The sequence below is a fragment of the Sciurus vulgaris genome, assembly GCF_902686455.1.
Source record: "Sciurus vulgaris genome assembly, chromosome: 12".
Classification (NCBI taxonomy): Eukaryota; Metazoa; Chordata; class Mammalia; order Rodentia; family Sciuridae; genus Sciurus; species Sciurus vulgaris.
Genome location: NC_136473.1, coordinates 17,537,113 through 18,437,302, shown reverse-complemented (window position 1 = coordinate 18,437,302; position 900,190 = coordinate 17,537,113). Strand labels below are relative to the sequence as shown.

Genomic DNA, 900,190 nt, shown 5'->3' with positions numbered 1-900,190 from the left:
GGTTGGGATCGCGGGTCTATTGGCTCTGCTCAGGCGGCAGCGCTGGGGGTGAAGCACCCGGTCTCAAAACCCGTAGACCAGCTCCGCTCTTTGGTTCAGCAAGGTTGTGAAAGAGTTTAAGGGAGGGGAAGACCGGGTCAGCTTGTTTCTTTTTGCACAAACACCAGGTATGTGCAGATGCCTACATTAGAAAAATTAGTATCATCAGGTGGTGAGTGGCGTGAGCTGGTTACAGATTGCTTTGCCCCCGCCGCCCACAAGGAAACACTGCCTGGCCTTTTGGGCAATCACAGATCACAACTGAGGTGCAGCCTACTCGGATGTTGACTGTTGAATGCTTTATGTCTTCTCGTTGAAACCTATAGGATCCACATTTATATCTTTTGGGTTTATTTTCCAGAAGTATCAAGTACAGAAAGGGAGCCCTTTTCAAGTCGGTGGCCGGTGCGAGAGAGTGCACATCCTGCAGTGGAAAGCTTAGGTAGGGTGAGAATATCTTCTCTGCTGTTTGGTGGTTGCTTCCTGCAAGTGTCAGATTCCCAAAGAATGGAGATTCGTGGGAGTCAAGGAAAACATGGCCTTGGCCCTGGATGTGGTACTGTCTCTAGAGGAGATGCTGTCTCCAGGACTTTGCACTTTCTCCCATGGAGTTTTGCAAGAGTAAGTTATACAAAGGGCATACTCAGAGGGGCAGCCAAGGTTGCGTAATAGCTTAAAATGGTCACACTTGATTCCTTTGAGAGAGACCCGTTTGATTCTTGGCTTCATGATTGGACAAATTACTGTGTATAGTTAGGACAATACAATGTCGAATTCTCTGTCACCTCCACTGCTCTCCATTCCATATCTTTGGTTCTCACTCCAATCAGGAAACTGGCTCATTCCTCATTCATTGCCTGAAAAGAAAAGGATCCAGCAGAACTCAGGGGCCCAAAGGGGGGCAATTCTTGGCTTCTGAGTTCTTAAAACTCAGCACTTGGGAGGTGGAAAGAACACAAAGCAGGGGAAATGGTTTTGGGGAGCATCTAAGAATTCAGAACACAACTTTCAGTCCAAAGCAAGAGCATGATGTCCCATGTTGGCAGGAGGAGTGGGGTCAGGTAGGACTTGTAGGAAAAGGAAGAAGAGGGTAATTTGTGGGGAGTGGGGAAAGGGGCTGGGCCAAAGCCCCCTAGAAAACTGAAGTGGTGGGAAGCCCCAGCTAGGAGGGAGGCAGTCTTTTCTTTGGTAGAACCTCAGGGCAGTCATGAGACTCCAAGTGGAATGGAATGTCTGGGCAGATGGGCCTGAATACCACATAGTTTCTCATGGCCCAAGGTGATGATGATGTGACGATAGGATGGTCCCTGTCCTCTGAGAGGACTCAGAAATAGCATGTGGAATGATATGTTGGAGGCAAGGTAGAAATAAGGACATCTCACATGACATCACCCGTGCTATAGTGTGGATCTGAAATGTTCCCCAAAGGTCCATGTGTTAAGGCTTGGTTCCTGGTCTGTGGTGCTGTTAGGAGGTGGTGTAACCTTTAAGAGACAGGGCCTTGTTGGAGGAAGTTAGGTCATTTGGGGCATGTCTTTGAAGAGGATAATGAAAACTAGCCTCTTCTTCTATCTTTGCTTCCTGGTGGCCATGAGGTGGACAGACCTTTTCTGCCACACTTTCCTGCTATGATGTACTATGCCACCATAGGCCCAAAGCAACTGACCATGGACTGAAAGTTCTGAAACCATGAGCCAAAACAAAGCTTTTCCCTTATTAAGCTCATTATCTCAGATATTTTGTTATAGTAACACACAGCTCACACACCCTTCGGGTGTGTCCTTCGGGTGTGCAAGAATATGCTGAGGTAACAAAAACAATAACAACAAAAGTAAATCTCAGTGATTCAAACAACAAAGACTCATCTCTTACTCAAGCTATATGCCATGTTACATGTCTACTGCAGATTAGCTAAAGCTCTATGTGTTACCTCAGCACTGTCCTCACCTGGGAACCTGGGAGAAATTTGCCAGTATCAGTGGCAGAGGAGGAAAGAAAAAAATGAGGAGAAGCATGAACTGGCAGTCAAAAACTTTCTTCTGGAAATGTCACTTACTTTCAAGTTTCATTTTCCAAAGCAAGTCCCATGATCACACTGAATTTTAGGTTTGTGGGGAAACACACCCCTCCTGTGTGTTTGGAAGAAGGGAACCAGAGTCTTTGCAAACAACCCTAATGACCACCATGACCAGCAAGCACAGTACCTCAGTGTTATAAAGGACTTATTATTCAGGGATACAGTTCTAAATTGTCTTAGATTAAGCATTGACATTTCTGCTACTAGGCAGAATGGGAGTTTGAAATAGAAATTCAGTTCATACATAAAATGATTTTTTGTGTGTGTGTGTGGTACTGGAGATCAAACCAGGGACCTTGAGCATGCTAGGTGAGCACTCTACCTTTGAACTACATCCTTAGCCCAAGTTAAGTTTTTAGAACCCCTGAATTTGTGCTGGAGTTTGTATGTGTTCTCTTAGTTTTGCCAAGTACCAGCAACGATGCAGATCATGCAAGATCAAAAAGCACGGTCAAAATGATCACTTCCAGAAGCCAAAGTCCACTATGGGAGGATATTTCTCACCTTCTCACTAAGATGCGTTTTGCTTGGGAGGACTGCAGACTTGGTTGGGACAGTAATTGTAGCTGGAGTAAAGAGAGAAATGATGTACTTGGTATCTGCAGGGGATTGATTCCATGTCGGGGTCTTAAGCCCCCTTGCTCTTCTCGACCAGCAACAAGGGAAGGAGACACTCCCCAACAAGGTCAGATTGGGATAGGTAGGGCCAACTGACCGCCCGCTCCCAGCCCTCCCGGCGGAGGACAATCAGACAAGTCAGGGAGACCAGTCACAGCAGGAACTCGTTTATTGAGGAAATCACACAGCTTTTATGTAGGGTGGGGGCTAGGCGGGAACCAATCAGCTTTAAGATCAGCAAGGCAGGGGGGTTCACACAGGCGAGAGTCCCATAGGACTATATGGCAAGCACGAGCTGATCACCTTCGCAGAACTGTTGTTAACCAATCCCTGACGGTGGTCTGATTTATCATCATGAACCTTTGAAACCGCCTTTGAGGCCTTGATATAGCTCACTCGCCAGAGAGTAAGGAGTCAGCCTGAGTTAGTTAACGTGTCATTAGTCCCAACAATTCCAGGACTTGTGCAGATCCCAGGTTCATGGATGCTCAAGTCTCCAGTATAAAATGGTATATATCTGCATCTAATCTACTCACGTGCTCTCAAATGCTTTTAGTCATCTCTACCTAGACTATAACTAATACCCACAGGTCACTTCATTCACCTCATTCAGCAGAAATCCGGATGGAACAAATTCTTTTGCTTTTTGGAAATTCCTGCCATCCCCCGCCACACCCCCCAGATACTTTCAATTCATGGTTGGTTGAATCGTTGGTGTGGAACTTATGGGCAGGGAGAGCAGAATGGATAGGATTTTGAGAAAAGGAAGAAACTGTCAGGGCACTCAGAGTCTGAACATCACAGATGAAACTTAGAGTTTCAGAAACAACTTTCAATTCTGAATTTTATTTAATAACGTGGCAGTGCCTCGTTATGGAGTCCTCTGCTCTGTGTCTGTACTTGGTGCTTTAACTCTTGCCATCTCTGTCAGCATTCAGAGTAGCTTGTAGGCAGCACCATCCCAGGAAAGAGAGGTTCAGCAGCCACGTTTGTACCAAGCGCGGCAGACGCAGGGTTGGTGCTGGGCTCCAGGTCGGATGGAGGATGGTGCTGCAGGTGGAGGCTCCTGTCTCCATGTAAATTTCCTTGTCTGTTCCCCACTGCTCCTCGTTTCTTTCAGAGCCGTAGTCCTGGTTTGATAGTGGCAAAAACACCAAGAAGGAAGTGGAGATTGCGTTATCCAGGCAGGAGTCGGTATAACTTGCTAAAACACTAGAACATTCTTGTAAGGCGCAAGACCCCTCAAATTATGGCCACTTCTCTAGGCCTCCTCTGCCTCTCCTCTCGGTGATTTTTACAGGAGCTACATGTCTTTCTTCTCTCTCGTTCAGTGTCCTTCTAATCTATTTTCCACATGACCCTTCTCCCCGACACAATTTCATACCCAGGTTGCTAGCAGGCTTCTCTCTGGTTTTGATCGATGAGCTCCTTCCCTGGGCCACGTGGCTTTGCTGTACAGATGCGTTTTTGCTACCTTTTCCCATTTCTTCTAAAGACTCACAGATGCTTGGCAGAACGTTGCAGAAATCACGCAGAATGCAAAGGCAGTTCTAGGGAGCCTGGCATCTTGGGTTTGATGTGGCATGAAGGAAGAGTTAGACTTCCTCAGGGTGTACAGGAAAAAAGTAAAGGGCAGATTTTAGCTTCTTACTGAGTGGTGTTTGAACTTTTTGTTTCCAGGCTTTTCTGAGTCAGACGTGATAGTTCAGAGGTACAGTGGGAAAGGTGTTGGACTGGACTTTGGTGGGCATCCCTCTGGCATCTGGCTATTTCTCTAGTTCTGGATGTCTGGTCTCATCCTTCTTCCCGTGTCTGTCTCGCAAAGCCCGTAGGAGGATCACGCACCCCTGAACCAGAAAGCTTTCACACTTTCATGGCTTCATACAGCTACAGGTGCTTTTCAGTGCCCTGGTCTTATTATGTTTTATTTTATTTGTAACCCAGTGGTCCTTACCCAAATGTCTTTGGCAAACTTAAATTTCTTTTGAGGGACTCATGCCTCAAGATGGGGGGAAATTAATATTGAAACTAAATGGCTGAAATCAAGTTCCTTTTACTGCCATTTACCCTAGCATAGATTATCCACGTGGTTCATAAGCCTTCAACGAAACAAACTCAGTCGTTTCCGGCAAGGGATGCAGAAGAGTGGATGTAAATTGCTAATGATGCGTTTCACAGCTTGGTGGTCACAGATAACAAGGGCCCACCCCACTTCTGAGACACTATCAACTCTGTTTCTAGATACTTCTAAATTGCAGATGGGATCAAGTGGTAGCTGCTTCCCATGGTGCTTGAAATCCAGGCTCACTGCCTTGGCTTGTTAAGGGTGCAGGAGCTAGTGCTAATTTCCCCCATGTCACCCTTGGCCAGTCTCCCTTTTGCTTCTACCCTCCACTCACACCAGCCCTTTTTCCAGATTTATTGAGATACAATCTACAACACAAAATTGTATATATTCAAGGTGTACCATGTGATGGTTTTGAGGGGCTACTGGAGATTGAACCCAGGGGCACTAACCATTGAGCTACATCCCCAGTCCATTTTATTTTGTTTTGAAATTGTAGGATGGGGTCTTGCTAAGTTGCTGAGGCTGGCCTCGAACTTGCCATCCTCCTGCCTCAGCCTCCTGAGTTACTGGAATTACAGGCGTGTGCCACTGTGCCTTGCTCAATGTGATATTTTTGATATATGTACACATTATAAAATGATCATCACTATCAAGCTAATTAACACATGTCACCTCATGTAGTTATCACCATTTGTGTGTGTGTGTGTGTGTGTGTGTGTGTGTTATGAGGACAATAGCAAACTTGAAGTATATAACACTCTATTATTACCTATAATGCTTGACATTCTTCCTGCATAATGGAACTTTGAACCTAATCTTCCACCCTGGCCACTGGCAACCATCCTCCTCTCTGTTTGGTTGAGTTTGATTTCCAGTCTCCTGAGCTCCATAATGCCTTCATTCTCTAAGGCCTTTACAGAATGTGGAAGGTTCGTCTCTCAAATTCTTGCTTGGCCATCACCCATGCATACTTCAGATCCTAGTTCTAAAAATGTCACTTTCCGAGAGAGGACTTCTCTGACCCTTAATCTTGATTATGTCCCCAACCCCTGTTTTTTTTTTTTTTTTTTTTTCTTTTTTTTGGGGGGGTGGGGCACAGGGACTCACTAAGTTGCTGAGTCTGGCCTTGAACTTGCAATCCTCCTGCCTCAGCTTCCAGAGCTGCTGGGGTTACAGGCATGTACCGCAGCTCCCACCTCCTACTCATCATTTTTAATCAGGAGTTTATTCATAGGTGTATTTCTTGATTGGCAATCTCTTGACTCCATTGTAAGTTCTGAGAGCAGAGTCAGGGAGTGTTTTTCTGTGTACCCAACACTTTGCACCCAGCACATAATATCTGTTGAATGAGACTGTTGAATAAATAAAACAATAAATGAGCATCACTTCTCTGCTCAAATGCCTTCTCTGGCTCCTGTTACATCGCTCAGAGAACGACAATTTTTTGGGGGGGGTACCAGGGATTGAAACCAGGGGCATTTAACCACCAAGCCACATCCTCAGTCCTTTTTTATATTTTATTTAGAGACAGGCTCTCGCTGAGTTGCTTAGAGCCTGGCTAAATTGCTGAGGCTGGGTTTGAACTTGAGCTCCTCCTGCCTCAGCCTCCCAAGTCGCTGGACTTACAGTTGTGCACCACCAGGCCAGGCTGAAATACAAGGTCTTTAGCTTGCTGTGCAAGGAACTGATTACATTTCAAATCTTAATTTACATTGTTGCAGAGAACCATGCTTCAGGAATAAAACTCCTTGCTCTTCCTTCTATAGTTCCTATGCTTTTCAACCTTGATGATTTGATTTTACTGCTGCTTCAAATATCACATGAATGAATGAAGGAAGGAATGGTCTAAATCATGCCGATTTTGAAGATGTCTTTAGGACCCATCAAATGTCACATCCCTAAAGCCTTTCAGATGACTCAAGCTGGTATTAACTTTGCCTTCTTCTAGCCTTTAGACTGCGTTTGCTATAGCAGCTAAAGGCATTTGTTGCTTTAGTTCTCTTTTTGTGAAGTTTCTTTTTACATGCCTGCTCTTCCCTGGGAAACTGCAGATTTCTCGAGGGCAAAGTCCACGGCCTAACCACTTTTGTGTCTGCTGCCCTGATGCTTTAGTTGGAGCAGGTGCCCAATGTCAGCAGGCAAAAAATTAGTGTGGGTTGTGGATTCAAAGCGATTATGAGGTTCCAAAGAACTTAAATGGTAGTTCCCCCTGGAGACACACGGGGGTGGCCTAACCAAGCAGAGCTGCACGGATTAAACTTGGATGGGTTCATTTCTAAGCGATTTTGAAGATGTCGGGGCCCCTTATGATATCTGTCTCACTGGTCATATTGACCAGCTGTGGGTGACAGAAAAGCAATATAAAGGACAACCTAATGGACAGAAGAAGAGAGTTAGAAAATCAAATCCAAAGACAGCATCTGTGCAGAGAGACAGGCAACACCTGCTTTCTCTGGAGAAGGGGCCCTGCAATCCCAATTATGGGAGACATTGGCATCCAGGGCCTCCAGGTGAAGCAGGGAGGGTGTGTGTGGCGGGGCTACCTCTCAGGCTGGTCCCTCTGACATGCATGGAGAAGTTGCTATTTAGAGGACAGAAATGCTGCCACCTAAGTCAGGAACAGACAATGGGGTTTCAACTTCCCCACCAGATCCTCTGGTTTTTGTTTTTTAAAACAGCATATGTAGTGTTTTGAAGGCCTATCTTACGTGTAATAAAAACACCAGCATTTTCTCCTTTCAACACGCACGTCATGGCAAATCTCTTTCATTAGTTTGTTTGGACAAGAGTTTCATTTCTCTTTTGGAATGTATTCCTTCCATTTTTAATGGTGGGACATTATGTGGCAAATGGACTGTGACAGATGTCACCTGGGCTAAAGGGATTATTTTTTCTACTGTTGGCTTAAAGGTGCTGAAAGTTGAATGGAATTGATGGGGCGTCTGTACACCAGCACCCACGCATCCTGCCCCATGGGGCGCTTGGTCTTGCCTGCGTCTGCCACGTCCTCGTTTTCCTGATACAGCTTTGTTTTCCCATGCTTCTGTAAGAACGCGACCTTTAAAATTTTCATGTTTACTTGAATAAACTAAATTGAATATTGAATGAACTGAACTTTAATAAATTGAAAAAATTGGCGGAATTCAAAAGCATGTAGTAAACTAAAGTCTAAGATGGAATTTAAAATGGCTTATGCTGGGTGCACGCTGGGAGGCGGAGGCAGGAGGATCACAAGTTTGAGGCCAGCTTGTGCAACTTAGGGAGACCCTGTCTCACAATAAAATTTAAAAAATGGTCTGGGGATGTGGTTCAATAGTAGAGTACTTGCCTAGCATGCACAGGACCCTGGATTCAATCCCCAGCACTGCAAAACAAAAAACAAAACAGCGGTTTCCAGAGTGGACATATAAACTCCTTTTCTCCTTTTCTCTACCTCTCCACCCAGCCCCCACCCACCCAAATACTTTGTGCTAGTGCATGTGTCTGTCTGTCTGTCCCTCTCTGCGGATGTGTGTGCATAATTGTATATCTGTCTAAATTAAAAATGGGGCTGACTTTTGCACCTGGGTCAAACTGGTACAGCCATAATAACCTAAATGTCTTCTCCCTTATTCCTATACATAAGAATCATAGGAGTCTTGGGAGAGGCTTTGACCTTCCACAGTCCATGAAATTGGCGATCACATCAATTATTAGTGATTAAAAATTCAAATTGGTGATCAAATCAATTATATCTAGATCTTATGAAATAGAGACATTCTAGTTTACATTTAAGTTACCCATATTTTCTAAATATAACAGATAATCTACACTTGGAATAGTGTAGTGTGATGTTTTATAATATATCTTTTCTCCTACTGAATTCTAAATACTTTCACGACACCAAATATTTTCCTATAAATGACCTTAATTAATAGCATCATGCTCTTATTACTTAGCTTTATCATAATTTATTTAAGTCTCTCTTGATAGATATTTAAATTACTCCTAATTTTTAATGTTATAAATAATACTACGGTGAACAAACTTTTGGATAAATTCTTTTTTGTTCAGTTTTTAAAATTATTTTTATTTTTACAGACTGCGTTTTGATTGTTGCATAAATTCTTATTTTGTCATTGATTTCTACTCTCAGTTTGTTATGATCTATCTAATAGAACACAAGGCAGTATCTCTATTTTTTTGCATTTCCTAAGGGCCGCTTTGTGGCATAACATATGGCCTATTTTTGAGAAGTTTCCATGTGCTGCTGAGAAGAAAGTGAATCTGCTCGTTGATGGATGGAATATTCTATATATGTCTATTAAGTCTAGGTTATTGATTGTGTTATTGAGTTCTATGGTTTCTTTGGTTGGATTTTGTTTGGAAGATCTATCTAGTGGTGACAGCGGTGCATTAAAGTCACTCAGAATTATTGTGTTGTGGTCTATGTGATTCCTGAAATTGAGAAGGATTTGTTTGATGTACGGGGATGCACCATTGTTTGGGGCATAAGTATTTACTATCCTTATGTCTTCCTGATTTATGTTTCCCTTAAGCAGTATGAAATGTCCTTCTTTATCTCTTCTGACTAACTTTGGCTTGAAGTCCACTTTATCTGATATAAGGATGGAAACCCCCACTTTTTTACTGAATCCATGTGTGTGGTAGGTTTTTTCCCATCCTTTCACCTTTAGTCTGTGGATGTCTTTTTCTATAAGATGAGTCTCTTGCAGGCAGCATATTGTTGGGTCTTTCTTTTTAATCCATTCTGCCAGTCTGTATCTTTTGATTGATGAGTTTAGGCCATTAATGTTCAGGGTTATTATTGACATATGATTTGTATTCCCAGTCATTTGGCTTATTTTTGGTTTTTAAGTTGGCTTGGTTTCTCCTTTGAGTGGTTTTTCTCTAAGGTAGTTCCTCCCTTTGCTGACCTCCATTGTTGTTTTTCATTTCCTCCTCATGGAATATTTTGTTGAGAACATTCTGTAGTGCAGGCTTTCTATTTGTAAATTCTTTTAACTTTTGTTTATCATGGAAGGATTTTATTTCATCTTCAAATCTGAAGGTTAGTTTTGCTGGGTATAGGATTCTTGGTTGGCAACCATGATCTTTCAGAGCTTGAAATACGTTGTTCCAGGCCCTTCTAGCTTTTAGAGTCTGGGTTGAGAAGTCGGCTGCTATGCATATTGGTCTCCCCCTATATGCAATCTGATGCTTTTCTCTCGCGGCCTTCAAAATCCTATCTTTATTTTGAATGTTAGGCATTTTCATTATAATGTGCCTTGGTGTGGATCTGTTGTGATTTTGTGCATTTGGTGTTCTGTAAGCCTCTTGTATTTGATTTTCTATTTCATTCTTCAGGTTTGGGAAATTTTCTGATATTATTTCATTGAATAGGTTGTTCATTCCTTTGGTTTGTATCTCTGTGCCTTCCTCAATCCCAATAATTCTTAAATTTTGTCTTTTCACGATGTCCCATTGTTCTTGGAGATTCTGTTCATGATTTCTTACCATTTTCTCTGTTTGGGCAACTTTATTTTCAAGATTAAATATTTTGTCTTCATTGTCTGAGGTTCTGTCTTCCAAGTGGTCTAGTCTGTTGGTGATGCTTTCCATTGAGTTTTTTATTTGGTTTATTGTTTCCTTCATTTCAAGGATTTCCGGGGGTTTTTTGTTTTGAGAATCTCTGTCTCTTTGTTGAAATGATCTTTTGCTTCCTGCAGTTGCTCTTTCAACTGCTTATTGGTATTATCATTCCTTGCCTGCATTTTGCTCTCTTATCTCATCCTTTGCTTTGCAAATCATCTTAATCATATATAATCAGAAATGTCCTTTTCTGACATTTCTTCTAACATACTGTCATAGGATTCTATTAATATAGAATCTAGATTTGTTTGGATCATTTTCTTCCCTTGTTTTTTCCTGTTGTTCATGTATCTTCCCCTCTAGCAGTGCAGATCTGGGGTATTACAGATTTCCCCCTATAGGCTTATAGTGGCCCTATAGGTTCCCAAAACCCTTTCTTTAAGGGGAGATCAATATTAGCAGTGCCCAAATCAGACACTATGCAATCCTAGACCAAATAGCCCCTATGAGGACAATAATAAAATTGTCATAATAAATAGAATGACTTCAAATATTATCTTCAGTAAAACAACAAATTTGCAATAAGGTCTGTAGTTTCCAATGGAGGACAAAGAGGATGCAGAGGGATGTAGAATGTGGCTGTTAATGGGATAAGAAAAGAATATACAGAAGTTCTAGATAATAGAAAGGGTGAGAATGTAATCAAAAGAAATTGGTTGTTAGCATGAAAAAAAAGGGAGAAAGAGACTCTGAGGAAAAGAGAGCAAGAAAAGTAAAGAAATAAAAACAAATTTTTTCAATAAGGAGAAAAAAGAAAATCTATAGTATAACAGTCATATAGTATTCAAACATATAGTATTCAAATCTCCTTCAGTAGCCTGATGCATGAGAGGTACCTGACAATGAGCTTCAAGCCTCCAGCAGGCATCTCAGGGTGTGGCCGGGGTCAGCAGGAGGTCCTGGAGGCAGGATGCAGTTGGTCAGGCAGGGATCCTGGAGGTCTGGTGTGTTTGGTGTGTTTGCAGAATCCTGGAGGCTGGTTGCAATCAGTCGGTCTGGGGTCCTGGTGTTAGGGCGCAGTCAATTGTTCTGGGGGTCCTGGCGGCAGGGAGCAGTCAGTCGATGTGAGGGCCCCAGAGGCAGGGAATGATCGGTCAGGCTGAGGGATCCTGGAGACGGGGCTCAGTCAGTTCGGCCAGGGGTCCTACGGGGCCTGGCTGTTGTCTCAAAATGGCAGCAGCCACGTGTAATCAGACCTGCAGGTACTGTGACAAAGAACTTCCAGGCAACAGCAGGCAGCTGGTGCTCCACTGGTAGTGGGCGATCAGTTTGCTGACTGTTGTTGGACGATCGGGAGGTGAACCTCGTGCGTTGGGTGATGGATAGGTGTAAGGCAGGCGATGGACAGGTGAGAGGCAGGCAAATGGTGGATGATAGGCGCCTGACAGCGAGTAATCGGCGCTCAAAAAAAACACGTCAATATGCTGGCAGACTGCAGGTCATCACAGCAGACAAATGGGGTAAACACCAGGGGATAGATAAGCAGCAAAGACTGCCTTTCTTGGTAAGAAACCGGAGTTTCTTGAAACTGTAGTTACAGAGCGACAAGGAACGCAGCCTCCCTCTAGTCCGCCATCTTGGATCTCCGATTCTTGCATAAATTCTTATTGCACAGTTCTGACATCTCTCTGGGATAATTTCCTAGAAGTAAAGGTGCTAGTTCAAAGGCTAGGAACATCTTTGATGGCCTCTGATACCTGTTGCCAAATTATTTCCAGAAACATAGCTTCTCCAGCTCTTAGAATTTTTAAGAGAAAGAATGTGATTCTGGTTCAGGCTTAGAACTCATCTCTTGGTGTGGTTGACTTTGTTCCACAAAGATTAAATTACCATTGGATACCTGACCCTGTACATACACATACAACCTTGTAGAGTGAACAGTTTTTCAGGTGTTTTGAAGACTTCCTTTGTATTCACAATGACAATTGGTAGGAATGTGGCTCTATTAGTCAGGGTTCTCAAGAGAAATGGAACTATAGGAGATGTATGTACAAAATATTTCAAAAGGCATATGGTGATTCATTATAAGAATTGGCTTATGATTATGGAGGCTGAGAAGACCCACTGCCATATGCAATATGGAGACCTAGGAAAGCAGGTGGAGTAATTTGGACCCAATCTGGAGGCTAGAGAAACAAAGGAGCCAATGGTGAAAACCTAAGTTTGAGGACAGGAAAGGATGAAATGGGATGTCCCAGTTCAAGTAATGGGACAGGAAGAAAAAGGGACAAATTCCTCCTTTCTCCACCTTTTGTTCTGTTCTGGTCCTCAAAAATTGGAGGATACCCACCTGCATTGAAAAGGCAGTCTACTTTACTGAGTCCACTGATTCAAATGTTAGTTTCTTCCAGAATACTCTCACAGTCACAGAGATAATGTTCAGCCTGGGCACCCTGTAGCCCAGTCAAGTCGATATGTAAAATTAACCATCACAGTGGTGGAGATGGGGCTGGGTAGAGGAGGAACAAGGAAATCTCAGCTCACTACAGCTTTACTGTAGGCATTTACAAATTCCTAATCCAAAGTCAGGCAATCTCAGTAAGTCACTCCTCTTTGAAACATAAGAAGTGTTGTCTTCTTATCTAAGGGACCAAAATAGAACAGAGAGCATCATCTATCTTCTTCTTCCTAACTGATAGGACAAAAATCTCTCCTGCTGCTTCTTTTCTTGCATTATCTTTTATGAAAAAAATCACCTCTAACTTCCTTTAGTCAGAAATGCTTGATTGGTTTGTTTCAAAAATATTGCTTATTATCGACTTTTGCAGCCAGTCTGTCCACTCTTCTTGGCACCCACCATTATCAGTGGCTTCCACCATTCTTGGTGTGGTATAAAGGGGCATGAACTGGGCCTGGAATCAAGACACCTGGGTTGGTAAGTTAGACATGTCTACTCACAGGTCAAATGGGAGAGGTAAGCTAATTGGGATGTTTTCATTGGGAAGTCCCAGAGATTTTGAGGAGAAGGCTTAGGACTGCCCATTGCAAGGCATCATATGCTGAGGTCCAGGTAGAGAGCCTCAAGCTCAGCTCAGCTTAAACAGTTCTATTCTATCTGTCTTATAAATTAGGTTCTAGGCAAAATTTGAGGATTGCTTTCTACTCATTTAATACAAGCCAACTCTGAAGATCGTTAAACCAGAAGATGTATGAGCACTCTTCAAGATAGTACGTTTGAGGATTTTGAGTCATCCTATGGGAAGCAAAGGGCTGCATTTTCTTCCTCAAAGACATCCCAGGAAACTTCACACGAGGAGGAGGGAGACTTTTTATGAATGACAGAAACGTACTAAGCTCAGTCCGCCTCTTCCTTTTCTCAGAAGCGTATCCTTCAGGATGAGCCCTAGGCACACATCCACAGCCAGTGCTGACACTGCTCTGGTACAGCTGGCCCACTTCCCAGTGATGAGTTCTCACTCCTGACTTTGCACTCCCGGGCATCCATCCTCTGTGGGAGGCCTGATTATTCATCCATTCCCACCACACATGCTGCTATGTGATTAGTGTCTGCTCTGCAGAAGAGGAAACTGGGACACAGAAAGGATGAGCCACTGACCTCAGATGGCACACGCTGTCTGTCAGAGGGAGTGAATCAGGAAGAGAGCTTCCCCAAACAGTTCCCTTCCTGCGAAATGCTACCCTGCCACCCAAGAGCTTTGTTCTCTTTTCTGATTTTTGATGACACCCAGGCTGCTTCTTTCTCTTCTTATTTGGTTCTTCTGGGAAACGAGTCCATTCCCATTTGGCTGTTGGTCAAAGGAGGTAGACTTCTGGGCCTTGGAAAGAAGGGACCTCCGAGTCAGACACACCTGCTCTGTGCAGGAGGGCCAGGACATCCTTCCTGTGTGGCTGGAGAAAACGAGGAGTCAGGCATTGAGCATGGCCCTTGCTGCCCCACCCCTGTCTCATTGAGCCTGCTTCCCTTCTTGCCTTGGGGATATTCATATGCCCAGCACAGAAAAAGGGCCATGGCAGAATAATGCAGAGGGATCAGATCAGTTGGTCGAGTTTCAAAATAACATTTAAACTCGTAGCCAAGTCCATGATTTGAGAGCCCAGGCCCATTTCATTTGCAAGAGTTAAACTGTTTCCAAAAGGAAAGGCTTTTGGAGTTCCAAAGGTTAACTTTGAATGCTAAGAGGCAAAGGCCTAAGGAGTCCACAAAGTTTGTGCCATAGTGTCCCCACATTTTCCATCTGTGGAATACATAGAAAATATTTGCAGAGTAACTCCACTGGTCCCCAACCCAGGAGGGACTGTCCACTTCAAGCCCTACCTGACCAGCTAAGGGATGAAGGGATGGATAGCTTATCCCACTCATTCTTATTGTGTCTAACATGGAAGCTCTGCCAAATAAACCACAGAATTGGAAGGATCGATGATGTGAGAGCCATGTTTCCCATAAGGAAGATATAAAAACAGTATCTACAAATCACAGAGTAGACTGTGATGTGGGTACCCTTAAAAGGGTTTTTTCTCTATCAAGGTCTTGGGTCTGTTTTTAATTATTCAAGATAAAACCACAATGAGAAACCACCTTACAGTCATCAGGATGACTACCATAACAAAAAAAAAAAAAAAAAAAAAAAAAATCATGAAAACAGAAAACACATATTGGTGAGGATTTAGAGAACTTGGAAGCTGGATGCACCATTAATGGGAATGTGAACAACAGTATAGCTCTTCCTCAAAAAATCAAACAGAATGACTGTGTGCTCCAGCAATTCCACTTCTGGTTCTATAACTGATAGAAGCAAAGCAAGATATTTGAACCTCAATGTCCACAACAGCATTATTTGAATTGATCAAAGGGGTTAAAGCCACCCAAATGGGCATCGATGGATAAATGGAAACACAAAATGTGGCATCAATATATCACAGAATCTTTTTCAGCCTTAAAGAAGAAAGAACTTCTGCCCGATCTTGCAGCATAGATGAAACTTGAGTGCTAAGTGAAATAAGCCAGACACAAAAGGACCAGTGTTGTCAGACCACAGAGATAGAATCGTGACTGCCATGGTCTGGGGAGGGGGAAACAGGAGTTACTGATTGGTGCAGGATTCCAGTTTTGCAAGATGAAATGTTCTGGAGATGGATGGGTTGCACCACAGGGGACTGTTCTTAAGGCCACTAAACTGTCACTTCAACAGGATTGTGATACTAAATTTTATGTTGTGTATATTTTATCCCGATTTTAAAAAAATTCAACATATGAGATTAAAAAAAAATTCATGATAGGTTTGGGAGGATCGGAAACAGAAAGGACTTGTGACTTGGTTTCTGGGGAAAAAATACCCAAGGAGGAGCAAACCTGGGAGAAGTCACCTCGGCCAGAGCAAGTGGCATCTTGACAAAGGTCAGGAGCACAAAAATGGCCCACTTCCACTGATGGCCCTCTTGAGAGAAGCAGGGAAAGGAATTCCCTGATCTCAAAATGAGTGGGATGTCACCACCACGACTTGGGTTGTCTGGAAATGACATGATTAATTTCTGCCATCAAGGCAGAAATGAAGTTATAATAGGAAAATATAGAAAGTATACATCTGCATATGTGAAGTCCGTGACCATGAGATTTATAATCCAGAAGAAAACAGGACACGTGCCAGAAGTAAACGGCCACAGCTGGGCTTCCCCAGCACCTGGGTGTCCTTGCCTGCTGGCAGCTGCTCAGCCATCTGCCTACTACTGGAGGCGCGTCTGCCCCCACTTCCTTTCCTCCTCTGGTCTCACCCAGCCGGAGTTCCTCCTGAGAGCAGAGCCCAGTAAAAAGGTAAAAAGGAGCCCAGTGCAAATCACATTATGGGTCTGCAGAGCCTTCGCCAGTCTACAGGGTTCAAGAGTTGTAGACGTATTTGCCACTGATCCTGGTAGAAAGTTTGAATTTTTTAAAAAATCAAATTAAAAAAAAAATCATGTTTGAACATATGCTGCTTCCCCTCCCCTGTTCCTTCTTAAATGGATTGTCACTTTTTAAATTTCAGCAGGTAGGTCTCCCAAACACCAGCAACGGGGGAGGTCACGTATGCATTCACACCTACCCTGCAATATGGGCGCATAGTACATCTTGCTTTACTAGTAGACTTGCTTCCTTGGGTCTCCTCCCGAGCATTCCTGGGACTCTCCAAGGATGCCAACATGTCCCACAAACCCATCCCAGCTGAGGCTCACCCCACCACTGGGCTTCCCCTCCACGTTGGTGGTGTACCTAGTCCACTGCCGACCACAGCTCCCTCCCCGTCCTGGGAGTGCCTCCCGCAGTTTCTTGAACATGGGATTCCAGGCCTTTCACCCCAGTGTGGACAGTTGCTTGCTTTGCTCCGCTCCCTGAAAGCACAGTTCGGATGAGAGACGGTGACACAGAAAAGCACCAGGACAGGGCTGGTCTCCAGTGGGGCTGCATAAATGTTCGCTGAATAAGTGAGACCGGTGACTCCTTGCCCATCAGGAAGTAGCCTGCCCTGGAATCGTCCTGACCTCCTCTCCTTCCAGGCCCAACTCTCTCCCCTGTAGGAACCAGAGCGGGGAAGCCAGCCCCCGTCCACCTGGCTGTCGCCTCCTGCCACCTTCCCAGGTAGAGGGAACTTTCCTTCTGTCTTCAGGAGGTAGATGGGTCCAGGCACACCCCAGAGAGAAGCTGCACCCCCATTCTGGACCTGAGGGGTGAGTCTCTTGTTTTTGTTCCTGGTCCTGTTTCCTGCCAGTCGGCTCCCCAGGTGGCTCCACCCTTCCTTGCTCCCACCTCTCTACCTGGCTCTCCCTGGTCTTCTCTGCACTGGATGGGACTGTTCTGTGCCTGATACTCCTCTTGCTTCAGGGGGCCCTTTTCAGGTTCAAGTGTTCTATTAGCAATTTCCCCTTTCATAATTCATACCCCTTATTATTAACTTCTTGCCAGCTACCATTTTTTTTTGTTGTTGTTGTTCCAACCACCCCCTTCCCCTTCTAAACTAATTTCACAGAAAAAAAACAAAAAATGAAGTTATCTTAGTATATAGTCTCTGTTCTGTCCATCCCACACGCCTCCCCAGCAGGGCCTGCTGCCCTCAGGCAGACTGGATGGTCTTTGAGTGGAAATGGAGACAGTGCATTTCCACTGAGGGTTTGGGTGGTGGAGAAGCTCAACAGTCTCCTCCTTGTGGCTCCTACTGGTCTCTGGCTCTTGGTCAGTTTGTTCTGACAAGGGAGGGGCGTGGGGCCCCGAGGGGCGGCCTCACACAGAGACAGCCTCTCTGTTCCCCAGCCTCCCTGGGCTTGCTAGCTGGGCGGGGCTGGAGCACAGACTGCCCTCCTCCTTCCCCAGTGCCTGCTGGACCCTCACCCGCAGGTCCCACAGTGCCAGTCTGTGTATGAAAGGACAGTTCTATATTCAGGGCCAAATGCAGCCTCCACCCCATCCACCCTCAGAGGTGCTTCTCAGTCTAGGCCTTGTCTGTGGGGCAAAGGAATCAACCCTGCGGTTGGGGGTGAATTTTAAAGCAAATTTACATGGCAGACCAGGAACAGAGCCCAGGATTCTGCTTGGGTTTTGTCCTTTGACTGACATTTCTTACTTGGGGATTGAAGCTCGGACCTTGGGCTGAGGCCAGCCTTCCCAGCCCCTCTGCTTAGAATTCTGGAGAAGGCTTCCCAGTTTTCCCAGGCCGTCATTGTCAGAGAAAAATCTCTGCACCACCCATTCAGATACTGGGACACGGGGCCTCTGTTACATCGGCCTCTTTCCAAAGTTCCTCCCGAACGAATGCCCCCCTAAGACCCAGCAGGGATTTTTTTCCAATCAAGATCTTTGGATCTTTCAAAAATGTCTGCGTGTTCCTTCTCCAACACATCCAATAGCAGATGTTCGACACATTCTGTGACCTCTACAAAAGTTCCTCGTGAGGCTCAGGGAGGCCCAGAAGGTTATTCCAGGCTCACGCTCCTGAGTCTCTGGGTTTCCTTTCTCTCGGGTGAGGCAGGGGCCTGGCGGATTCTTGGCAGCCCCCGTGTGGATGCTGGTGCGGGGCCTCCTCCTATCCGGACATCAGCTACTACTCCGCTTTCTTGGCAATGTGCGTGCAGAAGGGCGAGAGCTCAGGCAGACCTGCTCCTGGCTCAGGCTTCATGCAGATTCCACTTCTGCTCCTTGTGGTTTCCTATGCACACGGTCATAGTGGGCTCTTGGTCCCTCGAGCTCTGGAAACATGGACACCTTCTCTGTGTAGACTTCCCAGAGGGCCAAATCAAAGGGAAAATGTCTTCAGCAGCTATGGGTCTGGCCTGCCCCAAATAGCAGATGTTTTTCAAAGTCAACAAATACAGCCAGGTTTTGGTACCAGGGATTGGAACTCAGAGGTGCTTAACCGCTGAGCCACATCCCCAGCCCTTTTTATTGTTTAGTTTTGAGACAGAGTCTCCCTAAGTCACTTAGGGCCTCACTAAGTTGCTGAGGCTGGCCTCGAACCTGTGATCCTCCTGCCTCAGCCTCCTGAGTGGCTGGGATTACAGACGTGCCCAACCATGCCTGGCTTTGAGGGCCCTTTTTGTAGTGAACAGAAATGCAGGTTGATGTTGGCAGTGATTCCATGCCAGAGAGGCCTCTATGCCAAGTGAAAGGAATACCCAGGCACCATTTTGCCCTGTGGGTCCCACATGCCTTGGGGTGCTGTGAAAGTGGACGAGAAGGTGGGGCTGCCCTGGGAGAGCGGGGAGGTCTCGAAGGAGCCAGTGCTCCTCATGGAGGACCAGCTCCAGGGTGTCCCTGTGCTGCTGGGTGGTTCTGGGTGCTGGGTGGAGGCCGCAGTGGTCTCTGGTCGTTTATGTCCAGAGGTCTCCTGAGATGTTCCTGAGGGTCTCCCCAGACATAGAGAGCAGTGCCCTCTGCCCAGCACCTGCCTTTCTTTCTGGGGATCTCAGACACTCCTCTTCCTCCCCGCTGTCCCCACAGCAAAGGTGGAGGAGGGGTTGGTGACCGCAGGACTCCAAGGCCTTCTGCTGGGGCATCACAGGGCTCGGTCATGCTTCCAACATGTTATCACACCACAAACAACTTTTCTCCCATCTGACCCAAGTTTGGGTGACCGAGTCCTACCTGGGACCCACATCAGCCTTTATCTTGTGTCCTGTTCCCCAGGACAAGGTCTGCTGCCGATTTCCCCCTACTCACCTTCCCTTCTCTCCTTCTCTGAATAACAAACATGATAATAACAGCCCTTCACGGAATCTGTGAGTGTTTATTGAGCCTCTACTGTATACCAGGCACCCATCAGTGATTGGGGGTATGCCAGGTACAGAGTGCTTTGCAGTTTACCAAGTGCCTTCCGTTCAATCACCTTTTCTTTTGCATTTTTTTGATGGTGGTAAAAAAACCCCTAACAAAATTTGCCAGCTTTAACATTTTTTAAAGTGTTCTCTTCAGTAGCATCAAATATGTTCTTGTTGTACAACTGATCTCTAGAACTTTTTCATCTTGGCAAAACGGAAACTCAGTACCCTTAAACAGTAACTCTCCAGTCCATTCCTCTCCACCCGCTCCCCAGCCTCTGGGAACCGCAATCCACTTCGTGCGTCTGGGAATTTGACTACTTAGATACCTCCCAGAGGTACCTCCTGTGGTACCTGTCTTGCTGTGACTGGCTTCTTCCACTGAGTGTGTCCTCAGCATTCATCTACGTTGTCCCATGAGAGCCTAATCTTTTCTTAAACCCCCACAGCAGCCTTTCAAGTTAGGTTGCACATTCTAAGGGGAGGAAATTGAGGCTCAATCGTTTGCGTGGTTGCCTGGGGCTAGTGTAAGTGGGCTACAGTGTCCCCAAAGATGTCCAAGTCCTGACTCTCAGGACCCGCAAATGTGACCTCTTTTGGAGATAGGGTCTTTGCACAGGTAATTATTTCACAAGACCTATTACTGAATGGAACTCTCAGGTGGGCTCGACTTCTTCCTGCAATATTAATTGCTAGCATTAAGTTTCCTATTCTTGGAGAGAACACTTTCAGGCAACTTCACTTTTGTGATTTTACTCCAATGTTGTTATTAATATTATTATTAATAAATCATAAGGTCATTGTTTGAGAGTCCCCCATGAGTGGGTGTTGAGTAGTGGGTCGCATCGTGTCCCACAAAAGAGAGCCCACGTCCTAACCCCTGGAACCTGTGACTCTGACTTTATTTGGAAACAGGGTCTTTGCTGATGTGGTTAAGTCACAGATCTTGATGAGATCAGCTGTGTTTGGGTAGGCTTTAAATCCAATGACTGAGGTTTTTAACCCCTGCATTTGGTAGAATAGCAGGACCCACAAGAGACTGCTAGGTCCACAGTCCCTCGGCTGGAAAACACTGAGGTTTTCCATAATATCGAAGCATCCTGAACTTGAACCTGCTGCCGCTTTGACCTCCATATGTTCCTTTCCCTGCCAGACTCATCAGTGGAGTGGTCGATGTCACCTCTCTAGCCTTCCTCAGTCTCCCAGCCTCCCTGCTGTCTCCACGCTCTGCAGCAGGGAGCTTCTCCTTACCAAGGTCATGGGCATCCCCTTCTTTCTTGGCTCATGGTCTGGATCTACTTTCTCCTCCCGCTTGGACAGCTGAGCTTTCATGAGCTTCTTCCTGTCCATGATGAGGTTCTTTGGGTTTCCTACCATGTCCACTCTTTCTCCAGCAACCACTTCCACCACAGGACGGAGACAAGCCACCTGCAGGCCAGGTTGCCTCTGGCACTTCCCTGGCACACCTGTGGCCCTTCGGCTGGCTCTGCTCTCCAAGACACCTGGAGATGTCTATTGCTTCTGGTCCTTCTGCCCGCTGCCTGGCTCCTGCCTCGTCCCTCCTGGTTTCATGGTGCTGCTGACTGGACTCTGAGGCTGTGGACTGGAACATGGAGCCCTGCTCACTGGGTGATGTTGAAATCTGTGCATAACTGAATCTTCCCGGGCGGTGACCCATCACGAGCACTTGGTTTCCTCAAGCCGGCGTCATTGATTGAAATAGCTGCCTTTCTCCTCCTTGTCGATGGCGCGGCAGGTTCTGCCCTGGTTTTGAAGAACTCACCGTCAATGCTAATTTCATGTGAAGCAGAAAAAATTCTGCCCTTTTTGAAAGAGTGGCGGATCAAGAGGCACTTAAGACCCCTCTCATGGCTGTGCGAACCCGACCAGGGCACTTCTGATTTTAAAGAGTCCTAGATTCTGCAGATCTGTATGATCTGACAGTGGAGATGAGGGATGATGGCCATGTACTTAATTTTCTGGGATGACCTTGAGGACTGTGCTTTGAACTTGAACTTGATTCCATCTCTAATGCTGAAGTTACACGCAGCTCTGGGGGGGAGTGGGGCGGGGGCAGAGAATATCAGCAATTTTTTTTTTTTTTTTTTTTTTTTTAATGACAGCCTGGACAGTCCAGCACAGGATTTCCCAAAGGGTGTCATTATAGGAATAGATCTAGTTCCTCAGAGGGAACATTGTTTCTCAAGAAAAGTGTCCTGTGGACCAATAAGCCTGGGAAATGCTACATTAAAACTGCAACTCTTTTCCGAGTCCTTCATGTGCTAATTACACCGTGAAATCAGCACAGGCCGACCTAGCGTCCAATGTGGATATGGGAGGTGCTGGGCGCCTGAGAAAGACCTGGCTCCTGTCTCCACGCAGTTTACGAGCTAGCAGCAGACAGATACTAACCGAGGAAACGCCCACTAATTATGCAATTACATGAGCCACAAAGGAGAAAGAGGTGTTGGCAGGGATTTGTGCTCGGGTCCTTGTTATGTCTGGGCATTCGGAAATGGCTTTTCTGGGGAACTGATGTTCAGGTTAAGATCTGAAGGAGGAAGAGCTATTTCCTAGGTGCAGGGCATTTTAAGCAGGGGGACTGTGTACACAGATCCCTTGAATAGAAAAGCAATTGGAGTCCACCATCTTCTGAAAACAAATCTGACCAGGGACCCATGTCCCCACCCCTTCCCCACCTCCAGCATGGCATGGGGCTGGACTTTGGCTTTGGTGGCAGAGAAAGATCCCTGGCAGGGATCCTAGAGGCTGGGCTGGAGTTGACACTGAATCGCTTGGGAGACAATGGACCTAACTTTGCTGAGCTTTGCTTTTGTTATCCATAAAATTAAGGGTAGACAGTGTGATTGCTAAGATTCCTTCCGGCCTGGCATTTATGACTTCCTGGGAATGCTCTGCCATTTTCTAGAGTTCAGAGAAAAGGGAAGTAGAACTAATTATAAATGGGGGAAGTTCTCGGCTAGAAAGAAAATAAGAAATTTAAAAAACTGTAATAAATATAATTAATTATGAATAATAAGTTGTTATTATTATTAATTATAAGTAAATAAATTATTAATTATAAATAAATGACAAAGTAATCATTCAGCTCCATGGCGGGTAAGAGAAACATGCAACATGGTTGACATCCTAAAGTCTTAGGGGACCTGCTATGGTTTGGATGTGGTTTGAGTGTGTCCCCTGAGGCAACATGTGTTGAAGTTTAATCTCCACTGTGGGGTATTAAGAGAGTGAGATCTTCATCCAACTCTGGTGTGAGGGGTACCTCTGGGCCATGATTAGGATTAGATAAGATCAGTAGGGTGGAGCCTCCATGAATAAAAATGGTGACTCTATAAGGAGACCGTGAGACCAGAGGAGACAGACATGCATGTTCCCTCTCTCTTGCCATGTTGTGCCCTGTATCACCATGGCACTCTGCCAATAAGAAGGCCATCACCAAAGTTGGCCCCCATCTTTGAACCAGAGCTGTGAGCCAAAATGAACCTCTTTTCTTTATAAGTTATCCAGCCTCAGGTATTTCATGATAGCAACAGAAAAACAGTCAAATACTGTGCCCAGGTAAGAAGTCATATTCTCACTGGGACTTCACACCAATGCACATTTATGGATCAGCTGCTAATTGCTAAGTACTGTGGGGGGAGATGGGCCCTGCCCTGAGTCAGGAGGAAAACCAGAAGACAGCACCCCACACTTCCATCACTCACTTCTTTCAAAGGCAGGATTCCCAGGGCACAAAGCCTCAAGGACTCTATAGCGAGGACCAAGGGCTCTCACAGTCGCTGGGGAGCCAGAGGGATACTCACGTAATAGTTGTTTACCACTTCCTGCCACTTGCTGCCCCATTCTGGTGAGACCCCACAACAGGGACAACAGTTCAGCTAAGCAGCCTTGAATCTTGGGGAACCCAGAGAATGTTTGCTCCAATACAGGAGACCTTTAGCAGAGCATTTACTTGATAAAGTAACATGCTTGCTCAGAATACCAGCAAAGAGTCCTATTTTTCAAACTCCTTCAGGTAGAGGAAAGAAGACCCCCTACTGCATCAGACGGCAAGTCAGAAACAAATAGTGAATAAAAACCGCGATCTCCCAGGATCCTGGTTTCTGCCTTTTGTTTTTTCCTTTTCTTTTTTGACATTTAATCCCTCTCTTTCTTTCTCTCCCAGTATTTTCAGCTCCTTGGGCCAGAGCCTTTTGTTCCATTTCTCCTTCTCTGCCGCAGAAGGCAGACAATGTCACCCTGGCTGGTTTTTTGCTTTACTGGAAGAACTTGGTGTGAGCTGCTTCCTCCCTTGCTCGTGGAAAGTGGAACATGATTTCTATCTTTGAGTCATAGATCAGAAGATTGAGTGTCCCCACACCAGCCCCGTGGTAGATCCTTCACTCTGTGGGGCCAGTGTATCAGTCAGCTCCAGCTGCTGTAACAAACAGAGCCCCTCGAACAACAGAAATGTATTATCTCACAGTTCTGGAGGTCAGAGTCCAAGGTCAGGGTGTGAGCAGAGCTGAAGGGAAGGGTCTGTTCCTTGGCTCACCAAGTCGTCTTCTCCCTACTTCTCTTCACTCTGTCTTCCCTCTGTGTAGGTCACTATGTCCAAACTGCCCCCTTTCTCAAGGACACTGGTTGGATTGCCTCTGATGATCTTATTTTAACTTGATTTCCTCTGCAAAGACCCTCTCTCCAAATAAGTGCATGTTAGGAGGCGTTGGAGGATAGAATTTCATCATATAAATTTGGGGGAACAAAACTCTGGTCAGTAAGTCTTAAACCTCAGGGTTCCTCCAGTTTACTGGGGGCTTCTTTAAAATGCACTCAATTGTCATCTGAGCTACAGGCAGGTTGACAAGGAGATGGGTCAGGTTTTGGTTTTCAAGACCCAGCTCTGCTACTTGACGTCTGGTCAGCCTTGACCGGACCTCGCTTGGCCTCTATGAAGCTGGGCTTTCTTGTTTCTGCCCAGGTCAGAAGGCACCTGTAAGGACTGAATGCAGTGATGTTTGTAGAAGGCACGTGGCACAGTGCCTGCCACACAGGAAAGGGACAATAGGTATTAGTTACTCTTGTTGGCCTCTAGTGGTGTCCATCCAGTGGCAAAACCAGATTAATTCATTTCTACCACTGAATATGCTAAAGGAAAACAAGAAGAGACTTTATCATAAAGGTCTCAGAGGCTGTTGACACTCCTGAAAATTAAGCGAGCAAGCCTCGCCTTTGAACTTAGCACTCACAGCGTTGGCAGATGAGATCTGTAAGACACCTTGTGAAACCCTGGGTTAGATTCCCACTAATGACTTCTTACTTCAAAGAAACCTGCCCACTCCATCTACAAACTTGGAAAATGGGTGTGTTGCCGCGTCAACACCCAGGATGGTGTAATGGTTACGAGTGCAGGTCTGGAGCCAGACTTCCTGGCTCAGAGAACTTGTATTATGCCCTCCTGCTGTGCCACCTTTCGCAAGTCCCTTACCTTCTCTGTGCCTTAGTTCCCTTCTTTGGAAAAGAGGGATCTAACAGTACCCACCTCACTGTGAAAACAAAATGACTTAATGTATGAAAATATCCCAGAGCAGGGCCCAGCACAGAGGTGTAACTGTCTCTAAGCTTTAGCTTTTATTAGCTATCATTGTATTCTATTTAATTTTATTCCCCTCACCTCCAATTCCATTTCTCTCCCTCTGTGTAAGATCTATTCTTGTGCTTATAATCTGTGTTCATGCTTTTTAAAAAACATATGTAAATCTGGATGCTCCCAACTTGTGCTGGTTCAACTTAGGATTTTTTGACTTTACAATGAAGAGAAAGTGTACTCCTACAAACATTCGGTTTTTCATTTTCAAGAAAGCAATCAATACATTACTTGAGACCTGGGTGCAGTGGTGCACACCTGTAATCCTGTGGCTTAGGAGGATGAAGTCTCTGTTTAAATCCATAGCTCTTTGGAGTGATGTACCCACTGGCTGGAGAACCACAAATGTGATTAAGGCTCAGATGTACCACTGTACAACACAAATGTTAACTATCACAAAATGGGGTGGATGTGGACACACACACGGGCAGAGAGGGGTGTGTGGCAGCCCCAGGGGGAGCTTGGGAGTTTAGGCCACTCTGGTGGCCTGTGATGGGGAGGGGAAGAGGATTAAGATACGGAGAGCGTCACAGAAACTCCTGTGGCCCAGGAGAATAGGAATCTCTAAGAAGCCAAAGGATATCAAATCCGAGTAGGAAACCTGGCCCAGAGGTGCTGAGCAGGGTGTTATTCCTTAATAACAACCTAGGAAATACGAAGGAAAAGAAAGAATCAGTTGCTTAAGAAGAAAATGGTTTCAAATGTGACCCTGTGAGAAGTGAGAGTCATTACTCAGACAAAATGGGGCTTTATTCTTCCAGGGACCAAGAAATGAATGAAAGGCAACAGGATATTGGAGCTTGCATTGGATGATAGAATCGTTGAAGAAGAAGACGGGGCAGTTACCCCTGGGCCAAGTCTAGGAGAGGAACCGACACAAAAGAGGAATACAAATGGTAGCAGGGAGTCTGTGAAAGGGCTGGTTTCTGGGCTGCAACATTGTACAGCGCTCAGGGGCCAGGATGGGAGCCCACTTAGAGCACAATTCGTGGTCCTGGGACTTATCTAATGCAGTAAACCTGACCCTAGCCAGCCGAGAACTGGGGACTGTGGGCCCGTAAGGCCCCTTAGCTGGGGTGCATTAGTGTTGTGGGGTGTGCACTTAGAAGCACCAGGTTATGCCTGCCAATGATGGGAAAGGGGACAGAAACCCCAGATCCAGAGCCACAGTCTTGGGAAGAGGACACTTGCCTTTTGACTTCTGTTGTAATGATGATCCAAATCTGACGCTTTCCATGTGCTCCAAACTTACCCACTCAACGTGGGCCTTTTAGGTTGGTGGGCCTGCCTAGCCCTCCATCAGGAAGCAGAGTCTGGAGAAGTTGGCTCAGGCTCCACACCCTGTTCTCAGGAATTCTCTTGACCTCTTCATCAGTAGGTTTGGCTACCAGAACAAAATACCACAGGTGGGGAGATTTAAGCAACAGGAATATCCTGGGCCCGAAGGCTGGTGGACCAAGGTAAGGCCTCCTTCCTTGGCTTGCAGATGGCTGCCTTACCCCTGTGTGCTTATAGAGTCTTTCCTCTGCACATGCATCCCCCCCCCCCTCTTCTTATAAAAACACCCGCCATATTGGATTAGGGCACATCCTGTAGGGCCTCGTTTTAACTCCTTCACCTCTTTAAAGGCCCTATCTCCAAATAGTGTCACATTCTGAGGACTTCGACATATTAATTTTGGGGAGACACAATTCAGCTTGTGACAGCTCCTTGCTCTTTGATCCCCTCCCTTTACTCCCTGTTTGTGTCCATATGGCTGTTTGTGTCCATATGGCACCTGGCCATTTTGGAATATCTCTCATTCTTGGAACTTAGACTTGAAGATGAAATTCTGCATCTGCTGCTTTGGCTCTGTGTCCTCTGGGTACAGATTTTTCTTGTCTGTGAGCAAAAATTTCTGGGAGGTGAGGGATGAAACCATGTGGTCCATCCTGCTGCTTCTGGCCACTAGGTGCGTTTATCCCACTCAGCTTTGGCTTCTGGGCATGCAAATCTTGTATCATCTGCTGCCCAGCATCTTGGAGGCCAAGGGTGGATAGTTAAAATATAACGAACCCTGGAGTTCAACAGTCTGAGTGAGAATGTCCAGTTCCAGGGCTGACTAGCTACATGACCTGGCCAGTTTCTCTCTGAACCTTTTTCCCCATCAGAAAATTGAGCTGATACACCTATTTTGTATAGTTGTTTTAAGAATTAAGTCAAATAACCAGAAGAATAAAACTGCTTTCCAGGTAACTCTCTTTCAGGACAGAGGCCCAGATGACATTGATGCTCCTATTAGTCTGACCCACACAAAGAAGTATTTTTAAGGTTTTAGCACAATAGCCCAGTTTTGCTATATTTAATCCAGTAACCATCAGGTGGTCCTTTATTTTCAGCAGGATTCAAGGAGACTGATTGAAATGGGCGTGGGGAGGAGAGGGAATTTTTGGTTCAAAGAGACAGTGGAAGTCCTGCTTGGTAGCACAAGGCAACTCTGCAAAGTGTGGGGGTATAGGAAAATGTCACTTTTCCTCCTCGTGGATTTAGAATATGTTTTTTGAGAATTAAAATTTGCCCTTGAGCAATGTGTGTGTGTGTGTGTGTTTGTGTGTGTGTGTAAAACATGCTTTCAACCCTAGCTGCATGTTAGAATAACCTAAGACACTTAAAGAAAAAAAAAAAGTGGTGTTGCACTAGATTTTCTTGTTGCTGTTTCAGAGGAAATCTGGACAATGATATTTTTAAAGATCCCCCATAGATGGAAGATGGACATTTTCAACGCATCATGTATGTATGGGAACGTAACAGTGACATTTATCACTGTGTCATGGATTCATTGATTTGTACAATTAATATATGTTAATAAAAAAATGCCCCAAGTGATTGCAATGTGCAGCTGGGGTTGAGGGCCATTCATCCTACAAGGTGCACCAACAACTTCTAGATAATTTATACCCAAAACACTTATAGTATGCCTACTACGTGCTAGGCAAAGTTCTGGGCTCTGAATACATCACACAAAGTCCCCTGCCTTTTAGCTGCCAGTAAAATCTAGAGGAGACACTCAATCAAGGAAATAATGAGCACATAGTACATTACATACTTTCCAAGTGGTGAGTGCCTGGGAAAAATTAAATAGGAAGAAGGAGTTAGGGAGTGGAGTGGGGGTGGGGTGTTATGACATCACATAGGTGACCAAAGGAGGCTTCACTGAGGTGGTGCTTGGGCAGACTTTAGGAAGTTTGAGTCATGTTGCTGTCCAGTGGAATAATGCTCCAGGCAGAAAGAAGAGCCAGTGCAAAGGCCCTGGGGTGATCACATGTCACGAGTTTGAGCAAGACAAGCAGGTCATTGTGGATGGAGCTGAGTGGCAGAGAGAAGATGAGATCAGAGATGTAAGAGGATGCTGACTGCATATCCTTATAGGCAAAGACTGACTCGTACTCTGAGTGAATTGAGGAGCCAGTGGAGAATGTGAGGAGAGAAGAGAGAAGATCTGACATACATTTTCACAGTGGTGGTTTTGTCAAATGTAGGAGGGTAAGAGTGGAGGCAGAGAGACCAGTCAAGTAATTTGCACATTATGGCCAGCTGCAAGGGAAGGAGCGGGTGCTCACCAGGAACAAAATCTGCCAGCCCTTTGACCTTGGACTTAGCCTCCAGAGCTGTGGGAGAGCAAATGTCTGCTGTTTAAGCCACCCCGCTTATAACATTTTCTTATGCCGCCTGGGTTGAATGACGGCTCTCCAAAAGATATATCCACCAGAACTTGTGAATATTATCTTGTTTAGAAAAAATTATCTTTGTAGATACAATTAAATGAAAGACAGGGAAGAGAACATTCTAGATTAACTGGATGGGCCCTAAGCTCAATGACAGTTATCCTTACAAACACAGAAGAGAGAGGAGGAGCCCAGGGAAGGCCATGGGAAGAAGGAGGCAGAATTTTGAAGCATATGGCTATACGCCATGGAACACCCAGGTTTCCAGCAGCCCCCGAAATCTAGGAGAGAAGCGAGGAACAGATTCTCCTTTGGAGCCTCCAAGGGAACCAACCCTGCCCACACCTTGATTTCACACTCCTGACCTTCAAATTTGTGAAGGAATGAATTTCTGCTGCTTGAAGCTGCCACTAAGGGATGATTTATTTTGGCAGCCCCAGGAAACTACGAGACCTAAGAACTCGCACGTTTGGTTTGGGGTGCTCTGGGCTAGGTTTAGTCCTGGGAGTGACCTTCACTCTAGCCCCAAGAACTCAAGCAACCTGGCGGGGCGCAGCCTGGATGGTGGGAAAAGCGAGCCAGGGGAGCTGAGGCCTGCTTTCCAGCTGCAAGGCTGTGTGGCAGCCAGGAGCACAGACCTGGGACTCCAGGCTCTCTCTGCCTCCACGGCTTGGGCCTCTTGGGGTGAACAGAGGAGAGGAGAGTCCCATGAAGAAGATCAATGGATTTCCCTTTAATACCCGTTAACGGGGTCTGAATGATTAATGGAGAAAACAAGAGATGTGACCTACGAGCCACCCAGGGTCAGAACTGCTGTGTCGTCAATCTGTGCCTTGAAAGTGAAGATTCTTGGTGTCTCTGTTTCTGGGACCAACCCTCAAACGAAGCCTCACTGCCATGCAGGGATTCCAGTGCTCAAAATAAAAGTCATTGGTGCAGACCATTTAGCTCAATTCGTAGAGTTCCTGACTCTCATGTTGGAGGCCTGGGTTCGAGTCCCAGCACTCTGGGATTGTGGAAATAACAAACAAACGAAAATAAAAGTCATTGTTAACTATTTTGACCTGAGATGGGGTGGTGAAATAGTGGCCTGCCCAACCCTCCGCCTCAGTGGGGTGTGTGGCTGACCCTCACTGGACCCTTCCCGCAAGACACACACCGCACGTGCACGGCCAGATGGCTCCCTGCTGTTGGCAAACGGAGGAGTCACCGCTTGTTCCTTGAGCATCTGTAGCCATGAGTCAGGTGAGGAATTCCTCCCATCTCTGGCAGACGAGGCAGCAGGGGGGTGCCAAAGAGTGGCTCCCCTTCTTGACAGCCTCCTGCTCTGGCTCCAAGAGGACAGCAGCACTTGGCTCTGCTCCCTGCATACTTCCTCGGCTTTTCCTGCTCCTGCCTCCAACTGGGAATACGTGCAAGCGCTCCCAGAAGCCGAGCCTGCTGCCCAGAGGCTGGAACTGACCCAGCGGCATCTAGTAGAGCAGACGCCTTCCTTGGAAAGCGCGAAGCCCAGGTCAGAATGGGAGGAGGATGTGCCTCCGTAGATGCTGCGTTTGAGAAGGTGCAGAATTTTGAAACGATGATTTTAAAAGCTTGTGCAAAGTTCTAAGCTGGGAACTCCCTGAAAAATGTCCCGCCCTGTCCCTCCCCTCTCTCCCCCCTCCCCTGACTGGTACTCTGAGGATAGGATCACAAGGGGACTCCTGACCCCGTGTCAGCTCCCTTGGCCATCAGAGTGCATGGAGGGGGTCCTTACTTACAGAGGGTCCTCTCTCCCCTTACCATGCTAGATGTGCTCTTCTGTGGACTCAATGGCACTTTTCATATTTCCAGCCTCAAGTACCAAAATTGGTAGTTACCACCTTGGGAACAGATCCTCTTTGAGGGGAAACTGACTCTTGAGCACGTGGAGAAGGGAATGGCAGAAGCCAGGTGTGGAGGCCCAAGCCTGTAGTCCCAGCTGTTCCAGAGGCTGAGGCAGGAGGATTGTGAGTTCTAGGGCAGCCTGAGCACCTGAGTGAGACCCTGTCTCAAATCAAAAAATAAAAATGCCTGTGTTATAATTCAGGGCTACAGTGCTTGCCTAGCGTGTGTGAGGCCCTGGGTTCATTCCCAGCATGGGGGCAGGGGAGGAATGGCAGAGGACTCTGTGGATATGGATTCATGACAAGGTCCTGCTTCAGGAACAGCCAGGGAAGTCCTCACTGTGGGATGAGCCGGCCTAGAGATTAGAGTCGAGGGTGGAGGCTTTTATGAGGCATGAAAGGATTTATTTTTTTCAGATCAGTTCAGTTGAAAGTGCGTGAATGTTTTTTCTGGCTCCAGCTGATGGCTATGACCAAGTCATCTCCAGGTGCAGGAGGCAAGGCTGGCCGAGCACGTGTGTGCATGACATTGGGCCATTCTTTCAGCACCATGAGGCCACACCACAGCCTACCCAGGGTGTGCGACCCACACCCTGCTGGTGGAATACCGGCTTCCAATTTCACATTTTCTGCATTTCCTGCATTTTCTCAGGAATAAATAAATCTAGGCCACAATTCTTTCTCCCTAACACCTATTGAAATCAGCAAAAGATGGTCACTTCCAGCAAAAAATCCTCACTGTCAGTGATCAACATGGACAGGAATACAATACCCCACAATGAGTGGTGAAAAGTGGTCTCTGAGGAAAGAAACAGGACCCTAACTCTGTCCTCACCTCCCTCTGCTGAATTCAGAAGTAGAGAAAGAAATGTTCACCAATAAAATCCTGAGAACTCTCACCAACATTCTAGTCTGGAGTAAAGGAGGCAGTGTAGACAAGATTGACAGGAAATCCCACAAAGACAGAACTCCCCTTCATCTTGCCCCCAGCTCCCAGAATCCCACTAACCCTTTTCCAGAGCTTCACTGAATTTGGAGGTGTTCATAATACAGTAAGTGCACCCTTAATGGAGTCAAGAGAAGTCTGGAACAAGAGATTCACAAAAGCTGAAAGAGAAGAGAGGGTGCAGCTCTCCCACCAAAGGCTATGCAAACCCCCAGCAGAAAGGCTCCCATCCCCTCCCTACCTGATCACCAGCTGCAGAAAAGGGGATTTGACTGCAAAAAAGAGGCTTTGACTGCAAAATCCCTGCCCCCAAACAGGTACAGAATGCTCAGAAAGGGAGACATAAACACAATCAGATAAGGATTGAAGTGGGTCAAGGAGAATTCTGTAAGGCAGAGAAGCAGAAGGCTGGAACAACAGAGCAAAAATAACAATGCAAAAAGAGGAAGGAAGGAAGGAAAACACCCAGGCAGATGACAGGTGAAGAAATCTGGAAGAAAACCTAACTGAAGGATCGGAAGTAAATTCCAACTCCCTACCAAGTTTCATGTTGTCACAGATGTCGTTGGCTTCCCCAGATCTCCTTGAACAGGTCTCACTGGCTTCTGACAGCTCTTAGCTGCCCCCCTTGGCCAGGAAGTTATGCAGGCTCTCTACCACCAGGGCTGTCTGCAGCTTTGTATGCCAGATGACCAAGGATGGCCCTCTTGGCTTAAGGTGCGACCAACCATATGGCGGGGTTCAGGTTCCAGCGTACTGGCTGGTGAGGCCCAACCTTCAGGAATGACTTTGTGAGCAGTGCTAGAGAGGACATTGAAGAGACAGTGTACAACTGGGAGTCATTGCTCTTTTATTTCTGGAAGAACACAGAGAGTCTTGTTCTTTTCCCTCTGTTTTTCCACCCACAAGGAGTTATTTCTAAGACCTTGGTGTGGCTGGCTTTGAAGAGAGGCATTTCTACCCAGGTTCCAGGAGGCTGTGGCCAGCAGGCAGGTGGAACTGGTTCTCTGGACAAGGATGGAGATGAGGTCACCAGCATGCAGTCCTTCCTCTGTGTTCAAATGGTGCAAGTCCAGATGCCTGCATTTCTCCCAGGTCTCAAGGAAGAGGGACCCATGTGGGCCTTGACCATACTGATGGCATTTTCTGCTCTCAGACACCTCTCTCAAATCTGTGTATGGATGGATCCCCTTCAAGGAGAGGTCTTCTCTTCTGAGAGTCAGAGCCCCCTGTCCCCCAACCTAGAACTCTATGGAGGCTACATCAGAAGAGACAACAGCATCGAGATCACTCTTGTCCCCTGGTTAAATCGTCGATGAAAAGAGGTGAAGAGGAAGGATCCACCAGGTTGAGCAATGGTTTCTCCTCAACAACTGGTCCATCCCACAGTGCCTGGCCTGCTCTTGTGTGTGGCTCACATTGGTAACACCTCCTCATTGTGACTTCAGGGCTTCTCTACGGCCTTCCTCCCCACCACCCCTGTCACCTTCCGATATCTCCTCTTTCTTCTGACATCTGATGTTCCAGTTGGAGCACATTCTTTTCCCCCAGGGCTTTGTCAACCTGCAAGAGTGCAGGTGCTGCTCAGAGAGGTAGCAGCACAGCGCAGCTGACCAGGATCTGTCATTGGCATCTCGGCCAGGCCCCCCGTCTCTCCAACTTGCCCCATTATTTTCGAGGAAGGAGCAGCCATTGACACACAGAGGCTGCCTCGCACTGGAGACTTCTAGGAGTTAGGTTGTTACCATGTTTGTCTCCTAGACTGTATTGTTTTCTTTCCTTTTTAAGATGTTTGAAGTCCTATGACGAGCTGGTGTTTATATTTCATGTTCTTTCATGCAAGCAAGCACTTATTATTATCTCAAATGGCAACAGCATTTGGTGTTTCTAAGCTTAGGCAGTTAGTTTCAGGATCCAAGAATAGCCTGCTGTATACCAAACAGGAGTCCGAAAAAGTCATATGTAAATCAGATTTCTGACAATTTAGTCATATTTAAAAATCACCAAGGAAGAGACTAAGAGGAAACTCCTGATACATTTTTTTTTTGTTTTCAGTAAAATGAAATAATTCACATTCTGCAAAGTCAAAATCCCCTCTATTCTAAACGATTCAAGTACTATAAATCGAGATTTTTCTGTTGGCATCTTCAGAGTAAGGAATGCCTGGAACATATATGCTTACTTACTTTGTATCTTCTGCACAGTTTTTGTGTCTTTTCCTTCCATTCTGTTCCTCGGCCACTTTTATTATAATTGGACTGCAACTCGAATAACAAATCAAGTACATTAGAAGTCAGACCAAGATATTCAGGGATAGTCCCAGGGCCCTGGACCTGGCAGTCATCCCAGCTATAGGGGAAGCCATCCATTTCCTCAACCAGTCCAACTGGCGAAGGCGATTGTGGTTTGAGGTCCTGGTTAATCCACGGGTGCAGTGAGAACAGGTTGGGCCACTGATTTGTTTCCAGCTCAGAACAAATGAACCTTCTATTTACAGCCCATCCTATAGGGTGCTCAGAAACCACTTCCCTAGAGAACTTTAAAAATAGACCTGGTAAACAGGTCCCCCTGCCTCGAGGTTTTTGGGTGCGTCCCAAATCTGGAAGCACAGGCACAGAGCAGGGGCTTCTCCGTGCTTGGCCCAGGTCCTGAAGTTTTTGATTAAGAGTCTATCAGGATCCAAGGACAGCAGAGGCCATGAAGTCCCGAGTGACGGGTGGCAGGAAAGAACTGTGACTCACAGGTTTGGTTGGGATTGGAGAAAGCCAGGCAGCTGGCTTGTTTCAGTGAAGTCTGACTTTCTTCTGTCCCTGTCAAGAGGGAGCAGTCAGAGCCCAGGTCGAACCCTGCCTTGGGTGACCAAGAGAACAGAGGAGCCTGGCCTATAGATCCTGCTTGGAAGCTGCTAGTGCAAGTGGCCAGGACAGGGCCACCTGGGGTCTCCAGGCCCAACCTCCCACCACCCAAGGTAGCCAACAAGGGCGCGTTTATCTCAGTGATCAAACAAGCCTGAAATCTTGTTCCAAACATGCTGTGAGAAAGGGAAGTTCCCCTACCCTGTGCCTCCCAGAGAGGCAGAGTACACAGTCTTTCAGGGGATGGTTCTAGAAACTGAGGTGGGTTCTAGAAGCTGATGCAGCTTCTGGATCTCCACACGGGAAGAGCATGAGGAAGGAGTTATCAGAAACCCCTATTCTGGAGCAAGGGAACATTCATGGGCTCAGGGATTCCACGTGGCTGACCTTCCCTAGCCACCAATCTCAGGCCCGGTCCTCTGCCTTTCAAATGCTTGTCTTGATGTTTGGAGGGACCCACTGAGAAAGGCAGAGACTCTTCAGGCAGCAGCACGTGAAGAGTAAAAGGAAAGCTAAAGCTCACATTCCTGTCCCGGAGGTGGGTGCCGTTTCTGCATTTCTGTGCATTGCCATCTGCTTATTCATTTACCAAACAAACACCTACTGAATGCCTACTGTGTACAATACACACTGTGCCGGGGAGGGTGACACCACAGCCCTGCCAACCAGGGTGGGGTGTGAAGAGAGAGTGAGTGGGCGCTGAAATGAACATGCTATTTTAATATTGTCTTAGAGGCAGGTTCTGCCTGCAGATGGCCTGGGCTCAGGTGGGTCCCTCTGGCCCTCCCTCCCTCCCTCCCTTGGACAGTTAGGTCAAATTGAAGGTCAAGAAAACCTGGCCTCTCTGAAAGGAAGAAACTGCGTAATTAGAAGTTGCATGTGGGATCCTGGTGGTTCTTTAAGTATGTCACATGTGGATTTACTACACCGGCCCATGTGTGCACCTTTACATCTAGGCCTGACTCTGGAAGAGTCTTTGGGTTTTCTCAGTAGCAATGAATGGTACCATCTCCCTGATTAGTCCCCAACCCCCCAGGGCTCCCTAGAATTGGGGGATCAGAGCACAACTAGGGTTAGCTCTGTCCAGGGAAAAATACTTGTTTCATCTGGGCTGTGACTTACATATTAATAACTCCATTTTCTGCCCATCTCAATCCCAGTAGGTTAGCCTTCCCCTGTGGGCTCCCTGTCCTACATGTAAGCGCATTCTTCTCGTAGCAGTATTTCAGGCTTAAATATTATCCTTTGCAAAGAATGTAAATGCTAGTGTGAGACAGCACAGAGTTAGACAGATTGTGGATTATAAGTAGTGATTATACCACTTTTTCAGAAATGCCTGCATAGCGATTAGTACCATATATATTATATTGAGGTTACTTAAATCTCCTTGGAAGAAAGACACTTCAAATGCAGTTGCCCTGATTTTTAGAACAAGACTAAATTTAATGTCTGAGGGCTCAGCGAGTCGAAGTTGCTGTGACATGAATTGAACCATTTAACCCCGAAGTCACGGGCACGTGCCTGACAGATACATTTCTGTCTTTAGAGTGAAGAAAGAAAGAAAGAAGAAAGAAGAAAGAAAGAAAGAAAGAAAGAAAGAAAGAAAGAAAGAAAGAAAGAAAGAAAGAAAGAAAGAAAAGTCACCCAAAGCCTTGTGACCTTATTGTGAGGAAGATAGATCTTCCCCTAGCTGAGGCCACAGAAGGATGGAGCATTCCAGAACTGGGCTTCCATGTGTGGGTAGAATTACTAGGGCCCTCCAGGCTGGCTCTCATGTTGTTTAAAGACCACTGAAGTTGGGTTTCCACTCCCAGAGTGAGTCATCCCTTAACCTGTGGAATATGGCAGATCTGGGATGTCCCCCCAAAAGTTTGTGTGTTGAAAGCATGGTCCCCAATATAGCAAGGTTCAGAGGTGGAACTTTTAGGCAATGATTGGATCATAAGGACCATGACACCAAATGGATTAATCCATTGATAGTTGAATGGACTACTAGGAGGTGGCACCTACTTGGAGGAAGTAGGTCAACGGGGGTGTGGCCTGGAGGACTAATCTTTTCCCTGGCCTCTCTTTCTCTCTCTGCTTTCCAGCTGCCATACCATGAGCAGCTTTCTTCCACCATGCCCTTCCGCCATGATGTTCTGCCTTAGTTCAGGCCCAGACAGATGTGAGTCGGCTGACTGTGACCTGAGACCTCTGAAACCAGGAGCCAAAATAAACTTTTCCTCCTCTCAGTTGTTGTTGTTAAGTATTTTGATCACAGCAATGCAAAACTGACTAACACAGGTGGTAATAAAAACACCTCAAAGTCATACACAGCGACGGTTCCCACGACATTTCTTCCCTCCACTCTTTTTTCTGCCAGGTATCTGCCCTTAGAAAGTTTACAGACTAGTGGAGAAAAGAGGCCCATAAATAGATAATTACAGGGCAATGGGGCCAGTGAACAGCAAAGCTGAGGGTGCTAGCAGAACCACAGGAAGCCTTAAACCCCCACGTGGGGAGCTGCCTTGACACAGCACAGCCTGTAACTGGGAGTTAAGTCTCTTTGAATCAAGGGTTGGATTAGGAAAACACCTGTTTACAGGTAATAAGCCCCACACTCTCCAATATCTATTTTGTCAAATGATGTTTCAGTGTCTATCAGCTTGTCTTTACTTCACAGTGGGCTGAGAACTTGGACAAAGAAGAAGGGTACCGTTTGGGGGCCATGTTGGCCTCCAATATGGACAGCTAGCTCAACCCCAAAGTCTGATAACTAAAAGAAAAAGGATGTTGTGGGCATGTTATATATCCAAAATGCCAGGCTGTGGAGTTGGGGAGTAGGGGGTAAACTTTCCTGAACCAAACTGAAATCAGGCTTGTGAGTGGGAAGGAACAAGCGTTCAAAGACTATAAAACACAAGAGCTGCTGGAACATGAGGTGGGGAGCGGGACTGAGAAGGAGCGAGAGAAACAGCCAGGCCAGTTCATGCAGGGCTTGTAGATTATGGAGAAGAGCTTGAATTGTATTCCAGTGCTGTGGGGAGTCACTGAAGGGTCTTAAGCTGAGAAACCATGGGCGTAAGCACTGGTCTTACTGACTCAGCAAGGAGGCATGCATTAACTCTGTAGAGAATGCTCTGAGAGTGGGCAGAATGGAGACCATGCAAGGGACATTTACATTAGTCCACACCGCAGATGACAGTCACCTAGACAAGAATAGCAACGATGTTTATGGAAGAAAGTCATCAGATGTGAGATATCACTGGGAGATCCAATCCCCAGAACTTATTGGTGAATTGGATATAGCAGTTGGGAGAGAGGGAACTTAGGATGAGTCCTAAGTTCTGGCTTGATGGATAGATAGATGTTGGCGCCATTTACAGAGATGGTGAAGATTGGGAGCAGGGTGGGGAAGATGGTGAAATTTCAAATGTTCTGACACCTCTCAGTGGCAAGATCAGATAAGCAGATGTTTAGGGATCTGGTAGTCAAAGGGTCTTGAGGAACCCCAACATTGCGTAGTGCGTGTGGGGGGACCCACATCAAAGGAGACAAGGGAACCAACCCAGTTCTTTTCCATCCTATCCTGCCTGGATGATATTTGGCTAGAGACCTCCAGAGACATCTTTTAAAAAATTTATTATTGGTAGAGTTTGGGACTGAATGACACAGACAGCTTCCTTTAGAAAATTTTGCATGGAAGGCCTAGAATATTTTGCATGATTTTATTCTGAGGAGATTTTCATAACTTCCAGGGTATTTTTTTCTTCTCCGTACAATAACTGGTTGTCAATCATCTTCCTGTTGAGAGCAAAGAAAGCATTTATTCATTACGACTGATATCTTTGAAAAAGGACCCTTTAATTAGTATTCTTGAGGGGCCCAGAGCTTTTTAAAGACGCGATCCCTTCCTAGCACACACAGCTGGGCTTCAGAGCCTGGTTCTTCGCCTAGTCAAAGGGCCCCCAGGGACCCACTGTGCATCCTGACCTCTGCCCTTGGCCCTCCCACTCTCCCTCATGAGCCACTTCCCTGCAATATGCTGCCTGCTGAGTCTCATTCATCCCCATGAAAGGGACTGTGATATTTAAAGTTCATTTCAGGAAGGTTTCATAATAAGAACTGGGGAAAAGGACATAATCTCATTTAAAAATATTTCCTTCCTCTGTTCTGCTGATAGAATCAAACAATTCAGAGTCCCATCTGTCCTGTAACAGGTCCAGATTGCACGATGTGGTTCTGGAGTGATTTGCTTCCTTTGTTTCGGGGCACCTCTGGGGGGATCCCCTCCCCTCCTTGGAGCACACAGACTGTACCATTTGATCCTTGGATTTGCAATTCCAGCAGCAAAATAATGAGCCAGCACTGTAGGAAAATGTCACCCTGCCCCAGTGATCAGTATCTGGGACTGGGGAGGGAAGGCACTGTTCTAAATGGCAGAGTGGAGTTAAAGGAACATTTTCAAAGTTAATTGGAAAACATACAAACATAAAATAAAACAACAATAATAAAAGTCTAAACAGGGACCTCTGTGTTCTGTGCCAGCCTGCTCCAGGGTGTGAGTCGTTCCCTGCTGGGCCCTGAACTGCACGCCAGGTGTCCGATGCTGTCTGCTTACCAGGCTGGTTCCCTGCTGTGATCTCTGTCCTGTGACTAGGAAGGGCCCCCTTCTGCAGCCTGCCTGGCTGGGCTTTCCTGGTTTCTAATGTGCCCACCCTCTTCCCTCCTGTGTAGTTCAAGGGTTGACAAGCTTTTTCTGGAATGGGCCAGAGAGTAATATTTTAGATTGATCTATCTTCCTTCCTTCCTTCCTTCCTTCCTTCCTTCCTTCCTTCCTTCCTTCCTTCCTTCCTTCCTTCCTTCCTTCCTTCCCTCCTTCCTTCCTTCCTTCCTTCCTTCCTTTCTCCCTCCCTCCCTCCCTCCCTCCCTCCCTCCTTCCTTCCTTCCTTCCTTCCTTCCTTCCTTCCTTCCTTCCTTCCTTCCTTCTTACCAGAGATTAAATCCAGGGGTGCTTAACCACTGAACCACATCCCCAGCCCTTTTTTGTATTTTATTTAGAGACAGAGTTTCACTGAGTTGCTTAGGGCCTTGCCAAGTTGCTGAAGCTGGCTTTGAACTCAAGATCCTCCTGCCTCAGCCTCCTGAGCTGCTGGGATTACAGGCATGTGCCACCATATCCCGCCCAATCTTTTAGATTTTCAGACTGGGAATGTAGCTCAGTGGTAGAGCAATGCCCAACACGCCTGAGACCCTGGGTTCCATCCCCAGCACCTCACACACAACACGTACAAAAAGTTAATTATTTTTTTTTAGACTTTTGGACCACTCAGTCTATTTCACACATCAACCCTGTTATGCATCATGAAAGCCACCGCAGATGATATGTAAATACTGAGGGTGACTGCGATCCAACCAAACTATTTATGGACTTTGAAATTTGAATTTCACATAATTTTCATAAGCTGTAAAATAGTGTTCTCCTTTTGAATTAAAAAAAATAATCATTTAAAAATATAAAAAGTATTCTTAGCCCACGCGTTGTGTGACGGAGGTGGCAGGCAGGACAGAAGCGGCTCCAGGGCTGTACTTTGCTGACCCCTTTTCTGGTTGGTGCCTTCTGTGTAAATCTTCCCTGGGGTGACAAGGGTCACTTGGCTTCCTCTTTGCCACATTAATTGACATCTCTTCTTTACCACAGCAGAGATGCAGGTTTCTCTGCAATGGTAGTGGCCTGGTGGAAGAATTTCTTTCATTTCTGTTTTGTTGTTTATTTCTCAGTTCTTTTTTTTTTTTTTTTTCTCCTCCTGCTTCTGCTTCTCTCCCCGTCTCCTCTGCTGAGTATCAACTTCTTAAGGTTTTATTTTCTTCCCTTTTCTCCTCTCCTGAGTGAACTCTGGCGCCCTTCTCCTCAAGTCTCACAGTTTGGGCCTCCCCTCCCCCAGGTCTCAAATCTAAGCTGGCCAAATGCAAACCAGACATCTGTGACGCCAGTTTCACAGGTTTGTAGCAAAAGGAGGAAAATGGGCACCGTGGAGGGGTTTTTCATAAGGCTGACTTTATTCAGTTGAAGCGTCCCCAGGCTGGGGTGGAGCTCAGTGGCAGAGCGCTTGTCTAGCCTGTGCAAGGCCCTGGATTCAGTGCCCAGCACCATACACACACATAATCTTAAAAAGTCCTTTGTTCTGAGATGATGGCTTTCATTCTCTTTTACAATTGCAATGTTTTGTCCTCTGTGAAGTGGGGGTGACAGTAGATGACAGTATCTGACACATAGAAAAGTTAATCATGGGGCTGGGGCTGGGGCTCAGTGGCAAAGCACTTGCCTCGCACGTGTGAGGCAAGGCTCTGATCCTCAGCACCACAGAAGCAAATAAACTAAAGGCATGTGTCCATCTGTAACTAAAATATATTTTTTAAAAAAGGTTAATCATGTTAAATTTGGGGGATGGGATTTTGCTCACTTTTAAAATCCAAAAGATATTGTAATTGTGGCTCCCGTGTCTGTATTTCCATCTCCAACTTCTCTCTTGGGTTCCAGACCCATGGATTTTAACTACCTGCTGGACATCTTACCTGCACGTGCTAGGAGCACCTCTAATTTAATACGTCTAACTTCAAAGTTTTCATCTGCCCTCTTCCTTCCTCTCGTCCACTCCGCCCTGGAATAAGCCCAGACTTTCCACCTTCTTCCGGAATCCCTTCTATGGTCAAGGATGTGGCTCTTCACTTCGTCACTCAGGCATAGGAATGTCCAGTGCCAGCACGCTCCTTCCCCTTCCTCATTCTCTGTGTCCCATCCCTTGCTCAGTTCTGATGATCTGACCCCAGAGGAGTCCCCTGAACGTCCCTGCTCTGCAACTGGACTGCCTCTTCCCCTTTCGGTCCCCAGCTGCTCCCCCAGGGCTGCTCTGTTGGCACTTCCTCCAGCTGCCAGCCCACTGTCATCAGGAGTCATCACCGTCAGGTTCTCCTCTTGAGCTGTACAATGTCACGGATCCCCACCTGCCATCGGGTCTCTGGGGTTTGTCCCCCAGCCACCTTGCTCTGCTCGTTTGTATTCTTTTCTCACTTCACAGTTCCCATCTTCGAGTCACGACGATCTCCTCGTCACATAACCTCAACTTCTCCTCTGTTCCTTGACCTGCCTTTGACTCCTCTCCAAATAACCAAACCCTATTCTGTCATCGAGATCTAATTTAAACGTCTCTCCTCCTCCTCCTCCTCCTCCTCCTCCTCCTCCCCATCCTCCTCCTCCTTCTCCTCCTCTTCCTCCTCCTCCTCCTCCTTCTCCTCCTCTTCCTCCTCCTCCTCCTCCTTCTTCTTTTTGTGAGACATATTGTTCGAATGCTGTTCACAGAACCATGCCCCCCATTCCACTTATATCCTAGAATGTGTCCTGTCCATGTCTTCTCAGGCTCCAGGGAGGAAACATTGAAGGATGGCATGGTTGGCCAGATCAGCTTGATTAAGGCAGGTCTTTACATGCTGCAGATCCTGGAGGTGGGGGATGCGCGACACCCCCATGAATCTTCACCATGAATCTTCAACTTCACAACAAATTTCTTGTGGGGGTCAAAGGACTGAGGACAGCAGAGCTCAAAGCAGGGCCAGTAGATGCAGGCGGGGCCACAGCGCTGCGTGCGGTTCAGGGGCAGGGTGGTGTCAGTCTCACAGCACTGCTCCAAAGGGTGTAGATCTTGTCCCCACACCTGGGTGCCGGCTGGCACAGCCACAGTTCTGTGCTTCCATCTGTGCCTGCAACCAGGAGCAAGCGATGCCCACACGTACTAGCACTCAATCTCTGGTCTTCATAAGACCAATTCCAGCTTCATGCTGCAAGGATGGCTCAGAGCTCAAGAGCTAAGCATCACTTCTTCCATGAAGCTTTTCTTGAATTTTCTCCTACCCATCTCTTTCCAGCGCACCCACCAAACCAGTCTTTCCTTAATACTCATTCAGGGTATTTTTGTCTTTTCCTTGAAGCTCTTGGATGGCTACCCATCACTCTTAGAATGAAGATCAAGCATTGCTCAGAGGCCTCATTTCTCACCATCCCAGTAATGGTTAATTTCATGGGTCATCTTGACTTGAACATGGGGCGGCCAGAAATTTGATCAAGCATTCTAGATGTTTCCCTGAAGGTGTTTTGGAATGAGATTAATATTTAAATCAGTGCATTGATTAAAGCAGATTGCCTTCCCTAATGTGGGTGAGCCTTGTCCAATCAGTGGAAGACCTAAAGAGAACTAACAGCCTGTTCTGAGCAGCAGGGAACGCCTCCAGCCAAGTGCCTTCCAGTGGAGACATCTGCTGCCTTTTAGATGCAACCACACCATTGTTTCACCTGGTTCTTGAGTCTTTGGACTCAGACTGGACCTAAACCATGGTTTCTCCTGGGTTTCCATCTTGTCAACCTCCATAAGTGTATGAGCCAACTTCTTATAATGACTCTTTCTCTTTATAATACTTGGTTCTGTGTCTTGGGAGAAACCTGCCAACTTAGTCTCTCCCACTCTACTTTCCTTAGCCATCCTGGTCTTTCAGGCTTCCTTCATGTCTACCTTCAAGGTCCACAAGAACCATTGTTAGGCGTTAAAGGCGCAGTTATGGTTCGTCGCTAGCTCCCAGAAACGCTCCACAGATACAGGTCTCACACAAGGAACCTTTATTTTATGCAGATGATTCACATCTGCACGGGGGAAAGGGAAGAAGGGAAAAGAGAATCATGGCGCAAGGTTTCTCTCAGACATAGGAATTTCGCGGGCTGAGAGGAACCAATTGTGGAGGAGAATTCTTACAGACTGACTGATGGACCAATGACATATTAGGACGTAACGTGGGAGGCAGGAAGATTACAGCAACATAAGCCGGAAATTCCTGTAACCGGAGAGGCGGGCAAACGCAGATTGACAGGTGGTGGGGAGACCAGAAATTCCTGTAAAGGGAAAGGCGGGCGGTCGAACGCAGATTGACAGGTCGTTGGGAGGTGGGAAATTCCTGTCATGGGAGAGAAAGGTGGCTTTATATCTTACAACCATCACTTCCTTAAGAAAGCCTGGCCCCAGGGAGCCCCCACCCGTGCCCAGGCAGGCCAAGTCCCTCTGAACTTCTACCCTATACCCACCATGATTGTCCTTTCAATGTTTATTTGTGAAATTACTTGCTTAATGTCTCTGTCCTTCCCCAGATCATCAGCTTTCTGGGGGCAGGGACCCCACCTGTCTTGATCATCGCTGTAGGGTCAGCACAGAGCACAGAGCTGTGGATGGATGGACAACCAAGTGACTGGACCCCCGCAGCTGAAGGCTGAACTCAGCCTGAAGTGATTATATTCTTCAGGAGACAGTGGGATGATCAGGTGAAGAAACAAACCACCTGCTCTGTCAAGATGCAAATTCTGAAGAAAAAGTTGGGTTTTCCCCCCACTCGCAGTTGGAAAAGTCGCTAATTCTCTCACGTGGCTAAGATAAAAATTCAGTCTGATTAAGGCAACAAGGTGGTTCTGCTCTGGTCATTTTGGTTGTCTTGGTTTTTAAAGCGTGTGCACAGCGGGATGATAAGATGTGAGAGTCAGGGCAGATGACATCCTAAGTTTTATTTCTTCCCTTGTCTCCGCCTCTTACTGGCCATTGTGACTTCCTTCTGGTGATAAACATGATTCAGAGTTTGTGTTTTTAAGTTAAAATGTGCAAATCGTAACTTCCTGTGTGTCTTGGTGTCTTCACTTGACACAGACACCACGTGAAGCGGATTGTCCTGGAGCCTCCAGGCCTCAGGCCCTCCCTGAGCACTTGAGAGACACCAAGCAGGAATCCCTGGCATCTCCAGTGGTCCCGCCTCAGCCCTGTCCCGGCAGGCGCGCCTCCTCTCTTCCTTCCCAGGTCCTCCCACACGAGGACCTGGCCAGTGGCCATCAGAGGTTTGGAATGGATAATTCTTTCATTCCCCTATGGTGTTCTAAGTCCTGTGTAGAATTCTCCAGAGGACATAATATGAAATCAACCAAAGAAATTGGCTCCAAAGTAGAACTTTGGTCACACAGACCATGAATTGGTTAACATATGTGTGCTGGGGATTGAACCCAGCACATGCCAAGCCTGGGCTCTTTACTACCGAACGACACCCCCACCCCAACAAATGTGTCTCCAGAGTCTCCCTTGAGATCTGTGATGGAGTGTATGCTGGAGAGCTACCCAAGTAGAGCATTACCTGTGTGTCCCAAATTAAGTAACATTTACTGCATATTTTTCATATGCAACACAGGAGATAGTGTATAGTGTTATGTCTGGAAAGCCAGGGCCACTGGAAAGGGGGGTGTCAGGAAGAAAGGCAGGCAGACAGGTGGTGAGGACACTTGGTGGCCTTTGCTGCTGAGATTGGAAGGGTCCACACCGAGATCTGCAAAGGAACATGAGAGACTCACTGGGTTTATTCTTAGGTACGTGCCCTCTATGTGACTTTTGGAATGCTGATCCCCCAGATGTCGTCATGGCCAACTCCCTCACCTTCTTCAAGTCTTTCCAGATACCACCTTTGCAGTGAAGCCTCCCTGAACATGCAATTTAAAATTGCAATCACCACTCCCTGGAATATTCCCTGCCTTGCATGCTTGAATCCACTTTAACTTTTCTACTTCTTCTATTTACAGATTTGTCATCCTGTAATATATTGTATAATACACTTACTTTGTATATGAGTTATGTTTTCTGACCCCCAAACACTAGAATGTAGATTCTACAAAGGGTTGTCGGTTTTGCTTATTGATGTATGGTAAATGCCTGGCGTGTGGTAGTTGCTCAATAATGTGTGTTGAACACAGGCCTGACATGTTTGCTAATGGGTGGTGGTTATACCTTTGTACACCCTTAGAAGCATCATTCTACTGAAATTGATAAATAATTTATCAACATCTGTCTGCTGGTTCTTATTGCTTGTTTCCTGTTTCTTAAGTAGCTGAGAGAGAATCACTGAGGTGTTTTTTTTTTTTTTTTTTGACTAATGGAGATGTTTCATTCACCTACAAGTGGCAGGACTTAGACAATTATCATTCAAACTTCAGCTGCTAAAGACAGAATGAATGGAAGAAGCAAGATTTAGGACAAGACTTGTGTAAATCAAATTTAGACTAGTGAAAGTCACAGGGAAGAGCATTCCTGGTATGGTATCCCACAGCAGAAATGCCAAGGGGAAAATAAGGTGTTGGGAGAAGGCCAGCCCACAGGTCATGGAGAACCAAGGTGAACAGGAGGCAGGGGCTGGATTCGGAGAACCAGGAGAGCCGGGCAGAGGAGTTTTGTCACTTCGTTTTGAGCCACGGGGACACTGCAGGGGAGTGGCTCCATAGAAGCTTGCTGTAGGAGAGTCAGGCGTCTTCTCCCTGTAGACTGGACTGCCTGGGGGGTCAGGGGAGCCTGCTGGAAATTTGTGAGTCACAAGCTGAAGTCAAAACAGGGTGATAGTGCAGGATAAGCTGAGAGATTGGAAGAAGCAACAGCATTTTTTCAAAATTTTTATTATGAAAAATTTCAAACACGCAGAAATATGTAATAGTATATCATTATACATATGTGTGTGTGTGTGTGTGTGTGTGTGTGTCTCACCTACATTCAAAACTGAAACAGCAGCATTCTAATTGGATTTCATTTTATCTAAGAACCTACAATTTCCAGTTGTTATGCTAAGACCTGGGATTCAATATCTGGTCATATTTTCTCATTATAACTTTGATAGAGTCAAGATTATCCTACATTTTTAGTACACCTGGTCCTTGCCGTGACCCTCTGCATGAAGTCACCATTCCTTATGTAAATGACAAGAGCTGGCAGTGCCTGGCTCAGGGCATCTGTGCATCTGGGACTGTCATCGGTGCCAGCAAAATATTTTTTAAGCCTTGGCAGTAGCTGAATTGAAATGAAAAATATTGTTTAGATCCTCTTGAAAGAAACTAAAGGCGTAGGTGGTTAGTATTTTATGCCAAGCATTCTCTGGGAGTGAGGAGCACCTTGGTGCTTCACCCTAGTAACCCCTCAGCTGGAAAGCCAGAGGTCAAAGTGAAGCGTAGAGGTGGCACCACCGAGGTCAGCTGGGCCATGGCCATTCCTCCCCTCCAGATAGTTTCCTCTCCCTGCTGTCTGCTTTACTTTCATTTACCTGTTTGTTTTGATCTGACGCAGCAGCATTACTCTGTCTCTCAGGTTGGAGGCCCAGGTGATGCTCCAAAAACACTGACTTTGCCACTCATAAATTCTCTCACCGGTGATGTTAACATCCCAATTCAATAGGCTCACACCATCCCAGGGTCTTCATATTAAAACCAGAGACGCCATGAATTTGCCCAAGTTGAGCTGTGTAATAACGAGATGCCTTGTATTCTCTGCATAACGAACACCACCCTACCTTCACCCCCTACCCTTACCCTCCCACCTTGGAGCCAGACCAAGATAAATGATCTGACTTTTTTGGGGGGCTCTAGAGCATTCTGTACCATTGAGATTCCTGGCCTTTTAGCTCTCAGAATAAATGTCCCTAGGTTTATGAGGACAATTCCTCATTCAGAGGGGTGGGCTTAGTGGTAATGGAATCCTATGCTCCTTCAGGACAGATCTGGAGCCACGCAGCTAACAGAGCTGTATGTGATCTGAGTGCCAAATGGTCAATTCTGGAAATGGAGGAAGGAGCGTACCTTGCCCAGCATCTCAGGGGGAAAAGTTCCATCCCTCGAAAGGCATGATCCCTCCCTCAGTTCTATCTGTCTGGCTCATGAAGCAGATGTTCTTGTTTCTTTTATCCATTCTTTTTAACATTTGTTTTTAATTGCACAAGTAACATATGAATACATTCTTATTGTAAAAATAAATTTATTATACAGATAAAGACAAAAATCTTCTCTAATTCTTGCTGTGGTCCTGAATGTGACCTCTCTGCCCCCAAATTGGTGTGATGAAACTCGGTAGCTAAGGTGGTAGTATGGGGCCTGGAGTAGGTGACTAACTCACAAGGGCAGGTGCCTTGTGGAAGGGGTTAGGGCCCCTAATTATTTGTTTATTTTTGTGGTACTGGGGACTGAACCCAGGGGTGCTGTTCCACTGAGCCATATGCCTAGCCCTTTTACATTTATCTTTATTATTTGTGTAAATTTGGGGACAGGTTTAGCTATATTGCCCAGGCTGGCCTGGAACTCGAGATCCTCCTGCCTCAGCCTGCCAAAATAGCCGGGATTATTGTAGGTGTGCTCCATAGCACTCAGTAGGGTCCTTAATTATAAAAGGGCCTGAGGGAGGGGTTCCTCCCCTCTTCTACCTGTTCTGCTCTCTGAAGCCACAGTGTTCAAGGTGTCATCTTAGAAACAGAGACAACCCCTTACCAGATGATGTTTCTGCTGGCATTTTGATCTTGACATTCCTGGCTTCCAGAATGGCGAGAAACAAATTCCTATTGCTCATAAATTACCTAGTTTGTGATATCTGTTTTAACAGGATAAAGGCAATCCTGTAATCATCAACCTACTTCCTTTCCCCAAGGTAATTGATGTTATCAGCCTGGCATAAATCTGTCCACACTTTAGGACATGCATTTGTGTGACCACAATTCCATAAAGAAATGCATGACTTCATATACACATATCCGTGACACAATACTTCCTGCAGTGTTCTGCAGGAGAGAACATGCCTGGCAAGAATAGCTGTTGGGTTTCCTGGGGACCCTTGGGGTTCAATTGCAGAGACTCCCCTCACCTCTTAGAAAGTCCCAAACCAACCTCCAGGTAGGCAGCTTTAACAATATGTCTTCGAGGTCTTTCAGTAAGACCAAAGATGGACTTTTCCACTCTTTATTTCTTCTGCTACACTGTATTCCACAGATGTGCTAGACTCTAACCAGTATTCTTTAATGATGGCTCTAAAGTTGTTTCCTTTTTTTTCCTCTATTGTAAACGTTCTTTGCTATTTTGTGCACACACCTGAGTAATTGAGACAGATGGAAACCCCACAGACACCTGCAGTGAATTGCATGGACTCGAAGGAAATGCTGTCAAATTGCCATCCCAAAGCAAACCAAAACAAAACAAAAAAGTGAAGTCAATGTATCACCAGTGTTTTGGAGAGAACATGTTTATTTATTTTTCTTCCTTTTTTTTTTTTTTTTTTTTTTTTTTGTAGCAGGGATTGAACCCTAGTGAGTTTGACCACTGAACCACATCCCAGCCTGTTTTTTATTTTTTTATTTGAGAGAGGGTCTTATTATGTTGCTTAGTACCTTGATAAATTGCTGAGGCTGACTTTGAACCTATGATCTTCCTGTCTCCGTCTCCTGAGTTACTGGAATTAGAGGTGTGTACAACCATACCCAGCAAGAACCTACTTCTTCACCTTGTATAAGGACAATCTAGAATTTTTACTAGTCTATTTTGTAAAAACACAGCCTTTCACTATTATAATTTGTAATTCCATGTTATTTAGTGGAGTTGAGCAACCTCATTAGCCATTAGTATTTACTCTTCTGTGAATTGTCAGTTATAGTCTTAAAATCTGTGTTGACTTTCAAAAACACACTTCCTCCATCTTTTATTTATCATTAGGATTGCTTTAGACATATATATATATATATATGTATATATGTATATATACGTATATATATATATACTGGGGATTGAATCCAGGACTCGAATCCCACTGACCTACATCCCCAATCCGTTTTATTTTTCATTTTTTCATTTTGAGAAGGGATCTTGCTAAGTCTCAGAGGTTGACCTCAAACTTGTGATCCTCCTGCCTCAGTCTCCGGAGTTATTGGGATTACAGGTGTACTTGCCACTGGGCCTGGCTTTTTTTTTTTTTTTTTTTTTAGTAAATATGTACAGAAGTATGTGTGTTATCTGAGGGGGTTGAAGGAGAAATGCAGACACTTGGGACCAACCCCTCTCACCCTGGAAGGGTGCTCCTCTGGGTACCTTATCAAGAGCAGAACCAGGCAAGACTGAGGAGGCTTACCCAGTGTCCAGCCTCCACAGGCCCAGGGCATGTTTGGTTTGGGTCTGATGTCGTAGGCTTGGTGTCTTAACAGCAGTTAAAAGGGGTGAAGTGGAGGGGGGGGGGTCCTGCCACTGATCTAAAATCGTTTGAAGAGTTTAAAGTTATTAATCAGAAATCAGGATGAATTTTTTTTTTTAAGCTCTTTTCAGTTTGGGAAATTTCTATTGTCACACCCTGAAGCTCAGAGATTCTTTCCTCAGTTGCATTTCATCCACAAATGAGCCCATGGAAGGAGTGTGCCTTTTCTTTTACAATGTTTTTGAATTTTAGCTTTTTGATGCTTTTGATTCTTTCTTAGAGTCTCCATCTCTCTGCTGTCATGGCCTACTGTTCTCCCATGTTGTCTTCTTTTTCCATGAGAACTCAGCACATCAGTCGGAGCTGGCTTTAGTGCCTGGTGAGAGGATTTCCACACTCCTGCTCTGGTCTAGTGCTTTCTTGGTCTGAGCGTGTGTGGTATGTTTGTGTGTTTTACCTTCTAGTAGGCATTATAATTTTTGGTTGAAAGATGGAGGTGATGTAAAAGTCACTTTAGCAAATAGGCCTTCAGTAATGTGGAAGTAAGATGTGTGGGGTCGGGAGGACTTCGATCCTATGATTAGGGTTGGGTCTTTCGATGGTCTGGCACCCCTGGGGTGTGGAATTCACAAGTATTTTGCATTTAAGGTCATTCCCTTCACCTCTGGGGAACAGGACAGCTAGAGGAGGCCGAGTTGGGTATGTCCCTGATAACTCAGGTTCTCCTCGGGTTAACTAGTTCCTCACGAGAACAGACCTTATCAAGAACAAAAATGGTTCCTTTCCCCTCCTCCTGCCAGAACACAAGCAGAGAGATTTTTTTTTTCTCTAAAAATCATTGTGAGTACCTGGTCAAGCTCTAGGAAGTAAAACTCACAAAAGTGTGTAGGCCACTGAATGAGTGAGTCCCCTGGAGATTTTAACTCTTGGACTTGAACACACTGAACAATGCAGAATCACGGTTAGGTTCTGTGACTTTGGTTTGTGGTTATCTGCAAGGGCAAGTTGAAATTCTCTGGATGCATTCATCTGTGTCTCCAATTCCGGGGCAGTGGTTTAGGAAGGGTCATTGCTTTGGCAATGCCTTTTAAATGACAGGATTCACAGAGAATTCCTTTTTGGTTTGGAAGGGGAATGAGTCTGAGTCAGGTTTTTAACTTGGAAATACCTGTAGGAGACCTGATTCTAAAAGGCAGCGGTCAGCAGAAACTTCCAGCCCCTGTGAATCCCCTCCTGGGTGGTTTTCTTTCATCCTCAGAAATACCAAGGGCTCTTCTGGGGGCTCCTGTGGACCTGTGACCCCGTGATTTGGGTCGTGGCCAGCCCTCGCCCCTCGTCTTCCGCTCGGCATGTTTTAACCCTTCCCTAGATCTTCTGTTTCCCTCTTTGGCCACCAGGTCTTCCAGGTCTTCTAGGTCTCTGGGCATCACTGGAGGCTTGAAAAAGCGCTTGGGACTGGAGGTGTGGGTGGGGCTGCGAGCCGCAGATGTCCTGGGTCCTGTTCTCCTGGTTTGTCTCCTGTCAGAAGAGCCACCTCTGCTTGGATCTTCTCTGTGGGCCACACCCTGGCCACTTGTCCTCTGCCCCCTCCCACTTTGGCCCCTCTAACCTGCCAATGACGCCATGCAACCTTTTCTGCCTACCTGGAGGTTGGTTTGGGACCTTCTAAGAGGTGAGGGGAGTCTCTGCAATTGAACCCTGAAGGTCCCCAGGAAACCCAACAGCTATTCTTGCCAGGCATGTTCTCTCCTGGCTCCCCACCCCTACCATGCACCCACACTGACCGGCTAAATGCTTTAGTGTCTCGTCACTAGGGAATTTTAAGTTGCCTCCTGCTGTCATTGTGTTCTGAACCCGTCTGTCCAGGTGAGTGCTGTCTACCTTATACGGTGAGGTCTTGAAAGCAGAGAAGAGGCCCAGACCAGTTCTAAGCAATTCTCTTGATACAGCGATTATCCCAGAACCATAAGCAATTAGGTACCTAATAAATGCTCCCTGGTGGTATAATATGCCAGAAATGATGCCCTTAATTATACTTTTTGGGACTTTGACGAACTTATCTATCGAACTTGGTGGAAGTGAGTAAGTTGGGGTGGAATGGTGGTAATTGAGTTTTAAAACTTTTTTCAAGGTTCGAATTTCCAATTTCTATGTGCATGATTCACACTTCCAGAACTGTGCATCAAATCAGACCCTCTAAGAGTTAGGTCACTTTTGGTCCCCAAATGAGTTGCCATGAGTATATCCAAAAGAATGTGAGTGAGGCTGGCCCCTCTTGACATGGAGTCCTTATAGTGCTGCTGGGTGGCTTGTCCTTCTGTACCAGAGAAAACGTTAAGGGTGGACACTCTTTCCCCATCCCTGGGTCCTCCCAGGCCCTTGTCTGTCCTTTTATGCCAAAGACACATTGCTTCGTGCCTGGTTTTTCTTTTTAAACAGTATATTTATATGATTCAAAGTTACTTTTTTTTTTTTTTTTTAAAGTCCTAGTAGACAGTCTGTTACTGTTTGTAGTCTTGTGTTCTTCCCAGCTCTTTGTAAAGCCCCGTAACAGCGTCACCCTGATAAGTACCCTGGGTCTGTCTGATAAGAGCTGGGTCAGGGGGCTGAGATATAGGCTCTAATTCTCACCCAGATGGGAATCACAACAGTGTCTGGGACCCTCGGCAACCTGGAAGCCAAAGTTGCTGCATGAGTGTAGAGTGGGAAGTGGGTTTAAATGATTTGCCCCAGGTCACATGTCACCACTAAATAAAAGAGCTCAGGACTTCCTGCCTCACGGTCCAGAGCCCTGGGCAGGTGTATGGCGGGGAGGAAGTTGAAGGAGCCAGCTCCAACAAACTGTCTGCTCTCACAAGCTGCTGAGTGACCTGTAAAAAGGGGCATGCCCCAGAGGCTTTGTGAAGGTGGTTTCTTCCTGGCTGTATCCATGACTAGCCCACTGTGGGGCTCTCGGGTCTTCTTTCTGTCAAGGACCACAGTCAGGCACACCCCTCAGGAGTTAGATGCTAGTGGAAGCCCACAACAGCCCCCAGAGCCACTGCGAATCTACTATGCATGTTTCCAAGGCCACGGTGTCCCTGGCTTGCCCACCAGAGCAGGGGAGGCAGGCTGGCTGTCCAGGAAGGACCCCTTAGTGATGGAAGGACCCTGCTTGAGCTCGCTGTCCTGTCCAGTAAGCTGGACAAGGGACTCTGAGGTGGGTAGGAGGCAGGACGAGAAGAGGTGCAGGGAGGAAAGGAGGGGAGAAGCTGGGTAGAGGGTGTGTGTGTGGAGTTGCGGGGAAGAGACCAGGACGGAGAAAGTGGGCTCCCTTGTCCCATTTAATTTTTATTTCAAAATCATTTTCCTGTCCCTTTGTCCCTGCCAGCGGCTTCCGCTCTGCTTCCTGGTGTTCCGACTGTTGGCTTTGGTGTGTTTGATTCCGTTGTTAGCTTTGCCCTTTGTCTGTTTTCCACTTTGACAGCATTGATCCAGGCGGCGCCCCCCCACAACCCCCTGCTGACTCCTGCAGTTTCCAGAACATACTTTAGAGATAGCACTCTTCTTAGGAATTGGGTAAAAAGCCCTATTTTTATAAGATCATTTTTTCCTTTCTCTTAAAATTCTCTTTCTCTGATTTCTCTGAATTTCATTGTTCAATTCCTTTCACCACCAACAACTTTCTCAGGTTCCCTTCCCCAGAGGGTTGTGTGTGTGTGTGTGTGTGTGTGTGTGTGTGCGTGTCTGTGTGTGTCTGTGTAAGCGTGTGCGCAACAGCTTTATGGAGATATAATTCACACATGGTACGACTCACCCACCTAAAGTGTACAATTTAATGGTTTTTAGTATATTCACAAAATTGTGCAACTATCATCCTGGTCGGTTTTAGAACATTCCACCTTCCCCAAAGACGTCCAGTACCCATTAGCAGTCACTCTCCATCCCTTCCTCCCTGGCAAACTGCTAATCTCTCTCTCTGTGGATCTGCCTCGTCTGGACATTTCAACTAAATGGAATCATTAAAGTGTATAGTCTCTTGTCTCTGGCTTCTTTCACTCAGCCTACGGTTTACAAGGTTTATCCAAGTCGTAGCAGGAATCGGTGCTTCATTCCTTTTTTAATTGTCGATACCCAGAGACCTTGTGTGTTCAGTGGCACAGAAAAGGGTTGGGGCCAGAATGAGCTGGCATACCCATCATGTGCAAAAGAATGCCAAGTGAGAGGTTCCTGAAATACAGCGTAGACCCTTTGGCAAAACTGGTGTTGAAATCCTGTAGAAGAACATTAGCTGGACCTTGGAGGAGATGGGACAAACTCTTCAGAATCGGACGAGCCCAGTCTAGAAAATTCTTTCCAGGCGGCACTCAGTGCTCCCAATACCCTTTCCTCATGCTTCCTTCTGGTCTTTCTGTGAAAGAACAGGGACGCTCTGCGTGGAGTGCTATGCTTGGACACTGTGCCCACTTTTTGTCCCCAAACCTTGGTGTTTTGGTGCCAGCCTTGGTTGAGAAGAAGGGCAGGAGGGAAGTGGTTTCATTATTGGGAATTTGAATGAGCCCAAATGAGAAATGTGAGACAAAAACCAGACTGAGCTTGGTTTTTAAAATAAAAAGAAGATAGTATAAGTCGGTCACAGATGAAAAGTAGCTCAAGATGTTGATAGAAGAGAGGAACGGACATGGAAGATTGATGTCCTAGCAAGGTAAAGGGGGAGCCAGCAGGCACAGAATTTATATTTTGGTAGGGTTTGTGTGGTGAGGGAGTCAAGGAAATGGTATCTTGAATAGCCTTCATTATCTCGCCGACGGTCCGAAAACTTCTCTTCTCATTTGTAAACTAGATTATGAGCTCACAATACAAACAGCTGACCAGGTTTCAAGTCAAGAATTATAAGCCACTGGCAATATTATGAACCATGAACTGAGAAGGGAATATGTGAACAGGTGGGCAAGTCCTCCCCTTGTAAAGATATCTCAAGAAATATATTAATAGTTCCTAAATCCATTAAAGTTAAATATAACTAATTTGATTAGTGGAGCTCCAAAGCATTAACATAGAAAAAGAGAGAAAGGCCATGTTAAAGCTCCAGAACAGGTGACATTAGGATGTGCTGAGGTGGATTGGAAAGACAGAAGAAAAGTCAGAAGATGGTTTTAAATGCCGTGTGGCCTGGGGATTTACTGCTGTGAATTCTGAAATCCCCTGACTTGAAAGCTCACCCTGAATGACTCTCATTTCCCTGTCTACTTTACATATGGTACAGTGGTGCTGCTTCTGCCCCTGAAGTGTTATAGATGTCACACTAACAGTTATTTTATTTATAGTCTTCTATAACCTGAGATCTAGACATGCTTAGTGTTGGGCAGAAACAGGTCAAGCTGCCAATCACCGCTGTGCTCAGAATCTATCCATTCATTCAAATATTGAAGGAGTAGCTATGATCACAGGGTGTTGAGTTGGGACAAACCGATGAGTCTATTCATCATGATCCTGCTCATGGGAGAAGAGGGATTGCATGCATTTATCTGTAATTGCAGAAGTACTATGATAACTTTAAGGTGTCTGGCAGCGTATTACTGGAGACCCTGCATGAGACGGAAAATTCTCCAACAAGCAAGACTTTGTTTCCGGGTCAGGCTCTTGTTGCCTGGGTCTTTCTTTATGAGCTCTCAGCCCTCTTTCTTATAAGTTTCTTTGAGGTCACTCCACTATTTTTTCCCTGGCCTGCCTGGATATATCCATCACTGGATAGCATCATAATTTGTACTCTGAGATCCTTTGATGGTGTGACAAAAATTTCAAATTTTTTTTTTCTTTTTATTATGGCAAAAGACACATTTTAAAGTTATTTATGTTAAATAACAAAATTGAGCATCTTAACCATTTTTAAGTGTACAAATCAGTGATAATAAGTATATACATATGATGGGCAACCTTTACCACCATTAGATTCCAGGACTTTCTCATCTTTTTAAACTAAAACTCTGTATTCTTTTTTTTTTTTTTTTTTTTTTTAGAAAAATAAACACTTTTGTATTTTTGTATTTTTACAGACTGCATTTTCATTCATTGTACAAAATTGAGGTACAACTTTTCATTTCTGAGGTTGTACACAATGTAGATTCACACCATTTGCATAATCATACATGTACATAGGGTAATGATGTCTGTCTCTTTCCTTCCCCTACCCACTCCCACCTCATTTTCCTCTACACAAAGTTCCTCAATTCTTCTCTTACACACAACCCCTGCCCCCATTATGCATCATCATCCACTTATCAGAGAAAACATTCGGCCTTGGTTTTTTTGGGCTTGGCTTATTTCACTTAGCATGATATTCTCCAATTCCATCCATTTAGCAGCAAATGTCATAATTTTATTCTTCTTTATGGCTGAGTAATATTCCATTGTGTATACATACCACAGTTCCTTTATCCATTCATCAATTAAAGGGAATCTAGGTTGGTTCCACAATCTAGCTATTGTGAATTGAGCATCTATCAACATTGATGTGGCTGCATCAATGTAGTATGCTGATTTTTAAGTCCTTTGGGTATAAACCAAGGAGTGAGATAGCTGGGTCACATGGTGGGTCCATTCCAAGTTTTCTGAGGACTCTCCACACTGCTTTCCAGAGTGGTTGCACCAATTTGCAACTCCACCAGCAATGTACGAGTATGCCTTTTTCCCCACATCCTTGCCAACACTTATTATTGCTTGTGTTCTTGATAATAGCCATAATAGCCATTCTAATTGGAGTTAGATGAAATCTTAGGGTGGTTTTAATTTGCATTTCTCTAATTACTAGAGATGATGAACACTTTTTCATATAATTGTTGATCACCTGTATATCTTCTTTTGTGAAGTATCTGCCCAGTTCCTTAGCCCATTTATTGATTGGGTTCTTTGTACTTTTGGTGTAAAGTTTTTGAAGTTCTTTATAAATTTTGGAGATTAGTGCTCTGTAGTGTGTGTGGAAAAGATTTTCTCAACTCCTAGGCTCTCTTTTTACATTATTGATCGTTTGCTGAGAAAAAGCTTTTTAGTTTGAATTTATCCTATTTATTGATTATTACTTTTAATTTTTGCACTCTGGAGGTCTTGTTAAGGAAGTCTGGTGCTAAGACAACATGATGAAGATTTGGGCCTACTTTGAAGGGTCTCAGGTCTAATTCCTACATCCTTGATCCATTTTGAGTTGAGTAAAACTCTGTATTCTTAATGGTTTAAGTTTAATGCTAAACTTTCTAGTTTAATATTAAAGTCCATGTTTCCCAACTACCCCTCTTTTGCCTGGTAATTACCATTCTTCTGTTTTGTCCAATGTTCTCTAGGTATGTCATCTAAGTGGAAGCTCACAGTGTTTGTCTTTTTGCAACTGGCTTATTTCACTTAGCATGATGTCTTCAAGGTTCATTTTGTTGTAGTAAGTGTCAGATGAAGTTTTAAAATTGTTTTATGTATTTGCAAGGCCACTTCCTTATTCTATGGTCAGAATCCCTGCAGGAAACCCGTGGTAGAGAATTTAATGAAGGGACTGTTTACAAAGGTGTGGGTGAGCTTTAAGGGAACCACCTAGGGGTGGCGAAGCCCCCAGAGCTAGCAACAGCAGATGTTACCCTTCTGAGATCTGAAAGGGCACAAGGGAGGTATGATCACCAGAATCTAGAGGGAGAACTGCAGCTGGAGATGGGGCCACCAGATGGGAGTTAAAACTTTTGAGAGGGGACCATGGGCCAGCAGGAGCAGGGATTGTAGATGCCCACCTCCCTCTTCTCCCCTTCCCAACCTTCTGCCCAGGATTTGCACCATTCAACCCCAGCAGGAACCGCGGCCAAGACCACAGTTCTGAACAGGCTGCCAGTGGTAAAGACTGGAGACTGGCTCTGGGGGAGGGAACAGCCCACTTCACACACTGGTCTCCCCGGGGGAGTTAAGAGTGTAGCAAACAGGGATGCAAAATGGGGAAGCAGAGAAGAATGGGGTGGGTTCCTGTCAAGGAGAAAGGCTGGGTGGGTAGTCAGGAGAAGAACTGGTCCTGAGAGGAGGTGCATGAGAGAAAGAGAATGAAGAGAACAGAGGAAGTTCTGACAGTTGCTTTGGGGAAAACTGGGAAGAAACCTCAGGAAGAGGTGTCTAAAAGGGACTGACTGCACGGAGGAAAAAACTCCCTTCCCAGTGTCCCCAAGGGACCTTTAGTAAAGGTGCACTTTATTTTCCAGGCTTGGTAGACTTTTGAATGTAGATACTATGTTGGAACCTGTTTAGGAACAGGAAGTTCCGGTATTACTTGGTGTAGTAGTAGGGAGAGTGGGAGCCCCCCAAAAGCCATCCGCATCCTAAGCCCAGAGCCTGGGGGTGGGAACCCAGTTTGCAGAGAGAGTTGATGATCCTCTCAGGTTGAAATGAAATTATTCCAGCTCTTCTGGGTTGGTCCAGTGTCACACAAGGGTCTTCAGCCAGGGAGAGGGAAGCAGGAGAGTCAGAGTCAGAGAGTTCTGGTGCAGAGCTTGGCTGGCTGTGGCTGGCCTTGAAGATGGAAGCAAGCCAGGGGAGGCGGGAGCCTCCAGGAGAGCTGGAGAGGGAGGAACGTAGCCCTTCTACCATTTTTTTTTTTTTTTTTTTAGTTGTAGTTGGACACAATACCTTATTCTTTTTTATTTTTCTGCAGTACTGAGGATCAAACCCAGGGCCTCACACAAGCTAGGTGAGCGCTTTACCACTGAACCACAACCCCAGCCCGCTTCTGCCATCTTAATTTAACCCAGGGAGACTCATGATAAATTTGTTTGGTTTTAAGCCACTAGGATTGTGTAATTTGTGACAGCAATCATAGGAAGTGAATTCACATGGGTTTTATGAGTTATGGGTAAAGTTAGCTCGATTTTGAATTAAAGTTATATAGCTCTTTATAGTGACCTTAAATACTGTATTTACAGTGAGACCCGTAAGCTTTACTGGTGAGGGCTTCGATTAAACTACTCAACTTGCACACAGTAGCTGCAAAGCACCTGAGCTAATGCAGGCTGGGCCTTAGAGTTGCTTTCAGAGCTGTGATACTGGTGTGATTCTTTTCTATCCTGGTTCTTATGTAGCTGCTCTAATCCTGATTCTTTGATCAATAGGTCATCTGTGATTTTGATTTTACACAGCATCTTTGACAGTCTCCTTAGAGAGACCAGTGCTGGCAATAAGTCCGCTTCTGAGCATCCAGTCTGTTTTTAGGGCTTACTCTATGGGCAGTTTAATATTTAAATCCACTGAAGGTCCCCACTCTAGTGTAACGTCACAGGTTCCTGGGTTAGGATGTGGACATCTTGGAGGGGTTCCTACTCTGTTTCTGCAACAATACTGGAACTTCTTTTTCTTAAACATGTTCCAACATAGTATTGCTTTCAGAAGTATTTAGAATTCGGAGGCTGAGGCAGAAGGATCACGAGTTCAAAGCTAGCCTTAACAATGGTGAGGTGCTAAGCAACTCAGTGAGACCCTGTTTCTAAATAAAATACAAAAATAGGGCTAGGGATGTGGCTCAGTGGTTAAGCACCCCTGGGTTCAATCCCTAGGACCCTCCCTTAAAAATAGAAAAAGATTCAGAAGCCTGGAAAATGAAGTGCATCTTTACTGAAGGTCCCTTGGAACTCTGAGAAGGGAATCTCATTTCTTCACACAGTAGGTCTGCTTTAGATATCTTTCTGGCAATGATCCATGCATGCAGGAATGGTATGGTTCAGGCAGCAGGTATTTCTCTGGGAGTGCTTGCATAGCTGGAAGAGGCACTTTCAAGCCCTCCGACAAGAGTGCAAATTGATGCAACTTCTATGGAGGAGAGTTTGCTGTGAATGAAACAGCAAGTGGGTCTCAGCCGGCCATAGTCAAGATGTCAGCCCGACTGTGTTCCCTTCAATCCAAGATCCCAATTTCAGTGAATTTACTCTGAGGAAATAGCCTCCCTAAAAATTCCAAATGATGCTCCTAAAAGATTATCGAGGTGGCTTTATTTATAAGTGCAAAGTATTAAAAACACATCCCAAATCCTCATTCATAAAGAGAATGGTTAAATCGATTATAGAATAGCCAAATAATAGATTACTATGCAGCCATGAAAAAGAATGAAGGAGATCTCTATGGCCATATTATTCAGTAAAAGAAGCAAGGCAATGGGGTAGGATATTGACTAAATTATACTAGTATATTGTGGGCATGTGTGAATACATAGCAAAGATCCCACTGTTAGGTAAAATTGTAATGCACCAATAAAAAATATGGAGAAACAGAGCAAGGTGAAAAAGAATAAAACATATTATAATTGATATTAAAAGGAGAAGGAAGGGAAAGGGAGGAAGAAAGAATTAATTTTCTTAAGAATCACATGAGAGATAAACCAAGAAACAATGAAAATGATTACCTGTTGGGAATAAGTATAAAGAGAGGGAAAGAATAGGTATTAGGGACACTTTTCTGAGGTCTCTTTATGTAATTTTGATTTTTGAACCATGTAAATAGTTTACATGTAAATATTTTATGTGGTTCAAAAATTGGAGGGAATTTTTTAAAAATACCCCAAAATTTGAATACAAAACAGAAAAGAATTCTTTTAAGAGGTTAGAAAGTGGACAGTATAACAACCGAAAGAAAAGAATTCCAGTACCTTTTGAACCCCATATTTTGATGAGTGGAATATATTCTATGGAAAAGAAGACCTATAAAAGGGCTTATGTACTAGAGTTTTTTATGGGGGCGGGGTTTGAACTCAGGGGCATTTGACCACTGAGCCACATCCTCAGCCCTATTTTGTATTTTATTAGAGACGGGCTGTCACTGAGTTGCTTATTGCCTCGCTTTTGCTGAGGCTGGCTTTGAACTCACAATCCTCCTGTCTCAGCCTTCTGAGCTGCTGGAATTACAGGCATGTGCCACTGCACCTGGCTCTGAACTAGGTTTTTATTTGGTAGTGATATTAGTATCATGATGCTAAAATTATTTTGCATGTGTTGTAGGATGCAATAAATGAAAAGAAAGAAACATTGATTTTGCAGAGATGTGAGTCTCTCACTGTAGGAGGGGATAATGTGGAGTAGAGAATGCTGGGCTCCTGGGTTAGAGTTGGCAGTATCCATATGAACTCATGGTCTCCCTACCTAAGGAGGGATCCTTGAAACAAATTTACTCTAGGAGTAGTGGTCACATCTAGTGGGCAGATCTTGGTTTGTAAGTACCATTTCCCTCTAAAAGGCGCAAGTCTTGGAGCAACAGCTTGGATTGGGGCAGTGGAAGTACAATGTGTTTGGAATCTCTTGTGCTGGAAAGCAAGAAAGTGCTCACTGACCAATAAGTAGGTCCAGCAACATGATTAACAGAGCCCAGTGAAAAACAAAAAGTCAGGGTCCCTCAGCGAAAAATGATTAAGAAAGTCAAGACAGCAGCAGGAGATCATTAAACCAAGCAGGAGGCCCTTCTAAATACCAGGTCTTGTGCATCTGCATGGGTCATATGCCCATGAAGCTGGCCCTGACGGTGGGAGATGTGTTAAAAGTTCAGAGGAGCTAGGGGAGATGGTGCATGTCTGTAGTCCCAGGGACTCCAGAGGCTGAGGCAGGAGGATTCCAAGTTCAAAGCCAGCCAGGGCAACTTAGTGAGATCTGTCTCAAAATAAAAAGTCTAAATGCAGCTCAGCAGTAAGTGCCCTAGGTTCAATCCCCAGTACTGGAAGGAAAAAAAGAAAGTTCAGAGGAGCCATCTTTGAAGAGGAGGTTCCTGCTGATTTCTTCTGGGACAATTTAGACACTAAATAATAATAACAATAGACTATAAATAATAATGACAATAGACTAAATAATAATGACAATAGACTAAAAAACAGAATAAAAAGGAATCCATGAGTTTACAGTGATACTATATACAATGATACTATACCAGGATAGACACTATGTAATACTACTATATAAGGTATAATCGTGGGGGAGGGATAACTTTTTTTTTTATTGGTACCAGAGATTGAACCCAAGGGTGCTTAATCACTGAACCACATCCCCAGCCCTTTTTATATTTCACTTAGAGACAGGGTCTCGCTAAGTTGCTTAGTGCCCCTCTAAGTTGCTGAGGCTGGCTTGTGATCCTCCTGCCTCAGGCTCCAGAACCACTGGGATCAGAGGCATGCGCCACTACACCCCGCAGGAAAAATTCTTTATGGAAAAAAAAAAAAAAGCAGATAATAACTAGCCAATAAATGTAGACTGAATGACAGAATTAGAAAAAAATGTGATTTTTGCAGCCATTTAGTAATAATGATACTACAACCACTGGGCTAAAAATCACTGAGGAACAGAAGTTTCACATGCTTCATAAAGTCTAACTTGACCATCCATCCATGACTTATTTCTACAATTGGGAAAAGATGCCTTTACAATAGAGAGGTCTGGCAGAAACCATTTTAACCAAGTGATCCACTTGGCATGACCAATAAGGACAGAGTTGTCGTGTGCCCGGATGTCCTTCAGTAGAAAGCACACCCAGTGAAATTTTGCCTCAAATACTGAACCGCGATAGAATCATCTGGAAACAAACAAATACACACCCTGGGGGTATTCTACAAGGCAACTGGCTTAGACTCTTGAAAAATGTCATGAAAGAAAAGAAAAGAAAATTAACCAGGCACTGTTCTAGATAAATCAAAGTCGAAGAGTTGAGAAACATCTGAGTTGTATGACTCTTTTTATTTTTACAGACTGCATTTTGATGCATTGTACACAAACGGGGTACAAATTTTCCTTTCTACAATTTTGTACCATGTAGATTTGTACCATTCCTGTAATCATACATGTATTTTTTTAAATTCGTTTTTATTGTAAACAAATGGGATACATCTTGTTTCTCTGTACATGAAGTAGAGGCATACCATTTGTGTAATCATACATTTACCTAGGGTAATAGTTTTTGATTCATTCTGTTATTTTTTTTCTCTCCCCCACCCCTCCTACCCCTCTTTTCCCTCTATACAGTCCCTCCTTCCTCCATTCTTGCCCCCTTCCCACCCCCTATATGTGTCATCATCTACTTATCAGTGAGATCATTTGTCCTTTGGTTTTTTGAGATTGGCTTATCTCACTTAGCATGATATTCTCCAACTGCATCCATTTGCCTGCAAATGCCATAATTTTTTTTCTTTATGGCTGAGTAATATTCCATTGTGTATGTACATATATACATATATATATATACATATATATATATATATATATATATATATATATATATATACCACAGTTTCTTTATCCATTCATCAATTGAAGGACATCTAGGTTGGTTCCACAATCTGGCTGTTGTGAGTTGAGCAGCTATGAACATCGATGTGGCCGTACCTCTGTAGTAAGCTGATTTTAAGTCCTTTGGGTATAGGCCGAGGAGTGGGATAGCTGGGTCAAATGATGGGTCCATTCCAAGTTTTCCGAGGAATCTCCACACTGCTTTCCAGAGTGGCTGCACTACATACATGTATTTTTGATTGGTTTTTGAAAAAGAGCTGTGACAAAATATTAGGGAACTTGGACTTGGGGCTGTGTTTGATGTTAGTACCCCAGTGTTAAACTTCTTGGGTGAGGTTGGTTGCGGTTTTGGCTACAGTTATGTGGGAGAATGTCTTGTTCCTAGAAGACCTGTGCAGAAGGATACAGGGTGAAATAACCTGTGTCTGCAACTTAGATTCAAAAGGGGTGGGAGGAGAGGGGGCGGGAGGGTGACAAAGGGATTGGGCAAGAAAAAGCAAATGTGGTGAAATGTGAACAGCTACATCCGGGTTTTAGAGGTACAGCCAGCTTTGTACTATTCTTTCACATTTCTGTGGGAAGACTTTTTTTTTTTTATGAAGCTAGAGGAAAAAAGCTTTCGTAGCCCAAAGTCACATGTCAGGGAGGAATGCAACCGCTCATCAAAGGCAGACAGCCCCTCTGGCTGATTGGCAGCACCCCGTAGAGCAGCACAAGGGCCACTGGCACTTCAACATCGTTAGCCGTGTGTCCCCATGTGTGAGCATGGCACAGCCAGCCATGGCGAGCACACAGACACCGTGGGGTAAGATTGTCATCTGTCTCTGGAGCGCCCTAATGAGGAGGGCTGAGACGGGGATTCGGCTCAGTGAGGCAGGTGAACTTTCTTCTGTGCCATGAGAAAGAAGTTCAGGACCGCACAGACTTCCTTGGGTCTTATTTGAAATATGGGGCGAATATACCCACTCTCTATATACATAGAGATCAAAATAATAAAAGCGTCAAGACGTCATCCTTACTATTTTATTTTATAGGTTGTTATCATATTTTATTTTGTAAGTTAAGATTTTAAAAATTCAGACAGCTCATTTTTCATATACGAGCTGTTACAGATATACTTTCTGTTGGCAGTTCTGCTACAGTTTGTGTCCTGAAAACACAGATCTTAAGATGATTCTGTTTCACATAATTTCTGTCAAGAAAGAAAGAAAAAAAAATATAGCGCATCTAAAATGCTCTCTGCTGTACCGTTGCACACTCCTGTCAGGAGAGGACATCTTTTCTGACAGTTTGGGTGAGAACCAATTGCACATTTCAAACTTGTTTTGCTTCCATTCCTTGAGTCCTTTCCGTTCTGGGTGCAGTAGGACACATTCATGCTATGACATGCCTTCTGGCTCTGCATCTGCATGTCATGAAGCTAATGGGCAGTAGGGATATGCCTGGAAGTCATTCCCACACCAGGAAAACTGGCGACAACCACACGCAGACTGCAGAGTGGTTGCAAGCCACATGATGTATCCTGCCAAACCCAACCAGCTACATCCCTAACTCAACTTCCCCTGAGTTAGTTCCCCAAATGTCACAGACATTCCATTGGTACCTGTGCAGGAAGAAATAGGGAGAGAACATCTGAGAGAAAATTGAGGTCTCAACCAATTATATTGTGGAGAACAGGGTGATCTCTGTGCAGCTAACTGTCTTAATCACCAGGATGCAGGCAGTTGCGACTGTACCCTCAAGAGCCAGTACAGGACAAACAGGACTGCTGGGCCCCCGTGCTTATCAAGGTTGTTAAGAGATATTTGTCTGAGGAATGTGCAGCTGCCTGGAAACCTTATCTATCAAGGACAGGGGGGCCTAACCCCGACTCATCTCCTGCATAGTTCACCCCTTCCCTCCTCCCTTCTTCCTCTAGGACCATTCAATTCTGGCGGGACCCAATGAGAATCAAATAGATTGGCAGGACCCAACCAGAGGAGGACTAATGTTTAGCTGTTCAAATGTTAACCAATAACGTACAGGCATTGTGTGTGAATGCCTGGAAATCTCTTAAATAGAGGGCTTTCTCGCCCCTCGGGGCCACTCCCCACTCAGCCATTGCAATGGTGTGAGAGGCTGGTTGCGGTCCAGGCTCGAGCTTGCAATAAAACCTCGTTGTGTGTCTTCCATTACCGTGTGTGCATGTTGACTCTCTGGGGATCAGTCGATATCGGGGACCAGTCGATATTGGACCCTAACAATATCGAAATGGCTCTTTTTAAGAAGCAAGAGAGCCTCGCAAGCACAAGGCCTTGGGTTCAATCCCCAGCACCGCAAAAAAAAAAAATTAAAAAATAAAAAAGCAAGAGAAAGAGAAAAAGGGAAGGAAAGAAGAAAGAGGAGGAGACACATGAAAACAGATCCAAGGCTCCTCGGGTCTCTGTCAATGGCAAGTTTAAGTGGGGTGGGTCAGGGGCAATCTGCCCTGGGGTATGTTAGACAGGAGGTAGTGATGATCCCCAGGGGAATCAGAAGTGTGGGTTTGAAGGGACGTGCACAGAGATTAAGGAGTCATTTCACAATAATCATGGCTGCAGAAATGGGTGGATTCCCCCAAATGAAATTGTATCAAAGAAGGAAAGAAGTCTTAAGGCAGGCTCTTGGGTGACGTCTCTATTTAGTTGTGAAGGATAGATAAAGAGATGACTACAATGTTTTGGTTCAAGAAATTGGTTAGAAGTAGGAGAGGAGGGTCGTGAAGCATGGACGCAACCAGGTTGATTTGGGTTTTTGTCACTTTCAACTGAAAGGCTTCTGATAATGCACACATTTAAATATTTAAAACCAGATATAAAGTTATTCTTGTAGCTCTTATGCAATGATAAAATCAAAACCTAGTAAGTACTAGCAAGACCCCAAAACTCATAAAGGAGAAATTAGCATTCAATATGACAGATGGTATTGTTTTTCCAAATGAAATCACTGCTCTTGGTGTTAATCGTAGAGAAATCGATTTATACGTGAGACCTCGCTTGTTGGTTTGGTTGTTTTGATTTTGAGCAGAATGTTCACCATTGCCGCTCATTATCTGTTGATATTTTTCCTTTTTAACAAAGGTGATTTTATATCCTTTCTCTATTATTTAGAAGAGATAGTCTAATGGTCCATCCCAAATATAATGGCAGGAATAACCCTGCTGCTCAAAGCTTATTCATTGACTGTCCCATCTGTCCATTAAAGACTGTGGTAGGTCGCTGTGTGTTCCTTCCATGTGACTCTTAACTAAACCTGCTCATGATATAAACATGGAGCTGAATATTGGGACATGCCCTTTTGAGTTTTGTACCCAAATACTACCACGTGTTTTTTTTTGTTGTTGTTTTGTTTTTTTTGGTGGTGCTGGGGATTGAACCTAGTGCCTTGTGCATGTAAGGCAAGCACTCTACCAACTGAGCTATCTCCCCAGCCCACCACGTGTATTTTGATGATTGGATTCTCTCACCATTATTCTCCAACCAAATGACCACAAGCTTTTCATATCTATAATGTGTTTTCAAATGGCCTACAAATTCTTAAAGATATAAAGAAAAGAACTAAAAGGACAGAGTCAACCAAAACTGTGTAGCAGAGAGCAGAGAGGGAGGTGAGAAGAGATAGATTAATTTGCCATTGCTCAAAATAAGGTGTCAATATTGTCTAAGTAATATACTTGCCAAACTTTTCATATCAGAACCTCAGGGTGATGTGCCACAAAAATCTCAGACTTTGGAGTCAGATGGCTCTGAATTTGATTGATGTTCTTACTATCTTTGACATTTCAAAGTTACTTAACCACCCCATTTCCTCATCTCTAAAGTGGTGTTATAATGATGAAATGAGATCACACAGCTAAAATTCCCAAAACTGTGCCTAGAATACAGAGGTGATCAATAATAATAGTTATTATCAGTTTTAGAAAGTCAGCAGGACTACAATAAATATGGAACCCAAAATCCTGACAGATTTGGTCATTAAGGGCTCAGGGGCTTGCTAGATGTGAATAGAGGATGGTTTACCTTGAATTGGACCAACAGAGCAAAGGGACTGGCCTTTTTATGCGGCGAGGCTACTGCTGGTTCTGAATGATTGACATACAATTTGATGCTCAACTGCATTGTGTGAAGATAATACACCTGTTTCCCAAACTTTCAAAAAAATTCTGACATTGTTCATAATCACATCTTTTTGTAAATTTGGGGAAAGTCTAATGTATAAAAAAATTAAAAAAAAATAAATAAAAAAAAAAAAAAGAAAGAAAGTCTAATCTGGGAAAGTCTTTGGTCCACAATTTCTTGGGATTAAAATGATTATTTCTTCCATTTTTGAGGATTCTAAACATTTTGGTCATGTGTGTATGTGTATGTTTCTTCCTTTAGCCTTTCTTCAAGAACTCATTTCTGTTCTTTTATTATTGTGTTGTTAGCCTGAAGAATTCAGTCCTAACCATGTCCTGGTTAGGAGCAGAGGCTAGTTCAGACTGATTTGGCTTCTGTCCTCACTCTGCCACTTAGTTATTACTTGATCTGTTCAGTACTAAATTACCTCACCTGGAAAATAAAGCATAATAATGCCTACTCCCACCAGATTGTTGTAAGGATTAAATAAGATATTGACTATAAAGCTCTGAGACCATCATCGTCAGTACAGGTCAAGTATCCCTTATTCCAAATACTTAAAAACAGATTTCAGTTTTTGTTTTTTTTTTTTTTTTCAGATTTGGGGATATTTGCATATTCATAGTGAAATAAGTCTGGGATTAATTTCAAGTCTAGGCCCGAAATCTGTTTCATATCCACCTTATACATGTAGCCTGAAGGTACATTTTAAATACTTTTGTGAAATAATGTTAATAATTTTGTGCAGGAAACAAAGTCTAACGATGTGGAAGTTTTCACTCGTGGTACACATCAGTGCTTAAGAAGTTCGAGATTATGAGGCATTTTGAGATTTTGGATTTTTGGATTTATGAGCAACATTGTTATCATTCTTGGTATCTTCCAACTCCTCTCATCTCAAAGTAAAGAGCTCTTTGTAAGATTAGCAGTTCTTTACCACACAAAAATGATTCGTTAATAATTAATGTTTGAAAAGTAGTTAAATCTATAGCACCAAACTGAGTCTTAACTGCACTGAAGAAATTGGAGAAGAGTTTCAAATTGTAAGCTCATCCTGTTCAGTATGAGGACATATTGAAATTAAGCATGAGGCATGAGGTATGAGGCATGAGACAAAAAAAACTTCTGTTAACATAAGTAGATGATTATTGTCATCATTTCTATTTTCCTGAGTAGTATTAATAAAACACAAAGGACTTTCTGGAGATTATCTACAAATGTGTTCTCCCAGAGGCAGTATGATGTCGGTGTGCTGTTGGTAAGGGGCTGTATTACCTAATCCCTGCTCTGTACTTCAGTGTCCTTTCTCCTATAGGAGGTAGTTCTTCTTGAGGAGTAGAGAGTGGTTGGAAATATGTGTGGGAAATTGTTTTGTGTGGGATATTGTTGCTGTCACAATGGGTACAGGTGGATGGTAGCCATCTTCCAAGATGGCACCCAATGAGCCTTACCTGCTGGTATTCATGCCCTCTTGTAGTCCCCCCTGTGTCGGATCAGAGCTTGTCTATGTGGCTAATAAAATGCAGCAGAACTGAAGTTATGCCACGTCTGAGATAAGGTTCTAAAAGACATCTCAGCTTCTGTTTTGGTCTTCCTGTCACACTCTCTTGGCTTACTCGCTCTGTGGAAAGCCTTGCCATGAGTAAATCATGAGAGGCCCATGTGGTGAGGAATGCAGTTTCCTGCAAACAAGTTATAAAAGCAGGTGAGCCGGGCAGCAGATCCTTCCATCCTAGTCAAGTAGGCGCAGCTGACATGTTGAGTGTGGGCTTGGACTTGGGAGAGACCCTGAGCCTCATTCACTCAACTAAGCCACTCCCGATTCCTGGCCAACAGAAACTGTGAGATAAAAAATGTGTACCGTCTTAAGATGCTAAGTTTGGAGTTACTTGTTATGTAACCAAAGCAAGGTGCACCTGGTTTTTAATAAAGCAGAGTCAGGGATGTCAGATTTCTTGCAGTATGAGGGACAGCCCAGCACAATGCAGATTTTGTTCCTTCTCCAATGCCAACGGTCTCTCCTGATACTGGCATGAACCCTCCCAGTTTAAACGTTTTATGACTTTTGTTTGTAGATTAAAAGCAAAAGCTCAAAAAGGTAATCATAAGTTGCTGTGTGATTCAATCTAAATTTAAATGCAGGTATCCAATGACCCAAAGATTCTTTATTGAATCTTTCAAAAATTCTGGTAGGCATTCAAAAAATTATGCTTGAGGATGTCTCTTTCTTCTTTTTTTGCAATGCCAGTATACTTCAAAGAAATGAAATGTTCACTAAAGAGAATAGTGAAATAAATATGGTATATCCAGAATATTATGCAACTCCTAAAAATGAAGTTATTTTATATGTAATGGCACAAAATAAGCTTAAATTTTTTTGTTCTGTTTATTTATGTATGACATTAGAATGTATTTTGACATATTATACATGGAGAATAACTTCCCATTCTTATGATCAACATGAGCTTTCAACTCATTGTTAAATGAAAATCTAAATTACATAATAATATAAATGATAAACCATTTGGATTTTTAAAAAATAATATACTGTTCCAGGTGTTGTGACTCATGCCCATAATCTCAGCTACTCAGAAGGTTGAGACAGGAGGATTGCAAGTTCAAAGGCATCCCGGGCAACTTATTGAGACCCTGTCTCAAAATTTAAAAACTGTGTGTGGGGGTTGGGTGGGGGAGAGGTGCTGTGGATGTGTAGCTCAGTGATAGAGCAAATCTGGATTCAATCTCCAGGACCACCTAAAATGAAATAAACAAACCACCCACCAAACTTCAGGACTCTGTGTGTGTGTGTGTGTGCGTGTGTGTGTGTCTGTGTGTCTGTGTGTATGAAATGCATAGAAATAGATACAGAATGATTCATACCAAACACTTAACAGTGGATTCCTATGGGGAAAGAATCTGTTAAGTGGAACCTTGACTTTTCATTCTCTATATCACTACACTATGATTTTTTGTTATACAATAAGCATTACTTTTATGAGTACAAAATGTTATAAGTTATTATATTCAGTGACCTTGATAATGTCCTATGTCCTTTGGTACCACTGAAGTTGCCATGGCCTTACTTAACATGCAAAGGTGGGAATAAATGGCATGTGGTTTGAGTAAGACAGAGTTAACTGTAATCCCAGTGACTTGGGAGGCTGAGGCAGGAAGATTGTGAGTTCAAAGCCAGCCTCAGCAAAAGCAAGGTACTAAGCAACTCAGTGAGACCTTGTCTCTAAATAAAATACAAAATAGGGCTGGGGCTGTGACTCTGTGGTGGAGTGCCCCAAATTCAATCCCTGATACCCTTCCTCCCAAAAAGAGTTAAGAAGTGAAGCCAGGACACTGTGGGGGAAGAGGACAGCGTGGCAGAAATGGGGACATGAGTGTGAAGCATATTTCATGCCTGGTCCTCAGCCCCTGGGTCTGGTGAGCCCTATGCTCCAAAACAGAGACCCACCACTGGCTGACCAGGAAAGTTTAGAACCAGCTTCCACTCCAGAGACGGAACTGGAGGCACCTTGCCCAGAGGCCCTCAGTCTCTCTTTGGTTCCTCTCAAATGAGAGCTGTGATTCTGCAAGCTGCCCTCCGTCATTCTCAGTTTTAAAGTGAGGACAATGATTTCAAGTGTGAAGTAGGTTTTTAAACTGGTTTGCCTGAAGCGTTCTCATTTCCTTACTCAAAGTACCTCTCTCCCTGTTCATTGGCTGCAGTTTTACCTGGGGTCTTTGTCAGATAAAACGTGGTAACAGGAGAGGCTTCATTCATTATTGACCAACATGAGCTTAGAGTTACGTGCCCGAATTCCAGAAGTGTACCAACTATGGAGATGAAAATGAGAGCAATAAATGATACTAAGGAAACTGAAAGTTCTGGTTTATGTATGAAGATAAAGCAATAAACAGTACAGACATCTCAAATAAGATCCAAACAGGAGAGAAAGACAGAGAGGGAGGGTCTGTATGTTTTTAAAGAGTTGGTTCATTACTTGGAAAAAATAAAATTTCATATTTGGGGTATGTGGAAACTCAAACTATTCCCAAGATGCCTTTGTGCTTTGGGTTTGTTACAAACAACACTTGTTCAGGATTTGTAGCGCCTATGAGACTGCTGTCTTCCCACAATCCACAAACATCCGATTTAGAACAGGAAATGTACATTCAATGAATGACTAGGTCAGAAACACAATCCATAAAAGAATAGGAAAGTCTTATTTTTTTTTCTTTTGTGAAGCATTAAATCGCTGGAAGGAAGCCAGGGAAGTTACGCATCTAACCCTCCTGTTTCTGGCTGAACAATGCTTCAATCATTGATAGTTGTTAATCGAATTGTTCTGACTCTTAGATACTGTTGTTTGGTTTTTCTGGTGAACTAATTTTAATGTGTTCATATTTCCACAAGGAAAAGAAATACAGTACTTTTACATTGATTGTAAATCTATTGGAATTTTATTAAAATTAAGTGAAAAATATCCTTGATATCATTTATCTGAACATTAGTTTGGCTCCTGTTATGTTGCATTTTATTTAAGAAATGTCTACCCAGGTGAGTCAAGGCAAAGAAGGGATCTTTGGTTTCCCTCACGTTTCCTGGAATGCAGTTGAATGTTCGTTCACCATACCTCTCTGAGTCTTGGGCTCCTCACCCGTGCGTTAAAAACATTTACACGTGCGTGTATGTCACTGTGGATATAAAGGGATTGAAAAATGTTAGCCACTTGGTTTTCAACTTAATTTATGGGGTTGAATGTTTTTCATAAAAACATTCTTACAAATTTGTACGTATAAGAAAGCATATGGACCCTCATTAGAAACGTGAAGAGGAGATGCTAACAGCTGACTGGATACGTGCTTCTTAGATGCAGGGTACAGATCTGAGGTGGAGAGAAAAAAATTGGGAGTGACCAGCCTCTCCATGGGAGGGAAGCCAGTAGTGTGGACTAGGTCCCACAGGGAGAATGGAGAACTGGGCAGATGAAGACCATCGGGGCTGGACTCATGCTCGTCCTAGTTATTTAAAGCAGAGAACTTTAAACTTTAAAGTTCTTTAAACTGGGGTAAAGTACTCCCAGGACTGCATGAAGATTCTCTGAGGGATACGCAAGCATGGATGGTTCAAGGAACTCCATTACTAGATCCTCAGCTTCCATTTGTAATTTCCTGCAATTGCTCTGCCTGACCATGTGATTGTGATGGGGTGGGAATGCTGCCTTCTTTCTTATCCTGCCCCAATGCTCTTTTTTACTTTCTTCCTCTCCTCCTCCTCCTCCTCCTCCTCCTCCTCCTCCTCCTCCTCTTTCTTCTTTTTTGGTAATCCAGGTGCACTTTACCACTAAGTTACATCCTTAGCCTTTTTCATTTTTTTCTTTTGAGACAGGGTTTCGCTAAGTTGCTGAGGCTGGTCTCGAACTTGCCATCCTCCTGCCTCAGCCTCCCGAATCTCTGGGATTACAGGAATGCACCACCGCACCTGGTCCAGTTGCCTTTCTTAGACTTTCCAGAACAAGGCATATCCTTCAAAGCACCATGTTACATTATCCTGGAGGGTTAAAACCCTCTGGTGTTTCCAAGGAAGAGACAGTCAGGAATATTGGGATTGGTTCTGAGACAGCAACTGACGTCATTGACTGTGTAACAGACCCTCTGCCGGGGTCTTCAACTTTGTGCTAAAAAAATCAAAGTCAGGCCTTACTGGAGAGTCAGCTGTTAAATCTTACAAGTAGTTTGTGATTATAGATCACTCTGTAGGTTTTGGCGTAACTCTGAAAGAGTTGAAAGAATGGAGAGATGTTGCCCCCCCAAAACCAAAACCTTCATTTCCCATCCATTTGTTTATGTGGATTGGGTGACTCAGGGTTTATATCAATAAAAATGAAAAATAGGGACAGAACTGACACTGAACTCGGTCTCATTCTCCCAGCAAGTAGTATTTACCAACAGATAACTAAACTTACATAGATCTATTTATATCTATATCTTTATGTATCTCTAGCCCCATCAGATAAGAGATGCATTTCCAATAAAATTTTATTTTTATTGACTGAACTAGAATGACAGAAAGCAGATCCATGGTATCCTGGGACTAGAGACCAGGCTAGGGATCACCTGTGTAGAGGCAGGAGGGAACTTTGGGGGTTGAGGAAGTTTGATCTTGATTGTGATGTCAGTTACAAAAATGAGCCCAAATTCCCAAACTTATCAAAATATACACTTAAAATGGATGAATTTTGAATCTTAATTATCCTCAAAAAAGCTGAGGGGAAGCTTTGTTGTCCTATTTAATAATTATATATCAAATTTATAAAATTTCTAAATATTATAATATTTGATCCATTGTATACAAATGATTATAATAAAAATACAATCCAGAAGAAATCTTTAACACTTAGAGCTATGCAAAATTTAATTAATACCTATTTTTCCAGAGAAGTAAGATAATGACAAATAAAAGACTCTCAAGTTTAAAATAGGTGAAATTAGTGTTAAATTCTGTGGGGAAGGAAATATGATATCAAAAGATGAAAGAAGTCATATGAAATGCCAACTGTTAAAAAAGAGCTTATTCAAGCATTTTTAAATATGGATGATACCGGGTTATAACAAATCACCATGCTATTTTTAGAACCCATTAGATCGATTTAAAAGAATGATATAATGGTTGTATTTTAAAATATTGATACTTGCAATACACTAGAAAATTCATTCTTTGAAACCATTTAGATTTTGGGTAGAAATTTTTAGGTGTCCTCTTAAACATGTACGAGGAGAATGCATAGTTTTCAAAATGCTTCTAGGAATAAAGTAGAAAACAAGACCATTGTTTTAGGGATGGGCAGAGCGAATAGGACCAAGAAAGAATATCCAAGAGAAAGAATGGATGTTCATAAAATTCAGAGGAGACTTGAGAAGAGGGGAAATTGTAAACCTCAGAGAGATTCAGAAAGGTGAGGAAGGACTATGAGAGACTCTGTTTTATTTATGGGTTGAATGTGTTGATGACAGATGTTTTCACCTTTCTCCTCTCTTAGCATGTCCTGTGAGTTTGGAGACCAAGGAGTCCCTTTCCCGCCAGGGTCGAAAAAGAGCCAAGTTTTTTGAGAGCAGAGGAAGAACTCCAAGACTTTTTGTAAAGTCTGGAGTGTAATAGTGATAAGTGTCCTAAAGGATAGGGAATGAATCAAGATGGATGGGCAGATTCCTTCTTACATTCCCCTGGCTAGGCGGTAAGCACAGTGTCTATCCACAGACACCAAACCTTATAGCCTAGGCAGTGACAGGCTTAAAACAGAAGCAGAGGAGTCACTGGCCCCAGGGGACGCCTATGGATGTAGGAGAAGCATGTCACTCCAGACTTTCAGGAACCAGAGATTGCACCAGCAATGTCCTGTGCTGTCTAAAATGCTCTTGACCCTTGCATAAGGCAGGGCCTGGAAAGGAACCCCAATAATGGCCAAGACTGGACTTCCTCCCCAGAGGGAAAGTAAACTCAGAAACAGATGAATTATTTGAGAAACATAAAAATTTAACATTTCTTAGAATCTGCATGCTATTGTATATTAAAATTCACTCCATAAGGACTGAAACCTGTTAGGTTGAATTAAACAGCTGGGAGGTCATAGGTGGTTTCAGTAGGGTGTGGGGTATGATCTAGATTGTATGGTATGAGGAATGAGTGGGAGATGAGGAAGTGCAGGAAATACATGTGGACTCCTATTTCAAGAAACTTGGCAATGGATGGATGGTGTAGTGGAGACTTCAGCTGGGGCTGCTTACAGCAGCCTTGCGACATACGTCTTTGATGGCTATCATTCTCCTGGTCTGGCTTTTTTGAACATCTTTTTGTTCCTTTGGATTTATAAAGGTAACTGTAAGGTAGACAAACTGCTGCCACAGATGGATCCCCAGATCTCCATGGTTTCAACACCACATGAAAAAGTTTCATTTCTCATGAAGTAAAATCCAAGTGGGACTTCCTACTCAGTGATCATGCTTATTAGGAGAGATACAGGGGTCCAAGCCTTTCCATCCATGACTTCTCCCATACTTGGTTGCTGTTTTTTTTTTTTTTTTTTTTTGCGGTGCAGGGAATTGAACCCGGGGCCTTGTGCTTGCAAGGCAAGCACTCTACCAACTGAGCTACAACCCCAGCCCCTTGGTTGCTGTTTTTTAAAAATATTTTTTTGGATGTTAATAGACCTTTATGTTATTCATTTATTTATATGCCGTGCTAAGGATCAAACCCAGCGCCTCACGCATGCTAGGCAAGTGCTCCACCAGTGAGCCACAACCCCAGCCCCTTGGCTGCTATTTTAGTCAGTCGTTTTCACTGCCGTGATGAAAGTACCCAACCAGAACTGCAGAGGAGGAAAGGTCTATTTAGGGGCTCATGGTTTCAGGGGTCTCAGTTCATAGATAGCAGGCTCTATTCCTCGGGGCTCAAGGTGAGGTGGGACCTCATGGTGGAAGAGTGCAGCAGAGGAAACCAGCTCACATCATGATCAGGAAGGAGAGAGAGAGAGAGAGAGAGAGGGAGAGAGAGAGAGAGAGAGAGGGAGAACGAGAGAGAGAGAGGGAGAGAGAGGGAGAGACTTCATTTGCCAAACCCCCCAGTGCCCTCCTCCTACAGTTGCACCCCTACCAATCTTCGGTTACCACTCAGTTAATCCCGTCAGGTGATTAATTCACTGCTTGGGTTAAGGCTGTCACGACCCAATCGTTTCCCTTCTGAATCCTCTTGCATTGTCTCACGCATGAGCCTTTGGGGGACACCTCACATCCAAACCATAACAGCTGCCAAAGTTGCTCTGGAGAGTTATAGAGATGTGAGATATATGTATGGGCTGGGGCTGGAAGTGGTGACCATCACTTTGAACAGAACTTGGTTACATGACCACACATAACTGCAAAGGGCTGGAAATGTAGTGCAGCCGTGTGCCCGAGGGGACAGGAAATGGGTTTGGAGAACGCATAGCTAGTCTTGGCCACATTATTCTACCCACTTGCTATAGCAACCCAGTTACACTGTATTCCAGTCGCTCAGGACCCCACCCTTGGTTTGGACTGATGTCTTGATTGTATTACTGCTCAGCTTCCTCTTCTAACAATTTCCTGCCTTTTTTTTTTTTTTTTTTTATTGTAAGCAAATGGGATACATGTTGTTTCTCTGTTTGTACGTGGCGTAAAGGCATACCATTTGTGTAATCATAAATTTACATAGAGCAATGTTGTTTGATTCATTCTGTTATTTTTTCCCTTCCCCCCACCCCTCCCACCCCTCTTTACCCTCTATACAGTAGTTCCTTCCTCCATACTTGCCCCCCTCCCTAACCCTAACTCTAACCCTTCCCTCCCCCCCATTATGTGTCATCCTCCACTTATCAGCGATATCATTCGTCCTTTGGCTTTTTGAGATTGGCCTATCTCACTTAGCATGATATTCTCCAATTTCATCCATTTGCCTGCAAATGTCATAATTTTATCATTCTTTATGGCTGAGTAATATTCCATTGTATATATATACCACAGTTTCTTTATCCACTCATCAATTGAAGGGCATCTAGGTTGGTTCCACAGTCTGGCTATTGTGAATTGAGAGGCTATGAACATTGATGTGGCTGTATCTCTGTAGTATGCAGATTTTAAGTCCTTTGGGTATAGGCCAAGGAGTGGGATAGCTGGGTCAAATGGTGGTTCCATTCCAAGTTTTCTAAGGAATCTCCACACTGCTTTCCATAGTGGCTGCACTAATTTGCAGCCCCACCAGCAGTGTATGAGTGTACCTTTCTCCCCACATCCTCGCCAACACCTGTTGTTGCTCGTATTCTTGATAATCGCCATTCTAATTGGGGTGAGATGGACAATTTCCTGCTTGATACGTTCAAGTCGGGGTTTTTGTAGAGACTGCCAGGCATAATCCCTGCTTATGAAACAGATCACAACCCACTGAATTCTTAGTTGGGCACCACCAGAGGAGAGGGCTTAGGAGGTTAGGCAGATGGCAGGCAGTAAGACTGCTCCCCCATGAATCATTTTCCTTTTTAACTCTTCCCTTATAGTTCTTCACTGTGATGACCCTTGTCACCATGATGGCCCTGGGACATTTTCTGTTAATAATCTACAACCAATGTAAACAAAACATCTTTTCACACAGCAGAGAAAGAATAGCACTAAAAATAAACGATCAAGCTATAAAGGAGAACAAGTGGAAATTAACAGAGGTGTCATGTGTAAACCAGAGACCACAGGACTACTCCCTACCTGCTGTCTCTTTTTCAAGTGCTGCCCTTTGTGACCAGCATATGAACTATTGAGTTTGGCCTGACTTGAGTCACTCTTCTGGACTTTGATATCTGACCCTGGGTTTCAGTGTTGAATCAGCTTGGCTTACTGAGGCACCATTGGGTTGGCTTTGGTGTCCTGTGTTTTGGAATGCACAGATTGACCCTGGGCCTTGGTGTTTCTGAGTGCATATCTGATTATAATGGTTTCAATCTGGACCATTCTTCTGGCTTTACACACTGAGCCTGCACCACAGCTAGACTTAACAGGATCTTCAATCCTGCTTGTCCTATTTCCAGGTCACTGTTTTGATAGGTGTCTATGCTACAGCAAGACCCACCCCCCAGTGCCCTCTCCTGTACTTTTAGTTCCCTGGAGACCAGGTTCTTTCTTGGGTAATTACTAGACCAGTGACTGACCTCATGCTTCAGATGAGCTTAGTTTCTCCAATCCAAGGGTGTGGAATTATGCAACCTTTTCATAGCACACAAAACTTGTGCTTACCCCCTCAAAAAAATCATGCTTAACCTAAGATTTAGCAAGTCCTCAAGAGACCCAGAAAAGACCAAGGAAAATGTCTTAATAAAAAGGAGAATTGAGAATTGAATAATATTTGATGGTTCAAGGACAGTGGTTTTTTTGGATGAAATGTTTGTGTTCCTGCCCAAATTGATATGTTGAAACTCTAACCCCCAAGGTGATAGCATTGGGAAGTGAGAACTTAGGGAGGCAATTAGGCCACCAGCCTATGGGCCACCAGCTCTCATGAATGGAAAGCCGGAGAGTTCTTTCTACTCTTTTTTCCATGGGAGGACACAGCAAGAAGCAGCTGTTTGCAGCCTGGAAGAGTATCTTCCCCAGAACCCAGTGATACTGGCACCCTGATCTTGTTTGCAGACTCCATACTGTGAGAAATGAATTCCTGGTGTTTGTGTCATCCAGTCCTTGGTGACTTGTTATCTCTGCCCAAATTGACTGGGAGTGTGGATTCTTAATGTACACCAGTATCATCAGTCAAATTGTCTCTGGTTCAGCTCTCATGGATTCTTGCTTGGACCCTAAAAAGAAGGAACCCCAATTAAAAGCATCAATAAAAGAAAGGTTTTACAAAATCTCCATGGTCCTTGAGAACCTAGGAACATTCAAGGAGCAGAATGACCTCAGGAAGTTGGTTCAGGAAGTGAGACACCAGGAGGAGGATAGTGGGTATCAGGCTGGAGCTGAAAGACAGTTGGAGGGACAATTTGAGAAGGGCTAGAGGTTCTAAAATTCTGAGTGATGTAGCTTGTGGAAATAAAAGGAGCTCATGCTGTACACACAGGCACACATTCACACTCACACACAGGATTTTTGTTGGTTTGGTTGAGGAATGGGGCAGCAGAATGTTGTTCTAGAAGATTTTTTTCTCAGCATTAGCTAAGCCAGAACAAAATTCTGAAGTATCATCAGATTTCATCTTAGTTTAAGCAAGATGACAATTAACAGTAAATAGACAATTTGAATTAGAACATGACCAAGGTGTGAGAATTTCTTGCTAAAAATAGTTTTCTATGAAAAAAATGTAATAAGTGATCCAAATGTATATAGACTTTTTAACTTCTGAATGGGAAGGGGGAAAGAGAGAGAGAGAAAAAGAAAGAGTTCCATTAAAAAATCCCAAGGTAGGGCTGGGGTTGTGGCTCAGTGGTAGAATACTTGCCTAGCACATGTAAGGCATTTGGTTCGCTCCTGAGTACCACATAAAAATAAAGAAATAAAATAAAAGTATTGTGTCTATCTACATCTGAAAAAAAAATCCCAAAGTAGAGCACTTGCTTAGCATACACAGGCCCTGGGTTTGATACCCAGCACTTAAAAAAAAAAAAAAAAAAAATAATTAAGATAATGTCCATATAAGTTTAAAAAAACCCAACTTATATGTAGAAATTTATAATGAAAAGTGAATTCTCTAATCTGTTTCTCTTCTTGCTTTTGCTCTTCTGGAGTCAAGCATCTTTGACCATTCCTGGTGTTTTTTCCACATAGTTCTAAATGATTATTTCTTGATTTATCAGCATTGGGCACTAGGCATTGACTTCCTTATGTAATAGCCAAGTGTTTAATTTAAGAATATCATCTGCTCCCCTTCCTCTTTCTTGTGTAAAGAAAAATCCTCAGTTCCTCCCTTAATTTTCATTTCCAAATGAAAAACAAAAAGATACTAAAACCTCCATTTTTTTGTTTCATAAAAAGAATCTTCCAGTTCCTTACTGTGGCAGATGAAAACAGTACCTCTCCTTTTTTCTTTAGAATGCATTACCCCTTTCTCCTTTCTAGCTCTGTCAGCTGCATTCTTATTCTTCCTTCGTGAAAGCTAATATTTAAATTCTGGTTATGTTAACTATAGTTAACGGCTTTATGATTTGTCCATAGATTGATTATAAAAGTTGATAATCAATATGCAGTAAAAATTTTTGCTGGCCAGTACTTTATTGTTTCTCCTATATTTGTGGTATTTGCAACCAAATCCTAGTTCTTCTACTCGGGGGGAACATTGTGGGGGGCCTCTGGCCTAGGCAGCACCAATCTCGTGCAGTATTATGATGTTTTACTTTGGGAGTAACTAATGCAAAGAATCACAGACGTTGAGAATTTCCAGGGCAGCTGAGGTGGTAGCAATGACATCCAGTTTGGGAACAGGGAGGGGCCTGGTGGTGCCAGTAGTGGCAGCCAGCGTGCAATGTCAGGGGTTGTGTAGCATGAACTACATCATCTACTTCTTGGCGGTGGTGGCAACCGTGGTGTCCACTAAGGCTGGACAGCCTTAGTATGGCGTCTTCAGTGACTTTTAGTACATTCATTTTCTGTTCAAACCAGTGAGGGTTGATTTTTGTTGTTCCCTATTAAGTCTTGTTGAAGAATCGTATTATTATGGTTGTGTAAGTTTCATTCACTTTCCTAAGAAAGCAAATGGGAAAAAATTCTTTATTCTGACCCTATATTTGATTGATAGTTTCACTATGTATAGAATTCTAGAAAGTGATGGCTACTACTCACAAACCCATGTTCTTCTTTTCCTAGGCTCACAGTTAAACTCTATTTCCCAGCCTCCTGTCCAGTAAGGAATGGCTGTGTGACTGAATTCCTGTCAATGAAATATGGCAAAAACCACTTCCAGGCCTGGTCTACAAAAACCTCCTACAGAGAACTCTCCATTTTCTCCAGCCCACCACCAGGCTTGTTGTAGAAGACCATGGTAAACTTGAAGCTCCCTGTAAAAGGCAGGATCCCAAACTGATAAGCCTACGTACTTTCCCAGCAGTCCTTCAGTTTTGACCTTTTGGATTTTCAAATAAGAAACAAATCCCAAAATTTTCAAAGCAAACAGCATAGTACAATCACAGGTCATTCCCAACCCACAAAGAAAAGTAGAAATCTTCCCAAAGAATGAAAAAGTCTGTTAGGCACAAAAAGTGTTGATAAACTTCCTAATCACATTGGAGGAGACCTAGAAGTTAGTACCAGAAGCTGGAACATTCACAAGTATGTGAAAACCAAACAACACAATCTTGAACAAAGAGTGGGTTAAAAAAGAAATCACAAAAAAAAAAAATTAGAAAATATCTTGAGACAAATGAAAAACACCTTCAGCAGAACTAAGATTATGGGATGCTGCAAAGTCATACCAAGAAGGCAACTTATAGCTGTAAACTACATTTAAAAAAATAATGATCTCATGCCAATCACTGACCTTTATACCTAAAGGAACTAGAAAAAGAAAAACAAACTAAACTCAAAGCTAGCAGAAGGAAAGAAAGAATAAGGATGAGAGCAGAGGTAGAGAACAAAGAACACTCCATCTCATCCCATGGGATTGTATCACCATAAGATATTCTGAGAGAGACTTCATCCACAGACCTTAAACTATTGCATATTGTTATAATTCTATTCTATTACTAGTTGTTGTTAATCTCTTTTGTGCCTAATTTATAAATTAAACATCTTTATGGATATGCATGGAAAAAAACAGTCTATATGGGGTTTGATACCATCTACAGTTTCAAGCATCCATGAAGGGTCTTGGAATGTGTCCTTTGTGGAGAAGAGCGGTCTATTGTAACTAACAAAAAAATTGAGTCAATAGTCAAAAATACCAAGACCATTCAACAGGGAAAGGACAATCTTTTCAACAAATTATGCTGGGAAAACTAGAAACAGAAAGTGGGATGGTGGCTGCCAAGGGCTGGGTGAGAGGGAATGGCGAGTGTTTTGAAGGGTATAAAATTTCAGTTTTGCAAAATGAAAAGTTTTGTGGAGCTTGGTTGCACAACAAGTTGAAGTATATGAGAGAATCATAGACTTTATAATGGTTAGAATGGTGAAGTAGACACGATACAATTAGTGGTCACTCTACATTTCCTTACACACGTCAAATCTATGGATTTGCCTATTCTGAATATTTCATATAAATGAAACTGTATTGGATGTGATTTTTTGTGTATGGCTTCTTTAATTAGCATCCTGGTTTAGATTCATCCACGTCGAGCATATATGAGTACGTCATTCTCTTTTATGCTTAAACATTCCATTGTATGGATATATCAAATCTTGTTTCTTGATTCATCAGTTGATGGACATTTGGGTTGTTTCCAGGTTTGGGCTATAATTAATAATGCTGTGGTACATAGTCATGTACAAATTTTTGTGTGGACACTTGTTCTCTGTCCTTTTCGGCAAATACCTGGGAGTGGAATAGCTGGGTCAGATGGTAAGTCTATTCTTAACTTTTTTGAGAAACTGACAGACTATTTTCCAAAGTAGTTGTACCATTTTACATTCCCACCAGCAATGCATAAAAATTCCAATGTACCCACATCCTTGCTAACACTGATTATTTTCAGCATTCTTTAAAAAATTGTTTTGTTGGGCTGGGGAGATAGCTCAGTTGGTAGAGTGCTTGCCTTGCAAGCACAAGGCCCTGGGTTCAATCCCCAGCACTGTTTAAAAAAAAAAAATTGTTTTGTACATGGTTTTGATTTGCATTTCTCTAATGACTTATGATGTTGAGCATCTTTGCATGTGCTTATTAGCCATCTGTACATCTTATTGAAGAAATGTCTATTATGGTCCTTTGCTCAGTTTGTAATGGTCTCTTTTTTTAAAAAAAAAATGTCTTTTTATTACTGAATTTTAAGAATTATTTATTTATTATATTATATTGATTTATGATATTGCTCAAATCTTCCATTTCATTGTTTATCTGTCTAGTTGCTCAATCATTATGGAAAATGAAGTAGTGAAGTCTCTGAATATTATCGTTGCATTATCTATTTCCTCTTTAAGTTCCGACAGTTTTTGTATCATGTATTTTGGGACTCTGTTATTCAGAGAATATGTGTTTATAATGACTATTTCTTCTTAAAAGATGAAAGAACTGGCCCATTTATTATTATCAAATGTCTTTCTTTGCTACTAGCAACACTTTTCGTCTTAAAGTCTATTTTGTACAGCATTAGTATAGTCATTCCAGCTCTCTTCTCTTTTGGTTATTGTTTGTATGGTATGTGGTTTCCTTCTTTTTACTTTCAACCTATTTGTGTCTTTGAATCTAAAATGTGTCTCCTATAGATAGTAAGGATTCATATGTTTCTATTCAGTCTATCAATCTATGTTGCCTTTTATAAAAAATATTTTTAGTTGTAGATGAACTTTATTTTATTTAATTATATGTGGTGCTGAGAATCAAACCCAGTGCCTCACACATGCTGGGCAAGTGGTCTACCACTGAGCTACAACCCCAGCCCCCTATGTTGCCTTTTAATTGGAATGTTTAATTCATTTATGTTTAATGTACTTAATGGTCAGGTAAGATACACATCTGTCTTTTTATTCCTTTCTTTTTCCTCTTTTCCTTTAGTACTTCCTTATCTTGTGTTTGATAACAATTTTCCAGTGTACAATTTAAATCCCCTTGTCATTTCCTTTGTTCTGATGGTGTTTTTGTAGTGCTGGAGATTGACCCCAGGGCCTTGCACACACTAGGTAAGCACTCTACTACTGAGCCACATTCTCAGCTTTGTCACTTTTTTTTTTACTATGCATATTTTAGCTATTTTCTTGGTGCTTTCTCCAGTGATTAAAAGTTCATTTTAATTTATAACAGTGTAGTTCTGGTTATTACCAAATTAATTCTAATAGTATACAATACTATGTAGTTCTATTCCTTTCCCCCTTCCTTGTGCTGTAATAATCATACAAATTACATCTTTCTTCACTGCATTCCTCTCAACACAGATTTAAAATGATTGCTTTAAGGAGTTGATTTAAAATTGTAAGGGAGAGGGCTGGGGTCGTGGCTCAGTGGTGGAGGGCTTGCCTCATATGTGTGAGGTGCTGGGTTCGATCCTCGGCAACACATAAAAATAAATAAAGGAAATAAAGGCATCCTTAACTAAAAAAATATTTTAAAAATTGTAGGGGAGAAAAATGAATTAAAAACAGAAGACATTTATATCACCTGTATATTTAACCACTTCAGTTGTTTGTTGATGTTCTTTATTCTTTTCATGTGGTCTTGGATTACTGTCTAGTACCCTTTCATTTCAATCTTTCTTTAGTATTTATTGAAGTTCAGATCAGCTACAGACAAATTCAGTTTTTGTTTATCTAGGGATATCTTGATTTCTTCTTCATTTTTGAAGGATGGTTTTCTAGATAGTGTTCTCGGTTGAAATTTTTCTGTCAGCACTTTGTATATGTTACCCCATTGCCATTTTCTTTCATGGTTACGAATGAGAAATAAACTGTTGATCTTATTGAGGATCCTTTATTTGTGACAAGTCACTTCCCTCTTACTGCTTTTAAAAGTATCTCTTTGTCTTTCAACAGTTTGATTACGTAGTCTCTTGATGTGGATTTCTTTGAATTAATCATCCTTGGGGATTCCTGGCAGATAACTTTTTAGATATGAAGATAAATGGTTTTCATCCCATTTGGGAAGGTTTTGACTATTTTTTTAAAGTATTCTTTTTTCTCCTTTGTCCCTCTCTTCTGTGACTTATAATATTAAATATGTCTGTATCTTCAATGTTATCCCACAGGGCTTTGAGGCTATAAACAAGTTCAATTTTCTTCATTCCTTTATCTTTTGGTTCCTCAGACTGTATAATCTCAATTGATCTGCTTAAAGTTTGCCAACTTTTTTCTTTTCACCTGATCAAATTTACCTTGGAGTCCCTCAATTTTTCATTTCTATTACTATAGTTTCAATTCCAGAATTCAATTCCAGAAAACTTCTGTTTTCCCTTTTAATTAATATTCTCTATTTGGTGAGACATTATTCTCATGTTTTACTTTAGTTCTTTATCTATGGTTTCCTTTACTTTGTTGAACATACTTGAAATAACTGATTTCATATTATTGTCTAGTAAAGTCAATGAATGTTCTTCCTCAGAAACAGTTTTCATTGATAATTTTTTCCTTGTACATGGGTGATAATTTTTGCCTCTTGGCATACCATATATATATATATAAATAATATAATCCCAGTGGTTCAGGAGTCTGAGGCAGGAGGATTGCAGGTTCAAAGCCAGCCACGGCAACTTAGTGAGGCCCTAAGTAACTCAGTGAGACTCTGTCTCTAAATAAAATATAATAAAGGGCTAGGAATGTAGCTCAATGTCTAAGGACACCTGGATTCAATCCCCGGTACCAAAAGAGAGAAGAAAGAAAGAGAGAGAGAGAAAGAGAGAGAGAGAGAAGGAAGGATTGTACTTTTACATGTTATAATGTGGCAACTTGGGAAATCATATTCTTCCCCTCTCAAGGGTTTATTGGTGCTACTTATTGTTGTTATTAATTTGTTTAGTGACATTTCCAAACTAATTCCAAAAAGCCTGTATTGTTCATTGCAAGTGGCCACCAGAGTCACTGATCAGTTAGCTTAGTGATTAGCTAATGATCAGACAGAGACATCTTTAGATGCTTGGAATGAATAAGTCTTCCCATCTTTGCCAAGGAATGCTGTTTGTGAATAGGGGCACACCTTTAACACTGGTCAGGCAGTTGACTCTTCTCTTTAGTATTCACTTCCTTATGCTAAGCCTCTAGGTCAGCCAGAAGTGATTGCGTAGGGCCTTCTCCGGTCTTTCTTGAACATACACACAGTCCTATGCATGCATATAAACTTTTAGTTGCCCAGGACGTGTTCAAAGCCTCTATGGACATCTCCTCAAGCTTTTCCTTTTGAGTTTTCTATTTGGCCTATTGTTTGCATCCTCCACTTCAGGTAGCAGTAAAGTTAAATGATTCTCTCTAAAGTTTTTTGACAAATGACTTTGGGGGAAAAAGGTTTTCTCTCTAGCTTAGCTGGAATCAGGTCAAATAAAAACAGTTTTGCAAGTGGGGTCATCCAGGGAACCACCAGGAAGGTCAAATAAAGACAAATCTCTGGTGATGTGGCTTTGAACAAGTTCCAGCCCTATTCTTTCCCCTCTAGTGGCTTCCAGGCTGCTGGTTTTCACTGTGATTGGGGATCATTGACTTTTAAGACTACCACAGAGCTGGAGAGAGGGTATCACAATAGGAAAAGTTAAGACACTGCAAGGCTCTTTTTTCTTATCACAGTCCAGCAATTTTTTAAAAAAAATAAACACTCCCCAAACTGCTGTAAATCTTTAACTTCCATAGTTCTAAAAATGTTGATTCTGACACTTTTTTTTTTTTTTGCCAATTCTCCCAGTGCCTTTTTGAAGGGGAGAATCCTCTATCATTCCTGTTGATGTTGCTCTGTGCTTATTTTTATTAGCCTCAATATCTGTTTTAGTCAGCTTTTTCACTGCTGTGACTAAAGGATCTGACCAGAACAATTGTAGAGGGGGAAAAGTTTCTTTGGGGGCTCACAGTTTCAGAGGTCTCAATCCACAGACAACAGGCTCCATTCCTCGGGGCTCCAGGTGAGGCTGAACGTCTTGGTGGAAGAGTGTGGCAGAGGGAACCAGCTCACTTGGTGATCAGGAAGCAGAGAGAGACTCCACTTGCCAGATACAAATAAATGCCCCCAAACCATGCCCCAATTCCCACCTCCTCCAGCCACACCCTACCACTTCAGTTACCACTCAGTTAATACCATCAGGTGATTAATTCACTGATTGGGTTAAGACTTTTACAACCCCATCATTTCTCCTCTGAACTTTCTTGCGTTGTCTCACATGTGAGCTTTTGGGAGACACCACATCTAAACCGTAACAATATTCTTAGAATGAAGGAGTCAAATATTACTTGGAACTGTTATAGACTGCATCTAGGATTTAATTTACTCATTTATATATTTACACATCACTTAGCAGAAAGTTGTTGGACTCCTGATATTTATCCAGGCTTCCCATGAGGTATTAGAGATGCCCTGGTGAACACGGCAGATACAGTCCTGGTCGCAATAGAGCTCACATTCCAGGTGGGGGAAAATGGGTGGGGTGGGGTGGGGTGATGAGGCTAGGGTGAGAAACATGTAATAGAAAGTAAGAATTCAGCTGGGCACAGTGGGGCACATCTATAATCCCAGAGGTTTGGGAGGCTGAACCAGGAGGATTGAGAGTTCAAAGCCAGCCTCAGCAATGGTGAGGCGCTAAGCAACTCAGTGAGACCCTGTCTCTAAGTAAAATACAAAAAAATAGGGTTGGGGGTGTGTTTCAGTGGGAGTATCCCTGAGTTCAATCCCCAGTAACCCACTCCCCCTACCAAAAAAAAAGAAAAAAATAAGAATTCAGTGTAAGTGCTGTGGTATGTAAATATGATGGTTCCTGACTTCTGCTGGTTTGATTTAAAGATTTTTTTTCAACTTTACAATGGTATTAATTGATGCACATTCAGTAGAACCTGTACTTTGTGTTTTGAATTTTGATCTTTTCCCAACTAGCAGTATGTGATATGATTCTCTCATAATGTTGGACAGTGATAGCAAATCACACTTGCCGTCAGTCACATACACTCTACAAGTGTATGTGGTCACACTGAAGTACAGTTCAGAGCAAAGGCACATCATGTGGGACAGCTTCAGGGTCTTACCTCAAGAAAGAGTATGTCTCCCTGGCCTGCAAGCATTAAGAGCTGATCTTCAGTGAGCTGCAGAGGGGGAATTACTTTCTCAGGTTTTCCATCGAAGTGTGACATTGTCTTGGAAGGAGCTCATGGGCAAGGGGAGTAATAAATGTGGCTTTTCATGTAGAGCTAGATCAGGTGGAAATGAAGGAACTTGGATGCTGCAGGAAGTTTCTTGGGGTAAGAGTTTAGATATTGTAAGCAAGAGAGTGGACTAGGGTCTTTGAGTCCTGGGAGTAGCTACTTAGAAAAGTTATCAGAGGGGCTGAGGCTGTAGCTCAGTAGCAGAGTGCTTGCCTAGCACCTGTGAGACTCAGGGTTCCATCCTCAGCAGCACCACATAAAAATTAATAAATAGGGCTGGGGAGATAGCTCAGTCGGTAGAGTGCTTGCCTTGCAAGCACAAGGCCCTGGGTTCGATCCCCAGCACCACAAAAAAATAGAATAATAAAATAAATAAATAAATCATGGATAACAAAAAACATCAGGGAGGAGATTAAAAAATAAATAAAGTAAAAGTTTAAAAAAAAAACTGTGATCAGAGCTGGGCACAGTGGCACACATTTATAATCCCAGTTGCTCTGGAGGCTGAGGCAGGAGGATTGCAAGTTCAAAGCCAGCCTCAGCAATTTAGTGAGACCCCATGCAACTCAGTGAGACCATGTCTCTAAATAAAATTGAAAAAGGGATTGAGGATATGGCTCAGTGGTTAAGTGCCCCTGGGTTCAATCCCTGGCACCAAAACAAACAAACAAACAAAACAATAAAAGTGATCAGAGCACCATGCTTAGAAAACAACTATGTTCAGTGACAACAGTTTGTTCATGTATTCTTTATCATCTGACCCTAAACCATGACAGAACATCAAACAAATCTAAATTGAGGGATCTTTCCACAAAATAACAAGCCCGAACTTTTCGAAATGTCAATGTCATAAAAGATAAAGAAAGGCCAAGGTACTATTTTAGATTCAAAAGACTAAAGAGACACAACCGCTAGATGCATTGTATAATTATGAATTGAATCCCGAGGTACAGAAATTTTCTCTAAGAGGCATGATTGGGGCAATTGACAAAATTTGAATATGAACTACATGTTCAATTGCACAGTAAGTTTCTTGATTTTGATACTTGTCCTGTGGTTATGTTCCGGCATCTGTACGTGTTTATGTATTGGAGGATAAAGTAACATGATGTTCACAGATTGCTCTCAAGGGTTCAGGAGACATAGAGAGATAGTCAGGGACAGCTAATGTGGTAAAATGCTAACAATGGTGAATTTGGGTGAAGGGTCTATAAGCGTTCTTTGTGCTTTATTTTCTTTTCTGCAATTTTTCTTTAAGTTTTAAATTATATAAAAACAAAATGTTTAAAAAATCTTTAGAGAGGACCTACTATGTGCCAAATGTTGCTCTAAAGACTTGAGATAAAAAACCACTTTGATGTCAGCGTTCCAGTATCCCTACTGGACAGAATAAATGAAATAAGTAAAATATATTTGTACTGGATGGTGATTAAGTGAAATCGAGGGAAATGAAGAGTAAGAGAACGAGAAATTCCAGACTGAGACGTTAGCAGTTTTGAATAAGCGGCAGGCTAGACATCTCTTTTTGTATGACTTTCTCAACCTCATCTGGCTCCTATTCCAGTTATGTGCAGACTCTGACCAACTTGATACAGATGGGACCTGCTCTTACTCCTTGCTCTTGTCTTCTATCTCAGGTCCTCTGCAGATGACAGTGCGCTTCTGTGTTCTCAGTGCCCAGGAAAGTGAGGACACAGAGGTGCAGCTCATTGCATGCCCCTCTGGGATTAATTTTTTAAAGTTATTTATTTTTATTTTTTACAGACAGCACTTTTGTATTCATTGTACACAAATGGGGTACATCATTTCGTTTCTATGGTTGTGCACGATGTAGATTCATACCATTGGTGTAATCATACATGTACATAGGGTATCTGGGATTAATTTTTGAACAATGTGGGACAGGAGCTGATGGATACATACTTCTTCTTTTTTTCCTCCCATCCCCCTATAAATGGAGACGTATTCATAAAGACTTCTCTATTGGTCCTGTAGAGCTGAGTGACGGTTGCCCTACTTCTTCAGGCAACTTTGTGTTGGCTTTCCCATCTTCCTTACTTAGCTCCTCATCCCCTGCCCTTCTGAGGCCCAGTAAAGTTCACCCCCATCACCCTTTGTCTCAGATTCTGTTTTCTGGAGAACCTAAGCTACGTGAATGGGTAGGTAAGGGTTCAAGGAGAAGGTATCTCTGAATTGGAAATTTATTAGATGACATAGGTTTTGTTATTTCATCTCTCTCCTCATTGTTGAGGAAAATGAGTCTTGGGGAGATGATGGAATTTCTCTAAGATTCCCCAGTGTAGAAGGAGCCCTTGAGTCTGATTTCTGCTTATTCTCTGAGACTTCACACTCTGCCTCTTCAATCCCATTGCATTTTTAAAGTTCCAATGTCCAATGTCAATAGTGTTGGGGGCTGTGCCATGTTGGCGGAGCCGGTATGGTGCCTGATCACATCGGCAGTGAGGAGGTTAATTGACATAAGCACACTCAGGTGATTTTCTCGTCCACGCACACAATGTATGCACATGTGTTCTCGAGCACTAATTGCCTGCTCGGAGCATCTCGCCTAATCTTTGCGTAAGAGGCGTGGCCCTGCTCTCTGTGTCCTGGAGGTGATATAAGCGTAGGCGGAGCGAGACAGACACAGCAGCCATTAGCAGAAGAAAAAAGCAGTAGCAGAAGACACAGTGCGCGGCAGTAGCCAGAGAAGACATGCCACAGCAGCCATTAGCAAAAAAGCCAGAAGAAAGAACACGGCAGCGAGTAGGGGCAGCGGCGGAAGGCAGATCGCGGAACGGAGAACTGAGACGCATCACTAGGGCACCTTGGGTGGACGTACCCTTAGTTCACAGGATGCAGGACTTTAAGGCGTAGCAAGTTTCTCTCTTAAGCAAGGTCTCTCTTCTTCTAAGCTCTAAGAAAAGCCTGTCCTTCTTTCAAAATCTCTCTTAAGCAAAGTCTCTGTCTCTGATAAGCAAAGTCTCTCTCTCCTCTCAAAGCAAGTAAACCTCATTTCCTCTATCCTCTATAAACAAACAAGCAAGAAAGCAGTGCACTAAAGAGAAAGATAAAAGTGCCTCAGTTTCCACTCCACCACCCATAAGACCAGTGCAAGTTGTTGCTGCAGGCGGTGACAAATATTCATGGATTTTGTACCGCAAGGAGCCAGCGACAAATAGGAACCTAAGAAGAGAATTTTTGTCAATGTAGGGATCCCAGTGTTAGGGGAGATTAATAATGAAGTGTAGGGCTGGGGTTGTGACTCAGTGGTACAGTGCTTGCCTAGCATGTGTGAAGCACTGGGTTCAATTCTCAGCACTACATATACATAAATAAAATAAAGGTCCATCAACAACTAATAAAATATTTAAAAAAGTCATGATGTGTAATGATAGTAAGAATCTTATTGAATCTGTCAGGATGGGCTAGATTTTATAATGACAAACAAATCTCAAATTTCAGAGGCTAAGAAGATTTAGTCCTTGCTCATGTTATGTTTCAGGACATGTCATTTTGGGACAATTGGGGGTTTCTGCTCCACATTGTGTTATAATCAGGGCTGATGGAACAGCCATCATCTGAAGAATACCTGGATGTTTTGGCAGCAAGCAAGCCAGCCTTGGATAGTCTCACACCAGTGATTCAGTGTTCTGCACAGAAGTAACATAAGCCACATTCTGTTCACAACAGAACAGTCAGGATGACCCCTCCCAACCAAGGGAGTCAACATGCCATTCCACAAGAGGTCTGGGAGGAAGAAAGCCAGAAGTTTATTGGACAGCACTGATCACTATCACACCTACCAAGAAAACCCCAAGGGGAAATGTAACTCCGTGACAGAAGCAAGTTCTCTATGGTCTGTGCCTTGTCCTCATCTAGAGGTGAAGGGAACAGCAACCCTTAGATTTGTGCATGTGTGTGCACATATACACACACACTTTTTAATACCTGCTTATTTTAAAAACTATAGCCCATATGTTTTCCTTAAATACATTTTAAGATTATTTTTTAAGGAATGATAGCTGTTACTCCAAGATTAAAAACACAGGCTTCAACACTGCTGAGATACATATTGACATTCCTTTTATCTCAACATCATTGTCTTATTAATAATTTTATTTGTATATGCACCATTTATTCTAAAGACCCAGTTTATACATCGTGTGAAGAAGATCACAATGTCAAAGGTTACCTCTTAGCTTTATTATATTATCAATGATAATTTTAAGTCTGTGTATCAGGGCAAACTTTGTTACATTCTAGTCCACTGATATAATAGAAATGAAAAGAGGGTTTCCATATTTATTGACTTCTTTGTCCTAGGTTTTACAACACTGAAAAAGGTTGATCTTAACATTCTTTTTGGAAAGAGTATTTTTAACTATTTTTTGAGAAATGACTTGATGCTGGTATCACACATATATCTGAAACTAGTCATTCTTCAACTGGACTGCATCTTCCCAAATTATTGACAATAATGTCACATTGGAGTCTTTATTGGAGAGCGTTGACAGCAGCTTTTGCTTCTTCCTGGCAGCCCAGTCTGCCACTTTATCACAGAAGAAAATCAAATTGCTCTGCACAGCTTGCTCAAAACTTTTTTAGTTGCCCCTCAGTACTGTTTTTTTTTTTTTTCCCTCCTCTTATTTGGAACTGAATTATTGCATAGTTTATCTTGGTATCTTCCAGATAGCAAAGTAAATAGATGATAGATAATTACCACAGCTGTCTTTTATTTTTCCACATTAAAAATACTCTTTCACAGTGTTAGGTACTATGGGTCCTCCATAAATTCTATGAAATAATACCAGTGATCATATAATACATACTAATGCCCCTCTGGAGCCTCTTCTTGCCAGATGGTGGAAATATAAACATATAATGTGTTGCATAATCTGAAAAGACCACTAATAGGCAGGAGACACCTGTTTTGAGTTTTTGCTGGAGAACAACAGGGATTAGGTTATTAAAATAAAGGATGATTAGCCCAAAGTTATCCTGGATTGGGAAAGGATGGTCATCTTGCTCTAAGTTTAATTGTTCATTTATTCAGTCAGCTATTTATTGAGTTTCCTTCCTTCCTTCCTTCCTTCCTTCCTTCCTTCCTTCCTTCCTTCCTTCCTTCCTTCCTTCCTTCCTTCCTTCCTTCCTTCCTTCCTTCCTTCCTTCCTTCCTTCCTTCCTTCCTTCCTTCCTTTCCTTTGGTACCAGGGATTGAACTCAGGGATACTCAACTACTGAGTCACATCCCTGGCCCTTTTTATGTTTTTTAAAAATTTTGACACAGGGTCTCTCTATGTTTCTTAGGGCCTTGCTAAGTTGCTGAGACTGGCTTTGAACTTGCAAGCCTCTTGCCTCAGCCTCCTGAGCTGCTGAGATTACAGGCATGTGCTACCATGCTGGGCTTATTTATGGAGTTCTTACCATGGACTTTATTTTGAAGCTCTGAATGGGCTGCTAAATGACACGGTTGGATACAAATGTTACAAAAATCATACTGCTAACAGAGTGAGGTGCAGCTATTCATGATAGAATGAAGAACAGTTTGGAGAGGGAGAGAGAGAGAGGGAGAGAGAGAGAGAGAGAAGGAGAGAGAGAGAGAGGAAAGATTTGTAGCAATCCAAATGAGAAGTGAAGAGAGATTGAATTCAAACAGTGGAGTTGGGATTGATAGGAAGGAATAGCTTCAAAGCTATCTGGAAATGGTGTCTACCACTGTTGACTTGTTGGACATGGGGACAGATGAGAGAGAGGTACTCCAGAGGGTGGATAGCATGGGCAACCTGGTGAGTGGCAGTGACGTTTCACTGAGAGGATGAATACCTAAGAAATATGGGGTGTGTGTGTGATCAAGTTAGTATGGAAGGCATCACTGAGCCGGAGACAATGAATGAATCATTTGGATCCGAAGGTCAGCTGAAAGTTTCATCTATGTAGCACATTTTTATTGCATGTCTGGGCTGTGGCACCAACTGTGGCAACCGGATGGTTCCGTACAGTCGTAGTTAAAGCCATGGTGTGGAGAAGATCAAATTAGAACTGGGTGGGATGAGAAGAACCGCATCCATCTTCAGCCTCTCCTGCTCCTGGATGCTTTGGTCAGTGGGGAAATTAGCTCTCCTGTTCTACTTCCCACTTGGACAAGCCTTCGCTGCACCCTCAGCTCCTCCCTCTGCCTTTCCCCATTCATCCCTCCCCAACTTGTCTTTTCCTCTCTATCATGACTGCCCTTGCTAATCACCAGTAATTTCATTATTGACGTGTTAGGAACACTTCCATTTTCTGTCCTCAAAGGACCAGGATGGGCAGTGTTTCCTTAGGTCCTTCCTGCTTCTTCCTGCTGCTCTGAATTGAGAACGCTTCTTTGTCCTTTGTGCCGTGTGCAAAGCCCTATCTGGGCACTGAGGTAATGCTGCTTATACCTCCCTCTACATCTCATGGTATCCAGAGAAAGCATCTCTTTCAGTCCTTGCTTGCAGCCTGTCTTGCCATTAGGTGCAGAGTTAGTTTGGGGTTCAGGGCTGCAGGTTGGACTGTGGCTGTCCTCTTCCTTCTGACTTCTCCAAGCAGTAACAAACTTTTTCCCTGAACTGTTCCTTCAGTGTGAGTTCTCAGGCAAACCAAGTGTCACAGGTATGATGGTTTATTGCTAAAAATAAAAGGAGGGAAAGGAGATTTTGAAGATAAATATGCTCTCTGTAGAAATTGTAGAAAATGTAGAAAGACAATGAAATTTCCGACAGTCATTATTCAGAAATCATCACTATCACTTAACATTTTTAGTAACTTTCTTCCCACTTTGGTCTACATATCACATATACTTTATTTAAAAATGAGATTATACATAGATATATAGTTTTAAAAGTCAGTTAGAAGTGTATTTCCATTGTTAATAAATACATACAGACTTTTATTTGAGGGGGTGCTAGGGATTTAACCCAAGGCTTCATGTATACTAAGCATATGTTATACCACTGAGCTATCCTTCCAGTCCCAGTATAGACAAAAAAAAAATTTTTTTGTACCAGGATTGAACCCCAAAGCACTCAACCACTGAGCCTTAGATGCAGCCTTTTTATATTTTACATAGAGACAGGGTTTCCTTGAGTTGCTTAGGGCCTCGCTAAGTTGCTGAGGCTGGCTTTGAACTCGTAATCCTTCTGTCTCCACCTCCTGAGCTGCTGGGATTACAGGCATGTGTCATCATGCCTGGCTGGACATAATTTTAATGGAAAAAGCATTCCATTAGACAGATTATTCTAATCAATTCTTTACTAACAGTTTGGTTGCTTCTGATATTTTTTATATTCTAAACAAAGCTGTGTCAAACAGGCTTATATGTAGATCATTGGGCTCTTTTCATAGTATCTCCTTCAGAAATACTCCTAGAAATTAAATTACCAAATCATTTACACTGTAAAAATCTAATACATATTGCCAAGCGCCCCTTAGTTAAAGTCTACTGATTTACATCTCTGCCAGTAACAAGGGGAAGTATCTGTGTCATCATATTTTTGACATATTCTTAGTGTTAAGCAACTTTAAAAAATAGCTAAAGAACTTTATTTTAATAATTTTAATTGTGGTAAAAATCTTTTAACCTCAGATCTGCCCTCTTAACAGAGTATTAAGTGTTTAATACATTATTGTCACCTTTGGGCACAATGGTTAACCCATTTTAGAATCTTTCACAATATGATAGGTAAATAATTATATTCTAATGGCCTCAATTTAGACTTGTTTGATGACATACGAAGCTGAGCAGATATTATTGATCATTTGTATTTCATGTGTAAGTGTGTGTGTGTGTGAACTTCCTTGTCATGAATTTTGGGGGAGGCCTGGTTTTCTTTTAGAGTATAGGTAGCAAGAATTTATATCTTGGGACAGGATGACAACGGTGATTACTGTTATTACTTGCAGTGAAATTGATTGCTGAATAGCTGGATATCAAACCTGCTGCATCAGCAGCCCTTGGGCACTTGATACAATGTGGCACAAGGGCACCTCCCTAGACCTGTTGAATCAGAGTCAATTTCATTTCTTAAACAAATGCAAAGCTACATTTTCTGGGTTAGGAATAGAATTGTTTTAATTTAAAATTTATGCTTCTGAACGCAGGTTCCATAGGGAACAAGACAGTGACACAGTATAGTGGGTGTTTGTAGATATCCCATTCAAGTCCTATCTCTTGTATTCTTGGTAGGGCTTGTTGAAAGTCAAAGAGGAAGATAGGGGAAAGGAGGAAACTTTAGAGTATGTTATGGGGAATTTAACTTAATCTTCCAATCTCTGTTTTGATTTTAACATGACAATAATTGGGTCTAGAACTGAGGTGAAGCAAAAGTCATCTGTTTTTAAGTTGGCTACATTGAGCTTGAGGTAAATAAAACCTTGAGGTTAGTTCATGTGTTAGTCAGCTTTCCATTACTGTGACAAACTACCTGAGAAAGCAAATTGAAGATAGAAAAGGTTTGTTTTGGTTCATGGTTTTAGTTCATGGTTGCCTGGTCCCACTGCTGTGGGCCTATGGTGAGGCAGAATAGCATGGAGGAGAGCATGTGGCAGAGTTGCTCACCTCATGCCAGGAAGAAGGAGAAGGAGAGGAGAAGGGTGGGGGATGTGTCTGGGAACAAAATAATCCCCCCAAAGGCCCATTTCCAGTGATCTACTTCCTCTAGCTAAGCCCCATCTCCTAAAGCTTGCACCACCTCCAATAGTACCACCTACTGAAGACCAAGCCTTCAACGCGTGACCCTTTGGGGTATATTCCAGATCCAAAGGACAGCAGTTCATTATATTACTTAATCCAATTTGGGCTGAAGAATGATCTCTCTGTGATAAAATATCAACTAGACTCAGAAAACTAAGAATAGGAATGATTATCTCATTGAGGGACTCAAGGATTTTGAAATAATTGGCCTGTGAGCTGCCGTGGTCAGGTTTGTTGACTGTGGTTTGGATGCTTTCTTTTTTCACTTTCCATTGACCATGAGTCAGTGATGCAGCCCAGAATTTAACTAATGCATTTAAAGGTAGATGAGATGTCTACCTTTACATGGCATATTATGGGTGTCCATTGGCCTACAGTGTCCATGGGGTTGACCACCTCACTGTTTTAGTCACTTTTGAATCACTAGCCATTGCCTGTACAGTGCCTAGTACGCATTAGGTACTCAATGAATATTTGTTGAAAGAATTCCCACAAACACGTATAGCTTATCAAAACCAAGATTCAACATTAAGTGAATTTTTAAAAAATTATTTCATCAGTTTTAGAGAATTTTTTCCCCTGAGAATTGTTGTGTTCTTTTTTTCTATTCGCTGCCTAGTGAATTAGATTTAAACTCCTTAGTTGGGCATTTGAAATTCTCCATGATACACTCTCGAGTTACCCCACTAGGATTACTCATTTTCATCTGACACCAGTGGTCCAATTAAAATGATTACTTTTTATTTTTATAAAATGGACCTTTACACTCTTCTTCTATTTGAGCTCCTTGAACAGGTGTGTCATCTCTTCTCTTTTGACTTCTCTGGGAATACCTTTGTGAACTTATGATGGTTCCCCCATATTCTTTCCTCTGTTCTTTCTTTGTGGCTTCCCCAGTTTTTCATTTGAAAACCTTACCGCCCCCATAGGGGAAGAAACCCAACTCCATCACTGGCATTAAAAGAGGAAGAGAACAGTTAACATAAACCCATATCCCACCATGGATGTTGATTCAGGGATGGGTATGTGATCCAATCATACCAACCAGAGCCTGAGACAGAGACAAACTTTTGCTGTAGGTTGCTCACTTTCTCTGAGTGAGATGAGGAGGCACACAGCCCTGGTAACTGTGGCAGCCATCTTGGATGGATGGAACCGATGCCATGGGAAGCAGAGAAAGAGGCTGGTGCTTGAGGACATCAGAGTCCCACGATTGGCCCATCCCCTGGAAGGCTTTCAGTGACTTGCACCAACAAATCGTCTTTATTATTGAGGCCATTTGAGGGTTTATTGTTGTTATTATTTACAAAAGTACTGCCCCTCTTCTGATAAACAGGCAGTTTAGTTTCTGCCCTCAGTACTTCCTCATAGTACCTCTGTAAACTTCCTGTTAGCACGTGGAAACAACGTATGATGCAAATACACACACATACGTTTACAGATTGCTGTAGAATCTAGTAGAGTGGCTTGTCCACAGTGTTGGCTAAACAAACCCATTTATTACAAAAACAAATGAGTCTTTCAAGGGTAGTAAATTTCAGTAGTTACAGAGTTAATCTGGGTCAAAAGATTTGCCTTGTTTCTATGAAAATTTGATAGTATAGTTTAAAACTCTTATGTAAATATAAGAGCTAAAACCACAAGACTTAGATGAAAACATAGGGATAAATATTCCTGACCTTGGATTTGGCAATAGACAAATAGATATGACATTAAAAGCACAACAAAAGAAAAGTGGACTTGATCAAAATTGAAAACTTCTGTGTATCAAAGGACATTCTCAATAAAGTGTAACAATAAGCTACAGAATGGGAGTAAATCCTTGTAAAACATATATATGATAAGCGAAGCTGTGAAGAACTTTTACAACTCAATAAAGAATTCAAACAACCCAATTAAAAAATGAGTGAAGAATAGACATTTTTTCCAAAGACGTTATACAAATGGCCGATATGCCCATGGACAGGTGCTCAACATTGTTAATTATTAGGGAAATATAAATCAAAACCGCTGGACACTACTTTGCACAGACAAGGATGACTGTACTCATAAAAATAGAAAATAAGTGTTTATCAGGGGTGTGGAGAAATTGGAACCCTTGTGCACTGTTGGTGGGGGTTGTGAAATGATTCAGGATTGTGAAGCAGTTTGGTGCTTCTTTAAAAAGTCAAACAGAGGGCTGGGGTTGTAGCTCAGTGGTAGAGCACTTGCCTAGCATGTGTGAGCACTGGGTTCGATCCTCAGCACCACATATAAATAAATAAAATAAAGGTCCACTGACAACTAAAAAAAAGTCAAACAGAATTACCATACTCCCAACAGTACCACTACTAAATGGGTACTTGAACAAGTTCATGGCCACCTACTCACAGCAGCATTGTTCATGATGGCCCAAAGGTGAAGAAACCTGAATGGTCATCAACACAATGATAATAAACAAATTGTGTTATAGACATACAATGGAATATTATTTAGCCACAAAAATAAATGAAGCACTGAGCCTATGAACCTCAGAAACTTTGTGCTCAGTGAAAGAAGACAGATGTAAAAGTTCACATATTATATGATTCTATTTACATGAAATATTCAGGGTAAATCATAGACAGAAAGCAGATATGTGGTGACAGACTAGGCTTCAGGCTCCCAGCCCTCTATTAACTGATTTTAATATCATAGTTTGGTTTTCAGTGGTTTCATTTTTACTCCTCCCCTTTGTTACAGAACACCTGTTTTCCATTTTGGTAATTTGCATTATATGTCAGATAGTGATACAAAATTTCCTCTTTGAATTTATTTACATAGGAATGTGAATCAATGTTAAAAAAAGCCAGCAATAAACAAATGATAATATAAATAATATGAGGATCTGGGGGAAAAGTGGAAGTCAGACAATTAAATAGGATGCATAGTATAAAAAACACATTCCAGGTTTGGAATGTGAGGCCCTGAGCCTCTGGCTATCATGCTCCTCTGAGGTTCATGTCCTGTCTACCTCACCCAGCTTTTATGGAAAGTGCCATAGCAATGTAAATTATCATGATTCACTGTTTTGGATATTGTATGTTTCCCAGAGTCCCTTGGCAGCACAATTCTGATAAAGATGTTGGTTGTGCCAGGGAGGTGCACTCAGGGAACCTAGAAGAACATGTCATTCTACAGCAGCAGAGGCTGACATGAGGGCAGTGAGGCTAGCCTCTAAAGAGAGGCCCTGACAGTCACCAGATTCTGAGTTGTAGGGCAGTGACATGGAGTTGCAATGGGTGGTGATTATCAGTCATCTACTCCCCCTTATCTCCGGGTGCAGTGGCTTCCTGGCACTTGGTCCATGTCTGATCAAATTTGGTGGTGGTGGCTCCACCTTCACCCATCATTAGATATCTTTCTGCTGGTAATACTTTGAGCAGTTTCCTTTTTCCAGACTGAATCCTCACTGAAATATTGTTGGTTTCCTAGGGAAAAAACTGGCATTTTAGTGATAACACAATAATAGCTAATGTTTGTTGAGTGTTTACTAATTGTCACTGGGCTCAGCACTTTACATATATCATCTCATGACTCTGAGAAAACCCTATGAGGTATTTGCTATTACTCTCCTTATTTTGAAGAGGAGTAAACCAAGGCAGAGGTAACACAACCAACCCAAGGCTCACAGTTAGCAAATAGCAGACCCAGGATTTGAATTCAAGAGGACAGACTTCAGACAGTGTCTGATTGCTCTCCCCTCCGTAGTCCCCCTGAAACAACACTTGAGGGTTATGCTAAAGTCCCCTTAGGACTGAAAATTCAGGTCTCAGAATTGGTGAGTGTTGATTTTTAGAAGGACAACACAGCATATGTACCACGTATTACTTATGGGGCTGCAGATGTGGGATCTGGGCATCTTGTAATCGAACACACAGAGTTCTGCAGCAAAATGAGTGCTCATATTAAATATGATAAAGACCATAAACAGCAAAGGGAAGTTCAGTTGGCATCAAAGTAGTTTAGGTGCCAAACTTACGGAAAAATCTTTCAGTTTTCAGAGATTTGTGGATTTATTTCTAAATTGCCAATTAGGAATTGGAATTTGCAATTTTCATAAAGAATTGGCAAATAGAAAAAACCTGAGTAGATTAAAAATATATTTTTTCAACTCTTCTCTCATTCTCCTAGAGCCTTTTTAGTCTGGCTGCTTGAGACCCCTACGTCCTTCCCTTTTCAGTGAAAGTACACAGGCAAGGACTTATTTCATGTCCATGCCAAATGTAATTGCAAGTACTGTGTATTTACCTAGATGGAGGTCATTAAGTCATTTTATAAAGCCCAATGTATTACCCTACTTCAAATGAAAGAACCAGACAGAGTGAGAAACTTCACAATAAAACAAATGCCCTTGAATATCTTAGGATCGCCCCTGATCTCCTATAACTTGACCTTTGTACACAGTTATTTCTTTTTTGTTTGTTTGATTGTTTTTTGGTACTAGGGATTGAACCCAGAGTGCTTAACCACTGAACCACATCCCCAGTCCTTTTTATTTTTTATTTTGAGACAAGGTCTTGCTAAGTTTCTTTGGGCCTCCTTGCTAATTTGCTAAAGCTAGATTTGAACTTGTGATCCTCCTGCTTTAACCTACTGAGCTGCTGGTTTTACAAGTGTGCACCACCATGCCCAGCTAGCATTTCTGTTTTGAGGACATTATTTAAGTCTTATCTCAAATAGAGTTATGCTTTAGCACTTCATTTTTTTTTTTTTTTTTTTTTTTTTTTTTTTTTTTTTTTTTTTTTTTTTTTAATACTGGGGATTGAACTCTAGGGGAATTGACCACTGAGCCACATTCACAGCCCTATTTTGTATTTTTATTTAGAGACAAGTTCTCACTGAGTTGCTTAGCACCTCACTTTGCTGAGACCGGCTTTGAACTCATGATCCTCCTGCCTCAAGATCCTGAGCCGCTGGGATTACAGGTGTGCACCACCATTCCTGGCTTTAGCACTTCATTTTTAATCAACTTATGCCAGTTATCTATGTGTGTAACAAACCACACTGAACTCAATACCTTAAGACAACAATTTACTATAGTTCTTATGGTTCCCTAGCTTGGCTGGGCTCACTTGAGATGTCCTCGCTTGGGATTTTCCATGGGGTCAGATAGTTGGTGCTCCAGATAGCTAAAGGCCTGACTGTGCTGACCACTCAATATGCCTTGCCCATGTGGCTAGCAGTTGATGTTGGCTGGGGGCTCAGATGAAGTTGTCCATGTGTATATGTCCTCTTGTGTGGCTTGGGCTTCTTTCAGCATAGTGTCATAGTACCCGGGGAGTGCACCAAGAATTTCACAGACCCAGGTGTAAGCTGCAAAATACATCCCAGCCTTAGACATCACTCAGCATCATTTTCACTAGAATTTTTGGGGTGTTAAAGTGGGTCATAGGGCCAGTCCATATTTAACAGGAGGGTGACATAAGAGACTGTGAATACTGGGAGGGACTGTTCATTGGGAGTCCATCTGTGAAAACTAGCTACCATACAACTTATATAGATTTATGTGTACAGAGTTTAAAAATCAATTCAAAAATCATATACATGGAGGGAAATGTTATTATCCTAAAATGGAGACAAAAATGCAAAGAAATCGTACTTTGATTTTTGTCAACATCTTATACTTTTTAAATACTGCTATGAGACGAAAAGATAAACAAACAAATGGCATCAGATCGAAGAGGTGGTCAAAGGGATGGTTGAAGTGTGATAATTGTAAGTCGAGAAGGCAGAAGAAATTCTCTAAAACTATAGAGACATGATGAGACACTTTTCATATGATATGGTATCTTTATAGATTTTTGGTGAACCATGATAACCATTTTGGAATGTAACAGGGAACAGGGTGATTTCTGAGCAGGAAAGCAAAGGAGGCAATAAGAGGCAGGCTTTGTCATTGAAAACCAGTCATTACTGGTTTATTATTATTATACTGAGTTATTTTTAGTCACAGACCCCTTTGTGCATATGAAAAAATAGAAATTTCTCTCTAGAAAATGTGGATATTTGTATCTGTGTCCCTTCCTTTCAATCATTCTGTCTTCCTTACCTCTTCCTTAATTCTATGATTATTTATAGGGAACTCATTCTGTTTAGATACTGGTTTGGACCAAGAAATAAAAATAGCAGAAGACAGTAAAGTTCCCCAGTCTCCTGGCACGTATAGTTTTAAGACAGGGAGACAGAAAAAAACTGAGAACACCACTAAATAAGACAACCTCAGATTTTTATAAGTAAACTGTGTATATAAAACCTTGAATGCAATTTTATGAAGTTCACCATCCTTCTGTGGATTCTTCTTTGCTTTCCAATCAATAACTTCACTTTTAAACTGAAGGCTTTTTTTTTTTTTTTTTTAATAATATGAGCTGTTTGGATGTAGTTGTTGATTACCCATTGATTTTTTACTTACACTGAGTACACAGATGTTGACTGATCTGTTTTTGTTTTCATCTATGAAGAATAATTATATGCAGTCTTATTGGAACTGACTTTTCCAATCAATATGAGAACATAGGATTTTTATAAAATTTAAAAAATTACTGCAGCTGGCGAGAATGAATTTATGCACTGCAAGGATTTCCACAGCTTTCTTCCAAATCCCACTCCAATTTAGGGAACTCTCTGCTTACCCTCTCAAAAAAATTAAATGGCTCATAGAGTCAAGAATTCACATTGCAAAGTCTCAATGTACAAGAAACTCTAAGAGTTGACCCTTTCTCCATATTTTGAAGATGAGAGTGGAGGATGGATAATTTGCTTTGGAAGTTTTATTCCCTCTATGTTCTATGTTTTTGTATTTTCACCACAAATTGGGTTTAGTTATTATGATATCCTGTAGGGGATTTAAATATGTACTTTTATCTTTGGCAACATTTTAAATATTGTCATTAGCATAACATATAACTTTTGCAAAAATGAAATGCAAATATCAATTTCTCTTATTCCATTATAAGGGAGGTAATTCTAAAGTTGGTAATTGTGAAATATTTTAATTGGTAACAAACTGTTAAATCATATGTCTTTTTTAGTTTTTGGTATTTTATTTATATCAACCTTTTAACCTTTTCTTTAGCTGAAAGGCATTTCAGTATGCACATCTCATATTTTTTTTCTTTGTTTTTTGAGGTATTTTGTTTTTCATTGAACTCAGGGGCTCTCCACCATTGTATTACATCCTCAGCCCTTTTTATTTTTTACTTTTATTTTACATTTTATTATTTCTCACTAAATAACTGAGGTTGGCCTTGAACTTGTGCTCCTCTTGCCTCAGTCTCCCAAATAATGGGGATTATAGGCATAAGCCACAGTACCCAGCTGCATTTTAGTATATAGTCTGTCATTCTAGACTCAATATAATCATGAAGTGAATGTACTCCAAATATAATTATTTAGAGCAAGGGTTGACAAACTCCTGCTGCAAGGCTCAAGTTCACCTATTTCTGTCAATTTTCAGTGAAACCCAGCTACCTTCACTCTTGTATAGATTATACTCTATGGTTGCTTTTAGCCCCACTATCTTTCCCCTTTTAAAAAATTATGTCTATTTGAGGAAAAGTGGTTGTCATTATTACCTTTATAATTATTGACAAATTCTGTATTCCACAGATAACATATTAAGTAGGCATATTGCCAATTTATAGGCATATGGTCTAGGCATACCATATGCCTACCAAGTGTCAAGCACTATGCTGGGTATATAGTAGTAGATACAAAAATTCATGCTTACTGTTCAACAATACTTCTAAGACAATCAGTAATAAAAATTATGGCAAACACTCGAAGTTATAATGAACATAACAGGTTTTGTACTGAGATGACTGGCTGTTGACACTGACTAGGGAAAAAATGTTGGGATTTTTGAACTGCAATAATACTATACAGAATGCTAGTATAAAATGAGCCAACAGTGCTCAAAAGTGTAATATAAAGTGTTTTAGAATTACTCATATAATTTATGGAAAAACATCTGAAATTTCCAGTCAATTTTGCCAATAAGCCTGTGACAAGGGTTGTCTGTCCAAGATCTCATTAACTAGTGAGTTGGAGTTCTTGTCTATATTTGCAATAATGTTCTTTGAGGGACACCTCATGAACCACCATCTCTGTGGTTCTCAAGGTGTCCTTTTGTGATGGAAGCTCAAACAGCAATGTAATCCAGTAAACATTTACTGAGGGTCTTCCTGTGCAAAGAAATCTGCTGGGTCCAGTGTAGGCCACAAAGCTCTTTAAGTAGAAATTGATACTATGTCAACCTGGGTGATTACTAACCTGAGATTTCCATAACTTTTGGAGAAGTATTTGGGTATTGAAAAAACTTCCCACATCCTTCCAACTTCTGTCCTGCTTGTCTCCAATTTATACTGGCAAAACTAATTGGGTCATAAGTGAAAGATGGGACAAAGACCATTTAGAATCCTGAAACCAAAAACAAAACCAGTCTTCACAAACCTGGTTTAAGTGAACGAAGGAAGACCCAAAGGGAAGAATACATTTGTATTTTCTTATAAAGTGTTTAAGCTGGGATGTAGCACAACGGAAGAGTGTGTGCTTATCAAAGTCAACACCCTGAGTTCAATCCCCAGCAGTGCGTACACAAGAATATTTTATAAAGTGTTTATATTAGACTACAAGGGGAGAGAGAGAGAGAGAGAGAGAGAGAGAGAGAGAGAGAAAGATGGGCTGTAGAGACGATCTAAGATGTAATCTTATTCACAGTTCTCAAAGTCTGTGTTTTAGGGAAGAGACTGCCTCCTCCTTCCATTCCTCCTGTGGATATTGTGGCTGCACCCAGTTTCTTAGTGTCAGTTTTCACCCACTGGAAAAGAGAAAGAATAACAACAGTGCAGTTGCCAGCTTTAGTAATTCTAGTTCCTGGAAACAAGGACAGGAAGCCTTTTAGTTATTTGCACACCCTAACTTTTCTAGCTTCAATTGAATAAATCACTTAACTGTCAGCTAATTACAGTGTTGGAAATTTTACATCATTCTTCTTTTTATGGCAATTCTTAATGGATGACTGCGGAGATTAAAACTCTTGACAATTTCCATGATGTAAAAAAGGAAAGCTGACCTAGAGAAAGATGGGACAAAGATGGGACAAACATTTGAGAAGTTTTAGGCACCAATAGAATCGTACACAGTAGCCTACTTAGAGTAGTGCTGATGCGAGTACTTTGCCTAAGTTCCTGAAAAATGACACAATTTTTTTTTTCTTTTTTTCCAGCTAACGACCCCACCAAGCAGAGGTAGGACTACCATTCCACTTTACAGATGAAGAGGCTGAGGCAAAGAGAAAACTGAACACGATGTCCAGGGTCAGACGCCTGGTAAGTAGATGGACCAGGAAGCCAGGAAGGAAAAAAGAGCCAGTATGGCTCTGAAGACCACGCCCTCGCCCCACTGCTGCCGGCCCCTCAGGTCTCGGCCATCCTCTGGACCGCCAACTGGACGCGCGGACGTCGGTCGTTTCCGTGCAATGCCTCGAAGCCCGGCTCCAGGTCCTGGCCTCCAGCGCCGGCGCCAGAGGTCAGAGGAGGGGACCTCCTGCAGAAGAGGGTCTGGGGGAGGGGGCCTCCACCTGCAGCCCCGGGCGCGCGGCCCGCGGCCGGCGGGAGCGCGCACGGCGGGAGCGCGGGAGCGGCGCGCACGTGCCGCCGGGAAGGGGCTGCCCAGGCCGCGCCAAGATGGCGGCGGCCACGGCCGCAGCGGCGACGGTTGGCGGCGGCCGGTGAGGCGGGCGGGGCCGGCGGCGCGGAGGCGGGGTCCCGGGCGAGCCGCCCTGGGAGGCGGGGGCCGTTTCCATAGCGGCGGCAGGAGGTGTCGCGCCGGGGAACTTCCTGGTTCCCGGGCTCGGCTTCGCCGGGATCCTCTTGGAAGGGAAACAATGGGGCGGAGGGCACTGCGGTAGCCGCCGCCGCGCCGGACCTGCTCGGCCGCCCGGACTGCCCGCTCCGCCTGCTGCCCACAGCCGCCGCCGACGGGACCGTCCGGAGGTAACTTCCTTTCCTCCTCTGGCGCCGCGAGGGGCCGGCGGCCGCGGGCTCCCTGGCTGGGCTGCCCCGGCCGGGGCTCGGAGTTGGCCCGGGGGAGCCGGACGCCGCCATTCCCGGACCCGGGCGGAGGGCACGCAGCTGCGGCTCGCGGACCCAGCCTTGGAGGGGCCGACGCGGGGAACGTGCGCGGGGTGCCCCCCGCCGTGTGGGGGTCTGCGGCGGGATTGGCAGGCTGCGGGCGCGGGGCGGGGGGCGTGTGGGGAGGGGGCCTGGCCCAGGGCCCGGCGCTGCCTGGCCCCGGGGGAGGCGGAACCCGCTGCCCGCCTCCCCCCGCGCAAGTTTCGGTCCCCGGGGAGACGTGTCTCCCTCGCAAGTTTCAGTTGCTTCCTCCAGAGTCCAAGTGGGCAGGACCCAGGCAAACTTCGTTCTTTTAAATTATTGCCTTGATGCCGCGGAACTTTGTTTCGACCAGACACGGGAGGATGGGCTGAATGAGGGATTGAGAGAGCCTGGAAATCTGTGCGCCTTTGCAAACTTTGCAGAATAGTTTGGAGCTCACAACTGTAGGGTGGTGCGACATTTCTAATACGCGAGAATGGTTATTCGCAGGTGTTTTAGTGCCGGAGAGTGAGAGAAGTCTATAAATTGATGGGTGGACCTTTGTGTAAGTTGAGAGTCGAGTCTTTCTCCCGCCTGTCCTCGTTCCTTTAGTCCGCGGATGCTTTTTCAACCGACCACTTTAACTTGCAGTGTCCCCTACGGACTGGGAAAGCTGGGTGAATTGGGGGCAGTACCCAGTCTTTGGAAATAAGGTGACATGAATGGAAAAAAGTGGGGACACTTACCACAAATATTTTGAAGGAAAATGATTGCAATCCTATATCAATCCTTTTATGAAGATAATTAAATTTGGGGATAGATATTTAATATACTAAGCTCAGAAGAGTTGCACGGAACTTTTGAGATCATTCTGGCCAACTCCTCTCTACTCTCAACTACATTGAAGTTCTGGTAAATTCTGCCAGGGGTAAGTCAGGGTACTTTTTTTTACTTCTTGAAGTCACTTTAGTAAGAATTAATGGGTCAGCATCAAATGAACGCTTGTTAATTTGCTTGTATCTCCCACTCAGACCCTGAAATTAACAAAAATAATTTTTGAGTTTTCTATTTTTTTGACAATAAAAATTGTAAACATGGTGTAGGTCATTACTTAAAATGGTTGTTGGTGCTATGTAGTGTTCTACATAGGCAATTAAAATATGTCCAAGTAGAAAAGAAAAAAAAAATTTACACTAATTAAAGAATAAATTAACTTTTAGGAGAAAACTGATCCCAACTGCAAGCACAGGTATCCTGAATTAAATTCCTTCACCTGTTATGTATTTAAAACATTAATGAGTTGTCGCAAAGTATTCAAAAAATCATCATTTGCCAAACATGAAGAATTTGGTCCCTGAGCCTTATGTTGGTGCCTACTTACAGTTTTTAGCTGGTCTATCAAACTCTCTAAAATGTTCTTGTTCCTGGTGAAGATAGTCCTTTACCAGTTTTAGCACTGTTTTGTCATACAGATGGCTCCTAGTGAAGACAACTGACCTGGTTAAACAAGCCAATAAGTAGAAGTATCAGTTTTGGCATCATGTATTAGTTGACTGATCATCCTTAAGCATTATTGGGAACCAAGAGAGCCACCTACCATGGCAGATCCAATCTGGGTCTCCAGTGCCAAGCAGAGTTTGCACTGATCTATCTTCACCATCTGCCTCAAATTACTGTTACATTTTGTAGTGAGTAAAGATGGGTGAAAAGGAGGCTACCAAGTTTAAGCTAGTAGCAAATTGAGAACACAAAAAATTGTTTTGGTTAAAAGTTGAGAGGAACAAGAATGGGATCCTAATTAGAATATTATACTCCATGTATGTATAATATGTCAAAATACACGCGACTGTCATGTATATCTAAAAAGAACAAATTAAAAAAGAAAAGACAAAGTTGTGAGGAACGTTAAGGCAGTTCCAAACTGGTAAAAGAGCTAGAATATTAAAGTTTTGAGGATTGGAGGTGGGGGGAGAGGAGGGAGGGAGGGAGGAAGAAAGGAGGAGAGAGGTGCATGGAGAGGCAGGCAGAATGACAGACACTGCCATACATACATACACACAAAATGAGTACATTTTCTGATTTGTGTTTGGGATTTCACTTTAACCCTTCTTGTTTTGTAACTAGTACAGTTCATATCACTGAGTTCCAGAAAGTTACAGTTTGTCCCTTCCATGTGATTTTTGAAAAGCATATTCCATTCTCAGATATGATTTAATTATATTTTCCCCCTTTAAAAAGGTATTTCCCATTTTTACAGTGGAAGGCAACAGAAAAAAAAAATGGAAAGAAAAAAATTTGACTTCTGGCACACTTTCATATAATATTTGGGTATTAGAGCATTAGAATTAGTCATGGAAACTGGGATTCTCAACTGTTCCATGTCATTTCCAGGCTGTATCACCTCAGACAAATTACTTAATTGTTTGAAGCGTGTTTCTTTGTAAAGTTGGGGAGGATTATAAATTCATACATGTTTTATTCAATGAATATTTTTTGAGTGCCTTCTGTGTCCCTCAGGAATTTGTGTTAAGATACTTTGTTTTCAACAAGTAGCTGAGTCTTTTGAAGTACAGTACAGGGAACTATAAAACCTAAGCTGCCTAAGTTGGTTTGGGAGTAGTGGGGGCTGATTTCCCTGAGGAAGTGATTTATAAGACCTGAAGGCTGAGAAGGGGATTGATAGTAGGCAAAAAGGAGAGTTGGGAGCAAGGGCAGGGAATTTTGAGGGTGAGAAAAGAGTGTGGATACAACCACAAGAGGAGATTATTGTGGAGGTTTAGTGAGAATGTTTTGCGTGTTCGTTTCCTCAATGCATATGGGTACTCACTGTTGGTTCCAAGAGAAGGCTCCTGGTACCCTCCTGTAATAATCTGAATGAAGTGGCTCAGTTTTTGGAAAGGGAGTCAGTTGGCTTGACTCTAACTACAACAGACCTGGAAATGACTGCACACTGTGGTGTCTGTTTTTTTAACTGTTGGTTTACCTGTTCCTGTAGCTGTAAAACTCAGATTAGATATTAAATAAAATACTTATTTCTTTTCAGACATTATAATCTCAGGAAAGTATTTTGATTGCACTTTCCTTTTGAGGAGCTTAGATTACTTTATTTAAAATGCTTACTCCTCCTCACAAGACTTTAAGAGCAATCCACTCTAAAAGGAAAAATAGCATGCAGGTGATTTCATTTTCTTTTATGGAAGATCTAAATTAACTCTGGAGTTTTATTTCTTGTTAAGTGTTTTTGGCTCTGTAGAGAGTATTTAGTTATTTTGTGATAAAGGTACACATTGCACCCATGTCTTAGTGACATTGATATGAATGTAGAAAAAGTTATAATTTTATCCTGAAAGTTTCTTCTCATTGAATCAGCAAGGGAATTAAAAATAATGAATACTGTTTTTCATGAGTAAATGAAAGCATATCATTTTAAAGTTCCTTAATGTATTACTTTTGCAGTTAGTAATGTTATATAGATCAGGGATAGCAAATTAATATTTTATTGAATTGATGCAGTATTTATGAGTCAGTTGGCTCTAGGCTTTTTGTTTTTATTGAGTTTGAGTCTGGGACATTTTAATGCTTATTAACATATCTAGTAAGATAAGAAAAGATAAGGTGAAATAAAAATTTGACAAGCCAATCACAATAGATAAAAATTGAATATACGTGGAGGGTAAAATTTATAAAGGTTATACGTGTGTGTGGAGCTGGAATTGGCATATAGTAACTATTGACAGATTCTTAAAAAGTAATTTTAGAAATCTGTCACCGGTACTCATTTTTTCTTATTTTTAGCTTTGTTCTGCATTGATATTTTAAAATAACTTTTATGCTTCTTCCCTTTTTAAAGCTTGGTATTAACTTGACTTCTTTTACTGGTTCCTTATGTATTCATAACTTATCAAAGTGTAATATTAATTGGAACTTTGGCCCTTTTTTCTGGACAGTGCAAGGCCTTTAAAAACATTTAGTTCAATTTTGTTACATCCTTACTTATTTCATGATTGTCATGTTTTAAAATGTCTATATATTTTAAATCCCACAGTCATATTTCTATTGTTTTAGACTGTTATTATTTAGTTACTGTGTTTTCTCCTCCTAATTTCCACCAGCATTACTGACCTTCTGGAATAAATGTCCTTCTGCCTAAAGAATACCCCTGAGTGTTTTCTTCAGAGTAAATCTAGTGTTGACAAGAGATGGGACTTTTTTTTTTTTGAGAATGTCTTTATTTCACCTACATTGTAGAGATGTATTTTGCTGGGTATAGAATTCTAGATTGGGTACATGTCTATATCTATTTATGTGTTTTTTTGGAGAAGTTATTCTTTATTTTGGCTCTCCTGTTTCTATTCAGAAGTTATCTGGTTTATTGCAGCTTTGTTGGTGATTTGTCTCTTTTTCCATCTTTTCTCATTTGTTCTAGTTATTTATGCACTTTGACCCATCATACATAAATGGAGTATGACTTCTCATTCTTCTGGTTGTACATGGCGTAGATTCACACCGGTCATGCAGTCATATATACACATAGGGTAATAATGTTCGATTCATTCTACTGTCCTTCCTACCTCCATCCCCTCCCTTCCCTTCACCCTTCTCTGCCTGATCCAGAGTTACTCTGTTCTTCCCTAGTGCTCCCTGACCCCTTATTTTTCCATCTGTTTTTAAAATTTTCCTTTTACCTTTGGACTTCATATGATTCCTTCTCTCTATCCTTCCCTTCTTCCTCCTTCCTTTTTTTTTTTTTTTTTCCCTGTCTTCCTTTTCCTCTTGCGCTGTTCTTACTTGTGATATGTAAAACATTTTGATGCTATGACTTGATGTTTTCCATCACTTTTGGAAAGTTCTAAACCATCAGCTCCTCAAATATTGGGTTTCTCTTCCTTAATCTTTCTGAGACTCAATTATATAATATTAGATCTTCTCACTGCATCCTCTGTGTATTTTGCCTTTCATTATGTTTTCATCCTTAAATTTCTTTTTTTATTCTGAAGTTTTCTTTTTGGCCTGTCTTCCACCTTACCAAGTTAGTGTTCATCTATATTGAATCTGTTCTTAAATCTCTGTAAGATTTTAGTTATTGTGTTTTCCATTTATAGAATTTCAGTTTTCAGATACACTGTGCCACTTTTTATAGTTTTTATTCCCTATCAAACATTTTCAAGCTTTGTATATCTCTTTGGACAGAATAAACATGGTAACTGTATCCCAGAGTCCTGAGGGCTTTTTTCCTTGTGGTCTGTCTCTCTCTGTTTTTTTTTTTTTTTTTTTTCCTCAAGGAGTCTGATCTCCTTGTATGCCTGCTTGTCTTTGAATGAGTGTTGGCCATTGTATTTGAAAAAATATTTCTAGAAGTAATTATAGATTTAGGTAAGAATTTTTCCATTGTTTTTTGCCAGTCGCTTGGAATCACCTTTGTCTAAATTGAGATTTTTTTTTTTTGAGTGCCCTGCAAAGAATGGTTTAGTTTACTTTCAAGCCATCCTTCCTTTTGGGATTCAGTTTTTGCTTATTCCAAAGCAAAGGATGGCTCCTTCATGTATCTTTTGTCTTTCTAGCCTTCAAGGATGACTCAGTCCAATTTAGCCTCCCATGAACCTGTTTAGATTAGCAAACATTTCCCAGGGTGCCATGCTTTCCTTTCTGGATTCAAGTTCTTTCTTGGATTGTGGTTGGTCATTCCTCATTGTCTTGTTAGTTGTTTGGCCTTCTCCCTCCTTAAAAAAAAAAAAAAAAAACAAAATGTACATAGAGTAATGTGCACTAATTTTAAGTGTATATTCAGAAGAATTTTTATAAATGTAATTCACTGTGTAATTATACTTAGTTAAATATATGGGACATTTTTGGGCACACTAGAAAAACAAACTGTCCCAATCAGTTCTCTTGCTTCAAGTCACAATAGAAGTTTCTCTCACTGTAGATTAGTCTTGCCGCTCTAATTTTTCATAAAATGTTATCATACAGTCTATACTCTTTCATTCAGCATTGTATTATTGCATCAGTGAATTTCAACTATATTGTTGTTTATATCCGTGAATGTTTGGTTTTATTGCTCAATACTTATTCTAGTTACTGTGGCTGTCTAAAACATTGCTTCAAAACTCAGTGACTTAAAACAATGGCAACCTTTGCTTTCTTTACAAGTCTGCAGTTTGGGCAGCTTGTCTCTGCTTCATTGAGTTTCAGCTTCGACTTCTTGAAGGTGAAGTCTAGTACTGTCTAAAGGCTTTGCTTACACCTCTGGTGGTTGATGATGGGATAGTGTGGCCTCATAATATGGACTGAGCTTGTTCACAACTTGAGCATTGTGACTGGATTCTAAGGGAGAAGGGAGCAGAGCTGAAGAGGGAGTAGGGGAGAGACATATGAGCAGACAGAAACTCTGTTGCCTTTTATTACTTAGCCTTGGAGCTTATGTGCTATTACTTTGCATAATATTCTTCAAGGCAGTTACACATCTACCCTTTGAACACAGAAGTGGGCTCTGCTTCTTGATGGGGGCAGGCAAATTCTGGAGGAGCATGTAGGACCAGAAATATCATAGTGACCATTATTGGAAAATGTATTCAGCCCTAGTAGTTGTCTAATACATGAATTTATCACCATTTATTTATCATTTCTACTTTTAATAGACATTTGGGTTGTTCTTAATTTTTGACTCCTATAATAAAGTTGCTCTGAATATTCATGTATGCATTTTGATGTATTTATGAACTCCTTCCTTTTGGATATATCCCTAGGAATGGAATTGTTGAGTAATAGGTAGACATATATTTAGTTTTAGTTACTTAGCAAACTATTTGCTAAGTATTGTGCCAACTTATTTCCCTGATATTTTTAATAATGTAGAACTGTAGTGTGTGTGTAAGTGTGTGTGTATCTCTCTCCAGCTCCTTGGTCTTTAAGCAGCTTAGTTTATATATCTGGTGTATCTTTTTTGGAAAGTCACCTCCCTCCCTTATCTTGTCTTTTATATAACTTTCATGTGTTCATGTTTTACTTTCACAGCCAGATACTTGGTTATTGGAAAACAGGGACTAGGTAGAAGGGTCAGATTAGGAAGTGGTAGGCTAATCTTTAAAGCAGCATTTTAGAATATGCATTCAGATGAGTGCTAAGATTTGACATTAATTGCCGAAGAGAAATTTCTGAAATTTGTTTTAGAAATTACCTTTTGGAGGTATTGAGTCTTATCCCTTTGACATCCCAATATCATTGTTGTTTGTGATCCAGTGCTTTATTATCAGTTTGAATTTTGAGTTCATTCATCAGACTTGCTTGGGAAATATATTTCTATTACAAAAACACTTTCTTTCCAGGAGAATTGACTCCTTATCTCTGAGTATTACCATCTAGAGTTTCCCCACAAACTTAGGGCTCCCTTTGACCACGTCACTCTTAATAGTCACCCTGACTTTCTTTCAAGTGTCAGATGAATCTGCCCCATGATGATGATGATGATGGTGGTGGTGATGATTTCAACATAACATTTTAGACCAATTTATTTTAGCTCATACCTGGTTTACTATAATGGTTTATTGGTTGATTCTACTTATGATAAATTAGAATCTTCCTTAGTTGCCCAATTAATTAAAATTATTTTTAAAGTCTTATATAATATAGTGCTAGAAAGAGAACTTAAAAAAATTGCTTCAACTCACTTATTTTTTTAATGAGACAAAAATGGATCAGTATTTATACATGTGTCAATTACCAGAGCATTTTTCATGCATAATCCCATGACGATCCTGAGTGGTAGGCATGTTGGAAATTTTTTTTTTTTTGACTGGGGATTGAACTCAGGGGCACTCGACCACTGAGCCACATCCCCAACCCTATTTTGTATTTTATTTAGAGAGAGGGTGTCATTGAGTTGCTTAGCATCTCACTTTTGCTGGGGCTGGCTTTGAATTTGTGATCCTTCTGCCTCAGCCTCCCGAGCTGCTGGAATTACAGGCATGTACCACTGTGCTGGCCAGGGTGGAAATTTTAACTGACTTTACAAATAAAGAAACGGAATCTAAGGAAACTAAAGTAACTTGATCTAAATTCTTCTAGCTGGTTAATGGCAGAGCTGTAATATATTTGCATCTAGAACTTTTCATATGTTGAGTGATTTCCTTGTGAGGTTCACAGTCTCTCCATGTCTTGCTCCATCTTGCTGAATTCCAGTTTTATTGACATTCTCACTTCAGCTCTATGTATTACAACCATTTACTTACAAATACTCGTTTTCATTCAGGACGAGGCTTTTGAATGAGCAGGAGCCCTTGACAACCCCTTCAGTCCAGTTTTCTTTAGTACTTTTGTCCTGAATATGTTCTGTTAGCTGCAAGATGGCTGGGATCAAGTTTGTCTTGTTTTATCACAAGTCAGTTGAGCAATTTTTGCAAATTGTAGAACTCAATTAACATTTATTAGGTGAATGGATGAATACATTCTGGTGTTTGATATAAATTCCTTGAAGATAGGGCTTAGAATGAATTATCTACTTTTTTCTTTTCTCTTATGGTATGTCTTCTATAATACTCATTATTATATTGATGTCTGGAGTTTTAACCAGCTTTTAATATGATGTCAGGCTCCTGGAAACCAGAGATAGTGTAGTGTACCCTTCATTTTAACTTTCATCTGTAGAGCTAAAGCATTATGTACGGTAGTGATATGATGTATCAAGTACATAGGCTAATGTAGCACCATAAGCTGCCTTTGAAGGTTCTGACAATCTGTAACTGAAGTAAGAAAGAAAGACTTAGAAGGAACATTTGTTTCCCTAAATGCCAACGTAAAGCTGTTAGAGTTTGGTAAAACTATTAGAATTTGGCAAAACTATTTGTTAAGTCTTTTTTGGAAACTTAAATTCTACCTGTGAAAGGGAAATTTAGTCTCATTTTTATCAAATGCTTCATAAACGTACACATGTAAACAAACCAAAGAAATCAAACTATTTTTTCATTTTGCTTTTAGGCCTATCTCATTTTTTGATCTTACTAGCAGGAAGTATTTTGTTGATTTAGTGAGTAGGATAAACTAACTTTTCGCTCTAGCAGTGACAGGCGATTTGCTGTACTTAAGTACTTCAAGCTGTGGGAATTTAGCATTGTGTTTTAGGGGATATAAATTGTAGCAAAGGCATTGTTTATAGTAAGTCCAAGAATATTGTGAAAGAATGGTGAGACCTTCTATGTTCATGAATAATGACTAGTATTAACTGAAGTTATTTCTTTTTATCTAGAATGAGAAGATATTACCTGAGAATCTGTCCTGACATACATAGTGGAACTAATGAACTATGAATGGGAGTTAATAAAGGAAGGTACTAGAATTACCATCCTGTAACTTCCATGAGCGTAGGGTCTTTCTTTTGTTCATGTCTATGTTTGCTGTGCCTGGAAAATGTCTTGCTCCTGAGGGCTGCTTAGTGAATGTTTATTGAATGCATATTAAGTAAGTATCTGTCATTTAAGTACTGGTTTATATATAAATCTTTTAGGAAATCAGTTTAATTTGGACGACCTATCATTTTTGATACTTCTTTCTGGCTGACTCTGATAAAATTGTGTAAAGCCCATCTCAGAGTGTTCATTTACTTGCTGTCATTAAGTTTCTTTGAGACATTTTTAATGAATGTGAAGGAGTCTATTATATGTAAATGAATGAACAATTCAGTTCGACCTGTTACTGGACATTGAAGCTTATCATTTTTTTTCCTGTTACAAATAATACTACAGTGAAGGAATTTTTTCATGATTGTGTTTTTGGAACTCAGGGGAAGGGAATGACAGTTCAACAAATAGCAATTTAGAGGAATAGGCCCTGGGAATTTCTACTAGAAAATAAGCTAGTTTTGTACAGCTTGTGAAGGTGAGATCAGAAGCTTCAATGGTCAGCTGAGATCTTATAGTATAAATAATGCAACTTTGTGGGTAGCCAGTGCTTTTTACATATGGATAATGTATAATCATAAATCTCTTCACAGAAAGACTGTCTTGCAATTTGTGGTAGAACTGTTCTACTGTGGTAGAACAAATATCACTTATATTTGTCTTTTAAGGAATAAATGAGTCACTTCAACTGTTTCTGCCTGTTAATTATGGCTTAAAGAATGTAACTGCATTTAACTTCTTTATACATGTGGTTACACATATTTATGTTCCTTTTTTTTTTTTTTTTACCTTTTTTAAGTGAAAAATTTTTATTTGTTCTGATTAGTTATACATGATAGCAGAATGCATTTCAATTCATTGTACGCGAATGGAGCACAACTTTTCATTTCTCTGGTTTTACGTGTTGTAGAGTCATACCATTCATGTGATCATACAGGTACCTAGGGTAATGATGTTACTTTTATTTATAATAATTTCCTTTCTGAATTTTGTTGGAAATTTTTTTTTTCATATTAAAATACTGTAAAATATGACACCCATACAAACATCTATATGTAACATACTATCCAAAGAAAACTCTTGATGTTTTAAGACTACATGTAACATATTGCATAACATACCACATATTGCATAGTGATGTCCACCCTGTCCCTCCATCCAGTTTCTTGCTGGATGACCTCTCCCTACTTTTATCTTATTCCTGACTTGGGGAAACTGTCAGCCTGAAAGTGAGGTCTAGTGTTCTGTTGTTTCTCTTTATAGTACAATGTATATGTGTATGTCCCTAAACAAACTATTGTTAGCTTCATGTATTTTATGACATCATATAAACATCATTGTGCCATTGATATAATTATGCCATTGTAGGTGTTTATGTATGTATGTGTATATATAATAAATCTAGTAAAGACAAGTGTGTACCAATAATATTTGTGAGATTTATTTATTGATACACATACTTTTGGTTCATTCATTTCAGTGCTTCATAATACTTAATTGTATAAAGATGGCATAATTATTCACCCTTTTGCTGATGAAGTCAGTTCCTTCCACATTCCAGCAAGATATGTGGCCCCCCAAGCCAAAATAGATGAAAATGAGATTAAAGGCCACATTGTGCAGAAAAATCCCAATATGCCTTCCTATGTGACACTGTGAATTTAGGACACATTACTTTTTCTGTTTTGTATGAGTTGGGAGGGGTGCACATCAGAAAGTACGTTTTCCAGTGTTTTGCTATTATAAACAGCATTGCTGTGAGTATTGGTCAATATAGATCTTAGCACAGATGTGAAAGAGTTTCTGTAGTTACATCTTTCTCTTGGTTAGCATTTTCTTAATATACATTTAAAAATTTTTTTTTAGTTGTAGATGGACACAATACCTTTATTATGTTTGTTTATTTTTATGTGGTCCTGATGATCACACCCGGTGCCTTACATGTGCCAGGTGAGGGCTCTACCACTGAGCCACAACCACAACCCCTTAATGTACATTTTTAATGTTTTTTTTTCCCAGTCTCTGTTGTCCTCCTAATTTAGGTATGTTTCTTATGAAAAGTGTATGGCTAGATTTTTAAATATAGGCTTTTTAACTTAAAAATTTAGTCAATTTTCATTTAAAGTTAGTGTGTTTATTCTCTGTATTAGTCATCTTTGGATACAATAATGCTGTGTAACAACAGCAAAATTTCAGTGGCACATAACAGACATTTATTTGTAGCTCACCGGTATGTAATCTCTCATGAGCTTGATTGGGTTTTTGGGGTTTGGCTGTAAGCAGTGGGTTGGCTTCAGTTATGGGCCAGGTATCTAATTATTCTGGGATAGCAGCCACCTGGTGTACATTTCTCATGGTGCAGGCAAACTCAACTCCTGTGGCCTCCTCTGAGAACTGTGTAGTCAGTTCCTTCCACATTCCAACAAGACACCGCCCCCCCCAAAGCCAAAGTGCCTGAAAATGAGATTTAAGGCTGCATTTTGTAGAAAAATCCCAATATACCTCCTATTCGATATTGCGGATTTAAGACACATTACTTTTCCTGTCTCGGATAGGTTGGAAGGGGTTCAAATCAGAAAGTAAGTTTTCTTTTCTTCTTAGTATATCCAGAGGTAGCATTGAGTGAGGAGATCCAGTGGTAGCGTTTAGTGAGGAAAAAGGGAATCTGTGCTACTCCTGTGCTACTTACCTGCCTTGTTTCTTAAAATAATTGGTAGACTACCTATTATGAAAGTAGGTAATGGGATCTATATTTTAAAGCTGCTATTAGTGTAAAGAATCTTGAACTAGTGTCTTTGCTTATGTCACTTATAAATGTTTCTAAGAACAGCCCCATGACATTTTACATTAATTCTCACACATGCATATTTTTAAACTATAAGACTTGTGTGCATTTGTTACTTCACATTTAAGTTTATAAATATGGTGTTTAAAATTTTATTATCCTGATGTTTCTGAGGATAGCGTTTTTAGTACTGATAAAACTTGATGTTTTAAGAATTTAAATCCTTGAAAAAATATTTATTTGGCTTCTTATGGTTATGGGCAGGGAGGGGACATTATGTAGTGCAAGGTACTTTGATGTTACCATTTAGGAATTTTAAATTTAAGATAAAAACATTTTTTTTGATATAAAATGAACAAGAAGAAAGTACCTGGGCAAAGAGACTTGACTGCATATATAAATATAAGTGGACACTTGGGTCATTTGTGAATGTCTCATCTATATTGTGTATTTGTAAGGTAGGACTGCCTTTCCTTGTCATCATTTAGCATGCTCCAGGTCAGCTCCACTTCATAGTTTTTGAGGAGAGAAGACAAATCAGACTTAATCAAGTACCATTAAGAAAGTATATCTATTGTGAGAAACCTTCATCACGTATTCTAAAACTAACACGTCGATTGTATGTTGTTTTAGATTTTCCATACAACTTTTCATTTCCTTTGGGGTAATTGGGTTATCTGAAAATCATTTACAAGTGCACAGATAAAGAAGAAAGCATGTAGGTTAGGGATGAGGTGATTATATGGCAGAAGTATGATTATATGCCTTTGCTAATTACAGTGGCTGAACCATGCTGTACGTATAAATGCTCATGCAGTCGTTTTTCATTTTGTAACTGTGTACTTCTCATGTATATTATTACATAGAATGAGTAAGTATATAGATGGGGAGAGAATTATTTCTTCAAAAAGTATTATTTTGATTCAAAGCAGAGGGCCTAAGTATGCTGTTTTCTTAATTGATTTAGATATTAAGAAACTATTATTTTTTGTGATTGCAAGAAATAGCTCACTGGTTTATGAAGGTGCACATGAGGTACTCAGTTGTGAATTTTGTATTGGAATTGATCTTATCTGTGGAATTATATATGTATTAGATTTAGGCAGACATTTGTGCATCCATGGTTATGTTTAGATATAGCATTGGTATAGTGTTTCATTTATGAATATGTTAATAAAGAGAGGAAGATTTATAATGTAAATCTTAGGGAAAATTAAGTTTGTATTAATACTAATACAAGATGATACTGTATGTTATATTTGAGTGAAAAGAATTAAATACAAACTTTTAGTGTTTATCAAGTATTATCAAGTAAGTATTTTTAAAATAACTTAGAAAATGTACTTTGAAAGGGAATGTGAACTCATGATTGGGTAAATAAATGTCAGGGGTATTGTAGTGAATTTGTTTTGTACTTTGCTGTTATTCCTTTTTTAATATTATTGTTATTACAATGAACCCATTTTACCTTTATAATGAGGAAAATGGCCATTACTGGAGAAAGTCTGTAGCCATAACTTTGGCGATCTTTATTTGAGGACTTATATAAATCATTTATATGCAATCAGAATAGATTGAGCAAGCTGGGCGTTCTATTTTTACTCTAGACAGAGTGCTTTTTTTCTATGACTGACTTAGCTGGGAATGTTTCTAGTACTAAAGAAAAAGGACACTTGTTAATGAGCTTCTAAGTGGTAGTTATTCTATACGTATTATTTATTTGTGAAGTAATTTGTTTCACAAAAAGGGAAATGTGAATTTAAAAGATTGATGTAACAAGGGATTCTTCTGGAAATAGAAAATTTTTTGAAATGAAATTATTCATTTCCTTTCAGAAAACCTTATTTTAAATATTGACCTTTCGAAAATACCATTCCTTTCTCTTTTGTTTCCAGAATAGGACATGTATTCCTCTGAGAAACCTTGGACAGCAGATTTTGGTTTAGTATCTGATTGGGACAACACACAGAAACATTTCCAGTCATGAGTAAGTGTGCTTCTTTGATTCATTTCAGCAGTCTCAGGAGCATTTGCAGTATTATTCTTTAAAAAAATAAAAAATTATGTTACTAGATGAATTGAAATTATGTCTGTTCTTCCAGATTGAATAATCTGGTTCCTCCCAATACTGTATGCTTGTCTCTATTAAAACAAGGAGATACTTTTTGATGTTTGATTTATTCTAAGAAGTTAGATGTGATGAGGAAATTTGTGTCATTAGCTTCTTGGCTGATTTAGTTTTATCATTTGAAAATTTCTATTGACTAGCTATTGGAAAATGAATCTTTAGAAATATGAGTAGGGAATATTGACATTGGCCATAATTAAGAGAGGTTTTATTGTGGAAATTAAACATTGGGTAACATGGGTTAATATATTTAAGACAAAACAAAATAAAAATATCTCTATCAGTGTGTTTGATGGAATAAGGAATCAAGGCTATCCTGGATTTAAACAGATTTGATATAGATTTTTCTTCTCGGTTTTAAGAAGATGGTATGTATGTAATATTTTCTGACCACTTCTGCTTGTGAACAGAACGGGTTTTTATTGTTTTGCGTTAACTGTTTTCTTTTAGGGGGTGAGGAAGAATTGAAATTTTATCCTAACTGGGACCCTAGGGCAGTTTCAAAGTGTAGATTTTCTGGTTATGGAAACTGAGATGTAATGAACAATTCCTTATTGGAATATAATGTTAGAGAGGTTAATTTTTGGCATATTATTTATATTGATTTTATTTACCTTAATATGAATTAGAGGCAACTTTTCTTGGATCAGTGTAATTAATTTGGTAGTTGATAAAATTAAGTTTTTGTTAATGTGAAATCTGAATTTTTCTACCAAAAATATTGCAAGAAGTGGTGTTTGATTTTCAAGGCTTTTCAGTAGTATAATCTGAATAAACAAGGGTAGATGCATTCAAATACAGATTAGGAAAGAAACAGTTTTTATTTCAGTTCCATTCATGAAATTTTGTGAAAATGCTTACCTAATGTAAAGTACTAACTTAGTGAAGATGGCGGTGAGTTCATGAAAATTCAAGCAGATGCAGCAAGCATTTTAATTTAAAAAACACATTTTTGGAAAACCAAAATTTCTTCTAATTTGTAATGTTAGGGTTTTGGTAGCATCTGTTGCAGATGTGAGTGTTTTGAGGATAGGTATTCTTTGTTTTTAATTTTGAATTCAGAATTGGACACAGTGTCTTGTCCATTAAATAATTGGATTCCTGTGAGGTTGAAGGCAGATGGCTTGTTAGGTACCTAATAGTGTTACATGTTTTATTTTAAAGTGACAATGGTTTTTGTCTCACTAGGAATATTTTTAATTGGTTCTTTTTTATGCCTACGATTTCTTTTTCAGTTCTGCTTATTTTTTAATTGTTTCATTCTTTTGTTATTCTTTTAACTGTGAATTTTTTATATGTTTAAAGTCATTTTTAGATCATTTGATAACAACAATTTTGTCTGCAGTGAATTTTTTGTTGTTGTTGATATTATTGGTGATTTTATCATGTTCTGTAATTTTGCAGGCTTATTCTGTTATATTTATTTATTTATTTTCCCTCTGTCCAGTGTCTCCTCTCTGTGATTTTTCCCTGCTGCTCTTAACAAATTTGTAGTTGTCTCTGCCTGGCTTTGGAGTTCCAAGATCAGTATCAGGTCTGTGTTAGTAGATAGAGCCCTGGCCCCTGGTGACATTGGGGACATCACAGATGTAGTCACTGAGTCAGCTGGCATTAGGTCAGCAGCTTCCTATAAGTGGTAGCTTCAGCAAAGTTAGCAAAAGCCTTTTTCAGTCTGTTTTATAGTCTAGGAACAGTGCCACCCCAGTCCCTAGTTTTAAGCTAAGTGCCTGCTTTATATGGAACACTTTTATTTACAGTTACCCCACAGGGTCAGACTTCCTGCTGCTTTTTCCTGCTCTGTAGCCCAGATTGGCTTCAGTGTGTTTCACACTTTGTGTTCCTGTTAGATTTCTGATCCAGAGAGATTTAACATATTTTGGGGGGCATGGCTATGTCATTTTACTGACTTATTTTTATATTTTATTTGTTAAAATATTTGTTTCTGTGTATTTGTTATAAAGGAGGAGCTGCAAGGAGTGAATAACACCATTGTGATCTAAACATTGGTATTGACAATACCAAAACTTCACATTTAAGATTTTTTTAAAAAAATCAACTTCTGCTTGGCTTCCTAGTTTAGAACTCTTCCCTGTGGTTCCTGTACCACTTCACGCGCTAGATGAGCCCATTGTACTTTTTTTCCACAGCTCTCCTCTCTTCTCATGTGATACCTGTCATTCTGTATTAAAATCATCTACTGTCTGCTTTCTTATCTTTTTCTAATCTGTACACTCCTTGAGGGCAAACACTATTCCTGGCACTGAGATACTAAATAAATATTGTACATCTTTGTATGTTACTTAAGTAATGTCTTTAGTACATGGTCGCTATTTGTGTATTAGTATTTTTAGATGAAATTTGAGCCATTCCCATGAAAATAGCGTGTGTGAAGAGGGTAGAGCAGATAAAGCATTCCAGGTAGATGGAGCAGTGTGAGAAAGGCTTGAAGGTTTGACTTCACTGAGGCAATACTAAGTAGTTGAACATTCTGGAGAATAGAGATGGGGAGGGAGATTGAGAAAGAAGGCTGGGAGAGAGGAAGTCAGGCTCCAGGTCACTTCCAGTCTGGGAAGCTCAGACTTCATCATGTAGGGTTTACAGAGTGTTAAGGGATTTTAGTTATGGGGATGACTTAATAGGATTTCATTTCTAGAAAAATTAATCTGACAAATGGATGTTTTTGTTAGTTGTAAGGCAGGTCACATAGGCAGTGTTTGCCTTTCCTAGCTTTGTTCTTAGATTTCACTTTCTTTTTAAGCACCCTGTGAATCAAACTGAATTACATTTCTTCTTCTTGCCTATTTGACGATTTTCTCTAGAAAAAGAAATTCTTCTTGAGTTCATCACTGTAATGATAGGTTAGGGGGTATTGTAGTGACCTGCCTTCTGTTGAAATTTCTAGAAGTTGTAAATCCTCCAAAAAGTGGGAATTGAGTATATCAGAAGTCCTGTTTTTGAAAAAAAATTTATAAAAGCATGGGAATATAGGTCATTAAAGTTTAGATTTTTTTTTTTTGGTACTGGAGATTGAACCCAGGGACACTTAACCACTGAGCCACATCCCCAGTCCTTTTTGTGTTTTATTTAAATACAGGGTCTTGCTGAGTTGCTTAGGACCTTGCTCAATTGCTGAGGCTGGCTTTGAACATTTGAGCCACTGGAATTATAGGCGTGCGCCACCATGCCCAGCAAAGTTTAGAATTTTTAATCCTATTTAGTTAAGAACGATGAGTTAAGTAACATTTAAAAAATATTTCTCTAGAGATTAAAATAAAAATTGGATACTACTGTGTGTGGGTAGATTTATCTCTACAGGATTTCCCAGCCCTTTCCATATCTTGAAAGACGTAGCACGTGGTAATCATTGTACATGGGACATAAAAATCAAAGTTGGAGGCAAGCGGTTTTGACAGCTCAGACCAGGCTGCTGAGCATACCTAATTTTGCCCTGAGAGAGCTGAGGGGTTAGTTTTTCCACCCACCTGACATGGTCTTGGCATAGTAGTTGGGGTACATCAACTATAAGGTGTAAAGAATGTGTTAAATGCTTCATGATGTTTTTCAGCTTTTATCCTGATATATATTCTGTCAGATTCTGAGGCTGAATACTTTTTACATGGAAAATGTATTATATGATGCTTTAGAATGCTGTAAATTTCATTGTGGATTTTTAAATTGATTACAATCCATAAAAGTCTTGATTTTCAGTACTTAAATTGTTCTTGTTTTTCTGTATTTACGTATTTTGCAATATTTAACTTTAATTTGTTCATTTTGTTTTACCAAATGGTGCCAAAATTGAAATGATTGTTACACTTGAATTGTGTCTATAATTTGAAATCGATGTGTTAGATCTTTAATGGATTTTATAACAAGAAACATTTGTGTAAAAGGCAGTCATAAGCTCAAAGCCCTAGAAAAAGAACAGAATAACAGCAAAAATAGTAGAAGACAGGAAATAATTAAAATAAGAGCTGAAATCAATGAAATTGAAACAAAAGAAACAATTCAAAAAATTGACAAAACAAAAAGTTGGTTCTTTGAGAAAGTAAACAAAATAGACAAACCCTTAGCCACACTAACAAAGAGAAGGAGAGAGAAAACTCAAATCACTAAAATTCATGATGGAAAAGGAAATACCACGACAGACACCACTGAGATACAGAACGTAATGAGAAACTACTTTGAAAATCTGTATTCCAACAAAATAGAAACTATCGAAGACATTGACAAATTTCTAGAGACATAAGCTCTTCCCAAACTGAACCAGGAGGACATACACAATTTAAACAGATCAATATCAAGCAATGAAATAGAAGAAGCCATTAAAAACCTACCATCCAAGAAAAGCCCAGGACCAGACGGATTCTCAGCCGAGTTCTACAAGACCTTCAAAGAGGAACTCATTCCAATACTTCTCAAAGTATTCCAGGAAATAGAAAAGGAGGGTATCCTACCGAACTCATTCTATGAAGCTAATATCACCCTCATACCCGAACCAGGCAAAGACACATCAAGGAAAGAAAATTTTAGACCAATATCCTTGATGAATATAGATGCAAAGATCCTTAACAAAATATTGACAAACTGTATCCAAAGACATATTAAGAAAATTGTGCACCACGATCAAGTGGGGTTCATCCCTGGAATGCAAGGATGGTTTAACATTCGTAAATCAATAAACATAATCCATCATGTCAATAGACTTAAGGATAAGAATCATATGGTTATTTCAATTGACACAGAAAAAGCGTTCAACAAAATACAATACCGCTTCATGCTGAAAACACTAGAAAAAATAGGGATAGTAGGAACATACCTGAACATTGTAAAGGCTATTTATGCTAAGCCCATGGCCAACATCATTCTTAATAGAGAAAAACTGAAACCATTTCCTTTAAAAACGGGAACAAGACAGGGATGTCCTCTTTCACCACTTCTCTTCAACATTGTCCTTGAAACTCTAGGTAGAGCAAAGAAATTAAAGGGATACGAATAGGAAAAGAGGAACTTAAGTTGTCACTATTTGCTGATGACATGATTCTATATTTAGAGGATCCAAAAACCTCCTCCAGAAAACTTCTAGACCTCATCAATGCATTCAGCAAAATAGCAGGCTGTAAAATCAACCCGCATAAATCTAAAGCATTTTTATATGCAAGCAACCTAACAGCTGAAAGGGTAATGAGGAAAACAACTCCATTTGCAATAGCCTGAAAAATAATAAAATACTTGGGAATCAATCTAACCAAAGAGGTAAAAGATCTGTACAATGAAAACTACAAAACATTGAAGAAAGAAATTGAGGAAGACCTTAGAAGATGGAAATATCTCCCATGTTCTTGGATGGGCAGAATTAATATTGTCAAAATGGCCATACTACCAAAAGTGCTATACACATTCAATGCAATTCCAATTAAAATCCCAATGACCTACCTTACAGAAATAGAGCAAGCAATCATGAAATTCATCTGGAAGAATAAGAAACCCAGAATAGCTAAAGCAATCCTTAGCAGGAAGAATGAAATGGGGTATCGCAATACCAGAACTTCAACTATACTACAAAGCAATAGTAACAAAAAGGGCATGGTATTGGCACCACAATAGACAGGTAGATCAATGGTACAGAATAGAGAACACGGACACAAACCCAAATAAATACAATTTTCTCATACTAGACAAAGGGGCCAAAAATATGCAATGGAGAAAAGATAGCCTCTTCAACAAATGGTGCTGGGAAAACTGGAAATCCATATGCAACAGAATGAAACTAAACCCCTATCTCTCACCCTGAACAAAACTCAACTCACAATGGATCAAGGACCTTGAAATCAGACCAGAGACCCTGCATCTTATAGAAGAAAAAGTAGGTCCAAATCTTCACCTTGTTGGCTTAGGATCAGACTTCCTTAACAGGACTCTCATAGAACAAGAAATAAAAGCAAGAATCAATAACTGGGATACATTCAAACTAAATAGCTTTCTCTCAGCAAAGGAAACTATCAGCAATGTGAAGAGAGAGCCTACGAGTGGGAGAATATCTTTGCTACTCATCCTTCAGATAGAGCACTAATTTCCAGAATATATAAAGAACTCAAAAACTCTACACCAAGAATACAAATAATCCAATCAACAAATGGGCTAAGGATATGAACAGACGCTTCACAGAAGAAGATCTACAGGCAATCAACAAACATATGAAAAAATGTTCACTATCTTTAGTAATAAGAGAAATGCAAATCAAAACTACACTAAGATTTCATCTCACCCCAATTAGAATGGCGATTATCAAGAACACAAGCAACAATAGGTGTTGGAGAGGATGTGGGGAAAAAGGTACACTCATATATTGCTGGTGGGGCTGCAAATTAGTGCAGCCACTCTGGAAAGCAGTGTGGAGATTCCTTAGAAAACTTGGAATGGACCCACCATTTGACCCAGCTATCCCACTCCTCGGCCTATACCAAAGGAGTTAAAATCAGCTTACTACAGAGATACAGCCACATCAATGTTCATAGCTGCTCAATTCACAATAGCCAGACTGTGGAACCAACCTAGATGTCCTTCAATTGATGAATGGATAAAGAAACTGTGGTATATATATATATATATATATATATATATATATATATATATATACATACATACACACACACACATACACATACACATACACACACACACACAATGGAATATTACTCAGCTATAAAGAATAATAAAATTATGGCATTTGCAGGCAAATGGATGCAGTTGGAGACTATCATGCTAAGTGAGATAAGCCAATCTCAAAAATCCAAAGGACGAATGATCTCACTGATAAGCGGATGATGACACATAATGGGGGGTGGGAGGCGGGCAAGAATGGAGGAAGGAGGGACTGTATAGAGGGAAAAGAGAGGTGGGAGGGATAGGGGGAAGGAAAAAATAACAGAATGAATCAAACATCATTACCCTATGTAAATGTATGATTACGCAAATGGTATGCTGTTACTCCATGTACAAACAAACAACATGTATCCCATTTGTTTACAATAAAGATAAATTTAAAAAAAGGGAGTGTCATACAAAATGATTATCTGGTGGAATATATTTTTTAAAAAAAGTTTTAGGTAAAAACGTATTTATTTCTAACTGAAGATTTAATCTGTACTATATTTTATTTCACTTCCTTTAGGAAAATTTTCCTTTGTCATTAATTATATGACATGTTTCCTGCGTCTTTTGGGATGTCAGTTCTCTTCTGACTGGGCACTCTAGGAGTGTATCTGTTGCAACTGTGTTTGATCCTGTCCTTTGACCTAAAATATGGAATGAGTTTTTTGAGGTTCCTTCTGGATATGAGATACTTTCCATCCAGCTGAGGAAAAGGAATGGCAGTGTATAATTTGGGTGTAATGTATTTTTTTCTAGTAGGATAGGGGTAGAGATTTTCATTGTTATGGTTTGGATATGAGGTGTCCCTTGAAAAGTTCATGTGTTAGTGCAGGAAAGTTCAGCTGTGAAATGATCAGATTAAAAGAGCTGTAACCTAATCCACAGATTAATCCATTTGATGGATTAATAATTTGAATGGACTACTGTATGGTAACTTTTGGCAGGTGGAGTGTGGCTGAAGGAAGTAGGTCACTGGAGGCATGCCTTTGAGGATTTTATTATGTCCTTGGCTCCTTGGTGTTTCTTGCTTTCTCTGCTTCCTGGAGGTCATGAGGAGAGTAACCTTCCTTTATCATGCTCTTCCTCCATGAAGTTGTTTACCCTCAGGTGCAAAGTGATAGAGTTGGCTGACCATGGACTGCATCTCTGAAACCATGAGCGAAAATAATTTTTCCTTCTCTAAGTTGTTCAGGTCAGGTATTTTCATCAAAGTGATGAAAAGCTGACAAACACATTCTCCATTTATTGGAGCAATGGACTAAGTTCATGCTGAAGTGAAGAACAATTTGCTTTAGCATTTGTTAGAGCAGATAATCTTATTAATAATTGAATAGATTACTAAATTCCTCAGTTGTGGTTAAGGATTCTTCTAGTCATAGTAAATAAAAAAATATGCAAGAAGTAATAGATTTTTACTAAGTATGGCTAAAAATTGTGTCTAGAACATAGCCTATTAAGATATATTAAGATATGTATTCTGTTTAATAGAATAGCTTTGTACCTCAGAAGATGGGTAGAAGTTAAAGAAAATTTTAGTTGAATTGTATTTTAAATTCTCATGTGTCTATCATTTAATGAGATCTTGAAAAGAATCCCTTTACAAAGAGTACGATAAATAATCCATATGTGTATATATGTTTTTATTTTTGTTGTGGTACTAGGGATTTAACCCAGAGGTGCTTTATCACCAATCTTCACATTCCCAGCCCTTTATATTTTTTATTTTGTGACAGAGTCTCAACTGAGTTGCTTAGGGCCTCATTAAGTTGCTGAGGCTGGCTTTGAACTTGCATTCCTCCTGCCTCAGTCTCTTGAGTCACTAGAATTATAGGTGTACACCACTCTGCCTGGCCCTTTTTATTAATTTTAGAGCATGAAAATTGTAATGTGAAGTTTTTTTTTTTTTTTTTTTTTTTTTGGTACTGGTGATTGAAAACAGGGTTGTTTTACCTCTGAGCCACATCCCCAGTCCTGTCCTCTTTATTTTTTATTTTGAGACAGGGTCTCACTGAGTTGTTTAGGACCTTGTTAAATTGCTGAGGCTGACCTTAAACTTGTGATCCTCCTGCCTCAACCTCCTGAGTCTCTGGGATTGCAGGTGTGCACCATGGTGCCTGGCTTCAGGGATTCTTATACTGAATAATCAGTGACTCTTAGTATAGGAGAGGACTTAGTAAATGTTTGGAGACTTTCTGGTTGACAGTTACCAGGGGATTGTACTGGCATTTAGCAGGCGGGGGACAGATAGAGTGTATAGCAATCACTGTGTATAACTTGTCAGATCTGTGGCAGCAATAAACCGAAGTAGGTAAGATGATAAAGAATGCCAGCCAAAAATGCTTCTCAGAAAATGTATGCAAACAATTTCTTAGTTTAAAAATGCACTTCTTTGTGTTACTACTGACCATTTAAAATGAAATATACTTTGCTATTAACTAATTTGTTTTCTGTTTGACTACTTGCTGTAGAAACGTGAGTAGTTCTTGGTTAGTACTGTGAGAAGTTCATATGACTTTAATGTAGTATTATAGAATTTATTGTTATAGTATTTCAAAAATTTTAAAGTGTTGGCTTGTATATTTTGTATCTTTTTCTTTTGATACTTTTTAAAGCATACAACAAAAATTGTAAAGAGTATACAAAATTTCCATATATGTTTTGCCCAGATTTACCTATTTTTTACACTGTATCCATTCCTCTCTTTCTCTCCCCAACCACATATACACATACTCAAGTGGGCACCATTTAAGAGAAATTAATTTGTGATTAAAGTTTTTTGTGTGAAAAAAAATGAATCTTTTAGATTTTTAGCATAAATATAAATTACTACAATGGTATAAACAAAGAACATCTAAAATTAATTTTATTAGTGAAATCTTAAAATTTTAAACTATTTACTGCTGTTGGTTATATTATTGCTTAAAAGCTATATTTACCAAGTTTCTGTAGGCCTGACATTAAAATTATTTTTTAGATCTACAGTATGTTGCATAATATATATAAATTTGATATATAAATCAACTTAAAAAAATTTTGTGGGGGGGTTGCTGGGAATTGATCCCAGGGGTATTTAACCACTGAGCCACATCCCCAGCCCTTTTTGTATTTTATTTAGAGACAGGGTCTCACTGCGTTGCTTAGCGCCTTGCAGTTGCTGAGGCCAGCTTTGAACTCTTGATCCTGCTGTCTCAGCCTCCAGAGCTGCTGGGATTACAGGTGTGTACCACTGTGCCTGCAAACTAATTTTTTTTTTGTTTAGTACAAACCGGTATATGCCAAATGACTTAAAAATAATCTTCAGATACTCTATTCTTTTTTCCCCATATTTTTAAATTGGTGCATTATAGTTGCACATAGTGATGGGATTTATTGTTACATATTTGTACATGCACACAATATAACAATATAGTTTGGCCAGTATCACTCTCCAACATTTTCCCCCTCACTACCTACCTTCCACCCTTTGTCCTTTTCCTGATCTCCCTTTGATTTTTAGGAGATCCACCCTGACCTTTGTTTTCCTTTTTCCTCTAGCTTTAGCATATGAGGGAAAACATATGACCCTTAACTTTCTGAGTGTGACTTGTTTCACTTAACATAATGCCTTCTAGTTCCATCTGTTTTCCTTGTAAATGCCATACTTTCATTTTTCTTTGTGGCTGAATAAAAGTCTGTTGTATATATATACCCCATTTTCTTTATCCATTCATCCATTGATGGACACCTAGACTGGTATAATAGTTTGGCTATTGTGAATTGTGCAACTATAAATATGGGTGTGCATATATCACTATAGCAAGATGACAATTCTGCAGGGTAACAAACACTCAATTCTTAAGGGAACTCTTAAAATTCTGTCCGGGGAGCAGTCAGTTTTGGCATTCCTCTTCCAGTTCCCAGAGTCCTAGAGTCCTGGTTTGGAATGTTGACTTTGGTGCTAACTAGCTGTGTTATGTAGAGCAAGTGGCTTGACTTCTTTAATGGGACCTTCCTTACCCACCAGCTTTACTCATTGTTTAATGTCTTTCCTCCCTCCCCTCACTTCTTCTTAGTCTTTTTTTTTTTTTTTTTTTTTAATACTGTGGATTGAACCCAACGGTGCTTAACCACTGAGTCACATTCCTAGCCCTTTTTATTTATTTATGTATTTAAAATTAAAAATATATATTTTTAGTTGTAGACAGACACAATATCTTTATTTATTTTTGTGTGGTGCTGAGGTTTGAACCGAGTGTCCTGCACATGTGGGGCAAGCATTCTACCACTGAGCCACAGCCCGGCCCCATAAATGCTGTGTTTTTATCATGATGGTGGTCCAGGCATTATGATGTCAAGTAAAATTAAAACTGCTTATATGGGTTCCATTTTATTCATGTTCAGAGATGGTGGTGGTAGAGTACTATTTTTTTTTCCCGAGTTCAGAAACTGACTTCTGTTGGCATGACCTAGTTACGTTGGAGTTGCATCAGGTGAAGTTCCCTCTCACACATTTGAAGCTCTCAGATGCTAAAGGATAAACAATGAAATATAAAAGATTATAGTCAGACACTGATACTCATTAATATTTGTATTAAATTATGGGTCATTTGGAGTCACAGTGTCTTTGATTGTAGAAGAGTGGACTAGAAATGGAATTTATAGGCTGTTAGTACAGGTTTTGATACTGTACAGAAAAGCATTATGTTTGATCTCTTCACTAGTTAACCTTGTAATGTTCTAATAAATGCAAGATGAGGAGAATATGTTTGCTTGATTATAACTTGAGACTCATAAATCAAATATGTATATTAAATTTTTACATTGTATATATACATATATTAAATTTTTATCTTGTGTATTTTCCTTAGGTAATAACTTTTTGTTGTATATGATAGGCAGATGTAGGTGATGTGAAAGGTGTTTTGAATTTAGAGAGGAGGAAATAGTTTCTATAGTGTTGGAAGAGCATTGTAAACTTGTTTACATGGGACAATTATGGTACAACAAATTTTGAATTTAATTGTCAGACCTGCTTGAATTTGTTCCATGCATAAATGTTCCTGCTAAGTGATTGGTTCAGATCATTATAGTATGACCAGTTAGATATATTCCACTGGTATGCTTTATTATAAAAAAATCTTGTTTCCTATGGTAAAAATAATCTGGAATGTATATAAAGAAGGTTTTCTTGCTGCTAAGGGGACATCTTCATTGCTATTGAAGTCTCTCCTTTGGAAAAGAAAAGGTGCTTTTCCATTGCCAAGTTACCATACTTAGGAGAAATAGTGCCACTCTTATTTGTTTATTTATATATTTATATATGATACTGACAATTGAACATGCTAGGCATGTGCTGTACCACTGAGCTACCTCCCCAGCCCTGTTTTTTTTTTTTTTTAATTTATCTTTTAATGGGCATGGTGTACCTATATGAACCTATAGGTATATTATGTACTAGATATGTGGGGAACTCAAACTTACTTTGTTAAAAGGAATTTGGTTTTCAAATGATTCTGTAATAGAAAAGAAGTATCTCTGCACCTAAAAAAAATTTTCTTTAAAATGTTTGATTTATATAAAAATTGGAGTGATTTTCCCCTAAAATAAAATGTTAATGTTCTTTGTCATCAGAGGTTTTATTCTAACTGAAAAAAATAGACTTTTCCAGCTCAGTGCTGAATTGTGTTCTAGATCCCCATTGTTGTCCTTCTTATTTTTTTCTTTCATTAGTGTGTATTTCTTCTTAGCAGGTGAAATTCTAGCATCTACCTATTTACCAACCAGTCCAACTTAACTTTTTAAGTAGGCTCAATTTTTTATTTTTAAATTTTGTTTCTGGGACTGGAGTTGTAGCTCGGTGGTAGAGTTCTGAGGCACTGGGTTCGATTCTCAGCATCACATAAAAATAAATCAATAAAATAAAGTTATTGTGTCCATTTATAAATCAGATTATTTATTAAAATTTTTTATTTCTGAAAATATGTTTTAAAATATGTATCATTTATTTTTGAACCATTTAAGAGTAGGTTGCCTATATCATGCTCCTTTTCCTATTTGTTCTTTAGAATGTAGTTCTGTAATGTAGCAAAGTAATCACATAGATTGTTTATCTTAATATATAGCCTTATTCCAATGTTGACAGTTTCCCCCAAGTTTTCCTTATGGCATCTTCAGTATATTAGATATGGAAAATGACAAACCCCAAAATAGTGAGGCCTGGGGAAAGGGAGTGAGAAAGAAAACCATACATTGAAAGCATTGATCCTTTCCCAATACATTCTTTCCCAGTGATAAAACAAACCCTGGGGAGGAGGTGTCCATCAAACCTAGTAAGGCACTCTCTGGGAAAAGGCCAAAACATTGATCCTTCCCTAAACAAATCCTTTCCAGATACCAACCACTGACCTCAGGCCCTCCATCTGGTCCAGTAAGATAAATCCCAGACACTGACCACTGACCCCATTTTACCCAGTAAAACAGACCCCAAATTCCTGAGTGCCCAAGCTGACATGCTCATTAATTAAGCCACCTCTTAGTATAACCTGTATAAGCCCAGTCTCTTTCTTTGTTGGGCAGCTCATTTTCCATTAGGAAGGTGGGTCCAGCGGTGTCACCCTATTCCTGCCCACCCTGTTCCTGCATGAAACTTCATTCCTGAATAAAAGGCTGAGATGATCTGTGAAGTTTGTGTCCAGCCCAGTCCTTTTGTGCTAACACAGTACAAGATCCAGCCTAGTGTTATTCATGTATTGGATTTGATTGTTAAGTCTCTTCAGTCTCTCTAATCCAGAACAACTTCTCAGATCTTTATCTTTCATAATATTGATTTTTTTGAACAACACAAACCTGTCCTTTTATACAGTATTGCTCCGATAAGTGTTGTCTGACAGCTCCTGTAAGGGAATCTGACCTAACGTGCCTGGTTTGGGGGCATTCTGTCAGGAAGCCTATCTTGAAGAGAAAGAATACAGTTTGGTGATCTTTAGATTCCTTTCCCAGTTAGCTCTTTAATCGAAAAAATTCCCATTTCTTCTTTAATTGAAACGGGATTCAAATCTCTCACATAAGAACAAAACTTATGCAAGAGAATATGAGATCTTAAAAGGAGAAATTTGGATTTTATCAAGAGATCCCTTTTAGCAGAATTTCTGTTTGAATTATGTTGGCCAAGATTTCAGGGTGCTAGTGAACAAATACTATGAAGGTGTAAATTGTAGTGGTGTTGAATATAATTGTTTTATAATAATAAATTAATTGCAATCTCATATAATTTGAGATTGCATTAGAATAAAAAATTGAGATTGCAGTAGAATAAATGAACCTAACAAGACTGAATCTCAATGGGTTTCAGAGATTTATGGGTCATATTAGATTTTAATATGCAGTACCAGGATACTTTCCATTTACAGTTGTGACTGTTAAAAGTTTGATAATTGCAGGGTATAGAGAAAGCTAGAAAATTTACTTGGAATATTGCAAAAGATAAATTCAAATGCATAGACAACTTTCAGATATATGATACTATAATTAAAATAATTGAAGAGTCATTGTGTTTAAATGTGACTTTATAACAAATTTTAAGGAAGAGAATTATGACTTTGAATAAATAATGATTATGTTTTTATTTTAATATAAAAGGATACTTAATGAGCCTCTCCCTACATGTGTACTGCTGCTTGTGTTGGTCTTTGGGGGATATTGCCAAGAAATAAGGTAGATGTGGCCCTTGGCTTTGTAGAGCACAGAGTTAGTGGAGAAGACAGATACTAACAAGTATAGTTTGTTGTTATTAATACAACAAGAGAAATTCAAGTCTGCAGGTGCAAGGGAACCCATACTTTGATAGGTCAGGAAGACTACATCGGGGAAATCTTATTCTGAGACCTAAGTGAACAGGAAGAGGGAGAGTGCTCTGAACAGAGTACAACAGGTAAGACCTGGCATTTAGAGATTAAGAAATAAAGGAAAATTGAGTGTTGGTGGAAGCAGGTGGATCAGAGGAGACTAAATTTAGTTTAAATAAATATTCCACTTATGCCTCCTTTTAGTACTTTTATCTAATCTCTTCTAAACTAATCTATTTCTTTATCTCCCTCAACTCCCTTTTGTTATCATGGATGTTTTTAAAAATATAACCATAACACTAAAATGAATACATTTTGAAAATTGGAAAAAAAGGTTATTGGTAATCTCATTTAAGAAGCCATTTTCGGGAGTTTCAAGATGGGCGGCCTAAAGGGTGGCTGCATTTCATGTTGCTCCAGGACTCAGGATTCAAAAGAGGAGATATTGAGAGACTTGGGACCGACTCAAAGCAGCCGGGTGAGTCTCTCCCATTGGGGAGGCGTCCCGGATGGGGCAGTAGTCCCGGAATGCAGGGAACTTTGTGAAGTAGAGCTGCCCGGCGAGACACCCTTTCCCCCGCTGGAGCAGTGAACTCGGACAACTGGGAGCGTCATAGAGGAGGCCGCTCAGCACAGCGCTGGGACTCGGAGCCACCACTGGGGCTCCGGGCGGCGGCCCAGAGGAGGAGCGGCGAGGAGAGCTGTGTGGACTCAGAGTGACCACTCCTGAACACCGGGGACCTGCCCAGAGGAGGGGGAGGAGGAGTGTGGTCGCTTGGATTCGGAGTGACTATACCAGAGCTACAGGCGATTGCCAGAGGAGGAGCTGCATGGCGAGCTGTTTGGACTCAGCGACCACTTCTGAACACCAGGGCCTGCCCTGAGGAGGAGGAGGGGAAGGAGGAGGAGGAGGAGGAGGAGCGTGGCCGCTTGGATTCAGAGTGACTGTACCAGAGCTACAGGCGGTTGCCAGAGGAGGAGCTGCGTGGTGAGCTGTTTGGACTCAGAGCGACCGCTTCTGAACACCGGGGCCTGCCCGGAGGAGTAGGAGGAGGAGGAGGAGGAGCGCGGCAGGTCGTTTGAACTTGCAGTGACTGCATTAGAGCTCCAGGCGGCTGCTCAGAGGAGGAGGCCATTGGTGAGTTGTTTGGACTCAAAGCGACCACTCCTCAACACCGGGTGGCTGCCTGGAGGAGGAGCACGGTGGGTCGCTTGGTCTCAAGTGGCCACACCAGAGCTCCGGGCGGCTGCCCGGAGGAGGCGTGCAGCAGGTCACGTGGATTCAGAGTGACTCAGAGTGACCGCTCCTGAACACCTGGGGGGTTACCTGGAGGAGGAGGAGGAGGAGGAATGGGGTGGGTCACTTGGACTCGGAGTGACTGCCCAGGGCTACGGGTGGTTGGCGGGAGGAGGAGGCACGCAGTGAGTTGCTTGGACTCCTAGTGACCGACCGCATGGGAACACCGGGTGGCTGTCTGGAGGAAGAGGCATGCGGCGGGTCTCTGGGACTCAGAGAGATTGTACGGGGCTCCAGGTGGCTGCTCACAGGAGGGGCCGTATAGCCAGGCGATTAAGCGCAGAGCAGGGTCCCAGGACCTAGGATGCTTCTTGGTGGAAGAGCCGCACAGAGACACGCTTAGGGGCGGAGCGAAGGTTCCAGGACTGCGGGCAGATTCTCTGAGGAGAGGCAGCCTAAGGAGATTCATCTGCGAAGGGTGAGGCTCCCAGGCCCAGGAGGTAGGGCCGGGCCCCTGGGAACTTTGCAGAGGAAGGCAGCCCAACCCAGGCGGTAGCTGTAAATTGAGGGGAACCTCTAGGAGGGAAACTGACCAGCGAGACCTCCCTACCACGTGAGTCTTCCCTGCCGGGTGAGGTTTCCCCACAAGGACGGTAAAACCAGAGACAAAGGCCCAAACAGGCCTTGCCTCAGCCCACAGACTAGTTTCCCTTTGGATGACCATTGGTCAACAAGTGGAGGCACCTCTGCCCACTAGCAGGGAATATACCCCACCCGAAGGCCACCACTCCTAGAGAGGCAGCTTCCTTGTGGAGCACCGCATTATCAACTTCGTCCAAGACTTCAGCCTACTGAAGGCTAAGAGGGGATATATAGAAATCTTCAGGAACATTGTCATTCGGTGGAGGAAATCTGCAATATCTCAGCGGTCCACTGATACCTGAACAATATGAGAAAACAAGGAAAGAAAATGCCGCAAACAAATCTAGATGTTACATCAATAAAACCCAATGACAGCATGGCAGAAGAAATGACAGAAAAGAAGTTCAGAATGTACATAATTAAAATGATCAGGGAAGCAAACGATGAGATGAAAGAGCAAATGGAAGCACTGAATGATGAGATGAAAGAGCAAATGCAGGCATTGAATGATCGCACCAATCGACAGTTAAAAGAGCAAATACAGGAAGCAAAAGATCATTTCAATAAAGTGTTAGAGATATTGAAAAAAAAAAACCAAACAGATCCTTGACATGAAGGAAACAATAAACCAAATTAAGAACCCATAGAAAGCATATCCAGTAGGATAGAACACCTGGAAGATAGAACCTCAGACATTGAAGACAAAATATTTAACCTTGAGAACAAAGTTGAACAAACAGAGAAGATGATAAGAAATCATGAACAGAATCTCCAAGAACTATGGGATATCATGAAAAGGCCAAATTTAAGAATTATTGGGATTGAGGAAGGCTTAGAGAAACAAACCAAAGGAATGAACAATCTATTCAATGAAATAATATCAGAAAATTTCCCAAATCTGAAGAATGACATGGAAAATCAAGTTCAAGAGGCTTATAGGACTCCAAATACACAAAATTACAACAGACCCACACCAAGGCACATTATTATGAAAATACCTAATATACAAAATAAAGACAGAATTTTAAAGGCTGTGAGAGAAAAGAACCAAATTACATTCAGGGGGAAACCAGTACGGATATCAGCAGATTTTTCCCAATCCAGACCCTAAAAGCTAGAAGGGCCTGGAACAACATTTTTCAAGCCCTGAAAGAAAATGGATGCCAACCAAGAATCTTATACCCAGCAAAACTTACCTTCAAATTTGACGATGAAATAAAATCCTTCCATGATACACAAAAGCTAAAAGAATTTACAAAAAGAAAGCCAGCACTACAGAACATTCTCAGCAAAATATTCCATGAGGAAGAGATGAAAAACAAAGAAGCAAATCAGCAAAGGGAGGAATTATCCTAAAGGAGTTGTCAAATAAAGGAGGAACCAAGTTGTGTCAAATAAATAAATAAATAAATAAATAAATAAATAAATAAATAAATAAATAAATAAATAAATAAAATTTAAAAAATGAACCAAATGACCGGGAAACCAAATCATATCTCAATAATAACCCTGAATGTTAATGGCCTGAATTCATCAATCAAAAGACATAGACTGGCAGAGATCCAACAATATGTTGCCTACAAGAGACTCACCTCATAGAAAAAGATACCCATAGACTAAATGGGGTGAAAGGATGGGGAAAAACATACCATGCACATGGACTCAGCAAAAAAGCTGGAGTATCCATCCTCATTTCAGATAATGTGGACTTCAAGCCAAAGTTAGTCAGAAAGGATAAAGAAGGACATTTCATACTGCTTAAGGGAAGCATAAATCAGCAAGATATAACAATCATAAACATCTATGCCCCAAACAGTGGCTCATCCATGTATGTCAAACAAATCCTTCTCAATTTCAGAAACCAAATAGACCATAACACAATAATACTAGGTGATTTTAGCACGCCTCTCTCACCACTGGACAGATCTTCCAGACAAAAATTGAACAGAGAAACCATAGATCTCAATAACACAGTCAATAATTTAGACTTAACGGACATTTATAGAATATACCATCCAACCAAGAGCGAATACACTTTCTTCTCAGCAGCACATGGATCCTTCTCTAAAATAGACCATATATTATGTCACAAAGCTAATGTTAGCAAATACAAGAAGATAGAGACACTACCTTGTATTCTATCAGATCATAATGGATTGAAGTTAGAAATAAAGAGTAAAAAACAAACTATTCCAACATCTGGAGATTAAACAATATGCTATTATATGATGAATGGATAACAGGAGATATTAGGAAGGAAATTAAGTTAATTTAATTAGACGAGTTAACTTTTTCATGTGTATACTGCTTACATTTTCTTCTGTAACATATCCTTCTATAGGAGTCCTATCCTTACGAAATGATTATTGAACTTTTAACTTTGGGTACTCTTTTGCAAAATTTACTATGAGGCATGTATTTTATATATTTATTTATTGGGATTTTATGTTTCTTTTGGGATATGGGGTTATCGCAATACACAGAAAAGACAGAGGTATCAAAAGGTTTCAGAAAGGGAGGAAGAGTGGAGACTTTATCAGAGATGGATTCTGTCTGATATACTGTTCTATCAAGGACACCTTTGTGGTCTTCCTTTCCTGTTGTGATTAATGTCTTGTAAGGATTATAGATTTCACATCGAGGAAACTGCAGAGATGTCTTTGAATGTTAGAAGAATTCCTGTGTTTAAATACACAAGCACTTTTGTGAAACTTATGGAAATGCCATTCCTTTGTCTATATATTTGTTTTTTGTATGTACGAACAGTGAGAACGTTTGATCTTAAATCTGATGTTATATTGAAACTTATTTATTTCAAAGCTATAAACATATAAATATTTTTTTTTATAAATGCTTCTTAATGTTTTCTGTGCTAATGCACTTTTTAAAAAATTATACTTTTATTTGGTAGTTTTGTTTGAATCTGGAATGGGTCTAGATTGCCTGAATGTTGTGTTTTCCTTGAGTTCCTAATTTTGAAAATGAAGTCATATTCATATTTCCTTATTATGACTAGAAAATCTCTTTTCTTTCCATATTTGGTGTTTATTTGCATGTGACTTTGAGAAGTCAAAAGAAAGTTCAGTTCTACACAAGATTTTGTTTAAAAAACTCAAAATGTGTTAATTTAGAAATTAGAGTATGTTCAATTATATTGTACTATATAGGGTCTAATTTAATTCACTTTACTTTTCCATGTAAGGACACATTCTAGGAGTCATCCCAATTGTAATCTGGTAATTAATTTTGTCAATATGTGTTTAATGCCAGTTTGTCTTGGTAGAATGGAAGGAGGCTGATTATCTCTGTTATATAGTAGTGGCATTGTACCTCTTACGTATTAAGTACTTAAGGAATCTTGTGTGGATGAGTAAGTTTATTTCTTTTAAAATTCACGTACGGTATTCAGTCAACACATTAAAAATTTTCAATGTTGTGAAGATAAATTGGGACATTATTTTCTGTATTTATAAAGCTTACTTTGCACACACATTTATGAAATTTCCACTGATCTATAGAGTTGATGAGAAGTTTCTTCACTGCTTTTTATAAGCAAATGAATTGCCCTTTGATAAAAAAAATTTAAAAACTGGTTTTCAAAGAATTACTGACTTAATTACATGAATACAGATATTTGTTCATATACAATGGCTGTAATCACATCTTCTCTGAGAGTATGTGAGAGAAGGATGATGTCATCCACAAATGCATAGTCTGTATTTCTTTCCACAGCCTACAATTTCTCTCTCTCTCTCTCTCTCTCTCTCTCTCTCTCTCTCTGAAGGAAAAACCTATGAAGATATGTGACATTAGATTTTGCTAGTGTTATATTCTAAATGAAGTATTAGAATTGGCTATAAAAACACCTGAACACTATTTGGACAGAAACTATTATAGATTTTAGGCTTAGGAAATATGTAGAGAAGTCCACAATTTTTGTTTATAATCAACATGTTATATTTTATATTGTTGAATTTGTAGAGGTTGATTTTCAGAATTCTAGAGCAAAGTGTCTATGACCTGCATCTGAAATTTAAGTGGAATAACAAAGAAATAAAGAAAATTAACTGATTTATTAACCCAAAAGAGTTAATAATAGGTTTGCAATATAATACTCAGTCTTTTTACTATTTACAGCTGTTTGTCATCTTGAATATTTACAGATTATTTTTGTCACAAGAAATGTGGCCTCTCCCATATTTTTCCTTCTCATTTATCTACATGTTCTGAACAAGTGACAGTAGTTTAATTCTGAAATGCATTTCCAGGAAAGCCAAGAAAAGTTTTCTGAAAAGTGGATAAAAAACACAAAGTCTGATTTACTGCCAAGAACAAAAAGATGCTGGGTTGTTATTCATATGAGCAAAAGAATTTATAGATGTAGAGCACAGTGCAGATATCCTTGTCTGTGTTTATTGCAAAAAGTATTGTTGATGAAATATTTGAAAGTGTAAAGGCAGATTAATGCATTATGTATAATAATACTTCATTTTTGTAAAATTGAAACCAAAAAAGTACCTGAATCAGTCTTAAAGGTTAAATAATGCTTATCTCTATTCTTTGGACTTATTTTCAGGTTCTTATTTTTCCACAGTGGAATATACTTTACTTTTTAATAAGAAAAACTGTTAAATAAATACTGACAAAAAGGAGAGAATGAAGTCCTATTGTTATCTTTACAATTATTTAAGATTCTAGGTTGTTGTTTTGAGTATAACATTACACACAGTAGTAGTAATATGATTTTTGCTTTAGAATTGCACTGATTTTCTTTTACTTCTCTACATTTAGGACTAAGGCTAAACAAAATGCCCCCAGTGAACTTGTTCATGCTGTTTGTTTGTTTTTTTTTTTTTGGTACTGGGGATGGAACCCAGAGGCACTTAACCACTGAGCCATATCCTTAGCCATTTTAATTTTTTGAGACAAGAGTGTTGCTAACTTGCTTAGGTCCTTGCTAAGTTGCTGAGACTGGCTTTCTATCCTCCTGTCTCAGCCTCCTAAGCCTCTGGGTTTATGAGGGTATGCCACTATATCTGGCTTGTTCATGCTTTTATTAAGTGAATAAGTGAAAGAATACTAATGAGATCAAATCCAGTCTTATTTTTTTCCTTGTTTTTGTTTTTCCTTTGACAAGGAGTAGAGTTGGGAAAAAATTTCTTTCCTCTACCTACTTATTTTTTTAAATTATTTTTTCTAGTATTGATCACTTCCTGCTATTAATCCCTTTTCATCTGAAAGAAGTTGATTTTCTGCCCTATGTTTTCATTTGCAAAAGGTAGATGGACTACGTTGAAGAGTCATCTAGGTGGAGAAGAAGATCATGCTTGATTGCCAGTGATTGCATTTCTCTTGTCTCATTCTTGTTCTCTTACACACATTTTTCCTGTGTCCCGCCTGGGGAATGCTCACTTTGGAAGTGATGGGGAGAAAAAATAAGTTAGCAGTCTTTGGGGGGTTAGTCAGAAGTTAATGGTTTTGCGGGTAGCCATGAATAACAAAAGTACCAATGTGGGAAATGAGATTAAAGTAAGAAATTTTCTGTTGAAGAAAAGAACAAGCTCACAGCTATTTGCAGGCAGTGCATTGCAAGGGCAACTACAGCATTTCTTGTCCACCAGGCCATATTGGATCTCTGACATGTACAGGCAATGAGTTTTTTTTTTCTCTCTAGTTACTGAGGAAAGTTTTTGATTTATCCCTGCATTGTTTCAGATAAAGTGTGAAGCTCTGGGTTTTGACAAATATGTAATGACATTTATCCGCCATTACAATATTATGCAGAGTAGTTCCATTGCCCTAAAATTCTCCTATGATCAATGTATTCACCCCTCTCTCCCTTTAATCCCAAACCCCTGATAACCTTTTACTGTCCCCACAGTTTTAATCTTTGTGGAATATTTTATGGTTGTAACGATAGAGTATATAGCATACAGTCTTTTCTGGGTTCATTCACTGAACATTGTGCATTGTGTCTTTTTGTGGTTTTGATAGCTCATTTTTTTTCTATTGCTGGATAATATTCCATTGTATGAATATGCCACATTTTTTTTCTTAATCCATTCACCTTTCTAGCAACATCTTGGTTGCTTCCAACTTTTGGCAATTACACATAAAACTGCTAAACATTCACATGCAGGGTTTTGTGTGGATAGAAGTTTTCAGCTCCTTTGGATAAATAAGTTCAGTTGCTAGGTCATCTGGTAAAAGTAAGTTGAATTTTGTAAGAAATTGCCAGACTGTTTTTCAAAGTGGCTGTACCATTTTGCCGTGCCACTATCAAGAAATGAGTTCCTGTCGTTCTGTATCTTCATCAGCATTGATATGATCTAGGTTTTGGAGTTTTGCTGTTTTAACAGTTGTATAGTAGTATCTCATTTTTGTTTTCATTTGCATTTCTCTGTTGACATGCAGTATGGAATATCTTTTCATAATGTTACTTGTTATGTGCATATCTTTTTTAGTGAGGTGATATGCATTTTTTTCTTAAAACCAAAAGGCAATTCCCTTTTTGAAAATAAATAATAGTAATTAGTAAACTATACTCTCTGTAGAAAATATAGCACCATTCAGAGGAATAATCACTGGTAATATTTTGTCCATTCCCCCATGTATATTTTGTGTGGTATGTGTGTGTATGGCAATAGTGAACTCATAATAATTTTTATCTTTCATGTTTACTCATTCATATGTAGTTCTGGGTCATTCTTCTAGAATAATGGTTCTTAACTCTGGATGAATATTAGGATTATTTGGGGGAACTTTTAAAGCTTGTGATGCCCAAGCAGCACTCTTTAAGAGAGGTCAGAATCCCTGTGGGGGGCACCCCATTGATACTTTTGGAAACTCTAGGTGATTTCAAAATGTGAAGATTGAGAACCATTGGTCTAGAATGTAATTTTTAAAAATGATATCTAATATTCTACTTAATGAACTCTTTGAAACTTTATTTACAAAACTTTTATTGTTGGGCATTTGGATTATTTCTGCCAAAGCAGAGATTATAATTTTATTGTCCTAATAGCAAGTTTTAAAAAAATCTGTTTTTTGACAATTGATATACTCAAATATTTATTAAATAAAAAATGAGCCAAGAGTAGGTAGGCTTCATATGTCACTCAGGGCAAGATCACTGTCCATGAAGGACATAGTTTAAGGTAGTTTTTCACCTTAGCCCTGTTGACCTTTTGGGAGAGAATTCTCTGTGTGTGTGTGTGTGTGTGTGTGTGTGTGTGTGTGTGTATGTGTGTATGGGGGGACGGGGGCTGTTCTGTGGGTTGTAGAATATTCAGTGGCATCTTTGGCCCTTACCCACCAGATTCTAGTAGTACTTCTACTCCAGTTGTGATAAAAATGCCTCCAGACATTGCCAGATGCCCTGGGGAGGGACAGTTCAACTCCACACTGGTCTAGTATAGTGATCTGCAAACTTCATTTTTGGGTCATATTTGGACACACATTTGTATGTGTTTTGTGTGTGGCAGGCACAGTCACACAGTTGTACAGCTAGAACAGAGGCCATATGGTCCTCCAAGTAGAAACAGGCACCATTTAGCCATTACAGAAAAAGTCTGCAATGGCATGTTCAGGAGATGGAGTAGAGAGTCCTGTGTCCACTACATGTAACTGAGGCGGTACTGGTAAGGAACTTCAGAACACAGGTCTTCAGTGATTGGGACCAAATTATAAATGAGGCCAAATTCTGTATTCTGGAGTTTAGACTGATGTGTGTACAAATGGGAAACCAGTACATTTTTATATAGGAGAGCAATTAAAATTACCAGTTTATGATTTGAAAGATTTTTCCAGATGATACTTTTAAGTTGCTTTTTCCTCCAATTTCCCCAACTCCCTAATTGGAACCCGCCTTGCCAACTGCAAATGTGTTTATCATTATTGTGCTTCTGGCACACAATTCTTGGTTATGAGCTTCTTGAGTCTCTAAAGACTCCCTGCTTATCTAGCTTATAGTAAGTGCTCAGTGAATGCTTGTTGAATGAATGTAAACATTACTCACCTGATCCTAAAACCTATTTTTTCCTCCACCCAGTGTTGTGCTGGTAAATATTTTAACAACCAGTTCTCCTAGGGTGTGAAAGGGGCAGTACCCTGCTTGTAATGTTTGCTAATTTCGTGGTATAAAAACTCCCACCATGGGCTATTAACAGCCAGGTTGCAAAATTCTGAACATTTGAAAAATTGGCTCTTGTAAGCTGGTATAAGCTAACCCTAACACATCACTGCAAAGAATTTTGTAAAATGAGGTAACTAGATCCCTCATGTATTTAGGTTGACCTGTAAAGTGTTTCATTGTAAATTTAAATTCTGTAGTTACAGAAGATGATATTTTGGTATATTTTTAAGTATTGACTCTTAAAAGTAAAATTCTTACATCACTCATTTGAATTAGAAATAGAAGTTAATTTCCCTAATCTGATAGACTTTCTACAAAAGGCTTAACAAGCATAATCTTATGTTGGAAGATGTTGAAAGTAACTCCTTTAACATAAAAAGTTAGAAAAGTGTGTCTCTTAGAACCACTTCTATTTAAAATTGTATTGATGATTCTAGCCAGTGCAATAAAACTGTTTAACAGATTAGAAGCATAAGAATTACAAAGATGAAATAAATTGTTCTCAATTACAGATATGTTTATATAGAGAAGACTAAAATTTACAGATAAATTATTAGACAGGAAGATGTTAATATAGTTACATACAAAACTAATATACAGGAGTTATTTGCATATTTGCATACCAGTAGTGAGAAGTTGGTTAGAGACTGTTTTCAATTGTATCAGAAAAAATAAAACAGCTAGAAATAAATGTAATGAAAGATATTTAAGAATTTTAAGGGAAAATAGCAAAACTTTAAAAAGAGAAAAATGGAGAAATAGAACTATGTTTTTGGACAAGAAAACTTCGAATCATAAAAATATTTCTCCCTGGTTGACATATAGACCAATTAAATTCAAATTACAGTCTTCAGTAGGGGTTACCATGGAAATTATTAGGGGATTCTAAATTTTATTGGAAGGGATGGAAAGGTCAAAGGCCCAGAATATCTAGGCCACTTCTGAATAATTTGAGAGGGAGAATTTTCTCTATCAGTTATCAGGACTAATTAAGGTATGGTCAAATTGACAGTGGGATGTAATATATTTAGTGTTTCAGGATGCAGGTGCATATATGTCTTCTTATATTATTTGTCTCATCCTTTAAAATTACCATTTTTGAATGATTAAACATGTATATTATTACTACATATATATCTTTTCTAAGCAAGCATATACAGAGTCAGAATTTAACTTTATTTTGAAATAATTTGAGACTTAGTAAAATGTTGCAATGTAGGGTAGACAATTCCAATATAAATTATTTTTTTAAATGAGGACCTTGTTCTTTTTTTAAAAAATATTTTTTAGTTGTAGGTGGACATAATATCTTTATTGATTTGTTTATTTTTATGTGGTTCTGAGAATTGAACCCACTGCCTCACACGTTCGAGGCAAGTGCTCTACTGCTGAGCCACAACCCCAGCCTTCCATTATAAGTTTAACCCAGATTTCCCAAATATTAACATTTTGCCACTTATTTTTTCTCATTCTGTGTTAATATTATTATTTTCCGTTGTTGTTTTCTGAACAATTTGAGTAAATTGAAGTAATTACCCCTAAATACTAAAATCCAGGATGTTCTGTTATATAATTTCAACTGCATGGACATAATCAGGAAACTAACATTGATAATCTTTAGAATCTATTCCCAGTTCACCATTGTTCCCACATGTCCCATATTTCCCCTCACTCCTTTTTGTTCTGCTGTCTAATTCTGAGATCTATCCTGACTCTGCTCTCCTTTAATCTGTGATACTTCCTCATTTTGTTTTATAGTCTTGGCATTTTAAAGTGTTCACCTTGGTTACATTTATCAGAGTATGTGATCATATATTTTTACCAATGCAACGTATGATAGAACAATGAGAAGAGAATGAGAGAACCAAGAAAAAGCTATTGATTGCTTTAGTACCAGAAACTAAGAATTGCTAGTAGTGAAACAGTGTGTTCAAAGTGACTGCTGTGTGATTTTTGTTTACAAAGCCATTACTAATACCAGAGAGACAGGAGATGATACAACTGAAATAATGGAGACATGAATTTAGAGATTCCTTTCTTTACTCACCAGTTACAGAGGATAGAGTTGAATGAGGGAAAATGTCCTGAATATCCCCTTCCTTGCATGGAAAGACAATACTGGGAGAGAGCAAAGCTAGCATGTTTACCTTTCAGGATGGGAAAGTACCTCAATGGTGGAGCATCTGTTCAGCAAACACAAGGCCCTGGGTTTGATCCCCAGCACCACCAAAACATAAATAAACAAAAGAGAAAGTTACTTTTCAGAAATCTTTTCCAGAATGGAAGAAGTAATTTCCTAGGAAATGGAAACATGACTGGAAAATACAGTATTATTTAATACCTGTTACATGTTCAGAACTGTCCTGTGAAACGGGGCAGTGGATAGAATTGGGGAAATTGAAGAGTTCGATTTGCCTGTTTGTATCCAGTCTTCAGAGGTATTTGTTAAAAAACAATTTTTTAAAAAAAAATTTTAATTTGTTCTTTTTGATAGTAGAATATATTTTGCATATACATACATGGCATATAACTTGTCTTTTCTATTCCTATTCCCCCTGCCTTCCCTTCATTCCCCTTTGTCTAATCCAGTGAACTTCTATTCTCACCCTGATTCCTGCTTATTGTGTATTAGCATCCACATATCAGAGAGAACATTTGGCCTTTGGTTTTGGGATTGGCTTATTTCACTTAGCATGATAGACTCCAGTTCCATCCATTTACCTGCAAATGCTGTAATTTCATTCTTCTTTATGGCTCATAAAGAAGATGTTCTGTTGTAATTATATAACAGAACATCCTGGATTTTTAGTATCCTGTGTGTGTGTGTATCATATTTTCTTTATCCATTCATCTGTTGAAGGACACCTAGGTTGGGTCCACAATCTGGCTATTGTGAACTGAGCTGGTATGAACATTGACGTGGCTGCATCACTATAGTATGCTGATTTTAAGTCCTTTGGGTATAAACTGAGGAGTAGGATGGCTGGGTCAAATAGTGGGTCCTTTCCAAGTTTTCTGAGGAATCTCCATATCGCTTTCCAGAGTGGCTGCACCAGTTTGCAACTCCACCAGCAATGTATAGGTGTACCTTTTTCCCCACATCCTCGCCAACATTTATGGTTACTTATATTCTTGATAATTACCATTCTGACTGGAGTAAGATGAAATCTCAGTGTAGTTTTAATTTGCATTTCTCTAATTGCTAGAGATGTTGAACATTTTTTCATATATTGATCATTCATATTTCTTCTTCTGTGAAGTATCTGTTCAGTTCCTGTATTGATTGGGTTATTTGTTTTTTTGGTGTTAAGTTTTTTGAGTTCTTTATATATCCTGGAAATTAATACTGTATCTGAGGTACAGGTGGCAAAGATTTCCTCCCATTCTGTAGGCCTTCTCTTCGTGTTCTTGATTGTTTCCTTGGTTATGGAGAAGCTTTTTAGTTTGATACCATCCTTTTTGTGGTACCTGGGGTTAAACCCAGGGGCACTTAACCACTGAGCCATATCCCCAGCTTTTTTTTTTTTTCTTTCATATTTTGTTTAGAGACAGTGTCTCCCTGAGTTGCTTAGGGCCTTTGCTAAATTGCTGAGGCTGGCTTTGAACTCATGCTCTTCCTATCTCAACCTCCTGAGCCACTGGGATTATAGGTATGTACCACCACTCCTGGCTCCATTTATTGATTTTTGATTTTACTTCTTACACTTTAGGAGTAAGAAGAAACTGACATGATGTAGATTTGGGCCTACTTTCTCTTCTAGTAGGCACAGAGTCTCTGGACTAATATCTAGGTCCTTCATCTACCTTGAGTTTTGTGCAGGGTGAAAGATAGGGGTTTAATTTTATTTTGCTACATTTGAATTTCTAGTTTTCCCACCACCATTTTTTGAAGAGGCAATCTTTTCTCCAATGTATGTTTATGGCACCTTTGTCTAGTATGAGATAACTATTTATGTGGATTTGTCTCTGTGTCTTCTATTCTGTACCATTGGTCTTCTTGTTTGTTTTGGTGCCAATACTATGCCGTTTTTGTTATGATAGCTCTGTAGAATAATTTAAGGTCTGGTATTGTGATGCCTCCTTCAATTTTCTTGCTGAGGACTGCTTTGGTTATTCTGAGCCTCTTATTTTTCCAAATGAATTTCATGACTGCTTTTTCTTTTTCTATGAAGAATGTCATTGGAATTTTAATAGGAATTGCATCAAATCTGTATACTGCTTATGGCCATTTTGATGATATTAATTCTGCCTATCCAAGAACATGGGAGATCTTTCCATCTTCTAAGGTCTTCTTTAGTTTCTTTTTTTAGTGTTCTGTAGTTTTCACTGTAGAGGTCTTTCACCTCTTGTTAGATTGATTCCCAAATATTTTATTTTCTTTGAGGCTATTGTGAATGGAATAGTTTTCCTAATTTGTCTTTCAGTTGATCATCACTGATGTATAGGAATGCGATTGATTTATAGGGGTTAATTTTATATCCTGCTACTTTACTAAATTCATTTATGAGTTTTAGAAGTTTTCTGGTGGAGTTTTTGGGGTCTTCTAAAATCAAGTCATCAGCAAATAGGAATAGTTTGAGAAGTTCTTTTCCTATTTGTATCCCTTTAATTTTGTTCTTCTATCTAATTGCTTTGACTAGAGTTTCCAGGACTATGTTGAATAGAAATGGTCAGAGGGAATCCCTATCTTGTTCCAGTTCTTAGAGGGAAAACTTTAAATTTTTCTCCATTTAGAATGACTTTGCTTTGGGTGTAGTACATACAGCTTTTACAATGTTATGTTTCTACTATCCTGAGTTTTTCTAGTGTTTTGAGCCTGAATGAACACTGTATTTTGTCAAATGCTTTTTTTGCGTCTGTGGAGATAATCATGTGATTCTTGTTTTTGAGTCTGTTGATGTGAGAAATTATGTTTATTGATTTCTGTTTGTTGAATCAACCTTGCATCCCTGGGATGAACCCCACTTGATCATGGTGCACTTATCTTTTTAATATAAAAACCACAGTTTTGATTTGATATTTAAAACTTGGTCTTTGGCCTATTTGATTCTTTCTTTAATTTGCAAGTGCAAATGTGCTTGTTAAAGGTAATAAATAGTTGGGATAGTTGCCCTGTTTTGTCTTTCATTTACAAGTTTTTTTTTTTTTTTCTTTTTTGGCTATCGTGGGTTTGTAGATCTCTTAAATTAACACCCATATGGAGAATACATTAAGAGTGGATATATATATGCATATGTTGTAGCACCTCTTCTCTGAAGAGCTGAAAACTTCACCCGGAATTTTAAAACTCTACATTTTTACAGAGCAACCTTGCTGGCAGAGAAAGCAGGACTTTGTTTTACTTCTAACCCTCATTGATTCACTATGTACCGCAGTTGTCCAGTTAAAAAGTGGGAAAACAACAAGTAAACCTTAACTGCTGGAAGGTAAAGGAACTGCCTTTGATTGCTCTGGGATCCGTTACTTTATGCTATGTTAAAAATATCAAAATAATAAATGGGAAGGAAAGAAAAGCAGGAATGTTGGTGATATGGTAAAGGGGAACTGATTAATGGTGGAGAATCACTTTAATAAACATAATACTTAACCAGAATATGGTTAAGTAACCAGAATGTGGTTAAGTATTATGTTTATTAACATGGGAGATCTTTCCACCTCCTAAGGTCTTCTTGAATTTCTTTAGTGTTCTGTAGTTTTCATTGAAGAGATCTTTTACCTCTTTTGTTGATCAAATGGGATAGTTTTCCTAATTTCTCTTTCACTTGATATATAGGAACTCAATTGATTTTAGTTAATTATGTAGTTTACTTTGAGAAGGTCTGCTATGTAATGGAATTTATAACAAAAGTATTAAATATTTATTGAGTATTTGTTATAATTTGGCTGTTAAAAACTATATGACTGAGATTATGGTTGTGCTTGTTCTAGAATTCTTTGGTCCATGCCTCTGGCATTGAGGACAATGAATTTACTAACTCCTTTGACTTCTGATTATGTACTGAGATGTCAGAGGTGTGTGTGTGGGGAGGAGGACAAGTAATTTATAGGATGTTTTTGAGATACCATATCTTTTATGCAAATCTGGGAGCTTGGAGTTAGCAAGACAGATTTTTATTTTTACCCACATTTTATTTTGTTTCAAATATGAGATTTTTGAGAAATTGGAAAAAAGTATTAAGGCTTTTGACAGTGCAGGGTATTTTGGTTTCTGCTTTAAAACTTGCACATGGCATCTGTGCTCCCCTGTATGAGAATTTATAGCATAGCACTTTAATTCTCCTCTCATGGCTTTTGTGAGACTGTGTTTTTTCTGTGCTTAGTGAGTTACAGATTACTCAAATTTTGTTTTGTTTATAGGTAGTTAATGCTTGGTAAAATAATACATTTTGGACTTTGGAGGATAGGTTTTTCACATGTGCTGAAATCACTTTGAATTTATCTTTTCAAGAAGATCGAGCATCTCCTTTCATTGCTTCTTATTAATTGCTCCTGAGCCTTCATGGGTAGCTAAGCAAAGCATTTATTTCTCTGAAGTTGAACTGTGTTCGTGTTTGAGCTTTCAGAAAGCAGAAATGCAATAAGCTCTTGATGATGAAACCTGTTGGATTTCTGGTGGAAGCAGCTGAAATCTTTGGCTTGTTAACTAGAAATGATTCAAGTCTTGCAGATCGTAAAGGGGCTGGTGACACCATCAAGGCAAAAAGCAGCGACAGTGAAGGAAGGTAGGAATATCAGCAGAATGAACAATCTGAGCACTTTAAGGCACTCAGATTCTGATAAGTATCTACCTTAACAACAGGTATAAAAAAGGAATTTTGAGCTTTTGTATATGCTTTTGCTTTGTGATTATTATGGTATCTGAAAAGGATCAGGTAATAGCATAATTGTTAGCATGATTCATTATTCCTGTTTTAAACCAAAAATTAGACATGTTTTATTAAAAAGTATAGAGAATAAGGGGAGCTTGTGACATTGCTACTGAAACAGTTTTGTTTTGTTTTTTTACATTGTGAAGGATCCTCTTGCATTATGTGCTTTGGTAGCAGAATATTTGTATAATCCTCTTTTGTATTAATTTTAAAATATAAATATTCATAGCAGAAGTTAGAAGGGAACAAGCTAGGATTCTGCCTGTAGCAAGGCAGAAGATGATTCTAATTTGTGTGATAACTGATAAAATAATAGTAATAAATAAGAACTTAGCCAATGAATGCCGTCTTTAGTGAATAATCTCTTGTTTGTGATTTGATACTTAATCAATGCCATTTATATTAAAACAGTTGTATGTGTAACTTATGTCTGGGATACGCTGAAATACATTAAAATTTTTGAGAAATTGTCTGACTTACAGATTTTAAAATGAGCTAATGTAGATACCTTTGAAGAAATACTTATATGTTTTTCTTTAAACATTTGAAATAGTCTCTGAAATGACAATTAGGAATTGATTTAATTGATTTCCAAAAAAATGCAGACCATCAGCTGAGGTGTTAATATTGGCAGTTTCACTAATTTATCTGTGGTTTAAAGTTATTTGGTAAATTTATGTATCAGCTTTTTCATGTGTAAGAATGTAATGCTTTATATGTAAGCGTTCTGTATTAAAGCATTCTGTCTTTATATGGTTTGAAAAGCATAAATATATCTCAGATGGTACCAAATGTATTTTAGTTTTTTCTTTAACATGGTATGATCAGTGTTTTAAAGTAAAGCTTATGAGATTCCTTAAAGTTCCATGTAAAATGATTTAGGATGATGGTCTAAAACAATATCCTAATGTACAGTATGATGAACAACATGCAGACTGTTAGAGCTGAAAGAGACCTTAGACATCTTCTTGCCTATTTTTTAAATTTTATGGAAGAACATGGCATTTAAATGAAGAGTGGAAATACTGTCATTGTTTACCTTTTGAAATTTGACAGTATTAGGATGCTTACCTCTTGTTTTTTGCTTTATTTCTTCTCCCCTTTCTTCTGAAATAGACTATATTCCTGGGTCTAAATAGTATGATTCTAACAGGCATTTTTAGAAAAAGCTTAACTACTTTTCACTATTTCAGGAGAATATATAACTAATAATATTAATTAACATAATCTCAAACTGTTTGAAAATACCAGATTCATACAGTTTACCTTTACAGTAAGAATTTTTCATTGGAATGTTTCTTTTATTTTTTTTGTTTTCAGTCACAATCATAGTTACTTGGAATGTAGCCAGGAAAAAGAATAATAGTTTTTTTTCTCTTTCAAAGTGTATATGCTTGTGTGTATCTCATATGACAGGAAATATCATACAATTATAGAAAAAATATTACCAAAAGGCACTGTATAGTAAAGTGATAGGATGGCTGTTTTCCCTCAGGTTTCAGATGGAATTTTCTGTGACTGGGGAAAATAGAAGACGCTTATGCAAAGATTTTTTTTTTTTTCTTAAAAACTTGTTTTTTCAAACCTTTTCTAATAGTGTTCTTAATCATTCAGTTCATTTGCTGTTTTATCCTTTTGTAATTTTAATGCTGATACAACTTCTTGAGAAAAGCCAGGTCATGCAGACAAATATAAAATACTGATCCAAAATAAGAGACTTTTATGCTCAGTTCTTTAAAATACAGTGTGGATTTGGATGGATGTAGAGAAAGTGCAACATTTTCAAATGTTCTACTCACATTGATATTAGAAGGTAGTTCAGAAAAATTGACATATGAAGGGGAAATTATCCTAAAATTCATAGTTGGGGATGAAATAACTATGATTAAAGGTCAAAGAAGTTTTCATTAGTTAGTTTTTTTGGTATAATCAACAAACTTATTGTGGAACCCAGGACTGGTTTTGGAATTATCTTGGGGAAGGAGGGAAGTTGTGGAATTAAGAAGTGAATGAATGAATGAATGAGTAAATGAGCATACATTTGTAAAGACAACCTTGTCTTAAGAGTGTTTGTGTAGCTAGTGCAAAGGAGTCTGATGGGTTTTAATGTTATTTGTTATTATTTTTTTATTTTTACAGACTACATTTTGACTCATTGTACACAAATGGGGTACAACTTTTTGTTTCTATGGTTGTGCCCATCATGGGCAGAGTTAAAACAGTTTAGTCTTGTGGACTAGGGAAAGGGATGAGATGAGTAATAGTGTGCTAAGTGAAATATAAACTGTTACAGTCTTCCTCTTGATTGTCCTCATTCTACATCTCTAGGGCTAAGCTCCACTAGATTGGCAAGGCAGAACACTCACCGTTGAGCAGAACGAAAAGTAAATTAACCACGCAGTTGCTTCAGATGTACATAGGTATTTCTAAGGAGCCTGTTTTTTCTCCTTCAAAAGCCTTATGTTTATTTGGATAAAGTTCTTTTGAAAATAGTGTACATCTCTCTAGGTTGTCAAACCAGAAGTAAGCTGAGTGTGATTGAATGTTTTCTTAATGATTCATTCCTTCATTTTATATTTGATGACCAAATTTATTAAAATTATTCCAAGAGTTGATTTTGAATGAGGCCCTGAGGTTATCTCCTGGTAGTAGGACTCAAGAGTTTTGTTGTCTCTCCTGACATTTTCATTCCACTGTTAATTCCTTATCACCTCTCTTCTAGATAATTATAATAACCTCTTCTTTCACTTCATCTGATAAACTTGCATTGAACATAACACCTTAGATGTAAGGGGGTAAACATGTCCTCAAGAAAACTCAAGATGAAGTAGTCAGAGACAAAAGTAAAGAATTACAATAGTATGGTAAGTGTTGCAATAGACAGGGAGCCATGGGAATTCCCAGAGGCATAGCTCTCCTCTGACTCTAGTTTGATAATGAGGGAAGTGAAGGAACCTGAATCTCAAAGGTATCTTGAGGTTGGGGTTGGCAGAGGTGTGTAAGCATCCCATGGGAAAGAGTATTTATTTTTTTAGGTACTGGGGTTGAACCCAAGGGCTCTTTACCCACTGAGCTACATTCCTAACCCTTTTTATTTTTTATTTTGAGACACGGTCTTACTGAGTTCCTTAGGCCCTTGCTAAGTTGCTGAGGCTAGCCTCTTGCTTCAGCCTCCCTTGTTGTTGGGATTACAGGTTTGCACCACTGTGCCCAGGGAGATAGCATGTTTTTAAAAAGTCATGGGGTTAAGAGAGGGCAAAATGTATTGGAAAATCTACAGGTTGTTATGACCAAAAAAAAAAAAAAAAAAAAAAAAGGTAGATGAAGGCTGGGGAATAGTGGTGGAGATGGGGTTAGAGGGGAGCTCAGGTGTCCACATGTGAAGAGACCATGTAAATACCACATAAAGAAGTTTGGAAATATTCTTATTAGGGTGATATTGGTAGGAGGTGAGAGCAAGACTGCTCATTTGACCCTATGCTTTGTCTTGCCTTTCCTGTCTGAAATAGCTTTCTGAATCAACCATAAAATCTAGAATTTGGACTTACCCTGTATTTCTTGCCATGTCACTAGATCCCTCCATGCACCTTTGTGCCAGTTGCATCATAATGCTTATTGCTCCCCAAATGGCTGCCCCATCTGCATGGCAAGTCCTCTCCTTCCACAGTGGATTACTTGCCAGATTGGCCTTCCAGGCTCAAATGCCACCCCCTTGTGGGGTGTTCTGGATCAGAATTAATCATTACTTTCATTGTAGTCTAAGCACTTGCTCTCGCCTCTATTACTACACCTTTTAAATTCTGTAAGTGTTGATTATACTCACTAAATTGACCAGCAAATGTTAATTAAAATACATGTTTTGTCTTTTTTTTTTTTTTTTTTGTGGTGCTGGGGATTAAACCCAGGGCCTTGTGTTTGTGAGGCAAGCACTAGACCAACTGAGCTATATCCCCAGCCCCAGAATGTTTTTAACATTGTTCTTAACCATGATGTTCTTATTAAATTATCTTAGATAAAGGAAATGTAGCTAATAAACAGTGAACAGAGATATGTAATTGACTCCTTTGACATAACTTTGTAATGGGCAGATAGTGTATTTTGGCTTCTATTTAAAATTATTCATATTTTTCTTCATATGTTGACTGAACTTGCGACACTGAAGTTAGGCATCTATTATACTTTATTTAGTTGTAGATTTGTAATTCTTTGATTTACAAAGCATTTCTTGCTCTTGACCCACAATGATGATACTATGATAAAAAATATTTAATGAGAATTTGAGAAGTTGACTGCATGTGTAGATACTATTTATTGCCAATATAGTCTCCTTTTTCCTTTAAATCTTTACTAATAATGGAACTTTGCTTTTTTGTTTGGAGTGATTTTGTACTCAGAACAAAACAAAACAAATCAAAACAAACCAACAAACAAACTCCATTTCCTGAGATGTAAGCAAAAGCCTGCACTGCACTGTTGGGAAAGTTTTGTCTTCTGAGTTGGTTTTCACCTCTGCTTCCTTGTTACACACAGCCTTCATCCTACCTGAAATGTGAACGCAGTTCCTTGGGTTGTACAGCAACCATAGCGAGACCATGATAATGGAAGTGGCACAGTGGGGGAGAAGTAGAGAAGCCTGATCTGTGAGCCCAGCTCCTCTGGATGTCTTCATTCATCACTTGGCAGTCAAAGCAGTCCTTGCCAGTATTGCTAATAAGGAATAAGACTGGAATAAACGTGTCATTTAAATATAGTCTTTTAGTATACACCTTAAACACTGTTACAGAGTACTTTGTTCTGTGCTGGGATTGAACAGTTTAAATGAGAAATAGTGTATATTCTGTGGAATAATGTATAGCCTAAGGTGAGACACAGGGCTATTATAATGGGTAATATTGATAATTTAGGAGTCAGAAGACCTGTGATCTAGTTTTACCACCATGTGGCTTCAGGCAAGTCAGCGAACTTGCTTCTGTCATGGTGTGTTTTCCATATATTATATGTTAGTTGTTCTCTTAAAATCTCAGAGCACTTGTATTCATAGAGTATTTCTTAAGGCCAGTTTTGATTTTTTTTTTTTTAATAGTGACCTCTTGGATTACAGTATCAATTCATAATGTCCATCTGAATATGTTTACTTTTTCCATGCACACATATGAATATATAATGATAAATTGTTTGTTGTAGACTTAGAAAGTTGTGTATTTGGCCTAATTATGAAGAGCTTTTGGAGACTTTCACATTTTATTGCTGAGTTGCTACACAGCTCTCTGAGTGATTTGATGAAGGGGAAGGGTAGCACAGAGGAGGGAGTTACACAGAGAAGGGACTTTTCTAGTCAGGCTCATTTTGGGTGCAGCCCTTGGATTGTTCATCTATTGGTGGTTTGACTTTTGACAAGTTTCGTAAGTTCCCTGAGCATCAGATTCTTTATCTGAAAGTTGGGATGATAATAGTACATACTTCACAAGAGCCACATGAAAACTGAATGGATACCACATGTAAAGGACTTAGTGCTTGGTACACTGTGGGGACTACATGTAAGCAGTTGTTAAGATTTTTGTTTGGTTTGTAATTGTTGTTATCACTGCTGTTGATGTTCTCCTGGTCTCTTAGATGAATAAGAGGTGTTTATGCTAGGACAGGATACAGGACTTTATGGACAATGGTCTGATTCAATATAGTGTTCTGAAAACAGTTTTAAAACACAGTTTTAAAAGTAAGACGGTAAGTTTTTGTAATTGGTCATTTCTTCAAACTGAAATTTTAAAAAGCTTTTGTTTGAATTATTTAAATGTTTAAATTTGATTGTAATGGACCACTTGAGTAACAGTCTTTTCTTGTTTGTCATTGCTATCTATAAGGCAGTTCAATCTGAATCTTCCAGCATGGTAGCCATTAGCTACATGTGGTTATTTAAAGTAAAATAATTAAAGTCAAGCAAAACAAAATTATGCAGTCCCTTGGTCATATTACCCACATTGTAAGTGCTCAATAGCCACACTGCAGAAAGTTCTGTTTTGGATGGTGGTGAATAGATTGTATAGCTAGACTGTTGGGGTTTGGATCTTGAATCCATTACTTATTAGTTATGTGCTCTTGGACGGGTGATTCAATTTTTCTGTGCATCACTTTGCTTATATATTAAACCAGATAAATAATAGGAGACATAGTTTTTATAAGGTTATTAACTGTGATTTCAATGAGTCAATATTTGTAAAGTGCTTAGAACAGTACCTGGCCCACAGTAAATATTGTTCTTTAAGTCAAGTGTACAAATGTGCATGGTGTTCAGAGTTATTATAGTTTATAATTTATTGTGTGTGTGACTATCTTTTGTTCTTCCTGTATCTTTTGTTGTCATTTTGAGAGAAAATATTGTATATATGCCAACCTGCTTGAATGCTTTTTTTATTTTTACATTTTACCACAATTTAGAATAACTTTTTGGTCAGACCTTCTAGCCAAATGAGTGCTGTCTGCTTTCAGGGTGAGGCTGTCTCCTTTGTCAGGAATTTGGGGCGCTCCCTGTCTTCCAACTCATTTCCCATTGTCATCCAGTTCTAGCCTATGGTTCTTTTTTTTAGTTAATCACTGTCTTTGTTGTCAAAAATACTAAGTGGTGATGGTTTCATCTTTCAATTGATATGTAAGCTCCTCCAGACTATGTAGCATTGTTATCTGTGCATGTAGTAAATGGTCAGCATATACTTGTTGAATAAAAGAATCTTTAGGTTTTTTAATGCAATTAGTATTTCTATTACTATCAAAACTATATTAGTTCAAGTAGTCTCTGAAGTAACAGGAGTCCAGAACCTGTTCTGCCATCTGTGACGCCAGTCTCAGAGATGTGCTCCTTTTCTCAAGACTCTCCACTTTTGTCTCTCTGTGGCCCTGCAACACTGGGACTTGCAGATCACCTTGTAAATACTTTCTGGATGACACATTCTTATAGCATGCTGATTTTTTCTGGGTTTCCCATTTCTGTAACTTTTATATTCTTTGATCTACTATATGTTACTTTTTTCTGTGTTCTTCCTTACTGTATTCAAATGCTTATCGCATGATTATAGCAAAAGAAATATAGTCAATGTCAAAAAGAAAAATTATAACAAGCAAAACAGTTTTTATGTTTCCATAATAATGACATCTAGGTATGATTTAAATTATTTTTCATTTTAAACAGGTTATTGCATTCATATGTGTAAGAAAAAACCTTGTAAAAATTTAACTTCTATAGAATGATGTTTGCCTGTGGTGTAGTGAGGTCATATAGAATGCTCATTTATTAGTAGGAATTATTTAATACACAGCATATTGGTGGCAAGTCCATAATTTATTGATTGAGGTGTTTTGAATAACACATACTGTCACAATTGTATATTGTTCATCTTACCTTGTAATGGAGAAAAGAGTGGATATTTTAAAACCACTCATATGAATCAAATTTGTATGTGATCTTGCTATATGATTGAAGTCTCCAAGACATCTTCTAAGATAGTGATTCAGTCAATGACTGTGCTCTCTCAGGTTTTGTAAAGCTGGCCTAGTAGATATTTGGGAACTGGTAGAGCAGAGGTACCAGGCATCACTTGGAAATGATTTATATAGCTTTTAAAATATGTCTCTGTTTTTTACCTTATAGCATATGTGTCTGTAATTATTTTTTAAAGTGCCTTTGCCCAGGGTAAAGATTGCTGATCATTCACTGTTGGGAAGGAAGTTAATTTGAAAGAAAGTAGTGTGATCCGTGAGCTTCCCTGGTATTTCTTTCTCTGTAGCTTATCATCAGAGTGATGAAGGCACATATGAATAATAGATAATTGATAAATTGAATCACTTGCCTAATTACTGAGAGGATTCAATTCTTTATATTATTTTATTACTGAAACAGACTACCCAATAAACATTATGAACATTCTCTAGAGAACAATTAGATTTGCAGTGAGTTATTTCACTTAGATTGCTTCTTGGAATTAAATGTTTGTTTGTACCACTATCTTAATATAATTCAATGCCATTTAAATGTGCAGAAGTGCCTTCATTCAGATAACATGTTACTTTTTAAAAATAGGCTGCTCTGAGTATTGTTTCTTCCCCATTTGACAGACACCAGATGCAGTGATTAATAAAGGTCATTATGCTGCTGAGTCATGGAGCTTTTAATGACGATTACCTGAACATCTGCTAGTTTCATCACTGCAGTTATCAGAAACATCAAATAAAATATAGATCTGTGCTTTGAAATTCTGGCTTAGGCTAATTTAAATTATTACTTAAGAATGTTTGAATATTCCCTTAAATTTTAAATAATTATGAGAAGACCCTTTTCTGTAAAGCAAACAATCCAAAATGTTAATGAAATGCTGTTTTGAAATGACTGTTCTTGATAATCCTGGCCTCCCACCACTGAATTCTCAGTGGCCAGAGTTGTCTATGCAGAACGGTTAGGGAAGCATTGTTTCTCTTGCATTTTCTGATTGTCATGATTGATTTGGAACTGTGAAGTTTGGAGTTGAATTGAAAAGAAGGAAAAACTTTATCCAGACTCTGCTGGGAGAAAGTTGAAAAGCAGGAAATGGCTATATTAATTGTGGGGTTTTGGAAAACAGAAGCAAGTACTGTTTAAAAAAACTTTTTTGAGATAATTATAGATTCATAGGAAGTTACAGATAATTATGGATTCGTAGTGCAGAGAGATCCCATGTATCTTTACCCAGTTTCCCCCATTGATAATATCATTTTTTATAACTTTAAGTATCAAAACCAGGGTATTGATATTGGTGTACTTTTTTTCAGATTTCATCAGTTTCACATGCACTTGCTGTGTTCATGTGCATGTATTGTTCCATGCAATTTTATCCTGTGTGGATTCATGTAACCACTATCAGGGTCAAGATGACAGAACCATCTATCACAGATCCCCAGTGTTGCCCCTTTTTGGTCACACCCATCCCCCTCACCTGCCCCACCCTTCCCTAACTTCTTGTAACCACTAATTTGTTCTCTATTTCTACAATTTTGTCAGTTTGAGAATGTTATATAAATGGAATCTTATGTGACCCTTGGGGATTGACTTTTTTGAGTTGCTGTTCATAGCACATTGTTTCATGTATCAGTAGTTGTTTTTGTTTATTGTTTATTCATAGTATAGATGTACCAGTGTTGGTTTAACCATTTATCCATTAAAGGTTATGTGGATTGTTTCAAGTTTTTGACTGTTGTCCATACAGTTGCTACTGACATTCATACCAGGTTTTTGTGTAGACACACATTTTTGTTTCTCTAATATAAATACCAGAAATGTAATTGGTGAATTATATGTAAGTAAATGTCTTGTTTTAAAAGAATTAGCAAAATACCAATACTATTATTTTATTAAAACTTATTTATTGATATCTAATAATACAGGGACCCTGAGAAATGTGTCCACATATGATTGTGCTCTACAGAATTCCATGTTTACAGATTGAGACAACTAAGTGAAAATTTGGCATGTATGTTAGACGAGATCCAATGTCATAAATAATCAGAGGTCTGTTTAGTGTTTAAATTACTTTTAGATCAAGATTTTTAAAATTTGGGTGGGTGCCTGAAACAATTCAGGTAGGTAGACTCAGTAGGGCAGTTTATAATGGCAAAGTTGTGCTGGAGTGCACTTACCTACTGAGCCACCCTCCATCTTTGTTGTTATGACTGGATAGCTGCTGCACCTGCTTCTGTGGATTTAAGAGTCCGGTCAGAAGGAAAAGAGTAAGGGAAAATCCAGGCCATGTGTCCTTAAGCCATCATCCAGATCTATGTCACATGGCTATCAGTAGCTGCATGGGGCTTAGGGAAACAAGTACTTTTAAACTTGGAACATTCTTGCTGAAAAGATTTGGGATTCTATTGATAAGGAAGATGTAAAAGTATTGATAGGAACCTAGTAATGGTTGTCTGAGAATGCAGATATAAACTAATGATTAGCTAAAATTTAAAATCAAATGATGTCCAATGTGATGAAAGAAGCTTACACATTGTTTATTAAGAGAATAAATTGGCAAATATATTTTGGTGAACATTTTGATATTTTTAATGAAAATTAAAAATTGTATTTCATGGCCCAATTCTAGTTTGTGACTAAGTATTCTTTAGAAGTATAGTTCCATTTATTTGTGGACACAGATAAATACCATGCCCTAAGATCTTCACTGTGGTATTGTTCATGTAATACCAAACCATTAGAAATTATCTGTCAGTAAAAGAAAGGTTAATGTGTTGTGGTATATCCATACTGTGGACTACAGTATAGCCAGTTGTTGAAAGAAAAAAGCCTGATTTATCTGATCAGGCTTGGAAAAATAGCTCTGAAATATATTTGAGAAATAGAAAAAAATTACAGAACAACATGCATAGTATGGTTCTAGTGCCCATGCTCTCATATATAAGTTTACATATATCCTTATGTGTGTATGCAGGTATGTGTGTGTGTGGTGTGATCATATCTGTTTTGGAGTATGCAGAGGAGAAAGCAGTTACAGACACCAGAAACAGTTACCACTGGGAAGTTGGTTTGGGAAGGGGTTGTGGAGGAGATTTCACTTTTCTTTATACATTTCTGTGTTGCTTGAATATTTTACAAGTATGTAGGAACTGTTCAATTAGGAAATGAAATATTCCACAATGTGGATTTTTTTTTTTTTTTTTTTTTTGGATGCTTGAAGCACAAGCTTATGTTTTAATTATTCTGGTTGAAATGCTTTTTAAAATTTCATATTACTGTCTTATGATACAGAGTATACTAAATATTTTTAACTAGTAACTAAGGGCCCAATGAGATTTTTAACATTGCATGAGTGTAGTCAAAGTAGATTTAGATTAAATGTGTTTTAATTCTTCCTAATAGGTTTTTTTGTTTTTGACTATCTGACTCCTTTGGGTAGACAATTATTTCTTGCACATCATTAGTGTATCTGCCTTTAGTAGTTCTTTCCTATTTCTAACCTTCAGCTTCTCATCTTTTTAAACTTGTGAATGAAGCAACTCTAAGTCTGCTTTAAATTATCTAAAATTTGTTCTGAATAGAGCCAGAATAAACTAGTTAAATTAGTTTTGTGTGAAGGTTTTGAGAGACTTGTTTGTTGATAAAATAATGAACTTCAGTTTATTTCTGTTTGAATACCTGCTGTTTACTATTTAGAGATCTTTCCCCCTCCTTTAGTTTACCTTTGGGTCTCAGCTGTGTATTAGTTATTTGAGATGCCTTGATAAATGAAATGTTGCTTAACCTAGGAATCTTTTTTAAAAAAAATTTTTAGTTGTAGATGTACACAATACCTTTATTTTATTTATTTTTATGTGATACTTAGGATTGAACCTAGTGCTTCATGCATGCTAGGCAAGCGCTCTGCCTCTGAACTGTAACCCCGCCCTAGGAATCTTTTTTAAAAATGGAAAACCCAACAATGTTGCTTCCTCTTTTAAAGAAAGGTTATGGTACAGAGGAAAGGGGAGTAGCGTGTTTTAGGGCAGAATTATATAAGATAAAAAACACCTAAGCTTTAAAATATACATATGTATATATATGTATATTTTTCTGTTCTTTGATGCTAAGATGATTTTTGCCTTTGCTGACAAGGTGGTAATTAAGCCTCTATAATGTTGTATCTGGAGCATACAAGTTAGACTAAAGTTTGATCTTAGGGTTGTTGTTTTATTGTATTCAAAAAATGACCAAGTAGACTTCTTATTTTTATGGTACTTGTGAAATTTTTGTTCTCTTGCTCAATGTGGAAAGTAGAAATTGTTATTTGGGTCAGTAAATATAGGATATTTACTTAAATATCCTAAAGCATTTACATATTTATTTGTAATCTTCAGAAGTTCCTTAAGGAACTGGTTTGTGGATCACATTGTAGATACTGCATACACAGTACATGTACATAGGTGAACACGGACGTGTATACACACACACACACACTTTCTTAGGAAGCGTTACTATCATAGTTTGGACTTTTAGCTTACAGAATTTAGCAGTCTTTCATTTACAATATTTTGAATATTGTACTGTCATGGTCATGATTGCAGAAATATGTAACCAAACTTAAAGGCTTGTGTTACTTTCTGTGCTTTTTTTTTTCCCCGAGAGCAGGCTTTTTTTTTTTTTTTAAATCATACCAACAGTTGATCTACATATGTCATTATGGCAATTACAAAACACGTATTAATATTAAGCATAACTATGCTTAGTTGTAGACATACTCAGAATTTGGACATTGTCAAAAAAACTCTGGAAAAAAAAACAGTCACTGTTCTGTTTGAAGCATAGTTTGAGTTCTTTAGATATTTATATTTGAGTTCTTTAGATATTTATATTTAACTTCAGTTTGATTAGGATTAAGTCATATAGTTTATATCAATTTAATGAGGTAAATAGATGTGATGATCTATAGGAGTAGGAAGTTGTTTGAGGAAGAAGTACAGTGTAACTTGATCATGAGATACATGGATGGGAAGTGGTAGGAGGTATATTTGGAATTCACTAACCACATACTGGGACCAAACTGTCAAGGGTTGTTTTTGACACATTGGAATTTGACCTCTAGGTGTCTGGGTGTAGACAATCAGAAAACTGCATGATGCACGTTCAGCGTTCAGGGAGTACCTCTTCATTTCTGTTTATCCAGCAATGTCTTTTCTTTCGCATTCACTGTTTGTTTGTTTTAAAATTTGAGACAGTCTTGCTAGATAGTCCATGCTGACCTCAAACTCGTGAGCTTCCTGCCTCAGCCTCCTGAGTTGCTGGGATTATAGCTTGCACCACTTCACCCAGAAGCATTCATTATGAAGAATGTTTTCAGCACTTTTTAAAATCCCAAGTTGTAGGTTCTTTCAAAATTTGAAGGGTGCTATTTCACTGTTTTCTGACTTTCATAGTTTCTTTTTTAGAAATTTGCCTTTACTCTTATTTCTGCTCATAGGAAGTTTATTTTTTTTTCTGAGTACTTTTTAAAATTTCTTCTTTGTGTATAAGTTAGTGAGAGAACTGTTATTATAAGGACTTGAATGGAAGGTTTAGTTGTTATTTTCAAGTTACTTATGACATACCTACAAAATGATCTCAATATACCACACTTGGAAATTATTGTACACTGTCTTGTGTACAACTTTTTCTTTTGTATTTAACAACTGTTGCAATTTTATGACCAAAATGTGGTAAGTTCATTTGGTGGTGTGGCAAATGAAAAAAGCAAGAGATGATTGAAGGAATATTATGAAATTAGTGAGAAATTATATGTAGGGGGTGAAGGAAAAAGAAAAAGCTAAAAACACCACTAGGCTTTTGAATTTAAAATGAGACAGTGATGCTAGTGGTAGAAATAGGCGAATTATGAAGGGGGTTCCTTGCAAGGAAATAAATGTTTCCTTACTTAATGTTAACAATGTTTAATTGGCATGTTTTCTGTTGGTGTATATGAATTTTTGCATAATGTGAATTATGTTGTACTGATACAAAAGGGTTTTCTTACACTTATTCCCACCTTAAAGAATATTACAGAATTTCACCAAACCTGTGGTTTCTGTTGGTTGTACTCTTATACATTCTATAGCAACCCCTTATCCATAGACAGTATTACAGGAACTGGTCTTAAAACCACTTGATTTTTTTACACTGTGACCAAATTGAAGACAGGAATTCCACATAAACCAGCATTACTTCCTTATTTAGAAAAGAATTAAGATTAACATCTTAGAATGTATGGTAGTATCTGTTCACATTTTTGAGCCATACACTTAAAGGATGACTCATTTTCTGACTCACTTGTTTAAGTACACTGTCATTCAAAAGCTCTTTCATTCTGCTTTGCTTTTTCTGATTTTTATTTCTCCCCAATGAATAGAATTATTGTAGAAAATTTCATATTGCTGAATATAACCTTTGTTTTGTCTTAATTGGTGTGTACGTGCCCCACCTCTAGGCACATTTAAACCTTTTACTAATGACGGCTAGTACTTTATTGTTTGGTCTTGGCAGGAAGTATAGTATAGTGAGTATAGTATAGTATAGTGTTTAGGAATTGTGAGACAGCAGACCCTTGTTAACAGTGTGAATGTTTAAATACTATATTATTTACTTCAGCAAAAAATATGCATCTATTACATAGGCATGTACTATAAACTTAGTTGTTGCCAACTAAATCCTGTTCCAGGAAGTAAGCATCAGGCCTAATAAATATGTCCATTGACAAAACAATTGAGTTGACCCTCTTATTTCTAAGACTATTTGATCAAACTAAATTCCAGGGAAATATTTTGAATAGCCCTGAGAATTTACGATAGGATCTGACTTAAGATTCTACGTAGACAACCCACTGTAGGAATTCAGTGAGCTGTTAAACTGTGTATGGACATTAACTCGTGGTTAAGTGAATAGGACTTGGAGTGGCCTGAGGAGGTTGATTCACCACTTAAGAGCTACGTCATTTTGGGTCTTTATTCTCTCTAAATCTTGGTTTCTTATCTCTACAACAATATCTTATGTCCCCAGGTTTGTGATTAGGATTAAATTAGGGTCATTTCTTTTTTTTCCAAACATTCATAGGTTTATTGAGCACGTTAGGTGTCATACTCTGTATTAACTGCTTAATAGTAGTAAATAAAATGACATACATTAGTTTGTGAGTTCAGTGGAGAAGACCAAAAACAAGCAAGTAAATTGACATATTTTGATATTTTCTATGAAGAAAGACTCTAGGGTATCATAAAACAGAGTACTTCCCAGAGGAGGTTGTCTTAGGTTGAATTGGGAAAAGTGGTAGGAGTCAGGCACACAATGAGTACAGAGAGTTACAGACAGAAAGAACAGAGTGTGGGATGGCCCTGAGGCACTAAGGTGAGGTCACTTTATGAGTTGTCACTGAAAACATGGAAGCAAATGGCTTCCGAAATAGATGTCATAGTGTATTAAAGCTCATTTTTGTTGTTTTGAAAGGCCTGTCGGCCCTCACCCCGAGCTTGTGGATAATTATTTTTTGTACTGGTTATCTAAATTTGTTTATTTAATTTTTAAAAATGACAAATTAGGATACAGATTTACTGAAAACAGGAAGTTTTGAGTGTAATAAAATAAAATGTAAAGTGGTTAGTATTAAAAATGTAAGATTTCTTTTTTTCAAATTTACTGAGGTATAATCTATATATGATGAAATTAATTCATCCATTTGAAGAAGAACACTGGATACATTTTGGTAATTATATATAATCACGTAACCACCACTATTTCCTGATATTTAAAAATTTCATCAAGAGTCCTAAAAATTCTTGTTTTCTTGTTTCAGTTTGACCTGGCCACCAGCCTCAAGCAACAACTATAATTTTGTATTTTCTCAAATTTCATATGAATAGAGTCATGCGGTCTTTTGTGTTTGCCTTCTTTTGTGTTGCTGCATATTATCAGCAGTTTTCTCCTTTCTGTTGTTGAGTAGTATTCCAAAGTATGGATTAACCACAGTTTGCTTATTTATTAACTAATTGATGGCCATTTGGATTCGGTTATTTCTTCTTGGTAAACACCTGGGAGCAAGATTGTTGGGTGGTAGGATAAAATTTACGTTTAACTTTATAAGATGCTTTTTGTCGTTTCTAATGTGGCTTTACCATTTTATATTTTCACTAGTTCTTTTCAAGAGTTCTAGATGCTTCATATCTTTGTCAACACTTGGTATTGTCAGTCATTTTAACTTTGAGATACTACTAAGTAGTATCTCAGTGTGATTTTAATTTGCATTTGTATTGGGTATCTTTTTATATATTTATCGGCTAGTCATATATCTTTTGTGATATTCCATTTAAATCTCTTACTCATTAAAAAAAAGATTGTCTTTTAATTCATTGAGTTGTAAGAATTATTTATATATTCTGTGTTTAAGTCCTTTATTAGATACTGTATGTTTTACAGATATTTCCTGTGCCTTGTCTTTCATTTACTTAATGCTCTTGAATAGCAAGACTTTTTAATTGTGACAATAATTTGTTTTTTTTTATTAGTTTTTATAGTTTATGCTTATTATAGTTAAAAGAAATCTTTGCCTAACCCAGTGTCATAAAATAGGTTTTCTCCTGGAAATTAGATAATTTTTGCTCTTACATATAGACCTATTTTAGGTTAATTTTTGTGTTCTGTATAAGGTAAAGGCCAAGGGATGTTTATCTCCCTGAGAGAGTTATCTAGTTATTCCAGAACCATTTTTGAAAATGGCCTGATTTTTCCTCATTGAGTTACCCCTAACACTTTTTAGCCTGTGAAGTCTTGCTATCATTTGTAATCATCTTTTTCCAGCAGGAATTTAAGCCTGACAGCAGAACTTATTCAAATATGAACAAATTCATTTTGTAGTCCTAATGTTGAGTATGTATCTTTTAGAAGGTTATAGGAATAATGAAGGGAATTGCTTTTCAGGGCCTGTTCCAACTAATAAGGAAGTACTTCTTAATGAGGTAGAAGTGATGGTAACTTCTTTGAATTTGTACTTAGGAAGAAAGAAAATTTTGTGCCCTCTGAGTAGTATATGATTGTCTTTAGGAAAGTGAATTAGAAACATATTACAGTAATTATGGGCTTGATCACAGTGACAGGTGGAAAGGCAAACGGGATCAATAGGAGAATAATCTTCAGTGAGTGCTTATTTAATGAAAAGGAAAAAAATAAAGGAATATACCCAAGGCAGATGCTTTAGATACGCTTTTGACTTTACATTTTTAAAAAGGATTTGAAATGAAAGGTAAGAGAAAAAGATTATATGAAAAAGAATAGTAGATACTTTTAGAAAATAGTGGACAAGAAAGTTCAAACACAAATGAATTATCTGTGAACAGTGTGGAATATGATATAAACACCTTTAGAAAGTGTAATTTGGACCCTGAAGATCATGACCAGATAGCTGATATTCACAGTACATCATGTAATGGAAACGTGATAGAGAAAGCATATTAAGTCCCAGACTTGTTTGCTTCCTTTTGTCCTTATGGGTCTTCTTTTTAAAGGAGAATTATCTTTAAGCAGAAAAGAGGATGGACAGAAATGAGAGTTGAAGCAAGGTAGGAGGCAGTGCAACCCTTCCAGCTTAGGTCTTCATGATTAGGTGAATTATAGTCTTGGACTGTCTGTTCGGGAGTAATTTTGAATAGTCTTTTGAGGGTAATAAAACATGGAGAAGGTGCCAGAAAACTAAAGTCAAAAGGGAAGAGCACAGGTAGATTTTAATAACTAGAAACTATTGAACTGTTGCTAATTCTAATTGGAATGCTAGCTTGCTTTTATTAAATCATACGTTATGAATGGGTTTAAAAGGAAATTATGATCTTCAAGATGTTTTCTGGTATAAGAAAACCAAACTAGCAAATGCAAATTCCTTTCTTTGTTTTCACAGAGCAGGCAACGTAAGGAAATGTTGGTGACAGGTTTATTTGGTTTTAAGAAAGGTTTTCAATAAACTGGTGAGCAGAAGGAGGAGTGATGATGGGAGGCTACGTCGTGTAAAGATTCAGTAATAAATCGATGGATCGTATTTAATTTATTGATGTCAGTCAGAATGATGGTCTTTGCCAGTGTATCCTAGGGCTTTAGATTGTTTGGCAGTTTTTCAGTAACTAGAATGAAAATTTAATTATAATTATTAAGTTTATGAAGGGAAGGGGGAAGGTACAAAAGTAAGGTTATGAAATTAAGATTTAGAAGGATCTTTAGAGGCTAGTGTCACAGATCAAAATGGAGAAAATATTTAGATAAAAATGATAAAATATCAAGTTTTACACTGAGATCAAGAAAGCTGCTAAACTGAGGCATCAGGTACACAGGGAGCCAGCAGGACCCACAGCCAGGGAGCAAGGACACTGCTCAGGTCTCACCTTGAATGTGATAGCCAGGGGAGTAGCTGGCTTCCTTTTCCCTCCCCAGGGGTCTGATTCTCACTCGCTGTCAACCTTCAGTCCATAGGCCTGGAGCTCCTGTCTCCCTGGTCCCAGGCAAATGTGAATGGAGACAAGTGTGAGAACCTATCCTCATCCTTATCCCTTTCCTGGGCTTCATGATGGTGCTACCTAAGAAAGTCTTCCCCCTCCTCCACTAGCCTGGTCAGTGGTCAGCACATTGGAGAAGAATCTGACAGGAGTATTTAAATGTGAGATAAAATGCCTTGGTTGTACCTGTTTGTGGTTTAGTTTTGTATTTAAGCAACAAACAAACAAAAAAAGGAAATAAACTTGAAAGTTATTTTTCATCATAAAAATGAAACAAATTAAAATATTTATTGCCAGTCAAGGCAAAAAAAAAAAAAAAAAAAGAAAGAAAGCTGCTAAACTGAACGCGGTGGCACTGGCCTGTAATCCCAAAGTCTGAGGAGGCTGAGGTAGAAGGATAGCTTGAAACCAGCCTCTGCAATTTGTGAGACCCTTAAGCAACCCTTAGCAAGACCTTATCTCAAAATTTAAAAAAGGGCTAGGGATGTAGTTCAGTGGTAAAAAGCCCCGGGGTTCAACCTCCAGTACCACCTGCTCCCCACAAACAAAACAAAACAACACAACAAAAAACCTGTTAAGAGAGAACCGAGATATTTTAATTAAGTGAATGCTAATATGAACCCATTTAATTGACTTGCCAGTAAGGAAAAAAAAAAAGGTGAGCGGATGCTTGTTTTTTGACCAATAGAGGTAATAATGATGCTGGGTTCACATTAGACCCTTTCTAGGGTATTACGTTGACTTTAAGGGAGTCAAATTTCCAAGAGGACTTTAATCAGTGTCATGTGTTGAATAGTGTGACTGTGTGAAAGATTTATGTTTATAGGCCTATCATGTGGAAAAGTTTAATTTTGTTTAGGACTCAAAGGAAGATATTTCTAATAATAATTAGAACATTTCAAGATAGAATGGGTTGACTTGTGATCTTGTGAGATTTTCATCTCTGGAAGAATTAAAGGAGAAATTGAGCGATGCCCTATTAAAAGATGGTTTACTGGGACATCACCATTTATGGGAAACTGAACTTTAAGGTTCTTCTTAGTCCTTTTAACTTTTTTTAAAAAAAGAATTAACTTTTGCTTACTTAGATACCTCCACAGTCAATGTTACCAGTAAGTCTTGTCCTTAAGACTTTGCTAGTAATAAATACTGTATATTTATATAGCACTTAACTTTTCTTAAATGCTTTCATGAGCCTGATTAAATGTGTTCTTCACAAGAATTTTATGAGTTGTCAGGAAATATTTTATTAGGCAGCTGTAGCTTTAATGATTTCCAGCAGAGACTTTAAATTCTGTGTTCAAAAGCTTCCCTGCCGCCTGCCATGAGACATTTGGATACTTCAATGTCCTTTCCCCATGTGTAATTTGGTGATAATAATGGTGAATACAATATAGGTTTGTTTGAGTTTACCTGTGATAGCATGCTAGAGACCCATAGTCGATATTTTAAGTGTCAGCAAATCTAAATTATTTTTCTTGTATAAGTGAGGAAATTGAAGTTTAGGCAGGTTATAAGTTGCCTAAATTTATGTCAATAAGTGGTAGAGAAGTTATTAAGAATCTGTTGAATTGGACAAAACCAAAATCAGAAATGGAGTCAAATTATTGGTAAATAGACCAATTTTATAGAATGGCATTTATTTGTTAGATGAATCAGTCACAGTCTGCTGTGAGCCTGTTGACTGTAGACTTTGGCAAGCTAGTGTTTACAGATATACACACATTCCAGGCATAATTGAGTAGGAAAGCTTCTTCCAAAGTGCATTACAATGAAGATAACCACATTTTCCAAAAAAGATATATGGTGCTTGATAGCATTCAAAAGGAAATAAGTCAGTTAACTTTATTAGTTTTGGTTGGCATTCCAGTATACTTGCCAAGCAATCTGACCTTCTAATCTCTAGATGTGCTTAGGTTTCTGTAGGAATGTAAGCCCAACTACGGGTTTATAGTAGAAGAAAAATCCACATCCGCTCTTATGTAAAATACTGAAATAAATAGAGAATGATCTTGCTGAAATTCTGTTCTAACTTCAAATAAGTCCCTAATTAAGCATCTAATTTCGTCATGAACTGTTCTGTAATTTTAATGTTAGAAACAGTTTGTACTATTCAGTGTGGTGTGGCGGTTCCCCACTGATGGTGCTGTATGCTTTGAGATGGCTTGCTTCTTTTGCCTCTCATTGCTGGTAAGGTCTTTGGTAAATGCATCTCTCTCTGTCTCTGTCTCTTTTTCTCTTTCCTTCCTGTTTTGGTTCATTGTAAGTATGCATAATAGAGAAATCCATTATGCCATATTCATACATACACACAATTTACTCAATCTCCTTTTCAGGGTTGTAAGTATCTTGAGGTCACCAGCTGTCTTGATTATCTGTTTTGTACTTTCAGAGAGCCTTGCACACAGGGAGTTTGTGAAATTGTCAGGCACTATGATTTTATTGGAAACAAAGGGACCCACCAGATTGGCTGTATTAAAATAAGTCATTTAAAGCAACTTGCCATTAACAGTGACAATAATGTAACCATTTTGTCAGGAAGTTTATTAAAGTCTTTTGTTTCTGTTAATCTCTTGTCAACCTGGAAGGTTATGTTCTTAAAACTATTATTGGTCAAACTGTGGTTGGCAAGATCAATATCATATGAAAAATAAAAGTTTAAAGGAAAAAATTTCCTCCAAATATTCTAAAGACGTTTGTTAAAACATAATAAATGAAAAGCCCTAGAGGTGTTCATTTCAAAACCGTTCAGGTTTGTTTCATTTGGTAGATGAATTGACTGGGAAAGTTGTAGTCTGATCAGTCCTGTGGCACATTTTCCTGTAAATTTTATTATTTGACTGGTACTTATTTTTTAAAATGTTTGAGCCAGTCCTTGGTAGGTTAAAATGTAATGCTGTTAGCATTTGTATTATCCTTTGGTTAAAGCTTGCAGTTCTAGCAAAATGCTGACCCTTCTACAAATTATTGCAGTGGTCAAGGATATGCTTCTGTGGGCCTAGTCTTCTGTTCATATATTGAAAAGGTAGAAAGATTGATTCTTAATCTCCTTTTTCTGCTTATCATGTCTCTTCCCCTGCTTGTATGAGGAGAACCTATTAATTGGTTTTCTTTTGCTCAGAGGAGAGAAGTGGTAGTTATGCATTTGGCCATAGTTTTTCTTTGAATTTACATTCTTCCCTTCTTTTAAAGCAGTAAAGAAAGTAAGTGGCGGAAGGCATTGTATCCCCAAAACTGAGCTGCCCTCACACCAGTCTCCCCCTTGCTTCACATCATAGAGGGTAGGTAAGGGCATGGTAGGGAAATATTAAACCTTTCCTCAAAAGGGATTTTTCTGCTAACATTAATTTGCAATTGTTAAAGAATTTGTTTTTGTGTTTTGATTAGATGGTACAGGTACATGGTAAATAATTTAAGGTGTGTTAAAGACGATGCAGTGAAAAATAAGAGCCTTTTCCATTTAGCCACCTAGTTTTAATTTCCCGCAGACCATCACTGGTTAACCTGGTGTATTTATGTACATGTTTGACCCCCAACAGTTCAGAGCTTTGTTCTGAACCTTGCTCTGTACCTACTTAACTTATGTCTTGGTGATGTATACAAATCAGTACACATAATTTTGCTTCATGACTTTTAATAGCTGAATTGATAGACATTTATGTTCTTTTGTTGCTTCGTAAAGTTGGTCATGCTTTTTTGCTTACAAAAGAAGGATTTAGATTACTGTTACAAATGCATTGTTACTCCAGGTAGTTTACTCAATGAGTTGGAGACAGTGCTTAGAAATGTTTTCACACTGAGAAGGATGGCAGATCTTTTATGTAAATGTTTTATTGTTGGTGTGCTTGGAGCCTATGCTTGATGGTACTTTGTGTGGAAATGGGCATAAACTCATCAAGTATAGCATTCTGGGAGAGGCTTCCCCCACTTGTAACTCTTTAAAAGATTTTACTCTTTCCCTTCTCTAAAAAAAAATCATTCAGGATTGATAGAACCTTGTGTGTAATTTGGGGCCATGTGAATTGAGGGCAGGGACTTGAGCTGGGAATGGGATGTATAGGTTACTATGAAGAAGCCTAAATAGGAATTTTCAGGATCCTCAGAGAAGATACCATTTGGAACCCAGTGGCAGCCCTTTCCCCTTCTCTCGTGGATGAGTCGCATTAAGGATTATTGTTTCTTTTAAAATATTGAATGTGAGAGTGTGGTTTCTTTGGAAATTTACATTCCATTGCTGTTTTTCTCAGATACATTTACTATAAGAGGAAGGTAGTGTATATGGTAAATTAGGTACGTGTTTCTTAATGGAGGAATAACTATACGGATGTGATTAGATTTGTTTTTAAAATTTGCTTTTTGAGAAAAATTTGCATCATTTAAGAAAGACAGTTGTCATTATCTCAGTTATTCAGTTTTGAATGCCCCTGGTAATAATGAGTGAATACCCAAGTGATGATATGTTAATAGTAACAAAACACAAGTTAAAGTTTTACCAAGTTTATTTCACTTTCTTTGTGGCATCAATCTAATTTCTAGTCCCCCTCCCCTTTTTTTCTTTTTGCAGTGCTAGGGACTAAGCACAGGGCCCCATCCATGCTAGGCAAGAGCTCTACTATTGAGCTAGTTTCCTAACCCTCTTATTTTCTTGCATATACTTAACTTCTCCAGGGATAGATAGATTTTTGTGGTGGGTAGAATACTGTGATAAAAGAAGGTGAAGGAGAAATGATAAAAATTTGAAGAATTTCTTACCTAACAGTCCTGTTGAGATAGCTACAACTGAAATAATTGAACCTTGTCCAAATGGTGAGGTTTTATTGTTCTTTTAAGGGCTTTGTAAGTAAAACCCTTTGCTGTGAGCTTCCCTGTAGCATTTTAAAGGAGACATCAATTAAGGGCATTATTTACAGTTGATTTCTTATGTGTGATTCTCTAAGGAGACCATGATCTTTTAGGGCATCTGTTTTATCCATATTTGTATTCATGGTACAGTACCAATGTTGTTCAGCAACGTCTGCATTAATGAATACTATATTAGAAAGACTAATCCATCTCATTTAAGGGAAGGCTAGTCTTTATATTCTTTATCTGATCTTCATTTACTTAAATGACAAGCTGCTAGGTATTCCCAGTGTAATTTTTAGGTATCCAGAAAGAAGCGAGAGAGCAAGTTAGGAGGGGGAGGGAGGGGGGAGGGAGGAAGAGAATATGCTCAGAATTATTTGGATCACTATAGATAACTTTCTTTAAAATTTGTTTTATAGATTTCTGTCGAAAATCTCAAAGGAAATTGGGGAGCAAGTTTAGTTTTCTAGCCAGCACAGTATTTTATTAAAACACTTCAAATGTATGTGGAAAATTGCAAAAAAAATTAACTTATACTATAATTTGATTTGTCTTTAACATATGCCCATTATTGCTAATTCAGAGGAAAATAAAGTCTTAGGACAAAATAAAATTACCCTTAAAAGTATTAGGGAAAAAAAGTACACATATTTTCTCCTCTCAGAAGTATCATTTGTTAAAAGCATCTTACAGTGTGTCCTGAGCTTCGTTTTCCCTTGTTGGTCTGGAGGGCTACTGTGAGCAGGCTTCCTGGACTTGATTGTCTGTCTCTGTTGCGTAGCTGTGGCCCACGGGTGGCCTTCCTGCGGAGGAAGCCCATGCCTAGATAAATTATGACTGCCTACAGAATTATTTTTCAATTTTTTTCTCAGTGTAAAAGCTAAGGAAACTTTATTACTTACTCTGCTGGAGTATATGCATATATTCTGGTAACCAAAAAAATGTCCAAAACAAAGGACTTTTTGTTTTTTGGCCCTGGACAGTTATTTATTGAAGATATATAGCACTAGAGTATGGTATATATTAACATACCATATACCATACTACAGTTGCTGTTTTTTTTTGTTTTTTTTTTTTAAGTAATTCAGCTTGAAAATGCTTTTTTCATTTATTTTGGTAGTTGTATTATCTGCTCTTCCTTTAAATTATGCATACTGATGTTCAAAATTATATTAAAATTGAATTGGCACAATAATTTTATGGATATAGTCTGAAGCAGCTGTGCTTCCATTGAGGCAGTGATGTAGTAAATTCATCCCTCATCCCTTTCACTTTATGAAGATGTCTTTGTCAGAGAAATTCTAAAATATTAATACATTTATATACTACAAGTTGCCAGTAGTATATGGTTTTTCAAGTTTGATCTACTTGGGAGTTAATGAATCTTTCCTCTATAGAAATATGTGTTATATATAGAAAGATATATACGGATGTTGTTGAAAAGGTTTTGAACAAAATAAATGTGGGACTGGATTTTATTGAGTAAGAGTGTAAATCAGGGACCTCCCCCCCAAAAAATGCCCAACAATAATGTAGAGGGGTCCTTTGTGGGGAGCTCATGGTTTCCTGTCTAGTGTCTTGTTGGTAACTAGCAAAAATATTAAAAAATGAAAAACTTCATTGTATCCATAGTATACGAAAATAATATTGAGCTACCCCAATTTAACATTTGAAAAAATTTGCTTTCAGTAATCAGCTCTCGTGAAAATGCATTAATATTCTTAAAACACGGTAGAATCGTACCATCAGTGGAGTGAAATGTTGGAAACGATGATATCCTAAAGTGTAGAGGAATAAGGAATTTTGAGGAGTCATTATCTTCACATCAAGGAAGGTTTTTCTTTTTATTGTACTGGCTTGCAGAAATACAACCAGAGCATGTTGCTTTGAGCACACTGAAATCACCTGTCCCGCTTCCTTATGACAATGTGCTGGATAGTTTCTTGGTAGCTTATAGTATATTAAGTTGGAAATACTCAAACATTCTCATTGTACCCCGCTGCCCCTCCACCCTCTCTTTAAATTTTGGGGCATTGTGAACCAAAGCATAGATTTTGGAGCCTCCTATATGTATGTTTGAACTGAGGCTCCCACACTAATGTAGTCCAAGTTACTTACTTCTGAGTTTCTTTTTTCACATCTGTAAAGTATGTAAATAATTGCCAATTTCTGTGAAATGTAAATGATAGCAGGGTTGTTTGAACATTAACAAGATAATGCATGTCCCCAGTGCAGTGCCTGATGGATACTAAAACTAGCAAAGGGGGCTCAGTCCTGTGCAGCTGTTCTTCCCACAAAGTCTTCATTGTCTCTATTCAGAAACACCTCTTTGGGTTTCCTCTTAACTTGAGGGTATTTCCCTGCTCCTTGCCCTTTATTAATGTTACTTTGACAGATTTTCTTGACAAATCTTGGTTCTTTTGCTTGTCATTTTGTTTATGTAAAGATGGTGTGGAATAATTAAGAACACCCTGGAGCCTCATTGCCTTGGTCTGAATGCTACTTCAAGAACTTAAAAGCTTTGTCATCTTTGCGGGTTAATTAACCTAATAATTTTCTTGTCTGTTTAATGAACAATAATAATACTTAACCTCCGTTTTGATGTGAGGAGATTACATAAGATAATATACATGAAGAGCTTAGATTATGCAGCATAATTGTTATCTATTACTTAGGAACCAAGCTCTTAGATGCTACTTAATTCATCTGGTCTCCTGATGAGCGACTACCATATTTCGATAGCATTTTTGACATTTGTTATATTAAATAAACCTTACTTATTATACAAGCCACCTAAATGCAACATTATTGACACAATAGTAGTAACGATATAATCAGATTAAACACATACACATATGACATACTTAAATAGAATGTTGCTTAGGATTTATTAAGTGAGGTGTGTTGACAGTAGCTGTCTGTTCTGAGTATTTTGTGGTACCATGCTTGATGCTAAAAAATGATTGAACGAGTGACATTTTCAGTGTGATATGAACATTTTTATTTATTACATACCATTTATGTTTTCAAATAGTTGGCTTTGATTGGCTGTGTGGTCAAGTTTTAACCTAAGGGCCATTCATGGACCAAACAACACTTTTATAACTTAAAGCATGGTAATACAGTTCTTTCTCTGTGCTCCTCAGTTGGTCCTAATAATGCGTAGTTCTTATTTCTTTGTGTCCTTTTTGGCACAATTTGGCTTTTATGTATCACATTTTATTCACTTTATTTTGTTTATCCAAAGTAGAAAAGTTAACATAAAGTTGAGAATAAGGTTTGCCAAACTGTATGGAATTAGTTATTTACTGTTACTCCTATTGTCTTATATTTGGTCAATACAGAATTACTGTAATTGCATGATTTCTTGTTAACACCTACTAGGCCAAATTCAGCACAAACTTGTATTGTAATGAGTATTATTACTTTGTCTGCTTACAGTTCTGATAGACCTGGGAAAGGAGTTATGAAAAATAAGTAAATGAAGTAGATTCAACAGAATCCTTTCCATGATCATAGAAATCAATTTTGAAGGCAGTTAATATAGCATCAACTAAAAACCTAAATGTTTTAGTAATGGTAATTTTTGTTTTCATTTGGTGATTATTGTGTTGAGTTTCTGTCATTTCCTGTGATTATCCTAAAACACAACTTAAAACATAATCAGAGGGATATAGTTGCTTATGATCACAGAGAATATCACATATAAATTGTTCTTGGATTCTTTAAAACACCATCCATCTCCATTTTGCACAAATAATTGACAGTTTTATGAGATTGGAAGGTTACCAGAATTCATAGGAGTTGCAGATGGATTTGTTTCTGAGGAAAGAAATGTAAAAGACCAGTGGCAGTGAGAGGAACTGTGATCACTGGTTCAGCAAAGGAATGTGGTGGTTACAAACATGATTTGAAATTAGACAGCCTGACTTTAATCCCTGCTTTGCAGCTTCCTTCCCATACAGACTGAATTACTTAACCTCTCCACATCTCCATCTCCCCATATGTAAATTGGGGATAGTCATCAAACTAACATAGCACGTTGTGAGGATTTAGTAAGACTATGCATATTAAATGCCTAGTATGGTATCTGGCACATAGTAAACCCTCAGTAACAGGGTATAACATATCCACAAACAAGGAGTTGATACAAACGAGTCATGCCATCTATTAAAACAGTCATACTGCTAGGAAAGCCGCTAAGGTATAGTCTCAAGTTTGTCAGCAACTGTAGGCAAGTTGAAGTGAAGAAAATGACTCATAGGTTTGTCTTGGTTCTAAGTCGTTGGCAACCCTGTGCCCATATGTGGGAATTACACTTATATTCAAGTTAGTAATTATGTTTCTCATCAGTAGTAAAGGCATTTACATATTGTTACATCATTTCATATCCCCTTTTTCCTTGAGTCATCTTATACATAAATGCAAGATTTCTTGGTCTGATTCTGGGGTTTCAGGGAATCATTAGTGATACTGTTTCTTCTCCTTGGGACTTAAGGCTCAGGAGGAGACTGACAGGTGGAGATCAGAAGTTCTGCTCTCTCGGCTGATTAGAGGACATGGCATTAGATTTAAAGTGAAGAGGGCACGTCAGCCTGCTTAACTTAGATGGACTTGCCCACCGGGTGACTAACATTGCCAGACAAATGCAGGCCTCTCCCAGGGAGGCTCTGTGTGGAACGCACACTATAGAGAACCTGCACCCAGAGACAGGGACCTGGAGAGGCAGGAGTTGGGCCAACCTTGCTCAGGTGCTTCTTTCAGACTGCTGACTTTAAGTCCTACCTCCTTGGAGAAGGGGGAAGGGGAGTGCAGGATAGAGCACTGGAGTGCGCTCCAGCTGAGGCCTTCCATGTGGGCCTGAAGCACCCAGCCAAAACAACAGACCCTTTCTGGAAACAAAGTGACACTGGAAAGTCCTGTGAGTAGAATGGGAGGAGATAGGGGAGAACAGCCAGTAAGCAGAAGAGAAGGTGGAACACACATAATAGATAAGTGTCTGGTGTCCTTTTTCTTCCAAGAGCCCCTACTTTATGAAGGACTTGTAAATAATCAGAAGTGCTAATTTAAAGAAATAGATTGTGACTTCTCATTTCTGAATTTCAGTCAATAAAAATTTAAATACCATGTTTCAATAGAATAAAAAATTGAAATAAATATATAAGAGAAAACTAAGAATCTAAGGAAAAATATGCTTTTTTTTCAGTGAAGATATCTGGAAAATAGCTGGCAAGTCTAATTTAAGATGTTAAGTATTATCTTGGTTGAATTGGCAATTATTTCTAGAACTTTAAAAATCATTGTTTCTTATCTTTCTAGAAATTGGGAAGCAAGTAATAGAAGCCTGCCTAAGAACTGTTGTTAAAACTATAACTTAGCTAGGTGTAGTGGCATGTGCCTGTAATCCCAGCAGCTCAGGAGGCTGAGACAGGAGATGGAGAGTTCAAAGCCAGCCTCAGCGAAAGTGAGGTGCTAAAGTGAGACCCTGTCTCTAAAGGAAATACAAAATAGGGCTCGGGATGTGGCTCAGTGGTTAAGTGCCCCTGGGATCGATCAATCCCCTGTATACTCCGTCCCCCAAATAAAACAAAAACAAAAAACTATAACTTAAATTGTTTTTATAGTTACAGAAGTATTAAATAACTACCGAATGCTAGGTGCTCTGTGTTTAAGGTATTGGTGATTTATCCTGTTCTAGGTGATCTTAAAAATATATATGTACAAACAAAACAATAACGAACAACACTGTTGATCTTTTTAATTTGCAGAAGGAGGGGCAGGACATGGACAGGTAAGGGGACTCTGTGAAAAAGGGAGGCCGAGGTGGCAGCTGGCATTCTTTTGAACAAGAGCATTACAAAGGCACTCACCAAAGGGTGCTGCAGAGGCAGCTGCTGCTCTTAGAGCCCTGACTGCCTTAGAGGCCTTTGGATCATTGAGGGCACCAGAGTCCTTCCCTAACCCCACTACTTTTACTTGCTTAATAATTAGGCTTCTACTTAGAATTTGCTTGAAGAAATGTATTCTGCAAGTTTAATGAAAAAATTTAAAATGATTAATTTAATGTATGATATAATGGAAATGCTGATAATATGCTGGTATGGATATAAGAAATATTTTGAATGGAAAGGTATAGATCATGTGTATATTGATAATACTGAAGAGCATTTTAAACTAATTTCATTTGAATGCTTTTATTGTATCAGATACTGCATGTTAAACTAAAAGAATATGAAAATATACTTGGAGATTTGTGTGGCTGGTTGGAAGAGGAAATCTGGTCATTTCTGAGGACTTCTGGGTTTGTGGCACTGGTTCTTACATATAATCCCGCATTCATTGGCCCTCCTTTCTTTTCTGTAATTCTTTGTACTATTTTATAATTAAAGCTATGATTAGGATCTTTTGTTGTTGCTGCTTCCAAGTGAATATAAGAAAGAGGGAAGAAAATGAAGTGATTTTCTAAGATTAGTACACTAGTAGGGAAGAAAGAAGAAAATAAATGTATGTTTGTTTTTTGAGTTTGCACATTTTTTGAAAAGACATTTCTTTAATGTGAAATTAATGGACTTATGAGAGATGGAAGTGGGACTGGACTGGAGTGCAGGGGAGAAGAGCCTTGGGTCATGAATGACTCCAGTGGTGGTGTGAGGCAGTGTAGGGGCAGGAAGAGGTACGCTCCTCAGAGGCGATGCCCTGGCTTGAGATCGGGGCCTTTAGGTGTCCATATTTCATTTAGGCTCGCTCAGAACCTTCACCAGCAGAACCAATCAGATTCTGTTATTGCGGGTACACCTTCTTTACTGGGGTGTTTGTTTTCAGTTGTATTTTGATGTTGCTCTGTTTAACTCTGCTCATTTCTCCCTGAGCATTCCAGCCTTGGATCTAGAGCTTGGCAAAATAAATGCTGAAGTTTTTAGCTTTGGTGCCTGTTATGATCTTAACATTTTAAAGGATCTTTGTTCTTGACATATCGTGGTTCATGGTACATAAAGAAAATGATCACAAATGACTAAAACTAGTACTTAAGGCCCTGTTGATTTTGGTGATAGAATGAGGTGGAATCCAAGGAACTGAAGGTATAAACACAAATAACTTATTCAAGTTATTTCAGGAAAAAAAAGTGTTTGACATTGAACCCATTGAACTGGAAATGAAAACCTCCAGGAACTGAAGCACAAAAGCAGCTTCTGGGTTGGGCTATTCTCTTGTTCTTAGGTGAAAGGTCCCTCTGATGGTGACTGCTTTTCATTGGAAGTTAGGTAGTATTTTCCTCTCTGCAACAGCTACTTTTCTCTGCTTATTGGTAGTTTCTGCTTCCTCATTTTTCTACTTGCCTTTAGTCATCATTGCCTATTACAATCTTTATTGACAGTGCTGCTGCTGCTGCTTCTCCCTCAGTTTCTCCTAATTCAAATTCCCAAGAGAGGACTGGTTAAATAAACTGTGTTAATACTTAGAATACTTTACAGCTGTGAAAAATGTTGAGGCGGATTCACTGGCGCACTGGAACCAGCCTGAACTTCTGCATTCAGTAATACTGCATTGGTGGCTTGGTCACCATAGTGGGAGGGTTTGTAGCATGGAAATCAGCAAATGATGCAAGTCAGAGCTTACCACCTGTACCTATCTACTACTCACTTCAGACTTGTTGCTAAACCCTATTGGCATGCTACCAATTAGGTCTGTAGGTGTTGATATGCGCAATCTCCAAGGTGTACTGCCAAGTGGACTAGAGTAAGGTGTAGAATTATTTACAGAATGATTCTAATTTTTTGAATGGGAAAGGGAGCCTAAATATATGTATGTGTGTATGAAAACATGCAGACTTGTATAATGCAGAGAATATTTTTGGTAGGTAATAGTTTATTCTAGGGGGCTTAAGTTTGTAATGGGGTGTGTATGTGTGTGTGCACATCATAATTCAATTTGATAGATTGTCTATAGTTGATTCTGAACATTAATAGCCAGTAAAATTCTTATATAATCACAATAATGAAAATACCATTTACTTTAGTCTTAAATATTCTGATGAATTATGTAGAGAAGAAAATATAATCCTAATGGTAAATGGGTCAAGGTCAAATGAATTCTCTTTCTTCATAGACCATTAAGGTCACTGCCATGCCCCTTTGCACTTGAATTCTTACTTGGACTGTGGCTTTTCTAACTCTGTTCTTCACTTGTTTGGAGATTTCTAGTAGTTCTCTCACCCTCTCTTTGGTGTCTTTATAGTTAAACTTTTGCTGTAGTTATACTAGTTCTATCCTTGATCTATACGTTGCTTGAAGTCCCCTTGTTTCTTGAAGATACCATGTATTCCCAATTCTAATGTAAATGGATTGCTCTCTAGGCAGCTGCACATTTGGCTCCTGGAAATGTCTAATTATGGCCTCCTACGTTTTTATGGATCCTGCGTCTGCCACTTTTTTTTTTTTATCCTATTAAGAAAATTATTCTAACACTTGTTTAAAAAGGTAATGGAGACTTTATTTAGGACTATTATAGTAGGTGTGTCAAGACTGTCAGAGAAAAGAATCTAGATTGGGCTTAATTCCAAATACAGCAAGGACAAGTGGGAATTTACAGTTAGCGAGTAGGGTCGAGGGGATGGAGAGGTTGTCAGTGAGTGGAAAATTACTAAGAAGAGACAAACATAAGAGGATTCTTGCCGAAAATGGGCCAGGGTAATCATACATAAAGGTGGTAGGAGGTGGGGGTGGTGTAACCCAGAGTAGAGTGCTTGCTTAGCATTCACAAGGCTTGGGTTCATTTCCAGCATGCCATCAAAACAAAACAAAACAAAACAAAAACAATAGGCGGGCAATGAGGAATCTCACCAGAGATCAAGGATGACTAAATATCAAGGATAGGGGTATTCTCACCAAAGCAGGAGTCTTGCTACAACTGGACTGGGTAGGGCAAAAGTAGGTCAGGGATGAGGTCAAAGCTTTATGGAGGAACTGACTCAAAGGAGCCAACTGCAGTTTGGTCAGGGAGACAGGATCAGTTCTTTTTGTTGTTACTGTTGTTTTAGTATTTTGTAGTATGTTCTCAAATTATTTTTCAAAGAAACATTAAAAGACATTACATTTTGAATTCTTATATATTCATGATGCTGAAATAAATGATCACAAACTTAGTGGCATAAACAACACATATTTACTCTCTTAGAGTTAAGGGGTTCAGGAGTTTGAATCCATTTCACTGGGCCACAGTCAAGAGGTCAGCAGGGCTGGTTCCTTTGGAGCAGCAAGGGGAGAGTTGCTTCTTTGCCTTTTTCAGTCTCTAGAGGCCACCTGCTTTCCTTGGCTTGTGAACCTTCTTGTGTCGCTTCAGCCTCCTTTCCTCTCTTTGGCCTTCTTGTCTCCTCTTAGTAAGGATTCTTGTGATTACATCAGAACCACCATAATCTCCCTGTCTCAAGATGCTTAATTTTCAAAAATTAATTTTATTTATTTGTTTGTTTGTTTTACAATGCCTAATTTAACCATGTCTGCAAATCCCTTTTGCCGGATTAGGAAACATTTACAGGTTCCAGGGATTAGGATGTAGACATTATTTTTTTGAAGGGGGGCATGATTCTTCAGCTTACTATACATTTAGTATCTACACATGCTTTTATTTTTCCTCATACTTAGTATAGAGCTCCAAGTTTATGATAATTTTTCCCCAGAACTCTGCAAGTAGTGCTTCATCATTTTCTGACCATAGGAAACTTAATGCTAGTCTCTCATTCCTTCTTTTCCCTTTCTGTATGCTTCTGCTATCTTTTGCTGAATGTTACAGCTGGCTTCAGCTGAGCATTAACTTAATTCATTAGTGTCCTGTTACATGTAATTAATGTCCATAGGCATGCCTCTGACTGGGCTGTTACTTTTGAAAAATGGTTTCCAAATTACAGATCCCCATTCGGTTAAGGGAAGCAGTAATGAGAAGAAAGGAATAAATAAAATAGAATAGAAAAGTTTATATTGCCATTCTGGAGTACTTACACTTTTTCATGAACCATTCATTTCACCTGTAGGTGTGTGGTGTATTAAAAATGGCCCAGACCCCCGTTGTAGTATTTGCTTCCTGTCTGAATCTGGCTGAAAATTTCACAATAAAAATTATATTAGGATATAAAATATATTTAAGATATAAAATGTATTTAAGGAGAAAAGCATTTCTATATAACTTGAGTTTACTGGTTTAAATAGAATTTTTCTTTGTCACGTCTGTGGTTTTATTAAAAATACTAAGAATGTGGCTCATTTTGAAGCACAGGATTGGAACACATTATGAAGCCACTTGTTTAAAGCCCCCATTGCTTATTAGATGGAATGCTGGGTGTAGGCTGGTATGGCTCATAGCTGGGATCTAGCCTGAAAGACATGTTTTCACCCTCAACAAATATCATCTTTGTTCAGTTATCTACAGTCCATGTAACCACACTGAGGTCTTTTTTCGCCCTTGGAACAAGACAGAATGCGTCTCAAACTTTCTGATGCTTGTTTCACACTTAGTTTAAAGTGAGCTCCTTCCCCTGTATTTTGTTTCAGTTAGTTGCAGTATGTGTGAGGTAGCACCTAGCACCCTTGGTGTGCTTGAGAACTGTAACATAGTAATGAAACCTTGGAATAGATAAGTTACTCTATGAGGACTGAAACAGCTGTCAATTCCCAAGGACTGACTGACTGTCCAACAAAGGGTAAGGTATTTTTAAAACTGATTATGGTTCATATATATAACACTCATCTGTCAAAGTACACTAGGAAAACTGTCTACCACCAATTTTATTTTATGGGATTGAATTTGAAACTTTTAAAATATGGTAACTGTATGAATTTGGAATTAATTTAGTGACATTAAAAGGGCATTTAGATATAACGCCTATTTTTAAAGAATGTAATTCAGGTAGATACTTGATTCTTAAAGTTTTTTTTTTTTTTTTTTTTTTTTGATGGGGGGTTTTAAATGGAAGTAGAAGTCTCAAAATCAAAATGCTTCTTAAGGTAGTGTAGTTGTCATTTTCTTCCATCAATTTGTGCCAGAGATATTTTCCTGTATACTTGGAGTGTTAAACTAGCAAGTTGGTAAAGTAAGAGTAATATTTAAAGGAGTTGATCCACATATTTTTTTCACGTTTTACTTTTAATGATAGGAACTGTTTCTTCAACTACATTTATTCTAACAATCATACTGCATACAATTTGATTACTATAATGTTTTGGCAACAAATACTATTGTATCAAAATGAATTTTTCAAAATAAACTTGTTAATTATGAATTTATCATGCAGGGGGAATATAAGATATAGTGTTTAAGTTTATAGCATAATGCTCTGAATAAATTATTTGATAGTGGCATGTGATGTATGTATTAATGAACACAGCTATCATTGCTTAGTAGGTGCTTGGAACTTTGTGCATACTTATACAGAGACACAAGATAGCTTTTGGTGTCTTTGTGGCCAATGTTTTTGATCTAAGTTCTTTTTATTTTTCAGTAGAATTTCTAAATAAGCAATCAGAATGAAACCAAAGGAACTATTCTAGTGCAATTCTTAATAAACTTCTCAACTACAGACCTGACCATCAGAAACATAATTGAACTTTGGTTAACCCTGAATAAGGATCCTACTTCTTACTTTGTAGATAATTACCCCTCCCTGTATATTATTAAACAATGTTTCTTACTTCACTATTGGGAAAGATTGGCATTCTGTTTAGTTTCCTAAAAGAAGCAGATTTGCTGTATTTTTAAAAATTAGTTTTGTTTTAAATCTACTCTCTTTGTAAAACACATTCATTAATAAAATTTCTCCCCATGGGTAAATGTAAGGATAAGAAATTTCTAAGGGAATTTAGGGATTTAGAACTTATTTATTTGACTAGAGTCAACTGTCATGGGCCTGTTAAAGTATATGACCTTTCAGAAAGTCAGGATGCAGTTTCATCTAATTCTGGTATGATCTCTATTACATAATTAGGTTTTCCTTTCTGGAACTCTCTAGCCTGATGCTAATCCTGTGAAGATTTGTATCTAGCAGTTTGCCATAGCGAAGTCTTTTTGGGACACTTGGCATTTTCCCCAACTCCATACCATTTCTAGTTCCTGCTTTTATACTTTTAAACTTCTCATTGTTATGTTGGAAATGTAGTTGAGACTCCTCAGACTGGAAGCAGGGATGAATGATTAGTATATTCCATGGTACATTCCAGGAAAACATTCATCTATTGAATTTGGCCTAATCACCAAAGAAATCCATATTTAGTGGCTCTGTTAGTAGACACAGAGTTTAATAAACAGTCAAGTTCCCTAGTTTGAATTAAATTTTTATTCATTTGCTTTCCCTATACTTTAATGGAAGTATGAGTGTAATGTTTTTAAGTTGGGCAACAGAAGGGGACAAAGGAATTTGCAACAGTTCATAAGTTTGAAATAGGATATAGTTATGTTGATTATATCAAACTCTTGTTTGTGTTAGTTCATTGTGAAAATTTAACCAAACTTTAGGTTTGTTATTTATATTGAAACATCCTGTTTACTTATTCACACTTCCACAAAGGATAACATATTCACATCTTATATTCTGATAAAAATAATAACATAAACACCCCCAAAAACATTTAAGAAATATCAGTTCTCATTTTTGCCATTTTTACTATTATAAACAACCTTGTGTTTATTTGATTGTCTCATTGGCATGAATCCCTAGAGGTGAAATATTGGGTAAAGGATAAGATCGCTTGTAAGAATTCTGATACATATTATTGAATTACGTTCCAGAAAGATTTCATGAATTTTTGTGTTTATCCTAGTGTAAGGAACTGCACACTCCCCTACACTCTTGTCAGCATTAACATCAGTGCTGTGTTTGGTTGATTAGTCTGAGATAGATGCAATGTGATATTTTAGAACATATTTCTTTAGTTACTAATGAGGTGTATTTTTTCTCATATCTTGTTATTTTAAATTTAGATTTTATTTTTGTCAGAGCTTTGCTTAGCTTAGAGATCAGCAGTTTTTTTAAGACTTTTTTGGAAACAGCTGACCCCTGTACTCCCTCCCCACTGCCCACTGCATAGAAGTAACCACTCGCCACCACCATGGCTCATGTTTTCCTGTTTCCTTCTGCTGCGCTAAGGTAACATGCCTACCTGCCACTCCCTGCTCTTCAGTTTGGGCATTATCTATTGGTTTCCTGTTGGAGAATGAAGGTTTGGTCCTCCCCTAACACTCTTCTCCAACCACACACATCCATCCCTTTAACTCTCAGTGATTTGATTTCCCTTCACTCAACTCCCTTGTTTTTAACCTCACCCTTTCCTCTCCTCAGGAACCTAAATTTTCTGGTGCTTTGAGGGAGGGAGTTTGATTTTAGTATGGTTGTCATTTTAGTAGGCTTTGAGGAGAAATGATATAAAAGTATATTCTATCTGCCATCTTTAACTGGAAATCCTTTCAGTGTTTTAAGTTATAATTTTTATAAAGTAGTGGTTAAAGTTGTGGGCTGTGGAGTCAAGATTGTCTAGATTTGAATCCTAACTTTACTTTTTACTATCTTTGTGACCTTGAAAAGTTGCTCAAAATCTTCAAACCTCATTTAACGTTGGTGTGGGATTAATAGTAATACCTGCCTTAGCGTGCTGTGAGAATTAAATGTGATCGGCGTGGTACAGTGCTCAGCGCAGTGTCTTCTGCCTGGTGGTATCTTCCTATCAGACACTTGGTGAGAACACAGGCATAGTTGTTGCTGCTGTGGTTGCTCTTGTGAATTTCTTGCTCATGTCCTTCACCCAGTTTTCTTTTGTCATGCTATCTTTTGCTTCTTGATTGGAAATGCCATTTATACGATCTGTCCTTAGTTTTTTATTTTTATTTATGGTATTTGGGATATATAATCTAAACATATCCATACTATTTTATGCTATGATCTCTGCTTTTGTTGTCAAATTTTGTACCTTTGAAAAATGCCCAGTGTTAATAAGGAAGAAGGTTGTGTGTGTGCATGTGCACACGTGCATGTTGTGAGCTGAAGGCTTGGTGATCAGCTAGCAGATTTTTGAGGCAGCTGACTGATCAAGGGACCTGAAAGGCTAAATGAAGATGTGATTATCGTCATCACGTGATGTAAAGTTTTTAATAACTCCTGAAGCATATCTTATACTAGTTTATTAGGTGGAGAAATTACCTTACTTTTAAAAAAAACTTTTTGAATAGTCTTCTCATCTTCTGCCTAAGTGGATTTCATCTGAAGAGTTAGAGCTTTCCATTTCAGTTTTACTTCCATGAAATTTTAGAACCACAACTGATTCTTAAAGGCTTAGATTTATTTGTCCTGATTTTTTTTTTTTGTAAGTTTATTTGATGTTGTATTTTAGGCAGTTTTAGTTTTTGTTTGATTTTTGTTTTTGTTTTGTTTTATAATTAACTAGCTTTATGATCCTTAGAATAACAGTTCATCTAAATTTGATCTCTCCACAGATTCCGAGCAGGATGTAGCACTCAAACTTGCCCAGGAACGAGCTGAAATAGTTGCTAAATATGACCGAGTAAGTATCCATATTTACTCTGAGTAAATTTTATTAGAAAAATCACATAAATAGAAAGGAATTTGCTTTTGGAAAGCTTAAATTACAGAAGCATTTTGTTTACTTCACGAGAACTGGAGCTCATCTTTTTTCTCTGACTTAATCTCCAAATTCTCTCTCCCTCCTTTTTGCCACTCTTTTCTCCTGCTGTTCTTCAATACAAGGCTTGGTCCTGTCTCAGGGTCTTTGCACTGGTTGTTTCCCCTGCCTGGAATACTTATATACTGGATACTCCCCAGCCTCTTTACCTCCTCTCTTTCAGATCTTTACTCAGATAGTACTTTCTTGTTGAACTCTTCTCTTCCGTCCCCTTTTATTCCCTCCCCTTTCTACCCCCTGGCACACTGTATCCACTTTATTTTTCATCATAATATTTATTACCTCACCATTCTATGTATTTTACTTGTTTTTTTGCTCTCTCCTAAAATTAAATTCTCAAGGGAGGATTTCTGTTGTTGTTTGATTTACTCTTGTATCCTAAATACCTAGAAAAGTTCCTAACTCATACTAGGTACTCTATAAATATTCGAATAAGTGAGTAAGTAGAGTTAAATACCTATTGTATTCATAATTTATGTGTGCTGTTGTAAATTTACAACAGACCTTAGATTTTGTATTTATATATTCATAGGTAATTTCCATTAGTATTTTATCCTTATTTTAGAATAGAATAGAATTTGATTTTTATTTACTTACTTTTTATTTGTTCTTTTTAAATAAACATGACAGTAGAGTGTATTTTGACATATTACACATACATGGAGTATAACTTACTCTAATCAGGATCTCATTCTTGTGGTTGCACATGATGTGGAGTTACCCTGGTCATGTATTCCTATATGAACATAGGAAAGTTATGTCCAATAGAATCTTGATTTTTGATGGCCTATAAAATCACAGTTGTTGATGATTTTCAATTCTTCTTATTTATTACCCTACCTCCTGAGGGTTATGAATTATAGTATTTATTTATAAATGTCATAATACTTGCATTGCTTGCATGTAATTGTATATCTTTTATTTTTGATTATTTCTGAGAGTAACAAGCATGAAGTTATAGAAAGCCATCTGTACCAAGCCCTGCTTCCAGGAAGGCATATAGGCAGTATTCAACTTGACGGTCATGTTTCCAGAGTTTGCTCGGGAGTTTTTGAGGGGTGGTGGTGAGGGTGAGGTACTGGAGACTGAACCCAGGGCCTTGCACATGCTCGGCAAGTGCTACACCCCAGCCTCCCAGAGTTCAGTTTTAAGTTGGTTGTTTGGAACACAGTTTCCCATTATTGTGGTCATGTTTTAGTGTGATCTATGAAAAACCTAATTAGCTTTTTTAACTGCTTAGCTCATAAATAGCACTTTCATTCACTCACACTTCCATGCATCCCCCCGCTCCTGTAGTTAACACAGTTGGGGATTCTTCCACGTTATAACACAGAAATAAGTTTCGGCAGTCTTTGCCCACAAGATGCTCACAATATACTCAGAGGAGAACGTGAGTAGACATTATAAAACATGCTCAGATGGAGGTGTCCACAAGAGAATTGTATGTTTGAATCTAAAATTTGAGTGATTGGTATAGATGGTCACATGTGCGGTTCCTACACTAATAAGCATTAATTAACAGCCTAAAAGTAAATGGGCAGGAGGCTGAGGACAGAACTCGGCACACCAGCAGTTAAGAGTCATTCATGAAAAAGCCATCAGAGGAAGAGTTGGACAGCCATACGGAGAGCCTCCAGGGCACACTGTCATGGAAGAAGGGAGGAGGCAGTGAGCTACACTGACCGGTTTGCCCCACATTCCCTTAGATGAGAACTGAAGAGCGTCCACAGGGTCTCACAATTGGAAGAACATTTTTGACGGTGGCAAAAGTCACTTCAGAGCTAATGTAGTTGTGAAACAAAGCAGTGGAGAGACAAAGTACATAGCCTGTGCTTCTGACAAGTTTGGAGGAAGACAAGAAAATGAGGTTTCTAAGACATATTCACTAAAAAACTTGTAAAGTTTGGCAGTTCCTCCTGAGGGGCTTTCTTAGCCTCTTTTGCTACTCCTGCTTCATCAGCTTCCCTCAGGAGCTCAGTCTGATCAGGCTCAGCTGCATGTCAGCTGTTGTGACACAGTGTCTTCTTAGCTTGTAACTAGGACTCACATATTGCCCAGAATAGTTGGGTTTAAAACATGTTTCTGATTTTGGGTCTTTATTAAAAAATTATTCAGTTTTATAAACTTCTTTGTCCATTGTTTTAGGGACGAGAAGGTGCAGATATTGAACCTTGGGAAGATGCTGATTACCTTGTTTACAAAGTCACGGATAGATTTGGCTTTTTACAGTAAGTCACATAGATTGAAAGCTTTGTGATAATGTTCTATGGTCACCTGTTGATTTTTCTTGTTTTTAATAGAATTTCTGTGAATACAATTCCAGGAATGGTCTACAATATGTTTTTTAATACCAAATTTCTGGAATTTTAACCTTTTGATTAAAATTGAACTATGTTAAGAATTCTTGAGTTTAATATTTTGGGGGTTTTGGTAAGAATATTAAATGCAGTAAATGAGTTATATTAATAATTTAGCAAAACTAAACACATGGATAACAATTGATTTTAAAAATAATTACAAAATATTTAATTTCATATAAATGCATTTTAAAAATAATTGGCAATCAGAACATAAGGGTTGTGCAGCCTAAAAATGATCAATGAAAAGAAATGCCATTCATCTTCCTTATTGTAAAGGTATTCATGATATTGCTTCTCAAAATTAATCCCATATGTCCTGAGTATGTTATATAAAGAGTTGAGAGAAGGCTGGACCACTGTACAGTAAAAGAGTGAAAGTGAATTTTGATTCTTCAAAAACATCCTGCAAGATGATGTGAATCCGCTTGTTATGATTCTGGCATTGTTATTCAGCTTCCCACAGAGTTGGAGACTTCTATTCATCTCTATACTTGAGTTATATACAACTTAGGGATTAACTGAACTTTCATTCAAATTTACTCTTTCAGTTTTGTTTATTGTATATAGGAAAAAAGCTAGGAATTTTTATTCTATAACATGATTAGATTTTGAAGGGAAAACAATTTCTTGTACAGCTCATAGTAGTAACATAGTAATCAGACTTTATTTTCTCCTGTTCAGTCAGATTTTGTTTATTTGAATTTAGAAATTATTTTGTTGTACCATATGTTTCTGAGGGTAAGGCAAACAAGCAAACAGAAACAGTTCTAAGAGTTAGAAAATGTGTGCTTTTTTGTGGTTTTGCCGATCCCTGGTCAGTAAACCATTTCATCTGAAAACAAGAATCGGTAATTGCTTTGTATACCTTAAGAGTACTGAGCCTTTGAAGAAATAAAATATAACAATGCTTTATAAAGTTCTGGACGAATATGTTATTATTATACCTTATATTAGGCATTGCACGTCTGAAACTTTCTCCTGAGTTGTTAAAATCAGAAGATTTTGAATTTCACTGGACTAGCAGAGCAGTATTTAACTATGACAAAAATACTGTTCTTAATCTGGCCCCCCCTTTTAAATCAAACTTGGCCGTAAATGTTACAGAGAATGAGTGCATATTTTTGTGGGTTAATATGTAGTTCCAGCATGTAAATGAAATTTAAAAGGACAATTTGAGCATTAAGACTATTAAAGTCACTAGGTCCCAAATTTGTCCACAAATAAGAATTAAGTGGGAAAATAGACAAAAACCACTTTGAGGTTCTATACTAAGATATTGAGTCAGAAGGTAGGATACAACTCAGTTGTTTTTGGCCTTCCTAGGTATTTCTGATGGTACTAAACCACTGTGATAAAGTTTTTAAGATAAAATGGTCTAATACAGTATTAAATACACATTAATAATTTGTGCATTCCAAAATGTTCTCTTAATTACCTAAATTTTCTTTTCTTTTTGCTTGAAACAACTTGAATTGGGCCTTAGAAACAATTAATTTAAATTTGTTTTTCACTCTGTGCTGATGTCCATTTGATGTCCATTCTAGTTGGAAAAAAGTCAATAACTTAGGTTTGTAATACTAGTTAATATTCATGAATACTTAGTGTGTGCCAGGTACTGTTCTAAGCCCTTTATATAAATTAACTCACTTATTCCTCTCTGAAAGTCTTTGGAGTAGGGATGTGTGTGTGTGTGTGTGTGTGTGTGTGTGTGTGTGTGTGTGTGTGTGTGTGTGTGTGTTTAAGTACTGGGGATTGAACTCAGGGACATTTGACCACTGAGCCACATTCCTAGCCCTGTTTTTTTTTTTTTTTTTTTTTTTCATTTAGAGACAGGGTCTCACTGAGTTGCTTAGTGCTTTGCTTTTGCTGAGGCTGGCTTTGAACTCTTGATCCTCCTTCTCAGCCTCCTGAGCTGCTGGGATTACAGGCATGAACCACCATACCCAGCTAGGTGCTTTTTTAATCTCCCTTTTTTTAGATGATGAAACTGATGTAGGAGGAAGTCAAATAACTTGCCCAAGTCATGTTGGCAATGAATGTCAGGTTTGGTGTGTAGATTTGGGCAATCTCACTGCAGAGCATGTGTTCTGCACTGTTGTTGTTTAATACCTGCTACCACCTTCTTGTATTTTTAATAATTTTTTTTTATGGTGCTGAGGATTTAATCTGGGGCCTTGTGCATGCAAGGCAAGCACTGTATCAACTGAGCTATCTCCCCAGCCCTTCTTGTATTTTTAATAAGAGAAATATAGTGCTATGAAATGCTTAGAAAGGAAATTAAAAGGGTGGATGGTGGGTGGGAAGAAGAATGTCCTGTGAGGATACTGTTAGAAGTGGTGTTACATCTGTTGAGATACATGCTAAGACAGCCACACTCAACACTTACTAGAAGATGAACCAGATTGGTGCCAGTTCTCACGCCATCACTAATTTGTTTTTATTTACTCCATGAAGCAGTCTTAAAGCAGGTAGCACAAATGAAAATAATGAAGCATAGAAATGGATTGAGTGTAATGTTAGGCTTTATTAAATTTCACCAAAGTCATTGAGTTTTGTTACAGTACCTTATTTTAGTAAAACTTTCTTCAGAGATTGCTGCTGGTGGCTTTCGTTGAATGTCCCTGCAAACGAGTTTTTTGCACTGTTGAATAAGTCACTTGATATGGGCATTTAGATATTACTCCCTGTCACACCTTGATTGAAAAAGCCTTTTTTCTTCCTGTTGTGTTATTTGTAATTTTTGGTTGGTTCTGCAATGAGATTGGGTTTTAAGTTCAGTGTCAATACAATAAAATGACAAAAACTGAAGGCTGCTGAGTTCATATCTAATTACAGTTTTAGAAACTTAGATTACTTGTTATGATATAAGGAGGAGCAGTAACTAACAAATGTAGTATAGCTTGGTTTTAAAGTAGATTTCACAATAAATATTAAAGCTGCTGCCAAACCAGCCCAGCTCCATGTTGGAACAGCAACATCTTTGTTTAGTTCTCGGCAGTAGGGAGTTATCTCCAGACTGTGCCTGTGATGGGGTTACAGCTGGCGGATGGAGAAATCGAGCTTGTTGAAGAAGTTGGAGGACTTTAAACATGCTAATCAAAAATAGCCACTGCTAGTGTGCTCAACAAAGAATGCCTGGTATTTGGATAATGATAAATAATTCTTTTGGGTCACGAGTTATTAATAGATGAATTAACAGGAAATTATACCAAAAATAGGAAAGATAAATTAATAGCAAGCATCATATGTTCAGCTACTTATCAAAATTTGTATATTTATGAAATTTATCAGACTGTCACTTACTGGGACTGAATAAACATATAAGAACCAAAATAAAGGTGTTTTTGTTTTTAAAAATTATCTGTTTTGCTTACAAAGGCTTGCGATCTCTTTCTACTGACCCTATAAATTCTGACTAGCTAGGTAAAACTTAACTTCAAAAACAAAAATTAAATTTTGTCAATGTATTCAGCTTATTGATTTTAACAAATTAAATTTCATCTTTCCAAATGAAAGTTTATCTCAGTGACAGAAGTATTCTTTCTGAACTGTTGAGAAATTATAGGCACATATACTCTAATTAGTAATACATTTCAAGTTTAATAGTGGATGAAAACTATATCCAATTAAAGTCTCTCTCTTTCCCCTGATGACCAAGTCATTGTTTTTAGTTACTGTATTTCCATGAGGTATAGCTACTTGTCAACTTGGAGTTTTGTTTAAAAAAAAAAAAAAAAAAAAAGGTTTAGGTGCCCTTAAGCCCTTATTCTCCACAACAGGGGTTGCCAAACATTTTCTGTAGAGTCAGACACTTAATGTTTTTGACTCTGTGGGCCATATGGTTTTTGTTGCAACTACTCGATATCTACTGCTGTAGCATGAAAACAAACATAGACAATGCCTAAATAAATGGGCATGGCAGTGTTCCATTAAAACTTTATTTACAAAACTTAGCAGTGGGCCAGATTTGGCCCATGGGCTATAGTTTGCTGATGTAAAGAAATACTCCACACTCACCCAGATGTGGTCCTTCCTCTCTTCTGCTTGCAAGATTTTTGTGTGACAAGACAAAGATACCAGGCACACAGTATGCATCCATCTCTCTGTCCACACATTCATTCATCAGCATTGACCTTGGCATGCCGGGTATCTTCTGGATGCAGCACAGAGCTCTTGATGAGGCCTCGTCCTACTCCTTGGAAGACTGTACACATTAGCATCTGACAACACAGAGGGAGAGGAAAGTTCTGTGGAGAGCAGTGTGTGCACATAGCAGATTCTTAATAAAGAGTTTTAAGGATAAGAAGTAATGCAAGAAACTGCATAGGCAAACTGAACTACGTTCTTGCTCTGTCATCTCTCTGTGAGGCCTGACAGCTTTTAATTTTAATCCTAAAAGTTTCTTTTCTTCTTGAGAACTGGCTTCTCAACCTCTATCTCTTTTTTTCCTATGTTCCTGTGCTAGCTGAAGATCTCCATTTGTATCCACTGGATTAGATAGTGCCGAACATTGCTATGTTAGGCTAAATGACTAAGTGAAAATGTTAGTTTTCTTATCTGTGAAGTGAGGGATTTGGACTCTTTAAGATTTCTTTTGGCTATTACATTTTTCCTTGTCATTTCCATTGCTGTGGCTTAAGGATTTGTCTAAGGACTTTGCAAAGTAACCAGAGTGCCTTTGGAATCACTGAACTTTTTAATACTGATCAGTTATGCTTCTGAAAGTGGTACTCTTTAGTTTAAGGGAAAATTAAAGCCAGACTATGTATATTGTTGTTGTGAAAGCATCAGTTACTACTTTGAAAGCCACTGAAAGCATGTTACTTGGTTTATGGTTAGTGCATTGTTTCTGTATTACTGAAAGTTAATGTGAAGGGTCTTAGACTATTTTATATTAGATTTCACACAGGTTCTATGCCAGAGAAATGAATTTGATCTGTTCTATATTTTTTTTAAAAAATCCCTTTGTTTTAACAATGAATTGCTTTCTTTATTGTACAGAATAAAAGTGGATGTTTTCTTTTTCATTCACAAATCCACCAGAAGCTTTTTTAATGGTAACTTTTATTTGTATATTTTTGTGTCATTGGCCTTTGAACCCAGGGCCTTGTGCATGCTAGGCAAGCACTCTACCACTGAGCTACATCCTCAGTACTATGCTAATTTTTGGAACAGTCAATTATTATAGACCATAGTTGGAGCCAAAAGTGGAGGTGGTAGTCTAGAGTAAAGGTCGGTGCCAAATCCAGCTCACCATATTTTTATAAAAGTTTTGTGAGATCAGTGCCACATGCAGGTGACATATTATCTATGGCTACTTTTATACTGTAGTCTCAAGAGTTGAATAGTTGTGAAAAAGACTGAATGGTTCACAAAGCCTAATATATTTACTATTTAAGTATTTACCTTGACAGAAGAAGTTTGCTGATTCCTGGTCTAGAGCAATATCATCCAGTAGAACTTTCTGCAGTGATAGAAATGTTCAATGTGGCAGTCTGTAGCTACATGGTTAATGAGACTAAATATTGCTGAATTTTATTGAATTTTATTTTACACTTAAATAGCCACATGTAGCTACTGTATTAGGGCAGATCTAGAAATTTGAAGATAATGACATTGTGGTTATGGAATAGCAATAGTTTTCTGTTGAATTTAGTGAAGTGGAAGCTTATATAATGCTTGTGGTGACAAAAAATATTGTACATCATTTGTACTTAAATAATTTTTAAGAGTCTGCTCTGATTTCAACTATTTCACATGTTATTCTCTGCAGTGAGGAGGAGCTCCCATTTCATAATGCAGCTATGGAACGGGTAAGTCCATTTATTTGTAGCTACTGATGAATTGCCTTTATTAAATCAATCACTTCGATGATTTTGAGTGCCATATTATATGGTCCAGTCATTGTTAAAATTTGACACTAATTATGTCATGCTAAGAAGGGAATTAAATTAATGGTAAAATAATTTTAGGAGGGTCTGTGAGATTCTGAAAAATACTTGAAAGTAAGGAAAGATAGCTGTTACTAGAAATGACTAGTATGGGAGTCTATGATCATCCAGGCCTGGCCTTAGTCTGTGAAACCAGCCTCTCTGGGGCAGGACCCTGGCAGACAACTTTTAAAAAGCTTTACAGTGATTCTCCTGCACCCTCTGGCAAAGGAAGCACCATTCTAGACCAATAGTTCTTTGGAAAATAACTGTTTCATGAGATTAATTGTTCCACAAGATCTAATAAATTTCCTGTAAGTAACAGCAGAAACCATTTTATGTGTTCAAGTAAGTATCTTCACACTTTAGGACTTAGGCAAGTGTTACATAGTAAACATGTCAGCTTTTTTTTCTTTTTTAAACCTTTCCTCAGTCTCCTTAGCAAGGAGCTAGTTTCCTTTCTGGGTATGTGTGGGAAGTAGGGATTGAATATTGTAAGATTGCTCAGAGTCTCCTTCCTCCTCCTTCCCCATTTTTTTCGGTCTCAAAAATGAATTGCAGAATAAAAATGAGGGTGTCTTTTGAGATTAGTTTCTGTTTGTGTACCTCCGATGAGGGGAGAGGACTGAGTTCATACAATCGAGCTGAAACTGGAATTGGAATGTGAAAAACATTTTAGAGAATCTTCCTGAGATCAAAATTTTCTGAAATCAAAACTGTAGCAAAACCTTAAGATATAGGCAAAATTGCCACGTTACATGTATAGAAACCCCTACAGGCACTTCTGCAGTTGAAAGACTCCCTGATTCTCTCTTAGTATCATAACCTAGATGCTTTGGCAAAGGGACTTCTTCCTTTTAATAGCTACACTATTGAGTAGCAACTATGTATCTTACTGCATAGAATTCTAACATGAAATAAAACAGTTTCTGCCTTTGGGAAACTTACTATGTCCCTTGGCTAGAACAAAGTCAAGAAAGATGGTAGGTGGGAGATTATTGGTGGCTTTCTAGAGAATAGTGTTAGTGAAAGGAAATGGTATGCTGGTGTGGGGAAGGCAGATGCCTTGTCACTGAGGAGTGCATGAGAAGTGTCAGTAGTGGTGATTGCTTTGTAAACTCTGCCTATGGTGAGCTTTCCATCAGCCCACTTTAAATTTGTCCCCACCCTCTGTCCATCACCTCTTTGTGCAGTGCCTTGACTTAACCAGTCCTCTGACCCACTGATAGCACCAGGGTATCATACCCTCATGTCTTTATCCTGTCTTCTGTCCTAACTGAAATTCTATTTTAGCTATTACAGGTAGTCTCCAATTCACAGTTGGTTTCACTTAGGATTTTTCGGTGACAGTGGCACAAAAATGACACTCTTCAGTAGAAACATTACTTCAGTTTTTGAATTTTGATCTTTTCCCAGGTTGACAGTATTTGGTTCAGTACCTAAATCTCTCCTGTTAACAAGTTTCCCATCATAGTAAATAAAACTCTACTTTTCTAGTTGTTCAGTGTGAATTTTCTGAATGATCTTTGACTTTCTTTCAAACCCCTCATCTCATCTGTCAACAAATACTGTGAGCTTTGCTTCCAAAATGTGTTCAGAATCTGATGATTTCTCACCCTCTTTACCTTTCCTATCCTGGTCCACTGTAATCTGCCTTCCTGTCTTCCTTCCTCTGCCATGTCACCTCCCTCCCTTATATGTTCTCTGAGACAACCAGAAGGAGGTCCTGTTAAAATGAGATCAAGTCACTTTCTGATGAGAACTTTATGGTGGCTCCCCATCTCAACCATATTAAAAGGAAAGCCCTTCAACTCACCGTCAAAGCCCTGTATGATCTAACTTCTGTAGACTCTCCGATGTCACCTACGACTCCCTCCTCTTGCTCACGTGCTATCTTAGAGTCCCTTGAACATGGTGGCCACATTCCATCTTTCAGGCCTTTTCCACTGGTTGCTTCCTCTTGGAATGTTTCTCCTCACCAATAGCTAGCTGCAAGACTCATTTCCTTCATGCGTTTATTCAAATGTCAACTGTAGAATAAGACTGCCGCGGGCCATCATATCTGAAATTGAAAACTGTCTCTCCTTTAGTGTTAATTATCCTTCTTTTTCTTTTTAGCACTTAATATGATTTTACATATTATACATTTTGCTTACTACTTTATTTTCTCTGTCTTCCAGTAGGATGTAATCTATACGAGGCTTCTTCTTCTGCCTCCTTCTCCTCCGCCTCCTCATCTTCCTCTTTTTCTTCCATACCCTCTTCCTTCTCTTTCCCCTTTTTCCTTCTTCTTTTCCTCCTCTTCTACTTCTTCTTCCTCCTCCCTGTAAGAAAAAAATCTGCTTTGATCATTGCTGTATCCCTAGAACTTAGAACAGTGCTCAGCATATCACATCTGCTCAATAAGTGTGGGCTGAGTAGATGGATGTAATGACTTCTTTTTGTTGTTGTTTTAAATTTTTAATTTTTTTAATTGGTCTGTAAAAGCATAAAAATCGTATGTGATTATGGGGGTGATGTGATGTTTCAAAACATGTCTACCTTGTATAATGCGCATGTCTAGTTAAACACATTTCCTCAAACATGTATTGACATCTTTATAACCCTAAATGTACTTACTGATTTAAAGACTGACAGAGATTATCCTTTCAAGTGTTTCAAAAATGTTCTTTATTTGAGAAATTAGGGAGAGAAGTGTTGGACAGTATTTTTTTTTTTTAAACAAAAAATATCCACGTTTGGCAAAATACAAATCCAGTAACCCGATATTGACCTCTTCCTCTCCCACTATTTAAAATAATTTCCTGGTCCAGTATGGCTCAGTCTCCAAATCAGTGATTTAGATAAGAAATGGGACAGTAAAGAAAAAAAGAAATCGAAGAAAGCCAGTAGAGGATGCATGCTTGAAAGAAGCTGTTAAATTTCTGTTTTTAAAAAATTTCTTAAATTTCTGTCTGTTTTTTTAAAGACAGTACAACAAATTCCTCCTATTCAGTGCTATTAGGTATTATTATTGGTTGTTTGCTCTATAAAGAATTTATTATAATGAGTCACTTGTCAGTAAAAAGTGATTTATGCTTACCTTAATAATTTATTTCAAAATAAGACATAATTTTATCCTTATTTATGAAATTTTTATTGGGGCAGGGCTTTGAGGCTGTTGAGGTTCTACAGACCTTTTATACATAAACCACACTTATATTGCATGACCTCCTTGGTATAGTTTTCACTTCTTTAAAGAGGAATGAGCACTTAGACTCATGCGAAGCAGTCTAAGGCTAGAAATTTTTTAGTTTATCAGATTTCCCCCCAATTTTTGTTTTAAATTCATGTACGATGAGTGCCTAGTCCTAGTTGCCATGCTCATCACTTCTAGGAAACTAATAAAAATTTTTCATTTATTTTTAAATTGAACACAATCATTCAAGAAAATAGCCTTGCTGAAGTCTCTAGTTTTTACCAAACATACCCTTGAAGCATATATACTTTCTGCCATTTGGGAAGACAGATATACTGATGTGTAATCAAGTGATCATGGCTTCAATTCTAGCTTTGCAAATGTGTTATTACATGGGTGGCTCTCCATTTAGAATGGGGATAGTAATCCTCCCTCATAAGAGGATTAATGTTGGTGTTTGCAAAGTGCTTTGGGTTTCCCCAAACAGGCAATTAAGCAAATAAACAAACATGCTTATTATATTTGCTCTGCAGAGAACAATATTAATAATGGATTATCTTATTTCTTCGAGCTTATTAATGTTTTTAATAAGGAGAGTCTATGTAAAACTGTGAATTTTTATAGATTCAGCAATTTCTTCATGTAGTAGAGTATTTTGCCTGATGTATAGAATATTGGAGCCCATTAGTTCTTAAAAAATGATACCTTAGCTGGGTGTGGTGGTGCTCGCCTATAATCCCAAGTGGCTTGGGTAGCTGAGGCAGGAGGATCACTAGTTTAAAGCCAGCCTCAACAACTTAGTGAGGCCTTAAGCAAGACTCTCTATGTCTAAATAAAATATTAAAAGGGGCTGGAGATGTTTCTTAGTGGTTAAATGCCTCTGAGTTCAATCTCTGGTACAAAAAAATAAAAGAGAGAGAGATAACTTTACATGATTTGAAATCTTACTCAAAATACATGACCAATGGACTCTCTAATGTTATGGTGTTCTGTAAAAACAGACCCATTCCATCTTATACTACTCGTCCTCTCCTGACCTCTGCTGGCGAGATCGAGGCATGGGCGATTGCTGTCAACTTCTTCATCTTCTCATTTCACACAGCTTAAAACACTTACAGTTACCAACACGTGTTTAACTTTTTCTCCAAACACTAAGCAATTCCTAACGGGTACTGATTGGGTGTCTTAGAAGTTTAACTCAGTTTTGATAATAACCAGAATCATTATAGACCTCACAGGTTAAGACTCATTCTCACAAGACTATCCCTCATGTCAGGCACAAATCAGAAGCCACAGATTGTCACCTGTGTTTCTGACTGTTGGACTGTAAATAAGAGGTCCCCATGACCTACTCCTCTGGTTTGATCATTAGCTAGAATTGTTCACAGAACTCATGAAAGTACTTTTACTCATTATTACCCATTTATTTAAAAAGGAAACAACTCACTAGCCAAGTTGGAAGATGCATAGGGCAAGGTAGAGGTACCCTTTTTGGGTACCACCCTCCATGAGTTCATCAGCCTGGAAACTCTTCAAACACCGTAGTTCTGGGATTTTTATGGTTGTTTTATGATATGGGCATGATTTTTTTTTTTTTTTTTTTTTTTTTTGGACTGGGGATTGAACTCAGAGGCACTTAACCACTGAGCCACATACCCTGCCATATTTTGTATTTTATTTAGAGACAGGGTCTCACTAAGTTGCTTAGTGCCTCGCTTTTGCTGAGGCTGGCTTTGAACTCGGGATCCTTCTGCCTCAGCCTCCCCAGCCACTGGGTTATAGGCATGTGCCACTGCGACCTGCTATCATGATTGATTATTAACTCAATCACTAGTTCCTCTCCTATTTCCAGGGGATAAAATGTGAAATTGATCCAGGAGCCCACTAGGAGTCACATCATTAAAATAACAGATGCTCCTGTTACTCTGGAAATTCCAGGGACATTAGGAACAGAAACTGGGGAGTACAGAGCAAAAATGTATTCCTTATTATGTTACAATATCACACTAATATTCAAGCAGAATAAAAACATCTGAACACTTGAATTTGAGCAAAGTTCTAAGATGTCTTATTCCTTTTATTCCTTTTTTTTTTTTTTTTTTTTTTTACGGTGCTGGGGAGTGAACCCAGGGCCTTGCACTTGCAAGGCAAGCACTCTACCAACTGAGCTATATCCCCAGCCCCTTGTCTTATTCTTAAAGAGAAGGCTGTTTGATACCATCCATGCATTGTGTGTGTTTAACTCTTGTCTAAGTTTTTAACCATATGAACAGTGGCAGGGGAGTTGGACCTGATAGAAGATAAGCTGTTCAGATGGACCTACACAATTAAAAATATCATCTCAGATTAATGAAGGATGAGAGGTAACAAAGGTGATCATGAGTTCACTTTTAATCCTTACACCCTCCTTAGCCTAATAGGAGAGGCCAGTTCTGACTTGGAGGCAACCTAAACTTGAGACAGTACGTTACCATAACATTAACCTAAAGCAAGTTTAGTCTTTCCCTTGAAAACACCTGTTGGAAGTAAAATACACAACAGTATACCGTTTTCTTAGCCAGTCGAGGTACTGGAGAGCTAGCAAAAGGAAAAAGTAGACCAACATTAAGCCCTCTGCATCATTTTCCTTTGGCTCTTCGTTTTTCTGACATTTTGAGAGGAGTAGAATTTTCTCATGCTAGAGTCTCCTATACAGTTTTTGAAATCGCAGTCATGAGCACATTTAGCATATAGTTCTTAGTTTGTAAATACTATTCCCTGTTTTTTTTTTTTTTTTAAAGACAACAATAAAGAAATAAGAAAAAAAAAAAAGAAAAAACCTCATAGTTTTTAAAGTAGTTACTGACTTCAGATCTGGTAGAGCAAAAATGTAAGACATGCCAAAATCAGTTTTTGCCAGAAAACTAAGAAATGGTAAAAGACTAATGGGACATTATCAGAAGGACCTTTTGAAGGGGAGAGATTTCTGATCATCTAGGAGGCAGTCTGCCAAATATAGGACAATTAAAACTTCAAAATGGAATATTACTCAGCTTTAAAGAAGAATGAAATAATGGCATTTGCTGGTTAATGGATGGAATTGGAGGATATCATGCTAAGCAAAATAATCCAAACCCCAAAAAACCAAAGCCTGTTTTCTCTGATATGTGGATGCTAATTCACAAAAGTTGAGGGTCACTAGAGAAGAATAGTTACTCTAGCTCAGGTACAGGGGAGTGAAGGTAGAGTAAGGGGTATGGGGGTAGGAAGGATAGTAGAGTAAAACAGACATTATTACCTCATGTACATATATGACTGCGTGACCAATGTAATCCTACAACATGTACAATCAGAAAAATGAGAAATTATACTCCATTTATGTATGATTTATCAAAATGCTTAAATGCATTCTATCATATATAACTAATTAGAACAAATAAAAAATTTAAAAAGGATGATAATGAATTATAAAATATTGAATAAAAGTCTTTTAGCGAGATTAAAAGGGAAGAGGAGCCAGAAGAGGAAAACTTTCTAATGTCAAAAGTTAATGTCAGAAACATAGAAGGAATGATACAGTTAGGGGTGAAATACCATTTTACTACCATCAGTGTTAAAAAATTGATTCAGGGAGGGATTATCATTGGGTACTGTTGTGTAGGAGCCAGGATGTGCACATTGTCTGAAAGTGTACCACACAGATTATTTATTAGTTACAAAAGGGAATTTCTCTGCTAATTAATGGAGAAATTCGGTGAGTACCACCTTTACCAAGTGATCAAACTGTAGCATTATTGATAATGGCACAAATTGTCATCATGTGTCCCTGGTGGGATGTGGCAGGAAAAACATGACATCAATGGGTAATAATCCTCCTCAAATCTAGAGAAGCCAGTCAAACTAAGGTCATAGTGTGGCCTGGACTCTTCAAATGTCTGTGTCAACCAAGAAAGAAAAAAAGCAAAGGCATTGCTTTAGACCAAAGAAGAAGGCATCCCAATAAAAATATTACATGACTGATTGCATCCTGAATTGCCCCTCCCCATACACACACACAAACACTACAAAGAACAGTTTTAGAGCTGGGAATGTAGTTCAGTGGTAGAGTGTTTGCCTTGAGTGTGTGAAACCTAGAGTTCAAGTGCCAGTACTGCAAGGAAAAATAAATGGGGAAATGGGGAACATGTAGGGTATTTGGTATCTGACTGTTTATGAAGTTATGATGAATCAGTTTAAAATTCTCAAGAGTATTATAATTGTACTTTGGTTAAAATAATGTGTTTTTGTTCTTAGGTAGTATACACTTGGAAATATTTAGAAGTATTCATGCCTGTAATTTTTTAATGGATCAGCTACCTACCAAAAAATAAAAAATCAAAATCAAAAACATCCTAAATCATAGAGATAAATGAAATCTGGCAAAAGATTAGTAATTGGTGGGTCTAGGGTAAGGCACATATAAGTATATGGTGTGCTATTTATTCTTTCAGTTTTTTTGCATGTTTGAAACATTTCAAAAGAAAAATTGAGAAAAGTAGGATGTTTATATATGAAAGCGACAGAATCAATTTTGTATTTTGCTGCCCTTGGGCAGCATTTTGAAAAGTGTTGCCAATGTAATAGAAGGATACCATTTCCACTATTATGCCACGAAGAGATATTATAATTTACCCCTTGTTATTTCTGTATTAAAATGATCAACTATCAAAAGTAGCATTCTGTGGATGAAATTGGAGAATATCATGCTAAGTGAGATAAGCCAGTCTCAAAAAACCAAAGGTCGAATGATATCGCTAATAAGTGGATGAGGACACATAATGGGGGGAGGGAGGCGTTAGTGTTAGGGTTAGAGTTAGGGTTAGGGAGGGGGGCAAGAATGGAGGAAGGAAGGACTGTATAGAGGGGTGGGAGGGGTGGGAGGGGTGGGGGGAAGGGAAAAAATAACAGAATGAATCAAACAACAATACCTTATGTAAATTTATGATTACACAAATGGTATGCCTTTACACCATGTACAAACAGAGAAACAACATGTATCCCATTTATTTACAATTAAAAAAAAAAAAAGCTAATGTACACACATGGTCCTGGGGAACCTTCTTAAAATAAAATTTCACCAAGTGATCCTAAAAAAAAAAAAAAAAAAAAAAATAGCATTCTGATTTTCGTCTCTTTACATTCGTTCTCCTTCCCACCCTTCCACCTTGGGACCACAGAATGCTAACAGTTACTCCATGGTATAATTCAGTTGTCTTTTCTTATGTAACTTCTGTTTTATTTAAAATGTTTATATAAGTTTTCTTTTGTAACAGTCACCACTTCAGGTGCTAAATTAAAAGATGAACATATGATATGGTCTCTGTGGTCAAGGAGTTTATACTTTAATATTAATAATGTGGTTTGGGCTTTTGGGAAGCTAGAACATGAAGTGTTGATTGCTGTAACAATAATTCTCATTTTGTGGATGAGACAACTAAGGTACAGAAAAATTAAATAATTTGCCCCAAGTGAAAATAATAGGAAGGGACATAGCTCAGATTTGCGTCCAGGCCAGCTTGGTCCTTAATCTTGGTATGGAATGCTGAGGGAACAGTTAATTTTGCTTGAAACATGGATGCATTTGGAGTGGTTCCAGACTTTGGACATTTGACCTGCATTTTGAGAGAATATATAGGATTTTGCCAAAAGAGGAAAGGAAGAGCATCATAGTCAGATGTATACCAAATCTTGCTCAAAGAGGCATGAAAATAGAGTATGTATTGGAAATGACAAATAATTCAGAATAGCCAGATAATAACAGTAGCCACCAGGTGAATCTGGAAAGTTAGTTAGGCCATATTGTTAAGAGCCCTCAGTTATGCTGTGTTGAGTTTGAACTTTATTTGTGGATTATGAGTAGCCTTTGAAGGATTTTAAAGTAGACATGTTTAAAAGTTGTGATAGCGTCATGAAGGCTAGACTGAAGACAGGAATGTCAAAAAGGAGCCATTTTTTTCCTCCAGGAGCTGCTATTATGAGAATGAGGGCAGAGGACAGGATGGAAAGGAGACAGGTGGAACCAGCAGGGTATGGTCTGGGTGTGAGAAACTCAAAACAACTTTGAAGTTCCAATTTGATTGACATGATACATAGAAATATTGTTAATTCATGTCAGGAAACAGAGGTTAATGGTAGCACATTTGGGGAAATCTTTTTGGATATGTCAAATTTAAAGTATCTGTTGAACTTCTGGATAGAGATCCAAATACGCTGTCATATTCCAGTTTCATCTCTGTGTTGTTGAGTCTATGGCAAGTTGGTGTTTCTTAGCCTGTTTTTGTAGGGCACCTAAGTGCACATTTGTCACATACATTTTTAATCACTTCATACTTCAAAATAATTTTTTAGAATAATCAGCTTCAGCATGTTTGGTGAGAAAGTATATCTTAACCATGAATTACAGATTCATGAGTAGGAAGGGAAAGTCTTGTGTGTGCATTCCAGTCTGGTATAGGTGAACTGACAGCATTATGGACTTTAACATTTAAAGTTTATTGATTCACTGATACATAATTTTAAAATCCTACAGCCTGGGAGCGTCTCCAAGGTATAACTAACTAACTAACTAACTTCCTTCCTTCCTTCCTTCTTTCCTTCCTTCCTTCCTTCCTTCCTTCCTTCCTTCCTTCCTTCCTTCCTTCCTTCCTTCCTTCCTTCCTTCCTTCCTTCCTTCCCTCCTTCCCTCCCTCCCTCCCTCCTTCCCTCCCTCCCTCCCTCCCTTCCTGTTGGGAAAGAAAAGCATATTTAGTGGTTCTTAAAAATTAGTGTGTCTGTTTTGTCCTTGCAATGTGAAAATGTATAATATTTAAAATAATCTATATATATGATCAACCTTATAATACAACAGTGTGTCTTTATAAAAATAATGACTACTTCCTAAAATGATTTTTTGGTAATTCGTTGTCATAAAAATGAAAGATAGCAAGAGACATGCTAGAACTCAGCAGGGTTGTTACTGGCAAAGTGTATGTTATTATACTCTTGGGTTGGCTTAAATTATTTGGTGTTTTTCAGTTGGTGGGAAAAGGGATTATGCTTTAAAGAAGTCAGGAGAGAACGTGTAGAAGAACAAAAAATAGCAAACAGCAACTTAGATCAATCTCAGTTTTTCACAGCTTGGCCATCTCTAAAATCACATTTTTGCAGAAATATTAATTAGATTTCAGTGCCCCACTGAGTTTTAAAATTAAACATATTTCTGGAACCATGTGTAACATTTTATCACTAATAATATAATAAAGACTATACTTAACCTTTTGAAAAATGAAAATTATAATAGACCATCTTTTGCTCACAAGTAATCTTTTATTATGAAAAAAGTCATAAATGAATGTAAAAGAGTTAAAAGTAGGTCTGGGAGTGTAATTTGGTGGTAGAATTCTTACCTCACATGTGCAAGGTCCTGGGTTTGATCCCCAGCACTACCACAGGGGGAAAAGTAGAGTAATTGGGTTTTAAGAATATAGCTAAAAACAGTGTAAATATTCTCATTGATGAGAAACTTTTCCTAACTTAGGGATTTTCTTTGGGGTTTTAAGCTTCTTTTAGATCTAAAAATATTGGCAGTGGGTGTATGCCATCTGCCAACATGTAACGCCTGCCTGGTTGAGGCTGGGTTGAAGCCAGTCAGTAAGGAGCAGCTGTCTTTATCCAGGAGCTGGGAAGATGTGGCCCCTAGGAGTGCAGGTCCTCAGGCCAAACTGCCTGGCTCTGAACCCCTCCTCTCTCTTATGAGACCTGTCCCTTAAACCCTTTGCGCCTGTTTCCTTATGGTGAAGTGGAGATGACCACACCCACTGGAGTGGGTTGTAAAGAGCATGGGTCCTGAGCACAAGACACGTCCTCACAACCCTCTCCATTGCTTTTGATTCATATAACTTGTTACTCTTTCAGGCCTGAGTACTTAGGGGGAAAAATCTCTCTTCTCCTGGAAACCAAACAAGTGAGGAGCAAGCATTTTCTGTCTCACCTGCTTAGCAGCCTCATCTCCTGGTATTTCCTTTCTTTAAAACTTTTGGGGCTACTGTCAGTCCCTAGGGTGCTGAATCACTCAGAAATACATGTATTCTCATCTGCCTAGACTATTCTTTCCCGCCTTGTACTTCCTAAAAATCCCATTGTTCAGCTCTTCATTTATGGCTCATTTTCTCTGACACCCCCTGGGTGGATTTGAGTGTTCCTTCTATGTGACCTTGCTGTTATCCTCCCTGCCTATGTCCGAGGACCCACCAGAGCACTGTGTCCTTCCTGCTAGTGTGTGATAAATCCCCTGTAGGGCAGCTACTGTGACTTATTTGTATAAATTTTTTTCTAGGATAGTGCTATTTATATGTTAATCACAACAAAAGTAATTAAATGAATAATTAAATAGCCAGTTCTTTTAAAAAAATCAACTCTGCCATTAAAAACATTAATATGTTAGAATATGGTATAATGAGAAAGAGGGAATTAGATTTGAAAGTTGTGATTTCATGGCCTCATGAAAGATATTTTGGTGTCATGAAAGATATTTTAGGATATTTAAAAATTTTCTTTTTTAAAAAAAATTGTAGACTATCCAAGATTTTTGGTGATTAGCCTTAAAGTGTTGGAAAATATCAGCAATCTCATTCCTTGTCTTGGAGCATTCCTTTATACTTTTCAGACATAGAATACTACTGATGCAACTCTAGTAATTATCCAACTTACGAAAGGTTAAGATAGGATATTTGCTATCTAATAGAGTATAACTTTTTAGCAGTTCTTTTTTCACAGCATTTTCTTTTTCTTTTTGTAATTTGTAAACAAAAAAAAAACCAACTCCAACAAAGAGTAACAGTGAATTTACAATGAATTTCAACTTTATTCTAGCAAAAGAATCTGGAAATTGAAAGAACTACCAAATGGCTGAAAATGCTAAAAGGCTGGGAAAAATACAAGAACACTGAAAAGGTAATTTAAAATAATACTATTTCCATACCAAACTGTATAAATTCAATGTATATTTCACATAAGAACTTTTCTTCAACGCTCATAAAGTGTTACATTATATTATTTTTGAAAACTTCATTTATTTTGACAGACTGCCTCACCTTAGCAATCTTTATGTTGTAAGTAACAATACCCAACTCAGATCGGTTTCATCAATTAAGAGGCTGGGCTGGGTGGTTCAGAGGTGGGATGGGTTTTAGGAGTGATTTTAGCTGCTCAGTTATGTTGCCTGTGACTTGGCTTCTTCATCTCCTGTCTGCCTTCTGCAGTGTCCGCTTCCTCTGCAGCTTGGCTTCCCTTTGAGGTCAAAATTACAGCAGCAGTTGCAAGCTTCATAGCCTCATGTCACAGTGTTCGGGGATGACCTCTGAACATTCTCGTTGAAGCAGCAGCAGTCTCCTCTTCAAAAGCTTCTACAAACCTCCCCTTAAATCTTTTTGCCCTGCATTGAGTTTGTGTCAAGTTTTAAACCAATTAAAGACACACACACACATCTGCTAATATCATTACCAGTGTCTTTGGAAGAGTCTTTAAATAGTGGGAAGGTGTCAGGCCCCTGGTGGTAGAAGTTTTTCAAAGTTCTCATTTTTACTTGAAAGGTCAGATGTGATCAGTGAAACAACAAGACAGTGTCAGTGATTTTCCTTCAAGTGGCTGTCTCACTTATTGTGAGGAGACGTCTGCCAAATACTACTCGAATCTGAACAACCATGTAGTTGTGGTTTGTCGTTTGTTTTTTGCATGTCATGATGGTGTTCTGTACAACAAAGAAGTAGGTTCAAATTGTTATACAAACAGTTTCATGAGTGCTTTTTCCTGAGGTAACGATTGTACATCAGTGTGCAGCAAAAATGCCATATATACTTGCTACTTTGTCACTTGTTGTGTCAGTAAGACATGTACTCAAGATTTAGTCGAATTAAGGCTTTTTAGTCCTTCATCAAGGGTATCCTAAGTGAAAATGACCTTTTTTTAAACTGGAAGAGAAGAACACAGTGATTCATAGCACAGCACTGTTGCTGCCTTGATTTATGCCAAGGTGTGGTGGTTTTCTCTCCATTGCTTTTCTGCTTCAGTGTAAAAGTCAGCCCACTGACAATGGAAAGTTCCATTTTAGTCATACTCTGAAAATAGTTTGGACCTCATGGCACATACTTTGCAAACCACTGTCATCTAGCCTCAGTTTCTTCATCTGTAAAATGGAGATAATAGTACTCATTTCAAAAGGATGAAGATTTCATGGGCTAATGCATGGGAAACATGTAGCATTGTACATTGCATGCAGGAAGTGTGCAGTAAGTGTTAATACTGATAATAGTTTTTTGATAGAGGGTTAGACAATAAAAAAATTTTTAAGGAAAAATAAGAAATCTTCCATAGTCCTATAGCAAGAACACAACTGAGTTAACCGTTAGGATTTTTTATTTCCTCACACTTTTTTTCTATATAATCCTCCCCCCTCTTTTTTTGTATAGATTTAAATTATTGTATGTCAGCACTTGCCAGCAAGAATTCCAGAGCATCAGTTCCTTGGGTTCTAATAGGTATTACATAGAAGCAGTGTAGCCTAAGGTTAAGAGAAGCTGGAGCCATCCCATCGTGGATTCAAACCCCAGCTCTGCCAGTTACCAGCTGCATGACCTTGGGGAAGGTATTTAACCATTTTCTGTTGTAGTATATTCATCTGTAACATGGGAATAATACTCATGCCTACCTCATAAGGTGTTGTGAGGATTAAGTAAGTTAATTTAGTAAATAAGCACATAGACTAGTAGTGCCCAACAGTGCATAGTCCCTAAGTGTTGCCTATTAAATAAGAAAAGGGCTCTCTGCTTAGAGTTGGGGAAATCAGAGCCAAACAAAGAAGCCAGATATCTTTCCTAAAGGACTCATCAATCTTTAGTTTTATAATGTAGCGAATTTTTAAGAAAGACCTTGAATTATGTGAAACTTTATTTAACCATGCAGATTTTTTGGGAACAGGGTATCTCACAAGGCTAAAATTATTTTTCTTTTTGAGAAGTCTAAATACTCTTATTTTAAAGTCAGTTGGACTCCTCTATTATTTCATTTTACTCAGAATGAATTCATTTTGTGTTGTTGATTTTAACTGTCTGTTTTGGCAATGGGTTTGGAACTTGGGGTATTTTTAAGAGAAATCAGTTCAAAGTGGACAGTTAGGTACAATACCTGTGCTCTTGTTTAATAGTATGCTGTCTCTCAGATTAGCCTGGAGTTGACAACTACTTTACCTTACGTCTTTACGGAAAGATTGCTGAAGTGGTAATTACAGGATAAATTTCGATTCGTTGCACTTATACTTTCATCTCACATTCAGTCTAATAAAATGTTTGTAGAATTTTATGGCTTTATGTTCTCTTCTAGTATACATATATCTATGAAAATATGTAAGTCTCTGTAAAAGTGAGCAATTCTACTAGGCTATTATTCTGACAGCAACTCTGGCTAATGCAGTTCCCATTAAAAGATATCTTAACAGAAGTATTTCTTTGATGTACAATTTTAAAGCACTCTCCCATAACTGTAATGCTCACATCATTTGATGACATATATGGTCCAATTTGGTGTGAAGCAGATTGTACCTTCTGAAGGAATTATAGCTTTCAATTCATACCTTGTTTTAAATTACATTGAAGTAAAAGGTAGCATGGATTTTTTTTCCCAACTCTTCCAAGGGTAGGTATGTTTTCTCTCCACAAATTCCTTACTTTCAGAGTAATAATACAGAGAAGTTCTAAAAATATTTTTGAAAAAAATACAGCTGTGGTAGAGAATATTTGGAGTTTTAATTTTAAAAGTTTCCATTAGGGTTGTGTTGCCTATGTGTTCTCACAGTGGCTGCCTCCCTGTGGACAGTAATATTATATTTTTAAAATATAGTCTATTAAATGAAGTTATTTCTGTTAAGTAAAGACCATTATGGGTTAACTGGTCATGACATCTTCATGTCTAAATTCTGTCACAGCAATGTACCTACAACAGATACATATCTTTCTTTATTGATCAAATTAACTCAATGTCTCTTTGAGACCATATTGGCCAATGTCTTATTTTACTGACCAGAAAACAGATCCAGCACTTAAAAATAAAGTTCCCAAGGTCACTTGACTTGTTAGCAATAAACAGGAGATTCTGCATCCAGACTGCAGCTCACCTAATGGTTCCATCTTATGTGCTAGCCTTTCCTTTTGGTTTGTCAATGAAAGGTCAGAAGGAAATAGAACATAGTTAGGAAAGGAAGTAGGGCCCCTAGCATGGTTAAGTAGTTTTAGGTCCAGATTTGGGAGACGGGTGCTGTTGGAAGGCAGAGACAAAGGAGCTGATGAAGCAGGTATAATTAAAGGAAATGGAGAGGCACTGCAGAGCATCAGTAGTGGAAAGTGAACTTTGTTTCGTATGTACTTGAAGTTTCAAAAGTTCCACAAAATAGAGCCAGACTTTCTGGGCGAAAAGTTTAATCACTAGGCAGGCAAATTGATATGGATTATCACATTTATTGTTGTTTTGAGGTAACTAAGTTTAAAAAAGAAGCATTTAAAACAGTCATTTGGGGTGGTTTCAAGATGGCGGCCTAGAGGGTGGCTGCATTTCAGGTTGCTCCAGGACTCAGGACTCAAAAGAGGAGATATTGAGAGACTTGGGACCAACTCAGAGCAGCCGGGTGAGTCTCTCCCGTAGGGGAGGCGTCCCGGATGGGGCGATAGTCCCAGAATGCAGGGAACTTTGTGAAGTAGAGCTGCCAGCGAGACACCCCTTCCCCCGCTGGAGCAGTGAACTCGGACAACTGGGAGCGTCATAGAGGAGGCCGCTCAGCACAGCGCTGGGACTTGGAGCAACCACTGGGGCTCTGGGCGGCTGCCCAGAGGAGGAGAGGCGAGGAGAACTGTTTGGACTCAGAGCGACCACTCCTGAACACCGGGGACCTGCCCAGAGGAGGGGGAGGAGGAGTGTGGCTGCTTGGATTCGGAGTGACTATACCAGAGCTACAGGCGGTTGCCAGAGGAGGAGCAGCATGGCGAGCTGTTTGGACTCAGAGCAACTGCTTCTGAACACTGGGGCCTGCCCGGAGGAGTAGGAGGAGGCGGAGGAGGAGCGTGGCCACTTGGATTCGGAGTGACTGCACCAGAGCCACAGGCGGTTGCCAGAGGAGGAGCCACGTGGCGAGCTGTTTGGACTCAGAGCAACCGCTTCTGAACACCGGGGCCTGCCCGGAGGAGTAGGAGGAGGAGGAGTGCGGCGGGTCGTTTGGACTCGCAGTGACTGCATTAGAGCTCCAGGCGGCTGCTCAGAGGAGGAGGCGATTGGTGAGTTGTTTGGACTCAAAGCGACTGCTCCTGAACACTGGGGGGCTGACTGGAGGAGAAGTGCGGTGGGTCACTTGGTCTCGAGTGGCCGCATGAGAGCTCCGGGTGGCTGTCCGGAGGAGGCTTGCAGTGGGTCACATGGACTCAGAGCGACTCAGAGTGACCGCTCCTGAATCCCCCGGGGGTTACCTGGAGTAGGAGGAGGAGGGACAGGTCACATGGACTCGGAGTGACTGCCCAGGGCTATGGGTGGTTGGCGGGAGGAGGAGGCACGCAGTGAGTTGCTTGGACTCCTAGTGACCACACCGGAACACCGGGTGGCTGTCCGGAGGAAGAGGCGTGTGGCGGGTCTCTGGGACTCAGAGAGATTGTACGGGGCCCCAGGTGGCTGCTCACCGGAGGAGCCGCATAGCTAGGCGATTAAGTGCAGAGCAGGGTCCCAGGACCTAGGAGGCTTCTTGGTGGAAGAGCCGCACACAGACACGCTTAGGGGCGGAGCGAAGGTTCCAGGACTGCGGGCAGATTCTCTGAGGAGGGACAGCCTAAGAAGACTCATCTGCAAAGGGTGAGGCTCCCAGGCCCAGGAGGTAGGGCCGGGCCCCTGGGAACTTTGCAGAGGAAGGCAGCCCAGCCCAGGCGGTAGCTGTAAATTGAGGGGAACCTCTAGGAGGGAACTGACCAGCGACACCTCCCCACCACGTGAGTCTTCCCTGCCGGGTGAGGTTTCCCTACAAGGACAGTAAAACCAGAGACACAGGCCCAAACAAGCCTTGCCTCAGCCCGCAGCCTAGTTCCCCTTTGGATGACCATTGGTCAACAAGTGGAGGCACCTCTGCCCACTAGCAGGGAATATACCCCACCTGAAGGCCACCACTCCTAGAGAGGCAGCTTCCTTGTGGAGCACTGCATTATCAACTTCCTCCAAGACTTCAGCCTACTGAAGGCTAAGAGGGGATATATAGAAATCTTCAGGGACATTGTCATTCGGTGGAGGAAATCTGCAATATCTCAGCGGTCCACTGATACCTGAACAATATGAGAAAACAAGGAAAGAAAATGCCGCAAATAAATCTAGATGTTACATCAATAAAACCCAATGACAGCATGGCAGAAGAAATGACAGAAAAGGAGTTCAGAATGTACATAATTAAAATGATCAGGGAAGCAAACGATGAGATGAAAGAGCAGATGGAGGCACTGAATGATGAGATGAAAGAGCAAATGCAGGCATTGAATGATCGCACCAATCGACAGTTAAAAGAGCAAATACAGGAAGCAAAAGATCATTTCAATAAAGTGTTAGAGATATTGAAAAAAAAACAAACAGAAATCCTTGACATGAAGGAAACAATAAACCAAATTAAGAACTCCATAGAAAGCATATCCAGTAGGATAGAACACCTGGAAGACAGAACCTCAGACATTGAAGACAAAATATTTAACCTTGAAAACAAAGTTGAACAAACAGAGAAGATGGTAAGAAATCATGAACAGAATTTACAAGAATTATGGGATATCAGGAAAAGGCCAAATTTAAGAATTATTGGGATTGAGGAAGGCTTAGAGAAACAAACCAAAGGAATGAACAATCTATTCAATGAAATAATATCAGAAAATTTCCCAAATCTGAAGAATGACATGGAAAATCAAGTTCAAGAGGCTTATAGGACTCCAAATACACAAAATTACAACAGACCCACACCAAGGCACATTATTATGAAAATACCTAATATACAAAATAAAGACAGAATTTTAAAGGCTGTGAGAGAAAAGAACCAAATTACATTCAGGGGGAAACCAGTACAGATATCAGCAGATTTTTCAATCCAGACCCTAAAAGCTAGAAGGGCCTGGAACAACAGTTTTCAAGCCCTGAAAGAAAATGGATGCCAACCAAGAATCTTATACCCAGCAAAACTTACCTTCAAATTTGACGATGAAATAAAATCCTTCCATGATACACAAAAGCTAAAAGAATTTACAAAAAGAAAGCCAGCACTACAGAACATTCTCAGCAAGATATTCCATGAGGAAGAGATGAAAAACAAAGAAGCAAATCAGCAAAGGGAGGAATTATCCTAAAGGAGTTGTCAAATAAAGGAGGAACCAAGTTGTGTGAAATAAATAAATAAATAAAATTTAAAAAACGAACCAAATGACCGGGAAACCAAATCATATCTCAATAATAACCCTGAATGTTAATGGCCTGAATTCATCAATCAAAAGACATAGACTGGCAGATTGGATTAAAAAGACAGATCCAACAATATGTTGCCTACAAGAGACTCACCTCATAGAAAAAGATACCCATAGACTAAAGGTGAAAGGATGGGGAAAAACATACCATGCACATGGACTCAGCAAAAAAGCTGGAGTATCCATCCTCATTTCAGATAATGTGGACTTCAAGCCAAAGTTAGTCAGAAGGGATAAAGAAGGACATTTCATACTGCTTAAGGGAAGCATAAATCAGCAAGATATAACAATCATAAACATCTATGCCATAAACAGTGGCTCATCCATGTATGTCAAACAAATCCTTCTCAATTTCAGAAACCAAATAGACCATAACACAATAATACAGGTGATTTTAACACGCCTCTCTCACCACTGGACAGATCTTCCAGACAAAAATTGAACCAAGAAACCATAGATCTCAATATCACCATCAATAATTTAGACTTAACGGACATTTATAGAATATACCATCCAACCAAGAGTGAATACACTTTCTTCTCAGCAGCACATGGATCCTTCTCTAAAATAGACCATATATTATGTCACAAAGCTAATGTTAGCAAATACAAGAAGATAGAGATACTACCTTGTATTCTATCAGATCATAATGGATTGAAGTTAGAAATAAATGAAAGAGTAAAAAACTACTCCAACATCTGGAGATTAAACAATATGCTATTATATGATGAATGGATAACAGAAGATATTAGGAAGGAAATTAAAAAATTCTTAGAGGTAAATGAGAACAAAGAAACATCATATCAAAATCTCTGGGACACTATGAAAGCAGTACTTAGTGGGAATTTTATTTCATGGAGCGCATTTAATAAGAGAAGTAAAACTCAACAAATAAACGACCTAACACTACAGCTCAAAGCCCTAGAAAAAGAAGAACAGACCAGCACCAAAAGTAGTAGAAGACAGGAAATAGTTAAACTCAGAGCTGAAATCAATGAAATTGAAACAAAAGAAACAATACAAAAAATTGACAAAATAAATAGTTGGTTCTTTGAAAAAATAAACAATCAATAAACCTTTAGCCACACTAACAAAGAGAAGACGAGAGAAAACCCAAATCACTAAAATTCGGAATGAACAAGGAAATATCACAACAGACAGGATTGAAATACAAAACATAATTAGAAGCTATTTTGAAAATCTATACTCCAACAAAATAGAAAATTTCGAAGACATCAACAGGTTTCTAGAGACATATGAATTGCCTAAACTGAACAAGGAGGACATACACAATTTAAATAGACCAATTTCAAGTACTGAAATAGAAGAAGTCATCAAAAGCCTACCAACAAAGAAAAGTCCGGGACTGGATGGGTTCTCAGCCGAGTTCTACAAAACCTTTAAAGAAGAGCTCATTCCAATACTCCTCAAAGTATTCCATAAAATAGAAGAGGAGGGAACCCTCTCAAACTCATTCTATGAAGCCAATATCAGCCTGATACCTAAACCAGACAGAGACACATCAAAGAAAGAAAATTTCGGACCAATATCCTTAATGAACATCGACGCAAAAATTCTCAATAAAATTTTAGCAAATCGCATACAAAAACATATTAAAAAGATAGTGCACCATGATCAAGTGGGTTTCATCCCAGCGATGCAAGGTTGGTTCAACATCAGGAAATCAATAAATGTAATTCACCATATCAATAGACTTAAAGTCAAGAATCACATGATTATTTCAATAGATTCAGAAAAAGCATTTGATAAAATACAGCACCCCTTCATGCTCAAAACACTAGAAAAAATAGGGATAGTGGGAACATTCCTTAACATTGTAAAGGTCATTTATGCTAAGCCCATGGCTAATATCATTCTAAATGGTGAAAAACTGAAAGCATTCCCCCTAAAAACTGGAACAAGGCAGGGATGCCCTCTTTTACCACTTCTATTCAACATCGTTCTTAAGACTCTAGCCAGAGCAATTAGACAAACCAAAGAAATTAAAGGGATACGAATTGGAAAAGAAGAACTCAAACTATCCCTGTTCGCTGATGACATGATTATATATTTAGAGGAACCTGGAAATTCCACCAGAAAACTCTTAGAACTCATAAGTGAATTCAGTAAAGTAGCAGGTTACAAGATCAATGCTCCTAAATCCAATGCATTTTTATACATAAGTGATGAATCTTCAGAAAGAGAAATTAGGAAAACTACCCCATTCACAATAGCCTCGAAAAAAATAAAATACTTGGGAATCAATCTCACAAAAGAGGTGAAAGACCTCTACAATGAGAACTACAGAACACTAAAGAAAGAAATTAAAGAAAACCTTAGAAGATGGAAGGATCTCCCATGTTCTTGGATAGGAAGAATTAATATTGTCAAAATGGCCATACTACCTAAAGTGCTATACAAATTCAATGCAATTCCAATTAAAATCCCAGTGATGTACCTTACAGAAATAGAGCAAGCAATTATGAAATTCATCTGGAAGAATAAGAAACCCAGAATAGCTAAAGCAATCCTTAGCAGGAAGAGTGAAACAGGGGGTATCGCAATACCAGATCTTCAACTCTACTACAAAGCAATAGTAACAAAAACGGCATGGTATTGGTACCAAAATAGAAAGGTAGATCAATGGTACAGAATAGAGGACACGGACACAAACCCAAGTAAATACAATTTTCTCATACTAGACAAAAGTGCCAAAAATATGCAATGGAGAAAAGATAGCCGCTTCAACAAATGGTGCTGGGAGAATTGGAAATCCATATGCAACAGAATGAAACTAAACCCATATCTCTTACCATGCACGAAACTAAACTCAAAATGGATTAAGGACCTCGGAATCAGACGAGAGACCCTGCAGATTATAGAAGAAAAAGTAGGTCCAGATCTTCAACGTGTCAGCTTAGGACCAGACTTCCTTAACAGGACTCCCATAGCACAAGAAATAAAAGCAAGATTCAATAACTGGGATAGATTCAAACTAAAAAGCTTTCTCTCAGCAAAGGAAACTATCAACAATGTGAAGAAAGAGCCTACAGAGTGGGAGAAAATCTTTGCCAATCATACTTCAGATAGAGCACTAATCTCCAGAATCTATAAAGAACTCAAAAACTCTACACCAAGAATACAAACAATCCAATTGACAAATGGGCTAAGGAAATGAATAGACACTTCACAGAAGATGATCTGCAAGCAATCAACAAACATATGGAAAAATGTTCAACATCTCTAGTAGTAAGAGAAATGCAAATCAAAACCACCCTAAGATTCCATCTCACCCCAATTAGAATGGCGATTATCAAGAATACAAGCAACAATAGGTGTTGGCGAGGATGTGGGGAGAAAGGTACACTCATACATTGCTGGTGGGGCTGCAAATTAGTGCAGCCACTCTGGAAAGCAGTGTGGAGATTCCTTAGAAAACTTGGAATGGAACCACCATTTGACCCAGCTATCCCACTCCTTGGCCTATACCCAAAGGACTTAAAATCTGCATACTACAGAAATACAGCCACATCAATGTTCATAGCTGCTCAATTCACAATAGCCAGACTGTGGAACCAACCTAGATGCCCTTCAATTGATGAGTGGATAAAGAAACTGTGGTATATATATACTATGGAATATTACTCAGCCATAAAGAATGATAAAATTATGACATTTGCAGGCAAATCGATGAAATTGGAGAATATCATGCTAAGTGAGATAAGCCAATCTCAAAAAGCCAAAGGACGAATGATATCGCTAATAAGTGGAGGTTGACACATAATGGGGGGGAGGGAAGGGTTAGAGTTAGGGTTAGGGAGGGGGGCAAGTATGGAGGAAGGAACTACTGTATAGAGGGTAAAGAGGGGTGGGAGGGGTGGGGGGAAGGGAAAAAATAACAGAATGAATCAAACAACATTGCTCTATGTAAATTTATGATTACACAAATGGTATGCCTTTACGCCATGTACAAACAGAGAAACAACATGTATCCCATTTGTTTACAATAAAAAAAAAAAAAAAAAAAAAAAAAAGAAAACTTGGAATGGAACCACCATTTGACCCAGCTATCCCACTCCTTGGCCTATACCCAAAGGACTTAAAATCAACATACTACAGAGATACAGCCACATCAATGTTCATAGCTGCTCAATTCACAACAGCCAGACTGTGGAACCAACCTAGATGTCCTTCAGTTGATGAATGGATAAAGAAACTGTGGTATATATATACAATGGAATATTACTCAGCCATAAAGAATGATAAAATTATGGCATTTGCAGGCAAGTGGATGAAATTGGAGAATATCATGCTAAGTGAGATAAGCCAATCTCAAAAAACCAAAGGACGAATGATATCGCTATTAAGTGGATGATGACACATAATGAGGGGAGGGAAGGGTTAGCGTTAGGGTTAGAGTTTGGGTTAGGGAGGGGGGCAAGAATGGAGGAAGGAAGGACTGTATAGAGGGAAAAGAGGGGTAGGGGGAAGGGAAAAAATAACAGAATGAATCAAACAACATTACTCTTTGTAAATTTATGATTACACAAATGGTATGCCTTTATGCCATGTAGAAGCAGAGAAACAACATGTATCCCATTTGTTTACAATAAAATAAATAAATTTAAAAAATTGTATAACATTGTAAAAAAAAAATAAAAAAATAAAAGTCATTTGATGAGATCTTGTTTTCAGTTTTTTAGTTGGTAGATTTTTAAATGTATGGGTAAGACTAAAGGAGACTGCTTAATTTTGGGGGCAAGTGAACAAAGATAGTAGAAATAAAAGGTAAATTTCAGGTAACTTTTAAAAAAAGATTTTGTATATTAAATCTATAAATTTGTAAAAGAATTTTAAAAGTACCTTTCAAATTAAAGTATTAAGTTGATGTTAAAATCTACTATATAGAGGTTGTATGTCTTGGTTGTTGAGACTGTGGGTTCTGAAAACAGACTGATGAAATTTGAATTCTTATGATGCAGTTTACTTTGAGCTAGTAACAACTTTTCTATATCTTAGTTTTCTCGTTTGTAAAATGGTTATGATAATAATACCAACCTCTTTAGATACATACTACGAGTACAAAATTTACTTAGAAACAAAAAGCATAATCTGGGCTTAGAGCAGACAACCAGAAAATGTTAGAGTAACTATTGTTATGAATATCAAAGTCACCATTTGATTCATCATTACCTTCACTCCTGTTCCCAGCTTCATTTCCCATTCCAGGCACTTGAAATGTGTCTTTCAGTTTAGAGGTTTTTGTCATTTTCTCTAAAGGAAATCTTTTCCAACTCTCACACACACAGAATTAGATCCTCCCTTTCTCCATTATCTCTAATATACTCTCAGTATGAGAGCCACTGTATTGGGCATAAGTGACCCATTGTAATGGCCACATTAAGTTTGCATGTTATTTAGATAATTAGACTTGAGGGGGGAATGTAATTACAAGTAGATGGAGAAGTATGCTGAATCCTAAGATTCTTAGGACCAAGGAGTTGATGATACTGATGATTAGTGCCTAATTTCATTAATAAGTATTTTTTTCCTTGTTGGAAATTTTTCACTATTTTTGTCTAATCAGATAGGTTCAGTGTCAAAAGTTTTCCTGAAGAAATATCAAAAAGTGAAAAGACAAAGAAGGGAAGAAAGGGAGTGTGTGTGTGGTGTGGTGGGGAAGGAGAAGGAAAGGGAACCAAGTAAGGTATGAGGTGGATGGCAAGGAGTTGACCTGTTCTGGAGGGATCAGAGAGAAGGTGGTAGAAGAGAGATTAGGGCTTAGACAGCATCCTCTGTACTCTGTGAGGACGTTTTAGGCATAAGGCAACCTTTTTGCTATTTGGAGCACCTTCTCGGTGAATGGGGGGAAGTGTGTAACAAGGGAATGTCAGTAACATGTTCACAGCTTACCAGAGAGCAGTGACTGTGCTTCTGTGCCTCTTAAAGGACACTTTGGTAATAGTATGCACATACGAATATAATGTACTGAGCATTCTCAGTGCTTTCTTGTTTATCCTTTCCTTCTATGTCTGTGTCTTTCTTTTAGGATGAAAAAAGGGAGTTGACCATTTAAATGTGTCGGTTGATTAAAATGTATTAATTAGTTGTCATGGATACTCTGGAAATAAAAGACAAACATAAACTGGAATGATTGAAGGGACTAGTCTAAACTTCTAAACTTTTTTCACTTTGTAACTTCTGGTTTCTTTTTATCTTTTAATAAGTTTCATAGGAGAATTTACAAAGGAATCCCACTCCAGCTCCGAGGTGAAGTCTGGGCTCTACTTCTGGAGATCCCTAAAATGAAAGAGGAAACAAAAGACCTTTATAATGTAAGTAACTAAACTAATGGTTACTTTGAAATCAAAAAGTAAAAGAATTTTTTAAGCTGTCATGGTGATAGGAGGTATTCATATCATTACTTTAAATTATATTAAAATTATAATACATTGGATTTTGGAGTCATATTATTTGTTTTATTGTAGTTTAGTCAATTTCAAACAAATCAGTAAAAATAATGATGTGTATCAGTCAGTGTCAAGTGTTTTGCTTTTCAAATATATAAATGAACAGACTACTTAAAATGATCCATCAATGTTAGGGCATTTTTGTAGGGAAAATTGTCTAACTTCTGATTGTAGTATCAATAAAGAGATTTGCAGTATCATTATAGTTTATGAGAAAACAACAGCAGAATTTGGTTTATCCAGCATCTGCCTGTGTCTGATTTTGTTTTTCTTATATGTTTGAGAGAAGAATAGTCTTGTCCCCAAGACTATTATTTATTAATGAAAAGTTAAGCTCTTGACTGAGTAGTCAATAATGCTTTCCTTAAAGTAGGCAGTGCATTAAATTTGCCTTATCATCTTAGCTATACCCTTTCTAAACCCAAGTTTTAATATATTAACCTTTGAAAGAGAGTGAGATATTTATATCAAAGAACGTTTGGTGCATAGATTTTGAAATATATTCCTTGGAAAATGTATATAAATAAATATATATGTAATACACTTAAATATAAATTAAAATGGAATAAATGGAAAAAAGAAAAATTATATATAGCTTCCTCCAAAGTAAATTACAAAAAGCACTTTGGTGGTCTTTCAGTATTTTTCTTTTCTTTTTCATATATGTTTGTAGGTGAAATTTCATCAAGATAAAAAGTAATAAATACTAATTAAAGAGTTATTCATTTCATGTGAACAAAAGACTTAAAATTCAGCTGTTTAGACTTTACACAGACTGAGTTTGTGTCTCAGGATTTAAGCATTTTAAATTTCAGTTTGTTGATAAGGTGTTTGCTTTTAGTGTCATAGTTTTAGAGCAAGTGTTCAAATGAAGTATGTTTGAGAGAACATATAGAAAACATAACCCCAGGACTTACTACAGTGTGCCTAGCATATGGTAGGTGCTTAGTAAATATTTGTCTAACTAAGGAAAGCAGCAGGTTCTTTGTTTACATGCTGCATTCATTTCCTAGGACTGCTACCACCAAGTACCACCATCTGGGTAGCTTAGAACTACAGAAATCCATTCTCCCACAGTTCTGGAGGATGGAAAGCTGAAGTTGAGGTGCTCAAGGCTGTAGGGAAGAATCCTTTCTTGCCGGCAGTCCTTAGGGTTCCCTGGCTTACAGCAGTGTCACGTCATCTCTGCTTCCTTTGTCATCTGACCTTCTTTCCTGTGTGTGTCTGTGTCTGACTGTCCTGGTGAGGATGCCAGTCACTGGATTTAGGGTCCACTCTAATCCATTATGACCTCATCTTAACTTGATGTCTTCAAATATTTTCTATATATGGCCACATTTACGGGTTCTGAACGGACATGAATTTTGAGGGAACATTTTTTAACCCAGTGTACCTGCTAATAATAGAACTATAGTTTTCAGGTTTTTTTTTTTTTTTTTTTTTTTTTTTTTTGCGTAGAATAAAATGGTCGCATGGCTGGTTAATATAAGGAATAATTTAATAAAAAACTGTTCATAGCAAAAACAGAAATGACTTGGCTGTTTTTAAGCTCATAATTTTCAATATTGTCATAAATATATTTTTACTTTCAGGTTTCCCTAGCATCATTTTTCAACCAAGTCTTCTTTTCCTGATGACTTATTCTTACTCTCTCAAAAGTGGTATACATTGTACTTCATGTACAATGAACTACTTTCTCTTAAATCTACCAAAATTTTTCTTAGATGGGTGAAATTATGTAGTGTCTGCATATTATGAGCATTCATTCCTTTTAAGTTTGCTTTATGACATGTATTTCCTTTCTTGGGATGAAGCTCTGTTTGAAGTGTGCTAAAGAGCACACAAACATAAATAGGTGCAGTGTCAAGGAAGTCTTCTTTTCTATTGGAGAAGACATGATTGCATAGAAGTGTTTAACACTTGGGTTGGGGCTGTAGCTCAGTGGCAGAGTGCTGCCTACCATGTGTAAGGTGCAATCCTAGCACCACATACAAATAAAGAAGATGAAGGCAGTCTGTCCATCTACAACTACAAAAAAAAAAAAAAAAAGAAAAAGAAAAAGCAGTGTTTAATACCAGTTGATATGTGACAAATACTCTAAAAGCAGTAAAATAAAAAACTTGCCTGGGTTGAAAGGAAAGAAGAAAAGAAGGCACATTATGGTTTGGGAAGTCTTCATGGAATAGGAGCTCGAGGGGACTTTGTTTCCAAAAGGGAAGAAATCGAGGGATGAATTTTCAAGGGTCATTGCAAACACCATTTTTGATCCCTTCCCTCAGATTTAGATATGATTGACTCTAATTTGAAATTTCATATTACTGTATTTTAAAAATACTCTGTCTACTTTGCCTTGAGGAGTGCTGACCTTATTCAAGTATTTGCACATGCGGATATTGTCTAAGTGCTCTGTATGAACTATATCACATTTAGTTCTTTCAGTAATACCAAGAGGCAGGTTTTACTGTTATCATTAGTATTTTCATTTTACAGATAAGGAAACTGAGCTTAATTAAGTAACTTTTTACTCCAGGGTTATCAAGGAGGTAGGATTTAAAATCCAGTCTGTTTTGGCTCCTAAGGCAATACTCTTACGTACTGCTTTTTCCTCTTTTTTTTTTTTTTTTTTTTTTTTTTTTTAACTGTATCTCGTTTGTATTTCTCTCTCTTGTGTTTAGCAGTATACCTTATAGATGGTAGAGGTTCAGTCCACAGTGGGTAAGAAACTCACATAAGCCTTATCCTGGCTTGGTTCAATCTGATAGACCATACTCCTGAGTTCGCATCTGAATACCTGTACTTCTGCCCTAGGTTTATGGGTTCATTAGCACCCATTTTTTTTTTTTTTTTAGATAAAATGTTTATTCTTATTATAGTACTTATGGATCTCAACCACCTAATCTCAGAGAAAACTTTAAAAACTGTTTACCTCCTTTTCTTCAGGAGGTAAGAAATGCACTTGATTTACTGTATTCTATGCATTAGTGTGTAAACATTTTAGGACATAAATAACATTCCTGATCTGTTATTTTTTACCAACCTAACTGGGCTTTGCTTCTCTCTGTCATAAGACCTTTTTTATGATGGACTATCTTGTCCTTGAGATAAGCTGATATTATAAATGTGTTTGGGTCTTCTCCCTTCCAACTAAATTTTATTTTAAGGCATTTTTCATCATGTCTAGTCAAACATTTTCTTCCTTTGTTTCAGTGTCTCATGTTTTACAAGGCATGCAGGACAACAATTGAAACTGCTGTACTTGCCCATTAGCTTTTTAAAAAGAAAATATTAAGGACTGGAGTTGTGGCTCAGTGGTGGAGCACTTGCCTGGCATGTATGAGGCACTGGGTTCAATTTTTAGCACCACATGTAAATAAATAAATAAAATAAAGGTTAAAAAAAGAAAGAAAATATTGAGATCAAATACAGACAGACTGTTATTTTTAAACTAAATTTTTGTATTGCCTCCTGCACCAGCTTTTATCAGAAATAACTATGTTTCAGTGGTTGTTTTTAATACAGTACTACAAGTATCTTCTTCGGTTTTCAGAACTCATGAACATTCTATGGGTACTCTTCAAGTTTCGAATTGCTATTTTCTGGTGCCCAGGATGCAGCCCAGGGCCCCCTCATGCTAGAGAAGTGCTCTGCTGAGGAGCCACACACCAGCCCGTTCTTCGTGTTTTAAAAAGCTATATAGAAGCTGCTCTTCTCTGTACCCACCTCGGAACTCAAAAATGCTTACCATACACACACACTATTTGAGTCACACCCAGGTAGTCTCTATTCTACTTTTAGTCTTAAGCTATGTTTTTATATGTATTTATTAGAATTGGTTTTAGCAGAAGTCTATATTACTGATACGTGGTTAATGTATCAATATAGCATGTGTATGTAGATGCTTATTTATATTTAAACATGAATAAGTATAAATTAATATAAATTTTAATCTTCTATGAGATTAAACATGGGAGATTGTTAAACATACTCATAATTTAGCCCCCCTTCCCTCTGAACTACCACCAAATCAAAAGCAGAGTTTTTAAAAGGCAAACCTACAAGGAGTAAGAAGTGGGAGAAGAAATAAGAGCTGCCAATTTTTGGAAACCAAAGTGCAGGCAGACATTTAGTAAGCTTAATAAACCTGAGAAATCTAGACCCTAGACTGTATGGGAAAGTGGGGAGCACCATGAATGATAGCTCAGATTTTCAGAAGGTGGATGGGAGTTACTGGCTGCAGGTACCTCAGGAAGCGCAGGTGAGGCTAAACAGAGGTGGTGGACAGTCGGTTTTAGAAGCAGTTAAAGCTTCCAGGTCTCCTCCCACGGCTGGCCCAGGACTGGAGGTTTACTGGGAGAGCATGGAGCAGAGGGCCTTTCAGCTGGGACACAGACATTGCTGGGGTGGGCTGCTCTTGTGAAAGCAAAGGAATGGAATATCCTGAATTTGGGGCAGTCTAGCCTTTTACTTCAACCCAGGTCCTAAAACATTGGCAACCAAGTACTTGTCTTCCTGACAGGGTAGGAAGAACCTTCTGTGGGGAACGTGTTTATACAAGAAAATAAACCCAAAGATCTGACTTCATGGACCTCTCAGCCCACATCACTCTGCAGTGAAGAACACTGTTGTCCCACAACTTTTAAAGTGTCTCACAAAAGCAGACAGCAAAGTACTGCTGTTCATTTAAAGAAAGGGATTAACATGAGAGGCAAATGAAAACAAATGGAAAAAAGAAACTTGTAAGAAACAAACTATAAAGCAAGAAGAAAACTGTTTTCATCCATAAAACAAGTATAGAATGCTATAAAACAACAACAAGAACAACAAAATGCTTACAAATGTAAAAAAATAATGGAAATGAAAAACAGTAGACAATTCAAATTGAGGAAATTTTGCAGAAAATAAAATTTAAAGGCAAATAGATGGAAAATAATAGAGAACATACAAGAAAAATTAGATAACAGCTTAGGAGGTCCCCCACACTGTAATAATCAGACTTCTGGAAAGAGAAAATGGGAATGGAGGAGGGAAAAGTGAGTAAATTGACAGAATTACTAAAGACAGTTCTGAAGCTGAGAGGTATATGTTTCTAAGAAAAGATACACCAAATGTCCAACTCTGTGGATAAAAATAGATTCAAATCAAATAGAAAAAGGGGAAACTTCAGAGCAAGGAGAGCAGCTCTTATCATCTTCCAGAGAGGAAAATAAGCTTGCATATAAAGGGACAAGAATTATTCTGGAAATACGGGAGACCAGAAGACAGTGAAGCAGTACCTTTGGAGCAAACATGTTTTCCAACTTAGGTTTCTGAAGCAGCCAAACGGAATCATCAGACATTCAGGTTTCCAAAGTTTTATCTTCTTTCTGTATACCCTTTCACAGGAGCTACTGGAGAATGTGTTCCTCCAGAGCAAGGAATAGACCAGGAAAGTTAAGATGAAGAGCCAGGAATCAGGGGACACAAGGCCAGAGCAAAACAGGGAAACCCCAGGCCTGAGCTGGTCAGCAACCCCAAGACCAAGCAGCCACCTGGGACTTATCTTCAGGAAGACAAGTCAGTGGCAGACCTGTTCTATGGAAAATCACCAAAGGGGATTTGTACAATTTATAGTAAATTTGGGGTTGAATTAGCTAAAAGTATGTAGAAAATGAAGCAGATCAAGAAGCAAGGCAGTGCTTATTAGCTCTGATGAAAATAAAAATACTTTACTGGAAAAAAGAAATCAATAGGTTGCTTGGCTCAGTCTTAAAGAGCTTTCACAAAGTATTAGTAAGGCCAACTCTGGGAAGTCACCCAGCTGGTTAAAATTTAACTGTATTGACACAATGGGAGGGAAGAGGGAAGGAGTGGGAGTTGAATCAGTGGGGGCACTGAGGGTAGGAAAAGTTTTTGGGTACCATTTTATATTGCTTTGATTTTTTTTTTTTTTTAAAGTCACAGGAATTATTGTCCTAAAAAACAACAAAAAGAACTTTTTAGTGAGAATCTTTTTACTATAAATCATGGACTTTGACCAAGTGATTTTCATAAAACGTATTTTTTTCCCTCTCTCTTTCTTCTCCAGAAATTAAAACACAGAGCACGGGGTTGTTCACCTGATATCAGACAAATAGACCTTGATGTCAACCGTACATTTAGGGACCATATTATGTTTAGAGACAGATATGGTGTTAAGTAAGTAAAGTTTAATATTATCAATGTAAATAGCATTTATAAATAGTCTTTATCAAAGTATTAAGTTAAAATATGAGCATTTAGAATGTCTTATGTAGACTGTAGTTTTTATTTAGATCCCAAAGGTTGAAGCATTTGCAGATCATTTGAGTCCATTTTGTGTGAAACTTAGGATCTAATTTAACTTAGAAATTTTAACCTTTGACATTGTAGATGCTATAAAATTGGTAAAGAATCATTTTGTGACCTGAGAATTCTTAGGAATACAATAGATACTTTTATTAAAAGTTGTAGAAAAGAGAGATTGTATGTGTTTGAAAACTGTGTCAGTGACAAATATAACCTTGATCTCATGCATGAATGAATGAAACTTTAAAAAAATGAACATGAAGGAAATGAAGTGAGAAATTAATGAACTAAATATAAAAGGATATTAGGACTACACACTGGCTTATCATTGCTATGACACTTCATGAATGAAAGATACAAGTTTGCTGTCTGCTGTCTTTAGTCAGCGTTGAACCAGTGAAGCAGAAACCAGTAGGAAATGCATGTTAAGAGATTGACTTGTCCAGTTGTTGAGGGCTGGCTTCCCAAGTCCAAAATTCACAAAACAAACTTGTCAGGAATAACAAACTAGAACTCTTGGGCACAAGCTAAAGCAGTTGTCCCTACGTGGAATTTCTTTTTCAGGGAAGCTAGAATGAATCAGGCCTACTCAGATATCCTTGGATATTCTTCCCCTAGGTTAATTCAACAGAATTTGGATTTTCATCACATCTACAAAGCACTTTCCCAATAACATCTAGAGGAGTGTTTAAATAATAGTGTTCAGTAGCCTGGCCAGGTTTCTACACAGAGACAGCCATCACAGTCCCACCTGTGCCCGCTGCCTACTCACACACATCTCCTTAAGCACTTCTTTCTTCTGGGGCTGGGGGAGTGATACCGGGGATTGAACTCAGGGACATTCGACCACGGAGCCACATCCCCAGCCCTGTTTTGTATTTTATTTAGTGACAGGATCTCACTGAGTTGCTTAGTGCCTCACTTTTGCTGAGGCTGGCTTTGAACTCTTAATCCTCCTGTCTCAGCTTCTGGAGCTGCTGGGATTACAGGTGTGTACCACGGTGCCCAGCTTCTTAAGCAATTCTTAATTAAGAATAAGCTCATTGAAAGGTGGCAACAGTGGAAGACATTTTGAAGTCCTTTGTGTCTTGGGTATCAATCTTTCTATCAGAATGAAGCTATCTAGTCTCAAATTTCGACTGTTGAGAGTACTCTTTCCATACGAGCTTAGGATAATTTCTTTATTGCAATTGTAAATCCTATCTGGATTATTTGTCTTCAGTCAGTCTGTTTATTTTTTTAAGTTTGTATTTTAAAAGTGTGAAATAACTAAATCGTGCTTAATGTAAATTTTTAATTCTCTAGGCAACAATCCTTATTCCATGTTCTTGCTGCATATTCTATCTATAATACGGTAAGTTGGAGCATACCTGCCCAGTTCTTTGACTTGTATTGCAAGAAACAGGAGGTTCCTTTTGGCACTCCCTATGTAATAAGGCCCTTCTAGGCACATTTCTTCATCCCAAAACCAGGTGGTCTGTAGTCTCTCTTAGTTCTGTGGATCTTATTATGGTTCCCGTGGTAACCCTGAGGTCTTAGAAAGAACAGAAGTGATTTGGAAGTGGAAAAACCAACATACGACCCATAGTACACCAGTGAACCTCACTTTTTCCTCCCTCCCTACATATTGTTTTGTTATGTTTTATGGTATTTGTTATTACTTTTAAGCCAACAGATCATGGGATAGGGAGGGTAAGACAGGAAGTGGGTAGCTAGATTAATTTTTGCTTGACTGGAGAATTCTTCATTATTCCTAGAAGGTTGTCTTTCATTATCACATTTTATGTATTAGATGAGGTCCAGTAGGAGTAGAGTAAAACTCAACTTTTTAGTAATAAATGTACTACTCTTAAGGCATGTACCATTCTGGGGAGAGACCTAACATGAGTGTTAAATAAATACCTGTTGACAAGATTCCAGGGAGGAGAACCTTTGAACCTTGGGATGTTTGAGTTCTATTGTAATTGAACTCTTTAAATTATAAGAGCAGAAATCAACTTAAACTAGGGAAAGGTCAAAAGGGATTTACTAAAGGAACTTCTTGTGGAAATGAAGCTGTAGCTGCACCTCATGGGAATTGGAGCTGGAAGTAGAAAGCATTCAGGGAGGATAGGTATGCTTTCTCTCCCTCTCTCTGGGGCCACATGATATCTCTGATTATCTATGAACTGTGTATTCTACTGTGTCTGTCTCCAGATGGCTTCCATTGCCTACTTGCTGGTTACTCCATGGCTGAAATTCCACTCATGGGCTTGGAGCTTACTGTTTGAGTTTATAACTCCATGTGATTGTAGCCTCTCTGGCTTTGTTCACGTTTCCTAGAGAGAGTAGAGTGTCTGGTTAGTCCATGCAACCAATTAATTATTCCCCGGTGTCAGGTGTTCTCCTCGGTCCATGCTCATCTGGTTCCTGTTACAGAAGCATGAATCCCTAAGGCCACATCAAAGCGGGGGCTATGAGGAGAGTGGGTAGCTCTCGGAGAGGGGTATAGGCTAGATGGGCACCCCAAAAGTGTCTACCTAAGGGTTCAGAAATATAGAGGAAACAAAATAGCAAACTCGAACTTGGAGGAGAAGAGAGATTGCTAGCATTAAGAATCATGCATAAAATGAAATTATATTGATACTGTTTAAAGAGAGCATAGGAGTATCAAACAGAAGATGATAAAAAAAAAAAAAACACTTAAACTTTTGTCTACACCTGTACATTATTCTTGAACAGAGTGTTATTCTTTTATCATGTGTGGCATCGTGCTCTAATGATTGTAATATTTATCTCTAGAACGGCCCTCTAAATAATCCCTCTAGGCATTTTGTGACATCTGTAGTTGGATTCTGGACTCCAGTGTCTGTGTTCTCTTCTGCTCTTAGGAAGTTGGGTACTGTCAGGGGATGAGCCAGATCACAGCTCTACTCCTCATGTACATGAACGAGGAAGATGCCTTCTGGGCCCTGGTCAAACTCTTCTCGGGCCCTAAACATGCCATGCATGGTAAGAAAACCCATATCGTATCATTAAACAATAAATAAGAGAGGGTAAAAGGTAAATGAAAACAAAGTCAAAGATGCCTGGTAGAATTAAGTACAACAAACTTAATGTCTCAGAGCTTGTTCAGAGTATTTGTTTCTAATTACTTCTTTGTTGTTGTTGTTGTTATTAAACTTTTTTCTAAAATTTTCTGTTCACATTAAATTTTCTTTGTCATTTCCCCAAAGTATATTGTTGGTATTTATAATTGTTTTCCTATTTGCCCTCAGCCATAAGAAACTAATTTATGTTTGGAGGAATTTAGGAAAAGCTATATTATTTGGGAGAAATAAAAGATACCTTTTGATCAAAACTTTTAGACAGTCATGCAGTTACCATTTCAGTAAAATGTTACCTTTGAATATTGTGATGTATAACTCCTTGTCGAGGAATATTAACTTAGAAATGATATGACATTTAGGCATTTAAAGGAAAAGTACATAATTTCATATTTCAAGTGTCATTTTTAGTTCTTCCAGCCATAAATTTTGTTCCATTTTAAGTAAATGGCTGATGACATGTTTGGGCACTAAATTATTTAATATTTCAAAACTTGCATAATTTTTGGTTATCAAATTAGGAGATTGTTTTTAATGACCTTTTTAATAAACTTTTTAATAAACTTTATTTTGGAGAGTTTGAATTGCAATTCGTTTTAGAAATACAAGTGGTATTTATATTAAGGCAAAGTTATTTTTCCAGTACAGCTATGTAGTAGTAACAAATTAAAAATTTTAATACCAGTTATTCTAAGAATGGATTACCTACATTCACTTTGTGAATATTTATGCTCTTATGTTGCAGGGAACCTTCCACATAAAGTTCTATTTTAATGTTTTTGAAATTATGGCCTTCCATAGCCCATTATTTATTAAATCTGACAGTCCTAGCATGTGACTTTTGTGGGGGTATTATGTGTGCAGGGGTGTGAAGGATATGTGTGTGTGTGTTTGCTTTTGTCTGTTTCTTAGTGTTCCTTGCCAGTTATTTTAACACATGTTAACTGCATGTTAGCGGTTTCTGGTCTCCAAATATAAGACACTGAGTTGACATCCAACAGGCAGTATCATTTAAAAAGTCATCTTGAGGAAAAAGAACTCTTCCTTATCAGACTTTATTTTGCTTTTCCATGCAGTGGTATTGCTGATCTGTCTTCAAGTGCAATGAAGTGTACAATTTAAGGGATATATAATTATGTGGAAACCTGTCCAATTTTAGAAAATAATCTTTTCTTTAAACCTATTTGCTAGCAATTATTGTCACCAGTCAAATCCACAAAGCAATTCTATCCTAACATTTATACTTTCAGTGAAGTATAGGTCATTTTTATGGGTGAGTTTGTACTTAGAAATATTTGTTTCTATGTCTGCGTATAAAGATTTATAGATAACAGTTACCTCTGTCCTTTGCATTTACTATATGGAAGTGGTATCACTTGTACATTTGTGGAAGCAAAGGTAGGGCTAGAAAAAACAAGATTTAAAATGTCAAGTTTGGGATATCACTGAAAAGTGAAGAAATGTTAGGTATCTTAGTATACTTGAGCTAGTTATTACTGAGGTGCATTGACTTTTTCAAAAAATCAGACTTTTCTTGAAATTTTTCCAACTCCCATTCCTGTCAAATTGACCATGAAAGTGGCACTAATAGATATAGATTTTTTTTATGAAATCATTTCACTGGAAAATATTACTAAGAGAGGAATAGAATCTCTGTTTCTGGAAATTTTTACACATACCTTCAAAAACTGAGCAATAGTTAAGAGAAAATTCTGCCCAGATTGTAAAGCAGTGTTTCCCAGTAAAGTTTTCCTCAAATTCTTGAAGGAGCAGAGTTTCATTTTTTGGAAACAGATGTTTTATGGGGAAAAAAAAGTAGACTCCAAGATCATGTAAGTCTGGGAGATTGAGATAAGCTAAGCAAAATGTTTTATGAAATCTAAAAGACATGAATAGCTTAATATACATCATAAATATCAAAGAAGAATATATAACATACAACATTTCCCCCTGAGTTCTTTTTTAAAAACATAGAAAAATCTAATAACATCTTTCAAAGTTGTTTAGAAACCAGGTTGGAAAACACTAAGGTGGAAAAATAAAAGCCCATTGAATTTTTGTCTTTTTAAATGGATTGTATAAATATCTGAAAGGAAACTTGTGAATAAAAATAGATGTAAAGTTCAATGAATTAAATATACAAATTAATACTAACTTAACCATTCACAACTAGACATCTTACAGATTATATCGTATAATCAATTGGGATGAAATATGATTTTTGATATAACATTGTTTTAGCTGATATTAAGTATAACTTATAGAAAGTGTTAAAGAGTGATAAAAACTTTGGAAACAAGGTACTGGAGAAATTGCTAAAGTAAACATGAAAAAGTAACTAAATGTTTATGTAACACATTAACAGTAAAACAAAATGGTAAATAGTCAAGATTAGAATGACTATAAAGAATATAGTCATTTAAGGTATGGCCCCAGATCTTTAAAAGAACAGATAATCTTGATTAATAGCCTCAGTTTCTTTTTGTTGTTGTTATTTTTAAATATACTGATTTTCCTTTAATTCAGAAATATTCTACCTTTTTACAAAAAATATATTTTACAATAATAAAGGTGAATGAATGTTAGCAACAAATCCTAGCTAAAAGTTTCATTACCCAAAAGTTTATATACAATTATGTTTTGGGTGGGAAGGAAAATTATCTTGTTAACTATTGGATGTTTCTTTTTACTTTTGATAGTTAGGAATGGAAGAAATGTGTTGCAGTTTTAAATGGGGTGTTTTATGGATATTGTTTCTGAAGTACTATTTTTATGTTTATATTTTAGGCTTTTTTGTCCAAGGTTTTCCTAAACTCTTGAGGTTTCAAGAACATCATGAAAAAATACTGAATAAATTTCTGTCCAAGCTTAAGCAACATTTGGTAGGTAGATATGATACTTAACCACCTATTCCAAGAATGAAGCTACAATGATATTTGGTCTTTGATTCCAATTACCTCATTTATTTATAGTGTCATCCTTTTCATTTACTATATAGTTACAATTCCCAGTTTGAAGAATGTTAGATTTGTAAAATTTAATATTGATGATCTGTCACAGTCCTATTTAATAGATTCAGAATTCTGTGAAGCTGATAAATGGAAACAATGAAGTTTTAAATGATATGTGATTTCTTAGTTACTTTGGAGATTTTGAATTGTACAAAAAGTGTTTTAAGGGTCTTATAAACTCGGTCCTCATGAACTATGTATGTGCTTTACTATAAGATATAATTCTTTAGTAAAACAAAGAGTTCACTGTAAAATATATTAGTGAAAAATAAATGTGTTATGGTCCTATCATGAGAAATTCATTGTGGGGTTAATTTTGAAGGGTAAAATTTTAGGAGAAAAAATAAGGATAGGAAAAGAAATCATGAAAAAGGTTGCAACAAGATAGTTTTATGTTTAGCCTTGACTGCTGTCTCCAACAGCCTTCCTAACTTTGCATACTGTATTGTCATATTTTGTTGGCTACAATCCAGAAATTGTAAGGTTTTTGTTTTTCAGGATTCTCAAGAAATCTACACAAGTTTTTACACAATGAAATGGTTTTTTCAGTGTTTCCTTGATCGTGTAAGTATTTATGTACAAAACTCAACCATAAAATTTTAATCACAAGGTGAGGCAAACTGTTAATCATACTTCTGTTTTGTTTTGCTTTTAATTACAGACTCCCTTTACACTAAACCTCAGAATATGGGATATCTACATCTTTGAAGGAGAAAGAGTTCTTACTGCTATGTCCTACACAATCTTAAAATTACACAAAAGTAAGAAAATGTTTTAACTGAAGATATCATAAGAATCAAGACTTATTTTAACTGTGATGTGTCAGTCCCCACTGGGCTTCACATTCATTGTTCCAGTGGTATAAAAAAAATTCTTGAAAATCTTTGGGGAAGTTATCTTCAGTTGGTAGTTTACTTTCAATGGTTCTTTTTTATACTAGATGCCGCCTGCATAGCAAATACCTTTAATTCTTTTCCCCTTTTAATTTCATTTTTACACTTCAGTGGTTGAATGAAATTTGTTGGTTTTACTAATATTATTCTTAAGGATTGGTTTTCACGGGTCATCTTATTCTTTCATTGGTCTGAATTTCAAGTTTGTACTAGAACAGAGAGAACATTAGCCTCATGAGTTAAGGGTGCCACAGAGAATATTTCTGTTACTGTTACCTTCATTCAGGAAAAAGCTTGCAGCTTCAAGTTCTAAATGGGGAATTTGTAGGTCAGCTGTGCTTGACCTTGTCATGGCCTTGGGGGCAAGTAAAGGCAGTGTCTATAGTTGCACAAATGTAGCAAGGATTGTCTTAAAAAAAAAAAAATTTTTAGTCTTAGTTGGAGTATTTCAAGGGCTCTGTAATTTGAATTGCTGTGCCTTAATTTAAAATCAAGAAATGAAGAATCATACTCATCTTTAAAGTCTTCAGTTCAACCTTAAGCATTATGTGACTCTTCTTAAAGCAATACAGAGGTGTGAATCACTGAAAGCTTTAGAACTTTATATAGTACTTCTTATCTAGTCCATGCCACATAATTTAACATTCAGTGGATACTCTACTCTCTCATATTGTCCTTGAATGATCTGCTCAGCATCCCATCTGCAGTATGAGCCAGTTGAGTGCATGGGGTTATGTTTATGGTTTTTCTCTCTCCTGTGCTTGGTGTTCTAAGTGCATGCTAGGTACTTTGATGTAAGATTGTTTTGTTACTTACTTGGGCAGAGTGAACTTCAGGAGGGCCAGATCAACCACACTTTTTCTAGGAATGAGAATGCCCAATATAAGATACTTTTGTATTTTTTATTCTTTTCAAATAAAGGATTCCTTTCCCTTGTGCTCAGCACCTGTTTCCCCAACACACAGACTCAAGCACCACAACAAAACCTTTGACAACAAATTGGCTTCCAAGACTCAGAGTTCTGTGTTACAACCAGGTGAAATCCCTCTTTCTTCTCTTCCCACCACCCCTACTCCACTTCATTTACTTCCTTTCTTTCTGGATTATGAATAAAACGAGATGTGGAACAAAAATATAATTTTTATTAAGAGATATCAATGTTTCTGAAACAGTGAAAAAGTAGAAACATATTTCTTTGTAGCTCTTCTTAAATCATTTTTATTTATATGACTCTTGATCAATTTTGACAAGTAAAAAGTTTCTTTACCCTTTGTAAATAACTTTAAGCACAGCAATTTCTTTATGTACCAGGATATCATTAGACTAAATAAACTATAGAGAAATCTTTCTGCTGCTCTATATTTTTCTTGGTTAGGGAAACAAAGCTCAGGGCTTAAATTACTTTACATCATCACTTTGTGAAGCCTCAAAACCTAAATGATAGTTGAGGGGTAGGGGGAGTGGAGAGATGTTGGCTAAGGGATAAAAAGTTTCAGTTGGACAGAAGGAGTAAGTTCTGGAGATCTGTTGCACAGCCTGGTGACTGTAACTAATAACATTAGTATATATTTGAAAATTGCAAAGTAGATTTTAATGTTCTCATACAAAAATAAGTGTGTGTGATGATGGATGTGTTAATTAGGTTGATTTAATCATTTCATAATAGTATATATATATATATATATATATATATATATATATATATATATATATACCAAATCATTTTTGAAGATGATTTTGTAATAAACCATATTGTACACCTTAAATAGGTACAATTTTTTATTTGCCAATTAAAAAATAAAGAGCAAAACGGAAAAACCTCTTTTTTTGGGCACCTTGTCAATGGTTACCTGAGTGTGTTTTTTTCTTTCTTTCTTCCTCATTGCCTTAAAAATATTTAGAGACATTGTTACTAGAGGTTCATTGCAAAGTGATTTTAAATAGCAAAAATTCAGAAACAATCTCAATGTCCATCACTAGAAGACTAATTAAGCAAATTACAATGCATTCATTACATTGCACTATTATATCACTATGAATAATGATGGTATAAAATGACATCTGTTGAAGTGAGAGATACCAGTGATTGATATATATATCCCCACATCCCCAGCTATCTTTTGTATCTTTTTTAGAGACAGGGCCACACTGAGTTGCTTAGGGCCTCGTTAGGTTGCCATGACTGCTTTGACCTCGTGATCCTCCTGCCTCAGCCTCGAGAGCCACTGGGATTATAGGCGTGAGCCCCCACACCTGGTAGTAGTGATATATTATTGAATGGGGAAACAGCAAGAGGGTGAATAACTTGGAAAATATGATTTAGTTTTGTGAATTGATACACGTATGCACATGTGAATATACACATTTATGGATAGGGTATGGGGTAGTGTGATCTTAGTGGATTCTTACTTTCTGATTTGTGGCTGTAGTTTGAATTTTTTTTTCCAATGAAACTGCTTTCATAAACAGAAATAAACTCCACAAATTAATAACCTTTTTTAAAAAAAGTTTGGAACTACTAATAAATACAGACTTAAAAGTGGATTTGCCTATGGCAGTTGGAGCTTTATATCAATAAAAGGGAAAGGTCTCATGTCTTCCTGGGTGCCTTTCTATGTCTGTTGTCACTAAGAAGCTCTTATTTGAGGTTACTATTAATGCCTAGGTGTGGTTACTCTTAAGCCAATGAGAAGATGTTTGACAGTATTTGCCAGCTCCTTTTTCTACCAAATAAGATTAACCTGTTTTTCTCTGTGACCATTTCAGGATCATTTAAAAAAAAAAAATTCTTTTGGATATTCACAAGGTCATGTGAAAGTTGTATATGTCCTTTCAATGCCCTTTAAAAAAATGTACTGTATTCCAATAGAGTATATTATGTTTTCAACTTTAAGTAACTGTTGACTTAGCATTTGTATTTCTGTCATCCTTTCTTAGAACATCTAATGAAATTGTCTATGGAAGAACTTGTAGAATTTCTTCAGGAGACTCTAGCAAAGGATTTTTTCTTTGAAGATGATTTTGTAATAGACCAACTTCAGATTTCTATGGCAGAACTAAAGCGGGCGAAATTAGACCTCCCAGAACCTGGTAAGAAATACCCCAACATTTTATAACTAAATTATAATCAAGATTAGAAGGCATGGCACAATTAACACAGATTCTTTCTTTTTCAAAGAATAAGCATAATACTTGTAAAGAAATAATATAAGTGAATGCCTTACCAACTGTCTTTTTTTTTTTTTTTTTTTTAAGTATAATGTTTACTTAAATCTGTTATCTCCTAATGGAACAACTGTACTATTCCTACTTAAATTTATAAATTTGGTTAACAAATAACATTGTTATTCAGAAGTAACTATGCTGTTATTTAAACTAGTATAATAATAAGCACTTTTTACTTTCATCATCTCATTTTGTGAAACCATATACAATAGCAGAGCAAGTAAACTCTAGATCTATAGTTCAGGAAACTCAAATAGGAAGCTACAGAACTACCAAATTGCATTAACAAGAGTAGAGTCTGGATTTTTTGATTATCAATCCAGGGCTCTTGTAGGTAATATCTTTTATTCACTTACTTCAACACATATTCCAGAACCTACTGTTAGGCTTTCTGCTGGGGGATTTTCTGAGAATTTGAAAACTGAAGAGAAAAAATGTGTTTCTTGCTTTCAGGTGCACACAGGTGAGATTATTTACACAAATGATGGCAAAGTGAATGGAGCAGTAATAGAGCTAGGTGCAAGGTAAATGGGGAGGGTGGGGAGCTTGAGGTGGAGTAAAAAGAAAATGTAGGAAGATTGTAGTAGGAGTAACTTTTAAGAGTTTTGACCAGATAGTACTTAAAAAGGTATGATATCCTGAGAAAAAGTTATTTTTTCCTTTTTCACCTTCACTGCAGTAGAGGGCGTAGCAAGAGGCTAGGGAAGTGGAAGATCATGAGCTAGAGTTGAAAAGTTAGTTATTTGTGCTCCCAGGTAGAGGTGTATTTGGCATTTCCTGATTCATGTCATCATGGGTGTATCTGTACAGAAGGAAAACAGAATTACACTAATGGAAAATGCATTTCCCCTTCAGTAAAAACTAAGATGCTCTGCTTTTACTTACTTAATTGAGAAGGGTTTAATCAGCACTTTTGTGAGGTTTGGGGTCATCAGGATTGATTAGAAAACAACCCCTCACAGCATGCACAGTTGAGTTGAGCTTAGGCCTTGTGAAACCATGCCTTTGCTAAGTGAGGTCAACCACCCTTGTTATAATGTCCATTTTCTACTAATTCTTTCCCGTAGCAGGAAATGCATTTGGAGCAGCAATTACTATACTCTTGGTATTGTGACGTTTAAATTTTAAATGCATTGCTCACTTTTTAAAAGAATTTAGTAAAATACACATATAAAGAAAAAATATTGCAGAACTGTTTAAATCTGAGATTAAGATTCAAAACCTGTGTAATGAAAATGGGATGGTGGTAATGATTTAGCATCTAATTAGCAGCAGGTGTTTTTCACAGTATTATTATGTGGCATATTCTACAGGGACTCCCTCATTCGATCCTTAAAAATAACCCTAAGAAAAAGTGCCTGGCCTCACTTTACAGATGAGGAAACTCAGCGGTTTGTAAGAGCTTTTAACTAAGAAGTGATAGGGTGGGGCAGGGATTAAAGGGCCATGGTGGATAAGCACTACAAGAAGTTGGGGCTGATGCTGCAGAATCATCCTGCTGTGAAGGGAGCTGGGAGAAGGGGGCTCTGTTCTTCCCAGCACAGCACCTCTCCTTCTTCTGTAGTGCTACTACTGCAACATTTACTTTCAGATTTTTTTTTTTTTTTTTTTTTTTTTTTTTTGGGTCACTTGGCCTTCCCAAATTGTGAACTACTTATGGAACATTGTAATTTAAGAGGACTCTGAGGGCCCTCAGTACATTTTGTTTCCTTCATGGAACTGTTACGAATTCCTTACCTACCCATCCCACCCCCTAGTCATGTTCCATGTAAAAACCTGGCCATTGACACTGCAGGTGGACAGCGCTGCCAGAGCACCATGGCCTATGGCCACATGCACGAGGGTCACTGCTGTAGCTGTCATCAAGATGAGGAGAACATAGGCAGAGTAGCGGCCAGGGTCTCCTGGGTTCCTCAAGGGGTGATTTTGTCTTTGTTATAAGTTGCATCTTTTTTTCCCCATTTTTTTCTAACTAGTTAGAAAGGCGTTTGGCATTTTTTATATTATTTTTGTAACTACTACATGAATGTTTTCTTTGATTTTTGAATATACAATTATATCTTCAAAGAACAGTAGTTTTTCTTCTTTTCCATATTCATGCTTCTTATTCTTTTTTCAAATCAAAGTATCCAGCTATTTCTGGGTTTAACTATTGTTGTTTTTGTATATTCATTTTATCTATGTTTGTCTTATGATTTCTATTTAACTTTTTGCAAACATATTTTATTGTGAAAGTTTTCAAACATACAAAAAGTAGATCACCTTCCCATGAGCCTATCGCTCAGCTTATTGAATGTTTTGAAAGTGAAAATAAAGACGTCAGGATACTTCACCTCTTCTGCCCAACCATGGTGCCATGGTCACATCAACAAAGTTAACGGTGTGATTCCCCAATGTCAGCTCATGCCAGTTGCTTGTTGAATGTTTCCACTTGTCCCCAGACTGCCTTTTTAACTTTTTCTCAGCAGATTTATTCAAGAGTCACCCTTTGTGTTTGATGTGCTTCTTCAGACTCTTGACATGGAGCAGTGTGCCTCTCCTCTTACCCACCCCATCCTACTTTTCCTTTCTCCTTTCTTCCTTCCCTCTTTCTTCCTTCCCTCCTTCCTTCCTCCCATCCATCCTTCCCTCCCTCCCCATGCATAGAGGTCAGTCCAGTTATCATGTGTAATATCCCATGTTCTGGAGTTGTCTAGTTTTCTTTTGCAATGTCATTTAACTTGTTCCTCTAGCATCTGTATGTTCTGCAAACTAGAAGTTAGATATAGCAATTTAATTAGATTAAGATTAAACAGGAGGCACATAGTGACTAGGTTTTTTTGGTTTTTGTTTTTAACTATGAATGATGCTGAGTTTGGCAGTTAGGACCAGATTAATTAAAAATTTTTAAATAAACCTTTATTTTTAAAAAACACCTTTTCAATTAGCAAGTAATTTATGGCTTAATGTTCAGATACTCGGTTTCCTTTAACCTTTCCCTTAATGGTTCAAGCCTCCATTGATAATCCTTGCCTAAATTAAATTTTGGGGCAGACTTTCTTCTGTAACAAAGAGCTTTCCCGCCTTCATCAACTATAGCTTTTTGGTTACCTTAAATTGTAATTCCTACTGAAAAGGTAGAATAAATGCTGAATTTTTTTTTCTTCTTACTGATCTTTTCTTCTTTTATGTTCTATTCAAATGAAACTGGTGGCAGAGCTTTTGTGAATTAGTGAGTCATTTTGGTTAGAAACCGTGTTTTTCTATTGTGCCTGCTAATTTGGCCAAAAGTTATAGCTTATGGCATATGTAGAAGAATCAAGAGATTTTTTTTTCTTAGAATAATTGAGAGCCACTTTCAAATTTATCTTTTATTAAGTATCAGAAAATATAAAACTGAAGGAATTTTTTTAAGTAAACATTTTGTTGTTTTTGGCTCTGATACATGTGCTTTTTTTCCCCTAGAGAAATTTGGACTTTTTATTTTGTTCATAGAAAATGAACTTTGCTGGTTTCCACATTGCATTTTCTCCTTCATAGGTCTTTTGTACTGGTAGTGACAGTTTTTGACTGGAACGTAGGAAGAAAACACTCATTCGTGCTCTACCACAGTGGCATTATTCATGCATCACAACTTGAAATTGTTTCATTCTCAGTCCAGAGAACTGCTCTGTCTTAGTCTTGCTTCTGGTCTCTGCCTCCCTACCCATTCCTTCCTTCCTTCCCTTTTTTCTTCATTGGTTTCTATTCTTGAGCTGTCTTTAAAATGAGTCACATAAAGTTGTTTATGTGCACACTGTCTCTGGGCAGTTCAGCTTCCCATAGTCACAGCAGTCTCAGATGATTTCCAAGTCTGTACACACAACCAAGATCTTGGTCCTGGGAACTTCTGAGTTCTGACCTGTTTTGCCAGTACTGTATGTGGTCATCTTCACCCGCCTGCCCCTCAGATACTATAGACTGGATGTCTAACTGAGTCGGTTATCTCCCTACCCAGCCTCTGAAGCTTTCCCTATTTCTCTTCTGTATTTCCTGTTGTCACAAAGTGGTCAACACCCATCTTTTCGTTCTCCCTGCTGTCTCCACTTCCTGGCACCCCGTTAGTTACTGTGCAGTAGCTCATCAAGTTGTCTTTTAGTTCTTAACACATCTAACATTTCTCTCCCAGAGCAGCAGCATCATAAACTGGGGCCCCTGGCTCAAGTGTCCCTTCCTCACAGAACCAGAGTGGTGGTGTGAAATGCCCATTCCCTCCTAGGACAGTGCAGTGCTTATGAGAGAAAATCTAAAGCCCATGGTTCAGCATAAAAAAAACTCTTCTTGTCTTCTTCTTTTCCCACTTCATCCTCCCCACCTTCCCAGAACCACCAGGCAGCATAATAGTAATGATAACAGCAAACTGTTAGACTCCTTGCTGAATGATTGATATGCAGTTTTTTCCCCAAGAAAAATAACATTCCTTTGGAAATGGATATTTGTTAATGAAGGTTTGCTTTTGTTTTTTTTGTTTTGTTTTTACTTTGAAGAACAATTTTCTATACACAGGTTTATTTAGATTTTTAAAATTAGTACTTTGTTTATTCAAGTAGAAAATTAGGAAACCTGTTTTTTCTTTATGTTTAATTCAGTTTAAAAGTTACCATAGAGCTGGGGGTGTGGCTCAGTGGTAGAGTGGTTGCCTAGCATGTGAAAGCCCTGGGCTCCCATTTCTAGTATGGGGCGGGGGAGCCTACTATTTTTAAATTTTGAAAATTTTAACATTCCCTTCTAAAGAAATTTTAGTTACATTTTAAATTGTATTTATAAATCTGATGTGTCCAATTTCACTTAAATAATCAGTTTTCACTTTGAAAACAAAGCCTCCAATTTTACAGTAACTCATAAATCTAATTTACAGGTAAGAATATGCCAAACATTAAATCTCTTAAATATTTCTATACTGCTTGAGAGTTTAAAATCAAAAGCTTAGATCATGGTTCATTTACATATTTTATATTGGCATGAAAAGGCTAATTGTGGCCAAATTCTCATAAATATTAATATGTAAAATAAGCAATATATGAAATACAAGTAAATCTCTTCATGCAAAAAAATACAGAATTGATCATGTATTTGATTCTAAAGAGAATCCAATTAATCAAGTTAAAACTTGTCTGTACTTAGTTCTAGATCTTCGGGAATTGAAAGATGTTTTATTCATATAAATTTTGGGATACCTAGAGGAACTACAAACTAGGACACCATCTGAGTTCTTGGCAGCGACCCCAACTTGAGGCTGCCTCGCTTTCCGTTTTCACAAGGTTGATGCCATTAGGCAGTTTTGTACCAGGATCTAGCTGTCTTAGATTCCAGTTGCACTCTGCCTTCTCCTTCCTTTTCAAGGAAGACCTCATCTTCCCACCTTGTGTACTGGATTTTCATTTCTTTGGTTTTTTATCTTTACCTTATACTTTCAGAGATCTTTGAACCTTATGGAATAATATGTTCTTTTCATTTGTTTCTTATTTGTTAAGGCCATAATTCTTACATTGTCATTTATTTTAATTTTTAGTAGTTTTCATTGTAATTTTGCCATCAGTTATTATCGGTAACTTGTAGAAGAGGAAACTTGGTCTTCCAGGTTAAGTACTCACCCAAGGTCATACATTTAGTAAGTGACAGGCATTTCAGTTGCCCCCAAGCCTGATTCCAAAGCCAGTGCTGTGCATAACACCAAAATGGGTACTATTTAGAGGTCACAGTTAAAGGGGTTAAAGGTGGGGAGAGGCTGCTTATTCACAGTAACATGCTTTTCCTCCAGGAACGTTCCTAATAATTTCCAGTTGTTTTTCATCATTCTGCTAAGTTTCACAATGTGGCTTCAGCATCATTACTTTATTGAAGGCTTCTCAGTGAGCCCCCTGATCTTTCCAAACCCACGGAATTTGATCACCTGTATTTTGTTCCTGAACTGAATTCAGCATGATCCTGTCCCCTCATTTCCAGTGCTTGGCCCCTTGTGTTAGTACATCTCTTGGATGGAGTGAGTTCCTTGAGAACAGTAACCACAATTCTGCATTATTGGCATGAATGCAGTGCTTGGCAGATAGTTGACACTCAAGTTTTTTTTTCCCCCACCTGAAATGAATGAGGTTTTAATTGTTTTAGGTAGTAAAAATCTGTCTACAGAAGGTTAGCACAAAGCAGTTTTTTGGAGTGATGAATCATTCTGTGTTGTTTGTACACAGAAGTCAATTTTATTGTGTGTTAAAATTTCTGAGCCTGGAGGAGTGGTTGATGATAGAGTACTTGCCCAGCATGCAGCACTATGGTGGGGGGCAGGGGGATGCCCACTTTTAAGAGGGTTTGAGTGAGTTTTCATTTTTATTTATATAAATCAGTGTTCCACACATTGTACTTTTTATGTGTATGAATTGAAACTCTAGGGAACACAAAATGTGAGTTGTTAAAGTTAAATTATTTCACAGATTTGTTGAATTGTGTGGTTTGAATGGGTTTACAATGAGAAATTTGTTAATAGTTATGTCCTTTGTTTCCATTGTCTTTTAAAGGCTGATCTGCTGAAAAGAAAGTCAGACCTACAAGCCCAACTTCAATAACTGTTTTTCTTTTAATCACCTTGTTAAAGGCTCTAATAATGTTTGAACTATGTATTCTTCTGGCTGATGGGTAAATTAAATAAAATAATTTGCAATTCAGTTACATATATTAAATCAATAATTTTGTGAGAATATTATAAAACTCAGTTGGACTTAATATTTGATCTGGAGGGTATAGGGTAACCGAATAGTTGAACAATTCTCCCGGCAGTCACTTCCCACCATTTCTTACCAGTCACTTCCACCATTTCTTACCGAAAACTGCTGGAACAGACCAAGTACGTATTTTCAGTTGTTGCAGTTTTAAAGTAGAACGTTGCTCAGGGAGCATGCTCAGCACTTTATGTTATTATGTCTCCTGGGGTGAAAAAAACTGCTAATGCCTCCAAGGCAGTTCATCTGCGGATCTTGTAGTTGATGTGGTGTCCACTGGGTGGTGACAGAGACCTGAGTAAGACCAAAGGTGGATCAGCCTATGGGGATTTAAAAGGGGACCCTTTCCTTTATCTTTTTGGAGAAGTTAAGGTATTCTGTTGACTTCTTCTTCTTCTTTTTTTTTTTTTAAGAGAAAAATAATGTTTGAATTGCCTTTATTCTAAAATGCATCTTGTTACATTTCTTCCGTTTTGTTGTGTTTTGTTTGGAACAGATTACTCTTAATTACTACCACTGGCATAAAAATACCTGCCACTTAATATGACCAAACACTGGTGAAAAGTACCATTAAAGCGATATCTTCACAAAAACCTTCCCCTTAATTAGGGCAATAATTCTTCAACTCCTGTGTTTTGAGGAGGGAGAAGGGGAACATGAAATTTTAGACATGAAGCCGAGTTAAAAATGTGAGTGGAGTGAGCAGCAGCAATATTATACCTATTAAAAAGAGCCCAGGCTGAGGGCACAGGTGATTCCTGTGAATCTGCTGGCCCACGAGTAGCTACCTGTACATACACAGCTGCTATGCTAGAGTCTTTTACTTACTGTTAGTTGCCTAGAGGTGAAGAGAGACATTTAAACCAACAAAGACCAAGCACACTATTGGTGTGCTTGTATATGTATGGTAGTTCAAGTAAGATAGCTCTAAAAGGAGATTGGACTAAAATGTTTAATTTATTTGAATCAAATTTTGTGCAGAAAAAGTAGAGCATATCATTAGCATGTGAAAATAATACTAGTGATGACAGAGGGATCAGAATGGGAAAAATTTGAATACATATGATAAGAGGAACTTGAAGCCAGAGGAACACAGTGTGTGACTATGAGACCAGTTACTTGTTGGAGCGAGGGTATTCTGGAATATTCCATCTGACTAAGTGAACTTGAGATGAGTTTGCTGTGACTACCAGTCATCTTCGAAAAATCGCAGAACCAAACAAATGTTTAAAGGATGGAGATGAGAAAAATGTAGTTCCTCATTTTAAAAGGAATAAAAGTTAGATAATGTAAATTCTGAATCAGTAAGTGTGATGTCTAAGGCAAGAATCAATAAATGGATTAATTGAAAAATGGATTTTTTGAGCACTTAACCACCAAAGAAGGTGACCATTAATCATGGTTCCATGAAGACTGCCATGCATGATTAATCTGATTTCATCATTGGTTAGGGTAGATCACTTCACGAATCAGAAAAATGCTGTTAGCTTAGCATAGTTAGGTAAAGATAACGTGTTTCACAAAGTCATGACACTTTTAGGAATGAACTAAAGATACTGCTTGTAGGTCATACACCAAAAGGGCAAATTCATATCATCCTACCTATTGAAGATATATATTCTGTGCTTTTAGACTCTATACTTCTTTACTGTGTAAGCAATACATGTTCATAGTAAAAAATTGTATAGCAAAAATAATATCCAGTCTAAGATGAATTTTTTAGGCTAACCACCACTATCTATTCCTTATAGTCATTTTTGTAGACATATATAGATTTGTGCCTGTTTTTTGGTGGGTTATACTGCTTTTATAACTTGCTTTTTTCCTGATTAATGTTAAAAATATATTAGCATAGCAATAGATTGCTGAGTTTATTTTATATTCCATAACTTATTTTACCACATTTGTTTCATGATTTTGAAACTCTTAGAGTATATAATTTTTCAAAAACAGTGCAGTGTGGAACATTCTTAAAGCAAACATTTTACATGTGCCTTAATTATTAAATTTCCAAAGGTGAAATGCTAGATCAAAAGCTTCAATATGCATTGTCAAATTGGAGAATTTGTTTCTCCAAACCCACAATAGTGAGATATACTAACTTCAGAAGTACTTTAACTTGTACTTCTCTGATAAGTTACGGTATATTTACCTTCTTTCTTCTGTGAGTTTCCTGTTCACATTCTTTATTTAGTTTTCTATGTGGTACACTTCGTTTTCTTACTGATATTATTAAGAGTTTGTTATATTTTATATTTTAAGAAGTTAAGGTGCTCCATCTTTTATCCTACTCAGTTTGGTTTTTGTAATAATTTATTTGGATGAAAGACTTGATAGCACAGTGTTTAGATTTGTTGTTGGCATTACATGGCATTACATGGGGAGGTATAATTGTTAAATTTCAGGGAGATCTCACATAGAAATGAGTCAAAATTAAGATAAACTTGCATAGGAATCAATCTGTGCTTTGAATTTGTCTAAAAATAATAGAGCATTGAGTAATAATAAGTTACTAAATATCTGCTGTATTCCAAGAAATATGCTGGACTTCTTGTTCATATAAACTCCAATCCTTATGGCATATATAAATTCATTTATAAAAAAGAAATCTTAGACTGAGAAAGGTTACATTACTTATACAAGTTCAAAATGGGAGCCAGGATTCAAAATCAGGTCATTTGTTCCTGTTAGCTGTACTGTTCACACTAACCTTGGACATATGCAGGTTTGGGAAACAGTGTTTGTGAAAAGGGTCAGCAAGGCAATGTGAGGACCAGAACAGCAAATCCATTTTCCATTACAAAGATCTGGATAAGGGAAGTAATCACACATTTTATTTTGTTCACTTAGTACAAATTAAAAATATTGTTTAAATGCTTGACCACCACACTTTAAAAGGGTACCATTTTTGGATGGGGTGTGGCCACTGTTGGAGTGCTTGCGGAGCATGTTCTAGGCCCTGGGTTCCATCCCCTGCACTGCAAGGAAAGGGAAGTGGGGTACCCTTTCGTGTCCCTCATCATCAAAAAGTAGCTAACCCTGAGTGTCTGTGGAAAACACTTTGGAAAGCCAACCTGAAGTTGACCATTCCCAGCAACATGGAATCTGCAAAGTTTTGAAAACTCTAGATTCCTCTGTGGATTTGTTACTGCCCCAGTCTGTCTTCCACGTTTGCTTCAGTCAGTTGTCTTTTTGACGTAGTTATGTAAAATAAATTTTGATCAGTGTAGTTGGTTTCATTACATTGTTGACTAAATAAAAATGTGCCAAAACCATAAGAATAAATGATAAATAATAAGTGACTTTTTGCTAACAGAAAAGGCAGTCCATAATTTTTTAAAATTGAAATAAATCAATTTTGAGACTTAGGATATAGACCTAAGGATAACTACTCTTTGAAACAGCTAATTTCAGATGAATTAAGTTTCATGAATTGTGAATTGATGAAGATTGAAATATTGGAAGCAGTCTGTGGGCATCTGCAGTCAGGCTGAGAGCACCGAGCCTCCACCCGCAGTGTGGTTCCAGGGAAAACATGTGCACAGCACAGTAGCTGCTCAGTTTCAGATCCGTTCTACTCTGCTTTTTTTTTTTTTTTTTTAATTCTGCTATGGAGGATTTTTAAAACATTTAACATGATTTTATATGAACGAAAAGTTGATGGTTCTCTCTGCAGACAGCCATAAGCCAGTGAATAAAGAAGGGGGACAGCCAAAGGGCTCAGCTGAAGATCTTTGCAGCAAATCTAGTTTTGTCCCTGTGGCAGCACATTTTGTGGGCGTGACTTGACCATTTTCTGGTGCCACGGTTTTCCTTTGCTTTTAAATGTTTATGCTTTCATTGGATTTCTCCTCACCAACCTGTAAAGGGTACTTTGATGATTAACTGATACTCTTATCCTGATGAACTGTCAACCAGCCATTAAACTAGCCAATCAGTTTACTGTATTCTGCTTACAAAATTGTCAGAGAGAGGAAACCAAAAGAAAGTTCATACATTCAGTTTTTCTGTTACATAGGTTGGTTCATTCGATTATTTGGTGGTGCTGGGAATGAAAAATCCAGGGCCTCACGCATGCTAGCCAAGTGCACTGCCACAGAGCCACACTCCAACCCTCTGTTATTTAGGTATTTATATCTTCTTGATGATTTTTTTTTTGTTGGAATTATTTGCCAACAGGGAAGAAGGGATTAATATGTTTATCTGGGATTAAGAAGATAACTATTCATAGAGCTGATAAAACTTTTTGGAGACTCTGGAGCAGTTTTATTTTTATTGCTCATTAGCTTTTTTTTTTTTTTAATATTTTTTTAGTTGTCGATGGACCTTTATTTTTTATTTGTTCATATGTGGTGCTGAGACTCAAACCCAGTGCCTCACACATGCCAGGCAAGCACTCCACCACTGAGCCACAACCCCAGCCCGCTCATTAGCTTTTAACCTGAAAAACTGCTTATGGCTATTCTTGATTTGGGCTACATATGAATCAGCTTCTCAATTCCATGTATTTCGTATGTTGACTAGTGAGAAGCCAGACTAGCAATGCTGTGGTCATTTCACATACAACACTTGTAAAGCAAAGAAAACTCTTCTGAATAACAAGCATTTTACAGTTTGGGTTATCACTTGAAATAATTTTCTATGTATCATAAAATAATTTCATTATAAAAAGACAAGAGCAGTGTTGATATGCCAACTCTTGCTGAATGAATGGTATTGTCGCTGTCATTAAACCACTCTGTTCATTCCCTTACAGTTCCCATCTAACACACTGAGCAAGTGTGTAGACTCTTCCCTAAAAATGTATCCCAGAAACAAACCTCTTCTCACTGCTTTTCGCCCCATTTATAGTATAGGGTAAAGAACAAAACTTCTAGAATCAACTCTGGGTCTGCTGCTTACTAGCCTTGAACTCTTCAACAGGTTAATCTTTGTCTCAGGCTTCTCATCTATTCAAAAACCAAAAACCAAAACACAGTAGCAGCCAGGGTCCTCTGCCATATGTACAGCTTTTGAGCAGTGACAGATTCATGGCAAGTGTTCCATAGTATTAGCAGTTATTGTTACCATTATCATCTTTAATGATCACCACAGTCTAAGTCTAATCTGCCATTTCATGTGATCTTTCTAAGGTAAACGTCAGCTCCTGTAACTCCCTGCTGAAAAGCCTCTAGCGTTTTTCATTTAACTCCACACAGATTCCCAAGTCCTCATTGTAGTCAGTGTCCTTGTGAGGTGGCTCTGTGGGTCCTCTGGCCTTGTACCTGGGGGGTTCTCTGCCTTTCTCCTTCTCTAGGCCTTTGTTCAGAGGGCCTTGTTCTTGATGGTTCTCTTCACTGTGCTGCCCTACCCTGATTGTTTTAATTGCTTTTTCTACGTTTCTGAGACTGCTTTCCCATGTATAAAACACAGGGACCATGTTTCTCAGAGGCCCTTGGGTTCTGAGATCTGCCTGGTCAAAGGAAGAAGAAAACGGGCTTACCTGGGAGCTTGATGATGAATCGACAGGGTTTATTAACATCAAGACTTGAGCTCACATTAATAAGGACACTGTCTGTGTTCTCACTAACGGGGCTGTTGCTCAGCATGGGGACCAGTGCAGAGTATAGCTATTGTAGCTAAAGTAGCTATTGTTGGATTTTTTTTTTTCAAGTGACTATACATTATTTTGTGGTAACAGGTGAAAAACAAGTTGAAATTTTTGCAAATGGAGCCAGTTGTTTTTTTCATGATGGTATTTAATGACTACCTGTGTTATAATAGATCAGCTTAAAACACTTCATACTAAATGACCAGTTTATTTCACCTTTATTCAATTCCTCATGAATTTTCTGTTAATTACTTAAAATATAAAACAAAACTTATACAATTTTCTTTCTTTAATTTTTTTTTTCTCTTTTTGGATTTAAAGTAAGATCTTTTAAGAATTTAACTTCTGGTTAGAATTTTTTTTATCAGGAAATTGTACTAAGGAAGGTACTTTGACGGTACAGTAGGTCATCATTTGAATTTTAAATTTGACAGACATGCTTGAAGTTGATATGAAGTTTTACCGAGATTTTGAAACCATTTTAGTCGAGATAGGTTAAAGTGATACAATGTTAAGACACTGAATTACTCACCCTGCAGAATTGTGTTAGGAATGGAAATAGAATATCAGCTTTGCGTTCTTGAAAAACACATAACAATATGTCTGAACAAAATACAGGAATCATATTAGACAATTACAGTGAATCTTGCTCATAATGTTACGAACTATTCCTACATATACACATTGCCTAATAAGATTTTGAGTTTTGGTATATTTTAATATTGGTCTTTCCAGAAAAAATACTTCTCAACAGTCATTAAAATTCCATGGTATGAAAGTATGTATATTTATGCATATGCTTGCATATGTAAAAAGCATGCAGTTATTAATGTGTACTTAAGTTGGATACTCTTTACTCAGGTATTTATTTTACTTATGAATTTATCTTTCCCCTTAGGTAAAGAGGATGAATATCCAAAGAAACCTTTGGGGCAGCTTCCACCTGAATGTCATTCCATTGGCATTAATCACCTGAGCAATGGACAAAGGAGTGTTGGCAGGCCCAGTCCCCATATAAGCAGCAGAAGAGAAAGTGGATCATCACCTTCCAAAAAGCATGAGCACTCACCCCACCATCATAATAGAACTAGTACTCCAGAAAGAGTCACGCAGCTCAGGCAGAAGTCAGTAGATGAGGATAGTAAAAATCTTAAAGATGAGGCAGCTTTTCAAAGAAAACTTGCATTGGGTCCACAAGATGATTCTGGGCACTATAACCATGCAGCTGCTAACCAAAATAGCAATGCAACTTCAAATATCAGAAAGGAATTTATGCCCAAATGGAATAAACCCTCAGATATTTCCGCTATTGAAAGGACTGCCAAATACACCATTGAAGGCAAAAGTAGATCAGCGCACCCTACGCTTACAGTCACCATCCCAAATTCTACTGATCCTCGGATTTCAAACACAAGGCAGAAGATGAAGGTTTTGGATGTTGACGATGGGAAGCGAGGCTCCAACGCGTCCCAGTATGACAATGTACCTGGGAGTGAGAATGAAAATGGAACTTCTGCTGAAGAGGCACTAGAAAGGGCTTACTCTCACAGTCCAAGGAACATTGTTTACTCTAACAGCCCAAGAAAGCATGCTGAGCCAGGTTCTAGTCCATCAAAAGTATCCAACAAGTTTACTTTTAAAGTCCAGCCTCCAAGCTACACAAGGTATCCACCCCAATTAGAAGGGGACGATCGAGGGACTGGGCACCCACCATCCTACAGCAGTCCCCCTATTTACCATGGAAATTCTCCAAAACACATCCCCACTGCTAACAGCAGCTTCGTACCTCCACAGATCAGTCCTGGGACTCAAAGTCGTCCTTCCAGAAGACCTTATGGTTCTACTCTGTCAATTGATGTTTCTCCAGAGAAATCCTACAGCCGCCCAACACCTCTTGTACTACCATCCAGTCGAATAGAAGTTCTTCCTGTTGATATTGGTGCTGGGGGATACTCAGGCAATTCAGGGTCACCAAAGAATGGAAAATTCATCATTCCTCCAGTGGATTATTTGCCAGATAACAGAAAATGGTCAGAAGTTAGTTATACATATAGACCTGAGATGCACGGACAATCGTGGACTCGAGATACTAACCGTAGTCACTTAAGCAATTTACCAAAATATTCAGCCTTTCAACACGTACCCTTTCAGGACCATAATCTCCCAGCAGTTTCAGTAGAGAGTCCAGTGAGGTATAAAACTTCACCAGCTGGAGAAGATGCCAGTTCAGCTGGGTATCAGTATGCAGGGCCCTCACCTCCAGCATATCACTACAGAAATCGGGAGGGGCTTTCTGTTCAAGAATCAGTATTGCTGTGAGAATTTCTGTGTACTTGCAAAAGACAAGAGAATAGAAACCACACGAAACCTACGTTGCTATGTTTGTAATTGCCAAAGCAGTATTTTATACTCCTAAACAACTCGCACAATTCTGATATATATATTAGTAATAAGAATATGTAGAAGTTTTCATCCCACATGTAGATGCTACTTAAGATGAGCATTTTAAATTGCATCATCACTGTACCTATTAAAAAGAATTTAACCTGGAAACATAGCAATAGCATTTAGGGATGCACGCACAATAATGATCCTTTACTCAGTTTCATTTATATCTTTCTCCAAAAACTGAACATTTTTATTCTGTTGGCCCATTCTGTTTTGGCTAATGTTAACAAAGCACTGAGAAACTGTAGAACAGATGTGTTTTAAGGCTATGTATAATATGTCTTTTAATAGATATTGTAGGCATCTGTGCATACACATTTGAACACAGACTTGAAGAAAAAAAATTTTAAAACTACTCTTACTCCAGATCTATGGAATAATATGATCTTTTTCTTTTTCTTAACTTGTCTTTTAGTCTAGGTTTTTCCCCCTCATGTTTTTAACCTGGGACCTAAACTGACTGAAGTTTGCCCTGACTTTGTGACTATAGTATCTCAGAATGCTCATCATTCTCCTTCAATGGCTGCCATTTTCTTTCAATCTGAAAATAAAGACATGGGAGAGAAAGGCTGACCACTTAATGGTGCTTAAAAATTAGAGCAGGTAGGTAAGTTTATGGCCAAAGGCACAGCGCTCCTTGTATCCGTTTCCCCAGATCATTCTTAGTGTTGTTGTGCTCCTGGCTCTGCTCTTATTTGACGGTGTTCAGAGCACACGGTTCCTTGCCAGTTACCGGGATGCTGCAGGAGAAGTTGCAGCTTAGCGATCATGCAGCACTCAAGGGGCAAAATGGAAGGCCTTTGAAGTTCATTTGAAAGAAGGATTAACAGTCTGGTTACTTCTCATTTCTGCCTCTTAAATTCTTGGAGGGCCTCACCTTGAAGGGCCCCAAGACAGTAGTTTACATGATCATTTTCTGGCATTTTCTTTAAAGAATGTAATCAATGGATATTGCTGCAATTATCAGGCCATTACATTATTCATGTTAAAATTGTAAAAAAAAAAAAAAGATTCTAACTATTAATAGGTGTTTAGGTCTTGATCTTTTTAAAAAATACAGTGTGACTTTCAAACTTTCAAAACTATTTTTTCTTTTCTGTGAAAAAACTTCAGGTTCATGGTTAAAACAATCAGTGATGTCTAAAAATATTCTATTACACTACAGTTACCAAAACACTGACAGAATTTTGGGCACTCCAAGAAAGTTGTTTTTAATTGGAGAACTTGTTTTGGACATTATTGTGCTCATACTAGAATACAAAAAGTTAGAAAGTAACATAGATGGCTCTTCCTGTTGCAAGTTGGAGCTCTTAAGCTTTTGAGGTACAAAAGTATGTCTTAAAATGCAAATAACATTTGTTTAGCTAGTGAATGTGACAATATTTTTATGTATATAATGAGTCTAATGTAATTTTAATCAACTTGGTAATGATGTTTTTAAATGGCAAAACAAATGCAGTGTATTAGAGCCGAACACTACACTGAAGCTCAAACTCCTGATAAAATAACAGGTTCTTGATTTAGATCATGTGGAAGCTGAGAAATAAATGTGTATAAAAATGTGCTAAGGATAGTAATTCCAATTTTTAAACTATGATTCTGTGACTTGTAATGAACCAAGCTGTACAATTTAGTTTATGAAAGCAGCACCCAAGCTGCTCTGAAATATATATATATATATATCAACAGTGGTAAATACTGCAGATTTTATATATATATGCAAAAAATATATATATACACACACACTATTTTCTTATGTCATCTATGACATTTTTTATCTGTATACTTTTTTTGATGTGATTGTTTTTAACATGCTAAAAGTAATAAGTGTATTTTGTTTTGTGTCTTTTATGTGCATTTTTAAAATGTGGCAAAATGCTGCATCCCTGATGCTTCTAAGGCTCCTTTCCAATTGAGTGATGTTGCCCAGTGTCCACCACGTTACTTTATATGCTGCAGTTCTGTGTTTTGTGTTTTATTAATTTCCAGTAAGACTGTATTTAGAACTACATCATCTTTCCCTTATTTAATGACAATATTGACAATAAGATATTATTTCCAGTCTTCCCTTTTACAAAATGTAGCTATGTTCATTTTTTAAGCAGAATTTAATTTGAAATTATTTTGCCACCATACAGTTTTACTCTTTCAAATTTATTTTTTAATAAAAGATAATGAAATGATAAAAGATGAAATAATATTGGCAGAATGGGTCAAAATATATGGAGATTGGTTTTGAAACTCTGTAATTGCATGCATTTGTTGTATTTTACAATTGATTATTCTCTATGACAGTTGTGCCCAACATATTAAGCATTTTGGTGTGTTTTTTTTTTTTAATTTATTTATGTATATATGTATTGTATTTAGTTTGAGAAGTTAAAGAAACTAGATCCTGGGCCTCAAAGGGTTTTAAAAGTTGTTGTTTTTTTTTTTTTTTTTTTAAATAGGATTATTTAAAAATGGACAGATTCTTAAATGCAGGCATCAAAGTATCAATGATAGAACATTTTTTGAAAAACTCAGATTCCTTCAGTCTATAGGACATTTCTGGACAAAAGATGTAATTATTTTAACATTCCTTTTTCGTTTCAAGGAGATTCTAGTACTAAATTGTGTCACACTGAGTGTAACTTTAAGGTAGTTGCAGTGGCTTCCAATTTCTTGGTCCTTTTACATCATGAGCACAAATACAGTAACTCGTCAGTACTTTGCATTCCTTTTCTTTCCACTTTCATGATGAGAGAAAAACATGCCATGTCTACAAATACAGATTTATTCAGAGGACCTACAGCTTCTAATTCTGAATTTAGGTTATTATTCTCAGTTTCCCTTTAGAAAGATACCTTTATTTTAGTATGCATTTGATGATGTGTATGTACCTTGATCTTATTAAGATTATGGTTTGAGGGCTGGGATTATGGCTCAGTGGTAGAGTGTTTGCCTAGCACATGTGAGACACTGGGTTCGATCTCGAGAACCACATTAAAAAAAACTAAATAAACAAAATAAAGGTCTTGTGTCCATCTACAACTAAAAACTGTTAATACATGTATAAAGATTATGGTTTGAGGATTTTGTTGTTTTGTTGCTTTAAATTGTTCTTCAGTAGATTTTAAATGTCGATAATCAGGATAGTGATGCTTATTGGCCAAGTAGAAGGGGTCAACTTTCCTTGTTGGTTGATGGGTTGGTTTTTGCCACTGATCCACATTCCCACATTCCCAGTGCTTCTCTTTTTTCTTTTGAGATGGGGGTCTTGCTAAGTTGCTGAAGTTGACCTCGAACTTGTGATCCTCTTGCCTCAGCCCCAAGTCACTGGGATTGCAGGCATGTACCACTGCGCCCAGCCAAACTTTACTTTTTAGATGACCCAAGTTATTGCAAATAGGAGAAAGCAATCTATATAACATCTCTGGATACATTTTACTTTCAGAAGAATTTTTACTTACCCATAAGTCTAAATATAATACCATCATTTTATATATGAGACATCTGAGAAAGGAACAATTTCAGATTTCTTAAGAGTGGATTTTGACACTTGCTTCTCTTTAGAATTACCTGGTAAACTTTAAAATTTCTTTTCTGCTGGGATTCCCATCCCAGACCACTAAAATTATACTATCTGGACAGAATCCAGATATCAGGTAATTATACTTTTTCCCTTCTAACTTAGTTTAATTATTAAGCTCCCTTTAAAAATCCTCCCAAAGATTCTCACTGCGAGCTCAAAAATTCTTTATAAATTATTAGTTTAAGAGTTTAGGAAAAACTTTACTGGAAAGATTAAGATTGCCAGCCATCTTTGCAAATTCTGATGAACTGCTAGTTAAAATGTGAATGGCTTCACATGGAAGGTAGCATGACCTTGTAACTCTCTCATTTGCTATTTATAATAGTCCTTCAAAACATGTAGACCCTTATTAAGATTTCATTTTCCCAAACAACCTCTGGCTCCCACTTTCCTTAAGTGACATGTTTTTAAAAGCTCAGCTATTTGAAAGCCTAAGAGCTGAGAAAATACTGAATAGTTAACCCTTCATTTGAGCAGTCAACCTCTTACTGAGCATCTTCAAAGTACCAGGGAACTGTGCCGAGTCCACACTCAAGATGTGAGGCAGATTTATAATATTTGTGTCTTGATTCCGTGTTGGGGATGTGCACAGGCTTCCTTAGGCACAGAGGCCAGAAAGTGACCCCAGCTCGAGAGCCTTAGGAACCCCTTGTGAGGGAGTTGTCTCAGCTGAGCCTGAAAAGATTAGAATCGTAGACAAGAGGCAGTGAGAAAGGGACAGTTCTGCAGAGGGATGAGTGGCAAGAGCAGCTGCGTGGCATGCATGCGAGGTTTTGCCGCTGTCGTTTGTCTGTGGGGTGAGGTTGCAAAGGAGGGAGAGATCCCACAGATACCTGACATGGAGGGCCTTATATGCAACTGAGCCTGATCGGGGCGGATTTTGCTATGCTTACGTTTCCATTTCTTCTGGTCCTTGAGGCTGCGGAGGCTAGTAGATGTGAAGGAGTGAGTTTGGAGCTGGTTAGGAAGACTGGAAGAGTCCTTTATCTGAAAGTGCTGCAGAGTGTCAGGCCAGGGAAGAAGCTGTGAAGAAAGATGATTAATTTGAGAACTGATGACTAAATGAAGTAAGACTTGAAAACTAAATAAAAGCAATTCTAACAATCCTAATAAGAAAAATAGCTAACATTGACTGCTTAATATGTGTCTGGCATTGTGCTAAGCATTTTATGTGTATCAACTGACTTAATTCTCACAATAACTCTATGACGTGCGTACTACTATAATTCCCAGTTTACAGATGAGAAAACTAAGCATGAAGTTCAGGTAACTGTCTCTAGTGACACGGTTGGAAAGTAATAGAGCCAGGACTTGAATCCCCAGCACGTGTGTCTCTTTCTACCTTTGATGTGATTTAAGGAGGCGTGTCTTACCTATCATAAAATTCACCCATTTCAATTTTATACTTAGAAGATTTTGTAGTAATTGTATCACTATCACAACTGATTTTAGACCATTTCCATCACCTCAGAAAGATCTATTGTGCCTGCTTTCAATTCAAACCTGTTCCCATGTTCAGCCTCATGCAACCACTGATCACTTTCTGTCCTGTTTTGTCCTTTCTGGACATTTTCTTGAAGTGAAATCAGACAATAGAGGTATTTTGCCTCTGGTTTCACTTAGCAGTGTCTTTCAGGTTCATCCTTGTAGCATGTATCAGTAATTTTCTTTTTATTGTGTGGCAATGTCACCTTGTGCTTATTTATCAGTTGATAGACATGCAGATTGTTTCCAGCAGATTGTTTTCACATGTTGCTGTGACCATTTGTGTACAAGTTTTTATGTGGACATATCTTTTAACTTTTTAGAGAAACTTCCAGACTGTTTTCCAAAGCAGCTACACCCACAATGGAGGGAGGGTTCTGATTTCTTGTCAACACTTGTGATTATCTGAGTTTTTTGTTATAGGCATCCTAGTGAATGTGAAGTGGTATCTCATGGTTTGATGTACATTTCCCTGATAGCTAATGATGTTAAGCATCTTTTCGTGTGCTTATGGGCCAATTGTATATCTTCTCTAGTGAAATGTCTGTTTAAATATTTTATTTACTTTTTAATTAAGTTTTCTTATTATTGAATAATAAGAGTTCTTAATATATTCTGGATACAAGTCCTTAATAAGATGTGATTTGCAAATATTTTCTCCCAGCCTGTGACTGTCTTCAGTTTCTAACTGATGTCTTTTGAAGGGAACATGTTTTTAATTTTAATGAAATCCAATTTATGAATTGTGCTTTTAGTGCTGTATATCTCTGTTTAACTAGAGGTCACAATGATTTTTCTCCTGCTGTATTGTGGAAGTTTTACAGTTTCAGCTCTTAAATTTCCATTTCTGAGCTATTTTGATTTTTTTTTTTTTTTTCTTAGTGCAGGGTAAGAAATAAGTTCCAGTGGATGGCCAGTGATCTCAGCACCATATGTTAAAAAAAAAAAAAAGACTGAGTCCCTTCCCCATTACTTCTCTGTCAGAAGTCAATTGAACTATATGTAAGAATTTTAAACTCTTAAATTGGGAAGTATGCATCCTCCTATTTTGCATGTTTTCATATGTGCAGAGATGGAGAGGTTAGCTTTCTTACTTGGCTATTCTGTGTCCTTCACATTTCTATATAAATTTGAGGATCTGCTTATTGGTTTCTGCAGAAAAAGCTGCTGGGGTTTTGGTAGGGATTATTTTGTATCTATACAAAATTTAGAAAGGTTGTCTTAACGATACTGAGTCTTCCAATCTATAAACATAGAATGTCTCCCCATTTATTTTGATCTTCTTTAATTTCTGTCACAGGGTTTTGTATATTTAGCATATGTCTTGTACAACTTTTGCTAAAACCATTCCCACTCTCTTGTGAATGGACTTTGCTCTGAAACAGCATGTTCTGCTCTTAGGGGAGAGGAATGTCAAGATTGGTTTCTGTGGTTCTCAGGTTGGGTGGAAACAGGGGTAGTGGGGCCACCATCTGGTGAAAAGAGGTGAGAGAAAGTGGTTTAGGTTTGGTGGGAAAGCAGCGTCTGTCCTGACGTGGAATTTGAGGACTGGGGATTGACAGATGGTGTTGTCTGACAGGCAGTTGGCTATTCTAGAGAGATTTGGGACTTGCCAGCATGAAGGAAGTAGAGTCAGGAGAGAGCAGTCACCCTGGGAGGAAGACCAACTGGCGAAGGGTGTGGAGAGCCTCGGGTGTTGACCCAAATGGCTGAAGCTGCAAGATCATGGCAGTTCAGTACCCAACCAGGGATGATGCCACCCAGCGGAGTGATCTTTGAAGAAGACCTGTGACGTTCCTCTGCATGCGTCCACTGGGTGGAGCAGGCTGCAGGCCGCCAGATCTGAGTTTGCCACTCCAGCCATGTGACCTGCGGTGAGTCCCTTTCTGGGCCTCATTTTCCTCACCTGTAAAATGTCATTTAAGAGGTGCCACAAGGAGAGGGGACAATTGTGGACTGAGTCCACAATATCTGAGTGCCCAGTTATTAAAGGAGACTGACTTGGGTTTGGACTTTCCACCTGTGGCCAATCACTATTCTATATCCTAGTGAAATCATGAGGTGACAAGATGAGTCCTTGTCCCTAAGGGGCCCACATTCTGATCCACTTCCTCATCTGTAGAGTGAAGGTTGTTAGAAGGATTGCGTTAATCTGTATGAAGTGCTTGGCATAGTTCATCACACACCAGCAATCTGTGATATTATCTCCAGACTCATGCCAGCACAGAGATAAGGACGGTAAACTAACACATAACCTGAAAGGGAAAGCATAGTTGGCATGATTCAAAAAGATGGTGCCGTGGCTGGGGGAGCAGGGTCTCTAGGAAGGAGGACATGGTGGTCAGTGTCGTGGGACTGAAAAGCCAGGTTGTGTTTGACAGGAGCTCTTTGCTGTCATGGTGTCACTCTTAGAACTACGATCAGATTGCAGTGGGTGCAGGCACAAGTGGGAGGTGATGTGGCTCTCAAAAGCCTTGGATGGGATGAGAGAGACTGTCACTGAAGAGCAGCTGGGATGAAGGATGGGTAAGTTAGGGAGAGGGAGGAAGGATGTATCGTTATGGAAAACATGCTGATTAGAAATCAGTTTGACTTCAAGATTCTCAAGAACCTCTACAAGTCATCCCTTGGTTTTATTCCAGTTTGTGACTTCATGTATTCATGGGTATTAAAACATTAATTATTAAACTTTCTGCAACTCAGACTTGACTTTATTTGGAGGAAAATTGGCATAATCTGAATATAAAGCAGGCAGCATGAAGAAAACCCTACTTACTGCCTGTGAGCATGGTTCACTTTGTAGAGCAGTTATTTAAATGTTGCTACCACAAATAGTACACGGAGAGATGTGATTTAGAAATGCACATATGTAAAGATGGAAAAGATTAACTTTGTCGTAGCTAAATATGAGTCAGCAGTGAACTGTGGCTCCCAGGAAAGCCAAGTCCATCTTGAGTGAGGTAATAGGCTCTGCCAAAAATTCATGGTGTTCCTCTGGGCAGTCCTCTGGGACGTGTGTCTCTGATGTGCACACTCTGGAGGTGGGGATAGGCATCGGACAGGATTCTGCTCCAAGTGTAAGAGGAGGGCATGCCACCCTAGACCTGTTTGTCTCCTCTGTGCTGGGGACAGATGGGTCCAAGTGCTAGGAGACCATGAGGAGGGGAGGCCGGGCCGTGTGTCATGGAGCAGACAGTCCGGCTGGGGAGGTCGACATCAGTCTTATGGTTCCCCACCTGCTGTGGCAAGGGCCCAGAAGGACGGTCACCCAGGGTCACCTATGCCTCAGATCTTCTCCAGCCTGAAGGTGACTCTCATGAGAAAAGACCTGGTTTGAACCATGACAGTGGGTGCAGGACACTGCTGCTAGCCGTGAGGTGAGGCCTTGCTCTGGTGCAGCCTGGGAGCAAGGAAAGCGGAGGGGAATACCGACACGTTCTGGGGCTGTGAGCACGAAGACGGCTCTGAGCAATCAGCCATGTCTGCACCCACGAACAACCGTTAAGCAGTCACATTGGAAAAGAAGCGACAAAGCTGCCTGTGCAGTTGTCAGTCTGGTAGGACCGGAGGCCATCAAAGCTGCTGGGTTTGCCACTCATACTGCATGACCTGGGGCAAGTCACATTTTCTTTGTGGGCCCAGCTACAGAGTGTGGTCTTGAGAATTAGGATAGTGGACAGTATCACAGTGGCCCTCAGCCGAGGCTGAGAGTTAGTCACTTGGAAAGCTTCCAAAACTGCCCAGGCCCAAACCAGACCAATTAAATCAGAATCTCTGGGAGCAGGGCCCAGGAGTTGGGCTCGTTTTTTCTTTCTTTTTTTAAGTTAAACATTGATACAGCCCAACATTTCATGGTTCAGTAATCTAATACTTAGGACCTAAATTGTTCTTGTAATGCGATTGTATAGGAATATACTGCAAGAAATCAGCACCTCGGGCTTGAAACCCTTGATGGAAAACAGGGAATGACCTCCCTCTCTTACCAAGCAAAGCATCTTGGCCTGAGGAAAAAGAAAGGCGACGTGCCCCCCACCTCTCCACACACACTTATTATTTGGTTCTTCTAGCTTCCATTTTGTCTTTGTTTCCATCAGGGAAACACCTAAAATCATATTTGAGGGTTTTTACTTGAGGTCTTTTTAGTGGTAAAATGGAAGGAACACAGGCTTGAACACAGGCTTGAAAACAAACTTGGTGCTGAGTCCCAGCTTTCCACAGACCTTGCTGGACACAGTCGCATGAATAAATTGGGGATGGGAGGCCTTCCTTGCCAGGTCGCTGACAGGGCCTGGAACATAGGAGCTCAGTAAGAAGGGTGTCAGTGTAGAGAAGGATTAATGCCATTCATGTTTAAAGAGCTTTCACTGGGTGCAGTGGCCACTCAGGAGGCTGAGATGGGAGGATTGCAAGTTCAAAGCCAGCCTCAACAACTTAGAGGAAATAAAAAATAAAAGGGACTGGGGATGTCTCTGATTAAGTACCCCTGGGTTCATTCCCTGGTTTAAAAAAAATTTTAAAAGCAACTTTCTTCCCCTTTATACTTAAAAAGTATCCCCAAAAGGAATACAGGCTAAGAATACTTAAAAGAAGATGTCTAGATAAAGAAGCACAAAGCTTTTCAATATGTTACATCACCATTAATTAGAAAAACAAATCAACAATGATTGGCAAAGGCAATTGACAAAAAAGAATGTTGTTCATGCCACACTAGTGAAAGGAAAATTGCACTCCAGAAATGTATCATTTTACCAGTATCAGAATTTATATATTCTTTCATTCTAGAAGTACTACTTCTATGAACAGAAATACAAATAAATGTAAAAGATGCACATAGAAGGATGTTTATTACATCATTCTTTGTAATAGGAAAAAAATGTCAATCGATAGATGATAGGTTATTATATAGTATATTCATATGAAAAGTACTGTTCATGCTTTAAAAATATGTAGGTAGCTTTTTATCTACTGGTGGTGAAAAAGGTATGTAAGTGAAAAAAGCTACAAGACAGTGTCCCCTGTGGTCCTTCGTTGGCTTTCCTGCTTCTGACCTTGCCTTAGACTAGCCTTGAAACATTATGGTGTCAGAGGTTGTGAGTGGTTGGAGATGGGAGTTGGTAATTACAACCTTGAGAAAGGTCATTAAGAGGGTGGCGAGAAATTCGGTCTGCACAGACTCTTGAGTGGTCTTAGGGCAAACAGTGAAGAGAATTTGATATGTGGCCAGGCACCTGGGTCACACGTATGAGCCACACTGAAAGGACAGGTGAGCAGCGAGGGGAGTGGGTGTGTTCCAGGCAGGTGGGAAAGGGGATGGAAGTGAAGCAGAGCCTGCCTCTCCACCTGGGTCACTTTGGGGATTCAGTGAAATCTGGTCCTCGAGGGCGGGGCTCTTAGACTGTTCCCTCCCCTTGAGCAGTCTTGGCCTTTCCTTTACTGGGAGAGGGAGCACAATTGGAGAGGTTCTAGGGACAGCCCTGAAAGCAGGTGGCCAGAGGCCCTGGGGTTCCTGGAAGCCGAGGAGCATGAGTAGAAGCCACATTCTGAGTGCCCCTGGGCTGGTGGGCTAGGGATGGAGGGGTACTTCATTAAATTCACCATTGAAACCGAAGGTCAGAATGATGCCCAGTGTGACTAAAAGTTTGAAAAGCAATAATGATAATTTTTTTTAAAGGAATGTGACTCAGAGATATGAAGTCTTCAAAATATGAAGAAAGCCTCAGATCGGATGCCTCCTAGTCTCTTCATGCTGAATAAATCGATGTTGGGCTTACAGGCTTCTGTTTAAAAGCATGTCTGGGAAACCAGTCTTTTCATCACTGTCTGACCTTGATCAGAAACAACGGGAAGGTATTTATTGATTCCAGAAAGGAGGTGGAGGAGGTTTTAAACCTGGATTGTCCCATCTTGTAAAAAAAAAAAAAAGAAAAAGAAAAAGAAAAAGAAAAAAATCACTGGATAGCCTATTTTGGATTTCATGGATCAGCAAAATGTTCTCTACAATTTGGGCACAGTCACAGAGTTATCCATTTGAATTTTATCAAATATGTTTATGAAAAGAAAATATTATAACATATAAAAAGAAAATGAGCATAAACTCAAAAGCAGGCCATCCTTCAGATTGAGCAGATTTAGCTTTTTTAAAAAATGCTCTGTATTGATTTTTTTTTTTTTTAACCCTCTTTGCAGATGGGAAAGAACTGTATGGGTCAGCACCAGGCCATATGCAGCATTAGAACCTCAATACCACATGATGAGATTGGAACATGTGGTTTATAGAAAATTAAATTTTGTAGCCAGACCAGATGCTAAGCTTCTGCCCAGAATCAATACACTATCAGAAGTCCTGGAGACCAATAAACATACCATAACTATTAATTTATGGGTAGGTTTTTGGAAATAACTTCAGAGAAGGAATGGAGGCTTGAAAGAGCTTTTGTAACACCAGATGGAGTATGTGAGTTTAATCAGAGTCTCGAAAAGGGAACTGTACAATGTATTTTTCTTTTAATTCACTGTCATCTATGGGTGTAGTCTGAGATAAACCAAGGGAAGTGAAGGAAATCAGAACTCAACTAAACTGATACAAGAAATGATGACCAGGGGCTGGCTGGGGTTGTGGCTCAGTGGTAGAGTGCATGCCTAGCATGTGTGAGGCACTGGGTTTGATTCTCAGCACCACATATGAATAAATAAACAAATAAAGGTTGAAAAAAATGCTTTAAAAAAAAAGAAAGAAAGAAATGATGACCCATGGAAAGATAGCCAGCAGCAGGACAACATGCCTGTCCAGGATGCAGTCCTCTGGCAAATTCATGCGAGAACAAAGGCCAGAGGGAACCTGGCCTAGCCCAGTGAGTATTCCACAGCTGAAAGGCTGTGCCAAGGACTCCGTGGGACATCTTGGGTCACAACAGGGCCAGAAGGCTTGATTCTGTCTCCTGGTGGTCTCACATGGGGCAATCCCTGAAACTGCCAATTTGAGATTGACATTTTACAGATGCAAAAACAAGCCCAGGATAGTCAAGTGACTTGCTCAAGGTCGCACCACTGGGGGGGACCAGGCCTCACCTTTCCCAACTCCTGCTTCATCTCAAAGCAGGCTTAAGACCCCAAACCAAAAGGAAGAAAAAAGACACTGTGCAACGTGCACCCCACCCGTATCTGACAACCCACAGCCCAAGAACCAGGAGATGGGAAGCCAGGTCAGTTTAAATCCGACCGATGTGGTCACAAGACAGTGTTTTAGCTCCGTTAACAGGAGTAAAAGTGGCTCAACCAAACTTTGAAGGCTTAACCGCGTTGCCCGTAGATTGGTACATGTAATGTGGTCCCTATGTCATTCACATGTTCGTGCAATAGTGTTATTGACTATCTACTACGTGCCAGTAAGTGTCCCTCGGGATAAAGTTTAGTTATTTTCACTGCTCTCCTAATTAAAAAGCAAAATGATCCTAGTTGGAGCCTTCAGTAATGCTTGGATTATTGCAATAATAAAATAAGGATTAGAGGGTTCATTTTAGCTAGAAGTTAGACTCGATTCTGTTGCCCAGGTCACGTATGCTAAAACCTTAATATGTACACAAATCACCTGAGCATCTTCTTCAAATGCAGGTTCTGATTTCATAGACCTGCCAATTGCTCTGAGATCTGTGTGTCCTATACCGCAGGTATGTTAGTGCTCTTAGTCAAGGATCAAGGCCAGGGGTCCCTGTGAGCAATCAGGAGGAAGTTCGAGTTTCTGAGTACCCCCACCATACCACAGTAGCCAGAGGCAGCTGCACAAACGGCTCACGAAGCACAGCAGCTTCCTGGTCCAAGCTGACAGGGATGATGGGATGGCCATTTGTCTTCTTCCTCCCAGTCTCCACAGACTTCATTAATTTTACAGGTTCAGGACCTTTGAAGTCTCTGGCCTTCGAAGTATCATCTGTTGGAGATGATGCTTCTCCTCTTCAGGGAGGCAAATGGGGAGCTCTTGAGGGAACAGGACAAATGGTTCTTTGGGGACTTCCTGGGGCAACTTCCAGCAAGTGGAAGGAGTGCCCGTGACATTTTCTCCTGAGCATTTCCTTCCTGCCTTACATGCAGTTAGGCCAGACTAGGCTGGCGACAGCTCTGGGGGACCCTACCCACCCCTTATTTGCTTCTGGACGCTGTCTCCACAGGAAAAGGAAATAATGAAATTTAGCTTAACTGAGCTGTGGGTTGGAAGTTATAACCTACCTAATTCCTTAATTAAGCTATCAATTAAGGCTGTGTCTATGCCACCTGCTATGCCTGGGCCTTGTGCCATGTGGAAGTGCCAGCTCTGACAAGCCTGTCCCCACAGAACCCAGGGCTCAGTCAATCTACAGTCGTGGCTCTCCTGGCTTCCCCACGGGATGTCTAAAAGATCCACTTGGGGACCAGGGTCCCACTCATTTGCCATGCTTATAGAGTCGTAGAATGTCCAAGACAACCAGAAGATCCAGCTGGGCCTTTTGAGGGCTGCACCTTCCCCAAGGAGACCATTTGTGTTGACCATCTGCATGGGGGCCAGCAGCCTTTCTTGCAATAAAGGACCTGAGTTAACCCACCCCATGGAGCAGCATTAGGTAGAGAGCTCAAAGGAAAAGGAAGAAAAAAAAAAAAAAAAAAAAATGGAGCCGAAGACAGAAGTATGAAGAGAAAGATCCATTGCGAATTTATCCCTGTAATCTAGGTGAGTGTTCAACAGCATTTGTTGAATGAATGCTTGAATGAAAACAAAGAAAAGCAGGAAGGAAAAGGCTATGGTGTGAGGGCCCCGGGGTCACCCCAAGTGCTCTTTCCTAAGCAGGTCAAAGCATCTGCAATGGTTCCTGCTGAGAAGGGGAAGAACAGCTCATTCTGAGGGGTGGTAGCCAGCTCCTCAGCGGTAGGGGGGGCCTCCTTCAGGACACAGAGACTCCAGAATCATCCAGGACCTGGACTAAAATCTCCTTCCTGGCACCTCCAGCACCACAGGCACCTAAACCGTCAAGCTGCTGGTGTCCCCAGGACCTGTGCATCACCCATGTTTACCCAACCATGAGCAAGTGGGTAGCGAATTACACAGGAGACCTGTCATGAAGAAATGGCATTCCAGAGGGAAGACTTGACCTCCAACCTTGCTCTGCTCTTCTCCTTGGGCGATGTCTATCCCAAGAGCTAAAGTGCACCCCCATTTTCCAATGAGGAGGTGCCAAAGGTCACTGAAAGTTGGACCACTGACCAGTGGGGACTCTGCTGCTTACCAGCTACATGAAAGATGAGGGGAGGGCAGCCTTCCCTGCCGAGGAAGTACCAAAGGTCTCTGTTTTAGTCGGAAGTAAGCGAGCATCTGTCCATGATCAGCTTGGATGTTTCTAGGTCATCTGAAGGAAAGAATGAGCGCCCTGCGTTCCCTTCTTGCTTCCCCCTCTCCCTTCAGCAAGCATGCGCTGACCATCTGCTTTGTGTCCGGCAGCTTCCGGGCACTGGGAGGACAGCATGTGGGAACAGGGAAGCCCCAGGCTCCCGGACAGGCAGCGCACGAGGCAGAGCCGGTGGGGACTATCACCATCAGAGGCTGTGGAGCAACCAAAGCCTGGAGGAGGGAAGGAGGCCCTGGGCGAGCTCTCCGGGAAGACCACCCTGCAGCCGGCCTTGGGGATAGCCGGGATGGAGCTGAGCAGCGAGCCCTGCAGAAGACTCTGGGGCAGAAGGAGAGGCGAAGGCTCCCGAGGCAGGAGCGGGCCTGGTGTGTGAGAGGCAGGAGGGCAGCCCAGCCAGGCGGAGCAAAGACGGCCAGGGGCTGGAAGTGGAGGACAGCGGGACCTGGCACAGGAGCCAGACCCCTAGATCCGGAATTAGCTAGAACCCGGCTTTAATCTGAGAGAGATGGGAGGCTCTGAGCAAAGCAGCGGAGTGATTTCCACCTCAGTCCCCGCCGCTGGATGGCAAGACGTGCGGGGCGGGAGGTGAGTGGCAGCCGGAAAGGCATCCGGGATTCTCCGCTGTCAACAGGAGTGTCACTGGTGACTCAGGCCCGTAGAAATAAAGGGGGCCTGAGTGTATTTTGAAGACAGAACTAAAAAGCATTGCTCTTGTGTTGAGTGGAGGGTGAGAGCAGAGGTGGCAGGTGACTCAGGGGCTTTTGTTTTTGCCGGTCTGTTTTGTTGAATAATCTGAAGGGGATAGCCACAGAAAATCCAAGTCCTCTTAGGTTTCTCTAGCCCAACCTGTAGCCAGTTGCCTGCATGACTGCCACAAGCATACCTCTACTGTACCCACCTCCCTGTGAGTGGCACTTGGGGTTCCCGGTGCAGAAACTGCACATAGATATTGTTTCATCAGAAGGGAGTCAGGAGGCTCAGTGAACTCAAACGTACTCCTATGCACTGTTCAAAAGCCTCCTGCGAAGAAATCAACTACCTGGGATGTTTGCCTGACACCAGCAAATCAGGGAAACTGTTCTGGGGCCTGGCTCGGTTGAACCAGGGAAGGTCAGGCAGTGTTGCTCTGGTGGGTGCCCTGAAGCTCCCTTGTGCGTCCCAGAGTCTTCTAACAGTGGATTTGACTTTTTCTTGTCTTTCACTAAAGGCCACCTTAGCCCTAGATGCCAGGCAAGAGCCAAAATGGAGAGTACTAACAGCTGGAGATCTTGGTCACTGCCACTCAGTTCTGGGAACCTGAATCCCACCGGAGCCAGTGCCCTGCCCTGTACAGTGTGGTCTGCACAGTGTCCAGGCATCACCATTTGGCAGCAGATCAGGGCTGGGATAAAGCCCAGCTAACCCTGGCGGATTTTCCACTTTGCATCCAGCAATCCTGACCTCCTCCTGACAGGCTGTGCAGATCCCGTGAGGCCAGACCCCAGGCGAGCATTTTTTAGCACTTGACTGGTACAACATAGATTGGAGAATGTTTCAAGTGTGATGTAAAAATAAATGAAGGCTGGGGTTTAGCTCAGTGGTAGAGCTTGCCTGACTCAGTGAGGCCCTGAATTCCATTATTAGCCCTATGAAATAAAGTTAGAGAGAGAGAGAGAGAGAGAGAGAGAGAGAGAGAGAGAAGTGGAAAAGAATCAGATAAATTTGGGAAACAGTTCAGTAAAGGGAAACATATTTCTTTTTCTTTTTTAAAACAGAATTTCTCAGAATCTATAATATGCCCATGCAGCAGCATGCATGTCCAAAATATACGTAAGCATTTTCACATCTTGTTTGACATCAGACCCATTTTCCTGTAATCATCTTGGGGGAAGAGTATTCCAGTGGCCTCTTCAGGGATAGGTGGTCCAAGACCAGAGCTGCTCAAAATGTGACCCTGGACTGAGGCCATTTGGAAGAAGACTTATCACCCATCAATAATGAGGTAAGAACAGAACTGAACCACAGGCTTTCAGATGTCTTTTTTAGCAATTTGAGTAATTTCTATATCTTTTGAACCTAATCATAAAATAGTGGGGCTTGTGTTCCTTTGTTGAATTCACTTTCCTAGAAATGACTTTTTAGGGTACTTTACCAAAAATAAACAAACCAAAAAAACCCCCAGTGCAGCACACTGAAGATTTAGAAACTGTCCTTCCCTCCCATTTGAGAATGTCTCCACCAACATCAAACCACCAACCATATCTTGCGAACATCAGGCCCAGAGCACAGAGGTTAGCCCAGTGGCCTGGCCGCCTGACTTCCAGCAGCCCTGACCCCACCCGGGACCTCCTTGCCTTGGGTTGTGTCTTCATCCACCTGTGACTTTGTCACATGAGTGTAGATTCTCAGAACCCCATTCCCCACAGTGGGCCATCCACTCCTTGATGCATAGCGAGGATGGAAGCACCAGGAGTCCTTGTCTGGAGAGATTCCTGGGAAGAAAGACAGCCCTCAAGTGTGCAGCTCCACTCACGTGTCCACCCCTCCCACCCCTGTGCAGGGCTGACAACCTCTGAAAACTTCACAAAATATGACATGCCTTCAGGAACTGTGGCGGCCCACAGCAGAGCAGAGCCTGGAAGGATTGAAGCACGTGGGTTTCCACAGTGCTTGGCTTTTGTTCTCCCAATCAGGCTGGTCATGTGGCGCTTTTCTCCCCCCCTCTTCCTGAGAGTTCTCCAATAGAGGACTTCAGTCTTTTAAAAACAGTAATTTCTGCAACAATGGTAATTACTTTAATTGGAGTTCTTTAAAGGTAGATCCTTCTCGCCCACTCCTCCTCAGACGTGAAGCATGTTCTGATATATTGCATTACTTACTCTAAATCAGAGCAGTATTGTTTCTGCCTTACAGCTATTAATGGCAAATGTAGCGGGGGAGTCCAAAAACTTCCCAAACTTGCTATTTTTCAGTGTAGAATAATTGCAAGTAATTTTTCTTTGTTTCCAGGTAATAGTAGACAATTGGCTTTATAAATGCTCATTGCATACAGGGTTGGCTCAACCATGAAGGTCCTTCACACAGCATTAGGACTCCAAGAGGCCCTCCTCAACCTGAGAGGAAGACAGGCCTTCTGGTGGAACTCTCCAGCCCAGGCCTGGCCTCCTGCAGAAACGGCAAAGGTCAGCTGCTGCCACGTGGATTTTTCTGAGATCTGAGCAAAGGTTTTCATAGTCTTTTAGGGGCTGAAATATGTCCCCCTGAAATCCATATGTTAGAGCCCTAACCCCCCCTGGGACTCTGGGACTGAAGCAGCAGGAGAACAGGTGGCAGGCCCGTCAAGGTAACTTAGTGAGACCCTCTCTCTAAATAAATAAATAAATAGCTAAAGTTAATGAGGTGATGGGGTGGGGCTCTAATCCAATAGGAATAGTGTCCTTCTAAGGAGGCACCAGAGACCTCAGTCTGTCCTCATGTCTGAGTAGAGGCCACCTGAGCAGGCACTGTGTAAGTCAGGAGGAGCGGCCTCACCAGGAACCAACCCTGCTGGGCCCTTGACCTGGACCTGCAGCCTCCAGGGTTGTGAGAGAATGGAGCCTGTGTTTAAGCCACCTGTCTGCGGTGCTTGTTGAGGCTGCTCCAGCAGAAAAAGACGCTGCCGTCTTGGATTCCCGTCAGGCCAGCTCTCCCTGTCAGCGCTCAGCGTGGTTTCTGCCCGGGATCACTCTCCATTTTCACATCTTTTGCCGCAGGACAGGTTGAGAATTCCCCAAACCGGGAGGTGCCAGCGGCCGTTCCCTGAACGGTCCTTCCTTCAGCTTATCTTTCTCTTTTCGTATTTTATTAGAAGCAGTGAGAAGAAATCAGAGGCCCCTTCAGCACTGCCTGCGCCTCTCCTCAGCTCAGTCACCAGGGTGGAGGTTCAGTTTCCACTTTCCTCGTGACCTCAGGTGACACCACTGGGAAGCGTCTGCCTGTACTGTGTGACTTCCCTAATCACACGTTGTTCTTCCTGTAAAGACTTGAGGCCTCCTCAAGGACCAGCATGCTCCTAAGCACTTTTCCATCTCTCTGCAAATTTGCCTTGACACTTTCTCCAAAGTCCTTCCGGCCCCACCCGACTACCAGGTTCCACAGCACCCTAGACCAACTACCCCAACAAATTATCCCCAACCATGGCTGCTTGTAGCCACAGTGAACAATTATGACCTTGCACAGTTTGGGCAGCACGGAACTGGAAGCTGTTTAGCTGGTTGACTCTGGCTCTGTCCCTTGGGAGGCTGCAGTCAGGACTTCAGCCAGGGCTGTGTAGCTAGAAGGTTCCCCTGGGCTGAAAGTTCCGTCTCTGCCATGGCCGACTCCTACAGTTAGAAAGGCAGCAATTGCTGTTGGAAGGACCAGAGGGCCTCCGCTTGGGTGTCCTCCATGGCAGCTGGCTGCCCCAGAGCAAGTGACCCCAGAGAGAACACCGTGCATTTTGTGACACCTAGTCTCAGCAGTCACGCTGTCATTTCCAAGCATCCTACTGGTTACCCAGGCCAGCCCTCTTCAGGATGGGAGGGGTCGCAAAAAGGAAGGAACGCCAGCAGTTGGGAGTCGCCAGGGGATCCGTGAAGCCCAAGGGAGCCCAGAGACTCCTGAGGGTCTGTCTCCCAAGGTTCTACAGGAAGGGGACACGTGGAAACTCTAACAGCCCCAAACTTATCTGGGAACTTCCCCTTACAAGCCAAGGGCCCCTGCTCAGGAAACCCCTCCCCGCACGCTCCCTGGCCTCCCCTTCCTTGGAGTTCTTTCCTCCCCTCGTGGCAGGATGGAGGCCTGCCGTGAGCTTATCATCCTTCAGCCTCACTTGCAGGTCACAGCTCCGGAACTGTGACCAACTGTGACCGGGAGGCGCTGGCGCTGGAGAAGCTCAGCTGTGCGCGGGGTTCGGCGGGCGTGCAGGAGCATCCGCCACCTCCGGCCCTCTGTCTTCCAAGGGCCACTCCATTGCACCCCTTCGGATCTTCCAGAGCAGGTTACCGATGAGAAAATGGAAAGGTCACGTCATTCTCTCCGGGTCACGTGGTTCAGGGAGAGCCAAGATTTGAAAACAAGGCTTTCTCTGAAGCCATGATGTTCTTACCACATGGAGGGCGGATTCGCAGCGCTTGCTGAAGGAATGAGCGGGTGGATCCCTGCTGCTGCGCGGCTGTCCCTCCATGCCCTACCACAGCCCCCTGGCCCTGCGGCCTGGCCCACCTTTGCTCATGACAGGTAAGGGATCGGGCTGGGCACCTGCTAGAAAGCAGCTTCCTGTCTCTGTTCACAGGAACTGCAGCTCTTGCACCTCTGTCCTGTCTCTGAGAGCAGCCTCAGCCAGAGGAGGGCTAGCAGAGTGGGGTTGATCACCTGCTTCTGCTCCTGCCACCATAATGGAAGAATGGCAGCCCGCTTGTGTGTGACAGGTGAACCTATGAAAGTTTTGCTTACATTATCAGGAGCACACGTGGACTCCAGAGTCGACTACATCATGGCTAGCTGTGTGACTTTTGGTGGGTGATTTAACCTCTCTGGGCCTTCACATCCTCATCTATAGAACGGAAATAAGGATGCCAACCTCCTAGCAGTGCTGTGAGGGCTAAATATAAAGAAATCAGTGCCATGCTGGACACGTTGGAGGTGATTAAAAATTCCTTAATTAGGAAGGAGGAAAGTTTTTATTTGGGGACAAGACAGGGTTTATGGGTGTGAAAAAATTAAGTTTGTCTGTATTAGCTTGATGTAGGGAATTACTGCAGGATTCCCAAACTTCTGGGCCTCCCCAAAAAGAGCAGTGGGACTCTCTCCAGTCTGTCATTGGGAAGTCTTCAGGCCATGCAGGTCACCCCATCATTTGGCTAATTCGAACCCAGAAAAAATCATCAGTTTCCTGAAATATATCCCTGTGATTTCAGAGAAATCCTCTTTCTTACTGTTTTTTGAAAAGTCATATTTAATGTGTTGTGTCTTTACCTGAATTTCTTTACCAGAGGGTGGAGAAACACACCAGACCCCAATGGGCCCTGCTGAGGATAATCATCTGTATGTCCGAGGCTCCTCAGTCTTCTTTCCCTTTGCCCCCAAATCACTGTAACCCCTCGCCCAGCACAGTAGCAGCATATAGTACATGCTCAGAAAACTCAGAGTGACTCCCGAAAGGTTCATTTCCCAGCCCGCTTTACCTTTATGACACCCCCCCCTCCCAGCCTCTTGCTGCCGCTGTTGAAGCAGAAATTCCGCTTGGCAACCTCTGCCTCCCTCCAGTGGCCCTGAGGGAGCCCTGTTCTGCCCAGCCTCTTCTGAGGCCTGAAGTGTGTGTATTTTCCCTCCGTGATGCTCTGTTTGGGCCCTCAGTTAGAAAGGTGTGCTTACACATCCAAGGGCGATGAGGAAAATAAAACTTCCCTGCACATGCCAACTCCACTCTGATTCTGTTGTAAATTAGGACTCTCACCCAGCCTCGAGGCCTGGACTCCATCCTGGGAAGGGCTAAGTAGAGGCCCTCTGTTTCCAGCGCCACATCCGGGTTCAGCCGGAGTGAGTCTATCACTTCAGTCCGTCTTCAAGAGCTTCTTTGCAACTCTCTCTGGTCCCCATCCAGAGATCTGCAGGGAAAAGAATGTTTTTAAAATTGAGGACAAAGTTTTGGGGGGAGGCTGCAGGGACTGAGAGCTCTTGGTGGCCAGTTCTCGATGGAGAAATGTGGCTTTCGGTTCCAGATGTCCCCAGCGTGAAGCATCTCCTGGATGTGACTGAACGTGAGCCCTGGACAGCCCTGCTTTCTGCTCAGTGGCGAGTGTGAGCTTGGACTTGGTGAGCCTGCCACCCCAGATATAGGGGATCATCTTCACCCTTCTCAGAGGCCTGTCCCTGGGCCAGGCCACTCCTTGGTTTGCCAGCAGATGCCCTTGATGTTGTGCCACAGCCCGGCCTCCCTGTGTGCCAGGTGGGCAGCTGCCCCTGGGCTCCTGTGAAAGGTGGACAGGCCAGAGCTGCATCTCCTTCTTCTAAGAATCTGAGAACCTTCCTCCGACAGTCCAGGGCCTTCCCCATGTGGTAATGCCCCAGCAGCGCCTGGCACTCATTCATTCATGTGTCCTCAGAGCCCCGCGTGGCTGCCAGAGGGTTAATGGCCTCTTAACATTCCGGAGCCTCTGCTTTTATGGCCACTGTGTGTTGAAGAGAAGGGCCATTTGGGGAAATGATGGGCTCGCCTTCTGGCTGGATGACGGGTGAAGATCAGCTTGCCATTCCACAGCCCTCGTGCGAGCCTCTCGGAGTCTCCAGCTGGCCTGGGCACGTGGACTGTGATCGTGATTCTGCCCACCAGAGAGCTCTGTGCTGTTTCTGTGCTGGCCTTGTCCTAAATCGAGTGGCTCAGAAGTTCCTCCAGGACCCTGCAGCAGGGACGCCATTTAGATGCAGATGAACGTGTCCCCCGAGTTATGTCCAGGCGCTCCCCAGCAGAGCTGTGTTAAAGAGCATTAGATGCCAGATTGGGTGCAATGCTGGCTGGCTTGCCGGACCCCTGTGGGTAGCCATCGGGTGTCTTAGCTCGGGCTGCGGTGACGGAGCACCCTGGATTCGGTGCTTTATACTCAGGGACGCTTATTTCCCACGGTTCTGGAGGCTGGAAGTCCGAGGCCGAGTGTCGGCAGGTCTGGGTCTGGGGAGGGCCCCCTTCCTCCAGGTGGCAGTCTGCTCGCCCCGGCCTCAAACAGCGGAAGGACAGACCACTAGTTTCCTGGGCCCCACAGAAGACCACTCACGCCATTCATGCGGCTCTGCTCTGGGGCCCCAGTCACCTCCTAAAGGCCCAGACCCGGTACCGTCCATCGCCCTGGGCTCGTGAACTTGGAGGGACACGAACGCCCTGACTGAACACAGGTACCGTGGTCACGTCATCAGGAGAAGGTGCTCAGGTGGCGTGGCCCTGGCTCGGCTCAGTCCCACCCGTCGTTTCCGGGGGCGCACGGACACCGGAGCACATGGGACGCCAGGACGCTGCGTCCCAGGTTGGATGTACCCGGCGGCCCCACCCTCTCCCTGCAGTCACGGCCTGGAACAGGACGTCACCTGCTTCCGGTCTGCTGCCCTGGGAGTGAGGCCTGCCCAGGGGGACAACCAATAATGGGGCCAGCTGCCAGGCAGTGGGGGAGCCCCAGAGCCAGCCCCGCCACTGTGACTGCGGCTTCATTCCTGCCTGCTTGGTGCCTTGGCCGCTGTGGTTACTGACTAGGGCTAGAAGGTGAGCCAGCCCACATCAGGCGAGGTGAAGGAGGAAGCGTGTTTGGCACAGTGGAACGCCCCCCCAGCTAACCATACCCTGACCCCTGGGACCCGTAAAGGTGTCATGCTTCAAGCAAATAATGAAGGTCACGGATCTTAAAATAGGGAGATCACCTTGCATTATCAGGGTGGGCCTAATGGAATCAGGTGAGCCCTGTTCTTTGATGAATTGTGTCCCCCCAACACCCCAAAAATTCATATGATAAATTCCTATCCCTCATACTTCAGAATGCAACATATTTGGAGATAAGGCCTTTAAAGAAGTAATTGAGTTTAAAATGAGGCTGTTTGTGGGTCCTAATCCCTAATCTCTAATCTGACTGGTGTCTTTATAAGAAGAAGAGATGGGGACACAGACACGTTGATGATGCCCTGTCCCCCACCCCACCACCGACTTTACTCAGTTCATGGATTCAACTGTAAACTCATCCACCACGGACACACCCAGAAATCATGTTTAACCAAATAACTGGACACTCCTCGGCCAGTCGAGTTGACATACAGAATTAACCGTCACACCCACCCCATTGTCCCCACCATGTCGGATCCAGTGCAGAAAGTGGAAGGATTGGGTGCCCAAGGCGGCTTGTGAGAAGAGGAGGGAGCGACCGAGCTGACTGCGTCCTGGGGTGCTGGAGGTGGCTTGTCCCTGGGGCACTGTGAAGAGGAAATGCCACACCAATAACTGTCCTACCCACCAGAATCGGCCCAGTCAGCATCAGCGAACGTGTACCCACATGTGCCCCTGCCTCAGCATGGACGCTGGCCGGGATGAGTGTCCTGGGGATGAGCAGAGAGACCAGCAGCAGGTACTTCCTGGGGCGGGAGACACCATCCGCTTAGTGGAAAAGAAGTCAATTAAGTGGGATTAAACAGAAAGGCAGACTCCCCACCCGGCTGCAGTTATTATCATCAGAATACATAGGAATTAGGCCAGAGACCCTGCACCTAATAGAAGACAAAGTAGGCCCGAACCTTCATCATGTGGGGTTAGGATCAGACTTCCTCACCCAACAAGCCCAAAGCACAAGAAATCAACACAAGAATCAATAAATGGGATGGACTCAAGCTAAAAAGCTTTCTCTCAGCAAAGGATACAATCAAGAATGTGAAGAGAGAGCCTACAGAGTGGGAGAAAATCTTTTCCACACGCACTTCAGAGAGAGCACCTATCTCCAAAATTTATAAAGAACTTACAAAACTTTACACCAAAAATACAAAGAACCCAATCAATAAATGGGCCAAGGAACTGGACAGACACTTTACAGAAGAAGACACACAGGCAATTAATAAATATATGAAAAAGTGTTCAATATCTCTAGTAATTAGAGAAATGAACATTAAAACAACTCTGAGATTTCATCTCACTCCAATTAGAATGGCTATTATCAAGAACACAAACAATAATAGATGCTGGCATGGATGTGAGGGAAAAGGCACACTTGTACATTGCTGGTGGGGTTGCAAATTGGTGCAACTCTGGAAAGCAGTGTGGAGAATCCTCAGAAAACTTGGAATGGACCCACATTTTGACCCAGTTATCCCACTCCTCGGTTTATACCCAAGGGACTTAAAATCAGCAAACTACAGTAACACAGCCACATCAATGTTTATAGCAGCTCAGTTCACAATAGCTAGATTGTGGAACCAACCTAGATGCCTTTCAACCGATGAATGGATAAAGAAACTCTGGTATATATACACAATGGGATACTATTCAGCCATAAAGAAGAAGAATATTATGGCATTTGCAAATAAATGGATGGAATTGGAGAATATCATGCTGAGTGAAATAAGCCAATCCCAAAAAACCAAAGGCCAAATGTTTTCCCTGATAAGTGGAGAATGATATATAATGGGGGTGGGGAGTGAGAGAAGAATGGGGGAACTTTAGATTATGTAGAAGGAAATGAGAGGGAGGGGGTATGAAAAATGGTGGAATGAGACAGACATCCTTACCCTATGTACACGTACGATTACACGAATGGTATGAATCTACATCATGCACAACCATAGAAACAAAATGATGTCCCATTTGTGTTCAATAGATCAAAATGCAGTCTGTAAAAAATTAAAAGATAAATTTTTAAAAACCTAGTATCTGTGTATGATTGTGTCAAGTAAATTCCAGGTTATTTCTCCCCCTTTTAGAAAACTCTGAAATCAGTGAAGCCAGTGGGAACAGATGATGTCGAAAGTTTCACAGTTGCCCACTCAGGCCCCATTCTGATGGGTTCTGCTTACACACAGCACCTTCTGGACCGTGGCTCTGCCAGGCCCATGCAGTGGGGTGCTTCTGTGCAACTTCCATCTCCTGGCAAGGATGACCGGTGGGGCTGCATTTTAGCGTCCACCCAAGGTTGAGGTAGCCTGGTTCTGGAATCTTCTCTTACATGACAGATGCTTAGAGGTTACCATTCACCATCTGTCATGGGTTCCTTTATTTGGTGATGCTTACTCCACTAGATGGTATGTTGCGTCTCCACGAAGTTCATACGTTGAAACCAACCCCCAACATGATAGTGTAAGGAGGTGGGACCTCTGATGAGGTTCTGGGGTGCAGCCCTTATGAATGAGACCAGAGCCTTCCCAACAAAAGACCAAGAGAGCTCCCTCACCCTTGCCGCCGTGTAAAAACTTTGGACTTCTCACCTCCAGAACTGCAGGAAACAGATTTCTGTTCTGCGGTATTCTGTTTAGCAGCCCAAACATACTAAGGTCCTTTTCAAGCTCTTTCTTTGCCTCATGGTTGCAAAATAAATGCTACAGCTCTGGACATCATGTCTGTACTCAAGGCAGAAAGAAAGAAGCTAGGGTGTGGAACTAGCCATGTCCATCTCTTTAAAAAGAAAAGCAGAACAAGTTTCCTTGAGCTCTCATTGGTCAGAAGCGGGTCCTGCAGCCACTGCTGTTGCAGAAGTTGGGAAAGTGAGGAGGATTGTCATGACTCATTATCTGACGCGCAGCCAGGGCACACAAAAAGGGAAAAGGGAGGATGGATGTCATGTAGGCGACCAAGGTGGCTGGCCTGAACTTATTTTTAAGAATCACAACTCTGTGTAAAATTTTTTAGATTGAGATTCACTTCTGATAGGATCATTAGAGCAAACAGGCTTTTCCCACTGGCTCTCTTATGTAAACAGAACTGCTTCTACAGGGACGTTATCAACCTCCCGCTGAGCAACCCCGTGGTTTGACCTTGGCTTGCCACCTCGGTCGCAACTGCTAACACCGCGGATTTACCAGCTGTTCCCTTCCAAAGAATAGAGCAGGTGGGCTGGGCTGTCAGGGGGAGGTGAAGGCATGAGAAGCTGCGACCTCCTTTAACAAAGAGCATCCTTCCAGTGGCAGCCACACGTGTGTTTGTAAGAAGGTTTCCAGAGCCCAGGGACAAGTGCTGGTTGCCCATGGTAACCGAGGTGAACTTTATTCCTGATTGGATGGCTTCAGGAGGAGGGCAGTGGTGGCCCGGCTGCTGGGCTTTTAGGCAGATTTTTTTTTTTTTTTTAATTATGCAAAGGAACAAAAACCAAAGGGTGAGGACGCAGAGCCCGTGCTCTGGGGCTTTCTGTTTTCTCTGTTAATTATTATTTAAGGAGGACCAGCGGGGAGGAGAGCTAATACAGGGTGAATGTTGTCCCCAATATTGCTAGCATTAAAAAAGTCTTTTTTCGGTCCAAGGTAGTTAGCAGCTGTTTTATAGGGGTAGAGTGACTCGTGAGTTGGCACCACATTATTCTCATAAAAAAACCCTAAGGTGACTTTAAAATAATAAATATGCTTATGTCTTTATATTGAAAAAGAACTATTGACCAGATGATAGCTTTTCCGGGCACCTGAGGCTCCGGGGCTGCCGGTCCCCCGGGCGCGGCGCCACCTGGTGGCCACTTCACGCAGAGCAGGGTCCATGGGAACCAGCTCTCCTCTGAAGGATGGGTGAGTGCGCAGCTCTTCCTTCATGAAAGAAAAGACACATAAAGGCTTATGCTTGCCTGGCATGCGTGAGGCACTGGGTTCAAATCTCAGCACCAGATATAAATAAGTAAATAAAACAAAGGTCCATCAACAACTAGTAAAAATATTAAAGAAAAAAAGAAAAGGCACACAAGCTGATTTGCAGGTCAGCCTGGGCTTGGGATTCTGAATTTTGTTTTTCAAATTTCCTCTCCTCCTCTTCCTCAATGCAGACTTCAATTGGCTCCTTCTCATCATCGAGTGGGAGAGGCTGAGCTCTGCTTCCTGACAGCTGAGAACATGTCACTTCAGTGGAGAGCTGGCCATTGCAGGACCCCAAAGCACACTCCCTGCTCCCTGGAGCTTAGGAAGTGGCAAAGTTGGGGGCACAGGGAACCCAAGAGCTGAGATGGATGCTTGTACCAATGGCAGGATGAAGGGAGGCTGCCGGCCCCTCCCTGGGGCACAGGCATGAGAGTTAGAGGACAGAGAAACTGTCCTGCCAGCGTCTTGGAGGTTCCATGATGTTCTTTCAGGAATCTGAAGTGGGTGTTTCTCTTGCATGCACTGTGTCTTATTTTTGGTCCCTGAAGCCTATATTCTCCTGTGGGTTCATGTGAGCTAAGTCCTATTTGTTTCCTCAAAGTGTCAGGAACTTTCTTGTGTCCACACTCTCTGTTGGTTTGCCGTGGCTGCTGTTTGTCATCCTCCAGAGCTGGTTACGTGCAATTCTTCCTAGCCCCTTCCTCCCATTCCAGTCTATGTGTAAATTGTGTGTGTGTGTGTGTGTGTGTGTGTGTGTACCAGTATTTATAAAATAGAATGATAACTCAAAATCTGCAGGGGTGTGGAGGTGGGGAGAGGCTAGATTTCTCTATCAGGGCCTCCTTGGGGACTGGATAAGAGAGGACCCCACTCTGGCCCATCCCCAACACTACCTTTCCTAGGGGACTGGAATCCACAGGACCTGGGGAAGTGGAACCAAACCTCTCTTGTTTAGATCCTGGAACTGTGGAATTCCCTGCTCACATTGGCCCCATGCTTACCAGTCTAGGTCTCAGGCTGGCCTCATCACTGGGCCCTTCCTCCTGAGGACAAAGGGCACCAGAGATGTGCACAGCTCAGACTCAGGGGCTGACCAGGGTGCCGACATGACTACATACCTGTGTGCAAGGCCCCTCAGGGTAGGAAAGGGGTGATGGATAGGGAAGAAGGGGCAGGTGGTCCTGAGGCTACAAAGTTTCAATGTGACACTCCAATAAGCCAAGGATTCTAAACTGAGAACTGACCTTCCACATCATCACGAAGCCTAAGCAGGATGGAGCATGCTCTAGTTAAGAACTTGTTGGCTCAATTTCTCACTTTAAATACACATATACTAGTCTATGGGCCTCTGTAACTTCATTCCAGGAATTAATGTTAATTTTTTAAAGTATGATCATGTTATTAGGACACTTTTTAGAGTCTATCTTTTAGAGATACATATAAAAGCATTTACAGATGAAATGAGCTGGTATCAAAAATACTGTGGGGTGGAAGTGGGAGAGATTATATAGACAAAACAAGACTGGCTGCAGATTGAAATGATCAAATTAGGTTACAGATTACAAGTCTCAAAAGATTTTTTTAAACCTTCATTTTTAAAAAAAATTGATTTTTTTTAAAAAAGAGCAGTTTGAGGGTCACAGCAAAATTGAGAGGAAGGCACTGATACTTCCCACAGGCCCCTTCCCCTACATGCCTAGCCTTCCCTGATCGACATTTCCCACAGAGGAGTGCATTGGTTATAAGTCCATGGTTTGTATCAGGGTTCACTTTTAGTGTTGAACATTATTTGGGTTTAGACAAATCTATAATGATGTATAGCCTACAAATTTTGATAAGTTAAATTTTCATGTAGCTCAAAATATATTTTAACTTCTCTTGAGATTTCTTCTTTGACCTATGGGTTACTTAGAAGTGTGTTGCTTCATCTCCCAGGATTTTGGAATTTTTCAGCTATCTTTCTGGTATTGATTTTTAGTTTAATTTCATTGTGGTCTGAAAGTACACATTGCGTGATTTCTATTCTTTTAAATTTATGAAGGTGTATTTTTATGGCCCAGAATATGATCTGTCTTGGTGAATGTTCCATGTAAACGTGAGATAAATGTGTATTTTGCTGTTGCTGGATGAAGTAATTTATAGACGTCCATTATATCGTCCACTATATCTGGTTGACAGATGGTGTTGTTCAGTTCAACTTTGTCCTTATTGATTTTATGCCTCCTGGGTCTGTCCATTTCCGAAAGAGGGGTGTTGCAGTCTCCAACTATAATAGTGAGTTGCTGGATTTTTCCTTGCAGTTCCATTGGGTTTTTGTTGTATGTACTTTGATACTTGGATACTTGGATATAGGATTACTATATCTTCTTGAGAAATCAGCTCCTCTATTATTATCTAATGCCCTGCTTTATCCCTGGTAACCTTCCTTGTCTTGAAGTTAACTCTGTCTGGAAGCTACTCCAGAGTTCTTTTAATTGGTACGAAGGTGGTATATCTTCCCCTATCTATTTACTTTTAATCATATGTGTCTTTGTATTTATAGTTGGTTTCTTATAGATAACTTACAGCTAGGTCTTGGTTTTTGATCCACTCTGACAATCTTTGTATTTTAATTGGTAAACTTAGACCATTGACATTCAAAGCCATGACAGACGTGGCTGGATTAACAGCTACCCTATTTGTGACTGCTTTCTATTTGTTGCCTTTGTTCTTCGTTCCTATTCTTTTTTCTTCCACTCTTTTTCTGCCTTTGGGATTTTAACTGAGCATTTATATGATTCCATTTCCTCTCTTAGCATGTCAGTTGTATTCTCCCCACCCTGCTGCATTTTTAATAGTTGCCCTAGAACTTGCAATATGCATTTACGGCTAATCCACATCCACTTTCAAATAACACTATAGTTTTCATGGATAGTGTGAGTGCCTTATAACAGGATAATCCCAATCCCTCTCTCCTGTCCCTTATATCATGCTGGCATCTCAGTTACACGTGAGTGTGTATGTACGTGTGCACATCAACATTGTTATCTATATCTATGTAGCATACATAATTGAGTACATTGTTGGTTTTGTTTTGAATAAACTATTAATGTTAGATCAATTAAGAATAAAAAATAAGTTGTTTTGCTCTCACTTATTCCTTCTCTGATATTCTTACTTTTTTGTTTTACATTTATTTTAATTATCTATAGCTCTGTTTTTCATTTGTTCTTTTTAGGTATACATGACAGCAGAGTGTGTTTTGACATACTATCCACACATGGAGTATAACTTATCTAATTAGGATCCCATTCTTGCAGTTGTGCACGATGTGGCATTTCACTGATTGTACATTCATATATGAACATAGGAAAGTCATGTCTGATTCATTCGACTGTCTTTTCTTGTTCCCATCTCCCTCCATTCTCTTCATTCCCCTTTGTCTAATCCAAAGTACGTCTATTCCCCACCCCACCCATTGTTGTGTTAGCATCTACATATCAGAGAGAACATTCAACCTTTGGTGTTTTAGGATTGGCTTATTTCCCTTAGCATGGTAGTCTCCAGATCCATCCATTTATCAGCAAATGTCATAAGTTCATTCTTCTTTATGTAGATTTAAATTTCTGAGCTATATCATCTTCCTTTTCCTGAAAAGCTTCTTTTAACATTTTTTGCAAGGCAGGTCTACTGGCAACAAATCCCTTCATTTTTTTTGTCTGATAAAGTCTTTATTTCTTCTTCACTTTTGAAGGATAACTTCTCAGGGCACACATGACATTCCTTTTTGGTTGTCTCTGAATTTCCATGTCCCTGCCTACACTGCCCATCTGTTCCTGCCTGCCATCCGCGTTGTCCATGAGAGCTCTTAGTGTCACATCCAGTTGTTTTTATGTTCCCCAATCAGTTAATTCCACCACTCTTGCCATATCCGAGTCTGACCACGATGCTTGTTCTGTTATTTTCAAACTGTGCTTCTGTGCGTGTAGTTAGTCTTTGCATTTGTTTGTTTGCTTGCTTCCTTGCTTTTATCTTTCAGTTGTTCAGTTATCTTACTGTTTATTGAAGAATGGACATGACATGCTAGGTAAAAAGAACTGCTGCAAATGGACCCTTGCTGATGTGGTGGTAAGGTGTGATGGGGAGAAATATTTTACAGTATTATGATTAGGTCTCAGTCTGTTAGTGAGCCTGAGACCCTGGGCTGTGAACCTCACAAGTGCTTCTCAGTGTTCTCCACTCTGGTGGGGCAGGATGGCTCAAGCGGGCAGGAGTCAAGTATTTTCCCTCCCCACAGTTGGCTGGGTTCTGCTAAAATCCCAGCAGGTGAGACTCGAGTTAACTAGTTTCTCCTGAAGGGAGACCTGGCTGGTTAAGGAAACAGAAGGCTTTGGTGTATTTCAGAATGGTTTCTTTCCTCTCCTTCTGCAGAAACACAAACACGGAATTTTTCTCTGCTATTCAGTAGGAGAACCCCATTGAGCTCCTGGAAATAGGATTCACAAAGTGTGGGGGATCAGGCAAGACTGGTGCCCTGATTCTCTGTTCTCTTAGACTCATCCACACTGAACCTCCAGCAATTTGCCCATGATTTCCTTTTCCTCACCCCCTGCTGGCATCCCAGGGAGTTTTCTGCTGGTTCTCTGCTTACTGTGTGTCAGGCACGGTGCTAGTGCTTTATTTAGAGTCCGTTGAACTCTGTATGGCAGACAACAGTGGCTTTCTTTTACAGTGGGGGAGGAAACTGAGGCTCAGTGAGGACACAGCATCTCTCTGGGGCACAGAGCCAGTGGGGGCAGGGAGTGGGACTTGCACCAGGGCATTGTGATAGCGAATCCCCCATGTGCACCTGCACTGTTCCACCTCCATGGGGAAAGTAGCTCCCAGTGGCTAACTGGGCAGCGGTGGCTCTGCACTTAGCTGAGCTACCTCCAAAGTTCTCTGGTCTGCAGTCCAAGTCCGAGAAGGCCAGTGGACTTCAATGACCTAACCTTGGCATGATTTCTTCTAAGACTGAGAAATAAAGAGTCTAAAAGTCACCTTCTGGTTTGTGTTTCCTGCTGTTCTTCCCTCCACCACCACCCCAGCCCCTGGCAACGCTTTCCCGTTGGGTCAAAATCAGGAACATGGAGCTCTGGGGCAAAAAACAAGGAATTCTTGTAACTCCACCTCATGGCTTCAGTGAACTCGTTTCACGGTGGCTAGGAACCTTACTTCTGAACAGCTTGTTTCACCTAAGACTCCTGCACACCCTGTGAGTTAGGGCAACCATTATTGTCCCCATTTTCAGAAGGGAAAACTGAGGTTGGGAGGGTTGATAACTCACCCAGAGCGTTGGCGATGGAGAAGAGTGAGCATTTCCGGTTCCTAGCCCTGTTCCCGTGCTTGCTTCCTGGCAAACATTGGCCTGGTGTGTGGGGATTCCTAGTGTCTCAGTGAGGGTTCAGCTAAGCTGCTGTAGCCAAGAGACCCCATAATAAAGTGGCTCAAACAAGACAGGATTTTGTTTGTTGTTGTAACAATCCAGAGATGAACGGGCACCCAAGGCCCTTCTCTCCTGCTGCACTGCGGCCTCCAGGTTGTGGTCTTTCTCTGGAGGTACTATCATGGTCATGCTCCTATCCGCCGGGAGGAAGGAGAGGGCAAGTGGTGTCCACTGAGAGCCAAACAAAGCATGGAAGCTGGGCCATCTCTCTGCTCCAATCCCACAGGTCAGCTCTTTCCACAGAGTGACACAAACTGCAGAGGAAGCCTAGACCTGGGTCCAGCAGAAACTTGGCGGAGGGAGGTCCTATTTAAAGGGGTAAGAGGAGAAGAGAGGACAGATCCTGTGGGATAATTTGCAGCCGCTGGCTCGTTGGCCCCTTGTCCACCCAGCTCTCCAGACACACCTTCCTTCCCACCCAGAGGTCACACTCACTGTCCATGGGGCACATGCAGGTACTCACCCAGCCCAATGAGCAGCATTTCTGAATGGTGTGTGTGTCTGCCTCATTCACCCCCAGCTCAACCAATTGTTCAGTGGTGAGACAGGTGCTAGACAGGATTGTCCAGAGGAGGGCCAGGTGATCAAGAACACTAGCAGGGCTGGGGAGATAGCTCAGTCGGTAGAGTGCTTGCCTTGTAAGCACAAGGCCCTGGGTTCAATCCCAGCACCGCAAAAAAAAAAAAAAAAAAAAAAGAACACTAGGTCTGTACACATTACCACTCTTCTGATCCCTGAGGATTGCTTTGGGATCATTCCATCTATCTGCATTCCTGTCTGTGTGAGGACGAAGTGAGAATATATAAAGGAACTGCCTGCCTGTAATCCCACCTAAATGGAGGCTGAGTCAGTTTGAGGCCAGCCTGGGAAATTTAGCAAGATCCTGTCCTGTCTCAAAATAAAAAATAAAAAGGTCTGGGGATGTAGCTCAGTGGTAGGGGGCCCCTGGGTTCATTCCCCAGTACAGAAAAAAAAAAAAAAAAAAAAAGAAGGAGAAGAAATAATGAAGGATATTACTAATTTTCTTATGGAAACCAATTTGTTACTCTCTTGTGCACAAAATTAGTCATCGGTTCCAAAAATCAGGCAGCTCATCAAGTCAGATCAGGTAAGAGCATTAATGAGTGCTTTCTTCAGGTTGACCATTCTGAACAAGAGCCCCAGCTGCATTGGGACAGGCAGGTAGCTGTAATAATAGACAACCTACTGCTTATTAGACTTCCTTCACACACTAGTTATTCTTTTAAGGGATTTTCATGCAGTCTTATTTAATCTTCACAAAACCGACGAGGCAGGTATTAAGATGGCTCTTTTCTCTATTAGGAGACGCTGCCCAAGACTGTAATTTAGAGAACTTTCTCACCAATCTGCTAATCCTGGGCGCCCCCAGCACAGGTGTCCAACATGGTCTCTGAAGAGGAGGTGAAAAGCTGGCCAATTATGGTATCACAGGAGCACCCAGGAGGGTGCTAAGTAACTCGATTAGCTGGGCGTATGCTGGAGGATCAGTGTGTCTTTGGAAACTAGTGTTCTCTAGCATGGGGAGCACGCGCCTCAAGGGAGACAACGGCTCTCTGGAATGGAGAAAGACAGTATTAGACCTTCCGTCCGTGTTGACTTTCATCTTATCCTCTAAGCATTACTTTGGGGCATATGTTTTATTACATGCACTCTTTAATTGTCCTAGTAGTGAATGTGCATCAAATATATACATTAGGTATATAAATAAATATAAATGTACCTTAAGTTTATGAATCAATTATAAGCAGACATGCACATACTGTAGGATTTCTGGGCAGTTTCGGATAACAGAATGCATGATCCAAAAACCTGGTGAGTGGATAACTGCTCTCTGTTGCTGTTCCCTGCCCTGCCTGCTCCAGGCCACGGCACAGGGAGGAGTAGAGGGCTGAGAGGGTTCAAGGGAACAGCATTTTGCACCCAGGCCCGGGTGTGTGATTCTGCCTGATACCCCACGACAGCTGGGAAGGTGCACTGGCTTGACCCATAACGGCAGAATGAGCTTCCTCAAGTCAGTTACAGACCCACGCAGAGCTCAGAGAAGGTGTAAACTTTCCCCAAGGATCCCTGGGTGGGTCCCCTTTCCAGTGTGCAAAATGTCCCTCCCCAGAGCCCTTTCTCTCTCCTTCCCTTCTCTCTCTGAAGTTGCCAGCCCCACCCTGAAGCTATTCCTTCAGTTAAGTCAGCAAGTCTCATTTGCTGGGTAGCAAATTCTTCCAATTAGTGTGCCAGCAAGAATGGCAACACTCTTTCTTGTTAATACTGCCCACTCTTGTCTGCTCAGCCTGCCACATTTTACCACAGTTAAAAGCTAGACTGGGTGGATGGAACAACAGGCACTTATTTCTTACAGTTGTGGAGGCTGGATGTCCAAGATGTCTGCCTACCAATTCAGTTCCTGATGAGACCCTTCTCCCTAGCTATCAAATGGCTGCCTCTGACACGAACACACACACACACACACACACACACACACACACACACACACACATACACAATCTTTCTCTTCTTACAAAGCCACCATTACTGTTGGATTAGGAACCCACCCATAGGACCTCATTTGACTTCACCTCCTAAAAATCCTACCTGCAAACACAGTAACACTGGGGATTGAATTGGAGGGAGCACCATAGTCAGCCATATTGAGTTGGAGGGAGCACCATAGTCAGCCATATTGAGTTGGAGGGAGCATCATAGTCAGCCATATTGAGTTGGAGGGAGCACCATAGTCAGCCATATTGAGTTGGAGGGAGCACCATAGTCAGCCCCTGGCAGCCTCAGAGCCTCACTCACTGTGTTTGTGAACAGTGATGATGAGCCATTCCTGCCTTCTTATTATGGATTGTCTGTTATCCCCGAATTTATGTGCCAAAGTCCTAACCCCAGAACCTTGGAATGTGACTATTTGGAGAGAGAGAGGGTCAATACAGAGACAACCAAGTTAAAATGAGGCCTGAGGGTGGGCCCTTATGCAATATGACTGGTGTTCTTGAAAATAAGCATAGGAATTTGGATACAGAGATAAATACACAGGACGATGGCATGTGAAGATGAAGACAGGGATCCACAAGGCACGGAATGCCAGGACAAAACCACCAGGGACTAGGGAAGGGTGTGAAGCCTGTCTTCCCTCAGGGCTCAGACAGAGCCAATCCTGACCCCATTTGATCTCAGACTTCCAGCCTCCAGAGCCCCTCCATGTTCAGTTGCATGTTGGTAAGGACACAAGGGCTTCTTCGTGACCATCAGCAGAGGATGTCCAAGACCAGGCCTTCTTCTCAGAGGGGCTTGCAGGTGTCCTGGACAGTGAAATGCCTTGGGTGCTGGGGCAGAGAGGCTGAGCTCTCTGTTCTGGTCTCTGGCTCTCCAGGATGAACACTTTCCACCATTCCCATTTCTGCATGATTTCCAGCAGTCGTTTCTGTCTTCTTCCTCCAGGCCCAGCCTCAGCTTCTCCTAACAGAAACTCCCTGGCAGGACTCTTGTCTGCTACCACTGGGCTTGTTGAGGAAAAACTGACTTCCTCCTGGGCACAATAGATGGTATCTCCTGAGTCCAGGACTAGGTCTTTAGTGTTTCTGATTCGTGCAGATATCTACACAAAGACATGCAAAAGCATAAGGGCTAAATTATATCAGGTTATTTTTGCTTTACAATTTATATTAAAAAGAGTGGAATAATATAAAACCAGGATTGCCCCAAATAACAAGTCTGTGAAGTCTGTCCTCCTCAGACTTGGGCTTGCTTTCTGCATTGCTCCAAAGACAGCCCCTTCCTGGAGGTAGAATCAACAAATGTGTCACACCGAACTTTCCAGATTCAGTATTCTCAGTTCTGCTAACTCCTTTGTCTTATTTCTAAATTCTGTGACCTTCATCTACTCTACTCTGAATCATCTCTCTCTTTTTCTCTCTCTCTCTCTTTTTTTTCTCTCTACATCTGTTTCAAAATGGAATTCTACCATCTACCATGGCAATTAGGGGGTGATCATGTTTGGAAATGGTTTGGGAGAATAAATTAAATAATTGCCCCACCTTAGTGAGGCAGCAGGAAGAGATGTATGCCCAGGTGGGAACTCTACAGAGAACCATCTCTTAACTACCATGGGGCCTGGAACCCTAGCTGCCCTCCTGTGAGATAGAGACCACAGTAGTGACTGCTCAGCATGCTGAAATGATTAAATGAGTTAATTCACATAACAGAAACAATAAAAATTACCCTATGACCCAATCAAGTTTTTAGAGCTGCCCAGTAAGTATTGGGGGTTTAAAAAAGTATATATGTCACGCTATCTTGTCCTTCTGTTCAATTGCAAATCTAAAAACTTCAAAGATAATGCCCCAAACACTATTCTCTCTGGATATTTCAGTGTGCGTTCAATCAGGAGACAGAAACCATATAATAATTTGAATAAGGGAAGATAAGTATAGAGAATTGATAGGAGAGTAACTATAAAGATGGAGAGAGCACTCCAATGTACACCCTAGAGCTAAGGCACAGTATCTGAGGAAGGACAAACTTAGAAAGGGGGTCACCTCTCACTGAAAAAGTGGCAGTTGTAAGCTGTTAGATGGCATAGACGAATATTGGGTAGCCGTGGCGAGAACTGGTCCATGTCACCGAGCAGCAGCAAGAGACCTCCAGGACACAGGTGAGCAGGGCCTTATGGTGAATGCAAACAGAGGTCAGGGCACTACTGCTGGCCTAGGCCTGGAGCACACCAGCGTTTGCAAAGGGGCAGCTGCAACAAGCTGGTCATGGAGCAGACCCAAGGACCTGAAGCCACCTGTGTACTCGGGCAGAGTACCACCTGGTGTCGAGCACTTCATCCCCAACCATGCACAAGCACCACTGAGTAGCAATGCAACAGGAGCAAAAGAGAGCAAAGCCAGCACAGTGGAATGAGAGCCGGAAGGCCACCTCTTACAAGGGCCCTGTCCCGTCCGTCCTCCACTGACCAAGCTTAGCAATGCTCTCATTGTGGAGGAGGAATGCTGGGGGAGACCCTCCCGTCACCACCAAGCAGGTTCTGAAGGGTGAGTTTGGAGCAGACAGGCAATATACAGATAACGGAAGCCCTGGGTAAAAACACCGTGGTGTTTATCCACAAGATAGAATAACATGAAGTAGTTAAATATTGTTATGGGGCGCAACTTAAGAACAGACCGATCACCACTGAGAAGTCCAAATTTGAGAGTCTTTATTAAACCGGCTGGCTGACTGTCTCACACAATGGATATTAGACATTTTATAAAATTAACATTTTATTTATTTTTTGACCGCCTAGAAACAGTTTTAGTAACTTGAAAGCCATATTTTTGTTTACCCAATTTAAAAACCTTTTAAATCATGTAAATCAAAGCATTTGGATCCATTTTTTTTAAATTTTAATTTATGAGCTCATATGTCAATTTTGGAACCAAATATATGTAGACAAGACAATACACCAGTGTACATACACATAAAATAAACAGATGGACAAAGACCTTATAGCTTATTTTTTTAGAACCCACTAGACTGAGAGTTAACCCTTGTAAACTGGCTCTGAATGAAACAGCATTATAGTTGGATAAAATAGGTCTGATAAAAAGTTAACCTACGCACACCAGATTGAAATTATAAACTCAAAAATAGAATTTTTAAAAGTCTTTGGCCTCCATCCTGATGTGGTCCCTCTCATCAGAGATGAAAAGGAATTAAGAGAATATAGACGAAGGTTATGCCCTATCCCTCCCTGAAGGAATTTTCCAAAGAGCCAACAAGGGAGCTGCTTCCATTGGTCTCCTGGGAGAGCCCCCTCAGGTTGGGGTCTTGTTCTAAACTGATTTTTCTGGTCTCTTGGATAGCAGCCATCAAAATTTTAGCCTGGCATTTTGGTGGACCAACTCCAATAGTTGGAAGTTTCAATTGGCAGCAGTTTATATTTTTGATCAGATTGTTCAGGATGCCCAAAGACAATTTGGTGGTCCCCTGAGGAGGCCATCTGACCTTGAAAATTGGTCATTCTCTCTCACAGAATTTAGAGAGAAAAGACATCGAAGTGGGTTCCATAGTCACTGGCTCTCTTCTGGAATTCCTGGAAATTAGTTAACATGCACTGGAGGGGAGCACACGACTGACGTGAGGGAGACTGACCCATGCTTATGCTTAAGGGTGACAAAAAAACAGAAAAGGACAAACAAACACAGAACAGATAAAACACCAAAAACACGGACAAGTGGCCACTCCAGATTCCAGACCAGAGGGACTGAGCAATGTCTTGCCAGTCCCGGACTCAGGAAGTAATGCTGCGTCCAGCCTTCCTCAGAGTCCCCAGATGCGGATCCGCCAGAAACAGACTTACTGGTCCCCCAGGGGTGCAGAAACAGGTGACTGTCTCAGAGAATTTAGTCCAGTCCTGGGGCAGGCTCCACACACCGTGCAGCCTGGGGCTGAGGAACGTCTCTCAGAGGTCTTCCCCTAGGAGCAACGCTGTGGCCTCTCCCCTCCTCAGGAGTTCCCAGGTCAGTGGTGAGCAGTGATTGCCCACCAGGCAGCGAGGATCTCGTTAGGGCCTCCAAATGTTATGGGGCTCAACTTAAGAACAGACAGATCACCACTGAGAAGTCCAAATTTGAGAGTCTTTATTAAGCTGGCCGGCTGGCTGTTCTCCCAGTAGCCATTTTTTGGGGCATTGTGTGAGACAGTCAGCCGGCCGGCTTAATAAAGACTCTCAAATCTGGACTTCTCAGTGGTGGTCGGTCTGTTCTTAAGTTGCGCCCCATAACAATATTATGTTTTAGGAGACTCCTAAATTTGCATTTCCTTGATGACTAGTGATGTTGAACACCTTTTCATATACCTAGTGTTCATTTGTGTACCCTCTTTGGAGAAATTTTTATTCAAGTCATTTGCCCATTGTAATAGCTCATTTGAATTGTCAACTTGATTGGATTAAGAGATGCCAAAGATGAAGAGGCTTCTGGGGTGTCAATGAGGGTATGTTTAGGAATGATTGGAATGTGGGATAGCAAACCCTCCCTAAGCATGGAGACCCTCCCTAAGCATGAATAACACCATCCAATAGATTGGTGGCTTAGGTGGAATAAAAGTTGGAAGAACAAGTAAGCAGTAGATGCAAGTTTGATTCTTCTTCTTTTTTGTATTTTATTTAGAGACAGGGTCTTATCAAGTTGCTTAGCACCTCACTTTTGCTGAGGCTGGCTTTGAACTGGTGATCCTCCTGACTCAGCCTCCCAATCGATTCTTCTTGAATGAGTTCTTGACTGCTGCTGTGATTGCCTGAGGACATCAGACTCTCCCTTCTTCATGCTTCCAAAGCAGAGTCTGCCAGTGATTCTTCAGGCAGTTTTTAGAAGCCTTTAGTGTCAGACTGGGGTAGCATGTTAATCCCTCTTGTTCTGAGGCTTCAGACTCTTGGACTGAGCAGCTACTGGTTCCTCCCACTCTCATTGTGGACTATCCAGCCTCTGGTCCTGTAAGCCAATCTCATAAATGTCCTTTTTATAATCATACCTCCTGTTGATTCTGTTCCTTGAGAGAACCCCTGACTAATACGCCCATCTTAAAATTAGGCTATTCATTTATTTTTCTATTGAGTTGAAGGAGTTTCTTGTATATTTTGAATATTAACTCTTTTTCAGGTAAGTGGTTTGCAAATATGTTCTCTCATTCCATAGGTTCATTTTCATTGTTGTTTTCTTTGCTGTGCAAAAGATACATAGTTTGATACGGTCCCACTTGTCTACTTTTTTGCTTTTGTTGTCTATGTTAGTCAGCTTTTTATGACGATGACCAAAGGACCTGACAAGAACAATTTAGAGACGGAAAAGTTTATTTTGGCTCACAGTTTCAGAGGTTCCGTGGCTGGCCAAGGAATCTCCATTGCTCTGGGCCTGGGGCAAGGCAAGACATAATAGCAGAAGGGTGTGGTGAGGAAATCTGCTCAGCTCCTGGCAGCCAGAAAGGAAAGAGCAAGAAGAAGGGGGTCAGGAGAAGATATAGTCCAAGACCACGCCCCCTCTGACCAACTTCCTCCAGCTATACCCCATCTGCCCACAGCTACCACCCACTAGTCCAACCTATGAAGGTGTCAAATGGATTAGTGCACTAACAAGATTATAGATCTCATAATCCAACCTTTTAGCCTCTGGAAACTGCTACATTGCCTAACACATGAGCTCTTTGGGGGACATTTTTAGATTCAAATATAACAGTTGTCCATACTTGAAAATTGTCACATTTAATTGTCAAGACAAAAGTCAAGAGGCTTTTTCCCCTAGATTTTCTTTTAGGAGTTTTATAGTTTCAGGTTTTACATTTAAATCATCAATCCAATGTTGATTTATACCATGATGAGTACAGTTTAGTTCCTTTGCATGTGATACCTAGTTTTCTCAAGACCCGTTGTTAAAGAGACTGTCCTTTCTCCCTTATGTTTTCCTAGCATCCTGTCAAAGATCCTGTCAACTGTCAAAGATCAGTTGATCAACAGATATGGATTCATTTCAGGGCTTTTTATTCTATTCCATTGTTTTTTGTGTCTGGTTTTTATGCTGGTATCATGCTGTTTTGATTACGGTAGGTTTGTAGTATATTTTGAAATCCAGAAGTGTGGTGCCTCATCTTTGTTGTTCTTTCTCAAGATTGCTTTGGCTATTCTGGGTATTTGGGGGCTTCATATGAATTTTATGATTGTTTTTTTTCTGTTTCTGTAAACAGTGCCATTGGGGTTTTTATGGGGATTGCATTGCATCTGTAGATTGCTTTCAGTATTGTGGACATTTTAGCAATATTCAGTCTTACACATTTTATTCTTTTTGATGCTATTACAAATGGGGTTGTTTTCATAATTTCATTTTTGGACAGTTCATAATTGGTTTATAGAAATGTAACTTTTTTTGTATGTTGGTCTTATATTCTGAAACTTAACTAAATTTCTAAATTCATCCTAGCAGGGTTTTAGTGGAGTTTTTATGGTTTTCTAGATTAATTGTATCTGAAACATATATAATTCTAATCCTTTCATTATAATTTGAATACCTTTATTCCTTTTTATTTACCAATTTCTCTGCTTAGGACTTCCATTACTATGTGAGACTGTGTGATATGTTTTTCACAAACACTGTACCAAGTGTGGGTGAGGACGTAGATAAATTGGAAACCGGTACGTACACTCTCAGTGGAATTGTAAAATGGTGCAGCCACTATGGAAAACAGTTTGGAGATTACTCAAAAAATTAAAAATAGAACTGCCATATGACCTAGCAATTCTGCTCCTGTGTATGTATCCAAAGAAAATAAAATCACTATCTTGAAGATATATCTGCAACATGGGTTGAACATAGGGTTACTACAGCATTATTTATAATAGTCAAAATATGGAATCAATCCAAATGTCCATCAAAAGATGAAAGGATAAAGAAAATGCAGTATTTACATACAATGGAACATTATTCAATCTTAAAAAGGAAGGAAATCCAACTATTTTTGATGACTTGGATAAACCTGAAGGACATGATGCTAAGTGAAATCAGCTAGTCACGGGACAAATACTGCACTATTCCACTTACATAAAGTGTCTAAGTAAATGCATAGGAACAGAGAATAGAACGGTGATTGCCAGGGGCTGAGGGGAGGAGCATGAGTGATTGCTCAATTGGTGTAAAGTTTCAGTTACGCAGAATGAAAACTTTCTAGAAATCTGCTGTGCAGCATTGTGCATATGGTGGACGATTCGGTAGCAATGTGCACTTAGTTATGTTCAGAGGGTAGATCTCACATTGAGTGTTTTTCAGGACAAAAAATAAAAACAACTAAAAAAAAGGAACACACACAGGGCGCAAGGAAACTTTGGGGGTGATGAAGTCATCTGTCACCACAGATGTGATGCCCATGTCACAGGAGCCTGCATGTGTCCAATCTCATCAGATTCCGCTCACCCAACACCAGCGTGGGTTAAACATCAATTATACCTCTACAGAGCTGTTTTGAAAAAGGAAGGCTATTTAGTGCTCTGAACAAGTCTTCGTGATCTATTAGGGGAGAAAAGCAAGTTACAAAAAGAATCAGTGGAGCACAATCCTAATTTTATAAAAAGAACAAAGGTGTGTGTATATATATATATGTATACATGTACACAAATATATTTTATGCGTATACATATATATATATATATATATTTTTTTTTTTTTTTAAAGCCTCTTCCCACTGCCTGTCACTGCCCCCTTCCCATTTCTTCCCTTATTGGGTGACCTTGGACCGTTTCCCTCTCCTTCTTGCTCTCAAAGTTCCCCCCGTGACATTGGCTTGTCCTCTTCTCAGGCCTGGAGAACAGGGAAGAGCCCTCCACTGGCCTCGGGAAACGTGTTTCCCTGTCCTATGGGATCAGCACCCGTTCATATTAGTGTGAAAAGACACAGTCTCTGGTCACTGATGCTGGGTAGACACTGTTCACTGGGTCCTGGCTGCTGGACTTCCACCATGCACCCCTATACAGTCAACCGCATCTCCCAGTTTTTGCTGAACTTTGTTTTGTGGATCATAGCTCAGAATATGCTGCTAAAATGATGAGAACTCTCTAAAATAAACATTTAGAAACGTTAAACTATTAAAATACCCATGACCTCTTAGCACCTTTTCTTATGCTGGTGACTGACTTCTGTTCTAAACCCAAATGTTTTCTCATAAAACATCACTGCATGCATGTGCATGTACTGACATGTACTCGCACACGCATGCGCACAGGCTGACAAAGATCAGAGGATTCTCCACCACGAGGGGAGCAGCTGTCAGGGATGAAACTGTAGATGATTTATTTCACCTTTGTGATTTGCTCTAATCTCCAAATTTCTATGGTTGTTTCTTTTGTATTTAGACAAGGGTCACTGTGAATTGCCTTTTATTAGTAGGATTTTATTGCTCAACACTATCTGCCAGACACCACTCTGCAGGAGGGCTGGACATACACCCCCCATCAAGGTGACTGCAGAGGGGGTGTCACCAGCACCAGATTTCTTGATGAGGTAGCAGCAACGCAAATGCCAGCCTGGGAAGGTTCCCTGACCTGCTAATGGGCAGGACCTATTTCCTCTGAAGGGGCACACTGTGTTTCCTCAGTGGGTGAAGCCCCCAACCTCTTCTGACAATTATTACTTGGTGTCAAAAGGCCGCCGTGCTGAACTGTTCCAATCTGACAGCAGAAGATAGAGCAGCCCCCATCAAAACAGGGCCACAGGGCTCCAGCAGAGGGTGAAAGGTTCCAGAGTTTTCCATGAAAAAATAACCACCTCCTTCCCATGCTCTTTTGTGGCTGGCCTTCTCCACAGGCTCTCCCTGGCCTGCAGTGCCTCTCAGTGTTGGACCAGAGGCCTGCCAGTGTCAGTGCCATCTTGGGGCCTGGCTCTGTGGCAGGAATGTGTGGCAAGAAAGACAGGCTTCCTGACCATCTCTAGGACACAGACTCTTAATCTGGAGCTCGTTTGGATAGGAATTAGAAGTGGCTTCTCAATCCTTGTAGTGTCAAATGACTCATGTAATCTCAGGCTTTCTGCAGGCTCAGGAAGAGGGGCACAAGGGTTACTGCTGAGTGCCCACCCTTCCTCCCACTGTTGCTTATGACACTTAGCCTTTAGAAAGGGAACTGATCTCTGAGGAAAGCAGGGGTCTCCAAGCAGGACAAGGGTGAGGGACAACCTCCCCCATAGAAGGTCTCCAGAAAAAAGTCACCAGGATGAGAGGCCCTTCCCAGCTCCAGGAAGAAGCTCCTAAGGCAGAAGCTGCAGGTCTTCCAGGTACCAAATCAAAAGCTCCAGAATTCTGACTGGTGGCTTCTGCCCCGCTCTGTGTGCACATGAGGGTGACCATGAGGAAATGCACCCACTTCCTACCAATACTAGGACCTGCTCTCTGTGTGAGAATCACGTCATTGTGGAGAAACTAAGAATGAGCACAGCTGTTGCGGCAATGGCCAATATTTCCAGAAGGCTTCCTATGTGCCTGGAAGAAGCACTTCAGATGGATAATTTTATTGAAATCATTCTTACAGCATGTCCTTGAACTCCTTCTGTGTGCTGGCACGACCCTAGGTGCTGTGATCCAGCAGTGGGCAAAAGAGACAAAGGCCTGTGGATAAACATGGAGAGTGTTACTCAGCCTTAAAAAGGAAGGACGTTCCAAAGCATGCTACAATGCAAAGGGGAGCTTGGGGACACTAAGCTCAGTAAACAAGCAAGTCACAAAAATACAAATATCACGAGCCCACTTATAGGAGGTCCCTAGAGTAGTCAGAGCCTCAGAGTGATGGCAGCCAGAGGTTGGGGAGGGAGGACACGGGGAGTCATTGCTTAATGGGGACAGCATTTAAGTTTTACAAGATGAAGGAGTTCTGGAGATGGCGAAGGTTGTACAACAGTGTGAATGTCCTTCATGCCCCGCTTCACTTAGAAATGGCCAAGATGGCACACTTTATTTATATATCCTTTGGCATAAAGTTAAAAAGAGAGCGACAACACCCCTGCTCTCCAGGGACCCATGTTCTGGGGGGGACATTATTATTCCAGTAGGTTACATTTAACTTAGAATTCAGAATAATCATTTAATGCTCACAGTGATCCTGATGATGGCTGAGAATCCTGGCACAGGGAGGTGAGATGTGCCCAAGTTCATCCCGAGAGTGTTTTTGAACCAGGCCTCTTCCCAGCTCCTCCTGGCGTAAACCGAGACCCCACTGTCAGCTCCCCTGTGGGTTCCAATGAAACACATTTGCCTTTAGTCACCTCTTCTTGCCTGTCTGGTTCTGACTGTCTCCCCACGCCAGTCCCACCTGGTGTCTTCCTGTCAGAGTCAGAGTCTCCATCCTCCCCTCTCGGACCCTTCCCCAGAAGCCAGAACCCGGGTCCCCAGAAGTTCCCACTTGGGTGGAGGTGACTCAGCCAGTCTGGTCAGTAGGACTTGTGGCCCCTCTTGGCCCAGAGCCTTGTGTGGGTGGAACTCCCTTCCCCTCACCCTGACCAGTCCTCCCACCCCATTCTCTCCTGAGGCCATTTGTTCTCTTGAATGCAGCCCTTCCTATTGCCTCCACGTCCTGTGTCACATTACCACTTGCAGAGCACTGGCTACAGATGCCGTATCCTCCATTCCCAGTCAGAAATTGGGACAGAGACACAGAAAACCATGTCCCTTTCAAGCTTGCCTGTTTTTAGGGTTTCCAAAGATATTGATGCCATAATCACTTCCTCTCTCTCATCTCTTCCCACTACTCTGCCGTCTTCAAACTTCAGCAGCCCCGGGGGCAGCCCTGACAGAAGTTCCAAGAAAGAGCGCTGGCAATGGACAGCCCCAGAGACAGACAGGCCCCAGGCTCAGGCCCTGCCTGAGGCCCAGGAACTGACCATGGCTTTCTACACATGGACCCTAGAATCACTGAAGGCTTTGAAAATATTGAATACACAGCTCCCTCCTTCCCAAGCCTTTTTAATTTAGTTTTTTTTAAAATTGTTTCCCAAATACAATCCTTTTAAACACAATGCAGAAGTACATCTTGATTCGACTGGTGTTTAAATTCTTCGGGATTATACTCACGTTTTCTCCCCAAGTCTGTTTCAGGAAGCTCCTTGGATAATTCCTCTGGAGCAGTGGATTCCTCTGGAAACCACGGATTCTCAACTCTGACCACACGTTTGAGTCAACTCGGCAGCTTTAAAAAATGACTGATGTCTGTGTCCTGTCCCCTGAGGTTCTCTGGTCAATGTTGGAGTGACACTTGGGCCATAGAGCTTCTGAAAGCTCCCAAGGATGCTCTCATGAGATCATGACATCAACTCTAAGCCAGACTGTCAGCTCACTGAGGCCAGCAGCTGTCTGCCGGGACAAAGGACCCGAAAGGCACAATGCTTGGAAGAGTTCCTGGAAATGTTTTGATGTTCATTTCTTTTAAATCAGAAGGGAAAATATCCTAACTTTTAGATTGAAAGAAATGTTGTCAGAGATAACACATCCATCTCTGTACCAACACATAAAATAGGATTTTAAATATTATTGGAGGAGGAAGGGCCCACCCGTGCCATCTGATGGCTGTTCTCTGCTTTGCTGCAGAAAACTACCTGCGTATAATAGAAAGGACATCTAGTAGAGGCTGTGGGTCTCTGTGCCTCCATCTTTGTCCTCAGTCTGTCTCTGTCTTTCAACAAGAGCTATAGGTTTTACTTGATTTGAAGCAGAAGAATATAGCATTCAGGTTAGGAAAGTTCAAACCAACACATTATCCAACATAAGGAAGGATTATCCCGACCAGGTCTGGGTGGAGGTGAGCCAGGTGCTGGATACAAAACCTAAGGAACCATTCTCTGTCTGGTCTGAGAATGAGTGCCCCTCAAATCTGCACCCAAGACACCCCAAGGGCCTGACCCTAATCTTTGTCCTCTTTCCACAAGTCAGTGTTTTTCCTGCCCTGGTCAGGTGATGTTTGAGATGGCAGGTAATTGTCTCTGAGATTCTTCCAGCCTGCCTAGAGTGGAAGCAGGGAGCGGATGTGATACCTAGGTGAGATCCATTGCTGTGGACAAGGGCAGCCTTCCTGAGAAAGCCGGAGAGGATCCTGGCCTGTGGCTCTTTAAAATCATTGAAATAAAAAAGCAAACTGACTATAAAGAGTTTCCTGGGATTCCAGGGAGTGTGACCTCCACCAACCATTCCGAGCTTGGATTTGCATGGCTCTCAGCAGGCAGAAGAGCTCTCGGAATTCTGTTGTCAGAGCCCCCCAGGAGGCCTGGCCCAGCGACACTGCCTCTTTTCTGTGGCCTGGTTGAGAAGCCTGTGTAGGGGGAGCCGAGGGAGCAGAGCTGCCCCAGTGTGACTTGCTCCACCGGGAAGTACAAAAGCTCGGTCCTGATAAGGTTGGGGCTGAAAAATGACTCTCACGTTTTTCCAGGCACGTGCGACAGAACCCCTCCCAGGGAAGCCTGCTCCAGGGGGGCCTGGTTAGGAGGTGGGGACCACTCCCCCAGCACTGTAGGACAGCAGAGCAGAATCTCCACAAGCTGCGGGGTTGGCAGCTTTCTTGTCCCTAGCTGCTTTGTTCCTGTGATGAGTCGGTGGAGGAGGCAGGGGCTGGCATTTTGGAGTCACTGTTAGAATGTGACCTGGGGCTTTGTGCTCTGTTATTAGCCGTTATTAGCGAAGGAAGTCACGTGGTGCAGCCGTTGCTAGGAGCCTCCTTCCTCGCCCGGCCCCCACGATCCCCTGGAAGTGGTTGACCCAATATTTAAGATCAGCCTGAGCACACATGAGAGGTTCTACTCCAGTGGCCACTTCCTTTAACCAGTGAACGCCTGCAAGGCAATTGTCTGCCCGGATGTCCCCAAGTGCTCCACTCATTCGGGGGGGAGGGGTGACGCTGTTCCCTTACTAACCTCTAACGCAACCTGAGCTGCATTTGCTTTCCACTGGAGGAAAAGCACACAGTCTCCACCTAGTCCAGGGGTTGTTCTCTAGAATAATTGGGGTGGTCTCAGTGCTGCTGGGGTGCACTTGCAGCCTGATTTTCAGATGCTTCTGGGTGCAGACTGCCCTTTGCCCTCCCGCCTCAGTTCCTCAGCAGCCAAAGCTCTGTGCAGTGGCCCACTTCCTCCATCTCCTGAGGGGCCTGCATCTGCCCAGGACCTCTTTAATGGCTTGGGAAGCTGGAGAATGGGCAACAATTTAAAATGTAGCCATCCCTGTCCTAAGAAGCCCTGCTAGCTTCTCTGCCCCGGGAAAGCGCCCTGGCCTTCCTGTGGTGCCACTATTCCAGCCCTCATCTAATCCCTTTAATCCTACAGGGGAAATTTCAAGGTTTTTGTTTGTTTTATTTGATTGAATTGCACTTTTTTTTTTGTTTGTTTTATTTGATTGAATTGCACTTTTTTTTTTGTACCAGGGATTGAACCCAGGGGTGCTTAACCATTGATCTACCTCCACAGCCCTTTTTATATTTTATTTTGAGACTGGGTCTTGCTAAATTGCTTAAGGGACTCCCTAAATTGCTGAGGCTGGCTTTGACCTTACAATCCTCCTGCCCCAGCCTCCTCAGCCTCTGGGATTACAGCATGTGCCACCGTCCTGGGCAACAGCTACTCTTTATTACACTGAGCATTCAATTCTATTTCACCTAAACCCCTATTAACTGGGTGATGCCCTTTTTTGTAAGGGGCTGGCATGCATTTTAAACCCAAAAAACCCAAGAAAACCCAGAAAGGATTGACATTATTTAAAAAAAAATTTTTTTTTTTTTTTTTTTTCCCAAAACAAAGGCTCATCTAGCCTGAAGCTCAATTTTGTCACTCGACGAGAAGGCAGAAAAGGCTGCAGGGGGCTTTGCTGGAAACAGCAACTTTCCTTCTGCACAGACATTTTTGAGACCTGCCTGTGGACTTGACCCTGAGTCAGACCCTGGGTACCCAGGGAGAGTGGTAGGTGGACAACATGTGTCATGGTCACCTCTGTGGGAATTGTGGCTCCTCAGGAAAGGTGACCCAGTTGCTAAGCAGGGTTGTCCTGCCTCGGTGACCAGAGGTCATCCCTGCTGAGTGTCCTTCCTCATTGTTGCTCTGTGGAAAGGTTCTTTCATTGCCAAGTTCTGTGCTGAGTTGATCTTTGGCTTCAGATCTGGTCGCCATATCAGGATGGGAAACTTTCTCCAGTCATTTGTGACTCTTCTTGATCCAGATGGAGGTTCACATCTGGTTTAGAAAACTGAAACTCCCAAGGAGACCATCACTGAATCTCTGTAAAGATCAGAATCCAGTTGTCCTCCCACATCTTGCCTGAAGTCTTGGGGCAGGTGGGACTGCAGTGATTCTGTCTGAGTCAGGGAGGACAGGCCAGGAGACTGACTTCCTGAAGGGTACTGGTCACGTGCACATATGCACATACACATATGCACACTAGATTTGCTTATACACATGCACAACCACATGTTCATATATGCATGCACACACATGCCTGTGTGTACGCACAAACATGCATACCTGCACATGGGTACACATGCACGTATATACTCAGACACACCTATATGCACACACAAGTATATGTGCACATAGACACATACATGCACACCTATATGCACACCTACATGTGTGGGTAAACACATGCACGAACACACAGAGAGACACATGCCCATGCATGCACACACCCATATGCATACACAAACATACCCTGAAGCTGGCTTTGCCAAGTCACGCACACAAATGGGTCCCCCAGAGATCTAGGAGCTGACAAGTGCAGATTCAGAAAGAGCAATCCCTGAGTATTTTTCTGCCCACGTTAGTAGGTCTTGGTGGAAATGGTTCTAACAGAATGTGGTTGCCCCAGGCAGGCTTTTATGGGATAGGAAGAAAATGAGGGGAAACAGGGGGATTTGAAATAGGTCTTGACAAATAGATGGAATGAAAATGATAAACAGAAGAAATGAGTAACATTTTTAAACGGGAGTGACGGAAGGTATAGTTCAGAGGTAGGGCACGTGCTTAGCATGCGTGAAGACTTGGCCTTAATTCCAGCACCAAAAATAAATAAGTAAATACAGGGGTCACTGTAGGTAAAGGTCAGTGAGGGAGTTAGCAATTCGTGTGAGAGCAGGCTGAATGGATGCAGGTGACATGACAGGTACATGGGAAAATAGTCTAGAAACAAGATTAAGTGGATTAAGTGGGGCCAGACTCAAGGGGGTCTGAAAGTTTGGACAATGGAATGGGTGTTAGGAGCCACAGATATTTCTCAGAAGGAGTGAGAAGAAAGGAGTGTGTTCTGATACTCTCTTACTATTTGCAAAATTCTGAGCTAAGTATTTTGCATTTATTTCATCTATTCTGTGAGGCAAAATAGTGTTCTTCCAACTTCCACAAACACGGTAACTGAGGTTCAGAGAAGTGATATAACCAGTCTATGGCTTCACAGCTTGTAACTGAACCTGCGTTTTCAAACAGCTCTCCCAGTTCTGAAGATGTTACCCTGACTCACACTGCCTCCCGAGAAGAGAAACAGAGCTAAAACTAATTGAAAGAGAGATTAATCTAGCTATGCTGAAGACGCAAACAGATTGGAGGCTGGGGTCAAGGGACTTGCTATTGAAATAAACAAGAGTGAGATGAATGGACAAGAGGAGTCGGAAACATCTTATCACACCAGAAAGCCAGGAAACTATCAAAGTGGACACAGGAGCCAAAGTAGTTCCTACTGGTTCAGGACAAGGCAGTTCAAACATCATTTAAGGCCTGCTGGCATAGGCCTGTAATCCCAGGAGGCTCACACAGGAGGCTGAGGCAGGAGGATCGCAAGTCAAGGCCAGTCTCAGCAATTTAGAAAGACCCTGTCTTAAAAAAATTAGAAGGGTAGAGGATGTAGCTGGGAGATAAAGTGTCCCTGGGTTCAATCTCTAGTACCAAAGCAAATCAACATCAATTAGCATAGTAAATACAAGGGACTAAGATGCAGTAAATATGGCGAAATCCAAGCCTCAAAAACAGTGCTAAAAATAACACCATAATACCCATATTGGCCAATTTTGGGGAGTATTAGGGAAATAAGCCATGCTTTGGGAAATTAGTACAAAAAAGAAAAAATTGAGTATTCATTCTGCTTTTCCAATTCCAGGTTTCGTATTTTGGAAGCATTCCAGCTGACAAATGAGGAAAAGACTACTGGGTAAGGTCATCGCCATTGGGCGGCCTCTGAAGAATGAATAGGGATCTGGGCAAGGATGCTTGCTAACATCACACAAAGAGCCGGCCAGCTTCCATGGTAGAAGGGATGTCGCCCTCTTTGACGTTTCTTGCCCCAAATACCCATACCTGAATGGGATTAATCTAACTCTACATATCCACTTATAGGAAGTTCAAGGGAAAGGAGAGCATATTAAATGATTCCTCATTGGTGTGATCAGCAAATCCAAGGGATCGCTGAGTGGACATTTGATAATATTCAGAAAATGAGATCATCTTTAAAAGGCAGCATAACAGTACCATGGACCTGTGTTAAGAAAACGGGTCTTTTGGAGATATATTTGGAAACATTTCATTGAAGAAATGATAGGATATGTGGGAGTGAGGGCAGGAAAATGGAAGAGTGTATGAGTGTATGGATGAAGCGAGACTGGCTAGGAGTGAAAAATCGTGGAATTTAGGTGACAGAGGTCCATTCAATCATCTTCTCTGCTCGCGTCTATGTTTAAAAATGTGCACTGAGCGGAGGGCGGAGGTTGCCACGATGAAGACGGGAATTGAGGTCTGAAGCAGGCATTGGGAGAAGGGAACGATGAATGAATCAGAGCTGAATCCGGGGCACAGAGTGGAGGGAGGAGCACAGCTGAGTCTGAGCCCTGAAATCCCCTCCATCAGCGAGCTGCCAGGATGTGGCCTGGCACGACCTGGGTTCCCGCAGAGCCAGGCCCCGACTGCAGACAGCTCCTCTGCCCTAGGGGAGCTGAGAAATGTTCTCAGCCCAGCTGGGAAAGTTGTCTGCCAATTCTTAATGATCTGCTCACTACTCCCGGCTCCAATGTCACCTCTTCTGTGAATCCTCCCAGATCCCCCCAGGCCGAGGAAGTCACTCCCTCCTCTGGGCATCCCAGGCACCCTGATTTCAGTCTGACATGCATTTCAGCGGGTTGTGTCGGTCCTTCCCCACCTCCATATGTGACCCTGGGGCAGGCTCCACGTTGGAGCCCAAGTGCCCCACGTGGAGGAGGCCGACAGATTTTGAAACACGTCTGGCAGGTGAGCCCAGTCAGGCTCGGTTGTAAATTAAAGCAGAGAGTGGAGGGATGGACATGTGATTTTGAAACCTTGCTTCTCACGGGGTCTGATGCCTGTGTTCTTCTCCCATGCCAGGGAGGGCTCAGTCATAATGGAGACCCTCAGCTGTTGTCATGGTCCCCAAAACTGCTGTTCAAGTGCATGGAGGACCCAGGACAAAAATGATCCCGAAAGTCCTTCCCAAGGGGTGTTTTTCTGTGTCTCTCACATCCTGCTCTGGGGCTTCAGAAGGTGAGCATCTATCTCTGTGCTGGGCTCCGAGCTGGAGCTGGGCTCCACTGTGGAACGGATGGTGGACACCACCTTACCAGGTGCTGCGGGAGAAAGAGCTCAGGCAAACCCAGTGCACCTGGAGGGAGTAGAAGGCAGGAAGGACCAGGTTTCACACCCACGATCGCAGGTCGCTTTCTAAACCCCTCCCGGGGGGAGGCTGGGCTGCCTTTACACCACTGTGCTACTGCTACTGAGACCAAGTGGACTCCCTGGGAGCACCAATGTCTTGGCCACATTCCAACTGTGTAATTACATTCAGCCTGTTAAACTCCCTCGCAGTCTCACTTGGATACTGTTTTCATTGAATTTGCTTTTTCAAATCAGCTTTCAGAGTGACATCTGCAGACAGCACGGTACTTGAAGCTACCTCATAAAGAGACACAGAGCACAGCCCGAGACTTGCCAACACAGGCTTCAGGAGCTTCCGGCTGTATCTCCCCCTGCAGATGCCAGAACCCCTCGGGGACTGCTGCTGGTGGAGGGGGCAAGGAGGTAATAGGAGTCTCCCTGTCCATTTGTCCTCCAGCTCAGGGGAGGTGGCTCATGCAGGTGTCTGAGCAAGCGAGCTGCTGTTCTGAGCCACAGACTCATGGTGTGAGCCTCCTCGGCTGTATGACTTTGGGCAGGGCATGCCATCTGAATCGGATGCTGCTGAAGTCACTTCTAATTTTAGCGTGATGCTTTTTGGACACCTGGAATCGTCTCAGTACTATGAAATCGAATGTCTATCTTCAGCCAACAAGTAGAGGTGGCCGGCAGAGGCTCCCTGACTCTGTGGCAGTCGAGAGGGGACAGGATGAGCGTAGCCGGGGCCTCCTGCTGGCAGAACACCTCCTAGCCAGAAGGATCCAGGCAACATCCAGTCCAATCATGGTCCAGCCTTTCAGAGCTGCAGACTCTTCTTGAAACTCCCTGTGTAACAGAGAGAAAAGTGGAGTTGCTTGGTGGAATCTGCTGCCTTCCTCTGTTGTTTCTGCTGGTCTCACGGGCGCTGAATCACAGGCCTCTGGCAGCGTTGTCTGTGGTCACGGTCCATATGGGTTCTGGGCGTCGGTGAAACCAGGACAACTGTGCCACACCCAGACACGTGGGTCTGCCATGGAATCCTTGAGCTCCTCAGAGCACAGTTTGAATTGATTCAAAGGAATTCCGCTCACTCAGGGACACAGGCTCAAGGTCAAACAGCTTGCCGGGAGGCTGCCCAGGACCAGACTCAGCTTCTAGAGTCATAGACCAGGTTCTACTCGCAGCAAGGCCACTCTGTGGCTGGAAGCGATTCTGGACTCCAAATGCGAGGGTCAGGAGATTATTTATTTATTTATTTTTGCGGGTGCTGGGGATCAAACCCAGGGCCTTGTGCTTGCAAGGCAAGCACTCTACCAACTGAGCTATCTCCCCAGCCCAGGTCAGGAGATTTTCTCAGGTGCCTGTGCAGATTCGCTGAGTGCAATGGAATCAGGTGACTATGAAGTCGTGAACATGTGAGAGAGTGAGTCACCTGAGGCCCTGGAGACCAGGAGGGGCTCTTTGCCATGTCTGTGCCCCAAGATGGTATGCCCACCAGGAGAAGGAAGAAGTTCATAGCCAGGTACCCTGGTAAAATCAACTGAGCAGCCTGGCTTAGCTAAGAGTTCTGAATGTCCCCAGATACCTGCAGGCAGCTGGAATGGCAGCTGACACAAAGGACAGCTGGTTCCTGCTGGCCTAGGTGAGGAATGGGCCTATCTGTGTATTTTCTACCAGGCAACCTAAAAATTCTCCCCCTGTGTAATGTCCCTGTGCAGCAAAGACTAGGTAACTTCTTGCCAAAATTGTAAGAGTAACTACTTCACAAGGCTTGGTACTTTGAGTGGGTTCCCAAATGTGCTTTTATGTAGGTGCCCTGTGCCAAATCATCCTGAGTGGTTAGGGTTTGATGTTAAGCATTACCCACCTGAGTATTTTAATTTTGCTCTCAAGGGCTCCTGGGGGTTGCAATGAAGACAAAGAATGGCCAGATGGCCTGGGGTTAATTCCTAGGTCTGCCCCACACTGTCAGTGATCTTGGGCAAGCAGTTAACCTCTCTGGTCCTCAGTTTCCTCATCTGTGAAGTGGGAATCATAGCAATGCCAAACTCACTGGGCTTTCCTGGGCATGGGATGAAGTCACTTTTGTAGGATAATTAGTTTGGTTTGTTAATTATGATTTATTAATCAGGAACTTCCCTCTGAGATGAGTGGTAGAGCCTCCATATTCTTAGTGCTTAGGAGAGGAGGAGAAGGGAGAGTAAGACAGATGGGGCACAGAAAGTGGGGAGTGGGTAGCTGGTGGGGACCCGGAATGGGAGGAAGGAGGGCATTATAGAGTCTCCTTAGTGACCACCTGATCCTTTTCCATACCTGGTTGATTTTGGAGAGGGTCTTCTGGAAGTGGCGCTGTAGGGGAGGTTTCTGAGTCACAGGGTCCTCCTGAACCCTAGTTGTGCTTCATTTGATTGCCACGGTGATGGCTTCCTTCTGGTCCGCCATCATATGATGTAACTAGGCCAGGTAAGGTCGCGGGTTGTGAAAGTTTTCTGACCCACTTGCAACCCTGCACATCCCTTTTGGGCCACTCAAATGGATGGCTGGTGAACCCTTAGCAGGTTTTGTGGTGGGTGGGCAGCTGGGAGAGAGGGGAATTTGATGAGTCACCGCATTGTTCCCAGTCTTCTGCTGGTCCCAAGGAGGTGCTGCTTTCTAAGATTGACAACTGCAACAACAAACTCTGGTTGGGGACCAGAATGGAGTTGGGTGAGCCGTCTTAGATTGCTTTGCCTGTGGGGGAAATGATCTGCAGCGAGTGAGTTAGTAAGTTCCAGAACCAAGTCCCTTCCTGTTTGCATGCAATTTAGCATGAGAGATTTTAACAGGACCAGTTAGAAACCATTCATCTTATCTGCGAACAGACCTTGACAACACTTCTAAAAGGTGGCAGTAACCATTCTGCTATTGTCCTTCCGGAAAAGACTTGCCAGCCTATACAGTTAGGGCTGCTCTTAGCTTTCTGCTTGTTTCTAGAACTCCCAGATCTAATTCCTCTTCTTTATTAGATCTCACTTTCTTCGAGTGATCTAATTTCTAAGCAACTCAACATAATCATAATAGGACAGGTGGCACTCTCTTTCCTCTATGGCTTCTGGCATGGCCCCTGGGGGAGGCTGAACAGTCTGAACTTAGAAAGTGCTTTGAGTCAGAACTTTCTCATTTTCTAGCAGCTGCAGACGTGTGGGTCAGGCACAGCACATACAGCTGAATACCTATTTCCTGCTGTCAAGGTTCTTCACACTTCTGTGGGGGGAACCTGGTTCAGAGCCTATGGTCCATGTGGTCTGAGTCAACACAAACCAGGCTGCTCCAGCAGACTTTACTTTTCCTGGCAAGCAGCCCCCACAGCTTCCACAAGCTTCTTCTGGGTCCAAAGATCTCACATGCTCTGGCCTTTGGACAGAATTAGCACTGGAACCTTGCAGGATGATAAGTTTCAGAACTCTGGATGTCCATCACTGGGATGCACAAATGAGTGTCTCTTCTGCTTCTAAGTATACCTGGTGAATACATTCTTCATGCTCCAGATCTCCCATAGTTTGGAGAAAGTTCTTCCAAAACACTAAAAACTTTGGGGCTTTAGTCAGTGACCTTTTCCTCCCCGTTTCTCCTTAGTGAAGTAATAGAAGGGTCACTTTCCCTCCTTCACTTGCTCATGGCCCATTAGTGGGAAGAGCTGTTCCATTATCTGAGCCCTAATGAACCCACGAACTGGAATGAGAAGGGCCTGTGGGGGTGGTTTAATTTGAAATTCAATGGCCCAGTTATTCTAGTGGGCTTTAATCTGGACTCCAGAGCCCACAGAGACACGTGTACCATGTACCTGCACTGGTGTTGGGGAGGACCAGAGGCAGGGAGGGAGGAGGAGAGCAGAGAAGGGAGGAAGGACAGAGGAGCTCAGCTCCAAGGCCGTACTGCCAGTTGTTTTGCTCATAGTTTTACCTCTTCAAATGACCCAGTCCCAGACTACAGTTCTGCATGCTCTGTGGTTAGCAGCTTCAGGGGCCTTAATCACACTCCTCCAGTTTTTAGACTTAATTCAAAATGTTCTGGAGAAAAACGTTGACTTGCCTGTGGGTAGCTCCATGGCCTACTTCCATGTGGTAATAGGTGGTTCGAGCTGCTACTCCAGATACCTAACAGCCAAGGGGCACAGGGTGGTCATCTTGGGACAAATCTTATATAAAAATATCACAGGTCCAAGTTGAATGCCTATTGCTCAGCATGTTGGGTACTCATTCACTTTATGTTCCTTTGTTCATTCACCCATCCAACCTACATTCATGATCAGCAGCTTCAAATATTCCCTCCACACAAACCCCTTAGTTGGGTGTCCCATTGCTTTAATTATAGGCTCTGATTGCGCTGTTTAAATTGGAGTTATCCCATCTCTTTCCTGAGGCCAAAGTTCCCTCTTATCTCTTCGGTGTCTTTCGTTCTTTCTCTATTGGCTCTTTCTCAACATCTCTGTGTTCACATCTTTTCTGTGGTAAAAATTCCTTTGGAATTCCTAACCTCTTCAGCTTCACCTTCTCTCCTCCTGTTCCTAGACAAATATGGTGACACTTGTTCCTTCCAGGAAAATCTGGCTTCCGGACCTTTCACACAGGTCAACAATGTGGATCCATCCAGCACTCTCTCCATCCTTACATGTGTGACCATGTGCCCATCAAGCCCTCCTTTCTGGGAACACTGTGGTCTGTCGGCTCCTGAGATGTCACTTTCTATTCGTCTCTTTTTGCCTTTCTGGTTTCTCCTATGGACTTCTCTTCTTAGTCCTTAAATGTCCCTGCCTCCCAGGGTTCTGCTCCTCTCCCCCTCTCCCCACTCCCATGGTTTTAGTTTAGCTTCAACATGGTTTTAGTTTAGCTTCCAACAACTTCCTCCCCTATACCCTCCACCCAGGTCTCTGCCTTCTCTGCAGCTGTCTATTTTGATATTTCCATTTGGACAGCCCAGAGGCATGTCAGATTTTACATTTCTGTTGCCATCTCCCCAAATCAGTGTCTCCCACACTGTTTCCTGTCTTACTTCCTAATTGCTCCTGATCTTTCCCTCTCCACCCTCCCACTTCTCACGTCCACCCAGAGCAGAAGAGTCTAGTTGTAAGCATCTTTCCAACCTACCCACAACTCCCAGTACCCAGGGTTGCAGTCCCAGTCACCTTTCCCTGCCACCTGGACTTCTGGGCATCACTGACCTCCCCACTTTCACTCTTGTCCCCTCCAATTCATTTTCCACAATGTGACCCCAAATGATCTTTCTAGAAAGCAGGGATGATCTTGTCACTCTTCTGCTGAAAGCCCTTCAACCATCTTAGAGTAACCTTTAAAATAAAGTCTAAAATATTTAACCTGACTGACTAGACCCTTCACAATCACACCCTGTTCTTCTCTAGCTATTTTTTTTTCTTTCTAGAATATTCTTTCCAAAATTGGTCTCCTGCCAAGCCCCTAGCAGGTTTATGGACTTAATTGTGTCCCCCTCCCCTCAATTCAAATGCTGAAATCCTAATCCTTAATATCTCAGAGGTGAGTGCCTCTGGAAATAGGGCCTTCAAAGATGTGATTAAGTTAGAGTGAGATCACTAAAGCAGCTCCAATCTGATCTGACTAGTGTCCTTATAAGAAGAGGAGATTAAAACATAGACACACAGAGAGGGAAGTTTAAGACACCATGAAAAGACAACCACCTGCTAGCCAAGGAGAGATCCTCAGAAGAAATTAACTGCTCTGACGTCTTGAGCCCAGGCTTCCAGTCTCCAGAATTTTGAAGAAGTGCATTTCTATTGTTTGAACCACCAGTTCCTCTTTGTTATAGCAGCCCTAGCAAACTCATACATAGGCTCTGAAGACTGTTTAAATTTCATCTAGTCAAGAAGGACATTTCGACTCCCCCTCATAAATTCTTTCCATGCCCTTGACTTCCCTTTTGTAACTCTTCTCACATGTGGCAGGATTTCTTTAGCAGCTGTGTTTCTTGCCAGTCTTTGAGGTTCTATGAGACTAGAAACTTGTATTTGTCTTGTTTATGACCATATTGCTAGTGCCTAGCACATTGCCTGGTATGGTAAGTATGTGTGCATGATCAGCTGAATAAACAAGTGAACCAACCTGAAAGTATTAGTAGGGAATCCTCTGAGCTGGAAGACTGCCACTCCATGCAAACTGCCTTGACCACAAAATTGGACCACAAACTGCTGGGTGTGAGGAAGACCATGGGAACCTGGACACCTCAAACTTGTCTACACCATCGATAGTAATTATTGTTCAGGAGTCAATTGAAATGAAATCAAAATTTCAAAATACTATAAAAGGGAATGGTAGAGTGCATTCCATAATCAGATCTTATTTGGTCTCTTTATCAGGTCTCTGTAGTGAGGAGCCTACTTGGTAAAGGACGGATATCAAGAAGCATTAAGGGAGGCAGAGTTCTGGGGCAAGAGTGCCAGAAGGAAGGTTGTGGCATGTACAGTTATCTTCACCCATGATTCATTTTCCCACAGGACTCCCTGAAATAAGACGGGTCCAAGAGGCTGCTCCTGTCTCATAGCTACTGAAGAAGACAAAGATGGAAGGGGAGATTCCAGAGGGTTCCACACGTACCTCAGTGCATGTCTCTTTAGACCACATTTATCTCTGAAAATTGTCTTTTTAGACTGAGGTCCCAAGCTTCTTCAGAAAAGGAAGATAAACAGGCGCCTGGGGTCCTCCTTTGTCCCCTTTCACATTTTCCCTTTTTACTCCTTTCTCAAATGTTCCCTTACCTCAGCTTTTCCATTTTCTCTCAAGCATCAGGGTCTAATGGACTCTGGGCCAGGCTCACAAAATGGGACCCCCTCCTGCCCGTATAGGGTTGAAGTGGGCATGTGGGCCCACCCAATGCACTCTTGGGAAGATGGACTTGGTGTTCAGAAGTGGCCGGTTGGCTTCTGCAAACAGCTGGATGTGAGGGATAGATGTACACAGTCTTAAGAACTCGGGGTCTTCGTGTGCAGCCACATGGGCCTGGAAGCAGAGAATCCTGGGCTACCAGAGGGGAAGGAAACGTAGATAAAGGGTGGGAGGGGCGGGGTCGGGTGGGCCAGCAGGAAGAGACTGAGAATAGCTGGGCTTGGGAAGATTTGTAGTTCTGTTCCAGAGTGTTCCCAAGGCCCCATCTGCATGGATTTCCATGTATCGCCCACCCGCTGTCTTTACCTGGCCTGCCACCTTTTTCTTTAAGCTGGTTCGAGTTGGTTCTCTTGTGTGTGATCAAAGGCTTTTGCAATCTTCTCTTTCTTCACCCCCACCCTCCCTCCCTCTGCTCTCTCATCCTCCTCCCCCTCCTCTTTTCTTCCATTCCTTTCTAGTGACTGTACGTGAAGCAATCACCGCTGGGAGCAAAAATGTCCAGGGCTGCAGATGCCAGCCCAGCTGCCCAGCCAAGGGTGTCTTCCCAAGCCCTGGGACTCCATCCTTTCATGTTCAGCCACGTGGTGAGAGGCCTCCTCCTCAGGCTTTGGTCCAGTCAGCCTGGTTTTCTTCTCTGGCTTCCTATAAGAGGTATTCCCAAACCTGGCTCTGCTTCCTTTAGCTAATCAACATGCTTTTCTTGAGTTTCCAAGTTCAAAGCCACCACCCTGGCAATGGAAACAAGCACTTATTTTTATGCATTAGATCTGGGGCCGTCATCAGAAACACATTTTGTATGTGTGGCTTTTCCCCAACTGATCCTAAAAGAGAGACTGAATCCTACAGAGGGTACTATTGTCCTCACTGAGTAGAAGTGACACAGCATGTGTGTGCGTATCTGTATTACATATAGAACTGAATCACAGTAGTGCAATTTTAATCAGAAAGGGAGAGAATAGAACCCTTTAAGATACTTTGCTTGATCAAAATTTCTAGGCCCTATACTTCACATTTGTTAATCCTCCTGGAAGAAAAGGACTACAGTAATGGCTAAAGCGTGCTGAGTTTAGTCTATCTTTATTGAAAATGTTGTGGGTTTTTTTTTTTTTTTTTTTGAGTTTAATTTGAACAGCAGCATCAGCCAGGCTCACTTTAATTACAGTCTTCGTTTCTATTGCCAGTTGCATCAAGCTCGGGGGAGTCGTAGGGTGAAGTGAGGACTGGGTACAGGCAGGGGAAGCCTTGTTTCTGGGAGGATTTCAATTGCTTTTATATATATTTTTCTTTTTTAGTGAGCCTGCACTTCACATACAGGGTGAACAGTTGGATTTCCAGCACAGGGCTTGGTGTGAAAGCCTATCGTTATTTATTTTTTTCCCAATGACAAACTTCCTTCGGGTCTTTGTTGTGTGGGTCCCTTACCCTCCCTTCTGGCCTGCTGAGTTATGGGAATCAAAGCTTCTCATACAAACAAGAAAACAGGGATGCAAGCAGGTTCTGACTTCAGTTGGTCCCAGAGCAGCATGCCACTGGATTCTTCCCACTGTCCCTGGGACACTGTTGTCCTGTTGGTTACCCTGCTTCTCTCTCCAGTACTGTCTGCGTGACCCCTCAGGCCATGTTCAGCATCCACTGATTCTGGTGCTGGACATCAACCATCCCAACCATCCCTTGTCCTCTGGCCCCAGCACTGTGGAAACATTCTCTAATTTTATCCTGGACCAATTTGGGAGCAAAACTCAAAAAGAATTGCCTCCCACAATAACACTAGTGAGCAAAGATCATAGGTCAACTGAAGGAGTCAGTCACAGGGGATCTCACCACAGCAAACGACTTAGAAGACCACTTTCAATGTTTTGATTCTCTCCGGTCTTTCTCTGGAGCTTCTTTCTGTCTCCCTAGCTCCAGGAAGTACCCAACACAGAGAGCTGTCCTCTCCTCTTCATGCAAGGCAAAATGCAGAGTCCATTACCAAAATCTCACAAACCCCCCACAGACCACAGCAAAACCAAATGGTTATTGAATTCACTAGACCATTTTTCATAAAAGCCAGTTTTATGATCATCTTTGATACAGAATCATGTCGTTCGTCATAAGCGATCTACCAAAGTAGTTCTTTCAAAGAGGACTTTCTGCCTGTGAGGATAACAGTTTGTCCTCATGATTGAATTTTTCATTGCGAGTTGTAAATGTCATGTTGTTTTTAACATCCGTTTGAACATCCCCTCCCTTTGGATTCCCTTATTGTACTGTCCATTGGTCACTTCAGGAAATTCTTTCTAGTTCCCTCTCAGTGCCAGGCTGGCTGGGAGGAGAGTGGAAGGGAGGCCACTGGGAGGCAGAGGTGCTGCCAGGGCCCCCCTCCACCGGTCTCCTGCCAGGTCTCAGGTCTTCGCATTGCTTCCCACAGTCTGACATCACTTGGGACTTGGAAATGTCACCTCCTACCATTTCTCTGCCCTTTTCTCCCACCAGGGAGTCCCATATAATGCCATCAATAGAGTGTTCTTTAATATGGTTCCTTAAAGCGTCGCTTCTAGAATGCTCCAGGACCCTCCCCTCCTCTCAGCCCACATTTCATCCCTGGAGGGACCACGACTGGTCCTGAGCTTCTTGCTGGCAGAGTCCTGAGGGTGAGAGACGGGAACACGTGTGCCCATGTGGGCGTGGTCTCTATTCTTGTAAGACCAGCAGGATTCAGTCAAGAGCTCCAGCTTGATGACTTTATCTGGTCCTCTTAAAGACCTCACCTCCCAACGCTGTGGTCGGTTAAGTTTCCACCCTCTTAATACCTCGTGATGGGGATTCAATTTCAACATGAGTTTCAAACACAGCAAACCATATGTAAGCTGCAGCGGGAAGGAAGCCTTACACCTGTCTCACCTCTGTTCTGCCAGACAGAGGGTTGGGCCCAGGAGACACGGGCCATCTCTGAACTCCTTGAGGCTGGTTCAGACCTGTGACTTGAAGCGATTTTCCCACCAGTCCACGTCTTCCCCAACACCAAAGACTATTTCAGAGGATATTTGCAACACAACTTTGATATCATCCTTTCCATATTGTAGTAACTAAAAACGGGAAGGCAGAAGAGAGAGTTGGGTCCTGCGCTCCAGGTCTCAGAAGGAGGGGTTTGGAGCTTTCCCGCCCCACACTGTTTGGGGCAGGTGCTCATCTCTCTTTGTGACTCTTTCTCCTTGCATCTCTAAGACCTAAGGAGACCTATTCTCGTTCTTTAAAATTCGTATAGCTTCTACTTTTTCCTGCTTCTACCTAAACTAATTATGAAGATTCTGGAAGGCCCTCTGGCAGTTCATGAAGCCTGAGGTTGTTTGTTATGTCGGTTTTTCTAGCAAACTCTTCACTGGGTCATGCTGAGACTCAGGACAAGCCCTCCACAAATTTTTTCAGTCTCATTTCTCACTTGTGGGTCTTTTCACTCCATTTCTGCCAGGGAAAAGAAATTTTACTTACATTTCCCCCAGAAATCTTGAACAAATTTACCTGTTTTTCTATAAGCCATCTGACCTGGGTGGATGTGTGTATCTCTCCCACCTAATTCATGTGTTAAGTCCAACCCCCCGTTGTGATGATATTTGAAGATGGGATCTTTGGAAGGAGATTGGATCATGATGGAATTAGTGCCCTTATATGCAAGAGAAATTATCTCACTCTCTACCACATGAGGATATAGCAAGAAGGTAGTATCTGAAAATCAGAAATAGGTTCTGACCAGGAATTGAATCAGCACCTTGACTTCCCAGGTGTGTCGGGGTCTTAAGCCCCCTTGCTCTTCTTGACCAGCGACAAGGGAAAGGAGCACTCCCCAACAAGGCCAGACCAGGAAAGGTAGGGCTGACTGACCGCCTGCTCCCAGCCCTCCGGGCTGAGGACAATCAGATGTGTCAGGGAGACCCGTCACAGCAGGAAGTCGTTTATTGAGGAAGTCACTCAGCTTTTATGTAGGGTGGGGGCTAGGGGGAAACCAATCAGCTTAAAGGTCAGCAAGGTTCACGCAGGTGAGAGTCCCATAGGACTATATGGCAAGCATGAGCTGATCACCTTCGCGGAACTGTTGTTAACCAATCCCTGACGGTGGTCCAATTCATCGTCATTAACTATTGAAACCGCCTTTGAGGACTTGATCTTGCTCACTCGCCAGGGAGGAAGGAGTCAGCCTGAGTTAGTTAACGTGTCATTAGTCAGAACACAGGTTCCAGTAACATGAGATACAAATGTTCATTAAGCCACCTGGTTTATGGTATTCTGTGATAGCAACCTCAATAACCTAAAACAGTTCTTCTTGAGAATATTGTACCAGAAGAGGGATGGAGTCCAGAAGATTCCAGCTGCCCACACTAGGTCCTTCTGCCTCCAAGAGGCTATTCTGATCTCTGTAACCATGTCTTGGACACCAGAATGGCTCTGCACAGTGGCAGGACCCTCCTTCTTTCTCTGTGGGTCCCTAGATGTGATTCTGACATTGTCCCTTTCTTATGTAATCCTGAAACAGGCTTCTTATCTTTTCACCCTGGGGTGTGAAGCTAAGAGTGGGAAGAGAGTGCCCAAAGGACTTTACCTTATTATTTTCTCAGCCGTTGAAAATGACTCAACACCTATACTAAAGATGATTCTCTTGTCTGGGGCAACTGGTGCTGGGGGTTGGACTTATTCTACAACTGTGACTGCCAGCCAACTGCCACTATCCCCCTAAAGTGAACAAAACCATGAGTGCAGGAGAGACCAAAGGCATTCAGGAGATCGTAAGGTCCTTGGAGGTGGGCACAGAAGAAAATGCAGGTGTTAGACACTCGCTTCCACCAGGTTCTGGATTAGCAAATGTGTTCTGTCACCATCCAAGGGTATGGCCCTCTTAGCTCAGTCCTTTGGGATGACCTGGGAGGACATCCTCTAGACCAGCATGAAAGGCCCTCTCTGCTTTTCTAACTATTTCTTTCTTTTCCAGAAAGGGCTGCAGGCATCTTTTTTCCAAAACGCCATCCCACAGTAATAACCGGCTCCCTCATAACAGCGTCAATCCACTGAGGAAGGTGGCGGCCTCGTGACTAGAGGGCTGACCGCCCTTGCATTGGGGATTCAACACAGGAAGCCTGGGGAACCCATTCACATCCTCACATTCCTCTTTCCCCAACACCCCTTTCCTCCTGCTCTTCCTCCTTCCAGACTCCACTAGAATTTGAGGAGTTTCAAGTTTCTTCTGCTCTCTTGTGAGCTTTCACCACTTTGGGTCCAGCCCGGGGTTGGGCATGCCATCCATTCTGCCACCTGGTGAATGAGAACCATGGTGGTGGTGATTTTCTGCTCTCATTTGCAATCGATCCTTTCCTCTTAAATACTTAAAGTTCCTAAAACCAACCGGATACATCTCACGTCGCGAGGGTTTATGTAGCACAACCTCAACCCTAAAGTTTGGCTCTGAAGGGGCAAGAGTTGGAGCCAGGTCACACTGCCACACTTCAGACACGTGACAACTGAGAGGCGGTCTTCCCTGAGACCTGTCTTCTTTAATTAATCAATTAATTTATTTACTATTTATTTATTTATTGGTACTGGGGATTGAACCCAGGGGTGCTTAACCACTGACCACATCCCCAGCCTTTTTTTATATTTTGAGACAGAATCTCACCAAGTTGCTGAGGGCCTAGCTGAATTGCCGAGGCTGGCTTTGAACATGCAATCCTCCTGCCTCAGCCTCCTGAGCCGCTGGGATGACAGGGAAGGGCCATGGCACCTGGTACGAACTGTCATTTTAAAGATGAGAAGCTTGAGTCTCATTAAGGTGAAGTGACTTATGAATCCTGCTGTCAACAGATTAGGGGCAGAATTGGAAGTGGAATTTGTCCCGTCTGACATTGTGAATGAACATAAAGGGCCCAGGCACATATTTCCCCTGGAGTAGAGTCCAACCTCCCTATTCCCTTGCCCTCAACGCCTGGTGTGCCCTCCAGGACCTCCACTGAAGCAGCAGCTCTCCTCAGAGGCAGCCTGCTCACCTGTGTGGAGCATATCTTTCCTTTATTGAAAGAACATGTGTCTCCCATTGTTCCTGCCTCAGGTTCTGGTTCTACTTCTTGGATCCAGCAGCTCTTCCACCGTTCTTGGTTCTCCTGGGAAGCCAGCCAGCCTCCTTTCTCTTTTCCAGGTGAGATGACCCTATTTCCTTTCAAGGCAAGAAGCTCTGTTCCCTCTGGGAATACGCTGGGGGGTTGCCTTTCCAAACAAGAAAACCTACACCCAACACTTCTGACATAGGTGTGTGGGGATTTTTTCCACAAGGATCACTTGTCAACTCTCTAGACACCGGTGTGTGTTCTAAATTCAGTTTGTGCCCCTAAGTACCTGGAGTTAGCCCAGAACCTGCAGGGTAGGGCTCAGTCCCAACAAGACCACCCCCATCTCAGCAGCTAATCTCAAGTGGTGGGTCCCCAGGTTACCTATGATTCAGTTTGACTTGGCTACAAATCAGGGTCCCCATGAAGCTCTTCTCAGGTTCTGTGATTGGCTATGTGGCTCACAGCAGGGAGAGGAAACACCTCGGTTTACTGGTTTGTTACAAAGGATGTGAAAAAGGATACAGGTGAAGAGCAAGAGGCAGAAATGCATAGGGCAAGGTCCAGAAGGGCCCTGAGCGCAGAAGCTTAGTCCCTGTGAAGTGAGGATGTGTCACCTGCAGCACGTGGACGGTTCACCAACCTTAAGCCCCCCTCCTCCTCTTTCAGAGATTTTTGCGGAGGCTTCATCATGTGGGCACAGTTGGCTACTAACTCAGCCTCAGGTCCTTCTCCCTCCCGGGAGGATGGGGAGGTGGAAGTTCCGAGTCTGTAATCATGGCCTGGCTGTTCTGGTCACCAGCCCCCATCCAGGAACCTAAAGGAGTCACTTGATCAGAACAAAAGTTGCTCCTGGCACACCGGAAATTCCAGGGATTTGGGAGCTCTGTCGCCGCCTGGGGTCAGACCAAATGGTGGAGTGAAGGATGCAGCTGCAGCCGCCCTATCACTCAGAATGTCACAGGGGTTTTAGGAGTTCTGAGCCAAGGCTCGGGGCAGGGACCATATATATGGGTGTGCGCGCGCGGGGTGTCTGTTTATTGTGCCACGCCCTCCTCTCCATTCATGAGGCTGAAAGCCAGGTGCCATCCGGTGGGCCCTAGTATACAGGATCGCAAAGGTCCCCTTGGTGGCCACTCTGCACTGCCCTGCACTTCGGGACCACCCAAGTGCAGCTAAGCGGGAAAAGAGGCCACCGGGCTTGGGAGTCCAGCAGCGGGAGCTGTCACCGCCTGCCACCACCGCTTCCCGAGCTGTTCCTCCACTCTGCCCAGCCAGGAGCAGTGCCAGCCGAGGAGCGAGGTGGGAGCCAGACCCAGGCACAGATGCGGCTGCTGGAAGCGCAAGAGGCGGCTCAGCCAGCCGGGCTCGGGGGAGGCGCGCGGAGCGGGGACGGCTCCTGGAGCAAACAGATAAAGACGTTGTCGTGAGCGGGAGCCTGTCCACGCGGCAATTAACAGGCAGCGATGGTGCCGGGCGGCTAGCACTTGGCCATCGGGGCTCGGGCTCCAGGGGTGGCCAGCAGCACGGTTCTCACAAAGGCTGAGCAGCTGGCATTTCTGGTTGAAAGGCAGGTTTTGCGGGGTGATTTCTGGGCTCTTCTAATTAACGAGAAGCGGAGATTTCAGCTTGGCAGCTCACGCTCCCTCTGGCCCAATGCACGTTTCCATCCTCCCTCGCTGCCTTCAAGTCTTAAAAAAAAAATACTTGGAATAAAAAGAGCCTTTAGGTCACTCCAGGTTTCAGATTTAATGGGAAGTCACAGGGCGGAATGGAGGGGCTCCCGGAGGCCCACAGCCCCCACCCCTTGCCTTTTTGGGAAGCACTGATCTGGGGGCCCTTCCTGGCTTCCCTGCCTACAGCCCAGGGTGGATCATTTCCCTGCTATTGAAACCCCTGAATCCCAGTGGAGTGAAATCCAAAGTCCCCACGCTGCCATCCAGAGTCTTCAGTGGTTTCTCACTGGGATTATTCTGACCCAGTCTCTAAAGGAACACTTACTTTCCAAGGAGACCTGGTCTTCTTGTCCTGAACACTATGGGGGCTGAGTGAAGGTTCCGGAGGCCATGACCCCAGGGCGGTCATTGTACGGCAGTTCAGGGCACAGCCCAGGCAGCCTCCAGCCCTACCATGAGCTGCTGGCTACCCTGCCTCACCGGGTTTAACCCATGCTCTTTGTCCTCAGAGTCATGGACTATCTCTGGCTTTTATATAAAGGAGGTAGCTAGGGCCCAGAGAGGGCAAGAGGTGTGGTCTAGGTTACACAGCTGTTGCTGTTGAGCCGGGACTTCATGTACTGGAGGAGCAGGGGTCATGCCTTACCTGTTTGCACCCCACTGCAAATCTCTTCTGTCCTGGGCACACTGTGGCCACCCTCCAGCGCTGCTGCCTTGATCAATTTCCTCCCATCTCCTTTCAGTGGTTTCTGGTTAGACGAAATGACTGTGGCATGAGCAGATCTTGTCAGAAGGAGGAACATGGGGAATGGGAGAGTTCTTCTGCCTCTGCCCAGAGGCCTTGGCCCTGTTTCTGGCTGATCCTGAGGTCTGGCCTGTGGCGGGGCCTGTCCCAGGACTGTGGGCAGGGGCAGGGATGCTTCCTGCGGTGCCTCTGGCTGCTGCTCCTGGTGATCATAAGCGATTATCTCCCCCATAAACATGATAGACGGCCCCTCCTCAGACAGTGAATCCACAGCTGAGTGGATCGGGCTCATTTGTAAATCAGCTCTTCTGTGTCCTGTGGCCCCAGGGCAAGGTCCGCACAGTGAAGGCAGGATGCAGCTCAGGACTCATGACCCTAACTACTTTTCTTCTGGGGGCTGAGCTGGGGGTGGAGGCTGCAGGGAGAGTGGGTTCCTTTTTCCCTTCCAAGTGTTCACCCCACGGAAGTTCTAACAAGGAGTTGATTTTCCAGTCTCATTAAAAACAGCACATCAGGGCCCACAAGGCCTCCGGGGAGAATCTGCAGATCTGGGGTCCCAGGGAAACAGCATCTATGGAAAGCCCATGGACTGAGGGAGAGTCCCAGTCTGCATTCACCCGCTCCCAATGTGCTGTGTGATGTTGGGTAAGTGATTTGGCTTCTCTGAGTCACAACTTTCTCATCTGTAAATAACGTGTGATTGATTCTAGTCTTGGCTGTATAGGAAGTGACAGAGTGATTCAGGTGCATATGGTCATAGTAGGTTTTGTTTACTGAGTATGCCCAAGGGCAAGGCTCACAGCAGTGTAAGTAATCAGTGCTCTTATTATCCACACTTAATAAACAAGGATCGCAAAGCTCAGAGAGGTTCAGTAATTTGCCTGAGAACACATAGCTAGTGAGTGCAGAGTCAGCCCTGAAACCCAAGTCTGTCTAGTCTACAGCCAGGGGTTATTCACACTGGACTACCCTGCTTCCTAGCAGTTAAACTTGCAGCTTTTCAGTTTCCCACATCAGAAAAATAGACCCATAACTGACTTCACACTCCCTCACTCAGATACTCTGAGGTCTTGGGGACTTTGAGGCCCTTTGGAGGAAAATTCCAGATTGCAGCATATTCCCTTGACCCTGCTGCCTGCCTGCAGGGTGGAGGTGGCATAGCAGAGAGCAGTGGCCAGGGACTCTGGATCTGTCCCTGTACAGCTCTGCGTTAATGGAAAAAAAATCCTTTAAAAGCTCCAAGATTGAATTCCTCGTCTCTAAAAAATGAGGAGGTTGGATCAGACCATGGTCACACCTCAAAAATATTTGGGAAAGTTTTTTAACAATCCAATGCTGAGCCCAGAATGGTGGCACATGCTTGTAATACCAGCTACTTGGGAGACTGAGGCAGGTGGATTACAAGTTCAAGGCCATTTGGGGCAACTTAGCAAAGCCCTGCCTCAAAACAAAACATTAAAGAAAGGGCTGGGGATGTAGCTTAGCGGTAGAGCACCCCTAGGTTCAATCCCCAGTGCCATGAGAAAGAAAGAAAGACAGAAAGAGAGAAAGAGAGGGAGGGAGGTAGGAAGGAAAGAGAGAGAGAGGAAAGAAACGAAAGAAAGACAGAGAGAAAGGGAGGGAAGGAGGGAGGGAGGAAGGAAGGAAAGAGAGAGAGAAAGGAAGGAAGGAAGAGAGAGAGGGAGGAAGGAGAGAGAGAGAAGAAAGAAAGAGAAAAGAAGGAAAAGAAAGAAGAAAGAAAGAGAAAAGGAGGGAGGGAGGAAGGAAGGAAAGAGAGAGAGAGGAGAGAGAAGAAAGAAAGAGAAAAGAAAGAAAAAGAGAGAGAGGGAGGGAGGAAGGAAGAAAGGAAAGAGAGAGAAAGGAAGGAAGAGAGAGAGGAAGGGGGAGGGAGGGAGGAAGGAAAGAGAGAGAAGAAAGAAAGAAAGAAAGAAGAATCAACTCAGCCAGGGGCCAGGCAGTGGCCTGTTCCCAGCTCTTCGAGTGCTTTCCGTGTGTGTTGAGTGTCCAGCTGTGGAGAAGAATGAAATGATGGCGTTTGCTGGTAAATGGATGGAGCTGGAGACTATCATGCTAAATGCAATAAGCCAATCCCAAAAAGCCAAAGGCCAAATGTTCTCTCTAATGTGTGGAGGCTGACTCAGAACAAGGGGAGTGGGGAGGGGAAGAAAAGAAGTGCACTGGATTAGACAAAGGGGAAGGGAGGGATGGGAATAGGAAAGGCAGTGGAATGAACCAGACGGAACTTCCTATGTTCACATATGAACACACAACCAGCGCATCGCCACATCACGTACAACCACAGGAATGGGAGGTCACACTTTATGAATGTAGAATATGTCAAAATACACTCTACTGACATGTATATCTAAAAAGAACAAGTAAAAAATTCATAAAAAATGTATTGTCTACTATCATTCCAGACTCAAATTAATTTGCCATATGATCTAATCTTAAGCTGGGTTAACGCCAGCGTGGAGAGTGGGACAACAGGGTGGGAGCTGCGGCTTGACGGCTGGTCCCACGCCAGCTTGCTCCCTGTGCCAACAGACACCAGTGTCTCTCTCTCACTCCGTTTCCTCATCTGTCAAAGCAAGTGTCACCTCTTCTACAGACAGTCCTAGGTGGAAGAGCTGGGTGTAGTGGCAAGCCTGTGACAGGCTCTGATTTATCAAGCCGGGACGTGTGCCTCTCACAGAGCCTCTTCCCTCTCAGCCTCCTTAGCCCATCGCGGCTCCGTTATGCAGGTTGGAGTGAATGGAAATTCCACGTGAGATTTTTCCAAAAATGTGATCTGTGACAAGGCATGAAGAAATCAGTCTCCCTGGGATAGGCTGTCTCGTATTTCACATCAGGAAGGCTGGCCCTTGGGCACATGTGCACTATTTCACAAGTTGGCAGAAATGACACAAATGAGGGTGTCAGAGTCCAGTAGACTTTGGCCGGCTTTCACACCTGCTCCTGGACAGCCGTGTGACTTAAACTCCTGCGACCTCCCGCTGCTCTCCATAAAACCGAGAGAAAACTAACCTGCCAGCTTTGGGAGAAGACAGGATGACAGAGCCGTAGGATGGGTCTAGCTTCTCCCCATCTGATTGGAAGGATGAGGCAGCCTGGGCTCTGACCAGGCCTGGGGAGATCTCCACATTTGACCTTCCTCTCAAAGGTCCCCAGTTCTGTCCTGGTTTGATCCCAGAGCATCCTCAGGAGAAGAAAGCCAGGGAGGGTCGTGCTGGGCTCACCTTCCCATCAAACATGCTGGGCAGTCTTGATCTTCAAGCAGAAAGGTAGGTGTTGGGTAAAGCATTGCTATAGATGGGACTCTGCTGCCCCCCGAATTTATACGCTAAAATCCTAACTCCAAGGGGGTGATATTAGGAGGTAAGGCCTTCAGGAGGCGATCATGTCATGAGGGCGGGGTCCTCGTGATTGGATTAGTGCCTTGATGAAGGAGGCCCCAGAGAGCCCCCTAGGGGGAGGGGAAGGGATGTCCATCTGTAAACTGGGGAGGGTCCTCATCAGATGCCCTGTTGGCCAGCTCCCAGCCTCCAGAACTATAAGAAATAAAATTCTATTGCTTGTAAGTCACCTAATTTATTGTATTTCATTATAATAACCTGAATGGACCAAGAAAAACCACAATTAAAGGAAATAATCTCCATGTTGATTTTTTTTTTCTGTGTGATTTTTCACTCCTTCACTCTTTATTTACACAATAAATATTACTCAGAGCCATTTGAACCAGGAACTCCTCTAAGTCAGGGGTGAACACACTTTTTCCATGGAAGGCTGGACAGTAAAGTTTCAGCTTGTAGCTGGCCACGTGGTCTCTGTCACAGCTACTTGACCACCATTGTGACCCAAAACCGCCTTGACAGTAAGTCAACAAGTGAGTGTGGCTTCGTTCAACCAAACCTTGAGAGTAAGAAACAGACCTCAGGCCAGATTTGACCCACTGCCATGGTTTGCTCGGGACATATCAGGGACCAAAAGACTAAAAATGCAGAGCCAGGGTCCATGAAATTTAAATTGTAATGGAGGAAGACAGTAAACAGTGACTACAATACATAAGTACGTTAGTGAGGATGTTAGAAGGTGAAGTGTGTTCCAAAGAAGCAGGGGGGTCTGGCCGTGTGTGCTGGCATCTCTTCCAGCTCTGCATCCAGTGAGCTCACGGTGGCGGCTGGCCAGGGGTGTCTACACCACAGAAGTCAGCAGTGGCCACTGCTCGGGGAACCGGGTGTTGGATCAGCACACCACTGGTACAAAGGGATGGATGGAGAATGCTGGATTTTCATTTTGAAAAGACTGGTCACGGTAGGCTTCACTGAGAAAGTGACCTCCGAGCGAAGGCTCAAGGGAGGCTGGGGTGAGCCTGATACCTGGGGAAAGACTCCTCGGTGAGGAGGGAGCAGCGGTGGTGGGAGGTGCCTGGCATGCTGGAGACCAGCAAGGACATCAGTGCGGCTGGGAGAGAATCCCTGAGAGGGAAGACAGTAGGAGGCAGGGCCCACAGCGGTGGGGAGACAGGCCATTGCCAGGAGTGGGGGCAGGCTGCTCCTCACAGGCTTGGACAGAAATCCAGGTGCAAGTTGGTGACAGCTCTGTTCCCGGTGATCACAGGGGAAGTGTTAGGAGTGGTGGCATCCACATGACATGCTGACAAATCAGATGTCAAATGTGAGAAAAAGGGAGTCAAGTGCTCAGGTTCAGGGACTGAGTAGCTGGAAGGATGAAGCTACTAGGAACTGAAGGCCAAGAGCAGATAGAGATCTGCTTTGACAGAAGTTGAAAGGTGGAGCTCAAATCCTAGGAAAGACGTGGACCAGGGAGTCCAACAGAGGAGCCTGGAGTTTGGAGGGGTGATACAGGCTGAGGATGCAGAGTTGGGGGTGTCCACAGTGGGTGGTGTTTATCAGAGATCACCAAAGGGATAAGTACCAACTGAGCAGAGTGGGGAGTCCAGAACCCATGCTGGGCCCGCTCATGTTTGGAAGTTGAGATGCAACACAGCCAAAGAGAGGACATTAAATGAGCAACCAGTAGAGTACAGAGATATTTTCTTTTTCAAATGTATTATGGTGAGATTACAATAAATCACCGAGTCAATCTCAGTGCAGGAGATGGAACCATCTATTCACCAGCTGGTGGGCTGCTGGTGGGCGGGAGGGCAGGCTGCAATTCTGCACTCTCTGACCCCCTCCAGGGGTTAGAGCAAATCCTTTATAGTTCAAAACCACAAGTAAAGCCTGTCAGTACATTAATCATAAATGTCCGTTGCAATGATTTGAAACCATACACAAAAATCATGGTATCTAAAATCATAAGCCAAAGGGGAAGTGGGTCAAAATGACTCTAGTTGAGTACAATTTAAAGAATGGTTACTAACATCTAGATAATCATTTACATTTTATGCACTTAGGGTACACTGCGCAAGTGCAATGTGTAAGAATTGACATTTTCTGTTGCCAAATATGCTACAGAGGCAGGGTTTTCACACGGGAGAAGCATTTCTTACATGACATGGAGTCTCGGGTAAAATGGAGTCTGTTGGGTCATTGCTCATGTAGCCTGGCCCATAACAATGAAACCATCCAAACTCATAATGCAAAGCCCACTTCACTTTCTACCCCCTTGGCCCCTCCCAAACCACACCAGCTCAATGTTCTCTTGCCTTCCTTGGGAGCATGCCCAGTAGCTCCTACACAGGCCACTCATTTGGCACTCTGCTGTCTTGGGCCAATGACCTGTCCTAACCATGGGCACGTCCTAGGCCCACTGTGTTCCCACAGTCTGGTTGGCAGCTTGGCACACAGAAGCACTGACGGGTGGCTAGAGGTTGGAGCAAGAGACTGATGGGGCCTGTGTGTTCACTGAGCAGCATTTCCTGAGCATCTAATGTGCAAGAAAGAGGGAATGAGCATCTTCATGTGGAGAGAGAAGAAAAATATTTTTGACAAACCTAACAGACTATCAGCTCACAAAAGGGGCAAAATCAACTGGAAAGAGAATGCGCAGCTTCCTGAGGGAGAATGACTGTCTCCGACCTCATCCAGTACCTGAGTCCCCTTGTAGACAAGGTCCAAGGCACCCTGGAGGCTGTGAACTCGCAAGGCAAACTCTCTCTGTCCCTTGGCCTCCCTTGTTCCTTGGTTAATGCAGGAGGTGGTGTCCACTTCCTCAGTGGAGTGTGGGAACCCTAGAACTGGAATCCAAGGAGAGGTGCCACTTGGTGGCCCGACCTGCTTTCTACTGGCCCTTTTTCCATGATGCTCAGTTACCCCACAATATCACAGGAATTCTGACCTCACTGCTCCTCCTGGAAGTCAGCCATCCACAGAAGCATCGCCCAGGCCGTAGCATCAGGAGCCATTTTGAGACTCCTGTCAAAGAACGCGGGACCTGTCCTCGTTGAGCTCTAGGAACACAGATGAGGAGCGGAGATGCCTCACTAGCTACCTGACACCCAGTGCCAGATTTTCTCTGGGTCAACTATGCTGTTCACTTTGGTCCTTGAGAGTTCATTCACATGGAGAGTTCTGGATCAATTTCATTTTTCTTCTATGTGGTCACTGTGGCCAGGAGGGTCCCCCCAAATTGCTGTTGCTCCTTTTCCCTGGGAGCTTAGCCTTCATCTGGCGCTGTTCTTGGAGCATTCCCTCATCAGTGTCTCTGCCCCTCTGCCTGTCTATCTGTGCCACATCTTAGAAAGCAGAATCCATGTCCTCTGCTTCTCTGTAAATCTGAGCTCTCTGCATTGCAGACAGGTGACTGACCTCTCTTTAAAGCTCAAAGTGCCATGTGATTTTTCTGAAAACCAGGACTCAAAACAGTGCCCTGCATGTGGTGGGAGCTCAATGCTTGTTTGAATAAAGGGGACCCTTTGAAAATGCCCTCTCCTGGCTTCTCGCTTCTACAGAGACACGGACCTTTCTGGACCGAAGCTTTCCCATGGATTTTATCCTCCACAGCCAGCAGAGGAGGCCTGACTGTATTAGCCGGCCTCCCTGTAGTTTTGGTCTCCCCATGGTCCAGGATTATGTAATACTCGGTCATTCTGGCTGTCATCTACCCTTTGCCCACCCAGTCACTGACCTGGGCAAGGGCCAAGACGGAGGGAACTGAGTTGGGCCTGGATTTCTGTCCTCCAGAACTGTGAGAGATAAATCTTGATTATTTGAAACTCCCAAGTTTGTGGGGGTTGTCATGGTAACCCTGAATACAGTGAGCTGATAATGAGGTGTGCTTACCACCTCCTTCCCTTTAAAGACTAGACCAAGCTGGCTGAACTTTTGGGGAGGAGGAGTGGAGGACACTTCCTCCAGAAAGCTGGAGGGTGCCTGGATGGAGGACCCGGCTGGAGACAGACAGAGGGTGGACAGGCTGAGCAGAGCCAGGGGAGGGGATGTGGGGTTGGGGTGCCGGAAGGTAATGGTGTTGAAGAGTTAACAAGCCTCTTTCCATCTTTTCTCGTCCTGCCAGTGTGACACGCTCCCTGTGGGTGGAGGACACAGAATGGATTCCATAGACTCAAGAGACCAGTGGACCTCCTAGAGGCCTCAGACCCTCCTGAGCCATGACAGGAAGACTTCCAGAGATGGTTTAACCAAGCCTGGACCTGCAGCCTCCCTGAAGGAGGGGTAAGTAGGTAGGCCAGCCCACCTTGCTGGGACAAGAGATTGAGGTGTGCGCATCTATCCAGCAGTACATGACCAACTCCTCACCCTGCTCTGTGTGATGATCCCCAAGCTCAGGACCAGGGAAGGGTCTGAGGGACTCCTAAGAGAACAGCTGCAAGGAGACCAAGATGGCTGGGCAACCATTCCTCCTACTAGCCCCCTGCACACCCTTCACACCACCCAGGCCGCCTCCCACTCCTAAATCCCCGCTAAACTGGCTGCGCCTGGCCTTCCCCATCTCAGCCAATGACAGCTTTCCTTCTCCTCAGCGTCACTTCCTCTCTTTACCTCGCATCCTCCATGCAATCCACCAGGAAACTCAATCAACTCTGCCCTAAAAGGACACCAGGAATCTTCCTAGTTCCCTAGTTCTCGCCACATCATGCTATCTCCTGCATCCATCCACATTTGCCTCTTGCCTGCAGGGTGACTGTTACCTCCTGACCTTCTTCCTGACCAGCCCTGGCCCTCACAGTCACATGATCACACCACCCTGGTGCCCCATGTCACCTGAGAGGGGCCTCGCGTCTCTTGGACCAGCTCTTGATGCCCTCCCCTCCAGCATCTCGGTCCAGCTGGGGTCCATCAAAGGGCTGGTGTGCCCCTGGCAGAAGGACGTCCATTTCCTTGAAGCCCCTGCAAGCACAGCTGAGCAGGACCACAGTTAGGCAGGCCTGACAGTGGCAGATGAGGGCTGAGCAGCTGGATCCTGGGACAGTCATGTGGAGGTGAGCAGATGACCCTGACCCTCCTGGCTGAGCTGGAGCGCCGGTGACAGGTGTGACAAGGCAGTCGTTGAAGGGTTCCAGTGCAGTTTGCTTGGCTGCAAGGGGCCAGAATGCAGGGACTCCTGGTAACCAGGGGACTTTTGGAACTTTGTCATTTCTCCCCAACAGACATGTAGTGGCTCCTGCCTGGCATTTCTCAGCAGTGTCCTCTGAAATGGAACTTACTGGCTCCAGATTACCTTAAATGATGAACCCAGAGGTTTCTGGGCTGAGTTGGTTGTAGCAGAGGAAATAAGGAGTGTTCCCCCTTCTGATCACCATGGGACCAGTTCCAAGCTGTGTCCCTTTACAGGTCTCAGGAGTCAAGGAGAAGCAACCCTCTCCCAGTACTTGTCCTTATTGCTGTCTTTACGGACTGGAGCCCTTGAACTGAAGAAGCTGGCAAGGCTGAGAAGTGCCTGTCCCTAACAGCTACCTGCAGCAGCTCCCATGCCCACTAGGGAAAGAGACAGAGCACTGGGCAAAAGCATAATGGTGGTGGCCTGAGCTGGTCCTGCTCCCTCTGGGGGCATCTTGCTGGAACATCTATCTTCCCTCCCCAGCCTTCCTTTCCTGGACCCTTCACCTCCACCACACCCTCGCCCCCAGCTGAAGCCCAGAGTTAGGAGAAGTGAGGCATGAGATGAGGCTGGGGTGATAGGGAACCAAGACCTCCTGGTCACCCATACAAGGATCCTCCCTCTCTTGCAGCCTTAGTCTCTTTTCTGTTGCTATAACAAAATATCTGAGGTTGGATGCTTTCTAAGGAAAAGAGGTCTATTTAGTTCACTGGAGATTCAAGAACATGTTTCTGCTTGGCTCTGGTGAAGGCCTTATGGTGGATGGCATTATAGCAGCAGGAGTCTGTGCAAGAGTAGCAAGTGGCACATGCAGAAGATGAATCCAGGAGAGGTGCCAGGCTTCCTTACGACAACCCAGACTTTCAGGAACTAATCCAGTCCTGTGTGGTCATTGCCTCCTGACCTAATTGCCTTTCACCAGGGCCCCACTTCCAGAAGGTTCCAACACCACACTGGGGACAAGCTCCCAGCGTGCACACCTCAGGTGTGGATACTCAAACCATATCCAGACAAGAGCATAAACCCAGGAAGAATACCAGGCAGGAAATAACATTATTGGATGTGCCTTTAAAAAAAAAAAAATCCAAGGCTTCTGTAGAGAACCGATGACAATAGAGGCCTGGTGGCGAGCTGAGGCCGGAGTCTGGGTGAGGATTGAGGAGGCATTGGCCTCAATGGAGAAGAAGAGAAGCAGGAGAGACTCAGGAGCCGTTTTCAGGAGTAAACGCAGGTAGGAGGGGAGAAGCCAGCGGTGGAGCCCAGAGTGGCGGGGAGTGAGGTGTCACGCACAGACCCCCACCCGGCACCCGCTCGGGCGAAGGGGCTTAGCACAGGGAGCACGGGGTACATGCTCATTCTCAGTCGTTGTGCCAGCCCCTCTTCCCCACTTCTGGGGACCTAGGCATCCTAGGTTTCTCAGTCCCACCCTTCAGTCCCAGGGCCCAGAGAAGCCACCGTAGTAAAGCAAGAAGGCCTTCCATCAGCCAGGCCCTCTCTCTTGATTTTGTTTTTTTTCCATTTGAAAATCCTGCAGATGTCACTGATTGGTCACGCAAGAGCTGTGACTCTCTAGCTCCACGTAATGTGTAATTATAGCAACACAGCATAAAATTACCAAGGACAAGGAGCTGCAAAGTAATTATATGATTCTTTGTTACTTGGAGGTTTTTTTTTTTTTCTTTTCTTTTTAAGTTGATTCCATTAAAAGCACCAGTTGGGTGGTTGGGGTGGGGAGAACAGGTGGCAGATGGGCAAGAGGATGAGCAACACTGATGGGCAAGTTCAGAGTCACCAGGGCTGAGTCAGGGGAGTGACCTCAGTGAGGCCAGGGAGATCTGTGTGTCTCCCTTCAGTCCAAAGCTCCTGGGTCCCTCAGCAGCCTTAGCAAATAGGACCATGTTAGCGTTCCAGAGTGGGGGAGGGGGAGGGAGATGGGACAGGAGGAAGAGGCTGGGCATGGACATTCCTGGGCGGTTCTGGACTCTCCGTGATGGGGCGCAGTGCACTGCACCAGGACTCAACTTCCATATGGTGTGCCACACTGTACAGCACTACCACCGAACTCCTATGCTACCCTCAACACGTGGCCAGCCCTCTGCCACACATGCTTCCCACAGACCCCTCAGCTTCTGGCCTCGCAAAGACCTTAAAAGCTGACAACAGAAGGGAACCTTGGGCTTGCCACCCACCCTCAGGACCAGAACAGGAGGATGCAGGTCCATGCTCTGACCACTGTTCCCTGACCACTGTCCCTACGAGTGTCCCTGTGGCTGTGAGAGGGGAGAGGGGCTGTGCTGCCTGCAGCCTGGCCCACCTGCTGCTGCCCCACCCCCAGCGCATTATCCTCCTATTATCATAGCTCCCTGGTCCTTGCAGCGGCTCTGCAGGTGACAGTCCCACTCTGGACCCTGCTGGGCACTGTGGTTTCCCTTCCCAAGTGTGCTGCCCTTCGAATGTCCCCCGCTGGGGGACTGTGAACACAGGCCCTGGTCTGTGAAGGTTTTTCTGGCTGGTGTGTTGCACTGAAGAGGAACTTGGCTCTGTGGCGCAGGAAATCCAGCGCGAGACGGCAGTGGAGTCCCCTGCATTCTCGTTACTGGGTTAAGAGTGCCAACTGGAGGCCAGCCGTGCCTCCAAAGTTTTCCTGGAGGGGCCGCTTCATGGTCTCATCCTCCCTGGGGTCCTTGCGCCACACACTGCTCATCCACTAGTTTGCACCTTTCATTTGTGCTTCATTAACCTGCGGGTCAGCTTCCAGCACGAGTGTCCCTGTGGGTCCTTGCTCCTCCATGAGACCCCGCAGGGGACTCACTGCGATGGGGCTTCGCTGTGGCCAACCAGCACTCTCTTCTCAGGGATCCTTGTGCCATGAATGTTCTCAGACATTCGTGCATTGCAACCACTTTCAAGGGCCGTCTCCCTCGTGCCCGTTGTGGTTTAGATTACAGCAATTATCCCTCCGAGCAGCTGTGTAATTCATAGGTCGCCTCCATTCCGCCCGCTAATGGCGTGACACAGACCCACACTTAGCCGAGCCCAGGAAGCCGGAAGCAGGCGGACCCCTCCGCCCCATCGGGGTGCTGGGGAGGAGGGATGCAGACCCTCTTGCTCCAGACGTCTGGTTCCACGGAAGGTTCTTTGACTTCCTGGTCACAGGCTGCGTAGGGCTGATGGCTAAATGAGCCTCAGGTTCTCACCTAATAGATGAGGATTTGGGCAGGATTAAATAGCGGAACCCGAGCGTGGCGCAGAGTGCAGAGCGAACCTCAGCAACACTGGCCGCTACTGTTTAGAGGGCAGGCGGGGTGGGTGCTCAGAGCTCAGTGCTGATCGGATCGCTGCCTTCGCCGAGCTCGCAGGCAGGGCACCTGTGCTTCTCCAGGTACATCTGACAGCTGGATCCTAGGGACATGCTGGGGGACCTGACTGCCAACTGATCATCATTTCATACATTTCACAAGTGGTCAAGAGGGAAAATAAAATTTTAAAATTAATTTTTACTTTATCCAAGTAAAGCATGCACACAGTCCAACGAGTTAAAAGGCACTAAAAAGTGAAATCAGAAGGAAAAGAGTCTCCTGGCCTCTCTTTCCATCCTCCTTCCTAAAGGATACTTTCCACTCTCTTTGTGGTTTCTTCCAGGATTAAATGCCACATGCCTAGTTAGTGGTCTATAGCTTATGTGTCGACTTTGCAGATGAGGATTTTGTCTCTCCTTGCCTTCCCCTCCCCTGCCTCCCTCTATGGTGGGAATTAAATCACAATGGTAATAACAAATGGGGTCCTTATTACAAATGTCCTCTTGTGATTGCAAAATTTTTCATGGCTGAGCCAAATCACCCATCATGACAACATTTTATTTCTTGTTCAACTTTTGTTTTCTTGGAGTTAATAACTACCCTACTTTGTCATCTGTTTAGATTTGTCCTTATCTTGCTGAGAATGTTATAGGAGGTTTTCCCCCAAGCTTGGGGAAACTTGCTTAGAAATTTCTGTATTCTCCAAGTTTCTCTTTTCTCTTTGTTTTGGTGTCTCTCATAATGTTAGTAGCATTATGCAAATGCTGGTGACTCAGTAAATTCTTAGATCCAAGAAGTCGATTGGGCCTCTGTGGGTCCATCAGTTGACGTCTCCCAGGCTTATTGTCTTGGGCCATTGCGCAGAAGGGATGGGTGATCAGCAGGGTTTTTCCTGGGGAACCCCCTCGGTCATACTGTGGGTCTTTTTTCTGGATGTTTTGGTTTCTCTGGAAGATGATCCTCCAACCCACTCATGAGTGTAGTCGTTTGTTGGCTGGAGACCTGGAGCTGGGCAGGAACAGAGGACTGATTGTCCTGCCTTTCAGTATGCAAGCCTTGGCTTCATCTCCTATGTCCAGTCCCACCTGCTTCGCTTCTGGTGACTAAGGGTGCCCCCTCTGATTCAATGTCTCAGCATTCCTGGGAGGTAGTAGAAGATTGGTTACTGACAGGAGGGATTAGAACTTGGGAGTCTAAGTTCTTCCCCTAAGGACATCCAAACAAGCTTCTTTCTTTCGCATCTTCACTTATTCCTGTTGCTGCGTTCTGAATGTGTATGTCTCCTGCCCAAATTCATTTGCTGAAACCTAATCCCAGTGCACTAGTATTAAGAGGTGGGACCTTTGGGAGGTGAAAAGGTCATGAGGGTGGGACCCTTATGAATGGGATTAGTGTCCTTGTAAGAGAAGCCTGAAGAAGAGTTTGCCCCTTGCACTGTGTGAGGACATGGCTAGAAGGCACCACCTATGAGGAAGAGCACCCTCTTCAGATCAGATCTGCAGTCACCTTGATCTTGGATTTTCCAGCTTCCATCAAGCGTCCGATGTTGTACATAAGTTGTGTGTGTGTGTTGTGTGTAAGTTGCCCTGTGCAAGCTATTTTGTTCCAAGAGCCCAGAGACACTTGTCTTCTATTGTACTTGTACTTCTGGCCTCTGAGGCCTTCTGAATTTCTTCAGGTAAATCTGCTTCCTTAGCCCTACCCCTCCCTGTGGGCTTTTAGGCTTGACCTCCTAATGTGGTTATTTCCAGCTGCTTTCTGGTTTCATTTTTTCTGAGTTAAAAATTTCTCAGTTTTGTAGAAGATGAAGCCTGAATTTCCAATTTGCTTTGCTTTCAGATTCAGGTGATTTTTAAAAAAAGTTAACAGAATCATTAATCATTCGGGGAACTACACATCAAAACCACCACTATATCACCTCGCACCTGTCAGAATGGCTATTATCAAAAAGACAAGAGATAACAGGAGCAGGTCAAGGATATGGAAGAAAGGGAACCCCTGAACACAGTTGGTGGGAATGCAAATTGCCACAACTGTTATGGAAAGTAGTATGGAGGTTCCTCTAATTTTTTAATTTTAATTTTTTATTAGTTCTTTTTAGTTATACATACTATTAGGCTTCATTTTCACATAATTAGAAAAGCATGAAACATAGTTGGCGTGAATTCAGTCTCCAGCGCTTCCCTTTTCCCTCCTGCTCTCTGTTACTTTCCCTCTACTCTACTGATCTTTCTTAAAATAAATATCTTACTGGGGGTGGTGGTGCAGTTCAGTGGCAGAGTGCTTGCCTTGCACGCACAATGCCCTGTATTCTATGCCCAGCACCACAAAAACAATCAATAAAAAAAGGACTACCATATGATCCAGCAATTCCACTCCATTCCTTTCCAAAGGAATTAAAATCACTCTCTCAGAGAGATATCTGTACTCTCACGTTCTTTGCAGCATTGTCCACAACAGCCAAGATATGGGATCAAGCTAACTGTTCACTAACAGATTAATGATAAATGATAAAGAAAATGTGATAAGAACATACATGCACTGAAATATTATTCAGCCCTAAAAAAGAAGGAAGGACTGGGGATGGAGCTTAGTGATAGCCATTGCCTAGCATGCATGAGGCCCCAGGTTTGATTCTCAACACTGGGAAAAAAAGAAAGAAAGAAAACTTGTCATTTGCAGCAACATGGATAAACCTAGAGAGCATTTTGCTAACAAAATAAGCCAGAGAGAGATAAATAATGTCTGGTCTCACCTATCTACAGAATCGGCCACAAAACAAAGTCAAACTCACACAAACAGAGATTAGAAAAGTGGTTTCTGGGGTGAGGAAAATGGGAAGATGTTGGTCAAAGGGTACAAGCGTTCGGTTATAAGATGAAAAAGTTCTGCACATCTAATGTCAATGTAGTGTATGTAATGTACTGGAAATTTGCTGAGGTTAGAACTTGTGTTCTTGCCAAAGAAAAAAAGGTAATTATATGAAGTGATGGAAGAGTTATTTAGCTTGATTGTGGCAATCATTTCGTATGTATACCTGTTTCCAATCATGTTGTACACTTTAAATCTATATAATTTTATTTGTCAATTATACTTCAATAAAGCCGAAAAAAAGAACAGTTGACAGAAATGCCTTTTTCTGACTTCCTGAAACTAGTTGGAAACAATGTTGAGGTGGGGATTACTGAGAGCTATGTAGTTTTTTCATAAAGTCTAAATCTAAAACATCGCCTTGAGTTTCTCCAGAGCCACAGAGCCTCGTGAAGCCACCTGTCTACATTCAGTCTCCACATGCTCACTGTCGTCTGTCCTGTGAAGAAGCTTTTGAGGACATTGGTAATTATATTCAACATCGCCATCTGTGATGTTCTACAGGAGACTTTTTTGATCCAGTTATTTCTTTAGGGTGTGGTTGGTTGCTTTAATTTTTGATCTGGGTAAGTTTCCCTTTTAACATTGGCTTCTAGGGAGCTCAGAGCACAATGCTTCGTTTGCTTTTTTTTGGGGGGGGGGAGGGTGCTGGGGATCAAACCCAGGGCCTTGTGCTTACAAGGCAAGCACTCTACCAACTGAGCTATCTCCCCAGCCCCTTCATTTGCTTTTAACAAGCTTATAGAACTTGCTTTTGTGCCGACCTGATTTTTGTTGACATTTTAGTCCCCTACATTTGTCTCTCTTTTCTGGTTTCTTCTTTCTCATCCACTCCTGATTCTTTTTATATTGCTTTGTATGTTGGTGGTCAAACGCTTTAAATCATTTCTGTATCAAGGAGTTATTGAAATAAGCATTCAGAATTTTAATAGGAATTAATGAGTGCATAACTATTTACCATTGATATTGTTGGTATGTGCCTACTTTAATCACAGATTGGGTTGTTTCTGATCATAGGTCTAACAAAAGTGAGATCTAAATAAATCAATGATTTACTCAATATTCCCAGAAAAGAAGTGGCAGAATAAGGTCTTGTGCCCAGGGCTCCTTCCATGACTCTTTTGCCATCTCCTCAAGGAAGAGATGGTTTAAACGTGCGCCTCAAAAGCTCAAGTGTGAGGCAATGCAAGAATATTTGGAGGTGGAATGACTGGATCATGTGTTGAAACCTAATCATCACTTCCTGAGCTGCTTTCCTCCCCCATAATTACGGCCCTTCCGCCATAATGTTTTATGTCGCCTGAATCCCAGAATATGGAATTGGCCAACCATGGATTGAACTGAAACTGGGAGCAAAAATAAATTTTTTCTCCTTTAAGTTTTTCTTGCCAGGTCTTTTGGTGTGATGCAAAACTAACTAAAATAGGCATCCAAGCATCCTGAACCCAAACCAGGAACCCTGGTGTCTGGGGTCCCAGTCTTGGAGTCTACCCACTTTGAGAAGAAAGCTCAGGGTCTTCAAAGTGTGTAGTCTATGGGTTTTACCATATTCTAAGTGTTGGTTTTTCATTTCTGTTCCCCTTCCCTGGACATCAACTCTCTGCCTTTAGAAGCAACCTGGGCATATCTATAAGATCAATACCATGGTGGGTTCTAGGGAAAAGTGGAGACCCAGGAAGGCATGAATAAAAAAAACACACGTAGGTCCTCTGGCCAGTAGGCTTCCTCTGAAACCCACCTCTGTGTACGACACTAACATGTGGCAATACAAAATACCATTTTTGTTATTAAAAGAAATAACTTGAAATTCCATTGGGGCAGTCAGATCACTTTTTCCTAAATAGGCTCTTCTCAGACAGCCCAGGGAGAGAAGGGGCCTCAGGCCTGACATCACCAGCTCTGATGGAGGGGCTCATTTTGTGAGGCCAGAAGTAGCTGTTCACTCAGTACACCTGGTGGTTCAGCCACTATTTTTTCCTCTAAGGGATGTTTTTACTGAGGATTTGCCCTCCTGACAGAGAAATGAACTGCTCCTATGCTGTCAGTTGTCGACAGAGCCTGGGTGTGAGCATGGGGTTAGTCTCAGGTTTGTTATTCAACTACGATTTTGAGTTATCCTCGATTCCCTTCTCATCTACTTGGCTCTCTCTTCCTCGCTGAGGGATTTGGAACAACCAGCACTAAACAGTGTCCTGTGTTGCTAACCCACGACATTCAGTATGTTAGGTATATGACAGCCATGAACTTAGGATATTTTCAGTTTACCCTGGGTTCATCGGGGATGTAACCCCATCACAAGTGTCTGTACTCAGATTCACATTATGAAAAGATCATTCTGGTTGCTAAGTAAAAAGTGATTTGCAAGAAGACACAGAGTTGAGAGCCTGGTCAGGTGCTTCCTCAGTTCAGAACCCGCAGTACAGAACTTTCCCACAATGCTCTGCCGCCTTTCGTGGCCTCCCTGGTTACCTCAACAGACTTCCCAAGATGCAATTATCTGCTTCTCAACTCTCGTCAATCCCACAGCAAACTGTGTGGGAGACCGAACTGACATTCTTTGTAGAAAATTATTATTTATTTTTTATTTCACAAAGCTCAAGGCCGAGAGGGTGCTGCATGGTGTCCTTTGGTGGTGTGAGTGTTTTCTTGGCTTTGGCTTGGCCCTGGCTGTTTATTATGCATGTGTTGTATTGCAAATGTGGAACAAATGAAGCCGAGATATCAAATTAATACTATGATCTGTTTTTCTGTTTTGTTGCCATAACAATCTGTGGCTCTTGAAGCAGAGAGAAAATTAGAATTGTATTAAAGGTGTTTACACCGTGTACACTCCATCCTGCATTATTATTTATTGCTATAATAGGTGTATTTAACATTTGCTTAAGGAGGGTTAGCTGCTAGTGCTTATTGCCTTGCAGTTGGGTTTTTCTGCTCATTTTCTTACCCTGACTTTGCTGCTTTTTTTGGTACTGGGGATTGAACCCAGAGGCTGTTAACCACTGAGCCACATCCCCAGGCTTGATATGTGTGTGTGTGTGTGTGTGTGTGTGTGTGTGTATTCAGAGAGAGAGAGAGAGAGAGAGAGAGACAGGGTCTTGTTGAGTTGCTTAGGACCTCCCTAAGTTGCTAAGGCTGGCTTTGAACTCAAGATCCTTCTGCCTCAGCCTCCTGAGCAGCTGGATTTATAGGTTTGTGCCACTGGGCCTGGCCTGGCTTTGCTTTTGACCTTGACTTTTCTTATGGTTCTGTGCAGGGAAGAAGAAGGTTTAGTCAGACGCTTTGTGACTTCATGACTCCTGATACATTTTCCTCCCCTTTTCCTCAACCCAGGAGCTCTTCAAAGCCAAGGGTCTTGGTTAGAAACGAAAGAGGACCTGGAGTAAGTTTTCCACCTTCCTTTGTGCCAGTCCCAACCTGTAAACCTGACGAGGAGACCTAACATACTTTGGGAGGATGAAGAGAAGCCAGGGTGGGAGGAAGGAGAATCAGAGGAAGGGGAGTGGAAGTCAGTATGGTCAAAGAAGAAACGGGATGCTGGTCCCCAATGTCTCCCTCAGCTTACTCCATTCTCAGTGTCAAGCACCTGACCACTGAGAGCCTTCCTTGAGGCCTTTCTGTTCTGCCTGTCACATGCAGGTGGAAGCTCCACTGCTAGGTAGACATATTTCCTGTTGTGGCTGGCTGTGTGAGTCTGGCGTTCGAGGATCTTTGGAGATAGGGGAGATTCCTACTGTTTGTCATCTTCCAATCCTTGGAATGATGCTGGCCACATATGAGAAACTCAAGAAGTAGTTCCCTCACTTTTGTGGGGGGGGCTGTGGGGAGGGCACATTGTGACTGTTATTGAAGAGTTTCCTTGAAGTGAGGGAAGACTGGTTTAAAAAGGTTACCTCTCTTAGTGAGTGTGGCTACACACACACACACACACACACACACACACACACACAAAGGATAAAAAGGAGTGCCTTTGACCGTTCCCACAAGAATCTGCAGGGGATCTGTGCCACTTTCCTTCTTTATCAGGGAAGAGCATGGGCAGATTGGTGACATGGGGGCCTTCCAGTGAATCTCTGCAAGACTCAGAGCCACAGAGGCCCTAGGTGAGAAAAGAACCAACAATATCCTGCTGTTGTCCTCTACTGCCCAGGTGACCTTGAGTCAAGTCTGAAGTGCAGGGAAGGATGAAGACCCTTCTTGTGCCAGTCTTTTTTTGAGCATGATAGGCCCTGACCTGGGATGGCCCCTGGACATTTCAATGGTACAGGCCAAAACAAAACAAAGCAAAAACCAAAAACTGACAAAACCCCATCAGGACCAAGAAGAAAATCAACTTCTCTCAAGGCCAAAGTTACTTTCTCAAATTCTCACACATGATTTCTTCCTCTCTTAAAAAGAGGGGATAAAGGGTACAAAAATGGGTTTGGAGGTCCAGGTTGGTGTGCAAACGGTCACAGTGTCATCAGAGACAGCTGCTTGTGGCTATGGCAACTCCAATCCCAGGGGATAAGTGAGACACAGAAGGAATGTTAATCAGATTGGTGCAGGGAAGATGCTGGGAAAGGCTAGGAGCGGCAGGAGATAAGATGGGTGGGTAAGGTAGGATCTGGGAATACGTTGGGAAAAAGCAGATCACGTCTTTCAGCTCCTGCATCTCGTGTCTCACTGCAGAGCCCGCCCACAAGAGCTTCTAGAACTGGAGATGTGGGAGACCACCGACAGACATGAGGCAACATTTCTCAACACAGACTTTTTGCTTTTGTGAATAGCCTGATTGCAGTGTTCTGTCTTAGTCACATTCTCTCTCACTCATGGACATTTCTGAGAGGGGTAACGACAGTTAATTCCTAAGTTGCTTATAAGGTGTCTACCTACTACTTCAGTGCAGTCACCAATTTTGATCATAAAGTTTATATTGCAATGTGTTTATTTTTGTGCAGGTCCTTTTCTGAGGTGTGAAGGTGTGAAGTAGCTTGCCCAAGTTCACACCAAGAGTGAGTGCCCAACTATAGAACACTTCACAGTTCTGCTAGTCGGTATGTGTGTGTGAAGAGAGGCAACCCACATTTCCACATGGTGCTTGGCAAACTTTTATTTGGTTGAATTCCCTTGTGTCCACAGGGCTTGAATGTTTGACTGAAATGCAGACTTGAGAGTAGATTGTAGTAACTATCCATGAAGAAATGTGTACTTTCTACTTTACGTAATATATGGCAGTTTTGTTTGTTCCGAAGAAACCATAAGAGCATTGAACACCATGGATTCAGTAGATAAAATGTTCCTATTTTACTTCCTTTACAAAAGTTCATGAGAAGTGCACACTTTTATTTGTGTGGGAAAATGATACTGTGAAATATTAACCTCATCTCCCACCTCACAGGGACGAGACCACACCTTTTATCCCACAATACTACCCTGATTGAGGATGCCATGAAAGAAGCCTCTGTTTTCCCAGAGCTGTCAGATTTAGTAAGTGAAAACACAAGATGCCAAGTTAAATTGGCATCAGATAAACACCAAATAATTTTTAGTACAAGTATATCCCATGGGATGTTTGAGGCAAATTAATACCATAAAAATTATTTGATGTTTTCTGGAATTCAAATGTAATGGGTGTCCTGTATTTTCTGTGGCACCTCTACCCCAAAGAAGAACGAAACCAAAAAACAAAGTACCAAGTGTTTTTGAGTGTAATAGCTGAGGAGCATAGAAGATAGAAATACTGGGAAGTATTTGCTGGGTCTGGTTTATTGTTCTGCCTGAGACTGGGAAATATAGACTCTAGAGTAGAGAAGGGGCAGAGTGTTGGAGGCTGGGAAGAAGGCAGGCAGCAATGGTGAAAGTAGCCCCTCTCTTTGCGGACAGAGAATGAATAGGATGGAAGACAAGGGGAGACACCCCCAGAGCCGGGAGCCAGGCCATAGCAGCAGAGATGTAGGCGGGGCCTGCGTAAGCCCCGCCCACCCACCGCCCTGCCTGCTCCCAGAGTGCTGTGCGTCAGTCACTGGCCATCCGGGAATTCTTCGAGGCCTAGGGCGGGAGCCTGTTGGAGTCTGGGGCGCGTCGCCCTCTACGGCTGCCCCTGGTGCTGTGGGCCACCTCGGCTGAGCTCCGGGGTCAAGAGGCACCCTCTGAGAAGCAGCACGAGGACACTGCCGACAAGGGGAAGAGGGCGCCTGGCACGTGGACCCCACTTCGGCAGAATGTCGGGTAAGCCCATCCAAGCTCATGGGATGGTGGAAGCAGGACAAGCTCGTATTCCAAATTTCCCTCAAACACCAAACTGACTAGATGCGAGGTGAAATCTGAGCTCAAATGAGACCTTTCAGGCTCTTGCACACCTGAGAGTTCGTGGTGGAAGACGTTTGTACCAACCTCAGACAGCTAATGCGGGAAGGCCACATTGCGCATGCGTTCCATCCAGGGTTTCTCTGGCTCAAGGGTGTTAAAACTGATGCTTGGAGGCCAGAGGCAGCTCATACTTGGCTGTGGCTGGCAGCTCCCTTTCCCTGTTCAATTGCAGAAGCCCCCATGCATCAGAGCGTGCTTTCCTATTGTGCCCTCCAGTTGCCCACCGAGGCTCATCAGTGAACTCTGGGGACGATCAGTACGTGTTGTCTTGAGCCAGGTGCTTCCCACTGTGCACCAAGATGACTGTGAGGGCATGCCACTTACTGGCAGTTTGACCTTAGGCAGACACTTCACAGATGAAGTTTGCTCCCCTAACAAAATGTAAAACAATATAGAGCCCAGAGAGCACAGTGCTTGGCACATAGCAAAGATGCCAAGTTTTAACTGGGTAGATGCAATTTGTCTTGGGCAGTCGATGGTCATTTCCTTCCCCATCCATCTTTCAGGCTCTTTGTACCATTTCTTCTGTTTTATTGAAATGGCCTTTCAAAAAAAGGGCATTTGAGTCTCCAGGTGGAACTGTTATTGTTGAACTTTTACCAGGATCTTTGCATTTTTATTTAGCCTTCTATCTAATTGTGTACTGGAAGGCTTCAGTTTGTAAACGGAGTTTGTTAAAAGGAATTTTTTTTTTTAAGCTGGGAATTATAGCAGATGGCAGGTTCAGCCTGAGAGGAGTGAGGTGGCACGTAACTAGGCACTGCCTGAGCCCTCCTCATGGCACAACGTAATGTTCTAGTGTCTCTAGCAGTTGATCAGGAGATGCCTGGATGCTGGGAGCTGGCAGGTTAAACTCCAGCCAGCACTGTATTTCAGGGTCACACTGCAGCAGATGTCTATTGTTGGCTGGGGCAATTAGCCTCAAAGTGGAAAGTCAGCAGGAAGAGAACAGGGCCTTTACACAGGAAGGGACATGACTGATGTGCATTTGGTAAAGTTTTCAGATGCAAGAGAGGAAAAGCAGCTAATTACATGAGCTAATACTCACTGGAGATTTCGGCTGATCCAGGTAGGGAGAGAAAGAATCATAGCTCAAGGTAGAAAGTTGTATTGTGGTTTTGATGCAGCTGTTTTGACACAGGTGTAACAAAAGGAAGAACACATTTTTTATTACTAAGTAATGTGTACAACAGGCATTGCCGACTCAACCCATTCTGAACTTCATCCTTTTGTAGTAAGCTCAGGGATGCAGCTGGGCTAAGGAAGGGATAAAGGGATGAAGGGTGTCAGGGATAGGGCAAGGGTGCTTAAGCATAATTGCTGAAAATGAAGCAAATGTTGGAAACACGTTTGTTTATAAAGTTAGCATGTCAGTATATTCCTGTGCCACGTAGCCATGTTATATGGCTTGACTTGACTGAGGCCATCTTGAGTCATAACTGCCCTGATTGCCCTGAGTAACCCTGGCCAATTTGCTCCATACAGTTTTCCAGCATACTATAAATAGACGAAGCTGTTAGAGAGGCATGTGGAGTGTTGCCACCAGGAATGTGCCTGGTATTAGCTTGAGATATACCAGGTACATTCTGGCTTGGATGAAGTCACTTTTGTCGTGACCACTTTAGAAGGCTCCATTTTCTGACCCAAACTGTGGGGATCTGCCTGTTCTAGCTGCCTGCCCAGGACAGCTTCCCAGTAAGCTTGTCAGTAAGTTCCCAGTAAATTGCACTCTGCAATTCTGTCTGCTTCTTTTTCTTAGTCTCATGGGACTTTGGTGCCAGTTCTCATGCACTGGGATGCTGTTCTGGAATACATATCAAACCTTGGGTTCCATGAAATTTGGCAATAGACTAAAACTGTTTACACTGGGTAGAAATCCCAGGCTTCTGTCTTCAATTGGGGAGAAGGAAAAGGCTGCCAGGGCAAAATGGGCTCCTTACATGTTAAATCCCAGCCTGTCTAGAGCACCCACAATGAGCCCCATAAGCATCATCCTTCTGCACCTTGTTGTCAGTGTGGTTCACAACTGGGGGCAGGCCCTTTTTTCTTGACACGCTTGCAGGGTGAACCCAGCCATTCCTAAGACTGTGCTTAGCATCTGTTTACTCATGTTTATTCCTCCCCACCTTCTTTAAAAAAAAAACTAAAAATTTTTAAAAAATATTTGAGACAGTTTTGCTAAGTGGCTTAGGGCTTTACAATCCTTTAAATCTTTTTTTTTTTTTTTCTTTTTCTTTTTTTTCAGTGCTGGGGATCGAACCCAGGGGCCTGTGCTTGCAAGGCAAGCACTTTACCAACTAAGTTATATCCCCAGCCCGGCTTAGGGCTTTACTAAGTCACTAAGGCTGGCTTTGAACTTGAGATCCTCCTGCCTCAGCCTCTCCAGTTGCTGGGATTACAGACATGCACCATCACACCTGACCTGGCCCCCACCTTCTGAGAGCAAGATCAGGATAGATTTGAATCTGACAAGATCCTGTGCCACCCCTTCCAAGGACATGTTCTTCATCCTTTGCAAGGACATTTGCTACTGCCTTGGCCTTCCCCTCATTCCCACTCCTAAATGTTTATCCCTCTCCTTTTTTCCTGCCTTTGCTGCTGTCTATACACTTTTCTGCTTGGTGAAATCCTACTTGCATTTGGGATTTCTGTCAGTTTGGCTGTGGAATCTTGAACCCTCCTTCACCATGAGAAATATTATTCCTTCCCTTCTCTGGGCTCTAAAGTCCCCACTCCTTATACATTACTTAACCTGTTATGTCACAGTTGCATACCTGTCTCTCCAATTAGTCTGTAATCTAAGGGAAAGACAGGATCCTGGGAAGTCCAAAGGGAATTAAATGATTTTAGAACAATGCCTCTGCTGGATATTAATGGATACTTATCTGGTGCTTATTGCGTTACACATATTGTTATGAATACTTTGTATTGTTGTTATTATATCCATTTCACAGATTAAGAAATTGAGTAACTTGCTCAAGGTCAATGGCTAATAAGTGGCAGAGCCATTATGCAAACCCCAGCAGGGTTGTTCCAAAGTCCATGTTTTTCACCACACTGTACCAATCCTCTGGTTGGCAGGAATCATGGTAAAAAGTTTCAAGGACAAACATACAACTCAAACACTGCTTTAAACAAAATTAAATGGGTGGAACTTGGTGAAATGCGAAGACTTCTCAGAGCTTTTCGTGTTACTGCATGTTGTGAATTTCCAAGAGAAGTTACTCTTATCAAGGTTTCTCACATTTCTTGGCCACCAAACTTATTTCTCCCAAAGATTATTTAGCAGTTACTGTTTGTGTCCTGTGATCTGGAAAACATTACTTTAGCTCAGTGTTTCCAAATTCATGATGTAGGTGGATAACATATTTATCACATTCTTTAAGGATAGGGTCTCCAGTATTTCCTTTTTGATTTGCTATAGTCAAACACTGGGGATCACCTGCCTTTCTTGGTTTTCCATACCAGAGTCAGGCAGTTGGGAATCTCCTCTTCTCTGACTATTGCCCTGCAGAGGGTCACAGGCCAGGAAAAGCAGGCAGGAGATCCCCCGTGTTTCACTGCTGCTGGTATACGTCGATATTAGGAACAGATGTGTATTTAACCTGGAGGAGAAACTGAATGGGCCACTTCAGGGGTGGATATAGTCACAGGGAATGGGAAGGTGGACAAACGGGGGAGTAGATGGAAAACAAGCTTGTGGGCTTGGAGCCTTGACCTGTAGGTGGTTGGTGACTGCAGTGTTAATTCAGCAGACATGAGAACATTCTTCTCTCATGCCATAGCCCCATCAGTTATTCTCACAGAGGCCTTGTCACCCCTAAAAATCCCCTCCCTCCCCTTATAAGGCTACCCACCTTTGTTTTGGTTCATAGTTTCTAAGGAGGTGAAGTTATTGAGTGGGTCGTATTTTGTAAACTGGTGAGAATGTGCTATGGTTGACCAGTTGGGAAACAGAACTCTTGAGCACACGGGCCACTTTGATCAGGTCTGCCTTTGGTAGATATTGATGTGTAGGAGACTTTAGGGACAGCTCTTCTGCCCCATCACCTGTGGTATTTGATCCTCCCTGGGGACAAAGTTCTAAGCTCTAGCTTGGAGGCATTGAGTCTGAGCAGTAGTGAGTCCAGCCAGGGCTCAGAGTCTGAAAGCGGTTGCTCTTCATGGGTCTTTAGCACAAGACCCCACCTGGGCTTCATGGTGATGCTTTGATGTTTTGCTTGGACCACCCACCAGGCAGTGTGGGAGGCACTGGGGAGAGGTGATGAGCGAGGCAGTGACTTCTCTGGAAGAGCACACTGTCTCTTGGGAGACAGACGTAAACGTGTAAACAGCACACAGTAAAGAGTGAATGCTATGTTGCATCACAAGGAACTGTGGGAAGATGCGGGTAGAGGTGAGGAATGAAGGGCCAAGGGGGAATGACTCCAAAGACCATCAGTGCTTGCCCCAGGCTTGGGTAACCGTGAGCCCCTCTCAGAATCACCCTCTGCTAAAGTGTGGCTATAACGTGTGTACTCTGAGTAGCAAATTGTTTTTTTTCCTTTTAAAATTATTTTTAATTTTTAGTTGTAGTAGACACTATACCTTTATTTTATTTATTTTGTTTATTTCTGTGGTGCTGAGATGCCAGTGTCACAGGCATGTGAAGCAAGTGCTCTACCACTGAGCCACAACCCCAGCCCCAAATAATACTGTTTTTCTAAATAACCTGCCACACGGACCACTACTAAGTGAAATGTGCCAAAGCCGACTCTTTTGGTGGAACTAGGGGTAGGGTGAGGATGGGTCTGGAGGGCTCCCTGCTATGCTCCTTAGTCCCACTGCTGCTGCTCCTCTGAAGGTAGTCACAGACTAATTCTGGTTGTTGCTGAGCACATTGCTTTACCCTGGAAGGGCCTAGGACCTGCAGGCTTGTCATAGGCAAATCTATAGAAAATCTCTTTCCTGCCTTAGGAATAAACTAGACAGCTAGGTCTTCCTTTTGTGAAAGAGATGACTAAATAGAATACTTAGAGGTAAGAAGGGGTGTCTTCAGTGGAGTGCATTGGTCTGGCTGACGCAGGGCTGAACGGCGTGGCGTGCTAACCTGGTAGGTGGGGGTGCCACTGGTGGATGACTGCTCACCCGGAGACGTGTCTGTTCTGGGACCTGAGAGTGCAGACATCTCTGCTGGAAGAGCTGGGGGTTGTGGTCATTCTTGTCTGAAGTTACCCAGGGAGAGTGCCGGGGCTCTAGGGATGGCTGAGAGGATGCCAGCTAGAAGGTACAGACTAGGGCAGAGGGAGCGCTCAGCTGACCAAGTCCTAGGTACTCCGTCTGCTAACTGGCTGATGTTTATTGAGGACTTATTGTGTGATGAGGTTATTTTTTAATATATTGGCTTAATTGTCATAACAACCCCGTGCATTAGGTATTTTTACCCTCATTGTGCTCATGAGGAAATTAAGGCACAGAGAGGTTACACAGGTATTTAGAGGGAGAGCTGGCATTCAAACATGGGCAGTCTGGCACCCCACAGAATGCTCCTAGCACCCACTTTCCATACCTTTCACACCAGCTTCATGATAAAGGATCATTGTGTCCCAGAGTTGGGAATTTTTATGTGCAGCTTTCATTGACCAGTTGCAGAACACAGTGTACGTATATGTGTATACCTATGCTGTGTGTATGTAGGTGTATGTGTGTATAACTTTTTTCTTCTTAAAGACATTCTCCTGAGGCAGGCAAGTCGGTGCCAGGCTGCTCTGCTGACCAGTAGAGAGAGGTCAGAAGTAGAGCAGCATTCCCCATAAAGCAGCTCCTGCCCTACAGACTCAGGCACTCTGCAGGCTCCTGGCAGCTGCCTGGTCTTGGATTGCTCATGGGACTCCTGATTCAGGGCTGCAGGCCAAGAAGGGAGTATGCTGGTTTTCATCTCTCTTCCCTCAGTGGGGCTCAGAGCCTTCCTGTCCATGAGGGCTTGGATGTGCTCTCTTGAAAAAGGGGACATTTTCTAGTAGTGCCATGGGCTGGCAAGGGAAGGCTGTGAGGATGTCCCAGGGCACCTCCCAGTGCAGCCAGAATTTAACACCTGAGCCCAGTTCAGGCAGACCAGTGGTTCTCACAGTGTCAGCTCTCTCCACCCCATGCCCCTTGATTTGGCTACCTTTTCCTGTCCAGTGGCTATTCTCTGGTCCCTCACCTTCACTAGGGGTTTTCAGGTGTGTGACACATTTGTCGGTCAGAGTTTCGTGGTGGAAGGAAGTGGAGAAGTACGTCAGTGCATTTTCATTAGCCTTGCTCTGTCCCTCATTACCAGGGATGAATGTTTGTTTATAAAGGATTAGGATGCCTGTGCCATTTTGCAAATAGAGGTTTAGGAATTTTTCTTAGAATCAAACATTAAGCGAGAAAAACAAATCCAACAAAAAACCCAGAGCAAAAAAATCCAACAGAAAATGCCGTTCTGTTCAAACTCATGGCCTATGGGAAAAATTTCAAACATATTCTTTCAAAGGGCCAAGCAGCAGGCCTCCCATTTAGGCTGTGCAGCTGTTACCGGATGCCTCTCTCAAATCGCACTTTGAAATCTTACCCTTCTCATCCGGAATGATCAAATACTTTCTCTTGCTGTCTCTCATTTTGTGGTCCTGAATAGGACTGCTATTGTTCTCCAGCAGGGTATAGTTTTAGTGTCACATCATTCTGGCAAAGTATTGACACAAACCAGTGTTACTCTTGGATCTGCCTTTCTCCTTTGTCCACTTTCTTCTGAGTCTAAAGAGATCACATTCAGCAATGCAGCTGGATTTTCTAGGTTAGGGTGGACTTTGGATGCTTTCTGCTGGTCGGGTCTTTTAGAGGTGAAGGGCTTGCTCTGTTTGGCTACCCCTAGTGCCTCAGTAGAGATTTGCTGTGGTCACCAGTATGGGATTGGTTTTCCAGATAACTTGCTAAAATGAACTCAGAAGAACTTCCCCCCACTCCATTTTGTTTCCAAAGTCAATTTATTGAATATTAAGTCATAAAGCCAGTGATATAATTTTAATGAAAAATATCCTGTATCACTCAAGACTTAAAAGAACAAAAATACCCCTTAGAAACACTGCTTTGAAAAATAATCACATTAACTTTACACACAACAGAGTCCTTTCTTAAGCTTTATTTAAGAAATCGAGTACTATATAGTTCAATATATATAAGACACATCCAGTATTGTGTTCCTGATAGCAAGTGCATAGATTTTGTTAAGATATCATTTTCACTCCATATAAACGTTTCATGGTCACATGAAGATAATATTCCCAGTGATTTTGCCCAAGCATGAGAGGAGAAAACAGAACACAGCAAAAATAGTGAACTACAACAGAAATGAAAAACAAAAACAGTGAATTAGCAGAACAGTCGATTCCTGATAAGTGAATAAGCTGATTGTTTGGTCACAATGTTTTATTCACTTATCAGGAACGATTCACAGTACATTTATGTTCACTGTGTTTCCTAGCCTGCTAGCCAAGAGGCCGAGCCCCAGGATGGCACGCAACTGCCGTGGGCCGGGCAGGCGTGTGGCTTCCGTCAGCAAGGAAGTGGTGGTGGTCCTGTGGTTCCCAGGGTGGTCCGTGCATGGCAGGCAGGTACACCTTGCTCACACGCTGCAGTGTTTTACAAATCAAAATAAGTATGAGTTTAAGCAGGGACCAACTTTACCGTCATCCGTGCTTAAGGAACTAGCCTTTTCATCCTCTTCTTTGGAGAATTATTGTTTTTGTTGTTTTTGGAAAACAGCAAAAACTGGCTTTGTCTTTCCCTTCCTTTACTTAGCATGAGTATTTTGCCTTGTGCCAAATGGTGATTATGCTTATTTTAAAAATAAACACTTGCATCTTGTAAGGAATTTAATCACACTCTTTCCCCAGTCTCCCCTCCCTCGTGCCTCCCACCCCCTCCCCCGCAGAAAAGAAAGAAAAAGAAATCACACCCTTAGCCGTCTTTCCCCACTACGTAAGCAGTGGTTTTTCAGAGGCAGCTGATGAAGGCTGTGATGAGGTTTAAAGCGGAAGTGTCGGCAGGAAGTCAGCTCCCATCTGTGCAGGTTTGGAGCTGGTGGCAGTCACTACCACTGAGGTGTGTGGCCTATGGGAGAAAGAGCCGCCTTTCCTCCACCTCACTAGGCCCCTCTTGTTGGCCCAACTTAAAAATACAATCTTGGGGCCAGAGGGGCAGCTGACACCAGAGGGCAGAGAGCCCGAGCACCTGCAGGGAGAAATCTCATTGGCACCAGGTGCTGGGGGCCTGAGGCAGACAGAGCTTGTGCGTCTGGAAGGTTGGGAGGAGAGAAGACAGGGAGCGGACATCAGTGGAATCCTTTAAGAGCACTTTAAGAGCAGTCAGATTCCTGAGCATAGGAGATGGGCAGGAAAAGGGAGGAGGGCCTCTGGCCTACGATGTGGAGGGCGTGTGAGGGACAGTTCTCTTTCTGATGACTGGGCTTGGGTGCCACAGCCTGTTCCTAAATGTGCGTGCCTCCAGGAGAGGTGAGGGGTGCATGGGGCATTACGAGCTTTCCTGTGGAAATGGACAGCATGCCAAGAGGACTTGAGCATGAGAAGCTTCACCTCCCCCTTCAGACTGAGTAGAGCTTCCATTTGAGCACTTGGAAATATTTCTTTTCTCTTCCATTAGTTTTAATAATTAAAGCTGCTCCTGGATTCAATTAGCTCGTAGAAATAAATAATTTAAATTACTTTTCTATACATATCTATTGATTGATGGCAACATAGAACTGAGTTTAACCCTTTTCACATCTTCTGCTCACCAGCTAAGTTTATTTTTTCCTCCCTTGAGAGCTCACTTCATTTGAAAAGGTGATCAGTTTCTGAGAAGAGCTTGACAGTAATGATATGCTTTTGGACTTGGGGGTAGACAGAAGAAACTCCAAGTCTGCTGCAGTTCTTCTTAAAGTAGTGCAGCAGATTTTAGTGAATGTTAGGAACTGCATGTTATATATGTACACATGTGTGTGCATATATGTCCATGTATGTGTAAATATATACACTCATGAGGGAGGGAGAAGGGTAAGGAGAGGTCGGAGGAGGAGAAATGAACCTGTACAGTCAAAAGACCATAACATGTCTTGGCAGATCCAGCTCAGTAGGGCAGTTATTTAGGTGAGCCATAGAAAAAAGTGTATCATTCTTGGAAGCAGTGGTCAGAGTGGACCGTTGCACATAAATCAAAGGTGGCTGGTGTGCAGTGTCCCCAAATCAGATATTCACTTAGGTGGAATCGACTGTATCTTTTACACAACATATAGAAAAAAACAGGTGAAACAGTGAGTGTGTAGATGCATCACCAACATACAATGACCACCAACGATACAACACGCAGAGAGAGAGACAAGTATTAGGAAAATGGTTTAATATTGGAGACAGAAGCCGAAAACCGCATCACACAGTAACATACATTACAAAAATAAGTTTGACTGTTTCAACTACACGGTTATGTTCACAATGAGGACAGAAGAATCAGAAAAAACTTTGATCTAAACAGCAAAAAAGCAAACCCCTAAAGTTTAACTAATACATTTATCCACTTAAGGTGACTGAGTACTTCTAAATCTAATTACCTTATTGTGTAACTGCACAATACAGAATAAAAAGTGAAACTTACCGCTGTATTTTAAGACAAAATTCTAATGCTAGATATAAGCAAAGGGAAAAAAGAAATCAAGCCAAAGTTTTTAATTCTCAAAAGAAAAGCAACTTTCTTTCTGTCAACCAGAAATCAAACTTGAAATCAGTCATTGTCAGGGGGCCCACGAGAGTAAGCCACAAAAATTTCCATTTTTTTAATCTCCAGTATAAAAAGTTCCACTGGTACAAAATGCATAAGTACAATCAGTTGTAGAAATAGGAAAGCCTGCGTATTTTTTTTTTTTTTTTGGCTCAAATTCCATCAAACAACAAAATCCAAATGCATCAATAAAACAAACAATACTCAAATGGTCTTACAGTTTCCACTAGGTTGCATTAACTTTGGCTTTTCTCAGACAATATTTAAAAACTATTTTGTAATTCTAAACAAAATGGTATTAATCTACAAACAACAATTTTCACAGCACAAAAAAACACAAATACATTTTTTGTATGACATTATTCAAAAAGGTAATGAAACTACAGGTTTTTTTAAAATTTTATTTCTTCTTTTTAATTAGCACTTAATAGAAACAGAAACAGTAAAATGATTCCAGAGTAGCACAAGCCAAAGAACTATAACCCCTATGGTGAAAGAAAGATGAACTCGTTACGCCTTTGAGGACTGCCATTTTGTCACAATTCTCTAATTTAGTTTAAAAATGACTATTCTCTACACTTGATTTAAAAAAAGTCACTTCCCTGCGTGTTTTGTCTCCTGGCACAGGCCCTTTGCACCCTTGCAGCTTTATTCCTTTTGATATTAAAAGATAAAAGGACAGTTTGTCTCTGAGGAGAGTTATCTTTTTAACAATGAGACATGCAAAACCAAACCCCCCCAAAAAAGGACTTTCACCCTAGATGTACTGTCTTGGTTGCCTGCGAAATCAGAAACACTGAAAGTGCCCACCCTGAGCCTCCTGTCAATGCTCTCAGTTTTTCTGTGGGGGAGATGCAGGTGGGATAAGAGGAAAGGAGGACAGTTGCTTCAGTGAAAAAAAAAACAAAAAACAAAACTTTTTTGAGATTGATTGATAAATGAATAGATTTGGAATGAAATGGTCTAAGAAATTCAAATGGTGTTCCCTTGCGTTTCTACACCACCATGACACATGAGAGACGTGTGCAATAACCTGTTACTAAGCTGAGTGCTGCAGGAAGTACAAAATAGCCCTCAGAGGCTGCAGGAAGGCCCCGGCAGTAGTAAACACGTGTGAGGATAATACAAATCATTTCGTTAGAAGTGCATGTGCTGTAAGAAGGAAACTTCTCTTTTTGTTTTTTGCATCGTTAGAGGCTAGTCCTTTCCATCCCAGGGCTATCGCATCCACGCGCACATTAAATCAAACAGGGCAGGTGAGTAGGAAAAGGGAGCTGAGCCAAGAAGCTTCCAGGGCCGGCTGTCAGGAAGGCTGGGCTGTGTGTTGGGGCTGTAGGTATGACATTCAGGTTTGTCAAGACAGCAAGGTATCTGTTCACAGAAAGTCCAAGTGAAAGTAATATGGCACTTTAAAAAGTGGCAGCAGGAAGGTATTTGGTCAAGAACCCAGCTGTACTTATGTGGCCAGTCCCCTTTGTGTTCAATCAGTGTGTTCAGTTAAAGAACAAGGAAGCAGAAAGTGCAGGGGAGGGGCTCTGGGGTTCTCCCTTGAGACACCTTGCTTGTTCAGAGGCATCCACTGGGGCCAGAGAGTTCCCAGCACAGTGGCTGACTGAAGGTTATCTAGGAGCATTTGAGAAACAAAAGCAAAATTCCTCAAAAGACAGTCCCACCAAAAAAGTTGTCTGACTGCAAATATATGAAAATCTTCTAGACTAGAACGTATCACTAAATCTGATCTCAAAAAGCGTACGGTATTTTTAAGGTTTACTTAAGGACTGAATCTACCTACTTTCCCCCATGTTTCATTTAAACTGAAGAAGGAGCATAGGACATTAGGAATCCTAATTCCAGCAGTACATTAGGAATAAAAAAAAAAAAAACAGAAAATCAAAAGTAAAAGTAAAAATATCATAGGACAAAATTTGGAGAGTGTTCAAATATTTTCCCCCCTTCAAATTTGTCTTGTGGAATTTTTTTTTAATTTCCTTTTGGCTCTCAAAGGACCAAGAAAGTAGTCAAATGTACCACACAGAGGATATATGTGGGTGGGAAAAAGCCAAATTAGGAACACCCCAAAACAAACTCAAGTGATGACAGTTTATAAAAAGTTAACCAACATTCCAGATAGCTCTGGGTAGAAAGGGTTAAAAGTTCAAAACTTTCTCACCTTAGAGGTTTCCATATAGTATGAAGAAAATACATTGTGAGGGTGCCTTCACAGCCTTGATGTGCAGAGGGGTTAAAAAAGTGAGACATGGGCACTTATACAATGTCTTACAAAAAACATCATAGAGAAATAACAAACAATAACAATTTCAGGCAACAAGACCACAGAATAGCAAGTTAACAAACTTTTTTAACCTTTTTTTTTTTTAAATATTAGGGATTTATACAAAACACATAATAAAATACCCATGTTATCAAATTACTTCTCACAAGAAACACACTGAAGCTCTAGGAAGGAAGTACCTTTGGAATTTGGCACTATATATTTTCACTTTTTTTCTTTAAAAGAAAAAAAAAAAAAAACAGATCACATTTTGCTGAACACAAACACATCTAAATAGTCCACAATAAAAAAAAAATGACATCAATGCTTCACAAGCCAACACAAAACTTATTCTGGAATAGTTTTTTTTTTTTCCTCACATGAAATTTTTTTTTTTAAGCAAACAACTTTTTTTTGAAATTCTTTTTTGTTTTAAGTAAACCAATTCTAAACTTGTCTTATCAACAGAGAACATTAAGACCGTAAGACTCATGATGAAACCACAACTTAATTCACAGAAGCACCAACATAACACAGTTTACAGTAACCTTTCTCCTGTACATTGAAACAGTATAAAATATAGGTAATTTCATGTGCATTAAACCATGGATTGTCTAACTGTGAGTCAGTTCAGCAAAAGGTGACACAAATAGGTAGCATTTGCCCCAAAACAGGGTAAATATTTTTCTTATACTAATCTACAAAAAGTGGTTCTATATATATATCTTAATGAGAAAGTGAGCCACCTAAAATGGCCTTATCAAAAAACTTTACACTGCCTGAAAAATGTAAAAACTATTACAGACCTCTAGAGACTTAAAATCAGACAGTTTTTTTTCTCAAACTGTTTTTGGAAGTAGTCTGTTAGAAACCAACATTCTGTGTCCCTGGACACATATTGCTATTGTTACCAGTGACCGGGAAGAATGCCAATCCCTGTATAATACTTTCAAGTCTGTTTTATGAAAAGAAAGGAAAAAAAAATAAGAAAGAAACATTTTTGCCACAGGTTTTTTTTCTATAATTTGTCTAATAATTTCAGTCTTGCATGAATGCAGCAATGTTTTTCACATTGACTTCCCAGAATTCATAGCTAGATGAGGTCACATGCAAATTTCAAAGGTCAAACTAGATCAAAGGTCAGTAGGAGAACCAAATATGATGTGAGGTCAGAAAGACATCAGAAACAATGACGGGACGATGAAACTTTTTTTTTGAGACGCCACAGGGACATGCTAGGCAAACGATGAACTAACGGGCATGAAGATGTCTAGGGAAAAAACAAGGAAGAGTAAAAAGTTACACAGAATCTATGCAGCAGCAACAAAATCACTTTTAAGGGTGCAGGAGAAAAACTAATGCAAATCTTAGGTCTTCAGGGAGTCTACGAGCCATTCACATAATTTGCATTTCTTACACTCTTTTTCCACAGCACAATGAAACCCCAAGAGAATCCATCTGGAGAGTGAGAGGGGATGGATTCTGGGTGTTTTGGGGTGAGGGACTGGCAAGGGAAGAGGGTCCAGTTTCAACAAAGGTGACATACGGGGAAGTCAGACAACTGAACTGTAAACTAGATAATGGAAATTACGAACAAAATAATCAGACAGATACAAACAACGAGAGGATAAAGCATGAACTTTAGGTCTAGGGTTCAACGGTGAAAAAGCCCATTCCTAGAACAATTCCTCTAGAGACTACTTCAGAAGGTTCTAGCTAGACAGAGAACTGCTCTTTAGGTACCCAATAAGTTAACAATAGGCAATAAATAACTTCCATTATTTCTGAGGCAGTAAAAATTTTGTATAAAAATAGAAATGCTTTTTTTACAAATAAAATTTACAGGCCTGTGGCTTTCTTTTTATTTATGTATTATTTATGTATTTATTTATTATTATTAAATTTATCTTTCAAGAAACATCAAGTATTTTCACTCATTTTTATTTTATTTTTAAACCCTGTAGCTTTAAGAAACAGATCTCTAAATCTTTTTTTACATTAATCCTTTCTAAAAACAAAAATAAAACAATAACAAAATAGACAACCAGTGTAATAATCTGACCGATAAATGTCATGTTTCTTTGAACCCTAAAATAAAATCCTACTTATTAAAACAAACCGATGTAGTGGAAAGACGTTTGTGTTGTTTTAAGTGCTTCTCCTGCTTCTCCCTCTGCTGGGCCACCTCGCTAAACGCAGGGGGCCCTCGGCAGGGGCGGGCGCGGACAAGGAGGGGTGAATGCTCCAGGCAGTGCTCTCGGGGCACCAGTGGTTTCAGAGTTAGAATTGCACATCAGCATTTGTTTGCCTTTTAAATTCTCAAGATGTCATTTATTTGTATATATGTTTTTCTTTAAAAAAGCAAAAATGAAAACAAAAAAATTAAAAAAAAAAGGAAAAGGAGATTCAAATTGCAAAACAAAGGAGAATACAGTGGCACAACTGGAGGAGGAATTTACTCAATAGAAACAAGGTAGCCCAAGTTTTAATTATGGCAGACTGGGTTGGGGGCTGGGCGGGGGGAAATGGAGGCCTTATTGTAAAAATAACCGTCTCTCTTGGTAAAAGTTGGCAATGTGGTCCTCCTCTGCCTTCCCTGTTGAGGAACAGGCTGGCTTGTGGGACTTACCCTAAGAAAGCTAAAATAAGAGCAGGGAGCCTCTGGGGTTGGGATCAGTAAGGTTTGCTGTCATTTTTGGAGCGCTTCAGCTGCACCTTCAAGCGTTTCATGCCGATCTGAAAGCCATTCATCGCCTGGATCGCAGCTTGTGCAGAGACTGGATTGTCATAGCTAACAAAACCTGGAAAACACAAAGGGGAAGGATGTGGGGTCAAGATGGAGTGGGAGCAGAGCACGAAAGGGGGGCCAGGGCTGGGGGAGGGCTGGCACGGGGTCACTGCAAATGCTCACGGTGCCAGCCCTGTGCTCAGTGCAGCGCTTCTCAGCTTATTAAGTGCCATGAACGTCCAGAGCACGTCTGAGGGATGAAGCTGGAAACGTCCACTGAGAGGTAGCGAAGAAGCTAGTTGGACTGGTAATTTGGTACACAGGGCAAAACCACTCCTTAGAAAACTAAAATCACAAATGTTAAGTGAATTCAGTCTCCTTATTTAGTGCTTTCAAGTCAAATCTGTTTCAAATCCCTTAGAATCTCTCTGAAGGAGCTGCAGGTAGATAAGCCTCACTCACACAAGCAGTGGTATATATAGTCCAGGGCTAAAAGGGCCCCAGTAGCTCACATGTCCCAACACGGTGAGGCTGAAAGGTAGGATAGAGGGAGGAGGGTGAACAGCAGCACACGCCGCCTGCTTTCTCTGCTGTCTGTTGTACCAGTGTGGCACACAGACTTGAGTCTCTAGTTGTGGACCATTCCCACACCTGTTTACGTAGAGGATGAATCAGTTACAGAATTAACCCATTACTGGATTTGATAATTTATATTTCATTTTTAATATTCTGGAGTTATTTCTGAGAAGAACCCAAGGAAATGCTGGGCCTTTCCCCTTAGCTCAGTTTCCATGTGCACAGCTTGAGTAAATTCAACAGGAAGGAAATTACTACCTTACGTCTCTCATAGTCTTGGGTAACCAACAGTCTAAATGACTGAGGATTTAACAACCATCTCAGCAGAATTTCCAGTATGTTTCTTTACAGCAACAACCTCTGCCAAAAGCAGTAGGGAAAGGCATGTTTTTGAAAAAGAACCCATGATGCTCTGTGGAGGCCCAGAAGCAGAATTCTGATCCTAGTTTGTTCTAACATTGGAGAGTGAGGCCAAGGCAGGGGTACAGGCAAAGTGTCACTTAAGCTGAGGCAAGTGGTGAGCTTGTACAGTTCCTACTGACTTTAAGTTGAAAGGAATCTATTTTACAGATTTAATTTCAGTTCTGACATCAACTGTTCAGAAGGTTCTAGGCTAAAAGCCTCCATCTATCTACTGTGAAAGTTTCAGGCTAAAGAGAAAATTCCTTTACAAACTAGAGGATGAAGCAAAGGACGTAAATACACGTTGAGCAGCGGTCTCTCCTCAGTTCATAAAAATGGGCACACGTCAGAAAAGCTTTTCACAGGCATTGCAAAAATGGCTGCTTACATTAGTATTAAATCTACTTCCCAATAAATGTAACCTCAAATCTAAAATTTTTGCTCTGACTTCACCTTCTTCTTTCCCTCAGGGTCTTTATCCCAAACTAGCAAGATGCTTAAAGGATGGAAATGGGTCAATATATCAATACCAAAACCCAGCCAAGAGGTATGAGTGAAAGAACAGGCTGCTATCTTATGACTGGGAATTCAGCAAACTTGGGTCCTAAGAAATTAGGCTGGCTCACAGGAGGCCTGGGATGCTATGACTTTCAGTATATGAGAACAGGGCCCCTAATACTGAATGTCTGTCTGTTGATTACGATAGCTTAATTTGCATTATTATGAACATACTGGTTAAGTAGTTTGTGGACTGATATAATCTCTTTCCAAGGTAATACATATTTTCTCAAATTAAACTATGAAGCACAGTCCCTTTCCATTTTCCAGATGAGCTTAGAACATTGCTCAGCTGTGAAAAATACAAATGTTGGCCTCAACACCTTGTGTGGGGAAGGTGTTGAGGTAAACTCTGGCCCTCACGAACCCCCCAGTAAAACAGCTTAACTTCCACTTCCCTCTCGTGAACCACTACAAAGGGGTTCATATAGTGAGCACAGTAGCAGCCTTCCCACTAGGGTGAAGACAGTGGCTTGAAAGGGTTGACATGCTAATTCCCTGACAACAGAGGCTCAGACCTTCCTGGGTGATGGCACAGAAATTAGAAAGGCATTACAGAAATGTAGTTTTAGCAGCCAAGATGCGCTCCTTGGCCTGTTTACCTGCTACCAGTCAGCCAAACTGGTGTGAACTGAGCAGTCTAAGAACCACCCTGCCTCTGCCGACTGACACACACTTCTGTTTCTCCTGGCCCACAGCGCTCCTGTCCTGTTTTATGCTGTCATTGCCTATGACCAACATGAATTATTAAGTTGCAGGCATGAGTGAAGCCAAGTGGTCTAGCTCTAACTGGGTCAGAGTCTGCCAGATGAGTGTAGATGCTGTGAACACCTGGCCTCTAAACTGCTTCGGGGGCCAGCAAGATTTGAGAAATAAAACAATAAATGGATCAAACAAATGCTGCCCTCCTGGTGTAAAAACAATAGCACATATTGTGAGCTTTCTCCACTCTCCTAAGGGGGCCCAAAATGCCATGGGATGCAGAGGCCATGCTGCTTGAGCAGAGAGGGTATGACAACTAGGTGCCCTAAGCAGCAAGGTTTCCAGTGTCTTATGCTCCATATCCACACGAGCTCCTGCCAGTCTTATAATTCCAAACTCTGGCCCTCCAGGCCATCATAACACAGTGTCCTGCCTAAGCATGAGATACCTCAACGCTCACCCTGTGCATGTGGAACTGCAGTGTGTCAGCAGCCTGACCATCCCTGCTTGTGAACGTGTGTATATTTGTGGCAGTTTGTGTGTGCGTGTACTTAACAGTGTGACCCACTCCTTAGTGTCTGACTCATTAAACCTGAAGGGTAAGGAGCTAGTAGCAGTGTCTGCAGTGCTATTCTACATCAGCAGAGACTAAATGCAATCTGTTTCCTTCTGATGAAAGTTCATGCTTTCATATGAAGGGCCCGAAGAAACAGCTATTCTAAAACAAAAGATTATTAGATACGTATATTAAGACACTCTAACAGTACGGCACACAGCGTTACCTAATATAAAGGAATTTCCCAGATTCTTCTTATATAGCCCCTTCCCCACCCCCCCCTTTTTTGATTAAATAACTTTGCCCAAATCTGCTTACATGCATCCAGAAAAATTGTGGAATACCACCACACAGGAAGGCCCTACCCTGACTCCAAAAATAGCTACCTTTCACATTTTCCTTCCCATGATTCCTCACTTGGGAATCTACTGTAATATTCTAGCTTGGTTTCTTTTGCATACCAAAGCACTTGCTCAGATTGGTCTGTTTGTCAATGAAGACTTTAGCAGAGATAACATTTCCAAAAGGCATGAACATCTGCAGAATGTCCTGGTCTCCAAACTCCTGTGGAAGGTGGTAAATAAAGAGGTTTGCCCCCTCTGGACCTAAAGAAGAAGAAAAAATCAGAGTAAGGTATCCCTCGAGTCTTAGTTCCCAAAGTCTCTTCTTAGGAATCCTTTAACAATACGAAGGCTAAGTATCTGGCTTTCTCTTATGAAAGAATAAACAGATGGATAAATGTCAAGTGCTGACATGTCTTTCAGGAAAACACTCATCCTTTACATTTTTCTAATTTCCAAGTAGACGCTGGCTGTAAGTAGCTTCTTCCTCAGATAGTTTTCTGGGGTCACATGTACTTACTGCACATCAAAACTCATTTGCTTCTCCTTCTGATGGGGCGAAGGTGGTGGTGGGCAGAATGGGGCAGGGAATCTACACATGTTTTCCTGGGAGCTGTGTTTTCTGTCACGGGAGGGGAGCGTGTTCTGGGCATTCTATGCCAAGTGCAGCGATTTATAATCATCAATGTAGCAGGAATGCAGCCTGGATTTCTTGATCATTTACTTGGTTACCGAGTCAGTCTCGGTTTGCCAAATCTCTCAACACAGTGTAATAATCATCTTTATTAGAAATGACTGGCAGTGAGTCAACAGGGAAAAAAGGTAGAATCTCACAACTTTGATAGGAATACACCTCCAGGTAAGCCTTGGAAATGGATGTTGAGGTTTCTCAAAGCCTGAGCTAAGCCAAGTTCTTCCCTTTTACTCATTCTTTTCCAGCAAACAACACAAACAAGGGTGGTATAGGGAAGTTCTCAGCTCATGGGTTGGAGGGATAAGCTCTCAGGTTCTTCTTTATTTCCCTCTCTGGACCCACAACCCACCTATAGGAGAGCTGTCTGAAAGTAAAAAGAGGAAAAACAAGGAAACCTAGTTAGCTGGAAGGAGAATACAGACTGGATGGTTCTTGGACATCCAGGCATGGTGTCTGGGGTGGGAGGGAGCTCACAGAAATGGTCAAGGGACTTCTGTAGCTGGTTCGTGTCTGCAGCTGGCTTTCGCAGGAGAGGAGCCAGGCCTGCCTGCCCTGTTTGTGAAGCTGCAGGAACAGGCTACAATGGTTCCCTAGAGAAGGGGAAGGATATTTGTGTGTATGTGTTGAAAAAAATATTGGGATTAAAAAGAACTCTGAAAAAATAAATGGATAGACATTATTGCGAAGAGACATCCAACAGTTTCTTCTCCTGTCCCCACAAAATAAATCATAAAAGAAAAAAGCATCCCAATGAATGGGACTTTTCACAGAAGACTTCTTGAGGTCAGTTCCTGAGGCCCCAGACAAGGTATTTCTTCTTATTTAGGAATGTGTCTCCCTGGCTACTTGAACTTTCTGTACTACTCACAAACGCTATGGATATATTGACATTCCAGTGCAACAGTGGCAGACTGTACTTTGAAGGGGCACAACTATAGGCCCTTAAATGTTTTCTGAATAAGTAAAAAATCCAAAAACACTGGAGATGGGTGTATGACTGCTGCTGTGCCATGCACATCCTTCGCAATAGGTACAGTGGTCGGATCTGATACCACATTTAATGTTCCTCCTAAAAAAGATCCAAATGCACAAATGAAGATTAGTGGGACCTGATTTGAACTGCGAGGTGCATGGCCTCCTGAAGCCTAGGAAGGAAATGCAGTTTGAATGCCCAGGTTCCTAGGCACAAGTTCCTAGGTGTGCCTCAGCAGTGCTGGCATTCTAGAATGTCTCCATGCCGGAGAAGGAGGCCATGGAAATAAAGAGATAGCTGGCTCTTTCTCTGCTTGTAGTGCTGAGGACTGATCCCAGGGTCTTGAGCAGCCTAGGCAAGTGCGCTTCTGCTGAGCTCCACCCTTGGCCCTCAGAGACAGCTGGACAAACAAAAGGAGGCTTTGACCTTTGCTTATTTTCTCAGGAAATGAGCGAAAGTAATTTCATATGGAAAACCACCCATATTTGCTACAGAGGCATCTGGTACCAAAATAATATATATATTTTTTTGTTTTGTTTTAGAATTCCACTTGTGAGTCATTATCTTCTCTGCCCCTAGAAGTAATGAAAACCTGTCTACCATCTTCAGAGCACCCCTTTGTTCCATTTCTCTTTTCCAGGGCATTTTAACTTGGGAGAGTTATCTATGTTCTGTTCACCGGCTCCAGCGGGTTGAAGTGTTCGCATTCCTTTTTCCTCACAGGGCACCTGACTAGCACAGAACGCTGGGGACGTTGTGGGAGCAAAGCTGTACCAGACCACCAGCACTTACTGGGTACCAAAAGGCCCTAACTACTCGTGTGTATATGACTTGCCACCTCCAAGGTCAGGAGATGGAAAGGTGTGAGAGTGGTCGGAGGATGTTTAGGAATGGAAAGAAGGGTAGTAAGCTTCTCTGCACTTAGATCCACAGGGATATCATACTCCTTCAGAAGATTTATCTGGGGAAAAATTTAATTAAACTCATTTTCCCATGGGGAAAATATACCAGGGTACAGGACTAAATACATCAAGTTGTCTCTCATTTCTCTTGACTAAAGGATGGAACTGTAGGGTAGGAAATCTAAAAATCTATTTAGTATTGGCATTATTTAGTATTATGTTTTTTTCTCATCCTATAAAGTTTTCCCTTTTCTCATCCTGTAAAATTTTTTTTTCTTTGTGGTACTGGGGATTGAACCCAGGGATTCTCTACCACTGAGTCAGACTCCAAGCCCGTTTATTTTTTGTTTTGAGACAGGATCTTTCTAATTGCCCACACTGGTCTTGAACTTGAAATCCTTCTCTCCCAGCTTCCCGAGTCCCTAGGATTACAGGTGTGTGTTGCCATGCCTGGCTATAACTTGCCTTTTGGATTACATTTTTCTTTAACTAACAGATGGGTTAAATTTCTTGAGCTGCATTAACTGGGTGAGGAAGTGATCAGTAGAAAGGTATGAGAAGGTGAGAGGTGATGGAAAAAAAACCAAAACTGGACAAATTGAAACAACTCCCACTGCCACCACAGATAATAACTGAACCATGCTATTGATGCCCATGTACCTAAACCAATCAGGAGTTGGCGATAGTTATTTTGATCTATTTTACAAATCCCTAAAACTTAAGGCAAACCAATTTAGGGCAGTGGGCTAGGGTGAGACAGTTCAGAAAACATTATTTCAGTGTCCAGACTTTATCCTCAAACCACTGAATTTTGAGTCTTGAAGATGGACATTTTCTCAGCAACACGAGCTACATGGTTTGCTCTAAGGCCTATCAGATGATGGACAGCTGACCAGCATTCTCTTAAACCACGTGGGGGAACTAAGTTTATGGTCTCCTTCTGAGGATATCATTGTCTTACAGGATCCCTCCTGCTGCTCATATCTGCCACCATGGTAGACCCCGAAGGACCCAAGTAAACAGCTTTTCTTGGGGAAGACCTCTGGTGCTCATGATGATGGTCCCTTTCACATCCCAACAGTGTGCATATTAAAAAAGCTTTAATCACAGACATAGCTGAGAGCAAAGAGAAAGCTGAAGTGACAAACTTAGACCATCATATCTTTCATTTTTAATGATCTCTGGTTATTTATCAAAGGGGAAACCTTATTCTTTTTTTTTTAATACATGGGTATCTTTTAAGCTGTGTCCTCTTAAAAAATCACAAATTTACTAAGTAAAACTATTCTGTTTCTTATAGAACACTATGCTTAAAGTCAGAGTATTCAGAAAAAAAAAAAAGCCTTCTGGAGCTATAGGGTAAGGGAAAAGGAGAAACGAATATTTAAAAATCTTTATTATGTCCCTATTCTAGCTTCTTTTCCCACATTCTAAACAAGTAAGAAAGAAGATAAATAGGATGTTGCTGATTTTGCTTTATATATCAACTTCAATTAAGGAAGAGATCAAAAGGAAGAATGACAAACTGTCCTTATTTGGACTAAGTCATTAGCCATCCTACAATTAGCTTTAATTTATTCTTAGCATTAACTTCTTGAAGTTTATTTTGCCTCAGAAGCAAGGCAATCAGTCACTTATTTGCTTTCCCCAAAGACCCCCAATTAAACAAAGACCAAGTCGATCCTAATCATGGATTCTATCATTAGCCTGAGAAGTGTCGCCTACCGAGAGGCAGCCACATAATGCCTGGCAAGTGGATGCTGCAAACCTGGGGCTCTGGCACAACCTGTGTCCAGTCATCCCCTTCTGCCAAGGAGCAGTTTCTGCTAAAGGGAGCAACTCAAGGTCTGTACTGAATTGGGAGAGGAAGATTGCTGGCAATTATTCTGTGGCAGCAATGAATAAGTACATAAAAGTGCCCAGTGGGCAGAAGTTCATCTTAAGAGATGGATGAAAAATTACAAGATAAGATGAACAGGAGGGAAGACTGAGAGAAATGTCTTAGGCTGACTTTTTTCTTTTTAACATAAATATTAGCAATAAAACAAGGGCTTTCCTTACGACACCTGTTCCATTCCGCATCTTCTAAGTGTGCTCTAAGGCAAGTGGGTTGGGCAGGGCCAACCAGGCCCGCCCAGGGCAGACACCTACCTTCCTTCTGGCTGCCCGCAGCACTCTGCTGTTGCAGCAAGCTCTGGCTGTACAGCGTGGGCAGTGCGGCTGCCGCATACTGCTGGATTCCTGAGTAGGCCTGGGTGAGGGCGTCCATGGTGCCAGCCGTGCCATTCGTCAAGCCTGTGGCGCCAAGTCCTCCATTCAGAGCCGCCATACCTGAGAGCATTTGAGCAACTTTACAAAAAACCCAACAATAGAGAAGAGAAATAGCACTTATTCATTAGTGCTTTCCAAAGGAAGTTAGAGAATCATTTGACACAAGTACAACAGCAAGTGCATGCAGCCAGCACACCAATTAAACCGACAAAATCAGAAACGAAACCATGAAGAAATAAATCACAGTAATGGTGGGGGACACCTAAGCAATGATAGCCCTCTCTCCCTAGGCCAGTGATCAAAGTTCATTGAGGCACTACAGTTAGACAATACATCTTAATTCCATGCAGGGTGCTACTGGCAAGTACCGTTATCTTTTTGAAATAAAAGCCTTTCTGCTTCTTAGAGCTTAGAAGCATGTAAAAACACATTAGTGGCAGAGGCCTGTAACAGCTGTACACTTCAATCTATTTACTGGGCTCTGTGAGGAGCCATGCGATGGCTCAAGGGGTTGAGGAGGCAAAGAGAAAATAAAACTTTTCCTTTAAGCTGTCTGATGACATGGCAGAGCAGACAAGTTTTGTGCTCTGAAAACCAGTGAGTCAGCAGTTTCATTAACCAGCTTTCATAAACAGTTGAAGGATGTCAGGGACTAGGGTCTTAGGAATAAGATGAACAGTCTAGCTAATTTAGAATCAAAGAACAAGAAGAAACGTGGACCCTTTCCATATCGCGGAGAACTTGGGCGACTTATTCAATTAACAAAGATTGCAAACTGGTGTGATTTTTGGCAGCAAATGCTTATTGTGTACATGTGTGTGCACATGCATACATTAATTCATGCCCAGGTAACTGGGGTTTCTGCCAGTGAAAGAGCTTCGTGTCATATTTTCCAGCCAACATGGATTGACATGATGTCTGTAAACTGGATCCTGGCTATTAACCAATGGGAACAGTTGCTCTTTTGATTTTGTCCTTGTATCCTGGCTGCTCTATTCTGGTTGCTGATTGTATCACATTTTCCCTGAGTAGTGAGTCAAAACAAGCAATGCTTCATAGAGTGTTAACATAGTTATGAACTCAGGAAATGGAAGAGGTGACATCACAATTGTCTTTGGGTCCCCTGATGATTAAAAAGGTCTTAAAAAAAGATCTGTTTCTGAGAAAAACATTAATGAAAGTCTTGATGGGATTAGGGTTATTGATTAGAGATATTAAAATAGCAAGGATGACTAACTGGAAAAAATTGATAAGAAGTCTAATGAGAACAGAGGACAGCTAAGATAGGGTGCTTGCAAATATGTGCAGAGGAGTCCAACAGCAGAATCACCTTAGCACTCCTGTCAGTGCTACTGCTTGCCATCCACAGGACATAGAGTAGGTGGGAGCATCCTATTTACTCCATACATGCTTCTGATATTTTGCCAACTTCGTCTCTTAGATATAAAGGACAACAGGCAAGATATGATTAGGCCATGGCTCAACGGTAGAGGACTCCAGCTCCTCAGGTCTGGGATTCCTGCTGCGGGGCCTGAGGAGACAGAACTGGGCCTTGGAAGGCAGTCATGGGATATGCTCTCCTCACAGAAGGATGTGGAGGTGACCAGACAAGCTTGAAAGGCTTGAGAATGGAGTAACAGCTCGCAGAGAAAAAGTGGTTGCACGCAGATGCAGCTGAACCAAGGTGTCGGCCAGCAGAGGTCCTGCTGCATCTGCTTTAAATTCTGACTACTAAGGAGTCTGTTCTCTTTCTGGTCATGCAAATAAGCACTGTTAAAGAGCCTGGAAGCAGCCTGTCCTAATCACTGTAGATGATCCCTCAGGTACCTCGCTGCCTCTTTTCTTCCCCTCTATTCCTGCATTATTCTTGGGGAGAAATCATCACCACCCGTCTCTTTCATCCTCACTTCCCAGAATTAGTGTGCAGCAAGGAAAGCCACACGTTTCTTTCCTGTGAGGAGTGGGAGGGTGGTGTGCAGTGACCCAGGAAGGGGAGGGCACTGCTGGGAAATTCTGTTGATTCCACTTTTGTCAGGCTGGTAACAGATGCTAGGGATACAGATGATCCAGTTGTGGGCTCAGCCCTCTGGCAACTCCAAACTCCCCTGGGAGGAAATTCTAGTAGGAAAGTGAACAGTGAGCTGCCACTTATCTATACCCCAAGGTGCTTGGGGCACCTGGCTGCCCAACAAGCCTGGGCTGAAAGCTTCAGCTCCACTCTGCTGACATCTCCATATCTCCCGCCACTCCACGAATGGGTGAGAGCACCTCATCTCCACGGTAGCCTGTTAGACAAGGGCCTTGGAGTTCTGAGGCCTTGCCACAAATGCCCCACCTGAGCTTCCTGTGGTCTGTAGCCTCTGCAGTGTGGCTTCTCCCTCTATGTCAGACACAGAGGACGTCTCACTGCAGCGGTCACTGGTACCCCTAATCCCCTTTCCTCTGGTACGTAGCCTTTCTTATTTTGTGGGTCAGGAGTCTGATCCTTTTGACCAAACTTTTTTTTCCCTTTTACAGAAACAGAATAAACTTCATGCTCCTGAAATACTGGAAGGATGTTTCAGGACTACATAGAAGCCTTGTGAAATCTGAGGCTCTAGCAAGTGCCATTCTAGCCATGTCCTCTGTGCTTCCTGGTTTATACTTCACTGTGGTTGGCTGTTTTTTTTTTTTAGAATGCACCTCAGGGAAAACCTGCCTTCTGCAGAGTTTTGTTTGCTTCTGTGGATACCACATGTGTGGGAGACAGTGATGGCTGTCTTCTTGCCTGGGGAAGGGGAGAGGCTTGGCAGAGGAGGCACCAAGTGGACAGGGTATAGATGCCCAAGGCAGGGCTAGTCAGGAACCTGTGCAGATAACAGGGAGGTTTGGAATCTCTAGTCCAGGGCTTGCTCCTGTATGGAATCACCATCTTTCTGAACAAAAATAAGGGTCAAAGTTCTAACAAGTACCAAGTCATTGAGAGTACCTAATCCAAAACCATCTTGGAAAATTGGGATGGGGGTGTTTGCCAAATCCTGGATACAATAGTGGATTATATGGTAGAATCTGAAGAAACATCAGAGGAAGATTTCAACTTTTGAGAGTAGTTTCTGTGAATTACCTACTGTTATTCTATATTAAATACTCACTGTATCAAAGATACACTTGTTAGCTCAGCTGCTGGTACCTGATTACCTCTCAAAGCCCTGGACAATAGAAATGGAGGACTGAAGAAAGTTAAGTTGAACAAAATGTTCCTCTTAAAAGAATAGGGCTTTTCTTGAAAAGGCCAAATGGACTGGCAATTTTCTCCCATTTAATCTAGGTTCTCATGCTTGCTAATTGGATGAGCAGGGCTGGAAGAAAACAGGTGTGGAAACCTCTGCAAGGGAGGTCTCTGGAACTGATGGTTAGTATGGGAGGTTAAACAGCCCGACTATCAAGTGCTTCCCACTTGATCCTCACCTGACAGACACCAAGAAACTGTGAGATTACTAAGTAAATCTTTTTAAATGACACAGACATACCCACAAATATGAATGTGAACATTTTTTGTGGTTACTACAGATATGGTCCTGGAAAGTAGAATCAGAGGTAGACTCCATTTATTTGCAAGCACCTCTACCAGATTTTAAATAAGAAGTGAGGCATGTATTAATATGTTCTCATAGGTTTCTAACCAGTTCACTGGGATAAGCTTCCTTAGTACAGATGAGGCATATCCTTCTAAAGTATAAGCTAGTAAGTGAGAGCCTAAATAAGAAGTGTTTGGAATCAAGGAGATGAATCTGGATGTGCATACAGTTAATGGCACTTTCCCACATGCCTATGTTAAAAGGTTGCAAATGTGTGCGGCCTGTGTGTGCTTGTATGTGTGTGTCTAACTGCATACATCTTTGTAAGATCCAGTAACATATTCAAACAGTAATTTCACAATGCAGATAACGAGTGACAAACTCCAATAATATGCCCAAAGCATCTTCTCTTTTCTGTACTTTACATAAAATAGTTCCATAAACACTTTCCACCAGGCATTCGTGGCTGGTTATATTCAAACAATCATAATTTTAAGCACTGTATAGTAAGTCATTTGTAAGAATTATGCAGTTTAAATAAGGAAAGGCAGGGATGCCACTTGACTGACATTTAAACACACTGGATCTGGTACAGACTCTGCTGGGCATGGCTGCACAGTCTTCACCTTGGTTCATATATTAGTATACAAAATGTGCCTAGGGAGCATCCCAAGATGTAGAAGTAAAATCCGAGTTACCTACTGTTATTCTATATTCTTTATTCTACATTATTCTATGTTCCTTCTTCTGATCTTGCTGATTCTTGCTTTTATCTTTAGGGAGCTTTATTTTTTTAAGCCCCCTCCATTCATTAATGTATAAGGGAAGAAAAAGGCTATTAAATTCAAACAGTTTAATTTAGCTACTTAGCTGCTAATGGAAAAGTCCCCTGAAGGCAGGGGTGGGGCCTCTGGCAGGGAGGAGGGTCAAATCTAGGCCAGGCTGAGTTAGCCACCTACTTCTCTTGCTGGCAGCTTTGACCATAGAAGAGATGGATCTATTCAGAAAACCAGAACACTCTCCTCAAGGTAGCAAGTAATGGCTCTGGGACAGCGTGGGTAGGAAACAGTAGTGACATGGAAGCCAGGGTTAACTGTTTTAGGTGACTGTCCAGGTGACCATTCCTTGATTGCCTGCTTTGAGACTTACCCTGTAGAAGAGGCAGCACCGTCTTTTCTGTTGAGGAAGAATGATCTGAAAGGGGCTGCTCTATCCTAGAAGGTTTTCTCTCCATATTTAATTTGATGCAAACAGCAATTATTAGTGCCAAGCCAAAGCTGCGTGTAAAAGAGCTCTGTACTGGTAACACTTATCGAATGAGAAGGACTATTTCCATTTGTGCCTGAATTTTGGTTGAATTAAACATTTTCCTGGTTCATAACCCCTGACTGGTAGGGGTTATTTGAAACCAGAAACATTCTTAATTTCCCACGAACTTCGGTTAACCCAATGGCAAAGAATTCAGAGGCAAAATGATTTCAACCTGTTGTCCTTGCCAGAGCAGACTCGGTATAACATAAGACTCCACACAAGAACTAGCTGTGGTTTCTTTGCCATTCAACAAAGTCCCTCTTGGGTCCTCACAATAACAATGGGGAAAGCCCAGCGACGTACAACAGAGTAGGGTGGAGGGGAGCAGGACACGGACGGACGGGAGGACACACACACAGCAGTCATGAGCACGTGCTGAGGAGGACAACCATTCCCACTGGCCTGTTTCTCTGCAGACCAAGGACAGGCAGGCGATCAAATCAAAGTCCTTGTTTGAGGGGAACTAGGTCCTGGGGCAAGAGAAGCAGCATGAGGGGATGTGCGAACACACCCCAGCCTAGGTGAGGAAGTGGGCTGGTGCTTCTGCAGGCAGGGCAGAGAGAGGAACTGTACCAGAAACAGGAGGCAAGGCAGTGAGGCCCCTGCTCGGCTGCTGGAGAACGCAAAGGCCGGAGGCAGTGCTAATGGAATAAAACACTCTGATTGTCAAATGGTCACGTCATGTACTGGTGCTGAGAGCCATCACATTTGGAAGGAATTTTTTTTTTCTCTGTGGTCAGACAAAACTCAGTCCAAGTTCTTCTTTGTTTTTCTCAGAGCATCTGAATAAAAGGCTTTAATAACACCTGAACATTTCCTAATTCTACACATGCAATTTATTTTCTTATCAGATTAATTTATATATGGATGAATTTCAGGCTCTTTTTTTTTTTTTTAAACCAAAACTGCAAGATATTTTTGAGCTTTCAAAGTATAAAATTATTGGAATTTTTGGCTTAAAAAACTGTATGGTCTGATCATCCTTTAAAAACAGGTTACTTACTGGATCATGGCTTAAAGTAGGGCAAATATTAAGTGCCTTTTTATTAAAAACTCAAAAGGGGAGGGGTTAGGTTGCCTGGACTCTCTGGTAGGCAACTAGGTCCAAAATTCCTCAGAAAGCTCAGTTGGCTATCATGGACCTCCTGGGCTTGGGCTACTCTCAGGCAACCACAGTGACTGAATTGTGGGACAGGCAAATTAGGTGTCCCCTCTATGGGCTGAAGATCAGTTGTCCCAGTGCAGGAGCCCATGCCAGGCACAAGCCCAAAATATGACAACCCTGGGCCTGGGCAACACTCCTCTCATGGGTTTAAAATGACAGGAAGGAGGGCAGGTGGGCTGTGTAGCACAGATCTAGAGTTCCTTAGTGAGTCCATGTGTTTCAGAACCAAGTATAACTTGGTAAGCTATTTGCCCCCAAGCCTGTTTAACCCTGCAGTGAAAAGATGTTCCTAATTTAGACAGTCACTGCTGTAAGTGACCCGTGCCTACAGGTGCTTGATAAAGATTCCAGATGACACTTTCCAGCAGCACCTCTCTTCTACTCAGTTCCATTTCCTGCTTTTGGAGACCTCATGTCCCCTGTGTAATTATCAAGAATCTTCGGATTTTAAACCTGGAGGGCACCTTTAAGATCTTCTGATCCAGAACTTTCATTTTTTCAAATGGAGACTCTGAAGCCCAGAGAGGAAGCTGTGGTTTGCCTGAGTTCTTAAAACTGATGGGCGGTAAGTAGAGCTGGATACACGCTTCTCAGCTTAATTTTCTATTATTATGCACTGCCTCACAGTAGGAGAAAACCAAAACCAGGCCAGACTCCTTGAAAACTGAAAGTATCTGTCAACCCCAGCAAACTACACGTGAGGACTGAGACTAGATATAATATTGACTCTGAGGGTGGGACGGGGCTGGGCATTTCTTGAGATAAAATGTATGCAAGTAACTTTTGCCTGTCAAAGCATGTGCTCCTCCATCCCAAGTTTTAGTTCTCCCCATTCCATATCCTTTTTAGGTCATTTCTAGATGACCATTTTCTGTGGAGAATTTGGGGGAAGGCTGTCCACCAGAGCAGCAAATACTCACTGTTTATGGTACCTGCTAGTGCATTAATATTATTCAGTCCAACAGTGGCTCCAGCCAGTCCTTGCAGAGTCCCAAGAGAGGTCAAGGAATTCATGGCTGCACCAGCAGTGGAGTTGGGGGTTGAAGCAGCCACTGGAAAACAAAGGAGAAAAGGGAGAGAGAAAGTACAAGATGAGTGCAAGCCAGCAGGCCTGGGAGGTAGTCTGCCTCCTCACAGGAAGTGAGGAGTCCCTTCGTCACCAGAAGCCCGCAATCCCCCCTTGTGTTTTTGGTGTGAAAGATGAATGGGATTGTACGCATAGCAATCTTGACATTAGATCTGGTGATTAAAGAGATTGTCATAGTGGGCTGGGGGTGATGCTCAGTGGTAAAGGGGGTGTTTCCCTGTGCACCCTGGGTTCCATCCCCAGCCCCCACCTGCACAGGTGGTCATCACCATGGCAGCTCTTTTTTGCCAATGCAGTGAACATGTTCACTGCTGGTTAGGAGGGAAACCTTTGTGACCAGGAGGCCTGTCATTTTGGGTGATCTTCTATTATGCCCACTGTAGGAGAGCCTCGTCCTATTAGCTTTCTCGTCAGCTAGCCTGAAATTTACTGTAACAGAAAAGGCGTAGAGATGGGGGAATAAAATGGCAATTCTTGGCTTTCTTGTCCCAATGGATTTGCCTAGTCTAGATATTTTATATCAATTGAATAATAAAATGTGATCTTTTGTGATTAACTTCTTTCATTTAGCATAGTGTTTTTAAGGTTCACGTGTGCTGTGGCTTGTGCCTGTACCTTATTCACTTTCTGCTGCCGAATCATATTCTGTTATGTGAATAACATTATATTTTGTTCATCCATTCATCAGTTATGGACCTTTGAGTTGTTTCCACTTTTGAGAATTATGAATAACGATGCTATGAATATTTGGGTTCCAGTTTTTATGTAGACATGCATAGTTTTAATTCGCTTGAGTATATACCTAGGATTGGAAATGCTGGGTCATATGATAAACTATTTTTAACATTTTAAGGAACTACTCAATGTTTTTCAAAGTGGCTTTCCAGTGTTTTTTTTTTTTTGCAGTACTGGGGATTGAACCCAGGGCCTTGTGCTTGCAAGGCAAGCACTCTACCAACTTGAGCTATATCTCCAGCCCTCCAATGTCTTTTTTATTCCCCCAAAAATGGTTTCCCAAAATGGTTTTCCAGAGTAATTTCCTTCTGCACTTATGATTGCTTCTCAAAATAATATTTCAAGTGCCTTATATTTATATGGGTTTATAATCTGCTGACCTTTTTCACATCCAGCGTTTCACCTTATGGTAATGGAGGTCTGGCTAAACTTGATTCTGTTAGCTGCTAAAAGAAGCACTTGGGCTGGGTGTAGTGGCACACACCTGTAATCCCAGTGACTTAGGACGCTGAGGCAAGAGGATTGTAAGTTTGAGGACAGCCTCAGCAACTTAGTGAGACCCTGTTTCAAAGAAAAAAAGGACTGGGGATGTAGCTCAGTGGTAAGGTGCTTCTGGGTTCAATCACCAGCACCAAGGGAAAAAAAAAAAAAAGCAGCACTTGGTCCATTTCCAGCTGTGAAATGTGCAGCATGTGAACATCCTTTCCATCTAGCATCTAGGATAGTGGGAAACTTTATCCATCCCCCTAGTTGTTCCTGGCCAACGAGAACTCATCCCTTCTCTGTCTTCAGAGACTAAAGAGCACTGCTTGAAAGGCACCTTGCTTACAGTTCTTTTTGGGTGAGGCCAAATCTTAAAAAATGAATTCCCTACTTTGTCGGATTTCTGTTCGTGAAAGGCACTGACACATTACATTGTCTTTTCTTTTTTTTAAGACAAAAATGTAAAGAAAATTTTATAAAATCAAGTCGGTGTTTCTGGTCCTCTTATATTATGAAACTTTTCAAACATACACAACAGGAGAAACAATAACGAAACAAAATCCTATAAACCCACATACAGATTCTGGAATGTTCAAGACCCAATCTACTCCTCTCTGTAAATGTATTTCAAGGTAAATTTTAGACCTTACATCAGCTCACTGATACATACTTCAGTATGCAGTTCTAAAACTTACAGACTTTGCTTTAAAGCCCCAAACTGTTATTGTGCATAACAAAATTAGCAATGATTCTGAGCTTCACAGATGAAGAAAAAATTTGGTGAGCTGAAAAAGAGATTTGTGGAGGTTATATATAAATGAGAAACAGAAAATATGGGAGATGAAATGGTATGGAATAGATCTAACATGTGTTCAGTTGAAGTTCCTGAGGAAAAAGAGAGAATGGGAAGAGTAATATAAGAAAAGTTAGTGACCAAGAACTTTCCAAAACTGATAACATCCCCCCCACCAATCCACATATTCAGGGATCCCAGTAATTCCAAGCAGAGAAAATAAAAACAAATCATGGATGCAACATAGTGAAAGATGAACACTAAAGATGAGGAAAAGCTTTTTAAAATGGTCAGGCAAAAAATAAAACAATCCTCAAAGGACCATGATCAGCCATCTCAGTACCCAGCATTTCAGTACTAATAATGGAAGGCAGAGTGCAGTGATGTACTGAGATAAATAAACCATCAACCTTGAATATCCAAAAACAAATGTATTTTGTCAATATTTGCCCATCAAATTCTCTGTTATCTAATATGCTTATACACCTTGAATTTTACATTTTGGTCAGTTTCTAACTTCTGAAGTTTATCAGTATGTATGGTTATTTTTCCTGATCAGTTGCCTTTTCATTTTCAAATCCCTGTAAATGGTATTGATTGTTCTTCCTTTCTGTTGCATGCTAATTCCACCATCTGAGGTCTTGGTGGCTATAAATATGTCTAACTATGTCTGCTGCTTCTTGCTCTCAGTCCACGGTTTACTTGTGTTTTATGATTTTTTATTGTGAGTTTAACTATCTTGGAACATTATTTTTGGGAAGTGTTTGAGGCCTGGGTTGAAGACAGGCCCTTTTGAGGGTGCTTTACGCTTGATTCTGAAAGGTACTAGAGGAAAGGACAAGCTGAGGACCTCTTTAAATGGCCTGAGGATTTTTGACCACCCAGATAAAGGTGGGTTGCAAGCTCACGTGCTGCAATCATTCTCAGGGAGCTACTCCCCTAGCTCTCCTCAGCACACGTTTTGAGACAGGCACTTCTTTGTAGTTTCCTAAAGGGAAATATTTCCTGTTTCTCTTACACTAAAAGCTTAGCCTTCAGGTGTTTCAGACGCGTAGTGGGATGGTCTCCCATTAGACACTGAAGGTAGGCTCTGGACTTGTGTGTATCACTTAGCAGCTTCTGAGAACTGGTGCTCAAGTTTTTGATTTGTCAAATGTCCTTAAGGTGAAAGGCATCTTCAAAGTGCTACTCACTTCTCTGGGCTGCCTCTTCTACTTCATCATTGATATCTGGGTATTCTACTAAGTTTTTAGTTATTGAGGTGATTAAAAATATTCATAACAATAACTCAGTATACTTTTTAGTTTTCTTCAGTTGGGAGGGTCTTTCTGGTAACCTCGTATACCGGAACTGTCCCCCATGTGACATTTGATGTCAATCTGCATGTAACAGTCCTTATGAGATTGCTGTGCCAGTGGATAAGTGGGTAAAGGCTGTCCCAAAAGCAGGTTTGGATTCTAAACCAGTAACAAAGACTTGGAAAAATTCACAGTTTTAACTGACACCGGAGAAGCACTTCTAGAATGGCAATATAAAGATATCTCAGGATCTTGTCTGCAGTGAAATAACCATAGCTGGTAAAAATTATAAAATTCAGCTACTTAAAAGTCTCTGACAATTGTCCTAAGTGCATATACAGACAGATGTTTTTCTTAGGAAAACCTACCAACATTCAGTAAGAACAGAGAGAATTTGTGGCATTAGAATCATAACAGGCTCCCTTACCTGGTACCACCTCTCCCCTACCTTCCTGAAGCTCAGTAAAATGGGTGAGTATGGTCAAGAAGATAGGCCAAGCTCTTTAAGGTGGTCCCCAGCTTGTCCTTTCCTCTAGTACCTTTCAGAATCAAATATCAAGTGTCCCCCAAGGGGTCTATTTTGAACTCAGGCCTCAAAGACTGACCAGAATTAATGTTCCAGGATAGTTAAGCTTGCAATAAAAAAAAATTACAAAACACAGCTCCAAATCTATGGTTGTGGTTCTTCCAGGGAAGAGCAGACCTCCAGCATTTCTAATCTATGCCCACCTCCCACTGAGCAGGAGCTCTATTCCAAGCCAAGGAGTAAGGACATCCTTTCCTCAACCAGCCTCTTCTAATAGGCAGAGTTCAGGCTCCATCCATCCTCACCCACTCATTTATAGGCTGGAGGTTCTATGCTGTGAAAGGAAGCCAAGAAGACAAAGTGCTGCCACCCTTGGACAGCAACACTTATACCAACCAGGTGCCATTCAGAGAAAAGCAGGCTGCTGTCCCTGCAGCAGCTCTGGAACAGTGTCTCCAGGGTGCGCTAGGCCATAAGAGCACAGAGATCCACAGCTCTTCTAGGGGGAATGAATTCATTTGGAACACAGTGTGAGAAAGTTCAAGTCTAAGGTGCTGTCAGAAACAAAAATTTTGATGGTGAACAATTACTAGGAGGCTGACAGCTCCATGGTAGCACAGCAGAGCAGCCAAGAGGAGACTTCCTGAGGTCAGAGCAAGACTCGAGGACGAGCTCAAAGACTGCCCTTCCAAAAGGGCCTGGCTTTAATCAGATCCGACTGTGGGGGTGCTATGTGCTACAGGGCCAAAGCCAATAAAGTGATCAACTAGAAGTTAGCCGAGGCTAACAAGTGGATGAGACAGCCAGAAATTCAACGAAGATCAGGAAATGAGGTGGTCATAGAACCATGTGGAAGAAAGATCCATTTAAAAGAGAAAAGCCAGAATGTCACTCAGCCCAAATCTATGCCTTCTGAGGAATGACATCAGAGCCAAATTTAAGGGACTAGACCTCACTTAACTAGTTTTGCTAAGTTGCTAAGCAAATAAGCAAAGGAGAAGCCAGTGGGGAGGGGGGTGGAGTGGGTGAGGAGGATTAGTATCCAGAATTGCTGTGATACATTATCTAGATGTCCAGTTGTTAACAAAAAATTATATATATGCAAAGAAACAAAGTGTGATCTGTACAGAGGAAAAAAGTAGACAAAAGAAAGTGTGTTTGAGAGGACCCAGATATTAGATATTAAATCAGCCATTATAAACATTTCCCAAGAACTAAAGGAAATCAAGCTTAAAGAATTAAAGACATGATGATAATGTTTCATCACCAAAGAATATTAACCAAAAGAGCAATTATTAAAAGAAAACAGAAATTCTAGAGCTGAAAAGCAAAGAACTGAAATGAAAATGTCACCACAGGGCTCAACAGTAAGTATGAAATGGCAGAAGTGTGAGTGAACTTTTATATTTATAGATACTCTACATTCTGAAGAACAGAAAAAGAAAAATGATCTCAGAAATATGGCACCCTAGTAAGCAAGTAAGCACATACATGCACACAGGTAGTGCACATACCAAAAAGAGAGGGGAAATACCAGCTAAAATATATGAAGAGACAATGGCCTATACTTTTCCAAATTTGATGGGAAAAAAAAAAAAAAAAACCACATGTAGGAAAACCAATGAACTCCAAATAGGATAAATACAAAATGCTCTATACCTAGGCACATGACAGTAAAAATGCTGACAGTTTTAACTATCTTGAAAGAAACAAGAGGAGAAAAGACCACTCATGTACATGGGAACCCCAATGGTTGGTGCAGACTTCCCAGCACCAACAATGTCAGTACACAGTAGGAAATAGTCAAAGTGCTGAAAAGAAAAAAAAAAAAAAAAAATCTATCAATTAAAAATTATATGAAGCAACTGAAAGAGAAAGGAAGACATACCTTTCTCTTTGGGGGGAAGAGGACAAAATTCATTGCCAGTAGACCTGCCTTAGCAAGAAATAATGAAATTCTTCAGGCTGAAAGCAAGTGATTCCAGATAGTACTGTGAATCCACACATAAAAAACCCCACCAATGTAAGCAATTATGTAATTATAAGGGTATAATTGCAGTTTTCCTCTTAACTAATTAAAAATTTAGTTGACTAAAACAACGCATATGATTGTATTGGTTGGTGTGTGACACTGAAATGCATATATTTGACAATCACAGCACAAAGGAGGTGGATGGGTGACATAGTAGTATTGGAGCAAAGAAAGACACCAGATGGTTACTTGAATCTGCAGGAAGAAAATAAGGGAACTAGAAATTGGAAATAAGAAAGTTACACATGGGCTCTGCAAATAAAATATGCGTTTTCTCTCCATTATTCTTTGTTTCTTCAAAAGACATAAGATTTTATAAAGTAGTAAATATAGCAGTATGTTATTGGGTTTTTATTATAGAGACACAATATGTAAATAAAAAATAGCATAAAAAGGTAGGATGGAAAAGAATTACAGAGGAGGAACATTTCTATTTCTTGCTAAAATTAATATAAGCAGGAGATTCTGGTGTGTTCTGATAGAACCCCCAGAAAAACCACTAGGGAAATAAATTTTAAAAACATTGAAAGAAACCATTAAAATTTTATGCTAGAAAATACTTAATATAAAATAAAACAACAAAGGAAGACTAGACAAACAGACGTGAAACAGAACAAAAAGCAAAATGGCAGGCATGAATTCAACCATTCTCTCTCTCTTTTTTTTTTTTTTTTTTTGCAGGGAGTGGATACTGGGGATTGAATTCAGGGACACTCAACAACTGAGCCACATCCCCAGCTCTATTCTGTATTTAGAGACAGGGTCTCACCAAGTTGCTTGCACTTTGCTGTTGCTGAGGCTGGCTTTGAACTTGCAATCCTCCTGCCTTCATCTCTGGAGCTGCTGGGATTACAAGCATGCACCACCACCTGGTCTCATTTTTTTTTTTTTTTTAAACTGGGGATTTAACCTAGGGTTGCTTAACCAGTTAGCTACACCCCCAGCCCTTTTTGTTTTTCATTTTGAGACAGGGTCTTACTATATTGCTTAGGGCCTCACTAAGTTGCTGAGGCCTTGAACTTGTGATCCTCATGCCTCAGCCTCCTAATTGCTGGGATTATAGGTGTGCACTACTATACCCAGCATAAGTTCAACCATATTCATAAAAGCAGTAATCAAAAGGCAGGTATTTTCTTTAAGGCATCAATCAAATGGCTGCATTTAACCAAAAATTCCAAAACTAAGATCCAACTCTGCTGACTAAAGGAGATGCACTTAAGAATCAAAGATATAAATAGAAATATATATGCTCCTCCACTTGTGATGAGATTACATCCCAATAATCCGATCATGAATTGAAAACATCATTAAGTCAGAAATGCACCTAATCTGCCTAGCCTACCTACCTCTAGCTTGGCAGCATGGGACACTGTGGAGGAACAGTGCTTCCCTAGTGTTGTGTGACGGACCGGGAGCCCGGGCTCACTGTACTGCCTGGCACATGAGAAAGTACTGTGTCACAAAGTGCTAGTCAAGAAAGAATCAAAATTCAAAATGTGAAGTAGGTGTTCCACTGAATCCATACTCCTTTCAAACCACTGTAAAGTTGAAAAAAATCTAAGCGGAACCATCACATAAGGGACAGCAGCCCTCATACCAACCAGAGGTATGATGAAAAGACACACTATGCCAACAACAACCATATGGTGCTCAATGGCCATATTAATATAAGACTGATACGGACTTTATAATAAGACAGTTTTGGAGGAAAAAACTGGGTCAAATCCTTGCATTGCAAAGAAGCTTAATTTACTGTCATGAAAACCTACATTTCATTAGGGCAAAGGAAAATCACAAGGAAATCTGTCCTGATGAAATGTAGCTAGTAAGTTGACTCCAGTGCCCATGTGCAGCAACTGTCAGAAAATGCTTATTTGTGCAGGTCTCTTTTATTCTTCTCCCTCCTCAGACTCTTCATTCAGATCCAAGGGAGGGGAATGAACAAGAATGGGCTGAGGAGATGAGATATTCCTCACACAGCACAAAAATGAAGAGGAAGCAAACTGCAAACCAGAATGAGGTGTGGGAGGGAGGAATTTGAGGCGCTAGATCCTCTGCGAAGCATGACAAGCTCCAGTTGGTGGCAGACAGCCCTGGCCTTGGCTGCCACTCACACTGGTGAGGCAGAAGTGAGGTGCCAACGCATGAAGATCAATAGCTGAGGAAGGCCTGCTGGCCAGCCAGTGGCACCACCTTCCTCCTAGCATTCTCTATGACAGACCTGCCACTGTGCTGCTGCTGGAGCAGTCACTGAAATTGCTGGAGACACCAAATGTATGGTAGGGCTTTATTCTCCATGTCTGCAGCTCACTTTGTGCAGAGCCTCACTCTACGGCAGAGACCTTATTAGTCTTGAACCCTCTGTACTCCAGTGTGGGAAGGTGACCCTGCTTCTGATCCACTGTGAGCAGAAGCACCATGGAGGCATGGCCATTGCTGAGAAGGGCAGGAAGAAGGGCCCACCTTGGCCCCACAGCTCACGTAAGTAACCCAACTACTTCCCTTCAGTGGAATCTTAAAAACAAAAATTGGAGGTGAGATTGTAAACTATTCTTCCAAACTTCTCTGCTTCACTGCTTTTTAATGGATGATTAAAAAAAAAAAAAAAAAAAAAAGAATACCTTCTAACTCAAAGTGTCGTCATGAGGGTTCAGTAAGGTGGTCTGTGTGAACTTGGTCTGACACTCTTTGGAGCCTGAGGTCTTTATCAGTTACTGGAGACAGGACTATGTGGGATGTGTTTCATACAATAACAAAGAAATTTTCCTTGAACATCTTCAGTTACTGATGACTTCATGGCTCTTCATCACCTACACTCCCATGTGCCAGACTCTACACCCCTCTTCCTATGGCATCCACACCAGGAATCAGGAACCCACAGATGCTGCATGCTGCTACTCTCATCCAGAGATACATAACGCTACAGGAAGGAGACTTGTCAGTGGCCCACTGGCTAGTGCTTCATTCAGAAGTGAGAGAAAAGGAGCTGGAAGACACCACATCTGGTTGGGCTCACAGCTCATTGTTATGGTTTTGATGTGGGATGACCCCCAAGAGCTCATGTATGAGATAATGAATGTTCAGAGGTGAAATGATTAAATTATGTGAGCTGTGACTTGATCAGTGGGTTGATCCACTTGAATGGATTAAATGGACGTAGCTGTGGGTAGATGGGAAGTGGCTAAAGGAGGTGGGTCACTGCGGGTGTGACTTTGGGGTTTATATTTTGTCCCTGGAAAGCAGAGCTCTCCGATTCCTGGTGGCCATGTTCTGAGCTGCTTTCCTCCTCCACATCCTTCTCCCATGAAGTTCTGCCTCACTTTGAGCTCAGAGCTATGGAGCTGGCCAACTGTGGACTAAATCTCTGAAACCCTGAGCCAAAATAAACTTCCCATTCTAAGTTGTTCTTGTCAGATCCTTTGGTCATAGTGACTTAAAGCTTACTAAAATACTCACGGATGATTTCTCAGGTCCTTCAGGTCTATAATGAAGGTTTGAAGATGGTGTGAAAACAGTACTCTGCCTGCTCTTGTGTGGATAATGTGCAGGTGTAATGGTGACCAGCAAGATAAAGAGGACGTCTTAAAGAGACACATGTAACTCATGGGCATGGAGCAGGCCTGGGCTTAGGTGCTGTGGGAGAAGTGGAGGCTTAGAAATGCAGTGGGTTCATTTTGTCACTGATAACGACACACAAACTTGTGGTCTGTTTATGGCTTTGTTTCCTATTTATTTAAAAACCCAGGGAGACTAGCCATAGTAATGGTTCCGAACCTAGCTTCTCACCTCTTACTATGTGACTCTTGGGAAGACCCAGTAGAAAGATGAAGAGAAGGTGAATAATAGGACAGAGAGGAATTGAACCTGAGATGAAGAAAAAGTAACTAGATGCAGTGCCTTAAAACAAGAAGGCTCCACGTCCTCTGTATTATTGGACTGTACCTTGAAAATTCACCCTAACTTGAGTGTCACTTGGAAAAAGATATCCCAATTGCTTATCTAACTACTTTTAAGAACCTTTTGAATTTTAATAAGCTGTTTAAACCAAAAGAAAAACTAAAATTTGTCATGTAATTTTTAAATATTTGATTGAGATTGGTTAAGAGTTCAACAGATGCACAATAGAAAAAAGACTGTAGATACAACAGAAAGAGACAAAGGCCACCAACACACATATTTTCCTATTTCAGTGTTGGCACACTGGCAAGAGGCTGTCTTGAGTAACTGCATTGTGCCCACCTAAAACTCCCTTCAATCTCCACTGGGAGCTGTGTCCTCCATTTTCTCACTTAAACTACAAAATGCTCAAGGAGCCTCTCAGGAGAAGAGTGGTATATAAATCACCCAGAATGCCCTGTCAGCAGAATGCTACTCCTTCCCAACAAGGGTTTGCAGAAGCAAGCTCAGAGGATGTAGTAGGGGCAGCAAAGCCTGCCTCACCTGTTCATGCTGGCAGTGAACATTTACCATATGTTGTATCTGTCACCTGCTTTACCACTGGTTAAAACCTATCTAGCTGTCCAGAGATGTTCTGACCAGCAGGCTAACCAGGAAAGGAAATGAACAACTGAAACCACGGACTTCACTAGCCTGTGCTCTTTTGTGAAAACTCTAGGGGTGTCAGAGCATGTGTGGAGCCAGGTGGGCAAGGGAGGTCAGTGGTGAGGACATGCCTGCTTGGAGCTGGTCACAGAATTTTTTTGCTCATCTGACCAGGTTAGTTCACTGTTGGAAAAACGGCCAGTGATCCCCAAACACTAATCCCTGTTGAGAGGATTGGATGGCTCTTTCCCCTCAGCTGTGGTCCGTCTTGGATCAAGAATACATTCAGAAGAGTTTCTTGGCCCAGGTCAAAACTGTAGGTGACAGACTGGGTGCCTATGTCATTTGGCCCCTTCCTATACAAGGTTCTTCAAAAAGAAAGAGAACGGTGCTAAAAGATCACCAGGAGTAACGACCGTCCAGTATCTCAAACAGCTGAGTGCTGGACCCCTTGCCCAGTGTAGGTCCTGGTTTCTCTTTCCTAATCCCTCTCAACAGTAATCATGTGTGTCAGATATATTCTTTCACTGCACGTGGGATCTTCCCAGGCAGCCTGAGAACTAGACAGGAGTCCTTTCCTCCACATCCAAGATTCAAAATGCTCAATGGATTGGCCCAGTGCACAAGTGAGGAGCTCAGATGGAAGCCAGCACTCCCGCTGTGTGCATGAGGCCTGCATGGGAGGCCACACAGCTTCTGCCATTCAGATGTATGGCAGCTGTGGTGAAAATGTTCCTAAGCAGCCCAGATAACAAGCATGACTAATCTTACCTTACAGAAAGTTTCATTTGGGGTTAGAATCGCTCAGCAGTACAGTATGTGCTTTGCATACACAAGGCTCTGGGTTCAATCCCCAGTTCCAGAAAACAAAACAATAAAAAGGGAGTATGTCAGGTCACATGGCACAGAAGAATTCAAATTGCAGATGGAATTAAAGTTGCTTAGCAGCTGATCTTGAGATGGGGATATTATCTGGGATTGTCCATGTGGGTTCATAGGAGTGGAAGAAGGAATTAGAAGAGAAAAATCCACAGAGATGAACAACTGAAAGCCAGGACTTCACTAGCATGAGAAGGACTTGGCCCAACATCACTGGCTCTGAAGATGGAGGAAGGGGCCAGGAGGCAAGTCAAGTCGGTGGCCTGTAGAAGTTGGAGAAGGCAAGAAAATGGGTTGTCTCCAAGCACCTCCACAGAGATGCTGCCTGTGGACACTGGTCACAGCAGCAACTGGAAACTAATATACTTTCCAGTTCATTCCAAGAATAAAGCTACTGTCTTTCAAGTGCTCACCATGTGTTAGCCATTATTCTAAGCACTTTACACGTATCATCTCATTTAGTTATCCACAATTATCATGTGAGTTAGAGCAAGTCAAGGAAGGTCACACCACTGGAAGCGGCAGAGCCAGGATTCAAACACAGCCGACTGGCTCCAGAGAGCTGACGCTATGCTGATATCGAGCTGAACATCCTACTTACCTCTTGGATCAATCTTGTGGTTACTTTAGAGATTGATTTACAGAAGCTGTGAACTTGAAATCACCCAGATCCACCTTTGATTTTTTGGCTCTGTTGCTTCCAATCTGTAAAACCTCTGGCAACCTGCCCAATTTAGCTGAAGCTCAGAATTAATCACATAGTGGGAGTAACATGACCTACCTGAGAATGGACGTGAGAACTGAATGAGGTGGCACTGATGGAGAAACAGTCACTGAGTCTATCCAAAGGGGGAGGGTCTGGTCATTCTGTCCTCCAAAGAAAAGTTGGTCCCCGCCCCCCCCATTCTGCAACACCTGAGATCCAACACCCCCTCTTCTCTCACCAAGAGGCAACTGCATGGATGATGACAAATTCTGCAGCTTTTATTATTATTCTGGTCAATAGGAAAGCCAGTGGGTGCAGAGTCTTGAAAGTATCCAGAAGAGGGTGACCAGACATGAAAGTCAAGTTGAATGAGAGAGAGTTGATAAAAAGATAAGCTTCAGCTCAGAAAGAAGACCAAGGGAGGAATGAGTCTTAGGTCCTGACATCAAAAAGATTCTTTGTAGCTCAAGAGACCAAAATTGGGATCAGTCATGGAAGTTAAAAAGAGGTAGATTTCAGGTCAATATAAAGGAGAATTGTCTGAGAACAGGAGGCTTCTAAAGTGAGCCGAGCTGCTTCAGGGGAGCATTGCTCCTGTTTGTGGAAACAGGAAGGTAGAGGGCCCGGAGAGTCATACATTAAGGGGTTTCTGCAGACCCCAGGCTAAGCTTGGTGGCCTTGGTGGACCCATTGACCTGCTTTTGAAAAGCTCATTGTTTTCACTAGTGCCAACCCATGATGGCTGCTTCTCCTGGCAGGGGAAGTGAGGACTCTAGGAAGGCAGAACTCTGTGAAGGGGCCAGTCTTCACTGCCCATGGCGAAAATGAAAAATGTGAACACCCAGCTCAGTTAGGGGAACAAGGGAGCCACACAAGTACAAGCCCCATCATGCACCTCAATAGCTCCTAATCTCCTGTCCCAGGGACACCCATGCAGCACCTGCCATGCTGAGCACATCTGACTTAAATCCTAGGTGACCAAATCATGGAGAAAAATGACCATGATGAAGAAGGCAGACTCTAGCTATGGCCCAGGGCTGCTGAGATAACGCTGATTGGACATTTGATTGGAACTATTGTCTTCTGGGCGTCAGGTGCCACACTAGTTTTGGGGGCACCATAACCATGTCAGTTTCATGGTGAAAGTCATTTTTTTTCCAGATTTAGTCAAGGCACTTACTTCCTGGGGTGCACCAAGCCCCGCAGAGTGGAATCTGGTTGTGGGGCTGAGGAATCTGACTTGACCACGCCCTCTAGGTGCTTCTTTTACACATTAATATTTGAGAACCACTGGTCTCAGGGATGTCTGGTGCAGTTCTATCAGTTTCCCTTAAGGCAAAGTGAAAAACTGAGCTGGAGACATGAGAAAGTGAAAGATTACAGGGAGAGGCAAGGCTTGGTTTGTGATGGGAAAGGAGAACAGTTACCAGGAGGCAGGTAAAACACGATATAAGAATAAGGAGTTGTGGTTCTGGTTCTGCATATTAAACAAACCCCAGCAACCCAGAAGCAGAGCTTCCCAGTGAGCAGGAATGTTGCTTGTTTTATTCCCTAGAACCTGCAAGTCACTGACACACGGGAGACACTAATGTAAGCATTTGCTGAATGAACGAGTAGAAGGAGATTCTTCTGCGGGCCAAGGCAGGCGGACAGGCCCCCTCATCTAGCATGTGCAGGGTGAGGCCACTTTGGCCAGGCGAGGGCTCTGGTTTCACCTCATGTGGCAGCCTCACCAGAGGGCTCCTAACCATGCAGCTGAGGCTGGGCTCAGTGCAACACTTATTCTCTCTGCTCCTACACCACAGAGAGTGTGCATGTTGTTAAAAATAGATCTGATGAAGCCAGCTGCTGCCTTAGTGTCATCAGAACAAGGCCAGAGACACCTTCCTTCCTCTGACAAAACTCTTAAGCAGGAGTGACTGGACGTCCACTCTCAGCTTCCAAGCTGCCACTCCTATGCACAGGCAGGAGCAGGGGCAGAGCCAAATCAAAGGTCATTCTCGATGACCCCACCTTCCCTGTCACTTGAGCTGCCATCAGGAATGGACGGAATAAACCTACATTTCTGTCTCGTCTGTGAGAAGCCTGGGTGAGGACCTGGGTTCCCAATGAGGGGTGAGCCTGACGGTTGCATGTACGGCACCCTCTTCACCCTCTGAAGAATCAGAGCCACCACGAAAGGCAGAAGAATTGGCCATTAGGGGGCCGTGGACCTCACATTTCCCACCTCGTCACCATCTTTTCCTACATGAAGAAATCCCCCTGTCCTTTATCCACGTATTTGCAGGTCAGGCCTACCATAGGTCTATCCCAGAAAGGGACTTGCTTTCTAGGGACCAAATAAGTTAATTTTCTCATCCTAACCTTCCTCCCCACTATCCCCAGACAGCAAGAGATTTTTCTTTGAAGCTGCACAAAACGACATTAACACAAGACAGCAAGAATGTGCCTTCAGTGCCTTCATTAACCACTTCCCACAGAATAATTAGATAGTGAGAGCATAGTGGCTTTGTGGTTGAGGAAATAAAATAACTGTAAACACAGAGAAAATTGCCTGTATCTACCAAACATACTTAGGACACGGGAGCCTGCGGTTGCTGTTTTGCCTCAGATGAGCTTGGAATCTGTATTCCAGCAGTGCAGGAAGATTGTAAGGAGGTAGAATAATTATGCAATGACACAGGCACCATCATTATTAACTAATCACAACCCTAGGGCATTAACAAAATGCAGAGTGTCTCTTCTCCCATGGGGCCTAATTATTCTACAATAACCACACCTCTCATTTTAGTTTATTCCCTCAAAGACATTTTAGGGAGAGGAAGAAAGGGAGTGGGGACAGAGTAGGAGACTGTGTCAGCAAGTGTTATTGAAGGTTCCGAGCTTGTGATCTCACTCTTGGACAGTCTAATAGGATAATATATCTTATCCCATAAATATCTGTACTCTTTGTAATACCCACTTCCAATTTACAAGAAAACTGGTAAGGAACTTGCTTGGTGTGACATTGGTCCAGATGGGGCATTAATGGTCTCCAGAAGATTGGTGAGAGGAAAATTTGGGGTCTAGAGGACTAGATTTTGACTTGGCATTACTTTTGAGGCTTTGTAGTCCATGATAGCAAATATCTTAGAAGTGAGAAACTGATATGGATAATTAATACACACACACACACACACACACACACACTTTTTTTTTTTCTTTTCTTTTTTTTTTTTTTTGTGGTGCTGGGGATTGAATCCAGGGTGTTGTGCATGTGAGGCAAGCACTCTACCAAATGAGCTACATCCCCAGACTGATAATATATTTTTTAATGTCCAAAATAGTTGTACTGTTTTCTTCACTTGAATTTTCGCTTCCAAATGCTCGTTGGAACTCTCACTAGTTAATATTTCTAAGAAAGAATACCACTTCATTAGCTGTCAATAAACCACGGCACCTTCTGTACCTGGCCTTATTGTTGAGTGTCCCAGGCCCATGAAGACACACTTAAGAATAAAAAAGTGTAATTGGGTGCCATAAGTTTGAGTCAGTTTATGCACAGCTGGGTCTAGTAAGAACAAAGCAAAGAAAATTGAACCTGTTTTCACTTCTGATGTTTTGCTTATGATTTAGCAAAGTAAAAGGGTACCCTTCTCTTTAGCTGGCCCAGGTGTTTATTTTTACAGACGTCATGGATACAGATTAAAAAAAATGTTGATCTCCTCACAAGGCTGAGAACACATAAATAGAAAAATCCAGAAATATAATTTTAGTTTCCTAGGAATCCTTGCTCTGGAATGTTTCATAGGGTAGTGGAAATGACTGTCATCTCACCTACCACTAATGACCTGTGCTCTGGACAAACCATTTACCCCTGTAGGCCTGTTTTTCTGGTCTGGTCCTGGATAGATTATCGTGAAGATCCCTTGTCTCTATAAAATCTGGTGACATGATCAGGCTCCAGTCTCTGTAGAGAAGGTGTGAGGAAAGCAGGCCCATGTCCCTGGTGTCTCCGACTACCTGCCTGAAGCCTGGCCTTCCCCAGGGTGAAGGAATGCATTACACATGGAGAGAAGGCTTTCCAGGAGGCAGATTTCCCTCTGCATAGAAGGATTTCAAGGTTAGCCAGGGACAAGAGGTCATCCAGCACAGTCCTGGATTTGGAAGGTTGGGATGTGGGCTCCTGGGCTTCAGCATGCACTTTGCCTGCACGGTGCCCCTACCAGTGGCCAGCACAGAGCACACATGTTCTGCCTGAAACAAGAACAGCTCCCAGGGGCCTAAGCGCCTGACACTGATGCTGAAACTCTGCCCACCATGGCTGGGTTGTCTCTAGTAAGGAGGGGCGCTGGTCCTCTAAGTCGCATCTGAGGCACTGGAGGGTTCACGGCCACCTTGTGCAGCTGAGCACTAAAGCAGGATGAGGAAGCTGTTTATGTTCTGCTGTGTTAGCAAGAGTGGGAAGTGTGTGTTCTCCAAAGGCAGGAGATTCAGAGAAAAACAGCTCTGAGTTTCACTCCAGTTTAACCTGGTCTGCAGCTCTCCAGAGGAGCAGTGTTTAGTAACTCACCAAAATATGAAATCTTTCCCATGATACTTCAATATTGTCTCTTAGAAAAAAGCATCTGCAATGGGGCAAGATATTTACATTCTCTAGAAAAATAAGACTGCAATTCCTCTGTTGTGTCCTGCAGATAAACTGTTTCTTAAGCCTTGCTTGTTTGAACCTTGTTTCTAGACTGAGGTCTTCAGATTCACAACCTCTATCTAATGCAAGTGTCCTTCTGTCTTTATATCCTGCATCTTCCCAGGCCTGCTGACTTCTTCCTCTCCTCTCAGAAGCTCAGGTGTTCTTCCTTTTTTTTTTTTTTTTAATGATTAATAGAAGATTTATTTAGTCAAGAATACACACAGTCACCGTTGCTAGACTTAGTATGAGATGCTAAATGTTTGGTCCAATTTCCTGGGCAAATATTTCCTCCCCCCTCAACTCCTGAGAGTGGGTTTGAAACTGGAGTAGACGCTTGCTGATCTTGCAGGTCCCAAGAGTCAAGGTGGGATCTTCAGTGAGTCCATGGTGGCTAGGGTCACTGTACTAAAGCAGATACTCCCATTCAAGCCAGGGTCTTTGGGCCAACCTCTCCATTTGCCCTGCTGGGTTTTGGAGATAAGTCCTATTTGGCTGGGTGGCAGCAGGGGTAGCAGGGCCAGGTGTGACAGCTTGTACTTTGGAAGCAACATCTGGGCAACCTGCTGCGCAGCTATACTTGGCTGCTCCCTCTGTTGAGATTACACTCCATTTAGTCAGTATTTCTTTGGGGTTCTTCACATAAGCTCAGCTTGTGTGCTGGTGCAAGGGAGGGATGGAGACAAGGCTAGGCGCTGCTCTTGGGGGTCTTCCCCTGTGAGCTGACTGGACCCCCTGCTCCCTTCCCTGCCCTGTGTGCCCCTCGCTGAGAGGGCATGCAAACAGGTTTGCTTGCATCTCTCCAACCTGCCCTCCCGTCTTCAGTTTTCACTTCTTATTAGCCTTTTTTTCTGGCTTCTTTTTTTTAAGCCTAGAAATATGTTTATGTTTTCTCCATCTTTAAAAACAAAACCAAGCTGGGGATGTAGCTCAGTGGGTAGAGTGCTTGCCTCGCATGCATAAGGCCCTGGGTTCAATCCCCAGCACCACCCCAAAAAAGAAAAAAAAAATCCTGTGAAAAACAAAACCAAAACTGTCTCCTTCTTAGTGATCCTACTGTTTTGACACTGCTTAAAAATCACCAAATTTTGTGAAAATGTCATCTATAATTCCTGCCTCCAGTTCCACACCCCTCTCTCACTGCCTGCAGAGCTAAGATGTCTGCTCCACCTCTGCATGATGGGCCACTCAGCACTAAGCAACCAGCCTCAACACTAACTGCATATGACTCTTTTCTACCCTCACCTTCTCCGTCCCCTTCCATGGCTTTGCTGACACTGCTACCCAGAAAGCTCCTTTCCACCTCCTGGTCTGACTGTGTGTCCCACAAGTATAAACAGCAGCCAAGGGTTACATACCCAGTCCCCTTCTGTGCTTTGTGGATGATTCCAGCACAGTGACCTCAAGTTTACATTAGCCTGCCTTGTCTCTGCAGCTGAGTCTCAATCCACGCTTCCAGCTTGTGTCTCTGGGAAACTTGCAGGTCAGACTTCCGTCTGCTGCTGGGTATATGACAGTGAATGGCCTGTTCATGTGAACGTCAGCTTAGCACATGCCAATCAAATCATCTGATATTACAAATGTTCCCTTCTCCTTACTCCCCTCTCCACTAGTGAAAACACTACTCCACTGGTCACCCAGGCTGAACATGATGAGGTCTTCTTTAACTCCTTCTCTCATGTTTAATCAATACCTAAGTCCAGTCACTGACATTCTTGGGGTCAAAAATCCATAAATGGCTCTTAATACCTACTAACTACCCCTAGCCTCTTAGCCATGGTTTTGCAGGTCCTTCATGATATTATTTCCAAATATCTCATGCTTGTGAAAACTGAGATGAATTTCCATTTATGGATTAGATTCTTCTGCATGTTGATGTTTGGCGTTTTTTCCCCTTCCATTCCATTTCTACCTGTAAAATCCGACCAATTCTTAAAACTTTGGGCTCAACTGTCAACTCATTTATTAAAATTCCTCCCATTTCCTCAGGACAGACTCTCTCCTGTGACTGGTACTATGCACCTCACCTGTGTGACTACTGCTGTCCAGCTAGATCTTACAGGTTGGTGTACTTTGCTTACTTTTGTGTGTGGCCATTATGTAGCGTTTATAGCAGTTCCTGGGCTAAAACACAAATAAACTAAAAATTTCTATTTGATTGCTTAAAATTCTTCTCAAGTCCTGCTATTATAAACATCTGAGAAGTTGTGACTAGAATCAAGTTTTATTTTCCCTCCTAATATAAAATACAATTAAGCAATGACTACATGCTGTTCGCCGGTGCCAGCAATGGTAGCTGCCTGCCCAGCCTCTGCAAGTGGTTTTATCAGACAGCAACATGGATAATTTAGGGGGAATAAAAATCTCAATAATTGGTTGCACTGGACAGAAAACATACCCCTGAGCTCATACAAACGTCACAAGGGGATTTGTCATGCATCTGCTACACGACAGAGGCGGCTGTGCAAAGTGATACTTAACAAAATGAATCACTACCACTCATCAAAGCGGAGTCCAGTGCCACTAGAAGCAAAAAGAAAACACATGAAGAACGAGAGTCTGTGTCTGTAAATATCACAAAGCCCACTCAAAACAAAGAGCAATGTGCTAAGTGAGTGACAGCCCGGGAATGCATGACAGGATCTGTCCACCCGCAGGACAGGAGGCCCTGGCAGGCAGAGCCCGGGCAGAGGTGGAAACTGCCTGCATCAGTCTGAGTGTGGGCTCTGCAGTGAAATATTAGTACCACCGCCCCCTCAGCTGTGCAGCTTTATTAAGCTTTAAATTAGTTCAGGACTATTAAGAGACTCCAGTCTGCTCTAGGTCAGGGGCATCTCATAAACTGGGCTGCACATCCACTGTGCAAAGTCACTGTGATGGCAGGAGCCGAGGACCCTCTGGCAGAGGCGGACACTGTAATGAATTAGAGAATTAGCTGTGCTTCTGACTGTTCTGACCAACAGACTTACTTATCATTCTCTTGATGATAAGTGAAATTTAAAGGTAATTCCACATCAAAATTCACAGCACTGGTAGGAGGCCTTAAAGCTCCTCTGGTTGGGAAGGAACTGGCATGCTTTCACCCTCCTTAGCAGCAGGATGACCAATGGCAAAGAAATAGCCGTTTACTAGAAAGACACGCCTTCTCAACTATTTGTTTAAAAAAGATCTCTGCTGGAGTGGCGTTGCATGCCTGAAATCCCAGTCACTTGGGATGCCCAGGCTGGAGCATCATAAGTTCAAGGTCAACCTCAGCAACTTAGTGAGGCCCTGTCTCAACATTAAAAAATAAAAAGGGATGGGGATGTAGCTCAGTGATAAAGTGCCACTGGGTTTAATGCCCAATACCAATAAATAAATAAATACATAAATAAAAATAATAAATAAATTAAAAAGATCTCGGAGTTGTAAATGTTTAAAAACTTGGTTTTCATTTAATGCTTCTGTTGAGAAGCCAAAGAGCAGAGAGGCCAATTGTACCTCACTATGGCAAAACCTCTCACTTCCTGGGTCTGTTCCCTGCCAAATCTACTCTCAGGGGAGATGCTACTCAGAGCTCTTTGTTGCTTTAAATGCATAGAAAAAACATGGAACTTAAAGAAGAGGCATAAAGAAGACAAAGAAGATTCTCTTCTTTACCTCTGTCTAATTCACAAAATTTAACAGAGATAGGAGAAAGACTGGTTATGAAAAGGTTTTTTAAGGGTACAGAAATTATAGTTTATACTTAAAGGTTACTCAAATTATTTCGATGATTCTACTGCACAAATAAATATCTCACTTTATTAACTGGTCTGCTTCTGCTCAAGTGAAAACTTAGAAGGGTAGCTAATGAAGGGGAAACCGCCTGCCTTGAGATTGACGTCTTTTCCCTGAAAACAAGCAAGAACAAAAGATGGGCATAAGGAGGCAAAGAGGAGGGAGAGACCCAGGGATTCTTCTGAATTGATAAAGTGCCTTATATTTCACATGTACAGTAAAAATAAAAATACCCCAAGAAGCTGAGTGTGGTCTTGCTGTCCCAGCTGGTGTGGGTATGCTAGGGCTCTGCAGAGGTAGCGAGGTGCAGGCAGTTCAGGGTCCTTGTGAAAGAGGAGCTGTTGTGTCATCTTTCAAAATCCCACGTTAGAGTAGGAGGTTCTTTTGAAAATGAAGTGCCTTTGATACAGGATTCTTTCTTATTCTATATGGTGACATCAGAACATTTTGAAAGCCACTCAGTGTGATTATTAATAAGAAAAACTGCTTCACATGACTTTGTTCTAATGTAAGTTAGCATTGATTCATTCTTCAGAAACCTGTCAAAACTGAATATTCACATATAATTTGTGGCTATGCTGGATTCCTCAGGAACTGAATCATGGAGTCAGGAGTGCTGGTGAAAGTCAGCAATCCAAGTGACTTGGGAAGCTGAGACAGGAGGACCAAACGTTTGAGGCCAGCCTGGGCAATTCAGCAAGACCTTATCTCAAAACGAAATGAAAATAATAAAAGGGCTAGGGGTGTGGCTCAGTAATATAGTGCTTGTCTAGCTTGTATGAGGACATGGGTTCCATCCCTAGCACCACAAAAAAGGGAAAAGAAAAAAAGAACCAAATTATGGGTTGTAAGGTGGGTTTACTGACTCTGTCCACATTACTGTGATGGTCTCAGGTGCCTCCTTAAGATGCACTGTCCTAGACAGAATGAATGGCTCTCCAGACTCCAGTCTTAGACAATTTTCACTTGCTAGTCCACTGAGTTGTTAATAATAATTAATAATACTACCACCCTTGCAGGCTTGTATGTGATGCTTTGCTCCAAATGCCGTGGGGATTACAGATAAACCACGAGCTACTTTAAGAGCTTACTCTCTAGAGGGTGAGAGACGAGACATCTGGCCAGTGGCTACTGTGCAAATCCAACGTGCCGAGTGTTTTGGTGCAGGTGTGGTGTGCAGAGTGTACTGGCGGTGCAGGAGGGTGGATGAGGTTCCCAGGACACCTGCTTCTGCCCATGCTTCCCTCCCTCCTCTGCCCTCAAAGAGCTCCTACGGGCACTCTTCACAGTGTGGATCAAAAGTACCAACTTCATGCCTATACAAAACCCTCCCCAAACAAGCACTGTCTTCAGCTAGTGATGTAGGAGATTTCACAGAAGAAAGGGGAGAGAAGGCATCTAGGTAGAGAAATCCCAAAGATGCAGGTGGGAAGGCTGAGTGTCTGCGGGGTGAGGAGGGACCCCAGGGGGGCTGCTCCAGGCAGCTCTGACTTGGAGGGAGAGAGCAAAGGGGCAGGACCTGCACACCCTGCTCAGGAGTGTCTTTTCCCCTGGTCCAGATCAAGGTGAGTTGAATACAAGGGTCTGAAGGCGGAGGTTCTGTGTCCCAGCAGTGGGTAACGTGGACAGAGGGCAGGGACTGAGCTGGAGGCTTTCCAGGAACACCAGGGAGCGGAAACATGGGCATTGTCCAAGTCGGTGTCAACTGGGAGGGAAAAGGTGCTCACAGGGAACTGACTACTCTGAAGACTGAGGCCGTGTGTTGCCGAGGCCTGGCTGGCTCTGAACACCCAGCCACCAAGTCCCACGGGTGACTGAAATCACCCTTGTAACGGGTCGGGGGTGATGGGATGTACCAGTCCGTGGGGGAAATTTAGTCTTGGACTTTCTGAGGTTGAGGTGTCACTGCAGTAGCCTGAGGGAGAAGGCCTTTCTCAACGCCCTTTGTCTGCCTGTCCCTCTCTCCTGGCCAACTTTGTGTTACTGCATGTCACCACCTGGAGTGGGCAGCAGGGGTCCCAACTCATATTGGAAGGTTCAGGAATGGGTTATCAGTCAGTGAGTGACCATCTCCACATAATGCAGGTTCCCAGATGACCTAAAGGTAGTACACTTAATATGGTGACAGAGCCTCTGTCATTGGAAAGGTATGGGATGCCTCTGACGTGAATTCTTGTTTACTGTTGCTTGTGCAGTGGCTCCAGTGACAGGTGTGCCACAGGGGCAGTATCCACTCAGCAGCTGTCACCATGTAAGGAGGGCAGCAAAGGTCTGAATGACATTGCAGCACCTTCAACCTTCCCTCCCCTGGAACAGTCCAGAAGGAAGCTGCAGCATTTCCCAAAGGAGGCAGGGGACACCTTGAAGATGAGAGAAAGACGGCCAAGAATTTAGAGGAAAGCCTGAAGAGGCCACCGGTGGGATGGAGCAGTGCTTCCCTGCATTTTAAGATGCTTCGTGCTACTGAAGGAAATCATCCATTTTCCTGAAGTGCACACTTGACTGAGTCTGCACTCACAGGAGCATTTGGAGAATTTTAAAACATGTCTTTCTTTAAAAAAGAAAATAGGAGGAGGTCAGCAAAATAATGTGGCCCATGAATAAAGTAACAGGTTTTAGATAGAAAATGCCAAAGAAGGGGTCACGTGTGGAACAGTGACGTTCTCCTGCAAGCTCTCAAGATGACCAGACCACGTCTGCAGCACGTGGGGTAGAGAGAGATCCTGCGAGCCCCGCGACTCGCCTTCCTCTACAGACAGACACGGTTCTCAAAAACAGGTTCAAAACGGGGTAAAGAGCTGTGACCCCAGAATTAATTAACTAAATGGGAGACTGAAGTAAACAAAGGAAAAATTATCATATCAAAATAAAAGACAAGAAACACGATTAAATTAGGCTTCAAAAGACCCGTGAGAAACTCATAAAAGGCATAATACGCACTTACCTGGTTTTTATTCTTTCATGATTTAATTTCTAATTTTATTCACTACCATCTGATAATTGCATGTAACACTTATTCTAACCATGGGCAATTTAAACTATTATAATTTTTATTTCAAGGCCATGAGACAAAGGAACCTATTTATTGCCTAAGGGGATTTTTTTTTTTTAACAAAAATTAAAGCTTAATCTTTCATGTTTTAAAGCCAAGACTGTTTAAAATCATTTATAATAATGCTGTAGGGAGACTTTTTCTGGGTATGTAAAATTGAAAAGATAAATTTACAATTATTTAAAAAAATTAATAGTTTGGGGGATTAAATTGTCCCTTTCCTTTCTAGATGAATTTGTCTGAAGCTTCAGAGACATTTAAAACCAGGGTAGAACCAAGGCCTGCATAAGATGAGGCTTCTAGGCATTTCAGCATGATTGGACTTGGTCATGGTACAAGAATGAGCCCAGTTTATTATTATTTAAAAAATAAATGAAGGCACTGGCCTTGCAAATGGCTTCCAATCCCCTTTCCTTCGTAGGAGATTGCCCAGATGAAGGGGATTCTGTTAACTACAATTTCTGTGAATTCTATTGACTACAATTTCTGTGACTCTGAAAAAATCCCTGATGCAAATTGGACAAATAAATTTACTTTCACTTAAACACCAGATTTTTTAAGTTACACTTAGGAAAAATAATTGAAATGTAGATTTAAATAGTTTTGCCGCTACACTTTAGGATTCTAATGAAATACTTTGGGCTATTATACAAAGGATTCCTCAACAGAGAAGAGAAAAATCCCTTTCAGTGATACCTCAGGAAGCAGAATTTGTGAAGGGCAGCATGTCTCTGTGACAGTGCGGGAAGGACGCTTTGCTAGTGCTGATGTCTGACTAGAGAGGGAAGAAGTAAAATCTATCTGCAAATGGCTTTTCTCTTTGTGGTCTCAGGAATAAAAGCCTGACTTGCCAAATATTTTAAAAATTTCTTCCTGACAAACACTCAGTCTATCTTCTGAGGCTGAGCACTCGCATCTCAAGATGGTTGCAGCAGATTCGCCACCTCACCACACTGACGGGATGCCGGCTGCGGGGCCACTACATGGACATTCCTCTCCCTTCTCGCTCTCCCTCCTCCCTCTGCTGAGCACTGGGGCTTCCAGCTACTTTACCTTCAGACCAACCCTCCCAGCCCTGCATTGAGGCTTGCTCAGTTCTCTGCCCGAGGACGCCTGGGGCTTCCTTTACCACATTCAGGTTTCTGCTCAAATGTCACCTTTTGAGAGAGGGATCACTTCCTTCAATCCCTTTGCCCTCTTTGCCTTATTCTGTCTGATCCTCTTAAAAGATCTACCTAGCACATATATCTCACACATTTATCTCCTTATTGTGCAGGCTCCCAAGAGATGAGAAGGACTCACGAGAGAAGGCAGGACATCTGTCCTGCTCACTGTCATCCCCAGCACCAGGCCAGCGCCTAAAGCTGTCTAGGCGCCGTGTAGATATGAATTACGTTATTCATATTACTGAATTAATTGTTTATGCTGATCAACTACATACACTTTTATACTTGGCTTTTTAAAGTGATGTCTTCAAGCTAAAATGCACATATGATACTTGGTGCTCTTTTAATTATTTCATAGTCCTCATATAAGGGGAAAAGTTCTTATTTAGGAAGTTTGATTTATAAAACAGAAACTAGAGGCCAAACTGTGAATCTGTTAACAAAATCTTTATGTTTCTCAAAAAGGATCATGAAAGGATTTCAGTAAGTTTGTGAACTGTATTAAAGATATAACTTAGTTTCTTGAAAAAACTGACTTAAAGTTGATTTTTCAGGAATGCTATTCAAGGCATAAAATGAGGCCTGTATATAGTAACCATGGTAAAATGTTTTTGAAACATTTTAGAGAATGAAGTCACCATACCTCTGTGCTATTGCCACGAGATTTTCAGCACATTAAGGATAAATCCACCAGATTTTCCCAAATCTCCCTTGGGATTCTCTCTCCAATCTATACTGAAGGTGAAATGTCTTAGACAATGTTTTATAAAGACCAAGGGCTGCTTCTTTCCCAGGCACTGCAGTGCAAGGAATGTGCTTCACTGTTCCCTGAAAGACTAAGAAAGCTGATCTGAAGTGAGCTGGGGCTTTCCTTTTGCATTTTTCTGGAAGAAAACCCTCCCATGTTACAGTAAAGTTCAGTCAACACTTAGCTAATTGTTTGGGCACAGCTGATAGAGGGTCATGGGACTTTCAAAGTTAGAAGGAGGCCTGGAGATGGTCCAGGCCAACTCCTTCATGTGAGATCATCTATCAAGGTCTAGAAAATTCAGAGAAGAAAAGCCAGTGAAACATTTTTTTTTTTTTTTAAAGGAAACAAATCACGGTATCCAAGCAACCACATTATATCTGCCTTGTATGAAAAGAAAAATGGCATCTGCTTTTGAATAAAGCAACAAAATTCCTGAGGAAGAAAGACTGAATCACATCGCCCAGGATCTGACCATAAATGAACAACGAAGATGTTCCTTGCTAGATTATGGATTTTAAAATGAAATGTGAAGGATGGCCCTGGTGTAAAAACCCAACACCAGGACGATTAGGGATTTTGAGATTTAACAGAGTTCTTAAATCACTTTTTTTATTTTTCTTTTTAAAAGAGGACTAGACCAAAAAAAGTCCTGAGAAGCTGAGCTTCCTCACAGAGATGATTTCATGAGGACTGAATGGACAGTACAGACCTTTTTTGAAACAAAATGAATGTGTGAGAACTGCTAGCCCAGTGAATTCTCTCACTGAAAACTTTTCTCATTTCATCCTTGGAAAATAAAACACACATTCAAGTTTTGTTTCTTCACAACATGCAACAACCAACCCAGATGCCCAGTGCCAGTCTCCTGGCCCTGTCCCGATTGTGTCTAGCCTCGCCCTTGGCACCTGGGCACATGCAGACCTGTATGCCCATGTTCCTCCTGTGTCCCCTGCAGGGAAGGACCTTCCACTCACCGGGGCTTGTGAGGGCGCCCAGGGCGCTGCTTGTGGTAGAGAGAGGGTTTGCGTTGGTGCTGGTGGCTGAGGTCTGGGCTGCGGCTGCTGCGGCAGCGAGCGTGGCCAGATTCTGTAACTGTAAAGCATTCATGCCTGTGGGGGAAACAGAAACGCACCATTAGAAACAGGCCTGACCTCCCCAGCTTTCAAATGAGACCGGGCTTTTAGGGTCATCAGGGCAGATGACAAGAGCACGTGCCTGTGGCACCAAGCTCACTAGAGATGCCTCAGTATCATGCACGGTCACCCCAGCTGGTGTCTTCTCAGAGGACACTCCTTCAGTTCTTTAGATACCATCCTCTACTGCTAGAGTCACGGTACTAAGAAAGGGCACCTGCGCTCCATCCAGGAACCTTCTCAGCAAAGTTACCTCACTGGGGTGCTGCCTGTCCTAACTCAGGACCTGCTTCCCACTCCCTTCTTTCCCTGCAGTAGAGATAACTAGAAAAGGCAAGAGAGAGCTCGGTGTTGACTGCCCACAGAAGGGCCTTGCGGACTGGCAACTTTAAGACATGGTTGTCAAGAAAGTGAGATCTGGGCAGGGACAGCTGAGTGGTGCTTTGGGTAAACTCTCATTCCCTAACTCGACAGGTGCATGGATAAGGTATTACAGAGGATGTCATACTTCATTGGTAAAATGCTCTTACCCTGAACTTAAACCAATATGGGTTCTAACCCTGGCTCTGCCACTTTTCCAGCTTTGTGATTCTGGGCAAATTACTTGATTTCTCCATTTCTTGGTGAGTGAGTGGATATACTATCCATACCTGAACTCAATGGGTTGCTGGGCAGATTAAATAAGATAGGTGCAAATTACTCTGGCACAACTGTAAATACCCAATAAACGTTAGCTGCTGCTGTTGTTATTGCCATTGAACCTTTCTCTCCAGATTTTAAATGTGAACTCTAAAAGGAGTCCTTAGTAGGAGCCCAGTATTTGATGATTAAAATGGCAGTGCTTTAATAGCTTTATTTGTAAAATGTATTTAAAAGGTATTTGTGTTTTAAAATTTTTTAAAAGACTTTTTAAAAACGTGCTATTTTTAACTACAGTGAATTGCTGACTAGTAAGAATTAAGAAAAAACAAGGAGATGAAAAATTTGTAAGCATGAGGGTGGAATCAGCTGAGACCTGGGGACAGTGACCTGAGGTTGGACTTGGGCCAGGTGTCCCTGCCACAGGCACTTCTTTTCTCCTCCCCCTTCAACTTCTCCATCCACAGGTTCCCTGAACAGTCAAACTATTTTCCATGATCGGTTTCACGGTAAGAGGGCATGCAGGCGAGAAGCAGGAAACAATGCTTTTCCCCTTATAGAGATTAGAATTCTATACAGAAAGATACTGGAATTAAGTAATTAGCTTAATTTTACCTTCTTCTCCGGCTTCAAATCCAGATACTTAATAAATGTCTCTTGAGCAAATTTAATCTGCTTTAGCAACAGTTGTCTGATAACTGCTTCCATATGTGTTGGGGAAGTTGCTAGGGGTGAGGGAATGTTCTAGCAACACACCTGAGCAAGCCCTAGCCACTGGCGTGGTGCCCTCAGAATGAGCATGATCAGGCACTTCTGTACTCCTCTGCCCTAGCCCCTTCCATCAGAGCGTGCGTCTACCCTGAAAATGATCCAGACATCTCTGCCGCAGAATGATACTCTTCTACGGGAGACATCAGATCTGTTGGCTTCGGATGAAAGCCAAACACCTATTTTTCAAAATCCACTTATTTGGTGGGGATGCATAGAAGTCAGGACACAAGTATTTGTGGAATCCTGTGAATTTCTGTAAGAAGAGTATAGACGTCCTGCCATCCTGCTCCAGGAAGCACACGCAACCAGGAACAAAGCTCTCTCTTGTGGCCTCTGGTCAAGGGTCAAATGGTGTCGTGTTTATGAGAAGCAAGGGTCTTCTTCAGTCTTACTTAGCAAAATGAAGTGGAGGAAGTATGGCAGCTGCCTGGCTTTGGAGCAGAAGCACCCAGGCCCAACTGAGGGCTCTGCCTCCCCAAAGCACCAGGAGTGCACCTCAGACCCAGGGTGATGAGGGCTGCCAGGTCATGACGGGGCTCTCAGCGAGGCACGTTTGAGTGGTCTGACTAGCCCTCTTGTGACTCATGTGCCCTCTAATGTTTTCATGAGGTGAACCAGATGACCAGACCACACCAGCACCAGAAGGCTGGGCATAAAAGAGGAGGGCTGGCACTGAAATAAAAACCTAAAATATGTATCTGGCAAAATGAATGCAAGGCTGAAGCATGACTCTAGGCTCAGGCCAGAGGGTCCTCCTCCAGGACCTCTGTGACCCTCCTGACCACAGTACTGTGACCACAGTACTGGAGCTAGAGGAGTCGTGAGGACAGCCTGCTAAGCCCACTCGTCGCGGTGAGACTCAGGTCCTTGGCCAAGCACAGCCAATGGTGGCAGAACCCCTGCGCCTGGGGTGGTGCTTCCTGCCACACAGCCCAGCTGCCTCTGAAGATGGCTCAGTTGCCCAGTGTGTCATCTGCAAACTCTCTTCTCCAGGGGTAACTCCTCTCACATCCTACTTTGACACGATTTATATTATTTCTTACCTTCACAATCAAATACCCAGTTCTCTGAGGACAAAGATCTTATCTTATTCATTTTTTTTTTTTTTTTTTTTTTGGAGCAGGGGTACTAGGGATTGAACTCAGGGGCACTTAGCCCCTGAGCCACATTCCCAGCCCTATTTTTTATTTTATTTAGAGACAGGGTCTCACTGAGTTGCTTAGCACCTTGCTTTTGCTGAGGCTGGCTCTGAGCTTGAGATCCTCCTGCCTCGGCCTCCAGAGCAGCTGGAGCGTGCGGCCCGCTTCCGGCTGCCTTATTCATTTTTGAGTTCGCCTCAGTGCACGTGTGCTCGCGTGCACACACACGCTGCTGAATACGTGGGAGCTGACAGGGGAATCTACGTAAGAGGGGCGAACAGGGCCACAGTGCAGAGCTCCAGTAAACAACTATACAAAGTGTTGTCAGTAGAGCAATGTTTTTAGTTTTGTGTGTATTAGTTCTTTAGTATTTACAGAAGCATCAAATATTGACTCATCCCTCCATCATTAACTACATTACCTTAAACATATTTATCGGAACCATGCTTATTCCTCATCTCACCCCACTGCAATTCACCGAGACTGCTGAAGCCTTAGGAATCCCACTGCCCTGACCCGAGGAATCCAGGGCTGAGGGTGTGTGTCCCCCTACTCATCCCGTCACACACAACACCCAAGAGCGTCCGTCTCTGGCATCCTCTTCAACCTTTTCTTGTCACTACCTAGAAAGGCTGGGTGGAGTGACTGAGCCTCTGGCGTGCCATTCTGAGGGGTGAAAGGGAAAGACATGGGTCACAGAAGCTGAGGCAAGAGTAGAAAGCAGAGGCCACTGTGATCCCCAGCGTCTGAGGGATTTTGGGGAAAAGGAAGAGGGGAAGTGTTAGAAAGAACTAGTAAGGCCGGAGGACTTCTGTCTGTCCACTGTTCACCCATGAGTCCATCTAACCATTTACTAAGTGGCCACCATGGACCAGACTCTTGTCCGACATGGAGGATGAAGTGGAAGCAGGACGGCCTGTGCCCAGGAAGGCTGCTGGACTTTGGAGCAGGGAGAGGCCAGTGGCTGGGGGAAATCCTGTCAGTTCATCAGTTTCTGTAGATAGGCCAGATTCAGAACCACGTTCTCACAGAGTATCATTTGAGGGTGATTCTAGAGGAGCACCGGCCAGTGAGGAGTGGGGGATTACTGCCTGTCCTTTCTATGCCATCCCATTTGGTCTCTGTGTGACAACCCATCGGGCTTTCCCGATTTCCCCAAACCCCATTCCCAAATAAGAGTTCAGTACCTGCCGACTTCCCTGATGGAGCCCCGTTCCCAGTGATGACCCCACATGTCTGCTTTTCTCAATGCAGGCCTGGCAGGGACATCCTGTTCTTCACACTCCCTGTTCCTAGGGCTTGGAATGCACAGAATTCTCTGATGACAATGGTGACACTGCCACTTAGCAGAGGTGGCTGTGGCTTTGGTTGAAGCATGCAGGCTCTAATGGCAGACGCCCTGGTTTAAATCAACCCAGCTCTGCCCACTGCTCCAGCCAGGAGCACCTGCAGCATATTGGTTCCACACCTTGGGCTCTCAGTGGTCAAGCGGGATCAAATGGAACCACCTCTTGAGGGTCACAAGTCCATGTCCAAGAACAATGCCCGGAGGTTGTTAAAGCAGCAGCCTCTTAGCTAGACTAGTGACTGCAATACTTCCTCAAATCATGAGGACAAAGGTCATGAGAATAAACAGGTTCCATGCATGCTCGGTGCTCTGTATGTGGTCCCTTACCTGATATCCATGACAATCCCACACTACTACTGCTGGACAGGCCACACACAGAGGAAAGTGAGGCCATTCTCCATTTTGCAAAGGCCACTCCCAAGGGAGCAGTCCTGGGTAAACAGGTCCCTGCTGACCTGGCCTCCCTGTCGTGTTCCTCCTGTCCTCTTAGTTCCCACCTGAGGCTCTTTTGCCTGTTCATCCTGTGTCTTGGCCTTCATTGACTTCACTCAACTTTGTACCTCAGAGACGTTTAGGAGGGACAGGAAGGAAAGGGGTGGCACTGTAACCCGCTTCCCACACATGCCCAGAGCGGCCTTGCCACTTGCGCTCAGCAGACGGAGCTGCCAGGTGAGGCATGTTAGCCCAGCAGAACCAAATGTGAGTCCTGGTGCGTGGGAACACCAGGCCTGGAAGACGGTGTTTCACAGTCCTGTTCTTCACTCAATTTATGGTGCCTGAAATTCAGGGACTGAATGAGATCTTCATTAATAGCTAAGAACTGAGTTAACCAGTAACCACTTTGTGACTGTGTACTGCATCTTGCTCTCTAAATCACTGAATTCTTTAATTTCTTAATGGGATTCGTTTCGCATCCATTACCAGGATCCCAGATGCCACAGACCACTGGTATCGTCTTCTCAAAATGGAGTCTGTTCATGCTGTCTCCCCACACATCTGGAGGCACACTGACGGATTCGGGTGGTCTGTGAACTGCCTGAAATTTTATGAAAAAGTGTGTGCACGTGTGTGCGTGTGCAAGAGAGAGCAAGAGAGAGCGAACAAGAGAGACAGATATTGTGTGCAAAATGTTTTGTGATAGACCATAAAAATAAAAAAAATAAGTCTGGACAACCTGAAAAAGATAAGTCCTAGCAGGAAGCCACTAAATGAGGATCGGGACAGTGACTATATGACATGAAGACTCAGAAAGTCACAGCTGAGGAGTGATGCACTGAGAACAGGGGAGGAGGAGGAAAGGAAACGGGCCCCTTCTCCCACTCAGAACAAAGACACGTACCCAACAGGGGCGGCCTGCCACGTCGGGGCTTCTCCAGTCCTCGCTGCATTTCGAGGCGCAGCTGAAGCTCAAGGAGGACCTGAGCGGAGCAGGGAAGCGCACAGAGCAGCACCTGGAGCGCTCTCTCCAGCCTGGACAGAGGCTGCTGGGTAACGGGGGCGCCTTCCCCTCTGCCCAGAGTTCTTGTGTCTGCCACGCAGCGGCCCTCTGCCTACTCTCCAGCCCGTCCCTCAAGGACATTCCTGAACCACCTCTGGTCTTCTAAATGCTACTGATGTCAGGGTAGTGATTCTGGGGCAAGGGGAAGGGGCCTGGGCATTCTGTGGGGCACAGTGCTTCCGAACCCTTCAGTGGCCACGGCATTTGTCTCTGGTGACTGACGTTTTTGCTTTTCCTGCCACAACTGTGTCCAGAGCCTGGGAGCCCTCACCTGGGAAGTGGACATCTCATCATCCACTCCTCCTTAAGGGGAAGTCACTGCCCCTGCTGTGGAAACCAGGTGGGCAGCTGCGTCGGGACAGGCTCCCAGAGTCTCATCCTCCATGGCCGCCCCAGACCCGCAGCCTGCTCCTGGGAGTGAGCTGCTTCCTCTTCTCTTGCCTTCTTCTTCCTCAGGGTCGTTAGCGGCTCCACAGGCCATCTCAGGGTGGGTTTCTGCATCTGCTCATTTTGGAATTCCTATTTCTGGTTCCTTTTCCTTTTTCCTTCTTCTTTCGGGTGTGTGAGTTCTCCTGTCCTTTCCCGTCTCAGCTCCTGTCACAGGCGCCTCCTCATTTTCCACCCCCCCAGTCACACTTTCTCTTACTCCTACATAATCACCATGAAAGGGCACCAGACGGAGAGGCGCCTGTCACCCTTCCGGAAGCTGGTTCTGGCTTGGCAAACAGCTAGCTTTTCTCAGGAGAAAAACTGACGACATTTAACTTCACGAAGCACTCCGCTCAGAGGGACACCCCTCAAACCAGGGGCAATAAGCAGGGTGACGAAGCATGCGTGACATTTTAAATTTTAGGAAATCTAAGAGTGAGCCACTATAATGATGGTAAAAGAAAAAAAAAAGTTGGGAATACAGGGATCAACTTTTCATTCATTACTTGGGGGAAAAAAAATCCTTCTCCAAAAGAAGAAATTATGTACAAAACAGATGCGCAATATGCCTACTTGAAACTTAAGATTTAAAAAAAATTATTTATAAGGAGAAGGGCATGAAATTTTAATTTAATGTTCACCTTAGGTAATTTTGTGTCTTATTGTTCATAGCAATTACCATAAATCTGCATATCAATAAGCGAGAACAGATGTCAGTTGTTACAAGTGCTTGCCAATCAGGTCTGTTAAAAAGTGACAGATGGGTGGTTATAGAACATTCTCATAAGGCCTATTAGCACATTCGCAGGAAGTGTCTGTGGTGCGGACTGCTGGAGACTCAGGAAGAACACAGGGTCTTTGTGGGCCCACCGTGCACGCTCCACCACGGTGGGAGCCGCTCCAACTGGAGCTTCCCAGGGCTCCCGTACATTGTGCAAATGTCTTCCCTCCTCTCCACTGTGACAGACACTCCAAGGCAGTCTTCTCCAGGAGAACTCAGATTGGTAAAAGGAGAGCCGTTTTGTTGTTTTAAGCAAATATTTGTACTCTGCAATTTTGTTACTTACAAATTTTAGACCTGATATTCTGAAAGGGAATTACCATCAGCTTTACTGAAAATCAGAATGAAAAGGAAGCAGTTTCCCCTGTCATGGACAGATACTTTCTCTTCACCCATAACTTCAAGTCTCTCTAATTTTTTAAAATAAGAATTCCTCATGCTCGGGCTGTGGCTGTGGCTCAGTGGTAGAGTGCCTGCCTCCGGGTGTCAGGCACTGGGTTTGATCCTCACACCACATTTAAAAAAAAAAAAAAAAAAAGAGATACGTGTCCATCTACAACTGAAAACATATTTTAAAAAAGATGAATTCCTCATTCTAAAAATAAATTTTGTTTCCCCTAGCAAAGAATGACCTACTCTTAGTAAATTGGAAATGTTTTCCAGAATGAAGGGGCACCATTTCCAGTTACTTTCTCTGAATCACTTTCTTTTTAACGGTTTTGGGGTTCTAGCTCGGGCTTGGACTCGTATTTGGTTTGTTAAATTGTTCCTGTAGTAAATCACTGCAGCATGTGTGTTTATGCCAATGTTACCTGAACTGGTTGTGACATGAGGTTCTGTATTTTGTAAGTTTGGAGGCCATAGACAGCTTAGGTTTTGGATTAGGCTGGAGTGGAACTGAAAATTAGGATCCATGCTTAGTAGCTATGTGATTTGGGGCAAGTTTATTATCCAAGGTTAAAGAGACCACCTATAAAATGTGGTGCCAATAACCCCTATGTCATAAAGTTGTGAGATATGAGTTATTTGAATCTATGTCATGCTACTTACAGGTGCTGTAGTCTCACATAACATTTTTATTTTTATTTTTTTTAAATTATAGATAGACACAATACCTTCATTTTATTCATTTACTTTTATGTGGTGCTGAGAATCAAACCCAAGGCCTCACACACACTAGGCAAGTGCTCTACCACTGAGCCCCAGCCCCCGTCCCCACATAACTTATTGAACCTTTTGATACTTCCAAGTTTGCAGTTGTAATTTAGCAATGAAGCAGTGGTTTGGTCCTTGGCACACTGTGAGAATAAACTGTGTAGTGATCACAAGGATCTCGGTTACCTGTAAACTTATTTTTCCATCAGTATGATTTTCTTAGATGTGACAGTTGTTATAACGAAATTTAAAGGTCAAAAAGATACTTTTCCTGTATTCCTTTTTCTTTCAAGGAAAATCCAGATTCTTAGTCCAAACTCAGTTCCCGAGTTTCCCAGACATCAGAAGTTCACTGAATGAATATTACCACTGATGAGTGAGAAATGGCCAAGTTTTTATTAGCAGTTTTAAGAGGGAAACTAAAATCAATCACCTTTGGGAGGACAGTAAGTATACATAAAAGGATTCCGCTGATAAAGATTTGATCCTAATCCATTTTCTGCTTTTAAATTCCGTATTTAGTAAAGATTCCCTTTTATAGAAATCATAAAACACATTTAAAGTTATTTTTAGTTTGAAAGGAAAATGGTTAAGATTTTTTTGGGAAAAAAGTATAGCTGATGTCTCATTAGATTTTACTGATGCAACTACTTAGTAACTTGTCATCTAAAATTTCTTTTTCTGTTTCTTTTTTTGGCTTTATTTTATTTTCTCCTCAAGCAGAAAATGCTTTACTCATATAAATGAGGGCTTTTAAGACTCTAACTATAAACCTCCATCTCCTGAAGGACAGGCCATTATGTGTTGAGAGCTATTCACAACAAAATATTATTGGTTTCCAAAATATTTCACTTTCTTTGGTGATAGTGTTCCAAGCTGGAGTACTTGAATTTTATATGTGGAGTTTTTTAATATGCCACTTTAATATATAAAAAATTACATATGAATTGTGTACATATTCATTCTTACTATGTCACAACATCAGTCACTTAATAAACACTTTAATATCAGATGGGGTTGGGATAAATGACCTCTCTGGCTCCCTTGATACTGTTATCATATGACTTCTGCTGTACCTGTTATCTACAATGTGCTCCAGAACATATTTTATAGTATACAAATTATCTCCAAATGCTCAACAACTTATCTGTGAAGATACTGAGTTTAATTTATATAATTTTTTTTTTTTTTGGTACTGAGGATTGAACTCAGCAACACTTGGCCACTGAACCACTTCCCCAGCCTTATTGTCTCCCTGAGTTGCTTAGTGTCTCACTTTTGCTGAGGCTGGCTTTGAACATCACGATCCTCCTGCCTCTGTTTCCCGAGCCGCTGGGATTATAAAGGTGTGCCACAGTGCTCGGCTATGTTTTGTTGTTGTTGTTGTTGTTTATATATGTCTAACACCACACTTTTTATTACTATTACTTTTTTTAGTTGTAGACACAGTATCTTTATTTACTTTTATGTGGTGCTGAGGCTCAAACCCAGTACCTCGCATGTGCAAGGCAAGTGCTCTACTGCTGAACTACAGCTCCAAACTTCTTAATTCAAAGACTAGGCATTGAACTTAAGCTCTATTAGGAATGCATCCAAAATACAAATTTATACCTGTCAACTTACAAATTTATTCATTCATCCTTTCAAAACTCACCTTGAGCACCTCTCACAGGAGTAAGAGCTGAGTCCATCAGCCACCAGGCCAGGCCCTCCTGGACTTCACGGTGTGGCTGGGGGCACCCAGAACAGGGAGCATATGCAGATATGAGGGAGGAAGAGAGGAACATGGGAAAGAGGGCACCCCTCCCACACCTGGGGGAGTGGCAAAGCTTCTTCTAGGAAGTAACCTCTATTACCAACCCATCACAGCCTCTTTTTATACTGGTGTATGTTAATGACAAGGACAAAAGTAGGCCCTACATTTGGGACAAGAGAGGAGTAACAGAGGCCATTTTTCATTTCTTTTCTTTTTTTTGGGGGGGGGGGGACCAGGGATTGAACTCAGAGGCACTCAGCCACTGAGCCACCTCCCCAGCCCTATTTTGTATTTTATTTAGAGACATGGTCTCACTGAGTTGCTTAGTGCCTTCCTTTTGCTGAGGCTGGCTTCGAACTCAAGATCCTCCTGCCTCAGCCTCCTGAGCCACTGGGATTACAGTTTTGTGCCACTGTGCCCAGCTGTCATTTTTCTTTATTGGAAAAAAGAAAGTTCTCTAAACCATAATGCTTCACATCCTTAGGAAGATGAGATGTGACTACCCATTTAAACAAGGGGTGATTTTTATAGAAATCGCTGAAGAAAAGACAAGGGTTTTGGCACCTAAATTTTGAATACTCTAAATATTCTAGAGGATGAGAGAAAATGGACAGTTCAGCCTTTGATTTCACAGCCTGTGCAGACTTAGCATGCTGAATTTAACAAATTGAAGATTCAAGAAATGGGTATTTTGGAAAGCCCAGAGCTTTTTAAATTAGCCATCTGCTCCATGGCACCTTCTGAGGTGACTCCCAGACTCCCCTTAGTTTTCCGATGAGCACGTGGATGGAGCATGTAGATGCTAATGTCCTGACCTGTGGTTGGCACAGCAGAGGTGCACACATCCTAATGACAAATGACAGGGCCCAGGGCCCTCCGTCTACCAGGGACGCCACCCTCTGCAGTAGCCTCAGGACTAAGTGACCTTCTCTGCATAATTCAGTTGCAGAAGTGGGAGAGCCTGAGGCTTCCTCTAAGGAAGCCCCTAATTTCGATCTAGGAGGGTCCACATAAAGAGAAACAAACCTCCCACCAGCAGAAAACGTGACAGATCTTAGCATTTATTTTAGGGTGTGCCTATGTTCTTTTCTTTTATAATAGAAAACATCCTGAAAATTGTGCCAATGTCTCTCCAGCTTTCTTCATAGAATTAAAATAATTGTCCCATGTGATTCTTAGCTCCAAGATAAGCTTCCCAAGCTATTTGTAAATACACAGCACTGATTTAACTGTTTTTCAAGATACTTTTTCCCCTAATAACCCAAAGCTGTATGATAGCAGACTAAATAGGTGATGCCAACAGATTTGAAGCCGGAGAAATCATTCAGCAGCGTTTTTATTGTAGGCCAATGTATACCACGAGACAATGAGTTACCATTAGCCTGTGGACCACCATCATGGCTGAGCTGAAGGTCACTGAACAAACCCGGGGAGAATGCACAGAGAACGTCTTTCCAGTTTCAAAGTGAAAACAAGAAAGAAGAAGAAGAAGAAAAAAAGAAAAAAAAAAAAAAAAAAAAAACCCAAGGATATGCATTTGAAAGAAAAAAAAAATGTGAGAAAAAGGAGTTTTCACGGTGACAGGTAAAGAAATCTGGCTTTTATTCTGTACTCTTAGGTTTCATTTCATTGATTCAGGGTGTCCTTGGTAAAAGCAAACTGTGCTTCACTCTAGTATGCCAAAAACCTGTTCTTTCATTTGTCTCTCCCCAACCCCCCACCCTTTTGGAATCAAACAAGCAAAAAGATTCCTGACGGTTCCTCCCAGCAGGTTAATGGGCACCTGTGTTCTGATTTCTTGTACACGCTGCCTGCTCTGGCCCCATGTAAAGGTAGGGTATCAGCATGGACAGTGGCACAGTAGGAGTGACCTTTCACTAATCACTGCGCCTCAGCAACTACTGGCACAGCTCATTATGAAAAGGAATCCTTCAATGAGCTGCCTTTCAAATGCAGCCACACTTTGATTTTCTTGAGAACAAAGATTATACTTTTACATAAAAGCTTCTGATGCACAATTCTGTCAACTGGGGTACTAAAGTAAAAAAAAAAAAAAAACCAAAAAAAAAAAAAAAACCCTGTTAATTGTCTGTCATTATCAAGGGACTACAAACTGTATCAAATATAGGCCTGCAATCTTGGCTTTTATTATGGAGGTCAGAACATTTTTATTGACTGCCTATTATTAAAATTTTAGAGGTATGTCAATCATTTTGGCTGCACTGGATATAGAAATTTGCTGGAAATTCTCCGGTAATCAATCCCATTAAAAAAAAAAAAAAAAAAAAAGAAGCCACAAATGACTATATAGCATACTATGGAGGAATGCTCAGCCCCCTCACCTGGTAACTGTTAGAGGCACTGAAGGGTGGGTGGGAAATGCAGAACTACTTAAGAGCAGCTGGTTTCAATCCAAACACCTAAGAAAGCTAATAGGCCTGGTAATTACTCTTTGTTCTTTTCCCCTGCTTCTGTTCTCTGTCCCTCTGAACCAACCCAGTATCCAGACAACTGCACCATCAAAAGGAAAAGCGGGCTTCAGGACTTACCAGCCATTTGCTGAATGCCACTGAATGCACCCAGGTTGCTGGAAGAGGTGGCCTGCTGCAGAAGCTGCGAATGAACACACACGTGTCAAGTCAGACACTGCAGAGATGAGAACAAAGTGACTTCCTCATTCAACTGCCGCAAACTCAGCTTCCTTTACATTTATGTGGTCGGTTGCCACCGCCTGTTGAAGGACTCAAGGTCCCCAGAGCTGGGACTGTAAATCCATATTAATGTCTAATCTCTATTAAGAAACCCAGACACTTGGGGAAACTCACTAACGCTGCTGCCTTAAAACAATTAATCAATTTACTCTTTTTCACAACCAGGTGTTAAATCCATTGAAACCAACACAGCGTGACTAATTATATCTCTCTGTAGCCTGGTAGTTACCATAACTCATCTCTGTCAATCAAGGTCCATTTCTTCTTCTTTTATTTTTCTTCTCAGTTCAGGTTTCTTTATCCCTCATCAGAAGCACATGGATTTCCCAACTCTTAGGTCAGCATGAAGCTCATCATAACTACAGACACAGTATGCGTCACAGCCTTGCACTTACAGCCATAGCTGTATGGCCCAGAAAATGGTCAGCCGTTTTTCAGATGGTCTTCACTGGCAGAGAAAACATTATTTGTCACAACCTGGAATTAGCTGGCTCTATGTACATTGAAGCTATGCATCATACACCAGAATATTTTAAAAAAGACTTTAATATGCCTGTGAAAAAGTCTGTGGTTTTCCCCTGGAGCTTTTGAAAACTCATTTTTCCTGCCATGTAGAATCAGTGAATGTCACAGGTTAAGGCGAGGCTCCCCTTCAGGTCCAATTTGGTTGAGCTGTAGGTAGTTTAGGTGCTACACTAAGGGGGAACATAGTTACCTCCCATGTTCCAACGTACATGCATACCAACAGATGAAGATTTACCAAATCACCACCAGGATATGGTTATGGCACTACGTGCTTAGGAGGAACAAGATGAATTCCAAGGTGAATTAGAAACAGCTTTCAGAACTTACTTGGAGCTGTGTGAAACATAACGTAGAACACAGATGTTCCTATGGGGACGTAAAGGTTTCTTCAGTTTAATAAGAAAAATTCTATGGTTGGGTGAGACTCAAAACTGACCCTGTATCAAGTGATGTTAAAACACCAAGCTGGGTGTTTTTAAACATTACATGTTTTAAAAAAATTAAAGTTGTAAAATTAAATTAGCTTTGACGGTATTAGCTTTCAGGAATTAATAACATCTGTTGAGGTAAGTGGAAATACCTGGAGTGTCATGAAACCATCACCAAGGATGATTTCCACAGATAAGCAATCTCTGGTGAGCTAGGGTCAGAATTAGGGCTCCCCATGGAGGTAGGTGATGCCTTAAAGGCCAAGCCTTTTAGAGGACAGGACATTCAAGTGGAGGGGATATGGATAAGAAAGAATCTGTGACTATCATGAGAGAAAGCATACTACAAGTTTATATAGTACATCTTAATAAATGATGCTGAAATGAATTCTTTCTCAGATATGCAAATAAGTTGCAGATGTGATCACAGAAACACATATGAGCGATTTCTGTGAGCTGTGGAGTGCAGGAGACACATGGGAATCCTGGGGGCGGGCACTTGCCTCACCTCTTGGTTCTCAGAAATGGTGGAGCAGGAAGCTGGATGCTCACGCACTATGAAAAGGTAGGCAAGCCATCAGTCTTGGACACGAATTCTGGTACATACAATTAAACTGATGGACTGTGAACATTTCAACAGCACAAGTTTGTGAAAATATAAATTGTTAAGTAGAGCATATGTAGATTTTAGCGAGATGTCTGACAATATCTCTCACAGTATCTTCAAGGATAAGATGGAGAAATGGCCAGAAGGTGATGGTAAACTTAGTCAATGCTTTTGTTAACAACCCAGACGAAGACAGGAAGAACATGTGTCTCATCCATTAACCAACAGCTGTTCCACAGCAGACTCCTCTGGGCACTGGGGGTAGATTCGGAGCCTCCCTTATCTCTAAAACAAATAGGACACTCTCCCTTTTCAAGGTAAGGGGGGGGGGGCTGTCTTAAAAAACAGTGCAGCTCCTGCTACAAAGTAAAGCTAATGGATGATCCAATCCTGAGAGGGATAGTTAAAATGTAAGATGACAGAATTAGGACACATTGTGTGTATGTACTTGCATGTTCGTGTTCTTTCTCTGAGGCTGGAATAAAAGGTCCAGACTCACAATATGAAATTTTATTAATAAATGTGAAGTCCAACATTTAGGCTTCAAGGAAGAAAAATGGAGAGAGAAGCACAGTTTAGCAGCTAGAGTAAAAATATAATTTAGGCGTATTCAATGCCTTCCAGCCCACAATGGACATGGTTACTACAAATGCCACTCTCAGGCTACAGGAAGATGTTTTAAATTCATACTAGGGGTCATTACTCTGTCCCATTTAGCTCTTACTAGGGGAAGTAGCTTAAATTCGGGCCATTGTATTTCAGGAGACAATGACTAAGTGAAATGGTAACAGGAAACACAAGAAAGTGAAAGTTAGAAAGCAGGGACACTCAGGTATGGCCAAGAGAATTAGGTCTGTGTGGTCTGCAATGGGCCTTGTTTTCTCTGGTTTCACGTGGAGGAAGTAGGAAACATTTGATGTCCTCAAGGTTGTCCAATGGGAAGGCTTGGAACTGCAGATCAAAGCCCCAGGAGATCTCAGCAGAGGTCCTGACGGGGTAGGTACCCACCAGCCAGCTAGTGAGGTGTCAGCATTCTTAGCTCACAGGCCATCAAGCCTGCTGTGTCTTCTTGGTTTTAGGATGCCTTGACATACTGGGTAGAAATCTAGCCCAGGGGACTTTGCCCAGCCTATGTTGGGCGAGGCCTCAACTGGTCACGTGCTTATGCTAACAAATTTAAGTTGGGAAGATACTCTGCATACGTGGTGGTTTCAACAATTCTCAAGACTCAAAATGTATGGAAAATGAATTCTTGAACATACCCAGGGGCCAAGGTTTTGTGAATTGCAGGGAGTATTCTTCTGGGTGGGGACCACACGGGAAGTGACCCTGTTCAGTACTTACCGCCAGGTACTGTGGGGTAAGTCCGCCCAGCCCTGTCAGGTTCCCCCAGGTGGCAGTGTTGAGCTGCTGCATCTGCTGTGCCAGTTGCTGTTGGAGACGCCTTTGCTCTTTGTCCTTCTGAGTATCAGCAAACTTCACCACGATCGGTGAAGAGCAGCCCTGTGGTCAGACACATTGGAAAGTGAAGAGGAAGTTACAGATGGGTCGCATCCTCTCATGGCACTCAGTCAGCACTGGGTCTATCTCTCTTAACTTAGAGCACATGGAATGGTCTGAGATGGTTTTAAATGGTTTGATATTCCTTCTTCTTCTCTGAACCGTTCTATAAACAGAACACTTCAGATCCTGTCCTGGCTTTCTTTGGGGGATCTGATTGGTAAAGTCATCCTGCTTTCCTGCTCTGATCCTTACATTGCCTCTCCTTCTCTCCTCCTGCATCTTCCTTCAGCCTTCCAGGACCTCCTTTGAAACATAAGACCTGATCTTTAACTAAACCTCATGGCTGGCTGTCTTAAAGACAGCCTTGCCTCTATGTGTCTGCCCGTCTCCACATGAACAAAGGACAAGGGGGCAACATGGGAATAAAAATGTCTCTCATTCTTTTTTTTTTTTTTTTTTTTTAAAACTCCTTCCAATTTTTAGTTTCACATGTTTGAACACTGGATATGTAGGAATAACATTAATCCAACAATGACAGAGAAATGGGTTTCATTTTAGGAACATGGATAAAGGAAGGAGATATTAAAAAAGTATAGGCACTGACCAAAATAACTGTTCCTATGTTTTCAGAAAGGTCTCTCTTCTTCCTCCCATGTCAAATCTACTCTATCCAAAATCTCCAGAGTTGGTGCAAATCAAAAGAACCAGAAGCACATTCTAGTCAAAGGAGAGAGATCTTAAGTGGCAGGAGGAGGATTCTGGGTGGCTTCTTTCCCTGACGAACCTCACATTTTTTAGCAGCTTTTTCAGTTTTAATGTCCTTGAAAAAGCAGAGAGTGGGGGTAGAGAAGTGACCAAAGACCCTACTCGAGGATGAGGCGTTTCTGAGGTGGACACGTTCTTTGGAGGAGTAACAGCCTAGTACCTCGAGCACGGTGCTCCTTTCCATAGCACCTTTGAAACTGCTGCCACTTGTTAAAACTGCAGCAGAAATGTGCCTCCTACCTCCCAGCTACTTCTCTCTCTCGGTGCGGCCTGTCTGCACACTCCATCACTGTTCAAGCTGTTACATTTTGCTGAGGTAAAAAGAAGTAATTCCACTCAAGGGATTAAATGAAAACTTGTATTGAAACTCAGCATGATGATAGACCCCTCTCTCTCCTCTTAGAAATGTGATATTCTGTTTAAATAAGCTTTCCCTTCCCTTTGGGTTATTTTTCTTTCTTCTAGAAAACAGGCTTGCATCCCCTCTGCCCCATCACCTTGGATAGTTATTGGGGATGTAGCTGCCAATACATGAGGCCATCGTGTCTGTTATTGGAGGGAAAAAGTGAGACAAGTGAGATGAGCGTTTCAGTCAACTTCCAGCTTAGAAGGCTTCAGCTCTGGTAGGCAGAGTCATGGTACAGAACGTTAAATGTCAGAAAATTGCTTAAAAAATAACATTTCCATCATTAAAAAAATTGTACTTGATTTTTTAAATCGGCTACATATTTCAGCATTTGGTCATTTTATTTATTTATTTCTGGTGCTGGGGATGGAACCCAGGGTCTCCCACAGGCCAGGCAGGCCTCAACCACTGAGCCACCTCCCCAACACTTCGTCACTTTACAGAGAGTAAAATATTCTGAAAACGGAAATTAGAGAAGATTTTGTATGGAAAAAGAGGTATTACTGTTGTATCAGATGTGTCCCTAACAAATGACAGTATCTCCTCCTGATGGTACATTTATTGTTTTCTTTTCTTCCTTAAAACACTAAAAAAGTGATATAACTGCAGAAAATTAGACCAATGATTATGGTTTTTAAAATGGCTCATTTAAATCATGAAAGAGAAAACAGGGGGGATAGAGTTCAGGGAGGTGGAGAGATAGAAGTACAATATGAAAGTGTTTAAAAGACTTTATTCTTTTAATATTCACATCATTTTTAAACTGAATAATACATCTTGGTTAAAGATGTATGCCAGAGTCCTGAAAATAATGTAATTAGTTAAAAAGCCAAACAATCAACTTCGGTTGTATCTTTATAACGTAACTGTATAGCACATAATCTTCTACTTAAATGTCAATTTTTTAAAAAACTAAAGTGTCTGGGGGCTCTTTTAAATATTGATGTCCAATTTTAAAAACAATAGAGCTATTAATGATAAAGGATTTCTTAAAAATAAATATGCCCCAGCCCCTCTGACGGATCTTTCCAGTATGCAAGCATTAGTGCTCCTCGGTTCTGGTTCATGCCCAGTGCTGGCTTATGATCTGGAGGAACACGGCAGACCCAAACCCCATCAGTAGTCTCTGTATCATCATTCGGGGACTCGAGTGAAGGGATGGGCTGGCAATGTTTCTAATAGAGGTGGAAGGACTTAGGTTAAAAAATTAACTAAGGGAGACCAAATTGGGTGTAAATCCCTAAATTACAGGAAACAAAAATAATTAAGAATGAAACACTTGTACGAAAGATCAATTCAGGGAATTTTTTTTTTTTTCCCCTAACAGCACTTTCACTTTACTCTCCAAGTCGAAAAATAGCTGGAAATCCACAATAATGGAGCAGCCTACGAGAAAAGAGGGAACCAAAACATTATCACATATGTGACTGCAATGTTGTACAAGACTGGATTCCTAGATATTTCAAATCCTGCTAATCATTTCCTATTGTGGCCGATTTTCACCTGAGCTTGACTTCAGGTGGGGGGAGGGAGTGTCTTAAAAATGCATTGCACTGAAAGGAAAACACATCGATTATATAGGATGTTAGGAATATCAAAGTCAAAATGAATGTTCAAAAGACAGTAGGTTTTGCAATGCTGATATCACAACTCAGAAAAGTACAGTCAACACTTAATGACAATGCCATGCACACTCCTTCCCCCTTGCCACCCGCTTGTTGATTCACTACAAAAAAAGTTGCCCACAAAACAAGACGCATAATGATCACTTAGCTCCCAGCATGCTTTGGGAGGTGCAGCATTGCAAAAAACAAACAAAAACAAACGAACAAAAAAAATAAATAAATAAAGCCCCAACAAAATGGGAGCACAAAAGCAGCTCAAACAATTTAATATTTTTTTGCACATTAAATAAAATTGAAAATATCTTTTTTTTTTTCAAAAAATGAAAAACATAGCTTCAGATAATACCACAAGGCCACCACCTCCAGAGATCACCCACACACAAAGATACAGTGTACAGAACACAGCAGAACATGCACTCCCAAATGATTCTATCAGACAGTACAGAATAAGTAACGGCATATCACTCTTGGAATGCTTTTGTGCAAAATTTAGAAAGGCCATGACCCAAATCACAGACTAAAATACATTAGGTGTACATCCACACCAGTGTGTTTATCTTTCCCGAAAGTCACTCTTATCTCATTAGGAGATCACATTTGAGCCTTCTCAAAGGTTTCTTTACTATCGCTCATCTTTAAGTAAGGAGACAAATCTAATTTTTCTGGGGACTCTCAAAAATTAGCGTTATGCTGTCAAGTGGGAGAAGCATTAACTTTCTCCACCATTCTTAACATGCAAAACCACAATTTTATCTGACTAAATTAAAGGTAAGCTGACCCTGCATTGAAAAGAGAACCTTTTGACTTAGTACAGGGCGAGCAGCAATGTGGACAGGGGCTGTAGCCCTTTGATCCACACCAACCCTGGGGAAGGGATGCATCTGATCTTTTAGGCCCAGAAGGACACTTTGCTTAAAGTGCCCGGTGACTACATCGCAGGACCTGGGCCGCTCCAAACAAGGCTCAAAAGATAACTGTAGAGAAAGTGGAAGGTTTTTACTAAATGCATTTCAAGTCATTATGGGGAAAATGCGGAGAGAGGAGGAAGAGAGAGCAGAGAGGAGAGAGGGGTGGAGAGGGAGAGAGAGGGAGGGAGGGAGAAGAGAGGCAGGATGAATATGAATGGATAAAAAGCGAGATGGTGAAAGTTTAAATCTGTGATTGTCATGTGAACAATCCACACAGGAGAGAATTGCTTTACCATTCCCCATCATTTGCACAAAGAAAACAAAGAAAGGGCAGATGATACAGTACCTCCATGGTCTGAGACTGATGCATGGCTTTGATTGCATTCTGTGCCATTGCCCTTGTAGAAAATGTGACAAACGCACAGCCTGTGGGAAACAAGGGGACAGGGAGCAGGAAAGACAAAAAACAACAAGACAAAAGGGTTGGACGCTTGTTAAACCAACACAGTCTACGAGAACTGCCACAAGACGACACTGTTCTCAGTAGTACATGAAAATAAACAACTTCTCGCTTTGGCTTTATCTTATTTTGCTTTTTATTCTCAGTGCTGACTTGCTAATCTGACCAAAGCAGAAAGATTTATTTAGTAGTTTATCTTTTAAATGGCAACTAGGGGAGGAAGTTGGGTACTTTTTTTTTTTTTTTTACTTTTAGCCACAGGGTTTGAAATTAGCAAGACCTATTTTGCATTGGCCAAAATAAAAAGTTGCTATTTTCCATTTTCTCCTTGGCTAATAATCTTGACACTAAGGGCATCCATGTATCAGGGCTTTGTATTTCAAATTTTGTTGTTAATTTTCAAGAAGTAAATAAGAAAATGCTCACAGCAAGGGCAAACTTGCAAATTTTAAGAGTTCTAAATGTCAGCAAATAAATATATCTAATTTCTTCTGGCCAGTTAAAAAAATTGATACATAAAAATATAAGTTGATGCTGTTCTAATATAGATGAATATGCCAAATCCATTACAGATGACTTATTATTAACAAAAACCAATGCTCTATTACTCTGAGAATATTCAATAGTGCATACAAAGTCAAATTTTTTAAAACTTGCATTGGATTTGTTTGTATAAAACTTTCATGACTTTTCAAAGTTGTGACTTTCTGAAATCTGAGAGATTTCATCTACAGTCTAACATACACAAGACAATGCACATTTCTCTGAAGGTGTACTGGGAGACCTGCAAAGCTTCCCATGTTTACTTTTTCTTGTGCTGTTAAATAACTGGAATCTATGGTGCCAGGTCTAGCTTCTTGTAGTGGCGTTGGCCACCATGCAGGTCACTGCTCCAACTACATGGCTCATTGCCCTTTGCACTAATAAAAACACTGCCTTCTGAAATTTACATTTTATTCATCATACACCCTTGGGCTTCTTAGAGAAAAAGACTGTGAAATTAATGCAGATTCAGGCTGATTTTATAATAATACCACAGCACACTAAAAGCTTAGCTAAAGCAATACAGACTTATTTCACTTATGATCTCTAATGACTTTAAAAGTGCATTGATTTTCAGCTTCTTTAGCCTTGCACAGTTTGAACTTAGGTATCAGAGAATAATTTAGTGTTCCACTCAATTTCCTCAAAACATTATTATTATTACTACTTAAAAGATTTCCAAATGAAGCAGATCTAAACACTGAGAGGCTGAAGTCTATTGTCATTTCAGAGTGAATGCATGAAAGCAGAATTCTGGAATCAACAATATGAGATTGTTGCCCCTGTGGCCAATAAGCAAAATAGAACGTTCTACATTCAAACAACCAGCAGATTGTTTGGTTTATGTAAATCAATTTGTGAGCCATAAAACGTTTTCTTCTTTTGCTCTGCGTGTGTACCTGGTGAGATTATCAAGTCAATACTGTAGTAGCACCTTTTAATCAAACAGCATTAAGAGAAAGCAGTGCCTGCCCACTACCCCCAACGCACAATGACATCCAGTCATGAAAATAAGTCAATGCATTTTTTTCCTTTTTTGCATCATACTGTAATTTTTCATACACAAAAACTCTCCGTACATGGGAAATTCATCTTGCATTCACCTCCTGGTTAAGAGGGCCTGAAGAAGCTGGAATGAAGTCTACTCGCCATGGATGCGAGCTGTCTCCTAGTTTCTTGACAGGAGAGTACTGATGAAGCTTACTATTTAAACATGCTGCTTGTACCTAGGCTGACTGCAGCCTTTGTCATCGATAAAGGCAATTTAGTGGCCTTCTCTAAGGCATCTACACGATGTGGGTAACAGAGTGTGAGACAGATGACAGTACCTCTCCTGGCGTCCATATTGATGCTGAAGGTCTAAAATTAGTCTCAAATTTACCATCTGTTTCAAAGTAATCTCTCTTCAAAAATGTTATGATCATCACCGACATTATATAGAGGAAATGATGCTAAGAGATTTCTATTTTTCTATTTCTTGCCTTGAGACTACACGGAGGGGAAAGCCAATCATCTAAGGGAGATACATTTGAAACCACGCGAAGCCTGGACTAATTCTACTTTTAATAGTCAAAAAGATAGTGACATTCACTTCATTTGCTCTTATTATCCAGGCACATGGGCCAAACTGACGGTTTCCAATTGGAGGTTAAAAATGCATTAAAAACATGTAAAATGTCAACAAGAATCAATAAGGCACAGTTTATGCATTTACCACAATTTCATACAAGCAGAACTTTTGTAAGTAACTTAGTGAGAAAGATAAAGCAATTAGCAGGTCTCAGAAGAAAAGTATTAGCAATAGAACAATAAAATTAAATCTCTATAAACTTGAACCATTGCCCTTTTCTCTATGAAACCTGCAATTAAAAATTCGACTGATGCTTCTCATTATACAATCCTTACCCCATCCAAAAAACGATCTGACAAATCTGATGACTTCTTTAACCTTTTTATTCTATTGGCAGTGGTGCAGTGAGAGGAGCTGTCTCCTTAGGGGCTTCTGTCAACCTCTGTACTGTGTGCTCTGCTCAATTACTTAAGAGAAAAAATTACCGTGTCATTTATAAAGTGGGAGTACATGTTGAAACGCACTCACTACGCCACATTGGGCGAAGGGCAACTTCAGAACCAAATGTTTCTTGGAAGAATGGCTTGTTAACCTTTGTAATTCCACTAAAACAGGAGAGCATGGGAGTCCTATGGATAGATTTTAATTTCCCTTCCAACACCACTGAAAACAGTGGCCTTTAGGATTAGGCCTCCATTCTGTGGCTTTTTACTAACATGAGCTTCTACCATTGTAACTGGCTGCTGGCTTTTTCTCACAAGCTAACTGGATAGATTTTCCATTGGAAAGAAGGAAGTCAAAATCAGTCTCCTCTTCTACTAAAAATGAGCTTCTGGGTTCAGTGGAGGTCTCTGGGTCTTGAAAGGACACAACTCTGATCCTGTAAGTGTTGGCCCTTAGCTGTTCTGGGCTGTTGAATGTACTATCTCAGCCATCAGTTCTCTGACATCTGACTAAAATGCTAGAGAAATCAGACTGGGGGGAAAAAAGATACAAGTTCAAAATAATAAAGCTGCATTTCTTTCTTTCTTTTTGGCCTAGGTATGAATTTGTGCGAATATGCAATTACTGTATTAGAATCTTCAAATACACAATAGCAAAAACAAAAACAAAAAATCTACCTATAAATGTGGCCAACCTGTTAATTTACCTTGCAATTATTTATTGTCTCCACTTTGACAATGTCAGAGATTACTAATAGGAATGAAAGGTGTTGAATTCATCTTATTTCGGATGAGGTTTCCTTCTCGCTGCTAAAACAGATGGATGATTGACTGGGGAAAGGTTTCACAAAGTAATTTCCTCCTACAGACAGGGTCTAAGGAAAGCACGTAGCCCTGTCACAGAGAAGATTCTGGAACACATCTATTACACTTGTCATTTCAATTGAAAGGGTATCTTAACTCAGGTGTTCTACCATTTCTTTCAGCTGTAAGAGAATTTTACAGAACTATGAATTCTTGCTCCACACTGAAAAAAAAAAAAAAAAAAGTTCAAGTACTTTGAAAAGCATGAGCATTTCTTGTTTTTCTGCTACTTCTTTGAAAGAGGTGTGGCAGCCTGTTATATTTCAACTGAAAGAAGCATAATTTAAAGTGCAGCAGGGAAGAGATTTTAACCTATGGAAACTTGTTTATAAATTCCCAGTCAGTTGAACAAAGGCATTAATGCAGGTGACTTTCCTTGCTGTATCTTTTTAGCAGTGGCAGGATTGATTGAACACAAGGTACCAGCTTAATAGAGGGACATAAAAATTAGTCCTCTAACACTGTACCAGCCCCAGTGTTGGGTTAGTTTATTAACACTGGCACAGAGATGTCATTCATTATGGTACCTGAGGCTGGGTACAGACTACGACCTACTTGATAGCTGGCAAGATCTCATCACTGAGACGAGTATGGAAGACTGTATTTAGAACAAGAGGGTAAAATGCAGTCAATACACCAGGGGGCATGTGATAAAAAGTTTCCACATATCTGAATGTTTAGGGATTGTGTGGATAGGGCTAACATAATCAAAACCAAGTTTTCTCCATGTAGACATTTGGGCGGTCAAAAGCCATGTCCTAACATCTTGATCAGATACAACAAAAACAAATGAGGATTTAATGGCTAAATCCAGTCTGTGCTCTCCAACATCCCCACAAATATTGCCAATTCATTTGTCAAGGATTTTGGCAGGAGAATGTTGGAACACCATAAACACAGCTGGAATATTCTTAAACAAGCAGAAAGTTACCTTAAATGGTAGTGAAGATTTGACTACAGTTTGTGGGAATGAAAAATGAAATAAATTTCTTCACTCTGTCTCCACATTACAGATAATTTCAATTGCTGCAGTACAGAAAGCCTTGTAGGATGTACCTAACAGTCCGTTCTGACCGTAGGATTATGGGTAAGTGAGAACATGGATGTGTCAGGAAATCAACACGCTAAGCTGCCAATGTCAGATGAATACACTTGTTTAACAACATAGAGTTTTGCTTTTGCGAGCAAGCATCTCATTTGGATTGCCCGGGGTGGGCCTGGTTTCCTGCTGGTGTCTGCAGTGAAGGTTCCGGAAGCAGGCCTGGAGAGGCTGCACTGCCATGGGACAGGAGTCTGAGTGTCATGAAGCTTCCTGAAAGCGCCACAAACCATGTTTTCCAAAACAGAAGGAACAGAAGACGGGGTGGAGAGAATGGGTCACTGCCCCAGAGGGGGAGATGTGGACTTGGATGTGGGTAGGCTGCCTAAAGTGAGGTGGCGTCCTCACATCGCAGAGGAGCTTCCTGTGCTTGGCAGGTGCTCAGTGTCACCACCATCGTCTGCCCTGGAAGGTGGGCTGGGGCTGGTGCTGGTGAACAGCAATGGGACCTTAAAAACAATCTTTTTGGCCAATGTGCAGATGATAATGATTCTTCCAAAAAAAGACAGTGACTCTAACTTAAGGTACAGCAGGGTGTGACAGGTACTGTGGGTACTGATCATCCATATGCAGCGGGGGTAACCAGTCAACAAGCCTGCAAAATCTCAGTGTAACGTGTACTAGGGAGGAACGGAAGCTACTGATGTGGCCGAGAAGAAACGGCACTGGACCCCACGGGGGAGCCAGTAAGACTAACTGCTCCCTTTGTTTCCATTCCTACCAGCTGAACTGTGCAAAAGTAGAAAAAGAAGAGCAACCACCTGGCTGCACCTGACCCTCATAAGCAAATATTGTGATTTAAAAACCTTCTTACCGCATACTTTGTAACCTGGTTTTGTATCAGGAGGTACCTTTCAGTGTAGCCAAGCTTGTTCCACTTAATTTTGGTTTATTTTCTAAACAGCTGAGCCAGCAAGACATTGGGAAAAAGAGCACCCTTCATCTGTGACACCGTTCATGGGAGGCACTTATTAATATTTGATTGAAAACTGAAATTCTTTAATGAAAGCAAAATAATAGCATGAAAGAGAATTGTTCTTTTAACAAATACAGTGATTCAGGAGCAGGCCCCTGTAATCAAGAGTCCCTGGGTCCTGCTAATTGAAAAAAAATACCACTGTCTATCTTTATATTTCAGAACAAATGGTTATAAGTGAGTATTTTCTTTTTTCCATTAGGGAATTCTCCTCAGTTCACCAGAAATTATTTTTCTATTAAAATAAGAGGGGGGAGGGGTGCTTTCCTCTACACTGAGCCAGCATTTGCCTAAAATGTTGATGAGAGGGCTCCCGCAACTTGTTTCAGAGACAGGATGCTTCTGGTGCCCTGTGCTGGCCAATCAACCCAACAGCACATCAAATTAGCTGAGTTTTCCTTTCAGATATGCGTGTCCTGCTCTTTCCCAGGAAAGTCGTGCCTGCTTTAAAATCTCGCCTGCAGAAAGGACTAATGCACGCTCTGGGAGTGCTTCAAGGCTGTTGGGGCAGCAGGGCTATTCGTTCCCGTCCCCACTGGACAGATGGGGACAGTGAGACTAGAGTCAAGTTAAATGGGCCAGCTTCCAGCTCTCTATGAACCCAAGTGGGTGTGAAGTCTAGACAGAAGGTCACCACCCTGGAAAGCAACGATTCTCTAAGAGAGGAGCAGGGCGGATATTTTCCTGCTATCGTTTACACGAGGGAAACAGAGGACTAGAGCCAGGAAAAGGAATCCACTAAGGTCACGTGTGGAGTCAGTGGAAGTTCTGGGACTGGAACTTGGGGTCAGTGAGCGCTAAGCTGCCATCAATCTCACTGTGATTACTTTTTGTCCTTTCTCCATGCTGTATACATTGGGGAACGAAAAATGCATAACACTAATGCGAGGCTGAGGATAACAGCAGCAGGGAATAGGGAGTCTGATTGAACCAGCAGCAGACAGGGGGTCACAAAGATGTTACCATGTCTTTCCTACATCCTTCCTTCCTCACTTGGCTATACTGCCTCTTCACACGTTGGTTGTTGTTGTTGTTTTTATTTTTATTTTTTGGTACTGGGGATTGAATCCAGGGGTGCTTAACCTCTGAGCCACATTCCCCACCCTTTTAAAAAATATTTTGTTTGGAGATAAGAGTCTTGCTGAGTTGCTAAGTGCCTCATTAAGTTGCTGAGGCTGACTTTGAACTTGCGATCCTCCTGCCTCAGCCTCCTGAGTTGCTGGGATTACAGGCGTGTGCCACCAAGCCCAGCCCCATGGTATTCTGCCTGCCTGAGTGGATGGATGGACTTATTTACATGCACAGATTGAGGGCAGGACAATCAGCTGGCCAGGTGTGATAGAGTTCACAAGGTTGGATTGGCCAGGATGGCACTCCTGGGGTCCTGTGTCCATCACAATGATGGATGAGCCTGCTTGACAGTGGCAGCAGCACAGGCACAGATGAGCCGCAGGTACTGGATCTGCCCTTTAGGGATCCCACTCAGTATCCTGTTCAGCTTTTAGAGAACGGCTTCTTGGAAGCAAGGGTTAAATAACAAGCATTTCAGAATTGTCAGAGAATGCATAAACTGTGATTTCCTTGCTGCCCTTCTTAATCCCCCCTTTAAGGCACCTTTGGAAGAAAATTCTGGAATTCATATCTGGGCTCTGCTCTGCCTCCTCCTAGTTTTCCTCTAGACTATCTCCATTTTGGGGCTCTGGAGGTGGATGTAGGTGGAACTTTTGTTCTCTGGGCCTTCAATTCTCAGTTCTAGCAGTTGACATCATGAAATAATATGTCTTAAAAAAAAAAAGAAAAAAAAAAAAAAAAAAAAGGAAAAAATCTCCCAAATGTTCTTCCTCACATGGTGCTAGAATCAGGTGAAACTAGTGAGACAGGGGAACATTAGCACCTTGGTACTTGCAGCCTGACATTTTCTTTCTGCATGTGACTTGGGTGCTACTGATGGCCCAGAACCAGAACTTGAAGATGAACAAAGTTCCTAATTAGCCCAATGGAAACTACTGGTAACTGTACTAACAAGAGAAGGAAAACCTCCCCATGTTGCAAAAATGTGGATTTCTTTAAAAAAAAAAAAAACAAAAACAAAACTGAAAATGTTTTGCATAGACACTTTTACCTCAGATGGAGTCTGAAAAATACAGCCAGGGACAACTGTTAACACTCATGTCAACCTTCGTGCATGGTTTAGGGAAGGGGGCGTGTGGTCTTGTCGAGAAGGAGGCAGATGTGCGAAGAGAAGGGCGATTTCCAGCTCTTTTCTAGAGCTGCTGCAAAAACACTGGTCTTCATCATGGCTCCGAGCCACAGCTTTTCCCTCTATCATGGTAGCAAAGGAGAGTCAACAATCTTCTTCTGGACAGTCATTTTTCTGTCCTGGGCTGGGGATTCCAGGGACTTCACTGTTTGAAATGAAACTCTAAGACCCCAGACAGGCCCAGCTATAGGGAGCTTGTATCTGTCATGCCTTGCCCGTGAGCAGTGACATTGCTTCTTGGCTTCGAAGGCTGTTACAGGGAACATACCCTTACGTTTTCCTACAGGCACAGGCAGACAGTCAGAAGACTAAGGTGGAAACAACACAAAGCCGTTCTCATCCTCCACATCTCCTTGACCCCCAAAATCTACTTCAATTTGAGGTTGAAAAGGGATGTGCCGCCATAGGGCAGCCCATCAGCTTCCCCTGTGACAGTGATAACCTGAGCTAATATGTTGGCACTCAGACCTTCTCTACCTGAGAAATAAAAGGTGATCACTTCAGCTGCCATGAAAAGTTCAGGCTGGATAACTTTATCACATGGGACGTATTACAGGGTGACCTCCTGCTGTATGCGGTGCCTACATCTATCTTGACTGTGACACAGAGTTCCAATTAGCACTTAAGGAAAGAGACTTTATACGCAGCACACTCACCTCGACTCAGCCCGTCGGGTCCCCGGAGAATCCGGCATTCTTCTATCTGGCCAAATGGAGAAAACATCACTCTGATATCGTTCTCATTACATTTCTTCGAAACCATTCCTATGAACAGTTTTCTGTCTTCCACAGCTAGGAGACGAAAATAATGAATGAGAAAAGCCCATTTCTTCTTTTTTCTTGTAATCAATGCTTCATTACCACTGCAAACCAGGACTGCACCATGCGAGATGGATCACGGTCCTAAGGCTGCCTCTGGACCCCAGCGTGTTATCCTCTAGCCTGTACCCCATCCTGCCTGCCCATCACTTAAATGCTTCCCCTCTCTGCAAGACTGCTTTTCCTAAGACAGACATCTTGGTAGGGCTCAGAACCCTAGGAAGTCCCTTATCACAAACACCAAGGTGTTGGCTAGGATTAGGAAAGTGCCTACATAACTGCTGAACGCTACCATTTCAGAGATGTATTTGGGATGCAGATTTTAATTTGGGGTTTTTGTAGATGTTCTTTTAACTCTAATGACAGGGAAAGATAAAGGTCAGGAGAGGTAACTCAGAGCAAATGCTGTGGATCAGTAAATGAAACTTCATAAACAAAACTCTAAGGGAAGAAAACATTCTTTTCCCCTGTTTCTAAAAGCTTAGTCCTTACTGATGCAGAGAAGAGGAGGAAATCCTAGATTCCCAATTTCTGCAGACGAGGGCTGTCCTGCCTGTGGCAGAGGCTGTGGAGCACTAACTAGGTTCCACACCTGGGTCCCAGCAGCCAGGCTGGTGACAGCCGAAGCGGAAGTCAATTCTAGCAGAGAGAAAAGAACCGGCGGCTGCTTCCTAAGAACCACCTTGAAGGTCCATGCTGGGGTGAACCCTTGACAAAAGAGAAGGGAGAGGGACTGCCACTATTCCAGCTGCTTGAAGGAAGGATCTTGAGGAACACGGATGCATTTGGGGGTCATGACAAGATGTGCAAATGGGAGTGTGACAGGGGGCGGGTTGTGGGGGAGACGAGGCAAGTTTTATTTCAGATGATCTGGGAGATTTTCCTGAAAATCTCCCCGTTTGTCCTCAGGACATGTGACCTACATTTAGCCTGAAAGGCAGGGTTATAACTCATTTCAGGACAGTGTGTGACTTTTTTAGGAGACCTTTTTTTAGGGCATAATAGAAGCCCATGGGGAGAAGTCCTGCTTATTTTCCATCACTTTATTTCAATCAAAAAAGAAGAAAAAAGAATTAAAAAAATAAAAATAAAAAAGGTTAGCCAGTTACCCTCGAGACCAGAGAACCCTAGCCTCAGAGAAGGGCGCTGCCCAACGTCTCTGTGCACAAACTTTGTTCTGTACCTGCGTCATAATCGTGTCACTATTTAATTGACTTTTATTGCTGTGTTTTCTAGTTCTTCCCTGGACAGTAAGTGCCTTATTTTCACTTAACCAACAAGTATTTACTCCAGACTTATGGAGGCCGGTTGCTTCTGGAACCTAAGTTAAAATACATGGTGCGATTCCTGGGAAGGTCTGTTCATGGGACAGTGGTGTAATTCGGTGGACCATGCCAAAGCTGCACTGTCCAGCTGAACACTGACCCATGACTCTGCCGTTTAGTATGCAGGTAAAGCCACACATGGCCACCAATGGCCCCCAAAGAAGGCTAGTGTTATTGAGGAACTGATTTTTAATGTAATTTTATGTTGATTAAATTTTAAAAGCGCCATGTAACTACTAAAACTATCAAGGATCTAAATGACACAGCCACATGCTCTTTGTCACCGAGTCCCAGACAGGAAGTAAGAGACATGAGAGACATTTTGTCTTGTCTATCTCTAAAACAGATCCCTGAGGCCCTGGCAGGGGGAAGGGTCTACCCTGGACCACAACCTGGTTTCCTGCTTCTGGCCCAGTGTCCTCTTCCCTCTCCTGTGTTTCCTCTAAGTTCAGAGGGAGCAGATGAGACTTAAAGAGAGCAGCAGTAGGCATGGCTGGAGACTGGGGTTCTAGTTCAAGTGCTGCCGTTAAGTTGATGAGTGACCTTGGGGACTAGGTCTGACTTCTAGGACCTCAGTCCTATCATCCATAAGATGAAGGTTTACACTCTATTCTTCCTCAGCACTGCAGAGAAGGCAGCCCAGCTATATGCTTGGACTGACAGAGGCACTTGGTGGGGGGTGATGGCTGGAGTGCCATGCAGAATCCCTCCCACCCCATTTCTCCACACCCGTGACAGCTCCTAAGATAACTGAGAGACATGAGGGCTCTTTGAAGGTCCATTTAAGCTGGACCTTGAGAAGCATGGGCAGGGTCTGTGAGACCAGGGCACTGACTAGGCAAGGTACCGAGACAGGCTAAGAGACTGTCTTTGAGGTGGATGGAGGAAAGCAGCCTGACTTGAGTGCGGTTTGCTTCATCTGTAGAGGAGATGCTCAAGGGACAGGAAGCATCAGACAGTCGAAGGTCATTGCTCACGTTGAGACTCCAAGGAGACATGAGCTATAGACGTGAGGGGTTCTGATTCTTGGGAGAGAAGCTATTGAGAACCTGACTCCCTTTATTTAGATAAAATGTTTTCAGGTGAAATTGCTTTTTCTACCTTCAGAGTAAATGAAGTACCAATGGTCGACTGTGAACTGGCAAAAGCCAAGTAGTCAAGGGCAAGCTAAGCTTTAGATGGCTCTGCAGGACCTTTCTTAATGAAGGAGACTGTAGGCTCCAAGGTCAGGATGCTCTCCATGATGCCTGGACTCTTTCACTGTGTAGGAGGTAGCCTTTGCTTGAGGAAATGGGCAGAACTGGCTGAAATGGGGCGGAGGAGGAGGGAGAGACTTCTAGTTTGCAGTTCTTCTTCCCTCTCACCTCTGGGACTCTTATCCTCAAGAAACTATGCTTGATATCTTTATGAAAATTAAAAAAAGTCCTGATCTATTGCTTTTACCTTGAAGAATCTAATTTTAGTTTTTTAAATCAAAGCAAATGAAAAATTCTCACTTGGTCCCTGGTTTCACTGGTAAACCTATAATTGTGGTGTTTAACTAAAACAATTCACAGGTTTGAGCTCCAGGGTGATGCTATAGTAAATTAAAAATGCAGCTCTGGAGTCAGCTAAAAATGATTTTTTACTAAGATGAATATTAAGAATCTAGAAACCACTTATGAGGAAATCCTAACTTCCCAGCCATCACTAAGGATAAACTCAGCCAGACAGTGAGAAGGAAGGTAAGTTTCATTTAAAGAAACAAGTACTGGGCTCCTTTGTGGCTCAGTGGTAGAACACTTGCCTAGCATGTGTGAGGCCTTGGGTTCTATTTTCAGCACTACAAAAAAGTATTAGCTAAGGAAACGAACAAACAAACAAACAAACCAAATACCAAAGGAAGCCTCTGTCATCCCACATATATGCTAATCTAAATGCTAAATTCCTTCTCTGCCCAGGTGGGCTCACATGCATACATAAAAGCTGGACATTCACAATCTTCTACTTGCCAAAGTTGCTCTGGGGTTTTAACAGTTGGATCCTGTTTGCTTTAATAGCAAAATGGGTATGACTAATTATAGCCTGCTTTCCTCTCCACTGAGTTTTTCCAGTTTTCCAGGAAAAATGTATTCCTTAAATTTATTCCCAGGATTCCCATTCTAAGGATCCCTAACAGCTTTGTAAACATTTTATAAACAAGCACAAATATCTTGAGTTCACTTAACTTTTTCATTATTTTTTGGTGACTTTATGGTGAGTTTTTCCTAGATATTCATGGGCAGTGTGTGTCTCGATACTTTAATCTATAAGGATATGGATTACGGAAATGAACCTACTGTATTTGCAGTAGTCTGCCAGGTGTTTTAGGGGAATTAAAAGAAAATAAACAATGAAAAGGTAAGTTTCCTGCTCCTAGGGAAAAGTCTCTTCCCCTAGGGCAGTCAGTGAATGAACACAGGGACGTATTTCTAGATACGAAGGGTCTCCACCACCACAAACAGAGGCAGCACTGGAAGGGCCATGCCAATGGCCACCTAGAAGTTCTTCTGCATGACAGAGTGAGAAAGGGTTAACATTTTAAGTAAAAGGGTGACTTGTTGAAGTTGGGGGAATAGAAACTTCATTTTAAAAAAATCCCTAATTGTAAGTCTGTGCTAACACCCTGGTGTACAATCTGTCAAAGTCACACCTGGATTCGGGGCTGCCTGAATTAATTAACAACTTTTCAATGTGTTAGTGCTAACATATGGCATTTAATTACTGCCTCCAAATCTGTGAGTCTCTCCACTTTGAATTTCAAAATTATTTCTTCATCTTCCAGTAAATCAGAAAGTGACTGGATGGTAGCCCCTGTGATCCTGTTCTGAGTGGAAGCTTTTGGGTCTTCACTGTTCCTTGACAATATTTAGTTATCTGGACTCTGGCTTTGAACTTGATGCATGGATACTTGAGGTTTGGGAGGCCTTGAGATAAAGAGACAGTGGTCTTAAATAGCATTTCTGGATCCTAGGCCGTAAGGACCCTTGATAAGTTGTGAGGTTGGAAGGTTAAAGCAGGATGGATTTAGATGCTCTGTCTACTGAGGGAAAACAATCCTGGTCTCAACAAGAAGTACGACCTAAGTCAACACTGGCTCCAGTCAGAGACTCAGGCATGCGACCCAAGGTGACCTCCATGCTCTCTCATCCCTCCCTGTGAGACTAGCCTTAGCAAGTGCTTTTAAATCTGGCACAGCTGGCACCATGTACCGTACAGCCAGCCAGGAGTCAAAGCTGGATGACATACAGAATGGTGTATGGGTGGACACAGAGAGAAAGAGAAATTTTGTTTGTGCTAGTTAATGGGAGTACCCTAAATCCAAGCCCTCCTCAAATCCATGCCCGCCACTAGGTTTTCTGCAATGAAAATAAAACAAAAATGAAGAAACAAAAAACAGGGGGAAAAAAAAAAGTTGGGAGTCTACTGATAATTGGATATTTCAATGTGCTCTTAATGGTCCCAACCTTATTGCTTATTTAGAACTGGATTTTTGCTTTTCTTTCGGACACCTTGCACAGTAGAAGCACATGGGCAGGAAGCAAAACACCAGGAGTCTGCAAGAATGTGCTAGAGGCTGCAGCTTAAATCAGAGACAACTGAGAGTGTGGGCTACGGGAAGCTATGGAGACTCCGGAAGTCCATTCAGAAGAATCCAGAAGTGCAGTACTGACCAAGAGCAACCCAATATTTCTGGGCTCACCACAGAGGTTCCCTTTATCGGAATCTCTAGATGGATGTGGGCTTCAAAGGGTGATTGCTCTTTGGAATTCATTTGTCCATCAGTAATTGATCTGTGATTAGCAGCCCTTTCTTGCTCAGCAAATAACAAAGTTTCAGAAATCTGAACACAGATAATGAAGACAGTAACTGTCTAACTGTGATGAGTCCTTTGTGCTGTGCATAAATGTCAGCAAACTCAATAAAAGTGCAATTAGAGCTCGTTATACTTCCTTCACAGCTACAGGAGCTATTTAGAGCATCGAAGCCAAAGAAATCTTTGTGCTCTTTGAGCTTTTCAAACTATGCTTACCTGTCAAAAATGCCTTGTGGAATCAGAAAGGGCTGCAGCTTTTATCACTTGCTTTAGAAAATTATACAATTCTTCTGATTCCTAAATCAGAGCCAAAGAGAATCATGAAACCTGTTCATATGAGTGCAAGGTGTGGTGCCATCTGAGCCTGCATGAGGAGGAACCCTTGAAATGTAGCTTTCAGTTCATTTATACCTTTTGGCTTTCCTAACTAGAAATTCAGAAAATGGAGGTCATTCTACAAAGCAAAGGGAGAACTGGTCCCACTGCAAAGTTTGGGAATTTTCATTTTATATACAGATCAACACTTAGGAAAAATGGTCCAAGCCCAGACATGCTAGATGCTGTCACTTAGAACACACCAAAACATTGCCCGTGGCTAGTGGAATTATGGTGTTAATTTAGCATAACTTAGCATCCTGGATATTTACTATGTGCCAGATATTAAGATTTTTGTAGATGTCAACTTGGATAACTCTCAACCAACCTTGTCAGGCAGGCATGACAGAAGAGTTCACACTACACTGTTTGTAGATCCTTTCTAGTGAACCTGGAGAGGCTGAGTGAGGTCAAGGGACTTGTCCAAGGACACAGCTGACAATCACAGAGCCAGGAGTCAAACCCAGATTTCTCGAAATAGTTCTTGCCTGCTATCCTGTGCTGCTTCCTGAAGAGGGACATTTTCAGGCACTTTCTTCACCTAGCAGTAATGGTGCACAGTGCTCCTGGGCTTTTGAGATCATGTAAGACCAGGGACACCCATGACATGCTGGTTTTATTCTGCTGCTGGGTTCTACTCTGCGTGCAGAGTAGACACTTGACAGAGCAAAAAAACACTCAGAACTCCAGGCAGCTTGTCAGTAGACAGAAGCCCTAGGCCAGGTTGTGCACAGGCACAGCAGAGAGTGCAAAAGAAGTCACTTCATGTTGTCATGGATACAACCTAAGGTTCAGAAGCAAGGCAAACCCTTTCTCAGAGACTTTCATTCCATGGTCCCTTGTCCTGACATAGTTTACAGAATTATGGGGCCAAAGGACAGGGACCATCTCTTGGTGGCCAGAAGCACTGATGGGATTCATCCCACCAACTCAAGATTCAATCTCTCCTGTGAGCAGTCTGTGGGCAAAGGAGCTCCCAGGAATTCACACATGTAGGTGCCATGTTAGCCGAGAGCCCTATAAAGGTAGGGGATATCTCCTGATGATAGCAATAATCAACATTTTACAGAAGTGCTCTATCACCAAGAATGTCACAAATATCTCACTTGAGTCTCTGGCAGTGAGGGGGTGGTGCCTGATCTATGTGAGGAGTTACCACCATTCTCACTATATCAATGAGGAGATTCAAAGTCCCTTGTACTTAAACCAGTAGGCTGAATGCATGTTCCATAAGGTCAGGGACACAGACTCTTGTGGTCGCCCCTTCTTCAAATTCATGGCTCCACCCCCATTCCAGCCACATTCCTGGCACACAGAGATGGTCAAGGGATGACTGCTAAATGAAGGAATGGGGCGACTTGACCATGGTCTCCGAGCAAAGCAGCGGCAGAACTCAGACCTCTGGCACTAGGTGCCATGCCTGTGATAAAGCAGCGCAGGAAAAAAGGGAATTCACGCTGCTCAAGGCACAGGGCTGAGGAGACAGAGGGTGGAGGCAGTGGAGTCTGCTCCTGAGGGGGGAAGCTCTGACAAACCCAGGGCTAGCAGCACCACAGGGAGCCTCGGAATCTCCTTCAGAACTTTCTATTCTGCGAAGAGGCCAGAAAATGGATGAACTACAATTAGCAAAAAATACCTTGTGGAGAGATTTAGAGCCCAATCATAATTTACATTTGCAGATACGTAGATCTCTAAGTGCATGGCTTCTGCCCTGATTACTAATTAATGAGGTACCAAGCTGGCTGCTGGAAGGAATCGGTGCTGATTATGTCAGTCTTGGGGGATGGAGGAGCTCTGTGGCTTAAGAAGGTAGACGATTCTTTTAACATACATTTCAGTAAATTAAAAGAACAAAACAGGGATAGAAGATTTGTAGAAATGGAAGCAAAAACTTGATAGGAATGTGGGCTATCAACCCTCCAGGGTCTTGGAGGGGCAAACCCCAAATTATTCCATGGACCTCATCGAATGCATATTTGTACCTTTATTTAATCAACAGACAAAATTCTGCTGCAGATGTATCGGTATAATTTAGAGAAGACTGCAGTAGGTAGTTAAAGAAGAACAAATGGAAAAGACAAAAAAAAAAAAAAAAAAAAAAAAAAAGCTGCCTAATTCTTAATGGGCAATTCCTTCCCCACTCATGCCATCTGCTACCCATCGGGCTCCCTATGCTACATTGGGGAAGGTACTGAGTAAGTGCCAAATGCCACAAAATCACCGCAAAGGGCAAGCCCCAAGCAGGGGGACACGGAAAACCACTCCTTGTAGCAATCTTGCAGAACTCTTTACACCAGAGATGAATGAGATGGGACTGGAGTGTGTATTTCTCCAGATGTGCTGACCCAGTCCAGTGGAAGGCTCCTGCAGCAATGACTTCCACCTTCCAGAGGTTAAACACAGCTGGGGCAGACTCCTCCCTCCCTCATCTGACTTTTTAACTTAAAAAAAGCACACATAATTATTACAAGAGACAGTTGGTTACCACCTACCGTTTGACTTTTCACTATCTGCAGGTTTCATCTGAATGGGATGATGCATCTAAAAATACAAAAGTGAGAAAGTAAAGACAGATTGAATAACTGTTAAAGCAGTCAACGACATCTTCAACTTCAGTACCGCCATCATTACCAGGGCACGGAATTCATAAGGAGACTTCTCCCCGATAGAATCGCCTACCTTAAAAAACAAACCCGAGTGCAGTCAGGGGGAAACACTGTACTTGAAACACTGTAACACTGTACTTGAAAGCTTGGGCTTTTGAGTCAGACTTGAGTTTGAAACCTGTTTCTGCCACTCAATACAGCTTCTGCCTCTATATGGTAGAAACTTCTGGTTCTGCCACTCGTTACAGCTACGTGATCTTGGGCGCATGTCTTAACTGCTCTAAGCTTCAGTCTCCTCATCTGTGAGATGGAGACAGCACCTTTATAAAGGGGTTGAGAATCAAATGAGAATATGTCCATAAAGAGCTCTGCTCTTTAGCAGAGCCTAGGGTGTGCTAACAGAAATGAGCTACTGTGACTGTAAGCTTAGGAGTTTAAGTGCAGATTATCTTTGTTCCTCCCCCGGCCATTCTGTATTTCTGCTTCATGAATTCTTTCCAGGTCTCATAGTTCTGAGTAATTTATAGGTCGAGCAGTTGATTGATTCAGATGCCATTACATAGTGATTAAATGCTAGCATAGACTTGCAGGGCAGAGTCACTGAGAGACTGGAGGGAGGGTAGGGGGAGGGAGGAGAGACAAAGGGAAAGAAGTAACACAGGTGGGTGAGAGGGACCACTGGCCTCTGATCACAATCAGTACACATGCAGGAGTAGAAAGAACTTGCAGCCACAGGGCTGAGCCCCTGAATCCTGGCCGACCTGGATGCTCCATGGCTCTTTATACAAAGCTGATCCCACCACTGTGCGTGATCCACAGAGTTTACGCCAAGTGCAGAATGCTACCACCATTTCCAATTAAAATAAATTCCTCAAACTACTTTCAAAGGTCCTTTTGCTTCATATTTCATCCCACCCCAAGGAACACAGAAGCCACAGGGTAGATGGAATCACTGGCGGTGCAAATGCTTTTATTATAATAGGGCCCGTTCTCTCTGAACCTTTAATTTCCCCAGTGGACTTCCATCACTTGCAAGCCACAGCTCTGGGTTTTATCTAATTTAAATGAAAGGGGAATGGTACTCAGCTCTGGCACTTATATGATGGGAAATTATTATCAGGTGGTCTGTGTGCACCTAATGCCTGCCAGGGTCTGCAGAACACAAGAAGAAAGAGGGAGGACCGTTCAGGGGTAAGAAGCTAAGTAATTCAGAGCTGCTTCACCTCCTCTTACAGACCGGATGATCCCAGGCACAGAACACAGGCCTTGAGATGCAGGGTCCACCACCATTTCATTTCATCCATTCACACACTCAATTTGTGGAGTAAAGATGACAATGTGAATGGAACGCTTAGGGGTCCTGAGCAGGCCAGTCTTTTCAGAAAAAAAACACGGAAAACATACCTTACAAAGCAGACAGAAGTAAACTGTGGAAACCCCTGATTTGGGCTGAGGAAAACGACCTCAATCTATTCGATAGTAATGGAGAAAATGACAAAATAAAATGTTCCGGAAAAATCACAATCTTTGAGTAAGCTATTCTTCCAGTATGCATGTGCCCATCCATTCAGCAAACTCGGGAGAAATAACCAGGCTCGGGGAGAAGACCTGGGGACAAAGCCAAGCCAGGATGTTCTTCCCCTGGAGGTGTTCACTGTGTGGTGGGGGCGACATGGCTGCATGCAGCCAGCTGCGCAGTGAGGCAGTGCTGGAGGAGAGGCAAGATGAGGTTTCAGGGAGCCTATGGAGGGGTGCAGGCACTTGCTTCTACCCAGCACAAGTGGCCAAGGTTTCCCAGCCAGAGTGAAATCTATTTCCAGTCCTTGGACTTGCAGCAGAGACAGGTAATAACCTGTCAGCCCCATGAGAGCATGGGATGCCCCATGCACAGGTTATAAAAGAGCTCAGTTCCTCCCCATAAGGAGCTTATCATGCGAGGGAGGAAGGCAAGGAGAAAAGGATGAGAAGGCGATCAGCATCTGGGTCTTAGCCCTGGGACTAAGGAACTGACATTCTGTCAAAAGTTTGTGGTCAGATACAGGCAATTTAAGTAGCAAAGCAACAGGATCAAATTTGTAGTTTAGAAAAGTCATTTTTGGCTCCAGGATGGAGGATGGATTAGAGCAGAGAGAGGAGGCAGGGAGGAGAGTTAAGAGGCACTGCAAACAGTTCAGGTGACACTGACGAAGGGTTAAACTTCAGGAGGAGCTGGCTGGTCATGGGGATGATGGATAAGACAGACCTGGGCCACCATATGGATTAGGGGATCACTGCCAAACAGGAAAAACAAGAGAGCCGTTTTGGAGGAAGCTGGTGAGATTGGGTCTGGGCGTGGAAGCCACAGACATTAGTAGATCTGTCAGGGAGGGACCTCAGAGTGAAAAGAGCTAGGGACAGAACCACAAAGAACATCAGGAAATAGGCATCTCAGGGCGACAGAGCAAAGGGCAGCGGGAGGGGCAGGAGAAGCGGGAGCCACAAGAAGGGAGTTTCTGGAACAAGGGAGGGGTCAGAGCAGGTGTTGCAAGAGGCTGTGATGCCAACACTGAAGTATCTTTTTGGATCTGGCCATTAAAAAGTCCCTTAGGGAGTCTATCAGAGCAGTGTCTGCAGTGGTGGGACTAGAGCTACAGACTACAGGGGTGGAGGAGAATGGGGATGACGACAGCGATGGGGACATACACTACGATAAGACTGCTACTGAGATGATCAGTTGTGAGGGGGGAGGACAAGAAGCTTGATGGAGTGGCAACTTTCACGATGGGACAGACTGACATGGGTTATACAGAATAGAGTCAGATGAGACTCACCAGTTAAAGGAGAGAGGGGTCAAGTGCACCATGTTATCTATGGGACATGAACATGAAAGAGACATGGCTCTTGCCCTCAGGGAGCTTACAGTCCTTCATGGTGCTTGATATATACATACCAAGGAAACTGGTGCCAAGACCAGGAGCTCAGACAGGTGTTCTGAGCCTGCAGGTTCGTCTGTGAAGTGTGTGGAGGGCTGGAAGGGATCTGGAGCGAGGAGGGCAGCATTATGCTATGCTCGAGCTGAAGGAGGGCCTCGGAAATCACTTGGCCTGGTGCTCTCAGTTCCTAAGTCTGAAGAGAATTTGTGACCTCAATCAGGAAGTCACAGATGGTAAATGACAGAGATGGGATCAGTCGTCTGATCTCCCTGCTCTTAACGCAGTGATGACTCCCCTGTACTATGATGCTCCTCCACAAAACATCCCACATGGGCCTTGGACATATGGACAGTCACTCACTGAAGGAGCAGACGGAAACCTGGAGGGTGGCTGCAGCATTCCCCGGGTGAAAGTCCCCTTCCTTTCCTCTGAGCACCCTTAGCACTTGGTCTCTGCAGCCTTGCGCCTAGTGTTATGGAAAGACTTCACTCTGTTTTTGCAGCTGCTGTTTCTGACCTATCTAGTAGGCCCAGGGAATCAATAGTGGTTCTAACAGAGCAGTTATTGCCACTAAAAACTTGAACTTGGTTTTGGTCTTCACTGGGCCCAGAGCAGGGAAATCTGCTTCACCGAGATCTGGGTTGTCAGACCATGGTGAATTCTGAGTGGTTGGCCACCCTCCTGTAGGTATGTTCTGGAGACAATTTAGATAATGTACGTAAAGCGCGGTGACCTTCGAGCAAGGTGTTCAATCAGGATTGTATTAATGGCTCATTATCACCAACAGTTCATTTGAGTTACAAATTTCTGATCACACACAGGCTGTAAATGTCACTGAAGACAGAAATGGGGTGGAGAAGCCATTCCATGATGGCTCACATCCCCAAAACGGTATCATTCTGAGAACTTTGGGAGATTTCTTGAGTGGAACAGGGAAGTTCCTGAAAGGGAGTGGGCCTTTTAAAGTTTCGTGTTATCATAAAGGAATTCTTTCCCTACAGTGGGTGGGGTTTCAGGGATCTGACCCAGTGTGACTCCAGGGCCACTCGCTTGTTTTTGTCCTTCTCAGACACCATGTAGATGGGGGAGCGCAGGGAGAAAGTTCTCACCATGGAGAGTCTGGTGTAGCCACCAGATTTTGGTGCTTTGCTGCTGCTTACAGCACTAGGGGTGGTACTGAGGCATGCGGCGTGGGACCTCGGAGGAGAGATGCCCAACAGAGACTGAGGGAGGACACACTCCTCAGAGGAAGCAGCGTTTGAGATACTTCTTCAGGGAATCCTCGCCTCGGCCAGGAGATGTGTGAAAGACATTTCAGGGAAGACAACATATATCCAAAGGCCCAGAGTAAGAGAAAATAGGTCACAGCGTCACCAAAGAATGATGATGTGACATTGGAGCCAACGGGCGAAGCAACAGGAGTTCTGAGCTAACATGACTCATGAAAAGTAAAACATCTAAAATGCAGTAAGACCAATAAGTTAGGTATGTATTTACAGATTTGGAGAATTTCAAAGAAGGAAACAATGCAAGTCTACTGAGCCTTAAATTAAAACTGCCCCAGGCACCAGAGGCCACACCCTTAGCACCTTTCTCAGGAACTAAAGATGAAGTCACAGCGTCAGAACTGCTGCTTCTCAACAATGCTTCCAACACTAGAGGGAACCTGGCTGCATCTGCTGCAGAGTTAGGTGGGGCTGGGCAGGGAACTCCATGCTCTCGTCTGGAGGTTCCAGGTGACAGCAGCAGAGCAGGCAAGGTCCAGAAAATTCGGCAGACGCTATTCCAATCTAATGTCTCACCAGCCGTGACGAAACCCCTGTCAGGGTTGAGGCTAGTTCTTCCGGGGTGCCCTCCTCCTGTCTGTGGCAAGTGAATACGTGATCTTCAAAAATTTTAGCCAAATGCCTCCTAAGAGACGTGTCCCTAAGGTGAGGTGACATCTCCATAATCATACGGAAGTATGATTATGTCTGAAAGGACAAAAATGCAGGGGTCTGGACTGTCATGATCTGTCTGTACTGTTTCCCGAGACCAGGAATTCTGCAAACGCTGGCCTCTGACGTTCACAGGGTAGTTTTCCTGAGTCATGATGAAACAGAGTAATGACTCCATTCCTTGTGTTTAACCCAGCTGCACCTGTAGCAAATTTAAAAGTCAACCGGGGAGCTAGGGTTTGTTTGCAGGTACCAGGCTCTCTGTCCACAGTGCTCTGCTTTGCACCAGGGAAATGGGACGAGCCAAAGTTTTGGAAATAGGTCCTGTCCCTGGGAGTTTACCTCGCCTCACATATTTTGAGTTCACATTTCTAGAAAGAAAAGTTTCTAAACCGTTCTCTGAAGGCTTCTTTGAGTGCACATGAATCTCCTATCCACTGTATGGCAGAATAACATTTTGCCTAAAGCCATCCATCAAGGTGCTGGTTAATGGATTGGTCTCTACTTAACCCTATTTATTTCAAGACATAAATGAAACATCACGTTGAAGTGTTTGCCTGGCAGTCGGGACAGCCTGGGTTTGATTCCCAACAGGGCCAAAAACAAGAACAAAAACCCCAAACATAACGAAAGGAGAAATTTGCATAGCTCCTTCTCTCCCAGGGTCCCAGTGCTTTGCCAGTCACAGGGATGAGACCTGGCCCACAGCACCAACCTCCATGGACCACCCCTTGAGAGTCCCATCACGAATGAGCCTATGTGATCTCTCCCAGTCCCTCTGCCTCAGTCCAGCGATGGCCCAAGGGAAGATTCTGTCTGGAAGTGGCGTCCTTGGGGAGGCCGCGGCTGGGGGAGGGTGGCATGGCTGGTTTCTCACCCACAGGAGAACTTACGTTGAAACCTGCTTAACCACAGCCATCACCAACTCATGAGCTAACCACCTTTCACACGAGATTCAATAAAACATGCCATTTTAAACCTGAAACAGGTTTTACAGAGTTACTGTTATGCATCTCATTATTAAACCTCGTGCTGGCACATATGATAAGCCTACTGCCCATAAAATATTGAAAAGTAGAGGGAGAAGGGAGAGAAAGAAGTGAATTTTCAGAAGAGCTCTGTGCCAAATGAGAAAATTAAAGGATCGCAGACAGTAAGACAAACTAGTATTTTTCTTTCACTCCATGACAACATGAAAATGATTCATGCATGATACTTGGACTGTACAGTAACTATAAAATACCAAAAGCACCTACACTTTCTGAATTTCTCTTTAAAAAATTTATGAATGGTAAAAGTTAGTTTCAAAAAAGTTTCTAATTGGAAGCAGGTCATCTCCCAAAGGGAAGGACTGCGTGTACAAAGTTTCTTCTCCTGCAGCCAGGTGCCCAGAGACACAGGTGTATACATACACCTGTGTATCTCTGGGTAAGTGATTTTATCATTTCAGCCCCTGATACATTATGCCCTGCATATGGAGTTTGAGAAGAAACAAAGGCAGCTAGTTGAAGGGGTGTCAGCTTACCAGTATTGAACAAAAATCTCTGAAAGAATTTATTTTATTTTTTTGGTACTAGGGATTGAACCCAAGGGCACTTTACCCCTGAGGCACATCCTTGGCCCTTTTTTGCATTTTTATTTAGAGACAGGGTCTCACTAAGTTGCTTAAGGCCTTGCTAAGTTGCAGAGACTGGCTTTGAACTCACGACCCTCCTGCCTCAGCCTCCCCAGCTGCTGAGATTACAGGCATGCACCACTGCCTAGCTCTGAATCTGTTTTTGTTTCAGATAGTAATAGTGCAGCAAGTCAGCTAGGATACCTTTAATAGAACAATACCTCTGCAAGAATCTATAAGACAAAAATAATTTCTTAGATGAGTTCAAACCAGCTTTTATCACCAGGACTGCCAGATTTGCTGTTCTCGGCTGTAACTAGTAAGTGAAATGGGGAATATAGGCAATTTTTGTGACAACTGAAAAAAAAAAAAAATCATCCCTTCACTTTCAAGTCTTTCAGGCATTTGTCCTAGATGTTTTATGTATGTGAATTGATTAAATTCTCACAGTGGTCCTATGAGATTGGTACTTTTGAGGAATGAGGGGAGAGAGAGGCTGGGTAACTTGGCTAAGTCACACAGCAAGTAAGTAGGAGGCAGGAATGCAGACCTAGGCCTTGCTGGGGCTCACACCCAAGCCAAAGACACTTCTCCATGCTGCCTCTGCACACGGCCACACCGCTTCCTGCAAGAGTGAGGGGTTTCTAGAACCTACAAAATTATCAGTTTTTCTCTTCCATGCTAAAGATGAAGACTGCTTCAACCTATAGGTTTCTTTCCAATTAAAAGCTCAGACTTTGTAGTGTATTTGTATATGTCTATTTTAAGCATGCACATATACAAATTCTTAAATTATTCCAGAATAAAAAATTATTATGTGGATTTTCTCCAAGAAAAAGGCAAGAAATAAAGCTTAAAAGCCTCCAATAAATGAAAGAAAAAACCCCACAGCACTGTATCATGCCAGGAAAATACAGTCCCAGCTAACATGCCATTTGATTATGAAAGAACTATACGACATGCTCTAAGCCCGAGGTTCCATGTTGGTTCAACTCTGTAATTCCTCAGGCCCTTCTAAAGAAGACTCACCAAATGGAATTAGACTCTGTGGTTTCTTTTGTGCAATAAGCTATCTGAAATATTCTATGCCAATGCCAATGAAAGGTAAATTAATAAGCGAGATTGGCTATCAATTATTCTGTAAGAGGTAAATAACAGTTTTGATTCTCTGACAGCAACTGATCCTAAATTTTGTGGTTTATTCACAAACCAACAGTGCAAACCAAACCAAAACAAAATAAAACCACACTGAAATCTATCAAATGCATCAGTGCACGGACCACTTACTGTTGGGTAAGCCACTGTTTGTTTGCATCAGGAGGCTCTGGTATTTGGCTATGTTAACTACTAGGATTATAAATTGGTTTATTTGAAGACCAATTTGGAAATTCTGGAGGAAACTATTACCCTCTGAAGACGCAAATTCCATGGTCCAAGCAGATTCCCCAGGATTCATCTACCCCTGGGTCACAGTGCTATTCCAAATTGTTCTTTTGTGTATCATCATGGAGTCACCGTAGTAGGTACATAGAAAATTTTCAGTTTATTTTTGCTGGCATATATTTTTATAAAAGTGATCTAAACCTAGAAGAAAGCAATGAGATTTCAGTGGGATAATGACAAGATATATAAGTTATCTTTTTCTTCCTGTGGCAGAGAGCAACTGGAGGACAAACAGTGAAAACACATTACGATTTCTTCCTAATAGTCATTGATACTTGCAATGTGCTTAAAATATTGACTGCATAGTAAGTGCTCAATAAAGGTATTATCACTATCATTTTATATAGTACAGGAATATCCCTAAGGGGAAACCAGAAAAGGTCCTGTTTGACAGCTAAAAGAACACACTGGCAAGAATGGCCTTTCTTGTTCCCAGGAGAAGCATATAGCTACGACTGCTCAACTCCCAGCTCTTTTCTTATATACCAATAATCCAGTGGCAGAGAAAAACATAACCTAGAATTATACATCTGCTTTTGGCTTAGCAGGTTCCAAGTCAGCCTCTTTAGCTATAATGACACTACCTATTTACATTTCTGTTAAAATAATGCAGTACACTAAAGGGGGAAAAAAACAAGCAATGTAACTATTTAGTTCTGGCAAAAATAAAATAAAATATTGCAGGAAAATTAGATTACCCTGGGTAGAATTCTATGAGGGAATTTGGAGTCTGTTATGGTGATTAAGTCATCATTTCTGACAGATTACTCTAATCGGCTGTCAAATAACATTCCACAACCCCATCTGTAACTTGGCATCCGAGTTATTCAGCCTATGTTACCTTCTGTGTATAAAACACACACCAAACAAGGGGAGGTACAGACTAGCATTTATTACACTCATTAGCTGTGATTAGGTCCTGTATTTTCATTCTAAGTAATAACACAAGCTTCCATTTGCTTTATTTATTCTTAAAATTAGAAGAAAAATGAACAGGCTTAAAATGGGAGGCATGGACCATGGATGAAAAATAACTATAATGAACAAAGTGTGCATATACAGCTTTCAGAAGCAGTGCTATTGAAGAAGAATGGTAATCCTTTCTTGGTTTAATTTTTCTTGAAAGTATTATAATGTGTTAACTATAAAGGCAAATCTCTGCCACTTTTTAACCTCTTAACAGATCTAGTTCCCAATTAATCACTAGGTCAGTAGAAGACATTGCTACTACTGTATTTAGCAAAATTTCTTTGATAGCATTTCAGTTCTGCCTGTCACCCCATCTTTGGGATATAGTATGGAACGCGTCCAGACAATTGAGCTCCTCAGGCGAAGCAGAGCAAAACCAATTAAGACCATGCCTAGGTTTGTCTAGAACCCTCTTGTTTAGAGCTGTGTGTTTTAACACAAAAACACAAAAACTGGAGGATATAAAGCAATTCTGAAAATGGAGATAAGTGGAAAGAATACAAGAAAAGTCTCACAGGACTATAGTGCTGCTGAGGTTATACCACAACAACCACAATCAGAGCAGAAGACCCCAACAATTCTGTGTGACAGCTGGAAGATCATTATCACTGCTGATTCATGAGGCAAAATTAAGAGGAAGGTAATAATTTGTGCTTATCACTAAGTGGGAAATACACCAATATCCTTTCTAACCACGATTTCTTTCTCAATGTGGAATTGTCTTCCCACATCAATGATGGATGCTCTAATACTCGTTCTTCCAGATGTTACCCAGCTGCTAAATTAGACATGCTGCCTAATTGAGCAATGCAAAGTACACAGTGAAGCAGTAATGCCTGACCTGCCCAGTACGGAGTGGTCCAATGACCTGGGGATCCATTTTCATCTCTAACACTAAATTCTATGTGTCATGAACTTATTCGCCTAATCTCATGTTTTAAGAGAAATGAGTCTGGGTTAAAAATAAATTATTCTTTTGACATTAGCCTCTGCCACAGTGATCCTCTTGGACCTTGGTTCTCTGCAGCCTTTGGAGCTTGGTCCCTGACCTCAGCTGTTTTCAGGAAGTTCACCATTACCCACTTCTCAGCATCCAGGGAATTGGGATCAACAAAGCCCCGCCTGCTAGCAAGAGGGAAAACAGCCTGCCCCACTCACCTCCACTTGCGGGAGGATGTCCATTTTGTTTGCCTGGGCCCAGGTGCCTGTTCTCCTCGAGCACCCAGCTCTAAGTGCTGGCTCCACTCTTTTGTTCTGCTTCCTAGAGTGATCTTTTCTCAACCTGCTCCAGCTACAACCTGGCCTCAGCCCCAGAGGACATTCCCTTTGGACAGTGAAACCCGCTCAGCTGATTTGCATTTTGGTCATCCCCAGGAAACTTGTGATACTGGCTTGAGACGGCTGCTCTTGGAGCATCGTACCTGGGACAGGGGAAGTCCCTCTGTTCTCTCCGACCTCTCACGTAACGACACTCTGACTTGGCTCTCACTTTGCTTCATTTTCTTCTCCTTGGAATCTCACTTTAGATCTCGCTCCACTAACTTTCTTCTTCTCATACTTTATTCTATTTTAACAGCCACTACCCTTGCTAGACCAGCGTGACTGCTCATCTGGGTACCTGTAATGGCCTCCTCACCAGCTCTGGTTCTTGCCTTTCAAACTGTCCTCTGTACTACTGCCTTGTGAATTTGTCTACAACTCAGGTAAAGACATTTCTCTCCCTTGCTCAAAAACTTTTAATTATCTTCTAAATTAAATTCTAGCTCCTTGGCCTGTATTTCAAGGGACATTACACTTTGGCCCAGAGATACCTTCTTGGGTTTCTCATTATTGTACCACATTTCTCTTCAAATTAGACAACCTCCCAATCCTGGCACTTCTGCCACGCACTTACCCACAAAAAGGTTTAAGGACCCTTCTCATGCACTGAAACTCTCCATTTCCTTTGGCAATAGAACTGTCATATGTTTGTTATATAAAGACACCTGAACTTCAGGTTTTGTTGAGTCAGGTGTAACTGTCATCTCTACAGATTAATAGGACAATTTCATATGATTGAAATTCACACTGCATAGCAAGGGAACAGCATTATTTTCTTTCCAGATGATTCATTAAAGGTCCCAAGAGTTGGGGCTGGTGTTATATAGCTCAGTGGTAGAGTACCTATCTAGCACGTGAGAGGCACTGGGTTTAATTCTCAGCACCCCATATAAATAAATAAAAGGTCCACTGACAACTAAAAATGCATTTTAAAAAACAGTCCCCAAAGTTAAAGTTTGGAAGGCTATTTCCTTTCTGAGATTCAGACAGCTTTCCAATAATTTACCTGCAATATTTACTAGTTTTAATTCAAGTAAATTAAACACAGACTCCATAACTTACTATATTCTAAGTCAACCACAGGATCAAGTATCTCGTGTGTGACCTAAGATGGCCTGCATCCCCTTCAACAGCTGCAACGCTCTGTTAATATTATTGACGCCTTACCCAGTAATCTCATTTCTTTTCAACTTTAAGGCAATCTAAAGCCATCACAAAAATACCCGTCTAACAAGCAAATCTTTAAAACCCCTGGTTCAAAACTACCTCGGAAAATTTAAGCCAACTGTACTTTATCTGACAGGACACAGGCGTTTCATCAAATCAACAGAGAAGCATCACTGAATTTCATATTCTAATGATCCTTCCGTAGCTTAGCTGGAGTCCTGAGTTGTTTGAGCTGCTTTGCCAGCCATATTCATTAATTAGTGTCTAACATTTCCACCTCTCTGCAAGTTGCAACCTCTCATAAAAAATGAATGATTTGATTGGTTTAGCAATGACAACTTCATTTTCAGCAGACAAATAAATACAATACCTCATTCAGCATTCTTTTTCCATTTATTTATTTAACTACCTCCATGGCCTTTGGGATTTGTACTAAGTGAATGAAAGTGGATAACCAAGGTAATTTTCTTTTTAAAATCATGTGTAATAAGAAATGATTAAGTCAGTCTCTCTGTATCTCACAAATGTGGTTGGTCCCAAAAAAAAAAAAAAAAAAAAAAAAACCTAAAAAATCCCTACTAAAAATAGATGACAAGTTTAGAAAAATGCCTTAAGGGCTATTTCATATAACCCATGTTTAAAATGCAAATCCATTAAACATCTGAGCAAGACATCTGATATTGTTTTCAGCAGCTATATTTATTCATCTCATCTTCTACTAACTTTGGTTGATATTTTGCCAAATGAAGATCTCTCCTCCAGTGCTGCTAATTCTTTATGAGTTTGAGCTTCATTTCACTGTCTCAATTTGATTTCCACCTTCTATTTGAATGTGTGAGATCGTTTACCAACTTTGGAAATTACTCATTGGCAGAGCTTAGGGAAATATGATGGTTTGGTTGTTCTAGAAATACCCTCACCCTGAAGCTCAGTCTTCTACACATCAAATTAAGGGCTTTGGTCTCCAAAAACATAGCATAGAGCCAAAATTTAAGTGGTAAAGGTAAACTTAGATAAGGAATACATGAGACAAAAATGTGGGGGTGATAATAAAGAACAAGCTAAAAATTATTTCTGGACAGCATTTGGTCTTAGTCTACAATGGCAGGTCCTCTGCTTTAATGATTTCTTACAGCTCTGAACAAGCAGCACTCAACAGGGGCTTGGGAATCTTGGGCTCTTACTCTTGTAGTGGAAAGAAAGTCACATAATCATCAGTCTGGTTTTGCATCTTGGTTTTGCCAACTGCAAATACTTGCAGTAAATCACTTGATCCCTTTAAACCTTGGAAAACTCACATGTGAAACAAAGGTCATGTCAGGAAACTTGCAGTTGCATGAATGCAAGGACATCAGATAACATAAATGAAAGTACTCAGCAACCTGTACAGTACGCTATGATCACAACCTTCTTAAGGATCGCTGTCACCAGAGCAAAAAGTCCCCTGTGATGGCATGTACTTATGGCTTGCCTTGTGCTCCAAGTTTGTAGTGTTGGACAGTGGTGGGGGCCAGAAGGACTGGGACCACTGTCCTGCCAGTTTGTGAAGAATCTGGAGTCTTACATACATCCACATGGGTATGTACACACACACACACACACACACACACACACATACGTGGGGGGAGGGGAACATGAATAAAAGAAGTTGAGAGGACACCAAGCAGACACTTGTTGAAGACCATCCGTGGCCCTGGGCATTAAGCTGGCCTCTGAGAAGGTTCTTTTTCCTTAAGGAATCAAGCTCAGCATGGAAGAGACTGAGGTGTCAACAGAGGAGGTCAACAAGGTACACAGTAAGTGACAAGTGTGGGCCCATGAAACAGGGCCGCAATGAAGGGACATTTACTTCTACCACCTAGAATTGTGGGACAGCAAGCATGTGGCATCATATGTATGGGATAGAATGTGTTGCCAAGAATGTCCTAGAAGCAGGAGGAGGAGGAAGGGGCCTAATGTGGACTTTGGATTTCTCCCTCTGAGCTCAGCAGTCACCTTCTGCTCCTTCCACAAGACACAATGCCGTTCACACTCTCTCATGAGTGTGCCACGGGTACAACTCCAGTCCCCCCCTCCCTTTCCACCCCATCTCTCCCATACAGGAGCCTCTGGAAGACTTCAGAGCACAGCTATCATAGGCTAATCTCAAAAATTCCCAGATCCAGTTCCTCCTGTGCTTTCACAGAGCTGTAGTAGCTGTTAAGTCCTAACTGGAAAAGAGGGGAGAATTCTGGAGATGCAACTATATTAGGACACAGGACGATCTCACTGGCCAGAGAAATAGGGGACAGTACAGGGAGGAGTAGGAAGAGCAGAAGATAAGGCTAGCTTTTGTCTTGCCTGGTCGACCTCACTGAGATAGGCCCTGGTTGGTGGTGGGAAAAGAATGACCTCAGTACTAGAATTTTCTGTGGGCCATTTGGATGGATCAGTTCCATAACAGATATTGGATATCTAGGTTTGGGGCTTAGCAGAAAAGTCTGATGTCAAGACAGATATTTGCTAGTTAGTAGCCTATGGAGGTTGTAGAAGTCACGAGAATGAATGACAGGGACCTAAGGAGGTGATGCAGTTGGAGGAGAAAGGGCTGAAGACAGAACTGACAGGACATTGATGCTCTTAGGGCAAATACTTCATCACGCTCTCCAATCGCCATCCTATACAAACATCGTAATTCCCGTATCTTGGGAGACGGTGTTGTGGATAACGTCTCATTTCTCTGTGTGATGAAGGCGCTGCTGTGGTCTTCCTCTGCTGCTGTTACCCTCAGCTCTGCTGTAGGCCAGAACCTGCCTTTCCCCAAATCCAAGTTGGGTTGGACACGCTGGTGTATTTATTCCTTTGTTCTTTAGAGTTTTATTAAAGTCTAAATGGCATACGATATTTCTCAGCAAAGCTTTTTAAAGTTACCATGAGAAATATTGAGTACCCACATAAAATTTGAAGTGCACATTGTTGAGGGAAGAGAATCAACATTCAGTGCCTGCGAACTACCTGAAGCATACAAACTATCTACGCCACCAACGCTGTTTGGGTTAGGTAAGACTGTGGGATACTATTTGGGAACCAGGTGCTTGGCACAGTTGCCGTTGACAGACCTGTCTCTCATCAGACTGCTGACATGTACGTGGCATGTTCCTGCATCAGGAACCCGAGTGCCTATCTCCTCTGAAGCAAATCACACAAAAGTAAAACACGAATGTGTCCTTAAAACCAGTACAGCCCACTTCTACTTAGTCCTTATCAAAGCATCAAAGCACATCTCAGAAGCGCTACCCAAGACAGGCACAAAGACCAAAGTGTCTTTACTTTTCCTCCTTCCTTCCTTCCTTTCCAGGCAACAAGGAGGTCTCGTCGTTAGCTAAGCCACTGGAGAGCCCAGATTTATCTTCACTAGTGAGCTGACCTGCTGATTGTGATGTGTGATTTCGATGCTGGGAGGAGCTGCTCACTCCTAATTTTCTCCCCCAAAGACCATCAACTCCTCTGACTGGGGCAGAGACGCTGACCAGAAAATAAGGTTTATGAATCTCCAAAAATGCAGCTAGTCTTTTTTTTGTTATTTAAATTTTTAAGCTTCAAATCTATTAACAGCTCTACTCAGATAACGAAATGCAGAAGAGGGTAGAAGATCGTGAGGGTGAACGATATCAAACACACATGCTCAGCGGGCAGGATTTCTTCCTCGAGCGCCAGTCATTTGCCCCTGATGAGCAAGATAAACAAATGGAGCTTATTTGTATTTTAAGTTCCAAGAGAAGCCTGCTGTTTATCTTCCTCCGTACGCACTCCTTCTGGATGCTCTTTTCAGTGCAGGTCTAATGCACTGCCCAGTTGGTGTGGGACCTTGAGTCCGATTTCTTCTTGGGGGCATGTGCTCTTGCTTCTCCCGCCTCCTTTTCCATGTGGATCCTCTACTCCAGGATCCTCACTTCTTCTTTGGTTAGCTAACTGCAGCTCACTCATTGATGCTGGTCTCACAAGCAGCACTGCTAATTTAGGGAAATGCCAGCCATGGTCAGTTTCAGATTTCTGCAGCAATAAATGATTTTGTGCTTACGAGCTGTACCAAGGATGCTGGCTGTACTTTAAGTGATTAGGAATAACCCCAAATGTGAAAAGTCTCTCCAGATTCACAAGAAGGAAGGAGGGGAATCTAGAAGACACTCAAAGGGAACGGCACAAGCGCTTAGGGTCTTTCCAAACCTCTCATTTGGCAGAACGTCTGTCTGATACTTCTGATCATGACGCGGAGCGCTTTACTCCAGCATTCACGTGGTAGCTGAATTTTCTTTGTCAGCAAAAGTCTCTTGAGCTGCAGGTATCGAGAGAAACAGGATAATACATGCTTTGCTTTCTCGGTAAGGAATTTCAAAATCTACGAATGATAAAGCAGCAGGAGTCTACACTCCCATGGTTTCTACCAAGTGCAAAAGGGCTGCTGATATGACTGATCAACATTTTGTGGTAGAAAATCGTTCCTCATGCTTTAGAATTAGCTTATTCTGGCCAGAAGAACTGTGCCTGAAATAGCACTAATTCCATTTCTGCCCTAATAGTCGGGGTGTACTAATTCTACGTAAGTCCCGTTCAGAGACTTCCCAGCAGGTTTTAGAGTGCAGATGGAAGGGGAGAGTCAATCACCACTGTGAAGATGCTGGAAAACAGGACGCTTTCCTAACCCTACCTTTATCTTCTGGCCTGGATGGTAAGGTTACCCCATCCTACCGTTAGAACATCTGAAAAGAAGTCGGGAAGGTGGAAGTCTCATTGGCCACGGCAGATCTTGCTCCTCTTTAGTACACACCAATTTGTGGGTGCAAGAGGTACATATTTACTTACAATTAGGGCTGCTGTATGGGGTACTGTGAGGCCCAGGAAAACACACTGGTAAGTCCTAACCCCACAGAACGGTGCTTTTCAAATGTTAACTGTATTTAGTTTAGTTTTTAAACAATTTTCATTTTTATAGTATACAGCATGATATTTTGATATACAGCTAAGATATCCTGTGGAATGACTATCATAATCAAGCTAATGCACACAACTGTCACCTCACAGTCACCTGTGGGTACGTCTGGAAGGATCAGGGATCCAGTTTAAATGCAGGTCTGGCGTAGGGACTGAGAGTTGCATTTTTAGCGTGTTCTCAGATGACTGCGATGCTGCTGGTTCAGAGACCACATGGAGTTAGTCAGACTATGCTGTACCTGGAGGAAGATGGTCAGAAGATGAGAGTATGATCCCCGACTGGTGGACCCAGGAAACAAACTGACCAAGACCCATCCCTTGGAGGAATGACGGCTCATTCCTCCAACCGTGGTCTTCAAACTTGCCTGAACCCGCACTTACTTGTAGAGCTTTAAAAATACCGATGCCAGGCTGTCATCCCAGAGATTCTCATTGAGTCTGCCTAGTACTTTTTAAAGCTTTGCAAGTGGTTTTACTGTGCAGCCAAAGTTGTACATCATGGCCCGAGTGGTAAATGCAAATAGACTTAAGAATTAAGGACCACTTACTTTCCTTTCTCTTCATCAATTCTTTATAAATTCATCTACCTCCTTTTAGGTAAATGGCTGGGAAGAATATTATTATAATCTGTCTGGGTCCTTCTTAGAAAATGGAAATGAGAGGAGGAGGCATCAAGTTCAACAGCCTCATGTCACAGAGGGTAACATCACAGATGGACTGGTAATCTGGATGTTTTAAAATGATGAATTTGGCATGATCTTGTGGAGAGAAATTGTAGGGAGTGACATGATTTGCCATCCTGCCTCCACCACTAACTGGCTGTGCGACATTTTGCACATCAGCTATACCTAATCTCTCTGGGCGTCAGTTTCCTCATCTGTGAAGTGAGAAGGTTGAACAACACAAGCTTCTGTGACTGTGGTCTATAATTTGCTTTGACTTGCTTCCCTTGCTTTGTGTTTCCTTTCTTCCTCTACAATCCCACATAACAAATTCAAATAAACAAAAATCTACTGGAATTAGCTATAGGATTTCCCTGGCTTTTGACTCTCATTTTTTATTTTCCTTACTGATATTTAGATTTTTGTTAATGACCTATAGAGGCTTTATATCTGGACAGCAGTGACTGAGAAGTAATTGAGATTCTCTAATAAGTGGTTCTGTGGTACTTGCGAGAATATTTTTTTAAGAGTTGTGATTACAGGGCTTGGGGTTGTAGCTCAGTGGAAGAGTGCTTACCTTGCACATGTGAGGCACTGGGTTCGATCCTCAGTACCGCATAAAAATAAAAATAAAGGTATTGTGTCAACTACAACTAAAAATATTTTTTTAAAAAAGAGTTGTGATTATAAGTTGTGTCTCTATGAGCTGCAGAAATCAAAATCCAGTCTAAATCTTCTGTGCCTACTTAAATGATTGTTTACAAATATCAGTAGATGCTAAGTCAGGTACTAGTGAAGGACAGAAAGACAGGGTGAGGTGAGTCTGCATGGACTGGCAGTTGCCTTTTACCTCATCACCAGTCCCCATTATCAGAGGTTTTGCTTTCCATGTTTCAGTTACCCACAGTCAAGGGCAGTCTGAAAATATTAAGTGGAAATTTCCAGAAATGAAAATAAAAAGTGAGTTTTAAATTGCACGCCATTCTGAATAGCATGATGAAATCTTGCTCAGTTCTGCCTGGACGTGAATCGTTCCTTTGTCTACCGTATCAACACTACACTGCATGCAAGTCTATAAAGAAACATCACATACAGGGTTTTGTGTGATCTGTGATTTCAGACATTCACTGGGTGTGCCCCTCCCTGTGAGGAGGCTTCCTGTACTTAAATCTGGTTGGAGTAGGTCAATTATTAGCCATCAAAGATATTCACCTATTTGTCTTTAGAAAAGTTTTCTCTAATAGGTGTAGCCCCTTTAACTCTCTTGAACTTAAACAACAGACATCTAGTTGAAAAGGCAACCACAATCAAAAACCAAAGTATCGTTTTATTTTTCATTATTTATATAAGATCAGTATCTATAAGGTTTTGGGCACAGTTCCTAGGACACAGTAAACACTCAATAAATGTTAATGGTTACTTTCATTAATTGAACATTTATTGTTATTGGTTAAACTAATTTCTGAAAGTCATTGAAAACAGCAATCACATAGACTAGACATTAACAGAAGCAACATTTTCTAGAAATATGCTTATCCCAAAGTTCTATAAGTACTGCTGATTTTATACCCAGCATATAAAACATATACAATGACAGTAATTTTCTGCCCTCTGATCCCTATGTCTCGCTGACAATAATTTTACTGTATGCTGTATCCCATATCCTACTTACTACAAAATATCTGGCAGTTTCTGGTATACTTAAATACATGTCCTTCATACATACACGGTATGAGCCACAATCCCCGAGTTCGCCTTCAGAAGCAGAGGCGAGTTTCCAGGAATGCATTCTTCACGCTCACTCAGTCCTTCTTGTCCCTGACGTGGGACAGGTGCGGGAAGGTGTGAGCCTAGAGAGTGCTGAGCACTTCTGGGTCTAACCCCAGGCTCCGAAGCCCACCACACCATCACTCGTGTCTCCTGACAACAGAGGGGCGGAGGTCTTCTAAGCCTCCACCTGCAAACGTGACCACTCACTTGAGTTCATGTGAAAACAGAGACCATGACGTGAGGAATGGACAGAATTAACCACAGCACGTAATATCCTACTTCGTGCTTCAGGTTCTCATCCTAACCTGCTTCCTGATGAAGCCAGAGAATGTTCTGGAAGGACAAAACAGAGCAGACGGCAGGTTGGGAAGAGGAAGACAGGAACGTCCAAGCGTCTCAGCCCTCAGTGAGGGGCACCTCTGCAGACACAGTCTCCGTGCCCTTGACGTCACTGAGGCCAAGAGGGCAGCACTGGCCCGCTGCTCAACCCCAACACGCCCATGTCGTGTCTGCTGTGTGGGTCCTTTTCCTGGATTCCTCATTACAGCAGAGTTCTGGCAGTGGCAGCAGATTCGGAAGCTGAGGTGATTATGTGGATTTCTCTGCTGAGACTGGAGTTTCCTCATCAATAAAATAACAGAGTAGAACTATTTGCTTTCTGGAGGCTTCCAGGCATTTTCAGGGCAGCGTGGTGTGCTGATAGGGGGTGGGTGAAATTTCCAGTTGTTTCCCAACTTCAGGCCATGGCCACAGTCTGCAATTTTTCCTGCTGCTTCATGCTTGGGGTTGTGGGTAACAGGGACTCTGCTTACTCTTCTGAGATGGTCTGCAGTTGCCTACCTCGTCCTTCTGGAAGCAGAGTGATGGGGGAGGGGAGGGAGGCCAGCTGGATGGAGAGAGGCATTAGAATGCAGCTTGTGGGCTGGCCCTCAAAGCCTGTGGATGCAGATAAAGAGAAGCACCCTAATAACATGAATGTCAATGAGATGATGCTGGTAAAGCTACACTCCTCCAAAGAAAGGTGCTGCATTTATAATCATTTTTGCAAAGCAGCTCCTCTTACAGTCACGATGGTCTTTGAACTGTAGCTTCCTCCTGGAGAGCTCTGCCTTAGTAACCCAGTTTCAAGCCAACATCTTGCTTCACCCACCTCACAAGACCACAAGAGAGGATGGCTTGATGTCCAGGGCAGAGCTGAGCCACATGTGCCAAATGTCCGCTGCAGCAGGATCAGTTTGTGTGGCGGTGAGGGATGTGGGAGGGTGTCTGGCTGGCTTGATTCTAGGCACCGTCCCGCATGGTCCCAGCTATCCCAAACTTACTGTGGGCTCAGTGTACTTCACCTTGAGGGGCAATACTGGGAAGGACTGAGGCTTCTGATTTATTTTGGAACACTCCCCAATGGGGCAAATGTAGTCCTTGTGAGACCCCTCGTTACAATCAAGAGCCAGGCTGGCAAGCAGGGTAGAAAGTCCCTTGACTTCAGAGTCCAGAGACACTGGTTTGAACTCCACTGCCTGTAATCTCAGTGACTAGCTGGGTCACCCCAAATAAGTTACTCATTGTCTTTGAGTTTTAGCTTTCTTGTCAGTAAAACGGGGCTATACAACATGTGCCTTGTGAAAATTAAAATACAGTTATAGAGAATCCACATGGGCAATCAGTAAAGAATGGCTACTTCTACATGGGGATTTTTCTTGTTATGTTGGCATGAGTCATGTTTCTCATTCCCTAAAACCTGATGGACAAGGACCTAAACCCACTGCCATGAGGCCAGGCTACTGTAGTAGTAACCATGCCTCTTCCCAGTTCCATCCCTGCTTTGCTAGGGAAGGTCAGAGAAGTGAATTTAATCTCTGGCACCTCAGTGTCCTCAGTGTAACAAGGTGAGCACTATCGATACATCACCCGAAATATTTTTAGAAGGGATAACAGATAAACAGCCCTGTAAAGCTATTTACAAACACAGATGACTCACTGATCCACATTAACGGGGCACCAGAATCAAAAAGATAAAAGAAATCCACCAGTAATCCTGAAACCTCATTATACTAAACACCCGTTCACACCAAACCAAGTGTCTAAACAAGGAATCAGGTGACTTGCTGGATGAAGTTCATCCCCTTCCCTTTCCGTCCTCTGTTCCCTAGTGGGAAAACTACGTGCTGAGCTGCCTGGTGGGTCCCGACCTGAGGACAAGGGAGGCAGAGGCCTAGAGAATCTCCAAGTGGGTGGGCGAGCCTGGAACGACCCAGACTTGTCTAAAACGTTACTCTCAAATCCTAACCAACAACTGAAGCAAGTCAGGTCACATGGATTGATTTTTTTCCCGTTAACCAGGACGTGACCACAGGCAAGGCAAAGATGTCAAAGAACAGTTTCCCAAGATTGGAAAGGACTTTTCTTTCAAGCGTCCTGGTCTGACCACTTCGTCTTGCAGAGGAAGAGTGGAAGGAATTTCAAGTGTTTTGAAGTGCTGATGGAGGAGGGAAGCAATGAGGGTTGGGAACAACCAAGAGCATAAGGAGAACATTTGTCACGGTGTCCCGTCCTGCAGGCACCCACGTGCACTGTTTACTGTGTACCTTTTTATCTCAGTGGCTTGTGGGTAGTGAGAGCAGTAATGTTATAGTCCTGAAATACTGTTTTATCATCAAAATGGCTTTAATAGCTATGTCACAGTACCAGTGAGACTTCTTGAGTACCTGGGTACCATGACAGCCTATGACTAAAATAAAGAGAAACACAGAAGCTTTGTCCCTATCTCCCTCCTCCTAGGTGACCAGTGCAGTCCCTGAATGAAGCAGACGTGACCACGCAGTGCATTTGTGAAGGATCCCTTTGCCCCTGGCCTCGGCCTCCCCAGGTTCAGCCGTGTTGGGATGAACCTTGGGATTCCCAGGAAAACTCTCTCTACACACTCACCCAGGTCATGATTTTGCGTGGCCTAAACCCTGAGGCCCTCAACTGGCCAGTGCTTCAGCTGGACACAATCTGCAGAGCTGTGTGCTCAGCTCTTGTATGAAGGCCTCAAGTTCTGTCACTGGTAAGGTGATGAATTCTCAGAGACCCCAAATTCTAATGACAGAATTTGGATCATTTTCCAATTTTATTTCAAACTTCCCCTTCCTTTCATTTCACTCTTCCAACCTCTTTGGAATTCCATCCAGACCTTTAATCCAATTCATGGATTTTTCCCCCCTTCTGCTCTTCTTTTGAAATCTTATCAGTCTTTTGGGAACTGGGGTCTATGTAAGTGAACTGAACACTTCCAATTCACTCTTGTACTCTCATACAGAAATGATCATCTCTGGAATCTATTACTTCATTTTGCATTGTGGCCCTCCCCAGACCCTCACATGATAATAATGACACGTTGCCAACATCCCTCAAACAATGACAAGAGCAATTTTGCAAATCTGATCAGGAACCAGTGCCAGGGCATCTAGATTTTCTTGCCTAAGCTCTTACTACTGTCCTATTAATTAGGCATGTCACTGAGATAATGTTGTTTGCAAAATAAAACAAGAACACCTTCCACCGAGTTCTACTGCCAAAATGCAGGGCCATGGATTCCTGCTTTGACCATCTGCATTTTTCAACCTTTTGCCACCTAGGGATTCTCATTCACCTTCTCCTGTAGACGTCCTTGTATTGAATGGGCCATGTTTAAAAAGTATCTAGTTCTTCATTTTAGTTAATCAAAGACATACAAAATAACTCTCAGTTAAAGTTACTGAGTTGATAGATGGTCAGCCCACAGCAAACCAACCCACTCTTCAGGTGGCATGTAAAACTTTATGGTGGGTGAAGTAAACAATTTCCCATGGCCCTTTATGAGGTATTAAAATACACGTTCTCAGATCCCTGCAGCCTGGGCCTGCAGTCTGGGAAACATTGGTCTGAGGGCCCCTCCATCCTCCTACTTTTCTGCTCCTACACCGGTGAGCTGGGAGCAATCATACAACTGGTGGCTGAGTCCCACCTGGGGCTGATTCTACACCTCGATCCTTTACCCTGGTGTGGCTGTTAGGGTGGGAATGGGATTCTGCACCCAGGGGACTCCTGTAGAGTTAAACCTTGGTACTCTGTGTCATAGAAAAGTCATTCTGAAGAAAAAGAACTTACTTTTTGGTTTAGCTTTGTGTGTGTGTTTATGTGTTTGTGTGTGTGTGTGTGTGTGCGCGCGCGCGTGTCACTGGGGATCAAATCCAGGACCTTAAGCATGCTCTACCACTGAGCTATGTCCCCAGCCCTTGCTCAGTTTTTATTTCTGCAAGACTTAATTATCATACAAAAACAATAAAGACAGTAAATGGTCCTTCTTTATGCTGTCCCCTGAGGCCAAATAATTTAGCCTAGGTCAAATTCTACAAATGTAAGTTCAGAGAGTGCACAAATGGATGTCCTATTTACAAGTTGAAAATAGTTTTTATATATTGGGTTGCTAAGAAGAGCTCATGGCAACTATCACGTAGGAACAATGTCTCATAAGGCACGTTTCTCCCAGGACCCCAGGTGCTTTCCATCTGGCAGTGGCCCATTCCATTCGACGCTAATGTTCAGACGTACAGCAAGGAGCGTCGCTAGTCAATGGTCCTTCTCCAGGACACTACCCCTTGCAATGAGTCAGCCATGACCCTGACCCACACTAAGAACTATCACTACGCTGAGGAACAGAGACAGTCCATGGAGGTTAAAATCAAAAAAGTTGACAATGGTAAAGTGAGAATGTGCTGCAAGCTGAATAGAAAATGGGACTTTAAGTGCTATCTGCCTGTAGCTATTTGACTGAACTGATATCCACGTGTATGTGTATGCTTGTGTGTGTGTGTGTGTGTTTTGTGAAGGTGCATAAAGATATACATAAGCAAACAGATCTGTGTATATGCAACAAATCAGGTCACTCTACACACATACATGTAAGAACATAAATCTACATTTGTCTTCTATTTTGGAACATCTGGAATATGAATATTTATGGGCAGAAATAACTCTTTAATAAACATTAACTGCATGAACACGGGTGGGCTTTGTTTTTTGGCGATTCAGCTGTCAAGGTCACGGATGTGCTCCTGCATCCCTGCTACCTAGAGCAGTGCCCGGCAAACAATAAAAGTTCAACAAATATTTCTTGAATGAATGAATGAGTATGTGCTGCGCTACACAGGGCACACAATTCTGAGAACGCCAATCTGCTCAGACAGATGTCTTGGTTTTTTTTCTCCCCCCCAACAATTTTAAATGAGAGGCATCTGAGGAAAAAGCAAAACCAAAAAACAAACAAACAAACAAAAACACCCTTTACCTAACTTGCCCTAGTTAAGTTCTGATTCAGATGGGGTGGTCGTAGGGGAAATTTCCCATGTCTGGAGATGAGGGTTGAGAGATTTTTATGACAGAAATACTAATGATGGCGGTGGTGGAAAAATAATAGTAATCGTGCCTCTGAGATCAAGGACATTAAATATATTAGGGGAGGCATTTCAAAGAAAATGAACACCTTAAATATATTACAATGGGGAAATTCAGAGAAAGCACCAAGTTACTCTGCTAAAAAGAGGAAGCCCTACATTCCACCATTAAAGGACATGGGGACAACCCTACAGAGGGCTGAGCTAAAGCCCACTTGGGAGCGATGGGCCTGCCCACACAGGTAAATCATCTCCAGGGTGTGCCAGGAAAGGGCCCATTCACTTCTGGTGGGTGAACACACTGGTCCCAGGAGGCCACTTTATTTACAGCTTCCTCCCACTGGATCAGGCTCATTTGCTTTTATATCTCAAATCTACGTGGAGTCCTTGCTCAGATTGTGTGCGTTGTTATAAAATACCTTCCAGTGTGTCACCGCTGAAATGGAGTGTGCTAAACAAATGTTCTCTTAGGGCAGTAACTCCTTAATATAAACCGCATTTAATAAAACTGGTAGTGATTCCAAAAAGAAAAGGGTAAAGGCATATTCAGAGAAAATGTCTGGGAGAAATTTGCAATTAATATTTTACAAGACATTTAGATTCCAGATTCCTCCTTGCTGTTAAAATTTAAGAGCTTTTTCAAAACTGTATTCCTCTCTGTTATTACATCCTTAATTAAATTAATTTATACAGTGAATGCTCTAATGATACTGCTGTGGATTTTCAATCAAAAAGCCTTATTGCTAGAGACAATATGTGTTAAGACCTTGAAAAAGGAATGGCAGAAGGCACATTGCTGACACTGGCGCAAGGACATTTGGCCCTGACCTCTGATTACTGAAAGGTCGTGCTAGTTTCTCTGTGCTTCAGTCAAGGTCTTTTTATTTTATTTTATTTTATTTAATAGAGTTAAATTAGGTCCATGAAAACAAAATGAATCTGCCAGGCGGTTTTTCTAAGAATTTCTCTCTGGGATCCATAATGGTAGACAAGGACATTTCTGCTGAATGACACTACCAGTCTGTGGTGCCTACCTGAAATGCAAAATAAAGGAGGCTCTCCCTCACACTCAATTTGTGGCACCATCAAAGGAGAAACAACCAGAATTTATCTGGAGAACACAAACGGCACAACAGTAGGGAAAAGCTGATCTAACGATGCTGCACTAAAACCCAGTGGCCCATGGAGGAGCCCAGTCCCAGCACACAGAGCTACCATATTCCCTTCAGACTATAAAGGGGCCACTCTGTAGGAATCTCAAGGACAGTCACGCATGGAACCAGTATTTCATCAGAAGCAGAAAAGCACTAAAGCATAAAACAAGTACAATTAGGTGCCTGTCCACTGTCCATCCTTATAGTTAGTCCAACCCAGAGGCCATATTGGGCTTGCTGTCTGCTATCTCCTTCCAATATCTAGTTTAGTAGGCACAGAGTAGGCACTCAATCTTCATTTGTGATTCATTCATCTCCACAAAATAGCAAAAATTAATGGGCACTATACCTAAGATTTGATCTGTTGCTTAAGCATCAAGCAACCATTTCTAGACGGCTTGATCAAACCTGGGATGTGACTCCCAGTCTCTTATTCCTTGTTGTCCATGGGGAGTTGTCAAATCCACTTCCTTTACTTCTACTACTGTATTTCTAGGATTTATGTTGAACTTTCTGAAGATGTAAGATCCAGTATCTTTCTCAGTTACATAGTGAGAGGCAGGTTTGAGAAATGTGTCCCCAGTTACTTTGTACTGCTCAGTAAGGCTCTGATCCTACCATCCTTTCTCCTGCCCCCAGGTAAAGGGTCCCCAAAGTCTAGGGAGCACATGAAAAGGTGGGTGCCTTTAAATTAAAGTCAAAGAGTAGACGAGTTCCCCTGCGTAACAGAGAATTCTATCAGTTTGTTTCCCCTCCTGTACCAACCAAGTCCTTTGTTCCCTTCAAGACAGGGACATGGTGCATAAAGGGAAAAGTGAACCCTAAAACACTAATTAAGTTTGGTTGCATGATAAAAGTTCCTTATGATTCAAAACATCAACTGCAAAAGAAAATTACATGGGGGGGAGGGGAAACAACCCAGCACTATTTGATCTTGTTATAAATTGAAAGTTTTGGACACTTTAGAAAAAAAAGGCAGCAAGTGCCTTTTTAATGGATTTTATCCGCAGGAAAAATGATTACAACCAGAAAAGCTTTAAAGTGTCAGCTGGTGATGCATTTTTCTTTATCCCTTTTATTTTTATTCAGAAAGAAATTGAAGGCATATGGCAAAGTGCATCATTAATTTCTTATTAATTTCATAATATGAAGGCAACCAGTTAAAATAGTAGTGCTACAACTTTAAATTACCGAACTCACTTGGTATTTAATGAGAGGTTTAGCACAGCAGGGTTTCTGTTAAATTAAGTTGTGCCTTCACATCACAGTGGGAAAACAGGTGTATATTGGTTTAGAATTATGGAAATGTTGACTAATTCCAAGGCTTGTAATCAAACAGCAAGGCACACTGTAATATTTTTTTTTCCCCAAGAATATGCATTAATCTTTCATGTTGGGTCCCATTTCTTCCTGTCCACCAAAGGCACATAACTGAAAGGCAGCCCCTTTCATGGGTTTCCTGCAGCTGTTAAGGGTGATGTTGATCAGATAAAGCTGTACAAAAATGGGAGATGTGGACCTCTGTCCCCATTTGCCACATTTGAAATGGAAAAGCAAGTGTGCACACTGTAAGTGCTATGAGCCTTACAAATGAGATCTGACTTCAATTTTTGTTTACTCTGCCTCAAGTAATTGGGCATATAAAATTGAACTGGGTAAAAAGAAATCCAAACACAACACCAGTGAGCTTTTCCAACTCCCAAAATTACTATCCTTCATAATGGGTCTCCAAAGTCACCACTTCTAAATTCTACATGTGGAAATTTTAAGGAGAAAGAAAAGGTGCAAAAAAAAAAAAAAAAAGAAAAGAAAAAAGAAAATACTGAAGGGGCTATTTGCTTACTAAGAACAGGGTGGGAGAAGCACAATCATTAGAACTTCAATATGCTTCGACACCACCCATCCACACCAGTGTGGGTTCCTGGAGAGCACCTCCCAAAGAAGAGGTATGCTCAGGCTGTGCTTCTAGTGGAGGAGATGCAGCCAATTAACCAAGCTCTGCATTCGGTTAGAATATGGTGCTATTTGGCATCAAACTATACTGTTTCAAATGATAAACAACAATTCATCATCTCAAGCAATTCTTAAAACACACAAGGGATGTGGTGTGCTAATTATTGTGAAGGATTCATTTTTAAGAGAAGGAACACAAAGTGGTCTTTGCATTTGAATAGGAATCTGGAAGGAAAAAAATGATTTCCTCTATTGTTGGCTGAGCCAGAATCTGCCTTGGTTGCTTCATTCAATAATATGACCTAACACTGCAATCTTCTAGAATTATGTTGGAAAAAATTCCATTAACAGGGAGCATGAAGCTGAAATATTACTTTTTTTCTTTCTTTAGGTCACTAAGCAAAGCACTTAGATTTTAATAACAGTGGCCTTACTAAAAACCACCTTGGAAGTTTCAGGGAGAAGGAGTTAAATTGGGAGAGACTGTCCAATACACAATTGCTTTTCTGTTCTTTGACATGCTGTCATGGAAAAAGAAAAAACCAAAGTTGTATGATTCAAGATCAAGGCTACCATTTGTTAACTTCAGGGTAACTAATAAGCTAATATTTTATTGAGCATCTTGCCAGTATAAATACTATAAAATTTCCAGAGGGTCTAGGGTGAATTACACAAATGCTATCTTTTCTGGGAGGAAGGGGATATGACCCTTCCATATGCCCGTGTTAAAATGTGCACATGTTTGTGCGTGTATACCCAGAGTGATAAACGACATAGAGCTACACCCTGAAAACATGACTGGTTATTTTATCTTTCTTTTATTCTTATCAAATCAGGTATCAATAAAATCATTATCACTGCCCGGTTTTCCACAGGTTCTTCATTATAACAAATGCATACTATTATGTTACCAAATGAAACCATCACTGATATTTGGGTAAGTGGGGAAAATATACAAACAGCATAGGGAAGTTTATACTAGCATGCAAGGTATGAAAATGACACAGAATCCCTTAAGAATAAATTATTTGGATGAAGTTGCTAGATTCAACATGCGTTCATTTCTAGTGAATTGCACTAATCATCAAATATTATTGCGAAGGAAATGGAAAAAAATACTGTAAGCTTTGTATTTTCTGTTCTGTATCAACATGAAACACCAAATTGGGCATTAAAACATTGACTTTGTTAACCACCATTGACTGCTTAGAAATCATTAGGAGGCTTAATAGTATGGCTGTACAGGGTACATTTTGTCCTTTCAAAAGAAAAATCCAAAGACTAAATTTGAAAAGGGGCTCCTGGTGAGTAAAAGCTTTTACTTTTCCATTTGCTTCGCTTGTATGTATTGGGTTGTTTTTTTCCTTTTAAAATCCCAGCCCACCCAATACCCTTTGGCAGCTGCTATCCCCAGTGGGGTCACTCTGATTTTCTAACCAGGGGACAGGCTATGTGAGAGCCCTTGCCGTCAGCGTTAGCGCCAGCATGCCTTTATGGGCTGGCCAGCGGGTTTGGCTGCCATGGGGAACAGAGGGGTCAGCACACACTCCTCAAAAGACCAAAGTCATTTTTGGCACTAAGAACCCATAACTAGAACCTTCAGTTGAAAAGACCATTTTCAAGCAATAAAGTGATTTTGGTACAAAAGTAAACCGACTCACCCCAGGTAAAGTTTTAATATTGTGCAGTGCATTCTGGGCCTCAAGTGCAGCTTTTCTTGTATAAAATGTTACGAAACAACAACCTACAGAGAGAAATGAAAAGGTTTTAGAAATTTCTGTGAATGCTTTGCTTTAGATATAATGGAGACTGGGGCGAACAAATAATCTACTTAAAAGGATGCACAATTTAAAAATAATAAAGCACATGAGAACAGTAATAACGACATCTCCAGCATTTACACAGCGCCTTTCATCCTAAATCACATTTATTAGCTTTACCCACATTGCAGATCAATTCGTAACTGTGAACCAACTACCTGGAATACAGCTATTCAGGAATGTGGGTGGGAGGTGGTGGCTGGGTGAGGTGTTAATGGGACTTAGAGCGTACGACTACTTAAAGAGAAGTTTTTTATCACAATAACAATTGCATAAACTTACATTAACTATAATTTTCTTAAAGCGTTTCTCTAGAACATCACACTTTTAAAACACTTGCTAAATTCAAAGGTTCAGACAACTGGATTGTAAGTTTCTTAAAAGCTGGGCTAGTAGCGCCTTATTCTTCATCTCCACCATGGTACATAATGTGAAGTTCTGCACACAAGCCTACCCACTCCTTGTTTGCCACAAAATGAAAGGCAATATTATAAGCAAGTTTAGAAATTAAGTTACAATATGAATGGGCGTGTGCCCAAACAGAAGTCAGCAGACTCTGGCCTGTGTACCAAATATGGTGGTGTCATAATTCTGGATTCCTCCTTTCTAAGAGCTGATGGAAGCCAAGGCTGAAAGCCCATCAAGGGCAGGTTGGCAGAGACTCTCAACCTCCTGCACCAAAGACAACGGACGTCCTGAGGGGTGGCTGTCCCCTTCTCCAACTTGTGAAAATATGGTTGATAATCTGTTAATAAGCATTCAATTTCTCAGCACAATCAGGTTTAGAAAAAGGGAAGACACAAAAACTTCAGAAATTTGAAGGAAAAAGATGCCACCTGACTGTCTTTGGTAAATTGGGGATGAGGGACAAAGTGGAGCGAGGTGCTCACCAAGACTGGACTTCTCACCTCGACTTTAGGAAAGGCTCCTAATGCGCAGAGCCAGCGCGGGATGGAGGAACACAGAAGGTACGTAACCCACAGCAGGGCAACAGGGAGAGACAAATGAACAGTGTCTAGGCACCGATGCTGCTTCTATTTAGGGGAATGACACAAAGAAGACAGAAGAGAACAGAAGGACGGGGTTGTGGGGCAGGGAGCCGGCAGGGAGCCAGCAGGGCAGACCATCAAAGATTTGGAATCCCACGCTGGCACTCTGATTTCTCAAAATAAAACTCATTCAATGGATTCGGAGAAAATAAAGTACAAGGCCATCCCCTTGGCGTTCTTAAAGACATCTAGGATGTTCCCTCCTTGTCTGGAAAAAGACATTTTGAACCTGATGTCTTACACTTGCTTCAGCCAGTCTATCAAGCTTCAATATGCAAAACCTTCACCTTTGGGACAGAGTAGAGTATGTGTCCCTGGTTTCTTGGCATGTAAAACCACTGTGCATTCAAAGATGAGAGACCCTTCAAATGTTATCGTTTGAATGAATGATGGGGATAACAGACAATTATGAAGTCTCCTTAAAGAATCACAGACAGACTGACCATATTTATATGCCCTTCACTTCAGCCACTTTGACTTCTTTAACCAGGGTTCATGTGCCCCTGCTGCTTGATGGTCCATCTTTTACTGAATTGATGAACTGAACTAGTTATTTTAAAGCTTTATTGGTATAAGGCAAGCCCTAGAAAAGCTACAGGAATTGCTTCAAAGCAAGGAATACATTTAATCAGGAAAAGTCCCAGTTTCCAGTAATCTACTATATTCATTTTTGGAGAGAGAAAAATGCCAACCATGCTACATTGGGCTTAGCATAGAAAGAAAGTCAGGAGCCAGGTGCAGTGTTAGACACCTGTAATCCCAGTTGCTCTGGAGGCTGAGACAGCAGGGTCACAAGTTCAAGGTTAGCCTCAGCAACTTAGCGAGGCCCTAAGCAACTTAGTGAGACACTGTCTCTAAATAAAATATATTAAAAGGGGTGGGGGCTGGCTGGGATGTGACTCAGTGTGTAAGTGCCCCTGGGTTTAATCCCTGGTACCAAAACAAAAAGCAGGGAAAGCTTTCTGACAAACACTAAGTTCTCCTTTCCTTCTTTTAGGCTTATAGGGTCAGCTTCCAGGCAAGGAAGCGATGGAGAGATTCTGAATTTCCCCTTCACTTAATACAGCTTTGAAAAAGAGGCCGAATCTGAAACTTCAAGCAGGAAGCTTTTGGGGGTGTGATACTTAAAAAAAAGATTTAGAGTCTGCTTGGCTGAAAAGAAGGAAATGAAGGAAGAGTGGGTTTGGGAGATGAAAAGAAAGGCTCAGAGTCAATAATGAGAAGTTCAGATTGGCCTAAAATAGTGGGGTGGGAAATGACTGGGGACTGAAAAGGAGGAACTCAGCACAAGGAGAAGGCGAAAGCAACAAGGAAGACAAGCTGCCCACCAAGGCACTCTGCCCTGGTACGTGGGCCACCCAGCAGAGCCGGCAACACACAGTGGTCTAGGGGAGTAAAGGAAGCACTCCTGGCCTTGCACACCCAAACTAAATCCCTGTCACTTCCCCCTGTCTCACAGTCCCTGAGAACCTGGGGTCCAGATGCTGCATAAGAATTAAAATGCCACCCTTGGGGAGGGAGACATCTAATCATTCCTAGTCATTTACATCTTAGTACGAATTTGACTACTTCAAGAACAAGTTTCTCCTGGTGAACAGAAGGTAAGTTTTCTCCTTCAGAAGCAGTAGTCTGAAGCTGGTATGCGAGCAGTTTTGGGAAACTGCCTGAGAAGGGGAAAGGAATGAACGGAGGGGACTAATGCACAGAAGAGGACATGGGAAAATACCTGAGTCTCTAGCTTTTTCCAGTTCCACCCAAGGTCTGTCCTGCCTGCGTACCTGCTAGAGTGAAGTCAGGGACTGATCACTAGGGATCCTCTTCAAACTGTGCATAGCTCTGACTATAAATCCATTTACCAGATTCTTTAAGACCACACCAAGATGAGCTCCGCTCTTACCCTCACACCACAGGAGGATGTCCTAGAGGTCATGGGTGGAGTCTCTGCCGGCTCACTGGCCACTAACCTGCAGCTCAGCACCACAGGCATTAGGTTGGCAAGCAGCTTGAAGACTGTGTGTGTGGACCTGAAGACGGTGTCCCTCCTCCAGGTGCACACCGCCCCTTTATGCAGAGGCTGTTCCTGCCTCAGCGGGGCGTTGCTGTGCAATGAACAACCAGTACAGATGTGGGGGTGTGGAGACAGACCAAGACTGGAAATATCGCCCCAAGAGTCTCCTTTCGATTTCAGAATCTGGTTCCTGAACGACTTAGGGAAACAGTGTGTTACTTTCATTACTTTTACATCACTAAATAAAAACCATGTCTGCCTAAAATCTTCCATGTACCTCCAAGGATATATGGCCACAGTGTTTCATTTAGAATAAAAAAACAACAAAAAAAATTTTTTTAAACTCTGTAGGGCTAAAAATGGCTTATAACTTCATTTGGCACACATAATGATTCACTTAATTAGAACAGTGTTTGGTTAAGTTATCTCAAAATTTGCAGAGTACACAGAGACCTCCAAATTTAAAAAGTCAGCATAGACGTGGCAGTGGAACTGGGGTACATTTTGAAAATGAAAGTGTTTTTTGAAAAGACTGTTGTTTCAATGAGTGTTCTTCCAGTTAACAGCCATAGTCTTTTTCATTGATCTAGCACTTAACATACTCACTTAAAATCGCAGATTCATTGACCTGCAGAGACTATCTCAACAAGACAGGAAGAAGTATCATCATTTGCCCCAACATGGTAATTATTATGGCAAAAGGTCAGGGAGCTAGGATAGATCCCAGCAAACCCAGGCAGACTCAATGAGCATGAAATTTTCTTTCTTGCCGGCCCAAACTGCAAGTACAGCTGTTAAGGGAACCACCTGTCTCTTAGGTTTCCCCCGCCAGCTGTAACCCAGGTCTGAAATGTACTGGATTTGTTTCCAGGTCAGCTGCAACACCAGATGGCTTAGCCCTCGGATTCGGGGCAGAGGCCTCCCTCCTCCTACAGTTCTGCTTGAAACATCAGTGTCAGGTGGGTGGCTAAATATCCACAAACCCAGGTGCTCTTCAGTGGTTCCAACACGTACCAGAGGGCCCCATTCCTGGATCTCCATTTCCCTGCTGTCCATGGAGTGCTGAGAAAGGCACTTGGGCTTCTCCCCCAAGCCCAAGGGACCCTGGGAAGGGCAGAGGCTGCTGTGGCTTGACCAGCCTGGTGCTTCAGTGAGTCTCAACCCTCCCAGTTCTGCTCGACACTGGTAATTTCTGCGGCCTCACATTTGTCTGGTTTGCTCCTTTGACAATGTCTAATAGGCACTTACACTTTGCAATTTGTTTCACCCTCGTCTACTCCTTCAAGAGTTTCCAGTGACAGTGGCCAAGTTAGGAAAGACAAACGTGACATTCCACACCCAAGTTACTTTATGGCATCTCTGTTCCAACAATTTCAATGATTCATTGTGTTCATAAATGCTTTGGAAGCTGGAGTGAAAAGGAAAAAAAAAAATTGTCCCTCCTGTTATCCATTATCAACTCCTCCCATTACACCCCACCAAGATTTTTTTAAATTCTCAGGTGAAACAGATACGGTGGTAAAACTTGAGAGAGGATTCCAGAAACCCAATTATCACAGTTTTGGGTCAGCTGAGATCCTAACATTTCTACTGCTGATGTCTCCCTCTGTTGATCACCAAAAAGATTCTCAGGATTCTGGACACCTGAAAGGGGTAATGCAGTAAGTCTTGCTGGCCATAATGCTTGCTGGGAATTAATTCTGCTGTTTGACTCTGACACTTGAGCAGGGCCCCTAGGAAGGGAAGGAAAGACAGAATATGGAAGAAAGATCCTGGGGTACACTGCCTGTGAAGGTGGCCTGTGTGTGGGGGCCTCACAAGATCATCTCTGTGTGGTCAAGAAACAGTGAGGACATCAATGGTCCTGGGGAAAGCAGGGAGCACAGAAAGCTCCCAGTTTCCACTTTTGTCCCCTCTGTCTGCCTCCTAGAGTCTCAGCAGGACTCAGAGCCCTGTGCCACCCTGATTCCCAGGAATGGGTAAGTTTAGCAGCACAGTTGCACACACTCAGCTGGCACAGCCATCTGTAATCAGCATTATAATTGTGAGATATCAGCATACCATCATGCGCAGAAGCCGCGTGGCAATTCCCAGAGCGGCCGAGCGCTGCCTACTCCAGATAGGGCAGTAGGTGTCTGACTGTGTCTCTTCACTAATAGTTCCTGCTGTCATGGAGAGTTCTCTCAGGTATTCTGCCAGCTTAATTGCTGGATAATCTGAGACATTGTTAGAGGTTTGGCTGTTTCCAAAGATAAAGCCCCAAACAAGATCTACATACACATACACACACACACACACACACACACACACACACACACACACACACACACACAGTATTTTAAAATCAAAGAAAACACTCAAATTTACTGAAAGACTTTAATTTTAAGTGATCAAGTAGATTTATCCTGAAAGAAACCATCTGGATTATTACAAATCTTTTCAAGCCACAGCTGTTTCTCTTGAAAATCTTTCCTTGGAAACTCTTGGTAGTAATACTCACGGTGGGGAGAAACTATTGCTTATGTAGGGGATAACCAGCTCACATCGTGGCTTGCTCTGATTCGAATGGCAATTTATTTATATTCTTAAGTGTGGAGGGCAGTGTAGGCACAGCCCTAGAAAAAGACTACAGATCAGATGTTAAAGTGAGTTTTGCCCTTAAGAAAACGAACACCATACTGGTTGAAGAAACTTGCACCGAGGTTTCTAAACTATACCAAATTGTCTGGAAGGAAGAGAATCAAGATTTGATGTTCTAAAGATGCCATTTTTAAAAAGCAGTTTCCTTTAAGCCTTTGACTCTACAGTTTGGACAATAAGGTAGTTTTTAATAGATGTGTTTCTGTTTTTAAAGAATCCGAGTATAAAGAAAGGAGGTTACTGACTTGGTTTTCAATTATCAAAATAATCACTTGTCATATGCAGAGCAGAAACCCCAGGTCATGAGCTAACAGTACATACTCTGAAGGGCAGAGCCAACCCTAGGCACAGGAAGCAGGAGCCACAGGACTTTACGGCCTCTGACCTCAGGCTAAATGGCCCTGAATAAAATGTTCTCTTACATGACAAAATGGGCCTATTTGGAATGTTCTAGTTCCAAATGTTAGTTCTTCTTTTAGGTCGTATTCTTTGGCAATATTTTCATATGGAAAATTGCAAAGCATATTTTGAAATACAAACAACCATACAACTTGAGGACTGAGAAGAGAAGGTAAAAAAATGATGTACAATTCTGTGGCTAATGTGGTAAAATAAGGTGGTTTAGGGTGAATGGCATTGTGCACAAGAGCCGCTGTGTCCTCTACGTGAGCTCAGAGGGGCTCACCATATCTTCAAGGACACTCAGCTTTTTAAGACACACAATCTACTTTGCTTTCTGAATCTAGGCAAGTAAGTGCAACGACCATTTGGTGACTGCACTGTGTACTTTTTTTTCTCCCAATTAAAGTAATAGTCCTGGTGGACAAATTCAGTTTGAGGTGTATGTGAGGGCTGGGGATGTGGCTCAGCGGGAGCATTTCCCTAGCTTGCATGAGGCCCTTGGTTTAATCCCCAGAACTGGAAAAAAAAAAAAAAAAAAAAAAGGAAAAAAAAAGGGGAGGGGGCGGAGACAGACATTTGAATTCAAGACATCAACAAAAAGTCAAAGTCATCATGTTGTGAACTAAAAATTCCTTTACAGGCTGCCTTTGAATTCTAAGGGGCTGACAGATCAAGGGATGAAGACCCTGGAAGACTAAATTAGTGAACCTGCGATGGTTTTTTCCTTTCTGTGAATGAAACTCCCTTTTGCATTCACATTTGCAAGCAAATCAGGTGCCTGCCTGATTTACACAAGTTGAATTGCAATTGGGATCTTGGCCTCTCCTCAAGTGAGGGCCGGAAAGCCAGTTTAAGTTGAGAGAGGACATACTCCTCACGCTTGATTTTCCTTGTGATCTGTTTTCTCCCTCAATCCTAGCCACACCTTGTAGAGAATTTAACATTTCTTAGAGTGCAAAGGTTGTTGATCTGAGTGCTACATTTTATGCAAGTGAATCTCTCTCACTACAAGTTCAACTATTAATCACTGACTCTGCCCCTGCTAAAATCCCTACTTCTGGTTTCCACTAAGTTAAAGGTTCAAAAAAAAAAAAAAAGAAACCCATCAAAAATCCCCTGGATTAATTTTTTTAAAGAAAACTCAGCACTGACCTTAAGAAAAAGAGAGGGTCACTGTTCAGTGGTCTAGAAGGTGAGCACAACTTCAGTGTCCTGAGGTGAAAGACAAGGATTAAACCCAGTTCTCAGAAAGCACAAAGAAGCTTCAGTAAGCTGTGTGTACCCTGGAGAGTCACAGATGTATCCCTCTCCTCAATCGAAAGGCCACTGCCAAGACCTGGAGCTGCCGTTAGAACCACTCAGATGCTCTCTTCCTAACTCATGGCCTTGCGGTCCTGTGCCCTGGATGCTGACTCTCCTACCTTGCCCTTAACACGCTGCTTGCTTTTGCAGGCTCCAAGATACGACTTAGAAAGTGAGGCTACAGGGGCTGGGGTGGTGGCTCAGTGGCAGAGCAACGTGGGAGGCACTAGGTTGGATCCTCAGCACTACATAAAAATAAAACAGAGGCCCATCAACAACTAAAAAAATATATTTTTAAAAAAGGGATGCTACAATACTTTCACAAGCTGCGTTTAAAATTGAGTCCTCTTACCACTCAACACACATTTATGTATTCCTGCTTAAAATGTTACTGTGGCTCTTCTGTATCTGGATGGTGAACTATAATGACTGTGATCACACAAACTGAGAGACAGGCACGAGAAGCAGGGAGCAGTGTGACCAAGGTGACCCTCAACTAAGTAAATGAACCACCTGCAGGAAGAGGAGAGCACCTCTTTTGCACACCCCATGCCTTTTATTACTCTCAACCCCCCAATATAAGAAAATGAGAGGACAGTAAGGTAGCATTACAGTCTCATGGCTTCCATGTCCTTTGTGTAGAATAACAGAATTTTACAAGGCAACTCCACCACCCTGAGCCTCCACCCTCTCCCATTTCACAGACTGCCAGTCACACACAAGGGTCACAGTGAAGGCAAAAACCACTCTGATAACTACTGGCAGGCCAGCCCCCTTCCAAACTGGTGCCCACCACGGGCAGATCACCCCTCAAGCCACCTGACAGGTTGCGCCTCCCTCTGAAAGACCCCCAGAATTGTACCAGACTCCTTGCATGCCACCCAAATGTCTTTTCATAACCTATGCCTCTTGTTTTAAATGTCTCTCCAATAGTCATCTAAGACAAAAACAAACAAACAAACAAACAAACAAACCGAAAAAAGAAAAAAAACCCTTTTTTTTTCTTTTCTAAAAGTGCAACTTTCATAGTTAGAATAGCGGCTGCCCAGTACAAATGCCTCGTCCTGTGGAAATCAACTTAATGAAGCTGGATCCAATTAGCTTGGTTTTATAGAGTTTAGATATAATCGACACGAGGATGTGAAAAGTCTCAACATCTGGTCACTACTCTGGAAGCAGAGAAAGGAGGCTGCCATTCTGCTTTCAGTGCTTTAATTATGTGGATGCCACCATTTGGATCGCTGAATGTCATCCCAAGAAAGTCCCCTGGGAAAGTCACCAACAGAGCAGGGCCTGCACTTGCTTCGGCTGCCTGGGTGGGGACTCTGCATTCCTCTACCAGCCCTGAGTCACTCTGCAGCAGGATGCTCCTAGATGGTACAGTCGAGTCAACTTCAGCCAGGGCAGAACGCTGGCCTCCTCTTGCTCAGTGGCAGCCCCATGGACCCTCCCTCAGACTTGCCACCTGATGTGCTATGACCACACTCCTGTCAACAGGCCACAAGGTCCAGGCTACTGCCCTGGGGACGGCCCTGGAAGGAACCATCCTCTGTTCCTCCCATGCTCCTGTGAAGTCAGACATGCTCTCTACATCTTCTGCCAGAAAAATGGTGGCTTTCTTTTTCCCCTTGCTGTTGTTGTTTTGACTTACATTAAGTCTACTGAATCGTCAAGGCTTTTGGGAAAGAATCTGAGGACCGATGTGTGTACTGCAACATGTCCTAACCTGCTGTTATGTAAATTGCAATTAAAGGGTGACACAGACACCGAAAAGATATCAAGGGCAAAATTCAGTAATCTGCATTTTCCCTTTCCAGGGTTCTCTGAAATAAACCACTCAGCTGAGACCACTTCATGGCTCTAACAGTAAAAATAGCTGAAGAATTTCAACAGCATCCTTTTCCCCTGATGGGACCTCTCTACTCTTTCCTGAACTTTCCATCTCCCCCAAGCATGGGAGAGGTTAAGTTCATGGGTGAGGTGCCTGCTTGTCAAGGTGCCACAGGGGACAGCCTGAGGACAGAAAGTAGCCGCCTCTGTTTCAGAAAAATGCTGTTTGACCTTTGGAATGAAAGCTAATAAGCAAACAGAGGATTTGATTACATCTTCTATCCAGTGCAGTGAGGAGGACCATATTTTTCTCTAAAGGTAAGAAAAGGAGCAGTAACTCAAGGGTGAACAGAACGGGCGGGCTAGGTCAATGGGGCAGCTCACCCAAGGTCAGTGTGACTGGGCCAACTCATTGGCCAGTCAGTGCTCCTGGTGTCCCCCTGGTGAGGCAGAGATGAGGAACTGTGGGGTGACCACATGCTCCTTGGGCATGGGGTGAGTGAGCTGGGGTTCCTTCACACATGCCAAGCGGGGCATTGCAGGACAGAAGGTAGGTCTGTCTCAAAACCAATTTAAAAGAGTATCTAAGCTGCTGAGGGACCTCATTAAAAATAAGTTTCTAATCTAAGGTTATTTCATAGTATAGATTCTCTTGAGGCTAGAATGGCATTATAATTAGGAGTCTAGAGGCAAATGGAGCAGGTGAACACGTAACTATTTTCCTCTGATTCTCAATTTTAGCACATCGGGTTTTTCAATGCTCCTGGCTAGGCCAAGCTCTGAGGTACCAACTTCAGTGTCCTGCTTAGAGGATATGTCAACCTTTATTCCTAGACTGAGAATACAGGCCCTCTATCGTTAGCCTAGGTAAATTACAGCTCAGCTTTGACCTCAGTACGCATCAGTATCAGAGGTATTCCAACTTGATTGACTGATGGCAGGTACATCTGGACCCTCACAAGGGACATTTGCAATCCTAAATTGAACAAAGGGTATTTTTTCTGGAACTGGAATGAGGAAGTTGTTACCTCTGCTTCCTCATTCCAGTCTTTACAAAGTAAAGGGGAAAGGTAAACCCCTTGGCAATAGAAACCATAATGTTAGGCCAAAGTAAAGATCTGCACTTACTTTAGACTTTTTCTTATGACATGTGACCCTGGAGAGCTAATATTTATAGTGCTCATTATAACTGCCTCCGCCCCACTCCAAAAATAACTGAGCCACTTTCACGTATTGCCTGGAATTGTGGAAATCATATAAGAAATTCACTTTGGAGCGAAGTATAAATATGTCTGCAAGTTCTCAGGACAGTTTCCACAGTGATACTGGATGTTTCTGCCTTACTTCCTTCACTGTCTTTACAGCGAGTCCATATTATCAGTCATCCCTTGCTATGTCTCAGATGGACGGCGTGTTTCATAAATGACTGAACCTCTTAAAGCTGCCGGTCCTTATTTATAACATGGGGATAGTAATGGCAGCTGTATCATGAGTTTATTATATTTAAAAGATAATTTATGAAAATGTGAAACAGCTCCTGGCATATATATATAAATATATAAATATATATAAAAGTGCTTAATCAGTATTAGAGATTTATTGTCCACTTTAAATTGACCATGTCTTGCTATAAAGCCTTGAGCCCAAACAGAACCTATGCAGGCAAGAACCTTCCAGGCAAGAAGAGACGGCTGCAGTATTACTTCAGTTTTATAACAAATGAAACTGAGAAAGAGAAAGGCAGCAGGGACAGGCCTGCCACACGCCAAGCTACCCCCACCCCCGGGTCCTGGGTGGCAGGGAGGGCAAAGGAGCCTCTTCTCTAAGCCAAGACCATGAGCCTTTTAATAGGGTTGGGAATTGATTTTGTTGTCTTGCTTTCTGAAGTAATTACTTACAACTAGCTAAGTTCAGCCATTCGCATGGCCTCTGAATACTTTGCACATCCATTTACATGGCCTCTAAACAGTCAATCAATTTTAATGGAATCGTTTTGATTGGCTTTCCTGTTCAGGGTACAACAAAATTTCCCCCAATTGTGCACTCTATGGTATGCCCCCAAGAGCAAAACTTCCCTAAAATGGTTTATCTGAAATAAAACCTGTTGTGAGCACACTCAGGTTTCAGTACTCTAAAATGACTCGAACCAGATCTGTCACTTCCCTTTAATTCGGCAACAGAGGAAGAAAAACAGTAGCAACACCGGGCTGGGCTTGACACTGTGGGGTCCTGGATGCCCAGGATCCAGAGGAAAAGGAGGAAGTGCCAGGAGCAGGGCTCCAGAGCAGGGACCACCAGGTGTGTTAGGCGACCCCGGGGCCAAAGGGATTCCCAGCGGCTGGATTTCAACTCGAGAGCTCCCATCACTCAATCAGACGCAGGAGAAGGTCACTCACGGTCTGAGTGACGGCTGTCTTACGTGGTGCCATGGTTACTTTACTCTCATGCTACCTAATGATCACTCCAGAGGGCAGTGGCCATGTCCTAGGCTTTCTGGGTCCCCTCCCTGGACACGGTACAGAAGCGGGCACTGAGGATGCTAGCTAAGACTTAGAGACTGGTTCTCCCCGGGCCTTTGCCCATCTGCTCAACCTGCCATTTTCTTTCATACTTGGTGTTCCATGAGCCTGCTAGTGATCAGAGTCCACAAACACTTGTAAGTTCGTTCTTTGAAGCGACTTGGATACGGTGTACCCATTTCTGATCTGAGATAGGTGTGGTTTAATGATTAGGTAAAATACAACCATATAATGACATCAAGTATACATGGTGCTGATCTCAGCCTCTACACACAGAAAACACCCACTAACGGTAGGTTCTTTCCTTCCTTCCACTGTGTAATTTTAGGGGCACCATGAAGGCTTCCTCTCTGTGTAGGGTGATCACATTAATGCATCATCCACATGAGGACACTTTTGAAAGTGGAGGGCATCATGTTAACAGCAACTCTGGGACAACGGATGGAAGCCGGCGCCGTGCCAAGGAAAGCCGACACCCGCCCTCCTCTCGTCTCCTCTCCCAGTTACTCCTCCCTCCTGTGACAGTCACACTTTTAGTGTGAAGCTTGTACTGCAATAAAATAAAAATTCCTCAGAAGAGACACCACTGTGATCTCTATTCCCAATGACTGACACTGCAGGGTGGCTACACCTCGGACAGGCTTTGATGGGAGTTTTCAGCAAGAACAGGGGTGCTGGGGACAGCATCGTGAAGGAGGAAACCTGACCCCCCCAAATGAGATGGCCAGGGAAAGTGTCACCGCAATTGCGCCCAAGGGCTGGTCCTGATCTCACCATGGTCAGCTTCAAATGTTGGCCTGAAGAGGGCGGAGGCGGCAGCAGCAACCACCACCCAGCTCCAGTCCCCACTCCCAGTAAAAGGAACAGAGGCGTCAAGAGGTGACATCTTGTCCATTCAACTCTCTGGAGACAGACAGAGCCTGGGCCTGAGTCCAGGCGGGTAGCCTTATTTTGGCCAAAGACAGCCCTACTTCCTCATTGTTCTAAATCCTGCACCAGCTAGACAGAAAGTATGGCTCTCCATTCTTCAGGAAATCAAATAAGTAGAACATTATGGATACAAGAAAAATAAAATACAGGGTCCTTGTACTTGATATGCCCAAAATTTAACTGCAGAGTTAACTGCTCATTCATTAGCAGGTAGAAAGAGGTTCATCTGCTCTGCCATGAAATCTCTCCCTAGAATACCTCAGAGGGAAAAGTGAAAAATGTCCCTGACTTTGGGATTTCAGAAGACTCTACACGCCACACGTTGATTAGCAGCCACTGGGTTTCATTCCAGGAAGAACTCGCCATCCATCAGCCTTCCATCCTGCACGCACACCCGAGTAGTATTTGATCTACAAACTTTCATTTTTCTCTATCATCGCCAATGACACTTATTCTTCTATTAAACCTTTAGAAAAAAGAGCAAAGAAATATCCCGCAGGCTGCCATCGCTTCCTCAGATGACTGGACGAAGATGGATTTCCAGGTCTGTTAGCCCTTCTGGACTTCAGCCGCTTGTTTGGATTTCAAACAAACATACACACAATTATGAAGATGGGCAGGGAAGAAAGGCAGGTTATGAAATGCTCTGTGAAGAGCTAAAAGCTCCAGGCAGCAAAGATCACTTATACCACAAAGCCCCTGGTGTACTCTGTTGCTTCCTAATTGTGCAGATAACAAATGACAACACTTCTTTGTAGTTAGAAGAGATTTTCTCCCTCTACTAAGGGTCCCCCAGTTAGTTCTAAATTACATTCTATAACTAGAAGATCAATAGCTCAAGCGATCCAGAATAGTGAATATTCCAAATATCTTTTCAATAGGTACTGGAAGACTCCTGATGTTAGTGACAGGGAGACTTAGTTTCATCAATATAATTGTCTTGGGCTATGGTTGTATAAATGGCATGAATTCCTTGAGCACATTCAAATTTGTCAAAAGGGACACGGCCATGTGACTGCTAAGCAGCATGGGTGGGCAGTCTGGGATGCAGATGTGGTATGAGAAGCCTGTGAAAAGATACCTAAACACAGTGTTATTCCTTTGGCATGTTCAGAAGGCTGGATGGACAGTTTCCCAACCTTCATTTGTTGGGATGATAAATAATTTCTGATCATTGATAAAAAAAAATTCCATCACTGTTTATTTGGTACATTTATGCTTTTAAGTTCCATGATGGGGTTTTTAAAGACTTCAACATCACAACCTGAGAAAAATATTCTAAGACTAAGGGATTTTAAAGACTTCAACATCACAACCTGAGAAAAATATTCTAAGACTTCATTATTAATCAATCTTACATAATGACCTGCGCCTTAAAGAGCTGTTAGAAGGTGAAATATACCAAGTATTTGAGGTAAATACCACAAATCATCATATGTCAAAATGAGTGGTCACCTGGTCACCTAAATGAAATAGTTAGCTAGTCAAAGAAAAATTCAGGTGGGAGCGGACACACTAGTGCTGTTCCTGTATGAGGCCTGCAGTCACACTCCAAGCCTGACCACAGATCAGCAGAGATGCCAGCTGTCAGCTTCACCCACTCAGTCTGCCACAATTCCACACAGCACAGGATTCACAGAAGACAGCTCTGACAATTGTACAAATGCCATTCCCAAATCTAGTTAGCCACCTAAAATGATATTTCTCAATCTTCCCTGAAAATAATAATCACTGGGAATGTTTATAAGAACAGATTCTTAGATTCAAGACAAATCGACCGTCTCAGGCTTTTTAGGAGAAAGGCCTGGAGGTCTGTGGGACAGCATCCCCTGGATTCTCAGCCTCTAGAAGTCTGAGAAATAGTTCAACCAAGGACAGCTGGGGCCCAGACAACCAGTTATCCACCAAAATCCACTCTCTTCTTCCACAGTGCCAGAGCACGTGTTGAAACCACATTTACTAGACCCTTGTTGTGTGACCTTCTAAGGCAATGCAAGCAGAAGTAACAACCGATGCTCCAGGGCCAGGGTCTTAATAGGACAGATGTGACAGCCCTCTACACTTTCCTTCCTTTTTCCTGGGTAGATGGAGATAGCACAGCCAAAGGATGAAGAATCCTGGATCCCTGCATCACTGTGTGGAGGAAAGCTGCCCACCAACCAAGAACACCCATGAAGGATTCTTGACATGAGCAGGAAATGGTCTTCTTACTCTGGGGTCTACTTCTTAATAGTTTAGCCTGTCCTGATTAATATAACACCTGGTGGTTACACACAACAAAAGTGTAGCTGACATAATAAAAACTTGGCATGTCAATGCGACCTCGACCTCACACCTTTAGCACATTTGCTGGAGACTACTCCAAAATGGCTATGTTAAAAACAAACCATAAGGATCAAATTTGGTTTTAGAATGTTAGTAGTTGGTAAACAGCTGTAGAGTAGTTAGGCAGAGAAAGCAAGCAGTACACTCAAACTTAGGTTTCCAGGTTCTTGGTGAGAACATCCTCTGTTTTGAACAAACCACTTGGTAACATTCACCAGGTTGAGGGGAAAATATACTTCTATAGGCAAATCTACCATTTGCTTGTTAATCACCAATTCTTAAATTTCATTTATTCACAGGAAAAATAACTTGAATGGCAAGATTTAACCCATTTAAAAAAAAAGCTCAAAGTTAACTTCTGTTTTTTTTTTCCCCCACTTATTATTACTTTTCAGAGGGCTGATCTAGCAGTTCAGACTTATCCCTTCCTCTACTGCTTGCCCGACCTGCTCATAGTCTCAGGTGACTCTGGGATCTAGACAGGGGGGCCTGGCCAGGGGTCCAGAAGTCTGACCTAGAAACATCTCAGGCAGTCTGGGGCTACTCATCAAAGGACAGTCAGCCTCTGGTACCATTTCCCTGAGTAAGGGGAGAGTTAATGAGCCATGTTTTCAAGTCCCTTTTCTGCCTGGGTAGCTCTGAAATTATTTTTCTACTATGTAAATGTAATATATTCCCTTCTCTTCTTCATCTCCTTTGGGTGAGGTTTCATGTAAATCTAAACAATGTCAAGAATACGAAGTATCTTTGCTATGAGAAGATGTTCTTAGCCTTATACCATTATGATAATCTTACACCTTTATTTTATCCTATCATATCATTTTGATATCCTATAACAAGGAAAAATTAATACTTAGAATACAGGTAAAGCTGGGGTTGGATATAAGAAACACACATATAGATGTGAATGTGACTCAGAACATTGGTGGGCAGGATGGAAATCACACTGGCTAGCTGGTCCCCAACACTGAAACGTTTCTAGTGGTCCCACAGGTTGCCTATGCCCCCCGATGATCTCTTACCACTTGAGTGGTATCTGGAAAGTTTGGATGGATTTTAACATCACATTCAAAGTTATGGTATTCTCAACCACAACTAGAAATCCAGAAGGCCTCTTAAAATTTGTCCCTAGAAGATCTGTTCTAAAATAAATTCTCTGGAGCATACTCTCATGACCCAGTTTTGTGACATCAATATCGAGGTATATCTGGGTACTGGCTGCTCTGGAAAGTTCCCAGGTGAGAAATTCAGGCCATCCAACTAGGACACTTCCAGGTTATATGAAGCTTAAAGGCTCTGGTTGGTTTGATCTCATTAGTCTTCTTAACCCCCTTGTTCTATGACAAGACTTCCCTTAGTTCTGCTGTTTTTAGAGAAGCAATGAAAGACTTGTGAAGAAAAATTTAAAAAAAAATTTAGTCTAAATTTCTAGCTGTTGAGGCTAACTGCTCAATTGTCAGCTTTTGAAATATTGATGTCTTTTTACTTCTAACAAGGTGAATGGTCTAGAGGGCCTACTCCACTGTTACTAGAAACAGACTCTATGTAATTAACCATAGTTTTTGAGAGAAGACACACTCAGGGCAGGGGGCAGAGAGCAGCCCCTATCCACCCCTTCCCAGGCTAGATGCATCAAATGCAAACCCAGACAGGACATGATACATGGGCCTTTTCTGCTCCCTAGCTCCTCCTATACTTCCGTCTGGCACTTCTGGATAGGCAGCAAGAGCGAGCTTAGCTCACACTCAAGTAACGACAGAAGAAGTGTTTGGCTGGAGGGCTAAGAGCCTGTTTGGAAGTGATAGCTATACATTCAAGAGGGTAAGGAAAGGGGGCCAAGAGATGCCTGGCAAGGGAATCAGGCAGAGGAAGAAAACCTCAGAGAAACCAGCTGAACCACTGCATGCAACTTTCCCAAGCAGCGCCTTCCAATGCGTCTCTAGCAACAGATGTTGGCCAGTAGTCATATTCTTGAGATCTAATATAACACTTTTTACCTGGTAATCTCTCACCTATAAGAAAAGACTGTGCATCCGTACAAATAGTGCATCCTTCTCCTGTGGCTTGTGTCCCTGCCCACAGGAACCCCTAGTCACTTTGCACGTAAGTTATCCTTGGTCCAAGAGGAAAGAATTGCCCCACGATGCAATTCATTGTTACTTTTCCCTTATTAGTCGAAAAACTATTTTCTGTTCAAAGTCAGGCTGTGTAAGCTAATGAGCAGAACTTCATATAAAAGATTTTGAGTTCCAGGTCTTCCTCAAAACATCTATAATCATCTACCAATTACTGCTGACATCTCTGTAAACAGGAATAATTATCCCTAGAGACTATAAATTATGGGGGCAAAAAAATCCCTATGATGCTTTTCCTTCAGACGAGCTTTGTAGAAAACGCCAGGTCTTAAGCAGATCACACGACTGCTTCCTTTCAGGTTGCCTTCAACAGCAGACTAAGGAAGCGGAATGGACCTGGGTCTAGATTTTTTTTTTTTTAAGTCCACATTCTGTAGCTGTGGATATCTTTTGATTGCTTTCAGAAGAAAAGAAAACTCTAAGCATCGACATCTTTATTTCCAAGGGGCTTACCTGTGTCTAAATGAGTGAATGAAAGCGTAGTCCAATCAAGTTTACCAAAAAATGAAAGATCAAAGGGAGAAGATGACACTGGCAGTAGACAGGCAGTCTGTCTCCTAGGTCTTGCCCTGGGCTTCAGGAGGTCTGAACATCACAGCCCATGTTTCCCTTGAAGAAGGTAACAAAACAGAACCATCTGATTCAAGAAAGGGCTGGATGAATAGAGTTTTTATCAGCCGCTACCTTCGACTCTCATGTTAACTACAGTGGAATAATTATTTTTGAGATTATACACTGCCACATGGAACAGAATAAGCGGAAACACCAGGAGATAATGGACTGATTATACAGCCATCTTTTAAACATTTCATCAGTCTTAGAAGAGCAGATAAAACAACTATTTCATGTCTACCAGCAGGTTCCAGAATAACCCTGCAGAGTTAAAAACGGTGGCGCCACAAATCAGCTGACTCCAATTTCAGGCAATAAATCACTGGTGAATGTTGACATAGTTATATGGGGTCTGGTTACCAGGTGACAGTTACTGTAAGTTTTATTTCAACTTCATATTGAAAAAGACAGTATTCTGTAACTGTCTTGAAGCTGCCATGAAAATACATTTTTAATAATGTAAAAAAAAATAAAGAAATAGGCTTAATAAAATTGCATCAAAAACCTAGAGAAGAGTCTTATTTCTTAAGGAGGTGAATTAAACTGAGCAATAAATATTCACCAATAAGTTAAGAAGCAAGCAGGAACCGAACAGCTTTGTCTACACACATTTAGGAATCAAACAGCCGTTAGGGAATAGTGTCACGCCCTGTTCCCACTGCTACTGCGCAAGCCAAACAGAAGTGAGATTCTCTTCGGTGTATCAAGCAAGGCAGCCCAAACGACGGTCTGTGTTACTTCCTCTGTGCATTGTTTAAAAGAAAAGTGGCTCATTGGGAGCTGGCCAATAAATGCTGTTAGGTACTGCTTTCATTGGCGGCATTAGGTGACCTGGACACCATTTGTATTCTCAGAACAGCAAAAAATGATTGTTTTCTTTTCCCCTGTGACGTCTGATAAGGGACCATTGGTTACCCTAGAATCTGTTTATTTTATGGGAACTGAAACCTGAGATGAAAATGGATGCTACTTAAGTCACAAAACCTGTTTTACACAGGTGGGTGTTGTACATTACAATGGCAGGGTCCTGGATTCCACAGTCCCCTGGGTGTGGGGGAAGGAGTGCAGACCTGAGAGCTACAAAGGCCTTAGTCCAAGTCTCCAGCTTGGGTAAGTCATTGAACCCCTCTGACCGCAGACTCTCTTTCTGTGTAAAACTAAGATGCTAATCCCCACCCTGTCCTCTTTCTGTGCCAACACAAGGACTCAATGAAAGAACTCTGTGAAAATGCCCCATTTATAAATGATTTTTATTCAAACGTAAGTTCTTATCAAACAAGGCATCAGATTCTGTAGTTTAAAAACCTGAATTTACCATAGCAGACGCTAAGCAGCTTGGCAGGTTTCTCCCATGTCTCCATTTTCTTCCTCTAAAGAGAGGTTGCTGATGTTCCTGTGCTTCCCAGGGTGACTGTGCGATGATTGGTCTAAATGACTCTAAATTACATATTCATGAATTTACACGATAATACAGCTGCTAACCAATAAAAAAAGGCCAATTATGAATTCAAATTATATGCAAATATGAAGGATAAAAGCAATTCTCAAGGGGCTAATTTTTCCCATGAGGTGTTCTTTCATCGGGATGTGGACAAAGGAGGTTTAAATAGAGAGTCTGTTCTGCGATGTTCAAGAAAGAGTATTAATATTTTGTGGGACCGCATCTGTGAATGAAGACATTCAAAAAGCCATTATGTTTTCAACTTAGGTTAATAATAAGGCTATTTTTCCACCCACTCGTTGGCACAGCTGTAATGTTCTCAGCCTCAAGTGGGAGGCAATGTGGAAAGAAGAGTCAGAAGATAAACGATATACAGCGTAGCAGTGCCAGTTCATATAAAATACCACCGGATTGGAGATGGCCCCTTAACGTGATTCTTCTTTTCTCTCTCCTCCTCCAGCCAGCACACAGGTCCACCAACGGGGCTGGGTTCGGTACACCCAGGGGATGGCAAATTCATTTCTGTCCAAATCCCGATCAGATGCCAGCCCAAACCTTAAGTGCAATTTCTCTCTTGTCCCGTTTCCTTCAGTGACACTACTCTGCACCAGCGCTGCTGCTGGCCTGGAGGGCTGTGGCAGGCTTATGCCTGATCATTAAGGAAGAGTGAGAGAAGGAGAAACGGTACCCAAACCTGCCTCCAGGACCTCCTGACCTGACACAGCAAAAACTTCAAAAGAAGCAATGGGGGGTGGGGTGGGGGCGGTGGTACAGAATTTTACTTTCCGCCTTTGGAACGGCCTACTGCGCACTAAATCTCTCCCCAGTGTCTGCTGTGTTTCTGTTCTCTCTGGCACAGAAAAATGAGCCAAATAGCGGTTAACACTCTCAGAAAGCACTTTAGGGACATTCTAGGAAAAGGACAGTAAAAGTGCCAAGTGTGACATTACTCTGTTGTTACAGAATGAGAAATATTGTCACACCTAGAGGTGTGACAGGAGGTGAGTTTAAGTTCATAGCAGAGCACTGCAATAAATATAGATTTCTACAGTTTCCAAAAGGGCACTTTGAAAGCTTCTTCCCGACGATGCAGGGAAAAGCATTACCGCCCCCATTACACTGCGATGGCCCTCGTGCTACAGGATACCTAAAAGTGGCCCATTGAAAATTATTCATTCTGAGCAGAGGTCACTGAGGTCAAAGCTCGCTTCCATTGCTTGCCGAGATTATGACTTGGCCAAACAAAGAACCATCAGTGTCTTTATAACCAGATGGCTCTATAAAGCCGAGGGATTGCTGGTTTCTGTGAAACAGATAGCAAGTAAAAACGGAATTGAACTTCTCCATGGTAAATAACACTCACTAGTGTCTGCGACCAATGTCGCTCACTTTCAGATTCAGAAACTGCTATAAAACTGAATTTCTGTTAAACTTTACCACTACAGTCATAATGTAATCTGATATTCACTTCGGAATTGCTGGTGATATTTCACATGTATCTTTGCTAATAAACAACAAAGGTGGGGGTCAGGAAGGATTTATTTAAAGGATTCAGGCAATTTTCTCCTAAGGACACCCCCTTAGTCGAAAAAGTACCATTTCTAAGGGGCTAGACAAATATGCAAGTGTAGCCATAGTTGGGTTGCTGGGAAAAGGCCAATATTTTCCATTTCAAAATTTTCGGTTTTTTCATTTTTCATTTCTAAATGGAAACTCAAAAAATCTTTATTTCTAAAACCTTCGAATGAAAAAAAAAAAACCACTATAACACTATGGAAAAAAATAAAAGAAAAAGAACATCAAAGTAAGAACTGTAAGCTCATGAGTCAACTCCTGCTCTACCAAATTCCTACCTGCGTGACAATGATTGCACTGAGAAAATCTGTTTTCTCATTCATAGAATGAAGATTTGGACCTCCTCAGCCTTGTTCCCAGAATTATACTGTGAGCTGATACTTTGTAAATCCACAAATGTGAAGTACTGAATAAGTACCTATGTTTTAAAATTTCTTAGAAAAGCTACTCCATCAACCAAATATTGCAAACACCCACAAGATCACATCCCGTCTTAAAAGATCACATTCGCCGAGTGTGGTGGCACATGCCTGTAATTCCAGCAGCTCAGGAGGCTGAGGCAGGAGGATCTCGAGTTCGAAACCAGCCTCAGGACCTTATCAAGGGCTTAAGTGATTCAGCGAGACCATCTCTAAATAAAACATAAAAAGGGCTGGGGATGTGGCTCAGTGGTTAAGCACCTTGGGTTCAATCCCTCATACAAAAAAAAAAACCCAAAAAACCAAAAACACATTCTTCTGCTTAAACCTGCATTAATCCTTTCTCCATAACAAAAACTATTCTGGACCCTTCAGAAGTGTTATCACTTTTGCTAAAAACTCACCCTTAGGTATGTGTGATTCCCTCCCTGTCTCTTCATGGGAATTCCCAGGGAACAACAGGGAAGTTCAGCTGAAGATGGCATCAGCCCAGGCAGAGCTGGCAGGGCGGTAGCAGGAACAGGGATCTCACTGTTATTCAATTACATCCCATTGTAGAGAACCTTCTTCGGTTAATGTAGTTTGTGGTGAAATTTCCTCTGTACTCATTTAAATATAATTACTGCACTTATCATGTCACCGTGTAACTTCACATTCACATAAACCTGTGATCTCCCACAGACACTCAGCTATAAGATCTGAAACAAACTACCTTATCTGTCAAAGCCGGTCCTTACCCTACAGCCTTATATTTGGCACTTGCCCCTCCCCGCCCCCCCCCCCCCCCGAAAAAGCCCCTGGAGGGTTTTCCAAGCAGGAAACAATTATAGTGACCCAGCTCCTCAGGGTTCCCAAGAACTGCCCCCACCCGCCCTCCAAGGGAAGGACGATTAGGATCCTCAGAGAAATCACTAGAAGCCAAGGGAGGGGCTGAAGATTTGAGGGTGCTGGCTTTCAGGGCTGTGAACAGCCAGTGGCTAATTCTCACTAAAAATGACCTGAGGTGGTTATTGGTGACAAGGTTAAGAAGACACAAAACAGCCACCAAATGGCATATTTTATATGTGAGGAGGGTTAAAATTTTTAGACATCGCTAAAAGGAGAGGAAAATGAAATTGACAGTACACCAAACAATTCACCCCGGCCTTCTTGCCTTGTCTCTCCTGGTCTTTCTCAACTCCAGCTGCATTAGAATCGCCAGCAAATCCTCAGCTACAGTCTGAGAAATTAAACCAGCATTCCTGAGGGTGGACTCAGGAGACCGTGTTTCTGTTCTTCAGTCTTCCCAGGTGATTCCAGTGGAAAAACCACCGGGTCTCCTGTGTCTTGTCTGAATTTCCTATCAAGCCTGCGGAAGGGACCCGGGAGGGTGGGCCAGGCCCCCCTGGTCACACAGGTAATACTTCCTGGATCAGATCTCAACAGCCCCGACTCCTTTCCAGGATAATGAGGCTCATTTGTTTCTGTTATGACAGCCTGTCACGGGGCAGTTGCTGAGGAGGAGGAGGAGGCAGAATGGCCGACGTCCCCAGAGGAAGCTGGCCTGTGCTGGTGTGCAACCTAGAATACGCTAGCTGACGCTGCAGTCCCCTCCCATGGCCAGTCGCGCGGTGGCACATTTTTGCCACAAGGCGACTTGGCAAGCGAGGAAGGGCTTTCTGGGAACCGAAAACAGCTGGTGTTCTGTAACACAACCAGATGAAGGGAACGAAGGGCAGGGCTGGCACGTCCGAGCGACTGCGTCCTTTTCTCTCACTTCCCATGTCCACAAGGCAGGATGGTAACTCAGGAGCGGTGCCTCCTCGGGGCCCCTTGCTGCAGGGTTTTGGGACTGTACTGGAAGGGCCGCACCTCGCCTCTGACTAAACAAACACCACTTAATGGGTAGCGGCTTGACAAGATCCCAGCCCGAGGGGCTGCACCGCTGTGCAGGTGGGACAGCCGGCTCCTTAAAGCTGAAAAGAACACTGGCCCAGGCGCCGGGCGCCAGAGACGAGCAGTGACAATCCCTCACTACTAATTGGCTCTTCTGGGCAAACAGCAATAACCCGGGAAAATTCCCTAGGCTGTCAAGTTTCTAAAAAGTAGAAATGACACAGGGACAGGAACGAGGCATGTGGGACAGGCAGGGAGCAGGACACAAACCAGAGAAACAGCCTTGGCAGGCCACACTCCCTCCTTGACATCCAGACTTTGGAGAATCACTTCCCTCAGAAATCTAAATACCAAAGGAACAACTGTTAACAAGGAGTTTTCTTCCTCACCAAAGGAGTCAAATCTGAAAATGTGGAGAGTCCAACCTTTGGCAATAAAAAAACTAGGAAGCCTGCACCCTGGGAGTCCACGCTTACATGGAACACGGGCAGGCAGAGGGTCCACCCAGCCTCCGGTTTCTCCCAGGAACTCAGTGACTCCAGATTTCAAGGCAGTGTCCTCATTTTGTGCCCCCCTGATGATCTCACAAAGTGACCTACCATGTTGGCAGCTGCCTCCCAGGGCACGTCCTGGTTCAGTGGTCTCTACCCACTGAACTAATGGGGCACTTCAGAGAATCTCCTAGCTGGGGGACTTGCCAAGACTAGACTCGGGGTCCTATGGTGTGATGGAGCTGCTTATAAACTTTAGGACAGAGTTATTGGCTTCTACCGGGTTGAATAAACAGAACACTACCCCTTCTCAAGCCCAATACCTGGGCAGAACTGTCCAGGTAGCAGAACTTTCTCTACGAAGCTGGAAAGAACCTGATGAACTTTCACCAGGGCCCATGTAATAAGCACTGGATGATGTACTTTTCAGTACATTGAATCTGTTTCCTCATCTACATAAATGAGGCCCAGAGAGGGTAAGTGGCTTGTCCAATCTTGGGGAACTGAAATTCAAACCCAGATTTGCCTACAATTTTCCATAAAGGTGGCTATTCTTGCAAGTAGAATCATTTCAAAAGATTTCTTTTTTTTTAAAGAGAAAACTAAGTGATTAGAAGAATTTAGTTTTGTGTTTCTCTTTCCTTGATGCTTTCGTATTCCAAATAGTTTCCGGAAGACAAAGGTTCTCCTAACCACTTCCATGGTGCAGGGTGCAGTCTACTTTGTGGGTTTTGTTGTTGTTGTTTGTTTGTTTTTTGTCTTTTTAAAGAATAACTCTTTTCAGAATTCCTCCTATTGAGAATTACTGCTGTGATTAAACAGCTATTTCTTGAACAAAGTACAGTGTTAGGTTGTAGGAATACCAAGACAGCAAAATGAATATCTCTGTTTTAAGAGTTTACTCTTTCAAAGGGAAAAGGGAAATCCTCGATTGCAAACTGAGACACACAGGAGAGAGAGTCAACTACATTATGAGTAGGATCAAAACATCCTGTAGACAATTGAATCTCTCTAGGTACTTCTAGCCTAAGATATTCATTATCATTGGGCTAGAGTTTCATCAATAGTTATTCAGTATTCATTCCCAAGACTCTCAATAAGTGCATGTTAAATGGACACGTATGGATCGCCAACTATATACACATTATATGTTTCTAATAGCATGCAGAAATGAGACATGAATACTGTCCTCAATGGATTTATAGATACAGAAAATGAGACTTATACATAAATCACTTAGTGCATGGTACCAAGTGAGAGGCTGAATAAAGAGGTGCATATAAACTTTTCTGGGAGTTTAGACTGAGAAGGGCGTATTAGCTTTCTGTTGCTGTCAGCAAAATACCTGACACAAACAATGTTTTATTTTTATAAAGGAATTAATTATTTTGTCTCATGGTTCCAGAAGTTCCAGTTCATGATCATCCAGCTCCATTGGTCTGGGTCTGAGGTGGAATGGTGTGGCAGAGGAGAGCTGTTGAGCTCACAGCAGCCAGGAAACATCAAGAGAGAGAGAGAGGAAGGGCTGGAGAGGGGATAAACCCTTTCAGGGCACACCCACCCCCACTACTGACCTACATCCTCTAACTAGGTCCCACCTCCCATCCATAAATTAATCCAAGGGTGAGGTCATGATCCAATTGCTTCTCCAAAGCCCCACCTCTGAACACATGAACCTTTGGGGACATTCCAGAACCAAAACTTAATGAGATTATTTTGAACTTGGAGAGGTGATAACAATTTGTAGAAAATGGTAAGCCCTGAGGAAAGGTGAGCTGTCAACAGAAAGAGAGGGAGTGTAGGAATTCCAGGTAACAGGTCTGTAGAGCTGGAAATGAAGACACCATAGGAAGCCAAAGGAAACTGGGGTGGTTTATGGGAGAACTGGAATATGTGGCCGTGGAATTGAAGGTGTGTTTGTCAGGTGATGTGCCACTTCAGGTTCATGTACCTCAGTGATTCCTGATAAACAGGAAGGCACTGAGAATATAGAAACTGAAGAAGAAACAGTCAAGAAGACTGCTTTTTTAAAAGAATAACTTAAACTTTAAAGAACAGAAGAAGTCTAGGTCCTTCTACTTTGGGCCTAGAATGATACCCCTCAGCCTGCAACAGGTTACCGCCCTGAAAGGGTTTCCAAGTCACAGCACAGGGATGTGGAAGCTGGGAGGAACGTGGTAGACTCCCAGCATTGAGAACTGGGAGCTGAGTGGGGAATTCAGAATTCCCAGGAAAGCTGGATGTAGGTACTTAGCCAGGCCTGATGGTGCACACCTGGAATCCCAGCAACAGAGGATTGCAAGTTCAAGGACAGCCGGGGGAGTCGAGGGAAACCCTGACTCAAAATGAAATAAAAATGGGCTGGCACAGCACGTATGAAGCCCTGGGTTCAATCTCCAGAACGCAAAAAAGAACAACAACAAAAAAAAGATTCAGATATTTTCAGACATTTAGAGATTAAAAACTACAATGTATGAGATGAAAAGAGACAATGGGTGGGATTAAAGGCAGATTAAACATTACAGGAGAAAAGATTAATGACCTGTGTTTCAAAATGAAACAGACAAAATGAGAACTTAAAGGAAAAAATAAAAATAAAAAGCACAGTAGGGATCTGCAGGGCGAATTCCAGGGCAAATACATGAGTAACTGGAGACTCAGATGAGAGAGGAGAGGGACAGAAAAGATCTCACAAAAGCACTGAATTTTTCCGAATTTGATGCAAACAATAAACACAAAGACTTAAAATGCTCAATGAAGTCCAAGCAATAGAAATATGAAAAAAGTCAAGCTAAGACATAATATAATCACAAATTACTCATACTCAGTAATAAAGAGAAAATATTTTAAAAGCAGCCTGAGGTAGACTTGTATGGAGAAACGAAAGGATGACATCAGACACAGTGTGAGAACAACATCTCGGAACTCCTGAAAGAAAACAATCATCAACCATGTCAGTGAAAATACATTTCAAAAACACAGCCAAAATAAATGTTCTGAAACCTACAAAAGGTGAAAAAATTTACCAGCAGATGACCAATTACACGTAAAATGTTAAAGGAAATTACTTAGGCGGAAGGAAAATGACTCCAGAAGGAAATAATACAAAGGAATGAGTTACAAGAAATAGTAACTACATAGGTAACCAGGTCAAGTATTACTCTTGACAAAAATTATAACAGTGTACTGTGGGGGTGAGAACATGTAAAAGTAAAATGTATGACAATAATAAAAGCTGGAAAGGGGTACGTGGAAGTACATGAGTGTACGATTCCCATACTATACGTGAAGATGTATACTATCCCTTGAAAGTAAACAGAGAACTAGGTGTGATGGTGCACACCTGTGATCCCAGCAACTGGGGAGGCTGAGGTAGGAGAATCACAAGTTCAAGTCCAGCTCAGCAACTTAATGAGGTCCTAAACAACTTGACAAGGTCCCGTCTCCAACAACAACAACAAAAAGGGCCGAAGACATAGCTCAGTGGTTGAGTGCCCTGGTGTTTGATATTCCTAGCACTACAAAAACCAAAAAGTAAACTGAAAGCAATCCCTAAAACATCAAAACCAACAAGTTATAGCTAAAAAACAAAAAAGGTGATAAAATGGGAGTGAAAAATAATCAAAAAGGAGGCAGAAAAAAAGGCAAAGAGAAGATGAGGTGGAAAAAAAAAACCTGTGAAATATATCTAAACCCAACTTTTATCAACCACACATTAGATATTAATTGTTTAAAAACTACAATTATAAGGCCGTGCTTGTTTCAGAGTTTTTAAAAAATGAAATTCAATTATGTGCTATTCAGAAGAAATGCAATTTAGATATAATGATACAAATAGGTTAAAAGTGAAAGAATATAAGATGTAACACTTGATACTAGTCAAGAGAAAGATGGGGTGGCTGTCTTAGTTGAAGTCAATTTTAAAGCAAAGAAGGTCATTTTGGACTAATAAAAGTCAATTCCCCAGGAGATAAAAGATTCTAAATATTTTTTCACTAAATAACAGAATTTCCAAATACACAAAGCAAAACCTGAACTGTGAGGAAAACCAGAGAAACCCATAATGATACCTGGACATTCATTCCATCAGCTTTACTCAATTGCTTACAGAACAAGTATGTAGAAAATAAGTAAAGATTCAGAAGATTTGCATGTTATTAACCAAATTGATTTTTATAGAAAACTCAATTTAAGAACATAGGAATCATACTTTTTTCATACATACATGGGGCAAATAAATCTGAATTACTTTGGAAGTTCTTAAGCCACATAATGTATGTTCCTCGACCACAGTGAAATTAAGTTAAAAATCAATAATCTCTGAAAATTTCTTATGTATTTGGAAAATAAACTTTAAATAATCCATGGATCAAGAAAGAAATCAAAAGGAATCAGATATGGTGGTGCACACCTTTAATCCCAGGTCCTGGTAAGACTGAGGCAGGAGGACTATAAGTAAGAAGGCAGCCTGGCAATTTAGCAAGACCCTATCTCAAAATAAAAGAAAACAGGCTGGGGTGTAGCTCAGTGGTAAGCACTTGCCTCACACATGCAAGGGTTAGAGTTCAATCCCCAGCAAGGGGGGAAAAAAGAAATAAAAAGAAAAATCAGAAAGTACTTTCAACTAAGAAAGAATGAAACCACATTCGAATTTATGGGATGTAGGTACAGCAGTACTTAGAGGAAAACATATAGCATTAAATTCTTAAATTAGAGAGAATGTTTTCTAAACAATAAAAGAAAGAGCAAACTAAGCAGAAAAAGAAAAAAAGTAATAAAAATCAAAGTGAAAGCCAATGAAATAGAAAACAAAATAAGAAAATCAATACAAACATTAGTTCTTTGAGTAGAAAAAGAAACTTGAGAAACTTTAAATCAAACAAAAACAAAAAGCACAAATTATTAATATTAGGAATGACAGATGACATCACTACAGATTTCAGAGATGGTCATGGAAAAAATATTATACAGTTTTATGCCAATTAATTTGACAATTTTAAACTGTCAGCTTAATCTTGTGAACATATTCTTTGAAAATTTACTCAAGGAGAAATAAACAACCTGAATACTTCTAGGCTAACTAAAGAAAATGAATTTATAGTTTTTTAAAAACCTTGTCTCAAAGAAACCATGAACCCTGGTGACTTAATGTGATGGATTCCACTAAACGAGGAAGGAAATAATACACCTTTAAATACATTTTTCCAGGAAACTAAGAGGACAGCACACTTCCCACCTCTCTTCTTAAGGCCAGGATTACATAACAAAACCAACCAAGGAAATTAGAACAAAACTACAGAACAATATTCTTCCTGAACACAGATGCAAACATTCTCAACAAAATCTGAGCCAACAGAAACCAATAAAATCATGATGATGAAGTAGGATTTATTGCAGCAATGCCAGACTGACTTAACAGAGAAAATTATAATCAATGGGATTCACCATATTCATGAACTAAAAAAGAAAACCTATGATCATCTCAACAGATGTGGAAAAATCAGTTGAAAATAAACAACATGCATTCCTGATAATAATTTTCAGCAAAATAGAAAGCCATGTCCTGATAAAGGGCATCTATGAAAAACCTACAGCTTATGTCACACTTAACAGTGAAAGTATGGTTTTCCCCTAACATCAGGAATAATAGGATAATGATGTCTACTCTTGCCATGTCTATTCAACTTTGTGCTGGAAATTTTCACCAGTGCTAGCAGGGAAGAACATACACACACACACACACACCTCTGAGTTGGAAAAGTAGAACTCAATTGCACATGACATGACTTGACCATCATCCACAGAGAAAAAGCCAATGGAACACTAAAAAGCCACTCAAACTAATAAGTGAGTTTAGCAGGGTTTCAGGATATTTGATGAATACATAAAAATCAATTGTATTTCTATATGCAATAAAAACAACTGGAAATAGCCAATAAAAAATTCAGAATAGCACTAGAAAATGAGAAATACTTAGGGATAAGATTGATAAGGGATGTGCAAAGGCCTTTACACTGAAAACTATTAAATACTTGTGAAGGAAATTAAAGAAGCCCCAAATGAGTTGAGAAATATACCATTTCATAAGTTGGAAGACTCCATATGGCTGAGATGTTAATTCTCTGTTAATTGATATACAGATTCAACATAGTCCCAAATAAAACTGCAGTAGATTTTTGTCATAAAAACTGCCCAACTAATTCTAAAATTCATATGAAGGTGCAAAGAACCTAGAACAGTCAAACAACTTTGGAAAAAAAATGAAGTTGGAGGGCCACCAGTTTCTGATCTCAAGACTTGTTATACAGCTTTAGTAACCAGTAAAATATAGTGCTGATGTAAAGACAGAGTAAATGGAACTGATCAGACATCTAGAAATAAACTTCTGCAGATGACAACAGATCTCTGATAACTGTATAAATGCAAAAAGGACAGAAAGGATTCAGGGGAGAAGGAACTAAGGGATATACAACAAACAATTCACACTGTATGCAAAAATCAGCTCAAAATAGATCACAGATCCAAAGGTAGATACCAAAACCATGAAACTTGTAGAAGAAAATGAAGAGGAAACCTTTATGAGCTTGGGTCAAGTTTTCTCTGATATGCAACCAAAAGCACCATTAGTAAAACAATAAAGGAAATCATGAAAATTTGCAACATCTGCTTTTTAAAAGACATTAAGAGAAAGAAAAGACAAGACACAGACTGGCAACAGACACTTGTAAAATGTGTATCTGATAAAGGACTTGAATACAGAGGCTACAATGAATTCTCAAAATTTAACAACATGGAAGCCATGCAATTAAAACATAAGCAAAAGACCAAATTGTCATTTCCCTGCGGAATTTACTTAGGTGTCAAACACATGAAAAGATACTTAATATTCATTAGACAAATGAATATAAAAACCATGCTGGCATATGTCACTACACACATACTAGATGGCTAATATTAGAAATACAGATTATATCAAGTGTTGGCAAGGAACTGAAACTCTTAGACACTGATGGTGGGAATGCAAAAGAGCATAATAACTTTAGCAAACAGTGTGGTCATTTCTTAAAAAGTAAAATAGAGACCTTCTATATGACACAGTCACGTCACTCTTAGATATTTAGCTCTCACATTCACTCGTGAATGCTCACAGCAGCTGTTAAAAAGTAGGATCACAAACTGGCAACCAAAGGAGAACCAATAAACTGTGGTATATCCATTCAATGGAATGCTGCTCAGCACAGAAAAAGAATGAAATACTGATCCAAGTGAACTGGTAAGATTGAAATTATGATGCTGAGTGAAATAAGTGAAACCAAACAAGCACAAGCTGTACAATTATTTGAAAATTCTAGGAACAGAAATTAGCACATGGTGACAGAAAGAAAATCAGTGTGTTCCAGGGAGAGGACTCCAAAAGAGTCTGAGAGCCAGGGGTGGTAGATAGGTTTTTACTTTGTGACAGTGGCTTCACAGGTGTACATGTGTATTAAAACCTACCAATTTCACACTTGGAGTATGTGAAACTTACTGTTTACCAATTATGGCTCAATATAACTGTTTAAAAGAAAAGACCATTTGAAATGCTACTGAAATATTCTAGAAAAGTTGTACAGTGGTGGCAGGAATGGACAGAAAGGCTGTAAAAATGTAAAAGATGCCAAAACACAAGCTCTGGATGTGAAGGCCAGTCAGGGAGGACTCTAAGACTGTGAGATTAGTTGAGAGAAGGAAGTTGATATTATTAACGGCAATGGGGTCAAATGAAGAGTCGTTAAGTCCAGATTTGGACAAGCCAGATGCTAGCAAAATATCTAATTACAAAGGGCAGTTTTAAATCCTGGGATGAGACGTGAGAGGCAAGAGATATTAACCCTGGGGATCTCTGTGCTTATTTCAGCTTTATACTTCTTTCTCATTCCCCTTGAGTCTATTTATTCTCTAGTCCCTAAAAATAAATTGCCCGCTATGATATAATCTGAGTCTTCGAAGGGGTAAAAAAAAAAAAAAAAAAAAACAACAAAAAACCCAAAACCGCCTCAGATCTGGAAGGGTTCCATTCACCTACACATGACCTCCAGGGAACATCCAGGATCACAACCAGAGGCAAAATCTATCATCGTCTTGCCGAGTTCCAAATATGCATTCAGTTAAGTGGAGTTGTCAGAGCCTCATAAAAAGGTTGCATGCATTGGCACCAGGAGAATAACGCCATGCATGACAACTCAAAGGAGAAAGGCAACGTGCTCCCCAGGATCTGAGAAACTAGCGATGGGCAAGACCTATGAAGTCATTTCTCTGTGCGCTGCCCCCTCCCTTTGCCTCGGTCCCTGCCAGAATAGAAATGTTCCTGAGAACTGCAGTGTGGTTCTTCACGCCAGAGCCAAAGGAAACATCTGTAAGTCTGGCGGGGTTTCAGGTGAGCATGCTGCTGAGAGGGCTCGGAGCCGGCGCTGGGAAGAGATTCCAGCTACGGAGGGAACTGTTTTTCTCCTTCCTTCTTTTACTTTAAATGTCAAAGCTTTTCACACTACAGTGACACCCTAAAACGATTCTCTTCCTTCCGCTGCTGCATTGGAAACAATATTTTTCATGCTCCATAGAGTGCCCAGCAGCTGACTCAAAACCAGGAATGCCACAGGCTGGGAGTGGGGGTGGCGGGTGGCTCTAGTTCAACATGCCACACGATGAAGGAAAGCAGGGCAGAATGAGCTGGTGGGGAAAGCACCCCTTTCTCTTCAGTGGTTCGCTTTCATTCAATCCACAAACGTTCCTTGCTGTTTTAAGTTCTGCGAGGGTCTACCAGGTGCACCTAGGGACCAAAGTAGCCCCTGTTTGCAAGAAGCTCTAACTTTGATCAAGTGCACAGACCACAACATGACACAGACAGTATTGTGCACAGTGAGGGGCACAAAACATCCCAGGAATTTCAACCGAGTGGGATGCACTCGGATGGGGAATCCAGGAGGAAGAATGAAATGGCATTTGCACTGGATTTTGAGAAGACAGGATATAAACAATCAGGACTGATTCTGGGGAGCAGAAATGGCAGGACTCAGGCAAGGGTGCCAGAAGTCCAAGAGGCATTTGGCCATAATTGAAAACAGTTCAGCAGACGTTACTGTGTACGTACTGGTTGCACATAGTACTAAGTGGCAGGAAAACAGGTTTCAAAGGCAGTGAACTCATCATCAAGAGCGTGCATCCTGAAGTGAAATACGGTTTCAGTCTAACAACCACCTGGGCACAGAGACAAGCCCCACTCCATCCTACAGGCACACCAGAACCAGAACCCAGGGTGAGGAGTAAGGGCTCAGAGACGAACACTCACACTCAAATTCCACGTCTGCCACTTTCTTAGATGGGTCAGTTCTGTAAGTTTCCGCTTTCTCCTCAATAAAATTGGCATCATATTTATCTCATGGGGTTATTGTGAGGATATATAACAATGGATACTGAGCCCAAAGTCCAGAACCTGGCAAGCAAGCAAACGCTCCATGCAAGTACTGTGCTATTATTAGCCTTGTCCCTGCTTCTACTTTTACTGCAAGAACAACCCATCTTGCACGAGGGCTATACCCAGAAGTGTGGCTGGGAGACTTGGGTTTTCTCATCAGGTGTAGATGGGGTGTAATCACAGCTCACTGGGGGCCAGACACTGTTCTCAGAGCTCTCTATAGATGACCTCACTTAATCCATGTAACCACCTATTCGTTTTTGCACAGGAGGAAGCTGAGACCCGAGAAATCAAGCAACTTGTTCCAGGTCAGAAAGAGAAGGCCATGGAGGAGGCACAGGAGGCCACACATGCCTCTCCAAGCCCTGTTCTCAGTCACCACCGCTACGCCGCCTTCCAGCTCCAGCGCCAGCTGACCCATCATTGTTCAAGTGGAAGTCAGCATCTTATCTGGTAGGCAGCTAAACACAGCATGGAGATGAACCCCAATCAGGAAAAGGACACGCCCAAATATCACATGTGCATGGAGTTTTACAAATTATTTAAACTTTTTTTTTTTTTTTCACTCTCTTGATCTTATTTCCCCCCCCCCTCCCCCCCTTCCTGGCCACAAATGCCTGACAACTGTGCACAGGCTAATAAAGAGAAGCTCACATCAGAAATACTTCAGGCCAGTGAGGGCATGCGCCTGTTATCCCAGCAACTCAGAGGTGAGGCAGGAGGATCCCAAATTCAAGGCCAGCCTGGGCCCTTTAGAGAGACCCTGTCTCAAAAGGTTGGGGATGGAGCTCAGCGATTCAGGGATAGAGTACCTGGGGTGCAATCCCCAGGACTACCAAAAAAAAAAAAAAAAAATGGAAGAGGAACCCTTCGGCCCCACATATTTGGGAGTACTGAAAAGACACAGACACGACGGGGCCTGAGGACAGAGGGAAGGTTTCTGTATCCGAGCTGTGCAGAGAGCTAAGCTTTACCATGTGAACTCTTGATTTTTAGCATGTACCTGGCAACATGATGGACTCTGAGCCAGATGCTACATAAGTTGATCAACTCTAATGCTCCTTCCCTGTTTGCACACTGAAATTGTGTAACTGTTCTTAACCTTTATTGGGTCAGAGAGCTTTAAGAAAAAAAAAAAAAAAAAACAGGAAGAATGTTGGAATCTCTTTCCTCACATCCTCACAGCACATACACCTGTCCCTATTTTCTAAAGACTGAGGGCCCTGTGGACCCGAATCACAACTTTGTCTTTGTCTCCTCAGGAACCTGCACATGAGGCTACCCGAATACGTTCAGAGAATGAACACAACCACTTCTTTGCTTCTTGGAAGTAAGTGTGAACTTTTTGGTGCTGAGATCACAGAAAGGCAGGGCTTACTTCATTCAATCTGTGGTTAATTTTGAGTGCCTTCTCTGCACCAGGCACCGAGCTAGGCACAGAACTTCAGAGATACAGAAAAAAAAAAAAAAAAATTGTCTTCTAACAAGCTGGCTGCATAAAAGATACTTAAGAAAATAAGTGACATTAATTCTGAAAGATTTCCAAGGGTGCCTGGAGCTTTGATTTTTTTTTTTTTTAACAGTACAGTAATATGTGCCTATTTTTATTTGAATGAATGCCAGGACAGAAAAATGGGAGACTAAATTGTCTTTTGAACTCCAGAGACAATGTAAGGGCTTAGATCTAAGGTCATATGGAATACACATGGTTTAGGGAAAAGAAGTGGAAGCATTAAAAATTATCCTGAAGGATGCATTAGATTTTGAGACCAGATCAGCAGTTTTCCTTGGGATTATAAGCTTTGCTCAACTGTACCACTTCATCTTTGTCTCAAGTTCCTCTTCTATAAAATGGGGGCAATGTTCCTGAGGGTAGGGGGGAAGTGGCTGGAGGGCCAGGGAGGATGTGATATGGTTTAACGGTTTCCTGACTTTGAAGTGTTCTAAAAATGCAGCATTTTCATCGCAAACATGTGACGGAATGTGTGTCAACAGCGCATTCTGTGTTGCTCGGGCAGCCTGACGGACGGTGCCACATCCATGCCCGTGGCTCTCCAGCTAATGCAGAAGAAGGGAAAGCCACAGGGCGACGGGTCCTCTCTTATCTCCTCGGCTTTCCAGTCATCCCCGAGACACGTGGCAGGCCCTCCAACTACTGATTAGTCTAGGTTAAACAATCAAACTCGGCCATTTGACAAAGACTCTTCTTTTCGCCTCTTAAGCTGTCACAAATTTATTTGCCTTGGAACTTAATCTGTGGCATGAAAGCCTGACATGTCCCACTTAAAAACTGTGCTCCTAAAGACAGATTAGAGTGCAATTAGGTGGAGAGGAAAGCCTAAAAGATGCGATTAAAAAATGTCTTTAATTTATTCATTACCTTTCCTAAGTCTTTTCCTTCCTTCACAGAGATTAGAGCAAAGCCAAGGTCCTTAGATGCATTTCTGTGGCAGGGACATGGGCTTGGTAGAAGGATCCCATGTTTTCCACCTCTAGACTTGAAGACAACTCGATTGAATTTGCAAAAGAGCTAAGACCTGTCACCATCTGGCAGCTGTATGGTGGCCTGTGTAAAATGAACTGGTGGTCACAATCCAGTTCCCATTAGACAGATGTCCACTTTACAAAGAGCACTGCATGCAGCAGCTCGGCTGGCAGAGAGGCTGGGCATGGAAACTACATTTACTTTTCCTGTCTAGCCAGGTTGCTGACTCAACTGCACAGAAATCAGGCCAAGGAACATGGCAGGTAGGATGGCGGATGCTTGGAGTTGTATTTTACATTTATGGATCCATCTAACCCCTTGCAAAACACCTCCAAGTGCTTTTCAGACATCGTCTTATAGATCCTACTCAGAAGTCAGGAGCTTCAAATCTAGGTAGGCCTTACTGAGCCACACAGGGGTTGTCTTCTAAGACTACTGCTAGGACATGCCGACTTCACTCAGGGATGGACAGATGGGGGCTCTGGCTGCCAACAACGCTCTCATGGGCTTTTCTTACAGTAGGGAGAACACTTCAGGCAGAACAGGCAGAGGAAGGCCCTCCCCTGTGTTAACTGGCCTTCTCACCCCAAATGAACAAGTTATTGTTGAATCCTGAAGAGAAACTGCAAAATAATCCTGTATTGCAAAATGTAACTACCTGGATGGATCATGAATATCTTATAAAGGATCAAAAAGCTAAGGCCCGATTTCCTGTTTGACTCCATTGAGGTATTTGATTCAATCTAGACAATGAAACCAGGCTGCTCCGTTCTGTCTAATGGTGGTGCAAAGGAAAGTGTTATTTCTAGCACAGCAGGGGAGTACACAAATTAAGCAGTTTTTTCCATCAATTTTTCTCAGCTCATGCAAACATTCTGGCTCACAGTCTCTTTTTAATAACTTCATATTCTTTTTTTTTTTTTTTAATTCACATACACAAACACAAACAAAAAACGAACACCCAACTTAAGGTAATCTGGTTTGAAAGACAATCTTTGAGAATCACGGAAAGTGAAAAGGACAAACTCTTATTGCTTTTAGTATGCTGCAACAATGATGTTAATATGGCAAGAAAACCTATTCATAATTAATGTCCATTCTTATAAGACTTTTTCACTGAAGAGAACATAAGGGATGCCTCGGTGATATCTTCTTTTTTTTAAGAGGTACTTGTGTATGAAAGCTGTTAACATGTCTACTTCCTTTTCAAGGCTGTGACTATCCTAATAATTATCTTAATACTTCCCTCTGAAATGAGCTATCCTATACAGGCTTCTGAAATGAGTGACAATTCTGGGTAGGGCGTAAAGGGTGGGCAAATAACTGCCCTCTTAGCTCAGCTCAGCCTAAGGGCTCCTGCCATTCAAGTCAGCAAACTTCCTGTCCTCCTTACCACACAAGACTACTCTCATTCTAGCCCACCATCTTCAAAACTGGATGTAGCCAGCAAAGAGAGGCAGCATAAAAGTGAAGGAGGAGCTTCCACCGACCCTGAAAATTAACTCGAAAGCACCATCTCATTGAGAGTAGTTTGAGTGCAATGTCAACTTTGAATAAACCACACAGTAAAGTCTGCATGTCAATGACACATCAGAACCTGAAAAATCTCCAAACAGAAGGTATAATACGCTATTAAGGTATAGTCGAGCACCCAGTCTGACAGTCCTACAGTTGCTACAGAATGTCCATGGAGACCTGGGCCAAAGCAAGATAATTGGACTTGTAATTATTTTGAAGGACTCCGTTGTCTTCAAGGCCAGGAACACTACGATTGAGATTTGTGGAATCTATTGGCAGCCCTCTAGAGTCTCTGACTCTGAGTTACGAAATTTTGCTTTGCCAGGTTTTATATTCTTTCCCCAGGGACTGTGGCTTATCTTTGCTCCCCCCCCACACTTATTCTACCACAGCCTTTCCTTTCTCACTATGATGCTTATTTAAATTGCGTGTGATATTTTCTAGCAACTTAGTTGAAAAAGAAGCATTATAAGGTTTTGCTGCACAAAAATTTAGGATAATAAACCTTTCCAAATACATAGAGCTTACAAAATGAGACACCATTACTGCTGTTGCTATTTCTTCATCATTATTTTCTTCAACTACTGCATTGGGCAATTTACATTCAACATTTTATAAATTATTTATTCCTCAGAAGTCTACCATGTAGGCAATATCAGATTCATTTGGAAAAAAAGAGCATTCAGAGAAATAAACCAACTCATGTTATCACAGAATTTGAAACACGTGAGTTTTATACACACACATAATTTGCTTTCCATGACAGTTGAGGCCACCAATAACTCTAGTGTAATGGATGTACAACCATAGGCAGGGGCTGGCAGTTCTTCCTCAAAACCCTGCACCAAATAAGTTACAAGGAAAAAGGGTTTTGAAGGCTAGCTTGTGTGTTGCAGATGCCTATTATGTTAATAGGAGGGCCACCAACTTCACATCCCTGTATTTTATTGGAAAACCCCCAGAAAGGCTCATTAGTAAAACATTTAGCTGGTGTTTGCCCTAAACTCCCTCCATAGGGGGGAAAGAAGAAAGAAATCTAAAAATGAAAAGAAAGAGGAAAGGGGACATATGAGCATGTGACTAAAAAGCATGCCAGGCTCAGTGGCGTATGCTTGCAATCCTACGACCTGGGAGGCTGAGGCAGGAGGATCACAAGTTCAAAACCAGCCTCAGCAACTTAGTGAGGCCCTAAACAACTTAGTGAGACCCTGTCTCAAAATAAAATATAAAAAAGGGCTGCGGATGCAGCTCAGTGGCTGAGTGACCCTGGGTTAAATTCCCAGTACCAAAAAAGAAAGTGTTAAGACTTGTACTCTGACTTGACCTTGACTCCCCTTACTTCTCACTCTATCTGTGCTACATGAATAGCACAGCCTCTCCTGCTCTCTAGAGTACATTCTCCAGAAGAGAAAACACAGGGGCGGGTACCTGCACACACACTATGAACACTGTTAGCTCAAAGTTGGCCCTACATGTCAAAAGAACTTGAAGGGAGTCCTGTCTTTAAATACCTCAAATATTCTCTCCACTTTCAGGGTACAGAACATGGCCTATTCATCTTTATATTGGCAGCACTAAGTACAATACCTTGCACACAGTAGGTACTATTAAATGTTTGATGTCACATGACTCATACTTGGTAAACACCTTGTTAACTTCTTAGAACACAGCTTTTATTTTTCCAGCCTATATAAAATTCAACATTAAATGGGACCCAGGGATTTCAAGGCTACCCTAACCTCCAGGGCACTGTTAAGAAGGAGTTGTGCTTTAGAGAGCTGGCCAGAGTCCACTCCTGGGAACTGCTAAGTTGGCTGCTCCCACCATTTCCTTAACTTTCCTCCTGTGCTCCAAGTTCACCACTTCCTCTGTGCAAAAGTTTGGCTCAAACTCCACACTTTACCTGCAGCTCCAACATTTTAAGTATAAGCAGCAGAATCCCAGGGTTTAGCATTAATTGGAAGAGCTTATCTATATATAGCCTCGCTGTGCACTTTAGCATCTTCAAAACTTCAATCATGTTCTCTGCTCTCTCTGCGAGCACAATCCCTCCTTTTCATGTCCTGCCACAGTCTTTCTCCCCTTCATTCTTCTGACTCGATGCTGTCAGGCCTTTTAAGTTAACCTCCGAGACCTTTCCACATGGGTTCACCTTCCTAGACCTCTGTGACTCATGCTGCTCTCCTTTGGAACTCTTCCATCTCCTTGATATATCTTCAATCGTGCTTCTGAATTTTGGGCAAAGTGGCCTAGATAGGAGCTAAAAAGCTCTTTGTGAAAAGCAGTGAATTACTTCTCCTTTAGCTCTTGGGCTCTGGTATCGTGGTGTTTAGCACTGGGGAGCAGTCTGACCACTAGTTTGTCAAGAGACCTGGTTTCCCGTGCTCCTTGCCCTCCCTAAGGTTTTCCCCTCTCTCTCTCTCTCTCTCTCTCTCTCTCTCTCTCTCTCTGTGTCTGTGATGCAATTTCTATTAAATGACAATAGTTAGGGAAGCATTTTATCCTTTCACCTCCAACTAAAAGGGAAGGAGAAGACAACAAAACCGCAGTCATCCCTCAACTTTGCTGGTGGGACACTGTGAACCGAGGTGGAGACGCTGGAGGCTGCTGTCAGGAGACCGACCTTGACCTTTATGCAGGTGAGGCTGCGCAATTTGTGCTCTGTAAACCTAGGGCCTAAGGTACCTCAAAATATTTTTCCCCCTCAAAATATTTTATAACGATAAGATTCTTGGTCAGTTCAAGAATGTAATGAGTGGATATTCCCTTTCGATCCTTTCGTTCTTTTCTCTAATTCCAATTTATGATCCTCTAATGGGAATAGAGAAATTATGCTCCTTTATCCTTCAAATTGATCGTCGTCTGGAGTACATTTTATGGGTTTCTCCAATTTGAATTAATGCCAGAATGTGGATGCTGGATTAGGGACATGTCTCTTCAGTCATTTACATAGAGAGTGAAAAAGTATTGATCCTAAATACCAGTTCCTGTGGTGTTTCAATTGCCATCCCGTCCACCCTAAACCACTAGACTTACCATTACAATCTGCCCCCATTCAGCCGACTAGCTCCCTTTTCTATTTATAGCAAAATGTGCTTCTTTTGTGACCAGCACATCTGTCTATACCACTTGGCGAAAAAAGGTCTTGAGAGATCCAAAGTGTCACGATCCATCAGCCACGTACACCTTTCTTTTGTGTTCCTTTCTCCATAGCACGTGCTCATCAAGGCTGATCTGAAAATATCCTCAGACACTGGAAGACCCGGATTCTTTAATAAGCCGATTTACTCTCGCTCTTTCTCTACTGCTCTCCCTAACAGGTTACTGAGATACCTGCTGTATAATTGCTCTCTACTAAATTTCACAGTATGGGTTGGAACATTTTCTGTTCTCTTGATCAACTGTCCTGAAAGTCAACTTCCCATCCTCCAGAAAACCTAATTTTATTATAAAAGCTAATATTTTAGCTTGGTTTCTATTGTTTTCTCATGTTGCCAATTATCTTTTCATCTCCTCTTGGTTTCCAAAGGGTGTGAGGACCAGAGTGTTTAATCACAGTGGCACACCCTCACCACTAGTGAGAGAGAATTATTCTTATCAAAGTTTCAAGCCAGGCAATATTAGAGATCAGGCATGAGAATATCTCATCTCAGGATCAATAAAATTAGGAGGAAGAACAAAGAGCTTGAGACCCCAGGCCTAAATTTTGTATCTGGGAGCATATGTCAAAGGATGAAAATTTAGTCTTTTAAGAATCTACTAAGGTAAGATACAAAAAGTGGTGGTATTGTATTAATAGCATTTTATGTTCCACCTTGGTTGGAATGAAGATAATCAATGTCTTTCAAAGACATGCCATGAAATTATTTCTTAATGCTAGCATTCTGAACCCTTTTAAAATAGCCACAGTTGTATTAATAGCCACAGTTGTAATAAATTAATTTATTAATTTATTGATTTCTGCAGTGCTGGGAACAGAATCCAGGCCTTCACATGTGCGAGGGAAGCACCCTGTCACTGTGTGATGGACACCCTGGCCCAACTAAGGCTAACGTTAAACTTTTATCAGAAGTCAAGACTGAAGAAGGAAGAAAGTACATCTTTCAACCTGATTGCCAAATCCTCTGGGGTCTGTGGGGTGAAAAGTGACATTGAAAGGCATAGGCCTTGCAGAGTCCCAAGAGCGTCACCTGGTCAGGGCACCTCTCTCTGACTAGGGAGGACTGGCTTCATGACGCCCTGCAGGATGGTCACCCGTGGTGGTACAAAGGCGTGCATGATGGAAGAGCATCTCTCATGTGGAGAAACCCCAGGGGCACAAGAGCAAAGGCGAATGAGGTCTCCAGGCCGGCGAACAATTGACGTATTGAAGGCCAACCCTGAGGTCAGCTGGCCTTCGCTTTCCCATCCACCCAGAATGTGTTGCAGGCATTCAAATGGACAGAAGGCCACCACGCCCGAGGTTCTCTCCTCCGGCCCAGTGTCCACCCAAACACATCTGCTCTCCTGCCCAGAGCCTGTTTCCTTGGTGATCCTAAAACTTAAATTTCAGAAATGCACATCTACCAGGGACTAGACGACTGGGGCCAGCTGAAGTCTCAATGTTCCAGAGGAGCAGAAGAAAACAGGGTGGCCAGAAGCAGTCTCGAGTAATTTCTCGTCTTCTTTGATACTGACTTTGATATTGGCTCTCTGTGTCCTGTCTCCCCCCCTCCCCCGTTTCCTTTCTTCTCCCTTTTTTCTCCTGAGATATAAAGATCAAAATGTACCCAAGATAAATATTATCTGCCAGGGTAGAAGCTGCCCTTTGAAAGAAGTAACAGCAATTCAGCACTATGCTGGACAGACACAGCCCAGTCACCCGTGGCCAGAATATAGGGCAATGAAAGGGATCCCTTCTTGTCAGAGCTTAAAGGGAGTTATTTTAACCTTTTTCCTTTCTGTATCCCAGTTGTTCAGTGGGTGATATCTGTGCAAGTCAAAATGATTAAAAACTCCATTTCAAAAAGAAGAATTGTTAAGTCTCCGAACATGACCGTATGACGCAACTAGCAAATCTGTATTTCATGAGGACATGAGGGTCCCGGCCCCCATGAACGTATCGATTCTGACTACATTTTGTGTTTGTCCTGCGGGTCCGTGGTTGTTCAACAAAAGGATGTCACAGTAAGTAACACAGGTTTGTTAGCATGAAATTAACTGAGAAAGAAAGCATCCTTCCTGTGGGCCACTGAGGCAGCACTATCCAAACTGGGGCTGTCCCAGAAAATCTAGGGCAGCAACCCTGCCTTTTTAGAAATGTAGGACAGAAATCCTATCCCCTACTTTATTCGCATGCATTCAAATATAGCATGGGCTCATCTTCCTGCATTTTAAATTCTTTCTCCATAACTGATTTTGATATGACATTGCTCAAGTCAACGGACTTCAAGCCCACTTTTATTACTTGAGTGAAGTTTCTGACAGAGGTTTCAGGAAGAAAGGAAAGGCATGAAGCGTGGAAATGAACCTCGCTACTCCCACAGCATTCCCTGCATATAAAGGCCAGGGGTGTTCTTTACAAACCTTTAACATTTTTAAGAAGAATAGAGCTTATAAGATTACCAACTCTCTTTAGACTGTACTGGCAGTGTGCACATTGTTCTCTTACTGAATATGTAAAGCAGCTCTGTGGGGGAGGTATTATTTGTTGTAAGGAAAGAAGTTGTGTCTCCTTCTCAAACTAGCTTGCAGTCGTGGTACCAGTCATGAGTCTCCTGACTCCAGGGTCCATCCTCATCCTACCATAGCACAGGGGAACCTTCTGGATCGAGACATGACTTCTATCTCTCTGCCAAACTCTGAATTCAATAAGGTTAGGCGTCACAGGCCTCTCTCCTTTTGCTCTCCCCTTCTCCCTGTTCCTTCTCCAGCCAGCCCGGCTCATTCTCAAGAAATTTTTCCATTGTACTAAACTAGGGAGAGATTAGGACAAAGTTAGATTTTTATTAATGAATTCTTGAAGACTGAAGTCAAGCCTGCGAGATGGAAAGAAATGACTCGCCATTTCTAATGGGGCCAGTCCCCTGGGTCACCCGAGCTGCAGTCTGACCAACAAGAAAATGAAAGTGTTATTAGTGTCACAAGCGTCACCCAAGCGGCTCTTCTGAAATTTAAAGGTAATAACCCTTCCCAAAGGAGACGTGAATTTAATTTTTGTTCCACCCAGAAAGCTCTTGGGCTGTAAGCACTGCCTGGCTGCAGCTGCACAGCAGTTATGACCTGACCTCCCGACACATTTCAAGAAAAAAGGAAGTTTTGTTCTTTGGGCCTGTGGTACACAGGGACAGTCAACGCAAGCCACTTCCCTCTTCTGCTTCTCTGCTGGCTGAGAAGTTACCAAAAAAGAGATGGTAAAATGTGATCAACAAGGTGGATGAGGGCCGAGGTATCACAGTCTCAAAGGTTACATGGCTTGAATCTAGTCACTTGGTTTTTGTTCCTGTAAGATCAGAAATAACAACAGCTAACCATTTAAGTTCAGAAAAATATAAGCAGCCTTCAATATAGAACATGCATCCCGCTCCAGAGGCTCAGGACCCTGGATTATCGTTCTGATTTACTAAAATATGAAGAGAGTGATGATCCAAGGCTCCTAATTCATCTACCATTTATAGGTCCAAGTCTGGTCTCCTTTGAGTACGTCTCCGTCTCTGCCACTTCTTCCATCATAACTCAATTTCCAAGCCTTCGGCTCTTTCTTCTCCCAGATTAGGGAGCAAGCTTTGTCTTTACTGGCTTCTCTACTTCAGACCTCGGAGGGAGGGAATAGGTATTTGTTTGCTTTCCTAATCTTCTACCTCAGCTGCTTCAACCCCCTGCATCTCTGGGCTCCCTAGGACTCCATTCTCTGCTCAGCCACAGACAGGCTGTCCTGAACCACAACCAACAGGGCCCACTCTGGATCGACTCCATCTCAGTGGGCCTGGGCCTTTCCTGCTCTTCAATAGTTCTGCTGCTCTTTTCCCCACTGAATTTTCCAAAGCAGTCCTTTTAAGCCTTTCCTACTCTTCTCAAGGCTAGAACTCCACCCAATTTCTCAAATATTTACTCTTGACCATGAGGATGGAATGCATCTGTATCCACTGTCACCTATTTCCCTTCAGTATACTGAAATTTTCTGTGCGGTGGCTTCCTCTTAACTGCCCCACTGTGTCAAATTAAGCAACCTTCTACACTCCTACCTGTACCCTTCCACCCTTTCTTGGCTCTCTTCAAAAGATCCCCTTTTTGGCCTTCTTTTATCGTATTTTTATCATTTGCACAAACAATAGCAGCGCCCCTAAGTTTTCTTCTTTCAAGACCAGGCCGAGAAAAGGTAGTTCGCGCTCAGCCCCCGACCCCACTGGTTCATTTCCTTTCCTCCTCCCTAACCTCCACCCTTCTTCTGAAATGCTCTCAAAAGTCCTCCCAACTACCAAATCCAATGGTTTTTCTTGGCCTGCCTCCTCCTTGACAATTCTGTGCCACCTCAGACTCAGCAAGATCCAAACTGAACTTAGTATTTCTCCTTTTTGTTCCTATGGTTGCTGACTGCTTCCTTATTTCTTCTGCTAACTGCTTCCTTACTACTTCCAGTGAAGCCAAAACCTAGTTACCATCACCCCAACTTACGTTATTAAATCGCTCTCCATGCACTGTTAGGTCTATTTCACGTGGCCTCCCTTTGCATATCCCTGACAGACAGCATCCTTCTCTCAACGCAAGTCAACATGGTGCACCGGTCCTGCAGCCAGTGTTATGCTAAAGTATGCTTTCTAGATCCTTGATGGTCTCACCAAAAAATTTCAGATTTTTCATCCTGAGAATGAAGATCTAAGAACTAGCCCAAGTCTATAAATTACAGGCATCCTTATTTTCTCTTCTTCCATTTCGTTCCATGCATATCACATCTCTTCTGAACTCTGGCAGCATTCACAGGTCCCACAATACACCCTGATCCTTCTCCCCTGCTGCCCGAGTCAGGCCAGTTCATCCACTTGTAATGTTCCACATGGTCTTCACTCATCAAAATCTCACTACCAAGATTTGGTAAAGATGCCATCTTTCCTATCTCCTGCAAGCTGCAAATTATTTGTTCTTTGAACTTCCATGGTTTCAGTATGCCCATCTCTTTGTTTCTTACTTCGTATTCTTTTATATTGCAATTATAACTTAGCTTATTATTCTTACTGGATTGTAAGTTCCTGGAGACAGGGATGATAAGGAAAACAACTATCACAATAATGTCCACCTCGACAAGCTTCTACCAAATTCCAGCTCTGTGCAAAACACATAATTACATCACCCCAACAGCCCCATGAAGACTGTTCCCACCTTCGGATGTGATTAAGCAAAGTGCCCGAGGATGACACCAAGAAAGTAACAGAGCCAGAACTTGACTTAACCCAACTCTAAAGCTTGTCTGATTTCAAAAGCCATGTTCTTACCCAGAGAACCACTGAATATGTTCCCTCTAAGTCCTAACAGGTGGAGCAATTTACTTAGCCTAGTTCCCCGAGCTGCTGAGCCTGCTGGGTCAATACAAACATCTACTGGGAGAAGAAATAGCTTCGACTCTACCTCTTAAAGGATGAAAACAGGACCAGGTTTGTGTGCCTGCAGATTAAACAGAATATCAAATGCAAAAGATCTGATTCACCTGGATTAAATAACTGCCTCACTTGTCTCTTTCCTTACTCAAGGTCAGTAAGGCAATGAATCAAGGCCACTCCAAAAAGTCTTACTTAGATAATTTAAACCACATTTAGACACAGCCTCCAGTAATTCTAGTTTCTGAAGCTCTGACATCAGCCCTGTGAAAACATGATAATTGTACCATGCTGACAGAGTCAAAATCAATGTAAATTTAGCATCCTATTTTACATATGAACAGGCAAAATAATATATGGACACATAGGTATTGATGGAAAGAAAGTGGTAGCTGTCTCTACGTAAGCGGCTAAGGGCTGTAATCCTCTGAGAGGAATGTCATTATACTTCCCAAATCCCATCGCAACAAATACCTTTACAACAGAGATGTCTGTATAACAAAAACCCTTTCAAGCTTTGGCTGACAGCCCACGTATTTCAAGCAATATTTGATGTGAGACTTGGAGTTCACAGTAATGGGAATTGACCTGTATTTCCAAAGGTAAGATCTGAATGACTTCATCTGTAGCTTCTATCCCAGGATACCCTGAATTGGAGTGATATACAATCCAAACCCATGAGTACAAAAACTAAACACAAAGACAGAAATGAAATCAACCCCACTCTGAGAAGGTGAAATTCCTTCCATTCATCTGGGGAACCCTTAGGTAAAGAGGCCTCTGACCCAAGCCCTGAAATAGACCCCGCTGCTAGGAAAAATGGTGCTGTCTGTGAAGATCGATGGACTGTGTTCCAAATCTCCATTCCAGTCCTAACTAGATGAGGAAACCGGGCTACATTTCTTAAAGTTTTTGAGCCTCATGCTCCTTGGATATAAGGAAGCTCACCTGTGCTCAGAATTTCAGTAAAACCTGTGTGGCAGTGTATGTGAGAAGCTCCAAACAGAGGGCCTGATACATACATAGCATGTGCTCACCGAAGTTAGTTCCCTCATCAGGTTTCCCTTCCTCTGCAAGACCCTGGACTTATACAAACTGTCCATGAAATCAGTTAAAGACCTGGTGAGTGGAAGTTAACCAAAAATACATTCTAAACACAGGCTGAGGGAAGCGTTGCTTAGAGGAACAGCCAGGGAAAAGGGGCAAAACGGCAGAAGAACTAGACCACACACAAGTATTCCCCCAACTACAAAAAAGGTTGTTCGGGCCAAGGTAAGACTTGTGCATCAGAAAGCTAAAAAGCAAGTAACCAGGCATTGTCAACAATAAACGAGCTGATTATTTTTTAAAAGGTCGTTTCGAAAATTGCTGATAAACCAAAATTCAGAGTCACGTTTTCTTAGTCAAGGACGAGCCGTGGCCGCTCTTCTGGCCTAGTTTCCTTTGGGTGCTATTCTAGATGGTGGAGGGCCCTTATTTGGGGACTCCCTGGCTCTATCCTTGTACATTACACCCTCTCTCCTCAGTAGGATATTATGAAAGTATTAAAATAAACTATTTTCTCCATTTGGGAAACAGGTAGATTCTTTCAGAATAGATTCACTGAAAGTGTTCATTGTTATTCTAATTTATGAGGTTTTTATTTGTATTGATTTTTAGATATCTGATTTTCTACTTTTCAAATTACAGTCCATGAAGTTAGAAGTTTGTGGTGACAAAAGTCCACGGTCTCCCCCACTACCCCAACCACCCTTTGATACTGGGAATTTGATCCCAGGGTCTCAACCTTGCGAGCCAAGTACTCTACCACTGAACTATATCCCCGGCCCTACCATGGTCTTTTTAAAAAACAACTTTGGCATTATATGTTTTGAGATAGAAAACTAGAGTCTTATGAACATAATCTTGAGGCCAGTCTGCTCACCTTTACAAAAGTATTGGCTAGGGACTTTTAAACTCCTTATAAAGCTCCCCAAAGCCCCGATAAACCTAGGGAACTATTGAGAACAAGAGATGTCCCATTATTTCTCAAAGAATGAGTCTTAAAGATTACTTACTCTTCTCCTTTCACCTTGCCAATAAGGAAAGAGCGCAGAGAAAAGTATCTTCCAATATTCACGTGCCCAACTAAAGTATATATACAAGCTAAGCAATGAGATTTCTCTTCTGAGGTGCAACAGAAAAATAAAACAACAGCTGGACAGAGGTACCAAAGCACAGAGAACAAACCGTGAGATCTACATGGCAGAGAAGCCCTAGGAGGAGAGGCTGAGAGATCAACAACAGGGAAAGAACAAAATTAGGAAGGAAGAAGGTTAAACAGCGGCAGAGACCAAGTGGCAGCAGCAGAGATGTTTTAAATTCAGCTTGCGCAGAGCTTACAAAGTAGGACCTGAATACACAGAAGCATCAACCTGCTACAGTGGCTTCTGGCCTCTATTTTAATATCTGCAACCTCCATGCCATCACCATTATCTTAAAATGGAGGCAGCAACAACCACCAGATTGTACACTTTAATCCTACTACTGATAAGGGCGTAAACCTCAAGCACTGTAGAAGGTGTGCTAACTATCTTAAGCCACTAGGGGCTACTCCCTGGTTCCAAAAGGCACACTTAACGATCCCCACCTAAGCCCCAAAGCATGGATGTCCCTCCTAAAAGTGAACCCTTTCTTCCCTGCGCCAGGGCGTCACTCTAACCGTTTACAAGGCATTTCAAGGTCCCCACGGGCTCTGGGAAAGTGAAATGCAATTGTAATTACACCCGAAATCACGGAAAGGTAGCCACAGAAAGAGTTAGCTCCTGAAAGACAAGGCTGAGAAACACGAGTCCTTAGAGAAGCAGCTACCCCGCCCAAGAGGGGCCGTGCTGCCTCGAAAGTGACCTCAAGGGAGCAATCAGGTACCCGGCAGAGACGCGCTGGCTGCGTTGCTGCCCTCCCTCCCGCATCCCACCTGTCCCAGCGGGAGGGCGGGAGTGGGGGGAGGAGCCGGGAGGAGCAGCCGGAGCACAAGGGCTGCCAGCACCAGCTGCTCCCAGCCCGCCCTCCCTCCTGCAGGCTGAGGGCTCTGGGTAGCCGTGGCCCGCCCAGCGATGCCCGCAACACCCACGACGCCCATCTGGGCACCTGGGCGACCCCTGCCCCGGAGCCCCGTGCGGTCTGTACCTTTACTCTGGGGAGGGTTCTGACTCCGGTCCCGGAGGACGTTGATCTGGTAGACGGCTCCATAAGGCTCAAAAAGTTCTTTCAGCTCCTTTTCCGACCACGACCGGGGGATCTGTCCGACAAACATCTTAATGGCATCTGGGTCTGGTTGGTCTGAGTGATCCAAAGCTCCGTTCATCTTGTTGGCTGTGCCGTTACTGTCAAAAACGGAACCGGGAGCCAGAGTTAGGGCTGCAGGGTGAGGGACAGGAAGAAAAAAATAGTAGGGGTGGGGGGTGGGGAGGCGGAAGGAGGAGGGAGAGGAGCACGAGGAAAGTGCCTAATGAGTCGTAGCAATTTGATGAACTAAAACAAAGCAGAGGCACCATTAGGTTGCTCCTCGGCAGCGGCACGGGGCTTTCACTGCGTGCTGCTGTTCAGCATCGCCGCCGGAGCACAGGGCAGCGCCTGGCTGCCTGTCACCCAGGGCGTGGACATCTCCGAAGCGGGTTTGGGAGGCAGCTGCAAGTTAAGTGCAGGTCTCAATCTGCAAGGCTGCCATCAATGCACCGGCAGCCAGCGTTATCTGCTCAGCACTGGCTGCGAGAGAAAGGCAGGGCTGGATTTCTGCTGGATTTCTCTCCCTCTCCCCCACTCCCCGCCCTCTTTTGGAGGTTTTTGGAAGAGAGGAGAGAGGTGGTAATAATAAAGTCACATGGATAGAAAATGAAACACTTGGCAGTCCGTCAGATGACTAATGCAAGATGCTAGTGATGAATTTGCAGAGTGCGCGAGGCATCCATGTGTGCATCAAATTAGTACGTTGTTGCTGCTCGGAATGGAAAGCGCTCCAGCAAAGCAGCTCTGCGCAGCTGATTGGCTGCCCACACTGGAGAAAAGGGCCAGAGCTGGGAGGGGGCTCCCCTTTAAAAAGCACATTGTTTATGGGACCCAAGCACAAAGGGTTTAATTCAGAGAGGCAAAAGAGATCTCAGAATTGCTGGCATTGTGCTGGGGGTAAAAAAATGCAGCCCCAGAAAGTTGAGTTCCCACTAAAGGACACTGAATATTTCAAATCTTTCACACTCCATAAATTGCTCTCTGTATATCTGACTTCCAGATGTTGCACTTAAGTTCTAAACAATCACACGTTTGGGAGAGAGGAGGAGAAAAAAAAAAAAAAAAAAAAAAAAGGAAGTCTGTCTTTTCTTCTCCAAGCTTCAGTAAATATTTGGGGCTGATACAAAGAACAAAACCATAAGCTTGCACATATCAGTCTTCCTCATGTTGTTTCCTGAGCCTCCATTTGGAGAATACTCCTTTCAAACTTGCAATTCTGGCCATCATTGTGTAATATGATAAAGACATTCCTTTTTGACTTGGACCCCCCCACACACACACCCAATTTGAGCTAGAGTAAATACAAAGCAAAAGCACATACCCTTTTCTTTGCCGTCCCAACCACCCCATGACAAGTTCCCTAGGCCAGCGACTCTGCTAAGTGCAGCCCTCAATGCAGAGCTGTGCACTTGGTTTAGCCTCTCAGCCTGTAAACACACAATACATGTGAACAGGTGCAATCTGGAAGGACACTGTATCTATAGAGCGGGCCCATGACTACCCCTGGCCCAGAAGCAGAAATATCAGAAAGGAAACACATACACTACAATTAACATGCAAATAGCAGGTGTGATTTCACCTTAGCCTCAGGGAAAGAGTAAGCAGGTACCCAAAGATCTTAAGCAGAGTTTCTTATTTGGTTATAATCCAAAAAGAGCACTTTAAATCTGCTGTGGATCTAGGTTAGTCTTGAGCCCTTAAGAAAAGCAACATTAGTGGTTAAAAACCCCAAATCTTAGGGAAAGGAGAAATCCTCAATTGGATTTCACCGAGAGAAAAAAATGATGTCAAAATACTCTTCCCTAGGTCTTGACTTCAATTTCTACTTCTTATCCCCCTATTTTATCACTTTTTTTTTAATCCTGGAGATAAACAATCAGACTGTCTAACTTGAAGCATTTCAGAGCTTCCTCTAATCAACTTTATTGTTATAAAAAAATGTTCCGCTGAATAAAATATTGAGTACAAAATCTTCTTTCAACAATTTAGGTATAATGTGATGCTTGTTTATGTTGCAGCTAGGTCGTTTATCTTGTTCTTATGCACCTATACTTCTTTTCCGATCACTCTTTGAGAATCCAATAAACACTCTAACCCTGTGGAGCCATGACTGCAGAGGGGTGGAGGCGGCAGAGCCCCCATGCAGCACAGAATGGAGTGTTCACAGCATGCTGAAAGCCAAGCGTGTGGCAAGGCTTATTTCTGGGACAGGAAGAACTCGTGGTTATTGCTGCAAAGAGGAAGGCAATGCCACAGGTCTTAGCTAACAGAAACCGGAAGTTTGAAAATGGCACTTGTCTGTACGGATCACAATTAATATAACGAAGGAGTCAGGTGGCAGTTTTCTTGTCCAATATCTAATTTTTGTTTTCTAAAGCAAGCATTCCTCGATGCTTCTCCAAAAAGGCGGCCTTTTATATTTTCTCGAAATACACAGATTTAGTCAAGACCCTTAAAGGAAGGAAAGCTGAGAAGAGGTCCTAAAGTCTTACGCGAACTCTGGTCTTCATGTTGGTAAGTGTGTATTTTATCATTTCTGTCAGAAGGCTGCCTGGAAACTTCTTATCGTCCTGAGGCAGTGGCTAAGGGCATGGCCTCTGATTGCGGGCACTACCACTTCCTAACTGTGCTACTCTGGGCCTTAGACCCTTCATCTACAATATGGAACAACAGACTCCATCTCACAGAGTCACAGAACATGGCACAGAATCAGTGCTTTATAAATACCACTTATTTCTACTGTACGTTCCTTCTTGGCATTTGTAGATGCACTTGAAATGAGTGACAAGTTTACTTTTTGATCCTAAATTTTCATTATGTTGATCCAAGCATCATTCATGTTGTAAATAACAATAATAGGTATCTTTTATGTACCAAATATGGTGCCAGGTGCTTGATGTTTTTAATCCTTCTAGCCACCCTTTGAGAAAGTATATTTTTTAGTTGCCAATATCTAAGAAATAAGTTCCTCTCCTAAAATCACTAGCTTATAAATTGAAGAACTAGAATTCAAACCTATGTCCACTGGGCCCCGAAGAGCAAAACATTTCTAATCCACCATGTGGCAAAATATTCTGTCTGGCTTGTGTTGAGAGTAAACAGCTCATGGCAAATCCATGGGAAGTCTAAGCCAAAAGCAAGTCCTACCAGGTCCCTGGAATCATTGCTGAATAAGAGGTAGCGCTAACAGGCCCATGTGCCTTTTTTCTTCCTATGGGAAAGATGGTTAAAAAGTGTCAAATTTAAGAGTCCTTTAAGGCTACTTTAAAACTCTGGTTTACTCAATCAGCACACAAAACTGTCTCTTATCTCCTCAAGTCCCCTTCCTCTCTACTCCCACAGAATTAGACTCATGAGCATCTCCCATCCAAATCTACATTCCTTCCTGTCTGCCTTTTGGCAAATAACCATTCCAAAGATTTACACCAAGTGCTAAAGGCAGGACAGTGCCTTAAGTAAATCCAGTCATGACTCTTGTCCAGTAAATTAAATCCACCACCACACCCTCCCCATCAAAAGCTGTCCTTGGAACTGGTAGTCACATCCCACTGACTATCCCATTGTTACTAAATCTCATACCCTGAATCCTTTCTGTATTTCAACAGTCTGGTTAATTTTGCTCTAAATCTACCTAAGCTGCTCCTCCTGTGGACTCCAGATTTCCTGGCTGATGCTCATTTCTAGTGGAGACTGGCTGACTTTTGTCCTCATGGGGCTGTAAGGTACAGAAACTTCTAAGCAAGATAGAAATTATGTGTTTCACAGTTAACCTTTGGGAGTTCTTGCCAGAGCCCACAAAGAGGCCATTCTTCATAGACAAGTAATTATGGGAACAGATACCCTAAATCTGAACAAGACCCTCAGTCGAACCTCTACTTAAAAGAATCTAATTGGCTTAGAAAATTCATACCAATTCACTTCTCATCACTCCCCAGCCATCCTTATCCAGGATAGTGCATTTTACGGTGCAGAAATATAGATTGAAATTCAAGTAATACTTATTGACAGCCTACTCTTTGCCAAGTACTTGACATGCAATATTGCGACAGCTCCAGTTGGAACTGTCTTCATTTTAGGGAAGAAGGAACTGGGAGTCACAGAGATATTGTGCCTTTTCCAATGTCACGCCCTTAAGAAAGAGTGACTGCAGAACATGGATGGAGGAAGATTTAAAAGCCAATTGCCCTTCCCTACTATTCCAGGAACTGAGATTCTCTAGGGGGATGGGTCCCAGGAACTCGGTGACCACTTGTGGACACGGACTCATACATCTCTGCTGGCACCTCTTCTACAAATTGCAACAAGATCCTGAGTACCAATTCTGCTTCTGTCCTCGGCAAGGAGCCAACTATAAGGCTCTGCTAGGACAGATGCTATATAGAACTGGACTGCGAGTCAGAGAGCACGAAGCCAATGGGTATTGTTGGTATCAGCCTCGGAGCCAAGATGAAAATATGATGATGCTGGGGAAAATGAGCGTGCTTACTTTTGCTTTTAGCACAGCACTGACCTACTTCCCTACTCTATTTTCTAGTAAAAAGAACTAGATCAATAGAGGATATGCAAATCTTCTGAGGTTCCTCTCAAGAAGTGAAATGTAATTTTAAAAAATAATAATTGATTCAACACATTATTATTATTCATTCCAGGACAACAACCTTTTATAAGTCCTAATGATTTGCAGGTTTCTTTTTGGAGAATGGTAACAAGAGAATTGAGATCTCTTATCTTTCATCTTGTCCTTGGATAACTTTGTATGTCATATTTCCTATACAAAAGCAAGAGCAACTGACTTGCAAAATGGCTGAGAAATGCCAAGTGGCCTTAAATAACTATGTTAATGCTGAAAAATGACATAGAGTGCCACCTTTAGTATATATACTAAACCAAAAATCATACCCAAGATGGATGGTCTTGGAAAAAATTCCCTAAAGATAGCTAACCTTTCTGGTAGTTATCAATATTCAGATTACTCTAACACTTTTTGTTCCTTGGAATATCCTGTATCAGTACTGTCCAACTCAATGTCACTAAGGAAATGATCCATATCTGCACAAAACAATATGGTAGCCACTCACTGCATGTGGCTACTGGGTATGTGACATGTGGCTAACTCAAATAAGAAACTAAATTTTTAGTAAATTTTATTCAAACTGCTCCAGATTCAAATATACTTATCTTTCCCCCTCCCTTTTTAAACACTGAGTTGAGATTCACCTCAACATATTTTGTAGGGACTGTTTTGCAGAAGCAAGAATACAGGACCAGGAAGATGATCTGCACTCAACTGCAGGTCAGTAGATAGTGGGCTTGGGTTCCTTTCTCAGCATCCGTGAAACTGTGGGATCATGGGAAAATCAAGTAACCACTATGTACCTCAGTTTCCTCAGTGGTAAAACAAAGAGACAGAAGAATCTCCATCTGGTTCTTAATTCCTATAATTCTGTAGTTGTGGTTTGGTCACAGATTGACTTATGGAAAACATAATTTAGGCAATATGACCAGCTGCCTGGAAGCGTGGTGTGATTCCCCTTCTGTGTCCAATTTGTTCCCCAGGTTCACAGACAACCACATGGAAGTCAGAGTTGACAAGGTGTCATCTTTGCTGTGGAGAGCACCCGACAGGCTCAGACAGAGCTGAGAGAGGTCGGCTGCCGTGTTGCCAGAGAACCATCTTTCTCAATCTGTGCCAGGGCTCTTGCTAATATCCTAGCGGCAGTCCTGTCATTTCAGCCAGCTGACAAGCAGTCTTTCAAAGGGCTCAGGAGTCATTTTTTAATATCACTTGTACTTAAGTAATAGCACACAAAGAAACAGGCTTTGTTTGGTTATCATAGGAAACTATGCAAGGCAAAGCTGTATAAGGCAAAAGCAAAAGAAAGGACCTGGCAGCGGGCCTGCGTGCCTCCGGCGGGCAACAGGAAGAGCATGGAATTCATCGGTATTAACAGTCTTCTACGCTGGCCATCTTGGTGCTGGTTATTTAAGGAGAGCATGCTCTTCCCCGGAGACTGGCAGGCAACATGTCACCCAGGGTGCAGGTAGCAGCTTTTCCTGTACGATCCTCAGGAAAACACGTGACAAATTCTGAACCACCCCACTCAGGAGAGGCTCACTGTCACTCCAAACTTACCCCAGCACCTCTGTTGAGAAGGAGGAATCAGCTGCCCTTTAACCCCAAGCTCTGGGAATTGCAAGCTCTTTAAAAATGCACCACTTGATAGCCACGTGAAGCAAGCTTCCATCTTCCCTGAATGCCTTTCAACAGAGCAGTTTGCTATTGGTCAGGAACAGAGAAAGAACTGTATCCTAACTGTAGTGGGATCATGGGTGGCTGATTTTTTTCTTTTTTTTTTCTTTTTTTTTTTTTTGTAAACTCAAAACTCCCTGGATATCAGTTATACTAGCAATAAAATGTGAAAATAATGATGCTCCTGTATTTACCTGGGAGGTATTGCTGCCATTTATCATGTGTGGCAAAACCTTTTGAGTCACAGCCACACCAATTAGGGAATGAGGCCCCAAAGCTCAGAGGTAAGACGGCCATACATCAGCTAGGGAATCCTCACGGAAGATTAACTGGAGCAAATAATACCCTAAGCACCTGAAAGAGGCAAAACTCTCCTCCAATGTTCAATTTGTAAGTAAATGAGTTTGCGCTCCTCTGAAGAAAAGGTTCAAGGTTCCTTTAGGTACACAGACACAGAATGTGCTCGTCCCTGGACTTGGATAAAATGTGAGGGGAAAAAAAAAAAAAAAAGAAATTCTGCACCAGACATCATTTTCTTTCACAGACAACTAGGAAAGGGCATGTTTGTGACAGGCGTTTTGCTAGATGACTGGAGTTAATGTTGGACTGTGTTTGGTTGGAGGTCTAAAAGCTATACATATGTTTACTAGGGTAAATTGCAACCATGACTCAAAGGGAACCGCTCCTGCGGAAAAGGTCACAGAACACCAGCATTTGGTCCCACCAAGTAAAAGGGAAACCTGATTACCTTATCTCAATTTGACTGCTACTAAAAAGCAGAATACTGGAAAACCCCCACAAAGAAGTAAATTTGGAGGCATGCAGGGGGTACCTGATGGCGGAACCTGCCCGGCTGGGAAGGCACAGAGGCATGGGTTACAGAGAGCCCCACCCGGGAAACTCATTTCCTTCCGTGATTTATCAGAAATAGTTTTGTGGACCTCAGGGTCCAGCAGGGGGCATTTGCGCAGGAGGGGGAGGTATTCCAGATGAACTTTTAGAAATGGCAACTGGGAAATAATCATCTCAAAGAAGATTTATAGAGGGCTTCACATTTCCAAAGAGATTTAGGGCACACCAAGATGATGACACTTGACCCCAAGTGGCTGAGGCTGACACAGCCCCCACTTTACAAATGAGCAAACTGCTCCTGGGGCAGAGAGAGGAAGTCACCCCCGTCCCACTTCCTTGCCCAAGCCTAAATGCTGCTGAATCGGCCTGCTTGCTGTGGGGAAGTGATTGGAAATGGCTCTTTTGGATGATTGAGTGGAGATTAGTTTGGTCATCAATTAACTGAAAAGCAAATCATTACGAAATGAAGACAAATGTCGTGCGAAACTCAACACAGGCTCTCACTTCCCGAACACTGATTTTTTTTTTTCCCCCAACAAAAATGTCCCCACCCCTCTTCATAGTCTAGCAGCAAGTGATGGAAGTATGGAGGGCACCTCTAGAGGCCAAAGTGCCGGGCCCCATGCCTGGCCCTCTGCAGACCAGGTTTAGCAGCTGTGCTTCTCAAGGAAGTAGTCCTGCTTTTGCCCCTAGTGAAAATACTATGCCTGGACTTATTTACACAAGAAAGAGCAGTCAAGGCAGATTCACAACACTCTCCACTTAATGCAAGACACTGATTGGCCAAAGCGGGTGAATCCCCCTTGCAGAATTTCAAACACCTTGAAAGTTTTCCCCCACACAAAGTCCTTCTTCTTTCCTTCCTCATTCTTACACAGTTATTCAAGACTTGCTTTATGTCAGGCACATATTGGATTTGAAGGAGAGGTCTGAGATATAAATATGTGATTGATGCCCTTAAGCTGCTCTTAGTCAATGAGAAGAAGCAAGATGTATATTCCATGTAAAGCCCAAATCTAACATGCTCTGGCCTGTAATAGAGCAATATATGAGGGCTGCAGTAAGCCAGAAACAAGTGACTAATGCTGCCAAGGGGACGGGGTGGTCAGCAATCTACACCACACTGCATTCTTGTGGTCAATGTTTAAATGGAATTTAGGGGAAAAAAAAAAAAAAAATCAAAGCCAAAGGATAAGCTATACCATTTCACTTAGTTGAGAACATGACAGGGAAGAAAATAAAAAACAAAGAAAAGGAAAAATGGTGGCTCTGTGGGTTGGGACTTTACGGAATGGGGCCCAGGAGCAGTCCCCACCTGGAGACACAAGACCTGGTGAGCCACCAGGAGAGGAAGTCCAGCAGAGACCCCTGGCAGGCATGGTGGCCACTTGTACCAATGGCCTCACCCAGTCCTTCAACCTGTGCTTGAGATGCCACATCCTAGAAGTCTGAGGTACAGTCCCCTCCATCTCCACTCTCTCGCACACTGTGTGAACTCCTGGGCAGGGGCTCCCTGTTCTTGAGTATTCCTGACGTTGACCATGCCACTCGGAGAACAACTTTCCTGGTCTCGACCATTTGGCTCTACTATGACAGAATCCTCTAGCAGCACCTCAAATTCAGCATACCTGAAGATAACCTTTCCCCATCTTTCTTTCCTCCAATGAGGTTTCATGTTCCACTAGTCACTCTTACTGGTTCACATTCCCCCGCCCAAGAATCTGAGCACCGAAGCAGGGAACATGCACCTAATCCAGACTGACTGCTTGTTTTGACCTCGTCCCCTCTCTGACCTACATGAACAATGATCATCTGAACCCCAGTAGGGTATATGGTAAAACTGAAATTCTTGACAACGGTGTCTTAGTCAATTATTCATTCAATAAATATTCACGGAGTGACTCCCTCAATTGGGCACTGTTCAAGGTGCTGGGGGGATAGCAATTGGTAAATTAGGGATAAAGTAGCTCTGATGGAGTCTGTATTCTAGAGGGAGACATGAGATAAACAAAATAAATAACCCTTATACCAGAGGGCTGGGGCTGTAGCTCAGTGGCAGAGTGCTTGCCTCACACGGGTGAGGTGCTGGGATCAATCCTTGGCACCATGTTAAAAAAATAAACACATAAAAAGATATTGTGTCCATTTACAACTAAAAAATATTTTTTAAAAAACTTATACCAGAAAGAGATTACTTCAAAGGAGAAAAATAAGAATAATAAAATAAGGGAGGGAAAATTAGAGAGTGCGAGCGCAAGGTTGCAAGTTTAAATAATGTGGTCAGGAAGGCCTGGTGCAGAAGGCCTTGAACTCAATCCTAGGACGTATCTTCAGTCCATCCTTTCTGAATGGATATCGGCAATGGGCAAGAAGTCAAAAAGCAGGAGAGATTAAACCTCACATTATAGGATTTGCCCCCACTATTATAAAGGACCCTGCTACCCTATCTAGCACTGTTCCATTAAATCTGAGTTGATGCACCTTTTACCAACGAGTTACTGAGTCATGTCCAGTTTTCTCTAAATGCCTGCAGGCTCCACTTGTCCCCACACAGTCACTGTCCTAGTTCTGGCTACCATCTTACCTGAATGACGGCAACACCCGTTCAGTGGGCTTTAGCCACTTTGGAGTACAGGACAAAGACTTTGCCGACCTTTGTGCCTGCTGGCATTCAGAACTCTATCCACTTTTCCATTAAATATTGATCATCTGTCCATTTATTATTCATTTTATCATCTATCAGTGGCAAGATTTAATCTCAGGCGGGTCTCTCCCCAACCTGCTTTCTGTCTACCTTTCTCAGTCATAAATGACGTGTAATCAAGGAATACAAATGCAACGGGATGCCAGCCTAAGAAGTCAGCCAACAACACGAGGTTTGGCAGAAATGCACTGCAAATTACTAATGCCACCGTTTCCCTTCCAGTGATCTGGAAAATCAAAAGTTGACAGTAAATGGTAACTAATTACGTCATATTAATGACGGTAGTTGAGAAGAGAAAACAGAATCCATTTGTGGAGAAAGATACAAATTTCTATAGACATCGATTCATTAGGTTCAGGTGTATTTCTTTCTTTCTTTCTTTCTTCCTGATAATGCCTTCAAACTCGCATGCTTGTGAAATGCCAGCAACAAAATTAAGGGAAAAAAATGATCTCACAGTAACCAAAAATGTACGTCACAAAGTCCCCTTTCCTGATGTTTATGCCGTTTAAGCCTTTGGAGAGTGCTTCCACTGGTTCTCAAGGACTGTTTTATGCTGGTTTTCATAGGCTTGGTCATCTGTGTTTTAAATCCCATAGCAGATTAAAGTAGCAAATGAGAGAGAGTCTTTGCTAGAGTCTGCCCTGTCCTGACAGCCCAGAGACAGGAATCTGGGGGCCTTGCAGGTAACAGCCACTCACAGATGTATTCCCCAGCAGCCGCCTCAGACAGCAGCACAGCAAAATCATTAATTTGTATAGTGACAATCTTCTCTCATCTGTAGGGTAACATCATGCTCGATAAATTCTGCTTAAGGAAGCCAAGAAATATGTAATTTCTTGTCAGAAGAATTTCTTCAAAATCAGACAACGAAGAGAATAGAAACCTGAGAGGATAAGCTTTCATCCACACCGCAAACCTAGCTAATCAGAGTGACTGCCCCCCTTAGAGATGAGCCCAGATGCGACTTTCTAACACCACGGTGGCTCAGATGTCAGGATTTATGCACCCTCTAATGTGTTGTCATTACATGCAGAAACTGATTTTGCTTATTAGACTCTTCAGCTTTGTTTGGGCTAATGTTTCCCAGGTATCCTGCTGTATTTTAAGCTACCTGTTGTTTTGGTGGTTGTTCTGGCTGGGAGAAATGAGGGGAAGGGGAAGCAGACACAGGAAGGAGGAGTGATTCCCTTTTGGGAGTTGGTTTTTCCAAAGTCAATAAAGTCTGACTGATTCAGAAGTCATATTTAATTCTTGCTCTTCAAAACATCACAACAAATTATATTTGAGGCTTAAAAATTGGAAATAAAGGTCCAGAATTGATGCCTCTGATAACATTAATGGGACCAAACATGAATTTTTCAGAATTTTTCTATCCAGACATAAGAAAAAGCAATCAGATGCTCTATAGTAATTGCACTAAATTCCAAGATAGTAGTCCAAAACATTTGCTTTTTGACAGTCCGCTTAAAGACATTTGCAAAAGAACACGGTCAGATTTGAACAATTACTAAAAGAAAACTTACAGAGTTGTATGCACAGCAGCTTATCAAGAGTGTTTCCCAATAACACAAATATGGTAGTTTGTCATGCTATCAAACCACATATCAAAAGGGAAAGTCCTACTTTGCTAGTTTTAAATCCTCAAATTATATTATAAGATGAAATCAATACCAGATACCACATCTTGATTTGGAAATATATAAGCCTTCTCTCCTTTTCCCAGTATGTCAGAAATTCCACTTAGCATCTTAAATCACCAATTAAAATAAGCTTTGACATTTAATTTGCTTATTTCTTAAAATGTACATCATCAGATCTAACCCCCTAAACAAATAAGAATAAAAATAGGATTATGTGCTAAATTATAATGGCTGTTATTCTAAGAGGCTGAATATCATTATATCAAAATTCCCCATAGCTGATTTTTTGAAGCCATTTCTTCATTTTTTGACACTACATCTGGCACAATGAATACAGATGATCATGTGTTTATATATCTGTCTAACTGCCTTTCCCAAACACAGCCAGATGGAGTCTTTCAGAATCAAATTAATTTCAGATTAATTCACTCTGGACCCACTCCAGTTTCATGACTCTTTGCTTGGAGGCACCAACCAAATCGATGTGAAGTCATGAACTTGAAAGAGCACAGGTTCCTCAATATCAAGGGAAAAAATGGTATAACTCTGTGGTTGCTCCCCTTGCCCCCCAAAGAAATCCATTCAGGTACCATAAGCTGCCAGTTCAAGGACTGATCAACATTTCAGTGTCAAAACCATCCAGAAAGAATTTCCTTTCGAATCCAAATAAGATCACAGTTAATTTTATATTCAACATTCATAATGCCTTGTGATGATTCCAGCAAAAATTAGTGTCCTCGTTACTAACCTCAGAACCAAGGGTGTTATGATAAACTTGCCATTCAGACAGAGTCAGGTGTAGCCAGTGACAGGAGAGAGTTAATTCTGAACACCCAAAGTGCATATTCTGTCTCTAGCTGTAGTTACTGAAGGAACTATAAACAAATGTAACCAGGCTTTGCTTGCTGTCAATCTTGGTGGATGCCTTTATTACCATACTTGTTTCAATTGCAATTTGGGTTTCCATGGAGACACAACAGTCAGCTCTAGAAAATTATAAGATAAATGTCAGGCGGTGATAACGGTGTTAATGAAGCTTCGGTGACAAGCAGCTCTGTGCTTCAAATAATAAGCCTATTTTCTATTAGCATATGTATAACCTGTCAAAAAAAAAAAAACCCTGGAAGAGAATATTAAAAATTAAGTATCTACCTATCTATATTTAAGAGAGGGGAGAGACCCCTCTAGAATAGCTCAGACTTGGTGGGTCAACTTGAACAAGAAAAAAAATTAATTGCTCGTTTCTTGGGAAAATTAGGCACTACTCATGGCTTTGAATGACACTGCTGCTGACATCCAAAAATCCCTTTCTTGCAGAAACTTGTCTTATAATGTGGCCCAGGTATTCTCTGTTTTGTCTTTTACCTTTTTGCAGTGCTGGGGATTGAACCCAGGGCCCTGCCCATGCTAGCTGAGTGCTCTGTCACTGAGCTATACCCCCAGCCCTTTTAAAAAAATTTCATTTTGAGACAAGCTTCCACTAAATTGCCCAGACTGAGGAGGTCCAGCTACCTCATGGATAAGGCACTGACCTCCCAAATTGCTCAGGCTTGAATGAATTTACAATGCTCCTGCTCAGTCCCCCGAGCAGCTGGGTTTACAGCCATGCCTGGCTCAGGTAAGCTGTTTTTGTTTCTGAAAGTTAAGACCTCTACTAAGTCTGACCATGGCAGATTGTGACTTTCTGAGAAGGTCCTTGTGGTACCTGGACTGAGGGAACCCATACCCTCCTTTCCACTCTAGGTTGCTGGATAAATCTAACTGGACTGCCAGTATCCAGAACCACCCTGGACTATTCTAGAGCCAAACATGTACCACTGAAATTTCAGTGGGTCAAGGAAAGTGACAACCGTGGAGTCACAGAAGCATTCTGAAGACCCAGGCTGAGACTGTGGAACTGTGAGTGAGGCACACTTCACAGAAAAGTCTACTACGAGAAACCAAAGGGAAAACAGATGTCCCAGTTGAGGAGGAATGATGATTTAGGACTGGGGCAGGTTTTGTAGGTTCTATTCACGAACGTCCTTTTAGCACCCTCAGATAAAGTGAAAAGGGTGATAAAGTGAAGAACAGTTAAGTTAGAGAAGTGATAATTCTGTAAATCAAAGTCTTTTCAGAAGGATAAAAGATAGATCTATCTATATGAGCTTCTCCTGAACAATTACTGCTAGCTGACCTTGACATAATCTCCACTATTAATTAGTCCAGTCCATTGTATTTTTCCTTTATTTATTTAACAACTGTTTATTGAGAACCTACTGTGTGCCAGGCACTGGGTTTAGAACACAATGACAACACACTGTCACTGTCCTTAGTTTTTTATCATTTAGTAGCTTGTACAACTTCACATTTGAGGTCTTGAAATAGTAGCTATAAATGTTCTTTTCCATCCAATGTTTGGCCTGTTTGGAAGTGACCACATGAGCCTGTTTTCCTGGGATGAGGCGACGACATCTTTGTCACAGCTCCATGCTGGGTACAGCAGGCTGCTCAAGTCTTCCACCTTCCACTCGCTGCTACCCTGGCTTCTTTTGCCCAACTCCACCGTTAAGGAGGAGAACTTATGGGAGTCAAACCCAAGGTCCAGGGTTTAACTAGGCCAGGGTTCTGGGGAAGAATTTTCAGTGTAGCCTTTGAAAAAACAGCAAGTTCTTGCTGCCCACAAAGTGTTTCTTTTTCTCTTAGAACACTCCCTGGTAACTCCACGTGGCTCCAGCAGATTGTGCTGGGGCTGCCTCCCACTCCAAGGGTGGGTACTTACCCTGTGTTTGCAAGATCCAGCATGATCAGAGATTCAGGGAGAAGGAGGACAAGAACAGAGGATTGTTTAAACAGAATGTTCTCGTTCTTTTAGGAGAGGAAACAGATTATGTTTCCTAGGAGCCCTAATCTCTGTGCATTTGTGTTCTACTTGATTCATCACAACATGGAAGACCCAGGGATATTAAGGTTTGGTCCAGAAGAAGCTGCCTTAGTCCTCCTTTTTGTTTAAGGTTATAATAATCTTTTGAGTCTCTCATGGCCAAGCCAACTCTCTGGGGCCACAAGTCTCCCTACTGTGGCTGTGTGCAGGGGGGTTCCCTGTGCATATGTGACTGGTATGTCTACAGGAGGTATGAGCTCCTGGGGACGCTAGAGCTCAGGATCCTATCCACCTCACTCAATTGCAATGAATACAGTATTGTTTCAGAGCAAAACAACATAACACTGAGCAAACGCTATCTACCAGAACAATAACAAAAGCCCGCAATAGCATCATGACTCCCAAGGGCCTTTTCCCGTCACCCCACTTGTGCAAAAGACATGGAAGGAAACATGAGTCTAGCATCCCTAAGATATAGGACACTCGCCCTATGATTCTTTAACAGGGTCAAAGTGGCAGTCTGCATCCAGGGAATATACAGGAAAAGTCAAAAAGTTTAGACTCAGTAACTCCCTTTGAATGGTGGGATTTGAGGTTGGAAACTTTCAGTTGAAAATTAAAGCCTAATGCTCTTACTACAAGCTGGGTGAGGAAACCTCTGCAATCCTGGAAACAAGAAGATTATGAATGGCATGCCCTTCTCACCAAAAACTCCGGCTGACAACTGCCCTCCTCTTTTCCGGAGCTTTCTATTCATTAATGCTACCCTTTGTTTACTTTTGCTCCTGTTAATACCTTTCCTGATCTTGCATCATTCACGAAAGGTGTGTGTGGGGGGTCTGATATTGAAACTGAAAGTCACCTGCAATTATTAGGCTTGGTATTTTTAAATCATGTAAAGGATTACTTTTATTCCTAATAGCAACACAAAGCATATTACTATAGTTCTTCAGTGTTAAAATGAAAGCCCTAAACTGGGGCAACTAAAATTGCAATCATAATTTTCCTGAATTGACAATATTTGCTAAATAGACTCCTGGAAGAGAAGGGGAGTTATACACGTGGGAAATAAAGAGAAGAGTATAATTTAAGCGTGGCACAGCTTCAAGAGCGAGGTCAAAAGTGAAAGCTGAAAACAAACAGCCGCCCAGGTTTGGCTTGCTTCTTGCTCTCTAATGTGGAGGTCTGGCTACAAGAGAGGCAGCATGCATTTTGCTGACCTGAAAGCAGGAGGTGAGCGCTGTCCACTGTTGGGAAAGCACGCTTTCGCTTTGGAAATGTGGCTTTTAGGTTTGCGTGTTTTTTCAGTTTTATAAGGGCAATCAAATACATTAAAGAGGACTCACTGGCATCATTAAAATGCCAGTAAAGAAGTCTTTCCAAAACAAGGTGGGAGAGGAATACAGCAAGACATTACATTCCCCTAGGATTCAGGACGCTGGGTGCGTGCTCATATAACAACCAACATGCTTGCTTGCCATGCTGGTGTGACAGACAGTAACCGTGCCAAACGATAAAGATCACAGACCACAAAAAAGTGCGATACCTGAGTTCCTGCCTTTAGCCTCATGTTTTCCTTGAAAAAAATCACAATCTTTTTTTTTCCCCCCATAGAACTGATGGAGGGAAGACAAAACTACTTTGAAGGGCTTCTGTCTTACATTACTGAAAACAACCATCAAACAGAAACACTTACTGCTGCTGAAACCTGAACGCTCATCAAGAACAGGATGACACAAAAATATTAAAAACAACAACCCAAATTGCTATAAAAACAATTTTAATTCCCCTCCCCAGGTCATATGGTATCAATTTTGGAAACCACATTTCCCCCTGGGAAATTTAACTGTGTGAGCTTTTTGGAATCCATAGCATAAGGAATACATTCAACAGCAGAAAAGCATTAGGATTTTTGGAAATCAGCTGACGAGCGTATCCCTGAATGAATGAATACCTGTGGACGGAGGAGATTCGAATCGAGGGACTGCCAGATGATGAGGTAACTTCCTAATTATGTGCCCATAACGGCACATGCACTTTGAGATCAGCTTGTTTTGGATGCTTCCATACACAGGTTTCATTAGCAACCGGAAGAATGGAGATCTCCATGGAAAACCTGGCAGGGCTCCACCTTCATATGCTGGGAACATCGGGAGCCAAAGAGAGTAGAGAGCAGGGCAGATTTAGAAGAAGAGAGGAACACCAGATGTGTCTAAGGCCATGCTCAGAAAGTGCAAAGCCTCGGGGTTTATTTCCGACATTGCTTCTGGAAGCCCCGCCCCCCTCTGGCCAAGTAGCTCATAGTTATGTGCACTGTGTTTACAGGAATTTTTAGGAATTTCACCTAGAATGAAATAAAACCTGAAGAGCAGTGGATTGAGCTGAGTGGGAAAATAAAATCCCACAAGCTAGTTGAAGGCAGGGGAATCTGCTTAATATGCATACCAGTAATTTAGGTAAGAGTGGCAGGAACTGGTCCCAAGTCAGGGGAAGGTGTCTTTCCTAAATGGGTTAACATGTGATAAATGGTTCCAGCGAGGAGGCAGTTCCCCTGTGAAACCAGGGCAAGGAGGTTGACTGAGGCCATTTTTAATTCATTAACTGGCCCTTACTGACAGCCTAGTTTGGGGTGGGTTTGTTTGTAAGACAAAATTGATAACCAGGGCGACTAGCTTGTCTGGCTAGAGGAAGACCCTCCTTTTCTGTTTGTTTCTTTAATTAACAAAAACATTCAAAACTGACAGAGAAGAATAATGGTGAAATAAATTATGAAGCCACTTATGTATGAAACCGTACATTATTAAAACTACTCTAAATGGGTCCTTAATTTAAATAAAGATGGTCATTTTAGGAAATCAAGCATCTTAAGAATGAGCAAGGACAGAATGTTATTCTGACCCAAGATATAAAAAGGTGGATCGCTTTGCCAGCAGTGAGCAGAGTATCATACTGCCCTTGACTTTTATTAAAATTCATATATGTCTCTAAAGCTCAATGGTCTCTATTTTAATTATTTACAGCCCCTCATTTCTACTGGTTAAAGATAGGAGAAAGCAGCATATTAGGCAAAATTCACTTCTAATATTTACACTTGGCCTAAATTTCAGACTAGTCAGCAAAAGCAAGTCCTCAGTTCTATACTGTGTAAACAAAAGCCAGGACCACCTCTGGCAAAGCTCAACAATGAACCATGCAACAGTGAAACACAGTTTAGTGTTCTTATTGCTAAAAATACTGATTTCAGTATGGGTCGAACACCTACCTTTAACTTCTTTTGGGGGGTGGGTATTGGGGATGGAATCCAGGGGCACTCTACCCCTGAACTACACCCCAGCCCTTTTTATTGTTTGAAATAGGCCCTAAGCAATTTAAGGAGACCCTCACTAAATTGCTGAGGCTGGTCTCAGACTTACAATCCTCCTGCCTCAGCCTCCAGAGCCAACAGTATTACAGGCATGTGCCATTGTGCCCAGCTTACTCTCATCAACTTTAATACAAAAGACCTCAGTGTATGCATAGGAAAATCCAGGAGTTCCTTCCTTATTAAACTAAGTGCTCACTGTACAGATGCCACAGGCGTAGCTCTTCAACTTATGCAAATAAATAAGTGCACTTCTTTTGGTAGCTCTCGTGGTGCTCAGTTCTGGTGCTTTCTATGTAAAATGAATTTTTTTTTTTTTTAAGAGAAGAAACTATTTATTTTGGCTAATGGTTTCAGAGTCCATGATCAGCTGGCCAATTTGTTGGGTATACAATGAAGTAGAACATCACGGTAGAAGCGCGTGGCAGAGAAAAGCTGCTCAGTTCATTTTAAGCAGGAATCCAAGAGAAGGGGAGAAGGGTGTAAGATCCATCTTAACAGCTGTCTACTATTTCACTGACACCCTCGGGCCAATCCTCACTCTGCCCCGAGGCCAGCCACGGCTCTGCTTGGCAGTTATACACACCTGAGGACAGGTGTTCCTCAAAGTGAATTTTCAAGTGACTCAGTGACATGCAATCTCTTCTCTATGCCATGGAGGTAATAATTAGAACCATTTCCTAACAGAATCGGCAAACAGTGATCGTATGTTTATATAACTTATATTCTACAGTCAACACAAGGGAAACCCACGTGTGATTATGAGACACAGCCCAATCATTTTAACGGGCTTACCCCACTTAACAAGGACCTCCTGGTTGATATTCATAGAAGTCACACTCAAAAAGGCTTATGGGGACAAGCTTTGCACAAGCATTTTATTGTTTAATGACTGCAGAGGCTCTTGGGGCTCATCATAGTAAAAGAAACAAAAAAGGCGGGGAGCAGCATTGGTTTCTAATTACTTCTACCTCTGAATCGACCGTCTTAATTACCAGAGTTCTCTCAACATTTAGAAACTAACCATAATTCAACCTGTTGGCCATGTTCATCCAGGAGCTCTCTGTACCACTCCTGCTGGCCACGTACAAGTGTCTCAGCGCAAGGTCATGGCCAGAGCAACAAAAAGCTGTGAGTCCTGTCCCCAAAGTACCATCCCAAACCGGGAAATCCCTAGGAGTACTTCCTCTCGAATTCGTCACGTCCTTCTCCCTACTGTGGTCGTCACCCCATGTGCCTTGGTACCTAAGCAGAGCACCCAGCACATACAAGGAGGGAGACAGATCAGGCAAACAGGTCCTGGGCATCTCCCCTAGTGGCACTGGTGCAATCTCATGATTTCTAAGGATTTTTATCAAGGCACCATGCAATCTGAATATGGATCTGGATAGCCACAGGTGCCCGTCAGCTCCATCCTCTTCTTTCACCTAGCACAGGGCTCTGATCTCCTCTGTCACTATGTGCCATGTGAGGCCCTCGGGCCAGATACTGTACTGCCTTGTCTTCCACCTGAGGGTTCCAGGGAGCTCAGGCAAAGATATCGTTCCACCACGGAGATGGACACGCGAAGGGATGTGGCTGCGGGTTGTGGGTGAAGATGAGCTATCTAATGACACGAGGAGGCAAGTTGTCTCTGGCCTCGGAGGGAAAGACCCCTGAAAGGGCTTTGCAGATGATAAGACAGATTTCATCATTCAGGAATGCGGGTAGCAACGATTCAGATAGAGCATGTGAGCACGCGGCCATGAGGGAATCATGGAATGTGGTTTAGCGATCCAGCCAACTCCTCTCCAATCTGCTCTGCAATGCCACTCGATCAGCTAAGCGTGAATCAGAAGACACACGGGCCGCACACGGAATAGTGAAGGGAAAAGGAAGCTTGTTTAGATTGCAATGGAAACGTTTCCTCCCTTTTTAATTATGAAAGTTTTGATTACTCAGACCTGAAACCTAGCTGTGCTTCTTATTCTATCCATTTTATTTTTTCAGCATAGGTGTGAAGATATGGATATGTTTCTAAAATTATGCTGGTAAGAAGTTTGATTACACTTTGGGTCCTTCTGGAAAGCTTCATATGAATGTGTACAAAATACTCCTAATAAGGTACCATTAGTCAAATAATTTAGTCATTCATTCATTAAAATGAGTCTCTATAAAATACTACAACAGGTGTCTAGAAAGTGTCACAAGCAGAAAAGAGGGGAAATTTTGATGCTATCCAGACCCAAGTTCAAATCCAAGCTCGGCAGCTTTCTTGCTCTGTAATCCTGGGCAAGTTACTTAGAGTCTCGGATCCCTCAGCTATGGAACAAACAGTGAGGCCAACCTCTTGGTGATGTTGTGAAGATTAAATGAGAAAATTCACAGGTTTAATAGCACCTGGAGAGAGTACAGATAGTCTCAAAATGCTCTCTCACTTTAAAGTAATATCTGGCAAGTGGGGAAAAGTATAAATAAATAATAATTGTTTCTCATACAAAGTAAACATGCAGTACATAAAATCCATACTTCAAAAGGAAGCTTTGCAGCTTAACATGGTCTTGAGCGCCCCAAACGCTAAATAAAGCTTAACTATGTTGATCATGATGCTAAAAAAGGAAGAAAAATCAATCAAGCAGCTTGTCCTCCCCTGGACTGGCCTGGCTGATTTTCTAAAGCCCATTTGGTTTACTTGTGGTTGTTACACATTCAGGTCGAAGGGAGTTCACTGTTTATGATCTTCTCTCTGCAGTCACCCCCAGCTCACTTCCGTTCTCCACTTCCTGCCTTCAGCACCCGCCCTCCTTCAGTAGCTGATGTGAGTGTATAGATTTCCCAGAGCAGTTCCATTCTTCAATATCTCCACCTCCCCCAATGGGTTCTGTGCCAACCTGATTCTCATATTGAACATAATCACTCACCAGGCAATCACGTTTTCAAACGTGGGAGTCCTACATACCACCCAGCTATTATTTGCTTGGTCAGCAGAAAATACCTTTCAGAGATGCTCCCGAATCCCGGTGCCCCTGCAAGCCCATCTGAAGCTCAGCCAGCTCTTTCGATGATACATAAAAGTATCTCTGCCACACAGATGCCTGAGTGTCATTTATGGAGCAATTACAAAACTTGAGCAGCAGCAGTGTTTCACATTTGTCAGTTCTGTATTTTTAGCTCAGGCTTTTTTCCTTTCATGGATTATGGTAAATACAACATTTGCTTCCAGAATGTGGGACTTGCTGGGATCATAAAGGAAAGTGCCTAACAAGCAGATTACCTTTGGCTATTGCATTATAGGGAGGCAGACAGCTACGCTAAGTGGCTGGATTTAGTTATATTCAAATTCTATTAAGCTGCCTTGCCTACAACACAGAAATAAACAGGAGAGTCCTGGTGCTTCATGGATTTTCAGTCCCCTGCCTCTCAATCAGGGCTTTGCTGGGGGTGGTTTTTTAAAAAGTAAATAAATGCAGTCCATGTTTCCGTAAATTTGTACCTGAAATTTCTTTCCTTCATTCAACAGTTTGTAATCTGCTTTCTCTAGATCAAGCCAATGTAGGAGTCTTAGCACTATAACTAGCACTATAAACTCTACTAGAAACTATGTACCATCCATTTTATAGAAGCAAACAGTGAACATATCATATGCAGCCCTGTGCTTTGACCCAATCGGATGACAATCTGTGTGGCTTTATAGCCCATGGCCAAATCTATTAATACATCAAACTACAATTTGTATATTTTGTCTAATTGCCCAACAGGTAAGTCATTATGGGCACGGGAGATGATTTTTGCTTCTCTTACTCGCGAGCCTGCTGCTTTCCTGACCTTGCCATGAATTAGTCAGCTACCGAGTTGTAAATGCAGAACTGCAAATGTCTTTCAGAGGCAATTACTGTGAAACTTTGTTCCAGCATTATGAAATGTGGCATTTTCACTAGATAATGTCCATATTAAACATACCAACCAGAAGCTCAGAGAGTGAACCTGAAAATGAAAAGAAAAATGTAACACGCAGTAAAGCATTAACTGCAGAAACGCCCTGAGTAGCTTTCTGGGTCTGCAGAGTGAAGCCACTGACATATGGCAGAACTGCGAATATATTATGTTATTTAAAGAGCTCTCTCCTGCAGGTCTGTGCATTTTATTTAATAGTTTCCCTTTTCTGAGGAATAAGGTAAAAGACATTTACCACTCTGAAATTTCTTTTCAAAAAGTCAGGTATCGCCTTTGAAGAGAAATGCATTTTAATAAAAGATGGCAATAATATGCAAAGCTATGCCTCGAGACTGCCTGCTGTAAATGTTTGGGGGAGAACTGATAACGGTTGATGGGAAGCCTAGACTGAGACTGGGACTTCTGATGGGGATTTTGAAATGGACGAACAGCATGAAATATCGCAGGGCATGCTAAACTATGTGGGAACCTCAAGTTATGGATGGGAGGTAGGCAGGCGTTTGGGAATACAAGACAAAGATGGCATGAATTTAAGGAAAAGTCCAGCTAATTCGTCTCAGGTGAAAAGTCATTTGAAATGCAGACACCCTAAAGGTTGCCAAGGACAGAAGTCAGAAATGGCAAGAACTCTCTGTGCCAGGGCTAAGCCAAACCAACACGTAACTTGAACTGAAAAGCAGAGTGATTATGGACATCTTAGGTTGTAAGGGAAGATCCCTAGGACCTGAAGAGAAGGGTGTTTTTCTACCAGTCTAGCATTTCACAGGTTTGTCGATTTTCAACACGCCAGCATCAAGGTGACTAAAGAATTGCAATGTATTTCATCAAATTGCACATAAGGATCATGAAAAGGTGACGTAAACAAGATAGGAACTGGTGGACCAAGGGAAAACATCTTGACCTTCCCCAATAAGGAAGGGATGTGGCATGAAAGAGTCACAGCTAGGGGCACATAAAGGACAAGCGGAAAAAAACGAAGAACAAGGCCATCACAGTTACCACAGGAAGGAGGGCACAGGCTGGCTTGGGGCGCCTTCCCACCTGACCTCACCTCCCACCTGCACATTTGTTCCAGGTCGCTACAGGGTTCGGTTTTCTTCCCCCCTGACTATTTATGTCTCAGGTCCTGTGGTCACTACCCTCTTTAGGACAGCCCGTACACTCTTGATCTTAATGCTAAAGTTCTTCACCACTGGCTCCCATGGACAATTCCAATTCTTTCCCTATTGCCCCTCCAAGAACCCCGGGCCACGTCTCATGCCCAATTGTTTGCCCCTGCCCATGTCCTCCTGCACTTCCTCATCCCTGCATCAAAATACAAATGACCAAAAACAAAAGAAAAGCAAATCATCATCCAAGACACCGTGAGTGCTCAACTCTTCCCAAACTCACCTTAGAGTTCCTTTAAGAAATGTCTGATGAGTAATCACGCTTTATGCAATCTTACATACTTTTACCTTACACTGTTACCTAATTTCGCTGTCTTCATTTAACAAGCAAGACAGTACAGTGTATCTCTTGTGGTATTCGCAAGATCTTAGGCCTAGAAGATCTTGGGATTTTATCTCCAGTACTTACAGAGTGCTACAATCTTTCATTTATAAAATGTCAGTTATTCTACAACAGGATCAAAAGGGGTATGGTATATATAAATACATTGCAAGCTATTAAAACACTATGTACTACACAGGATGTTCTCATCTTTCTTCCCAAATAGACTCTAAATGTCTTGAGGGCAGGCACCAGGTCAAACAGTTCCCTGAATCCTCAACTTTGCTGATTAAGGCACATCAATGACAAATTACTCTGCACTTCAAAGTCAGGGTGAAGGGCCTGAGGAACCTCCCCCTCCAGGGTTGGCCAGTCCAGACCAGACTGCTTCCACTTCCTTCAGCTTCCACTCCGCTCCCAGAGGAAGCTTTCAACAATGTAAGCTTGCCTCTTTCTCCAGTTCCTTTAACTAATCACACTCTTCAGAATGATTGACGTGTTTTTGGAGTTGGCCAGTGGCGAATGCTCAAGTCATTGTCCTAGACAATGGTCCACCCACTGATCCTGGAACTTGCAAACCTCTCCACTATCCTCCAGAATGGACCACCTCTCTCCTCCATTCATTTGGCCAAATCCTCGTTAACTTTGAAATGCTTCTGTGGGAACTCTTCTGCTCCATTCCATAGCTCTAGCCCAGAGTAGGAAGCACCGTGCCAAGCACCACAGATCCACTTATGACTTAGACAAAGGTTCCTGCCAAAGGGGCCACGTGTGCAGACGTACATCCCCAGAGCTTGCACAGACCTGGCACATGGCAAGTGTTTAAAAGTTTGTACCAGGGGCTGGAGTTGTGGCTCAGGGGCAGAGTGCTTGCCTAGCATGTGTGATGCACTGGGTTCGATCCTCAGCACCACATAAAATTAATAAAATAAATGTATCATGTCCATCGACAACCCAAAAATATTTTTTAAAAAACTTTGTACTGGACGAACAAGCATAGAATACAACCTATGAATGAATAAAAACTCCAGAAAGTTAACGGCTCTGTTTTTAATGTGAATGGGCATTATTTCAGAAAATTAAAGTTTAACAATATGAGGACATGAAATCTCAAAGAGTTAAATTTATAGGTGACAAAACAACTAGAACTGAGTATTTTGTACATTTTTAATATACAAATTTTTTTTTCATGATTAAAAATACATGCTCAAATACAGTGAATCTCATCAAGCCAATACAATCAAGAAAGAACAGCAAGAAGCTGAAAGTTACACAGGCCAGAGATTAGTCTTTGCCCATAGTGCTTCAGAGAAAGGTATATCAGATCACTGAAATAGGACACTTCAATATCAAAAGATGACGTCTACTAAAATTTTCTGAACTTTTGAGCCAGGTGGCATACACCTGTAATCTTAGCAGTTGGTGAGGTTGAGACAGGAGGATCACAAGTTTGAGGGTAGCCTCAGTCACTCAGTGAGATCCTAAGCAACTTAGCCAGACACTGTCTCAAAATAAAAAATAAAAAGGGTCAGGATGTAGTTCAGTAGTAAAGTGCTTCTGGGTTCAAGTCCTAGCACCCAAAACAAAACAAAAAAAAAAGAACTGCCAAACTTTTGGGTACTTGTAGCTAGAGAAGAGTAAAAATGTACCAACTAGATTTCTTTGAAGGCAAGTTTAGTTAAGGATGTTATATATTTCTGATTAACTGATTAAGTAGGGGGCAGTTTTCCAAAAGATAGTACTGGCCTCAATATCCCTCAAAAACTAGAAATGTCCAGCTTTTACTTTTGCTTTAGGTGACACCCCAAGAGAATGTTTCTGACTTTAACTTCCCAGAAAATAACACTGATGAGAAACTGAAGGTAGCTTAGTCTAGACTGTTAGGGGCAGAGATGAAGAGAAGTGAACCCACCAGAGATGCATGGGGCAGCGGTTGGCTGGAGCCGGTAGACAGGACTGGGGGTGCTTGGTGAATAACAAAATTGAATGATGAAGCCTACTTTAGGGTGCAGGGAACAGAGGGGCAAAACCAGGTGTCTGCAGAACCAGAATTTAGAATTAGAAGAAGGCAAGCAACCTGATTTAGAATGGGGGAGAAAAGAGGAAAGAGTTAAAGATTTCATAGGCTTTACCTACAGGAGTTACCAGACCAATAATGGGAAACGTGCATATTAATTGCAGAGGGTGATAATAACCCCTTCCCCATAGGGTTCACGTCTACTCGAAAATCATACAATCTGCATGAAATCATCCCATAAGTAACTGAAATATTTATAAGGAATGCATAAGGCCCCATTTAACATATAATAATATTAATGCAAGGTTTTCTAATCATTTCCAAAACATTCCTCAAAAAGCAGATCAAAATAATCCTAATTTAAAAAGATTTTTCACTTTTTTAATCATTTGAAACTGCATTTTGCAAAGATAAGACTCTGGAAATATAACTTCATAACTCAAAATTTTAATTTGTAGCTAAAATGTGATGATTCCTAAAATATATAACAGGATTTAAAGACAGTAGCAAGCGACAAAGTTCTGGTATTTGTTTTTCATTATTTAAAAAATACTCATCTTGGCATCAATTCCCTGGTTTATTCATTTCACTTTCCTTACAAGTAATAGAAGCATTACTATTTCTATAGTCATTCTCTATATACAGGGTGGTTGAAAAATTCTCAATATGATGATGGTAATTCATTTTCATGACTTAAGTAATTGAGCCTATCTTTGCAGTTATTAATTATAATTACATTATATTGTACTTTCCAAAGGAAAATCAAATAAATAGAATATAATCACTATAACCATACTTGTAAAAAACAGTAATTACATATTAGCGCCCATCAGTTCAGTCACATACCATTGCACTTAATGCCTTCAGTATGTTCCAGACTCAAGTTAAATGGTATGTACTGACTTTCCCTCTAAGACTTGATAATTTATGGCCTTTTTCCGTCACAGCACCCAAGGTTCCACCTTAAATCATTATAAATTGTTGAGGAGGGAGAACACTGCTCTGTTTAACACACTCAGGAGAAGGTCTCCCATTGAACACATGCCATTTATTTTAGGATCTTGGCTTCCTTAAGGAAAATAAGGGTTGAAATACATTCAACAAGAGCAGTTCATGACACCTGCCCAAATATTTTTATGACAGAATTTTGGCAGCATGTCTTCAGGCTAATCCTTTCTGTTTGATTATAAATTCTTTGAAGGTTAGGTTCGTTTTGGTAACCACCAAGCACCCAGCACAGTATCTTGCAATTATGAGTTCTTGGTATATAAACACAGAATGGAAAAAAAAAAAAAAAAAAGATTCTAAAAGGGAGAGACACAGGACAAGCATGGAGCATTATCTGTATTGGAGAGCACTGGCTGCTCAGAAGTTTCCTATGCTTCAGCTGAAAGTTAGGCCTGGATGGCTGAGAGCCACATTGGCACACCAGGGTCAGCTCCCTTCTGGGACTCCAGACCAAGACTGATGACAAAGGTAATTCCATTCATGGGTCTCAGTTTTTTGGAAACCATCTCATATTTAATGTGTAGACAGCTGTAAGAAACAGCTGCTAGGAAGTAAAATCTCTATAATCATTACTATCAATATTTCAAGACCTGGCTAGGGCTGTGGCTCAGTGGTAGAGCACTTGCCTGGCACGTGTGAGGCACTGGGTTCAATCCTCAGCACCACATAAAAATAAATAAATAAAGGTACTATGTCCACCTACAACTAAAAATTAAAAAAAAAAAAAATTCAAGGATTTTTTTTTTTTTTTTAATGGTGCTGGGGATCAAACCCAGGGCCTTGTGCTTGCAAGGCAAGCACTCTACCAACTGAGCTATCTCCCCAGCCCCGAAGGATTTTTAACAGGGAATTGTGATCATCTTTTTCAGTAGAGCTCCACATTATGCTAATTTTATTCCAATTATTATTATTATTTTAATGTACAAGAAAGGACATTTGGGTTTTTTAATTTGCGTTTAAGAAAAGTAATTAATTCAATTGAAAGTATTCCCAAGTTAAAAATTCATCTATCATCTAAGTCTGCTTCCCCTACCCTCATCTTTTCAGGGTGTAATTGACAAATCGTTCAAATTATTTTTACTATCTTAAATTGAGCATAGATTGGTGGGTATATGCATTATGAATTACTAAATAATGCATTTGTAAATTTATTCCCTTCTTTGGGAATATATTACAAAGAAAGGCATTTGAAGTTTGGTTCAAAATTCTAAGATTCTGAATAACTGAAAGACTGAATAATTCTATTTTTTTAAAGAGTTTACATACTTTTGAGATACTGAGAGAAATTACTATTGAGACAGGTCAATCACTTACTTTCTAGAACCTAATATGTCTTACCAATTATAATGAAATGAGAGCCAATATTTATTTAGTGCTTACTGAATGCTAGGTCTTTGGGCAAGTGCTTAACATCTATCGACTCATTTAATATTTCCTATATTCCTGTTAGGTAAGTGTTATTCAGGTCATTTTATAGATAGGAAAACTGAGTCTGGGAAACACAAGTCCCATGGCCACCCAGCACCCGGAGAGAGCCCAGGACTGAACACAGGACCCTCTGAATTGAACACCCATGTTCTAAAGCACAGCGCTGCATTGCACTCTCTGGGGATAAGCATCCAACCCCCCCGCCCGCCCATGAGCCTTCCGTTGAGAGTACTTAGAGAACAGGGAAACAGTCTCAGAAGAGCTACTGAAGAATTTTAAAGAGAACATTTCTAACTCACTTTACCACGTCTTTAAAATTCCCAAGAGAGTATAATCTAGTCGCCTCTGGAAAGTCAACCTATAGCAATCTCTAGTATCACAAATGGTCAAAAATGTTCTTATGCCATTTAGGGGAACTGCTCTATTCTGAGATCATACACATTCTAAACATGTCTTCTTTCTCACCATATTTTTATAGTATTAAAACCTTTTCCTTAAACAGTTTATTAGGGAATCTGGTGACATTACCACATCTTATTTTTTAAACGTGTGCATGAGTATAAATATATATATGTACCCAGGCACATACTCATTCATCTAAGTCATATGTACACACATACATGCACATATTCAAATTAGGTAGCATTTGTGTGTGGGGGGGTGCCCATGTTACCTGAATACATCTCTACAAAATTAATCTTGGCTATATGGTTGAGTAACACTAAGTCAAGCAGAATGATATAGTCCCTGAAGCAGAGGTGGCTTCTGTTTCAAAAATTCCAAATAGCCTACAGTAGGATATTATAACATCTCAAGAGTGATATTTAATATTATAAATTTAAAAATCAATACTAGAAGTAGCATGGAATAAGGATGTGGGAAATTCCAGATGGGTCAAGTACAGTAAAGAAAGAACAACACTCAATACATTGGTAGTTACTGTTTCATTCACTTAGCAATTAATCATACATTGGACTAAAGATTCCTTTCAGTTGTTATGCTGAATTGCCTGACTCCTCTACTATCATTTAATTTTTCACCTGCTGTTCTCCTAAAAGGAATATAAGATCCCTGGAGCACAGGAACCATGTTATATTCTCCATCATCTCAGATGCTCTGCACCGTACCTTTCTGCTAGGAACTGAGTAAATATTTGTTAATTGGCTAATTGATTGAAAATGTCAGCTCCAGGTTTCAAGGCGACTCTCTGAACCTTCCAATTCAAGGCTGAGTTACAGTGTTAATCAAGTGTAAAGGAGCACCTTCGGGTTCCACATCTGTTTTTGTGCATATCTCTATTCCTAGTAAAGTGCCCAATATATTACAGAGTATCAGTAAATACTTGCTGGACCAATGATGCAGTTATTCTCAAAGAGCCCAGAGTTTCCTCTCCATCCTCAGAGTCTGAATCTGTAAAGTTGAGAGAGATTCCAGAATATGTGCCCCTTTCCCAAATAATGCTCATACTTGCAGAGTTTAGACCTCACTTTGATAAGTGCTACCATATCCACCACTATTAGAACTGTTAGAAAAGTTCTTTGGCTTAAGCAGCCTATGCCATCTGATTGAAATGCAGGGGAGAAATAATGATGAATTTTACAAGGGGAAGATGAAGTATTGGGTAGAGAGCAGCTCAGAACCTCTCACTCTATGACCTCAAGTTGATATTCTCTCTTGAGCAAGAAACCCAAACGATTGGAGCTGTTGAGAATATTTCTTGGAAAGGCAAGAGTCCATCTTACAGCAGATTTCATAAGCACTGATGAAATTAAATTTTAGATCATCTGTTTACTTAAGTTTTGAACTAAAACTGAGTCAAATAAGAAAAAATGCATTTTTCATAAACGAGAGTTCAATTTTTTTTTTTTTTTTCTGGCGACACAAAAGAAACATAACACACAAGCCATGCACTCGGTCTGTGCCTCTGACCTCCACTATTTCATACCACGTATGAAAAAAAGACACGTCAGGGAAGGGAGGAATTGCTAAAAAGAGGTGCCCAGGTTAAGACAGAGGTTGAATATAAGTTATTTTGAAACAAGTACTGAGACATCAACGACACTGCTGGAAAAACCTTGGGCAGTATTTTAAGTTGCCACAGAACTTCGAAATGAAGAGGACATAAAAGAGTGTCACACCACCTTAAGCTGGTACAGTGTCAGTGATTTCTAGGGAGGAAAAATGCAGCTGGTCCAGACCACAGAATCACCTTCTCCTTTGGGGTGTCCCTGAGCCTCTCAGAGCAGCAGTCAATGTAAAAACATCCATCTACAAGGCTAACCTTTGAGGATCTGAAGCTGCAGAAACTGGCATTTGAGGACAACTGAAGGACCTACAACTTCTAACAGCATTGATGCTAGGCACTGTGACTGGGTGATGTTCCCTCAAGCCAGTGGTCACAACTTTCAATTATTTCAAAAGAAACTATTTCAATTTAAATTACAGAAACATACCCCTCTTAAATCTATCAGACATCCCACCTCCTCCAACCACAGGGGTCTCTGCATGAGTGCAGACTGAGGAAGGGCAGCTTCTCTGCTCTTTTTATTTTTTTTGGTACTGGGGATTGATGGATACCAGGGACACTTCACCATTGAGCCAGATCCCCAGCCCTTTTATTCTGGAGACAGTCTCGCTGAGTTGCTGAGGCTGGCCTTGATCCTCCTGCCTCAGTCTCCCAAGTTGCTGGAACTACAGGCGTGTATACCACCGTGTCTGGCAGCTCTCTGCATTCTTGATTCTCTCCTGCTGCCACCTTTCATGCCCCACTGCTAACCAGTTCTTAAAGCAATCATTCATTCACAGTCACTCAGCAGGCATTTGTTGAAGGTCCATAAAGTCATAAGCACGCTGCTCCAGATACCTGAGATGGTGGTAAGGAGAGGTGCCTTCATGGAACTATCCTAGCATGGAAGACACACTTATCCAAAAGAATTTAAACACTGGAAGGCAAACAACAGTTCAGGGGAATGTACCAGTCAACCAACCCAAAGCTCCAGAGCTTCCAACAGGCAAGACTGGGCTATAATTAAAGCTTTCCTGAGGATATCTGAAACCCCCAATGGGATGCACTATCTGAGGCAACCATGATGATCTGCCCTCCCTCACTCAGGCCTTCAGAGAGCCTAGCAGCAAATCCACTGAATCTTTTTACTATAAGGAGACAGAGCTACAGAATTCAAATACAGCTCCCTGAACAGCAACTGGAGATGCGCAGGAAAGCAGGAGGGTAAATGCTCTCCCTGCAGTGGGTCGTCTCTTCACTGGCAGACCAGAATGCTCATGGGCACAAGGCACAGGGGCAAGAGTGGTACTCACTGCTCTTTAAAGGGGAGTTAATGATAAACCTGGTGTAAGTAACACACGCAAGTATCTCTGTGCTCATCATTTACAGTCACTGAAAGGTGTATGAAGTTCTAATCCGAAATACATGGGACTCTTTGTGACAGAAGAAAGGCAACCGTGAAAATACAACAGAAATCATTCCATGAATACCAAGTTTGTCCACCTTTGCTTAACACCTGCTGAGAAGGAGAGAGCATTCTGTGAAGATTTCAAAGACCTCTGCAGGTTCAGTTCTAGGGAATCACCCTCTTTTGTGAGGAAGCTGAACCTTCACTAAACCTCCAGGGAAGAGAGCTTGGGCCGAGCGAAGAACAGAAAGTTGGACAAAGGCTTCAGGTGCACTGGCTGGGGAACTGTCCCAAGCAGGAAGTTGCTGGATCCTTTTGAGGCTCACATTTTCTGTGCAAAGCATGTTAGTGAAACTCACTGGGATGTAGTGAGGATTGAATTAAATGATATAAATGTGCCAGATTAGGGGCAATATGCACCATTTCCCTTTGGCTCTTAAGTATTATGTTTATGCTTTTGTTCACACATTGGCATTGTCCCCATTTTTTTTTCCCTGGTGCTGGGGATTGAACCCCAGTGCCTTGTGCAGGCACTCTACCAACTGAGCTAGATCCCCAGCCCCTGTCCATATTTTATACACCCACATAACAAAATTCCTTCACAACTATCATTACAGACACCATTAATGGCAGAACCATCGCACAGGCCTCTGAACTGTGAAATGTAAAAAACAAAACAAAACAAAAAAAACCCCCAAATCCCCAAAACAGCAACATAAAAAATCAGCTTGTATTTTTGGTGTTATCTTCTGCCCCAAAGCATAACCTCTTGGATCAAAAATGAGTATTTCCATGGCGGTGGGATCAACAAGAGAATGGGCAGGGAATCACTTTATGTCCTAGCTTTCAAGATTCTGTTTAAAGAATTCTAAGAACTCTAGGTTCTTGACACTTGTCAATTTAAAGGCTCTAAAATTCTGCTATTTTAGGACCCTTCTATTTAATGGTTCCTTTTGTACTCAGGGATCTGCTGAGGGGAAATCAGATGTGTTCAACTTCTTTCCTCCTCTTTTACATTTCCTGCTTTCCCCCTTTGATGGAAAGATTGCTGGAATCCTCGAGCAGAGCACAGCGGAAGCCCAAGCGCCTTCTTTAAGATCTTGACAATCTTATCAAGCACAACAGCACTATTAACAGTTTTTCAAGACTCACAGTTGACCCGACGACTCTTCTGCCATCCCCTTACATAGTGCTGCATCTTCCGATAGAGATAGCTATCAGTACCGCTTCCTAGATTATTTCCAGATCTTTCTTCACCCTGTTTTGAAGCTGAGAAACTCTTGCTGGTACGAAAACAAATTTCATCACACAAATGGCCGATATTTTGGATGCATGGTTAACAAAGGCCTAGGGGTCCATTTGGTGACCCGGTTCTTCTGTTCCCTATGACACCCTTTGGATGTGTGATTAGATAACGCTGTGTCATTTTTTTCTCCTAGGCAGGCATTTAGCGTTGCTTTTCATTTAAGTCTTTTGCCAGTGGAGTGATTTTGCTGCTGTCAGACTGCATTATGGATATTAGGTCTTGAATGAGCTGTAACTTTCTACAATTGAAAATTTATAACACAAAGACAATTTCATTGGGTCCTGTCATTGTTGAACACACAGTCCCTTGAGTATTCAGGACCACGTTGATTTCCAGGGCTCTAGCTTCCTGGCTCACACCAGGACAAGCATGGAACTGTGAAGGTGGCATACTTTTCCGTGGCTGCACTCTTAGGCTGGTTTTCTCTCTCCGTGATAGAAGCATGTCCATATTTCCTTCTCTTGTGTTATGGTTTAGATCTGAAATGTCCCCATGTAGCTCATGTGTTAAAGACTTGGTCCCCAGTGTAGTAATGTCAAGAAGTGGGGCTTTTGGGAAGCAAAAGAGGCTTGAGGACTATAACTTCATCAGTGGATTAATCCATTTGAAGGATTAATAATTTGATTGGACTACTGGGAGGAGGTGTAACCAGCAGGCATGTGGAACACGGAGGAAGCAGGTCACTGCGGTGTGCCCTTGGGGACTGTATCTGTGCCTGACCCCTTTCTCTCTTTCTCTGCTTCCCATCTGTCATAAGTACTTTTCCTCCACCACATGCTTTTTCCGTAATGTTCTACCTCGCCTTAGGAACAAAGTGATGCAGCCCACTAGCCATGACTGAAACCATGAGCCCAAATAATTCTTCTCTCCTTTTAGTCATTTGTGCCAGCTATTTTGGTCATGGTCATGATGAAGAAAATTGACGAATACACCTTGATATTCTACCCTCTTTAGGATTTGCCCTCCCCCAAGTGTAAGAGTAACAACTTATAAAAACTGGTACAAATGGAGAATTAAATAATTAAAAGCTATTGAGAAACTCAGATATTAGTGTCACTTCTTGCTGAAGCTCTAAGTGACGTTTGCTTTCTCTTCCTTGTTCTCGTCTTAACCACACATGGTGGACATTTAACTGGCAGTGAACTACTTAAAAACACAGCAGAGGGAGAAAACAAGGGACCTGGATGATACAACTTGGTGACCCCAGGAGAGCCAAACTGGTCATGTACACAGATGCCAGCTGTACCTTTGTTAAAAGTTTTGAAGAATCACAAGTCTTCTATCCTTTTGATACCAGAGTTTTATCCACAAATACAAGATTTGAAACTCAATATGTACTCAGAACATTACTCAGAATCTACTATGAGTTTTCTTTATGAATTAGCAGAAACCTAAGTCTTTCGTTAAACACTATCATTCAGGAGTGCTGGCTTTTACGTCCAAGCAGCTGCAGAACAAGGTCTATGGGCCAACTCTTTAATGGTCTCTCATTCGCCACAGACTGCTCTCTTGCCCTGCAAAAAACCGCCATGGCCAACTTATTACTAAGCTGCAACTAGCTGCAAAGGATAGCCCATGTATAACCGTTTATCCTTATGAGTCATTATAGTACCCTCCTGAGGCTGCTACTACAACATGGCTGAAGATACATCAGCCGGCTTCCTGGGTCCACAATAATACAGCATACAGACTATTCTAGAAGAGGCAGCCTTTCATGGATAAATCATGAGAGATTCTGTGGTGGTTACTGTTTAATGTCTTTGGACTTCACAAGCCGGTAAAAATGACTGGGGTCAAAGTTAGCTTTCACAACAGGTAAATTACGTTCAGGGAAACCATAGCAGCTAACCTGAACTTTTTCTCAATAGGAATGATAAATCCCAGAGCTTAAAAGTGGGCAGCAAAATCCTGTAAAATGTCATGGCACCTTTTCTCTAGTGACTCAAAACACTATGACCATAAGGAGTCCTGGGGTCCTCTTGCATCTTAGTTTCCATAAAACTAAGCATAAGGGAACTAGCTTCCTGTATGACATATTTCAGAGCACAGTGATCTCCAAACTGCCTCCTTGTTGTTAGGCTTCTAAGACATCCCCTATCATCCCCGACTCAATCACTATCCTGCCAAGTGTAGTGGCAGGATACTACACTGCCACCCTCCAGCTGTCTTATTTTGAAGTGTTTTCAGTGGGTCCACAGAATTTGATGCAAGTCATCCCACAGTATATTTTGGTTAAAAACCAAAACTTCAAAGCAACAACAGCTGAGTTCATCTTGGATGTTCCCATGAGTACCACTTGGTTAATAAGCAAATGCACTGAAATCCACTTCAAGGGGGCAAGCAAGTCATAATTCCAATACTGGATGGATCACCTTTCTCTCTACCTGGTTGTATATGCACTGTAGTAAGCAGTTCCAGCATCTGACAGTGTATAAACTGATAGTAAAAAGCCAGAGTAGGAAAAGAAGTTTGACGGTGAATCACAGACTAGGTTTCAGTAGTATTCATTCATCCAACAATTCCTAGCATGCATTGTTTTGTGAGAGTATGTCAGGGGTGTTCTGGGAAACAAAAAAATAGACTGTGCTCTCCAAAATATCTGATCTGGTTACAAATATAAAAAACATTTACACTTCAGAACGCAAGGTCATTAATACAAATATGCATTACACACGCACACTTTGCATCCCAATACTTTTAACATAAAGTAGAGAGTGGTAAGTGCTATAAAAGAAGAATGAAGTGGTAAGGGACATCGGGGTAAATAATTGAAACTGGGCATGAGGCAAGAGGAGGGACAGACGGTGCAAAGATGGTGAAAACCAGCTCCTCCCTCCTCAGCAAACTTGTGAGACAGTTTGGTGTCTTAGTTGTTACGCATTAGGAAAATCCCAAGCAGGTAATAAAACGTGGGGTAAGTGCTCGGATTATTACAGGGCAGTAGGAATTAGAACTATTAAACGTGCACATTATCCAATTTACCAACTCTTAAAGATTTCACTTGGCACCACAGACGTACTGCTTTACTTTATTCTCTAACACATGTGTATATCAACGGCATTGCTCTGGACACAGCTCTGTTAAAGATACTAATTGGCTACAACTAGAGTTCACCAAGAGAAAGGTGTTTCTAAAATACACGTTGACAGTGTCTGCCTTTTTAGAAAAGCATCGAAAAGGTGAACTTTAGCCATTTGGAGATCACTGCAAGTGGACACACACATAGGTATGTGTACATGGATGTGTAATGCTAGCTTGGAATTTTCTGGAGCTATGTTGAACTCCTTCCTTACTCCTAGTTTGTTCAGAATTACAGTCTACTTTGCAAGGATTGTATTCATATCCACGCAGGCCTACTGGGTCCATCTGTGACATCCAGAGGCATAAGAGTGCATGTGGGTGACAGAAAATGAAATGCTTAACAGGTATAGAGGTGGCACACAATTCCATCAGGATTCAGGATTCTTTGGTTATTAAAGAAAAGGTTGTGAAAGATGATGGAAGATTAACAAAAAGATGAAAGAGCTGGAAACCTAGGAGAGGGATAGGTATTGCTCTGACACTAGTCATTATAACTGAGCTGTCCTTAGCTGGTCACAGTCCTCCAGAGAGAACAATTTGGATGTTTATTCAAAGGGGTGTAGAGCTCAAGCCACCATGTTCTCAAATTTAATATTTTATGTCAAATGGACAGAAAGATCTTTTTTCCTGAGTGATGGAGAGAAAATTTGAGGAAATATACTGAAAATTATAAGTGTGTTGACAGAGGAATGAGATGAATGGTTTACACTGGTTCAAGCCACACAAACTCAAAGACTGCGATTTTAAAAACAGGAAATTTAGAGAAGCACAGAGTATTACTCTGTTTGAAAAATGGCAGACGTATAAATTAAGTTGCCAAGGAAGACATCAAAAACAAACCGTATAAATGAGCTTTAGGAGACAAGCAGACACTTTAATGGGGGCAGCAGGGATTTAAGGCTGTAGTGACAAAGTAAGGAGCTGGGAAGCCAAACTGAGAGGTGACAGCAGTGTGACTAATGTGACCATCATGAGTTTAACAGCATCGACTCTAGACCACTGGGCCATGTGGGGGTAACTTAAAGTGAAGAAAGCAAGTTATCAGGTAATAGATCTTCGGTTTATTTTAAAAGGGAGCCGATGGAGGGGCTGGGTCCCTCATGAGAGGAGTATTTTCAAAATTTAGTTGTGAAGGTGGACTTGTTCTCTCCGAGCCACGTGGTTGCTTATGAGCAACCTTCATTTTTTACCTCGATTACCCATCCCAACCTGATCTCTTTATCAACGTATCCTACTCGGGGCCTCCTCCCCAGTGATCACCTTTCAACTAACAAAAGTCATGGTATAATCCCGACTCCTGGCTCACGCAAACTTGGATTTATGTCCAAGGACATTAATTTTACAGCCAACAAGAGAGATGACCATTCTTTCCTCCCTGAGCCCGGGTGTGAGAGCGCTCAGGAGCGGGGTTTGTGCGGCACCTGCTGTTTAATGATCTGCTCTCGGCTGGAGCCCAGAGGTCCTCACATTGTATTTGTCTTAAGTTCTTGGCCATTTCTACCACCGATCAGGTCAATTTCAAAAGAGCCTGTTGAACCTGAAACCATCATACTTAATGGTCCAGCTAAGTAGTTCCCATTAGAAAGGAAGTCATGTAGATTGAAGTAACTAGTAAAACAATGTCACACCATTAGGAGGAAATTTTGCCTATTTGGGATCTACTTGTTGCTCCAAGAAAGAATTTCAGTCAGTGTTTCTTTTCCTCATCTTGGCTTTGCGAGAAACTACTGTGCACTTAAAAAAAAAGAGAGAGAGAGAATATATGAATTAGAGTGAAATGCTATCCACAAGCTATTGAAAGTAATTAGAAGAATTTATGAATACATACCAAAAGGAATTTTCCATTTGTCACGCACCTTTTGAAGTTTTGCATCGTAGACTCTGTTATGGTTTGGATGTGAGGTGTCCGCCAAAAGCTCGCGTGTGAGACAATGCAAGAAGGTTCAAAGGAGAAATGATTGGGTTGTGAGAGTCTTCAACCAATCAATGAATCAATCCCTGAATGGGATTAAGTGGGTGGTAACTGAAGTGGTAGGGTACGGCTGGAGGAGGTGGGCATGGGGGGGTTTGGCTTTGGGATATATATTTGTATCTGGCAAATGGAGTCTCTCTCTGCTTCCTGATCATTATGTGAACTTTCCTCTGCCACACTCTTCTGCCATGATTTTCTGCCTCACCTTGAACCCAGAGGAATGAAGCTGGCGTTCTTTGGACTAAGACTGCTTCCTCTACAATTGCACTAATTGGGTCTTTTAATTGCAGCAGTGAAAAAGCTAACTAAAACAGACTTTATGTTACACAAGACCAGGGATTGTGAATGTTGCATGTACCACTGTGTACCTGGAACTTATGTATACAGCAGGCACTCAACAGACAGAAATGAATGAATAAATGAATTACCAATGCTCTATTAAGTTTCTTACTTGCCTGACACAAATGGTCACTAATTTTTGGAAACCTTCAAACACTGCTGTTCAATGTCACATTTTAAAATTCTAAATTGGTTTCTGTTAGATATGAAAAATGTGAAATGAATTACACGCCTATTTGTATCACAAGTTATTTTCAATGGAGCAACCTTTATCCCACCCCAGTTTCCATCTTTGTTAGGAATAAAGAAGCCAAGTGATACTATCCTTCCTCAAACGGATACAAGAACAGTTGAGAGTAATCTCATTTCACAGGAAAGTCATCAAGAGTAATAAGCAGAACGACATTAAGGGTGTGTGTACACAAATAACCATCTAATCTTCTGATGCCGAGAGGGAGTGAGAAGACAGAGCGGGAAAGACGCAGGGCTTGCTGCTTCTGTACATATTAGCTTTGTAAGACTCTGCTTGTCTTGTGACTTAGTGAGAAGGGTGTGATCTCTCTGTGCTGAGCACTGGAAAGCAGTGGCCCTGTGCAGGGAGGGCAACAGCAGAAGCTGCTTCCTTCCTGTGAAGGACGGGGACCATGCTCCTAAGAAACTGCTCCAACACAGCACAGTGCTCCATATAGGGACCTGACGGACGTGACAGAGTATTATCACCAAACTCTGGTCCTTCACCACCCATCACAACCCTGTTGGGACCGGGACCTCTGTGCGATGCTGTCATCGGTGCCCAGACTGCGTTTCCTGGGCCCATTACTCTCAACTCCTTTTTCATGTCTAATGCAGGATGGATTTTATAGTGGCTCAAACAGAGGAATGGAACAGTGTCAAAAATGATCACTACAGAGTGATAATCAGAAAAGGCTTGAAGCCAGAAAGCATGATTCATGAAGGCTGCGGTCTGTGGCCTTAGAAGGTGCCTATTTCACGTACCCGAATGTCACCTTTCAAAATGTCCTTGTAAACAAGGGAAGACTTCAGAGACCATGGATCTTTCTGGTTGTGGAAAATGCCCTCTCCCTTCACAGATATGACTCTGCATGGATCCATACCTGGGGAGCTAGGAGCTGGGGGCGCCAGATGCCACGTTTATTGGTCCTTAATTTTCTTCTTTTTTCCTGACACTTCAGAGATTGCTATGGTTTGAATGTCCCCTCTAAAACTCAAGGTGCAACTTAATCCCCAGTGCGAGGAAGTATGGAGAGGTGGATCTTAAGAGCTGATCAGGTCCTAGAGGCACCCTCATGACCGGACTAATGCCACTGCTGCCAGAGTGGGTGACCTTCTCATTAAAAGGCCCTGTTTTCCTGTCCCCCCATGCACGGGCTTTGCTTCTCCGCCATGTTGTAGCAGCATGATGGCTGTCATCAGCTGCCAGCATCACAGTCTTGGACTTCCCAGCTTCCAGAACCTCCCACTTTATAAAGCACCCAGTCAGTAGTTTTCTATCAGCAGAAATCAGACTAAGGCACAACTGATACTCAGAACTCTAAGTCTTGGTTCTGGATGTAACAATATCACAGATGCTCTTCCTCCTCTTTCAGGAAGCTTCCCATGGTCCCTTGTCTCCACCTGTCCCTGGAGCAGGTGTCCTGACATACTCCTATGGATCAGCTACTGACCTTCACAACAGCAATTTCAAATTCTAAAATAATTTTGTTTTTGCCCAGGATTTCAAGTTTCCTGAAGATTAAACTTTTTTTAGTCAATGACATTGACCAGTAAATACTTGATATGTATAAATTAAACTTTAAAGATGAGCATAAGACAATTTTTTTCATGACTTTGTTTTAAAGAGACATTTCTCTTAAAGACTTTTAAATCTAAGAGGAACGTAAAAGAGGGCTCAAATCCTCCCTATGATTTTTCAAGTTAGGAAGTGTCTTGGAACACTAGCCATATAAGGATGAATTTCTGAAGACATTTTGGATTAAGGCAAAAAGTGGCTTTCTATAGTCAGTTTGAAGGGTACAGCTGGCTGGAAACCAGCAGAAAGAGTCAACTGGCTTTACCATTATGTCTTCTGACTTCGATGATTTCTGAACATTATGGAAAGCCCTTTTTATTTCTCTCCATCTATGTAAAGCAGATGTCCTTGGTTACTAAACTGATTGTAAGAGGTTCATACCTTTCTAATGGTTGTCATCTTTCTTGCAAAAGAAAGGGGAGCTGAGAGTAAGGCTGAAAAGCAAGGCTCTCTGCACGCTATTGGGAATGACAGGATGTCACATTCAGAAAGGATCCAGGGATACAGTCAAGGCTTTGCAGCAGAGATCCATTTTCAAAAAAAAAAAAAAAAAAACACTGCTCCAAATGCTGAGGAGTGCTCTGCATTTTAAAAATGCTTCATTCAGTGGCTTCTTGAAAATACAACAGGATAGAAATCAAAGGCAGTTGCCAGGGATGCCTTAATTAGAGTTACTTACCTGGATCTGGAGTATTCCAGATCCTTTAAGATGGACTTGCATCCTGCCATCATTCTAGGAACCCAGTTATCTGGCAAATATGGACAAGATAAAGGGCACTCATCAGTCTGTACTGAGCCTGTCCTCCAGTAAGCTTCCTCAGTTAAAAGGCACTACCATCTCCACTCTCCCTGCTCACGACAGCATTTCTCCCAGCATGCTGGGCTCTGTATTTTCAGAGCAAATCTCCCTGAAGACAGTGTCTGAATGAAGTGCAGCTGAGGCAACCTTCATTAAGAAGCAGATGTGTGGCAAAACCATCTTCCACAAATGAAAACTCAAAGACAGCAAGGAAAGACTCTAGCCTTTTGGCACTGGGCAAGTTTTCTCCATTGCACTAATGAGAATTCATAATTCGTGTTTATTTTTGAGATTCTCTGCCTTATGTCTGCTCCTCTACTTGACCATAAGCTCCAGAAGAGCATGGAACCCTTTTGTTTCTGTCCAGCACTTTATCCTGAGCATAATATGGTGCCCAACACATAGTAGGACCACAAATATTTGTTGAAGGAAGCAGGGAAGAAACAAGACAGAAGAGGAGGCAGGGACAGCAGACAAGAGGGAAAGAGACGGAAAGGGAACCACAAATTAGAAAATGCTGCTTAATCGTAAGGCATTAGAAGAATTTTCCTAATTTTTTTCACGCAAATAGTCCAAACCTACAAATACTCTAATATCTTATATGTGCTATTTATTCATAAGCCCACAGAGAGTGGCTAGTCTCAGAAAACACTCAGATAGGTCTTAAAGTTTTATATCAACATGTAATTGGAGTCATCAAGGGAGAAATTGGTTTTCCATGCCTAGAAATTGGTGGGAATTTTATTATTTCTAAATTTGCAAAATAGCATGTAGTTGAAGAGTCCAGTTGTACAGACCTGTAAACTTCTCAGGCCAGATGCAGGTCTAAGTTAGTGATTTCTGTCCCTGGCAGAAACACGTCTTGGGGCCTAAGTCACAGAAACTGTAGACGCTGAGCTAGCTCATTTGCAGGCAGCACACCTACCTGTAACCTCTCGGAGCCTCTGCAAATGGACGCACTGAAAAGCTGTTGATTTGAGAGGCCAATCTGAGCGCTGCTCAAGCTGCACCTGCAGTAATTCTGCCCTTCAAGGACTGCAAGCTCCAGGCAGGAGCACCCAGGAAGTATTTGTAAGAGCCTCAGCGCTGCCTCTAGTGCTGCTGTAGGTCTCACTATGGCCCTTTTCTGCTTCCAAGTAGTAATCTCGGAAATCAAGGGCCCCAACCAGCCACAGCATGGAGGGGTTGTAAAGGACACAGAGGGATGGGTGAGGTAGAGAACAAACACATTGAGAGCCTCCCAGATACAGCGAGGTGACAGCAAAGTCTCTTTCAGAGTTTCCCAGCCAAATGCATGCAGCCTTTCTGATCTGAAAATGTTTTTGAAGAGCAAGGGTGCTCACAGAGTGGAAGCCAGGACTTCCAGGTGGGTCTTTGGAGATGCTTGGTATCTGCAGGAATTTCAATTTCAAAGATGATGTGGTTAGGCATGTCTCTAAATAATATGATGTAAGTTTGAAGCCTGATGTCCTCTTGGTAAATTTTCTGCTGTAAACCAATGACAGAAACAGCTGATCTGAAAACCTATTAGAACCTGGAGCAAAAAAAAATCAGCAGTTTTTCATTTTCCTTCTTGGGGGAAGAAACATAAAAAATGTGGACGATCTTACTACCTGGGAAATCGACTCTTCAAAGAATATTTGCTCCTTGGTACTAATAAGCGGGGTATATCGTTTTCTTTGTCAGTGTGTACATTAATAGCTAAATATGCATACTTCAGTTTGCAAATGCCTGTACTTCCTGGTACACAAATTCCTTAAAGATGGATAAATATCTTCTTCCTCCGTCAAACATGTCCAACATATAAGAGGTGCTCAAAAGACACTTTATGGCACAAATGAACCTCTTCCAGCACTGGCAGAAGTATCACTGGACGTGCCTCAAGTGAGGAAAATTAACTGCTGGGAAGTGAACACACCGTGGATGGCTTGTGGTGGAGGATGCATAATTGTATATAATTATCAAAATTCACCACACTGCACACATAAAGTGGGGAATTCTAATGTGTGCAAATAACACCTTAGTAAACAAAGAGGAGGAGGAAAACTCCAAGGCCAGGTAAGCTGTGCAGTAAGGATCTGAACCTAGAAATGCCCATCTCTCAACCCTGGTAGTGTCTGAACCCCCTTTGGTCGTACAGGGTGAGTTTGAGGGTATTTTTGTGTATATATCAGCACTCTATTTCCTCTTCCATGTATTCTTTACCCACTTTGGGAGAAATTTTGGATTTAAAAAAAAAAAAATTTGTAAAAGATTTTTAGGGGCTGGGGAGATAGCTCAGTTGGTAGAGTGCTCGCCTGGCAAGCACAGGACCCTGGGTTCAATCCCCAGCACCGAGAAAAAAAAAAAAAAAAAAAAAAAAATAAATGTTTAAAAAAAAGCACCTTCATTAATAAAAAAGGAACTAAAGATTTACAGTACAAAAATGAGACTTATGAACAAGACATTTCTCCTAGAATTGATGGAGTAAGTTATTAGTGGATGGACTAAGCTAGAGGGAACCATAAATTTGATTAGTATTGTAATACAATTTTTCTCTTTAAAATTTTGTTAAAATACACTATGAAAGGGTCACTCATGGAGAGAGTGCTACTCACGTTTTTATCAGAAATTAGGTCTGCTATCCTGAATTGTAAGAAATTCCCCAGCTGCTTCTGAGATAGCTGGCTGACATCTACTATTCCTTAAGAAAGAGGATTATAGTAAGTAAAATCTGACTTTTAGAAAGCCTATCTACTGAATTCCACCAACTTAATTCATTGCTCCATCTCAGCAAGCTCTTCAATTAGTCTGTTCAAATTTATTCAAGAAACCTAATGTTTAAGGGTTGATTAAAAAAATCATACATCTGGCCCATCTCATCTTGAGGGAGACAGAAAGAGACAAAGGTCAGGTTACACTACTTTTCTGGTGCAACTTCTTGTGTGGGACAATCATTAGTCCTCTCTAGTTTCAGTTTCATGTACACATCCACCAACTGGGTGGTGGCCTGAGAAAGTGTCTTAAGCCGGCCAACTGGGCTGAGTATCTCCACTAACCTTTCCTGATGAAGTCACTGTCTGAGACAGGCAGGGGAGTAGGGCTCCTCCATCCTCATTTCACAGAGAATGACAGAGGAGTTAAGTGACTTGTGAAAGGTCATATGGCCAGTCATTGGTCAGGACCAAAATAGAACAAGGGTTTGCCGACCTCCTTGTCTCCTGCTCAAACGATTCAAGGACAAGAGAAGCAACTCCTGAGCTGTAAAATAATATTACAGGCTTTTGAGTCTCTCATCCTTGTGCAGGATGAACTAAGGCATTTATCTAGTTTAACATTTCTCTTGGACATCCAAATGAGAGGCTGTTGAATGGGTAGGGAAAATCCAAGGCCAAGAAACCAAATATTACTAACTTTAGTTTTTTCTGTTAACTAGCTATAATCTTATGCATAAATCTGAGGCTGCTGTTCCTCAGATTTTTTTTCTCTACAAACTGGGGACTCTAAGAACTATTTACTAAACTTAAAAAAAAAAAAGTGACATATCTTTGAAAGTTGTTACTCAAAATTTTGGGAATAAAAGATATGAATGTGGTTTGGGGGCATGCCACTTAACAATAAAAACAAGAATCCAGACAATCTTAAAAATAGTATGCTGGATTTTGGATTAGTATTACAAAAATGGGATTAAGTATAAACATATTTAAATGAGGTTAACTTATCACGTGATGAGCAAGGAGCCCTCAGCTTTGGCACTACTACAACCTATCACCTCTGCTGTGCAAATCAGGTTTGACAAAGGGCCTTATTTAATTCATACACATGCCTATACTTTTGCAAAACTAAAAAAAAAAATAGCTTTTAATTACTATTTGTAGAGCATTTATGACAATTAAGTGCTTCTGATTACCCTTTTGTTTTCAAAAAACATAGAAGTAGAGAATCAACACTTCTGCATTTGCCTTTGGAGGCAGAAGGCTTTGAATACATTCTGCCTTATAAAAAATGTATAAAAGGAGAGCACAGCAAAAGGCTGTGAGGCGTGACATGGTCTATCATGTTGTGCATGCATGAGTTAGCTTTTACAAGATCAGAACCAGAAGCTCAGATGAATACCATTCAACCTAAGCCTGATGCTTTGGAAGTGCAGTATCACATTGCTCGGGGTCAGTGGCACAACCACGTAAAGGTACCCTCTCTGGAGAGTCACACACGTTAAAAATACTTGGGTGAATGTGTTATTTTTCACCTGGAATGGAGACTCCATTGCTCCCTTTTAATGTGAACAAGGATTATGTTCGTGTCATGATACCGTCACATATGTGGATTTTGTTTTTATCATGAATAATAAGTAGGAAAACAAACTAAGAGGCCATGTGTATGCTTAACTCCCAGTTAGACCAGTTCTATAGGAAGGGCCTCTGGATGACTGCAAAGAACAGCAGGAAAGCCACAGAGTCAGGGAGACAGCCAGACCCCGGGGCATTCTCTGAATGATGCCTCATCAATTACCACAGCACTTTTCAGTTGCCAGAACATTTCAGACTTTGGTGATATCAATAGGATTTATGTGGTTACGCCCATTTAAAAGAAAATGACTCAGAAAGGTAACTCTTCCAAAGTCACACAGCTAGTAAGTGTCACAGTTCAAAGCCAGTTCTTCTAACACTCTTGGCATTCAACAAAATCTCAATGATCTCAATAAAAGATTATGTGAGTAGAGAGATACGAGAGGGCTGAAAATTTTAGATGAGAGGGACTTTTTTAAAATTTTTTACCACTGCCTGTCAGTGGGATTTACAGACTGTTGCTTCGTATTGCTCAGAAGCGGCATGGTTCGATGGGTCGTGCATGCGTGCTAAAGCCAGACCCATCCAAATCCAGTATGGCCATTAGTAGCTGTGTGAGCCTAAACAAGTGATTCAACTATCTGTAAAATAGCACAATTTACATTGTATGACCGCCATGTGGATAAAATGAATTAATACCTACAAAGCATTCAGAGTAACATCTGCAAGTGCTATAAAAGTGTTGGTTACACAAGTTAATTATTCTATTATAGTGCTGACTGTCCTTCTCCAACTGACATAAACAGCTAACTGAGGAATTTTTCAAAGATACACATCATCTCATTGATGTTTTCTTTTTTTTTTTTTTTTAGTATTTTATAGTTGAAAATGAACCTTTATTTTATTTATTTACATGTGGTGCCGAGAACTGAACCCAGTACCTCACACATGCCAGGCAAGTTCTCTACAACTAAGCCACAACCCCAGCCTGATGTTTTCTTAAAAGATTCTTTGGACCAACCCTGATGGTCCAAAGGAGCACAGCTTCTCCTCCCTCATTGATTTTAGAAAGCAAAGGGACCACACTGGACATCCAACCTACTGCCCCAGACTCACCAGTCACTCTTGTTCCACAGACTGGAAAACCACCAGTGGTATACTGAGCAATCGCAGGGATGAACCAAGGAAAGAAACTTTATTCAGCCAAAGTGTTCATCATAGGCAGTCATAGAGCTAGAACTTTCGATTTCTGTGAGTTTTGGTTAGTCTCAAACTCCCCAGATCTGAATGATCACTAGATTTCAAACACTAAGTCAAAGAAAAGAGTGCCAGAGAAGGTCTACTAGGGATAAGATCTGGCCATTTACTAAAAGCGAGCTTTCAATTTTCTAAAGGATGTCCTGTTCATTTCTGTAGTCTAGAATTCTCACAAAAAAAGCAATTCAAATACATTCATTTATAGTATTAAGTAAGAAGGATTTTATCATAGAAATTATTAATACCACCCAACAGGATTATAGCCATTTAAAACTTATTTGGTGTTTTCCTGCATTTATCATTGGAAAACCAAAAGACAGGACTTTGCTAGCTGCTATAGAAAAAAAAAAGTCCTTCATGCTTCGTCTTCATACACCAATTGTCAAAGCATAAATGTCAGATATATTTCAAAGGAAGGTGGTACAAGATGTGAAAAATCAGCCAATTTTTCACTCTATGATAGGGCAAAGAGACATGCATAAAATCAATTCCTATGAAAATTATATTTTTATTACCACAGGCAAACTGGAGCAGTATCAAACTGGATTAATAGTGGTGATGAGTAAGTTGAATCTACCTGTATTTCCATCACAGATTTCAGTATTTTGTTTCTTCAGTCTATTGTTTTTCCTCTGCAGCTCCGTCAAGTGTCAGCTACGACTTTTTGAGTAGCTTTGAGTAATGGGATCAGCTAATGTTCTGTACATGAAGAAATTCCATATCATTCGCTTCTCTAAAAATACTGCTGCCTGCCACTGGAGCCAATCAACAGTGATGAATAGCTAAAGGGACAAGTAGGTCTCTAAATTTACTCCGTATCTGACAGCCCTTCAGCAGATATGGATAATGGATCCCCATGACTCACGAGCAGCTCCCCTACAAGCGAGCCCTCTCTCTTTTCCACGTAAGAGGGGGCAAGGCTTCTTTATAACCCATATGTCCTTCCCTGTCCCCTTTTTAACAATCCAACACAAATTTATTAAGTGCATATAGCATTGGGGTTTATACAGTTGTCAGGCTAGATATAAAAAGCCGAATACCACACACACCCCTTGTATCCATTAGAAAGCCATTGATGTGAGACTTCTATATGTGAATCGATGCTACTAATTAAAAGGAAGCTGGACATTTTTGAGTTTGCAAGTGTCCACCACACCGCTCCACTTCACTGACCTCCAGGTATTCACCTGATTAAACTGAATATGGCACAATTTGCCACAAGTAGATCTCAATACATTTCGTGGGACCAATTTTATTTTCTAGGTGTGTCTTTTGGATTCAATGTGTTTGTTACAAGTTTTGGCTAACGAGAGCTCAAATTTATATGCGTTTTTTGCTGTGGGTATTTAGACAAGTATCAGTCTTTTCAGAGAAGAAACATCTGTGTGAGGTTAATGACCTTAGGATACATTTAATATTCTTGAGTCAAAAGAATAGGCCTTTGCTGACCCATTACAATTACTTAATGAGAATGTTGTCTTTTCAAAAACCCACCGCCAACCTCTCTACTCAACCTCACACAGAAAGCAGTTCACAACCCAATTCTGTCTGATCAAAAGACGACTGATACAGCAGCCCAAAGCGTCAAGTTCTCTTCACCATGCTAGGTATTTACTGTCAGGTTCACTCATTAACACTCTATGCCTCTGCTCTATCCTGACATTTTCCATAAACACTATTGGCCTATTGTGTGTAGGGATATCAAGAAATTATTTCAGTCTTCAAACCAATGTGAAAGGTCTTTCTGATCACTTTCACTCTTGCTCTCATTTCATTGTGCACCAGGCCCTTTGCTAAGCATTAGGATTAGAAAGACAAAGGAGAAATAGGGAACCCTTACGTGAACTATTACAGCACACTTTTAAAAATTAAGCAGAAGGAGAAACAGAGAGGAATATAATCAAGCAAAGAAGCAGTTCCCAGAACTGGATTTATGAGCTGTTTTTGCCCAATTACTACTTTAGTGGAACCAGCCATAACTCCTTCCACTTACATTTCAGTCTAGAGAAAGCCAGACACAAAATATCATACATGAAGCTAGAAGCCAGCACATTTTTTGACAGCAGAGACTTGCTGAAGTCTCTCAAAATCACCGGAAGAAAGAGAAATCAGGAAGTGATGGTCCGAGAAGATGACACCTGTCAAGTCAAGAACTTTGATTTTGTTCCTGATGTTTCTGGGCCAGCTGCGTGGTGGGGACAGACAAGAACTCTAGCCTGGGCTTCAATTCAGACCTGCTGGGGACCCAGGTCAAGACAGCTTGTCATGTTCAATAAGGGATTCTGAAGAACCCAGCATCACCAGAACACCAGAGGCCTTTCCAGATTCTGATATAAGGAATACTTGCTTCCAAAAGAGGATCTACAGAAAATACACTTTAGCATTCTATGTTTATTTAAAGACATGAATGTGGAAGACCTCCTTTTATGCCACGCCTGTTTCCACTACCCTCTTTCCAGGATAATTTTAATTAACAAGAAGAGTCCACTGAATGTACCATCCCCCTTCCTCCACCCTCTGATACATTTCTATATTCCCCTAACAGCCAATTAGTGATAGCAGACAGGAGAATGAATTCTATAACATTCAGGGCCCCCAATTCCCCATGCACCATCTAGTGGTGATGATAATTATGTTAATAGTAACAATGATGCGGCTGATGGTATCCTCCATGAATTTAAAACACCTAAAAAGGCCGTTCTAACAGTGAATAAAACAATCTTGATTTTCCTTTCAGAAACACTTCCCAAGAATCATAAAGCACATGTATCACCTTGGTAAGGATCACCATGACCTCTAGGATAGAAGAAACGCTGAAGTCGTCTCTATTTTAAAATAAGAAGATGCTGATTTTCTGAGGAATTAAAAGTTACTTTCCCCTGGTTCAATGGCTTTCCAAATGCTGGCAGCAGGACAATGACACTTGAACATGAGCTTCAGATGTACGAGTAGACAGGCAATGTGTTTACTTACTGTGGCTTAGTTTCCAAACTCTCCTCCATCATAACTTGTTTATTTTTGCCATAGTTTTGTCTTGCAATCATTTTTGCTCTCCAAATTCCCCTTGCCTCCATAGATGCTTGCATTAAAAATGATTACTGTTGCTTTTTCTCCAAACATACATTGTTGTCCACTGTTAATTGCCACTTGAATTTCTTTTCCTTAAACAAATGTAAAGGCTACTCTCTGGCTAATGAGCATATCTAATTCTTCCTTTGATTCTTCCTTTGCCATTAAAAATATATTAACAAAAAAGCCCATTTTGAATTCTTCACTTCCATTACCAGTTGGAAAATTAATAAATTAGTAGTAGCTCAGTCAATAACTCTAATCCCTCTAATTTAAATGCCTGTGTGCATACTATTGAAGTTAGGGACACAAATATGTGTACTACATTATCACACACACACACACAGACACACACACATACACACCACATATACTTCACTAAGAATGTCAGTTTGGCAGTCTTCTATAATTTCTCATTCCTTTCCCCATATCAAATAACCCACAATCTCAAATTCTTTAGTTGTCTCTAGTTAATTATCTGTTTTTTATTTTTTTTTTAGTTGTAGATGGACATAATACCTTTATTTCATTTATTTACGTGGTGCTGAGGATCGAACCTAGGGCCTCATACATGCCAGGCAAGTGCTCCACCACTGAGCTACAACCCCATCCCTAGTTCATGATCTGCTGATGACACTATTTACATCCTGAGATGCATCTTAAAGAAACTAAAAAGCTTACTGTTTCCATGGTTGAGAGGAAGTGTAATATGGAAAAGCCCACAAATGGTAAGATTTTTTTGAAAAGACATTTGCATCCAATAAAAATGTAAGTAGAACTGTATCAGCTCGGTCTACCTGACACAGGACATTTATAAAATAATGCTTTTGTATTCTGTGTACATTTAAAGGTGTAAATATGGAAGCAGTCCCCTTAGGAGCCAAAAATGGAAATAGGCAGGTAATTAGATTTAAAAAGATACTCAGGGGTATCCTCAAACACTTAGCATGTTTTCCTTAGAAGAACCAGGCTTAGCACACAGGTGGCGATGACTTGTCTCTTGTTAGAGAGCAAGGTGCCCCACCACAAAATATTTGATTATTTTAAGTCAATCAAATTCATAAGATGCAACTTGCACTGCTTTATGTGAGAAGTCTCTTTCTAAAATGTATTACTGTCTGAGGTATTGATTTGTTCTCAAATTGCTTGTGGAAACACACTGAGTGTCAATGTGTCCAAAAGAAGCCTGAGACATTCAGACTGTGCCACCGACACAGCACTGGAAGGCTCATTCATGTGATTTCAATCATTTCTCATCTCTAACCTCTGTGACAGAAGGGCACGTTGCTTAGTGAAAGACGGAGCTCCTTCACATCAGACAGACCAGCGTTTGGAACCCTCTCCAATCCATAACCAAGAACAGTCTCCCATTTTACAAAAGGACAAAGAAACACTCTTTATAATTGAAAATAGCAGTCCTCTAGAACTCTGTGAGGCTTGGGTAGGGAGGAAATATTTTTATCAGTTTTGAGACAGCTTTTATGAAACGTGGACCAAAGAAAAATAAGCCTATTCTCATGAGTCATTTTTATTATATTTGACGCATGTTCATCATTACAGAGGCATGAAAACACTGCATCTTTTCTAGAACCTACTTTACTCTTAGTTACACTAGCTGAGCCACTGAGTAAACAGGAAGGTTGTTTGACAGCTGTGTTGAGTCAATTTGCCCATTTTTACCATGTTAATTTTTAAAATAGGTAGGAGATCCAATGGGAAGATGAAGATTAAGACATTACAAGGTCCAGGTGGTCTTGAAACCTCTGAGTACAAAAAAAAAAAAAAAAATCTATTAATAAATGCCAAGTATTATTATTTCATTGAAGGATTTCAAATCTCTTCTAAATGACAGCTCCCATTTCAGAAGCAGGTCCCAGCACAGAAAAGACTGAAGAGCACATCTTCACCAAACCTTCCTCAGCATGGGAAGAGGCTGTGCAGATTATCTTCCCACCCCCCAGTTGCTCTCCCCAATGCCTCTCTACACATTCACACAGTTGCACAGTTTTGAAGATAAGGATCCTGCAAACGGTATCCTTGTGCTCATTTCCAAGGCCCTCACTCCTTGGTGGTGGTGGTCAAGACCTCCAAGTTTTCAGGCAGGAATGCGGTGGAGGATAAGGTCAGCTCAGCTCAAGGTTCCTAAACAAAAGCAGAGACTGCCCTGGGTGAAGTCGCTTTGGGCACACTTTACTCTGGCATTCTGGAAGAAAGCATCCTTTGTTGTGCACGGCTGAGCAGGCCAGTGACCTCAGAACACACCACCAAGACCAGACTGGCTGTCTGACTGCCTTCTTGTCCCAACCATCAGCAATGGAACATCACCAAGTCCCCTTCCCTCTCAGCTCTGATTTTCTGCCTCAGGATGCTGTTTTTATTAAAGTTCTCCTTTTCTATTTCATGCATTAACACATTTATAAACCTAAATGACATCTAAACCAAACAAAATAACGTGTTCGAGTAAAGAGGGCATGGTTCCCACTTAGGTAGATGGGGAAAGTAGTACCAAGTGTTGAATTGCTTCTCGAAACACCCCCCAAAATCATTCTTTGTTTCACCTATTTTTCTTTTTCTGTCCACTGAAACAGAAATGAGGCAAGGGAGGGGCAGATCGCCCAAGTGCAAAGATCTCACACAGAGAAAACATTCTGGTACTGTGTTGAGGAAAGACTAAAGGCTAGACTGATTAGGGGGGACATATTAAAATATGAAGCATCAAGAGGATATTCTTGTCACTGTTGCTCTCTAGCCTGCCTTGATTTCCACCAGTTTTCTAGAATATCATCAATAAATTTCAGAAGGAGAGAAAAATATAAAACACCCACAACCAGTACTTTTAAAAAAGTACTAAAAAACTAGCCTGAGAAACAGAAGAGTTACTAACTAAACAAGTTTAAAAAAAAAAAAAGTTAACTAGAAATTCACTCAGCTGTAACAGGTAGGAATAGAATACTTTGACCACCTGCTCTGACCCCAGCAAGAAAAGGCAGCCTGGGGTAATTAACTCAGAGAGCACTTAGCTGCTCAGGAGAAAACCTGGATCGTAATTCCAGACCTGCCACCAGCCTGCAACTCTGAGCCCTTTCATCTCTAAACATCAGGTTCTTCGTGTGGAGAAGAGAACATGAAGACTGTATCTAAAGATCCTTCAGCTTCAAACAGGTGCACGAGATTCTAAGGCTTTCTGGATTTCTGCTTTCTGGAGGTATCTGCCTAGGACCTCCATGTCTATCTGCCATTTTAGAAATGAAACCAAGGTCAGAAAGCAGAGCCTAACATATGTGGCAAATTGTTACATAAGATCAACACAAATTAGTGGGAAATTATATAGGTTATTAAGGAGATGGTACTGTAAAATCTAGCTCACCAGAGAGAATATGTTGGGTCCATATCTCGCCCATATAAGGTGGAGACCCAAATCCCACAGCCATCTAGATAAGAAGTACAGGCTGAGTATCCCTTTAAATATTGAAATGCTTAGGATCAAGAGGGTTTGCTTTTATTTTTTTTGGATTTTGGAATATTTACATAGACTTTACTAGTTGAACATCTATAATCCAAAATGTTGAAACCTGAAATGCTCTGATAATTGAAGATTTTTGAACACCCATGCCCCAAAAGTTGAGCATTTGAACTTTTGTACTAGGGATGCACAACCTGTAATAATTGAAGGTAACAGAAATAACTGTTGAAAATATCCTTAACAGCCTGGAATGAGGAAGGATTTCTTGAACACTTTTTTTAAGTCAAAGCAATGTCATGACGATGTGTCCACAGCAAAGAGTACAACAGACAAAACCGACAGGACGTAGTTACTACATATAAAAATTAACAAAGGACTATACAAGAGATCAGCAACAACAAAAAAATGAATGAAAACAGGGACAGGTAGTCGGGAAAAGGAAAAAAAAATCCCAAAGTCTAAGATTTTTAGCTCAGAAGTGTGTGTTTGTATACTCACACACATTTGCCACACATTAGCACGCACACACACACACACAATTAACCCTAATCAACTTTCCTTAACCTATAAAATACTTTCCATTTTTGCTAAACAGAGATGAAGTGTAAAAGTCTGCTTTCAAGAAGAAAAGATAATAGGTGGTGGACCGTAGGTCAAATCCAGCTTAGACACGTTCATAAAAAATGAACTAGTTGCCAATAGTTAGGTTTCATATTAAATCTGGATTTCTGGCTATCTTGGAAAACAGGAAAAAAAAATCTGGATCTGCACACCAGTTTTACCCAGTAACAATGACTAATTAAAATAGCTAAGGAAATACTAGCATTGTGCTGCTTATTTTCCATTAAAAATAATCTGTAAGTGAACAACATACTATATGCTGTCAGATAATGATAAATGCTATAAAGAAATTCTCAAAAGTGGAGGCAGCAGAGTGTAACTGGGGTATAATAGAGAAGGAAGTCAGGAAAGACCTCTGAAGAGAGAATATCGGAGCAGGAATCAAAGTGGGGGAGCCTCCCAGCTATGTGGCTATGCAAAGTGAAGATCAAGTGTAAGGACCCCGCAGCAACATGCTTCAGGTGTCTGAAGAATAGCAAGCAGGCCAGGATGCTAGAGCAGGAAGACTAAGAATGACTTCACTAAGAACATGGGAAGGGGGAACATCCAGAGCAGGTTGGGGCAATGGAAGAATGCATTGTCATAAATATGTATAGGAATACAGAGTCCAAAAGGAAAACCAGGCAGTGATCTTGGGTGGGTAACTGACAAACACAACTGGCAATCACAAAGGCAAGGGCTGAGGACAGGCCCGTAATTCTGGCATTAAGTGAACACATGAGTGACTCATCCTGAAAGGGCACTAAAGCTGACCTTTCTCACTCTGCTCGAGAACACACTCTGCAGTTTTACAAACACATAATCACAATCTTCACTACATCATTTTGTGGTAGGTAATTATTCCATTCTATTGATGAGGAAACTGAGCCCCAACAGACAAATGAATTGAAGGTCATGCAACTAGAAAGTAATAAGGCCAGATTCAAGCTCACATAGGCTGGCTCCAGAATCCATGCTCTTGAACACAACTATCAACAGTAAAAAGGCCTTTATTTTTCATGTAATGAAAAGTAGGAGGGGTCCTGATCAATCTGGACTTATGTGTCATCACATATTCCAACCCGATATGGATGTGGAGCAGTGTTTCAGTTTTGCTCATCGTGAAATCAGAGGGTTGGAACAAACGTGCTTGGCCTAACTATGGCACTGCTAAACCAGGATGTTCGCTCTTTAACTGCAGGTCTTCAGAGGTGACCGCAGAACTGGAACTGGCAGCTGCTCCAGGATGTCACTTTCCACATACTTCCCTAAGTCACTGGTGCCTCCCACACTATATGGAGCCAAGTACAGCACCCAAACTACATGCTGATGCTAAGAAAACTTACCAGAAAATTGACACTTAACTCCAAAGTGCATAATTAGGAAAAGAACCATATCTTGTTTCAGTATTTTTCTGGTATATTTACTGGATTTTTTTTCTTAGACCAAAAGTATTATTATTTTTTCCAGTATTAGAGATGGAACCTGGAACTTCTCAAATATTAAGCAAGCCCTCTCTCTGAGCCACATCCCGAGCCATTCTTCTTTCTTTCTTTTCTTTTCTTGTTTTTTTAATTGCTTCAAGGTAGGGTTTTACTCAGTTGCCAAGGTTATCCTCAAAACTGCAATCCTCTCACCTCAGCCTCTCAGGGAGCTGGGCTTACGGGTGTGTACCCAACTCTGAGTATTCCTTATCACCCACTATTCCTGGCAAGATCTATAAGTGCATTCAGTCAATCTCATCAGAATATTTTGTATGTTGTTTCCTGGAAACTGAAACAGGAGATTTAATCATCCAATTTATAATCTCAAGATTACTGAGTTTTTACTGATAGAGGATTATATAATAGTTTAGAGTATCTGGCAAAATGCAAGCAAGTTGGCAATAGAATGGCATCCTTTAAAAATCACCTTCCTCCAAACACATGGAATTGTACAATTTGATGGTTTAAGGCATGTTAAACATGGCGTGTGAACAGCAGTTAATATCAGTGATAATCGAATTAATGCTGAAGAGCAATGCACAGAGGGAAAGGATGGTGTTGGCCCCTTCTCTCTCAGCAAGTATTTCTCATGCTCTGCTGAATGAAAACAGAATAATGGACCATAAATAATACAACCTGAGTTTCCCACATTTCAGGAGAGGATGCATTTCAGGGTTATTAAATTCCACCCTTACCAAATGTTAAAATATCCAGTAATTTCAGCATTCTAATCCCCAAAACAACATCATGTTTTACTCTAATCTTTGGGATGACCTAGCATTCACGTGTGAGTTCACCCACTTGCTAACTCTTTCCTGAGTATTTCTTGGGCTTCTACTTGGGACCAGTTATCAGGATACTTGATGTCGAAGGAAAGAAACAACCACCATCACCACAAACATGCTGGGCACGGTGCTTTAATTCAATGTGCCAAGTGCTTTATTTAGTTTATCTCCAGTAACTATGACAACCCTTTAAGAAAGGTACTGTCATCAGCCCCATTTTCCAGATGAAGAAAATTAGATTCAGAGAAGTCAAATGACTTGGTTTCATAGTTAGTTCATGGTGAAATCAGGCTTTGAGCCCAAGTTTATCAAACTCAAAAGCTTGTGCTTTTTTGAAAAGCACTAGGCTATAAAGCTTCCTGTAAAATGTTAATAAAATGTAAAAGGAAATATATTTAAGCTTATGCAATGTCATGGGAATAGAAAATAAAATAACCATGATGTACAGGAAGGTATCAGAGCAAAAATTACATCTAAAGCTGCCTCCTGAATGGTGAAAAGATGCTCAAAGACGGAAGCACAGAATGGGCTTGGCTGTGACAATGTGTTGATTTCTCTCAAATACTGATAAGTGGTTTTGGAAGGTGAGGTAAAGAGGGAATAGAAGTTACTAAACAAGAGACTGGAAAAAGGCGGGTTGGAGCCACATTGCAAGGTGCCCTTAGGACAGGCTGAGAAGTTGAAATTTCACCCATTAGGCAAAGGGAAGGTTACTAGAGAATTTTAAGGAGTAACAGGATGAGAGTTGCTATCCATATTTTTGAAAAATCAGTGATGTTAGCAGAGGGGCAGGGAATGGGTGAAGAAGTTACTCTCTGTCCACATGTGACCAAGAGAAGGACACTGAATTTTTATGAGCTATGGCGAGAGAAGGAAAGAAAGGAATTAAGCAAAATTCTGATAGCTATGTGAGTTTGTATAAGTCTTCTATAGAGAAACACATTTAGAGGGGGGGATTATGAGTTTCACTTTACTTCGAACTTGGTTACTTAGGCAGAGATTTCCATTTTTTTAAAAATAACTGCAATTCAAGAAAAAGTGGAATTGAGATAAAGATTTGGAAGTCAGTACCATATGGATAATAATGTCTAATAGAGTCTAATATAGTGTGACTGAACCTCGTATTGGAAAAACAGGGTCCAGAGGTTCAGGAACAAATAACATACATCCCCACAAAATCTACAGAGATGGGGGTCTGCTTTTGAAGGCAGAAGAGAAGTCCATTTTTAGGAGCATGTAATTTAATATATGAAGACTCTTTAGTATAAATCAAGACTCAGAGGGTTGAGACAGAATAACTTGCTAAAAGAATCAATAGTATATGTCTTTGTTCTATCTTTAATTATTGCAGAAATTCTTTTTATAGGGAAAATAAAGTTATATTATAAACCAAGAATTGCTTAGATGCTTAAGTTACAAGCCAAGAATTGCTTACTGCATACCAAAGAATGAGTAAAGCCTTTTCCTTTTAATTGATTCAAACCTGCATGGTGGGGGAAATATCTTGAAATCTACTAAAATTCTATTTTTGTCATGGACTGGAAGGTAGGTAAAAAGCTACTGCAATTTTTATGAATTTTATTTTTGTTTATGTAATGGAGCCACTGGATTGTCTGGTCCCACAATGAATGCCGAAACTCAAACTCTGAAATGTGGAGTCAGTAAGTAAAATTTAGAGAGAACTCTTTATGATCTAGTCAACCACAGGAGCTCTATCAAGGACTCCACCATTATAATTAATTAAATCAAGGGCCTTGATGCTTCCATGTGGAAGAAAAAACACTTTTAAAAATACATTTTTAAAATCTGAACTACAACTTTATTATGGGACTTTGATGCTTTCCCCTAGGAAACTGCTTTAAACCAGGATACCTCAGCAATAATGATATTTCCCTGTCATTATCCAAATTGTCAACAAAAGTGAAGATCATTATAATCCCATATAAGAAAAAAAAAAAATGGAGCAGTAAACTAGACACATTTCCCACAGGATGATATTAAAGCAAAATTATTCCAGGCAAGGGAGAAATGATGCTCAGAATATAGAAGCTGGAAGTTTTTCTGTTGTGTCATAGTGGTATAAATATACTAGTTAGCCAGTTAGGAAGGGTGAATCCGTGCTGGGTAGAAAGCAGAACTAATTGTCCACAACAAAGTTTTAGGCTATGATGCTGCCAACGGATGACGAAGTCTGAAATGGTGGAGGAAGCCCTACAACTTTCTATTCAAGTTATCAGTGCTCTGACCTTCAAATGCTCTCCTGTTCTGATGTCTATGACTGTCTCCCTACTTCTTGGGCTTTTCCTATCTAGTGTACAGGCCCACCTTCCTCTTCCCCGCTGATGAATCACGAGGCAATCTCATTCACCCCCACAACTGTAATTATTCCTACTTATGTACAATCAACTCAGGCCTTCAACTCAGACCTTTCCTATGGTATCCAAAATCTGTACATCCTAAAGGCTAGCCGACATTTTCGCTTGGATGTCACAAAAGTATGGCAACTCACACCAAATATCCAAAACCAGCACTCCTGACCCAATTTCCTTCCAGTAACTGCTAAGGCATCCATCCATTTAAGCACACAAGGAAGAAACTCTGGAGTCCTCATTAATACCTTCCATGTCTCTCGACTTCCACACCTAGTCCACGGTGTCTGACTGATTTCCCATTTAACTCACTCTTGAATGTCCAATTAAAAGATGTAAGATTCAGGGGCAGGGGTTGTGGCTCAGTGGGAGAGCACTTGCCTAGCACGTGTGAAGTATCAGGTTCAATCCTCAGCACCACATAAAAATAAATAAAATAAAGGTATTCTGTCCATCTACAACTAAAAAAAGTGTAAAGAAAGATCAAATCTTTTAGGAAAAAAAAAAAAGACGTAGATTCAGAAACAAAATGGTTAGAAACAATCAAGCTTCAAAATCTAACTAGAAAGCCCCAAAGATATTAGTGCCTCTTTATCTGACGTTTCAACATCGAGACATCTATATCCTAAAGTGGATTCTGTTTCACTGAATGAAACCTTTCAATTCATAGAAGAAAACCAGACAGGTGGCCTATGGGGCTTCCCAAGGCAGCAGCTCAGGAGAAGAGTGAGTTTGCTTTTCCTACCTCCTCCAAGGTTTGTTCACTGAGTTTTAATGTTAAATATTTTTCTCTGCTTTAATATTATTTCATCTTTGGGACAGGTGTGGTGGTGCACACCTATAATCCCAGCAACTTGGGAAGTTGAGGCAGGGGGATCCCAAGTTAGAGGCCAGCCTGGGCAACTTAGCAATATCCTGTCTCAAAATGAGAAGGACTAAGGATGTAGCACAGTGGTACCCCTGAGTTCAATCCCCAGTACGAACAAGGAAAGAAAAGTCTCATAACATAAAATGCTATAGGAACGCTTACTGAATAGGAAAAAGCATGCATTATTATGTGCATGAACTTTAACTAGTGGTGGGGTGTGAAAACTGAGAAGAGGTTGGAGTGTCATCGTTCAAGTATAAGAAGGAATTTGAGACATGTAAAAATTTTTTAAAATTTCTTAGAGAATATGGTCCACTTATATTTATTAGGAACTCACATCCGACCCATGCCACTGAGGAATGGCATGTGCTGGCTACCCGGGAATGTAAAGAGGAGAGATGATTTTCTACAATTCGTGTCAATCAACACCTATCCCACAGTATCAACTTACTGATCTTGGGTGATAATACATCACAAATATAAGTTGTGTGTGTGTGTGTGTTTTTAAAGTACTGAGTTTCTGATACTGGAGATAACTATTTAACATGGTTACATAAAATCAGAATTCTACCATTAACATGGTAGTAACTGATGACTGAGATCTACAACTTATATAGCACAAAGTCAAAATAAGATGTTCCACAAAGAAAAGGCAAATATATAAGGATAATAACAGGAAAGTATTAGGCTGAAAAATAATTCTACCTAATCCTGAGTAACAGTGACTATAAAATTTCAGTAAAATTTATTTAATTTCATCGGTGTTAATTTTATCACAACTAACCAACATCAGAAATAGAAGGCTATCTGGAATTCTATTTTCATGCACTAGTTCTCTTTTTAATCCATCTCTGAAACATATTTGTCTTAGGCAGAAATCTAGTAAAAAGCCAATGAACAGAAGAAAAAAAAAATCAACCCCAAGATAATTTTAAACGAGAAATAAAATCTGGAGGGAAGCTATGCCAGAATTTATTGAAAAACAGATTTTTCTCCTTCAAAAATGTTATTAAAAAATACGAATGTTTTTGTGACTTATTGCAAGTATATTTTATAAGCTCTCTGCTCCTCAGATGTACCACACTGTACAATGTGATGGATGGGGCTATTAATCATTTTTACTGAAGAGCAGAACAGCCATGCGACATGCTGGCATTAAAAAGGTAAAGATATTCTAAGAGTACATTCACTTCCTCATCAAGTCCCATTTCATATATCCCTTGGTTTTTCAAATAGTTCCTTCCAACTGACTTTAATATTTTGCAGATCCTGAAAGATGGGAGGGCTTGTGGGGAAAAGGATTGTCTCGCGCCCTAGGAGGATGGTCCTAATTTTCTGGCCAAACTTTCATCTGAAGTCATCTCTGTGTTTCTTACAGTACAATGGTATTTGCATTGCTGCCCGTTATCTGCACGTTAAACCAAACAGTTTACAACATTCTTTCGGACTGTACTTAAACCGAGGGGACAGCAGAGGTGTGGGGAAGCTGTCTGTTCTCCCCCTGGCTCACAGCCTAGGTAGGCTCATCACCCTGTGCAGGATCAAGCTTCGGTCAAATCAGCTGTCTGGCAGTCCGCAGAAACTAACCTCATGAAGGACAAGAAGGCCCCTAGCTTCAGAAAAGAAAAATCAGATTTAATACTTAAGGTAGGGCCTTCATTATTTTGCAAACAGTATACTTGTTTTAAATAGGGGGGAAAACATGGAAATGAAGTCCTCTCCAAAGAGTTAAAGGATGATTTCAGTGCCTGCCATCTCCTTTCTTGTCTTCTTTCCTAAGTGCCTCTTCCTCTGAGATTCTTTTCCAAGGCTGAAGACTCTTTACACCTCTCCAGGACACTGGGATTTGAGCTAATGTCAGGCTCTCCCTGCTCCAAGGGTAAATGGAGCCGTGGGGGAGGAGGAGACATGTCCCTCCTCACCAAGGCTTGCAGATGAGAGTCCACTACTCTCAGCTCAACCAGAGAGAAGAGTGCAGGCTCCTCACCCTTCACAGAAAGAAAAAGTGATGGCTTCTCGGGAGTTGTCTCTGTTCATGGCAAAGAACTTTCTCCTCACCAGCTTTTTCACTCCACCCTAGGAACGTCCTTTACGTGGTCTATTCAATGCAAAATATGGACAAAGAATACTTTGTTCTATGAAATTCTATACCTTCACAAGTTCCTTTTCTTTAAATAATCTTCCTGAATTTGCTTCTCTGGTTTGTACTTGGGGACACTTGTGGTCAATGGCAAGGCCTTGTGGCCATCAGTGAGTGCTGTGTCTCAGACATTAGTGTCTGCAGGACAATCACTCAAATGCAACATCCAGTTATGTGATTTAGTGTGTTAGATTCATGTGGTCAGTGGCAGGGTGTGTTATACCCCAGAAGGTCACGGCCTGGAGAAACCAACCACAGAAAATCTAAGAAGTCCCTGATTAGAGGTATTAACAGTGGCATCCATCATATGGAGATGTCCCTAGCAGGCTGAGCACAGTACTGGAAAAATCCATAGAAAGTCAGAAATCCAGCAGGATCTGAAAGCCAGGAATGGAAGAACAGGATATGCTATACATGAGCAAAGAACAAAGACTTGTTTTTCAGAATTGAAGTACAAGCACCAATGTATTTGTGCAGTAAAGGTGACCTGGTATCTACTGAATTGAAACACTGGGCTCCTTCAAATCTCCTGATCCTTGAGTTCAGAGTACAGAACCCTGCTATAATGGGAGTCAAGTGCAGCAGGTAAAGAGATCACTCCAAGACATGGTTGTTTAATTTTTCCCTACTGCATTTCTATCTCCCATCCCTATCTCTTCCTCTAGATTGTCCAGACTCAAAATTTTTCTTATTAGTACATTATAGTTATACATAATTGTGGGGTTCATTTTGACATATTCATAAGTGCATATAACAATTTATTCCATTTTATTCCCCACTGTTACCCCTTCCCTCCCAGATCTCCTCCCTCTCTTCTACTGGTCTTCCATTAATTAATTTTTTAATTAGTGCATTATAGTCATACATGAAAGTGGAATTCTTGGTGATATATTCATACATTCACATAGCATAGTTTGCTTTTGACCTTTGTCTTCATATATTATCACCACCGAACGATGCCTGTGAAATGCAAATGGAACTCCTTTCTGGATATCTTCTCAAAGGGAAGAAAAACATTTTCAAAGGTAAGTTTCTGATATCATCCGCTCAACAAAATAACTCTCATCCTTGGCTTTCTTAATTTTCATTACAGGCACAACACAACAATGAGTGGAAAGGACAGCTCTACTTTTGTTGGGAAATATTATAAACCACTCAATGCACAAGATAAGATTGATCAAATTATGTGTACATATAAATGTGGCATAATGAATCTCATTATGTATAATCATAATGCACCAATAAGAAATAAAAAATATGGAAATTATCAAGCAAAAACATGATCCAGAGGGAACAACAGTATTCCTCAGAACTTTAGATCACATTTTTGAACAGTGATTAAAAATATGAATTTCTGGGGCTGGGGATGGTCAGTAGTGTGTGTTTGTGTGTATATGTGTATTTTTCCCCCATTAGTTGATTTGTAAAAAAAAATTTTCCTAAATTGCTTTTCACATGCTTTTGGCATGTCTAACTTGATGACATAAGGAACTAATACCAAAGGAATGGAAGAAGGAGAAGCAGCATTTGGTTAGTAATAAGATTATATTAGACCTCTTCAGATTAAGGTCAAGTATAAAATTCTCATTAATTTCCAGTGTATTTAAATTAGGGCTACAGTGATTTGAAAGTCATCACAATCATCGTGGGCTAAGAAGGAAGAGAAAAGTGGGCTGGGACTGTAGCTTAGTGGTAGAGTACTTGCCTAGCATGTGTCGAAAAAATGGGTTTGATTCTCAGCACTGTATAAAAATAAATAAATAAATAAATGTCCATCAACAACTAAAAAGAATGTTTAAAAAAAAAAAAAAGGAACAGAAAAGTGAGCAGATTCACAGAACACACACAGAGAGGTAATCTGTTGCTTCCTCACTTTCAACCAACAGATACTTAAGAATTGCTGAGGATCTGAGCTTTGGTTCAGTTTGGCTTTTGTAGTTGTGGTCATGCTGTGAAAAGGGGTTCCATGGAGAAGAGCTTTGCCAACCCTCAGTTTGGCCAGACAGTCAAGCGGGGGCTGTGTTCAACTAGCTCACTGCAATGGACTCTAGAGACAGCAGCCTTTTCCCTCTTTGATAGTTAACTGCTTTTATTTTCCATTTTATTTAAGATACTTAATTTGTTTTTAGTGATTTACTCCTCTTTGTAATTAGATAGAGTGATTAAGCCACTATCTTTTCCTTGGCAATGCAGTTTTCCTTCCACAGAGATGAGCTTAAGTCAACAATACAGTTGCCACCAAGTGTAAGGATCTGTCAAGAGGAAAACAACCCACTAGATTCCTTCTCCTCTGCTTAAGTAATACAAAACAGGGGTAAGACAAAGGAAGAAGTCAACAGGAGGGAGGCAAACGAACAGATATTTTACATGCAGAATACATTCATAACACAACACTTCTCAAGAGAGCCGTTCTAATAGATTACCTTGCTGAAATGCATTATTTAAGCTTTAGTTGTTTAGCGTGAGAAGGGAACGCACCTCCTCTGCATTTGGTGCATAGTGCCTTGCGAATAAATGTAGGTCAATATGAGGCTATTTCTTTGTCTTTGCAAAATCAGATCCGATACCAGGACAGAGGCAGGAGGTAAAAAGAGATATTTATCCCTAAGGACACGAGGTAGATGTCCAAATACAGGTTCATTATAATGTAGAATATGGTAAAATAGGGCAAAATGTTAAAACAAATCATAAGTGCTTAGGAAATGCTTTTTTTTTTTTTTTTTAAAGGTTCCTTTCTAAAAGCTAAAATAAATGCCTCCTCTTTCACAAGGGGATTGCAAAAGTGGTCTCATCACTTTCTTCCTAATGCTAAGTGTTGGTCTCATATTTTGTAAGAATTTCATTTCCAAGTGTCTCCTGTCATTATGATGAATGCTAACGCCCTGCTTCTTCTGCTAGGGAGTATCGCATGCCTGCTTCTGTCACTCTTTTTCAGGTCTCCAAATAAAAATTCTACCACAACCTTTTTCAAGTTGAAAGGCAATAAGGCCTTTTCCCAAGCTGAGAGGTTGTTTCCAAGTGACAACTCCTTGTCACAGTTAAAATGGGAGCAAAAGACAGGGAAGCTTACATGCCTCCTGAAACCTCACCTGCCCCACCCTCTATAGGTCGTGGATTAAAATGTCCCCTGGCTGCATCTTGGTTCAGGCCTAACACCAGGGGGCTGAAACACAGACAACACTGAAATCAGACAGGGGCTCTGCCACCCTGCGTGGCGATTTCAATCCAAATGAAGTGACCCGGAATCACGCAGCACACAACACGATACTGCCACAAAGAAAAGCAGGGTGTTCATTTTTAAAAGTCACGAACTCTGGTTAATAAGTCTGTGTATGGGTGGGTGCACATGTGTGAATCGTACTTCTCTTATGAAAGAGAATCTCAAAGAATTTTGCTAACAAGCCCAGGAAGAAACTTCATTCTGTAAATCTCCTGCACAAGGTATCAGAGGGACATGTAGCCTGCGTCAGTGCTGTTCTTGGTGCCTGATTAAAAATAAAAACAGAAAATGGACATAAATATAAATTCAAAGGATGAATGATTGATAGGAGTAATAAATAACTTCCAAGATCAAAAGCAAATCGAATCCAGTTATTACTCTACCCAAAATATCAAAATGTAATTATACTGTTTTCACACATCATTATTTGCCATTTTGGGAAATTAAAATGGACAGAATAATTAATGTACGGAATGATATTCAATTAAAACAAGTGCAGTGTATCCTTCAAGGTTTTGCATTAGAATTCTCACCAAGGTCCCCGACTCAAGCTTCCACTAGAAGACTCATCTGTCTACTGATGGTTAAAATCATTTGCTGGGGACAAATTCCTGCTTGTGAAGATTTAGAAACCACAACAGACACTGGCAGGGGAAGGTTTGGGCAGCCTTTTCCCACAGTGCTTGCAACATTCCCTGTTGTAACTTCAAAAATAAATCAGCCGATGTATATAGAACTAGCTCCTGCTTTCCTTTTGCTTTTTCCTCCCTTCCAAAGAAAATGTTTTCGGGGAAAAGCTTGTTGCTATGGAAGCTTTATTGTGGACCACTTCAGCAGAAGGTTGGAAAACATTCAACCATTTCAAGTCACCTGATTCATGGAACATGCTCAAGTTCATTATAATGAGAATGGGGAAGAAGAGACTGACAAGGTAATTTCAAATAAAACAATGCAGCTTTTTGCTCATAAATGGACGGCACATGTTAGTAACAAGAATCTCTGAGCGTGCCCGATTCTGAAAAACTTTTCTTCCAAAAAAACTCTTACAGATGATGGCATTTCAGAAAAAATAACACAGATTCTCCTCTTTCTAAAATAACATTCAGTCCTCGTCATTGTTATGTACTTAGGGTAAAGTTAATGCTGTGCGATTCCATTCAGTCAGGGAATGAGGTCTCTAGCAAGTTAATTTGCCATGAAGACATGTTTCATAAAAATCAGTACAAATAAAACATTGCTATCCACAAAAAAGCAGTTTTTCCAAACTGGCCTGAGAAATGGAATGGCTTCCAATACCATTTGGACATCCAGTCTCTGAGAACTCATGTGGCCTGTCATGGGGTTGATCCAATCTCATCTGTAATACCATTAGCTGAAATGAACTGTAACCAATTGTAAGTGGCTACTAATTGCCCATGACAATGATGGAAAATACTGACTCAACCTCAGAAGAGTTAATTTAGTCTGGCAGAGACACACACTGAGGTTATCATAATTCTATCACAGGTTTGACTTTATTAGCTGGCCACTCTGGGGTTCCAGCTGCAGAACAGAGATCCAGGAATGAGTGGTAAGCAGAGATCGCACCAACAACGTGAGACATGGTAACTGAACAGACTGACCAAAATGTCAGAAAACAGGACCCGGTCAACACAAGTTAAAAAAAAAAAAAAAAGTTCTCCCCTGGAAAATTCAAACTGGTTCATTGTTTCATATATGAATATGATTATTAATAATATCAAGTTCATTTGGTGTGAAGCTGGGGATGTAGTTCAGTGGTAGAACGTGTGTTTAGCACCAGCAAAGTGCTGGGTTCAGTCCACAGCATCAAAAAACAAAAAAATAAGTGTTCTTGACATACAGGAAGAGTTTCACTGTGATGCCCAACTTCGAGGCTTTAAGGCAGTGACTTGCTACCTGCATTGGTCTGATCTAATAACTCTTTTTTTACTCCTCTTCCTCCTTTTTTCCCCTTTGTCCTCCACATTCCTAGTTTATATGGCATATATTTACATTCAATAGTTTTTTGCATTTCACAATGCCATTTGTGAGGACAGAGATACAGTTAAAATGATGTTGGGTGTCAGGACTTGCATGATTGAGCAAACGTCCATCCAAGGACAGTCAGATGGAATCTGCATATTAACTAATTCACAAGCACCAAACTGTTGCCATATGATAAGCACACAAAATGAATGACAGCAGAATTAACTCTTTCTTCTGTCAAGGAAATCAACATACTAACCTATGCAAAAAAGCCAGGGGAGACAATCACAAGTGACCATGTGGCTTTGCATCTATTGGCATGCTAATTTCCTGACAAAGTAGGAAATTAAGACTGATGCCACTCTGAGGCACAGCCTCCTGTTACACACACTGGAATGACAGGCATCACGGAATCCTAATGGGTGGCATCCAAAATATAGGACGGCAAAGGAAAGTTGAGAGGCAAAATCAGCCAGGGCTACAAGACAAGACATCTGGGTCCCACGTGTGGGTGGGAGGATGTTCGTTGGGCTGTGAGGCTGAGGGTTCATTAATTAGTCCAAGATGCTGATGGAGCTCAAGCCATGCTACTCCAGAATATGGCACCTTGGCATTTCAGCAAACAGCAGGTGCTGGAAGGTCACACTCACCTTCCTCTTATGCTTCACTTCTGAAGCTAGTCACAAAACCTAGAAAGAACTCTCTGATCTTAAGACCCTCATGTGAGAGGTGTCCACTCTACACCTGAAGGAAAGGAATGTACCTCTGAATATACAGAGTCACAGAAGAATCTGAACAAACAGATCTAAGGGTCCCCAGTTTATTACTAAGTAGATCCTACTCCTGTGTCCCCCAATCATACGTATGCATGACAATAAAAACATGCAATTCTCCACTTATTGGGATCTTAACTTCCCATGAAGGCTCCCGTATCATGTAAAATTTATATTAAGTAAATGCATATGCTTTTCTCCTGTTGATCTACCTTTTGCTACAGGGGCCTCAAGCCATGAACCTTGGGATGGAGGAGAAATCCTGTTTCCCTATGACAGCCTGAAATAAAAGATAAGGTGATATCTACAAACAACCTTGAGCAATGTCCTGGGTTTTGATCACCATTACATTCTAATGAAGGGAGCTGAAAGTTGTATTAAAAATTTTTAAGCTATTACAAAAGGTGAAGGGGAGATATGAAAATTATGTAATGTAAAGAATAATTATCTACAATATACAAATAAGGAAAGGTATGTGGCAGTACCATAGGTCCCTCCATTGTCTTGGCATGGGGATAATAGGCCTGTCCGAGGACAACTTTATTTGCTAGGAGGATGAACTATGACTGACTTTGTTATTTAGTCTGATTAGAAGTCACAGGTTAATTTCTAGATATATGAGTGGTTGAAACAATTGCCACCAAATGTTGTGGATTTATTATTCTCTGAAACATCCATCAGTTTTATAAATAATCAAGAAATTTGTACTCTACAATACCTATCTAGATGCCTACAAATACCCAGTTTCTCAAATGCTCTTTAAATTAATGTTACCACCTTACTGGTTTCCTCATTGAGTTAAATCAATCTTTGACAACTGTTCATTCTATAAGTGGTTGAGAGTAATATTTTTAACTTCCAAAATTTTGATGGTGGTAAGCTCCTTTTTAGTCATTTGCTTCTCTCCATTTTTCTGTATGTTAAGTTTTTCTACAGGTTACTCTTCATGAAATGAGTTCAGCTAGTTCCAGGCTGGTGGGGGAATCTGGGTTTCCCTCCATCCTTCCCCTGCTCCACATCAGCAGGGAACAAGCTCACTTGACCGAGGAAGCCTGTATTTCCAGCTCCCCACCAGCACAGTTTACCCAGTTGTCCAACAGGGAGGAAAGACACTGGTAGCGAGGGCAGAGCACATTAATTTTCTCTAAGGGGCTGTGTCACATGCCCATGTCCTCATTTCTTTTAGGTCCTGGGCATGTGGGTCAGTACTTCCTCAAGCCAACAGAGGCTGATTAACATCTATAAAAGAAGCCATGTTTTGTGCAGAAGTCTCCATTCCTCTGAACAGTCCCCCAGGGAGCACAGTGCCACCTTCACGTCCTGAGACCAGCAATTTCACTGTGTCTTCAGGTGAGCTAAGTCTACAGCCGCTTGTTAAAATGATGAAACCTGAATTTGGGTGGGGGCAAGTCAGCAGCACCCTAGAGGAATGTTGTATTAGGAAGACAGCTGAACATAAAAGCAGAATGGAACATCCACACCGTAAGCCTTTATGTCTTTTGGCTTTGTGTCTCCTTGAAATCACCCTATGCCAAAGAATGGATTCACCAAATACAGGGTCCATCACTGACCTGAATGTTGCTATGTAGCTCGTGAGCACGTAATGCTATAATTTCAATACCTACTTTCCAGGTGAAATCATTCAGTAGTCTCTCAGGTACAACCATTAAAATGTGAGTAGTCTAACCTAAAAAATATTTTAAAAGAGGTATAACCAGATCTAGGTGTGATTCATTCTGTACTCTTCAAAGATTAAAATAAGAAGCCTCTTGATCTGATAAAAGATGCTATTTAGTCTTTTAAACGTACACACATATAATCATCTTCTCTTTAACTTGCTAAATCTTTATTTCCTTTCTCTCAGCTTCACCAAGTCAAGGTGTTCCACAGGCCACCGTCTAACGGCTTCTATCTTCTCCTTAAGCATTTGCTATCTGGCTTCTGCCCCCACCAGTCACTGACCCTCTCTTCAAACATCAAAGACACCACTCCTTCATCTAGCTTCCATGACTTTTCTCTTCCCAAGTCCACAAGCTCCCTTTCTTGGGCTCCTCCTCTTCTCAATTATGCAGATACACCTGAAGGACGGTGCTCATCCCTGGCTGCCCTGTCATGGCTGGATAGACTTTTTAGTCCTTTAAAATATTCACCATCCCGAGACTAGAGCGTAAATTACCATATTCTTTTCACTCCCAAAGTCCTATGGGCACCTCAGATGCAGCAAGTGCGAAACTGAGTCACTCTGGCTGCTGCCAGCTGCCAACCTCCACTTTTAGCAGACTGTATTTTTCAGAAAAGGCCTCAAAAATAATTCCCACCCAATGCTGCTCTGCAGGGTCACCTTGCCACTCTCCCACCAAGAGTGGGAGTCCAAGTCTCTCCCCTCAAATCTGAGATGGCCTTTAGGACTCTTTTCCAACAGAATGTGGCAAAGTAAAAAGTGGTGCCGTTTGACTTTTGAGGCTATGTTAGAAAAGAAAATGGCGTCCTCACTTGTGCTACTGGAACACTTCCTGCACACGAGTTTGCTCCCTCTAGAAGCTCAGCCGCCATGCTGTAAGAGGCCCAAGCATGTGAAGAGGCACATATGTGCTTCAGTCACCAGCGGAGCCCAGTTTTCTAGTAATCCCATCCTTCATGTCAGACAAGTGAGTGAAGAAGGCTCCAGATGACTCCAGCCCTCAGCCAGCTGAGTCACCACCAGCCATCTGAATCTTTCCAGCTGAGGGCACCAGACGTTGTGGAGCTGAAACAAGCCGCCACTCCTGTGCTCCATCCAAATTCCTGACCCACAGGCTGACATGACGAAGTGGTGGTTGTTTTCTGCTACCAAGTTTGGGGTGATCTTTTATGCGGTGACAGACAACCGCTATTTCCAACAAAAACCACCAACTCCTCCTGGTTCCCCCACCTCCCAAGACATTTGTCTTCTTATATCCATTTCCACAGCTGAGCTGGAGGAGCTTCCTTTCAATAGCCAAGCTGAGCAGGAGTCTGCACACTGGCTCAGCTTCTAGGCTCTTCTTCACCTATTCCATACATTGCTGAATTAACCTTTCTAAACCACAAGTCTAACCATCTCATTTCCCTGCTACAAACCCTGTAGATCTCTGATGTCTGGAGAAAAATCCAAACTCTTCAGTGGCAGCATGCATTGTTCTAGAATTGGTTCTAAATTTACATTTTCTGCCTCGTCTCCACTTCACATGGCCAATGCCTCAACCTAACCTAGGTAGGTCACTATCCTTTAGAGATACCCACGATTTCCAGGCTTATTCCTGGCTCCTGTTGTGTATCTGCCTCATGTCTTTTCTTCTCATAGCCATGGTTATAAACTGACGCCACCTTTAACACACAGCTCTGCCTCCCCCAAGTGTCCTCAGCTCCTCCCACCCTTTTTCTGCCTGCTCCACCTCTCATCTCTTATGCACATTTGGTTTTACATCTTGCCTCTTCTACTGGACTGCGAAGTCCATTAAAGGCTCAGATCACATCTTTGACATCTCTCTACCCTAGTGCCTAACAGAGTGCCTTGCACAGACTTCATCAGCAGAAAACAAAAGTTAATCTTCTCTTCTAGAAATCCTTCCACATTAACATTTAACAAATACATAGATTGGGCAAGACCATGGAAAGTGGACCATTCCTATTTCCTCCTTTGGAAGTTCTGAGACTTTAAGGTAAAGAGAAAGAGAGATTTCAAGTTTAGGTAACCAGAGAAGAGGTCTATAAAAAAGCAGACTTGCTGACCACTAAGGAGAGATGAGGTCAGTTTAAAAGGTAGGAGTTATAAGGTTGTGCTTCTGTGGGTGTGTTGCTGTGATGGACCAATTATCCCTGCTGACTGAATCATCGGGAGTCAAATCCCATCATCATAAATGTGAAGCATCTCATTCTGGGCCTGTGTTGGCACTTTGAGAGGAAGATGATGGACAGGTGCAGCTCCTTGTTTGTATGGTAACAAAGTCATTTCCTACATCCATCATAATGCTTTCAGAAAGGCATTAATAGAGAAGGGAAGCCAGTTGCTAATTTCCTTCACCTGGCAATTTTAGTGCTCTTCTAAGCACTCAAGAGACACACTTATATTTAGTACTTGAAAAAGATCCATGAGAGTTTTTGGGTATACAATAGTGCTACCTACTATAAACAAAAAATGAGGTCATTTTATCATCTATATGCAATGCAAACATAGGACATCCGTCCCTCATCATCTAGCAAATTTCTGATTCTACATTCTGTTTAGTACTTGGTACTGATCTGAAGAGCATGGCTGGGGTAACCCAACACCAAATGCCATCTTAATAGATGCAAGTCAGCCCTGATACCACAGCACTTTCTATTGTTCTTGGATATTCTAAACACTCTCCAGAGACTGGAAATACACAGTTCTGTTTGTCTCAAACCTACCTAACAGTGACACGGTGACACTCAGGCCAGTGAAACACACCGAGTCCTTTCTTAAAACCCAATCCCTGAGGATCAATTTCTCCTTCCACGGTTGCTCCCCCATCTTCTTCTGCCCCTTTAAGAGAGCAAAAGACACCTTTCCCTGGAGTTTGTAGAAACATATTTTTAAGCGAAATTTTATTTTGGTTTAACCATGCAGGAAGCTATTACCCATCCGTTATCTTTATGTGCGTGATTAGGAATAATAGCTGATTTGTGAAGTTATCTATTACGGGAAATAATCAAGATTAATGAGCCCTGTGGCACTTGCTGAATGCCTCGAGAGATTTATTGCTCAGGCTGTGCATTTCTCTTGTTGTGTTGTTGGTCCTGTCAGGAGTTTTTTTACAAATGCAAATGGAGACATGGATTAATTGTAGAAGAGGAAAAAAGCTCTTTCAATGTTATCAAATATGTTGGACTGTTCAGTCCCACCTCTCTCAATGATGCTATTTTATTTTGCATAATGATGTGGGAGCCTAATACCCATACCCTTTGGGTCCGGGTAGGGAGTGCAGGACTCACACACCCTCTGACACTGGAAGCAGATACAGACGACGCTGTTCACTTGAGAATCTTGTCCCAAAGTCAAAACAGAGCCTCAATGGAGAGGGAGAAGAAAAAAATACCATTGCTATTGCTGTAAATGCCAAGAGAGTCTCAATCATCTGTTCAACCGTGTAGGTGCTTCTCCTCCTCAGTTGAACTGCCCTACAGCTACAAGGTTGTCCCAGATGGCAATACCAATGTGCCTTTGTTCTGAATGTCTAGATTAATTCAGGACAGTTGTGTACCCCGTGCACTTCTGGAAATGGAACAATCAGAATTCAAATGAAACTTCAGTGGTGCACAGTACAGGATTTCCATCTTACCCACCATAAAGTTAATAAGAAATTACAAAACCTGCTTTGGACACAAGGAAGATACAGAGATAGGGAAAGAAAGCTCCCAATGACCAGATCCCAAACGAGGAGAGCAGAGGTAAGAGTCTGAGCTTTGGAATCCCAATTCGGCAACACCCCCACGCAAGACTGCAGTGATTTATGTAAACGGTGCACCTTGATGACTATATGTGAACTAAGGAAAATAACAGTACCAATAACAGATTGTTATGATGCATAAACAAATTAGCATACACAAAAGTGTTTGAGAGCTTCATAAACATTAGTATTCGCTACTCTTTTTATTTTCAAATAACAATTTGTCAGTTGACAACATCTTGGACCCTTAATTCATGGGGTTCTAAGACACTGATCCACATTTCTAAACTTCTATTCTTTTTTTCAATGGTCAGGATTATAGTGAACGGCAAATCACAGATTATAAGATCTGGTTTCCAGAACTAGGTCAGTCACTAAGAAATTATGTGGTGTTGGTCAATGCTCTTTATTTCTTTGGATCCAGTTTTCCTGTCTATAATAAACTGGAAAATGAATTTTAATGTGTTTAATGTTGTCAATGATGGTTTCACATAAACCTTTAGATTATACTTGTTTTTTTCATTAACTTAGGGGGAAGAACAACACTGTAAGTAAATATAAAATCTAAGCAACATACTCAAAATTTTATAGGAATGCAAAAAAAAAAAAAAAAACCCAATAAAGGTAAATTTAAATACTTAGAAGATCACTGTATTATTAACTATAATAAGGCCACAGGGTATTACTTGTAGAAATTTTCAAAAGACAAAACCTTTGCAAAAATACAGAAATAGCAACACATCCCAAAAGGATTCCTTTAATGTGCTAGAGTTTGCATTTCCATAATGATATTAAGGGGATCACTGGGTTTATTTAAAAGCATATATACCGATGACCTTAGCATCAGAGGATAATGATCTTCTTGTTGAAGAGGGCTGTATTCTCTAGACCCTGATTTCTACCTTCTATTGTCAGAATTTAGAAAACAGTACTAAGGGTGTTTTCTGGATTATCTTTCCCAGGAAATTATTGCTAATTATCAGATAGTCTGAGATTTCTACACGAATAGCAAATTAACTACCTCTAAGCAATATATTTATTTTCCATTTAAAAGCAGAAATGACTGCTTGCAGATTATATCACTGCAAATTCAAGGGCGTGTCTTTCTCTCCCAGCCCAACTCCTGACTCTATTAACATAGTAGTCATTTTTTTTTTTAAGGCAAAATCAGTTCCATGCTCTTGCCAGCTTTAGTCTTTCCATATTACATTCAATTCTACCTACTCAAAGCCCCAAAGCTTCTCCTACTTCAAATGCAGCATTTTGCACATCACAACTCTGGGCAGGTGCGTTCTTGATCATTCATTTCTAGAATAGAGTTCATTTCTAATCCAAGTTTATTAAAAAAATACAGTCCATCAACTGGGTGCAGTGGTGCATGCCTATAATCCCAGGGACTCGAGAGACTGAGGCAGGAGGATCACAAGTTCAAAGTTAGCCTCAGCGACTTAGTAAGGCCCTAAGCAATCTAATGAGACCCTGTCTCAAAATAAAAATTAAAAAGGACTGCAGTGGTAAAACGTCCCCGGGTTCAATTCTTAGTACATACTTACATATATCCAGATATATATTTACATATAAATGTATATGTGTGTTTGTAAGAGAAGGAGTGTCAGAGGCCATTGTGGGTCCATGTCCTCTATCCGACAAGACCTGAAGTAGAAGAACTAAGCCTGGACTCGTGTCTGTTTCTGGCACATACTATCAACAAAGTTGTTGCTTGTGTAACTTGTGGAGTTAGATAATTTTACTTCTTTCAGTTTTAACCAACTTGAGAACAAGAAATCAGATGCTTTGGGATTTCTCCATCTTCTGAAGGGAAACATTATTTAAATGGCAGTGTCTTTTCTTTGCTCAAAAGTGATTCCCTCAGACCACTGACAACCTGCACGGCCTAGGTGGTCACAGTGGGCTCGTACCGCTCCAAACACCCATCATGGGGTCCAGCCCCCTGGCTCCAGGGAATGGTAAATGATATCAAAGACAGTCCATATTGTGGTTGTTGAGATCAGCAACAGGAAACACAGAGTGAAGGTGTGGTCCCCACAGACAGCCCGTTTCCAAGACTTCTCCAGGCAGACTGGACATAACAGTCCCTTGTGCGAGGTGAGGAGGCATCCTGCCCCCTCCTCGAGGAGGACAGTCTGAGGTAAACAGATGTTCCCAGTAGGTGGAGGAACAAAGCTTCCAACTCAAGCCACTGGGACTCCAGAAGACCAGCCCTGAACCACTAACCTCTGCTATCAGGGCCAGAAGACAGCTGCATTTCTCACCCCTGGCAGAAAAGGTGACTCTGGAACATGGAAAGAAAACGGGGAAAAGCAAAGGACCAAGCTCAGGTTTTAGAGAGAAGTCAGGACAGCACCTCAGGAAAAGTTTTCACTCAAAACCCCACTCACTCCACCAGCTGCAGGTTGGCACTTTGGTGCCTTGTCAACTCATGTCCAGTGACAGCAAGAAATACATACTATGGGCACCAAACTACCCTTACAGCCAATCTTCACTGGCTTGACCTCTCTGGTATTTAAATTCAAGTGTATTTACTCTGAAGGGTTCCTTCCTAAAAGCCAGTCACAGAGCAGGTTCAAGAAGCCAAAATACCTATTTGTTTCCTATTATTAGGAATCTGCCAGTTGGCATAGCCCCCCATAATGGGCATCTGTCAAAATGATAACAGTCCTTCTGCCAGTTCGTTTTTACTTTCCCAGCAGAGGTGTCAGCTGTCAACCGATTCCAAGATATGAACAGAGGGTCATTATGACCCCTGACCTCACTGCCAGTCGGGAGAGAATAAAAATCACAGCCAAAGGAAACAGAGCGTACTGGGATCAGACCTGGGGTTAAGATTCATCTTCATGGCTGACTCTTCTATGAAGGGAGAGTGGAAATATGTTTCTTGTGTAAGTGGAATTCTTCATCTGGTATTTATTTATTCAGCTTGGAGATACTAATAAAAAGTGAAAATCATCATTCCATTCTAAATAATATCAAGACACTAGTTGTTTCATAACAGCTAGTTATTACGTGCAGAGAAGATGTTCAACCTGAGCTATTTCAAGGGCAACAAGGCTCTGATGAATCTGCCTGGAGTTCTGGCTCTCTCTCCACCTATGAGTATCTTAAAGTCAATGAATTTATTCCCTGTGGATGAGATGAACAAGCCATAAGCCATGGACCTATGCACACCAAGTGCTTTATGCTACGAGTTGAGGGAACTTGGTATTTAGCTTGAACTTGGAAATGTGAAATACTGTCTCTGGAGATTTAAAATGAGAAAAATCATAGCTTTTTTTTTTTTTTTTTTTTTTTTAACTGGAAGAGATCTAAGAGCTCATCTAAGCAATCCCTTCATTTAGCAGATGAGAGAATCGAGAGCCAGGGAGGGTGATTTACAGACTCAGCTACTCACAGTTAAGTGAAAACTGGAGCCCTGTCTTCTACACTACCAAGGTTCAACGCTGGAGGCAAACGTAGCACGATGCTTTCCCAGTCAGCCATCAGAGTTCACCACCACCCGCTTTGGGGTGCAGGGCCTCACACATAATTGGCACGTAATCTACCACAGAGCTATATCCTCAGGCCCATAACAATGCTTTTTCTGAGTGATCTGGAAATACAGAGAAATTACAGGGAATATGGCTTGAAGAGGGATACCACTGCCTGGACCAGGTGGTGGGGCCCATCCCTATCATTATTGTAACAAAGAAGAGTTTACCCACTGGCTACAATTGAGCAGATTTTCTTTAAGGTCCTTTGTTGGGAGGAGCTAGAAGCAGGACATCATTTCTATCTGTGTTCCTGGCATCATGACAGTTCTGAATTCTGAGAGCACTTGGGGGAGAAAAGGAAGAGTGGGGACACAGGAGGGCAGGACAGCATACATTACCTTCCTTCATCTTCCCCTCCAAAGAATCCTGATCCAACCAGAAGCAAGGTGGTCTCCACCTACACAGCCCTGGTCCCATCCATTGGAATATTGACCATTCTGTGTCAACTGGCCAAAATTACAAAGAAATCTGAAATTCTCTCCAGGGAAAGAAAACTACGTTTCAAGCCCAAGAATAAAGCTTATTTTATTGTCTGTAAGTTCAAAATGTATACAAGAAATTCCAATATCATGGAAATTAGAGTGCAGGGGGAGTTCATGAATAAATGACTAACGTGCCTGAAAGTCTTTTCTTCTTAAAAAGGGCATTAAGGACTCCGAGGTGAGACACACTAGAAATTCTCTAGAGATACTTATTTACCAGAGTGGGTGAGAAAATGTGTCAAGTACATCGGAAGAAAAAACAAAAATCAATCAAAATCTTCTTGTCCATATTTTCATCTGTTTCTAACTGAATCCTCCAGAAGAATTGTTACTGAGGTTCCAACACGTCAGTTTAATGAATTCTCCACCCCAAACTCAGCACTTCCAGGTTTTGCTGGTACTGGAACCCGCAGCACCCGACAGTGAGGCAGGTTCCTAAAGAATTTCCACTTTCCTAGGGAAAAATTCTAAAAGGGAGGAGGATGTTCTTCCTTGCATTCCTGAGCCGGTTTTTCAAACTTGCATTGCTCTGTGCGTGACTTAGATGTAAACCCAAATAATGAACGTGAATGCTAGTTGATCCTGATTAGGACACAGATTCAGACACTCCCCTTGAGATCTCCCTGTCCCATGCTGGTCTCATTGCCAACCTAATAAGTAGGAAATGACTTTCTAAAAGTTAGCTTCTTCAAAGCATCTTACTTTCTAGCTGATGCAACTGACAAGAATTGTCACTAAGCAGGGAATGTTTCCTCTTTTTTTTTTTTCCCTTAAGGTAAATAAGTAATTCTTCTCTTTATTAAAGAATTTATTACAAGCTAGGTGTTGCCCTTCTCCAAAAATAAGCACATTTCAGTTGACAGAATAATTTTATTTTGTGAAAATTTGATTTCCGTGAAGTGGATGCTAAAGCAACATTTTAGAAGCTCAACAAACACCTATTGTTTTCAAAGAAAAACATTTTGAAAAATATGTTTTAAAATATAGATCAACATGTTAATATATTTAACCAATATATTAATTTAATGTTAATGTTAATTAATATATTAATTTAATATATTTTATATAGAAAAACTATTTGGTCTCACCAAGCCAACTCAGAAACTGAAAACAAGTTTCATGCCATACCCAACGGGTTTTGCCCGTCCCTGAAAACTGGCAGCCAGCTAAACTGAATCCTAATGACAACAGACATGGACCAGCTCACAGTTCATACAATTTTCTTTTCATTAAGTGAATATTAGGACTTCAGTTCAAATTAAAGACTGTCCCAGCAAAGGCTGTTCACTATCTTCCTCTGCCTCCAGAACAGTAGCTTATCACATAAATTTTAAATTAAACACCTAGATGAGGTACCCTCCATAATATACGATGAGAAGGCCCTTCGATAGCTGAGTCGGTGCCATGCACAAATTATATTCTCACAGAATGAATGTTTGACAGAGATGAAGATAGTGGTTAATACGTAGAGAAACTTTCATGTCAAATAGTGGCTCTGCCTGAAATTTACAAAGTCAGTAATTTACATTTCTAGATGTGCATGGAGCCAGGGAATTCATTTTCTGAGTAACCCTGGGTAAACTGTAAAGTCTATGTCTCTTGTCTAATGGAGGAAATAATAAGGGCCACATCCCACTAAATACAGGTAACCACCTGCTCATTCTAGGAGCATTTAGTGAGCAACTAAGACAGGCCAGGAATTGGGCACTAAGAACTTATCTATTAATGATGTTAAAAGACTTGTAAAAATACAGTTTATTCAAACAAAGGCAGAAAAAGCCAAAGGAACTAAATTAATGGGATTCCTATTTGAACCTTTCACAAAGGACCCCGTTTAATTTCCACAATGAGCCTCTGTTATCTCTAGTTTTAGATGAAGAAACTGAGACAGACTCAAGGTGACATCATTAGCAAAATGAGCATTTGAACCAGAATCTGTGAAGGCGAAGCTCTTTTCCCTCTAACTTTTGTAAATATGACTAAAACATTTACAGACTGGAGAGCAATTCATGGTAGTTTATAACCATAATGGTTCAGACAGATTCTTTTCTTCTTTTTCTTGGTGCTAAGAGTAAAACAAATGGTTAGGAACTAACGAATCCCAAAGTAATCAATCTATCCTTCCTTTCTTTCCTTTCCCTTCCTCCCTCCCTCCGTTCTTCCTTCCCTCCCTCCCCCCCCCCCTTTTTTTTGATTACTAAATGCTGTTGCTGTTTGTATTGAATTGTGGCGATTCTGATCACATACAAGGATACTGCCTGGTGACAGCAAAAGCTGACCCAGGAGGAAAGGCTGAGTGACAACCTATTTTGAACTGCTCAATTTCATTGATCCAAAAATGGGCCATCTGCATTTCCCCCACATTTTTATTGAGTTGATGGTTGTACTTCAACCTAAAAGCTGGGCATTTTCTAAAACCAAGATCTACAAAAGGAATATAAAGTGATTTTGGAGTAAGAAGTAATTTAAGTGATAGGAAGTTATGCTACATGGGTGCTACATAAACTTACATATTTTTGAGATGCCCTTCCCCAGGCACTGTAGACAACTGTAAGAATGTTTTTGAGCCAGATGTGTGGCGTATACCTGTAATCCCAACCATTTGGGATGCTGAGGCAGGAGGATTACAAGTTTGTGGCCAGTCTCAGCAATTTAGTGAGACCCTGTCTCAAAATACAAAATAAAAGGGATTGGGGCTATAGCTCAGTGATAGAGCATCCATTCCCAGTACTGGGGGGAAAAAAGTTTTTGTTTTTACTTTTAGGCCACTAAATGTAAAAATTACCCTTAAAAGTATAAAAAAGGGAACTGGGGCTGTAGCTCAGTGGTAGAGCACTTGCCTAATGCCTGTGAAGCACGGGGTTCGACCCTCAGCACCACATAAAATAAATAAATAAAACAAAGGTATTGTGTCCAACTACAACTTAAAAAAATTTTTTTAAAGAAGTACCAAAAGGGTGAGGAGGTAAATAGAGGAGAAAGGGTAGTTTTCCACATTCAGTACATGCAGGACACATGCTGCCCACCCCCAGGGTACGCATGGAATACAAATGAGAGTTGAAAGCAGAATGATGTCTGCTCAAGTGATCTCACCAATTGAAAACAAAGCTCTTAGGGTCCAAGCATTTGCTTACTTAATTCTTCAATTACACCACCTTTATACTAAAGATGGGAGTAGCATAATTTTCCAGATGAAAGAAATGGGCACACCCGAAGTATCATCACTCTGGGATAACTGGCAAGCTCCGAAGGTTTATGGTCTTTCCGTGCATAGGCCCAGAATACATAATCGGTAAGATAACACAGAACTGCTGCCCTGTACTTCGTGTGTGTTTTCTGGGAGCAGTCCATGAAGGGAGAGGACCACCCACACTTCTGTTACCTGACATAAGTGTTCATTCATCCACCAAGCTTTTAATGGGTTTATGTGACACCCAGTGCCCACCATCTTTAACTAGGCTTTCTGAGCAGTTTACGGGAGGGGTGGAGGTATGGGTAGATTTTAAGACAAGGGAGGATTTTGGAGGTGAAGAAAGTTGTAGATCTATGAAACCAGTGACTCCAGAAATGGGTCAAGAAGTAAAGTGAGGACAGGGAACGCATTTAGAGACTCTCTCCTTCCACACTTGGGACTGTGCTATTTTCTCTGGGCACCTTTATTACAGGAAGAGCTCATTACACCCTGGGAAAGCAGTGAATTCATTCCCTCTGTAATTATTTTCTCTGAGCAAAGCCTAAGTTTCTCAAAGGTGAAATTTGTAGCACCCGCAAGAGAAAGGTTGCTGAAATCCATTTCCCCTTGCATCTATCTCCCCACACTCTCCCTGGAGGGTAATACCAGGAAGGGTGCCCGTCACACAGGAACTAGAAGAGGAGATTAAGAGAAAAAAATTTAGGTTCAGTGTCTTGAAAAGGCTGACTTATCTGTATCTGTTAGACTGTGGGACTGCCCTCTACTGGAAAGTATCAAACCTTAAAATGGATGAAGTGCCAAGTATAGGAAGCAGGAATGACCTTGAACCCTGTAGGAAATGGCCTGCTCCAGGCTGCCTCCATGGGACACTACCCTATTCTCACTTCTGTTGTCATTTTCCCTTGGTATGCTTTGCTGAAGGATCACTTGGGGCTTTCGTTGCAAAACTCATGATATGCTTTCATAGGTATTACTGTCGGTGTAAATCCTGACGTAGCAGTTTGAAAATCAGATGACTATCTTCATTCTACATATTTTTCTTTTACTCACATAACAATTTCTAGAGCTGTGGGACTGGAGTCCATAAAAGTGAAATTAATTTTATGTTTATGTGTATCATATGGTTATGATTATGGATGAACTGTTCATAATTCATCTGTCAAGAGGCTTACCCATGTACTTCAATATATCTCACTTACAGAGCACTGGAATGTTGAATACACTTAACAATAAATAGCTAACTTTGAATCTAATTACTCTCCACTTTCAACTTTAAATTTTACTGATAAAACTAATAGGTATTTTTATAAGGCTCAGAGGACTTACAACATTTTCCAGAAGACCGAAGACTGCATATTTAAGACTGCATGTTTAGAAGATGCAAGCTCTCTATGCCAACAAGTTGACTCAATTACTTTTGAGATTTTGCTCACACTGTGTCAAGTATCTACGTATAAAAAGTCTTACCCCCCTAAAGCTGTGGACTGATCAGAACTGGCCCACGTGGGATTATCGGAGAATTTTTTCTAGTGTAGCATTTTCTTAGGTCACCTGAACTTGGCTTTAAGAAAGAAGAAAATATTAGCAATAGTACTCATTACAAAACTTTAATTATCAAAACAAAATGCACAGGTGAGCAGCCTTTAGTTGGAGTGTGTTCTGGTGTTAGCACACGATTCTCCCAGTCTAATCCTCCTGTTCCTACAACCGTTCTGTATGCTGAAAATCTGATGTTTGTAATGATAACCCTAGGCATGGTATGAGCCACAATCACCAAGGAGATGTTAACTCGTCTCGAAGTTAATAGTTTTTCAAACTGCAAAAGACTAGGGAAATTGCCATTTTATAGGTAAGGAAATTGAGGCCTGAAAAATAAAGTGACTAGCCTAAGGTTACAGAGCAGTAAATGACAGAAAAGGATTCAAAGCCAGATCTTAGCTACAAGTTCCAATACTTTCACAGTCTTTCTAGTTTGCTATAACCTGTCTTTTTGTAAAGCTACATACTATCCATAACCAGGTTAAGATCCGGAAGGCAAGTTTTCCTACAGTCAGTCCCTCAAGGCCTGAAATTCCACTGTTGACTACCAACGCCTTGATTTGTGGAGCTCAAACTAGGTAATTTACATTTTCCTCAAGCTTATGAAGCTGAACACAGAGGCAAGTCCACAGATCCGAGCAACGCTTCTTTTACTATAAATGTCTATTTAATGAATCCACATCCTTTTAGTGTGTACCAAAAGAGAGGCTGGATACCCAATTCAGCTATAGCCAGTGTTCCTTTATAGGTGAATGTTTGCTGCTGTGTGTTACACTAACTCGAACTTCTTATCAATCAGTACCTTAACTTAATTCCCAGTTGTAAAGCATTTTTATAAGGCTCTCACCTCAAAAACCTCCGAGCATTGACAAGTAGCCGTGGATCTAGATTTGTCCACAGATATTAAAGCAAGCAGTGCACATTTAAAGCCCTCAGGCCACATTTAGCTAGCTCTTGCTGTATAATATATCATGCCCACGTTCTTGCCATGCTAATGTACCCCCACAATGCATCTGCCTTTTCTTGTCACTATTCCAAGAAAGTCTGTCCCGTTTTGCTTGTTGCTGAAATTGGGCTCCCGTCACTTAGGAGTCTAAGATAAAGGCCCCACACAGCCCTCTCCTTACCCTCCAATACCCTGCCTCATCAGGCATAAAGTCTGTCTTCTTCAAAGCTTGGCATCCTGTCTACCAGGTCAATGTCATTAGTAAGCTTCCTCCATTGAGGAATTAATATTTCATTTTACAAAAACTCCTAACTGCTTCTTCAGGTCTGCCAACACTCTGCCACCCCCATCTCCTTTATTTTTTTAAACAAGGTACCCTGGTTTTCCCTTAATTCAAGATTATTTTAGAACTCATGGTCTTAAACAGCGTTTTCTTTCAAACTAAGTCTGCTGGTGCACCATTTTAAAAAAGTTGTAATAAAAACCAGGAAAGTTTTTTATTTTGCTCAGTCTGAGATATTAAGATTAGCAGTAAGTTAAAGATGTTGGTTAATTGAGATTTTCCCCCAGGACTGGTAATTTTGTCTTGACTAGAAAGTTTCTGATCATCATTTTATAGTGCCTCCCTACCTGGGTCCTTCATGAACATCACTCTTCACTTTTAAAAGTCCTTACAGCAGTTCATCCCCATTTCATCCTTGATGATGTCACTTATTTTGCTACTTTTCTGATAAGTACATTATCCCCCCCAAAGACAAATCTCTGGTGAGTGCAAAATCATACAGAACCAAAGGAGAAAGAACATATATTCACTCTTTAGATACTGGCCATGTGACTCCATACTTATGTTCACAGCATTAATCCACTTAATTCACCCGGGGGTCTTCTACTGAGTTTCTTACCTGGGTCTTTAAGTAACACATATGCTAACATCCTGGTTCCGAGGGTCGGATTACCATCTCTCAAAAACTTTCCTTACTGTAGCTCACGTAGATGTATGCTCTGGTCTACTCCACACCCTTAGTGAATTTTTAATCCTTAATAAGGTGTTGGATAGTAGAATGTAACCTTTTTATTGGAAAATTCTCCCAATGACCTTCATTTTCTTTTTTCTATGAGGGTGAGATTGGAGGAAGGCTAGAAGAATGGATAGGGGTAGGTGATGCCCTTTTTCTCTCTACTGAGTAGATGAAATAACAAGTGTGCCTTCTGAACACCCGTACAAATGAAGGGACCACAGGGCAGATCACGTGTTTACCAAACAGCAAGGGAAGCAGCAGTCCATCGAAGCCCCTTTGGCTAGGGGCAAGATCATTCATTTTAGGGCCAAGAAGAGTAGGACAGAGGGACATTTTCCCATTGTAACAATAAAAAAAGAGAATATTGGCAAGAACATCTCTCACAGCTCCATCGTGAATCAATGGGGCCTTGGTTTTTTGGTAGCCCAACTAGAACCCTATGTCCACTACTGGTTCTATGAGAAAACACATTCCCAAATTCAAACAGGTGGACTTAAACTTTGGCCTAATTTGTACGGAAGGACCCAACTCATTTGCTTTAAGTTATGTGAACATGAGAATAACCCATAGTTTCTAGGGTTAGGCCACACTAGTGACTCTTTACTGAGGAAATGGTTTCCTGGGCAGAGGTTCAATTCGAAGGGTGACCACGTGATCATTCAGATTTGCATACATGATTTATACCTTCGGTGGCATTCAGAACACCACTGCTCTCTCCACTGCAATTGATGTGTTTTTGGACCACATGCTTTGTATCTGCTCACACTAGCACTGCCAAGAATACCAGTCCTCACGGTGACCACAGGGACTGCAGAGCATCTTTCAGCATGTTTCAAAGAGTAGCGGGTAATTTATTTCACACTGAATATTAATTGGGGAAACCAAAGAACAGCAATCAGGCATTGGCTAGAAATCCTTTTCTCTAATTCCTTGTGGCTTCTCAGGCAGTACTAAGATTTCAGAGAAGGGAGGTATTCATTTCAATGATGAAATTTTACTTTAGAATAAACTGGCATGCTTTCCAAGAATGGAGAACTAGGCGAGAAGCCAAAGTCACCAACTACTTTCCAATATTTTTTGTTTTGTTTTGTTTTGTTTAAACTCCCTGGAAGAGTAATCCCTGCCCTTTTAAAATACATTTAAAAATTTTAGCCCCCTTTGAGATAATAGTTGAACTTTTGGTATCAGATAACTAAGAACATTTCAAAAGGATATAATGCTACTTTGAATTCAGTAATGTTTCAAATTTATGTTATTTTACTGACCAAAACAGCAACAAAATAGACTGGACAAATGTTACAATGTCCACATACACTCCTGAATGCCCAGCCTCTGTTCAGAGCTGGCCGCTTGCAAGATTGAAAGATTCTGACAGCAACTACAGCCCCTCAGGGCCCAGAGATGGCTTCTCTAAAAACAGTTCTTCAAACCCAAGCTTCCAAGTACCATGGCCACCACAGAATATTCTCTCATTTATTTTTACATTGGATTACATTGTAAAAATATTTTCCTTATCATTTTAAAATAGCCAAAACAATGAATATAAAGAAATTCTGACTTAAATCCTCACCTTGCGTCACAGCACTGTGTAGGACACAGAAGCACCCTTGTAGGTTCCAGTGCCACCAGCCAGTTCCCACCTCCCTATCCTGTGGCATCCAGGAAGATCTGGCCTCTTTCCTGTGGTTGGTACCAACACCAGTACTGTGGGAGGCTCTTGGCCATTCTGATGTGGTGATAACCTCTACCACGGAACCCCAGCTGAGTTCAACATAAAATCCATTCCATGGAAAGGAAGGTGCCAGCGTTAAGGCAGGATGCCTGGTATGGAGAAGGCTCAGCAAGTCTGGCTATTTTTGTAACTGTAACAAGTTAGTAACTCATTAAACTTGCATTTACACCAACAGCTGTAAAGCCATTGGTGCCCTGAAGAGCACTGGAATGTTCCATTTGCCCCCTGCTGCTACTGCCAGGCCTCCATTTTAAATAAATGTATCAAATTCCAGAACAAGCTATCATGGGGGGGGGGGGATCCAACTCTATCAAAACAAATATAACAACTTCCCAGAAGAAAATGCTACTGTGATTTGAGATAATTTACCGAAGTTTAAGGGACAGGTTGAGACTCACCACTATTAAGAACTGCAGTCCAACTCTACAGAGATTTTAAAAATGCCTCATAATTCAAGTATTACTGCTACGATTTGACATATTAATATAAGTATGTGGAAATGTTAATATTAATTATACATGGCTATGTAATTTTTAAAATATATAATTCATAACATATTTGTGGTACACCTTGTAGAAAACAAGGGTATAACTTACGTGTACAATGTAATTACACACAATTTGAATATAATGAGCATCGTATTAATATTTTGATATAATCACATAAGACTGTTTTATCCACATTTAAAAGTGAATTTTATTATATTTCAGGGTCATTTACTTCCCACCCCCAGTTAATGTACCTCTGATTTGTAATGGGGGGGGGATTCATCTAAAAGATTATCACCCAAATGGGTCACTTGCAAACTCTGTACAGGTGGGTGTTCACTTCTGTGCCTGTGTGGCAGGGGCTCCTCTTTTCACAGTTCAGAGGGAACAAGCACTGGTCTGTCCCAGAGCTCAGAGTCTGAAACATCACTCAGAAACACTTGTGCTCAGGTGTGAGGGTAAGAAAGAGCAGGGTGTGGGCGATGCAGCTTCTCAGAGGCCAGGGATGTACTCCAGTCTCAACAAGCAGGCATACACACTAGGAGTTTACACGTGGTCATGGTGTGGGCAACCAGCAAAAAAACACCTACCTCCTTCCAAGGACTCATTACAATGTGGCATTGTAAAAAATTAGGCATCAAAAAATGGTGGACTGAGACAGTCATCCTTACCCTATGTACATGCATGATTACACGAATGGTATGAATCTACATCGTGTACAACTATAGAAACGAAATGATGTACCCCATTTGTGTACAATGCATCAAAATGCAGTCTGTAAAAAAATAATTTTTAAAAAGTTAGGAATCAAGATTTGATTCTGATATGATGACATTAAATCTTTCCCCCCAGGCAAATGAATGACTATCACATGAACTTAAAAGAAGTTATGCAAGTTACTACCAGAGAGATGCTGAGAGGAGCAAAATCTTAGGAAAGACAAATGCAAAACCTTCAGACCGGTGCCGTCCTCGGACTGGAAACACAGTAAACAGGGGCTGTGATCCTGAAGGGAAATGACTGAGGACCATGGCTTAGCTTACCCTCCATGGACTGGATCTGTTTTGCTTGGAAATGTGCAAGTCAGGAACACCCGCTCCTGGTCAGCCTGACCCTACTGTGAAATCATAACAATATAACATGCGAGGCAATCTCCAAGTCCATGGCCGTCATCACAAACTCCACACTCCTATTTCAAAGCAGGATCAACTTAGCATTATAATGATGCTGGTCATGACTTCAGCTCATTCAAGGTTTTCCTTCTATATACATCCAAGCACTCTACCAACATGACCCCACTTACTCAGGACTTCACCAGTGAGTTAGGGAAAGATTTCATAACTGCTTTTTTCCTGCATTAGGGTCTCTGGTAAAACACTGAGATTACAGCAACCAGGGTGGTGGGGGAACAGAAACAACATCTTGAACCTTGCCAGGTTTCCAAAAGCCTCTGGGAACTCATTTTATTGTTTTTCTTTTTTCTTTTTTTTTTTCCAGAAGGGCTAATTCCAATTTAGAGCAGTGTTCCATGAGGCAATAATAACGGGAAGCAGAGGAACTGATCTTGAATTCACTCGGTACTGCCTGGTCATATGAACATGCAGCTGACTGCCACACAAGTGATGTTCTGGCCAGTGACAAGAGCACATGTCACGGTGGTCCCACAGCCTCAAATAAGATTATGAAGTGAGCAATTCCTGCTGCCTAGTGACATGTTGGCACAGTAACATGACAGAACCATGCATTACCCCTGTGTGCAGATGCCTGTCTATAAAAACATGTAGAATTAGAGGCAGTATATAATACTCGATAATAAATGTTACGGATTTGTGTTTTTACTATTCATCTGAGTACACACCTTCTACTTACAAAAATAAAGTGTACTGTAGAACAGTACACCCTGTTAGGCCAACAGCCTCGCTCATCCCGTGTTTACATCTCTTCAGTGCATCAAAAGGCACCAATGTCTGCACAATGCCAAAATTGTCTAAAGACACATTTCTCAGACCACATACTGGTAATTAGCTGACATAACTGTATTTCAAGAAATAAAAAAATTACCCCCACCCCCCACCATCTGGGCTTTGATGTGAAAAATCTCTTGAAGGCAATAATTTTTTTTTTTTTTTAACTGTGATGCTACCCTTGAGTTGAAGACCTATCAGGACTGTGAAGCCTGGCTCTCTGGGGTATGGACCCCAGTTCTGACTCCTCCTAAATGTCTGCCCACTGCAGGGAACTCTACTCTGCACCTCAGCTTCATCATCTGCAAGACAGGGGTAACAAACCAACCTCATAGGGCTGTTGAGGAGGATGAACTGAGTAGCACATGCTGGATGTCTGATCCAATAAAACGTCACACCCTTCAGCTTGATTATAGGAACTGCTGCCTGCCCATCGAGGGTTTGCTACCCAAGGCAAGCCAGACAGAATTCTAGGGAACTTCTCAACACTTCAAAAACATCATGAGCATTCAAGTCTTTTAAAAAGGTAGAAATATTTTCTCAATGTTAAAGTGAAAATAAAAAGCTTAAAAATAAATGAATTAAAAGGGGAGAACACCAATTTAAATTAAAGCAGAATTAACCTTAATAAAAACCAGATTTAAATGAACAGGGTGTTACATTACTGGAGCCTTTGATATTATCGTTGTGTATGTATGTGATTGTGATGCAGCAGTTTGAACCCAGGGCCTCATGCATTCTAGGCAAGCACTTTACTACTGAGCCATATTCCTTTTCTAAAAAAATTGATATCAGGATCTAGCCACTCAGCTGAGGCTGGCCGGAACTTATGGTCCTCCTGTCTCAGCTTCCCCAGTAGCTGGGATTATAGGCATGTGCTACCATGCCCAGTTTACTGTGTCTTTTCTCTCTGCCTCCTTTCAACAGTCAAATTATTCAAAAATAATTACCTATGTTGTCCTGATTACCCCACCTCCAATTTCATAGATAACTAGTTCCAATCCAGTCTATACTCATCACTACTGAATTATCTCTTACTACAATTGCCAACTATCTCCACGTTTCTAAACTCAATAATTTTTAAAGTTTTCCTCTTACTTGACCTCCCAGGAGCAACTACACTTTGGACCTTTTCTGTTATGTTTATACCTCCTCTGTCTTCCCTCCTGCTGGACTCCAGGTTTTCTTCTATGCCACTGGCCCTCCTTTCTCTTCCTCCTTTACAAGTTGATTTTTTTTCTTTGCGACCCAAGATATTAGTGGTCCCAGAGACTGGGCCTTGGATCTTCTTTCACTTTATCCTCTTCCCTGGTTGATTTCATATTGTTCAGGATCTTACTGACTCAAGACCTGAACTGAACTAAATGTGAATGATAGCACCTTACACTTCGAGTCCAGAACTTTCTCATGAGGTCCTCTCTTGGAGGCACAAGTGCCTACGTGTCATCTTACATACTTCAAATATCACCTGAAATGAAGTCATCCTTTTCCTCTGAAATCCACACAGGACCATGCCTGTGCTCTGCTTGAAACTCTGTTGGCCTTCCTTGCTCTTAGGTCCTGCTACATCCCATGCCTCATTAAGCAGGTCCACTTCCTGCTCCAGCCTCTGCAGTCCAGCCACAGGGGCCTTTGATGAATGCAAGTGAGTCCTTTTCTCTCTTACCTGAGGGCCTCTGCGTGTGCTGTTCCCTCTCCCTCTATCTTCTCTCACAGTCTGCCTACGAAGTAACGGACCTCCAGAAGAAGGTTATCACCATTTACCACGTGGGGCCAATGGGCCCTTTTCCTTTTCTTTGTAAAAAGGCAAATTAATTTATAAGAGTGAAGAAAAAATGGAAACAGTGTTATTGGAAATTGATAAAAAATTAACCAGCAAATTTAAATGTCTGTTCCGAATTTTCCTTACTTTAAAGCTATAGATACCTAAAGGCCCAAGGTCCCTTGAAGGCAATTAACTGCTCATCAACTGTCTGGAATGAAGCTAGAACACAACCACACTACAAAAGCTGATTCCAGGTTTCAAAGACATCTCTAACAGGTCCTTCCTTATCATCACTTCTGGTCTTTCTTGCAGTTGAACCATCAAATGAAGTATCACTGAACATTTTCATGGTTCATCATTTTGCTGATAAGAGAGCAGCCATCTTCTTGGCTTAATAATTACAGACCACTTTCATTTTTAGATGTGGTAAAACCATTGAGAATAATTCAATGATTATTTTTCATTTCTATATCAGGTACTCCTGCCAAACACCTTTGTATATACACCTACATTTGTCCCCTGGTGAACCAGGCAAAGTAAATTTTTGGTGTACACTCATTCATCTTAAAAGACGAAAGAATACCAAATGATGTACTGTTAGCAAAAACAGAACGATCCAGGTTTTTGTTGCAAAATGTTGTATGATGAAGTATTTCCTACTGAACGACTAACTGGATAATAAATCTATGTTTCCTTTTATGTCCTTTGAAATCTATTGCTGACTCATTGATTGAGTCCTTCATTGGGAAAAATTCATCCAGGATATCTCTGCGTCTTAAGAATCAGTCTTATATTTCAGTTATACTATAGATTTTACCATTATCATCAGACTCTGCAGAGATTCTATCTGGTTTTTACATTTATCTTTTTTTCCCCCTCAGTATGGGAGACTAAACCCAGGGCCTCACACATGCTAGGCAAGTGCTCTACCACTGAGCCATAACCCAAGCCTGGCCTTGCCTAATCAATCTATGTCTAATTGAAAAATGTTATCAGTTTTCTTGTTATCACAGGGGAAAAAGTAAAATTATGAATTCTCAAGTGTGTTCAACTAAAATAACTTTAACATAACTTTTAAAAAATTAAGTTAAAAGATAGTATCTGCAGATTTTTAGGCCTTCTTGAGATAGGATTCAAAACTGTGGCTCATGCAATGAGAAAACTCCAGGATAATAGTGAACTTTACTTCATTACTGCCTGTCCTGATGACTCCACCACTCTCTGCTTTTCTTCCTATTTTGGCCTTTTTTAATATATTGCAAGAAACTGATGAGCAAAGATAAACTAAGCCCTCAGATCAAATAGGAAAATATTTCAAGACGTATGAATAAGATCACTAAGATGCCACCATGCATCTTAGCTTTGTAAAAGTGTCCAATGAAACCACCTGGTAACAATATAGAGTATATGATCTATTTTCTTCCTTAAAAATAAATTTTATTTTTCTTGGAAGACTCTCAGAAGGATAACACTTACAAAATAGTAATCCTTAAAATCAGTTAAGGAATCTCAAAAAAGAAATTTCAAAGCTAAAATAAGGTCCAAAAACTCCCCATGATATATTGAGAGTTACAGCACCCTCCCACCATGGAAATATTAATAATTGTTACCACTGTTTATTTCTCTAGAAAGGTTTTCTAGGTTTCCCTAACTATGACAAATTTGCCTATTAAACAGTTTCATAACATCATTTTCTTAACTTTCATAGTGCTAAACATAGTCGTACTTTGACATTTACTGATCTGATTAATTTGAGTAATTAATCAATGTCTGTTTTCTTATAAAACTAAGGATTATGAAGGCAGATGCTACAATTTTGATCTCCACTGTATGCTCAGCACCTGGAATGAAGCATGGCATACAGTAGGTTGTCAACAGGGGTCTGAGGGAAACCAATCCAAATCCAATTCTGTTTTTATCTCCACATTATGTACAATAACTAATAACAGGTAATTGCCCATCAATGCTTCACAATTTTTCCTATGAGATCATTATATGGACTGGGATGTATCTCAGGGGTAGAGCATTTGCCCAGCATGTGCAAGGCCCTGGGTTCCCACTCCAGCACGTGTGTGTGTGTGTGTGTGTGTGTGTGTGTGTGTGTGTGTGTGTGTGAGAATCACTGTTTTCATCCCCACATCCCCCAAGAGCCTTGGCAATAAGTGAAGGAAATATTTACTACTGGGGTCAGGTGGTTTACATTTATTGTTCTAATTCTCAAATCTTACCCAGTGAATACCTATTACTATTCTCATTTTACAGATGGGAAGCTGGGATTCAGAAGGTTAAATAACTTGTCCAAGGTCACAGAACCAATAAATAGGAAGAGAGAGATTTAAATTCCTGCCTGATCTAACTCTACCCCACGTTCTTTCTACTCCAGGCACTGAAACACACTAGGGAAGCATGTTCTATTTCTTTTACAACAATCCAGAACATGGAGTTTCTTGCTTGGGAAGCAGTGGGTACTAAGTGGTGTTGTCTAAAGAGCTATGATTCGATTTAAATCAATATTTAGATTTTGGTTTCTCTGCGTGGGTTGTTTCTGTTTCTGTTTTGTTTTTTTTTTTCTGAGAAGCTTGTATTCTCCTTGCTTTGTGTGTAGAATTCGATTTAAAAGTAGAATATATGCCACACAGACACCGAGAAGCATTTTCATTTTCCTTGGAAAACAGAAAGTCACCTCCAAAACATAGCAAATGTGCTACAGATGTTAACTTTGCAAGTGAGTTTTACTCACCAAATTCAGTAAGAAAGTTCAACAGGGGACTTTCATTTTACTAGCACCTCAAAAATATACTTTTGCTGGCTATCAGAATGTTTGTTTTCATAAAACACAATGACTTCAAAGAAATCCCATTTTAAAATCTTTCGAATATGCGAATGTTCATGCACTCTCCTAAGAGGTTCTAATGGCTTCCTCCTTGGAACTTATTTCACCTCAAACATTTCTATTAGAGGCTTTGGTTTCTCCTTTCAAAATGCACCAGCAAATTCACGAGGTGACATCGCTAATAGCCATCAAAAGGGTAGAGTGACATTAAATGACTAATAACGTGATGGTGGAGGGAATCGAGAGTGACGTCAGTCACGAACCCAAGACTCTCTTCATAATTTCTACGTGTAGGCAAGAGTATCCATCATCCTACACGATAGTTACTGCAGACCCAAGAAAAGCATTACCCTGATTGTTTCACTTCAACCCAGCAACATCTACCCCAGCAGCTTCAATGGTGAGGGAGGAGCTGGAGCATTACCTGGGCACGTGCACACGTATCTCTTAGTTTTCTCGATCCCCTCCTGATCCCTAATACACACACGGATCCACACAGCCCAACTGGCATGCAGCTAACATCACATCCCAGCCAGCCAAGAAAGGGATTGGGAGCGTCTGGTGGTCTAAGGAATAGGTGGTGCTCAAGAGAGTCTGGAGAGGACTTCCAGTGGGGACAGCATGTGTTTTACCACTGTGGTTGACGCTGCGATGAACACTTAAGAGCAACTGCCTGATTTTGGAACACTGACAGCTACTTGTGTGGCCCAAAGTCCTTGGGTAAGTCATTTATGCTGTCTCAGTGTCTGCATCAATAAAATGCAGATGATGGGCGACATGTACTGTTTAAACCTCCTGTGAGGGGCATGGGGCCAAGCAATGCAATCAGTGTGACTGTGGGCACACCTCACACTGCCAGTGTTTGCTACTGTTACAATTTTCAGAGACATGAAAATGAAGGAAGAAAACCTGGGGTTCCAGAGGAAATGCAAAACTTCCAAACAAAAATAAATGATAACCAAATGTTTGATGAAGGCCAAGACACTGAGTGAAGCCATCCCGTCATTGCTCTGCTCAATCATTTCCAAAGGCTTTCCACATCACGAGAGTAAGGGTCCATTTTTGCAAAGTCTTATGTGGTCTTGTCTCCCTGCTTCACCTGGGGCTCTAGCTGCTTCCATCTCCCCACACTGGTCTTGCGGCTCCTCCTCCAACATGCCAGGCACACTCAGCTTTGTCAGCATTACCCCACCTGCCCGGCCTGGGTGGCCACCCCGTTAATACGTGGTATCTCTCTCCATCTCCTTCCTAATTTTCCCCCTGTATCTCCTTCTGGATAAAACCCATTTTGACATCCTATTGAGAATTGGAACCCTCCCCCCACCAAATCCCCATTAATTGCTGTCCCTGCTGTCCCAGCTCCCAGCCCAGGGCACCTTCTAACCAAGTGTCTTTTTTTTTTTTTTTTTTCTTTAAATTGCCCCTACCCGATCATACACTCTGCAAGGGCAGTCTGTCTGGTTCACTGATGCTCCACATATAGTTGTTGAAAAACCATTCATAAAGCCCCAACCTAGTATTTTGAAGTTAAGTTTGTCCCTGCTGGTTCCAAGAGGAAAACCACATTCTTACCTTTCTCCCACTCGGACACAGACATATTTAAAAAACGCTACTGAAGTCCCTTATGATTCAAATGATCCAGGAAACTGCTAAGCAACACATCAGATTGTTCCCTGGGTAGTAAACTGACTTGTGCATTGGATAGATTTCTACCTATCTCTTTCCAAAAGAGCCTGAGATCATTACCGTGGCAGGGAATTTCCTTTCAGTATTATAGGAATTTATTGTCAGATGTGCTAGAAGAAACTTGAGGGGAACGAGATGATAATCTCCCATTTTGAAAAAGCAAGTCATCACAAATAACACTAACACTTGCACACACAATACGGTACGTTAACTTCTAGGGCAGGCACTGATTTCTAGGACAGATAAGGGCAACGTTTGCCGTGCCTATGGCTACCCTAAATTTCCAAGATAGAATGACCATCTCTCCAAAGAGGAAAACCCTCTCTGACAGAAAGTGAAATCCCAAAGTTGTAAATAGAAAAAATTAAAAAAAAAAAAAAAAAAAAAAATCAACCTTAAAGATATAAATCTGCACACTTGTTTTGGTAGCCGGACGCTTGACACTAATAAAGATGCGCATTAAAGGATTACCAGGGATTGTCTAGGTGACAAACTGCACGCACATCTCGAGAAAGAAATATTCTTGAAATTGAGACCAGGCCTGCAAAGCTTTGCACTATTTTTCTGCCTGGTCTAATTTTAGATGATTCCCTGATCACTGGAGAGTCTGTGCCATGCCGGCTCCCCCGGCTCAGGAACAGATTTCTCTCTCCGACTGCAGGTCACATTATCTCATGAATGAAGTGTTATTTAGGTCAGCAAAGAGGCTCTGGCCTAGTTGAATGTGCATGTCATCCCTGATGTTCATGCTCTATATATCGATATTTTGGATAATTGTTGGGGACAACAGAAGAGACTGGTATCAGGATGCAGAAGGGACTGTGACTATTATGAAGCAGAACAGGTCAAAAGTCCTGAATGATTTCAAATCGTCCATTCCTGATACCTTTAAACTGTATCCCCATGGCTCAATGGACGTTACCTGCTTTGCTACTGTGTCTTCCATAGTGCTGAACTTTTTTACCCCCAAATTCTGTTTAACTTTGAAGTTAGGGGATTAGAAAAATGAAAGTGATATACTGCTTGTTTTGTTTTTAAATATAGATAGCAGCATATTGCTTGGCTAAATGACCACACAGCACTGTTGAGTATGATCTGCTGAAAAGAGTGAATAAATCCAAATATGGAATGTGATTGAAAAGAAACAAAACCCAAAAGTTAAAAAAAAAAAAAAAAAAAAAAATCAGGCACTATGAACTGATTTGAAAAACCCACTAAATCAGTCTAAATCTGTCATTGAAATGAGATGATCCTGTTTGCAGTATAGTCAGACTTTAAGAAGACTCAAATAAAAGTTTTGCCAAAACTGAGAAATATAAACGCCAGGAGGATCGCCTGATCAAGCATTTCCCCAGCAGGAGCTGGGGAGCAGGCCTGATATATGGGAGATATTTAAGGTATTTCTGTGGAGCAAACTTATGAATGCACACTCTCTGTCATCCAACAGAGCAAAGACAACTCCATATAGTGAAGATGGTCCTGCAGAAGCCACAGAACATCAAAATATCTACGTGGAATGTAAAAGGTACACATCTTTTCCTCCCCTTCCTGCCAAGAAAAAAGATGCTAAGGCTCCACCCTGAGAGACTGACTCACCTAGTTAGGGAGGCACCAGGCAGCAGTATTTTTAAAGAATTACTCATGTGATTCTCATATGTAGACAAAGATAACAACCACTGATCTATCAATGCAATACTGAATTGCTAACATTTTTTTTGCAATGTCTTATCTATCCTGACAAGAAAAAGTAATAACCTTTTTTATTTAAAGATACCTGCCATACTTGTGTAATACTTCAAGAGTCTGATGTGCAAACTTAAAATCTGTTGGTATATTCTAAGAATATTTTATTTAATAGCAAATGAAGAAACAAACCTTATGCTTATGATGCTTTAACTTAAAATGTGACCCCAGATTATTTTGAAATAAAAATGCTCTCCATGGTTCCTAACACACAGCAGTGCTTCCAGATGAAAATGAACAAGATCTATAGTTAAATGCTGATGTTTACATGTTTCTGTGCCTAGGCTTTATAGGAAAATCATAAGTGTTGTAAGTTGTCACCTGGTCATCTCAAATCAGCACCTCTTGTTTAATGATTTCAAATCAATTTGCAGATTTAAAATGGAGAGTGGATATTGAACAGGCAGCTGCCTTGCTACATGTAGCATGCACATTTCTAAATATTCTATCTCCAGCACATCAGAGAAGGACAACACTCTAAGAGTGACAAGAGAGACCATTCCAGGATGCAGCAGTGAGGCCAGAACATGCAGAACACCAATAACACTGAGAAACCACCATGCAAAATGCCATTCCCAAATTATCCCATTTCTGTAATTAGCTTATTTTATTATAATGACCACGCCTGGCTTAAGGGTACTCACTCCCCAGGGAGTGCAAAATGCCCTTTGGATGACAAGATACCACTCTGTAGGGAAAGGGTCCCCAGAACTGTGCTATCCTGGAGGGCTTCTGAGCGAGGTTCACTTGGTACCTCCAGGCCCCATCAAACGGCGAAGCTTACTCCATGCAATCTCAGGTAGGAGAACCAAGGGAAACTGTTGGTCCCCCTGAGGTCACAGGGCTGTTCAGCAACTTGATGAGACAAACTGGACTTGAACTCTTCCAAGACGGCACTCCTGTGCTCTCAAGGTGACAACAGCATCAACTCAGGAACTTATTTTCTTATTTCTTTATTTTTTTTCCTCTGCCATTTTTAGCTCTAGCATCTTATTTCAAAGACTGGCATTTAAGATAAGCTTTCATGCCAAAAGGAGCCAAGAAAGAGAACCGTGGCCAATTCACCTGTTTCTGAGTATCTACTCTGACAAGCTTCAGCATCTGAGGGCTGAAACTCACACTAAATCAGATAAATGCCAGTCATTTACATTCCAAGGCTCTGTGCCCTCGTTCAGGCACACGGTCAGAAGGTGGGCAGTGTATGAGATTTCAGATATCCAACAAAACAGGCCTGGGAGCCTGCAAAGATGCCAGGATCTGAAGTGAAGGCACTGTGCCACTCCTACAGCGCCTGAAGCCAACCTGCCCCTTGACCTGCAGAAAACCACTGCTTTCTCATCCTGTGTCCTGGACGCTCTTATCTTGGAATATGTGGCCACCAGCTTATGGCGCTTGCACAGTGTTTTTCTCTGGACTCCAGAGAAGGTTTCAAATCTTTGAAGCAGAGAAAGAAAAGCTGTCATGGGACATGTCTCCACCATCTCACCCAATTTCGCCTTCCAACACACTGAGGGTTAAGAAGGACTGAGCTATGTAAACAAAATACTTCCCCTCAATTTGAGAAAAAAGCCCTTTTTCCCCAGTACCTGTTTAGTAAGTGCCCCTAATGATTTGCTTTTCACCTTAGTAAGATGGCTCAAATCTCCCCTCATCCCTGGGAGGCAGACCAAATTATTAAGTCCACTGTAAAGAAAATAAACTCAAGCATACCATCGATCTCTATCCTAAAGTAGACATTTGATTTCAATCAAATCAAGTGAAAAAGTCAGAGATTAAGTAATGGGAAGCATATGTTCCCTGATTCATGAGAACAGCATCGTCATGTGAAATGGGAGTTGTGGGGCTAGCCTGCATTCTAGCCGTGGCTACATTTACTCATGGAAGGCACCAAAGGAGGCTTTTAAACCTTGACTATAGCTTAATTGTTTCACATACAAAATGCAAACAGTAAGCAATACCTCGCCCAATTTGCTCGCATGGATTGTTGAAAAATAAGGCTTTATACTTCAATATAACACATTAAAGCAGAGCTCCTTTAAAGCCAACAGAAGTGAAGTAGGTAGCAAATATCATGAAACTCCTTAAAATGAGTCTTTTTCATCAAAGAAACACACAAGAACAGTTCCAGCGGAACACATTCTACCTATAGGAGGACAATTTGCAGAGAATACAGTACTTAAAATGGTATTACATGGCCAAGCTCAAGCTAAACTCCTCTAGTGTTCTGTTTATGCTCTTTTGCAATGCATTTAAATACCAAAGCACCACAGGAACGTGCCAAAGTCTCCAGTGGCCCCAGAAGAGAGGGATCGAGAGATGGAGACTTATCTTTTCCTTCAGATAATTATAATCCCATTTGACTGGGAACAAAGCATTTTTGTTTTGCTTAGCCTTCTATTTCTTTCCAGGCCATCTAAAACCTAGACAGGAAAATAAAAACAACAAAGGAGTTGGGGGAGAATGAGGGAAACTCCATTTAATTTAACATGTCTTGCTAATAGTAAAAGAGTAGAATTTCTGTTGTTAAATATAATTGCTGTTCGTGGCAGACTGCTGGCAAATGTCAAAATCCTGTTGGATGCAATATCTTTAAGTGTATCTTTCTAATAATATGAGTTAAAGGAATAATGCTGGGGTTTGCAGAGACAGGCTATTAAACAAAAATATTTTGTGGCTTGTATAATCCCCAAGTTATAATCTGGCAATCACCATCACTACAGTGCATCCTAAAAGCCTGCTTTTAAGTACTTCATCAGGGGGGAGAAAAAGATGACTTTTTGATGGCTTTGAGCATATAATCAGTGTGTGTATCTGTAAAAGCCAAGCGCGCTCCCTGGATTAACACTAGTTCAAATGGCTCCTCCCCATAAGGCCAAGCCAGGGCTTCTTGGTGAGAGTTCCATGCTGAGCAGTTGTTTATCACACCATTAATGGTTTTCCTTTACCTTCCTGTTCTCTCTGCAGATCAACATACAGCAAAATGGAAACTTCTTCCAGGTGACTACCAGGCTGTACTCCAAGTACCCACAAGATCATGGTTCTGCTGGCCAAGGTCAAGCTTGCAAAGCAACGGGACGGTTTGGAGCTGCAAGGCTTCGTGGTGTCTGGCTGCTGCCCGCACCCACACACCTGCCACCTCCCAGAGGCCCTCACGCCTGGGCACACTTCCTTTGACCCACACTGCCTCATTAGCTACCGTGGCATCGTGCAAAAGTCAGGTCTGCGGCCTCTTGTTATTTCAGGGGCTGTGTCTGCTGCCTCTTGAGATTGATTTTTCATCAGAGCAGACGGTTTCCCTGTTACGCAGATGGTGCCAGAGCCTCCAGGAGCGGCTGCTCACCAGTCTTCCCAGCAAGCCTTCCCGGAGGTCCACGGATTCAGAATCCATGTATAAGCAGGTGACTGGACACCTCACTCCATTAGTTCTAACCCCTCCTGCTCCCGAAGTGTGTGGTTTGAAGCTTGAACTTGGAACCTACTCCTTCAGGCCTTGCCCACCATTACAGGAAATCCCCCTAATCTTACGACTTTTGCTTTTGGCTTAAGTGTATGGTTATTTCTAATGTTTATGCCCTTTTAGACTTTGATTTAGAACACACTGATCAATCAAAATTACTTTTTCTAACACTGGCTCTTAGGGTCTTCTTTGCCTCTTTTAACACTAGTGGTTATGTTAATATGTTAATGAAAAGGAACCCCAGACCCTGTTTCTGCTTACAAGTTTGGTGAGGCTTCCATCAAGAAGTAAACTGGCATTCTGTATAAACATTTCATTCTTACTCTTCACACGTACAGTCCTCCACTCCCTTCTTACACGAGTCAAAACACCTTCCTTCCTGCCAAGAGCTCCTTAAAGATTCAGTTACAGCATCTCTCTCCCATTTTGCATCATCAGTATACTTTATAGAATTTATGCTTATAACTGCATCTTACACTTCATCTTGCACAAAGACCGTCACCATGCTGAGAAGCTTGTATAATAAATCATTACTACCTGACTGATTACCAACTACACAGCATGCTATTAGCTACCTATTCCTAGCTATGTCTTTTTTTTTTTTTTTTTTTTTTCTTTTTCTTTTTTCAGTGCTGGAGATTGCATCCAGGGCCTCACACATGCCAGGCAAGTGCTCCACCGCTGAGCTACACCCCCAGCCCTTAGCTGTGCATTTCCTAAAAGGTAGAAATTATTTATAAAAACATCTAACCATTCATTTCCTATAAGAACATCACCACCTCATTTATAGAACCTTACAAATATTATGGACTGTGAAAGAGCATATTCTGTATGTGGAATGAATTATGTGTATGATTATAAACTGCATTTTAAAGGATCCTATGGGATTGTGGAATACAGGGTACCCTGGGGCCCACGTCCCACTGCAGTTTCCAGAGGTTTCCACTATGCATGGGCTCAGGAGTCTCCATTTTCAATGGACAAACATGCTGAAACCAATTCTGCTTAAAACAAACAAAAACTCTTTCTAAATGCATTTCTTGGATTTAGGCCATTGTCACAAAATCACTACTCTTCTGTGTGGCTCCCCTGGTTGCTTTTAAAGCTTTGTTTTCCAATACAAAAGCAGATTTGAGCATTGCTTGTAGTGAGTGCTGTAGATGGGATTTAAATAATACAGCAGTTGGGACTGAAAAGAAACCTTTAGAAATAGCTAGATAGGGGATACTCTGGATGGGGAGAGGGGAACAGAAGCAGAAATTCACAAGAAAGAGCTTTTAAGATGGTGGCTACGGCATTTGCACTTGGTCCCAGGAACTGCCATACTTTGTAGAGACTATTAAGAGTTTGGGGAAGCAGATGGAGTCAAATTGCCAGGCATGGAAGTGCATGCCTGTAATCCCAGCAGCTTGGGAGGTTAAGGCAGGAGGATTGCAAGTTCAAGGTCAGCCTCAGCCACTTAGTGAGATGTTGTCTCTAAATAAACAAAAACAAAAGGGTTGGGGATGTGACTCAGGAGCTAAGAACCTCTGGGTTCAATTCCTGACACCAAAAATAAATAAGTTTTCCTCTTCAGATCCCATTTTGGAGAACATCAAGTTTAGGACAAAATCTTTAAAGCATCTAAGATAAGCACATCTGTCCCATTTACCCACTCACAAGTCCAAAGAGTAGGAGAGCAAGGTATGGCAATAAAAAAAAAATCTCTGAGAGAAGAAAATGCACTTAGATAAGCCAGCGTTATTGAGATCTCTAGTTAAATTCTCCACAAAAATGACTGCATTTCATCAGCCAAGAGTCTGTTATTCTTTCTTAGTTTTTCTGATTCAGAAACTTGGGAGATACAGGAATTGGATCCCATTTATAAAGTGCTATGATTATGATGAAACTGTATAAAAACAGAATGACAAACTATGTCAGATTGGACTTTCAAAGGCTTTCTACAAGTGTATAATCTACCAACTTGTTTCATGTGAATGTGTCTATCTTTCACCTATATTCATGCCTACTAGGAAAAAAGTGAACTATGAGTTAATACCTTTCTCATCAACTTTCTTGAATCTCTTTGGGCAACAGGAAATTGGCACGAATTATATATAAACACATACAGTTTTGACATTATGATAATGTCCATAATTTAATCAATTTTCAGAATGTATGGTAGCTCAGAGATTTATATCTCATAGAATATACCAGAAAAGGAAGCTGATAGAATTCCCTGAACAGTGTCAATTCTCCTGTTCTGATCTTCACTCAGATTTCACATTTCCCAAGTCAGTCAATACCCGTCTACAGACTACAGGTCTACCAAAGAGTTTCCTCTGGCCCACGGTAAAATGAGATCAATTAGGACAAGGTAGATTTTTCATAAATCGAAATTATTTTTAGTTAAAAGACAGTCTTATTATTACACACTGTTTTCTTCTTCTTCTGAAAATTATGATAAAAGTCAATGATATTTGTAAATGTCTTTCCCTGTCATAATAAAATATATGCACATTTCACATGTCCCTCTGAGTCTATGAACCACTGCCCTAAATATCAACTGTCATCCCCTGATGATATTGTATAACTACATTGTTTCCTATGACTGCTGCCATGGACACATGCACGGGTTTTATCACACTAATTATAAAGAATATTTATTTGGCAGTTCCTATATGCCAGGCTCAACACAAATTGTTTCATGTACATTATTTCACACCTTGTAACTTGAGAAGCTGAAGAATGTGTTGCTTCCAAAAGATATTAGAAATCATATATCAAAATTAATTATGGCTATATTTGGAGAATATTCAAATGGGATATTCACTGTTATTTCCCAAATGATCTACCATAGTTTCCAATGTTTATAATACCATCATTAATGGAAACTATAAGCAGAACTGCCAAACATACAGTCAAGATGAACCAACAGAGAGAAATCAAGAGTATGTCCATAAATACTCAAATAAATTGAGTCAGTCTTTAAAAGTGTGTTTCCTGGAATAAAAGGGATAGAAATTGGTTGGTGCAAAAAAACAGTTCTTTGAGCCTAAAACCGGGAGGGTACAAAGAAAAAGCAAACAAGATATGTCTTCCTAAGCCAGCCACAACACACAGCTAAAACTGTTGCTGAATGCATCTGAAGGCATTTTACTTCCACAGATGTGCCTCTCAGATTAAAGAATGAACCACTGGAAGTATGCAGGAGAGGATCTATGCTTGAGGAAACACTGAAAGAGTTCAGGGCATTTCATCTACTTAACCGAAGAGATGGTCTATTGAGGGAAAACTAATTAACAGTTGATCCAAGCAACAAAAGAAAGCTGTTGTGTGACATTTTGTTGGGAAAGTGACTGTAATAAAAACTTTAAAAAAGGTCAGAGAATGTGTCACATAATTACAATGTTTATGGTTCATAATTTAAAGGCACAGATGAATTGGATTTTTTTTTTGAAGGTTTTCGCTACCCTGTGAGGATTCAACTTACCTTGGTTTTTTGATAAAACAAAATTCTTTGAAATAGTGGACTCAATACTACAAGATTATATTGAAAAGGCTAATATATATATTTTTTTAAAGTCCAGACTCTAATCAAGAGGCAAGCATAACATGGAATTTCATTCTCAGGACAAGAAGAAGCTCTGAAGAGTTCCAGTGGAACAACTGTATAAGGAAAACACCAGATTTGAAATCAGAAGCCCTCTACTACAATGACGCATGAGCTCTGGACTCTGAATCCACTTGCTTTGTCTTCCCAGGCTAGTTTCCTCCTGTGAATTCCACTCTAATACCAGGGCCATCTACTTCACCGAGTTGCTCCTCAGACCAAACAGGACACTGAGTAAAAAAGGATCTTTTGTGGTAAAGGGCAACATTTTATGTGGTTACTCTCCAAGAAGTTTATAAAGATTCAGAGAAGTGTCAACTAAACACAAGACCATTAAAAGAAAGTGAATTCTTTCTTACTCATCTGCAGCTAGCTTTTCAATTTTAAACATGGAATTGGTTGGTTTTGAGCAGGGTGAAGGTCATCTGATAACCCACGGAACAGTACCCAAGGTCCTTATGACAATGATCATTTTCTATTTTCCATCCTGAGACCAAACAACCTACAGTTCGGTAACACAAAAAGAAACGTACATATTAGGTATCTGGAACATGCAAAGATGGATCACAGGAACAAAAAACTAGATTTTCTGAAATTTTGTAATATTTGTGAAAAAAAGGTAATGGTGTCTACTATTGGTTAAGTGTTCCCATGCTTTCCCCTAACAAGTCTACAGACCCAATTTAACAAAATATTGACAAATATATAAACACATATATACATTATACCCACGACATACATGAAACAAAAATCTTTAGTCTAAGAAGCAGCTAAGGTCAGCAAGCTGTATGGTTAATCCTATACAGAGGACAATATGAAGCTCTTATATGAAGCTCAAATATTTTGTTTTCAGAGAAATCTTCCTTAATCAGCTCCACCCCCAATTAAATCAAATCCTTTATTTATCCATTTGAAATGAGCTTGCAATTATTTATTAGTGTGGTTACTTGACTAATATCAGTCTCTCTCACATGTGACCTCTATGAAAGCAGTCACCATAACTGTTTTGAATCCTTAGTACACAGTGTAGTGTCTTGTCACTTAGTAGAAATTCAATATACACTGAAGATGTCAAATGCAGCATCTGATTGAAGAGGCTTCAGGTGAGTGCCATAAACATGCACTGTTTAGTTAGGTTATTACATCTGATCTAAGCCAGCTGAGCTAGAGAAGCCAACTCAAAAGTATATAGGCCAAGCTAAGGATCATGTTGGATTTAAGCATCTTCCAAAAATAATACATAAGTGAATAATTAAAACAACTGAGTTTCAGTGTTCACAACTTCAAAATATAAAGTAAGCACTTTGCATGAAATACAGTAGAGAAGATATTTTCAAGATAGCATTCATATCACCGTATGGTTCCAATGTAAGTTTTCTCTTAAGAAATCTCTAAAAGGCACACATTTCTAAAAAAGACTAAATTTTAAGAAAATCTAGAGACTCAAATCTATAGCACTTTAGCTCAGAATCCTCCCATCTCCCAGATCCCATACTGAAGAACTATCTCCATGCTTTACAGAAAGCAACAAGGGATCATACAGCATCCACTCAGCTTTCCTACCTCTTGATCCAACTGCTAAAAACAGAACAAGTCTTAGGAAACTGGTGAGGTTCTCTCGGGGTTTGCGGTTTTATTCATCTATGCTTCCCTTATAAATAGATGCTTTATGCAGGAGTCAGGAAGGAGAGACAGGCTCCTTGGTGCAGGGAGGGAGGGTTTGGGTAGGAAAGAGTTGATGGATAAGTGTAGTCTGCAGGATCTGAATGTCAGGTGGGTAAGAGCAGCCACTGGATACTGTGAGAAGAGGCCCCACCAGCCAGGCCTCAAGATGACAGATCTGGCCATGCTGGATGGAAGGGATGGGCTTGGACATAAAATAGGAGGGTGGCACAAGCACCCAGAGGATAAGAGAAGTGATGTTGGGATCACTGGACCAATGAGAGCTGGTGGAGACCGGCTCTGCAGAACCAAATGCTCAGTCCATGGTGAAAGAAGAATGTATAGGAAGTGTTTGCACACAGCTCTGAGTCAACAGAAATGGTCCTCCAGTAGGAGCTGATACAGTCCAGCAGTACCAACACTCCAGACTGAAGAGAGGACAGCTTTTGAGAATACGAACATCCTCTCCTAACCCGATTTCTGCCTCTTAGGAGTGACAGTCATCTCATGTATGTCCCCAAAGTATCTAAAACCCAAGCCCAACTAAATACCCAAACAATGTGGTTTAATGATTCTTAAATGTTCCATTTTCTTTTACCATTCAGAAGAGATCAACACAAGCAGGATGTTTTTTAAACCCGTTACGCTGGATTTCTCTGAAAACTTCAGGGACAAAGAGTTCGGGACACAAACAACGTTCTGTTCTCAGAGAGCCACATTTTCTGTGGCTCATTAACTCCTCCCATTGCCATTCGGTTCCCTGCCCTTAGCAGGAGGCCAGTTTGTCAAGAAACCCAGAGGGAGCAAGAAAGCTGTGGCAGCCCAGCTGAGCCGGAAACCCTGATGAAGTGGTTCCAGTACCACCTGCCTCTGCAGGGCCCAAGCACCTGACAGGGCCACAGGTGGCCAGTGTGACCCACTGGTGTTTATTACGCCTCTGAGAAAGCGCACAGACAACCGAGATGGGTTAGCACACTGTCAAGTCCTCCATATTGGTAATGTTCTCCTGAGGACCTGCATATGACAGTCTAGCCTTCTCCTCCCAACTGTGAAGACACTTTCTGTAAGCACTTTCCGCTCCACACTACCCAGAGTGCATTTGCATCCCATTCAAAGAAACGACTACCCCAAGGAAGCAGGCAAGCCATTACCAAAAAAACGGTATCTCTCTGGACCTTTCTATTTCCAATTCCATGAGCCTAAGTGTGCAGAGAAAGAATGGGGGAGTTTGGAAAAGATACAGAAATGAAATGATAAGGTGCTGGGAGAACAGGAGATGGGCTAAGCAAAGGACAGGAGAGGCAGGAATCAAAACGCTGGAAGAAAAAGGGCAAAGGAATGCCTGGGACCAAATGAAAGCACCTTTTGAATGATTCGGAATAGAGGAAATCGGAGATGGCAATCCATGGTTTCCCCAGATGATGCCTTTCACCTCTCCCCGATCTATTTTCACTATAAAATGAGCAGGCACAAACAGGGAATGTAGGCTAGTAAAACCCTATTGACATGGGAGAGCCAGAGTGAAGCAGTGATAGAATCCAGCACACTTGAACACGCCGAGATCTTCCACATAGCTAAAATGTTGCTCAAAGTCAAGTTGCTGAGACTCCCAGTCCAGACTTCCATCTGCGATCCAACACTTGGGGAATTTTGACGGGGGCCGGGGGGTGGGTGTTGGAGGGGGAAATACGCTATCAAAAATATTTGGAAGGCTCAAGTTCAATTTTTTTTTCCCCCCAGTAAAGGAAAAGACTTTTTTTTTTTTTTTTTTTTTTTTTTAAACAGAACAGTTTGTTCAAGGTTACATAAGAACACGCAGAAAACAAGAAGTGGTTTCCTTCTTGCCAATTTTCATGGTAATAGGTTACACCCAAGATCCCACTCGATTCTCTACATATTTTGCAGCTTCTAATACATGAAAGCAGCCTGCAGAGACAAAAACAAAAAAAAAACAGGGCTCTAAAATACCTAATTTCTGTTTTCCTGACAATTTCAATGATGTTGTGCTTCCTGTCATTCACTCGAATTAGGTATTCTGTACTCAGAACATTTACATGCAACACATTTACGTGTGTGCACGCTTTGGAGTTTTTAAGCCAACTAATTCACACACCTACACTCCTAATTACAGTCAGTGAATACGAACCAGATTGGCTGAAACGGAAAATGACAGTGCTCTGTAATATATCAAGTTAAAAAGTTTGGATTACCCCTCAAGAAGAGAGGGGAGAAAGGCTGTGTTCTCAAATTCTACCTTAGATGTTTTATGGATGTGTTTTCACAGCTCAGTGGATCTTAACAAGCGTAATATTGCTGTCAAATGAGGGTGATCTAACTCCTTCCAGATGCCAACAGTCCTTATGTCGGGGGTGGAGGGGAGATGGGGATGAAATAGAAGGCAAGGATCGCTGGCACGGAAACATTTGCCATCACAGATAACCACCCCGGATAAACTATGCAAAGTAACAGAGCAACCCCTATGTTCAGGAATGCGACAACCTGATTATAAAATAGAGGTTTGGTTTTACCTTTCATCCCTGTTAGATGTGCAACACTGAAACAGCGGAAAATGCTTCATATTCTGTTCATTGCCAATTTGGAAAAAAAAAAAAAAAAAAAAGAGAGGCCAGAGTCCAGATGCAAAAAAAGAAAAATGTCAACTTTTCCATTGTCAGTAGTGTTAATAACCTGCGGCTATAAAACTCTACTCTTTCCTTTGACAGTGTCGGGGAGATTAATAGCCTCCTCAGTTCAACTATACCTCTCAACATTTTCTAGTGACTGGGAGAAGCCACGGGACAGGCAGCAAGTACTGCTAACTGGAATACAGCCCTGGGGAGCCGTGGGGGTGGGGGGGCACGGAGAACGAGGAACCTGAAGAGTCCCTCTGCCAGGAAGGATCCTTGCATTTGGGAGGATGGCTCCATGGGCTTGCTTAAATGACGAATAACTGCATCTTAAATTGCATTTAGTTGAATTTTCCATAACTCTGAAAGTTGGCTATGGGGGGAACCCATAAGGGCCCTGCAGTAAGTATTGTGCCCCAGAAGTGCACTTAGCAATGGCATCCTGCTGGGTGAATGAGACAATGACATTTGTCCCCCAGTAGTCAATACGGAATGGAAATGCCTATCTTTCAGAAAAATTTAGCCTGAAATCAACATTCAGGAAAGACAGTGAGCTCTTAAATGGGTAGTAGAATTCCTAAATGATCTCTTTACTCCCTTCAACCCTGAGGGAAAAAAAAAATTATATATATAAATTTTCCTGCTTTGAACAGGAACCAAAATTGTGTCTATATTATCTATACAGAAAAAGGTATCTTTCTGTATCTCTGAGGCTTCTTTAGGGATCAAAACAGACACAGAGTAAGGATGTTCACTGTACTTCCCAAAGTCTATTCCACAGAACACTGGCACCAGAAGGCTCCATGGTCACAGAGGGTCTGAAAATAGCCCCCTCTTCCATAGTCAATTCACAACATCCATATTAAAGATCGTCAGTCCTGAGATAAAGAACTAAAGACTCCTGTTTCACTTTGTTTAAACCTGTGTTTGCTCAGCTTTCTTTATTTCTGTCATGACGTCGCTTTCATCCACATAGCTTCCTGGGGTTCCATGAAAACTACTTTGGAAAACATTAGTCTAAAAACTAAACTCATGTGGTAGCTGAGAACAAAGGCGGGGAGGAATTATATTCAGAAATCCTGCAGGAAAGATACTTAAAGGCCTTTCATATCTTTGTATAGTATTTTTTTTCCAGGTACATAGTAGTGAATTCAATGGCAATGGTAACTTACAGAGATTTTTTTTTTTTTCTTTCTGTTTTAATGAAGGAAAATCTCTCTCTCTTCTAACGTGCTTAAAGAGAAAAGAGTTTAAAGGATGTTCAAAACAATCCCTGAAAATTCTTTTCTGGTGAAGAAATACCCAAGTGCTCACACTCAGAAAAATGTCAGAGAAATAAACAACCAATTTGGCAATATAACAAATCCAAATCATCCTTTCTCTACAAGTCCAATTTGTTTTCTCTCAATTCTCTATAAATCTTCTCCTCCCTAGTAACTCAATTAAATGTTAGTTTAGAAGTGCTAGCTACAAATTAAAAATTCCAGAAAATGAAGCGATGAGTCCAGGACTTTAGCTTTATGCTAACTGGGAAGGGAGAGAGAAAGAGAAACGAGATTGATGACAAAGGGATTTACAAAACTCTTCAGGAAGCACAGGAACTCTCATTCACGTGTTAGTCCCCGGGGTTCTGTTGGCTATTATTAGCATTCGGTCCAAAATGAGTCAAGAAAGGAAAGGGTAAATGAGGAGAACCTCGGAGCAGATGAAAACCGTAATACTTTAGGGACCACAGGAGCCATGAAAATTAGCACTGCGCCCTCATGCCCAAGACATAAAGGAAATCAGGGCAGTCTTAATGAGAACCAGGCAGTGCGCCTAATGAGAACTGTAATATACTTTATCTCCCCTTTATTTTTCATCTTGGTATCACTAGATGCAATGAACCAACAAGTATTTATTGAGCAGCGTATTCTGTACCCAATTCAGGGCCAAGCACTCTACGGAGATCCAAATTGCATACAATGGTGGCTGGCAGTGTGTGACTTCCTGACCAGAGCATCTACACCAGGGCCTCCTGGGAACTTGTTAGAAGTGCACTCTCAGCCCCACCTGGACCCATGGAATCAGAAAGTCTGGAGATGGGCCCAGAACTTGGTGCTTTTAACAAGCCGTGCAGTGACTTGAGAACCACTGGTCTACAGCTTAGTTGGGGAGCCACGAACACATGAAGCAGCAGCAAATAACACAGAGCTGGAAAGTGTAGAGAGCTCAAAGTCAGTCGGTCTCACTGAATGTGTGAACTCTTCAGGTTGCAGCCTTAAAGCAAACCCAAGGCCAGGCACATGGGAGGCTGAGGTGGGAAGATGAGACAGAAGAGTAGTGAGACCTCCTCTCAAGAAAACAAAACAGAAAAGCAAAACCCAGAGTATCTACAATGACCTTTCCTATTTCCACCTTCAGAGGCTTGGATAAAGAGAAGAATGAGAATTACCAACTAACAAGGCACCTTCGAGAGTCCTGGCAGATGAAGAGATGCAGAAAGATTCCTCTTTGTCCTTTAAATATGTTATCAAGATACATGGCCCTCAGGGGTCTCCAAGCTGTATTTGCTACCTTGTGTTTAGAAGCAGCACAGGTGATACCTCTGCATTTTACAGTATCCATCACCACTTTATCTGACAGTCCTTCCAGCCTCACATGCCAAAGCACACTTCTTCACACACAGACTCCGAGGGATTCCGATACCAGTAGTGATTGCAGATCGTGCTTAGGGAGCACATTTTATTACATGTCAGGTGCTGTATATGAATTATCTTTTAACTCTTGCATGACTTTAGGAAGTAACCAGTTTTTTTTCACCCCATTGTACAGGTGAAGAAATTGAAGATTAGAAAGATCAAGTCTCAATTGTTACACTCTACACCTTAAAATCTAAAGTTAAAACTCAAAACTTTGGTAAGCCTGACTGTAGAGCCCAAGTTCACAGGCACTGCCTTACATCCTCTTGAATGAGTCAGTATTCTGGAAGGCACTGGAACATTATCTTCACCAAGATTATTAGCCTTACTTATTTTTGGTAACTGCATAAAACGGAATAAACAGAACTGAGAGGTACCTAAATAATCTGCAGTCTTAGGTAACAACGTGCAACACGGTAAGAAGAATGAATTAAACTACAAAGGTACAATTTAAATATACAGACAAATTTTGTTGATAATCCCTTTGGGTATTGTGGTATCTTATGCTTTAGACAAGATTCTCAATAGCAAATTCTTACTCTTGGATATTTATCATAAAACTATGAAAACCTCGTGTATAAAGTGAGATCCTTATTAGTGGAACCATGGTAATAAGATATTATTACATTACAATATTATATCCTAGGGTATTATAATAAAAGGCTATTATCACGAACTTGGCTAACAGGGTCCACACTGCTATAACGTATTAAAACCAGATTGAGTTATAAAAATGACAATATTATATGCATAATCTTTGGTACTTGTGGGGGAAAACATTTTTCAAATGAGGTCTCAAAGCACTTGCCTAGCATTATTGCAAATTTATATATGGAGAAACTGTTACAGAAAGACTTCAACAAATTTATACAAAAATATATGGAAGTCTTTTGCAAAATGTATGAAAGATTAAAAGCTCACCCAGTATAGGCTGACAGCAAAAACGATTCCAAATGACACCAGGAGAAGAAATAAAATAACTGTTCATTTAACAACAATTTATTGACCGCCTATTAAGAGCTAAGTAGTATTTCAGGCTATGCAAATAGAGCAGTAAACCAGAGAGACAAAGCTCTTGTTCCTTGGAGCTTACCGCTCAGTAGGCAAAATAGAAAATAAATAAATAAGCATCTCCTATACTGTCAAATAATTCTTTTAAAAGTAATGCAATGGATAAGAATGAGTGGGCAGAAGAACGTAACAGTCTGTGGTTTTGATATGGTGCCCAGGGATAGCCCCCTGATGAGGTGACTTACAAGCAGAACCTTAACAGAAGCAAGGTTGTATACAAGCCAGTGTGAACAACTGGCAGAAGAGGGCTCAGGGATGGACAAAGAGCCAAGTTCAGAGAACCGGAACGTGGTGGTGACATCGCAGAACAGCAGAGCAGCCCATGAAGGTGATCAGAAAATGGCAGGGACTGAAAGCAGGCTGTGGTCAGGGACCCAGGATGGACTGGCTGATTGATCCTGGGGATCAAGCCCAGGACTTTGCACAGGTTAAGCCTACATTCTACCACGGAGCTCACTGCAGCCAGCTGCAATATGTCTTCAGGACATTTGATTTCACTAAGTTTGAAAAGAACGCACTGTGGGGGATCTGAGCAGGGGACTGATACCATCCAAAGTCCAGGTGACTAGTCCAGATGAGAACCAGGTGACTTAGGTGAGAGAGATGTTTGTGGCTTGATCAGGGCAGAGAAAAAGGAGTGGGCAGAGTAAGTCTGTACTGAACAAAAAGCCAACAAGAATATGGAGAATGAGAGAGAATTCCAGGCTTCTGCCTTGAGCAGAAGGCTACCCTTTAGTAAAACAAGGAAAGGAAGGGCCAGGAGACCAAGAGTTCACTCTGGGACACGTGAAGTCTGATGGGCCCAGTGTTCATCCAAGTAGAGTCAAGCAAGCAGCTGGCTATCCAAGTCTGGTGTTCAGAAAGAGAGGCTGGTTAGAAATACCAGTGGGAGTCACAGATACCGAAGAACCAAATGCTCCATTTTCATCAGAAAATGAAAATAGATAATCCTAGAATAATTACTTCACCTTTTATTTCCACCTAGCTTCCCTGAATCCCTGAGGCAGAAAGGATGGTGAGTATAAATCAGGAGTTCTACTCCTGGCCCCAACTGTGCCTCTGGGTTTGGTTCTTACTGTCCACACCCCACCCTTCCATCTGCAAAATAAATTCAACTAAGAATGATTCTGGGACAGACAATAACAAGTGTTGGCAAGGGTGGGGAGAAATTGGACCCTCATACTGTGATGATGGGAAGATAACATGGTGCCGTTAAAAGTTTTCCAGTTCCTCCAACACTTAGGCACACACTCAAAATAACTAAGAACAAACGATCATGCAAAAATTTGTACCTGAACATTCAGAGCAGCATTATTCAAAACAAAAACAATCTAAATGTCCAGCTACTAGTAGATAAACTGATACTGTCTATCCAGGGGAATAACATCCAGCCATAGAAAGAAAAGAAGCACAGAGACATGCTGAGTACCCATGAACCTCTGGACACACCATATGTGAAAGCAGCCAGATACAAAGTCCCCATGTGGTATGTCCACACTTATGTGTAGTGTGCAAAACAGGCCAACAGCAAATCTACAGGTGCAAAAAGAAATTGCCAAGGGCTGGGGGAACCTGTGGGGGGAGCTGGCAGGTGACAACTAAGGGGAGAGGGCTTCTCCTGGAGGGATAACAGTGGTGGCCACACAGCTTGGTGATTTAGCTGAAAGCCACTGGACTGTACACTTGAGAAGGGTGACGATTATGGTATATGCATTGTACCTTGACTAATAACAATAATAATAATAATAATAATAATAATAATAATAATAATGACAGTCTTGGCTTCTCAGGGAAAAAAGAAAAAATGAGCCAGGATGAAATCTCACCTTGGTAGAAGACACATCAATGTGTCTTCAAAGCCAAGAGGAACTGTTTTTTTAAATTTGTTCTAATTAGTTATACATGACAGTAGAATGCACTTTGACCCATCATACATAAACAGAGTATAACTTCTCATTTTTCTAGTTATACATGATGTAGAGTTACAGAGGTTGTGTAATCATACATGCACACAGGGTAATAACATCAGATTCATTCTACTATCATTCCTACCTCCAAGCCCCTCCCCTCCTTTTACTCCCTTCTGTCTAATCCAAAGTACCTCTATTGTCCGCTGCCCCTGCACCCCACCTTGTGAATTAGCACCTGCATATCAGAAAAAACACTGGGCCTTTGGTTCTGTGAGATTGGCTTATTGTGGTAAATGGGATATTCTCCAGTTCCCTCCATTTACCGGCAAATGTCATAATTTCATTCTTCTTTAAGGCTGAGTGTTATGGTGTGGATGTGAGGTGTCCCCCAGAAGCTCACATGTGAGACAATGCAGGAAGGTTCAGAAGAAAAGTGATTGGGTTCTAAGAGTCTTAAGTCAGTAGGGTGTGGCTGGAGGAGGAGGGAATTGGGGCGTGGCTATGGGGTATGTATTTTGTATCTGGAGAGTGGAGTCTCTCTCTGCTTCCCTCTGCCACACTCTTCCGCCATGATGTCCTGCCTCACCTGGAGCCCTGAGAAATGGATTGAGACCTCTGAAACCGTGAGCCCTCAAATAAACTTTCCTTCTCTACTGTTGTTCTGGTTGGATCTTGTCACAGCAGTGAAAAAGCGGACTAAAACACTGAGTCATATTTCATTGTGTATACAGACCACATTTTCTTTATCCATTCATCTGTTGAAGGACACCTAGGTTGTTCCATAGTTTAGCTATTGTGAACTGTGTTGCTATAAACATTGATGTGGCTGTGTCACCGTAGGATGATGATTTTAAGTCCTTTGGGTATAAACCGAGGAGTGGGATAATGGGGTCAAATGGTGATTCCATTCCAAGGAATCTCCATACCGCTTTCCATAGCGGTTGCACCAAGTTGCAGTCAAGGGACTATTAAGTCACACGCATGCAGGGATGGCCAGGAGAGCCACCAGTTGTGTCCTCATTCCCACCCTAGGCCCTTGCTTCCAAGAAACACTGATCCTTGAGTATCCAGTCTGAAGTCATGAAGTAGAAAGCAATGCTGCCAGGCTTTTAAAAGTTCTAAATTTCCACAGTGTCTACTGTGGAAAAACAACAGTAATCTGAAAGGAAAGGGGTAAACACAAAATTTCCTAGTATCAGAGCAAAAAATTAATCTCTGGATAGAGCCATACAGTGCGAAGCCCCAGATTTCATTTCACAGTATTACTGAAATTATGATCATGCAAAAATAGCTCATGCAGATTTCTAGTCTATCCTGATTCTACCCCAAGCTAATCATATACCCACACCTGTGCCCCCAGTGGGTAGATCATAATATAATATCATCTTAGTAAAATCCAGATACATGATAAAGGGACAAGTCCAGATAATCAAAGAAACCTAGAACTAAGAATGTACCAAATTTATAAAAATTCAAGTCATCCTAGCAGAATTATAAAGTTGCAGGTTTGTAAATATCTAAACATACCAGATTAAATATTATTCTCTCTAGGGTGCAATGGAATGTCCTAATGGAGGGGTCACAGAGCTCTCACTGGGTTAACAGCTCAGAAAAGGGCCCACCTCTTAATTTCTATAACTTTATATAAGGTTATAGTCACAGGAAAATGTGCTGAAAACCCAAGAGAAGTGGGCAGAAATTTAAATCATGTGGAGAGAAGTAATAAGAAATACAAACCATATTCTTAATATGAAGTCTTACAAACTCGATTCCATCTATTTCTGCACTTTGATATTATTTTTCCAACCTCATCACATAAGAGGATCTGGGAAACTCACTCTGACATGACTTTCCAGGTACTCTTGCTCAGAGGCTGAAAGAGAAATCCCAAGGCGCAGGTTTGCAGACACCACTGTTCACAGCTGGGGGTCTCCATGCTGCACCTCCCCTTCCCTAACCCCTCCCACTCAGAGGTGTGCCCTGTGGTTCCCCTTCACTCAGAATCAGGGTCAGCGTCTTGATGTGTCCCGACCCCTCACGTGCCTATGTTGACGACTTAACCCTCAGAGTGATGGTGTTGGGATGGGTCCTTTGCAGGGAGACTGGGTTTACTGGGATTACCAGCATGGAGCCCCGCGGTGGGGTGAGTCCCTTGACAAGAAAGGGAAAGGACACATAGATTCCTCTCTCAGCAACATGAGGTTACAGCTGGAAGGCCAGGCAGCTGCCTGCAAGTCAGGAAGGGAGCCCTCACCAAGAGCCAATGTGTAGGCACTTTGATCTGGTACTTTTTAAGTCTCCAAATTGTGAGAAATTAAAGTCTGCTGTTGAAGTCACCCTGTCCGTGGTATTCTATTATGGTGGCCTGAGTAGGCCAAGATACTATGAGTAGCAGGAGGGCAGAGAGCGCCAGTTAACATAACCCTTCAGAGATGCAGAGCTGAACAGAAGCTTTGGATAATGGAAAACCCTAAAAGGTAGAGGAAGGCTGAAAGGGTTGCAAGAAGAGAACTCAGAGACAGAAGGGAAGTTAAACATGATCTTTTCTAAGGAAGGAGAGAGGACCTGGAAAGCAGGATTTCCCCAGCACCTGGAACGGTACCTGGCACAAGGTGAGTGACCAACCTGACCAGAACACATAACTGCATCAAAATAAGCCACTGCTCAGGAAACAGAGCACAATTTTTTTTTTCTGTTGGATTAGATTTCCATTTCTCCATAATTAAAATTCCATACAAATTATACCTTTAAAGTTTTTATAAACTATTGTTACTTTCATCATATGATGTAATTTATCAGATGTGCAAATGTTATTATAGCAGATTAAGCTCTTATCAAGCAGTAAACACGAGACAGAGTGTTTATAAAACAGAGAACCCATTTTGTTTCTTCTCCAAAACCCTGCTCTGTGTCTTGCTAATACTCGTTTCTAATCATCTCCGCACTGGTGGAGGCAATTCACAAGAACAGTGAAGACTCGCATAAATGCCACCCTTTCCTCTGCTTTGACTGCCATGACATTAAACTTGGCCCATCCTACTTTGCCTGAAAATCACATGGTCCCATGATCAATGATGAAAATGATAAAAAGTTTTCAAAACTTATTTTCCTTAGCGACATCGAACTCTGAAAATGAGAAGTCCTTGATTTAAAAAAGAAAAAAATAAATCAGTGTCATTGCCTATATACAGACTGTCACACGCTTTGTTCTTCTCATTGCCTCAGATGATTTTTGTAGACAGTACCAGTTTGACAAAAGGAAAACGGGGATCCAGGTCAGGTGGCACACACCTAAAATCCCAGTGACTTGGGAGGCTGAGGCAGGAGGATTCCAAATTCCAGGACGGCCTTTGCAACTTAGGGAAACCCTGTCTCAAAATAAAATAAGAAGGGCTGGAGAGATAGCTCAGTGGTAGAATGCCCCTGGGTTCAAACCCCAGTACCAAAAAAAAAAAAAAAAAAAAAAGAAAGAAAGAAACACAGAAAATAACACTATTGTCTGCCTCTGCCATCTCACCCTCAACAGATAATTCAGAAGTCATTTGAAATGTATGTACCTACTCAGGTATTTGTACTGCTTGGACCCACAGTTTCTTCTAGTAGCAGCGGCATTCAAGTGTAAAAATGTAATAATGTAATAGGTGATTATCCCTTATTATTAATGAATCTAGCCTTAAAAACTGATATATAAAGTTCCGACATCAGTGATTTTTTTTTCTTCAATAACGTGCATAAAGAAGTTTATGAAGCCCAAGAAAGAAAACGTGTACATGGACAAACATGGAACAAGTGACGTCTCCTGAGGCAGACAGCCATGCCCAGCTCTGGTCTTTGGGCACCTTGAGTGCATGTGGTAAGAACAGAGCTCGTTGCCCTCAGGTCTTAGCTCCCATGACTCGAGTGGGTCAGAGGAACATTGCAAGGACCAATGCTGCCTTCGATGACCAGACTTTTGTCTCTAAGGCCAAAGGCTGACAGACGGGAGGTGCCTCAGGTGCACTTGCCTGGTTCCATGTCAATACCACACGTGGTTCCTCTCTCTTCTTCCTTTTCCATCTGACCTGCTTGCACCTACTCTGTGCCAGAGAGAGGCCTGGGGTCTGTGGTCTAAGGCTCACTCCATCTTGGTCTCTATGTAAGGTCCTCCAAGACTAAGGAGACACTGCACAGAACTGGCATGCTGTTGCCCTTACATGGTCAATGCCACGAGAGAGCAGCGTGGACCTGTGTGTGCGCATGACCAGGACACTCCCCCTAAGGTGGTGGGCGGGGAGTGGTATGAGACAAGGCAGCTGGCTTCCTTCAGAAAGGCCTAAGCAACCCTCCTCCACCTCCAAGAATTTGCCAAACATCCCATTTTTTAACTCCAAAATCATATTTAATAAGTGAGTTTCTTGCTGCCAGAAACACTTAAATAAAAATGAACTCCACCACTATAATTGAAAATAATTATGATTTGAAGTCCCTACATGGGGTTCCAAATATGAAAATAGTTTGGGGTGGGATACTTACACTAAGATTATGTAGCACATTTAAAATCATGACCCTTAAGAGGGTGTAATCCTACCTTCTTTTGTAATTTACCTGTGATTTTAAAACGTACGAGTAATGTGTACAAAATCAGTGACGAGATGGCTAGCCTCTGTTTCACTGCAGAATTCATTTTTATGGCTGTGGACTAAATACTATTTGACCAATAAAAGAACCCTATCTGATTTGGGCCATCCTGCAACGCTCACTCTGATGCATTCTGGTCCTTGAATAATCACTTCCTAAAAGGATTATCTTCAGACCTTGCTTAAGTCGACAACCATCCTTTATCGATAACTTAATAAGCACTACAGTTAGAAATACCAATTTCATACACTACACGCTTCTACCAGCACAACTTGGCAATGTAATACAGGGAACACCATCTCTAATGCCTTCTTAGAAGCATTTCTCTTAAGAATATAGTCCAGATGGGTATAGTGGTGCAGGACCGTAATTCAAGCAGCTCGGGAGGCTGAGGCAGGAGGACCACAAATTCAAGGCCAGCTTCAGCAATTGAGCAAGGCTCTAAGTAACTGAGTAAGATCGCATCTCAAAATAAAAAAAAAAAAAAGGGCTGGCAGTGTGGCTCAGGGGTTAAGCACTGCTGTTATTCAATCCCTGATACAATTAGATAGATAGATAGACAGACAGACAGGAAGGAAGGATAGAGTCCAGAGGCCAAGGAAGAGGACTCCGCAAGGAACCCAGGCTCAGATGGGGAAAGAAGTCATTTCTCAAATGAGGCCAAAATGTCCACCCCTGGAACACTGATCCTGCTCCTCCTTGCTGGTGTGGCTTGGTCGTCCCAGAGGCAGCCACCTCCAGGGAACAGATGGACACATCACATCCCCCATGCCAGTTCTGACTCCTTTGCCTGCCATCACTAGTACAGACTGTCGCTCCATCATTTAATATGGTTACTTTCCTGGAGTTACAAGGGCCACAGAGCATTTTTACAAAAATCCAATAAAAACTTCAAACTAAAATCACTTAGTTTGAGTCATAAATCTAAGCTTCTGGATCATGAGGAAGTAAGCTTTTTGTTTTGCCAGGGGCTCATTAATTCAGCCTCTATACTTTCTTACCTCCACTTTTATGATTCTTTTAAATTAAACTTTTCAGAACCACGTGACAGAACCACCTCATGACCCACGGCCAAGTTTCACCACAAAGCCATTCCAAAGTGGAGACTGAAAGGTCAGTGAGAAGCTCAACAGCTCAAGCGAGGCCACGAGGGAGCTTCATCTCGGGGACTCCCGAGTCGAATACGTGAACAAACATTCTTACTGTTCTTTCTATAAATCACAGACCCCTTGGTAGTGGTCAGTGTGTTCTTACAACACTGTTGAAACGGGACCGTGGCCAAGCCAAGAGCATCCAGGACACGCCAGTCACTGAGCAGGCAGGCTCCACCTACTGTGACCGACTCTAACCCCAGGCTGCTGAGCACCCTCAGGAGACCACCAGTTAAAAACAAAAGGTTGAACGTTGAGAAACAGCTATTTCATCCCCTTCATCCTCAGCCTTGAGGATGTAAGGCCTCTCAAAAGGGAAGGCAGAGAAAGACAAGCCGAGAGCCACAGAATAAGGCGAGATGCCCAGTCAGGATGCAGCAAGAGCTGGGAGGAGCAGAGGCCTGGGTGGGAGTAATGAAGGAAAATCAGACAAGAGAAAGAACTGCCTGCCATAGAGGTGAAGAGGGGAATTTTAAGGAGAAAGTCAAAACTGCCAAATGCGTAGAAGACGTGACATAAAAAAACCAAAACATGATGTTTAAAAAAAAAAAAAAAAAAAGTCATTCAGGCCATATTGATGGCTCTTCTCTCAGCCACAGTGAGGAAAGAGGCTATTTGTAAATTCCCAGAGGGATTATGGGGATAATTCCAATTGCCCAGGGAAGAGACCCAGGGGTTCCAATTTCCCATGGAAGGTTGGTCTAAGGAGGCCAAAAGAGAGCAAGACACCACCAGATGGCAACACAGAGCCAAGGATAATTTCCATTCATGTGGGATATTCAACAACATCGGATCCCAGGAAGGGTCAATATATCAATGGAATGTCTACTTTTATGTTTAATAAGAGATAAGGTTAGAGAAATTAAAATCAGACCCCATAAAAAGGTAAATATTGAGACTGAAGGAGCCTCTTGTCACTCTACGGAAGATACCCTCAATTAGTAACTGTACTTTTCCTGTGTAAATGGCAGAGGAAAGTAATTAACAATTAATAGAAGCTGCCCTCAATTTAAAGCCTCGAAGGGAAGTAATTAAATTTAGTAGAAGCTGTAGCCTCTAAACAAAGATACATCATACAAATACAAAAGGAAACACTGATTTGAATAATCAATGCAAATTAGAAACAAGGTTGACTATCGGCAAAAGAGAAATGATCCTAAAATTACTATTCGTCGAAAATTTTTCCTAAGAAAGTCACTGCTCAAGAGACTAGTTTATGGACCGATTGTCATCTGGGCAGAGGTGTGATTTGAATCCGGGCTGATGTTCCTGAAGTGCAACCTTGCTTCCAGAGTATTTATGCATGCAGATCAGCTGGCTTCCTGGGGTTCGAATTAACTGTACAAGTGCTTTTCATATCAATGCAGATAGGCTTGATATACACAGTGTCAACATTACTACCAGGGATGGAGATCACAAAAACTGCTCTGCTTGTTGGTCATGAAATAAAATTGCCAAGCAGAATTTGTGTAGCTCCAGAGGATAAATTACTGCAGGCAACACGGTTATCAGCAGTCTTTAGCCTGCCTCCTAAGCTTCTAACAGAAACATTTAGGCAGAGGAAGCGTTACATCTGGCTATAGCTGCACATTACACGGTCCATTGAGACTGGGATGCTGATGGCTGAACTGAATAACAAACAGCTGGGTATAAATGTAAAAATCAGGAAATCAATTTTAAACACACAGATTTCACAAATCCCCTGAAATTCTAGTACTGTATGAGAGAGAAGAGTTCAAATTATAGACTGAAAAAGTATCCCAGGGATTAAAATTCAAAAATAAACCTGGGCACCCCAGGGTCATGCCACCTTGACTGGGCTTTGCTGGTCCTGTTTCACAAAGGACAGCATGAGAGCCAACAAAGGCTATGTCATCAGATCATTCTCTGGCTCTGGTCACGCTTCAGTTAAAAGTTATCAGCAGTATCTGAGCTTCCCATTTGAGCTTTCCAGAATGAGGAAAAGTTATTTCATGAGTTTAACCGAACTGAATGGAAAGGTTTGCCCTGAATGTCTCATCGCAGGGTCATCGAACACTGAACCCAGGTGCTGGCGGAATGGCCGACAGAGGCGTACAGAGGACTTTCCAGCACAGAGAAGCTCAGGAGACGCATCCTGGGGTGGCCAGCAGGGTACCAACACACTGAAAACACTAAATAAAACTTGGTGAAATTTTGAACAGTTGTTCTCTTTATAAAGCTTTAGATAAGGAAATGGATTGGAGAGAGGCTAGAAATTTCTTCTCCTGAACATTTAAAAGTATGGGTGACTACTTTTGTGGCAAGGCTTAAGTTATTCCTGGGACCAGGCTTTTAATAACCAGCACACACGTCTGTATTTCAGAAAACTAGTGACACCAGGCCTGACGTGAGAAGAGAGATCACATAAGCTATGACCTGGGACTCTTCTTAGAGTACAACAGGGATGCTATTAATGACACCAAGACAAGAAGTACAAACTGGAGTGCCCCAGCAAAGCAGGGCAGACTCACTGTATCTGGAGTTCTAAGAGCATGAAAAAGAATCAGAGGTCTGATGGGGAAGGACCCTGACGTGGCCGCCCTTCCAGCCTCTGATTTTCACTCATCTGGGCCTCCTTATTCTCAGTCTTGATCCTGAGTAAATTAAAGAGCTTCTTCTAAAAGACATTCAGGGAACCAGAGGGTGGACTAGATAAAAATCTAGACTTCATTGCTTGCACAGTTAATTCTGTGGATCATACCAGATCCAATTTTACCTACTGGAGAAGAGTACTACCACCACTGCAGATTTTTCATGCAGAACTGCAATTTTAATAGTTTTGATTAATGTTGGTGTTCCTCTACTACAAACTGACCACTTCCTATAATCCAATGGGCAAGATCAGAGTCCTGATGTATATGCACATTTCCACCAAGAGACGATATTTCTTCCCATGTTCTTAGAAAGATGACACAATTTTTTTTTTTTAATTTATTTTTTGGTACTGGGGATTGAACCCAGGGGTGCTTACCCACTGAGCCACATCCCCAGCCCTTTTCAAAAATATATTTTAGAGACCAGGTCTCACCAAGTTGCTCAGGGCCTCACTAAATTGCTAAGGCTGGCTTTGAACTTGCCATCCTCCTACCTTAGCCTCTGGAGCCTCTGAGATAAATACTTTTAACATTCTAAGAGGCAATATTATAATATTTACCTTGGGTGATCTACAGGGTTAAGAATGAAAGGCTTGAGCTGGGGATATAGCTCAGGTGGTACAGTGCTTGCCTTGCACACCCAAGGCCCTGGGTTCAAGCCCCAGCACCAGAAATGGAAGAGGTTGGGGCTGAAGTTGTGGCTCAGCGGTAGAGCACCTGCCACTAGCATGTGTGAGGCACTGGGTTCAATTCTCAGCACTGCTTATAAATAAAACAAAGTCCATTGACAACTAGAAAAAATGTTTAAAAAAAAAAAAAAAAAAAAAAAGAATGAAGGGCTTTGGAAAGCTGGAACAGTGAAACACTTGTGTCCCAACAAGAAAATTCTTTACTAATCTGCCGGGTTCAGTGGTGCATGCCTTTAATCCCAGTCTCAGAGGAGGCTGAGGCAGGAGGATTCCAAGTTCAAAGCCAGCCTCAACAATTTAGCAAGGCCCTAAACAACTCTTAATAAAACAGAAAAGGGTTGGGGATGTGGCTTAGTGATTGAGTATACCGTGTTTAATCCCGGGTACCAAAGGAAAAAAAAGAAAAAGAAAGAAAGAAAACAAAATGGTTTATTAATCCAACACAACCTAAAATCCAAAAGGGCACATCCTTCTTCATTCTCACCCAGGGTCTCCAGGAAGAAAAATAGGTGAAGTCAATAGCCAGACTAGAGTTCAGAAGAGCCAAACACTTAATGCTTAAAATCTAAGAACTACGGTTACACTCGATAAATATTTGTAACATCTAGAACAGCCAGTAACCATCCAGTTCATGTGAGACTTTGAATATCTGTTAGAAATGATGCTCTAAAATAAGCTACAACTCTTGTTCACTGGCAGGCATTGCAGGGTACAAAAAAAAAAAAAAAAAAATAGGAACAGATTCCAGTATGGAAAATGTTTAGGTCGTTTCCTTACAACAACAAAACAGCTGATAGTTGGGCTAAATAATAGGTCAGTTGTGACTCATAAGTCCTCCACTCCTCAGCTGTCCGACTTCATTTTAACTATTCAATCTGCAGAACAAACGGTACAACTGGAATGTACTTATGTACTTTCTGACTTGCACAGTATTTACAAGACCACAGAAGAATCAATTTGCTATTGTAGAGGTACACAAGAAACCCTGAGAATTAGATAACTTTACAAGCTAATTTACTTTGTTCTAGGCTAATTACATTTCCTAAAGTAAGTTTTGCTGATTGGCTAAGAATCCAAGTTATCAAAGGTCCAGGCACTTAAGGACATAACCACATAACCTGTCAAAAAAAAAGTGCCCTGAACATAAAAGTGTATTTGTAATTCACAGAGGGAATCTCGGGAAATAGACAAATTGACTTGGCCTCATTTATACTTTACAATCGGGCAATTATATTATATTACGGAGACTGCCTATCTCTCAGAATTTTCACTGTTAAGACCTTGCTTAGAAAGCTAGAATCCATGTTTATCCATCATTCAGGGAAGGACACAAGAGAATCAGGACTGTTTTGCAGGTTGTCTTGGTATCCTTAGCCAAGTATCTGTTGGGCTTCTCCCCTGGATTAAAGCCATCACACCAATTTTTCTTTAGTTTTTCAGTTTGAATTCACAGCACTCAGTAGTACATGCCCATAAATCCCAGCTACTGGGGAGGCTGGGGCAGGAAGATCACAAGCCCAAGGCCAACCTAGGCATCTTAGTAAGACCCCATCTCAAAATAAAAAAGGGGTGAGGATATCGCTTAATGGAAAAGAACCCCCAGGTTCAATCTCCAATACTACGAAAAATAATAAAAATTAAAAAAAAAAAAAAGCGTTAGGACTCTACTAAGGCCCAGAAGGTGAGTTAACACCATGTGTGAAAAAAAAATATATATATATGGGTTATAGACTTAAGGCCTTAAAAACAAAATAAGATCACCACCAGGGTAACTTCTTCCTCCTGTTCGTTTTCCATCAAAACCAAGAATATTTTCTTTTCCTTTAAACAGTTCTCTGAATTTTAAAATCCTAATCAACAGTGAGCAAACTATTAAGATATAATGTGTCTGAATCTTTTTTTTTTTAATTTCATGTGGTTTCAACTTCTCATTGAAATTAGAAATAGGTCTTACCATGTGTCTAGGACAGTAAAACTGGCCAGGATGTTTTTCTTGTACCACGGCCACGTTCTAAGGACAAGGGAGGAATCCACGATGTATAGGTCCCCCCATGATCAAATATTCAGACCTAGGTGGGGGTCTGGGAATGTGACAACAGAGTCCCGTCAGCCCTAGGAAGGCAACAGAGTCTGTCCCTCCACAGACTTTCTTGCCCTTCGGTGGTTAGATCTAAATCAGATTGTGGTTTCTTGTTTTACATCCTGGAGACAGGATCTGTGAGGAGAGATGCCATTGTGATGGAGATGACATTCGGGCAAGCGAAGTGCTAAAAGGGTAATAGCGTTCTCCTCCAATTACACGATCATCAGTGGGAACCCAGCATTTTGACAAAGTGTTCAAACATCAGAGAATGGAGTTGGTATCATGTAGTTGAGAGCTGTGGTATTGGGCCTTATAGTCTGATTTCTGAAAGCCTTATAATGAGGGTGGAGTGGATATACATTCCATTCTTTGGCTGTATTTTTGTTCAACAAAGCCTGCAATTTTCAGTCACTTGAAAATGTAATTATAGATAATGTTTGCATCAGTAGCAAGAATACAATAAGCACATGGGGCATGAAAACTCCACTAAATCACATCCTCTTAGGTTACGGCGCTTGTCTCCTGCCAAGAGTAAAGGCATTTCGACAAGCTAATATTTGGTATGAAACTGTTTGTAGGTTAGACCAACCCATGCATGAATTCTACCCTAAACTTTCCTATTATCCCTTCCTCTACATCGGGTATCTCCATGAGTCAAATTTACAATTTGCTGAAATCCTAAGTTCCTATTGAAAGTTTATGTATTTGCCCGAAAGGCTATGGAGAGCTTGAAAGGGTGACAACACTTGATTTGGACCAGGTACCACATGAGTAGGTGCCAACTATCAATCATCTGAAACCTGCTGGTTCCTTGTTCAGAGGTTCAATTATTCTACTGCTTCCTTATGGAAGCATGAAAGTGGAAGAATCCACTTTAGAAGGGATTAAAAAGGACTGTAATGGATACTGCATAAAGTCACCAACGATGGGAGACAATGGGGACCAAATGACACCTGAGAACCCTTTTCTAATAGACAATGTACATGGGCTAGAGGCAGCCCAGAGATAGGTCAACCGTTTACCCAAATCAAAAAGGAAAATTAAGAAGTTAGAAGTAAATGGGAAGTATCAGCTGTCCAGTGAATTCCTCAAAAGAAAGCTGATCACAAAATACGCTGTTGTCATAAATGAAGAACAGGTGTCCACCCTAGCATCCGATGTTACTGCTCCCTCATCTCTGCAGCAGGTGACACTCTGCCTTAGTCATGAAGAGATCTTGACACTACTTCAGTTCTCTTTCCGCCAGCACATCTCCTGCGACACTCTCATCTACCAGACTCAGAACTTGGTCTGATATAAAACCAAGACAAGTAATGTATGTGGAAAATCACATCAAAAAGCAGACTGTGGGGTCACAACTGTGAACCCATATTTCACATTCAAAATCCACACATTCTGCTGCCACAAGATCTAGAAACAACCTGTTTATGGCCATAGACCCAATGCAAATATTTCGATCGTATCCTTGAAGTTCCTCCCTTCTCTAAAGATACTTTCAGCTTTCAGTCACAGACCTTCTTTTTCTCTCTCAGAAAACTTAGAAACAGCAGTAATCTATGATATTGCCAAAGTCCCCTCTGCCTTCAGCAAACTCCCTGACACGTGAGGCAAGAGATGCTATGTTTTGAAGGTCACGTTCACAGCTTAGCAAGTTTCTCCATAGTCAATATCGCACTCATAGCCACAGAAGGTGCCAAGCATTTCCCAACCAATGAACTCTCACACCAAGGCTTTGGGCTTCCATACTGACCTGGTCATGTTGAATCTAAAGGGATCAAGTGACTTGTAGCAAAGAGAGCACATCTTCACACTGTACAGCCACTCTATGTCTTAGGACTCTAAGGAGAAGGAAGGACCTGTTCATTACCACAAAAAGAAAGTGACGTGGACTCATGCTGCACTTGGCACCACCTAGATGCTCTGGGTAACATAACATATACACTGTGCCTACTGTCTCATTCTATGCCACATCCGAAGGCAAAAACAATAATTTATTAAAAAATGAAATAAAAAATCTGGATTCCTTCTTTAGGTCCTCCAGAGACTGTCCCTCCTACGTTCTCCAGTTTTCTGTGGCCTGAGCACCTCGTGAAGCCATTAGGCTGCTCAGGCTACGTTCTTCCCCTCCATATTCATTCCCGAAAGACTGTCGCCTTACTGACTGGGTTACTGCTAGAGTCAGGATTCCCATTTTGAGAGAAACAGCCTTCACATGGCGTGATCAATTCTCCTCCCATAAGAAAATCAGAATCTATTCCAGTGGGCACAGAGATGGGCTTTGCAGAAGGCACACATGGGGATACTGAATGGAGGTCTGACTTACTTCACCCCATCCCAGAGCGGAAGGTCTGACCACGAGTTCACAGCTGGAACATGAGCTGCATTTTATTTCTCAATCATCATGCAGAAAGAGGAGGTGGGGGAATTCAGTCTTCATCACGTTGTCCTGGGACTGAACATTTTCAGAGTTTATAGGAGAGAATACTGTTTTATGGGTGTTTGTCCAAGACTTTAAAGCATGAACTTTCGAAGGGAGAAGACATTAAATCTCGATTGTAATGAAGCTCTATTACATTTGGTCTTCCCAGGATATGGAGGTGAATTTGTGGTCGGTTTTAAGTACTATGAAACTATAAAATATTTAGGTTGTCATTCGTTTTCCAACATTACTCTCACAATAATACCGTGGGACAAGTTAGAAGAATATTTTATCATCTTACTTTTCAGAGGGGAATACTGACAAGTCAAATGGGACTCAAAGATATGGGCATGAAACAAATCACAAGCCAAGTCAGAACCCAAGACATAACTGGCAATGGACTTCTTGTCATGAAGAGTGGGCCTCCACCCTGCTGCCTGGAGAGACTCTAGAGCAAAGTCAGGTCTCTAGGGATACTATTCTACCTCATGCAGGGCAAGTACCCAACAGAACCTACCCAAGAGGAAGACATTACTACGTAAAAATTAAAACCCACACAGGGTAAGTGGAATTGCAGTGGTTTTGTATTAAGAAAAATGTCTCCTAAATTCTTCCTGAGAGCAAAGTGAATCCTCTGGCAAGTGTCAATCAAATAAAAACACACAAACAAAAAAAGTGATTTGCCTCTTAACTCTCCTCTCCAACACAGTGTTTGCATCAGGGGCCTCCAAGACACCGGAAGTCAGTAAAAATGCATTTAAAGTGCTCTAGTGATACAGACCAGGAAGAAACACCACCCATCAGCAGATGCTGGGAGCAACTTTTGACATCTAAACAGAAAACAGAAGGAGGAACACAGAGGCAGAGAAATACCAGCTTGTTGTGAAAAGAAAGAAGAATCCTGAGAGCCTTATGACTCAGTACAAAGACAGACTTAATATTAAGAAACCGCTTTGAGAGAGAGATGCCTGCAGCATTCCACAGCAGTCAGACTTCTCAAAGGACTCGTGTGTTATCTCTGAATCCGGACACAAGAAAGGATGGCTGGGTGGACAATGGATGTCATGAGGAAAGATGTTACCAGCGTGGACTGAAGTGAATAATTGCAGTTGGAGGCCTCCTGGTGACAATTTTGAGAAAGCAAACACAGCTGCAGCATAGCCAAATATAGCTGGCCAAGACAATGACATCCATAAAGTTAATCATTCTGAAATATGCTACCCTTATGCTCAACCCGAAAACTCAACACCCCTTCTATAATGCAGGAAGTCAAAATACAGTTCTGTGCACAGCAACACGCAGCTGCTCCAGGAGGATTCGGCACAGGGAAGATGAGGTGGCTGGACTCTGCTCTCCTCTCTGGGCTCCAACCCTGAGAGCCATGTCAGGCAGTGAGGGGGCCCCTTCTCCCGAAATGTAGGAAAGGGATAACCACACAGGCTTCAGTGAAGATCGGAATAAAGGCTATAAATCAGGAAAGCATAAGTGAGGCATCAGCAAAAGCTGTGCTGTTCCGTGTCCCCACTGGGTCTAGACTGGGGTACAAAGAATCAGGAGTGAAGAACAAAAAAAAGCAAGCATACTAAATAAATCCCTTTCCTGTGCTTTTCATGGCATCTTTCTCTTCTGTAATTCCCCTAAAATTTTTCAAGGACAAAATGCAGTGTCAGATCTCAGCCCACATTTGTTACACTTGCCTGACACCCAGTGTCTTCCTCTGGGTTCCAAAGAGATGACTGGGTGTGAAGGTCTACGTGTGTTCCAGTTGGTTTACATCAATTCATTCTTACTCCTTTCTAGGCTCCTTGAGCTCCGGTAATGGTCATCTTTTTAAAATGTTTCATTTATGTGCTGGACTCCCATTACAATCATCAACATTTCAAGGACTCCTTTTGACAGCATTAGGAATGGTTTGATGATATGGGTCATATGAAAACAATAGCAGTAGCCAAAAAGTGCAAGGGAAGGAAGCTGCTCTGGTCTGTATCAGATGTAACTGCACAGGAAGAAAATGTCTGTTTAGGGGCTACTGTCCAGATTTTTCTGTGATGAGTCTTTCCCTCTCCTACTCCAAATGTAGAAGATCTTGAGAGTGGTAACATCTCAACTCAACTGAGAAACTGAAGGGTCCCAAGGTACCAGGATTTTGCAGCAAGGATAGACTAAAGCCATTAAACCAGGGTCTCAACTTTTTACCCAATATGACACGACACACGACAGGATTATCAGAGAGAACTTTTTTTTTTTTTTTTTTTTTAACCTTTAAATTAATCTGAGATTCTGGGTTGGAGGAGAGTTGAAAACCTAGCCCTTTTTCAAACAGTATCAGTAATCTGCAGCACATGGTTGGTTGATCAAAATGTAAAAACTTTCTGAACCTTAAATTCCTCAGTCATAATGATACATAATAAAATATAGCAATCTGCAAATACATATTATACTATAGGACAATTTCATAACTTTCATAACCAAAGACCATTAAATGGAAGATATCTTGATGAAGTGAAGAATTATGTCCAATAAGATGGACTCTTGTAAAATGATATTTACATATACACGTACACACATCTTATGCCTGCCAAGCACTGGCAGGTCAATAAAAAAATATTTTGCTCTTTTAGTAAAAAGAATCTACTGATTCTCCTTGTGTCAGATAAATAAGGAGTAGCTCTTCTGCTACAGAGGGAGACTGAGACAAAGACATACTTTAAGGAAAAGGTTATAAAACATCACCTTAAAATTTAATGAGCCTAAGTCAAGCTATGAACTTTCTTTAGAAATAGCATGAATCAACCAGATGAATGAGAAGTTATACTTCATTTATGTGTGATATGTCAAAATGCATTTTGCTGTCATGTATAACTAATTAGAACAAAGAAAAAATTTTAGTATTTTCTTTAAAAAATAGCATAAAAAATAAATCACAGAATTTTGGACTTGGCATATAAGTCAAAGCACTTAGGAGTGTACTATATGATCCTACAGAATTTTCTAAGTTGACCTTCCTCTGGGAAACAGGATGTCTCCAGTCCTATTGGAACCTTTCAAGTTTCAGACAAAGCAGCTACTGGACTGGGGGAACTTGACGTCACAACAGAGAGAGCCACACGCAATGTCACAGAGGGGACAAACCTCTCAAACTTCTTTAATTATTGAGCCTTTACACGCGTCCCATATTTACATTACATGTATCCCATATTTAAAACACTACTGCTATGAAAGGAATTGTGGTCAATGGGATTGTCCCCGTGGCTCACCCTTAGTCTGCTGCTGACCTAAAAGAAGATTCAAAAATCTCTTTGGAATATCTATTATTTGAAATCTGACCATAAGCCTGGTAGAAAAATACAGAATAAACCAGAATATTTCAGTCTCAATATAACCTAAACTTAATATACATAGATCTTTAGGGGGAAAAAAATGGGTCTAATAATTTGTTGGTAAGTTGGCTGTGAGGCATTCATTCGAACAGAGTAATTAAAATTTAACCAAAACCTGAATTTGTACTCATAGATCACTGTGAAAGCCATATGATTACATATTTATTAGCATTACATTTTAAATTATCAGCCGATTCTACAACATCACTCTCACTATCTGAACGTAATACACAATCTACAGTTCATAAAAGAGAGCGTTCATAAAACTCCAAGCTGGCACCACAAGAGTGTAAATTTCCAGTGTGCTCACATGAGGCATGTCAACCCGAGAACTGGAATTGTATTTCTATAAAAATAGTTGGAGTAATCACTTCCTATCATGATTTAGAACAAGCAGGGAGGGTAAAGCTGTTCAAAACCTCCCTCAATGTCTCCCCCTTTCTTTCAGGAGCCCGTTAGGAGGAGGCTGAAGCTCACACTAAATGAAAAAGACATTCCCAGGAGGAGGAGGAGGTGTCTATCCCTGCACATCTGGATTCAGAGCATGAGGATATTGGATGGCACAATTAAACAGTGATGATGCTAAAGGGGAATAATTATTTTACAATTACCTGAGAGCATCACATTTACTGCTCTAATTAGTTTTTGTTTCCCACATAGGTTTTTCCAAGAATGCGCAGTTCCATTTCTCCTAGGTTTAGCAACAGCGTGTTCTTAAGGAAAAATAAAAATACATTTTCTGCACTGCTACACAAGTAGCACACCGCTGAGGCCGGCTCCAGTGTTACTTGGGTACCTCCTTGATGGTGCAGACAGGCTGGCATGAGAACTTGGAGGTGCTAATGAACTGGAAATCATTAGTGGCTTCTACACCCTCCCTTCTGCAATTCTCTAAAACAAATATTACACCAAGAAACACCTCACCCTTTGTGATGGCCTAATCCCCAAATGAGAACCCAAAATGGCAAAAAGCCTCCCAATAGCAATAATCTAAGCTGGAGATAATGACTTTCTAAATTTGGGTGAAGTTCAGTGATGACTTATTAATTTAGCTCCTTTGAAACATGTTGAAAGTATAACATGTTCCATTTAAATGCAAATAAGGGATGCTGATAGTATTCCTTAACATTGGTGAGGGTTTACTTTTTAAAATTTTCGACGTCGATATCAGAGTCCATCAATTCCCACCAGGTTGTTGGTCTCCTGCGTCAACAAGTATAACTCAACAAAGAACAGTACCTTGAATTTTGGCACAGTAGCTGGGATCATACCACGTGCTGGCTGTATACATTCAAGTGCACTACATTATTTTGTATGCCAAGAAACATTACCTTTTTTTTTTTTTTTTTTTTTTAAATGAGAAGTGAATGAGTGTTTTAACTTTAAGAAACAAGGGGTAAAAAAGAATGAAAAGTTTGGGGATTTATGTAAAAAAAAGAAAGCAACTACAGAGGCCAAATATAGTGTTATTATAGCTGTTAAGGGAAGAAAAACAGTGAGGTAGAAAACATTCTAAAAGATCCTATGAAATCTTAATTACCAGGTTTATATCTGAAAAACCCATCTCCTTTTTATCTTGTCTTTCAAGCTTCTGTTTCCCCAGTTCACTACACCTCATCAACAGATGCCAAAGTAATCCCAATCCAGCACATTACAATTAAATAGCAAGACTTCACAATTAGAATTATACCTCTGCCCAGATCAAAGATAACATTCATGTTCTCAAAAGCCAATGTGGGATGAATCTTTGGTCTCAGAAAGCAACTGATACTAAAATATGTACTGTTAACTGAGAAATCCCACCCGAAAAAGTATTTTTAAAAATTCCCTTGAAGAACCATATGCACAGCTCTTCTTTTAGAGTTTTCTCATTTTAATTTCTTTTCATGACCATCCTGAAATCAGGCAATAAATGTCAGTTATCTCAGTATTTTATAATTTGTAATTGCATTTTCCAAATAAACTTTAAATGGCATACGGGGTGGGGGGAAGAGAACCCCACTGCTGTCAATCTTCATCTTGATGCTAAACAACAACAAAAAATTGTTTAATTAAAATATATTCTCATTAGTTAATGAACATATGGAATAAGTAAATTTGAATCAAATAAGAATATGACACTTCGCATACATCAACCTGAACAGGTAATATATGTTTACTTCTGACAATGCTCAAGCATTCTCATGTGGTACAATTTTGGTCTTCTGATTAAAAATCTGTCATACTTTTTAATTACAGTTCTCTCCATCTCCATCAGCAGATGGACATACATTCACCACCCCACAGTCACACACACACAAAAACCCCCCCACAGCTTTGCCATTTACTGCGTATGTAGCACGTGGAAGCTCTTTAAACATCATCTGTAAAATGGGGATAATATTCACCCTTTAGATCTACCATGAAGATCACAGACAAAATAAAGCATTCTGGCACAAAGGAGGCATTCAACTAACAGCTCATATGTTCTCATTTTGGTGGGACCGGTCACATTATCCTTAAGCTATAAAATGAGAGCTGATGAGATAGTTTGTAGTTCCTTTCAATTTTAACATTGATTTCCTTAGGACCACCTTTCAGTTTAATTATATGCAGATAAATATTTTGCCAGTTACCCCAACTTGGGAAGACTCACAACAAAAAAGTCAATTCACCGAGTGAATGAATTTACAATCAGCATGACTTTTCTCAGTTTCAAAAAAAGGTACTTACTGAATGTGAAAAAAAGTATTCTCAGTATTTCATTTACAAATCTGAATACTTATGAAGCTGTGTTAATTTTTTCACCTGTAATTTCTCATTACGTGGGCATTATTTCTCAGTTGTTTAAAAATTCAAAAGCACTCAAATTCTAAATGTATGTATAATAACTAAAAAGTTGAAACAAAGGAGGGAATACTATCCCCACTCCCAATTCAAAACTAACTGCCCCAGTTTAAATGCATTTTTTAAAAAATTAGTTCCTATTTTCATTATAGCTTGTTGTAAATAGTATTTTACAATAACACAAAGACCAAAAACGATAGTCAAGATTATTTAAAATGTTCATTTCCATTTACAGTTTGGATACTGAATGTTTAACCCCCCACCCCCATTTAAAGGATATGCAATTTTATGCCACTACAGAGCCTTAAATGATGTGGGCTCTTTAAACACGGACTGGCTCATGGGGCCATCAAGCATAATAATTCATCTCAAAAGCTATTTGTTCATCTGCCTTGAGGACTCAAACATATTACATCTTGCAAACTTATCTAATATATCCTGGTGGGAAAACGTCATTGAAAATATGTTCTCCTGCTTTAGAAAATCAACACCAGAAAAGCCCCCATGCTTTATTTAAGTTCCTTTTAGGAACAGGCCAATATCTAGCAGACTGCAATTTAGTCCAAGCGGCAATATACCATATATGACAACCAGTTCCCAAAACAATAAATCCACACAGCTATCTTCTCCACTGTTTGAATATGGCAATAAAACACACTGCCTAGGTGGGTTTCATGTATTTCCAAATTATGTTCCTTCCCACACACCTCTATCCCCAAATAAAGCCTCTAGTATGAGTTAATTACAAGCTATTTTGGAAAACTTGCTACAGTGTTCTCAGGGCCATAGGAGACACACAATAGTTATCTTGGAAACAAATAATAAAGCTATCATTTACAAATCCTCTTTTTTTTTTTTTTTTTTTTTAGTTCAATTAAGCAATAGTTGACAAACACTGAAAACAATCTGGTTAGATTCCAAAGGCTATCATTTGGAAATAACGAGCATTTGGAAGAGAAATGGAGTAGAAATCATATTAGGGTTTGTATGGGAAAGTCCATGGCTAAGATACAAAGTCTCTATTCAGACTAAGGAATTTGAACAAGCCACATTCATCTACCAAATGAAAAGGACAAATTAAATTTTCATAATTCATAATTTAATTGACAAGAGACTACATATTTCAGAGGCCATTAATACTTTAAATTCAAAGAGCATTCATTAGCTAGATATATGATGGTCACTTAAGTAGCAGGTGACTATAAATTCAAAATCATAATCAATCCAATTCCTTGGTTGCAGTCCACTCTATCAGAGGAAAACACATAAAACTTTCAAACCAGCTCAGGTGCAAACATGTATTAAGTGCAGAAAACAAGACAAGAGATCTCTTAAACATCTTGGGAATGTTACAAATCAAGATTAATTTCTCACAAATAAAGCACCAAAAGGAAATTCAATGTTTTATGTTTTTTGATGATCTCAGTTGAGATCACCTATTCCAGCAAGTTTAGCAGTCTTCATATTGACAGGGCAATTCACATTTAATGAATGCTACTACCCCTCCCACTTCCTTTTTTAATTTTAGGAAGGACTTAAATAATTAGCTACTGCAGCATTTCCTAAGAATCTCAACTCGTAACACTTGACATACTGGAAAAAGAATCTAGCATCACAGGGAAAAGTTAGTTGCCAAGAAAATGGATCATAAAGCTCAGAATGGCCGGAACGTTCCGAAGAAGACCATAAGGTGCCAGAAAGTGTGCCCATGTTCAAGTCTTTAACAGTAGAAGCGGAAACGTTTTATACATACTCCTACTCGACAGTAGTCAATCCTTTTCTTCACTAAATACCTTTTAGCCTAGATTCCCTATCAAATTTCTTACCCGTTAAGAGGTAATTTTATATATTCCATGTCTAAAAAGGACACAGACCTTTCTGCCTCACGCGGGTAGCCCTTATCCTATCTCTTTCGATTTTCTTTACATAACATGCCTGAAATGCAAGTAGAGCCTATTGACTTAACATCCCTGAGCTAATAAGAGAAACTTCCCTATCAAGACTAACAAGACTGATAAAAATTAGACACCGTTTCCTTTCCTCCGGAATCCCAGATCGCTACTTCTTCCAATAACCTCTCTACCCTAGTTTGACAATATGTAAAACAACCAGAATCACATTATTAAATTACAGACTGCATATCAGACAAACCATCATGATTACGTAAAAATTACCTCTAATTTCTGCAACTGAGTACACCTGGCTACTTTAATGATTTATAATTATCCCCCACCCCTTTTTTCCCCCTATGTTCTTCTTCTCCCACCTTAGGAATTTTTGCAAATAGAAAGTCTGATAGATGGATAATTTGGTAAGGAGGGATCTTTAAACGGGCCGCGAGAGCTCCATCAGCTCCACAGCTCAAGTGACACGAGCGTGCACACCAGCACGCGCCCACCCCGCCCCGGACCCGAGCCCCGCCGGCCGGTCCCCGGACGCCGCGCCGCGCCCCGCCCAGCCTTCCGCTCACGCCGCTCGGACCCCCAGACGCCGCGCCCCGCTCACCCCGCCCGGTCCCCGCGCTCCGATCGCCAGTGCCCAGCGGCTGGGCGCAGCACGTCCGGACTCGCTCCCTGCTGCCCGCGTCCAGCTCTGGCCTCGGAAAGCCCAAGGGGGTGGCCGATTCCTGGGCGGCCACAACGCGCCCGGCAGCTGCGAGCGCAGCCAGTCCCCCAGCGCCCGCCAGCTGAGCCGACGACGCCCGCTCGGGCGCGCGGACACTCGGCCCTGCGGGCAGCCGGCCGCACTCACATTCTGTCCGGGACGAGCAGGCGGCCCTCGACCATCATGTCCGGGAGGAAATCCAGCTTGAAGGCAGAAGTCATGTTCTCGGGCGCTGGCGGCGGCGGCGGCGGCGGGGGGCGGCTCTGCGCGCGTCCGAGCGGCCGCGGGCGGCGCGAGACGGGCAGGGACAGGTGCGCGCGGCCTCCCCCGGCGGCCGCCGAGCCCGCACTTGTCACATTCTCTCCCTGGCGCTCTCCGCCAATCCCCTCCGAAATCCAGTGCCGAGGCGGCCGGCTGCCGAGCGCCAGGTGCGGCGGGCGGGGCGGAGCTCCCCCGGCGCCCGCGCCGCCGCTTAACCCCTGCGGGCCCGCCCCGCCCCGGGAGCGACCCAGGCGGGCGGCCGCTGTCCGGGCGGAGCCCGCGCGGCTTCAGCGTGGCCACTCTTGCCTGGGGTCCCCGCGCATCCCGGAATGCAAACTCGGGCACCGCTTTGGCCCTGCCCTGCTGCACCCAATTCCCCATGCCCTGGCACGAGGCCGCAGTGGCCACTTGTGGGAGAGGTTTAGTGCCGGTGCCAAGTGCCAAAGCCGGATTCCCTTCCAGCCAGAACCACGCTCCCACACCGAAGCCATAGGAGACAGAATCACCAGGAGGGTTTGTTTCAGTGCGTGCTTGCCAGTGTATGAACTGACAACAATCGCTGAAATAGTATTTGTGGTTTAGGCAAATACCAGATAAATACGACCCAAGTGACATTTTAGGGCTTATCTGTTTTAAGGTGACAGATCAGTCTTTGCACAACTGTACTTACCGTCTTTGTATCAACTTAAAAACACTAAGAAATGCCTGAAAATAACAGTAATCACATTTTAAAAATATTGATAAATCACGACCCTGCGGGTTCCTAGTATTTAACACAATGATTAAAAAAAAAAAAAAAAGACAGTAACTTCATGTGTTTGGTCTATAATGTAATGGCTACATTTAAGCTTTGTGACTGATTTCCTAATAGGAATTAAGGCAAGTGGCAAGACTTGAGAAGAGAAGCAGGCGAGTTAAATCTTTCCAAGTGATTTGTGAAAGAATTTGAAAGATTAGTTTACAAGGTGACACTCTAATTTAGCACTCTCCTTGTTGTGTTGTTTATTAAACCAGTCTTTTCAGTGTAGTGCCAACTATGCAAAACTTCATGGCATATTTCACATTCTAAATCGACATCATAAATCACATACCAAAAGTTTATAGTTTGCCTTTTATGGTAATTATCACTTTTTATTTTGTTTTGTAAAATGGTTTAAACTTGGAGGGTAAGGTATATGTAACCATTTAAATGTATGTGTACACATACTACATATGCCTGCATACACACACACACACACACACACACACATATATACGCACAGTTTTATTTGAAAATCTGATTTTTACTCCATGTTGTTTTTATTCCAAAGAAAATCAGAATGTGGTGCTCAGGAGCTGAGCTTCTCACAAATCAAGTCTTAGCTGGGTCACTGTAGCCAGAGGGTTAACAGTCACAAGTAGTTAAATATGTCAGACACTATATGGAGAAAAGATTGTTTTAATTTTTCTCACTACTTTCCTGTGTGGTAATGAGAATTATCTTCAGAGATTATGAAAGAAAATAGATATTTACATATCAATTTTAAATCCATATTCAATTTTAAGTCCTGGTTTGGTGCATTGAGCAACATGGAGTAGGAGCCTTATAATATTCAGTTAACTCCACTCATACTTAATTGACTTGATTTCCTTCTTCAGCTGAACCATATATCTGACTTTTGACCTTCTAATTGGAGAGTAGTTGAAAAGTACAACTAGACTTACCATTTTCAAATATGCCTTTCCTGAGGATCCGGGTCTAGCTTTGTAAGTAATTGAAAAACAGTTGTAATAAAATGAATTCTTATATCCAAAACTACCCAAACTTTTCTTACTCCTAAACTACATTTAATACCCATTCCAGCTATTGCCAGCTACCTTTGAAATTCTAAAATTTTGGTTTGTCTTTTAATTATCTAAATAAACTAATTGGTTGGATAAATGAAGACAAACCTTGACAGTTTTTAGTTTTCCATGTTATTATATAAGTCCCTACTGTATACAAGCAGACTATATAACAAATTTAAGAGACAACAGAACATGCGTCCAAAATAAACAAAACAACCCAGTTAATCAAAAAGAAATAACTTCATGCCATATCTATCTCTACATTCTATAAGGTAGAAAATGCTTCCTTAACATGTACACTTCTAAAATACTTATTTTCTCTTTAATTGCATGTGAATTAGTTAGAAGAAGCTGTAGGGAGGCCCTCTTCCTCACTTAAGCCTTCTCAGTAGTTTGTTAAATTCTAGCCCCAAATCCCTTGAGGCAGTAGTGGATTCAAAGCAGCTTTTAATCATACTATAAGGAGGGTGAAGTAGTATGTAAGTAGGTCATAGAGAGAATTACAAGTGCATAGGTTATTGCCTTATTTAACAACTACAGTGCAACATAGTTTCCAAAGCACATTTGCTTTCACCATTTAAAGTTAGAAGCAAAACCAGGGTCAAATATAAAACTCATGCTACATGAGATATAACGTGGTGAACCAAGGAAAGCTTATGGAGTGTGGCTGAGTTTAAATAAACACTCTGGCTGCCAAATACATAAATAATGTAGTGATTGCATAGGCGCTTGATGTAGGTGCCAGAAACAAAATGCCCACACACCCCTATCTCACAGGTCATTCAGGACAGCCTTCCATGTGTGGCTTTCGTTTCTAATATCCAAGTTTCTATGATCACAGCACATACCCACTTGATGTTTTTAAAAAACACGAAATTCAAAGCTCCTGTGCTTCAAAATGAAAACAAAAACACTCAAATGCCACCTGATGGAAAGCTGAAATTTCTCATTTCACTCCTTTGGCAGAAGGGGGAAAAAAATTTAAAACAATTCAAGAGGGCCCCTTTTTAAATTTTCATGCAGTGATGAGCCATCAGGTATCATGTTTTGGCAGTTGGAGTTATCTGGCAGACAGCTCCAGGGGCCTCAGACGAACACTGAGGTTCATGAAGCTATTTTATAGCCAAGGATCTTATAGACAGCAATGAAAGGCGACAAGGCCTTCGGAGGGCCCCTCTTGTGGACGTGAACCGGTTGGTGACACCACCATGTGCTGACATCACTGGGGACCAGGAACAATGAAGTTTCCCCTTAGTTTTAGCTCCATTGTAGAAAAACCTTAAGCTCTTCTCTAGCCCCATCCCCCTACCTCCCTAATTGTCTCCTTTTTTTAATCAACTTGCTATTCATTTCCCAAACAAAAGGCAATTCAAGAATTGGAAGCACTTCAAGGGAAAGTTTCTGAATGACCTCATTTTGTAGGAGGCCTTCCAAGGCAAGCCAGTGCGCTGTGCTCCCCACTTCCCTCCTCGGCCCTCATCTCATACTGAGTTTTGTCCAATGTCCATTGTTTGAGCACTGAATTATCACTAGCATTAAAAAACAACTCTCGGTAGCAACAGAGTGCTAATAAATGCATTTGTACAAAGCGTCCACATTGCCTGAATTAGGAGAATGCTTTCCTGCCACCCCAATCAACCAACTAGAATATAGTCCACCAACTCTAGGTCTTTCCACATTTTTGCACAGTTTATACTATAGAGACTGGAGGCTGATATACTCTGATTAAGGTTTATAATGAAACGAACACATTTTCTTCTGCAGATGACTGTATCTTATGACAAATTTCTATTTTTCAAAATAGTTCCTGTACATAATTTTCCACATGGTAGTCCTTTTAAAAGGCGTAACTATCAGCAATGCAACCACAAAACAAAGATGCACTAGCAGCTGTTCAATTAGCTGCAAAAGCCACCTCAAGTAAAGGACCTTCCCCCGCCACACACACACACACACACACTCTTGGCTACTTACAGCAAACTAGAATCCAAAACATCTTCCTCCATCACACTTTCGAATTTGAATTTTATTAACATTGCTGTTTCAGTTTAAAACACACATACACAAGCCCAATGTGCTTAGAGTCATTTGGAACAAGAAATGCAGGCCCTATAATGGGATTTCCCATCATTTCCAGGCAATAAATTTGAAATCCACATGAATTTTAACTACCTGGGAGAGTATCTGACTTTGTAGCCATGTGTTGGTTCTTGGCTGACTCCAGTTTCATTAGCAACTTACAAAAATAAATAATGGCTTGGTTTATTTTTTTAATGTACAAAAAACCCAAACAAAGCCTTGAGTGATACATGGTCAACATGTTATCCTATTTCCAGAAAGATAGCACCCAAAAACAAATGTTTATATCACCAACCGTAAGTTTAAAACCAACAACTTGTTTTCCCCCCATTTTGAGTTTCTTGATCCTTCTTATAAGTAGATGAGTAAAATTAAATGCCCATACTGAAAAAATAGTTATTAAACTCCCGTTTTACAATTTTTAAAGGAATACTAAGCAGTTGCTGTCCCTTGAGAGCAGCTTTTACTGGTTTGCAATCTTGTGTTTTTCTGACTCTGTTTTTAACAGAGCCCACATACTGGGCGGTGAATCCATTTTCCTCCTGAAGAGGCCCTCCAGCTGAAGATAGTTCTTTGCATACATACCTTGCTGGTACTGGAAAAGGAACTGCCCCTCTAGAGCTGTCAGGAGTTTCCAATCCAAGGGGAGCAAATGTTAATCCTCTGCATCTCTCAGACCCACAGCCTGGCCACCTCGTCATTTCTCTCCCTAACCTACCCTTTCCTTTTCCCCCTCTCTCCATCACACCACTGGTCTTGTTTTCTCTTCCTTTCTCCTTTCCCCGCTTCTCTTTCCAATGGGAGCCAGACAACGTCTGAAACTCTCCTCTGGAGCTGTGTGTCTGAGGAGGTGGGTGACTACCAAAGTGAAGAGAGGAGCTGTAGGTTGCTTATCTCCTGGAAAATCAAGTTGCACTCGCCTTGACCAAGGCTGATTCTGAACTGGGAACAGCTGTCTCTGCAGTAAGCGGTGGGATTCCTTTCCAGACATTACCAGGGAGAGGGAGGGGGAAGACGGAGTAAATAGCATGGGAAAATTGGAAAGAAGTCTGGGGAAAGGGTGGGGAGTTGAAAAAACGCTTCCCTGTCTAGCAAAGTGATTTGCACATGGAGGGTGCTCAGGGGGGGAAAAAAAAAGAAGCCTTTGAAGGAATGTCCAGTACCCTCTTGAAGATGCCGAGATTTGTCAAACTATACCAGGTGTCCTTATCTGGTGCCAGCCTGGCTGGAGGAACAAAATTTATACTTAACAGAATGAGGTTTCTAATTCCCTCGCAATCTGCCCTTCAACATCCCTGCCCCCACCAAATGTTTTCCTCCATCAGCCAGAAGTTCTTATCTTACCATCACGTGTTGTTCAATTTAAAAAAGGAGAAATTACTGCTTGACAAAATACAACAGCTGAGCAGCAACAGCTGGGGGGGACACAGTTGTGGTGGTAACACTGGGGCCCAGAGAGCAACAGGTGGGAGAGAGAGAGAGCAAAAGAGATGGATGTGGTAAGCTTTCGGGTGGGGTGAGGTTGACTGAGACAGATCTGGGCAAGAATCAAAATCTCAATTTAAGAGGGAATCAGCCCCCATTTGCCTGAATCTCCCCATTTGCTCTGAACAAATACATCTTGAAGTAGAGTGAGGATTAAAACAGCCAAAGCTTGGGTGTCTGTAAAAGCAAGCACATGAATCACTTTACTCACAATGATAAATGATCCCCAGTAAAGAGCTTCTGGCTACTAAGATCAGAAGATATCTGATCTGTTGCATGCAGATCAGACTCTTTAGGACAAATGCTACTTTCAGACTGAGTGAAAAGATTATGAGATTTAAGAACCAAACCTGTTGGATTCTGCATTTCATGCTGTCAGAGAGTTGATGGTCACTGGGGAAAAGTCATTTAATTTTCTGATTCATCAGTTCGACCTTTGTCTTATGCGTGGCCATTGCTTCCTATGAGGGATGAATGGCTGACAAATCAAAGCCTACCATGATCCTCAGATAAGAAGTACAATGTGTTAGCCTAATTATTACTACAGCAATTATATAACCAAGCTATTAAAGTGACATGTAGGTTGAAAATACATCAAGGTTTTGAGCACAGGAAATTTATTTTTTCCCTATAATATGGTTCAAATCTTGAACCATTTTTAGCCTATGAAAGAGGTTTTTGAAAATCCCAAATGACTTTTTATTTAAATTTGCTTTTGATGCTAATTCCCAGTAAGTCCATTAGTGGGATTTTTTTTTTTTTTCTTTTTCTTAAAAGAACTTCCCAAAAATCTTCAGCAAAAAGTAGTAGAGCTCTCTACCCAGGAGGACTGGAAGTTACTATATCTCATCTCTATTGCTGAATGTGACTTGATTTTCAGTCCCTCAGTTCTCTATTAATGTTAATAGTTACCTCTGCCCTACATCATAGGAATAATGCAAGGTCAGAGGAGAGATGTGCATGACTTTGGGAAACCAGAAAGAAAGGTAACCAAGGATTTTGTTTTACTTGATTTTATAAACAAAGATAAATTCAGGGGACTGGGGTTGTAGCTCAGTGGTAGAGCACTTGCCTTGCACGTGTAAGGCACTGGGTTCGATCCTCAGCAACACATCAATAAATAGATAAAATAAAGGTGTTGTGTCCATCCAAAACTAAAAATATTTTTTTTAAAAAAGATAAGTTCAGGATGTTCTAAGGGCATCTTCCTTCTCCTCACTCATCTGTACTCTGCCCATCTTTCAAGTCCCAGTTCAAATCCTTTCTCCATATTTTCTATTGAGTCCTCCTCATCCCTTCTTCCCCTCTATTTTTCTTTGCCCCATGAATACTGTGACCTTCTTAATGGCCCAGACTGTAATATATATTTATCTCTCTATATAATTATAAATAATTTGTTACTTGGTTAACATTGCAGTAATGACATATGTAGCAACTTATACACATAAAAATTCACATTTTAACTTCATAATACTTTAAAATTCTCTATTACTCCTTCCCACATCTGTTCCCATTATACAGATGAAAGCCCAAGAGGAATGAGGCATAGAATACTTTAATTCAAAGACCTGGTGAACTGTAAGGAACACAAGTAAGGGAACAGAGGGAGTTTTTAGAACTCAGAAGCAAAAATTGCTGCTTTCCAAAGAATTTTTCCTTATTCCCTTAATTCTTTCTCCTTTCTCATCATTCTCTATTTCTTTAGTCCTATATCTTATGCTCTCAAAACTAGCCCTGGAAAGTAGACAAGGTTAAAGGAACTATAATTCAGGAAGAGCTAAATAGCTGAAACCATAAAAAAGGAACAGAAATTTGACCTCAGATCCTAGGTGATGAGTCCTTGCTGAATTGTAAAACTTTCTCACTGGTCAGAAAAAAAAAAAAACAAAACAAAAAACTAGGAGGTACATCTAATCAACCTCTACAGTGGAACTGCTGTACCAGAGGAAGTCTTGCCTAATGTTAAATGGCTATACTTCCCATTGGTCAGGGCAGGAATATGGCGGAGCCTTGAGTTATAGTCCCTTACACTATGAGCTGTGTCTATGGACCCATGACTTTATCTGTCTTGGTCTTAGTGTTTCACCTTTAAGAAGAGAAATAACAATGACCACTAACTCTTGGATAGCTGTGAGAATTACATTACACAGGACAAAGTAACCTGTTAGTGGAGTGCCAGGCACACAGCATATTGTTCACAACGTTAGCTTCTAGTCCTTACTTCTGTCATAACACCCCATACACCAATCTTTGCTAGAACCTAGAACTGGCAGTTGAGAAGGCAGAGAGAGAGCAAGCCCTCAACCTACCATTCTTAAAGCACTAAGTTTTCACTGACCTAAGGCCTGCAGGCCAACCCAGAAGTTACAGTTTTTGGAGAGCAGGCCCAGAGCATTCTGGGGCTTGGAATGAGGTCTCCATTCCTTTTTATCAAGTCAGTTTTCAGAGAGAAGGTCAAAATGAATCCCAACCACTACCACCAGGAAGTTCATATCACCCCTGCCCACTCAGGAAGTTTTAATTTACAGAGGATTCCTAAAGCATCTTTGAATAAGCAGGCAAGCCAAATCGCAGAGTCCCAGACCAAGACATTCAAAAAGCAAGGTGTGATAAACAGTGCAGGGTGTGTGGTTCTTGTTATGGCCGGGGTGAACAACTTTCCAGGGCTACTAAAAGCACATATAGGACAATCGTGTCCTTGCTAGACAGTTCACACACCTGCTAGAGGCCTATGCTGCTCTGCATAAGTTTCAACAGAGTTGCTACTAATTGCAGCCGTGAGCTTTCTCAAGAATCAAATGAAAAGAGCTAGGAGTATTAGAGGTGTATTAGCATTGTGCAAGCTCTTTACTACGACAACAAAGTTTGTCGAATTGAACAATTTTGCAAGAAAATTCTACTTTTTATTTTTTTGCTAAGGGCATGTTGGCCATGCTGCTTCATGAACTCTGGTGATTCATCAGCATCCTGTGCAACCAATCATGGGCAGGTCAACCTGGGGTGGGCTCAAGTAGCAGGAGCTCAAGCTGCCCTCATAATACATGTCACTCTGGGTTGGTGTCACTCTCCATAGATGCCATTTCCTGTTGGTGTTGACATACAAGAAAATGTGCCAGAATCTGTCACACAGAGAAAAAGCTGTGGGGAAGATTGGCATACCTGTACCTGATCATTTCTAATGACTTTCCAAGAGGCAGAGGGGTGTGTTTGGGGACTAGGTGCGCCTCTTCCCAAAACATGTCGACCAGCAGCATCTCTGGGTTGAGTGGAGGTTCAAAACACAAACACACAAACACATGTAGGTGGGTGCCATGTGATCTGAAAGATGCTCCAGCTCCCTCCAGGACACTTCATTTCTATTTACTGCAACATGAAGCCTCACATGCACGTTCCTTTCTCTGACACCCTCTTCTCAATGTCAGCTAAATAAAATGCCATGAATTTTAATCCACTCCAAACCACTGTTTCCTTTTTCCTCCAGAATAGAAGTCACCGCTAGTTCAGAAAAACTCCTAAATCCAATAACAATTAGAGAAGCAATCAATAGTTTTAGAAAATAAGACCACCCCATCCCCCAACACATCCTGAGGAATTACCAAAATGTAGAAATTATTTCAATGAAGGCTGATAAAGATGATCCAAGAAAGGATTATTGCCACTGCATGGACTTGCACTTGTGCAAAGAAGTATAGATAAATGCTCTGGAGCAGATGGCACTAAATAAACTGCATTCTGTTAATAACTTTTACACAAATCTCAATACCAAAAAGCTAAGTTGGATATTTCCAATTTCCTCACGACTGCAATTACCCAAAATCAAGTTGTGTTTTTCATTTACACATTCTGACACCTTCATTTTCCTTTTGCATTTTACCTTTCTTTTCATCATCCTGGGTGTTTCCAGGGCTGTGAGCAATGAACTTTCCATCAGGCACATTTTCACCTAATTAACCCCCCTGATTACAATAATTAGTATTGATTCACTCTTTGAATGACTTTGTAGGTATTCGAGTACAATCTGTACTTGCTAAAGTTCTAGATATGAATATTAATCAACTGCTTGCCTCTTTTTTTTTTTTTTTTAGCCCCCAAAGGATATTTTGCAATCATATCCACTCATATTTTAAAAAAGAAAAACTGTCAGCCTTAATTTTAACAAATAAAAGAATTTTAAAACACTGAGGTTATAGATCTCGGTCTGTGGTCTGCTATACACAGCTATGTGAATATTCCCAAGGCTAGTGTGTAAAGGGGCTTAGGGTGTAATCATTACTTTCTATTGAAAGAAACCATTTTCCCAGTTTGAATCATCTACTACTCCTTTGCTGCAGGTCTGGGCTTAGAATTAAATTTTATTTCTACATTTGTTTAGGTCACTATCCAGGGGAATCGAGGCTTATAGCAGGATACAGATTACGTTATCTTGCTACTGTTGTAAAAATAGATGCAGGCAAGTTTGCCTGTTCCTGGCAACCTCAAACCTTTCCCATCAGGTTAAAGAAAAAGACATCTATGTGTTGGATGCTGGAAGGCAGGATGTCTCCAAATTCTGGAGGCTGGTGATGAATCAAGCAACTAGAGAACAGACAGAGTGTGAAGAGATTGCCCTTGTTTCTGAACCTAACTGTGACCACTCAGGATTTAGAGTGAATAGATCAGAGTTAAATAATTGATAATTTAGTAAAAAAAAAAAAAAAAAAAAAAAAAATCCAACATGGAGATTTTCAAGTAATTTCTTTATTTAAATCAGCTCCTGAGAAGAAGCTAGGTAGCACCTAAGACTACTTTTCTCCTAAACCACATATACACATACACACAGAGACTTGCAATCTTTGTTTTAGTTAAAAACCTGGGTATATTGGTAACAGTTGGCTTGTCTCAGATATGAAGCTTCGCCCATTACCTTTTATGAGCTCATCCTAAAAACAATTTTTGGTATATCCGATGGAAGGAGCAGTTCAGATCCCATTGGAAGCAAGAGAACATAAGTATGCCTTTAAAATGCATTGTATTCACAATGAATAACTTTAAAAATATCATCACGCTACATGTATGTGTTTGGGGTGTGCCTGGGCTCTGGAAATATTATCAACAGAAAATCTCTACTTGAGATGGCAATTCTATTTAGTTGGTGATATTTATTTAAATAATTCTGCATTCAATATTTCATAGCATTTCAAAGTTTTAAAAAATTGAAAATCTATATGCCCTAACTCTAAAAATAGGTAGTTTTCCACATCTGTGTTTTTATAAGTAGTACACCTTGTTCCTTATTTAGTGGGAACATCACTAATTTGAACCAAAATATAGCAGGAAATATTTGTAACTAAATTTTTTTTAACTTTGCCCTTTAAAACAATTTCCCTTCTGTTTTTTTCTTTTAAAATTTGGTCCTTAATCTTTCTCTAGGAATGTACTAATGTATTTTGATATGTTGCTCTGGCACACACAGCCAATTAAACAAAATACTAAAACATTATATAAATATATATTCTTCATGTATATCAATCACCATTTACTATTATAGGACCAATTCTTTTATAACTAATGTGAACATAAAAATGATTTCAATATTTGAGAAGTTTGAAACAAAATTTTCCCTGTCCTCTATCTATAGTCTCACTGTTTTACCTTAGAAATCAATGCTTATCTTATAAAATGAAAGATATTTGAAGACGTGAGAAATGTTTGCACTGCATAGAAATGCATTTTACAAGGACATAAGCATAAATCAAAAATCAATATATTCCACAGAGACCTTGAACTTAACAACTTAATAGGCTATACAATAATAGTTTGTGACCAAAATTTTAAGGGCGAAAGTTCTCGTTGTCCTTGAATTTCTAAATGGTTTATCTACATGGATGCTAAAAGGGAGGGTAGGGACTAGAAATTATAATTTCCTTAAGCATTAAAAATATTCCTCTTAACTTCTCTTCCCTGCTACATTCCATAAGTCCACCAAAGGGGCCAATTTTAAAACCCCGAGCATTAAACACAGTAGAAGCAGGTCTGAGCACAAGGTATTTGCCAGAATGATAATGGTATTACAAGCATTCTCAATCAATAAGTTTTCTTTCTGTAGTTAACAGAGAGGTAAGCAATAAATCTCTAACTTAATCCAACCAACGTAACTGCAAAATGCAAACATCTCTGTGAACGGGCAGATACTGAATGTTTTTAAAAGCACAAAACCACAAACAAGCATTTCTAAAAACTCTTCATTCCGATAGTCTATACAAACAAGATTATAGGAGATAAAAAGGGTGTTGAGAAAGAAAAAAAAAAAAAAAAAAAAAAAAAAAGCCCCAGACATGCATTAAGCTAGTTTGACAGCTCCATTGTTCAGCTGGTCCCATTGTCAGACCTAAAGATGTATTCAGTGCCACAATGTCTGCTAGCAAATAAACAAAAGACTACATTTTTCAAAGCAGGATGCCAATTCTATCATAATTCTCTCTCTGCTTCCCAAAAGGTCAGTGGTGCCTCCTTTTTGGTATGTGAGAGGACCCCCAACACCGATGCAGGAAACAAATATTTTGCTTTCTATACATGGGGACCCAGGATGCCATGCATGAACACGGGTCTCCAAACAGGTAAACATTTTGGCATACAGGATAAAGTGATCCAAACCTGGTAACACAGGAGGACTATTTAGGTAGGCTAAGTCCAGATTAGAGCGGTATTTGGAACGCAAGTCTAATATGGAGTCTCCTCAGCTCCTTTTTCGGTGATTATTCCATGCAGAGTGCATAATAATGAAAGAGCCTTAGACATTGCAAAGGAAAAGACGAACCAAGAGCCAGATTCAGAGCCCTTAAAATGCTCCACTGGCCACTCACACACAGCAGCGAGCAAATACATGATCTGCTTTCAAAAGGCAACTAGTACAAATAGAACTCACTCACAGCCGTGCTTTCTTTTCTCTCGCTTGCTCTTTCTCGCAATCTCTGGGTCTCAATTTCCTTCCCTTCCCTCTCTCTCTTTAGATTCTTTTTTTCCCCCCTTCTCTTCTAAGATAAGGAAGCTACTTGATTCAGGGCATGATTATTGTCTCAGCCAGCTCTAGAAACTAGAAAAGCACACATTAAACAAAGAACACAACAACATACCTTAAAAGCAGCTCTTCATTTCTCATAGTAACAGCGGATTTGGGACAGCGCATGCTTTCTACACAGATAGTCTCAACAAAAGCCAGTTCAGAAGTGCGCTCAAACATCAATGCCACAGTCCCTGTTCACTAATGCGCCCTCTCTCTCTCTCTCTCTCTCTCTCTCTCTCTCTCTCTCTCTCTCTCTCTCTCTCTCTCTCCCTCCTCTCTCTCTCTCTCTCTCTCTCTCTCTCTCTCTCTCTCTCTCTCTCTCTCTCTCCACTCTTCCCTAGTCAAATGCTGGATAGTACAGCAAAGGGGCTCCTGCAGATTCACTAAGTAGAAATAATCCTCTCTGACAAGTTATGTTGTCTCGAGCATATTTTTACACTAATACACTCTGCTGCCTATAGGGGTCTTGTTTGCATTCACTCAAACCTGGCTGGTGTTAGTTTCCTAATTACCATCTTCAAAAACTGGACAGAAAATTAAGCAACTTGGTTACTGTTTTCTTATACATTTAACAGCAAAGCCCATTTCCCAATTTTCCTTTGCTATCAACTGTCAGCAAGCATTGAGGATGACTAACCAAAGATTTGGATAGGTCAGTGTGCTCAAAAGGATTTTTGTCTCTCTTTTTCTGGGACACTGCATTCACAGTTGGATTCATCTGTTCCTCTCCTCTTGTCCTCAGGAAGAGTGACAAGGTCAAGACCCTTAGCCCCACCCTGGGCCAAGGATATAGAGGACAGAGATTGGGGGACTTGGAAATGTTTTAACTCTATGCACACCAGGGTTCTCATAAATCACAGCAGAATTCACCTGAAGCAGAGGATCGAATGGAGACAGTCACTGCAAAGATTGTTGGCTCCACTGAAATCCTAATCAACACAGGAGCATCATCCTCAAAGGCCCATGAGTTGCTCTTTTCCAAATAAGAAAATCTGCATCCTTACTTCATCATACTCCCTGAGCTTTGCATGTAGAGGAAACCAGGAAAATACACTGTACTTCTGTTTATTAGAATTAGAAGCATTCAAGGGACATTAACCAAGTAAAACAGCAAGTTAAACATACACACAGAAAAGACTAGATACTATGGACCGAACCTTTGGGATCGAACTTTGTCCCAAAGTGCACGTTAAGGAGCCACTTCAGGAGATGCATTCTGACTGGAAGTCAAGAATGCTCTCTGCTTGGATGGAACATCCTGGAACAGCCCAAAACAGACCTGGGTCACTGAATACTGGCCTCACTCCCATCCTGCATCAGCACAATGGTGCATGTCAGTCATGATCTGGACTCTCAGCATTAGCAGGAAAAATGAGTGTGGAAAATAACTGCAGACTGTGTTCCCACCTATTTCAGGATCTGGAACACACCACAAAATCTTGCTAGATCTTTGACCTCTGAACTTGGTCTTGGTCCACAGCCAGGAAGATGGAGATGTCCCTGGGGTGCATGTGTGAAGGTTCTTTCTGTTGTGCACTAATCCTGTGTAACACATCAACTAAACTAAGAGATAAAAGCAAAGGAGAGTCACTCACCATCCCTATTTCTAAATGGCAATGAGAAGACATGGTAAATTACTTGACAAAGGTCAGATCATGAAACAAAATCTTGTCCCTAAAACAACCTCATTTTAACTCATCCTTGCTGCATCAGAACATATGAAAGTTACGGAGTGAATATATATGAAAATGAGTGACCTTGTCAGGGAAATGATAGCATATAAAATCTAAGATGTTCCTTTGAAGTGGGAAAAGCATCGTGTAATGAGCTTGGAACCAGAGAGGCCTTACGGAGATAGAGTGTGACCCTCTTCCCCTCGAGACTTGTGCTGAGTGCTGGGGCAGAAGGCTCTTGACCTCTCTGTGGCTCTCTTTGCCCTGCAGTTAAATGGAGGTAGTGAATGCAAATTTGTTTTAAGGCACGTGAAGAGCTTGTAATGAAACTGGGTGTGTGTGGTCAGTGCAAATATTCAAAAAAGTGGAAAGATTGCACTGACATCTGGCATGCGTTTTGTCTATTAGGGAAGGATAAAAATACCCTGCGTAGCCCACAGGCCTATTCTGCATACATCCATATAATTTCTAATGGTGCTAAACTATGACAGGCATTTACATATGACAATAATACATTCACTTATCCATAAGTAGATTCTTCACATTGGAAGCCAGTAAATGAATTATGAATCCATATTAGTGATGACTGGAATTTAACCAAACCATTAAATATTTTATATTCTCTCCACTTCCTTTTTAGTCTAGAGACCTCCATAATGAGAAAGCTATTGAGGTAAGAGTTTAATACTTGTTCCAACTCCACTAACATGACAGATTCAGGGCCTTACATCCACCAGTTGCATGTGCTGATTTGGGATTACGAAGATGAGTGAGTGGAAAGAAGGATGTTATTTATAGTATTCACATATTGTATATTAAGTCTCTGATTCTAAATGCACATTGAATAAATCTTCGCACTTTGTACTGCTACCAATAGAATGTATTTCTGGCTAGTACTCAATACATACTTGGATAAACATAAAAGAGTGTATTTACTTTTAACCACTGGAACTGTGGTGTTATTTTCTTTTCTAAATTCCTTTATGTAGTTTCCTTTCAAAGATGCAGAAAAAAAGTTTTTATTTCACATTGGGCATTGGTTAGCACAGCTGACAACACTGAAAAATTGCTTTAAGTTTCTTGTGTTTTAAATTTCAAGACCTCTGGTATATTTAACAGCTCATTTAATCCCTGCAACACTGTGGAGCAGGCAGAGCTGGTACCTACCCTCGCTGAAAAAGTTCAAGTACAGAAAGATCAGGTGACTTATCTACAGAAGCACAATAAGGACTGAATTTGGAAAATCAGTCTCCCACTGGAAATTTGGAAATTCCAGCTCCCAGGGAGCTGGAAGCTGGAAGGGTAGGGGCAATACAATGCCCCTACCATGCACAGTGACTCCCAGACACAGCCTGGTGAGACATAGCTTTTCAGGAGTGTTTAGTGGAATGAATCTGACACTTTTCTAATGTAATAGTAATAATCTGAGAGAACAGATAGTAAATTAATGAAAAATTAGTTAAAAGGTATGTTTCAGATAATAGTAGCATGTCAATTCCTTGCAAGCTTTATGCCAAGTGAAGTTTGAGGCTAGACAGATCAAGCATTTCTGGGGACAAATTATTATTATTTGAGGTCATCTACAATAGAAGTTAATTTTTAATAATTTTGATTGTTACCAAGCTAGTATTATAGGGGAACATCGTTCAAAAAAACATAGCAGTAAATAAAAAAGAAGAATACCCTCTATGTCTATAACTAAAAACATGTTTTTTAACTATATTAATTAAATTTTTAGCTTACAGCGCAAACTTGGTGAGGGAAACCCTAGGAAAGGGGTATAAGGTGGAGATATTGGTGGGAGCAAAGAATCAGTCAGCTTCTTGACCTTTCTAGATTTAAGTTTCCTAAACATTTTTAAAGATAAATTATATGTCCTTTATTTATGTTACAATTTCCAGAATAAAAAAGCCAAGTATTCAAGTGCAGCATTAATTACTCTGTTTTCTGCCTTCTGTGCCTTATCTTTGCATTTTGACATTGACATTGCAAAGTAATAACCCCATTTTAATAGGAGTTGGTGATATGAAGTGTGCTAGGGCTGTAGGGTCTTGGCAGGACAGATTTGTTTGATGAAAGATGGTACGCTATGAAAGTCTAGCCTGCCTTTCAAATCCTTAACTTAAAAGAGCAATCTGAAGTGCGGAGACATCAAGGACATAAAATTTATTTAGCTGCTAGTTTCAGATACCAAGAATTGCCAGGTTTACTTAAAAACATCACACTATTATGAAAGATGGAGAGAAGACGGAGAACATATGAAGTATATATGAAGCAATAACCAAGGTTTAAAATAAATCGATTTCTAGCATACTAAGCACGGTGATCATAGTAGGTGCTCAGAAAACTTGATAAACACATGTGAATGGATGAAGTTTCTTCTACTCTGCTAATATTGAGCAGAAGTCCACAAAGTTCTCAGACTCAAACTGTCCACCTCAGAGGAAGGGTTTCTATTGGTGCAATGGAGGCCAAGGGTGAAGTCTGCACAGGGTGGAGCAAGAACCAAGAACTAATGAAGGGGACATTGGATGGCCTTGATCTCGCTAAATTGCTGAGGCTGACCTGGAACTTGCCATTCTCCTGCTTTAACTTCCTGAGTCTCTGGGATTACAGCGGTGCTGGAACCCAGGGCCCCATGTAGCTGTACCACTGAGCTACGTCCCCAGCAATGGTAACTCCTTTTGTGGTACCACACTGGAGCTAGAGAAGGAAGGCTGCCCATTGGCACAAGGAGGGCGGACCAGGGAGCTGGAAGCAATCTGAGCAGATAACTGAGTGGAACAGAGTTTCTATTCCTGCCCTGGCCTGTGTCCCTCTGCTTGAAAACTACCCCTGAGCTATATCTCCAGCAGTGGTAACTCCTTTCATGGACACTTTGGATATTTCCGCCTTTTGGCTACTTGAGCAACGCTGCTGTAAACATGGCCTCTGAGCTGCTGGGATTACAGGTGTGTGCCGCTGTGCCCAGCAGAAATGAATCTTTTGAGGCCAGACAAGAGCCAGACAAGGGGGCCCAGAAGCAAATCCTCCCTCTGGTGATGATTGCAGCTTTGCAAAAAGAACCACCCTGCTAAGTCACTCCAGGATCCCACCCTACAGAAAGGACCAGAACCATCTTCATTATTTCCTGCATCCTAGCTTTAGGTAATTTTTTGCAGATAATTAAAACTCCCCTTATGGCTTAAAAAAAAAAAAAAAAAAAAAAAAAGAACTAATGGAATATTTACAATCCCTTTTCTCCAGACCCCACTGCTCCCTCTTGCTTGCAGGGAGAAATGTTCAAATCCAAAAGGACACAGGGATGATAAGTCACTACCTGAAACATAAGCCTGACACTTGGTTTAAGTAAAACCTCAGCAGTGCTGGTTCAGAGAAGAATTCCACGGTAATCTGAGGACCTACGTAACATGAGCTCCTTGCACTTGAAGCACTCAAAACCTACCTCAGACCCACATTTTAGAAGCAGAAGGCCACCATCCCAGTGACAAATCCGAGGACTTTAGAATCCAAATGGACATTCCCCACCCAAGCTGTGGGACTATTTATTCATTTTCAAAATGGAGCCATTTACTAGGAAGAATGGAGCATATGGATGAATAATTAAGCAAGAACAAATACAAAGTCTCTTAAAATGATAGCATCATATTTATCCAAAAATGCAAATAATAAACCATGAAGTACCTAGAACTCCTAGAAATCTCTTGAGAATAGGTACTAGATAAACCTAAGAGGTATTACACAAGGTAATAATGGTAGTTTGCTGTGAAGGAAGGCAGACACTAAGAACTGGTTCTAGAGGACCATGTTTGTGTGAGTAGACAAAGGTGCCTCTAAGACAAAATAAATAAAGTGAAGGATTTCCCATTAAAATAGACTACCATAAATAGCCAAGTTGATTTTTAAAAATGGCTTTGGTCTGTGAATTCTTAGAACTTAGCAAATATCACAGTCACAATGGAGCAATCATTTTTGGCCTAATATTTTGCCAAAGGCCACTCTCAGGCAAATGAAAAATCTTTTTTTTTTTTTAATTTTCCCTAAAATATTTTTTAGCTGTAGATGAACACGATACCTTTATTTTGTTTTTATTTAGTTTTTAATGTGGTGCTGGGGATCGAACCCAGTGCTTCACGCACGATAGGCAAACACTGAGCCATAGCCCCAGCCCAAATGAGAAATCTTAAGATGGCCACAGGTAAGTTAGGCATTAACATGCACATGGAAAATGGACCAAGTATATTCTTGCTATTTTTAAAAGAGACATAACACACAAGCAACCATTTTTCTGTCTGTTCAAACTGGCATGTTAGAGAAAGAACCTAACTGGACCATTATCCAAGCATCCTAAAAAGGAGTTTGGTGCACCTGTGGTTCCTCTATTCTCAGTGGTTTTCATTCTAGAGAACCTTAAAGAGTAACTACCACAACATTAACAAAGACCATAGGCGAAGCTGACCAACTTTCCTTTCTGGAAGGTAAGGCCAGGATGGGGATTCATGTGACTATATGACAGAAAGGAAACAGAAACCTAGATGGTCTAGGAAAGATGGTTTTGAAACCAACATAATACATCCACAGCTCTAATAGCCCAGTGATTTCATATGTTCTCTGTGTTTCAAGAATTACATTTCTTTATCTCTTTCTGAAATTTATTTATTTACTTTTTTAAATTATGTTTTCTCCATTTGAAACTACCTTGCATGAAAACATGAACTTTCTCCTTTTTACTTCCACTGTAGAATAAGATGTGGCCTATGCTAGTCACTTCATAGATATTTGTTGAATGACTGATTTCTTTGTGAAGCATTTGTCTTAAGTTATCTTGGCTCAGTGGCTGACAGCTATTTCATTCAATTTGTGAAATACTTACCAAGCCCAGTGAGTAACAATAAGTCATTGAGTCATTAGGTCACATCATGGGAGGGACAGAAAGACCAGGAAGGAACTTTTCTTAACTTTAAGGGCTTTTCACATGCCTAGAGGTGGAATGACAAGCTTGTTGTTTTCATAATTTTTTAAAAAACTTTAAAGCACCCTTTATATGGGTGCATAGAAAATAAAGTAATAAAATTACATATTTCCTTCATTACTTTCCATAAAGGCTGATGTTTGGGAGTTGATAAACTGCAGGCAGGTAGGACTGACCATAGAGAATAAGATGCATAGGTGAGTCCTACAGAGTTAGTGTCAATGAGAACAGGAGGGCGATTTTTGTGGGGTCTTGTCAAAAGCAAGTACCCTTGTGGGTGAGGAATAGGAATCAGAAGTCAGTTTGGTTTTTGCTTCCTTTGTTTTCAGAAGTAGGTCTAATTCATGATTCTAACTCCTCAGTTGCCCACAGTCTCAAGTCATTTCTCTTCACGTATCCTGCACTCTGCTTCCCTTCTGCCTCAGCAAGATCTAGAGGAAGTTGTATTCTTATTTGTTCCACTCTTTGCCTGCTATTAAGAACAGAACAGTAAATGCTAATAAATGCCACACACATTTCCTTAAATCAGTTCCTAATGAGTTGTGGCCTTACTTTTTTATTAAAGTGCATTAAATTTGGTTTTGCTTTACATTAAGTGCAACGGTACTTTGACTTCTCTATTCCTATCATTAAATGTGTTAACACTGTTAAGGTACAAATGGTAAATGTTTTAAGAACAGGATTGAGTCACGTTCTTTAAAATGAAGATCCTAGCAGGTGATGAGTGGCCACAGAAGTAATGGAGACAAGGCAGAAATTAGTCTGTGACCAAGTGAGGAAGATTGCTCTGAAGACTTCAGTGGTAAAGGTTTGGAGCTCTAGAAAGTTCACTCTGGTTTCAGTATGGAGCATGAACAGAGAACAGGGAAGAGATGGAGGTAGGGGGTGGGGAGGGAGGGCAGTGGGAAAGCCCCTGAACAAGTAGGAGGTGATGAACTTGAGAGGGAGGTCATTCTCTGCCTTGGCCACTGTCTTTCAGACTCGGGTGAGATCTCCAGATGAGATTAATTCACTCAGTTCTCAAAGCAATCCAGTAAACTGACGTTGCCACACGCATTACACCCGTGAGGAGATTGAGAACCTTGGAGATTAAGAAAGGTCCACGATGACAAACCCAGGAACCTGTAGAGATGGGAGCACAGCCAAGCTCTTTCTGCCATTCCCTATTCTGAGACAGTAACTGTCGAGAGGAGAGGGGCCTGAGTTCTCTTAGTGGGAGAATCAAGATGTAATCAACTGAATGGGTGGAATGAAGAACACGGAGGAGGCGTTGAAGACAATTCTGATGTGTTCAACCTAGTCAGCTTGGCAAATGATGATACTGTTGACCAAGAAGGAAAACCAAAAAAGTTAAAACAGGGGAGATGAGGAAAATAACTTATTCCTCTGAGCATAAGCTGAGACTGAGATGCCCGCAGGCAGATCTTCCCAGTGGAAGAGACAATCAGGAATACTGCAGTGGATGAGATCAGCCAGGAAGGGAATGGAGGGTGAAAAACAAGAATTGGCCCAAGACCAGAACCCCAGTCATACAGGAGGATGCTCCAGTGAAAAAAGACAGCCAAACATATAACAAAAGGGTTGAAACCTAGTTTGAGAGCGAAAATATATACACATAAAGTTGAGTTACCTTGCTGTAAATGATATCATGAATTATTTGTTTGGATGGTAAATGGAAATTCAGGGCAGTACAAATAAGAGGAAGGAAAATTTCAGAAACTGACTGGGAACTAGGGCAATAACCCTTGAAGGCTGGAAGTTTTAACAGGAAATAGACGACTTCTGCACCTGCCTGCAAACTTGCTGTAGAAGGAGGCAGGCAGGGGCAGAGGTAGATCCTAGAGGTCAGACTTGCTTGCCCAGAAACTAGGCAAATATTCATCTGCTGGCTCTGACTTTGAGGTGGAAATGAAATTGCCCTGCTGCCCTTTACCATCTCCTCTAGTGCATAACTAAAAATATAATGTGGGGAGGGGCAGAGGCAGGGGCCTGTATCCGGCTCTCAGGACAGGAAAGCAGTGGTGCAGAACAAACTCATATGCTTCCAATAGGCTGCTTGGAGCCAATATTTCCAGAAAGCAAGAGCAAAAGTGGTTTTTGAAGGTGCTTGTGAATTTTGCCCGATAAGGATTTCAAACGTTATAGGGATTTATAAACTCTAGACTTGGATAAAATTTGCTGGGTCACTTGTTTCAAACTTTAAACTTTTTAAGTAAAGTATCCTATCCTCAAAGGAAGGTACCTTTAAGAGTCTAGCTCACTGAATATTCACAGACTGAAAATAGCACCCAGGGGCTGGGGCTGTAGCTCAGTGGCAGAGTGCTTGGCTAGCACATGTGAGGCACTGGGTTCGACCCTCAGCACCACATAGAAATAAACAAACAAAAGGCATGCTGACCATCTAAAATTACAAAAAAAAATTTAAAAAAGAAAAGAGCACCCATATTTTTAAAAAGTATCCATTTTAAATTCCATAGCAAAGCTTAATCTGATGAATATAAATAAATATGAATGAGGATGCATGTGAGTAAAAATTGCCAGAAACAATGGGAGTCAATAACAATTTCTCTAGAAAGCTTCTAATTTTCGCCATCTGTACTATCCTAACTTTGGTCACCCATATTACATTAGGAATCGCCCTATCTCTAGTCTCTCTGGCTCTGATACCTTCTGTGCATTTCAGCCTCAGTTACTTAACTGAAGTATGATCATAATTGTCTCCTGCACAGAACCCATGGAAGGTTCCCTCTGCCCTTCAAATGGAGTCCAAGCCATGTCATGTGGCTCACACTAGACCCACCTATATTTACAGGATGCACCCACATCTCCAATTGGACTCTCAGGTTTTGCACCTGGCACACTGTGCTCTTTGTACCTTGAACTTCCAATTCCCCAAAGATACAAATTCTCTTACCTCTATGCTTTTTGTTTATGCTATTTCCTACCTATGCAAAATTCCAATGGTCCCTACCCCCTCACCAGGTTTATTTCTCTGTATCTTTCAGGGCTTGGTTTAAATATCAAAGTACTGAGGACAAAATAAGTGTTCAGAAATACTATATGGCTGCCTATAGGAATAAGTTAAGGACATCATCTTACTAGCAAAGGGAATTCAAAGATGTTATAATATGGTCTTAATTGAGAAATTGAAAAACAAAAACTCTGTGATTAATAAAACACACCTCATCCCCCATCCCAGGACTACAAAATTAGATATTTAAAATTGAATTACACTATGGAGGATTCCAGAGAGGTACTAGACAGCCCCTGTGCTCAAGGAAACTGATAATCAAGTTAGAAGGACACAATTCACATATGAAACAAAGAACAATATAGTCTTCACTACTGTGGGATTGTATGAGCCCTAGGAGCTCAAAGGCAGGAGAGATGGTAAGAGTCAGATGGGCTGACCAGAGAGTTTCATAGTGAGATCAGACTTGCAAGAATCTTGCAGGTCATGCTTCCTTTGGGCTAGGACATGGAAGGAAAACATGAGGACATCTCAGGCAAAGACCGGTCTGAGGTAGGTCACATGGGAGACCATGCAAGCAAGCCCAAAGAGAAGAGTATGGATTGTCAAAAGTGGAGAAACAGACTCTTGGGAGTGAGGCCATACAATGGCTCTGGTGAATCAGACAAAGGAATCTGGACTCAACATAATAAATGACAGAGATTCCATGTAACTTCTCGATCAGTAGCTGAGAATCCTCCCTGGACATGCCAATGCAAAAGTGAAGAACAGATCAGGCAGCTGGTAGCTGACAGGCAGGCTATAACATTCCCAACTAAATATAAACAACTCTCCCAGAAGAGAAAAATAACCAGTGTGCTACCATGGTAGAACAAAAGAAAGGAAAGCAACCATAGCAATAACAAAACATCTCCTTCTTCCATTGCTTATGTATCAGTGACAACCCTAGCCACGTTCTGCTGTTCAGATTTAAAACTATCAAGATACTTGCATTAGTTAGGAGGGGCTAGTGGCTTAAACAACAGAAATCTGTTCTGCACAGTTCTGGAAGCTGGAAGTCAAGGTCAAGGTGTTAGCAGGTTGGTTTCCCCTTAGTGCCCTTGCCTTGCCTGGCAGTAGCCTTTTCCTTATGCCCCCAGATCCCTAGTGTCTCTTTCTCTTCCAGTCCTATTGATTGGGGCCCCACACTTATGACTTCATTAACTTTAATTACCTTCATAAAGGCAGTATCACCAATAAAGTCACATTCTGTGATCCTGGGGATTAGGACTTCATATGTGAATTTGATGTAGTTGAGTCCACAATGATACCCAATACTCTCAGAAAGCATGGAATCCAGAAGTGACTTCCGTTTCCTTAACTCCTCTTTAGAATCACACAGCACCAGCCCTATTTCTACAATAAGCCCCTCCCAATTCCTTCTTTAAAGATGTCCATCAGCTCCTTGCCATGCATTCTCCTTTGCTGCAGCAGATTAAATTAACCTGTGACTACTTGTATGTTTCTTGTGGCTTTGGATGTTGGCTTTTTACCAGAACCTTCCATATTTCTGAGACTAACCTTTGTTCATTCTTTGTGTCTGCCTTAATTGCCATTTCCCCTTTCTGATTAAGTCCTGATCATTCTTAAAGACCCGGTTCAAATATCACCTACCCTGAAAACATTTTCTAATGTACTCCTGCAGAACAAGTTAGATGCCTCTTTGGATGGTGTCGTAATATGTTCACTTGGCTATGCTAAACTACATTTCCCAGAATTCACTCTTTAAAAAAAATGTTTCTAGTTCCAGTGAGCTACAAAGAAGATTCTGGGAAGACTTGAAAAACAGAAGGAAAGCAACAGTCCTTTTGGAGCTCACACACCCGGCAGCTGATCTGCCGACTTGCCTCTGTTGGTACGAAGCTGCAGCTGACCTGCAACTGCTCTGCTTTCCCCCATCCTCCCTGAGCTTCTCTGAGTTGTGGCCCACATGTGTGTTTGGTTTTGTTGCCAAAGTCCCTTAGAGGCAGAGGCAACAAGAACTTACCAGTGCTTCAGTCCAACCTCAAGGGGTTTCAGCATGTGTTTGTGGGTTCTAGCCTACCCTCCATTTCCCTTGCTTTATGGTTTTCCCTTCTTGACTAGTTGGTCTGTGGACTTCAAGGTCCAATATCAGATGCAGAGAAGTCTTCACAGAGACTGCTTAGCCTACTGTCCAACTGTGTAATGTTAAATCCCTGCAACAAATAATTGTCATCTCTCTATTCATCATCATCTATCACTTGTTACCTATCATCTACCTATCCATCCAACTGTTCATCAACTATTGTCTGTCCATCCATCATCTATCCATTCATGCATCATTTATTTGCCCCCAATCTCCATCTACCTTTCTTTCTATCTATCTAACATCTATTAATCATCTACCTACCTTCTAGCTATCATCTATTTTCTATTTATCTATAATCTACATATTAGTCCTACTACTGTTTCCCTGATTGAACCTTGTCTTATAGACCCCTCCTCTGAAATATTTTTCTATACTTCCTCTAAACCTTGAACAGACTTCTTTTGTATTGTATTTCATTGGTCACGCCTTGTTGTCGTCATTTGTGCAGATTGGACTATTGTGTCAATTCTTCATGGCTTCCCTTTATCATGTGACTTTGTGGTGCACTAGAGTGGGTGGAATATATGCCCTCCCATTGACCTTGACAATGTGATGTGATCCATCTATTAAAACGCTAGCAGGCAGGCATTGTGTTAAATGTGCTTGTGTGGTTTGGTTCAGGTTTTTACACATTGTGACCCATCATGAGAAAAACATGCCCCAGGGAATCTGTTGCCCCTTCCATCTGGGCCTCAGAACACACACATGGAGAAGATCTGAGCCCAGCCGACAGTGGGAGCCAAACCCAGCTGACTCATAGCCTGAAAGAGAGCCACCCAGCCTAGATCTGCCAAACCACCCTTGATCTGCAGACTTGCCAGTATAAGAATAAATATTTATTGCTGTAAGCCAACATACCGTGGAGTAATTTGTATGTAGCCTTATTGCAGCAAGTGACTAGTCAATTCTTTTTCTCCTCTGTGCCTCAGTGTGGCTCTTTGAGATCAGGGACCACACTGATAATTTCCTTATCTACAACCCCCACTGAGGTGCCTCATGCACAGTAGATGTGCAATAAATGTTTGTGGCATGATAAGATCAAATGACCAAATGACTGAAGAATCATGGCATGGCAAAGTGGTATTTTAGAAAGGAGAAACTGATGAAGTTATAGAGGATGAAAATGAGGGAAATGAATGGAAGCAGGCAATCAGTGCCATGTGGCCATGGACAATTATAGGAAAAATATTTTCCTTTCTTTCTCCCAGAGGATCAAAGATTCGAAAGGCCCTGTGGGTGCTGTCCAAATGACTCCTGTGATCTTTTTTTTTTTTTTCCCCTGGTGCTGGGGAATGAAACCGAGAGTTCTACACATGGTAAGCATACCCTTTACCACTGAGCTACACCTCCAACGACTGGTGTGATGTTCGAAGAACATTTTTTTACTCTCTCAAATATCTCCCAAGCCTGCACTTCCTGTCTATAACCACATATAATATTAGGGAAAGTGACAGAAGATAAAAAGTCTGAAATGCCCCCAATAAAACAGAAAACAAAAATACTTAAGAAGTAAAATTTTCTTATTCTTCCTTTAGAAAATTGGTTTCTGCATAATCATCTAAATTGATCTGGGCAGTTTAAGTCCTCCTTGATCTACTGATGGTTTGTGTGGGTGATATGTAGTGTGACACCACATCTGAGACTCTCCAGGCTCTTAACCTGGTCACCAGAGGTCTCTGCAGCCTGTTCTCCTCCATCTCCTCAGTAGCAGTCATCCCAACTGAGACTCTTGTCACATTCCCTTAGTACATGTGTCATTGGCCTGTCATTAGAATTGCTTCTTAGGAGACAGCTTGAAGGATGCCAAATTCATTAGCTCTCTTCAATTGAACTTTGCAAACCCTTTTCTTAAATTGAGCAAACAACACATATATAAATGGTACACCGCATACCACAGATACCCACGTGTCTTCCACTGTGTTTTGGAGAACAAAGAAATAGTATGCATTTTGTTTGGTGTCAATCATAGCCTGAGATTAAAGCTGCTGTTTAATGCATTCAAAAGTGATACCCGCCCAACTCAGGCTTTCTCTGCCTAAGCTCTGAACTTCAAAAGGAATACTTTATAGGAAAACACACACACACACACACACACACACACACACACACACAGAATAACGCTCTTGCACACACATATGCACACACATGCACACACAGGGACTTCAAAAAGATGCTGTAAACATTCGAATACATTTCATTCTCATTCCTATAAATGAGGTTCAATGCTAGAATGCCTACAAAGCCATCGGGGTTGTGCAAAGCCACTGAAAACACCAACTGCCCCCCAAAGATATCCAAACCATGTTGACAGAAGTAGAAAGGGTCAGTTGGTGCATACCTGAGCCACTTCTTGAATCCTATTTCCAGGCTGTTTCACTTTGAAACGAATCTTGTCTTTCGTGAAACGAATCTTTATCCAGAAATCTCTGGAAGATCATTTCTCTTTCAGTCTATCTTTAGCATCCATATAATACACTGAATTCCCAGTGAGTGTATAATATTGTGCTACTAAAACTTCACTATTAAAATGTCCTTAATTTAGATGCCATTAACTCAGATTTAGTGATAATTTGGATATAGAATGTGATTTTCTTAAAAACAATGTTTATAGTTTTTAATGATAATAAAAGCAATTCTTATTTACAATATTGCTTAGAAATATTGATAAGTATAAAGGTGAAAAAGTTATCAAAACTTAAATTTGACTGGAACAATATAATTGCTTAACTTTTGGCGTATTTCCTTTCAGTCATTTTCACTGCATAAATTTCATCTTTTTATATAAAATTGGGATTGTATTGACTATAGAATTTTTAATCCTTTTTATACAGCACAAAGCAGTTTTCTCATGTAAGCAATGACTTTGAAAATATGTTTCCCAAGGATTGCATATTATTTAATTTCACTAATGTCCTGAAATTGATTTTAATTTTTCCCTAAGGTTAGATACTAAGGGCATTTCTAAATTATATAGATAGCACTGAGGTGAAAATTCTTAAACATGAATGTTTTTAGTTATGTCTGATTTTCTTCTGAGAGAATAGAGCTATTTTAGGTCTTATCATATATCACCAAATTACTTCTTAAAAGATTTGCAATGGTTGACATTCCCTCACATACAAGAATGCATGCCTTGCCATTTTCTCAAATGCATTATTATTTAATTTTACATTTGCAAAAGTGATGGGCGAGAATGTATTATTTCACTGTTCTACTTGCATTTCTTTGAATACTAGTGAAGATAAACATCTTCCCCAAGGATTATTGTGAACTTCTATGGTCAGTTTATGTACCTTAACCATAAAGTAGTGATTTCAAATACTGAACTAGAGCATTTCTACATATATTTCTGCATTGTAATTCTTAAAACAGTACTTTTAAACTATTTTTTCCCATATGATCATTTACTTTAGTAAGAATGCTTTTGGTGCTGAATTTTAAATTTTTCATATATCTAGAGATTCCAATAGTCTTATTTTATTTTACTTCATTTAATATTTTTTAATAAAAAGTTAAGCCCATACTGAATGTAGGTTGGTATTTACCTTTGCATTTTGTTGGTTTTTACTTACCTATTACTAATTTTTGCAGTACTGGGGATTGAAACCAGGCTAGGCAAACTCTCTTAACATTGAGCTACATCCCCAGCCCTCTTTATTCTATTTTGAGACAGGGTCTTGCTAAGTTGCCCAGGCTGACCTCGAATTTGCCTCAGTCTCCTGGATAGCTGGCATTATAGGAGTGTGTCCCCATGCCTAGCTTGTTTCTTATTTTTACTAATTGATTCATGTAGAATTTATTTCAGTGCATGGTATACAAGGTGAGGTTCCCATCTTAGATTTTTCTTTTCTTTCACATAGTTTTACCAGTTTTGTTTGCTGTATATATATGATCCTTTTCTCTGATTCCATGTTACTGAATTTGTCATTTCGTTTTTTAAAAAATATTTTTTAGTTGTAGATGGAAATAATATCTTTATATATTTATTTATATGTGGTGCTGAGGATCAAACCCAGTCCCTCACATATGCTAGGGAAGCACTCTAACACCCAGTCACAACTCCAGCCCTGAATCTGTCATTTCTTACATTGGTACCTTGTTGCTTTAATTATGAAAATTGATGAAGTTTTATAACACCTGATTATCCTAATTATTACTCTTTCTTTTCAAAGGGGACTTAAGATGAAGTTTAGAATTATATTGTCCATTCAGAAAAGTTCTACTAAGATTTTTAACTTGTATTTGTACCAAAATTTTTATTTATTTGAGAAAATTTAATTTTTTTTTACAGTACTTGTTCTTTGCATTTGGAAGCAAGCACTAGCTCTAAATTTACTAAAATCTTAATATTTTCTCTCTTAGGGAAGATACTGTTTCCTTCTCATAGTTTCAACATCTCTCACTACAGATTTAAAGTTATTGAGTTAGATTTTTTTTTACATTCACCTTAAATTTGTAGAAATTTTCAGTTGATTATTTTCCATTTTTTATGTTTGTATTCATTTCTTTTGCAAATGATAACATTTTTACCTTTATCTAATTAGCACATTATTTTAGCTGTATCATCAGATCTTCCAGAACATTATTTAATGAATGATGATAACTGGCATCCTTGTTCATCTCTTATTGAGAGGTTGATTTAAGATAGCTGCTTTTCATTATACCTTATAAACTTAAAACCTCTTTTAATTCTTGTATAACCTATGACTAGTTGTAAATTATGATTAGTTTATTGTACTCCATCTCTGATTTATGTCAAGGGTCATGAGTTGAAACAGGATCTTAACTAGAAATCTCAAAGAATATGTGACCATTTTTTGAGCAAAAAATTAAAAGCAAATGATATAACTTTGACTAAGTTTAGGAAACATATTTAAAACAGCTGTTGCCGGGTGTAAGGGCAAACACCTGTAATCCCAGTGGCTCAGGAGGCTGAGGCAAGAGGATGGCAAGTTCAAAACCAGCCAATTTAGCGAGGTCCTGAGCAACTCAGTGAGACCCTGTCTGTGAATAAGTTATATAAAAGGGCTGGGGATGTGGCTCAGTGCTTTAGCACCCCTGGGTTCAATCTGCAGCATCAAAAACAACGACAAATCGCCTCGCCCTATTGTCACAGATCTGTTTATATAACATACCCCATTCCACTAAGTAGTATATGTCTGCCTTAGTTTATTACAGCACTGACAATAATCATTTACTTTTGGGAAATTCAGAAAAGACTTTTGAAGTAGTGAGGTTTTAGTGAACTCAGAAATGGAAATAAAATGTCTCTCAAAAGCTGCTATGAAGTTTTCACTACTGGCTGATGAGATGTTTTTGAATTATCAGTCATTTTGTTGCTTATGTTTTGGAATTGAGAGTCTCTATAGCCCTGCCAATCTTCATTTCTTTCATTAATACCTTGAGACACCTTTCAGGCAGTAGAATCAAATTAAGATGGCGGGACTAAAATTAAAAATCACCACTGCCAAGATGTCTGTTCATGGCTGACCTTCAGAGAAATCTCTTGGTGACGTCTAGCTTCCTCCCATCAAATACACAATACACTTCTATAGCATTCCCTTAACATTTTCATCAGGTACCCTTTGGAGTGTACCTTCTACTCCCTGAAAATCCTGAGGGCAGGAGACCGTCTTTCCCTTTTTATATCCTTTTATAAACCCAACACATATGGGAAAGGGATGCTTGGCCCATATTGTACTCATTGCTAGCGTACATTTCTCATATTCCTCCAAGCAAGACTGACCACAGTGAGGTGAGGTGGGCATGGAGAGATGACTTGAATGTTATGGTTCTTCCAAAGTTACTATAGGAATCATCTGAATGCCTTGAGTTCATTAATTCAGTTTAACTTTTAAAAAAACCCACCAAATAGCTGTCATATGCATGGAACTATATTACAGTAGACACGTAGTCTAATTATATGATGTTCCTTTTTCCTTCTGAGTTAGACTAAAATCTTAATTTCTGCTAATTGAGTATCAATATTTAATTAATTTCACTATTTTAAAAATACTTTAAAAGTCACTCATCATATCTTTTACCTTTAATGTGATAATTTATATTATAGGAAAACTCAAAATCTATAAATTTAATGACAACAGGAAGATATACTAAAGCAGATAACTCTTTATGAGATTGATTAGACTCACATAAAACTTGATTGTGTCCATATTATAAAATACCTTTTCTCAATGTTAGATAGGGAAAACTTTTCCCTATCCGATTCTAACAAAGTATATGAATATTAATCTTTTGCACTTTTTGACTTTTTAATAGTTTGAAATACAGAGAACCTTATGTTTTTAAAGATTCACATAAGTAATCCAATTGTCACTGTATGACATAAGGAAAGGAAAAAAAAAGGGAGCTAATCAATTATCTTCGGAACTTTGAGACAAATAGAGTGATTCGATTCCCTCTCAAATTCAGTGATGTTTCTATATTCTGTATTTTGATCTCGACATGTAACCATTTTGACCAGAGATTCTATTTGATTAAGTCCACAAATTTCCTAGGGAGGAAGAAAAAGTGTCCAAATTTGGACAGGGTAATGCTCATTGGCTGTCCTGGAATAGAAGCTGTCATCAGTGCGGTCCATCGCCATGGTAACATTAGACTCTGCTTTGTAGGTCTTAAGCGAATATGAAGGAAAAGGAGAGGGGACTGAGAATGAGAAGCTCCAGCTCTATTTTATATATCATGACAGCGGCTAGGGCCAAGGTTTAAAGATGGCCGTGTTTATTCCACATGTCACCGGGGACACTGTTTCTAGCCTGCACCAGACTCCCACGCACAGTATCAAAATCCTCACAAAGGAAACTTGTAGAAGATGATTACTAAGCACATACATCAAGACAATGCGTGCTTTGTGATCAATTAAAATGCAAGAATAGTCTGTGGTGGGACGTCTTACAAAAAGGCCTTTATTCTCAGTACTTTAAAAAAGGCAGATCTATCAAACTTATGATAATACAATGCCATGATGATTTAATTGTCAATTACAAATTACTTAAGTGTACTTTAATGATCTATATAAAGCCTTTTTTTTTTTTTTTTTTTACTTCTAATAGCTATTAATGGTTGTTAAAGAAAATGAAACCACTTTGCTGAAATGTAATGTAGGGGCCTATTAAGAATAAGTTTTCAAAATGATAAAATATTATCACAAAAATGTGAACTCCTGTGCTTTTTAATATTCCTGAGTAGGTCAATCTTCATTCCACTGAAAGAATTTTTCCTTCAAATTACATGCAATTACAGTTTAAACATCTTCCTATATATTATATATAGAATAAATTTTACCTCATTCCCAGTCAAAAAGCTTCTTCAGAAGTTGGAAAGAGAATGAGGGCAACTTAAAATTACATTTTCCCAAAAAGTCTAAGAAGATGTAAAATACTGGTCATGAGAATAAACTTGAGTGACCACACTCACCCCTATTTGTCTTCATCTTTGTCCTGGTCCCTGTTTGCTTTTAAAATTATTAAAAGAATGAATTAGAGAAGCATTTTGTTCTGTCTATAAGGGCAAGCACTTAATTCAGGGTACAGATGTGCCTCATTTAGCAGATGTTTCTTCAAAGAGAGGCGCAATTCACATTTATATATTAAAATACTCTTTAAAATATACTAGAGGGTCTTACTAAAGAAACGACATCCAAAGGGTGAATCCCGTTAGAAGAGATGAGTCATTTTGTAATCAAACCATTATTCCTAGTGTACCTGTTTGCAAGTCTGACTTTTCTGCATGCAGTTTCTTTGGGGCAGCACACCTGTCCTGCTCTGAAGATGACTGAATATACACTCCAAGGTCATCCTCCAAGTATATTTTGACCTATGCTTCAGGACCCACTAGACAAAGAGCTATTAGTAATATGAAATTAAATATCATTAGAGTCAGAATCAAACACTATCAGGCTGTGTCTACATAACCTAAAGTAATTTAGAGACTTTGCAATTATCCATCTAGCTGGTAACTGTAGACCATTAAATAAGCCAAATAGTCAAAGCAAAATAGCTATTTTACTTTGGTAATTATCCTATTTGGCTATCTGCATCGATCCTATTCCAGCTATCAAAACTTCATTTAATTGTATCTGCTGATTGGAATGTGAAGCGGAAAGGAGGTGGGAGCAAAGTAGGGCTTGGAGTCCAACTGACTCAATAAACATCTGTTTCTGCAGCAAGTTTCTCACCTGAGCTTGTTTTCCCATCTGTGAAATGGGAATAATGCAGCCCTTACATGAATGTTGCAAAGATAAAAGAAATCAAATAGATATGTGGCATGTAATAGATACTTAATAAAAGTTAGTTTTTATTCCTTATCATGATCTTTTCAACTCCACAGTCTTAAACAATTGGAAAATTCATATTTTTGAATCTTTCACTCTCAACTAAGTAGTTCAGTAATTAAACTCAGAGGTAATGTGCAAACTGAAAGGCTGGCTCTTGAATCCTTGAGGGCAAGAATCGAAACCTACATTAAAAACAGATGTGTTTTCAGTAGCACCTGCCATCGCACATGATGGCCTTGACAGACATTCACTAAAAGTTGAAGATCGAGGACTGGGGTGTAGCTCTGTGGCAGAGCACTTGCCTAGCATGTGTGAGACCTTGGGTGTGACCTTGAGCCCTGGGGCCAGGGGTGTGTAGATTGAATTGGGTCTAGTAAAAGAATCATGTTATGTTTGTGTTTGCTCTTTGCCTCTCAAGTCTAATTTTATTTTTCAACAGTCCCTAGTCAAGGCGTCCAAGTAAACTGTTAGGTAAGATGTGTCAATGTAGACCGAAGTTGCTTATGGAATATACTTTCCCAAATATACTTAGTTTCTTTTACTATAACTTGCATATATTGATATATGGAAATGTGTAGTACTTAAGTTTAAATGATTAAAATATATAACTCAAATGTATCACCGTGAGCAATAGTTTCATCTTGAACAAACCCATGTGTTTGAGTTTACCTTTTAAAAATTTAGAGAAAAAAAGTCGAAGTTTGGAGTGTTGAGGATCTCTGACTTCAGTTCTTGGATTAGGGATGCTTCTTATTACTCTGCACTTGCTGCTAAGATCTCCAGGGAGAAACTGGTTCTCTTCTAGACTAAGCTCATCTTATAATCTAAGATACATTCATTCTGACAACTGGAATATTATAGTTTTCTCACAGCCATTTTAAAGGTAATGAATTTATCAAGCACTTGCCAATCTTGCCTTTCTTCTTCCTAATTATACCCAAATCTGTGTGACATTTTAAGCTTTACTTTCCTCTTCTACAAATGGGTCTATAATTTTACCTGCCAAATAGAGTAGAGAGGATTAAATATGGAAACACATGAATGGACACAATTTCTGGCACATAGAAGATGCACAATAAATATTAGTTATTCATATTATTTTATAACATCTCAGTGGGAAAATCTCAATGAAAAATATAGTAAAATTAGCAGAGTCTTAGGAAGGGGAGTAACTATGGCAAGAATTCTTAGAAATACCTACTTTCTGAGTTTCAGTGAAAAAATAATGCATACACAGACTAGAGAATACTAAATTTTTATATTTTTTATTTATAAAACAAGTGTAGAAACTCACTATTTAAAAAAGTATAGTTAACAACCTGCAAGGTCCTTTTTCCCTTGTATAGGTGTGGATTCTCCAACCTTGTATATATTAGGTCCTAGGTGTGCTACTTCTGGTGATTAGTTTTTAATGGTCTTAAAATGCAGCAACAATAAGGTATTACTAATCACATAATTCTCACAACCACAATCACGAAAGAGATCTTTGATCCCAGGTATTTAATAGAAGTCATAATAGTGAAGTGGAGTCCAAGTGAGAAGAAATAAATGAAACAATTGCAAAACATCATTCAGCAATGTTTATGGGGCACCTAATCTATATATGTTCTGGGACATTGGTGTCCTGAGAACACAAGGCAGTCCAGTGCCCCTAACACGGAGCCCATGACCTAATAAGATTTTGTGACAATCTTCGTTGCAAAAATCATGTGTGGACATACATAAATGAACATGTGATCTTATGCCAGGAAAAAGTAGTGCTGTTGGCTGGACTTGGTGGTGCACAACTGTAATCCCAGCAGCTTGGGAGGCAGGAGGGCCATGAGGTCAAAGCCAGCCTCAGCAATTTAGCAAAACCCTAAGCAATTCGGGGAGACCCTGTCTCAAAATAAAAGATAAAATGGGCTGGGGATGTGGCTCAGTGGTAAAGCACCCCTGGTTCAATCCCTGGTACAAAAAAAAAAAAAGTAGTGCTATTAAAAAAGAAAAAAGGAGAGGAAAGGGGTGAAAGGGGTAAAGGTGGTGGTGAATTAGAGGATTTTTTTATAAGTTGGTAAAGGCACACATTTTGGAGGGGTGGCATTAGAGTAGATATTAATATGTGGGGGGTGGCGTGGGAGGGGATGGGTCAGGGGCAAGAACTACTCATCCAGGGCCCGCTCCCAGGGACCTACTTTCTTCAACCTCCCTCACCTGCCTGCAGTTTCCACTGCCTCCAGGGAGCCCACTCAGCGAGCTATCCATGGAAAGATCTGCAGGTGAGGTCAGAGCCCTCCCCATCCAGGCACTTCCAAAAGTTCCACCTCTGAACGTTGCTGCATTGGAGATACTTCAACACGTTAGTCTTTGGGGGAACACTTCATATCCAAACCATAACAGTACCCATATCTAAATGATGAATAGATGCTGCTTGCTGACTCTATTTCCCTAGAGAGGAAGAAACTCCGAAGGCAGGAATGAATTACCTGTACTGTCTGGGAATGTCCTGGTATTGTTTCAGCAGCCATGAGCTGACAAGCTTTTCTTCACCATGCCCTCCGCCATGTTATTTCTGCCTTGGAACCAACTGACCATGGACTGAAACCTCTGAAACAGTGATCCAAAGTAATCTCCTCCTTTAAGTTGCTTATGTCAAGTATGTTTTGTCACAGCAACAAAAAGCTGCTTAACATGGGGACTGCAGGAAGATGTGTAATACAACCACCGGAATCAACTTATGACTTTCCTAAATTAGTACTGAACATAGCAGTAATTGTTCTTAGAAGGGTCAAAAGGACTGTTCGGGGTGGGGAAAAATTTTTTTTTTGATACCATGGATTGAACTCAGGAGGACTTGACTTCTGAGTCACATCCCTAGTCCTATTTTGTATTTTTGATTTAGAGACAGGGTCTCACTGAGTTGCTTAGCACCTCAATTTTGCTGAGGCTGGCTTTGAACTCAGGATCCTCCTCCAGAATTGCTAGGATTAGAGGTGTGTGCCACCCATCATGCCCAGCTATTCAAGTGTTTTACAATAAGGGGTGGAGGAGGTGGGATGAGAGAGAAGAAAGAATGTGTGTGTGTGTGTGTGTGTGTGTGTGTGTGTGTGTGTGTGTGTGCGCGCGTGAGAGAGAGAGAGAGAGAGAGAGAGAGAGAGAGAGAGAGAGAGAGAGAGAGACAGAGACAGAGAGAGACAGAGACAGAGAGTGTGAGCTATCAGAAAAGCATTGCATTTGGTGGGAAGAGTAAGTACCGGGCTCCCGAGGCCCCTGTGGTTGATGTCTTTTAGTTGAATTATGAGTGTGGACCTCACCCTGTGCTCCTTGTTACCTTCTATGTTGCCTCTACAGGCACTGGTAACATTCTCTCTACAAACAAGTCTTTGATTTTCTTAAATATGCTAACACAAAAGAGTCTCTTTTTATCAAAAAGGGATGGAAGAGTTACATATAAGAATCTTCGCATGGAATTCCCTTTCTTGTCATCATTGCTGTTCCATTTCCTCCATTTCAGACTTTTTACCAAATTTGTTCTGATTTAGTTCTGCTATTAGGGGTCTCAACAGCTTTAATTTGCTCTTCAGTTGAAGAACTCTGTAAGTCACAAAGTTATGATCCTATGTGATTTTATTTAATTGTTACCATTAGTGATTCCAGGGGAATTTCCCTTCCATTCCTCCATCTTGGATTTATACTCTGAGGTTTACTGATCCAAGACTCTTGCCCTCATCCTCACAGCACATCTAGAAGAACACGCCTGATGTCAAAGCAACTGAAATGATGCCACTCACAGTATAAAAATGGTGGTGCAGGAGGAATCCCAAATACACTCACCTCCCTTTTTTTACTTTCAGGCTGCCCTGGGTCCATGATCACTTTCTTCCCTGGAAAATGATAAGCAAACCTGGGGCTAGAGAACATAGGAAGGGATTCTAAGGGCGGAGAACTGGCTCTGGAATGGGAAGGTTTCAGAAAGGGACCCAGGGTTTTGAAAACAAGCAGCATGAAAACCTGAAAATGGACTATGAAGTAAACCCAGAACTGAGTCTTGCCAAGGAGTCAGAACTATCCAGTTGCTTGTTTTTGAAAATGTGAGCAACGTGTTTACCTAAAGCTCTCCTTAGCTCACGGATATTTTTGTTAGCGTTCCTCCTAGTCATCAGTAATACTGATAGTGTTTGGACACTGGGCTTTTAAGACTCCCATCATTTCATAACTCTCTCCTCTCTTCATACTGTTTTGAAACTTAGGGCATAAATAACCAGTAACTGTGGATTTTTGCTAATCCACTATCCCCCCAGGAAAATGCTAGATAGGTCTCTGGTATTCCATTCATAAGCTACCATAATATAATATTCCAAATTTTTTTTCTGCATCCTTAGTGTGTGCGTGGAACAACTTTTGAGTTGTAATTCAGTCAATTATTCCAGACGCTGGTTATTTATTGTCTCCAATCTCCTATCACCTTTATGTCTTGCAAGTACACAAAAACCCTCTGAGATCTGTAAGGAAATCTACAGTTCGTACTGTCAATCAAGGTCAATCAATTTGCTATCAAGGTCATCGACACAAACACAGATATAGGCAAAGCCTCTTATTTGCTTACTTTTAAACATAGCTTTTGAAAAAGAAGTAAATCATGTTTAAACAACATTTGATTGTCCCCCCCAACCCCAAGAACTGCCAGAAGGAAACAAAATGGCTAACTGTGACAGAGTCTGTTGGGCTAAAATTGATCTTCATTTTCTGAACAGCTGAATGATGGTATAAAACCAGTGTCTTGAGACGTCTAGAAGTGTTTTGAGAGCAGTCGCTGGTTTTGGATTTTTGAATTAGATAATTTAAATGAGTCAAGAACAGTGATTTCATAGAAAATTTGAATCAATCTATTATCAACCTCAAAATATAATCACCTACTATTGCCTGCCTTTCTCTGAAGGAAAATACCCCAAATCACTTATATTTTCCTTAGTACATTAACTTCTATAATTGCAAAATAACAGCTACCATTTATTGAGCACTTACTGCACCAGGCACTGGCTTTAACTCTTTGTAGATATGCCAATTCTTCCTATCAATGGTCCTAGGAGATGGGGACTATCCATATCTCAATTTGACAAACTGACAAAGGAAGAATCTATCCCTGAATTTCTAAATACGATGCTCAAGGTCACACAGCTATGAAGCAGTGGATTCACAATGTGAGTCCAATCCAGTTCCAGGGCACATGACAGTGAACTGCCAAAAGCAATTACATATCCAAATAAGTCCAGTAAAGAAAATAATATAAAAATTCCACTTTCCTTTTGAAAAAATTGCAGAGATTTCCCCCCATAATTTAGGAGCAGATGACATTCAGAAAAATGCTTTCTTTCCATTTTCGTGTTTCAGAATATCTAAATTGACTCATTCCTAATCTTTAAAATTTGTACATTTCACACCAGGAAAGACAGTCTAAGAAGGGAACATTTTATTCCCAACTGACATTCTGGGTTTAAATATCCTTTGCAACAGTTTTGTTTTGAAAGATCTCAGTGGTTGCATATGAACCTGCCAGATGTCAACAATGTGTCTGCCATCTACAATATCCCCCAAAGACTAAAATTATTTCTCACTGATACAGTATTTGGAAATAAAGTGCAAATACCATTGGACCTGCTGCATCACTAAGTGTCTATGTAAACTTCTCTGAAACAACAGATGTTCTGGGTTCTTGTTGTTCCCTTTGAATAACAAAGTGACTTGGGAGGGGAAGCTGGTAGTCCCTCACTTTTCCGTAACAGTAGAATCCCTGGCTTCTCATCCTGAGATCAACTTCAGATTCTAGAATCTACCTGTGGCTACTGGAAGGTTTCTGCAGGTGTTTGCCTGTGGGAAGCTGTCAAGAATTGGGCTAAATCAGGGCAGAGCAACTGACAGAAGGATATTAACTGGCAGAAACTGTTTTAGGTGTCAGAATTTCTTTCTGGGACGCAGATATATAGGTGGAATCTGCACTCAAAAATAAATCAGTGATGAGGACAGCAGAAAAGGCAGTAACTGAGCTATTCGGGCAGAACGGTTACCTGCAAAATGCACAGTGATTGATGAAAAATGACACATGACAGGGGCCAAGAGAGAGACCCGGTGTTGCAAATGAGTGGCATTTCCAGTTACTTCAAGGGAAGAGAGGGGAAATTTCAGCCAGTCAGGGCCTAAAAGGTGAGGGGAAATACATTGCCTATGAATAAATAGGAAACTGTGGTTTGAATTGCAAGATTAGTCAGAATGATCATCAATACATTAAGTTTATAAGCATTTTGCAGTTTCCAAAGTCCTTTCTAGGGCTGTTATGTGATTTAACGGATTAGAAACTCATGACTCAAGAGTGGAATCTGAGTCTTGAATTCAGAAAAGGGAAGAGAAGAAAAAGGAAGCAAAAATAAGGGATTTTAAGGTCTTCTCCCTGAAGCTAAAGGCGTGGAAAAGGAGAGGGGAAACTGGTTTAATGTAAAAAGAATCAGAATCACCAAGCCTGATGTGAGATAAGGCATGTGAAGTTCATGTTAATTTCATATGCAGGCACAGACTGTCTACAGCAGAGCTTTGTGGCTTTGGGAAGAAGCATTTGATTGCAGTAAAAAAACAAAAACAAAAACAAAACAAAATTTAAAAAAAAACCCGCATTCTAGAGTTGGCTCAGTGAGTTACCAACTGTGCAACTTTGGCAATGTCATTTAACATATCCAAGCCCACGTTTCCTAATCTGCAAAACAGGAGTAATAGAATCTGCCTTCCTCTATATATGCAAATGCATTTGTGGTATTGCTTGGCACTTAGGAGCCAAGCTTAAAATGATAATCAGATTCTTCTTAACCAATCACCTACAAATGTCTCTCAATATTGCAAATTCGAGTTCTAAGATCTCCATGAATTGATGTTGTTCCCACTATGCCAAGTAAGGAAAATTGAAATTGAGTGATCAGTCTGTGAACCTGACATTAGAAATTAGGTCTTTGAACTTCCCATCCCCAGATCTTTTCACTGGGGAAAGTAAATCATTTAAATATTGCATACCAAGTCACACAGTTGAAAAGAGACCAGAATTATCTAACTCTAAAACCTGTGTTCTTTCTGCTACACCTATGAAACTAAAAAATGTTAACATTTGTTTCCTACTCTCTCTACTGTGGATTACAAGCAACGACCACTCATTTGCAGGTAAATATCAAAATGATGTTCTGCCAAATGGGAAGATAAAGTTTTGAGTCAGAACACTGTAAAAATCAGTATATGCTTTGCCTTTGTGGGAAAACCAGAAGTTCACCTCTATTGGTGAAATGAAAATTAATTTCAGTCTTGGTTCATGAGAATTTGATGGGGGACTGCCCAATGTGTCTTTGAGATGGTATACTCAATTTTATTACCAGAGTTGAGAGGCGGGGCTGGGGAAAATTGCAATATAGTGAGCATCTCTTTTCCTTTCACTGATAGTAAATTGCTGTACATAATCACATAGCCAGAGGGGATAGCTTAGTGAACTAAGCTTCAGGTTTGCCAGCCTAGGCTGCTTAAAACCTCAAGTTCTAATCCCAGCAGAGTCTGTATGACTCTTCATCTCCTTGAGTTTGATCAATTACATTTCATAGATTTTTTTTTATTATGTAAGAGACTCAAATAAGGCTTTATAACACAAATCCGGTCTATCTTATGAAGATTCTAAATAACTTGTGCTTTTTATTTATCTAAGTATTGAATTTCAGGCTTACTGTCTCTAATACCTTCACCACAGTTAGAGAGGAAATGATGTGAAAACTTATAATTAAGACGAGAACATTTTGGTGGAATCATGCATTGTATTATTTATATATGGGATCTGCCAGTCCTGATGAAGGATGGGTCCGTGGAAGAAAGATGAATTCAACATAATAAATGACATTAGCCACCACTTATTGAATGACCACCATGTGCTGGGCATTCATCATGAATTATTTATTCAATCCTCAGAGCTCCCTTTCAGAATAGATATTTTTGTACTCCGTTTACAGAGAATTCTAAATGCCCTCTTCAAAGTCATGTGAGTTGAGCGGGAGAGCTGAGATTCAAACACAGGAGTGTCTGCCTTCAAGGTCCCTGATGTTCCACTTATCTCTGCTGCCCTGCAATTTGTGTATGTATAATTGAAAAATAAAAATGAAATGTAGGGAAGGGAGTCCATGTGGAGGTATAGAGTGAAAAACCCAAGCCAGGAAGCCAGAAAGACCCTGGAACTCAAGGAGAAAACCTGGGTCTCGGTGTCATGCTGTTGTATGATGCTGTCTGTGGTGACTGATCTTCCCACTCACGCCAGGGCCCAGCCACATGGTGAGTAGGCAGATTCTCAGGCGTGGTTGCTAGAAGAACCCAGCCTGAGTGGGTGTGAGGGTGTGATACCCTTTAAAAATGTCTTCAAAATGTCACAGGCAAAGTTCTTATGCTTGGTGGAGTCTTCACTCTGCTGAGATGTCATGGGGAGCTGGGGACCCAGAAGTTATATCCCTCCCTGGGTGTGTACTCACTCTGTTGTTTCCCGATTGGTTCGATCACCTTCCCAGGTTTTGATATTCTCTGCCATTAAAGAAACTCTCTTTCCTTAATTCACATTTTTCCATTCAGCAGTGACCTTATAATACTCCTGCAGTGCTTGCTAATTGTATGGGGAATGAAGTTGCAGGTGAAATCAACAGTATCTCACATTTTCTGGTGAGGGTGACACAAGATTCATGTTTTAGGGGGAAGAAACATATCAAAAAGGAGGCATAAGTGGAAATGATCTTATCAATTTGAGACATGTTGAGTTTAGAGTACCAGAGAAGCATCCAGGTAAAGAAAGTTTCTAGTAGGATCCAGGTTTTGGGACTAATGAGACGTTAACTAACTCAGGCTGACTCCTTAACTCCCTGGCGAGTGAGCAAGATCAAGGCCTCAAAGGTGGTTTCAATAGTTAATGACGATGAATGGACCACAGTCAGGGATTGGCTAAGAACAGTTCTGCGAGGTGATCAGCTCGTGCTTCCCATATAGTCCAATGGGACTCTCGCCTGCGTGAACCGCCCCCTTGCTGACCTTTAAGCTGATTGGTTCCCGCCTAGCCCCCACCCTACATAAAAGCTGTGTGATTTCCTCAATAAACGACTTCCTGCTGTGACGGGTCTCCCTGAGGGGAGGGCTGGGAGCGGGTGGTCAGTCAGCCCTCCCTATCCCGGTCTGACCTTGTTGGGGAGTGTCCCCTTCCCTTGTCGCTGGTCGAGAAGAGCAAGGGGGCTTAAGACCCCGACATCAAGGTGGGCATGTGTAGTGAAAAACTGGATGTGTCAGTCTGAAGAATGGGGAAAGTTGAGGACTGGAGACCTAGGCTGCTAATCATCACTGTTAGGGAGATGGCTGAGACCATGAGCAGGAATGGGCTCACCCAAGGAGAGGTGTATAGGAAGAAGAGTAGCTGATCAAAGCAGAACACTGGGCAATAACACAAACATGAAACAAACAGGCAAAAATAAAAAGAGGAGACTTGGAAGGACAGACATAAAGATCAGAGAACTAGGGGAAACAGCAAGGAATCGTGATGGGGTAACCAACATGGAAGACCAGCATTTCCTGAAGCGTATTCTTAATTTTGCAATAAGATGATTTTTACAGGCTAAAGTAAAAGCAGGTTTACTAATTTGCGTTGTGACTCTTTAAACAGGACCACAGAAGATAGAGCTTTCTAAATTAGTTCACTTTCACATAAAAGTATTTGTGTCCCTCAAAACTAGTATCCTTGCAACCTGCTTTGAAAAATCCTAGGTACTGAGTTTTGCTAAACAAGAAACAGTGATATCATTTCTGTATAATAATGACTCAATAAAGGCTAAATTTTAACTACTTCCAACTCATTGATTACCTTTATAAAAGCAGTTTTGGGGGAGTAATAAAGATAGAAGCAAAGGATCGATGTATGATATATTGTAAATGTACATCAACGCATCAAGTTATACATTTAGATACATGTAATTTTTTATTTGTCAATTATACCTCAATAAAGATGGAAAAAAGTGAGGCTGTATAATCAGTGCATGTCGATCATTCTCTTAAGAAACTTGGGTTTGAAAGGAAAGGCACACGCAGGATAGTAATTAGGGAGATGTCGTCTCAGTAAGACATTCCAGGATGAGAGTTTCGTGCAAATGTATCGACTGGAAGGAAAAAGTCAGAGGGAGAGAAAAAAAACAAAGATATGTGGGTTGATGGAGTGAGGTAGAAGGGTAAGTGCTGGGTGAAGGTTTTAAAGATATGGAGAGGAACCAGATGCAAGAGGGAACATAGGGAGAGCCTGTATCAAAATAAAGTAGCCATCGGTGGGAACACAAAGGAGAAGCTTGATAGCGGATGGGAAGGACTGGCAAGGTCCCTTCTAAGAAATGGCCTTGGGCCTGGGTGGAGCAAGCAGAGAAGAGGAGAGAAGAGAGATGCAGAAAATGAAGCCACTTCAAAGGACAGGAGCCAGAAGAAAAGGTGTCACCTTCCTGATCATCAGAGTGTGCCCAAGGAAGAACGCTTGGTTTCAGAACTGTGGCACTTTTCATTTTTAGCCAATTCTTTATTCAAAGTCATTGGTTCCTTGAGGTGGGATGTCTAATTGTCTATAGGATCCAATTTTTGGTTTCCGTTTTGGCAATTTTTAAATCATAAAACTCCCACCATCTGAAATTACACAAAGTTCTCGATTAGAAAAAAGTAAAGATACACATAGAGTTCGTTTTAGGTGAATTGAAAGGCATAAATAGTTTCAGATCAGACAAAACAAACCAAAATCTTGTGAGTAAAATAACAATTACATGTTGTTCATTTTACAAATCAGGAATGAAGAATTGAGTCAAGGATTTCTGTAAGACCACAATCTGGAAAGAAAAGTATGGAAAAGATCTGAATGAGATTATGTTTTCTACCTTGTTGGAATGATATTCTATTAGATGAGAAAAAAGGAGTTGTCATTGGTGATTCCTGTTTACCACTTAAAGATATAAATAATCAACATTTTTTGTCAAAATTTTTTAAAACAATTACTCTAAGAGTTTTGCACGTCTGTGCCATTCAAAGCAAAACCTCACTAGCTATGCCTTGTTTCTGGAGGAAGTGTGAATCCTGGAATTTGGATGCATTCAGAAGACATTTCTGCAAAATGTTTTGTTCCAGGCAGACTGCAGAAACGCAAGCTTTCCAGCTGCTTTTCTCTTTAACATTGTATTTTAACCCTCCAGCCCGTCGTATTAAAAAACTAGCAGCAGAAATAGAAGTTATTCCGTTCTGAAGGTGCTGCTGTTGTCTTAATTAGAAGCCAGCCACACTTTGTAGCTGGATGAGATGTAGCAGGGAGAGTAAGCCATTCCCCATCTCAGACAAGTATTTCAATGGCAATTATTAGGCAGTAAGTTGGTAACCCATGACACTAGCACCAGCCAACATCCTACCAATGCAGCAGGATCTTTACATATACATATCTTTAATTGCCACAAATAAAAGAGATATGCATCTTCATTTAGGTAGGGAAAGCTTAAAGGAAATAGACCCCAAATACCAACACATTACTTCAGATATATAATTTTAGGGAATGCACCTTTATTTGGCATGTATTCAGGAGACAAAAGAACTATAAAGACCAATTCTTTCTTTATCTGACGTGAATAAGTGAGTGTGCATGAGAGCAAGTGGGGGGGGGCAATATTGCATGGACCTTTGGGTAGCAAAAAAAAAATGCTTGAGGTTTGTCCATTATTATTATGCAAACTGAGAAGTGAGACTGATTGACAGAGGATTGTTCTAAGGGCCCCGTTTCTGTTTTATATAAGAAAAATCTGCCTTCTGCAAAGGCTAGAAATTCCTCCTAGTGGCATTTCCTAGAGACTTGTCACCATGAGTCTCCCTTGATGCTTACCTGTAGCCCAGACTTACTGCAATTCTCTCCAAGCCTTTTGGGCTTTGCCCAAGTTCCATTTTTTGAAGTTGTCCCTGAATACCCTTGTCAGAATCATCATCACAATCACAGTCTTAGATTTTCTCCCTATCAGAAAAACCGAGGTCTTTGTTAATCTCATTTGCATATTATTAGAACTAGTTAATGGGTTTTCATTTTGAATAAGGAAAAAAAAAAAAGCCTTTTATCTTATTATAAACTCCAGTTATTAGAAATTTATCTCTTTAACTATCAGGAAGAACAACTTTGTCAGTAACCATAAAAGTTTGACCTTTGATCTATATCCCAAGAAAAATAATACTGAGCCACTTGCAGTGGTGGTACTGACCTGTAATACCAGCTACTTGGGAGGCTGAGGTAGAAGAATCACAAGTTTGAGGCTGACCTTGAACTTGAGATCTTCCTGCCTCAGCAACTTAGTGAGACCCTGTCTCCAAAAAAAAGCAAACAATTAAAAACAAAACAAAACAAAAAACCAAAAAGGGCTGGGAATGTAGTTGAGTGGTAAAGCAGCCCTGTGTTCAATCCCTAATACCCAAAATAAATAAATAATAAAAAAGAATAATATTAAACATTAAGCAATGGTTCCTCCCCTGATAACTGAATTTTTATCACTTTGTGAGTTAAATCAATTAATATATTCTTATCTTTGTTACAGATTATTTTAAGCCTAAAAGTACTCAGAATGCAAAGCAATACAATTGAATTAGAATATAGCACCCATTCATCATCTCAACCAATCTTCGCATTAGTTGGATTTTTAAAGTTATCTAAAAGAAATCCTGCTCTGTGCTCTATACCAACTGTATAAAATATATAAATACCCATTAGGTTTTGGAAATAATAATTTCTCATTTCTTCATTTTGACATGAGAAGAAACAGAAAGCAAGTTATTTCCATAGTTTAAAATCAGCACGATATATGCATATTTAACTTTGGGAATATTTCTAGGTAGCAGCTGGTATTCTAAACATCATTATGTCATGCATTACACTAAGTGGAATGGAACACAGATTATTTTATATATAAAAAATTAGGTGCTCCAAATTTAAAAGCCAATAATATATTTTGGGAGATCAAATAATGAATATTTTGGTAATCTAAGGAAAAAATGAAATAAAAGATAAAAGATGGGCTATAGACTCTTGATTTAACAGCAGTGATTAAATTAGGAATATTCTTTTCAGCCCTGCCCTGTTCCTCTGGCTGCCAATGTCATGCCATTTTGTTACCCATTCAATAAGCTCCAAGGAAAAAGAGACGACAAGACAGTTCATTTTGTTCCCTCTTTCCAAAATCACCTGAAAGGGGCATATCATTAAAACTGTAGGCTTAAAGCACAATTTTCAGATCATGGTGGATGAGAATGGATTTTAGTTTGGCTCTCTACATTCTAAGGAGTACTAAAGATAATGAATCGAATTAAAAAAAAAAAAACTTCAATTACCAGTATTATACTGGCCACACTGCAAATCATATTTACATTTATTTCCATACATGTTGGCTCTTGGTCTATGGGAAAGACATGTCCCTCATAGCAGTCTAGCCATTGGTGTAACTGATTGATGGCCCCAGATTATGGCTCTGAAATCCATGAGTTCATTTGCATCATGCTAAGCTTCCCACCAGCTGCTGATAGCCATTGATTGAACGAGGCTGGGATCCTCCAGTGGGCTCTTTCCTAGGAGATACAGGGTCATTCATGGTCAAGTTCTGCTCAAGGACTTCCCAGTGGCATTGCTCAGCCCTCCTTAGACTGCTCTGTAATCTAGGATGCTTCCACCCACCTTCCTTCCCTTGGGTCAGGTGTGCATGGCAGCCTGGCCACTCTCTTTGCCTTTTCTGGTCTGCGCCCCACTTCTCTCACAGGCATTCCTCGCAGCTTGCCAACTCCCTTCCTGGTGCTTACTTCTCCAAGTGCAGTGCCTCTCAAAATCAGGTGTAGTAAAGTGTGACTCAGTAAGCAACGAAATCTATTCATGCCCTGCACTGTGTATTTGTGTGTGCATGCAATTGCACATGCACACACATGCATACTCAAGAATTTTCCACTTCATAAATAATCAACTTGGAATAGCTGTCCTGGTTCACACCAGACGATACCAGATGGTGGCTGTAGGAGTTACTTTCTCTTCCTTATTTGCCAGTAATGATTCCTTTCTTCTCCTTTTCTTTACTCCCAAATGAGAGAGAACCTGTTGTCACTGGGACTCCAGTGCTGGCTTTGGATGATTCATGCAGTGACACAGGACTACAGGACTGAGGGCAACTCAGTGACCTAATGCAGCTATTCTGGTCCTGTGTCTGGTTTCCTACTTCTGTCCTTTGTCCACTTCCCCAATTCTCTATCCCGAGTCTTCTTTTATAGAACACCTTCTCAGCTCTTCATGTTTTGGGGTCTTCCCCTGAAAGGGAGGTGATTGGTTGTCCCAAACCCCATCTAATCAGCTGTAAATCCTTTGTAAATCTGAGTAAAAAAGAAAAGTGGAAGGATTGGGGTCATGGTAGTAGGCTTTAGTGGAGGTGGGGATGTGTAAGATATTCCCATAATGCTGCAATGGACATCACCTGGATATGCCAATGAAAGCTGAAGCTCTGGGCCAAGACAGACTTGTAATCTTTCCCTCCCTGCTCATCTATTTTACTTGGTGGTGATAGATAACTGTAAATCTGAAGGTTTTCCCTAGGAACACAGTCTTAAGACACATGGTACTAGTAGAACTCTTTAAGTGCATTCTGGGTAGAGAGACATTTGTTACCATGGCTTATCATGCTTATTCTATGGCAAAACACATTTCTTGTTTGGAATTTCCAAACAGGAGATTCCAAATAAACTGTGCAATATGATCCATTCATAAGATGGGTAATAGCTGTGCTAATGATGTGGCATAGAGCCTCATTTAGAAAATTATTATTATTATTATCATCAATCAGTTAGAGTTATTCACTCATAGCCTGATATATTTGGAGCTCAGCTTGATTTCTTTTAGGTCTTTTAACTTGTGAGTTTAGCATTTGGTTCCTTGACTCTATTTGTTTCTATGAATAATGTCTTGTGGTCCCAAATCCCAATTTAAAATGGGTAGAGATCTTGAGTGTCATCAAATAAAATTTGGAGGAGACTTTAAAAGAGCAATTTAATGCAAAGTTTCTCCAAGTGTGATCTCAGGACCAGCAGTATAAAAATCATCGGGGAACGTAGAAATGCAAATTACCAACTTCACCCCCATATTTACTACTTCAAAAATTCGGGAGGTGGGTCCTAGAATTGTGTTTAAACAAGTTTTTTAGGGGATTCTATGCTTAAACTTTGGACCTACATATCCACTAACTTTAGGCCAAGAATTACAGCAAGCATGGATCAATTAAAACTGCCTTGTGTGTCTTATATGTGAGACTCTCCGTAGCAAGTAAAAAGTAGTTCCAAGAAAGTTTTTAAGAGTTTTCTATCAAGTTGGCAAAACTCACAGCCATGGGATTATTAGGAAACTGGGAGGATGATAATTAATTAAATATGCACAAATCAAATGGTACTACAGTATCCATTGCATTTTATCTATTTGGATAATGCTTCAATATTCACTTTACACACATATAGTTAGTACTGATGGAAAGGCAAGTTATTCTTCTGGTAAATTATGAAGAAGAGAGTGAAACCCTTTTTCCTGGTCTCTGAGAACTGGAGGTAAATTTAATAGCATTTCTAATATGTCCTGTTTTATCATCAGAGAAAATGACTCGGTAGTCTTTCTCTTTGAACCATCATCACCAACATGAGAGCTAAGAGAGTTTTTAAAAATTTTTTTTCATGTCCAGCTGAAATATTTTCTCACTGACCAAAAAAAAAAAAAAAAAAAAAAAAAAAATTCTTCAAGCTAATTCATAATTGACACCATGAGCTAGCATTTTGTAAAGTCTAAAATGTTATAGCAAAGTTAGGTATTTGTTATAATTATTCTTGGCTGACTTAAAAAGCTGCATTGCTTCTGCATGAGAGGTTTGATGATTTTGTTGATTCAAAAATGACAATATGAAGAGGAAAGGGCCACATTCAGTTTGAGATTGTAAAACAAACAAACAAACAAACAAAAAACAACCACCCCTATTTTCCATTCCTTCTGTAGATGCATCTGAAAATGAACAACAGACAGATCAAAAGCCCCAAGCTTTCTTTAGCTCTCCAGATGATTTTCTTCAAGTTTCTGAAATGACATAAAATCAAATCCCTTTGAAAATGAACGGCCTCACATATAATTCTATACACCTGACCCTAAAAAAAAAAAAAAAAGGCAATAATTTGGTCATTTTGGGTGGTAATTAATTCTTTTAAGTTACAAAATTCCCATTTAGCAAATTACCTTTTCCAAGACATCTTAAAGGTTTCAAGAGTTAAATCACCTTCAAAAGGTGATCAGTTTACCCCCTAATCACTGATAACATCAGTCCAAATAGCTTCGATTTCTTTCATGCTAGATTCTGATAAACATAAAACACTTTTATAAGCAGTATCCAATTCACCCTTAATTCAATAGTTAGGGTGGAGGAGGGAAGCCGGAGAAAAAGATTTTAGAACTTTTGTTGGAAAGGAATACATGGTGTCAAAAAGATTTTAATTACAAATTTGTTCAGTAATATCAAAATCATATTATTTGAACATTGTTCTTTCATTTTTATTGGCTGTGCTTTATAATGCTAATAAAATGTCCATTGTAATACCCCTTTGATTCTGATTTATGCTTTCACATTGAGCCCGACCACATGGTGTTAGAATTTAGATTACAGTCTAGGAAAGAATCTTTCTGAATCTTTCTGACCACCGTGAATATGGTAGGAAATTAGTAAAAGCATCCATGAGACATTACCAGGGAGTAGATCTCCAGGATGTGCTCATGGGAGGCAGAAGGTTGTGAATGTGTTGCTTCATTCAAATTTGGATCAACATAGCCAGAGAGACCATGTCGGGAGAATGAGCCCCTTTCTTCGCCTGAGGTGGGCAACTTTAACTCTTTCTGGTAAGCTTAACTGACTTCAGTTTGGTACTTTTATTCAAAAGTCAAAATTAAATCCAGTTAATGAGCTACTAGATCATTTTACAATAGACCAGTGACTACAAGTTTTTTTCTAAATGAGAAATAATTCATTATATTCCTCTTCAAAATATGATGGATAGAATGGACTGATAAGCAGAGGTCTATCTACAGAAGAACTCTGTAGAGATATCACACTCTCAGGCAAAACCTAACCAGTGTGTACTCTCCTTCAATTCTTTGCATTTTTAGCTCTATGGATTGTTTGTAATATGCACTTCTGACAAACTTCAAGGACAAGTTCTAACTTAACATGGTGAGATGGTAAAGACCCCATTAAGTGGACAAGGTTAAAGATGATAGCCTAAGTGTGGAAAACAAGGAAGTTGTTTCTTTCAGTTTTGACTGAAAAATAATTTACTCACAGAGAAGGTGAATCCATTGACTTATCAGGATGGTGTTTCAGATTCAATTAAAACATGACGCTCAGAACTTAGGCAAAGATGGCTTACCACAAAACAATCTACGCTGGCAAGGATTTGGGGTGCTTGGAAGAGATGTTAATTTTTTTTTTCTCCTAATTTTCCCCGATCATCCTCCCTGTTCCTTGATTTCTTCACTTTTGATGTTGGAAAGAGATTTCTTGTTATGGTACATTTTCTCTGTTACCTTTCCTGGAAGAATGATGGTCTCATCTTAAAACAGGTAGTGGTTCCCAGAGGCCTTCAAGGCTTGAGTGACTTCAGTCAGGCAGAGGAGACAAGCCAGACATGCTACTTCCCAGCATCCCTGGTTTCTTCTGAAACCTCTATCATATGACAGGACGGGCTTGTGCAATAGAAATGGGACAGAAGAGCTTTTAAAATCTTAGATCTGCTGTTTGTTTTTCTTCCATACTTGGATTGGAAAAAGAACTGAGAGAGGGGGAGAAAAAAACCAGGAGGATGACAAAAGTTTAACATAAGAAACTAAAATTCAATGAAGTGCAAAAGATTTCAAACATCTGTATTCAAAAACAAAATGAAAGAAAATCAATCTTCGATGCAACTTGTGGCACTGTTTAATTGCCACAGGAAGAAATTCACCTGGGTGGAATGTCACCCACACTTAATATGGTAACATCTCACAATATATTTTTAGTTTTTCTCTTCAGGAAGTCAATATCACAAACTATAAATACACAGTGTAATCTTCTGCCAATAAAATGAGGTCAGCTTTCCTTTGGGTCTCCTTTAAAACTTGAAATCATTATCTCCCAACTCTAAATCCCCTCACCTACTTAAAGAATTTACCTCTTCTATCCCCCCTCCCCACTGGGAAAAGAAAAACAGAAGCCTTTCAATTCCAAATTAACTCTTTGGCCTTCATCAGGTCAAAAAAAAAAAAAAAAAAATTACTTGTAAGAAGATCATATGAGAATTCAAAGTACATGGACCAGCTATGGGTTGAGCTAAAGAAATAAAGGTATAAAGACAATGAAAGAAATTCATTCTTATGTTCTCTTTAATCCCACTAGCCGAAGAGAAATTTAGGCGCAACAAGTCCTCTGGCTAGGGGTATGACCACTTACAATATTTGCCTCTAAAATGTGCCTAGTATATTCAAGTCTATGAAGCTAATGCCCAATTACAAAGAAAAAGGAGGCAGATTTCAGCTCATACCTATTAGTTTTGCAATAAAAAAATAAGAATGACCTCACTGCCTAGAGCAGAACAACTAGCCAGCTATAACGAGAAGGCTCTGCTACCCTGCTCTGCTGGGAAATGGGATGTCACGTCAGATCAAACACTCAGTTTAATAGAATATTATCAAAAATACTAGGTATGCATTACCAATTTGCCAGATATGGAATACAATAAAATACACTTAACACTAAAACAACACTGAACAATTTTAATCTTTCTCTGATGATTCAAGACATTTCAGAATTTTTCATTGACTCTAGGTCACCATTACGAACCTCAATTTCCACTATGCCCAGTGAAGCATGGTTATATCAATTAATAGAAGTTCCATTTGACAGAATGTTCTAACAACCAGCTTTAACAGTATATTGTTTCTCCTGGGCGGATACTGGACAAAAAATGAATACCAATCAGTTGGAGTTTTTGCTTGGGATGGCAGTCCATTTGGTTCAGTGTCTCGGCCTCAAAGAGAGTGCTGTCCTTAAGTGATCTGAATAATAACGAAGACTCTTTCTGGCCCTCAGATTGTAGGAATTCCTCCACCACAGTTCTTACAGTACACTTACAGGAAGCTCTCCCAGTGTGACCAGCTTCTGCTGGTGGTGCTCCGACTTTCCCAGGAAGGAGGATCCCACCACCTGAAAGGTCAGCTAAGAAGTTTACTCTCTGGCTCTTGCCTCCCAACCACAGTTTAATGCCATTCTGAGTGGTTGGAGAGTTTTGGAGCCAATAGCAGATGTCCTGATGGCTTGTGCTTACTTCGATAACCACTGTATTGGGATGAAAGCATGTTGATGCTAATCCTCCTTCAGTCTGGGTCACACAAGGTGACAGCAACTGGTGCTAATTGAAAAGGAAACTGATAATTCAATGTTCTAACAGTTTTCACCTACCTCACACTCTTTGATCCAGAAGACTGAATATACTATTTTTTTTTTACAAAGGGAAATAATCTAAGGTAACTTCCCCAGGGTCTGGGTCATTCTGTGTCTCTGAAAAGACCAGGCAATACTTATGTGATGATAGCACTTTCTGACGATGGGCCAGAATGACTCAAGGAGAAAATATGTGGTATTCAGCCAGAAGAGGGTAAAACTTCACTGTACTGAAGAACACAGGTTAGAGATTCAAGAATGTTCCAGGAACTTCAGTTCAGTCCACCATGTTGGATGAGTCACCCTTATGGTTCTCCCATATAACATGCATATCACTTTCAAAGAAAACATTGTCTCCTTTTCTGGGAAAAACTCAAAGTATTTTAAATGCTGAGCAAGTATTTGTGGAAGATAGATCATGGTCTTCCATTAAAGCTAAATGGACCTCGGACTACATGAGACTGGAAAAATGTGCTAACTTTGTCCTATAGTACACCAGCAAAAGCCCCATAGATACATCATGGTGATATTGTGGCCCTATTTTTTCTTTGTTTTCTAACACATTTGAGAGGCAGAATATGAGATGACACTTCATCATATGGGACAAGATGCTCAGCTTTCTAAATTAAAGGCCTATTGTCACAGCTTCCCAGGATGCTCCACACTCCAGCAGCTGCTCCAAAGAAACCAGCTTGGGGCGCAAAATCTCCTGGGCTGATGGCTGGGTTTCTCATTCCCATCTCTTTGACTCCATAATTTGTTCTGCTTTCCCCTTTTAAAATGTGGTTCATTCTAGAAGCAGCCAAATGGATCCACATAGTACTTCTGAGGATAAATCCCTGAGAATTCAGTTTCGAAACCCAGGAGAAGTCAGATGTCTGGGAAGAAGCCAAGGCTAATATAGTGAGACATCTCACCCATGCTTGAACAAGTTTTTCTGTTCTGTTGAAACATGTCAAATCCTGCCCAATGCCCTTCCATCCAGACAGATGGACAGACAGAGAAACAAAGAGACAGGTACGTGCTTATTTTGGTGTAAACGCTTCTTGGACAAGTTACAGCTTTCAGCTAGGTTCAATTACTGACTCCTAAAGAATCATTCACATTTAATCTATCTACTTCATCCCAGACTGTGGAACATTTCGCAAATGTTCCTCAAGTCATAACAACCCCCTGAAACAGATAAGGAAAATGGCAACACAAATAAGACTTCACAGAGTGATTTTCTTCTGATTAATCTCACCATGGGATGGCGAAAAGAAGACAGTAGAGAACAGAATCCCAATTAGGAAGACAGGGAAAATGAAAGAAAAACCTTAATGTGTGGTTTTAAAGGTTTGTGTCTTTTCTAATCCCCAAACCAGTTTCTATCCACCAGTTACCAACTCTTATACAGACATGTGATCAATGAGAAACTGGAGAATTTAGCCAATTAAGCATTTTTACTACAAGGCAAGGAGAGCAGAAGTCATCAATAAAGTGTTCCCTAGGTGAGGGGTCATTCACTAACTTGACCTCTTTCCTCCACTAGGGTGGGGAGAGAGCCCACTGACCAAAAACTTGATGGTTGTTTAAACAGACCCTGGCAATTCTAGTAGACTTCCTGATGACTTTAACTTCATGGGTGAATGAATCCCTTCTCTTATATTCAAACAAAAGACATCCCAGATCATCCTTCAGAGAGTGAATGACTTCCCAGAGGAGACATACACACAAAATGTTCATTCTACCACAGCACTAGTGGACCATTACCTGTAATATACTTCTTTCAATAAATTAACTGGTACCTTAGGTCATATCTAAATATATAAACCAGTTTCAGTGAATTAGTGGAAGGACTGGTTAAATAGTGAAGAGATGAATATTTATCATGTATGAAAAAGTCAAGAAGTTCAGAGTACCATAGTAAAGACAGAGTTTGGGGAGAAAGGTGGTTTGCCTTTGAGTAACTTGAGAGCTTCCCTGTGGAAGAGTCCATACTTAATCCTGAAGTGCTCAGAAGGCAGAGTGGAGGCTATTCATGGAAGCCATAGGGAGGTAGAGTTTGGCTCCTCATAAGAGGATGTGATATAAAGGGATACCACTTTTGTGGGTACTTTAACATAAGACAGGTCATTGCACCACCTCAAAGTTCTGTCTTATAGATAATATTTAACACCATGGTAGAGGAGTTAATAGTGAGGTTCAGAGGAATTAAGAAATGTGCTTCAGGTCGCACTGCTTATAAATAGCACAAATACATTTAGATCCAAATCTGAGCTGGTCTCATGTTTGTGTCTATTTGACAGCAGCCCCTGGGACAAAATAAATTCCCCCAAAGGAGAGAAATGTGCCAGTCAATATAGCACCCAGAACATTTTCCACTGTGACAGGCAAACAGTTTTTCTACAAAAAAAATTTTAAGCTCCCAAACTCTGATTATGGGGTTCTCTTGATGAAATAGAATGGAGAGACCATGAGCATCCATTTTTTTCCCTTTCACTTCTTATGAAGGGAAGTTTTGTAGCAGCAATAAAGAAAAATAACTCACTATCAATGTTCGGTAAGCTCCCCTTCAACACAGAAAAAAAGGAAGAAGGATGTTGCTATAAAAATAGCTGTAAACGGATCCATCCACATAAGACAACTTTAAAAGCCAGGGCAAATGGATTCTCAGTTGCCCTTTCCTTCCCATTTCTTTCTAACAAGTGTAATCTTTCCTAAGTTAGGTCTGAACAATTCCAAATGATGACTTGATTTGCAGTGATGGACCTAGGAGGAAGCAGGGGAGCCGAGTTAAGCATTTAAATGGTCGTGAATGGGCACAGGACACCAGCCAGTCACTTTGGTGCTCTGAGGATTGGTTTCCTCATGAGTGATAGGAAGGGGCTCCGGTGGTCCCTTCGACCTCAGCCTACATAACACACAGTGTTCCTACAGCCATATCCCAGAGTCTGTTTCTTATCTCACATTGAAATGATTGTAAGCACAGTATCTAGTCTGATGGATAACAGCCCTGGAGCCAGCCTACCTGTCCTTAAACCTTAGCCTCTGACTCCCTTACCCACAGTGTCACCTGGACAGAATATTTAACCTCTCTCTCAAAGGCCTAAGTTCATCATCTGTGAAATGGGGATACTGACAGCACAGTTGTCCGATGCCTGAATGAGTTGCTATGTCAACAGTGTATACTGTTGTATTCTTACTGTGTAGTGGTGCCACTGAATTTCTGTGTACCAGGCTCTGAAAAGGGGCTCTGAAAAGGTCATGTGAAAAAGCGACATTCCAGTGAACCAGATTCTAGGAAGCTGACAATCTGTTGGGTAGCCTTGAGGTATATCCACCTCTCCAGTTTGCAGGAGGCTCCCAGGCAGGAAAGGGATGTACAAGCTTTAGCTCCACACAGACTTGGGTTCAAATACTTGCTCCACAATTTCTCAGCTCATGGCCTTGAGCAAGTTACTGACCATCTCTGAATCTCAGTTTTCTCATTTGTAAAATGGAGAGAATACCATCTTTCTGGCAGTGTTGTTGTGAGGTTTAAAGAGAGATCGATGATGACAAATTTAAAGCCCTGGCAGGCAATCAATACATGATACTTTAAAAAATGTATACTTATCGTTACACAGATTGCTCAAGCCAGGAAAGATCATAGGAACAGGAGAAGTGCTGAGCTGTTTGGAGCCTTTGAAACAGGCAGTTGATCTCCTAAGAACTGTTAGGAGATTATGATTTATCTTTCTGAAACAACAAATACATGTGTATGTTATTTTTTTCTCCCTTCTGAACAAAGATATACCATATTTACGTACTCTTTGTTACCGACTGCTTTTATTCTTTTATATTTATACTTAACAGAATATCTTGGGAACTTTCCAAATCAGTATATAAAGAGCATCCTCGTTTTCTTTATAGAATCATAGTATTCCACCGAGTTGAAGTCTCCTAATCCAACTCATTCTCTAATGAGGGACGTGCAGGTGGTTTTCTAGCATTTGCATTTACAAACAAGGTAGGGATGAATAACTTTTAAACAAGTCTTCTCACACATAAGTAGTTGTAAGGCAAATCCCTGTAAGTGGAAATGCTGGATCAGAAGGCTGTATATTTGTCATTTCCTTAGAAATTGCTGAATTGCTCTCTTTTTATTTGATACCAATTTTTACTCCCATCAGCAATGGGAGAGATCCTATTTCTCATCCCATCAACACTACCCATTGTCCAGTTTTTGACCTTTGTCAATTGGATAATAAAAAGGTGCTATCACAATGTTTCTTAATTTGCAATTGCCTTATTACGAGTGTGTTGTGAGTATTTTCATGTTTTAGAATGATTTTGGTTCCATTTTCTGGAAATGATTACTCATATCCTTTGCATGTTTCCTATTGGTTGGTTGGATGTTGTCATTTTGATTTATAGCAACTCTCCACATTTGCAATAGCAGGGCCTTGGTCTATGATATGAATTGCAAAATTTTGCCTTTTGTCATTTATTTTTTAACTTTGCTTATGGATTTTGTTCTGGAGATATTAGTGTGCCAGGTAGAATTAGTTTTTATGTAGTTGAGTTCACCTAATTTTTCTTTCAAGGTTCTTGAGTTTAGTACAATGATTCCTAAAGGGCTTTCCCGCTTTGATGTTATAAAAGAATTCTTCCATGGTTTCTTTTGGTAAGTTTATCATTTTTATTTTGCATTACAATTTTTGATTCATTTGAAATGTACCCTGGTATAAGACAAAGCTCTAATGTCTTTCTAAATGGATGGGTTGGTTCTATTTCTTACATCGAGAAAAGAACAATATGTAAGAAAGCTATGTAGGGTTAAAAAAAATAGCCTTGAAGCTTCTAAGCAAAGAGAAAATGATCACTTTGACGACTGCATTTCTTTCATTTTCCTGGTATGAAAGTACTCTTGACATCTTTCTCCCTCTCTTCAACAGTTGTCACTCATTTACTAAAAATATTAATCTTAACAGTGAATCAAATTAAAAACTACAGATGACAACAGCGGAAACTTCTGAAGACGAGGTGGCTGATGGGATGCTTCCCCCCTTTCCTCATGACTGTCTTTTGTGGGCATCCTATCTCCTTGATTTTCAATGCTTTAAAAGCCTCAATGCAATAACAATACAATCATAAAAGCTAATTAGTAAAGATTTTGTGTCTTGTTAATGATGTACAATTGATTGTGGCTCGAGGACAGAGCGAGACTAACCATTCATCTGTGATGAGCTTTGCATTTTATCTTCCTACAACGTGAAGGTGATGGCATTTTTATTACTGTTGCTATTATGTAGACATCTAAACCAACTCACCAATCTGTTTTTATCTAGCAGCATCTTTTACTACTACCAAACCTGAGCCCTTTAAAAATGTACAGATGAGTCTGGGTGCCTAATTACAAGAAGAAAGAAGAAAATTAATTACGTATGGTGAACACCAATCAGGGCACCATTTGTCTACTTGATCTTTGCTTAATTTTTTTCAACTATACTTTTCTCCAATAAAGCCGTAGGCCCTAATTATGGTACACAAATGTGTGATTAAAAATAACTTTTAAGTAGTCACTTAAATGACTATGATTCTTTGCCTCTTTTTTTTTTTTTTCTGAACCATGACATTCTTGCTAATTCTTTATAAGTAAATAGATGTAGATAGACACAGGTGTAGATATAGGCAGGTGTCACGATACCCGCTAATGCAGAGAAGGGAACTAGTTGCAGAGATGCTGGGACTCTCTAGAGGAAGCTCCTCCCCAGGGAACTCCTTGCTGACTCCCCCTGAGTCCGGAGGCTGGAAGCCTCTACCACTGTCACCGTCTTCCCTTGCTCCCTCCCTTCTGTTTTCTTGATTTCCTTCATCTCTGCAAGAGGCTCCAACTAGGGAGCCACGTGCCACTGCAGCACCTGTCTCTGGGATTGGTCCAATACCTAATTTTTCAAAGGGATGGGAGTTTGGCTCCCATCAGAGTTGGCCTGGATCTCACAGCTGTGATGAGAAAAGTACATAATAGGTGCAGAGCTTCAGCAAGGAAGGATTAAGAGTTTGTTGTGACATGGCTCTTTACCTGGAATGTACAACCAAGACAGTAATGCTGGCCTAATAATTCTCTGTTGCTACTTTCTGACGCTTGAAAATTTCCAAAGATATGCTTGTTGGATGCCTGCAGAACTCGGGGTGGCCACACACCTCGCAGAGCCCAGGACACTGTGTTAGTGCTCAGTGTCATCTGCACTCTGATGGCATCCTACTTCTGTGCCTTTCTTGGACTGTGGAGCCAAAAGTGCCCTGGGACCTGTCAGCTAAGCCCCTAAGCTCAGCGTGCAGAGACTGAGGGACCCCCGTAGGTGTAAGAAGAGCTTACCATTGGAAACCCTGGATCTGGGCATCTCATTGCACAGATTTATTTTCTTTCTCATGCTGGTCTGTTGGGTTGGCAAAGGTCTCTTTGCATCTGGGCTGCAGGACCCATCAGATCAAAGAGGTGGGAAATAGATGGGATAGAGCAGACCATCTCTTTATTTTCTTCTTCTGTCCCTCTAGGTGACTAGAGTTTGATTTAATTGGAAAAGTATGAGCTTTCTTTCCTTTTTGCCCATCGACCAGCTGAATTGGAAAGACTGAGCACAAGGCATTGAATTGCAGAGGGCTGTGGTTCCACCTTCCAGACTAGTGTCCAAGGAGGAATAGAAAGCTGGGAGCCATTCTCAGCCAGCCAGTCACCCTTCTCCTTTGCTGGTGGCTATTCACCCCAGAGAAACTTACTACAATTAGGCACTTGAATATTTGATATTATAAAAAAAGAGCACGTCGAAGATGTGTTTCTAATAGCTTGAAGAATTTGTTCTGATGGCTCTTGTAATTGGCTTCTGCAGACACCAAAGAGCTAGCTAAGTAGCAGGTCATGAAATAGAAGGGGTCACAAACAGGACAGGAACTGTTTTCATGAGTTCCCACCACACCATCGCGAGAGGATGATTGCCACAGCGTACACACATTACAAAGCTACGATATGTCTGTTCTCAACTTTGACTTTCCAGGCGCTTTCTGTGCAGTTTCTACTTTTGTGCAGCACAGGCCTGGATTCCAGGATGTGACATGTGACATACTCTTCTAAGAGGCATTTAGCCATCAAAATTTGAATGTGCACTGGTAGCTGCTGCTATTGACTGAACTTTCAGAGTTTGAACTTGTGCCCTGAGGCAATTTAATCATGAAAGCTGAAATCTGATGTGCAAAAGTGGTAAATAAGTATGTGCTATCCAATTTCCAAAAGAGGGCAGCAGCAATGGGGGATCATGGAAATAGGCCCCCTTCATATCTCTCATCCTTGTAACTCTGCAATTCTGCCATCCTGGGCTGAGAGGGGCAGTCCCCGGGAAACATGATATTAATGACTAAAGATGCACTCCCATACATGCAGAACAAAGTGGGAAGAATATTAAGATCTGCATCATCTGCTCCTGTGCTACTATTTACAAGGCCATTACCCAGGTCTCCATCTTAGGCCCTGACTGGTTTAAGCCTCTTGCCACTTTTGCTCAGACCTAGTATTTGCTGGGACTGCAGACAGCAGCAGATGATTCCAAGGGGCTGCAGTCCCTGTTGGCACACAGTGGCCATTCTCTCACCTGTGGCATCTGTCAGCAGGTACAACACACTGTGTCCCTACTAAAGTTCTCCAAGGCTCCAGCAACCCAAAGAAATAGGACACACTCAAGTCTATGGCTCAGACCATGGCCATTACCAGCTTATGCTCCTGTCTCAGTTTGAGAACAAGAGATGAAGGCAGAGGGGCCCACAGGACCTGCACACCCACGTTCAGCCCTCCTGCAGAGCTCCCCCTGTTGCCAGGGGATAAACTCAGCAAGGAAGAGAGAGAGGTATGATGCATATGGTCATTGAGAAGATCATCCAGAAACCCAGGGCCAGAAAGGGGACATACCCTCTCTTAGCGCAAAAAGGGCAAAGTTCTGTCAACTTGGAGGATATGAGTTTCCTATGTAGAGTGGTGAGATGTGAGTATGAATTTCAGTTGGAATTTTAAAAAGACAAAGCAAAACCAATTGTATGATGACTTTAATTCCTCAGGTTAAAGACGGCGGAGTGGTATAGCTGGGCCAAATGGTGGTTCCATGCCTAGTCTTCTGAGGAACCTCCATGCTGATTTCCATAGCGATTGTACTCATTTACCATCCCACCAATAGGGTAAAAGTGTTCCTTTCTCTCCACATCCTCTCCAGCATGTATTATTGCTTGTATTCTTGATGACTGCCATTCTGACTGGTGTGAGATGAAATCTCAGTGTAGTTTTGATTTCCATTTCCCTAATTGCTAATGATGCTGAACGTTTTTCTTCATGTATTTTTGACCATTTGTAGTTCTTCTTTTGAGAGTGTCTGTTAAATTCATTTGCCCATTTTTTACATGTATACCCATGTTGATAGCAGCACAGTTCACAAACTCTGGAACCAGCCTAGGTATCCATCATCAGATGAATGAACAAAGAAAATGTGGTAAATATACACAATGCAGTTTTATTCAGTCATAAAGAAAAATGAAATTATGTCGTTTGCAGGAAAATGGATGGAACTTGAGGCCATATATTAAGTGAAATAAGCCAAACTCAGAAGGTCCAAGGGTATATTTTCACTCATATGTGGAAACTGGAGAGGAAATTAGATTCATGGGACTCTCATGAAAAGCAAAAGATCAGCAGAGGAAAGGAAACAGCGGGTAGGAGAAGGGACAGAAGCGGGGAAGTGTTGGGGAATGATACTGGCCAAATTATATTGTGTGCATGTATGAATAGGTAATGACAAATCCCATCATTATGTATAACTATAATGCACCAATAAAAATTTAGAAAGAGAGAAAAAAAAAAAACAAACCAACTAATTGTAACCTATTAGGAGAACCTCTCTGACATTCTCCTCTGCTGTATGCTGTCCTCCCCAGTGGCACCTGATGTCCCTCCCCTCTTGCTTGTCCAAAGCTGTGAAACCAGGTTGAGAGAAAGCCCTTAGAGACATAGTCCTTCAAGAACTGTGTCATCAACATGACACAAGTGGGTTCTGGGGTCCATATGTTGTTCCAGAAGATGCAGGGGCTTTAGGAATGGAATAGAAATTATAGGAGGGAGGAAGAATGTGGGGAGGGGATGAGTTGGAGAAAGCAAGAGAGTAGTGACTTTAGAAGAGGGAACCTAATCTGAAGCCCCCTCCTGATCTGAAAAGAGCGACATCACAAGCCACATATTTTTCACCCTGAATTTCCTTTCCCTCCCCTACAGGGGGTTCACCTCTATCAATCTTTTTGATTCAAGACTTTGCGTGTGTGTGTGTGTGTGTGTGTGTGTGTGTGTGTGTGTGTACATGTCTTTTCATTTAGGGGAACTTGGGTCAAGGCAGTATCTAGAATATGTAAAGGAACTGCTCCCCTTTCTCTATGGTCAGGAGATGTACCTCACCTTTTAGATAGGTACACAAGCAGCTGAGAGCATTTTCCAAAGAAGCCAGAGCTAGTCAATGCCTGGGGCAGAGACATGTGAACATGGGTTCAATTACACTAAGGGTCCATGATTTAGAAGTTCATCACATGTAACATGTGTAACATCATATGTGCCTTTGTGCGGGGTAGTTTGCCTCTCCTGGAGAGCGTGTGGGCAGGTGCAGAGTGAAGGGGGAGTGCTCAGTGATGCAATCCATCTGGCAAAAAGGAAGGTATGGAGCTAGGTACAGAGAACAAGCCCACCCCAATAGAGGGTGGCCCGATTTAACCTTGGCCTCCTGAACATGTTCAGGGCTTCCTGAAATGTTTGGAAAACTGCTATTTGATGCACAGGAAGAAAAAATTGAAACTCAGAAACTTATGAGAAGCTTGATAATGCAGAAGAATATCAAGCACAGGAAAGACTATCACAAGACAAGATGCAACTCTGGTAGCAGCCCTCAAATTTAGTGACTTCCTAGACCTTTCCTTGAGGACCAGGAGCTCCAGGCATAGATGGAGGGCATTCCTGAGGCTGATTGTCTTCTACTGTACTGAAGAAGAGACATATTTATCTGGTGGCAGAGAATAAGCACGGGCTCTGCTGGGAAGCAATGTCTATATTGAGCACCTGCCCAAGAACACAGAATTGCAGGACTGTGGGTAAGGAAAGTGCAAGTGAGACTGTGATAGGGAAATGGCTTCTATCAATCCTTCCATAGTGTTAGCTTGCCCACTTTATATTCGTGTGGTCCAGTGAGGCTAAAATATGGAGTCCCTCTCTCTCTGGAATTTTTAAATTTTGGAATTAGGAAAGACAGGTAGTTAGCATGGTAGTGGCCTGGGACGCTGGATCCCTCTGAACTGACTCTAGCTCCTTTTGAATGTTAAGTAAAAGTGACTAGTATCGAATAAGTGCCTGGAATCTGCATAATTTCCACAGAGTGCCCTGGCTAGCTTCACCTACAGCTGCTGGAGCCTGGGGACCAGGGAAGGGGAAGTCACGTCCGCTCATTCCAGCCAGTGAGGCCCAGAGCACTGAGTGCAGTTAGGTTGTGTCAAATGGTTTAGTGGGGACTCCTCTGTTACATTAGGAGTGGACGAAAAAGAAGAAAAGCTTTCTATTCATGTGGCATTTTACCAGTTTGAGGAAATGCTTCAATGTATGTCATATTCCATGCCACATTTTCGCTTGTAAGGGAAAAGGTGGTTGGGACAATGAACTATGGGAGGTACCAGGGTCCTGTGACAAAACAGTATGTTTGGAAGGGCTTCAGGAGAGCATGAGTAATAGTTCCTTAAGTACTAGATTATCCTAAAGGGGATTGTTTAAAAACTATCTGTTGATATGTGTTAATTCTCTGGCACTTCAGTGAATTATGTAGGGCACATATTAACAAAGAGAATCATAGATCTGGAAATTTTTTCTACCTTATGCACAGGCCCATTCCATCAATTATGGGAACCAGTCAATGTAGGACAGCTTAGTGGGTGCTGTTGAAGATGCCTGCTAACTTGCTCAATGACCTTGACCCTTGGCCTGAGGCAGCCTGAAGCATGGACAGTTGAATGGTCAGGTCCACTGCTTTCCTGAACAACTGGTGAACATTGGGAATGTAGACATGGGATTTGGGAAGTTAGTGAACCACAGATAATCAATGTCCCAGAACTGATTTATCCCCAAAGTACCTTTTTTTTTTTTTTTTTTAATCATATACATAAATGTGTTTCTAAGAAGTTGTAGGTAACTGTCAAGAGGACCATGGAGGAACAATGGTATGGCTACTTAGAATATTTTTGCTTAGAGCAAAATCTAATGCCTTCCTAGTTGTTATGGTTCAGATCATCTGAAATGTCTCCCGGAGGCTCATGTACCTAAAGGCTTGGTTCCCAATGCAGCAATGTCCTGAGATGAGGCTTTTAGGAAATGATTGGATTGTGACTACTCTGACTTCATCAGTAGATTAATCCATTGGCTGGATGAATACCTTGAATGGATTATTGAAAGGTAGGACCTAGTTTGAGGAAGGAGGTCACTGGGGTTGTGTCCTGAAAGGATTTATCTTTTGTGTGTCCCTCTCTTCTCTCTCTTTCTGTTTTCTGGCTACCATTAACCAAGCAGCTTTCTTCCACTGTGCTCTTCTGCCATGATGTTCTGCCTTGCCTTAGGCTCAAAGGAATGGAGACAGTGACCATGGACTGCCACCATGAGCTGAAAGAAATTTTTTCTTCTTTAAGTTATGTTTCTCAGTGGTGAAAAGCTAACTATTCTATTAGTCTTGACCACAGTTCTTCTGGAATATAAGGATTATATGGATGCAGACTTTTTCAAGTTTGGATTGAAAATAACCTTATTACTTATACATTAGCCAGGAATCCTCAGTCTTTGGACCACATTCTTTACCCAAAGACTGAGGATCCCTCTGAGAACTCCATTTGTGTATCTCCTCCTACCCTGTCCAGGACAGAGAATGGAAGGAAAGCTCAGTGAGAGGATCCAGAGCTGTGAAGATAGCAGAGGGAAGAGTAAATAGAGAAGATGCTCGTTTTTTTTTTTTTTTTTTTTTTTTTTAACATAGAACTGAGAAATCTGGCACTAGCAAAAAGAGTCCCTAGTTAATGGAAAATATACCAAGAATTAGAGTGTCCTGCCTCTGATTTAGTCAGGTTATGAATTCCATCTTTTCTAGATGCCAAAGTAACGAAACCAGACACAAGAATGAGAAAGACGAGAAAAACACCACCAACATAAGCACTTATATATGTACCTATTCTGGGCCCTGGGGAAGTGCATCTGCAAATCAACTAGTCAACAGCATGTCCAGTGATGATGAATGCTACGGGATAATAATTGCTAACTCTTACAGAGAGCTACTTGTTGGGCAGCATTCCAAGTACTTTGGTTGTGTGAACATAATCTGTCCTCACTCGGACCCTATTGATATATCCCCATTTTATGGGTGAGAATAGTGAGGTCCTTGAGAAGTTGAAGTAGCCCAAGGACATGAATTTGGGAAATAGTAAAGGCAAGGTGTCCTCTTCCCACAGGAAGCAAGGTCCCAGAGTGACAGTTAGTCTACACTGTAGGGGAATGGCGAAGGGGTGGTAGGGCCTGGGTGGTAGTGGTGATTTTAATAGGGACATCATTAGAAATTACACTGAGAAAAATGACATCTGAACAAAACTCAGCAGAGAGGTGAGGACAGAGACAGAAGGCTGTGTGGAAGAGGATTTTTCAGTTGCAAAAGCCTCAAGGCAGGAAGAAAAAGAAATAAGGAGGCTGAAATGTCTGGAGCAGGACAGCAGAGTGGCCAGGGGACCAGAGGTGAGGAGGGCAGATAATTTTCCAGCCAGACTGCAGAGGCTGACAGAAGAGCTGTGGCTTGTGCCCTGGTAAGTCTGCAGAGAGCAGTGACATCGTCTGATTTTTATATTAAACACATTATTCTTATGGCTTGTGTTGGGAATAGACCTAGAAGTTTAAGGGTTGATGCAGAGAAGTGCCCCAAAACAACTGCCACTACTGTCACTGAACCATGGGATAGGCAGGGGTCATCCTGAATGAAGACTGTGCGGACGCCCTCAAGGGTTTGAGCAGTGCACAGCACTGCACTCTGTGGATTTGCTGGAGTGGATGAGCAAGGTCTGGTCACCAAGGAGGAGATATGAGTTTCTGTTCTTAAATGTCTCGTGCTTAATGAAAAATTGCTGATGGATATTCTTCTTGACTGTTCTCACATACCTCACCTCACTTATTTTTCCTCAGGGTTGTGATTCATTTTCATTTCTTCAACTGTTACTTTCGTGGAGATAGTTGGAACTGTAACTCTGGCCTGTAGAGGACAATTTCCAATTCCCTATTTCGTATCCCACCAAAAGTCAATTTCAGAGCTTCCCCTCCACACCAACTCTTCCTTCGGACTGCCCCATTTTTTAAAAAAAATATTTTTAGTTGTCAGTGGACACCATACCTTTATTTTATTTATTTATATGTGGTGCTGAGGATCGAACCCAGTGCCTCACACATGTGAGGCAAGTACTCTACCACTGAGACACAACCCCAGCCCATGGACTGCCCCATTTTTTTGATCACCAATTACTCTGGTTCAATCTGTGGTTGTAACCTCCTTGCTTTTGCCCTAATCCATATAATTCTGATTCCTATCAATTATGCCTCTGAGACATCTTTTCTTTCCATCCTCACTGCCACCATCTTTGTTTGAATTTGCCCTTCCAATGGACAACTCTACTAGCCTCCAAAATGGTTGTACTATGTCCACATTCCCCTTTCAGTACCTACTATTATGAGCTTAATTTTCAAAGGTGACTTCCAATCTTCCATTCAAAACCTTCAGTTCTTCTCTGTTTGGTGAACCACATGTAGATGTTCCATATTATGGTTTGGATGTGAGGTGTCCCCCAAAAGCGCACATGTGAGACAATGCAGGATGGTTTAGAGGAGAAGAAATTGGGCTATGAGAGCCTTAACCCAAACAATGAATCAATCCCCTGATTGGATTAACTTCCTGGTATCGAAAGGCATATAGGGTGTAGCTGGAGGAGGTGGGTCACTGGAGGCAAGGCTTTGGGTATATATTTTGTATCTGGCCAGTGGACTCTCTCCCTTTGCTTTCTGATCATCATGTGAGTTGCTTCCCTCCACCACACTCTTCTGCCATAATGTTCAGCCTCACCTTGAGCTCTGGGGAATGGAGTCTGATATCTATGGACCTCTGAAACTGTGAGCCCTCAAACTTTTCCTCCTCTACAACTGTTCTGCTCAGGTCTTTTAGTCACAGTAGCAACAAAGCTGACTAAAATACTCCAACTTGTCATCCTTCATCCGCCATACTGGGTCCAAACCCATATCTAACTTTCTTATTCCTTATATGCCCTGTACACATCTAACACCCAAACACAACTTCTTGTGTTTTTTCAACCATATTCCGTGCATTCCTGCCTCTAGTTCCTACAGAGCCCCGTCTATCTGCTACCATCATGTTTTGCTACCGGTATTTTTCCAATGCTGTCTTCATGAAGGCTTTATTGTTCCCTTAAACTGGGAGCATTTTCTCTCTGTTCTAAAAAGCCAGGATTCTCTTATGCATTTGTGGTCCAGATTCATATATCTGTCCTATTACATCACTCACATCCTTGCAAGGTGAAGGCACTCAAGTGCCTCCCATGGAATATACAGTAGGTGCTCACTTATTCACGAAAGTTTTTTTATAAGCATGGAAAACCAGGCGTTGTTCTGAGCACTCAGGACCCAAAGGAAATCAGATACTGTTCCCCACTTTGACATGCTTGTTCAGAACCCAACACAACAGGAGATAATTTACAACTTATGGGAGTGGAAATCTGACCATCCTCAGTTAAAAATTATGTTTCATGCTACCTTCTACTCCTGCCATCATAAATCAAGGTAATTACTCGGCAATCTGGCTACGCCTTGTAAGGCAAAAGAGCTGTTCATGTCTTGTGTCAAATGATGAACAGAGACGGGGGAGAGAAAGGGTAAATTACTCTGCCTCCCATCTGTGCCCAATCAGCTGTAAATCTCCAGGAAAAAAAAAATGTACTAGGGATCACCAAAGATATATCCTTTCAACTGTGTGTCTACAGGTGGGATTTTGTGCAGCAGGAGGGACAGGCCCGAGTAAGTGCAGAAGCATACCTGGAACTTCGTGTTGATCTTTTCTGCTTTTGAGCGAGTGTGGACACTTCTAATGGATTTAAAAGGTTCCCCTGCCTTCTCTGACTATACACCCAGGGAGTGGAGCAGGGCTCTCAAGGCCTGGCTGTGACAAGAGCCACACGGTTTAAAGATGCCCTGTGAAATAGAAAAGAGCACCGGGGCTTCAACACAAGTGCAATTCTGGTATCTTATCGACCTTTAGTGCAACAACTTCTGACAGGCCAAGATTTTAAAATGTGTTCTTGCCAGAAGAGAGACTCCAAGATGGGACAAAGGAGTTAATTTCAATGACCTTAACACTGAAAATGGACAAAGGTGTATAGCGTAGCAGAATTTTTGTAGTTAAGAGCACAGTTTCTGGAGGAAGGTGATTTGAGTTGGAAGCCCAGCAGCACGACATCCTGGCTGTAGGACCCTGGACAAGCACAGAGGTTAAGTGGTCTCTCTGTACCTCATTTCAAAATAATACAGGAACTTACGGTAGCACACTGCGTAATAAATGAGCAATAATACAGGAACTTACAGTAGCACACTGCGTAATAAATGAGCTGATACTTGTAAGAGGGCAACAGTTGAGCGTCAGTAAAGTGTTTCTTAAATTCAGACAAATTCAACTAGTTGTTTACTTTATTAAATTAAAACCAACTGAACTAGTTAGCCCCACTATGGGCTACGTAACCTCACACGACGTGGGAACCCCCTCTCACCTGATGGTTATCTGGGGATGCTACCTCTTGATTTCAACAGTCTGCTGAGTGTTCAACATCAGTTGTAGGGGGGAGAGATGGGTAAGTTTTGTCATATACAGTACATTTTTACATTTGCTTCTCCCTTAAACTCAAGGAAAACATCCAAAGAGAAAAGAAAAAAAAAATCTTTCCCAAAGGATACTTGAATAAACCTGAATAAATGAAAGCTCTGTAGGTAATTTAACCCTCTGAATATAGTGACACAAATTCTACACCATTAATGACTATCACGTGCAATCCTGTGGGGAGAGAAATTCCCCAAATTGGCCCTTTTTATGCCTTGTTTCCTCTTTTATGTGCAATTTCATCTTTCTGGGGCCCATATAAATCTCTCTCAGCCTGTATTATCTTCCCATTATGAGCGAGCGGCCATAATGACAGCCACCTGTTTTAACGACAGAGCCAGGATGTCATCATTTTCAGCAGAGTGCTGTTAATCTGAGTAACCTTTCCCTTCAGGAATGCCACCCCCACCCTCATGCCGCTTCGTGCCAGCTCTGGAGCAACTGTTCCCCTCTAGTTGTAAAAGGTAAACTCCTCCCCAAGGGGGAACCCTGCCTGCACCCCCACTCCCTGCTATACTCTCTGTATAAATCTTGCACTTTGGGTCGCTATGGTTTTCTCAATCAAACCAGCAGGGGGGAAAAGTGGAAGATGGGAACATATTGTTAGAGAACGCACATTAACACACTGTAATAGCCCGATCAGAAATTTGTCAACATCGTTAACTGCCACCTTCGCTCGGCTTCAATCCTGGAACAGCTGCTGACAGGCTTGCTATGGCTTCCTCCAGGACATTAGGTGTGCAGAATCAATGGCACCATGGCGTCTAATGCCAACAACAGCCACAAACACCATTTGTCACTCTGAGACACACAGGGACAGGATCCCAGAGCTCCAGCCACCCCCAATTACCCCCAGGGACATTTCCAGGGCCTTCCGACATGGTCTAATAGCTAAGTGTGGATCTTGCCAACTTCAAAGTTCTTTTTGCAAAGCCATCTAAGTCAAGCCCAAGCGGTGCTTGGCTGGTCTGTCATCCTGGAGACACAGCGTGGTGGCATACGCTGGAACTCACACAGCTTCATTGCAGAATCTGACTCCTCCTCTTGCCAGCTGAAAGACTGCAGGCAAGGGATGTCAGTTCTCTGACAAAAACTGTGGGGTAGACAGGTGACATATGCCAGGGTCTGGCAGAGCAGGTTCTCAGTGCATGTCCTGGGCTTTCTTTCCTCCCCAGAATACCTAAGTTCTAACCACCTTCTGTGGTCCAAGCCAAGGTCTGTCCATCTATCATGGTTCAAGTCTTTCCCATGAGGTCCTGCCCAGCTGGTCAGCTCTCACTGCTGTTTGCCTCTCCATACTACACGCTCCTTCCTCTTTCTCATCCTCCTCTTGGGTCTGGGCTGCTGCACATAATTCCTCACCCTGTTACTCAAGGCCAAATAGCCAAGGAGGAAGGGGGAAAGGCTGCTCCTCCTCCCCTTTGGCTATCTTCTGATTTTGTTCTTCCTACTCCACATTAGGCTAATTAGCAGCATCTCCTGCTCCTGGGCCATCTCCTATTAGTCCAGTCCATTCTAGGAGACTCACCGATGCCCGGTCCCACAAGCTGATCCAAAGCCTCTTCTCCTTCCATTCCATTTAAATGGGAGTGTGGGGTTTTCTCTCAAGCTAATTCCACCTGTGATCTGGATGTCATGCCCTTGTGCCTTCTCAAGGATTTTATTTCTACCCCATTCCAGATTCCTTCAATGCATTGAAACATGAGTAAGTCTCTGCTATCTTTAAGAAACATCCTAACCTCAAAGTCCATTATTTCCCATCAATACCACCAACCCTTTTGTCCCCTCTGAAGCCGAACTTCTTTAATGAACTTTCTACACTGTTCACTTCTAGCCCACTCTAAACTCACTCGGGTCTGGCTTCCTTTCCCCCCTTAGGCCATTGCTTCTTCTGGAGGCACATTTTCTTCCTCTTTCTTAGGGAATGTGATGGCTGGAGAGATAGTCAAGGTCCTCTTTCCTTCTCATGCAAAATTCTTTCCCTAGGCCAAACATGTTTGCTCAGGATTCCCAAAATTATATCTATAGCCACATGAGTAAGTGTTCAACAAGGAATAAGGAAGTAGTCAACAGTATCAACTATTGCCAAGCGTCTAAGCAATAGATGCACTAAGATGTCTACCACATTTAGCTATGTATAGGTCATGGAAACTTCCATAGGGTTTTATTGATGGGGAAGGGTCAGAATTTCTCACTTGGAGGATTAACTACCTAAACCTAATGGCTCAAGGTGACTGACCAGGCTCTTTGTCATATACCTAGGTCTAGTACTAGACAGGGTCTCGTGAGTTCTGCCGTAGTTTGGATCTGGGATTTTCCCCAAAGGCCCATGCATGATCCTCAGCTTGGCACTATTGGAAGGTGATGGAAGTTTTAAAATTGTGGGGCCTAGTGGGAGGTTTTAGGTCCAGGTCCTTGAAAAGAACTGTGGGGTGCTAGATTCTTCTTCTCTTTTTGTGTCCCAGACATGAAGTCAATGGTTTTGTGTTCCCATGATGTATTTTATTGTCACACCATAGGCCCAAAACAACAGTGCCAACTAATCATGGAGTGAAACCTCCAAAACCATAATAACCCTTTTCTCTTTATAAGCTGATTATATGCTGATTGTTATGGTAATGAAAAGCTGACTAACACAACTTTCAGTTCAATTTGTGCCCAAGACATACTGACTGTTTTGTTTTATAGTAAGAATGGACAAACCTTCTTCTTTGAGAACTTCCCTTTAAGTTATGGTTACCCAATCCTGAGGTGAGCAAGGTACAGCATCAATTCATTAAGGAGAAATCTTGGGTAGGTGATATAATAAGATCTATGAGAACAGTTTTCCCCAGACTGTAGGATCCTATTAGATGATCCCATTATTTCCTAATCCTTCCTAATCCAGTCTCTGTTCCCTCTCATAACCTGCTCATTTTTGTAAAAGTGCATACTTGAGTTTGTGTTCTTCTGTCTTATCTTATCCCAGCTTCCCATGCCCTTCTCCAGGTGGAGTTCTACATGGGAGGTCTGCCCTTGCAGGTAGCCACTTGATAGTGAGGCATATGGAGACTGCCCAGAGCCTGACCTTGCTTGACCTCTGGCCCCTTCTTTACTAGAATGGGACAATTTCCAACTATCAAAGAAATAGTTAATCTAACTGTAGTATTTTCTCGGTCTATGATTTCTTCTTCACCCTCAAGGGATTAATGCAATCACCATAAATAATTACATATTCTAGATCACGGCATTTACTTCAGCAAAATAACTATCATATTTCAGTTTGGAATGACATCAGTGTGAACAGTCTCTAAAATGCCCCCCAGTGATCCTTATGTCCTTGTGTAATCTCTCCTTTGAGCATGGACTGGTCCTTCTGACTCATTTATAGTGAAGAGTCATGGGAGGTCATGAAATCAGATTACAAACTGACTGTGACTTCTATCTTGCTGGCCCTGCCATGGTGTCTCTTATTTGCAACAATGGAAGTCAGTTTCCCTATAGAAAGGCCCAGGGGGCATGGAAGACAGGGTGTCCCCAGGCAACAGAAAGGCAGGAACTAAGACCCTCCATCCATTGCCCACAAGAACTGAAGAATTCTTCCAACAATCGTGTGCATGAACTTGAAAGAACATCCTTCCATAGTCAAGTTTTCATAAGTCTTCACAGCTCAGCCCAGCTGATTGCAGCTTTGTGAGAGACCTTCAAATACAATTCTGTAGCTAAGCCATGTCCAGTACTATGACCCAGATAATGTGAGATAACACATTTATTACTTTAAGCAGCCAAGTTTTAGGATAATTTGCTACCCAGAAGTAGATAATCAATGTAATATCTAAGCCAACACTTGCATGATTCAAGAATAAGAAAGAATACTATCTATGGCAGTATTTTTTTCCCTTTGAGGCCTAAATGAAAATAAACAAAGAAAAATACATTGCCAAAACTCAAGTATGATGAGAAACATGGGGTTAGTGAAAGTCATTGACTTGATTTCTAAGGTTAACTATTAAGGGGGATATAACACTCATATCTTTCCACTCCTCCCATCCCAACTGAGAAATGGAGGAGACAAATATTTATGACCTTCCTGGTGTCACTTGCTTGTTTGCTGAAGTCAATTTGGGCCAATGGAGAGAAGATCTAGGATCCAAGTGCAGTGTGTTAGCATTAATGAATTCCCCAAATATCCTGTTTTCCTGGGGTAAATTTGCTTTATAACTATCACCATTGCCAACCAAAAATTAAATCAATATATCAGTATGAGGAAATTGTTGAGAGGAGTTAGGAGTCCTGCTAGAACAAAGCAAATGTTTATGGAAGAATTCCCACACCCCTGTGTAGCTGGCCTGCCACCCAGTTCCAGGGTCACAGGAGGCCCAGCAAGGGAGACAGCATTGGCCCCAAGGGCAGGAAAACACTTGAGTACTCTGGGTCCTTCTTGGCCCTGGTGTCTCTGTAGCACATTTCTCCACTTCTCCAGGAAAAACAGACAGCGATCATTGCCAAACTCTTTCTGCTCTTGTTTCTGGTAAGAGAGAAGTATTTCTAACTTAACCCTTTACTGATACTTTTAAACTACGCACACCCCTTTCCTCTGGTGTTAGTTCTCTGGCATAACATTGCTCAGGATCCAGCAAAGACAACAGAAGAGTACCCCGACTCTAAGTTATGACATTAACACGGTTGTCAAAATTAGAGAGGTGTTTGGTAGAGAATTGGTCTTTTGGTTTTACATTAGCACTACAGGGTAATTCACAGAATCATGTAGCAATCACAATTGCTGCCAAAGTTACACATATCCCAAACCAGAAAATAAACCAAGAACCAGATGGTTTTGGATGGAATCCCTTTTTCTGACCCTTCCTGTTTTCCCACTCTTCTCTGCCACATGTATATACTCTACAGATATAAACACGTTCAGATTCATGCTTGACCAAACAGATATACTCTCAGGTTCTAACTATCAAAATAATAAATGAAAGCAATCATGTACTACTTCTAGATCGTTCTATCATTTATATAAAATATCTGTGGTGATTTGTTGATTTATCTTCACTCTACCTTCAAATATGTCATGAGAATATAAACAAGTTGCTTATGGCATGCTGAACATCCTGATATTAGCAAATATCCAGGGGACTGAAGCAATTTTTCTAGTTTCACCCAAGCTGGACATTGTCCTTACCCTAAGCCTGCATCCTCAGTCATTCCCTTCCAACCATGACCAAGATGCAGGTCAGCTCTGTAGTGATTCTTCGGTAATTGTGAACTGCCTGGAACACTGGGAACCGAATGATCAAACATAAACACACTGTAAATCTTCTAGGAAATTAGGTGGATCTACTATAATTACTAACGTCGAAGTCTAAGGTCCTTCAGATAGAGAAGTGGAGACAGATATTTGCTACTCTCTTTTCTTTTTTTTCATGTTGACTCTTTCTTCCCCCCCCCATCTCTTCATCCATAGTAAACCTGGTAAGCATAACATTTAGATATTAGCTTGGGTACCTAAATCAGAAGTGAAAACCCATTTTTAAAAACTCTCTCTAATGCTCGCTCTATCTATGCTGCTGGCTGATGGGAGGCCAGCACTGGCTTTTCTAATTCTATTGGAATCGCTGTTTCCTCACCTGTCTTTCCTCCGTCCTGCCTTCCATTACTCTCCCCTCCTCTCCTCTTTCCCTCCTCCCTTGCTCCCTCCTTCCTTCAGGAAATACTTATGAAGCCTCTGCGTGGAACCAGGCACTGCGACAGGTACCGGGATCCCGATCGTGGCTGCATTGTTAAGGTTGATACTGTCAGGGTCCTGCTCTCACGCCCCCAGCCTTCTCTGAGCCTCTCCTGCAGAACCTTCCCCAGAAGCCTAGGGATAACTGCCTCTTTCTGTTTTTCAGAGAGAAATTTTCAGTCTTATAGATATGGCAGAGGCAAGGAAGGACAGAAGTGCCCAGGAACAAATGTCCTTGGAGGGATTTGAAGCAGTGAAGGGCAGGGCATGAGAGAGAAAGAGCAACTTTCTTGCCTCACTGTGGGACAGTGTTTCCCAGGGTCCCCAGGGAACTGGAGTCCCAGATGCCCGGGTAATAACCTGACCATGCCTATCAGTTACCAGTCTTCCTCCCGTCCTGTCATATGTCCCCATTCTCTGCATCCTTGGACTTGCATCCTTGTCTCAGAGTCTTTTGGGGGGGACGTTTATCAAAATTATGAATTTGCAGGGGACATGCAAAAAAACAAAAACAAAACCCTCTGAATTGTCATGCAACACCTATTTTCCCCAAGTAATTCAAACAGCAGAATGCTAAAACAGTTCAAATTGAGAATCATCTAAACCTAAGCTGCCTGGTATGTTTGCAATGGTATTTTAACATATCCCTAAACATCACGAAAATCCATAAACCATTCATTCAAATGAAATTTGAAGGACATAGAAAACACAAGCACACTGTCTGAAAGAATTATCATGTGGTGCCTTAAATATAATGCGCCAACATTTTCCATTCTCTAAATTTAAAGATAATCCTTTGGTATTTGAATCTTTGGACTGGCTGTACTGTTCATCTTTTTTGTTGGAAAAAACCTAAGTAACATTTCCTTTTCTGCAAAATGGCATAATATTCTGAATCAAACCAATTCTACTTGATAAACTTCACTTGAATGCTATTCTTCATCAACATCACATGCCTATTAGAATACAAAGAACAGCTGGCTTTTCACTAAAGTGATTATTTTGTATTATTGAATTCTGAATATTCAGCATTGCCTAACTCTCTTGAGTCATTTCAAATTAGATAGCTATATCCAAGATACCTCAGTTTGCTTTAGTAGAGGGGACAGATGAATGGGAATAGAGGTGGATTTAGAGAAGCCATATTCCTTCTACAACAGTCTTCAGTTTCAAATGGAATAAACAAAACAAAGGCAATTTTAACATCTGTGTAGTCAGTAAATGTCAGTTTTCAGGAATCAGCTTCAAAACTATAGTCAATTCACAGGCACGCTGTCTCTTCTCTCTGACATGTTATCTAGACTCACACGGTCCACACTTACACACAATGAGAGCATCTGAAAACTCAATTACTTGACATAAATAATAGTTCACATTTACAAAATAAAAACTTTCTAACATAAAAACTTCTGCCAGTCGCCTTCAATTATAGCTACTCCTCACAAACTCAGAATTGAAAGTCAAATCTTGATTGATACTGTATCCTGAACCCAGATGGGCTGAATAACATAATATTGCCTTTATAGAGTTCTTTTCAATCCACAGGCTTCTACAGTGGTTTTATAGTAACTCAGAGTCTGTAAAGAAATTATTCCTGCAGTGGCAGTTCCAAAATGCTTTGTAGCATCTTCTCAAAAATAAATAGGAGCAAGCCAGTTAGATAAAAGACAGAACAATAAATAAAAGCCCCCATGTTCCTAAAGGTACAGATGTGGAACTTGGAAAGTGACCATTCCTTCTAATCAAAAATGTGACTGGTGGGCTGGGGATATAGCTCAGTTGGTAGAGTGCTTGCCTTGCAAGCACAAGGCCCTGGGTTCTAATCCCCAGCACTGCAAAAAAAAAAAAAAAAAAAAAAAAAAAAAAAAAAAGTGACTGGTGCTTCTGTCATCCCTTGCTACTCATTGGATGGTCTGAGGACAATCATCAGAACCCTGTGGGAGCTTGTTAGAAATGCAGACTTTCAGGTCCCACCTCAGGCCAACTGCATCAAAACGTGTATTTAAATCCTCACACGATTTACACGTGCATCAAAGTTTGAGAAGCACTATTATGTCATGTTATAGATAATTCGCGTGAATACTTGTTTCAGCATTTGGCTTTTATTCAGACGGAACAAGGCTTTAGTGACAAATGTTGGGAATGTTTATTTGTCCCCAGTGGTAGTGGGAGAGTGGGATAGAAGGTATCAAAGAAAAGTGTGTGTTGGGGGAGTGGAGGTGGGGAGGTACAGATAGTCAGAAGGACATTAATGGGGTTCTTGGCTCTATTGCCCCAAGAAAAGACCCTGAAATGATAAGTGGACTCTGTGCACAGGAAGCAAATATCAGCTTGTTCAGCAAGTCCAGGTAGAATGGTTCTTGGGATTTGTTTTAAATTCTTTGATCTTGAGTCTATTCATCTGCAGAGCAAGGAGGCCTCGCTGCTTTTTCTACTTCACAAAATTCAACTATAGGCCTTTCTATATCAGAGAAGCAGGGAGAATCGTATATGAGAGTGGAAGAGAGAAAGGGTGAAGAACACAAGAAATCTCTGCGGAGCCACTGGGTTGTGAGAACAACTGACAACTACTCTGACCCTATCTTGCTTTCCAATGCTCAGTTCCTTTCATGGGATTCATTTCCCAATTATAAAGTACAATTGTCTTTTACTGCCTCTAGTAACAGCATGATTCTTTTGGCCTCACACGCACGCCTATTTGATGTTGAGTGGCCACACACACTGACAACCAAAATTTAAAATCCTTGTGGTTCAACAACCCCTGGAATGATATATGGCTTTAGCTACCAGATAGCCAATTTGTGGCCCATTGTCCCTTACATAATATACCTAAAGTGGTCCCAAAGCACGGCCAAACTAACCTCTGCTCTTTTACAGGAAATTTAAATTGATAAAATTTAGGCAATACTGGAACTAGATGATAAAATGAACAGCTAAACTGGTGCATTCAATATGGGTTTCAATTCACCCTTGTATTAAAGAGAAACTCTTACATCATGGAAGTTGAACTTAGGTACGACTTTCTCAACAGAACACTGTCAACTGCCAGAGCTTCAGGCAAGAACCCAGAAAAGATGAAATCCCAGACGTGTGAAATAAGCCAAGAAGATCCAGGCCAAGATGTGAAAGGCCAAATGAGAACCAGCAGCACACGTAATTCTCTTGCCAAGAGATCTCCTCTGACGGCATCACGTCCCAAGTTTCCACAGAGAATGTCATGAAAATGATGGCAATTGAGGTGGGCAGTCGACAGGGAAATATAAGCTGTAAGGAAGTCACCCCAGAGAAGTTATTTTTTGTTTCTTCTGAGAAATTGCCAGAATGAATTAGAAGCTATTTGAGTATTACATTTATCTCTGAACCAACATTATTTACCTTCAAGGAATCTATCACATTTGCATCTTGTCTAATTTGCCTAGGAAAGTCGCCAGGACAAGAATTGGGAAACCCAGTTTGGTGCACAAAATGGCTTCCCTAAACCTCCAGGCAAACAATACCCAAGATGCTTCGTAACTAACTGCTCAGGCCTCCAGCCCCACATCCAGAACTGACCCTTAACCCCTGACCTCTTCCCTTTATCTCAAACCCAGTAAAAAACAACCTTCTTTCTACCCCACATTTCCCATAGGCTCTTCCCTCAGACGTTCCTGTTTCTGGAATTCCCACGCTGGAAACACAAGAATCCTATGGCTTATTCCTTTCTTTACCATCTGAGTTTAAGCACATAAAATTAATTTGTTTTTCTCCCCACCAGTTTCAGGAATCAACCATTTTTCTTTTTCTTTCTATGATGATGAACCTCGTTCATCATGCGTGTATGTAGAAAAATCCTTATCTTCCATTTGCCCTTGTATTTGTGGCCTCTCTGACCACTTTCTGTTTGAGTAAGCACTGCGCTAGGTGCTGAGGATAGAAAGGTGAGCAGAATGGAATTGGTTCCAGTCCTCCAGGAGTCTGCTGGCTGGTGACATCCCTCCATGACACATTTCTCAGGATGCCATCAGACTAACCTTCCTACCACACTTGTCGAATCATTTCTTTATCCTGCTCAAATACTGTGCAAGGAAACACATCGAAAGCAAAACTCTTCAATCATTCTAAAGCTTTGCAATCTGGCCTCTACCTATTTCTCTAATATCAATTTTCATTATTCTCTCAACAAAGCATCTGGGAGGCACTGACTGGCAGAATCTCCACCTTGGGACACTCTGCATTCCTTGCTCTTTGCTTTGGTACTACAGTTTCTTTTTCCAGAAGACCTCTATCCTTTGATGTGGTATTTACTAATTGAGATACAGAAAAATGTCCTCTCTCTCCTCTGCACTTAAATATTTGGTCAATTTAAATGGCGCTTACTGTAGCCGATAATCATTCTAACCTTATCACACTTTTTTGTATCACAATTCAAGTTTCTATTTTTAGAATCCCTTGTTATGTATTTGTAATTGAGCACTTATTTTACCTTACTTGACAAAATAAAAATTACATATATTTATGGCAAGCAACACATTTTGATATAGGTACACCTTGTGGAATAATACAATCAAGTTAACTAACATATCCTGATCAACTTCACATATTTATCACTTTATAATGAGAACATCTAAAATCCACTTTCTTAGAAAATTTCAAATATACAATACATTATTACTAGCTGTGGTCACTATGCTGTAAGATAGATTTCCCAAGTTATTCCTCCCATCTCACTGAAACGTATCCTCTGACCCTTACCCGCCACCCTTACCTTCAGTCACTGGTGGCCATCAATTGAATGTACTCTCTGCCTCTATGAATCCAATTTTTTTTTTTTTTTTTTTTTTTTTTTTTTTTTTTAGTAGAATCTTCTGGTTCTTAAAGGCAGGGATCATTGTACCTTGTATCTTCTGCAGGACCTCATGTGTCTGCTTGTTCATTTGGGTGTCAGTGATGTAACTGGTAATCAATAGTCTTTTTTTTTTTTAAGTTATTTTAATTGTCAATGGATCTTTTGTTTTATTTACTTATATGTGTGCTGGGAATGGAACCCAGGGCCTCACACATGCCAGGCAAGTGGTCTACTACCAAGCACAATCCCATCAATAGTCTTTTTAACGTCTCAATCACTTATTATGTCCATCGGAATTCTTATAGTTCATTAAATTTCTTTTTTTAAACTGTAAATCCTGCACAGACACCTGTTTCATTGAAAGTCTAACTAATTTGGGAATGATTATTTCCTTCCTTTGCAAGGGGGTCTTGGTATGTCATAATGAATTAGGGGCCACCAGGGGTCACTATTGTAGATGCTGGCCTGAGTTCTACAGGTCTGGACCTGGGTGAGGGGGTCTCAGGGGGTGTTTGTGGTAGGAAGACAGAACTTCTACTTATTCACTGGGGAATCACGTTCTGAGCCTCAGTTTCTCTTTAGAATCTTTTACGTGACCCAGCATTACTCCTTAAAGTTACATCCCTCCCCGCAAAGTGTGAGAAGCCGAGGGCTAGGGATGAGTAGTTGAGTTTAGTGGTGACTTTCTCTGTTGGCTGTGTCCCAGGCTCAGCTTGCTCTTATACTGTGCTTTGAGTGTTTAACATTGCTTATTTGAAAAGTGAAAACAACACAGGATGCTTGAGTTGTTTGGGCCTAAAAGCTAATCTGTGTATTTGCTAAAAAGAAGAAAAAGGAAAATACATAATAGAAATGTTTGTAAAACCTAATCTGAAAAAAAAAAAAAAAAGGTTTACAAGGTTTAAAATGATCTGTGTATAAATAAGAAGAAATTTTATTAATTCAGACGATCTTGGAGCTTGACAATTCCAAACACGGATGGACACCAGTATTGAAGAAGATGTAAAACACAACGAGTCCCTAGCAGGAAGGGGTTTGAGAAAACCTGGTGTTTTCTCAAAACTCCATGGACAACAAAATCCTAGAAAGACTTGTCACCTAACATGGGTGTGCTTTACACTAGAAAATGTTATTCATGTTATGAGGAAAATTGCATTTAACATATTAAGTTTTATCTTGGCAGTGTCTCTTTAAATACAAAAGAAAATGAATGACACAAGATTATGAAACAAACATCATTTACCCAAGAAGTGACAATGGCTCTTAGGATGCTCAAGCCAGGCATTCTGTGTTCTATATTGGCTCTGCTCAGGCTGTGTGTGTGTGTGTGTGTGCGCGTGTGTGTGTGTGTGTGTGTGCATTTTCTTTAATTCCCTCAAATGTGCAACCTTTACATAGCAAATAAGAAATTCTAATTGCAAAATCATACTTTACACAGAAACAATTTTCTAACCTTTTGCTCTAACACTCTGAAGATATGAATACTTCCACAAACAGAATGAATAGAGCTCCAATTCTCTACGGTGACAAATTCAGGAAATGGCAGGTTTTATCTTAAAGGAGTTCAATTGCTACACAAAAGCTCTCCCGCACAAATAATGGAATTCTCAAATTGGGATAAATGTGCTTTTAAGAATTTTTTTTTTTTTTATTTTGAGCATTTATTTCAGGTAACACTTGTGGATCATGTTACATAGCTTTGAATTGTGGAGCAGATAAGGAAAATCTAAAAGGAAAAAAAATTAGGGCAGGCCTTTATTAAATTTTAAAGTGTGTCTTTGCTATACTCTTATAAAGAACCAAATAGGGTATCAAAATCTCTGGAGATCACCAGTATAATTTCTTTATCATGTTCCATTTAAAATTTAATTATGTAGTCTACAACAAGAAGAATCTGAGTAGTCTAAATAGGTCATGCAGTGAGTAACTTAATATTCTAAAGTTTTCCTTGTAAAGATCCTTCTTTTGATAGTCTGTTACACATCAGAACACTATATTATAAAACAAGTGTAATTTAATTCAGTCACTATGGACTCTTATATACATCTATAAAGAATGACATGTTTTGATGTAGGTAATTTGGAGAATTAATGAAAACCATGTTTCTGATAGAGCTACCCATGATAAAGGTGCAGCCTTTGCATATACAGGTGCTTCCTGATCTATGATGGGGTTATGTCCTGAGAAGTCCATTTCCAGTTGAAAATATCCCAAGTTGAAATGCATTTAATACACCTGACCTAGCAAACCCCATTGCTTATCGTACCAAGCTTATCTTAAATACGTTCAGAATATGTCCGTTAGCATTCAGTTTGGTAAAATCTTCTAACCCAAAGCATGCTTTGTAATAAAGTGTTGCATATCTCATGTTACCTATTGAATATCTTCATCCACAAGATGATGGCAAAACAATACATGGTAGAGTATCAGTCATTCCCCCTGGTGATTATATGCTGCTTCAGAGCTGTTTCTTGCTGCTGCTGCTCAGCATCAAGAAAGTACTGGACTACATATCTTCAGCCCCGAAAAAAAATCAAAATTCAATAATCAAAGTAAAGTTTCTACTGAATGTGTATCTCCTTTGTGCCATTGTAAAGTCAAGAAATTGTACGTTGAACCTTTGTAGGTCAGCATCAGTCTGTAGCCTTTCTTTGGGTGATCATTATTTCATGTGCTATAGCAAGGTCAAGGGAATAATACATTGAAGACCAGGGATATTTGGTTTTAAGTCATCAACAGTTATTCATAGCAAGGACAAAACCCAGGTATTGAATAATTAAAATCTGAACTGGTTTGTATGCCCAGTGGTTTTATACTTTCCTCCTTCTGTATCTCATATTTGAACTGACATGCAATTTAACTTCCTTTAATAAAATAACAAAGGAAATACTATATTAAGCACTTCATATGTATTTGCATCAATTCTCAGAGTCATTGGTCCTATTATTATCCTTTTATAGAAGAAGAAAATGAGGCACAGAGAAGTGAAGAAATTTATATAAGTTAACAGAACTAGTAAGGGGCTGAACTGGGGTTTGATTACAGTTGGGAGCTTGGTTCCAGAGCACCTGTGTCAAACCCCTTCCCTGGGCTGCTGCTTATATGCAATATGATGTCTTTCCCTGTTCGAGATGCTACCTACCCAAGTGTTGGCAGAAATATTTAACATAAAACTATATTTGAATGAACCACAATCATAGCTCATATATATTGATTGCTTGCTTTGTGCTGGACACTGACTAAATACTTTACATGGATTATCTCCCCATAGAGATACTATCATATGGCTATTATAAAATTTCCACATTTCTAAATGAGAAACTGAGGCAGAGATATTAACTGACTTACTGAAGTTCAGAGAATTAAGAAATACCAGACACAGGATTCAAGCATGTCTAAGTCCAAACCTGACCTCTCAAACTCTGGGCCAGCATACACTCAACAGCAGCAGCTCTGGACATCTAGGGAAGAGTCAAATTTAGGCTAATAACTCCCCACCTGAATAGATGGAATTTTCTGAGTTCCAAAGGCTGTCAAGAATTGAGCAGAGTGAGAAAGGTGATAGATCTGGTTCACCACTAGATCTTGGTAGAAGTTCTCCTCAATCCTTCCTCCATTCCCAGTTCAAACAAATATTTATTAAAAATAATCCAAACATCTATTCAAAAAGACATACATATGCAAATATTTATCTAGTGCCTACTATGTTCAAGGCACTGCTAGGCATTAGGAATAAACAATGAATGAAATGAGATCTCCACATGTTTCCTCCTTGAAGGGGAAGGTATAAAAATCCTCCAATAAATTATACAACCAGATGATAAAATTCTAGGATAGGGGTTATCACTGGGAGCGGTGGGAATTAACAGAAGGAGCATAAAACCCTTCAGGGCAGAGAAAATGTAGCAGAAAAAGTGATAACTGAGATGTGTCTAGGTATATAAGTAATTAGTAAACATTTTCTGCTGGCCAGGCCAAACCATCCTCTGACACAACTGCTCATTTCTGATGTTGTAGCAGATGGGCATGACTGTATTCCAATAAAAACTTATAAGCCTAGGCCAAGGGCTAGATTTGAGTTGTGGACTAGTTTGCCAGCCCTTGTCTAGAGGAATGAGTGGGAGAGAATTTAAGAGGAGAGAAAGATCAGGGAGATGGAAGAACACAAGACCAGAGGCCAGGTCTCAACTTCCTTGTCTCTGAATTGGGGGCTCACACAGCTGAGTGAATACTCAACAACAATTTATTGACTGTGAACTCTGTTACAGGTCCCACAGATGGAGGAATCAACCAGATAGGCAGGGCAGACATTGTTCTGGCACTGAGGGGAAGAGAAGAGATGACAAATAAAAGGACAAAATCATAAAAAAAAAAGAAGAGATAGTGATAAGTGGAATGTGTACGATATAGCCAATATGGCTATATGGTGATGTGACAATATGGCGATATGGTGATGTGAGTAGATGGTAGAGGGTGCTCCAAGGAGGGCTCTCTGAGCAAGTAAGGGGGAAGAAAGGCTATTGTTTCAGAAACAAGAGGAAGCAAGCAGCAAAGGGGGAGGTGATAAGGTTGCAGAAAAGCAGCCCTTGGAAGCTGAGATACACTATTTTAATTTTATCCTAAGCAACAGGAAACTGTTGCATGGGTTTAAGCAAAAAACAACATGGTTTGACTGATGACCTTTGAAAATAACTTAGGTTGCTATGGGGTGAATAAGTTGCAAAGAGTTACTGGGGAGACCAGTCAGAGGGTCATTTCAACAGGGCAGATGTGAGTTTATGGTGGCTTGGAAAGACAGAAAAAGTGGACAAATTAAAAATAAATTTTGGCAGTCGAGTTGGCAGCCTTGGTCAAATGGGTTGTCTGCTAATTATGAGGGAAAAACAAAAGGCTCTAGGGTTTTTCCTAGGGATTCATTTTTGAGCAGCTGAGTTCATGGTGGTAGGTGGGTGGAAGTAGGATTCAAGAGTTCTTTTTTTGGACATATGAAGTTTAAGATATACATTCCAGTAGAGCTATCAAATTAGGAGCTGAATATTCAGATCTGGAGCTCAAGGGAGAAATGGGAGCTGGAGATATAAAAATGGGAATTATCTGCATAAAGTTGACTTTCAAAACCTTGGAAGCCGGGGTTGAGGGTGTAGATCAATGGCAGAGCACTGGCCTAATATGCACAAGGCCCTGGGTTCAATCTTTAGTACTACAAAACAAGCAGACAGAAAAGAAAAAACAAACAAACAACAACAACAAAAAAAAAACACACAACAAAAAAAAAACTCCCTTGGAATTGAATAAAACCTCGCTCCATGTTCTCTCCACAGGTGAAGAGAACAGTTCCCAAGGAGAATCTGGGAGCATCTCAAAATGTAATCAAGAAGGGGAGGAAGAATGAAGAATAAAGGTTGAGGAGGAATGGTCAGGGAGACGAGAAGAAAACCTGGAGAGTTTGGTGTCCCCCAAACTAAGAAAGTGCTTCAGGGAGGAGGAAGTAGTGCCTACAATGAACACAGGCAAAAGGCCCTATATGTCAACAGACAAATGGCCACTGTCCACTGGATTTAGCTAGATGGAGACCACTGTTGATTTTGGTCTGACTGGTTTAGTGGCATAGAAGGGTCCTAAGGCTGGCTGGAGTAGGCTGATGAGAAAATGAAAGAAGAGAACTCATCTGGGCGGCTACTGTTCCTTAAGCCTTTACAGACCATGTCTTCCCTATCCTAACTCCTTCCTGACACGAATACACCAGAAACCCAACTTATCCTCCCTAAAGGCTTAAGCACCTACAAGAAAAAAGAGACACATGGGAAGAAAGTGGGTATGGCTGTGTCTCCATGTGAAGGCTGGAGCTGTTCCAGTCACCTCACAAGCATAAGGGACACCATCCCACCACGGTGAGGACAGCAGAGGATATTCCAGAGCATTTTCCCTAGTCCTTTCTGTGCTGCTATAATAGAGTACCACAGACTGGGTAATTTATAAAGAACAACATTTATTTCACACCATTCAGGGGGGGGGGCAGTTCAAGACCAAGGTACCAGCATGTGGTATGACACTTCTCATCTGGTATGTATGTGCATCCTCACATGGTGGAAGGCAGAAAGGCAAGAGAGGACAACGGTTAGAGAATATAACAGAAGAGTGGAAAAGAGAGTGAACCCACTCTTATAGCTTTTTAAAGTAATTTACAATGGCATTAATCCATTTATCTGGGGGGAGCATATTTAGACCACAGCAGTGCTGAATTAACCGTAGGTTTTTTTTCCCCAATCTCTTGAACTGTAACTATAAACTCAATATGTGTTTTCTAGGCTGACATAACTGTAGTGACTTTTAAGTGGATTCAATCTGAGAAAAATAATAAGGGGGGACATTACAAGAGAAAGGTTGGTGCAAGAAAGAATTCAGTCACAGACTTGGAATGTGAGGTGGATATGAAAGGTTAGGAAGTGGGGGTCAGGGAGCCAAGGAGGAGAGAACACATCTTACCAACAGCAGCTGTGACCTCAGAATCAGGGTAGAAGGTGCTGTACCCTGTATGCTGATGGCTAGAGGCTACAAATAGGAAATTGAGCTGTGTAAGGTATAAAGACCAGTCACTTAAGCCAGTAGACTTATTTTCCATTGTTAGCCATCTAGTGAATCTGACAGAGGAAGGATTTGTGGATACCATGGGGCAGCCATAAGCTCAAACCTGACCCATCATTCAAGTCCTGCTCAGAAGGCTGATTCAGGATGCTGCTGCCGCCAATCTGGCTTCTGCAATCCCTTAGTACCCTTTGTTTAGAAGTTTTTCTCCTCCTCTTACAGCATTAGATACTTTGTTCCTCACATGGGATTACCTGTACTTTCTTCATTAGGCTAATGACCAAGGAGAAGAAATGGTGTTTCATCTAGTTTCTCCCACAGAACCTACAATCACACTTGGAATATACCAAGTGCTTGGTGTACCTTCATTGAACAAATAATGAATTTAGTCCATATTGAAAAGCACCAGATGCAGGTCCCAGGCAGTTGAGGCGACTGTTTCTTGGGGATCACAGAGAAGAAAGAAAAGTGTGATCAGCTCTTGAGTGCTCAGTGAGAAGTTGACCAACGTGTTTATCTCCTAATTTCTAAAGGTCTCTCAGAAGAGAGCATTTCATATTGAGGAGAATGAGAAAAACAAGGCTGTGTTTCTTACTAAAGCCCTCCATAGGGAACTGGAGATCCAACCTTAAACCCTCCAGAGCCACAAGTAGCAAGTTGAGCTGTTGGAGCTTAGCATAATTCTCTAGGCTTCAACCTTTCCCCCTTGTACCTGACTAGTCACATCCATGACTGAGAAATAAGGTCAGTGATAAAAGTCAGCCTTCCACTAAATGGAATCCATTCTGTTCAGATTTCAGATAACACAGATGTATAATTTAATACCAAAATCCATGTGTAAAAGTGCAATGACTTTTATCTCTGGTAGTCACACAAACCAAGCAGTTCTACCTTCTTGGTTGAGGGTCTCAAACTTGAATCCTATAGTACAGACTTGTCTTTCAGGAATTGGGGGTGGGGTAGGTTCCATGGCTTTAAACAGAGGCTCCTTGGCTTATGATAAGCTTATATCCTGATAAACTCATTGTAAGTTGAAAACATCACAAGTTGAAAATCCATTTACTACATCTAACCTACCAGACATCATAGCTCAGCAAATCAGAACGGTGGAGAGTGTCAGTTGTCTCCCCTTGTGATGGTGACTGGGAGTTGGGGCTTGCTGCCCCTGCCCAGCATCATGCAAGAAGACCAGATTGCATATCACTAGCCTGGGAAGAGATCCAAATTCAAAATTCAAAGTAGGTTTCTACAGAATGGATACGGCTTTCCCACTACCATAAAGTCAAAAAATTGTTAAGTTGAGCCACTGTAAGTTGGGAACTATCTGTATATCTTGAACATCATCAGAAAAGACACAAAAGAAAACAGAAAGATCAAGTTATTGGGTTAAAATAAAAGAGATAAGTCTAAATTTGTCTTTTCTAACTTCAATCTTTGGTCCTTGCTTACCTCCATTGATTTATGCTAAAATCTAGTGCAAGATGACATCTGATTCATATACATAGTTATTTTAAGCTTCATTTACTTTTACTTCATGTTCTTCAAAGAACATCCTGACTTCTGGATGCTGTGTCTAAGAACCAGCTTGTGAATCTCTCTTGTAGTACTTAAGATACTTCTGTGCAGGTCTATTAAATCCCATTATTCTCCATACTGTTTAGTTTATATTGAGTAAAAGTAGTCTATGTTAACAAGAAATTAAAGTGCCCTTTCTCTTTCAGAAGCAGCAGCTAATGATGCGCTATTACAATAAAACCTCTGTTGATATAAGCCTTATTTATACTTTTACCCTGCTGCCCCAAATAAAGTTTTATCTCTATATAGACATCTCTTGTATTAAAACTCAAGATTATCTTAATTAATTTAGTGTCCCATTACATCTGAACAACTGGAGTTTCACCATGATTTTATTTAAGCATCTTTACCTAACTAGACACTTTTTAACCACAAAATACAGATCATGAAAAACATGATCATAACAAAAAATTGTTCAGATTGCTAAACTGTCTTTTGCCACAAGCAAAATAAAAGCAAAGAGTCATAGGCAGGATTGAAAATGATCATTTTCCCAGCTCACAAAAGGGAACCATACAGTCCAATTCTGGGACACTTCAAGATAAAAAGGACAGCATGAGTAGTTTGTGTAGTCAGCTTAAATATTTGTTTTAATCCTGACAGGATCATTGGTTTTAATATTTATAATATAATTACAATGCTTAGTGGATGTTGCTCATGTAAACTATTTTTTTCTGGTGACATATTATTAGCAGTCTTTAATTTCAACAATGGCAAGAATTCAAAAACACATTGAGGTTATCATTAGTAATGAAAAACAAACCTGATGCTTGTTCATGCACCTTGTGCACATATCTCATTTCAACTTCAAAGCATTTGTAACTACCAAGACACAATCCACTGCTACATGATTTGTACATTTTCACAGCATATTACCAACCAGTGGCCAGCTACTTGAAATTAATGCCTTGTAAGGCGATTAAAGTTGAAATACTTCACCCCTGTCCAACAATTGTAAATGGTCCTTCTGGAAAACTTCAAGACAGTCAAAGCCAATGAAAACTAAACCATAAAACTCTTAAAAAATGCCTCCCTCCTTCCTAACCACATGTCACTAGGTAGCAGTTGCCTGAATGGCAATTTTCCACATTTCCTAGATGTCACAGTATAAACATGCTTTTATGACTAAAAGGATAAACTCAAAAGTGTTATGTTCTACTAATCATGAACCGACAAACAAAATTACTACAGGTACCTTGTTCAAAATGGTACCCATGGATCTGAGGGCTTATTTGCACTTTCTCAATGACAGGCCAACGAAATTTGAAAACAGGCTGAAGGCTCAACAGCTGATGGGATTCTGTGATATTGTACAAACAAATCAATGCTAGCAAAAGAAATATTCTGGACACCAAGGAAGGAATTCACCATAAAATAATGATATTATTTCATGTTAATGTAAGGAAGGCAAATATTTGTTAATGGGAATGTCCCATATTGTCCCTAGAGAGAGTCAAAAGAGTACCTGAGGTTATATTAGAATTATAATTGAGAAATAACTCATCTCTTATTTCTCATGCCCCTATTGCCTGCATGACAATGACAGTCGATTACAGTTAGAATAGGAATGCAGTTAGAATGGAATTGTTGGCATGTTGTTTATTTTCAACCTGATTCAACATTAGAATAATAAAAGTTTATGACAAAAAAAAAAAAATAAGTAGGCTCATTACCAAAATACCACCCACCAAACTCAAGAAGAGAGGAGACTGTCCCTTGAGAAATAAGCTAGCTGTAACCGAAGATCATTCCTGGGGAATATGTGAATGGCTGCTTGGTATTCACTGTAAAGCACTACTTAATAGAATTCAGGAGGCTGCTGCAGATTCAGACATCTGAGTAATTTTCATCTGCATGATTACTGCATGGTGTGGGTCTCCTCTGATAATACAGAGGTGGGCCACATCTGAGCCATTCTATAAAAGTTTGGAAGTCATTCCTCATTCCATTATTTCAGGATTAACTTCTTCACACAAACATGGGCAGATACACAACTCTCTCTCTGCCTGCAAATGATGGGATGCTCAGGTCTTCATGGTGGACCTTTTCCAGATTGAAAGCATGATGACAAACAAACTCAGCAGGAATACAGAAACCAGAACACACGTATGGTGTTAACCCTGTAAACTGGCACATGGCTGAAATATTTCTTTGGGATGTAGCCAAAGAATGAAGACATACAGTAATTTAAATATTTGGATCACAGTAAACAGTTTTTTGGCAACATTAATCATGAATCTACGAGCAAAGTTTTTCTTTACATAAAAAAGAAACCAAATGTGCTTATCTCCTATACCAGATGGTATAGGAGACCTTCCCCTATTCGGACCTTTCCCTAATCCCTAGTGCTATTCATAATCACATTGTTTGATCATCTTTTTCCTGTTCTTGAGAATCTATAATTTCAATTTCTAACAGTTCCCAGGCAGTACTCTATGACACATGAATTCACTTCCTAATGGTTATTGAGTACCTTCCCAAACTAAGGCACAATGGTAGGTGGGAAGACCAGAGTCTATGTATACAATGTTCAGTAAAATGCCTCTTAAAATATGGCCACCCTCTTCCTTCCATTTTTTCCTCCTTCCCTTTCTCTCCGTCCCTCCTTTCCTCCTACTTGCGTTCTCTTCACTGAATAGTGGTAATCATTCTGGATGGCTAGTCATCTAAGCTTACATCCTGTTAATCATCTTATTTTATATGTTGACATAAAATATCAAAATATATAAAATACATCGATCTTTCCTTTTCCCAAAATATTATTTAGTATTTCTTTAAATGACAATAGGAATTTAAAGTGTACTTCTATCTTCAAAACTATGATGTAAGTTCTTTAGGGGAAGCTCAGGATTCTTTCATAAAAAGAATTTTTTATTTATTATTGTGTTTATCCCTAAATACAATAATAATAATCAATATACTAAAGGAAAAAAAAAACAATTCTAAGTGTCTTCAGATTGCTAGTTTTCATGGGTATAATAGAGGAAGGTACACATCTTTATGATCTCTAGGGCAAATATTGCTCATGTATACATCTCCAAATATGTGATATAAATTCAAAAGAATGAGAATAATTTCTCTAAGCCATTTATGAACATTATCATCACTACTTCTTGGTGACATCACTTATATATGACTCTTGCATACATTTTAGCATTGGCATAGTGACAAAGGGGAGGAAGAGGAAATGATAAACCCTCTACAAGAGGACAAAGTTCCCAAGTAGAGAAAAAAGCAAAGCCAGCTTGCTTACCTTGGTGGACTTCCAGCTAATTCTGTGGTGGTCTCTCTGTCAGAAGAAAAGAAGACAAGCACAATTCAGCTCATTTTAGTAACTTATAAAAATTAGTTTAATCATATAATACAATGCACTGAGGTATTTTTGAAGAATGTACTGTACATACAGATGTTTAGAAACTTAAAATCAACTCAGCACATTTCTGATTAATTGCCATTAACATTTCAATGACTAATTTCAAAGGAAATTTACACACTTGCAAAATTTTTGCCTCTGCTTTCTGGTGTTTAAACCTAAGTAAGTTCAAAATATGATAATTTAAACATTTATAACATTGGCAAAGAAAATAGGAGGTCTCCCTCCCCACAACTAGCTTTTGGTTATTTGCAGTTAAAGCAATCTCTTTCTAAGGGTCATTTAGGGACAGAATCTTTTGGGGGTATTTCATCATGCTGATCTGTCACCTAAGGTTCAGGAAGGCACGTTTTGCAATTCTCCTGGTAGGAGATGTCTGCTTTTACATTTCTTGGTGATAATGTTCTACCATTTGAGTTTGCTGAAGACAGTCAAATGCTGAGAAATTCACTAATTAAAGACCCTATAGCAAATTCATAAAAATGACCAGAGACGTTTCAGAATTAGTTTCTTCCCTAATTGCCATGAGTTGTCTTTCAATCAGAGATGAATTCTTGGAAATAAAAGAGAGGAATTGGTGTAGGAGGACACAGAGGCTTTATGTGAAGCTATTTTAGACAGCAGAGGAGGGCTTAATTGTGGACTGAGGGATTAAAGGTGTAATTTTCAGGACAGTGGAATAAAATCTTCTTAGGGTCATATTACCCTTGAAGAGTCTCATTAAAGATATCAACACCTCATGAAGAAAAAATAGCAATATACCTGTACACACAAAATGAGGTCCATGATTACAGGTGCTTCCTGACCTTCCTCAGCCTAATCCTAAACCCAGTCGGGGGCCTTAGCTAGTTAATCCAGATAGAGGACTTCTTGTTCTAGGAAACGTCTCTGACCCTCCCAGCTTCTAAAACTCCCTCCCTTACTGTCTATGATAGTCCCTGGGCACTTTAGGGGAGTACTGATTCCCACAAAAACTTCCTTTGAAAAATGAATAATTATAAATTTAGCTCCCCTAGATACAGTCTTTCCTGGTTATTGTATAATAGTAAGCCTCCATTGTTTATTGCTGTGGAAATTGGCTTTGGGGAGAAATTTTCCATTCCTTCAGCAAAACCAGAGTTGAATGCATTACCCTCTGGGCTGCTGAATGTCTCAGATGTATTCACCTCTTCTAAGAAATTAGTGTCTGCCTCAGAAACTTCTCTTTCCAAGCAGACTCTATAATTGTGGGTCCCCCAGCTAAGAAGCAGCCCCCCTAACTTTCCTTTACAATGTTTATCACACAAAGGAAGCATTTTTTAAATGTTTATTTTATTATTTATCATTTTGTCACTTGCGACCAATATATATTAGTGCTCCATAAATATTTGCTCAGTTTATCAGCATTGAATTAATGAACTTTTCTGGTCTTAGTGACCTTGAGGTTTAGATCAATGTTTAGAGCTAGCTCAGGCTAATGATAGCCTAGGGCTAAGGTACAACTCTGTATTTCCTTGTTTTTAATCTTTTAACTCCTTGGTTTTGCTTTCCAGATTACACATGTTTTAATATTATGAGTCTCTTGGTATCTTTTAAAATTATGTTGCTCATACATTATAATAAATAAATTCATTTAAATCACAGTTGAGTAGGATTTCTCAACCTTGGCATTATGATGACATTTTGGGCCAGAGAATATTTTGGGGGGTGTGCGTGTGTGCGTGTGTGTGTATGTGTGTGTGTGCTGTATTAGGCATTTTAAGATTTTAATAGTCTCTCTGTGCCCTGCTTACTAAATGCCAGTAATCCATTGTGACTCCCCCATACCTCTCCCATTGCGACTGCCTAAAATATCTCCAGACATTGACAAATGTCCATTGGGGACAAAAATGCCCTCAACTGCGAAACTCTGTAATCAAGCAATAGAACTATCCATAATTAACCTGTTTCCTAAGCTTGCTGGTTTAACCAGTATTCTCCAGTCCCATGAAAAAACTAGCAAATGAGCCCAACTAAGAATACCTGTTTTGCTTTGGTTCCTGTCATTTAAGTTTCCATGTTTGCCAACAGTATTTTGTGTTTGTTCTCCAACCTGTTTATGATTGTGGTACTCATTATACTAATTTTTAAATTTAATTAAACATGATATAAATGGATAGAAATATAACAGTAGTAAAGTTCTTGTTCTATAAAAACTAGGTTGGGTGCTTTGAAAAGACTTGAGAATTATTCTCACAAAAGAGAAGAAAGACCCCTACAATGAAAACTACAGAACATTCAAGAAAGAAATTGAAGAAGACCTTAGAAGATGAAAAGGTCTCCCATGTTCTTGGATAAGCAGAATTAATATTGTCAAAATGGCCATAAAACCAAAAATGCTATACAACATTGTTCTTCATAAAATAGAAAAAGCAGTCATGAAATTTATTTGGAAAGATAAGAGACCCAGAATAGCCAAAGCAATCCTCAGTGAGAAAAGTAAAGCAGAGGCATCACAATACCAGACCTTAAATTATACTACAGAGCTATAGTAACAAAAGTGGCATGGTATTGGCTCCAAAACAGACATGAAGACCAATGGAACAGAAGACACAGACAAATTCACATTTACACAGTTATCTCATACTAGACAAAGGCACCATAAACATAAATTGAGGAAAATATAGCCTCTTCAACAAATGGTGCAGGTAAAACTGGAAATTCTTATGTAGTTGAATGAAATTTAACCCCTATCTCTCACCTGCACAAAGCTCAACTCAAAGTGAATCAAGGACCTAAGCATTAGACCAGAGACCCTGCACCTACTAAAAGAAAATGTAGCCCCAACTCTACATCATGTTGGCTTAGGAATCGATTTTTTCAACAAGACTCCTAAAGCACAAGAAGTAACATCAAGATTCAATATATGAGATGGTATCAAACTAACAAGATTCTTTAAAGCAAAGGAAACAATCAAGAACATGAAGAGAGAGTTTACAGAATTGGAGAAAATCTTTGCCATCTAAAGACCTAAAATAGAGCATTAATCTCCAGGATATACAAAGAACTCAAGAAAACACCAGGAAAAAAAAAAAAAAAAAAAACCAACCAACAAACAACAACAACAAAAAACCCCAAATAACCCAATCAATAAATGGGCAAGTGAATTGAGCAGGCACTTCACAGAAGAAGAAATACAATAATTCGTAAGCAAATAAATGAAAAAAATGTTCAATATCACTAACAATTAGAAAAATGCAAATTAAAACTACACTGAGATTCCATTTCACTCTAGTCAGAATGGCAATCACCAAGAATACAAGTAACAATAAATGTTGTTGAGGATGTGGGAAAAAAGGTACACTCATACATATCTGGTTGGACTGCAAATTGGTGCAACCATTATGGAAAGCAGTATGGAGATTCCTCAGAAAACTTGGAGCGGAACCACCATTTGATTCAGTTATCCAACTCCTTGGTATATACCCAAAGGACTTAAAATCAGCATACTATAGTGACGCAGTCACATCAACTCACAATAGCTAAGCTATGAAACCAACATAGGTGCCCTTCAACAGATGAATGACTAAAGAAAACGTGATACACATACACAATGGAATATTATTCAGCCATAAAAAAGAATGAAAGTATGGCATTTGCTGGTAAATTGATGGAACTGGAGGCTATCATGCTAAGTGAAATAAGCCAATCCCCAAAAAAACCAAAGGCTGAATGTTCTCTCTGATATGCAGATGATAACACAATAAAAGCAGGGGAGAATAGATGTTCATAGGAAAGAAACAGACATAATTTTCCTCTGTTCATAAATGAATACATGACTAGGGTAATTAATTCCACATCATGTACAACCACAAGAATGTGATCCTAATTAAAATAAGTTATACTCCATGTGTATATATTATGTCAAAATGCAGTCTACTGTCATGTATATCTAAAAAGAACAAATAAAAAAAATGTTGACAAGCACAGTTTCAAAAGAGTGGGAAGGATAAAACCTGAACTGGGACAAGAGACAAAGAGGAAAGCGGAAGTTAAAAAAAAAAGAAAATGGAAGGACACTTAGAAACACTGATGTTGAACTAGGTCTGTGGGCAAGACAACGACAAATATTGGGAGAAAAAGACGTGGTTTTCACAAGTGTCTTCAAGTTCATGTTTCTCTCGAAAAATATGCTGAAGATTCCAAATGGCAAGTTATGTTTAGTTAAAAGGTAATGCTGAACTCGGTGGATCCATCCTCTTAATGAAAAGGTGGTGCCCTGTCTATGCTGCAAAAGACAGATGCTGGAGAAAGTCATGCTCTTCACATATTCAGTACTAGCAGGAGAAAATGATGCCTTATACAACCACGTGCTCAAAAATCTACACTAGAATGATAGACGTTACTTGCCACCTATAATTACTAAAAACCCGATAATTCCATTGGATCATATGCCTCTGAGATTGAACAAACCAAACCAAAACAAAGAACCATCACACATCAGGTTGTAGCAGCATAGCTAGGACGGATGAACCAAATGCTATTTTTGAGATTAGCAAATCAGCAAACGCCAAGCTTTTAAAATGACGATTTTGTTCATTTGTATCCACTTAACTATGGCTAACAAATCATCTGAGTTATTCACCTGCTTTCATGATTCCCTACCTTTAAGAAAGACACCCTTAAGGAAAATACATTTAGCAGATTATGTTATGCTTCTCCTAGGTAATGTTCTTCCATAACCCAGTTGAGGGAATTTAAAGAGGATGACATATAGACCATGCATTTCTTGTTGAACACTGACAGGTGGAAATGTCCATTATTAGCATCGTTCCCGTCTTTATTTGCTAATATCTATTCATCTAGCATACTCATTGGGCATTTAGTGTATGTTCAGCATAGAAAATGGGAAGGGTGTACTATGAGAGGCAACAAGATGAATTCAGATCCTCATCCTTCCAGGAAAAGATATTATATAAGGAATGAAGTGGTGGATGCTATTTTTCCACTTCTGAAAGCTCCTCTAAGTCAAAGATCATGTTTCATTCAAATTTGCCACAGGTGGTGCCTGACACACACCAGACACTCGATAAATGTCACCGTTACAGGACCATGAAACATCTCTACCTTGGAAGCCGTTCTAGCCTTTGGAACTCATATTTAGAAATGACTGTGGTAGGGATATAGCAGTATATGGAATTTAATTGTACTAATTTCCTTTCCTTGGTTATGATTACCAAACTAATTTGATTTCTAGATCAGAATTAGATCAGAATGCTGAAAATTGATTGGAAACAATGATGAAAGAAACAACAAAGCAAAATTATATGTTTCAAGAAAGGGAACTGTCCAGGGATCAAGGCAGACAGATGATGGAGGGTGTACTTCTGGTAGGTTGTATATCCTGGGGCGATTCCTTGGTCTCAGGAGGGATCTTCGTCTCAGAATGGAGACGAATAGTTCTGCCCTTTGATCTAAGTGGGCGATGTGGTCATCAGCGTGAACCAACAGCAGAGCCCTCTGCAAATCTGAAGTTGTGCTATAGATTCAACTTTATCAAAGGAGGGAAGATCTAGAAGAGAGAGGAGAGCAGACAAATGTCCTGGGTATATTACACAGTTTCTATAGGTTACACAGTATTCCCTTTACACATCGACAACAAAAAAGTCTTTTTAGTTTAAAATTTGTCAAACCTTGACCTGTGAGGCCAGCTTTGTCAACTTCCTGAAACACTGCTCTTCCTCCTCATATCCCATCCTTCCCATTCCCAAACTCTGCAGTTCTTAAGTGTGAAGCAAGGGTCTACCATCTATTCTGCGCAGGTTGCCGGTTTCCAAAATTAGCCAACAACTATGAAACAGAGGACATGAGCCCCCAGGCTAATTGTGTGTCAGCAAAATAAACAGTTTTAGCCTGGGATGTTTCTCTCCAATGGCAACTTTCAATCTTCCAAAAGTATAAAGACTTAAAAAAAAAAAGTAAAATTCATTTTATTGCTTCTCCTGCCAGTGATTTTATTTTCTGGTTGTGGAAGGAGTGAGGTTTTCTTTATTTTAATTAGGGGTGAAAGCATCTCTTCTTCCCCTCCTATTCCTTCCTTTTTTCCCCTTTTCCTTTTTTGGTTGCCCAGCTTGAAGCAAATTGTGAGTTTTTAAAAGTTGGATCCATTTCCTAAATAATACGTAGACAAGAAGTTAGCTTAAAGGCATCAAAATCCATGTGTTAATTCGGGACAGTTAACTTTTTTTTTCTCAGATGGTGACCCTTAGCTCTGGGAATTCCCAAACACCTTAGACATTAAAGTTTCTCCTCCATTTCATCAAGCCTAACACGTGGCTCTATCCCCTGGCTGGTTCCTAGTCTCTCCCCTCTATGTTCTCATTCTTTTGGCCAATTTAAATTTCTTTTCTTCCATTTTTATCCCTCCTCGATTTTCACTCTCATGATTAAAACATCAAAATCTGTGTGTGCACGTGTGGACCCACGTGCAGACAGGAGCCCTTATTCTTAAACGTAAAAATCTACAGTTAACACACACACGCTGACGAAATTGTTCACGTTTCCTGGGGTCTTAGTTAATACCAGCCATGGCTCTAGATCATTTTTTAGGGGTTCACTCACTTAATCCTTAGAAAAACCTCATGAAGCAGTTGTTATTAAACCACAAAAGAGACGAGGTAAATGAGAGCCAACCCTAAGCCACTTCCCAAGGCCACCCAGCCTGAGCAAGGATTTGAAGCGAGCCCAGGAACTCTGACTCCAGATCTCATGCTTTAAATCATGATGTCATTCTGAAGCTTAGTAAGTACAAGTTACAGTACGTTATACAGATATGCTATGTGTCCATTCATTCTGGATTCTGTGCTATGGCAGCGAACAACAATTAAATAATAATAATAAAAATAACTCTTACTCAGTGTTAAGAAGTTCCCATTCCAGAATGGAGCTGGGGAGACAATAGATAAGCAAGCAAATAAATGATTATTACTATCTTACGTAGTGATGTGAGGAAGAGGAATGAAGCTAGGTGGAGAGGGGGAGAGAGTATAAGTGGAGGGGGGCGGGGGAGCTATGATTTTATACAGGGTGGTCCTGGGGGCGGCGATCTCTGAGGATGTGGCTGAGTGAATATGGAAGCTCACTAAATGTAACCATTTCTACCCCCACCTCAGCTTCTGAGGCCCACTTCTCTCCTTGGCACCATTGGATTTCCCTCTTCTCTTTAGGAACTCTTCACTCAGTACCTGCATGAAGCAGACAATGCTAGGTATTGCTTTGGTTTAAGAAAAAAAAAACACAGACTACCTGACTTTGTACATTCAAAATGCTGACAATCAAGAAGGGGAGACCAGACCCTTGGATGAACTCGCCAAGTCCCTTAGGAAACTGTAGGTTTTCACAAGAGACACTTCATATCACTTCAGAAACCGGTCTCTCAAACTCACTCCTGCGTGCAAGTGAATGCGGCCTTAGCCAGCCAGCTCATAGAAGCGCTTCAGACCAGCTTCAGGAGGGGCACCAAAGTCCCTGGCCTAGCCTGCTCTTTTTTAAAAAGGGAGATGTCTTGACATTATCCAACGCATTTTTGGTATTGAAATGTCTGATCAATGTCTAGGAAGGCTCCAGGCCCAGGCCTGCTGGGAGTTGCTAGCACCAGAGGCTGGCCTTCCCTCTATCACAATCCACAGAGGAATGATTGAGTGGTGTCTGCAAGGACAGGTTTGCATCTGACAGGAGGCAGGCGTGCAATCTGGGTTGTCAAAAGAGTTGGTGCAATTAAGATGAATTAAATCTAATTATTGACCTAGCCAGCTTCTTTCTGATAGTCCTTCATTTTGGAAGTCCTATTCAGTGTCCTTGCTAAGATTTTATTGGCTCAAGATTTATTCGTATTATTTTAGCATTCTTTGTATAAAACAGCCACCAAATGCGTGCCACTGTCTGTGTCCCTGTGCTCAAGTGCCTTGAAAATCAAATTGCCAAAGGTTTCTCTCAATCAGCTCTGCAAAAGATCCCATCTGGCCTGACTGTTGTCCGAAAGTGGGGAGCCACGTTTCAAATGGCACTGCCGCGTCCCTTCCGTCACTTTGAGATGGTGTTAAGGGTTTTTGTTTTCTTTTCTTTTACAAATGTCATCTTGACACTTGGCTCAGGCATCCACCCAAGAAAAGAAGCCCTGTCCTCCACCCTGCTAGTGGCATTATGAGGAAGAATAAGCCTCCATGCGCACTTGGGCTCGTATATTAATCATGCTCTTTATGCTCTGTGATTCTACCACAGTTAAATAATGCGATCTACTAAGTACCTGAATAGGCCATTAGTAACAAGTCCTGCTCATTAAAACTCACTTAGGTAGACTTCAGCAATAGCAAATGTAACCAGCCCTAGAGGACAGTCACAGAGACTAGAAATGGCACATTAACTTTCATTTACCAACTTCTACCCTCAGAGACTAAAAGCAAAAGCAGACCCCGCCCCCAGCAATGCACATGTAAGGTTGTTAACTGTAGTTGGTGTGTGTGTGTGTGTGTGTGATGGTGGGGGTCTCAGAAATGCCGAGTCAGTGCTCTCCCACTAAGCCACCTACCCCGCCCGTGTATGTGTGCTTCATTAAAGCTTTGTTAACAAAACGAGATCTTTCCAAACAAGCAAATGTTTATTTTCTACAAATACTGAGGTCCTACAATGGGGAGACAGGATCAGTTCATTAACAGAGTCCTGCCTTTAATACCACAGGGCTTTTATACAACAAGCTGTGTTGCAATTCATAGAGAAGCTTTTTAAGGGGAAAATACCAAAACAAATACTAATCAAAAATAAATGTTTTTGATAAAAAACACATTTATTTTTGATTCAGTTTAAAATAATGCCCATTTTGCAATAATGCCTACTTTTCTCTATTAATTCCCAGTGAAATAATATCACCAATAAGTCCTCTTAATTAGAGAAAATCATCCCTACTCCTGATAATTTCTAGATCCAAAAGAGATTTGCAAATATCACCCTGAATTGTGATGTTTGACTAATGGCCTAATCCATCAACCAACAGGAATTGATACTGAATTCATTAACATGAACATTTATTAACTTTTTGAACAAATATGTCTACGACTCCTACTATGTGCCAATCACTAAGTGCTGGAGATGGAGCAGGGAGCTAAATACAGCCTTCATGAGGTTGACCATCTGGTGAGGAACACACAGACATAAAAACTTGCACAAATGAATGCATAATTCTAAGGAAGAGGAGAGACTTTATCCACACCGATCCCATTGACGCCATCCTGGGGAGGGAGTAAAGGTAGTTTTTGGTGAAACAAATCTAGGCAGATTTCATTGGCATAATAACCAATGCCAGAGTCATGGCTGATAAAGCAGATGATAATATGAACAGAAAGGATATTTTGTCTTAGATATCTTCCCCTTACTAAGAAACTAACGTGTAAGAGCCGCTGGTTTAAAGAAGGGTCTGAGGTCAATGTGGGAGTCACCAGGAACTTGAGCACTTCTCTGGGGTGGGGATCGGCCTAGGGAAGGCTGCCAGGGGTGGAAGACAAATGATGGCGTGGAGGAGGGAGGAGAGGGAGACAAGGAGGCTCCTGAGAGCCACAGATCAAATCCACCGGGGATGGAGTGATTTAATGGTGAAACAACAACAACCACCAAAAAACCCAAACCAAAAGCAAACAAAGGAGAAACCAAGATGGGGTATGTAGACTCCTGGACTTCTTGGAATGTTCTAGATTAGCTGAGTCATATTATTTCCTCCTTCTCAGTGTTGTAACCTTATCTGCCTCCACCAGATATAAAGATTTGGGGTGTGATGACCACTGGTGTTGCTTCTCTGGACTTGGACTTGGCCTCTAATCAGCAGTAAGAGAATGGAGCTCAGCTGAAGGATTTTTATTCTTCCCCTTAAAAAACGCACCAGAAATTGTATCACAGCTGACTCTGACTACAGAGCTGAAGGCTCTTAGCCTCTATCCATAGAAACAGAAAAGAAATAAAGGTTGCTTTAATGTGATTTGAGAGAACCTTGCAGTGTTTTTTTTTTTTTTTGTTCGCTTAAATTTTTTTTTTTTTTTAGAGCAATGGCCTTAACACATAATAAAATGCTCTTTTTTCCTAAAGCGAAAGAATTCACTACTTTTTTCCCAAGACTCTATCTTTTAAAAATCTCTCCTCATGTAATTTTATGTTTTATTGGCTCTTTTTAGTTATACATGACAGTAGAAGGTTTTGATATAATTATGCAAGCATGCACTATATGTATTCTAATTAGGAGTTTTTTGATTGAGAAATAAGATGGCGTCATCAGCCCTATTTCGCAGAGAAGCCCAGCAGCTTGGGGATGTGAATCCAGCTCTTTGGAAGAGGCAGGCAAGCCTCTGCAGAATGGGTGAAAATCCTGCCATTCAAGAGACTGTTTTGCCCATTTGAAGTAATGTTATTCTGAGATGTACCTGCAGCAGGGTAGCTAATATTATTTTAGATCCTCCAAATTTTCCAGGTTGCTTCTTGGACCCTACTGGATAAATTAAATGTGTATTCATCATTACCTCTAAAAATTCAAATCTATGTATTCAGTGTATTCAGCTATGGTGGTCATGTCCAAATCTCTCATTTAACCATCTCCAAAATGTACTTTGTGTGTGGCAATGCAAAATTTGAACCAACCCCAGATGAAATCTACAACCTTCAATACATTCACAGATGACAATTATGTCTCTACAATCACTAAAATAAATAAATAAGAAAAACCAACTGAAATGGAATCAACAGGAAAAGAGCTAAATTATAGATAACAGAATATTCATAAAACTATACCTCATCTCATGAATGTGGGCGCACTGTCTGTATGCCAGGATTTCTTTAGCCATTGGTGATATTCAGCATATTGCAATTGAGTGCAATTACAGTTAGCTATAATTAAGAACAATTACAGCTTTTATTTCTCTACTTGTTCTTTAAAAGCACATTTGTAATAAAACTTTTTTTAAAAGGTGAAGAATATAATTATACATCCTTATAACGTCTCAAATAATTAGTTTGACTAAAGTTTCTTCTGGAACAATTTTCATTTTAACTGTCAGATCTGCCATTTATAGTCAATGGAATATACTTTAAAAAAATTCCATCATTAACCTTTTTCACCCCATATAGCTGTATATGAATTATTGGTATAAATGAAAGGTTTTGGTATTTAAATCTCTAGGGTCTGCTGCAAGCTATAAATTTTTTCTCTTTTTATATATGTGTGTGTGTGTGTGCACGCGCGTGCGCATGCATATGTGTATGTAAATGTGTCTTTGAACAAAAAAGAATTGCTTTAATTGTAGAGCATGATTTTTTTTTTGACCAAGATTTTGGGAAAAATGTTATTTTTCTTAGACAATTGTATTCTCCATTCTGTGTATTAGAAAACCTGGTTCTCTGATTATTTATCTGTTTATTTACTGCTAGAACCAAGAAGTCCTGAAATTTTCATAAATCTACCTCTTCATTTAGTTACTCATGGAGCCCATGGTCAATATGAGCCTAATCAGGACCAGTGAAATTCTATTTTCTCATACAATTCGATTCTAACTCAAGTCTATCGCTTGTCTCCCGTGCTAGACTGTAAATTCCAGGAGGACAGGGACTTGATCACTTTGTACTCTCATATTATCAATCCTTAGAGTGGCTGGTGCAAGGGTCCAACAAACTGAACCTGTGGAGTCAGTGAAAAGGGCTTTTATTTGGTCTTTGCCACTTATGTGGGGAATAATGAAAATTAATCCCTGGAATGGCCTGAAAAATAAAAGAAATTTAGATAATATGACCCTGGAAATTAAGGGTATTTCCACCACTAGTATCTAGTTAAATTAGAAGGCCTGGGGAATAAATTTATTAGACAATGTTTGTGTACCTTGGGAATGAGTGGTTAAAACAATCATCTCTTAAGGTGCTTTATAACCTTGGGATTACCTAACAGCTTACCAAACTTAGACCAAACCCTAATAGCAACTAAAGACTAAACACTGCATGTATGGTTGTGTGAGGGGTGAACTAAACAGTGAGTTCATTCACAAGGAAAGACCATCGTGACAAAGATACTAATACTTGGAGAATTTTCTGTTAACTACCAATACTGTCAATATTCAAAATACTCAGACTTGGATGCAATTTATTTTGCAAAGTATGTAATTTATTCTATCAACAGCCACCAATTACTATGTGCTATGTTTTAATCAGTTGGGTCTTAACACTCTATATAATTCTTTTATTCTCTACAACACAGTTATTAATCATTATGCCCATCTTTTAGATAAGAAGATTAAGATTCAAAGAAGTCAAGTGAGTTTGAATCCGGGCTCATCCAACTCTAAATTACATATTTACAAGAAGAAAATAAAACAAAACATGGCTAGCAAATAAAACAGAACTTGGTCAGAAGACATGAAGAATAGGACAATAATCTAAATTAATCTCTATTTTTAAATCCCAAATAGAAAACAGATTTAAGAAATACCACCTTATAAGTTGTCTCTAACTTAGAGGGCTATAAGCATTTATTTAATTGCTTCCAGACATAGACACTTTCTAAGAAAAAGGTATGTATGTATTAGGAGTTTTGAGAACAGATAAGAAGGTAAAATGGATTTCTCAGGGTAGGGTGCAGAGTTGAGGGTTAGTTTAAAACTCCTCTGGTCCTCTACCCTCCCCAAGTGTGCAAGAAGGGCGTAGACATGGACACAGTAGAGAACCATTTGTAATGAATGTTTTCTCCTAGTTTGGACATTATCTTTTCATTTTATCATTGATTTCTCTCCAAGAGAAAATATATATATATATTTTTTTTTTGATGGAGTCCAATGTACCAGTTTTGACTCATGTTTTTAGGGCTGAATATAAGAACTCTTTGCCTACCCAAAGTCAGCAAACTTTTTCACCCATGTTTTCTTCTAGATGTTTCACAGTCCGAAGTTTTATATCTGGATCTATGATCATTTTGAGTCAATTTAATATGGTGCAAGAACCAAAGCTTATGTATTTGCATATGGTCATCCATTTGGTTCAACACTCTAGGTTGAAAAACCATCAGTCTTGCCACTGACTTGCCTTTGACCTTTGTTGGGAATCAGTTGCCCATATGTGCATGAAGCTCTTTTCGTATATGTAGTTTGTCTTTTCTGTTGCCTCAAGTCTTGAAAAAGTCTTGAAATCCCCAGTGTTAGACTTCTAACTTTGTTCTTCTTTGTTCAAGTTATTTGGTGATTTTAGGTCCTTCATATTTTCACATGAATTTTAGTCAATTTATACCAAAAAAAAAAAAAAAAAAAAAAACCTGCTAAGATTATGATAAATCTGTAAATCCATATGGAAAAAATGGATAGCTTAACAACACTGAGTTTTCTGGTCAGAGTCGAGTGCATCTGCATATTTAGGCTGGCTAATTTTTTATGTTTTTAATATGTAAGTTTCTGCCTTTTTGGTCAGATTTTTTTCCAAAGTTCTTAATACTTTTAATGATATAACTGATGTAGTCATATAGGAATACAATGTACTTCCATATGTACAACTTGACTCTTGTCAACTGGCAGAACTTACTTATTAGTTGTAGCAGCTTTTGTTTAAGAAAGATTCTATTAAATTTCTACCTAGATAGTCACATTGTCTGCAGAAAGGCAGTTTAATTTCTTCCTCTTCACTGTAAGTACCTTTTATATCACACTTTCTGAATGCACTGCTAGAACCTTCAGTAGAATGATGAATAAAAGTGAAGGAGACAAACATCATTGTCTTGTTCCTGATTATAGGGAAAACAATCACTCAGTCTTTTTTTTTATTAAATGTGGTGGCAGCAGTATACTTTCCTACTACCAGATTGAGGAAGTTTCTGATTGAGAACAAGACCTTCTATTCCTAGTTTTCCAAGACTTTCTATCAGGAATGGATGTGGAATTTTGTCAAATCCTTTTCTCCATCTATTGAAATGATCACATGATTTTTCTCTTTTAGTTTGCTAATACAATGAATTATACAAATTGACTTTCAACTGTTACACTAAGTTTGAGTCCTTAGCATTCACGTCATATGATTGTGAAGAATTTTTGTTTTAATAAGGGTTTTATTCAATTTGCTAGAATTTTTTTGGAATCGGCTGTTGATCTGAAGTTTCTTTTCCTCTGTCTGTGGCAATAGCGTGATGTTGGTCTTGGAATGAGATGGGAAGTACTCCCTTTTTAAAAATTTTTGGGAGAGTTTGTGGTATTACTTCTTATATGTTGGTAGAATTTACCAGTGAACTGTGTTCATCTGAAGTTTTCTTTGTGAGAAAGTTTCAAATTCAATTTCATGTTAGATATAGGACCATTCAGGTTATCTATTTCTTGTTATTGTGATTTGAAAATTTGTATCTTTCAATAAATTGTTCATGTTTTTTAAGTCAGGGTCAGACTGTGGGTTAAAGGTAAAAAAAAAAAAAAAATGTGACATAGAACATATGTCCCTCAAAGTCTAAACTATTCACTATGTGGCCTGTTACAGAAAAAGTTTGACGACCCCTGATTAAAATTGTCAAATTTATTGGTAGAAAGTCATTCATAATATCCATGATTAGCCTTTTAATATCTGTAGAATCTCTAATAATGTTACATCTTTAATCTTTAATATTAATAAATCATGTGCTTTTTTCCCTAATCAGTCTAGCTAGAGGCTTAGTGATTTTATTGATCTTCTTCAAGAACCAAAATTTGGCTTCGTTAATTTTCTCTGTTGTTTTTCTGTTTCCTATTCCACTGTGATCTTTTTTATTTCCTTTCTTCCTCTTGTTTTGTATTTAATTAGCTTTATTAAAAAGTTTCTTAAATACAGAAGTTGAAGTCATTGATTTGGGACTTTTCTTTGTTTCTAACATAGGGGATTAGTGCTAAAAGGATCCCCAAATCCTGCTTAGTGGCATCTTATAAATTTGGATATCCTGTGTTTCTGTTTTTATTCAGTTTAAAATACTTTCTAGTTCTCATTTGATTTATTTGACCCATTGATCATTTTGAAGCTCATTATTTTAATTCAAATATTTGATATTTCATATTATTAATTCCTAATTCAATTTTTGTCATTCATATACTTTGTCTTACTTGAATTTTAAAATTTATTGAGACTTATTTCATTACCCGGAGTCTCTTCTGTTAAATGTTCTTCATGCGCTTGTAAAGAACGTTGTATTCAGTTGTTGGGTAATGTTAGTGAGGTCAAATTGTTTGAAGTGTTGTTCAAATGTTTTATATACTTACTGATTTCTTGTCTATTTGTTCTATTAATTATTGAGAGAGGAACATTGAAATCTCTGACCATTCTGGATTTGTCTACTTCTCTTATCAGTTTCTGCTTCATGTATTTTAAATCTCTATTATTAGATGCATAAAAGTTTAGGATTACTATTTCCACTTGGTAAATTGATAAATTAACCCCTGTATTATCACATAACCTCTTTATTTCTGGTAATACTTTGCCCTGAAATTGACTTTATCTGTTATTAAGAGAGCCACTGCAACTTTCTTTTGATTAGTATATTAGTTTCTTAGGGCTGCTGTAATAAAATATCAGAAAATACAGTTATTTTAAGATAACAAATATTCTCTCACAATTCTGGAGGATAGAAGTCCAAGATTAAGGTATTGCATGCATGGTCATGGTCTTTCTGAAGAGCATCAACTTAGAAAGTTCCAAATATCAACACATAAATCATCTAAATAAGGTATGAGTGAGATCTGAATATGATCTAATCTTGGAAAATTCTTGTCCATCTGCACACCCATGATACTTGAAAACAAATGATCTTTCTTCAAATACAATGGCAAGTCAGACACGTGATAGACAACCTCTTTCCAAAAGGTAGAAAATTGAAAAAAAAATCAAGGATCATTGGTCGATGTAAAGTTTGCCACTCAGCAAGGCAAGTTCCAGTAGTTTCTTATGTCTTACAATCATTCTGTTTAACTGGATCCACCTTTGGAGCCCCTGGAGCCCGAGACGGCCTGACTCTGGCCTGTGGAGACCAGATTGGCCCACTCCTCTGGGCCGGGCTCTGTGGCCTGGGCCTCGGCAGCTCAGACTTTGAAGCCATTCTCTCTTTTTTCTTGAAGGATAGAGTGTGATTGTACTTGGGTAGATCTGGCAGCCTGTTTCCGGGTTGTGGAATCCTCGAAGTCTGATAGTCTTCTTTCATTTCATCTTGTCTTTGTTCCTCTCAGCACAATCTGTCAGTATTTCTGCAGACAGAATATTCTCAAAAATCTTGGGGATCTTCTGTGTGTCTCAGGGGATCCATGTCATTACACGGGAGGATTTGCCACAGATACTTCCTGTATTACCCATTCCTATTCCTGGCTTCTGCTGAGATGGTTGTCCCCGTATGCCTAATTCTCTTCAGCAAAGGTATGTCCAGCTACACCCTTGGCTCTCGCCCAGAGCACACTCTCTGGAAAGGTTGAGGATTTTTCACATCAAGTGCTGGTTCTCTTTAGCTTAATAGTTCCCTTCTTATTGTGCCTCTTTCCTCACCTGAAGTGTTTCTCTTTCCACCAACATTCTTTCTTGATGACATGCTCCAAGTTAGGAGCTTTTTATTTCCTGGTCTTCCCTTCCCCCGATCCCTCACTAGAATCATTCTTGGTGCCCATATTTCTACCAAAAATCTCTTCAAGGCAATCTAGCCTTTTCCTATCAGGTGACTCAAAATTCTTCCAGCCTCTAACCCTCACTGATTCTCAGTCCACTTTCACATAGATAGTTTTACAACAGCACTACAGTACCAAAATCTATTAGTCTCCCAGGACTGCTATAATTAATTACTTAAAACAACAGACATTTATTCTCTCACAACTCTGGAAGCCACAGATCTGAGATCAAAGTGTTGGCAGGGCCCTGCTCTGTCTGAAGATAGTAGAGAAGGGACTGTTGCCACTTTTCACCTTCTGGTGCTTGCCAGTGATTTCTAGCATTCCTGGGCTGCAGCAGCATCTCACCAGTCTCTGTTTCTGTCTCTGTTGACAAGCCCTTCTCTGTGGGTACTTGTGTCTCTGTGTCTTCTTTTCTCATAAGAACACCAGTCATATTGGATTTAGGATCTGCCCCAATCCATTATGTCCTCATCTTCACTAATTATATTTCCCAAGATCCTACTTCCAAATAAGGTCACATGCTGAGATTCGGGGTGGACATGAATAGTTTGCAGATACCATTCCACCCAGGGCACATGGTGCCTCCCTTTTCATCCTTTTGCTGTCTAACCTATTTATAATTTTGTATTGGCAGCACATTTCTTGCAGGCAGCATGTATTTGGGTCATGCTTACTACCCCCCATTATTGAGGCAAGACCTCTCTATGAACTATACCTGTTGTCCTATGAATCTTGTCAGACTGATGGGAACAGGTACCAGTCACAGTTACCTCTAGTCTTTTCAGATGGATCTCTCCCCAGCTTCCAGTAGTTTCTTTCCATGTATGCACTGACCAGTACTGAGTATTCAAGAGGGACTTTCTGCCCATCCTGCAGTTTCTACTTGATACCTCAGCTTTCCAGTACTCTCCTTGGAATTCTGGCCACCATGTTCTTGGATTTTCACTTTTGTCTCTTCAATTCAGTGAGTCCACCATATCCTTCTTCTTCCCCCACCCTCCCATACCCTGAGCCATGACCCGGACGCTCTCAAGACAGTAAGCCAATGTATCAAATTATTGTACTGTACCCCATAGACATCATGTGTCAAATAAAAAACATTGTTTAAAAAGACAGAAAGTTGGAGCAATATATAGCTCAGTTCATTTGTTTCTCATCTTTGAAGGATCATTGTCTGGGAACCAGTGCCTTACAAACTATTTTTTTCCAAAATATATTTAATTTATTTAAATGTTTTAATATTATATTTAAGGTATTTTGTCTTTCTTTCCCCCTGTTTTATCAGGAAGGTAAATGAGGGTAAATCCTGTCTCTGTTAGCCCATCTTATTCACCTAAATGTTCTTGAACTGGAAAATAAGTGTTCAATTTCATAATTACAGGTAAGATTAAAGTGTTAGGGTGGGTAACACTGTCAGATTCACATCAAGATGACTAATACCTCTTTCTAGAGAAAATGTCTTTGTAGGGTTAAGTTCATGAAGAATGTCAGTAGATACTGTGATGATGTGGCTTGAGCTCTGCCTGCCAGGGTTCACATCTCGGTTCTGTCACCTGTCAGCTGTGTGGCCTTAGGCGGAGCCCTCCCCTTGGCACTTCTGTGTCTCCTCTAAAGTATGTGGAAATATCAGCACTCTTGTAAGGATGTCATGTGACTCCCCTCAGGACCGTGCGAAGTATCTGGTAATTAGCATATTTGATTCTCCAACAGCACTGGCTCTTATTACTATTTCTATTTCACAGTCTTGCCTGGGCAGTATGGGAGTGAGCAATGTAGGAGACATTCTAGGGGAAGAAAAAACAGTTTTGAGTTTTCTAAATGGACATTTTCCAGTTTATAAACAGGGTATGAAACCGTACTAGATTTCCAGTGGATCCATCATCTGAGGTTGACAGGAGGGCTCACAGTACAGAGTAAATTCATAAATTGGCTGGTTGCCATTTGAGACCTGATGTCTGACAGACTGCCTGTCTCCAAAGCAAATTATTTTTTTCAGGTGGTGCATTTTATAGTTGATCACAATAGATTACACTTTCTAGTTAATCATACATATCCTATGTTCAGAAAGCTTTTCCATCAACTGCCTATGAAGCAGACCTATTGGTATGATTGAAAGTTGGTGATATAAACTGGAACTTGAGGAGTCTCTGTGCTGGAGGAATTTTCACATTATCTCCCAAACTCCCCCATGTATCTGTGCCTTTGATAAAGAAGATCCACTTTAGAACAATACTAGAAAAATCAAGTTACTCTTAGAATCTCACTATGTGGTCAGGCTACTTACAATATCAAAGCTTAGCAATTTCAGACATTACATTAAAACCATCATGTTGGAGCTATTGAACCAGTCAGATGATTCATCTCTGGAAATCCAGTAACATGTTACCAACTCTCATCCTCAGACCCCAATTTTATTCTATTTGTCTCTTTATAATCCTTTTTAAAGCTCCCATTATGTCTTTTCTTTGCACTGCAAGATTTGGCCTCTGGCCTAAAGTGGTAAACTTCTGAGATTACCTCAAATTCTTTTTGGCCCCAAATGAAAAATCTGTCACTTGGACTTTCTTTACCTACAAGAGTCAGGTTCAAAACATTTCTTGTTAAAATCATCTTTTGGGTTCTGACTCACGTTGATAACTGTTACGTGAACACAGTCACTCTGATCCTAGAATTCTCCCTGATCGTAGAAGCCACAAGGAGCACCCACTTTTGCTCAGGGAGCCCTGGGCAGTAGACCAAGGCCAGGGTGGTAGCTTTTGCAGTCCGGAATAAGAACTCGGCAGCGGCTCAGGCTCCTTATCAATCTCTCATTGTGCTCCACGTCCTGACTCCCGACCTCATGGCAGTTGACACGGCTACCCCTGGGACCGTGGAGTGACTGCTGGGTGCCTCAGATATCATGACACTTCTATAATCTCAGGGCTCAAATAATTAAGATCTCTCTCTATGTGTAATTGCTTCCAAGCCGCTCAGTAACTTGCTGTGTGGCCTTGAGCAAGTAATTTACCCTCTCTTGTGTCTCTGTGTGAAATGCCCTGCATCTGTGAAATAAGAAGAATTTTACTGACCTCTCTCATTGGGATTTGGGCTGGATTAATTTGTTGCTGTATTTAAAGGGCAGTTAATTCTAATCCTCCCTTCAAAGCAAAATGTTAGAATGTTCTGTTCTAATGCTACCCGGGATGCCCGAAAGGAACCAGTGTCAGAGAGTACACAATGAAGAAGAGAACACAGTCATAAGCAAAGCAAGGTGACAAAAAAATGATATTGACATTTTTCTCTTTGGTACTTTCTCTCTTTTTCTTTCCAGTACTGTTACTTCTACCCAAAAGTATAAAATAAAAGACCTAAACGCCCTTAACACACATAACATCAAAAATAACTTTTAGGTGCTTTTTACTTTCTATATTAATATCCGGTGCCCTTCTTCATGAAATCTCTACAAAATGTAGGGGTGATATGGCCACACCCCCGTGAACTGGAGCAACATGCAGAGCCCGATGGCAGAACTGAGGAACTGCTACTTGTCCAAATTCACTGTGTCCCAGATAGTTCAAGTTACAATGGGAACTTATTTCGTTATCATCCTATGAGGAAAATAACAATAATTTAAAAAATCATTACTGAGAATGTTTGGGTAATGGGACACTCCGATTGTTATTTTTAGCCTTTCTGTTTGAAACTCTTAAAAGTGAAGTGTTTCACGTGGATAGGCACACGCCATAGGAACACAAGAAGGTGCTTCCCTTGTGGGTAGGGGGATTTGAGTTTCCACTCTGAGGATCAGTGTTGCCCAATGCAGGCCAAGGAGATGTTGAGATGCTGACAGAGATATGGGTGTGTGGTGGAGAGAGAGAAATGCCACAGGGTTGAGCCCCAAACCTCAAGTGACCCTGGACAAGCAATTTGACATCTGTGGTTCCTAGGAAAGGTTCCTGCTCAACTAGTCTCTAATCGTGACCATAAAAATCTTCTAGAAGGTGTGTGGAGGTTTAGAAAATCTATGCCCTTTCATGAATTGTGTCTTGCTCTCAAAACTAGAGGAGTTTAAGAAAACAACAAAAAACAATGTGGAAGCTGGGTGAGGTGGCGCATGCCTGTAATCCCAGTGGCTTAAAAGGCTGAGGCAGGAGGATTATGAGTTCAAAGCCAGACTCAGCAACTTAGCGAGGCCCTAAGCAACTCAGTGAGACCCTGTCTCTAAATCAAGTACAAAAAAGGGTTGGGGATGTGACTCAGTGGTTGAGCGCCCCTAGGTTCTGTTATGGTTTAGATATGGTGTCCCCCAAAAGCTCATGTGTGAGACAATGCGAGAAGGTTCAGAGGAGAAATGATTGGGTTGTGAGAGCCTTTATCCAATCAGTGAATGAATCCCCTGATAGGGATTAACTGAGTGGTAACTGGAGGAAGGTGGGGTGTGGTTGGAGGAAGTGGTTCATTGCGGGGTGGTGGAGGAGCTCTATGGAGTATATATTTTGTATCTCAAGAGTGGAGTGCCACTCTCTCTCTCTGCTTCTTGATTGTTGAGAGCTGCCTCCCTCTGCCAACTCTTCCACCATAATGTTCAGCCTCACTTTGAGCCCCAAGGAATGGAGCCAGCCTTCTATGAACTAAGATCTCTGAAACCATGAGGCCTCAAATAAACTTTTCCTCCTCTAATATTGTGCTGGTTGGGTCCTTTTAGTCACAGCAGTGAAAAAGCTGACTAAAACAGGTTCGATCCTTGATACCAAAAAACAAAACTAAACAACAAAAACAATAAAAACCCATGTAGACATTAAGAGTTTCTATATATTTGACTTGAATTAGACAGAGGTTTTACCACCTAACATTGCCAGTGCTCCTTGATAAATGTCCATGTCTTAATACAGAACCTTTAAGACAAACAGATTTTTAAGAGTAAGGCTTACAAACAATACCACCCAAGAGGTGACAGGCAGAAGACCTTATGTTGGTCTAGCACACAGTATTCTTTGTGGCATCTGTCCTCCCACGGATCCTGAGGATGGATGGTCCAATATTAATGACACTGTACAGATGAAGTCACAGTGATTAACAGATCTTCCAAGACCACAGCGGTAATAAGTGACAGAATTGAGACTCAAAGCCAGAGGTGGTTTGACCCCAAGGCCTGTTGCTCTGTAAATCCAGCCTGCACATCTAGCTAACAAACACTGAAGCAGTACCATTGAGGCGTGGAATGAATTGAGGACTGAAATCGGATCTAGGTTGAAGTCCAGCTCTGTCCCCTTTATGTCAACTACCTGAGATGCTGTTTGTCCATCTAAAAAATGGGAATATAATACATGCCTCTTGGGTTGTTGTCAGGATGAAATTACATGACCTACTCTGAGTACGTACCTAGCACTGCATCTGGTACATAGAAAAGGTTCAGTAAAATGTGCCTATTTAAATTAGTATTGAGGAAAGAGTTTAGATTTTCTCATGTCCAATGCTAAGAGCTTCTCTTTTGAACACGTTTTAGAGGAAGTAACAGCAGTTCTCCCGTGGAATTTGAATACAGGGTTTAAGTATTGCTTGTTCCAGGGTAACCCTCTGTGGCTAAGAATTCGTATCCGAGAGGGTGACAACACTCTAGTCCCAGCTTTTCGCTAATGTACAGGTAAAGCAATATGAGTAATCCAAAACTTATTTGCATTTGCTCTTACATAAAACAAATATGCCTAATATTTTGGAAATAACTAAGTAAAAGAGAAAAAATAACAGTGAATTTTATGCTTCCCAGTATGCCTTTCTCTTCCATCACTTTCCTTTTTCTTCTCTGTTGTGGAAATAAATTACCAACTTGCACACCAGTTTGAGGAGTGACCAAAACAAAACCAGAGTTTACCTCTCTTGGTAAACATCTCGCCTTCCAAGGTAGAGAGGGCATAGTGTTTCAAAGTAGGTATTTTTTTCTTTTTTTTTTTTTTAACAAATTGGAAAAATAGTATGCAAAGAACTGTGTTCATATTATTCAGATCATGTGAAAAAATTCAGTCAAATTATAAATAATTAGCTAGAATAACAAACTGCTGAATTGTATACTATGCTTTTTAGCTACCAGAGCATTCTTTCTGTGACACGCTAGGAAGTTCTACCTGTCTCATAAGTTGACTTAGAGGGTATGGCTGGTAAGTGACAGAGGAATATGTACTCCCGTGACTGCAAACTCCAAATCTGTGGTCATTTCTGCATGCTTCACTATCTGTGCTATGGACAAGCCACCTTGAGCCGTCTGTGCCTAGAGATAAAGTTGTATGGAAACACCACTGATTTCCTGAGATTTGGACAATTGTCCGTTTGGATCTTTGTGAAAATTGGTATATAATTATTCTCAATCTTTGACCATTTTATTCTGACTTTGAACTGGGGAGAGAAGAATCATCAAAAATAATAACATCCATATGACATTTCTATCAGTAGGAGTTTTGGGAAAGCCCCTCATGAGTTTGACCCATTCTTTACATCTCAGCAATCTCCACACATTAGAAGTCTAGAAGATTAATTTAAAATTGACCAACATTTGTGTAGGATGACTCTCCTGTCTGTAGTTGCCTGACATTTATCATGCTCAGAAAAGACTATACACTCTCCAAGAAAGAAAAGTATTCCTTCTGGGTAAGCTGCTTACTTTCCTTAGAATCATAACCAGAGTTTAAATTGTGTCACTTTGGTGTACCATTCTGTTCCATGAGGGGAAAGTTGACTATATGTTTTCTTGATCATCAGATGCATGATCAGAGGTGGCAGAACCCAGTCTTTAGTATCAGGGCCCAATTTCAGGGTAGGTCTGGATATATGTCCATTATTTTTTATTAGAAATCAGAGGACAGACTGACATGGGTCAGAGATCACCGGAGGTCTTCTGAAAACAAAATTTATCACTTGGAGTTTTCATGCTTTTGATTATCAGCTTCCAGTTCTGACACTGTGCACAAAACCTCTGATTTTAATGAAGAAACTACTCACGATAATACGCTCTTGCTTGGGTAAGGGGGAAAAGGGTTTCACCTGCAGTGACAAACATCAGTTTATTTATCACTTTTGTACCATGCTTCCAAGAAAAGGAAAATCCCAGAGCCCCATAAGTAGAGTACAGTATATGATTTCTTTGAAACTTCATTACTTGTAGATTAACCCCTGTAAAATGCCTCCATCTCATGGAATTACTGGGAAGAGGTGAAAACAAGAAGAAAGCAAATCCATGGATTTCAGAGTGAAAATCCCCGAGGCTTAGTTTCTTCTCCGTTGGATCTACCCACATGATCATTTTATATTAGAGGATTTAAAGTTTCCCAACCTTTCTCAGTTTTCTTCATTAGAGAGGGTTTTTACATTAAGAATTTTACATTCTTTGACTAGTTTAGACATGTAAAGGAGGGTGATGGGCTGTCCCCTTGACTGGCTGGTGTCTCTTGTCTGAGCACAATTTATTCAAGTATTTAATAAGCACTTTCTTAGGGGCTGTGACTTGTTTGCGCAAGACAGGGTAGGAATATAAAGATGCAAGTAACATGGTACCCTCTCCAAGGAACTCACCACCCACTGTAGAGAAAGATCATTCTGGAGATAAATAACAATAAACTGATACTAAAAGAAAGGTGTACAATGTGGTAGAGGGCTTCAGAAAAGAGTTACCTGTTAATTTTGGTGACAACTTATTGTGCTGGGTCTTAAAGGGCCACCAGAAATGTTTCAGGCAGAAGGAAGAGCTCATTTGTCTTCAAGAACCAGAGACAAAATAATTTCCCCAAGTTTGGGGGATGCAGATTGTCTAGCAGCTTCATGGGACACAGATAAGAGTTGGCAAAGGACATGGGACAAGGCGAGCTTTGTCTTTTTCTTTACACACAAAGATTCTCTTATGTAAAATAAAAGCCTCTACTCCCTCCTTCTTACTTTTCTAAAGTTCTGACTCCATTGATCTAACTGGTCCTTACAACTGCATACAGCTCTATCATCAAATGATAATTTTTAGCTATGCTTCTATTTATGGTGCCAGAGGAGACTGTTTCTCTAACTCTTCCCCCCAAAGAATTCAATTCGCAGGAAAGTCTGCTCCATGCCCCTTAATACCCGGAGCGCACAATTAAATTTCCTTCAAAATGTTTCCAGGAGGCAAGTCATGCCTTGAAGCAATGTCTAAGATCTTCATGATCCAATCAAACCCCAGGTGTTTTTCCACTATTTAAATCTCTTGTCATTTAGAAAGTTAGCAACCCAAAATCATTTACTGATTTAATTCATAAGTCTTATGCACATATCCAACTTGACGAGCTAAACCTTTCCCCATATGCACAACTATGACATCAAAAGGTGACCCAGAACACCTCTATTCCCTTCTTCCCTGTAAGGATGATTTAAAATTTTCAATTTAGTATCCCACCAGAAGCTTTGATTACTAAATTCTAGGAAAGAAAATAAAGGAACACCTGGAATAATCTTTTCAAGGTGTATATAATATTCTGGATATGTTTATTAAAAATAAAAAATATATATATGTGTATAAATATGAGCAGCCAAACAGAGCATCTTCATCCTGTGCACTTGGGTTTTAGTCCTATCAGTATTTGTTAATCTTGCTCTACAGAAGCAAAATCAATTGGACAAGAGGCCTAGTCGATTCAATTGAACTTTGCAAACTCCTACCCTGTCATAATAATATGCGCCAGAACGCCTGCCCAAAGTGCTTACAGAACACAGCTCTTATCACATGAGATTTATCAGCAGCCACATTTTCCTAGGAGGCTGGAGCCCAGTGAAGTCAATGGTGAAAGAGTCCTATTAATCACAGTTGAACTTCGTGTGCTATCTGTGATACCTTGTAAAAAGGAGGGTGATAAAAAAGATGCATAGTGACACTGGCTGTCAGAAATGCTTATGGGATGATGTGCTCGTATCAGATGGCTTTGCAAGTTGGACTGGCATTAGAGCATTCCACAAGTGGAGTTTAGAAAAAAAAAAAAAAAAAAAAAAAAAAAAAACAAAGCTACAAATCTGGGAAGAAATAGCTCTAGGCTTCTGCCAGTCCCTGGTTATTTTAGAACTGGCGACAGGGAGTGTAAAGCTTAAGAGAGGCTTCCAAGGCCTCCATTCTCAACTGCAAAGTCAGGAAGCAGGGACATTCAGACAAAAATCCCCCTCCCAATCCCACCCTGTCTAAAAATGCAATTCCTGTGACAGTCCCTCGCATGGCAGACCACAAACATCTTAAAAACACTGTCAGCGCATTACTCATTGCCTTTTTAAATGCACATCCATGTCCAGTGCTTGTCAGATTCTTCTTTGCAGCCGTCCTCTCTGTCAAAAGCAGAAAGTATCGGAGAGGGCATTATCTGTGGCAGTACTTTGCTCACATTCTGGAAGTTTAAATGATCAATAAATGTTCTAAAGTAATGATGCTCCAACTTGTTTATGAAAGGCTTATGCATTATATTACGTCCTGAAAGGCTGCTGAATGAGTCTTAAACCAAAAGATGTGTCTTGAGGGAACAAAGAGGAGATAGATGGTCAAGTGACTTCTCTTGGTACCACTAACCTGCGATAAATTAGGGTTGGGCATGCAATAGAGACTCAATGACCTACAGAAAGAGGGAAGAGGGCTGGAGTTGTAGCTCAGGGGTAGAGCGCTTGCCTAGCATGTGTGAGGCTGTGGGTTTGATTATCAGCACCACATATAAGTATAAATAAAGGTCCATAGACAACTAAAAAAATTTTTTTAAAAATAAGGAAGAGGGAGGGGGATGATGGAAGAAGAAGGAAGGAAGGAAGGGAGGGAGGGAGGAAGGAAGGAAAACGACCTTGAATAAAACATGGATTTAAAAACACAAGAGGTCATCTAACCAGATCATTAGAATACGGGGGAAAGCTGAGTTCTTGGATGCTATAGACAGAAGAATGGTCCTGAAAGATACCCACCATCCTAATTCCTGGAACTCATGAATATGTTACTTTACATGGTAAAAAGGACTTTGCAGATGTAATAGTCAAGGATCTTATGAATCAACCAGTTGGGCCCCATGTCATTGTAAGTATCTTCACAAGGGAAAGAGAAGCAAAGAGATACAATAATAGAATCAAAAAATCAGAGAAAAAGAGAGATGCGAAGGTGCTACACTGCTGACTTTAATGAAGGAGGAAGGAGCCATGAGCCAAGGAGTAGAAGTAGCCTCTAGAAGCTGGAAAAGCAAGAACATGGATTTTGCCCTAGAAACTGCTGAAGGAATCCTGACCTCTGGAACTGTAAGATGTTAAATTTGCGGTTGTTTTAAGTCACTAAGTTTGTGTTAGTTACATCACCAATAGGAAAACAATATATAAAATTTCCATTTTTCTTTTCAGGGGCTTCTGGAACAAATTTTGTGATTTTTTTTGAAAAAACTTATTTGGCTGAATTCACACCTTTTATGTAACTATTCCTGCCAATTTCAGGAAGTTGTATGAGGCTTATTATACAGTTCATTACAAGTTTTGTGTCTTCTTGCTTCTTGCCAACTCAAAGACAAGATTCTAGATTCAGAACAGAACTGTGTTTATGATTTTCTTATATAATCTTTAAGAACCACCACTTACCATTCATAGCTTGCTTTTTGCTTCATTTTTTTAACCCCCTAGAAAACCCTTTTCTTTAACCACATACCTTAACTGAAGCAGGTACCTACATAGGATCTGTAGAGACTTATCATTTAATGTTAAAAATCACTTATTTGGTGTTTACCCCATGCCAGATACTGTCCCAGTGGCAAAGATTACAACAACTAGAGATCCAGGCCTGCACACAGATGATCATTGACATAAAAGAAAAAGGGCCCAACATCATGCCTGTTGGCACTACACACACATGCAAAGGCTCAGAGGGCTGATTTTCACTGGGACAGCCTTCGCAAAGATGCCAAAACTCCTTCTGGGCTCTGGTTTGCTTAGGTTTCAGGAAAACCAGTATGAATAAGCATCTGTGGTCATGTAAATATAAGCTATGTTCCAGAAATGGCAAGAAGCCAAGAGATGGTCAAAGTACTGTGTTTGTGTATGTGTGTGTGTGTGTGTGTGTGTGTGTGTGTGTGTGTGTGTTGAGCTACTGGTAGGCCCAAAAGTAGCACATATAAAACACACCAACGACAGGATAAGTTCAGAGCAGAGTCTTAAAAGTCATACTAAAGAATAGGAACTTCACTTAGTCCATAAAGAAATAAAAAATTTAGGAAAATCTGAGTGACAGTGTCATTGTATGCACTAAGAACTTGACTTTCACCATTTGCAAGTACAGCAGTGTTAACTAAGGGCAATGATCAAACTCAGAATGGGGGTGAGAGAAGTCACTGGTCACCTTCCCAATCACCCAATCTGCTTCTGATGGTGGCTGGCACAAACAAGCTCTGCTTTCGTAAGCCAGCCACTGGGAAATACAGAGCTCCAGCTCTCAGTAAAATCCAATTTAGTTACAGTTATTCTTGATGGAGTCACTGCTGCAGAGCTTGGAAACGGGAAAAGGACCTTGGAGATGATTGTTTACTCGGCAATATTGTTGTCCTCGACCTCCCCCACACCCCGAGTTACACAGGGAAAGAAAGGAGAGTGAGAAAGAAGATTGTGAGTTTCCTTCCAGATTAATCAGTCATGTTCCCAAACCGCTCTGCATATGAGGAAGGAAGAGGAGGAGGGGAGAGAGGAAAGAAGGAAAAGGAGGGGGAGGAGGAGAAGATGAGGGAAGAAAATCATCGTGAGAATGTCTAGCCATGTCATTTCTAATTCTTGCAACAGGAGGGGGATGTGTTGGGCTAAGCCACATGAACTTGCCCTTTGCATAGGTGGAAACTGGTCAGTTATCAGGAGTCCATACAGTTTAGTCTGTCCTTCACCTTTTCTCCCCTCCTTGAGATGAGGGTCTCCTAAACACTCCAGGACTCTGTGTCATCTCAGCCACGGCAGATGGGTCCCCAAAAACAGCAGCAATGAAGATTCTTCCTGTTACAGGGTCCCGCTGGCCTACCAGGGACGAGGTGAATGACGCAACGTAAGGAGCAGGCGGTGACATTCAGAAGAGTCTAAAGATGCTATTCTTGGCAGCAGCATCCACGATGCCTGCCGGCAACATGTAGAGAAAGAACAAAGAGGGCAGTGGATGCGCAGAGCACACGTTGAAACCGGAAATCTGCCAGGGATGTTGTGGAATCTCAGCCTTACCGCCTGAATAAAACACGCTTCCCCCGCATAATGCAGGCTATGAAATTTGGGAATATGAAAAATGCTGGGCTTTTTGAATTTGATTTCTTAAAGGCTCCACTTCTGTGGGGGAATTTTAAAGCAAGAAAGAAATGCAATAGAGCTCAGTGAACATATCATCTCATTATTGTTCTGCAGATTTTTAATATATGTGTATGTTTGCTCCCATAGTTAGCATTTAAATTGACAAAGCTTCCTGAACATATTTCTCTTGAAAAGCAAAAGAGATATGCATGTTATATGTGAAATAGTGACTGTTACGTTAGCAAAATGACAGAATATTGGTGGGTAACTTATAATATGACCTGTTAAAAAATACATAAAAATAAGAGTAAACTATTTTTTTTTTACTCTCAGTACTCTTATCTGAATTAAAACACATGAAACTGATACTTCAAGAGACAGAAAGAATGACAATAAGCATGTCTGCCATTCCCTAATAACCATGGCTTTTAAACTGGGGGTCAAGTAAATTTTATTCTGTAGTCATGAAAAGATCATACCTCAGAGTATATTTAGTCTGAGGTTGCATTAAGGGGGTAGGGAAAGGATTCGAGGCTTAGCTTCATACCCAGAATGTGATTTTTATTCCATGTCTTAAAATTTGGAATAACAGAATAATAAAATAATAAGAACAGAATAGTACGATATACTTTATGTATCATGGGCCCAAATCACAAGAAACCCTTCAGGGAGAAAATTCACATGAGGCATCCTTGCCATTAACCATAATATTTTTTCCTCTCTTAATATATTATGTTTCTCTCATTGATGAAGGAATTGCTTTTTAAAGCAATAAAACTCAATGGAATAATTCAATGTGTTCATGTTAGCAGTGGGATTTTCCAATAATGAATTGAGTTTCAGGAGAGAGAGGGCACATTTTCATAGCTATGAATGAGGATTAAACCAATATAAACGCCTTTCCCTGTTCAGGCAAGTAATTTAGTGACAACAGAACACTTTCCCTTTGTGGTCAAGTAATGACAGAGTGGAGATAAATTTAAGGAAACAAACTTATGAGGGAAACCACATTTCAGTTCTGCTATTCAATGGCAATTTAAGCAGCGAGACTGGGGCCACTCCAGGGATTCTGTGCCTGCTTTCTTCTCTTCCTTCCCTTTTTGTTGAGGTTTTTAAACTTCACTTCTTGGCTGATTGTTTCATTTTATGAGACAAAACTGAAGGTTTGCGTTCTAAGGTTCCACTCAATAGCAAGCTGAACAGCCATGATGAGCCTTCTGTGGGAAATGGAAAAACCAGTCCAACTAATGGATGCCTTCAAAATTGTGATACGCTGGCTGTGCCAGATTCACTTTCTGCAAGTTTCTCTTGCATTGTTTTTAAAAATACATCAAAAGATGCAAAAGTACAGTAGCACTAGATAGGAAAGTTATTAACTGAAACATTACTAATGTTTAAGGGAATTCGTTTCCACCTGCAGAACAGGCAGGTCAGATTGAAGAAGGAATAATATTCAGTCATGTCTAAGCTTCTAGAACTCAACTAAATGGAATCATACTGGATAAATAACTGTTAGGTGGTGAAAATTTTGTATAGTGTATGCACAGCATGCTCTCAAGCTTCAGATCTGAGGAAAAACTGTTAGCACTACTAGGCAGGTGATTCTGAGAGGAGATGGATCTGTTAGCCAAACGCTGCATGCAGACAAGTGTGTCTTCATTTGAAAATTAGGATAAAGGGTTGGGGATGTGCTCAGTTATAGTGTGCTCACTTAGCATGTCCAAGGATCTTGGTTCAATCCCCAGCATTGCATAAAGGAAAAAAAATTAAAAATGAATTTGGATAAAGAACAAAATAAAAATGGAATGTGGGGATCAATGAAAAGAAGTATTAGTAACTTGTGAGTGGAATCTGCAGTGTGTATCTGAGCCTGGCCCGTTGGACTCAGCACAATATCAAGATTCACTCAGGCTGCATGTTGCAGGATCTTCTTTTATATCAACAGATATAAAGTTTCAATTATGCAAGAGGTGTAAGTTCTAAAGATCTGCTGTACAATGCTGTGTCTCTAGATAGCAATACTCTATTGTGCAAGTGAAAGTCTACTACAAGGGTAGATCTGATGTTAAGTGTTCTTATAAAAACAAAAGTTTTAAAAAAGCTTAGCATAAAGGAAAAGATCCATTGTTTTCTAAGTGCAACGGAAGTGTACTTTATTCCACGTGGCACCCAAAATGGGAGTTTCATGGTTGAGCGTGGGGGTTTGGGAACCAAATGTCCGAGCTCATATCTTAGCTCCTTGATCTGTTAGCCACTTAGTCTGTGGGACTCAGATTCCTCAAAATAGAGGAAAATGGAGAGGATGATGGCACCAGGTGGGTCATGAGTAAATGAATGAGTAAGCAAAAATTGACAAGGCGAGTCAATAGTGGTTGCTCTCACCGTTACCCTCAACCTTAGCTGCAACCTGAGGTGGTTACTCATCCTGGGAAACTACAGACTGTGAAGCTTGATGTTCTCATAAATTGTCAAGGAAGCATGGATGTCATGGAATAAGGGATTACAAAAAGGCAGAAGATGGGATCTGACTAGTGTATGAAAAGGATATGGACCACAGGAAACAAGCACAAATACCAGAGTAAATGAAAATGGGCATTCAAGGTAATCAAACCCCAGAATTTAGTGTTGGAAAGCACACTAATGCTGAAAAAAATTATAGTAAAATTGATCAGATAAAACCCCTGATGATCCAATCTATTGCAAATCTACATCCCCAAGAAAGAGACCAGAAAGGAAGAAATAGCCAACACACATATGCAGCACCAATTTCCATGATGCTAAGAGTTCCTCTCACCCACTCAGACTTCCAAGAGCCATGAAAGCAGGAGGCTATCTTCTCATTGATTTCCACTATATATATGTAAAATATAGGTTTATGTGTGAAATATACTTGTCTATAAATTCTATTCATATACATTTATATACAAACTATATACTCACAGAGAGTATACTATGTATCAGATTTATATACATAATATCTGCATAATATCTATGCAGATATTATGTATATAAAATGCATAGATGTAGACACACAGGTGTAAATGCATATTATGTATATATGCATACATGTACATATGTAGATCAACAAGGTATTTTCAAATTAATGTTATCTCAAAATAAAAATAAATTATCACTTTCCTGAACTAAGAAAAAAATTAATCAATAGAAAATTATGTTTCAAAAATAATGAGACACATATATGTTCATGTTTATGGAAACTGAAAAATGTCAAGACTAAAGCAAAATATTCTCATCAACAATCAGATTAGGAGTTTAGTAACTCTTAGATTATATTTCTTTATATAAAGGAAAGAGATCTGAAGTGTGTGTGAAAAAATGTTTTATTATGTTAAATCAGATGGTGGGTTTACCTTTGTCTAATTTTAATGATCTTTGAACAGTGGTATAAATTTAAAATATTTCATATTTTGATAAAAGCTGGCCTCCCTTGCTATACTTCTCTTTATCTTAACTGCAAACTCTAGAATAAAGTCTTTTTTTTTTTTTCCTGAAGGAAATAGGTGGTTACTCATAAATTCTGCACACAGCCAGATGGCTTTCAGATTTTAAGGCAAGAATAAGTCCTACTTGGATGTGTGAGGTCTCTGAAAATATACCATCCATATACCAGGTCTGCAAATTTATGTAAATGTATTCCAGTGACAAGTGAGATGAATCAAAGGCAGGAATTTAATGTGGAAAGCTAAAGTGTAAAGGGACAGTTGCAAACAATTAAACACGCAAGACCCACGGGACTGTATGCAAATCATAGTTGTTTTAAAAGTTGCAAAAGTAAACATGCATATTAAAAATAATTTTTGAAAGAAATTCCAGTTACTACAGTAATTGACAATTTAGTAATGATAATTACAAATTTAAAATTATTAGAATCTTGGATTCTATATTATATAAAGATAGCTGGAACATGGGTGGGGAAAAGTAAAATTTCTAATTTTACATATATACATATATATTTCTCATTTTATATGTATATATATATATATATAAAGGATAATAAAAAATAATGTTCTTGAATTAGGTCACTAGAGTAAATATAGTGACCTATATTTAGAAATTCACCTTCTTTCTGGCAAAAAGAAAAGACAAGTAAGGCACATAAACATAGATATATAAAATAATATGACAGATGTTAGTGCAAACATTTTAGTTAAGACATAAAAATCAGTGTTGAACAAGATTTAAAATCCCCTCTATAATGAAGGACTTAAAAATTGCAAAGAACAAAGTACAAATATAAACTATTTTTAAGGGAAACAAAATGGAATAATAATGTTAAAAACTTAATAAAAAGATAAATTGTATTCACCAGGCACCAACAGATAAACAGAAAGTAGAGGCAGCAATAGAAATTTAAGGTAAATTAAACTCAGATAAAAATCAGGCCAAAAAACATTAAATGAGAAAGTGTCATTTTCATTACTGGAAGTTAAAATCCTTATTAAGAAATTGTTGAACATGTAGGTGCCCAATCAGGCAGCATTTCAACATAGAAATCAAAAGCTTAGAAATAAGAGAAATGGACAAATGCAAAAATCTGTGAGAACTGCACCTCTCTCTCTGTCTTTGACAAAGAAGATAAAACAGTAAGGGGATTAAAGTGTTAAATAGCACAAACTACATAGGACTGAATAAATATATATCTATCCACCTTTTTACTGTAAAGCAGCCATAATGGAATCATTATAAAAATCTCAGTCCAATAATAGGCTATGAAAAAACAAGGAATTCCTTAGGAAAACAAAATAACTTTAAAGGCCATAGATTCTGACTATACTACAATAAAACTGGAGGTTAATAGTAAAAATTAAAGCAAACATACTCAATCACTTGTAAATCCAAAAGCAAAATGAAACAAAGCAAAACAAAAGAAAATATAAATTTCTGCTAAGTAACTATTAAAGAGAAAATAAAAAGTTAAAAACTATTAAAGAATAAAAATTTAAAATAGAGCATATCAACACATACAGACAGGGTTGACTTATTACACAAAGAATAAAAATAAAGTAAGTGTCACACTCATGAGAGCAAAAAAAGCAAACAGGAGACCAGAAGAAATAATAGCAGAAGTTATAGAAGGAGAAACAAAAATTCAGAAATAAATTCATCAACTCATTGGGATAAAAAGGAAATCAAATCAAGAAAATGGAAACTAAGAAAAGGTAGAGGAAGTGATCTCCTTGAAAAGCTCCCATATGCTGGCGCACACCTATAATTCTGGTGACTTGGGAGGCTGAGGCAGGAGGATTTCAAGTTTGAAGCTGGTCTAAGCAAATTAGTGAGGGCCTAAGCAACTTAGTGAGACTGTCTCAAAATAAAAAATGTAAATGGCCGAGAATGTGGCTCAGTGGTAAAGCACTCCTGCGTTCAATCCCCAGTACCAAAGAAACAAATAAATAAATTCCCATCCAAGTTTTACTGGTGAACATTTTTCTCCCTCTTAAGGATCCCACCCTTTAAAATCAGTGGCAAACATGTAAGAGCTGATCAGTCCCTGCAGTATGATATCCTGGAGTATGGAAAAATACAGAAGCTACCTTTTTGGTGAAAGTAGCGAAACTAAGAAGATCTAAACAAGAAGAGAAAAACATCAAAACAGAAATCTTCCTTGTGTGTACAGATATGAAATTATTGTACATAAAATTTCTGCAAACCACAAAAAGAATCATAGGTCAAGAATTCATAGGCTTTGCCACCAGGAAGTAAGGATGTTCACATATGAGGAAATATGAATTAATAAATTATATGCACAAGGTTTCATAAAGCTGGAGATAAGTGGAATCAAAAGTCCTTTCTTACAGTGATGAAAAACACTGATATCTTAGCCAAGGATTTATCATCCACATGAGGCAAAAATGTCAGAAGAGCTGAGAGTAAGCTCAGTATCATGTTAGTTCCCTCTTGGTTCCTCTGTCATGCCACCCTCACGAGGGGAAGGCGAGCCTCTTTGTCCAAGTTTCTTGCCTAGGAGTCCCTGTCTGGACAGGAAGTGCTATTCAGAACTGTACTCAGAGGCAGAGAGGAATTTGTCTCTATCCCACCTTCCCTGAACACAGAGGCATATCCTACTTCTGTTGGCTCTGGTCTAGATGGCTTCTCTGAAGCCTGGTCATGTTGCAGGTTGAATAATATTATAGTTTTTCCTTATCTCCCCACGTGGTTGTTCATGCTTCAGAATCCCTGCCCCCCTGTAAAACCCATAAGCCTCACATATTTTAGTAGTAGAGCCTACAACCGGTATCCTTGTAGCCCCAAATCTCATTCAAAGGACCCTCAGGTTAGAGCCACAGGTCCTAAAAGGATTTGGTTGAAGAGACATGCTCCTTAGCATCTTCTTGTTTCAACCATCAAAGAATACAGCCAGAAAATGTCTTGGGTACACATATCACCCCTATCTTCTCTCTGCCTGGAACATTCAGGCATATAAAGCTTATACACTTAGTTCTCCAGTGACATACAAAAGAGGTCAGAAACTATAACTCCTTCCCCATTACAGTAGACATGGAAGAAAATTGAACTCTTCCCAAGCCCAAATGCCATGTTTACTAGCCTGGTATTCACAATTCCTCAGTCTGTAGAACTTGTAGAAACTCATCCTGTGTCAGCCAACAAGGCCCACCCTGCCCCTTTGTTATCTATTGAACCATTACCATGTGCTTCATTTAAGCGTTTGCAGACTTTAAGATTGATGGTCCTTGAAGGCAGGAACCTATCTTCCCCCTTCTGACTCCCATTAGGTTGAGCGCATTTTCTTCTACTTAGAGGGCTGAAGAAATATTTGCTAAATGGATTTAAAAATGAAAATTGAGCTGCTGGAGTTCACCTTGTGTCAGATTTCTCAAGAGGTTAGATGTCAGGTTTTATAATTGGGAAGATGGTCACCTCTGGGGTGCCATTACTGTCGGACTCGACAAGAGGGTTCAGAAAGCGTGTGTGGTGAGATGGTGGAGCAGGGCAGGGTTGCGGGGGCAGCAAAACCATTTGAAAACACGGGAATTTATTCAGCCCAGTGAAAGGAGGCTTAGGAACAGGATTAGGGTTATGGAGCAGAGGTGGAAAGAGACCGTCTTTATTTCCATGCACAAGGCAGAATGGACATGAGATCATGGGATTACACTTGACTGGGGAGAATCCAAGATGACCAAGGAAGGATTCTGTGACTCAGTGTTAAATGACTTAGTTGCCCTATCTACTCTTTCCCTCAGAGCTTTTAAAATTTTAAAGTTCCGAAGAGTTTAAATGGTGGGCTTCCTGGGAGAGTGTTGGTAAATGAAACATCTTTTATTTATACTTCTGATAATCTGTGATGTGAACAGATCAAGTCAAGAACCAGATCCCTAATAACTCAATTCGAATCATTATGAATTTTTCTTAACATGTAGGTTGAAGTGAAGGTCTCAATAGAGTGTGTAGTTTGAGCTTAACCAGGATGGGTCTGTTAGCCAGGGGATCGTATTGCTTCTTCTGCACATTCAGGAGGTGCCAAGGGGGGTACTTGGGGAGAACCAGGAGCAGCCGGTATCACTTCTCATCCATATGGGAGGAGCTGGATTTGCCATGCCTCTGCTTTAAATGTGTCATGCAAGTGACACCATTTACTTTCCATCAAGAGGAAGCACACTGCCGAACAGACTTGGCATGAACTGTTTTCATTTGATTACCTCAAGGACAATTCCCTGGGACGTGAGTACAATCATCCCAGTTATTCTCAGATCCAAAGAGACAAATAATTAATGGCCCCTGGTGCAAGCTGGCAAAAGCAAAAAGGAACTGGAATAGCTTGGGATTTAGAAGTGTGAAAATTAACGGATCAAATCTTAGTTTACTTTTGTAGACACTGCATTTGAGGGAGATGGGAGGGAATCAACTGCAAAGCAGTCCTGACTCTTCATTTTCCCTGACCCTGAGCTTCACCCAGAGCACGAGACCTAAAGACGCTAGGATGAGCTGTAATAAGCGACTTTCATCTCTGTGCTTGCAGAAAAGAAAATCATATTTTCAGTCATAAACAATTATGTGATCTCAATTTGCATTGGAAACAAACCCTCTCCCTCCTCTGCCATTAGTTATGTATTATCACTCAGAAAACCCTTCACTCCACCCAAGATGAGGAGTGTGGTGTCAGCACAAACCACGGCTTTGAGGGAACTTGGCTGAATAACGGTCATTTGCAGGAATGCTTGTCTGGGCCTCCCTTCTTGGACATTTGTATGTCAGATCTGTGTGTGTGCTACCTTATTCAAAGAGGGGATAGAAGCCCCAGTCTCAGGCTAGAGTAGGTAGTTGAGCAGACCACGGTACAGCACAGAGGTATAGGTAAACTAAACGTAGCTGGTTCATACACCAAGCAAGCTTTTGCTTGGTGTTTTCCTCTCTCTTTAGGAGGTTGACCTGTTTGTTGAGTTCAGCAATTTACAGGAAGGCCTGTGTCTTATATCCCTCTGTGATTGGTCACCAGATAAGCCCAGGAGGATGATCCCTTCATTTATAAAGTGAAGAGCAGCTCTTGGGTTCATGTTGGTTGGCACTGGAGTTAATATTCTTCCCTCTCGTTGAGGGTGAAGAACCTCAACATAGTCACACTGGAGACTTTCTGAGCTTCTCATATTGGAAAGTGTATGGGGGGCAGGTAATCATTTCTGGGTCCAGTTGGAAAATTCCAACTGATGTGCCAGTAATCTTAAATTTTATGATTGATTCAGTTGGCCTTGAAAGAAATGGGTCCCCTTTGTTGATCTTTTAATATCAGCCATCATCGCAGCCTACAAATTTTCTGTCTTATAAGAATGCATCTTTATTGGCCTGCTTTGATTCAGACTGCTAGAAAATTAGATCCTGGTTGAATGAATAAAAGAGAGGTATGTAGTCAACTCCAGGAAGACAGGGGCTATGCCAGGTCTGTTGGATATCATAGACATGAAGTAAGAAATGATGAATGAGTGAATGAATGAATGGAATAAGCCATTTGACCTCTACCAAAGATGGAAATATGATGGTTCCCTCTCACTCAAGTCTTTGATTTCAGTCATTATCTCCCAGCTTGACCAACTCTCCTCCAAATTTCAGGTTGCTGAGAGAATCTTCCATCCAAATATTCAAAGGAAATACAACCTAAGGCAATTGAAGGTAAGGTGGAAGGGAAGTTGAATGACTGCTTGCCTGGATGGAGCCTCTACTTTGTCTACACATAATTTACATTAATTGCCCCCTTTCCTGGAGCCATGTCTGAGACTTTTTCATGTGTACAGGACTAAGATTCTTCGAAAAGGAAAGTAAAATTGCTAACAGAGTAGTGTAAATAAATCTTCCAGGTATCATCCAGCTGAGGAAGTGTGAGTTCAAAAATTTTGGGTGTTGACCTCAATCCCCTTCCTACCTACATGTAATTGTGGGTGTATGGGATGTGTCTGTGTGGTGGCGGGGAGTGTGTGAGTGTACACACACACACACACACACACACACACACACACACATACATATACACACACGAGCGCACGCGTGCCAGACATTATTATGCTTCAAAAAAGTATTTCTTCTGTCTGAAATGTCACTCTCATATGAAGGAATGTGCAGTGCAGATTCTTTCCTGGCAGCAGGTTTTTATAGATGGAAAGCAGAAGAGAAGTAATCCTGCAAGCGAGGGAGCAGTCTGCAGAGTAGGAAAACCCATACACAAATTTGTCTTGCAGCCACCAAAAATTCTGAGCCATCAAACTGCATGGAAACTGACCAGCACTTTTGGGCAGCAGACATGCTTGTCCACATGGGTGGAAGTCTCTGCTATGATAGGAGAGTCAGCTAGGGCACATGTAATGCACATGTATTTTGATCAGTGGTAGGACTTTTTGGACAAACTGGGGACTCTCTCTCCCATGCACTTGCCCATCAGGGTGGAACCGGATCTCACCAGAGACTGGCTCACTGGGACAGCTTCCATCCCAAGCACCACCCAGCCTCTTTCCACCTCCCTTTTCTCCTACCATACTTGCAGGAGAAGATATTCCTCCAGTTGGCATTCAAACAGAAGCTGACATTTGGTTCACTTCTAAGAGATTGATGCGTGTGCAGCATTCTTTTTAAAAGTCCCTTTGCGCCAACCCAGAGATTAAAACGAGCCTCAACAAAAACCATAGGGAAGGAACATAAAAATGATTCTAAACCTCACCTATGCCCAGCTGACACCTGTAAAGCACAATTGTGTTTTAATGATAACACTTTGGAATGGCTCAGGTAAATATAATGCCATATGCAAGGCTTTCAGATCTCAGCAAATGCCATCAGTACTTATGATCCCTGTAGGTAGGTTTGCTCTTGCTGTGTTCAAGTTTGAATGGAATATAAATGCACCATTAAGGCTGCCCTAGAAGTACAGAGAGCGGCTGTTGCATAGTTAAGTGAAAAAGGCAGCATTTTATGTCTGATAGAGCAGTCATCTTGCAAACAGCAAATTGGTAGTGAGAGGCAGGGGAAGAGATGTATGGAGAACAGCCTCAACAGGACAGGCAGATGGAAGTGGGAGTTCTTTTATAAATTCCTTTCAAATAACATACTTTATGGAGCTTTTAGAAGAAAAATGCAGATTCTTTCCTAGACTTAGAAATCAGAAACCTTCCCCCCAACCTCCCCCCTCAAGGCACACACATCAAAGGCACTATGATCCCCACACCATTGTTAGCAAGAAGGGGGAATATAAGTCATCTTTCACTAGAGTAAACAAAGCAAGTTTAGCTTGTCAGAGTGAGGGATGAATGGTTACCCATCACTTTCCTAGGGAGAGAGAAACCGAAGATTGTGTATCAATTTTTATAATTTTAAGGCTGAAAGATAATAACTCTGCAGAAATGGAGCAGACTATATAACAATCCCCTCTGAAAATGTGATTACACATAAAAATCCATAAAAACGTACAAAGTGATAGATGAACCAAAACTAAACAAATGCAGTTTTTTATCCTTTTGGAACTGAGCAGAAATAGCGTATGTAGAGAGGATGATTTTATTTTGTATTTTTAAAAGAAATATTTGGAACTTAATTGAATTATACTTCTGGTGGGAATTGAAATTTTCAGACAGAATATCGGATTTTATTTTAAATTGAATTCTGTATTGAAGAAATGAAGAATGAACCATCAGTGAAATATTAGCAATAAAGTCGACACATTTCAATAAACAACAAAGAAAGCTGAGCATAATATGAGCTAGCATGATTTCTTCCTACACTCTTCTAAACCCTCAAAGAGTCTGTATTAATATTCTTGATAATTCTGATAAGGAAGTCATCTTTTGATCTATTTTAATTAAATCCAGTTTACATCTGATATTTATTTTTAGGAATTCTTAAAAAACATCAAAGTTAAATCCTTTTATGTGGTTATCCTGATAATCTTGTATTCCTCACACCACCAATTTCATATTATTAATGAATCTAGAACATGGATTGAGATGCATGTCTCATTTTGCTTATTCCTTAGAAGTTAACAAGTTAATCCCAGATTTGGGCTGGGGTTATAGGTCAGTGGGTGAGGACTTGCCTAGCATGTGAGAGGCACTAGGTTCAATCCGCAGTATTCCTTGGTACCAACACACCAGACAAACAATAACAACATTAAGCCCAGATTCTATAGGTTCAATCCGCAGTATTCCTTGGTACCAACACACCAGACAAACAATAACAACATTAAGCCCAGATTCTATATGCCACATCCTGTCAACATACATTATTTTTTATTCATTTTGGGTTATTTTGTTTGAATTGAGTCTACAGGAATTTCACAACTCCTCCATCAGGTAAATCTAATCAATAGCAATGTATACAATAAAATGTCCTTACAGTTTTTGCAATTAGAAAGTTCATCAAAAATTTGTATCTCTTCAATAATTACAGTCATTGGGGGGAAATGCTCCCTTTCTTGACCTTGACCTTGAAAATCTTGGGTCAGAAGTCTTTTGAGGTTTATTTGTACTTTCCACTTCATGATTACTAACTAGTATGAGCATCGGTGTAAAATAAATTCGAGGATTTGTGTATGTGTGTATGTGTGTGTGTGTGTGTGTGTGTGGTGTGTGTGTGTGTTTTCTGCAATCTGGGTAACGTGGCTTGTCAGTACAGTGTATGGTTTTTATCATGCCATTTCAATGTATTATTTAGGTTGACTGGGTTTGGGGAAAACAAAAGGCGAGGTTCACATCATACTAATCAAACCTGTATTTTTAAATGGCCACAAGGAAGAACAATCTACCACCTGCACAGATCAGCTTTGCTTACAGACAACAACAACACACCCTCTGAAAGAAGGCAGGGTGAAAGACACAGGGTACAAAAAATCAACCGTGAGGACTCAGGGAACCGAGAGGAGACCTGGATAGGGACCGCGGGTTGGAAAAATAATTCCAGAGCAAAGTGAGGTGAAGAGATTAACAAATCTTTGGCGTACTGCTGGTTACTTTATAATACATGATGACTCTGAAGCCTTGGGTGGGAACCCACCTGGGTGGCATAAATGTCACTCTCAGATTCCCTGATTCCTAATAAGAGACCTGGGAGGACCAGACAATATGCTAGGGCCTCCTATGCTTGTTACGCTATGAATTGCAATTCATCTTACTAAACACCTTGGATGGACTCCAACTTGAAATCGTAAAACACCTTAGAATAAGAGATGTTGTCACTAAAGAAATCCTGTTTGCTTATCAAAGAAAAAGCAACCAATTAATAGTTTTATTAGGAATACCATTACTGCAAGGGCTAAAATTAGGTTTATTTATTTATTTTAACTCAACCTATGAAATTCCAAACTAACCCAACAAGACACAGCTCATATTACAAATGAATAACTTAATTAAAAAACATTGATTTTGCTCATTGACTGCTGCAAATTTTATTAAATATTAATGATAACATTTTGTATTTTTTATACTAGTCATGAAAGTTTTATGTACTCTCTCCCCTACAGCAGTCTTAGATTTTATGACAAAATCTTGGGCAGCTCAAAGTACAAACATAAATATTGCATTGGCCAGCTTGGTACAGTATATGTGTACAATATATGTACATAAGCCAGTGAGTGGACATGGGTACTTACACCACATGGGCACAAAGTTAGGAAAGCTAATTCCACACAAGCAAGGGGGAAACCTGAGTGATGTTCAGTTTGTGTTTCATTGTAACCACTCAGAAGGGTCACCCAGAAACTCTAGGTACAATTTCCCCATGAGACAGGATCTCAGAACCCCCTAAGCAAATGTGTTCACTTCCCAGATTTCCTAAGTGGAATACAAAGCCCAAGGTATCACTCTATAAATAATGTGATTTTCCATGTTATAAATCCTCTATGGCAGGTTTCACTAAAAGGACAAAATTATTTTGCTCATTCCATGTAGGCAAAAAGCCAATAACATCTACCAGCCTATGGGACAGCCTATAAAATTTGGGTATTGTTTTTGTTTTTGTTGTTTTTGCCTCTGTGGATTTATTTTACATGTTTTATATCAAAGCCTGAACAGCCCTGAGACTGTTATCAGTATAGAGAACCCCAAGGAGCCCTTCTCTGGCTCCTCTAAGCTCTTAGTGGGAAGCGTACTTGTCTGGAGTCAACTGACAGCTGTGTTCTGTGAATCATATGACATGATATTTGGAATGTTTTTCTATTATTTGGAAAATTTTACTTAAAAATTTGTAAAACATCCAGCAGAACATCATTCCTTTGAATTTCTGCAGAGACTCTTTTTTTCTTCTTCTGTATCTCAAAGTCATTTAGAAACAATTGAGAAGTTAATTTGCTTAAGTCATTTCCTCAAATCACCTCCCAGGTCAGTGGGTAGCTCAGGCCTGAGTTATATATTGTTTCCAAAACTGAACAGACTTCCTTAGGGATGCAATCATAGCAACCCAGACTTTTAAACAAAGCTCGAGTCTTATTAAATACTCCTCAAAAAGGTTCCAGCCATAATCTACATGGCTTGCAAATGCTCACAAGTGAAAGGTTAGGGAAAGGAAGGCGAGGAGGGCTGCTTTCCAAAGGAAGTATTTCACTTGAAAAGTGTTACAGCATTTTCTAAAATGAGTAATGAAAAGGCAGACCAACATATCTTTAAAACATAGGCTTCTTTGAAATGCAAAAGGAAAATTTTTGTATGATAGGTAATGGAAGGTAATATGTGAACATCGATTTCTTCAATGTTGCAGTTACTATAATACCATACTAGAGACCCAAGTCTATGTTGCTGTGATGTATCGGTTTGTGCTGAGTTACCAAGTTTCTGGTAGTGTTTGCCTTTTTCTCTTTACTTCTTCTTTTGCAACTTCAGTTCTAGTTGGCCTCTGGAAACTATTTCCTTGCCTTGCTCCCGAGGTCTGCTGCTGGTGGTCCATGGGTTCCTTTATACCTTCCATCCCTCGCCCCATCCACACCCAATAGTCCTTCATGAGAAGTCTTGAATCATCTGAGTTGGGAACCTTTTTCCTTCCTTTCCTCTTTCCTTTCCCCTTTTCTTTATGGCTAGGATTTTAAGATGAGTAAAAAAGTCATAGATTCTCTAAATGTCATTTTCAAGTTGTTATATGTAAAACATCTCCAGTTATCAAGTCACAGTGGCTTTAGGAAAAGAATATTAGAATTGGTCCAAGGGCTGGGGCGATAGCTCAGCTGGTAGAGTGCTTTGCCTCGCAAGCACAGGCCCTGAGTTTGATCCCCAGTACCACACCAAAAAAAAAAAAAAAAAAGAATTGGTCCATATACTTTTCCATGAATTTAGAGATAAACAAGATGCTACCTCCTTACATCAGTATCATTCCCTTTCTGTTGTGGAATAAAGTTTCCTTCTGTAATGGTGAGTACTCAGGAAAACAAAACGAAAAAAGCCAAAGAGAAGAAAACAACTGCTTGGCATGGCATTTGGCACTAGACCTGAGGGCATGTGCCCTGTAAGTTTGACACATTCTGAATCATAGTAGTGTCCCCAACTCAGCTTGACTGTGAACGGGGTCTATATAGCCACCTTTAGTCCTCCCAGGGAATAAATTAAATCTGCATCTTGACTGTGTTGCCTGGAAGAGACTGTTCAATTATTTATAGAGCAATAGCAGGGAGTTGCTCTTTGCAAGTTGGGGGGCTGGGGGAGGGGTGTATTCTGCCTCTTGTCTCCTCCAGGCCAGTGAGTTAGTAAGTTCAGCAATGTCTGGAGAAAATAACAAGGCTGGAGGCAACCAAGATATATTAACACAAAAGAGGCAGTAAGTCACTCTTTTCTACTAGGAGACTGTTTTCAGAACAGTGTGGCTCTGTGCTCTGGTTCTGCCTGGGATATGGGCAGAGAGAAGCCCTGCCTGATGAAGACAGCTGGGCAGGTTGTGGGTTAAGGACTTTATGAATTTAAGGTTTAAGTTTGAAGAAATGGAAATAAGAAGAAACTTCAGATTTAGTAAGTAGAGATTTTACTAATTGGAAACTTTGACTTCTGATTTTCAGTTAGTTCATGTACTCAGTTTCCTTTATGTTGAGAATCAGAAGACATTGGTCCTCTTAGGGCTGCTCAGGGATAGATTCCTTAAGGTTTTCCAGTTACTTATTGGTATTTTGGAAATCGCCGAAGCACAGAGTTACATAGGGTGCCTCAGGGGCATTTCCATTAAGTCAAATCTTTCTTAGGGAGATAAACTTCTTGTTCTCTGATGTCCAAACTGCTTTAACATGGAAAAAAAAATCTACTGCACAAATATAGACAAAACTTAAACATACATATCTTGAGACATGCAATAAATTTACATGTCAGGGCAAACTGATCTCAGTGACTGATAGCTGATTTTATAAAAGACCATTATTATCAAATAAGACATGGTGAAAGAGTACTCAGCTTGGAGGAGGGCTGCAGAGATAGTGAACAGCACATTGAAAGAAAGATGGCAGAGAACAAAGAGTGCTGAGTTTGTAATTTTTCTGGAAATCAGCACTTAAAAAAGTGCTAGGTTTGGGATGTTACCTAGCGCTGAAGTTAGTATATAAAAAATCAGTCTAAGAAGACCAACCCACACATTTTCTAGCAATGAATCATAAATTCTTTATCTGCCATGTTTCAACTTTTTTGAAGTATAATATATGTAGAGAAAAGTATACATATTTATATATATAAGTGACAAATTCATTGATGTCAATACTTATTTTTTTTTAACAACATAGAACTTGCTCATAGGTTAAGGCAGGAAAAGGGCCAGTAGGAAGGAAGCAGATGAAAATTGGGAGAGTTTCAGTACTGTGACAGATCGTAGGTCCCAAAGACGGCTGCAATATCTCCCATCCCATCTGTTCTTCTGCAATGTGACCTTTCTACTCTCCCATGAAGGGCTAGAGTTTATTTCTCCACCCACTAGCATCTGGGTGGGCTCTGGAAGTGCTTTGACCAACAGAATAAAACAGACCTAATACTCTGCCTTTTCTGGGCACAACCTTTAACTGGCTTGGTAGCTTCTTCCTTCCTCTTGAAATATTTGCCCTTGGTTTGATCTCCCTCAGAGCCCATCCCCAGACTGTAAGAAGCTTAAGTCACATGGAGGGGCCACACTCAGTACTGCAGTCACATCCCAGCTGAACTTCCAGTCAGCGTCAATTCTGTAATGCGCCATCTTGGATATCTGAGCTCAGTCAAGAACTCAGAAAACTGCAGTTCCAGCCAACGCCCAAATTAAATTGCTTGAGTGATACCTGTGAGAAATGCCCAGCTGAGTCAAGTCAACTCATAGAACTATAAAAGATAGAAGTAAATTGTTGTTTTAGGTCAGTAATATGAGGACTGGTATGCTAACCAAGACTAGGTAATTGGAATAGGCATCAGAACACAGATGCGGGAATTTAGTTTTGACAGGTGAAAGGTAGGAGGAAAGAGAGAAATAATATTATATATCTGGTTTTAGATGGGGTGAGAAATTAGAGCTAAGAATTTGGGAAAAATATCATTTGGTAAGAAAGAGGAGGAAAAAAAGGGATAGTGAGTTTAAGAAGGGGATAAATATTTGGAGTATCAAATATGTGGGAATATAGAAAGACCCCAGCAAAAGGGTCACTGACAAACTTGAAGTCCTTGCTGAGGTCATAAGCTGTAAATTTGAAGAATACCATCTGTGTGGGGCTGGGATTTTTCTCCATCTGTGCTCATTTGTCCAGGTCAGGAGAAGAGAAAGCATATGCCTGGATTGATCTTTGATTTCAAGGAGTAAAAAAAGTAGGTGCAGAAAGAAAAGAGAGCAAGATAGCAGTGGATTCTGGTAGGCAGCAGTTGAAGTAATGGCCCATGGGTTTTAGGCTGTTCAAGGAAAGAAAATGAGGCTGGGATAAGCCTGATAAAATAAATAAAAGACAGGAAGGTGCAGAAATGTAAAAAGTCAATAGGATTAACTGTTTGAGAGATTTAGAAAATTGAACAGGTGTGATGCAATACTAAAATATTGTTGATTTTTGGTGTGTTTGTATTTTTCCATAACAGCACCAGTAATTAAGAGTTTTACCTATAAAATATTTAAAGACTATATTCCAAGACCAGTTAGTATTTTCACTTGTGAGTAATTTGGTTGGGAAGATGGCTCACTGTGAGAGTTAGACTGAGGTTTCTTTGCCCACAGGCAATGGGGAGCGGGAGCTGGCTCTGGGAGAGGCAGTGGTGTGCATTTCTTCCCATATCTGTGTTCAGTGATGTGCTGTTGGTAGCTTGAAATTGGCCTTGGTGGGCACATTTACACCACAGAAATCTGCAGATGCCACAGATCAGGGTTTTTCCTCCCACCTAGAGTAGGTCGTTAACTGTTTACCAGCAGACCACCATCACACCTTCCCTATTCCCTGCTCACCACAAGAAAGAGAATTTAATTTTATCCATTTCTTATCACTGTAGACTATTAATTTATGCCGCCTTCTGCATAATTGTTCCCAAAGGACAGGAGAAGAAGATTATTTCACCATACTTTTATTAGCTGCATGAAGCACAATTGCAGGATTCAAGTTAAGTGATTTATTACATGTGAAGACTCACTTCCTCCTCTTCCCTAGGCCAGAACATTCCAAGACTGAAGGAAGCAGGCAACGGAATGAGCTGGAATAAGCACTGTTGAGCCACGTGAAGACTTAGGCCCTCTCCAGATGTATGGAATTAAAGAAAAGGATTAGCTGTGATGTGATTATTTTAAGAGGGAAAAGCTGGTGCACTTTGATCTCACTTTTCAGTGAACTTGCGGCAGGGGAATTGAGGTCGGGGACAGACTGTCCCTCGGCTCCTATGAACACCCCGACTCACACTGCTTGAAAGCCACAGGACCAGGACCCCACCCCCAAAGGTTCACCTTCCTGCTGCTGTTGGTTTAGAAACAGTTTGACCCAGGCAGTGAAAAGCATGCCAAATGCTTAAATTGATGACTTAAAAAAATTAATTACCCTATCACTCCATCCAAGAGTGTCGCTGATACACTAACTCCAATCTAGGGGCACAAACAGGCGTCTCTTCCCATTTCATCTTTTTTGTTTTGTTTTCCCTGTTCCGTTTTCAAATACTGTCTGGATTCTTTTTCCTGCCTCATTTTGCTTTAGGATAGTAACAAAAATGAATGAATTAGCACAACAAAGGAAAAGGTTTCTGGGAATCTGAATGAAAACATAATCCTCAGAGGATTTCCACCTAGTGGGTTTGAAATAAGACAAAAATTGCATCGGCTAGGCAAAGGAAACCTGAGAATTTTGAGCTATTATTTAGTGTACTAAACTATATTAATATTTTTTTCCACTCAGGCAATAAAAACTGAGAATGGCTTAGATATGACTATGAGGGTAATAAAGATCTTTGTGACTCACTCTCAGAATTGCAATATTGATTTGAAAATTTTCATTAAAATTAGAAGCATTTTAGTCTGTTCTGTTTCTATTAAACAGGAACACTTCAATGTATTTTATTTGGGGGAAAATTAAAAAAGACAAATATGCATAACTGTTGTTGAAATGCAGGGTGATATTTTGGAAAGAGAAAACAAAACGTTAATGAAACCTCCACACCCCTTGAATCCTGTTTTGTGACACTCATTACCCAGGTGGCTTCGTGGTAATCCTGGTAGGCATTTGTAGGTGCTATGTGTGTCACTAGGCAGCTTCTTCCCATGAATACGGTAGGAAGCAGACCACGTTTCCTACTGTGAACACATGAAAAGTGAGACACATGGTGAACTCCAGTTAATGGTGATTCTGTTTAGTGAATGAAAATTATCTAACAGGGAAAAATAATTTTCCTCATTTTTCCTTCTAAGGGCACTTATTAAAATGGATTTTCAAAATGAATATGCAGTGTTACAGCAAATTAAGCTCGCTATATCAAAACAACAACACACTAGAAGATGTTGAAAACACTCAAGATTATTTTATTTCATATGAGGGGAAACTACTATATTGTGGATATATATTTTTTCATTACTTCGAGATGATAAAATTTGGTGACAAAGGGGACTTTAAAATTTCAACATGCTCTTCCTGAGGGAAAAAATGGCACATGAAATACATGTGAATATGGAGATTAAAGCTCGTCTGTTATGAACTGAATGTCTATGTTTCCCAAACTTGTACGTTGAATCCCCAAGGTGATGGTATTTGGAGATGGGGGCCTCGGGAGGTAATGGGACCCTCAAGATGGGTTTAATGCTTTTATAAGAAGAAATGCAGAGTGCTCTCTGCCGAAGGTGGTCATCTGTAAGCCAGGAAGAGGGCCCTCATCAGGAACTCTCACCTTGATATTATACTTCCAGCCTCCAGAATTGTGAGAAATAAATGTCTGTTATTTAAGTCACTGTAGTTTGTGCCAGGCTAGCTTAGACCCTGGTAAGGACGTAGAGTCAAGACCCCAGACTCCAGGAGTTGGGTGGAAGCAGGCTTGTGGCGAGCAGACTGCAAACTCGTTTATTGCGGGAATAGCTATACATTTTATAGGTTTCTTGCCCAATCACAATGTGCCACGGAGGATCAGACCACCAGGCTCCTATACGGGTTCCCTTGGTAACACTGAGTCAACTTGGGACAGTTGTTGGCTTTCCTAGGTAGGAGAAGCAGAATGCTCCTCCCTGCAAGTTATCCTTACACACTCGAGACGTTCACTGCTGCCAGCCAAGAACTAGGATTTCTCCCAACAAGTCACCCAGTCTGTGGTATTTTGTTATGGCAGCCTGAGACAAGGAGTATATAGGCCCTCCCCTCAAAGAGCTCAGGACAGAGGACAAAGAAATAAAAAAAGATTACAATAATTTATGTGACAGAGTTATACAGCAGGTACACCAGAGAAATTATCTAGTTCTCTGAGATTTAACAGATGAAGAGGTGAAGAAGCTGTGCCCAGATGTTTAAGCGATTTGACAGGGTCAAAAACTGGTTGGTGGCAGAGGCAGGATAATAACCGATGTACATACATGTACATGTATAATACATTGTTTACTCATTCACTTAGTGAATTTTTATTGAGTACTTACTATATGCTAACGACCATGAGTGTGTTAGAAGCATAAACCGAGGCATGAAACATTTTAAAGTTTATTTGAACAAATAGCAATTCAAGGTGGTTCAGGGGTCCCACAAAGGAAGTATAAAGGTAAGATTTTTGCAGAGTGAATATGGAAGTAATAAAAAGAAAATGTTTTATTGTCATGATGATAAAGTTGCCTTATTTGATCTATTCCCATAGAAAGTCCCTAGTTTCGTAAGTTAGTTGGCTGTTTCTGATTGGATGAGCTAAAGTTCTGTTTGTTAACTAATGTATTTCTTTAATATAGGCATTGACAGGAAATAGCTCAAGTTACATTTTGCTTATATTTGCAAATCTAGCAAAGTTACAGTCTTTTATGAGGCCTAGATAGCTTCATCTGCTCAGGGATTCCTCAGGTCTGGTCTCTGTTTTCGATTTGTTTTTCCATGAATTCTTTTATTCTCACAATACTATAGGTCCATTTGACAGATGAGGATGCGGAGGTTTTAGATGGATCTTCTAACTTGATCAAAGTCAATAAACATCAGATCTGGGGTTTGAACACGGATACTTGAAACATCAATGTTTTTGGATGATAAGAAATGTAAAAAGCACTTGGAAGAAATTAAATTGTAAAAGTGCTGATCCCTAGCACTTTTTAGGAATTCCTAGTACCTTCTTCCATATATGAAAATACACAAATTGTTGAAGTTTTTTTCATCAGTAAAATGTGGTACTACCTTCCTAATAGAATATGAGGATTAATGTGATCATGTAACATAGTTAGTCTCTGTAAGGAAGAGAGGTTGGCAGGAGGAATGAGTGACCCCATGCTATTTCCAGATCACTTTTATCACTTTGAGGTTCATAGCATCTGGGAATAGCAACCTGTTGCTGTAGCCAGTACCATCATTCCTTGCTCCCTCAACTGTTGCTATTATTTTGAGGAACTACAAAGTCTATGTAAAGAACAAATCCAACACCTTGGATCACAGATTTTATGTAATCACCTCCTCAACCACTCCCACCTCACGTCACCCTCACAGTTTACTTTGCCATCATGACTACAATCACAAGTTCACGTACCCTCCATGGTCTGAGTGCTTACGTTTCTCCCAAATTCCCATATGGAGACCTAATCACCAAGGCGATAGTGTTGGTAAGTGAGGTCTTTGGGAAATGAACAGATCATGAGTGTGGAGCCTTCAAGAATGGGATTAAGGGTCCTCGAGGCACCACAGAATTCCTTTGTCACTTCAAACATGTGAAGACACATCCAGAAGTTGCCTTCTATGAACCTGAAAGTAGTCCCTTATCAGATACAGAATGGACCTGGATCTTGGACTTCCTGGCCTCCAGAACTGTTCAGGAACTACTCAGTCTATAGCATTTTATTCTAGCAGTCCTAATACACTAAGACACACCTTGTTCTCCAACCACACCTCCTCTCCTTCCAGCCTGCTTGCTTAAATGGCCCTTCAAGTGCATGGAGAATGATTTCCCAAGACACTGTACATTCTCTTTCAACCTCTTTCATTTTCCTGTTTACCTGGCTTGGATTCCATGGTCCACCATCACTACCATTGTCTTAGCCTTTTCCTCCTTTCCTCTCTATGTGGTGTGCAGGAAAATTTCCTACTGACAGCAGTGCTGACCTAGGAGGGACCAAAATGGAATGATTTGGGTTTTATCACAACTGGATTCCATAGCTGAAGTGATAAAGAACTTGGAGTGACTTAGAATACCAGAATCTGTTGAACCTGCCAGAAAAGCCTTTCCTGAATTATGAGCAATAAAGTCTTAAAAAATTAACCCTATACAGACCTATGAACTCATTCCATTGTATTCAGAGGGTTATTTTTTAATCCTTAATTAGCATAATCACTATAAATTATCCCCTGCTGGACACTTGATGATCTTTGACTTTCTTTCAACTAACTACTCAGTCAATTTTTTCACTGGTATGTGTTTTCCAGCTTGGAGGGTGAATAAAATTGACTTTGTGTCTTTTTTAAAGTCCTGGTGGTATGTTTTCTTTTTTGTTCTTTGACAATGGAAAAACCCTGAACTATAGATAAATTTAGTCACATTCCTTCTTTGGTTCTTAATCTGAGCAGCTGGAAAAGGCTGAAGAAAAATAACACTAACACATATATTATTATCACTATAATATATGTGAACACCGCCTCAACCTTTGAAATTGTTGCCTTAAACTCCATGGATGACTTCCCAAGTGTTCAATTACCAAGTCAATGGCCTATACTCATTTCTCCCCAATGTAAGCATGAAAAAAATCTGACACTGCTGCACAGTCAGCAACACTCTCAGGCTTTGACATTTCCTTTGGTTGCTATGATTCTCTTCCCCATTTCCTCTAACCTCTCCTTATATTATTTCTTCTTATTTCCTACTCACTCCTTAAACTATCACTCCTCCTTGAGGTTCCATCCTAACACATTTTTCTCTTCCAATCATTCCTTTCTCCATGGATTTCTACTGTTAACGAAACAATTCTTATAACTTCCAAGTCTAGATCTCCATAATGGGACTTTCTCTTGATTTCTAGAACTAAAATGTCAACTGTTAGTCATGCCTGTTATTTGTTGCATGTCCCGAAAACAGGAAGGAAATGAGTGAACCCAGAGTAACTGTGTGGGGAAGAAAGCTGGGAATTCCAGGTGGCAGGAACAGCCCCAAAGTCTGAAGTATTGGGAGCAGGGTCAGAAGTATGACAGGCTGGCAGGACTGGCACCTGGACAAGTATCTGAGGAGCCAGACAGCATGTAAGCAAGCATGTGATCAGGGTGGGATCAGCACATGATCAACATGTTAACAGTGTATGACCAACATCCTGCCTGGACAGGGCCCTACATGATCACCCAGTGTCTCACTCTGGATGTAGAAACTCCCCTCCCTAAAAGTCATCAGCAGTCATTAAAGATCACCTCCAGCAATATCATATAAACCCCTGGACAGTAGCACATCAGTGGCAATCCTCCAAAATTCCTCCCTCGTGGGAGCCCCATTTCCTTTCTGCAAAAAGAAATTGTTGCTTTGCTCTCATTCTTTGGATCCCCAAGACCAAGAACCCCCACCTCCAGTCTCTCAGGACCGGAGGATGAATGGAGCAGGGTGGTGAGTGGCAGGACTGTGGTACACACAGCAGGGAGAGCCTCCCCAGTCAGTGTGAGGCACTTTGTTTCTCAACCAGAAAGTTTTCAGAGGGACTTAATCTTTAAAAGAATAATCTGACTGTCAAGGGGAAAGCCCAGACGTGTTTAGGGGAATGGCAATAATCCAGGCAAAAGGTAAAAAGGTGACTATCTAAAATTCATATGGGACTTTTGTCTTCAAGCTTTCTCTTATGACATTTTGAAAGACTTCCACATTAAAAATAAAGGGTAAATATGAGTTTGTCTTCATTACTGACTATGAATTCCAATGTAATTGGACATTGTTCTAATTCTCAGTCCTAAATTTAGCTTTCCATTTATGTTGCATTTTAACTATCCTGAATTCCATCTTGATGGTTGAACTGTCCTGGATCTGGCTTTATGCTTGGACTCTAGCATAAAGCCTTCATGGTTCCTTTTTGTTTGGAGACAATAGGCATTTTTAGCTTTGGGAATTAGGCTTGTGGCCTTTCTCATTTATTGCTCATTGCTAAAGCATCTATAATTCTACACAGAATTATTTTTAGTTTTCTTCTCTGATCCTTTTTATTCTCATATAAAAGATGAGGTTATATTTGTCAACCCTTTGCTGAAAATATACAAATCTTTTCTTTATATTCATGTACACATTTCACGGGTTTTCACAAATCAGAAGAATGAAACAATTCTCCTCTCAATAATTTCTTGACTCAGAGTTTATCTGAACAATTTTTAATACAATAATATGTAATTTAACAGTAACTCTAACAGTGGCTTTACAACCCATGGCTTTTAACAAGTTAATTTTGAAGTGAAAGAATTCTTTACAATTTGTTTTCTGTAAAGGGTTGTATTCTTTATGCAGACTAGAATATTTTCATCAGAATTAAAATAAAAATATTGAATATAATTTGTTCTCATGCCATCGTGAATATATTTAATTAGAATGTGAAGATATATATTTTATAGTTATTGCATAGTCTTCATGGGAAATATATTTATTTATTTGACAATACTAAAGCAGGCACTCTCAACCTGATGTGGGTGCTGATTTTAAAGCATGTCTATCAATTACCAAACATGGCATCCATTGAAAGGGGGAAGTCCACGTGTCCTCTTTAATCTGGAATCATTCTAATGATAAACTGGTAATCAGCATAACACAATGGAAGTGATACTGAGTGACTTCTGAGGCTGGCTCAGAAATGGCCAAGTAGCTTCTGCCTAATGCTCTTAAAATGCTTATTCTGGGGTAATCCAACCAAATGCCACGTAAGCAGTTTGAAACTGTCCTACTGGGAAGCCCATGTATGGACGTTCTGATTGACAGCCCGGCTGAGTTTCAGCTGACAACCAGCATCAAGTGCCAGCCAGGTGAGTGAGCCAAATTGGAAATGCACCCCATAGAGCCTTCAGATCATTGCAGCACAGGCCAACATCTGACTGCAGCTGCATGAGAGACCCTAAGTGACAGCTGCACAGCAAGTCCTTCTTGAATTCCTGACCTATAAAACTGTGAGCAGAATTAAAGGGGTGTTTTAAGCAGGTAGGTTCGGTGATAATTTGTTACACAGCTAGTAACCAGAACACAGGGGCACTAGAGCCCGTATGTACTTTAATGTCCTCTATGCATTGCCATCTACTCTAATTTACAGTTTTGCAAATGACATATTTTAATATTTCCAAAGAAGTATACTTTCACAGATAGCAGTCATATGTTAATACAAAGAGCTAGCTTCATTTGCATTTAAATGCCCCCAAGAATCTGTCTGTAAGCATTTTGGAGAGCCAGACACAATTGAAATAAAAAAAAAAAGACAATAGGTTGACTCTGCTAATTCTTTTTATCACACTATTGTTTTAAAAAGATTATTCCTAGTTATATAATGGTTAGCGAGTCAAGGACCTTTGTCCAATTTTGAGCATATTAATTATCTTCCATCTTAGTTCACAAACCCAAGGATGTGAACAATTTATATCTGCCTCGATACTGTCTTCTAGGAGAATGAGAATTTTGCACTTTTACTTTAAAAGAAAGCATTTTTATGATTTTTAAAATAGGAAGATTTTATTCTTGCAAGATATTAGAAATCTATAGAAGGGAGGAGCGTTGCACAGGCATAGACTTGATCAGTAGCAGGACTAAAATTTACTTATCTCTTTAACACTTTTAATAACTTTTCATTCCTTTTGATAAGTCATGGAATTTTTATCAGGTGACTCTAATTAGTGAACTAGTTAGGATAGACATTCTGGAAGTGTGGCCTGGGACCTAAGGGTCCCAGATCCTTTTAGGAGGTCTGTGAAATCAAAACTATTTTCAGAATAATGTTAAGACCCCATTTGTCATTTTTAATTTTTAACCTCATTCTCTCTTGAGTGAGCTATGGATTTTTCTAGTGGCTGTATGTAAGCGCTTTTGCACCAGCTCAAATACAGAAGTATACATATAGTTGCCTTGTTATGGAGGGTAATAAAATGGATTTTGGACATGTAAAGTGATGCTATCGAAAAAAATAAAATACTTGGGAATCAATCTCACAAAAGAGGTGAAAGACCTCTACAATGAGAACTATACAACACTAAAGAAAGAAATTAAAGAACACCTTAGAAGATGGAAAGATCTTCCATGTTCTTGGATAGGAAGAATTAATATTGTCAAAATGGCCATACTACCTAAAGTGCTATACAAATTCAATGCAATTCCAATTAAAATCCCAATGACGTACCTTACAGAAATGGAGCAAGCAATTATGAAATTCATCTGGAAGAATAAGAAACCCAGAATAGCTAAAGCAATCCTTAGCAGGAAGAGTGAAACAGGGGGTATTGCAATACCAGATCTTCAACTCTACTACAAAGCAATAGTAACAAAAACGGCGTGGTATTGGTACCAAAATAAAAAGGTAGATCAATGGTACAGAATAGAGGACATGGACATAAACCCAAATAAATACAATTTTCTCATACTAGACAAAGGGGCTAAAAATATGCAATGGAGAAAAGATAGCCTCTTCAACAAATGGTGCTGGGAAAATTGGAAATCCATATGCAACAGAATGAAACTAAACCCATATCTCTCACCATGCACGAAACTAAACTCAAAATGGATTAAAGACCTCGGAATCAGACCAGAGACCCTGCAGATTATAGAAGAAAAAGTAGGTCCAGATCTTCAACATGTTGGCTTAGGATCAGACTTCCTTAACAGGACTCCCATAGCACAAGAAATAAAAGCAAGAATCAATAACTGGGATAGATTCAAACTAAAAAGCTTTCTCTCAGGAAAGGAAACTATCAGCAATGCGAAGAAAGAGCCTACAGAGTGGGAGAATATCTTTGTCAATCATACTTCAGATAGAGCACTAATCTCCAGAATCTATAAAGAACTCAAAAAACTCTACTCCAAGAATTCAAATAATCCAGTCAACAAATGGGCTAAGGAAATGAATAGACACTTCACAGAAGAAGATCTACAAGCAATCAACAAACACATGGAAAAATGTTCAACATCTCTAGTAGTAAGAGAAATGCAAATCAAAACCACCCTAAGATTCCATCTCACCCCAATTAGAATGGCAATTATCAAGAATACGAGCAACAACAGGTGTTGGCGAGGATGTGGGGAGAAAGGTACACTCATACATTGCTGGTGGGGTTGCAAATTAGTGCAGCCACTCTGGAAAGCAGTGTGGAGATTCCTTAGAAAACTTGGAATGGACCCTCCATTTGACCCAGCTATCCCACTGCTAGGCCTATACCCAAAGCACTTAAAATCAGCATACTACAGAGATACAGCCACATCAATGTTCATAGCTGCTCAATTCACAATAGCCAGACTGTGGAGCCAACCTAGATGCCCTTCAATTGATGAGTGGATAAAGAAACTGTGGTATATATATACAATGGAATATTACTCGGCCATAAAGAATGATAAAATTATGGCATTTGCAGGCAAATGGATGAAATTGGAGAATATCATGCTAAGTGAGATAAGCCAATCTCAAAAAGCCAAAGGACAAATGATATCGCTAATAAGTGGATGATGACACATAATGGGGGGAGGGAAGGGTTAGTGTTAGGGTTAGAGTTAGGGTTAGGGAAGGGGGCAAGTATGGAGGAAGGAAGCACTGTATAGAGGGAAAAGAGGGGTGAAAGGGGTGGGGGGAAGGGAAAAAATAGCAGAATGAATCAAACAACATTACTCTATGTAAATTTATGATTACACTAATGGTATGCCTTTACACCATGTACAAGCAGAGAAACAACATGTATCCCATTTGTTTACAATAAAATAAAAAAGAAAAGTGATGCTAATTTTCACTATATTTTGTAACATATAGCTATCTTATAAAATTATAACAGATAATAGTCACATTTGATAAAATTTATCTAAACATGTATTGAATTTATTATGTCTAGTGAATTAAAATGTACTTAAAATTTTTCTGTTTTAATTTGTAAGGTAAATTGTTAGATACAGTACATATAAACAAACACTTTTTGAGATCCTCAAAAATTTATTAAAATGTAAAGGAGAACTGAGACCAAAATATTTGGGAACTTAAGGTGAGGAATTTATCTGAGGAAATAAGCAATATTTTAATAATGACAACTATAATATTTATACTGATGTAAATAGATGATTTTAGGTAAATTGAAACCTTGAGTTTCTAAGTCTGTATTTTGCTGCAAGTCTCAAAGTTTCTGATAAGAGTTGGAAAACATGGTGGCAGAATGTGTGTTCTTACTAATGGATCTTGGTAGACTGGACAGTTATTCTGAGCTCTCTAAATCAGACTGTGGCTAGTGTAAAATATTTTTTGTCTGTGTTTGTATGTGTGTGATTTGATGGATGGCAGCTGAACAGGAAAACACTTCCTGTATATAATACTATTCCTTGAAGAATTCCGTTATCTTCCAGCTGAGTCTTTTGCTCTCCTCTTAGACAGAGATATACTGTGGTTGGTGGCTGGTCACCATTTCCTTATTTGCTTAGGAAAGAAAATAATATGAAAAAAAAATAGATCCTTCTCTTTCAGAGGTTCACTCTATTTAGCCTCTTGCTTATTAATCAACAAAATGAGAATATTAAATCACTTTTAAGAAGTCCTGAAATTGGATTCTAATTAGCACAATAAAAATTAACCATCCTGACCAACCTGAGCCTTCAACCAAGCCCTGGTATGATTATTAAATTTTAAGAGAATGTGCAATTTGGTTTTTATTGTTTAAGGGCTTGCTTTCAGATCTTTACAATCACATTTTTAGCTAAAAGAAGAATGAATAAGTATGCCAAAAATGAAAAAAAAGACAAAAACTTTAATAATAAGACTTCTTTAAAAAGTTGTTTCTATAGTGCTCTCTGAAAGTCAGTGTATCAAAGAAAAATGAATATTTACTCCTTATGATCTGCTAGTTATTGAGCCACTTGTGAGTACATAAAAATTGTACAGGAGATAAAGAGACCACATTGTTTTAATATTAAATTGCCCCTGTAAAACAGTGCTTCATCAAGACTTGTGAGATGAAATTATGTTTCTGATAAATTTCTGACTTTCTGAATCTTCTAAATGAATTAAAGGGACAGTGTTTGTTTAAATGTCCTACTGAAAGCTAGAGGCTGTATTAGGATGTCATGGAGTTTATGGTATAATGTTATAGATAAGTTGCCATTTAATATAATTCTGAGTGCTTATAACAATAGGTGGAAAAATAAAACAAGTGTGATGGGATGTGGAAAGGAGTGGATTTGGATAGGATGGTCATGGAGGATTCTCTGAGAGCGACTGTGCAGACTGCAAATGGCCACCCATTCTCATTATGGCTGCTCCTTTGAAATGTAAGTTTGCTATTTTTCCCATGAATAAAACAGTTATACTTCTGTAGCCTTTGAATCTGAAGACGATCATGTGATCTGTTGTGCCAGTGGGACCCTGGAAAATGGGACATACAGGGTGTTGAAGTAGCTGAGAATTGAGGTATTTCCTGTCCAAGGCAGGATAGCCATGGACAGGATGAGATGACCATACGAGCGAGAGAAGCTGCAGGATCGCCTCCCTTCCCTTCTTTGTGTTTGAGAAATTATTGGATCTGTGGGTCTATAACTTTCATCACACGTTGAGAAATTTCAGACCTTATTTCACCAACTATTTCATTCTGCCTTCACTTACTTTCAAGACTCGAAATTGCATTTAAAGCCACTTAAAATCAGCTCACAGCTGATTTGGGTTCTGTTCATTTATTTTTAACTTTTATTCTTACTTTATGCAATTCTTACTCATTGATATTTTCTCTGTAATTTTATCTGCTCTTAAGTCCATTTAATTTTTGTTTAAAATTAGTGCATTTGTCAATTCTAGAAATTCCCTTAGGTTATTCTTTTTCTCCTCTTTACATCTATGTTCCTCTTTCAATGCTAGAACATATTTATAATAGCTGTTATAAAGTTCTTTCCTCTAATTTCAGTATCATTGTCATTTCTGGGTCTTTTTCTATTGACTGATATATCTTTTGGCTATTCATTACATACATTTCCCTGCCTCTTTGTATGTCCATTAATTTTTTTTAACTAGATATTGGATATTTTTAATAGTACACTGCTGTCTTCTTTTAAAGAGTAATTGGCAGGCAATTAAGTTACTTGTGGGGCAGTAATCTCTTCCTGAGATTTGTTTACCTCTCCCCCCCTTATATTGCCCACTGGTGCTGAAGACCTAGCTGCTGGCCTTGTGTGTGCTAGACAAGTACTCCACATCCAAGCTATATCCCCCAATCCTAAGATAAGTTTCTAACCTTGTTAGGATCATTCTTTAGTAGCCTCTTCACTCTAGCTGGTTGGAACTCAAACATCTCCCAGCCCCTTGATAGCTCTAGAAGTCTTTTAGAGTACAGACTCCTGGTTGTTCTTTTCTAGTCTTTTGGATAGTCAGCAAAAGCACGAGAAGTTTAGAATTCAGGCAAAGATTCAAAACAATTCCATGGATTTTTGGAGCTGTTTCTTTGCAAAGCTTCCTCATGTTTGGTTCGCTTCCTGGAAAATTCCAGCTTTCTCACCTCTCCAAACTCAAATCTTGGTCTATACAACTCATTGAGATGGCTGCTGTCTGTTTGGGTTCCTCCTTCCTGTGCCATAGTCCAGAAAGTGCTCTAGGCAGAAAACTGAGGTGATCATGGGGCTTATTTCATTTATCTCCCTTACCTAAGGGAATTATATTTTGCTACTTGTTGTCTAAAGGCCATACAAACTTTAAAAAAAATATTTTCCCCCAATTTTCTAGTTGTTTGCGGTAGGAAGGCATATCTGGTACTAGTTAATCCATTCAGGATGGGAGTAGAAGTTCAGAAAAATAATTGTTGTTTATTTGTTCAATTTGTTTGAAGACAAAAGTTATTATAGAGATGTTTTCTGCCAGTGGGAATGATTTAACTAAGAAGGTATTTGGGTGATGCTTGAGAGAAGTGATGTATCAGTAGCAAATCCTTTGAGAAAGTGAGAGAGGATGTGTGTAAGTTTAGTAGGGGAGTTGGCATCAATAGAATGGGACTTATATCTGTTGACTCAGCATTTAAAGTTAGAATAGTAAAGTTAAAAATATGATAAAGGTTTTGTTCTTTATCTTAGGTCAAAATGGAGTTATATTTTCCTTGAAAATTGTGTCTTCACCTATTTAATCTCTATAGTCCCCTTTGCATATATTTTCTTTTGAGGTTCCCCATTTCCAGGAAGATCAAATAAAAAATCCTACATGTAAATGATGTGTGGAGGAATTCTGAGTTTTGCTGGTCAACTGATTATTTTTTAAAAATGAAACATTTGTATTTGATTGCTTTCTCATTATGAAAACAATGCAGTCTTGTGTAAAAAATAGGATTAATACCTACCTAACTGGATTAGTGTTAGGATTAAAATAAAATATAATTAATATGCCAACCACAGTTGTCACTGAAATGCTAACTTCCTTATTTTCTCTCTCCTAGGTAATAGCGTTCTTTGAAAAGATGAAATAGGAAGACAATATTAAATACCATGGACCAAAGAAGTATAATGAATTCAGTTTTTCCTTTCCCCAACTACCTCTACTACAATTATTCTTAGATATAGTTTCCCCAAACTCAGATCCCTTTATCACATTTTCTACTTTTGGTTTCTTCTGTTGATTGCTATATCTCTTGGTCCTGGAATCCTGCCCACAGAGTGGGTACCCAAATACTAAGTTGGAATGACTGCATTATCTGTTGAATATTGGTGCCTGTGCATACCTCCAAGTATATTCATATCCTGTGGAACAGATTCTGCTGTCATGGAATAAAACTTAGTTTCAATTAACCATTCTGGTTCTCTCCATCTCTGCTGAGACCTTCTGTATCACAATACATGGGGAACTTTGTTTGTATATCTCAGAAACAGTCTGTCACAAGTTTGGTAGCTAAATCTTTTAAAGTCACAGTCTGTATAGGATTTATGTGCCAGTGATATTAAAGGGTTACACATTTCTCTGCTCTGCTAGCCCTTGGTGACAGGGCAACTATATTTCCTGTCAGCAGAGCTGCTGTCCTTGGCTCTCATACCCCTGCCAATGGATTTAGCTGAGCAGGCTGGGCATCACTGTTGTGTGTACACGTCAGCTGCAGGAGGCCCATCCTAGGTGACAGCAATGTCACTTTGGTACCACAGCCTTTTTTACACATGATCACACTTGCAGATGGGAAAACCAAAAGCACCTCTCAGTCACTAGGTTAGAGGAAGTGACTGGGGGAATAGATGCCAAATGGACATCTTGACATGCAGAGGGGGACAAAAGACCCTCAATGTGAGCACCATGGAAGCAGATAAAGCTTGTGCATCCTGCAATCGTGCACAGATCCTCACTGTGGCTGGAATCCAGTTGCATGAAGCAATAGTAATTCAAGAACCAGAGAGAGGCAGGTGGGCCTACACTTGGTGGTGACCCAGCAGGTCAAGACTGACCTTGACTGACATTTGTCTGTTAGGCAGGGTTATCACTGTGTTGGGATGTAAATCACTATCCAGGCTTGACAGGAGGACACTGGCTCTCGTATTCCTCACCTGGAACCCACCTTCTGTCACTCATGTAGGATTATATCCTCACATCATCAAATCATTCAGGGGGCTGGTAGAGGGGGGGACTTGGATAGCTAGATCTGCATTCACATATTTTAAGATTTAAAAAATCATTTGAAAGAAAGAGGGATTAGAATGGGTTTTCAATTAAGAGTTAGTTGAGAGTTGAAAGTTGTAGGGAGACAAAAGGAGTCTTCAGATTTGCTGTGGAGTGGAGAATGACAGAGTAGAGAAATGGGGAAAAGGGATTTGGGGAAATGAATATAGTTAATTTAGTCCTTTTTCTTTGGAAAATGATAAACTGGAATCATGTTTGTCAGCAACTATGTTCAAATTCTGGACTGTGTTCCTTTGAATGAATTATTGTGCCAAGAATAGGCCACGTGAACCCTGGCATACATTTGGGTCATGTTTGAACAGAGTCAAAGTTGTACCTGCACACTTTTAACTGACTGGTACCTATAAACTTGTTCCTGGAGCAAATGGTCATTCAGAAGGAGTCATTTGTAGGTTTGTCAAACACCTTGTTATTGGCCACACCACATGCACAACTTGATTCCTGATTCTGCTTGCTTTGCCATTTTTCATAGCTTGGGGCTGATAATACCTACAACATGCACAATGCACACTGCCCTTAAGGGGTCGACTCTGGACAAAACTATAGCAGACATAATCTCTTTAAAATAAAAAAAAGTGTATGTGTGGGTGTATACATATATATATGTGTGTATTTTTTTGTCTTATTTAAATTATTTATTTTTTACAGACTGCATTTTGATTCATTATACACAAATGGGGTACATCATTTTATTTCTATGGTTGTACACGATGTAGAGTCATATCATTCATGTAATCATACAGGTACATAGGGTAATGATGTCTCTCATGTGTATATATATTATGTAGATTTATATTTTATGTAATTTATATTTTTGTGATACTGGGAATTGAACCCAGGACCTCATGCATGCCAGGCAAGTACTCTACCACTGAGCCACATTCCAAGCCCAACATGGCCTCTCTTTTAGTTTCCCTATTCTAGTTCCCATTCTCATGTGAATACAGCTCCTCGTAAGTGTTCCCAGACAAATCTGATATTTGTCTTTGGGTATTTATGACTTGACATTTTGCCTCTGTGAAGGAAGATAGTATATTTAAATGGACTATCAGGTGAGGGTTAAGGCTTAAATAAGAAAATGTTCCAGATGATGGAATTTTGGAATCTACACAAAGAAGGTCTAGATTGGGGGGGTGGAAAATTTGTCTAGAGAGAACTCTTTGAAGGCCACACTTCTTGACTTTTGTATATGCATAGGTCTTGTCTTTACTTTAACATCGTTTTTGAGTTGGACATTCCTCATCATCTGGTCAGCTAACAGCCATTTCTCCTTCCTAATGCCTGTCTGATTTTCTTGGGGCAGGGGTGTACTCTTTCTACACTGGGTAACTTGCTGGGATATTAAATTCTGTTGTCTGCTTCTCACCGAGGAGACCAAAATTGCCAGAACCTTGCTCTTGTGATCTCCATGTGGCCAGGAGGAACACATGGGACTTAGTCCTGCAGTGAGAGGGTTTTTTTTTTCTTTTGCTGGACAAGAGATATTGTAACTGAAAACCCCTTGCAGTCCACTTTCTCATCCACCTTGCTTCCCCAGTCCCCTGTTCTGACCAGAATGCCATTCCACTTCTGCAGTTCTGTTTCCTGGACCTCCAGAGCTGCTCTTGTTTCTGCTCATTTCCAAAACTGATTTTGTAACTTTTCAGGGGATTCTCTGAACACCCCAGATATTTTCACTAAACACTTTCTTTTGGTGTATGATAACATGATTATTAAGCTGGTTATTATTGCAACCAAGAATCCTAGATAAACTTGGAAAAGACAAAGCTAAAATAGTGACTCAGAGTTTCACAAACCCTTTGATACTCAAGAAAATTTGAAATGTTAATCCTGTGTTCTTAAGAAAACACATAAAAATTATAAGTCTTCAAAATTGGCTTCTGTAAACTAAATAAAACTGAACAATGGCATATAATTTCATGCTGATATGTATGTGTGTGTATTTTAATTAAAATTTTCATTTTGAGGTCAATATAGATTCACGTTCAAGTGGTGTGGATGGAGAAAGCTTCCATGGACCCTTTGCCTATTTTCTGTAATGGTAACACCTTTCAAAACTGTACAGTATGATGTAGCAACCATGATTGACCTGGATTCAATCCATGGATCTTACTCTATTCTTCTTAGCTTTCTATGCTCTCATTGTGTTCTGTATGCATGTGGGTAGTTCTGCACACAGATTACCCTGTGTTATGATTCCCTTGAAGAAACTCCAAGAAACTTCACAGAGATAAATGGAATAACTTTTCATACACTGGATTGACAGAGGTAGGACTAGAAACCCACTCTTAATGTTCTTTTCTATCACCCCTCTGGCCTCTGAGAATTATCTGGCCCACATTAAGGCCAAAACAAACACTTCCCCTCCTACCGTGAAAGGGAAGAGCTCAGCAAAATCCTGCAAAACTATGAGAACCTTCCAGGGGAAGAAAACAGAACTCCAGTCACAACTAGCCTTGTGTTATGGGTGGATCCAAATTACTCTAATGAAAGACTTCTGTCTTAATCCCATTCATTAACTGAAGCCCAACTTTAATTATCCAAGAAATATATTCTGGCTGAAAGCAACATTGCTAACCTTAGCAGTTTTTAGGTTTTACGTGCCATGCTTTTACTGAGTGTGATACCTACAGTGATTCGTAACTCACGGTTGCTAATCTTGAAGGTTGGGGTTCAGATAAGCAAAGGAACCAGCATGAACTTCAGATGTACGAAATAGTTTTACCCACAAGTTAAGACTGTTCAAACTTATTTAGGACCACACAATTTTTATTGCAACCAAGAGGTACTGAGCAGATCAAGTAGAAAATCTTTTACCTAAAATAGACTTGTTTAAAAGAATAATTTCACATAGAAAAAAGAAATGAAATTTCTCTCGAAGGATTTAATCTGAACTGATATGCACAATATAACTGGAAGTTGTAATCTCTGTTATTGAATGGACCTGTATACCTTGAGGTAAGAGAAAGAGAGGGAAAGAAGGGTCAAAGGAGAGATCATCCTGTATATGCATTTTGATAATGTCCTATATGTCTAAAATTAAATGCTTAAAATATTTGCTTGAATATATTCATTTTAATATAGTCGCTTGTTCCATAAGTGTATTAAATATTGCATCTTCAAATTCATAGATAATGCTATGAAATCTGGCCGCCCATTAGAATTCCTGGGAAGCTTAAATCTAAACCAAGGCTAAGCCGCATCTCAAATCAAATGAATGAGCAGCTCTGGGGTGGGGCCCAGGTGACTGAAGAACAATGAGGGCTGAGAACCACTGCTTAAAAATATACACTCTGCTTTAGAAAATAAACACACTTCTGCAGATGGAAACCTTTTAAAATTCATGAGAACTTGCTATTAAAAGGCATTTCATAATGATGTTTTTGTGCAAGAAAGCTATCCTCCCTTTTAGAAAAGCGAATCTGGATTTTCATACATTGTTGGCCTTCAAGTCACATGAATGTTTACAGACAGAGGGGCCTGTCGCAGCATGAATCTGCATGGCTTCCCACGTGTGCATCATAGGGTTGCCACCTGGATGTCACGTTTAAATTTTTCTTCCTAGATTATTTTTCCACTTGAGCTTATAAAGTAGGTCAAATGATATCATTACAATTTCACAGACTGATGAGGAAACAAGGGGAGAATTGAAATGACATTTTAAAACTATCTGTGCTGAGACCAGAATGCAGGTCCTGTGCATCTAATACAGGGCTTTTCTTCCTTTGCTTCTGTTTTTCATATATTACTTACATATATATTATGTACGTTATATATTTTGTTGACTTACATATATGTAACACAAAAGTCATATATATATTATATGTATGTATGTATGTATATAACTTGGAAAAAATTTTAGGCTACCATTTAACTGTTTTTAGTCACTTTCTTCAAGGTTAATAATGGACTTGGCTATGAAAATTGTATATCAAGTATGGAGGTAATAAAAGAAACCACATCAGATATAACTTTCTCTCTTAACCTTAGGCTAACAGGTATTGAGAAATTGCAAGAGGGAATTACAAACAGAAAGCCAAAACCTGCAATCACTTGAAAGTGCTCAAATCTTATTTAAACAGCATGTACAATAGTTTGGTGCCAAAACTCAATTTTTATTTTAGGAAAACATAACTTTCCTTAGATTGTTTTCTGACCTCATTCTGGCAGAACAGAGCTTTATCTCAAGATTCATATATACTGCACTCTGCTTGCAGGCATAACCGCGAGGGTGTCTTTCCACTCTGTGTTAAGTGTGAACTCAAGGTAGAAAGCATCCATTAAGACCTGGACCATTCCGTGCTTCACACTGGCTTTGCATGTTTCACTCAACTCAGGAGGCAATTATTGCTTTCTCTTGCAATTTAGGGATCCCTTCTAAATCTTTATCCCTGGCGATAAAAACATCAAAATGAAGACAAGTTCCTGAAAAGAAAGTGACAGTGGACTGATCACATGCATGGATTCTTCTGAGAGTTTGGGAAACTTGTTTGCTTATTTGAATGATATCTGCCAAGATGAAAAGACACCAGTAGATTCCTTGGGTTTTCACTGACCGGGTAGCAGCTGCTGCTCTGTTGATACAGGGAAACATCTGTCAATGATTGTGGGCAGTGAGAGCAAAGATTTCACTGTCGGCAAAAAAATGCTAGAAATAACCAGGTCCTGGGAAGCATGAAGAAGTTGGGAAACAGCATGGAAACCTTGGATATGAGGAGGCTGTCCAACAAGCAAGGAATGAAAATGCTGAAGAAGAGGAGGAAGGAACAAATTCCTCACTGTGACTAGTGAGGTCCCCAAATATCGTCCCCAAAAATGCTTGTTCCTATTTGAGTTTGGCCAACACAGAACGACCAGTCAAATCTCAAACACCTGTAATAAAAGCAGTGTCACAGGCCAATTTTACTGATGGAGAAACTAAGACACGTCAGTGTACTTACATCCTGACTTATTATATTGAATTAATGATTTGTTCATCCCTGAAGCAAATGGTTGGTTGATACTGAGTATTTTTCTTTGTATATGTATGTTGGTCTTAATAAGGTCTAATTGAAAATTGAAAATTGCATATATTTATGATATATGCAAGGTTTTGATATCTCTACACATAGCAAAATTATTAAATTAAGCTAATAAACACATCCAGAGAACACTGAATTTTCTCTTCTGCTTTTAGAACCTCTCTTTGACAACTTTCCCCAGGGTACTATCTTCTTCTTGGAAGAAATAGTTCAGTCATCCCTGCGGGCTTCTGGCTTCTTGTTCTTTGTGTGTGTGTATATGTATGGGTTTGGGTTTTGATTTAGTTTTATTGTTTTATCATGTTTTCTGTTTTGTTTATAAAGTGTCAGGGATTTTCCACAGATATCTTCACAATAACATAGGGTTATTGCAAAAACAGCTCCCATTTTCTTTGGAGCAATGAGCTGAAGACTAATGGACGGGAAACTGAGATTGTGTTTTCTTTCTTTCTTCCTTTAAGAAAGCTAATTTGCACTTGGAAACATGCTTAAAACAGATCTCTCATTTGAGGCCCTCAAAGAATAAGCCTATGCTCTCAGAGACACTGGTTATTCAAGCAAGAAAACGGCCAAAGCTATTTCCCATCTATGATGGCAAAAGCCATTCATCATTAAATAAAACATTTAAGTAGTAATTTAAATATTACAGGCTATGAAACTGCTTAGGCAGTGAATAGGAACTGGAATTAGAAGACCAGTCTTGTCCTTGAGCAAATAATTAAAAGCTTGCTGTTTCTCACGCTTGTCTACAAAAATGGAATGAAAATTCTGGTCATTCATCCATTTAACATGAAACTCTGAGAACTAATGAATAGTTACAAGGCTCTTTCTCAAATGGGAGTCCTTGTGGAAGAGATGAGCAGTAAATAGCAATGGTACTCTTCTCGTTTGCCATGACAATTCTGACCCCAAATGTTTTCTCTGTGTGCCACGTCATAAGACAATTTTTGTGCCAGAATTTCCTGCTAATCCAAATCCAAATCCCCTTCCTTGTGGTCCTAATACACAGTTTGAATTTCCTAAAGTCAGACAGTCCCAAGAAAACCCAACAAAGAGTAATTAGAGAGAAAAAGCTTAGGAATTTCTTCACTATTAAGCATAAAGCACATGCTAATTTGCAGAAGTGATTTACAGGCATTGTAAAAAAGTCATTTGTATAGCTTCTTCCAGGTTTTTCTTTTTTCTGGGGTAAAAGTGAAAACAGCAACAGAATAAGTCTTTTCTGGACTGTCTCCCCACTCAGCAGAATCGTCTGTATTGTTCAAGCTTGGGTATCTTAGAGAGTTTATTTTCTTCTTTACTATTATATTCTGAGAGAAGGAAGCAAAAGAATTATTGTCTGGGCCAGAAGTATTAAAGACTGCTCATTTTTCTCCAACTTTTTCAGACTCGCCACTTCATCCAGCTCATAGGGGGCGTGGATTGCTTTTCCTGGGTCTGAGTGTTTTGAGATGGGCCCTTCATGTTGGAGAAAGGCCTCAGGAAAAGTTAGGATGATATTGACCCCTGGGTCCCCTAATAAATGTACTCTTGTATGTTGGTCAGAGGTCACAAATTAGGTTTTTTTTTTAACAGATTATCTCTACTAATGAGGACAAAAATAGCAGGACTGTGAGGCAGGAACAAGAGTGGGAGGCAGGAAGTAGAAAAGTCCAATAAACAATGATGCCAGAGGATCCCATAGGTATGACTGAATCCCAGATTGAAAGGATCTTAGAAATCATTGATTTAATTATTTTTCAATTGATGATTCATTTGCACAACATCCTCCACAAGGTTGTTTATCCTTCCAAAATAATAATAACCCACTGAGCCAATTCACATTATCTTCTGGAAAATCAAAGAAGAGGGAACACTTCCTATTTTATTCCATGAGACCAGAATTAAAGCCAGACAAAAAAGAAAAGCTATAGACCAATATCCCTCATGAACATATATGCAAAAATCCTCAATGTGTTATTGGCAAATTAAATTTAAAAATGCACAAAAAGTAATTACATGCCATGCCAAGAGGGATTTATTCCAGGTATACAAGGTTGGTTCAATAGTAAAAAGTCAATAAATTTAATCCACTATCCCAACAGGATAAAGTCTAACAAATCACATGATCATAGTAATTGATGCAGAAACCACATTTGAAATACTCTAAAAACCATTCATGAGAAAACCTCTAAAAAATACTAATTCTTCAATTTGATAAAAAAATATATAAAATACCCACTTACAGCTAATATCCTTCCTATTAAGGAGACAATGAATATTTTCCCCTAAGATCAGGGACAAGGCAAGGATGTCCTCTCTCTCATCACTCTGCTTTAACATCACACTGGAAATCCTAGCTGAGAGAAGACAATTAAAAAGAAAGAAAAGCACCTTGAAGATTGGAAGGGAAGAAATAAAACTGTCATTATTCTCAGATGAAATGATTGGGGAGAAAATCACAAAGAGTCTATCTATCTCATGGAGGTAATCATCAAATAAGTCTAGATTACAAGATACAAGGTAAATATACAAAAATTATTTTTCTCCCCATACACATCAAGGAATGAGTGGAACTTGAAATTTAAAAATATCATTTTCAAACCACCAAAGAAAATCTAACTATATACAGAACCCATATACAGAAAAATTTTTTCAAATGCTGATGAAAAAAATCCAAGAAGAATAAATGAATGGAGAGATAATGTGTGTTCATGGTTTGAAAGACTCAATATTGGTTAAGACATCAATTGTTTCCAATGTCATCTATACATTCAATGTAATATCACTCAGAATTCTAGCAAGTTATTTTGTGGATATCAATAAGTGATTCTAAAATTTATTTGGGAAGGCAAAAGATATAGGATACCTAAAATCATCCTGAAGAAGAAATAACAAAGTTGGAGGATTCAGATTACCTTAATTTCAATATGATTCAACTACAGTAATAAAAATATGGTACTGGTGAAAGAATAGACACATAAATCAATGGAAGAGAACAAAAATCCTGAACAGATGAACACAAATAGAGTCAATGATTTTTTTTTAAGGTGCAAAGGCACCTCAATAGATAGGGAAAAAAGTCTTTTCAGCAAATTCTATTGAAATAAATGGACTCTATATGAATGCAAAAATGAACCTAGACATAGACCTACATAGTCCATGAAAATTAAGTCAAATGCAAAACTATGAAACTTCTAGAAGAAAAAAAATAGAAGAAAAATCTGACTGGGTTTAGCAATAATTTTTTGGCACATCAAAATAATAATCTATGAAAGAAATTTTTTTTGATAATTTGGATTAAGCTTGAATTTAAAACTTCTGCTGTAAGAAGACACTTTTAAGAAAATGAAAATAACAAGCCACAAATTGAGAAACATACTTGCAAACATGTAACTGAAAAATAACATATCTGAAATATAAAAATAACCCTTATGACTCAACAATAAAACAAGCAACCCAATTAAAAAATAGGCAAAAGATCTAAATGGAAAACTTAACAAAGAAGATATACAAATGATAAATAAGTATATGCAAAGATGTCAAAGATATCATTTATCACTTGGGAAATACCAATTAAAACAAGAAGATACCTATTAGGTAGAAAGAGAAAGACCCAGAATGTTAAGTAATAAAACACTAATTTATTGCCAATGGGAATGCAAAATGGTATAGCCATTTTGGAAGACAGTGTTCCAGTTTCTTTCCTCCTTTCCTTTCCTTTCATTCATTTCATTTCATCTCCTTCCCTGTCTTTTATGGTTCTGGGGATCAAATCCAGGCCCTCATACATGCTAGGCAAATACTCTGCTACAGAGCTATAAAAGTCTCAGATTTCCAGTTTCTTACAAAGCTAAATATAATCCTAGCTTATGATCCAGTGATCATGCTCCTATGTATTTGCTCAGCTAACCTGAAAACTTATGTTCAGGCAGAAACATGCCATGATTATTTGTAGCAGATTTATTTATAATTGACAACTTGAGAAGCAACCAAAATGTGCTTCAATAGATGAATAGATGAACAAACTGTAATGCATCCAGACAAGAGAATACTATTTTATAACAGAAAGGGATGAGCTATCCAGCCAGGCAAACACATGGATGAACCTTAAATGCATTTTGTAAAATAAAAGAAGACAATCTGAAAAGGCTATATGTTGTATGATTCTCTATACAAAACACTGGAAAAGTCAAATTTATAATGACAGTAAATAAATCAATGATTGCTCGAGTTTGGGTTGGAGAGGTTGAACAGGTGAAGCAGAGAGGAACTTTTAGAGGAGTGAAACTATTCTGTATGATATGTGATATGTGACATGGTATTTGTCAGAACCCTTAGAGTTTTACCACTCAAAATTTGTGCAAATTTCAGAAAAATCATCTTAGGAGGTCAGGGCATCCCAGGATGGAAGTGAAAATGTGACAAAATAATTGTACTGTATTATAATCATTTGAAAGTACCTCATTATATGGAATGAAGGAGAAATAGTCTAACCTAAATAATTTTGGAAATGAGTGGAATCTGTAAGGCTAGAGGGAAAAGTAACTGCTCATAAGCACTGTATTCTTGTTGATAGAGTTGTTTCCCAATGGGGTATAGGAATAAGTTAACATTTGGAAACCACTATATATGGGAGATTGAACACATTAAATGGGTGATGTATGGTGACAGCCAGGAGTCTCACTGTTAGAGTGGGAAGTTCCAGATAAGTGGTGATGGTAATGGTTTAGAGTTGGGAATATCAGTACAAATCTGTTAATCTCAATGTTGATACAGATGGTTATATGTAGGAGTATTTATAAATGTATGTATATACATGGATTAATGCACACACATTTATTTCCTTATTCTATAAGAAGGCATAGATGCAATGACAATCTAGTACCAATGAGCGTGCCTAGGATCCAGATCTTGGTTCCTAATACCATTCTTCAATAAATAGAACAAGGACTCTTGAGATAAATGGCTGATTTTAGAACTGGAGCAGCAAATACACAAGATGCACATGGAACCTCTTGTGTATTTGAGCAAGAAAGCACTTGAAATGTAATAAAACAAACGCCTACATAGGCTTGTGTCAAAGGAGTCATACATAGGAGACAGCTAAAAGAGCTCCCAATGGCCAACGCTAGAACAATTTTAGCAACAAAATAAATAAAATAGTATTGGGTTATAATCTACAGTATAAAATAAACGTGTCCATGAGTCCGTCCTGATATAAATAAATCATTTAATAATAACTAAATAAATGAGAGCCAAGAGACAAATTTCCCATGTGGAAAAATTTCAAATAATTTTTGTAGATATCATTCCCTTAAATAGGTGAGCATAACTCTCGACTTCTTAAGTGTGGACAGCACACTGTGACCCACTTTCCAAAGAATATCCTGCAGAAAAGGGGGGAAAAAGCTGGATAGTGAAGAAAATGATGAATGCTAGGTGACCAAGTCCAATATTAATAGTGACAAGCCATGTAAATAGTATGCACACTTGTATTAATATGATGGTTATGGTGGCATTTTACGTCTGCTTTTCCTTCCAAAAAATCCAATCATAATCCAAGTCCAATCATGAGAAAAATATTAGATAAATATTAACTGAGGGACATTCTACAAAATATCTGGCCATTATTACTCAAAACTGTCAAGGTCATCAAAAATGAGGAAAGTCTGAGAAAGTGAACTGGCCAAGAGGAACTTCAGGAGACATGCATATGTGTAATGAGACATCCTGGGTGGGGCCCTGGAACAGAAAAAGGACATGGGGTAAAAATTCAGGCAATATGAAGATTGTGAGTTTTAGGTAACAACAACAATATCAGTTTTAGTTAATTAATTTTGACAAATGTACTACAGTAATGTTGGCTATTAAAAAATAGAGGAAACTAGATGAGGCTATATGGAAACTCTATTATCTTAGCAATTTTTCTGTAAACCTAAACCTATTCTAAAGTGAAGAAAAAAATGTTTATTGAAATTCAAAAGCAAAGCAAAGGACAACAAAACAAAAACAAGGGTCAGACTCTTGCCACTTTGCCAGCGTGTTTCCTGGGATGGCATCTAGGGAGGGATATGAGTAGGTCTGTTTTCCCTGACATTGACTCCAACATTAGGAATAAATGAATGGAAAATGTCACCACTGGTCAGACAATTAAGACTGTGCACTGATATGTGTAAGATCTGGTGTTGGGAAAATGCCAAATGCAATGTCCACTGGAGTCCCTATCCTTTAGTAAAGTAAGTCACAGAAAGATACATGAATAAACCCGGTATCTGATAAATGCCACTACATGGTGACAGACAGAAGGTGCTGTAAAAATTCAGAGGATGAAAAGATCAGGGTGACCAGGAGGTTGCTCTGTGTAGGAGCTTGCACACAGGGAAGCGACAAGGAATTCCGAGTGGCAGGGCTCCTGCAGGCAGAGGTGAGGAGGGAAGAAAAGAGTGGGGTTAGTTCAGCTGGACCAGATAAAGTGTTCATGTGGGCTGGGTGACAGGTTCAAAGAGAGGACAGGAAACGCAGGTTTTATGTTACAGGCAACAAGGAGCCATCCACACGTTCTCAGCGAGGAAGTCAGAAAATTAAATAAGGAAGTGAGGCACGGATTTGCCTGCACCCAAAGTCTTTCTTTCCTTTTCTCCCATCCAGTCCATTCCAGAAGGACATTGGTTGTTATCTAACTCAGTGTAGATGCACTTTTACATTTATCTGTGGTTTCTTAACAGTATGCAATACCCCTGTGGATTGCTCTCTGTTAAAAATATTTTCTGTTAACTCATTTTCTTTTTTCTTCTTTTTCTACTCTTCTTTTCTGCTTCTTCTTCCTTCTCTAACCAACTTCCAGCTAAAGGTCTTCTTCAGCTCCTCCCTTTCCCGCTTCTTCTTTCTCCATACTTTCTCCCGCTGACATCATTTATTCCCATGGCTTGGCTCATCTTCATCTCTTTGATTGTATTCCACAGTTAATATCTTGAGCCCAGAATTCTTTTCTGAGCTCCACTGTTACAGACAGAGCTGTCTACGAGTTCCTTTCTTGGTTGCTTAAGAATAATGCAAGAGCCTTCTCAATTCTAACAGGTTCAAAATTGGTCTCTCAATCCTCCCTGAATCCCATATTTTCGTCATTGACATCACCGTCTTCCTAGTACTGTACAGAAATCTGAGTTCATCCTGGACTCTGCCCTTTGATTTACCACTCCTCCTTGTCCATCCAATCCAGCCCTGTGGTCTTAGGAATTTCTTTACATGTTTTTGTCTGTCCCCATTAGATCATTAGCTCCAAAAGGATGGGGCTATGCCTATTTTGCCTCTCATGGAAAATAAGCACAACATTTGATATCACTCAAACATTTAAAAATTAATCTGGCTGCACGATATTGCCAGTTTCAAGATGCAAAGTTAGGTGAGGAGGTGAATGTGATAGTTTAGGTGTCATGTCCTTGATTTATGCTGCAGCCTCCCTATACAAGGAAAAAAGAGTGTGGGGGGGGAGGGCACAATGTGAAAGACACTGAGAGGTTAAGAGGGAACTGTGTCACTAATTTGATGAAGGAGGAGAGAAGTAAAGAGAGGTAACAAAGATGATTCTAAGGTGTGGGCCTTGGGTAGACCTACAGGTTCATCACCGAGATGAGGAGGGTGGAAAGGCAGCATAGCAAAGGACCTGAATAGATATCTGTTGGGAACCTTCCCCCCAAAATATCCTGGGTTTCTGTAATCTCATTATGTATCAATCAAGTCAGGGTTTTGTCTTAAGTACAAAGTATAAGATTTCTGGTGAGCTTTGTGGTTCTTGTGGAAAAAGGAAAGGCTTTGGGGTCAGGTAAAAACTCAGGTATACCTCCTAGCTCTCTTGCTCTCCAGATGTGTGTCCTTGGCATGTTCATGAACATCCTGGATCCCTGGACTCTTCTGCAAAATGGGGGCAACAACTTCACGTTGTCATGAGAATTCAAATGAGGAAGTACATGTGGCCTGGCAGGGGCAGAACTCCAGCCATGTGGCATTCCACAGCCCAGCCCAGCCCAGCCCCTCATCCTTCCTACTACAGGGCTGTCACCCCTGTACACTCCTTGATCTTTACCATTCAAGGTTCTGGATAATGTTCCTACTTAGTTTCAGAGAAGTGTGAGAATACATGAGATAATGCTGTCTGTTCCTAATTATCTACTTTGAGGCTTATTTACAACAAGTTCTTATTTTTGGTTGGCCTTCCCCTGACCCTAGGAGGCATCTGGGCAGCCTCTGCACTGTCAGTTAGTCTGTGCTGTGGAAAAAGAGTTCAAATTGAACATCAGTCTCATGGACACAATTGGTAAGGAAAAATACCATGTACATTCCAAAATCAAGCATAAATGCCTTTGAAATTTATTTGTGGTTTTGAATTGTGGGCTATTTCTTCATTTACATTAACCAGGTTGATTAGAATGGGCTGCACGCTATGACCCTGAAAAGACTTAAAGCTCCTTGGAGAAAAGACAAACCACCCTGTTAGGCATTATCACAACAAAGTGCCATGTATGAGAACATGAGAATGGATCTTTCAAAAGATAAGGGGTAAGAAGTGTCTTCACTTTTTTTTCTTTGCTAAATTTTTTCTTCATGAAACTCACATTAAACAAACAAACATGTACACACTGAAACAATGCTGCCTATGTATGAAGCTCAAAAATCTTAACAAATGCCAGTATACACAAGCAGCACAGAGAACTACAACATGATCTAAATACTTGAGAGAACTAGTTTGTTTTTTTTTTTTTTTTTTTTTTTTTTTTTGTGACCAAGCTATCCCATTCTTTCCTGTTTTTACAGACAGGTTGATTTGGTATTTTATCTCTATTCCCTACCAATTCTAGTAGATGAACACATATTCTCATAGGTTGTTCATTCGATCATTTCCACTTTAAGAACAAGGTGCTGGGGCAGGAAGAAGGGACTTTGAGATGATTATTAAGGTCCTTAGGGAGAGAGTCTTAAAAAACAGGATGACTCCTCAACTTGAATCTGGGACTCTGCAGTCAGCTGATCATCAGCATTTCATAGAACCACGTCCCATAAACACCTATTATTCTCTTTGGGAAAGAGTTACTCTCTCCCATGGTACTTGTCTGAAAGTTGAGATCCAGTGAGAAATGCAGAACTTGGATTATTTCTGGCTTCTGAAAATGATTCTTGAGCTGTGGGTGATTTTACTTGTCTCTATGTACAGGATCTCACAAGAGGTCCCGAGGACATTCACATCTATGAGTAACCTAGAGTTTTTGTGCTGAACCTATTTTCTCAAGTTTTTGATCATTTAGTAAATATTTATCAAATGCCTACCATGTTCCAGGCAATGGACTAGTTTCTCTTAGGAGAACAGTGATATGGGACAGATTGCCCAGATAGAGGTCAGGCTTGGAGTACAATGACATGGGTCTTCAGGGCTCCTCTGGGAATCAGAGCTGCCTTGCACATGGTGGAATAAAGAGTTGTTTCATATCCTGTGGACAGGATGTGTCCAAGGAACACCGAGTTGGTGAGCACATTCTCACCCCTCTTTCTAATACCTTCCTTTAGGATTTCTTGAATCATCTCTGCAGTCTGAGGACCTTCTTAGGAAGCTAACACATGTCAGTCTGTGCAGTGAAGGGAAGACAGAAAGGCTCCAGCCATCCTGTTTCAGAAATGCCTCTGCTACCCTTTGTAACCCCGAGGAGGTAAACACCAGGAAATCTGGGATCATATTCAAGTTTCCCAGAGTACTCATTACACCATCAGAAGTCAACACTGGAGCTATTTGTTATGGAATAATGTTAACATCTTCAAAAATGGCAAATGGGAATTTAATTCATTTCAGAATATAAGAACATTCCATTCTTTGTTCTCTAGGCTTCAGGGGGCGAAGAAAGTTCTTCTAGGATACCACTATTGCCCATTTCCAACACTCTGATTTATTTTAAGCAAGTCTTCCTCATTCAGTCTCAGACGAGCTCAAAGTTTAGGCAAACATAGAGTTAACCAAAGCTTGGAGTCATCAGAAATTTGGAATCTGATATACTGACATCTATTGTTTTTAACATTTAAAAAAAATGTTAGGGGAGTAGACTCATTGACAGATGTGTACAATTGTGATGAAAACACAGTTTTGCAATATATTTGTGTTCTGTAGCTAGGCAACTAAAAGTGACTAATATACAGGAAGTATGTTGTATGGTTCTTCCAGCCAAATTATGAGAATTACAAATCTCTTATTTTCTTTATATGCATGTTCTCTATGAAGAAGAAAAATAAATAATGGAAATAAAGCCCCTTGAGCTTACAGGGCTTGTTTTTGACTGACTTCTCTCTTACAGTTCTTTTATTTTCTTTCCTCAGTTAGTCTTTCCCACAGGGTGTAAGAAGTAGGAAGTTTTATGAAAAGAAAAGGGAGTGAATTGTAAGTTATTAATTTAAAAAAAAATCTTTAAGGATCTAAGAAAGAATAACATAAAATAAGGAGTCAATCTTGGCTTCATTATGGAGAGACGTATTATATGAACTATGCTACATTTTTTAGGCTTTCAGGAAAGAGACTGGCTTTGAAGTAAAGATTATGGCTATAAAATACCTATGATTACATTGCAACACAAATTCCAACAATCTGCTATAAATACTGTTTGTATTATTACTGTAATTCCACAATATCCTTTTTTTTTTTTTTTTAATCCATGGCATTTAATAGCCCACAATTTGTATTGCCCTTTGGAAATCTTTTCAGAGCCAAGGCTAAACAATTGCTTTTATGTACCCAAGTGGGGAGACTTTCATTACTGCATGCCACCCAGGCATTTTAAAGAAAGGAGTCTTAGAAAACGTCTCCACAGAAATTGCTATATCTTGATGCTCAGCTGGTCATAGTTCAATAACCTTTCTACACTGATGCCAAGACAGTGAGAGAATAAACATGATTGGGGACCAGGGAAATGGTGGTGGGAGAAACAGATAGAAGTGGACCAATGAATTACAGGCTGCTCCTGCTTAGAGTACAGAAAACACAGCTCTACATTAAAAATGCCATCAGCTCCAAAGGTGAACCAACTGCGCGAAATGTTGAGGGACTTCACTGAGACATGTGCATTACACAGCACGGGTATGAGACACTCCACCTCTGCAAGGCTGAGCCACCACCTCGGCTCTGCCAGAGCCACTGTGGCCCATTTCCCAAGCCTCTCCCTGTAGACTCTAATTTCTGGGGCAGTCTGATGCCCTGAGGTCAGAGGCAGAAGCATATTTTAAGAAAGTTTTCAGTAGGAAGGAATCCAGAAGAAATCCTTGCATCTTATACCCCAAAGCCTATTTTGCCTACAAATCTGATAGAGCAATTTCCCTGGAATAACTTCTAGCAAGGAATAAAGATAATTAAGCCCAAAGTCCATAAAATGATGAAGGATTTTGAAAATCTTTTTTTTGATGGCCCTCTATTGCCATATGTTCTCCATATACAGATTCAACTAAACACAGGTCAACAGTATTTGTCCTGAAAAATTAAAACTCCATGAGGTACCTACATGATACAATATAAATAGCTCATGTTCTGACTTTACAATGATTGTGCTATCATTGTTTATTTTTGCATTCGCAGTTTAATATGTTAACTATGTATCATGGCAAGAGTTGGAGATAAACTTTACTTTCAAAGTGAGCTTCAACAATCCAAAATCTCAATGAATTTAGTTGAAACCAAATGGTGAATCCAAGTGCACGAAGGGCAAATTGCCAAACTGTGAATTCTCCTATTTAACTTTCTAATAAAGTATGTTTAATAAAGGATAAATAACAAAAAATTATTTGTACTGAACATGTACCAACTTTTTTCCTTGTCATTATCCCCTAAATCATGCCATATAACAACTATTTGCATAGCTTTTATATTGTATTAGTTGTTCCAAGTAATCTAGAAACAATTTAAAGTGTATAGGAGGATGATGTATAGGTTCTATGCAAGTACTATGCTATTTTATACAAGGGACTTGAGCACCTTGTATATTTTGGTATCATAGTGGGTTTTGGAATCAACTCCTCCATAGATCCTAAGGGACAAACTGTAAATATCTTATATACAAACAATCAGAATCAACGAAAATCTCAAAATTCATCAATTGACAGAGAGTTATTCCTGGAAGAAACTTTTCTGGAAGGCTTAATCTTAAAAAAGATTCTCAGAGGAGGTTATATATCCCATCAAGATCTAGTCTTGATAACGATTAGGTTGAACCAAAGATACAGATTTCCCAACTCTAGGATTAGACATGGATTTCTAATCAAAAGTAATTTTAAATAATTCTGTTTTTAATAAGTCTACCATTGCCACTGGTTTTATATCTCATATAATCCTTTAGTGGCTTGTTTGAGCTTTCACAAAAAGTGGAACAAAAATGGACAGCAAAGGAGGATTGCAAGTCAATATTCAAGATACACATCAGTCCATATGTATGGAAAAAATAACAAACGTAAGATGAAGTTGATAAAATTAATCACCCCTCAACACAGGAGATCACCTTTAAGAGTTTATTTTATATATGATAATACCAGAAAAAATACAATTTTTTTCTTTCCATCTTCATTCCCTCTTCTGAACTCTTGACTTCCTGGAGACATATGCTACTTTTCATTTGTTTCAGTGGATGGCAATGGAAGGCAAATATGTAATAAATGCCTCTACTTCTCTCCAGGCATGTGATAGACACTACTAATCAGGCTTAGAGTCATTTACAGGGAGACCATATGGTCACTCATTCATTATTTAATTCATTCATTTAAATCCATGAATATTTTTTGAGCACCTACTAAAGTGTCCCAAAACATCTGTCTGAGACCCAGACGTTCTTGGTCTATTCTATTGTATGGAACATAAATATTGGTTTAATAAATGAGTAAATCATTAAATTAGTTTTATCTGCTTACTCATTTTTAATTATGGTAAAATACACAGAAGACTATCTTAACTACTGTATGTAGTGTACAGTTTTATAGCATTAAGTATATTCATATTGTTATAAAACCAATCTCCAGAACATTCATCTTGCAAAACAGAAACCTTTATCCATTAAACAATTCCCCCATTCTCCCCTCCCCCAGCTCATGGCCACCACCATTTTACCTTCTGTCTCTATGAACCAGACTACTCTATGTACCTCATGTAAGTGGAATCACACAGTATCTGTTTCTTTCTTTCTTTTTTTTTTAATGAGTAGCTTATTTTACTTAACATAATGTTCATAAGATTCATCTATGCTGTATGTAACATGCATAAGAATTTTATTCCTTTACATGGCTGAATGATGTTCTATTGCACATACATATCACATTTTGTTTATCTAATCACCTGTCAATGAATAGTTAGTTGATTTGCTTCCAACTTTTGGCTATTTTGAATAGTGCTGCTATGAACACAGATTAACAATTATTTCCTTGAGATTCTGCTTTCAGATATTTGGGGCTTATACCTAGGAGCAGAATTGCTGATTTATATAGTAAAAAATTATAGGACTTTTTTGAGAAGCTGCCATATTATTTTTCATAGTGGCTATACTGCTTCCTACCAATGGTACACAAAGGTGCCAATTTCTCCAAGTCCTTATCAACACTTGTTATTTTCTGGGTGCTTTTTATTTTTATTTTTATTTTTATTTATTGTTTTAATAATACCCATCCTAATGGGTATGAGGTAGCATCTCATTGTGGTTTTGATCTGCATTCCTCTAACTCAAATTCATTTTATTTTTAAGGAATGAGTTTCATTTAACTCTGACAAGACTTTCATATCAAAGAAAAAAATGAGATTTATAATTCACACTCCTCCATTCATGGTTTGCAGCCTTTGCTTTCATTATTTTTAACTTTCTAATGAAACATATATACACGTGCCCAATACATTTTTATCTAATAATATTCTTTGCGTATAGGAAAATGAAACCAATGCCAGATATGACACATGAATGCTTTTGCAGGAGTCAGAATAACAGTCCAGTTCCACAGTGACGTGCTAGGGAACATGCATGTGCTCTGTGTCTAGAGGAGGAACTGACACAGTCTATCAAGGTCAACCTTGGTAGCTTGAATAAAGGATGTGATAAATTATCATAATCTAAGATAAACATCATTTAGCTATTTTTTAAAACATTTTTAAATACCCAATACTTTTATAGATGTTGTTTATTATCAGGTTGTAAAGATAAATAATGTACTTTTTATGTCTTTTCTCTTTTCCCTACCTATCCTCAGTAGGAGATATGACTGAGAGGTTAAGAGTGTCATTAATGAAATAATTCTTATGGAACTAATAAAATAAGGGAAGAAGGCCAAAAAATCCCTGAATAAACCATTATTTGGACCTTTGCCCCTGCATACTCTTGGGTGGATGGCATCATAGATCCATGGGGTAGGAAATTATTTGTAGCTCAGTCATGGTGGCACATGCCTGTAATTCCGGGAACTCAGGAGGCTACCACAGGAAAATTGCAAGCTTGAGACAAGCCTCAGTAACTTAGCAAGACCCTGTCTCAAAATAAAAATAGAAAAAGGACCGGGGGTGAGGGAGTGATAAAGCACCCTGGGTTTCATTCGCTAGTACCAATTTAAAAAATTATAAAATGCAGAAGAACATGCCCCTCGGTGGCCCAGAAATTTGGGCCAAAATGGTAGAATTCCCTCCTAACTACTTATAAAGAGTTTGATTGGAATACATTTCCAGCAAGCTACAGGATTAGCAAGCAACAGGCAGGAACTCCACAGCTGGGAGCAGTCCCCCTTTCCTCTTTCCCTGAGATTCCTGGAAGGGTGTTGGGTGGCTGCATATCAGGCCCAACCAGCTTCCACCCAGAAGTTTATGTACTCATTCGTAAAACAAAGGATCTGAGTCTGTGGATGAGCAAGGCCACCCACAGTCCAACACTAAAACTCTATAATTCTTCTTTCCTTGATTATTTTGCCCAAACTGTTCTATTGCCTATAGCAAGGCAAATTCTGGACCCAGAGGCAAAAACCTAAAACAGGACCCTAGAGCAAAGCATACTTTCTTGTTTAAGTCCACTCAGCTGCTCTTGTGGATACTTCCATTCTCACTGTTTATGCCTTCAACATCATCATTAGGATTTCAGACTTCTCAGAGATAGGGCCTCCTTCTCACCCCCAATGTACCCACCAAGCATAAAGATCCAGATCCTATCACTGAATTTTGTCATAGATAGGACTACTGGGTAAATAACTATACAGGATACCCAGTTAAATTTGAAGACCAAATACACAACAAATAATATTATTTTAGTGATAATATGGCCTGTGCAATGTTTGACAAATACTTCCATTAAGAAATTATTTACCGATTATGTGAAATTCAAACTCAACTGGATGTCCTGCATGTATATTTGAAAAATCCCACAACCTAGTGACAGAACATTACATTTGACAGCAGGAGTCTTAGATATGGTTGTAAGCTGGTTTGAAGCTTATCTTGGCCAATGGGTGAATAACTGAGATTACATGACCCCCATGTTCTCTGGTGCGGAAAATCTACTCATCTTTGTGAACTCTACTAATGCTTCTCAAAGGAGGCCCACAGCAAGGTGAACGGGTATACCCTTAAAGGATAATGATTTTCCCCTATCTAGTCATTAGTTCAATATTTGTGTAAAATTTATTTAGTGAAAGTAGGATCAGGTGTTTTATTTTAATTCAAAATTAAAGATCATTTTAATGTATTAAAAACGAACTATCTTCTGGTTTGATTACCCTGGCATCTGTAAGGCTACATGACTCCTTCACCTGACTCTGTACATAGTGCTATTGTAAGGATTTATGGTAGAGACTGTACTTAAAATTTCTTAGTATGACTCCCACACATAATAGGTGTATCATGGCTATTCTCAAAACATTTATGTGTGAATAGCCTGTTTGAAGATATTCTTTGGAGAGTGCTTTATAAACATCATATAACCAGAGCTTCAGATGTGAGACATGATCTGGTCTAATTTTATCAGTTTGCAGATAAGGAAAGTGGCCTGGGGAGATTGAGTAGTTCACTCAAGGTCCTCTTTCTAGGTGGGTGCATGGCCTACGGTCCTCAGTGTTCTTTGCTGTCATGTTTCCTTGTGGAGAAATAACATCAACCCTCTAGGTATCTAGGCAACTGACATCATCCATTCAAGATTTCCCCCTGCAAAGCAAAAACACCAGGAATACTTAAATCCATGTGCAAATATTAACTTTATCATCATGAAAGTTTATGGGAACACAGAAGTCTTACTATCAATGTTGGATGAAACCCCACTTAGCTCATACAGAGGAACACTGGGGAAGTTGATGCTAATGATACTGCTGGAGCCATCCCCAAATAAACGCCCATTTCCAATTGTGCAAGAGCTCCATGAGTATCCAAGTATCTTTGGAAAACAGTAAGTTGCTTGTGTGGATAAAAATTACAAATGGTTATTAAAACAGTATGTCCAAGGAATCTGAGAGGACAAACAATGACAAACAGAAAGGTCACTGCCTGATGAAATGTGTCCATCCGGTGGCCCGGTTCCATGCTCAGTCCCTGTTTTCCTTCTTCAACAGAAGAGGTGCGAGTGAGTGCAGGGCAGTTAGCTTTTCATGAGAGTTAAAACCTTAAACTTACAACTCATTGTTCTAAACATTCTCTTAGAGTTTTTGGCAGCTTGAACGGGCAAGCACATATCTGAGCTGACCTCGTTTGGCAGCAGTTTCCTCACAGTCTGTTCAGCAACAGAAACTAAGTGTTTCTGGCATGGCTTAAGAAAGCAGCCACTTTAAGTGGGTTTACACTCTGCATTTTTATTAAAACTGAGGTTCAACCTTAGTAACGTTAACGGTGCAGTTGGAGACTGCATAATTATCATCCGAGATCCATGGGGGCTACAGAAATGGGAAATCTGAGATGTGCACTGACAATTTATTTGATGGAGATTTCAAATGTCCTTATGTTTTGTTTGGTTTTATTCTTTTCCCCTCAGAGTTTTGGATGAAGGTCTCCAATTTCGGAAATGCATTTGAATTTGGGGGCGGGGGGTGATTGGAGGTAAAATTGAGAGGCGAGAAACACCAAGAGATGAGAGAGATGAGACACATAGAAATTCTAGGAAATTCTATCTGTTGGCCAAATAAATATAAAAGTAAAATTTAAAATCACATACTATTAATAGTTTTCTTAAGTGTGGTTCACCCAATAACATGGCTCATTATCTGCATGAGAAAACAAAGGATTTTCATAAAGTTCTTACTTAGATTTTAATATATCAGATCTTCTACTTTTAAACTTTAATAACTCAAATTATTTGTATAATGGGAACAGATTCTGAATGAAATTAGAAGGGAGAATAAACTTTTATCTCTCAGGTGTACTTTAATTCTATCACTTATATGCAATGTAATCAGTGATATATAATTTTTGTCTTAGTGTAGTTTATCATTCACTTATTGAAAGATCTGAAATAAGCATACACACTAATTGTGTGCATTTGGGCAAGCTCCATACCTTGTTTTTCTGAACTATAAAATGGGTATAATAATGGTGCTTGCTTTAGAGGGCTGTGCAAATGAGATGATAGATGTAAAACGCTTACAATTGGGCTTAGCCTGCAATGCTTATTCAAATGGCAGATAAAATATTATTTATAAAATCATGTTTCAAATTTATATTTTCATTCCTACCATTGTTCTGATCTTTTCTTCCCCCAACTCCACCTATCACCCTGTGCTGAAAAGGTCTGTAAATGCAGACTCAGCAAAACTAAAATGCTTTGCAACAGTGTTCAGATGATGAACTTTTACTAATGACATGTAATATTCAACTATAGACTCCCTAAAGAGCACAGGAGATACAAGTCATAGCTATGTATTTTCTCTATTTCTCTGCACATGCATGGGCATGAACACATTCTCTCTCTCTCTCTCTCTCTCTCTCTCTCCAAAGTGATTTCTGATCCTGTTTTTTTTTTTTTTTTTCCTAAACAAATTACATACTGGGGCTGGGGTTGTGGCTCAATGGTAGTGCACTTGTTTTACATGCATGGGACATTGGTTCGATCCTCAGCACCACATAAATAAATAAAATAAAAGTATTTAGTTTTAGTTTATCTGCAACTAAAAATTTTTCATAAAGCATTAAAAAAAGGAAATACACACCTATGCCATTTACATACACCATTTTTAAAGGTCTTTTTGCTCCAATACAGAAAAATATTCCATTATTCTATTTTCAAGAGCCCACATATATCTGAGCACTTCATAAAATAGTTTCTAAAAATTTATTTTTTAATTTATCTGCATCCAGTATTGCCTCACAAGTAAAAATCCAAAAACTATGCAGAATTTTGTCTTAATGAGGGAATTCTTTGGAATGCATCAATCCTGGACAAGCTGTTAGGGTCAGCCAGCTGCTTTCTCATCAAGATGAAAGAGAAAAAAAATCAGTAATAAGTAAATAATTCAATTTTCTTTACTCCAAATGATTAGGTTTCTAAACTTACTTTAAAACATATGTTTTCTCTCTCTCTCTCTCTCGTTCTCTCTTTCTCTCTTTCCTTCTTTTTTTCTTTTTCTCTTTCTCTCCCTGACATATGAAAAGAAAGTAATCAAAGAACCTAAATTAGGGGAAAACAGTAAAATAGTAAATCAGGCCTACCTCTAAGTATAGATAGTTAATTGCTTAAACAGACATCTTTTCTCCTGAGGTTCTTCAAATTGAAGTTTGAACTTTTTCTCACTGAACACAGTTAATTAATCTGTGGGGTTGAATCCAATGAGGTTTTGAGGATATTTTATTTTGAGTAGAATAATGTCACACCTAAACTTGTAAAACAGCTTTGACGGCTGACTTTAAAAATTGCATGTGTCTTACTATTACCTCTCCACTCTGTTTATGTAACTCCTCTCCTTTGGGAAGGGAGATCCCTTTACTCTTGGCAAAATGTGCCCCCAAGGTAGGCAAGAGGCAAACATTTCGTATTCACAGCGGCATAGAGGGAAAGGAGCAGGACAAACGCCACCACTGGATCAAGGCCATGGAGTCACCTCACTTCTGCTCCATAAATGTCACGTGTCCTTCTGAGCCTTGGAGGCGTCAGGGTGGTGAAGTACAGTCCCTTGGTCAGACAGCTTATTGCATTCCAGCTGGGGATGAAACAGGCCCTTGAATAAGTGGCTGCAGGACAGTGTGACACTTGTCAGGTAGCCCTAGACATGGTGTTACACGAGGACGGAAGGGAAGAGGTGATTCCCACTGTTGGCAGTCTCCTGTGCCAGTTCAAACTTTCACTCTATTCTGTGGGCACCAGGAAGCCCAGAAACTTTTCAGTGGGTGAGAAGCAAGATGCTTGCCTTTTATGAAGATCACCCTGAGGTAGGATAGAAGTCATCAGAGGTAGGCAGAAAGGAGACATCAGGGAAGGACTAGGAAATAAGATTTTAATTCAGAAGTTCTGCATGCTTTTTCAGACCTGTCACTCCCCAAGCTAACCTCTCTTCTGGGCCCACTCTTCCCAAATTCCTGGGAAAATCTGTAAATCTACCTGTGCACTATTAATTAGAACCCCCCCAATAAATCAATTAAGCAAAGAGAGATATGCTATCTTGAGGAACCCATGATTTAGTGGACTCTCTAGGGCTATCTATTGATCAGATAATGAAGAACATGTCAGTCTGAGAACCATGAGAATGACCAGACACCAGAACCTGTCTTGAGATCACTGGACCAGTAACATTCCTACATACCTTCCCATACCTACCCCTCATCAAGTTTCCTTTAAGAGAAGACTCAGGAACACCTACAACATGTCTCTCACTCTAGACATGACCCACATTCTCCTTTGAATGAATATTTCTTGATTTACTCCAAAGGCAGTTCTCTTGAGGTACTTGAATTCTCCTAATTTGATCTGCCATGTGCTGAGATTCTTTTCTATCACGTATGTCAAGAATCCAGCTGGTCCTGAGTCCAGTCCCCTCTTCTCTCCTGGAACTCCTCATACCCTTCTTTGGAGACAACTCTTCTGCCATGACAATCCCTAGCAGCAACTTTGGGAAGCCCTGGATTTGGGAAGGAAAGTAGCAATGAGCCCTGTTAGAGTCTGTCAGAGTGTTTGAAAGGAACAATGAAGGTAGGATCAGGGATCCGAGAAGGCCCTTAATCCACAGGTGTTTCCTAGGAGAAAGTAAAAGAACATGTGACAATTGAATACACGTGGTGAGGGATAGGTGCTTAGCCATGGGCCAGGGGCACTTCTCCAGCCTCAGTCCTTGGTGCTCTTTCCTTTCCATGCCATTTGTCAATGGGTCAGCTCCTTTCCCATGCCACACACCTGCTTCTGATCTCTACTTGTGCATTCAAAGATATTCTCTACACTAATGAGTTATGCACAGATTTCTCAAGTCATCTCCTTGGAATCACAGAGCCAGGTGACATCTTGAGATATCTTTTTAGGCATATTCAAGGCACCCTCAGACCCAAAAATCAACTCCAAAGTTGGTTGTCTTAGAGGATTCAACCTCTGTCAATAAGACCCCCACCAAGCTAAAACTGTATGGTCATCCTTGTTACCTTTTTTCCTTCAATCTTATATCCAATGTCCCCCAACCCCATAGTCTTAGGTTTTACTTCTTAAATACCATTGGAATCTGTCCACTTATCCACAGCCCCGCTGATACCATCCCAGCCCAAAGACCTGTCATCTGTGGCCCGAACCTCTATAATAGTCTCCCAAATGCTCCTCTTCCAACTTTCACCCTCATCCCCTGAAATCTGCCCTCCCTAGTGCTGTCAGAATGAATTACCAGAAATGCAGATATCTGTGGCATTCTTTGTGTTTAAAATGTGCACAGTTTCCACTGCTGAGGAGGAGAGAAAAAAAATCCCTCAATGTGACCTTGAATGTGTCTTAATATGCTGTTATGGCGTGAATATGAGATGTCCCCCAAAGCTCCTGTGTTAATAGTCAGAGTTGAAACAATTTGATTATGAACGCTGTAACCCAATCAGTTCATCCTAGTTTGAATGGACTAACTGGGTGGTAACTGTGGGCAGGTGGGGCATGGCTGGAAGAGGTGGGTCCCTGGGGGTGTGCCCTTGGCAATTACATCTCATCCCCTGGCTCCTCCCACTCTCTGATTCCTGGCTGCCTTGAGAAGAACAGTGCTCCTCCACTAGATCCTTCCACCATGATGCTCTGCCTCACCTTGGGCCCAGAGCAAAAATGGAGTTGGCAGACTACAGACTACACCTCTGAACTTGTGAGCCAAAATAAACTTTTCCTCCTCTAAGTTGTTTGTGCTGGGAATTCTGGTCATAGTGATGGAAACCTAACACAAAAGCTTTCCTTTTCTCTTTGCTAGTTAACTTCTCCATCGTGCTCTGATCTTGGTTTAAGTAATGATTCCTCTGGGTTCCTCTTCAGACTTCCCTAATGAGGTCACAGGCCTTATATAATGTCCATAGCACCATGTACCTTTCTATCTACACCTGGGCACAGGTTGGATTTTGTATTTATTTTTGTGCTCTATCATGAATATTTTTCTCTCTGACTAGAGGGTTAACTGTGAAGCAGGGACTATGTCTATTTATTGTCACCATTGTATTCTCCTCCTCCAGGACAAAGACTGGCATATTAGATGCTTGGTAAATGTTTGAATAAAAATACACTTAATGCATAAGTCCATGATTTTTAATGTGGGAAAATGGGGGAGTAAAGAAAATCATTATCAAAGCTGAGAATAGAGTTGGACCTTCAGATGAGTTCGATGTGGGATAATTATGGATTTTTAAATATTTGAATTTCTTTAGATTCTCTAGGATACCCAGGTAGTTAATGGCACACACAAAATACTTCTGAGGGAGAAGGTGAAACCAGGAGTCACCAGTTCAAGCACTTGAAACTTCACAGTGCTTCACAAGGGGGTGTAATCTCATATGCCCATAGGGATCACCCAGATAAAGTACAATAAGGAAGCTGTGACATGGTGAAATGTTCGTCAAGTGGCAATGGGTGTGGACTGGAGGGTACAGGCTGTGCTTTCAGGCATGCAGAACCAGATTAAAAGGAAACATCCCATCAGCAAAACAAAACACTTCAGCAAGTTCCACTTAGCCCTCTTGGAGGACTGTCTGACATCTTGGAGAATGGAGGGAAGAACATCAGAGATAAAGGGTTAGGTATGTAGAGGAGCCAGCAAAGATGAAATAATGATCTTAGAAGTGGGAGAGAACCAGTGGAAGTCAAGAGAGGAAACTTCCCAAAGAGAAAGGGGTGAGTCAACACTGTTAATGCTTCAGAGTTCAAGTAGACTGAGTGTGACTGCTAGGATCTGGCATCAGTTAACCTAACAAAAGGAGTTTCATGCTAAACTCATGTTGAAACTCACGGTGTCCTGCTCTTGGCCAGGTAGATTTCAGCACTTCCTTCAAATAGGATATCTGAGAGTTCTATTTCTGACCGTAGTTAACTCAAGTTCCCTTTTTATGTTAGCGTCTCCTTACATTGTCCTTTAATAGTTCTTAAATAAAATCCAAAACATAACTAAAATGAAATCAAAGCAAGGATAATTTTGTATTTGCTTCATATTGTCATAGTTGGAATTCCCAACAACTTTGAGAGATATGCAGGATAAGCATTATTCTCATTTTATAGAAAAGCAGATAGAGACTCAGGGAGGCCTAAGATTTAAAGAGAGGATCAACAACCAGGTAAATGCCCCATCACAAGCAAGACCAATCTGGGCTCCTCCTACTTTGCTGTGTGGTGTATTCCCTGTTAGTCTATTTGGTGATATGCTAGTAACAATAGCACACCCTAACACAGAAACACACACACGCGCGCGTGCACACACACACACACACACACACACACACACACACACACAAAACGAGTGAGTGTTGATAATGGTTCAGAAGTTCAACTGTCCCTAAGGAAGAATCCATGATGCTGGCTGGAATTTCCTAAGGCTGGGGAACTTCATTAGACCCCAGGGATGTGGTGGCCAGCTCTTTCCTTATGAGTCTCTCTGAGTAGCATCATGAAAATGCCATCTGTAACTCCAATCATGCCTTTAGCAGAAGCTGAACCTCATCTCTAATGAGAGCACATCTCTTCTGGGTGTTCTACATCGGCAGACCTGCTCGTGTCTTCTGCTTTTGGCATCTGGTACATGTAATCGATACGTCCATGCCAGACACATGGCTGTCTCCTTCTGGCAGAACAGATGTGAGGGTCACTGAAGGTACTCCTGTAAGTCTCACAAATGCTTATTAACACAAAACTAATGACATATGATTACCTCTTCAAAAATTATAGCCTCAAAATAGTTTCTGAATTGGTGTTGCTGAAACTATTTCATCAACTCCTAACACCCTGAGTTTTATGTATGAGTGACATTAATCACTAAACAAAACACATGTTTGTTTGTTTAGTGAGTGAGTGAGTAGGTGAGCATGATGTGCCAGGGATTTTATAAGGACTGCCTGTAGGTTTAATAGCCAACCTGCAAGGTCAGCGGCCTAGGAGATTCAATACTTGCCCAAGGTCATACAGCTATGAAGTGCCAGACTGGATTTGAATTTGGGTCCAAAACCACTCTCTCTAGCCTCAGAACAAATTAGAACAAGGGATATTGGATAAGGGAACAAGTTCATTATCTTTTTATTTTATACAAAACTGTGTCAATGCTTAAACTTCAGGACTAAGAAAGCCCAATACAGAAAGTGTGCCTATTTCCTCTCTTCCAACTGACTCCATCCAAAACATCAATTCCCTTCATACACTCTGGTACTCCACTGCCTGCCATATTCTTGTGTACCATCTGGAAACTTCTGGGTCTTGTTTCCAAGTCACCTGTCTGAATTGCTAACACTACATAATTCTGACCTATGGGCTCCCAATTTTCTGTTCCAATTCCCAATTTTCTTTCTTAAGAAAAAGTCAGAGCAGTGCATATTAGCATATTTTATGTTTCATTGACTAGAGGTTTTCATGTCGAAAATTCCTGTACAGACTATAGTTACATGCTGTCTTTTAAAAAGAATATCTGCTTAACTTTAATCCATTACCTGAATCTGGAATGTACTAAACCTAATTGTTATATGGAGTCACCTGTGGAGAGTTTAATGGAAAAGCAAGGCGGCAAATTAGTACCATATGATTAACTTGAGTAATACCAAGTTTGTTTATCCGAGGCCCCTCAGAAGAATGGACTGTATTTTTAAGATATCACTTGTTTTCCATATCTGCACAGAAGCATGTCTCTAGTTAACTGGACATTTAATTTTCCACTTATTTATTTTCCCTCTTACAGATAGCTCTTTGGTTATTCAGTATGTGCATAATGTAGAGAAAAATAATTATAGGAAAAGGGACAGAAAAATGTCATAATTAAACTGTGCATGTGCAAAATACACTCAATATTCCTAAAACATCTTGATTGCTATAATCAGGTAGACTAGGTTTTTAGCAAATACTTTGTAAAACAGATTTAGTTCAAGTCAGCAGCAGAGGAGCAGCTATATTAGAATCACCTTATACACAGAATTAACTAAATTTACTTCTGATTATATTTTAAAAATCAGATAGAAAGAAAGATCAAAATGTAAATCAATGGATTCATGGAACACTTAGGCATCTTCAGTGACCTTACAGAGCAGGTTATTTCTCTCTTGTCTGAACTCTCATTAACAAAAGCTTCTGAACCTGCCAAAACACAGAAACTTACTACCTCAAACTTTTATTTGATGGTTTAGAGATTAAAGTTTAGATTGAGAACAACTGTAGGGTCAAGGAAAGTAAAACATCCATTTGAGAGAAGGCTGTTATGACAAGTTAACACACATTCACTGTTTTTATAAGGAAAAACAATAGCTGCCAAAAAATAAGAAACGATGATCAAAAGGGATTTAGGCCAATTTAAGGGGCACAAAAGCCCAAGCTATGGAATAAATATTTAAGGACTCCAAATCCTCTTTCTTTCTCCTTCTCAGCTTTATGGTGTTTGAAGCTCATATGCAAATGTTTAGCTGTGTTCTCCATCTAACTAACAGGCTGCTGAGAGCGTCATGGTTCTGCTGATTTACTGGATGGTGAACTGCGGAGAATAAGCCAAAGTCAAGGAAGCTAATTTTATGGTCACCAAACAAAAACAAAGCAAAAAAAATCCAAAAGAACCAAAACAAATAAACAAAAAACAACTAGAGATTTAGAGCTTAATATAGCTTTATCCTCTGGAGAGCTCTGCCTGATTGCAGATAGCTTAAAAGCAGGCTTCAAAAGCACAACAGACTAGTATCATTCTAAAGGCTTTGCCCAAGATATGTTCAATAAATGGAAAAGCACATTTGCTTTTCTGCCTTCTGTAATGAGCCATGCCAGTAAAGCACCCGCTGGTCTGGGAAGCAAGCAAACAGGTTAAATTCTCCAACTCGGTTACTGGGTTTTAATGACACAAAGTCCAAGTTCCCAGAAGCTGTTTTCCTCCAAGACAGTCACCCTGTTTTCAAAGATGAAAATAAAGACCCTTTCCCCTTTTCCTGTGGAAATATTAATTGAGAAGTCATGCCTTCCTCAGTCTGTTCCTTCTCTCCACCTCCTGTCCTTTATCATACCACCAGTTGCCCGGATGTAAAAGCGGTCTCTTGTTCATGCAGGGAGACAGGAGCTAAGAGGAAGATGGAGGGAGCATGCTGGGGGGAACCTGATTAGATCTGGGCCAGGCTGGGGCTCCAGAGGGTTTTCCGCCCATCAGGAAGAAGTCATAAATGAAATTAATGTCTTTAAAAGAAAATCTGCCTCAAACCATATCCCTCTCCAGTGATCTTTGCGAAGCCCTACTCTTGTCTAATTCTAGTTCTTTGACAAGGCAGACTGACACTTTCAATCTAGTAATTTAAGGGCAATTTATTTTGAAGTGGCAATTTATTAAGTAAGATTCAAGAGTGCAGAGGGCCATCACAGCCAGGAAGAAACTCACCTCAGGTCTTCCAGGCAGGACCTATGGGGTTTGATTTCAGAGAGAAAGAAAACCTCACTGAACTTCTAATTCCTGGATTTTTCTGTCCCCATCTCCTATCCTACATTGCCTTAATTGGGAATAAGTCGTAAAATGTAAGTTCCCTGTTGTTGTGTTGCGATGATTTAAATTCATGGCAAGCTATAACAGATTGAGTTCTCTGAAGAGCCTCGTACGGCAGAAGGAAGCTGGGAAGCCATGTCACCTCATTTGGTACGGGGCCAGCTCTCAATCCTAAATCTCTTTGAAAGTACTACTTCTCTTCTGTAGTGATTGTGATGAATGACCCATCCTAGAGGGGGCAGAGAGGCACCATTTAGCAGCAGGAAACATGGACTTCTCTGAGATATCAGCCCTCTCTGCTTGCCATGATCATGTATGCATTCATTCTAGCATTCCATTTATGAATGGGCTCTATCTTTGTTTAATAATAAAATGTGTGGCCACATCTAAAAGAAGAGGTGAATTTTGTGGAGATGAAGATAGCGATCCTAGATACAGACCTGAGGTGACAAGAATCAAGTCAGATTTTCCTGAAGTTGTTTCCTGGCCCAGGGCAATAAATGATCTCAATCACCTTTTCCACCACATATTCCTATAATCCCCTTAGGGCAGGATTTTCAAGGGTCCACTTCTCTGTTCTTTCCTCCCTTGGTTTCATATCATGATCTGTTCCCGAAGGGCTGACCTCCTGCTATGGACTGATAAGACTCTAGGCCTTTGAAAAGGATGTTTGCTAGTGGTGCCCAGAGCTGGGGCTTCCATAAAAGTTAAAATGTCTCTGCTTTTTGCTTCAAATTAGTCAAAATGAAAGGTGATCATGGGTCTGAGAAAGTACAGTCCTCCCTCCTCTACTCCTTGTACACTGTGTTTTGTTCCCAGGGCCAAGGCACAGGCTAGTTCAGACCAGCTGAGCACACAGCGCCGGGGGTTCTGTCTCCCTAGCCGCTTCCTCTGATCAATCTCCCTATTGCTCTTCAAGCTGCCTCAGATCTGAAAAGTCTAAAACTCAGTAGAGCATATGTGGCCCATCATCTACCCCAGGGGTCAGCAAAGGATGGCCCAAGGGCCAAGTTCAGCCCACTGCCTATTCTTATAAATGGTGTTTTATTGGCACACAGCCAGGGTCACTCATTACACAGTCTCTGGCTGTTTTTGTACTAAAATAGCAGAGTTGAGTATAGTTGGCCCTTCTGTATGCATGAAGTCAACCAACGTGGACTGAAAATATTCAGAAAAACAAAATGATGTCTGTCTGTACTGAGCAAGTGTAGACTTTTTTTTCTTGTCATTATTCCCTAAACAATATAGGAAAACAACTATTTACCTAACATGTACACTGCAGTAGGTATTTTAAGTGTTATGGTTTGGATATGAGATATCCCCCAAAAGCTCCTGTGAACACAAAATATTCAGAAGTGAAGTGATTAGACACAGATGGTGAGACTTGTGAACCAATGAGTCCATCCTGGTTTAAATGGTAACCGCAGGTAGGTGGGGTGTGGCTGGAGGAGATGGGTCACTGGAGGCCTGCCCTAGAAGGGTGCATCTTCCCTGAAGTCATTCCCTACTGCCCCTGCCCCCTTCTTGAGCTGGCCATAAGTAAATGGAGCAGCTTTCCTCTGCTGGGCCCTTCTGCTAGGATGTGCTGTATTATCTTGGGCCCAGAGCAATGGAGTCAGTCATTTATGGATGAGACTTCTGAAACTATGAGCCCCAAATAAACTTTTCCTTCTGTTCTTGTTGGTTATTTTGGTCACAGCAAGGAAAAGCTAACTAAAACAATACGTAATTTAAGATTTAAAGTATGCAAAAGGATGTATGCAGCTTATATGTAAATACTACCTCATTTTATGTAATTATTTGAGCACTGCATTTACTTTTATATAGGATTATTCAAGGACTTCTGTTTAAAAGATGTTTCTAAGGTCTGGGAACAGAGGATGGGATGGGGATGCTGTCTTCAAAGGAAGAGCTGGGGAAGGGTGTTCTGCTTAACCACTTCTAAGGGTGCACCCCCCCTCAAAACTACTGCGATTTTTTTTTTTTTTTTTTTACAGATAAAAATAAAATAAAATTAAGACCTTCCAAAGGAAGATTTTTAAAAAGCCATATTGAAGCTGCCTTCAGCCTACTGAAGATTTGGTATCTGAGAAAGGACTTAGAGCCAGTCTCCTGTGGATACCAAGGGAGGATTGTAACAGTAACAGAGACTGTATGGTTGGCCAGCAAAGCCAAACATGTTTACTCATGGGTGACTTCATGGAAAATGTTTCCTGATTCTTGGTTTAAAACATTGTAAAACAAAGCTGACACAGTCAGTATCTAGTTACCTGAAGCTAAGACACTCCTAATAGACCAGGTTTTCACTGATTCTTCCCTTTATAGTATTTAGAATGGAGAGAATAACTTCATGGTCTGAAGTTATTTGGGACTATCTGGGTCTAGGTTAAAAAAAAAAAAAAAAAAAAAAAAAAAAAAAAAATCAGATGTTTCATAAAAGCTGGTACAACTCAGTATATTGGGGTTTTGAGTTAAAGTGAAATCTATTATAAACTAGTGCTTTGTTTCAACTTGTCACTATTTCTTTCAAGCCACTGTGTCTCCACATTTGGCAAGAACCTTCATTACAGAGGTGGGCTAGGTATCATAAAATAATCCAGGTCCCCTGAAAAGTCCTGAATAATTGTTCTTTGAATCCCAAGCTGAGAAACTGAAGGATCCCACTGTGGTCCTTCCATTCCTAGCTGCACTGTAAATACATGGAAGATGGCTTGTGATCAAAATTTACTTGGGTTCCCTGAGCACAGTGCCATTTAACTGCAGCCAATATCATGTTCCAGTTGCATATGAAAGAACTGCCTTCATTATATCATTAAAAGTATCCACCATACTGGGCCATCCAGTGGGGGTAGGGTTTCTGCTTTCATGGAGATTAATCTATTATCCAAGGGATGAGGTAAGTAAATAAAATTAAAAATTACCAATAGTTAAACTATATCTTCTTGTAGAAGGATAACCAAGTGTTGGCGAAGGTCTAATGAAGCAAGTGACGATCTAAATAGGGTTATCCGAAAAAGTTACACTCAAGAGTTCAGATTAGACAAACCTTTCAAATACATGTGCCTTAACGGAGAAAAAGGGGAGGGCAGTCCAGCTTTGGACTCAATAAACTCAATAAAGTACATCATGTCCAATAATGACCATAATAATGGTGGCAAGGAATGTCAAGTTCAAAGGCTTAGAAAAAGCATACGTTTTTTGTAAATCACAAACTTAAACGAAGACAACACTTTTCCAGTTCACAAAATCTTTCACTTTACCCACCAGGAAACATGATAAAATACATAAAAGCGCTATTTCCACAGGCCTCTAGCAATTCTTTCTGGCTTAGACATTTGTGTCTCTATAAGAATGAAAAACTAGCACAATGAAAAAACAAAATGGAGTTCTACCACCATGGTTAACCGAAACACCTGCAACCTGGATTGATTGCAATATTCGTCCCCACAGGACAAGTCATCTGATCGCTAATGTCGGTACGTGTCAGCACGGCTCATCTCTAGGACAGCTGATTTACATTAAGGCTTCAGTTCAGAGACAGAACATCTGAAAACAGATTTGTAGTTTAGTCCATCAGCTCTACAGAAGGATTGGGAATAAAAGAGCCTTGAAAGAAAATGAGGATCAATATAAAGAGAATTGCTTTGCTGCGAGAAGAACTCGACAGTGTAAGAAATGGATTCACAGTATCACTCAGAGGTGGGATTCACCATCCGGTGGGAAGGTGCTCCTCTGTTCTATCCTACATTGATCACAGAATTTTATGCCTTAGTTACATTCTGGTTCAATTTCTCATGTTAGCAATGAGGAATGTGTGGGTGTCCCTTCACATACTTGCTCAGCAAAATATGGTCTCCATGATACAAAGGATGCAGGTGGATGGGAGAATGAATCAGACCTGGGCCCTCTCCATCATCCAGGAGTTTACAGCCCATTAGTGGAACTAAGATAAATATACTTAAATATATGTATACAATACTATGCTATTTGTGTGTGTGTGTGTGTATATATATATATATATATAGAATATGTATATAGAATACATACATGTATATATAGTACCAAATAGAATATATTCTTCTACATTTGAGGATTAGGCTTTAGACTCAGCTTTAGGGGTGTTCAGAGGAAGAAAATTTTGCCTCTGATTGGGCTGGGTGGGTGGGCGGGAAATGGGGCTTAGTGAGAAGTTTTTAGGGAAAACCAGCCCATGAGCCAGGTGTGGTGGCTCACTCTTGTAATCCCAGGAGCTTGGGAGGCTGTGGCAGGAGGATCGCGGGTTCAAAGCCAGCCTCAGAAATAGAGCGAGGCCCTAAGCAACTTATCGAGACCCTGCCTCAAAACAAACAAAAAAACAAAAACAAATAGCACTCCAGGCCCAGGTAATGTTGGGGACATAGTGGGAAACTAAGAGAGAGTTCCTGTCCTCATAAATAATTCAGTGTTTGGGGAATGGAGTTTTTTTTTTTTTTTCCCCATAGACTTGAAGGAGAATGAGTAGTTGATTTCTGGGCTCCCTTCTAACTCTGTTGCATGAAAATCGAGAGAGGAGACAAACACAGTGGTCCTGTGTGAGAACAGACAGAAGCCTGCACGCAGACTCTGCTCCTGGCAGCACTCTGCAGATGGGATTCTTGCACCCTGGGACTTTCAGCCTAAATACATGTCTGGGAAGGACAGGGGAGAGAAGCGGCACACTATGCTTTCTATTCTCCGACAAAAATCACTCTTTGACCAAACTCTAGCCAGGCTCCTCCGAGGCCTTTCCTCAACCAGGCCTCAACCTTGGTCTATTAAAAACACAAAAGCAAAGCAAAACAAAAAAAATAGACAACACAAATAATTTTTGTCTACTCCCTTACCTCCCATTAAAATACCTGAACAAATACTAACATAGTTTCTACGCTCAAAACCACATCTCTAGGATGACCCCAGTCCCTCTTAAACTGTCTGCTTGAGAAAGCTCAAGGCTGCCAGAAGAATTTACTGTGTGTTCCAGCCAATACCTGACCATAGGCCCCTGACCACCCTTTCTTAGAACACTGACTACAAAGGACTTACAGTTCTGTGTTCTGCCTCTGTCCCTCTGAGATGCATATGTATCTCCTTTAATTCAGGAGTGTCTTTCTCCAGATCTGGAAATGACCCTTCCCTTAAAATGTAATGCTCAGGAAGAACAGGGCCCCTGACTCCCAGCCTTTCAGGGAGAAAAGGCTCCTACCAGCTCCCAGAGGCAGCTGGTCCAATCAGCACTTAGACTGACCAAGCCTTTGTAATTTTCTACTGCCCTGACTCACTGAGCCCCTGCTCCCCCACCCAATTCTCCTTCTAAAACCCCCAGTCACTTCTGCACATATCAAAGCAGATTTCAGGGTATGCGAGCCACTCTCCCCTACAGCAACAGTAGGTTGCTGATTAAAATCTGTCCCTACCACTTTAACCAGTGTCTGGCTTTGTTTATCTCTGACAGTCATCTGGCACAGTGTCTCAGACCTGGACTGGCACCTTCAGACCCTTGATATGACAACTGGACCTTCAGCACACATGGAGACCTTTGTCTCATCTTGGTCAGCTTGCACCTTTGAGTCTCCAGTGGTGAGTCTGACTTCTGATCCAAACATCCATTGAAGCAGCGTGAGGACAGATTTTATTCTTAAGATTCTGAGTGTACTCTCTGAAGCTGGATTACAGTCCCATGCTGCTTCTATAAGGTACCTCCTGGGCTGAAACTTTTCCTTCCTGGATACTTATTTCAAGTGGGGATTCACTCCCTGACTCCTGGGCTGGGATTATTATTATTTTTTCTCTTCTTGCCATAATAAAAAATGTTATGAAAAAGAGTATACCTATAGAGATTATGAAATGGTAGAGTTGTATAATTTACTAATCTGCTAAAAAATACTGGTATGTTACAGTTCACAATTGTTCACTTCTTAGTTTTCCCTGGAAGATAAATATTACCAAGGATTAAAAATAATAATCAATATATGTAAATAAAACTTTTAGGAGTAATAAAGAACTAGGGAAAGTAACCTTGAATGAAAGGTACATAAGAAAGGTAGGATGTGTTTTGGTTTAAGAAAAAAGTGTCATGTTGTCTTCAAGTCTTCAAAATGACTTTTTCTCTGAACGGGAGAGAGTGTAGGGCAAAACCTCAGTGGACGTGGAAAGTCATAGAAAGTTTGAGGAAAGGAACTTTTTATGTTACAGTGTTGAATCAATTTGTTCAGATTACCATACCAAAGTGCCACAGACTGGGTAGCTTAAATAGATATTTATATTCTCAAAAGTTCTTGAAGCTGGAAGTGTAAGATCAAGGTCCCAGCATGGTAGTGGTCATTTCCTAATGAGCAACTATGAAAGTTTTTTCTTTACCTGTTTGGTAATCCATTTAGAAAACAGATATTCTGTGTCTTATCAAAATAATTTCTGGAGCCAGGTGCATTGGCACATGCCTATAATCCCAGCAACATGGGAAATGGAGGCAGGAGGATCATAAGTTTGAGGCTAGCCTCCGCAACTTAGGGAGACCCTGTCTCAAAATAAAAAGTGCCTGGTGGTTCAATCCCCAGTACTAGAAGACAAACAAACAACAAACAAACAAACAAACAGTTCCTGTGCTTCCCATTGTCTTGACCAGGTCCTTGATTATGTAGGAGAACCAACCAAGTCTTTTAAAATACTAAGGTTTTTTCGTTTTTTTGTTTTTTTTTTGAAAACAAGCATCTTACTTCATATACTTATTTTTGCACTCTTTTACTGTCATTTTAGTTAAATAGGTAGCTAAGTATTGTTTCAGTGACCTGTGACCCTATTTAGTCAAGCGTTTAAACCTTTTGACATTTTTGACAACTTTGCCATCACCAAATCAAATGTTCAATGAAGTGTTCTTGATGTTGAACTGACTTTGTGATTTCCCAGAGGACGTCTGGACAATCTCAAAGGATTTATTCTTTCATCTTGGAAAAAAAAAAGATGTTAAAATAATTGAACTTACCTGATTGGTTGAGTGCATGAAAAGCACCATCTAATAAGAAGAGAGGTTTAACCTTTTCTAAGCTATATTTGTATAAGTAAATGTTTTACTTCAAAAATTATATAAAGTTGCCAGAAATCTGTTGATACCCTTGCTGTCCAGGATATATCCTCAAATTGATATGAGACAACAACAGTGTAATGTTATGTCATAATTCCAGTCATTATTTTAAAATGTCATACATCATAGACACAACCAAATTACCTTGTCAATTGTGTTATTTTGTGTGGGTGTGCTACTAGGGACTGAACTCAGGGCTTTGTACCTGCTAGGCAAGTGCTCTGTCATTGAGCTAAACTACAAAGTCAACTTTGTTATTTTTAGAATGGACTCTCAATAGATCTTAAACCAAGGCCATTTTAAGTTTTTGCTATTCTCAAACAGTTATTGCTTTACTCTGTTGCTTTCTTGAAAACTACTGCAAAAAGTTCGATCCTAACTGCTTTGTCTTCAAGAAAAATGGGTTGTCTCCCTTGGTCTGGGGCATGGTGGCTCCCCTGGTACCTGGCATGATGGCATACACCTACAGGTCCAGCTTCACAGGAGTCTGAGGCAGGAGGATTGCCTGAGCTCAGGAGGTTGAGGCCAGCCCAGGCAATATAAGATTCCATTTAACAAAACAAACAAAACAATAATGAAGGGGATTATCTCAGGGAACCACATACCAGATACTCTGGGGTACAACTTCTAATGACATTGCTTAAAATTCTGAGATCACCCTGCTGAACTGAGTCAAAATGTCCGGAAACATAGAGAAGCAGACAGGATTATAAAACTGCTAACCCAACATTAAGTAGAACAAAATTAAGCACCTTGCACTGACGAAACTGACAAAGGAGGATTAGAATTGCTTTATAGCTTTTGTTTGGAATATTGCTGGTTCCTTGATATTCTATCTTGTGGGTATAAGTAAACCTCTTTTGCTTTCTTCTTAAGCTATCTTTGACCCATAACAATCTGATAAATCAAACTTCTGTAAAAAAAAAAAAAAAAAAATTGAACATTTATCTCCCTCTTCCCTTGTAGTGGGGATTGAACCTAAGGATGCTTTACCACTGAGCTACATATATCCCTCTTTTTATCTTTTATTTTGAGGTAGGGTCCTGCCAAGTTGCCAAGGCTAGACTTGTGTGAACTTGTGCCTCAATTCCAGAGTAGCTAAGATTACTGGTATGAGCCACTGAGCCCAGAAAGACACTTATCTTTTTATCTCTACCTGATCTCCCCCAATTTGGAAATTATTATTGAGCATTCTTATTTGTATGATAGTAATTTGCTGCATGTTCCAGCCAACATCTGACTATAGGCCCCTGACCACCCTTTCTTAGAACACTGACTACAAAGGACTTACAGTTCTGTGTTCTGCCTCTGTCCCTCTGAGATGCATATGTATCTCCTTTAATTCAGGAGTGTCTTTCTCCAGATCTGGAAATGACCCTTCCCTTAAAATGTAATGCTCAGGAAGAACAGGGCCCCTGACTCCCAGCCTTTCAGGGAGAAAAGGCTCCTACCAGCTCCCAGAGGCAGCTGGTCCAATCAGCACTTAGACTGACCAAGCCTTTGTAATTTTCTACTGCCCTGACTCACTGAGCCCCTGCTCCCCCACCCAATTCTCCTTCTAAAACCCCCAGTCACTTCTGCACATATCAAAGTGAATTTCAGGATATGATAGACACTCTTCCCTACTGCAGTAGTAGATTGCCGATTAAAATCTGTCCCTACTACTTTAACCAGTGTCTGGCTTTGTTTATCTTTTGACATCAGAAACGGTGGAATAAAAGTCACATGTGATTCTCCTCTATTTTGGGAAAATGCCTTCACTCTGGTCTCTGATCTTGGGGAAACCTTCCTGGATATTTTGAGATGTTTTCTCTTAATGGTTCTCCTAACAGAGATTTCAAATGATTTAGATTTGCTGATTGTTTTTTCTTAATACATTGCTGGTTCAGTCTACTAGGGAAGATCCATCAAGGATGGAAAAAAAAATTGTCAAGTGAATTTTTTAAATTTATTATTTGAACCAATGGAGTAATAAAACTCAGTTCTTTCTTTTTTTGGGGGGGGGTGTGTTTTTGTTTTTTAAATGCTAGAATGAGATGAAAACACAATGGAAGTTAATAGTCCAACCTACATAAAACTGGATATTCTACTTTAATATTTATATGATCTCATAATAACATCTGTCCTTGTTAGTTGTGACACATGCTACATTAATCAGGTTGTGCAAAAAATGCAATAGATTAGTTTTGAATATAATGAAATATTTGTAAAGCCCAGGTCTTGAATTCACTTTCACAAACGGGTAATTCAGCATACCTAGACAATATTCCTTAATGTCTGCTGTTTTCATAGCCTTTTTTTCCTCTGCTCTGAAAAGTTTTTTTTTTTTTTTTTTTTTTTTTTTAAGTATCCAGTAGTAACTGAGTTGCTGCTTCATATATTCCCAAGGGAAAAGGAAGAATTATGTGAGGCAAATATTTCCTATTTGAGATGTAGCGAAGGTAAAACACACTTTGTCAAATTTATCAACATGTCAAGGTCAGGTACTACTAGGTCAGCACAGCATATGGCATCAGTTTTAGTACTTTGGCTTGGCACAGGATGACCCAAGTTCACACTGTAGCTTTCCTGCTCTGTGTGTGTATGTCAGGGAAAGTTACTGAGCCTGTCCAAATATCACTTTCCTCTAAATGAGAGTGATAACACCACTACCTATAGAGTAGTGGTTCTCCGTAGAGCGGCTCTCCATAGAGCGGCTGTATGGAGAAATGGAGATGTTATATGTGAAGTCCTTAGTACAGGGCCTGGCACACATCAAGCATTAATAATTCTTCTGCATTATCCTCTAAGGAGACTAAATCCTGATCTTCAGATGGCTAGCCTACCCTCAGTGGATACCAGCAGTGGATTCCATGCAACCTCTCCCACTCTGTGAATCTTCAAGATGTCATGTAACATGAATCAAAATGTATCTACACATGGCATGAGTTCAAAAATACACAGCATGCTCTCCTGAATAAATTTGAAATTCATCTTAGGCTGTTTGTCAGGCATGTGAAAGGGAAATGTATCCTAAATGAGTGAAAGAAAGCAATGAAAGAGAGAGGAACAGGCCAAGTTGTGACTTAAAATATGTCAGAGTCTGGACTATTTTTTCCATCAACATGTGTTGTTCTCATTAATGGGATTTTCTCACACACTCAGTAAGAGAACAGGCAAAAGTGTGTTTTGTTATAGCTTTAAGGCTCATCCAAACATTCAAGGGATGTGGTAAACCTTCAATTTTCTGCAGACTATAATCATCTTTGTGAGATCGAGTGCTCATGACTTCAAGCATCTCTGACCTTTGAAATAATACTGAAGCTCCTTTTAATCTTTTTTCTAATAATGAGGCAAGTTTATTATATTCACTTAGTCAAATAAGACTTGAAAATATCTCTCTGACTATCTGTCAAAGTCACTTCTGTTTTCTTGTTGGTCACACCATTAGTCTTGAAAACAGATGAGAGGGAGACTGTGGTCCATGGGCCACATCCAGCCTACTGTCTGTTTTTGTAAATAAAGTTTACAAAACTCACCACCACACTATCTTGTTTACATTTTGTCAAGGGCTGCTTGCATACCATTATGGCAGAGGTGAGTAGCTGTGGCAGAAATTATACAGTCAACAAAACCTGAACTATTTGCTACCTGGCCTTTTATAGAAGAAATTTGATAACATTTGTCTTAACTCATTCTATTTTCTAGAAAGAAAGAATTCCACTGGAATTAAGATGCATATTAGATTCTCAGTGAGAATTTTTAATTTTCCATGTTACTAAATCAGACACTTTGCCCATTGGCATAGAAATAAGAAACTGAAGATAGAAATAGCACTTTGGGAGTTGGGAGTCATTAATTTATTAATTAACTCATTAAAAGCAGAGAAGCACTTCTCCAGTTAGTTTGTGAACAAAATACACACCACCTCTTGGCCTTATGGAGTATACCGTCAGATGAAGGACAAATGGTGACCACTTCATTCATTCATGAATTCTTCATTTATTCATTGGGATGTGCCAAGAAATACACTGGGTTTGCACCAGTTAAATACACGAATCATGCATTCTAATGGAACAGAGAGAGTCAGTAAACAGATACATGTGGAGATGGCAGGGTTTTGGCGATGTTGTGAGAGTACTGGTTGAACCATATGGCACTGACATTTTTATAAGTCAAAAAGAGTAGAATGTTGGACATTTCCCTAGAGTTCAACCTATCAGGAGTATGGCAAGCTAAGGAGGGACTTGTGGATGATTGTGAAGTGGGAGGTCAGGGTAGGCCTCACGGAGGAGATGACAGCTGAGCCAAGACTTGAGTGACAAGCAGCAAGCTGCCCTGCCAACAGCTAAGGAAAGATTTCCAGGCAGGGGGAGGAAGGAGCTCTTGTAGACAAAGCCAAAATCAGCTTGGCTGTGTGTGTGTGGCTGGAGCAACATGAGCTGAGGTGAAGAGAGAAGAGAACCAGCTGGAGACGGGGACAAGGGTCAGGTCAGATAGGGATAGGACGAGAATACTGGCTTTTGTTCTAAGAATAAAGAGGAAGGGTCTAAGTAGCAAAGTCACATGACCTGGTCCATGGCTTTGGAATGTTTTCATTCCTTGTGAAGCAGGGAGGCCAGTCTGGGTGGGTGTGGGGGTAATGGACAAACTTAGATGTCAGCAATGGAAGTTCCAGAAGAGTGGAGATCCATGGGGGTTGGCAATAGCATTGATGTAAATTAAGTGGGAAAATAAAGGACTGGGGAGGCCTACCTTCCCATTTGAGTCCCTGGCTGGATAGCAGTGCTATCCCTGAACCTGGTAGAGCTGGAAAAGAACAAGGTCCTAGGGGACTTCATAGATAGAGTTTGTATCCTAGTGAGCTTTGGACACCTGTGTTGTATTCAATTGGCTCTGCTGAGGAAAGTTCTGGAAGCTCTGAAGAGAGATGTGGGTTGGACTGTCTTAAATCATGAGAGGAGTCATGGGAATAGAAGTCAAATCCCCAGGGGAGAAGACAAGTTGGAAGAGAAGGGGAATTGACTTTACTGCTAATGAATTTTGCCACTTTGTCTCCTATGCACAATTTCTTCTTAAAAATGGGAGCACGAAACTAGACTTGGGTGTTTAAGACCCGAGGCTTTGGAGGAGGAGAAGCCATGTGTTCGGGCCCTGCTCCCTATTAATTGGCTACACTGTCAACTTTAATTCCTTCCAGTAACATCTACGAACATTAAATCATGTCCTAATCGTAACTGTCAGGTTTGTTTGTTTTATTCTTAACCTCGTGGGTCTACTATATTTTTTGTATTTTTTTTTCTTTTCTGTATACTAAGAATACTTTTTCCTGATTTAGCTTCTTTTGATTCTTTTCTTTGAGTGAAGCTCTAGTGTTTGTGCTTTCCCAAGGGCCAAAAGAGGAGTCGTAATGTCGAGAACTGTTGGTGTGTCTTTTGGTGGCAATTAGACCTCTTTTATGTCCATTGAGACAGAGAATAACCAAAACATGGCCACTAGCACTATTCCTACCTTTGATTTCTCCATGTGACTAAATGGACGTGGGACAGAGTGATTTCAAATATACTCCTCCTGAGAAAGCTCTGTGACCTGAAGGTGTACCCGGCAAGCCGATCCTATCTGCAACACCAAGTTGTGGCATAAGCAGATCTAAAAATCACGTCGCGTAATCACTTCTCAGGAGCAACAGGTTTGGCAGAACTCCAGGCCACATTCTTGACCAAACACCTGAAATTGTTCCAGGTTGTGTGGGCTGAAAGCCTTTCCGCCTTTTAGTATGCTTTGTATGCCGAGTATTCTACTCATTTCTTCATCAGTTAGAGCATAACTGTTCTTTTTTCTTCACTAGCATGGAGTCTCTCATGCTATTTCTCTAGATTTCTAAAGCATTTTATTGACAGAACTCATATCACAGACAACCCAGGGTGGCATTAGCACACACCGCTCCCTGCTCATAGATTACCCATTCATAAGTTGTCTTGTCCCTTTGCTTCTCCTATCTATCATAGGCAGAGACTTATTGTTGGTGAGTGAATAGCTCAATGAACCAAAATTAGCCCAAAGGATGTCTGACTGTAAATAACTAAGGGATTTAAAATGCAGTGAATAATTCTACCCCTTTATAAGTCCTTACTTTGGGGAAGGACTACACACAGTTAAAATGCTGATGGAATCATGCTTGCCCAGAGGAGGTGTGGACAGAAGGAACTTAGTGTACTCAGAGTAGTCCATGTGAAAATGTTTATCTTTCCCAGGTCTTGCCAGTCCAAGTTTGTGAAGCTTTACTTATTGGAGCCATAAAACAAACTTCACTTATATCAGGCACACATACAAGGGAAGGCCAACAGTATCACCTAGTTTAAAATAGGCTAAGACTGGGGATCATTATCTAAAAAGACTCTTGGAAGGCTTCATTTTCAAAATTTGTAATCTTGGTCAAACACGTTTCCAGTGCCAGAGCTTTCCTTATCTGCTTGTACAATAATATTAAGTTAATCGCTCAAAAAGAATTTTTTTTGAAAACACTCTTAAGATGTCTTTCAATTTTAGAAATAGGTTAGTAATTCAGTTAAAGAAAAGGAGAAAAAAACTTATTCTAATAGCTGTGCCATCAGAATGATTTGCAGAAGCACTTTACCATAGCTCCATTAAAAGGAAAGTCTAAAGATACAAACAAGAATATCACTGAAAGACCCATAAAAATATTTGTGCTTTTTCACTAAGAAAACCTGTGAATTTTTTAATGAAAATAAAAAGGTATATATGCAAAGATGTTCATTGTGTTGGTAATACAAACCAAGGATCGGAAACCATCTAAGTTTTCAACAAACACGATAATTTAGTAAACAATGTAAAACAATATGATGGGGTTTTAGTCCTTAAAATTAGAATTATGAAATATAGAAAGAAACATAGAAATACATTAATTGGAAAAAGGTTATAAAAATCATGTATTACATGAGTACAAAATATGTACACAGAAAGTTCTGGAAAGCAAGATGTGAGCATTTACAAAAGAAAATAATTAAAATATTGGTCCTTGTTCTTTTATTTGCCCTTTTCTATAATGTTGCTTGAAAAAGTAATAAAATTAGACAAACACTAAGGCAAAACTCACAAAAGGGAAGTAAGAAATTAGTAAATTAATGCAAGAAAAATGCCACGAAAAAGCTGGTCCCAGTGATACGCTTGCTTCTGTTCATTTGTATTCCTTACTTGGGTTCTGGTCTACCTTTTAAGACACCATTTTTTGGGGACAGGTATTTGGCCAAACATGAGATTGTATAGAACTACTTTAAGTCAAAATCCCTCAAGTTAACATTTTTATATTAAAAAAAAAAAAAAAAATGCTCCAAATACTTTCATTGAAAAATATCAGTTAGAATTAAGTCAAATCTACCAATTCATCGTGGATTCTACCAGAAGCATCAGCTTAGACTTATGTGGGATGACACATGAACTTGACCACTTTGAGCTCCTGGGATCTAAGCTCTGGGGCCTCTGAGAGATGAAGAGGCTAGAGTTCACCTATATAGGTGAGAAATCGACTCTTCAATTTTAAGGTTAACTGCATTGTTTACTCGATCTTTTCCAAATTAGGCCTGGGAGCTGGGGTGAGCGGGGAGGTCACATGAGGAAACCAAATTTCCACAAACTCTCTTCCAGGAGGAGCCCTACTAAGGTTTTGGGACCAAGTCCACCTTTCTACTTGAAATCCCAGAGAGTGTGCCACATTCCACCTTATCCCTTCAGTGCCCCTTGCAGCCCAATAATTAAATAGGAGGACCCCTGCGTGTGAGCCAGGGTGGGAACAACAGGGTGGCGCATTACCCAGGCATCTGCATCCCCTCCTCCAGGGAGGCTCAGGACTGCGCATTCCCTGCCTCCCCCGGTCTGCTGGACTTTGTCTCGGTGTCCACACCGCGTCCTTCCCGGCGGAGGTGCCTGCCACTCAGCCCCGCGCGGGGCTCTGCGCGGACGCTGGGCTGCGCCTGGCGGGGGCGGCAGGAACTTGGCGGTGAACTGAGACAGCGGGAGAGCGCGCGCGGGCCTACCTTAAAACTTTCCAGTCTCTCAGGGGATCCAAGTCAGAGATTAGGGAGACCATTGTCTAAGAGGCGGCGCGGGCGGATCCGGAGAGCAGAGAGGGGGCCGGGCCGGGGCCAGGGGACGCGGCGGCCGCTGGGCTCTGGCCGGAGCGAGCGGCGCCCCGCGCCCGGCGCGGCGCTTCCTCCTTCCAGGACTGATAAGCGCTCGCTCGCCCTGGCTTCTCTCCACCCTCCGAATCAATCCTGCGCTCTCTTTCTTCCCAGCCCCGCTCCCGTTCCGCACGCCACCTTTTTAAAGCCCCTGTAATCTGCGCCAACTGATCAAATTTGACCTTTTTGTAGCCCACTTTATTCCAAGCACAGCTCTGAGTTAAACCTCTCTTTATTAACACCGTCCTCCTTGGCTTTCTTTCGGAACAAACACAAATCAAGCCTGAAGCCTCCAGCCTTTACCGGCAATCATTTACAGATTACTGCAAGCTGCAGTCTTCTCCTCCCTTTGGGGTGTTTCTCCTGCCTCTGAAATTTTGCTTTCATATTCCTGTCAGAGGCTGGTTCGGTGGCTTTCTTCCTTTTCTTCTCGGCTTAGGTTCTGGGACGCTGACATCGGGGCTTAGAGCTTCCCTTGGAGGCTGTAACTACATTTCTGTTAGGATTTATTTTTTATTTAAAAAAGAAAATAATTTGGAGCTGGGCTGCTAACAAGCTAGAATTTACTGTGTGTTTGCAGCAGAGATTTTCCTACAGTGTTTTTGTCCCCTCCTTTCTCTCTTGTGCTTTTAAATGACAGGCAGGGGGAAATGTACAATCTTTCTAAACATGACAAGAAGATGTGGGCTTCTTTCTCCTTCCACTTGTGCCTTTTGTCCTTTACTTAAAACCAAACATGCTTTCAGTGATCATCTTAAATTGTGCATAACAGATGTTAAAACGGACCCGGAGCTGTATTGTTTTCCCAGGGTGTCCACGGTTCATCGCTCATCCCTCTGGACCCTGGCGGGTTCTTTGTGGATACGCTGATATCTAATTTTCATAAGCACTGCCTCTTAAACATGGTTCCGTTTCCCCTGGAGGGTCCTGGTTCTAGTTAATCCCTCTGTAACCCAACTTCTTCCTCCTGTCCTCCTGGGATCCAAGGAATTAGACAATCTTCGAATCTACTGGTGCCGTTTCCATGCCAGGTCACTCAGACTACCGAGATTTTTGTTATAGATGCATGCCACGCGAGCTTTCCTTGGCATTTTTTCTTCATGGCAAATTCCACTTTTTTCTCACATTTATTTTAAAAGGAACATTTTAGATCATTACCATAAATGGAAATGCAGCTTCACTGGTCTTTGGTAGAAGGAAACTTTAGGCAACAACTAAAAGAAAACAATTACTATTGTACCTAGCCACAAAGACCAGCTGAAGGCTCTGATAGAGGTCCTGTTTTCTCTTTATTGAAAAGATAGTTTGGAGGCTGGAAATGTAGAACTCTTGCCTAGACTCTGTGAAGCCCTGGGTTCCACCCTTAGTATTGGGAAAAAAAAAAAAAAAAAAAAGAAAAAGTTGGGGTTGGGTGGGGAAGTAATGGGTCCATAAGAACACACTTTCCCCAGCAGGAGACTTCCCTCAGGAGGAAGGGTGAAGGTGTATGGAATGGAGAACGTGGTTACCCAATGTTTTGTAATGTCCTTACTACTTAAGATCATCAGCAGGGACTAATGGGGAATCCCACTTTCTTGCCTTCAGGTAGAACCCACCAAGAAAGAGAATCTGGGTTCTTTGCTTTTGGAAACTTATTGCCAGGAAGTTCCCGTCACTGCCTTGCACAGCATTTGAATCCCTTCCCTACTACTTTGTTCTCCATAGAGCCCACTGAACTTAAAATAGCCATCAGACCCTCAGTTTAGGCTTGCTTTCTCTTTTACAATCTTATCTGTCCTCCTGAATGACTGAGAATGACACTATCTTTATGCTAAAATTAAAAGAGAGTTTCATACCTTGTGCAAAAATCATTGCCTCTCTGGGGCTTCATGCTTCTTCCTGGGTTGTCTTTGCTGTCCCACTGTAATCTTGGGCCACAGAGCAATCATGTGTAAACATTTATATAACACTTCGAATCCCCAAGTACTTCACCAAATGTGGATGATAATAATAGCTTTTATATAGAGTGTACCTCCAAAGGGTTCTGAGGACTCAGATAATTAATAAAATATTTTCCCTTTAAAAGTTAGTGAGAGGAAAACAAAAGATTATAATGAAATAGTTTTTGCAACTATAATGACATCATCATTATCATTAATCCACTACACCAGGGAGACTCAGGACTTGGAAAGGGAGGGAAGGGGGTTCTTAAGCTTGGAGTTCAGGGTTAATGAGGGAAAGGGGAAGGGGCTGGCTTTTGGCCAAAGGACAAAGGGACAAGCTGATCCTTCTAAATTATGAAATACTCCTTTAGGGCAGTAGTATTTGCAAAAACTTTTTAAAGGAAGTAAGAATCTTTCCCTCAAATAAAACCTTGCAGCAAATCATATAAGAAACAGATGATAGCTGAAAAACATTACTGTGTACAGGAATTGTTCTAGTTTTTAGTTGCATTTACTCATTCACTCCTCAGAACTAATTTGTTTATGAGGAAAGTGACCAGTGGCACTCTTATTTTGTCAGTGTAAAGGAGGACTTTTCAGCATGGAGACAGTAAGCAATTGACTTGAACTTCAGGAGGTTAACTCAGCAGGTATACCTATGGAACTCACCTGACCAATCACTACAGGACACTCCCTCTGGCAGAGGGTAATAAATAAACAGAGCACTTCTGCCTGGGACTGGGATTGGAGTCTGGTGGTTAGGGTTGGGTAAGAAGCATCCCAGAAGTCTCCTTTTTACTCCGAAGGCACCACAGAACCCTGGACTTTAAGAATACATCATTTGAAACTCACTTTCTGAAATGACTTGTGGGTGAAGGAGAGGAATAATCTTTTAAAGGATGTATTGAGCCCTTAAAAGACTGGAAATTTTATTCTTTCTTAATTTCGAGATCCTACCATCTTCTTGTATACTCTAGACATGAACTCCACACTTTTGTATACTATAAGTTTTCTTCTTCTGTTTCCCTGAAGCACTCCATTCCTGATTCCAATGACTCATACCAAACGGATCCATTTTCTACTAAGAAATAGGCCATCAGAATGATTAATTCATCTTCAACGATGAGGGTGCTTACTAAAAGAAAAATGTTGCTCTGTTTGAAATTGAACCAACTGTTTATAACACAGCAAGGCAACAGGAAATTTTTTGCTTATGAAAATTAAAGAAAACAAATAAGTTCAGTCTTGAGAAACTTGGACAAAAAAATGTAATTTTCCTCTATGTGACTAAATGAGTTGTGAGGTTTCATTTTCTTTGTCTTCTTCTCAATTTGCATAAGCTCACCCTTTTACATCAAATTATTTTGTCATTGCTCTTAATGGTTCTTCAACAGCAGCTCTCCTGAGTGTTTCCTATCTGTTGAACTCTTTGCACATAAAGTAATGTACATGACTGGTCTACTAGTACCAGGAATAAATCTCATAATTCTCCCTATAACTAAAATTTCTGTAACATCCCTCCTTTTGCCTTTGGTTTCTTCAGTTAAAAAAATAAAGGAGGGGGGGAACAGTACTACAACCCAATTCTAAGCAAAGAGGAAACCTACTATCTGTGTCTCCCCCCAAACAAACGTGGTTTCCACACGTTGGGATTAGAGTCATGGTGACAGCAAGTGGAAACGCAGAGTCTCATCTAGGAAATGACAGCAGCAGCCCAGGAATCTGCATTGCCCACCAGGCCTCAGCAGAGGACATCATGAGTAATGCTGATACAGAAGGAGAGTGGGCAGGCAGAACATTTACCCTAGTTCCGTAGTATCCTGGTGGGTTTTCATGTAGTTATGGAAGATCTCATTGGAGCAAGATTAGAAACTCATTATATGTGTTAGTAGAGGACTGGGAAGCACTAGAAAGCATGAGTTAACTAAATAAAGAAAGAAAAAATTGTTTCCCATCAACTCTAAGTTAAACTAACTAGGTCATAAGACTTAAAAAAGATAAGTCTGATGTCTTTGTAAGTTTCTGTCTCACAAAATGTCTAAGTTCCTGGTAGCAGAAAGTTTTTAAAAAGTATTTTGCAAGGAAAAAAAATAAAATATTCTTTTCTTTTTCCATTTTTTTCCTAAGTTCATCTCCATTACTGATAAACTATAGTTTCTTTCTAGATATCTGATTATTCTACATTTTCTTTCTTTGTTTCTTTTTGGTGTTCGTTTTGTTACAGGAAGGTTTGCTTCAACCTGTTTGTTTCTGATTCTCTTACTTCCTGATAAAGATTCTATCTCATTTTTCTTCTCCCAGACTTTTCTTCAGAGTTGCCTGCTCTTACTTTCTCCTCAAGTGGGTGAGTTCTCTCCTTTTAAGAATGTGGAATGAGTAATTGGAAATGCATTCGGCTGCTGTAAAAGAAGCTTTCCTGGTCTTGTTGATGTGCCAAAGTTTGAAAGTTGGCAGATGGAAGGAGCTAAGAAATGCCTGCACTTGTTCTTGACCCTGGAAATAGGATGCAGTTTAACATGCCTCTCATAGCAGACCACAGTGTGGCAACTGTGACCGGCAGGGTCACCAGATAAAACACAGCACACTTAGTTGAAGTTGCACCTCAGAGAATCAGGGAATAAGTGTGCCTCCAAATATTGTATGAGACATACTAAAATTTTTTATTTGCTTTTAATCTGAAATGCAACTTTAACTGTGTGTCCTGTGCTTTTATTAGCTGGCAACCCTATGCTAGATTGACTTTTAAATGAAAATACCAACATCATTGTGATCATTATTTTTCATTTATGGAGGTCTGTGAAGGTATGTTTGATGTTATTAACAAAGCATCTAAATCCACATATCTGTCCTTAAAGTTTTTTATTGTGTTGGTTGTCAACTAAATATAAGGTTGCTTTTTGAACAAAGCAGTGATATGATTTAAGGTTTATATCTTCAAATACTAGAAATTGGGGAATTCCACTCAGTCTTCCTGTCCTAAAATTGGCTACTTAAATACATTTTTTAAGTGTTGGAAACATGATATGTTGAGAACACTGAAGCTCACATTTTGTAAAATGTGAAACATCTTTTTACTATATTTATTTCATACAGAGTGAAGTCAGGTGGCTACCTGGTGCATTTTCTCAGCTATTCTGGTGGCCAAGGTAGGAGGATGGCTTGAGTCCAGGAGTTCGAGGCCAGCCTGGGTAACATCACAAGACTTTTGTCATATATATATTTAAAGGCAGCTAACATAACTGCAATGCTTTCTTGCTTTTGCACCAAGCAACAGCTCCCACTAGAAGAAATCGGTACCTGAATAGTTAGCCATTAATCTTCAGTTACATAAAATGTGTATTGTACATATCCTCACTTTAATGATGTCTATAGAGACAAACTTCCAAAGATGGCTTTTTTCTTTTTCTTTTTTAGATAAATGAATGTAACTTTAATGGAATTTCAAGTGCTTTCGTGTTTTGCTCACGGTGCAACACCTGATACAATGAAAAACCTATGAACAAAGATGTGTTTTGGTGCTTCGTCAATAACCTGAGAATTGCTATTATGGGACACTTCATAAAGCAAAAAAAATTCTAAAGAGTCTCTAAAGAGACAGCTTCAAAACCTGCTAAGTATAGTGAAAGACCCAATGTGTTATTATATGGATCAGTGTATTTCCACTGGTACTAAGACCCTCTTAACAATTGGGAAGGGATGTTTTTCTCACTTGGAATCTCGGTCAGCAGAACAGGAGGGCAAAACAGAGCAAAACTGGAGGATGGGAATGTTGGGTCTTTGCCAGGCATATTTTAAAAGTGAGAAAGAAAGAGAAGGAGGAGGTTCAAACCAGCTGGCTGTTTTTCATGCCATTCAAAGGAATCACAGGCCAAATTCAGTACTTCCAGTAAGGGGAAAAAAAAAAAATAGAGATTATTTAACTCCTGTACTGCCATGGCAGATGAGATTTTTAAAGCTACGTAATGTTTCTAATTTTTCAACCTGCCTCTGTTAGCACTCACGTCTTATACCAACGGGACCAGTAGTGCCCAGAGGAAAGAGAGGTTGTTCAGAGTCTCCATATCAAAGGCCTGGGAATGGAATCTGAAATGTTGATCAGACCATCTTTTTGTTTTGTTTTTCTTTAAATGGCAGCTTTAGATCTCTCTGGATTTTTCACGAAAGACAGGACTCCTCACTGGCTCTAAGAAGGAAATCTGAGTTTTAGAGCAAAACCAAACACAGCGGCCATGTTGCAGTCAATGGAACGCCAGCAGGGTTAGCTCTCAGGGGACTGCCTACCGGAAGACTGTCCTTCAATCATCAAGAGGAAAAAGATGAGCCTTCCATTACTCACTGAAGAGAGCGCCAGCAGACCTGAGTGGAGATAAAATGCAACAGATTCACCTGAACACAGAGCTAAACAGGCACTACCTGTTAATTTGATTCAGGTGATAACTACCTCAAAGGACAATATTGAATGATGGGATAAAGTATTTATTTAGCAACCAAAAGATTCATCCAGCATGCCAAGCATTTCTCCATTCGATTGCCAGGCCAGGCAGTGTGTCCCACTGTGGAGGAGTAATTACTTCCTCCCTTTTTTTTCCTTTTAAAAAAATTTCCGATATGTCGCAGACCAATTCTTTTGTGAAATACAATAAAATTGAATTACTAAAGCAACAACAACGAAAGCTAATTCATACACAATATGAAACCCATTTTTAAAAAGAAAATTAGATTAACAGTCATTAAATTACTCTGCCAAATTGCTATGCATTTCCAAACTCTAATTGTTAATTTCTAATTGTTGTAAACTGCAACAATCAATCCACAGACCAGTGCTGGTTTACTTTCCACACTTTGGGGGGCCTTAATGAAAATTATTCAGCAACAATAAGCAAACAATTTATAGAGACTTTTAGAGAACAGTTTTAGGTTCTACACTGAACTAGGTCTTTTAAGAGCTATAAGGTAGACTCCATCTTAATCTTTGTTTTACAGATGAGGAAACTAAAACGGAGAGGATAAATGATTACTGTAGTTAGGAAAAGGTACAGGCCAGATTTGGATCCAGGTGGTCTGACATCAGTCACACCCCTGCTGATTATATAGGGAACACCTTATAATTGACAATCTGAAAGGAAGATAAGCATTTTGGGAATCATAAATGTAATTCAACTGGACAAATAGGTGAGTGAGCAATTGTGATTCTGATAAGCTGTTTTCATGAAACTATTTAATTCATAGATCAAGGCAGAAGGCAGAAACCACAGGTTTATTCTTAGATCACTGGAGGGTCATTGTTTATCGGTTCATCTCTCCCTTAAAACGCGCATTTCTTCTGCTTCTTTCTGAGCTAATAACTATAGCAAGGATGGACTCTTGCTTGCCTTCATACTTTCCTTTGTAACTAGCCACCCATAATTAGTCCTTTATAGGAGAATGTAACTCCCACTTGATCCCTCATGTATGTGTTGTTTATCTATACTCTACTGAGTTTACAAAAGGATTAAAGGTCTTTGAATGTGTGGGCAACAGAAACCATACAAATACTTCTGGAGTCCAGAGGGGAATTTCTATTTGCTATGTAAAAATCAAAACTTACTTCCATGTGAGTTCTAGTAGGGAGACATTCTTAAGGGAAAGAGGGACCTATCCAGACAATAATTATAGTAGGGTTCTGTTGGCACAAAATTTAGCAAAATATCACTGGAATAGAATAAAGCTCTCGATATTTATACCAGTACTGGAAAAGAAAAACTGATTTCAAAGAACACTGAAAAAACAAAAGTATTATTCCATTAGTGTTATTTGAAATATCATGAGAACTGTATGGAGATTAAAAAATATCAGATCCTCAGTTCATATTAGACACCAAAATAAATACCAGGCAGTTTGAACGGTTAGAGATAAAAGTAAAACCATAAAAAAATGAGAGGAAAATTAAGGATGATAAGTCTTTGTCTTGGTAAATTCTCTCCTGATTTTTAAGTAAAAGCAATTACAAAGGAAAATCTTAAATAAAAAGCGATTATTAAAAATATAAAGAAAACTCTTTCATGTTTTAATTCATAAAAATCCATTTGCCAAAACAAATTGTAAATATATGATTTAAAAGATGAAAGACAAATTGAGAATCATATGAATCTATAAAAGAGGAAAACCCTGTAGATAATAAAAAAATGTACACAGATGCTAAAACCAGAAAATTTGCAGAAGGAAATGGAATTTAAAATTAAAATGGAAGCAAGCATACAAAAAATCTCTCTGTAAGAACCAAAGGAATATGTTAAAATGAAATATAGCATTTTACTCATTTAATTGGGAAATACCTTTCAATTATTATATAAAAAAGATGAATGAGATACAAGAAAATGAGCCTACTCATATATGGCTGGTGAGGATTGAATTTGTTTCCTGAAAAGAAATTTGGTAATAGGCATCAAAATTTTAAAAAAAAATCTTATTAGTTGATCTAGAAATTTTATTTCAAAAAGTTACCCTTTAAAAAGATTTCCTTAGCAGGATATTAATGAAAGTACTAATTATATTAATGTTATTAGGGGCAAATGTCTATCAAGTGAAGATATATTAAACACATGCACACATACAATGTAATATCTGTAAAATGGGATATTATGAAGCCATCAAAAACATATTTTGGTGGAAAAAACTTCAAAGACTTTAAAAATAAAATAACTGAGGAAGGCAGGACATGGCATGTTATGTAGTGATATCTGTCTTTTAGTTTGCTCCCAAGGGTCACAAGTTCAATTGCTCCCAGTTCGCAGAGATAGGGTGTAGTGTAAAGCAGACAGGAAAGTGGCCTATTCGACTGAACAACCTTCTTTTTTCTTTCTTTCTTTTTTTTTTTTTTTTTTTTTTTTGATGGAAACACTCACTCATCTTGGTCTAGTTTTCTCTTTTACAATTATATCTCCCTACTCCATCGTCCATGTTTCTTTTCTCCTATTCTTACTGAAGACCAGGCACAGAAAAATATGCCTAGAGTAAGAAAGCTTATCACTGGCAAAGAAACTGAGCATCAAGGGGCAGCCAAGAGAAACAGGAAGCAGAGGGGAAGGCAGAGTGAAGGGAAGAGCTCTCTGAGAGCAGCAGCCCTATGAGCTCCAAACCTTTCTTGCCATGACACCTGGAGTTCATGTCACCGAACTTTGCACTTTATCCAGGAATGACAGAGATTCTATTTTTTTATGTGAATTTTGATTTTAAATTATTGATTATGTATTTGCACACACACACACACACACACACAAACGATGCACAACTCCAAACAAATTACATTGAGGGGCTTCGAGTTTGTGATTGCTGAAGTTCACACTTACATACATGAATGGAAAAAAAGATTGGAAAGAAATGGGAAAAAAATAATACCATGACTGTCATCATTTTAATCATTTAGTTTCATTTTCTTTACCTTGTTTCTATTTTCTAAGTTCTTTCCATGAATTTCTTTTTGTAATCAGAAAAGTATGACCTCCTCTCATGTTATTTCATCTGCATAGTAATCATTTTGGGAAATACAAAGTAGTTTAAGCCCTGTATTAGTGTATTTTCTACTACTATAACAAAATACCTGAAACTAGGTAGCTTATAAACAAATTCATAGCTTTGGAGGCTGTTAGTCTAAACAGCATGGTGCTGGCTCTGGTGAGGACACCCCTGGCTGCATCAGCTCATGGTGGATGACATGTGGTGTGAATGTATGCAGGAGGGTAGTCATCTGGCAAGACAGGCAGCCAGAGTAAGGAGGAGTTGTCTTATAGCAACTTGCTCTCAAGAGAACTAAGTTAGGGTGGCACAAGAACAACCTTTATCCCTTCCAAGGCTCTGCCCATTGTCCCCTACGCAGCTCCATCTCTTAAAGGTCCCACCTCGTAACAGTGAGGATTAGCCTCCAACACATGAACGCTTGGGTGACAAACCACAGCCGGTCCTATTTTGAAGTCTGCCTCTGATCTTATTTTTTAAAATATAGCCATACATTTACATTTTTATAGATCATGTTATTCATTATGAAATCATGATTCCTAAGCTGTCAGGAGCTTCTTTGAAAAATAGGACTCAAAAACTTTGTCTCATTTTTTGCTCCCTTATGGCTTTACTTTACTCTAAAATAAATCCATACACGATTTTTTTTTCCTTTTGGCCTAATTTCAGCTGCATTTTTCTTTTCTCCTTTAAATCATCTCTCCCCTTCTTAATTATATCTAGGTGATGTTAAGCAATTTTCTAATCTAGCAGTAGAGTCCATTGATGATTCAATTTTGGCAGTGCACTGGCCACAGGCTCTTTCGTTATATAAAATATTAGGGCATCCCATCATTGAGCAGGTATGGCTTTTGAAATAGAAAAGGAAGCTTTAAGGTTTAAGCTAGCACTGCCATGCCACCTCTTGGACACATGCTTCTCTGGATAGTTGCCTGACAGAAAGGGATTAAAAAAAGAAAAACCATTGTAGCCAACCAGCACAGTACTTAATCTAGGAAAAAAAAAAAAAAAAAGAATTTAACAGGCTCAGCTGATTGAAGGTAATGATAAAATAACTGGCAAAACCCACAAAGTTCTCTCTTGATACAGGGACAAAGAATGCTTTTCACAAAGCTCCAAATAAATTAATTACAGAGTCACTGCGGCATATGCCCAATATTCTGGACACACCTCCCAGATCTGGTTCCTTATATGTTGAAGTGGGGCATTTTCCTGCAAAACCTGCTGGCTTGACCATTTCTCTCTTATTTATGAATCTTGTCTTTCATGAAACAGGGGGAAACAAGAGACAAGAATCTGGGATTCATTTTTCACCAGTTGTCGTTTTTACTAAGTTCTCTATTTTACTGTAAGCATGTTCTGTTTTAAAAAGTACTAAATTAAAAAAGAAATTATAATAGCAAACAAAACAGCTGTATCCTTGCTGCTAGGTAGGCATTATTGGACTAGGAAACACTCTCATCCACTTTCAGAGAAAGTCTTGATATAATAACCTTTAAAATGAGAATTTTTTTTTTTTTTTTTTTTTTTTTTTTTAGTGTGTGATATCAAACCTTAAGGGCTTTCTTCCCACTGAAGCATTAAAAAGTGAGAATTCTGATTTCTTGTTGACAATGTTTAAATGAATATGTCAGTTTATAATTAGAAATAGAAGGGGGAACTTTTATAACTGAATATTTAACACATATTAAAGTTATAACACAAAGCACACAATTCTTGTCCCATTTCCTCCCTGCTTTCTCTCTGCGAAGTAGGTATCTCAAATTCTCAAATTATTCACTTGCAAACTTGAAATAGTTTCCTGAGATGAAGGAAGATGAGCTTTCCTTTCAGTCCTTTTCTCTATGTGTATCTGTGCACACTTACATGTGTTACAATAATGCAGTCCTTATAGGAAAACGAAGATCGAAGGGGGCGGAAGGTGTATGTATATCTCCTGTAGAGGCAGGTAGAGAGAGATTATATTCACTATGTTTATGATTTCCACTTTGCTTCACTATATAGAACACTTTGTCTTTTTCTTATATAATATCACCTCTCCAGTGAGATAGCAGACCACCTGGTCAGCATGAAAACATATTGATCCATCTCTCTCTTTACTTCTTTGTGACTTCCTACAAATAAGGTGAATCCATTTGTTTTCTGTGGGTTTGATTTCCATTCTTCGAGTTAAGTCAACAGACTATGGAAAAGTTGTAATAACAGACTGAGTAATAGAGATATGTGAATTAGTTAGCTTTTCGTGACCATAACCAAAATACCTGACAAAAACAATGTACAGGAAGAAAAGTTTATTTGGGACTCATGGTTTCAGAGGTCTCAGTCCATGGTTGGCCGACTCCATTGCTCTCGGCCTATATGTAGGTAGAACATCATGGTGGAAGGGCATGGTGGAGGAGGCTGCTCAGTTCACGACAGCCAGGATGTAAAGAAAGAGAGAGAAACCGGGGACAAAATGTAATTCTTGAAAGCAGGCCCCCAGTGACCCATTTTCTCCAGCCACTCCCCATGAGCCTGCAGTTACCACCTGGTCAAATTATTAATCCATCAAGTGGATTCATTCACCAATTAGGTTATAGCTCTCATAATCTAATCAATTTACCTCTGAACATTCCTACGTTGCCACATAAGCTTTGTGTGGGCTATATCTCATTTCAAAACTGTAACAATGTACTTCAAGGTTCCTGCTTTATAACTTCCTTTTAGAAGAATTAGGTCTGGATAGGGATTTTTTTTTTTTTTTTCATGATTGGAAACTTTCTGTCATTTAGACCTACATTGTGATTGTCCAACTGAGTGCCTTTCTGGTAGCTTTGGGTCATCTTTATTGACTCCTCTAAAGACCAAAATGCTCTGGGCAGGCAGTTCAAAGGTTATTTTTATTCCTGTTAACCATACAGGCCAAGCACTTTATATGCATTATTTCTTTCAACATTCATATAAATGCTGTAAGGTATGTATTATTATTGTCTTGGTCTCACCACTGAGGACATGGAAGTACACAGTAGGTCTTCCATTGGATTTCAGCTTCTCTGAAGTCCCAGCTCATGTGTGGCACTTGTGTGGCTGACTTCAGAACCCCTGTTTACCAGTGGTTAATCAAAGTTAATCAAAGTTAATTAACATATGTTACCTCACAGACATCAATTTTTTTGGGGTGGTGTTAACAATATTTAAAACTTATACTCTTTGCAATTTCAAGGATACAATATCTTTTATATTATAATGATGATTAACTATGATCACCATTTTGTAAATTGGATTTCTTGAATTTAATCCTTTGTAAATGAAATTTTGTATTCTTGGACCAATATCTCTGTGCTCTACTACCTTATCCTGGCCCATATCCTGTGGTAATCACCATTCTATTCTGTTTCTATAAAATTGACTTTTTAAAATTTCACATATAAATGAGATCATATGGTATTTGGCTTATTTCACTAACAAAATGTCTTCTGCATTCATCCATGTTGTCATGAATGACAGGTTCTCCCTTTTTAGGGCGGAATAGTATTCTACCGTGTAGATATACCACATCTTTATTCATTCAATCAATTTAGGTTGATTCCATATGTATGTTATTGTGAATAATGCTACAACAAACATAGCAGTGCAGATTTCTCTTTGACATCCTGATTTTATTTGCAACTTCCAAGTGATGTTAATGTGCAGGGTGGTTTGGGGACTACTGCACTACACAGACTTCTAAGGACTGGCTGCAATGCAAACTTGAGTCAAATGCAGATGCAAATTTTAGGAATCTTTATTTTATACTTGACAGTAATCCTTTTTGATGTTTTCATCATACAAAATGCAGAGGAATTTGACTTGAAAAACTTAAGACTGTAATTAAGCACTTTGAATTGTGTTTTCCAATTATAGTTAAACACTCTTGGTTGAAAGTATTTGTGGAACCAAGCCTGCTGATATGGAATCTGGCAGTAGAGATAAGGGCACACGGAGGGCAGGTACCCACACACCATCAGTCTCCCCCACATCTAAATTCCAGAAACAGTGACCCAAAGATAGCAAGTTTGTAGTTGTGACCTGGTTTTGCTCCAGGACATCCTGCTGGAGGCTGTAAATGTGGTTGCTCAGAACTTAACTGCAGGGCATCCAGGTCTTCTGGAAATAATACCTAATTAATTTCCTGCGGTTGTTTAAAGTATCATAAATGGAGCAGCTTAAAACCTGAAATCTGTCATTTCATAGTTCTGGAGACTAGATCTTGGTTTCTCCTGAGGGCTATGAGGGAAAATCTGTCCTAGGACTCTTTCCAGATTCTGGAGGCTTAGACATTTCTTGGCTTTAGATAGCCATGTTCTATTTGTGTTTTCACATTGTCTTTCGCCTTGTACCTGTCTCTGTGATTGACTTTCCCCCTTTTATAATGACAGTCCTATTGGATTAGGGCCTATCCTAATGACCTCTTTTTAACTTGGTCATCTGCAAAGACCTAATCTCAAATAAGGTTACATTTACAGGTACTGGAGGTTAGGACTTCAATAACATGCCAGGGAACATAACTCAGTAAATACTTTCAGTCAATCCTAAGAGGCAATTAATAACTAGAAAGAATGAAAACTCCTTATGAGAAGAAATTTTTAAATTTTTTTTCTGAAAAAGAGAAGAGCCATACCTTAACTGTATATAGGATTTTAAGTTACAAATACAATATATGGTCACTCTAACTCATGATCCTCTCAGTGGTCCCTTAGATTTGCCAAATAAGTTTAAAGTCAGAGAGTTCAAAAACTTTGTGAGTGCACCCACAAGTCATGAGTCCGTAGATGAGCTTCAGTCATTTAATTCCATCCATGTCTATTGCTTTCCCCAAGTAAATTAGTGGTCCACTCTGACTCATCATAGACCATGAGACTGATGGTGTAGAAAACCTCAGACTTACTGGATGAACATCATAAAGATGTCCATGTGAATGATAAAGATGTGAATGATCTGACTGTAAGAAAACAAAGGTGAATATGCCCTCACGCAGAAAGCAGAGCATGCAAGAGGAGAAACTGAGGAAACAGGGAAGACATAATGCTACGAATTTACGGACATCCCTTAAATATTGTTTATTGGTGAGAGGGAGTTGTCACTGTGATGGTTAACTTTGTGTCAAGTTGATTGTGACAGAATGCCAAGATTAAGCCTCATTGTCAGCTACATCTGTGAGAGTGTTTCCAGATGACAGTAGCATGTTATCTGGTGGACTCAGCAATGTGGACCACCCTTCCCCATGTGTGTGGTATTATCCAGTCCATTGGGGACCTGAATAGAACAAAAGGCTGTGGAAGAAAAGGAACTTGCCTCTTCTACTGCCCAACTCCTTGAGCTGGGACATATTAGCTCATTTTCTTCTGCCTTGGACTGGGATTTATGCTAATAGTTTCTCTAGTTCTCTGGCATTCTGACTTGGACTGAATCATTTCCTGGCTTTCCTGGACCTCCAGCTTAGAAATGGCCGATCTTGGACTTCTCGAACTCTAATCACATGAACTAATTTCTCACAATACAGACACACAACAGACACACAATTGGTTATGCTCCCCTAGAGAACCCTAGGACAGACACTTAAGACTCATGTTGAAATGGGTTCACTTTCACAGAATGTTTTCTTTGATGACATTATTTGCTTTCTCAGTGTTTCTGTGATGATTCAAGAAGAGGAGAATGTTTTATCAATAGGCATGTTGCTTTTTGAAACCTGCTGAGCCCCAAGTGAAGTAGTTACTCATGTAATAACCCCAGCCGAATACTCATTGGCATGTTGAGCTGTGTAGGATTCCAACTAATGGTGTCAAACATAAACCCTTACATATATAGTGTCTGGCTGTTTAAGCTCCTTTGCTTTAGAAGTGTTTTCTACTGTTATCAAACCCATCTTAGATCAGGTTGGGAAGAAAGCTCCAGTGTTCACCAAAAAGCACTGAGTACCTGTCTTATTCTTTAGAATGTCTAGGGTGTGGGCCTCCAGGAAACATTTATTCTTTTTCTTACCAGATATTCATATGCACAGAGTTGAGGGAGACTGGAAAGTCCCAACTGTCATTGGGCTCTAGATTTTATATTAAAACCAAATCAAACCAAGGAATCCGAGAATCCAAATCATATCAACTGTCCAAACAGATGACCGAAAAGGTACTTTTCTCAAAGGAAGTATGGGCTTTTCTCAGGAAGAAAAAAGAAAAACAGAACAAAACCACAAAACCTTCCACTATAAGTACTATCAGACATCGTGGTAGATACAGTTCTGGAATTCACTCCTGTTTTCCCTCCTTTCCCAACTTACAACTTCAACCTTATTCCATTAACTCCCAGGCCCAACCAAACCTTTCTTCAGTGGTGGGGGCTTTGTGAGGAACTTTACACATGATAGAGTTTAATGTTTTCTTAAATCAGGACTGGAGCTATAGCTCAGTGGTACAGCAAATGCTTAGTGTATACAAAGTCCAGAGCTCAAACCTCAGGCATCAACCCTAATAAACTTTTATTAACCCATTTTGTCCCATTGTCCCAGATGTGGAACATCTATAAAAACTTCAATGTGGTATTATAATATAATTATTATGCAATGCTATAAACTACTATTAAGATAAATTAATATTAAGATAGTTATGTATAAGTTCTAGATTATAGTTTCCAAATTATTTTAATGCACATGTGTCAATTTCATTGAAATATTTGCAGAATTGAAAATTTGGGGCTTCATGGGTTAAATAACTTTCAGGTCAATGAGTCCAGTTCACAAAAAAATAAGTTAATATACAGAGGAAGACTTCAGCGATTCTCAATACTGAAGGCAATTTAGGATTTCTTGGGGGAAGCATTTAAAAAAAATACCAATGCTTGGGCCTCATCCCAGAATATTTGAATTCAAATCTCTAGAGATGAAGCCATAAGAATCTGCTTAAAAAGGAAAATATCCTCAGATGGAAATCGTGAAGATTGAAGTGTGAGAACCCTTGGGCTAGATGTTCACGGTCATTCAGTTTGTTGCCAGCAGAGCTGGGCCTCATGCTTGGTAACAAATGAAGGGAGGGGGACAAGGGAGGGGGAAGAAGAGAGGAAAGAGCAAACAGAGGAGGAGAAACAGGAAAGGGAGTAGAGTGGAAGAAAAGGACCTCGGGAATAAAGATGGTGGATAAAGAATAAAGGAGCACCTCTACTCAGGCCCTGGCTTGAAGAAGGGTTTACTCGAAGTGCTTGGGCCTCATTCATAGTCCCAGAGTTACACTGACTGCATGTTACAGTTGTTTAATTGACAGTGTAGGAAAAATCCTTGGCAGAGAAAGTAGGGCAAAATGAACTTGAAATTTCTGGCTTCTGAGTTTTGGACCTGTTCCTTAAGGCTTAGAGGTATTCTACTATGCATGAGGGCCAAATGGACAGAGTGTGGGAACTGTCACATATTACACAAAGGTAATTCATGCAGAGACGACACAGTACAGAGAGGGGAAAGGGCATGAATGGAAAATGAATGACTCATGCTGGTTCAAATGCCCATCAGGACCCACTGGGCTCTATAAGTTCCTTCCACAAGGTCCATGCTCAGTGTCTTTCTTCATCCTTGTTCTGTTTGCGGTGCCCAAATTTGGCACAGATGGTTTTCTAGGCATGATAGAGTATCTGGTTGGTCACTGAGACCTGTCACCTGCTGTTGCACCTAAACTCAAATGTCACCTCCTCTGTGGAGCCTTCCTGGATTCCCAGCACAGATTTCAGTTGTTCCTGCCTGTGTTCCTGTGGTATCATATCTGTGGTTCCATAGTTGCCTGTCATCTTGTCTCTCCTCAACACGCTGACATTCTCAGAGTTCTAAATTATCACTTGCTTTGGGTTCTAAAACATTTACTCATCTATTACTTTCACATATATTTATTGATCAGCCTTTATTAGCCAGATTCTAGGCTATGGGTACAATACCATAAAGCATTTATAGTTTAATCAAAGAGACAGACAAACCAACAGATTACTATTCAGAGGAACAAGTGAGGCAATACAAAGCTCAATTCCCAATACAGGCATACAGGAAATCTCTATTTTTCTTTAACTTGACTTAATTTGCTTTTTGAGTTCCCATTCTCTGAAGTGTCTCAGATAATTTTCAGTTCAATTTCATTCACTGAGTTAAATCTCAGTTAATTCATATATTTCCCTCCTTTTTCCTAGGCTTTATCTAAATTCTGGGAACTTATACTTGATCAAGGCTTTGGAGGCAGGAGGGTCATTTGAGGAGGGAGTTACCTGTCCCTGAGCGGGGTTGCTTCAATATTCTTGCAGAAAGCCACTGAGAAACCTCATATTCTTGCTTACTTGCCAACCTCGCCCCAGATTGGATGGCTCCCTCCCTTGGGTCACTGAATCTGCTTAAGATTCCTGTCAAATCTTCTTTATCACTATGCCTGTAAAAGTGAGGTTTTTTTCCATCCCTTATACACCTTGCCCATTCTCTTTCCTCATAAATTTAAGGCTTGTTGTCACTGCCCTGGGCTCTTTTTAAACAAAGGGTGTACAGGGTCCCTATGTCCTGGATCCAGCTCTGCTGATGTCTGCAGTTCTCAAGAGGCAGGCTTTTGTTTTGCTTTGGGAGAATTCATGCAGAAGGTTGAGACCTGAAGTTGCCAAGTAGAAATGAGTTGTGGCCCAAGACTGCTGGACAGGCAGAGAGAATAACTCTGAGGGAAGGGAGAGGAAGGCTGGGCAAGGAACAGCAAATAGTTTGTTAGGGTTGGGTGTGGAGTTAGAGCTAGAGAATAATAAGAAATCAGTCTGGAGAAAGAGGAGGGCAGGGACCAGATCATGGAGGGCTACGGAATCAAGTTTAACTTTGCTTCATTCTCAAGGAAAAGGGTAGAAGGTAGAGAACCACTTATGGATTTAAGGAGGGGTATGCACAATCATTGGCATGTTAGAGAGATTATCCTGACTTTAGTTGAGAGATGAGTTGGAAGGAAGCAAGACTGGAGGCAAGAAAACCAGTTAGAAAGCATGAAATTGACGAAGACAAGAGATGAGGATCTGCATGGAGGCAGTTGTGGTGGGAAGAGAGAAGAGGAGTTGAATAGAAAGATGCTAGGGAAGTGGAATCAGCCTGAACAGGACTGATCTGATGTAGAGGGAGGATATTATGATTCGAGCTTGAGCATGTTATTAGATAGGGCAGCATTTTTTAAGGCAGGAAGCATAGATGGAGGCACTACTTTGGAGTCTGGATTGCTCTTGAATTCAGTTTGGGACATGTTAGATTTATAGGACCCAGGGACATTTGTGTGAGGATGCATAGTGGGCAGTTCCAAGGTCCAGAGTTTGGAAAAGAGGCCTGGGCTGGAACTGTAACATAGGGATCATTAGCAACAGAGATGCATTTAAAGACTAGAGAGTAGAAGAGATTTGCCTGGTTTGGTTGGCACGTGAAGTCAGGAGGAGGTTAGGGCTAAGAACACAATACGGAAGAATATTCACCATTAGGAACAGAAAAGAGAAGCCCATGAAGGAGCCTGAGGAATCAGAAAGTGGGTTCAATAGAGGAATTAAACCTTAGAGAGAGGAAAAAGATGTTTGAAGAAAAAGGGAGCAGGGAATTAGGCCAAATAGCATAGAGAAGTACAGAGAATACAGTGAACTTGGCCTCAAGGAGGATGTGTTGACCTCTGCCAGATCCCTTGTCAGAGAGCAAAGGCAGCAGAAGCCATTGGTTAAAGAGTAAAAGGGGCACAAAGAAGCCTTTGTCCAATCATGTAGTGCTCCTGCCTATGAGTCCTCACTGGTCTCCTATCTCTAAACTGATTTTTAGTTTAAGATCAGAAATGCTCACCATGACTTAGAAGATCCCCATAATCTGTTCCTCACCTACCTCCCCTCCATCTCCTCTGGCTTTCTTCCTGTGTTACCCTATAACCACAGGGGCACCTTTCTATTCTCTGGACATACCCCAGGCTCATTGAACATGTAGTGTGGAAATAGATTTGAGTTGATGTTTAGTTGTATATTGGGAGGATAATGGTAAACAAGATGGCGGTGGTGTCTGGGCACGTGGGAAGGAAGGGAGAAGGACATTGGTGCAGGTCAATGTCAAGGGAATGCTGAATCTCAGGTGGACGAGGTCTGGGCTTTGATAGACTCCCCCGAGTTTCCGCTTTCATTGGTCTAGATTATTTGCATTTTTTAGAAAAATTCCTCAGGTAATTCTAGTATATAGCCAGGGTTGACAAATCACTCAGGTCAAAGAACAAATGTAGTCAGATTAACCAAGTTCAAGCTCAACATGCTTGTCAAATAGTGAGCCTTATGTTTTTCCAGTGGCTTATTTTTTTACTGATGCAACAGGCTAAGCTTTAAATCAGAGGAATGAACCTATATGCGTATAAATGCCTTTAGGAATTTTGAATGTCATAATTAAATCAAACCATCACACAAAATGTTAAAGCGTGTGCCACAGATTGAAGCAAAAGGTTTTCTGTTGAGGTGGTTCTGCTAGTAAGGTTAGAGAAGAATTTCTCTCTTTAAGCTTGCACACTCGTATCTGGGTATTTGTACGTGTGCCTCTCTTGGTGTGTTTGTGTTTCAATGCCCAAAGTGATGGGACTTTTAGGGAGCCATGTTCAGGAATGTATAACCTAACAAGTTCCCTGGATTTCAAATATACAAAGAATACAAAAAGGTGGGGAATTATTTTTCCCTCTCTGGTTTCATGTTCCTTGGAAATGGACCACATTTATATTTAAAGCAATGGCCTATGTATTTATTTTCACCCATTGGCTGGTCCAGTTTACTGAGTAAATGCTAAATCAGCATGTGTCAGCTGCCTCTTCCATTCAGATTTGATAATATAAATCTTTAAATGTATACATTTTAATGAAACGTTATTCATGGCACTAAATTTTCTTCTACTGTATGGAAATTAAAAGCAACATTTCTCTGGCCTAGAGCTAACTTTTATGACTCCCCTGGTACTCTCTTTTTTATCTTGATTTTTAAAGATGTTCAAATAAGTGAGTTTTCTTTTTACTTGACACATTTTCACATATGTTGCCTTGATCTTTCACATCTTTTACCCATATGGGAGCCTTCCTAGGAAATAAAGGATCTGTTTTTAATTATCTCATGGGGACAATTTAAAGGGGAATCCAGTGCTTCTCCTCTAGAGCTCTGCCTTTAGGAAGAATAAGAAGCAATAGGGAATTTACTGCTGTTGGCTCTTGATAGAGATTTCTCTCAGTTCCCTCCGAGGTACCATCACGTCCACCTGTTCACTTGGGTACATCCCAAGTTCATTGATTCAGACCTTAATTTGTGAATACTCAGATTAGGACAAGTCTGCAGTATATGGATGTGCTTATCACAATGATTGGATTAGCACAATTGATACTATAAAAAGATAAAAGAGTATTTCAACTAAGAGCCAACTTTTATATAACTAAACGCTTTAAAAAGTGTCCATATTTAACAATTGATCAAGTGTCCAAGTTTAACAATTTGAGACTGATTTCCAAAAATCTAGACTCACTTAACTTACATATTGCAATTGAAACTAGACTGAAAAAGCCCAAAAGATTTACCTAAAATCACATAACTGGTTAGTGCAAAATCAAGATTAGAAGGCAAGTCTTCAAATTATCTAGTATGTAATGCTATATGTCCAAACTCTATTAAAAATGAGATCTCAGAAAACCCCTATGCTACTTCCAGATACATTCTGGTAAGAAATGTACTACGATCTAGACTTTTCTCTAATTGAAACTGGCCTTCCTGTTCCACAGTCACAGAAATGAATTTCTGTTCTATTTTGCTATAGTAAAAGACATGGAATGGTAAATGGGTTTCCTATCCATGCAGAGACATGAACTCAGAGATATGAATGACAGATTGATGCACTTAGGAAAAGTTTGCCTTACATATACATGTCTTAATCAGGACTTTTTAAGTTGCAAGAGACTGAAATCAATACTGTTGACTTCCTTAACTAGGGAGGATACTGGTGTAGTCTGCAGGATTAATCAGGACCTTTTCAGTTCCAAGAGATTGAAATTCAGTGTTGTTGATTCCCATAATGAAGAAGGATACTGGTTCAGGATGCAGGATTAAAGGAAGAACTTCAGGAATAAGAGCCAGGGGCAGGGACACAAATAGGGACTGAGGTCATTTTAGTTTACCTTTGCTTGGCTTAGTAGAAAAACCTCTACCAATCTGACAAGATAGGCACCAGTGGTCGGAGATTCTCACCACACTGGCAACATCACTGTAAACTGGCTTCCAAATCTATTTCTGAATCTCAAGAAAAGTCTCCAAGTGACTCTGCTTAGGTCATGTGTATCCCGAGGACCAGAGTTCTGAGGTTACACAGAGTTATTGAAAATTGGGATGGATACAAAATCAAAAAAGTTGGGGACAGAAAAACTTCACAGAGAGACTAAAGCAGGAACTAGCATAGTGCATTATGTACAGGAGATAGTGATGTGAAGAACTGGAAGAAGGCTGGTCTACTTTCCTTCCTCTCTCTCTCCATGAACTTGAATTTTTCGTGGCAATATTTGCAAAAATTGAGATGTCCATTCCTCATCCCAGAGCCACCAAATCCAGGTTCTTAGGGTAGGGCCCAGGGCAGCTTGGTATTTGAATAGCACCCCAGGTGACTCTGATACATCCCTAGACAAGAACTACTCTTTGAAGTCATTATCATCAGGAGTCTGTTCTCAGAGACAGATAAGGTATCAAACATTCATTAGCCACCAATATCTTATCACGAATTAGTTCAACAGATTAGCTTAATTCACTTAGCTAGATTTCAGAAGCATGAGATAGATTGATGAAGAAGAAAAGAGGAGCTAGGGCTGGCACCAATGGGGCCTGGGGTGGGGTGAGATGGCCTTTCAGAGGGGCCTGGTGTAAAGAACCATCTGAGCCTCATTCTACTTTCTGACCTCAGTCTACCATTCAGTTCTCTTCTCTCACAGCTTCATTCAGATCATAATTTCTCTCCGGGCTCATACTTGTTGGTCATATTTCTCTCAATTCAGACAGGTCTCAATGTCCCCTGCCCTCAGCCAGAGTGGAGCATTCTTCTGCTTCAGCTACCCATGACCTCATGTCCGGGCCTGCGCTCCTCCAGACCTCCCTCCCAGGTGAATCCCTTGACTCACTTTCTTCCCTGCTGCTTGCCTGTCCACTGGTGAGGAATTGTACAGTGACACTTCAATCAAGCATATGACGTGGCTTGACCCTCAGGGCTGCCCCTCAACGTTTGTTCTATGTTGCTCCTTCTTCATCCTCTTATCGCGAGAGATGGGGTCATCTCTGCCCTTTGAGCTTGGGCCCCATGCATGTCTGTTATGGACGTCTCACTCTGTACTTCAATGGGAAAATTAGGGCCATCTAGCCCACTGAATCTAATTCAAATTTATCTGCACCCAGACTTAGAAACTTACTGTTATGGTTTGGATATGAGATGTCCACCAAAAGCTCACCTGTGAGACAACACGAGAAGGTCCAGAGGAGAAATGATTGGGTTGGAAGAGTCTTAACCCAATCAGCGAATTAATCCCCTGATAGGGGTTAACTAGGTGGTTCATCGGGAGCATGGCTATGGGATACTTTTGCTGGAGAGTGGAGACCTCTCTCTCTCTCTGCCTCCTGATCATCATGTGAGCTGCCACACTCTCCTGCCATGATGTTCTGCCTCACCTCAAGCCTCAAGGAATGGAGTCAGCCTTCTATGGACTAAGTCCTCTGAACTGTGAGCCCTCAAATAAACTTTTCTCCCTCTACAATTGTTCTGGTCAGATATTTAGTCACAGCAGCAAAAAGCTGACTAAAATACTTATCTCTTTATCGTTATTCTTAGAGAAATCAATTGCTCCTCGTCCTGTATATAACCAGCATTTCTCCTTTCTTCTGACCTTCAAAACTCTTCCTTGGTTCTTGTTGAATATCTTTTTCTCTACTGGTTGCTCTACGTCTGACTACTTCTTACTCATGGGATCCAGTTAAGAATATATTCATGACTCATTCATCTCCTCCCTTTATATAATTATCTGGGTGATCTCATATATTCTTATATGTGTATTTTTTCTGGACCTGAGGTTTATTTTTCTAAATTACATGTTGAAATATAAAATCCATGGAAAACTAAAGTTGACAGATGCAACAAAGGGAAGATGCCACATGGTAAATTTTCAATATTATGAAGGGCAGGCACTGAATCCTAATCTACAAGAAAATCATAGAGCAAAAGCACATCCTTGGTAGTTATATGTTAGTCTGCATTAGTTTTTAAAACATTTTATTGGTGTATCGTAATTATACGTAATAGTGGAATTCATTATGCCTATTTGTACATGCACATAATTTGATCAATCTCATTCCCCAGTATTTCCCTTTTCCCTCCTTTCCTCCCTCTCCCAATCCATTTTATCTGCTCTACTGCCCTCCCTTCTATTATTATTATATTAAATTAGCAAATCATAATTTTATAATTATATATTTAATAATATTTAATTGTACATTTATGATGTATATTTGTTATAATTTATATTATGAATATATATATTTATAAATTTGTTATTATATTTAATTGAATATATTATATATGCTTATATATCATATTAAATTAAATATATTTATGTTTAATTATATTATATATTATTTATAGTATATTAATTAAGCATATAATTGTGTGATATATATGTACATAGAATATTCTTTCTTTATATTATATTAAGCATATAATTGTGTGTGTGTGTGTATATATACATATATATATGTGTATATATATATAAATATTCTTTCTTGGAATGGTACCAGGGATTGAACTCGGGACACCTGACCACTGAGCCACATCCCCCAGCCCGATATTGTATTTTATTTAGAGTCAGGGTCTCACTGGGTTGCCTAGCACCTCTCTTTTGCTGAGGCTGGCTTTGAATTCACAATCTTCCTGCCTCAGACTCTGGAGCTGCTGGGATTACAGGCATGGTGCCACTATACCTGGCTATTCTTATAATTTTAACTAGCAAATCTATGCTGATATTTACAGCCCTGGCTTTCTTCTAGACATCCAGTTGAATGTTTCCTGAGTATATAAGTCTTAACTGCTTGTCTCACCTCTTCTGCCAAGTCTATGTATCTTCTTATATTCTCAACCCCCACTAATTGCACCATTTCCTCTTAGTACCCCAAGTCAGAAACCTTCAAGTTGTCCATCATACTTCTGTTTACCTCAATCTTCATCTTACCGATTCCACAACACTGTGCTGTTACCATGGAAGCACATCTCTAAACTATGCCTTCCTCTTAGCCCTCTGTCACCACACTACTTGTTCAGGCCTTCGTAGCCCTTTGCTTGGACAATTGCAGCAGCTTGGTAATTGATCTGACCCTGCTGCTGTCAATTTATCATCCTCCTTTCAGTCAGAGTAATGTAACTAAGAAGTAATGCAGAGTTAATCTATTTGAAAGTTGACAGTGAATTGACCTGAGGAGCTAGTTCCTTATTATGATGAGAAATATTCACCCCCTGGCCTCCAGCTACTCACTATGGCAAATTCTTTGCAAAACAGGAGCTGACGAATGTGGCACTCCCCAAGAAATCACCCAGGCCCGTGCCTTCATCGGGGAAGACTCTCTACCTAGGAGGCTGTTCTCATCAACCTACCTGGAACAACAGCTGCTCAGCCTTTAAAATGTGGTTAAGAAGTCATTTCTTCTGAGAAAACTTATTTGTCCTACAGGTGGGGAGAAGGGCCCTATTATTGCATGGTCTGTTCAGATAGATGGTGAGATTCTCAGGACAAGGGACACATCTTAAGTCTCCTCTTATTCCACAGTACAATGCCAAGTTCACGATAATGTGTAACACAAACCTGTTGTATTGAGGTGAAGGGCAACTTGGGAAGACAGTCTTAAAAGAATGGAGAAAGTTCAGAAAAACTGAGAATCAATAAGACTACAAAAACTCCCTTTGCTTATTTTATGATTTTGTTTATGGAGCATTTATCTGGAGGGTGGAGGGAAGGATTGAGGCAGAGTCTGTTACTAATACTGTGACAACAGCTTTTAATTGGGGTACATAATTTAGTAGAAAGACAAATCAGAAAAGAAAAAGCAAGACCCAAGGAAGGGAAGAGACAGAAGTGGAAAAACCCTATATTAGACAGGTACCTTCTTTAGACCTTCTAACCTGTTTCCAGAACCTTGGGTCACCTGTTTCTGCCCAACAGCTACTGCAGGAACAAGCTCTGCATAGGTCCATCCAAGTTCACGGAGTCTCAACCTGCTAGCACTTTGGCTGAGACCTCTACCACATTACCTCTTATCCTCCACTCTGGGCTTTGCTTTTGGTGCTGAGGTGTGAGATGCCACTGAGATGTGGACAAGGACCCAAGCACACATGACCCAGGAAGATAGGAGAGTACCTGCCTCGTGGGGCAGATCTTTGACAAAGTGGAGATGGGGGTTGGCAGATATATTATTTCTGCTGACTTCTGAAGATTTGCCTATGGGCCCTTGGAAAGCACTCCCTCAAGACATGAGCAATCAGTCTTACTCCATAGTGAGCAGGGTTCTGCTTATGATCATGCCCGAGATAGGCTCTCTCTTCTTTGCCTTACTCCATCTTTCCCTTATTCCATTTCTCTCTCTTGGAATGTACTTCCTGATAAAGCACTAACATAAGAGTTTTATTTATTTTATTATCATTTATTAAATCCCAGGCTCTGTTTCCTGAGGAATCCCGGCCGAGATAGTTGGCACTAGGGCTGACCCTGGAGAATTCACCCTCCCAATGGCACGTGGAAATCAGTTGATTTAGAATCGGGCTTAAGAAGATACAGAAGACATGATTAAGGTATGAACAGGTGGCCCAGTCTACCTTATCATCAACTTCTGAAGTACTGATACCCATCCTTTAATTCACACCTGGTGACATAGAGGTGGTACGTGGTAGGTATTACTTAGGATCAACTGAATGATTTGGGACTGGTTTAGAGTTCACAGATAGTCTGGCCCTCTTTGTTGGTGCCAGCCAAAATTGGGTTAATGCCACATTTCAACTCTAATCAAGTATAACCCTAAAAGAGTGATGAAAGGAAGTGTTTTTTATTGTGCAGAAATTCCAGCAGTACGTTTAGTTGCTTCTGTTGGATTGATAGAAAAATGGTCTGAGATGTGGAGATCCTTTGTGTGTGTGTATGTGTGTGTGAGAGTGTTCCCACCCTCGATAGTAGCAATGAACTGGCTGTTCTATCAGAAGAAGAGATTGGAAATCTGGAAGATTAGGGACAAGGAGGTCTGGAGAAGACATTCACTGGCATATGTGAATGGGCACAAAGCACGCTGAGCTGTTTTTTGGTAATGCCCACCAGAAAGAGTACACTGAGGTGGAGGTTCTTACAAACCAGATGGGCAGGATGACTCCCTCTGTGTATGTCACCCAGCCTCTATCTTGGTTATCTCAGTGCAGGTGTAACGGACCCATGAACAGTAGCCACAATGACAGAGATGGAGGTTAAAGCTCAGCCACACAGCCCAGGATCCCTCTCACCAAGAATAGTCTAGCTATCGCACTTGCTGGACACCCCAGCCTCCCAGATCAGGGACTGATGTTGAGACCTCAAATGCCACCATTCCCTGTACAGTCTAGTTGGATATGAGTGACAGGTCACTTACACCAGATCTCTTGCATCAGTTTGTCCTTCCCAGGATCCACATGTTCTCCATGTATGGTACTTCTTTTCCCCTCACAAGGCCTCAGATACTGTTCTATCCCATATAAGATCATCTCAGACACATTTTAGGATAAAGAAAGTACAATTATGGGCAAATTACAACACAGTTCTCTTGTTATTCTATGTGACTCATTGCCCAGAAACAGTTGTCCTTATACAGCCGTGGAATGGCCTGTTAAAGATTCTTAGCAGATTCTAGTTTAGGGACAACATTAGCTAGAATGTATGAGTCTGGGAACCAAGGAGATAAAAATAGAATTGGTGCCTTTCATCATTCATCACCCAAGAACCAAATTATAGAATTTGTGCTTCCTTTGTCTGCATTCTTAGTTCTTAACCAAGTTAGAAGTTCTAGTTTACAGGCTTGGTGGTTGGGACTCTTCTCTGGAGGCACTTGATTTCTCAAGTCAGGGTGCCCCAGAGGCCCATATAGCAATTAATATAAATTGGTAGCTTGATCCTGACTCTCAGGAGGAGTTAGAAGGACAGCAGAGCAGGAGGAATATCTGGAATCCAGGATTCACTGGTGTGTGTTGGGTGCTCCTGTGTTGTGTGAGGATGACCACTTCACCAACCACAGCCCAGAGGGAAAGCACAATCAGACCCTTGGGAATGAAGGGCTAGGTCAGTCCACAAGGTAAACAGCACACACAAGCCTCAGAGCTGGCTGAGCAGGAGGGAAATCTAGAACGAGAGAGAGGGTAGATGTCAATCATGGCCTCATGATCAACTGCAGTGGGTGGGATTGTTGGTTCTTTCACCTGTCTTTTAACCTGAAGTCTCTGACATTGAGGCTGGCTCCCATCTTGAAGTGGACTCTGGCAGGTTTTATATCACTGTTAGGGCATATTGTTTTCACAGCAATAAAGCCCAAATTTTGGTAAGGGTGTTAATATAGTTTAAGGGCATGGAAGAATCTGGCAGATGAATCTTCAGATCCTCTCAGTCTTGTCTGTCTCTGGGTCCAGGGGCCATTTGCTCTGGCTGAGCCACTGCTCCATAACCAGCTCTGTATAAAATCAGGTCAATTTCATGTGGCACAGTAAATAGCACCTATGTCATGGCACTCAGCACCTCTTGCCTCATGCTTGGGACTTCTACTAAAGCAAGCATGATTTGGGATCTACCTAGGGCCATATTTGTGCAACTCACAGAAGTTTGGGGAGTTACAAGGTAAACTTCCACCAGTGGGTATTGGGAGCTGGCAGATAAATCCTTCCTCCTCTCCTGGACAAAATACCTGAAGTTACAGTTGTTTATATGACTCATTGAATGTCAATTCCACAAGATCGAGTTATGGTTGATGCTCAGTCTTTATCCTCAAAGATGGCAGCTTGGCCATGGTAACTCATCCTTGTATTGATTCTGACTTCTTCCCCTTTCATGCCTCTTTTCCCTTTTCTGGCTTTCCTGAGATCATGTTTCCTAATAAAATACTACACATGAGCTTTTGCCTCAGGCTTTGCTTTCTGGGGAGTCTAGCCAAGCAGAATTCACATAAAAATGCAGAGATGTGAGATATAGAGATTTAGTAGGTAAGAAGATCTAGAATCTGAAGCTTAGAAGGCAGCCATGAGGGTCTGAGTGCCTGAACATGGGGGAGAACTTTTTCTTGGCTTGACTGTGTCACTTTCAATTTTCAAAGGATAGTATTCAGTATTGGCATGATGATTTATAAGGTTTTTGAAATGATATTGGAAAGAGGGGGAAGATAAGATTGTGAGACACGATGGGATCAAAGGTTGGCTTTCTCGAAACTAATGCCCATTCTGGTGTTTCTTCTATAGAGACACTGATCTCCCAGGCTCAGGGCTCTTGGGGAACCTTGGCTTTGTTTTTTCTCAGAAGACACACCTGGTGCAGGTTGTAGTACCCCTGTGCTGTTTGATTAGGTGTTCACAAGCAGTTGTGTGGAATTTTGAAGGGTTCTGCCATGAGCGTTGTTTGTTTAGGCCCCTTCTGTGTGTGGAAACCCAGGTTGAGCAGGTACGAATGGCAGAGGCCAAAGGCCCAGCATGGATATAGCACACACCGCCAAATGGAATTTCTGTGAAAAGTCTGCTTTTTTGACAAAAGCTCCATTCAAAGCAGCTTTGATTTAGAATTTTTAAAGAACACATGGTTTCCCTTTCAAATATGGACTATCAGGGTTTTATGGTCAATGTATACAATAAAGTGCATCATAAACAGCCTGATAGCAAAACACGTTAATCTTCCCAAAGTGTCCCACTGACATCTACTTTCCTTTTCTTCCTTTTTGAAGTTTTACGTGACCCCAGAGTTGCTCTGTTACTAACAGGAACAAATGCCCGAGTGAACACTAAAAGCAGGAGGCGCAGCTAGTCTGTGGGTTACCATTTAAAACTCTTTTAGACAGCAGCACAGCGTGAAGCACTAATTCACTCCATCTACAATACCATATCCATTAGCACTTTCTCATCCCGGAATTTAAATAGTCCAAAGCTCAGAGAGTCACTAAGGAGAGTAATTAATACAATAGCACAGTTCTCCATGCTTCAGGTGATATGATGGCTGCCTTACCTGTCACAAATAAGTATTACAGGAGTCGGTCTCCTCCTGATTTTTGCATTTTTAATCATCCTTCTTTTCTATGGTCCAACATTCTCTTTCCACCTGGATGTTACATGTCTTTGTCTAGTGAAAACACACAGACCCCCGCCCCATTTCCATGCTCAGGCCTCATCTGTTTAACACAGCTCCATAGTTCGAACAGCTGTATAATCATGGAAATGATACCCAAGACAGGAATGATTTATATGATTCAGTTTCACCCACCACTGTCTACCTTTCTGTCCCCTCTGCCTCCCCTTTTGTACTCAGAGCTGTTCTATGGAGGGTGCCGATTTGTTACAAAAGGGCCATTCAGTCCTATGACCAACCAAAGTGGGTATTCTGACCTGGGCTGTATGCCAGGATGTGGGAGCTGGAGGGCCTCTGTTTCATAATTATATACTATTGGACCCTTAGGGATCTCAATTTCCAAGTCCATTATCAAATTTATCTCACGTGCAACTTCACAAGCCTCACTAGAAGGGATCGGGTTGCTTTTGTGTACAGTAAATGGGGGGTTTGAAAGCTTTTGCAAAATGTTGGAACGGCTCAAATGACTTCTTTTCATAAGAGAAAAGCAGTTGCTCCATAAATACCAATTTAGCTAGCGTTTGGCACTTGGTAACCTCTCTTCTTGTACACTATCTCATTTGCTTCCTCTAACTATTCTCCATGTTCCACAGGGTATCATTGCATAGATTTTTCTCAGGGAGCCTAAGAGACTATGGAAAATTTTGGATTAAATTGTGTGTGTGTGTGTGTGTGTGTGTGTGTTTTCCAATCTTTCTTTGCTTAATCTTTCTGAATTTGCTTGCTTGAGGGTGTAAATACTCGTACTCATAAAAACCACCAGCATAAATATTGGGGATGAATCCGGTCTACCTTAGACCTGAGAACTTCCTCCCAAAGCTGGAGGATAGTCTCTCCTAGAACATTCTGGAATGTTGTCTCTGTTCCTGAACATTAATTTGAACTCTTTCTACATGCAAAAGATCTAACATAGGCCTATTCCCTTCTAGGACTCCAGGTGCCTCTGCAATTCTCTCTCTCTCTTTTTCTCATATACCAAATTCTCCAATTTCCTACTGAAATCTCTACTTCCTCTATTTTAAGTCACATCTCAAAACTACTTCCATTTTTCACCTTCTGGCATCATTCACAAGTAAACTCTGTGTAAGCATTGACTTGTATTTTACTCAGCCTAATGAATACTGCCCATATCCTTAAATTAACCAGTGTAGATCCATTTACCTCTCTTACCTTCCCTGCTGTCAAAGTCTCCCAGCCTCCTAACTGTCTGGTCATTCCTTCTGTCTTCCTTGATGGATCATCCTTTCCAACTCAACTTCTAATGTTGGAAGTTCTCAGAGCTCAGTTTTAGGATTTCTTTTCTCGGTCTCCCGATTTTATACCATCTCATCACTTTCAATGGCTCCACTTACCATCTATTTGCTCAGGATTTTAAAAGTCATAACTCCATTTTTTTCAGAAGTCATGGTTCTCTTGAGAAACAACTAATAGTGTGTGTGTGTGTGTGTGTGTGTGTGTGTGTGTGTGTGTATTGTCCAAAGTCCTAAGTACTAGGAGAGTTGATGTTGTCAGTTCTAGTCTAGAATCTGGCAGGCTCAAGACTCAAGAAAAGTCAATTTTAGTTCTAGTCTGAATGCATGAAAGGATTGATGGCCCAACTCAGTCAGGCAGGAGGAGATTCCCCTTGCTCCTGGGAAGGTCAGTCTTGTTGTTCTAGTCAGGTCTTCAACTGAGTGGATGAGGCCCAACCTCCTTTCCTTCCCTTCCCTTCCCTTCCCCTCCCTCCCTCCCTCTCTCCTTCCCTCCCTCCCTCCCTCCCTCCCTCCCTCCCTCCCTCCCTCCCTCCCTCCCTCCCTCCTTCCTTCCTTCCTTCCTTCCTTCCTTCCTTCCTTCCTTCCTTCCTTCCTTCCTTCCTTCCTTCCTTCCTTCCTTTCTCCCCCACTCCTCTTTCTTTTTTTCCCCTTTCTCTTTATTCTACTAGGAATTGAACCCAAGGTGCTTTATTACTGAGCTATATCCCCAGTCCTTTTTAAAAATTTTTAAATCTTGAGACACAATCTTGCTAAGTTGCCCAGACTGGCCTTGAACTTGAGATCCTCTTGCCTCAGCCTTCCAAGTTGCTGAGATTAATGTGATACTGTGCTTGGGAGAACAATCTGTTTTACTCAGTCTACTGATTTGATTGTTGATCTCATCTAAAACCTGCTCACAGAAACACCCAGAATAATATCTGGGACCAAATATCTTGGAACCCATGACTCAGTCAAGGTGACACAGATGCAATCAACCATTGTACCTTTTTAGAGACTAGTATTTCTAACTACATATTCACTATGTCTATTTTGATTTCTCACAGGTCCCTCAAGTTCATTGTGTCAGAGAATTATTCCATAATCCTTTTTCTTCAAATTCATCCTTCAAATATTCCAAGAATGACACTACTACCCACTGTAAAATGACACTACTATCCACTCAATGGTTTGCCGCAGAACCTGAAAGTTATCTTTTACACTTTTTCTATCAAGTCCCCCCACATCCTTGGTTCCAGCCAGTTCCCCTTCTTAGGTATTCGTGACATCTGTCTACTTCCTTCCATTTCTATTGCTACTTAATTCAGGCCATGATCACATTTTGGTAGCGTTAGTAATCTGTGGGCTTCTAATTCCTCCCACTCCGTTCCATACTCCACAAAGCACTGGGTCATCTTCTAAAATACTCATTAGATCATTTTACCACACAGCTTAAAATTCTATGACTTCTCATTGCTTGAAGATAAAGTGCAAACTCCTTAATAAGCACGACGGAGCTGTGCAGGATGTGACCTTTGCTGACACGTCAGCCTTATCCTGTGACCCTTCCCCATTCACCAAGCCCCATCAGTGTTTCTCAGCTCCTCCCACATGCTGGACTCTTTCTCCCTCAACACTTTCATTGATGCTGATTTCTGCTAAGACACTCTTGGCCTTTTCCTCCTTTGCCTAGACACATTCTACACAGCTTCCTGGGCTCAGCCCTCCTGTCAGTTTCCCTGGGAAATCCTCCTGAGTCCCCTGGTTAGGGGTGCTCGCTCTTGTTGTGCTTTTCCATTACTGCTCTAATTATGGACAGCATTCATTCACTACTTTTGGAATTAAACTTAAGGCCCATCTTCCATACCGGACTCTTTTATTTACCTGACTTGTTCGCATCTTGTGAGTGAAGTCAATAGATGAATGACCATGAATGAATAAATAAATGAATGAATGAATGCAACAAGTGAACCAGTACAATGGCAGGTTCTTCATACACCATCAAATGCCAGCCAAGTAACAGGAGTCTCTCTTCCCCCTGTAAGTGCCAGTCTGGATCATGTGGAGAAGCCTGAAAGCATTAGCAGCTGACTTCCAGAATCACATATTCTTAGGGATAAAGAGGAGGTCTAGAGGGAACAGAGCTAGAGAGGTAAGAGTCAGCACAATAATAGTAATGATACGAAAAATTGGGCTACCTTAGCTACCTCTGCTTTTGGAAATAGTACTCTGTTTTCCAGAATATAATTTGCCTTCTTGGTACGGTTTTGCAACAGGGATACACATCCAGGAGAAACTTGGAGTTCTGTTTTCTGACATTTTGGCCAGAGGGAAGACAAATATTTTGACTTGCGATACTATTGGAGGAAACTTCTATGACAGTAGTGATTTGCTATGTGTTTTTAGGGGAATGTGGTTCCACATGAGGGCAAGGCCCAGGGTGAGCCATACTCGATGACTTAGTGAATGGTCACTGATCTAGTGAACTTGGCCAGTCCCCCTGAATGCCTGCTTTATGTAGGGCGAGTTAGGCTCAGCATCTCTGTTGATGTGTTCCTATATCACCTTGGTTTCGCACAATACTCTGCCCTGGGGATTTGGCTTCATTGATGAATGTGTATGTTATGCTCAGGCTCAGAGAATGGATAGGAAAACTAGGTTATAAAACAATCAGGGATGAGATAACTCATATCGCTGTGAAGCGCGGATCCGTTCCAACTAAGGAGAACTTTGGCTTTTGGCAAGGTTAAAAAAATGTAGAGGACCGACTGACAATTGGGAGGAAAAGCTCTCTGAGCAGCTTTGTTCAACGAGGCAGTTTTAATCAAAAGACAAATGAAGTAAGACGACACACTGAATTGATCTTGGAAACTGAGTGAGGCATATATCAGGGGAACAAGAAATGTATGGGATTAAAAAAAAAAAGAGGTGAGGCACTCACTTGGGGTTGGGGGCTTATTTCATTCCACATTATTTAAATGCACTCCAGTCTGTCAATTATGCTGTGGATGCCATCTTATAATTCTTTGTTTACAGCCATGCAATGTCTGAAATATATTTTCCCATTAAGCCTCCAAGGTCAATGACACACGTAATTAACCAACTGATTTAATGCATTTAATTTTCCTTGAAGTTCTAGTGAGGCTGTCAGTATCCAGCCTTAAGATTCCTGCTCCGTGTGGACAAGGGGGCAGTGGTGGCTCAGTAATGGGACAGGGATGGGCTCCACGGCTGAGGTTTTGTCTAGCAGCATTGCGCGTCTGCTTAAATGATGATGAATGCTGTCTTTGTACCAGGCAGGAAGATGTCATTACCCTGGCTCATATTGCTGACCTCCCAGGGTTTCTCACTAAGTGTTGCCAAAGGGTTGTAGTGCTGATAATTCCTTATAGAGTTCTGAAGAGAATAAAGCAGAGAGGCAAACCCGATGGAAAATAGATAAAGAGCCCAAGGTGAATTGAAGCTTAATATACCAAACACGGTGAGGACGGCTGGCTTCGTTCTCTCCTCTTGTTTTTACCCTCCCACGATTGTAGCCAGCCGTCCACTTGTTATTTCTGCCCTCTTAGAGCATTCTTCACTTACTCCTATCTCGTCTTATACTTCACCTATCAATAAAAAGAATTTGAAATCTTTGAACACGGGGATATTATTTCTGCTTCAACTTATTTCTGGATGCCACAGTTCAAAATGAAAATCTGCAGATTGCTGATCGCTATGTCAATATCATTCAACTGCTAAACAACACCTTACTGGTGGTACCTATAGACAGAGCGTGGGCATCTGAACCTGTCAATAAATGGAGAGAAAGTCCTGGGGCTCAAACAATTTGCGTGCAAAAAGGGCCTAGTTTACAAATTTTTCTTCTTCATTATTGAAGGATTCCCTACGAGTTTTAAATGACATAAAACGTAACCATGTTTTAACACATTGAATGGCAAGATAATGAGGGCACCACCACCAGCAGCTTCTTTGCCCTCTACATGGCTTTTATTTTGTGCTAAGAAAGGGGGATATTGCCATAACCTATTGTTGCTTTAAATCAGGTGAATACCCAATCTCTTGAAACTAAATATTTAAAGACAAGTAACATTTTCTTATATTTTTAGGCATAGTTCATCGTTTTTCCATTGGTGTTTCTTTTGGATTGTAGTCTACTGAACATCTTTTCATATTTCTTAATAAGGACATGCTTTGCTTTATAATGGGACACATTCTGAGAAGTGCATTGCTGGACAATTTTGTTGTGCTAAGATGAGTTTCACAAAATTTTGGTTGTAGGACGTGCAGTGAGCCTTGGTTATGTGGTTTGTACTGTTATGTATGTGCCTGTTGTGCCGTCATGAAGCGCATGGCTATACTATCATTATCTTTTACAGTCATTTGTCTGTTTGATTGCATGTCCTTTCACTTGTGTGTGTGTGTGTGTGTGTGTGTGTGTGTGTGTGTAAATAGCTACGTACATGCTTGTGCATTTTTGTTGTTGAATTCAATGAATTCATTGAAGTTTTCTTAAACTATGAATATTGATCTTTTTTTTTTTTCCAGTGAAATACCAAAGTCATCGATTCTTCAAGTCAATCTGAATTTTGGAGTCTTGATATTAACACTGTTCTAGGATGATAGTTCCTAAAATATTACAAATCAGAAAGAAATTTAATAAAGTGAGAGTTCAAGAAAATAAAGATGAAGGAATCGATAAAAATATTGTTATTGAGTTTATTTCAATCAATGTAGGTTATTCAAAGTCAACATTATCTCTGAGACATTTACAGTAAGAAAATACTATCCTTCCTTATGTTTAGTAAAGAAAATTGCTCTCACCAAATAAGTTTATGGGATACAGCGTAGATTTTAAACATCAAGTTAGCATAACTTTACCTTAGGAGAAGTGAAAACAAATTCTCTAGGCAAAAACTCTGAAGTTGCTTTCCTGTTCAGAAAAAAAAAAAACTCCAACCTCATCCCCAATATAATGACTCTTCTACTCCACATATTCAGCCCTGGGGCTATTGATAGGGCTGATTCTTACAGAAGAGGCATCTTCCTATTCTATTTCCAAGATTGAAATTATAAAAATGATATTTCCTTAATGCCAACCACGATCATGGCAATAGAGATGGTGATCGTCATTGATGATGGGTGACATATATTTTCTTAAACACTTTTAAATATAGATAGAGTTTTTAAAGGTGTGTTGCATTAGAATAATAAATGACCTGGAAAGTGTAGTTTTTCCCCATAGCAAATACATAGCAATGGAAAGAAATAGCACCAGCCTTTTCAGTGAATAAACATATCCTTTGTACTATTTTAGGTGCACAAAATACGTAAGAAAACTATGCTTGATGCTATGAGCGAATTCTTCCAGAATAGCTAAATATTTATTGATTTTCCTCTAATAATATACCAATGACATTATTCAGAAAAAATAGACTCTTTGCCCAGGAAGCATTTTATATTTAACAAAGCCAAAATGTGACAATACTGAATCAGAGAGATGGTCATTAGATATTGTAAACTTTGGTTTTGCTCAAAGAAAAGACTTTTTGAAAAGTTGGAGTAGGGGCTATTGCTGGTTACTTATGTAGCATCTATTATTTTATTTCTTCAGCCCAAGGGGGCCCCAATTTTGTTGAAGTAACTATTACTTATTTTCCACTCAGCTCGGGTATCTAATATACACCTCACCGCACCCCGAGTTCCAGGGGGGAGAATAATTGGTTGGGCTAAGTTTGTGGGAAAGGTCATGGGATGACTTGGCGTGAGGACATGAACAACTCATGAAGGGCCATTTTAGGAAAATGTTTCCCTGCTATGCTAGGAAAGGTTACAAAAATGTCATTTTCTCTTTTCCCTTTGGAGTATTTGTCCTGTGCAAATGTTGGGTCTGAAACTAATGCTACACAAACAGCATTGGAACTTGGTAGACCTGGAGGGCAGAGTCCATGAAATGCAGGATAATGGAGCATAGCCAGTAGATTAAGGCAAATCTAAGACCTGTCCCACCCCTGAATTTCCTGTATTTCAGGCCAATTATGCCCTATTGTTGAAGTCTCTTTGGTAACTAGCAACCAAAGCCATCCTGAATAATACCATTTAAATTTTAATACACTAAAAAGAAGAGGTAAAAGAAGATAAATATGAGAGAGGAAGAAGCTCAACTCACACTTGAACTCCATAATCAGAATATCCCATTTTAAGCCTTTGTTTTATCCCTCTTTTTATTTTCCTCTTTTATCCCCTAAGTTTTCATCCTGGTATTTGTCTTTTGTAAATATGACCTTGGGATACATTGAAATTACTGATTGGTGTCATCCTGGAAGCCAGTGAAGATAATCTGTGCCCACAGGGAGACAATCATCTATTGACAGAAAGAAGGCATAGAAGTCTTAAAAACCAGTGATAACTAACATGTGCAAAGTACATTCTTATTGTCCATAGACTGAGGCAGATAGTTCACGCCAAGAATTCAAGAGAGTGTCATCAGAACCTGGTGTCATTTAAGGCTCTGGTAACCAAAAGAAGCTTTGGAATGTCAGAGAGACTTATTCTGGACTTCGAAGAACAAGAATTTAAATCTATTAAAGAAGGCTGGGGCTGGTAATACAGGAATATTAATGGCAATTAAATTTGGCAAAAATGATTGAAGCCTAATAAAAGTTTTGTCTAGAGAATTTAGACTTGAACCTGTGAACAATAAAATAGACCTGGGACTAAGCACTCTAGGAGAAAAGAGGTTCTAAGAGAACAGAGTTCAGTGTGAAGCAATTTCTTCATAATCATGCTTCCTTGTATCGCATACTTAAAGCTGGACTAGAATATGCTAGGTCCTAGGTTAGATCTCTACAAATGAGGTGAGGGCAATCTGGACTAGTGTTTCAATTTCTCTTCTAGTAGCTTAAAGAACATGAAGTACAGTGCTCTGCTTTATCATTTAAGTGGTTAATTTCAAATGTTTAAATAAAAACACCTCAGGTTGTACACCTCTCCAAATTTTATTTATATTTACTTTTATTAAGAATGATAAAACATGTCTCAATGAGCAGCAATTTAACTGCATCAGTGCATTTGACCTGTTGAGCAGCCTGTTCATAATCACCCTCACCTTTAAACACATATTGAAAGTACAAATCAAGCATTAAGCATGTTAAGCCATCTGGTGTATTTTCTAGATGTCATGAATTTTGCTCTGGATTTTTTTTTCATAAATCTTAGGAAGGTGCTGTTTCTTTGCACTTTCCAATGAATAAGCTTTAGTTTTAATTTGGAAAGTGATGGGCAGGCATCTACATCCCCAAGGTAGGGACATTTGGAAGAATTTTACAGTTTCAAAAGTCAAATGCACATCCTATGTATTCTCCCCAAGAGACTTGTGACCTTTTTTATACAAGAAAGAGAAATGCTACCCTTGTTTAGTTGCCCAAGAATAAAGGCTATAATCAATGGATTAACATGACGTTGTACTTCCTGATCTGTGACTATGATTCTCTTCTGGGAGTAGGTTCACGTTTAAAAAGGCAAAGTTTATTTCAGTAATACCCGGGGGCACAAGAAGATGTTCTACTCCTCCTAAGTGGACAGAATTGGAACTGGTGGTGGAGACTATTGTCACTCTGAGGTCAAATATTTATTGTTTTTTTTTCTTCATTTTTTGGAATCACTCCACTGAAGAATCACACATGGACAAGCATACAAATGGATAAGTGAAAGTTCCCCTCAGTATTATTCCACAACTTTGGAAATTAAAATTCACTTACAGAGTGAAATTTTAAAAAGCACAACTCTTTATTGTTAAAGGGAAATAAACTTCCTACAATATTATTTCATATTTTGATGTAAGATAAAACCCCACCAAACTAAAAAGTTTCCCCGAGTAATATTTACCATTTTAATATGTGATACACTCAGAGAATTATCTATTCTATAATATCTTTCATTTAAAATATAAAAGGGAGATTGCAACCCATAACATTGAAACACAACATTTCACAACTCACCTCAGAGTCACATCAGTTAAAAACAAAAACAAAAAGAGTTTTTAGGCATATTCTGTAATGTTTGAACAATTATAGTATATGTAAATGTGTAAGATAATGGGTTTTAAATATCAGAACTAGAATTCTCCTGAACCAGGGATTAGCAGTATAATATTCTGAGACTCAGTATTACACTTAATGCCTATCATGGTAAAATATTTTAAATACCAACACTTTCCCTTCTGGGTAATATTGGTAAACTATTTGTCCTGAATTATTTCCAAGCTCCAAAAATATAAGGAAACACCATGTCCTGTTATGTCATAATGCTTTGTCATATTTCTAGGGTCAACTTTATTCAAAAACTCTAACCATTCACATGATTCTGATGCTATCAAGGAAGACTCCATACTATGATGAATGGATTCCCAATGGTTGGTAGTGACAGGAAATCTCCAATATCCAGGGACTGAATCACAGACCACATCTCTTCAATGGGGGCAGAAGTCAAATGGACTTAGATTTGGCGCATACCTTGTTGTAAATGTTGGAAAGCAACTCTTCTCTGCATCTACTTCAGAATTTTTGGTTAAAATACCAGTGGATTAGGCAATATCTCACTTTTGTCAAGTCAGTGATCAAGCAAGTTATAATTTGTTGTTATTAACACATCTTTTCTCAGCAAGAATGTTTGGTTTCTTCAGTCTATTTGATTTATGAATATATTTAAAACTTTTCTTGAAAAAAGACAAGAACAGGAGAGGTACGCAACAAATATGGCATTCATCCTAGAAAACACCTTATTTTGCACTCAATATTTAACAATTTTTTTCATTAATGCAAATTGGAAATATGACATTTCATAAACATACCTAATTTAAATTCACTGAAGCATATAAACTTAAAGCAGTGCAAGGTTTTGTGCATCTGTACTTTCATCTTACTCCTTAGCTACCAGGGATGGCCATTAACAAGACTGAATAATGACGTTTACAACTATGTAAGGGAGATAAGGTGACGGGTCAAATTTTGGGACTGAACCCAGAGCCCTGCCTCATCAGCACGAAGTTATACTCTAAAGAACTCTGAAGAAAAAGCAAAAAGCACCACCTGAAAGGAATTACAAATGGCAGGTGCACCCAATGGCTCTGTTTATGGTGGTCAGTTTCACCCTTTAAGGCATTATAATTCTGTGCCCTTCAGAAACAATCTGATTCTGTGTCAGATTTAAAATAATATCTGAATTGGAATTATATTCTTCTATTTTCCAGGATATCTACTCTTCTACCTACCAGCGTAGAGCTAACTGATCTCTTGAAGGGAAACTTCCTCCTGGTACACAGCATGCTCCCTGTTTAGTGTAAGTGCATACAGGGCAGGGACACTTATTTTTAAACAAAAGGAAAGGGGGAGGAGGTATTAGAAAATTCAATTTATAGTTGTGCTCCCAAACCAAGATTACAGAAAGATCTCCCTCAAGCTCGATCCCCAATATTTCTGAGAGAAGTAGATATCATTGACACAGTAGGATGTTCTTAAGCCTGTAGGATTCCATGAAGAGCTCAAGGAATATTCAGGGATTTCTAGACATCTCCAAAACATATTTGAAATCCTGAAACAATTATTTTGAGAAGTGATGTTTTGTTATTTTTGCAGGTCTTTGTATCAGCTTTAACAAAGGGATTTGGATTTTCTAGATGCCAGTATCTTAGTTGGAATAAGAATGAAATGGATTTAGTGACTCTAGAGACCTCAACATACACCCACAGCAACTACCTCTGAGCAGTGTCTCACCACTTGAATTTCAGGACATCCCTACCAGCTGGGTTTTAATTAATGACAAATCAACAGACAGGTGACAACCATTATATTCTTCCACCTTATCACTAGGGCTAGAATTAGTGACAATATTTTTAATTAAATGTTCACTTTCTCTTGCTTAATTAACTTAATATGAAGACAGAATACACATATGCACACAATATTTGCATGTGTGTAATTGTTTATTAAATTTTCTAATTCCTTGTTTTACATCAGAGGATTTGAGAGAAAAAGGGATAGTATTTAATCCAAATTAATCTAGTGTAAATTTAATGTTCTCCAGTAGTCTTGAATGTGAAATATTTGCCTGACCCATGGTAAGTGCACAATAAATGTTAGTTAACAATTACAATTCCACTTAAGATCTTGTTTGCCTTCCTGGTTGAGAATCTCTCTCTCATGTTTTGTGTATTTTCCCCATGATCCCGAACCAAATAATATACTAGCTATCAACAATAGTGATGCTGATCTTTCCAGGGACTGAAGAGGAATTAATGGGGCTGATTTTCATGGATCATTCCATACAGTTAACTTGAATGGAAGGGATCATTTCTGCTTGTTCTTTGTATTGCACCCCAATTCCAACTATGGTGCTCTTTTTCTCTCAAGCTATTATCACAAGCCTCAGTTTTAAACTGAGGGTCAGGTCATTATCAAACATTTTCAAAATATCTAAAAGCACAGGGAAAATAATAACTTTAAATCTGACAGTTTGCAAGTAATATTTAACATTTTTATTATTTTTTTCCAGTCTTTTCTCTTCCTTTGCATATATTACTCTTAGTTTTTTAGTCCAGCTGGTATCATACTCTAAACATTTCCAAGTAACCTTCTTTGTTACTGCTACATTTTAAATTTTATCTCCTATCATTATTTTTCAAAACCATAGCATCTCCTTGTATGAATATGTACTATTTCTGTATTAGAAAACTTAGATTGTATCAATGATTTGCTATTATAAATAAATGATAATGTTCTTTGCACATTGATTATTAATACACACTGTTGAATGGATGCTATCACGCAAGTATCATGGAACCACAGTGGACAGCACAGAAAACTGTGATTTATTTCGTTCTGGAGGCACTCATAGTAACTCTGGACTTGTTCCTTGTGACATGGGCTTCTCTGGTGGCAGAAGTCAACATGCCTCTTGCAATAAAGCCAGCACTTTTAGCAGCTTGGAGCTGCTTTTATATCCAGTAGTAACTTCTCCTAGATCCAGTATATGTATATGACAGCATATGATGCATTCTGAACATTATATAAGCATTGTAGACTGAATTGGTAGTCTTATAGGCATTTCAAAATTAACATGCCCATACTGAACTTTTAATTAATGCCCCAAATATCCCATAAAACAAACAGATATCACCCATATCCCCATCTTCTCCCCAACAGTACCACAAGTCACCCTGGTTTGAGAAACCAGTAACTGAGGATTGTCCTCCATACGCTTTCCTGCCTCTTTAACAAGCATGACTGGCTGCTACTGTACAGAATCGGCACCCTGTCCATCATCTTCTCTTCATCCCCACAGACACCCCTGTTCCAAGTCATCATCAGCTCACCGAGAATCCTTCTTCCTGTCCTTCCTGCTCCTATCGCTGACCTCTTCTTGGTAGAATTCCTTGACATCTACATAGCTCAGACCTCTTCTCTCTGGAAAACCGTAAAACACCACCTTCGTGCTAATCACTTTTAATACAATACAAATTCAGAATCCTCACTATGGCATCCAGGGAGTTACCTGCTATCCCCTTGCACAGACCATTTTGGGAGCTCCATGACTATGTGGTGGCTGAAATCCTCAGAATATCTACCTAGACAGTCCTCTTCAGTCCTGATCCCTGACCAGCTCTCTTCCCTTCCCTGCTGCTCTTTATGAAACTGAATCCTTAACACTTCACATCTAAGTATCTGCCACCTTCTAGCCAAGTCCCAGTCACTGTCGGTGTGACCATCCCTTTCTTTCTCTGCCTTGCCACAACTGGCAAATGCACGCATGTGTGTCATAACTATGGGAAACGTTCTGAAAATGCACTCTTAGGTGATTTTTCTGTATGAACATCACGAGAGTGCATGCACATGGTCTGGATGGTCTAGGTCAATCATCAACCTGTCCTCTTGATGCAATTAAGAGATGCAATAAACATGAGATGTATGAAGTTGTAATGTGGCATACTGTTTTACTGTAAGCCTTTCTTAATAAGTGAGAGGAGTACACTCTAAAATAATGATAAAAGTATAGCAAACACCCCAGTACCATAGTTGCATATTATCATCAAGTACTATGACTGAATGTAATTGTAGAGCTATCCCTGCATAGGACTGGCCCTACAGTAGGTCTGTTTACAGCAGCAGCACCATGAACACATGAATGTGTTGATCCATGATGCTGTGATGGCCACGATGTCACTAGTGATAGGAATTTTTCAGGTCCATTATAATCATATGAGACCACCATTATATTTGCTGTCTGCAATTGGTCAAAATCTCATTATGCAGCACATGACTATATGCATACTTATTGACCTACTTACTGTTGTCTTTCTCCCTATACGAAAAACTCCTGGGAGCAAGGGGCACACTCTATTTGATTTATACTTCAGTGTCTAGCACAATATTTAGCACATGGAGACTCTTGGGAAATACTCATTGAAAAGGACCTTACATTCCATGACCCAAGGTGGGTAGAGATAACTGGGAACTACTCCATCTCTAGGTCCACCAGCTTGCAAGCTTTTAAAGGACAGATCTGAACAATACCAGGCTCCATTTTAAATTTTTCCAAAGATCCCTGAGAGGATCTCAGCCCTGAAGGAAAATCTTGATTGATGTTTAATATATTCAACAGCATTTTCTAAGCACTTACTGTATGGTAGTCAGAGCCTACATAGTTGTACTCTGATGCTACCTGTATCTCACTTAGTACTGTAAAATAATTGATGTCATTCATACTTCTGTCTGACACATACTGATACCAGGGAGCAAAGGTTATGCTTTGGAAACTGTTAAAGAATATGATACAGTAGTTATCTATTTTTGGTGCATTCTAGATATTTAAATTATTAACAATGAAAAAATACATCGATTTTATTTTATTAAGGACAGCAACTCTAATAAATCCAATACTATCTAAATCTTCAATTTCGAGGTCTTAGAGATTATTAACAGGTTTTAAAAAAATCAAGAAATTGCTTTGTTGGTATCTTCTCAGTTTTAAGCAGAGAAAGGTCAGAAGGATAATGAGAATTCTTTTACAATATGCATTGGAATTTAATTTCCAGGTTTGGCCTCATTCAAAGTTAAAGTTAAAATAATTTGCTTAAAGCTCTGAAATGTTTGAGTTAGAACTCTATGTAAGATGGCCAATCAGTCTGGAATCTGGGATTCTATTTTTTGGGCTGAGCTTTCCTGACACAGTGTCTTTCCAAGAGGCTGCCAACACTAGTCAAATTCTTATATTCTCCATAAGCAAACAGGATGATTATAACACATTTTGACAAATAAATGCATCATTGAATATTAAACATCTGATTTTCAAAGGTGGTGTCAATATTGTCCGTGCTGTTATTCTAGTTTTCTGCAGATTTTACTTGTTGCCCTCAAAGAACACAGACTATTCCATTCTCTTACTAACAAATCCTGCTGCAAGATTTAAAGGCAAAAGACAGTGAATGTGAGCCGTGAAAGGCAGGCAGGCGAGGCAGCTGATTTGCGTTAGATGAATGGTTAAGATTTAAGTGACGTGAGGATTCATGCCCTGGACTGGCCATCTAATTAAAATGAGAAATGGTACAAGGCACAGAAAGAAGCTAAGCAGATTAGGATATTAATAATCAGGCAAAAATGCAAAATCAGGACACTATATTTTAGAATGTTCATTCCCATCTCTATGACATCCAAACCAAATGACAGGCAGGAAATAATATCAACATGATGCAGGCCACATTCAAAAGTGCTTTGCCCTCACAGATCACAAAATAGATGGGAAGACCAGATATCATTACTGTTCCAGTCCAGAAGTATTGAAAAATTACACAGGGTTATGCAACTTACCCAAAGATACCTACGTCAAGGTTAAAGATAAACAGCACTGATGATCTGCTGGTTCCATGGTCTTTTTAGAAGGGGTCATCCTCCAATAGGCAGAGACGGGCAGGAAAAAAATCCATAAATAGTGAAGCAGAACAAAGAGAGTTGGTTTTTGTGGAGATAGATATACTCACTGGAGGGAAATGGGACTGGTTTAAAATTATACTAACTATTGGCAAGCAGGCCAGTTAGGAGGAGGTTAAACACAACACAGCAGAGAAACCCCCAGGAGGAGGCCTGCTGCTTGCTTGCAGAGAAGGCTCTGCCAAGCTCTGTACTTCAAAGAGAGCTCAGTAGGGGTGCGGAAGAAGAGGAGAATTTGGATGAACATGTGAAAATGTTTACATGAATCTAGGAGAAGAGATTGAACAAATTCACATGGACTAGAAAATTGCCTTGAAAACTATAAAAAGAGATATGAAAAGAGTAATGAAAGGAAAATAATTGAGGAAGAAATCGAGGCAAAGAAGTAGCTGCTGTGACCAGTAAGTGTTATTTTGCAGAGTCCTCAGCCCCGTTCTGGAACTTTTCTGCTCGCTTGCTGAGTAATGACGGAAAAAGAGAAAATCACAAGTAGGCCATGTCCATAAAGGAGGCCTCTGCAAACATCTCTAGATTTTGTCATAGGATTTCCCCCACCTATATATTTACATGGCATGGTTTTGACGAATTTGACAGCAAGCCTATTCTGCATATCTTTTATGGAAGAAGCTTTTCCCACAGGACCGTTAATCATATTCATACCTCTGAGTCTGCCTTCTTGAGCCATCATGCTCTGGTTGTGTGCTGGGAGTCTGCTCTTTTGAGAATTCCAGCTATAAACCCCATTCAATAGGAAGGGATGGTAAAATGGAAACAGGAAAGGTGGGAATTGGCTTTCCATTCAGGTGGCAAGGGGATTTAGGTAGGTGACCATCCCTCCCCTCACAGAGAGTCTCTCTTTGACTTACAAGTCTTAATTCTGCAGTCAGAGTCTGGAGGCAAACTAAAATTAATGACAACTATTGACTAATTAAATGTCAGATGAAAAAGGGTCCATCTCATAGCAGATACTCAGTAAATGCTTGCTGAAAAAATATAGAGGAATCATTTTTACTAGCACAATGGGCACATGTGTTTGTAATATACTTTTTTTTTTAATTCAAATTTTATTTTTTATTTTTCCAAGACAAAAATTAAGCAATGTATTCTAATTACACAGACCTTTGAGAATTGGGATAGTGGACAGGGAACACTTGCCTGGGTGGGATGAGGAATGTGTACCTTCCACAGAGGCTGTATGTCACAGGAGTGTTCCTTGCTTGGGAACAATTAAATGTCATAGGGAATTGGTTATAGAGGCATGCTTCAGACACTTTGGAAATGTGCTAATAAAAATAAGTACTAAATTACACGTACCATTACTGTTAATTTATGACCAAAAGAACTCTTCTTATTTCTTGTGAATGTGAATAATTATACCTAACGTCTCCAGGGACTGAAATTATATGCACTTGAATGATTTAGGATGCAATATGATACTGATACTTTTTAAATTTAAAGAGTGGAAAAATATGTATATTGAAGAAAATGTGGCTTTTAATGCTCTTCTCCATATGGAGGTGGTGGGTGAGCCGAGAACATTTGTCTTTATGTATGTGCTTGGGACTTGAAAGTTTCTTTGAGCAGCTTTGGGTCATTTTCACTGTTTTCAGATCTTTGTAAAACAATCCTAAGCTATGGGAGGAAAAAAACATCAGGTTTCAAAAAAATTGATACACAAAGCTGGGTAGAACATGGCTAATCTAAAGGAAGAAAAGGAGTGATTAAGAAAAATTTCATCTCTATATTTCACATCCTGGAATTATCAGAGGTGACCAAAGATGCTGGGTAGGAATGGCAGAGCTGAATCATTTTATTTCTATGAATATATTTATGCTTCCAGAAATCTATTCTCTCCCTAATTTCTCATTGGAATATTTGACTTAAGTGGTGTCTTTAAGAGTTAATTTGGTTGGACTGGTACCCAACTAAAGGTAATAATCCTTTGTGTATGACATTGTAATCATTTCCATAGCAACCACTTATGGGTGAAGATGTCACAAAGAGGATTATGGCTTCAGGTATGGAATAAACAACAAGAATAAAACATCACTACAACAAAGATGCTACTTGTACATTGAATAAGTGAGTGGGAAATAGACAAAATGCAACAGCAGTATTTTCTAATTAAAAAATTAATTACAGGCCTAAGTTGCCTGTCAGTGAGGGAACCACCAAATGTGAGTTTGGGCATATGGTACCTTCTCATCGGGGGTGATAATGGTCAACTACATATAGCTATTTAGAGATTAGAGCTATTCTCAGTTTCTCAAAGGGCAGTCTTTTATCTAACTGCATAGCATGAAACACTTTGCAGAAAAACTCTATTACTCTGTATACCTGTAACTTGTCATTTCTGTTTTTCATCAAAAAATGCTCCAATCACTTCCAGTCCAAAGAAACTTGTTTTTAAAGACCATCTCTCATTCTAATGGAGACCACCAACCAATCCACACAGTAAATCACAGAGGACATCTGTGGATGCTCTCTAAGATAGGAGGGACGTTTTTTGGGGACAGACTAACACTACTGTGGGATCAGAGAAATATCTGAATTGTAGAAATTCCATCTTGACAAGGAGATAGAGAACTTTTTTTTTTTTTTTTTTAAATAGGACCCGAGAACTCTTCCTTCACCATTTACCTAGAAAGTGGAACAGCCTTGGGTGCATAGTAGGTAGTCAAAAAGTTTTTAAGCCAATGAATAAATGGATATGGCAATAGATCCCATGAGAATAAAGACAGAAATGACAATTATGTTATGTAGTTCTCAGAATGTTTCTCCATGAAGTTGAAATTCTAACCTTAGGCCCCAAACCATAAACTTGAATTCCTCCTTTGCATAAAGCTGCCCCTCCTCATTTGCTAAAAAGAGATTGGAAATTCTGCCTTGCTGTATATTTCCAATCAGGTGCAAGGTCCTAGCTAGGTAGAGAAAACTGCCCTGATTATGGAGAGATAAGGCTAGTGAACCACGCAGAGACCAAGGCACGCTCTAAGCACAAGTAAGCACTGGTGTTTTACCGAACAATTTCAAGTTAAAACTTGTATCTGTCTTTATAGCTAACTTAATGCTACACATTTCTTCTCACCTGATTTATTTCAAGTTGATTTCACCTGAGAAAAAAATCTTCTTGTAAAGGGATATGGCCATTCACAGGGATAAACTCCAACATGATAGGGGTCTGAATGTGAGAAATGAAACCACATAAGCTTTGGAAAAAAGCATTTTAACTGGGGGGTAGGCAAAGGCTTCGTAGCTATGTCGACGAATTTGGAAATCATAAAAGATGGATGCATTTGATGCCTAAAATATTTTACTTGGCAGCAAAACACCCATAAACAACAGGTGGGGGCAAGATGAAAGGATGAGGAAGCCACACTGAAGGAATTCCTAGTAGCAAACACTGGAACAATTTGAGCAATAAAGTAAATGATAGTTTTGGACAATTACCCAAAGTTCATATTGATATAAGTACATAAATAAGGGAGAAGTAATATCTCTTCTTAAAGAATTCTAATTAATGTATATAGAAAGAATGAAATAGAAAAATCACCATTGGACAAACAATGCACTAATAATCATTGCAGATAAGAGCTACAAAATGGATGTTTAACTTAGCCAACTCTTGTGGAGAGATCAGGCCATTTGCATAGTATTGAAATACTTCCCCCATAAGAGGAAGAATTTCAAGAATTTCAACAGTGATTTTATAAGTGGAGACATTGAACAGACACTGACTTCCAGTGATCAAGGTCAATGTCACCAGTAACAATGTACATTGGCCTCATGACTACTTGGATGTGATGTACTGTCACGGTCAAGGCCCCAATGCATAGCCTCCTTCTAATCAAGAGAAAACAAACCCGAAAGGAGGGAGTGTTACAAAATAACTGATGAGTCATTTCTGAAAATATCAAGTTCTTTTTAAACTTTGTTTTGTATTATAGATATCTACAGTATACAACATGGTGTTTGCATATTCACAGACACAGTGAAATGTTTTCATAGGTAAGCAAATTGACTATCCATCATCCTCCATAGCTCCTCTTTTTTTTTTTTTTTTCCATTTTGAGGTAAGAGCAACCCAAAATCAACTCTCTTAGTGAATTATCTGTATACAATATAATATTAACTGTGGTCCTCCTGCTGTACACTAGCTCTCTAGACTTATTCATCTTACTAAAGCACAAGTTTGTACCCTTTAGCCTACATTTCCCCATTTCCTTCCCCTCCTCACTCCTAGAAATCACTGCTCTACTCTTTTTCTATGTATTTAACATTTGAAAGAATTCACAGGTAAGTGGAATCATAGAGTATGGGTCTTTCTTTCCTTACTTATTTCAACTAGTATAATGTCTTCATGATTCATTTATGTTGTCACAAATGGAACTGCCTCCCCATTTAAGGCTGAATGCTATTCTCTGTGCATATATGCTCCTATTTCTTTACCCATCTGTCAATGGGCATTTAGGTTGTTTCTGCATCTTGGCCATTGTGAATAACGCTGCATTGAACGTGGGAGTACAGATGTCTCCCCTAGTGCTGATTTCATTTCCTTTGGATATGTCCCAGAGCTGGGATTGCTGGATCAGCTGGTAGTTACAGTTTCAGTTCTTTGAGGCACCTCCATACTGTTTTCCACAATGGCTGTCCCAATTTATGTTCCCACCAGTGAGTACAAGGGTTCCCTTTTTCTCCTAACCCTTACCAATGCTTGCCATGTCTTCTCTTTTTCAACAGGGAATGGGTCAAGGTTGGAAACTGAATATCCATACACAAAAGAATGAGATTGGACCCTGATATTACAACATACATAAAAAACAACTCAAAATGAATTAAAGTCTTAAAGGTAAGGTCTAAAACCATACAATCAATAGATGGAAACAGGGAAGATTTCTTTGATATTGACCTTGGCAATGGTATTTTTACTATTACACCAAAACACAGGCAAGAGAAGCAGGGATTTTTAAAAAGTGGGACTACGTCAAATTACAAAACTTCTGCAAAGTAGAGGAAATGGTCTACAAATTGAAAAGGCAACCAAAGGATGGAGAGAAAACATTTGCCAGTCATTTATGTGATGAAGGGGTCAATATACAAGGAATTCACATAACTCAAGAGCAAAACCAAACCAAATCAAACCATCAATGAATCAAACAAACCACCACTACCACCACAAAGCAAATTTAAAAATGAGCAAAGGAGCTGGGTAGATTTTTTTTCCAAAGAAGTTGTAAAAAATCCCCAACAGTTATATAAGAAAGTGCTCAGCATTGCTAGTCACCAGGGAAAGCAAAAGCAAAAACACGACGAGATATCACCTCACACCTGTTAGGATGATTATTATTGAAAATGTCAGGTTCTTAGAAACAAGGAGAGTCATACTGTCACTGTTAGAAAAATTGGAGGAAGTTAAGGAGACATAACAGATAAGTGCAGCATGGGATCCTGGATTGATTCCTGAAAGAGAAAAAGGCCAATAATGGAAAAACTGCTGACATTTGAATGTGTCCATAGTTTCGCTAGTAGTATTATGTCAATGTTAATTTTCCAGTTTTGATCATTTAACTATGCTTATGTAAGATGTTAACATTAGGGGAAACTGGGTGATGAGTGAATGGAAACTACCATTTTTACAGCTTTTCCTTAAATCTAAGATTATCATGAAATAAAAAAGGCAAAAACCAAACAACACCAAGTGTATGTGGCACAACAATATTTGTCCCAGTTGCCGAGTCCCTGTGTTGTATGTTTTTTAGGAGACTGCACTGGTCATTGGCTAAGGTAAATATATTTGGAATATTTGGAAGACATCAAGAAAATCAACAAATATCAACTAAACAAATTTTTATTATGTATGTAATCATTATCACACATTAGAAAGTACACAAAAAGAAAAAAAAAATCATCTGTAATAATAATCCTACTGTGAATGTCTCAGTGTTCATTTGTCCAGATTTTTCTATAGACATGTCTATACCTAATATGGATATGTATGCACATGTAATTTTTATCATCAGGTTCTATTTGACCATCTGCTTTTTTTTACTAAAATATAAATTATGACATATTTTGTGTAAATATGTATATGCCTATGGTTTCATCTTTTCTCTTTTAAATAGACTTTAACTTTTAGAAATGCTTTAGGTTTTTTGAAAAATCGAGAATATTGTACAGATAATTTCCACATATTCCACACCTGGTTTCTCCTATTATTTACATTTGTATGGTACATTTGTCACAATTAATGAAGGAATGATGCTATATTAATGTTAGCTGAAGTCTGCTTCAGACTTTCTTAGTTGGTTCAGATTTTCTTAGTTTTTAACTAATGTCCTTTGTCTGTTCCAAGGTTTCATCTGGGATGCACACTGCACCTAGTGGCCAGTCCTCCTAGGGTTCTTTAGATTGTGACACATTCTTAGACTTGGCTAATTCCCAATGACTCTGACAATTTAAAGAAGTACCCACAGGTATGTTGTAGCATGCCCTCTATTGAATCTGCCCAGTGTTTTCCCCAAAATAAGACTAGAATTTGGGTCAAAATATCACATTGTACCCCTTAAATATATACAATTCTTATTGGTCAACTGCATCTCAATAAAGCTGAGGAGAAAATACTAGGGTAATGGAGTTTGGGGAGGATGACCACAGGAAACAAGTGCCATTCCCATCCCCTAATATCCAGGGGTTTATGACAGCTGATATTGACATTGATCATCAGGCCAAGGGAGTATCTGTCTGGCTCCATCACAGTGAAGTTCCTCTTTTTTCCTCCTTTTCTCATACTGTGCTCTTAGAAAGGAAATCACTATGCACATCTCACATTTAAGAATACTCTCCAATTTTAATGACTTCAGAAATATTAATGTGTTGCAGTGTATTTAACCAATTTCTTTTTTTGGCAGACATCTAGAGATTTTCAGTTTTTAATTACTCTCAAGGACCTTGCCATACACCCTGACCTAGTACATCTATCTCTTTATGTATCACTGATTATGTCTTTAGGATAAAAAGCAAAAGTGAAATTGCTGGATTAAAGTGTTTGCAAAGCAAGGCTTTTGATGCCTCGTGCCCAGTGGATCTCCTGAATTTCTTTGCCAACTCACTGTTCTGCCAACAGGCACTGTGAGAGCATGCCATTTCTTTATACCCCATATATGTAGCTGGAGTGAGTGAGGGTGGGGTGAGATGATGATAGGGTGGTGGGCAGAGATCAGCTGTGCAGAGTTTGCCTTTTGTTCTCAATGTCATGGGAGGCCATTGGAAGCTTGTTAGCAAGCCAGAGATCTGATCTGCTTTGTATGATTTGTGCTGTGTTTTCACTTCTTAAAAATGTCCCTTAGATTATGACTGGGTGTTTCTTTTTGACCTTAGCTCAGAGGTCATCACAGTAAAAGGCAGTAAGACAGATGACCTCCTATGTTCTCTTATGCCAATCCAACTTGCCATCGAGAAGGGAAACTCAGAAGGTGGGACTGGAAAGAGAAGAGGGAGTTACCAAGATGATTTATTCAGAGGGAAGGGGTTGGGTGGTGGGGTGGAATAGAGCAGAAAATGAGAAAAAATTTTCCCTCTGCTGAAGGCTTTCCAATGACTCTGCTAACGAAGTCGCCCTTGCCTGCTGTACATAGCGTACTGCCTGAGAATGTGGAGTGATGGGGAGATGAAAGTCTCAACTTGCAGACAGCAGACTGTTGGCTGCTGGTTTTGATTCCTGGCAGAAAACATGTTATCCAGGGAAAGAGGGAAACACAAGGTGGTATAGGAAAGAGCTGTGCAGAGATAATTGATACAATGGTATCTGTGAGATGCTAGATCTATCTTGTGCTGTGGCTTAGTAATTCTTCATGCAAGATGTTTATCATGCATGGGATGACAAAAGGCTGATATGAAGTACCAGAATCTCCTAAATCTTCATAGCTTTTCAAAAATGAGGATTAAAGAGAATTATAGAGACACTACATGAGCCATTAAGCAGAATCATCAGACAATTTTTTAAACATTTAGGGAATAGATGGGACCAATAAAAACATTTAAATGGAAAATGCTAAAACTCCTTATGCTTTTTTCTCTGAAAGGTCTTGTCATTGATTGGGGCACAGAAGTACCAAGGTTCTTTAAACATCTCTGGAAGAGCCAGATGGTCCATCCCTCATAGGGCCTACTGAGATATGGAATTAATTTTTAATTACTTATTTATAATTTATAATTACAGATAGGGCCAGCTCATTGCACTTGAGTTATTTTCTCAGTGGGATTAAGTTGAGCCATTAGGAAGGTGTATTGACTCTTTGAATCCCTAGAGGATCAGACACTTTGCATGCCAGGGTACCACATCATCATGATTCAAATGATTAATCAATTTTCACATGAAACTTCTTCAACAGATTGTTCTTGGTCTTTTTATTTTTATTTTTATTTTTTGTTATTGTTAAAGCATCTTAATATCTAAATCATGAAAAATTGATGGTCAACATATTCTGGCCACTAAGAAGGTCGAAAATACTTCTCCCTCTAACCCCGAACTCTATCATCTTGCCATGTGGTCCTGGCTTTGTGAACCAAAACAACCAAGCAAACAAACACCCCAAAATATTTTCCTTCAACTTTATTATTTCTTTATAACTACAGAGTACTTTAGGAGATGTTGTTCTACAGATATTTAATATACTGCCATGCTTGATACCTCTCTGTAACCATGCAACCAGGCATGTAAAACAGATAGAAAATGGAAAAAAAAAAAGAGAAAAAACCATCATCAACAACATCAACAACAACAAACTAAGCTAGAGAGTCTACCATATCCCTAGCACCTTTATTTTAAAAGCAAGCAGGATTTAATGTACATTTATAAGAAAATAACAAAAGATGTGAGG

General features: G+C 40.8%; 2 protein-coding genes and 3 long non-coding RNA genes across 38 annotated transcripts; 3 read left to right on the top strand and 2 right to left on the bottom strand.

The window, feature by feature from the left end:
- The first annotated feature begins 40,353 nt into the window (after nucleotides 1–40,353).
- LOC306641736 lies at nucleotides 40,354–45,698 on the top strand. Of its 3 annotated transcripts, none has more exons than XR_013758269.1 (4): nucleotides 40,354–40,677; nucleotides 43,866–44,036; nucleotides 44,413–44,597; nucleotides 45,159–45,698. It is a non-coding gene; the product is annotated as an uncharacterized lncRNA (long non-coding RNA). The 3 variants fall into 3 exon arrangements; XR_013758270.1 differs by having other exon boundaries at nucleotides 45,117–45,698; XR_013758271.1 differs by lacking the exon at nucleotides 40,354–40,677 and adding an exon at nucleotides 42,021–42,148.
- A 60,090-nt stretch (nucleotides 45,699–105,788) lies between these two features.
- Nucleotides 105,789–256,602, top strand: USP6NL (USP6 N-terminal like). Of its 7 annotated transcripts, none has more exons than XM_079106205.1 (15): nucleotides 105,789–105,811; nucleotides 120,450–120,541; nucleotides 189,356–189,423; nucleotides 191,707–191,789; nucleotides 197,695–197,734; nucleotides 209,898–209,978; nucleotides 222,766–222,873; nucleotides 229,073–229,182; nucleotides 230,617–230,665; nucleotides 232,182–232,302; nucleotides 235,185–235,279; nucleotides 235,907–235,972; nucleotides 236,070–236,169; nucleotides 239,239–239,391; nucleotides 252,746–256,602. In XM_079106205.1, the coding sequence occupies exons 2-15, from the start codon at nucleotides 120,538–120,540 to the stop codon at nucleotides 254,164–254,166; spliced, it is 2,499 nt and encodes an 832-aa protein (XP_078962331.1). In that variant the 5' UTR covers nucleotides 105,789–105,811; nucleotides 120,450–120,537; the 3' UTR covers nucleotides 254,167–256,602. The 7 variants fall into 7 exon arrangements, with proteins under 7 accessions (XP_078962331.1, XP_078962330.1, XP_078962334.1 ...); XM_079106204.1 differs by lacking the exon at nucleotides 105,789–105,811 and adding an exon at nucleotides 106,017–106,278; XM_079106206.1 differs by lacking the exon at nucleotides 105,789–105,811 and adding an exon at nucleotides 111,714–115,733.
- A 41,950-nt stretch (nucleotides 256,603–298,552) lies between these two features.
- LOC306641656 lies at nucleotides 298,553–300,387 on the bottom strand. The gene is made up of 3 exons (XR_013758235.1): nucleotides 300,079–300,387; nucleotides 299,108–299,235; nucleotides 298,553–298,624 (listed from the first exon to the last, which is right to left on the bottom strand). It is a non-coding gene; the product is annotated as an uncharacterized lncRNA (long non-coding RNA).
- A 52,048-nt stretch (nucleotides 300,388–352,435) lies between these two features.
- On the bottom strand, nucleotides 352,436–848,308 carry CELF2 (CUGBP Elav-like family member 2). Of its 26 annotated transcripts, none has more exons than XM_079106234.1 (15): nucleotides 848,133–848,308; nucleotides 738,096–738,131; nucleotides 513,470–513,666; nucleotides 464,563–464,645; nucleotides 435,501–435,549; nucleotides 427,312–427,446; nucleotides 418,787–418,866; nucleotides 414,578–414,736; nucleotides 411,512–411,575; nucleotides 399,288–399,422; nucleotides 372,756–372,887; nucleotides 365,683–365,880; nucleotides 361,083–361,226; nucleotides 357,729–357,900; nucleotides 352,436–356,369 (listed from the first exon to the last, which is right to left on the bottom strand). In XM_079106234.1, the coding sequence occupies exons 1-14, from the start codon at nucleotides 848,165–848,167 to the stop codon at nucleotides 357,773–357,775; spliced, it is 1,575 nt and encodes a 524-aa protein (XP_078962360.1). In that variant the 5' UTR covers nucleotides 848,168–848,308; the 3' UTR covers nucleotides 352,436–356,369; nucleotides 357,729–357,772. The 26 variants fall into 26 exon arrangements, with proteins under 26 accessions (XP_078962360.1, XP_078962355.1, XP_078962357.1 ...); XM_079106229.1 differs by lacking the exon at nucleotides 848,133–848,308 and adding an exon at nucleotides 846,154–846,389; XM_079106231.1 differs by lacking the exon at nucleotides 848,133–848,308 and adding an exon at nucleotides 846,154–846,388 and having other exon boundaries at nucleotides 372,768–372,887.
- On the top strand, nucleotides 404,809–411,254 carry LOC306641253. Its single transcript, XR_013758099.1, has 2 exons — nucleotides 404,809–406,274; nucleotides 410,308–411,254. It is a non-coding gene; the product is annotated as an uncharacterized lncRNA (long non-coding RNA).
- Nucleotides 848,309–900,190: the final 51,882 nt, after the last annotated feature.

What these genes read in the sequence shown, in the direction of transcription:
- USP6NL (XM_079106209.1), top strand. Translation starts at nt 151,822, where the DNA reads ATGATTCAAGTCTTGCAGATCGTAAAGGGGCTGGTGACACCATCAAGG. An exon ending in TAGTTGCTAAATATGACCGA is followed by an intron (nt 189,424 to 191,706) that starts GTAAGTATCCAT and finishes CCATTGTTTTAG; the next exon opens with GGACGAGAAGGTGCAGATAT. An exon ending in AATACAAGAACACTGAAAAG is followed by an intron (nt 209,979 to 222,765) that starts GTAATTTAAAAT and finishes TCTTTTAATAAG; the next exon opens with TTTCATAGGAGAATTTACAA.
- CELF2 (XM_079106210.1), bottom strand. Translation starts at nt 660,742, where the DNA reads ATGTTTGAGCGCACTTCTGAACTGGCTTTTGTTGAGACTATCTGTGTA. An exon ending in GAACCCTCCCCAGAGTAAAG is followed by an intron (nt 464,646 to 513,469) that starts GTACAGACCGCA and finishes TTCTCTCTGTAG; the next exon opens with GTTGTTGTTTCGTAACATTT. An exon ending in TGCGGGCAGCCAGAAGGAAG is followed by an intron (nt 361,227 to 365,682) that starts GTAGGTGTCTGC and finishes CTTCTTCTTTAG; the next exon opens with GTCCAGAGGGGGCAAACCTC.